The 984,984-nt window shown below is 38.9% G+C and overlaps 2 protein-coding genes and 1 pseudogene across 6 annotated transcripts in view; 1 reads left to right on the forward strand and 2 right to left on the reverse strand.

Annotated features, from left to right (window-relative positions):
- LOC100771923 (laminin subunit alpha-2) overlaps positions 1-43,814 on the reverse strand; it is a 541,373-nt gene extending 497,559 nt beyond the window's left edge. For 2 of the 4 annotated variants that reach the window (XM_027402872.2, XM_027402871.2), the window contains exon 1: positions 43,615-43,813. In XM_027402872.2, the coding sequence (XP_027258673.1) occupies positions 43,615-43,720 (106 nt within the window). In that variant the 5' untranslated portion in view covers positions 43,721-43,813. Of the gene's footprint in view, positions 1-43,614 lie in introns of all 4 variants that reach the window. The other 2 variants (XM_035440328.1, XM_027402873.2) reach the window with 2 other exon arrangements.
- Positions 43,815-383,950: 340,136 nt separating this feature from the next.
- Positions 383,951-416,253, reverse strand: LOC103163002 (annotated as a pseudogene).
- Positions 416,254-416,311: 58 nt separating this feature from the next.
- Positions 416,312-946,345, forward strand: LOC100763249 (receptor-type tyrosine-protein phosphatase kappa). Of its 2 annotated transcripts, none has more exons than XM_027402864.2 (30): positions 416,312-416,674; positions 550,490-550,612; positions 617,035-617,306; positions 691,219-691,300; positions 693,248-693,363; positions 708,108-708,282; positions 735,956-736,249; positions 827,924-828,226; positions 833,093-833,202; positions 834,576-834,777; positions 836,854-836,959; positions 847,691-847,964; positions 851,819-851,855; positions 903,773-903,911; positions 912,435-912,595; positions 919,085-919,269; positions 921,102-921,189; positions 922,160-922,236; positions 925,613-925,649; positions 926,972-927,069; positions 928,266-928,382; positions 932,202-932,356; positions 934,561-934,696; positions 934,912-935,061; positions 935,881-936,054; positions 937,962-938,093; positions 938,229-938,354; positions 941,127-941,290; positions 942,093-942,228; positions 944,864-946,345. In XM_027402864.2, the coding sequence occupies exons 1-30, from the start codon at positions 416,578-416,580 to the stop codon at positions 944,915-944,917; spliced, it is 4,320 nt and encodes a 1,439-aa protein (XP_027258665.1). In that variant the 5' UTR covers positions 416,312-416,577; the 3' UTR covers positions 944,918-946,345. The 2 variants fall into 2 exon arrangements, with proteins under 2 accessions (XP_027258665.1, XP_027258667.1); XM_027402866.2 differs by having other exon boundaries at positions 903,776-903,911.
- Positions 946,346-984,984: the final 38,639 nt, after the last annotated feature.

Consider the following 984,984-nt stretch of genomic DNA (forward strand, 5'->3'; position numbering starts at 1 on the left):
GGGTTGGAATTTTGACTAGAAATAGCTGATAAATGAGCTCATTTGAAAACTACTGTCATTGGAAGGGGGACAGTCTGTCTCCTATATAGAGTGCACACATGAGTGTCCTTTGATTAATTTGGAAAAGAGAAAAGGCCATTTAACATCAACTATCTACATTGAAAACCTACCATCACACTTTTTTCCTTTCCTCTCACTCAAATACCACACATGTGCAGATATAAAGTAGACACCCATGCATGCACACACAAGGTGAAGACATGCACACAAACCAAATGCAAGTTCTGTAGACAATGGGTATAACCAGATAGTGCATTGAATCACAGTTTGTCACCCGTTAGAATTAGCATGTTAGCATGTTATCCATGCTGTGATAGTCTTAGTTGGGGATGTCCCAGTGTTTTATAAATTCTTTCCTTCCTTAAAGACTAGTTTTTCAAGGAAATCTCTTATACTAAGAAATATGTCTCTTCACAAGAAAAAAACTATGAAAAGGGCTTTATTGTTTTTACTTGCAATTGACAATTAGTTTTCACATAAAATTAATGCAACATGAGAGAAAGCGGTCTAGATTGAAAAGTGCTTCCAGTAGAGGCTTGGTGATTATTTGGAAGGAGTTAAGTGCTATGGTGTCTGGTAGTCATCCTTGGGAGGCAGACACAAAACCTGTTGTAGTCTAGGTATGGAGACAATATTTTACTTCAAATTTGAGCTCCTTAAATTGTCGTGTGTGTGTGTGTGTGTGTGTGTGTGTGTGTGTGTGTGTGTGTGTGTGTGTGTGTGTGTGGTTTCTTTAGGTTCAAAATACTTTAGAAATAATAAAATATAGGTAATATTTTATTATATTTTGGCATTCCAAAGTCTTTAAACACATAAAAGGAAGTTACTCATATTCTAGCTAAATTTGAATCTAGTTTATCTTTAACATTAGGGGGTGAATGTCAGGTTGTCACATAAAATGTAAATCCCAGCATTAAAAACATGACAGCTTTAGTGAAATTGAACATATAAAACATGTGTTGTGTAAGAAATAAACTAAAACTAATTAACCCATTTTCACTGCTGGGTTTCTCACTATTTGGATTATTCTCTGGGCTTTAGCTTAGATCTGAATCAATGTCCCTAAATTCATATGCTGGCAGTTGTGTATCAAATTGACAAAAAACAACTAGTACCTCATAATATTTTAATTTTCATCAAACCTACATCTCCCATAGTGTCCATAATTTTCACACCTATTTTGCTTTATACTTGGTAAGATCCACCACAGCTAACAAAGAAACAAAAATCCAAAACAATGACAACAATCAATCACTGCCTTACTTAGAAACCATAAAGCATTCTCATGGTGGGGAGGGGGTGCATGGGTATGTGTTTCATAGTTATAGAAGTAATACATGCTTAGATACATATAATTAAGGAAATTATAATCTAGAAAATAAAACTTGTTAAGTTACAGGTAAGTTGCTCCTAACCTCTTTTTGATCTAGAATATTCAGTTAAATAGACTAAAAATAGAATTATAAACTTTGGGTTATTCATGTTCTCAGCACTAGAGTACTGTGGGGAACAGAGGAGGTATCTAATCAAGGTCTGGCAAACCAATAAGTAAAGGCAATAATGGGCTTGCAGTTTGACAAGATACTTTATGGCAATGATGCTACAGGTTAGATGTCAAACCCCTTAACATGGCAGGAATGAGCAAGTATTTCATTAGCATTCAATGTCCCTAACTTAGAGGGAAATAGCTTCATGTTGCTTATATTTTTGCTTGATTATTTAGTGTGTCTCAACCAATGAGTTTCACTTTGTAAATGTAAACAGGGAATTATCAGTAAGAAAATGTCAGACAGGCTTGGTGCCTCGTGCCTATAAATCCAATACTTGAGAGACTAAACAGAGGATTGCTGTGAGTTCAAGGCCATATTGGGATACATAGTAAGTTCCAGGCAAGCATAAAATATAGTGTGAGAGGCCTCTGCATCTTTTAAAACAGTGAGAGAGAAAAAAATCTTAAGTTTAAAATTAAGTAATAGACAAAAAGGATGATTTGTTAATGAAGTAAAAAAGAAGAAAATTTATAATTATTTTTAAACATTTCAATTTTATTATCAGCCCATCCATTTTCAAATTAGCAGGTATAGACTAGATAAACAGAAATTACATGTATTAGAAAGAACAAGTCTGTCGTTTGAGGAATGGGTACCTGATTGATAGTATTGTTAACTGGGTGTGTTTTACAAGGAATGTCCATAAACTCAGTGACTTAATTCAACATTTGCTTAATATCATAATTTCTGTGGGCAAGAATGGTTACAGAATGAATGGGTGTCCTGCTCAAGATATACCAGGTAGCAGTCAGAGTGATCTTGGCATTGGTTGGTCTGCTCTTACATCTTTGCTGTCACTCAAGCTTACTACCGTTCCTAAAATTCCTCTCACGATTTGCCCACTTGACCTTCAGGGCTACAGGAGATAGCCTCTCACTTCCAAGTGCTCTCCTAAGAGTTCAAATCATCAGTCAGGCCCAACTCAAGGTAATCTCTTACATGAATGTCTCAAAGAAAGCTAATTAGTGGGCAAAATTATATTCTCTACTTTATGATAAAGTGTACCCTAATCATCTGAATGGCAGCCCAGCATTTTCATGGATGCCAACCATATTGACTTAGAGATGACTATACAGAAGACATCACCTATGGATTGAGAATCTTGAAATTTTCAAAATCATTTGCTACAGCGAATAACCTTCTAGTTTGTCTGCATATACACAACTGGTCTTCTAACATAAAGACCAGCCACTTTGAAAACAGCCAGAATTAAACTCACTAATATGTTATCTATGCTGTTATTGATAATTACTCTAAGCTTCTATTTTTGGAAAAGAGTTCTTGGTAAAATGCAGGTCTCCAGTTTTTAGCACCTGGATGTCATGACAAAAGGTAGGTAAAGAGAAACAGATTAATTTAAGTTAAAAGAGCTAGCTAGAAACAAGCCTAAGCTAAGCTGAGCATCCAAAACTAAGTCTCTGTATCATGATTTGAGAGCTGGTTGGTGGCCTAAAAGACAAAGCCAAGTACAAATTTCAAAAAGCAGAAGTTGCTTAGTATAATTTCTTTTATTCCACAGGAACAAGTCTGTATGCCTCAAAAATTAATTTACATTAGAGAGAAAAATAAATGAGGCTAAGATGTAACTATGTTGGTAGTGTTTGCTTAGCACACAGGAAGCCCTCCCTGGGTTGACCTCAGCACTGCACAATCCAGGCCCGATAGTGTACACCTGTATCCCAGCACTCAGAAGGTAAAGGTAGGAGGACCAGAAATTCAACATCGTTTTTACTACAAAACAAAGCTATCTTAGACATTGTTGCAAAACAGACAGACAAGAACTAATAACAATAATAACAGAAAAAAGCATATGAAATGATATTAGAGAATATTGAGAGAATGACAGTGTGAACTCTACAGAATACATAGGACAGCATCTTCTGAAACTTACAGATGGAAACTTCCAGTGATTCTGCTGCTCACGAAGAGTAGATTTAGGAACCACAGTCTCAATAGTAAACCCTCAACTCCCACACCTATGGCTATCCCTGCATGTCAATTCCCTTGGTAAAGACTCAGCCTTAGCTGTGACCAAGGAAGTCTCCAATTGAATTGATAATTGTCAGTATGCCATGAATGTAAAGCTAGGTCTCATTTTTTAAAAACAGAACAATCAACTGAAAATATCTGCCATTCTCGGTATGAAAAACCAAAAAGAAAAATATTTTATTCTCCATGACAACAGTATTCAGACACACACACACACACACACACACACACACACACACACACGTACACAATATCTTTTAGAATTCATTTAAACAAGTGGATTCAGTTTTAAAAATCAAACTAAAAGTATTAATTTATTCAGCATGTCTGGTAATTCTTTTTTATTTTTTTCAAGCTGAACTGAAAGGAAAAGTTCTCATTAATTTTCAATGAGATTGCAGTAAACATTAATTTATACGACAAAAGAGCAGATACTTTTTTTCAAAGGGACTCTAGATTTTCTATTGTATTAAAAGAGCTTGGGCGGAAACTTTTGATTTTTTTTCAAGGTTTTCCGAAAAGTCTATGTTCTAGTTGGGTTTATGTTCGTTTGACAAAACACTAACCAACTTAGGAAGGTCAGGTTTCTGTTGCTTACTGGTCACAATCCTTCCCAGGGGAAAATATGGGCAGGAACTCAAGGCAAAAATTGATTGACAGGCAATGGAGAAATGTTGCTCATGGACTTAGTTTCCATGATTTGCTCAGCTTGCCTTCTTACTCAACCAGGATCACTTCTTCAGGCAGGACATTGCCCTCCCCCGCCCCATCAATGAATCAAGAAAATGAACTACAGCTATGACCCCAAGCCAATCTGATGGTGGAAGTCCTCTTCCCTGGTGACTCTAGTTTGTGTCAAGTTGAAAAAAAAAAAAAAAAAACTCACCTGCACAGAATTCAATAAAAAAGCAGCAGAAGAAAAACAATAGATTGGATGTGTTGAATAATCTCAAAAGCTATTGCTATGAACAAAACTTCATGTCCCAAAGAGGACTTCAATAACTAGAGAGGTGGAAGTAAAAGCCTTGAGAAGGTCATGCTGTCTCTACTTCAGCTGTGGGTGTTTGGTTTCCTTTTTAAACATGTATCTTGGAACTGTTTCCTGAGCTTGTCTTAATGAGATTGTTTTCTCCTGCTCTTAAGTGGTGCAGCACCCTGGGCATAGCTAATTCAGCCAGTGTCTCCTAGAGACGTTCTTTCCCAGCTGAGACTAACTAAGGTCAACACCATTCCCCTTCATCATCTCCAGCTGAATTTCTCAGTGGCAGAGGTTTATGTGGGTTGTTGATGGCCCTTAGCTTCACAGGACATTTGAAAAATCACTGTCGGGAGGAGGTAGTGACATACTGGGCATAGAGAATAAAACTACCATCTACCACATGGGAATCTGCTCTTGCTTAATAGTGTGTCTTTATAATGAAACTCATTATCATCTTCTCACTTGTACATTTACCATTTCTCAAAATGTTTAGGTATAAGCTCACCTTTTTTTCAATAGCACATCATTTATTTTGTTTCCAAAACTTAAAACTTTTACTTGTGATAAATGGATATAGTACTAAAATGACTCCTAATGACTTATCATTATACTTGTTGATCAGAACATCGCCCAACCCTCATCAAAGAAACTTCTTATAATAAATGGCGATTAACAGAGAGACCCATAGCAGGTCAATATTCAAGAATAAGATTGCTTAGCCCTAAATGATGTCTATATCATATCTGTCCCCACAAGATTTGGGGATCTTCTTGGAAGAGGAAATGAAAATATTGTAAGAGCAAGAGCTGGTAGCTGATTTAAAGTAAATAGTGTTTTGCAAGAACAATAGTTGCACATGTGAATTCATGGTACATGACAGTTGTCAAGCTCAAGCAAACCAAAATCCCCTCACAGAGGTGGGGAGATAGGCAGGAAGTACCACACTTATCTTAGGAGCTACTGGCATTTAATAGTGTCTGGAAGACTTGAAGACAGAAAGTCACTTTTCATTAAGGCCTGACACCCAGTGTTAACTCCAGGGCAGGCCCCATATCCAAAAGTACTTTGGCAACACAAATTGAACTTCATAGGTGAGAGAGAGAGAGAGAGAGAGAGAGAGAGAGAGAGAGAGAGAGAGAGAGAAAATATAAGTTTGGTGGATTGGTAGGATGGGAATATCTGAGAGTAATTGAGGGGTTACTATGATTAAAGTAAGTTTGCAAAATTGTCGGAGTTAATAAAAGTATTACTTTTAAAATATTTTTCATTAGCAGAATATAAGAGAGCTAGTGGATTTGTAAAGCAAAATTCAGATTCACAGTCATGGGAACTAATCTAATTGAGGATATTTGTAATATTCACTGAAAGTATGTCATTTATTTGACTAATTTACTTATTCATTAACCTATTCATTAAAAAAACTCCCTTAAGAAACTATATTAGTCTTTCAAAAGCTTTCTGAGTGTGCTTCTTAATATGAATTCTGTGTATTTTACTTTTTGTAAGATCAACTAACAATCAAGACAAAACAAAATATGGAAAAACCCTTAGTATTTTCTTGGCAAATATTTTTTGGACATGAAAGCATAAACACAGGCGACCAAAGGAAAACAAACAGGTGCACCAAGATCAAAACCAGAAAGGTTCTCAGAACAAAAGAAAAGACATCAAAAAGAAAACTCTGAAATGAAATAAAACATTTGTAAACCATATATCAGATGAAAGATAATAAAAGAATATATGAGGAAGTCGTTTAAGTCAATTACATCAAAAGCAAAACACTCATTATTAAAAATAAGCAAACAGCTCAAAACAGTGTAAAAAAATAAGTTTTTTCCTAAGATGTATAAATGGCCCACAGGCATATGAAAAAAACAAACATCAGTAATCATGATGGAAATGCAAATCAGAATCACAGTATCACTTGATACTTGCTAGGATGGCTATTAACAAAAATACAAGACATAACAAATGCTGGGGAAGTTGTGGGGAACGAGACCCCCTTCTACATGCTGCCAGTGAGAATGTAAATTAGTATTGCTGCTATAGAAAACAGCAAAAGGTGTTTTGAAAAAATAATAAAACAGTAACACCACATGTCTCTACAATCTATTTCTGGACATATATTCAAAGGAAATAAAAAGCAAGATTTCAGTGAGATATCTATATTTCTGTAGTCACTGCAGCATTATTCACAATATCCAAAATATAGGATCAGTTCTTAATGTCTATCAGTGAATAAATGGATAAAGGAAAATATGTATATGGTAGGAAATTATTTAGCTATGAATGAGGAAGGACTGACTGACAATTCAGTTAGTAAAATGCTTGTCTTGCAAACATGAGACCTGGACCCTATATAAGAGCCATTCGCAATGATGTCTACTTGTAATCTCAGTGCTGGAGGTGGCTGAGAAAGACAGATTCTCAGCATTTACAGACCAACCAGGTTAGCCTACTTGGTGGGTTCTAGAATAGAGACTCACCTAGTCTCTATAAGCAATGTGCACATCACCTGAGGAATAATAGCCCAGGCTATCCTCTGGATCCCAAATCCACATATACACATGAATATCTCTCTCTCTCTCTCTCTCTCTCTCTCTCTCTCTCTCTCACACACACACACACACACACACACACACACACACACTATTCACACTGTGAGGTGATGGACTTAACTGTGGTAATCATTCACAATGTCAATATACATATTAACACGTGTGCAATGTGTGTAACCTCTACTTGTCAATTATATTTTTTAAAGTCTATAAATAAAAATCACACCTACTCTAGGACTAGGTTCATTGTGCCTAATTGCAAGAACTGTCACACAAAGTTCACTGACCGATGCTTGGTGCAACCTGTGTACCATTCTGCTACACTGCTATTGTGAAGGAGGTATTTCTGTTCTCAATTCTCCCCATTCAGAGACTGTTCAGAACTGAGCCATGCTGTCCCATACTTTTCTCTATAACATATGTGAGCCTTGTCTTGAGCCTAAGCTCTTGAGGGAGGATTATATGCCATATTTTGTATTCTCTTTGGTAAGTGCTGAAGGCTTGAGTATAGTAAGTTCTTGGCAAACACTTGTTGAGTGATGAGTTTAAAGGCTCTAAGGCGTTGCTACTGAAAGAAACACCAACTGGATAGATTTGCATAAGGCACAGTCATTCCCACTGAGGATCCCTCACTAGCAAAAGTGAAGCCACAGAACTCCACTGTGAGAATTTCTCCATAGCTATGCTTGTTCTTGTTGCTGTTGCTGGGAAGGCTGCTTTATTGTTCATGTACAGTTACTTCTCAAAGTACACCATGAAAATGTTCAACTTTTAGGTATCACCTAAGAATAAATTTCAAAGTAGAGGCATGTTAAGTATGACTTTACACACAAAAAATAGTTTTTAGTTTTTCCTTTCTTTTTATTAATCAAAGTCGGGAAAATGCAAAATATTCATTTATCCGAGTCCCTATATTACCTATCAATGAATACTTGGTGTGTTTAAAGCAGTTAGAAAAATATAATGAAGAATTATCATTAAGGAAATTAATTTAAAATGAAAAGAAAATGAACTTATTTCTACAATAGCAGTCTATGTGGAACATTCTTTGAAATAGAATTTAACTAACAAAATTTTGATCTGTTAAAAATATAAACTGAAGTCACAAAGAAATGCTTAAAAATCACATAAGTTGGAGTCCATAGTAAACTTCAAAATATATTTCAGACAAAATAATTTTTTAAGAACACCTGATCTGGGTATAGTGGCACACATCTGTGACCCCAGCACTTGGGAGGCAGAGACGGGGGATCAAAGTATGTTTGAAGCCAACCTGGGTTACATAGTAACCAAGGCAGTCTGAACTAAGTCCCCATCTCATGGAAAAATAAATCAACTGAATAAGCAAATAATATTTAAAGAAAATGATCACAATGACATTTAGATTTTTAATAAAAAATTTCTCTTGCAATTCCTGTCTCATTACTATTGTTGACAATCTCACGGCTTCAAAGAGAAACGTGACAGCTTTAAAATAGACTTATTCTTTAATGTTAAGGTATTTTGCATTATGCAAAAGAATTCAAAGTAATGCAGAAGTGACATTTCATGCTTGGGGAAAAAACATCAGGAACTCTGCTGAATGGCCACTGAAAATGAGATGGGAACTAACCAAGTCCTTTGGGAATTTAGGTACAGTGATATCTCTTGTCCCTTTCATGCAAATGTCCAAAAAATACTTTATAGAGATGGTGACATTTAAATTGTTTGTTTAAAAGAGTTGTCAAAAGCTGGGGAGGTGAATCTGTTGGTAGTATTTGTTGCACTCACCAGAGATCCTGAGTTTGGATTCCTAACATACACATACAGTCAAGTCAGATACAGTATTGCACACCTGTAAGCCTGTCTGGAGACATGGAGGCAGAAAGATTCCACGGGGCTTGCTGGCCAGCCAGTCAAGCTGAATACCATGGTCCAAGTTCAAAGGGAGACCTTATCTCAAAAGGTGAGTTGGCGAGTGAATGATAAATAAAGACTCTCGCTATTGACCGTGAGCCTCCACAATGCACACACGGAGACTAACACATCTCTACACATGCACAAACACCACATAAAAGAAATGAAAGAAAAGGGGAGGGTAATATTTTCACCAACAAGGACTTACAGTATATCTCAGTATGAATGCTGAGACACAATTGGATGTGCATTTCTATGGGCTTGCAGGCCAGGAAATGAAAGATCTTAAACAGAAATGTGTATAAGAAAAGTCTTTTTCACAAGATTAGTATGTCAGAGTAATGGAGTCACTGGAGAAGAAAGAGACTGAAGTCATCATAAGAGGGAATCTGTTAGGCCAGGCCAGGATTCTGTGTAACTCAGAACTGAAGTCTCAGTAGATTAAACCAAGAAACATAACAAGAACTTATCTCCTGCTTCTTCCTCGTCTGCATTTTTTGTGCACATGGGTTGGTGAAATCAAGACCCATTTGATCAGGTATCCATTTGAAAGGTCATTTGTAGCATAGTGAACTGTTCACTGGTCATTAAAGGGTTCAGCCTAAGAGTAGTATGTTGCAGGTGACCCTGCTTGGACACCCCTTTGGGAGGGGGTGAGAAGAAGCAGCACCAAAGACTCAGGCACTAGGAGTCAGTGAGTAGCAGGGCATGCTGAAGACTCCTTTATTAAGGAAGTTAGACCTGCCTTTATACCCCCTCTCAAGGTCCCATTGGCTCAGATGGCTGACTCTGCTGTGTTGCCTTTTCTCATTGGTGTCTCTGGGTCAGGTTTCTCTTTGTCAACAGACTCTGGTTGGAGGCAGGCTTGACTCCGGGAGGAAATGCCTGGCTCTCATGCCCCTGCAAGCTGGCCTGGGCACCTGCAGCTTGGGTAGGCTGGCAGCAATTTCTAGTACAGCTATACATGTTGCTTCTGTGCTCATGACCTTAACCTATATCTAACTTCATATGATCCCCATGTACCCAGAAGGAGAACTAGAGATATCCATAAATAATGCCAGCACCTACTTCAAAACTTGATGTGGGTAAAGAGAAAGGAACAAAGACTTGGTAAGCATAAGATGTATTCTAGAAATGAAATTGAGACATTCTTGATTGATATAACATGAGAGGAAAGACAAGGATTTAATGTGGGTTTTTATTGCTGTAAGGCTGGTGGTACCTCTAGCAGGTGTTTGGAAATCAGAGGAGAAAAAGTTAATGGAAGATAAAGAGAGCCTGCACTCAGAATGAAATACTTCCAAGGCAGGATGCTGTAAGTCCTAGAAATATACATAAGTAAGGATGTCCAGAATACAGATGAAAACTAGAAAGTGGGGCCACAGAGGAGGAAACAATGATTCTGGGATCACTAACATAGAAATAATGCTTAAATTGGGACTGGAGAGATGACTCAGAGGTAAAGAGTCCTAACTGCTCTTCCAGAGGTACCGAGTTCAATTCCCAGCAACCACATGGTGGCTCACAACCACCTGTAATGAGATCTGGTGCCCACTTCTGGCCTTCAGGCATACATGCAGGTAGAACACTGGATACATAATAAATATGCTTAAAAAATAAACTTAAAAAAGGGGTGGTGGGGATGGTGGCACACACCTTTAATCCTAGTACTTGGGAGTCAGAGGCAGATCTCTGTGAGTTCAAGGCCAGCTTGGTTTACAGAGTTACAGGACAGGCTCCAAAAGCTAGAGAAATCCTGTCTTGAAAAACAAAATCTGGTGCCTTCATCTGGCTTGGAGGTGCACATGCAGATGAACACTGTATACATAACAAATATTTTTTAAAGAAGGAAAGAAAGAAAGAAAGAAAGAAAGAAAGAAAGAAAGAAAGAAAGAAAGAAAGAAAGAAAGAGAGAGAGAAAGAAAGCTTAAACCAATGCAAATTTAGCATCAGTCAAGTGGCTTTCTCTCATTCTTGAGCCAAGAAAAAGTTCATCTTATTTCATCTCACTTCTGGGAGGGGGGAGATAATGATAAAAATAATGTAGAGAGGAGTCTGGGACATTTTACTGGAGCATTGCTATTTTAAGGGTTGAAATCAGTGGTAGAATTTTGAGTCCTTCAGGAGTCCTTTGTTAATATAGTCTTACAGCTTTTGCATGTCACTCCTAGAAGGTCACAGTGTAAATACAAGGGGAATGGCTGCTCTCCCCTGAGATAATTAAAAAGTTCATACTTAACTATCATCTTCAGAAGGGTGTGATTTTTAAGAGCTTTTCTTTCCCTTGGCCTTAGCGTGTACAGACATGAACTTTTAATGAAAAACTAATGAGGGTAATCTTTATGAGATTTTTTTCCAAGCAACTTTCTTGGGCAGAGATGTTAGCTCAGAGAAATGTGTTCAGTCTCTGGGCAGGTAAATTTGAAAGGATTCACTATTCAGTTAGCAAGTTCATGTAATTCCATAATAAAGTCAAACATGAAGTGAAACAGTCTGAGGATGGTTTTTGCACATTGTCATTAGCATTTGTTTCTGGATTTGGAAATCAGTGTAGTGGGTAAGAGTTAGTATTCATAAAGAATATGAAACAGGAACTGAACTAGAACACAATAAGTGGTCAAGATATAACTTTCCTCAAGATAAGTTATGCTGTTGTTTATTTATACTGTGTGTTAGAGAAATGGTCAGAATTTATAGGCTTTCTTGCTAGGAAAATAATGTGAAGGCTACTATTCAAGAAAAGTGAAGCAAGGGAACAAACACTGGGTGTTGAACAATGAATACTTTAGGAATCTCATTAGAATGAATACCACAGATGGATTCCATTCTAGCCTCCATTTCGGTGTGAACACATCATTCTTAGCCAGTTAAACCCACCAGATCTTTGTTTCCATCATGTTCTGAATAGTTTGTCCCTGTAAGTCGATATAGAACTTTAGTTCCTCCATCTTAAAATTAATGGTATTTTTAAAATGGACATTTATCTAACTGGTTTTGTGAAGTGTGACATGAATAGGTTAGAGTAGGGCATAAGAGTAGAACTAGTATCCCTCCTGGGGCAGAGAAAGAGAAAGAGTCATGGGGGAGGGAGGGAGGGAGAGAGATCTTACAGAAAGATTATACAGAGATATCCATGAGCCAGAGCTTGTGTTACACTTCCAGCCTCCAAAACACTACATGAGTAGCATGTGTCAAGTACTGTGTTATAGCAATTTAGTACTGACTAATATATACCCTACTGCTCTCAACTTCTCCATTCTGTGCTTGTTGGATGATTTATCCCCCAAAATACACCGTCGTGGATGAATGTGTCCTAACTAGATGTCAACTTTGATCATATTCATCATATACCTACTTAATTCTCCGTTTTGTCTTTGTTAACTGAGCTTGGGAGACTGGGATTTGTCATAGTCTTAGCAATAATACTGCAGTGCCATAGCTGATGAATACTAAAACACCTTTCAGCTTGTAGCTTTAGCACCACACTAAATATTTCTAATTGACAAGTGGTCTTACCTATTTCAAAGGGGAAGAAGGGCTCAGGAGAAGGGCTAGATTTCCAGAATTTACCACTGCAGAGGGATCACCAAAGCTAAAAGCAGGCATAAATTTTCAAACTATTACTCCTAATATCATTTAGCAACGTGACACTGTACTGGTTTTACATGATGATGAGATACTGAGTTTCTCTGTATTGGAAAAAGAAAGAAGTCTTATGGGGTCAATAGTTTGTCACCCTGTTAGACCTATGGAGCCTTGAAAATCTTCTTGCCTATTCTTCATTTTGGATTCACCCTAAATATTTAGAGCAAAAAAGATTAGTAAAGAATAACAGACATATGAGTAAGATCTGTGGAATATAAATTTGGGCAATGTGTTTCATTCTTGAAACTGTATGTTTTATGTCTAAAAGAAGTAATTGTAAATAAAAGCTGAAAATTGCCCTTCCAAAACCCTGTTCCCACCATGACTAAAGAGAAACTTTAATTATGCATACATTCAGATTGATGTTTAGAGAACAACACTGTGATCCCCATATGCATCACACACACACACACACACACACACACACACACACACACACACACCTTCAAGTAGAATCATTATACTGTAAGTAAAACATGTTGAAAATGGAAGAAGTGGTGTAAAAGACAGACATACAAATCTTAGAATAATCCTATCACAATGGCTCATTTGTAACAAATTAATGGAGAACATCACTCCTGTGCTGAACAGACGATAAAGAACATGTCAGTAAAAGAGACAAAACACCATCTCAGTTTGGGCCAGTATGTGTTCATGCTTCATCTCTCACAGAAAGACATCATTTGGCATGGAGAACAAACGGTGTACATGTAATGCAATGTGTAAACAACAACAACAACAACAAAAACTAACCAGCAAGCAAGCTGCATAGTGATGCATGACTATGTGGAGATAAAACCACGGGTTTTTCTCTGGAAAGGTATTTGTAGTGAAGTAACTTTTAAAGTTTTCTTAAATTGTGGGAGAATACACATTACAGAAACATTTTATTCTAACCATCTGGAGGGCCCAGTTTGGCACTATTAATGACTTTGTCGATGCTGTGCACCCATCACCACTATCTGTCTCCAGAACACTTCGCATACTGTAAAACCTAAATTCTGTACGTTTGCATCACTAACTCAAACTCTTTTCTCCCCTGAGCTCCATGCAATCTACAGTCTATTTTCTGTCTACATGAACCTGATGACTCCAGGTGTCTCAAAGAAGTGGAACCATACAGTATAGCATTATTTATATAAATATATAAAACAAGTAAGCTACGATATAAATATACAAAACAAATAAAGGAAGCAGACTATTTGCAAAACTTGCATGCTTTTAATAAACTTCAGAGACCATATTATTCACCATTATGCTTATACAGAAATATTTGTAGTAGTTCTAACCAAGTATATCTGCATCCCATAGAGAGTTCACCCCCTAGGAGTTAAGAAGGTGTATAACTATTTCTATATAGTAAAATGCACATGCTTTCCTAGCTGAATTATAGAAGACCTGGAGTAGGAAATCACTGTTTGAGAGGGAGAAGAACTCCAGAAATAGAGTCCAGGGTCATAGGAAAAGCCAACGGAGAAGGATAAGTGAAAATATAGATATCATAATGTCCAAATAACTCCTAATTGCATGTTCTATCATCCCTTTTCATCTTCTATATTCAAATACATTGATGTATTTACCCCCTTTAAAAGAACTGTATTGGCTGCCTAGGGATGCCGTAACAAATTGCATCATACTGGTTGGGTTGAAAAGGCAGCTATTTATTACTTTGCATTCTGGTTACTAGAAGCCCTTGATTAAAGTGTCTGCAGACTTAGTTCTTGTAGACACCACGAGAAAAGGATGGCTCCCTTCATTTCTCCTTTCTGATGAGGCTCAGTAATCCCTGGGATTGCATGGTTTGTGGAAGCATCTCTTCTGAATCCCTACATTTCCTGTATCTTCTTACATCATATGGCACAAGTTCATCCTGTCCCCTTATGACCTCCTCTTAACTGAGTAACATTTAAGAAGTTCCTGATTGTGGAAAAGGTCACAGTCACAAATACTGAGAGACCTAAGTTCAAAGTGGCTCTTTGAGAGACACAATTCGACCCTTAAAAACAGCTCACAAACAATGGTCCACTTCAGCATGCCACTTTCATCTTCTGGAAGTAAATGTTGTAAGTTGGATTTAAACAACCCTCACTTTAGTCACCATTTCAATAATTGTTTTGTTCGATTTAACCTGTTACAAACTTTAAAAAGAGAGTTTGTCTTGATCCAATACTTTCTTAGATTCAAACATAATTACTCTTCACTGACTGAAATTGTTTCAAAGAAAGATGCTTCAGTAAACACTACAACATCCTTAGTCATCAGGGAAATGCAAGTAAAACAACTCTGAGATTTCACCTTACACCTATCAGAATGGCTAAGATCAAAAACACAAATGATGGCTCATGCTGGAGAGGATGTGGAATAAGAGGAACACTTTTCCATTAATGGTAGGACTACCAAGTTCTACAGCCACTTTGGAAATAAATATGGCAATTTCTCAGAAAATTGGGATATCGATCTACCTTAAGACCCAACTATACTACTCATGGGCATATACTCAAAGGATGCTCAATCATACCACAGAATACTTGTTCAACTATTTTCACGGCAACTTTCTTTATAATAGCCAGAACCTGAGAACAACCTAGATGTCCTTCAACTGAAGAATGAATAAAGAAAATGTGCTACATTTACACAAATGAAGCTATTAAAAACAATGGCATTATGAAACTCAAAGACAAATGAATAGAACTAGAAACAATCATTCTGAGTAAGGTAACCCTGCAGAAAGACAAACACGGTATGTACTCACTTATAAGTGGATATTAGAGTAAAGGATAACTATGCTACAATTTACAGCCCTAGAGAAGCTAGATAACAAGGAAGGTTCAAGGGGGAACTCAGATCTTCCTCAGAAGGGGAAAATAGAAGAAATTTTGTGGGTGGATGGAGTATGGGAGGGTATGGGAACATGAGCGATCAGGTGTGGGGGAGAGTACTGAAAGAGATGACTGGAAAGGGAAGGGGTCATTTCAGGTTCATGAAGAAACCTGGTGCAAGGCAAATACCCACGAATCTAAAAGAATGATTCCAGATAAGACTCCTAGCAATAGGAAATATTTAGCCTTAACTGACCTTCTCCAATAACCAGGCAAGACCTCCAGTGGAGATATTGGTACACCAACCTAGCCACATAACCTTAGACCTACAGTCTGTCCTGCCTATAGTGTATGCTGGGTTCAGGGTGGAATAGAGATTATGGGAGTGGCCAACCAATGACTGGTATAGCCTGAGACTTGTGCCATGAGAGTCAGCCCACCTCTGACACTGCCTGAAGCACCAGGATGCAGAGATTGGATGGCCCTTAGACTTAGAATAGAACTAAGCAGTACTGAAGAAAAATGTCAGAGTAATAATGACTAAGGATATTGTGCTATACTCATAGATTGGTGCCTAGCCCAATAGTCATCAGAGAGGCTTCATCCAGCAACTGATGGAAACAGATGCCGAGACCCACAGCCAAACATCAGGCCAAGGTCAGGAAATCTGGCTAAAGAGATGAAGGAAAGATTGTAGGAGCCAGAAGTGTCAATGGCATCACAAGACAGCCCACAGAATTGATTAAGCTGGGCTCATAGGGCTCACAGAGATTAAACCAATAACCAGAGAACCTGCATGAAACTGATTTAGGCTGTCTGCATATATGTGACATTTGTGTAGCATGGTCTTCTTGTGAGACTCCTAAGAGTGAAAGCAGGGCTGTCTCGGACTCTTTTACAGGCTTTTGTGAACCTCATCCTCATACTGGGTTGTTTTCCCCAGCCTTAATACAAGTCAAGGTACTTGTGCTTAGTCTTACTGCAACTTGCTATGCCATGTTTTGTTGATATCCATGGGAGGCCTGCCCTTTTTTGAATAGAAATAGAGGAGGAGTGGATGGTAGCTGTGAAGAGGCAGAAGTGAGGTGGGGTGGGAGGGACAAAGAGGAGAGGATGGAAGGGAAACTGCAGTTGAGATGTGTGTGTGTGTGTGTGTGAGAGAGAGAGAGAGAGAGAGAGAGAGAGAGAGAGAGAGAGAGAGAGAGAGAGAGAGAGAGAGAACTGAACACTGCAGGAAAAGAAAATGGGCTTCAGGCTTTCTTTTTCTTTTCTTCTTGTTGTCTTTCTTCTTTTTTCCTTACATCTTTGCTAGGTGTAAGCAACAGTGTGAAGACAGGATCAGATGATGAGAAATGGAATGCAGTTGTCCATCCAAATGGTTAGTTCAAAGCATCTCTGGTATTTCCCCACATGTTTTCCTTTCTTGATATTCAAGGCACAGCCTCATAATTTCTCTCCAGTCATTGTAACTATGCCATGCACACAAAAACGTACACATATGCACATATTAACAGCACCTAAATAGGCAACATTTATAAAGTCTCGTGACAAAATGAGAAAGAGCTACCTTAGCACAATTTGCACTTCAAACGGAGGCACAGAAGTCAGAAGGTGGACACAGTTAAGTGGAAAACAATCTGATTGGGTAGTACAAGGAGACTGGAAACTAGGGAAATCCAAGCCTGTGACCCCAGCACTCCGGAGGTAGTGGCAGGAGGATTATAACTTCAAGGAAAATAAAAGCCAGCTACATAGCAAGTTCAAGATAAGCTTCGGCTCTGTGATGAAGACAGAGGTAGATGGTGGAGGGAGGGAAGGAGAGATACAGAGAGAAATAATTCCAAGTTCTCTAAAGACTAGAACCCATTTCTTGGAAGAGTGAAATAAATGCAAAGGTGGCAGCTATCATGCATTGCTCTCATCAACAGAGGGATATTTCTCAAGCCTTGGGTACACAGTAGGCTCTAGTTCAGAAGTAACAGCGTGTGACATACCTCATATATCCCAAGGAATCACAATGGCCACAGCTCAGATGACTGAGAAAAGATAGATGAGGTTGGGAAGGAATGCAAAAGGGCAAATCACAGAGTAATTTATAAATAAGGTGGTCATATAATTCATCATTCAGACCAGGCTACTTTTGAGGATAAATGGGGCACTGCTATTAATTAAGCTGGGACAGAAGGTATACACCTTTGCAACTCATATTACATTAGCAGAGCTCGGTCTTTGGGCTAAGGTCAATCAGATATACCATGGCATTTTATAGAGAGGAGTTTGTTCGGTTTTATTTTGTTTTCATGAAATTGCCTCTAGCTGAAGTACATGAAACAGATGGGAGAAGGCTAAATTACAAGCAAGAAGATCCATTAAAAGTCCACTATGATGGCTTCTGGCTATTGAGATAATGGTAGCCTGAATCGTGGTGATAGTTGTGTGAGGACTATAAGGAAACTGATGAATCACTATTAGGGTTGACTTGCATGAAATTGCTGAAATTCACTTTTTTTTTTGCCTATAGTGTGGGAGCTTCTTATTGCTCCCTTAAAGGATTTTAAGAAAATAGACTTTATTGGTCACAGTGCTAAACATTAATTAGTACATTATGAAACAATGATGACAGTGAAAATGATAAAAAAAAAACTAGTGAGAGTATTATCATCATCAGACTGAAGGAAAAAGACTATACATTAAAATTCAAAACATTGAGGATTGCTGTACCTGGGTATTAGGAGAGTATTTGATTATATCTGGCTCATACTTGTAAGCAGAGAGCCACTCCAGGAAAACAATCCCCATGAGTACTGCGAGGCTTTCAGAAAGGAAGGTCAGGGGAAACAGTATGCCATTAGACTAAGCTGAGAAATGGGGGGTCAGTCAGAGAAAGGGGGCAAGCATATGGCCAGCGCTGTGAGTCAGATGACATGTGTGACTAAATTGTGAGGTCACTGTGGGTGAACTGGTTCAGCACCAAGAGACATTTCTGACATTCTACTAAGTGATCCCAATATACTGGCCATGTTGATAAGTTTAATCAAAAGCCAGATGCATGCCTCCCTGGCTTGAAATCACGGTATCAGATAAGCCCTGTCTGAATCCAAATTCTACATCAAAAGAGTGATCAGAAAGTTGGAATTCGAACTCACTGTGTGTTAAACGGAAGAGTAATCTAAAAATTGCAGCAATGTACTTTACCTGTCCTTAACCTAATGCTTTTCCCCACACTGTCACTTAAGTCCCAGTCTTCTATATGCACTGTAACTTATTCAACTCAATCCTATTAGGAGGGGAAGAGAGTCAGACTGAAGCAAATTAAGTTTGCAATTTTACTTGACTGTTCAAACCCAAGAGAAGTTGAGTGGGAGGGCTCTGGCTCACCTCTCCCTCTCTGGCGACAGGCTGACTTCAGAGTGACTGACTGCAGTCATGACACCAGAAGATTCTCTGTGATGTGGACAAGGCCAGCTTTCCAAGGCTGACACTTTTCTAGAAACACTCTTCTAGATGCAAGAACAAGAGTTAGAAGGAGCCTAAAGCCATCACTGAAAGCAACCCCTAGACCACAACAGCACATTATCAGAAGAGGGAGACTTGAAATCCCAGTGAGTGTCAGTGAGGAGGCCTCGGCAATCTATGGGGCCTCTTATAGTAGATCAGTACTTATCCCTAGCATATGAATGGACTTTGGGAGCTCATTTCACATAGAGGGATACTCTCTCAGTCTAGACACAAGGGGGATGCTCCAAAGGGTATGACAGACTCTGAAGATCACCCATGGAAGGCCTCACCCTCCATGGGGAACAGAAAGGGGTTGGGATAGGGAGTTAGAGTGGGGGGGGAGGCAAGGGAGGAGGGGAGGGAAAGGGAAATGGATTGACATGTAAAACAATCTTATTTCTAATTTAAATAAAAACATAGTGAAAAAATAAAAAAGAAAGAAATTCCAGTCAGATCACAAAGGGCGATTTCAAGAGACACTGCTAATATAACCCAACTCAGGTACCAGCACAAGAAGCCCAGGCACCTCATGCAAGCTGGTGAGCTTCAAAACATAATTATTTTGTCATCAGTGTTTTCTCTTTCGAGTACCTCCAAACCCAATGAATAGGAATAGAGAAATTGGGCAGGCACCAAAATGTTTGCTCTCCATTGTCATTCTGCATTACCCAAATGGACTTTCCAGTCACAAGGCTGACATGCTGCCCAGCTAAAGCCATCAAACCTGGACTAATGTTGAGATGATGAAGAGCAAGACTCTCATCAACAGAGGCAAGTGGACAAATTTCAGAAGCACTAAAGAGAGTGGCAGCACCATGAGGTAGTGGACAGCATCAGTTGCCATACCTAAGCAGCTACCACACACACACACACACACACACACACACACACACACACACACACGCACGCACGCACGCACGCACGCACGCACACACACGCATGCACACATTTCAATTTCACTGGAAACTATATTTAGATATTTTACACTAATGTCTTAGTTATAGTACTCATCTTATTTTGGAACTGCAAAGCAAGTATATTATCTCTCATCTAACATCGATGATAGACTGGGGCCTAACTGTAGAATTTATCCTAAGTCTCATTCCTTAATTTATTGTTCTCCCACAAGGAACAATTATAGTTTTCACTACAATCATCTAAATAAGGTCTTTGTTTTTTTTCTTCTGTAGCCTCAGAGGTCCATTTTTAAAGTATAAAATAACTGGTAGACTATCTACTTGCATAAACATCATTCCAAATTGTGATACAATTCCTGTCAGACAATGTACTTCACACTGGTTAAGTAATACTCCCATTGAGTGGAGTTCTATAAGACACTGCCAAGTTTACCTGCAGGGAAACACACTTCAATAGTTCTCACACAGCATGAAGGCATTTATCATTATTCAAATATAAAAGAAATGAAAAGGTTCCAGCGTTCCTGACATTATAACTGGCTTGTGGTAAACTGCTGTTAAGCACATTCAGTGGGCTGTACTTACCCTACACAATTGGAAGACAGTTTTCATGCTGTTCTGATGAGTATGAAGAGAATCAGAAGTGCTCTGGGGAAAATTCCTTCCTCAGAGCTTGCCCTATACTCCCTGATGTCCTCAAAGAAAACCACAGACCAATCCACAAAGCACAGTTGCAATTAAAGGAGGGAAAAAATAGATTCGCATGCATTTCAAGGAAGGTAATGAGGTTTTTTTTCATTAGCCTTTCTGTCTTATTCAGTGTCAGGGAAGAATGTTTACAAAGTGTTCTGTTTTGTTCCCTTTTTGTTCTTCCTTTTAAAATGATACACAAAATTGTACATGTTTATTGTGCAAAACATGATGTTTGAAATATTCACTGTGGGAAGTGTTTTTGCAGAGAGGCAAAAGTATGTTCATTTTCAACTTGTGGCCAAATTCAGAGCAACAGCAGTAGCATTTAGGCGAAGGTCCATGTGAAACCAATGTCTGAAATAAGTGTAAATGGTCTCCTATCTTTCCCTCACCTCCTTCATTAAACAGAATCTAGAAACAAAACCAATGAAGTCTGTTGGCAGAGCTATTCACGGGGTTTGTTAATTGGGTTTGGTGGTGATGGTGGTGGTAGTGTATGTTCTCTTCCTACTTCTCTGTGGTACATATCTGTATTTATTCGTGAAGACCACTGCTCTGCATACCCCAGGCTAGCCATCCCGTGGGCTTCTGTAGGATAGAGGGATTAGCCTGTCTCCAGTTCCCATCTCACCAGGAGTGCTGAGATTACAGATATATGCTACCACATCTGGCTTCTACTTGGGTTCTGGGGATCTGAACCTAAGAGGTAAAGCTTCTCAGCAAGCATTTTTACCTACTTAATCAACTCTGTGGCCTGTTATTCATTGTTTTCAAAGTTCTGACTTCTACTCAAAATTGTTGATGGGTAATAGTGTCTTAGGGTTTCTATTGCTGTGATAAAATACCATGACCAAAAGCAACTTTGGGAGGAAAGGGTTTATTTCCTCCTGTAATCCATCCATCATCCAGGGATGTCAGGCAGGAACTCGAGACAAAAAACTGAAGGTAGGAACTGATGGAGAGGCCATAGAGGAACATGGTTCAGTGGCTTGCTCCTCATGGCATGTCATGCTGATTTGTCATGCAGCTCAGGACCACCTGCCCAGGGTTGGCACTGTTCCCTGCCCTGCACCACAACAATCATTAATTTTAAAAAATGTACTACAGATTTGTCTGTATGGAAGCATTAATCTGAATGGAAGCATTTTCTCATTTGAGGTTCCCTTTCCCAAATAACTCTAGATTATGTCAAGCTGACAAAAGACCAACCAGGTCAAATTGGAACAAGAAATTGGAGAGAAGGCTATAATTTTTGATGTTTGCTAAAAAAATAAAATTTGCAAAAATAATGTGAAAACAGAAGTGAGTGCCATAATGAATTAAGAACAGGATGTAGATGACATAAATTAAAGCATGTTCAGATTTAATTCTAGTGAACTGAAGGATGATAACACTGGCTCAATTGTTTATCAGCTTTAGCACATGCATAACCTTCATCTTAAGACTCAGGTAAAAAAATTATCTGTGTGATACATATTTGAACCATTTACCTCACACAGGTCAAGCACAGGTATCCATGAAAGCTTGCTTTGCTATTTTCCTATGAGCTATGCTTTAGAACTACAGCCCATGAGATAAAACATGACTGTGGCAAATTCTCCTTTTGAAATGAGCATAGTTATTTTAAAATTAGATATGCTTGAGATGGCACTGTGAAGTCCTGAGCCCAGGAGCTATGTTGAACTTCAGGGAAGTATTACATACATTACAGAGGATTACACATTCAAATTACACAGGTCAGCACTTAACGTAAGTAGTGCTTCTTTGTTGCTCTTTATTCATTTACATTTGGCTTGCTGGTTTCAGCTTCTACTCTGCAAATAAACATGTACACTTTTCCAAAGTGGAAAATCAAATGCACCTAAATACTATTTAAATAGCATCTACCCAACAATTTGAGGATCAAGTTAAAAGAACATCTCCAAAACATGGTTTTTTTTTTTTGGTTTTGGTTTTTGTTGTTTTATTTTTAATTTATAATAGTAACACAGAAGCAAACTTCCAGCCATGGAAAACTATTTTAAAAATAAAAGCAAAAGCTTCTTTACTCCATAACTATTTGGGAAATTATTTCAGCTACCAACCTTGAGGGGAAAAAAATGAATGAAGGCATTAGTTTTACTCTTAAGTTTATAGCTTCTACATCTCTACAATCCTTTTGCTGCTCACAGTCTAAGGCAACAGCTGCATTTAATGGTACCTGCATATATTCTCAAAAGATATTGACAGTTTTGGCTGTGGGGTGTGTGTGTGTGTGTGTGTGTGTGTGTGTGTGTGTGTGTGTGTGTGTGTGTGTGTTCTATGTAACAGATGACTCTTCTTTTATCTTGTAAACAAACCTCAATTATAACCTCATTTTATTTAGATTACCTGTAGGCTGAAGTAGTGCCATAACACAAAATATGTTTATGCCTAACATATTTTGACTATATTTTATTGCTAATAAGTACTCTCTAATTTGCGCTGAGAGCTTAACACTGATTTTTTTGCTATGACAGTGGAGTGTATAATGTAGAGGATATCACAAATCACTCCCAGAAGTGGAAATGTGGGAGCTTAACCATTTTATTGCAATAAAATGCAAGCACAGAGTTTTTAAATGAATCTTGAGTTAATAGTGACTAAATGCAAATTATGAAAGTGATCTAACCACAAAGAAAATACAGCTTACATTCGCATGGACATTTATCTCAAATAAAAAGGTATAAGAAGAAACAAAGGAAGCTAGTACAATTACCTATTTTCATAGAAATATGTCACAAAGAAAAAGTATATTAAACAAATAAATCATTAGAATAATCAATAGTTGGCCAAATTTATCAACTTTGAAAAGATATTTAGGAGCTAAAGAGATAACTCAGCTTAAAAGCATGTACTGTTCTTACAAAGAACTGGATCTAATTTCTTAGCAACCACACTGGGCTAACAAACACCTGTAAAGTAGCTCTGGAGGATCAGGTGACATCTTCTAGAGGGACACATGAATGTATATATGGACAAACATGTGCACAGTTAAAAATAAAGTGGGGGGATGGCTGGAGAGATGGCTCAGGGGTTAAAAATAAAGTGGGGAAAAGGCACACTGAACCTCATTAGTATATGAAATTAATGCACATTAATTGAACATTTTTTAATGACATTGAGGGCTGGAGATAGTGCAGGAGGTAGAATGCGTTCCCTGCTTCCAAGCTAGGCATCTCACAACTACCTGAAACTTCAGATCCAGGAGACCTGACACATGTTTCTAGCTTTCTTGGGTACATGCATTCATGTACCCAATATCCACTCATGCACACACCTATACCCATAATTAAAAAATTTTGAAATGATTTTGAGGGTTTTTTCTTTCATGATAGATTTCCTTATAAACTAGAATAGTAATAAGCCTGAATTCAAGTTTGGATTTTTATTTTAATACTGATAATTCTGTTTCCTTGCATGACAGGCTCAACACAATTCCTCTGTCTGTCTCATTGTTCACACTGCACTACTCACCATTCCTTCACTCTTAGTTGCTTTGTTCCTGGTCTGTCCATCTTCATTTCTCTTGTCTGTTGGACTCAGTACAAATTGCATCTCCTTTGTAATACTGTCCGTATTCCTATGAAATGAAAATTCTTCTCCCTCAGAATCTATAACACTTCAATAACCTTATTAAAACCCCCTCCATATACATTGCTCTTGCGTTTACCTCAATATATAGATACAGTTCCTTTGCCTCTACTAATATAATTCTAGAGGGAGAAAATTATGCCTTTTTCATATTTTATCTACATTGCAAATTTCTTTTCTTACTTATAGCACCTGGTTCCAAGCATTCCTATTTAGTAGGGGGATCTTTTTTCTGACATTTATATCATTCCATTGCCTAACCGGGGAGAATAATGCATGTAAAATGGATAAAAAGAAATTAAACAAAATATATTTTGGCTCAGCAGTTAAGGTGCTTGTCATCCTCAGAAACCACATAATAGAAACAGAGAACCAAGTCTTGGATATTGACCTATGGCCTCCAGTTGAACACTTTGCTACCCATACACACACACACACACACACACACACACACACACACACACACACACACTTTTAAGAATAACATTTATTTATGTGTCTCATGTAACCTTAGCAGATCTTTTAAAGAAATGTTAGCTTTGTCAATCTTTTAAAAAGATAAAATCTTCCCATATAAAACAAACTTTTTTACTGTTACATTTCAAAATTATATAAACAGGACCAAAACATAGAAGAAAATATTAATTATGGTTTTATTCATTCCCAAAATGTTACCTTACCAGCCATAAATATTGCTATCAATAGGTATGTAACATTCCATTATTATCATACCTTGGTTTTGAAAAACATGTTTCTCTTTGGTTATATGATTAAACAATATCTGACATGAAATCCATGAATTTTACTCCTAAATATGAGAAATGAAAACATGTCTACAAAATAATTATGAATATCAACTTTATTTGAAGAAGTTAAAAAAAGTACAGTTAGTGTGTGTATATGTCATCAATAAGCAAATTCAAATTAAGGTACATTTGTATATAGGTAACCCTAGGAAGTTAGAAAGAACAAATATTGATGAACATAAACCATAACCTTTTAAAAGAAGTTTTAAAATTATGCAAAGAAGGAAGATCCTAAGGAATACAGAATTGGATGGCTTGGGTTTTGGAAATTCTAGGACAAATGAACTTAATCAGATACAAATATGGAGAGTAGAAGAGGACACTGCAAAGGGCCAAGGAGGGGGTCACTGGAAAAATGGAAATGTTCTACTTCTTGATTGGGGTGGTAGTTACATGAGTGATTGTGCTGTCAAAAACCATATGCCTTTACATTTTACCCAAATTTTATTAGGTATAAACTATGCCACAAAGGGTTCATTTAAAGCAGAAATGGTGCCTTTGTGACATTTTTAAGTATCCCACAATTCAGAGGAGCTGCCTATCCTATTGTGGAGTCATAATTGCAACAGTCTGAGTCCTCTGAACTGTCAAGAATAGTTGAGAGAACATGAATAGGCTGTCTGGCACATACTGGGTACTACACACTAGAGAGAAGAAAAATAGTCAAAGAGTATAAAAGCAAAAAGGAGATGAGAGGTTTGAACTCAATATATAAACTTTGTTTTGCAAAGAAGCTCTTTATACACATCTGCATAGATGTATATAATCTAAACAATTATCAAATCACATATTAGAAAACAACAGTGGTTCAACTGTAAATCCTTAACTAGACTAGGGCTCCAAATAATAGCCACCAAAAATATTGATTTGGAAAGTAGAATGGTTTTGTATGTATTTCACAGGAAACTATAACCCAGAATACAACATTCAGTAAAGAAAGATTTGGGGATTATCTGGTTTCTAGGACTTTATATAACCATGCATCTAAGTGAGCAACAATAGCCCGATTTCCTTCCAAACAGCTCATTATTTCATTCGGCTTCTTAATTCCTTCAATTAAATGTCACATATAAGCAAATGAAAACCATGCATAATTTGGAAAAGAGACATTATTCTGTTAACTCCCACACATACACAAGAAGAGTAATCGTAAGCAGCTGTCTTTCTTTTAACTAAATTAACAATGCTTATTATGCTCTGGCTTCTCCATGCAGAATAGCATGCTTCCTGTTAATACGCTTGGTTTCTGACCTGACAATACTGCTTAAAAACTCAGCAGGAAACTCAGCTCCCACATATTGCTAGCTAGGGAGAGAGAGGCAAAAAGAAATCATGTTGTTGGAAATTAAGAATGTTTATTACAACCTGCATCAAGGGCATCTCTACACCCGATCTGTTGCTGTGAATTATGAAGAAGATTCCCTCAGAACATTCTGAGGAACAGAGACTGTGGGTGGCATACTGATGAAACAGAAAGCTGCCTTTTGAGGGAGCTACTAACTTGGTGACCCTTTTCTCTCCAGACCAGGATAAAGAGGAGGGCTGTGGTATGATTTTGACACAGGGTGCTAGCCGGTAATATTGACCTGGATGAATTTGCAAAGCTCCTCCCATCACAGTGGACTGAGTAGACAGGACTTGGGCTTTGGTCTCCGATCTCAGACCCTTGAAGCAATGTTTCCAGAACTGACAGTGTTAACCTAATTACAAGGCAAATGGCCCTGCTGGTCCTGCACTGTAAGGTTCTTTCAAGCCAAATAAATAAATTAACGAAATGTAAAAGATTACTGGCAAGGGTGTACCTTCTAGGGATGGATGAGATTCTAGCGTCAACATTTCAAATTCAAAACCGTTGCATTTATCTTTTCTTTTGTTGCTGCCTTCATCCCAGATTTCTCCTTCTGGTCCACAGAGCAAAATCTTAAACAATACATTCCAAAAATATGTAATCCAGGGAAAGATTTTATTCTCAGTAAGCTCTATCCCTTAAACTTGGGAAAACAACCTAATAGGGGAGAGAGAGAGAGACAGAGAGAAAGAGAGAGAGAGGGGGGATTGCAAGCAAAATACTTCACATTTTATGTGACAGATTGTCATATCACCTGCCTGATATTGAGCTACTGAAATGGAATAAGACATTTATACCACAATGCACAGTTACATGTTGCTGGAGGTCAAACCCAGGACTCTGTGCATGCTTATCAATTATTCTACCAAGGTAGGTACATCCCAAGCCCATAATACTTAATTGTCTACAAACGTTTTGATTTTTAAATGTATAGAATAAAAGAATATTGTGAAGAAACTACAATTATATCTTAAGATCTACAGAGGCTTTAAGAAAATTACAATTCACAATTTATATGATTTTGTACAGTAATTGCAACTGTGCTACAAGGTATCCTCAAATAGTTTCAGAAGGAAAAAAAATCAAGCCATTGTGAAATCATGCAATGAAATTTAAACAGAATTCTCTCATGTAACAACTATGTAAATAAATGGCCACTTCTTTAAAGCTGAATTGAAAGTACCAAAAAATGCATGCTAATGCACAATATACAAAGACACTAAGATCTGCAGCTCTCCTAAATGTCAATGGTTCTGGAACCCACTTATTGTGGAGTCAGATATAATAAAACTCCATTTATATTGAAGCAGAACGGAAGTCTACATTATGTCAAAGTTATGCCATGTAAAAAACCCAATTCCAGTAATTGTGAATGGCTTACAAAAACATTTTTGATGAAGTAATTTCACTGTGAGACTCTGGTATCATTCAAATATACATGCAAATTTTTACTACCAATAACTTACAAAGTTAATTATAATATATTCAACATCTTATCATAGAAAATCATACACAGGGGGAGAGAGCTAGGAGAATAAGAAGGGGAGAAGAGGAGAGATGCAGATGACGTGAGGGAGAAGTAAGGATAAGTCAGGGGAAGAATAGAAGATAACAAGAATGGAGATACCATAATAGAGGGAGACATTTTAGGTTTACAGAGAAATCAGGCACTAGGGAAATGTCTGGCGATCTACAAAGTTGACACCAGCTAACAATCTAAGCAATAGAGGAGAGGCTACCTTTAATGCCCTCCCCTGATAATGAGATTGATGACTGACTTAGATGCCACCCGATCGCCCTCATCCAGCAGCTGGTGGAAGAAGAAGCTGACACCCACAACTAACAGTTCTGATTAAGCCACAAAATATTCATTTCTCATCGAAAGCTTAAATGCTGTTTAATTCTCACTGGAATGTCTAAAGAAAAAATTGTAACTAAAGAAGCAAGATTTAAGGTAGCCTCAACTTTAAAGTATTTTCTTTATCATATGAGTATTACTGATAATGAGCTTTTGTAGCTGCCTACATGTGTGCCAGTATTTATGGAAATTTATACATTAAATAAACCCATCCAGACTATCAAACCACATGCAAAAGAAGAAACAAGAAAAGAAAAGGAATGCTTTCTGGTAGAGCTAAAAAAAGACTGGGTTATTTGCTTAGTTACTACATGTTTTTCTTCTGGGTACCTGCACATGTCACAGTAAGCTAGACATAAATGAAGAAGGAGGAGGAGGAGGAGGAGGAGGAGGAGGAGGAGGAGGAGGAGGAGGAGGAGGAGAGAAGAAGAAGAAGAAGAAGAAGAAGAAGAAGAAGAAGAAGAAGAAGAAGAAGAAGAAGAAGAAGAAGAAGAAGAAGAAGAAGAAGAAGAAGAAGAAGAAGAAGAAGAAGAAGAAGAAGAAGAAGAAGAAGAAGACCACGACGATGACGACGACGACAATGATGACAACAACAATGATGACAACAACAAAAGTTTTATCATCATAAATGTGTGGAATTGTTTTCTATTTGTTAAAATCCTGAAGCCCATGGAAGAAGAACTAGTTGCTTAAAAACTCTTCTGTTATTCTGTAACAGGAGCTGTTATGGGTTAGTCTGAAATATGAATGGAGTGGTCTTCTCTTATATTACATAACTGGAAATCATAAGCAAGACATACTTAACATACATAAATTATAGGTTGACTTAGTCCGTGAAATTACGTTCAGAAGAGACTAAACACAGCCCTCTTCAAAAACAAGAAATACTGATGTATAGTATTCCCTAGGCTCTGGAGAGGAAGACTCATCTAGAGCTTAAATTCCAATGGTGGATGAAGACAGACAGAAAAGTAAGAAATAAAATTATTCTAAAGAAATATTATTGTGACTAAGGAACTTATAACAGAAAGATAAGTCCACAATAGGAACTAACTTAAACTAATATTCAGGAAAGGCTATACTAGTAGATGAAACATAAATATTAAAAAAGAAGTCATGCTGAAGGAACTGTGGAGAGGAGAGGAGAGAAGGATTGAATGTAAATAATCTTCACATGTTTAAAGAATAGGAAGAAGTCCTCATAGCTGCTGAAATGTAACAGAAAAGAACAGTTGACTGATTCAGACCCCCTGAATGGGGGTGTCAGTGAGGAGATTTTGGAAATCTATGGGCCTCTTTTAGTGGATCAGTACTTATTGCTACCATAGGAATGGATTTTAGGATCCCACCCCAGGATACTCCCTGAGCCTAGACATAAGGGGGTTGGCCTAGGCCCTATCCCAAAGAATATGACAGACTTCGAAGATCCCCTATAGAAGGCCTCACCCTCCCTGGGGAGCAGAAAGGGTATGGGATGGGTAGGATGTTAGTTGGGGGGCAGAGGAGGGGAGGGAGAGAGACCTTGGATTGACATGTAAAATAATTTTCTTTCTAATAAAAATAAAAGGAGGAAAAAAAACAGTTGACATCAGAAAAGACATAGGGGCTCACCCACAAATAATTTTGTAAACTATGGAGCTTTTATCTCCTTAAATTGGAATTCTGTGAACACCTTAGGGGGAGGTAGATCTAATATGATTTTCTCTTTTCAGAGTTCACTCTGGCTGCTGCCTGGAAAATTGATTATAAACAGGGCAAAAGGAAGACTAAAAGAGCAGCTGTTGTAGCTTCATAGGGAAGAAAAGTGTGCTTCAATGCAGGAAGCAGTGGGGATAAAAATGTATGCATGTACATGGAATAACATTTAGTGGTATAATGACAGGAGCCTTAATGATTTAGATGTGGGAGGTGAAGGAAATAAAAAATATATGTGTCTGATTTTATTCAATAGGTGGGTATTGGTGTTATTTTCCAAGCCAGGGAAAACTAGAAAAAAGGGAAATAAGAGAACACCGAGTACTTATGCTTAGTACGGGAGGAGTTCCTTCTGAGAAGCCAAGTAAACAACCAAGTAACAAACTGAAGTAGATAGCACCACCATCTGAAACTGGGTAGTTCAGCTCAGACCAGCAGGTTGCTACCTCTAATCAAACAAAAGCTATGACAAACCAGGCTAGTTCCTGCATGTCTTAAGTCAAAGCTCTAGTTGGTCATGCTGAAAACATCACTCCGAGCTAACATTTTAAATAATGACTTGGTCACTGTCTTCTGATATCTATTAAGCCCTAGATTCCTTGTAATCCCAAGACTACTCTTCTAAGAAAGCTATTATTATTATTACAATTTTAAAGATGGAGATAGCAACTGAAAGAAGCTAAATAATCCCCAAACATCACTCAGCCAACAAGAGCTAAATCTCTAGAAAATCTAACTTCAAGTTGTGCATGTTTAATACTCACATGAGCTGGATTTCTGATGCAAAATTATAATTGTAGAAGTAATGGTTCTGCCAGCCAGGAGCCTCATTAGTAGAACTCATACTCAAGCAGCATCAAAAAGGGACCAATTGGATGTTATTCTTTACCCTGATATGTTATCCAAAGCATTATCATGAGACCCTTGTCAAATTTTGCAAAGAAAATTATCTTTCAGAAATTATTTTAAAATAAGCACTCCAGAACAAGCAATTCTGAAGACAATCATTATGGCTACATTAATACAACAAGAAATGTTTAAAGAGCATTTAGAAGTAAAAGCTGACATCATGGAAGCACATGAAAGAATAAAACTCATTGGTAAAGCAAATAAAAGAATCAAATCCAGTAACCACAGTGAAAAAGTGAAAGAGAGAACAAGAGAACAAATAAGAGATGAGAACAGAAAACTAAAAGACAGAAAACAATTAATGAAATGGCAGGATTAAATTCTCACCAGTAAAAAACTTGAATATAAAAGATAAAATTTATCAATCAAGAAGCTGAAAAGAAAACAGAGAGGGAAACCCAGCAAACAATATGCTGCCTACAAGAAACTTGCTCAGTAAATACATAAAGTAAAAGTAAAAGATTATAAAAAGTTATACAAATAAACAAAACAAAATTAAGAAGTAGCTAGACTTAGGTCAGATAAAATGGATTTTGAAGTACCAACTTTAAAGCATAAAGACAAAAGAGGCAACTATAAAGGAGAACCACTATATACTGATAAAAGGAAGAATTCAATAAGAGAAAACAACAATAATAACTATATATGCACCCAATAATACAGCACACAATTAAGTAAGGAAACATTATTAGATCTAAGAGAAAGAGATGGAGTTCACAATAATTGGTAAGTGCTTCAAGATCACATTTTCATTAATGGACAGATCATTTAAACAAAACATCAATAAACAGTGACAGCATTAAACTATACTTACTACAAAGAATAAGTGACACTAACAGATATTCATGCTTTAGTGCAAAACTATTTCTCCTCATTCACACCTGGAGTCTTCTCTCTCCCTCCCCCCATCTCTCTCTCTCTCTCTCTCTCTCTCTCTCTCTCTCTCTCTCTCTCTCTCTCTCTCTACATATATATATATATATATATATGTAAATCCTTAGAGGCCTTTCCCTTATACATCATGGTTTCCAGTTTTGTTTGTGGGTTTTTGATATGTGTGAATCTCCATCTCCATCTCTTTGTCCCTATGTGTTTCTTGTGCTTTTTCTTTGGCTCTATTTGTTTGATACCATTCTAGTTTCTTTATTTTCATTTTACTTAGATTTATCTTGTTGTTATTTTTTAAGATGCGTGTTTGTTTTCTAATGAGGAAGAACAAGAAAGAACGGGGATTTGGGTAGGTGAGAAGCTGGAGAAGATCGGGGAAGCTGAGGAAGGAGAACCCATTATCAGAACCTGTTGTATGAAAAAAATCTATCTTCAATTTAAAGAGAAATTCTGAAGAAAATTAGAATAGGAAGAATATGTCTCAATGTAATGAAGGCTATAAGACAAAAAGGGAAAAGAATGTTTGTTTGATTGTAAAACATGTCATCACCTATTACCTATACATAAAATATATCCAGGATAATTTACAAAACTAATAAAGATGAGATGTCTGCTTTTAAAAGTTTACCTCTCATACCAATTAACTTTTTTCTGTTATTAGGACATGGAACAAAAAAGAAGGAAAGAAAATATTTTCTCTCCTATGAAGAATCTAGATTTTTAAAAGGTGGAAACAGAAAGAAACTCTTTGAGGAGAGGAAGAACCAAGTAGAAGAGATAGAGGAGAAGATGGCTTGATGAACGAATATAAAAGGTGTGCATTATGTACAGCTATAAAAAAGGAAATAATGAAAACCATTATTTTGTGCCAGGCAATGGTGGTGCACGCCTTTAATCCCAGCTTTTTTGAGGCAGAGGGTAGGCAGATCTCTGAGTTCAAGGCCAGCCTGTTCTACAAAGAGAGTTCCAGGACATCAGGTATACAGAGAAACCCAGTCTTGAAAAGCCAAACAAACAAGCAAAAAACCAAAACCCATTATTTTGTACAATTAATTTGTATTGTTTGTTTTAAAAAATACCTCCCTGTCCAATTTTGTATTAAAACTGTGTTTCAAGACAATTATCTGCCCTTAATGAAAATCAATATAAACAAACTATAGTGAGATATTTTCTACGTCTAACCAAAGCAGATGTCAATCAAGGATAGATATTTCGTGGGCTAGGATAATACTAACCTTAAAAAAAAATCTCTGTGTTGTATTTTTCTAAACTCACTACATTTATTACAGGGTTCTATAAAAATGTTCTGTCAATACTTAGTTAACAAGTATCTAAAACTGAGAGACATCTAAAACCATTGATCAACTTTTACCTGAAATATATGCAGAGTCAAAATCTATTCCTAATGTCTACATAGCTCTGTCTGTTTCAAATCACTTCACACAGTGAGTTACTAACAAAGACTAGTTAATTATAGAAGCTTGTGTTTCCTGTTATCTCCCATGCTGACCTGTGTAACCTTGCCTGATTTTTTTCAACACCTTTACAGTGAAATAGTTTTGCCATGTGTAGTCTCTTTGGATGTACTAAATGTACTAAAATGTTTAGGACATTTTGTTTTTGAAAGCAAAATTATTTTCATTTGTACTGAAAATATCATTGTTGAGTGTAACACTCAAAGGAAAAAGCAAACAGAAGTAACAAGCATTGATTCACTGCCAATCATTTTCACATGTATTTTCTAACTCAATTGTGTAACTAATAAGATAAACTCCATCTATCAAAATTTTCATATTAGTTAAGTAGTAACTTTCCTATCAATATATTTTTGCCTTCTTTCAAGTCTATATTTCTCCTATTCACAGTTATTTCTAAAACAAGGGAATATATATAAAAATTGAAAGTATCAAGAGATATGCAGTACTAATTATTATAGGCCAAGCTGCAAAGTTCAGATTACTACAGTATAAGTTCTAATTATATTTGAATTCATACATTTCTGCCTCAAGTGCAGAACAAAATTCTTTCACAAAGTTTTTAACAAATCATCTTGGCTGAATTTGATAGGCCACAGTGTTGAGGAAAACATTTTGTTGAGCTAGGTTTTTTTTTTTTTTTTGGCACTATGTCACCCTTTAGATTAATTCCCATCACTGAGGACCTACTAGATGCTGATTTATGTTTTGTGTTTCCCATATACCTCCTGACAGATAATTGAGACAAGGTCTCCTCATCATCTCAGTTGCACTGCTTCGTGTTTTCCTTCATATAGTAAGTCTTACTTAATCATTACAAAAGCACATCAGGTAATGAGCTTGTACATTGTGACCACTATGAAGACTTTGGGGAAGAAACAAATAAATATAACATATAAAAATATATACTCTATGAAGAATATGTTTTGTAAATATAAAAATATCTGTGGTCTAAGGGACCATAAATCAATAGACAGTATACTAAGTGTACTAATGAAGGACTCTATGATCTAACTCTGAACAGGCGGTAGATACTGATATGCTCCTATGCACAAGCCCCCAAAACACAAGCAGCTTAAAAAATATCTCCACTAAGTTCACGTGCAAGGAAAAGTCTGAATATTTTTATGAAGTTTACAGTGCTTTGCTTCTTTCTCTCTGGTAGAAATTTTAGCCTAACCATTCTTTGAATTTTTAGAACTCTTGTTCTTTCATTCACCAGCATTTACAAGTTGAGTGATTTTTTATTATTAAGTACATTTCATAACAACTGTTACTGTTTCTAACCTGCAGAAGTAGCTCCAGAAAAGCCTATATATAATCAACTAATACTTTTCTAGTACAGTAATCCAAGTCCTAGAACAGTGGTTGTCAACCTTCCTAATACTGCAACCCCTAATACAGTTCCTCATGTTGTGTAACCCCCCAAACATAAAATTATTGCTGTTGATACTTCAAACTGTTATGAATCATAATGCAAATAACTAATACACAGATAGTCTTAGGTGACTGTTGTGAAAGGGACCTTAGACCCCCTAAGGGGGTTGTGACCCACAAGTTGAGAACCACTGTCCTAGCAATATAAAATTAAAATTTAATAAATCATTAGATTGATGCATAGTTTTAGTTAGTTACATATGTTTATATGTTCACATGGTTTTGTGAGTATATTAGTTTAAATGAGGATGGCCTCTGAAGAATACAGTCTCATGGCTCTCTGTTTTCAAATTAAAATAACATAACTCACACAGAGAGAGATATTTATTCAAGGTGTTTTATTAAAATAAACATCTAAATCTCCAAAAGAGATGATAACTTAGGATTTATAAAATCAGAAAAACAAAAATGAACATCTAAGTCTAAAACTACCCTGGGATTGTTCTTTGTCCTTGAAAGACTGCAGGACATCTATCCCTGTCCCTCTATAAGCTAAGGATAATTATATCAACTCACCATTATGTAAGTAAATATGCTAATGCACACAATCTACTAAATACTATTATACCAAATTAAACCATCTGGCACCCGAGAGCAGTTGAAGGAAAAGCCTTGGGAATATAGGCAGCTCAGACTCAGATGAGAGAACCATACACAGAGAAACACTTCAGCATTGCACAAGGTGCCTAGCCTAAGTGCCAGCCACCACAGAGCTCTGACACTGTTCATGATTCAGAATTTGCATAGATTAGCTTGCTATTTGAGCTAGATTAAGCTCCTCATGGTGTTATGAGAAAGAATTCCCAAATAGAATTGACTTCATCATCTTTTTCTAAATGGCATATCTCCAAATAAAATAAAAAACTAGCAAAAAAAACTCTCCAAATTATACTTAGTAGTAGAGCCCTTGCTAACATGTGCAAGATCCTGGGTTGTCAGAGCCTTGGATTCAAGATAATTCAAAAAGGTATGGTAGCACACACATGTGATCCCCAACCCTGGGAGGTGGAGGTAGGAGCATCAGGAGGTCAAGGCCAGTTTCGGTTATACAGCCAATTTCAAGACACATTGGATACATGAAGCCTTACCTCAAAAAGGAAAAACAGCATGAAAGATGATTTTAGGGAAAAATTAATCTATGTTACATATCTTTGACAAGCCTTTAGCTTTCATTCTCCATGTAAATTCAGATTGTCTCAAAACTTCTTAGATAGTAATTACCGATGCCTTTTAAGACAAAGGATGATAAGTGGAATTTTCTCCAAATTTCCTCTTAAAAGTGTAATGCTAAAACCATTTCTTTCAGCTACCATATTTTATTCTCAAGCAGGGTACTAAAGGTGAATGAAAGTGAGAAGGCCGAAGGGAAAAGCTAAGCAATTTTTTTGTACAACTTTTGTCTTAAATGACAGAACTAAATCATGCCCAATGGCATTACTTTGGTCCAAAGGTCACTATAAGATTTACAGTGATCCTTAAAGTATTTATAAAAATTGAAACAGAACAGAGAATAAACTTCTGTTCATAAAATAGGCAATGTTTCAAAGTTCATTTCATAAAAGAGGTCATCAGACCAATATATCTTTCTGTCACTTTAACAATGATGTCTAAAGTTTAGCTTTGATATTGAAATGGATAATAACAAAGGCAACTCCAGAGAACAGATGAATCTATGTGGGACTGAAAATAGCTTACTTTTGTTTTAAAGTGCATTCAAGTGAAAATTACCCTTCGAAGTCCACAGTGTATTTCTGAGTGCACTGGCAGAATCTAAAGAGAGCTGTAGCTGTCCCTTGAAAAAGCATTTACTGTGGCAGGCACTGAAACACTTTGAATTGTGGGACAGTATTAATGGTGACAAAAGGAAGGAAGTGACAGATCAGGTGTCTGAGTTTTACAGAGAAGCGTTTTGAGGCAGAATGTTCTACAACATGGGATCACTTACCATCCTCCATGCACAGGATATCTGGGACAAGAGATAAGCAGAAAATAATCTTATTATTGGACACTGGGTATAGTCCCAGTGAGCTGTGTCTACATGAGAAATTATGTAGGTATTAAAAAAAATGGAATCTTGAAATTCACAGGCAAATGGATGGAACTAGAAGAAACCATTCTGAGTGAGGTAATCCAGTCACAAAGAGACAAACATGATATGTACTCACTCATATGGATTTCAGACATAGAGCAAAGGATTACCATCCTAAAATCCACACCACCAGAAAAGCTAGTAAACAAGGAGGACCCCAAGAGAGACATACGTGGTCCCCCAGAGAAAGGAAAAGGGACAAGATCTCCTGAGCAAATTGGGAGCATTGGGGGAAGAAAGAGGGAGTTAGGAGAAAGAGAAGGGGAGAAGAGGAGGGGAGAGGAGGACATGAAGGAGGAGGAAGATTGCATCAGGGGAAGAATAGAGGAGAGCAAGAAAAGGGATACCATAATAGAGGGAGCCATCATAGGTTTAAAGAGAAATCTGGCACTGGGGAAATGTCCAGAGATCTACAAGGCTGACCCCCAACTAACAATCTAAGCAATAGTGGAGAGGCTACTTTAATGAGATTGATGACTACCTTATATGCCATCCTAGAGCCTGCATCCAGTAGCTGATAGAAGCAGAAACAGACACCCACAGCTAAACACTAAGCTGAACTCCTGGAATCCAGTTGCAGAGAGGGAGTAGTGATGAGCAAAGGAGTCAAGATCAAGGTAGAGAAACTCACAGAAACAGCTGACCTGAACAAGGAGGAGCTCGTGGATCCCAGACTGATAGCTGGGGAACCAGAATAAGACGGACCAAGACCCCCTAAACCTGGGTGTCAGTTAGGAGGCCTGGGCAATCTATGGGGCCTCTGGCAGTGGCTCAGTATTTATCTCTACTATACAAATGGACTATGGACATTCCACATAGAGGGATACTCTCTCAGCCTAGACACACAGAAGAGGGCTTAGTTCTTGCTCTAAATGATATAACAGACTTTGAAGATCCCCCCATGGAAGGAGGTAGGTTATGGGGTTGGTGGGAGGCAGGGGAGGAGGGGAAGGAGAGGGAGCCAGGATTGACATGTAAAAGAAGCTGTTTCTAATTTAAATTTTTAAAAAGGGGGAAAAGATGTAGGCATTATTTCTGTCATTTATTAACTCTGGTAAAAACCTGTACCCCTTCCATCTCACTTGACCTCAAAGCAAAAGATTTACAGTGATTGAAGTGTGTGATCTAGCTCATGTTACTTCTTTGAGCCCTATCATTGGGCCCAGCCAATTTTGCTCCCTGCTTGGGGATACCTATTCCACCTGACATCTGCAGTAACATTCTACTCTACATGTAAACATTTGCTCAAGTTGACCTTCTCCATAAGATGAACCTTTCCCAACCCATTTACACTAGTAGTCAATCTCCCTGCTCTTGCAGAGTCCTATCTCTCTTCTGTATGCTTGTCCAGGTGTCTATCATAGACTATATTCTGTTTTGTATGGCTGTGCTACTTCATTATATATTCACCATATTCCTGTCGCCCCATGTTTATCCTCACTAAATATAATCTCCACAGGGATAGAGATTTGCGTGTCAGTCTTATGTCTGTCTGTTTGATTTACATACACCAAACTTGATATTAATATTGCATTAATCAGTTTTGTTTTTCCTCTTTCATCTTGTTTCTTTTTTAACCAAAACTAAACTTCCACCTAAGATATCTGCTTCCTACTCAATTTAAAAACATAGGCATACTCAAATCCATCTTCTGAATTAAAAGGAAAATAATTTATGTGAATGGTAGCAAGCCTTTCAGACTCTAAACTGTTAAATTAAGACCTGCAAACTTAGTAGGTGGCCTGGGATCACAATTTATTATTGTTGTTGTTGTCATTGTTATCCCTCTCTACTTGGAAATCTTTCTAACTCTGCTCAACGGCAGAGTAGAATCCTACTGAAGAACCATGCTGACATGAATTAAGCACAGTTTGAATCCTTTGTATTCTATAATTTAAACAGGCAATCACTCCACTGACTTTGCAGTATATGTTCCAGGTTAAGGTGGTTGCCATTCTGTGAGCTTACTAGGTCTTCTATTTCCATTGTGGACAGATACTTGACCTCCTAATCCTAACATAAGTTATGAAGAAAGGTGTGAGTGAGGTATGTTACAAAGTTTACTTATTAGTAGTTCCTATTATGTCTATTTAGACTAAAAGAAGTGGCTTCAATCTTAGAGGTTTAACATGTTCATTGTCAGAATATTTAGGATTTACTAGATGTGTAACTCTCTGCTTTAGATGAATAGAGCTGAGGTTTATGAGTTGGGAAATGTGCCATCAAGTACATTTTTTTTATTCACAGCTGTTGTAGTATAGTAGAAATTATCTGGAAAAATTTGGAGTGTGTGTATGTGTGGGTTTGTATTTTATCTGTGTGTATGGCAGTTATATATGCGTGCTCATGTGGGAGTCAGATATCAATGTTAGTATCTTCCTTTATTTGTCTCCATTTTACTTCTGAGAGAAGGTCTCCCAGTAAACCGGGAGTTTATCAATCCTGCTACAGTGGCTGGACAAAGAACCCGCAGAATCCTCATTTCTCCTGCTCCTTGAACTGGGGTTACAGTGACCACTAGTCTTGGCTTTTACATGAGCACCAATGTTCCAAATTCAGAACCTCATGTTGGACAGCAAACACTTAACTCACAGAATCATCCCTTCGGACTCCCATTGAGAAATAGCCCTCTACCTAATCCCTCCATAAAATATAAAGGTTTTTTTTTTCCTTCAGATGTTGCCATTCATGGCTAGTACCCTTGGGTTACCTAATTGGGTTTTACAATGACCATATTTAAAGGTGTCAGCTGATCCATATTTCAGGAAGTGATTTGAGGGAGAATGGAAAAAGCATGCCCAATTTTTGCTTCTTATGACCAACATCTTTTATATAGATGCAATTCAGTACTTTTCATGATACCCCTGGATGAAAAACCCTCAAGGCTCCCCACTGAAATATTCATACAACCATATGTGAAATTCAAAGTATTTGTATCAACCTTATTAATTCTACTATATAAATCATAGTCAATTTTGAATATGTTTGTATTCTTGCTTTCATCTGTTTCGAAGAATTTTTACTAAACTATTATGTCAATGAACAGTAAATAAGCTATCAAGCCATGAAAGTAACAAAACAAAGGTTAAAAATAATAACTTTAGGTTTATGACTACAATAAACCCCATGACAATATCTTATGTCATTTATAAACTTTTTTCACATTGTATAACAAATTATGTTTTAAAACCATGCAATTTTCAGTGATATGGAAATTCCTTGTGAAATGTTTAAGTATTTTTGCCAGAAATAAGAAAGGTTTGTCCCAAACATGTTTTTATTTTAAATTCCAGAGGGCATCTAAATACACATTTAAACACATTTCACATTTTGTTGACTTTTTTAAGAATCCAGAGATTGAGAGACAAGTATTCACTCCAAAAACAATGAATTATAATTCCAGGATCTTGGAACTGAAGCAGGACTAAAAATGTCACATGCTGTAACTTCCTGTCTGTGTAGGATCTCCTACGGGTCACCTGGTCAGCTGTGCATCTTATCATCAGGTGGACATTTCAGAGGCAAGGAGCTCCTAGTTACTGCTGAACTGTTCGGAATGAGTGGTAAGTGTAACAGGGCAGACAGAGCAAGATTCCTCTTTTTATTGGAGTAGAGCCCTCTTATTTCCCATATTCTTCTATGGACCCAATTCAGACAGACCCTCTCAACCCTTTTCATGTAAGAACTCCTTGAGGTCTGAAGGCGTCTTTTATTCCCTTTCCTTTCGTTCCTTCTTCTTCAATGAAAATCCTTCCCTTGGACTATGTCTCCTGTGAACATCTTTTCAAAGCCATAACTGCTGTCCCCCTGCCTGTGGATTTATGAGTCGGGCACTCAACTCTGTTAACCTTGTCTGCTTCTATGTGCAGATGAAAGTTGACTTCTCTGCCACACTTCCAGACTCTATATTCACACTCAAGCTGCTGCAATTCACAGTGGTATTTCCACCCTTATTCCTGCACATTTATAAGGGGCACAGTACGTTTCCAGAAGAGAATGAATCATTTAACAGCTGGATATGAGTAATAAACTAATTTCTTGCAGGCTCCATGGTCCAGGTGTGGAGACCTCTGAAATTTCTGGACCTGTTATTCACCACCAACCAAATTTAGACAAACAGATTAACTTTAGAGTAACTAAAGTTCTGACAACTTAAATTGTATGTTTTCCTCTATAGAGAGACATAAGGAAACTGTCATAGTACCAGATTGATTGCACTCGGTATACAATATTCACAGGAAACTATTTTTCCCTCAATTGCAGATTACATACTGTTATGCTTACACCTTTCTATATTTATCATGTGAATATCTGAGATCATTTTATTTTCTGCTTTGCTGAAAGGTAGATTCACTTTGACTGACTCATCCTGTTTTTTATATTAACAGGATAGTGAAAATTTTTCTATACAATCAAACAACTGAATCACTGATATTCACACTATAACTCAGTATTCTATAGAAAATATGCAATATTTTCAAGGAAAGGGAGTGGCAAATAAATAAAATCTGGGTAAGTTTCTAATTCCATTAGAGCAGTGGTTCTCAACCTCCCTAATGCAGTGACCCTTTAATACAGTTCCTCATGTTTTGGTGACCCCCCCCAACCATGAAATTATTTTTGTTGCTACTTCATTACTGTAATTTTCTACAGTTATGAATCATAATGTAATATCTGATATGCGGGATATCTGATATGCAACCCCCGGGAAAGGGTATTTTTGACTCCCCAAGGGTGTCATGATCCACAGGTTGAGAACCACTGTGTTACAAAGTCTAAATACACCACATGTGAACATCCTTAAGACGTTGGCACTGGTCTGTAAGGGAAAACAGAGATCCTTCACAGTTAATTCTGGGACATAAAGGTCATTGCTAGTAAATATAATCAAAGCCAGAAAAGTTGATGGTAGCCAAGAAAACATTTCTTGTCAAACCATTCTTAGTGATCCTAACTGATATGCAGTATGAAAAAGAAAAAGGAAAGAGACCCTGACTCCATGGAAAGGAAATGTGAGCATAAACGTTACTGTGTACACTTGTAGTTTATAAAAAGAATATTCTCATCAGTTATGCGAACCTCTGTGGCCACTACTCCAAGCCTTAGGTTTTAAATTAGTCCTGTGGGAATAATGATAACTGAAGATGAAAATAGATCTCATAATACAAGGTTATGTGACTTCTATATAAGTACATTAAATTATAAGGCATTCACACTAATTTAAGCCATAATAAATGAATTTTAAATATATTTTTATTATTAATAAATTTAAATCACTTACCCAGGAGCCAATCTCCAAATATACTGCAATAACTACAACAAATGGCTATAACAATGACATTAACAAAGCCAGGAGATTGGATCCTTGGGTAAGGGTGCTTGCCTATGCCTAATGACATACGTTTTATTCCTGGAACTCAGATGTTGAAAGTTCTGACTTTCCAAACTGACCTCTGACCACCACACATATACCACCACCATGTGTGTACTCCACCACAAAAAAAGTAAATAAATAGATGTACGAAGAGAGAATGGAGAGAAAATACACTATGTGTGTGCAGAAAGAATTCTCAGGAACTCAGCTGGTGACTACACTGCAGGGTTGAAGCTCTGCTTGATTTCCAGTGGAGAAGAGTGCACAGACCCAGCCCATCTCTCCCAAAGCCCAACAGTGATGAAGTACCACCTGTTGCTAATCTCAGTTGAAGAAAGGAAAGAAGGTTAAATGTAGCATTTTTTTTCAAACCAACTGCCAACCACACTTTCCCCCAGAGCACAGTCTCCAGTAATTCTATTATTTGCGCCACATTGAACTCATTTCACCTCTGTGAGAATAGAAGGAAGTTATCTAGAGAAACTGGAAGTCATTTTTATTCTAGGAACTATATATAATCAGAGACTACAATGATGACCATAGTATATCTCTTTGTGTCTTCTCAAACAGTAGTGTGGAAAGTGCTAGACTACCACAAGAACAAACACAGAGACTATTAGACATGGCTTGATTCCAGCTAATTAATAAACAGAAAACTGTGTTTCAAAACTCTACTACAACCTCCTCCAGTTTTCCAAAGCCCTTTTTCCTCTAGATTTTGTACTTTTGAGGGCAAATACTTTAAAACAAAGCTCTCATATTACTGAAATGCTTTTTACTTTGATTCAAGTTTTCCAGCTTTGGGAAATACGTCCCGGAACAATGTGTTACAAATTATGTTTCTCAACGCTGTGAGTGTGCATCTTTTAAAAATTTCTGATAACCCTGCAAAGTCTCCCGAGCTTTCTGAAAGACATGCACGGAAACATGAAGATTTGCTGATAAGAATAATTTAGTTGTACTGAACAGTTGTTTCACAAAGCCACAGAAATGTGTATCTGATCCCCTGCAGTCTTAAAATACACAGAGGTGTAGTCTGTATTTCAAGCGAGAGGAAATTTCTCAAAGTGCGGATGGATGTGTTATTCTTACACTAAACTACTCTATATAAATAATTGGAAACACGATCCTAAAGTTAAAAAAAAAATTACTTAAAGTTCTAAGATAAACTACGGCTCAGGGAAGCCTTCCTCTGCAGGAGTGGAATTTAATTTTGTGAAACGTTTTCTCTCGGTTGGAAAAAGCCTACCCTGGGAACTTTGAAAAGTTTTCCATAGAACACTTTCCAGGACTTAGAGCGCGAAAAAGCAGAAAGCGCTTGGTACCCCTTCTCTTGGAGGTAATTTTCCTGCACCTCTCACTCCTGGATCTGACCCTTAGATTACAGGAGTCCTGGCCCCTTGTGCTTGAAAGCGGACTGCCTAAAGTTAATCAAGAAAGTGGTCCCCAGCCAGCCGACTCTGGCCAGCTGAAGCCAGTTAGGAGCAGCGGTCCCGGGAAAGGGCGCCCTGGACAGTACCTCTCTGCTGATGCGCTGGGGACTGTCGCCGATGCTGTGGTCGCTGCGCCTGGGAGCCTCCCAGCGTCCCCAAGAGCAGGAGCAGGAGGACCCCGGCCGCTGTCATCGTGGCCCGAGCAGATCCCCTCCTCAGGAGCCCACGGAGTTACTGCCTCCGGTCCGCCCAGGCTGGAGTGAGCAGCTGCGGGGGAAAAGAGGAGGAGACAGCCCTCCCCAGCTCTGCACCGCCACCGCCCAAGGGTGGGGGAGAAAGGACAGTCCCCACACAGTCCCCACCCCTTCCCAGGCCTGGGCCTTTAAAGGGTCCTTGGTTGAAAGGACCTTTCCTCTGGGTGCTTCCTATGTCTGGGCAATCACGCCTTAGTAGACTTAACCAAACTTATACAGCATGAAGAAAGTAATTGACATCAAGGCACTCTGAGGACTGCGTAATACCTCCAGATGGAAAACATTATCTCCCACAAATCCGTACAGTTAGAAACTTCTGCTCCTCAGAAAGTCCTGGCAAAACTATGCAGCTGCCCTGGGTCCAGGTGATCCCAGGCTGTCCCCAGACCAGGGTGCTAAGGCATTAAGGGACTGCGGTTGCCTGTGGGGACACTCCTCCTGGGAGGTGACTGTCCAGGCAGCAGCAGGGGGTGGCAGGCTGAAGCTATGTCAGCTCTGTTGAAATGGTTCTCATCACTCCACTGGTTAGAATCTGGCCCTGTACTCAGGGGACATTATTAAAAGGGGATGAAGTGTCTGCAAGGATTTTCAGTCATGGCGGCTTCTTCCCTTTAACCCAACAGAACAGTATTTTGTTCTTCTGTCACCAGGATCAGATGACCACGCCATACCAGGTTGTTACTGATAAGGTCAAGATTAATGGTTCTCAATAAGACATCAAATAGCAACTAAATAGGTTTTAGGAAGCACAGGATATTCTTTGCATCAATGCAACATGGGATCAAGATCAAGTCCTCCTCTTGGACTTCTAAATGAGCTCGCCCCCCCCCCCCCGTGTCTCTGTGTGTGTGTGTGTGTGTGTGTGTGTGTGTATGTGTGTGTGTGTGTGGTATTAAAGGCATGGGGGAATACTGTAGATATTTGTTAAGAAAGGAATTGTTTTATATTTGAAATCTGATTGCATTTGCTTGAAAATAAAAATTTGCATTTCCTAATTTTACAGGATGAAGCAATTAAGCCAACTGAGACAATATTTTGTGGATTTCTAATTCACCAAAATTCATATAACATTTCCAAGACTCCTATCACTGATTGCAACTCTGTATATGATACTGGAGTCTCTATTAATATATTCTGTTTTGCCTACTAAGAAAGCTTATGTATGCATTTCCATATTACAGTACATGTAGTTATATACATAGCTTATTTCCTTTTTAGTTTATAGTTAATATATATCCATTTTTAAGAGGCCGCTTAGAAGTTACAGTATTTCCAATGAATTTCCTTTCAGTAGAATAGGAAGTAAATCTCCTAAGGGACTAATGAGAACCCAGAGCCAAGATCCTTTCTTCATGAAGAACCCTCCTAAAGGCATGTCTAAGCTTCTACTTTCAGGTCCATGGATTCTTTCAAGTACATTGTGGTGCTGTCTGTGGAAAAAGAAAAGGTTTAGGCAATCTCTCTCTGTGTATGTCTCTCTGTCTCTCTGTCTCTCTCCCTCTCTCCTCTCTCTCCCTCTCTCTCCTCTCTCTCTCTCTCTCTCTCTCTCTCTCTCACACACACACACACACACACACACACACACACACACAGAGGCAACATGTGACATGAATGTATTGTTTCCTCAGCTGGTGACTGTGGCGTTTCCCCTCCCCCTAAAATAAGTTCATTTTGTAGGATATATATTTATGTCTGTTACAGCTTCCAACTATAGCTTTAAAATAAATTCCAAAGTTAGGTAACATAAAGCCCATACTAGTTTTATAAAACAAAGCACTTAACTATTCTAGGCTTTTGTATTTTTGTGTAATTGCTTAGATAAAATGCTTTTATTGATAAAGCTGAACATTTTTACTATATTGTTTTAGAACTGTTTTAGATTCAGATAGAAACTAAGCAAAAGTTAAAAGGAGTTTGCACATACCCGCATGAGTGGGCTTGTGTGGTGTGTGCGTCCTCTATTTCCAACTTTCTCCTCAAGGAGGAGGTACAACTGATCTACCTATGCCGTCACCGTCATCAGTCAGCCTGCTCAGCACATACTTACTAAGTTGCTACCTCCTATGACTGTGGATTTGGACAATATGCTATGCTGGGTCATTTCATTACCCTAACATTACTCCCTGCTTTGTCAATTCATCTTTCTTCTCATTCCCCCGCCCCCCCCCCAAGTCTGTAGCAATCACTGATTTTTTTAAACCTCCTTATTACTTCCAAACTTGGACAAGTACTAACAGTTCCTATAAACATCTATGCCCAGGTACTTGCATGTGCATAACTGTTCCCATCCTTGGGGCCCAAGATCACAATTACCAGGTTGGATCACAAAAGTATGTTTGATTCTGCAATGTCCATAGTACTAACTCATTGGTTTCTAGTGTTATAAAAGAGATAATAGGAACTTTGACTGCAATTAGATTAAATACGTTATTCTTTTAATGTCTGTGAAGTCTGCTATGGTGGCCTCTTTTCCCTGATGTTTGAAACTATGTTTTGTTCAGTTAGATGGTTGGGGAGAAAGGGCAACAGTTAGATAAAAGAGTCTAGTGAGATTCTTCTAAATACTACTGATGCTTTCAAAGAATAACCTTTGGGTTTCACTGGGATTTGTTATTATTATTGTTATTGTTTTCCACTTCCAGGTTTGCTAATCTTCTCTTCATTTAAAAACTTTCCTTCCCTCTTCTTACCTTGGGATTACTTTACACTTCTAGCTTCTAAACAGACATATGGCAACGTAAGGTAGTCTGAGTATTCTTACGGCTTGGCCAACTGAAGGGACAGCTCAAGGAATGGGAATATATAAGGCTATGTATGGCCTAATCATGTGTTCCATCAAGTTAGGTGAATGAATAGAGAACTATGCAATGGGTTGAAAACTAGACTCCTCCTTTTCAAAGAAGGGTATTTAAAGGTGTCTAGGTATATATAATAGATTCTTCTTTCATAAAATGCATACCAACCACAGTTTCCCATCCCTCCACTCCTCCTGGCTCCCCCAACCTGCCCTCTTTTTCAAATCTACTCCCCTTCTGTTTCCTCATCAGAAAAGAGAAGGTTTACAAGAGAAAACAGCCAAACAGGACAAAATGGTACAATCAAACAAGGCAAAAGTCCTCATATTGAGGCTGGGCAAAGCAACCCAATAGGAGGAAGAGAGTCCCAAGAGAAGGCTAAAGAATCAGAGGCACACTTGCTCCCACAGCTAAGAGTCCCACAAAAACACCAAGCTAACAGCCATAACACATACACAGAACTGTTGCAGACCTGTGCAGGCCCCATGTTTGCTGCTTCAGTCCATGTGAGCCCAGGTAAGCCCTGCTTAGATGATTCTGTAGACCATGTTCTCCTGATGCATCCCTTTGACTCCTACAATCTTTTCTTCCCCTCTTCCATTGACTACCAAGATCTCCAAAGGGAAGTGATGGAGGATGTCCTTCTGTGTCTCTCTTATTGGTTAATGAATAAAACACTGCAGGCCAATATGGAAGCCAGATAGGTGGGATTAGGAGAGAAGGAGGATTCTGGGAAATGTATTGGAGAGTTGCCATGTGATCCTGGGAGGATAGAACACGCAAGTTTGGTGTTCTCAGTAAGATAAGACCTTGAGAAATATATATGTGTGTGTGTGTGTGTGTATGTGTGTTAATAATTATGGGTTAATACCTAAAACAGAGTTATCCAATAGAAGCTGTAGACATTGGCCAACCATTTTGTAAGTAATAGAGTTTCTGTTTGTTATTTGGGGGGCTCAAGCAGCGACAGGACCCAGGCGGGAATCTCGTAAAAGGGAGGGACCTGATGGAGACCTCCAATTTAGACTCTTCTTCTGCATAATGTCTGATTGTGTGTCTCTACACCTGCTCTTGTCTACTGCTGCTGGAGAAAGCCTCTCTGATGACAACTGCACAAGGCACCTATCTATGCGTATAGCATACTATCATTAGAAATCATTTCATTGTTTATATTTGTTTGGTTGTGTGGTTGGTTGGTTGGTTTATTTGCAAATCATGTTTGGTTCTACTTTAGTTCTCTGGGCTATCCAGTCTCTCTTTTCTGCCCATCAAGGCGGTGTAAGTCATGGGCTTCATTTTGTAGAGAAGACCTCAAGTGAACCCAGACATCGGTTGGCCACTCCCACAAGTTCTGCACCACCATTGCCTCAGCCCATCTTGCAGCCCATCTTGGGTGAAGGGTTTTGTATCTGGGATGATGCCCATGCTTCTCTTTCCATAGCCGGGGAATGCCTTCTAGCGCCAAAGAGACTAGAATGTAGGAGTGAAAGCTCAGCCCCCACACCAGCTTGACCTCTCTAATTCAATTCCATGAGCTGTGTGGATGTTGTCCTTGGCAATGGGGACCACTGTCAGAGAGTGTGCTAAAGAAAATGATACTGGCTTTGCATTTAAAAGGGAAAGGTCTGTAATCTGGGAAGTACCATGGTTAGATCTCCGTGCTTGATAAACAGTCTATCTGTGCCACCAGGGTTTGTTATGAAACAAGCAAGGGAAATGGAAGCAAATGAACCTAATAGTAAGGGGAGCACATGTTGTTTTTATTCAGCCATTCACTTCTTCTTATTACCAAATGCCTGCTATGAGCTAGAAGCTAGCACAGTACTTATCAGACAAGCTGGATATCACTATCTCTGAATTTTCATCCAAGTGGGAAAACAGACAGGTTAGTAAAAAGGGGAAATGAATTACAACAAATTGTTACAGGAATTACAAAGGAAGGGAGGTGGTTTAGCAGTAACTGTAAAATGATGCTTCTTAAACAGTGTTAGGAAACACTCTCTGAGGAGGTGACATTCAAGCTGAGATCTGACAGAGGACATGATTCCAGTGAATGCAGAGTAGGTAGAGAGGAGAGAATAGCACGGAGGTCTTTGGGAGAGGGAATTCACAAGTCTTGTGAATCAACCGGACATGAGGATTTTAGGATCCTTCTAAAGTTTCTGCCTGGAGCAACTGCTGTCTGGAAATGTGAATGCCTCAGATAGGAAACACAGTCTGACCGCCAGGTGTAAGCTCAATATGCTGAGGTAATGGACACTAGAAGTGTCCGGATGGTTATTTTTAGTTCTGATAAAAGAATCCTGTAGTCATTTCATGAATAGAGCACACAGTCAAGGAAATAGATTTTTTCTATGAAGTAGAAGAATAGGTGCAGAGGAAATAATTAGAAAGGATAATGCACCTAAAAGCAAAATAACTTAACAGATGCTCATTTGCAACATGAATTAATATGAAAGAGGAAAAAATAGCAACTGTAAGGGTATAGGCAACTGGCTGAGCAACTGCAAAAATTGAAAGTCAGATTTTCACATATATAATTCCAAGTAATCTTATGATCAAATGTAAAAATAAATTATTTAGGACAGGTACAGATGAATTAAGGAAAATGCATAAAAATTTACTGTAGGAACTGTGAGGCAGGGCTGGGGAAGTGGGTAGCTAGAATAAGATGTTATTTAAAATGTTCCATTTGGTGTACATCTTTATTTATTTAATACAATGCTCTGTCTGCCTGCATGCCAGAAGAGGGCACCAGATCTCATTGCAAATGGTTTTGAGCCACTATGTCGTTGCTGGGAATTGAACTCAGGATCTCTGGAAGAGCAACATTTTCTGACCTCTGACACTGTGCAGTTTTAACTGTTCTTGTCACAGCAACTGATCTTTATTTTTCCTATTATTTTTATCTAAAAGCACAATGCATTGAGTCTCTTGAAAACAGATTTCTCTTTCAGCTCTTTTAAATAAACTTTATGCACTGCTAATGTAGTATTCTGAAGGAATATACGTAAACACAAATGTGTGCCTGAAGTATATTTTTTGCAGAAAAAGGTACTCTGCTTCTAGAAGCTTTTTGTCTAGTATTTCATAGGAAATCATTGTTTAACCATTCAAGGAACATAAATCATCCAGTGGATCATGTCTGTATATTGTATAATGACTGAAAAGCACCTAAATGTAATCAACTTTGAATTCATGAAACATGTTTGTGAAGTTCTAAGAAAACAGGGTGGCCTCTCCTACTGGGACTACTGTGGCGGGGGAGAGACTTGGTTCCCAATGCAAGAACAAGCAAAGATGCACATTCAAGTAGTTGGGATAAAGTAGGCATACTATATCCCAAACATTCCCTTGACAGACACATCAAGGGAAAGGGAAGTCATGGCAAATGATGTGACAATATTTTGGCTAAGACAAACCAGAGGGATCAAATACCATGGCCAAGAATATCAGCAAACTGGCATTGTAGGATTCTTTCTAAAACTGGATTCTACAAGGCCAGACAGAAAAGCCCAGAGCCAAGCTTTGATGAAGAAGATTCACAAGAATATGACCAAAGTGTAGTCAAGGAGCAACATGACATGAACGTTTGTCAAAAATGGTCAAACTAGAGGCTGGGGAGATGGTCCAGCTGTTAAGAGCATGTACTGCTCTTCCAGAGAACCTAAATTTGGTTCTCATGACCTATATGGAACCCATCATAATTCTGTGTAACTTCAGTCCTAGGAAATCTCATACCCTCATCTGGTCTCCATAGGTACACAGACAATTAAAAATACTATTCAGCAAAAAACAACAGCAAAACAGTGAAATCTACAAGAGAGTGGATAGAACTAGGGAAAAGAAACATTGAGTGAGTTAATCCAGACCCAACAGGACAAATATGCATTCACTTAGATGTGGGTGTTATCTGTTAAGTCTTGAATAAACAGGCTACACTCTATATAGAGGCTAAGTAGAGAGTGGGAGGTGGGAAAGTAGAGCACACAGATATGGAGAGACAGGGGCAAATTGGAACAGTATTAAATGGGAAAGGCAAGGGCAAAGAGGAGTAAGGCAAGGAATTCGGGGAGGGACAACAAACACCAAGGTCAACTAAGGGGTCATATGAAAATCTACTTAAAAGCTTCTTAAAATAAATACTTCTATGAAGGAAATGTAAATGGAATCATCAAACAACAGGGGACACAAAACCTCAACTAGACAGCTTTTGCTACCAAGTGAAACTTTCAGAGTCAGACATAGACAACCCAATCAAGTTGTTGGCCAAAGGAGCCTGGTGGAAACACAAACAATTCATGCTATTGCTGAAACTATTAATTCACCTCCACAAAATCATGGTAAAGTCCTATTGCCGAAGATAACAGCTGCATAACTCATTGAACATGGAAAACTGGTGCCTATATAGAGCCTTCACGTACTGACTAGTGTTCATGGTACTGAAGGGTATCCTGCATGATACCAGAGTAGAAAACTAAACACCACCCCAGTGACAAAACCTGCAGTCTACAGTGGTATCCTGCCTACAATACACACTGATGCAATAGCAGCAAAATCATTGTGTGAATAACCAACCACTATCTGGTTGGAATGAAGGCCCATCCCATGAGATGGAACCAAGATCTGACATTGCTTGGGTATCCAAAAACTAGGCAGGCTCTGGGTCTAGGGGAAAACCAAATACATTGTTCTGCTGAAATAACATTGCAATAAAATAATTAATGATGACATTCTGCTATACTCATAAATCAATGTCTTTCTTAGCCATCATTAGAAAAGTTTCCTCTTGCAGTAGGTGGTAAGTAATAAAGAAACCTACAATTGGACAATGTGCAGAGTGTGAGAGACTTTGGAACACTCAGTCCTAAATGGCATGTCTTTAATAGGTCCCCATCCCCCAAGATACAGAGAGCAATGCAGACAAGGAAGAAGAAAGATCACAAGAGCCAGAGGAGATGGATAACACAAAGGAAATAGTGTCTCCCAGACACAACAGGACTGCTGGGCACATATGAAATCAGAGATTGTGGCAGATGCACTGGGCCTGCACAGGTCCAAGATAGATGGCTTAGTACCAAGGGAAAGAAGTGGCTGTGATTTCCCATCTTTAACCAAGAAGCTATCTCCAATTGACAACTACTTGCAAAATAAAAGGCAGTTTCTTCCAATGGAGTCTCACTGGATATATAAGGTATTCTTAAGGGTCAGTTCCATGCCCAGCAGTAGATGGCCAACACAAAATGAACTCAATGGTACTTTGCAAAATTTTTGTCTCAGACTGCTTTGTTTAAGCATTTTTATGTCACTGGTGTTTTGCTTGTATATTATGGTTTTCTATTTTGTGATTTTATGAGTTTTCCTATGTGTGTGTGTGTGTGTGTTTCTTGTGCTGCCCAGCTGTTTATTTTATATATTTATTCTCTATTTTTATTCTAGTTTGCTTTTTTATTTACCTGTTTGCTTTCTAAAGAAAGAGAAAGAAGGTGTAGAGTTGGATAGGTGGGGAGGTGTAAAGGATCTGGGAGGAAATGGGGTGATGAAACCAAGAATAAATTGCATAAATTTTCATTTAAAAATTAAATTTAAAAATAAATTACACTGATTAATCAATTTAAAAAGAGACAAAACTGCTTGAAAATAACTAAAACAAGTTGGTGTGCCTGTTTATAGAACAAGAAAAGTCATGGACGATCCAGAAATTTAGTAAAATGTAAACTGTTGCTAAATTTTCTTTCCAGCCTGGACGTGACTAGCCCATAGCTGCTTTGCACCAAATAAACACACAGACACTATATTAATTATTAAACTGTTGGCCGATGGCTAGGGCTTCTCTGTTATCTCTGTCTTAATTATTAACCCATTTCTATTAATATAAGTATTTCCACATAGTCTTATCTTACTGGGCGCCTGGACCTGTTATTCCTTTCTCTGCTACATGGCATCTCTTCATGGCCTCTCTCTGTCCTTCCTCCTTCCTCCTGTCCCCTGCCTATACTTCCTGCCTAGATAGCGCCAATCAGTGTTTTATTCATCAATCAGTAAGAGAAACATATATATAGAAGGACATCCCTCATCAGTTATCTTAACAGGAAATACCTCAATTTAGAAGTATTTGTGAATTACTGGGTAAGGGAGGTCAATATTAGTTTTGATTATTTATTAAGCAAAAGAATCATCAGGATAATTGTATTATCATTATGTAACTTACATAAAAATAGACTAGTTCTAACATCTGTATAATAAAACTTCAAAAGCATATTAAAATATAAGTGAATAGGGAAAAGAGAATTGCTGTAATTAAAATACTATCTCCCAAAAGGACAAAACAATACAAGTGAATACGTTAATAATTGAGCAGCAGACAAAGTAGAAAGTTCATAACAACTGGAGAAAAAACTAGTGAAATTTGTCACATAAATACGTGAAATTTATTTTGGAAATAAATAACATATAAAGTTAAATTACAGAACAATGATTATTGGGAATGTTTTGAATAACTAATGGGCACATCATTTACATACAATTATTTTTAAGTGTCTATAAACTACTAAGACAGAAAACAATTCAATAGAAAAATAAGCAAAGATTAACGTGTGATTCACAAGATCAAAGATACATATTTTTTCCTGCTGATTCAGAAATGTTATGATAGTAACCAAGTGTCTATTTTCACTATAATGAATAAAATAAATTAATCAAATATTTAAAAGTTAAGCACCCACAAAGCTAAAGAAAAAATGTAGAATGATATTCTGGAAACCTAAGTTTAAAATTACCAACATCATTTAGGAGAACATTGGTGAAGAATCTACAATGTGTAAATTTCATTCATTCATACAATATTTAAATTATGTGGTGCCTTTGACCAATTATTCTATTTGTAGAATCATTTGTTTCATCAACACAGTCTATTTCATCCTAGCTCATATTTATTCAATGTGAATTGTTCACACTTGATTTATAAATAGGTAATGGATGTAAAACATCACAAAGAACTTGGATGGGTACACACTGTTCCTCCCCTCATGCCACCCCAAGAAAACAGCAAGCATGAGTAGATATATAATCTTTGGTGAGAGGAAAAGGCTCACAGCCTAGCTGACACAGAGTGGAATTCCATTAAGAATCTGTGCATATTCAATGCATATGTGCTTCAAAACTTCACATCATACCTCATAAATATGTGCAAACATTATGTGTCAATCAAAAGGAAGAGAATCAATGCCTGTACCCGGCTTCTCCTGTGATGGCTCACCCTCAGCCTTATTAGCTCACATCTTATGGCAGTTCTTACTGCTTCCTGCACCCACCATGGCATCCACCCAACTTGTAGCTCTGCTTCAGCAGCCTATTTTTTTTTTTTTTTACCACCATCAGTTTCACTCTTATCAGCATTTCCCCCTTGGTTCTTTCATTCATTTTTAACATCTGTTGGGATGGCCTCCAGCACAGAGTTCTCTTGCCTGAGCAGCACACATTATCTTGAGTATCAGTTTTCAGCTTCTGCAGTTCTCTGGTTTCAAAGGTTCTCAAGTTTGGTAGTCTTTTGGTGCCATATTTAATTTTCTTGCATCTTAATTGAGTTATTTTAAAGGACATGACTCACCTCTTTAGAAGCTCAAAGAAGAATGCCTATATTTGCAAAGATGCCCTGTGGGTATAAGGATGGTGATTGCAGGAGTGTATGCAATAGTAATAGCCAGCCGTATAGGATGTGTCAGCTGAAGATGGTTCAATAAATTATGATCTGTCCTTCCCACAGGATGCTAAGCCAGCATAAAAAGGAGATTTATTGACACGTGAATTTTATAACAATATATTATTATCTTTAATTTACTTAACAGTGGGTGTTTTACATTAAATGAGAACTATATAATTATTGTTGGATATAACTAGTTGTCCCTGATGTTTACATATAAGAATGGAAATATTACTGATATTTCGTCAATCAATATACTTCTGTGAAATTTCAGGCCTTTAAAGCACTATGCTGTATTTGTATCAGAAATTTTAAAATAACTCGTAAATTGAACATCTAAAATTTACAAGAAAAATATTCTGTACTTAAAATAGAAAAAACTAGAAATAGAAAGAGATAGTTTTCTTCAGCAAGCTTCAAAACTTGTAAATAAAATGAAAAGATGAACACATCCATGAAATTATATGAAAAATCCCAATATCAGGCATAAGAATATCTTTTGGCTTGTTGTCAGGGTTGGCCAAAAGACTCCCAAAATATTTTATGCTATATTGCTATTGCTATTGACCTTGGTTGCCCACAAGAGATAAAAGGTAAATCCCTATTGCTTAAGACACCATCCCCTTTGTACATAAGACCCAGGCCTCTGAGTTGGCAATGACTTGAATACCCCTCCCTAATAACTAGCTTTCCTGGTACCAGAAGATACCTTGCAGGCTTCCAAAGGAAGGAAGCAAACAACCACCCCAACCAACTAAGATGCTTATGAACTACAATGACCATCATGGCATGATAACCCAAAGATTGCAGTAGTGGCACACACAGTTTGGAGGTAACCAATGTCTCACTCATTGGACTTAGGGCCCATTCAACAAGAGGGAAATTATGTCTGCTACTGGAAACCTAGCCAATTACCCAGGGTTAATGAAGGCATGGATTTTAGAGAACCTACAATCAACCACCACCTTACTAAACTGGAATACTCTCTAACTACATTCTAAATAATTGTGCTTATATCCATAGATGAGTGTAGTATTCCCACACCCATCAAGAAAACTTCTTGTGGGGCAGTGGTGGTGCACACCTTTGATCCCAGCACTTGAGAGGAAGAGGCAGGTGGATCTCTGTGAGTTTGAGGCCAGACTGGTCTACAGAGATAGTGCCAGGACAGGCTCCAAAGCTACACAGAGAAACCCTGTCTCAGAAAAAAAATTATCTTTGTGATTGACAGAGACAACTACCTAAAACCACAACTAATAATTGCAGTCTGGAGCCCAATTCCAACTGATCTATCTACAACACAACTTCTGTTCAGAGATCCCTGTAAAAAGAGGCAGTGGAAAGATTGTAAGGAACAGAGAGTTTGCTGTGAGATTATGTCTCCTAAAAATGTCAGAAGCTACACCCATAAATACCCATCACCACAGCTTCCTAAGCACTAGGTGAACTAGGATGGCATCAATAGACAACAGTAATGTAGATGGAGGAAAGTTCATGAAACTTCAGTCCTACAGAAAGAGCTCCAGCAACTAAAGAATGCTGAGAGAGGTAGAAATAGTCTCCCCTGGGGAAAGTACACCAACTTGTATCCAATAGCAAAGGGTCAATGCTGAAAACATATACAAGCAACATTTCACAGACTACATGAGTAGTGTTTATTATTTAGGAGTGTGTGTGTGTGTGTGTGTGTGTGTGTGTGTGTGTGTGTGTGTGTGTGTGTGTGTGTGTGTGTGTTTATGTGACAACAATTAATGAAAAAGAGGCCATGAATTTAAAAGAAATAAGGGTGGATCTAGAGGGAAGAAAGGGAGGGAAATGATGCAATTAAATTATTGTAATTGGGATCAAAACATAGCCTGGTCTGTGTAGAAGCAAGAGTTATAAAAAAGAATACAGAAAAAAATTACAAAGTCCTTGTAGTCTCATTGTAACACTTGCAGTGCTGCAAATACCTTCAACCACAAGTACAATTACATCAGATGATTTATTAACAGACAACGTAATTTGACAGTCTCTCCTAATTTTAAGTTAATGAACAAATTACTCACACAAAGTTCAAATACCCTAGCCAGGACATAGACTCCCCAAACACTTAACAAGAGAGATTTAGAAATGGCCAGAGGATAAAAGGTCAAATTTAACTTTTTTATTCTTGTGCTTTTGTTGCTGTATATGTTTTGAGACTTTTGTTTACTTTTGTTTTGTTGTGTGGTTTTGACCAAGGATCTTCTTTTATAGTACTTATAATATATATATATATATATATATATATATATATATATATATATATATATATATAGTATATGTAGTATAGTATATATCCAACTCCCAATCATCCTGTCCCATCCTGCCAAGAACTGAGATTAAAGGAGGACACCAGCAATTCAGGCTTAACTTTTTCTTTGATCTTTTCCCCTTTTACCTTGAGGAAGAGCAAGCAACCTGGCATCACTAAGATCAGTGCTACATGGCTTCAGACAAGACTTCTATTCAACTGTTTGTGATGAGGTCTGCAAAGTACTCCCACAGTCCCACTAATGGGAAAGTTATGGTTCCTCACTATGTCCAACTCATCTTGCTATGTGCTCAGACTTGGCAAATGGAGTAATGTGATGCCTGTCACTTTTGTATTCTTCCATGTGTCACTCCCACTCTGTCATAAGACTGCAGAAGTCTAAAGAAGGCAGTGCCGCTGGCCAGACTCCTGTGCCACTCCAAGCAATGTGGCATGTAACTAAGACATTAGCATTAGATATTACCAGACCCTCAGTTGGAGCTTCTTAGGCATTCCCAGCAGAGCTTTCCTAACAAGAACCAACCAAGAAGAAGGAGAGAAAAAGGCTTTAGCCCACTTCCTTTAAATATTTAAATATTAAGGGGTTAAAAAATAAACCAAAACAGTATTCTTTTCCTTTTTATTCCTAAGTGCCTGTATTAGCTGTTAACTAAACAGGAAAGTGACCATCTACTTTAGTGATCTATTGACTTAATATACAACCACCTTTATTTCTGGAAAAAAAACCTCTAAACTTCTTAATGAATTCAGAAGCTGCATTTCAGTCTTGTCTTTAAAAAAGAGGCCCCATCATTTGCTTTGTGATCAGGATCTGCATGCACAGCCATTTATTAAAAAAAATCAAAATAATGCTGACTTTCCTCCCATTAAAAGGAAAATGCATTAGCCTTTAATTCCTAAATCAAACAGGGTTCTATTTATTTTTCTGTGAATAAGTATGCTTAAGTTAATAAGAGAATGAATAACGATGGTGCTTTTAGGAAACCGTGTAATTTTCAGATGAACAACACTAATCTTAACATATTCTTAGGCAAAGAAGGTTGTGACCTCCTCAGAAGAGCTCCATACTTTCAACTAAAATAACACTTTGGAAAGGAGTGTCCATACCTTGATTTGAATGGTACTTCCATCACAAGAGAAAGCTGCCAAATGTGTCCAGAATTGATTAATAAAGAGAATAATCACCTCCCGCTAATTTTAATCTTTTGTACAGCTCTGCCTCTCATGGGCTAAGTATGAAGACTATGTGGAATGATTGTCAAATCTAAATCTACCCACTCCTTGGTGTGGCCAATGAAGTGCAAACACAAATTAAACTGCATTGGGGATTCTATTACTTGGCTGTTTGGAAATTTATTTCACTGCAAAGGATGCAGGCAAAAAGAAGCAGATGGGCAATGCCGAGAAAATTTTCTTTCTGGGTATTTCCCATCTGTTTTTCATTTTTGTTTTTCTACTTCAAGCTATTCTAGATGTCTCATTTCTTTTTATGCAATGGCATAAATTAGCTATTAAAATATTCAGTGGTCACACATGTAATATTGACTTAATCATTTCAAAATAAGCAATAATATAATTTTAATTTATACTGAGTGCTCACTGGGTTCTTGTCACTTTCCTAAAGGTTTAAAATGTCTTACAATTTTTTCATTACACTGAATACATCCTATTATCATCTTCATTTTACAGATCAGGAATTTGAAGGATAAAGAGCTTAAGACAATTTTCCAGTTCATGTTGCTTAGAAATGTTAGGCTAGGGAGTCATGGATGTTTGAAAATGCCATTTCTTGGGAACATGGGAGAAGGGGGTTTTGTGTATGTGCCCTAATTGTTTATGTATTTTCTGCCATTAACTTTGGAATTTCAAATAATCAAACATAAAAATACATTTTATTTAATGTCCCAAATTCATTAAAGAGTTTTAATACAAATAAGGTGCCTAATATTTTCCAAAAGTTAGTTCTGTTATTAGAAGTGGTGAGTATGCAATTGTCAAGCCATTGATTTCAAATTTGGAATGGACATTAGACATGCTCTTACCCAAGATTCCTCAAATGATGTAAACAGCAGAATCTTTTTCTCAAATAAAATTTGATGGAAATTTGATACACATAGCCAGTCATTGCTGAGGTAAGAATAAGGGAGAGAAGGGGTGTGGGAGAAGCAAGTTGGGTCTCCCCCACACTCAGTACTCCTCTTACCTTTAGCACCTCTCTTTCTGTGGTCCTCAATACTTACTCTTACCATCCCTGCTCATCCCTGGTTGCTATGGCTCTTCTCTACTAACAGCATCTGCTCAATAACAAGATGGTGTCGATTTCAACAGGACTCCAACTCAGTAAGAGCCAATTTGGATAATCGCACAATGTAATGTGCTTAACCATCCTCAACTAGCCTGTGTCACAAAAGGAACCTCAAGCCTTTAACTCTTCTACATGTTTCGAATGGACGTAAGAGAGAGCTTCAGTGAGCCAAGGAGCTTCATGAACCAAGCATGGGAACAGTCAGTCCTAAGGAAAACACTCCCAACTTTGCCCATCAACCTCAGTTTAAAGTATTCTCAAATTTACACACAACAGCAATATAAAATACAAAGATCCAGAAGATTTGGACTGTCAATCCTTTGGATCTTGAAATCAAGTTGGGTCAGTGCTATAATTCAGTAACAGAGTGTCAAGCTAACAGAAGAAATCAATAAGTGGGATGAAACAGGATTTTTGGCTTTTGTTGTCTTTTGTTTGTTTCTTTCCTCTACAGTCAAAGAAGAGGCTGCTTCTTTTGTCTCCCACTGTCTTTCATGACATCTTTTCCAGAGAACTTAAAATCTACTTTAACACAATCATACTCTGTTTAATTTAGAATCTCATGGGATTAAGTTGACCACCGTGACTAGCTTAGTAACCAATCTTATTAATAATACGTTATATTTTACTTAAGGAATAATAAACTAAACCCAAAGAATCCAACTACAAGAATTTTAAGCAACAAATTCATTCTGTATTAGAACTATCTTTGCAAATATGAACTTTTGTGCATGTACAGAGGACTAGTTTATCAGCCTCTCAATCCTAAAGAACAGGCACTTGGCATATGCACTTGAAAGCTTGTCTCTAAAGTTTCTTGGCACAGCACAGAACAGAATACCATTCCCTTAACCATTAGTGGCACACACTAAAAGGAGATAAATATGCATTGGAAAGCAACTACATTAGAAGTCCTGGTAAGACAGATGAGCTATAAAAGTGGGAAGATATAGGAAATGCAGGGGTTTACCTTATCAGTGAAATCTAAAAGTTATTATATCATCAGGTAGAAGCATGGCAGCAGAATTCTTCTAAAGGATGGGACAAGCCATCATGCTGCACATTAACAGGAAAAGAAAGTGAAATGCATGGTAGGAGCCCTGGGTTTCTTTATTTCAAGTCTTTGTTGATGATTACTTTCTCCAGGGATCATATACTGACTTCAGTGTATTATTTTGATAAGAAGAGAAAGCTCCATGGATCCTATTTGGCTCTCCTTACCATTGTAATTCTGTCTCATAGCTCAGGCAAGTAAATTAAATTTCTGCTAGTTATTAAACATAAGAACTCCAACCACACACTCCAGAAATGCCAACGTAAGTAAGCATGATGTTTGACAGCAATACTCATTTTCCTAACACATCTTTCTAATCATGACCAGCCTGTATCAGGACAAACCTTCCTGTTTTCACCTACACTTTCAATGATGTGCTAAACATACACAGCTCAATCCTAGAAAGGGTCCCTTAACAGAAATGTATCAACTGGATGGTATTTCCGGGAAGAATTTATTTTCTGGGCGCAGATTTAGCCTTTTCCTATTACCTTAACCCCACCTTGAGCATGAGAGGAGAGGGAAGAATTACAGCAGCCAGTCTTTGACATGAAGTAATGGCAAAGAGAAACCCCTCAGAACTGTTGAACATACCACTTTCTGATGTGGCACGAATCTTGTTTGCCACATGGCTTGGATTTGTATTTCCACCAAGGAGATCACACGCTCACTGTAAAGCGGAAACTAATTATCTTCATATCTGGATGCCATTTTTTCATTTGCAATCCATGCACTAATGATAACACAAACTAATAATTTTTAAGTAAAGTGAAAAAGGAAAGGAAATGTGAGGAATGTAGAAAGAATTCAGTGAAGTGTTTGCTATGGAAGCATGAAGACAAGCTTACTCTCCAGAACTGTGTTTTAAAAGCCAGTTACAGGGAGGTAAACTTCTAATCACAGCATGGAGAAAGCAGGGACAAGAGCAGCTATGAGGCCCATGGGTCAGCCAACTCAGCCTTTCCACTGAGTTAAAGGTCAAGGAAAGAGCCTGTCTAAAAAATAAAAATAAATAAAAAAAGGATGGATAATATCTATAGAACAACAGCCAAGGTTGATCTCCCCTACACACACACACACACACACACACACCAATGTACACATATACATTCCCTTCTGACAAGCACACATAAATAAATAAATAAATAAATAAATAAATAAATAAATAAATGTCAGCAAGACAATGAATTCACCCAATGCAATTCAGGAGCACAAACTTGTGTTCAGTATCCCATCTCTGGGCAGCAAAAGATGATAGGATTTCCCCCCCTTTTGATATGGTCATAAAAATTTTGTTATTTAGTCTCTGACTTAAGCCAAGAATTTTAGAATTGAGCACACTGTCTTCCTTTTTTAATATGTCCATAAATTTGAAAAGAAATCTGCCCTACCCATTGAATGCCTTTCACACTACTGTGCAGCAGCCACTGGTCTCTCACGGCCTTGCTTTGAATGGGTTTTTATCACTGTAGATGACCACAGGGAATAATTTAATTAGTGGCTCAAGTACCACATGCCATTGACTACCAAAGGTCTTTAATATTCACTGGAATCTTTTTGCCTCCAGGCCCTTCAGCCCTTTTGCTCCCTCACCATCCATTCCCCCTTAGGCTTATTGCTTGCAAACATGTTCTGGTTCCAATTCTATATTAATCAGAGTTCTGCATTGAAAGCAACAAATACTGACTGTCCCTGGATGGTTCGAGATTTAAATTTGAAAACAAAAATGTTTTGAAGAAAACTCCAATGAAGTTGGAGAAGCCTAAGAGAAGGAAAAAATTATACCGTATGTATAAACTTGACACTCTTGTGGTCACTGATGAAACAGGTTCAGAGCTATAGGGAAGATGTTGAACAATTTCGAATACCACTGCCAGGCTCCTGCTAATGCTGCCCATGTAAATCACTGCTATGTCTTTGCTTTCTATTAGACACATTTACTCATGTAACTTTCTTTGCAGAATGATCCATGCATCCCAAAGAAAGGTTTCCAAGCTTAAATCAAGGGAATCTAGACTGATAAGTAACCCAAGTACCTGCCATTAAGCTTTTTACATAGGAAGACTGAGTCTCCCTCTGTGCTGGTTGGGGTTTTATCAGCTTCATACCTAGCTAGACATATCTGGGGAGAGGGATACTCTTAATTTAGAAAATATCCCCATAATATTGGCCTGTAGGCATGTCTGTGAAATATTATCTTGATTAATTATCAACGGGGGAGGGCCCATCTCAGGTGGTGTGCCACGAAGAGGCAGGGAGTGGTGAATTTTATGATAAAGCAGGCTGAGCAAGCTATGAGGAAAAAGCCAGTAAACAGTGCTATTCCATATCCTCTTCAGTTACTATGCCTAGATCTTGCATTGAGTTCCTGAGCCAACTTTGATGGTTGATGCACTATAAACTGTATGATGAAATGAATCCTATCTTACCCAAGAGGCTTTTAGTCTTGTGTCATCAAAGCAATAGAAACCCTAACTAGGACACCCTCCCACCAGGAGTTCAGGACAGGATTTCTGGGCACATAGGAGAATGGTCCACAGTGTGATCAAACAAACACAAGGGCAATATTCAATAGAAATTCTTAACACTCATCAAGTATCTGTCACTACCAGGCACTACCTTATAAACTTTCAATTAATTAACTCATTAGGCTCTTCTATTACAATGTCTTCTCAGTTTCTGGTGCAAAAGCTGACATATAATGAGGCTAAAAAGCTTCTCTGAGGTCACAGCTAATAAGAGACAGGAGAATTATCTCATTGAATCCCTGTCACATACCAAGCCCCCCTTTAAAAGCTTTGTTTATAATTGCATAATTAACTGCTCACCAGGTCCAATGTACAATATAATTTTGACAGAAAATATCATTTTTATCCTTTGGGGAAATTGGGAAGTGCTCAAAATATATCCTATGAAAGAAGAAGAATGTAAGATTGTTATTGAATTTAAACTGAAATCATTAGATTATGACTTTGCCATGGGCCTGAAAGTTTCTAAAATTGTAAAATTGGGTCAAAAGACTCGAGCTATAAAATTATACTTTCCTTTAGAATATTATTGTAAACTGTTGAGCCGACCTCTGCAGGAATATGTTTTCTCTTTCTGCTCTGAGACAATGACTCAATATCCTGCCTTCCAGATAACACCTGCAAAGATAATAAAGAAAGGGATATTGCCAGAGGTACTTTTCTCTTTAATGGACAAGAAAACAGCAAAACACTAGTTTGTGATATTGGCAGAAGTTATATGTTAGAGAAGAGTGTTTGCCTTCAAAGCTTAAATAATTTAAGAAATGTTTTCTCTTTCTCAATGAGTCTATCTGTATTTTAGGTTAATAGATATATTTACATGTGTCTTTGAGATAATGTACTGGCCAGTTTTATGTCAACTTGACACAGGCTGTAGTCGTCAGAGAGGAGGGAGCCTCAACTGAGAAAATGCCTCCATATGATCCAGCTCTGACAGAGAGGGCCCAGCCTGCTGCCCATTGTTGATGGGGCCATCCCTGGCTAGTGGTCCTGGGTTCTGTAAGAAAGAAGGCTGAATGGTGATATCTGGGTCTGGGCTGCTGCCAGGGCCCATGACTGGATTCATGACCCAGATACAGCCACGGTCTGTGTTGATGCCTGTGGCTTCTGATACCACAGAAGGCCAAGAGGCTAGGGCTGTGCAGAGGTGGCCACACCCCATCACTGGCTGCAACTCCAGGGAGAACTGGTCTTGCCCCTTTGGGCCTGAAACACTCAGGAAAGGGGTTCTTACACCTCACAGGTGTAACACAGGGACAAGGGTGAGGTGGCCCCTAGAGCATGAGAATGGGATAGCAGGTGGTGTCTGCCACCGTAATGAGGGAAAGATGCCTTCCCTTCCCCCTCACAACCTGCAGCAGGTAGGGGACCTGACCCAACCCCTCACCAGCTGCAGCACTAGGGAGAACAGGCCCTGTGCCTCACCTGGACACCACAGTAGAATTGATCCTGTAAACAGGGGTATGGTTGAGCCATCCCTGTGGGTGTGAGAGAGGCATAGCTGATACCACCTCCCTGGTCTATGGTGCAGTAATGAGGGTGGCCAAACCCTGCCATCTCCAGTTGGCGAGGGAGCTGACACTCCCCTTTACCAGCTGCAATTCTCAGGAAAGCAGGCCCTGCACCTCACCTGGGCAACACAGCAGAGTTGAACCTATTGGCAAAGGGAGTGGGGAGACAGCCCAAGAACATGAGCATGGGAGATCTGGACCCATCCCTCATCTGCCATATGGCTGCATGGGCGGGGAAGAGATGCCGGCCCCTCCCCTCTACACCTGAGGTCGGTGGAAGAAGAGCTGTCTCTGACCCTCACCAGTAGCAGCATTCGGAAGAGTGGCCTCCTGCACCTCACAACGTAAGAGAGCTGGCTCTGATGGTGAGGTATGAGACAGCTGAACTTGAGGACACGAAAGCAGGAGAACCGGCCCTGCCCCTTGCTCATCCTGCAAGGCGTGAACTATCCAGGGCAGTGCTGGAGAGCTCACCCTGGTGGTGAGGACAGGGGTCAGCTAGTGGGCTGACCAACCTTGCAACTGACCAACCAGGCCCAGAACCGGGGTTATGAGTTGGCTCACCCCAACTTCCAGCCCATCTATGATCTGCTAGAGTATGTGAAGGGGCCAGTCAGGCAGACCCAAAGCTACAGTATCTCCATAACACAAGGCAACAACAAGATAGCCAAGAGGAATCCCAGTGAGGGCCTAGTATGGATAGTATAACAGAAACCAGAGGCCTCAAACCAGACCCTTCTTCACTCTTTGCAACAGAATAGATACTTTACTGGGCATTCAGAGACAAGGCTAGAGAAATGGCCAATAGGTTGCTGTGGAAAGACTTGCATGTTTGTTGTACATTTCATAATCAGAACCATGCTGTATGATATTCACCAACCATGAAGTGTACCTTCTGCTAAGTGCCTCATGCCTGTTTGCTCTTCTGTGTCTCAAAAAAAAAAAAATTCACAAAATGGGCACAATATATCCAATTTATAGAATGAGTAAGTGAAGGTCACAGTACTTCATCAACTTCCCCAAGGTCAGGCTGCTTAGGTAGAAGTGCTTTTGGAACTAAGATCAGGCAGCTGAGTCCAGACCTGGTCATTCTGCACAGTGAACTCTGATGCTTCTGGTTGTGGCTTTAAGGATGAAGAATCAGTGAAAATTCAGTAACTGAAAATCAGAAAGGGACTGTTTGCTTCTCTGTTTCTGTGCTATCATGGAACACAGACCAAAAGCAACTTGGAGAGGAAAGGGTTTATCATCTTATACTTCGCAGTTCATCATTGAGAGGAGTAAGGGCCGTAACTGAAGCAGTGACTATGGAGGAATGCTGCTTGCTAGCTTGCTCTCTGTACCTTGCTTTCTTATATAACCCAGGGCAGCCCTGCCCACAGAGGCTGGACACTGCCATATCAAGCTTTAATCAAGAAAATACCCCCACAGATTTGCCTACAGCCCAATATGATGGAGTCATTTTCTCAATTAAGGTTCCCTTTTCCCAGATGACACTAGCTGGCATCAGATTGACAAAAAACCTAACCAAGACTGAGGCAATATCAGATAACAAAATACATGATTCTTAAACTAGGAGAAAATGAGTTAAGAAACACAAGTGAGACCAGCCTTGGGGTGGGGGGATAACTCCGTACATAACTGTAGTATGGAAGGAATAAGGTCATTATTACACTTTGCAACTTGGACACTCGCTGTTATAGAGGAAGGGAAATGGAAAGATAGAAAATATTTATACCTGCTCTGATTTTACTAGAGTTTGTCCCCGCCAAAGGATAAACTGTGGTGGTGGTGGGAAATGGAGCCTAAAGAAAGCTTTGAATAATGGGTATGGGACATGGTAGCTATATCCTAGCCTCTGATCATGTGCTAAATAGAATACAAATGGCATCAAATGTGTCTTCTAGCAGCTCTATAGAAAATATGAGCCATTTACCAGACAGAGTTCTTGGTTTAGGAAGTGCAACCACCATTCATGATACAAGCAGAACTCCAAATATATTGAAAAATATACCCACAGTTAAGTTAACTAAAACAACAAGTTCTACTTAAGATCCCTGCAAAACAACAGTTTGGGGGGCAATGTAGACAAGTTATGAGTGCCAACTAATCAAGAACAGTAGGCACTTCTGAAATCTAATGATTAGGCAGCTGCTATTACTCGGTAAAGCAGTGGTTCTCAAACTGTGGGTCGAGACTGGTTTGGGGGGTTGAACATTCCTTTCTTACGGGTCATATATCAGATAGCCTGCACATCAGATATTTATATTACAATTTGTAACAGTAGAGAAAATTACAGTTATGAAGTAGCAATGGAATTTATTTTACAGCTGGGGTCAGCACAACATGAACTGTTAAAGGGTCGAAGCGTTAGGAAGGTTGAGAACCACTGCTCCAGAGGTTTGTATGTGTAATTTTAGTTTCTCATTGTAAGAAAGGGGACTCCTGGATCTGATGTGACTCATTTAATTCTGGATGTTGCAGGTGGCCAAGCTAACCCTTAAGCAGAAGGTAAGTTATCCACTGAAATTAGAAGTCACTGACACAGAAATATACAACAACAACAAAAAAAAAGAGTTGTGGTTTGTTTCTGTTTTTTCTCTCTCTCCTTGAAATATGTAATACTAGTATAACATTTTCTATCTTTGCTTTTATCAGTTGTTTCTTCTGTTGTTAATTTAGTATCCAAGGACTGACTGTTATCTACCCACCTGAGCAATGTGAGCCAATCTTATTAACTGCACTAACTCAAATAAATACCTCTGTGTTTTAAACCCATCTGTAAAGTTACTCAGAACACACTCCCAGCCTCCCATCACTGTCATTGCATCTCATATTAGAACACTAACTGTCTACTACTCTGTGTCCAACCTTCCTGCCCCCGCAACTTCCAGTCTACCAAGACCATCTGAAGACAGGCCCCCATGTGGATGCTGCTTCAGTGCCCACATGAAATGTTTTTGTTTTGCTTTGTTTTTTTGTTGTTTTTGTTGTTGTTTGTTTTGTTTTGTTTTTTTTAGACAAGGGCACCTTCTCTTGTTGCTTACATAACAGTAAACTTACTAGGGAGCAAAAAAACACTGAATTTTCTCCAGTCTTCACTGTGTCTGTGCCATGCTGTGTTGCTTAGACATAACAGTAAACCAGTACAATGCTCCTGTACTGTCTTTGTTACATTTCAAACCAAAACTCTAAACAACATTGCAGGAGCCGCCTTTATCTAGTGGAGTTGTTTATTTAAAGACTTACTTATTTTTCTATGTTTGTGTTTTACCTGCATGTATACCCAGTGTACATGGAGGCCAGAAGAAGGTATCAGATCCCCTAGAACTAGAGTTACAGAGGGTTGGGAACCACCATGTTGTTCCTGGTGATGGAATCTGGGCCTTCTGCAAGAGAAGCAAATGCTTTTTTAATCACTGAACCATCTCTCCATGTAGAGTTCTTAGGAAAATTATCTGTTAAAACATTCAGGTCAACTGTATATAAGTTCAGATATGACCCTAAGGTCCTTCTCGTCCTTTGTCACCTCCCAACCCATCCAAGCATAAACTTCATCCAACCCCTCTGTCCTTCATACAAATCGACTACTCCATGCTCTGACTTAAAAGTAAGCCATTTTACATAACAAATATCAGACTGTGGCTATGGAATTGTTTGAACCTGCTTTTCTGGATGATTGCAGTAAGAGATACTGGCACAATTTTTCTGGAGAGTTTTATACATCTTTCAGACATCCATCCTCTGTAGTAGGCTGGACAGCACATCCGCTATCCCCAGTCCTCAGAGTGCCTCTTCCAAACCATGCTAATTTGTTCTGGGGAGATCACTTATATGGATTTTTAAACTATGCAAATAGGGAAGGTGAGATGGTTCCACATGTAGGGGCACTTGTTGCCAGGCGTGGGGACCAAAGTTTGATCTTGAACCCGCATGCTGGAAGAAGAGTGTGGACTCCCACAAGTTGTCCCCTGGTCTTCAAAGCATGCAGCGGCACACTTCTACCCATACGCCCTCCTGCACCTCCCCTACCCCCCGCAAAATAAAGAAAGAAAGGAAGAAAGGAAGGAAGAAAGAAAGAAACAAACAAACCTAACTAAAACTTCAAACAAAAGTGTATAAATGGCTGAAAAAATTAGCTCAATATCCTTAAAGGGTTGCCTCTTTCTGTCAATCATTTGTCAGCTTCTAACATAAAGTACCATCAGCTCATACGTGGACACTAATTTGGTGTCTCAACTTTACTTGGTCCAGGGGATACTCAGAGAGTTGGTCAAATATTCCTTATCAGGGTGCTTCTGAGAGAGATTAACATTGGATAGGCACAATGATAGAACCTATTTTACACCCTATCTATCTTATCAGAAAAGATGGAGAAAGCTTGTAAGGAGAGAGGATTCTTCTTGTCTTTAAGCTGAGATACTGCTTTGTTTGTCTGTTTTTATTATTTTATTTATTGTATATATGTACATGTTTTCCCTGCATGTGTGTGAGTGAGTGTGTGAGTGTGTGTGTGTGTGTGTGTGTGTGTGTGTGTGTGTGTGTGTGTGTGTGTGTGTGTTGTGCGCACCACCTGTGTGAAGTACCCACAGAAGAAGACCTTGGATTCCTTAGGGCTGGAGTTACAGACTGATACAAGCAACCTCATGGGTGCTAGAAATCAAACCCAGGTCCCCTAAAAGATCACGCCATGCTCTTAACCACTGAGCCATCCCTCCAGCCCTGAGGCATTATTCTTTTCTGCTTTCTGTCTCAAACAAAAAACATTGTTTTTTGCTGGGTCACCGGATATGAATTCAATATACCAGAACTACAACTACCAGCCATTGTACTAGATCTACACCATGTATTCATGCCTCCAGACTAGATTAGAACTAAAATATGTCTACTTTTTAAAGGTTTCCAGGTGCATACTTGGAAACTTATTGGCTTCTATTATCATGAAAGACAATTTCTTATCATTTATAACTATATATCATCAACCTATTATGTATCTTTCTATATCATCAATGTATTATTTATATATTATCTATTACATTTCTATATCCAATTTTATCTATTATCTACTTATAATTTATCTGTTACACTTCTATCATCTTTTTTCTAGCTATTATATATCTCTTTATTGATCTATCTGTCTATCTATCATCTATCTATCCATTCACTCTGTTTCTAGAAAACCCTACCACTGCATAACATATTAACTTTATCCTCAAAAACATTTTAACTGAAGGACCCTTGGCTCATTCACAGGAATTGTGCTAAGACCAACAAGACAGAAGAGGAATGTTAGCTCTTCCTCCATTCTTCACACACAGTAGTTGGCCCATGGAGATCTATTTGAACTTGGAAGTGTGGTTGGTATTGGCATAAAAAAAAGAGTGAGAGAGATGAAACCATCTACAACTTGGTTTATATTCTTCTCTAGCATTAGCAAAGCATCCAGTGCTGCAAGTCCAGAAATCCATCATGACCATATTCTAGGTGAAACAGTATTTCATGTGACAAGTATCTTCAGATGCCATTAGAAGTTGTATTTTAAATGGCTTCTCTGTGTATTTATTTATTGAGAGTCCCATAACAAATGTCCCTTGTAGTATGTTATCCATTACAAATTTGTCCACAATTATTTAGACTTCTATATTCTCAGATCCATACTAGATTAATATTAAAGTTACAGCTAACTTCTAGCAATGTAGGTTTTCTCTCAGAAAAAAGTAAGTTATTAATTTATCATCTGTTGTTTACATGGGTTTTATTTCTTACTATAATTGAAGATGTAGAGTTAAATTTATGAAGTCCTAAGATTAGTGTCCACAATTTTTTCATTTCTTTATTCTGACTTTGCTTATTAGCTGCTTAGTCAGCATCAGCTGACTTTTCCTAAAAGTGTTACTAACTTCACTTTAAGTACTTGCTATGCTGCTCAGAATGCTCAGGGAAGTTCTATTCAAGAGTGAGGCATCTGACTGGCCTGCACGAGCATCACTGCTTCCCTTGCATAATGAATAATTCATCTATAGAGAAGTGAACTTTAGGACTTTCCACTTTGAACAGTGGGGAAGCAGCCATCCTATCTCCAGACCCCATGTGATTACAAAGCATGGAGGTGGAGCTGTTGTTTTGTCATAATGAAAACAGCTGTAAGATGAGGATGAAGTTGACAACGAAAAGCAGAATTTCAAAACAAAATGCTGAGTCCTTAAAGATTCCCTTTTGTTACTGAATAAAAATCAACCTAGAGACTCAACTTAGCTTCGGATTCCAACATTCACAGGAACTTCTGAGTTCCCTATGAGGATTAAGCAGCTTAAGCACATTGCTCTATGTAACATAAAGAATTGAGAATGTGGGGCAGAAAAGCCAATTCATGTGAGCACTGAGTAAGAGGCTCTGCGCTCTAGAAATCCTCAGAGGCTCTTCTTTTGAAATATGTCACAAAGTAAAAGTGGTTCTCCCATTTTTTCACAGAGAAAAAAAATTAAACACCTGCTACATATTTTCCATTTCAAAGAATTTCTCTAACTGTAAATAGTAGTCAGCTCTCCTCTGCTCATGTTAATTGTTTTGAAAGCTACAGTGACCTGGGACAACTGGACTCTTTCCACCTTCCCCTCCTGCTCCACCCACTCCACCTACCCCTCCCACTCTGCCTGTCCCACCACTGATGGAAAGACCAGATGGAAATATCAAGGCAGCTCAGAATTTCTCAGAATCCTACTAGGAACAACTCAACATTTGAGGGTTATCTTTTTTAACCCAAAATTTCACCCAAGTTGTTATTATTGCTATCATTCATTACTATTACAGAAATTACTAATTTATCTTAAAGCATTATTTCTCAAAAGATAAGTGACATCTTAGGAAAAAATGAATGTTTTTTTCCAGGATAGCTTGTTAAATTATCTCATATGCTGAAGCATGGAAATGTACAAATTATGTTATTTGTGTGACATGGTATCTATTCTGATTCTTACTAGGAACATGATTGGTTAGTTATCTTATATGTGCATGATGCTCTAGTAACAATATTGATTATTTATATTTTTAAATATAATTCTTACAGTTCTATGAAACTATTACCCATCATTTTAGAAGAAAAATTTTAGAAGAAAAATTAAAGTTTACAGAATTCATTATCTTGGTCAAGGTAAATATGAAGGAGAAGGTCAAGACTCCCAACCATAAGCTCAAGTTCAAGCTCACAGGATTCATTACTTCACGGTTCTTCCTGGCATATCTGTTTTCTTCCAATTTAACAAAATAAGAAAAGATAATGTGTACAAATATTTGAAGAGACAGAAGACAAACAAATGGAATTAAATAGTGTAATTAAACAATTTCATTATTTGCAACACTAATGTCTGTCTTAATCATATGATACACAGGAGATAATAAATACCATGCAGACTTAAAATGCTGTCTAAAGGATGGATTTTCTTGCCAAATATAATATGTGGCATTTTTGAAAGTAGAAAACCTAGGCAAAGTTGGGAGAAAATCAGAGGGTGAATTTTTTGTGTTACTGAATAAAAATAAAAAATAAAAATAGTTGATTCTTTCAACTATTTTGATAGATGAGGTACAAATGATTTATAAAACTTTAGAATTTTATGTTCATTGTTCGTAAGTGTTTGGTAATTTCTCAGTATCCTACAGGGACTCATTTAATTTGCCACAAAATATAGTTCATGACCTCACAATGGCCTGCAATAAAACCCAATTATATTGACTGGGTACAACCAGTCTACCTTAGCTTTTGTGGGAACTGTACAGCTCTTTCCAATGATAGAAAGACATTGCCACCCTGGGAACAGTGCCAAGGCTTTACTTCTGAAAGATCCCAGGAAGGCATATTTTCATAAAAACTTCAAAAGCACCATCCATCAGTCATAGTCTTGGAATGACTTGGAGCAGAAGCCAAGGAAAAATTAATTATCAATGTTTAATTAGACTGACCAATATTTAAAACGTTACAAGTATAAATTTGTGAACTCTCTGTCTCTACTTTTGTTACTTGGCTCTTGGTTGTTTACTATTTGTTTTTATTGTTTTAATGTATCATTTCTTCATTGTTACTTTTCCGAAGAAAAAGTTTGATATTGACTTCTGGCCTGCAAATATAACTGATTAGGCAAGCACACCTGCAGAAAAGGGTGAGAGGGGCAGAGAAGGGAGACAGACCAACAGGTAGTGATAGACACAAAACAAATAAAAACTATTTCATAATAGTGTTTGACCTACAAGTGTGTGTGGTTGATAGTGTATCCGGTGCTGTTCTCACTGCCCTCTCAACCCCACAGTGCTTTCTTTCCTAGACTTCTGCCCATCTCTGTCTATTCCGGGCCCTTCTCTACTCATACCTGTCCAATGTCACTCAACTGTTGTCTGACTTCTGGACTGGATTGTTTCCAGGCCAAGCTCTTTGGTCACCAAAGCTGTGACTATGTTAAAATGAGACTCATCAAGTGTGGGTTAATAAATGACTGGTTATTTTTACACAGGACACGAGGAAGAACCTAGCCCAGAGAAAAGTTCTTGAGAGGACAGAGCAGACACGGTAATCTGCAAGTAAAGATACTCAGTTTATCAAGCATCAGCCCTGCTGACAGTTTAGTCTCAGACTTCCAACCTGTACAAAGTAAATATCTGCTGTTTAATACACCCTGGGTAAGAATTCGTTATGTCAGCTCTGGCAAGTTCATACAGTACTACAATCCCTGTTACTAAAAATAAGGTCTTCAGACCCACCTCACTTTTTATTTAGAATGGAGTGTCACTACAGTAGATCTGTCACATTTTAAGCCAGCTGACATAAGTTAACAAATAAATACTGGTCCATATTTTTTAAACTTAAATGATGAGAATATCAGATGACCAAACATCAGTAAGAAGGTGAGCACAGACCAGTATCCCAGGAAATACATCAAACTTAAACAACTATCCAGGAGCATCCTCCAAGTGGAGAAAAATGAGGCTTCCTTCTTTTTATTCTTAAGTTTTAATATCATATTAAGTGGCCATTCTAAGCCTTCATAGAATGAGTGAACTGATGGCTAAATAATTCCTCTTACATTTTTCAGTGACATAGATAACAATTCATGAATATCATATTGTGTAAATCTTCACAATATTTTGATAAATGATGACTACTTGGAAATCTAATTTTAAATTAGCACTTAAGAACAGTTAAGGCAATCTTTCAAACAGTGTACAACACACTAATTCATTTATATACAGTGTACCACTAGTAACATTGTCCCAACAGTACCAGTGCTGATTTCATTTATATCATTCATCTTCTAAACATGGAAAATCAAAACTGTAATTCCATCACTTGCAAGCCTGAGGCTAGAGGACTTCCTGAGCCCAAAATTTACAATATGAATACTATAGCAAAACTCTTTGTAACACAATATTTACTGGTTATTAATAGGAGAAAAAAACTTAAGCAAAATATATGGTTTATAGGATTGGGGAGATGGCTCAGTAGACAAAGTGTTTGCTGGCCAAGCAGGAAGACATGGATTCGTAACTCCAGTATCTACTAAAATTCAAGTCTGGAAGTGTACATTTATAATCCCAATGCTGGTAAGCAGAGACAGGCATATCCTGGGGGCTTGTAGGCTAGCCAGTCTAGCCAACTCAGAAGTCTTCCAATTCAGTGAGAGACCCGATGTTACAAAATAAGGTGTAGAGTAATTGAGAGCGACCTTAACATTGACTTTTGACCTCCACATGTGCCACAAAGACAAGAACATCTATACATACACATGAATATACAAAATACCACCCCCTGCCAGGCACACACACAAAAATACATTCCAAATATTTCCTTACCTCCTCTAACTCCATGGCTAACTCAACAATTTAAGTTTTAAAAATCTTCAAATGGAAATATCAAATACTAATTTTTCCATTCTGCTTTATTTTCTTCTTAATCCAAATTCTACGGTTTGGGACTATGGTTTGCAACTGTCAAAACAAAACAAACAAACAAACAAACCAGCAGGATCCAGTCCAACACATGCCCTTTCGAACATCCTTTTACATATGTAAACTGTCCCCTGGAATCCAGTCTCATAGCTAATACTTCAGCCCATGACAGAACATAGACAATTTGGAGTGTCCTCCAAATTCTAAGAATCCAGGGCTTTGACTCTCAATGAGTGAAACTTCTCCTTCTGAAAAAGGCCCAGTATTCTTTGCACACTCCATTAATAGAATCCATTCTTATGCTAATTACAAATCCTTCCTCCCTAAGTCCTAGTCCTGAGCACTGTTTCCCAGTCAATAGGAGTCGTCTTTAGTATAAAGGTCTCAGGTAGCTGGCGTTTTAAAAGGGAATTTCAATGTAGCCACCCATGAAGCTTTGTTATGAGAACTGTCACACAGAGATATTCCCCCCAAAGTATTACTGTGTTTGAATGTATAGGAGACTTAAACCACTGGATCAGACTCTTTAGAAGTGTTGATCCAGTCTGACTGACCAAGTCCACCTGTGCCTAGTTTTCATTCTCACCTCTTCATGGTTGGTTTCCCTGTGGATTGTGACAGCTTCAGGGACACCCCCATTCCAGTAATTCCTTCCTTTCTCCTTGGCATCCATGGATCAAATGCTGGTCTTTAGCCTTGCATATCAAGAACCCTTATTCATCTTGCTATTTCAAACCAAGTTTCTTATAAGTAAAAATCAAATTTTTCCTGAAAATACCAAGGAAACAAAGAAGCACATGATGGAAAAATGAGAAGAGTAGAATGTTGATGGTTGTTAAAACTGACTCTAGCAAGTTGAATTATATCTTTTTTATCATTTTATTCCTTTCAAAATTGACTTAATTAGTGGATACTTCAAATGGCAAGAGTATCTACCTTTTGGCCACACTCACAATCTCTTGACCCATAATTTTATCTCAACTGTTAATGTTAAATCCAACTGTACACACGTATAAAAGGTTCAATGTGTTTGGCATTCTCTCTCTCTCTCTCTCTCTCTCTCTCTCTCTCTCTCACACACACACACACACACACACACACACACACACACACACACACACTCAATGAGATTCTCTGATGTTTCATTGTTGAGTTGTCAGCAGCAATCCATTCAGCCATTGAAATACTGGAGCAAACAACAGTGTAAGAATATTCACAACATATGGGCAAAACTTAGACACCAAGGGACAGGGGTGGAGAAGCTAGACTAACTTTCTCAGTCTGTAATAGAACTTGACCTAGGATTTTAGTGATCAGCTCAGTAACTACCCTTCGGCTATGTTTCACTCTGTCCATTTCCCTATTCCTGTCCCTTGGAATGGCATAGCAAAATCAACTGTCTAGACACAAGCCCCAGGCTCTGGCTCCACTTCTGTCGTCAACTTGATAAAATAAAAGGGAGATTAAATTACAAGCTGCAGTAAATTTTTTACATATTAGACAAATCAGTTAAAATACTCTGACAGTTGGGTTCTCTGGGAAGCAGACTGTGAAAAATATAGTAAGTCGGGAGCTTCATTGGGTGGCAATGTCTTCCAGAGATAAAAACTAAAGGAAGTAGGCTATGGCAGAAGGCTCAAGGTCACATGGAGGTCTCACATTTAAGAAAAAGGGATTAGGCAGAGAGCTCTCCCAACAGTGACAAGGATCTGCCTACACTTCAGTGAATCCCACTGGGAACCCTGAAGCAAAACACTGTCCCTCAACAGTCTGCTCTGTTGGGCCAGATGTCAGAGACCAATATCCATGCATGCTTCTGTATAGATGTAGATTTTTGGAGGGAAGGTAGGGGTCTGCCCTACTTTGTCATATTTAAATTAACTTTGAGTAGCATTTACAGCTCATACTAGTTCTTAAATTGATCTCATCGAGTATTCCTAGTGTTTTACACTAAGAATTTCTAGCCTCATGCAATTTCAAAACAAAAAACAGGTGAAAAGTGTTGAGAGCAGGACTGAAGCCTTAGAACCGAGGACTTTTGGGAGAGCCCAAGGGGACAGCTTCAGTTTGCTTTCAGCTTTTGAGAGATTAGTTTGTTGGGGTTTCCTTTGCTTTTTTTTTTTTTTTTAATTTTGTCTTTGAACAACCTTATAACTAGAGAGCTTCTTTAGGCAACTTCTCTTGGAAATAACCACCACAGATACTCTTGTAGAAAAATGACGGTCTTCCCTTGCAGGTCACAACCCAGGGAGAAACTTTTGTCATGAAGGACAGGTAGAAAACACAATGTGCCAGTTTGTCTTCACTTATATTCTCTTACCCATGGGAAAATGTGATGATAGTCAGTTAGACTGCAATTAATCAGATATGTGTTATTCTGTGTTATTCAGAATAGTAAAGGATTCAGCAATCAGACAGGCATGTTGATGCAGACTCTAATCTCAGTACTCAGAAAGGTGAGGCAGGACAATTGCTAGGAGTTCAAGATCATCTTGAGCAACATAAAAAGTTCTAGGCTGGCCTGGGCTACCATGTCTCAAAACAAGTATATGCAAAGAGCTCTAAAATAATTCTATGAAACTCTTCAGAAAATTAAGTCTACCTCAATAGTTCAAATTTCTGTGCAGATTTTTATGCAACATATATTTGTTCATTATAATTGCTTATTGGTATTATCCTTATTGAGCATAAAAGCCCAACCAAGCACTACTGCATTTTGTTATTTTTATAATACAAACTGATTATCAGCTATCTACTACAGCACTATCTACTTAGTTGACACTGTCAACTAAGCCAGAAGCTGGAGATAAGTCTATACTTAGTTGGTACATTTATATATAACACAGCAAAAGTCTAAGCAGTTATTTAGGGTCACTGCTTCACCAATTCTGAGAATAAATTTGTGAAGTCATGAGTGCATGGTGTGACTGTTCCATTTTTGCTGTGTTCAATAATAGACCTAGAACATTCCAGTGATTGGGGGTTTGCCATGTCACATTAGCTGGTGATGAGTAACATTTCTTATTCAGTGATATGCAGCAGATTCTTGCCATAGCTCCTTTGTGTTATTTCTCGTCATGAAGAACATGTAGATACAGGCTGAGAAAATGACTAAGGGCAGATGGAAACCAGAATGACATTGTGAAGATGTCTTGCCGGCAAGAGCACTGAAGGAGATACTCCCAAAAATGCTAAAAGGAATGAGTGGTGTGTTTGTGTGTGTGTGTGTGTGTGTTTTGCATATGTACATGTATTTGTATGTGGGTACATATGGAATGTGGGTACATGGATGTGTGGGTACATGTGGAGGCACCTATTTTTTGAGACACTGAACTTGGAGCTCACTAATTCAGCAAGCTTGCTTGGCCCGCAGGTTCCAGGGATTCTCCTATCTTCACTTTCTCTGAGTTTAGATTTCGGCATGCACTGCTGCACTCTGCCTTTTACTTCCATGTAGGAATGCAACTCAGTTTCTCATCCTATGAATGAGACGTCTCCCTGGCCCCAGTATGAACATTTAGTTCTGTCTCAGAGACCTGAGAATCTTTCCTCCACCTGCTTGTACGCTCTGTTTAAGTCATCAAGCATTTAAGGAGGATCTGTCACATGCTGACCCTTGGATTTAGTGCTGTCAAGGAAACAAATACCCCTCAGACAGGCCTAATAGTCAAGTCATTTACAATCTATCTATGACATCAGCTCTAACATATAAAATCATTAAGACCTAATTAGTGGTACTAATCTAAAGTCCATAGTCATTTAAATCTGCACTCAGCAGGGCTGCAAGTATATCTTATGACTAAGTGAACCTACAATGGGTAGCAATTGTTAAGATTAAATGAAATGTGACTTTAAGACTAGAAAATAAGCATACAGTATTCTCTTGGTATTAGGTATCTCAATAGCGATAACCTTCAGATTGCAATGGAATTGACTGACATGTTTCATTGGAGAGAGCCAGAGTTAGTATTTTAGGCACAGGAAAAAGAAGGATTGCAGTTGTCTGCAAAGAAACAGATCTGACACTAAATCGGATGTTTTCTGTTTCAGACTAAAGAGAAACTAATTAAAACTTGTGAAGATGGAAGTAGTCATGACACAAGGCAAAGGAGAGAAATATTTGCATGTGCCTCACATGCCCATGAAATGTAGTGTCTTATTCAAACTACAACTGTACAGTTTCAACTATTTATACCCTTGAGACTATCCCAAAATATCATCTTAATAGTTCAAAATCAACCAATAGTATCCCATATAATTGTGGATACGCCTTCATTAATATGCTACCAGCATGAAGTAATACTGCCAGAGAATTTTCTAACAGTAAGCTTTACTATCGTGTAAAGTATCCCCAGCCCATCACTAGTGACTATTTTCCTTGCCTGTCCCACCATAATCAGAACAATCTAGGCTCCACCACCGGAAATACTCCTGATACTTCTCTGTCCTTACTGAGATGCCCAATCCAGCCTGTCAACATCAGGTGTCGAGTTTAAACTCAATTCTTTCAGCTAGGAAGTTTCAGGAAAGTCCTTTCCTTTCCTTCCGTTAGCTTGGCCAACTTTCACACCAAATCTCCAACAATGGTAATCTGCCTGACCTGATGACCCTGCCCTCCTCCCCAGGTTCTTTGGTTTCTGGGGATTTCACCTCTCCCACCGGGCAGGTGCTCCTTGGAACTGTTGGCTTTTCAACAGACCAAAGTTCCTTTATCCTGGCATATGACATGTAAGTTCCCTATATTTCCTGAAGAATCAGTACATGCTTGCCCTAGTTTGCCTCTTTGTTGCTATGATAAATACAGGGCAAAACCTACTTTGGGAAGGAGAGGGTTCATTTGGCTTAAAGGTAGCAATGCATCATCAAGGAAAGCTATAGCAGGACCTCTTTGCAGAAATCAGGAGGCAAGAACTGAAAGATTTAAAAAGGAATGATCCCTCTTGTATTTCCTTTGACTTCCTCAGACACCTTTCCTATACAGCCAGGCCCACCTGTTCAGTGGTGGAACAACCCACAGTGGGCTCAGCCCTCCAACAGCCATCAACAGTCAAGAAAATGTCTCCACAAACATGCCCACAGATCAGTCTCATAGAGGCAATTCTTCCACTGAGGCACTTCTTCCCAAGTGAGTCAATTTATGTCAAGTTGACAAAAGCTAACCAGCAAAATGCCCCAGCTCTGCTGTGAAAGGGAGCCTAACACAACCAAATGGATTTACTGCTTTTTCATTTTTATAAATGTACTCTTCTATGCCAGTCACTGTTATAAGAACAGGAAATGTGCTGGGATGTAGTGGTGCACACCTTTATTCCAAGCACTTGGGAGGCAGATGCAGAGGCATGATTTCAAGGCCAGCTTTTTCTACAGAGTGAGCTCCAGGATAGCCAGGGCAGTAACATAGAGAAATCCTGTCTTGAATAAAAGAAAGAGAGAGAGAGAGAGAGAGAGACAGAGACAGAGACAGAGACAGAGACAGAGAGACAGACAGACAGACAGACAGACAGACAGAAAGAGGAAGGAAGGAACGAAGGAAGGAAGGAAGGAAGGAAGGAAGGAAGGAAGGAAGGAAGGAAGGAAGGAAGGAAGAACAGGAAATGCAGTGAATAAAATGAGTGATGTCTATCTAGCCCCTGTGTATTAGTTACATTTTTATTGCTATGATAAATCACAATGATGAGTGACCATTATAATAAATAGTTTATTTGGTCCTATGCTTCCAGAGAGTTAGAGTCCATGATGGCAGAATGAAGGCAAAGCAAAAGGAGCAGAAAACTGGAGGCTCACATCTTGAAACACAAACTTAAAACACAGTTCACAATGGGAATGGAACAATGGGTTCACAATGGGTTTTGAAATCTCAGAGCCCAGCCCCAGTGACATACTTCCTCCATCTCCTAAACCTACCCAAGCTACCCTATTAACTGGGTATTCAAACAACTGAGCCCACGGGAGGTACTTTCACTCAAATAGCCACACATGTAAATTGGGAATTCTTAGAGTCTGACCTACAAGATCTCTTTCAAGGGCATTTCATGTTTGCAGTGGGCAAACCTCTCCCAAAAGACTTTTTGAGTTTTGTGTCTTTCTTACAAGTTGAGTATATCTGATGTTCAGAGCTTTCTAATGTTTCATAATATTAGCATATACATAAGGAAATATCTTAGGGATAGGACCTAAGCCTGAACTTGACATTCATATTTCAAATATATCTTGGAGACATATTCTTTTTTCTTTCTTTTTTTTGTTTTTTTTTTTTGTTTTTTGTTTTTTTTTTCGAGACAGGATTTCTCTGTGTAGCTTTGGAGCCTATCCTGGCACTCACTCTGGAGACCAGGCTGGCCTCAAACTCACAGAGATCGGCCTGCCTCTGCCTCCTGAGTGCTGGGATTAAAGGCGTGCGCCACCAACGCCTGGCGAGACATATTCTTATACATGTAATCTGATCATAGTTTACATAATACTTTAGTGCATGTGTTTTGACCGCCACTTATCACCGGACAAGTTCTAGTGTGGAATTTTCTACCTGTGTCCCTGTGCTGGTGCTCAAAAGTTTAAATCCTGAAATATCTTGACCTTCTCTTATTCTGATTAGTAGGGGGAGTGGATTGTATTCTATAAGCAACTTAATAGCAAATATGTTCATTTTTACCATTAGAGTCCATGCCTGGGTGACACCTGCAATCATGCTTGTCACTCAATACTCAAGGCAAAAACAGTATCATTATATTCATATTGAAAGAATTTTCTTATCAACTTATATATACATAATTACAGTACCTCTTCAAAGGCCATATCTTGCTATTTTACAGATTTGAATGAAAACCCATCCCCTCAGCCCAACTCTAAAGAACATCCCCAACCCCAAGGACACCTTGCTCGAAAGACTTAGAAAGTTCAATGTATACAATGTTTGTGTGTTTGTATAGTTTTAGTATGTATACGTGCAGCATATTTGTGTGGTATTTGCATATGCACATGTGTGTTGTGTATATATGCGTATGTGCTTGTGTGTGTGGCCTATGCATACGTGCATGTACATTTGGTATATGCACATGTGCAGCTGTGTGTGGTATACACATACATGCGAGTGTGTGTGGCCTTGTCCATTTGCCTATGCCGCCTCATGTTGAAGCTGGAGATCAGTGTTGGTTTTCTTTATTGCTTTCCATCTTTTTGGTCTTTTTTGTTGTTGTTGTTTTTTCTTGTCTTTTAAGTGTCTCATTAAGCTTGAAGCTCACCAGTTTTGCCAAACTGGCTTGTCAGAGAATCCTCAGGATCTGTTCATCTCAGCCTTTTAGTGCCGGGGTTACAAACACACATCAACAAGAAATCACAGGCGCATTAGCAGTTGTCAAAAAAAGAAATTTATGTCCATGCCATGTTATAATTGGTGGACATATCTTGAGATATCATTGTTTTCTTTATGATTTACTGATTATTTTACATCAGAAGTTACTGTGGTTACTCGTTATTCAAACACACTCCAGGAAATGACAGTTTTGTTAGCCACAAACCTAGATGGCCAATTTGGGGGCAAATCTGGGTCTAATAATTATGGGGTTTTCATTTCAAAAAGACAGTGATCTGGGTAGCAGGTGTAATTGATAGACTGCTTACCTAGCATGCAGGAAGCCTTGATCTGAGCTAGCTGACTTTAGCATACAGGAAGTTCTGAGTTTGGTCCCCAGAACCATGTAAACCAGATGTAGTGAGGCATACTCATATTCCTCGACTTTGGCAAGTAGAGACAAAAGGATCAGGAGTTCAAAGTCATCTACAGCTACACAGTACATTTGAGAGCTCCCTGAGAATCTGACTGCTCTGAAGTATGACGAAACAAAAAAAAAAAAAAAAAAAAAAAAAAACTTTAGACACCGAGTCGTCTCACCAATCCATGTATCATAAACTTCTTGATTAAATATGTCTTAACTCATACATGCTGGCTTGAAGAATGCCTTTTTAAGATACTTTTTCATAAATACACTCTTACATCACTTAACACTTGAGTGGGTTCTCAACAATGAATCATTAGTCAGATTCTTGTTCTAAGATCACCCCAGCGTGTATCTGCATAAACCTACATAGTACAGCCACTACAGCCCACTTAAGCTATATGACATATGGATGTGATAGATCCATTGTTCCTAGGGCCCTGATGAACGAACTGAGAGACTAGATTAAGCCCAAAAGGAAAGCCTGCAGTCAGGAAACAGTAAACATCAGTTGTAGGAGTCTGCAGTTATCATCACAGAGCATGGTTTTATAATAAACCATTGTTATGAATAGAAGGAATTTTTTAAAATAACAAATCTGAAAATTCTGTTTCTTCCAGCTAACAGCTTTAGCTTATGTTTGTTGATGAACTGTAAGGGGCCCTGTGTCTGGATTCTCCTGTTTTCATGTTTGGCCCTAATTTGGGTTGGCAGGCAATGTAACTATAATCTAATAAATATTTTAGTAACAAAAACCCAGTTAATATGTAAACCAAGAGCATACCCATATTTTTCCTTATCAAATATTCAATGCAGTATACAATGCAGTATACTGCATTGTATTTTCTGTGCAGCATCCCACCACCACTCCAGGTTTACCCCAACATCACAAGAAACACACAGAAACAAAGAGTAGCATACGGCCATGTTGTGCAAGCTATGGTGTCGGAGGTGATGGGGATTTTCAACTCCATTATGATGTAGTGAGACCACTTCTGTAAATGTGACCCATTGCTGACATATACCATGTCAGCAGCAGGGACCCAAATTCACATTTAGGGGCTGTTTTCTTGTGTTTCTTATGTTTGGGGCTGCTGTTTTGCAATACATCTCCTATTTGTTCTTAAACTAGGAGATGAGCATCTATGAGCACAGAGCATCAGGCATCTCTTCCATGCTCTTCCTTTCTTTTCACTCCTCTCTGTGTCATCTGTCTCCCCACCACTGCTACAAAGCTCGAGTCGTGATGCTTTGCAAGCTTCTGTTTCCTAGTTTCTGAACTCTAACTTCTAAAGCAAAACAAAATGACTTTTACTTCCCTGATTGTACCTCTACCAATTTTCTGTAACTTAAGCTGTCGCTTTCAGCTACTGAATCAAAAAATGCACTACGGAGATGATAGCAGCTTTTTGTTTGTCACCTTTTTCATTCACAGGTGGGGGCCAAATGTACAGGAATTTTAGAGCATGGTTTTCTGGGACAAACAAATAATGTCAGTTTGTTTCAGTGAAGTACAAATCTGCATATTTCTATGTATCAACTTAATTCAACACTGATCGTGAAATAAATCTTTACCCAAGGGCAGTTATACCTTTCATTTTATGGTTGTTAGTATCCATTGTTAGCATGATAGAAGGTAGAATTACCTGTACATGCCTATGGGAGATTACCATGATTGTATTAACTGAGAAGAGACGAGCTTCCCACTGTGTGTGGATGACTCTGTGCCTCAAATACCACTCCCCAGTTGTTAGATTTTCTGTACTCCCTCACTTCCCAAGGTTGTTTTTAGTACATTTAATTCAAACCATGAGACAAGCAGCGTTGATGCCATCTCGCTTCCTCTTCAGTAAAGATGCGGCTGTCATAGCCACAGCTCACACTGCATTACACTATGCCAGGAGACTGGCATTTGAATCAATAATTTGCAACCAAGATTTCATTTATGGGGCTGAAAGATGGCTAAATGGAAAATCACTTGCTTCTCTTCCAGTAGAGTGGTTTGGTCCCCAACACCAGTGTCAGGTAGCCAACAACCACTAGCCAGTCCAGATCTGGAAATTCTGATGTCCTCTTCTTAGCCTCCACAGGTACCTGCACATATACTGCACACAAGTACACATACACACACACACACACACACACACACACACACACACACACACACACACATTTCCCCTTCAGCTTTCACTTTCACTGATAGAACATTGCAGAACTATTTCAGTTGGTAATATTGAATGGTACCCCAATAGCACAGTAACTGCTTCTTTAAAAACCCACATTCAGAAATTTTTGAGGCAAGATCTTACAATGTAACTCAGGCTGGCCTGGAACTTGTGACCTTCCTGCTTCACCCTCTTGAGTGCTAGTATTACAGACATAGGTCGCACACATAGCATACTTTCAAAATTCCTTTTCACTTTAAGTACTTTGTTTATTTATCTTGATTATCCAAACAATATTTTTGTTTAATATTCTTTTAAATTAGCAAGTCAATTTTGTTATGTCATTGTCATATGGACTTTGTTGATCTTCCATCTCTCCCATATCTTATCCCCCTCACCACTCATACTGCCGTTCATTCTCCCAAAAGTAGCCCACATTCCATTTTGATGTCACATGTACTCTCTTGCCTTATTCCTTCCATCACCCCCCACCACCCTGCCTCTTAAGATGGCCTCCTATGGTCCCTTTCTGCTTCCATGACCTACATTCACATCTGCACACCTAATACAGTATTTTTTCCATCACAAATGTGCAATTCTTTCCCTTGTCTCTTCATCAAGTGCTCTCATCTACCCAACCCCTTTAGCTGCCAGCCAGGCAAGGCTGTGATCTCTCTTTCCCCTCACACCCTGAAGGCAGCTCTGAGTCCATCCTGATCTTGTTTGCACTTCAGTATGTTGCAGGGCTGCCAAACTTAACAAACATGCGATGGAATTACATGGAAATTAGTTACCTCACAGCTCTAGACAGATATAGGCTTAGTTAACAATAAAATCTCCCTTTTCCCACAAAGCTAGTGAGTAGCTAGCCTGGGAAAGAAACACAGGGGGTCCAGCTCCTGTATCATCATATCCACCTGAAGGATGGCTTTTATTTTCATTTTGATAGGACTGAAAAGGTTTGTCTCCAGTTATGTGTTAGACAGAATTCTACCAGTGCATAACTGAGGAAAATTAATTTTAAATATCTATAGAATTATTCTACAAGTGTAAGGCATTCTGATTGTACTTTTAAAACTATGTTAGGTATAGCTAGTTATTGGCAGCACATGCCTGTTGTGGGATATTTGTCCACTGTGTGAAGATACATTGCTGTGATTGGTTTAGTAAAGAGCTGAATGGACAGTTGTTATGGAGGAGGTATAGCAGGGTGGAGGTAGCAAGAGATAATCAAGGACAGAAGAGATGCCAAGGAAACACAAGGGAATCAGACACATAGAATAAAAGAAAAGTCAAAAGCCATATGGTAAATCATAGGTTAATGAAAGCAAGTTAGTTTATGTTATAAGACCTAGTGGGACAAGCCTAAACCAAGGCAGAACTTTCATAATTACTCAGTCTCTGTGTCATTTCGACTACATGTGGCATCCAATATGGAGACTCATATATCCACGTAGGGCCTGAGAAATTGGTCTCTCTTGTAGGCTTGGCATACAGAGGCCTGGCTCTTTTAAAGAGGCCCTGCTATGCAGCAGAGCACTTGAGCAGCCAGCATGCTAGGTAAAATTGCCTGCCCCATTTTGGACACAGCAGCTTCCCAGAGCTGAGACGAGGCTCTCAGGGAACTGAGCATGGTGGACCAGCCACCAGAGCCACACAATGGTAGTCTAGCAGTTAAGATTTTGTGCACACTGCCAGAGGAGGCTGTAGATGGACAGAAAGTCAGATCCTGACTGAGAAAATCTCTGAACAGATATAATATCCTTAAAATGTGCTGAGATGGTGAAGAACAAAAAGAAAATGGATATAGGCTGTCATAAAATAAATAGTTTAAAAATAATAAAGTCTTTAAAGAAAGCGTAAAGTAATATGAAAAATAGCCACATAAAGATGGAAAATACACAGGGCATCTGGATCCTGTATAATGTTTTGCTAATTTTGAAATCTTAAAATGCTAATGTACAAAAAACAATAGCTGCTGAGAGACACTGGATTATGGAAACTACTAAATTAAACCAACCTATATATTTTTTAAATGTCTTAACTTCAAAATGGAAGTCACAAAATATGTTGGGTTGGGGAAGAGGTTATGCCTTTGTATCCACAGAAAACAAAATGTTACGATTCTCTTCAAAATTAAGAAAGATCAGATTTGATTCAGGGGAGACATCCTGAGGATCTTGGAGGCACTCTGGTTAGGAAAAAAGCTGAACAAAAGAGATTAGATTCAGGGATCTCGTTCTGAAGGGAAAAGGGGGGATATAGGACAGAAATGATGGGATAAAAGGGTTGATTACAGAGTCTACTTTTGAACAACCACTAGTCTCAAATACTTTACGTTGGTAAGGATGTTTGTATATTGATACAAATTTAAGGTTATTTTTGTTATGCTGAATATATGTTTCTACTCTTATTTAAGGTATTATGCCTATGAAGTTCATTTAAAAATGCAATGTAAAGTTTTAGTCCTTACAACTAGGACAATAAAGAAAAGCAGGTTAGTACTTAGTCATCTATAATAACCAAACTTATAGTCATGTTAAGTATGTTTTCAAGATCAAACAGAGATGTATTCAGATAGATGGTCTTCAAACACTTCAAAGACCTATTGAATATGGCATTTAAATGTTTTTTCTTTTTTTTCACCATTATTTATTTGAATTAGAAACAAGATTGTTTTACATGTCAATCCCAGTGACCTCTCCCTCTCCTCCTCCCCTACCACCACCCGCCAACTAAAACCCTACCTATCACATATACTTTCTGCTCCCCAGGGAGGGTGAGGCCTTCCATAGGGGGTCATCAGAGTTGATCATATCTTTGGGAAAGGGCCTAGGCCCACCCCCATGTGTCTTGGCTCAGGGATTATCCCTCTATAGGGATAATCCAAACTCCACACCTATGCTAGGGATAAGTACTAATCTACTACAAGAGGCCTCATAGATTTCCGAGGTCTCCTCATTGAAACTCACATTCCTGGGATCTGGATCAGTCCCATGCTGGTATCCCAGCTATCAGTCTGCGGACCAAGAGCTCCCCATTGTTCAGGTCAGCTATTTCTGTGGGTTTCACCAGCCTGGTCTTGACTCCTTTGCTCATCACTCATTTTTCTCTGCAACCGGATACTAGTTCAGTTCAGTGATTATTTGTGGGTGTCTGCTTCTACTTCCACTAGCTGCTGGATGAAGGCATATAAGACAGTCATCAATCTCATTATCAGGGGAAAGCATATAAAGTATCCTCTCCTCTGTTGCTTAGATTGTTAGTTGGTGTCATCTTTGTAGATCTCCAGACCTTTCCCTAGTGCCTGATTTCTATGTAAATCTAAAATGACTCCCTCTATTATGGTATCTCCTTTCTTGTTTTCTTCTATTCTTCCCCCGACTCAAACTCTTTGCTCCCTCATATCCTCCTCACCCCTCCTCATCTCCCCATTTAAAATGTTTTAATAATATAAGGCTTTGACAGTGAGACATGGATGCTCCTGCCAACACCAGTTTACTTCATAACAGGATAAAGGGCACTGAATAACTGCCATATGGAATTTGTTCTTATTCTGGCAAAGTTAGTCATCTGAAGAAGAAACTGCCCTTGCCTTGGCTGCTGACAGAATGATGTCCAAATTAGACAAATGGGACACAAAAGAAGGCAACTGCTGAACTTTGCTTAGACAAGGTAGACAGTCTTTCAAAATTCCTGATTCACAGAAAAGTCTGTCAGATATTCTTGGCCCATAGGTCAAAGATTGATGCCCCAGTATTGCTGAGGAACCTTGGGTGAGTATCCTGGCAGCCAGTTGTCTCTGTTGTTTTTATAGTTTTGGAAGTTGTTTACTCTGCACTTCCTGTTTATTCAGGTAGTATTATATCCTTCTTGGTGCTCTGATGGAGTTGAAGATGAAATAGTTATAGTTTTCCTTGTTACCAAATTCAAAAAAGAAACTCACAAAAGAGGTATAAAGCATATAATCTTGAGAGACATAGAAGTTTAAATTGTTTATCCAAAATGATGTCTGAAGTTCTAAAATGATATTTTTAAGATGACAACATAAGTTATGATAGAAAAAGTGGTTTATGTATAATTCTTTAAATTCATCAAGATAAGGCAGTTAATAGAGTATTTTCTCCAAATATGCCAAATACAAGTGGACTGGATATTTTCAGTGTAATTCTTACCCAATAATTGTTCTTATTGTATGTGATTTTACTATATCAGAGTTAAAAACCTTTCCTTTTCATTTACACAAGAGGTGGAAATGTTGTGGGATATTTGTACACTGGGTTAAGATATATTGCTGTGGTTGGTACAGTAAAGAACTGATAGTCAATAGCTAGGCAGGAGGTATAGGCAGGACTTCTGGGCAGAGAGAGGAAGTAAGAAGAGATAATTGAGAGCAGAGGAGACTCCAACATCACCCAGAGGGAGGCAGACATACAGAATGAAAAAGGTAAAAAGACACATGGTAAAGCATAGATTAGTAAAAGCAGGTTAACTTAAGTTATAAGACCTAATAGGACAAACCTAAGTTAAGGTGTCATTATTTGGGAGCTTGTTGCCCAAAGAAATATCTGACTACACACACCACAGTGAACATGAAGAACTCAAAATACAACTTTCAGAAGCTGAGGCTCTCCTACCAGCAGGTTGGACCCAGGGATAGAACTCAGGTTGTCACACTTTATGCTGAGTGCCTCTAACCACTGAACTATCGTCATAGCCCAAGGTGTGAACCAGGCTGGTCGCAGATTCATGATTCGCCTACCTTCTACCTCTCCAGCATATCTTACTGGAATGTACCGCCACAAATGGTCTTTTTTTCTTTTTATGTTAGAAAACTGTAACTGTCTCCAATTACAAGTTAGTCCAAACAGGTGAAATAGCATTTAGTTCTTTTTCCAGTGCTGGTATCCCAACCCAGGGCATTTTAGATGGTAGGCAAGAGGCAAGAACAGTACCACTAAGATATACACAGCCCCCACAAGAGAATTTTATCCAAGCTTAAAAAGTCATGGCTGTCTTGTTCTAGGAATTATGATTTACATGTTCATTCATTCAATAGTTATTTACTGAGCAAATAATAGACTGTGGCATTCCCAGTAAATAGCCAGTCACCTCTTTGTTCAGGCAAAATGTGTGTTGACTCTTAACCTAGAAAACATTCAGTACAGTACATAGTAATGGCACTGGGTCTCCAGCTTTCTCCCTGATTCACATGTTCTTGCCAGGAGATGGGCAGAGCATAGTGGAGGGAACAGGTGGAGTAGTAAACCACTCTCAAAAGTGAGTAAGACACCACTGCAGAGGAAAACACTCTCAAGAAGAGAGATAGCAGACAATAGTCAGAGAAACCATTGTGTGCATTTTCAGGAAGGCTTCATATTATCTCTATAGTATCTGAACTAGACAGTTTTCCTGTACAGCTGGTTGACAGGTACATTTTAACCTTTTTTCTTTTTCTTTATTTTCTTTACTTTTTCTTTCATTTTGTTCCTTTGGAGCTAATGGGCATGTACCACCAGAGGCTGGATTAACTCTTACAGGAGGGGCCTATAACATGTAAGGTCTCCTGCTAGATAGTAATCTTATGAAGTTTATTAGGTTTCAAAATTTCATGTCTCTTGGAAAAATATCATGTCTCTACTCAGGGACAGAGCTACAATTCAGATCCCCTTTCTCTGACCAGTAATCATGAACATAAGGAATTAGGAGGAATTAACAAATAGAGTCTCTCAGTTCTTGGCTTATGTCTGATGACCTCCAAGCCTGCTAATATCTAACCCAATGCTCAACAAATAGAGTACATGTTCAGTGGTCAGAGCAACGCTGAGATTTCAGGACTCAGCAGGCTTTCTAAAGAAAATACCTCCAAAGTGATTCATGAAGTGTACCCTAAAAGATAGTTTGGACATCAAATGACCTGATGAAAGCACACATGGCTAGGGAAATGAGTGGTGGGGTACTGAGTTCAGATAAATGCCTGGAGGAGAAGATAGGGATCCATCAGACACTCTGGCTAACTAAGTCAATGAGCTCTAGGTTCAGTGAGAGATCCTCTCTCAATACAAAAAATGAAGAGCAATTGAGGAAGATGCCTGACTTGAACCTTTGACCTCCACACACTTGTAAACATCTGCATATATGCACGAATACACACACATGTGCACTCACACATATGTGAACATATGCACCACACATATACAAGCCCATTCTGAGTGGAGTGTACCAGTGAGAGGTGACATGAGCATTCATCTGGGTTTCTCTCCTCAAAGAATAGAGATAATAGTTTTCCTTCTCCTTCAAACTCCTAAAAATTCCAGTTACTCTGCTAAGTTGGCCTATGAGTTCTAGCAGGCTATTTTTTCTGTTTCTTTTTTTTTTTGCAGTGCATATAATTTTCCCTCTAAATAATGTATCATTAGTAAAATTTCACTTGTTCTTTTCTAAACTTCCTCTCTTAAATTTTTTTCCAACATCTAAATAAACAGCTTTTTTTCTAAATTTCAGGATCATAGTAAAATAAAAAAAGTAAGTACAAATTATTTCATCCGTACGCCTTACTGGATGCTACACTAAATAAAGTTGAAAAACCTGCATTGACATATTGTTAATGCCCATTTGTCATTTACATTAGGGATCAGTCTTGGTGTTGCACATTGCATCAATTTGGACAGACTCAGAAGGATGTGAGCCTGTCATGTCAGCATATAATACAGACTCTCCTAAAACCATCTCATCCACAGGCTTCTTTTGCTTATCAAGCCTGACCTATGGCCATGCCACCCTGACCACTCACATTCCTGATCTCATCTTATCTGTTAATAAGCATTGACTTTTCCTTCACACCTTAGTGAGGGACGGTAGCCCATATGTTTTCACTATAATGATAACATCCTATTATCCAGACTCAAGACAGTTCATTTATCCACTTGCCTTCTGCCGTGTATCTTAGTTGCTCCCAAGTTTGTGCAATTATAAATACAGCTGTTATAAACCTCTGTATGCAGGTTGTGTAGCTTAAATTTTATACCCCTTTGGGTGGATACCAAATGGATCATGTGATGTATGATTCATTTTTCAAGAGACTACCAAATTGTCTTGTACAGTGCCTAAACTGTTTGGCATTCCCATAAGCCGTGACTAAGAATTTCCAACGCTCCATGTCTCTATCAATATTTGAAATTGTTCTGGAGCTTGGCCATCTGATAGCTAGCTATATAACTCATGTCATGATGGTTTCATTTTGCATTTTTCTAATGTAAACTATATAGGGAATCTTTGCATATGCTGATTTCCTAAGTATGTATCATTGTTGGTGAGATGTCCCTTAAAGTCTTTGAACTGTTTTACAATTGAATTTGCTTTCTTGTTGTTTGATTTTTAGAGCATTTTGTATATCGTAATAAACGATTTTTTATGAGTTACATCTTTTTCAAATTATTTTCCCAGACCCCAATTTTCCTTCTCATTGCCTTAGGATTCCCTGCTATTTCTTCCTCTTCTTTTTGGTATTGAGTAGTGGTGACAGCAGCAATTGATTCCTTACTCCCCACTTAAGAGAGGATATGTTCAGGGGCTGTGTATTTCCTCAGGTGTCTTCTATCAGGTTAAGAATGCTTTCTCAAATGTGTTTTTAGTTTGCTGGGAGAGTTTCTTTGTAAAATTCATACATTAGTGCTAAATTGTGCCAAATGCTCCTGGTGAGGTGACACTATTTTTGTCTTCTTTCGGATTAATGTGTTGAAATTACATTGACTGATCTAAAATGTTGAATCAATTTTGCCTTGCATTCATAGGATAAACTGCACTTGGTCATGATTTATTATCAGTGTTCCACGTGACTGCCTGCAAGTTCTTCACTGCATTAGTTTTAGTTAAGGCTGTCTTTAAAAGTAAACAAACTGGGTGGAGCAAACCACAGAAACTGATTGTCTCACAGTTCTGGAACCTATGACTTAGTATCCTTTTAAATGAAAAATTATAGCTGGGCATGGTGACTCATACCTAAAATTCCAGCTCTATGGAGACTGAAGCTGAAGAAGTTCTAGGTATTTAAGGCCAAATCAGGCAACAGAGAGATACAAGCCAGTCTGATCTAAAAATGAGACCCTGGATAGAGAAATGGCTTGATAAATAAAGCACTTGCCACATACGCATGAGGAGCAGAGTTCAAATTCCCAGAAATGATATTATCAGTGGATGCAGTAATAAACATCTATAATGCCAGTGCTGTCATGGAGGTGGAAACTGAAGAATCCTGATGTCACAGGCCAGATAGCTTGATGTATGCAGCAGTGAAGAACAAGAGATTCTGCTATAGGAGACTCAAGAGTCTCAAGACCCAGAGATACCACTCTTGCACATATACACAAAGAATGCTCAATCATTCCACAAAAACACTTGCTCAACAATGTTCAAGGCAGCATTATTCATAATAGCCAGAACCTGGAAACACCCTAGATACCCCTCACCCAACCAAGAATGGATAAAGAAAATATGATACCATTACACAATGTAGTATTACTCAGCTGTAAAAAAAAAAAAAAAAAAAAAAGACACCATGAAATCTGCAGGTAAATGGATGGAACTAGAAAAACCATCCTGAGTGTGGTAACCCAGTCTCAGAAAGATAAACATGGTATGTATACACTCATAAGTAGATACTAGATGTAAAGGATAACCAGAGTACAATCCACAGCTCCAGAAAAGTTAGGTAACAAGGAGGACCCTAAGAGGGACACATGGATCACCCTGGGAAAAATTATATGAGATTTCTTAGGGAAACTGGGGGTGAGGAATGGTAAAGGGGAGGGGATGAGAGATGAGAACATGAGGGAACAAGATAGTCAAGTTTGTAGAGAGTCAGAGTGGGAGAGCAACGAAAGAGGTATCTTGATAGAAACAGCCACTATGGGATTAGGGAGAAACCTGGTGCTAGGGAAACTCCCAGGGATCCACAAAGATGACCACAGCCAAGACTCCTAGCGATAGTGGAGAGGGTGTCTGGACTTCATCCAGTAAATGATGAAAGCAGATGCAGAGATCCACAACCAAGAGCTCCAGAAATCCAGCTGAAGAGAGAGAGAAGGGATTAAATGAGCCAGGGAAGCCAAGATCATGAAGGGGAAATTTACAGAGACAGCTGAACCAAACTCGTGGGAACTCAGGAACTCTAGACCAACAGCTGTAGAGCCTCCATGGGATCAAACTAGGCCCTCTGAATGTGGGTGACAATTGTGTAGCTGAGTCCATCTAACACATACACACACAATCCCATGGAAATCATATGCACTAACACATAACATCATGGGAATCATATACACTAACATATACACACATAAGATCATGGGAATCATATACACTAACTCAAACACACATATTTTAAAATAGAAAGTAAGGGAGAGTAGGTGGATGGGAGAAAGTTGGGAGGAAAACATTGCTCTTACTGGACAAGAGGTAAATATCAGAGCCTTGGGAAGCTCCTTTCTTACCTTCCTCTGACCTCTGGATTCTGGCTTGTCCTATGCCTGTAGAAATTCTTGTTGAAAATTATGTGTATGCATTATTGGGGGATGGGCATCCCTTCTGTATGCTTTCTTCACACTGAGACATCCTATTCTACACATATCTGCTCTTGGTATTTTCATCTCTATTTTTCCAACCCAATAAAACTGCACATTTTTATTTGTTCTCTGTTTCCCATATGTGTAGGAAGACAGAAAAAGACAAATAAATGGAAGCATCATTGCTCACTTCTTTTTCTAAAATAGCTGTGTCCTGTGTAGCCTCCAGTGCTTTGCATTGCTTTCTAATATCATGTCACTGTTTAGCCAGATCATAATTGGTACCAAAGGGAGGGATGATGTGATAAATGTTGCATACTATGACTAGAATAAGAATTCAATCAAGGGGCTGGGTTTGTTGCTGAGTTGGCAGAGTCCATGAAGCTCTGGTTTCATAGAAGTGGTAAGGTTTGACGGCAAATCCTAGTGCCTAGGGTTCAAATGGCAGAAGCTCCATGGAAAATCAGAAGTTCAAGATTATCCTCAGCTACATAGAGTTTCAGGCCAGCCAGACCTACATAAGACCATCTTAAAAACAAGATGGAAAAAATAGGTAATTAATACATTTTAAAAGTTACACAGTGTGCCGGGTGTTAGTGGCACACACCTTTAGTCCCAGCACTCGGGAGGCAGAGGCAGGCAGATTTCTGTGAGTTCGAGGCCAGCTTGGTCTCCACAGCGAGTGCCAGGATAGGTTCTAAAGCTACACAGAGAAACCCTGTCTCAGGAAAAAAAAAAAAAAGTTACACCGTGTAATGTGTGTTCATGATTTCTGTCTATTAATTTACAGTTTAAATAACTGCTATGCAGTGATTATTTCTAAGTGTTAAAGTTCAGTTTTACAAGTTCTTAATTTTATAATTGCTGAGTTACAAGAGTTGTTAAGCAATATCAAATTACTGTTAATTAAGTTCAAATATTTTTTGCATTTATTACGTGTTTTTAAAGATATTTTCATTATTTTAACATATAATTTAAAATGATATAAATTTAACATGATTTTATTGCTTAGTTTTTACATTATATAAAACATAATTTTAAACAAAATTCAAGAGGCTTCTCATCTTGTCCATATTTTCTTTTTTTCCCAAGATATTATTTTTTTATTAGTTCAAATTAGAAACAAGGCTGCTTCACATGGCAATCCCTTCTCCCTCTCCCTTCCCTCCCCCCAACTCTCCACCAGCCCCTCATGTCATCCCCCCTCTGTTCCCCAGGAGGGGTGAGGCCCTTCATGGGGGCTCCCCAAAGACTGTCATATCATCCTGGGCAGGGCCTGGGCCCTCCCCCATATGTCCAGGCTGAGAGAACATCCCTCCACGTGGGATGGGCTCCCAAAGTCCCTTCTTATGCCATGGGGCAAAAACTGATTCACTACCAGGGGCCCCATAAAGTGCCGAATTGGTATTGTATTGCTTGTTTCTCTGCCCTATTTGTAATGATAACACAGAAACAGCCTCGCACTATCTATAACTTGATAGAATGAACAGAGAGATGCAAAATTTGATCTGAATATGAAATATAGTAGGCCAGAATCCAGTTCTGGGGAAGATAGAGGCAAAGTGCAATGATGAAGTTGCTATTGAGCTATATATTATCCCCATAAAGCAGAGTTTACTAAGCCAATGAGAGTGGTTCACTGCTGTGACACCAGCATGTAGGAGGTTGAAGTAAGAGGATGGCCAAGTGTTGAAGGCCACTCTGCCTTACATAGTTAGTGAGTTACAGGTTAGTTTGAGGGCAGAGTGATACTAGAATTAATGCCTGCAAAGGTGTGGAAGAGTTTTCCGGACAGTGTACGATTTAAATCTGTACAGAAGGAAGACCTGTATTTATCCAGTGTTACCAGACACCTTCCCATTGTTGAGGGCTCATACTGAACAAAAGGCTATGTAAAGAGAATAAAAGAATTCTAGATGCTAGTAAATGCTTCGGGGGTGGATGGGGAGCTGTTGTTTGTTGTTTCTTTGAGACTATCACATAGGAGATAGACACAATTGGAGGAAGTATGTCACTGGGTCATGTTCTTAGGTACCAGATTGTAACATATTATTATATCTCCCTTTGTTTCTGCTTCCTGACAGCCACGATGTGGGCTGCTTTTGTGGGCTGCTTTGCTTTGCTGCTCTCCTCCCACCACAGTAGACTAAGGAGAACCTCCGAAACTGTAAGCCAAGATAAAATTTTTCTCCCTTGGTTCTGACAGTGTTCTTTCACAGTGGCAAGAAAAGGAGCAATTACAACTAACATAATTTGTATTAATTATACATATAGTCTTCTTCATCTTTTTAAAGAGTTCTCTAAAAACAGAACACTCAAAGTAACATATTCCATTACCATAGACAAAATTCTACATTAATTTGAGGTTAATGTATATTTATTAAATTGTGGCAGATAATGTAGAAAAAAACTAAGGAAAAGTATACAAATATATAGGCACAAAAAACTGGAAGGAGCCAAACATGATGCTCACCTTCCTCCACTTGGGAGGCAGAGGCAGAGTTATCTCAACTTTGAGAACAACGTAGACCACTTGACATTCTATTTTAAACAGAGAGCAATAATAATAGCAGTAGTAAGTAGTACAGCTTTTAACTTTAAGTTCCATTTTATGGAAATGTGCACAGCATCTTCACACCCTGTATACTAAGGAAATAAAACACTAGCTCATTTTCATAGTTGTAGAAAAATTACTTAGCAAATTCAACACAATATCTTATAAAAAAAAAAAACCAAAAACAAAAAAAACCAGGAAAACACAACTATTGAAACACCCTTGATAATGAAGCAGTCCCTCCTTGGCTAACAAGAACAACAAAACAAGTCAACATCTTTTCTAATGAAAACCATCAGAGGCACCCCTGCTGTAGCCAGTTCTTTAACAAGAACAAAACCAAAACTGAGGTAGGTATGGCAATACATGTCTCTAATCCCAGCACTAGGGTTAGGTGGGAGGACCTTCACAAGGTCAAGATCAGCCTGAGACATAGTCTGACTTCAAGATCAACCTAGGCTAAGAAGCAAGGTCCCATCAAAAACAAAATATTCCATTTAAGTCCATTATTATTCAATCGTTTTTGTTTTGTTTTCTTTTTTGTTTTTTTGAGACAGGTTTCTCTTTGTAGTACTCACTGTGCTTGCTTTGTAGACCAGGCTGGCCTGGAACTCAGAGAGATCTATCTGCCTCAGGCTCCCAAGTGCTGGGATTAAAGGTATGTGCCATAAACAACAAGCATTATTCAATCTTCTTATTGAAGATACTGGTGAATAACAAAAGGAAGAGCTTAGGGGGCTGCAGAAATGGCTCATGGGTTAAGAGCGCTGACCACAATTCCAGCAGACCCAGGTTCAGTTCCCAGCTCCCACATGGCAGCTAACATTGTCTGTAACTCCAAGATCTGACATCCTCATATAGACACACATGCAGGTAAAATATCAACATACACAAATAATAATTAATTACTTTAAAAAGGAAGAGCTTAAAAACATAGTGTTGAGAGGGAAGGGAGGAATTTTGTTGTTTTTACAAGTGAAATAATCCTATTTATATGAAAATTTTAAATAATATGTAAATTACTTCCATAAGATAATGTACTGGGGTAGTAGGTTAAAATCAATATAAATAGTCTTTTCGTGTGCAAACAAAACACCAACTAAAACCCCACTTATGACAGCAGATGTGTGTACATTTGTAAGTTGACCGGTTACATACACAGCTAGGTTAATATACATCTGTGCCATGTTTAAGGCCACTGGGTCTGGGAAACCTGACTGCAGATGACAAGGAAATGAAGAACAGACACATGGGTGGGGGAGGGGAGGGTTGTGTTTGCTCCATAGGAACACATCTAGGAACCTCATGGAGTTTGTTATGTACAACACAGTAGGAGGTCTCTGTAGGAGAGACTATCAGGCTGTAGACGTCTGGAGGAGGAAGCTGAAACAGTTAGCCTTTGCACACACTGTCAACATTCACATTGGAACAGAGAAAGGCTTTGCCAATTCTGGCTGAACCCATATGGGGAAGGCTCTGCCATTACCATGGGTCTGAGGCATCAGTCATTGACATGGCTGTGCCCATGTCAAGCAGTGCACATTCACTCTGTAATTCATCCACTCTTCACGCCTTCACTCAAGGCTTCCTCAGCACCCCACATGTATACAACCCAGTAGTAAACTTAACAAGAAGCAATCCAAAACCAACATGAAAACCACTAATGATACATTGGTAGACTTGGAAAGGAAGGTCAAAGGATAGGTCATACATTAAGAGGAAGGTCTAATGCCCAAAAGACATCAGTTTCCTTTAACTAATTTATACATTTAAGGGAAATGCTGCAGAAATGTCATTATGGAATTTTTCCTTGAGCTACAAAGGATTATTATAAAGTTAATTTCAGAGTGAATAAAAAGTGACATAAAGGTCTGAACAGAAAAGATTAATGTCTGAGAGAACTAGCACCCCCCTATATTAAAGTATATTAAAAGCTTCTGTAATTAAAATGGTAATGCTCAAATAAGCAGATAGGTAAAGGACATGAAATTAAAATGCATGTGTACAATTAACTGTTACAGGAACATGCACGATAAAAGTAAGTAGCATCTCATATGAGTAGAGAGAAAACGAGAGGTTGTAAACATGGTATAGGCATAGCCACATAACAGGAGGGGGCCCATTTTTAATACTATGCATCAGATAGTGGTTCAGAGTTAATGGGTCCACCCACTTGATGTCTGAAGGGAAGAGACGGGGGGGGGGGGGGGGCGGGGGGGGATTGCTTAATGGGTGAGGTGCTTGCTATGCAAGCATGAGGACCTGAGTTCAGATGCCCAAATCCACATTAAAAAGACAAAACTCCAGACATAGTTATACCTGGGGAGTGGAGACAGGTGGACCTTACAGATTCCAGATTCAGTCACCAGCTAGTCTGGATTAAACAGAACTTCAGGTCACTAAGAGGCTGTGTCAAAAAAACTAGGTGGAGAGGAAAGTGAGGAAACCACCCCAGACACAGACACAGACACACACACACACACACACACACACACAAACACATACACACATTCACAAACACATACACACACCCAGAATGGATCTAGTAATTATTACATAAATAACTTCATGAGCTAGCCCATGCCTAAAGTGCAGTGTTACTTGAGGTTAAAGACTCTTCTATGCTATAGCTCAAATAACAAAAGCCATGAAGAAAAACTTTGGTACATTTTGTTATGTGAAATACATATAACAACAAAGTTATTAGAAAAGCAAGAAATTACTGAATGGCAAACAATCACAAATCTTTACCACAGAAAGTTGTTCATACTGTAAAAAATATAATATATTTCTAAAATTATGAAAGAAAGCCAATCCAAAAGGACTGTAAACACATTCTAGGAAGCCAGGGGAAGGTAGCAGGATTTGGTGCTGAAGGTCATCCTTGGATACATAGCAAGACTGACAAAAGCCTGAACTACATGGGAGCCTGTCTCAAAATAAAAAGAGAAAATTCTTAGGATTATAGACAAAGAGGAAAATGCAAATCAAGAAGTCAACCATAAAACACAAACATTCCCCATTTGTGATAAGAAAAGTGCAAACTAAACTTATGCTGAGAAATTTTCACCTATAAAATTCTAAATTTGGCCACATTCTTCTTGGCAAGTTTAGGAAAAGGTGTTCTCAGATATTGCTGTGGGAGAAGAAAGTAATAAAATCTGAACAGGTGTCAGAAAATATTTAGCCAATCATATATGTGTTTTTTATCCAGCAATTTGATTCCTGGAATCAATTCCAAATCTATAAGAACACAAAGAAATGGATTCATCAAGAAGATCCTGCATCACTGTGACATCTGATACCTCTTGGTCTCTCCAGGAACACCATGATTGTGGATATCATCTCTGGTCTCATATCTCTGGACACTAGAAATAACCAGACACTTTGAGCACTAATAAAAGGATTTGGGTGCTCACTGGTCATCAAAGACACACAGAATCGTCATGGGCTTCATTTTAGAGTAGGGACAGATGGTGAGGCAGTAAGTCAGATACAAAAAGGAGCTCCAGATAAAGACCACTGCACCATTCTTTCAGACCATAGCAGACATACCTGGCTGTTGAATGTTCCCTCTCTCTCTCTCTCTCTCTCTCTCTCTCTCTCTCTCTCTCTCTCTCTTGTCCCATCTAAACGTTCATCTAATAGTTAAAAGAGATGATCACAGACAAAATGGAATTTGAGGCATGGCTTGGCTAGAGGACAGGAGAAAGTGCCCAGTGGTACTGATTCATATCATATACATATTATATATAATTTATGTAAACACATACAAATATACAAAAATGTTGAAACATTCATAAATGTGTGTGTCAATACATCCCCATATACAAATAAATAGATTCTGAATCTTTGATACATAAGCTTAAAGATCCAGAAGCCTAACTACAGCTGTCCTGCCAAGCCTGATGCTTTTGCTCAGAGAACATTTTGTAGTACACTGAATGAACATACATGTGGTCATGCATACATGTTTGGATCACAGTCAGGAAAAGGGAAGAGAATAAGTCTGCATACACATGGGAGTTCTGAAGCATAGAATCACAGTTAAGCCTCAGATCTCGGTTTACACCACAGCTCCATGTAGTAATAAAGCCCCAAGTTTGAATTCCAAGCAAGCTGCCTGCATATGCATTGGCCACTGACTTGGCACGAAGAGGAAAAAGTACCATGGAGATCCTGGGACCCACGGAAAATGTGACATGTGTGAACTCATAAAAATTCAGACACCTCTATAACAGGAATGTTTTAGGAAGTCTGATAAGTAGGAGCAATGCAGAACCCTTTCAAGTTAAAAGGTAAATTACTGTATCTTGTTCCTTGTGTCAGAATACCGAGACATCATCTCCCCACATTGTGTTCTAGGAAGAGGACGTGAAGCAAGCTTTATGGGGTGAGGAGTCCGCTGTTAGATCTATATACAAGTCAACATAGCTTATTAGTGTTTTTTTTTTTAAGTGAAGAATTTGTTCTAATTCTAAGTAGGTAGCCTACAATGTAGGTACTTGAAATCCAGAGCAAAAAAAATCATACCACTCCACCAAAGAATTATATGCCTTTTGAAAAAAAAACAAAAAAAACAAATTATCATCTGGTGGTCCACTGGGCCCTGATAAACAGGGAATGTTCGATCATATCTCTGAAGTGCATGCCAAGTGCTGTGTCCTCTTCAATTTACTGAGTGACAAAACCAGGCATGGGCAGCAACAACACATTACAAATGTAAATGTTCCATTCGTGATTAGGCCTACACTATAATGAAGCACATTTAGAAGCAATGTGACTGAGTATTCTGGAATCCCAACTCACAAACCATGCTTGTACTCATTCCACAGCCTCGGCTCACTGGAGGAAAGAATTCAACCACAAGCCACTCAGGGAGTAGGAAGAAGTGAGGGGCTGTTTTGCCAAGGGTTTTGATCACTTTGAGTGCATTTTCACCTGGGGTGAGAGTAGATGGTATCTAGTGGTAGAGATTCAATATGCAAAAATAATTGCTAAAACTGCATGAGAAATACATGGACCTGTATTATACAATTTTGTTTCAAGCACCAGCTATTGACCACAGTTTTGAAACAGTATTGAAATGAAAAATTGAGACAAAGAAAGGTACAGTGGGGAAAAAAAAGGAAGTTCTCAATGAAACCCCACACTATTAGGCTTCAATAATAAATGTCATTTCTTGGAACTGTTACTGCCTATTTTTCCATTTCCAAGCTAACTGGCCTATCAAGAAATTCCCTGTGATGAATAGCAGTGGTGTGGTATTCAGAGATTTTTGTGTGCCAGGGGTCATTTTAGGCCTATCATATTGGCAAGATGCCATTGTTGAATTAAACTGTGAAAATGAATGATGTCTTTATATTCAAAATTAAAAGCTCACAATATATGTATTGTCCCGTTGCTAAAAAATGTTCAATTTGTAACCCATTCCTCTTGGATTTTAGTGGAGCACTCTGTCAACTATACAGAAATGCAAATGGAATCAACATTGTGAAGCACAAAGACAGCTCAAAGGTCATTTCTTCTAACTTATTTTACAAATGAGAAAACTAGATCTTCTCAAGTCTTGGGGTCTTGGTGATTGAGCTGAGACTAAAATACAAGAGAAGTATACCCACCCCATGACCTAACTTTAAAACACCCTAGTATTTCCCGCCATTCCACCCATCCAGTCTACAAATGAAAATTCTCCAATGAACATTGAAGCAAACTTTGCCCCTCTGGTGACTTTGTGGTTAACTCCATCTCCCCTGTCATCCAGAGAAGACTTAAAAAGAGCCTTTGTCTCTTATTTTGCTAGGTCTATCATGGAGCCTGACAAACAGTGATCAAAATATGCTCAGTGGAAAATACAAAGATGTCATAGTTGCACCAAATTTTCTAAAGTTCTGGAATGCAAAATGGCTGCCATGTTTCATCAAAAAGATAAAAGAGGTAATGTGTTTCTAGCATATGTAGGTAATTAAATTTGAGCATTGGGTTTTGATTGTCTTGTGGAAAGTAATTTACTCACTTCCAGTAGTTTTGACTGTTGAATGTAGTGTCTGAGGTTTCTTTTCTTGTTTATATGACTCATTAAAAACCCAAAGCATAACTTTACTTAGTAATCCTAATAATGAAAAAAATTTGTCATAATGCTGCCACGTAAAGTTTTACGGTTAAGACTGGAACATCTGCACCAATTATATCATTATTTCTCCCGAAGAGAAATTTTTTTAACTGCCAAAGAGGTTTTTTTTAAAAAAAAAAAAACAAAAAACAAAAAAAACTTCCTATATAAATTCATTTTCATGCCTAAAATAAACTGTATAGTTTTAAAGACTCTAAATCAGGTTGATTATCAGTTGTGTTTTATTTAAGAGGAAAATATATTTCCACTCATGTATGTTGTCTCTAACAATCTAGAAAATTTTTTTGTGAACACCATCAAGTGAATCCAATAAAACATTTACTGCTCCAGGTGAATGAGTTCCAACAAATTAAGTAACTCATTCTTGTGTTTATGAGGGCTTTTTAGTGCACCCTTGTGGTAAAGTAATAAATTACAAATGCAACCTTAAGGAAAAGTCCTCAACAGAAGGCCAGAGAAGCAAGGAGTCTACTACCTTCAGGAAGCATCAACCACCACCTGATCACCGAAAGAAAAGGGAAAAAAAAAAAGCAAACTGATACTGCTTTTCAACACTCACACCATAGATGAGTAACATGGCTTAAGACAAAAGGACTAGCTTGCCGGGCGTTGGTGGTTCACTCCTTTAATCCCAGCACTCAGGAGGCAGAGGCATACAAATCTCTGTGAGTTCCTGGCCAGCCTGGTCTACATAGCAAGTGCCAGGATAGGCTCCAAAGCTACACAGAGAAACCCTCTCTCCAAAATCAAAAAAGAAAGAAAGAAAGAAAGAAAGCTTCGATTTTTAAGGGACAAGGCATATTGGTTCATGGATGCATAAATCCATGGGTTTATATGAATTCCAGACCATCCTGGGCTACCTGGAAAGTTTTGAGCCAGCCTGGTCAGCCTGGTATACAGAGTGAGAGCTTGTATCAAAAACAAACAAACAATTAATTAATTCATTTCCAAATTGCCTGTTCAAACTACCATCCATCATATGAGAAAATAGCATTTGGACAACACTTTCTTTCAAAATTGTCAAATCTGTTCACAACTCTAATCTTTTTGTTTATTTATTCATTTATCTGTTTTAACTAAACATGAGAAATGCTTGTCCTATTTAAAAATGGATGGATTTTTCCTCATATTAACACATGTAACCCAGTACAAGCATCCTGTCAATGTTGTTGGCAACATCTTGCTCAGCTTGGGAAACAACAAGAAATCTTCCTAAGTGGAAAGTTAAATCACTCTGTGATGTTCACACAAAGATTAAGACAATAGTGTACACCTAAGAATGGAATTGCTGGATCTTGTGGTAGACTGACTTCCATTTTCCTGAGGAATCGCCATACTGATTTCCAAAGTGTCTGTATGAATTGGCATTCCCACCAGCAGTGGAGGAGTGTTCCCCTTTCTCCACATCCTCTCCAACATAAACTGTCATTGGTGTTTTTGAATTAGCCATTCTGACAGGAGCAAGATGGTATCTCAGAGTTGTTTTGATTTGCATTTCCCTGATGGCTAAGGATGCTGAGCATGTCTTAAGTGTCTTTCAGCCATTTTAGATTCCTCTATTGAGAATTCTCTATTTAGTTCTGTACACCACTTTTTCATTGGATTGTTTGGTATTTTGGTGGCTAGATTCTTGGGTTCTCTGTATCTTTTAGAAATCAGCCCTTTATCAGATGTGCAGTTGGTGACGAACTTTTCCCATTCTATGGGCTGCCGTCTTGTTGAGTGTGTCCTTTGCCTTACAGAAGCTTCTCAGTTTCAGGAGGTCCCATTTATTAATTGTCAATCTCAGTGTCTATGTTACTGGTGTTATGTTCAGGAAGTGGTTGCATGTACTTCCCACTTTCTCTTCTAATGGGTTCACTGTGGCTGGATTTATGTTGAGGTCTTTGATCCATTTGGACTTAAGTTTTGTGCATGGCAATAGACATGGATCTATCTGCAGTCTTCTATGTGCCAGCCTCCAGTTATGCCAGCATCATTTGTTGAAGATGCTTTCTTTTTTCCATTGTATAACATTAGCTTCTTTGTCAAAAATCAGGTATAGGTAGGTATGTGGGTTAATATCAGGGTTTTCAATTCAATTTCATTGGTCTACCTGCCTATTTTTGTGCCAATACCAAGCTGTTTTCAGGACTATAGATCAATAATAGAACTTGATGTCATGGATGGAGATGCCTCCAGAAGTTCCTTTATTGTACAGGTTGTTTGGGCTATCCTGGATCTTTTGTTTCTCTATATAAAGTTGAGTATTGTTTTTTTAAAGTCTATGAAGCTTGTATATTCATACAACAAGGACATTTGTTCAGCCATGTTCATAGAAGCATTATTTGTAGTAGTCAGAACCTGGAAGCAACCTCGATGCCCCTCAACTGAAGAATGGATAGAGAAAATGAGGTACATTTACATAACAGAGTACTGCTCAGCAGAAAAACAAAACAAAACAACAATGGAATCTTGAAATTCGCAGGCAAATGGATGAAACTAGAAGAAACCATTCTGAGCAAGGTAACCCAGTCAAAAAAGAAAAAGAAAGAAGGACATGGTCTGTACTCACTCATATATGGATTTTAGACATAGAGCAAAGGATTACCAGCCTACAGTCTACACCACCAGAGACACTAGGAAACAAGAAGGACATACATGGTCCTCTGGAGAAGGGGAAAGGGACAAGATCTTCTGAGCAAATTGGGAGCATATGGAGGAGGGGAGAGGGAGCTAGGAGAATGAGAAGAGGAGGTGTGAAGAGGACATGAGCGAGCAGGAAGGTTGAGTTGAGGGAAGAGTAGAGGAGAACAAGGTAATAGGTGCCATAATAGAGGGAGCCATTATAGGTTTAAAGAGAAATCAGGCACTAGGGAAATGTCTGGAGAACTACAAGGATGACACCAACTAACAATCTGAGCAACAGAGGAGAGGCTACCTTAAATGCCCTCCCCTGATAATGAGATTGATGACTGACTTATATGCCATCCCAGAGTCTTCATCCAGCAGCTGATGGAAGTAGAAGCTGACACCCACAGCTAACCACTGAACTGAACTGGAATACAGTTGCAGAGAAGGAGTAGTAATGAGCAAAGTGGTCAAGACCAGAGTGGTGAAACCCACAGAAACAGCTGACCTGAACAAAGGAGATCTTATGGTCCCCAGACTGATAGTCAGGAAAACCAGCATGGGACTGTTCCAGACCCCATGAAAGTGGGTGTCAGTGAGGAGAGCCTTGGAAATCTATGGGGCCTCTTGTAGTAGATTAGTACTTATCCCTAGCATAGGAATGGACTTTGGGAGCCCATCCCATATAGAGGGATACTCCCTGAGCCTAGACACACAGGAGAGGGCCTAGGCCCTATCCCAAAGGATATGAGAGACTCTGATGATCCACCATGGAAGGCCTCACCCTCCCTGGGGAGCAGAAAGAGGATAGGATAGGGTGTTAGTGGGGGACAGGGAAGGAGGGGAGGGAGAGGGAACTGGGATTGACATGTAAGACAATCTTGTTTCTAATTTAAATAAAAATGGAAAAATATTAAGACAATATACTTTTAAAGGATAAATAGCACCATTGTATTTTCTTCTCTGTGTGTTTTATATGTTGCTTGTGTGTATGGCACATGCATACAAAAAATGTGTATCTGTGTATTAATGTGGAAATCAGAAGAGACCAAATGTCTCCCTCTCTTGCTCTCCACATCATTTGGAGAAATGATCGAGCATGAACCTAAAATTCCCCATTTCAGCTGATCTGTCTGTTCAGAGAGCTCTTGGAACCCACCCATTTCTGCCTCCAAATGCTGGGGTTACAAAGCTACATTTGCATTTTCTTGTTTTTTTTTTCGTGTGTTTGTGTGTTATGCACCTATGTGTGCATGTGTGGGAGAGTACATCTGTATGTGGGTAGACATGGAGATGGAAGGCCAAGGTTGGGAATTACCTTCCATCAATCAATCTTCACCTTATTGGTTGAGGAAGAATCTCTCAATTAAGCTCAGACTCACCAACATGACTAGACTTGATAACTGGCAAGCTCTGTGACTACCCTGTTTCAGTCTTCCAAGGCTGGACACATAGGCAGGCTGATATACCTACCCACAATGCATATGGGTTTGTAGGATCTGAGCTCACATCCTTACTCTTCTGCAGCAAGCAATCTCCTTAACACCATGTGTGACTTTTTCCCATTGAGATATCTCCCTGGGCCCCTCAAGTCATATTTTTAAAGGCAAGAAAAATACCTATATATGATTCAGAAAAGCAATGAAAGTGGAGAAGAGAAATATGAAGAGCCAGGCCATTGGGTATCTATTTTCCAAACCGGATGTTCAGTTCACTTGTAATTTTTATATTATCACTTACATATAAAATCATGAATAAATAAGTACGCTGGAGTCTCCGATGTCAGTACCTGACAAAACAAAGATAAAAATTCTGTACCACTGGCTACAAACAACAGGACAATAAAAAGGAAGACAAATGTAATTATGCCACTTTCTGCAAATTTTAAAACTCAACAGTGGGTATGGTGCTGTAAGGCCATGTAGAAGCTCAACTTGCTGTGAATTATTAGTTGGCTATCTTTTTTTTAGTCTATTCCCATACAGGTGTCTGCAGCAGACATCACATGCCCATTGTTGAAACTTGTGCTAATTCAAATCAAGTACTGTGCTTAGTAAATATTTTATGACCAATGGTATATAATTCAAATGTTGTGGCTAATCTAACTTTAATAAAGTTCTTACATTAAATCAGAAGAAACTATTATTCCCAAAAATAATTGTTATAAACATATGACACACAATGCCTTTGTGAAAGACAGCATTACCATACTCTAGAGGAAAGACCTAAGGATAAAATGTGCTTTGCATTATGTGGGACCCTATTGATGTGGAGATTTAATTTATATACTTAAGATATATCTGAAAGCATAGTATTATGTTAGCAACTAAAATGCCATTGTTTCGTATTAAAATATTATGTTACATAGAAATAATTTTCCCATTTGTTTTTAGCATTTAGTTTTTACAAGTTTTCTAGAGCCAACTTGTCTTACCACTTCAAAACTCTCTGCTTAGTGACTCATAATAGGACCAGGAATCCTGCCACCACTGGTCAAGACAAGTAGTCTTTGTCTCATCAAGAGAATCTGGTACCATGAGCAACATCTAAGGAAGCTGGAACCTAAGATGGCCCATTTGGGATGCAAAGGGCTATGAGCAATGCCAGCTGGCTAGTGGAAACAGTGGAAGGCCTTTCATGGGATAAAGTGGAGTGACCATGCCGGCCTTGAATTGGATAAAATCTGGCCCTAAATGGAAAATGCAGGAGGATCAGTGGGAATAATGAACAGTGAGAACAGGTGGATTAAACTCTCCTGAGCATGAAGATCACTGAAACAAGTACACAAGTGACTATCCAGTATGAAATAAAGAGCTTGAGAAGGTAAGCATGGTATAATTTTATCAGGAATTCATTTAGCTCTTTTAATGCTACAAATACTCAAGGTCTCTAATATTGGTCCCATCTTTCATTCTCCAATGCCAAGTTATAACATGCAAGAGATATTTTTCATTCATCCACTGAGTGACAGACACAGTATTAAACTTGGAGTAATTACAGTGTGAAAGTCCTCTATTAAAGTGAAAATAGTGGTGTTTTGGGGACTACCTTCTTTAGTTCTTTCTATATTTTGGAAATCGGCCCTCTGTCAGTTATAGGTTGGGGAAGATCTCCCATTCTGTGGGCCACCATTTTCTCAGAATTTTTATACATTTTCTAATCAGATTTTTAAATTCTTGTTTGAGTTATGAGGAACAGGATATCTGCTATGAGATAATATCTTCTATATATGACACAGAAGCTATATCAATCAAATCTGAGCATTGTGGTAATCTAAGCAAGATCAATATAATGACAATGGCAGTTCATGTGACAACATAGGTGGGGGAAATCTCCCAAGGCCCCAATCATAGATGAAGAACTCTAAATAGTTAATGGCTGCTGATAGAAGAGGATTCAGTCATCTGCAGTGATGAGCCCCCTGGAAAGTTATCCTATCTGAGGTTGCCAGCTCTAAATTCATATACACATAGTAATAATAGCTAAAACAAAGAGATACATCAAAGAAACTTCCCTTTGCAGCAAACAGAGACCATCATAGAAAACCACAGCTGGTCAAATTGCAGAGAAGAACTGATTGTAGGGTGCCTAGCCCCAATGGATACATCTACAACACAACTCCTGCACCTACAGCTCAAGGAACACTGCAAAATAGGCCATGGAAAGATTGTAAGAACCAGTTAAAGATATACAACTGCTGTAGATTTTGTCTCCTAGAATAACAGAAAAGCTATGTCCAGAATACTGCAATAATATGGTTTTGATTAAACAAGACCCAAACAATGACAACATCAATAGACCTGCTAACATGAAAGAGAGTAATCTCTCTGGGCCCTGTCTGTAGATGGGGAACTACAGACTGATTGCTGAGAGAGGAAGAATTAGTCTTCCACAGGGATTAGCTTCCAAAATCCCCATAACTAGCTATTCAATACCATACAGTCAGCCTTGAAATCATGTATATAAAAGTAACGCTAAATGAACTCAGCAGGATGTATTTATATATTTGTGTGTGAGAGAGAGAGAGAGAGAGAGACAGAGAGAGAGAAAGAGAGAGACAAAAAGAGAGAGAGAGTGAAACAATAGTAATTAAAGAAAAAAGGTCATGTATTTGAGATGGAGTTGAACACAGGAGGAGTTGGAAGGAGGAAGGTGCAGAAATGATGTGAATATATTATTCATTACTGATATATGAAATTCTGAAAAAAGTAAATAATAAATAACAGCTTTTATTTCTTATCCATATGATTTATTAATAGACTCTCCCAGTCAACTACTTTTATCCCACCTTACAGGAATAAAATATTATTTGCACAGTAAACATTTTAAAAATTTGGATAAGCATAACTTATCTGTATTTTTCATGGAGTACACTTTTTATATTTTATCTAGGAAGCATTTACCTAATCCTAGCTCATAAAGAGCTCCCACTATATTATCTTGCCTTATGTTTTATACCAATGGTCTGCCTTGAACAATTTGGACAATTGCCCTTTACTATGTTGTTCCTAGTCCACTGGTGCTACATGCTCACAGGTTGTTAGTTAAAAACACTTCCTCAACATTGAAATATTTTCCTAGCACTGACAAAAGTCAGGTATACACATCTGTATACATCTATTTCTCTGTTATCACGTTGATTAATTTAGCTGTCTTGCTACAGCGACTCTGTATTATAAATTGCATCATAAGTATGATCCCTCTTAGACATACTTGTCTATATCTAAACAACATCCTACTGTTAACTTGACAAAATTAAGTTTATTCTACACATCAGATTGAAGAAAATTTTTCTTGAAATTACCCAAAACTTACTCAAGTATAAGCAAATACAAAATTGGAAAAGGACAATAACTCAAGAATTAGGTACAAGAATATTTAAGAAACTTATATGATAAAAATGGTGTTTGATGTAATTGTGTAAAGACTTTAAACAGCATTTTTACAATTGTGTGCACTGTTTACAAACAAAGGAAGCTAAACCCCCATCTCATACCATTACCTGGAATGATTTGGAGAATGTAAATCCTCTAAGATGGAGCTGTAATATTCAACTGGCCCTTTCAGAAAAAAAATAACTGAACAAAAGACAAAATAACCCAAAACAACTGAGAGACACAAATAGACAGACAGACAGCTAGAACAAGCTGGTGAGTCATATATTGCCCCTGGATATGGGCCTAGTCCAGCCTTCAGTTCATAGAGAAGATACCAAGTAGAACATAATTATTTAAATGAGTGAAAGGGGTAAAAACTAAGCTTGGGAAGTTGAGGCACAGGAGACAGCAGAGCAGAGTTCTGGGGATGAGGGAAACAGGTAGGAATATGCATGGTAATCCTAGGGACTCTAGATGGACGCAAAGGCAAGGAAAGTGTCCTGAGGCTTGAGGATATGCCATTACCAGATGGAGTGTGGGACCTCAATGAAGCAGAAGTCACAGTAGGATTACATGTGCTGAAGATACCCTAAGATGTATACCATGAAGAAAAGTGAAGAATGCTTCAGAGGACAGAGGCCAGTCTTCACATAGAATGTTCATCTGGACCTTGAAGAAAATGAAACACTAGTATAAAAACTCTGCACACAGTTCCACAAATGTTCCAGCCTTGGTGGTGGGAAACCTTTGTGCCCCAGTCAACTACTGAATCAATCTCATGCTTTACCTAATGAGCCGTCATTCATTCCCATTCCTCATCCCTTCTTGTGAACCTGTTGTTTTATTCAGAGAAACATCTGGAACAGCCTTTCTTGACATGTGAATCTCAGTGGCACATGTTGTAACCTTTGACAATCTACAGCTCCATGTATACCATCTGCTTTGCTGCAGTTTGAAACCTCTGTGGATTCTGTGCAAATATCTTCTCGAGGAGAAATTTAGAAAATGGAGTGAGGTGCAATGGAGAAGGGCTCACAAATACCTGGGGAATCACGAGCTTTTCAGGAAAGGCTCAGTGGTTCCCTGCTCCATTGTCCTTTCCACATTCTTCCACAAATTTAGCTAACTTCTGGCTGATCTCGGAGATATCACTGATGATGTGAACAAAAATATTATCAATGACAAACACATATCAACAAAAGAAATAATGCAGACAGGAAAAGCAGACTCAAAGATATAAAAGCTTACTGTATGGTATAAAATATGACAACTTGAATGAAGGAAATATATACCTTCTATAAAAACAACCAAAGTTTGCTTAAGGAAAAAAATAAGAACTTTGAATAGCCCCGAATTTACTAGAAATTTTTAGTTTATTCTCAGTTCACTTTGCCACAAAGAAAATTCCAGAACAAAAGCATTTCCCAATATCTATTAAATACTTTAAGAAGAGAAAGTTGGTAATAAAAATGAATCATAGAAAATCTATCCCCCAAGTAATTTTATAGGGTCACATTCCCATGATATGGAAAAGTGTTAAAATTCAAAACAAGATGGGGAAGACGTGTGGGGAACATATAATATCCCTCTGAAAAGAGGTGACAGACTTAGATATTCAGTGACCCTGGTCACAGTAACTTCATCAGCTCACACAATGGTATTGGAAAGGTGACAAAGTGGGGGTTTTTTCTAGGAATTCATTATTAGCTTAGCATTTGAAAATTTATCATTGTAGTTTACTAAATTAACAAAAATAAAAGAATATTTCAATAGATTCTGAAAGAGAGCCACTCACAGAAAGAAAAATACCTGAGAAACGAAAACCAGGGGAGAAAAAGAAAGAAAAAACCTTACTCCAGCATTTAACATCTATGAAAACCTATGGCAGATGTAATACACCATTGCAAGCAAGACTGAATGCTCTCACCAAACACCAGAAACAGCAAGCTCATGCTCATCCCGGTCACTCTGTACTAGAATTTGTAGTAAATGTGAAAAGGCAAGATAAATGCATATGAGAAATAAATCTTGAAGAGTCGCACATGACACTCATAATTCTCTCTCATAGAAAGTAGCAAAGAACATACAAGATAACCATGAATTGAATCCGTTCACAGGATAAAAGATAACAAAAGTCAAGGATACTTCCATACAAACTTCTGTACAAAAGAAAACAACTCAAGTAGGAATTTTACTGAGTATTTGTTTAGGTTTGGTGGGAATTTTTTATTTTTTTGATGTTTTGTTGTTGCTTTGTTTTGTTTTGTTTTGTGTTTTAGGCAGAGTTTCCCTGTGTAAACCAGGCTGGCTTCAATTTCACCATGCATCCCATATTACCCTCAAACTTCCATTAATCCTCTTGCCTCGTCCCCCATGTGCTAGAATCTGTATCTCCACACTCAACTTGGAAATAGAAATTAAAATGCCCCAACAAAAAGCATGAGATGATTAAGAATATATTTATTAAAGTTTATTAATTACAATAAGGATTTTAAAACACAGGGCAAACTTTAGTAAATGACCCTAAGAAATGAAAACATATGCCATAATCATGAATTTATAGAATATATATTTCTGAATAGTTCTCTAATTACTACATCTTCTCAGTACAATGCAAGTAAACTATAAGCAGACTTTTTAAAAAAAAATTAGGCTGATTCTAAAATTATAAGAAAACACAGTGGATCTAGAATAAAAACATGTGCTTATTAGAGAACATATATGACTTCATTTTAAGGATTATTACAAGCTACAGAAAACAGAATTTATTGCTACAAAGATGTATATGATGGATAAATACTATGGACTGAGTAGGTTCTCTATATTTGTTATTATTTTGCTTTGCAAAGGTGTAAAGACGTAAATCTCATCTTTTCAATATATATCAATATGGTAAATCATAAAGTTACCCTTCACTTTACATCAAGAAAATCATTTCCTTCAAGTCTATTATGAGTGTAAGTCTATAACCTCAAAATATATCATACTTGTTAAGAAGCCCTAAGACCATCATTGTGATGCTGGAAGAGATGACAGAAAAAGTGTCATCCATGAAACACCCAGCAGAGCAGGACTTTGTCTCTACACCACTAGGTGTGATATATGGTATAAGAAATAATCTGAAAGAATTATTTCTGTAAATAATAAGAAATAATTTACAATAGGTAAACTAATAGAAAAAAGTTTTCACAAATCATTAGTTTTAATAGACACTTGGGAGTCACCCAAGTAAATGATTACCAAAATAGGCAGCCCAAAGTAAAAGCTATGTACTGTCCAAATAGGGTAAGAGGGAGAAGCCACTTACCAATGAAGAAGATTAACAGGCTCGCTAAAGAATACATGAGAGACATCATCCTTTGGATACAAGCTGTAGAGATGACTTTCCTTCTCCTCTATAAGAAGAACCACTGTTTCCCAGTTGCTAAAATTCCTGAGGAATGGAATCATTGATGCTTGAGTTCTCTTATTAAAAAAATCTGCCTTTAACAGCTAAGAAGGCTGAGGGCAAACCTCTCTCAGTTTGCTGTTTCACAAGTACACTTAGCTCAAAATAGTCAATACACCAAAGCAACATATTGGAGGCTGGAGTGTATTAACCCTCTTTCATACACAATGTCTGTCCTGAAAGATACTTCTAAAGAGGAAAGCAGCCAGCCTCCAGGCACAGACCTATAATCACAGCTTCTCAGGAGGCTGAGGCAGGATGATCACAATTTCAGGCCTTATCCAGGCTAGAGTGAGTTCAAGGCCAGCACTAGACTTAGTGAGATGCTATCTCAAAGTGCAGAATAAAAGGGATGCTGGGATACAGACAAGTGATAAAACTCTTGCCTAACATGTGGAAGGACCAAGGCTCAATTGCCAATAAATGCACACATACATACATACATACATACATACATACATACATACATACATGTCCACAGGTACATAGGCAATCAATCCATATGCTAAAAAACAAAAACTTGTTTTAATACATATATCTAGAAAATTACTTGCACATCTAATAGAACATATAACATTTACAACTATAGTTTTCTCACAGAAGAAAATTCAAAGATGTTCCCATCAATAGTGGAGGGTAACATGTGGTACTACTACATTATGCCACTACTACATGCTCCTGAAAATGGCCTAGGTAAAAAAAGACTGGCAGTATCAAGTGTTGCAGTGAGGACAGAGTTTCCTATAGCATCTCAGTCAAAGTTTCAATCACAGATTTAATTTAATTTTATTTTTATGTGCTTTGCTGTTTTGTCTGCCTTCATGTCTGTGTATGGGTGTTAGGTCTCTGGAACGGAAGTTACAGACAGTTATGAGCTGCCTTGTGGTGCTGGGAATCAAACCCAGGTCCTGTGGAAGAGCAGCAAGTACTCTTAACTACTAAGTCATCTCTCCAGACCTTATGATACCTTTCTGTGTCTATTCTTCACTTATGTGCAACAGATGTGGAAAAAATATGGCAGTGTCTAGTGAGACAACTACTTCTGCCATGTTTAGACTATGCTGACCAATCTGTAACATGTCCACAAGACTGTAGGTAGGGGTCCAGTGACAACACAAGGGTGTGTAGGTGTCTTAGGGTTTCTATTGATGTGAAGAGACACCATGACCAAAAGGGCAAGCTGAGGAAGAAAGGGTTTATTTGGATTCCACTTCAGCATTGCTGTTCATCACTGAAGAAAGTCAGGACAGGAACTCAGACAGGGCAGGATCCCAGAGGCAGGAGCTGACAGAGAGGCCATGACTTACTGGCTTGCTTCCCAAGGCTTGCTTGACCCGCTTTCTTGTAGAACCCAGAACCACCAGGCCAGGCATGGCATCACCCACTATGGGCTGGGCCCTCTCCCATTGGCCACTAATTGAGAAAATGCCTTACAGCTGGATTGCATTGAGGCATTTCCTCAACTGAGCCTCCTTCCTATTTCATGATTCTAGCTTACATCAAGTTGACCCACAAAACCAGCCAATACAGTATAGTATGGACAGCCCCCCCAATGCTATCTATTTTCTAGTTAGCATATTCTATGAAGCCATGACCTTATGTGTCAGCAAGTGTCTTGTAGGTATGATTAAATACCTTGAAGTGACTATTCTGAACTATCTCAAGAACTTAATATTATCACGAGGGACCTTCAAATTGAAAGATAGAGATGAATCAAAGCTCAACATACTACTATTGAAATGACCTTCGATCTTATTGCTATTGCTTAAATTGCAGGAAAGACAGCATGAATTAGAAAATGCAAGCAGTCTTTAGAAGCTGGCAAAACCAAAGCCACAGCTTCTTTTCTAGTGTCTCCAGAAGGAATGCTCATTTGCTGGCACCTACTTCCACCTACTGGAACCAGCAATGCGGTTCTAGCCTAGAAAATAGTAGAACTGTGCATCTGGATCACTTTGATGTAATATTTTTATGGGAGCAACATGAAGTCTTTATAGGACAAGGAGATTAAGCACTCATTACAAGGTAATTGTCCTGAGTGAGGATACTAGATTAGGACACAAAAAAGAGAAAAGCTAGCCCCACAGCTTGTCAGAAGAACTCTTGTTGGCAGTTGAGTGTCTGAAAGATCCTCATCTCTGTTTAAGTGAGTTCAGTATAGTTTCTTCCTCCTGACCAGAGATTTGGAGAGCTTGGACATTCAACTTGCATTGCGCTTTGAAAGTGCTGATATTATCATAATATTATAATATAATATTATCATAATATAATATGAAATACACATTCCAGAGCCCATTTGTTATATAAAGACCTGGGAGGTGGTGATGTTTGTAGAAGTGAGACCAATGGGGCATTTTTTGGGTCCATGGAGCACATTCACGAAGAAGATTGTAGGATTGTGGAGGACTATGTGTCTTTCTCTCTTTTGTACACACCCTGATGTGAAGAGGCATCCTTTGTCACATGTTCCACAATAAGGTGGTTGCTGCCATGAGCAAAAGCAGTAGTATCAACAGTTGGTCATGGCTCTAATTGTCCTAAACCATTTCTTTCGTCATTGTTGTATGTATGTATGTATGCAGTTATGGGCCAGCATGAAGGTGTGTGTGCGTGTGTGAGTGTGTGTGTGTGTACTGTATATGTGTTTGTGTCACAGTGGTCATGTAAAAGTCAAAGGACAACTTTTGTGTTGGTTCTCACCTACTTTGCTTGAGATAAGGTCTGTTGATGGCTGCTCCATACGCCAGACTAGCTGGCCCATTAGTATCTATGGATTCTCTTTATCTACTTTCCATCTTACTGTAGGAGCATGAGGTTACAAATGTGCATTTATATAAAATTTCCCCCCAGGGATTTGCTCTTGAGTCCTCACATTTGCTCATCAAATGCTTATCCACTGAGCCATTCCCCTCTTTAAAAAACACAGCCTAAACAAAATCTTTTAGAAACAAGTCGATTTTCTTAAATATCTTGTTATAGTAACATAAAGCTAACTAAGATATTGATCAATTGATTTCTCCATCTTCTAAAATGATTCCATAAATAAGACAGTCTTTCAGAACAACCATACAACCATAAAAGCTATTGAATTTTATTGAATAGGGTAATGGATGCATCTAGAATAATATTGGTTAAGAAAATCTTACTTTCAGTTGCAACCATAACATGTTAATCTATCAATACGCATAAGTATAATGGCATAGTTAAAAGAGAACTTGCAAATACCTGTTATAATGGGAGTGAGTAAAGTAAAGAACCTCAAATGGTGTGAAGTAGGGTGTGGAACACAGGTGAGAAGACTGAGGACAAGGATGGAAAAACGTGTCACTGTAACCAGTGATATTTGTTAGGATGCTAGCTGGAATTAAAGGACTTGATTAAACTTGTTTCTCTTCCTAAAGAAGGTGATTGATTACTAAGAATAAAAGAAAAGGAAGGATATTTAGAAGAGTCAGAGGTGGAGAAAGTCAGCAATTATTACTGTAGAGATGAGAGATAATGAATGAGATATTAACAGAGGGGATTGTTGTTAAAGATGTGTTATATTTATGTATGCAATGGAACATTGGAGCATTCCTTTAATGATGCAAAGATGTGTTGCATTCTTTTATGTTGCATTTGTTTAACTCTGTTGCCTTTCTAAAACAACTGATTGGTCTAATAAAGAGCTGAATGGCCAAAAGGTAGGCAGGAGAAAGGATAGGCAAAGCTGACAAGCAGAGAGAATAAAAAGGAGGAAAAATCTGGGAGGAGATTTGAGAATGAAGAGCAGAGGAGGATATTGGGGGCCAGCCACCCAGCTACACGGAAAGCCATGGAGTAAGAGGTAAAGAAAGCTATATAGAAAGATAAAAGCCCAGAGGCCAAAGGTAGGTGGGATAATTTAATTTAAGAAAAGTTGTCTAGAAATAAGCCAAGCAAAGCCTGCCATTTATAAATAAATCTCTCTGTGTGTATTTATTTGGGAACTGGGTGGCAGCCCCCACCACCAAAGAGTAAAGAGCCAAAGAGAAAAGTGAAAAAGAAAAAAAGAAAAGAAAAGACCAACTACTGGGGATGATAACAAAAGGGTGAGCATCTAATTCAGATGCAGAAAATAGACATCAGCCTATGTGGCTTTCTCTACTAGTGCTAATTATCCCAAGCACTGATGAGATGAGGAACACAGCAGAATTGGCACAGTTCCATAAGTTAGACAACTCTCAGTATTTTGGCCAACTAGCTCCCAAACATATGTTTTTGACTTGGGGAAGGTTTTTACTCTGTGTAGTTAGTGGTATTCACTCCCCTGTCTCCAATTACTAAAGACAAAGGATTTATTCTCCTATTCTATTATAAAGCCAATATATAACTATTTACATAAGATTCAGCCTAGCATATGGTCCCATCTAAGACTTTGAGGCTCAAGAAAGTGATACAATGCCTAGTCCTGTTTGTATTTTACTTGGTAACTGTACAGCCTTGGTAATAACAGCAGTATCAGGACCAGACAGCAGTGGCATCACTGTTCAGATGAGCCACAGTGTCCACCCATTTTGGTGTCAGCATCCTAACCTCATCTGTCTGTACTGTGAGCCTTTCTTGAAAACTGCCTCAGTGCCTACATATTTGCTGAGCTCTGTTCTCCCTGTCTTCTTGCCCAGGTTGTGAGCTACCCATGATTCTGAAGCGTTTTACATCCTTTTTACAGTAAGGATTCCTAATGGGTATAGGCATGTTTCCCAGAATATGGAATGTGATGATAAGTTGATAAGAATTTAAACATGATAGGAAAAAAGTAACAAACCAGATCATCAACACCAAGTAGGAACACATAAGAAGTCAGGAGCATGTGAAGGAAATGTAGAGGTATCCATACTGGTGATTCTGTTGGGGGTATAAAAATGACAGGAGAATGGAACTCACCAGGGGGGGCAAAGAAGAGGGTAAGGACAAAAATGGGAATTGTGGAACTGAGTGTCCCAGAGGTTGGTAAGTCCTGGGGAGTCAAGGTTATTATTGTGGAGATGAGGCAGTTAGCTGACTGGATACATACCACCCACATTCATTGCAGAAACAAAGAAAGGAGTCATGAATACACTATTCTTTGTTCATAAAGCTCTCAATGAAGCAAGTGGCAAGAAGGAGTAGCCTAGTGTGAAAGAAAGGAGGAAGGTGTCATGGAATCACAGTGATGTTTGAAAGGGGAAGTGTGGTACAAGAAGAATGTTTCTTTCAATGGGAGAAGAGAGACTTGGCACTGTTCATGTTGCAGGACAGAACACATAGCATCACCAGAAGACAGTCGCGGAATGCTGAGGTAAAGTTCTGTGTTTCAGGTGTATGTCTGAAACCTGAAAGTTGAAAGTGAGCTAAATATTCTTGTCTTCCTAATCCTGAAGTGTAGAAATTTGTTTTGATGCTTATTTTCTTGAATAACATGGATTTGCTTTGAAACATCTGAGACGATAGGATTATTCTTTAGAAAGACATTCTATAAGAGACAGCACATAGAATTCAAATATGTCACACAGATTGCTGTGTCATTCCTTGAAATGTTTGCATTCTAGGACACTACTATGCTTTTAAATTGCCATTTAATCATGGTCTTTTAAAAAAATAGTTTTCCTCAGCAAAGAAATTTTCTAGATAAAATCCACACATAAAAATACAATGTTCCTAAGATAAAATAATCCATTGTATACATTTTAAGAATTCTTTTTACATGTCGAGCTGGCTAGTTTTATGTCAACTTGACACAAGCTAGAGTCATCTGAGAGCAGGGAAACTCCATTGAGAAAATGCCTCTATAATACCAGGCTGTGGACAAACCTGTATCGCATTTTCTTAATTAGTGATTTATTGGGGAGAGCCCAGCCCATTGTAGGTGGAACCCACCTCTTCATTGTTGGTGCTGGGTTCTATAAGAAAGCGGGTTAAGCAAGCCATGTAGAGCAAGCCAGTAAGCAGCAACCCTACATGGCCTCTGCTTCAACTCCTGCCTCTGGGTTCCTGCCCTGACTAATTTCCTGCCCTCATTGCTTTCAATGATAAATTGTTATATGGAAGTGTGAGTGAAATAAACCTTTCCTCCCCAAGATGCTTTTTGGTCATGGTGTTTCATCACAGTAACAGTAAACGTAAGTAAGACACATGTTATTTTAAATTTTCTAGTATGTATTTTTTCCTAATATGCAGTTTTTTAATAATTGTTTTTCTGTCAGTACAAAAAATATCAATATACTAAGTGACTTTAGATTTGTTGTTCTACTCCGAGGCACTAAATAAATGACCTATTATACTAATTAAAAAGAAAAAGTTTGATTTAATTTTTAGCTCGTGATCATTCAATACTGATTTTCAAACCCAAAGGAAGTAGAAAGTCTCCCAGGACCTTGTCAGTAGCAGATAACTCATGAAGTCCTGGTCCTTCTGTGGCTGTCATAAGGCTAGTGTTCTTTTAAACTGGGCTTTGTGACCACTACCCAGCCCTAAAGACACTTAAGGAGTCATTGTTTCTGCCTGTCAAGCAAGATGGCTTGGCTTCTATAGGTGTTCCTTTCCCTAATAGTTCTACCAATCATTTTTATCTGCTGCCAACCTAAGCGTTTATTAACAAGTGTGAAAAATGTTCAAGAAGTAACATCATGAGATACTGGAGGAGCTCAATCTTCTGAAAATATTTCTACTAATGTCCAAGGAGAGAGAGTTGTCACACAACCGCAGAAGATTTGGGACATCAGTAGTTACTAATATTCTCTCTCTCTCTCTCTCTCTCTCTCTCTCTCTCTCTCTCTCTCTCTCTCTCTCTCGTGTGTGTGTGTGTGTGTGTGTGTGTGTGTGTGTGTGTGTGTGTGTGAGAGAGAGAGAGAGAGACAGACAGACAGAGACAGACAGACAGACAGACAGACAGACAGACAAAAGAAACTTTTCTTTTGGTCATTGAGGTATTGCCTCACTGTAAAGCACAGGATGCCTTCCAACTTATGGTTCCCCTACCTCAGCCTCCAGTGGGATAGGATTTCCAGTCTGGGCTATCACACTCGCTTACCTATCTCAGGAATAGCACATTCTACTCTTCTAGTTTCTCAAACCAAACTTCACAGTGTCACATTAACTCCTCCTCACATCCCAAAAACAAACATCAGCAAATCCTGTTAATCTTACTCAAGAAATTTAGTGAGACTCTGCTAAAGACAGTGCACAAGATCAGATGGAAGCATCTTTTTTTAACTTACGTTATTCCCTGTAGCTTCAAAAGTGGGTGGTGGCCGGGCGTTGGTGGCGCACGCCTTTAATCCCAGCACTCGGGAGGCAGAGGCAGGCGGATTTCTGTGAGTCTGAGGCCAGCCTGGTCTCCAGAACAAGTGCCAGGATAGGCTCCAAAGCTACACAAAGAAACCCTGTCTGAAAAAAACAAAATAAATAAATAAATAAAAGTGGGTGGTGGGTATGTCGGTTCAGCTACAGTCTGATCTTTACATTACACACATATTACTTTTAAAACCCAAACCAGATTATTCCTTTCTGTGATACATATTCATCCAGTGCATGCACATTGATGCAACATAAAAAGCCTACCCTTAGTAGGTCTACCAAATCAACTTCGATCCTAACAAGTTCTCAGACCCTGTCTCTTCTCAGCCTTCTGTTCTGCTGCTGTAGCCTCTTCAGTTCTCTGTTCTTCTGCAAACACAAAGGCTTTCTCAGAAAGGTTCTTTGCAGTGTCACACTGACTTAACTGTCTGCTTTTCCTGCATCTCGAATGAGATCTCACTGCACCAGAGGGGTGTTTCCAGCTGAAGTTGCCCACTGTAAAATCTTGCCTTTTACTCAATTATTAAATTGAACTTACCACCAAACATACACATGCATGTCTACGTATTTTTTTCAGTCAGACACGTATGTATTAAAGAAATTCATGCAATTGCATATGAAAATTTTATCAAGTATGCTGTAGAACTGTGATTTTTTTCACCTAGACTATAAATTCCAAGTGAGCAAAGCCTTCTTTGTGTCACAACCTAGGACACACTTGGCACATAACATACACTAAATAGATAAGATTTTTTTTAATACATGAATGAGTCTCTGCTGAACTGACAGATCCTAGACAAATTGAAATGCCTCTTTTTTGCTCTTGTCTTGAGTAACAGGAATGGCTATGCACTTCACTTTGACTGTCCAGTGAGATTATCCTCCTAGTTAGAGCACACCTGCACTCGGGAAGTCAGCAAGCCCACAGTAGTAAATGTTCCCAGACTGCTTGAATGAATTCATCAGAATCAGTCGTTGGAGCCTGAGCTCTGATGTGTCTCATCCTTTATTAACATCCTTACAATGTGTCCCAAATACTAAAGTAATAAAGAAGCCAAGATTGGTTAAAGACTGGTACAATTGCATCAATTCCTCTGAGTTTCCCAGAAAGCATCAAGCTGGAAATAATTCAATCAACTCATGTTAGAGTGTTTCTCTCCCAGAAATGCACCATTTTATAATAAAGGGAAAACCTTGTAAAGAAAAAAAGGTTAACATGCCCTATACATTTGTGAACTAAGAGTTGTGTCATTGCTGACACTAGGATCACTTGAGAGGTAGAGAAGAGGGGCCATATGTTAGAAAGAGATGCCTTTGAAAATGAGAGACAGGCTCCAGTTTTCTCTCTTCATCTAAATATCAGGACAACTTTGGACAAAATTGATGGTAACATGCTTCACTTAATAGTTTAGAGGCTGGCAAGCTGGTTAATTACTTCCTGTACAAGCATGAAGACCTGAGTCAGATCCTAGAACCCGTGTTTAAAGGCTGGACATGGTGTTATGCTGTAATTCCAGTGCACAGACAGGCAGAGTCCTAAGGCTTGTGACCAGCCAGTCTGATCTAATTGAGCTCCAGATCAGTGGGAGAGTCCGTCTCAAAAATCGAGAGCAGCACTCAAGGTTGATGTCTGGCCTCCCCACACACATATGCTCATGCACGTCAGGTCCCACACACATGCATGCATACACCTGAGTACACACAACAAATAAAAATAAAAACTTGTTGTGTGTAGGTGTGATTATTAAAAAGAGAATCTTCGAATGATTTGAAGGAACTTATCTTACTACCCACAAGTCTGTTTCTGCTTGGGCATCACATTTCATCACACAGTGAGAAAATGCAGAGAGGTCTTTGGGATACACATGCAGAATCATGAGGAAGTTGTCCATCTCAAGAATGGTGTATCAGCATTGTCACAAACTGTCCCTGGCTCTCAACTCTCTGCTTGGGTTGCACAGTCCAAGTATCGCCTTATCTTCCATGTAATCCTTGTTTCTGCTTTCATTTAAAAATCACTATTGTTCCATGAAATATAAACTTAAAATGCTCATAGAATTCTTCTTAGCTTAGCTGAAAACGTTTTTTTGCCCCATTGACTTTAGGAGTAATGATGTTCTTTTGTATAGCCAACTTAAATGTAAATTTTTATAAGTGGGTTCTCATTAAAAACAACAGTGCTTAAATGAGTTCCTTCCATGGCAGTTTATCTGTTCATCCCCTGCTGCTTCCAAGCTGATTTTCTGATCACTTTAACGATAGAGGTACTAGTATTCTACCGTGAACTGTCTTCAAGGAGAAACAACTGGCGCTACACATAATGTTGTGCTTATGAGAGTATTTATAACTGCTTTCATGATTTTTATTATTACATTTCATTAAATGTGTAGAGCCGAAGACTGCAGTTGTCATTTAAATTTTTAAATATCCCTAGGAAATTATTAAAAGTTTTAAGATTAAATTTAAAATCATATATTGGGCTTGGGGGTGGAGTCCATCAGTAGAGTCCTTGCCTAACAGGCACAAAGCTCTGAGTTTAATCTCTTTTGCATCCAAAAAAAAATTTTCCTCATCATATCTATAGCCCTATCACTTAGTATGCAGAGGCAGGAGAATCATTAATTTGAAGACAGCCTAGACATTATCACATAGTGAGAGAGACCCCATTTAACATATTCCCACATACAAATATACATATACATACACAAACACACACACACACACACAGAAGGGAGAATAGAAAAATCTACAGACTAAATTTCCCACTAAGCATGGAAGTGCTCCCTGACATGTTTAACATAACCTGATCATGTTGGTTTCTTTATAGTGAGATCTTTGTCCCTGCCCTTAACTTTGTGTTAATAGAATCAAATCTTTGGATGATGTCACTGATTCCAAAAGAACATTATTTCCTTACTGTACTTGAGAGGTACGAATTCTAAAAGATAACCACTTTTGTACACATATGACATGGGCTGATTTTGCCTGTGCGGTAACTGTCATCTTGAAAAATGCTATCTTGAAAAAGAGCAATGAGTAGCAATTTCTCCTAGAGTTTAGAGGGTTTTCCAGGTTTGGTGTAGAAGACAGACTTGAAACAATGTGATTTTATGGGAAGTTCATCAGTAAGAATACAGTTACAAGGTAAATAGGCCATCCAGTTAAAATACAGGACACCCAGCTACATTTAATGTAGGGAGCCGTCCCTGCATTCTCCATTACAAGATGGCGCCTGCATCCGGCAGGCACCGAATGTAAACAAGATTATTGCGCAGGCGCTGGGTAATTTTCCATTCCTTGATCTCTGCCTATTCCGTGGCGTCATATGGCCCGATGAGCTGCAGCCAATCATGGGGTGACACGTCCGAGGCGGCGGTTGCCAGCCTTTATTAGGGGACGGGATTCTTGGCTCAGGGTCTCCGCTCTGGTAAGCTTATGCTCTCCTCTCAAGACGCATTAAAGCTTTACTGCAGAAGGATCTGAATGTCCTGTGTGGTTCTTGCTGGTGAGGCGATTGCGCGGGACAATTTAAATATCAGAAAAAAAATTTAATTGCAATTTTAGGCATAAACATAAAGAACTACTTACTCTTTCTTTCTCTCTCTCTCTATTTTTAAAGTTAGAAACAAGATTATTTTACATGTCAATCCTAGTTCCCTCTGCCTCCCCTCCTCCCCTGCCCCCCCAACTAACACTCTATCTATCCCATACCCTTTCTGCTCCCCAGGAAGGGTGAGGCCTTCCATGGGGGGTCCTAAGAGTCTGTCATACCTTTGGGAGAGGGTCTAGGCCCACCCCTTTGTGTCTAGGCTCAGGGATTATCCCTCTGTGTAGAATGGGATCCCAAAGTCTATTCCTATGCTAGGGATAAGTATTGATATACTCCAAAAGACCCCATAGATTTCTGAGGTCTACTCACTGATACCCACGTTCATGGCGTCTGGATCAGTCCCATGCTGGATTCCAGCTATCAGTCTGGGAACCAAGAGTTCCCCCTTGTTCAGGTCAGCTGTTTCTATGGGTTTCACCATCCTGGTCTTGACCCCTTTGCTCATCACTCCTCCTTCACTGCAACTGGATTTCAGTTCAGTTCAGTGTTTAGCTGTGGGTGTCTGCTTCTACTTCCACCAGCTGTTGAGTGAAGACTATAGGATGTCATATAAGTCAGTCATCAGTTTCATTATCAGGGGAGGGCATTTAAGGCAGCCTCTCCACTGTTGCTTAGATTGCTAGTTGGTGTCATCTTTATAGCTCTCCAGACATTTCTCTAGTGCCTGATTTCTCTTTAAACCTATAATGGCTTCCTGTATTTGGTATGTACTCACTCATATATGGATTTTAGACATAGAGCAATGGATTACCAGCCCTAGAATCCACACCGCCAGATAAGCTAGGAAACAATGAGGACTCTAAGAGAGATACATGGTCCCCTGGAGAAGGGGAAAGGAACAAGATCTCCTGAGCAAATTGAGAACATGAGGGGAGGGAAGAGGGAGCTAGGATAATGAGAAGGGGAAAAGAGGAGAGGTGAGGAGGACATGAGGGAGCAGGAACGTTGAGTTGGGGGAAGAATAGAGGAGAGCAAGATGACTTACTCTTTCTGAAATTAAAATTTATCTGAGAACTGATTGTGAATGTTTGCTAGCTGTAGTATGAAAATGATAAAACACTGGATAACTGGCTTGTCTTTGTCCATAGCTGCAATGAGTGATTCCACAGAAATATTTTTACCTTTTCTTTATAGAAATTCATCAACATTATTACACTTTTCATACATCGCTTCCTCTATGAAGTATATTGCATGAGAAATGAGCTAACTGTACAAGACACTAGTAATTTAATATGAAGAATATAAGAAAACCAAAGACACAATAAGCAAAAGAGAATTATAAGCCAACAACCTTAATCAACATACCTGTAAAGTGTTCAAAAATACTGAGAGCCTAAATTGAACAGCACCTTAAAAGACTTAAATGGGACCCATGGCAGGGATACAGTAACTGCTCAGTACAGGTAAATCAGTAAATATCAGCAAAACACAGCAGCAACGTGAAAATCAAAACTCTGTGGCCATATCAATTGAAAAAAAAATGCTAAGATTCACCATCCCTGCATGCAAAAACTCTGCATATATAAGACATATATGGAATATATTCTAATGTAATAAAGGCCAATTTTGATCAGGCAACATTATATTGAGTGAGGAAAGTTGAATGTTTTCTATCTAAGATCCTGGATGAGACAAGGATGTCAACTTTCACCATTTCCATCTTCAAGAAGTACTAAATCTTTGTCAGTTACAGCAACATGAATGTAACTAGAACTCATCATGTTAAATGAAATAAGCCAAGCATAAAAACCATATGTGCTCACACATATGTGGAATCGAAAGCAATCAATCTCATAGAAGTTAAAATACTAGAGAGAGCAGGGAGTGGGAGAAGTAGGAAATGGTTAAGCAATGGAACTAAGTTACTTATACTTTTATATGATAGTAAAAAGTAAATATAGAAGCTAAGGTTCGTGGTGCACACTATGATCACACACTTGGGAGGCTGGCACAGGGGAAATCATGAGTTCAAGACCAGCCTGGGCTCCATAGCAAGATATTGTCTCCAAAAATAAAAGTGATTAATTAATTAATTATCTTATTAAAAGAATATAACAAAATAAAACCACTTCCTTGTGGGACCTGTATTCCCCCTCCTACCCTCATAACACAGCTGGATATTGAACAAGAGCCATATGCATGATGAGGATACATTCCACCACTGAGCTACACCCACAGCCTAGAACTTAAGGTTTTGCAATCCGATTGGGACATCCCAGCAAACAATGAAAGAGAGAGCACAGAACAGAGCATACAGAGTGTCATTAAAAGAACAGTAGCATTGATGGATTCCAGCTGAAGAAAGACAGCATTTCAATATGGGCAACTTGGTTGGTAGTGGTGTTTACAACTAATTAATGAATGTGTGCAACTTAAAGGATAAAAATGATATAAAGACCTGGGCCAGCAAAATGACTCTGCATTTAAGGCACCTGTCACCAAACCTGAAGCTCTGGATTAAATCCCTGAGACTGATGTGGTAGAAGGAGATAAAAAGTCCTGTAAACTGTCCTCTGGTCTCCACAAGCATGTCTTCATAAATATATAAATATATCCATACTTCTCCACACTCTCTCACACACGTAACATTTTTCAAACTGTTTTTCAATTATATGAAGACCTGACAAGTGTATTTTCTTTCATTATGGCATATCCCATGCTTTCTAAGCACAGACTATCTAGACATGCTGATAAAAATCTCTAAGGCATCTCTTCTTAAGCAGAGGTTCACCAGAGATATACACTTTGTCTGGCTCTGCATGGGTTGTCTACTGCTTTGAAAGAATGAGGTGAAAACTACTTGTAAAAAGTGAAGATTGGAAGAGAATATTGGAAAAACTGGAAGCATCTCCAGGACAAAATGAAAACACTGTGCTGGCCATTTTTCTCCTACAGATTTCTGGCGTTTCCTGAAAGAAAGACAGTGAAGGTTGAGTATGAACCAGAATTCAGAAAGCATTCTGTTATAGGGGATGCAAAAGTTCCAGAGCCCTGCTAGAACAGAATATGTTATGGTTTGGATGAGCATGTTCCCCATACACTCATATATTTGAATACTTAGCCCCAGTCAGTAAAAATGTTTGGGAAGGATTAGGAGGTGTAGCCTTGTTGGAAGAAGTGTGTCATTGCATGTGAAATTTGAGTTTTCAAAAGCCCATGCAATTTCCAATTAGTGCCCTCTCTCAGCTTTGGGCCTGAGAATCAGAATATAAGCTCTCAGCTCCTTCTCCAGCACCACATCTGCTGTCTGCTGCCATGCTCCCGCCATGGTGACCATGGACTCTAACCCTCTGAAACCATGAGCCTTAGTACACATTTTTTTATAAGTTGCCTTGCTCATGGTATCTTAGCACAGCAATAGAAAAGTAACTAAGACAGAATCCAAAGATAAAACAGCCCCAAATACCTCAGTACCAGCCCTCTTGGAGTTAAAAGGAGAAACTCTTCATCATAAGGATGAAACAGGAACAATCCATGATACAAACGTAATATCCAGAGCAGATAGGTGTTAAGAAAAGGGACAATGTAGTACAAGCTCAAGTGTGGACATCATGACTGATTCAGACTTTCAAACTAGTACACAGTGCATTGAACTAAGAATTTTTAGCATGTTAAAATACTGAGGAAGAAATGCATAGGACAGGGGAAAAAATGAGATATTGGGAAACCAAAAAGTTAACTAGAAACTGTAAAACAAACAAACAAACAAATGTGCTGGGAAACCAGGGGACACTTCCTCCAGGGAAGTGGGTAGAGTAACTGGAGATCTTCACCTCTCACTTGGTTCTTCCAAGCGCATCCCCCCAGTATCATCCCCCCAGTATCATCCCTAGCTCTGTAAGCAGACAACCTGCTTCCTTCCTCCACCCCTCATTGATTTACCCCAGCCTAAAACTCTAACAGGCATTCCTGAGAACCCCAGGCCACTCCAGCCAGAAGAGAACAGAGACTTTCTTTACCTCTCCCATCTTCTTTCAAATTCAACCCTTAAGTGCCACCCTCAGATCTATATCAGACCCCCTGCTGTGGTGTCTCCTCATGCCCTGCCCCTATTACTAGGGAACAAAGTAGATCCTGGTGGAACACCCTGCTTTTATCTCTCCTGTGGGCTCCCTCAGTACCTCTCCTAGTCCAAACCTTCTAAGTATGAGCCCCCCAGTAATTGGAAACACATTTTACCTCAAACCTCAAGAGGTCACCCCTATCAGGATCCCAGAAAAATTTACTACCAGGCAACACACAGTTTATCACTCTCCTCAGAACCAGAGAAGAAACAGAAACCAAAGAGCAAAATACTCACCCAAAAAACACGAGACCAGATACCGGCTCCTAGAATTACAATCTTCCTAATCCCAGATGCCTAGATGTCATTGTAAAAACACAGTAACAGCCAGTACAATATGTCTCCACTAGAGCCTAGCAACCCTACCACAGTAGGCCCCGGGTATCCCAACATAGCTGATGCACAGGAAAAACCTTTAAAAAGCCTTTTTGAATATGACAAGTCCTTAAAGAAAACACAAATGAAAATCCAAGCAGCAGAAGAAAATTTATAATGAAGTTCAAGATCTGAAAGTATAAATAGAATCAATAAAGAAATCCCAAACTGAGAAAAATCTAAAAATTAAAAAAATTTAGTAACTCAGGAACCTCAGAGGTAAGCTTTACCAACAGAGTACAAGAGAGTAAAGAGAGAATCTCAGATAGTGAAGACAAAATAGAAGAAATGGATACACTGGTCAAACAAAATGTTAAATACAATTTTTTTTTTAGAAAAATCTGAAACAGACCATCCAGGAAATCTTGAGGATGTTGTGAAATATATTTTAACTAGGCCGAAATGAAATGTACTAGGGTTTTTTGGGGGGGAAGGGGGGAACCAACCAGCTACAAAATCATGATACAGAGACTTATTATTAGTTTTGAAAGCTCATCCTAGCTTAGGCACATTTCTGGCTAGCTCTTTTAACTTAAATTAACCTGTTTCTCTTTATTTACCTTTTTCCTTGGGGTTTATTACCTTACTTACTTCTGTATATCTGACTTTCACTGCTTCTCTATGTCTCTCTGGCTGGCTTCTTGCCCCAGATATGACTCTCGTTCTCTCATCCTTGTTCTCTCATTCTTCTGGTTCTTTTCTCCTAGATTTCTTCTCCTGTTTATTTTCTCTGCCTGCTATCCCCACCTATCCTACTCTGTGCCTAGCTACTGGTCCATTCAGTTTTATTAAATCAATCAGGTGCCAGAAGCAGACAAGGTAAAACAGATGCAACATATCTTTACATAATTAAACACACATTCTTACATTGTTAAACAAATGCAGCATAAACAAATGCAATACATCCTTTCCTAGTTAAAATAATATTCTACAACAAGGGGACTATAAAAAAGACCAAACCGAAGAGTAATAGAAATAGAGGAAGGGGAAGAAACCCAGGTCAAAGACACAGAAAATACTTTCAACAAAATAGTAGAAGAAAGTTTCCATATTCTAGAGAAATACCTATCAAAGTACAAGAATCAAAAAAATAAAGTACGCTCCGCATATAACAATCACATAATAATCAAAACACTAAAAACAGAGAACAAAGAAAAATATTATAAGTTGCAAGAGGAAAAGACCAAGTAATATATAAAGGCAGACCTATTAGAATTATGCTTGACTTCTCAGTGAAGTCTCTGAAAGACAGAATAGACTGGACAGATTGAAAGGTTCAGGCATTATGCTGGCCTGCCCCTGTTACCTGGTGGAATCCACTCAGGCAATACCCTGGTCAGCCCAAGGTTCCATGGGAAAGAAGTCTGCACACAGGTGCAGAGGACCCCTTTAAAAGATAGGCCCCTGCACCTTTCTCTCTCTCTCTCTGTCTGTCTCTCTCTGTGCTCCCCCATCTCTCTGTTCCCCGGTCTCTCTCTCTATGGCAACCGGCCATGGCAGTCAGCCATTTACCCCTGTTCCTCTTCTTAGTCTCCCCATTCTACCGGGCCTTATAATAAACTTATAGTCAATATGACTGTCTCAATATTTCTCTTTTCTTCTTTTTAAACAAAAGAATAACACAGATGTTTTACAGACTCTAAGAGACCACAAATGCCAGCCCAGATTATTATAACCAGCTAAACATTCAATCACCATATGTGGAGAAAATAAGACATTACATGATGAAACAATCCTTACAGAAGATACTAGAAAGAAAACAGCAACCTAAAGAGGTTATCCACACCCAAGAAAAGACAAGAATAAATAATCCTATACTACCAAATCAAAAAAGGAAAAACATACATAACAACAACACAACAAAATAACAGTAATCAACAAACACTGAAGACTGATCTCTCTAAACATTAATGGTCTCAACTCACAAATATAAAGACACAGACTAACTGAATAAATGTGAAAACAGGTTCCATCCTGCTACACCTAAGACACACACCTTAACATCAAGGATAAAGAGAACTTCGGGATAAAAGGATGAAAAAGACACTCCAAACAAATGAACCTAAGAAGCAAGCTGCTGTAGCCATCTTACTATCTAGCAAATAAGCCTATAAACCAAAACTAATCAGAAGAGATACAGAAGAAAAGTAAATACTCATCCAAGAAAAAGTGACGTTGCATTTCTTAACATCTACAAAACCAAATAGAATGACACCTAAGTTCATAAAAGAAACATGTCTACAGCTTAAATCACTTACTGACACTCACACAGTGGTAGTGTGAAATTTCAATATGCTTCTCACGCCAATAGGCAGGTAAACCAGACAGCAAGTAAACAGAGGACTGCTGGAACTAATTTGATGTTGCAAGCCACTGGACCTAACATATTTACAGAACATTTCACGAAAACACAAAAGAATATATTTTTTTTCTCAGCAACTCATGGAACTTACTTCAAAACTGACCACACACTCAGACATACAGTCTTAATAGATACAATAAAATTGAAATAATACCTTGCATCTTATCTGACCAACATAAATTAAAGTTGGTCATTAACAGCAACAGAAAGCTTGGAACTCATGGAAACTGAACAATTCATTACTGAACAAAAAATGTGGGAAGTCAGAAATTAAAAGAAAAATTAAAGACTTCCTAGAATTGAATGAAGGTGAATATACAACACACCTGAATGTATGGGACGTTATGCAAGCTGTTATAAGAAGCAAGTTCATAGCATTAAATGAATATATGAAAAAATAAAGAGAACTCTTAATAGTAATTTAACCACAGATGTGAAAATTCTAAAACAAAAATATACCTAAAGCAAGATTACCACTCTCTCCATACCTATTAATTATCAAACCTAAAATCTTAGCTAAACAATACAAAAACTAAAAGAGATCAAGAGAATACAATTTGGCAAGGAAGAGTTCAAAGGATCTGTAATTACAGATGTTGTGATTGTAGACATAAGTGATGCAAAAAATTCCACCAGGAAACTCCTACAGCTGATAAACACTTGCAGCAAAGTAGCTGGATACAAAATTAAGTCCAAAAAATAAGTCCCCCACCAATACACAAATGACAGATGAACTGAGAAAGAAACCAGGGAAACATCTTTCATAATAGCCTCAAGTAATATGAGATATCTTGAGGTAACTCTAACCAATTCAGTGAATAACTTGTATGATCAGTTTGGAAATCAGTATGGCAACTCCTCAAGAAAATGGGAATCAGTCTACCACAAGATCAAGCAATACCCTAGGCATATACCCAAAAGAAGCACATTCATACAACAAAGACATCTGTTCAACAATGTTCATGGCAGCACTATTTGTAATAGTCAGAAACTGGAAGCAACCTAGATGCCCCTCAACCAAAGAATGGATAGAGAAAATGTGGTACATTTACACAATGGAGTACTATTCAGCAGAAAAAAACAATGGAATCTTGAAAATTTGCAGGAAAATGAATGGAAGTCGAAGAAACCATTCTGAGTGAGGTAACCCAATCACAAAAAAGACAAACATGATATGTACTCACTCATATGTGGATTTTAGACATAGAGGAAGGGATTACCAGCCTACAATCCACACTGCCAGAGAAACTAGTAAACAAGTAGGACCCTAAAAGAGACAAACTTTGTCCCCTGGAGAAGGGGAAAGGGTCACCATCCCCTGAGCAAATTGAGAACATGGGAAGAGTGGGGAGGGAGCTATGAGAATGAGAAGGGAAGAAAAGGAAGGATGCAGAGGTCATGAGGGAGCAGAAAGGTTGAGTCAGGTTTAGATTAGAAGAAAGGATATGTGATAGGTAGAATTTTAGTTGTGGGGGATAGTAGGGGAGGAAGGTAGGCAGAAGGGAACTGGGATTGTCATGTAATTCAATCTTGTTTGTAATTCAAATAAAAAAAAGTCACAGCCTGCAAAAAAAAAATAAATAAAAAGAAAAGAAAAACTTGAATGATAAAATCTTTAAGACACTGAAGAAAGAAATTAAGAAGATATAAGAAGATAGGAAGATCTCACATGTTCCTGAATCAATAGGATTAATATAGTAAAATTGGCGATCCTACCAAAATTAATCTAGACTCAATGCAATCCCCATCAAAAATCCCAACACAATTCTTCACAGAACTTGAAAGGACAGTTTTCAATTTTATATGGAAACACTAAAATCCCAGGAAAGCTAAAATAATCTGAATAATAAAAGAACAGCTGGAAGCATCATTCATAAGCTTAAATTGTACCCCTGAACTATAGTAATAGAAACAACGTATTATAGGCTCAAAAACAGATATGGTGATCAATAGAATGAAATTGATGACCCAGATATAAATCCACATACTTCTGTACCCCTGATTTTTTACACAAAGACATAAATCCATACTGGATAAAAGACTACATCTTCAACAAATGGTGCTGGTTAAATTGGGTATATGCATGTAGAAGAATTTATTTATTTATTTGTAATTTATTTTTATTTATATTAGAAACAAGCCTGCTTCACATGTCAATCCCAGCTCCCTCTCCCTTCCCTCCTCCCCAAACCACAACTTGCCCCTTCTCCCCCTGCTCTATCTCCCTCTCCATTCCCCAGGGACAGTGAGGCCCTCCATGAAGGATCCCCAAAGTCTGTCATATCATCTGGTCAGGGCCTAGGACCTCCCCTGTGTGTCCAGGCTGAGAAAGCATCCCTCCATATAGAATGGGTTCCCAAAGTCTATTTGTATACCAGGGATAAATACTGATCTACTACCAGATTACCAAGGCTTCCTCACTGACACCCAGGTTTAGGGGGTCTGGATCTGTCCCATCCTGGCCTCCCAGCCATCAGTCTGGTGTCCCTGAGCTCCCCCTTGTTCAGGTCAGCTGTTTCTGTGGGTTTCACCAACCTGGTCCTGACCCCTTTGCTCTTCACTCCTCCCTCTTTGCAACTAGGTTCCAGGAGTTCAGTTCAGTGTTTAGCTGTTGATGTTCATCAATGTCATTATTGGGAAAGGGTATTTTAGGTAGCCTCTCCACTATTGCTTAGATTTCGCAGTTGGTGTCATCCTAGTAGATCCCTGAAAATCTCCCTAGTGCCAGATCTCTCATCAAATCTATTCTGGTATCTCTCATCCTGCTCTCCTCTATTCTTCCCCTGATTTAACCTTCCTGTTCCATGATTTCTTCCTCTCCCTTCCTCTTCTCCCCTTCTCTTTGTCTCAGCTCTCTCTCCCCTCCCCATGTGCTCCCAAGCTTCTAGGGAGATGCTGTCCCCTTTCCCTTCTCCAGGGTAACATGCTTGTCTCTCTTAGAATACTCCCTGTTTCCCAGCCTCTCTGGCAGTGTGGATTGAATGCTGGCAATCCCCTGATCCATGTCTAAAATCCATATATTAGTGAATAAATAACATGTTTGTCTTTTTGTTATTGGGTTACCTCACTCAGAATAGTTTTTTCTTAGTGGCATCCATTTGCCTGTGTTGGGGACCAAGAAAGTTCCATCTTAAGATCCAATCTCCAGTTTCAGTGAACATGAGCACCCAAGAGATCCGGCCTACAATTGTATTGCTAATGCCAGCAAGTCTGCTATTGTATAGCATAGCCTCAGTGTAGAATGCCTCCTAGTTTGCATTTCTACAGGACTAAGCATTTGAATAGGCCTGCACCTGGGCAGGAAGTTAGGTGTGTGAGTAACAAGAGAAGAGAGAGTTAGGAGCCATTGAGCAGAGAGGGGTCAGGAGGAGAGAAATGGCCTCCTCATGACCATGGAAGCATGGTTAAGAAACAGCCAAGAAGATACTAAAAACTAGAGACTCCAGTTTTGCAACATGGAACTGAGAGCCTTCCTGAGATGACAAGATGCCTGTGTTTGGTCTTTATTGCCATTGGGTTGCTAAGAGTTTCCAAGTCCACACTCCCCCACTCAGGCAGAACCTCATGGCTTCCATGGCTTGGGGCTGAGACATGTCGGGCCACGACATACCTGTGAATTTCAAGATTCCATTGTGCTTTTTCCCCGATGAGTAGTACTCCATTGTGTAAATGTACCACATTTTCTCTATCCATTCTTCAGTTGAGGGGCATCTAGGTTGCTTCCAGGTTCTGGCTATTACAAATAATGCTGCTATGAACACAGCTAAACAGATGTCCTTGTTATATGAATGTGCATCTTTTGGGTATATGCCTATGAGTGGAATTGCTGGATCTTGTGATACACTGATTGCCATTTTCCTGAAGAGCTGCCATACTGATTTCCAAAGTGGCTGTACAAGTTGGCACTCCCACCAGCAGTGGAGGAGTGTTTCCCTTTCTCCAAATCCTTTCCAGCATAAACTGTCATTTGGGTTTTTGATTTTAGCCATTCTGACAGGAGTAAGATGGTGTCTCAGAGTTGTTTTGATTTGCATTTCCCTGATGGCTAAGGATGTTGAACACATTCTTATGTGTCTTTCAGCCATTTTATATTCCTCTATTGAGAATTGTCTATTTAGTTCTGTACCCCACTTTTTCATTGGATTATTTGGTGTTTTGGAGATTATCTTCTTGAGTTCTTTGTAAATTTTGGAGGTCAGCCCTTTGTCAGATGTAGGGTTACTGAATATCTTTTCCCAGTCTATAGGCTGCTGTTTTGTCTTGCTGACTGTGTCCTTTGCCTTACGGAAACTTCTCAGTTTCAGAAGGTCCCATTTATTGTTGATCTCAGTGTCTGTGCTACTGCAGTTTTTTCAGGAAGCAGTCTCCTGTACCAATTCATTCAAGCGGACATTCCACTTTCACTTCTAAGAGGTTTAGTTTGGCTAGATTTATGTTGAGGTCTTTGATCCATTTGAACTTAAGTTTTCTGCATGGTGATACATATGGATCTTTGTGAAGTCTTCTACATGCCAGCATCCAGTTATGCCAGCACCATTTGTTGAAGATAGTTTCTTTTTTCCATTGTATAGTTTTAGTTTCTTTGTCAAAAATCAGGTGTTTGTAGGTGTGTGGATTCATATTGGCATTTTCAATTCGATTCCATTGGTCTTCCTGTCTATTTTTGTGGCAATACCAAACTTTTTCAGGACTATAGCTCTGTAATAGAGCTTGAAATCAGGGATGGTGATGACTCCAGAAGTTCCTTTATTGTACAGGGTTGTTTTGGCTATCCTGTGTCTTTTGTTTTTCCATGTGAAGTTGAATATTGTTCTTTCAAGGTCTATGAAGAATTGTGTCAGTATTTTGATGGGGATTGCATTGAATCTGTAGATTGCTTTTGGCACGATTGCCAGTTTTACTATGTTGATCATACCTATCCAAGAGCATGGAAGATCTTTCCATTTTCTGGTATCTTCTTTAATTTCTTTAAAGTCTCAAAGTTCTTGCTATATGGGTTTTCAATTGTTTGGTAAGTGTTACTCCCAAGATATTGAAAGACCCCCGGATCGAGGAGTCTCCACAAATCGGACGGTCCCCCCGAAAACACTCAATGTCCAGTCCAGCTGATGCAAAAACAAGAGTAAGTTTATTGTAGGACGTTTGCGCAAACGGGCCTCCCAGTCCGACAGACAAAGGAAAAGCCTTGTTCCTCTAAAGCAGGCTTCTTTTATAGGAGAAAAACCATAGGCTTTTAGGGGTTTGGGTACGTGACCAGAGTCACAGATCCTTTGGAGATCTCTTATCTTTTGGGCTGGATGGTCTCCTGACTCAGTGGGATAGTCTGTTCTTATCTTCATGACCCCAGGGCAGGGTGGCCCTTTAGGAATTCTTGGTATTTAGTTAGGTTGTCTTGTGGCCTTGTAAGGGAGTTATTGCTGCCAGCTAGGAAATTCCAGGGACTCGGGTCATTGTGACCTTGGTTAGGTTTCTAAGTCAGGTCTCCCTGTTTTTAGGGTGAGAGGTTTGTTTTTCTTTTAAGTCCCCTTACTTTATTTCTTTGTTAATTCTTAAGTCTTTCAATATTTTATGTTGTTTGTGACGATTGTAAAGGGTGATGCTTCTCTTATTTCTTTCTCAGCCCATTTATTGTCTGTATATATTAGGGCTACTGATTTTTTTTTTTTTTTTTTAGTTAATCTTGTATCCTGCCACTTTGCTGAAGGTATTTATCAGCTGTAGGAGTTCCCTGGTAGAGTTTTGGGGTCACTTATGTAAACTATTATATCATCTGCAAATAGTGAAAGTTTGACTTTGTTAGACCCTCAGAAAGCTGAGGCTTTCAGAATCTTAGTCCAGGACGGCGGCCACCCCAAACACAGAATGGAGGCGAAAGCTTGATGCAAACTGCATGAGGCTTTATTGTAGTTTTACGAGCTAACCCCATGTTAGCTCGGGTCTTTCACCCACCCGCCATGGCAGACGGCTAAAAAAAGACGGCTTGAAGCTGCTGCGCATAGATTTTTATAGGGCAGTGTAAGGGGAGTGTCTAGGGGTATGCACAGGCTCACGATTAGTGTGCTTCCAGGCTTGGAGGGCTTGCCCTGTGTTGATTGGTCAACTGGTTGTTATGGCTCATAGGCCCTCCCAGGGTGGTTGCTATGCTCTCTACGTCATTGTCGTGCGCTTGTCCGTAAAGCACACCCAGGGTCGTAAAGCATAGCGCCACCAGCTAACTTCCGATTGGCTCCTTGTCACGAGACAGGCATCTGACTTTCTAGTGACTAACTTCTGATGGGTTCCTTGTCACGAGACAGGCATCTGACCTCTACGTGACCAAGGTAGGTTTATGGCAAGCACGTGTTCGGCTGTTATGGCTGCCAAAAGGGAAGCCGGTTCCTTCATTCCCCCATTTTCTTTTCTGGAAATTCCAATCATGGAATTGCTGTCTCTCTAGTATCCCCATCAGGAAGTGATAGATATTGGCATCCCCATGTAAGGAGTTCCTTTTGACTTAGCATTTTAACCAGGGAAAATGGACGCTGAAATTCTTTTTCAAACTGCTTCCTGCTGACTTTGGGACGAAGTTAGGGACCCCAGAAGGTTGAAATGCTAGTCAAAAGCAAAAAGGAATTTAGGCAATGGGGAATCCATCAGGGGCTTCTGGTTAGCAGACACTGTTGCAGAGTCAGGGAGTGTCCACATCAGCTGACTTGGTTCACATCCACAGCAAGTCCAGGGCTCGCAGTCTACTTAGAACAGCCTGTAGTCCGCAACTGATACTCAGATGTCTGCCAGAAGCAGAAACCTGTTTAAGACATGTTTAAACTAGGAACAGAGGTTAAAACTTATTTACTGAAGCCCACAGTGTAGAAAAAGCAGATATCTGGATATCTGTTTAAACAGCAGGAACATATTTAGCAAAAACTACAGATTTGGGCTATAAGCATGTACATTTTTCTTCTGTCCAGAGAGCCAGGTATGGATTGGACAGAGGTGCCTTTGGCCTGATGAAAAGCCCTTTAAGTTTGTACTTAGATGACAACCAAAATAAACTTAAAAACTTTGAGCTTGTGCCTGAACAGTAGATAGTTACTATTTTATCAGCTAACATACTGACTAGTCTATAGTGGATCTGACTGCCTGATGCTGTCAAGCTGACAACCAGTAATATTTCAGAGATCTGAGAAGGGTATATTTTATCCAAATCTACTAAGAAGTGACAGAAGCCAGTCAGAAGCAAGTCCATACCCAAGTTTCTCCATTACCGCTGGAGGCAGGTGTCTTAAAGACCAGTAATCTTCGCCAGGCCTATACTGTGAGAGTTTTTTTCCTCTCTGTGGAAGAGGGACATGGAAAAGACTGACCTTGTTTTGTCTAGGCAAAGGGGTACAATCAATTTTCCAGTGTCCAGCAGCTTTGTCCACAGTCTCGGCCAGGTTCTGGCAGGCGGCAGGTATCACATCTGAGCATCTCTCTCACTGGTCCAGGTGCAGGAACTGAGGTGCCTCGTAATCTTCTTTGGAGACTTTGGGTCACTGTCCGGATCTGGCGGTCTGTCTGACATTATAAACTTTAAAGATAACAATTTAAATGCCATATTCTGAAGATCTCTGAAGCATTAGAGGTCTGTTTTAGTTACTTTTCTTAAGCATACAAGAAGCACACAGGTGGCTAGGTAAAGTCTTCTTTCTGTAAGTAATTTTTAGTCTGACTGTAACTGGTTTTAACTTAGTAAGATATTTGAAACAGCACAGCTGAACTTAAAACTGCATAGAGCTACCTTATATTCCTTAAACAGTAGCTTAACTTCTTTCTGAGACAGGGTTTTTCTGTGACTTTGGAGCCTGTCCTGGAATTCAATCTGCCGGACCAGGCAGGCCTTGAACTCATAAAGATCCATCTGCCTCTTACTCCCGAATGCTGGGATTAAAGGCGTGTGCCACCTACATCCTGAGCTTAAAGGTGTGTGTCACCAACATTCTAAACTTAACTTCTGAAAACACAAACTGTACCAGATTAGCATCTTTTATAAAACAAGAACTTTACATTGTCAGGCTTTGCTTAAGAATAATTTTAAATTGAAGCTCTTTAAGTATAAGCATTAACATTTTAAATCTTAATTGAAAAACTTGTTTCTAAGATGGTACCTCTAATTTCCATGGGGTCACCTTTAGTCAAGATGGCGGTTTAAGTATTCTTTTTTTAACTTTAGCAAAATGGCGACCAGTCAAGTCATGTGACCAGTTGGCCATGTGCTGGCTAAACCAGGAAACAGAACATTTTAAAACAAGTATACATAATTTACTTGAGAAATAAACAGGACTTTTTAAAAACAAAATCAGCTTAATATGGTTAAAATTTTAACTTATATTACCATTTTTAAAATTTACTGTTTGTAGACATGAGAAACCATAGCACAGTTTACATTTTTCTCTGACTTGTAACAACCTTTTCTCTGACCTTCGACAACTTTTCTGACCTTCTATAACTTACTTTAACCCTCTATAACTTTTTGTAACAAGCTTTTTAACAACTTTTCTCTGACCTATACCTCGCTTTAACCCTCTATAATCTTTTAGTTTAGCTTGATGCAAACTGCATGAGGCTTTATTGTAGTTTTACGAGCTAACCCCATGTTAGCTCGGGTCTTTCACCCACCCGCCATGGCAGACGGCTAGAAAAAGACGGCTCCTTGGGTCTCCCAAAAGATCTTATAGGGCAGCGTAAGGGGAGTGTCTAGGGGTACGCACAGGCTCACGATTGGTGTGCCTCCAGGCTTGGAGGGCTTGCCCTGTGTTGATTGGTCAACTGGTTGTTATGGCTCATAGGCCCTCCCAGGGTGGTTGCTATGCTCTCTACGTCATTGTCGTGCGCTTGTCCGTAAAGCACACCCAGGGTCGTAAAGCATAGCGCCACCAGCTAACTTCCGATTGGCTCCTTGTCACGAGACAGGCATCTGACTTTCTTAGACATTCTTAGACAAATTTTCTTTTTTTCCTTTCTCTCTTTATTATTTAAGCCTCCTACATTTTTTTCTCATTTGTGTTGCTGGTAAACCCAGACCCTTGGCCAATCCAGGGGTGGGAAAAAGACTCCTGCGGCCCCCCTGCATACCATGTGTGTGGAGCACAGAAAGACGGGTAGCAGATCGCGGCCTTGTAGCCATGTTCCCTCAGAGCAGGGAAACAGCCACAACGGCAGCTGGGGCAGAAACAGCCCTACTGGGCATGCCTCAGACCCGCAGGTGGGGATAGAAAGGGGGTGGCGTGGTGGATCCTGAATTGACAACCAATGATGATAACAGAATAGACAGGAAAGAACAGACGCCAACCCAATCCGCCCACGCTGCTCATAAGGCAATGGCGCCGGGAAGACGGCAGCAGAACTCGGCGGCTAACTGAGGCGGGTCCAAGTGTCCTTGGCCTGAGTCCGTACCTCCTGGGTCCTGGGTGTCCTCAGAGTGGCAGTCTGTCCTCCGGGTGCATCTGCCGATCATAGTTGAGGTGGCGCCACGTGCTCAGAGAATCAAGAAAAGACCCCTGACCCCCTGACCCATGCATGCCACGTGCATAGGGAGAGCAGGGACAGAAAGAGATGCTTAAGAAACATATAACACAAATGTGAAACATGGACAGACAGTACAGTAACACAGACTAGGGTCCTATTCGGAATTTTAGATGACTTGATTCCAACAAGTACCTCTTTTACAGATTGGGCGACCCGCTTGGATCCCCTTACAGATGGAGCAGGCAACTTGCTCCCACCAAGTCCCTGTCCTTACAGATTGGGCGACCCGCTTGGGTCCCCTTACAGACGGACCAGGCGACTTGCTCCCAGCAAGCCCCTGTCCTACAAATTGGGCGACCCGCTTGGGTCCCCTTACAGATGGAGCAGGCAACTTGCTCCCAGCAAGCCCCTGTCCTACAAATTGGGCGACCCGCTTGGGTCCCCTTACAGACGGACCAGGCGACTTGCTCCCAGCAAGCCCCTGTCCTACAAATTGGGCGACCCGCTTGGGTCCCCTTACAGATGGACCAAGCAACTTGGTCCTACCAAGTCCCGCTCCTACAGACTGCAGAAGCTGTCATCCGAACCTCTGCCCTAAACAATTCTTGTACAGAAACCATACAGAAACAAAGACTGGAAGATAAAGTTACCTAGTGTGGCGCCACATGACTCAACGAAAGAGGGTGCTGTAACTTTAACTGACTAACTATGGTCCTTAACGTCCATCCAATGGTCAAAAGTCAGACTGAGGGGGGTTGGTTACAGTCAGTCCCATCATCAAAGTCACAGATAAGACAAAACAACACCCAAGACACAGACAAAAACTATCAGATGTCTGTCTCCACCTAGACAGACAAAACCATTCCAGAAATACAGACGGCCGGGAGGACGGATAACTTCCCCAATCCAGGAGAACTACCGTACCCTCACCGGCTCCCAGACGGGAATCTCCCAAGCGTCCCTGAGGTTCCCACAGACTTCCTGGAACGTCTTCCAGGGTGGCAGTCGGTGATCTCCCAAGCACGTCTACTGATCACACTCTGTCTCCTCCCGAGACCAGAGCTCTTGTCTCTTCCCGAGACACGAGCGACTGCAAAGCACAGAACCAGATTTCAGCCGGCACAAAAACACAAAGACACAGACAATACAGGGTACCCACTTACCTCCAAGATCGACTCCACTCAGGTGAGGGGTGGTCGCAAATCCAGGACGAGCCCCCAAAATGTTAGACCCTCAGAAAGCTGAGGCTTTCAGAATCTTAGTCCAGGACGGCGGCCACCCCAAACACAGAATGGAGGCGAAAGCTTGATGCAAACTGCATGAGGCTTTATTGTAGTTTTACGAGCTAACCCCATGTTAGCTCGGGTCTTTCACCCACCCGCCATGGCAGACGGCTAAAAAAAGACGGCTTGAAGCTGCTGCGCATAGATTTTTATAGGGCAGTGTAAGGGGAGTGTCTAGGGGTATGCACAGGCTCACGATTAGTGTGCTTCCAGGCTTGGAGGGCTTGCCCTGTGTTGATTGGTCAACTGGTTGTTATGGCTCATAGGCCCTCCCAGGGTGGTTGCTATGCTCTCTACGTCATTGTCGTGCGCTTGTCCGTAAAGCACACCCAGGGTCGTAAAGCATAGCGCCACCAGCTAACTTCCGATTGGCTCCTTGTCACGAGACAGGCATCTGACTTTCTAGTGACTAACTTCTGATGGGTTCCTTGTCACGAGACAGGCATCTGACCTCTACGTGACCAAGGTAGGTTTATGGCAAGCACGTGTTCGGCTGTTATGGCTGCCAAAAGGGAAGCCGGTTCCTTCAACTTCTTCCTTTTCAATTTGTATTCCCTTGATCTCCTTTTGTTGTCTTAATGCTCTAGCAAGAACTTCAAGTACAATATTGAATAGATATGGAGAAAGTGGACAGTCTTGTCTTGTTCCTAGTTTCCTCTCCATTTACTTTGATGTTGGTTGTTAGTTTACTCTATATTGCTTTTATTATATTTAGGTATGTTCCTGTTGTCTCTGATCTCTCCAAGACCTTTATCATGAATGGATATTGGGTTTTGTCAAAGGTTTTTTCAGCATCTAGTGAGATGATCATGTGGTTTTTCTTCTTCAGTTGGTTTATATTATGGATTACATTGATAGATTTCTCTATGTTAAACCATCTCCATATCCCTGGGATGATCATGGTGGATGATTTCTCTGATGTGTTCTTGGATTCAATTTGCCTGTATTTTATTGAGTATTTTTGCATCGATGTTCATGAGGGATATTGGTCTGTAATTGTCTTGTTTCATTGTGTCTTTGTGTGGCTTGGGTACCAAGGTAATTGTAGCCTCATAGAAAGAGCTTGGCAAAGAACCTTCTACTTCTATTGTGTGGAACAATTTGAGGAGTATTGGTATTAGCTGTTCTTTCAATTTCTGGTAGAATTCTGCACTGAAGCCATTTGGCCCTGGGCTTTTTTTTTTTTTTTTTTTTTTGGTTGGGAAACTTTTGATGACTGCTTCTATTTCATTAGGGGTTATAGGTCCATTTAAACTGCTTATTTGTTCTTTATTTAATTTTGGTAAATGATATTTATCCAGAAAATTGTCCATTTCCTTTAAATTTTTGGATTTTGTGGAGTATTGGTTTTCAAAGTATGACCTGAAGATTCTCTGGATTTCCTCAGTGTCCATTGTTATGTCCCCTTTTTTATTTCTGATTTTGTTTGCTAGCATGCTCTCTCTCTCTACCTTTTAGTTAGTTTGCATAAAAATTTGTCCATTGTCATGGCCCGGCATGTCTCAGTCCCAAACCACAGAAGTCATGAGGTCCAGCCTGAGTGGAAGGGACTTGGAAATTCCTAGCAACTCAACAGGCACAGACATCTTGTTATCTTTAGAGAGCTCTCAGTTCCATGCTGCAAAACTGGAGCATCTCCTTTATTTCAGCATCTTCCTGGTTGCTTTCTAACCATTCTTCCCAAATGCTTAGTTCTCTAGAGATGCAAAGACATTCTCCACTGAGGCTATGCCATTCAACAGCAAATCAGCTACCATCTGCAATACAATGCAGACTGGAGCTCCTGTAAACTGGAACTGGAGATTTGGACCCTGAGAAATTCTCTAATGGAATTGTTCTCAACTCCCCACAGTCCATCTTATTGATTTTCTCGAAGAACCAACTCTTTTTCATTGATTCTCTGTATTGTTTTCTTTGTTTCTACTTTATGGATTTCAGCCCTCAATTTGATTATGTCCTGGCATCTACTCCTCTGGGGTGAGTTTGCTTTTTTTTCTAAAGCTTTCAGTAGTGCTGTTAATTCTCTTGTGTGACTATTCTCCAGTTTCTTCATGTGGGCACCTAATGTTACGAACTTTCCTCTTAGCCCTGCTTTCAAAGTGTCCCATAAGTTTGGGTATGCTGTGTCTTCATTCTCATTGAATTCTAGGAAGTCCTTAATTTCTTTTTTTATTTCTTCCTTGACCCAGAAATGGTGCAATTGTGCATTGTTCAATTTCCATGAGATTGTAGAGTTTCTGCAATTTGTGTTGTTGTTGAATTCTAACTTTAAACCATGGTGATCTGATAGGATACATGGGGTTATGCCAATTTTTTTGTATCTGTTGAGGTTTGCTATGTTGCCAAGTATGTGGTTGATTTTAGATAAGGTTCCATGTGGTGTTGAGAAGATATATTCTTTTGTGTTTGGGTGGAATATTCTATAGTTGTCTGTTAACCCCAATTGATTCATAACTTCTGTTAGTTCCTTTGTTTCTTTGTTTAGTTTCTGTCTGGTGGTCCTGTCTAGTGAAACTGGGGTGTGGAAGGCTCCCACTATAAGTGTATGGTGTTTAATGTGTGATTTGAGTTTTAGTAATATTTCCTTTATGAATGTGGATGCCTTTGTATTTGGTGCATAGATGTTCAGAATTGAGACTTCATCTTGACGGATGTTTTCCTGTGATGAATAGGAAATGATCTTCTTCATATCTTTTGATTAGTTTTAGCTTGAAGTCAAATTTGTTAGATATTAGGATAGCTACAACAGCTTTCTTCTTGGGGCTCTTTTATTGGAAAATCTTTTCCCAACCCTTGACTCTGAGGTAACATCTGTCTTGAAAGTGAGGTGTGTTTCCTGTATGCCGCAGAAGGATGGATTCTGTCTTTGTATCCATCCTTTCTTTGTATCCATTCATATCCATGCCTGTGTCTTTTTATAGGTGAGTTAAGACCATTGATATTGAGGGATATTAATGACCATTGATTGTTATATCTTGTTTGTTTTGGATTTGCTTTAGTGGTGGTATTATGTGTGAGTTTTTCCCCTATTTCTGACTTTTGGTAAAGTGAGATTATCTATTGCTTATGTTTTTCTAGGTATAGTTGACTACCTTGGGCTGGAGTGTTTCTTCCAGAACTTTTTGTAGGGGTGGATAGGTATTGTGTAAATCTGGTTTTGTCATGAAATATTTTGTGTTTTCCATCTATTATGATTGAGAGTTTTGCTGGGTATAGTAATCCGGGCTGGCATCTGTAGTCTCTTAGTGTTTGTAGAACATCTATCCAGGGCCTTCTGGTTTTCAGGGTTTCCATGGAGAAGTCAGATGTAAGGTCTGCCTTTTTTATGTTACTTGGCCTTTTTTCTTTGCTGCTCTTAATATTATTTCTTTATTCTGTATGTTTGGTGTTTTGATTATTATGTGAAGAGGGGACTTTTTTTTGGTATAGTCTATTTGGTGTGCGTTAAGCTTCTTGCACTTTCATAGTCATGTTCTTCTTCAAGTTGGGAAATATTTCTTCTATGATCTTGTTGAGTATGTTTTCTGCACCTTTGAGCTCCGTTTCTTTGCCTTCTTGTATACCTCTTATTCTTAGATTTGGTCTTTTCATGGTGTCCCATATTTCCTGCATATATTGGTTAAGGATTTGTTGGATTTAAGATTTTCTTTGGTTGATGAATCTACTTTCTCTAGCTAATCTTCAGTGCCTGGGATTCTCTCTTCCATCTCTTTTGTTCTGTTGGTTATGCTTTCATCTGTAGTTCCTGATCATTTACCCAGCATTTCTATTTCTAACATTCCTTCAGTTTGTGTTTCCTTTATTGTCTCTATTTCAGTTTTTAGGTCTTGAGCTGTTCGAATTGCTTCCTCCATCTGTTTGATTGTTTTCTCTTGACTTTCTTTAAGAGATTTGCTGTTTTTTGCATTTTTTGCTTTATTTTTTCTTTCATTTCTTTAAGGGATTTTCTCATATTCTCCTTGAGTGTCTCTATCATTTTTATGAAGTAGTTTTTAAGGTCATTCTCTTCTGTTTCATCTACATTGGAATGTTCAGGTCTTGGTGAAGAACTTAAATACATCCATACTTATCACCCTGCAAAAAACTCAACTTTAAATGGACCAAAGACCTCAACATATAATCAGGTTCAATGAACCTGATAGAACAGAGAGTAAGGAATACACTTCAACAATGGAAATTAAATAATTAAAAATTTCCATAAAAAATTTAAGAAAGTGGCTGGAGAGATGGGTCAGTGGTTAAGAGAACTTACTGATTTTGCAGAGGACCCATGTTCAGTAGGCAGTACCCACATGGCAGCTGACAGCCACTTGTAACTCGAGTCTATTCAATTCTCACTCTGCCCTTTATGGATACTGCACATGTGTAAATACAGGCAAAAAAATTATACACATAAAATAATAATAATAATAATAATAATAATAAGTCATTTCAAATAATATCTGAGTTATAAGTTATTGTAGATAATATATAATAAGCATGTAAATAAATTATACCACACAGAACTAGTATATTACTGAAAGAATAAAGATAATCAGAAATGATAGATATGTGAGAAAACTTAAACACTTTTTCAATTGCTTTTACAGGTAATAGATTATTTAGAACAAATGTGCTATTTTTTACTTATGCAGAAATCAGTTGTGTAATGCAGTGGCACAATGGATGGGAAGAAAGTTGTAAATAACCTGTCATATATTGCAATAATAAAATGCTGACAATAGAGTCTGAAAATTAAGGGGTGCATATCACTTTCTCCATTGAAAACAATAAAATTAAAATGAAAACCAAGAATAATTAAAAGCCAATAAGAGAGATTAATGGAAAGGAGGATGGCAAGAACACAGGAGCAAAGGGAAGGGAGAACTGAAACAAAGGGTTAGTCTAAAATCCAAATCTGATAATAACTATATGAAATTAAGGTCGTCTAATCACTCTAATCACTCCAATTAAAAAAGAGGGTACGAGTCTTAATCTAATTATCTACTTTTGTAAATCAAGAAAGATGTTTATTTGATTCATAATTTATATTTTACCCTATTTTTATTGATTCTTTGGGAATTTAACATCATGCACCCCAATCCCACTCATTTCCAGTCCCTCCAAATCCACCCTTCACCCGTGCAGTAGTTCCCCACCCCCCCAGCCCAAGAAAATTTTTAAAAAGAGCAAAAATATTTAAAAATCCCGTCACTCCTCCACCTTTCCTACCTACCCATCACCTCTTCATTCCTCTTGGTGGATGTTGTGTCTCATGCAGTATACACTTTTGTCCAAACAGCTTTACTTGCAAATGTTCATTGTATAATGGGTTGTTGATCAAGGCCTCTGGGACATCTTCAGTACTGGACCCTCACCAAAACTCCTCCTGTATATCCTATGGTTCCCTGTTATATGGAGATTCTTCAGCTATAGTTCCCTTCCAGAGCTCCAGCAGGTCATAGGTGGGGTAAATTTTAGGGAGTACCAAAGCAAAGCCTTGGATGTGGGCCTGGGTGGGGCTCAGTCGGTCAGTCCGGCCTCTGCTGAGACTGCCTCCCTCAGGTGAGGGGCGGAGACAGCTCTCCTGTGAGAGGCAGCAGCCAGTGAGGAGCAGGACCACATCACCCAGGGCCTTCGAAGAGTGGTGCCAGGTTAGCACATCCCTCAGAGTTCAACACATAGGGTTTGCATGGCTCCCAATGGTAACATGAGCCATGGACATCGACATGGGCCCAGCTGCAGCAGGACCACTGACTCAGACATGGCCCTCAGAAGCAGCTCTGGCCCAGATGTCACCATGGTCCTGGGTAGCAGGACAGGGCAATCAGATCAGTATGGCCCTGATGGCAGCATACTCTTGAAAACCAATGTGGTCTCAGGTGGTGGCCCAGACCCTAGGCATCTGTTAGGCCTTTGGTGGTAACAGGAGCCAAGGACATCAACACAGACCCTGAGTGTGGAAGGATTACAGACTCACAGGTGGCCCTTAGCAGAAGCCCGGGCTTGGATGTCACCATGGCCTGGGGTGGCCTGCACAGCCACCCCCATCAGCCTACTCCTCACCACCTTGTTTCTTCAGTTTCCCCTCTCTCTATAGCACCTCAACCATTCTACTTCTCTTTCTCTCCCATTTCTCCACCATATATTTGCTCACTATAATACCACCTGCCTGGGCCAAACACCAGAGAGGCCTATAGGTGGCTTCTGCCACCCTAGGCCATCTAATTATCTGCTTTTAAAAAAAATGTAGATAGGTGTTTTAGGCAGGCAAAGTAACACTGCCTTATGGAATTAAATGCAACACATCTTTGCATCATTAAACAAGTGTTCCTCAGCATAAATTAATGTAACACTTCTTAAACTAATAGTCCATAACAGACTTCATAACCATAAATCAGTTTATATACACAGCAAAAACAAAAAATATTTGAAACAATAACTTATGGAATTAAAACAATAAATGGGGACCTGGGGTGACGGCTTAATAGATAAAGTGCTTGTCTTGTGAGAATAAGAGCTTGAGGGCAATCCCCAGATCACACTAATAGAAAAGGATAAATATGATGGCCGATACTTATAACTCCAGGGAGACGAGACATGCCAATTCCTGAAGCTCATTGGCAAACCATTCTAGCCTATTTGGCAAACTGCAGGCAAACCCTAAACCTGAAGAATGTCACCTGAAGTTAACTTCTGATCACCAAATGCATACACACATGCATACATGCAGCACGCATGTATCCACATATCTGTGTATAGACATATAAACACACACAAAAAAATCAACAAGCATGATTCAGATTTTAAGAGTGCCCAGTTAGCAATCATTTAGACAAATTTTCATTAAAGCCAAGAGACTTAACCAACATGAGCGTACTTGATAATATGCACATCTATGGACACCCCAGCTTATAAATGCATATTGGATATACTTAGCAAGTGGCTGTGCAACATTGATCGTGATATACCATGATCAGCTCTCAGTAAACTGCAAAGATTATAACAGTATTTTCCCTTTGACCCCTGATTGAAATAAATTATAATCAATAGCAATAACATTTATAAATAGTTTGTAGTAAAGAAAATTGCAGAGGATGAAGAACACTGATTCAAGTCAAATAATAACTGAAATACAATATGTCAAAATTAACACATTGCAGCAATGTATCAATTAACTGGAAATACAATTTTAAATGCAGACAGTAAAAAAGAACAGACCTTTAAAAGAATCTGTGCTTACACTTTTAAAGGCTACCAAAACAAAGCCAAATTAATTATGCAATAATTAAAATAAACAGCAGTAATGATGACACATGGAAACTGTTACTTATAAAGTACAATAGAAGAAAACTAAGTCTAGGTTCCAAAAAAATCATTTTAATGTTTGTGTTTATTTTTATGTGTGTTGGTGAGATTTATGCATGTGTGTATACATGTATAAGCAAGTACATATGCCTATGCAAAGGCAAGAGGACATTTGGCATCTTCTATCATTTTCTACATTTTCCCTTGAACTTGGAGCTCACTGGGCTATTGGCCAGAGATTTAAAAACAATGTTTTTAATCTCCATTGAGAATAAACAACAAAAGGAAGAAATTACCAAAGGTCACCCTATGGATGACACCCTATGGAAGGCCTCACCATCCAGGGTGAGCAGAAAGGGTATGTGATAGGTAGGGTTTTAGTGGTGGGGGGGGTGGTAGGGGAGGACAGGAGGGAGAAGGGAACTGGGGTTGTCATGTAAAACAATCTTGGTTCTAATTCAAATAAAAAAAGAAGAATATTCTAAGTTTTAAAATTTTAGCAAACAACTCATCTTAATTGCTTGAAAAAGTGTGTGTATCTATAATGCTTTGCTTATGTTTTGAAAAAGATTGAATCTGAGGCAGCAACGTGGCTTTGTGGGTATGGACAATTGCTGCCAAGAATTATGATCTGAATACAGTATACAATGTATGATGTGGAAGGAGAGAAAAGACTCCAGCAATTTGTTTTCTAACTACCAAATGTGTACTATGTTGCACATAAGATCATGCTCAAAATAAAATAATGCATTAATTAGTGAAAAAAGGAAGAAATTAGCAATTACCAATATGAAGAATTAAAAATAAGTGGTATTATATAGACCCCACAAGCCTTAAAAAGCTATGCAGAATTTTATGCCATTAAGTTTTATACCTTAACTGAAAAGCAAAATTAATTTTAAACTACTTTTTACCAAAATATCATAAGAAAAGTTTTAATTACTTCCTGTTTGAGATATTGAATTTTAAACTTCATGCTCAAATCACTTAAGTGTTGAAATCATCCAACATTTAAAATAGAAATAAAACAAGCATGTAGTTGGTACACAATTGTTACCACATTTGGGTGGTAGAAGCAGGGACATCTCCAAGTCAAGGCTATTATTGGCTAAACTGTGCATTTGAGGTCAGCCCGCCTTACATGAGACGCTGCTGAAAAAGCAAAATATGAACAGTCTTAGTACATTAGCACTACCATAGCATCACAGAAAGGATGCTTTACAAACTATAGAAATTTACTTCCCATAACTGTAGAAAGTGGAAAGGTCACGATCATATGAAAAAAATCAATAAAGTTTAATATATTTTCTTAGGAGAAATTTGCAACATTTAGAAACTGAAAATCTTCAATAAGATAAAGAACATCTGTGATAAACAACTGCTGAAGAAAAAATATAAAATATTCCACTCAGTACTTAAAACAGAGAAAGATGAAATGAAGAAAGACACCACACACACAAATGCTACACTCAGAATTTTCTTGGAAGCTATAGGAGGTACTGCAAGGAAAAGACACTTTTTAAAAAATATGAAAACAAGGATTAAGTTGTATTATTTATAGATTACATTTTGTCATAAATACAGCTAGACTATAATAAAACCAAATATATTTCTATATCTAAAATAAAGTAAAACACAGAATGACACAGGGGTTGTTAATCATACTCAATTATACACATATCTACTCATATAGAAAATGTTGAACATACCAGAGAAGCAGCTAGAATGAATAAGTGATTTTGACAAGGTAATAGTACACGGAGGCAATATAAAAACTAGTATTTGTCTATGTTAGAAAGAATTATGAAAGAAAAATTTTTAAAATCCCATTCATGTTAGGGTCAAAGAACACAAAATAATTGGGAAGTTAAAGGTAAACGTGCATGCCAAAAAGAGGAAGGGGAAGGAGAAGAGAAAGAAGGAAGGAAGGAAGGAAGGAAGGAAGAAAGGAAGCAAGGAAGGAAGGAAGGAAGGAAGGAAGGAAGGAAGGAAGGAAGGAAGGAAGACTGAAAGCAGCAAACATTTTTGAGATACCAAGGAAGAAAGGGGGGAAAACCCTCTATATTCATAAGAGAGGAATCCTGAGAGAATTCATGCAACAAGCAATCATTTTCTCACTTCCTATAAGCTGTGGGATTCCACTTTGAGCCCCCTCCTTCGCCTCTTCCTCCCCTCCCTCCTCCTCCTCCTGGCACTTTTGAAGGCTTTAATATGTGTAACTGAGGACTAGGAGCATGGTGCAGGGGTAGAATACCTTCCATGCAAGCATACAATGCCCTAGATTATTAGATACTGGGACCCAGAAAAAGAAAAAAAAAAAAAATGACTGTTTAAGTGATGCATACAGGTTTTTTTGTTGTTGGGTTTTGTTTTTGTTTTTTGGTTTTTTTTTGAAACTACAATGTAATTGTTTTCCTCTAGTAATTTACAGTCATTACAATAACCAAACTTTCCTTAATTGTGGCTAGAGTTTGTAGCCTTGCCTCTCTTCCATTCCACACAGCTTCATGCTCCTGTTGCCATGCCTACCGCTTGCTTCCAAGCCTCTGAAAACACAAGTCAAGATACTCTTTCATCCTTAAGTTGCTTTTCTTAATGGTAGTTTACCACAGTAACTAATACATAGGCCTTTATATATTTTGTGTGTTTAAAAATCACCACTATAAAAATATCTATATAATGAATAAAAATAGGAGTATACAATTTCAAAATAAGAAGAGTACCTTGAGTCGTCTTGGGTCCAGCTACAGATGAATGGGAGAAGCCTAAGTGGCAGAGAGAAAAATAATATCTGGAAGACAAGTAAGATTCTCCCCTGATTGTTCAGCCTATGAGAAAAGGGAGGAAGGGGTTTATATTAGAGCAGTGATTCTCAACCTGTGGGTTGTGACCCCACTGGGGGGTCAAATGACCCTTTCACAGGGGTCACATATCAGATATCCTTCATATCTGATATTTATTTAAGATTCATAACAATAGCAAAATTGTAGTTATGAAGTAGCAATGAAAATAATGTATGGTTGGGGATCTGCAAAGCATGAGGACCTGTATTAAAGGGTCACAGCATTAGGAAGGTTGAGAACCACTGTAGTGGAGTTATAAAAGCTTTTCTCTGGTATCAACTAGCATGCTTATGCTGACTGCCAGTTTCGCAAGGTCATACACTTGAGTCTCTAAGGCTCTTATTATGAAAGGTTCACATTTCTCACATACTATCAAGGGGCGTGGGTAAGAAAAGCAACAGGTTATTAGCAGCTTTAGTAATAATTGCAAACTTGAAAATAATTCATTTGATTCAAATTTAAGAATGTAACTACTGTGCTCAATAATAAATCAAGAACAAAATGAACTGCAATAAAAGTTTAATGTATATTTGACCAGACCTAATTAGCATTTAATATCTCTAAAACTTTTAATGGTATCCTTATTGTGTCATACCGGAAGGTACCTCTTGAGCAAGCAATTCAAGCCAAGAGAAGGAACTCCGTGTTTTCAGAGAGAACTTTTCTATACTAATTTAATAAATGTACCAGAAATTAGGTAACTGGTACAAGGTTTTCATTGAGTCTGAATGGGTTCTGTAAACTGCTAGAAAGCATAAGTTCAACACAGTGTGCCAGGCAGCTTCCAAACAGGATTTCATTAGATTCTGGGCTGAAGATGTGTGTGCACAAGCATGTGGGCATGCATATGCTTACCCTAAGTACCATTTGTTTCTTCCACTGACAAAATAAAGAGATAAGTGGTTGTGAGGGATTAAGGATTTCAGCAATCTCCAAGTGTGCTTACTAAAAACAATTCATATTATTCCATATTTAAGAGAAGGGAGATTTGAAAATCTGTTATAAATATTGCAAGTCTGTGTGACTGTATTGCCCTTGGAAGCAAAACTGAAGAACTTCCAGGCAATCCAACAGCAAGAAAGCAACTGTTCCACAAGAGGGTGAGAATGGCATGCAGAGCTCATTGAAAACAGTTCTCTTCAGTCTTCATTTATGAAGCCCACTCAAGTAAAATGACTCCACTTTAGAATGCGTTTAAATAATGACATTAAACTCATTGGAGATAGGTTAAAACGCAAAGTATCTCTTTTAAGTAAAGTATCCATGTTTTTTCAACTTATATACCATGTCATTGGGTGATTACATGACTGTTTTTCAATTTGTTTCTTTTGTGGTACTTACAATCCCAATAATTGAAGTAACTGAAGGTTTTTGCATAAGGTCTACAAATACATGACATTTTAGTTCCTAGCCTCTGGAGACTACAACAATTCTATTGAATAGTCATAATATTCCAAGATAAGTATGATGAGATATATTTTTATTACAAATTTTAAAAATAAAAGATTATATTTTCATTCGTGTGTCCCCTGTGGCACAATAGTTAACTGTTTAACACAAAGTCATGGTTTCTCTCTATAATGTACCAGCTCCTATTGAGAACCAATGGCTCATCAAAGTCTACAATTTCATGCTCTGCTCTCTTAATCAAAGATCTTGAAATAGAAATAGGAGAGATATATGGTACCTTATCTGATGCAACAGCTCTGTTTTAGTCATACTATTCCCTTATCTGCCACCTGATGCAGAGAACGTGGAAGCTTGAAGGATGGAGAAGGGGCTGGAGAGATGGTTCAGCAGTTAAGAGCACATGTTGTTCTTTTTCTTTTTCTTTTTTTTTTTTGCACATGTTGTTCTTACAAAGGATATTCAGTGTCATCCTCTGTACAAACACACATGCACATGCACACACACACACACACACTCATATACACACATATACACATGCACTCATACACTCACATAAATAAAAAGCAACAGAGGAGACATGACAGAAGAAGCTGAAGGCTTGACAACAGGACTACATGTCAACCAAAAGCACCTGCATAAGACTATTTCTTTTGTGAGGAGCCGCACTCACATTCGCCATTACAAGATGGCACTGACATCCGCTGCCGGATCAAGTAAACAACATTGGTGCACATGTGCCCAGTGTTTTTCCACTTGCCTAGCCTCGCCTCTTCCGTGGCGTCATATAGGGTGATGAGTCATCCACCTATCCCAGCTGTACACGCACTGATCGGGCTTATGAGCCTTTATAAGGGGACGGGATTCTTAGCTCGGGGTCTCCCTAATCAGAAGCTAATCATCTGTCTCTCAAGATGCATTAAAGCTTTACTGCAGAAGGATCCGAGTGTCCTGTGTCGTTCTTGCTGGCAAGACGATCGCGCAGGACATTCTTTAGCATAAAATACTTATATGCAAGAAACCAAAAGTCATTCATGTTGTGTTTCATTTGGTAATTTTATCACAAAGTATACTCTTAACTAGTATAGACATTAAGAATTTGAATGTATGAAATGGCTTTCAGCTGGACATAGTGGCACACATTTGTAATCTCAGTACTTGGGGGCTGGAAGCAAAGAGGAGTTCTAGATCTTTTACAACTATATAATGAATTGGATCTGAGACTATATCTCACAAAAATAGAAAAAGAAAAACAGAAGTATCTTGCCTATGTAGTAACCAGGCAGTAGAGAGTGAGGTAACTAGTAATAAAAGTGGAAAATATGGATGCCTGTATTATGCAATGCTTAAATATATGGTCAGTTGTCATCATGTGCTGGAGGTAAATCCAGACAATGGACGTTACAAGCAAACACTGTCAACATCTGTGCACTGAAGCTAGAGCCATGCCACTCAATGAAAGAAGTTAGAAATATCAACATGTACACAGTTTAACTTGGGCATACTACCCTCCCACGTTCATGCTGCCATGAACTGGATGCCTTACATAGCCTCAGCACTATTAATCACTGTAATTACTGCTGTTTGCATGAACAGTCTATGTTTGGATTTACCAGCATGATTAGGCTTATTATCTCAACTTCCATCTCTCTGGTTCAGGTTACTTTATTTCTGTCAGAGCCACTCCCTAAGTATTTCTCTTAGATTTGCTCACAGTGACTTCCCTTTGGTTTGAAAATGCCATTAGTTATTTAGTTTGTGTTTTCCTATGGTTATAGAGTTGATTATAGAATCAAGGTAGGTATTGTCTTTCCCTGGCATGTTAAAGATGTCTTTCCATTGGCTTCTGTCATCCATCATTTCTACTGAGTAATTAACTGTCAGGCTTTGAAGATGAAGTGTCTTTTAGTTTTGCTCCTTTTAAGGTGTCTTATCTGTTTTTTATTTTCAGTTTCTCTATGATATCCCTGGGTGTGATTCCTTTATATTTATTCTGCTAGGATTTTTCTAGAGGAGTCTTTGTGTAAATTTTGAGGCTGAATCTTTCATCCATTTATAAAGTTCTTCCTTACCATCTATTTAAATACTGACTGTGGTAGTGGTGGTGAACACCAGTGGGGTATGTTGAAGTGGCAGAAGCAGGAGGATCAAATGTTACGGCTGGTCCGTTTTCTCCCTTGTCCTGGAACTTCAGATCCAATCGTATATTCCATAAAAAATTTTATTCTTTCTCTTTTGATGGATGATTAGTTTCTGTTGATTTTTTTTTTTTGCCTCGTGCTGCTTCTAACCATTTATGTGGTTTTGAGTTTCAAGCAGAAATGTAATTGTTTTCACTTCTATGCCCATGATAACATTCTTTAGCTTCTATTTTTTTGTTATCACTATTTCTTCAAATCATATGTTCAACTCAATTAACTATGATAATGGTTCCATCATTTAATAACTGGATCACCTATAAATCTGTTTCTATTCTCCCTGTTTCCTCTTTATTTTTGATCATAGGATCCCATCTCTTGACATACCTAACAATATTTAATAAAAAGAGTGAGTAAATTGTGTATAAAAATGTGTTAACTCCATCTAATATTGAATTCCTCCAGATTGGCCTTTTATTGTTACTGTTTTCATCTATATGGCTGGCATAGAGTTAAAGGTTAGCCGTCATAACCTACTGGGGGATGAAGTAAGCACAGTATAGATTATGGTGACTAGCCTCAATGTTTCTATATGATATCAAGGGTGAATTTACCAGAAAGTTTTCCAGTACTGGACATTGAAGAATACTCCTGTGTAGGAGATATAACAGTAGACTAGGTCATTTATGTATCTATAGACCAGTTTGAGAACATTGTTGTTTTTTTTCTAATTAAAATGAGCCATAGTGGTGGGGTTCTGGGCACAGAAAAGACATGACAACAAATGGTGTTTCAAGTAGTTAGCCTGAATATGTAAGTGTGTATAGAGTATAAGAAGCAACACAAGACCACAAATGAGATAGCAATATAACTCCTTCAAAAAAATTGATCAGGGAATATTAGAGAAGAATTTATGTAAAGAAATTCAATAATTCAAGAGCCAGGGTAGGAGGAGTAGTGCAAAATCCTGACTTCAGGGTGTGACATAGATATTGCACTCAAGATCACAGTAGCTGTGATTACCTTCACAAGATTAGCACAATAATGGCAGTCAACAACTTGTCATGGAAGGTAGAAGGAATCTTAAGGCCCTGCCCTTCCCTGAGAACTTGTGCAGTCATTCATTGATTGGGAAGGGAGAGACATTTTCTTCAGTGGTGCAGCCACTGGGAAGATGCCCATGTCTCTGTAAACAAATTTTCACCTATACTCCTATAAACAACCCTAGTGAAATGCATGAGCTTAGAGAAAGAGAGAAAGAAAGAGGGAAGGAGAGAGAGAAGGAAGAAAGGAAGGAAGGAAGGAAGGAAGGAAGGAAGGAAAGAAAGAAAGAAAGAAAGAAAGAAAGAAAGAAAGAAAGAAAAAAGCTATGAGTTATGAAAGTAGGAATGGGGCTAGTTGGCAAGAGAAAGTGGATTGGAGAGAGAGAAGAAGAAAATGGAACAGTGGGTAAATATGATAAAAATCCATGTATGAAAATACCATAATGAAATCCATTGTGCTAAAATGAAAGTATTTTTTTAAGAAAAGCAATGCAGGCGGTGGAAGAAGCAAGAAAATATCTCCAGCCATCTTTCAGTCTGTAACAGGTAGTTCAGCCAAAAAGAGGTAGGTGGCGTATATATGCTCTTAATTACAGCAAATAGTATTTCCTTATGCCTAGGTGTGGGATAAGAGAACAAAAGAGGGGCCAAGACTCGAATTCAAGCTGTGGCCTGAGTATACAGAAGAATTATCATCATTGATTAATCTTGCTATGATCTTTCAGTCTGTAACATGTAGTTCAGCCAAAAGGGGGTTAGGTGGCATATATATGCTCTTAATTACAGCAAACAGTATTTCCTTATGCCTAGGTGTGGGATAAGAGAGCAAAAGAGGGGCCAAGACTTGAACTCAAGCTGTGGGCCTGAGTATACAAAAGAATTATCATCATTGATTAATCTTGCTATGATCTTTACACAGGAGCTCTGTAGCCTGAAAGTTCAGTTTGAGATTCACTAATAAGAATACAGACAGGTACTGAAGTTTGATGTTCAGCTGAACAGCCCTGAGAGAGAAGGAAATGTGTGTGTGAGATTAACTAAAATTGATCTACATAAAATAGGAAGAATGCCCTAAGTGCTGGGATGAAACTGGGAGCTGACTGTGTTTGCTAAGAGATCTTTTTTCCCCTTCGGTGTCTAATATCATTTGTTGTCAGCTTGTCCATGAAGCTTCATCCACCTAAATTCTTAGAAGGAGAATATGGGTTTTGTCAGAAGAAATGAGCTCATGGGTAATAAACTAAAATTAAAAAATGATGATGGCTCTTCCTTCCCGTTCCACCAACCTGATCCATAAAGAGACCTGACCCCTATGGAGGCCTAACTCCTTCAGAGTGAGGAGACTGCCAGGAGAGGCAAGACCATCCAGAGCTGTGGACATTGAATCCCTGGCCCACACACACCACTGGGTCACAAGAGGAGATAGAGAGACCCCACCTGCACCCACTGGAAGAAGATATGGGAAGAAGACAGAATAAGAACCCACTCAACAACAGAAAAACCAATGTGACACAACCAGAATCTAGGGACTCCACACCAGCAAGATCTGAAAAGCCCAACACAGAGCATGAAGAAGAGATGGACCTCAAAAATTATCTCGGCAAGATGATAGAGACCTTTACAAAGGAAACAAGAAAATCCGTTAAAGAAATAGAAGAAAAAGCAAGGAAAAAAATTCATGAAATGGAGGAAAAGACAAACCAAAAAATTCAAGAAATAAACAAATCTCTTAAATAATCTAAAGAAACCCAAGAAAAAACCACCAAACAAGTGAAGGAAGCTCTTGAAACAGTTCAAAGCATGAAAGCTGAAATAGATACAATAAAGAAAACAGAGAATGAGGCGATGCTGGAAATGGAAAGGCTGGATAAACAATCAGGAACTAAAGATGTGAGTATAACTAATAGAATTCAAGAGATGCAAGAAAGAATCTCAGTTATTGAAGACTCACTAGAGGATATACATTCATCTACCAAAGAAAACCTCAAGTCCAACAAATCCCTAACACAAAATATCCAGGAAATATGGGACACCGTGAAAAGACCAAACATAAGAATAATAGGTATAGAAGAAGGTGAAGAAACACTGCTCAAAGGTACAGAAAACATATTCAACAAAATCATAGAAGAAAACTTCCCCAACCTACAGAAGGATATGCCTATGAAAGTACAAGAAGCTTATAGGACACCAAACAGACTGGACCACAAAAAGAAGTGCCCCCCGACACATAATAATCAAAACACTAAATCTACAGAATAAAGAGAAAATATTAGGAGCAACAAAGGAAAAAGGCCAAGTAACATATAAAGGCAAACCAATCAGAATCACACCCGACTTCTCAAGGGAAACTCTGAAAGCCAGAAGGTCTTGGATAGATACCCTAGATACAAGCACTAAGGGAGCATGGATGTCAACCCAGACTACTGTACCCAGCAAAACTTTCAATCACTATAGATGGAGAAAACAAGATATTCCATGACAAAAACAGATTTAAACAATACATATCCACAAATCCAGCACTACAGAAGGTTCTGGAAGGAAAACTCCAACCCAACGAACATAACTACACTCACAAAAACACAGGCAATAGATAATCTAATTTTACCAAACACGAAAAGAAACAAGAGGGCGAAATCCACACACAATGACACCACCAACAATAAATCCAAAACAAATAAGAACCAACAAACAATGGACAATAATATCCCTAAATGTCAATGGTCTTAACTTACCCATAAAAAGATATAGGCTAACAGAATGGATACGAAGACAGAATCCATCCTTCTGCTGTTTACAAGAAACACATCTCAACTTCAAAGACAGGCGCTACCTCAGAGTAAAAGGATGGGAAAAGATTTTCCAATCAAATGGGCCCAAGAAACAAGCTGGTGTAGCCATCCTAATATCTAATAAATTAGACTTCAAACTAAAATCAATCAAAAGAGATAAAGAAAGGCATTTCATACTCATCACAGGAAAAGTCCATCAAGATGAAGTCTCAATCCTGAACATCTATGCCCCAAATACGAAGGCACCCACATTTGTAAAAGAAACATTACTAAAGCTCAAACCACACATAAAACCACATGCACTTACAGTAGGAGACTTCAACACCCCCCTTACACCACTAGACAGGACCACCAGACAGAATCTTAACAAAGAAACAAAGGATCTGACAGAAGCTATGACCCAACTGGGTTTAACAGATATCTATTGAACATTCCATCCAAACACAAAAGAATATACCTTCTTCTCAGCACCACATGGAACCTTCTCTAAAATTGACCACATAGTTGGCAGCAAAGCAAACCTCCACAGTTACAAAAGAATTGAAATAACCCCCTGTATCTTATCAGATCACCATGCATTAAAGCTAGAATTCAACAACAATACGAATTGCAGAAACCTACATTTGTGTGGAAATTGAATAACACCCAATTGCACCAATCCTGGGTTGAGGAAGAAATAAAAAAAAGAAATTAAAGACTTCCTAGAATTTAATGAGAATGTAGAGACAACATACCCAAACTTATGGGACACTTTGAAATCAGTGCTAAGAGGAAAGTTCATAGCACTAGGAGCCCACATGAAGAAACTGGAGAAAAGTCACATTAGAGAATTGACAAAACAACTGCAAGCTTTAGAGAAAAAAGAAGCAAACTCATCAAGGAGGAGTAGATGCCAGGAAATAATCAACCTGAGGGCTGAAATCAATAGAGTAGAAACTAGGAAAACAGTACAAAGAATCAATGAAACAAAGAGTTGGTTCTTTGAGAAGATCAACAAGATAGACAAACCTCTAGCCAAACTAACCAAAAGGCAGAGAGAGAGCATGCTAATTAACAAAATCAGAAACGAAAAGGGGGATATAACAACGGACACTGAGGAAATCCAGAGAATCTTCAGGTCATACTTTGAAAACCTGTACTCCACAAAATTTGAAAATCTAAAGGAAATGGACAGTTTTCTGGATAGATATCACTTACCAAAATTAAACCAAGAACAGATAAGCAGTTTAAATCGACCTATAACCCCTAATGAAATAGTAGTAGTCATCAAAGGCCTCCCAACCAAAAAAAGGCCAGGGCCAGATGGCTTCACTGCAGAATTCTACCAGAAATTCAAACAAAAGCTAATTCCAGTACTCATCAAACTGTTCCTCACAATAGAAGCAGATGGGATATTGCCAAACTCGTTCTACGAAGCTACAATCACTTTGATACCCAAGCCACACAAAGATATGACTAAGAAAGAGAACTACAGACCAATATCCCTCATGAACATCGGTGCTAAAATACTCAATAAAATATTGGTGAATCAAATCCAAGAACATATCAGAAAAATCATCCACCATGATCAAGTAGGTTTTATCCCAGGGATGCAAGGATGGTTCAACATACGAAAATCCATCAATGTAATCCACCATATAAACAAACTGAAAAAGAAAAACCACATGATCATCTCACTAGATGCTGAAAAAGCCTTTGACAAAATCCAACATCCCTTCATGATAAAGAACTTGGAGAAAACAGGAATAACAGGAACATATCTAAACATGATAAACGCAATAAACACCAAACCAATAGCCAACATCAAACTAAATGGAGAGAAACTCAAAGCGTTTCCTCTAAAATCATGAACAAGACAAGGCTGTCCACTCTCTACATATCTCTTCAATATTGTACTTGAATTTCTAGCTAGAGCAATAAGACAAGAAAAAGGGATCAAAGGGATACAAATTGCAAAGGAAGAAGTCAAACTTTCACTATTTGCAGATGACATGATAGTCTACATTAGTGACCCGAAAAATTCTACCAGGGAACTCCTACAGCTGATAAACACCTTCAGCAAGGTAGCAGGATACAAAATTAACTCAAAAATTCAGTAGCCCTACTATATACAGATGATAAATCCAATGAGAAAGAAATCAGGGAAACATCACCTTTCACAATATCCACAAGCAACATAAAATATCTTGGGGTAACACTAACCAAAAAAGTGAAAGACCTGTACAATAAGAACTTTGAGACTTTAAAGAAAGAAATTAAAGAAGATACCAGAAAATAGAAAGATCTCCCATGCTCTTGGATAGGTAGAATCAACATAGTAAAAATGGCAATCCTGCCAAAAGCAATCTACAGATTCAACGCAATCCCCATCAAAATCCCAAAACAGTTTTTCACAGACATTGAAAGAACAATACTCAACTTTATATGGAAAAACAAAAAACCCAGAATATCCTAAACAACTCTTTACAATAAAGGATCATCTGGAGGCATCACCATCCCGGATTTCAAGTTCTGAAAACAGCTTGGTATTGGCACAAGAATAGACAGATAGACCAATGGAATCGAATTGAAAACCCTGATATTAACCCACGTACCTACGAACACCTTATTTTTGACAAAGGTGCTAAATCTATACAATGGAAAAAAGATAGCATCTTCAACAAATGGTGCTGGCACAACTGGATTTGGACATGCAGAAGACTGCAGATAGACACATATCTGTCACCATGCACAAAACTTAAGTGCAAATGGATCAAAGATCTCACCATAAATCCAGCCACACTGAATCTTCTAGAAGAGAAAGTGGGAATTACCCTTGAACAAATTGGCACAGGAGACTGCTTCCTGAACATTATGCAAGTAGCACAGACATTGAGGTCTGCAATTAATAAATGGGACCTCGGGCTGGAGAGATGGCTCAGAGGTTAAGAGCATTGGCTGCTCTTCCAGAGTCCTGAGTTTATTCCCAGAAACCACATGGTGGCTCACAACCATCCATTATGAGATCTGGTGCCCTCTTCTGGTGTGCAAATATACATGGAAGCAGAATGTTGCATACATAATAAATAAATAAAATCTATAAATAAATAAATAAATAAATAAATAAATAAATAAATAAATGGGACCTCTTGAAACAGAGAAGCTTCTGCAAGGCAAAGGACACAGTCAGTAAGACAAAAGGACTGCCCACAGAATGGGAAAAGATCTTCACCGATCCCACATCTGACAGAGGGCTGATTTCCAAAATATATAAGGAACTCAAGAAGCTAGCCAACAAAACATCAAACAATGAAATTAAAAGTGGGGTGCAGGACTAAATAGAGAATTCTCAACAGAGGAATCTGAAATGGCTGAAAGACACTTAAGAAAGTACTCAAAATCCTTGGCCATCAGAGAAATGCAACTCAAAACAACTCTGAGATACCACCTCACACCTGTCAGAATGGCTAAAATCAAAAATACCAATGACAATCTATGCTGGAGAGGATGTGGAGAAAAAGGAACACTCCTCCATTGCTGGTGGGAGTGCAAACTTGTAAGACCACTCTGGAAATCAGTATGGCGGTAGCTCAGATAAATGGGAATCAGTCTACCTCAAGATCCAGCAAGTCCTCTCTTGGGTATAAACCCAAATAGTGTATGTTCATACAACAAGGACATATGTTCAACCATGTTCCTAGTAGCATTGTTTGTAATAGCCAGAACCTGGAAACAACCTAGATGCCCCTCAACTGAAGAATGGATAGAGAAAATGTGGTACATTTATACAATGAAGTATTACTTAGCAGAAAAAAGCAATGGAATCTTGAAATTCACAGGCAAATGGATGGAACTAGAAGAAATCATCCTGAGTGAGGTAACCCAGTCACAAAAAGACAAACATGGTATGTACTCACTCATATATGAATTTTAGACATAGAGCAAAGGATTACCAGCCTATAATCCTCTTCACCAAAGAAACTAGGAAACATGAAGGACTCTAAGGGATAAATGGACCCCAGTAATGGAAGTGAACTCCTGAACTAATTGGGAGCAAGAGAGTAGGGGAGAGGGAGCTGCCATAATAAGAGCAGGAGAAGAGGAGTAGAGGAGAGGAAATGGAGGAGCAGAAATATTGAGTCAGGGGAAGAATAGAGGAGAGAGAGCAGGATGAGAGATACCATATTAGAGGGAGCCACTATAGGTCTGAGGAGAGATCTGGCACTAGGGAGATCTCCAGAGACCTACAAGGATGACACGATCTGACAATCCAGGCAGTGGTGGAGAGGATAACCTAAAAGCCCTTCCCCTAAAATGAGATTGATGACTTCTCTTTATGCCATCCTAGTGCCCTCATCCAGTGGCTGATGGAAGCAGAGACAGACATCCACAGAAATATACTGAGCTGAAATCGGGAATTTAGTTGAAGAGAGGGAGGAATGAAGAACGAAGGGGTCTGTACCAGGTTGGAGAAACCCACAGGAACAGTTGACCTGAACAAGGGAGAGCACATCAACCCCAGATGCTGTCAGGGAGGCCAGTACAAGACTGATCCAGACCCCTGAACATGGATGTCAATAAGGAGGCCTCTGCACTCCAGGGAGCCTCTGGTAGTGGATTAGTATTTTTCACTGGTGTAAGAAGGGACTTTGAGAGCCCATCTCACGTGAAGGGTTACACTCTGTCCCTGGACACATGGGGAAGGGCCCAGGACCAGCACAGGAAGATTTGGTGGACTGTGCAGAGCCCCTGTTGAGGATCCTACCCTGCCTGGGGAGTGGAGGGTGGATAGGGTGGGGGGTAGGGTGGGGTGGAGGAGGAGGGATGGGGTGAGGGGAGGGAGAGGGAGAAGAGACTTACATGTGAAACAAGCTTGTTCCCTAACTTGAACTAATAAAAAAAAATTTTTAAATGATGATGAAACTCTCAATACATATTTGTTCATCTGCCAATAGGATATGTCTTCCCACACTCAGATTTCTATCTGGAAAGATAAGTGGGTTTTACTAAGTGGGTTTTACTAAGATGGCCATGCTAACTCTGTCACTCTCATGTCTGTCTGTTCTTAATATTACATCATTTCTCCTAGGCTTTCTTTTTTTTAACATCACTGTATGTCATCAGAAAGACAAAAAAAAATCATGAAGGTTTAACTTTTCATTTGTAGACAGAAAATAAGCTATTCAAACAGAGACTGGGGTGAAAGAATGAAAAACAAAATAATAGATAACCTGTCAGCGTTGAGAGTGAAGAGCTAAAGAACACTTAGATGTGGAGCCGAGTGATTTTGACAACAGTGTTAAATGAGTTGTGGTACTTGATATGTTTTCCAAATGTGTAAAAGAATTTTCACTTAAAGAAATGGGGGAACTGTGTAAAATACTTCAGAAACTATTTCAGAATTTACCAGTCCCCTGTTTCAAAGGACTTGCTAATGAAAGACAAGGCATGAATCTATTACCAGTTTGGGGATTCCTGGTTTAGAAGTAATGTGCATGTGCTCTCACCACCTGTAAAATACATGGTTTTTGCATCTTCAATATAGATTTTGCTCTGAATAATAAAAATAAAACTAGGTAAAAGCTATAGTATTTATAGAATTAATAGACATGTTTATGATCCATATAACATATGAAAGCCAAGTTCACCATGAACTTAACCCACACATTATCTGTAAAATCAAGTGCTGTATCTCACTATATAAAACTATTTTTTATATATGAGTATAGGCCAGAAAAAGTTTCAAAACAAAATTTAATGTTGAGGAAGAGCCACAAATAATATTCAGAACCGTTACAAAGCAATTGGAAAATCCATCTCAAGAGACATAATTCAGAAATGATTTCTGACTTATGCCAGGAAGCAGAATATTATTTTGTTCAAGATTTAATTATATAGATTTTAAGGAGCCTGCTCTCAAAATCTCCCCAAATCCCATCATGTAGACCCAAGGTCCATTCTACTTGCTTTGGCCACTCATTTTTTTCCCCTTCTGGGCATAGCAGCTTCAATGAGGCTCTTAACAGTCTGGTATCACTCCTCCTCTGCTTCCACGTTTCCTTTCTGTGGATCTGCTCCCACCCCTGCCCCTTTGCTGTCTAACATCCACGACTGTAGGCATAAGCTATCCAGACAGCGATGGCCAATCACAGAATGCGCCGCAGCAAAGTCTGTCACCTCTGAAAGATGATTAGTTTAAGGGAAGGACATCTGAGAAGAGATGGAGAAAGGTTCTACACCTTGCCCATTGGGTACAAATTTACCGGCGTCTCCTCTCCTCTTTGCCAAGGAGCAAGGTTAATCACCCAAAGCCATTGTGGACACCGTTGCTGTGGTCTGAATGTACGCCAGCACTAAAATTTGTAGGTTGAAATCTGATCCTCAGTATAATGGCATTCATGGGTGGAGCTCTTGGAAGATGACTAAGTCAGGAGCATAAGCCCTCATAGATGGGACTGATGGGCATAAAAGTAAACAGATCAAAGTTGTTTTCGTTCCACCAGGTGAGGCAAACATCATTATAGACCAAGAAGATGGCCTCACCAAACGCTGGTGCTGACAGTGCCTTACTATTGAGTTCTGTAGCCTCAAGAAATGTAAACCTACTGGGGGTGGGGGGGCTCGCACACCTTTAATCCCAGCACTCGGGAGTCAGAGGCAGGCAGTCTCTGTGAGTTCGAGGCCAGCCTGGTCTATATAGCGAGTTCCAGGACAGGTTCTACAGCTACACAGAGACAGAAAAAAAAAAAAAAAAAGAAATGTAAACTCATTTCTATTGTTTATAGCCACCTTGTCTGTTCACAGCCAACATGAACCATGGCATCTTGGGACCATGCTCAGTTCAGAAACTTCATGAGAGACATCTGTGTAAATCAAGAGCTGGATTTTGTCTACCTTTTCTTACACATTTATCTTCCTATACTCTGTACAGAGAAAAATTTAAGGATTTTTGTTTCTCCTTGTCTTGCCTCTTCTCTGAAACTGAAGAAGTCCAAGCTACCTCTTTAGCAGATGTTCACAATATAACATAATTCTGTTCATATTCTTTCCATGAAGAAAGTAACAAAGCTATTTTCTGAAAAACAATAGGATAAAATTGCAATATCTTTTTTTAAGGTTATATGTCTTAAGTTTGAAGTGTGACTCATATCTCCATCTAGAAAGGGTGCAGGAACATGGAAGACATTAAGGGGAAGTTGGGATTTACATTGGTTAAACCCCAAACTGGGTTGAGGCTTCATCTCCCAAGTGCTATTTTCTTTTATTGGAAAAGTCGCGGGATTCTCAACCTCCAGGAACCAGTGTTACTCCTTTGTTCTAAGTTATATGGATGACTTTTCTGTGTTCAGCTCATATGTCCGTTACAAGAGAAAAGAATTGTCAAGAATATCACATGGAAGGGGGATCTTTTAAAAGACTGGGAAAGGGGCTGGGAGAGGAAGAGGAGGAAACATAAGATCAGAGCCTAGACTCACAGAAGAAGCGGAAGTAAACAAAAGATTAGAACGGAAGCCAAGACAGGAAACAGTAGGGTCCTCCGCTCGTCAGCTCTCATCTATCAAAGTAACCAAATCAACAAGCGTGTAGTGTAGCCTTGGTCACTCCCCAAATACAACATCAAAGTTTTCCACCCAGGCTCTTATGTTCCTTCATTTCATTTCTGTGAGACCAGGGGGTGTGGGTGTGGGTGTGTGTGCAATGGCTCTCTTCTGGCCACCCGTCTTTCTTTGAGGGAAATCTAGGGACTCGGAATGAAAATTCTTGAATCAAGTGTGGCTCCTGAGGCATCATTGGAGGAAGAGCCAAGAAGCCTTCCTCTGTCATGAACATCGCAATGGACTCTGACCACTCACCCCTAATTGACTGAAACTGGAAGTGGGCTTCTTCTCAGCCATGAGGATTAGGGAGGAGGCCAAAAGCCAAAGGACCAGAGAGGGAACACAGGGAGGTTTCAACTGAACTTCTGTTTTAAAAGGACATCGCCAAGTGTGTTTTCTCTTTCTTTTGGAGTCCAAGCTCATTCCACCACTTATTTAACACACAGATGTTTCCACTTCACCTAAAATTGTTCAATTTGAGACCACAACAGTAACAAAGACCATATTCAAAGCAAAGGGTTTTGTTTGTTTTGTTGTTGTTGTTGTTGTTTTGCAAAAAATATAGGAGAATACAAAATGGTGTTTTATTTTCTGGCATAATGGAATGATGTAGTGAAATGTTTTACTGCATTGGACATGTTTACATTGGGGTTACTTGAATAAAATTGGTGTTTTTGTAAATCAAAATAAGGCAAATAATAAAGGAGCTTTCTCTAAATTTCTTTGTGACTTATTTTTGTAGTGCCATGACACAATATTCTTTAAAAGAGCCGGATAGATTTATTAACCTGGTCATTGAAAGAAAATTTAAGTTTTGGAAGGTTGGTTTTTAGTACCAACAAGAAACATTATGAATATATGCCTTATTACTAAAATATTTATTTTTAGACAAAAATAATAAATCCCTAATATATCAACTTACAGTAAACACAGTTGCATTCATATGTTGTGGAGTAGAAACATTGCAGTCTACCAGTGATTAAGTTTGTTGCTGAATTATAGAGCTTTTCCCTAAGTCACATTGCCATACTTAAACAAGAAACTGGTCAAATGACCAATACTGAGGCGGGAGTGAGCGTTCCATAGCCAATAAAGGAAAAAAAGCCCCATGATAGAACTACAATTATGACCACATAAATGTACAAAGAAAGTATAGTTTAATTAGCAGCCAGCATGACACAAGCCAAGATCAGAGTCCAGCAACACCTACAAGGTAACAACTGGCAACAGAAGTCAAAGTCAGCAGCTAGCAAAGCAGAAGTAAGAGGTGGGCAACAGTAAAGGTGGGACTATACCCAACCACCTAACTAATTGCAAGCAGTGCATGAACAAAATGTGATGGTCTCTCTGACTCAAACCGGAGGATCTGTGCAGAGTGTAAATGCTCTTCTGCTCTCATTGGTTCAGGAGGATCTATGCAGAGTGTATGATGCTCTTTTGCTCCCATTGGCTCAGCAGGAGCTGTGCAGAGTGTATGATGCTCTTCTGTTCTCATTGGCTCAGTCCACAATATGCAGAAAAAATTCACCAATCCCAAGATAAATGACCCCAGTGTTTGTCTAATTTTTGCTGTAAGGCCTATGGGAAGTTCCTAAGCAAACAGCTAGGCAGCTGTTTTGCCCCCCTCTCTTGGGACCACGCCACTCAGAAATTTCTCACTTTTCCTGAATTCCTCACTCTTTCTTAATTTCTTACTTTTCCTTAATATCTCACTTTTCCTTAATTTTCTTTTGCTTCATCTGCTTTTGCTTCGCTTACTCCTATGTACATCCATGTTTTTAACTATTGGATTTTAATTGTTATTTAACTATTTTAACTTGAGACAATGCACTATGAAAGCACTATCTCAAGTTGGTTTGGGGGTAGCTTTTCCATCGCATATCTGTATTCTGTGACAAGCTCATCTTGGCTGAGAAAGACCCTGTAACTCCCAAAGATCTGCAACCCTATCAAATAAATTACCTTCCTTCTTCCTAAAGTAAAGATCCTGACTGGTACCCACTGCATTCTAAACACTATGCACAATTCTTCTGCTCGGGGAGCCATATGGGAGAAGATCTTCAGCTGGAAGCAATTCTTGTTTAAAGTCTGTAAATTCAGAGTAAATAGAGTAAAAAAAAAGAAGCAACCTAACGCCTGTAATCTCCATTACAAGAGGCCTCATCCCATCATCACCCATATAACACCCATTTTCAACTATGAACAGTTAAAGCACTCAGACACATAAAATAAAATGGTAACTAAATCTTTAAAGTAATAAGGGACAGACAAACCAACAGCTTAGAGAATTTTCTGTGCTTGCTGAGGACCTAGATTCAGTTCCCAGCACCCACATGGTACCACAATATACTGGCATCAAGCATGCGTGTAGTACATGATGAAGGCAAAACACTGATGCAAATTAAATAAATAAATAAATAAATAAATAAATAAATAAATAAAGCTAAAGCAACAACAAAATATTGCTGTGAGGACATTTAATTCAGAAGAGAAGTCCTTCAAGTTAAAATACCATAAGTGTATCAGGACTATTCAAAAGTAGAAAGCTATGGGCCTGTCTTGTAAGAAGACTTAGACCTAGGTAATCTTGCTCCAAGTCTGAAGCCCTACAAAACAGCTCTTCAATCTAAAAACTGCAATTGAAGCTCCCCTGTTGGGAGTGAGTGAAGACCTTGCTCAATTGGTCCTCCATGTCAAGGACCAAAGCCTCAGCTCCATATGAGTGGTAAAGCCTTCCCTCAGGTGAGACTCAAGGGATGGCAAAGCCTTCCCCTAGTCTGAGTGGAAATGTCAGTGTGTGCAGAAAGTGTCCACCATAGCCTTCACCCCCAGATCATTTATTGCCAGAATACTCTTCCTCTAGACACAACGTCTACTGAGACCGGCTACACTGGTCTCCTTGGTCAGCTGTAGATAACAGCTCTGCCTCCTTGTTGATACGTATGCAATGACTCCACCTCCTTGTTCAGCTCTATGCATCAACTCAGCCATTCTGTTCAACTTACATAATAAACACACTGAGCTTCTCCATCAGAGAACCCTGTCCACCAAATCCCCGCTTCCGGTGTGTCCACATGTTTGTTCTTCCTGCATTATTTTGATGCCCCACCTAAGTCAATCACTGGAGCTATGCAGGATGCAGCATTCACCAAAAAAAATTGCACAAAGGAATTTTAGTTTCCACCCATTCAAGGAATGCACTTTCAAAAAGAACTCTGCCTGGCACCAAAGGAGTGAAAATCCCACAAGACCAGATGGTTTCACTTTCAGCCTGGGAAGTCAGGGTTGAAGGTGTAGTTAAGTTGATAAAGGGATGTGGGTAGCAAGTTTTTATTTCTCACAGGTTTTCTCTTGGGAATTTTTACTTCATTCCTGCTATACCATCTTAGACTCCACTGCTGATAGTCTGGGGGGAATTTCTTCTAGGATTTGGTCTTCTTTTTCTGTCTAATATTTATAAAGACTTAAAAATAACATTAGGAGCCATTGTATGGCAATGAGACATTTTACTGAGAGCGCCCTTGTTTTCAGACATTTTGTAAATGATAAGTATAAGAATTCAGTAGATTGCCCTAGTTCTATTTTGCATAGCTATGCTCCTAGCAGTAGAGATATGTGCCTACCAAGGTTGAGCTGTATTTCCTGGATTGTTTATGGTAGCTGTACTTCTGACTACAATTATGTAATTAAATTAAATGGTATGCAAATTGATGAAATGTGATTGACGGTGGGTTTGCTGTGTAAACTAAGTTAAATGCTTTGAAGACTTCCACAAATGTGAATGCCTAACATATACTCGATGTTGTGTGACGAGCAAGGAAACTTAAATATTGACAAGGGTCTTGGAAGTAAAAAATCTAGAAGGAGGTTGCACTCAGTCTCTTTTTTTCCCCCAAGTACATGGACTCCTATACTAAATTTAAAGAAACTAAAACTGGAAATCATAAAATACATCATGGATGTGTTTATATAAGGGAGAAAATGTGGTTTCTCAACAGACATCAAAATAATGGTCTTGGATCACCATCAAAGCCTAGGCAAATCAGTGCAAATTCATTGGCTTAAACTTGATGTGAAATGCTGATGTATTCATTGACAAATAGTCTCTCCTTCAGCCAAAACTTTGGACTGGTGACCCTGAGTTCTTCACTTGACTGAACCAAGTCTTATGTTTCCCTTCTTCTCCTTGTAGAATTTGATTGGAACAAGAATTCCACAAATTTACTTAAGCTAAAATCCCCTATCACTGGTCTCTGATTCCCTTGTACATTTGTCTCCCACACCCTTAGCAATCATCCACCTAGTTATTACATGTCATTTTCCTTGGTGTTTGCTCTTAGGAATTTTCCATACAATCAATGAGAACAGGAAGTAGAAACTAGTCAGGCAGATTGGGGATAAGGTGCTGTGGTAATAAATAGATTTCCCTTGCCTTAAAGCTGGAAATATCTCTAGCCCCGTGGGTAGCTCTGTCCTTACTGAAGGTGAGAGATGCTGGAGAAACTGTTTTAGGCAAAATATCCTTGGTTCTGACAGAGCACAGGGATGCCAGAAATAGGAAAGGGCTGCTTCCTCCTTATCTCTCTTGCCTACTTGAGCATCCTTTCCTGGAATCTATCCATAAGAAGTGACCTAAGGTGAAAGGAGGCACCTGGACACCTCCTACTGGACAGTTCATGACCCTTGCCGTGCCTCACCTCAGTTTCTGCCTCCAGACCTTTAAAAAGCTCCAGGCTAGCAGTTGGTACCATTTCCTGGGACCCCATCCTCCAATATAACTCTGCCTTCTTTCTGATAAACTCCCATCTATGATTCTAGAATAAACCTCCTTCCTGAAATCCCCATCACATTGTCCCTGATTTCATTCTTTGAATTCATAAGACAAGAACACAGAGGTCACTGACTCTGCACAGTTCTGTGTGACTCTGAGCATCTGTTAAAGCCCCCTGAGGCTAGGGAGAAGATGCCTCTGAATCCAAAGATACTGGTATCTTCTCAGATCACAGGGCTCACCACCTTCAACACTTCTTGACTATAAATCCTTACCATTCCTTATCCAAGGTGAGACCTGACTCCAGGCTCTTTCTGGAATGCAGGACACAGCTGTAGTACTAACCTTAGTGATCCTCTGTGGGCAACATCTGCCCTGCCATCTTTATCAAACATCTTGTCTATTTCTTCCTTCCCCATAGACAAGTTTTATTTTTAAATTTGACTTACATAATTTTGTTGGGACACGGTTTCACGTATCCCAGGCTAGCCTCAAGCCTTCAAGTAGCTAAGGGTTATCTTGAAATACTGATCCTCCTGCTTCCCTCCCCACTTACTTGGGTTACACATGTAGACCACATCCAATTTAGGAGGTACTAGGGGGTGAACGTGTTAGGCAAACACTACCAACCAAATCATGTCACCAGTCCTGATAGTTCACTTCAAACAACTGCTCGTTGTGAATTAGTAGGAGGGATTTGTTTTGTTTTATTTTCTTCTGTTTTGTTTTTGAGACAGGTCTTCCTGTGTAGTGCCAGCTGACTGGAACTCACTGTGGCTCCTAACTCACAGAGATCCACCTGTCTCTGCCTCCCTATTGCCTGGATGGTCCACTATGCCAGGCCCAACACAAGGAACATCATTTCATAATGCAAAGAACATGTAACCTACTATTATTATAAAAGTTTTGTTCAGTGATTTCATATTCTTAATGAAGGACCCTAAATTTGCTAGTTCCAGTAGATGTTGGGTAGAGTATTTTAGTGCTAACTCAGTGTTTATTCAAGACAAACTATTAATATCCCCTTCTTCGGAAGCATTAGCTTTGATGAAAACATTGTTTATGTAAATATCTGTCTCAGACAACCAAAGTTTCCAAGGAAACATGCTTAGAATGCAACAGAATATGCAAATGAAAACCTCTTTTTTTCTGTATAAATTGCCTCTAAGTAAGAGACAAAGCCTGAAACAATAAGCCAATTCAGAGAGATAAAAAGAACCAACAACTGGCAAAGTGACTCCAGTGGCTTTTTTTCAATAGCCATGAAAATCATTCTCTTTTGCCTCCTGCATTGTAGCACCCAGTATCAATATTTGCCTATTGTCAATGGGGGAGAGATTAAAAAATGAGTTCGCTTAAATGTTCTCAAATGGGCACCATGGTGTCTTTGCCTCTGAATGATATCTATTTAGCTAGTTGATTATTGAGATTAAATTGCTTTGTAGAACAGCTCAAGTTTTTAGTCTCTTCTTTATAACAAAAATCAATGTGACTTCTCCTGCTAAGAGAAAACAACAACAAAGAACAAAAACAGGAAACTGGTGAGACAATGCCTGGGTAAAGTGATTGTCTCACAAGCTTTCCAAAGAGTTCCATCCCCAGAAAGCAAGTAAAGGTAGAGGAAGAGAGAACCACTCCACATAGTTGCCTGCTACCCTCCCACCAGCCCTGTGGCACACACACACACACAAAAAGAAATGAATTGTTTTTAAGATGGAAGCAAATAGGAAATAAAAGAGTTCTTACAAATTGTAGGGTTATATGATAGATTTGTATCCAGAATGCATTTAAGATGACTTGCCATTTTATACACTAAATATTTTAGCACTTTGCAAAACGACAAGGAAGAGAGAAAAAAACAATAGCATAAGACACATGACATTTGATCCCTACAAAGTAAGCTTCAACCATATGATCTACCATTCTTCCTTTTAAATTCTCTCTCTCTCCCTCCCCCCGGCCCAGACAGGGTTTCTATGTGAAACAGCTCTGGGTGTCTTGGAACTTGCTCTGTAGACCAGGCTGGCCTCGAACTCACAGAGATCCACCAGCCTGTACCTCTCAAGCGCTGGGATTAAAGGCTTGTGCCACCACTGCCTGGCTCTTCTTTTTAAATTCTACAGTTAAGCAAACAGTTCTACCTTTATGTCTCCAGATGTGTCACAGTTTCACACTTTCTTTGTTGTTGTAGATGTTTACCCCAATTTTATGTGTAAAGTGACCATCAGACAATATCCATTTAAAAGAAAAGCTTAAAACTGTGCCTGTGTTTGCTCAAATTGCCTAGTTACCCAGATGGCACTGGAAATGGAGCTATTTTATTCTTATTTTTACATTGTTTTAAAAGAAATGAAAAGAAAAAAAAAAAACAAAAGAAAGCTACCTGGGAGTCAATATGGGAAAACTTACATGGCATTCCTGGATCCACAGCACCTTTTACAAAATAATAGTTCTCTGGCTTTGTTTGTGTTTGTTGAGACAGATTTCTATAGTCCAAGCTAGCCTCAAACTTGCCATGCAGCTGAAATGGACCCTGGACTCTAATATGACTGCTTTCACCTCCCAAATGCTGGCACTAAGGGTAAGCACCACAGGTCTTCTCCCGGAGCTCACAGATCTCTCAGTATGCACAGAAAACAAAGAAAACTAAAAGTGATACATTTTCACAAAATTTACTTGAAGGGAAAAACACACATCTAAAACCAGGCATCATTCAGATTAAAAATGATTTAGTTCTAAATGTCTTTACTCTACCACGTGTGCTGATATGTATAAAGCCAGAGGAAAGAAGTGACAAAAACAAACAAACAAACAAACAAACATGTAATTGGATACAGTTAACATTTGCTCTACATGAGAGTGTTCTAATCTGCTAGGAGTCTATAATTGGATGAAACCTCAATGCTGGAACTGACCGGCCTTTGGCCATCACGTGCACACACATGTGCCCACGAAGCTGTATCAGCACATACATGACCACACACAAAAGAATGTTAACAATGAGAAGTAGTAGATGAGGGTGGAAACCAGGAAAAGAATAGGGGAAAAAGAGGTGAAAATTATAAGTGCATAAAGAAATAGAGCACTTTCTTATGTGTCTTTCAGCCATTTTAGATTCCTCTATTGAGAATTCTCTATTTAGTTGTGTACCCCACTTTTTAATTGGATTATTTGGTGTTTTGGAGACTAGCTTCTTGAGTTCTTTGTACATTTTGGAAATCAGCCCTCTATCAGATGTGGGGTGCTGAATATCTTTACCCATTCTGTGGGCTGTCATTTTGTCTTGTTGACTGTGTCCTTTGCCTTACAGAAGCTTCTCAGTTTCAGAAGGTCCCATTTATTAATTGTTGATCTCAGTGTCTGTGCTACAGGTGTAATGTTCAGGAAGCTGTCTACTGTTCCAATTCGTTCAAGGGTACCTCCCACTTTCTCTTCTAATATGTTCAGTGTGGCTGGATTTATGTTGAGGTCTTTGATCCATTTGGATTCAAGTTCTGTGCATGGTGATAGACATGGATCTATCTACTGTCATCTACATGCCAGCATCCAGTTATGCCAGCACCATTTGTTGAAGATACTTTCTTTTTTCCATTGTGTAACTTTAGCTTCTTTGTCAAAAATCAGGTGTTTGTAGGTGTGTGGGTCCATATCAGGATTTTCATTTCGATTCCATTGGTCTTCCTGTCTATTTTTGTGCCAATACCAAGCTTTTTTCATTACTATAGCTCTATAATAGAGCTTGAAGTCAAGGTCTCCGGAAGTTCCTTTATTGTTCAAGGTTGTTTTGGCTATCCTGGGTCTTTTGTTCTTCCATAGAAAGTTGAGAATTGTTCTTTCAAGGTCTGTGAAGAATTGTGCTGGGATTTTGATGGGGATTGCATTGAATCTGTAGATTGCTTTTGGCAAGATTGCCATTTTTATTATGCTGATCCTACCTATCCAAGAGAACAGGAGATCTTTCCATTTTCTGGTATCTTCTTTAATTTCCTTCTTTAAAGACTCAAAGTTCATGTTATACAGGTTTTTCACTTGTTTGATTAGCGTTCCTCCAAGGTATTTTGTGTTGTTTGTGGCTATTGTAAAAGGTGATGTTTCTCTGATTTCTTTCTCAGCCCATTTATCCAGCATAGGACTGATCCAGACCCCCTGAAAGTGGGTGTCAGTTAGGATGCCTGGGCAGTCTATGGGACCTCTGGTAGTGGATCAGTATTCATCCCTAGTATACAAATGGACTTTGGGAGCCCATTCCACACAGAGGGATACTCTCTCAGCCTAGACACCACAGGGGGAGGGCCTAGGCCTTGCTCCAAAGGATATGACAGACTCTAAGATTCCCCCCATGGAAGGCCTCACCCACCCTGGGCAGCAGAAAGGGGATGGGACAGGGGGTTGGTGGGGAACAGGGTTGAGGGGAGGGAAAGGGAACTGGGATTGACCTGTAAAACAAGTTTGTTTCTAATTTAAGTTAAAAAAGGAAAAAAGAATTGGAAAAAAATAGAACACTGCTAGGGCAGTGGTGACTCAAGCCTTTAATTTTAGCACTTGGGACATAGAGGCAGGCTGATCTCTGTGAGTTTAAGGCCAACCTGGTCTGCAGAGTGAGTTCCACAACAGCCAGGACTATACAAAGAAACCCTGTCTCAAAAAGCCAAAATAAATAAGTAAATATAAAAATAAATAGAATACTGAAGCATAACCAAGAAAATCAGTACTTAAAATCTGAATCCATTGTAATTAATTCAAGTTTGCTTGAAAAAAATCTAGTTTTAAAGTAAGATGTACTAAGAATTTTCAAGATAAAAAGAAATATGGCTACGTTTAAAAACTAAGAAGAGGAGAGATTGTTTACATATCCCCAAACTGAAAAAGAATGTCATTTCAGTAAAATACAGTATATATGATTGTTTAAAAAAAATGGAAGCAATTATAAAATGACTAAAAGGATGTATAGAGAAGGGAATCATTGAGAATACAGTTCAAGAACTTAATAAAGATCAGCTAGGAAATTCCGGTAGTGTAGCTTGCGGGGCTAGGACAATTGGAGAGGCAAAAAGCCAATGGAGCTACAGGTAATGGAGGGCACAGGAATTCCTTGTGAGTTCCACACATGCATCCAGAGTGCTGGTCTCAGCGCTTACAAGAAGAAATGACACATGTGAGATCTGTCAGAACAAAGATAACGACTTAGAATTCACAATCAGACAGGAGGTAGACTTCTCATTTACAGCAGTATATTTCAATAATTATGCCTAAGCACAGATGGAAGGGACAAGAAAACTATCAACAAAGAATTCATACTTAAATAAACTGGGATTCAATAGTAAGTGCAAGGGGGGAAGTATTTTCAGACATATCTGAGATCATTTCTCTATAAGTCTCTTAAAATGCTTTATATTGCATTTTAATTGTGTGTGTGTGTGTGTGTGTGTGTGTGCGCGCGCGTGTGTGTGTTCATGTGTGCACAAGGATGTGAAACCTGTGATATTTTGGGTCTCTCCATTATGTGGGATACGGTGATTGAACTAACTCAGGTTGTCAGGCTTGGTAGCAAGCGCTTTTCCCAGACCAAAGGTGCTTGAGAAAGCAAGTGTTCTGTGAGTGCCCACAGAGTGCTGAGAAGGTTGCTGTGCAGGCTCCACAAAGGCAAGATGACCCCTTGCTCTGCACTATTTTCCTAGGCATGTGGGCCATCCACAAACTGAAGGATGCCCGCCCTCACTGATGATGGTAGTTCACCCTTATTTACCCCACTGATGCAAGAGCTGATCTGGGAAGACACACCCTTTCAGACATAGCCTGAAAGAACATTGCATCATCTATCTGGTGTTGTCTGATCTAGCTAATCCACACAACTGATCAGCAGAGAGCAAAATGGGGAGAAAGGAAATCATTGAATATGATAAAAAAAATACCCTCATGAAATAAGTTAAGTGCACTTTTCAAATAACTTCCATGTGTCATAAAGGTGGAGGTATCAACTTCTTGGCTAAAATAACAAGATTACTCAATGGGGAACCATGCTAAAATCTTTACTATTGCTTAGTAAGAAACATAAATACTAAGAAGTACAGATTTGAATAAAAAAGTATTTACTATTTATGCTAATTGAAAAACAAACTGAAGGGCAAATAAATTTGGCAATTGCATTGAGGTAGTATAAGAGTTGTACCTCAGACAAAAACATGCAAAATGTTTAACGAAGGAGTTTAAAAGATATTTATGTCACAGTAATGGAAGCGATTGAAGCAATGTTGACATTAGGGAAAACAAAATCTCATTCAAAAATACAATTGAATAAAGAAGGTTGCCATGTAAGTTTCCAAGAAGTGGTCTTACAAGTAATAAAAAAAATGAATGTGTATGAACTTAACATCTGAGGGCTGAAATGCAAAATGCAAGATCTGCTTAATTTTAAGGAGAAAATTTTGAAATCTACTAAGATGATGAATTCTTTTAGCAAATTTCTGTTTGAAATAAATTAAACAAGTGCAAATGAAAGTAAGACAAATAAAGGGATATTGGTAGAACTACTAAGGATTAAATATAAGTAGCTTAGCATTCAGATATTCTTTCTGTAACTAATGCTTTCTTTCTTTCTTTCAACAGAACATTCATGAGTAAAGAAAAACTAAGAAACCAGAACTGATGGGGCTCTGTGGTGCAATGGATAGCGCATTGGACTTCTAGTGACGAAACTAGAACTGGATGAAATAATAATAGCCTGATACAAAACCTCATAGAAAACACGCAGTCGGGACATCCATCTCCGGAAACATAGGTTACAAAGGTGACATGGATCAGCAGCAAATGGGAAAACTGAATCTGTCCATGTGGGGTCTTTAAGAAACATGTCAATGTTGGTCATCTTGATTACTAATTTATTAATTCTATTCCCTTGGACCATCAATTCTTAAACAATTGTATTTTTTAAATTTACACTGATTTATTCATTCATCATCTTAATCACTTTTACAGCAAACTTACTAGAGTACAAATGCCTCCCCCCAAAGACTCATTCGTTCGAAGGATTGGCCCATAGGAAGTGGCACTATTAAAAAGTATGGCCTCGTTGGAGTAGGTGTGGCTTTGTTGGAGGAAGTGTGGGCTTTGAGGTCTTCTATCTGCCCAAGCTGGGCCTCGTGTGGCAACTTGCTGCTGCCTGAGGATCAAGGTAGGGAACTCTCAGCTCCTTCTCCAGCAAATATCTATCTGCCTACATGCCACCATGTTTCTCACCTTGATGATAATGGACGAAACCTCTGAAACATGTAAGCCAGCCCTTATTAAATGTTTTCCTTTATAAAAGTTGCTATGGCCATGGGGTCTCTTCGTAGCAATAAAACCCCAAGACAATGTTCTTTTTACTTTACATTGTCAACTAATAATAGAATAGCTTTTGATTTGGTACGTTTATGGCCTATGGTTTGTTTTTATCCTTCTGCTTTTTAATATCTTTATAACTTTATAAGAAAGTATAATGCCAAAGCAGAAGGTGCTTTCATTTTACTCTAATGTGGCAACTTTCATGAAAACTACTTGTTTACTTCAAACATTTATGGTGATTACATCTGTGTTTAGATTTATTTGCAGTGTCTTCTTATGCTGTTTTTTATTTATGCTGTTTTTTATTAATTTTTCTCCGTTTTGTTTTCCTAATTTCTTAATTAGATTTTTTTTTTTTAGATCTGCCATCTCTCCTCATAAACTTGTCTGTTAGTTTTGAATTTGTACACTTGAGAATTTAACTCAATTATGCTTGGCATGATTACAGGTGTATTTGAATCTATTTACCAACTTGGTATTTACTTATTTGGGCCTTGGTTTTTGTTTTATTGTTTGATTTTCTTTTTTGCTTTTACTAATACCCTATATTCTGTGCTGTTAGACTGTGGCTTTCTTCATTATACTTTTCTTCTGTCTGTTTGAACATTGCATTCGGTCAGTGTGCACTCTGTCAGGTTAGATAAACTCATTTCACTTAAGATGCAGACCTAGTAAAGTCAAAGGTATTGAGCCTAGGCTGGGGTGGTGGCACGTTCCCATAATTCCAGCACTTGGAAGGAAGAGTGCAGTCTCTGTTGGACATCACAGTGAGATCTAACTTATTTCAGCCTGGCTGTCTTTTACATTTCTTATTTCTACAGTGCAGAGAGGAATATTTTAGGAATCTGATATGAAATACTTCTTGAGAACATGTTTGAAGTTATATTTTTCCAGGCAGGAACTGATATTAAAATTGCCTGGAGTCACCACCAACCCTGAAGATCACAGTTTGGAAATAGTAGCAAACATATATAATACAGTTGACATCATTTTTAGTAGTCTTTTTTAATTCCCAATAAAAATAGCTTTTAATTTTATGAATCAAAGTCTGCACTAAATTAAACAATCTGAAAATTTTAATGGCAACTATCTTATTAACAGCTCCAACCAATCAAAAAGCAAGCTGGAATATATTGATTCTGAAGAAAGACTAACCCTGTTTGACAGTCCAGTGACATCCAGGCACACATACCAAGAGGAGATTGGTCTGCCTTTCTTAATTTTTAAAAGTTTTAAATTAGAAATAATGAAATGTAAAGTTCTCAACTCTTAGTAGAATTAAGTTTAAATTGGGCCTCCTATGTTGTTTAATACTTTGAATACTGAGTATGTGCTCACATATGTCCGTATTGTCAATGAATAAATAAATAACACACTGTAAAAGTCTGTCATTCTAATTCCCATGACAAAGTTTTCGGAATTAGAAATTAATTTCACTGAAATTCTACTTATATTGTTATAGGTTAAGTAAGGAGTTTCTCATTTTAAGTAGTTTATTTACAATAATAATGTATATGGCTCACCCAAACAATAATTGGTGTGGAAGATTTTTTTAAAAATGATTTAAAAAATCAACTTTCAAACTAACTTACCCACCAGCGAAAAGAAACAAAAAACCTACCTCAGATTGCTTTTTTACATCCTATTCACTTCTTTGTAGTATGATGTAATAGGGGAAGTGATGGGGTCTTGCCATAATATTGACTTGGAAATACTGCATTGTTGAAATATTGCAAAATACCGTGAAATGATTGACAGGTAAAGCCCCCCCCCTTTCTGTGAGCTGTTTGAGCATGGGTGTTGGTACAAGAAACTTTACTACAAATAGAAAGCAGTTATTCGTGCTTTTGTACTTGTTCATCTCAATTTACCTATTTACCAATATTGCCCTTGGTGTGACTCTAAGTAGAATGTATATAAATTTTGGATCACTTTCAATTTTATGTACTTGTTTGAATAAAGCTTATTATGTCAAAAGAAGCGTATAAAAATCAACAGATCTTAGAATAGCGCGCCAAAATGTAGGCACTTTGCTTCTAGCATTGACTAACACGAAGACAAATGAAGAGCCCACAAGAATTTAGCTGTGTTATATCCAGATGGATATTTGGTAACATATTTGATGTATCTATTTATTAAAGGTCTGATGTTTTTCCAAATAAAATTTCCTGAGTGTTGGCCATGTTTCTTATTATTTTGATAGAAGTCCACTTAATAGACAGTTCTCCATCTATTTATGACAGCGTTGAAGCATAAGGACAGAGGAAGGAATGATGGCTTGCTGCAGCTGCTGTTTGGTGGTGATCAGCATAGGATAAGACATAGACCTGGGCAGTGTGTGGGTTCTTTGCATGAATCAATTTCATTTAGTTCTCAAAATGAAGCCATGGGACAGATAATGACACTGGCTCTATTATGTACAGGAGGGTACATCTCAACCCAACACACACCATTCTTAACTTCTTAAAGAATGAAATCATGAAGATCTTTTCCAATTCTGTGGGCTGTCATTTTGTCTTGCTGACTGTGTCCTTTGCCTTGCAGAAGCTTCTCAGTTTCAGGAGGTCCCATTTATTAATTGCAGACCTCAATGTCTGTGCTACTGGCATAATGTTCAGGAAGTGGTCTCCTGTGCCAATTTGTTCAAGGGCATCTCCCACTTTCTCTTCTAGAAGATTCAGTGTGGCTGTATTTATGCTGAGATCTTTGATCCATTTGCACTTAAGTTTTGTGCATGGTGACAGATATGGATCTATCTGCAGTCTTCTGCATGTCCGAATCCAGTTGTGCCAGCACCATTTGTTGAAGATACTATCTTTTTTCCATTGTATAGATTTAGCACCTTTGTCAAAAATAAGGTGTTCATAGGTGTGTGGGTTAATATCATGGTTTTCAACTTGATTCCACTCATCTATCTGTCTATTTTTGTGCCAATACAAAGCTGTTTTCAGAACTATGGCTCTATAATAGAGGTTGAAGTCATGGATGGTGATGCCTCCAGAAGATCCTTTATTGTACAGAGTTGTTTTGGCTATCCTGGGTTTTTTGTTTTTCCATATAAAGTTGAGTATTGTTCTTTCAATGTCTGTGAAGAACTGTGTTGGGAACACTGTTCCATTGCTGGTGGGAGTGCAAACTTGTAAGACCACTTTGGAAATCAGTATGGCGATTGCTCAGAAAAATGGGAAATCAGTCTATCTCAAGATCCAGCCATTCCAAATACTGCATGTCCATACAACAAGGACATATGTTCAACCATGTTCATAGCAGCATTGTTTGTAATAGCCAGAACCTGGAAGCAACCTAGATGCCCCTCAACTGAAGAATGGCTAGAGAAAATGTGGTACATTTATACAATGGAGTACTACTCAGCAGAAGCAAACAATGGAATCTTGAAATGGCAAATGGATAGAACTAGAAGAAACCATCCTGAGTGAGGTAACCCAGTCACAAAAAGACAAACATGGTATGTACTCACACATATATGAATTTTAGACATAGAACAAAGGATTACCAGCCTACAATCCTCTTCACCAAAGAAACTAGGAAACAAGAAAGACTCTAAGGGAAAAATACATGGACCCCAGAGAATGGGAAGGGGCATGAACTCCTGAGCTAATTGGGAGCATGAGGGTAGGGGAGAGGGAGCTGCCAGAATGAGAGGAGGAGAAGAGGAGGGGAGAGGAGGAAATTGAGGAGCATAAATGTTGAATTGGGGGAAGAACAGAGGAGAGCAGGATGAGAGGAGCCATTATAGGTCCGAGGAGAGATCTGGCACTAGGGAGATTCCCAGAGATGTACAAGGATGACATGAACTGACAATCCAGGCAATGGTGGAGAGGATAACCTAAATGCCCTTCCCCTATAATGAGACTGATGACTACTTTTTATGCCATCCTAGAGCCCTCATCCAGTGGCTGATGGAAGCAGAGACAGACACCCACAGATATACACTGAACTGAACTCTGGAACCTAGTTGCAGAGAGGGAGGAACGAAGATCAAAGGATTCAATACCAGGTTGGAGAAACCCACAGGAACAGTTGGCCTGAACAAGGGGGAGCTCATGGACCCCAGACTGCTATCTGGGAGGCCAACACAGGACTGATCCAGATCCCTGAACATGGATGTCAATTAGGTGGCCTTCGAACTCTAGGGGGTCCCTGGTAGTGGATCAGCATTTTTCCCTGGTGTAAGAAGAGACTTTGAGAGCCCATCCCACGTGAAGGGATGCACTCTTGGCCTGGACACATGGGGGAGGGTCTAGGCCTGGCCCAGAATCATATGGTGGATTTTGGGGAGCCACTGTCAAGGGCCCTACCCTGCCTGGGGAGTGGAGGGTGGATGGGGTGGAGGGTAGGTGGGGGTTGGGGAGGGTTGCGGGGAGGGGAGGGAGAGGGAGAAGGGATTGGCATGTGAAGCAAGCTTGTTCCTAATTTGAACAATTTGAATTCCTAATAAATTTTTTTAAATGAAATCGTTCTTGCAAAAAGGTTTATGATATCATTAGGTTCTCTATGGTTAAATAATAACAGGACACACCTCATTTTGTGGATTTTGGGTGCTTTATATGAATTTAAAATCTTAAAAACACAAACTTTTTGATCTTTGGACATCTAAAATTAACAAATCTTTGGGTTTTATTGTTGTTTGTTTCTAGATCTAGCTTCATGTATCACAGCTCATTCTAGAATTTGCTGTGTATGTGCTGAAGATGACATTAAATTTCTTAGCATTATACCCCTACCTCCCAAGTGTTGTGATTCTAAGTGTATGCTACCATGCCTGGAGATCAAACACAGGCATTTGTGCATGCCAGGCAAGCACTCTAACAAATGAGCTATATAGCCAGAGGAAAAATTAGTGACTGCTAAGTTATAAACAATCATGAGAACAGTTACAAAAAAATAAATATAGTGAAATCCAAATGGAAGTAGTTTGCTCAATTAAATATTTGCCAATATTGAGCACATTTTATTTATTATAGAAAATTTCAGAAGCTAACAATATGGGAACAACAGTCACTCATTTAACATTCCTACATGTACCAACAGGCAAGTAGAGCCACTCTTAGCATTTGGTGAACACATATAACCAGGCAAGTTAATATATGAATGTCTTTTAGATTTCTTTTAAGCAGATCTGTATGCTATGGTTTAAAGGCCCATTTTATTTTATTTTATTTTATTTTATTACACTTAAAATGTTTTAACATTTTCCTATGGCAGGAAGTATTTATTCTTCAAAGACATTGTTAAGACTCCCTAGTATCCAGTCACGGATAATATCATGAATCTATTTCAACATCTCTTGCTATTAGACTTCATTTTATGTCTATTATCTGTAATGACAATTCATTTGAATAAATCCATGATCAGACTGTGTTTTTGCTTAAAATAGGCTTCTTGCAGAATTATTCAGTAAACAAATATGCTTTTGGACCCTAATACAATGTCTTTAGACCCCTTGCTAATGAATGAAAATGAGAACTTGATGCCGTGGATTTGTAGGAAATTACTGATGTCCAGTCTCTTTTTGTTAATGATTCACCCTGTGAGTACTGGGCTGCATGAGTAGAAAGAGATATCAGCTCTGTGGTCCCTACTCAATTGCCTGCTGGTCCTGCAGAGTTTCTGCCCTTCCACAGCTATCTAGCTTCCTACACAGAACCTGCTACATTCCATGCCTGCAACTCTGAGAGCTGGAACTCTTTCCCCTGCCACTCAACAAGAAAGGTTTTCCCTTCTCAGGACCTTAATCTGTTACAAACTTGATCCTATGGCAACACAGTCTGTTCCATTGATCTTACCAGCTTCTGCAAGATAACAAAGACAGGGCTTGGGATGGAGCCATTTCCAGGCAATACTGAGGGATGTACTCCTACGACTAAACCGTTAGCTGTATATTTATTGCCGAATTCATGGAATTTTGAAGCTTTTTGTCACAGAGCATGAAGACCTTTAGGGAACTGCATTGCCCAAAGCCTCCAGCTGCCTGACAGTCAATGCTGATCCTGCCAAAATATGACATCTAGAGAAACTGGTGTCAGAAGAAAGCTCGCGTGTCAGCTCCTGTTTCCCCAAACCCTTGTCCACACTGTGTGAGCTTTCTTCTTTTCTTTGTAGGTTTTCACATCAGTTTAAAAGACAACAATCTGGTATTTCAATTCAGATTTCTTTGATAGCTCATATATTATGTACATTTTATACTTCTTAAACAATTTTTATTGGACAGATAACACATATCATTTGAAGCACATCTTGAAATAGTTTTAAAATGAACAGAGAAATAAAAGTCTGTCATAACCTTTAGAGGAAATACTTATTTGGTGCATGCTGCCCATATTTCCCATGTTAATATGTATGTACATATATAATGTCTTTAATGCATAAATACATATATGAATATTATATATCATTATCTTCAAAGCTACAAGAATGTTTACACAACACATGTAATCTTTTTCAACCAGTCATATGTTGATGAACTTTTCTCTAGTTTCAAATTTTCCCCATGACTACCATATGACAAATATCATTTTATGCACTTTATGCATTTTAATAAGACTTTGTGCAAGATAAATTTCTAGTAGTGCATTATTGTATGAAGAAGCTGGCATATTAAGTTTTTATAGAACGGGATGCTATGAAGTCAGAGACTATTATTGTCTACCATGTCTATTACAGTCATCCATTGCCTGAGATAGTACTTGGCATATTATAGGCCCTCAGTGTGGACTCTAAAGTAAATACATGGAAATGTTTCACCCCAAACCCCCAAAAATTTTGTATCAGTTTCTTTTTATATCAACAATATGTTGACAAATTGTGTGTTTTTTCACACTTGTCAGGCGAGAGTATCAGATTGTCTGAAGATGATCAATAAAAATTGGTACCTCATTTTCCTTTGTATCCTCTTAAAAGATTAGAATTAACCTAGCAATTTTCTTTTCATTTTTTATTATTGTCTAAAGATTTTATTTTTAATTTAATTCTATTCTTTTTCTTACTAGCATGTCTTAATTGTTCACGTTGATAGAGTCCAAAACAAGCATGTATTGACTAAATCCCGTCTCTCTTTACTCACACTTATTCATCTCCAATCTCTGGTAATTACAACTCTACATTCAGACTGACTTTTTAAAAACTTCAACACATGAGTGAAGACATGCTGAACTTGTCACTCTGTGTCCAGCTTACTTGGCATAATGTCATCCAACTCCATGTATTTTGGTGCAAATGACTGGATTTAAGTTCTTTAAGGATTTAAATATCTGTCACACACACACACACACACACACACACACACACACACACTTTCTTTATTCTTCTGTTAACAGACACAAAGGCTGATTCCCTATCCTCATTGTTCTAACTAATAAGTAGAATAGACACGACTATTGGGTTATGACTTTGGCAAGGTGATTTGGATTCATACCCAGAAATAGGATATACTTCGGTCGTCTGATATATCTACTTTCTAAAGATTCTTTGAGGTTTTTTATTTTAGATTTGTTTATTTTATATGTATGGATTTTTGCCCACATGTATGTCTGTACATCATATGCAAGCAGTGCCCATGGGGGCCAGAAGAGGGGGTCAGAGTCCCCTGATTATAGACAATTGGGAGCAATTATAGGGAGCTAGGAAGAAACCCAAGTCCTCTGTGAGCAATGTGTGTGTGTGCTCTTACCTGCTTGCCACCTCTCCAGTCCTTACTTATGTTGTGTGGCTTTGTTTTGAAAACATATGGAAATGCACAAATATTCGTCTCACCATATTTCTTATCATTTTGCTTAAATTTGCATACAATCACTTCTGAATTGTTCCCATATTGCCCCTAGGATTTTGTTTCTGTTTTTTCATAAGGGAGGCCTTTCCTACTTAAACAGTTAAAAATATGCAGCTTTTACTTTTACTTATATTTAAGTCATTAATATGCCTTACTATTTTGGTATTAGTTTTCAGGATTCCTTGAGTAGTACTTACTTTATTTCATTTCATTTTTTGAGACAATGCCTCGCTCATAGCCCAGGGTCACTGTGAACTTCCAGTCTTTTTGACTTTGCCTCTCACAGGAAGAAAAATGAAACTTTCATAGAAGAGAAAACCTCCAAGGAAGTTGAAGACATTTATTTTAATAATTACTAAATTCTAGTTCCCAAATAGTTGAGAAGGTGATTGTCTCAGGGTTCTCTAAGAATTCTCTGTCTCTCCCATTCTCTCTCTCTCTTCCCCACTCTGGGGTTGGATCCACCACTCTTGAGTGTACACTGGGAAACAGCTACTACATTGGTAGACTCGGTTACAGCAGAGTTTCCATCACAGGGTGAGAAGGTGGATGAACAGATAATCAAGTAGCTCTCTTGGCTTTATACCGTTGTAAATAAACAATCTTAGAACAAAGAAGATCAGTGCTCACACTTGGCTCACAGCTTAAGAAGAGACAGACTTCAAGTTGTCTTCTATTACTTTGGCTATATGGTATGACAGCTCCTTTGTATTCAAATGAGCTAAAGATGCCCTGGCCTTGTGGCCTTGTGGTGGGGATAGCTGTTCAAAGGTCATGAGGCAAGCCAAGAAAGGAAGGAAGGAAGGAAGGAAGGAAGGAAGGAAGGAAGGAAGGAAGGAAGGAAGGAAAAGAAAGACAGACAAAGACACACGAGACATGTCAGGCAGTTAGGAAAGAGTGCTGTTTAGTCGTGGAGACGAGAGTTTGGATTCCACCTACCGTGTAACATGCTGGACATCACCTGTAACACTAGCTTTGAGGAAACTGACAGTCTTTTATTACATGCAAACGCACCCACTCACCCAGACACAAACATGCATAAATAAAGAAGACATACATTTATAGAAACATAATATCAAATGTCAGAAATAAGGATTCACCTGTTCTTTCATCATTTCACAGGACGCTCTCAGTTTGTCACTGGAACTTTACTTTTTCCTATTATCATTTGAATCGATATTTCTGTTTTACACAGAATATGACTTATCCAATTTGCCTTTATGGTTAACTTCTTACACATTTCTAAATATTCTGTGAGTGGAGTAATGCATATTATCTCAGAGAAAAAGCATATCCACAGAACACTATTCCTGAGTTGGTTGATTATGAGATGGGGTTAGGCTAAATTTTCAGGAAGGATATGGCTGAGCAATTGCAGTTAACCACGTGATATCATCTCTGTTTGCTCTTAACAAACAGTGCGGTTATATTTCTTATTTTTCAGTGGCTAGTGAATTGAAAGCAAAATAAGGTAACCCCAGAGGTCTGAACAAAAACTGGGGATGTGTGACAATAGGACCTGAGGAAAGCAGTGCTTAATGTTTTTATTAGTTTTATTTGTATGTGTGCCTGTGTGTGTGTGTGTGTGTGTGTGTGTGTGTGTGTGTGTGTGTGCACACGTACGCATGTGTGCAAGCAACTGTATGTGTGTGCCTGTGTGAGTTTAGATGAGTGATACTTGCAGGAACATGATTATCGTATCTCCTGAAACTGTAGCTGCAAGTGGTTGTTTGCCACCCAAGATGGCTTCTGGGAACTGAATAAGGGTCCTCAGTAGCAACAGTATGCACTATTAACAGCTGAGCCAGTCTCAAGCCCGATATTATAGTTGTTAGTAGCAAGTAAAGGTGAAGTACACAAGCAATGCTCAGGTTCAAAAGAATGCAAAAGAAAAAAGTAGGGAGGATTTGAAGATCTTGATGTATATCTCATCACAAACGAGAAACATATCACAGGGGTCACATCAATGCACATAGCCTGGACAATGACTGGGTCACAGACATTTAGAGTACAACAGTGTCACTAGAATTATTGGCAATGAACTACATACACGCACAGATCAAAATATAACTATTAGCTGGGCATAGCTGATCACACCTGTAAATCCAGGACTCTGGAGGCAGAAACCGGATAAATACAACTTCATGGCTGGACTGGGCTACAGAGCAAGTATGTCATGCACTTTCCCTGTTTTCACTCCGTATATTTCCTCCTTACTCCTCTCTTGGCCTCCACTTGCACCCATTTTCTATCAAATGCCATAATCTCTTTCTTGCAAATGGCACAACAAAATGCCACTGGGTACATACATTACATGCTCTTTGTCCATTTATCTGTTTTGAGATATCTTGGCCACTGTAAATAGTGTTACAATAAATATGGACAACCAGGCATGGTAGTATACCTCTTTAACTCCAGTCCTCACAAGGCAGATACAAGTAGATCCCTGTAAGTTCAAGAGCACCCTGGTATACATGGTGATTCCAGGACAGCTAGGGCTACATAGTGAGACACTGTCTCAAATCTTCTCACATATGGCCGTATAAGTATCTCTGTGGTATATTCACTCATCTTTTGAGGATTCCCTGATGATTTAGTGGGCACCTTTATTGAATCCATTGCTTGGATATCATTTGGATTTCAGTTTCTTGGTGTGTGTGTGTGTGTGTGTGTGTGTGTGTGTGTGTGTGTGTGTGTGTGTTCTTGATATTACTCATCTGCCATATGTGTATCTAGGAAAGATCCCCTGTTCTATGGCTGCCTTGCCACGTGATTGTTTCTTTGTAGAAGATTTTATTTTACTTCTTGCAACCCCATTTTTCAGCACATGGCTTTGCCTTCTGTGTGACTGGAGTCTTTTCAGAGTCCTGGCTTGTGCCTATATCTTGAATTACTTTCCCTGGTTTTTCCTCTAACAGTTTAGAGTTTCACCTCTCACACTAGGGTATCTTGTCAATTTCCAGTTGACTCCTACACAGAATGAGTGGGCAATTTCATATCATGCTTCTACACTTGGATATGCAACTTCCCCGGTGCCATTTGCTGCAGGAGATGTCTTTTCTCCAATGTGAGCTTTTGGCATCCTTGTCAAAAACCATGTGCTGTAGCAGTGTAGGTTTATTTCTGGGTCATCTACTCCATTCTGGTGACATATGTTCCTTTTTGTATGACCATACCACACTGTGTTCTGGTTACTATGGCTCTGCACTATAACCTGTGGTCAGGGATAGTTATACAACCAACATTGTTCTTTTTCTCGGGATTGTTCTGACTCTCCAGAGGTTTTTTTCCTACATATTAATTTTTGGATATTTTTCTTCTCCTGTGAAGAATATCCTTGGATCTTTGAAAGGGTTTGCATTGTCTTGTAGATAACTTTTGGCAATATAGCCATTTTATGGTATTAATTCTGCCCATCTGTGATCACAAGAGATCGTCCCATCTTTAGTGCTATCTTCAGTCTCTTCTTCGGTGTTTTATTGTGTTTGTTTTACAGTTTTTTTTTTTTTCACAACCTTGACTAGATTTATTCCTAGGTGTTTTTAAGCAATGGTGAATGTAATTGTTTTCATGATTTATTTCTCAGTGTATTCATTATATATAAAATAGCTACTGGTGTCTGAATTCCAATTTTATATCTTGATATAAAGGTGTTCACTAGTTCTAGGAGATTCTGATAGAGTTTTTAAGGTTTCTTATGAACAGTATCATATAGTTTTAGTTTTGTTTGTTTGTTTGTTGAGATGAGGTCTCCTGTAGCCCAAGCTGGTAGCCTTGAACTCTACATGCACCTGAAGATGACCTCAAACTTCTGATTCTTCTGTCTCTGCTTCTTTGTTGCTAGGGTTAGAGGATCATCGCCATCACGTTGAGTTTTCTGTGGTACGGGGCATGTAACTGTGGGGCTCCTGCGCCCTGCACAAGTCCTCTAGCAACTGAACTACACCCTCAACTCTAGGATCTTTGTTTTAAAAGAAATTTCAAAAACTCTTTAATAATTAAAAGCAGAATTTTGATATTCATAGTCATATTATGTTTGAAATACCTCAGCTGAAAAGAACTAGGAATGTAGATTTTTCAAGCTTTCTCACAAAACTGTTAAAACATCTTGAAAATTCAACTGTGGAGAAAAATCTAAGACTATCAGTTGATATTCTACTGTGGATGGAAATATTCTTTCAAGTTCACAGACACATGCATGCACATTTTCCTCCTCTTCAATTATTATTTTATAACACACACACACACACACACACACACACACACACATACACACCAAAACATAAATAAGCATTACATGAATCAGCACAATGTTCTTTTGAAACAGGTCATACTGTACTCTGGCTAGCTTGGAATTCACTACATAGACCAGTATAGCATTGGACTCAAAGAGATTCCCCTCCAGTGCCAACATACACAAAGGTTCACTGAATTTTTATCTTTAATTTCTTTCTTAGATAACATATTTAAACCCGCAGTTATATTACACATAACCATTACTTATCTATTAAATGGTGGAGAATTTGCACTGTTTTAGTAATGTATTTATTCATTTGTTAAAAAAAAAAGGAAAAACTCCTTTTTATATTTAGTTTACTATCTTAAGAGATCTGATTCAGAGTTACTTTTTATTCTCAAAACAGTTTGGGTCAAAAAGCTTAATAGCATTTTCATATTCATAAAATTCAGTTACAATTCATGGCAAGACAGAGACAAAAATGCAAAAATCACTGGCATTTCTTAGAGCCAAAGTCCTTTGCTTTCCTTTACAAAAGTGCTTACTTTCTTCCGAGATTAATGGAATGTCGATTGGGCATGGACAATGACTACAACTTTACAATAAAGAAGGGCGACCCCTAGTGTTGGTCTTCAGAAATCAAATTCGTGCACAGCTCCCACAATGTCATGCCAAATTCCAGGGTCAGGTGTTCTAAAACTAGTTAGAGTCCCAGTTTTATGGACTTCAATTGTCTTTAGATGCAAAAGTTACTATTTAATTGAGAAATAATTAAAGTGTTTTAGGAAAGTCTTCCAAATGGCAACAGCTCTTCTCCCAAGAAATGCCTTTTCAGTGACACCAAGTACACAAATCAAAATAGAATAATGCAAGAGGAAAATGCTCAGGCTTTGCTTGAGTGGCCAAGCAGAAAGCCATCTAAGAGAAAAGCAAAGCCTGAAAATTAACTCCACCTTGAACTGAAGATAAATTATAAGTAAGCCACAGCAGGAGCCTTACATGTGCACAAGAAAATCCTGAGGGAATCGTTTACTGCTTTACAGGGTTTGCATTGAAATCGTCACCTTCACGAGCTTAAGGTCATCATTCCTTCAGAAAAAAGAAAGTCCTTCAGCTTCAATACCAGTCACTTCTGACGAAATAAAATGACATGAGAGGCCAGAGAGGGTTACTGTACCATTTGAACCCATTATCACTTAACAAGAGGAGATGCTGCCACAATAAAGAAAAGAAAGATAAGAAGACCTGTTGGGGCAGGGGGAATCTTTTACTTAAAGGGATATTCCTTAAGGGAAAAAATATATAGTATTTAAGGATTTTTAATGGCATTCTTGCCTGTTATGTTTTATTGTCTTTGTATACTAAGAATCTTCTTGACTGAAACTGGCTCATTACCAGCACAGACTTTTAGGTGTCAAAGATACATATCTTTATATATATATGAGTTGCTTAGGCCAAGTTAGTGTTGGGAACAGCTCTGCTACTGCTTTTTACCCAAACAAACATGATACACATACAGAGTGATGAGACAATTGAGAATGATAAGGAAACCAGTCATGGTGACCAAATTGCCAACTGCCATGGCTGGCAGAACTCAGCAACCAGCAGAGTTCCTATTGTCATCAGTGTCGACTCACCCAGCAGACACACAGAACATTCTCTTTTTATGGTCTAGAGTCCTCACTTTCCTCTAATGTTTCCATAACATGAAACTTTTTCTGGATGAGACATTTGCATCTGGCATCCTATGCCTTTTCCGTGGGGGGTGTGCCAGCAAACAAACTCTAATAGCCACTGAAAGCCTTCCTCCATATTTACCACTCCCCCTGTATTGGATTCAGATTAGACAGCCCTTTTGGTTTTGCTCCTACATCCTGAAGATGCAACCAATCTCTCATCAAGCTAAGTAGATCATTTCATGTTTCATAAACAGTGCCTAGTTAACATCTGTGCTCAAACTAGTAACCGTAAATTATTTAGATCACACATGCTAAATGATTCATAATAGTACATGGAAAATAGTACATGTACATTACCAAAAAACAAGACTTTTTTCTCTGTAAGACAATTTAGCACTGAAAGTTTTATTTAAATCTTTTATATCCCTGATTTGCAGCACTTAGGTGAAAGCAAAATATTCTTTTCAAGTCTGCATTTTCAGTCTATTTGTAAGAGGAATTTACTCTAACAGGTTGCCATGAGCTCCTGCTGTCATTTACACCCCATGCAATCAAGAATTTTCAATTACTCGCAATATGTCCATCATAAAAATTTTCATTTATTTAGCAAGGAGGTAATCTTTAATAGGTGCATACATAATTTCATTTTGTATGACTGATTTACCTGCCTACTGATGCTCACTTTAGCAAAGAATTAGCACCCTCCTGGAACTTCTGTTTCTTTTAAAAGCTGCATCCATTCCTTCCAGTGACTAATCTCATAAGACACTGAAATGGCCTCTTTGAAATTCAGCTTTCAAAGCATGTGGAAAGTCTGAAGAGTAGCTTTTTGCATGCATTATTTTGCCTTCCTCCCATATAACTTCTGCTAGTAAGCATAGCAGGCCTCCAAGAAACACTGGATAGGTAATCTCCACTCACCAAACACCACAAAATAACAGCCCATGCCAGCTCATGCCCACAAATTCTCAAACACAAAGACAAGAGTATTAGCTAAGAAGTGCCGTGTTTTGGGGAGATGGTATGTAAGAAAACCTGCAAGGTGATAACTACTAGGGAACCCATCTTGGAAAATCAATCTTGTTAAATATTTGGTTACATAAAATTATTTCTTTTATTTTCCACTTGAAAGTCCTTTTTGTTTCTTTCCATTTTGCTTGTAAGATGGGGTCTTGTTCTATTTCCCCAGATTGCCCAGAACTCCCCATGTAACCCATGAAATTCAAAGATACTCCGTATTTAGTATATTAAAGAAAGACAGTTAGAGCTTGAGGTGCTTTAAGCTGATTTCTCAAATCCTTTTGGGTTTATAAATACTTTGTTCTTCTATTTAGGACCAATTTATAGAAGCATTGAAGACCAAAGTCCTCATGTTTAGACACTCTTGGAAGAAATTACGCATAAAGGTGTCAACAGTATATGTGTAGGACAGAGGATGGTGCTCAGATGGAAAAGTGCCTGTTTTACAAACACGAAGACCTGAGTTTAATCCCCAGGATCGTCACTGGAAATGTGAGAGTGATGAACACACACCTGTAATCCCAACACTGGCCGGGAGGGGAGACTAGTGATTCCATGAGGCTTGCTGACCAGTCAGTGTTTTGATAATTTGTATAAGAATGACCTCACAGTTCTTTTTGGAAGACTAGTGTCCAATTATAGAAACTGATTTTCTGGAAAGTCAGGAGTTCCAATCTAGCAAAAGATTGTTTCTCCATAAAACAAGGTAGACAATACCTAAGGAACAACGTGTGTGTGTGTGTGTGTGTGTGTGTGTGTAAAACATAAGAACACACATACACATGTACATTTCTCTATCATATCTATGTGGGAACCAAAGACTACAGAAAATGTAGAGAAGAGACTGATGTAATAGACAGAAAGATGGATTGATAGATTGATAGACACTAAGTAGATGATTGGGATTCAAGTAAAGAAAGGTATTGAGAGAGGGTTGTAATGGAGAGGCCCAAAGTCTGGGTAGGAAAATGATGGATACCCATGAAGAAAAACTGGGTAAAATATGAGGGTGCAGTGCTTCAGACAGGTTCATAGCAGGAGATGGGACCACACTGCAAGGCAGAGAAAAAGGAAAGACAGGAAGCCCCAATAACAAATGGCCATCATCGAAGGTTTTCAACAGTCTTCCTGGCTTTTATCATCTACATCCTTGAAACAAGGAAAAATTTCATACAATTCAAATCTGTATATTTTTTATTTTTGTTCTACATGATGTTAACGTAGGCACATTTACTAAAGTGTCTGACTTACCAAAGTCCCTAAGCCATCTTGAGTCAGTCAAGAAAAAAAAAAAAAAAAAAAAAAAAAGAGTCAAGCAGGGTCATATATGTGCAAAGGCATATATGTCTAAACTCACTCACTACAGAACAGACAGTGTGGTTTAGCTGAAGTGATGGCAAATCCAGCCTAAGATGGAGTTACCACTGAGTATGAAGGACAGAAAAGCTGGCAAGGAAATTCTTCCTGGGCTGGACTTTTCTAGGCTAATTCTAGGCTAACAGGCACATTTGTTTTCAGTGGCCACTGCCAATTTTATTTCTCCCAAGACTCGACTTTTTGCATTTTGTAGAAATTTGTGTTTTTGTTAGTAAAGTAGCATCATAAAATAGCATCTACAATGTATTTGTTAAAAAACTGACAGGTATTTAAATATCTTTCTTTGCCACAGAGGGCCACCACTTAGACAAATCTGGCCTCTAACTCATAGCATGTGCCATTGTACAGTGCTCTAGGTGTGTATGCACTTTTGGACAACTTTTTCTTTATACATATATTGTCTTAGATATAAATACATCTATATATAAATGTAGAGATAGTAACTACATATGAGTCTTTAGCATTCCTAAGGTGAATTTTGCATTTTGAATCATATTTAGGCTAAGGCTATATAGATCATAGCCTTATGATACTTCCTTTGCATACTTGCTAGTTTGCAAAAGGACCTAGGTTTGATCTCCATTCTAAGGACAGATGGAAGAAAGAAAGATGGGGATGGAGGGAAGAAAAAAGGGAGGGAGAAAGAGGGAGGAAGGGAGAAAAGGGGGCAGTAAGTCTTCTATATTGCCCCATTTTCAGAAGCAGATCTTTATATCATAAAAAGGTTTAGAAGAACTTGTGGTAAGAACAGGAAATGAGACTGCCTAGGTAGTTTTAGGGGCAGGGACTCTGTCAGGGAAGAGTTCCAATTCTTGTCTTTGGCCCAAAGCTGGTAGTATCCTTGGCCTGTCCCAGCCAGAACCTAGAATTATACCAGAAGGGAGTTCCCATTTCTGGTCTACTTTTTCCTTATCTCTCCCATCTCCTAAAAGAACACTTCTGCCTGGAAGCTATATGGGAGGATGTAACCAAAACCAAGAGGAGGTCCTCGGATGCTCCATGGGTGAGTAGACTAGCCTTCCAATGACTCACTCAAGTTTCTGCCTTGGGTCTTGTAATATAAGTCACCAGTACAGCAGCTCAAGATACCTGACTTCCAGAAAGCCTTTCTTGCTGTCCCTGAGCTCTGTCATACTTCCTTTAAGCTCCAGGCTATGAATCTGCAGTAAACCTTCTTTCTAAACTCACCTTCCTGTTGTCAGTGAACTGCATTCTTCAAGTTTGCAAGACAGGAACCTGGAGACCACTGACTGAGTGAAAGTTTTGTGTCCAGAAATGACTGAAACCCTAATTCCCAAGCTAAATCCCTCCTAAGGTGATGGAGAAACCTTCCATAAAACTCAGAGATCCCCAGCTTTTCTGCAGCACTTGGACATAAAGCCAACTAATATGGAGAGCTGTCTTAGGCACTAGTTTCTTCTGTGATTGTTTTGTTCAGGGTTTCTTCTTTATATGAGTCAACTCAGGAATTATTACAGTTTATCACTATTTTTCCTACTCTTCAAATGTTTAATTAGCATTCCATTATGCTTCAGTACAATATTTTTGACATTTCTGTCACAGACTACACTAATGCAGTTCTTTCAACAACTTTTCCAGATAGATTCTGTTATGATACAGCACGAGAGGGACCTTCGCAGGCTGGATGCAAGGAGCCCCACTGTGGGAGAGAGACAAACATGCCATGCAGACAGGGCTCACTTGGAGAGTTTTGTTGATGGGGAAGGGAAAGAAGGGCTCTAGGAAGGGAGTTCAGAACAGCATTGTGGGAAGTCAGGGGGCGCCGGGAGAGAGGGAGAGGGAGATACAGAGAGAGGCAGAGAGCTAGAGAGACAGAGACAGAAACAGAGAAAGAGGGGAAGAGAGAGTAGAGGAGGAGGGATCCCGCCTTTTTAAAGGGGGTGTAGCCGAAGATGTCAGAGTACTGCCTGAGTGCTGGCAAGCACATGCACATAGGGGTGAATGACCCTGCAGGATCTCCAAGGGTGGGCTAGGTGTGCCTGAATGCTAACAAGTACCCCATTTTTCCCATTGTCCAGTTGAAGAAATTGAGATACAAATCAATGCCGCCCTTGTCTAGTATTATAGTGAGAGCAAATAGCCTCACTGGCCGTACTGAAAACCTGTGTTCCCAGACTACATACTACACACATGTCTGGCCATCTTTCTGCCTCTGTGAGTTACAAATCAAACTCCCTTTAGGAAGAGTCCCTTCCAAAGGTTCTTTAAGGCCTCTGCCAGCACAACTCTGTCTTCTCTCCATAACTGAGGTCTTAAATGGCTTTTCTTTTTAGCATCTCCATAAGAATCCCTAAGAACTAAAATTTTTCATTATAAGTTTAAATCACTGCAAAAAAGTTTACTTTTCTGTTTATTATAAATACATTGTCTTGAAAATAAAACTGTCAAGTCACTTTAAAACATATCTGCTTCAGTATGAACACCATGGAGATTTGGAACCATATTCCATTTAAAATAAAATTTCCTTCAAAAATAAAATTTTTTTCTTATTCGTCATTCACTTGTCCCCATAAAACCTTACACAATTTTTCAGAATATTTTTATAATACATTTTGTCATTATTTTATCTCTTAATTTATTTTTGTTAAAAAAAGAAAAATAGGTAAATAAATTTAATATTTAAGTCCCTTTGACTCTGTTTCCAGTGTTAAATTATTTTGCTCAGAATTAAATCATTAGTCTAGTTGTTTACTTGTGCTGCATTGATTTAATGAATAAATTAATTTTGGCTGGAGAAGTAGCTGAATGGGAACATGCTTGTCTAGTATGTACGTGGCCGTAGGTTCCAGCCCCAAGATCATACACACAAATAAAATACAACTTAGGCAATTTTCAGTCTTGAAAACATAAACTTTAATTGACAATGTATTTCTTAATGAACTAGGAAGGTAATAAAGCTTTTCTGATCTCTCAATAAGTCTTTATTATTAATTCCTGTATGCATTGATGGTTATTATTATTCTTGAGACAGTGTGCATGAGCCATCTCATCCCTATTTTCATTTTCATAGATATAAGTGCTGAGAACGCTTGTTCACATAAATTAATAACTGGCTCCCAGAGGAAGCTTAGACACAGTAATGTTGTCCAATTCCTTGAACTCATTATTAGGTATATAACAAAAATTACTTAGCAGTATTCCTTCAAATATTATTTTTAACGATTAATCAGTGGAAATTCTATTAGATTCTCGAAGTTTTATTTAATTCAATGAACAGCAAATCCCACAATCTACAAGAGGATTTGTTATCTAGTCATTAGGCATTTGCTTCCTCTGTACCCGCATCAATATTTCCAACTGTCTTTTGTCTGATATCTTGTTGGTTACACAGTGGCACAATATTCCATTGTAATATTCTAGAAGATTTGAGGAGAGCCATGTCTTCATTTTATTTTTGATTATGAGGGCCGGCTTTGTGCATGTGCATGTGTGTCCACAGAGGTCATCAGTGTTAGGTCACCTGCAGCTGGTGTTATGGGCCACCAGATGTGGGTGCTGGGAAATGAACTCTGGTGCTTTGCAAAGTAATGAGTGCTCGAACCCTGAGTCAGCCACTTCCCCAGCCCACATGTCTTTGTTTCTAAGGGAGACAAAGGTTATGTGAAAATGCAGATAAGGGGGACATAATTTCTTACTACATTTCTTTTAAACAGGTCATTTTGGGGGAGAGTATTTATGGATGATGAGGATTATAGAAATGGATTCCCTTCTATAACTTATGAACCCCAGTAATAACAATTATGATGGAGCTGCTTTGTTTCCCTGAGGTAGAAAGAGCTCACCATGTGCAAAGGAGTTTGCAGTTACCATTTATTTTGCCTGGAATGCTTTCCTCATATTTTTACCTGGTCTTTTCAGTCATTCCACTCAGGTCCCTGATAGATATATTGTGACCTCCTTGAAGACAGCTCCATCTCTCCCCTTCCTCCATTAATTTGAGTTTAGAAGGAAGAAGAGACAAAAGTGATGGGAGAGGATGCATACCTTTTGTCTTTGCAGAGAACATCTCTGAAAGAGCCATTCTGCTCAGAGTCAGACGCTTTTTAACAAGATCATTTTTCATACAATATATTCCAACCACAGTTTTCCTTCCCTTGTCTCCTCTCAGATCCTCCCTATACCCCCTCCCAATTCCAAATCTTCTCTCTCTCTCTCTCTCTTTAGAAAACAGGCAAATCAGAAACAAAACATGAGAAACACACACACACAACCACACACACACACACACACCTTAAAAACACAAAATCGGAAAGTATAATATACAAACAAAAGACAAGTAATGTATTAAAAGAAAAGAAAAAAACCTGTGAGTTGATTTTGTATTGACCATCTACACCTGGATATGGTCAGGAGTTGGCCCTTAAGTGTGGTTTGTATAACCAGTGAGACTATTGGAGCAAACTGATATTTGTTTGAGAGTGGCTGTCTATTGTAAATGGTTTCTTGTTTAGGATGGGAGTTCCTGTTCTGTACCCCTCTCATTTTGGGGACCCATGTGGGCCCTGGACATTCCACCACAGTCTCTGTGAGTTTATATGTGTATCACCCCTGTTGTGTCCGAAAGACATGATTTCCTTGGTGTCCTCCATCTCCTTTGGTTCTTACACTCATTTTGTCTCTTCTTCCATAGGATTCCCTGAGCACTGAGGGAAGGGAAGGAGACATCTCATTTAGGGCTGAGTGTTCCAGAGTCTTGTTCTCTCTGTGAATTGTCCAGATGAAGATCTCTGTGGAAGTTCCCATGTATTGTAAGAGGAAGCTTTTCTGATGATGGCTAAGTGAATCATTAATCTGTAACTATAAAAGAATGTCATTAAGAGTAATTTTATTTCTGTGTCCTTTTAAGCAGAACAATAGGATTTGGTTTTTCCCAAGGTCCATGAACTATCTATTTACTCTTAAGTTCTTGGCCACCCAAGCAGTGTCAAACATGGGTTGCATCTCATGGAATGTGCCTTAAATCTGATCTGATAGGGTTACTCTTATATGACTGTGGCCAGCATGGTTACTCTCATGGTTTTGGCCAGCATATCATGCAAGCATGCAGAATACCTTTCAGTATCATGAACACTAATCAGTGGGGGTGAAGCCTCTGGTTAGGCACACCTCAACTTCTCTGTATTCAATGAGATATTTAAGCATTGTCTTCAGCAATAGGACCTTTTCATCAGTCTGTGGAGAGCAACCAATAGCCTTAGTTGTGTGATGGTTCCCATGGAGCCTATTCGGCCAGCAACTCAACAAGATGTAACCCATTCCTGGCACTGGAGGTATCACTTGGTGGCAAGAGATGTGCAGTTAGGGCTTTGTCTCCTCCATTATCTGATGGGGAGATGAAGCCTTTACATTTCCCCCAGTACCTGCTGAAGCTCATTCTGTGTTATTTAATCATCTAATTTAGAAGGTTATGGGACAATGTTAAGAAATGAGGACATGTAATTGGTTATGGGCTTTAGGTAAATTTATATGGAATAATGGGAGGTTTGTATGTTTAAAACCATATTAGGAGTGGTAAAAATAAGGAACATGTTCCTGAATATTTTTATAATTTTTTCATCTTTGAGGCACTGTTTACAACAAGCAAAAAATACACCTGTCTCAGGAGAGCAGGGAAAGCTTGTTAAGGAACAATGGAAATTATTAGCACATGGGAAGAGCAGAGAAGCATGTGTGTGATTTTAAATTTCAAGGGAGACATTTAACTTTGTTGGGCTATCAGTACTCAAGTCTCCAGAACAAAGCTGTAGGCTGACTCACTGGTTGGAATTTAAATGATTTGGGGAAGTTAGACTGTTAGAGGTTCAAAACCTAGTTACAAATCATCTTCAGCTTTCTCTGGTTTGATTAAATGGCCATTTATTGCTCATCCTTGTGTGAGACCAAGCATCCTATGACTACTAGATAAATCTTGTTGAATGTATAAACAGACCCCTAGTTGCCACCAACTGAACAGCTAAGAATGTCATCAGATAGCATCTGATGTCTATTATGGATGTTTCCCTTTGCTACAATCTCCCTACCTGATGCACCCACCAATGTATTTGAGAGTACAAATTCATGACTTTTAGTGTTATGTTATTATAAAACTTCATGGAACTGTTATCTTTTAAAACATTGTATCTAATTCAACTTGTATATGTTTCTGGACCGTGGTCACTCATGTTTGGCTCCAGAATATTTTTTTTCCTTTGAAGTAACAACTGTGATTTTTCACCAATACAGGGAAAAGCAAACCGAAAAAAGTTTTTCAGTGAAGTGACAGTTATGGACACATGAAGTGTTGAAGGAAGATTAAAAGGGGGTGAAGAGATGGTTCAGTAGCTAAGAACAGCTCACAACTGCCTGTAATTCTAGTTCCAGAGGATCCGGTGCCACTTTCTGGCCTCTTCTGGCACCAGACATACATGTAGTACATAATCATACATGAAGGCAAGACACCCATATACATAAATAACAATAACAATCATGATCAGTCTACATCAGTTTAATGAACAGATTGATAAAGTTCAAGTCTAAAGACAAAGGACTAAGTAGAAAGTGTTAACCATTGTTTTCAAAATGGTTCTGTTCTGAATAAGAGTCTGTGGCTTTGGCTTTGTGTTACAGGACACTGTAATGAATATGAGAGCTTTGCTGGGGGGTGAGTCACAGGGAGCAATTACCTGTGTATGAGAAATGGAGGATTCATATTGGCTATGGGTTGAGGGTTGTACATGCTCTGTTGGTCCATATGGTAAATGACTGGTCCTCAGGGTGGCATGGTTAGAAGGTATTGGTCCATATGGTAAATGCCTGGTCCTCAGGTGGCCTGATTAGAAGTTATTGATCCATATGGTAAGTGCCTGATCCTCATATTGGCATTAGTAAGAGGTATTGGAAGCTCTTGGACCTTGAAGAAGGTCCATAGGACATTATGGCACCTTGACCCCTTATTCTTTTGTCTCCTGGCTTATGAGGGAAGCATTTGTGCTGCTGTGCAATCCCACCATTGTCACTCGGACCATCAACCAGATGCCCAGTACACTGGGCCCATTCAACTTTGTGCTTCAACTTCCAAAATACTGAGTCTAAGTAAACCTTTTTCATTATGAGTTATTGATCTCAGACATTTTGCTGCAATATGAGAAAAATGAACAGTATAATATTAAACTAAATTTGATCCAAAAATTCCCATTATTTGTTACATGTACATAACATGTACATAAATATGTGTAAATAAATGTATATAATATATATTATAATGTAATGGCTTATATAATATGTAAGGTGCAAAAATATTAAAAGTATATAAAAAGGGTGGGTAGTGGCAGCACATACCTTTAATCCCAGCACTTGGGAGGTAGACGCAGGCAGGTCTTCATGAGTTCAAGGCCATCCTGGTCTACAAAGCTAGTTCTAAGACAGCCAGGGCTACACAGACTTCTCTCTTGAAATACTTTATTTTAATCATTATTTATATTTTACCAAAAAATACCTTACAGTTTACAAATGTCTTTCCAACCAAAAACACTCACTTAAATTATAATTCAACACACTTTGTAGTAGAGATGCTAAAAATATTGTAACTTGAGTGCTGTAACCAGGTAAAGCAAAGGACAACCAAATCAGCACCTGATTCTTTTCTTCTTCCTTTTATTGAAATTAGATATCTTTTTCACACAATAGGTTCAGACAATGGATTTCCCCTCCTTGAACCCATTCCAGTTCCTCACCACCTCTCCTCCCATCTGGAACCACCCCATTCTTTCTCTCATTTGAAAACAATAGATATCTAAGGGATAAAAATAAATTAGGATAAAACAAAACCAAACAAATTTGCATAGTACACAGCAAACAGAAGGGAAAGAACCAAGAAAAAGGTGTAAAAGAGATATAGACACAGCAAACACTCATTAATACACTTAGGAATTCCATAAAAATACAAGATTGCAAGTCAGGATATATAAAGGGCATGTAGGAGGAAAGAGAGAAAGAAAGAAAAGAAAGAAAGACAGAAAGGAAGAAAGAAAAAGAAAGAAAGAAAGAGAGAGAGAGAGAGAAAGAAAGGAAGGAAGGAAGGAAGGAAGGAAGGAAGGAAGGAAGGAAGGAAGAAGTTAAGAAAGAGTGTTCACTAGCATGGCATTATGAGGCAAGGAACCACCAAAGATGCCATTTAGTTTGTTTTCTGTTGGCCATCTACTGCTGATCATGGAACCTACCCATGAGAAAATTTGTTTGTTTCTCCCGTGAGACTCACTTACAGAAAACAAAATTATCACTAGGAGTTTACCAATTGGAGTTTGCTTCTGTGTTAGTATGTATCCACTTCTCCATTCAGCCTTAGGGACCCATCTGGCACAGAGCCTAAGCATGCTGCTCAGTCTCTGAGTTTATATGTGCATCAGTCCTGCTATGTTTAGATTCCTTGTTATCCTTCACCCTCTCTAGCTCTTACCCTCTTTCTGCCTCTTCTTCTGCAGAGATCTCTGAGCCCTGGGGCAGACTGATAGAGACATACCTTTTAGGACTGAGGATCCAAGGTCTCTCACTCTCCACATATTGCCTAGCTTTGGGTCTCTCTATTCTGATCTGCTACAGGAGGAAGCTTTTCTGATAGTGGCTAAGCATGGTACAAATCTAAGAGTGTAGGAAAATGCCATTAGGATGCATTTTATTTTTACATTCCTTTAGTAGAACAGTAGCATTTTGTTTTGTCCCTGGTCCATCTAGTCACCCAAGCAGAATCAGATATGGTTTCCATCTCATGCAGTGGGCCTAAGTCAAATCAGATATTGGTTGGTTACTTCCACAATCTTTGCATCAATAGACCACTATATCTTATAGATAGGACACCGTTGTAGATCCAAGGTTTTGTTGCTGGGTTAGTGTTTCCTTTTCTCCTCAGCTACTGTTCAGAGTACTTTCAGGTACCAAGAACACTAGCCCAGAGGGATGAGGCTCTAGGTAGGTAGGCACTCCAGCTTTACTTCTCCATGTTCAAAGAGTTGTGTAGATGTTGCCTTCAGCAATAGAACCTTACCATAAGTTTGTGGAGAGCAACCTAAAAACTTTGGTGAAAATCTGGGTTGTTTTAGGGTTCCCATGGGAACCCTTTGGCTAAGAACCCAGTTAAATATAATCCATTCCAGGTACTGAGAACTTCAATTGGTGACAAGAGATGCCCGACTGGGGCTCTGTTTCCTGTTATTTGGAGATTCCATTTAAATCGCCTTCTCATATATATAAATTTTAGGAAACTTCTACTGTATTAAATTTACATACTACCCCTCAAATGGTCCTTAATTTTAACTGGAATACCTATTCCTTCATTAATCCTCCTCTTTCATTTCCCTACCTGTTTGATCCTCCTGTTCCAATCCACCCCCTCATCAATCTATAACTATCTATTCTATTTCCCTTTCTAGGGAGATCTGTTCCTCCCCACCTGGTCCCTTATTCTATTCCTAACCTCTGTGGCTCTGTTTGCAAGTTGATTATTATTGGCTTAACAGACAACATCCACATATAAATGAATACATGTCATTTATCTTTCTCGGTCTGTGCTGCCTCACTCAACACGATTTTTTCTAGTTCCATCCATTTACCTAGGAATTTCATGATTTCATTTTTTCCATTTTTTATTTAAATTAAAAACAAGATGGTTTTGCATGTTGACCCCAGTTCCCTCTCCCTCCCCTCCTCCCCTGTCCTGCACTACCACCCTACCTATCCCATACCCTCTCTGTTCCCAAGGGAGGGTGAGGCCTTCCATGGGGGATCTTTAGAGTCTGTCATAGCCTTTGGGATAGGGCCTAGGCCCTCCCCTGTGTGTCTAGGCTGAGAGAGTATCCCTCTATGTGGAATGGGCTCCCAAAGTCCATTCCTATGCTAGGGATAAGTTTTGACCCACTACCAGAGGTCCCACAGATTTCCGAGGCCTCCTCACTGACACCCACATTCATGGGGTCTGGATCAGTCCTATGCTGGTTTCCCAGCTATCAGTCTGGGGTCATCCATGGTGTGAACATACCCATTTTCTTTATTTATTAATTTGTCAAAGGACATCTAGGTTGTTTTCTTGATGGCTAGGCTTTTAGTCCTTTATATATGTTGGATATTAGCCTTCTATCAGTAAAAATCTTTTCCCATTCTGTAGGCTACTGCTTTGTCCAAGTGATGATGCCCTTTACCATACAGAGATTTCTATTTCAAGAAGTCCCATTTACTAGTTGTTGCCCTAGTGTCTATGCTAACAAGAACCTACATCTTGAAGTTGTATGTTCTGCTAGAGTGACAGCATTCTGCTTTTATAAGTAAGGAAATCTCTGAGCACTTGCTATTGTCCAGCTACATGTATTATTACCTCCTTGAGTGTCTTTTAGAATCCCCCCCCCCCGCAAAAAAATGTTGTTGCATGAACACCAATTGCCAATGCAGAAATAACAAGCTTCAGAAATTCAACTTGCAACAAGTCATCCAACCTGTAGGTGGCAGCAAAAATATCAGAGTGCTGGTCTACAGACCAAAAATCTGCCAGCAAAATAAATGTGAGAATGTTCCCCAAAATGATGAAATCAGAGACTCAGAGAAGTTATAATTTGAAGATCTGAAACCAAGCAAGAAAAGCCACTTTCAAAAGGAATATGTCCTATATGCTGATGACAGATGGTTTTTCCAAAACCTTGCAGATTTCACCAAAAATCTACTGAAACTGGTAAATAGAGTAAATTTGAGGCTACATAATTAACATATAAAATAGACATACATTTCTCTATAATGCTACACTATGCAAAAAGGAAAGCAAGAGAACAATTCAATGTATAATAGCTACAAAAAAGAAAGTGATTATTACTGAATTTAATCAAAGAAGTGAAAAAAAAACCAATACTAAAAACTGTTACAGTTAGAGAGAAACTGAATGAGACACAAATAAATGGAACGCTATCACACGTTCATGGATTGAAAGCATTAATGTATAAATATCTAGACTTTATTGAGTGTTTGTTTTAAGAAACAGTCTTGCTTCTTGGCTAGTCTTGAAATCTTGGTCCTCCAGCATCAACTCTTCTCGTGCTGGAATTACAAACATGTACAATCACTTCTAGCTGTGTAATTTGTTTTTTAATGAATGAACTTACAGGTAATGTTGAGAGCCACCAAAAGATAGTGAGCCACATTAACACCTTAGGAGCCCTGTACACTGTAAAATCAAACTTGACTTTAAATTTTTGAATGCACATAGGTATCTGGTAACAGAATTATTCATCCCAATAGGAAACATGAGCTAGGAAAATGGATGGGAGGAAACAAAGTTCATAAATGTAATTGCTGATCTGTGACAACTTATTTTGAATGCTTGAGTATTCAGTCTCTAACTTACTTGAGAAAAGGGCCAGATCTGTGGAAACAAACTATAAGCTGGAAATTCCAGAAATAATTCTGTGCCTTATGGATTCATGTTGATGAATAAATACAGTTGTTCAGGCAAAGATGTTTAGGAACAATTATTTTTGATTTTTTTCACAAGGAAATGAGAGACGCAATTGTGAACACCATGAGAACTCTGGGGCCAGCATTTAGCAAAGAAAATAACAGCATAGTGAGAAGAGGTATTTGAAAAATGAATATATAAGAGAAAAAAATGTTAGTATTAAGAAACAATATAATGTTCTGTTGATCCAGAGGACAATGGAAAAGCAATTTTAGGGAGGAAGAAAACTGAGTAGATTGGGTGAATAAATACTTATTAGAGGTGAAAAAAGTTGTTTTAAGAGTGTAAGCTTTATAAGGAAACAATTAATGTACTTGAAAGTGGACTAATAGAAATGAAAAGCACATTAGCAGTGTTTATCAGTTAAGAAAATGAAGGAAGAGGAGATCTCTGTGGAGGAGCAAGAACAAAGACACATGAAAGTCTGGGAAAGAGTATCTGAAAGAAATGTTCCTTTATGGATAAGAATCAGGGAGGTCCATGCTATGTTCAAAGACATGGGCTGGTTTTACAGCAGGGTTAACTCTCTAAACTTGAAAAGAAAATGAACAGTTTCACAACATGAGAAACAGGGAAAGCATCCTTACTTTTTCAAAAGACACCTAATAATCATTGATGAGGAGTAAGGATGGAGCTTGGAGAGGAAGGGACCACAGAGTGGGAGACATAAGAGGAAAGAAGTAAGACATTGGACACTGCTCCTCCTTCTGAGATTTGTTACTTTGCTAGTAAGAGACAAATAAAAATGGGAGGAAGGAGTCTTGGAGAGGCTCAGTTAAGACAAACATCTGCTGTGGCCAGCCATGTCTGAACAATTCCTTGTTCTCACCTTTGGCTTTGCACAGACCCAGATGAGACTGACCGCTAGACAGGGCTAACCTCAGTTGCTGGGATTCTTGCTTCCATGCTTGAAAACAACACATTGAAATTAGTTTCTTAACTTCTATATTTCAGCTTTATTATGATATACGAAAGCCAGTGGGAGGGTTGGGGTAACTCATTCTTGGGCCAAGTCTCATTCTTTTAATATTTTTTTAACAATGTGAAATGTTTCTGAAATCTCGCAGTTCTCATATCAATAAAAATTATAAGCCCCATTCATAAATTGATTGTTCCTGTCCCAAGTGGAGCTAATCATCAAATAACTTTCTCAATAAAAGACACTGGTTTTGATATTTTGCATATTTGGGTTTTTTTTAAGTAAGGGGGATACACTTGTGACTATATGTTTCATTTAACTTAAGTCAATGTAGGCATTAAATTTTATGGTAAGAATGTAATTGTGTGGATTCTTTGTTTCTTATCCCAATTTATTTACTGAACAAATTATATAACATGCTTGGCAAAAGAGAAGGTAATAGACTGAAATTTATACTAACAGTGTTGTTACAACATAAACTTCTCTTGGAAATTATATAAATATAAACATTGCATCTACACCTCAGTGTCTTGATGTGCAGTACTGGAAAAGATGGGTCTTGGAATTCTAAAATTCTCCTTAGAGAGGACCATATCTTGTCTCTGCATAAAAATAACTTTGGTAGAATTTTTTAAGAAGCAAATGCTTAAGAGAGAAAAGAAAGGAAAAGGAAAACCCGGTCTTAAAAGATTAATCTTATTCTTTGTCGTGGTGCCTCTTGGGCAGTTGGTTGTGTCAAGATGAAGGTGAATATCTCCACTGGCTGTCAGAAGTGTGCTCATTGAGTGGGCAAAGAACACAAGTTTTATACTTCTGTGAAAAGCACACAGTCACAGAAGTAGGTGGTGATGCTCTGGGTGAAGAATGGACAGGTTATACGGTCCCAATCAGTGGTAGGATCAAAAAACACATTTTTTTTTCATGAAGAGAGACATGCAGGTCCACAGCAGAGTGCATCAGCTCCTAAGTAAGGGTCATCTTTGGTACAGACCAAGGAAACAGAAGAGAGGAAACACAACTCTGTTGGTAGAATCATTGTGAATGCCAATTAGAGTGTTCTCCACTTAGTTTATTATTTTTAAAAAAAGAAAGGAGAAAGAGAGAGAGAGAGAGAGAGAGAGAGAGAGAGAGAGAGAGAGAGCTATCCCTGGATTGACAGATACTACCATGTGTTGGCAGCTGGAGCCCAAAAGAGCTATCAGAATCAAAAGTTTGCAATCTCTCTAAAGAAGATGGTGTCTGTAGGAACATTGTACTAAGAAAAACAAGGAGGAGGCTGCAGAACATGCTAAACTTTTGGTCAAGCAAATGAAGAAAGCCAAAGAAAAAATGTCAGGAGCAGATTGCCAAGAGACATAGTCTACCCTCACTGAGAGCTTCTACTTCTAAGTCTGAATACAGAAAAAAAAATATGTCTTTGAGATTAACAAATAAAGAATCAAACCTTGAATTTCCAATAATAATAAATATTCAAGGGTCGGTGAGATGGAGAGGTGGCTAAAGGCACTTGCTGCCACACAGCACAGCCCAAGTTTGATCACCATGACCCAAATGCTGGAAGGAAGAAAGTCCCAGAAGTTGTCCTTTGACCTCCTTTTGTATACCTGCATTTGCAGACATAAAATCAGTGTAATCTAAAAGATCTACAACATGTGCTAAGATTCCGGCTCACGACCTTCTCTCAGGCCTAATTTTTCAAATATTTGTATACTTCTGCGTGGTTACCTACCAATCCCACATTTACTTCTACCTACAAACCCTCCCACTAGAGTCAAAGGGGAAAACGTTATTTTTGTTGGAATTAATTATCTTTCAAATGTAGGCTCTCCACAGTAGCAAACAGTGGATTCTTAGAGCATAAACATTAACCACAAAAATGTTTAAAGCAAGACAGCTCTAAAGCTTGAAGCAATGTAAAAATATAAGCTTAAAGCATTAGCCTAGTTCAATTTTTATATTTATTTTATTTCATGTACAACAGAACAACATTTCCTAAAGCAAAAAAAAAAAAAAAAAAATAGGCTGTTCCATTTGGCTTTTAAAACTGCAGAATGTAAGAGAGCCTCTCTACACAAAATATTAACTATGAGTCCAATATTTCTTTTTAATCTTGGAAAATTCAAATATTCTAATTTAATAGCTTGCAGATAACTACCTTATTAGCAAATGATGTAAAAGTCAAGGCTTTAGGCTCCCCCAAGCCTTCTTAAATGATATGATGCTTTTACATGGCTATTAACCCTGTGCCACACTCGGTTTGCCTCCAAAATAAATGAATCACTGCCTACCATTTTTTACTTTAAAAAATAATAATGAATTAAATCTGTGCTGTACATGACAAAAGCTTATTTTTATTTTAGCAAGCCTTCTCCATGATTATGAAGTTTGCCCTCGAGCTCTTGATGTATGTTTTTAATCATACCAACATTAAAATTTAAGTAGGAAAACTTCCTCAGTGTTTTATGTTGTTTTATATTTCCCCATGTGTTTCCAAGACTAACTGCTGGTGACTTACAGCTCCAAACAAAGGCAAAGACGCCATGCTTAGCTCAGATCACAAGGTGAAATCACCCATTGATAGTTAGCCAAAGCCAGGCAATCCCCAAGCCTGTGCTCTCATATTCAAGAATCTGGTGAAGGAGATTCATGAGTTCAAGGCCAGCATGAACCTCATAGTGAGACCTTGTCACCCGGCAAAAAAATAAACAAAACAAACACTAAGGCTAAAGAAAAGCATTTTGTAAAGAAAAAAATCTTACACTTTGAAGTTTGGTTCCTATTCTTCTGCTCTTTTGTTTTCTTTTCATTTTTATTTCTATGTAGACAGTTCTTTCTTCATATCTAACATAGGCTTTTTTCCACATTCATGTTAATGAACTCACTGTTCTGCTTCATAAGGCTTGGCTAATTGGAAAAATTCCAATTTGTTCATCTTTGAGCTAAAACAAAGATATTCATAAGATGAGAAGTAGGGATGCTGACACCTGATAAACTGAGCTGTCACTCAAGCAAGACTCCAAAGTTTGTGTGCCTGTTTTTAATTGTGACATACACTTAGCAAGATTTCTAGAAACACACTGATAGTTAAGATTTCCTTTGTGTTATGAACTAGATTTTTATCTCCCTAAAAATGTTTATTTTATGAACTAACTTACCTCTGTTTGAATGTGGTGTTTTGAATGAAGATGACCCCCATAGGCCCATGTGGAGTGGCACTGTGAGGAGGTGTGGCCTTACTGGAAGAAGTGTGTCACTGTGGATGGGCTTTGAGGTATCCGAATTTCAAGCCAGGCCCAGTTTCCCTCTCTATTCCTGCTGCCTGCAAGTCTGGATGTAGAACTCTCAGCTCCTTCTCCAGCACCATGTCTGCCTGTGCAACTGCCATGCTTCCTGCCATGACAATAACAGACTAAACCTCTGAACTATAAGCCAGCCCCAGTTAAATATTTTCCTTTATAATATTTCCATGGTCATAGAGTCTCTTCATAGCATAGAAACCCAAACTAAGGCATTTTCCAAGCGTTCTTTTTTAGAGATTATTTTATTTTGTGTATATGAATATTTGAAAAGTCCAGAAGGGGGGGTACCCTGAAATTAAAGTTACAGACAGTTATGAGCTATTCTGTGGGTACTGGAAATCAAATCAAACCAAGGACCTTTGCAAGAGCAGTGAGTGTTCTTGGCCACTGAGCTCTCACTCCAATCCTCTTCGAGGAGATTTTAAAATTTGAATAAAGCTTTAAGCTTTTAGATTTAATTATTTTATTTTATGTGTGAGTGCTTTTTCAACGTGTATGTGTGTGCACCACGTGTATGCTTGGTGCCTATGGAACTGGTGTTACAGATGGTTATGAACTTCCATGTAGGTTCTGGGAAGCAAACCTGGGTCCTCTGCAAGAGTAAGTGCTCTTCATGTGTGACACATCTTCCCAGTGCCATGGAAAATACTTTATATGTTTGCTTCCTGTGTGTAGTCAAACTTATGTTGTATCCAAATTTATAATGAAGCCAAATGTGTTCAAATTTTTAGCTCATTTCATTTTATTTTTAAAGTAATAGACTGCCTAAAAAATACATGAGGAAGAGCTAGAGAGACAGCTCAGTAAGTAAAGTGTTGTTTTGTAATCCTAAAACACAAACATTTGAATTCAGAACCCAAACACCTACATATAAATCCAGGCACAATGGCAGAAAGCTGTAATCCTAGCATTATTCGGGATGGACCCAGGAAGATTACTGGGGCTTATTGGTCAATGAATTGGCCAAATTCATGAGCTCAAGAGTCAGTGGAGAGTAATTGAAGAAGATACCTTCCACACAAACATGCACCCACATTTTCAAGCACATTTACACACAGCATGTGTGTATCTTGGGTGGGCATGTCCCCACACTCACACACACACACATACACACACACACACACACACACACACACACACACACACACACACACACACACACCACCTACACAGTAGTAATAAATTTTAAATGTTTTAAAAACTAATTCTCATATACTGTTGGTGAGAACATGAGTATAAACCTTATAAGGAACTATTATTATACAGAGGTTCCTTTAAAATATTAAGTGAGGTTTATCCTATGATCCAGTCATCCCACTTTTGATGTACCCAAAGAAAATGAAATCAGCATATGAAGGGTACACCTATATTTCTGTACTACTCAGCATCTAAACTATGTGTCCACAGATGGATGACTGGATAACGAAAAATGTAGTCTGCATATGTAAGAAAATAATATTCAGCCATAAAAATAAGGATAACTGGCAAATTGTATCAAAATGGGTGAGACTGGGAGATAATTTGCTGAAAGACATAAGCCAGAAATACAAATAGCACATGATCTCATCACATGTTAAATTTTTAAAAAATTGATCTGGTTATGAGTGTTTGAGAAAGAGGTAATGGAGGCATGTTTGTTCAGTGCATATTGGATGCAGGTGTTAATATAGCACACGGATGCCCACTAATATATTCTAATAAAATAAAAATTTAAATAGATGTCCATGAACCTAATGTACTTATTCATATCACATCTTCCGGAAGAAGGGCTCCCCTAATGGCACACAGTAGGAAATCCCTCCCAGAAATCTCCAGTAAACTATCCCATTATTTTACTAACTGTGTACTAGGTAACATTAAAATGTATATCCCCAGGAGGAGTGAAAACATCTATCCACCCAGAAACTTCTAAATGAGTATTTGAAGTAGTGTCATTAATATCACAATGGGCAGAAATAATTCAAACTCTCTCGGCTAAGAAGCAGCTCAATGATAATTCCATACAATATTTGTTTTTCCTTTGAGTCAGAGTCTTTCCTATGTCAGCCTGCCTGAACTAGACTTTGCTATGTAGCTGAGGTTGGCCTTGATCTTCTGATCTTCCTACCTCCACCTCTGAAGCACTAGCTGAACAACTGGATATCATTTGCCAATAAAAAGCCATATTACATCTCTCTTGGCCTGGCTTTTGTTCTTATGACTTAGGTTTTTGGTTTTTTGTTGTTTGTTTTTTTTTAATTTGGTATTTTAACTTTTGAGACAGTACCCCTGCCTCAGTCAGGTAGCTTGAATAAGCATGTCCTCAGAGGCTCACGTATGTGAGCATTTGGTTCCAAGTTGATGGTGCTGTTTACAGAGATTTATATGTGGCCTTGCTGGAGGAAGCTTGTCACTGGAGGTGGACCTTGAGAGCTTACAGCCTCACCCTACTCCCAGTTTTCTCTCTTTGCTAACTGTTTGCTGTTTGAGATGTGGTCTCTCAGCTCCCTGCTGCTGCTACAATATGTTGCTGAATATTCCTTTACACTTTGTGAAGATGTGTCACTGTGATTGGTTTAATAAAGAGCTGAATGGCCAATAGCCAGGCAGGAAGAAGTTAGGCAGGACTTCTGGGGAGGAGAGGTTTCAGGGAGAAGGAAGGTAGAGTCGACAGACACAGAGTTAGCAGGACACTTGGGAGGAGAGGTAAAAGCCATGAGCCACATGGCAGCACATAGATGAATGGAAATGGGTTAATTTAGGTGAGAAGAGCTAGTTAGAAACAAGCCCAAGCTAAGGCCGAGCTTTCATAATTAATAAGACTTCTTTTTGTCATTATCTGGGAGCTGTCTGGTGGGACAGAGAAAGATTCCTTACAGCTGTTCCTTCCCACTGTCATGTTCACACTGTCATGTCCACCACCAACTGCCATGCCTCTCTATTGCCATGATGAACTCATACCTCATGTAAACCAAATAAACTCTTCCTTCCATAAAACAAAAAGCCATATTATATAGAAGCATTCTGCAACTTTCTTGAAACCTGGAAACATTACGGTCACTGAAAAAAGCAGGGCACAAGAAACCCACTCAGCCTGATTCAAGGGAAGTTCCTAAAACAGGCCATTGTATGGGACAGTAGGTTAGCGGCTATGGCTGGCAGGTAGGGCAGAATGGTTTAGGGACATTTGAGGAGTGGCAGCTAGTGAGTGCAGAATTTATTCTGGGAAGTGAAAATAATCTAAAAATGATTGTGACAATAGTTACATAACTGGTTTTATTAAAGGACAAAGTATATACTTTAAATGGATGAATCAAATGGTATTCAATTTATATCTCAGTAAGGCTGGTAGTTCAAAAACAAACAGAATACTCTTAAATTAGAGTATATTTAAATTTAATCCTGACTGAAGGGAACAAAGCGTGCTAAGTCACCCCCCCCCCCGGCATTAACATAGTCATTGAAAGATTCTATCGATGATTTCTCAACCATGAATTCTGTCTCCAACAGAATGTTACCTGGAGAATAACTAAAAGTCCATCTTGAAGTTTTCCTGTTCTGTTCAATAAATACATATGCTGAAAAGAAAACATTGCCTGGACTTTGCTTCTTCCAACACAGTTCAATACCTAAAAATGTAGGTTGTAACTTAGGGACAGATATCTGGAAGTGGTGGTGACCTCCATTTGCAAGCTTGTCTTCAAACCAGCCTAAAGCTGCTCAGCTACAGCTCTCTGGGCATGGAACAAGACCATACAGACACAGTTAATAAACCCTTAAACCTTGGCAAATACTGGAACCAGCTGCTATGAAATTCTTCTAGGCCTTCTACCTGATATTCACATATGTACAACCAAACTACCTGATTATTTCAAACAAATACTTCTTTACTTGAATTCATGGCGCACTTTTTTTAACTACATCTAGTAACATTGACTTCCATCATCTACCTAACACAAATCATATGATAACTTATGATTAGCTCATTCAGATTTAATAAACTAAAATAAAAAGGACAGCTTTTAACTTGAAGAGACCCCATTTAGAGGGTTCAATGCCACAATTTCTTCAACAATGTATTCATCATGATAGGGATTTATAAAGGATTTATATAAATGCATAACAATGTTCCTCTTTGAATCTATAGGTTTATTTACATTACTAAAGTATTTTGGGAGAAAACGGTTAACCTCTCACTGGAACTAGTGTCAGCCCTGTATTGAATTATATTAAATTTGCTCAACACCAGCTTCTACATATTTGTTTTCTTATTTGCAAGCCATTTATCCACTTGTACATTTTTATACAAACCAGACTTTAAAACCTAGCCTGAGAACTACCTGGACAGAAAAAAAATTCTGATACCTAATCTTGTTGGTATAAGCAATTGTAACTGGCTTAAGTCATATTTTTGAGATAAGAAATGCCAAAGACCCATAGTTAAGTGCAATGTGACAGTTGAAAGAATATGAAAATTAACTTTGAATGAGAACGCAAGTATCTATAGAAATTTTAGTCCACATTAGCAAGGAACTGTAGCTTCTGATGTCTGTGAGTTTGTTTAAATAACAGCCTTATTCCTTAAGAAATAATGTAGCCTTTTTATTTTTCTGCATTATGTACAATCTAAGAAGTGCTGTGCAGTGATGTGGCTGAAAGGTTATCATTACATGGATGACAGAAACAAAAGTATATTATCACTGGGATGATGTCAATGAAAGGGTATCATTACTTCTTCTGGGGAGAACATTCTGGTATGTAAACACAGAAGTGCAGTATTTATTACATTTTATTCTACATGTGTCTCCAAGAAAATCTCATGGTGGGGTGGGGGTGCAGTTTGGGATGCTGAGAAAAAATCATTGATTTTTCTTGTTCGACAAAATTTCTGCAACAATTACATTTTCATCAAAATTTCCTTCATGGCAGAATGTTCTGTTTTGCCATCTACTCGGTGTTTTTCACACGTATCTCAAAGGTATCTTGCTACAGGGAGTGAAAATCAGAATCTAAGTTCTAAAACATGTTTACACTTTCAAAGTTACATCAGTCTCCTCTTCTGCGTATCGAACTGAGAGATGTATACAGGGCATTCTAGCAAGACTCTAAAATCAAGCATGTTATTCTCAGAAACATCTAATGAAAAAAAAACTGTTGTATATAAGTAAAGAAATCTTCCCAAAACTTTCATTTACCACGATCTAAAACAATTTGTGTAATAAACTGCTTATTTGCATCCTTGAAATCAGCATTCATTGTTCTTTTCACTAAACTAAGTGGTATATCAGGCTCAGAAACTTTTAAACATTTGTAACAAAGCTACAGGGACAGCAGATCACACAAACAAATATAATTCCAAAGCCAAAATCTTGCATACTTGACAGGCAGCAGCCTGATCTCAGGATGTCTTGAAAGTTTTGCTTGCCTCTCAGAACTTCTCTAAAACTTTTGCAAGTGTCAAACATAAAATAAAAGGCAGAAACTACGAACTCGAAAACACAATTTATGTCTTACATCTTTTTCAGTCCAGCACTTGGGATGAAGCACCTCATTTCTACAAGGATGACTCTTTCTCTAGGAAAATCTGAGAAGACAGAGCTCAGGAGACTCAATAAGGTATATCTAGTTGTTTCCTGTAATTGTCATTAAGTAGAGAAGCATCTGCTGTGTAAATGGTCGTGTATAATACATGCTCCAATTCAGAACCTCACAGAGGCTGCCTGATTGGCCCATTGATAAGCTCATCAATCATTGTAATAACTGCTCGATATCTTTAGTCTCTTTCTTTTTACTATTTTCGCTTTTCTTTCTTTCTTTCTTTTTTTTTTTTTTTTTTTTTTTTTTTTTTTAGACTTTTCCTTCTTACATAACTTGTATTTTTTTTTCTGGCTGTCTTTCTTTTCAGAATTCTCTCCTTGATATTTGATTTTTTTTTATTTTACAAAATCATTTATGGATTGTGGTTCTCACATTCTGTTTGGCTCTCCAGGATACAGACCCTGGTTCTCACCACTCTTATTTCAGGAGAGGGGTCTTCCCAGCTTTCTTTACAGCTTCCACAAATGGAGTGTCACTCATGAAAATGCTGGCACGAATCAGTTCTCAGGTTTCCATCTAATTCTTAGTTTACTTTTCTAGCAGGTAAGCATGGTAAGACCTACCATTTTGAGGTTTATATGAAGGATACAACACCCACCATAAATGTCTTTTAATCTATGAAGTACACTGTTGTGTGCTTTTCCCTTGTATGTTAGATGTTCTTGCCTGACAACTCTACTATATTTGGAAGTAACTGAAACCCAAGTGGTTGGGTACACCTGGGAGGGATTTTTCTCAATTAAATCATTAGAAGTGGGAAGACCAATCAAATCTTTGGAGATAGTAAGATCCCCCTTAAATCTGGGCCACATCTTCTGAAAGACTATGGAAAGGACATGGAAGAAGGAAGCTTTTGATCTTTGTCTGCTGGCCCTCACTCTCACTGGCAAGGTCTTTCCTTCACTGACATTAGAGCCACTGAGACATACAGCCTGGTGGACTGATTCTGGATTCTTGGACTTGATAGATAGCCATTGCTGGACAGCTAAACAACAGCCTGTGAGTCACTTTAATAAATCCCTTGTTATCTATGTGTGTATATATAGATATATAGATATCATTCATCTATTGATCTTCATTCTGTCAGTTCTGTTCATAAGACAGCCTTGACTAATAAGTGTTTTCCCCAGGGGAAACATACAGAAACACTTTTGTACCCCAGATACAGCACCAATAGAGCAAAGAACAGATTCCATGCAAACTGAGCTCAGTGAGCCAGCCAGTTTACAGAAGAGAGCAGGCAAATCAAAGCACCTGCTTGGAAGCAAGGTCCCACCCCAGCATGGTTGACTCATGGAAACCTACCCCCACCGGAGAGTACAACCCCTAATGAATTATCCACCTCCTACACTCTCCTGCATGGCCACGACCTGTGTAGCTGGTACAGGAGGGGGTGCTGTGGCATCTCAGATGAGGAGATCCCGGCCCTCCTAGTTCCTTTGAGGAGGGGTTGCTAACAGTCTTTATCCCTTTACCACCATCCTAGCTGCTGGCTGTATCATCTGCTATTTCATTGTCAAGCTGCCTTAGGTAGGGCCTGTGCTGGATGGCAGTGAAGGACATAACATACGGAACTTTCAGGAAACAGCTTCGCTGCACAGTTACTCAAGGAAACAGAGCTGCACAGAGAATGGGTGATTTTAGCATGTCCATGCAGCTAATTTACAAGAGTTACTTTTTCTAACCAAGTTCATTACCCCACACAACATCTATAATCACCACATCACCAGCCTTCAGCATTCTTTCCCTTAAAGTACCCTTCATGAAGTTAAAAAAAAATCACACCTAGAGAATATGGGCTTTAAAATGAATAGTGGCATCTTTTATTATTTGGGCTTGTAAAGCATGAAAAGAAAGGAATGCTAGCCTTTTGAAAGTGATTTAAATTAGCCTTGGCCCAAAGGGTCTAACAAAAAAATTCGGTGGTCAAATTAAAATGCAAATAAACAGAACTGTTCCTGGTCCCCTCTGACTACAATTGTGCATGCTAAAAATATAGGCTATTTCTGCATCACTGAATGGGGGTGGGGTTGAAGAGGCATTAATTTAAACCTTCTCTCCTTCATTAAGTTGGAACCAGAAGTAGGTATCAAAAATTTCAGAATATTAGCATTGTTGCTAACCGCACTAAACTAGAGCGCTCGTCTGACCCATGGACTTCCTGGCACCCTCCGGACATTGCCATACCTCCATTGAAAGAAAGTTTGAGAGGTTGGCAACAGATCGCCTCATACAACCAGCTGGAAGCAGTTCTGGTCTCACTTGCTGAAAACATAGAACTCAAAAGTGCTTTTAACATTCAAGAATGCAGAGCAGGTGTGCTTGTCCCATGCTCACCACTCACCCTCAGTCAAATCAACATTTCCCAATGGAAAGATGGAGTGGACAGGAATGGAGAGGAAAATTTCCTGCAGATAGCATGTATTAAAACTGTGGCAAAGCCTATCAGTGACAAACTTTGCAAGAAAGAGTTCAACAAAACCAAGGAAAAAGAGTTTCACAGGCCATAGCCTCTTACAATAGCACAATAATCTGTATGATGCGTAATATCAATGATATAAATATCTGAACCACCTATATAGTGAGAATACAAAGATATGCATATGTATGCATATATATATGTGTATATATATGTACACATACCTCTTAAAAACTGTGGAGAGCTGCGATGTGCCGCGCCAGAAGATAGCGCCGGTTTCCACCTTCCACCATCCCGAGGGTGAGAGCTCTCTGAAATAAACAGCTCCTTATTTGGCTTGGTCTAAGATTCAAACTTGCATCAGCAAATGCGAGCCTATCTGCCTTAGCCACGTGGTGTTCTGGGGTTGGCTGGCAAGAGTGCTTTTATGCTGTGGGGGGCCTTTCCCTGGGGTCAGAAGATTGTTTCAGTTTCCTGAGTAAACTGCTTAAGGAAGAATCTCAGCGATGCGTCTTCCTTACTGGTCGAGGTGGTCGCGACAAAAAACACTTTATATGTTATTCTTAAAGACTACCATAGATACTAATTTAAATCACAGCAAAGTAATGCCTTTTAAATAGTGGATAAAATGACTGTTCCCAACCTCAGCCAACCCAGGTCTTTAAAAGGATCATGGTACTTAAGATGATATTACTGTGGTAGCAGGTAATTAATAAAATACCTGAGGATCCTCGATTGTTTCAATTGTTTCTCTTGCATGGATACATTTTTATTTAGTTAATTTTGTGGATGAAAAAAAGAAAATTTTCCTACGGCAGTATTATTACATGCTTTCAGCTCCAATCAAGAATCAAGACTAGTAAGGTCATATTTTCAAGATTTTAAGATGGCCATAGAGATTGCTCAGGGATTAAAATTACTTGCTGCTCTTGCACAAGACTCAGTTCCATTCCTAGTACCTACATTGAGCATCCCATAAGCACCTGTAACTCCAGTTCCAGGGGATCTGACACCCTCTTCAAACCTCCTCAGGCACAAGAAGAACATATGGTACACATGCATACATGCAGGCACTTGAACATACACATAAAACACAAATAAATCTTTTTAAAATTTTAAAAAGGATTTATTTTGACATGAAGGAGACTCTTAGAGCAGCTAAGACCTGCAAGTTCTTGACATACAGATCCTAGTAAGAACATGCTTCCCATAAACCCAACTACCACTATCCTAGCTAAAGAGACTGCATAATTTTATAACCTATGTGCCCACACTTAAATGTTCCCACAAAATGCCTATAATTAAATTTATTTTTAATTAATGCATAACAACACACATTGTACATATTGAGGCAGAACCATGTGGCATTTCCACACATGTTTATATTGGATAACTCTTAAGTAATCTACACAAAGAGTAGTGTACAAATAAGCACTACAAATAAACATTTGTTTATAGTTGTTCATAATAAGCAAACCTTAGAACCAGTCCTAATGCCTATCAACCGAAATCTGAATGGCCAAATATAGTATATCCAAATATAGACCACTAAATCAAGCATGGTGGTACATGCCTATAATCCCATCACTCAGCAAGCTGAGGCAGGAGAAAGACTAGGAGCTCAAAATCAACCTGAGCTACATAGCAAAACCTGGTCTCAAAAAAAAAGAAAGGAGGGAGAGAGAGAAAGCTACATAATTCTAAACTACTCCATTAATAAAAGGAATGAAGTATTACTACAGGCAGAACTTGATCGTTCAAAAACATTATACATGTATATAATTTGGACACAAGAGACTTTGGAGCACAAAGGGATCAAATGTCAAATTTAAGTGGGGCACTAACCGTAGATGAGTTTTTGGCAAAGTCACTTTTTGGTCGCTTGAAAACCAATGCCATTCTTGCTTCACCCTGCTTAGGGTCTGATTGCAGCATGCACTTCCTCAGATGACCTTTTTTCTAGTTAGTTGATCCTAGGAGCTGACACCTCCCCTATTAACTGAGTCTCCACTCACCTGAAGAGTTTTTGTCGTACCACTCCATGCTAGTGTACAGCCCTTGTAAATTCTGACTTTACAATTCAGAGGACCATGTCGTTGGAAACTCTAAAGGAAGGGAGGACAGAGAGTAAACTATGTTTTGCATATTCTCTTTACCTCTTGTCTTATCTCATGTCACACTACACTACTCAATAGTGCACTATCCAATACGCTCTCAAGAATGTTCAATTATACTAGTGTAAATCCCCTTCTATTTTTGTTTCTCTTGCCAATATGACCTCCTTTTCCAAGTCATTCTCTTGACTTTAAAGTACTGTCTTGTTGTCTTGTTTTTTTCTGATTGAAAAGTATGAGTCATAGTATATTAATTATTCAATATTGAATGTTGATCTCAATGGTTTTTCTTGCCTCACTGCCTCCTCCTTCTTTTGTGATCATCTGTCACAACAAAATGCAGCTGGCTTTCAAGAACTTCACTTTTCCAACATTCTTAAATTTGCTCTGAAATCAAATATAGTCGAGGTTGAAGTCTATAAAATATCAGAACAACTCTGTGGAACAGGGAGCCATCTAAAAATATGTGTGATGAGTTGAATGAGAAATGTCCCCATTAGGCTTGTCCTATGGGCCATCTAAAACACGTGTGATGATTTGAATGAGAAATGGCCCCATACTGCTGGTAGTGCTTCTGCTATTTGGAAAGATTTAGGAGCTAGAGCCTTGCTGGAGGAAGTGGGACACTAGGGACAAGCCTTGGGGTTTTAAGAATTTTGCCCTACTTCCTGTTGACTCTCTGTTTCATGAATGCAGATGTAGTATGGCCAGAATACATCATCCCTGCTTTCCCTATCATGATGGAATGTCAACCCTCAAACTGCAAGCCAGGACAAACCCTTCATTCCTTAAACAGCATCTTTTCGGGTATTTTGCAATGAGAAAAGGAACTAATACAATAAGTCATATTTAAAAGCAAATACGCCTATAAATAAGCCAAATATAAATTACTCAAGACATTCTCATGTGTCCTGAAGAGAAACATAATAATAAAAGTTTATTAGTCTGTTTCCCATGGAAAATTATTTTCAAAGCTGCTGCTATACAAATGTTTCCCAGCCCACATGTGTGGGCATTAGAACAGCATAAGGCTCTTAACAGTAAAGGCACTGGCAGCCCTGTGTCTGAAGGAGTCAGCAGAGGAAGCAGTTATAAGGATGAGAGAAAGATGGGCATATAGCATGCCCATATAGCCTCTACTCAGGAGACTGAGGTAGGAGAATTACTTGATCCCAGAAGCTCAAGGCCAACTTGCTTGTGATGGTGAATCTAACAATAACTCGATGCAGTCTAGAATCACCTGGGAGATGGATCCCAGAGCAAGCCTGTGGAAAATTATCTGGATTTGGTTACATAATGTGGGAAGACCCAGCCATTATGAGTGGGACCATTCACTAGGATAGAATCCTGGACTGTGTTGAAAGAGGAAGTAACATGAGCACAGGAAGTCTTCACTCTGTGAAAGAAAATGGCCTCCAAAGGGAGTGGCACAATTAGGAGGCAGGGCCTTGTTGGAAGACGTGGAAGAGTCACAACAGGAAATGTAGCTAAGACATTAGGCAACAGAGACTATCACAAAACTACATATGTATGAATGAGCAAATTAATGAAGGAAAGAACACCTAGAGAGAGTGGCTTCATGAGAGAGGCCAACTGAGAAGACCTATGGCCACTAGCTGAGAGACGAAGCAAATATGATGGTCTGATTACTTGAGAGATGGAATTGAGAAGTAAATACCCCAAAGCTCTTTCTGCTCATTCTGTCATTACCTCCAAATGTCCCATTGAGAGAAATACAGCCAGAAAGCAATATAGAGGCACTCAAGTATGAAATTCTTGAAGTCATCATTCCAGAGCATGTAGAATGTTGAGGAGTAGTTCAGAAAGTCCAGTGGTGGAAATTATCCACATGACCTGAGTTGCAAATAATGATTACATAAAAGAAAAGAAAAAAAAGTTAGCAAATTCATTCTGACTGAAATAAAACCAGGGCAGAGTGGCTAATATCTGTGTGTACACACACAAATACTTATCAGAGTTTTTTTTTAATTCCAAGGAATAAAGAAAAGTATAATATGTACTATATTAAAACTTTGTCTTTGTTTAGTAAAATACTGGATATTTAAAGAATCAATAAAATCAATATTTCATGAAGATTTATCAGTAGTGCACTGGGTACACAGTAACTAGTTTATTTGATTCACAAATATTATTATTACTAGAAAACAGACTTTACATCTTTCATCTTTGTGTCCCCATTAGCTGAGATATAAATGTTTATGGGATAGATATAACTATATGAATAATCAAATGAGTGAATGAAAACAATGAATTAATTCTGGGGTGTACTAGTCAAAGCTTTCTGATTGTTGCTCATATGTGTATATGTTTAGTGCTAACTACTGGGATTAAAGAACACACCTGGGGCCTCCTCTGGAGAAGAATGATGTTTTTGTCTCTGTCTCTGTCTCTGTCTCTGTCTCTGTTTGTATCTTCCTGGCCACCAAAACTCTAGCCATTAATTGCTTGTATATAGCATTTCATATAGGGAGAAGACCCCTTGATATTTCCCTATTCATGCTGGCATGTTAATTGACATCATTGTGAAGGTCTTACTGATTTCATAGGTGCAGTTTCCCTGTCATATATAGATGTTATCTTACAGCAGACTTCATGATCCTCTAGCCCTTACAATCTTTCCTTCCCTTCTTCTGCAATGTTTCCTGAGCTTGGATATAGGAGTTATGTTGTAGATGAATCCCAGGAGGTTAGGCACACCATGGTCAGTTGTTCTCTATATTTTAACCAATTAGATTATATGTGCACATAGACATGTATGTATATATGTAACATTAAAAACTAAAGAAAAGGACATGAAATGAGAGGGAGTGGAAGAGACCTATGAGAAGTTGGAGGGAGAGGGGAAGGAAATACAATAGTTAAGTATGAAAGTAAGATAGGAATATAAATATAGTAATCGTGTATGAAATTCTGAAAATAATATAAAAGTCATAAAAAATAAAATGATAAAAGCTTTCTTGATGACATGTTCAGCATTCCCAGTGTTTTGTTTTGCTTTTTGTTTGTTTGTTTGTTTGTTTGTTTCACAAAGGGCACTTTTTGTCTTGATTGTGCAGTCTCAAAACCATATATTAATTACAAAATGCTCAGTCAATTGCTCAGGCTTGTTACTAACCAATTCTTACACTTAAATTAACCCATAGTTTAGCTAAAATAGATAGTTAGGATGTGACATAAGCAGATTCTTGTATCTTCTTATATTTTACCTTTATGATTGTTAATTTTAGATACTTTAAACTGTTAAGTTTTAATCCTCTTTTAGACTAAAAGGGGAATTGTAGGGGAAGCTGTAGCCACGCCTAGTTAGGGGCTGGCTACAGGTGTGCCTGACCACACCCTCACAAGCTTTCGAGGGCGTGGTTAGGGGACGTAGGGTGACTGCGTTTTCGATTTCGGTTTCTCTTTTGGGCTTGCATACAGACTGCTGCCAAGCCGGCTGGCTAGGTCACTCTGTAAGTAAGGCTTTTCCCTATTAAATACCCTTATATTTCTACCTGACTCCGTATTGGTAACTTCCCACTATAATAATTCTTATCTATGTTCAGCAACATGCCTTGGAACCTTTACTCAATACAGCATCTTCGTCTTGCTTCTCTGTTTTCTGAAAACTCTCAGACTCTGCCCTTCCTCTTCCCAGAATTCTCTTAGTCTGGCTGTCCTGCTCAATCCCTTCCTGGCCAGCTATCAGCCAATCAGCTTTTTATTAGCAAATAAGAGTAATACATATTCATGATGTACAAAAAGATTGTTCCACATAAGTTTTTCTCTACTGCCAAATGATTCCTGATACAGGTCCTACACTTTGCCCAGAGTCCTCTGTTCTTCATTTGCCCTGTTCTCATTTTTGCACTAGATAATTCTTTGTTGTGAGACATTCTCTTGTGTGTGTTCTATCTTGTCTTTCTAATTCTGAGTAACATTTTCCCTGGGACAACTAAAGAGGTCTCCAGACAGTGTTAAATGCCACAGGGTCTGGACAATGGCCTGGTTGAGGGCCACTGGTCTAGGATACTGCTCCTCTCTTTTTGTCTACTAAATACAATGGAACTCCAGGATGTTGCCATCACAAAATGGTGCAGTTCTCAGATTTGCACAATTTTTGTAATGTTGATGACATGTTCTATGTAGCACCTGTCACTTTCCACCTTGCCTTTAACTACTTGACATTTTGCATTAGATATGAGTTCCATAAGTGTGAGGATGTTAGTGCTCCTTGATGTAGCTAGTGATTCTTCTTTCATAGGCTATGGTGTTTGCTCAGTATTTATTAGAATGCATGAAGAAGTAATGTGTATCTTCATATTCAGAACAGCCATTGTCTAGTGACACTTTCTCTGCAGCAAGTAAAAGGCTTCAATTACATGTCCTCTAACATAGAAAACTTCTTATGTCCCCAAGCCAAGAGCAATACTTCCATACTTGCTGGCTCTGAGAGATGCTTCAAACTGACAATATCAGATTTCATGGCACTATTTCACATTCTTTGCATATGTGTCATTTTTCAAATTTCTAGTTAATATCCAAATGAAGCACATAAAAACAACTTGAAGAGACCAGATACAGGGCTTTTGCTAGTTAATATTTACCATAAAAATTCACCTCCAATAATGAGGCCTATTAAATTGTTTCATCTTCAAAATGCTCTCAAGCATTAATTAATTATTGCAGGACTCCTGTGCAATAAATAATTAGGTATTATCATCATTCCATTTATTGACGGGAAAATGAACATAATAGATTAAGAACTTTCTCCAATTTCCTTGGGTCAGCCACAGTGTAAAGATCTGACGACTTTTCAGCATCCCTTTTTTTCATTGTATAACCTGATTTAAGAGACATTTTTATGAAATACATTTTTACAAAGTTTGCTAACAGAAACCTCAAATAATTTCTAATATCAGAGCAATAAATAATAAACTCCTATTTCCACCAAATATTAAATCAAACTTCAATCTTCAGGCTTCTGGCTCCTGAACTATAAAACTTCAGCAAGTGGTGAGCACTTTCCAGAATTACATTTCCATCCCCTCAGCGTCATTCTTAGTAACTGCATGCACATTGAGGCACACACACAAAAAAATATGTAATCTTTAAAAATTCTAGCTCTAAAAAAAGTAAAGCTCAAAACATAGTCGATGATATTCAAGGATTTACAAACCCACCACTTCCCACAGGAACTAAATAACAAGAAATTGACTACGTTCTGTCATCTTTTATAATGTATTCAGAAGTGAAGTGTCAAGGAAGTTTTACATTTTCTTTCAATTTTGCGTTTGTGATTGTTTCTGTTTTTAGTGACTAATAGGCTGTAGCCATAGATTGAGAAAACGGGTCCCCTGTCCCCTTGCTCCATGTAGGGTGGATTTGTCTTACTGTGGGTATCATTCTAATAGGTATACTGGAAATGATACTTGCAGCAGCACAGGTTGGACCTGGGTCTTAGAAATACAAACTTGTCTCAACCTCTTTTCCTCAAACTTTTTCTCAACCTAAGGGACATCTTGTCCCATGTCCCGCGCACGCTCTGTATTTCTCGCCAGCAAGAAATCATACACGCAGGACACTCAGATCCTTCTGCAGACAAGCTTTAATGCATCTTGAGAGTGAAAGAGCATAAGCTTCCCAGAGCGGAGACACTAAACCAAGAAAACCATCCCTTATAAAGGCTGGCCAGCCGCCTGGGACGTGTTACCCTATGATTGGCTGCAGCTCATCCGGCCATATGACGCCACGGAATAGGCAGAGATCAAGGAATGGAAAATTACCCAGCGCCTGCGCAATAATCTTGTTTACATTCGGTGCCTGCCGGATGCAGGCGCCATCTTGTAATGGAGAATGCAGGGACGGCTCCCTACATCTCCCCCTTTTTTATTAATTAATGATAAGGCTTTATATTTTTACAAGCAAATAGGTCACCCAAATGTTGAGGGATAGAGGCAGAGGTTGAACCTTCCCAAAATCAAACATTAAGACTGTGTACGGGAGTCGCGACTAGGCTGTTAGCTTGACCCGAAGCACTCTCGACCTGTCCTCTGCCGTTTTTCTGGGAAAGGGAGTCTCAGGGCAGGTAACCCTTATGCAGGTCAACGTACCTCCCAGAGAAGCCTGCATAATAGGCAACTCTGTGCGATGCCTTGCTCGACATCCCTCATGGGCTGCTCAAGCCAGGCACTCTACCCTGTGCAATGAGCCTAGGCTCCGGGTGTGCAAGAGCTGTCTGGCCAGCGGCCTATTGCTTAAGCATAGTTAGCCAAATATCAGTGGAAGCCCCTTGTTCCAAAGCTACAAGCGCTTGGGCGATAACCACCTTGTCTCTCTTAGTTTGAGCCCTGAGCCTACAGACCAGCCAGAGAAGCAACATCAATCCGCAGCAAACGGCTGCACCAAACAATCCCACCTCCACCCATTCCTTAAAATAGGAGACAGCTGAAGCAATCCATGATGACAGTCCCTCCGTCAAGGACAGGAGTTAATCTGGATAATAGCGGCTCTCAACTCCCGGGGAGAGGGTGGAGTTCCGACTTTTGAGGGTCCGAAGAGGCTCTTCAGGTTGAGTCTTTCTGGGATCCACAGGGGATTCTCTTTATCCTGTGAGAAAACACAATATCGCTCCCCTGGATCTTATGAGAATAGGATCCGGGCCTCTCCAAAGATCAGTTAAGATATCTTTCCATTTTACCATCTCCTTAGACCTTTCAGGTTCTGAGGTATGACGCTTGGCCACTGTATGGCCCTGAGCGTCGGTGTTTAGAAAATTAAGGGTAAAGAGTGCCATGGATATTGCAACTCTTGGCACCGAGGGTAAGGATGCTCCCATTCCCTCCTTTTGTTTGATTAAATAAGACTTAAGTGTGCAATGGGCACGTTCCACAATGCCTTGTCCTTGAGGGTTATAAGGTAAGCCAGTCAGATCTGTCTACAGAAGTGCTGGAACTTTTGAGAGGTATAAGCCGGCCCATTATCTGTTTTTAAGAAGCACATAGGTGGCTAGGTAAAGTCTTATTTCTGTAATACAGCTGAACTTCCTTAAACAGTAGCTTAACTTCTTTCTGAGGCAGGGTTTTTTTGTGTGACTTTGGAGCCTGTCCTTGAATTTGATCTGCCAGACCAGGCAGGCCTTGAATTCATAAAGATCCATCTGCCTCTTACTCCCTAGTGCTGGGATTAAAGGCATATGCCGCCAACGCCCTCAATTTAAAGGCGTGTGTCATCAACACCCTGAGCTTAAAGGTGTGTGCTACCAACATAATAGATTAGCATCTTTTACAAAACAAGAACTTTACATTGTCAGGCTTTGCTTAAAAATTCTAAATTGAAGCTCTTTAAGTATAAACATTAATAAAATCAAACATTTGAAAACTGGTTTTAAAAAGAAATTTAAATTTCCTTAAGGTCTTTCTGTAATATATAGAAGCATTAACATTTTAAATCTTAACTGAAAAAACTTGTTTCTAAGATGGTACCTCTAATTTCCATGTGGTAACCTTTAGTCAAGATGGCGGTTTAAGTATCCTTTTCTTAACTTTAGCAAAATGGCTACCGTCAGTCATGTGACCAGCTATAAAATGGCCATACCAGGAAATGGAACATTTTAAAACAAGCATACATAAATTACTTGAGCATCTTTAGGATATGAGGCTTTTCCCAGGCATCCCAGGCCTCCAAGCAGTGTTGAATAACATGCACGGCCTTTTCCCCTATCAAAGACTGGGAAAGCCATCTGTAATTTTCTCCGCTCCTCTGATGGTAAAAAGGAGTCGGTACCAAATAGTGGGGGTGCTGATGGAAGCACACCCGCTGGCATTTTTGGCAGCCGATATCTATCGGGGTGGTATCGTGCTGCTTCTTTCTCTAGCTCTGCTTCCTTGCTAGAGTCTAAAATCTCAGAGTCTGAGCTGCTCAGCTCCAAGGCTTCTAGTTTCATTGTAGGGCAGAGGCTAGGTTTTGAGTCTTTATTTCTCTTAAATTTACCGTGATGTGACCGGTTATTCCCTATTTTCTCTTCCTCCATTTTTGTTTCTTTTTCACCTAGCTGAGCTGTTTCCTCTAAAACTTTATCTCTTGAGCTTTTAGAGTCATCAGAGCTATCAAGATTTAAAGCTTTAAACTTATTTACAGAATCATCTAACAAATTATTCACTCCCTTGTCAGTAGACATTCCAGGAGGTCCTTTTTTCTTATTTGTTGTTTTTTCTGTTAACAAATTATTCACTCCCTTGTCACTAGACATCCCGGGAGGTCCTTTTTTCTTATATTTTATTGTTAGGCGCGCCCCATCTCTCATCACATTCGGTTTCTGATATATAATTCTGGACTTCTTTAAGATTGTTACAACAGTGAGAAAAGTCAAAATAGCTCCTAGTAAAAGCACAGAAGCCTCTATATTAACCTCCCACAATAGCAACATTCCCAAGCCAAAGTCCAGAAAAATCATACCTCTCCGAATTTACCACCCTGCAGTTCTGAATCCGCCTTGTAGCCAAGGGGTCTCCGCGATGCCAGAGATGTTCACATGTTCCCGGGTTTCGGCACCATATGTCCCGCGCGCTCTGTATTTCTCGCCAGCAAGAAATCATACACGGGACACTCGGATCCTTCTGCAGACAAGCTTTAATGCATCTTGAGAGTGAAAGAGCATAAGCTTCCCAGAGCGGAGACCCCAAGCCAAGAATCCCGTCCCCTAATAAAGGCTGGCAACCGCCTGGGACGTGTTACCCTATGATTGGCTGCAGCTCATCCGGCCATATGACGCCACGGAATAGGCAGAGATCAAGGAATGGAAAATTACCCAGCGCCTGCGCAATAACCTTGTTTACATTCAGTGCCTGCCGGATGCAGGCGCCATCTTGTAATGGAGAATGCAGGGACGGCTCCCTACAGTCCTGCTGTGCAAATGTGGTTAGGGCCCGCCTTCTACTGACTAGTATATGCTTCTCTTACAGAGAGTAGGTAGGCCACATGACGACAGTGTCATTCTGAAAGAAAAAAAGTCATTCTCAGCAGAGCCTTACAAAGCAGGAAGCTGTAGTGTAAGAACTTTAAGGAGAAAGCTTGGAGTTAGGCTGTCAGTGTGAAGGTGAAGAGGAAGTGATGTGAAAAGCAGCATGGGGTTGCTATGGTAACAGAGAATATACTCCAGACTGTGTTGTCTTCCCTGGTGGATTCCTCTGGAATTGCCTCCATTGAGGTCAGGGCTTCTAGTGGAAGGGAACTACTGTGAACATTCCCAGCAACCGCTTCCAAATGCCACTCAGAAAAGCCCTGTTTGCAAAATTGTTACTCCTATGCTTTTAGACATCTCCATGTTTGTTGTCACTAGCACATTAGTCAGAATGGGTGGTGAGTGGAATTGGCAGTGGAACAAGAAAATATCCCTGGGCTGTTACAGAAAGCAACCAAACACTAACACATTCCCTGAACTGATACTGAAAATGGCTATAGGAGAACACTCAAGTTCATACACATTTCTTTCTCCTTTTGTCTTCATTCAGAAATGATCTAAGACTCCAATGTTAGAAAATCTGTTTTTTGTTTGTTTTTAAATTACCAAAGAGGTGTAGTAAAGTTAGTTCTATGTCAGGGTGCTCTGGTTTTTGGTAAATTACGAACATAATATTTTGGTAGAATAAAAAGGAAATGCAAGAAATTAAAGGATAGATGTACATGGAAAAAAAAGAGAACAGGGCTATATCTGTATGTATAGCACTCCCAGTGGTGGAGTGCTTGCCTCACATGCATGGGGCCTTGGTTTTGTCTACAGCGGCACACAAACACCAAAAAGCCCAGCATGATAGCTGACTGCACTTGGGAAGATAAGGCAGGAGGATTGGCTTGAGTTTAGAGCCAGTCTGAACTATATAATGGAAAGCCTGAGCTAAAATAATACCTTTCCTTTTCAAAAAAAATAAAATAAGGAAAAGAAAAGAGAAAAAAATAGAAAGCTTTCATTTATTTTGCACTTGTTATGTGTGGTGTGCCTTAAACCTTTTCATGTGTGGTTTATCATTTATCCTTTTCATGACTATAACATTTATTTATATACAAATTTTATAAATTTAAAAATGAAAGTACATGACATTAAGCTGCCCTTAATTAATTAAGATGGCAATAGTTATGTAGTTCTGTGAACCAAATGATTTTCTACTTTCTAGCTCATGCTCCATTTATACTGGGAGGCATTTTAAATGTTTTCATCTCAATGAGACTACTAAAGTGAAGAAAAATTGGGGGCATGGAAAAAAATTTCATTCTGGAAAATAGGAAGGAAGAAGGAGGCAGGAGGTAAGAATGGAGAACTGTTGGTATAATGAAAAGCTATGTATCACCAGGAAGTTTTTAAGAATAGAGAAAACGGGACTGGAGGGATAGCTCAGTTTGGTGAAGGGCTTGCTGTGCAAGCATTAGGATCTGAGTTTGAGTCCCATTCTCTATGAATGGGCTGTGTCTGGAATCTCAGTGTTGGGAGGACCTTGTAAGCTTTCTGGCCAACCAGTCTAACCAATCATTAAGTTCTAGGTTCAGTAAGAGACCCTGTCTCAAAAAAAAAAAAAATTGTGGACAGCAATTTAAGGAAGTGACCTGAAACCAACCCCAGTCTTCCACATGCATGAAAGTACATACTGAGACACCCATAGAAACACACACACACACACACACGCACACACACACACACACGCACGCACGCACGCACACGCACACCAGGATAAAGAAAACAATAGAGATCACAAAGTCAAGAAAAAAGATTTGCAGCTATTAAACTAGGACATACAGCTTCATGCTAGGTAAAGATTTGAGTTTAAAGTAAAATAGTCCACTTATGATCAATTATTCAGTTATTTATTCTCAAAATGCTTAGTCAGCAAAAGTCAACACTCTGGTGTAGATAGACTCTACTAAGTAGTTATTACTGCACATGGCATTATCTTTTCAGAGAACTAATAAGATAAACTGAGAAAGAAAAGAGGGAGAAAGAAAGGAAAGCTTGAAAAGAAGAAGGAAGGGGAAGAGGAAGGAGAAAGGGAGAAAGGGAGAAAAGAAACACTCGCTCCCTCTAGACAACCCTGGCAAAAGTCAGTCATCACAGTTAATCTTATCCTGTAATTATCTCCCATCAGACAGCTCGAAATTGCATCAGTGTTGCCCATTTCTCAGCCAAAGTGACAGTGCTGATTCAAATTAATTTTTTACGTGTTTCCTCGGACACATTTAATGGCTTAGTAAATTCTAAGAACTATATATTGCATGCACAGTCTTTTATCACTTCTCAAAGTTGCATTCTACATGAAGCTATCATTTTCAATACAATTTATTATTTAGAAGATGGTGTTCCTTATTATTCATATGAATTCTATTGCCCTCTTAAAAATCAATTAAAGTTTTATGGTAGTATACTCTTTTAATTTCACCTTCAATAAGGGCAAAAAATATACATCGGTTTTCTGTGTCAGGTGAATGGTGATTTACAGAGAGTATTGTTGCTAATTTGAAGACCCAGAAAGGCAGAAATTTTCTTTATTCTTATTTTTACTTTCTTTCTTTCTATTTGTTTGTTTGTTTTGAGAAGTTCTCATTTAGCTTAGGCTGGTCTAAAACTCCCTACATAGTCAAGGGTGACCTCGAATTTCTGATTCTCCTGTATCCCCAGTGATGAGATTATAGGCATGACCACTGAGTCATTTTGCATTGCATGGTACTGGAGCTTAAACCCAGGGCTTCATGAGTGTTAGGCAAGCACTATATCTACCAAGCAAGAGCTACACTCCTAGCCCCAGAGTCAGAGGATTTCTAATAGAAAAATAAAAAAGGAACTCCAGGCCATTTCAATTCTGTTTTATTTTTCATTCCTAACACATGATAATTTTTAGTGCTGTGGAAATGTCAAAGACTCAGAGGCTAGAGCCTTTGTAAACTGTGGATGTCACTGCCATCATGAAGTTCTGATGTTGATCGGGGACAAATCACAAACGTGAAGCATCAGAGCTGTGGACAGTGATTCTGTGGTGTTGTTTGCATGAAATGTTGCCATTCACAGTATACTGTTCAAGAACTGGATCAGGTGTGTGAAACAAGGCAGAAATGAATAGTGGCTTGAACAGAATGTAGTCTCATTTGCTTTCACAGGCAAGACTTGTGTAGGAACACAGTGAAACTTTTTATATTTCCATTTCTAAGCCACAATCCCAGGGCACATTTCCTGTAGCTCAGGTCAGTTCAGAAAGGGGGAAAGAATGCCCGTGCTCCTAAAGATTTGGCAGAAATCCCATATGACATTTACATTTATACATAATTCAAAAGAAACCAGTCGTATATTTATAGCCACTCCCAGCAATGGATCAAAACTGGCCTGTGGTCAAGCATTGATCAAGAACTTTTTCACAAGGAAGAAGAGCAAACAGAGTTAGTAGAGCTCCCAGGAAAATGGACACACTCATATAACTCGTGTAATATTAAATAACAAGACACCATTTCCACTAGGAAAAAAAAATGACATTTCAGGCAAGTGAAACCTAGTGAGAGCGACTGGGGCAGGAGGATTATCTCTTGATGAACAACATGAGAACTTCAAAGGAGCCATTGACACCAGCGTACATCTCTACTGGGGGACTGAATCATGATCCCTACCTGAAGCCTTGAGTGTCCCCTCCTCCCCTCCAATTTTCTCCTGAATAACTGAAACATATTTTCATCATCTAGCATTCTTTTGACTATTCTCAAAAGTCAATAACAACCACTGCAAAAATACTTTTGCGAAATACTTACAAAAGCAAATTACATTTCCTGGATTTACCATAATTAATTTGGATAACAAATAGTCTGCTCTACAAAGGTATTCCTTGCTTCAGGACTTTTGACTGTTATCCTGTTACACTATTCAACTTCCATTTGTATAACACTTTTCATTTTCCCAGACTTCCTCATTTATATTCATTTTCTCTATAGATAAGATAAATATGGCCTCTTTTTTTTTTTTTTTTTTTTTTACTTAGAAGATGGAGAAAATGAAGCACAAAAAGATCACACAGCTAAACTTAAGCACAGAATATACTCATGGTTCCTAGTTCATTTAGGAAATATGCAACAGAAAGTTTCTGTTTTGACCTGACAAAGCTATCGACTTCAGCCATGATACTTAATATGGCTTATAATTAAACACTGTAAGACTTTTAAATTAATGTTACTATCCAAGAATAATTTCAAAAAGTCTATTTGTGTACCATCATAACTCTTGAACAAAACAGTCTCTGGTACCTTGGAGACACTCACTCAATAGGCATCTATTACACACCATGGTAGGAGTCTTTTTCTGTCAAAAGATATCTAATCTTTGTACCTTATAATTAGACTGTAGTTATGCCTCAATGTTTAATCTGTAGCTAATTGTGCCTCTTATATCATGGGCAGATCATTACATTGGGTTACCTCTAGATTCTTAACAATACATGACCGTCAAGTACCTAATACAGGAGCTTGGACACATATAGTTCAGTGGCAATACACTTGCCACTTAGTAGGCAAGAGGCTCAGAACACAACAGCAGCAAATGCAAAAACATCAAAATTAGTACATGCCCACACCCTAGGGTGGTATTTAATAAATATTAGAAAAAAATATTTCTTTTTCTATATAGCTTCAAGAAAAGTCATACAACTCATACAACAAGCCCGTAATGAATTTTAGAACATCTGGTTCTATTTTCACTAAGCCAATTTTCACTTCCTTAGGACTCATAACCTGTACAAATAACATCACCTCCCCTTTCAGTCCACATAAGGCCTCCACTTCCCTTAGAAGAACCTTCTTAAGCTAGGGTCATGGAGCAAGGAAAGAGAGAACACTCAGGCTGGCTGTTTCAACTCTGCTATTGTTGTCAATAGGTTAATCTTGCTGGTACACCTGCTCATTCCTCCTCTCTCTCTCTCTCTCTCTCTCTCTCTCTCTCTCTCTCTCTCTCTCTCTCTCTCTCTCACACACACACACACACACACATATACACACACACATTCATTTTCTAGCTCTCTCCCCCTCCGTCTCCATCTACCTCCGTCTCCTTCTCCCTCTCCCTCCTCCTCCGCTTTCTTTTCTCCATTTCTTTTCCGTTTTCTTGTATTTCTCTCTCCTGACCACTGATCTAAGCACACTTGATTGATCAGCATGTATCCTAGGAATTCCTGATTTACCCCTCATTTACCTGAGAATGGTGAGTTTCTGTGAGAAACAGCAGATGTTCCACTCAGGCTGGTTCAAAACATCTTTGGAGTGACATATTACTTGTGATTTCTTAAAGATTGCCTGAGGATTCAGAAAGCAAAGTCAGGCACAAATCATAGAAGCCAGGCACACACCTTTAATCCCTGCAGCCAGAAGCTAGGAGGTGGTGGTACACACCTTTAATCCTAGAACACAGGATTAAGAGGTAGGCGGATCTCTATGAGTCCAAGGCCACCCCTATCTAACAAGATTGATCCAGTCCTAAGGAGAAACAGCTCACACAAAGAAGACATCAGCACTAGAATCACCCGCCTTTAATCCCAGCATTAGAGAGGTGCATAACACAGGAACAAGGTCTCAATTTTAGGCATTTTCCAGCCACCCTGGGGAGAGGCACCAGTTTGAGGTTTGGGGAAGAGCTCATGGATCAGCCCTTTTAGCCTGAGCTAGAGGGGAGAGCTAGTGGCTGGCTGCTTTACTTTTCTGAACTTCAGTTTGAATTTTGAACCTCAGTATCAGTCTCTGGGTCATTTATTTAACATGTTACACACCTTTACTGCTTTTTTGGTGACTGGTTTCCTTTAGCTTTGTTGTCATCTTGGGACTCACCTGTAGTAAATTCCCGCCGATTGGAACCGTGTAGTTTCCATGAACATCCCTGTAAATAGCTAACCATCATCAAGCAGAGGGGTGAAAGAGAATTCTTGAAGACACAGTGGCCCCTTCTTGGAAAGATCATAAACATTCCACCCACTTACTAATTCATCTGACTCTCCCTAACCTAGGAAACTATGTTTCTTTCACTTGTAAGTAAGAAAGAGGGACTTACACTTGAGAGAGTTGACACCAAGTCCCTGCCTTTCACTGACCACTAAAGACCTGTTTGCTGTAGTGACTCCCACCCCCCCCCCCATGGTTTTGAGCTCATCTTAGATGGTTAAACAAGATTTGGCTTGGTGACATGTAGGTGACATTGTCTGTGTGTTAGTTCCTTTTCTCATTGGAGCAAGAAAGTGACAGAAGCAAGTTAAGTAAGAAACATTTTGTTCTAGCTCACAGTTCAAGACCATCATCCATAACGATGAGTAAATCTCAGCAGCAGTAACCTGAGGCAGCTTGGCACATTGCATCCACAGTCAAGAATCTGGAGAGGATGAATGTCTGTGCTCAGCTTGTTTTCTCCTTTTTAATCACCGTGTGAGCCCAGCCCATGGACCAATACTGCCTATGTTTAGGGTAGGTCTTAATTGCACCTCAATTAACCTTGTGGAAATGCCCAAAGGTCTGTTTCCATGGTGATTCTAAACCCGCCAAATTGTCAGTATTAACCATCACAGCCTGTAGTTGCACTCATTGCTGGGGTCACTGAAACAGGTAGACATTTTGGGACTATTCCTGTGTTGATGTCATCAAGGCTTACACTTGAAAAGTGGGAAATGTCAGTAGAGAAAGCTCTGACCTAACGTTCTACAGAAGTTATCCCTCATGAAGCTTGGAAGCCTGTGTACTTCCAGAAGATTCCCCACACCTCAAAGAGAGCAGTGACATTTTCAGTATCTGCTTCTCAATCAGGAATAAAGTCCTCCTGATATAAGAATCAAAAACAGCTTTCTTTCAGAGGCCCTGTAAAGGTCAGCCATACACGACATAAAACTAAAGTCTGTAAAGGAATCACTAACAGGAAAGGATAATGCTGTCCTCTTAACCTTCAAACACACTAATTACAACCATATCTTTTAAGGGAAAAAAGTGCTAAGTCAGATACTCCACAAAGTAACAGCCTAGCTTCACTGAAATTCAATTTTATACAGCCAAGACGTTCTTAAATGCCACTCAAACCCCTACACAAACGATACCAGTGGTGGTGTAAAAAGAGACGCTTTATTGGCCATAAGATTCACAATCTTTCTCCCAGTCTTCACTTATAAAGGGTTAAACTGCCTCACACAAGTGTCTATTTTAAAGAAAAGCTGGGGGTCAGCCACACCACTAGATTCCAGACAGAACCATATTTATTTTTATATCAAAAAATAGCTGTCTGCCCAAGCCATTGCAAGTTTTTGATCACTTGCTTTAGATCTTTGTGCTTTTACTCTCAGAAGTCATAAAAATAAGAAAATTGCCATAATTGGAACTGTCACATCTTGGTTCAAAACCTGCTGGTGTCAAACTCACTTCATAGCCAAGAATGACCTTGAACTTATGATCCTCCAGCCTCCATCACATTAGTGCTAGGATTACTAGAATGCACCGCCACACAGTTGTAGGTGGTGCTGGGACATCAGCTCAAGACTTTCCAGACAAGTATTCTACTGCACCCTCAGCCCTAGTATATGTTTTTTTAAATTGCTTTTATATATATATATATATATATATATATATATATATATATATATATATATATATCTCAGCTCTTTTACTACCTTGATCTGATGATCATAACGATACAATTTTTATTCATAATAATTATGATTACTGGTACTAAGGATCAGCCTTCCTGCCTCACACATGATAACCATGCATCCTACTGTTAAGTTTCAAATCTAAGGTGCCTAATCAACATATCAAAGCTGGACCTGGCTTCCAGGTTCTCCCAGCATCCTTCAGTCCCTGCCTGATACAGGGCTGGCATATCGTGCCCTCTTCCCTGAACTCTGCCAGGCAGGGACTGGGCTGCCCTCCCCCCAGAAGCTCTTCCATACATAATCTAGACACTTTGGCTACCCTTCCCTTTTGGACCTTTGGCCTCCTGGCTGCTGCATCTCGTTCCCCTCTGTCTCTCCTCCTTTTCCTTCCCCCTCTCCCCACACAACCCAGCTCAGTCTGGTCGTGTCTGCTCTGGCCTCTCCCAGATGTCCCTGCCTCTGACTATGTCTCCCATAGATCAACAATAAACTTTCTCCTCCACCTACCTAGGAGCAGTCATGTTCTTTCCTTTCCTTTTTATTTCTTTTCTTTTTTTCATTTGATCTACACCTCCAGCCTTTGTCTTCAGCCTGATACAATGATGCTTAAGACTTGCTTTTACCTTTGACATGAAAATTATGATCAGTAAATATGTCTAGCCTGAGAACTAACACCCCACTCCAATTTGCTCTGGTTCCTAGAGAACGTAAAATGTGGCCACAATCCAGAGGAAAAGGTTCAAGCCCAGGCTGTGAGAACAAAAAATGAGGTGATGCTATATGAGGCAGAAGGCTGAGGGAGATCAAAATACGCCACTCCAAAATAGTCTACTTTGACGTAAGGGTTATTTTGAGCTGAAGTGAATTGGAAGCGGCAGGAAGAATTCGCTAGCCCTCCCTTTTGCACCTTAACTCAAGGACATATGTTTCCCTTTATGAAAGAACATAAATCTCCTTTGCCAAGGTGTTCCCATCTCCTGTACCAAGAGGAGGACACAGTTCTTATTTGTGTAACAAATCAGATGAAATGACCCTTCTCTACGGTATCCTTTCCTACATTTCATACATTCCTACAAGTTACTATTTCTAAAAGCTGACCCCCCATTCCATTGTCTAATCACCTCTTTACAAATTTATATTCCCTTTGTCTAAATGGTATCTCCATGAATGGAAGTACCTCTGGGTTTTATCTTCTTTTCTGTGATACCCAATATACATGTACAAACTAATATCTATAAACCAACATATGGGGTTATATATCACAAGTGTGGCAGAATGAAGGGTTTTAGTTCCCATTTCTGCAAGCCCTTTCTTTTACAGGAGAATTTGTGGCCCAAAGGGTTCTCTTTTGGTGCTTTGTTAAGTGGGCTTGGGTGAATGGTGAGGAGGATAAACTCTAATTGTCCTGCCTGCTCTATTGCATCCTCGTGTCTCTCACCTGGACCTGGTGTCTCTCATAAAAGCACGCTTTTTCCTATGGAACATTTCCAATTCAGTGTTTCTGCAAAGGGGCAGTTATAAGTCATTAGTAAAAATAGGATTTAAGACGGGGTAACAAAATAAAGATCCAGAGAAATGGCTCAACAGTTAAGAATTCTGTCTGCTCTTCCTAGGTTCCTATATACAGATCCTAGTCCTGACCTGAAGGTGACTCACAAGTGCCTGTCACTGCAAATCCAGGGGTCAGACACCCTCTTCTAGCCTCCATGAATGCACACATGCCTGCCATACACAGACACAGACACATACAGAAAGCTGAACAAAAATTAACTTTAGGTAATAAAAATAATTATAAACAAAGCTGGCTGCTTAATATAGAATGAAAATAAAGTAAATGATGAAATCAATAAAAGTTAGGGAAATAAATCTAATTTGTGAACAAAACTGAAGTTGTCAGTAGCTAAAATAGTCTATTACAACCATATGAAGTTCTATGGACATCTCATGACTACCCCAGAGAAAAATTTACAATAGATACATGTCTTAGAATCCCTTGAGGAGGAAAGGGTTTATTTCAGTTTACAGTTCCATACCACTGTCCATCATGATAGGAAGTCTGGGCAGGAACTCAAACAAGCAGGGCAGGAGCCTGGAGGGAGGAGCTGATCAGAAGCTATGGAGACATGCTGCTTGCTGGCTTACTCAACTGCTTTTTTCTAGCACCCAGTACCACCAGCCCAGGACTGGCATCACCCACACACAGTCATCTGGGCTTTCCCATATCAATCATCAATTTAAAAAATGCACCACAGCTTTGCCTACAGGACAGTGTGTTGAAGGCATTTTCTCTGTTGAGGGTCCCTCTTTCAAAATGGCTCTAGTTTGTGTTGAGTTTACATAATCTAACTAGTATAATAAACAAAAAAAAAAAACTGTATGACACTACAAAGTTTTAACAAAATACAAATATAGAATGTTTCAGGTGACCCTGCTAGGACACCCCTTGGAGGAGGGGGGTGAGAAGACGCAGTACCAATGATTCAGGCACTGGGATTCAGGGAGTAGCAGAGCATGCTGCAGACTCATTTATTAAGGAAGTTAGACCTGCCTTTATACCCCCTCCCAAGGTCCTAATGGCTCAAGTGTCTGACTCTGCTGTGTTGTCCTTTTCTCATTGGTGTCTCTGGGTCAAGTGTCTCTTCATCAGCAGTTTCTAAGCATAAAGGTAGGCTTGGCTCAGGGAGGAAGTGCCTGCCAAGTTCATGCAGGCTGGCCTGGTCACCTGTGGCTTAAGTAGGCTGGCTGCAGTTTCTCCTACAACAGACAATAAGTGAAGGAGAGCAGAATAAAACAAAAACCTGTGAAATATATAGAAAACAATTAAAAATTTGAGGTCCATAGTCATGAAAAGCTACTATAAACAAATTAGAAGTTAAAAGTTCATAGAGGTAAAATGGGTTTTTTCAATTAATAGGAAGGAACTACTTAAATACTATCAGAAATTAATTTTATATTTAAGAGCACAAATACACTAAAGGTAAAGGAATAGGAAAAAATAGTCCATATAAATGATAACCAAAAAAAGAACATGAGTTGCTATACCTCTATCAAACTAAATAGACATTAACTCAAAAACTACCATAAGATTCAATGTTTATTAAATATTTATAAAGCAGCAATTCAAAAGGAATATGTAAGTATATTTATATATGTCATCAACATTAGAACATCCAAATACATAAATCAAACACTGACATTTCAAAACAGAGAAATAAATAGCAATATGACAATTGTGATTTCAATGATCCAGGTTTATAGCAAATTATACTGATACCTGGGATTTGGGCAAAGACTCATGGCTCAACTCCCAAAATCCCAACAATGGAGATCTAGTTCCTAACCCAACATGCCAATTAAGTAAGTAAGTGATTATGAAGGGCTAAGAAACAAGATTTAACCAATGTAGTCATGGAGGGAAGAATGGATGAAGGAGTTCAGTGACCCCAGGCTCTCCAGCAGCACACAGAATTGAACATTAAGTTTACATAGAGAATAAACTGGGGTAGGGGCATGTACTGAGCATAACGAGGCTGTCTTGGGTGGGCTTTGGTTTGGTGAAGCACCAGCTCTGATTCCAAAAAGTAGTTCAAAGATTTTCTTAATGCTTATCGGGACACGCCAGTTCCATGAGATGAATGTTCCTGCATGGGACTGACCCCATCTTTCGGTGATCTGTCTGTGAGGCTCTGCTCTTTCTAGAATCAAATAAGACTACAGATTTAGCAAGATAGCTGTAAATTCTGGGGAGCTTTTTTTGTAGAATAGGACACTTGAAAGCCAACAGAAAAATGCCTCTATTACTTTGTCTGCCTTTGCTTTTGAAGGGAGGTGAGGTAGGTTAGGTGTCACCAGTACCATTCGGACACTCCCTGTATGATTAGCACACCACATGAAATTTAAACAGAAAACGGACCCAAAATTTTAAAATGAAGATAGCAGATGCAAATTAGATGCAGGGATGCCAGGCTTCTTTCCTGATTATAATTACCTTGTGGGTACCAGTAAGGCTGAGTCAGTATGTTTTACTTTGTTTCAGTGATAAAGTCCTCTAACCAAGAAGTTTAAGGGGGTTTATTCTGGTTCACAGTTCAGGTTAGAGTCCATCGTGGTGGAGAAATCACAGCATGAGGGGGAGTTTGATGGGCCTGACCATATCTCATCCACAGTGAGCAAAGAGAAAACAAATGCATACATACCAGCAACCAGCTGCTTTCTCTTCTTTAGACAATTCAGGACCTCTGCCTTGGGAATGGCCCTGCCCACATGATGTGAGTCAGGATTCTTACTGCTGTGATAAAACAGGATGACCAAAATCGACTTGGGACGGAAAGGGTTTATTTCATTTTATACTTCCAAAGCACAGTCATCATAAAAGGAAGTCAGCGTAGAAACTCAAGAAAGGAGCCTGGCACCAGGAATTAAAGCAGAAGTCATGAAGGAATGCTGCTTACTGACTTGCCCCCACCCCCACCCCTGCTGCCTGTGGCTTGCTCCATTTGCTTTCTTACACAAACCAGGACCATAAATAAGGTCAGGGGTAGCACCACCCATAGTGAGCTGAGCCTTCCCCTATCCCCTATATTTGCCTATAGGTCTTATGGAGGCATTTTCTTAATTAAGATTCTGTCTTCCCAGACATGTCTACAATTGTGTAATGTTGATAAGAAGCAAAGGCCCATCTCCTAAGTGACTGTAGACTCCACAAAGTTGACAATTAACACTAGCCCTCACACAGTGCTTTTTACTAAATGCAGCCTTTAAGTGCATATTGCAACAGTGGGGGCCTCAGTGGTGACGGGCTTACCTATAGACTCAGCAAATTATGAACATTAACTATGTTCATCTTTTTGACTATCAATCACTAATGTGGTTTTCAAAAGAAAAAGTATTTTTAAAAAATTAAGCATAAGCCTAATCTGTTTTCTGTCGGTTTGGCATGCAGGATCTTGGTAGTGAACCTAAAAAGGCCAAGGAAATAGCCTCCTCTCCTGTAGAGCTTTCGGGCTCATGAACTGAAAAAGCCATCAAAACAACACTGACTTCCGTAAAGACAATTTTCTGAATTACACAGAAGTTTGGACTATAGCCGGAAGAAAATGGTCAACTGATTGATTCTTCAGTCTGTTACACCTTGTTCTTCCATCTCTTCCACATATCAGAGTGGACAGGGGAGTCCTCTGTCTTGTCCTTCATACCGGCAGGGATGGCTGAAACAGCTTCATATGCTCCAACGTTACACAACCACATCCAAACGCCAGGATGAAAAGGGGGCAAATTTATTTCCTTGTATCCCTAAATAACAGGAGCTAAAACTGTCCCAGAAGTAAGCCAAATGATGTCTGTCATATCTCACTTCTGTCACATGTCCATGCCATAATGAATCACTTGGCAGGACTATGGTATTGCCATAATTGGCTGGGACAAGTCAGCCCCCGTCCCCCTAGGACTGGGGAAGAAGCCAGGTTCTTCTGATGCTCAGAAAGCCTGGATAAAGCACAAAGGAAAGAGAAGCTGTTCACAGGTCACCAAGAGCACAGCTTGTGCCCCCACGGCTGAGGAATCCCTTTGTTCTGCTCATCCATTCACCCCCCCCTTTCCTATTTTCACTACAATCTACTAAGAATCCTGACTTGATTATTTATTTTTACAGCCCCAAGTTGTATCCGCAGCTTAAAGAGTTCCCGGTAGACCTCGTCTTGCCATGTCTTACAAATAGGCGAACATGCAGTTCACAAAAGGAGCACTTAGAAGCACATTAAGAAATGCAATTGTCCATTAACTTTCGCACTCTTTGAGAGCAGCAGTATAACTCACTCAAAGTACCTGGGGGCAGGAAATAGCCATACGACACCCACGATTCTATTGCTTTACTTCTTCAGGCTCCAAGATAGTGGTATCTGTGGAGCGTTATAGACTCCTTGAGAGTGAGAATCATACTTTTATACAGTGATGTGTTGTGGGCGGTTAATAAACATTTATTAGACAAAGCAAACACTCCTCAATGCTTTCAAGTAGGTGAAGAGTGCCTTTTAGAAGTTCACTGAACCTTCCGTGTCTGTTGATTCCTTTACCTCGGGGAATCAAGACTCATCCTCTGAAAATGACCACCATTTCAAGGGGGGACTGCAGCAACCTGTTTTGAGTTATTGCTTGACCTCTGTTTGGTAACTATAGTGACAGCCTTCTTTCTTCTAACATTTCGGAGCTCCAAGGAGTCCACTACAGAACGTTTAAATACAGGCTAATGTGCAATACACCTCATGAGCCGCTTTTGCTGCAATACTGGCTCATGCCTTTTGACATCTCCATGGCACGCTCCTAATCCATCTCCAGTTTGCTTAGCATTCTATGAGTTGTGACCGTTCTGTGCGTTGGCTTGCGTCACTGCCGCTGGAAATGTCCCGGCCTCTGGTTCCTACCTTCTAAATTTCTCTTGAGAGCCTTTCCCCTGATCATATTGCCAGATATCCTGAAGCAAATTTAGACTCCGCCTATCTAAATCCTTTTATCAATGTTTAATCCCAGCCTTGGATTGGCTTTTTAAATAGTTATTACCGTTATTATTATGATTATTATAATGATGGTGATGGTTATTACTATTATTCTCAGCATCGTTGTTAGTGTGCCTATGATGTAGAAAAGAGGTGGATATGCACATTTGTGGAAATCAAAGGACAACTTTGCACAGTGAGCTGTTTCCTTCCGCTTTTCCTGAGTTCCAGCCCTTGGACACAGGTCAACAGACCTGCACAGAAAGTAAACAAGCCAGCTATGCCATAATGCCAGGCCCTAGCTTTAAAAAAAAAGAAAATCCCTTATTTGGATCATAAAATTCTTTTATTTATTTACTTACTTTTGGTTTTTCAAGACGTGGTTTCTCTTTGTAGCTTTGTAGACTGGGCTGGCCTTGAACTCACAGAGATCACCTGCCTCTGCCTGTCTAGTGCTGGGATTATAGGTGTGTGCCACCACCGCCCGGCTAGATCATAAAATTCCTAAAGAAAGATTCTAGTATCTTGTTTTTAAAAAATATTCTATTGCCTGTTTGCAGCCTTTCTAATACAGAAAGGTTTTGATAAATGTGTGTTAATTAAATTGTTAAGTGGAATATAAATAAACACCAAGCAGGGAAAATTTCTCAGTTTATTAGAGGACTACTGTTGTGTGTGAATTTTATCTTCTTTTCAGTCCTTTCTGTGTCTTGTCAACTTCATTGACAAAAACACTCTAAAGGAAAATGCATTCTTTGGTTAAATCTCACATTAAAAACACAGTTGACAGTTTCTTCAGGTGATGTCCTCACGTGGAGGGGAGACGTTAACTGGAGAAGGGGAAGGAAGGGTAAAGAAGGAAGAGGGAGGGAAATGGACAAGTAACACCAAGAATGTCTGAAAAAAGACATAGGGAAACATTATTTTATGTTTACTTAAAAATACAAATATGATGTGTTTAATTTTATATTTTTTTCAAATGAAGTTATTCCACTTAGGGGGTGATAATGCTTCCCCCCAAGAGTCATATACAAATGCCTCCTTTGAGTTGTTGGTAAGAAAGTCTAGAGATTCCCAAACCAATATAGGCTACTGCCCTAAACACATACACATATGTTATAGGCAATTGGTGGTGGCTGAGAAAGGAACAATCAGTATAGGGTTATGTTGTAGGTGTATTAATTAGGGTTGAGCATCCCACTATCTTTGTTCTCTTGATTTTGACCAGTTGTTGATGTCTGTAACTATCTTTATCTCATGCAGAAAGAGGCAATTCTGAAGACAGGTTAGAGCTACATTTACCTATGGGTATAAGGATAAGGGACAACCTACCAATAGGTTATCCAATCCCAAATGGTCAGCCCTAAACACATACACATGTGAGCAACACTAAATGGACTAAGCAGGTTTTATGTACATCTTTGCATACGTGTGTGTGTGTGTGTGTGTGTGTGTGTGTGTGTGTATGTGTGTTATAAAATAATAATTGAAGAGGAGGAAAATGTCAATAACTTGAGGGGGCACAAGAGAAGCTGAAGGTGGAGAAAGAAGGGTAAAAATGATGTAAATAAAATCTTGTATATAAAATTCTAAAAACTAAAATAAATCTTTAACTAAACTGAATGAATAAATTATTTTTAAATGAAAAGATACTTTAAATTTTAAAATATGTAAAATTATCACCTGTAAATAAAACAAAATATATTGGAAAAAAACAGACCTTTGCTTTACAAATGTGCTATGAAATCAGTTGAATGCTGCTCTCAGGCTGTCTAAAACACTTTTGACTTTTTCCCCTTTATTTACTGTAGTCTTTCTATTTTGTTTCTTTTTTCTTTCTATCAGACCATTGTAGATTATTGCAATTAATTAAGGATGACATTATTCAGAAATCATTGTCAATATTGTCACACTCACTGTGAGGTCCAGATCATCCTTTAGGATGCAAACCTCAGAAATTACTACTTTGCTCTCTCATTCATGTCTTTTGGGTCCTAAAAGGCTGCCGAGCTCCATGGGCAGGTACTCCATCACTTTTTTCTTGAAGTAGATAGGGAAGTCATGATTTGTGTACATGACAGGAAAGACACTCCCCACCACCACCACCTTTTCTGATTTGATTCCTCCTGTTAAATCATGCAGAGATTTTGTATATGCTTCATAAAATTAGTAAGGGGATAGAAAGATGATTCAGTAGTGAAAACACATATTGCCATTTCTGAATACTCCCATTCACTTCCCAGTACCCATATCCAGTGAATCACAAGTTCCTCTAACTCCAGGTCCAAGTTCTCTGACACCTCTGGTCTGCATAGGCATCTGCACTCAGGTGCACCTACTCACACATAAGGAGGGATACATCGATTTTTATAGAAGATAAAGTGGGAAGCAGTCTTCAGCTTGTAGGCACAGAACACTGATAGCACAGTAGTAGAATCAAATTTAATAAAATTAATAAACAGGGCCTCACAAAACCAAAAAGCTTTGCTAAGACAAAGGACACTGATGGGGGAAGTCCTTCTGTGTATATGCTTGTCTTATTTGTTGATAAATAAAGCACTGTTGGCCAATAGGAAAGCAAGATAGGTGGGGCTAGGAGTCGAGGAGGATTCTGGGAAATGTAGGAAAGGATGGAGTTGCCATGTGATCCCCAGGAAGAGAGGACGCATATGGTCAGTGTCCTAACTAAGATAAGTCCTTATAAAAATATAATTAATACTGACCATGATCTAAGATCTAGAATTTATATATTATCCTTCTGTGGTCTTTGATGGAGTTGAAGACAGATAGTTATGGTTATAGATTTCTTTAGTTATTATAAAAGAGAAGCTACATATAAGACTTTAGACTCACAAAGATAGGATAGATAATAGAATATTTTCTTTAAAATCTTGCTAAATGTCAATAAACTAAATATTCTAACTATAGTTCTTACTTGATAACTGTTTTGTTATATATTTTACTATGTTAATGTTAAAACCTTTCTTTTTATTTAAACAGAAAAGAGGAAATGATGGGGGAAGTCCTTCTGTGTATATGTTTGTCTTATTGGTTGATAAATAAAGCACTGTGGCCAATAGGAAAGCAAGGTAGGTGGGGCTAGGAATTGAGGAGGATTCTGGGAAATGTAGGAAAGGACAGAGTCACCATGTGATCTCCAGAAAGAGAGGACACATACAACCAGCATCCTCAGTAAGATAAGTCCTTATAAAAATATATAGGTTGGTGGTTATGGCTGATACTTCGTACTGAGCTAGCATGTAAGAAATTCTAGTCATTGGCCAGCAGGACTGTAACTAAAATAAAACTCTGTGTGTTGTTTGGGGGCCCTAGCGTGGCAGTAGAACTCAGGCAGCTGGCCTGAGTTATCGTTACAGGACACCATCATTTAGACAAAGCCGCAGCCTACAGCATGGGAAAAGATTTTTACCAACTACTTATCTGGAGGACTAGTAACCAAAATACATAAAGAGCTAAGAAAAGTTGCGCATCAAAAAGACAAATATCCCAATTAAAAATGAGGTACAGATTTAAACAGAGTTCTCAAAAGAGGAAACTCAAATGACTGAGAAATACTTGAAGAAATGTCCAACACCCTTAGTCATCAAGAAAATGTAAGTTGAAGCTGCTTTAATATTTTATCTTGCACCAATGGGAATTTCCAAGATCTATAAAACAAATGACTGTGTTTGCTGGAAAGGATGTAGAATAAGGGGGACATACATCCATTTCTGGTGGAAGAGCAAACTTGAACAACTACTATGGAAATCAGTGTGACAGTTCCTTAGAAAGGTGAGAATAGATCTACCTCAAAATCCAGGTATACCACTCTTGCACTTATACCCAAAGGACACTTCATCCTACCACAGAGATACTTGCTCAACCATGCTCACTGCTTCTCAAGTCATAATAGCCAGAAATTGAAAACAACATAAATGTCTGTTAGCAGATGAGTGGATAAAGAAAATGTGGCACATTTACACAATGAGATATTACCCAGTCATTAAAAAAATAACAAACTGAAATTTGCAGGTAAATGGATGGAACCAGAAGAAGTCCTGAATGAGGTAACCCAAACCTAGGAAAACTAATGTGGTTTGTATTTGTTTATGTGTGGATGTGAGCTGTTAAGTCATCAGTAAGCAAGTTACAACCCATATAACTGCAGAGATTAGGCAGTGAAAGCGGGACTAGAAGGACATAATAGATATCTCTAGGAAGGGAAAATAAAATAGTTAAAGTTGGATGTTGGGGGGGGGACTGGAATGGGAGGATCCTACAGGGTGGGGAAAATAAGAGAGATCAAAGGAGGCAATATGGGGAGGGACAATTAAAACTAAGGGTCATATGACCCATTTGAGGGGTCGTATGGAAACCTAATACAGTAGAAGCCTCCCATAATATATACATATATGAAGATGATCTAAATAAAATTGCCAAATAAAGTGGGAGACAGAACTCCAGCTGAACATCTCTTGCCACCAATTGAAACTTCCAATACTGGGATAGGTTACATCTAGTTAAGTTTTTGTCAAAGGGGTCCCATAGGAACCCCCAAACAGCCCAGGCTGTTGACAAAGCTACTCATGGCTCTCTATAAACTGATGGTAAGTCCCTATTGCTGAAGACAACACCTACACAACTCATTGAACATGGAGAAGTATGTTGGTTCCTACCTAGACCCTTTGGGCTAATATTCATGATACTCTACATGCTACCAAAAAACATCAACCCAGCTACAGACCCTAGCTCTGAAAATGACTTGCCTTTAATGGCATAAAGCTAGTAGGGGTATGTGGTTTGAGTTAAGGCCCACTGCATGTGATAGAACCCATACCTAGTGATGCTTGGGTGGCCAAGAATCTGAGACTAGGTAGACCAGGAACTTAAAGGAAAACCAAATACTACTGCTCTGCTAAAGGAAAATAGCAATTAAATGATTCCTAATGACATTCTGCTAGACTAATAAAGCAGTGTCTTGCTCAACCATCATCAGTGAAGCTTCCTCTTGCAGCAGATCAGAATAAATACAGAGACCACCCCCACCCCCACACCCACACCCACACCCACACCCACACCCACACCCCCCCCCACACACACACAGCCAGACAATAAGCAGAGTGAGAGACCTTGGGACACCCGGCCCTAAATGGAATGTTGTCATGAAATCCTTCCCCTCAGGGCTCAGAGAACTATGAGGAAGATGAAGCAGAAATTGAGGAAGAGCCTGAGGTGATGAAGGACACCAAGTACACAAGGCCTTCTAAGCAAAACACCACTAATTCACCTAAGGACTCACAGACTGTAGCAGCATGCACAGGGCCTACATGAGTCTGCACCAAATGGGACCCTAGAGCTGAGAGAAGTAGACAGATGCCCTCATCTCTAACTCAGAAGTGAAGATGGAGGTTTCTGTCCCACCTGGTCCCACAGTCACTTTGCCCTAATACACACAGAGACGTTATATTAATTATAAAACTGTTGGCTGATGGCTAGGGCTTCTTATTGGCTAGCTCTGTCTTAATTATTAACCCATAACTACTAATCTATGTGTTTCTTTATGGCCTTATCTTACCAGAGCATGCCTGGCACATCTTATGTTCCCAGTCTTTACATGGCATCCCTTGCTGCCTCTCTCTCTCCTCTCTCCCCAACATTCTCCTCATCTCCTACTCCTGCCTCTCTTCTGGCCTCTACTGGCCAATCAGTGTTTTATTCATCAACCACTAAGAGAAACATATATACAGAACATCCCCCATCGCAGAAGCTATCTCCAAATGTTAGTTTTCTCTATGGGAGTCTCACTGGGGAAACAAACCACTCTTGGGGCCAGCAGTAGCTGGCCAACACAAAATGAACTCAATGGCATCTTCACAGGCTCTTTGTCTCATAATTCTAAGCTGGAGCAGTGTGGTGTGTGTGTGTGTGTGTGTGTGTGTGTGTGTGTGTGTGTGTGTGTGTGTGTATGTGTACTACGGCTTCCTGTTTGGGGGTTTTATGGGACACCTGTGTACACAAATGTGTGTCTCAGCATCTATATGTTTCTTGTGCTTTTTCTTTGGCTCTTTTTCTTGTTTGGTTGTTTTGTCATATTTCAATTTTCTTTGTCTTTTATTTATCTTACTGCATTCCATCTTGTTTTATTATTCCTCAGATGACTGTTTGTTTTGTAATGAGAGAGGGTGTGGATCCAGATGGTAGGGGAGGTGGCAAAGAACTTGGAGGAGTAGGGGAAAGGAAAACCATAATCAGAATATATTGCATGAAAAATCTATTTTCAATAGAGAAAAAAACAATTTGGTAAATACTTTAAAAAACATACTTGTCATGTAAAAAAAAAATACAACATTGAAGAAAGAAGACAACAGATGCTAGAACTAAAGAGGGAAAGTTTCCTGGAAGGGGTGAAGTAACTACATATTTTCATGGAGAGAAAGATGTCTTTAAATTCCTAAATGGCTTGATTTTATGTTACAAAATATGCCTCTACAGAAGAAAGTAAAATCCTATCTCTATTTTGACTTGTTTCTACAGTTTTATCTCTACTATTATAAATAAGAAATATTGCAGCTTTTTAATACCCAGCATTCAATTTGTAGAGAATTCTTAGACTTGAAGATAAAGGCAATTTCAAAGGAATGGGTAACCATGTTAGGAGTCTACTGCAAGAATGTACTTGTTTCACTCAGTGTCTCCAGCAGAAATAAACACATTTAGAATATACAAAGAACCATCCATCATTTTGTTAAAAGTATTAAATAATCCACTGGGGGGAAATATGGGGAGAAAAACCCAAGAGCAATGTGTAACTCTGGAATACAAAATCAGTTTGGACAAATCATTAGAAAATATACTGTATAAAACAATCTGTGCTGTCCCCACAGACAGAACAACATGACTTAGGATGAAATTTGCATTTTTTTGTCATCAATAGATCTCTTCCCTTAGGATAACGGAATATGAATCAACCTTTCAGAAGGACATTAACCATTTTGTAACCTACAGCATTCTCATCTGTCTACAGAGTTCTTCTATACTTTTAGACTCTCCAAATACATCATAGACATAAAAATTGAATGAGACTTTCAAATTCTAGATCCTTAGTTGTTGCCCCCTAAAATTATAAATCATGAATGAGTCACTCCCAGATGGCAGCCTCCCGGGAAGCTGTCGATCTCTATTTCAGTTGCTGTGTTGATCCTGTTTGTTTAGAGTTTGTGTGTGCATGTGGACTTTACAGTAACATGCTTTTTGAGAAGCCCCAAGATTTCTGTCCCTGAATATTTGTTCTCAAGACTCCTTGAGAGATACTTTTGGTCTGATTTCACTGCTTAGGATTTCAATGTCCTTGTCCTTTTAAATAGAAATTTAATATCTTAAATTCTTTTAATCACTTATACATACAAGCTCCTATGAAATTCAGCCTAATTTGGAGAGCTGAGGCATGAATGGGTCTTGTATAACTGTTGGGGCTCAAATATCGATTATGATATTTTGGATGCAAGCCTCAGCTCGATTCCAGGAGCTCTAATCTCCCATTGTCTTTCAGGTGCCAGTTGATTACCTCCGGATGCCTGGCTTCGGTGGTAAATGATTCCTAGTTTGTGTAACTGTAGACCTAGGCCCCTGGGAAAGCCTACACCCACCCTGAAAGCTAGTGAGGACATGCAGTTTTAGGGGTATATCTAGAATTAAAGGAAATATTTTATATCAGCTCTATATATGATAATAGATGTCTTCTACCAGTACCCCCACTTCTGGAAAGCTATTTAAGAGGATGCTCTCTCCAGTACTGACAGCCCAGAGCCCTCCTGAGACAATAAGATGTCTCTGTCTCATCCTTAATGCCATTGGGTAGCTAGCATTTCCTGATCCACACTCCTCCACTCAGAGTCGGGCTGGTGCTGTTTAGCTGATTCTGATCTCCGACCCAAAGACATCATTCCAGAATAGGTGACCTCTGTAGTGTGGGACTGATACTGGCCAGACCCTGGCATATAACCAGAGAAAATAAATGTACAGCCATGCCTTCAACTACAAACTTCACCACAAGAATCTCATTCAAACACTAACCACCAAGCATTTACCCTTTTATTCCTACAGTAGTAGGATTAAAATGCAGTAATAGTACTTATTAGTAGTATCATGAACTATTCATTTATATAATCTTTTTTAAATGTATGTAATAACATTACTATTGGCTAAGTCTAACCATACAAGATGTGCACAATGGTTTTCTCCACATTGAACATAATAGCACTAAGGCACAAAAACAATTTCCCCAAATCCCATAACTTTTGAGCAGTGAAGGTAGGATTTGAATTCACATAATCTGAAGGCACAATTGTGTGTTCTTGACTACTGTATCCTCTGAATTTACACTCCATTTCGATTCTCCCTCTCAAAGAGAAAAGAAATAACAACCACAATAACCAAACAAAACTAGCCCACTTGTACTGTAGCTCAAACCACTTTGGTCCAGCTAATGTCCAGTACTGATGTCACACAAGGTGACTTAGTTTCTCTTCTAGTGAATTTATTCTTTCCAACAACTGAAGGCAGGATTGTGTGTCCCTGCTCCTCATGACCCATGCCTTGTTTCTGTACTATGCACTCTTTCCTATGAAAGCCAGTGATCATGCAAACAGCAATGTGTTTAGTACTTCCTTCTTGAGTCCCTGTCTGAAGGCTATTCCTCTCTTCTCGTCACCACAAGGCCTACCCTGTGTATAAGATCCTTATGGACTAACTCAGCTCTTGTGACTGGTTCTTATGGGCCAATTTTGCCCCTATGTAGTCACTGTTGACCCATAATGTCTTCCCTCCCACTGCTGCTTTGTGCTTTTTCAGCGTGTCCTCAAGGCAAATCTCAGCAATGGTTTAATCTAGGAAATTTTTCCATTGTGTTTGTGACCACACAGTTGCCACTCGGTTATTCCATGTTGCACTCATTCAGTAATCTCTCAATACGAAGGGAAAGAAGCCAGAAAGAAGTTAATGGAGGGTGGAGGAATCAGGGCAAGAAGAGGGAAAATAAAGAAGTTATGTGTTGAATGTATTGATTCAAATGATAAAATTTAAACCAATTTCTTCACATGTAAGTCAGAAACTGTTAATTGTGATGCAATCTAAACCTTGATATTGTAATGACGACATGGCAATTAATCCTTCAATTATCTCTGTGGACTAAAAGATAAAATAATATATAAGCTAGGCTAATGTAACTGTTCCCTCCATAAAAACTTTTATGTAACAACCTTGAACTCCACTTTTAAAGCCCAATCTTTTAAGTAATGATTTATTTTTTATCATTTCTAGAAATGTTACTCCAGGGGGAAAATGAGACCCAAAAAGATAAATGTTAGCAATTAAACTAGAATCTTCTATCTTACACTAGATGATGCATTTATAAAGCCACATAGAAAAATATGAATCATCTTTATGACAATTGTTACAAGAATCATTAGTACTAGTCCTCCATTAAGTAAGGAAATAAATTGCTTTGCTTAAAATTTAATCCAACTTTCCCTTTACATATTCACGAATGTGAACAACATTTAACATGCTAGAAGGGCAACTAAGAACCCTAAGCTCCTTGCAGCAAACAATTAATATGCTTTATCACCAGAGAACATCTAAACTTGACAGTGTAATTAGACTGGATGTAGCAGAATGGCTTGTTTGATTGTTTTGATTGACCCAGTCTGTCAAATCAAGTCAAACCCATCAAATATACTTGACATGGACAAATAATCTCTCATACAAGAATGTCATGTTTTATAATGAATTGCAGTATGGAGTTGGCACTGTATTAGTATCAATGGTACAAAATATAGGTACTGAATACGGCAGTGATAATAATCTTCACACAAAAGTATCTACTTTCCAATAAGTATTGCATGTTTCCTCTTCTTTGGGTATTTCTGAATGATCTGTATTGCTGTACTTTTAGGTTCAAATGAGAGAGTTTATTAGGTCTGTATCAAGTAAAAGAGCAAGTGGCAAGTAGCAGATAGGCAGAAACAACAGGTCAATAACAAAAAAGTCCAACCAGACACTTTACAACATCGAAAAGAGATGAGTGGAATAATCCATCTGAGAGAGCATGGGTAACATACTCAGATGGAGGCTTCCAACCTCTGAACCAAGCGAGGAGGCCTTGAAATAGGTGTGCCACAGCTTGCAACTGAAGAATTCAGCCAGAGAAGAACAGTCCATCCATGGCTTCCCCATCCCACCACAGGCGTTTTTTATAGCAGGGATTAAGCTATAATAACTTCTGTTGAAAATAGTTCATTTTCTCCCTACTCTTAAGGACAAATGTTTTTAATGACCTTTGCTGCTTGCCATTTGTCCTCTACCCATCATGGAATTAGGTGGCCTGCGGATCATCTAACAAAGAACTGTCAGAGGATATTTTGACACAAACACTGAAACAGTAGCTGGGCCAGTGGATCCTACTCACCTTCCAGAACCATCTTCTCAGTAAGGTTGAATAGCACTTAACAATTTACCCACACAGAGTGCATTACAGTGTGTGTACACGAATGTCGTAATACCATTTTTGTATGCAAAGCCATTTATTTTCATGTTTTTATCAAAAGGAGATGAAAGTCTCTATTTTTGAAAGCCTATGACATTTAATCCCCTTAATATCAAGTTTTTAAAGTAATAAATTATCTTTCAGTGTGTCCCATATTTATGTACCCGTCTTTGTTTTGTTTTGTTTCTCTCTAGGATAGTTGCCTTTGGTATATTGTTCTGCTAGTTTCCATCTTGTTTTCTTTTGAGGGAGAATAAGGTAAAGGAAGCAAGGGGTTTTTTCTTTCAAATATAATGTTAGTCGAAGAGATATTTAATTATTACTTCATTTTTTTATTGTTAATGGGTTTTTTTTTTAAAGAATTTTACACACAGGAGCTACAGCCAACTCACTCCTACTCCACCCACTCTTTCCCACTTTTCAAAGACAAGATTTCTCTGTGTATCCTAGGATGGCTATAAAACCCAAGGTAGCCTCGAACTCTCAATGCTTTTGACTTCTCCCCTCTAGGGCTGGGATCACAGGAACGCATCACCAATCTCAGACCTTTAAATTTATCTTTTTAAATATAGTTCAATGCATATAATGGAGGTAGTTCATCAAACTCAACAGATTATTCCAACAGGATGAATAATAGTGAGTTAGACAGAAGAGAAACACCATAAGACTTTGGAACGGTATACAGATGTATTAAATATCAGAAAGGATATTTTCTTAAAAACAAAACATTTGAAATCTAGATACATACAGTATTTTAAGCCTTTCATAACTAATTATAATCCAGAAGCACACCGTGCTAGTGAATGAAATATGTAAGAACGGGCTTCCAAAACTTTCTTTTAGAATATATGTTTTTTGTCTTCTACTGAAATAGACCTGTACTATTTCTGTGTAGTTGGCTTTTGCATTAGCCTGTTTGTATTTGGAACTCTATAATATTACTGTATAATCCACTCACATTGAAAGTCCATCAGTTCACCAGAGTCTCTGAATCAATGATAGCTTGATCTCTATGCCTATGTAACAATTTATCATGCCCATAATTCTTTTGTCAAGCTACATTTGGATGAGTTCTAAGGCACTGACTGTTTCTCTGCCATCTTGTTTATTTTCCTAACCACATGGTCCTGAATCCTGGAGAGGTTTCTTGATTCACTTCTCTCTTTCATTCCAGTCTTTCTGTTGGTGTAGTCTTTATTTCAAATCTCTGCAGGATGTATCTAGGAAAGCATTTGATATATAAGAGGTGGAGAGAGAGAAAGAGTGAGCTGATATAGATGAGATGAGAAGAAATGAGAATTTACAAGATCTCTTAGCCTGGGGAACCATGTGGCATTAGGCCATAGTCACTGAGTCATTGTGACCTAGTACAGGTGGCTTCTGTAGACTCCAAGGTGCTGTGAAGAAAATGAATAACCTCATCACAGGCCCTCCCTTGCTATTATTACTGGAAATGAAAAATGCAAGTCCACATCCCAGGCTGTTTTTATAATCAATGAATTTATTATACAACTGAGTGGCTGCAACCTTATTCTTTGACCCTTCAAGTGACTTTTAGAGCCTAAGTTCTAAGTAGATAGAAGTTTGTCCCCCTGGGTGATCATCCTCAGATTGGTTTGAATGAGCTCTTTCATCTCATCCATATTGTATTGGTTACTTTTTGTCATTGTAGTAACAACTGAGCAAATCAGCTTAAAGGAAGAAACATTCATTTTGCTAACAAATCTCCAAATCTCCTCCATTCAAACTTGCTCCCTCATGGCTTGCTTGCCCTATGGTTGTGCTCCTGTGGTAAATTAACAAGAGTGTCACAGTGGAAGATACTTAGCTAGTAGCAACCAGGAAGCAATGAAACTGAGAAAAATAGCTGAGAATAAGCTTTACCCTTCAAAAATATACCCTGAGTGGCCTGCTTGTTCTAAGTAAGGCTTACCTCCTATTAGCCCATTTAGTTGTGAATTCCATGACGACTAATTAGTAACCTCCTCATTCATCACCTCACAACCTGGCCACAAGCTAGGGGATCAAGCCGTCAACACATGATGTGAGGACCCTCTGTGTACCTCTGCCTACCTTCTTGCTTTTTACATTGATAAGTCCCTTAAGGCCCATGTGATGGTTATTGGTTCTCAACTTGACTTGTTTGAGAAGAAGCTAGAAAAGAGGTCAAGTGCACTTGTGTGTGGGACTTGGACGTTGGCTGGCATGAGTTAGAGAACTGAGTGACAAAGAGTCTCCTTCAATGCAGCGCTGTTCAACAGGTTGGAACCCAGAGGAAGCTAGAGTCTATGAACACAGGCTCTTCCTCTCAAGTGAGTGCCTTTTTAAAAGTGCTGCTGATGTCACCATATCAGACTGCAGAATCTTCAGTGTTCGAACATATTACCCTTCAGGCAGCTTCTTGGTCTTCTGTCTTAGATGAGGGCTTCATCATGGGTCCCTCTTATGCTAAGGCTTCTAGCTTCTTGGACTGAGAAGCCACCAGATTCCTAGTCTGAAGACAACCATTAGGTAATTATCCAGCTTCTGATCTCATAAGCCCACCTAGTAAATCCTGTCCCAACTGAATCTGCATAAGTGTGTATTAAAATGTGTCTTAAATTCTGTATGTACACATAGATATTCTATCAGTTTGGTCCTTTCCAGTAAACCTTGACTAATACAGTCCAATGTAAATATAATTTACTTTGTAAAGTCATAAAAAACTTAAAGGACAATTGTGCTACTACTTTTGCTATTTTCCAAGCACACATTAATTTGTAATTATCATACTGTGCATCAAGTTACATCACAAATACTGCTTAAAGGTATTGTGGTATTTTATTAGTTACTCATTTGTTGCTATGATAAAACACCATGACCAAAAGTAATAGGCAGAAGAAAGACTTTATTGTGGGTTACAGTTCTAGAAGAAGAGTCCTTAATTGTGGGCAAGGCATGGAAGCACGTGATCAGAGCATGAAGCTGAGAGGTCACATCTTCAACAGTAAATACGGAACAGAGAGAGGCTGGAAGCCCTCAAAACCTTTCCCCCAGAGATACACTTTCTTCAGTAAGACCACATTTTCCAAAGCTCCCATAACTTTCCCAAATGGCTCTACCAACTGTGGACCAAGTGTTCAAGTACATAAGCCTATAGAGGGTTTTTTTTTTTTACTCAAGCTATAACAAGTATATCTGTAATAACTTGCCTCTTAGATTCAGCCCATTACCTCATAACATGCTGATGTTAGACCATGTTTAGATGAGAATCCAATGTAATGTATGGGTTTTGTTTGAGGAATGTGTTAAAGAATTCCGGATCTCTGTATGACATGATAGCTTAAGAATACATTTCAAATATATAAGGTATTCTTATTTCATCACATTTAATTTATTTGTCATGTGGGAGGGATTGAGAATGTGCATGTGTCATGTCACATTTGCTGAAGTAAGGGGACAGCTTGAGATAATTGATTCTCTTCTTTTACCATGTGAATCGCAGGGACTAAATTCAGGTTGTTAGACTTGGCAGAAGTTCATTAAGGCATCTCACCGACCCTATTTTAATTTTAAATGAAATAAACAATGTCCAATATGAGTTCTAGTTGAGATATTATTTATTTACATGCTCACAGCAAATCTATAAGTAAGGGTTATATATTATGTATATTTTCAATACAGCTGCAGGAATTAGAAATACAATATGTCATCTTTAATGGTTTTTAAATTAATTATTTTGCAAGTAGAAAGAATGAGTATCAAGCTGGCAATGCTAATCATTTTAATGTATTTTTTTCACTTTGAGATTTTTCAATGTTGTAGTCAGTCCTTTTTAGCCCTACAAGTTTGAATAAAAGGCAAGGCTAATGTAGAAATATCTTTCTTACTTTCCTGATACTATAATTTCAAAGAAAAATCCCACAGGTGGTCTCTTACAACAAACCATATAAGAACTATAAAGGGGGGATATAATAAGAGAGATTTAAAAAAAAAAGACCTACATTCCCTACCATGAGTAATGAATAAATCAATGAATTCAAAATAAGCCTGAGAAAAGATCCAAAATAAGCCATGTGGGTAGCTAAGTAGATTGAGGGGTTAGCAGCAGAAATTACTACTAATGCAGATATTAAGGATATTTACTTCCATGGATCCAGATTGTAGTACAATCTTTGTGCAAATACTTTGCAAATGTCTTCCCTAAGCAGTTTGGGAAATTATTACCCTGGTGGGGGAGTATCTAACTCACATATGCAGGATAAATATGGTGTTTTACCATAAACGAGCTTTGAATTAAGGGCACATCATTAACACACTATCACTCAAAATCAATATCCGAAAGCAAATTTCATCTTTTTGCAATAATTACACACTCACTGGAAAGCTACTGGGACAGGTTCCTAATCTCCATGAGCTCTGGATAGAGCAGCTGAATTCATTTTCTCCAAACACTGGTCTAGACCAGCGGAGCCCAAACATTTTTCCACCCTTGGTTGCATACAGTCCCTATTTGGTAGGTAAATTTTCTGAATTATTCATGATAAAATGTCCTTGCAAACAATATTGGAAAGAGGGGAAATGTATGTACACACTCTGTGCGTGTGTTCTCTCTAGAGAGAGCATTTCAGATTTATGACATGCAAACCATTTAGAAAAGCCCTGTGTTGTGCTTCCAGATGGCTGCTTAATTTTATCATTAAATTTATTTTAAAAATCTTCAAACATTTACCACTGATAAACTATATTGGCAAAGATATATGTGATTGATTAAAATTGATGTTTATAGCAGGTGGCCAAATTACACAAATCTGCTTTGCCATGAAGCTGTATTAAAAACACCACACATAAAACTAATCTGCCATTTTAAGAAAGCAGTTGAAGCCAACCCAATAGCTGCTGGCTTTTTCAAAATTTGACCATTTAGCTGGCCATGCCCTACCAATATGTTAATATCCATCTGGGACAGAAGCCACCAAATAATCCCAAGATGTCAAATGGAATGATTACCAAGCATTTTTATTTGCTTTCTAAAAATAGTAGGTTGAAATCGTTCTATGTTTATAACCTTTGTGTGTGTGTGTGTGTGTGTGTGTGTGTGTGTGTGTGTGTGTATTATTCATATGTGTAAATATGGGTTGATTAGCCATGGCAAGTATGTAGGGGTCAGAGGACAGTCTTGGGTAATGGGTCTCCACCTTCAACCTTGTTTGAGGCAAGGTCTCTTGTTGGTTGCCACTACATATGCTGCTCCAGTTTTTGAGGGCTATCTCAGCTTCCCACCTTACCTTAAGAGCTCTAGGATTGTAAATGGGTACTACTATGCCCTGCTCTACATGGCTTCTAGCAGTCCAAGCCCAGGTCTTCATATTTGTATGTCAAGTGCTTTATCCACCAAACCATCTCCTCAGGTCCTGGAAACATGCTCAAGTGGTATTTTCCTCACCTCTCTTGTGCTCAGTTGCATACCTTGTAAGGAAATTGTAAGAAAAATGTCATGTTGACATACAAGTCCTCTTTGTGCTATAGTTGGATCTATGTGATATGCTTGGGTAAGACAGGTGACTACCTCCCTCTATGCCATCTACCCACTGCAATCTCTGGAACCCAACACTATTTAAAAGGATTGTATCAAGGGGATAACCAAATCTCACAGACAGAAAATAATTGGCTTTCATACCCACTTCATTTTTGATAATAATGCCTGAGACAGCCAGCTTAGTTGCAAGACTAGATACCAAGATCTGTTGTATGCATCTGGACAGTAATATTCTCACATCAGCAATGTATATGAGTATAACCAATTTGTAAATTTTGCTAGAGTTAATTACTAAAAATAAAATACACAGGACAAACAAAATGAAATAAGTTGTATTTTAAAACTCAGAGATCTTACTTAATGGAAAAGTTTATGAAATCTGAATTTATTTCAAGAGTTTACTGAACTAGTATTTTATAACATTTTTCAAAATCTTCTGACAGGAATACTTAAGACTCAGTTATATACATAAATGGGATATACATATGTACATATATAGTAGGCTCATGTAAATGCATATTGTCTTAGGGTTTCTATTGCCGTGAGGAGACACCATGACGATGGCACTTCTTATAAAGGAAAACATTTAATTGGTCTGGCTTACAGTTTCAGAGGTTCAGTCCATAGTGGAACATGGCGACATGCAGGCAGAAGTGGAGCTAAAGGATATGGTGCTGAAGAAGGAACTAAGAGTTCTACATCTCAGCCTGTAGGTAAGAGAAAGCGAACTATGACACTGGGCATAGCTTGAGCATAGGAGGCCTCAAAGCCCATCCCCTCAGTGGCATGCTTCTTCCAACAAGGCCAAACCTACTCCAACAAGGTCACACCTCCTAATAGTTCCACTCCCTCTGGGGATCATTTTCTTTCAACCACACATATCACAGATATATTCACATTAATATAATATATATATATATATATACACACCCATGTATAGCATGTTCAGGTGTTATGTATTTGCACACACACAAGTACATATAAAGATGGGATTTGGGGGATATTTTGTTTGTTTCTTTTTTGTTTTCTACTTTTCTGTTGTTTGGGACTTTTGTTCATTTATTTATGAGACACAATAGCTCAGTCTACCCTGGAAATCACAATGTAGATGAGGATGACCTTGAACTTCTGATCCTCTGAGTACTGGAGTTATAGGTAGGTGTGTGTGTGTGTGTGTGTGTGTGTGTGTGTGCGCGCTCACATGCATGTGCATACAAGTGCACTCTTGCTCGGTTTTTTCACTACTAAGGTTCATGTCCTGAGCTCTATGCATGTTAGGTGAGCATTCTAAAAACTTAGCCACATCCCAAGCCACTTGCATTTGGGTTTTATTAGTCTAGCATTTGATATTGACTTGAATTCACTAGTTAACATAAAGTATTTAAACACCAGAGAAAGTGTACTGTTAGGCTTTGGGAACAATGGATTGTAACAGTTCACAGAATACTGATCCACCAAATTTATTTACAGGGACAAAGATCTTGCAATTTCATTTTCATTTATCTGACTAACTCATGCCACTTCTGCTAGGGTATTTCACACAAATTTAAACATACACAGTTTAGGGAAGATTTTTCTCTTTAGAGCTGTAAAGTTATTTCTGGTTCCCATTTACCTAAAAACTTGAAGGTTAGTTCTACCTACCAAGGGAATTCCTGGCCACTCATACAAAAAACAGCATACCTTCTTGTTATCAGCAAGATTAAGACCGTGATCAGTTGTTATGTACTTACTGCACTTTGTTCCTTCTATTTTTTTCCACTGTGAATGACTGCATTTGTCTCTGTTACCATGGATGACTATCTACACTGTGTCCACTTTTAATATCAATACTTTATTGCACATTAAATGTGTAAGCACTTTCCTGTATGCACACACACAGCCTTGTTGGACTCACCTGTTGCAGGTCATAGAGTCAACACACAAGCTCAAACTATTTATGGGAAGACAGAAAGCTTGTAAGGGAAGACATATTCCTGCTAACCTTTTAAAACCACCTCAACAGTTTTCAAAACTGATTTGCTGCAAGGAATAAAAAAAAATGTGTTAAGAAGGATTAGATGATGCTAATGTAACACACTACTTGTCCTTTAAAAGTCTGTGTACAATAAACTATGCTGCTACAATGTACAAATAGTTTCAGTTTTAGGCAGTCTACTTGCTTTTATTATTTTAAGGCCTTATTTTAGTTTATTGCATGAGTGTTTTACCTGCATGTGTGTTTGTGCATCATGTGCATGCCTGGTATCTGTAGAGATCAGAAGAGGACATCAGATCTTCTCAAAATGGAGTTATAAATGGTTGTGAGCTACCATGTGCGTGCTGGAACTGAACCCAGGTCCTCTGTGAGAGCAACAAGTGATCTTAACCATTGAGCCATCTCTCTAGTCTCTAATTTCCCTTTAAATCCAATTTAAATGGTAGCTTTGGGAATTGCTAAATGCATAAATTTTTCCCTATCAGCATTACTGGGATTATAGTTTAATATAAAGAACAAAATATCGTTGAAGTTATGTTCTTCTCATTCTGACTTTCTTAACGCCATTAAGTACTTTTGCAGTGCTGGGTCTCAAGTTTTAAGCCTTCCAGCAGTCTAATTTCTCCCAATATCCCAGCATAATGTGCAAAACTCATGTGGGCCAAGTAGCTCTGTATTTGTACTAGGTACTATTAACCAATCATTCAGTGTTCTCTATGTAAATGATGATAAGATTATTTTAGCTGGATGCAGACTCTCATACTTGGAAACTCAGAAATAGCTGGCAGAGTACCGGAATGGCCACTATTCTTCCAAAGCAACCCCCCTTTTCCAACCTCTTCCACCCCAGTGTTCCACCCAGGGCACACACTGGAGAGTACTCCTGAACCATCCTTCCACCTGTTTGCTTGTGTGCAATTCTGTATCTTCAGAAGGAAAATGGAAGAGACCAGAAGAGATCTATACTCCTTACGATAAGAACACAAAAGATTAAGTAAGGTTAGAATTGAAAAGGTGGGGAGGGAGCTTAGAAGGAAACCATCTCTAAATAAATCTTTTATTTCTTTTCCCTATTCTCATAAAGAGTACATGCACCAGTGGCTGTATGGAACAGACAAGGATGTGGTGGGGGAGGGGCAATAGGACTGCCAACATGGCTGCTTTCCTTTTAGCCCCTTTCCCCTTGACTGTCACAGATACCCACATTATCTCGAAGATTCCCCCTTCCCAAGGCATCCATCCTCCATGATTGAATAAGCTCTTTACACCAAAGCCATTTATAGCACCAAGCACAAGGTTTAAATTTTAATATAAAAAATGCAATGACCAAAATTTGGGGGAGGCATGAGTAGATGTTTGTGTAAGTCATAGGAAAGCCAATGTTGTTAAAAGATGTCATATAATTTAGCATTTAAAGTAATGAATGTAAGTCTCCTCACATTTCAGCAGCACATTCTGCTTTGCAAAAATCCTGCCAATGGCCAGGCATTGGTGGCACACACCTTTACTCTCAGCACTCAGGAGGCAGAGGCAGGATGATCTCTATGAGTTCAAGGCCAGCCTGGTCTACAGATCAAGTTCCAGGACAGGCTCCAAAGCAATACCAAGAAACCCTGTCTGGAAAAACAAAAAATAAAATAAAATAAATCCTGCCAATGATTAATTTAGAGTAGGAAGTCAGACTGTTGCTTATCCTTGGTGTGGAGTTGGGTACACATTCAAGTGAACTAGTCACACTGTGTTTCTTAATTGTGAGAAGTCATTACACTGCTATATTCCCTTTCTAAGATTTTATCAAGCTTTCATTTGTCATGAGTACTATCTTTTGCTTTAAATTACAATGACTTTAAAGTTTTCAATAAAGAATGATTTGGGGTTTCTTATGCAAATAATAAAACAAAAAACTACTGACAATAAGAAGCCCAACACTTCTCCAAGCATCAGGTAACTTAGAGCTTCCCCGATTGGCAATTCATATGCAAGTATGTAAATTCCTTTCCTGTTCAAAACTGAAAAGAAATGTGCAACAACTTGAAAGTTAATAAAATAAGACTTTTGTTCCCTTCCTCCTACTATGAATAGCTGTATTATCTAAGACACTTAATGTCTGGTTTGCAAATTGTGTGTCATAAAACCACTATTCAGTATCATAATATTCCAATGTGATTCATATGTTGAACATCTTGCCTTTTCACAGGGGGGCTGTTACCTTCCTTTATCCACCTCTTCAAAGGATACAAATAAAAGTGACTAGTATCTATGAACTTCTGTAACATTTATCATGCTAGTTAGGAATAGAAAGGTACAGAAGCACAATTTCAGAATCGAGATTTCATTCAAGAAGTTTAGGAAGAGGAGTGGCCTTTTGTTCTCTTATTAGCCTCTACCAAAGGGTATTAGTAGCAAACTCTCTTTAAAATATATTAGTCTTGGGGGGCTGGAGAGATGGCTCAGTGGTTAGGAGTGTTAGACCCCCGGAAAACTCAGGCCTCCGGGGTCCCAGCCCAGGACCTCGGTCACCCCAATCACCAGGCAGATTCGAAAACTTGCTGCAAACTGCATGAGGCTATATTGCTGTTTAACGAGCTAACCCCATGTTAGTTCGGGTCTTTCACCCACCCACCATGGCGGATGCCTAGCAAAGACAGTTCCAACCGGCTGCTGAGAGCTCTTGTAGGGCAGCGTAAGGGGAGTGTCTAGGGGTACGCACAGGGTCAGGACTGGTGTGCCTCCAGGCTTGGAGGGCTTGCCCTGTGTTGATTGGCCAATTGGTTGTTATGGCCCATAGGCCCTCCCAGGGTGGTTGCTATGCTCTGCGAGTCATTGCTATGCACTTGTCAGTAAAGCACACCCAGAGCCGTAAAGCATAGTACCACCAGCTAACTTCTGATTGGTTCCTTGCCACGAGGCAGGCATCTGACCTCTTAGTGACCAAGGCAAGGTCATGGCAAGCACGTGTTACTGTCATGGCTGCCAAAAGGAGCAGCTGGTCCCTTCAGGAGCACTGACTGCTCTTTCAGAGGACCTGGGTTCAATTCCCAGCACCTACATGGCAGCTCACAACTGTCTGTAATTCCATTTCCAGGGCACCTGACTCCCATGCCAAAGCACCAATACATATAAAATAAAATTAATAAACTTCAAAAATATATATTAGCCTTTTTCCAGTAGTGTCCACCACAGATAAGTTACATTTTTAAGTCAATCCAATTTGTTTTCCAGTAAGAAATTATTCATTACTTAACTGTCAGCATAAAAGAGATGCCCCATGACCACTTACCTGTGTATTTTACTGGCTGGATGACATCACCAATCTACTTTCAGTATTATCAGATAATAAACTAAGTCAAAAAAGGGAATCCTGCCTAGAATCCTTTGCATTTGAAATGTATATGGCAGCAAAGAAAACATTTCATTACTTAAGATAAAATTGATTAGAGTAGAAAAGGATAAAACATGAAGATCTGTGGAAAGTAAGGGGGATATTGGAGAATCCATATGCTTAAAATTCAAGATAATAGATTGTAACTCCAGTTATACCAGTAAGAACTCGGTCTGTTTCATTGTCTTGGGTCTGCTTCTCTCCATCTGACCTTCTGACTTCCTTCTTCCTTGTCTTTGTTAGGGTTTCTATTGCTGTGAAGAGACACCCTGACCACAGCAACTCTTATAAGTGAAAACCATTTAACTGGGCAGTATCTTGAACATAGGAAACCTCAAAGCCCATCGCCACAGTGACATACTTCCTCCAATGAAGCCATACCTATTCCAACAAATCCACACTTAGTGTCACTCCCTATGAGCTTATGGGGGCCAATTCCATTCAAACTCCCATCATCCTCTTTCCCAGAGAGGCAAAGTTGCTCCTGGGAGTTCTAGAATAAGTCACCAACATTCAGCAAGCACAGTGGAACAAGTCTTTCTCAAAAATCCAACTGTAGGGCTGCCTTTGCAAAGTGGGATGTATTTGCTTTCTTTCCCCTCTGAATAATGTTTTGTGGGCATAGGAATTCAATATCATTGGTGACATCTAGATCTAGATTGGCCGGTTAGTTGTCATTTTAAACTTCAGCTCGTAAAGCAGTGATCGGCAAAGTTGCTTAAAGAGATACAAGGAAAAGAATGATGTAAACACATATAAAGAAAAACATTGTTGATAGGGAATTAGAAATGGTAGATAGCCAGTTGCAAATGTATTCAAAGAAGTATTTTAAAATATAACCTTAACTTCCTAAGCAGAATGGAAAGAACATGAATTTACTAATTGTGAGTCTGGTAGTATCAGCTACGCAGTAAGTCCTAAGTCAGTGAGCATTAACAAATAACTCCCCAAAACCCTTACCCACATACCTAAATCCCAAATTCAACTTTCATTCTATTGCCTCTTTATCAATCCCTCATTGATTCTTCCAAACTTTATAGAAAGGCAAAGAGAGGTATTTGTGGGCTGGAAAAGAAAATATAGGGGTGCCATATGAGTGTATACCAGACAAATTCAAGAAAGAAAATCTATATACCCTTTCAAAAGAATCAACTCTTTCTCCTCCTCCCAGGGGTCTATTAGATAAAGTACTACACTGACATGGTAATACCAGGGGCTGTTGGCACTGTTTGGAAGTGCTTTGCTAAGAGACTTGGGGGAAAGCACAGTCATTGATAATTCATCTAAAAATAGCCTAACAACTAGATGATTTCCATGGAGCCCTGCAAGGGAAGACAGTGGCCTCTCCTTCACAAAAGACTTTGAGAAACCAAAAGAGTGATCCTTTTAGGTTAGTCTAAATGCTGTTGGGCAGGAGACAGGGAAGGCGACACTTTCTGAGCTCTCCTGACCTATGATTCAGACAGTCAAACTGCTCAGTGATGGGATAATCTACAACCCAATTGTTATATGAGACAGCCAGGAACAAGCTAAGTGAAAAAATAAAAGACAAATTACAGGGTAAACTCTTAGACTGCTGGAAGATGGAGTCTTTTATCCAATTTTACCTGTTGTTTTGCTATTTTACTAGTTGTTATATGGTAGATTCTCTTTGGGGAAAAAAAAGAATAACTTACAGTATGAACTATTGTGAAAATAAAATGCCCTATAAAATTCTTGTGATGGTGTCTTTATTTCTTCAGGGATCCAAACATCCTAAGCTTTTAGGCTTGCCCGTGATTTCCTAACATTAGCCATTCTCTTCTCAAGCTTTCTTTCATCAAGGTCTAGATTTTCTGTTTTTCTCCTGAGGGTTAGAATTTTTATGTTTATTCTTTCTGCCAAACCGGGGCCGAGTTTTACGTTTCTTTTCTGAAGCTTTAGATGGAATTTGGCTTCACTCCCTACTGATGTTCTGTCCTGGGTTTTAGATTGCTACTGGATTTGGGGCTTCCTTGTAGGTCATTAGAGAACCACACTGATAACATTTTTTTTTCTCATTTCATTGGAAAAGACTTGACAAAACTGTCACTGGTCATCTTGTTATTAGGCAATGTTTTAGTTCCAACTTCATTGCTATTAGTTTTGCAATGTAAAATTCAGTATGCTTCTAAATCATTATTACAGTAGAAAGAACTTATGTCTTATCAGCTGCCTTGAATCCCAATTTGATTTCCTAACTGTCCTGTAAATAATTAGAAGTAAACATGATGTCTTATTTGTTCCATGTACTGTAAACTTGTAGTACAAGTTTACATAGTAGTATGTGTTCAAGAAACACTGGATACCTTAAAAGAAATGAGAAAAGAGTGAAGGAACAAAGGAGTCAAGTGCTTGGCACACAATAATAGCTTAACCATTTGTTTATAAAATGAATGTAAAATTATGTGGTCTGTATACAGAATTCATATTTAATTATCAGTGTATGATATAAATACTGCTTAGGAGATATGAGAAGGGTGACAAGGTTCTGCATCTAGATTTTTTTAAAAATAAGTAAAAATGTCTCAACCTTAGAAAAGCCACAAGTTCATATAAAGCTGGTTGAAATAAAACAATGAAAGTGACCTAAAAGAGAATAATTACAAATTGTCAAATTTTGATAGTCATCATATTGATAGGCTCAATGAGTCAAACCTTGGCCTAACAGAGATGAATGAAACAAAAATTATTTTAGAGAAACACTCAAGTGTTCATCTCCATTTCATTTTTTTAAAAACATGACCCAATGATGTGACTTGTTCATTTCTGGTTATGGGTGCATTGGTATTATGCAGATGTATTATCCATAATAGTCTTCTCAGATTCTGTTAAACATCTTGGTCCCTAATTTGGGCTAGAGAGGTAGCTTAGTTCTTAATGTGCATGCCATGCAACCATGAGAACAAGACTTCAGTCCCCAGAACTCATGAAAAAGCCAGATGTGATAACACTGCATACTTAAGTAATTCCCATACTGGGGATATAGAGACAGTAAGAGCCTTGGAACTTCTTGGCTAACCAGTCTATTCCAATTCATGATCTTCAGTCCCAGTGAAAGACCCTCTTTCACTAAACCAAGTGACAGCAGTTTTTAAGACCAACACCCAAGGCTGACTTCTAGCCTCCATTTGCACACTCATATACATGAACATGCAACTATGCATAAGTGTGCACACATGAACATGCACACACACGAATCATATTTCATCTCTAATTCTCTTGTCCAGTCAACTAAGTGCCTATGTCTCTGGGTCCATGCAAAGAATGGGCTGCAGTATCTAAGATGGTAGAAGAATTGAGTCAAAATACGAAAAATTTAAGTTTCATTTGAAAGGCAATATCCAAGGGAAAATTGAAAGGACTGTTGATGAGTGTCCATTAGTGCAGAACAAACATGGAGAATAATTGGAGGTATAAGGTAAAACTAGTAAACCAAAATGGGAAAAACGAAAATTTCAGGGAGGAATTGCATAGACATTCAAATGATGTCTGTGGCCTGATGAGAAGGAAATACTAGTCTGCAGATGACTATTCTATGCTTTCCAGAGTTTTAAATAATAAAAGTCATCTCATATTATGCAACCCTGATAAAATCTAATCTTTCTCCCATTCGCTGTGCATTTGGTTAGGGTTGGACCACAGGGAATACCCTGATTTTCCTGTGATTCAGGACTGGAACTGGTAGGATTCAAGATAAGTTGCACCAAGAATGGAAGTGCCAAATGACACACTGACTTCCAAATCTATGTCCTGCCAGACATCTGCTGTGGTGTGAGTATGACATGTTCACATTTGTCCCTGTGTTTAAATACGTGGTCCTTGGATGGTGGTGGTGTTTCAGGAGGTGATGTAACTCACAGGAAGTGGAGCCTTGATAAAAATAGGGGGGAGAGGGCATTGATAAAGACATGCACTTCTCACCATAGATCCACCTTTCACAAAGCCTTTCACATGACGATGGACTGTGCCCCTTTCAACTGTGAGCCAGAATAAGCCCTCCTTCCCTTCAGTGTTCTTATTGAATATTCTGCCATAGTGGAGAGAAAAGTAATAAATAAGATATTGTTTTTCTTCAAATATGAGTTTCTATGTTAACTTGGATGGGTCAAATTTCTTCCAGAAAAATATGAACTCTGTATTTTCAAGATTGTTTTTCCTTTATGGTAAAATACACAAACAAGTAGAGTTCTTTTAATTTTTTTTATTTGGAAGTCAGAGGACAACTTGTGCAAGTCTTTGTTTTCTTTCCATCATATGAGCCTTGATGATTGAACTCAGTTCCTCAGGCTTGGCAGCAAGCACCCTCACCAACTGAGCCAACATGCTGTTCCTGAAGTCTTGAGTAAATGAAAATTGCCAGACTCAGAATACTTCATTGTATTTTCTTCCCATTGCTGCTAAGTATATTATCAAGAAACAATCAACCATTACTTGTAAGCATATCATCAATAAGGTGTTAACTGACTACACAGCTTTGTGTGGTACAATATTTCACTGCTGTTGTCAAATTCACTCTTCCCAGCATGTAGCACTCCTGGGTAACAGCATTCCGGCTTTTACATATTTGGGAGTCGTAGAAATCTGACTTGGAATGTCCAGGTGAAGTTAGATATAAATGGTTAAATTTTATTAATGAAAGAAGCTGTTCAGAAGCTCACCATTTTAAATAAGACACTTCCACATTCTACCTCTCTTTCTTGCTGTAGACTAAGTCTTTGCAATAGAACTGTTATCTTGGGGGGAAACACTTCAGGGCTTAATTGTTTTTCAGAGTTTAACTGTATTGTAAAAGTTTCACTTCTAACCAGGAGTGCTGGCAGCTGCCTGAAATGCCAGCACTGGGGAGGAAGATACAGGAGGCCTTCCTATATGGCAAGATCCTGAATCAAAACTATAACAGCACAAAATGCTTGTTATCTCTGGGAATAGAAATGGTAGCTGCCAGTGATTTTATTTCAGTTAATTTGCTAATTAATGACAGAAGGAAATGGATTCCTGGGAGAATGGGAAAATTTCCTATTCAAAGAACTTGTATATAAAATCCTTCATTTTATTGCAGCTTACGGTTGGACTGGAGAAAGATTGAAGTCTTTCCAAATTAGTCAACAGTCCTAAAAAGACTTCTGTTAGAAAAAGTCATTTATCAATTGCAATCCAGGAAACTGTCAGCACAACTCAGCCCAATTTGGCCAAAGAAGAAAAAAAATCAAAGTCTTATTTCCTGCATTTGAAAGAACGTTTTGATAGAAATACATGAAATAGAACGAATATAAGGCACTCAAGGCAGGTGTGGTAGTATGAGCCTTTAACCATAGCACTTGGAAGGCAAGGGTTCTCTGTGAGTTCCAGGCCAGCCTCATCTACGTAGTGAGTTCCAAGCCAAGCAGAGCTACAAAGTGAGACCTATCTTTTAAAATGGGGGGGGGTGTTTAATAACTAGACATTACTTCAGATTCTGAAACTCTTCAAACAAAATGTGGTGAATGGCACCAGAAAAAAAAAAAAAAAAGGATTTCAGACAATTAAGTCCATAAAATTCTTGGAAGCATAAGGAGAAGAGGCATGTACCTGAGGATCCTCAGTCTCTTACCTGTCATCCCAAAGCACGCCTTTGTTCTGCTGAGAAAACAGTCCCTTGTTGTGTTGAGAAGGATGCTTCAAAGACAGCAGCACGAAGATGAACATCATTTAAAGCTGCTGCATGCAATATGGTGCTTTTTACAAGGCTTTCAGCCGGGTGGCAGGGCTTTCTTAGATCTCTAACTTTGCTCTGTTTCCAAAAATACTACACGAGCGTAGAACACAAGAGTGAGTTCTTTAAAAAAATTACATGCTATTAGATTTGATGCAGAAAACAAAACAAAGAGTCCTCAGCCTCAGTTTTAGCTCGGTGCAATTATGCAGTCAGAAACTGTCCAAAATGTGGCTGCATCACAAAGAGATTTTACTATCACAAACTGTCCAAAATGGGGCTAAAACATAAAGACATCTTACTATATTTTTTTCTTTCTGTCCCAGGCTTCAGAAGTTACAAGTGTGAGGCAGTCATTCTACCACTGGGCTCTGTCCCTGAAACCCTATAGTCTCTTAGCCAACCATGTTGTCATGCGCCACCTTTTAAATAATTCTATTTCTGCTAGCTGTCACCTCTCCTAATGTCTTCACATCTTTTTCTCCTGCTGCAATATAATACTTTGGCAAAAGGAACTCAAGAGAGAAAAAGGTTATTCTAACTCCAAGTTCCAAACTCTTGGATAGCATAAGCTGAAGCAGCTGATCACATTACATGAATGGTGCATACACAGACATGCTTAACTGGCTTCCTTCACCCCTGTAAAGTCCATGATCTTTGCCTAGGGAACGGTACTATTCATGTTGTGTTGGATCACCCCCACCTCAATTAACATAATCAAAACAACCCCCAATAGATAGGTCCAGAGGCCATTCTCACAGGTGATCCCACTCTAATAAAATTAAATAGTTTTGCCTAGTGTGTTGCTAAGTCTTTCTGGTTTCAACACATGGCTACTGTGTTTTAGAGTTTAAAACATAATAGTAAAAATCTGAATGTCTTTAAATGTAAGAGGCAGTATTAATCAAAGTAAGCTAAAATAGAATGTAAAATCTTGCATGTTTCTAACATGATGTCCCTTTTAGGTGTTGTATCAGCTTGCTATGTATTTCTTCCTCACCCTTCCACCTGGCTTTTCCCATCTCTTGATACCTTTCTTTTCAAGATTTACATTCTGTTTTACCTTCTGTAGTGTCATATTTTCAAAACCTCATCTCCATCCATTCCAACCTGTCCTTCCTATTTGAACATCCTTCATCCCGAGGTGCCAAACACTTTCCCTCTATAATTTATATGCATCATCACTCAGACTTGACCCTACTTGTCACAACTCCCTTTAAATACATTTTTTTAAAAGAGGGCACAAATAATATTCACATGGTAGTAGTTTGTCAACAAGATAAAACAGCTATAGTTCACAACTTCAAGTCTGGCGCTCATGGTTTATGTTCCTACAGTACTGTGTACACATAACTGAAAATCAATGGCAAGTTAATGGAGAACAAATGCCACAGAGAGACCCAGGCACTACCCATAACGTTCTTACAGAGCAAGAAAGAAAACATTTTCAGCAAATGGCTGAAAACAAGTTTGTAAAGTTGAAGAAAAATGCATCGGTGGTTTTTATGATGCTTACCTTTAACTTGACTTTGGGTTCAATATGTGTCCACTTCTTCACATTTAAACAAACAAACAAAAAATACCTATTGGGAAAACATTGAGAGAAGCAGCCTGATTAGGACAATTCACCAGGGCATGCTAGAAGGTTCATATATCTTTTCATTCTCTGAGTTCTGAGAAATGAGCTCTGAAAGGTCTGGGTATTTCTAAAATCGTGAATGTAATGAACAGCTAAAATACAAATACCTCTGCTCACTCGAAGTTCATCTGGACTCTGACACACCTATAACCCAGCAGGCAGAATACCTCTGGCCTCTTTAGTACTCCCATTGATCAAAATGTTGTTCTGTAGAAATCTATGAAATGATAGAAAATGCAGCCTCCCCTGGCCATATGGGCTGTAATCCCAGAGACTCAAGAGACAGAAGCAGGGAAATTACAAACTCAAAGTCTGCCGGGGCCACTTAGTGAGATGCTGTCTTAAAATAAAAGCTAAACAAAAGACAGGGTTAGAGCGCAGTGGTGGAGGAATGTCTGCCTAGCACGTGTGATCCCCTTGGTTCATGCTCCAGAACCACACACACACACACAAATTGGTTGTTAATGACAAATGAATTGTTTATAAGTGTTTGCTATGTATTTCATATGTGTACCAGCTTGAGGCTATATACCTTAATTATTCATTCAATCATTGATAAAAGATTGTGTAGATAGTGGTTAGTACCTTGGATTCTAGAGTCAGACTTTAAGACAGACAGATTTCTGTGCCTGCTCCATCTATGTTGCTATAACTATATAGAGTATTTAGAACTTTATAGTACTTACCGCACAGTGCTTACATAACAAAAACAATCTAATGTTCCTCTTGATTTGTGTATAGAATACATCTCTAATAATGCTACCATAACAAATTAGCACCCATGCAGTGGGTTGAAAGAACACAAAATTATTATCATAATTCCAAATATCTTTTTTGGTTTTGTCTTGTTTTTTTCCAGACAGGGTTTCTCCATATAACAGTCTTGGCTGTCCTGGAACTTGCTCTGTTGACCAGGCTGGCCTCAGACTCACAGAGATCCACCTGCCTCTGCCTCCCGAGTGCTGGGATTAAAGGCATCCACCACCACCACTGGGCTCCAAAGATCTTAAGTTCAGAGTGGGCCCCACTGGACTAGAGGTTAGGTAGCCAGAGGACTAGATTCCTGCACGGGGGTGCAGGAGGCTCTGCCTTCTTGCCTTATTCAAGCCACCAATACAAGGTGACTATTGTGGAATAATCTTTTTGCACCATGAAGATGTATCATTCTGACTAGTTTAATAAAAAGCTGAATGGCCAGTTACTAGGCAGTATTTCCAGGCAGAGAGGATACTCAGAAGTTGGAGACACCAAGGGACACAGAGCAAGCAGCATGGGCACTACAGAAATGAGCTAATAAAGCCATGAGCAGAAAGTAAACTAATGAAAGAGGGTTAATTTAAGTTATATGAGCTAGTCAGAAACAAGCCTGAGCTATTTCCTGGGATTTCATAATTAATAACATTAATAACAAGTCTCCATGTCACGATTTGGGAGCTGGCTTGCAGGACAAAGAAAAACTCGATAGAGATCACTAACATCTACATGACTAGAAAGTCACACTGAGTCATTAACTCTGGTCCTCTTGCTCTTGACTTCCACATTTCCAGGGACAGCAATTACATTACACCCATGCTGGACCCAGAAGCTTTTCCTTGCTCAAAAGTCAATTGATTGACAGCCATAATGCCACCTGTCCTCCCCATGAAATTCCACCAATGCCGTTTGTCCAAATAGCTAGGGAAGGAAACTAGTTGTTTTGTGTGTGTGTGTGTGTGTGTGTGTGTGTGTGTGTGTGTTTTGGAAGGGGATGGATTTTTTTTTTTTTTTTGGTTTTTGGTGGGGAGGGCAGTCAAATAAAAATAAATACATTCTAATAAACATAGCCAGGCATGGTGGCACACACCTTGAATTTCAGCACTCGGGAGACAGAGGCAGGTGGGTCTCTGAGTTTGAGGCCAGCCTGATCTACAGAGGAAGTTCCAGGACAGCTGGGCTACACAGAGAAACTGTCTCAAAAAATCAATCCATCAATCAATCAATCATCAAGCAATAAGTAAATAACAAAACTCTCTCCTGTTCTGCAACATATAAAAATGAGTAGATGAGGAAAAAGTGGAGTACTAAAGATAAAACAGCAGCCAGGAATGACCATGCCCCTCCTGTTGGGCCAGCAGATAACTTTTGCTTAAAACTGTCTGGTCTCCCACCGTTGTTTACCTCCCCTGTACCTGAGGCCTTGGAGCTAGGAACCAGGCCACAGAAAGAAGAAACACTTCACTGAGATGGTGTGAGGAAATGAATACAACTACCACCATTTGCCTGACATGTAATGCCTTCTCCCTTAAAATAGGAGACTTCTTAGAATCATCCTTTGTATTCACTGCACTGGTCTAGAAAGCCAGGCGGTGCATATATTTAAGTCATAAGACTAACACGTATCTCAAAAAGAAAATTAGTGTTGAAGGCATAGAAGAGAATTCAGAAACTTCAATCTGCACACTTTTATATTTCTGCTGCTTTTGTTAGAAGTAATTATAAAGTGATTTTTTTTAAACAAAAATTTGCATACCCCCTGGAACAAGCTGACACCTTAAATATACAGGCAAATGCTTTATTCTCTTTCTCAAAGGTCGTTCCTTCTGCCTGAAACCTTGTCAGTTTAGTCCATCTTAGACCTGGCTAGCTCTCCTTCACTTCCAACCCAGAAACAATGAAATAAATGTGTGTGCAGTTAATGCCACAGGGAATGCATGCTGTGGGTAAGCTAAGCCCTGGGGGAGGAGCCAGAAATGGGGGAGGAGCCAGAAAGGAAAGGACTACTTGTTTGGTTTTTAATTTTACATTTAACTATTCCAAGCCTTCTCTCTTCTCCTTTTCTAAATTTTTATTAATTTATTTTAGCACACTTTTCCACGCCAATGGGACAATGTGTAACATTTTGTTACCTGCATATACCAAATAGTATATAAATTATATTAAACATATCTCTTTGGCTCTTTATTAGCTCTTTCTGAAGAAAATTTCAAAATCCTGTCTAGGATTTTTTTTCAAGACAGAGTTTCTCTTGGCTGTCCTAGAACTCACTCCATAGATCACACTGCTCTTGGACTCACAGAGATCCAACTGCCTCTGCCTGTGGAGTGCTGGGATTAAAGGTGTGTACCACCACTACCCAGCTCCTTTCTAAGTTTTTAATAACAATTTTAACAGTCATTTATTGTGTATGTGCACATACACATTTGCACAGGTACGTGCATCTGTATACAGCATGAATGTTGAGACCAGAGAGATAACATCTGGGAGTCAATACAATCCTTCTACCATGTGGATCCCGAGAATCAAAAGCAGCTCTTCAGTCTTGGTGACAAGCCCTGAGAGTCATTTCACAAGCCCCAAACAGCAGGAGTTACTTCTTTTTTTATGAGTAAATCCCCTGTTATATTTACCTCTGTTGCCATGGATACACATGGATGGTGTGTCCAGTTCTTGATATGTCTTTAGAGAAACCCTAAAAAGGCTGTTTATTTTCTCTAACCCTACCCTCACTTCCACTATTTCTGCAGAGATCCATACTGGCTGGGAATCTACTGTTGTTGTCACTATTTTGGCATTAGAGGACAACCCAAGCCTAAGTTTATACCTTGTCAATGCATTAGTCAGGGGAAAAAACGAGAACACCTAGGAAAGGTCCTGTGTACTCAGTAACATCTCAATTGGGGACAAGTGCTTTGTCCCTAACTACAGGCCTGTGGTTAGGCACTGCAGGATTCTGCATAGCCAAGGACAGTGTCACCCTGGATGGACAAGCCATGGTTCTTATGTGATCTATGTGGCAACAATAACACCAAGCTTCATCCCACTACAAGCATGTTGCTGCAATCAGACCAAGATTTTCATAGCTATGGGTTGCCTTTCACTTGAAGCTCAAGGCCACTGCAGCCAGCCACAGGCATTCCTAGGGTAAAACCCCAACTGATGTGGCTTTCTATCTGTCTGGCACTTGAACTGTTCCAGAGGTTCCACTACTGGGCAAGACTAGAGCTAGGTCTAGCTCTTCCAAAGATCTTCCAAGTGTTAGGTTCTACCAGCCTACAGCTAAGATCTTGACAAATCCCTTACTAACTCCCCTATCTTATATCTAGAGCATCGATTCTCACAGGACACTATGATGCTAGAAGTGGGAGAATATTGGTACAGTCAGTCCCTTGACCATCTAGGCTCATATTAGGGAAGACAGTGCCATAGTCTCTTTGATGCAGGATCCTGCACAACTCACAGTCCCAGTAAGATGACAAGGATAAACAAGGCTCATTCCAAGACTAGAAATTAATCTGGCTCACACTTGAGTCGGTCTGGAAGGCAGATATGTCTCTGCTTAATGGTGGATCTGACCTGGATCAGATTTTGTGTACAGATTTTGGGCTCTGTTTGTGTACAGAACCCCTTCAGTTTTTATCAAGTGCTAGTGTTACTATGAAAACCTTGGTGCTGGACTTTAGGGCAAAGTCTTTTGTTGGCTCTTGTCAGTAGGTGGAGTCCTGCTCCCAGCTCTGCCGCATAAGGCTGGGGTGAGACAGGGGTGGCAATTAGCATCTTCCTGGGACAATTCCACCAGCTCATCCCTGCCTAGCAGTAGAGTCAGTGGGACTTTTCCAAGAACGTAGTTTCATTGGTTGGGCCTGACACTAGCTTTCAAATCTAAAACTGGAATTTAATTTGCCATCTCTCCCACACGGAGGAGGTATCACTCAGTGTGCTGGAATGCTTAGAGGTGGAGACATGACACCTGCCCTTTGTTGTTGCCTCTACAATAGTCTTTCCATTTTGTTATATTAAAAAGCAAGCACTCTTGTATCTCATCTGGCTTTCTTAGCTCTTATAAAAACAATCTGTGTAACTGCTCACTTTGGTGTCTCTGTGAATAGCATGTAGTCAGAGGGTTTTACTTAGCCACCATCTTACTTATTCTGTGTCTACCCCATTGAGATCAGGTACCAGTTTCATAACAAGAAGGAAATATAACAGATGGGCTAGGACTCCAATACATCTAGAAACATAAAATATTAAAATAAATCCAGCAAAAACTAACCATGTCTTTTTCAGTTTTGCAAATTAAAGATTAATTCATGCATATGAACTGAAATGTAAAGAGAACAATGAATGTAAAGATTAATGGTTATCACCATGTAAGAATTTAAATTTTATAATCAAATATAGCCAAAATAAGAGTCAAGACCATGTGAGAAAATATTAGCAGATAAATGATATTCAAAAAATTGAGATTATAGAACTCATACAAATAAGAGAAAATACTAGTAATGTGTCTAGGAGGTCTTAAATCACAACAATTGAAGTCATAACTTTTACAATGAAATTCATCTCTGAAATTTAAAATACTTTTTAAAAAATCAAAATATACTTACTCAACTATTCAATTACAAGAACAACTTCTTTGACAATCAGTATCTGTGAATAAAAGTTTTGGAAATTTCCATTAAAATTACTAATTAGCAAAGATTATTCTGTAACTAGAATAAGAAAGCTTTGAGGTTACAGCTAAAGGAAGGGTCTGTAAAGGAAACACACATCAGGGACAAGGGACAAGGATCCCAAGACGGAACACACTTCAGGGTGCAGCAAGAGACAAGGATCCCACGAGAGAACACACAGACAGCAGCATGCAACAAGGGTTAAGGATCCCAAGAGGGACAGCCCCACAGGGAGTGTCCAGCAGTGTCTAGGGGAAAAGAGTTAAGTCAGCTGGCCAGAACTTTCTGGCTGGCATGAGAGATTTATAACAATAGGAGATGCCCTAAGAATGACAGGTATCATTGGCCTCATGTCATTTTCCTGATGATGTCACCATGTCAGATACCATGTATTCCCTGGTAAACTGCTGAAGTATCTTTGGGAGAAGGCTTTATTTTCCCTGCCAAGGTAAAAGAGGAGAGAGTTGTACACAAAATCATCCTTAAAAGTCTTCATGGATTCCTTCTACCTCCAGTCTTTAGCTAAATCCTGATCAGTGAATCTCTGTGAGGAAACTCGCTGGGGAAAATGCACAAGCTTTAATTCCAGTCTGCAACCAATGGTCACACGGATGCCCCTGGATAAGCTAAACAGTCCATGCAACAAAACCAAAAGTCATAAACCTAGGAAAGGCACACACAGGGAAGACAGGAGTTTGATGGAGAGGAAAGGGAGATTAGCAAGAATGTGTGGAAAGTAACCAGAATGCACAGTACACCTAAGGGAAATTGTCAAAGAGCCAACAAACAACAACAAAAAAATGCAACCCAGGATCATTGGAAAAGAGAGGGGAAGGGTCACAGAGTCCTCTCAGGATCAGGTACCGTTCTTCTCAACAATCAGAATGGAAAGCAAGACTTTGGGCAGAATATGTATTTACACACATACTGTGAAAAAATTAGCTCCCACGATCCTTCATAACAAAGATTAAATGCAAGACCCAGAAGAACCAATCTGTTTTGAGGTGACTTCACTATGTCCCAGAATGAATCTCAAAAACACTTATACTAATATGAAAACATCCAACCTAACAAGATGAATTTCACAAAATCTGCTGTAGGGATAGAAAAGAGGCGGGAAATAAGACTCATAATGAGTAGAAACAGACATCAAAACTGACTTCCAAATTACAAAGATGATAGAACATAAAACAAAGACAATAAATCAGTTAAGACAAAACTGGACAAAAAATGAGAGATTTGAAACAGAGACATTCATGATACAAAAAAAAAATGACCTAAAGTAAACTAGAAATTGATAAGAGTGCAAAAACCTCAAAACCTTCCTCAAGTCCAACAAAGCAACTATTGTGAAGAAAAAAATTATAGCCTTGGGGCTCAAGAGAAGGTTCAACAATTAAGAACAATGGTTACTGTCCCAGATGTCACAGATTGAGTTTCCAGCCTCCATATGGTGGCTCACAACTATCTATAACTTCAGTTCCTGGAAAATCCAACACCCTAGTGACCTTTGTAGGCATGTTGTGCAGCCACATAGACAAAGGCACAGCACCAATACATGTTAAATAATTTTTTAATCTTTTAAAAATTATAAACTAACTATGCAAGTTAAATCTACAGAATTTCTAAAACAACACATAGGAGAAAGTATGGCTTTGACACACTCTTTTTTATTTTGCTTACTGGTTTTGTATAGTACATAACAATTATGAGCCAAAAAGGAAAAAAAAAAAAAGATCATTGTCCTTCATCAAGATTGCAATGACTGTTCTTTGAAAGAAACCAGTACTTTACAGAACAAAAAGAGACAGCTGTAGACTGTGAGTGAGCATTCATAGCAGACATATTTGACAAAGATAAACTTCTACACCAAAAGAAGTCAATAAACATTTCATATTCAATAAGTATATGAAACATTGAAGCATTACCAACCAATATGAAACTAAAGTTAATATCCCTAAATACCTAGTAAAAGTTACTAACATTTTATATGTCTGACAAGACAAAAGGGTAACAAGACTGTGAAGTGACAGGATCTTGTACGCTATTGATGGAACTAGAAAGTTTGGAAAATCGTTTTAGAGTTCCTTGTTAAATGAAATATAATACTCTTAGTGTTTGAAACCATCCAGTTTCTGATTCTAAAATTTACTTAGCATAGTCCATAACAAAAGAATTTCCAATATGACAACAGGACAATGAGCTGTAGTGTGTCTATACACTGGAATGTTCTATAAAATGTCTTTTGTGAGGCAGGTGGTGGTAGCACACACCTTTAATCTCAGCACTCAGGAGGCAAAAGCAGGTGATCTCTGTGAGCTCCAGTCCAGCCTGGTCTACAAAGCCAGTTCCTGGACAGCCAGGACTATTGTACAGAGAAACCCTGTCTCAAAAACAAAAAACAAAGCAAAATGTCTCTTGTGAAAGTCATGCATAAAGTATACATTTATAAACACATTAAATTATAGAGTTAAAATAGATACAGTTCTGGATGTAAATTAAATATCAATAAAATTTCAGTTTTTGTAGAGTGCATAGATGGTCTCCACAGTCAAACTAAATGGGTGTGGTAGTCAGTCTTTATTGCTCTGACCAAACAACTGAGAAACCCAATTGAACCAGGAAATACTCATTTAGGATTTCTGATTGTCAGGGTTTCAATTCCTGGGCTCCATTTTAGGAGCATCTGCTGAAGTGGACCATCATGGATAGCAGATTAGGGGTGCAGAACTTCTCGTCTGAGTAGCCTCAAAAAGCAGAGAATGAAAAGGGGGAAGGGTGCAGAGAGCTTCCTTTCCATCGAACATCTTAGATGACCTAATTCTGCTGATGAGACCCCACCTCCTAAGAGCTTCAGCCAAACTGGATTTATCAACACGTTAGTCCACTGACAAACTTAGTGTCCTTATGACCCAGTCACCTCTCAATACCTCTTCCAGATTTGGGCCCAGCCTTCAATACACATTTGGGAAGATGTTTTACATCCCAACCACAAATAAAACTGAATTAGTCCTCCTAATGTGTTTTAAAGGGGAGAATACAGAAATCTCACATAGGTTTGACATCAGTTACCTGTCTTAGCAACCAAAGTAGAAAACGAGACTTTGAGCACAATTTGAACTGGCACACACATTCAGACTTTAAACACCAGAAGTCTGTACAACAATTGCAACACATAGTATACCTTAGAACTGGGAGGAGCTCATGAACAAGTGACTAGAGCAGCTCAAGTCCACGCTGATTTACAGAGATCTGGCACTAGGATATGTATTTCAGTCCCCAAATATAATGGATATTTAGGAGGACAGAGAAAGAAATCTTCCTTGCAGCCCAAACTTTTACTTCTATTTGTTTTTGTGTTTAAAAAAATAAAGAGCTTCACAATAAACAATGGATAACAGAGCGTGACTTGGGATTTTCAAAGAACTAGCATAGCGCATTGATAAGAAAAAGTAGTGAGCCAGGCGTTGGTGGTGCATGCCTTTAATCCCAGCACTCAGGAGGCAGAGGCAGGCAGATCTCTGTGAGTTCGAGGCCAGCCTGGTCTCCAGAGCGAGTGCCAGGATAGGCTCCAAAGCTACACAGAGAAACCCTGTCTCGAAAAACCAAAAAAAGAAAACAAAAAAAGTAGTGAACAAATGTGAATGAGTTAGAGTTTGAAATTGTGCTTCAAATTACTGCTCACAAGCAGGCTTCACTTGTAGGGCACACTCCCAGTACTGAAGACAAGATAACTCTTCTATAGATTCTAAGCATTCTCTCTCTCTAGCAACTGTAGCTTGACCCATGGGCTCAGGAACAAAACAGCCAAGGCATCAGGTACAGACACTGCACATTTTTGCTAAAACACACAGGTTTTCCTCTAACGAGTCTATTCTTGCTACCATGATTGCTAGCTACCTAATATACTGATTCAATGTATTGGCTCCATTCCCCAAGGAATCTGGGAACCAAGCTGACTATTTCCATCATAGAAGCAAGAACATGTTTCACCAAAATAAACATGGATATAAATGGCCTTCCTGGGTGCTCTACTTTTGTATTCACCACTAACTGTGAACTATAGGAATGTTTGAGTTTTCTCTGATGATAGCCACTCAACTTAATTTGCAGCCAAAGTACACGAGTACCATCCAGGAATGAGATAAAGGCTCACACCCATGTAATTTATTGGTCTTATCATATACCACATCAGCTCGAGTTGGCTTGCCTGTGACAGGTAGGGAGTACCATGTAAAAGCCCGAATTGCAGTGCTGGCTAATATAATAAACTAACAATGTCTCATGTGGAATGTACTGGCCTGCAAGATTTTATATGTCTTCTGAATCAGCTGCTAGTAGGATACCATCTTTTTCCCACCTCCAGAGCCCATAGATCACAAGATGGAGATGGGAATGGAGGTGGTTCCTGACTCTCTTTGTTACCTTAAAGGAGCCAATCACAAGAATTCTGTTTCTTCTTTCCAATGTTTTATCTCTGTGGGTTTAGATATTTTTTTGTTAGAAGTGAAGTGGAACTTGCTGCTTAAACTACACATGTAACTTTGTGTTCTTTACACCATCAAACCACCAGGAAAAGAAGGATTTCTGTACTAACTGCAGGGATAATAATGGTTATTAGAACAACAACAAAAAACCCTGCTACTACCTGAGAAATGCAGGACTCAAGGAATTTTTTTAAATTGCCTCAGTATTCATGTGTCCAGTGTCAGAGGCTAATAAAGGAATAGTCAACCCTATAAAAGCAAGGCTTTTATTCCTCAGGCCATTAAAAATTAAGTTTTACATTATCTCATCAGAGAAAACTCAAGACCAGACAAGGAAGGAGATTACTGAAGTGGAGAGGAATGAACAGTGAGAGTGGGAAACTGAAGGTCCTAACTATGGCATCCTATTCATTGGCAGAAAGAAGACCAATGATGGTTAGTTCATTTCTTTTCCCTATCTATGAGATACATATTTAAATATATTAACTCTATTTTTCCATCTCTTATCTTTTATCTATTATAAAATGTGTTAGTTGAGATGAGCTTTATACTTATGTTTCTCTCTGTAAGCTATGGGTATCAAAGAATTGCAAATGGCCTGGAAAAAAGAATAGACACCCCCCAGAAACAGAGTGATGCACAGAGTGTCACATCTACTCCACATAGAGGTGATAACCTGAACATGACCAGACAGACACACTTATACCACATCACATTGCTTCTGAATATGAGTGGAAGAATGGATGTGGAGCCTGAACTGACCAAGTTTGGATAATGCCAGCTTGACTCTTAGATTGATGTTTGTTCTGTCTGTCTTTTATCTTTTTGTCTGCTTCAAAGGAAGGACATCTGAAATTCCATCATCCAGAATTCCTTTAGGTAGATGGCTACATATTGGGCTGAATATGACAAATTAGCATGAAAACAAAGAAGGTATCAAAGGAGAAAGGGCATGTTTTTTTCCTGGAATCAACCAAACAAATGCATAGGCAGGCATGAGATTCCACATGAGGCGTTCCAAATCAGTTGCCATGGTGTTTCACATGTGCTTCACATGGACGACTGATAACTACATCTTAGAGATCCTTGTGGACTGCAAAGCCTTCCAGATGACCTCCTAAGAATCCCATCTAGGGGCTGGAGAGATGGCTCAGTGGTCCCAAGCATGTACTACTGCTCTTGGTTTTTAGCACCTGCATCCAGTGGCCCAAACTGCCTGTAACTCCAGGGATCTAACGCCCTCCTCTGACCTCTGCAAGCACCCACATATTCATGAACAGACACACTGGACACATACACATGCACCTACATCATATACATACCCATAATTAAAGAAAAAAATCTAAAAGAATCCTTCCTAGGTCACCTGGTCACTAGCTAGTGCAAGTAGGGACCCCTGATAGTAAATCCCATCCCAAACTATAACTATACTAATTCCTTTAGCAAAACCATTCCTATTGGAATAAACAGAGTGGCTTCTGATTTCATGACTTGAAATCTATCAATCTGGGAAACCTCTCTACATTGGAAAAGTGATTGAAAACAAAAAGCTATAAACTATATCAGCATCACTCTGATGACATCTTAGGTTGGGATGTATAAGAACTCTGCCTTACCTTAAAATATTAATTTAAAAATATTCTTTTCTCTAGTTATACATTTTTCTCGATGGAAAATTGTTCCATTACTTGAACATGAACTCAAAGCTCTAGTGAAATAAATGACTTGTTTCATGGTCTTTGCTGTCTTGTCAAAGGTAATCCTCCACACCCATCTTTTTCTTTGAGTTCACAATCTATGAAAATTCATTATTGATGATCTCAGATTACTACATTTAATCTGCCAGATTTGATTTCCTTCCAACAGAGTTGGAATATTTTGATAATTACCCATCATCTTAGAATACTGAAAAACTGGCATTTACTCTCAGATATTAGGTGATGATAGGTGATGACTGGGTTAGTGGGAAAAGAAAACAAACTCTGATTTCTGTAGTTAAGAAACACTTCATGCAAGTAACAATAATTTAGGTTTTTGTCTTAAAGTCAATCATAAGATTAATTCTCATTCATAGGCAATTCTTATTCATGCAACAATAAAGGAAAATATTTCCACGGGCAACCTGAAGAAAAGCTCATTTCTAAGTATTGGAAGTTTAAAATAAAAACTCTCTATGTTTATCATTTTATATGTAGCTTTAAAAGAGGACTCCCACTTAATGGGAAATTCTCTTGAGTGCCAAAAAGAAGCGTTATGGTCGATTAATGCTCCTAAGAAGAGTATTTAAATATTTCATTGTTCCAGGGAACCCATCATTCAAATCACTGAATATTTATTCCCTTTTCGTGTGTTAAAAACAAGACTAAATTAAAGCAGCTTTTCATTAAAGATCTATTTAGCCTATAAGAAGTAAATGAAGCTTTTCCAACTAAAAATAACCCTGGCCTCTTGCTACATTTTTAGCATGCTAGCAAATGACATTCTGATACACGAAGAGCTAGACAGCTATCGTGAATTCAGGGTGTCTTTTGGCAAAGAGTCAAACAATGTTCTGTTCTACCAAGCACCACTACTGTCTGCTATACAACATGACACCTACATCTATCGGCTACATCATATTCAGCTTCCAGATAAGTTTCACTGTTGACATGTTCTTCTTAGGATCAAGTGACAAGAGAAAGTGTCCAGTAAAGTGTTTGGAACTGCAAGCACTCCAGAGGCATGACAACCTATTCTACACTCAACTGTGAATTTTGGTCAGCTTATAAAAATGTAACCAGTGGCAACAAACTGTAGAAGTTTATTCTAAGGTAGATTCACAGAGGACAGAATGGCTCAAATGGTTCCAGAACAGGTCACAATTGTGTATGAAACAACACATAAACAGGCAGAAAAGCCAGAGATGAGTCATGCAGATCCACTCTAGCTGTGAGAGATGGAGTCAAGGAGAAATAACATGTGTGAGAGAAATGGGGGAGGGGGTTACAAGCAGTAAATTGTATTAAGGAAGTCTTTTCTGAAGGAGAGAAGGCAGAACATGAAAAACAAATGGGACATATTTTATGTAATAATATTTAGTTCTCTGAAAAGACAGTGAGTATATGAGAAACTGCTAAACTTGAAGATTTGGCTTCCTTGGTGGAATGCTTGACCAGATGGCACAAAGCCCTAGATTTGATTTGCTGCACAACATAAACCTCATACACCTATAATTCTAGAACTTGATAGGCAGGGGTAGAAGGATCAGAAATTCAAGGTCAGTCTCCTCTATGTGTTAGGTTAAAAGCCAGCCAATGATTCATGAGACCATGAATTACAAAATAAAGAGATGATACCAATTGTCATTTCCTGAAACCTGTGATATACCAGGCATTCTGTCATATCAGGCATTCTATTTAACCATTTTTTTTTAATTCTTAAGACAAGATTTTCAAGTAGTCGTTATTGTTCTCATTTCATAAATGAGGAGCTCAGGTTTAAAGTAAGTGGGTGGTCCAAGATCATATAGCTAGCAAGAGGAGTCAACATTTGATTCCAAATGTCTAACTGGTCTTTGTATCCAAACATTGGTGAACCTTGTATTGATCAATGCATAAATGCATATGCAAACACATGTGTGCACAGATAGTTTACCCACATACTCCCTTGTATGTTGATGACTGAGATCAGCACTGTGGAGATAAAAACCTGTGAGGACCATTGCTATCCTCAGCTTATGCACCTTAAAAAGCTAAAAAGGCATAAATTCAAAAGGGACCTGGAGATGCGTTTAAGAGAGAAACAGTATTAGTATATGTTTAGGCAACAGAAAATGTATGAGTAACTTTTCTGGGATTTTCGTAGTACTGCAATAATCTTCCTAGAGAAGGCAGATGCTAAAAACAGTTGTAATAAACTATAAAGAAAAGTATTTGTAAGTTTTCGTTAGAAGAGAGAGGCACCAATATCCAGGGAATTTGTGGCTATCTCAGAGAAATTTAAAACTCTCTTGGTATTATTTACTATAAAATAGCCCCCTGTGGGTGTGCAGAAAAGACAGGACAAACACATACAGCAATTGGCAGAATATTCCATAACCTATAGTTTGATTTTCCAGAGAAAGAGCTGAAAATATACTCCTGTGTTCAACCAAGAAATCACTGGATATTGTTAGATATTGTTATTGAGTTTTTACCTCCAGCTTAGAAATAAGAACTGAGGGTTCTTTTATCTGAGACTGAGCATTCAATCATAAATTACCCCTTTTGCTTACCTTGGGCCATCCTCCTTTTGAGAGATTCTTTCCATTCTCTGTTTTGGTAAACATAAGAGGGGGTTCAGACTATCTGATGAATTTCCTGGTAGCTGAAGACAGAAAGCTGGGTTAATAGAAACATCTGTGTCTATAGGTAGTCTCAGAACACAGCAAGACCTTTTTCTAACTAGCTGTGCAGACCAGCGACTCTGGTAGCCTTGCTTGAATCTCATCATCTTCTGCTATTAAATAAGAGAACCAAGTTAAAGAACATCTACAAATTCATCAGCTCTGCTGTGATTTTTGTACATCTGCTGTTGACTGTGAACATTTATGGAAGTGGCACCTTCTACATATTATTGATTTCATTTTAATATGAACCTGTACTACTTTTGTGAACATAATTTCAAAATCAATTTAACTCATTACCTATGACATTTGACATGACAGAGTTTTCCTACCTTTGGTGTCTATTGTGGAAACTATTTTCTAGAAATAATACCCCATACATACATTTTAAATACTTGGCAGCTTAGCCTCCTTTTCTTCTCTTTCAGTTGAGGATCAGTTTCATTGGTCCTTTCAGTAAATAAATACCCCATTCTTTTCTATCTTTTCTTTCCTTTCTCAACTTTATTTTATAGACCCTAAGAAATGATTTGGCACTGGTCCCTCACACTATCTGACCAAGCTCAACTAAGAAGAGAACTTTTGCATCTCCCTTTTGATCATATGAAGGGCATGTCAATCTCTTTCTTGTTCTAGCAAGAATAAGGCTGGCCCACTGCTGCCAAGTCATTATCGAGTTTCTCTAGCTTTTGTGATAAGCGTTTGGGATTTCAACCAACTGTGGGAGGACTCCCTGAGACTGTCGCTGCAGCTGGATTCCCTGGATGATCTTCATCTGCCCCACATCTGAGTGCATCAATGGAGCTGTGGCTTGACAGCCAGACTATAATGTCGCCTTTGTGTAATGGGAAAAAGTTTCCCATTTGTCTGTCAGATGTAAATTCTCTGTGGATGCTACCCACGGGGAGTTCTGAGGAAAGATTATTTGGGAGATGGTCTCTTTGGGGTTTGAAACCACAGGATTTGTTCTTCATATATATACATATATATGAAATACAAATATTCTTTGAAACTAGTAACAGTAACATATGCCAGTTTTGTTTTCTTCTTTTTTTAGGAATTTCTCTTCAATTTTTAATATGAAAATTAAGGCAAGGCAATTAAGGCAAGCAAATTTCTTTGTAGTCATTTACATAATCATCAACTATAACATGAATCCTATTTACCCAACCTTATGATTTTTAAGAATAATTCAAACTTAAGGCAAATACCATAGAGATTCAGCTTCAGGTTCCATGAAATATTGTGACCAAAAAATATCTTGGGACTAGACAATGGCTCCTCAGTTAAAGGCACTTTATGTTCTTCCAGACAACTCGAACTCTGGTCCTGGCACCCACACCTGGCTATTGACAACTGTCTGTAACTCCATCTACAAGGGGCCTAGCACTCTCTTCTGATGTGTGGGCACCCAAACACATGCTCCATCTCATCTAGGCAGTCTGATACATTGACAAGAGATTATTAGGTCTCTAAGAAAAGAAGCCTCACTATGCTCATATTCATAACACAATATTATTACATCAAAACTGTTGAGGTTACTCTATTTTCCCAATACTGACCACCACTGCCCACATTCTTTTCAAACCTTAGTTTACCTGAACAGCATTCTTCATAGAATTACAGTTGTGTTGTCCTCAGCAATGGTCCCGCTTGCAGAGAGCAACCTTTTGTCTTAGCACCAGCCTGGGTTATTAGGGAATTTCCATGGGATCCCTTTGGCCAACAACTCAGGTTGAAATCAATCCAGTCCCACCACTGAAAGTCTCTCCTGGAGACAACAGGCCAGTAGATTCTCCAAATCCCCCATTACTAGGAGTCCTCATTAGGATCACCTTAATACATTCCTGGAAGTTTTGTCTGTCCTAGGTAAGAAAACATTCTTATAGTCTGTGTTGAACATAAAGTCCTTCATATAGACAGCAGATGTGTAATGTGTTGCAGTCGAACTTCCAATAACTAGTATCTGCTAAATCTCTTGGCCCACAAATTCAAGTACTTCTTGGAACACTTAGTGTATCATAGGAAGTCACTGGAGAGAACCTTCAGTAACTCATAAAGCCAGGGGAGTGTCAGTGAGCAACTTCTGACAAAAGAGAGTAGCTTAGCTTCAAACTAAACATCTCTTCACACTCAAGAGCTGGCTATTGGGGTTACTGGACTCCTTGGAGGAAGAGAAACAAGGGCTGTAAGTCCAGAAAGAAGTCTCCCTAGCTATGGAGAGCTGAAAACTAAGAGGGAAGAATTTTCTGATGGGTAGGACTTCCCGCTGGTAAGCTTTATTGTTGTTGTTGTTTGACAGAGGAAATATGTTATTACACACTTCTTTATAGAGATGATTAAATCCATATCATTTCTCAGGATAACTGTTGAACTTTGGGGATAGCTCCCAAGTTCTGACCATTCCCCATTGCAAACTATCTACTTCCCAGTTCTATAAGGTAAGGTGGCAGCTGTATACCAATTTCTCTGGACTGAGCGTAAGTATTCCATGAGGAACAATCCCTCTCTAAACTTGACCCACTAGAAACATAACTCACATTTTCTCAAATGTGGAAGAGAGCTAGAAAGACTGATGTCCAGAAATAAACAGGCGCCCCACACATCAAAAGGAGACTTATTCTGATGGTTTGGTATTCTCTAAAGAGGAGCTCCTCAATGAAAAAGTTTTGAGGGTTAATTTCTATTTCCCAAAACACTTAGTACCTTGTGCCTGTGGGCACTTGCTTTTCTCTCCCACATTTTGAAAGATACTTGATTTAGTACAGAGATTTGTGTTGTAGTTGCCTCTTGCTTGACTATAAAGTTGACTTATAAGGATCTTTTACGGATGTGTGCTGTGCAATCCAAAAAGGCTGACCTTTGGTCAGTATCAAAATTGGGAAGAAATTGCTCATTAAAAGGCAATATCATATCCCTTATTTTGCTCTCATGAAGTTCAACTTGAAATAAAACGTATTTTAAGCCCAAGTTTGTATTCTTTCCAAGTCTGAATTTATACTATCACAGTTGTGGTTGAGTATGTTTTCTGTAATTTTGTGAGATTTCAGCTTAACATTGTTTGTAATAGTGAAGATTGGTTTATCCAGCAAGAGAAATTGTTCCTTGAATTTGAAGTTTCTTCATGAACTTCTCTGATTTTATCCCTAGGTCTACATGTAGTCAATATCCAAGTGTCAGTACCACCATTGCAAGTGAACACTGTCTATCATTAGCTGCACGGTGATTAGAACATTCATTTCCGTTTGAAGGTCATGGGTGGGGTTCTGGTCCCAAAGCACATAATTTTCTACTGCATGAGCTATTCAATTCGTGGCTGAGACTGTGAATAGCAAAAAGACCACATGTGAGTATTTGAGGTGTACTTATTAAGTAAAGACAAATATTAACCTATGATCGTAAGATATACGATCTAGACAGTGTCATCAAAAACAGTGCTTCAAGCAGAGCATTTGACAGGGCTGTTGAAACAAGGAAAGAAAGAAGATAAGATAAGGAAATGAAGAAGATAAGATAAGGAATGAAAGAAGGAAGATAAGGAAATGGGGGACAAAAAAGGAGAAAGAATAGAGACAAAAGAGACAAATAGAGAATGGAGGCAGACAAGGAGGGAGGCAGACAAGGAGGGAGGAGGGAGGGAGGGAGGGAGGGAGGGAGGGAGGGAGGGAGGGAGGGAGGGAGGGAGAGGTAGAGGAAGGGAAAGGTAGAGGAGGAAAGGAGGGAAAGGTAGAGGAGGAAAGGAGGGAAAGGTAGAGGAGGAAAGGAGAGGGGACAGTTGTTGGGCCCATGATGTGTAGTCCCAATTGCTTTTCATGGTCTACTGTTGAGAAGAGTTTCTGCTTTTTTCTTCCAGATTCTTCTCTGTGCTCCATTGATTTTGTCTGGGATTTTCTGAACTGGACCTTGATTAAACTTGCCATTTAAGCAGAAAGAACCGAACTCCCTTGTGCTGAATATTAACCTCCCAGTAATTGCGGCCTCACAGCTTTCCCAACGAATCTATACTCAGTCTTCCCCAGAGCCTGAAAGCTCACCTTCTCTGAAGGTAATTAGAAATACCTTTATGGCTTTTTGATAGCAGCCAGTGGAACTCAGAAAATATCCTGATGCTCACTTTGGGAGAGACTTTCACGTGTACATGGAAAATGATTAGATTAAAGGCAAACCATCATGAAATGTAAACTGTACATAAAGAAAAGTCAAGAGTAAATTTAGGGTTTCTGGCTTCTGCCCCTCTTCCTCCTTCACAAGCACACCAACAAGAATGTCTGAAGTTTTCTTCGACTTAAGAAGTATACAATGGTAAAAAAGAATATGACCTTATAAGGCAAATCTGTTTCTTCTACATCAACTGTGTGACATTATTATATGTAATGTTTTAGAAATAAGATGCATTTTAAATAATAATGAGGTCCACTCATTGTCAGCTATTAAGAGTAAATAAAAAATCAAAGTCCCTATAATTAACTATGCTGAAATAAATACAAAAACTTTAACAAGTTCCTGTTTTCAACATGATTCTTTGAACATATGTGATCCTTTGTGTTTTATGTCTTTAAATCATTTTGTTAATGCATATATGCATGTACATTTTTATTCTTCCTAGTTCCTCCCCAGCACTCCTCTCCACTCCCTTTCTGTCTCTCATTAGAAAAGAATGGCCTTCTAAAGGATAACAACCAAACATAACAAAATAAAATATACTATGATAAAACAAGAAACCATCACATCCAAGATGGACAAGGCAGACCAACAGACGGATAAAAACACCAAGAGAAGGCACAAGAATCTGAAACCTACTCATTCACAGAGTCGGGGTGCCATAAAAATAATAAACTAAAAGCTGTAATGTATATGAAAAGGACCAGCTGCAGATCTGCATAGGCCCTGAGATTGCGTGAGTTCATATTAGCTTTACTCAGTTGATTTAGAGGGCCTTGTTCTCCATCTCCTCCAACTTTTAGTCTTTCTGCCTCCTCCTCCATGGGATTCCCTGAGCTCTGAGGAGAGGGATTTAATGGAGACATTCCATTTAGAGGGAGTGTATTATAATATTTCTCTCTGCAAAATGACTGGCTATGAGTCTCTGACTCAAATTTTTTTAAATTTTCTCATAACAAATAGGTGTTCATACCAGCAAATAATAACATACTAATGTTTCATTGCTTTTTGCTTTGTAACATATGAATATACAATTGCTTTAATCAATTAGCTTTAAGACAGTTGGCTTATTGGAAACTTAATTGCTAATTTCTTGGCATTTCATTTTTTTAGCCACATAAGAATGAAAAACAGAAAAAAGAGCAAACTCAAAGGGTTATTGTGAAGCTAAAGGATCCACCACAGTGGTTGTTATCTCCTAAGTATTAAATACTAAATAGACTTGTAGCACCAACAGTCCAAACCCAGAGACAGGTGATAGGGTTCTAGCTGAATAGCAGAAAAGCAAAGCAGGCAACCAGTAGCTCTTACCACTACAAGGCTGAAATGGAGATCCTGTCTTCCCTGTGACTGGAAACTGAATCCCAAGACTGAATACTGAATGCCTTGCTTCTATCTTATATACCTTCTATCTTCTATACTTATATATAGTGCTGGGACTAAAGGTGTGAGTTTTGTTTCTCTTTTAGACTGATTCACTCTCATGTAGTCGTAGGTGCACTTGACCTCACAGAGATCCATCTGCCTCTGTCTCTTGAGTCCTGGGATTAAAGGTGTGTGCCACCACTGCCCAGCTTCTGTAGCTTGGCTAGCTTTGCATTCTGATCTTCAATGGCTTTATTATATCATAAGCAATATATCACCACATAGACTGACTCTCTATGACTCTCTTTTTCTCTCCTTACTGCCCATAGTCTTATAAAGATAATTTACCAGAAGATAAAAATATTATTTCAACAAATATTCCATGGACAACAAATAAGTACTTACATACTGATAATCTAGGTCAATAAATACAGAAGTAGGAGTTTTTTTTTTTTTCATGATATCACCAGGAATCATAAGTTAGGGTGAATTAAATCAATCCAAACCTAAAATTGTGAGATTATTTTATAATACACTTAGAGGAGTATAGGCCTATATCACCCTGGTAAGCATCTCATTTTTAGCAAACAAACTTAATAGACTTTTGTAAAATGGAGCACCAGGACCCACAGACTGAATAACCCAAAGACCTGGGATACAACCAAACATGATTGGAGAAAATAGTCAATGTAATAATGCTTAACAATAATCTGCTATATTCATAGATTGGTGCCCAGCCCAATTGTCAGAGTGGCATCGTGCAGCAACTGATGGAAACAGATGCAGACCCACAGCCAAACATTAGGCAGAGCTCAGGAATCCTGCAGAAGAGGAGAAGAAAGGAGTGTAGGAGCCAGGGGGGTCAAGGACACCACAAGAAGACTGTAAGAATCACCTAGCCTTCATTCAAAGGAGCTCACAAAGACGAACTGGCAACCAGGGAGCCTACATAAGACTGACCTAGGCCCACTGCATATATGTTACAATTGTGGAACTTGGTCTTCTAGGACTCCTAACTGGAATCAGGAGCTGTCTCTGACTCCTTTGCGAGCTTTTGGGACTCTACTCCCCATACGTGGTCACTTGGCCCAGACTTAATACATGGGGAGGTGCTTAGCCTTACTGCAACTTGATATGCCATGTTTGGTTGATAACCATGGGAGGCCTGCCCTTTCCTAAACAGAACCTGAGGAGGAGTGGATTGGGGTGTGGGGACAGAGCTGGATGGGGGAGAGGGACTGGGAGGAGAACGGGGGAAGGGGGGTAAACTGCGGCCTGGATGTAAAATAAATGTTTTTTTAAAGAAAAGAGCTGAGTTCAAGAAAAACAAACAAACAAACAAACAAACACCAGTGCTTACAGGTCATCCTTTGACCTTTACACCTGCACATGAAAGTGCATGCGTACCCCACACCACACAATAAACAAACAAAAAGTGTTATTTCTAAAAAAGAAAATAGCAGAGCTGGAGAAATGGCTCAGGGTCTAAGGGCGTATGTTGTTTTTACAGAAGATCCATGTTCAGTTCCAAGTATCCACACTGATCAGAAGCTTCACAATGTCCTATAACTCCAGCTCCAGGGGATTCCCCATTTTAGCTCCCACAAGTACCCACTCACACAAAAACACATACATATACATAACAATAGACATATTTAAAAGAAAATTTGTTAAGCAGATCAATGTGCCAAGAATGAAACACATGTGAAGAAATAACACCCTCAATTTAATGTCCATCAATATGTTGCTGATAAAGTGATATTCTCTCTCTCTCTCTCTCTCTCTCTCTCTCTCTCTCTCTCTCTCTCTCCATGTATGTATGTATGTATGTATGTATGTATGTATGTATGTATGTATGTGTTAAAATTTTTTGTTTTCCTGCTTTTCCTCTCCATAAAGAATTACATAATAATCAAATATCCCATCACTTATCTGTCATCTATTTGACATGGTCCTAAATGATGGAGAATATAAACCTGAATAAGAAACTGTGCCATGAAAGAAGGCACAAGTTGTGTGGTCAAAGCAGACAAAACAAATCTCAAATCTCACAAAGTGAACAGTGAGATACTTTTGTGGGCCAGCAGAGGGAAAGATTGCATTTGGTATATAGATCAAGAACAGGTTCCATCACCGATGTGACATTTCAGAAAATACTAAAAATAGGTAATATTTTAGTCTGGCAGACCTGTCATAGATGATAACAGTTAGTGGATATATTTGAACAGTAGTGGTTATTAGAGCCGGACGTGAGAAAGATGTGACCCTCATGACCAAGGTTTGACAACCCTGGCCAAGGAACTTCCTCCTATCTCTAGCAGCAGAATTTGATTTCAAAGAGCCATTTTGAAATGCTTTCTCACATTATTTGATTTGTTCACAGCAACCTGCTGTCACACAACTTTTCCTGTGGTGATGTGAATGAACATCCATTCACCTCAGGTAGAGCACTGACAACAGACTTAAGAAACAGTGGGACCCAAGTCTGTTGACCTCAGGTAGAACACTAACAACAAACTGAAGAAACAATGGTACCCAACTCTACCATAAGAAGCAGCCAGCTTATTCACATTACTTACAGGAATGTGGACAAGGGATTAGTTATAAGATCATGGGTGACACAGGCAGTGACTATGAAAAGCCCATTCCTTTATAGAAGATAACTCATCTCTGGTGTGCCCTTCATGACTTACTTACAGGCAGTTCTACGATATACCTACTCTCCTCAGCAATCATCATTGTGTATACACATGAGAGGCCTGGTGAGTCTTGTGAATTTCAGGGCTTCCCAACACTTCCTTAGCCTTTTAAGTTTCATTCACCTCCTCAGTCTTAATGACCTTCCTTTCTTCCTCTAGGAAGTAATATCTCACTAGGTCAGAAACAGCTATACAACACAACCACACAGTTAAAACTGGAAATTAGTTGTATAGATGAATTGGGCATCCCTAGGATATTCCTCAAGGTTAAAGATAAAAATAGAACCATTTCCATTTCCAGAGTCTATCATTCCTTGATCATCTGGGAAGGAAGTCTGACTCTTACCCCAAGCACCTAATGCAGTTCTTTTTAAAATTAAATACTCATGGACTAGTGAGATGGTTCAATAGATAAAGAAGCTTGTCATGCAAGCCTAGTGAACCTAGTCAGATTCCTGGACCTCACATAAAGGTGGAAAGAGAAAGCCAAAGCCACAGACATGTCCTCTGACTAGTACAGGCCAATGGTGCCATATGCATGCCACCGTACACACCATGGCATATACACATACACACGCAAAATAATATAGAAAATTAATTGAAATTTAAAATATGAACAAAGATGATACCAATATATGAACTAATGTGGATGAGGGAAATCCCATGAAGCCTCAACTCTACACATAAAATTACAGGCAAACTAACAAAGGCTGAGAGCAGGAGAAACAGTTTTCCCCAGGGAAGAGCACACCAATTGGTTATCCAATACCAAATGGTCAGCCCTGAAGACATAGGTACAATAACAATATACAGCCTGAATAGGTTGTATTTATGTATTTGGGGATATAGACAGACAGATGATAGATGTAGCAAGTAAAAGGTAAAAGGCCATAAATTTAAAAGAGCAATCGTGGTACTGTGAGAGCTTAAAGGGAGATAAGGGAAGAGGGAAATGACGTCATGATAAACTCATTAAAAAATAATAAGTAAATACAAATATGCTAAGCAAAAAGGAAGTTACAACATATATATAACTAATGAGACTTGAAGCCTTTCCATGGCAGAACTTACTCTCATATTCCCTTGAGTCATGCCTTAAAGCAAGTCTCTCAGTTTCTCATGCTTGCCTGCTCTTATGGACAGAGACAAGAATTTCAAAGGTAAATTAAATCAGGCTCCCAAGGTTAGATCATTGAAATATTTAGGTAAAAATCTAACAGAAACTAAGAAAACTGTAAGTCAATTAGAAGTAAGTTATGGCTGTCACATACAACACCAAGAGGCTTTTTGCAAGTTTGGTCCACCTAAGCTACCTCTCCGATTCTGAGGAGGCGGGAGCTCCTCTCCTGTCTCTCCCGATGGAGATTCTGTCACTGCACTGCACATGTTCTGTGGGCTGTAAGAGTCCCAGCCAGCTCTAGCCGGGCGCACGCCTTTAATCCCAGCACTCGGGAGGCAGAGGCAGGTGGATCTCTGTGAGTTCGAGGCCAGCCTGGTCTCCAGAGCGAGTGCTACGATAGGCTCCAAAGCTACACAGAGAAACCCTGTCTCGAAAAACCAAAAAAAAAAAAAAAAAAAAAAAAAGAGTCCCAGCCAGCTCTTCCCGTTGGGAGCTTCATTTCTCAGTCTTGTCTCTATCCTTTGGTTGAAAACAGATAAAAGAGATACGAAGACATCTACTTACTCAACAATATACTGATTAGAAAGTCTTCCATTTCTAAAACTTCATTTATTAATGGAAGAGGTAGGAATTTTTTTTAACTGAGAAATTTTGTATTGCACAAGAATGAAATGAGAAATTTCACCTCTATAAAACTCCTAGTTCACCCTTTTTTTCAAATGTTGTTTATCGAGGAACTATAACTCATGCCTGTAACAGGACGTAGGAAAGCCTAGGAACTGTCTCATCCTTTGCTAAGCCCAAAATATTACTTCCTCGGCCACTTCCCCACCACCTCTCTCTCAGCCTTCGCATCCTGGCTGCTATCTCTCTCAATATTGCCTGTGGCTATTTTGAGCATTTTGTGGTTACTTCACTTTGAAGTAGAAGCTGATCTATTGTTTAGAACAATATTCTTAGGTATTAAAGGGAAGTCATATTTCTCTCCTCTTTCTTGTCTATGTTGCCAACAGATTCTAACTGTACTTCCATTGTTTACATAAACTGTTTTACTTTATTTCCTATATTTAAAAGCTAAAACCTGAGTTAGATTCCTGGGCTGTCTATGATAGAAGGAAAGAAACATTCCCCATAAGTTGTTACTTATCTTCCACTAAATTCTACTAAATTTCTCTCTCTCTCTCTCTCTCTCTCTCTCTCTCTCTCTCTCTCTCTCTGGTTGTGTCATGCACATATGCAAAAATGTACTTTTTTTTAAGAAGTTAAAATGGAAAATTTAATCAGAAAGAAAATGTTTCCTTTGGGATTCTGTTGGGGTATGTGTATGTGTGTGTGTTGAGTCCAGAGCCTATCTTAATAAGGGACGCTTTAAGGTTTAGAGGGTTGTTATTATGGCTTTAAAGATGAATTATCTTCTATATTCATCCAAAGTTAATGTTAAACTGCACCTATAATCCAGACATTATGGACACATAGCTACTAATGCTAATAGAGAAAATAACATTTTAAATCTGTGTGACATAAAATTTTGCCAAGTCCTCGGGCAAGTGGGAAAGACCAGTCCATTCCCAGGGCTGAGAGGGATGGTGAGTGTGGAAGACCCAGACACCCTCCGAGTTACCAGAGAGAACCACACTGAGTTGTGAAGAGCTGTCAAAGCAGAATCTCCCTTTATTGTAACAGGCATGTGCTTATATAGAGTTGAGAAAGTGGGTGGGCACCTCCGGATGGGGTGAGATGTAAAGGCCAATAATATCTCACCACTTCAGCAGTAGCAGGGCAGAGGCAGTTTTGCTGAGTCACTCCTATGAGGAAGTGATAGGCCAAAGACAGGTCTCCAAACTCTAGCCAGGCTCAGGAAATTCCACTAGGCCTTGTGTCCCGGCCTTTTTAGACCCAACAAAATTTAATAAATGGAATACAAGTAACATTTGGAAAGATCAAAATAGATTTGGAGCCAATTATGTCATTGCAAAATTATAAATCTACTAAACAACAGCTGACTGAAATGACAGGAAGTGGATACAGGAGGAGAATGATACTATACTATCATTCTTTCCTCTTTCTTTTTTGTGTCATTTTCAATGACAAAATCTCTTGCAACAGTGAGAAAAATAAGTGAGGTGAAGGAAGGTGTAGAAGGGGTTTTTGTTTTGATTTTGTCTTGTTTTTTTTTTTAATTGTTTTATTTTGATTTTTTGTTTTTGTTTTTCAAGACAGGGTTTCTCTGTGTAGCTTTGGAGCCTGTCCTGGAATTTGTTCTGTAGACCAGGCTGGCCTCGAACTCACAGAGATCCACCAGCCTCTGCCTCCTGAATGCATTTATCCATTGGATTTGGGCTCTACAGCAATTCATATCGATTGGGTGTGGCTTTCTGTCACCAGAAGCTCTACCAGGAAAATCTCGCCAACACAACCTCAAATGTTAGCTGGACAAGGACACTGACAGACATGAAAAACTGCATGGGTTAAAGCCCATGGGACCTCAGCCCTACACAAAGAACCATAAGCAACTGAGGAAAGCTGGAAGCAGAAGAACAGGCCTTCCTGAGGGAACGGTACACCAATTAGTTGTCAAGTGCTAAACAGTCAGCACGGAAAACACTTACAAGAAGCACTATATTATGCACTCAACAGGATATATATATATATATATATATATAATATATATATGCATATGTGTTTACAAATACATATATGCATGGAGTAACAATTGAAAAAGAGTCAATGAATTTGAAGGAGAGTGAGGGCTATCTATACAGGAGGTTTGGGAGGAAGGAAAGGGAAGGGAGACTTGTAAATAAAATATAAATAAAAGCAAAACAAAATCCTTTTGACTTAATAACAAAACTATAAAATGCTACCTGAATATAGCCACCTGTGATGTTGTTGTGACAAAATTAACTGATACTTGTAAGTCTTCATCACACTTGACCTCTGGTCACTTTGGACTCTCTGTTTTCTACCTCAAGGTGATTCCCTGTGTTGTCTCCTCAGATTCTATAGTGCCTTCATTCCTGCTCCCATAGCTTCTGGTCCCAGGGTCTTTTACAATTCCTCTTCCTCCCTCTCTGTGTAAATAGAAGGTTTTCCTAAGGGTTCCTCATTTGAACTCATCTAATTCCACTTAATAGAGAGTAACTGCCCTGTCTTTTCCATGCCCCATTCAATCAATCACCAAGTTCTATTGATCCAAACTCTTCAGTATTTCTTACAGCAATGCCATTTCTTCAGTTCCTGCCGCAACCCCTTCCGTTCAGGCATTAATCACTCCTACCTGCAGTATGCACTAACCTTGTAACAGATCTCCAGAGTCCATCCTCAAATTTCTCTCTTCAAAGTCTACCATAATCCTAACTTTCAACCGAGTGACTGCAAAGAAATCATATAGCAGTCTCTCCTAAGTCCTGTGAGAAGAGTCAGATATAGGAAGGGAGACTTTTTTAATTAAGCAAACCTTAAGTTCATGGTGACTGTAGAACAATTGGGGAAATCCTACTAGTGGCTTTAATTGCCTTATTCTTGGTAATATTATTTGTATTGAACTCCAAAGAATTTTTTGAATCCACAGTCTCTTTATGTGTATTGAAAGAGAATTAAGTGCTGAAAGAAAGCAGAGAAAGGAGGCAAAAAGGAAGGAAGGAAACTGAGTGGAGAAGGAGACTAGGAAGAAATTCCATGTAAAATTTTTAGGAGGTTAAACATCAATTTTGGAATAAAGAACCACGTGTTAACTGTGCTTCTGAGGTTTTTCATGGTATGGTATCTATTTGTCCCCTCTGAGATGTCAATAATGATTAACAAACATAAACACTGCATAGAACTACAAAGGAGAAAGTTCTGTTCAATGTGTTCTACATGCTTTGCCATATACAAGCTATCCCCCAACTATACCATCGATCTCTACTACACATGCTCACAGTTACACACACACACACACACACACACACACACACACACACACACAGTTGCTTCTGATGACGTCTTTTTCTTCAAAACACTCAAGTGTAATTGCCTTAGACAATTGTTCTGACAACGAAGTAAATTTGTGGTTGAATAGTATGCCTCTTCATATTTGCACTTAAAAATTATTTACATCCATGCACACATATATAACACTTATGAAACAAGTTTCCATATGGATTTTTCAAATATCCTGGATGCTATTTCTCCTCCTCACATACTCCTCTGCCCTACATTCCCATCCTTCACCACCTAACCCCTCCCCCCGCCCCGCCTATCACAGAAGCCAGAAGCCACAAAATAAAAAGCCCAGTGACAGGTGTGGGGTACCCCCCCCAATTGAGTTGTTGGTCAGGGGTGTCTCAGAGACCTACAAAACAGTATAGGTTATCCCCATTGTTCTCGGGTATCCAACAGAATTTGATAAGAAGACCCTATTGCTGACAACACTAAACACTTTGACCTCAGAAAATGGAGAAACCAAGCTGTTACTAACATGGAAACTTCCTCACTACTGGAACAATTTCACAGCACAGGATGGGGATAGACAGACAGGCTGTTGGTGGGGGCTTGGGAGGGTAATCAACAGTTATGAACCTTGAAAGCTACAAGAAACACCAGTCTGGTAAAATAATACCCATGGGTGTAATGATGGCATGACTGTTATGGGTGTAACCATCAGCTGCCTGATTGGATCTAAGGCTGTTCCACAACAATAAATGCATATTTGGTACTATAAATCTAACCAATAGCTGGGCGTTGATGGTCTACAGAATGAGTGCCAGGATAGGCTCCAAAGCTACACAGAGAAACCCTGTCTCAAAAAACAAAAAATAAACAAACAAACAAATCTAACCAATAACCCATGACTGGGGAGCCAGAAATGAACCTACCTCTATTAGTTTGTTAGGTGTAGATAGTTTCATACTTCCCTCTAAATATTTATATCTTTTACTTTAGATTAACATAGCTGTCAGTCTCATCAAAGAAACTTCTTTGACAACAGATAGCAATTGACTCAGAAGCTCACAATAACCAAAGTGCAGAGAACATGTGTCTGTAGAGTTGTCATCTGTAAATGAGCCCTCCATATCTCCTATCCTCCCCATAATCCTCAGAGAACATTACTGAAGAGGGCCAAGAAAAACTGGAGGGGCCAGGAGTCAAGGAGAACCAGGCCAAAGCATTTTATAGACCCGACAGGGGCAATGTACTCTTGAATTCACAGCAGCTGCATAAGACCTGTAAAATCCAGCTAATCAGCTTTCCAGTATGAAGCATGGAAAGGCGTATGAGCCTCTCCTACCAACTGAGGAGTTATTGACAGCTGGTACTCGGGTAGTGAGAGTCAGTTTTCTTTAAGGATGTTGTTTCTTGTACATCAGCCATGATTCCGCGGTTTGCACTGTAGTCATGCATACATGGCGAGCACAAATTGACCTCAGTGGACTATGAAAAAAAAAGGGAGAGAGAGAAAGGATGGGAAGTTTGGAGTGGAGTGGGGTATGGAAGTGAAGTGTGGAGTGGGGTATGGAAGCAGGGGGCGGACCTGAGAGAAGTTACAGAGAGAGAGGAATGAATATGATCATATCCATTATATGCGTGCACAAAATTCTCGAAGAATGAATGCAAGTATTCTATGCTTGTAATTTTTATTTATTATATCGTTATTTACTTCAGGTGTTCATAGGTATGTAAATGAGCACAAGCAAGCCAAGGGGTGTATTTGAAAGTGTGAGGAACACTTGTAGGAGTCAGTTTTCTCTGTTACCAGGCGGGTCACAGGCCAGGTCCACAGCCTAGCAGCAGACACCTGTACCCACTAGCTATCTTGATGGTTCTTCATATGTGTTGGGAATTCCTGTGGTTTTCATCACACTCTAATGACATCCTTGATGTCTATATCTACCTTCTCTATCTATAAACATCTTGAGAATAAAAAAAAAATCACATTTTTCATCTACATACTCAGTATCTAGGCCACCGTTTTCATAAATGTTTTCTAAATACTATTGAACTGTTTTCGTTTTGTCAGTGAATTAGGAGTAAGAACAAATTTCTCAATGCACGTTTGTTGTGATATTTTTACATTTGGTAATCTCAGAGGATCTTGCAGTCTATCAGGTAACACTTCTGTCATATTCAGAAGACGGCTATAGATTCCTAAGCCTACATTAAATCCTCTTCAACCGGCTGTGTAGGTCTAAAGTATAACAAAGAATTTCATTAAAAAAAGACATAAAATTCCATGTATTTTCAGTCTGTAAAAGCAGCTAGTTAATTAATTCAGCTGAGCTCACCTGATGACTTTTTTCTTTAATTGGTATTAAAACTCAAGTTTATAAACCAATAAGAAAAGAAGGAAGACAAATTGCTTCTTGTAGATAGTACATAAAGAAATTAGTGAATGTAAACAAGTATGAATAAATTAAATTACAAATTGTTCTAGAAAAACTATTAAGAAAGTTAAACATGCTATCTCCAGATAAGATGGTCTTTTACTGTCTTTATTAAATGTATTGATTATTATACAACCAACTGTTAGACCCCCGGAAAACTCAGGTATCCGGGGTCCCAGGCCAGGACAATCACCAGGCAGATTCGAGAGCTTGCTGCAAACTGCATGAGGCTTTATTGTAATTTAACGCGGTAACCCCATGTTAGCTCAGGTCCTTTGTCCACCCACCATGGCGGTTGGCTACAAAAGACAATTTTAACTGGCTGCTGAGAGATCTTGTAGGGTAGCGTAAGGGGAGTGTCTAGGGATACGCACAGGCTCACGATTGGTGTGCCTCCAGGCTTGGAGAGCTTGCCCTGTGTCGATCAGTCAACTGGTTGTTATGGCTCATAGGCCCTCCCAGGGTGGTTGCTATGCTCTGTGCATCATTGCTGTGCGCTTGTCTGTAAAGTGCACCCAGGGTCGTAAAGCATAGCGCCACCAGCTAACTTTTGATTGGTTCCTTATCACAAGGCAGGCATCTGACCTCTAGTGACTAAGACAAGGTCATAGCGAGCACGTGTTACTGTCATGGCTGCCGAAATGGGGGGCTGGTCCCTTCACAACTAGTTGCACAGGTGTGTTTGGGCTTATTTATATTGAGACTATACTTAAAAATACCATAGACTTTGAAAATTATGATAATGTTATATTTATAAGCACTGTGAAAATATTCTTAGAATGTTATATGGTCTACCAACATCTCTTCTATTAAAGAATTACACGGGGAGTTTGAGAAATGAAAACAGTCTATGTTTGACACTCTCTTGGCCTATTTCACAATTACTATACATACAGCCTGCCTGTAACCCAAACTCAGAGAGCGATAACGCCCTTGTCACCAAGACAAACAAGGCAGAGTCACCTTCTAGTCTTGCGGCACTTCCTATCACTGGGTAACATCTGGACACAAAGGACCACTGGTGTCCAATGGGCTGTCTCTCAGGACAGACGGCACAGAATCCTCAATCTGTGTTTCCATGCCAAGCCTTTTAAATCTCCATGAAATTCTGGGACTTATTTGCTTGGGTAGCTATTAGATTTACGAGTTATTCATTTGATTTTTCTTTCATTTATTTGTAAGACATTCCTTAATTTCAAAGACTGAACTGCATACCTATTTTATGGGCGTATGGTGTCTCATGCACAGCGTACAAAAGATTCAAGGAGAGGACAGCAAGCAATGTCTTTGCCTTTACAAATTGTGTAGGTTTGATTTAAAGTAGATAGAGATTGCTGAACAACTCAAGTATGTACAATTCTATGTTTTCCACAAGGGAAATATTTTTGGGTGGTGTAGACATATGACAGAGAAGTGAGAAAAGACATCCTTCCTTGTTCCATTGCATTTTCTCTCCTAGTTCCTTTTATTTCTATTTCTCTGCAGTTACCCCCAAGACAAAGCTGTGTTTCTCAAACACTTCAAGGCTCTGTATATGATGGGTCTGACCATTTAAGCAGTATTGAGAGCTGTCATGAGAATAGTGTCTTATTCGCAGGCACTGGTCAGATGTATCTGAATGTTTTTAACATTTGTATACATTTTAATTATGAATACATTTTCCTTTTTATTTATTCTTCTCTCATTTATTACATCCCAACTGAGGTTCCCTTTCCTTCCTGTCCTCCCATTCCCTCCTGTCCACCTCTTCTCTCCCTCAGATTCACTCCTCCCCCATTTCCCTTCAGAAAAGGGTGAGCCCCCCAGAGGTATCAACCAAAAATAGCATATCAACCTACAATAAGACTAGGTATATACCCTCACATTAAGGCTGGATGAGGCAATCCAGTAGGAGGAAAAGGGTACCAAAAAGCAAGCAAAAGAACCAGAGACAAACCGTGCTCCCACTGTTAGAAGTCCCACAAGAACACCAAGCTACATAACCGTAACATATATTCAGAGTACCTAGGTCAGAGCCATAGAGACGCCCTACTTGTTGGCTCAATCTCTGTGAGCCCCTTTGAGCCCTGGTTAGTTGAATGACTATATTTTCAATGTATGTAATAATCATAGAGTGATAAGACCAGAAACTTGTTGTCCATTTTATTTATATATATGAAAAAGGAGACATTTGGGTCATTGAATGGTCTTAAAGGAGGCTGTTGGGTCTAACCCTAACGCTAAAGCTAAAATGGAATGGGAATAAAGATAAGGAGAAAGAAACCTTTAGTTGAGACTCCTGTGGTGAGAACTTGTGACAAGAGCCAGATAGGAAAGAAAGGGGAGAATTATTTTTAAAATCTCATGGTTTTCTCAAGAGATAGTAATAAAGTTGTCTGGTGGGAGATAATTGCCAAGCACCAAAAGTGGCCCAGCGCTCACACTACCACACTCCTGAGTCACAGGAAGAGTCAGCCACATCAGCACGATATTTAAAGCATGCAACCGGTGTCCACTGTTGAAAACGTGAGGCTGGCTGGTTTTGCATATGAAACAAATTCTGTATAAATATTAATTTGACAACTGTCAGCTCCATATATTCAGAGTTAGCGTTACATAAACTGTCAACCCGCAAGCAGCTTGGAGATGGGGGTGGATATACTCCCGGGAAGCCACCTCACCACTCTGGCCCACTATGTTTTTTTAAGAAAGAGCTGACAGAGTCAAGGACAAAGTAAGGAGAGCTGCACAATTTATGGCTCTCCTGAGCTCAGGATTGTACTGCTTGAAGAGCAAAGGCATCCTCAGACTGAAGCATTCGCTTTGCTAGCACAAATCCGGGCACCTGGAGTCACGTTGCCAGTAAGGACAAAACCAGGTAATAGGTTTTAATTTAGAACATAGATTCCCCGCACCACCCACCCCCTAGATAACTATGGGTAAGATATTATCTCCAAGAACCAGGGTTTTCCCAAACTTTTTGAAACTTTTAAAGCAACAAATACCACCCCAGGGGGGTGGGGGTGGGGGGCCAGAACAGAGCCGCACTGAGCCAGAAAGAACTGAGGCGAGATACGGAATCACAAAGCCCCCATTAAGTGAGCCCAGCTATGCCTGCCTCTGCCGTGCTGTGCTTGCCTGCTCTACTTGACATTGTGCCAGTTGAAGTCTTCCAGATAAAACACCTGCCTTGTGTCTCTCTGGGTCCTTGATCTAGGCGCACTGCAGCTTCTCAGCCCCCGGCAAGAGGCTAGGTCAGCTCTTAGCTGGAACCCTGGTGCCTCTGGGTAGTCACTGTTCCCTCAATGACTCACACTGGTTCCCACCTGGCAGAGGCTATCTAAGCCACAGACACAAGCAGCTAATTCTAGCTTTTAAAAAGCGTACATGCACACACAGTGGATGTTCTCTGCACAGCTTTAGCCGGAATATGCAACTGCACTTCATACTTCCTTACATCAGCTCAACACTTTCATAGCAGGAAGGCTCCAAACCCTTGTCTCCTATCGAGTCTTTCTGCCAAGGTCAACAGTATCTTCTTAGACTGCATCGTTTGCCCCACGCCCCCACCGAGTCCTGGTGACAGTTTTCTGCCTCAATATCATAAAACATCCGACGAGATACCCTAAAATAGTTAAGTATTTCTGTGCATCCTACCTAACAATGTTAGAGTGCAATACTGTCTTTTATTTACCAAAGAATCGTGAGGCTGTGTTAGTATTAATTGTGTTGGGATAGTGATACAAAAACATCGCCCATTTAGCAGACACAGCTTGCTAAGCCACAGACAGGGTTAGACAGTTCTATACTGTCCACTCCACAGTTACTTTTCCTGTATGAGTGGCTATTTGCAAAGCTGATTTACAGTGTGGCAAATAAGGAAATGGGAAGATATACAGCCGCAGAGATGCTTCGAGAATCGCCATGCAGGCACTGTTCTCAAGAGCTGGGTACCATAAATTCTCACAAGATAAAGTGTAGCACGAAAGCAGTGGGCCATTTTCTTTATTTCCCTTCCCTTCTGCCAGAATTCTAAAATCAAAATAGGAGAGGGTGAACAGGAGCCACCAAGGATAGGCCTGTGACTAGCCTCTCAGAGCATACATGACCTTGGACAAAACCGATCACAGTCCCAGCTGCTTTCCATTGTTTATTGGTTTTTTTTTTTTGAAAGAAAACAAATGTTGTAATATATATATTAATTAATATATATATATATATTAATTCGTGTGTGCGCGCGCGTGCGTGCGTGCGTGCGTGCGTGCGTGCGTGCGTGCGTGTGTGTGTGTGTGTGTGTGTGTGTGTGTGTGTGTGTGTTTAGGATATAGTGAAATGGCTCAGTGAGGGTTGGTCTCAGCAACACTCTATCAGTGACTCAAAACCACAGCAAACAAAGCCCATTGCCACAAGTATCCCCATATTTACAGTTATATGAAGTCCAAAAATTTAGCAAATACAAGACAGAGGAGAGAAATTTCCTGGATCCTGAGCCTACCTCATTATCATGTCTTTTTAGCACAAGTTTCTGAAGTTAATATACTCCTATAACTGCACCTATTAAAGCAGAAACAGGTTTTTATTTTTCTCCTTAATGGTAAGCTACACACTGATGTACAGGGGTAAAATAAATTTTTTTAAATTGAATTTTTTAAGATACTTAACTCTGTAAGTGGCTTGAGGTGAACTATGAAAATGGTTTGGCAGTTGCTTGACCAAGAAAACCCCACAAAATCAAGCAAATCAGGCGAGTCAAGTATTGGGGTTGGAGAAACGCTTCAATGGTTAGGAGCACTGACTGCCCCTCTAGGGAACAATTACTAGGTATCAATTCCCAGCTTGGCAGCTTGAAACTGGCTGTAACTCGAGTTTCAGGGGATCCATAGCAACAGGCATGACGTGGTGCACATACATATGGGTAATGACAAAATAACCCATACACATTAATTAATTCATTCATTAATTCATTACAGAAGAGAGAGACTAAAATTTTCATGTTCACTTTAAGAACATTGGTAAAACTGCCCAGGCCCTCAAGGTTATATGCATGAACAAAGCCTTTAAGTTCTGAAAGATGTCACTTTAAAGAAGCAATGTGAGGGTGCAGAGGTCATGAGGGAGCAGAAAGGTTGAGTCAGGGGAAGAATAGAAGAAAGGATATGTCATAGGTAGGGTTTTAATTGGGGGGGTGGTAGGGGAGGACGGGAGGGAGAAGGGAACTGGGATTGTCATGTAAAACAATCTTGTTTCTAATTCAAATGAAAAATGATAAATAAATAAATAAATAAATAAAAATAAAAAAGAAGCAATGTGGTGGGGAGAAGAATGTGGAAGTGGTGTAAACACAGTGCTCACGTATGAAATTCTCAAAACAAAAGTAAAATTTTAAAAAGAAGAAGAAGCAATGTGTGGATTCTGGTGGCTTTATTGTGCTATCGTAGGTATACCCAAGCCAAACAGTGGGACAGGACACAGGTTTAGTGACCCCAAAAGAGTGTCAAATGTTTTCTGCGCATGCTTAAAGACACAGAGCAATCCTGAACTTAAGGGTTTCATGTAGAGTGTCTAGTCATGACATGTCCAGATGAACCAAACACCCATGATGCACACTGAATTTACAGAAAGCAAGGTGAATTAATGCATGCATGGGCTCCCCTGCCATTCACATGAGCCTCCATGCAAAGGAAACAACTGCTCCTAAACCATAAGAGAAGGATGCACAGAAGAAAAGATATTTCAGAATAAACTGAAGAAGGTAAAACATATGGCATGTGACTAGACCTAGCATAAAATAAGTGCAAAGAAGCATTTTTTAAAAAAGACAAGACATAATTTCAAAGAAACTGCATTCCTAGAATGTCTTCTAACACATGCATAAGCACCATTTCTAAGGATGACATCATTTTACCAATCTGAGTTAAGCTGCAATCAAAAGGTTTTAAGGAAGTACTTTGCAGAGTATGTCCCAGTTCAGCCACTAAGTGTCTCTTTGTGCTAAAGTTACTTAATCTTTTCGAGTCTCAGTATCTTAGTTTATAAAATAGACTTAATGCCTTCTTCATAGAGTCAAACTATGAGATGCTAATAGTCTCCTAATCTCTTTTCTAGTGCCCTAAGAGAACACTGACTGAGTGGTTTTTAAAGAACTGACATTCATTGAGCTGATCTCAGGAGGCTGGAGAGCCAAAGAGCATGGGAGCACTGGCTGTTCCTCTAGAAGACCTGGGTTCAATTCCCAGCACCCACAGGGCAGCTTGCAACTGGCTGTAACTCCACTTTCAGGGGATCCATGACAACAGGCATGCATGTGGTACAAATACATATGTATAAAGACAATACCTATACACATAGAATTGATTGATTGATTGATTGACAAGAGAGATAGAGAGCCTTGTGAGAGCCATTTTTACTATGGTAACATGGCAGAAGTCATCACGAAGCAAACCAGAGCAAGTGTCCTAGATCAGTTCTCTTTCCCTCAAGAACTCACCTCATCCTATTTCCCAAAGCCCCACCTCCACAGGTGAATAATACAAGCCTTTGGAGATCGAGTTTCCAAGAGCTTACTGGGAGAAACACTCAGACTGTTACACTTGCCAAATGGAGTAGAATGCTCTTTCTTGACTAGAATCCTAAAGCCACCCAAGAAAGAAATAGGGGGGAGGGACAAAGGAATAAAATATATAATTCTCTCTCTCTTTCTCTCTCTCCCTCCTTCCCTCCCCTCCTCCCACCTCCTCCTACTCTCCCTCTATCTCCTCTCTCTTTCTCCACTCCAGAGTCCACAAAAGACGATGTCCTTTTGAAGCAAGAAGCAATGAATGAAAACTAATGTGCATTTCAGTCAATTGGGGAGGGCTTTGAATGTTGAATAGAGAATCCCTGCCTCTAGTTTAATAACAAAGCACTTGTTTAATAAAAATTGAATTAAAATGAAAACCATGACTAAACTGAATGCCTGAAATAAATGTATGAATGAACCAAAAATGAACATATAATTGTCCATTTCATAGAATCTTAATACTTGTGCGTAAGTTATTTTTGGTGCTATTTTCTTCTATGTCTGAGCCTGTCAACTATGGTTACATAATAGAAATTCATGGGTAACATTTAAAATACTTATATATAGGAAAGGGCATTTTTTAAAATGTCTTGGTCTATTTTGTGCTGCTATTACACAATATCACAGCCGAGTAGTTTATAAACATGATAACTGTAGTGGGACCTTCATCATGAAGGCTGAGAAGCCTCAGACTAAGGACTACATCTTAGGGGACCCTTCTTACTGCCTCACTACAGAGATGAAGGCAAAAGAGCATTTAAGAGAACATCAGAGCAACATATAAAGTATATAAAGATATATACTTATGGGAGCTGCAAAGAAGACTCTAAGAGGAGCCCAGTCCAGCTGCCTGGAAGAAATAGAAACTAGCCGAGCTGGAGCTGCCTTGCCTGGAAGAGGTTTCCACCAACATAGGCACCTGGGAATGGCACTCTGCAACCCTGCAACTGAGCTGCCTACAGGCAATGCAGTGTGCTCCAGGTTCCCAGCTTTGTGAGCTGTCACCCGGGCTGGGGTAGACTTTGGTGATGCAGCTGTCTGCTCCTGTAAGTGACCCCTTACCTATATCCCTGTAAGTAACCCCAATAAAACCATTGGCTCACCAAATTGGGAGGAAAAAAAGATATATATACTTATGATAAGGAACCTGTTTCTGTGATGACCAGCTCTCTCCCTCAAGAACAGGATTATTTCATCCATGAGCCCTTCAGAACTAAATATGTCTTCAAATTCTACTGCCCAACACTGTGGCATCCAGAATTGAATTGTCAAGTTAAGAATTTCAAGGGATACATTCATAGCATGGCACCAGGTAATCCCAATATACAATTGCTAGTCTGTATAGAGTTCATATGCACCTATTTAAGAACAAACATTTCATGGTGCCCTAAGGTATGACTTTTACTCTTTTCTGCTCTAGTCAATTTGCTCATCCAATGTTCATGGATGAAAATTAAAGAATGTAGTTCTCTATCATTCTTGTCATAAAGTCATTTGTATTACAAAAAAAATAGATAGATTTGGAATGTCTTACTAATTCGTACAGAGCAATAGAATGCCTACTCTCACTGTCAATAATTCTGTCTCTGAAACCCAATCATTATTCTGCACCATGGACTTAGAATCTCACATGTAGATAGCAAGGCACCAGAGTCCCCTTGTATGTCTAGAAAAGCATGAGCAAGGCACAAATTATTCCCTTTCTGTATGTGTGTAGGTGGCTACAGGCTATGATCTTTCAGGCAACTCCTTCTAATAGTCAATAGAGAAGGCAAGCTAAAGTAGTGACATCCTTGCTTAAATGTAATCCAGCTGGTTCCCTTTGAAAAGTACAAACCACAAGTCATCATTACTGTCCCCAAACAGGATGAGGGGACATTTCTGCCTTCTCTGCCTCGAAGAAAAATGTAGTTTAGACACAATGCATTCCCCTGTAACCCCAGTGGACCATATAACTGAACATTTTTTCCTGATATTCCCATTGAGTAAAGTTATATATTACAGGAGTTGTATTGCACTCTAATTCATTCATTTTTAATTGCGATGCACCAATCTTTCCTTCCAAAAAGCACAAGTAGCAGACTTCTAAATTCCATAAAAATATATACATATGTTTATATATTGACCTTTTCTGCTATTTTCTTTTCTAGTCTACTATCATTTGTTTTTTATTAATATGGTCTGTATTTCTTCTGTTGTTGGGTTAGCATTTTTTTTGCTTGCTTGCTTTTGAGGCAGAGTCTCATTTTAAAGTTCAGCTGGCCTGGAACTCACAGCCATTCAGGCCCAGCCTCCTGGGTTTGGATAAGAGGTCTAGTTACCCTGTCCAACTATCTTTTTTTTTCATCCTTTTGCCTCCCTTCCCACTTCACAGTATTTCACAAATTCCTGCCCTATTTGCTACATATTTTATTACATAGCATATTCACTCATAAGTAGTAATTTATTATTGTATAATACTCTTCTTTAACCTGACTACAATAGCTGTCCTTAAAATTCAGCTTCTTCGATCATACCACATTTGCTTTCTTGTGTGTTTACTTCCAACGGAATTTTCTATAAAGAGGGATATAATTTCATTCTTCTTTTGTTATCTTTATTATATACTCCATTTGTTTGAAAACATAAAATTATTTTATCATAAATGGTAAGTTTAAAAAACTTGAACATAAAACAAATTTTATCTGCTAGGGAATGAGCAAATTTCAAGAAGAACTGGACAAAAGCTGAGAAGAGCACTAACTGAATACAGCTATGTTGGATTAATAGAAGAGCCTGCCATGCTTGAGGGGCTGTCCACCAAGATACTATAGCTGTCAGAAACACTGAATAATACCACCAACAACACCTTTTCCTATGCATGCATATATATGTATGGTATATACATATATAAATAAAGTTTTATTTATAAATTAGGTAAAGTGTCTTGTTAGCAATAATAACTAATAAATTAGAGTAATTATAATATATTGTTTACTGCAGAGGTATGTACTGGAAAATGTGTCATTAGGCGATTTTCATTAAACAAACACAATAGAGTACACATAGATGAACCAAAGTGGTATATTCTTTTATGTACTTAGGATATATAATATATAGGACATACCCTGTGTTCTGGGGCCATGATGATAACATTAGCAGAGGTAAATGATGTAGTCCTGAGACTTGGTAAACACAAGGTATGTGAGACTGCTCACAGAAAAGCTGGTTATACTGTCTCTAGTGAACTCTTTTAGATGTAGAAGGACTCTCTAAAATAATGATTAAAAGCACCACATAGCATAACATACTCAATTACTGTCATTATCAAGTGAATGAAACTAGATATGTTTGTTTATCCCAGCATCATCAAAAATGTGTGAATAATCCCCTGTGTTGTGATGTCACAATGAATATAGTATCAACAGTAAAAAATTTTTCAGTTCATTATAATTTCATGAGTGTGTCTTCATATGTGTGGTCCATTGTTGGTCCAAAAAGTATTCTGTGGCATGTGACTCTGCTAGAATAAAATTACCTATCACTGCCACTGAACTTTGAGGCTATTATTAAGAAACATAATAATTACTTACATACAGGTCAAGTATCACCCTGTGGTGAAGCTTCATAACTGTCATTGTCACTAAGTTGCAACAGCAAGTGGTACTGGACTAAGAGCTGATTTAGGTCCTAAAAAGAACAGAGTCAGGGAGAGAATTCTCCATTCTGAGAATAATATGCATTTTAAGACACATCAATTGTTTATTTCCAGAATTTCTCATGTGTGCTGGATAGTATTATTCTAGAGTCTTCAGAGAGGAGGAAGCCTCCATTGAGAAAATGCCTCTACAAGATACGGCTGTGAGCAAGCCTGTAGGGCACTTCCATAATTAGTGATTGATGAGAGAGGGCCCAGCCCACTGTGGGTGGTGCTCTCTCTGGACTGGTGGTCCTGGATTCTATAAGAAAGCAGGTAGAGCAAGCCAGCAATTAGCACCTTGCCCCACACCCTCTGCATCAGCTCCTGCCTTCAGGCTCCTTCCCTGCTAGAGTTCCTGCCCTCACTGTTTTTGATGTTGAACTGTGATATGGAACTATAGGCAAGGTAACACTTGCCTCCCAAACTTGCTTTCATGGTGTTTCATCATAACAATAGTAAACCTAATTTAGACACTATGTAATATTTTTGGATCTACAGAGAAGAGAAACCACAAAAAAGTGAAACCATTCCTGTCTTGCCCCTCCACCCTCCTGCAGGGCTTATTCTAGCCCACCTCTCCATCTTCAAGTCGGCTGACCTGTAGCCACCAGACCCTTCCTTCCACCCAGTCACCCAGAGACTTTGAGGCAGTACAAAGTAGCCAGCATCATCAGCCTCCATTCCTATCTTGCCCCTCCACTCTCTGGGAGAGAGAGAGAGAGAGAGAGAGAGAGAGAGAGAGAGAGAGAGAGAGACCTGGAGGCAGAACAAAACATTCAACATCAGCCACCATTCCTGTCTTGCCCCTGCACCATTCAGGAGAGAGGAGAGGATAGAGCTTTGAACCCATACCCACCAGGAGAGGGAGATACCCCATCTATACCCACTGGAATAAGAGATGGGAAGACAACAGTATAAGAGCACATCCAACAACAGAAAGACTTATATGACACCACCAGAGTCTAAGGACTCTACACCAGCAAGACCTGAATATCCCAAGGCAGATGAAACAGAAGAGAATGACCTTAAAAACAACTTCATGAAAATGATAGAGGCCTGATGGGGGAGGTGCTTCTGTGTATGTGTTTGTCCTATTGGTTGATAAATAAAATACTGTTGGCCAATAGGAAATCAAGAAAAGTGGGACTAGGAGTCAAGGAGGATTCTGGGAAATGTAGTAAAGAGATCCAGGCAGGAAGTGACATAGTAGGCAGACTCATATATAAGCAGGGACAAACAGGATGTCATCACTTTTCTCTCTCTCTTGCTCTTCCTCTTGCTCTCTTCTCTGCTCTGGAGCCACCATGTGAGCCCAGAAAGACAGAATGCCGTCTTCCATAATATAAGTCTTATGATTATGGTTGATAATTAAGACTGAGGTAGCATATAAGAAATCTTAGTCAATTGGCCAGCAGCATTGTAAACTAAGACTCTGTGTGTTATTTTGGCCAGTCATGTGGCAGGCGGAACTCGGGCGGTTGGAGTAAAGATGTATCGGAACAGAGGCCCTCAAAGAGAATATGACAAAATCCCTTAAAGAAATGAAAGAAAAAGAAACCAAAACATGGAAGAAATGAACAAATCTCTTAAACAAAGCAATGAAAGCCAAGAAAAAACAATGAAACAAATGAAGGAAACAATTCAAACAGTTCAAGACCTGAAAACTGAAATAGAGACAATAAAGAAAACAAACTGAGGGAATAAAGCTGGGTAAACAATCAGGAATTACAGATGCAAACATAAACAACAGAATACAAGAAATGGAAGAGAGAATCTCAGGTGCTGAAGATAAATAAGGGGAAATAGATTCATCAACCAAAGAAAATCTTAAATCCAACAAATCCAACACAAAATATCCAGGAAATATGGGACACCATGAAAAGACCGAACCTAAGAATAACAGGTATAGAAAAAGGTGAAGAAGCCCAGCTCAAAGGTACAGAAAACATATTCAACAAAATCATAGAAGAAAACTTCCCCAACCTGAAGAAGGGCATGCTTATGAAAGTACAAGAAACTTACCTAACACCAAATAGTCTGGACCAAAAAAAAAAAAAAAAGTCCCCTCACCACATAATAATCAAAACATCAAAAAAATAAGGATAAAAAAAAGAATATTAAGAGCCTCAAAGGGAAAAGTCCAAGTAACATATAAAGGCAGACCTATCAGAATTATACTCACTGGAAACTCTGAAAGTCAGAAGGTCCTGGATAGATGTTCTACAAATACTAAGAGACCACAGATGCCAGCCCAGACTATTATACCCAGCAAAACTCTCAATCACTATAGATGGAGAAAAAAAGATATTCCATGACAAAGCCAGATTTATACAATGCATATCCACAAATGCAACCCTACAAAAAGTTCTGGAAGGAAAACTCCAACCCAAGGAAGTTACTACACTCACAAAAACATAGGGAATAGATAATCCCACTACCAAAAGCCATATATAGGGGGAAAACTCACAGACAATACCACCACTAAAAATAAATCCAAAACAAACAAGAATCAACAATCAATGGCCATTAATATCCCTCAATATCAATGGTCTTAACTCACCTATAAAAATACACAAGCTAACAGAATGGATATTAAGACAGAATCCATCCTTCTATTACATACAAGAAACACACTTCAGCTTCAAAGACAGACGTTACCTCACAGTTAAGGGTTGGGAAAAGATTTTCTAATCAAATGGCCATAAGCAGCAAGCCGGTGTAACTATCCTAATACCTAACAAATTAGACTTCAAAACTAAAATTAGTCAAGAGATGAAGAAAGTCAATTCATATTCACAGGAAAAATCCATCAAGATAAAGTCTCAATTCTGAACATCTATGCATCAAATACAAAGGCACCCCCATTAGTAAAAGAAACATTACTAAAACTCAAATCACACATTGAACCCCACACACTTATAGTGGGAGACTTTAACACCCCACTCTTAGCACTGGACAGGACTACCTGATAGAAACTTAACAAAGAAACAAAGGACTAACAGAAATTATGACCCAATTGGGTTTAACAGACATCTATAGAGCATCCCATCCAAACACAAAAGAATATACCTTCTTCTCAGCACCACATGGAACTGTCTCTAAAATCAACCACTCAGCAATAAAGCAAACCTCAACAGATGCAAAAAAAACTGGTATAACTTCCTATATCTTTTCGGTCCACCATGGCTTAAACTTAGAATTCAACAACAGCACAAATTGCAGAAACCCCACAAACTCAAGGAAATTGAACAATTCTCAACTACATCACTCAGGATGGTTTCTTCTAGTTCCATCCATTTGCCTGCGAATTTCAAGATTCCATTGTTTCTCCATTGTGTACAGAAAGAAATTAAAAAAGATAACAGAAAATGGAAAGATCTCCTATGCTCTTGGATAGGTAGGATCAACATAGTAAAAATGGCAATCTTGCCAAAAGCAAGCTACAGATTCAATGCAATCCCCATCAAAATACTGGAACAATTCTTCACAGACCTTGAAAGAACAATACTCAACTTTATATGAAGAAACAAAAGACCCAGGATAGCCAAAGCAACCCTGTACAATAAAGGAACTTCCAGAGGCATCACCATACCTGACTTTAAGCACTATTATAGAGCTATAGTAATGAAAACAGCTTGGTTTTGGCACAAAAATAGACAGGTAGACCAATGGAATCTAATTGTGAATTGCACACTTTTGCAGAGAACAGTCCCTCTTATAAACATGTATGCAGCTTTGGATAGTGATTAGATTTTACCTTATCTTTTCTTTTTAGTTTTATTTTATTTCTGCTTAGGTTATTATGATTTTATTATTTCACTCATATTAATTTTTATATATTTTCTATTTTATATCTTTCCTATTTTAATGGACATCCTAATAAAGATCTTTATTGGACACTTTGTCATCACTCTGATATTTAAAAATCATTTGGGGAATGGAGATGTATCTCAGAATGCTTAGTTAGCATGCAGGAATCTCTGGGTTCAGTCCCCAGCACCCTATAAGCTTGGCAGCTGTACAGGCCTGTAATCCCTGAAAATGGAGATAGTAGGACCAGAAGATCAAAATCATCCCTGGTTATTTATTTGGCAAATTTGAGGCTAACTTGGGTTATATAAGAGTATGAATAAAAAAGAAAATTAAATAAAAATCATACAACAATCCAAGCCAAGATAGTGTAATTTTAACAATTCTTGCTTTTCCATCCCTACTTAAAACTGTGCACACACATAGGGATATATGAATAACACCAGTTACTTGTGTTTTTTTCCCTTTCTTCCATGTGCCTCAGACAAAACTGTCTGAATACTTTCACTTCTCTCTGATTCACTCCAACCTCTTGGGGTTTTCTACACTATATTTAGTACTTTTATTTGTAGGCTTAAATTCATTCTTAGTACAGTCTTTCAACTGCAAGACTCATACTTAACACTAATGTATGAGTGGACACAGTCAGATGGGGCTATGGTACCTATGTACCTTCACCTTCTATCTTAATACTCCTTTTATTTTGTTTTCATTTGATAATGTCCAAATGATAATGCCTTCCAAGGTAGCATTGTGATACTTAATCGTGATTATCAACTTCACTGGATCTAGGATCCACTAAGAGAAAAGCCTAAAATGACATTTCCTAAAATGACTGACTGAAAGGATGAGACCATGCCCCAGAGTAGCCAACACTTTCTTGCAGCAACACTGATATAAAAAGATTTGGGGCAAAGGAGTCCTGCTTGTCTGCCTGCGTGGAGCCTGCCTTTGCTCTCTATTTGTAAGTACATCTACTCTCTTGTTGCCACCATTGCTGCTCCCTTTCACTGACATTGGAACTTAGTTTCGTAGTCCTTCTAATATGACTCTCCAAGAACCTTCCAGGTCTTCAGCACCAACTGGAGTTGATAGGGCATCCAACATTATGGAGTAAGCAGGTACCAGAGTTACCACTCCTCCAGTGTGCAACCAGCTGTTGTTAGAATATCAAGCCTACATCATGTAAGCCAAACTAATAAGTGCCCTTTGCAATATGAATTCATGCTATCAGTTCTGTTTCCCCTCAAGGCCCTGAGAGGCAAACATATAATCTTTGGTTTTCCTGATAATGGGTATATTTTTATCTTCGAATACACACATATTGTAGAGTATTGAAGAATGGCAGAGAATCCCGTGTCTTTCTGTATTTGCTTTTTATGGTTGAGAACTCCATTGACAGACTGCCTTTCCTTTGCAATTTATATTCTTTTTTAAAGCTAGTGCTTATAAGAAGGACTCTAAACATTTTAGCAAGAAGCTTTTAGGTACATGAATTTTTATGTCAATTATTCTTCAACATCATCAAACATTTGTGAGTTTCCATTCAAGGCAAGTAGCTTTCCTTTGTCCACAAATAGTGTGTCTTTGCTAAGACATCTACCATTCTCATGTATGCCAGGATATATACAACAAGTTTAAAGAAGTAAATATTGTTCTTACTTGATTTTTTAAATGTTGATTTATTTTCCCCCTTTGGAAGACAATGAAAGGGAAATCTATAAACATGCTAGTTTTCTGGTCTAAGGGCCATGTTGGTTAGTGACTGTGGGGTTTAGTTTTAATTATCAGTGTGAGAAAACCTAGACTGACATGGCCTATGGGCCTGTGTGTGTCTTGATTACATTAATTGAGGAAGGAAGACCTGCCCACTCCAGGTGGTACCATTCCCTAGGCAACAGGTCCTGGTTCACATAAGAGTTGATCAAATGAGTTGAGCACTAGTATACAGGCATTAATCTCACATCAGTTGCTCTCTACTCCTAAATATGTATGCAATATAACCTGTTCCCTCAAGTTCCTACTGTTGTGAATTTTTCTCATATTATGAACTATTAGAACTGTGAATCAAAAAAAGAAAGAAAGAAAGGCAACAACAACAAAAACTTTTTCTCCCTTAAGTTGCTTTTGTCAGAGTATTTTATCACAACACTGGAAAGAGAAGCTAACCAATGACCTAGCCTGAGGCTCTGAGGCTCAAAGGACCTTAACTCACCAAAGCGAAAGAAACAAATAACCTCCTTTCTACTCAGCCAGAAGCTGTTTGCCTTGGGAAAGGCAGACAGTTGGGATGGTGTTAGTTGTGAAATACAGAGCACTTTATTTAGGTCACTGTCTTCCCAGAATCTCTGATATTGAACCCGTTCACCTTAACAAGAAAGTTCCCAACAGAAAAGTTCAAGTTACACTTTAAATCCTATGTCTCACAATATAAACAGAGGACCAAAAGTTTGAGATTGTTTAGAAGAAATGTATATGCATCTACTCTAGGTATCTAATGCAGGTACTCTCAAGCACAAAAGAAACTTGGGACAAAGGGCTAATCGTTTTGCCTATTAGCATACCAAAGGGCATGTTGAGCTCCAGGTTTTGTCAGTAGCCCACATGTAGATCTTCTCAACTCTATCCACTCCACCCCACTACCCTAACATTTCCAGCTCATGGGCTTCCCTCTCCCAGCTTTTTCTTCCCTGAAATCCTGCTATTTCAGCTATACATCCTTTTCTTCTCTCAGCCCCCCTCTCTGTTGTTCTCCTTTGCCCAGACTCTTTTTGTCTTCCTCTCTGGCTCTCACCCCATCTCTCTCCTCTTGTGGCCTGGTCCAGTCTGTTGGCCATGTTTCCTCTACTCTGGGCCTTTCAGATGCCTTTGGATGTACTTTTCCTCATGTCTACTGTTAGGTTAGAAGCTCCAGCTGACTCCTGAAAAACCTGTTTCTCAACTCTCCAAACTCCACCCTCTCAGAGAATCTCCAACAACTGAGAAGAGCTGCCAAAAAGCCCAGTTCTGCATTCTTGGTGGCTTACTCCCCTGAAGTTGACAGTGCCCTAATCTCTGGTTGGCATTATAATTGGGCACAAACCCAGCTTGTGGAAGACATCATCACCCTGAACCTACAGGCTATTTAACTTGCTTCCTTCAGTTTGGCCATGTGATTGTCTCCTGCCCCTCTCCACCCTCAATCTCCAGAGATTGGAGGGTCACCTGGGAGTTATTTTCTCAGAATAAACCTGGTTTTTCACTTTTTAAATTCTGCTTGATCTGGCTTATTGCATCAGTGAAGAAACCTATTATCCACAATGAAGACCTTCCCCTCTGCCATACACTGGAGTGGTCATGTCCTCAGTTTATACAGACATGAACTGAAGATTTTGATTGTTTGTCTGTTAGTTGGTTTACTGTTATTATAACCTTACTACAAATGCCTGAGATGGTAAATTTAAACACAGCAAAGGTTTTATTGTGCTGCATGGTTTTAGAGGTTTTGGTCTGTCCTTACTTCGCCACATCACTTCTGAGTTCATGAGCAGCAGGATATTGAGGAGAGTGTAGTACAGCAGAGACACACATAACCACTGGACACAAGGAAAGAAGAGACTAGAGTTCCACTGACACCTTAAAGGCCATACCCAGTGTTGTTTGATTTGCCTGAATGCCTGTGGGTTTATCCTGCCCATTAACGGGGGGTGGGGGGGCACATCATAATGCCAGGATGTTAATACCCACAAAGAGCTGAAGACCTAAAACAATACAACCAATAAAGGCTCTGCCTCCTACAAACAGACCCACACTGAGGACTACATCTTAAGCATGTGACCTTTTGGAGGGTATTACAGATACATCCGATGGCACTGATGATTCAAGATGTCATTATATTTGTGAACGAGTACTCCTGGGCAGAAGCTGTGCCTGCAGAGAATGACTGACTAGAACTGCAGTACTGCAGAGAGTGAAAAGTTTCTGCGCCCCATAAGCCTCTCCTTTGGTGCAGCAATCCAAATAAGACCAAATCAAACCAAATTAGAAAAAGACCAGGTTTAGTGGGTAAAACACTCCTGGATAATAGCCTCCAACCCCCAGAGGAGACAAGGAAGAGAGATTGAAAAACCACATGTCTGTTTTCTGGGGGGCAATTTAAATACCCTGTAGAAGTGGTCTTGACCATCTCTGAGGGAGAGGTCATCATTTGGTTGCCTTTCTGATATGTGGCAGAGAGATAGGGGCTTGAGGTGGAACTTCCATAAGAACAGAGACATTGGAGTGTTGCAGGCCAAGAGGCTGAGTACCTTTTCAAGGACTAGCACTTGTCCTCCAGAACAACCATTCCTTGCCTACCTACCTCTGTGTCAGAACTAACATCATGGGACTAATATGTGGAAAACCTGTTAAAAATCTGTTAACTTTTGCAAACCACTATCTTCCACCAACCCAACAGCTAAGAATGACATCAGATAGCCTCTTGGGTTTATAGAAAAGCTTCCCTCATCTTGCTTACTGGGCTCTCTGATGTACCCATCAGTGTATTTTAAATGTGCCTTGATTTATGACTTGTTTTTCAAAACTATAAAATCTCATTAAACCACTTCCACATTAGAACATACAATTTGGAGTAACCTAAATCTATAGTCTTAGACCATGGTCACTCAAAATGGCTCCAGAATAAACTATTTCTTATTCTTTTTCAGATGGGAGCTGTGGTTTTTGTGTCTGCAAATCCATGTTGGTAAGTAGCTGGGGTTCTTTGTAACTAGTATTAATTCCAAAGCCACAACCTGTGTCTTGTTTTCTATTTCTCTAAACACTGTAAATGGATTTTTAAAGTTTCCTAACAGACCATTTTTACCACTGATTTTCAAAACAAAGAAATGAAATGTCAGACTGCACTGTTTGTTTACAAAGTCTAAATAACAGCCAATTCAAATTAATGAGATTTTTAGTCTAAAGGTAAAATATTTTTTAAAAGCTTCTCTACAATAATAATGTTCTTATACCTTCATATTGGATTTTAGTAACCAGTCCTTCCAAGATCTACTGCGACTAATTACTTACTAAAATAATCCTGAATAACAAGGTCATTTCTGTTCACTAGGATTTTAAGAATCACTTATTGTAATTAAATTAGCTTGAAAAACCCCTTATTTGCCCTGGAACAAAGGAAATGCTTAGAAAAAAACTAAAAGAGTTCTAAGTCTTGACTTGAACAACAATTATCCCTCCCCTCCCTTCACAATCTGTTCTACTTTCCACACCAGGGTTTGATCATTTAGGGGGAAAAGAGAGAGAGAATTAAGGAAAGGATTTCTAAGAAACTATCTTTTTCTACAGGGAACTCAAAGCTTCACATTGAAAGGCCAAATGACAACTGTACTTATTATTGGATAAACTTATAATTTTTAACAATGAACCCAAGTTCTATAATAGTCAGTCCACTTGATTTTCCCAGGAAGCTTGCCATAATGGAATTACCTTTCAGATTACAGACGGTTATTATTCAATCTTGCTAAAATACAGCCGCTGTGGGTGTTCATTTGTGCAAACCACCATAGCACTTGGCACTGATGAAAATACAAATAATAAATTATAAACTTCAGGACCACATCTACCTTTGAAATCTGGTCTAATATCAATCACTCTTTACTCTGAGAAGAGGGAATTCATAGGCTTATGATTACTGGGTAAATATATGACTTCTTGTACCTCATATGTTTCCTAAAACTGAGAATACCTTGTGCCAAAAATACAGTCCAGTCACTTGTAATTATGAAGAATACTTTGTTTTCTGAACTCTGTCCCTTGGAGTAAAAAATTGGAAAATTCTAGAGAGAGGGCAATATGGGAAGAACAAGGGGCTACCTTCTCAACCAGACAACAGTAGCCCTGGCTAATCTGTCTGTTGTAAAATGAGTGACTAAGCACATATAACGGCTTACTCTCAGGTTTCATCTGAGGCAGACAGCAGTGAGCTGACATATTTTAAATGTTTTTAAAATGTATAAACTCAGTAAATAAAATCAGAGCGTCTAGGAACTTGGGGAAGTGTTGCTTAGTATCTCATGTATCCATTAGTATTTACCGTGTATCCATTAGTGTGTACATGTATTCATTAGTGTGTATCATGTATTCATTTTGCAAAGTGAGAAGACTTGTGTAGGTAAGCAGTTATAGTGTTAGCACAGCATCATGATGCTATTTGATGATTTAATGCTACTGTACAAGATACTTAAAAATGGCTGGGGTGGATCTCAGTCAATAAAGTGTTTGCCACACAAACATGAAGACCTGGGTTCTTCAGCACCATGCACAGCTGGGCTGAGCCACACTTCCCTATCATCTCAACAGTGAAACACTAGCAGAGATGACAGGATCTTTGGAACTCACTGGGCAGCTAGTCTTGCAAGTCAGTAAATTTCAGTTTCAGTGAAAGAGCTTGTCTCAAAATAGGAAGATATTCAAAGTCATCTTCCAGCCTCTACCCAACTGTTCTGGAGTATTAATTTAAGATGTGTTACATTTTTTTATGCTGTGTAATATTTGTTTCAATGATGCAAAGGCGTATTGCTTTCTTTTACATTGCATTTGTTTAACTCTATTAAGCTGTGTTACTTTGACTGTCCAAAACACCTGATTGGTCTAATAAAGAGCTGAACAGCCAAGAGCACGGCTGGAGAAAGGATAGGTGGGGCTGATAGGCAGAGAGAATAAATAGGAGGAATCTGGGGAGAGAAAAGATGCAAGAGCAAGAGAACAAGGACAGGAGTATGCTAGGGGTCAGCCACACAGCCACACAGCCAGCCGCTGAATAAGAGTGAAAGTAAGATATACAGAAATGTAAGAAAAGGGAAAAGCCAAGAGACAAAGGGTAGATGAGATAATTTAAGAAATCTGTCTAGGAACAAGCTAAGGTAAGGCCAGGCATTTATAAGAAATAATAAGCCCCTGTGGTTTATTTGGGAGCTGAGGGGTGACCCCACAAAAAGAGAAGAGAATAAAAACAACCACCACTCAACTGCAAAAAGTGCATCAATGCATGTCCAGAAAGATATATTGTAGAGACCAAAACCAACTGGAGAAGGAACCCTAGAGCTTATAGTCAGGGAAGACAAAATAGGAGCCTAAAACTTGTAGGTAGGAACGCAGGCAGAGACCTTGGAAAATCATTACTCAGTTTTCTTTCTTGCACAACCCAGGACACCTACCCAATGATGGTACCATTCACAGTGGGCTGGGACCCCATACCATCAATAATCAGAAATTGCCCACACACCAAAATAATGGTGGTAATATCTCAGTTTCGGTTAACTTTTCCTTAGTTGACTCCAAGTTGTCAGAAACTAACCGGTACATGGGTACACATGCATACATACCCACACAAATACAAAAAGGTTACAGTGCAAGCTTTCATGTTGTGTGTATCATATCACAATTTAAAATTTTGAGGGGGGCAGATTTCTGAGGCAAGATTAGCTTGAGAAAAGAACAATATATTTTAAATTTGGGGGTTTGCGGTGCCTAGAGAGGTGGCTCAGCAATTAAGAGCACTGGTAGTTCTTGCAAAGGACCTGGGTTCTATTCACAGCACTCACATGGTAGCTTACAAACATCTGTAACTCCAGTTCCTGAAGGTACAATGCCCTTTTTTGACCTCCTCAGGCATGCTAATGGTGTACATATGTACAGGCAAATACACATATAAATAAATAAAGGGTTTGTAAAACAACAACTTTGGCAACTAATACTAGGAATGCTTCGACAAACTAATTCCACAGCTTTGTAGAGGGACAGAATATAGAATATCCATGACCATTATACTCCAAGATGAAGTTGCATACAGGCAATGAGAGCTATACAAGAAGATTACAGCAATTTTCATAATGAATGATATAGTGTAAAATGTTAGAAGTCCAACATTGTTTATTTCTCACTTTGCAGTGGTCCAGTTCATGGATGGCATTTGGGCAGAACTTTTCCAATCAATAAATGAGATAGATGGGGGAAAGTTTTCCAGTGGCTCTTCCATTGTCAACAAGTGGCTCCTGAGAGTTCCTGTAGAGCATTCTGTAAAATGACCATTTGAAAGCGAGAAACACTATAGAGGATCACAACTTAGAAGAAGCTCACTATGGCCGTGTTGAACAACTTGGGCAGATAAGTCTTTTGGTTAGGTGCCAAAAGGAAAAGGGAATTTGGTATTCTGCAGCAGAAACTGTACAAATGGAAAGGACCGATAAGAATTTCATAGGAGCATTAATTCCTCCACTGACTGTAAATGATCTATTTTCTAGGTGGAAAATCCATGGCAAAAAAGCATTCAGTGAAGTAATAGCACATCCAAAGACAGGAAATACAGGAAAGACTGAGAAGTAGTCTGGGGTATGCAAGGAATAATGGCCATCCATTACAGTTATAACATAGACACAATAGTTCTGAGATATGAGAAGAATAACTGAACCCACTCATTTAGATACATCTTTAGGATTTGAAATGACATTTTAAATTGCTTCCCATTCGGTAGAGATCCATAGGAAAAAAATTACATCACCTTGATTAAGAAAAAGCCTTCAAAATGAGATGAAGGGAGAAAGGGAATAATGAGGAGGAAGGTTTAAGCGAGGGATCAGAAGGAAGGGTAGAACACAAATGGGGGAAGTAGAGATAACCAAATCTAAGGATTTTTATGTTTGAAAAGCCCCACATCATGGAAACCTATTATCTTATGTGTTTCAAACATAAATATGTATATACTTGTAAAAGAGTTTGATAAGAGTTTCCTATATGGGATTATGCTCATCCCATCATCCACAAGTGGCCAACAACAACAGCAACAACAACAACAACAACAACAACAAAAAACCCACAGCCAGATGTGCAGTTATGGGATGCTTTCCCTGAAGTCAGCAGTGTCCAGGAGCCTCATAGAACAATTCAGGCTGATGCCATTACTCTTAGTTGCCTATCAGAATTTGATGGTAAGAATATTGCTAAAGATACCACACACACTCTGGATACAGGACATGGAGGAATTAAACTGGTGTTGACACGGAAGCTTCCCCACTGCTGGCTTGCTTTCATAGTGTTGGGAATGTTCTACAGGCTGCTGGTTGGGTCATCATGAACAGTCTTACCCAGTTGTAAACCCTAAAAGCCAGTAAGGACAGAGCTGCCAAGATATGTCCATGGGTACACTAGTGACACAAATGTTATGAGTTACTTGATTTCTGACTGGATTTGAGGCCCATTCCGAAGAAGGAAGCACATGCCTGGCACTGTTTGGGAGGGAAGCCAGCTACTATTACCTAGTTAAATAGACAAAGCATCAAATTGTCTTATACATTTATATCTCACTTCCCAGAGTTCAGTGCAGAATTCAGACCTTGTCAGAGAAGGTGGTACAGAAGACGGTGATTAACATGGAAACTCACAACGGGTAAAGTGAAGAAAATAAATGACTGAGGGGTACTCAGCCACAAATGAGACCTCTACATCATTCCTACTTCAGAAGGCATTGTCCATCTTGGAAGAAGGGACAGAAAGACTGAAAGAGTCAGATGACGGGGAGGACTAAAAGGACACGGTGTCTTCTGGACAGGAGAGCACCAATGAACTCAGGAACTCTAGCAGCTGTGGTTACTTGCACAAGATCACACCAATCAACATAGGGGGAAGGATTCAGTGACACCAAACCTTGACTGAATTGCAATGGACAGGTAACAACTTCTGGGAAAAGGAGAGTCACTTTTCTTTAAGGATGTGGCTCTTGGTAGGGACCATGCTCCAGGGGATGGCTCCATACCCAAGAGCATATGAATATCAGAAACTAGAGAGGATGTGTTAAAGTTAAAAAACAAGAAAAAAATAGAAGTGAAGATTAAGTTGAGGTGAGTGAGGAGGTACAGGCCATCTCGAAAGGCATGAGCTATGGGCGAACATGATCAAAGGTTAACAATGTGTTAAAAAGTAAAATCTTCCAAGATTCGAAGCATATTTAAGGGGGAGAATCAATGGGACTTTGTATCTGGGAAAATAAGAGGAATCAACTGGTGATAAAGAAAACTACAAAATAATTTCCAGAGTTCTTCCAACACTAACTGATTTGGAGAACAATACCTAGAAATCTGTTTAAAGAGAGGTATGATCAATCACTAAGCTTGACTTGAAATTTTCTAAACTCCAACAATCCATGTAGTATTCACCTCAAAACTATCAAGTCTTAGAATTCTTCTGCATAGGTATAAATTTTTGCTGAGTCAGTCTCACTATTAATAAAGACCATCAATTATTCACTGTTTTGCAAGAATTCTCACTCAGACCTCTTCCTATTGAATCAATAAAGCACATTTTTATTCTGCGGTTTGACCAAAAAAAAAAAAGCCAAGAACCTTCTCATCAGTCCTCATTCAGTTATGATATTAATGTTTCTACGACAGAGTAAAGGCTTCCCCATCACAAGATTAATGTCACAGTGACCTTCTCATTGGCAAAATGAATGAGCAGTGTTCACTCAGCCTAGCTCATTTCTCTAGGAATAAGAGTTTGACCCTTTCCCTCCAATTAACCTGGTCTTCTGCTTTGACCTTGGTAAGAACATCTTCTGTTCTTCTTACTGTTTCCTTTTCGTTTCCTTCTGGATTCCTTTCTCTCCGTCCCCTTCATCACTGGCCCTTTCCTTGTGGTTTCACAAAGCAACTTCCTCTTGTCTCTCCAGGCTTGGCTATGAACTTCATCAGGGCCTCCACAAGGCTTGATTGGATTCAATGCTAAAAAGCTTCCAGAATGGAGAAAGGAAGCCCAAAGGAATAGGGGAACCAGCTCATGCATGTTCCCTGTCTGAAGAGTTAGGAGTCTCAGTTTATTTGACTTTTGCTATGGCTCCTGAATCACTTCATTACTAAAAGGAAGCTATTAAAAAAAAAAAAAAAAAAAAACAGTATTTGGGAATAGCAAAGTTGTCCATTTGGTGTGAAGTTCTGCAGAGGAAAAAAGCATATACAAACTGTCCTCCAGTGTGAGCATTTTGTAATCTCTGACATTTGCAAATGACTTTTGCAGGATTTCTCTCCCATCCTGAGTATGCCCTTACAAAATAGAATTTCAAAACCAGACATATCCATTCTGTCATCATACAGGCACCTCAAGTTCAGCATAGTCAACACTGAGACATATGGACTGTGGAAAATCCAGTTCCTCCACTCTCTGCAATCTGACTTAAAATCTTTCATGCCATTACCCTCATTTGCATGTCTATGATAAGGTTCAAAGATAATAGTAGAGCTAAATTCAGATCTATGAATGACTTACATGCAATCAGGTCATTTGGTTGTGGATTGCCATACATAGTAGTGCTCTAGGACAATAATAGGCCATGCCTACTCTTTCTATTACTGCATTAAGCAGTGTGATAAGACTTTTACATAAATTAACATAAAGAATCCATACAACCAAAAAAGTACTATCATTATCCCCAACTTGTAGAGGAAGAAACACAGCACTATGAAGTAATCTAAGCAATAAATTGATACATATAGAATCCAATTAAGATATGACTAACTACGGAGCCTGATATACTGGGCTCAGCATCCATCTAACCTATGCCGAATTGTGAATGTTGAAATTGATGTTGAAGATGTTTTGAGTAACTTTAATAAGAGCTCTGTCATCAATAATTCATCCCCTTCCAGAATGGTTCTGTAGAAAACATGATGCTTAGACCCAGGCAGATAGGTTACTCTGTGTTTATGGAGATTTGTGCAGCTGTGTGTCTAGCATCCCTGCCGTTTTCCCTTTGGAGGACTGTTGTCAGAGTTAGTGGTAAGGTGAGCAAAGATAGAACGTTTCCTGTCTCACTACAGAATAGGAATGGAACCACAACCCCAGTGCAGAGATAGCCATCTCTTTGTTAGTTTGCACAGAGTACAAGGGTACTTTGAGTTTGGGGTGTGTATGGTGAGAATAAGGAGACGTTGGCCAAAACCTTCAGCAAGGAAAAATAAAAATTTTTAAGATCTACTAAGCAACACGGTGATCCTACTTAATTATATAACATAGAATATTTCAAGCTCACTAAGAGAAAAGTTAAATGCTCTTACCATAAAAAGGGGTGTCTAAGATAATAAGTAAATTGTCTTCCTTGATTATTATATTAGATATATGTAAACATCACATCGTACTTCAGAACATGCACAGTTTTTATTTGAGAATTGATTTTTTTTTTAAATTATTGTAGGTAAAGAAGGTCGGGTCCTACTTCTTGAAGGTCAGAGTTCTAGGGATAATACAATGTGAAGTCTACCTACACAATGGCAATCCTCCCTACAGCCACATGGAGAAAAACCCTTTGAGGATTGAAATGAGCACCAAAACAAGAATGACTGGTGAAAAAGGAAAGAAATTTCAGATGATGCTATTTGACTCCACCTTCTTGGCCAAGCTGAGTGTAAGAAAATCATGCACTTCTTACTTATGGTGCTACAGGTTTGGCTTTTCATTTAGACTGTAATTCTGTCCCTTGCAACTGAGAGGTGCCTCTTGGAAAACTGACTGACTGGCAGGGTGTATCTTGTAGCCTGACATTTTTTATTACTATATAATAACTCTGTACAGCACAATCATAGGTCACCAATTATTGCTAATGGACCATGGCTCTACTGAAAGCATTATGGGACATAGTGCTTGAAGTGAGTTTCATGTCAGGTGACCACCCACTAGCCCCAAATTGTTTGCTGTGTGAAACTGCGTGGGTGGGGAGGGGAAGGTGTAGCTCAGGGATGGTAGAAAATCCTTGCTTCACAGTGCTTTAAATTGTTCAACTTTCCACTAGGCAACACTAACATGCCCAGCTTAATAGGCAAAACAAAAGCAACACCAATGAGCAATTCACAAAAGAACATTGTTTGACCTCTCTTATAAGAGAGAGATTTGTATATAAAAATGTAAGGCACAGAACTGGTCACAAAAATCCTCCCTCCCTCCCTCCTCTTTGATATATGTTAGATTTACACATTCAGTGAAGCCATGTGATGTGTTATGACTAATGGAACTGTGAACGTAAGTGATATTTTCACTCGGGGACCAGAATATGAAATAGTGGGTGTCAAGACCTCCAGAATGCTCCTGGGTAGGATTCCAGAGAAAGGCAATTATGGAGCAGAGTGCTCACCTACCTGCAAAAGGCAAAGGCCTCTGAGCAAGATACAAACCCAAGTTGTTTTGTGCTACTCAAGTTTGGGGGCTGCTTGCTATTTCTGGATGCCATAGCCCTGACCGAAAGAAAATGTGGAAACTCTCAGCAGGACTACCCTGACAATAGGAATTCAAATTACACACTTGCATACTTTTAGCAGCAGGATAAATTGGGTAAAGCTTTTTGAAGAATGTTTTGGCAGGATGTCCTAGCACATTATTAAATTATTTCTTTTTCTCCTGGCAATAGACTCCAGACAAAAACAATAAAGAAATAGAAGAAAGAAAATACTGGCATTGACAACCAAAGTTCTATTTTCTAAGAAATGTAGCAAAATTGTTTAATAAAATTGCAATGCTCCATAAAATAAGAGAACTCAATTCCAAGGTCAGGTTTTTAATGATGATTTCAATCTTCATTTCCTTTCTTTTCTTTTTTTCTGTTTGGTTTTGGGTTTTTGTTGTTGTTGATGTTGTTTGGTTGGTTGGGTTTTGGGTTTTGGGTTTTTTTTGAGACAATGTTTCTCTGTGGATCATTGGCTGTCCTGGACCTCACTTTGTAGACAAGACTGGCCTAGAACTCACAGAGATCTGCCTACATGTGCCTCCTGATTACCCAATGGGATTAAAAGTGTACGCCAGCACCACTCAGCCCAATCTCTATTTCTTGTTGATTGTCATTGGTTAGCCTTACTAAAACTTCAGTTTCCTCATTTAAATATTGAGTCCATGGGCTTGAAATCTAGCTCAGTTGGTAGAGAGCTTGCTTTAGCATACACAAAAGCCACCAAATAAGCCAAGTACTGTAAGTAGCATATACTTGTTCCCACCCCTGGAGAGGTGAAAGAAGGCAGACAAGTTCAAAGTCATTCCTAGCTCAATGATGTGGTCAAGGCCAGCCTAGGTGTGTAAAACCCATTTCTTTTTTTTTTTTCTTTCTTTTTTTTTAGTTAAATTAGAGGGGCTGGAGATAAGGTTCGGTGGTTTAGGGGGTTTTGCTGCACTTCCAAAGCACCCAAATTCAGCTCCTAGCCCTCATATTGAACATCTCTTATCTTCCTATGACTCCAGTTCCAAAAGGCCCAATACCCTCTTTTGACCTCTGTGGGTAACTTCACTAACAAGCACATTCCCCCATAGACAGACATGCATACGTGTAATATTAAAAATAAACACAGATCTTTAAAATAATTAATTAATTCAATTAAAAAGAGATAAGAATTTTAAATGGACCATTATATTTCCAAAATTGACTGAATAGAGTAAGCACTAATATTGGTCATTAGTATGACCTTAGGGGTCCAAATGCACTTGTCCAAATTGATATGATAATGTATGTATCATTACGATGTTTTATTTATTGATATATTATTATTATAAATTTCTTAAATTTTTTCCATCATGGAATAAAGCAGAATTTTCTGAAAGTATTTTCAAGTAAAGTACCACCTCCTTCATGTTCAAACCTGAGAGTAGACAACATATCCATATCACCTTTATTATTGTGATTTAGACACTATTCACAGTGAGCTTGCTGTGTCATCACCCTCACACTGAAAAAAGAGTTCACCTTCAACACCTTGTATCAACCAGGAAGCTGCTAGCCTTCTGCAGCACTGCTATGTTGGGGCAGGGTCTTTCTTAAACAGCAAATATACCCCACTTCCTGAAAGATTATGCCTAATGCCTTACATCCTCAAAATGAAGTAACTTTTTTCTTTCTTAAAAAATAAGGTGAGCACCAGGACTCAGGAGAGATGTGTAGTGGAACTGTCATGTAAGTTCCCAACAGTGACATCTCAGTCCCAGAAGAAACACTTCGTGGGTTAGAGTTTCTCCCAAAACTGGAGCATGGGTTTGGTTTGGTTTATTACTAGAACGTATGTGGCTTCTCCTTTACAAAGATAAATCTAGAACCTTAGATTTATTTAATTATTATATTTGTGATAATTAAAACATGAATCTTGAATTAATCTTTAATTAATTTTATTTCAGTTTCTGAAATAACTTCCTTTTCTTCCCAACCCAAGCTTTCCAAGACTAATTTATTTTCCATTTTCTTCATCTCTAATTTCTCAGTGTCTTTCCATGTGCTTTCCCTAGGCCTGATCATTTGGGGATTTGTTTGTTTGTTTGTTCTTTAAATTTCTAGGATAACCACACAAAGCCAGTTAGGGCTGTAGGCACCAAATAATCCCCAGTTGTTTATCATGATTAGACAATCCCACCAGAATGAATCCAAAATCCATCCTGAAGGTGTTATTGTGCCAGCTCACATTACACACACACACACACACACACACACACAGAGAGAGAGAGAGAGAGAGAGAGAGAGAGAGAGAGAGAGAGAGAGAGAGAATCCCATTGATCTGTAGCTTCCCTGAATGCTCCAATTGTCTTTGTTTTGTGCATGGTCTGTCAAGACACAATTTGCTGTGCCAACTCCCCACTGATAATAGCTTTGTTACCCTTAAACCCGTTCAGCAATTTTTGAGAGTTTTATGTTGCCTTTCCTCTCTGAATTCTGTTTAGATAGTCTGTTTAGATAGATTCAGTCTCCTCACCCTCAGATTCAAGGTGTGGCTCACCAATCACTCACCCTTCTAGGTGCTGTTGGAGGGGACAAATGTTCTCAGACCCTTCATTCCCTGTAGGCTGAGGTTAAGGAGAGAGGATACTAGAACAGTCCTTAAACTGCCTGCATTTCCAGTGGCCCCTCTTCATTAAAGTTTTAATCCAAATGAGAATAGAATCCATCGAAGGAAGAGAGAAGTTTTTAAATGCATTGGTTTAGGTCTTGGAACAGGAGCATTTACTCAGATTTGGACATGTAGGCAACATGATGAGAAATACTCAAGATAAATGGACTAACTTATCTGATGGGCATTCCTGACATGTGACAGAATTAGCAATGATATGAGCTTTGGTGTTTTGCGGTTTTTATTTGCTTGTAAAGCCCAGAGCATTTAGATTTCAAGGATAATAAAAGAAACTCTGTGGTTTATTAAACTAGTTCACACTGTTTTTTTTCCTTAATTTGTTAAAATCAGGTGCCAATTTTAGTATGCTAATATCTATTTTTGAATATCAGAAACATTTTGTAATAAATACAGTGATCAGTTTTTCGAAAGTCTTGGGCCCAATCAAGCACCAAAACGATGGTGTCACTAGGGAAGTCAGGGTTATCTTTTGAGTTATCAATCTCATTAGCAAAAGAATTTAGAAACAGACTTGGAAGGAAACTTGAGGACAGTTTTATTAGGATTGGAGGTGGAGGAATGACAGGGCAGGAAAGTTATAGCGTTTGAGAGCAGTTCAGAGGTTCCTTAGAGGAAGATGTAGGGGTTGGGCAAGGGAAAGCTGTGCCTCTTTGGGTATCCCAACTAGGAAATGCTGCTTTCCTGGAAAATAAGTCTGTAATATAGTTATACAATAAATCTGAAGCCCAAAAGTGTTATTTTTTAAATAGATCAACTTATTACTATTTTTAATTAAAAAATCAAAAAAAATTTAATATAGATTTTTATGATTTTTTTCTGGTTTTTTTTTTTTTTTGTATTTTCAAGACAGATTTCTCTGCATAGCCTTGACTATCCTGAAACTTGCCTGCCTCTGCCTCCTGAGTACTACAACTAAAGGCATGTGCTACCACCCTCCATAACAGAGGTCTTTTAATTACCACTCTTTTCACAGAACCACAGGTTGATAGACTATACCAACACCTCAGAAAGGGAGTCTTAGCTGTAAATGTGCATGTGTTTTGCTTTTCTGTGGGCATTTTCTATATTTCCTTAGGTACCACCACACAGAGCCGGAAAAAGCTAGTGTTTGCTGTATGTTTTATTAACCATTCTCAGCAGCTAATTGCATAGCATCACCCACTTAAACACGCTGCAAACAGTATCATTACTCGGAGTCTGAGGAATGTTTCCTTGGCATAGATTTTAGAGCTTTTGTTTGTTTATTTCATCATATAAGGGATGCCAAGTGGCTTCACCCAGTACAACTGGGAGACAGGATGTGATTAATCAGTTCTGGGGGTTGCAGTGCATCAGTGATAAAGACAGATGTTTCCATGGTAACCTTCCCCATCCATTCAGGGGGAAGACTCTCTCTATGCCCACAAGGATTAATGCAGCCATCAATGCTGATAATCATAATGAAGAGAGTTGTCTGAGAATGGGACAACCAAACCCTGACATGGGGGATTGAAACAGGGAGGAATCTAGCCAAAGTTTTGAAGAAGAAGAAAATATTGAAGAACAGCGAGATGAAATCCACGATTCTATCTGCTGTTGGCAGACCATTATGAAATCTGACCTTGGAATGCTCTCACTTAGGACTGAGTGGACTTAAAAAAAAGTGATCCAAAGAAGAGCTGGAGCAAAGAAAAACCAGGATGACAGTGAATGGACAGTACCCAGGCTTAAACTCTACTCCACTGGTTTGTTTTTTGTTAGTAAGTCTGTTAGTTAGCTTGTTTGTTTGTTTAAATAATTTTTAAAAGTCCCTTTTAAGGGACTTTTTTTCAACTGCAACTTACCCTTGTTTATAGCTCAGTGTAATCACTTCGGCTCTTTCCCAGGGAAATGCATTCTTTTCACAATGTACTAACAGCAACATTATATTTTGGTGGACAGAGATGGGGGACATTGTACAAGCTGATAGAATGACCCAAAGAGCCTAGGATGTGACTTAGATGCCAGCCTTGGGACAATTAGAGACATGAAGAAAAACTATTACACCTTCCTGGAACAGGGTATAGACACCCCCAGGCTCAGGAGAGATTGAGACTAGTCGTTTGGCTAGCTGTTAGCGTGGTGATCTTTGATATTAAATTTCAGGATTTCATGGAACAAAAAGTTAATCTGATTCATCTATGTCACTGCTGGTTCACCACTAAAACACACATACAAATATCCAGATAAACATATGCACAAACCGAGTTATACATGCAAAGGCTGTCCTGATATTCCAATTTACATGCCCCACACCACATTGCTACATGTCTACTGACTGCGCACATATATTCTAAGAAATAAAAGCATTACAAGAGGCAATTAAGCATTGTATGGAATGTTTAGAAACCTACAGTCAAATTGTAATGGGAGCACTATTTTGCTCTTTTAAGTGTTCAGACAAGTAGACTTGACACAAATACAATAAAACATGAGAGGCCATCTATGAAAAAGTGTTTTCTTAAAAAAAGAAATCAAGAGACTTTCAAAACAGCTGCACTATTCACAGTGATTAAATGATGCCTGGGGAATGCTGATGGCTGAAAGTACCATGGCATTTCTCAATCCATCAGGTCCATATTGAACACCCACCTTAACAGCTGTATGCTCCACACAAAGGACCGTCCTTGCTGCTCATGCAGGTTAACTTATTTAATCTCCTCAAAGAAGTAAACACTGTTATTAAAGTATGTGGTTTTCAGACAAATAAACCAAAGTAGAAGTAACTGAATAGCTCTCACCCAGCTTGTGAGGAGGGGAATTGTAAATTGAACCCACAGTCTAAGTCCAGATGGCAAGTTCCTAAGCACTGTGACAGTCCCTAGCTGGGAACTGGGGAGATGACAAATCCCAAGGAGCATATCTATCTTCTGTTGTCCTAAGGGTGGGGGTATGCAGGGTAAACACGCTGAGAACCACCTTCCATCACCCATCACAGGTTCTGGTAGAGCTAGGAAAGAACTCTAGTGACAGGTGAACACAAACCTTGAGCCTGGCCAAAATGTGGAAGAGTTAGGATAGCAAAGAGGCCAGTGCCATTTTTCCACTAACCTTATTTCATAATGGCCTTGGGTAATGAAGAAGGGAGGGCTAATCAAGGCACACTGAGTCATAACCAGGAGGGAATTTTTTTTTAGTAATTCCTAACAACTTAGAGAGACATTCCTCTGGTAGGTGTGTTACAGAGCACAAAGTTAGCATTGACTACTCAGAAAAATGCCAACTAGACAGAACTTGTCAACTACATAGACTCTGGGAGGGACAGTGTTTCCATTATCCCTTATGTGTAACCATGGACATTTTAGAGACCAGAGCAGTCAACAGGGGATATTGGTAAGGTCTGCTAGGATGAGAGCAAGTACCCAAGACATGACAGCTGAGGCTATACTAAGAACATCTCTTTAAACATTAGCTAGTCATTAAATACTTTTATAAATGATCAATCACAGTGTTTAAGATAGAGAGAAGACTTTCTTTGCACTGAGCTCTATAATGAGTTTGGAGGAGTGGGTATTATTATTATTATGCAAGGAAACTCAAATGTTTCTACTGGGAGTTGAATAAAGCTATAACTGATTTATTTGATCAATTTTATGGTTAGGTTTGATGAATCTTGAACATATATATGGAAATACATCTCAACAAAAATGGTATGGTCTTATAGTAATTTCTAAATTGAAATCCCAGTAAGGCCTGGCTGTTCAGCTTCTTCTTGGCTGCTTTCTACAAACTTCCTTCCTTCCAGGTATGGCCAGAGCCCATTCTGGAATGAGTAGTCTTGTGACTTTTAATATGATGGATGTTCCAGTTGCCTTTTCTGCTGCTGTGACAAGTACTACAATCAAAAGCAACTTTGGGAGGGAGGCATTTATTTCATCATATACCTCCAGGTCATAGACCATTATTGAGGGAAGTCAGGGCAAGAACTGAAGCAGAAATACAGAGAAGGGCTGCTTACTGGCTGCATCTCTGCCTTACTTCTCAGCTACCCTTCTTCTATAGAGCCACTTGCCTAGCGATGATATCACCCACAGTACCATTTGGTCTTCCCAAATCAATCATCAATCAAGAACATCTCTTAAAGACATGGTCACATGTGATCCAGGCAATTCTTCTACTGAGATCCCTCTTCCAGGTGACTCTAGGTTGTATCAAGTTGACAATAAAAAGCTAACCAGGACAATGAGGCAGGTCAGAGAATTTCTTCTGGGCAATTAGCCAAAAAGGCAAGGGGAAATTAGAGTTCATATTTTCAGAGTTCCTGGCTGGCATTGGGCAAAAATGATAGTGATTTCTGTGGTCTGTTGTTGAGAAGGGAAATTCTAATTTCTTTGGCTTACCTCATAAGACAAAAAGGAGCAAGAAATGGAGACAGGAGAAGGTGCTTCCAGCCCTTCACTTTGGAGTATAGTTCTCTAAGGGCCAATGTTGCTGGACTGACTAGAGTTATGATACAGCATTGTTGGGCCTGGAACTCAGCCAAATCACCCCAAAGCCAGTACTTGTACAGTAACTGTGGTTTATCTCCAAAGCGCTGGCAGGTGTTTGCATTTGAGTCCAAGTTAATACCAGTTCACAGAAGGAACTAATGACTCAGTGAGTCTGAATGCAGAACTTGGCCTTGGTATAATCCTCAGAAGGGGGAAAAAAAGTGTCACTGAATGCCACTGTTGTGTCTGTGCAAAGGGTAAGAGTCAAACCTGCAGGAAAACATTCAAAGGGGTCTGAAGATGCCAGATATTTTTCTCAGCCAGATTATTTTTTTTTCCTCACTTGGAAGTTTTTATGAATTTCAAGTATGGGTTGGTTGGCTTCTTTCGTTTAACTTTTTATTATGCCAGGGTATATAGGAAGGTCAAAGGAGATTCTGGGATCAAGCTACCTCTGGAACAAGCTACTTATTTTACTGTCAGGGAAGTGTGTAAACAGAAGAAGCAACATTATGGTGGACTGGCCTGGCATTCACAAGGCAGTGGGTCAGTCCGCAGAACAGCACACATAAGGAGGGGCTACTAGCCTTTCAATGGAACAAACTAACAATCTGTCTGACCTTCTTAAAACAGCTCCAGGATGACTGAGAGTGTGGCACCATGTCTGAGCACTTGACTGGCAGGCAAAAAATCCTGGGAGAGAGAGAGGGAAGAGGGGGGCAGGGGAGTTTTAAAGGCCTGGCAGTTTCTCTAGTGAGCAAGAGGGAGAGCGAACAATGTAGAAACTGCCCAGACAGCTAAGGAAACGCCGAGAAAGGAGAAAGGACAAGGCAAGACATGTCTGACCTGCAGCAGGACTGTTCCTGCCCAGCTTCCTGCATTCCCTCCTACTGTAATGAGAGGGTGCATATGTGAACCACTGCTGGGAACAAGGCAATGGTTTCTGGGTTGTACATGTGACTTACCGTGGTTCATAGGAGTAACCCCAAGTGGCTGAAATATTGAAGATAACATTTATTTTCAGAAAACAAATGGCTCTATTTTAGGATAAAAAAGAAAAAAAGACTCATATGAACCACAAACTTTGAAGCTGTCTAGAATTTTCCTTCTACACTTTCCCAGCTGCTATGGGTCTTGCTTACCACACCCTCTCTTGACCACCACTGATTTCATTGTCCTCAGAAGACCAAGGGTGGCATATCTTGTCATCACAGATGGGATGTATTGTTCCCAATGTCACTGTGGAAAGGCACATTAGACATGGCCTCAGGTGTACCTTTATATTTGACTACAATTACAGTGTGGCTTATTCATTGGGTTACTTACCTTCCACCAGCAGTAGGATTACTAAATATTGGGAAAAGGGAGGTTAATACTCTTTACAAAGCTTGGTGATACTTAAATAAACATCTTTGCAATTCGAGGCATGCATCTGTTCAGCTATACTATGCCTTCTTTTTAGACTGTAGTTTTAACCTAGGTTTCATTCACATAATGGCCTTACCCCTTTGAAAATCCATATCTAAATGTGTTTCAAGGTACACTCCCAGATGCTCATATCCAACTATATGTAGGCAAAAGGTAGATAAATACATTTTTTTATTTTAATAAAGGGGAGGATTTGTAATCTGTACAGCAACCTAGAAGGTATTTGGGGAAGTTATAAGGAAAGTATTGCCTTCTCTATATGCAAATTTCTAAGGACTAGTTAGCACTCTTGGCCTTGGCCTTTCTGGCCTGCTTACTGGGGATTTGATGCACTGTCCTTTTCTCTTGGCTTCTGTCGCTGGCTGCTTTTCTGAGAGGGTTTGTGTGCCTCTGTCATGTATGTCTCTGTATGTCTGTTGTCTGTCTCTGTGTGTGTCTGTCTGCCTGTCTGTGTCTCTGTGTGTGTCTGTGTGTGTGTGTTTCACGGTATCTGCTTGATTTGGACTCCCTCTCCAGTTGCCTTTCTTTCTTCTTCCTACAAAATGTTGTCTTGTCTTCCCAGCTTTTCAAAAGGTCTCCCCAGTGACTTGAATTTGAAGAAAGCTACAGGGTCGAGCTCAATGGAAAGCTTAGAATGACATGGAAAGTCCCTGAACAGGGACCGTTTTTTTCTGAATAGGAAAACCTAAAAATAAAGAGCTCTCGGCAGCCAAGACCAAGTGTCCAGAGAACAGTCGCAGTCATGCAAAGGAAATCGCACACATAAATAAAAACAGCCAGCCCACAAAGGACTCCTGGCTTAAATAGTCACCAAGGTGGAAATCTGGATAAGGCCAGCCCATGACAGGTAGTTTAGCACAGGTAGACTAAGGTTTGGGAAATTTGATTCATCTAAGAATTGAGATCCCAAGAATGCAAGGATGAAGCAAGGAGCTGTGAGCCAGATAATCTGCCCCCTTTGCCTTTTCTTCGTTCTTAGTTGTGTATTGGCCTTCCTTCCCAGCAATACAAATTTTGATCAGTCCCAGATCTGAACTGCATCCCCACCTGCTTTCCTTTCTTATGCCACAAGGCGACATCATCCCAGCTCCGTGCTCCTTCCACTCCAACCTTTGTCCCCCACGTGCTCTGACTTCGGTTGTTTGCCCTTTCCTTCTTACTCCTGTCTGTCAAACGGGCTCTCGCTTCTCTTTCTCCTGTCGTTACTTGTTGGCACTCCGTAGACAGATTCTAGGTCTTAAACGGGAGTATCTATTGGCAGGCTGCTGAAAGGATCTGAAGAAATACAAAGGGTCCCGCTGCTACTGAAAACACAGGCTTCCCTCCCCAGCAGGACAGCGGAGTGGGGAGGAGAGTGAGGACCAGATTAACATATCAAAAACCGCAGACTGGAAACCCCTTCCCATCAAGGCAGGCTCTCTACAGCACTGGAGCAGAAAGGCTGCATGCTGTGCAAATGACCTATAAAAGTCCTAGTCGAGACACTTCCTTTTTGGAAGTACTCTTTTGATAAACCGTCTGCTTCCGCCACTATCCGCACGCCTCTGCCCAGTTTCTTGTTCCAAAACACAAGAACCTGTCAAGTCCTACAAGTGCCCCTCAGATCCTCGTACTGGACTCCACTTGGAAGGTTCGCTCCGGAGCAGCTTTTCTCAGTCTCTTCATCAAGCTGGACAACCCGCATCATCCTATGTTCTGTTATTCTTCATAGCCTATGTCTTGCTGTGATGAAAAGCAAGGCTCTCTCACTCTTTCTGTGTAGCTCTTAAGATTAAAAATGACCTGTCTAGGACATTTTCTCCTTTCTTCCAAGCCTTGGTGAAGAACTCCTTCAAGTACTGTGGGTTTCATCATCTTCTCTTTTGTTAATTCCATTATTTGGCAGCGGGGGTTGGGGGTGGGGTGGGGGTGGGGGAGGATTTCCCCTATCAAAGACTGGGAAAGCCATCTGTAATTTCCTCCGCTCCTCTGATGGTAAAAAGGAGTGGGTACCAAATAATGGGGGTGCTGATGGAAGCACACCCGCTGGATTAATAGGCGATGGCCTCATATTTGCTTTCGCTTTTGGCAGCCGATATCTATCGGGGTGGTATCGTGCTGCCTCCTCCTCTAGCTCTGCTTCCTTGCTAGAGTCTAAAATCTCAGAGTCTGAGCTGCTCAGCTCCAAGGCCTCTAGTTTCGTTGTAGGGCAGAGGCTAGGTTTTGAGTCATCTAGCTGAGCTGTTTCCTCTAAAACTTTATCTCTTGAGCTTTTAGAGTCATCAGAGCTATCAAGATTTAAAGCTTTAAATCTTGATAGTAGACATCCCGGGAGGTCCTTTTTTCTTATATTTTATTGTTAGGCGCGCCCCATCTCTCACTACATTCGGTTTCTGATATGTAATTCTGGACTTTTTTAAGATTGCTACAACAGTGAGAAAAGTCAAAATAGCTCCTAGTAAAAGCATAGAAGCCTCTATATTAACCTCCCAAAATAGCAACATTCCCAAGCCAAAGTCCAGAAAAAACATACCTCTCCGAATTTACCATCCTGCAGTTCTGAATCCGCCCCGTTAGAGGGGTCTCCGAGGTGCCAGAGATGTTCACATGTTCCCGGGTTTCGGCACCAGATGTCCCACGCACGCTGTATTTTCTCGCCGGCAAGAAATACACGCAGGACACTCGGATCCTTCTGCAGACAAGCTTTAATGCATAAGCTTACCAGAGCGGAGACCCTGAATTAAGAAAACCCATCCCTAATAAAGGCTGGCCAGCCGCCTGGGACGTGTTACCCTATGAATGGCTTCAGCTCCTCAGGCCAAATGAGCCACGGGATAGGCAGAGATCAAAGGAATGGAGATTACCCAGCGCCTGTTGAAGTAATTTACATCTTGGTGTCTTTAGGCACCATTATTGTAATGGAGGATGCAGGAAACGGCCCCCTACAATGGGGTACTACTCAGGGAGGTGGGGAGACAATGGAATCTTGAAATTCGCAGGAAAATGGATGGAACTAGAAGAAACCATTCTGAGCAAGGTAACCCAATCACAAAAAGACAAACATGATATGTACTCACTCATATGTGGATTTTAGACATAGAGTAAAGGATTACCAGCCTACAATCCACACTGCCAGAGAAGCTAGTAAACAAGGAGGACCCTAAGAGAGACATACATGGTCCCCCAGAGAAGAGGAATGGGACAAGATCTCCTGAGCAAATTGGGAACATAGGGGAAGGGGAGAAGGAACTAGGAGAAAGAGAAGGGGACAAGTGGAGGGGTGAGGAGGACATGATGGGGCAGGGAGGTGGAGTTGGGGAAAGAACACAAGAGAGCAAGATAAGAGATAATATAATAGAGGGAGACATTATAGGCTTAAAGAGAAATCAGGCACTGGGAAAATGTCTGGAGAGCTACAAAGATGGCACCAACTAAAAATCTAAGCAACAGAGGAGAGGCTACCTTAAACGCCCTCTCCTGATAATGAGATTGATGACTAATTCATATGCCATCGTATAGCCTTCATCCAGCAGCTGATGGAAGTAGAAGCAGACACCCACAGCTAAACCTTGAACTGAACTGAAATCCAGTTACAGAGAAGGAGGAGTGATGATCAAAGGGGTCAAGACCAGGCTGGTGAAACCCACAGAAACAGCTGACCTGAACAAGGGGGAGCTCTTGGTCCCCAGACTGATATCTGGGAAACCAGCATGGGACTGATTCAGACCACCTGAATGTGGGTGTCAATGAGGAGACCTTGGAAATCTATGGGGCCTCTTGTAGTTGATCAGTACTTATCCCTAGCATAGGAATGGACTTTGGGAGCCCATCCCACATGGAGGGATATTCCCTGAGCCTAGACACAAGGGGGTTTGACTTTGAAGACCCTCCCCCATGGAAGGCCTCACTCTCCTGGGGAGCAGAAAGGGTATGGGATAGGTAGGGTGTTAGTTGGGGGGGGGGGAAGGGAGGGGGGAGAGGGACCTGGGATTGACCTGTAAAATAATTTTCTTTCTAATTAAAATAAAAAAGAATTTCAAGGTCACTCTAATTTTGTTCATTGTTAGATTTATAAAAACAAATTAAAAATTTTATTTACATATTACTATGGTGTGTGTGTGTAAATTTATGGTGTGTGTGTGTGTGTGAGTGTGTGTGTGTGTGTGTGTGTGTGTGTGTGTGTGTGTGTGTGTGTGTGTTGGCACATATATACAGTGGCATGGGAGTCAAAGAACAACTTTGGGTAGTCAGTTTTTGCCTCCCACTTCTTTTTCCACCTCCTGCCTGCCTTGGAATTGCTGGCTAGCAACTGTACTTTGTTTGTTTTTGTTTCTTTTATGTGAGTGCCAAGGACGAACCATATTCATCAATCCTGCGTGGCAAGTGTTTTTACCCATTGAACAACCTTCCCAGACCTACAAAAGCAAACAGTAAACATCTAGAAAAGTTCCAGGATAGCAGAACATCTTCCTAAACTGTTTGCAAAGCTCTCAAGGAGAAGCCTGGACGCTCACACTTCAGAGTTTACCGACTAGACAAAAGGACTTGCTCCTGTCTGCTCGGCACAATAGAATGCCGCCATCAAGATCAGGAAGCCAGCACCGGCAGGGGACTCATTTACACTTCTAGAGTAGGTAGAATCCTATTAACGGTTGCTCAATTGTCCCAACAATAGTTTTGTTTAAGGGACACTGATCAGAACCACCCATGGCAGGTCTCTCTAGTCTTCAGTCTGGACACATTCTTCATCTCCCTCTTGACTTTAATAACTTTGACAGTTCTGTAGAGGTTGCTTTTTGTTTGTTTGTTTGTTTGTTTGTTTTTGTTTCTCCTTGGTTAGATTGGATTAATTAGATTGGATTACAGTCCAGGATCTGTACGACCTGGCCAAAGAGTCAAGAAAATCGCAGAATAACTTTCTCAGTGTGTTGTAATAGCTTTCAATGGGTGGTACTTCTTAGTCTATTCTTTTACATTTTTCTTGATCATTGCACTAAAAAAAATGCATCTTGTGTAGAAAACATTGGGTTTCGCACACTATATTTAATGTAGTGTGATAATCCTTGCTATTTGATTGGACTACTTAGATCATCTGAATTAATGTAATTATCTGGTACCACTTTAGTGTCTCTATTTATTGTTTCTTCTTTGTTGTTGTTTTTTCCTTCTAAATTATCTATTTGTTTTCTGTCAATGTTTATTTCATTTCTAACTCTGTGTATGTATAAGTGTGTGTGTGTGTGTGTGTGTGTGTGTGTGTGTGTGTGTGTGTGTGCTCATAAGTGCAAGTGCAGGTCCCACAAAGCCAGAGGCATTGTGTCTCTCAGGCAATTTTGAGCGACTTATGTGGGCTCTGGGAAACAATTGCTAGTTCTCTTCAAGTGTACAAGCTTCCTGCCTTCATCTTCCTTACAAAGCACTGGTTTGTTTCCCATGGCTTGCTCAACCAACTTTCTTATAGAACCCAGACCAGCAGCCCAGGGATGGCACCACCCACCATGGGCTATGCCCTCCCCCATTGATCACTAACTAAGAAAATGTCTTACAGCTGGATCTCATGGAGGCATTTCTTCAGCTGAGTGTCCTTCATTGATGACTCTAGCTTGTGTCAAGTTGACACACAAAACCAGCCAGTACAACTGACCCCTGCAGTCCTGGGCCTTCAAATGTCACTGAAGCTATACCTTTACTGGTCTCTCATAGTGACAAACCTTAGCTGCTCTCCACAACTCCTTCATGCCTTCAAAACCAGTATTACGTGGGTGACACTTACACATTACCAACTCCTGTTGCCAGCTTGAGGTACAACCTTAAGACTGTATTCCAGACTGCCTCTGGAATACAGCATCTCTGTACTCTCAGAAAACACTTCCTAGAAGATTTCACTTCAGCGATGCTGGTCTCTTCTTAATCACTGCTAATTTCTTATCTCCAGCCAACCAGCATCAAGTATCCTAGCAAAACAAAATTTTACTTTAGTAGTTCTGGTATCTTTCTTAATCACAGCTGATTCCTCAGCCCCAGCTAATCAGACTCTTAATTCAAAATAACAAATGGCTTTGGTAGAGTCTTTAAATTTCCTTCTGAAATTTCACTAGCCAGTCCTCCATCTTCTGCATTGCTCTTAACATTCTTATTTTCCCACAGAGCTCTTAACACTCAAAGGCTCTTCTAGCCCAAAGTTCCAAAGTTTTTCCACAATCTTCCCCACCTCCCAAAAAAGGTCACCTTTGTCACAGCAGTACCCCACTTCTGGTACCAAAGTCTGTATGAGTTGGAATTATTTACAGGCTATAGTACAACAATGGCTAGTTGTGAATGGAAAGCCCAAGAATCTAGTAGCTGCTCAGTCCCATGAGGCTGGGTTTCTCAGTTGGTCTTCTGGGATCTTGAAGAAGGAACTGATGTACAGATGAGGCAGGGGCAAGCCGGTGAAGAACAAACCCTCCCTTCTTTCATTGTCCTTATAGAAGGCTTCAAGCAGAACATGGGGCCCAAATTAAAGGTGGATCATCCAGCCTCAAGAGCCAGATCAAAGGCATGTTGTCTTCTTGCCTCAAGGTCTGGATCACAAGTGTGTCCTCCATTCCGGGATTATAGTTCATTCCAGATATAGTCAAGTTGACAACCAAGAGTAGCCATCACAACTACATTTTAGTACCCCATCTCAACTCCACTACTGAACTCTTAACTATACATATTTTTTAAATATTTTAATGGTTTCTCTCTAGTTCATAATATTAATCTTTATTCTTTCACCATGTGCTCTTATTAAATTGTTTAAATAATGTATTCCATAAAGAGTATAGTATTATTCAATGTCATCATACCTTTTATATATAAGATATTACTACTATAAATGCATCTCTCTCTCTACCTGTGTACTTGTTGCTGTATATATCACACACACACACACACACACACACACACACACACACACACACACATATATATATATATATATATATATTATATATATGATAGAATACTATATTGTAACTAATTTTCCCTTAGGTGGTGTAATATTTTAATCAAACAAAACATAAACAAAACTGAAATAAATAAATGAGAAATTTGGGGAAAGATGAAGAACTTGTAGAAATAAATGATTAGACAAAGGAATTGTATCTAACTCCCTCAAGCGTACACTAAAATGATGAAGTGGTAAATTTTTGTGTAATGTATATATTTTACCACTGTAAGTTTTTTCTATTTACTTCTAGATCACTATCTGATATCATTTTTCTTCAGCCTTAGGAATACCGTTTGATATTTCTTACAGTTAAATCTCCTGTCATGGACAGGAGAGCTGTGACTCATAGATTAAGAGTACATCCTGCTTTTGCAGAAGACCAGAGTTTGGCTCTTAGCACTCATGTTGGACAGATCACTACTTCCTGTCACATCAACTCCAGGAAATTTGATGACCTCTGTCCTCTACAGTCACCTTCACATACACACTGTCATACACACATTCACATGAATAAAAATAAAGCAATTTTAAAAACATCTGCAATTTCTTCCACTTATTCTTTATCTAGAAAGTCTTGACTTACCTTTATCTATCTGCTTAACATTAATTGGAGCGTAGAGACAGCTGATTAATTGAAGAACTGCCTAGCTCAGATTCACCAGTAGGAATGTCTCTGGGCCATTGTCTTGATTGTGAGTTGAAATAGGAGAAGCCAGTCTACTGTGGACAGCACTGTTCCCTTGGCAGGTGGCCTGTATAAGGAAATCCAGCTATGTTCCTGAGAAAGCCAACAAACAGTGGTCCTCCATGGTTTCTGCTTTAAGTTCCTGACCTGGCTTCCCTCAAAGATGGACTCTAACCTGTAAACTAGAATAGATCCTTCCCTCCTCTAAGTTGTTTTTATGTCAGAGTGTTTTAGCACAGCAATGAAATAAAGCCAGGAAATCTAACTATTTTTAAAAACTATCTGCTATAGAATTGGCAGTCATTTTTTTAGCATTTTTTCATAACCTTTTGACTATCATTGAGTTTTTTGTTTGTTTCCTTCTTTGTTTTTTAGAATCTGTCATAATTATTTCATACTTTTTATTCTTTCTACTTGGTCAAGAATATTTTCCAGGTATCATTCAACACAAACTATAAATTTAAATATTTTATAACTAAAACATTCTTTGTGATCTTACCTTTGACTGATAACGTTATTTGGAGTCAATCATTTAAATTCCAAATAATTCAGACTATTCTATACATTATGTTTATTTCAATTTATGCATGTTTTGGTCAGGATATTGTAGGGAGACACCTTCGTACCTGTACTGCTGACCATGCCTGTTTGGGCGTGGTCAAAGGTATGCAGAAGGTATGTAGAATATAGGGCTGAGAAAAGGGACACATCCTCTCTTTTCCAGTCGGGTCTTGAAAGGCTGTCATGACTAACCTGGGTTTTCAGTGTAAGTAATCTTCCCCAATAAATAACTAACAGCATTCTTATTCCATATGCTGTTATAATTCATTAACAGGACATAAACTCAGCAACTTCCCAATTTGTTGAAATTTATTTAGACATGTTTTAGGGCTCAGTACATCTCTGATATCCTATGTGCTTTTAAAAACTGCATATTCTGCAGTTGCTAAGGCTAGTCTGTCAGCCTAGTTGAACTTAAACATCAATGAAAGAAACTGACTCAAAATAAAATTATGACACTGGACATTGACCTCTAGTCTCCCTATTTATGTATGCATCCACACAAAGGTGTGGGCATAAACACACACACACACACACACACACACACACACACACACACACACACACACACGAATATGTCTTTTGATAGGATAAGCCAGTTTAGTGGACATTTTTGTTTGGTATTATAGTAGATTACTTCCTCCTATTAAAAGAGAGATTCTTGATCTGATTATAGTATTTTTCTATTTCTTTTCCACTGGGATCACCCACATTTTTCTCCTTCCTCTTTTGCCTGCAATTCCACTTTACTCTTTTAGGTTTGAATTCCTCGGTTATCATTTCAAGTATGCATCTTTACACTGTTCTCAGTGCCTGTCGAAGGAATCACAATATGTATCATGAATTGCCATAATTACATCACAGTTTTTTTATAGTGCCTCAAATAAAATAAAATCTCTTTGAAAAGTAAACCTTCTTCTAATCCACTCCTATCATTTTAATATTCTTGTCCTATTTGTTAGTTTTAAGGTTTATTTTACCTATTTGGTGTATATGAATGTTTTTTGTCTGGATGTATGTATGTGCACCATATGTATGCAGTGCCTGAGGATGCCAGAGGATGGTACTGGGTCCCCTGGAACTGGGTTTGTAGATGGTTGTAAGCCACCATGTGGGTGCTAGGAACAAGATACTCTACAGAAGCAGCAGATGCTCTTAGTCACTGAGCCATCTCTCCAGCCCATATTTGTTACTTCTGTGTCTGTTCAGTCACTTATTTTATACTTTTGTTCTCTTTGTATAGCTCTTTAAAGAAATTAGCTGAATATAATTTAAACTTCTACCATGCTACCTATACATTGGTGAAAAGGATGGAGTTCGGGGCCTTTGCTTATATTCTCATATTTCAAAATTCTATGGTCCACAGATCTTGTCAATTCAGAAGCAATTGAGCTTCTCGATCTATGCTTCTTGTTCTATTCAATTTCGGTGCAAATTGTGTTAAAGAGAAGCCAAATCTAGGTTTGGAAACATTTTATTTCTATTTCTTCAAATATATAGTATGTATCCTCCAAGGGAAGAAACTATATTTTATGCTCTTTTTGTGCTTAAAATTGCTGATTCTTGTCCAGAATTCATGGTTATTGTTGTCTTGGTGTCATCCATCAGCTGGTCCCTGTGTCAGTCTTCAGCCTGCTCATCTACTTTAGCCAGGTTGACAGCTCATTTTCTCTCAATGTGTTGTGTGTTTTCCTGTCCTATACCTCAGGTCTTCTATGGAAGGCACCCTTGTCCACTAACCATCTGATAAAACACACCTTTGAACACTCAGTTCAAGCTTCATGTGCACTTTTACCCGTATTCTGTTTCATCACCTGCTTTTCAGATGGTAAAGTCTCTGTTTCTATAGTCTTCTCTACCTTGCCCTGTCTATCCCATTGTCTTTGTTCTCTTAACAGTTAAATGCATTAGTTTACCTGTTTTTCATAAGCATTTTCATATCATATTACACATCTCTTTTGCCTTCTTACTCCATATTTCTACCATAATATCTGCACAGGAAGATACTGAATTAATTTTAACCATGGCTATTGAAGACATGTTGGAGGGAAGGAACATGAAAGTTTATATTAAGCCATAGTGGGTGATTTTAAGATGGCATCTATTATATTTTAATAGGAAGTAATATCTTAAACTGTGAACATTAACTTGACATGAAGATGTTAAGATTACATTACAAAGAGAGTAAAATTGACAAAAGTATCTACTTGAAATTTCTGAATATAAATTGGATATTCTGTGCACATTTATTACTTACTGTCTTAGAAAATATAGATTAGTGAGCAGTGTATCAGCATGGGATTCTCAGACATTTGACTATGCAGGGGAAACCAGAGTGAGAAAGTTCACAGGAAAGACTCCCGTCTCTGGACAGATGAAATGCAACAAACAAACTCAATCATGTCAGAAACCAGTCAAGGATAAGAATTTTAATTTCTAAAAAATTTAAGACCAGAGGCAGAGATGGAGGGAAAATGTCTTTAAAAAAATCAACGCCTTAATGAGGAGCAATTTTAACCAATTAAAGTTTAGACTAATTGCTATGGTGATTTTTGGAGAAGAATGAAGCTAATGAGTTTCTGAATGTCAACTACAATTTTTGAGTGCTTTTAATTTGCAATCTTTTTATTTAGTGAAGAAAGCCTTGGAGACTCGTTTTAAATATATTCAAACTGCATTTTAGTTTTTCCAGCTATATTTTGTAAAGGAATTCTACTTTACTATAATATCCCACCAGATTTTTGGAAGTAAAATCTTCGAAAGTCTCCTCTCAGAGTGTCAAATCATATGCTCAGTCTTATTCTAAAAATAAGTACCCAATGATATACAGGATAAGCATCTGGCCTTATACACTAATCCTACAATCTAGAGGGAAATAGTTGACAGATTGCTTGACCTGGGGAACCATTCAAATAACTCTGCTATGAGCAATGGCCCTGCAATTTTTTTCTCCCACATAATTTTTATCCTTATCAATTTTCACTAAAAGATACTTTGAGGGAAATGCCCATGGATTTTGAGTTCAGTATAGTCCAACTGTCTGTTTCAGTTAGATAGAAAATAATCCTCCTCTATCCCACTTTCTCAGAAGCAAGTGGGAAAAAACAAGAAGAATGGCAATTTGCCTTTTCCCGATGGCTCTCCTAGATATTAATTGCAATAAGTATAAAGATAGAACAGCCATCTACACATTAAATCTACTTCAGTCTCAGCCTCTACCTGAAGATCAATAGATGGAAAACAGGCAAACTATACACACACATAAATAATTGGTGCTCATCCTCATGGTGGAAGGTGGTGCTTTTCATTTCCCAGTGTTGATGTTTATAGAGAAAACTGTGAAATTACTACAAAGTCAAATACACCAATCACACAAGCCCAACAACACACAGGAGACAAGCAGTGAGCTAATTTTTTTCATTTCCTCTTTACACTCCTAACCAGTATTTTCTTTTTCTTTTTTAGCACTAAGGTAATACCTAATAATGGGTATGGGGGAATGCACCAAAATAAAAACATGAAAAAAACAAAACAAAAACAAAAGGCATCAAACAAGAATGACGTGCTGTGCCTGCATTTCAGAGCCACGCTGCCAGTTATTTCAAGCCTGGGAGAAAAGAAGACTGCCAGCTCTGACGTGTACAGTTGTTTCCCCTCCATTGTCAGGGCAGCAGACAACATGAAAACAAACAAGAAGAATATGTATTTCCAATGTTTTTGTGTTCAGTTAATGGACTGCTAGCCTAACACTTGCTAAATGAACTGTTGTAGGAAAGTCCCTGCCTTGTGACATCAATCTCTCTATCTTGAACTGAACGGATCTAATGGGCATCATCACTAGTTCCTTAGGTGATGTGCACTGGATAAATTTAAGAGCTTTGACCTTTACCGTTGGACTCGGGGCACGGATCTTTGAAATACACTTTACTCCAGATAAACATGCATACAATAATGAGTTGGATATAATTAGCTGGGCTCCAGAGGTCATTACATTTAACTCGTTTATGGAGATAATGATGCACATCACCTATTATTATAAACTATGTCTTTTGGGTGCCCACTACAGATACTGCTGTTCTCCCATCAGTATTTGGGGAGAATATACAAACTTTGAGAGAAATTGTACTCCTCTTAGGTAGTCATTGGTTATCAGAGACCTAGTGCCTGTGAGATTCTTCAGCATAGCAGCCCAGGGCACAGTGTACATTCAAGAAATATATATGCATTTATAGAATTTTTAACAATCATACCATGCATCTGAGCAATAATTTTATAATATTTACAAACAAGGGCTTTAAAGTTTTTTAAAACAAACCTCCTCCTTTGACATGAGAGAAAGCAGGCCTTGAGAGATGAAATGACCTGATCAAGGTCAAACTGAGTTTTCAAGGCGCCAGGCTCGAAAGACTTCCATAATGAGATGTGCTCGTGGGCACTGAGTCCCACTGAGGGGTCAGGATATTCTCCTTGTCTTTAACATTCTTGTTTTTCCCCGCTGTTTGTTTATAGAAATGGCCTTTCATGGGATATTTTCTCATGCCCTCTCTGAAATATAACCTTTTATTTTCAAACATCAAGGTTTCTTTTTTAACTTCCTGTTGCAGACTTAAAGGTTTTGTACATTATGCAAGAATAACTTAAATTTGAGTTACTTCCTTGAGGAATTTTTAATGTTTGTCAGTTTATAGATGATTTGAAAGTTTATTTATCATTCCAGATGTTCATTCATTAGAGGCTCATGATGTCAGAAGTTTATATATTTTAATATACTTATTTCTAGGGATTTTCTTAACCTTCATTTTTAAAATTTAAATTGGAAACAATCTTATTTTATATATCAATCCCAGTTCCCTCTCCCTCCCATTCTCCCATGCCCCCCACCAACCCCCATTCCAACCTTCTTCTGCTCCATACAAAGGATGAGGCCTTCCTTGGGGGCATAATCAAAGTCTGTCTCATCATTTGGGGCAGGACCTAGGCCCTCCCCCATGTGTTTAGGCTGAAAGAGTATCCCTCTAGAGGGAATGGGCTCCCAATGTCCACTAATGTACACTAGGGCTAAATACTGTTCCACTACCAGAGGCCCCATAGACTACCTAGGTCTCCTAACTGACACCCACTTGCAGGGGGTCTGGATCAGTCCTATGCTGGTTTCCAAGCTGTCATTCTGGGGTCCATGAGCTCCCCCTTCTTCTGGTCAGCTGTTTCTGTGGGTTTCATCAGCTGGTCTTGACCCCTTTGCTCATCACTCCTCCCTCTTTGAAACTGGATTCCAGGAACTCGTCTCAGTGCTTAGTTGTGGGTGTCTGCTTCTGCTTCCCTCAGCTACTCGATGAAAGCTCTAAGATGGTATATAAGGTAGTCATCAATCTCATTATCAGGGAAAGGCATTTAAGGTAGCCTCTTTACTATTGCTCAGAATCTTAGTTGTGGTCATCCTAGTCTATCTCTGGACATTTCCCTAGTGCCAGATTTCTTTTTAAACCGATAATGGCTCCCTCTATTATGGTATCTTTTTTTCTTGCTCTCCTCTATTTTTCCCCCAACTCAATCTTCCTGGTCCCTCGTGTCTTCCTCCTTACTCTTCTTCTCCCTTTCTCTTTCTCCTAACTCCCTCTCCCCTACTCCCATGCTCCCAATTTGCTCAGGAGATCTTGTCCTTTTCCCCTTCTCCAGGGGACCATGTAGGCATCTCTTAGGGTCCTCCTTGTTTCCTAGCTTCTTTGGAGGTGTGGGTTGTAGGCTGGTAATACTTTGCTCTATGTCTAATATGTGTGAGTACATACCATGTTTGTCTCTTTGTGACTGGGTTACCTTACTCAGGATTAACCTTCATTTTTTAAAATGCTTTGATATTAACTAGAAAATACAACACTGAGAACACAGTAGAGGGAAAGGAATTATATTCATATTTCTTCAAATGTTTTTATAAGCAGTTTAAGAGAAAAGATCCAAAATGTATTATTTCTGAAAAGAAATCAAGACTGTCAGCTTCATTTGGGCAGCAGAATACACATGCACACATGTGTCTACGTGCTTAATATTTTGAACATATTAGCAAAAACTGTTTTATTTCAGAAAAGAGTATTTTGTTGATTACAGTAGACTGTCACCTCCCCTGTCTCAGACACCAAGAAAATGTTCATGAAACTTAGTTGAGAGGTTGCTTAGAACTTTTTCATTGCTACAAAATATAAAATCTGTTATTGTCTACCATTTACTAAGAGTCCCCAATGAGTCTAACAGAAACCTTAGGTTTAGGAGACCAAGCCATGGAAAGTCTACAAAAAACAAACAAACAAACACAACGTTTCACAATTAACAAATATATTAACTGGCATTGCAATATAATACAATTTACTTGGCATTCTGTGTTAAAGAGTAAGCTGGGGGGGCGTTATATCCACAAACCGGCATGTGCACAATGAGACTGGAGTTCAAATCCTTTGAGACACTCATAGGATTTTTGTTTCAAAGCAAACTGTGACTCCTTCCCTTTCCCAGAAGCTCTTTCAGCTCTGGCTCAGAGACTTCTGTTGCTCAGTAGCTTCTTTTCATGTAGATCTCCAGCCTCCCAGTTATAACGATGCTGTTTATCACGATCACAGAGCATTTAATTGCCCAGCGCAATTTAGAAAACTGTTCGGGTCAAGACAGATCATAATCTATGACAGATAGCACTGACTCGGAAGCAGAGAGGCTGCACCCCCAACAAAATAATAAGCAATGAATAATTACAGAGATAAAACTTCAGAGTCTCACCATGTTTTTGTTCACGATAAATGGGTTCTAGACAAGTCACCTTTAATTGCTAAATGCTTTAAAGGGCCATTGGGTGCTGTTATTTTCTCCCTGCACTTTCATTACCAGAGAGGTCATGATTGCCCGCCACTGCATGGTGAAATGATGGGTTTGGGGAGGATATCGAGAAATAAATGAGTTGATGCAAAACATCATTTGAACAAATAAGGTTGGGCTTTTTTTTTCTTCTTTTAAACTTCATATTATTTTATTTTTAGGCAAATCTCATTTTACAGGCTCCCCTGGCTTTGAACTCATTGTGCAGTCCAGGCTAGCCTGGAATTTATGATCCCTGCCTCTACTTCTCCAGTGCTAGGATTTCACTACCGTGCCTTGCTCTAATCACTGTCCTTAACTACAAAAATCATTTAGCTATGCTCTTTTCATACACCTTATCGTTCAGAAAGCCAGCCTGCGTATGGATCTGAACTAGCATACCAGCGTGCACTTGGTTTGAAAGGTGATCCGCATTCCAGGGTTCTCGGCTTACAGGATCTTGCTTCATGATATTACACTGATTTCTAAATCTCAGAAATGTTAGCTCGAAAGACAAGAAGGGAGTTATAAGACATAATTACTTTGTTCAACTTTCTATTTCAAGGCATAGAGTACGTTCTTCGGGAATGGGAAAGAAAATGCCACTGAACATCATGTTCAGGGTAGGTCAGCAGGAAAAGATACTGTTATAGATGTGTCTCTTTAAAACCAGAAGAAATTCTAGTCCAAGGTTTAATTCACTTATTCTGTTTTCATTTGATGCCTCTTTCGCTGTGGTCCTCATCCTCCCCCACATCTTATATTAGAAAATCGGTACAGCCTCTAAAACTTCATTAACAAGAACAAATCCACTACCCATTGATTTCTTCTCAAAAGCCACTGTAGACCATCAGATAACTTAGTTTTGTTCCTGGGATAATCTAGCCATGAAAAACTCAATAGGACACAGACAAATAACTAGACAATGCGATGATATGTTGCTATTGGGAATGTCTGAGGCACGGAGTGGGTTCAGAATGATGAAGTCTAAATGTCCCCTTGCAAACAGGAAGCCAAGTTCACTGACTGTGGAGTTAATACACGGGGATCAGCCTTATGGCGAGTCATCCCTCTCACGATGAAGAGCCTGCCTCTAGAGCATTCGTCATCATGGCCACCAGCATGTGCTCACAGGGTATCTTATTCGGTTTCAGATGGGACTCGAGGAAAAAACAAAAAAACAAAACAAAACAAAACAAAAGACTTGGTCAAAAGTGTCCCTGTTAGGGGAGGTAGGGACAGATCTGGCCTTCAAGCCATATACACCACCTAGAAACAGCTGCTTCCCTCCATTTGTCAATTACATCAATGACACATCTACAGAGCTAACTATCAAATCAACTCTTCTCTTTGTATAATAAGGATGGCTGTCACTGATAGACATGGACAGACTACTACTCTTGATAGCTGACAAAAAATATGAAAACAAAAGAATAAATAAATAAATAAATAAATAAATAAATAAATAAATAAAGGACTGTACTGTAGGGAGCCAACAAAGTCCTGAATAAATGTGTGTTGTTAACATGGGCACAGCCATGTCAAAGACTGGTATCTCAATGCCATCAGAACAACAAAATCTTCCTTGGGTAAGCTCAGAGTGTTGGTGTTGGCAAAGCCTTCCTTCCTTGGGCCCAAGGACAAATGTTGACAGTGTGTGCTAAAGATATCCACTATAGCTTTCTCCTCCAGGAGGTTTATGGCCTTAGAGACTGATCTCTCTACCAAGATTATCTAAACCTGCCTCCTTGTTCAGCTCTATGTAATAAACCTGACTGCTTGATTATCTGTGTCTAAGAAACCCACCTCCCTGTTCAAATGCATCTAAAAACCATGCTTCTCCTCTGGGGTGCAGCAGCTTCTCCATCAGAGAGCCCAGCCCACGTGTACCCAGCTCTTCTGTGCATGTGTTTATGTCTGACCTCTTTTCCATGCCCTCACCAACCCAGTCCCACCAATCTCTGGAACCTCATAGGATGAGGCACCATATTATAAAGGGAAAAATCAACCACAATACTAACAATAAGGGAGAGATTTAGGTTTGACATTTTCCTCCTGTGATGTCAAGTGTCTGGTGTTTTTGAGAAGTTCTTTTGGCACCTACCAACAAACTTGGTTCCAGTTCTGTGCAAAGAAGGCCAATTTGAGCCATTTTCAAGTATTATCACTGTGATAAATGGTCAACAAGGACAGATACTACTAAAAACTGAAAAAGCCTAGGAAATGCAATTATTTTTATACAGTGCTTTTGAATTGAGACTCATATAGTTTATTATCTAATGTGAGGAATGTATATTTGAATAAAATGTGTCAGTATGAAAACTGATACAAACACACACACACACACACACACACACACACACACACACACACAGACACACGGAGAGACAGAGACAGAGACAGAGACAGAGACACAGGGACAGGATCTCAAATAGCCCAGGCTGGCCTAGAATTAGTGTAGCCTAATGTGCTAATGCCTTTTGTTTCTGTGACAAAATACATTGACAAAAGGAAACTTATGGAAGAAACAGTTTATTTTCTCTTCCAATTCCAGGTTGTAGTCCATCAGACCAGGGAAGTCAAGGCAGGGTCCCAAAACAGTTGGTCACATCACAATCAAAGGCAAGAACAGAGTAAAACAAATGTATTCTTGTTGCTTCCATGTGCCCAGCTCTGTTTCTCCACTCTTACACAGTTCAGGACACCCTGCCCAATGGAGTGGGTCTTACCACATCAGTTAGCTTAATTAATTAAGACAGTTTCCCACAGACATGTCCACAGGCAACCAGTGTTGACAACCACTCACTGAAACTCTTTTCCCAGGTGTTTTTAGTTGCCACAAGTTCACAATAAAACCAATCATCACACCAAGTATGACCTTGAACCCCTGATCCTCTAGCTTCTACCTCAAAAACACTGGGCTTACAGTCTTGTTCCCCGAATCAAGTATTTTAAAGCTATCCTGATAGTAAACACTTCAAGTTATTTTGGTGTTACTAATAAGGGAAAAAAAAAAAACTGTGATTGTAAAAGAAAATGTCCTAAAATAAGGGTTGTAACAGTTGCTAACTTTGCTTATATTGTACTTTGTTTGATTTAGTGCAACACTAGATTTTCTAACATTACCAGACTGTGCAAAAGAACACACTATTGGAATATAATACCCCCAAAATGTCAAAACAACATTTTAAAAAAGAAATGCCTAACGAGGTGCTAGCTTTATTGTATATTTGTTATGGGATTAAAATACATAATTACTGCAACACTTTGTATTACAAAAGACCTGAAGTTTATTTGTGAGCGGAGCAGTTTTTTAAGTGGGTATGAAATGGTGAAAGAAACTGTGAAATCAACAAGGGTTTGTATCACTTCATGGATATTATAGCATGAATAATACAAACCCAGAGACAGATATTGGGATTCAAGTTGAAGATCAGAGAAGCAAAGCAGCCAAGCCACTAGAGAGTACTTACCTCTACCAAGGTTGCGGGCATCCTCTCCTCAACACAGCTGGAGACTAACTTCCCAATGAATGTAGCCTGAGACCCTGCCTCTGTCCTATATACCTCTCTAGTGCTGGGATTAAAGGTGTGGGATGACAAGTGCTGAGATGACCTTTGTGTGAGCTCTATTTCTCTTTTAGACAGATTTAATGTCTCGTAGCCCAAGGTGGCCTTGAACTAACAGAGATCCGTCTGCCTCTGTCTCCCAGGTGCTGGGATTAAAGGTGTGTACCACATTGCCTGGCCTCTATGGCTGTTGCTGGCTTTGTATTCTGATACTCAGGCAAGATTTATTAGATGATAAACAATATATCACCACAGGATATGTGAGAGACCTTGCTTAAACCTGTCATGTGTGAGTTCAAGTTTTGTGTATTCTTTCAAGGCTCAGTTCAAATGTAAGAAGTTTTCATGAATTCGATTACCTTGTCTAGCTAATTAAATAGTTGCACTTAAGTGCAAATTTCCCTTATAATAATCTCATTCCCAGCATATCAATTACACAGGAACAAATTCACACTTTTAAAAGACAAATCATTACAGCAGACTAACTATATAATATTGACTAATCAAAAATGTTATTGCTATGCACAAAGTAAGACAAGAAAATCATTTATCTTGGGTTCAGTTATCTGATCAAACATAATCTCAAATATTAATTAATTAAATGAAAGTATAGTGACAGTGGACATGATCATAAACCATTGATAATCAAGCTTTAGAATGATGAAAGCCAACTGCAGGCTTTGTTAAAAATCAGATTGGTTCAAGCTCTGCTCCAGTTTGTAAAAATGTGTTTACAAAATGTATTGATCTCTGATGTTGGGGATGTAGGATCAGAGCACACTGCCAGCCCCCTTTAGGTTCGTAATGTTGGGTACATTGTCTTCAGCTGATGAACCTGTTTTGGAAGTTTGTGGCATCGTAGTAGTAGAGGTTTGCTGGAGGAAGTGTGCACTGGCATATAGTCATTGAGGTTTTATATCATAGCCTCACTTCCTGTCTTCTATCTGCTTCCTGATTGTAAACACAATGTGACTAGCTACCTCACAGCCCTGCCAACATGGTTCCCCCACCATGATGTACTGTTTCCCTCAAACTGGAGTTGTCAGGTTTCTGTTGCAGCAACAAGAAAAGTAATTAATAGACCAGGAGGAGGTAGCGAACACATTTAATCCCAGCACTACAGAAGCAGAGATAGGCGGGATGGAACTCTGAGTTCAAGGCCAGCCTGGTCTACAGAATGAGTTCAAGGACCGCTAGGGTTGCACAGAGAAACCCTGTCTCCAAAAAAATAAAAACAATAACAAAAAAGAAAAAAGGAAAATAATTAATACACTAGCTAGTTCAGAAATCATTTATGACACCGTGTCATGTCACAGTATGATACAAAGAAACTATTTTTATGAAGTCTGCACAAAGAGAATGTGACAGTCTCATTAAAAATAGGAGCTAAGAATCTTCCTCCAGATTTCTTGTGTTTAAAACCTTTTTATAAACTTCATTATAAAAACCACTTGCAAATAAAAAAATTCACACACCAAAAATTAACCAGATCCGTAGTCTATACATTGGAAAGGAAGCTTGGAGTGTCACATTGGATTTTTTTTTGTCACATTGGATTTTATATTTTTACTATCAAATATATTTTATGCATCACCCAATACTAAAATTTGATAACAGAAACAATTAGCATTATATTCCCTTTAATAACTCACATCTATACTGCAATCCTCCAAATTTCTTTAGTTCACTGTTAGTGGTTAAGAAAAAAAAGGGGGGACAACAAAGAGAGACATACGTAAGGCCTAGGTTCCTGACAATGTGGTCAGCATCTGGATCATCTCCCAATAAATACCTGCCATTTTCTTTGCACAATGGTAAGTATTTGTGGTGCACTTGACATCCTCCAAAGGTGTGCATTGATCAAAATAAATCTCAGGCTAATCTCATTCATTCTGGGCATCTTTTTTGTTTGTTTGTTTGTTTTTTTGTTTTTTGTTTTTCAAGACAGGGTTTCTCTGTGGCTTTGGAGACTGACCTGGAACTAGCTCTTGTAGACCAGGCTAGCCTTGAACTCACGGAGATCTGCCTGCCTCTGCCTCCTGAGTACTGGGATTAAAGGCGTGAGACACCACTGCCCAGCTATTCTGGGCATCTCAAGAAAGTAATTCCACTCTGAAATGCTTAGAACTTCAGCTCTACATTGGAAGGAGTATTCTCTTTCTCATACCTAAAGGTCACCCAGAAAGAGAGAATTGGCTCCTGCAAGGTGTCCTCTGACATCTACACTAACACGTGTGCACACACAATAAGTACATGCAATGAAAGTTGAAAAAGAAAAGAACCTCGTTCATTGAGGTTAATACAAGAACAAAGTTAGCCCTGTAAAGCAAATGGGAGCTAGGCTGAGCCTGATCTTGGGAGAAAGAAATGGAACCTAAAAACTCACCTCTGCTGGCTGACTTAAGGCAAGCTTTTCAAGGTTCCTGAGTATCATATGTCTATCTTAAACTAGGGCTAACATGTAACTTGCAGAATTTCATGTGAGTGTTCATTAAATAAGATAGAGCATGGAGACATTTCATGGTACTGGAACTTTCTGACATCTCACCTGTCCTAAACACTTGGGTAACCCTTTAGAATGTCATACAAAGTAGTTGTATCTAGGCCAGGCTCTTCCTGAAGGAGGACAGTCAATTCTACCTGCCTAAAGAGCTTTTAAAACCATAGCTGTTTTAAAGGAAACTTCATGTTCATTGTCCCCCAAACAATATCTAACTCACAGGACCCTTGACAAAACAAAACAGGATACTCTCCTAAGTGATATTCAGATATATACAAGAATAGTGATTTCTATTGAAAGGAAATCATTCAAATAAACCCCAGCTTTCTCAAGTTGTTTATCAGAATATTTCATCACAGCATCAGGAAAAGCAACTAACACAGATGGTTTTGGTTGGTTGGTTGGTTGGTTGGTTGGTTATTGCGTTTGCTATTTTGGTTTTTTTAAAAAAAGGCAAAACATCTCTGTAGTCTGTGAGGTGGTTTGATGTTTAATATTGATTGTTAGCTGGACAGAATCTAGATTCATGAGACAAGTCTCTGGGCAAACGTTTAAGGGATTATCTTAAGTTAATTGAAAGTAGGAAGAGCTACTCTAAAAGTAGATGGCACCATTTCCTTTGGCTTGCTCCTGAACTGCATAAAAAGAGAGAGAGAGAGAGAGAGAGAGAGAGAGAGAGAGAGAGAGAGAGAGAGAGAGAGAGAGAGAGAGAGAGAGAGAGAGAGAGAGAGAGAGAGAGAGAGAGAGAGAGAGAGAGAGAGAGAGAGAGAGAGAGAGAAGAAGAAGAAGAAGAAAGAGAAGGAGGAGGAGAAGGAGATAGAAGAAAGTCAGCTAAGCAGGAACAAGCCTCTCCCTCTGCTCTCTGACTGGATACAATGTGACCATCTCTCTCGGGCAGTTGTTGTCATAGCTTCTTTGCTACATACCAACAGGCTGTGAGCCAAAATAAACCCCAGCTTCCTCAAGCTGTTTATCAGAATATTTCATTACAACATCAGGAAAAGCAGCTAACACAGATGGTTTTGGTTGGTTGGTTGGTTGGTTATTTGGTTGTTTGGTTGTTTGGTTGGTTGTTTGGTTGGTTGTTTGGTTGTTTGTTTGGTTGGTTTGTTGGAGCTGATTGGTTGGTTGGTTAGTTGATTGGTTGGTTTGTTGGTTGGGAAAATGTGTGTACTGTGGACCCAGAGCCTCATATTCACTGGGAGCTAACAGTCCATTGGAAGTTCTGTATATAACACTTGAGCTAGTTGATTGGAAACCAGCAGCTTTCATACTTGGTAGTGTGACATGAATCCTTGGGGGCTGAGTGTGTTAATTTCGAATAAGTCATCAGACAATGAAGCTGTAGTAGAACCACATAGTGTTTTGAGACTCATTCACCGACACACTCTCTTGGAATACTTCTACAAATCTGTTGAAGTTGTGGCCCAATTTACTCCTGCTTGCCAAACAGTAATAATCTCAAACCGCTCAGTCTGAAAAGGAAAAGGCCCCTTCCCAGCCTTTGCATGCACTGTTCCCGCTGTTTTTCACACAGTAAAGCCTTCATTGCAGGAACTTCCATCCATCAAAGATAATGTACATTCCCAACTCTATATTTACAAAGTGTGTGCTAATAAGTAAGTGGCTAGAAGTCTGTTTTGTTTTGTTTTTCTGGTTGTTTTAACCTTAGTTTACCACCTGCAATGTACTTTTCTAAAAGCCTAGCCTGGATTGTAGGTTCACCTAAGAAAACTGTAGAATACTCTGAAAAGACAAATATGTTGTGTAACAGTTTTGTGACTTCTGTGAATTTGCTCCTCCCACTGTTGCCTTGGTGTTCAAATTGCATATACTTGGGGGTCATTCAGAACATATGCTGTAAGAAAAATTGACTTCATGGGAAATTCATTTATAAGTATTTATAGAAAATTCTTAAAATTCTGCTTGCCAATAAGACTAGAGATGTTAAAAAACACATTGGCTTAACACATAGAAATGATACACTTTAAAATTGTTTATGCATTTTATTCATTTGTTTTCTGACTTTGTGTGTGTATTCACACAGTCATGGATGTGCCAATGTACAAAGCGGTGTCAGAGGACAGTTTGAGATGAGTCAGTTCTTTCTTTCTACCATCTGGGTCTTGGGGATTAAACTTGGGTCCTCTGGCTTGGTGGTTCAGAGTTAGTCCCCTCTGAGTCATCATTTCTCCTGCCCTAAAGTTGGTTGCTTTCATGCTATTGGATGGCTTCTGTTCCACCATTAGCAGCCATCTGATCATGGGCAGTAATTCCATACTGCTTGCTAGTCAAGAAAATAAAGAAGGATCACCAAGTACTGCACTAAGTTTTTGCTTGTTTTTAGAGAAAAGGGTTCTCTGTGTGGCTCCCACAGTCCTGGAACTCACTCTGTAGACTAAGGTGGCCTCAAACTCAGAGACCCACATGCCCCTGCCACCCAAATGCTGGGATTAAAAGTCAGCACCAGTATGTTGGGCTTGTTTTTGCTTTCTTGAGATAATATCTCACTATTTAGCCCAGCTCGACATAAACTTGATGCATCTGTCTACCAAGTGCTAGGACTGCAAGTGTGCACCATTATACCAAGCCTATTAAAATACGATCTAAGTTTTACAGTATTGAGGGAGTTTTAGAATCTGTGGATAGTTAAGATTCAAGTATTGCCTCTGTTACTTATACCGAGGTGACTTCTACAAATTGTTTACCCTTAACCCAAATCATGATATTCTCTCTCTCTCTCTCTCTCTCTCTCTCTCTCTCTCTCTCTCTCTCTGTGTGTGTGTGTGTGTGTGTGTGTGTGTGTGTGTGTGTGTGTATCTCTATGTGTACATCTCTGTGTGTGTGTGTGTGTGTGTGTGTGTGTGTGTGTGTGTGTATGTTTATCTGCATGTCATGGTTAATCTTGTATATTCTTTAAATTTTTTCATTTTTTTATGTATTTCACATGTTTGGGGGGGGCAAGGGAAAGGGAAATAGAGAGGGAGAGAGAGCCTGAGTGTGAAGGTCAAATTTGTAGGAGTCACTTCTCTCCTTCTACCATGTGAGTCCTGCCTGGGGATTGCAATGGCTTCATCTGGCTTAGCAGCAAGCACCTTTACCTGCTGGGGCATCTCTAGGACCCTAACCCCATATATTCTTATGCTGTGCACAGACAAGCACATCCTGCAAGGTTGGTCATAGTCTACCTCCCCAGCCCAAGACACAGCTAAGAAAAGCTCTGGTGTACAAGGGCAGCTAATCCAGAACACTACAGTGGATGCCTGAAGATGCACAAGCTATTTGCTCTCTGAACTACCTGAATACTTAGCTAAAGGCTTCCGTCTGCCTATTACGCAGAACGGCATACTGGCAGAGCTACAAACAGAGTTGTGCCTTGTCTTAACCTGTAGCAATACATGTCCTCATGCTGCAACAATGAACAACTGAACACGTCACGGGAAAGGTTTGGCCAGCATTACATGCCTCCTGCTTCCAGACCTGAGGAATTTAAACCAGGAGGGATTTACAGGAAAACAAAAGCACAAATCCAAGTCTTGACTGCTGTACTCCACCAAAGCAGGTTTTACTGGTGCAGCCACAATCTTCCTTTTAAAGAGGAGCACTGACTTCCTCCCCAGGCATGCCCCTGAGGGAACTGGGATGGCTTCCCACCATCCTCTGCCAAGAGGACATGTGTCATTGGTATATATTAGGAGGGCTGGAAAAATATTAATTTAGCAAAATAAACTTTTAAAATTAAAATATGTGATAACACTTTCACTATAGCCCAGTGGGTGATGTGTTAGCTTTGCTGTGTGTAATTTTCCTATTATTATACCAGAGGGAGAAAAAACTATCAGGGACTACCTGCAGAACAGGAAAAAAAACTCTAAAAATAGCGGTTGGAAAAGAGAGAAAAGCAATGGAGGAATCCCATGCCCTCCTGACTTTCGGGGAGGAAAGAGTTACGTCATCCTGTCTAGTCTGGTTCACACAGGAACTTCTCTCGTTGTCCTGGGAAAAACAGTGAACTCCTCCAAGCAAATTAAATGTTCTTTAAAAGGAAGATGTGCTTTGAGCAAGTATGTGGCACAGGCCCTTAAGCCCATCACTCAGGAATCAGAGACAGGTGAATATCTGTAAGTGTGAGGCCAGCCTGGTCTACATAGCCAGCCAGAGCTACACAGGAAGACACTGTTTCAAAACAAAAATTAAAACACTCTGTGCTTAGATGCTGCCAAAAACATTCCACAAATGCTTTGTCTCTGTGACTTCTGTGGTCTCGCCTACACTGCACAGGACTCGTCCCCACTGGTTTGCATACTTGCCTGCAATGTTTCCCTTGCCCTACCAAGCTCTCCTGCCACACTCTGGCTAGGCATTTAGCTTCCATGGTCTCAGCTTGAGCCCAAGGCCCATGAGCCTTCCAGTTAGGATAGCCACCCTCCCTAACTGAGCTCCTTTGTCAGATCTTCACTAACATTTAGAAACACAACTACGTAATCTAACCCTGCTTTTTGTCTTCTTCCCAAGGAAACTCCAGGGACAGATCCCTGACCTATTGATGTCAGCATTCCAATGTCTAACTCACTGCTTCACATCCATGAAGCACTGAATTATTTTATGAATGAATGAATGAATGAGTAACACAAACCAGACCATTGTTCTAACCAGACCATTGTTTTTGCCTCCCCATGTATTTGGGAGATTCATTTCCCTCTGTAAATGACTTCGTATTCTATTTCCTTCATTAATAAGATTATAATAGCTCTAGGAGCATGGCAATGGTATGAGCATTAAGTAAAATAATGCTGGGAGAGGGCTTTTGTTCTTTCTATACCAGACAGGGGTGGGAAAATGGGTGATCAAGCCCCTCCAGTTAGTAACTGAGAACTCCACTCATGGGAATTGTTCAGTGGTGGTTCCTTGTCATTACTGACACAATTAAATGAGAAAATACATAGACCTCTGAGAATCATTTGGATTTTTCTTTCTTGTAACATTCAGGAGGTAAAACTTCCACAGGTTATCTTTATTTAAGCCTTTCAGGATGATTTGGTTTCTTTTTGTCCAAAGGTACCAACTGTGGCCTAGTTGTAAGAGGGAAGATTTTCACTCCAATAGCCAGCATTTTTCTAACACTGGTACCTCCCCCAACACCATGTGTCTAAAGAAAAAAAAATGGAAAGAAAAGAGAAGAATCCAGCTGGGAGAGAAACAGAAAGCCAAATATTGAGTTGCTTTAAGAGAGAAGTTAAAAAAGAAATATGATGGGTGTTTGAGTTGTTTTGTTATATCAAGGATGAGATTTACTCCATTAAAAAAAAAAAGAGAATAAAAACAAACCTGAAAGTTTCTAGTTTAAGGTGTATTTATACCACTCAGGAGGCAGAGGCAGGCAGATCTCAGTGAGTTCAAGGCCAGGCTGGTCTACAGAGCTAGTTCTAGGACAGCCAAAGCTACACAAAGAAACCCTGTCTCAAAAAATAAAAAAGATAGAAGGAAAAAAGAAAAGAAAAAATAATGTATGTATACATAAATTTAAGGAAGCTTTCAGTAAACATTCCACTAGAAATCATATAAACATTCATTATTCACTTACTTTTTAAATGTGTCCAAATTATCATTTAGTAGCCAAAACAAAATTAAGACAGATTTTTAAAAAATGTTAGTCACAAAATTTTGAACTATTTTGAACTTGAAGTGTTTTCTCTGTTTTCATTATTTCTCTGTGGAACTAACTATATTTTTATTTATTTATTAAGTTTCATTTCCTTCTCTACTCACAGAGTATCTGTACAAAACTGAAATAAAGACATGGCATACAAGGTCAATATTTCCATTGGCAGCAGCTCTATGGCACTTGTTGGTACCTGCCATTAATCCAAGGTAGTTGCAGATGGGAATGGGGTAGGGATGGATGGAGTTAAGCAGGTCTTTTTGGACAGAACACTTCCATTAGCCTTGAAGAAGTTTCTTCTGGTATTTCAAGCTTCCTGCTTCCAATACATACAGCAGCTTTCACTATTAACATACCCAATGCTCTCGTTGTTCAACAACTATTTTCTTACAAACCCTTTAAAATATAAAAGTCAAACTCATATGAATGTGTAGGCAGACTTTTCTGTCCTGCCAGTCAGTTCCCAAATAACCACACTGAAAAAGTGCATGCCTAACTACACTGGAAGATACATGGAATTGCCAGGTGCTTAAGCTACATGCAGTTAATGAAATCTGATTGGCAGGGGTTGGCAATTGGAGGTATGTGTCACTAATAACAAAAGCTGATGTTAGAAAAGTTTAGTAGGAGGAAAATTGCTGCCCCCCCAGGAAGTGATAAATGTCCACATTCCTGTCCCCAGAATCTGAGATTATATTATGGTACAGAGCGAAGAAAAACTGGGACTGCACACATCGTATTGAGACAGCTAACCTTAAAATAGGGCTGTTATCCTGAGTTGTCTGGGTGGGCTTTATGTAATCATAGGGTAATTAAAAGTAAAAGAGGGATCAGCGGAGAAACAGATGTGGAGGCAGAAGCCATACCAGTGACATAGCATGTGAGGCAGACAGATGGAGTAGGAGGCCATAAAATAAGGAATACTGGAAACCTCTAGAAGCTGGGAAAGACAAAGAGGCTGACCCCATCCATCCTCTGTGCTTCCAGGAGGAAATGCTGCCTTTTCAAGGTCATGGTTTTAGCCAGTGACACCCACAACAGAAACTTAACCTAAGGGAGGGTTGCAATAATGTGCTACTGGGCTAGAGAAAATTAATGCAATTCACAAGCAGGCAGCCTTACTCCTAAGATGAAGAAGAGTCAGGAAGGAAGGATGACAAATGGCCGTTTCCATGGGGAGGAAAGGATGGAGCATGGGACCATAACAAACTGGGCTGAACCTTTAACAGGTAATCAAAGTCAAAAAGTCCATATTTTGACATGTAAAGACACTGTGACTCTTGGTATTTCTGGAAACCTGAAAACCTGACCAGGGTTATGTTAGGTTTTTAGCATCAGAACTTAAAATCTGGGCTGGAGAGATGGCTCATGGGTAAAAGTGCATGCTGTGTTAGCATGAAGACCGGAGTTCAGATCTTCATGTAAAAAGCCAGGTGTGGCTTGCATACCCCAGCATTCAGAGGGTGTGTGTGTGTGTGTGTGTGTGTGTGTGTGTGTGTGTGTGTGTGTGTTGAGGAGAGGGTTAGGGGACAGAGGCAGGAGGATTACTGGATCTTGCTGGCTGGCATCCTGACAAAACTAATGTCCTCCTCTGACCTACACACCCCCCCCCACACACACACCACAAGTTGTAATCGATAATCAATTTTTGACCACTGCATCAGAAGAATGGCTCTTTTGAAAACCTTTTCCGGTGTGCAATGATGCTCCAATGGTCTTTGCAGTGTCCTCTCCTGGGCCCACATACAACCATGCTACACTTTGCCATTATTTTCCTTTTGACACTTGACTGTTATCTTCCTCTGTTACGTTCCTCTCACAGCTTGTTTCCTGGTTGACACTGTGCCAACCCATGTGGTATTCTCATGCTCATATCTTTCCATTTGTCCTCTCCTGTCCTTTATAGATTTCACTTTTGTATATGCCATTATCCTACCCCCACCTCCCTCATTGTAAACACACTATTTAACTTTTAAACCACCAATCCTCTTTTAAAAGACCTCACACAATAAGAAAGATTCTAGGACTTCAAATAGTCCTGACTGGCCTTGGACTGTCTATGTAGCTGGGGCTGGCCTTGAACTCCTTGTTATTCTTTTGCTTAAATTGGAAATTCGAGAAATGGACATGGACTATAGAGAGCACTTTAACCAGTTTATTATAGGGTGAGAGAACGAGAGGGAGAGAGAGAGCAGTGCAGAGTAAGAGAAGAGAGAAAGAGTAAGAGAGAGCGTAAGTGAAGAGAAGGGAGGAAGGTAAGAGAGAGAAGAGAGGAGAGTTAGTGGTTGACCACCGGAAACAGAGAGAGAGAGGAGAATAATTCTGCGGATTTATAAGGGGGAGCTCACACATGCGCACTGAGTCCCTACACAGCCAGCATGAGTAATGAGTGACTCTTTCACTACGGATCCTCCTGCCATCATCATTACTAAGGACCTTGTTGGGGCTCTACCAGGCTGAAAAGTTCTTATGTATGCAATGTATCCACATTGCTTTCATTTCTGTTCTTTTCTTTCTTCCATGGTGCCTTTTAAAATCTTTGTTTTTGCCTGTTTTGACATGTAAATTTTTTGGTTTTAGAATTGTGTTTCACATGTTTGCCCCTCCCCTAACACACAGTTTTAAAGGTTCTGAAGCATTGCCAACTACAAAAAGGGTCTCTCACTAGTGCTGAGAGCAGAACTAATTATAAACAACGAGGAAGCAGCTTGTTTACTCTTCCATTAGAAAAACCACACAATGTTTTTAATGCTTGTATTGGATAGTTTAGAATTGTTTGGGGCTCTTTTGACTTTTATTTCTTTGAAACAAAGTCTCATCAGACCCAGGCAATCCTCAAATTCACTATAGAGCAGGTGTGAGCTTTGAATTCCTGTTCCTCTTGTCTGAGTGCTGGGATTACAGGTGTGTGCCTCCACTTGTCTTTTTATGTTGCTTTCTTTCCTTTAACCTGTGAATTTATAATTTTTGAAACAACTTTGTGAAGGGGACTCCCACCCTGGGGGCGGGGGCTTCCTCTTGGACCCTGGATTAGGCACAGACGACACCCACACACCTGTTTTCACAGAGAGATCCTTTTTTTAAGCAAGGAAGAAAAGTTAAAGTGGATGCTTTTTAACTCAGGCAGAAAACTGCAACAAACGACCTTGCAGGTGTCATCCTTAAGAGGATAAGAGGAGATCTGTGTTAGGATGGCCTAGGATGCATTGGTAAAGGAGACAGAGAATGAGAGACAAAGGGGAAGGGAATAGGTAATGGGGGCAGGGGTACTTGTCCCAGAGGGTACTGGATAGAGGGGAGACAGAGGTGGTGCATAGGAAAATGGCAGTTTACAAAGGTAAAGGAGGTGCTACTATGAGTTGCTTGATTTTAATTGAGCATGTTAATTAGGACTTCTGATTGCTGGACTTTGGTAGTCAGCCTCAGCAGGAGGAACTGGCCACATAGGGAGCAGACCTTAATGGCTAGCTTTAGGGATGTAATCTAATGGTTTTTAGCAAGGCAGGGGGAATGGGCAAGGTTGGCTGGAGCCACATGTTCTAGTGGGCTAGTGTCCTTCACTTTCGTGATAATTTCTTCAAGCATTTTTTTTCTATTGCTTTGTACCCTATACAAACTTCAATTGCATGTATACAACGCCATTTGACATATTTCTGGAAATAACTGATACACTATAAACTTTCTTTCGTCTGTCTGTGTCTATGCTCATGCATGTGGTACATGTGCAGTCACATAGAAACCACAGGGGGTTGCTCAGTGTCTTTCTCAAATGCGTCCCACCTGTGGTTGTTTTGTTTTGATTTGGTTTTTGGATTGTGTTTGCTTTTTTTTTTTTTTTTTTTTTTTTTTTTTTTTTGAGACAGGGTATCTCAGCATAGCTCTGACTGTCCTGGAATTCACTCTGTAGACCAGGCTGTCACAGAGATCCTCCTTCCTCTGCCTCCTGAGTGTTGGGATTAAAGTTTACGACACTGCCACCCAGCCACTCACTTTGTTTTTTGAGACAGGGTCTCTCACTGAATCTGGAGCTTACTGATGTGACCAGACTAGCTGTCCAACAAGTCCTAGGGCTCCTCTTGTCTCTGCCTCCCCAACCCTGGGATACAGGAACGTGACTCCTTGCCTTGCCCTGATTTTTACATAGATACAGGGAATCCAAACTCAGGGGTCTTTTTTTTTTTTTTCCCCCACAGTGTTTTTCTATGTACCTCTGGCTGTAAACCAGCTTCCTCAAGAATTCAGAGATCCATCTGCCTTTGCTTCCTGAGTGCTGGAATTAAAGGTATGTGTACCACCACCACCAGCAAAACTCAGATTCTGATTCTCTTGCCGTGTGGTTAGCATTTCACCTTCTGAGCATCTCTCTAGATCTTTTTTTTTTTTTTTTTTCCTGTACTTATTCCATTTTGCATCATTTCTACTGCTGTGTCTATGGGTTTGTATCTCTTTTTAATGTAGTATTTTTACTGTTAGTATCATCTCATATATATTTTATCTCTGATACAGAGTGTATATAGTTATTCTTTTAATGCTGTGTTCAATTGCAGCATTTCTTGATTTTTTTTCTGTCCTCCTACACGCTTGAGCTATAAATAAGTTTATGGTGAGTCTCTGTAGCAAACTTTTCCTAACATCTTCAGTGACTGGGTATATTTTTATGTGAGTACATATCTGAGAGTAGTTTCACAGAAATTTTATTTTAAAATCATTTTCTTTTTGTTTGTTTGTTTGTTTGTTGAGATAGGATTTCTCTGTGTAGTCCTGGCTGTCCTTGAACTCTCGATGTAGAGCAGGCTGGCCTTGAGCTCAGATTGATCCACCTGCCTCTGCCTCTCAAGTGCTGGGATTAAAGGTGTGCATCACCACCGCTTGACTGGGTTTAGATTCTCTTTTGATGTTATGGTCTGGAAACATTTCTATATGTGTACAGTGTGGATTTGGCTACATATTTCCTTTTCTTTTATATATATGTGTGTGTGTGTGTGTGTGTGTGTGTGTGTGTGTGTGTGTGTGTATTCAAATATCGACCTTTTATTCAGGTTCTGTTTGCCAGGTTATTCTCCCTATTGATGTTCAATGGAAATGGTTGGAAAGATTGTGCTCCTTGCCTGTGATGTGGTATTGTTCTGGGAGGTCCTCTGCACAGCCGGATCCCCCACTCTGCTGCTACCCATTAGAATTGTTTGCGCAAAATTTAGTTGGGTAGCAGGGAGGAGGGGAGGGAGAGGGACCTGGGATTGACATGTAAAATAATTTTCTTTCTAAGAAAAAAAAGAAAAAGAAAGAATTGTCTGTGTAAGTTCCTAAAATCATAAACTAAGTCCACCATGTATTTATTAAATGACCATGTGCACAAATGGGAGTCAAGCACCAGTGGGGTTTCTTGCTCCTTTTGTTCATATTTTTGATTCTTTTCAAGTGTGCAGGTAATGCTGAGGTATGTAGATTGGGATCTAATTCTCCAGGTATACTGGGCTTCCTGTCAGGCAATGAGCAAATGTCACTGAGTCAATCCAGTAAGACTGAAAAGGAAATCTAGATACCTGGCTGGGAGGGCACCTTTAACTGTCCCCTACCCATACACAATTCCCAACAGCAAGTTAAATCCTCCATTTTCTACCTTTAATAACCGTGGACCAAATCAGTATCAATAGAAGATGCCCCTTAGATGGCCTAGGATGCTGAGAGAACCAGTTCAAATTCTTTGAGCTTCACTCTAAACTAATCCAGAAGCTGTTAGAGAAGGAGGGGCCCAGTATTATTTCCACAGTGGAGTATCACTGTCCCAGTCATTTAGATCATGAGGAGTGATGGATGACGAAACTCCCATTGGTTAGATTGACCCCACCGGTTTCTCTTAGTGTCCCAGAAGTAAAGAACTGATTTACTGCCTGGCATTGACTCCTGAGATACTTTGGTGAAACTTCTGAGTGGGGATAGGGAATTGTGGAGACTGAGAGGTGGCACTGTTTGTGCCAAGACACTGGAGGCCAGTGGGGCAGGAACGGGTTTCAAGTGTGTCCTGTGTACTTCACCTTCTGAACACTCCATAAGCTGCTTCCTGTCCCAGCTGAAACTACCTTCTGACACACATACATGCAGGTACACACTCACACAGGCGCTCACTCGAGCACACACTTTCCACATATTCCTTAAAGATTGCAAGAAAGTAACTGAGTGGGATGCCCTAGGGTTTTGTCAAGTTTTAACTTTCTTGTTTTTCTTCTTAGGAAGCTGAAAATGGAAAGTTCCAACAACTAATGTACTACAGTATCTTAATTTAAACTACCATTAAAATTGGTGCATATTAAAATGATTCTAAAATTAAGTTAAATGAGGGCTTTACATATTATGAAAAACAGAGGTTCTGGGTTCAGATGAAATTTTCCTCTTGAGGCATTCATAGGACATTTTAAAGTCATACAAGATATTGGACAGTTTGTTATATACAAGTGCACTGCACACTGAGATATCAGGCATTGTGAAAGCCAGTGGGAAAAAAATGCCAAAGGTTTTTTTTTTTTTTAAAACTGGACACACAAGGTTCATTCAAATAGTACCAAATAACAGCTGGGTGTTTACAGCTTGGTTTCTGTTTTGTGATGAAACACCATAACCAAAAGCAACTTGGGAAAGAAGGGTTTACTTAATCTTACAGGTTACATTCCGTCAAGGGAAGTCAGGGCAGGAACTCCAGCAGGATGGGACCTTAAGGAAGAAATCATGGAGGAATGCTGTTTACTTCTTGCTACCTGCTTCGGCTTGGGTAGCCTTCTTATGTAACCTACAGTCAGCTGCCTTTGAGTGGCACCACCCCACAGTGATGACGTCACACCCTCCATCAATTAGCAACCCAGAAAGTTTTCCCACAGATATGATCCTAGGCCAACTGATGGTTTGTCAACTGAAGTTCCCACTTCGCAGGTTGTCAAGTTGACAACCATGATTATTCATTGCACTGGGACCAGCTCCCTAAGGCAGGCATCTTAGTAAAAGCATAGTATTACCTAAGTTTAGTCAAGAGCATGGTAAAGAGTTGTCAGGAAAGAACATGCCAGATGGTCAGCCCTGAAAACACACATAAAGTCACTTTATACAGACAGAGCAGGTTGCATTTATGTATTTAGGAATATGCATGTCTATGCATATGCATAGTTTATGCAACAGCAATTAATGAAAAAAGAGGCCACAGATTTGAAAGAGGCATTTATGGGAGGACTTAGAGGGAGGAAAGGTAACAGAGAAATTATATAATCATATTATAATCTCAAAAAATAAAATAATTTTAAAAAGAGAAGACAGGAAATATATAGATAACAGCCAGACAGATCAAAAGAATGTCTTAGTTATTTTCTACTGCTGTGAAGAGACACCATGTCCAAGACAACTTATACAAGAGAGCATTTAATTGGGACCTTGCCTACAGTTTCAGAGGGTCAGTCCCTGACCATCATGGCAGGAAGTATGGCAGCCGACAGGCAGGCTTGGCATTGAAACAGTCATGAGAGCTTACAACTGATCCACTAGCACGAGGCTGATAGAGAGAGCTTTTGAAACCTCAATGCCCATCCCCCACCCCAACATATCTCCTCCAACAAGCCCACACCTCCTAATCCTTCCCAACAGTTCCATCAACTGGGAACCAAGTGTTCAACTACATGAGCCTACGGAGGCCATTGCCATTCAAGCCACCACAGAGAGAAAGTGAGACAACAGAGATTGCACAGAGACATTTGGGGATCAGTGCAATCATTTAATACATTTCAAAAGAAGGCCATAGCAAAGGAACATGAGTGGGATGTTAGCAATAGAACAGATGAAAAACATTTACATGAATTAATCCATGGAAGCCCTTGTTGTCTCAGGTGTGTATGGGGTGGAGGTGGGGGGTGAGGGTGGGTTCCTAGGAAACCACACAATTATGACACAAGACTGGTATGGTTTGAGTAGCTTCTAACCTGAAAACCCCCTTCCTATGACCTAGTCTCCATGGCACAAAAAAAAAAAAAAAAGAAAAGAAAGAAAGAAAGAAAGAAAACAAAACAACAACAACAAAAAAACAACTATGCAAGCTGCCAAGGGAGGAAAGCAATTAAATGGTCCTACCCAGCTGCAACACTTATGAACCACCATAATGACAAGCATGGCAATAAGTGGGCAAAAAGTGCCACACACATGTTGGTAGCTAACTAACTGCTGTCTAATTGGACTTAAGACCCACTTGACAGGAGGGAAGTGATGTAATTCTTCAATTTTATAATTTCTACATGTATTCTGGTATGCCCTCCCAAATGTATATTTTATATCCCTTTAATATAGGGGAATTTGAGGATATTTGAATTTATCCCTCATGTATTTGTTATAAATGGAGACTTGCCATGAACTCCCTGAAATTATCAATAGCAGGTAAATGTTGACAAAATGGATAGTTCACCAAGGACTAGAGAAGAGGGAAGAAATGACTAAAATATTAAAATTTAATGATTTAAAGGACTAAGGTAATAGAGCAAATATAGAAAATGGAAGATAATTTGAACAAAGGAGATCACAACATAGAGAATAGAAAGGCAAACAGGAACAGTGTGGTCTTCCAATAATAATGGCAGTGTTGTTTTGTTTGTGTTGTGTTGTTTTGTTTGTTTTGTTTGATAGCCTGCTGACAACAGTTTGAGGAATTTTAAAACACCTCTTCTACTCCTTTCTCCTCTCACACACTTGACAGGAGGGAAGAGTCTCTTGTCTCTTCATACAAGCAACTGAGCTCAGTCTCATCAAAAGTAATCAAGTGTGAACATTTCCACAGATAAGACTTTCTGGGGAAGAAAAGGTATTATATTGGTTATTGCTGGATATTATCACAAGTATACAGGTGTACATACACATACAGAAAATTCTGATTGTCAACTGAAATGTTTCATATGACATGCTGTAAAAATAATTATTTTATAAACACAAATTAAACATCACACTATTATCAATAATATCAAAAGAGCATACTACACAGCAAGCCCACTGTCCTGAGATTAGAAAACAAGTTTGATGATAATTTAATAATAGTATGTGATCTCTAAATATCTATTCTCCTTTATAACTTGGGCAAAACCACTCTCAACCTTTCAACTTCATGTCTGATTATACATAAACTGCAAAAAAAATTGCCTAATTGTCTTCATTAAATTATTACACAAAGATATAGTTAGGATTCAAATCCTCTATAATTTTAAAATATCACTTGCAAGTACTATTCAGATGGGAGGGGTCTAATATTGTACCAACTTATATTTTTCCAGGGCACTGTCTACTTTGTTTGACACTCCCGCTTCCTGTACACTCTTTATTTCTTCTGCTTGATGCAATGTACCACCCTCTAATTATTTTTGTGCCCAGTCTGTCAGCTTTGTTCCATTTTCTGTCTCTACTCCCTCAAACTAGTACAAGACCTGTCTAGATCAGAGAAGCTTTGCTCACTCGGTATGAAAGGATTCTAGTGTTTCCAAGCAATACTGCAACCTGACACAAGACTGTAATAAGCCAAGGCCAAAGCTAAAGACAGAAGGGCCAGACAAACTGTAATGTTAACTTATTGATATTGAGACTTCTGGCCATAACATTATTTGAAATTTCTACTCCGTGATTCTCCACTTTGGTCTTGCTCAAATAGGGTTTGTTCTATTTAATTTTATGTGTATGAGTGTTTTGCCTGCACCACATACATCCGTAGAGCCTTCTATTAGGTCTCTAGAATCCAGGACAAATGGCTGAGGTGCCTATTTAACACATGAAAGCAGACACTGGCCTCCAGGTTCTCCCTGCATCCCCCAGTCTCTTCCTGTGACTGGGCCCTCCTGGCTGGCATAAGGGCCCCACCCTAAACTTCTCCATCCCAGGGCCTAGACTGCCCTTCCCTATATAATCCAGTCATTTGGGTCACCTGGTCTTTTGGGTCTACTCTTTTAGCCAGTTTCTTAGTCAGAAGTTGCCCCCCCCCCACTCCTACCCCACCACCACCACCACCTCCCTGCTCCTAACATGGACTTTCCTAGAAGACCCTGTCTCTGACTCTGTCTCCCTTTTACCCACAATAAACTTTCTCCTCCACCATCTCTAGGAGCAGTTTTGTCCTTTCCTTTTTATCCTTGAAGGTGAGAAAAAGGCATTGGATCACCTGGAATTAGAGTTACAGGAAATTGTGAGGTATCAAGTGAAGGAACCGGCTTCCCTTTTGGCAGCCATAATGGTCGAACATGTGCTTCTATGACCTTGACCTAGACACTAGAAAGTCAGATGCCTGTCTCGTGACAGGGAGCCAATCAGAAGTTACCTGGTGGCGCTATGCTTTACGACCCTGGGTGTGCTTTACGGACAAGCGCACGACAATGACGTAGAGAGCATAGCAACCACCCTGGGAGGGCCTATGAGCCATAACAACCAGTTGACCAATCAATACAGGGCAAACCCTCCAAGCCTGGAGGGACACCAATCGTGAGCCTGTGCGTACCCCTAGACACTCCCCTTACGCTGCCCTATAAGATCTTTTGGGAGACCCATGGAGCCGTCTTTTTCTAGCCGTCTGCCATGGCGGGTGGGTAAAAGACCCGAGCTAACATGGGGTTAGTTCGTTAAATTACAATAAAGCCTCGTGCAGTTTGCAGCAAGCTCTCGAATCCGCCTGGTGATTGGGGTGACCGCGAACCTGGTCTGAGACCCCGGATACTTGAGTTTTCGGGGGTCTAACACAAGAAGGTGCTGGAACTGAACCCAGCGCTTCTACAAGAGCAACAAAGAACCCTGAACCTCTAAGTCATCTCTCCAGTCCCAGGAGGAAAAAGCAAATTAAAGTGAATGTCATTTCTGACAAATCATTGAGACGGTGATAATACATTTATTTTCCTTGTTCAGAGTTTCATTTTTTTGAGGAACATCAAAATAATAAGTCGTATTGTTTATGGGCTTCAGCAACTGTGTGTTGGTTAAGTGTCTCCTGTGATCGACTAAAGGAAGTGGGCTCGTCTTCCACACCTACACTAACATCCCCACAGCCAGCTAGAGCTTGTGCTCTTAACAGCACTTTAGGAATGCAACCTTTAACAAAAATTTTCTTGACTCAGGGGAATGCCACATAGCCAGAGACACTGTGCCAGCTTCCTAAGGCTGCAACCGTAAATATACCCGACAGCATAGCGAAGCTCTAGACAACAGAGGAGGAGTGTGTCACAGTTTCAGAGTCTACAAATCAACACCACACTTTGGGAGGATCACGCTTTCTGTGTAGGCTGTATGGAAAGGATTTTCTTGGCATCTTCCTGTATGCTGGTGATAAGAGGCAATCCTTAGGACTCCTCAGCTTGTGGCAAAGCAAACCCCGCAACCACCTCTGCCTTCCTCTTTATATAACTCCTTCAGGTCTGTCTACATATCTGTGTTTCTGAGTAGCCATTTTCTGTTACAAGGAACCCAGCAGTATTAGTGTCTTCTAGAGGAACAGAACTGGTAGACTGAATATATATTTGTAAGAAACATAAAATGAATCTTTTCTATCAAACTCTATAAAACTTGTGTTTATGACAAGGAATTCAAATCTTTTGATCTCCCCCACCCTATAAGACGTTTATGCAGATCTTTTAACATCCCCACCCAGTAAAACCTTTGTTTACACAAAGGCCCCTGCTGCATTTCAGGAATTTGATGGCCTGGAGCACTGGTTCTCTTTCCTGGAGCATGACCCTTTCTCCTCCTCCTTCATTTCCTGTGCACTAATTCCTTTCAGACCAGTCTATTGAGTCAGACTGTGAGATCGGCTTCCAGCCTAGGGGGAAAGATATTCTCTCTCTCTCTCTCTCTCTCTCTCTCTCTCTCTCTCTCTCTCTCTCTCTCACACACACACACACACACACACACACACAACCCACCCCCTGAGTTGGAATAAAAATATTGTTACCCCCCCCAAGTTGGAATAAAAACCAAGTGCATTTCCTGTGTGTTCTCTCTTCCCAGCACGCCCTCTTGATCAATAGGAAAGCTTGCCTTCTCCAGATGCTTCAATGTGAGTGATGGTCTCTCTCTCTCTTTGGGACCCCAACCCTATTTCTATCATCTCTGTGAATTTATTACAACTGCTTAGGCTACACAGCCAAAGTAGCAGCAACAGCTGTTTCACGCCTGAAAGGTTGAAAATCTGGTAGTAGTTGAGCCTAGGATATTGAAGTTTAGTGCCTCCGTAATCCCAATCTTACCTTGAGGGTGGGGAGGGTCCCTGGAGAGCTACTTCTTCTCAGTCCTCATAGGAAGCCTGAAAATGCTGGATCTGATGTCCCTGAGGGAATCCCCAGCAGCAGCGAGAGGGAAGGCAGAGAGAGTCAAAGGTGAACATCTCCCTTCTCCTTTATTTCCTGAGCTGCTACCAGAAGGAACGTCCCACAGCAATGAAGGCATTCAATAACAATTCCTCAGTTAAGGCATAATGTTCAGGTGGTTCTAAATTGTGACAAGTTAACCTTAAAGCCAACTGTCACACCAGCATTGTTTCAGGCATCACTCTACTATGAACCGTCCTGCCTTTTTTGATGAGATCAAACAAACAAAAAACCCACAATAGGTTGTTTTTAATATTTTCCCATTTGAAATCATTTTGAGTTGCCTCATATAATGTGACCCTGTAAATGTTCAGCTCAAAATAGTTGATTTCTTTGTATCTCATAGAACGTTGTTCTTAGTAGTAATTTGATTAGAGTAGGCATTGGTATAACTATACCAAAGGGTTTTCTGCTTTCATTTGTAAAATACAAATCAAAATATACAAATTCTAGTAATGGAGAAACTTAGGAATGTTACTCACGAAGTAATTGTGTTTTTACTTTTAACATATTTTTAGAAACACAAAAATTCATATGTGAATATCACTTCACAAATAACATCCAGCTCTCCTAAATATTGAGAATTTGAGTTAGTGTCTTGATACAGATTTAAACTAGGACTGCTCTGAAACAAAATTAAGCAACTCAGTTTCCACTTGAATAGAGAACAGATGTAAGATTTGAATATTCAATAACCAGTAAGCAGAAAGAGGTTTGTTTGGGTTTTTTGTTTTTTTTGTTTTTTTTTTTTTGGTTTATTTTGTTTCAGCTAATTATACTAATTAAAATTAGAACTTCCACCATTAAAATTACCTGCAGCTGTATGGCTCTCACTGCTAAGGCTGGTGTACAAGGAAAATACTCTGACAGAGGGTACCGGGTTTGTTTGTGATTGACACACCCACACAATGCTGTCACTTCAGAAAGCCTGCAGACAGCATAACTAATAAAGTTATTGTGCGCTCTTGAAAGAATAATACCATGTTTGAAGACAGTGTATTAACCCTGTTGTAAAGTATTGATTAGACTCCGTGGTAAAGGAAATGAAGGAACAAAGGCAACGTGTTTTTAATTCTTACTCTGTTTGCTCTTGCTTGTTTCATTCCATTTCAATTTACACCTATCTTGGAGAACACTGAAAGTGTGTCATCCAGCCTCAAAGGCAGTTTAATTTTCCTACACACTTTGGTAACATTTTGATGCTTTAAAGAACAGATGTGTAATCTAACTCAGAAAGTGATGGGTAAAAATATCCAAACTCAACTAGCCAAGAACTAAGTTTGCTGCTTTCTTCTTCTTCTTCTCCTTCTTCTTCTCCTTCTTCTTCTCCTTCTTCTTCTTCTTCTTCTTCTTCTTCTTCTTCTTCTTCTTCTTCTTCTTCTTCTTCTTCTTCTCCTCCTCCTCCTCCTCCTCCTCCTCTCCCCCTCCTCCTCCTCCCTTGTCTTCTCCTCCTCCCTCCTCCTCTCCTCCTCCTCCTCCCTCCTCCTCTCCCTCCTCCTCCTCCTCCTCCCCCTCCTCCTCCTCCTCCTCCTTTTTAATAAGAAGGAAAGAGAGACAAAATAGTTTTAGAGGGAGACGATAGTGGAGAGATGACAGGAGAGAAAGAGAGAGAGGGATGATGGAGAGGCAGAGAGAACTACCTTTTTGTTGCTACCTTTGAAGGTTTCCATGAGCTGTGCCATGACTGTGCCCAAATACTTCTAAAATTCCAAGTTTTAAGTGAGGAGGTTGCATGATAACCTTATCCTCCACAAAGATTACTAGTGGGACTAGAGAGATGGCTCAGCAGCTGACAGCACTTGCTTGCTCTTGCAAAGGACATGGGTCAGTTCGCAGCATCCATGGCAGCTCACAACCACATGTAACTCCAATTCCTACCCCCTCTTCTAACCTCCACAGGGTTTCTGTATACATGGTGCACATACGTACACCCAGGAACACACATGAAATAAAATAAATAGTCCTATTTTAAAAGACCAGTGGGACCAATAGTATACTTGCAAATGTTAACTACTGGTCAAAACCAGTGTGCCTTACATATAAAAGCAAGTTCTCCGAAAGGTACAGAGTGTGAGATGAAGAGTAAACAGATATTATTTGAAATTTTTTTGATTGGAAACAAGAAATTCATGAAACTTTCTATTGAGTACGCAGAGTTTAAAGTTACAGAGCACTACCTGATCTTTTATCGCATTATTATAGCAAAATCAAGATGTGAGTGAAAAATAAGTAATATTTATATATCAAATGTCTCTATAACCATTGCTATATAACTGGTCTATGGAGTATAGCTCACAATATTGTGAAAAATAAATTGGATTTCACATAAATAAAAAAGAAGGCATACATTTTGAAACCTCCGGGATTTTTAAACGAATAAGATCATAGCAGGATGGTGCACTCCAGTTCTGCATTGCAGTTGATGGACATTTCATACATCATTTATTAAGCACAAACCAATATTTAAAAATCAGATGAAACCCTTTTATGTTTCATGGACATCATTTAAAATCATCCTTGTGTGGTGATCTTGTACGTGCAAACTCACCACCTTTGCTGAGCCATTTCTTTTAAGAACAGAGCACCTATAATTGAATTCCCATCATCCACTCCTTCTCTTTGATTTTATTTTATTTTTGCAGATGTATCTGTAAAGACATTTGGCATCTCATCAGCAAAAACAGCAGCTGGAGAAAGGCCTTACTCCTTGCTCTCTCACGGGAACTGCAAGCTTAGGTGGGGTTTTTAAGACACATCAAGGATTCGCTGACATAACATAGATTTGGGGCTTTCATTCTGTTATTGGTGCTTTTTATCTTTTAAGGGAAATGAAACTGTTATAAAGCAGAAGAGAAAAAGGTTTTGTTCAAAGGATGATGTTAAAGAATCAACTGACAAATTCATACATGGTCGGCATTTATATATCCAATGACACTAATTAAAGCTTAGTTCCTTTCCCCAATTTTGTGAGAATCTCTGTGTAGGCTGACCCACAATAATAAATCAGTAACATCCTACATAGGCTAAAGAGTGCTTTGCTTGTTTGGTTTTGGTGTGTGTGTTTGGTGTGTATCATATAAGCATGTGGTTATTTATGATATGATTGTGTATATGTGGAGGGTACATTGTACACATGCAGAGATCCACAGCAGATAGGATTGCCTTCCTCAGGGGCTCGCTACTATATATATTGAGGCAGCATCTCTCGCTGAATCCAGTACTTGTTAATTCTAGCTCATGTACTTTGCCTGTTAGCTCTGAGGATTCCCTATCTCTGCTCTCAGGAACTGGGATTACAGCCTGTCTTGCCTGCACACCTTTTTTAAAAAAACTTGAATTCTGAGGATCTGAACCCTGATCCTCACACTTGTGTAGCAATTACTTTATCAACTGAGCCATCTCCCCAGATCCAGTATATACTACACTTTCCTCAGTCTGTTACTGGCTATGTGACTTCTTTCACATTTCTACTATTAGTAAATTTGTTGCTTTCCTAAACTCCTTATCAGGTGGACTAAAAAAAAAAAAATACAGATTAGATACACATTCTCAGAATGTGGCCCTGCAGATCCCCTCTCCTTCCTGTTGACAGCTCTTTCAGTATGCCATTCTGCATGCAGCAGGCCCAGAGTCAAAACCTCCGTGTAAAGCCAAAGAGGGAACTGTAAAAACAGCATCCCTGGTAGGCTCGATTGAACATACGACAAATGGACATTATAAAGCTGTCAACGTTTGCTGTGTTTGATTCATGCTTAATTAAAAATCACAGCAATAAAGAAATGAAGCAGGCCTCACCTGTCAAATCCAGCATTCATTTTAAAGGAACTTTTTAAATTTTAAAATGACATCATATTTCTTGTGGTAATTTGGGGAAACAGGTTTCATTTCAGCAGGGCAGATTGAACTCTGCTGTTCATTTCTACTCCCTCTAGAAATGGAAGTGATGAAAAGTATTGCTAATAAAAGAATAAGCCTGCAAGGACAAAGAGAACTAGAGAGAAAACAGCAGCAGGTGAGAGCCATGAACAAATTTTAGAAGACCAAGAGCAGATGGAGGCATGGTAATCTAATTGGTAGAACAAGATGAGATTGAAGGCCTGCAAAGGAGACTATTAAGAAGTAGCTAGCTGAGTCACCCTTCGGGAGCTTAGATGGGCTTCCAGTGTAGAAGTGTGTCTCGGAACCCACTGACCCCACAGATTGCTTCTCCCACTCTAGCAGAAGACACAAATGCAGACAAGAATACAGAAACATAGGTTTAAAGTAAGAAATTGTTTAAATGAAAGACTGGGTTGAGCAGTTATAACCCTCACTCAATTAAACACCTACTCTCTACTGTCGGTGTCCACCAGTTATGACTCCAGCAAAGCAAAACTAACAATTTACCCCAAGCAGACCGAATGGTAATGCCTGTTTTCCCAATCCCTCTTTAGCTTTTGACATTTGTAGATTTCAAAACAGTTATCTTGGGCCTTGGGGAATGGCTCAGTGTGTTAAATACTAAAGAGGTAAGTTTGGATCCTCAGGACCATGTAATAAAACTAAGTGTGGCCCATTGGGGTATACTTCCAGAGCTACAAGGTCAAGACAGGAGGATCATGCGGTCTCAATTGCAACCAATCTAGCCAGTCAATGAGCTCCAGGTTCAGTGAGAGAAAATGCCCCCAAACAGGAGAGTAAAAGAGAAAGATGCTTAAACTTGACTTAGTCTCCACATATACGAGTATAGATACACACACACATGCATGTCCACACATCCATACCCCCAAGGTTTTCAAGAGGCATAAAGATCCCTCACTTACCCTTGTTCATTTCTCTTTGATTAGTAAAGGCACCAGAAATATTTTCTGCCGTTATAACACATTCTTCTTTGATGTTCTTTGGCCTGTAAGTGTATTAGCTATCATTGCAAAAGACCTCCCAAAACTTTATTTTTGTTTTAATTTTTTGAGTGCTAGGGCTGGAGAGATGGCTCAGCCATTGAAGGCTAGGCTCACAACCAAAAACTTTTTGAGTGCTAGCTAAGCAAATACAAGAAGCAGTGTGTACTCACAATGGGTTCTAACCAAACAAACTGTAGAAAGAAGAACAAAATTAGAAGGATTATATGACCTGATTTCCAGACCATGTAAGGGCACAGAAATCAACCAGTGCGGCCACAGCATAAAGACAGGAAAACATCTCTGGGAGGAATGTCAAGTCAAGAGTGTGTTGGCAAAGGTATAAGGGAATGCCTAATGCATGTACATTGTCACCCTCAAATTGTGCTACCACAACTGGAAGTCCACAAGCTGAACAACTGAACCTTGATTCATATCTCATTAAGGAAATCAAAATGCTTTACAATCCCACAACATGTCAACCATAAACCTACAAGATTCCCGAGGAGATGTAGAAATTTCTTATCACATTAGGCAGAGATTTCTTAGAATCAGCAGTGAATTAGATTGAATTAGATACCATACTGAAAATAAAAGAATTCTATAATCAAACTTCAGGAAATCAAAAGATCCCAAGGGACATTATTAAAATAAAAATACAAGCCACATGATGCTAGAAAATGTGTGGTAACTATTTTTGAAAAAGGGTTAGATCAAGGATATGTTTAGGGTTTGAGGGCATAACTTGGTGAAAAGTTCACTTGTTTAATATGTACAGGGTCCTGGATTTGATTCCCAAAATTACAAAAAGAACATGTGTGTGCATGTTTAAAATTTTATGAATAAAAACCAAAATTCTTATTAAAATGTACAAAATGATAAATTAGTGACTTTTTGTCAGAAAACCTAACAAAGCAAAATGTAACCCTCTGGAAGGTGGTTTGTCAAAGCTATATATGAATCAGCTAAAAGAGCTTCCAGTAGTTGAAATAGGAATGATTTAGACAATAACAACAATGAATTATTGGATTACTTATAGAAATAGTTCCTTATGAAAATACATTTTCATGAGTCCATCTTTATTAACATCAGACAAATGATTAAAATAACCCACAAGGGGAAAGAAAGAAAACCCTTCTATGTAGAATTACAGATTATATGCACAAATGTTTGCTCTCGAAGAAAATTACTTTGGGCTCAGTGAGGTGGCTCAGCGGGTCAAAGTGTTGGCCACCAAACCTGATAACCTTGTTCAAATCCCAGGATCTATATGGTGGAGGGAGGTAGAGAAATAACGTTTGCACGTTGTCCTCTGACCTGTGCTCCCACACAATTCCACCCCCTCCCCACACACATACATTAAATAAGTAAATCTGCAATTGAAAAATTAAGCAGTGACAGACTTCTCCGCAAAGATTATACTGAAGAGAGATACAAGGACCAATGAAATGTGTTAGCAAGGAAAAGTGATTGCTGTGGAGCCTAACTGCCTGGGTGATCCCCACAACTATTTATAGGTAGCAGGTTTCCCTTACACACACACACACACACACACACACACACACACACACACACACACACACACACACACACACACACACACACACACACAGCATCACCACCATTACCAATAATAGGCACAATTTCTTTTTTCTTCCAGCTTTTAGGAACTTTCTTTTCCTTCCACGTTTTCTTCCCTTTACAAAGGTGTCTGCAGAGAGGTTCAGGACCACTCAGTGGTGGCTCCAACCCACTCAGTAGCTGCTCGGAAGCTGCTGACCAGTCCTCAGTGGCTCGCTGGCCACTCCAGCACAAATGTTCGCTATGGAACTGCTGGATGGGTACAGAGGGCATCTCTACACCCTCAGACCAGTTTGCCACTTCTGGATGAACAGCGGTTAACTCAGGAGCTGCTGTGGTCCGTGCCTGGATCAGGCTTAACCTCCCATGGGGTCTCGCCGGAGATAGTGCCACGCATGCGCATGTGGAGTACTTTCCTGGCCAGTATCCCCCCCCAACCCCCCCATCAGACGCACTAAATGAGCTCCGTTGTTGCATGGGATGGTAGTGTCTATGAAGCGAAGGGGAGAGTCTGTGTTACACAGAGCAAAGGTGCTAGGTTGACACAAGACGCCTCTGTGAGAGGCTGGTGGTCGCTCTGGGATCAGTGGCCTCTAGAAGCCTTGGCTACCTGAAGCTTGCTTGGATCTGGTTAGTGAAGGTTCCTGGCTAAAGCACCCAGCAATTGGAGTGGCTCCAGAGGTGGCAGCAAACTTCAGCATGGCTATCTGGCCCATGTTTCTGGAGGAAACAAGGCAGGGTTCTCAATTGCAACAACAGCCTGAGCTGACAGCAACAGCTTCTCCAAGGGTCCCTTCAGATTTACCGTTACTATTCCTTCTCCAGCTGAAAGTCAAGGTTGGTGCCACCTAAGTGGGTTCCAGCTGCAAAGAATTTGCGGATATCCCCCTCCTTCATCTGTAAGACACCAAGGGCTCCAGACACTGTAAAGTTTCCCATTAAATTACGTTGGCGATATGACGGGGATCAAGAGCAATGCCCTACATACAATTTCTTTAGGGAAAAAAGTAAGGAGAAGAGTAACTCTACAGTGAGGCCATGTGACGAATGCTAGCTTGACCCGGTGCTGAAGGCCACAGTCACAGTGGTAAAGGAAGTTGATTATAAAAATGCTTGCTTGCTATGACGCAATGAAAATGGAAGCTTGCCATTGTGCCTTCCGGCCCTGTGGCCCTTTATCTTAGTTTCTCTGTAAGTATAAAATAGTTCTACAAGGCAGTCTACTTGTGAAAAACCGAACAACTTCTTTACCAAAAGAAAACATATAAAATTAAAATTCCATAAAGACTCTCAAGATCATTACTAATTAAATGACTACAAATTAAATCATGATTAGGTGCCACTGCACCTGAATTTCTTGAAGTAAAAGACTGACCTCACCACGTGTTGATGTGGACATGGAGTAAGTGGAGACTCTTGCATTTGTGACAGAATTCCAATAATGACTCTGAAAAACAAAGTGTCAAGCTCTTGAAAAGTCTATGTGTGCATATGAGATGGTCCATTTACCAGGCTCCTAGGCACCGGCTGAGACAAATGAAAACATATCCTTATAAAAATATTTACAGTAACTTTATTCATATTACACAGAACTGGAATATAGTCAAGCTGATTCATGAAGAAGTGTACGTGTGAAGTAGTGTCTTTGGCCTAGAGTCATGGCACACCCCAGTTCAATTCCCATCACCCACAGCGGTTGGCTCACAACTGCCTAGAAACTACAGCTCCACACTCCACATAAACTCATGTAGACAAACACCCACATAAGTATAAATAAATCTTTTTAAAAAGTAGTCTATCTACACAATGTAATCTCATCATAAAATAGAATTCGCTAATAGCACAAATGGACCTCAAAATCATTATACTGAATGAATGAATTCACTTAAAAACAAAGAAAAATACTGTTGCGTAGGCCTGGCATTCGTGGCCCATGCCTTTAATCCCAGCACTTGAGAGGCAGGGGCAGGCAGATCTCTGTGAGTTCAAGGCCAGCCAGAGCGAGTTCCAGGATAGGCTCCAAAGCTACACAGAGAAACCCTGTCTTGGAAAAAAAAATACTGTTGTGTGTATATGTATATTGTATATTCACACCTGTATGTATTTATCATATTTTATTAAATTCTACACTTTAAAGTTGTACAGTTTAGTGAAAGATATTTTCATCCTTCTGGCTTGATTTGGAGATTTTTTCTTTTTCTTTTTTTTTTTTTTAACCAAGTTAAGGATGTTTGCTTGAAAATTACTTACTTAATTCATTACAAATGTCATTAATATACATGCTTTCCTAATGGATATGCTTATATCATTTGACCTATTTTCACAGTAAAGCATTCTCACAGTAAACATAAAGTCCTTACAAATCTTTTAGTTATCGAGGTATGTATAGAAATTTAACTTACATATGGAGTAAGACAGCACTGAATTTCATTCTTGGTCTTAGCCAAAAGACCTGGAAATAATACATTTTAAGAGAAGGGCTCCACATGTATAAAAGTTAATTAAGTGTAATATTGCTTCAAGGAAGAAATGAATGAAAAAAGAGGAAGAAGGAAAAAGGAAGGGAGATAGAGAAGGAAGGAAGAAAAGGAGGTGGAAGACTGGAAGGAAAGAAGAGAGGGGGGAGGGAAGAAGGCGGGGACAGAGGTTGGGGGTGAGGGAGAGGAATGGAGAAGGAGGAAACCACCCACCACAGGCCAAAATTTTTACTCTCCAGTATCAATAACTTGAACTTCTGAAATCTCTTGCAGAAAATATGAAATGTTTTGTTTTATGATCAAAGAAAAGAAATACAAATACTCAGGATATGTATGAGATATGGTCGTAAATGGGAGTTAAATGGACCAGGACAGTAAACAATTACATGACTCACAGAGCAGGGTGGCAGAGCAGTAAGTACCATCCATCAAAAACTTTGAAAACAGTTGATTACCATACAGAATCCTAGGACTCTGGGAAGTCGGTGCACAGCATCAGGCTTCTGCTGTCTGAGCTGTGTTAGTAAAATGAAACCCCTACATTGAAGTAAATTCAACTCCAATTTAGTATTCTGTGTCCTGCTATGACAAAGATTGGCTTTCTGTTTGTTTTCCAATGCATACTTCTCTTGGACAGTGAATGTTTTCCTTTCTTCTCTAACTGAAATAACCTCTATTTTACTTTACAAAATGCCTTAGTTAGGGTTTCTGTTGCTGTGATAAAACATCATAACCCAAAGAGGCTTGGGGAGGAGTTGATTTCAGCTTATAGTTCCACATCAAGGTCCATCTCTGAGGAAAGTCAGAGCAGGAACTCAAACAGGGCAGGAACCTGGGGACGGGAGCTGAAAAAGAGGTCATGGAAATATGCTACTTACTAGCTTGTTGCCTGTGGATTGCCCAGCCTGGTTTCTTATACCATTCTGGACCACCTGCCCAGGGTTGGCACTGCTGCCAGAGCTGGGCCCTCCCATGCCAATCATTAATCAAGAAAACACACTACAGCCATCCCTACAGGTAGATCTTACAAAGGCAATTTCTAAACAGATAGTCCCTCTTCCCAAACGACTCTAGCTTGTGTCACCATAACATGAAACTAACAGAACACAGTTCATAAGAGGCTCTGAACTACCAAATTCCAATCCATTCTTAAACACAACTGGTCTTTTAAAGCAGTGTAAATTAACTGAGTTTTAAAATATTAAAAAGAAGAAAAGCTACATTGTTGGGAATAGTGCTAAAGGAAATCCAGGTCTATGGTCTCTTTCCAGAAATGTAGGGAACTGGAATGTGTAGCAAATTGAAGATCATGTGGGTTTAGAACAGAGGTAGGATAAGGACTAAAGAATGTCCGAGCACTGTGTTACCAAAGATACAGCTACGGCTGTGTTAGCAGGAAACCATGAATCACAAGCACCTCCATGTTGAGCCTCTACAGGGTTGCCACTGATAAATTTTAGAAAACCTCTTGGTATTTAAGTCATATTGCATTGCAGATTACAGATGAGGCTTTATTGCCCTGCGATTTCAATACCTTGGAAACAAAGCAGTGTGGCTTGATGGCTTTTCACTGAGAATCTTCACTGTGAAAATGTTACGTACACACACTTCACTCTTCAACACATTCCTTTGACTTTCAAAGAATTAATAATATGAAGTATGACTGATAGATGATTCAATTATCATGTCTTAATCTTGTTTCAGAATGGCCATGTTGTTTCTGGATTACACAGCATAGCTGTGGAGTTGTGAAACCAATGTTTATGTTTTGCTCATTTTAGATTAAAAATTATAATTAAATAATGATTTGGCCATGCATGCTAAATACAGGCCTGTAATCCCAGGAACTAGGACATAGAGATACAAGAACCAGTAGTTTAAGGCTACGCTGGTATACAATGAGTTTGAGGGCAGCCTGGGCTATGAGGGCCCTCTACCCTGAAAATATATAAATAAATAATTTTTTTAAATTGCCAAATTAATCAATTAATTAACTAAATAAGTGACTTGGAAAAAAGAGACTAAAGATGTAATAGAATATATTAGTACTTCTAGCTTTAGAGAAAACAACTCATGAATTACAGATATAGAATGGCCTTCTTCATGTATATGGTTAAATATTTAGGTCCGAAAGTCAGTACACTGAGATTAAACCCCCACTTGTTTCTGTCCTATCAGAAATGTGTCCATAAAATACAGGTTATTTCAGATATATTTCATCCTGGTAGGTAGTATCAGATATTTCTATATATGATAGTTAGGATTGGTATGCCTAAGTTTCCTGCTCAAATCAAAATATAAACTTAGTTTTTTCAGTGTGGGTATACTTGGATTTAATTTCAACATAATAGCATTAATTTTTAAACTAAGATTATGTTGCACTTACTTGGTAAGAAATAATTTGTACACACACACACACACACACACACACACACAAGTAAACTAAGATATGAGAGTAACTGTCTTAATCACTGTTCTGTTGCTGTGAGGAGACAACACGACCACAGCAACTCTTATAACAGAAAATGTTTAATTGGAGATTGCTTATAGTTTCAGAGGTTTAGACCATTGTAGTCATGGCGGGGAAACATGGTGACTCAAAGGCGGACAAGGCGGTGGAGAAGTTGATAGTTCTACATCTAGATCCACAGGTAGCAGGAAGAGAGACTCACTGGGCCTGGTTTGAGCTTTTGAAACCTCAAAGCCAGTCCCCAGTGACATACTCCTCCACCAAGGCCACACTTACTCCAGCAAAGCCTCGCCTCTTAATCCTTCTCAAGTATCACCACTCCCTGATGACCAAGCGTTCAAACATATGAGCCTATGGGGGCTATTCTTATTCAAACCACCATAGCAAACATAAAGCAAGAATGCCAGCATCATTCAGGACTATTGTGCAGTAGGGTCACACATATCACTTCTTCTTCACTGCTGCGACCTGAGACTTTATCATTATACAAATTAATGATAAGATCAAGAAATTTATCCAGGTCACAATCATGCATGAATTTTCTGCCTTTGTATGTCAGCCTGTTCATGACATCCTTCCTTTATTCATTATACCATAGATTACTCTTTGGAGCTGGCCAGTTATTGTTCTTAATGTCTAGTTATGGGTGGAATTCATAAATTTGACAGCTCCAAGTTCAATGTATACAAACACATCCTAGGCATTTGTGACTGCAAGCTTGGCACATTATGTCAGAGCTACATGGAGGACAGTTTACCCATGGCATGAAGAGCTCAGGAGAGCTTCACTGCAGCCGAATCCCCATACCCACCTTCCCAATTATTCCATTCTTCCCCCATCTGCAACTGAGGGTTCTTCACTCCCATCCTTTTTGGCATCTCTTGATTTGACTGGGGGCATTTTGAGGTAGAACAAAAACAGAAATGCTTAAAAAGCTGCATGCTACACTCTCACAACCTATATTCTCTTCTCTTTGGCCAGAATGTGCCTGCAACCCCAAGTTGCGCCCAGATGTTTGGAGACATTTGATTAGCGGGAGTAGTCCCTGTGAATATGTGTGTGGTTTATTTTGAGATGTGTGCTGTGGCTCTGGCTGCTGCTATAAAGCTGTGGGTTGTTCTTTCCTTTTTGCCATAGGAGTTCTTTATAATTTCAGTAAGATTCTCTCTGCAGGAAATAATGTCCTTTAATGCAGATTTCCTGCAGACGTCCACAAATACTTCTCTGTGGGGTTTTATGTTTCAGCCATTTCAATGTACTCAGATCACTCTAAAATTCATTTTTACTTACATTCTTAGGATTTTCACCCTGACTAGTAATTTTAGCCTTACATAGTTTTTTTTTTTTTGTCATGTTCTCTCTAAATCTTAGAGCCCTAGAAGTCTGAAGGATAAAGCAAAAATGGTCCTTTTCCTTGAACCTCATTTCACTGTAGAACAACACTAAGTATGAATATTAAGTAAAAGTGCAATTCTTCTTCATTGCTAATGTTTTTAGCTTGGCTTTCACAATAAAACAGACTATTTCCTCGTAATTTGCATGACACCCTGGCTGAGGGTAAAACAATATTCTTGCTTGGGTGTCACCTACAAATACATATTTTTTTCCAACCTCTTGACTAGATCTTTGGTTTAAGCTTTTCAATTCCAGCCCCAATTTCAATAAACTTTATTGGCATGGCAAGGAATGCAAGCATGGCTAGAATCCATAAATTATGTTTGTGACTTTAGGGCACCAAGTGTCACAAAGGTAATGGAATTTTTTTTCTTGTATCTTCATTTTCCATTAAGTGAGGGAAATGGAATCGAACACATGTAGCTCAAGAAAGATGGTAAAGGGGGAGAAATAGACACTCCCCCATCTGGCTGCTTTCTGAAAGAAGCCAAGAGTAGGAAGCAAATATTTTCTTTCAGAAAAATAAAAGACTTAAAAATTCAACATTTTACTGCAAAGTAAAATTCAAATCTCAGATGACATTGACGTCTTGTGAAGCTTAAAATTCATACAATATCAAATCCCTTTTGTAAGAAAAAAGTAGATGCCCACATTCAAAAATCAGTATTTCAAATAGTAAAAGGCATGCTATATATATTTAATTTATTCTTTCACAATTTTGTATATACATGACACATTCTGGTTACACTTATCCCTGTGCCCTATTTTATAGTCCCTTCCAATGAGTCCTTCCGTCCTCCCACCAAGTCCTTATTCCGCTTATGAGTTAAATGTTGTAAAGATTAAAAAACTTTAGCCTTGGATTGGTGGCACATGTCTTTAATTCCAGCACTTAGAAGGATGAAGCTGATAGATCTCTGTGAGTTTGACAGAGTGAGTTCCTGGCCAACCAGGACTACATAATAAGGCCCTGCCTCAAAATAAAAAAAAATTATGTGTGTCTGTGAACATAGGCAAATATCTGTGCAGGTGCTGGCAGAGGATAAAAGTGGGCATAAGATGCCCAGGAGCAAAAGCAGGAGTTACAGGCTTATGAACCACCTAATGTGGATGTTGGGAATTGAATTCAGGTTCTCTGAAGAGTGTTCTCAACTGTTGGGCCTGAAAGGCATTATGCTGGCCTGCCCCTGTTACCTGGTGGAATCCACTCAGGCAGTACCCTGGTCAGCCCAAGGTTCCATGGGAAAGAAGTCTGCACACAGGTGCAGAGGACCCCTTAAAAAGATAGGTCCCTGCCCCTCTCCCTCTCTCTCTCTCTCTCTCTCCCTCTCCCTCTCCCTCTCCCCCTCCCCTCCCCTCCCCCTCTCCCTCTGTTTCTCTCTCTGTTTCTCTGTCCCGCACTCTGTGTGCTCTGTCCCCCACCTATGCTCCCGCTCTGACTCTCTATGGCGACCGGCCATGGCGGTCAGCCATTACCCTGTTCCTCTTCTTAGTCTCCCCATTCTGCCGGTCCTTATAATAAACTTATAGTCAATATGTCTGTCTCAACATTTCTCTTTTCTTCTTTTTAAACAAAACAATAACATTCTCCTTTCTTCTTTTTAAACAAAACAATAACAGGGCCTTCACTCCTGCCCCAAGTTATATGCTTTCCAAAGTTGACAAATAAACATCATAAATTTCAAGAAAAAATTTTAATTAATAACACAAGTGCCTAGCATAGTCTATACTGTTTTCCCAGCCCTTTTTGTTGAGCTATGGACCATTTATTTATATGAAAATTTCTGTAATATTTTCTATAGCTAGTACAGAAAAAGAACTTGGTTTATATTTTTCCACATAATATGCCAAAATACATTTTAAATTAGAGTTTAGAAAAATATAAAAATGAATATTGGTGGCTTTCCTATATGTTAGAATCTATACGTTAGAAAAAACATATGTCTTTTGTTGTTATGGTTGTTGTTTTATTTTTGATACAGGGTCTCTCTACATAGTCCTGGCTGTCCTGGAACTCACTGTGGAGACCAGGTTGACCTTGAACTCACAGAGATTCACCTGCCTCTGCTTCTGCCTCCCGAGTGTTGTTATTAAAGGCATGTACCACCACATCAAGAAAAACACATGGCTTTTGTAGAACCAGTATATTTGTACCCTATAGTTACAAAATTTCTGTCAATTCCATTTTACATAATATTAATCAGGAAAAAAATCATGGTGCATTTTTAATTGTACAAAATAATTATTAGCTGGGCATTGGTGGCACACACCTTTAATCCCAGCACTTGGGAGGCAGAGGCAGGCTGATCTCTGTGAGTTCCGGTCAGCCTGGTCTACAGAGCAAGTGCCAGGATAGGCTCTAAAGCTACACAAAGAAACCCTGTCTTGAAAAAAAAAAAAGTTTTATTCCTCACAGAAGATAATTTTTCTTTTTAAGCAGTCATCTTTTCCTTAATTCCCTTAATTTTACAGATTCAGTGTTGGGAAAAATTCTCAAGACCAGTTTCTGCCTTATTTCAAATCTTTTCCTTTTACCATCTGCATGTGTGTGATGCCAACCACCACAGGGCAAGTTCCTGTAGTGATGTAATCTCTAGTCTGTATGTCTACATCAGGACATTGGGCAAATCCACACAGGGAATCTTGGGAAGCCAGATCTACACAGTTGCCCTCCACTAACCCTGAGTTCTTCTGCCTTTATGCTACAGACTTTTGGGGCTAGATAAACCTGTGTTGAAGATGGAGACACTTTGTCAGTTCTGAGATGTTTGGCAGCATCTTACGTTTGACTCATGGATACCAGAGGGATTCCCAGTCTCTGTCTCAATTGTAACATCTAAACATGTTTCCCAGAGGAAACATCCCCAGCTGAGACTCACTGTACTAAAAATATTTGATAGCTTATCTTGTTAAATGTGTGGGCAAAAAGCCCACATGTAGTACACAGACATACATGCAGGCAAAGCACCGATACATATAAAATAATAAGAAAATAAGTTTAAAAATGTGTAGGTATGTAGAGACCTGCTGCAGCCCCTGCTATGCATCCTCTTCATAACAATTTTCTTGAAATTAACCTGCTGAATTGTGGTAGGAGAACCAATTCTCAAATAAAAGCCAAAGGTATACTCATTGAACTGTAAGGCAGTTAGAACCCTCAAAATTTCTAGCCCCCTTTATCCTTTGTCAATATTAACAGTAAATTAAGATTATTTAAAAAATGGAAATGTATTTAGTTAAGAAAAATATTACACAGTGACACTGTTTTACAAATTTACTTTTGCCTCTGAAACCCATTAAGAAACTTAATATTAGACACAGGCAGTAACTTTATTTTGGTTCCCAGAGAATATGAATTTCCCTTAGTCACAATGCTCAAGCCATGGGGAAATATCCAAATACGTCAGAGGATTGAACATGTCTGAATTTCCCATCACCTCTGAATTCTTGGCAATGGAAAGGGAAATTTCCAAATCTTTCCCTAATCAACTACATTTTTAAAGAAGAAAATGTCACCCAGATAAGTCCATACATGCTCCTCAAACAACACTCGCTAAAAAAACAAAAATATTTATTTTTTATTTTATGTATATGAATGTTTTGGCTGTAATGTTTAGGTGTAAACAATGTATGTGCCCTGTCCTGGGAGGCCAGAAGAGGGTGTTTTATCCCCTGAACTGGAGTTATAGATGGATGAGAGTATCCATGTAGGTACTTGGAATCTGTGTCCTCTGAGAATAATGAGTGCTTTTAACCTCTGAGACATCACTCCAGCCCAGCACAGTACTTCTTTTAAAAGCCCTCTTCTTTAACACATTAGGTTAAGAAACTAAGCATTCAGTGGAGTTAAACATGTTTCTTTGGGGCTAGAGAGATGGCTCAGAGGTTAAGAGCATTGGCTGCTCTTCCAGAGGTCCTGAGTTCAATTCCCAGCAACCACATGGTGGCTCACAACCATCCGTTATGAGAGCTGGTGCCCTCTTCTGGTGTGCAGATACACATGGAAGCAGAATGTTATATACATAATAAATAAAATCTTTAAAAAAAAAAAAAACCCATGTTTCTATGCTGCAATGTGGTACTTCCCAGGTTTAACTGACAATGAAGCTATTTTATCACAGAACGTTATCTCCTGTATACTAATAGTTCTAGGAAACTGCTGAATCTGAATGCTAACACAGTGGTTAGAGTATTTGGGGGCTCAGATCTTCCTGCCAAAATTGTTGTAATAAACTCCATTGATGTCTTCAAGCCTCTGAAATGTTTTTTTAAAAATGTTTTCCTTTTTTAATTTAAATTAGAGACAACCTTATTTTACATATCAATCCCAGTTCCCTCTCTCTCCAGTTCTCGTACGCCCCCCACCCCATCCTATTCCTTTTCTGCTCGATAGAAAGGGTGAGGCCTTCCATGGGGGAAATCATCAAAAGTCTGTCACATCATTTGGAGCAGCGCCTAGACCCTCCCCCATGTATCTAGGTTGAGAGTATCCCTCTATGTTGAATGGTCTCCCAATGACCATTTTGTACACCAGGTATAAATGCTGTGCCATTAATAGGGACCCCATAGACTGCCCAGGCCTTCTAACTGACATCCACTTGCAGGGAACCTGGTTCCATCCTATGCTGGTTTCCAAGCTGTCAGTCTGGGGTCCATGAGTTCCACTTTGTTCAGCTGTTTTTGTGGGTTTTGCCAGCATGGTCTTGACCCCTTTGCTCATCACTCCTCCCTCTCTACAACTGGATTCCAGGAATTTGGCTCAGTGCTTAACTGTGGGTGTCTGCTATTTCCATCAGCTACTGGATGAAGGCTCTATGATGGCATATAAGGTAGCCATCAATCTCATTATAGGGGAAGGACATTTAAGATAGCCTCTCCCCTATTGCTTAGTTTCTTAGTTGGGGTCATCCTAGTCTATCCCTGGACATTTCCCTAGTGTCAGATTTTTCTTTAAACCTATAATGGCTTCCTCTCTTAAGGTATCTCTTTTCTTGCTCTCCTCTATTCTTCCCCTGACTCAATCTTCCTGGTCCTTCATGTCTTCCTCCCCACTCCTCTTCTCCCCTTCTCTTTCTAACTCCCTCTCTCCTCCCCCCTCTCCATACTCCCAATTTACTCAGGAGATCTTGTCCCTTTCCCCTTCTCCAGAGGATCATGTATGTCTCTCTTAGGGTCCTCTTTATTTCCTAGCTTCTCTGGAGGTTTGGATTGTAGGCTGGTAATCCTTTTCTCTATGTCTAATATCCATACATGAGCACATATTATGTTTCTCTTTCTGTGACTGGTTACCTCACTCAGGATGATTTCTTCTAGTGCCATCCATTTGCCTGTGAATTTCTTTTTTTTCCCAGACAGGGTTTCTCTGTGTAGCTTTGGAGCCTATCCTGGCACTGGAGACCAGGCTGGCCTAGAACTCATAGAGATCCGCCTGCCTCTGCCTCCTGAGTGCTGGGAATAAAGGCGTGCGCCACCAACTCCCGGTTTGCCTGTGAATTTCAAGATTCCATTTTTTTTTCTCACTGAGTAATACCCCATTGTGCAAATGTACTACATTTTCTTTAGCCGTTCTTCAGTTAAGATATTCTTGTTATATGAATGTGCATCCTTTGGGTATATGCCTAAGAGTGGAATTGCTGGATTTTCAAGTAGACTGATTGCCAATTTCCTGAGGAACCACCACACCATACTGATTTCCAAAGTAAGCCTCTGAAAACTTGTCTGTGTAGCTGGGATACAAATAAATTCATTTGGTATGTTAGTACATGATTACAGTTAACATAACCAAAGTATCCTGTACATCTCCTGAATGGTTTGTCTTTGTCATCAAGTTGAGTGGATTTTGAATCACCTAGGAGACACAGCTCTGGCCAGGTCTATGAGGCTGTTTCTGGAGAGGTTTAACTGATGAGGAAGACTCTGGATGTGGGCACCAACACAGTGGACTAGGGTTCTGGAAAGGAAAAGCCAAAGCCGGGCATTGATGGCCCAGGCCTTTAATCCCAGCACTTGGGAGGCAGAGGCAGGCGGATCTCTCTGAGTTTGAGGCCAGCCTGGTCTCCAGAGTGAGTGCCAGGATAGGCTCCAAAAGCTACACAGAGAAACCCTGTCTTGAAAAAACCAAAATAAGGGTGATGTTTCTCTGATTTATTTCTCCACCAATGTGTCATCTGTGTATAGGAGGGCTACAGATTTTTTTTGAGTTAATCTTGTATCCTGTCACTTTGCTGAAGGTGTTTATCAGCTGTAGAGTTCCCTGGTAGAGTTTTTTGGGTCACTTATATATACTATCATATCATCTGCAAATAAAGAGAGTTTGACTTCTTCCTTTCAGATTTGTATTCCCTTGCTCTCCTTTTGTTGTTTATTGCTCTAGCTGGGACTTCAAGGTCAATAAGGTATGGAGAGAGTGGACAGCCTTGTCTTGTTCCCGATTTTAGAGGAATTGGATCGAGTTTCTCTCCATTTAATTTGATGTTGGCTGTTGGCTGTTGGCTTGCTGTATATTGCTTTTATTATGTTGAGGTATGTTCCTGTTATCCCTGATTTCTCCAAGACCTTTATCATGAAGGGGTGTTGGATTTTGTCAAAAAGCTTTTTTGGCATCTAGTGAGATGATCATGTGGTTGAAATGTCTGGAGATCTACAAAGATGACACCAGCTAACTATCTCGGCAATGGAGGGGAGACTACCTTAAATGCCCTCCCCTGATTATGAGATTGATAATTGACTTATATGCCTTCATCCAGCAGCTAGTGGAAGTAGAAGCAGACACCCATAACTAATCACCGAACTGAACTGGAACCCAGATGCAGAGAAGGACCAGTGAAGAGCACAGAGGTCCAGACCACTCTGGTGAAACACACAGAAACAACTGACCTGAACATCTGGGAACTCTTACTCCCCATTCTGATAGCTGGAATACCAGCATGGGACTGATCCAGACCCAAGGAACATGGGTTTCTGTGAGGAAACCTCAGAAATCTATGGGACCTCCTGTAGAAGCCCAGTATTTATCCCTAGCATAGGTGGGAGCCCAGTCCATATAGAGGAATACTCCCTGAGCCAAGACACACGGGGGTGGGCCTAGGCTCTACCCCAAAGGAAAGGAAAGACTCTGATGACACCCTATGGAAGGCCTCACCATCCAGGGGGAGCAGAAAAGATATGTGACAGATAAGGTTTTAGTTGGGGTTGGTGGGTAGGGGAGGACAGGTGGGAGAACGGAAATGGGATTGTCATGTAAAACAATCCTTTTTATAATTCAAATAAAGAAAGTTGGGAAAAAAAGCCAAAAAAAGAAAAGGAAAAGCCAGCCTCATGAGCAGCAACATTGATCTCTCTTTACTTCCCAATTGTAGTGGATATAATATGACCAGTAGACCTTCAACAGAGAGCCAAAAGAAACTTCTGCTCCCCAGCTGCTTTTCCTCAGGCATTTTGTCACAGCAGTGAGAAAAGAATAGTTGATAAAAGTGTTTTTGACTTACATTTCTATTAGCTTTTACTTAATGCATGTTAACTGACTTCACAGGGAGAATAGAATCTGCCTAAAATCATGAAATGCTTAATAATTATTTTTGAAGAACTCTTAGCTGTAAGAGAAACCAACAAGTATGCCTTTTATATTTCTACTTTAAAATAATCTTATTTAAAATAGTATTCTTGGTAAGGTTATATACTAAAGAAGAGACATGGTATTGTCCAGGTACTGTTTTGCAAGTTTCTCTTTTTTAAATTTACTGTAATGAACATGGACTAACTATCTTTGTAATAAGTAAAAAGTTATCTTTCAATTTAAAATAATAATGCATTCAATATTTTAATGACAATGTCTGATAATGATTTTTTTTTTCGAGTAGTAGAAGGCCATGTCTGTCTAGATAGTGCTAGACAATGCACAATTGTTTTAAAATATAAAAATAATTATAGGTCTTAGAACTCTTAGGAATTTTAAGGATTGTCTTTCTCAGACTTTCCTGTGAAAAATGAAAAGTTGGATCCTAAGGTGTATAGGCATCAGTAAGTCAATAATATGTGACAATGTTTTGTTCTGTCTGCCAAAGAATTGATAAAGGGAGTGGTGGCTCTGTGGTTAAGAGAACTTGCTGCTCTAGCAGAGGACCTGGTTCAGTTCCCAACACCAGTAGAGTAGATTGTAGCTACCTGTTACTCCATTTCCAGGGGAGCTGATACCCTCTCCTGAACTCTGCAGGCACACACATGGTGAACAATAATACACACAGACAAAACACTCATGAGTATAAAATAAAAATTAATAAAATCTTAATCATAAAAAATGAATGCTGAGGTTTCTTACATTGTTAATTCCACTATTCATTTTTCCAGTTACTTCCCTGTTCTCTAGTTCTTTCCCTGTCTCTTAGGACAGGCTTCCTGCTGGAGTTGTTGGTCAAGTGTCGAGCACTTACCTGACATGTCTGAAGGCCTAGGTTCAATCCTCAGTACTCAAAACAAACTCAATGGGAAAAGCTCAAATAGTTTTCAGAATGTCTTCAGAGTCCTCATGTGACCTTTTCTCTCCTCTGCCATGTTCTCACTAGTAACGGTCCACTTCTTCTCCCTCCCAGTAATGTCTGCTCCCTTTCTGGGATTCTGGAAGTCTTTGTCTCAGTCTACAGCCACCTTTTCCCTATGCCATAGTATTTCTGTACTACTTTTCCCTCCCCTCACTCTGGTCAACTCCTACTTAGGCTTAAAGATTTAGCGCAAGTTTCTGGTCTTCTCTGAAGGTTTTACCCAATGCCCCAAGCAGTGTGGAGGTTTTTCTATAAATTGTCACTCATTAAAACTGCAGTTGTATTTCTTGCAGTTGTATGTCCCACTGGCACATGAGTCAGCTACCTCTTATTCTTTTTTGAACCAACTTAACATATAATAGTTCTCTGAGTAGATGGGGGTTGAATTGTGAATTACCTACCCACCACTGCTTTTGCTTAGAAAACCTTTAAGAAATAATTTTAAATGGGAGAAAAATGACTTAAAGACCTTCACCTGTCACAGGGGATATAAGGTAAGATTCATAGAAACATGGCATTTTAGAGGAGTGTTATTACATTCATAACACATAGATAGTGGGCTATCTTGATGCACAGACTGGTCTGTGTTCGCTAGGACAGCCCAGTCCAGGCACTGCTGTGCAAGTTAAAGCAGAACCCTGGGGAATTCTGTGAAGAGGCTGGAAAGTAGAAGAGAGAGAGAGAAGTGAGAAAACATGTCAGCAACCCACTAGCATTGGGAACCCCACATTTATAAGAAGTAGCAGCCACCTAAGACGCTTATTCTTGATTGAAAAACCAGTCACTAAATGGCTCCTTCATTATTTTAAGTTAAATACAGGATCTACTTTGTTGACATCAGAATAAATTTCATCCCCCACACTTCAGTAGCAAATCCTGACAACCAAGATCCCAAATCGTCCCCATTAGAAGTGAGAGAAACAGATGGAAGAATGTGAAGATATTTGTCACCTACCCTTGCTAGCAAATGACAGAAATTAATTGCTTCTGCATCAGTGTTTTCACAGCAGGGTATGTGTGTCTCACTCATGCCTGTAGATATAGCATTTAATCTTTGTCACATGCCATTCTCCTTGTCCCCTGCTCTCACCCTTACGTGGTAACATGCACTTGGAGAGGAAATCACTCTCTAGCCATACCCTCAGTGCCTCCACATAGAGCCTTGCATATAAGAAGGGCGGAGAGAAGATGCAGGGATGAATTGTACCATATTGAGTAGGCACTGGGAAGCATGGCCCAGAAAAAAAAAGGTGTAACTAACTGGATGATGAGCTGAATGGAGAAATGGGGATTTACAGGTAAGAGAAGGTGACAGGAGACGAGGATGCTAGGCAAGTTGTACAACCTGACTCAGATTCACTTGCATTTTCTGTGACTCTTGCAGATAGTTCTGAAGAGTAGAACTACAATTTATACTGGCATATTTAGGGGCAGCTTTTCAGTTTATCTCACTGTTAAGTCATTAATCTGTTCCTGTGGGCTCTTTGTAAGCTGATCACCTACAGCGTGGCTGCTGGACAAAGAGCTCTGTGCTGGGTCTTTTCACTTAACTCAGGTGTCATTTTTCTTTGAGAAATCACATCTTTGAATCAGAGCCACATAATTGCTTTTTAATAAAGAGGTAGGTTGCAATCATCTAGAGGCATTTCAAATACCCTCCCCTGTCTCCATAAACATGTGCATTCGCTATGATTTGTAGATTTCTTCTTCTCCACAATTTTGGTGAGCATTTAGAGGACTCTGTCAATCACTTTAATTTCTTTCCCTTAGAAAAATTCAACGATAACTCTCAGAATATCAGTGGAGTAGAATAATTCTGTGACTTAATGATGAATAACTTTAGATTGCATTTTAATTAAAGTGTTCACAATACAGAAATTGTTCCACCTGCATTTTACCACGACAAGTGGTGAGCCAGCCAAATCTAACAGTCAGCTAATGACCCATGCTTGGAGATCCATTGTGAAAAGCTTGATGTCTCATGCTTTGACTTAAAAATTCAGTTAGCCCAGGCTGCCCTCAGATTTACTATGTAGATAAGGATGTCCTTGAAGTTCTAATCCTCCTGCGTCCACCTCCTCAGTGCTGGGATTACAGGCTAGTGTTAGCACTGTACAGTTTATCTGTTGCTGAAACTTGAACCCAGGCCTTCACAAAAGCACATTGACACCTGAGCTGCATTCCCAACTTAACTTTCCAGTTTTCTTCAAAAAGATTTAGGAAGTAAGAAGATAGAATCATTTGATTTGCTCCAATAATGCACAGAAATCATGTATCTGTCCTACTGGTTTAGTTGTGCTATATGACCAAGGAAACAACACTTGAAATAAGCATATATCAAAATTCAAATAAAGCAAGAAGAATTTCAAGATAAAATTGTAAATAAGTTCAGTGGAAATGTAATCTAAAACAATACAGACTTATAAGTTGAACCAATTATTATGACTGCAGAATTAGACTTGAGTTTCCTAGCAGCCAAAGTAAAAAAGGAAACCCAGATGGTTACACAATTATTCACAAAATATAAATACCCACAGTTAAAAAGAAAAAGCATAATCTATTCATCATACATTCTTTTCTTATTCTGACTCCAGTTTTACTTTGAGCAAACATGATTACACCGAATCTAGTCTTGCTTTGGGGAAGTGAAGTCCAATAAAAGATACCTTCTTTACTGATAATTTTCATATATTACAATATTGTAGTGACAGCTATTCCTCCTGGACCATATATATGCTCTCCTTTTTTTTTTTTTAATTGTCCATGTCTTTCAATAAAATGTGAAAACTAAGCATTGGGTTTTTTTCTTCCGGCTCTTTGTTGCATAAGCAGTGTCCTGAATAGTACCTGACTTTTGAGAGGACCACAGAGATGGTATCTAAGAAATCGAATTGCATGAGGAAAGCTGACAGGAGAGAGGTTTTAGTCAAGCACCCTCAAGTACAGTCTGATCAGTAAGTAACTGGGTCCCAGGGCCACGTGTCCCATCATGATTTGTTTACTAAAGTATTTTCCCATTAAAGGTGACTAGGAAGGAGAGGGAAACCCCAAAGCTGAGGTGACCCAAATGGTCCTGCAATGTCTTCCTGTACTGCCTCCTTTTATCTGGATGTTTTGGAGTTAGAGTCACAGTTCCCTGGCTCCAATAAGAGCGTCATCCAGTGAGTTATGACAATAAACCTTCAGTGTGTCTTGATGTAAATAAGTGGTGCTCACTGCTGTTTGCCATGCCCAAGGAAAATATCTCATCAAGCACATGGAGAATATACAAAGAATTACCAACTTTAGAGTAACAAATAGAATAAAGGAAAGGTAGACATATATATATATATATATATATATATATATATATCATCAGGGTTGATCTGTGTGTGCATGCGTGCCTCTGTGTGTGTGTGTGTGTGTGTGTGTGTGTGTGTGTGAAAGAGAGAGAGAGAGAGAGAGAGAGAGAGAGAGAGAGAGAGAGAGAGGTCTACACTATGTGAGTACATGCTGACCAATTGGCTGGACTGACTGACTGAAGAGTGACCTCTTTTCTCTGTGTCCCAAACACTAGGACTATAGACATGCTCCATTCTACATGGGTGCTGGGGATCTGAACTCATGTTATCATGCTTGCACAGCTAGCACCTTACCAATTGATGTTTGGTTCAGTCAATCCCAGCATGTTATTGAAGCCTTTCAATAGCTGTATGAGTTCTGCTTTTCTAGCCCTGTTTTGTGGTTATTGTAAGCATTTTTTTTTTTTCAGACGGGATCTAGCTATATAGGTTGAGCTGCTTTGAAATTCCTTGACTCACTGATTATCTAGCCTTAGTCTCCCAAGTACTAAGACAATACCCGCTCTTCTGTTACTATTCAGTGTTGGGGTTTAAGCCATGGGCCTCACACATGTTGGACAAACACTTTACACATCACAACCCTCAGCCTCTGTCTTTTTGTTGTTACTGTTGTTTTTTGAGACAGGGTCTCAATAGGTACCTCTGGCTGTCCTGGAACTCACTATGTAAACCAGGTTGGTCTTGAACTCAGAAATCTACTTGCTTCTGCTTCCTGAATACTGGATTTATTACACCCAGCCAACCTTAGTCTTTTTAAATTTTGTATTGAAGCAGGCAACAAAGATGCCTGGATTGTCCTCCAATTCACTCTGTAGCCAGGGCAGGCCTAGAACCTGTGATCCTACTGCCTCAGCCTCCTGAGTACTTGAGATGTATTTACCTCCTGAAGCAAGGAGAAGCTTGTTTCCCGAAGTGACCTTCCGTATCAATGACCAACAAACTCTTAATAACTTTGGACCTAAGAAAATGGGTGGAATGACAGTGAGCCTTGTGGAACACCGTGAAGCTGTGCTCTCAGCTCTCAGTAGGTTGTAATCCACGGGGACAACATACGAAATATACCAAGGAAATATACCAAGCATAGATGATGATTAGTCTTCGAGCCAACCAGACCAAGGTTAGCTCCTAATTGTGTGCTACTCTGACAAAACAATACAACTGTTGTAGAGTTTTTACTGCTGTGATAAAGGCCATCACCAAAAGCAACTTGGAGGAGGAAGGGTTCATTTGGCTTAGAGGTCATAGTTCACCATTGAGGGAAGCCAGGGCAGGAACGCAAGGCAGAAACTGAAGTCCTGCAGGAACTCTGCTTCTTCCCACATCAATAATTAGTGAAGAAAATGCTCAACAGATTTGCCTATGGGTGGATCTTATGGAGGATTTTCCCTTCCTTTCTTCTTCCTTCTTTCTTTCTTTCTTTCCTTCCTTCCTTCCTCCCTCCCTCCCTCCCCTCCCTCCCTCCCTCCCTCCCTCCCTCCCTTTCTCCCTCCCTCCCTCCCTCTCTCCCTCCCTCCCTCCTCCCTTTTTCTTTCTTTTGTCTGTTTTGGAGCAGGGTTGATTAAAGGTGTGAGCCACTACTGTCCAGCTGGAGGAATTTTCTTAATTGGGAGTCCCTCTTCCCAAATGACTCTGGGTTTTATCAAGTGACATAAAACTAGCCAGCACAATAGCTATATAAGACCAGTATATAATTGTTGGCCTTTGTAGCAAAGGAGTTGAACTTAAATCTTAGAAATTATATTAACTGTGAATACACAGAAAATTGCAACGGTGTCAGGTAAAATCGTACAAATTTGCTATCACAGTGTGCCTTCATGTAGTAATTCAATTATTTTTTTTAAATTGTTCCAGTGCTGAGGCTTGACATCAGGGTCCAGTGCATGCTAGGCAGCTGGGCTAGCACTCAGCCGCATCCCTAGCCCCAGCATATTCTTATGAGTCTAAGTTTGCTTAGAAACTGTATTATGTTCACAGGTACAGACCATGGAGTTGGAGAGCATAGACTTGTGTTTTAGCTCCACCACTTAAATAAACCGCTTAACTTATGGGCATGAGCATTAGTTTTCTCACCTATGAGATTTGTTTACTATTTCGAGAACCAAAGGAGGTGTTCCACGAGCATGAGCTTCTTAGCACTATTATTATAAATCTTGACAAATATATTATAAATCTTGACTTAAAAATACATAAGTTCATCCTCTTCTGCCTCTGTGCGTCAGAAATCTGAAAAGGGTTTGGAGGCAAGGAAGAAATGCAGTACACATCTGGGGGGTCATGAGAAGGAAGGAGGAGGCCCCACCCTGGAATAAAGTTAGAGTCTTTCACTAGCAGAGAAGCAAGAATTCCAACTGCTTAAGGCTTTCCCCCGTTTCCATGCATAAACCTGCAATTTTCTAGGAATCTCACTAGAAACCCAGTTTACAGGGAGAGGATTCGTAGCAAGTCCTTGTGCAATTAGGTGGCTCCTGATTTTCCCTTATCAGATTAGAATTCTATCCAAGGCATAGACAGAGCCTTCTCACTTATCTCATCCATCATAAGAGGAGGGAGCCCAGGGTGGGGGGAGGTTTCTTAGCAACCTTTTAGAAGTAGCTTCAGAGCTGCCAAAACTGCATATGCTGCTAACGTTGAAACAGTTAATACTTAGTCTCTTCTGATGAGCCCATATCTACACTTGGGTACATCTTACCTCCCCTACCTCCTTTTGGGAAGCATAACCCTCCCTTGGGTATGCCACTGTCCTGAGCATTTCTCACCTAACTCTTCATTTATCCATAATGGAATCCCTAATCCTGCTTCACCGACTGGCTACTGTTTAAATTCTTTTTAATGTCAAAGCCATGAACAAAGTTTGACCTGAGTGGGGTTCCCTGAAAGATTAGGGGATGGCCTCACTATGGCGGGGGGGGGGGTTATCACAGCAGGGTGCTGTGTCTCTGTCCCACCACCAGTGACAGACATGCTACAGTACAATCAGGGAGTAACAACAGGGCTGTGTTTGACTCTGAGATCACAAGGAGAATCACTTCTCTTTGTTTTTCCAGCTTCCAGAAATTGCTGGAATTCTTTGTGGTTTGTGTAGGCCCTTCTCCATTTGCTTTCCTTTTTTATTTCTTTTTGATGCATTTTGTGTATGTGACTGTACGCACCTGTGGAGGTCAGAGGACAGCTTATGGAGTCCATTCTCTTCCTCCATTATTTGAGTCCTGGGGACAGAACTCAGATCTTCAGGCTTGGCAACAACTGTTTTTACACACTGAGCCATCTTGCAAGACCATCTTCTCTGTTTTTCAAGAAAAACGTGTAGTGTTTTATTTTTTCTACGTAATAGTGCTGTAACACTCAGGTAATGGCTTTTTTTCCCTTTTCTTTCTTCTTCTTCTTTTTTTTTCAGTTAACATAAAGTACAAATCCAAGGAAAGTCATATCTTTACTACATCACCAAACTTTGGCAAGTCAATACAGTACTCTAACACAATAAAATAATATTTTTATTGTTAGAGCCATATAATAACTTAGTGCTAATCTTCACAAGTAGCAAATCTAAACACTGTAGTTTTCAGCAGAGAAAGTTATTTTATACAAATTAATGTCATTTGAAATTATACAGTTTCTTTTAAAAGTGAGTTTCTCACCTGGGAGTTTCTAGTTCACATCAACAAGGTAACCTTCTGCACCAGGGTGGCTGGGCTCTGTTCTGGACTGATCCATAGCCAGGCAGGGTTCCTTTCTGAAAGGCTTTAAGATTCTACTATAAGGAGACATCAATTTCTTCTAAGTACTTAAAGTAATAATAATAATAATAATAATAATAATAATAATAAACCCTTTAAACTCTTCATATAAGTAACAGAACCCTCCAAAATAGGCATTTCAAGCTATAGTATCCTCAGATGGCTCCTTTGATGTAGAAGCCCCAGATCCTTTTGTTTTATTCAAAACTCATACAGCCTTGCCGTAGGTCATTAAAAAAAACACCTAAAATAGTTATGTACATATATATGTACACACACACACACACACACACACACACACACACACACACACACAGAGTCAGCTTGGAAATCCCGAGGAGACCTGATGGTGTTCACCAACTTTCATAGGCACCTCTCCAAAAGCAACACTGCCATGGGTGTCCCAAGGCTTTCTCTTGTTGACAGAGAATTCTTTATCCTCAGCGTTCACCTAATGTACTATCCATTCCATTGCTTCAAAGCTTTTGTTATCATTTGAAGACATAGCATAGACCATGAGTCTTCAAGGCAGCTGAGGAGGCTGCCCCCTTTCGTAATGATGATGACTTCCTGATTCAGAACAGGCTTTTCTGGGTCCTGGAGGTGTGGTTTGTATGAAAGTCTCTCCTCTACTGAAACAGTATTTGTCAATGAAACACTAGTAGACATGAATTCCATCTTCTTTATGGGATCAACTATAGAATGTTCTGGCACAATATGTGTTGGTTATTGCTTAACCAGTGCTAGACTTCACAATGGAAGGCTGTCTGTGTCTGTGCTGTGTTACAACTGTCTGCTCAGCAATGTGTCTGTGCTGTGTTACAACTGTCTGCTCAGCAACACCCAACACCCATCATGCTTGGAGTCATAGGGTTCGGGTATTTTTGTGTTGTACATTCATATCCATTTCCCAGGGTTGGTTAGAGGCAGGCTCCAAAGCCCAGATCTTCAATCTTAATGGAGCTGCCCAGTGTCTTTTCCTAGGGTGGCCAGACCACCCAGCATTTCTATTTGGAATGACTGCTGCTGCTATTCTTGTATCTTCTCTGACTCTGCTGCTCCATTTTACTAGGACTCTGTGGGTCACCCAGAATTTTATTGCCATGGTGCACTGGCTGGTTTTGTGTCAACTTAACCCAAGCTAGACTCATCAGAGAGGAGGGAGCCTCAGTTGAGGAAATGACTCCTTGAGATCCAGCTACAAAGCAATTTCTCCCAATGGCGAGGGAGCAGTCTATGGCAGACGGTACCAACTCTGGACTGGGTTCTATAAGAAAGTGGGCTGAGCAAGCCAGGGGAAGACATCCAGTAAGCAGCTCCCTTCCATTGCTTCTGCATCTGCTTCTGGCTCTAGGATCTTGCCCTGTTTGAGTTCCTGCCCTGACTTCCTTCAGTGATGAACAGCAATGTGGAAGTGTAAGTCAAATAGACCCTTTCCTCCCCAACTTGTTTTTTGGCCATGGTGTTTCGTCACAGAAATAGTAACCCTAACTAAGACACATGGTAAAGGCCTCAATGGCATCTACACAGTTCCTTTGCCATGTAAGCCTGCAATATCATTAGGCCAAAAATACCATTTTTTGGGAGGTGGGTCTTGGATATTATTTTTATTCTTATCCTATATAAAGCTGTTGTATGACAAAACTTTTCCTGGGGAGCCTTAACATATATGTCTACTTATCCTAGATGTGGTCTCCCACAGGAGACCCAAGTGTAGATACTACTGCAGTTGAATTTGCTGAACCAATGAGTTTTATTGGCTTTACTTACAGGCATATGGGTAGGGGTTCCTTATAGGAGCAGAAATGACTCAATGACAGTTGCATCACCAAAGCCTACCCCAACATGGGTGACAGCTCACAATGCTGAAAACCTGGAGCTGACTGCATAGCCTGCAGGCAGCTCACTTGGTTGGCAAGTGTTCTTCCTAGGTGCCTCAGTTGGTTTGAGCCTATTCCAGGCAGCTGGACTGGTCTCAGAGTCTTTGTGGCTCAGTTTTCTTCCATATGAGGGGAACTCCTACTGTTTACCCTGGCAGGGAACACCCTCATGAATCTGGTCAGTTTCAGGGACTGCCTGAAGCTATTTTGAGTTGTTTACCTTAAGGAGCCTCCCAAAATCTTCTGTAAAGTTTATACAAAGTAGTTCAATAGCCATTGGGCATTGTGGAGAAACAGAAATAATAACGCTAGAGTTTGACCAACTCAAGACTCTTAGAGTTCTGCCTCTGAGTCTGTTTTGATTAGTGGACCATGAGTTTTAATTGTCTAGTTTCAGAGTTGATGATCCCATTATGGTGTCAACGAAACTGCATCTGATTCTTGATAATCTCTTGTGCTCTGGTGGGTATTTATCACTTTTCTTTTTGACAGGGCATCTCTACATAGCTCTGACTATCCTGAAACTTACCATGTAGACCAGGCTGGCCTCAAACTCATAGAACTCACTTGTCTCTGCCTCCCTAGTGCTGAGATTAAAAGTGTGCATTAAACAGCCAGACTATAGGTATTCCTTATAACTCCTTCTTGGGTTACTCAGTTTTAGACAGTTGTGATGTTCTAAACTCATGTTGTTTAATGGTATTAAAAATATACTATATCATTTTATGTTTCTTCCAACAAAGCTTTTCAAGTAATTTCCAAATTCCTCAACAAAAGAGAGAAGTCATCTCCAAGATAGACATATCACAACAAGAGACACACTCTGGTCAGTTGTCAAAGGTAGGTTTGACAACCAGGAAGACAGTTCAAGTTAGAAATTCGTGTTCCAAAAAGGCAGTTTACCCCAAGGCATATATAGTATGTCATATTGTATTATATTATATTATATTATATTATATTATATTATATTTTCCTGCTTGCCACAAGTATCACCTTCTTCAAGGGCCTGGTAAAAATTTGTCACTCTTTCACATGTTTTTCCCTCCACCCACATGACTTAGTGCTTTACTTTTATTCCTCACAGTTTGAGGATGCATGTCAACACATGGATCTGTGGAATACTTTGTGTGTGTGTGTGTGTGTGTGTGTGTGTATGTGCGCACACACGTGTGAGCATGCACAAGAAATACTGTTTATCTGTTGTGCATTTATCTTGCTCTTCTCTCAAGCAGCTTGTTGTCTCTTATCTATTTATTTATTTTTTTCTTTTAATCTCAAATGTAAACCACTAATTCTCCTGTATTCTCCATAGGGTAACGAGCACTGTGCTTTGCCCTTAATAAATGCTTGTAAATGACAAAATGAATTCTTTGCCTTGGTTAACGAGGACTTCTGCATGGAAACGCGCCCCTCTGTTTGTGTGTAGGCTCCAATGGTTCATTTTCCTGTCAGACGCCCCCATTATGAAGGCGGTGGCAGCATCAGCCGTGTGAAGGGAGGATTTTTTTTTTTTTTTTTTTTTTTTGTGGAGAACATTTGGAGGATTAGAAAATCCTCCAGAGCTCTGCAAGCATCACAGTTTGTGTTTAGACTTCTATTTCATTCTGTCTCAAGACCAGAATAGGCAGAGAAGAAAGATGGCAAGATCCACAGGGTTCCATATGTGAAGTCAACCCCTAGCCCCCTTCAGAAGTGAGTGGGAGGCAGAAGGAGAGGACTCGTTAGAGAATTTCTCAGCTGTTCCTTCTCACCGGCCTGCAACTTTGCATAGAGGCTCCTAAACCCAAAAATGTATCACTGAATGCATGATGTGTTTAATTACTTTGATCCTTTCCTTTCTAGTTTTTCTAAAATAACAAAGAATGTTGCAGGGTGCTTCCAGCATTCAAACCAACGGAATCCAAACAGCATCCAAGTGGTTGCTAATAGCTGCCTGCTTGAAGCCTCTTTTGAAAGATTTCATTTTATGAACCGGTGTGTGTGTGTGTGTGTGTGTGTGTGTGTGTGTGTGTGTGTGTGTGTGTCTGTGTACAGGTATGTGAGTGGTAGCCTGGGTGATTGTAGAGGCCAGAGCAGGAGCTGGAGTTGGAGTTACAGCCAGCTGGGAGACACTTGATGTGGGTGCTGAGAACTGAACTTGGGTCATCTGAATCATCCCTTTAGCTCCTTTTTTCCCCCTACAGTTAATCAAGAAAAACAAAATATGTTTTCAGTGGCAAGGCATGGAAAATACTCAATAGTGTAAAAGAAGAGAACAAGGCACGTTTTTTAATATTCAGAAAAGACAATTCATCGAACATGTACTAGGTTATGGTAAGGCTGCCCCCTCCACACCCCCAGCTTAATCTTTTATAACATCAGTGGACTGTTTTCTGAACAGGAGAGGCTGTTCCCAGTGAGAATGTGCCAGCTCTGGAATGACTGTCCCTGTCCCATCCCTCCACCTCAATCCAATTCACACTTTTATGATTGGCTTCCTTTTTGACCCAGGCTTGTTAATTATATCCAGCTGTAGGCAAATTGCTCTTCCAAATTGGCAACTCTGAGCTCTCAAGCTGCTTGGGTTTTTTTCTTTCCCTTGATAAAACCTTTGGAGCATGCATTTTCTTGACTAGTGTTTCTGAAATAATCCCCAGTTATGGATATTTTAAAGAGTTCAAGGAACTCACATAATAACTGTGGATTTGAATGCAGTGTACTTCTTTAACTTGATCCAAAACTGCCCAAGAACTTAGATGAGAGTTTCCCTCAGGGATGTAAGCAATTTGCCATCATTAGAGCTTTGTTTCCTAGACACTCTCATGTTGTTGTAACAGGACTGGTCACAGCCATACTGGAGAGAAAGGGTGCTCTCCTGTCTAGTCCAAAACTGCAACACCAGTACAGGCAACAGCTCTCTAGGTGGTAGCAAACACTTTATTTTTCCCTCAGGAAATCCCTGGTTCATCTGTCAAGTTCTAGTTCAGAAACTCACTATCTTCTTCTTCCCCTGGGCCTCTGTTGACAACACATAAACTATCTTTCTTTTTTATTTTCCTTTTGTCTTTTTTGAGACAAGGTTTCTCTGTGTAACCTTGGCTATCCTGGAACTCATCTTGTAGACTGGGCTGGCTTGAAACTCAAAGATTCACTCCCCCCCCACACACTACACCCCCACCACCTCCCCCAGGTGCTGGGTGGCATTTAAGGGCTCATCAACAACACATAAACTCTTGCAACAACTTTATTGTGAGGAAAACTTACAGTGATTTTAGTTTCTTTCTCACTTTCCAAAGGGGGGTGGGGATGGATAGAAACTCATTTCCACCTACCAGCCCAAGAGGCTCTGTTTGATAAATTTGGCATTGGGGATAAGATTTGAGGACAGAGGAGCTGGGTGATAAATGAGATGCAGAGTCAGAAGAACCCAGTCACAGCCCCATCCCTGTTTTTACTGGCTCCAGAACCTTGGGCAAGTATTTTAATTCTAAACTGAGGCTGTTTTTAACTAGGTAGGTTGAATTAACTGCTACCTGCCTCTCCTACTTCACATTCGTTGACTGAGATGGATGTGTGCACTATGGAATATGGTTTGTGAATGAAAAAGCCTAACTAACTAATCTACCTAGTTCCTATAACAACCTGGAAATGTACCTGATTGAAAATAAATGCCTGCCATGTGTACATTCATGATCTGTTTGCTAAAGAAAACATCAATAGCTCTACAAAAATGTGTATTGTATTTGATTTTATGAAAAAAATACAGTCATTGACCAGGTGTATTGACTTGTGGCTATTGTCCCAGCACTTGGGTGGCAGAAGGAGGAGGATTTCAGCAAGTTCATGTACCCTGAGCTACAGAGACCTTAAATATTCAAGTCAATTCTTTCCAAATTCTGTTCGCTAGAAGCCTGGCTGTATCAGCTATTCCTCGGGCCCTGTGAGACATCACTGGACAGAGCAACACCAAAGACGAATGACTTGTTTTTGCTCTTGGTGTCAGAGGTTTTTGTGTCCCTCGGAGTGAGAAAATGTGTAGTTCAAGACACCTAGAGGGTGTGGTGGGGAGTCTTCATGAAACATTTTACAGGAACCAGAGAAAGCAGGTAGAAATCAAAAATGCACATAATTTACAAAGGCCAAACCCTGGTGCCAGCCATCTACCTCCGAAAGGCCCTATAGCCTCCAAAACAGCACCCCACAATCTGTGAACTCATTCAGAATATGCTATGGTCGGAGGAATTTCAGATTCAAACCACAATACTGGCTTTGAGAGATACCCTGGACGAGATCTGGAATGGCCCCCAGAGACTTATTTATAGATGGCTTGGTCTCCAGTCTATGGTACCACTGGGAGGTGGTAGAACATTGCAGAGGTGGAAAGGCTTCCTGGGAGGAAATCAGGTCCTTGAAGGGGATGTGGTGCCCTGGCTGCTTCTTAACCATGGCTTCCTGGCTACAAGGAAGTGAGCACCATTCTTTACCATATGCTTCCTTGTTGCTCTATTTTCTCTCCACAGGCAGACTAAAACCTCCAGTCAAAATAAACCTTTAAAGGTGTTCTAAGTTGATTACTTAGGGCGCGGTGGCTCACACTTCTAATCACAGCACTGGGGAGGTGGAAGCAGGTGGGAATCTGGAGTTTGAAGCCAGCCTGATCTACAGAGAGAGTTACAAGATAGCCAGTACTCTACAGGGAAACCCTTTCACAACAAAACAAAACATTCACTACTTAAGCTATTTTGTTGCAAAGATGGTTAACACCTTACTCAGAGTTCCAGGGTCTCAAACTTGGAGAAGCCTTTGCTCTCTCCCTTACCAAACAAACAGATGTCCAGCTCCCACTTCCTTATTAGCAATCACACAAAAGATCATATGGTGGAGAAACCTGTTTAGGTTTTCTCAGTCCCAAGTTCTCCAAACATGCCAATCTCCTCCAGTGCTTATTTTTCAATTGCACTTACTACAATTTGACAGAACTGAGATTCTCTTGGAAACATTTTGCCAAATGCAGGTCTTGTAGGGTAAAGGTGTTTTTCCTTGGCCCCAGTCTTGGGGTCAAATCAGTGTCAGGATGTTTTTTCATAAGCCATTTTTACCCCAGAGGTCTAAATTCATGACTGCAGCTAATAAGTAGATGGTGAATCCACAAGAATAAAAGATATCTTATAGTTCAAATGGTGGCCTACACCTGTAATCCTAATAGAAGGATTGCTACAAGTGAATTTCAGCTCATAAACAAACAAATAACAGCAATACTCTCCCCAAACCAGGCAATGGACACTTTCGTCTACTATAACTAATCTCGTGCCAAAGAACAACCCAGGAAGAAAGTACAGCCATAAATTTTAAGTAAGCTAAATTAACTGGTAATTGGATTCACACTATTTTTCTTTTCTTTTCTTTGTTTTCCTTTCTTTCTTTCTTTCTTTCTTTCTTTCTTTCTTTCTTTCTTTCTTTCTTTTTTTGTTTTTGTTTTTCCAGACCAGGTTTCTCTGTGGCTTTGGAGGCTGTCCTGGAACTAGCTGGAGCCTGGACCTTGAACGTGCCACAAGACTGTTTTGCCACTGAGCTACTTCTCAAGCTCATGTTTTATTGTTGTTGCTGTGGATTGTTTTAGTCAGTTTTTGTTCTTTTTTTTTCTTTCCAATGATTTGTTTATTTTTATTTTATCTGTATTGTGTTTTGCCTGTGCATATGTTTGTGTCAAATCACTTGGAGCTGGATTATAGGCAGTTCAGAGCTGTTTGGGAATTGAACCTAGGTCCTCTGGAAGAACAGCCAGTGCTCCTACCTGCTGAGCCATCTCTCCAGCTGCCAGTTTTTTTTTTCTTTTTTTTTTTTTTTTGCCTGTAGACTTTTGTCATTCCATTGCTTTATTGTAATGCATTACATAGAACATAAACTTTACTGTATTACCCACTTTGAGTGTGTCATTTAGTGCCACTAAATGTGGCCACGATGATGCTTTGCAGGTTTCTCTTCTCAGGTTTCACGGGTAGTTCTTCTCAATTTTTTTCTGAAGAAACAAAATAAATATAAAATAAGATAAAAAGTTTTTATTTATTTTCATGTGTACAAGACCCACATGTGGGTGTCTCTATGTGGCACTGGGAGTGTAGGTGCCCCTGGAGTTCAGAAGAGGGTATCAGGTACTCTGGAACTAGAGTTAGAGATGGCTGGGAGCCCTCTAACATGGTAAGTGGGAATCAAACTCTGGCCCTCTGGAAGAGCAAGAAGGGTTCCTCACCACTTATTCATCTTTATAGCCACTCCCTCCCCCCAGGTCTTTTTCTCCCTACTGAAATTCTATATTGTCTTCTGTTAACTTTCCTCAATGTTTGATCATAAACACTCTTCCCTGTGTAATTTTCTTTTTCCATGAAATTCAGTTCATGAGAGATATTCTACTGAGTGATATGCTTGTGACTTGGCCTATAAGTGGACATTTGATTGTTTTCACTTTTCTTTTTATGTAAATACCTGAATGCCTAAAACATTTTTCATATTTTATGTTAGTGTTAGGACAGCAAGTAGATAAAAGAATATGAACATTTTAGTGATTTTTTGAAAAACGAAAAATGCTGTGGCAGGAGAATGGAGAGTTCAAGGACAGCTTGCTGCTAAAGTGATGGTGAGCCACACCGGTCCACTTTAGCTATGAGCCCTAAGGATAAAAGGACCACTTTGCCTTTGCCCTGGTTTTGTTGACAAGTCATCTCTGTTGATTTCTTGTAAGGATTTTCTTTTTTGTTTTCTTTTTCCTCTCCCCTATTTTTGGGGGTGGGCGTAAATTGTTTCACTCTAGTCTTTCCTTGAACGTATGCCCTGAGGTTGTTTCCTGAGCTCACTGAGACCTAGTGCCCTCTTGATTCCTCCAAGTGATACTGCACATCCAAGAGGCCTGCCTATCTTGAGCACTCCCAAAGCATTATCTGTACTGTTTCTACTCCACATAAAGAAAATAGAAGAAATTCATTATCCCTGGGACTGCAAACATAAGAGGTGTGGTACTATCTACTGTCTAGATCTCTAAAGGGCATTGTTTACAAACAAGTTGCCAAGTCACAAGCATCTTTCATCTTTCTTGCAAGAATAAAACAGATGGATTCAAATATGGACAGAGGAGTTTCCTTTTCTTTTACTGTGGCAAATGACTGCTGATTTTTAGAAAGTTCTGTTAAGTCTTCAGAAAGGAAAGTAATAGGTTTTGGTTACTTGTGATCTAGAAAAACTCCTCATTGTAAGAAATAGGGACCCAAGGCACACAGTGCTTCAAATTATAGGTTAGTGAGCTAAGGTATGTCTACATTGTACCCTGAGGGAGGATGACTAACTATGTTGAACTGAATTGACAAGTGTTGAGTTGGTTACAGGTACTAATGAGCAATCAACACTGGAGTGTAATGGAGTTCCTATCCTCAGCAAATAAAAAAGAAACCTCCTTTCTCCTTCTTGATCTCTCTATATAATATATGCACATATATGTATGTATCTAGATATGTATATATAGATGGCATATAGTTACTTGCATTTATATTTCCTGTTTAAAACCTAGTCATACCAGCATATACTTATTACAGAAATATGTGGCTTGGTAAATGGTGAGAATGTTGTATTAAATTGATTCTCACTTCATTTTGATTTTAAAAGGCTAAAGATGTCTGAGTGATTGACAGGTGTCAATCAAGACTATTGTTAGAAGTTGTGTACATGACATCAAAATGTGAAGTAAAAGTTATGCTTGCTCAATTGTGATCACACTCTTCCATATGTCATATTCTGCAGACACTAGTAAAGTAAGCAACTATACAGCGTTGCTACAAAAGCAAGGCAGTATGGCATTTGGTGAAATAACTCCAAGCTCCTAGGGTAGCAAACCGACAGACTTTAATGCTGTTAACAACAGCATTGGGTTCCTTCAGAGCAAACCTGCGGTGATCGTTGTCGGGATAAAGTCCTTTTATTAAATACTTATTTCTTAAATAGCTACAAGACAATAAAAATCAAAACAAAACCCAAACTCGGCTCTACTCCACCAGGCTATGAGAAGGCAGAGGGGCCAGGAGCTTCTCCAGCAACAAGCAAAGTCAGTAACGCGGCAAGTAAATTCAGATATTCCGTAAATGACAAATAAACCAGAAATGAGGAACGCCAGCTGTTCACACTGGAAACTTACCCAACATTTTATTTCGGTCCAAGTTTTATTTATTACGAGAATAAGTTTTCAGTGGGGGTATGGGTCTTATTCCTTACCATAGCAATAAGGAACAGTGAAATAAGGAATAATGCAGCTCGGCGTTTTAAAGGTTGCATCTACGCTCCCCTTTCTTCCGACCACCAACGGCTCCGGTGGGACCGCCACCTTGGGGACAGATCCCCAGGACACCTCTTCTCGGGCGCCTCCTCCGTGATCCTCCCACTGTCCTCCCACACTCCTGCCTGTCAGAGTCGCATCTAGGGGATCCGGGAGCGAGCTGCGCCGCGTCCCTCTTTCCGGCTCGCAACCCAGGAGCCGCGCGGCCACCGAGCCCAGGTGGCGAACAAAGGCTGCGCGGGGCGCGCGGCCGGGCTGGCGCGCGTCTCCCCGGCAGGAGGAGGCGGTGGCGGCGGCGCGCGCCGGAGCCCGCATTCCACCGAAGCGGCCCGGAGCCCGCGGGGCGACGTCACCCCAGGCTCCGCCCCCCGTCCCTCCCCGAGCAAAGTAACTCTGGACTACCCTGAGCTGCCTCTGCCGAGCATGGAGAGCAGCGGCCGCGGCTGGCGGGCGACTCGGGAGACGCTTTCGCTGGCGAGGTAGTTTGCCGACGTTGCGCAAGGACCAAAGTGCTGGCGGGTGGCCGCGGCGGCCCCGCGAGCCCCCCACGAGGCCGGGCGGGCGGCTGGCTGGTGGATTTCGCCGCGATTCCCCCGGAGGCTCTTTGCAAAGCTGCTTGAAACTTCTCCCAAACTCGCCATGGATGTGGCGGCGGCGGTGCTGCCTGCTTTTGTGGCGCTCTGGCTCCTGTCCCCGTGGCCTCTCCTGGGGTCGGTCCAAGGCCAGTTTTCAGCAGGTGAGTGGTCGGAGGTGGGGGGGGGGCTTTGGGTCTGTGGCTGTCCTCAGCCTTGGACTCTTGAGGGAGGAGGGACTGGCTGATTCCCGGAGCTGGGGATCTGGGAGGCGTTCGCTTTGGGGGTGGGGAGGCTTGCAGGTTGAGGCCAGGTCTGTCCTGGGAGTTTGTGTCAGGCGGGACGAGGCCAGGAGCTGGGCGCCATGGGGCTCAGGTAACTTTTACGTTCGCCACCCATTGTTTCCGAGGTTGGCCGGGCGCGCAGACAGCCCCGGGTATGCTGGACGGAGCCTGTGGCGACCTTGCTTTTCTTGGGCGTCGGGGGCAGTCCGCGCAACCTTAGTTAGGGAAGAAAGGAAAAAGTACTTAGGGCTCACGGGACCACGATTCTTTGGCTCGCCGAACGGGCTGGTGGCTCTCTGCCGCCAGACTGTTCAAAAATTACCCGGGAAGCCTTTGTCAGAATTGTGGGGGACGCGAAGGGACTGACCTCAGCGCGCTCTGCCAGGTGCTTTTTGTCCCGGGAATAACCTCCTCTGACTATTGTCCAACTACTTCCCTGTGCCTCCCGGAGGCTCCTTCCTCCTCCGCTGCGGGTTGAGAGTTGCTCCTGGGTTGATTACAGGGCACAGCGTGGAGCATGTTGCATGTGTGTGTTGGCTGAGCCCCTACGACGTTTAGAAATGTGGCTCTTAGGATAGAATCAGATCTGTCCTGGGCAGGGAGGTCTGGGCGCCCATTCCCGGAAGGCTTAATTACCCTGCTTATGTACGAAGCCACCACAAAGCTGGCTGCACATCTCCCGGAGTCCTCCTTGGTGACCCGGGCTGGGAACGTTCTCAGCCCGCCAGGACAACCCAGGGAGAGAGACGCGATGCAGTGTTCCATGCTATCCCTTTTGAGTTCTAAGTAAAGCCACTTACAGAAGACCTTGGTCTCCGGGTCTCTCCGACTGGTGACCTCTGTGCCCCTCCAGTTTTGATATCCTCACCGTAGGTCGGTTGCTTTTGTGTGTCCTCTGCCGGCTCTGAAGTTTCACCAGGTGGACGCTGGGGAGCGGGCTCCCAGGTTGAGCTTCTGCTTCCCGCAGGGCTTGACAACTTTTCTGGCCAACCCACCCAGCCCAGCTCGTTTGGCGGGCGCATCTGCTACTTGGGTTCCCAGTGCAGATGCAAACACAGAGCGGCCGGGGGTGACGGGAAACGCGACAGCCGCGCTCTTGGCTGAACAGGCAGGATGCGTGGACCGAACTTACTTTGTACTTGACAGTTTCATTGTTGAGACTGCCCGATTTCCTGGAAATAAACTCACCATGTTGTTTTCCGGAGCAAATCCTTCATTAGCTTTTCTTCTCCCCTCCCCCTTTAGAACGGTATACAAAGAGTTAGACCTGAGATTCTGGTGCCCGAGTGTATCCTCCTCTTAGGCAGAGCCTGTGAAATGGTAGCAGGCAAAGGAAAGGCCATGTGTCTGGGTGATGTGCCGAAGGCACCAGCTCTATGCAATGAGCTCCGACGACTTAATTTAATTCTCTCCCGGTTTAGCATTACCGCCTGGGTCTCTGCCATACAATGCTGTTAGTATTGGAACCATGTTTGATGTAACTCATTATATGCAGCAAGTTGGAGGAAGTATTGATTTCTACACAGTGCTTGTCACTGCACTGGAGAGCATAGCTTGAGAAGGCATGTAGTTTGTTAATTGAACTTTACCAGTTGCATGATTAAACTCATGTATTCAGGAGTGGCGACTAGTGATGTCTTAACAGTCGCTGGATATATGTTCAACATTGGAGAAACTTTTCTCTTTTAGAATGTTATTTATCTTGTAATCAACGAGTACTGAGATTGTCTCATCACAGTGTGCAGATATGCTTCTGAGAGTTTATTATAAATGCAGTCAGTCCTCACAGAACTGGCTGTCATCATTTTGCTATTCAGGATATGCATGTATGCCCACAACGTAGGTCTTTTATCTCTCAACTTTAAAGTCAGGTTGTGGCCTTATCTGTCTGTCTCCAGACATTTAAAGTTGGTTTTGTAGGCATCTCCTTTTTTTTTCTCTCTCTCTCTAGTTGTCATAAATCATTTGATATTGTAATGTCATTAAACTCTATGGCATATTTGTAAAAAATATTGATTGGAGTTGGAGATGAATTTGAGATTGGATGTGTTTTCCTTCTTGCTGTTTTTTCTCCCTCCTGATATTCTGTTTTAAATGATGAACTTCTGTAGACATCTAAATGAACATGCTTTAAAGATCTAAAGAGATGTTTTCGAAATTTAAAGTAGTTCATCCTCTTAAATATGTATTTGGAATCATGATTACCAGTCACTTTTCAAATTATTGTGTGACTGTTGATGTCGTAAGTTTAAAAAAATGGGAGGACAATGTGATATATACATTGGATCTCTGTGTGTCACAATCACACATTTAACACTTTCCTGTGGCAACCTTCTTTTTTTCTGTTTGCAAGTGAAGTGTAAAGCTGCTTTGTGGCAAACATCTTTAAAGCCAGGACTTGACAGATTTCACCTTTCCCTCTAATTTCTGAAAGTAATGTTTGCATCTGCAGTCTATCCAGGAAAACTGAAGTAGGAGAGACTGGAGTGTTACTCCAGGCTATTTACTGGGCTGCGTAAGCTCTTCTGGTTGGCATCACTGTGAAAGCAGGCTTTCTGTAGAACTCAAATCCCACAGAACCAGTCTCACTTGGAAACTCAGCTTTCTCATCTATAAAATGGGGATAATAAGATGCGTCCTGACCTTTCCACACAGTTTTTATGAGGATCAAGTGAAGTCATTTATGTGAGCCAGCACTGTCAACTGTAAAGTATGGTGCAGCTATCTGGGGTGTAATCATCATAAATTAAAGTAGCCGGAGTGCCAGAGGTTCAGCTTTTACGGCTCCTAAACTCTTAGAACTCTCAGTAACTATAGGCTGTGTGTGTGTGTGTGTGTGTGTGTGTGTGTGTGTGTGTGTGTGTGTGTGTGTGTGTGTCTGTGACTGTGTGTCTGTGTGAGAGAGAGACAGAGTTATTCCACGAGTCATCCATTTCCATCATAAATATCCTAAATTGATTCAGACCATGAGTTTACGACAATGTCAGAAATAGTCTTTGATCATTTCTTAGCATAGCTATGCAGATCTTTCACAAACTTAAGGAAGAGTTGCTACCAATATTTCTAGTACCCTAACTGCAGGAAAAATACTTGTATAGTCTTGTTATTTTCAATTCATTTGTTCAGCATTTCTCAGTGTGGAGAATTACATGTAGCTTTGGATGCAGTCTTATCAATGACCTAGAGAGGGACTATTGTGTCTGCTATGAAGTGAGCCTGAGAATGCTGCTTAGATCCTGCCTTGGATGAGGTCCTGGCTTCTCACCCCAGTTCTTCCTCCCTTAGGACCTTTCAATGAATCTAAGCAGAACGACTTATGTGTGTCTGGCTTCTTGTCGTCTCTAGCACAAAATTAAATTTTTCTTTTTCTGATTATCTCCTGGGAAGATACATTGGAGCCAGCTTGTGTTTTAGGCTTGCCACTTAGTTCTCTAGTTTTGATTGACTGGTGTTCTTGGGTGTCTAAATACATTAAAATTCCAAACTGTACTCCCTAGTAATGATATGGATAATTCCAGGACTGTTTTTCTCTCTGATTGGTTCCCTTCTATCTGAGTTTCCTAGCTCGTGAGATGTCATTTTGTGTCTGGCCTGCCCAGACGGGAAGAGGCAGGTTTGGCTGCTGTTTGGTCATTGGCGTGTGTGTTGCTGACAGCTCTTCTCTTTGTATTCATGAATGTGAATCAGAAAAATAAATCAATAAATCAACCCCTCTGCTACTCTGCCCCTCTTTCACACTTCCTCCCACGCCTCCCTGGTAACAACTCAGCTCCACATGCATAGTCACCAAATCAGAAGCTTTTTGTTTTCATCAAATATCTTTAGGTACTGCATATGTTCTTAAATACTAGCCATATGACCCTTTCACTACCCAAAGCTAAAACACTTCTCTTACATACAAAAAACTCTCCTATGTCCAGCATTGATATATTAGTGCCTATGTATGTAGTCTTAAGTATTAAATTTTATATGACATAATTCCATATAGAGAAAGCATATTGGCTACCACTAATGTTTTCCCCTACATTGGATTGTATTTAGACAGAGTAGGTCATACTGAGTGTGGATCTGTGCTGTTCCCATTTCTTCAACTTGTTCTTCATGGAGGGAAGCACAAGGGATTGCTGAAAGCTGAGAGCAGGAACTATCAAAATTTACAAACAAAACACAGGGGATGCATGTGTGTCATTAATGCGCGCACGTGTGTGTGTGTGTGTGTGTGTGTGTGTGTGTGTGTGTGTGTGTGTGCTTGCCTGTGCGCATGTGTGTATCTTCGAGTGTGGGTATAAGTGTGAGATGATTTATTTAATTTTCAGAAGAGGGAAAAGCTTCTTTTTTTTTTTTGTGAGTTGTTTATTAGAATCAGCCCCTTTGCCTTTGTCCAAATAGATTCATTTCTTATTCTGTGACTGTAAACATTTCCCTCTGTGTATTCCCCTCAGACTTTCGCCTTTGATCATCTGTGTGTGGTCCGTGTTCCTTTATCAAATGGTGTTTCTCTGCCTAAAAAGGTTGTAATTGCTTTTGAACATGACTTGTTTTTTTCATCAGAATCCATGCTGTTTGTCATAGTTACTGAAAAAATAGTACAAAACATAACAAGTTACCTTATATCTTAAAATGGCATTTGATTACAAAGCTAATGAATAATACATCCATGAGACTGCTTTTTGTTTCAGTTGAAGCCAAAACAAGCCTGCATATCCGCGGAATATATTTTTTTAATGTTTCTTCTGCTTACCCATTTCTCTCTCTCTCTCTTATTTTATTTATTTATTTTTTTTGTTTTTTCGAGACAAGGTTTCTCTGTGTAGCTTTGTACTTTGTAGACCAGGCTGGCCTCAAACTCACAGAGATTTGCCTGCCTCTGCCTCCTGAGTGCTGGGGTTAAAGGCGTGCACCACCACTGCCGGGCTATCCATTTCTGAATGAGAGAAATTCATAGTCCTTTTTTGTAAGAGGGGGTAGAAAATTTGAATACCAGGTTGCCTGATGCCCTGAGATAAATGAGATAATTTATGTACAGCCGTGCTTTGGAAAAGTTTTTGGAAGTTGCAACATTTGGTTGCTTGTAGTATGAAGCCTAATGTAGAAACTTGGCCGACTTCAGACTCCACTTAGTTCAAACATGATTGATGGAAATACCCTTCTAGAATCATAGCTGCTCATGAGGCACATTTTATGATCTTATGCAGTCTGTTATGGGAGGTGTGTCTCTATTTGTCTTGAATTCTTGTGGGTTTTTCTTTTCTTTTCTTTTCTTTTTTTTTGATTTGTGGTTAATGTCTTGGTAAAACCCTTTAATGAAAGCACAGTTTTCCTCATATAAAAACTTAACTTTGTGTTCTGTTTCAAGTTGTTGAGGTTCTGGGAAACACTGGGGTGGCTATGCAGGGACTGTATTGATCCTGCTCTGGAGCACTGCCATGTCCCCACTTAACACTAGTGTAAAGATTTTTTTTCTTTTTTTTTTTTTGCATTCTGCTGTCTATTGATAATCCAGAAAAAATATTAGTGGCTTATTTTGTCATTGACAAAGTAATTGGTCTTAAGTGAAACAATTTGTGTTTCCACTTATGTGATTGTAGAGCTCAGTGAATAAAATGTGATGAACTGGGCAGTGCTGGCTGACTCTTCTGCAGGCGTCATGGGGTGGGAGTGCTGCTTGAACAAAACCGTGGCAAAGTGTTCTAGGTGAATTACATAGTTTTCAGTTATTTAGTTGGGAGAGATGACAGCTTGAAATGTGTATATCTTAATGATAGTGTGAGTGTGAACTTCATTGCCAAAGACTCATAGTAGGGAGATGCTATGGAGCAGAGGTGGTGGGATTGAAAGTGCCTACTTACATTCTTGGAAAGACTACTGAAAGTCCATTAGTGTTTTCTTTCTTTCCTTTTTCCCCCGATTTTGTACATGGAGAAACAGTTTGATAGTAAGTGAAATATTTATTCTATTTCAATATCCTATTCCCTTATAGATATTACAGGTCTTAGTAAGTATGCCATAAAAATAAAATATGAAATACCAGATTGGCATCTGTGTATTTAACTTTCCTAGTGCATCCTGCTTCTGAATTAGCCAGGCTGAAGCTCCAAACCTTGTCCTAGACAGCTCCTGGACTGGCCTTAGAACGTTTCTGAATCACAGTTGGGCAGTGGGCTGATCTAGCAGGTGCCTATGTGGAAGAAGTGGGAGCTTGGCCACAGCTCTTTGGTGTGATTTGGTAGCAATGGCAGGAGCAGGGAAGAAGCCTTTCTGGGGACCTAGAAGTCATGGTTGATTGCTTTCTGGTCACTGGCCTGGTCTGGTCCTCTACTCAAAGGTCTCCTAGCATTTGGTTGGTCTATGGGTCATCAGCATTAGGATGGCCGGGGGCCTTGTGGTGGTCTATGATTAACCCCAGCCCTACACATACTGAGTTGGAATCTGTATTTCAATAAGGTGATTTGCTTGACCATTTTAGTTTTGGAAACATTGTATTAGAATGGACAGAACTGAGCTTAGAAAAAGATTGTCACATGCACTTCGTTGTAGAATTGTAAGAGTTTTGATCAAGGGTTAGATTATGACATAAACTAGATATCTCTGTGTTTATAATTATTTTTTATAGATTTCAAAAATGTTACTATTTTTATTTCATATATATGAGTGTTTTGTTTGCATGTATGTCTTTGTGCCATGTGCTAGCTTGGTGCCTATGGAAGTCAGAGGACATCAAATCTTGTGGAATTAGAGTTAAGTGTGGTTGTGAGCAGTTGTTGGGTGCTAGGAATCTCAACCCAGGTCCTTTGTAAAATCAAATGCTCTGCATCACTAAGCCATCTGCGTAGCCCCAAATCTATAGTTATTATTTATGTTTCCTGATAGTTTAGCATGCCTGACACATCAAAATAATTAAGATTACATATGTTTTCCTTTTTCCTTTTCCTTTTTAATGAGCACTCATACAGGTTTGAAAAGAATTTTCCTCACAAGAAAGACAAATATAAAGCTAAAGTTTTAGCTATTGATGTTGCTTCAAAGAATATTTATAGGTACAGATACTGTCCAAGGAACCAAAAATACTATGAGCAAGCTACTTTTGCTTGATTTAATGTTGGTAGACGAAATCATATTCCCTCTGACATTAGTACCAGTTGTCTCTTACTTTATTGCTCTCTTACTTCCAAGATTTCTGTAATAAGGAGTGTATTTGTATGGGCAGTGGTGGTGTACACCTTTAATCCCAGCACTCCGGAGGCAGAGACAGGTTGGGTCTCTGTGAGTTTCAGGCCAGCCTGGTCTACAGAGCAAGTGCCAGGACAGACTCCAAAGCTACAGAGAGAAACTGTCTTGGAAAAAAAAAAAGGAGTGTATTTGTAGGTCAGTCAAGTTTAATGAATGGGAGTTAGTAGGTAGACTACGTTAAATTTCACAGGGATTCTTTTTTACAATTTTTTTTTCTGCTCATATTTAAGAACAGAGATTGTCAGTTTTCTCAAGAGAAAAATTATGATGTAATAGACAGTGTACACTATTCATGTCAAAACACAATTTTCCTTGAGTTTTATAGCTTGCTTTAGCATTCTTTTAGAAAATGAATTTCCCCAGAAGACCTAATTGCCTTTTTATTAATGAGTCTGTAAGTGTTTTTTGCTATCCATTTACTATTCTAAATGTGTCTACTTTTGCTAGCTGTTTCAACAGTGAAGTCTCTGATTAAATCACAACTGCTATATTTGTTTTTGCTGTTCACTAGTGATTTGGAAAAATACTGGCGTAATGACATGGCTATAGCAGCGAGTAATGAAAGGCAGGAAGTATAAATTAATGTTAACCCCTGCTCATTGATGATATGTGATTGTAGAAGCTGGAGTTTAGAGATGGTAGATAGCTAGATTTTCTGTGCTTTTGATATTGTAAATAAGAATCAACTTAGCCTACATTGTTTGAACTGTGAGAAACAGCTGTTGGGATTAATGAGTTGCAGATTGATAAATTCCTTATCTACTTAATACTTTGGGGTTTAAGAGGGAGATCTAATTACAGACAAATTTCAGGCAGGCATGGAAAACTTCAGAGTTTTTCACACACCTTCAAGAACTTTGGAGTTTGAATGTTCTCATCAATTGTTTTTTTTCTAATTTTATTCCAAATTTACCAGGTCTTTTATTTTTGCTAGCCACAGTTAGGTGCATATCTTCTCTGATCTGTTGGAAAAGTAAAATTTTCCCAAAGCAATTACAAAAACAGTAAGTCCTGCCATTTGCTGAGGGCCTATGACCTAGTAAAATCTAGGATCAATGTGTTACATATTTTAAAATCTCGGCAGTATCCTTTTGTATCCATTCTACAGACAGGTTTAGAGAAGGAAGGTAGTCGCTTGTCTCTAGAGATCCTGTGAGAAACTGGTTGAGGCAGGATTTATTATTGAATGAATGCACACATGTAGTGATTTAGTTTCAGATTAGCAGAAAGTGCAACAACCTGGAGAGGCAGCTACAGTGTCACTTGTAATGGAATTAACTAAGATTTTAACAATGAAAAGAAGGAATGGAGGACCGTGTGTGTGTGTGTGTGTGTGTGTGTGTGTGTGTGTGTGTGTGTGTGTGTCTGTCTGTCTGTCTGTCTGTCTGTCTGTCTGTCTGTCTGTCTGTCTCTCTGTGTAGCCATAATCTTTGTGGTAGGAATCAAGGAGATAGTGAGGGGTGGGGAATAACAGGGGCAACATAGGCCTCAGGTACCACATTAGGGGAACTGGGTGGGGTGAGGGCTAGAAAGTTGGGGCGTCTTGGTCTTAGCTGCTAAGGGTAGTGTGCAGCATTAGGAGAGGAAGGAGTTTGTATCCTGACAAGTTTTTTCTTCACTACAGAGCAGATGTTTGTAGTGAGGGAACTTTTATTCTTTTATTTTCATTATTTTATTCTCTATACTGAATAAACCCAACATTAAACTAATGATTTATTCATCTGATGCAATTTGTTCAGAGTGAAATATCCTGGAAGAACTTTGGTTTAGTATTTGAAGCTGGGTGTGGTAGTACATGCTTTTAATTCCATCTGAAGTAGCCTGGTGTACATAGTGAGTTCTGGGGTGGTCAGGGCTATACAGTAAAACCTTGGCTCACGAAATGAAGAGAACCCAAACTGATTTATTATTTGAATCACATTTGGTACAACACATGTATCATTTTGCTTATTGGTAATTTATGTAGAATAGAAAGTCTTCCGAACTATTTTTTTGGATCTAGAATTTTAAAAATAGTGTTTTCAAAATATAAACCTGTTTTCCACAATGGGAAATGCTTGCAATTATCTAGTGATCCAAAGTGACAATAATGTGTGTGAATGAAAGAGGCAGTCAGATAGCTGTTTGCTTTTCAGGTGTCATGCTAGGAATTATTTATACATATATGCATATATATAACAGAATTGATAGAGGCAAAAGTGTGGTCTAAGCTATGGTAAGTGATTACTGTTGATATAGTGAAATAAAACCTACTGACTCCTTACTCTGGGAACTAATACTGAAAATTTCGATGTGCAGGTGAATTTGCATGATTTCTCTCTACTCGTTTCTGCTATCTGTGACTCATAGCTGTAGTACATGGAAATTAGGAAGAGATGCTCTCAGAAACACTTGAGGTGTTGGGTAATGAATAAAATGAAGAGAACTAGCAGTTGCATGCACAGTGTTTTTTAACTTTTGGGTCTCAACCCCTTTGGGGGATGCATATCAGATATCCACATTACAATTCATAAAAGTAGCAAAATTGCAGTTAGGAGATAGCAATGAAGTAATCTTATGGTTGGGAGTAAACTACACCATGAGGAATTGTATAAAGGCCACAGCATTAGGAAGGTTGAGAACCAGTGTTCTAGTGGGTTACTCAGTGTCTTAGTTTCATTTCTGGTTGTTTTAAAACACCCTGACCAAAACAACTTAAGGTAGATAGGTTGTATTTGCCTTACAATTCTAGGTTAAAGTTCACCATTGCTGGGGAGGTCAAGGTGTCGGGAACCCAGGGTAGAGAGAGTCACATGACATTCGTAGTCATAGGCAATGAATTAATTCATAAATGCTAAATGCTCAGTTCCCTTTCTCTACTATCACATGGTCTTAGCATCACTTGCCTAGGGAATGGTGCCACCTCCAGTGGTCAGATCCTCCTTTCAAAGTTATTATAGTCAAGATAATATCATAGACATGCCTACAGGCAACCTGATATAGGCAATCAATCTCTCATTGAGATTCTTAAAGACTTTTTCTTTTGAGATTTGTTTTTATTTTGGGGGATTTTGCCTGCTTGTATGTCTGTGTACCATATGTGTGAAGTGCCCACAGAGGTTCCCTGGAAAGGTTGTAAGTTGCCATGTGGGAGCAGCCAATGCTCTTAACTGCTGAGCTCTTCATTTAGATTCTTTTTAGGTGATTATAAGAAGTGTCAGTTTGACAATTGAAAAGTAACCATTACACCAATCCTCACTTAGATAAATGTTGGTACTAGTGCCTTAAGCTTTGGATTGACTGAAGACCATGATTGTACCAGCTTAGGCAAAGATACCTCCATCACCCATAATGGATGCCTTGGCCTGGGCATCTGGCTCAACATATAGAAGTGAAGACAGCAATCAAACTAGATACTTATTGATTTCACCCTTCATCTCCCTACCACCTGAGCTTATTTTAACATCCCTTTGTTGGTACAGAGAACTCCTTCAATGATCACTTTCTCTTGTGTATTCTTACTTTCTCTATGATGTTGTTTCTATGTCACCATGAGTTGTGTTAACTACCATGAGTTGTGTTAACTGAGTCCGAATTGATGAAGTTTGTGTTAATTTGCTGTAACAATTTGGCTGGATGGTAGCAGATTGTTTGTAATTACCTCCTTACCTAAATTCATATTTAGATATCTAGGAACAAGTGTATTTGGACAAGGACTGGCAGAGATCTGAGGCACAGAAACAAAAGGCATTGCAATGAAATTGGGCGCAGACCACTGGCCCTGCAGCAATAGAGAAGCCGAGTAACTTTCTGAGTTTCTGTCATAATTCCTTTCTCTTTAATCCTTCATTTCCTAACAGTACTGTGGGCATATTCCAATGAAGAATGATTTTAATGTCTTCTCTCGTTACTGAGCCAGACACCTTTGAAGATAAAATGAGTAATGTATGTGAAAATTCCCTATAATTGTAAACTTACATAAAATGCAAATTCTGTTAGTGATCTAAACTTTGGTGATAAATAAATTATTGTTGAAGGCATAGGAAGTGTGTATGCTGAAGAATGGAAATGAGAAACATAGATGCTTCATATATATTCATGTCTGAGTTATACAGTGCCTATGTAAATGCTGGGGAAAGTGCTATGACAAATAAGAGTTTATATGGTTCCTGTGAACAGTGGGCAATTCTGCTGTCATGTATCACCCAGTGTAGCTCCCCCCATTTCAGTTTTGTAGATACATGTAAATGCTGCCAAATATCACTTACATGTTTTCTAGCTATGCCAATAAATGCTGTATAAGGTAGTTCTCCTATTGAACATGGATAAGCATATGTTGTAAGGACTGTGATCATGCATAGCACATATATGTATAGTTTTTCCTTTATATAGCTATGAAAAGATAGAAAGTACTCTTTCTGGGGCTGAGGTTGTAGTTCATTTAGTAGAGTACCTGCCTAGGAGGCACAGAGCCAATCCCCAGCACCTCGTAAAAAAGGGTGTGATGCAGCAACACAATTGTAGTTCCAGTACTAGGGGCATGCAACAGGAGGATCAGGAATTTATGGTCATCCTTGAACACATAGCAAGCTTGATGCCAGCCTGGAGTACATGAAACCCTGTCTCAAAACAAACAAACAAACACACTAACACAACAACAACAACAACAACAACAACAAAGCAAACAAAAAAAGCAACTGCAAAACAAAAATCCAGCCTTTTCCACCCAATCTGGCATATATATATATATAATATATATATAAAATATATATATATTTTAACCTCTGGGCGTGATTTTGATGATGTCCTTTATTAATTCTGTGTCTCATATCTTTAGCATTTGCTGTGTGTCAGTCAGTGCCAGGGCTAGCACTGGGAAGCAAGGCCTTCTTCTGGAGCTTGAGGAGCAGATATTTGACCTAGAGGAGGCATCTTTGTAGGTTTCATACCTAATGATTCACAGTGCAGCCCAAGGCTATTTTGTAACTGACCATACCTTCATGATTTGGCAAGTCTCGGAGTTCAGGCTGTCTCTCACAATTTGCTGATGCACTTCAGAACTTGCCTAGGATAATTCTAGTCCATTAGTCTCCTGTCCTTGAGACTACCTCCTCCTCCCTAAAGCCAAAGGCTGCAGAAGGAGAATTGTGCAAAACTTGCCATCATGATAGTAAAATTCCACTGTGTGGAATTTCCCCAGAGTTGAGTAACCTGAAGTGTAAACAAAGTCCTAGGAGGAGAGAACACCTTTATTTTCTAGAGTATGGTAGGCACTGACTTTCTTTCCCACGGAAAGAGCTGGATGGGTCTTCAGTGTATTCCACTGTATTGTATGTAATCACACATTTACATCCTGGACAGTCATAGGCAGAGTTCCTGGGTGTTAGCTGGATGTATATTGTGACCTATGGCTTTTGTTACCTGGACTCCAGGGGCCTGGAGGCTTTCTCTGCTGTGACTTCCATTCCTGGCATTCAGGAATGAAGGTAGCCTGAGGACATCCAACCCCTAACTCCCCAACTAGTAACTGTATCCCAGAAACAGCACATTCCCTCCTGGTACTTTGGTCTTCCATTATGATGGGACTTTGGTATTCATATTTAAACACACCCATCATTTTTAATGGGAAATAGAGATCCTGGAATTTCTTTCTTCAGTGAGATCTGTGCAGACTGCTATTTGTGAATTTAGGGGAGAAGCAATTTTAGAGATGGGCAAATGTTTTCTAAGCAAAACTCAAACTTCCATATTACATAGACATACACCCATTAAAAACAGAAGCATAGAAAACAAATCCTTTTCACCTAGTCACTAATATTTTGTGCCCATTTCATATTTAGGTAAAACATACCCTCATGCTGGTGTCTGTCTTGTGCGTATGGTAATGTAGAGGTGCACAGGTACTGGGGTAGACAGTGTCAGAGATGGGCTGTGACATTTTCTTTCCTTCCATCACTGCCTTTAGTTTTCTCATTTGCATAATGGGGAAATGAAGGTTTCTGTTCCAGATATGTGTTTTGAGGAACACTGAATTTAAGTGCTTAATAGAGTATCTGGGCCATTAATAACTATTCCCCTTGATTGTTTCTACTGTCCTAATTAGTCCTGGACTAAGTCAACTTGTGTTTGCAGAGTAACTAATCCCTTGCTGTCTCTTTCAAAACTCTCTATTTGCAGGTGTTTTTTTTTTTTTTTTTTTTTCTTCTTTTAAATAAACTCAGCAGAGAAGATAATAGGGTAACCTGAACTAAACATAGGCAATGTGCTGATCGATCACACACAGCACTGTAAGGAGTGTATAGTTCAATGTCTTTGAAAACCAATTTACACCAGTTCCCGAGATAACAGAAAATTGATTATGCATATATGTGTGTGTCTTCATGGCACATGTGTGTGGGTAGGTACCTGTGGAGGTCAGAAGAGGGCTTGGGGCCCCCTGGAGCTAGAATCAGAAGTGGTTATGGGTCTTCTGGAAGAGCACTCTTACTCTTTAGCTGCTGAGCCATCCATCACTCCAGCCTGAGAATCAGAGTCTTCAGGTGAATGACGGGGAGAATAAACAAACACATTTAAAAGTGATAATCCAGAATACAACAGTAAAAGTAATGGTGAGGGAGCTCTGGGTACAACAGAAGCATGAGTTTTAGAGCACCTCCCGTGGCCTTGGAAGATGCATTCACAATTTCTTAAGCAGGCGGCCACTGTGGGAAGTTTGAGACATACTGTACATGACTTAACCCCTAGAGACCTAAACTCAGTTAAAGCATGAGAACTGGATACTGGGAATAAGCTGTACGTAGAAATTGCCTAAGAAGTTAAGGACATTCTCTGCTGCCTCAATCACTGTCTGTCCCAGTGAGACTTATGTCTGGTCCAGGAACAACACACAGACAGAAATAAGCGTAAGGGACGAAAGACAGACCCAGATGAGCTTTCTTCAATTTACAGAATGAACAAGGTGTGTGGTTGTTTCCTCCGTGTGCACTCCTCTCCTCTTCACTAAACAAATGCACAGCGATGTTTAGAACACTCATTTGCCTGTAGGGGTCTTACTTACAGTTAGGGTTTTATTTTTGAAGGTTGTGGTGTGGAGATTTAAGCTCGCTTAGTGCACAAAATAATGAGGTAGTTTCAAATGTGTTTAAACTCTCAAACTTTTTTAGGCCACTGCCTGTTGGATAAAGGTGCTTTTTAGTGCCAGCCCATGGTGGTAGGGACTGATAAAATTCCTGACTATTGTTAGCTCCTGTGCAGAGGGAGTCCTCTGAGAACATCTCCATGGATTTAAGCTCTACTCAGGCTCAGGTTTCTGGCACTCAGTCTTAGGTTTTCTCAGTATCTTTTTCAACTGCAATCTGCTTCACTTTGCCATTGTGGTGCTTGTGAAAACTTTTGTTCTTTTCCTACCTAAAAGACTAATTAACCTCTCTGCAGGAGAAGCCCTTTGCAGCACCGCCTTGAGTCCATCTGAACTGGCCACATCGGACCTACTTTGTGTCCCGACTGGTTCAGCCTAGTAATTAGAGATGTGGCTTCCTAAGCCATTTTACTCAAAAGTGTTGATTTGTTGATTTTTAAGTTCTTCCAAGTTTCTGTACTTGTTGATTTTCTGGTATCCTATTGATCAGTTTCATAGATGAAATAAAAAGATCGTTAAGGAAAATGAAACAAAACAACAGCAATAATAACCAACCCAAACTCTTGTGTTACACCTAATTTTGAACTTTTAAAAAATAATAAAATGGCTCCAGAGTCACAACTTGGTGATTTGATTTTTTTTTCTTTTTTTCTTTTTTTCTTTTTTCTTTTTTTTGAGGCAGGCTTTCTCTGTGGCTTTGGAGGCTGTCCTGGAACTAGCTCTTGTAGACTAGGCTGGTCTCCACCTGCCTCTGCCTCCCGAGTGCTGGAATTAAAGGCGTGCGCCACCTCAGCCTGGTCAATTCAGTGATTCTTTAGAAAACAAACTGCTCTGTGTCTCAGATTGAAGGCTACCTTAAGGATGCTGAATCTAAGTGTCTGAGGTGGGAGGTTGACCACACAAACTTAAACTTCCCTGATTCAGGCTCCCTGGAAACCCACCACCAAGAAAGGTGAGAGATGGGAGTAGGTTCTTTGCTCTAATCCTCCCTAGTCTAAAGAGGAGCACTGATGCACTTGATGATTTGAGGGTTTGGGGCTACTCCTTAGTGGTAGGAGGTAGAAGTAGGGCATTAACCCCATTGCATTGGGCCACTTACATTCTGCTCATCTCAGTAACTTCGTCAGCAGGTTCTTCCCAGTCTGGGGGCTAATTACAAGTGTTCCTTCCACCCTTGGCACTTACTCACATTTAGGCCACAGACTTCCCCAGTTGCCATTATTCTCTAGAATAGCATGCAATTTTGTAATGTCCCCGGTTGTTAGGAAAAGATGGGGGGAAGCCTGATTGGCCAGTATCTAATTACATTTTCTGGGACTAAAACCCTAGGTTTCTTTTGAGGTAGAGACTCCTATCAACTCATCTGTTGTTGAGAATGACAACTACCCCAAACATTTTCTTTTTCCTTTTTTAATGGATTGATGGATGACACAAAGGTTATATATATCTTTCCTACACATTGTGACAATAGACTTGAACTTATGACTGCATGCCAAACTTAATATCCTCTTTAACTTGTTAATACAAGTGATACCACGCTAGATTATTATCAGTTCCTTGTTTTGAACACCTTGTTGGGGCAGGAATCATTGATTTGTGCATGGTCATGATTGATTGCAAACTCTATTAGGAGAGGCTGGGGAGCCAGTGGCCTCTTCACTCAGCAAAATGTACAAGGCTGAACTTGTCTCTTTCCTTTCATGTCAGCCTGGTTAAAATCAAATATTAAATGCATGGACCTTGCATGCCAGGCAGTGTGTGTAGCATAGAGGGAAAGAAATGAAAAAAAAAAATAAAAAAACCTGACCAAATCTCTGTGCTGATTGTAGACTATTGGAGCATCTAGAGATAAATTCAGAGGGGAGAGTTCAATCTTGTTGGTCCAAGACTTTGGGAGCATTCAGCTTACCCTTTAGTCTTATGGCTTTCACAGAGAACAATGTGATTGTCTCTGGGCACACATGGTTTATGATGTTTTTAAGCTCTCTTTAAGGTCTACTGATGCAAAGCAGCTACCACCACATAAAAGAACAAGCTTTAAAAAAATGTCTTTGGAATTATCTGAATAATTTACACTAAGCACCCTTTGAAAAACAGAATATTATACAGCAGCAGCAGATAGTTTAAGAAAACAAATCTTTTTGCAGTGGTTCTCAACCTGTGGTTCATGACCCCTTTGGAGGTTGAATGACCCTTTTACAGGGGTCACACATCAGACAGATGTCCTGCATATCAGATATTTACATTATGATTCATAACTGTAGGAAAATTCCAGTTATGAAGGAGCAGCAAAGATAATTTTATGGTTGGGGGCCAGCACAGCATGAGAGACTGTATTAAGGGGTCTCAGTGTTAGGAAGGTTGAGAAAGCACTGCCTTAGGGGCTGATGGCTTGATTGTAAAGGCTGGGGCCCATTCCCATGACTTGAGTTCCATCCACTAACCACTTGGGCTAGATGGTGAGAACTGACTCTAGCAAGTTGTCCTTTGGCCTTCACATGCTCACATGCATGAAAACACACACACACACACACACACACACACACACACACACACACACACACACACACACACACACAGAGTCAATAAATACAGAAAAGAAAAAAAACTCTGATAATTTTAAGTCATAATCTTAAAATTATTATACTAAACATTTTGCATGGTCAATGAAAGTATCCTATGTTAAAGTTATTCAAAAATTTTTCTAAGAATGAACATGTCAGTAAACATAAATGTTGTATTACTTGATTTTTAAGGATTTAATATGAGAGTGTTAACAGTATAAAGTCTGTATTTTACAATGAAACTTAAAGACATAGGTTTCCGTGTGTGTGTGTGTGTGTGTGTGTGTGTGTGTGTGTGTGTGTGTGTGTGTGTATGGTGTTTTACATTAATAGATGTGTATGTACCACCTGTGTGTTGGCTAGAGTCCAGAAGAGGGCATTACATCTGGGACTGGAGTTACAGATGGTTGTAGCCACAGTGTGGGTGTGGATGCTGGCAATCAAATCCTGGTTCTTGGCCACAGCAGCCAAAGCTCTTAACTGCCGAACCATCCCCAACTTTCTCACCTCAAGGCTGTATTTGAACTTTTTTTTCTTTTGGTTTTTCGAGACAGAGTTTCTCTGTGTAGCTTTGAAGCTTATCCTGGCACTCGCTCTGTAGACCAGGCTGGCCTTGAACTCACAGAGATCCATCTGCCTCTGCCTTCCGAGTACTGGGATTAAAGGCATGCACCACCAACACCCGGCTTGTATTTGAGCTTTAATTTGTTGATTTTTCTGTTATGATTTTCCACAGACTTTTTTTTCCTTTCCCTTCTTCCTTCTCCTTAGATAGGCCATACGGTTTTACAACGCACATCCACCTGCCTCAGCCCCCTGAATACTGGGAATATAGGCATACTGTATCAGTCTGTTCAGAATTCTGTTTTTATTAGCTCAAGTTAGGTGATTATTAGAGTTTTAAAGTTTATGACCCTCTACTGATACAGCGGCACACTGTTATTGTAAAATACATTCTTAGATTGTTTCCAAAAGATGAGAATATTCCATGTCCTTCCAAGATGTCCTGTAGAATTAATACCATGGTAATTGAAAACACATGCTTCTCATGTGTTTGTTGGGCTCTGCCTGACACTTTATATTTTATTGTGGGTGTAATGGCGCACAATTTTAATCTCAGTACTCTGGAGGCAAAGGAGAGTGAATCTCTGTGAGTTCCAGGTGAATCTCCAAAGCCAGCCTGGTCTTCCAGGACAGCCAGGGATACCCAGTAAGACCATATCTTGAAACAACAGCAACAACAAACATTCCTGTTATGTCTTATACATGTATACATTTTTTTCTTCCCTTGGTAAGGTGTTATGTATGTGTTAAGTGAGTGTTTTATTACGAACTGTTGTGATTTATGGTGGCTCTTTTTTTAATATATATATATTTGACTTTATAATGATATGAAAGGCATCAAAATTTGGTAGAAATCGTGCTTTGAATTCTGATCTTTCATGGAGCTCGGGTGTATGATGCCTTACTCCCACAATGGGGGGTGACTAAGCTGCAGCCTCACCGAGCCCCTGGAATTGGAGGGACATCACCACGGTGTGTGTGCTGCTAAGCATAGAGATTCTTTGTGGCTTTGTGGTGTCACATGCATTTTTGCCGTGTGATATTTTACATTTACACTGGGCTTTTTGAAATAAGATTGCAACATTAAGTTGAGGAATAAGTGATGGACTTTTTTTTTTTCAGACTGAGCTTTTCTATGTATGATTTCTCTAGGTTTTATAGGTTTTTCACTAGTATTGTGAAAAAAAAAACTTTTTCTCCTTTACATATAGATTCCAGAATTTGGGAACATTCTAACTTGTACAATTTAGTGTGGTTTCTGATGGTCCTATCTCTGCATCAGGAGCATGCTGGTTTTATGTTATCCTGGGGATCAAACCCCAGGTCTCCTCCGAATGCTAAGCAAGCGCCGTACCGCCTTGCAGCACCCTAGCTTGAAGTTTACAGCTTTAAACTTGATTTCATAACAAATAATTTCTAATTTTCAACTCTTCTTTGTACTTCTTGGCCTTTGACTAAAGAAAGTAGGAGAAGAGACGTATTGCCCAAAATTAATATAAGTGAGGCGCTGAACTGCCTGGGAACTTTGATCTTTGCACTTACTGTGGTTGTAGGAAAGAGACATTTGTTAATATAAACTCCCAGGGATGTTTTGTTAAAAATTAATTTCTGCTGTATAGCCTGAGATCAATCAACCTTGTTCTCGATCTTTCATCTTTATACTTAACACTGCAACGATTGATTGCTATCTAGGATGGTGGCTGAATTAGCATAATTGCAGATGTACTTGCTAGATCGATTGTTATTGGTTGGACTGGCAAACTTCTCCCAGAGGACAGGACTCCCTCCTTCTCAGTTAATCTCATGATTACATTAACCAGAATGACCCATTTTGGAGCAGATGATTTTGACTACTTGTGATCTGTGTGAATTTGTATCTCCACATTCCATCTACTCAGTAGGGCCTGATAAAGCCCTGTAATTTATTTCTCACTGTTTAGCTACTTATTTTCTGAGGCACCATGACACGAAAGTGTCAGGCTTGGCATCCAGATGTCACCTGAGTATGGGTCAGCCATTCAGGCTGCTGGAATATGTGTCACTGGGCTGCTATTTTCTGTCTAGACCCTCATTCTGAGAGCAAACATTACATCCCTTTTTAATGCCTTAGTTCTGCTAATGTAAACTTAAAAAAAAAAACCATTTATTTTAAAGAACAGGGTTTTTATGTTTCTTTGTATCTAGCACTTGTCTAGTACTTTATGGCCATCAATCAGCTCAGTAGGTTCAAACTGTATGTAAACTACTCTTTTTGTCAATGCTGGACTCAATTCAGTAGGGCAATTACTAGAAAAGAATATATATATGTATATATATATATATATACATATATATATGTACACACACACACACACACACACACACACACACATATATATAAAACACAATAGAAAATAACCTAACTGTGCCCCTTGTAGAGGAGTGGGAGCAAGTATTGCTTCATGAAACAAATTGAGTGGATTGTTTCTTGTGTGCCTTTGTACTGGGCAACAACGTGAAATAAAGAGTTAACTGTGATAAACCCTAAAGTGGTAAGTCCCCAGCACTCATTCATCCAATGTTTACTATTAATTCCAAGAGGAGATTGTTCGTAGACAACTCCAAGGCTGTTGTCTTACCGCTATGTTGTGGTGTATTAGTGGGCCATAAAAAGCACAGGGTTTCTGCGAAAATTGGCAACTAAATTTTGGGTTTGGGAACACTTTAAATAATACTCATCACAGCCTTCCTGATTGAGACAGACAGTCAATTAGTATTTGAAGACCCTAAGATCAAGTCATTGCAATAATAATGCCCCACATTTGTGTGTCTATGAACAGAACACTTGGACTCGAATCACGTGACTTGTGCATACTCTGTGCTTTCAGGCTGAAGAGGCTGATAGAAATGTAAGGTATTCTCACTGCAGAGCCTTGCTTCTTGGCTCTTCAAATACTAATTGATTGCCAGTTTTAACTAAGGAACGTGGCTTAAGTGTCTTCAAGTACTTGAAGATCTAACAACTACAAATCAGTGTTTTCGGTAGTGGGATAACTACAGTAGAACATTTTATACAGTCTTTTATTTCCTGTTTGTGATGGGATATAGGGGATAAGGAAGCTGTGTTTTTTATTTATGGTTCCCTTTTCTATTTTGGCACTTGACAAAATAACAGCAGGTAGGTGTACTTTGGATATACCTGAAAGAGCTCATTATTCACATTTGTCTTCAAATAAACCAGTATCTTAATTCTAAAACAAAACGCCATAAATAAAATAAAACTTCACTGGAAAAAAATACCATAAGTAGCCCTAGTGATACACAATGGGACATCTAAATAGTTCTGACTCACAAAAAGATATCTAATAAAGACAAGGAAAAAATAACAAAGGAACAAGAAACAGGCAGAAGACTACTGGAAAGCAAGGTTGCTGTCTCTCTGTGGTCTGTTTCTGTTTGCCCTGTTCAGGCTCAGAAAACCTACCATCACTATCCAGGCATCTAGCTAAACATTTTGATAGGATGTGCATTTGTGTATTTATTCTGTTTCCTAACTCAAGGATATGGTAAGTATTTTGCATTTGGAACACCAGTGTGGCATCACTTCATAATTCAGAATGCATCTTGAAGGCAGACAGCTCTGGACATTATCATACAGAGCTATTTAGATGACAGAGCAGCACTGATACCCATCTCCTTGGCAGCCCCTAGCCTGCTCTTGCTAAAAGTGAAGGAGGAGGATGTTGGGATACAAATGAGGCCAAGGGCTCCTGGCCAAGTGTTGTTTATTGAACTGAGTGTTTCTTCCGTGGGTCGAAGGGAGCTGGTTAGTGTAAGTGGGCAGTAAAAGCCAGTATGCTCCCAAGACCTGAGGTTTCTCTTTATGTATCTCTTTATATGCAGATTCTCATTCCCTCCAAGGAGGGTAGCCTAAAGGCCCTTCAGCTCTTAGAAGCCCAGGTTGGGAAGGCCCACCTGTTTGAAGCTACATAGTTTGAAAGCCAGGATGCTTGGACTGTAAGCTTTAGTTTGTCCTTTTAACATGTTGATGAGTGAATAGTGTTAAACACATAGGGTGATTTACAGTTTCAGAGAACTTCTTTAGTTTCCACAGTCATGAACCGTTTTACTTTTTTAAATCTGCAGATAGACACATTATACTGATCATTCATACTCGTTCATGAGAAACATTATGTAGAGGACAGATATTAATCAACATGTTTTATGAAGTGCACTGTGTGGGAAAGAATGCTTCAAAGTATAAAAGCCGTATTCATTTACGTTTTTCTGCAATTCAGGTTTTTAACTTGCTTCCCAGTCACCCCACTTATCTTCCTTCTGAGGAGACTTTGCTGTATCTGTGTTAGCTGTGGTAGTAGGGAGAGAATACAGTCTCTAACAGGTTGATGATAGGTCACCGAAACTCATTTTAAATGAAGTCAACAGTGTTTGCACTGTATGGATGTATTAATATTAAGAGGAAAAATATGAGTGATAGAATCCATAAGAAGGGCATAAAAATGATTTAGGTCAAAAGAGGATTTTAAAGTGTGTGATTCATTTCGATGTTTGATTGAAATGTGAATTTTGTGTTTATTCATTTCAAACTAAAATATGGATAGCAAGTATTTAGTACGATTTTTATTTGCAGTTAAATTTAGGTAAAATTCTTATTTTTTCCACTGCTCTTCGCCAGGCATAATTAAGTTAAATATACTTTTAAAAAGATGGTGTACTTTTATGTTATTTATTCCCTAATCTCTGCCATGATAAATTGAAATTAGTGTTCTGCTATGGCTTGTATGTACATTAAACGAACACACAAAACAAAAACCTGTGAAGTTAAAGTTTAACTGCCTGTGGAATAGAATCCTGTGCTCTCTAATTTTGACAATGGGCCTGCAACAATGTGGTAAATGATTAACCACATACCATTGTGTACATGGAAGGGCTGTGGTATAGTGCTACCTTGTTACTGTTCTTTTAGGTGTTATCTTTCTAAGTTGATAACTAACCTTGTGTTTGTCCATGTAGTAGTGGAAATCTTGATGTCTTTCCTTGTTCTTCATGAGGGGCACAGCTCCTACCCCTATGACTTTAATTTAATCAAATTCTTAAGAGACACAGCCTTCAAAATGAAGATTTAGAACCCCAACAAAACTGTCCATTTTATGCTTAAATTTGGTGAAAAATGGAGAATTGTGTAGAAGCATGATTGGACAACAAGAACTACTTAATGGGAATGGACAAAGGCAGCAACTCTGCAAGACCTGCTTCTGCTTAGATTCTTCCTATGTCTGTCTGTCTGACTGTATCTCCCTTTATATCCCCCACCTGTGTGCACGTGAGTGTGAGTGAGTGTGTGTGTGTGCGTGTGTTTCTTTATATGAATGCCCAGAGGCCAGAGACGGCTGGCAGGTGTAGTGTTCCATCCCTCTTCGACTTACTCCTTTGAGACAGGAACTCTAACTGAACCTGGAACTAGGCTGACAGCCAGCAAGTCCCACTGTTCTTTACATCTGCTTCCCACAGCTCTGGGATTACAGGTCTGTGACCATACAGGACTTTTTAAGTGGGTGCTGAGGATTCAAACCCATTTCCTCATGTTTGAGCAGCAAGCTTTGTTACCACTGAGCCATTTCCCTGGCCCCAAGATTCTTCCTGGTACCCTCGTGACCTTCCTTTCACAGGGGACAGGACAGGACCCATTTTGGAAGAAGGGTCTTGTGGTATTGTCTTGTTGGCTTCACACTGCCACACTCAGCAGCCTGAGAAGTTTCCTGAATCATTTTGGATTCAAATCCAGGTGTTAGGACTTTGGACCCGAAAAGCATTTCAGTCATAGCTAGGTGCCCTTTGGGTTTATTAAAGACATTTTAAATGGGTTTTGTGGACAAAGGTTGGTCGCTGCTCAGAGAAAGAATCAGAAATACCCAAGGGTGGGCATGGGCTTCTCAAGGGAGGTCCTAATGAAGCGTCTTAGTGTAAGCTACATATACTCTTTCGGTGGGAAGCCACATATGCTTTTTTGGTGGGAAGCCTTGAGTGGGATGAGAATTGGTTAAGGCAAACACAGAAGACATTGGAACTGCAGTACAGGGTTGAGTGCATGGCTCCTACATGGAATGGAGTTTCTTGTGACATTCCTAGAAAATAGATGTTCAATTGGAAATGGGGAGGGGCCGGAAGCAGCTGCTATTGTGCTGAAACTCACCTGTCATGGGTTTTAGTCAGACTGTAGGTGAGGGGCTGTTTTCCCAGGTGCCTGTAATTTTTCCTCTGTCCTGCCTCAATAGACAAGTTAGAGCAGATAGTTTATGGTCAGGTATTACACAGGCTGGTTGAAGAATCCAAAGTGTTATTTCTAGGCCTCTGGCTTGCTGTTTTAGAGACAAAGAGTTTTAGTTCCAACCAGTCAACTTGAGGAAGGAAGAAATCTGCTTGCTGTGGTTTGTTTAGGACAGGATGGGTGAGAGACAGAGGGCAGAAGGAAAGAGAGGTCCCGGACCTGATGTTGCAGCTTAGGTTTTGCAGTGTCCCTGGTTAACAATGCTCAGCATGGCACTGTCCTGTGGAGAGGCATTTTCTTACACTCTGTGCAATGTTTTACTGATTGCAAAGCTACTGTAGTTCATTGGTAACTGTGATGCCAGCCACCAACAATAAGCTTTGATAAGATTTTATCAAGGATGCTTTAGTCTTCTGTGTTTATAACAAACTACATTATAAAACAAGCATTAGTACTTCCAAATGCTGTATTGGAAAGTGTTTTGTGAGATCACCCCTGCTTCATTATTACCTGTGCAACTCTTAATGCTTTTTAGAAGTCTAGAGGCAGTGTGGTTCGGTTCATATGCTTGTTTAGCAAACTGTATACTTTGTGGGATGGTGGTAACTGGAAAGACTGTATCTCCTGCTGGTGGTAACCAAATTGCAAAAACTTACATAATATAGATTCTGGACTTTCTAGGACAAACATGGAAAGATCATAGAAAGATCTTGTCTTAAATCCAAGTATCCTAAGTTACAATTAAGTAGCTCATTTGCTCATTTTTAATACAAATTGTCATTCAGGAAATATATATTGCATGATAACTATACACATGACTTTTATTTTTTTGGAATAGAGTCTCTATGTAGCCTTGGCTGTTTTGGAACTCACTATGTATACCAGGCTGGCCTTGAACTCAAAAACACCTCCTCTGACTCCAGAGGTCTGAGATTAAAACCATAGGCCACCAAGTCCAGCTCACACATAGCATTTTGACACAATGTGTAGGGACACAGAGTTTGTGATCAATGGCAGGTGAAGTACATGACACCATATTCTGTAATAAATCTTTGCTCTTCTTTATTGTTCAATAGGGTTTGCCCCTACCTTCTTTACTATCTAACCAACATCTCTTTCTCAATATTTAGGAAATTGAGTTTTTCCAACAGTTACTCTGCTGGAAACCGAGAGAAGACCTCTTCCTTAGGCAAACTCTTCTGAGAATGTGGAGGGCAGTGTACACTAGTCTACTAACACATAACGAACCCTTTCCCTGAGACATGCTCTAGAGAGAATGTGGACTTTTTCATTTCCTTATGGGCTTGAGTTTTTTTTTTTTTTGAGGATTATGTTACTCTGAGAGGATGTAAAAGGAAATTTGCATGTTCTGCTTTCCTGTTTTCTTTTTACATCTTTTTTAGGCAACATGGTTGAATATTCTTGTCTTTCAAGAGGACTTGCATTTATTTTGCAGTTTTAAGTATGTTTATGTATGTTAAGTATGTTATGTGTTAATAACACTGTCATTACATTTAGCTACTTCCCATCCAAACTGCTTCATTGCTGCCCTAGTTCCCTTTCCATAAGGGTTCTCTGTCCTTGGAAGTTAGCTTCCGTGAGTGATGCGCTGTACGGATGTGAAAGTCTTTCCTACTAACATCTCCAAATGACACACCAGTAGATATGTTTACACACACACACACACACACACACACACACACACACACACACACTCACACTCATAGTGAACTGCAACAGAATATGGAGAGAGGAAGAATAAACTTCCCTGCTAACTTCTCTAAATGACACACCAGTATTTCTGCACGCACTCAGCACTTACACACACAGTGAATTGATGTGTAGCAGAATATGGAGAGAAGAAGGAAGAAAAAAAGTTCTATTTTCTTACTGAGTTCTCGCCTCGGAAATAGGCACATTCTAGATTATTGGAATTGAGGATTTGATTTTTATCTTAAATGGCTAGGATGCTTACAATTCGGCTGTTTAGGGCAAGTTGGGAGAGTAGGGACTCACATACTCGGAGGGCATTATGAAGTTTTGATGTGGATTGTAAACTGTGGTGAGGTACCCTTTAATTCTCTTTCACACACCTAAGTCAAGTTTCAGGCTTTTTTGGAAATGTTTACCAGAAAGGGGGGAAAGGAATCAGGGGCAGGTTTTAAAACGCTTTTGGATTGCAAGGCTGCATGGTGCCACTTCGATTGAAGGCTTGTAATATTTTATTTTCTTTCCCAAAGAGGCAAGATAAATCCTGCAAACATTTTTTCTCATTTTGTTGTTTCTGTTGTACCATTGTGTTTGGTTCTAACCTTTTGCCCCTGGGAAACAAAAGTGTTTTTTAACTTCTGTCCTCCTGCTGGGTCCTGCAGCTGCCAGACAGGACTTTCAAAGTCGGTCCTTATTTACACACTGTAATTCTGACTGATCGGAGAAGGCTTCCCGAGGCTTATCTCAAGTGTGGTATATTAATTTTAAGGGATGTGGTTTAAAGGGAACTCTTTGTCAGAACTTACAAGACTCCAGCTTTTACAAAGACTTTAAAATATAAAATCCAATTTAATTCAATCATAGTCTTAAAAACCGTTAGTGTGAAAGCTTCAGTGTAGAGTTTAGTCTTATAAACTGAAGCAAGTCTGTCAACTGTCTGGGTCCAGTAGCTACTTTTTATTCATTTAACATGAAAAATAACAAAAGGAGCCAGTTGTGGTGGCAGAGTCTTTAATCCTGGCACCTTGGAGGCAGAGGCAGGCAGATCTCTGTGAGTTTGAGGTGAGCCTGGTCTACAAAGCGAGTTCCAGGACAGCCAGGGCTGTTACACAGAGAAACCCTGTCTCGAAAACCAGAAAAACAGACAAACAAACAAAAAACTAAACAACAAAAAAAATGGTGAACATTACTATGTAGGTGCTACTTGAAGCTGTTAAAGTTGTAGGTTTTGAGAAAATTTCTTGTTTTGAGAAATGCAAGTGTTGACAAGTGTTGCATCTCGTTGAGGAGGAGGTATCTAAAGATCTGTTAGGCACTGGCTTTGCTTGGAGGTTGGGGAAAACATTGGAGGAGGGGGCAGTGGTGATAAATCTCACCTTTGGAGGTTTTGGGTGAGAGACATAGACGACAAGCTCACACCTGTTACAATAAAAGCATTTGGTCTGGTGGTTTTAACACTTTTTTTTTTTATTGCTCTGTGAATTGGTTATAGTGTAAGTAAGTGGTGTGGCTATGTGTTTAGGTCAGGCTGGAGAGATTCATATTTATCAATGTGAAAGAATTCAGCTTTGAGTTCACTTTGTAGTAGATTTTGTTAAGTACTTTGATCTGGGAAAAAGTAAAGAGGGCAAATGTTTGATTTCCTTTGGTATGTGTTGCTGGAACCTGGTATTCGGAACATTGTTATGGAACAATAAAAATGCACATTCTAGCCTATCTCACGCAATCTTACCCGATCTTCTCCTTCCCACACCTTTCTATCCATTGCTATTCATACCAATCTACCCCATTCACTTCCTCACCTGCCCCCCCCAATCATCCCACCCTTCCCCATCCTACTCCATCTGCTCCATACCCTATAATATACCACTTTCACAACTAGGGACACATACAATGACTTGGGTTGTCACGGAAGTGACCAGTTAGTCTTTTCTGAATTGCAAAAACCGTTCAAAGTGCACCACAGGAAATGGAGGGAACATGTCCAAGTGTGAAAAAGGCCCAGTGTAGAGTCTGGAAGTGGGTGGGGATTCTTAGGAGTTCTCCAGTGGCAGAAACCTAGGGATGAAGAGAAAGAACAGAGTATTTTCAGACCAGATGACAGGATTTGAGAGGGTTACATTGAATAGAGGAAAGGAGGAATTAGATCCAGAGCACATGGCTGATGTAGCTGTTGTCTTCATGATATGTGATTGCCGTTCTGAGGGGCAGTAAAAGGTAGGGGTGAATCCCCCACATAAGTGAATTCAGCCATGACAAATGGTGTGATTTGGCTTTTAGATTGCTGGTTTGGTCACTCACCTTCCTAAAACAATCATCTTAAAGGCGGGCAGACATATTTGCCTGAGGCTTTAGAGTCAGGGTGTGGTCAGCTGGGCCTGCTGTTTTGAGGCCATATGTTAAGGTAGACCGTGGTGGAAAGGGGTGATGGGAAAAAGTTGCTCACACATGCCATCCAGGGGGTACAGAGAGACTGGCAAGAGGGGTCCTAGGACAAGGCCTACATTCCAAAGGGACACTATAATGATCTACTTCCTCAGTGAAGCCTCACCCCTAAAAGTCCATAAACTCATGAATGGAGTAACTGATAAGACTGGACTCTTATGAGCCAATCATCTCTCAATAGCACTGAGGGCAAGTCTCCTGCATGTGGACCTTTTAGGGGGACTTTTTCAGTCACACACTACCACTGGCTAGTTAAGATACTGTTGACAGTTTTAAGACTACCACTGAAAGTGGTATATGCTTGTGGCTGGGCATGGGAATGCACGCTTTTAATCCCAGCCCTCTAGTGGCAGAGTTAGGCAGATCTTTTGAATTGGGGGCTAGCCTGGTCTACAGAGCAAGTTCCAGGACAGCCAGGGGTACACAGAGAAGCGCTGTCTTGCCCCATCCCTCAAGATGCTTAAGTATTTGTAATAGTATGATAAATTTAACAATGGTGCTAGATTTAGGGAATCGTGGTAAAACACTTAAGAGACAAACTACTCATGTGGAAGGAGCTGGATGGAGTTTGCTTACAAAGTAATTCCCACTTGGAGAGAGAGATCTAAAGCTATGTAGGGAATAGTCCAGCCACCAGGGTAGATTTTCTAGGCAGACAGAGCAGCTTAGAACCAAATCCTGCAGACCTTGTTCATGTGTTTGAAGTTGGTACCCGTGGGGGTGGCACTTTCCTGAGCGTAGATTATGGAGTTCATAGGTCCTTGTCTAAGGAGGGTGATTTTTTCCCTTAGAGGTAACCTGATGGCATTGAAGGTTTTTAAGTGGAGGGTTGATGGGATCAGAAGATCACAACTAGAAACTTATGGTCAATTCTTTTTTGAAAAAGGCTTCTGGGGGATGCTGCCTTGTCTCAAGTTGCTTTGACACTTAGGTTGTTAGTACTTGGTGGCCTTGGCTTGAGTTTTCTGCACTTGAGATGATTTCTCATCTTGTCTTTGTTGGTATTCACCATTCCACCTTCCATCTGTCATGCTTGTGGTACAGAAACTCTGCCAGGATTAGGAAGGGTGATTGAAAACATAACAGGGGGGAAAGGTTATAGATTTATATAAGCCCATTGTTTATTTTGGTTGGTAGATTTTGGTGTTTTTATGAATACCAAAGACTGTCTCAATTAATCTTATGTTCTCATCATTATTTTCTACTTGGGAACTGACCGCAGGTAAAATAATTGGGAAATTACCGGTGTGGCCTCAACTGCATTTGGCTGCCAAGTGTGGACACAGGGGAGCCAGGCTGCTTTTGTCTGCTTCCTCATAAACATTCTTTCTGCATTCTTTATCTGCACACAATCCTGAGACACAAAAGGCTTTTGTGTCCCACTGGGACTGTGAGAAAAATCAAGCCTATCAATTGGTTTGTTTCTGGCTGGTCACAATTAATATTTGTATATTAGCCACCCAGGTACTGAGTTGAGATAAATGCTATCAGCAAGGAGTCTCCTCCATTTTGTCCTGAGATACCACCATCCCAGTGCAAGAAACCTCAAAAAGACTATGCTGGTTTCCAACCTGGATGCAATGTTTGTGAATGCTTATTAGACATGTGAAATTTAATGGTGTTCAGCCTTATGGTTAGCCTTTAAGTGGGGCTTTCCATGTGGATATATATATGTGGATATATATATATATATATATATATATATATATATATATATATATTTCATCATCATCCTAATCATACACTTTTATGGATGACTTTGTCCCCATAAGCTCATAGGTTCATCCATTGAGGACCTAATCCTCACTCTATCTGTTTCTAGAGATGTCACTATTGCTTAAATGAGGACTTCAGGATGGACTCTGATATGTTGTAACTACTGCCTTATTAGAAGAGAACCCAGGAATGGGAGTGTATAGAGAGGTTAAAACAGCAGCTGAGGAAAGGAGATGTCTTGTCTGTCAGAAAACCAAGGTGAGGCTTCACGAGGAATCAGCCCTTGTGGCACCCTGCTCTTGGACTCCCATGGTCTAGCTTCAAGAAAATGAAAAGTTTTAAACTTACCAACTAGCCACAATGGACTCATGTATAGTTTATGGCATGTAGCTATGCAGATGCAGATGCAGAAAAGGGAAATCTCATTCCCCACTTGGGGGATGGCATTTCCCTCCTCCTTTGCTTCTGGTCAACTCTCTGGGGCTGTTCACTCTGAGGTGTACCCTGTAGAAGTGATCTGTCTGCAGAATCCTGTTTCTTGGCAATTTGCTCTGGCTCAAGCAATTCCATGGTTATGAATGAGCAGGGTCAGCAAACTGCTGAGTTTTTTCTTGTCATGGATTAACTTTTCAAATAATAGCAAACTCACCTTCCCATTTCTCCCCAGCAGTGGCCTCATTCCTGTTAAAGGCTGCTGTTGCTGTGTAGCCATAACTGACGTCTTCTGGAGAATTTAATTTTATATACTGTTGGGAAGAAGGAAGTGGGAGCAATGAAAAAAATAGTATTTGAATTAAAGTTAACCTTGTTAATAATTAAGACTGTTCTAACCAATGAATTTGAAGGTTTTTTTGACTATTTACAAATATACTTAATATTATGGGTTTTAAAAGGGTCTCTAAAATACGGCAATTCTTTTCGGAACTTATGCTTCAGGAAAACAAAGAAATGACATAATTATGGAAATGTAATACAGTGACCAGTGAGGGTTAGGATTGTTACTGAAAATACGCATAGAGCTGTTGTGTATAATTGTCTACATTGAGATTGTTTCATGAAATAATTGAGCTTACTTCTGAGCTTATTAGAACATCTCCTACAAATGGTACCATGTAGGTTGTTTGGGTAAGAAAGTCACATTTATTACAAGTTCCTGGTCTCCTATCATAAGGCTCCTTTTGCTATTCGTCGTGTGTGTGTGTGTGTGTGTGTGTGTGTGTGTGTGTGTGTGTGTGTGTGTTCAAGTGTGTATTTTGCGTGATGTGTGATGTGGTAGGTAGGGTGTCTGTAGTGTGATAGGTGTGGTGTCTGGTTTGTCAGGGAGAGCTGTGCCACAGGGCACTCAAAGAGGTCAGAGAACAACTTTCTGGAGTTGGTTCTCTTCTTCCATGTGCAAGGAACTGAACTAGGACCTCAGGCTCTTTGGGTGAGCATTTTCACTCATGGAATTATCACTCTAAAAGCTCCTTTTAATGATGGAGTGAGGTGAAGATATTTTTCTACGGTTTCTTATATCCGTTTTGTAATGTTTAACTGGATAGAGACTTGAGCACAGTTTGAAGGAACCAGCTTCCTTTTGGCAGCCATAACAGCCGAACACATGCTTGCCATAAACCTGCCTTGGTCACGTAGAGGTCAGATGCCTGTCTCGTGACAAGGAACCCATCAGAAGTTAGTCACTAGAAAGTCAGATGCCTGTCTCATGACAAGGAGCCAATCGGAAGTTAGCTGGTGGCGCTATGCTTTACGACCCTGGGTGTGCTTTACGGACAAGCGCACGACAATGACGTAGAGAGCATAGCAACCACCCTGGGAGGGCCTATGAGCCATAACAACCAGTTGACCAATCAACACAGGGCAAGCCCTCCAAGCCTGGAGGCACACCAATCGTAAGCCTGTGCGTACCCCTAGACACTCCCCTTACGCTGCCCTATAAGATCTTTTGGGAGACCCAAGGAGCCGTCTTTTCTAGCCGTCCGCCATGGCGGGTGGGTAAAAGACCCGAGCTAACATGGGGTTAGTTCGTTAAACTACAATAAAGCCTCATGCAGTTTGCATCAAGCTTTCGCCTCCATTCTGTGTTTGGGGTGGCCGCCGTCCTGGACTAAGATTCTGGAAGCCTCAGCTTTCTGAGGGTCTAACAAGTTGAAAAGAATAAAGTTACATTTTATTGATTCAGATCTTTGGCATTGTGTGTTTAAGAGTTGCATGATGAACATTTGTAACTTTTGAAACTCTTACCATTACTTTAATCGCTTGAACCATAGAGGAACTGTTAAGTGAGAGTTGTCCCAGATACCAGCACATTACCTGTTCTGGATGCAGGAGTCCTCCTGGTTCCAGTAGACAGTAGGGAATGCTTTGGCCTTTACTCTTAAGCTGAAACCCTTAAAAAACAAACAAACAAACAAACAAAAAAAACCCTGCCTTTGAAGTGGCTCACATCATGGAACCACTTTGGTATTTCTGTGCATAATATTAGTAGAAAATATTTCTGGCAGAGAAATACATGCAAAAAATGTTCAACATCATTAGCCATCAGGGACATGCAAAACAAATATACACTGGGATTCTCTCTAAGCCCAGTCAGGTTGGTTACTGTCAACAATACAAAACCTAACAAATGCTGATGTATGGAGGTTACCAAAACAATTAAAGTAGAAGTGCCGTGTGACTCTGCTGTATTCCTTCCAAGTTTATAAAGTGAAAGAATCAAATGAGCTACTTACTCTGGAGATGTTACACAGAGAGCCCTGTTTATTATGACACAATTCATGATAGCTGAGTTATAGATTCAACCTAGGTACCCATCAGTGGATGGATGTATGGAGTATCACAGTTTGTAACAGGTGATGGGAGCACAGAACATCATATGCTAGCCTGGAAATATAACGAGACTCATCGCTTTAAGTAAAATATGATGAATCTGTATTCCACTTTCAAAGTGAAGCCTCTGTCTTTAAATTTCACATTTTTTTAATGTTCAAAGGTTGATTGTTGTGGAACGATCTTTTTGTATACTGTAGCCAGGCAGGAAGAGGGTAGGTGGGACTTCCTGGTGAGGTAGAAGAAGGGGAGATGAAGCTAGGCATGGGAGAGACTCCAGAGGACACAGAGGAAGCAGGGGTGCAAGACTGAAGAGAAGTAAAAAGCCACTACGAAGCCAAACATAGATTAATATAAATGGGTTAATTTAAGTTATAAGAGCTAATGGTACAAGCCTCAGCTATAGGCCGAGCTTTCATAATTAATACTTCTCTGTGACATTATTTGTGAGCTGGCAGCCCAAAGGAAAGTTGAACTACAATCCATTTCTGTTTTATGGAGTTGAGATTGATGGTTGAGAGAATGTTTTCAAAACTCCAGGCTTATGGATTGTGAAAAGAGCTTCCGTGAACTGTTACTTAATTGTTTCTAAGTGAGTTCTTTTTGTATGTTTATGCAATGTAGAGGTAGAGAAATGTGAATTATGGGTAAAAGATTCTTTAACCATGAAGTAGAGGTTTTTTCCCCCTGCTTTTTTCATTCTCAAGGGCTCTGTGTCTTCATGTAAATTTTCCTATGTAAGTAAACTTGTTCTAATTTTAAGCCATTTCATTTGTCAGTGAAAGCTGAAAGAGAATAAATATTGGATTTTAAAATCATAGCTGATTTTTTCTCATAATTTGCTTTCAGATTTTTAAAGAATTAAATGTCACTTAAATTTACAGAAAAGCTCCAATTCCATTACACTAAGTATAATTATTTTTGTTTTGAACCACTTCTCATTCAACACCCACTTCCCCAAGTGCCAAATATGACTACGTATTGGCAAAAGTTACTATAAATATGGGGGGGGGTTCTCAGAACATTTGAATGAGCAATTTTAGCTGTAATTATCCCACATATTCAGCATGAAAGGTGAGGTAGAGTCTCTGTTTAGAAGATAATTCCCCACTTTTGTTTCTGTTATAAATGGCACATTCTGCTGGATGGTAGAGGAGGCAACTGCAGGCTTGTGAATGCCTGGTATTTATTCCCCATTGTGACAGACAGCAGTGTCCAGTTGTTGCTTTTGGAAAACAAGCCCTCATTGTGTGCAGCCTTTGAAGGACATTCAGTTACAGTGTCCTGCCTTCCCTCATCTACAGGGTGGGTAGGCAAACCACAGCAGGGAAGTTTGCATTCGACCCCAAGTGCTCTTAAGTCGAGACCAAGAGAACATCTACTTACAGGTGGTATGGCTCAAAAGATACAAAAAACAAGGCCCTACCAAGGCTATCTTCCCTGCATGTGAAGAGAGCCAGAGGATGGGAGTGGCGGTGGGAAATGACACTGCCCCACCATGCTAAGACTCCAGGTTCTGTTTGTCCCAAGGCCTGGCTTCTTTTCACACCTCTGTTTTCCTTAGTCAACATTTCATTCCTCCTTTTGTCTAGTTAGAGTTCAGTTTATGCCGCTTAGAAGACTAGGGCTGGTGACCTCAATCAAATATTTTTTTTCTGTGTCTATGTTCTTTTTTTTTTTTTTTTATAGAGGTAAATTACTTTCCTTAATTACAGTCAGCACAGATAGAATTTTCTTTCTTGGTTAATTTTCAAGTGACCACACTGGGTCACTTGAAAGCTTTCCTTTCTACTTGTCACAAAATATCCATGGGGTAGAAGAAATGAAGTCAGACGATCATACCTGATTCACGTTAAATATTTAAATGTCCTATTATCCTCTTTTCATTGTTTTATACAAGAGCTACTGTGTACTGACCAAGCTGTGTAATGGATTTTTGGAGCTCATGCAATCTGATACTAATTCAAACTCGGCCAGTCACTTTGTGAATGGTATCTGTTACTAAATTGCCTAATTTCTTGTTGGTGGAAGTGAGGACAGTAATATGTCTTCTGTGTTGGTTATAAAGATTAAATGGTATGTGGATGCTTTTGGGGTGTAAAAAAGAGTCTTTATTTTCATAATTATCTGCTGATTTCATACCTATCCCACTGACGAGAAGTGACCCCCATCCTTTAGCAGCCATTGACTGCCAGTAGCTCCTCCAGGAGGTGTGCGCCTCAAGGACTTTCCCCATCCATAATGGAATTCTGATAGGGCTGATCTTGTGCAGGTAACCACAGTGGACTGGGTTCCTGAGTGCCGCCACCATGTCATGTCTGTCCAGAGGATAGCATTTCACACTACTCTTTCCCACCCTACGGCACTTACATTCTTTTTGTCCATGCTAGTGCAGAGTTCCAAGCCAATCTCAATCTTTCGGAGGTGATGTAGATGTCCCACTCCGGAGTTTAGCACTCAACAACACTTATTCTCAGTGGGACAGATATCTGTGTCTTCTATTACCTGCTGACCATGGCCGCAAGAAGCAGTCTTTCTGACCGATGCTGAGAACTGGTCTTTGGGTGTCAGCACAAATACTTAGAAGGCAGTTAGAGCTGTACTAGGTTCCTCCCTGGGCCTGTGACATGGCAAAACTGCTTAGTCTTCATTTCAAATACACTTTTGCATTACTGTCTGTTTGCTACTGCTAATCTTTAATTTAGCCAGGTGATTGCAGCCGGAGACCCACTCTTTCTTCTGTTTGCTTTGTGTTTCCTTCTCCATGTCTTTTCCCTGGTGGACATTATCTCCAGTTTTACCATTCTGCTAAGAGTTGTACTATAGTTCATCCACAGACTCTTCTTTTGCTCTTCAGCATCCCTCACTGTGACAACAACCGTGGCCACCCTTGCTTTATTTCTTTCCCTTTGTTTCGTTTCATACTACAAAATGCATGAGTTTTCTTCTTCTTCTCCTCCTTCTTCTCCTCCTTCTCCTTCTTCTTCTTCTCCTTCTTCTTTTAAAGTTTTATTTATGTGTACAGTATTTTGTCTGCATGTATGCCTCCAGGCCAGAAGAGGGTACCAGATCTCATTACAGATGGTTATGAGCACCATGTAGTTGCTGGGAATTGAACTCAGGACCTCTGGAAGAGCAGTCAGTGCTCTTAACCTCTGAGCCATCTCTCCAGCCTGGTGCATGAGTTTTCTATGTCTCTTCTCCATGCCTGGGACCTTGCCTTAGTAATAAAGGCAATTACTAGATAAGTAAGTATTAGCTCTGTGTATGGGTGTACCTTTCCTTTTTCATGCTTTCTTTCTTTTAGAGAGGGTTTTGCTATGTAGCACTGGCTAGCCCTAGATCCTTCTGCCTCAGCTTCCTGAGTGCTGGGATTATGTATGTCCACTATCATGCTGGGCCATGCATCCATATCCAATGGATTGTGTGTTCTATGAAACATCTTAATAAGAAAATTTATAACTTTATGTTCGTATTGGATGCTAGGAAAGTTTTCTCCTATTTTTTTCCCATTGTAAGTTGGAAATTGATGATGGTAGAAGTGCATAAGACTTGATAGCGTGATGACAGCTTCCTTCCTTAGAGTCTGATGATGAATGTGTACTGTATGTTGTGATAAACAATTGGTCTAAATTCACAATGTCATTACTTAGGTAATTTTAAAAAATGTGATTATCTCTTGATTGTAACAAAGCCATAGGTTAACATTTTTATAGACTGCTAGGTATTTCTGATAATTTTTATAATCATGTAGTTGAACTGTAATTATATAGCTTGCATTTATTTGTGGGTTGCATCAAAATTTGATGTAATTTCCACTTGTTATGTGTAGATTATTCTTTGCACTGTGGGTTCAGAGACCCCTATCTAATTCTTGTGGTTCTGTGAATACCCTGTTAGGACTATCTGCGGTTAAAGAAGAAATTTAACTTTTACGAGGTTTGTATGTATTTTGAAGCAAATTTAAATGACAGTACTTTGAGTTATAGATTTGATTTGTATTTTCTGAAAGGAAGGGAACTATTGAGTTTAAAAATTTGAATTGACTTGAACAAACCATGGCAATTCAATTTCTTTATTGCATCCTTTAAAAATTTATATATTTATATGTGTGTGTCTGTCACAAACATACATTTGCAGGTGAATGGGCTGTGTCCACAGATGCCAGAGGCTTGGAGCTGGAGTTGTAGGAAATTGTGAATTATTCAACATGGGTGCAAAGAATGGAACTTAGCTCCTTTGCAAGAGCAAAATAAAATCTTAACTTTTCTCACTCCAGCATCATCATTATTTTACGAACCTTTAAAGATTTATTTAATTATTTTATATGTAAGGATGTTTTGTCTGTCTGTATGTATGTGAGTCACATATCCGCCTTGTGCCTGCTTATCCAGAAGAGGGTATCAGATCTGCTGAAACTGGAGTTATGCATGCTGGTGAGCTACCATAGGATTCTGGGGAAAGAACCAGGGTCCTCTGCATGAGTAGTAGGTATTTATGACCACTGAGCCAACTCTCCAGTCCCTAAATTTGGTTTTAAGTATATGATGTAATTTTCTCCGGCCTGTTTATATTTTTCGGTAGCAAATATCAGTATTTTCTTAGCAGCTTTTAAAATGGAATATGAAAAAAAATTGCAAGTAACTTCTTTGTGATTTAAAAGCTTACTTTATGAAGGATTCATCTAGAAATAATTTCTCCCCTGGTTTGTTTCTGACCATAGACATCACATCCATGTGTGTTATCACTTGATAAAGGGCCCAGGATCGTGGAGGGTAGTATCACAGGCACTCCAGTGTGTTGAGGCTCATATCGAGTAGTTTGACTTCAAAAGCTCGCTTGTAGGAGTTATGAAGCTTCATGGTTGACTTTATTTGGGGTGGAACACACCTGTGATCCCAGCCCCAGGAAGTAGAGGCAGGAGGATTACTGAAAGTGTAAGTTCAGCCAGAACTGCATAGTGAGATCCTGTTTCACCCTTCCCCTGCCTTAAGCCCTGCCCGAACAAATTCATGTGAAAACTTAGCCAGGATTCTGAACAGTTTTTGCAATAACTTAGAGAAAGTGTTGTAACTCTGTGAGAATTCCGAAGAGCAGTTGGTGCAAAGGCAGCCCCACTGACAGTGGCAACATGTGGCTGAAATATACCTGTCCTTGACGCCCACTTGTGGCTACACATAATTTGGGGTGAAAGGTGAGGAGTCAACACAAATGAGAGAAAATATCCCCCCATCCCCCCCCCCCGTCTTTATTTTGTTTGATAAACATGACAGTGTCCATCCAAGACTTATCATTTATTATGGCTGAAGGACACTTTGCTGGATAATTAGGACATGTTACTGTAGCATCAAAGGATATGCAAGAGGACCACAAAGAGGAGAAAATAGACTGCACAGGAAATGACTGACCCTGGAAATTATTAGGACATCCTGCCCAGGATGTCATTACCAAATCTCGTTCCGTTATTTGTATAAAAAAGATAAAATCTATACACACCAGAGGACAATGGCAGACTGAGGGAATTGGCTTGTGGACATTTTGTATTATACTAGCTTGTTACTTTTAATTTGAGTTTCAGTTTAATTATAGTGCAGTTCTAAACTAGTTGTGTGCAATGTCTGCTTATGAGGGGGTACAGGGATTTTATTTGGGACTAGCTCTTCCTAACAAAGGATCAGGATAACCCTGATTTTCTGGGAGGTGACAGTGACTGCAGAGCCTCGTGGGTAATAAAAGCTGGGATCCCTGGGACTAGTATCTGATCCTTCAGTGCGTGAATTGTTTGTTACTTTTTTTCTGCTCTCTTGTTTATCTTCATGAAGTCACTCCAGCTTTGAAGGAGTCAGGCTCAGCATCACTACAGTCAAATCCCAGGGACAAGGTGCTGAGTAAATAATTAGACTTTATTATTTTTGTATTGGTTTTTCTTTTTTTAATGAGAAACACACTGATTTTTTTCCTGTGGAGAAAAATGGCCATGTGAAAATGAGTGAAGAGGATAAAACAAATTAGTATGAAACAAAGCAAAACCCTGCCTTCTAGGAAGTGAAAAGTCAGAGTTAGGGTCTTGAATGATTATTTTCATGAAAGCTACATTTTTTTCCCCCTTTTAAAACACAGTGGTAGAGGCAAGTTGGAAATGAATCGGTAGGATGAAAAGATTGGTCGGAAAGATCCTTCATAAAAAAGCTTAAAATGTAATGTAGTGGTTGGGATTGGGGGCAGCACTGTGCTATTAAGAGCCCACACTTAGATACTTAATAGACATTCACATGTGCAGAAAGTTATTTTTATCAAGAGTCCCGTATCTAAGGAAGTTACCCTTTCTTGGCTCAGCAAAGGAAAGACAGTGGTGTGGGCTGTTGACGTTGTCAAGGGCTTTATGAGCAGGATACCACCTGGTTCCTCCTTGCTCTGACTTCATTTGTTGTTGTCTGGGATAATGAGGGTTGCTCATTGGCCTAATGCCTTTTCTTGTAAGAGACAGATGCTATCGGATCCCTCTTGTTAGACAAATTCTCAGAATAAGCCACCCAGCCCAGAACAATTGGTGTCTTGTTGATTGCAGCAGAAGAGGAATTCTCCATTTCCTTGCTCCTCACTTTCCGTTCACGTGTGTCCTGGGATAACAAAGACATGGTCACCGGCTGACCAGTTGTGGGGGATCTTTGGATGGTTTCTGAAGAGGCACTCTCTTTTGTTTATTACCATGTTGCAACCCTCCAGACTCTGAATATGTACATTGCATATTATCTCTGTTGGGCCTGTCTCCTAACTTGTGCTTCTGTTTGTCTTTGGATGTACACATTTTATTTAGGCAGGTCTGTGTTTCTTTCTTTCTTTCTTTCTTTCTTTCTTTCTTTCTTTCTTTCTTTCTTTCTTTCTTTCTTTCTTGGTTTTAGTTTTCTTTACTCCTTCAGTTAACTCAAAATAAAAGTATTACACAACTAGCCACTCACTTGCCCATTCAAAATTCTGTGCAATTAGCATGGCCATTCTGGAGCAATGGAGCTTTTCTTAGAGTTTTATACTTTCACTAAACAATTAGAGTTTTGTTTACTCATCCACCACAAAAAAAGAAAAAAAAATATGAGTTGAAACTCGGAAAAAAAGTAGCTTTATATTCTCTTTGATAACTCGTGTTCTTTTGCCCACATTCTATCTCAAACTCAAAGAGGAAAAACACCTACAGTTTCCTCCTCTTGCAGACCTTATCCTGTAAATGGACATGAATGAGTGTTAGAGTATAGTAGACAGTTTACAAAGACCAAGAAAGGGGTCATGTTACAGGACAAGGAAGAATAGAATACAGACAAAAGCATGCTCATTTTGTTTCCGTTTTCTTTTTCTTGTGTCAGGGTCTCGCCCCTTAGTCTAGCCCAGGTTGGCCTTGAACTCTAGGCAATCCTCATTCCTCAGAGTGATGGGATTCCAGATGTGAGCCAACGCACTGCATTCCTTCACCACTTCCGCTAAACTGGTTTTTCCCCCCCCTGGTCCTTTCCACCTTCCTCCCTGCTCTTCATTTCACATCATGTCTTCACAGTCTAGATTTTCTTGCTTCTGTTTCAGTACACTGTGTCTACAAACAAATACCAAATGCATTCTAGTGCAGCATGCAACATGGGCAAACACAGGCAGAGATGACCCACTGTGTATGTTCTCAGGTCCACCGCTGAAGGTGGCCTTACAGCCCTGGCTATTCTTCTCATCCTTCCTGTCTTCAGAGAGCTAGAGGGAGGTTCTCAAGCTCAGTACATGCCCAGGTCCCATTAAAACTCAGGAGTCAGGTTTCTTTGAACCACTTGGGACCAGTGCTTAAAACACACAGCTTGAAAGTCATTGCATATGATATTAATTCTAGCTCTTTCCTGAAAATCCATATAAGCACAATTCATCCATTCTTATTCATTCGTTCTGTTTGGAGGCTTAGAATAGAAAAACATTCACAGCAGCATGATGACCCATTTACAGCCCCCATTGAGGTAGCTAATAAGCCTTTACTGTATGCTTAATTTTATAAAAAAAACATACTATACAATAATTTTAAGCATGCCAATCTTGGAGAATCTTAAAACGTATATGGTTCTTGGTAGAAGCTCTTATTCAATTCATTAATACAATTTGAAACAAATGGGTAGATGTGATCCAATCAAAACATCAGCACCACAAGAAATAATTATTGTTTTGTCAGGTCAAGAAAGAGGGAAGGAGGCTGAGAACTGGGAGAGGAAGGGGTATGGAAGTTATTTGGGAGGCCAAATTCCTGCGATTCACTGTGGTCAATGCTGCGTATACATCACAGGGGAATCATGGGGTACTGACCACCCCCTGAGCAAGTCTATTTCCATTGGTGCTATGCCAGCTCTTTGTCTCCTGGTCTGAGGTGGGTAGTTAGTTGCTGCTTGTAAGTTTCTAGCATTATAAAGAACTTAAAACATTTAAAAATGTTATATTTTAAATGACTTTATGTGTGTCTGTCTGTGTATGTGCGCATTAATACAGATGTCTGCAAGGGCCAGGAGAGGGCTTTGGGTTCCCCTGAAGCCGGAGTTACTGCTGCTTAGAAGCTGCCTGGTGTAGATGCTGTGAACTGAACCCTCTGAGGAGTGGGCCGTGTTCCTAACCATCAAGTCTTCTTGCTGGTCTCCAGAACTCCATTTTTAAAAAAGCAAAGTCCTATCTGTTGATTTTCTGAATATTGGCAGAGTTAATTGCCTGAACCTCGTTGATTTCTATGTATTTAGATTTAACAGAAGGACAAAAGTACAGACTATATGAAATGATGAAAATGAGTCTATTACACACAGGGGGAGGGCCTAGGCCCTGATCCAAATGATATGACAGACTTTGAAGATCTCCCATGGAAGGCCTTACCTTCCTTGGGGAGCAGAAAAGGCATGGGATAGGGGGTTAGTGGGGTGCAGGGGAGGAGGGGAGGGAGAGGGAACTGGGATTGACATTAAAAAAACTTTTTTCTAATTTAAATAAAGAAATAGAAAAAATGTCTATTAAAATTATTAAAGATGAGCTGGGAGGTGGTGTCGCATACCTTTGATCCCAGCACTTGGAAGGCAGAGGCAGGTGGATCTCTGTAAATTCGAGGCCAGCCTGGTCTACAAAGCTACACAGAGAAACCCTACCTTGAAAAAACAAAACAAAACAAAACAAAACAAAGCAAACTACTAAAGATGAAAGTTACTACTTGCTTTTAAAAATAATTTTTTTTCTTTGCCCCAAATTGCATGGAAAATTCAAGGCCAATTGATTCTGCCTTACAAGTTCTTGCTGGAGCCCTCCTTCATCAAAAGTAGAGTACTGCCTCTTCATGGTATGATGTGGTCCAGCATAGTGAGTTGGTATGGGTGTGACCAAGAGAGTGCCTTAGGGAAGAGAGAGTTTGAATACATTTTCTGTTGTTGATGGTGTGATTCATGAGAGCTCCGCAGGATTGTGGGTGTCAGTGGCACAGTGAGAAGCAACTGGATGACAGTAGGCAGAACGGTGGACCTAGTGTCATCAGCCCTGTCTGTTGTACCCTGGCTCCGCCAGCCATGGATGGAAACTTGGGAGAGTTACTTTGCCTCTTGGATAGCTTTTGATAGCACCCTGAGGTTGTTAAACTTCTCAGTGGTGCCTTCGGTATTGTGTGCGCATGGTTCTGACAGTGCAGCAATCAGATCAGACTGAAGAATGGTGCATGAGTACGCATGGGAGAGAGGAAGCGGAGGTGGAAGTGACAGTTCACATACAGGTCAAGGACTGAGAATGAAGAGTGACTAAATTTATCAGCTTGGAGGGTTTGAAGGACAGCAGTCAGAAATTTGCAAACGCATCTTCCTCCTTCTCTTCTTCCTCTTCCTCATCTTCCTTTTTCTCCTTCTTCTTCCTTCTCCTCCTCCTTTCTTCTTTTAGGCGTGAGAAGGGAGACTGAGCTTAGGTTTCCACCAACTCAGCTTTGGTTGACATCTGAGATGCCTTGCAGTTATTGAAAGAACAGGAGACAGAGGCAGGTGAGGCCTGCTGGGGACACAGCCAGCCACAAGGCAGGTGGGAATGAGATCATCTAAAGGGGACTGGAAGAGAGACTAACAGAATTAGCCTAAGGTTTGGTGTTGCGGTGGGAGCGGGGCAAACCTTTCACAGTTTAGACTCCACAGCGCAGAAATCAAAGATTCAGACAGAGAATGGGGGCAGGGCAGACCCTTGGGAGAGGCAGACAAGCCACCATGTTCGGAAATATGTAAGAGGCTTTGAAGCAAGCTTCAGAATGTTGAAGTGGAAATAGAAAGAGTATAGTCCTTGGTTAATCAAAAGACAGAATGTGGCCATTCTAGTAGGAAAGAACAGTAAGTAATAGGGAAGGTGGTTTACTATGTGCTGATACTTAAGGGACACTTTAAGTTTGCCTTCCAGGAACAATGGATGGTTCTTTCTAACCTTCCTTCTTTAATGCTGCCTGAGCCAGTTCAGGAGAACCTGCTTGCCCAGATGAAGCAGGGGAGCAGACAGCACACACAGGTCACTCCTTTCCCCACAAACCCTTCCCCTCCCAGCCTATTTCCCTAAGGTCCTCCCCTGCCATAATCCTCACTGTGGGCTCTGAACAGGGTGGAATTTGGACATGGATTGGAATGGAGCAAACTTAGCAACGTTATCATTGTTTACTTTGTAGAAGAGAGAGGCGAAGCCAGATTCCCTTCCAGTCAGGAGGATGGCTAACAGCCTAACAGCACTGTTTTTTTTTTTTTTTTTTTTTTTAACTCCTTAAGTTTCAATGTCATAATCATCAGAAGGACTCCCCCCCTCCCTCCATCCCTGTCTGAGACATCTAAGCAGTTGTAATAGCTTTGTATACGAGTTTTGTTGACACAGAGGAAATAAAGCCCTGCAGTAACCAGACCATTGAATACATGTAAACAATGGTGCAAGATCAGAAGTCTTGAGATTTTAGATATTTGCTAGATGCTGAGGCTCCCCCGCCCCAATCCCTGCTTTTAAAGACAATTAGAACAATAGCAGGTACTCTAGTCTACTTAATGCTTGCTGAGGTTTTAACACCCTCACTCCCGTCATAAATCCTCTGCTGTGACTCACCAAGAATGCCTGTCTTTCTTTGCACTCTGCAGGGATGAATAGGAGCCCTGCAGGAGGAGGAAGAGCACTGATGGCTGAGGGGAGCTGAATATGAATGCTCAACTCACCTGTCAGTGAGAAGAAAAGCTAAGGAGTTGCTGCTGATCTCACACCCTGTTATTTATATCCGAGATGTACCTTGGATTACCGGGGAGGTCCTTCTTAATATGCCTGAGGATTTCATATTTTTTCAAGCTAGCCTATGGCATTCCTTGGCTATGTAATGTGAAAAGAAAAGAAACTGTGAAATCTGCCTGCTAAGTGGCCTGCTAGTTGTGTTTACCTTTCTCTTTGCTCACAGACAGCCCATACAACTTAGATCCGCTCTTAGAGTGTCACCCTGTTTGAAACTTTTAACATGGCTGGAATCTACACCTTTGTTTTGTTGCACTGTCATGTTTGTCTTTGTCAGGATTAACTGGTTAGGGGCAACTGTACGTCAGAGGGTACCCAGCACACACATATTGAGTTGTTAGACCCCCGGAAAACTCAGGTATCCGGTGTCCCAGGCCACGACCTCGGTCACCCCAATCACCAGGCAGATTCGACAGCTTGCTTGATGCAAACTGCATGAGGCTTTATTGTTTTTTAATGAGCTAACCCCATGTTAGCTTGGGTCTTTCACCCATCCGCCATGGTGGATGGCTCACAAAAGACTGTTTGAAGTGGCTGCCAAGAGATCTCCTAGGGCAGCGTAAGGGGAGTGTCTAGGCTCACGATTGGTGTGCCTCCAGGCTTGGAGGGCTTGCCCTGTGTTGACTGGTCAACTGGTTGTTATGGCCCATAAACCCTCCCAGGGTGGTTGCTATGCTCTGAGAGTCATTGCTGTGTGCTTGTCTGTAAAGTACACCCAGGGTCGTAAAGCATAGCACCACCAGCTAACTTCTGATTGGTTCCTTGTCACAAGGCAGGCACCTAACCTCTAGTGACTAAGACAAGGTCATAGGGAGAGCGTGTTACTGTCATGGCTGCCGAAATGGGGAGCTGGTCCCGTCAGAGTGAAAGTACCAAACAACCATTGGAGTGGTTCTTGATGGGATCTACTGAAGGTCTCTGTGTGTGCTATCATAGTACTGGGGGCAGAGATGTGGGTAGGAGGGAGAAAGTCAGGGACTGTTAAGTCATGACAGTTGTTAGCATTCTTTAATCTTGGTTCTACTGTTAGACCCCCGAAAACTCAAGTATCCGGGGTCTCAGGCCAGGTTCGCGGTCACCCCAATCACCAGGCGGATTCGAGAGCTTGCTGCAAACTGCACGAGGCTTTATTGTAATTTAACGAGCTAACCCCATGTTAGCTCGGGTCTTTCACCCACCCGCCATGGCAGACGGCTAGAAAAAGACGGCTCCTAAGGTCTCCCCAAAGATCTTATAGGGCAGCGTAAGGGGAGTGTCTAGGGGTACGCACAGGCTTACGATTGGTGTGCCTCCAGGCTTGGAGGGCTTGCCCTGTGTTGATTGGTCAACTGGTTGTTATGGCTCATAGGCCCTCCCAGGGTGGTTGCTATGCTCTCTACGTCATTGCTGTGCGCTTGTCCGTAAAGCACACCCAGAGCCATAAAGCATAGCACCACCAGCTAACTTCTGATTGGTTCCTTGTCACAAGACAGGCATCTGACTTTCTGGTTTCTAGGACAAGGTCATAGAAGCACATGTTTAACCATTATGGCTGCCAAAAGGGAAGCCGGTTCCTTCACTACTTACTTTGGATTGGATCTGGATGTTAAAAGAGTATCTCTCAATGTTTCATGAATTCATTACTTCCAGTTAGGTAGGAATGCTGTGTCCCTGTTTAGTCAGTTCTAAATGGTATATACAGAGGTGAGAGACTGATTAAATTGCCAGCAGGGCACAGTTCCTTCCCTTGGCCCCTACATATGGTGATTGGTGACAGAATGTTGACAAGATGAGCAGCTAATTTGTTCTCAAGTGTCTCAGGTGGAACAGTGCCCTTCTTTCAGACATGAAAAAGAAGGTGGCTTTTAGTATAAACTACATTCGTTTTTAGTGTAAACTGTATTCATTGAGAATAACTTAATGGAAGGAAATTTGTATCTAGATTGTATATCTGAATATTTTCTGTCAAAATACATATCACAAAGATCAGCTGGCTGTTATGTAACTTCTCATTGTTAATCTGTTTGAAAGCAGTAGGTATGTGTCGTGTTTTCTTTACTGCTTTTAAATAATACTAGTGATAAATAGTGGTTGTTCTTACAAGCATAGTGTGCAGACTTTTATTTCTATGTTACAGAAAATGATATTTCAACTTTGTGCTAACTGTTGAATGTAACTGGAAATATTACACCCCCTCCTCCCCGCCCCAAGGCACACACACTTTTGTGGTAGGGATTTAAGCTTAAAACCTGTCATATAGGCAGGTGCTCTGTTTTGAACTATATCCCATCCCTTAAGCCTTTTCTTTTAATTAAAATTAGGAACATTTAAAAAATTGCTTGCAAGAGTATTATATTTACATCAGTTACAATCCTATCTTGTCTCTCCCCTCAATTATGCTTGTGTCCTCCTCCCACTTTCTTCCAAATTTATGTTTTCTTGTTGATTATTGTTATACACATGGAAATAGGTAGATAGACACACATTTATAAATACAGCTTTTTGAGCCCATTTACTGTTGTTTACATGTGTGTTTGTTTAGAGATTGAATAATCTATCAGTGAGCTTATTCCTGGGGAAGACTGATTCTCTCTGCAGGCATTAAGTGCCTGTAGCTGTTCATCTAGGGGAGAGGCCTTGTTAGATTTTATACATCTAGGCTGGCTTGTCAGCTGGTGTTACTGTTGGGCACGTCTCTTTTTTTTTATTATTTTATTTTATTAGTTCAAATTAGGAACAAGCTTGCTTCAGATGTCAATCCCTTCTCCCTCTCCTCCCCTCCCCCCCAACATCCCACCTGCCCCTAGCCATCCCCCCTCCACTCCACAGGCAGGGTAAGGCCCTCAAAAGGGGCTCCCCAAAGCCTACCACATCATCCTGGGCCAGGCCTAGGCCCTTCCCCATGGGGCACGTCTCTTTTTAAGTGACCATATTGTTGAGATTTGGTGGATTCAGGTTCTTTGTCATATATAGAGGACACTATCTCACAGCCAACTTCTTGGTCTTCTGGCTCTTACACTCTTTCTTCCTCTTCTGTGATGTTCTCTGAGCCTCAGGCGTAGGGGTTGCGATGCAGATAGAGTTGGACACCACATAATCAGTTGTTCTCTGAATTTTTACCAGCTGTGGACATCTATGGGTATAAGAATAAGTATTTAAAATGCAGTTAGAAATTGTACTGGTTTAGGAAAGTGGCAGTAGTAGGTTTTTCTTTCAGGTTTATAATCTAACTAGCCATAGGTAGTTGGCTATATTTACTTCACTAGGCATCACTTCCCTCCTAGTGTGTGGTCCTTAAGTCCACAGCTATGGCTTGTTGCCCAGACATAAGTGCCGCTATTTGGGGATATCTTGTCATGCTGATCATTCTTGCCCAGACTGACCTTGAACTCATTTTGTAGTTGAGACAGATCTTGAATTTAAAGTCCCCTGTCACAGCCTCCTGACTGGCTAGCATATATACCTGTGCCACCATGTCTACTTTCTCTTTAGCTACAATATATCTGCTAATTCCTAAGTTTAACTGTGCAGATTTTCTTGAATCAAATTTGTTAGTTTCCAGAAATCAAACTGGCTTACTCTATTTGCTACAAGCTTGTTAACTTCTTGTAAATTTCACTCAGGGTAGTTTCATACCAACTTGAGTTCTTTACTTTGTTTGGTTGTCTCAACTTCATAAAATTTGAAAATCACATATTAACATTTTATTATGTCCTTGATAAACAAAATCTATGCAACTGTCCTTAGTTTATATATTGGTATCTGAGTATTATTATTTTCAGTTATTAAGCTTGCTTGTTCATAGTCGGTCAGTCTCCCTCCCTCCCTCCCTTCGTCCCTCCCTCCCCCCCACCCACACACACAATGCATTTTGGTTACTCTCTTCCCCTCACTCTCTCTCTTATCTCCCACTCCATCTGTCCCCCTTGAAGATCTCTTTCTCAGGTTTGTGTCTCTTTGTTTTGGTTTGTAATCATGGAGTGACCTTGGGTCATTATCCAATCTAGTCCAGTGGGCTCAGCAATTTAGGTACACATTTGAAAATGGTGACACTTTCTCAGAATTCATCAATTGCAGTTCATTAGGGAATGGTAAAGTCCCATAAGCCACTCCCCCATCCAAGACTGGCTATTTACTATCTTGTGTAGGTCCAGTGTAGGCAACCGTAGATGTGAGTTCATGATTGTCATAGTTGTGTTATGGCCAGAAGATGGTATTTAGAAGCTTTTCTCCTTGTTTTCAGGATCTCACATTCTTTCTACCTGCTTTTCTCTGATAACCCTTGAACCATAGAGGGGTTGATATTTATGTCCTATGTCGGGCTGAGTACTCAACTATCCCATATTCTCATCACTTTGAGCTACTCAATAATTTCTGCTTTCATTGCCAGTCCTTGTGCAGAGTAATTTCTCCGATTAAAACTGAGGGTAGCATCTGTCCATGACTATAAACAGAAATGCTCGAAGGACACTATGTCTGTTTAGCTATACCATTGTAATGGGTTCTCTCTATGGCCACTGACCTTCCAAGCTATGTGATTTTGACTGGATTTATAGTAACAGATCTGATTCTGCAGAGAGGCCCTCTAATTCTATTTAAAATGTGTTGGTCATCCCCATAATAGTTGTGCCACTATTGCAACACTGTGCATATTTTACCCAGCGGGATGGTATTGTAGTTTGTAATGTTCACATCTAGGTAGGATTCTGGGTTGGTACCTTTTCTCCCTTGGAAGGGCACATAGCACCTTCCCACTTTATGAAATCTGGCCTGTAGAGAACACGCTTTCAGCTCAGTTCTGCCTTAATTTCTCTGTATCTTGCGAAGGTAATGGTGTCCATAGTTGGGTCTTATCTTCTAGTTCCAGTGTGCAATTAAGAGGAATGGCCATAGCCTGTGTGGTTTGGGGGGCCTTGGGGCCTTTCTGATCAACTGTTCATAGAGAGGTATCCCATACTTGTCACTGAGATTCTTGATACCCATGGTTTCTAGAGCATTATCAAGCCAAACAAAATGAATTCTTCCTGAGTATTATTTTGTTAACTTATATTGAGCTTACCAAATTGTAGGTTTTCATATGACTTTTTCATAAACTGATCATTTTTGGTTACTCACCTTTATTAAAAAAAAACAACATTTTTGAAGGAACACATAGTTAATGAAATTTACCAGCTACTAGACCTTAGTATCATATAGTCTAAGCTAGCTATTAATTAACTATAAGCCAAGGACTTAAATAAGTGTGATACCTGAAAACTGTGAACACAATTTGTTGAATCAAACCAAAGTGAAATTATGTTTACTTAATCATGGATGAGACTAAATTATTTTGAACATTATCAAACCATATTAAAAGTGAAATAAAACAAGATATGCATGTCTTATATATTTACTGGGCTAATCCAGCACCAATGCAATGACTTTATGATTCTGCAGTTATTATTTTTGCATATTTTATCCATACATCCATGCCTAGCTGATAGTTAACACTGCTTATATATATTTGTACTCACTGTCCTAAAACAAGGGAAGTTCTGATGCCTGGGATATTGTCAGTATATTTGTGACCAAGATAGTGAGGTTGATTTTGTTGTTCAAATGAAACTATACACATTTGGAATTGGAGAGATGGCTCGGGTTAAGAGCACTGGCTGCTCTTCCAGAGGTTCTGATTTCAATTCCTAGCAACCACATGGTGGTTCACAACCATCTTTAATGAGATCTGGTGCCCTCTTCTGTCTTGCAGGCATACATGCAGGCAGAATACTGTATACATAATAAATAAATATTAGAAAAAAGCAATTATACACATTAAAACAACGTGAGGGTTTTCTACATGTGTATATTCCACATCAATGATCAAAGTCAAATTATTGAAGCATCCATCACCATCCACAATTAGCGTGGTACGTATATTTGTGTTTCCCCAGATGTTTTTGAAGTATGGTGATTACATGGTTCTAATAGTAACTGTGTAGCTCTTGGCATGAAGGGGGAGATACTGGTGAACCCAATGGGGTGTGTGTGTGTGTGTGTGTGTGTGTGTGTGTGTGTGTGTACCTCTCAGTAGCTGAATTACAAGTGTACTATTAATGTCCTCTGTGAGAATTACACAGAATGAAATAATATCTGTCTTAGCTAACCAGATTTCTATATTTATTTAAAAAAGTGACTTAGTTACTCAAAGCTCATTTCGGTTTAGCATAATAGGTGGACTGTTGATGGACAGTATTCATATCCATATTCAATACTGTATGCAGACATTGTACCCTGATCATTCTGCTGGAACATCCCTGAAAGTCCTCTCTTTTATTAGCAAGTGCCATCTGTTTCTTCTCAAGAATTAAAAATACTGTTTTCATCTGTGAAATGATGGCTCTCAAATACATATTCCCACACAGCCTTTCTTTTATGCTTCAGATGTGTTTAAGACTTTACCCCCTGGGGACGCTTGGGAGTACCTTCATTTCAGCCTGTTTAAATGTGGCTGTACTATTGGCTCTCAAGCATTCTTCATTAACACTCCTTCAGTTCTGGTTACCCAAGCCAAGAGCTTGAGATCTGTCTCTACTTCTTTGATACCTCCTTATAATACAGCCTTATACTGACTTTCTAAATTCTCACCTTTGTGCTTCCTGTGTCATCTACTGCGCTGTCAGGAACTTGAGCAGCATCTGTGGGTCACATGTTCCCTCTAGTCTGTCTTGGTTGCACAAATAAGCTTTTGTTATTTGAGACAGGATTTCTTTGTGTGGCCCTAGCTGCCCTAGAACTCACTTAGTAGACAAGGCTGGAACTCACAGAGATCTGCCTGCCTCTGCCTTCTGAGTCCTTAAAGGGATTAAGGACATGTGCCACTGTCACCCCACACAAATAAGCTTTTGTAGCCCATCCATCCTTCATTGTCTTCTCAAAATATTTCTGTCTAACAAAAATCTTATCACGTGAACCTGCTCTTAGGTGTTCAGGGTCTTTTTGTGGTATTTAGCTTCTTGTCTTAAAAGCATATATATATATATATATATATATATATATATATATATATATATATATGAGTAATCCTTTAAATATGTTATCTTGCTTATTCATCTCAGCCACCAAGTGAAGAAGCTAAACTGCCACCATTTTAAAAAAAGAGAAGAAATGCTTTGTCCGAGCATGTGACTCCGGTAAATGCTGTACCATTTCTTACCACTCTACATGGACAGTCTTTGAAATTCAAAGTGAACAGAAGGACTGGGACCCATTTTAGATCATTTGGTAACTGCGGTGTGCAATTCCAGCTTCTGTAAAGATGATTGCTTTAAATTTTATAGTAAGAAATTAATGCTTGAAGGCACTGGCTTGTGACCTGTGTAGGGATTAATGTTTCTTAAGCTGTTTGTTACATTGAGTGGCGGTTTTGATTGAGACATCCAATATTTTTAGATGCATTTGCAGCATTTATACATGATTGTCCCCTCTTACCAGGTCTTACAAAGGTCTTTTCTTGACCTTGGGTTGTTGACAGTTGGGGGCATACATTTACCTCAGAGAAAAATATAATGGCTCTCATCCTTGCTGGGATGTTGTTTCCCATTTCGCTTCTGCCTGAGGCTCTTGTGAATTTCATTCTTGCAGAAGTTCAACAAACTTAGAAATGTTGATGGATAAAGCCACCAGAAGCTTTTGGTTTTAAAGTTTCATCTGAACAAAGGGATATACAAATAACAAATGTGTACCACAGCCTCACTTGCCAAACATTTTTTGACATTGAATCCTCAAGCAATTTTAAGTCCTTATATATTTTCTCCTGCTAATGGCAAATGAATTGCAAATATCATTTGTTTTTCTGCCATTGGAGAATCCAGTCTTTTTCAGGTTTTGTTTTTGAATGACTGTATTTCTAATGTCTCTTTAAGAATCTCTAACTGTTGATGACAGCCCCATGTCTCTTTGAAACATTTGGCTTCTCCTGAAACATGACTTTATTTATTTTTTAAGCATTCTGTTCCCTCCTTGACTTAAGAGACCAAAGTATATAATTTAATATGGTTAAATGATACCTAGAAAAACCTGGCAGTTCCCTTAAATAGAACTTAATTACTATCCATTATGACCTCAGATCTAGGCCAGTGATTATTGATTGATGATCTATGGCCCTGTTAGGTTAAATGCACAGGAATGGCATGAAGCAAACTCCAAAGTTAGAACATTTTAAAAATATTACATTTTGTTTTTGTGGTATTTTATCCCAGATTCCTCTTTTCTGCTTTGCACTTTAGACAGCAATGTTCCCTCCAGAGTAGAAATGTATAATTGTTTTTTTTGTGTTTGTCTTTTTAAGACCATGGTAGTTTCACAAGATAGGCTTTGCATGCTGATGAGCAAGGTTCTGCATACTGACATCTTGAGAACGCTTGCTGAGATGTTGTAAGGTCAGCGAAACCATAAGGACTTTAATATATAGAATTGTGAAAGTCTCCAAAGAAATCTTTGAAAAAATAGGTAGCAGTAGATGAGTTATCTAATGGTTATGAACATCTGAAGTCTGGTCTTAAATGATAACCTGTTGGATTCTGTGATGCTGAAAAGAAGTTTGGAAAATCACCACGTAGCATCACAGTAGTAAAGACTGACTCGGAAAAGTACCACTGGGTATTGGAGATGTTGGATGGACATAATATTTGCATGGTTTTCTACAGTATCTCTTTACAGTAATTATAAACATTTAAAATAATGACTGTGAGATGGGGAAAGTACATGTTAAAATTAAATCTCTAAAGAGGGGCAGACAAGACCCCATGTGCATCTCAGGTGTTAGTTGAGGGCGGAGAAGATCTTCAAAGTGTGTAGGCCTTCAGAATAGATTCTGTAGCCTTATGGCAAGGAGTTCCTGACTTGACTCTCATTTATCAAGAAGCTGCAGATATGTCCTGGGAGAGGAGTAGTCTAAATCATACATGGCCTCTCGTTTTCAAAATGTCAGGTTTAATAAAGCATAGATAAGCTGGGTCGTGGTGGAGCATACCTTTAATCCCAGCCCTTGGGAGAAAGAGGCAGGCGGATCTCGAGACCAGCCTGCTAAGAGCTAGTTCCAGGACAGCGTCCAAAGCCACAGAGAAACCCTGTCTCAAAAAACTAAAAAGCCAAAAAGCCAAGAAAAAGAAAGAAAGAAAGAAAGAAAGAAAGAAAGAAAGAAAGACAGACATAGATAGCTATGCTTACATGGAAGGGGGAAACCTCGGGGGACTGCCCCCTGCAGGCAACTGAAGAATGCTGAGAGCAGGAGAATTAGTCTTCCTTAGGATGAGCCTCCCCATTCCCCAAATTGGTTATGCAGTATAGAGTGGTCAGCCTTAATATCATATGCATACAGGCAACACTAAATAGACTCAGAAGTTTGTGTATATTTGTGTGTGTGCCACAAAAACAATTAACAAAATTGAATTGAGAGTGAGAAGGATGGGTATGGGAGTGGTTTAATGAGGAGAGAGAAGGGGAAAACCACGTAATTGTATTTTAATTTTAAAAAAATGAAAGAAAAATAATAAAAAGGAAAGACAGAGTCTAGGAGTCAAGTTGAAGATGTGTGAAGTGCAACTGATGCACTAAATGAATATGGGTCAAGTTCTGTCAAAAATTAGGTGAACTAGACTCCCTGAATATAGGTGACAGTGGTGTGGCTGGGACAATCTATGAGGCCACTGGCAATGGGTCCAAGACCTAACACTAATGCACAAACTGACTTAGTGGAGCCCATTCTATATGGAGAGATACCATGCCCAGCCTGGACACAGGGGTGTATGGGGGGGAGTTGCCTTGGTCCTGCCTCAACAAGGTGATGGGATAGACTTAGTAGTCTTCCTAGGGGAGGCCTTACCCTCTCCGTGGAGCAGATTGGAGGAGGGGGCAGTGGAGGGGGTGGGAGGGAAGGAGGGTGGAGGAACTGGGATTGGAATGTAAAAAATAAATTAATAAAAAAAGATACTCTTCACAAGGACATTATTGAGTCAATTAAATATGGACTCTGAGTTATATGAGGTTGAAGCCTGTGTGCCTATATGGGAATAAATATTATTGTAGGGTTTTACAGGTTACACTTTTATCTTAACATTAAACTACTTTTCTACAGTTTACATAGCTGTTATGGCTAACAAAGAAAAGAAGGGGTATAGCTGTGTACCACCAAAATTGCATTTTGTTGAGTGGCAAGCCAGATCGCCCATAGTTTGCCAGATCCTGGATTGTATATTTAGGTAAATCAATGTTCAACTTTCTTTTTTAATAATAGTTTTGTTTTTATAAGAGAATATTATTGTTCTCTAAAAAAGGAAATCATTGAGTTGTTGGAAGGGAAAAGACACATCACATACCATGTGGTATCAAGTTGTTTACAAAATATAAATATGTGGAATAGATGTTGAGAAAAAAACATGATCAGATGTGGAAAATTGGCAAATTTTGGTAAAGGTCATAAAGCAGTCCTTTGGTCTTATTCTTGCAATTATTTTCCTGTAAGTTCGAAATTATTTCCAAATAAACAAATGAAGGGAGTTCCCCAAACTTACAAAAAGCCAAATCTAGCAAGTCAACGCTCTTGCGCCCACTCTGTGCTTGGCTGCCTCGTACCATCTGCAGTAGGCTGAGCTGTGTGAATAAACAGAGGCTGCAGAAGCAGGCTTTGGGGGGCTGTGCAGATGAAAGGCGGAATTCATGAGGGGAAAGAAACCCCAGAAAGGAACAGAAGAGTTAGGAGGAAGGCTCAGCAGCGTTGCCAAATTTCTGCTCTCTTTATCGACTCGTGAGAGAAGAGGTTTGAGGGGGCTTTTACTTTCTCTGTTCTTGCTGTCCTAGGTCCTCTCCTGCTTTCATTTTGTCTGTCATTGCATTTTCTTTTCTTTTCTTTTTTTCATGTTCCTTCCCTTCCTTTTATCTCCCTCTCATAACCTGCCCTGTGGACTCACTGCTGACATATTCTTATTATGTACTGACTCAGTCAAAATCTTTGCCAAGAAGCCTTAAGCAGTGTGACTGTGACAACCATATGAAACTGTAGTGTGAAAGTATCCAGTGTAAACCTCAAACACACGATGTGGCTCCTGGATTCTGGTTTTGGTTAAAAATAGGAAGGAATGTGCTCACCAGTGACGACATTTGCCTGGTCTGTTTCACAGTCAGACTACTTTGCTCTCACTGACCATCCTGCTTCTATCTTGTTCTTTCCTTCCTTCCTTCCTTCCTTCCTTCCTTCCTTCCTTCCTTCCTTCCTTCCTTCCTTCCTTCCTTCTTTCCTTTCCTTTTTTGTTGTTGTTTTTTGTTTGTTTTTTCCAAGACAGGTTTTCTCTGTGTAACTCTGGCTGTCTTGGAACTCTCTCTGTAGAGCAAGCTGGCCTCAAACTCACAGAGACCTATCAGCTGCCTCTGCCTCCTGAATTCTGGGATCAAACACACGCACCACCACCCAGATTGTCTTGTTCTTTTCATGAAGTTGTTTTATGTACATTTAGCAAATGTACTGTCTGCCTTCCGTCTTTATTAGTTTGCATTTGTTTTCCTTTTTAACCTCTACTCATTGCTGTAATCCAGTTTTCTCAGTAGCCTCATTTGCACATTGGTGATCCACTTTTTGTCATCATTGCTTCAACAGGTTTGTCCCAACCCTTTCTGTTTACATTCCAGGATCTTCTTTCCCAGTCATTTTACCCTTTCCTTTCATTTTCTACTTGGTTTGTGTGAGAGAATTTTTTAAGATTTAAAGTGTCCTGTGTTGTTGATTTCATTGTGAACACAAAAATACTTCATAGTACTCCTATAGGAAAATTTGACTTTCTGCAAAGTATCGTTTTTGTTTGTTCTATTTTGGGGAACATGCTGGATGTATGTATCTGTTCTCTGACTATTTCTACTGCTGACCTTAACAGTCATTCCTACAAATATTAAGTTCATCTAAAACTAAGAGAACATTGTTCCCTAAAACTTAATTTTAAAGGCGATCTTTCAATATTTATTAAGGGAATTATCATGTATAAGAATGTTGTAAGCTTTTATAGAACACTTAACCTAGCTCTTGATGTAGTGTCTATTTAGAATTGTTCCTCTTTTTCTTTTTCTTTCTTTCTATTTTTGATGCTAACCTCTTCCCATTACTAAGACATAATAATTCACTATAGTTAAAGTCAGTGAAAATGAATAATTAGGCTTTTTTTTTTTTTTTTAAAAATAGTATCCATAGGACTTTTGAACCATTTAAAAAATTAGAGATGTATTGTTCCTTATTCTAGATAATGCCTTATTGATCCAGTAAAGAGCTGCATGTTAGGAATTTAAAAATAAAATTCTATATTGATTTTTTTTTTTCTTTTTGCTTTGGAGTGCTTCTTTTGAGATATTGAAGAAGCCTACCCTGAGTACTGGCTGCACAGTTCTCTTATTTGAACTGGATCTTTCTGGATGAGAGAAGAGCCATAGTAAGTCAGTTGTTTGAGACCTCAAGCAAAGCTCAGCAGGCTATTATGAATCATTTCGTCAATTTACATCAGCTTTATTTGAACATGCCATTTTTGTTTAAATATCTTCTTAGGGGCTAGCAGAATGATGCCACAAGAAAAGTCAAATCACAAAATGATGTCACAGGAAAAGTCAAATTGCACACAAACTTAATACTTCACATTCAAAAGCAAAAGACATTAACAACTTGACAACTTAAAGAACCTTTCAAACATTCTAACAAACTCATCTGTTCACCCATCCACTCATCCTCTCTGCCCATCTACTCAATTTTGGTGGTGCAGGTGTAAATAGAAACGTTTACATTTGGTGCAGCCTTTGACATAGAAAAGTTGCTAGGGTTTACATGCCTGAGAATGAAGCGCTCAGCAAATTTCTCCTCATAGATCGTCTTGCTAGTGGTGCCATTATGGCTTATGACACCACCACACTGGCACAGGAGTACCCGAGTAATCCAAATCCTTTCTCTCTGCTCAGAGCTTGCAGGGTTTCTGCTGCCTTTGGAAGTTGGTCTACAAGTATCTGGGAGGAGATGTTGCTGCACTCACTGTCAACAGTCAGGTCAAAGAAGAGGGTTGACTATGGCTGGCAGCTATGGGGGACAGCGTGTCTGCAAAACCTCCACTTTTCGTTTTCTTAAAATAGCAAACTGATACTCAAGCAAAGGCAACTTGACTATTTCAATGGATCTCAGCTCAGGTCTATTTTATAAAAACAAAAACCCTGTATTTCTTTAAAGAAAAGAGAGTTTGCTCTGCTTAGGAATGGGAAGGTTAAATGGTGTTTTTCTTTATTGTGAAGTGTTATATTATGGATGGACACAAGGCAGGTTTGCTTGCAGTCGTCACCGACATTTATATCTTGTTTCTGGAAGTCAGAGTAGATGGATTTCTCTGAGCTTAGCAGGTTGTCTGTAGGTTTTTTGTAGGCTTCAGGAAGCAGTCCTCCCTCTAGAGCAGCAGTTCGCAACCTGTGGCTTCCCCTTTCACGGGGGTCACCGAAGAGCACAGGAAAATACAGATATTTACATTGTGATTTATTACAATAGCAGAATTATGGTTATGAAGTAGCAAGGAAAATAATTTTGTGGTTGGAGTCACCACAACATAAGGAACTGTATTAAAGTGGTCGAAGCATTAGGAAGATTGAGAACCACTGCTTTAGAGGTCATAAGTTTTCCTTGGCAATTGAACTTTGATCGTTACAGCCAGCAAAATCAAAATAAGTCCTTCCCCCTTCCCACACCACCATCTCTCTCAAATTTCCCCTTCCTTTCCCTTTTCTGCTTCCTTCTTCCACATTAAAACATTTGATCATATGGGGTTTTCTTTGCATAATTGAGGCTAATCTCCTTGATCAAGAAATCTGACTGGCAACTTTAATTTCACTTGTAAGCTAAGCTGTTCATGGTACCAGAAGTTACCTATTAGAGCGTGCAGAGTCAGGGAACGTATTTCTACAGACCTTTTGTAATCTGAATACTTACTCATAGTAAAATTAAATTTGGACCGGAAGCAGTGAATGATGATTTGTGTTTGTTGGTATAGATATAGACTTTGATTGTTTCCTCTTGTGCCGTATGTGAACATGTACTTAAAGCGCCTCTAGACTGTTCATTCACTGAAGTCATGCAGTATTGGAAGATATGGTCAGGATTTGTAGTGAATATCCAGGGTGGAACATAAGTTTTCTGGAAGATAATTGTAGGCCATTAAAAGTAGAGTGAATCAGGCATGCTCCCCTAGGTCTTGTTATTTTACTACTTTGTAGTCGATCTTCTATGGCCCACTTCTACAACTGTATAGAGCAGATGACCTTTTGTTTCTTGGCAAGTGACTTAACACATTTCTAGTTTGATAAAATAATTGAAGTTGGGGCTGGAGAGGTGATGGCTCAGCGGTTAAGAACATTGGCTGCACTTCCAGAGGACCTGGGTTCAGTTTTTAGCTTTCACGTGGCAGCTGTCTATAACTCCAGTTCCAGGGGATCTGACACCCTCACATAGGCATACATGCAAGCAAAACACTATTCAATGCTCATAAAATAAAAATAAATAGATTATGGAAAATAAACAATGGAAAGTACTTATTTACAGTGGTCAGGTCTAATTTCTTATTTACGATTTTGATACTGGTCTGATTCTGTATATCTTTTGTGGGGACATTGTGACCTTATTTTTCTATAAATGTGAAAAGTACATTTTTGCTGGTATTTGGTAAATACCGTGCTTTAAACATATTCAATTTATGGAATTGCTTTGCAAAATAGCTTATGTTGAAATCAGATACATTGAAACATTTTGGGTGAGAAGGTCTTTAATGTGTGTATTGTATTTCATAGATGTGGACACATTGTGTAACTTTTCAAAGGAACAGAGAAATTAAAGCACCAAGTGTTAGTTAGGGGAAAGAAAATTGAGAGGAGTGAACCTGGGCAGTTGTACCTGTCTGAAGGTGAGCGTCCTGCAAAGGATGCTTGACTGCTGTTCTCAGAAGTCATGCGATGGCTAGTGGTCTTTGTAGCATCTCTCTTAGAACAACTTTCTGCTCATGAGGCTGCAATTAAAAGAATTATGTTGAATAGTAAAATAAATGTGAAGACAGAGAAAAAGGAGTCTAGCTAGAAGCAAATTAGATTACAAGAACATAAACATTGTCCAGCAGTGGTGGTCCATTTGGGTGGCAGAGGCAGGTGGGGTGGATCTCTGTGAGTTCAGAGACACTTGGTTTATAGAGTGAGTTCCAGGACAACCAGAGCTACAGACACACACACACACACACACACACACACACACACACACACACACACACACACACACACACACCCCGTCTTTAAAAACAGAAAAGAGGAGGAGGAAATGAAGAAGAAGGAGGAGGAGGAGCAGGATGAGCAGGAGGAGAAGAAAAACTTGCATTTAGAAATTTCCAGTTACTGTTTGACAGATATTTAAAGTGGGCAGGACCTCAACAAATGCCCAATGGACAGGGTTGGAGAGATGGCTTAAGGGGTAAAATGCCTGCTGTGCAAGCACGAGGACCAAAGTTCAGATCCCCAGAACCCACTTAATGAACCAGGACTTGGTGGTGCACAGTGCCTGTAAGTCAGCACTGCAGTGCCAGAGATGGGACAGAAGATTGAAGGATCCCAGCAGCTCATTGGCTGGCCAGCCTATGCAGGTTTATGAGTCAGAGATTTATTGGGAGACCTTGTCTTGTGCTGGTGAGGTGGTTCTGTAAGTAAAAGGGCCCACTGTCAAAACACCTTGCAGATTATCCTCTGATATTCATATGTGTACAACAGGGTGTGTGTGTGTGTGTGTGTGTGTGTGTGTGTGTGTGTGTGTGTGTGTGTGTGCGCTGGGGATTGAGAGAGAATGAGATGTATTGAGAGTGTGAGCTCCTGTTCCAAAAAATAACGGTGAATGACAGTTGAGGAAAGACCCCAAATCTATCTCTGCCAAGCACACACACCTGCACCCCTCCAACACCCACATTAACAAGACCATAAGCCACACCCCCCACACTCCAAAACAATATAAATAAAACAAATACCTGTTGAGAGTATGTATATCAATAGTTAGTAAAAGCTATAGATTTCTGCCATGCTGCCATACTGAAATTTTATCTGAGCGGTTATGTGGCATGCACATTTATGTAACAATGTAAACATACAAGCCTGCTAATAGTTCTAGATGTTTTGAGCCCCGAGTTATTTGGGTTATCATGATGACTCAATCCTTAGTTTTAGAAAAGAAACTTGTCTTCTCCGTCATCAACTAAGGCTCCTCAGATCATATGAGAACTCGAGTGTCTACTAATTGCTGGTCATTATGCTAAATGCTGGGTGTCAGGTACAGCTAAGTATAGTTGAATTTGGTAATGACCTCATGGAGCTTTTAAGTCCAAGAGGATGGTACATATTAATTAGTTTCACAACACTGGGACTGTGCGTTCCCTGAAAGACAAGTACATAATGCTTCACAAATACGGAAAACTTCACCAGAAGTTGAGCTGTGATGTGAGGGATGCAAGGACATTTCTAAAAAGGAAGAGGGTGAAAAAAAAAAAAAAGGAAGAGGGTGAGGGAAGATGGTGATGAGGACAAAATCTTCTACTGTGAATGAATAGAGAGTACAAACCTTTGTGCCTGGAAGATGCTGGGACTTGTAGGTTATAGTATTGGATAAAACAATTGACATGGAGATGGAAAGTGAAGCCAATGTTTTGGAAAGACAGTAGTCTTTAGGCTTGTACTAAAGCAATAGTGGTGAGAACTGATTTCTGACTCAACAGATCATCTTGGGAATACCAGTGGGTAAGAGCAGTCAAGGAAAGGCAAGATGAGGCCCCCTCAACAATCCATGTGAGGCGAGAAGACAGTGGGAAGGGGCTGGATTTGCTAAGAGTTAAAAAGAAAAAATCTAAAGATTTGGTGATGGCTTGAACTTCTGGATAACTTTGGAAGTGAGACTGAAAATGGGAGACCAAATTTAAAGCATAGATGTGGATAGATAAATAAGAGAGCAATCAGGTGTCCCAGGGCACAAAACTTAAGGGCAAAGGACATATCTGAATATGAGAACTTTAATTAGACAATTACGTTAGCCCTTAATTGGTGATGCTAACACTTGAAAAAATCCTGGCATTTACTTGCTAACGAGAAGACTATGATTCTACTCGGGAATCTAGTGGCAAGAGTAAGTGGAAGAAAGCAGTCAGTATACATCAATCGTGGGTACAGAATATGAAAAGTAGGGTATAATTCAATGGAAACAACACAGATAGATGGCTGATATAGAATTGTCAGTGACCTTAGTTAGGATAGCACTTCCATAGCATTAGCCTGTACATGCTCTTGTGGTGATGTCCTTCTGAGGGTGGATGCTTAAGCCTACAGGACTTGGTCATTGTATAGAATCTTGCCTATCCTCACTAGAGTCAGTGTCATTTAATTTCATTGTAATATTAATCTTTCATTCTCAAATTCAAACTGAATAGATAATACCAAAATAGATGTTGTCATTGTTAACTACTCTGTTACTGTCTCAATAAGAGCATGTATTTCTTTGTTCCTCTTGCCCAAAACACAATAGCAAAAGTCTCTTGTGTTTGTAGTTAGTGTTTACTGTTAGCTGAATCTTAAACACAGTGCTATTATCTTAAGGTACTTTGCATCTGAATGTTACTTTCTCAAATTATACTTAATCTTTGTACACATTAAGTGCCTTTTCTCAAAAGAAACACTATGTGTGTTGCTTTAAGTATCCCCGGCCTTTTCTATTCATCCATATTAATTGCATACTCTGATTTGTTTATTACAATGAGCTTCATTCTTCTTTCTTGAGAGTCTTAGGCTTTTCATCCAAAATTAAAATAATGTATTTTTAAGACAATGAAATGTCTGACCACACTTATTATTAGGTGTGCATGATTAGGACTCTTTCTGGTTGTTTTGACATTTCTACTCCTGAAGCAGATTCAGGGGCCACGGCTGCCATGGGGCCTTTAGGAGATCCCGATGCATTATTCACAGAAGATCACTGCTGTACTTCGCTAGTAAATTATTTGTTGGTGTGTTTATCTTAGCCACTTCTATCATTCCATTGTCTCCTCCAAGTCTCCTTTCTTGGCTGTGTGTTTTCTGACATGTGAGTTAATAGGTAAGATATTGTATATCCAGAGTGCTTGCCATCTTCGTAGAGTTCTCTTATTTGCAAATGGGATATTGGCAAAGTCTGGGCAGCAGACATGGTGGAAATGATGTGGCTACACAAACTGCCAGTGGTTCCTTTAAAAAAAAAATAAACATTGAGTGCTTTTCCCCATTAGCCTAAGTACTGATGGTCAGAATTCACTACTGGGTCAGACACCTAGTCGCACAGGGCCTTGACTGTCGAAGAGACCTGACTTTTTGCAGAGTAAGTGCGGTGCTTTCTGGCTTTTAAGTTTTTGCTAATTGTACCTTAGATTTTGGGATTTATGAATGAAGCCAGGAATGGGGCCTTTGGAAGAGCGAGAGCTTGAGTCTTGGACCCTTAGCACTGCCTGCTAGTGCTTTCTGTTGTCCCACTAGAGGAGGGGCTTGGCTGCTCACTCTCCTGCTGCCTTCCAGCAACTAAAAAGTCCTGTGAGATCCCCCCACAGAAGAAGCTAATTCCCCCACCAAGGTTTTAAAGTAAGTATCACTTAAGAGTAGATTTGGTTGTACTTAAAACCCTCAGGAATTTCTAACAGTGTAACGGCGACCATCTTTCCTGTTTGTATTAAGTTACAAATTTTTATAATATTAAAAATGCATCTTTTAGCTGGGCGTTGGTGGTGCATGCCTTTAATCCCAGCGCTTGGGAGGCAGAGGCAGGTGGATCTCTGAGTTCAAGACCGCCTGATCTACACAGAGAGTTAGTTCCAGGACAGGTTCCAAAGCAATACAGAGAAACCCTGTCTCAAAATTAATTCCAAATTAATACCCGATTTTGTTGGGAAAATGAACTTGCTTGTTTGATAAAGACTCGTCAAGGTCTTTTCCCAGGAAGATTTGACTTCATTATGGAACATTTATGCTCTGCAGTTGCTTTGCCACTGAGTTTTACCCTCAGCGTGGGGCCTTTTCACCATTGTCAGTGCTATCCCCAGTCCCACTTTTCATTCACTTTTTCCTTTACCTCTACATTGGTGTAAGTTACCAAACTGCATTGGTTAGAAATTATAAATTATATAATTGCTTTATTGAAGGTCATGTTTGCTTTGAACATGGCCTTTTAAGATGTGTAGGGTTGCACATGGCAAAAATCTCAAAATCTTCGATACATAAGAGACCCTGGGGAGGGGTGGGGAAAGGGAGATTATTAATAGTTTTAATGTTTTTATCCACATGGACTTCTCTTGTTTTTGTGACTTATTCCTATTCCTTCCTGTAGACCAGCGGTTCTCAACCTTCCTAACACTGTGACCCTTTAATACAGCTCCTCATGTTGTGGTGACCCACAACCATAAAATTATTTTTGTTGCTACTTCATAACTGAAATTTTGCTATTGTTATGAATCATAATGTAAACATCTGATATGCAGGAGATCTGATGTGTGACCCCAAACTAGTCATGACCCACAGGTTGAGAACCACTGTTGTAGACCCACAATGTTTCTGCTATTCTGGTTTTTCTTGTCCTCTCTTCTCTCTCCCCTTCCTCTTTTCATTCCCTCCCTCCCTCCCTCCCTCCCTCCTCTCCCTCCCTCCCTCCCTCCCTCTACTCTCCCTCTCTCTCCCTCCTTCTCCTACCCTCTCTTCCTCTCACCCTGTCGGCATCTATGTCTGCCTGTCTACCTACTTGCAATCCTACTTTTTTCTAATTTAAAAGCATGATTGTATAGGTGTTGCTTGTGCTAGAGCCACTGAGTAGGCCAGATGTGTATAACATCTGTTTTAATGCCCCCCCCCACTTTGTTTTAGTTTTTTCCCTTGAAGCAAAACTAAAAGCTTCAAAAGGGTTCCTTGTGATATACATAATAACAGTTTTAAAGATGACTAATTTATTACTGTTGAGTTAGGGTCAGATCAGTACAGCAGAAGTCAAAGATGTGTTTTAGTAGCATGACTCAAAGTAAAGTTTTGCTTCCTTTACTACCACTATTGCAGACCACACAGATGGCTGTTTTGGGATATTAATACACTTCTCTTTCACCCAAGTCCTAGGGATTTTAAGGATTTTGTTTTGCCTTTCTATGCCAGTATTTATCTAGTTTACGATCTCACATTTTTTCTCTGTCTGGAAGTTCGACTATCCCTGGGGCTTTCGAGTTGAACTTTGAAAGTGATTTCCCAGTTGAGGCAACTATTTATCTGTGTGAGGACATACAAAGCTTTGCATTTATTGTAATCTGGCCCATTATTGCCAAAAGATATTACACCATAATGAATATGTGTTTTGATTCCCAGACATTGTTTAGTTTATCTCTGAGTTTGCCATCAAATTTATAGGCGGGCTTATTTGTATAAAAGTACAATTCTATTTTCATAGAGAAGGCTGAAATATTTTGTGTGCTAAGTAAAATCTGAGTGAAAAGTGTTCTGTTTAATTATGTTTACAATCAATAGCTTCTATGTTTTTGTTGCTGTGTAAAAGGGTACAGTATGGAAATTGTAATGTTGCTGCTCTAAAGCCAGTTAATGCTAGGATACCAGTGATGTAAAGTGTTGGGGAGACAGTATTCCATGGTAGCTCACTGGCATAGTACTATGTGTAAGGTCACAAGAGTGATTTACAGTGATGGAAAAACATCTGGGGTGTGGGACTGGATATCAACATGAACTCAAGGGAGCGTGTGTGGAGCTTTGGCTACGTGCGGCATTAAGACGAAATCTGTAGATAAACTGCACCCTTAGCACATTGAAGAAATGGATGTTCACTAGAGACAGTCCACGTATGCCAGCAGGGATCCAGTCTCGAAACTGATGATTAACCTCCGGGGTAACCGACGGAGGCTGCTGGGCAGTCAGAACACAGGCAACATGTGTGGGTGTGAGACGGAGCAATTAGGGTGAGTGGCTTGGAGCAACAGGTGCTGGGCTCTTGCAGTCCAGAATGAATGCTACTACTTCTAAACTGTTGCTCTATCTTTTTACCTATGTATTACGTGCTGCACACCGTTGCCTTACTTATTCTTAGGGACATTTATGGAGAACACCATGCTTTGATCATTCTTTAGACCTCCCTGGATACAGAATGTCACGTAGTTAATTAGGTGTACTGTATTGTAATTGCATAGACATAGGAGACAAACATATTTAATGTGGAAATTAGAATTGGCCTGTTCTTTGTCCCCAACAGCCTTTGATTCCCCATTCTCTTTCCATTAGCTATCATGTTTCTCATTCCGCCTGCTCTTAAACCAGCCTCGTCTTTTTATGATGTCTCTTTCCCACTACTCCACCCTCTCTATGTTACTGCCTCATCACAGGAGCCTTTTTTAGTGCAATTAAAATGTGGCTATTCCGAATTCAGACCTGCAGTAAGCAGAAGTTTCACAGGAGATGGGATGCAAGGGATGAATGTCAATTGTTATTTTTTATCATATTGTTTACATATTACCTGACAATATTTTGGACATATTGTGCTATACAAGATTCTATTAAATGTGTCATTGTGTGCCCCGCTCCTCCCAGATAGGGTTTTCCTGTGTACCCCCGACTGTCCTGGAACTCTGTGTAGATCAGGCTGATCTTGAAATCAGGGATTTGCCTGCTACTGCCTTTTGAATGCTGGGATTAAAGTGTGGACCACTATGCTCAAGTCAAGAAACTGTTAAGCTTAATATACTCTGCTTTTCTTCTGTCTTTCTAGAATGCAGCATTAGAACATACAGGGTTACAACAAGCATGGACTGAGTTCTATTTTGGCTAAAGAGGGGAGCCTTACATTCTTTCATTGATGTGTCCCCCCCCCACCCCCCCCCCCCCCCCCTTAGGACACATTCCTGCTTGTTGTGTTATCACCTCTCAAAAAATGTCTTCATGGGAACTTGGCTTTAGAACACTGGAAATTTATATTTAAAAATAAATGTTAGATGGAATGTTATTCAGTGCAAGTGAGCATTGATTCAAGCTTCCATGTGGTTGAAATTGAGAATCTTCTGCTAGTGGAAGTAGCTGGCACAACAGCGTATGAATTTCTTGTTTTGAAGTCCCCAACCACCTCTGATTCTTGGAATCTTTCTGCCTCCTCTTCCTCAAATATCCCTGAGTTTGAGGGTTGGGGTGTGATACACACACTGTCTTTTTTCTCTCCATTTTGACCAGCTGAGGCTTTTCTGTGTTAACTGCCATCTGCTACAAGAAGTTTCTCTGATAAGGGATGAAGGATACACACTATTTTGTGTTTCAGAACTTTTGTTAGCAGTTGTACTGTGTTTTATAAAAATTGGTATCTGCACAGAACAGCCACATTGGTGTAGTTGTCGCCTGAGGGGACTTGTTAGGCAAATGTATTTAAGTGTGATTTTAGTGCCTTTTTACAGCGTTCACTGGTTTCTTTATACCACCGTGATAGTCCAGCATCCCTGATGGATTGTGGTTTCTTATTAAGACATCTGGATTTCATATATGAAAAAATTAACAAAAGGCAAAAATCACTTTAAAAGGTGGCTTCACATGTCTATTTATAGTGCTTGTGTATAAATATTCATTTTTCCTAACAACTGTGGACAATGCAACAGTATATGTGCTGAAGAGAAACATTTTGATTAAATTGGTCCATTATCAGAAATGAAAAGATGATTAGTGTGAGTGATTTTTAAACAGTTTCTTTCAAGCAGTATTTTTCACATTTTCTTTTAAAGAGAGCTGCAAGATGTATTATTTTTATCTTGATCATCAACATGCTCATTATTTTGTGTCTGTCCTCTGTTGGAAGGTGGCTTACTTTTCTAACCTTCAGACTAAATATGCATGTGCACAAACATGAAGCTGTTTAAACTGTGATCTTTTTGACTGTTACCAGGGGAAAGTAGGAAGCCAACATTTGACAGTTCTTAACATTCCTTGCCAAAGTTCAGTGTTTTCAGTTGAAAATATTGTGTACAAGCTTCCCGCCCTCATCTTCCCCACAAAGCAGTTGAGACTCTTGTTAAATTGTACGGAATCTTATGGTCACTTGAGTTGTTCCCATAATTTTTTTTTCTTTTTTTGTTTTCTGAGGAAGGGTTTCTCTGTGGCTTTGGAGGCTGTCCTAGAACTAGCTCTTGTAGACCAGGCTGGTCTCGAACTCACAGAAATCCACCTACCTCTACCTCCCGAGTGCTGGGATTAAAGGGGTGAGCCACCACCGCCCAGATGTTCCCATAATTTGATGGACAAGAAACACCCAAATATACACCTGTCACTATTTTTAATGAATACTTCTTTTGAATGGAAAAAAAAAGTCATTTTCATGGTCTATAATAAGTGTGACATTAAAAAAAAATATATTAGGTACTTTTTGTGACAAAATACCTGAAATAAAGAACTTAGGTGAAAGGATTTATTTTAGCTTCTGGTTTTGGAGATGTCATTTCTAGTCTTTGTCTCTGTGGTTTCAACCTCAAGAAGAGGCATGTCACAGTGGTGTTGGAAGCACGTGAGGGAGGAGGCTGTTCATCCCATACTGGAAGTCCAGTGGAGAAGCAGCAGAAAGGGGCCAAGATACTACCTCAAATGATACGCTCCCCTGTTGACATGACATGCTTCTTTCCAGTTTCCTATACTACCTGTCTACCTTCTACTTCTCAACGATGCCATCCTATTTTGACCCCATAACAAGATCAGTCCATTCATTGGGTCAGAGCTTCCAAAATCCAGTTGTCTCTGGAGGTCTCTTCCTGGATCCACCCAGACTTGTGCTCCACTAACCCCCTAGATGTTTCTTCATCTAATCATGTAGACAGTCAAGGTTAGCCATTATAAATATATATGATGTGGAAATCCACTGCCTGGTGATACCTCAATCATGGGTTGAGCTTTTATCTAGCACACACAGGGCCTTGGATCTGATCCCCAATAAAAATAATGGTAACAACAAAAGGCAGCTCAGGAAGTTTTATTATTGATGGCAGCAAGTGGACTTTTGGTCACGTCTTCAGGTTTGCAGTCTTCATTAGTTTTGCATCAGTGTGGTAGTGTCTTTGCTGGAACAAGGGAGGGAAGTTTTATTTTGGCTCATATTTCAAGGAATTTTAGCTTGTGGGTGGCAGGTGAGGTTGATGGAGCAGATCAGTGCATAGCAGGGTCGGTATTCCAGGTAAGGTGTTCACATGTGACAGAAAGTGGAGCCAGAGGATGGGTTATTAATTAAACTTCACGAGCCTTAATTACTACATACTCCAGCTAGGTCCCATCTCCTAAAGATTCCATAGCCTCCTAAAATAATGTTCCCAGCTGGGGACAACCTGTAAAAACATGGGCCTGGGAAAGACAGTCTCTGTCTAACCAAAACACCACATAGGTAAGGTAGGGTCAGCCTTTGAGCCTTTGAACTTGTCCCAGTGACACCATTTTTTGCTGTGGTTGCCAGAGTAGAAGGGCATCAAAGCAGACATTGCTCTGTCAACAGATGCACCTAAGGAGATAGGACAAGGAGCATTGCTGGATATGGTTTTCCTCCTTCTGATATACTTAGATAAGTTTTGGCACTTTGTCCCAACTTTTATAGAAATCAGCTGTATTAATTAGTGATAGCTTAACTATTAGATGTTTTCACTCACTAGCTATTACAACTTGAAAGAACAAGGGAGACTAAGATTCACACCCTTGGTTTCTTGGGAGAACATTGCCAAGGATGCCAACACTTGCCATTTTCTTTTTGGGAATTTTAAGCTTTAGCATCTATCCTAATTGTCCCAGTTTTGAAGCTATGAGAATGACTTTTTATGTGCTTATAACTTTAGCACAGTTACATGCATTTACAAATTCTCTTTTATTTCATGTCTGTATTCTCCTATGAACATGCCTGGTGCCTGCAAGAGTTAGAATGCTTACACATCCAACATATTGCAGAAAAATCTATACTAAGAAATTTAAAATATCATCTCAAAAAAGTACAGCTATCTGAATATTGACCAAAAATAAATGGGAACCACATTTAAATTGTTCAGGATAAGAATCCCTGCTGTATGAAACACATGTTAAATGTTCTTATCATGAACCCATACACAAAATAGTGCCTGTAGAGTAAAAAGGTGTGTCTCTGCCAGGCAGTGTGGAGCACATCTCCAATCCCAGGTCTTGGCAAAGACAAGTGGATCTCTGTGAGTTCAAGGCCACCCTGGTCTACAGAGAGAGTTTCAGGACAGCCAGGTTAGTCACTCCACAGAGAAACCGTTTCATATACCAACAAAATTCAAAGGGGGTGTGTAAATGGAGTTCTTATTGGTCTAAACAATGAAAGCATGGAGTCAGATATTAAGGAAAATGCTGAGAGATCAGAGAAAAGAAGGAGCAAACCAAAGCTACCTTTACTTCACTAGCTTCCCAGCAGGAAAGACACTTCCTGTTTCTTCCTGCTTACTCCCTCGCTCTGCCCAGCCATCTCACTTCCTGTTTCCACCCAGCCATCTCACTTCCTGTCTGTCTCTACAAACCTCCTGACCTCTATGATTAGCTAGTGGCAAGTTCCATCCTCTGATCTTCAGACAAGCTTTATTTGTACAAGCAAGATATTACCTGGGGTGGGGGGAGGAGGGTTGTGGTTATCATTTAAAATTGGTTCACATAACAAATCATCACTTTGACTGCCCATCATCTTTATTAGTCATTTAGACACTAGTAATGTTAGAGGAAGAAAAGAAGCCAAAATAAAGGGTGTTTTAAATAGTAATCGTCACAGGGGTTGTATTCTTGGAGAGTACATCGAAGTGCTCTCAGCATGTGGAAGTGTGCTCACCTTCCCATATTGAACACTCTGCAAACATTGATTCACTAGCAGCACAGCCTACTTTTCAAGCGATCTGTCAATGTGCATGAGCTCAGTGGCAAGTGCCCTACTCCAGAATCTGACTCAGATTCCAGCACCACTGCTTTTTCTGCGGTGACATTTTCAGCTTTTCCATTCGCTGTGTTATATGAGGTAGAACATGGTATTTGTTTCCCAGAATTGTCAAGTGATTTAAATGTGATAATGAACTCCAAGCCTTTGGAACCACATCAGATATAAGCTAAGTCCTCCATATACATTGGCAGCCATACACACATTGGCAGTCTATTCTCAGGAATGTTAGACCATGAGGACACCACATATGACCTTTGGCAAGTTCATTCACACCCTGAAATAATAATCATTGGAAGGATGGATAACTCTAAGAAAATAATTGCTGGTGCCATTTGTCCATGACATTGAAGACTGAAAAATACTTCTACCCTGAAGAGGATTCTTAAAAACAATACCCAATTCCCCAAGTTCCGACTCGATTCAGTTCACCAAGGAACTGTCAGTGCTATAATGCAACTCCCCCCCTTTATGAAAAAAATGCAAGAGACACAGAATCAGGCAACTGGTACCAGTGACACATCGTGTCATTTTCTTGTCAATATACTTACCATAATCACTCCATGAAAAAGAGATGACGTAGAGTTTAACCTGCAAAACTCAACATCCAGCACTGAACTGCAGTGACAAAGAACACAAAGAGGAGAAGGCTGAGGCTGGAGGATCTCTTTGAGTTTGAAGCCAGCTTGGTCTTGATAGAGAGCTCCAGGCTAGTCAGGGTCTATGTGAGACCCTACCACAATACATCATACATACATTCATAATACATACATACATACATACATACATACATACATACATACATGCAGATATCAAAGCAGACATAGCCCCCACCTTCATAATCAATCCAAGGAGAGAGAGCCCACAGGACCTTGACTCGAATGAGACCAGTCTTATGATGATACATACCAAGGGACACAGAGGAAAAACAAAAACAAAGCCAGAAGTATTTCTAGATTCAGCAGTGTTTATCAGACATCAAATCTAATTGTTTCCCCTGAGCTTTTGCCACAAAGAGCAGTCTTATATTTGAAATCAATGAATCCTAAATACTCTCCTTTGTGACTAAAAATGTAAGTAAACAAAAGCCCTGACATGGAGTCCATGCAGTATGCGCGATCAAATATGATAAGCCAAATCACAGACATGAAGAATATTCCATTTAATGCTGGGCACCCTTGAATTTATAAATACAATACTTAGCCAAAGTACTCCAGTTCTCAATTTTCAGTATTCTGCACTATTGGCAACTAATGGAGTGTTTGCCTTATCAGCCCTCTGTGTTAACAAACATTAAGTTAAAGTTTTACCTTCACCTGTCACAGACAGAACAAGTGTCCTTCATTTTCTCTCTGTCCATATTCAAGGAAAGAGCATATTTAATACTCTGTGTATGTATTTTCCCCTTTAAAAGTAAGCTTAAGTTTTTTGTTTTTTTAAAAAAAAACAAACAAGAAAAACAAACATTATTTCCCAAAGACATTTCTACTTTCCTTGCTTAAAGATTTATGTTTTAGTAACAAATCCCAGCCCACCCTTGTAATCCAAATCCTATTTGGTCCTGCGGTGAAGTCAAATATGGGATCCTGACATCAATTTGTTGCCATGGAAATAATTGAGATGTCAATGTTTCTGCATTATGACTGTACCACAGGAGCAGATGGGCTGACAAGGGGAAAAAAATCTTTGCAAATATCTCTCTAATAATTAGCTAAAGTGTGAGGTACTGTTCTAAATTTACATTATTATAAAAAATGCAAGTAAGATGCATCTAAACACCACCGAACACAAGCAATTTGAACGAGATAATATCCCAGAGGAAAATGTTTTCAAATTATACAGGAAGGCTCACCGTATTCTTTTATTCCTTTGCTTAGTGTTTCACTCTGGGCTCTGCAGAAAAATATGTAGCCAAGTTGAGAATAAATCATATTTAACAAAGCAAACTTTACACTGCACAGAAAGTTAGATGACCATGTGGGATGAGTGAAAGGTAGAAATAGTCTCTCGGTTGCCGTCCACAGTTTCCTGTGAGGAACATTGTCATTAGCTGGGCTAGTATACAGTAATGACTTGCAATAAATTGTTGCTAGAAAAATGCTCACAAGCTCTGATTTTCGCCTCTTTCCCCTGAATTTGCCCCAGAAAATGACTCGCCTAACCATAAAGATCCAATTATTTCCTGGATTCCCACAGTCAGTGACCATGTCTCCTAGACTATGTTGAATTGTGTCTTTTTAATATTCACTGAGAGCTTTCACAAGGATTAGTTTACTTAGATTAAAATATGTTCGGAGATAGCTGTGTAGATGTGTGCATGAATGCACATAGATTCCCAAATCATGAGGTCTAATGCTGCCATTCGCTGATTTTCATGAGGGACTCTCCTTGGAGCCTCTTACTCTACCACCCACAACAAGCCCTTTATCCAAATATGAAAACGTTGTTCTTCCCCATTGTGGGCTAATTACACCATCTGTTTAGCCACAGTACTATTAATGTTAGCTCCTTAACACTCCCACATACGCTGCCCTTAAACACCTCATACTGTCAAAAGTACAAGCCATAAAAAAGCAAGGAAATTAGTCTCCCAGTTTGCATTCTCAGCTTTCTGTATGGGAACTATATTATGGTCTGTGTAGAGACTTGAGTCTTCAGTTATCTCTCCATCAATCCTTATCCTAATGATGCAGGGTTCCAACAAGAGTAATAACCATGGTGAGAAAAATCAGTCTCTTTACCAAACCTAAAGGCTGAAAAATAGGCAACTGTTTGAGAAAGAGGATAAAGCCAGGAAAGAGAAGACCAGCAAAGAGTCAACCATGTGGCAGGCCTTGCTTATCTCTGGAAGTAGGCCAACCCATTTTTCTTCATTAAAAAAAGCAATCAACTTAATAAAAATACACAAATCTCTTCACAGACCATAGGTATTTAAAAGTAGGTTGTGCTGCTATTGAGTCAGTTTTTGATGTATTCAGTTTTGGGAGGTGAGCACATTTGCAAAGGCCGAGGGTATCCCACTGTATTCTCCAAGTCGGAATAGTGGTTTTCTACTGCAGTGTCCCTGTGTTCAAGGTCAGAGAAACAGAGAATTGGCATGGGGCTAAGAAGAAAATGAGTATACTTAATGATAAGAATTTGTAATGAGATTTCATTTGAGCAAATATACCAGTTTTGGTTTCACTTAATTTTTTTTCCTGTGCAGCTTAATAGCATTGCAATAAAAACTTGCTAATTTAGATGAGTTGTAGGCAACACCTGTCTGAATTAATTGAAAGTCTGAATCACAGAACAATCTTATAGAAATTAAGTTTTATTATTTTTCTGATACATATAATTAGCCTATCAATTAGGAGCTGGAAAAACGAAGTCTCTGAGATACTCACTAAGAGTAGTTTGTCTTATATCAGCGCTCTCTTCATCCTGTTTCTGCTGTGAATTCATTTTTAAATGGTTTAATATTTTCTAGCCAGGGATCAGAACATTGCAAACAATTTTCTTGTATAGCGCTATGTTTAATCTTTGCAAAACCCCTTGTTTTTCAGACTAGGCAATTTGGTATGGGAGGTGAATAACTAAATTCATTTCCTTCAAGAAAAGCAGGTGGGGTTGGCATTATCCTGCCTCAAAAACCATATCTTTTGAATTAATAAAATATCACTGTAGAAATTTGTGCTTTTTGAGATGCCCCAATACTTGGTGATAGCAGTGTCTGGTCATGCTGCTGTAACAGACTACCATGGACTCAGTGGCGTATGACCAGGGCAAGTGAATTTAGTCACAGGTGTGGAGACCATGAGGTCCAAGCTCAAGGAGGCAGCAGACTCGTGTGAGTAAGGACAGGGTTTAGGTCACAGGCAACATCTGGCTGTGGCCACCATAGTTGGAGGCTGAGGGACTTTCCCCAGGTCCCTTCTGTAAGGATGATAACCCTTTCATTAAGACTTCACTTTCATGATTTAACACCCCCCCCCAAAGGGTGCCCACATCCAATATCATCAGATGGGGATTAGCTTTCAAGGTGTTATGGGGGTATAAACATTTCAAATGTGTCTGCACCATGAGTAGAAGTACCTTTTCCTCCCCCCCCTCTATTTTCCTTCCTTCAGATTATATTTACAAAATAGAAAATCCTTTTATTGCAGATTTTGTCTACTATTTATTTTGAGCATTATTTTGCTATGTTGCACAGGCTGGCTTCAAACCTGTATGTTGTTTAGCCTGGCATTGAACTAGTATTTCTGCCTCAGCATTGTGAATGGAGGCACTAAGGTGCCAGGATGCCTGACCATGCTTGTTAAATTTTTGGGTGCCCATTGAACATATTTCACTAAGTTGAAGCTGTGAGTCTAACTTATGCTAATAGGATTAGCAATAAAGTATTGATTCTATTTTTATGAAAATATTGTCGTTGAGAATATCAGTAATCAATCTTGAAATAATCACTCTAATTGATTAGTGTTTTCAATTCAGTACTTCCACTTGCTGTTTTCTGAGTTTGACTTTATTATTAAGAATTCTGAGGGTTTAAATCAATGAACTGACATTGGCTACCTTGAGCAAACAGAACAAGTCTTTGTAAGGAAACTGTGTGCCTGGGTGGTGAATGAAAGAACACATGAAGTTTCAGGGTTGTCTAGAACCATCAAGAATCAGGAGTTTGAACATCTCCAGACAGCCACCTTTCTGACCTCACTGCTTCAATCACACACTCACCACTTTTCTCTTTTCCTCATTCTTCCCCTCCCCCTCTTCCTCATTCATTGTATTTGTTTTCTGTTGCTGTAATAAAATGTGATGGCTAAAAGCCGCTTAAAGGAAAAAAGTTTATTTTGGTTTACTGTTGCAGAGGGATAGAGTTCATCATGGCTGGGAAATAAAACACACGGGGGCAGGAGCAGGCAGCTGGCTTGCTCACATTTCCATCCATGAGCAGGAAGTAGAAAGAATGGTAAGTGGAGTGAGGCCATTAAACCCTAGAGGCAGATCCACCAGGAACGTACTGCCTCCAGCAAGGTTGCATATCCTCAAGGCGCCATTACCTTCCCAACCAGAGCCACTAACTGGGGGCCAAGTGTTTAAATACAGGAGTCTTATGGAGACAGTTCTCTTTCAACTTACCACACCCATGTCTCTCTTCATCCCTCTTTTCCCGTACCCCCCCTCCTCCTTTTCCAGTCTCCTCCTGCTTTGAGAAGCCCCCTTGCACTATCACACCAGGAATCAATCCTGTGACTATCTCACATATAATTGTAAACATATTGACCAATGGTTTCAGGTGGTAAAACTGATGGTTTTGTTTTACAATAAAACTCATCAGCCTTCAGGCCAATGACTGCCATTTGTTGATGATCATTACGCCCTTAAGAGTGACAAAAAGTGATTTTTCTTATTATGTTTTATCCATATATTATCTAAAATTAAATTATTTTAGGTGGAGGAAGGCCGCCCTTTCTGTCAGGGCTATTTGGTTACTTTGAAATATTCCTCATAAAGGCGAAGTGAAACAGTCCTTTGTTAATCACTTCTTAGTGTGCTAAGTTGCTGCCCTAGCATGTATTTTGTTTTTAGAATCTCTTCACGTGAATCTTAAATGCAGACAGGATAGAGGAGCACAGGCCTAGAGCTTGTATGAACCCACAATCCTGAGATTTTATTGCTTATTATAAAAGCAACCACATAAGACAGATTAGCCATGCGATAGAGTCTTTTTTGAAACTTTATCATGGTTGTATGAATTTCATTTAAAGTAATTTCTGTAGCAATGTTTAAGGGCTTGCTTGCTTGTATTTGTTCATCTACCAGTTAAAGTAAATGAACCTTAGAAGAAATACTCCAAGGACAACCTGCAAATAACAATGCAAAAACTAATATTGATCTAGGGTTTGTTCTTTTTCCAGCCCTTACAGCCATTAGCTCATTTGGCCCTCATGACCCCCCGAAAAGTAGAGACTGTAATTTCTCATGGGACAGAGGAAGAGGCCATTTTACTTAAGCTTGTGGTGCTGGTCAAGGCTGAGGCTGGCACTGCTTGGACACTGAGAACTTGTACATTATTGTCTGCTCTTCTCTAAGTCCTTGTCTAAGTCCTCCTTGTGTAGATTTTTCCTGTTTCTATTCTGAGGTAAAGGAATGGAATGACCAAGACTCTGTGTGTGTGTGTGTGTGTGGGGGGGTATAGGTACCTGTGGAGGACAGAAGAGAGCGCTGGATGCCCTGAAGCTGTAGTTACAAGTAGTTTATGCATCCTGATGTGAGTGCTGGAAATGAAATGCTTTTAACCCTGAGCTCTCTCTCCGGCCCCTGGAATGGCCAACCTAATCTTCAGATTCTGCCCCAAGAAAATTGCCATTTGTACATTTCTAGTGAGGATCTGTGTGTCGGTTTTTGAGTAGATCAACACAACTAACATTTCCCATTGCTGTGGAGGACAGAACTGTATTTATTTACATTCACAGTATCATTTAATCATCAAGTCTACAGTAGGTTAGTTATCCTAGGCTCTTTTCCATACTGGGATACCGTTCAGGGAAATAAGGTGCTTAGTTTGACACCGTGTACTTAGACTCAGAGCTCAGCTGATGCATAGCTCTGTTCTTAAGCATACAGTGCTGAATAAGCATAGGAGATGTCCATAGGAATTAGCAGTGATTTAAACAGTGGCCTTCTCTAGAACTAGACTGAAGGCTGTTTTCTAGCTGAAACAGCAGATTCCATGTGGCTGTGAAGAGCACGGATTGTTAGTGACGATGGCCCAATTAACGCTGAGTGTCAGAATTTGGTCACATCTCTATCTCTCGCTCTTCTTGCTTCAGTCACTCCCTAGTGATAGACAGGGATGGGATATGTTGTTTTGTCACTGATCATGGTCAGTGCAGAATTTTTCTGTGGTATTTTTCAATAGGTGTTGCTCATTATTTGGAAATGAGTACTCAGGAAAGAGCTTGCCCTGCATCGTAGTCTTCTGTGGTTTTGCCTCATTATAATCATAGAACTTGAAGTTAAGAAAAGCAAACTTGGATTATTCTCTCTAGTAATTTTTTCTCTCTCCAATAATTTAAGCTCTGATTTTATAGGTACATATTTTTAACTTATGAAAGGTTTTTCAATTTTAAAATTTCTAAAGATAATACACTGCATTCCTTGGTAATGAACATAGCAATGAACCTCAAACGAATTTAGAAAAAAGACCTAGGAGCTCTTAGTTTGGGTGTGGTGGCATGTATCTCATCCTTAATTCCAGCACTTGGGAGGGAGAAGCAGGAGGATCTCTGTGAGTTCCAGACCATCCAGTTCTACATAGTGAGATCCCATCTTAAAACAAAAACACCAATAAAACCAAAGCCATACCAAAACCACACAGAATTTAAAATACTTTAAAACATGTTCTCATTATGTAATCTAAATTGGCTCCCAACTCTCCATGCTCATGATTCAGCTACCTGAGTGCTAGGATTATAGATGTATGTCACTATGACTGTCACCACGAGTGTATAGTTGAATAGAAAAGAAGGAGGTACTGAGACAGGTGGCCATGTTTCCTTTAGAGGATGGGTATTTTATTCATAACTTTTTTATTCATAAAATTCATATTTATGCACTATGTGTTGATGTGTGCATGCCTGCATGTGTGGCATGCATGCGTCCTTGTGTGTGTGTAGGTCAGGGGACAAATTGCAGGAGTCATTTTTCTCTTTCAACCATATGGGTTTCAGAGATCGAACGCAAGTTGTCAGGCTTGGCACTGAGCACTTTTAGTGTCTCATCATCCTGCTGGGCCTGAGGTACCAGATGCTGCCTGCGCTTTCACAGTAGGTTCAAAGTCCCCACATGCTCTTTCCTCACACACTCCATTGAGCACATTTTCAGCTTTCATTATCAGACATCATCACAGGGTTTGCATTTGGTCATCGGACTGTACAGTTGAAAGCCCAAAATTATGTCTTATAGCTAATAATCCCAGCACTTGGGAAGCTGAGGCAGGAGGGTCTAGAGCCAGCCTTAGCTACATATAAGACCTCATTATAACAACAACAAAACAACAACAGAGGCATATTTAATTTTTTTTTCAGGGAAGTGTGGCAAAAGTTCTTCAAAATTTTGATTTGATGGAGGTAAATAGGCTTTAAACCACTTTAGTTCAAGGGCTTTCCAATGTTATGAGCTGAAGTAATAATTTTTGATCTTAAATTTCTTAAGAACTCCAGGTACCTTTTGTTTCTATGGGTTATATCTATTAATCTTTACCATATAAAAATTAAAACTGAAATGGAAAACTTATTACATATTTACAGAAAAGCAGAAGTTAATGGTGGTTCTTTGCTCGTGGCATGTAGGATCAAGCCCTGGAGTGTGATAGGCAAGTTCTCTACCACAGGAATATACTGACAGATACATAAAATGCTTGAAAAATTGGCTTCCCTCTTCTAAACCACTGTCATTGAAAATACTTCCTTAAAAACAACCAAAAATTCAAATCTCTAATACCTAACTTCTTAGAGGCCAGCTTTCTTTTTCTTTTCTGTAATATGTATTTTTGGCTGAGACTATAATATATAGATATGCATTCCCACAGAGACATGCAATCAGAAAGGATGTCTCTCAGTAAACTGATTAAAAAATTGTAGATGACTTTCTTTGATACCCAAAACCCTAGGGCATAATCTCTTAAGAGTTTGAATAAAAAGTATAAAATTTCATCAGTGAACACTCTGTTTTGTTAATATGTTGGTATTTTTTGAACTTTGGGTGGATCTTTTATAGGTGTGTAATTTGTAACATTGGTCAGTTACAATCTTGGTTTATCTTGTTTCTGCTTGTCTAAATGTGTACACAGTTCATTATGAACCAAATTGGTAGGTTCATAGAAATTTGAAGGTTTAGAAAGTCATTAAGCAATGAACAGTGGATTAAAGGTTTCAGGGTACTATTTTTTTTTTTTTGTGTGTGTGTGTGTGTGTTGTGTGTGTTGAGAGATCAGACGAGGAGCAGAGAGAGAGAGAGAGAGAGAGAGAGAGAGAGTGTAAGTAAAGCTGAAATTTCATCACCAGCAACAAATGTTGGTTATTTTCTATCATATGACAGGTGCAAATAACCCATCATCCAGAAAATACTAGTCAGGGCCACTTTGGAATACAGTCTGTTTTCAGTTATTCACCCAGGAGAACTCCGTGGTTCATGAAAACAGTGAATACTTTTACCAGTTCTTTTCTTTGGGGATTTGAATGGGAAGTGTCCCCCATAGCCCAAGAATTTGCACACTCTTATCTCCTTGTGGTCTCTCTGTTAGGGACGGTGATGGAGCTTTTCAGGGGTGCAGTCGTGGTGGATTAATTATCTCAGTGGGGATGGGCTTTGCAAATCTATCACCTGGCCCCACTCCCCACTTCTAGTTCACATTTTCACTTGGAGCCTGCAGCTGAAGATCTGATAACTCAGCTTCCTGCTCTGGCTGCCTGCTACCATTCTGGACACTCCCGCTGTAACTGTAAGCCTAAATAAACCTTTTTCTGTTAATTTCCTGGGTCAGAGTATTTTGTCACATAATAGCAACTAATACAACATCCCGTCTTCATGTAGAACCCTCATCATCACGTAGAATATTAAGACAGCACAGTCAAGACCTTGGGGTTTTTACAAAACTAATTTTAAGGTTTGTCAAAGACATTTAAATAAATTATTCAGGCACACTATTTTTTTGGGGGGGGGGGGGGGGTTCGAGACAGGGTTTCTTTGTGGCTTTGAAGGCTGTCCTGGAACTAGCTCTTGTAGACCAGGCTGGTCTTGAACTCACAGAGATCCGCCTGCCTCTGCCTCCCAAGTGCTGGGATTAAAGGCGTGCGCCACCACCGCTCGGCTCTGTTCACTCTTATTGCACGTTAGTGAAAAGTAAATGATTACCTGTTTGCTTGGCTGCCCATTTTGATTCATGTTCCTAGGGGTCTGCAGTTGGACCATTAACATGGCACCACCAATCAAGAAGAAAGACAGGGTTGGAATATGGTTCCAAGGTAGTAGTGACTTCACAGAACTTCCAGAGTGGCTCTTAGGTGGTACACTTCCCATATATTTTGTTTAGAGAGTTAGTTGTCATGAACAGAGAAAAAAAATTTTCAGCATATATTTCTAAAAGTCAAATTTCATCCTTGCATTCAAATAAATGGTTTTGTTAATTGGCTCATTAACAGCTTGGAAAAATTAAATTGCTATTACAGAGAAGAGGATAATTTGTTTTTAATTTTCAAATAAATTAAGTACAATAACACTTCACAGTACATTTCTTAAGAGTGATCATGCTGTTCATTATTAGGATGGCTGCATCCTCACTGGCTTGAGCTGGTGACAAACTTCACATGCATCCTCATGCCAAAGTTGTTTTGAGAAGGTGATGTACTTCTCCCTGTGAGGCAGCTACCATTTTTTTTTTTTTTCTGCTTATAGACTTCTTGTTCTGATTTTTACACCGCCAGGGTTGAGTTTCATGCATTAAATATACGGGCCAAAATAATTTAAGTATGAATGGACTTGATTCCTTAGTCACTGAATTCACAAGGGGCCTCTTCATACAGGTATTAAACATCCTGTCCTTTGCTTTGTAGTTAATTTAAAAATATACTTAATAGAAAACAAACTTCTTGCTGGGAGGTAGTGGCACACACCTTTTATCGCTTTAATCCCAACACTCTGGAGGCAGAGGCAAGTGGAACTCTGTGAGTTCGAGACCAGCCTGGTCTACAAGAGCTAGTTCCAGGACAGCTTCCAAAGCCACAGAGAAATCCTGTCTCGAAAAACCAAAAAACCAAAACAACAACAATCCCCCAAAACCAACTTTATTATTTTTATTCAGAAAGCAAAGATCACATGTAGTAAATCTTTCTAGTATTTATGCTCCCCCACTTTCCCCAATTTTATCTAGGCCTTAAAAAAAAAAAAAAAAAAAAAAAAAAAAAAAAAAAAAACAGGGGAAAGAAGCAGTGCTAGATCATAAGGTTGACCCCTGGGAGAGAGTCCTTGCAGTCACAAGTATTCAGACTTGTGTTCATGATCTGTAGTGCACTGAGAACAGTTCTGTAGATTGCCGTCAAATACCACAGATGGCTAAATTATAAATTCTAATAAAATGATACAGGGAACGGAGGCATGAATCATCTTTAAGTAATATAAATTATATAAGTTAACACAGATAAATACAATATCTCCGGTGTGGCAGTAAAGGACTGGTGCAGGAAGTGATCCCGTGAAGTGCCTTTGTATGCATGTATGGATCTGTGAATGTCCAAAATCACCCCAGTACAGAGATTTAAACAGATTTTATGAACTGATCTCACAAAGGATAGAAACATAACAGGATGTGAGCACTGCTACACAGAGAAGGGCAAGTATTTTATTAGGAGACTCCCTTTAAATACTATTCTTGCCTGACGGTTTTTTGCACTTCATTAGTGATTAAACTTTGACTTGTAAATGATAATCATAATTTCTTGTCCCATCTCAAATTCCAATGCAGAATCTTTGAATCTTCAGGGCAGTAACTGGTATCAGAAAGTGCTGTGTGCATGAATTATTTATGCAGTCACTAACATGTACCCTGCTCTGGTGTGCCAAGGGTTGACTTTAGGAGGAAGAGAAGATTTATCTAGTTTAACAGAAGAGAACATAAGCCGTGGGAAAGGGTAGAAGTCTATAATAGGGATTTGTACTGTTGCCCTTGCTCCCCTCTTCCCTGTTTGTGAGTGTGTGTTTGTTTGTTTGTGTGTGTACATGCACATACTCAAAAAGGTCAGAAAAGTCTGCATGGAACAGGTGACTCACTGGGATTATATGTACCCAAGATGCCTTAGTAGTTATAAATAGCAGTCATTGATTTCATTCTCATAGTTCATCCTGAAATCTAGAAAAATTGATGAAATTTCAGTAACAGTGACTGTATGGTATCTCTGGGATGCTGACACCAAAAAGGTGCTAAGTTCCTGAAGGTGAACTGCACAGTGGGGAATTCCAGTGTCTGGTGACCCTTCAGGCTGTATGTAGCAACATTACTTTTGTTCTTGGTGCAATATAAAGTAAGATGTTTCCAAATCATGGGATCCTGTCTTTCATTGGTGTGGAACTAATAGGTCTAATCCAGAAGTGCCCCTTGCTTTCATGTTGTAGATATTTTCTATCTTGGAGGAGCTTGACATTGAGTGTGCATGCTGAAGAGTGGCTGGAGAATGGCCAAGGTTTTTGACTGCTTTAAGCACGCATAATATGTTAATCCTGGTTCAAATCCTCTACTAATTAGCTCTTGGGTCTTTGGATCAGTTATGTAAGATTTTCCAACCTGACTTTCTTAATGTTGTAAATTAGAGATAAAGATAGTAGCTGACTCCTTGGGTGTTTGTGAACATTTAATGAGATAATCTATGTAAAGGGCTTAGCATGGTACCGGTCATATAGCAGGTACTCAATGAGCGTTAGCTATTACTATCTCTTAAAGCAACTTAATAAAGCCTGGAGTGTTTAGCAACCTCCCACCCAGTAATTTAAAAATATTATCTTCCCTTATTTCCCTGGTAAGGTAGAAACCCTGGGATTCCTGTAAGGCTCTGCACCACCAGTCAATAAGACCACCATGCTTCCTCTGAGCTGGGGTGGTCTTTCTTGGTGGTAATGAGTTCAGGAGACAGATGCTATCCATTTGCTTTGCTGTGACATAAGTATTTTTTAACCTTTCACTATGGGCACAGCACTTGAAGTGACATTCTCCTTGTGTCTTATAAGATTACATTTTATACTGACAAAGAGTTGACTATTTAAATGGGCATGCTGTGCATTACAGTTTGTTTATATGTGGAATTATGTGTATGTATGTGTATACACACTGTCTCTCTGTCTCTCTCTCCAGACAAGCGAGGAGGGCAGGAGAGTATGGTGCTCACTTCTTTAAGGAAGACAGAGGCAGGCAGATCTTGTCAGTTCAGAGCCAGCCTGGTCTTATATATAGCAAGTTTGAGGCCAGCCAGGGTTACACAGTGAGACCCTGTCTCATAAAATGAAACCAATAAGGAAAAGAACAAGTGTTACTTAGGTTTGTCTCTTGCCACCTTTAGATATTCTAGAGGGTACGAATCCGAGTAAGATTGCAGTTAATAGCAAAAGCCTTTGTTCCAAAGCTGTCCTGAGTGTTTTCCATACTGTTTTCCTCAGCTTTATTTGCAAGCTGGAGCAGGTATTAAAGATGAAGTGTTCTGGTGGGAGCAGGAGCCCAGGGCGCTTGAAGCATTGCTAATTTCCAACCTTGTAATTTAGTTAAATTGAAACATAACTGCATTTAGATGAATGGGCTGCTAGTTTTCCTTTGCAAAGCAAACATGCCAACCTTTCATTACTTTGGCTTCTGTGCTGTTTAGGTCTGCTTGCTTACACCAGTCGACAAGGAACACTACTGCAGACTCTCTAGTTTGAAAAAATAAAAAGGAATTAAAAAACTGAGGGATTCATTCCATAATGGACTGTCTTATTTTCTGTTTTGAAGTGAGAGTGAGAGATTCCAGGCAGTTTGGTGTTGCTGTGGGAAGTGCTCCTTTCTTGGCTCGTGTGTTTATAGACCTGGGAGTGAATAAGTGACACAGTAGGTCCGATTACAAATACGGTTTATCTTCATTTGGGATCCATGACTTCTATTAAATTTAATTACTTCCCCCGTGGCTTCTATTAAATTTAATTAATTTCCCCTGCAGCTGGCATGGCAGAGGTGCTGCTGCTAAATGAAGGTGATTGCTAATTGAGGGAGTTTTCCTGAAAGGTTTTACTCTTTCTCCTGTTTTTCTCAAATCCCTCATCCAGTCTTAGTTCTCACAATGGAGTGAGGCATTGCTGGCTGTTAGGTCTCGGGGAGTGCTTCACTCTTCTTTGGAGAACTCTGGACTCTTTTGGGAGGGGTGTATACAATCCTCCAGTTACTATGTCTTTTGGGGGAGGCCAGTGTAGGACACTCAGGAAAGAAACCTGGCCCAGTCTTAACCTGGGCAAGATGGAACCTGTTAGGCCTACCTACTTGCAGAGGCGTCTGGCAGCTGGACCAAGCTAATTATTGCTCAGTTCCAGAAGCCCAGAGAGGCAAGCATATATTGCTAATCAAATGAAACAATCACTATTTCAAAGACTTCTTCACAATTAAAAATAAATATTATTGGTAATATAGATGATTTTACTTGGGCTATAATTACTTGATAATAAGATAAATAGCCATTTTTGTACCTAAAGGTAAAAAATTAAAAGTCCTATTAAAAATGTCAAAACATCATTTGCTCAACTATGTTCATAATAGCATAATTAGTAATAGCCAGAACCTGGAAACAACCGAGAAGCTCCTTAACTGAAGAATGGGTGGAGAAAATGTGATACATTTACACAATGGAGTAATACTCATAGGTTAAAAAAAAAAAATCAATGACATCGTAAAATTTGCAGGCAAATGTACAGAACTACAAAAAGCGACCCTGAGTGAGGTAACCCAGACCCAGAAAGACAAATATAATATGTACTCACTCATAAGTGGATATTAGACATAAAGCAAAGGACAACCAGCCTACAGCCCACAACCCTAGAGAACCTAGGAGAGAGACACATGGATCCACCTAGGAAGGGAAAAAAAAAAGATTTCCTGAGTAAATTGGGAATATGGGGGGCAGGGGAGAGGGTGGAAGGAGAGAGGGGAAAAGGGAAGTGGGGAAAAACATATAAGTCAATTTAAAAAAAAGTAGAAAAAATTTTTAAAAAAAGTCAAAACATGGTTGTTACATACCCACTGCCATTACTCTGTATCTAAATGTTGAAGAGATACTAGGAAAAAAATTGTAATGCACTTAATCTGCTTATATTCAGACAGCTTTTATTCCCAGGCTTTCTATTTGTAGCAAGAAGGGACTGTTATTTTGGACATCAGTATATACTAGAAGTTATGTGTGCATTGTATGTATATATGTAAATGTATACATCACATAAAGCATGCAATAGTATAAAATTATTTACTATTATATGTAAATGCATAGTATATATTTATTAGTTAATTTGGCAGTCCAATGAGGGTTTTCTCTTTTTTTTTAACAAAGAGCTATAGCTCAAGGTCGTGTCTTTCCCCTCAATAATTGTATTTATTTGAGCAGCAGTATCTGAGTTATTTCCTTGTGTATGTATAGCATATGGTCTTTGAGGAACATCTGTTAGTCTTTGAGAGAACAATACATACTCACATGGAATTAAGCCTTTTAAAAAGTTGCTTCTTTTTATTTTCACAGTCTCATTTTCTGTTTCTCCTGTTTCTCATACCTTTCTGTTTACATCAGAAAATTTGAAGCTAGCTCAAACTGGAAGGTCATTGTCTCATTATTTTGCTTAGTTACATGTTCTTAGTGCTTCATATGGCCCTCTTTTCTTTTTGTATGAGTCTTTTCCCAGGATGCTTTGTGTAACCCTAGCATGCTCAGTACTATGGATACACCCATTTGTTACTTTTTCTTTGTTTTTCTCCAGACAGGGTTTCACTGTGTAGGCTTGGCTGTCCTGGAACTTGCTCTGTAGACCAGTCTGGCTTGGAACTCAAGAGCTTTACCCGCCTCTGTCGCCCTGTGCTGGGATTAAAGGCATGCACCCCACACGACCAGACCAGCTCGTTTGTTACTTTTAGTTTATATTCATAGTCATCTTCTAAGCCTGTTGAAGGGAAACCAGAGTTTCACTGCAGGGACAATTTAAATAAGAGGACTCAGTATAGAATTGGACTCCATAGTTAGTAAGGGAGATTTCTGTAACCAAGTAGCCCTCTGCTGTGGAATTGTCAAGAGAAACCAACAGGTTTTGGGAACCACAGACCTTGTCGGATTGTGAGAGGTAGAAGGAATTGAGGAATTCTACCAGAGTGCTAAGGTAGGGGATGGATTCCCAATGAGCTGGTGAGAGGAGTTAATTCATATATTTGTACAGAATTGGGCCGTGTTGGTGGGCAAATTTGGTGTCAGTTAGGAACAGGGCCTAGTGGGGGTATTGAAAGTTTGGTGACAGCATCTCACTGAAGCCCCAGGGCTATTTTCCTGTCTTGTTTCCCAGCCATATAGAGGCCTTCCTAATGTTAAGACCCTTTAATATAGTTCTTCATGTTGTTGATAATTCCCAACCATAAACTTATTTTTGTTGCTACTTCATATCTCTAATTTTGCTACTGTTATGAATTGTAATGTAAATCTCTGTGTTTTCTGATGGTTTTAGGTGACCCCTGTGAAAGTGTCTGTTGACCCCTAAGAGGTCCAGATCCACAGGTGGAGAACCACTGCTCTACAGTGTCTACTTCCCTGCATCCTTCTCTGATAGCCATGACTCATGGGTTAATACAGAAACTAGGCAATCAACATTTGTCCCTTTATTGTGTGATCTCTACTTCAAGTATTTCATTCTGTTGAGTCTATTTGCACATATTAAAAAAAAAAACATTATTTCCCTCAAACACACCATTTTAGTAGATGGCACTTAGACAGCTATAAAGTTTGTCCCTTGCTCTACTTAGTATCTTAAATCCTTTCCCCAGAGAGATTTTTATCTTTGGATTGCAAGCATATTAATCTTCCTTTTCTTTCTTTTTTTCTTTTGTGTCCCCTTGCTTTAATCCCTCTATTGTGTGTATCCTTCTCCAATCCATTCATTTTTTTCTTCCCTGGTTCTCTTCTCTACCTCCCCTCTCAGACTCTTTATCCCTCCCTTCTCTGGGTCATGGGCAGATGGGATGATACACACCTTTATATTCTAATAAACTGTGGCGATTATTAATGATTTAGACTCAGCTTATTTAAAGGCAGTGACCTCGAAAAGAGTTAAGAATGGCAAGGAGATCATCTTCTTTTACAATGACTGAAATGTGTTTCTCTTCCACCTGTCTTAGTTCTTTTCTGTTGCTGTAGTAAAATACCTGAGGATATCAAAAGAGGTTTTCTTGACTGATGATTCTGGTTTATGGAAACTCCAAACAGCGTAGTAAGGCAGGCACTGCGAATGTCCCATCCCCCAACTTAACTTGACAGAAGTGGAAGAGGAAGTAGCTGGTACAGAACATGTCACACTTCCCTGGTTTATTCCTCCGCTCTGATAACACTTTCTGAGAACTAATCTGATTCCAAAGAACTACATTAATTCTTCCTAGTAGGGTTGTCCCAGGAGTCCCTTGTAAGGATTTGTCATTTGAAGACAGAACAATGAGGACTTAACATTACAATCTGTGAAACTCAAGTCATTGTGGCCACCATTTACAAGAGAATGATCATTTTATTTGGGATATTTTGCTTGTGAAATTTAGTTTTTATTGCTATGTTATGATGTTGTTACAGCTTAGCGTGGCATTATTATTGGCTGCCAACTTGACCATCTGAGAAAGGACATCAGTTGAGGAAAGTCCTCCATCATATTGGCCTGAGGATATGTTTGTGGGGCATTTTGATTGCTAATTGATGGGGCCAGCCCATTGTGGGCTATCTCAGCCCTGGGCAGGTGGGCTTGGGTTACATAATAAATGTGGCTGAATGGAGCCTGCAAATAAGCTGGTAAGCAGCATTTCCTTGTGGTTCTTGCCTCAAACTTCACAAATAAACCCTTTCTTCCCCAGGATGGTTTTGGTCATGGTTTTTATCACATCAACAGAAACCAAACCAGTTTTCTTCCCCATCCTTTTATATTTTTAGTATATATTTTATATTCATTGCTGTTTTGCCTGCATGTATGTCTGTAATTTTGTCGGATTCCCTAGAACTGGAGTTACTGACAGTTATGAGCTGCCATGAGGATGCTGGGAATTGAACTTGGGCCTTCTGGAAGAACAGCCAGTGCTCTAACCACTGAGTGATCTCTCTGGCCCTAGTGATTTTTATTTTAAAGCCTGCAGCAAAAGACTGCAGATAATGATGTTCTAATGGACAGAGACATCCAGTACCTCTTACCCAGGCTATCAGAATTTGAGTTCCTTTTAGAGTATAGCTTGATTTTGATACTCAGTCATTGAAGTTGCCAATTACTACTAAACCAATGCTGTATGAATAAATTCCATGAACTGTATTGTAGTCAGGAAGATACAAGTCAATCAATGAACAAATTAACCCTTTCTTTTATTAATCTTTAAACACACCTGACTCTGCTCATGACATACTGGACTGCCTTATCAATTTTTTTTTTCACATTTTAGTTAGCAGATGTGGACTGACTGGATATTGCTATCCTCTCATGGCTCCGTGGCAGAAAGGAGAAATGAGAACGTCAATTAGATGTTTTTTTTTCTGGGGGGGGTGGATCCTAAATTAGGAGCAATCAGTTGTGCTTTGTACTTCATGGCTTGCTGCATAGGAGGGGCTTAATTTGGCTAGTGGTTATAGGTTTGAGACCAGGGATTAATTAATTTCAAGGCTGTTTTTTGATAATATGCCCGAGGCATACTCACACATGTACTCACATCTATTGACACTCAGAATGACATTTACTCACGTGACTTTGTAAGTCAGAGGAAGGAAGTGGGATGCTGAACCAATATTTCCCAAGTTGAATTTGTTCCCACTGATCTTGAAGGAAAGGGGAGACTGTAGACAGAGATGAACAAGGAGGGGCTACCAAGGTAATATAGAAAGAGATAAACAATAAATAGAAGAATGAAGGATGCAACATAGTCATATATTTGCCAGAAAAGTCCACTTACCTAGTTCATTTTATGCATTTCTGCTTTCACAAGTCTGCGCCCATGTAAGCGTATGGTAAGGCGTTTTGAGAATGTTTCTGCCTATGGGATTTCATCTACACCTGTCTGGTCTGACATTACTCAAACATGAATTTTATATCTGAGGTCTGACTTTGGCCATTCTTTGGTGGGTACGGGCTGCTGTCTGTGGTCTCTGGCTGAGGCTGTGATCTCTAGGAGAAAGCTTTTCAAGCTACTCTCTTCTGATGGAACATCCTTTTCTTTGAGACCATAGGACTCATGCTTTCCTTCTTTTTGGTTTTTCTTTTGTTTTGTTTTCCTTATTTTTTGTAATAGGGAATCAAGATAGATATCTAGCTTTCATGTGAGCCACTCCTGGCCCGTCATGTATGTATACCTAGATTTCGCATTTAGTGATTACTTCTTAGGAGACAATAAGTGAATTTGTCTGTCCCTCTCAACCCCTTTAAACTATCCATATAATACATTTGTTATTTTCATGGAACAAGGACTTTCTGTCTTGTGTAAATTAACCTTTTCTTTAGGCCATCTAGAGGAGCCATAGGAATGAATATACAGTCTTAAGGTAAGTGATGGAGGACTGCCCTTTGCTGGAAGACTGACCTTTGATTCAGGAACCTTGAGCTGGAGTTCCACTCCTTCTGACTTAAAAACAAATGCTGTTTGTCAGTTGGCTTCACTCTCTGACGTTTGCTTTTCTCATTAATAAAAGAACACTTCGGGACACCTAGGCCAGGCTGACCTGCCTCTTTTTTGTTTACTTTTGTCTAGGGATCTGTTCCTCCCACACTGCCTAAAGCTTTCATTTCACGTTGTTTCCCTGTTGTCTGAGACAGCACTACTTTAGGACTAATTTGGGTGATTAAGTCTCTTTAAAACCAAAACAAAACTCAAATGCTTTTTCATAGGTTTAAGTGGCTGCCCCCAGATTCATACTTTTGTTAAGATTTGAATAAACTGTTTACAGAAAAGGAAATATAAACTTTCAAACAGGTGAGAAAATGCTTAATTTTTCTCATAATAAAAAAGAAGTACACATAGAAATTGCAGAAATGCCGATTTCTTCTGATTGATTTGGCAGTTCTCCAGAAATGCTGGACTACTTTGTGAGCAAAGGTGTAGAAAACAGTCCCAACAAGTTAGTTGTCCTTTGTGTGAGGTGCAGTGCATGCTGGGTACCACACGTTAGCAACATCCATCAAATGTAGACGATTATATGTACTAACACCCCCTCCCAGGAATGTGTCTGACATATCTGCATACAAATGTTCATTCCACTTTTTTTAAAAATAGCAAACAATTAAAAATTATCTAAATATTTTATCAGTATAGAACTAGTTAAATGGATAGCAATACATTCACAACAGCTGGAATGTTCTCCAGCTGGTAAAAAATTTAGGATGCTAAGGCAGTCCTATAATATTTACTCATATTGAAAGCTCAAGATATTAAAGATTTTGGGAACAGGTGTCTGATAGGTTACAAAGGGAGCTACTGCCTTCTAAGCAGGAGATAAGAAAATATACTTCTTTGTTTATATGTATGTATATATAAAGAAATTGAGGAAGAGCATCTAAGGTATTGACAGCAGCAGATATTTATAAAGGGGGAGATTACTACCGCATTGCTTTGAATTTTATTTGCAGTTTTGAAAACACGTTATCTCAGAGATTTGACTTCAGCCAGGTGGTAACAAATGCCACTAATTCTAGTAGTTGGGAAATGGTGGAGGTTGAAGGTCTTTCTTAGGCAGCATAGTGACTTGGATGCCGACCTGGACTGTAGGAATCGTGTCTCAACAAAAATCATAAAAACAAGTTTTAACCCTAAATAGCCTATGGTAGTGTGGTTCACTACACTGTTATCTTAATGCTGATGTGAAATATAGGTGGGATTTGGATTGATAGAAAGAACTAGACAGGGCTGGAAGATGGCTCAATGGCACTTTCTGTGTAATAGAGAGGTGTGGGGTTTGGATACTCATAGCCACATAACAAGCTATGCATCCCATGTGCATTGTAAACCAACTCTCAGTTGGGAGGAGACCAAAGCATCACTGGGACTTGCTGGCTTTCAGCCTACTGCAGAAAAAGGGAGACCCAGATTCAGAAAGAGATTCCCAAAGGAATAGGCTGAGTCAGACAGAGGACACCTAACAGATTCCAGCTTTGACATGTATATACAGGCACACTCTCATGTACTAACATGGTTGCATACATTTACATACATATGGCCCCTGCCTCCCCCCCCCCCCAAATAAATCAAGGTGTGGGAGAGAACTAAGTAGAAAGGTGTTAAGCCTTTACTTGTGGCAGAAGGCACCAGTGACCTACCATGACTTTCAGCCTTTGGGCATGAAAAAGAAACCAGGTGATAGGAGTTTTACAAGAAAACAGGTGATAGTGTTACTGTGTAGGGGTCTTGCTCGTGTTTGTTTTCTCTGCCAATTAAAGAACTAAAAATCTCAACAGGCAAAGTCACAGCAAACAAGAGTAGACAGAATCAGCATTAGAAGAAAGGCTTTTATTGTGGGGTAAGGACACAGACATGGACAGACAGACAGACAGACAGACAGACAGACAGACAGACAGACACACACACACACACACACACACACACACACACACACACACACACACACACACACACACACGAAGACCCTCTGCAAAACAGAGAGGAGACTGAGAAAGCCAAGGCCGAGCTCTCTCCTTGAGAATTGTTTAGTTTTTTTGTTTGTTCTTGAAGTCTCTGAAGGGTCTTCCTTGCCTACCTCAGGGCTGGTCAGTTTGGAGAAAGACAGGATGGCTGATTGGCTCACAACTCTTGTGTGAACATATCCTTGCCCAGGCTTTGAACTGAATGAGCCAGGCCACCAGCAGGGTACTTAATTGGCAGCATAAAAGCCCACAAGGCCTTTGTTATATAGTGCCAGGCTTTTGTCTCAGGTTAGGAGGACGTGGAAGAAGCTGGCCATCTTGAAGCTCACCATATTTATTACTTACTCATGGCCCCTCCCTTACCTGTTGGCCTATCAGGGAGTCTGTCTAGCCTTTAGTCCCTTAGTAGGATACCAAAGTTAATTTAAACAACTTTGAAATTTAATCTCTAACCAACTGATCCTAAGCGAACAACAGATACACAGGTGTACCTTGAACTCATGTTTGTGGGTTTTCTGTGAGTTGAGTTTTAAATCAGGATCAAAAATGAGAACTAAAAGAAACATTTGGAGTTTACATGCGAATGAGGCATCTTTCAGACCAAATGTACTTGGACTTTCAATTCCATGATAATGTTTGGAAGTCTGTAGCTGTTTTTGAAACTGCATTTCAATATTCGGTGAACTGATTCCCAAACTGTTGAGAGACTAATTAGGGAAGGCATTGCACTCATTTGCAGGTCCTAGACTTTGCCATTTGTGAGCTTTACTCTTTGGAATGTGACCCATAATTCTCCCATGATTGAATTAACTTTACATATGGAGGGCGACCATTTCAGATCACATCTAAGTGAATGGCTACATTCCATCCATCCATCCATCCATCCATCCATCCATCCATCCATCCATCCACCCACTTACTCAAAATACACAGATATTTACTGCCACCCAGACACTGTACGTGGCTCTGAAGAGTTAGTGGTGAACTAGACAAAGTCACTGCCTTTGTTACATTATACTTGCAGTCATACAGATACAGGTATCTCCTGCTTTTTCTATTTATAATCATGTCCCATTTCCATTGTTAAGTAGAAGGGGAAGGGGAAAATGAGTAACTTTTCCAGCATTGTTCCTCCCATAAGTACATTATTCTCTGGGAAAAGTAGTTTGATCATTTGTTAACATTTTAATGTAAGACTTTTTTTTTTTTTTTAAAGAGCAGTCCCTTGATTACTGCAGAGTACTTTGTAAGCACATTACAGTATGTGCCTGGTATTGGAAATGAAGCATTGTGTAATGGAAAAAACTAGGTTTGGAGTTCTTGTTGGAATTCTGATTCATCACTACTTAATGAGTACATTGTATTAGTAATAAGACGGTTGTTTTTTTCTTAATTCCAGTTTCAGTGGCCAAGCAAACGCTGCCTTCCACAGTCTATACAGTTAGAGTTATGTGTTGTGTGCTTAGCACCACGGGAGCTCTGTAAATGCTAGTCATCATTTGGAGACTGATTGAGAGGTAATGACTGGAAAGAGCTTATGTGGTGGTCCTTGTGTTTGGCAACACGTTCAAGTTTCAGTCTTGAAGCCTGAACTCCTTTGTCTTTAGGTTTTCACAGCCTGCCTGGCACCGTGGGTGCCCCAGCTCGATCTTCATGTGCCTTTGTAAGGTGATACCACACTGCATTCGAGGTGGATAACAGCCCTTTGATTTGGTCCCTAAATCAAAGGAGATGAGATGAAGGCAGGTGAAGTGAGCTCGAAGTAGTTAGTTGGACAGAAGTGGAGAGATGAATGCTGCCTGGCTCCCTCTTCTCCATTCCCTGCCTGTGGCAAGCAGCCAGCTGTTTCCTTAATTCCAACTTCTGTGTGCCCTGGCAGTGATAAAGCACATTCTTCTTAGAGAAATCCCTGCTGGCAATTGCATTTCAAAGAGGAAACTTAGAGTTAAAGAATGACTATGGTTTCCGAGGGTTACGATGTGCAGAAGGAAGTGAGTCCAGAAGGAAGTGAGAAGTCTGGGAAGCCAGGGATTGGCATCCATTCAAAAGTGACCTGTTAAAGCCTCACTAGTGAGTAGCCATGGAAATGCCTAGCCAGGGACAAGGGTACAGGGGTATGGTTATCATTCACACAGGACTGTCCTTCGAGACTGTGATGTAGGGGTTTGATTTTGAGAACCATCCTGAACAATACGATCTGTTGAAACCATGGATGCCTAAGAATAGTCCCACCTTCTGGTCAGCATAGTGGGTTGTATATCTTAATGTCTACTTAGTTGCTGTTCTGATCCATTTGCTGCACTGTAGCCCTGGACACCAATTCTCTTCCTTCCTGGGGACTATCACCGTTCTCCATGTGCAGTGCACCTCATCTGATAGGACCACCTTTAACTCCACTATTTTTTCTGTCTTTGCCACCTTGATTATCCTGGAAGTGCTGACTAACACTCTGGTACCTGCAGGTTGTTAAATGTATTTATTTGTTTTTGTTTATCATGGTAACAAGACTTACCACAGTAAATCAATAATTTTTAGCATGTAATAAGAAATTGCTTACTCCCCATAATGCCGTAAAACAGATGCCTAGATCTTATTCATCTTGCATGTCTAAACTTGCATGGAGGAGTCATGCTTCTGCCTCCCTCCCCCACCCCATGTCCCCTTTCTTTGCAGAGCATGGTAACCAGCATTGGGGCTCTTTGTGTATGAGTGAGGGTGGCCATTTTGGTTAACTCAGGAGTGGAACCGTACTAGTCCCTGAAGGCAGACACTGACTGGGTTTCCAATTGACCCTCTTCCTGTTTTAGATCTGGAAAAGTTGTCTTGTCCTCTGTCTTTGCCTCCCGTAAAGTGTGAGGCTACAATAAAACAATGAAAGAATGTAGGTAAAGTTCTCAGCATATCATTACAAGTAGAAACTCTCCTGTCCTTAGCTTTCATTATTTAGCTGCCAGTGTGCCTTTTCATTAGGTGCCAGAAATAATCTCATTTGACAAAATTAGTGTCAGCATATACTCAAAGCATGCAAAAAATTGTTTCGGAAAAGTAGCTTTTTATTCTATTTCTAAAGTAAGTGAAAATGCTGAGAGTTATGTTTAGAAACCTCTAATAGTTCTCTTCCACACAACCCCCCCCCCTTTTTTTTTCCTTCAAGCTTCAGCAAGATAGAGATATGTAACATTCCTTTGGTTGGATAAACATGTAGGTTCAACTGTTAGCATCATAATTTGTTTTTTGCTCTTACAGTTTCAATATAGAAATTTTAAACTATACCTTAACAAAATAGTATTAAAATTTTAATTTAAGATATTCTGGAAATTTATCATTGTTTAAAATAATATTTAAAAAAATTCTGGAAAAGGCCAAAGAGCCATAGGCAAACAGTCTTTTTCGATAATCAAACAGGGTGTGCTTTTTCATATCATTTATCATTTTATTGTGACTCTCCCTAAAACTAAGAGGCACAATCTTGATATGTAGTGAGAGAGAAAGAGGAAGACAGTGGGAGAGAGGAGAGAGAGACAGAGAGACAGACAGACAGAGAGACAGAGATTACCATCCTCTTCACTGTAGCCAGTTTATTGGAGGCTTAGCTGGTCTGTTAGTTGCGTCCAACTGTTTACCCCATTGTGGGTTTGTTGAAAGCGTAGTTTTTAGCAGAGCATTTCTGATAAGCAGAGAGCACACAACTTACTTTCATTGTCATTTCTGATGGCCAGTTTTTTTGAGGCTTGTTTAGCTTCTTGAAGGGGCCCTGTTACAATCCTACAAGGTTGAGCTCCTCCATAGTGTTCTGGCCTTGCTCTTTTCACCCTTGCTCATCAACTCCATGGCTGTCCCTTTTCTCTTTTCAGTTAAGAGTTAAGGATTGGCTCTAAAACCACCAACAGGGAGAAAGCTGTCCTTCCCCCACTTCTCAGATGATTTAGACATTTAATCCCAGCACTCTGTAGGCATAGGCAAGCAGATCTCTGTGAGTTCAAGGCCATCCTGTTCTACAGAACAAGTTCCAGGACAGCCTGGTCTACAGAGTGAGTTCAGGACAGCCAGGGCTGTTACAGAGAGAAGCCCTGTCTTGAAAACTGCCCCCGCCTCCCCGCCAAGGATACATCAGGATTAAAGAAAGAAAAAGGTGAACTATGTTAAATACTCAATAAAAGTTCATAATAAAAATATAAAGTAAAATTGAATAGAATGAGTTGGGTAGGAGTTTGTGTGCATGCCTGTGTAGTGGAAGCCACACCAGTTTACACTCACATACTTCAGGCCTCTTCTCCAGACAGTTGGAGTTTTTGACATGTTTAGGTGTATTAATGGTACACCTTTGGTAGTTTGATTTTGAGACCCAAACTGGCACACAGACAGACATTGATCATCTCCTGCAATGGGTCTAGGCAGCTGAGGAACTTTATATTGAGAATGTAAAACTGTCCTGTCCCATTCGTACATAACTGCAAGTGGATAACAAGTCACCCGTGCTGGCCATTTGTCCTATAGAATGCCGTCAATCACATCGTTGTGTTTTCAAGTGTGCTAAAGTAGTAATTTATAGGAGGTCTAATTTATGCCAGTTTTTGAATTAAACAAAATAGAGTCCTATTTAAAATATATCTAGGGGTTTGTCTCATCATAAATTGTCACAGTCTACCAATTTTGTGAGTGAAGAGATGTGTTTAAATTTTTTTCTTTTTTGAACATTTACTAACAAAATCCTCTGGGATACTAACTATGAAGATGATAGACTATGAGATTTTAATGCAGTTTAGTAGACTGTTTCTGAGATTTTAAGGTGCTGTTTTTAATTAGTTATACTTTTCTTCCTTTGTCTTTCTCCCTTCCTTGTTTCTTTCCCACCCTTACTGTATTACCAGTAAGAAAATATAGAATACCTCTTCCTGTATTTTTTGAAGGGACCTTTTAGATGCAATGTCAGTTTTCTGTGGTAGTTCTGCCACCACCATAGCCAAGCACTTAATCGTCCTCATTTCTGTCTTGGTTATACATTTTGAAACAGCTTTATTATTTGGTAGCTGAGAATGAGGTCTATCTTCTGTTGAACTATCATGTGTTCTGTTCATGTTTAGCAATTTTTCTGAGCATGCTCCTTCATTAAAAAAGAAAAAAAGCAACAGTTAGATTTAACGGAATGCTAAAATAGATGGCATTACATGAACACATCGAGAGCCTTTCCAGCTCCTCATGATGAGGTTTGCTCTATCTGAAATAGCTTTGCATCTCCATTGATTTCCATTACTTGTGATGTAAGAGAAATTCTGAGGCATAGATTGAAAAGGTGATTTTATTTTATTTTATTTTATTTTTTTATTAGTTCAAATTAAGAACAAACTTGCTTCACATGTCAATCCCTTCTCCCTCTCCCTCCCCTCCCCCCAACCTCCACCAGCCCCTCTCCACTCCCCCCTCTGCTCCCCACGGATGGCAGGGCCCTCCACATGGGCTCCCCAAATTCCACACCATCATCCTAGGCCAGGCCTAGGCCCTCCCCCAATTATCCAGGAAGAGAGAGCATCCTTAGGTGATTTTATTTTAAACCCTCAGAGGTGACCACTAGTTGGGCTGGAAAGATTGGAGTCAGGTGTCTTATTTATCAGATCTTTTTCTGACTGTTCACAGAGATATTTTCGTATTCTCTTTCTAACCATTTTAGAAATCCAAGAAATGCTTTGTACTTTAAAGTCTACAGGTTTATGTGAATGTGCTAGAGACCTCGAGAAAACAGCCTGAAAGTAATGCAGTCTTCACATTTGCATAATAATTGCTTTGTAAGTCACATGCTTGATTGATGTGCACCTAAATATTTATTTGTTGTGGGGTAATCGTTGGGGAGGGAGTAAGAGTGTGTACCTCTTCTTTCTTGGGGTTACCAGATACACGCACACCCCTAGTTCTCTGCTTAGGTGGGTGTTGCTAGTTCATAGCCTGGTACAGGCTTGGTTTCTGAGTCAGTATTTACTGAATTAATGTTTCCTCTTTCCTTGACAGAACCTTTCAGGCTTGGGCTTATGTTCCAAGCTCAAATCAAAAAGTTACTACCTCTTTGGAACTTTTTTTTTCTTTTCTTTTTGTTTTGTTTTGTTTTGTTTTGTGTTCTTTTGGTGTGTGTTTTATTTCCCAGCTAGCAGAGTTAATTTTTGAGGAGTGTACATATGTATTTTATGAACTTTTGTGGTAGTGAATATCAATATCATGTACCATGACTTACCCTTTCTGACATTGTTTTAGGGTTTCTGTTGTTCTGAAGAGATACCATGACCTTGGCAATGCTTATAAAGGAAAACATTTAAGTGGATCTGTCTTATAATTAAGAGGTTTAGTTCATTGTCATAATGGCAGGAAGCATAGTGGCATGCAGACAGAAATAGTGCTGTAGAGGTAGCTGAGGAGTGACACTGCGCCTGGCTTGAGCATTTGAAACTGCAAAGCCCACCCCTTATGACACACTTCCTCCAACAAGCCCCACCTTCTAATAATGTCACTCCCCATGAGTATATTGGGGACAGATTTTTTTTTTGTCATTGCTGTCACTGCACTTAATGTACTTTCTGAATGTATTGCACAGTCAGTAAATGTTTGTTGACTCAAAGAAAATGAAGCAAGATCTAAAAGGGTACAATGTGGGTAGAGAGTGACCATATCATTAATTTATTGATGTGTGTTACATAATCTTTCCACTACTTAATTTAAAGTCGATGCTCAAACCGTCTTTCAAATAATCTCAGATGAGTGACAAAGTGCTGGCTAGTTTTAACCTAACACAGACTAGAATCATTTGGGGGGGGGGTTGAGGAAAGGCTTTGCCTGATCCCTCCATAAGATATATACATATATGTATATACACATGTACATATATACACACACACACACATATACACAATATACTTATATAGGAGTAAATATGTATAGACATATGACATATAGACATTTCCTTAATTAGTCATTGATAGAGCAGGACCCATCTGATTCTGAGTGGTGCCATTCCAGGGTAGGTAGTCCTGGAAGCTATAAGAAAATAGGCTGAACAAGCCATAAGGAGAAAACCAGGAAGACATTCCTCCATGGTCTCCTGCCTAGGCTTCCTTCAATGTGCTATGACTTGATATATGTAAAGTAACCCTCTTCCTCCCCAAGTGGCTCCTGATCTTTTTTTTTCTCCCAAGAGATTATTATTATTATTTTTTTATTAGTTCAAATTAGAAACAAGGCTGCTTCTTCACATGGCATCCCTTCTCCCTCCCCCTTCCCTTCCCCCAACCCCCCAGCAGCTCCCCACCACACATCTCCTCTGCTCCCCGGGGAGGGCAAGGCACCCCATGGGGGCTCCCCAACATCGGTCATAACATCCTGGGCAGGGCCTTGGCCCTCCCCCCACGTGTCCAGGCTGAGAGAGCATCCCTCCATGTAGGATGGGCTCCCAAAGTCCCTTCTTACACCAGGGATAAATACTGATCCACCACCAGGGGCCCCACCGAGTGCTGGTGCCTCCTCATTGACATCCACGTTCAGGGGTCTGGATCAGTCCTTTGCTGTCCCCCCTCCCCACATCAGTCTGGGGTCCATGCGCTCTCCCTTATTCAGGTCAGCTGTTTCTGTGGGTTTTACCAGCCTGGTCCTGAACCTCTTTGCTCTTCACTCCTTCCTCTCTGCAACTGGGTTCTAGAGTTCAGTTCAGTGTTTAGCTGTGGGTGACTGTTTCTGCTTCCACCAGCCACTGGATGAGGGCTCTCAGCAGAGGTCAGGGCCTGCTTCTGATCTTGATGTTTCATCACATCCATAGGAACTGTAACTAAAACAAAATCATGTTTTCTCTTGTGCATTGTGTGTGTGTGTGTGTGTGTGTGTGTGTGTGTGTGTGTGAGAGAGAGAGAGAGAGAGAGAGAGAGAGAGAGAGAGAGAGAGAGAGAGAGAGAGAGAGAGAGAGAGAGGTGGGGGGATGATCTAAGAGTCTAGCCAAGGGCAAAGGAGCCTTTCTCCCTATTGTCTTCTTGTGGAAGCTGTGGAGTTAACCATGGCTTCACCTAAGCCTGCCTTGTTATGTCTGACATTTTCTTCCCTTAACTTGCCCATGTTTAACCAACATACACGGTTTAAACACTTCTGCCTTGGTGATCCTTCTAACTCAAACATTTTTGTTGTCGTGATCACTTCTAAGGTCTCCCTGAAGTACTGAAGTTTGACAACTCATCTTGAGTGGATTAGATAGAAATTTCCTATCTAAGAAGTGAATTAAAAGTGAAAACATCTGTAGTTTAGGGTAAATTTTATAGCCTTGATGGTCAGACAGACATAGCTCATTAAGGCTGCGGTGTGGATATTCTCAGTGTATTTGATATTTATTATTGCAAGTCTCTCAAGTTTATAATTAGCTAATTGATAATGAGCATCTCCTTAAGTAGAGCATGTTTAGGCTGCAGACTTCTAGTAAGGAAGATTTCTAGAGAAGCTGTTCTCAGACTGTGAGTCTCTACCCTTTTGGGGGTTGAATGGCATTTTCACAGGGATCACCTAAGACCATTAGAAAACACAGATATTTATTTACATTATGATTCATAACAGTAGCAAAATTACAGTTACGAAGCAGCAATGAAAGTAATTTTATGGTTGGGGTCACCACAACATGAGGAACTGTAGTAAAGTGTCACAGCATTAGAAAGGTTGAGAACCACTGCTCTAGAGTGTTATGTTTTTAAACAGATTCCTCTTTAAAACTTGAACCTGCTCCTGTGTCTCACTAGTCCAGTGAACTAGAGCACATGACATTGTAGTAAGTATGTCACAGAGGTGCTGGGGTTCTATTCAGACTTGGTTTGTTATCATGTTGAAAGTGGAAGCAATATTTTATTTCTTTATAATATATATTATATTATATTTATATTGTAAGTTTAGGGCTTCATGCCTTTTGGTGGTGGTACACACCTTTAATCCCAATACCCAGGAGGCAGAGGCAAGCAGATCTCAGTTAGCTTGAGGTTAGTTCCAGGCCAGCCAAAGCTATGCAAAGAAACCCTGTCTCAAAACAAAAAACAAAAAACAAAAAACAAAAACAAAAACAAAAAAACCCCCAAAACAAAACAAAACAAAAGAAAATTGGGACTGCATCTCTATTTTCTAAGTTATTATTGTTATTTCAGTTATTAGGACAGGAGTGAGGAATGTACGTGAATTTTGACTTTTGTCAAGAAACACACACATTTTTGTTAATGGTGGCTATCTTTTTTTTTTTTTTTTGGTTTTTGGAGACAGGGTTTCCTGTGGCTTTGGAGGCTGTCCTGGAACTAGCTCTTGTAGACCAGGCTGGTCTCGAACTCACAGAGATCCACCCGCCTCTGCCTCCCGAGTGCTGGGATTAAAGGTGTGTGCCACCTCCGCCCAGCAATATTGGTGACTATCTTAAGTGCATTGAATATAATGGGACATATTTTGTACCCAGTGTGCTCCTATTTGACATGCCAGCCTTGTTATTAGGGAGTTAGGAGAAGGTCTCTTTGTATAATAGACAGGACATATAAATACCCATTTTGGAAAGGTGATTCCAATGGTGGAATTCATAATCACAGAATTCTGGGAATTTATAGTTAGAAGATACCTTGGGGCCACCTTTCCCTACCTCTTATTTTACAGTTGAAGAAATGCCTCTTGCTGTTTGGTCACTGTTTCTTGGTAGCAGAGGCTGGACTTAGGGGCTGGGTTTGCTTAAACAATATAGTCTAGGGGCTGGAGAGATAGCTCAGTGCTTAAGAGCACTGGCTGTTCTTCCAGAGGACTTAGGTTCAATTCCCAACACCCACATGGCAGCTCACAACTGTCCATAACTTCCGTTCCAGGGGATCCAACACCCTCACACAGACATTCATGCAGCCGAAAACACCAATGTACAGAAAGTACAACTAAATAATTAAAAAAATATAGTCTAATCAGCCATTCGAAATTATACAGTTAGATAAGTGAATGAAATTCATTTCAGTATCCTGCTAGTTAGTGGGGAAATTCGTTAGCTTATTACTAATCTGGGATTCAAGTCATGTTGTGAAGTCTAGTCTCTAATGCTAATTATGAAGTAAAAACTGTCTCAGATAGCCATTTTATTCATAGTTGCTTAAAGATTGCTCCCAATTTCATATTCTATACTTGCAATTTGTATCTGCTGTTAGCTTGTCTGGAATGACTTAACCACATATCTCTGCATGCACATCTTTCTTTCAGTCATTCTACGTCTCTGTAGTGAGATATCCCTCAAACCTTCTATATTACCTTTCCAGATATTTCTGCTGTTGCTTGTGCAATGTAGACTCCACAGATATTTCACTGGCTGTGTTTATCTTAATATGGTTAGAACAGAGCCTGTCTCTAATAGACAATTACTGAGCAAACTAGATTGTAGCATACTTAAAATAATGGTAGGCTTACAATTTAGTAGTACTAAAGATGAACATCTTGAGATTGCTGTAATTGTTTTCTCTGGTTATAGCAGACAATGCTTAGTGATGGGATAATCTTGTTGTGCAGTTTGGAGTGGCTAATACTTCAGATGAAGAGCCGGTTTGTCTTCCCTGAGCAAATGAGCCCACTGAGTCCTTAGGAAGATTTGTCAACCCACAGTGTCTGTAGATTCTTCTATGCTTTCCAATTTCAGTGTCTATGGAAAGGGCAGTGCCACAGATTTTGTATTACACTATCTTGCAAGCTGCTGACTGCTCTTTTTACTGTCTGTAGGGAGGCTGGGTGGAGGAAAGAATTCATAATTCTTCTGTAGGTGTCATCTAGAGTTGACAAAGACTTCCCTTTACTTTGAAGAGCAAAAATTAATTAAGAGACCCATCAAGTCTATTTAATGAACTTATAAATCTATTAATTAAATCATAAAGATTTGATAACCATGTTCATATTTTCATTGTCTTCCCCCTTGAGAACAAACTCATTTCCCTAGGATGGAACACAGACAACACTGCCCTCAAAGATCTTCACATAACTTCAGACTTTGGGTAGTGGCCCCTAGTGTGGTTACTGGAAAGAGTGTTCTCTAAGCATGAATGTCACTGTGTAGCATTTCCTGTACTGAGAAGAACATGATGGCTCTTGTGTCAGAATGCCTGTATAGAAATCCTATCATTACTAGCTGTGTGACTTTGGATTAATTCAGTTCCCCAGATATTACATTTATTTGTGAAGATTAAATGTACGAATGCACCGAAAGCACTTTGGAGCACAGGCTGAGTTGCCACGTGTGTTAGGATTATTGCTATGGTGATTATTATTTTATTTCTGGTAGTGCCGGGGATTGCACCCGGGGCCTGATTTATGAGCATGCGCTCTGCCACCAAGCTGTAACTCCAGCCCCTCTTGATATCATTATCCATACCATCAGTGCTAGCCAATGGCCTTAACACATGCCTGCTCAATAGGACTACAGGTTAAAATGCATGAAAGGGAACTACATTAAAGGAAGATTGTAATCATTCAAGTTTTTGGTCTTTCATGTTTTGAAAGGAGAGCTTGTTCTTCATCAGTTTCAATGTCTATCAGGTAGAGGGTTCACTTGTAGAATGATTGGAATTAATGAACGCCTAGGAGGGTCAAAGCTCTGGCATCTTGGTTGTATTTCAGTGTATAAGAAAAAGAAGTTTTTTTCCTTTACAGTTCATCTTACAGTAAGAACACTAAGCATTTAATTTCAGGTAAAGGGAAGAAAATGCCTGTATTGCGTGAAGTGACCTTCTGTAAGACAATGTATTTCTTTCCTTCCCACTTCTTCATCTCCAACTTGGATCATACAATGACAAGATGAAGTGACATAATGCACTGGAAAACTTTGAACTACAACCTCATCTGAAGGAATTAGATTTTCTTCTAAGACAACTTTACAGATGTGATGAGCCCTGGAGAATATTAGCAATTTCAGTTCATCTTTCTCTTAAAAAAAATTTCTGAAGAAGCTGGATGTGAGACCAGGGTCATTGGGAATTAGAAGACCTTAGAGGGATTAGGCTTCATTTGAATTTTTCACTTAAGAAACCATTAAACTCCACCGTTGGGTGCCAAGAAGAATAAAGAGATGGATAAAGCCCATATACTTCTTTCAAAGGGATTGTTGAGATCCAGTGAAATGCTCTGATAATCACTTTAATAGGAACTAGAACAGAGATACCAGAAGGAAAGCAAAACCAGTGCTCTTTGGACATGTGACTCTTATATAGGGACCTCAACAGGATCTCTCTCTCTCTCTCTCTCTCTCTCTCTCTCTCTCTCTCTCTCTCTCTCTCTCTCTCTCTCCTCATCCTCAGCCACAGTGTCTTCTCCCTCCACTTCTCCCAGTTCCTGCCGCTTCTATACTCTTTCCCCAGATCCACTCTGTACCCCCCCCTGCTTCCCCAGAAAAGTGCAGGCCTCCTAGTGACATCAGCTGAACACAGCATAACAAAATAAAATGAGACAAGCTCTCACATCAAGGCTGGGTGAGGCAACCCAGCAGGAGTAAAGAGGTCTCATGAGCAGGCAGACACACCTGCACTGTGAGGAACCCCAGAAAAACACCAAGCTTAACAGGAAATTGTATTTGAATTTGGCCTTGAACCAAAGAATTGCTCAATACTGCCATACGTTGGAGGCGTGGTCAGAGTGGTACTGGGTGTCCTTGGAAAAGAGACTAGAATGTACCGGGACTAAGTCATAGCTTATTTCCCTAAGAGTATTAGTCCCAAGAAATAATACCCGAAGAAAAACTTTTTTTTTTTTTTGTAGTGAGATTAGTAAATAATCCACATTGTATTTCCTTCTGGGAGATGCAAGTCTTTTCTAAGTATTAGAACTTCAGGATTCTGAGAAATCTCCTTGTATAAAAATATACATAATGATAGTTATGCTAGCTTGTTTAATTATGAAATCTTTTTGTAGTAAAATACAAGAGATATTATCTCTGGGAGGCATGCTTTTTTTTTTTTTTTTTTTTTTCTTTAAAAAGGAAAACTGGAAGAGTGGATCTGAGGGAGAGGGAATGTTTGTGTGAGTGGAGGGAGAGAAAACTGCATTCGGTATGTAATGGATGAAAGAAGAATAAAAAATTAAAACTTTAGTATAAAAAACAGAAAAGATACTATAAATCAGTTTTTGAGCTGTCTGTTGGCAAATGTTTTATAAAAGGAGACTGAAGCAAGGTTGATGACCCTCTAGATCAGAGCGAGTGACCCATCCTGTGTATGTTTTCTGTTGTGTGTGAGCCACGACCTGCTCTGCCGTCTTCCAGGGCTGATCCACAGCCACTGTGCACTGGGATGGATTGACGCCTGAAAAGAGGTTGTGAGGCCCTGGGAATGAGCCCTTTCTGAGCTGAGTGTGGTGGTACTCCGAGGAAAAGGTTGAAGGAGAAGAATCATGCAGGGCCAGAACTAGCAGGTCATCCATATTGGAACTTGGATGTGTTATCTGGCACTCTACCTGCATGTATGTGACTGCCATGAACCAATGCTCCACACACACTGCCTACTCAAAAAAAAAAAAAAAAAAAAAAAAAAATCCTAGTAACTTGCTTGTTCAGTTTGATAGGAGGTTAGTCCCATTTTGAGATGTAGAACTTTCTTATTTTAGGTTGGCAGTAGTGCTGGTTGAGTAGCAGAGTTCACAAATAGTTTTTCTACTGTGATGCAGTGATTACACTGCTCATCGTTTGTCAAGTTCTGCATAGGTAATATGAGAAGAGAAGTCAGAAGTGCTTTCCATTTTTAAATCACAAGTTGGATGTGGCTTTCTCTCCTCCCCCAGCAAGTTAGATTTATTTGACTCTAGATATTCAGAGAAGACTAGAGCCAGTCGGGCTTGTGAGAAGAGGGTTTTCTGGGAGAGAGAGCTGAAGTTGTTCTGAGATGACTGTATGTAGTCTTGGGTTTGAACCATGTAAATTAGGGAGCAGAGGGGGGCAATGCCGATGTTTTACTCCTATCCCTGGGTTCCATCACCACCGGACCAGGATGCTATGCCTGTTGTGGAAGCCTCTTCATCTACACTTTACAGTTTCTGAACAGAAGAACTGCTCTAGGTGTTTAATTATTAAAGAAGAAACATCTGTGAAATGTTAGAAAAGATTTTTAAATGCTTTGGGACAAAAGCTTTTGCTCGTGCACATAGGACCAACATGCTAGTTAAGGGTCTTCTGGTGACAGTCAAAGACCCACCTGTTTGGAGGTATTAACAGAACATATTAGAATAATGCATAGAAGTCTGACAGAGTTCCAAGACTCAGTAACTAATTAGTAAGAAACCTTGGGGAGACACACACTCTGAGGGTGTGTCTGACCTATGGGACAGTTGCAGCTATTGTGTGCGAGGGCGTGGCACGCCCGTGAACTCGCACACCCAGACACCCCCACCTCACCCACACAAGTGCTTCATATTACTTCATCTTGCTTCATTTTCCATTTGTTGGGAAAAGGTGGATGTTCCCCCGCCCCATGTATGTATATGTATTTTATGTGTATGAGTGTGTTGCCTGCATGTATGTCTGGTGCCTGAGGAGGTCAGAAAAGGGCATTGGATCCACTGGAACTGGCGTTATGGATGAGTGTGATTTGCCATATGGATGCTTGGAATTGGAATCCGGGTCTTTTGCAAGAGCAACACATGTGCTCAACTACTGAGTCATTTCTCGAGTCCCAACATATGTCCTTTTAGAATGATTCTAGGGAAGCAAAGACTAATTTCCACATAACCATGCCCATGTGCATGCATATAAGAAATATATTAACGCCCTAACTTCAGTAACTGGCTACCATGTTGAAAAAGACAAATTAGTCCGCCACCCCAATTAAGCAGAACATTTTACTAGCTCAGGTAAAATCTATATTACTGGAAAGGTACGGTGGTGGAGTAGTGTGAATAGAGCTCCATGGGCTCCTGTGGTTGACTGCTGTATGGTACTTAGTAAGGTGTTTTCATATTGTAATGGGCTGAGCCTCATGAACCACAAACTACTAAGAATCAAGTGTTCTTAGACCTACCCAAAGTGGTAACAAAAATCTGTGCCTTTGTTAAACCTGAAGGATTTTAAGAGCAGGATTTTAGCTTCTCAGGCTTACTCCAGAAATGAAATAGCTATTCTTTGGTGACATTGACATATCTCTCTCTTTCTCTCAGTGTCACGTGTCACCCCCATCCTCCAAGTTTTGGAGCTTCTTTCCCAAACTTCTTAACCTGGAGAAGATATCTTATAAGCTTTGTTTCACATGGTGAGAATTGTACCACCTCCCAACTTTAGTTATTTGTTTTTTTCTATTTTTTTAATTTAAATTAGAAACAAGCAAATTTTACATGTCAATTCCTCCCCTTCCCCCAACCAACCCCCTACTCCATGCCCTTTCTGCTTCCCAGGGAGGCTGAAGCTTTCCATGAGTGATGTTCAAAGTCTGTCATATCATTTGGAGCAGGGCCTAGGCCCTCCCCTGTGTGTCTAGGCTGAAAGAGTATTCCTCTATGTGGAGTGAGCTCTCAAAGTCCATTGGTATACCAGGGATAAATACTGATCCACTGCCAGAGCCCCATAGATTGCTGAGGCCTCCTCACTGACACCCACATTCAGGGGGTCTGGATCAGTCCTATGCTGGTTTCCCTGCTATCAGTCTGGGGACCATGAGCTCCCCTTGCTCAGGTCAGCTGTTTCTGTGGGTTTCACCAGCCTGGTCTTGACCCCTTTGCTCATCACTCCTCCGTCTCTGCAACTGGGTTCTAGGAATTCATTTCAGTGTTTAGCTGTGGGTGTCTGCTTCTGCTTCCCTCAGCTGCTGGATGAAGGCTCTAGGCATATAAGATAGTCATCAATATTATCAGGGAAGGGTAGTTATTGTTTTATAATTTTCAAGACAGTGTGTTTTTGATAGTTTTCTTTACCAGTTAGTGTGCTAAAAGTCTAGTATGTCATTATTCATTTCAAAATCATACTGGGTGAGTAAGCATGTTAAATTTAATGTGCATTGATTTTGAAGAATCAATGGATTCTTTATGAAGTGGATGATTTAGTATAACCAAATTGGGAAAGTAATTAAAATTTTACTTCCCATGAGGCAGGCAAAGCCATCAGGATAGTTTTACCTGGGCAAAGACATTGTCTCACAGATGTGTCAGTTGAATTGGACTGTTTTGCCCAGAGGTAAGGACATAGAATAGCCGTCTAATTTATGTCATTATTTGCTAATATTTCAAAAAGCAAGCCATGGGAGGCACCATTCCCCTATTATACTCCGAACTGTAACTATTCCCAGGATTTGACTGTCCTGCATTTCAGTTGCCCAAGTATTTGATACGATAGTCTTTGTGCTGTCCTTTCCTGGTGTTCTTCTTGACTAAAAACAGCAGATGGGAAACTGCCCTTTCTGCTTTTTTTGTCATGCTGACTTTCAATTGTAAGTGCCTGAGATATGCTGTGTTATTTTTCTCTTTGCTTAGCTGTTCCCTGGGAACTCTAAGTTCTGTGAGGGCAGAGGAGTGCCAGTCAGCTTGTGCATTTTCCACTTGTCTAATGGAGGGTCTTGGGTTTGATCAGGTGATATGGTAATTAGAGGTTTATGGTTTCCAAAGAGAAGATGAACGTGTGATTATTCATTGCTATATGCTAACTAAGCTTTAGCGCACACACTGACTAGGAGAGGGTTTATAGTGGGCAATATGGGAGCTCAGTTAGAGTTTTTGTTGCTGTCTTTTTCTACTAGACAAAAGACGGCCTTCTCTTCTCATCATTTTTGTAGAGGTTAGGAATTCAATCTGAGAAAGTGTTGTAGACTTAGATCTTCCCCAAACATTTGCTGCCCTTGGAACCCCCAGATGCAGTTGTGGTGCACCCAGACCAATTCCACCCTCTGCCTCTTTGTTCCATGGTTAGAAAGCACAATTCCTGCTTTTATTCTTCACACTTGGTCTTAATTTGGTCTAATAGATTCACTGTACAGACCAAGTCCTAATGTTTCAGATAGTGTCCCTGCTTCACTCAGTTGTTTTCCTCAAAGTTCTTTGAGCGTCCTGTAGTAGGATTATGAAGCCAATAGCCCTGGTGCTACCACTCGCAGTTTGTCTGGGACCACTGGATATTTACTGCCTATTTCCCCGTTACTTTCATTTCATAATTCTCCATTACTTTCATTCTTTCTTCATGGTTTTCCAAAAAGGAGGAGGACAGAACTCTTACAGGATTGACAGAATATTTTGGAGCTTTGCTGTGGTTTGGTAATAAAGATAATGTGTTGCAGAACTGAGGTGAGAGACTATGGTGCAGATCTTGTGTTTTGGACTAGGCTTAAAAATTATGCATGGGAAGCTGGGCGGTGGTGGCGCACACCTTTAATCCCAGCACTCAGGACGCAGAGGCAGGAGGATCTCTGTGAGTTCAAGGCCAGCCCGGTTTACAGAGTGAGTTCCAAGACAGTCAAGGCTACACAGAGAAACCCTGTCTCAACAAACAAAATGAAACAAAAGAATCAGGCACGGATAAAGAGAATGTTGTAAGCAAGAAGGTCACTTCACTAATAGTCACTTAACTAAATACACCCTGTTCAACACTTAAAAGTCTGTGGAGATGTGATTTGTTCAAATCAGTCCCGCCTCACTACTTGGATTTACGGGTATTCTGAAATTGAAGAGATGGCTGAGGACATGGCCATGGTAGACATGGATTGTCATACATGTCGTATGACATAAATATGTTTTTAATGAGGACTATAGTCTCTTGTTTAAGATGTGTTTTTTCAAAGAAAAAAATTTATTTAAAGCATTTGGGATTTTTGGTAGAGGATATTTGAATTAAATATCATTATGTTAAAAAAATAGTACTGAATAGGTTTTTTCACATTGTTAACTTCATAGCAAACAAAAGTCATGGATTCTAGACTTGCTGAAGATATATTTTATTTCCTGTCAAGATACAGCGTATTAATGAATGTTATCACCCATCTTTTCTTTTAAAATGTCTTAACTGAGGCTGGGTGGTGGTAGCACAAACCTTTAATCCCAGCACTCAGGAAGCAGAGGCAGGTGGATCTTTGTAAGTTCAAGGCCAGACTGGCCCACAGAGTGAGTTCCAGGACAGCCAGGGCTACACAGAGACATCCTGTCTCAGGGAAAAAATAAATCTTAGTTGAAAAACAGGCAAATTTCCTTGTGCTTCGACCTTTTCCCTTTCCCGTTTCCGTCCATGTCTGGGTATGGGCGGGAGGAAGAATGTGGCATCTCCTGTAGATAGTGAAGTGAGAGAGAACATCACATGAACAGGGGATGCTGATACTGTGTCTGGGGCTTAGAAGTGGAAGTGAATATGTCTTTGTCTTCTTTCATTGCTTTTCTCACCCTGACAAACAGCCACTAACAGGAGGAGGGTTTATTTTGGCTCACAGTTCAAAGGTGCAGTCCATCATTGCAGGGAAGGCATGCTGGCAGGAGTTAGTTGGGTGGACGTGGATGGGCTTGGATGGATCAGGAAACTGAAGGGATAGGATATTAATCTTAAAGCCCACACCCCAGAGATTTACTTCTTCCAGCATGACCCACTTCCTAACGTCTCCACCGTGTCTGAAACCACTGCTACCTAATGGGGACCAAGTGTTGAAACATGCAAGTCTGTAAGGGGTCACTTTAGGTCTAAACTATGACATGTAGATGAGATTCACTGAGGAGTACTGATGATGGTTCCTCTGAAAGAAAAGAGTTCCTTCCTATAAGTTCACTGCAGTATTATTAGGACTGGGAAATGCAAAGAAAGGCAACTGAATGGCCAGTTCCTAATATGATCAAAGAAGTTTTCTTGTAATTAAATAAATTAAGACGGAAGGCTGAATTTATTGTCTAATTATTAGGTGTTTGTTCATGAAGTCAGATAGTTTCTAATCATGATAGGCTCAGAAATAAACTCAGATGATATATCAGCAAATTAGTTTTCTTGTACTGAAGTGATGTTCACCTGCTAATATTATTAAATGACTCCCTTGCTTTCCATTAGAACATTATTGTGTTTTGAATTTTATTACTAACCCTGACTTTTTTCTCTGGGTAAACACTGCCCAAACTTCTCTTTGGAACTGTTGATATTAATAGACTCTCCTTGAATAAGGATGTTTCGAGAATTGCACAATCCACGAGGAATGTTTTTAATTATATTTGACTTTCTCATCCACCTGTGTATGACCTTTATAATGGTTCATTTTATCCTTGCATTTTTAACTCCTATACTGTCTAACCTCACATGTGTGTAGCAGGTGTCTCTAATTCTGACACATTTGGTAGTGTAAACATTTTCCTAAGAAGAAAACTGGAGTCATTTTCCTTTGTATATTAGAGTACTATATAAAAGTGGCAAATGTGAATTCAAAATAAAAATTTCTCTTTTGCTTTATACATCAACGTGCATACATCTATAGTGTAAGACTGAAATTTTTTACATATATATGAATGTATTGGTTGTTTTATGTGTATAAAAATATACATCTATTATAACTATGTCTTAGTCAACCTTGACTGAATTATGTGAATGTTTTCATTTGACTTTTAAAAAAGTTTCTTTCCTCCTTCAGAAGGCATGGCGTCTTTATTTTAGGATAAGAGACCTCATGCAAGGAATTTGAAAATTATAGAGAAGCTCATTATGCCATTACATTAGTCCAAAGAGCAAAATTGCTAAAATATTCTGTTCTAACATTTGAATCTTGTGTACATGAATAGAATCTAGCTATTCTATTAAACTGTAGTATTTGATGTTGACTTGATGGAGTAAATTTGGATGTAAACTTGCAAAAACATGCTCATGCAAGTTTTTGTATATTCATACATCCTCTTCTATTATAAATTCTGAAGGACAGCATTTTCAATATGTAATGAATATATAAGCTGCTTTACATGAAAAATATATACTTAACATTCTGTAGTTTCACTGTTTTTTCAGTGTCTGGTAGTGATGAGATACCTATGCTGTTGTACAGTAGATCTTATTTTTGAGCCTTGAGTTGTTCAGCCCTTCAACTCTAGTGCTTGTTCAGACCATTGCAATCATTAATTAGATCTTACATTTGTTCTTGTTTGTAGCCTTGGAAACCACCCTTTACCTCACTCTAGTGAGTTTTAGAAACACAGCTCTAACTACTGTTCCTAACATGGATATCCAGAGATGCTCATGAGTTGGTTACTACTCAGCTGTGTTTTTTCTTTGGGTTTTGTGTTAACACAAAAACCTTTCCATCTTAGTCCTGTCCTCAACTTTAGTCATCTTAACTTCTGTGTCTGCTGGTCTGTATTCTTCCTTTAAAGTATAACTTTTTAGTGAAATCTTTTTGAATACTTACTTAAGTATAATACCTGTCAATCATGTGTCCTGTTATCCTGTTGCTAAATGTGCACATGGTGTGGTGTGTGTGTGTGTGTGTGTGTGTGTGTGTGTGTGTGTGTGTGTATGTATATATACACACACACATAAATATATATAAAATTCTCATACTGTAATTTTTTACCCATATTTTTCTAGCCTTGTTGATATCAAGTCATAATGAATATTGTCATAGAATCTAGCTATTCTATTAAACTGTAGTATTTGATGTTGACTTGATGGAGTAAATTTGGATGTAAACTTGAAAAAATATTACTAGTCCCAAATATTTAATTCTAACCCTCACAAATTTAACACAACCTGTCTTTAAAATATTATAATTGTACGGATTATATGTTTGCCATACACTTGAATGGCTACTTAGACATAAGGGCTGTCACATGGTACAAGCACATGCTGGTTTATGTAGGTTACTGTTACTGAGTGAATGAACAGGACAATCCTTTTACTGGGCCTTCCCTGTTAAGGAACTTGTGGTGACCGCAGGCTCAGAGTTGGCTTCCTTCCCACTGTTTTCCTTGAGGCTCCTCCACCACCTTGGGTACCTAAGCTTTGTGGGAGTGAGTTTGATTATGTCCTCTGGATATTCTTCCACACTTGTGTCTTGTGGCACTTTCCCACTTTTAAATAGGAGTGTAGTTCTTTTGCATTTATTAAAATAAAAGCTAACAGTTACCCATTAAAAGTAAAAACCATCTTTAATTGGGGCAGTCATCTGTGGCCCTGGCTAGGAAGTACAAGTCATGTTTTTAGAGGAAGCCTCCTCCGGGTTTTCAACAGAGTAAGAATCGACATAATTAGCACAAAACCTCTTGTTCCTTTTAATTTCACAAATTTAATTTGTCACTGCAGAAGTCAGGTTGTCACTAAGGAGGCTTGGAAGGTGACACTCAGAATAGCTAGCACTATCTCTGTTTCTATCAGACTGGGAAACCTTGAGTCTTGTGAGCAGAAAACACAAATGAGAAAAATGTCCCTGTTTAAAGAAAACAAGGAACACACACACACACACACACACACACACACACACACACACACACACACACACACACACCCCAAAACCAAACCAACAAAACCCAAATCCAAGTAAGCAGAAACATGCACACATAACAAACTCAAACAACAACAGAACAACAATGATCACTTTCAGAATACCTGGTTGGATGAAACTGTTTTAGACCATGTGCCTAAATTATATGCCTATGAATAGCCCTTGTCATATCCTCCTTGTGCGGCTACCAGCACCCGGATATTCTTTGTAATAAGACAATTCAGCCACATTTGTGACCTGCCATCTTGCATTTTAATGTTCTGAGCTATAACATGAGATATTCAGTGTTCTGTGTTTGTAAATGTTATGTGAGATTAATATTTATCATAGTATATTCAAAGAATTTCTAACATCTCATATACCCAAAATATGGAAATTTATTTCTGGATAGTAAATTTGATAATGTAAAGAACCAACTAAATGTTTGTAAATATTAAATAAAGGAACCACCTGCAGTGCCAGCGAGGTGATACGGGATTCAATAAAACCACTTAGGATATTGTCTTTCTTTTAACAAATTTAATCTCTGTGTGAAGTATTTGCCTTCTCATTTCGGCATCTCGTAAAAGCTTAGAAATGGTGTTATTACTTCAGCACACGGGACAGGGCAGCAAAAGAACTAATCAGCACTGGTGGATGAGGATTTTAATACTAAATGGCAAAGTGATCCCACTTCTCACTGATTTCCATTCATCTTTAGAAAATAATCCATGAATGACATATGATATCTTTTATCTTCAGAACTCTTTCAGCTCTACGGAAATTCCATTTGTGCATATAAGTAAGAAGTTATGAAAATTAAATTGGCGGACAGAGACAAGCCCAATGGTAAACACTACAGGGAACTAGGCTTTGGAGTGGAGATTCAGATCAATCATTAACCAGGAATCTGGAAACTCAGTTGGCCTGAGAGGGTCCAAGAGATGAGGAGGTACCTGGAAATAGAGAGCTGGCTTGAGTAAAATCTACACTTTGTGTCTAGTTCTGAAACTGAGTTCTAAGACCTGGAGAACATGTGCACCCTTTCTGGGAGCTTCTGTTTTACCTAACATCATATACAGTCTGGGTAGCTCCAGGCGGAATTTATTTTCATTTGTTACGACCATGAGACGCCAGAAGCCCAGCATTTGCCCTTTTTATTTTTCTTTTAGTGACTTATTAACCTTTATTAATCATTTCTTTTAAGATCAGGATCACTGGGTCAGGATGCAAAGGGGAAAATGATTTAGACAGGAGTCTGATTGAGGGAAAGTTAACAGAAAAGGAGCTTTTTTAAAAAAAGTAGACTTAAAGTAACTTGGGCTGTGGTCTTGGTTAGAACATCGAGCATACATTGTGCTAAATGAAGCCTGTTCTGCCTTTGAATGCCCTGGGTGTGGGACATGACGGAGGGAGGAGTTTGGGGAGATTGGATTTCTCAAAAGTGCCAAGGCATTCCACAGGAAGAGTGGAGTGATTGATTCCAAAAGCCACTCTGGAGAAATACCACGGCGATCGCAGAGACCCTGGCCTTTCTTAAGCTGAATACAGTGGAAAGTGTCGAAGCAGATGCTCAGAGGCCATCTGTCTTGCTGGGACTGTTGAGGACATTCCTACACAGGGTGGAGGATTATACCCAGGGAATCTTGAGAACTTTTGCAACTCTTTAAGTCATTGAACTGATATGCAGTGATGAATTTTATTGGAGTGGACTTTGTAGAGAAAAGGGATGTGCAGACATATTTTTGCACTGTCCCTCTCAGTCCTCTATGCAGGCAGATGCTTATAGATACTGTTGATGTTTTGTTTATCTTTGTATGTTTGCTTTGAACTCTGTCAGAAGTCATGCCATAGTGTCATTGTCTTGTCCAGCTTCAGCGATAATGTAGGTGGCTTAAATACAGTTGTATCCTAAACAGCCGCTTCTAGGCAAGTAAATAATTGCTTTTTTTTTTTTTTTGCTGCAGAGGAAATACATGGGTTGTAGATGCTCAAATAAACTAGGCTAAAAATATTTATTTTGTAGAGAGATGCTAAATGAAAGAGACACATATCCTTGCTCTCCTGACAATTGCTTGCTTGGAAATGACATCTCCCAAGGGCTGCCCGAATTCCTAGTGTGGGCATGGAGAGTAGACAGCTGAATCTCAGCTGCTGATACTGATCCTGGGCCCCTCCTTGCCAAAGAAGAATCAGGAAGGAGGGAGGACAGGGTAACTAGTGCCAGAAACTTCAAATTCATGGGCTTGAAACACCAGTGAGGTTCCTGGGCCAAGAGGAAGCCATTCTCCACCCAGCGGGAGTGTTTGGAGCATGCCATTCACCTTTCCAAAGAGAACTCTGGAAATCAGCCCCCTTTGTGCAAAAATACATCTTTCTTCTGAGTTCTTCCCTGAACTATCTGGAAGGCCAGTGTCTGCTATTGAGTCTGCAGTTTGGCTTGCTCCTGACTGGCTTGCCAGTTGGCTGTCTCCTCCAGTTTGATCTTATGCTTCCCTTTCAAGTGTTTATTTTCGGCCATTGGAGGAGAGTTTGGAAATGTTGGCTTTGCTTGGAGTTGGACCCTGACATGTGCCTTTTGGTGCCTTACTACCAAAATGACCTTTCACAAGTTAAGTTGTTTTTCTTGGTTTCTTAATGAGGAAATAGGAATATATTAGACAATACATCCTGTGTGCTTATGTATTCAAGTGTTAATCTGCCTGTCATAGCTAGAGGACCTCTAGTGTCCTTTTTTTTACCTTGGTTTTTGAAGTAGGGTCTCTCACTGGTCTGGAACAAACCCACAGACACTCTTGCCTCTCTCTCTTCCCTGGTTCTGGAATTGCAAGCATGCACCTTGCTGCTTTTACATGAGTTCTAGGCATTGAACTCAGGGCCTCATGCTTGCACAGCAAAACAGGTTGCTGTCTCCCCAAACTGAACCCAGCCTTTTAGTGAGAAAAATTAATAATGTTACTTCCTGCAAATGCTTAGAACAGAGTTCACAGTGCAGCAGCCACTTTATGTAGGCATTGGCTGTGTACCACCTGTGACCGCTGTTGTTCCTGGTGCTGTTTGCATTTGTACAGCAGAAATGACCTTTTCTGGAGCCATGTGCCCCTCCACTATTGCCTTTAGGGTGTCTTAAGGATGCCCTCTGAAAGAGGCAGGTGGCTCTCCTGTAATGGCTGCCACTCTCTTTGCGGTGAAGTAAATAAACCTAGAAGGCCACAATGGAAATGAGCACGGAGAAGAATGGAGGTGCTAATTTGCAATCAACCAGCTGCGGTTAATAGGAAGTGCACTAATAAATAGCACGTGTCAGGTTCTGCCATTGCTCATACTGCTTAGAAATTCTCGTGGATTTGAGTAATTATGCACAGAAAGGAGAAAATAGCATTATTTAGTGATTATGAATTTGTACTTAGAAGTTTCAATGGCATTGACTGCAAAATTACTGGGTTTATTTAGGTCATTAGCGAAATGGTTGGCAAACTCGTATTTCTAAAGAAGCGGTGGCTGTCCTGCATATCAGTCACAAACAGCAAGGATATATGATATGGGGAAGGCTCAAAGGAAAGTCAAGACAAAATATTAGCACTTCATCTCTCTGCCTGGTGGGACTACATGCGTGCTTTTAAATGAGAAGACTCCTGTGGTTCATTTAGTGCTTCCTATACGTGTGAAATATTTTGGGTCTTTTAAAAATAGCTGTTGGCTTTACACTTCATTTGTATTCTGACCAAATATTTTCATTAATCTCCTTTGAGATCCACAGAGCCTTCCTGCTCTTTGTTTGTGAATTCTAATGCATTTGCAGATTATAATTATAAAGTGACATTCCAAGCGGCATGTATTGTAATTCGAGGTTGCATATATTTACTTGAAGCAGCCAATAGGTGGAGAGTGTCGTTGACCCTAGATCTAATTAAAGTGTTCCCAATCTGGGAATCAAACTTTTAAAATCTCCTGCCTCAAAGAAGGATAATTATGCATTGTTTGTGTTTTACAATTTTTTTCTTTTTTCTGTAATTGTACAAAGTAATGGGTGTTTGTTATGTTTGCACATGTGATTTACATGTGGTGTGTCTTTGCACTTTCCTCAGTTTTACTCTCCTCTCTTTTTCCAGTCCCACCTCTCCACAAGTGTGTATTTTCCTTACTAATATTAGAGAAATTTTATTTTCAGAAAATTGAAGTAACCTGCACCTTCAGTAAACCAATAATATATCATCTAAGTAAAAGTCTGTTTTTTTCCTGTAGAAGCAAAGAGATTGCATTTTGTGTCTTTAATTTATACATATTTATGGAGTACATTGTGATAATTTTAATATAACCTATAATAATCAAATTTGGACAACCAACATTTCCTTTTCCTTAAATAGTGTCTGTGTGTGTGTGTGTGTGTGTGTGTGTGTGTGTGTGTGTGTGTGTGTGCATGCGAGCGCACCCTCGTGTTAGAATCTTGCAATTCTCTTGATTTTTGTTTTCTTCTGAAAATAAAATATATAGTAAATTGCAGTGAACTCTGGTAGAGCACACTGGTGCTCACTTCTTTGGGTTTGGGTCCCTGTTATCTGACTTCCATCTCCTTTCTTCTGGCCACAAATGATAATTTCTCTATGTTCTACTTCCAGGAAATCAACAAGCTTAGCTTTTGCATGTGAATGAGAACATGCAGTCTTTGTTTTTATCCTCCTGGTTCATTTCATTTTGTGTACCATCTGCCCATTACATCCATGTTTCCACAAATGATGAGATTTGAGTACTTTTATGGCTAAATCATAAAACACAACTCACTGAGATCTGACTCTTGCAGGTCACATTGAAACTTGAACAAAGTGTGCTGCCATTGCAAATACCCCCAGCCCTTGTGGGGTTTTACCTTGTAGCTTTTATCTGCCATTCTTTGGAGGCTGTGTTGTTGTTGTGGTTCTAAGTCTCTGGCTGGAAAGGAAGTTTTGCCATTGAAGGGCCAGCTTCATCCAAGTCAATGATTGGACAGGAAGTCAGCTTGCCAACCCTCAGTCACCCAGCCTGCAATTCCCTTCTCCTGTGACTTCTGCACCTGTGTTTTATAGGACTGTAAAGTTAAATTCATTGATACACACAATTCTTACCACACCCTTAGAGGTATAATGAACAGAGCTGAGTCAGATTCAGGGGTCTTTCTTAGAGCCTCTAGCATAGGGCTACATTTTTGTCACAGCTGCCATACTGGAGTATATGGCTAGTTGATAAATCCCCAACTTTTAATGACTTTCAATGTTTGTTAAAAACATAACCCTACTACAACCAGTATCTCCAATGTCTTTTGGTTACTGAAGAGGGAGAAGGTGATTGGCAAGCTACCATCAATGGTCGATACTATTTGTTGGAGTACAGTTTCTTGTGGATTTGCCTACAGCAGCAAGTGGGTTACTAACCTGATGTATTTCCTTCTAGATGTGGTGGTCTACCATGGTTTCATGGTAACACTTATTGAATATGAATCTCAATGTGCCAGGAGACAGAGGCAGGCAGATCTCTGAGTTCGAGGCCTACATGATCTACATAGTGAATTCCAAGACAGACAGGACTACACAGAGAGAGATCTTGTTTAGTGAAACAGAAAACAAACAAAAAAGAATTACAGTGTGTATTACCTGCTTCTGTGCACCTGCAGGAAGTTCTGTAAGTTACACAACTTCATACAGTTGTGGTTATCATGAGCAGACAATTATTACTTTGGTATGTAGAGTGAATGACTCAGAACTCCACTATGTCTTCTATCTAAGACCTCTCTCAGGAGTCTCCACCCCTTCTGCACCCTGCAAGCTCTTCATCTCTAGCGCCACTATTTCTCCTCCACACACAGAGTCGCTTCTGTTCTTTTGCCTTTGGGTCTCTAATTTTCTTTAGTTCAGCAGACCTTCTTCCTGATTAATTTTACATACCTTTAGCTAAGCTTGAACACATTTCCTTAGAATGTCAGCTAATTTCTTGCTTGATATGTTTTTCATGCTTTGTTTTTTTCTTTTGTGTGTCATCTAGATTGGGGAAAACAACACAGGATAATACCCCAAACTATAGGATAAAATTAATCAGAGTGTTGAGAGGGGCATAAGTGGAAGGGTTAGGGTAGGATTTGACATTCATTGGTATTTTCTGAAACCTCCAGTATGTTGAACATGTGAATTCTGCAGTTGAATGTATTTTATTTTAAATTGAAATCCTATTTCTGGGAAGGTATAATGTACTACCATCAGGTTATTAGTGAATACTATGAGTAAGTGATCCGGATAGCCACAGTCATGACCCAGACATTTCATGTAGATGTATGTGTATGTGTGCAGATAAAGCCGCAGCAGAAGTGCTGTCAATTCACCTAACTCCATTTTACCCCCATCCTTTCTCCATTCTAGTTCTACCTTTAGATAAGACCATTAGTGACTAAAAAGAACCACAGAGTAGATGTGTTGTGCTGTTAGATATCAGAATACCTGGAAGCTAGATTTAGAACCATTCTTAGATACTTTTGATTTTGGCTGACATATTATTGTTCTCATCCTGAGCAGTTTATCATAAACCTAAAATATTACCCCTCATAAGCAATTTTTCTGTGTTTGTTTTTCCGTAGGCTAAATAGCTACCTGACAAGATTGACAGGTCAGGAGGGATGCCTTTGTGTTATTGATTCCTGTGATACTTTCTTCTCTTTGTTTCTGCATGATTGAAGATCTCTTCCAATAACTCTTGACTTTTTAAATTCTCTCATCAGCTGGTCATGCATTCACCGCTTCCTGTGTGGTCTCAAACATCTGTATTGTCTTCATCAATTGCTAATCCTGAGTGTTTATCCCCCATCCACATGGCTTATCTATTTATAATACCTCACTTTGTAATGAGCCCATGTCATTGCCCCTCAAGTTTGAAGGTAGTCCTGTTGTCTCTGGGTGCCATTGAAATTTGTATTTTGATTTAGGAGGTTGGTAGCCCTAACCTTTATTGGTAGATTTAGAACAGAATACATGGCACTATTTATGTAGTGTATATTTATGGGGGTGAAACTGTTGGATTAGAGGGATCTAAAACACACAGTGTTACCTTGTTTTTTACCTCACTCAGTGGTCAAACCTTTGGCAAGCGACATGTACAAAGAGCTTATTTTTGTCACAGTGTTTCCTTATATGGGTAGTAAAGATTAGAGTTTTTTTTTAATTTTTAAATTTATTTCTTAATAAATAAAGGTCGTTTTAAAAACATAGTTGCATGTCAGGATGTCCTTGAAAGTCGCACAGTGAAATAATATATATATATTATATTTGTTTTTATTATTTGAGATTCTGAAATGAGCTCTGGCTTGGGGTGAGAAGTGAGACATGAAAGCCACCATGCAGTCTAGGGATGCCAGACTTCAAATGCCACCTCCACACTGTCTCTGTCTTTCATCTATTATTCAAATCTTATTTCCTAGCTTCTTCCCTTATATTGGAAATTTAAAAAAAACAATAAGAACACTATTTCTATATCCCATTCTGAAGAAAGATCTTTTCTTGTTGTCAGTATACCTCTCAATTTGATAAATTTTAGAATTGGTTATAATGCTTTGGAGCAATTGTTGGCAAAAAATTGATTAAATAGATTATATTGTATCGGCCAGTCATCAAACTTTCTGAGACGATATTTCAATTCTGTGCAAATTCTCTTGCTCCTGTTCTTGGAGGATCTGTTAGAGACTACAGCATATGACAGTTAACTTCTTTCTATTAGTCATTCTTCATTTTACAGATATTTTTTTCTGCACCAACAGGCCACCCTCCCCATTTTTCTATCAAATGAAATTCCATATATTATTGTTTTTCCTTAATGTGTTTTTCCTTAATGTGTAGTAAATATCAGATTTTTCTTAAGTTTGTTGAGACATAATTTAAGGCCATTTAAAAAACCAATTACACGTCAGTATTGAAAGGTTCAGGCATTATGCTGGCCTGCCCCTGTTACCTGGTGGAATCCACTCAGGCAATACCCTGGTCAGCCCAAGGTTCCATGGGAAAGAAGTCTGTACGCAGGTGCAGAGGACCCCTTTAAAAGATAGGCCCCTGCCCTCTCTCTCTCTCTCTCCCCCTGTTCCTGCTCTCTGTCCCCTCTCTCTGTTTCCCCGCTCTGTCTCTCTATGGCGACCGGCCATGGCGGTCAGCCATTACCCTGTTCCTCTTCTTAGTCTCCCCATTCTACCGGGCCTTATAATAAACCTATAGTCAATATGTCTGTCTCAATATTTCTCTTTTCTTCTTTTTAAACAAAAGAATAACAAGTATGCTTTGTTAAAGTGGAGTCAAGTGTTTATTTGTTTTCAGGTTTTAGGAGTTCTACTAGGGAATTGGTGGTGAGGCTCATCTCTGATTTTCATGGAGATTACCATCACTCATAAAAGCCTCAGAAGGAGGGGTATAACTGTAAACTCAAATTTTCATTCCTCCTTTTCCAGATAATTAGTTATTTTACATTAAAAGTTTCACATATACTTAGAACAATCATAGGAATATCAGCTGATGTTTTCCTAACCCAAATCCTAACTTAAACAACTTCAGTCTGCAGTGCGTTTAGCTTCTGATGTTACAGGCTATATGGAGAGTTTTCAAATAACGATTCTAGAATTCCCAAGTACTTGGTGAATATAGAGATGGGAACAAGTCCAATTTCCCTTTCACGGGTATGGAAACCAAACAAAGGAAGACCCATAAAGACCAAATCTTGATGAAGCTTAATTTAACACAAACCTTGCTTATGCTTCTCCTGCTTGACTATTTCCAGTAAGTTGAAATGGACTCTCACTTCTGATGACACTTAAATGTCATTTTATTTTATGTGTCAGCCCCACCACATATTTACCATATACACTTTTCTGAAAGAGGACTAAGGAGGAAGTTTTTGTGACCCATGCTTCCTATATGAGTCACTTATTTGCTCTGGACCTGGTATAAAGCCAGACCAGCTTTAGTGATGCCTCCATAGTGAACTAATGGATCTAATCGCATCAGATAATGCATTGGCTGAAATGATAATGCCATAAAATTTTCTTGTTATAACTTCAGAAAGTGGCACAGAAAACCATAACTCTTCACTATCAAGATATGTTTTAAGGGACTTAAACATATCTTAGGCAGATGACTTCATTGGTAAGAACACTTACTGCTCCATCCTGAGGACCTGAGTTCAGATCCCTAGTACTAGAAAAATCTGGGTGTGGCCCTGCAAGGTGCTGTAACTGCAGTGTTGTGTGGTGGGACAAGTTCACTGAGGCTTGCTGGTGGTCAGTCTAGTCCAGTTTCAGGAGACACACTGTCTCATAGAAATAATAAGTGATGATATCCTCCTGTGGCCTGCACATATGCTGGAATGTGAGCATCTTCCCTCACAGGTGTGCATAGAGAGTGTGTGTGTTTGTCTGTGCATGTATATATACATATGTGTATATCTCTAGACACATACATGTTTGGAGATCTGTCTATCTACTATCTGTCTGTATGTCTATCTATCTATCTATCTATCTATCTATCTATCTATCCATCTATCTATCTATCTCTATCTGCACTCAAACACAGATATATCATTCACATACACACAGAAACACAAAGCCATAAAAGAACCTGTTTAAAGAACTGTTGTAAACTCAGATATTGTATTGTATATCTTGTATATAAATCAAGTTTAAGATATTTTGATAGTAAATGCGTTCCAATTTCATGAAAAATATAAATGCTTTACTTTCTTTTGAGATGCTTATTAATTGCCTAAACTAGTTTCAGATCCTATTATTTTGTAAGAGTATTTTAAAATCTTAAGTGAACTGTTAATTTTAAAATGTAATTGGGCATGCTTTAGATGGCTTCTTCAGTCTGATCTAAAATTTGAAATTCTAAACAGGCCTTTACCTCTCTTCTTGAAGTCTGGGTCATGAAAATTTTTTTCCATGGCTTCAACGTCTCACAGTACTCTCCTCATCATAACAAATGATCCATCACCCATGCTAGAGTGGGGTCAGGAGCAACTGCAGAAATAAGACAGAACATGTCATATGTGGGTGAAGTGAAGCCCACCAGTGATTCACTGTGAGAAACAAAACAAAGAAAGGCTTAAGTTTGAGCTTGGGTGGCTTCCAGCTTTGCCATAATGTAAACATGGCTTCAGTTGGGAATTTTATTTTTCACTACATTTATTCTCAATTACTTTGTTCAGTGGTTTCCTTAAGATTGAGTATCTAGCACTAAGTGCAAAGGATAAGATTTTTGCTGGAATAGTTAAAAGGTAAAAGATAGGAAGAGAAATTTGGATGCATATATTCACTCATGTTTTTGGTGAAAACCCCCATTTCTTATCTCAGTGTGGAGGTAGAAGGAAATATTGTCAGAACAAAATTACTGTTATTTAAAAAAAAGTTTTTATTTTAGTTTTTTAAGATCCCAAGTCTGTGAGATTCCACAGCTAGTGGCTGCTGAGAGAGGGAGAATTAGCTTCTTCTGGGATGAACCCCCTGATTGGGTTACCTAATATCAATGGTCAGCCCTGAAGCTGTATACACACATAAAACAAAATGAACTCAGCAGGTTGCATTCATGTATTTGTGCTCTCTCTCTCTCTCTCTCTCTCTCTCTCTCTCTCTATATATATATATATATATATATATATATATATATATATGAATAGTAAAGTCAAAGAGGATAGCAGTTTGAGAGTGGGAGGCACAGCAGGGCTTGGTGGGACAGGATATGGGAGGAGCTGGAGAGAGAAAAGGGAAGTGGAAGCCACCTAATTATACTGTAATAAAAATGTAAAAAAAGATAAAAAATCCAACGTAACTTTTTTATGTACCTTATGGGAGAGGTGAATCATGAAGCTTACAAGCTAACTGGGCAGCATATCTTACAAGAGTTTTACCTTAACTCACCCTATTTAAATACAATTATCTGTTGAAATTACTAACCAGACAGTGTGTTAGTAACTTTTCCTATTGCTGTGGCCACAATACCAGACAAGAGGCAACATAAGAAGAGAAGGGTTCATTTTAGCTTCATTGCAGGCGGTGACGTTTCATCACGGAAGTGGGGATGTTGAAGTGTGGTCGTGGGCAGTTGGTCACTTTTTATGTGTAGGCAGAAAACAGATAAGCGGATGCTAATGCTAAGTTCAGGTTCTTTTTATTCAGGCTCTGACCCCATCTCACAGTGGTGTGACCCACTTTTAGGGTGGGTCTTCCCACCTCAGCTAACCAGAAACTCCTTCACAGACTTTCCCAGCAGTTTGTCTTCCAGGTGGTTCTGTGTCTTGCAAGTTGACAGTATTAACCATCATATCTAGTAAGGATGCTTTGCACTTTGTGGCATCAAAGAGGAGCGAGTGACTTCAACATGTGTGAATTCAGTTTTTTCTCTAGAAAATCAGGCACCACCTGGCCAGTGTCATGGATGGAGTGAGATTGGGCACGCTCTGGTGTGTTCAGTTTGTAGTGCCTGGATTCAGTCTTTTCTTGGTGTTTTCTCCTTCTTTCCTTCCTTCCTTCCTTCCTTCCTTCCTTCCTTCCTTCCTTCCTTCCTTCCTTCCTTCCTTCCTTTGTCTCTCTGTCTCTTTCTCTCTTATTTTGAATTAAAGATTTATTCATTTTTATTTTTATGTGTATGGCTGTTTGGCTGTATGTATGTATGTATGTATGTACGTACGTACGTATGTACATATGTATATATGTATGAATGCATACTATGTGCTTGCCTATTGCTCAAGGAGGCCAGAAGAAGGCTTCAATTCTTGTAAGATTAGGGATACAGAAAGCTGTGAGACACCGTGTGGGTACTGGGAACTGAAGCTAGGTACCAGGCCTGTGATTTTAACTGCTCCAGTCCCACTTTGGTACTTCCTGGTCTGTTACCATGGATGAATATTATTTATTTATTTTATCTTGACATACTTTTTATTAGTGGGGAAGAATCTTATATATTACAGGCTGACCATAAATTCACTGCATAGCTGGTATTAACCTCTGGATTCTCCTGCTTCTGTCTTCAAAATTTGGAGATTAGCAGCTCACACTATCACATTGTATAAGACTCTTCTCATCTATACAGTGATTTTTAAAGCTTTGTAAGCCTCCATTCGCTTCATCTTGAGGTTAGAAGAAGTCACATGCAGCCCGCCAGGGCTCCCCATCTCTCAGTTTTGTGCATATCCACATGTGTACGCAGGGTCGTGCCATACAATTCCTTCTGCAGTTCTATGAGCCTTACACTTTTAGGGCAGTGGGTATCATATTTCTCTCCCTCTTTCAGCGCCCTCAACGTTTGACTTAGGATAGATGGATTGGTTACAGATTCCATTTCTAGATCAGTTTCCTGTTGCTGCCCGCTGCTACCCATCTTGATTTATGTAAAAATAAGCTTTTAACCAGGCTAAGTTCTAGCAGTAGTTTTAAGACTATTTCAGATGAGAGTGATCTAAGCCATGGTCCATATCCAGCCTTCCACCTGCTTTGGGAGATGTGGTAGTCCAGTGCAGTCATGTTATTTGTCTGTTTTTTTTTTTTTTTTCTCTCCTCTGATGGACTGCTTTCTTGCTATAGTTAACACAAATTGTGTAGATGGAACAGAAATTAAATGAAACTCGAAGTGTTTTCTAACTGGCTTTACATAAATAGGTTTTGGTCACTCCTGATTTAAGGGCAGATTTCCTGTTTGAAAACATACATGGTAATTGTTGAGGGAAAATCTGGTTGTATAGAAACACTCTGTAGTCTCCTGGCTAATTAAGTTGAAAGATGTAGCTTTTCATTTAAGATCCAGCTGTTAATTATCTGTATAGGGTCAAATCTGTGTAGCCCACGTGTAAATGAAAAATGGCCCAGGGATATAGAAAGGGTATACTTTATAGAAAGTTATTAACTGTAAGTAGCTGATTTTGTGAGGATTTTGACTAATCCTCACACTACTTCACCGTTGTTATTATTGTGCTGATATTACTGGGGGGAATTGAAATTCAGAAAATTAAAATAACAAAGCTTTGTATGTACTTAGCCACACTACATGCTGTGTCTAGATGCATACTTTCTTCTATCACCTAAGTGTATGCCAGGTCCTTAAAATTGCTTAAGTCTTATGAATTGAGGTGCACGGTATTTGAATACTACTTCTCTGGGGAGAAAGAGGGGTGTGTAATTGAGCTGCTTACTCCATTCTGGTTAATTCGGTCTTATTGGAGGATGGTTTTGTAGTCAAAGTATAGAATATGCTTTGGAGCCTAGACAATTTAAATAAAAAGTCTTACCAGCTATGTAATATTGGATTATACATATTAAACATGTATTTCAGTTGGGGGTGGAACTCCGGGATGAAACGATTTGATAATCAATGGGTGTGTTTGAAATGAGTTCATTCCTCATCAATAAATGATAGGTCTGGATTCAAAGGAAACATGTTGGGGCTTCCCTTTCCTTTGCAAGGAGGTAGGGTCAGATAATATTTTTACATACTAATTAATTGCAAGTAGCACAAAGGGTTTTCTTCTAAGTCTGGATTCATTATCTTCCTAAAAACTCTCATTCATAAATTTTCTAAGTTTTTTCCCCACAATGTCCTCAGTGACACTAAATGACATATTATGGTTCATTCATCTCCTCTTAAAGGCATTGATTATTTGTATGTACTTGCATATTTTTTTTTGTGTGAGTCTCTGAGTGTAGTTTAATTTTCAGACAGGAATTTGAAGAAAAAATGTTGCTGTCATTAGGGCTGACACAGACACACACTACCTGGGCATTGAACATCTTTGTCAATTCTCATTTTGTACCCTCCGTATTCCCAGAAGTGTGGAGTTAACGGGAAACAAAAATCTTTGAAAACATCACAGCATCTTTCAGGGGAACATTATCTGAAAGCCATTTCTCTATGTTTTCCAAATGAAATGTCTTTTTGTGAATAAAGATCCTGTCTGATCAACTGAAACAGCAGTCAAGTGTGACAAGTCCTTTGTATCCTTCAGAATTATTTTGGTGGGGTGTATTGGCTTCTTTGGGTATTTTGATTTTCATATCATTGATTTTATGTTGTATTTTCTTAATATTTAATATTTTGCTATTCTAATTGTATGTCTGTGTGTGAGTATATTCACATGAGCATAGCATCTGTCTGTGGAAGCCTGAGATATTAGATACCAATGGAGTAGGAGTTGCTCTAACACTGTGTGCTCTTAATCACTGAGCCATTTTTCTAGACCCTTACATTTCAATTTCTAATTAGCATAATAAAAGGAACTATTCAAAGCTTTCTTAATATAATACTGACTTTCTGTTTTGTATTAGTTTTTCTGTTGTCCCAGAATGAAGAAATGTCATTTGAAATAGATTACTAAGTAAGTGTATGTTATTGCTCAGTTCACAACTGGTGAAGGTTGTTTTTTTTTTTTTTTCACCTTCCTGAGAATCACCATACAATTGTACTAAAGATATACTGTATTTTCCAACATATTTCATGATTTTCCGTATGCTCTTTTAAAGGAGTATAGTTTTCCACCATGGTTTAAGCTAACAGGAAAGTTTTCCATGTCCATAGCTAAAGGGAGCTTGTTTTGTGGAAGCAGTAAGAACCATGAGAGATAATTCTGTTTGTTTCCTGCATTTCCTCAGTAAGGAAATGACAAATAGGTCAGTGTCCTGGAAGGCAGAATGGGGAAGATTCTGCTAGAATGTCTTCTTCCTTCCTTCCTTCCTTCCTTCCTTCCTTCCTTCCTTCCTTCCTTCCTACCTTCCTTCCTTCCTTTCTTTCTTTTTGAGACAGGATTTCTCTGTGGGGCTGTGTAGCTTTGGAACCTGTCCTGGAATTCTCTCTGTAGAACAGGCTGGACTCAAACTCACAGAGATCCACCTGCCTCTGCCTCCCAAGTGCTGGGATTAAAGGTGTGCACCACCACTGCCTGGCGATTACAATGTCATTTCAAAGCTTATCTTCTGCAGACGGAGTTTTCCAGGCCTTAATGACTAATGATTTTTTTCCTGGCTGAGACTTGTTTAACTTCATCAGATCCTGGGTATTATTAAAAAGTTAGGCTTCATGGCTGAGGACATAGCTTAGTTCGGTACTTGCTTAGCACGCACTATTCCTATGGTTGTATCTTTCAGGCCAAGGACACTGGGTGTGTTGATGCAGGTCTGTAATCCCTGAAATGGGGAAGTGGAGGTAAAAGGATTCAGAGTTCAAGGTCTTTCTCACCTACATAGTGAGTTTAAGGCCAGTCAGGATGACCCTGTTTCAAAACACCAGCAAAATCAACCAACCAACCAACCAACCAACCAACCAACCAACCAACAGCAGCAACAAAGCAAAAACCAGATAAGAAGACAACAACAGCAACAAAAATACAAAAGAAGTTTGACTTTAGATAAGATTTGAGTTTTGAAAAGTTATTTTTTTTGCAATTTATTTATGTATTTAGTGTGCATACATGTGTGCATGAGTGCATGTATATATGTGTGTACAAAAATTTGGGGGAGTTGGCTTTGTCCTTTCATTGCTGAATTGAATTTAGACCATCAGGCTGGGCAGCATGCACCCTCACATTTACAACCATCATACTGGCCTCAGAACTTGTTTAGTGTAACTCATTTTTTTTTTTTTTTAATAATTTCCCAGAAAGGGTCTCCATTCCGAGTTCTCTCATGCACATACCGTGTTATTTAACAAATGCTCAAGAGTCCTTCCAGGAGGAGCCCATGAGGCTCCATGCCTGCCAGAGGGACCATCAGCAATCATTGCTTGTTGGGGACAGGGTTCATTTCAGTGGTGTAGTCACAGACATTGTCCTTGCTTCACTGAAAAACTTCCCACTTACTCTCAGGCAAGTGACTGTAATTAAATTTTAGTGGGCTGCATGCAAAATGAAGACAGGGAAATGGAAGGGGACTCGGAGAAAGAGGGACTTGTTGAGAAGAAAAATGCCAGAGAGAGGATGTTGTGCCCCAGTCGTAAGGATCCCCAAAGAGACCAGGGAGACCAACCACCGATGCAAATGCACAAGGTTTATTAATTCCTCCCCGTCTAGCAAGCTGAAGCAGCAGCCTCCAAAGGGGGTGAAGTTCCCTGTCCACTGCTAGGTTTTAAAGACAAAAGTTACAGGATTACATCAGTAGGTACGGTTGGTTTCTGATTGGTTGACATTTGGGAACAATCAGGAAAATTTCTCAAAGTCATATTTTGGCATGAAATACCTGTGTACCAGGTATTCTCATTGGTCAGTGCTGAGAGGGAACATTTCTATGGCTTTGTCTTGTTACTTGCAGGTGGCCTGTTAATAGATACCAATAATTTTCAGAACTGTATCCTGGAGACTATAGGGGAGGTTTTGGTCTCCCCTGGAGTTTCTTTTGTGGCCAAACAGTTCCCAGGAACCAAGTACCTGGGAGGCTGGGGGCCTGGCGGGGAGGGTCTGGAGTTTAGTTTTGGCCCTAGGCTCCGGGAGGCCAGAGGATTTGGTGTTTCCTTGTGATACAGGCCTATGTGTCTTTTCTGTAGCCTGTCATGGCTTCTAAAGCAGAGGCTGAGTGAGGGTCTGGTCCCTTCATTCGTAGAAGTGAAGCCTTTTAATTTAGTACACCCTTTCAAGGAAAGGGGGTTGGCTAGGAGGAATGGAGGTCAAGCTAATTGAAATTCATTATATAAACATATTAAATTGAAGAAGAATCTCTAAAATCTAGGTATTGATGCACTGAGGACTGAATTGCCAATTTAATTAATCAATTAATTAACTAATTTTGTGTGTGTGTGTGTGTGTGTGTGTGTGTGTGTGTGTGTGTAAAAGATGGATGGTTGGATCGTGTTACTGAATATTAACCTAGCACCTAGGTGGGGTGGTCTGGAGTTTAGTTTTGGCCCTAGGCTCTGGGAGGCCAGAGGATCTGGAGTTTCTTTGTGTTACAGGCCTATGTGTCTTTTCTGTAGCCTGTCATGGCTACAGAGTTTAGGAATGAAAAAAAAAAAAAAATAAGTCTGATACTATTTTCAGCTGACCTGGGTGCAGAGGCCCTGACATGGCTTACAGCAAGGTAAACAGACACTTGTGATGATGGAGCTAACCCTTAACTGAGTGATCAGTGGAGAGGAATTAGCAGTCTAAGATGCTCTTCAGAAGTAATTCTCCTCCAGGGGTCAAACACCTTGGTCTCCATTGCTCAGATGTGATTTGCCGCTTCCTATATGTTGTCTTATAATTAGGAGCTGATAGAGTAACTGAAGACTGACAGTGCTACCTCCTTCATATTTCTTCTCTGCAGACCAGAATGTTGTTGGCACCAATTCAGGCTTGCCACCTACTGTTCCTTCCTGTAGCTGAGCGAAACTTAAGATTTTTTACGTTTGTTTTTGTTGATGAGTTAGAGCTGTGGACCCATAATACAGGTCTTCCTCCGAAAGGAATGAGTCTATTTGGAGACATGTACAATGACTGTGGCTTGGGAACATGAACTCAGGTTGCCCTGAATGTCATGCTCCGGTGTAGAAGTGATTGCATGAGCTTTTTCTGGTAATAGAACATTCACAATCATGAGTTGATGCATGCCCACAGGCTCTTACAAAGCTGGAACTCTCGGGCACAGGCCATAGATGTTGGTGATTTCTTTGACTTACATGTTCCTGTAACCTAGTGCTACTCTAATAACTTAGTTGTCTGACTAAATTCCCCAGGAATATGTTCTGCCTAATGGTGGGTAGCACGGTAAGTCCCATATGCAGGTGTTGCTAATAAATGTCTATTAAGGATCCTCAACGGTCATTTTGGCTTTTGGGTCTCTAATTCTGTAAGTCTCCATCAACCCAGAGTCCAAAGACTCTTTAATGTAGGAGTCACTTTTACAGAACTCTGAGAGCCTTACTTCCGGCCTCTCCATTTTATTTTTGAGACAGGGTCTCACTGTATAGCGTTGGCTGGCTGGAACTCACTATGTAGAAGACCACACTGGCCTTGAACTCACAGATATCTGTCTGCCTTTAGCTCCTAGATTTTGGGATTAAGGGTGTGTATGAGCACATGGCCAGGGGCATTCTCTCTTAAAAACCGTGTTTCAGGAACATGTATTTGGAGGATCATATATCATAGAAGCCCATACTGATTCTGATATCAGCAACAGGGATAGGGTGTAATAAACTTTGCTCAGGATATATGTTAGGATTGCTCACGAAGCATAGAGGTACAGCACTTATGTAGCATATACAAGACCCCAGCAAGCCCGCTTGTCTTCTGTTCCTTACCACCCCCTCTCCAGCCATCCAATTAAACAGGATAAGAGGTGTTCTAAGCTGGATCCATATTGCTATGTCAGTTTAGCTTATTCCCTTTTTTTGTACTCCATGAGGCTGGATAAAACATTTTAGTGTTTTCAGTGCAATCCTAGAATAATTGTCTAACTTCCTTTTATGGTAACTGAACCTTCCATGTTAAGTTGTGTTTCTACATTACCCCTCCATACTTTTCACAGCTATTATTCAGAAATGTTTTCCAGCCTCTGACATCACACCAAGTTCCTTTATGCTTTTGACACTTTTCTCTTGTGTGTGTGTGTGTGTGTGTGTGTGTGTGTGTGTGTGTGTGTGTGTGTATGTATGTTTTCCCTGTTTGCAATCTCATTTTCATGTGTGCTTTTCTTCTTTTCACACTAAGAAGAAAGACATCTTCCTTTTTCTTTGTTTGGTTTTTGTTTTTCACGACAGGCTTTCTCTGTGTAGCCTTGGTTTTCCTGGAACTCACTCTGTAGACCAGGCTGACTATAAACTCAGAGATCCCCATGCCTCTGCCTCCCGAGTGCTGGGATTAAAGGCGCACACTGCCATTGTTGCTCAGCAATCAAGACTTCTTGAGAGAAACTTTTAGAAAATAGTTAGGTTGAAAGGGATTGGAGGTGCTTAGGAAAAGGAGAATATATTCCCAAGACCTGGGGTTGGACTTCTTGAGAGAGCCACTGGCATTTCTTTTCTTGGCACACACTGATTTAACGAGTATAGTCAGTTTTGGTTTATTTGTTTGTTTGTTTATTTATTTTTAGAGTTTTGATCATCTTGTTACCAAATGCATCATTCTATTTCATTTATCAGCCTAGAGTTATTATTATGGTATCCAATTTCTTTTCCTCTATACTTTGTCTTCACTTCACTAGTCCTTCATCTTGGGACAGAAATTCCCATTACAACACTGAAGGTGAGAATATGCCAGTACAGGTTTACAAACATGCTTTCCATGTAATAAATAGGTCTGTGGTACCCCTTGGATTAGAACTTAATTGTAAAATAGAAATCCAAGATTCATCTTCAACGATTTTTCTTCCCATGCAAGTCAAGCTATCAGTTAACAATTTCAAGATCCTTTTGACACATTTCTGATGTAGTGGTGACAAGCAAAGCCAGCTCAGTTGTTTTGTATAGCTAGTCCCCCTGTTACTTTTCATCTAAATACCTGAGTCTAAAATTAACCATGCCTATGAGGGGCAGCAATTATAGCCATTTGTCTTCCAAATGAGTCAATGTGATTTCCACTGATAGTTTAAATTTATATACAGAGGGAGCCCAGACCCGTGTAAAGGGCAGTGGGGTTCCTGCAGGCATCCACTGCAAAGCCGGAAGTCTTTTGGGGTTGTAATAGCAAATTCTATTTGTGAGAAAAACTTTCCCCCTTGTGATGTAAAGATGCATTTCCTAGCAACCTTCCTTTGAAGTTTTTAAATAAATTAAATTAATTTTAAGTGAAATTAATTTTAAATGAAAAGTACATCATCTTTCATGAAAGCCTGTGTAACAAAAGTCACTTTAAGCATATTTAAAAGACAATAATGTGTGTGCTGGCTGTTGGGCTGTGGGTTACAGTGAAGGGTTACTGTAATTATGAGAGAGGCTTTTGAGAAAGGTTTTGGGGTTTTGTAGTTCTCTGTCCTTTACAGTTTTGTTTTTGATGGTGAAGACTGGGTCTTTCAGTCACATCCAAAGTGACAAAACTTTTGATGAGCAGAGTGAAACGAATTTAATGGTCTGAAGTTTACCACCTGTTAGCTGTTACTGCCTGCCTTAGAATTCCCCAAGTTTCTCCACACAGATCTCCATGGAAACTAAGCAAATAAGCCACTTGAATGGAGACAGGTTATTGGTTTTTCTCATTAAAGCCATCGCTAGATTTTCATTAGTTGTAATCCATTTTCTTTCAAGATTAGACATACAGGCCACTTCTTATTTTCCCCGATTTAAGTAAACTGAATAAGTTGACTTGTGTGTACCTATTGCAGATGAGCTGAGAGGCAAAGGCAATCATTTTCCTTCTGCTATGCAGTCACATCTGAAAGTAAAGCTATGGAGGCCAGGAGATGACCACTGTAAAAGAGGAAAGGCTACTCGCACAATAAAAATCAGGTCATTAAGGGAAGTGGTATCCTGAGTGTGGTTACAGGCTAAGCTGATCCATTCTGTGCTTCAGTTTCCCTCACTTTAAAATTCGAAACTTTGTTTGTAAATGATATAAATAATGTACAGAAAAGCCTACCCCAGACCTCAAGCACTACTTAGATCTTGGTAAGCTTGTGTGTTTAATTTGCTGTAGTAGACACTATAGACATCGTTTAAATCAAGGGATTGTTAAGGCCTGAGTATGAACTTCACTGTTTTTAGCTTGCATTGCAAAGAAAGTTTTTACACTTCCTGTCCCCTTTGCAGTAAGCTGTCAACAGTGTTTGGACTGTAGTTTTTGTTCATTGAAGCAAAGCCTTATTATGTGTGTTTCCAGACAGGGTTTCTCTGTGTAGCCTTAGTTGTCCTGGAACTGCTTTGTAGACCTGGCTGGTCTTGAATTCACAGAGGTTTGCCTGCCTCTGCCTCTGGACTGCTGGGATTAAAGGTGTGTGCCACCATGACCAGCCTGCGTGTGTGTTTGTGTGTGTGTGTGTGTATGTATGTATATGTATGTACACACACACACACACACACACACACACACACACACACACACACACACTCTTCTAAAAATAATCCAAAACCTCAGCTTTCCTTTTGGGACTCAGCCCAGTAGAATATACTGAAGTTTCTATTGGTATTGAATTTTTAAGAGGATGCGTGGTCAACAGCAGTATCTCTGATTTTGAGATCACAAGTGTCATGGTCATTACATGTTTCACCCTAGCACTTGCTTCTTCACTGCTTTCCTCACATGGAGAAAATGCGGGTAAAGGTAACCATGCTCCTTGTTTCCCTTCCTAGGTGGCTGTAGCTTTGATGATGGGCCAGGAGCCTGCGACTATCACCAGGATTTATACGATGACTTTGAATGGGTCCATGTCAGTGCGCAGGAACCCCATTACCTGCCCCCTGAAATGCCTCAAGGTAAGTTGTGTTCTCCTAACTTAGGGTCCAGGGAATAGTTTTCAAATAAACAACATTTTCTTACTTTATATGTAACAATAGCAACTCATTATAATAAACTAATTTATTATTATTGGCCTATTTGGTAACATGTAAAAATCTTAAAATATTCTTCACCTCTTCCTTAACAATGGTCACTAACCCTTCCTCTTCAAGAGTTTTTATTACATTTTTCTTTTTGCTTTGGAAGAAAAATTGTAACTTGGTAAACATTGTTTTATTCCCCTCTTAATAAGAAGTCAAAATGACTAAACCTGGAAAAAAATTAACTCAGAAGAAAAAAACTTCATAGAACAATGTGACGGAGTTGAGTTATTTGGAATATCTTCATCCCATTTCACTGTGTTCTAGTTAGACTGTGGGAAAACACTTAATAGTCTATGATCAGGAGAGAAATCGTCTCCTCCCACAGAATGTGAGTATGCCACTGCTCTGTAGAGAGACACATTAGAGACAAAATTACCAGGTGGAGATGTTTTCTTAGTAGACTTTGTAGAAATAGGGTAGAGACTTGTTACTTACTCATGTAGAGCTTGTTTTAGGTATTGATTTTTGATTTTATGAGGCAGTATAATTTTTGATTACTTGACTGGTCATGATTTTTCTGTGATTTGTGAAAAGCACATCAAGATAGCATATCAATATATACCTTCCACTAAATACAATATGGAACCAGTGCTTCAGTTCTACATATTAATTTTGAACTAATTCTAAGTTGTATGTTTATAATAAGTTTATTAATTATAAAAATCAGAAATAAACACAAAATTTGGAGCATGTTATGTAAGTGAACAAATTATATTTAGAAAAAAGCAAATAATTATATGTAGAATTATATATGTATAAAAGATTCTTGCATCATGCTATAAATGATTTAACTGGTATGTTGATTTCCTACTAGTAATTTCTTTTGAAGTGTAATTTTAGTATTTTATTATATTGCATAAAGATAGCTTAAATTGATTTTTCTACAAATTGTCCTTCGTAATTGACAGTGAATTTTAGACATCACCATTGGAAGTACAAACATCAATTCTGGTGACTGATTAAAAAAAAAAAAACATGCTAGTTAACGATTCATAAAAACAAAGGAAAAGGCATTAATGATGACCAACAGAAAATGACAGTCAAAGCAAATAAAATAAAACCCAAACCATAGATCTCTAAATGAGAGTTGTAAATAAAGGCGGTGAGTATATTCTTTGTTGATATTTTGTAGAGTTTTATTCTGTGATGCACGCCTGGAGTCACTATTTATTTTGAACTGTAGCTTACCCTAGCTGAGTAGGCAAATGTCTGTTTTGAGGTTAGACGAAGGCATCATTTTCTTTGTGGAGGAATACACTGATGGGCAGTCGTTAGTTGACAATTTCACTTTCTTCTGCCTGACCCCGACATGTTTGGCAAGACTCACTTTATTCCGTATGTTGGTTTGTGTTCTTTCAAAGGTACATAAATTATTATTCTGGCTCATTTTGATTAAAGAAACCACTGTTCGTTTTCATTTGAGTTTTCTCAGTGGTATATTTAGACTTAATATTTCATGTAATATTAAAAAGGTGGGCAGCAATGCACACATTTTGACTGTTTATCATCAGAGAATAATCAGAAAGACGTTGATTTATGGAAATGTTGCCATTACTAATTGCTATTGATGGTGGGTAATGAGTGCTGAAGAGAATGTTCAGATGACCTTGTTGGTTCACCTTTTACACAATTACTTAATCATTGGTTACACTAAAGGGTGAGATGCACTGAAAATGAAAGTGTTTGAAATTCAGCCATATCCTCCAATTAATAGTACATTAAATAATTAATCATGCAAAGAAGGAAAAAGGTCATGAACACTTTTTTTCTTTCAGAATGTAACTATGTTTAGTCTGAGGAGAAGTGAGAGAAGTACTTGTGTATTACCTTTTCGTTTCTTCCTTTTAAATGCATGTGAGTGTCCATATGTGTTCACATGCATATATGTGTTTATGCATGTGGGGGCAAGAGGACAATTTCCGGTGCTGTTCCTCGGGAACTGTCCACCTTGGCTTTAAGACATCTCCAGTTGGCTTGAGCTTGCAGAGTTGGTTTACCTGTCTGGCCAACATGGATCCTTCTGTCTCACTTTCTCTGTTTTGCCTCATAAGTTTTTCAGTGCCTCAACCACATTCAGCATTTTTTTAAAATTTTTTAATCTTTGCTGAGAGAGATAGAAGTAAGGGTCTTACACTTGAATGACAAGCACTTTACTGACTGGGGTGTTTATCTAGCCCCACTGATTTCTTTTTACAAGTGTTTTTCTTTTTTATTTTTCCCCCTTTTCCTTCTTATATTCTTTTAAAGAGCTGACTGAGCATTAATCTGTCCATATATTGGCAAAGAGGACATAATTAGACTTAGGAAATTTTAATGACCTGTTCTGTCAAGTTGTCTCAGCTGATAAGAGCACTTGTTCTTTTAGAGGACTGGGATTTGATCCCTGGTACCCCCAGGCAGTTTGCAACTGTCTACAAGTCCATGGGCTCCAGGGACGTACATAGTACATACACACATATATGTATGTAAAACACTCATATGCATGAAATAAAATAAATCTATTTAAACATTTTTAGTGACTCTTCATTTCTTTTTCACACAGATAGGGAGGCTTGCCTACTACTTCATTTACTGAAAACAAATAGAAACAAGACACAGCCAATCCCGAGCATCTGGCCTCTGTGTCTAAGGAAGTCTGTCTGTGTGAAACAAACATTGTGTAAAACCCTCTGTGGTTCTTGTACATTATTAATTATTGAGTTGTAATTGACTTTCAGAGGGATAATGAAAAGAAATGGTGAATCAACAGTTTGGAATAATAAGGTTAGAATAAAGAAAACAAGGAATTAACTTCTCATGAGAAATACGCTACTTTTAGTGACTGTTAGGCATGTTGTAGAGCAGTTCTTAGCTTGTTAGATGACAATAATGATGACAAACAATTAGATGTTTGAAAGTAGTATGCAGAAGAACAAACACTTCATAAATGAGTCCTGTAGCCAAAAGTCATGTGAAAATAGGAAGAACTGTTCATCAGTGAAATGCAAAGCTGCTGCACCCCTGTGATACCAGGTGTAGCTGACAGGAATACAGAGCAAGGGAAAGCCTCTCAGGCTACTGTGGATTGTAAATCTGCATAGTCACTTTGTACAGCCTAATGGCCAGCTAATCCATCCTTGGATATGAGCCCAGAAGAACTGAGTACATGTGTTCATTCAAAGAATGTGGGGCTGTATAATAGCATCGACACTCTTAATAGTTCCATGATGTAGATGCCCTGAATTCTTGTCAGTAGTACAATGTACCAAAGTGTGGGAGTGTGTGCACGTGATGAAATCACACCACAATGTGAGAGAATTGCCTTGTGTTATACATAGCCATATTGATGCATTTCAGGAAGAGGAAATCAGACACGAGTAGACATTTCATTTTACCTCCATAAGTTTCAGAAATAGACAAGCTGACTGATGAGTTAGAAGTCTGTGTGTTAGTACTTGCTTTGGAAGAGGCTTGAAGGAGATAGCTGGATGCTGGATACCCTGCTTATTTATTGATCTGGGTGGCACTGGAGCTGCTCTCAGTTAAGAAATTACTGAGTTACAGATGGTGACTTGTTTTCTGTTTGTATCTTCTAAGTTAGTACAAAGTGACACGTAAGTAAGACTAGTGCTCACCAGAACACTGTTGAGAAGCTAAAATAATAATTATAATGTTGTAGGTTAGCAAAAGAGATATTATAGGAGCTCTCAGATGGTATAGAGTTTTTTTCCACCCTGGATCCCACTCTGCATTCATCTTTGGGTTTTTTTTCTCAATTTAGATTTTTTTTTTTGTTCAGTTATCCATTCACCAAATTGTTGCCAATTTTTACTGTATCTCCATGTGAACCTTTGAGGGGTGTGGAACTTCCTGGCTGGCATGGAACTTTTCTCACAGTTTGACAGTCTCTCACTCTACTTTGTATGTATGTCAGTTGAGGGTATTCTTAGAGTTTCGATTTTATTTTTCCTCGCTGACACATAATGTCCCTATGCACATATAGCATACTTAAAAATTTCAATTCCCAAAGACTCCATTTTATTTTCTTCAGCCAAAAATGGCAGTTTCTATAATAGGAGGTTTAAAAACTTTTTGTAATGGGCCCGGGGTTGGGGGTGGTTAGGGTCGGTGGGGGTGGGGATGGCTCAGGGGACAAAATGCTTGCTGTGAAAACATGAGGACCCAAGACCTCGGAACCTACACAGAAAGTTGGGCATGGCTTTATGTGCTTTATAACCCCAGAATTGGTGGTGGAAACAGGCAGATTCTGGGAGGTCGCTGGCTTGCTAGCCCAGTGGCCACAGTGAGCTTCAGGATCAGTGGGAGGTCCTGTCTATAAGGTGGGGAGTGACAGAAGACAACACTGGGTGTCTCCCTATGGCTCCTGCTTATGTGCATTCACTCCCACTGCTCCCCATACCCCCCCCCCCCCACACACAGACCATGCAAGTAAATAAAGATTTCGTTCATAATTTGAGAACATTTTTCCCTCTTAAAAAAGCAACTGAATGGAAGTTTTTGTTTCTTAAACATTGTGATGAGTAATTTTAATGTGATCAGAAGACTGTAATTATTCAGTAAACTTTCACACTTATAAGAGATACCATCTATTTGGGATATGTTTAAATGTTATTAATTAATATAGAGGGAGAATTGGCACTTTCTCTTCCCTGTTTGCCAGACTAATAGCAGTCTTCCTCACAGAACCTGTTATAATAATACAGAAGAGAAACCACAGAGATGGGCAGAACTAGACATTGTTTTTTGATCTTACAAATGTTTGTGTCTGTGATCTTGATTGTCAAGGAGTCTTTTATGCTTATGACCACATGAGACGAATTTATTTGCCTGATGTAGTATAGACTTGAGAGTGAGGTATGTGATTGACATATCAATATATTTGTCTTTCACTGAAACTGTAGCTCCTTTTTCTTTTGAACACCTTTCTCTGAAATGATTAGTTGCGTTTTACTTTAGAGTCTCTAGGGCACCCATTTGACAGTGTTTCAAATTATGACTACATTAGACTCCACCTTCAACTCGAGTCTTTCTACTAGTAATATAAATCACTTCATGGAGTTTTTAACTTCAATTGCACATACTGTATGTTATAAAAAATAAAGGCTCTATTTCAGATTAATCAGAAGGTGGAAGGAGGAAACCATTTCTCCCTCTTGTAAAACTTAGTGAGGTGTGATTTAGCTTATGACCTTACAATTTAGAAAACATATGAAATTATTTGGGAATGGTGGAGATGGGAAAAATATTAAGAAATGGACCTTTATATTAACTTGTTGCACTTAAAACTGAGTCCTTGTTTTTTTGAGATCTTAAGCTTGTTTTATTAGCTGGGTTGTTAAAATAATACTTACATTCTTTCAATAATTACTTGGTGAGCTCCACTCTGCTTTCATATTCAACGGGAACACGCTTTTGAGTCATTGGGTTTGGTACTTTCTTCTGCTGGTATGATGTGGTGAAAATGGAAACTTTGATGTCTCCAGTTAAATACACATGACAACATTGATGGGGAACTTAAATTCTGTACTTAGAGATCCTGGTCCATCACCACTCCAGCTCCATCATGGTGGTCACTTCAAGGAACACTTAGAAGCCTTAACACTAAGGCTTTAAGGTAAAGTTTGAAACTGGTTTTATTAACTCAGACTCTTTGGAGATAAAAGTTAGCTGTCAACTGATAGATTCTAGAGGTTTTTTATTTTTTTAAGGAAATCTCTCTCTTTCTCTCTCTCTGTCTCTCTCTCTGTCTCTCTCTCTGTCTCTCTCTCTGTCTCTCTCTCTCTCTCTCTCTCTGTGTGTGTGTGTGTGTGTGTGTGTAGGTGTGGGTGTGTATGCACAGCTGTGTAATGGCATGTATATAAAGGTAAGAGAGTCCAAGGACTGCCTCAGACATCAGTGCTTTGTTTGAACCAGGGTCTCTCTTGGTTTGCTGTGTTTGTCATTCTAGCTGGACCCTTAGCTTCTAGGTGTTTGAATCTGCCCCTCCTTCTTCCTATAGAAGCCCTGGGATTACAGGCCTGCTGCATCCGGCTTTTTGTAATAGGTTTGGAGATCCAAACTCCGCTGCCAACACTTGTATGACAAGTGCTCTACCCATTGAGCCATCACATCATCACTCCAGCCTTATATACATTTTAAATCCTCCTAAGAGCCCAGTAAAACATGTGATACTGAGATGATTAAACAGTCACTTGCTTACAGATAATCAGGCCAGAGCAGTAATTTGCCACAGTACCCTCTTGCTCCTGTGTTGTTATAGCCAGGCTGACATATTTCCTTGGCTCCAGCTAGGATATTTAAGTCCACTATACAGTGTTACTTATTTTTATTTAATCTATAGTGATTTTCTACTGTTGTAGAAATTAAAATAGCACACTGTTTTCAGAACTAAAGCTTGAAATGACTATCTCTTACTCCCCTAGGGAAATATCCTCTAAGATGCACTGTAGCTGGAATGGCTACTGAGCTTCAGGTTTCCCTCCTTTGGGGCAAGGCTTTGCCCTTCCATGCATTCACCTTTACATTATTTTGAGTTTTTTGATGACCACTTTCCATCCGTCAGTCTGAGCAACTTTTAGAAACACATATTATCCGCTGTGTCATTAGTGCATGTGTGTAAGAAGAAGGAAAAAAAAAAAAAACCACCAAGGACTCGCTGAAGGAATCTGATAAAGACAAGGTTTGAAAACGATCTTAAGGCTTTGTTTACAGCAGTGTATTTTAGGACAAGAATTACGGGCTTATTTCAACTTGCTCTTCCAAACCATGTCATCATTATGCCTGTTGGTGTTTCCCAGGCAGACAGAGAGTTTACCACATTTGAGTTCCTGATTAAAAACACCAAGAGTTGGAGGCAGGGTGAGGTGACAAAGTGAAAGGGTGTGAGGGAGCACTTGAAGGGTAAGCCACTAAGAAATGGCTGGCTTTTAATGTAAGGATTATTACCCTATGGACATAAATGCAGCATGAAGAATGTCTAAATTATAGGGAACAGAAATGGCATGCTGAGACAGGGCTTTCTTCCTGCTATTTCAGGTACATGATATATCTAAGTTAGATATGTTCCAATATATCTCACAGGGGGAAAGCAGTTTAGTATTAAGAGAGAGGGAAAGGGAGAGGGAGAGAGAGAGAGAGAGAGAGAGAGAGAGAGAGAGAGAGAGAGAGAGAGAGAGAGAGAATTATATTGGTGTCACTACCAGAGAGTATCCAACTTCCTACATGAATTACAGATAAGAATATGGAGTCATTTTTGGAGTCCATGCAGCCATCCTTAACATGCACTTTAAAATCAATATGTAGCCCCTCGAAACATTACTTTTCTTTTGGGATGAGGGTGACTTAAGCTATGGTTATGACCTTGTATTTTACCTTTCCAGAAATAAACTTGTCTCATGATACTGGTGTCTGTCTGAGCTTGGGAGCTTATTAGCTTCCAAACACAAGAAGGACCACATGGAAATAAAAAGACCCCAAAGGAATGATAGACAAATAATTAAAATAGTGATTTTGTAAGACTTCTAGTGAAATTAACACTTTCATCATAGCACAATGCAAAATATGTTCATATGCTCAATTATATCCCAAATGCTCTACTATCATGAAAGACTGTTGGCCTTCAAATCTAATTTACGCTGAGACAGTGATCATGTTATTTTAAAGGGTTCTTTCCTCTACCCTGAAGAGGAAATTATTGACTGGGAAACATTTCTCAACAAAATCTGTGTGTTTTGTGTGTTTAGAGCCCATGGCAACCTAGAGAGGTCTATGAGATCGTTAACTCTTCACTTAGCAACATAGACTAAGAAAACGCCGATGGCTTTTGGAAGGACCATGAGAAGCATATTTAATAGGACACTTTCAGAGAATTCACTAATTGCTATGGCTTTCTTGACTCCCCACCAAGTTCTTCTATACTTGCTTATTTACTAAGTATGAAATGGAGTTGGCAACTCTGTGTGTGTGTTTTTGCCTATGATGTCTGTATGAGTATGCTCCTGCATGCACAAGTACGTACACGCATATGCATGTCCGTGGAGGCCAGAGGTCAGTGGTGCTGTTCTTCATCCCTTACTCTTTTAGTTTTTTTTTTAAAGGTTTATTTGCACTGATTTCATGTGTATGAGTTTTTGCTACATGCATTCTTGTTTGCTGCATGCCTGCATGGTGCAAGGAGGCGGAAGAGGATGATGCCGGGTTGTTTTGTTGTGGATGGCTGTGAACTGTCACGTGGGAAGTGAACCTGGGTTCTCTGCAAGAGTATCAAGTGCTTTTAACTGTGGAGCCATGCCTCCAACCTTATCATCTTAGTTTTTGAGAAAGTGTTTTTCTGTATCTGGAGCTTTCCAGTTTGTCAGGACTAGCTGATCAGCAGGCCCCAGGCAGCCTTTGTCCTTTCTCCAATCCTCAGCATAAGCACCACTAATGACTTTCTTTTTACATAGATTCTAGGGAGATTGGAATTAGGTCCTCGTATTTATGCGACAAGTACTCTGCTGAGTCATAGTCCCATCCTTGGAGTTGGCAAGTTGATATTTGTAAAGTCCATTTTGAGAGTTTTTTTTTTTTCTTTTTCTTTTTTCTTGCTGTATCAGTCTCTGTCTGCCCATAGATTTACCCTCTAGCCTAATTCGTCCAATTTATATCTCATGCTTGTGGGTATGTCAGTCAATGCCAATAGGACAATGAGCTCCTCGCTGCTGACTGTCCATCGGGATCACTCTCCTCGCCTGTGTGGGGCCCAGGCTAAATGCAATGCCCCTTTATCCTAATGCACCTAGCCAGGCAGATGTTACTGCAACAATGGTGGAAGGATGCTGAGTACAGAAGGAGCAGGCAGCTGTGGTCCAGCTGTGGTCAGATGAATGTGGAGTTAGAATTTCAACACCTCTGTCTTTTCAAATCTTTTTTTTAAAAGAACTACATATTTCTCTATTAAGATTCTTAAGAAAGCAGATTGAAAACTTCATGCCTATTTCAAGCACTTCACCCACATAATTTCTAAGTGTAAATGTGTTCTATCTCCTAAAATCAACTCATTTCACTTGGAAAGAATGAGCCTTTCTGAGTGTCAGTTGGGCTAGCATTCCATGAAATAGATAGACTAGGCACTATCCCTGTTTGCTGTAAGGGCTCTGTGGGTATTGGTTGATTCCATACATGAATTCGGTCTTTATCCTTTGGCAGCCTTATCATTTCCATTTTAGTGACAAGTTAGTACTCCATAAAATGCAAACACTTCAGCCACATAATTGACTGTCTGTTACATATTTGCTAAGGAGGAGACACACTCTTAGGATACTTGTTCTGTTAAACACCTTGTCATTGAAAGTTTCTGAAAAAGAAAATCTATATATAATATATATATATATATATATATATATATATGTATATATATATATATATATATATTTGAAGGGTTACTTTAAAAAGGGTTACTTTTAAAGGGTTACTTTATTGAAGACTAATGATGAAGATCTTTGTCAGAAACCATTTAAATAAGCACAGAATTATCATTTACTGTATACAAGGCCCTGAGTTGGGTCCTTAATTTTGGGGTGTTTGTGTGTGTAAGCTTTCATATACACAGATGTGCCTGTGTGCTCATGCCCTGTGCACACCCCTCCACCACACTAGTAATGTCCCCAAAAGATAACGTACCTAGGTTCTGTTTGTCAGTTGTCAGTTCCTGAAGTTACGTTTAAGTCATCATTAGTTACTGGGTGTGGAGACTGGAGTCTGTTCTTTGAATTTGGCTCTCAGGAGCTGTGGTTCAATGTCCTGGGAGAGTCTGGCTGTTAAGTGACTTCTGCTGCCTGTTCAAGTGAGGTTTGTTTCGAAGATGAAGACATCCTAGTTAGCAGTCAAGGCCCCATCACAGAGAACTCAGTCTGTGGCACGTGGAGTGCAGAGAGAAGCTTCAAGAAAATGTGGTGGAATGCAGAAACTACTTGTTCAGTGATGGAGTGGCCACAATTAGTTACTGTCAGGGAGAAGAGCAGAAATAGGAGGGCAGAGGCTCAGCCATTTCTTTTCATTTCTGTTTCCAGTAGCATGAGACTGTGTGCAAAGTTTTAGGGTATTAGCAGATATCTAGAGTCTTTCTATATTTGAATATCAGACACTTTTATTTTAAACTTATTTTTCTTTTATTTTTGAAACAGGATCATACTATGTAGCCTTGGCTGGCCTGGAACTCACAATGTAGACCAGGTTGACCTTGGACTCTGAAACCTTTTTTTTTTTAAAGATTCATTTATTTATTATGAATACAACATTATGTTTCCATGTATATCTGCACACCAGAAGAGGGCACCATTATCTCATAACGGATGGTTGTGAGCCACCCTGTGGTTGCTGGGAATTGAACTCAGGACCTCTTGAAGAGCAGCCTATGCTCTTAACCTCTGAGCTATCTCTCCAGTCCCGGACTCTGAAATCTTACTGCTTCTGCTTTCCAAGTGTTAGGATTAGAGGTGTGAGCCACCATACATCTCAAGAAACTTATTTCTACACTAATAAAAATTTCCTGATCTAATTTAATATACACATTGAATGTGTCTAACATGAAGCTCTTTTTCCTTATAGCTCTTACAGGGGTGCTAAGTGATGACAATGACAACAGATGTAATTTTTTAACATTATGGCTTTATTCAGGCATCAAATGGAATCTTTGTGACTGACCAAAGTACTTTAGGAAATCCCAGTGAGAGTTTAAGAAAAGCCCAAGATATATAATTAGGCTCTGGACCGTCAACATTCCAAACTCTTGAGAATTTTATCTCTCTGAGTCTTGTGTTTCATCTTGCAAAGAGAGTGGAGAGCAACTACAGAGGATTAGCCAGTTGTCGAACACTGTGGCCTATGTGACCAAGAACCACAGAGAGGAAGAGGCTTGGGGAGCCTCAGGCAAAGCAGAGGGAAGGACTCTCAAAGTTAATCTGACTTGGAGAAAAGCTATTGAAGGAGACCCATTGCTTCTCTTTGGAACTCTCCTTTGCAGGTATTATATTTCAAAGCAAGTAAGTTTCTTTCTGAAAACTTTCTAAAAACAATTTCTTAGATTGGGTAACTTTCATCTTTGTCTAGTTTCTTCCATATTGTAAAGCAGAGACATACTGTCTTGAACAGTAACAATGTTCTATTTTCCTTGCACTCACATCTTATTTAGTTTACAGGAATTCTACTTACTATCAAAAATGTGTTCCTGAAAGTCAGATGTTCTGAGTGAACATGGTAACAGTAGTGAGTTTTCTGTGACTATTGTATCACTACTATTTTTGTTTCACTGGTATTAAACCAGTATCTCATTTGTGTTGTTTACCATGACACTGCACTCTCATTCCCAATCTTCTACATGGAAAAAATTAAAATGTGTTATATTTCTAACAAAAACATCCATGGTAAAGAAATAAGTAGATGGTCTCATCAAGAAACAGCCTTCACCTCAAAGAGATAAAAGACATGATTTATTCTGGGGCAAGTATAAGGGACCACAGCTCTAAGGAGGACACATTTAGGTCTCCTCAAAGACAGTGTTTCAACATGGAAGCAGTTTTGTAGAGTTTTAGCACAACAAAGAGAGTTATGTATCAAGACTTCAAAAAGTATCTTGATGTAAGCATCAGAGAGGCAAGATCTAGCAAGATGGGGCATCTCTCCTAAAGGCCTCAAGTGCTATTGATGACAGCCATAGCTTTGGGTTTGTTAGAAGCCACTGGCCTGATAAGTTAACAGATCCCAGGAAGTTTTTATCTGTTAGTCACAGGATGTTAGTTCCAACACAGAGGTGGGCAAGGATGGCAATTCAGGGCTGTGAAACTACTCCAAGATAATGCATAATTGGGCTCTGGATCTGTAGCATTCCAACCTCTCCACATCACTGCCGCCCTAATCAATCAACTGGTCTTTGCAGACACAGCTTCCTCCCCAGTAATTTTCATTCACAGTCCAGTGGTTAAAACGGTTACTATTTTTATTTCAAGACTGCTTTCTATGAAAGCTTGATGACAATGTAGGAAAAGTGGTCTTGATTTTTTTTTTTTTTTAATCTCACTGAATTTTGAGTGTTACCATGCCAGAAAAACAGGATAGTGACTGCAAGGGCTGAGCCAGTTGCTTTGTCTGAACATCTTTGCTATGTATTGTGGGATATGCATGCCCTTTTTGTAGTCACTCTTAGCATTTCAAAATATTGATGATCTGTGGGTATTATTTCTTTGCTTTCCTGCCCCCTCCCCTTATTTGCTGGGGAATGAACACTGAATTTTATGGCATTTTTCCTGCCACCTACTGTTATAACCAGCCTCTTGTTAGCTGTGTTTGAGAGCTGCTAACAATGTTAAGAGTAAATTGAAGCTGAAGTTAGTGGCACACACCTTTAGTCCCAGCACTCATGAGGCAGACAGATCTCTGAGTTCGAGGCCAGTATGGTCTATAGAGTGAATTCGATGACAGCCAAGGTTAGATACACAGTTCAAGGATAGTCGAGACTTGAAAAGAAAAGGATATAGTTGGCTTAAATAATAAATAACTAATGAATCACTCAGTATCTTTAGAAATGTGAATTTGCTTTTGTCAGTCCCCCTCCTATAGCATGTATTCATTATCTTGGAATTGGGATGCATTTGAATGCCTTAAAATATTGAGTGACAATATTACAAATGAAAAACTTGAGTGCTTTACATCAGGGTTTTAATTTAGCAGAATGTAATATAACTATAGTGGAAAATGATACTATTACGCCATTGCTTGTGTTTATGCATTTTTCCACCTGTTATTTGACATTTCATCTTATGTCTTCTAGTTTACTGTCGTTAGCTGGGTGCCATTGGCTTTTTAATCTTTTACTCCATTTTAAAATTGACGACAAGGCTGACTGTTGCAATCATGTGTCACTATCCACTGCTGAAGGTCACATTTCTCACACCTTTTTGTTACGCTCAGGGCTCAGCCTGGCAGATTTCTTACCATAGCAATAATAGTGGTCCAAAGATGCTTTGGGATTTGCCAGCTTCATATCTGTGTGCAGGAACTGAACACCTGCAAGAACTAAAACATCATCAGAGTGGACTGAGTAGAGAAGCAAGCGCTGCTGTAAAGTAGTCACTGTCCATTAGTATCAGTAGATTATGTATGTCTGGAAAGCTAGCACCCTGTAATTGCATACACTCCTCTGTGCTCACTGCCCATTTTTGAGGGTTAAAATCCCAAATCAAGTGTATCCTAAAAGTCATTTGGTAGTTATAGTAATAGAACAGCCTTAACTTACTGAAATAACTGCCACATCTAAGAGATAATTCACACTATTGCCTATCTTTTATTTTATTAAAATAATAGTGTATAAATAAGCTGAAAGGGGAACTAGATTAACCCTCTTTTGCAATCAAATTTTATTGTTTGGGATTTTAGTAAGTCATTTAACCATTTTGGGCTTCCATTTTTCCCTAAGCAAATAAGAAATAAAATGATTCATATTTGCTCTCATTTTGTTGCACCAATAAAGTTCAGATATTTGTGCAACATCTGTCAGTGTCTAGTGTGCCGTTGTTTTGTAATAAATCTTATTCAACCTTTCCCCTTTGGCCCAAGGTGACATGGCTAGTTAGTGATCTCATTAATCTATAAGAAGTTGATTTGAATTCCTTTCCATTTATTTTAGCAGAGAATAATGTACTTGGCCATTATACTTTTTCAGTGGACCATTACGAATTATTTCATGTCCAGACGTTATCCTATCCATTTGATTTCGACCACATACAAGCATTTTGCATCGTGACTCCTAGTGATGCCTGAAGATTATTATTGAAAATGAGGTGGTGTCTTTGTCTGGGCCACTGAATCTCTTCATGAACATTGACCATTGTTTTCTCCTTAGGAACTGTAATCCTTCTATTTTGCGCATGTGTTTGTCTATTGTCGTTTTCTCGATCACTCAAAGATGATATACTTATACACAATCTCGCCTGTTAACTCTTTCATCTCATTCCCCCTGCTCCTGAAGACCACCACATCCAGAGTTTAAAGTTTAGAGTTTAATTTTCAGATTATTTTGCATTTTCAGACCATGTGAATGTCTGTATTCTGGAAAGGATTTTGTATTTCTGGAAACACAAGGTCTTCATTTTCTTCAACACTGGATGGGGGAAAGATCCTGTGCCACAAACTTAAGTGTTTCTTACCTTTTAGTTTTAAATATTACATTTATCTGTTTATTTTTGTGTGTATGTGTATGCATGTTGTCAGAGGATATGGGTGTCAGTCTCTCCTTCCACCTTGTGGGTCCCAAGAATTAAACCCTCAAGTCACCAGGCTGAGACATTTTGCTGGCCCTGCTTCAGAACCCAGACTCTGATTTTGGGTTCTAGCATTGCTACTGCGGGACTAGAAAGAAATGGTCGCTCTATATTTAAAAACCAGGGTGTTTTCATTTTGGCCTCTGTTTCTCAGAAGGCATTTGTAAGAACTAGGGTGGCTGTGAACATACTCTGTATCAGTCAGAATGGGTTTTAACAATCCAAAGAAGTAACAGATGCCATCTGATGGCAATCCCAGTATATTGGCTCTCAAACCTATGCCAGTTTACTAATTGATATATGGAAGAACAAGAGTGACTTACGCAGCTCATAGTCCATTTTATAACAGCTGGTTTGTGCTATTTTATCTCATGAGCTTAGGTTTCAAGGCTAGAGTGTGGCAAACAGCAGGATGAAGTCTGGGTGAACTGAATGTATGTGGTGATAAAGTGGCTCAAATAGGAGTTTACCAAGTTTCCAAAAGAAGAATGTTTAGTCAGAATCTAGAGAGTGCAATAGGAAGATACTGGAGAAGCTTAAGATGCAAGGTAATTGGTCCATAGTGAGCTATTGCACTGTATTTCTTGTTTTACCCAATAGTGCTTAGAATATGACCTTACTGTGATAGACATTCAATAATTCTAAAAGCCTCATAACTTTTAGGGTCATGTTAACTGTAACAGATTATTCAGTACTTCGTGGTATTATTTCCAATCTCATCTGCAAAGAGACACAGGTCTCTCTTATTGGAGACCTGTAGTCATGTAAAGGTGAAAACACTATTTTTAGAAAGAGAATAGACAAAACCAGAAAATTAACAAAATCCTTTGCTGGAAAAATTTCTTCAAATTTATTCAATTAATAGTTTATTTCATGTGAAAATTTTTGTACACTTTTAGGAGAAAGTAGGCAACTAACTAAACAAACATCTGATATTCTCTATATATGTGAACAGTATATATGTGTTTGGTGGTCTGATCATGTATTTTGACTGGAAGATATTTTTTCTTAGTATTTCTTTATTTTATATTTTCAGTAGAAAAATGTAAATGCTTATTTTCTCCCTACCTTACAGCTAATACACACATGGAAATTAAATAGATAATAGGCCACAAAAGTCACACACAAGTCTTAACAACCAACAGCATCTACCATTAGTATCTAGATGTTCTATTTTGCTACCCCAGTGAGAAATTATCCATATATGTGTTTATGTGCCCATATATTTATACGGAGTGTATAGGTATGTTTACTCATGTAATAATATTATGACATAAGTTATTTTTCATGTCATAACTTCATATTGTAACAAATATCCAAAACTTTTGTGGTTCATAACAATTAATTTTAGCAAGATTGGTTCAATAAGAACTGCCCATTCTTGTTCAGTCAGGACCCAAGTTATGCTTTATTTAAATTCCCTTATTGTGTGTCCTCTTGACTATGTAAATGTGCTTTTTTTATTACATGTAGATGAAAGCAATGACTCCATTTTAATTCAGTACAGCTTTTGCTTTAGTACGGTTCATTTTTATCCTTTCATAAATGACTGAGCAGTTGTGTAGAGTCTCTTTACACTTTATTTGTGCTAACCCCATTTATGGATGACATCAGAAGCACAGTCCTTAGTCTGTGCAAACATGGAAAGAAGTGCTCTTTCTCAGCGTTAGGAAAGGACAAGTTTTTGTTTTTGTTTTGTTTTGTTTTGTTTTGTTTTTCGAGACAGGGTTTCTCTGTGTAGCTTTGGAGCCTATCCTGGCATTTGCTCTGGAGACCAGGCTAGCCTCGAACTCACAGAGATCCACCTGCCTCTGCCTCCCGAGTGCTGGGATTAAAGGCATGCGCCACCAACGCCTGGCAGAAAGGACAAGTTTTAAATGTAACTACTTACTAAATTAGTTAGCACCTTCTATGTTAGTTATTTATTTTGGATCTAAGTATATTTTCTAGCCCAAGTAAGCTTTGGTATTGGTTCTTATCCTTTGCTGTCCCCTATCCCTTTTGCTTCAATAAAATTAATCACTTTCATTTACCATTTACCTTTCTTTAAGTTTCTTAAATAATAAATCAAAATACTATAATGCAGATAATTTAGGCAGTTACGATTGTTTCTTTGAAACTTTTATTTATTTAGCAGATATTCATTTTATTTTATATGTACCATGCTTTCTTCCAGCTATCTGGAAGTAGAGGCATGGCCAAAACAGATTTCTTTTCTCTTAAAAAGCATATATCTTAGAGAAGATGGGCAAACAACAACAAAAAGGCCCATTAAATAGCAATAGCAAAATCCCAGTTTTTAAAGTAAAATATGCGGTAAGCACTATGAAAAGAGCAAATATCAGAGAAATTCAATTTTAAACCATTGCATACAGAAAAAAAAATTAGTTCTTCTTCTTCTTCTTCTTCTTCTTCTTCTTCTTCTTCTTCTTCTTCTTCTTCTTCTTCTTCTTCTTCTTCTTCTTCTTCTTCTTTGGTTTCACCTATGGTCTGCATAATGTAAAACTAGGGTACTCTTTCAGTTACTGTTTTATTGGTGTGAAGAAACATTATGGCCAAGGCAACTTTTATAAAAGACAGCACTTCATTGAGGACTTGATGAAAGTTTCAGAGGTTTAGTCTAATATCGTCATGATGGGGAGCATGGCAGCAGCGAACATGGTGGCAGGCAAACACAGTGGAGAAGTATCTCAGAGCTACATCATGATCCCAGAGAGAGACTCTGGGCGTGGTGTGGCCTTTGAAACCTCAAAACCCATCCCCCACTGAAACACTTCATCCAACAAAGCCACACCTCATAAACCTTTTAATCCTTTCAAGAAGTGCCACTCTCCAGTGACCAAGTACTTAAATATATGAGCCTATGGGAGCCATTCTATTCAAACCATCACAGATAACATGTACAGTGTGAAAGGTATTTTCAATCAACCTTTCTTCATTGTCACAAGGCAGTGATAGAACATAGGCTCCCAAAATCGTGACATACTTGGGATTCTTTGTAATAGACCAGTGTTATGGTCCCAGAAACTTTTGTGTTTTTGCTTTGAATTATAACAAGAACATTAGCAACTTTAAGGCCCTTGGGTGATTATTAAGTGTAAATGATGCCAAACACCAGAGTCCTGGAAACAAATACTGTATGTGCTTGTGTATGTGTGCTCATGGATATATTTTATGCAAACTTTACGTAGCACTGTGTGCTACAATAAACTACCTTGTTTTTGTATGTAGATTTATTGAATGTGCAGGAGGGCTTGACTGAAGTGCATGTTCTGTGCTTCAAAACAGGCACTAAGAGAACTTTGCAAGGAACAGAGCTCAAGACCCGAGCCTTGCAATTGTATTTAAGTATATAAGACAATGTTAATAAAACTGAGAGAATTCTAGGAATAAATTTAATTGGTTGTCCAGAAGTTTCACAGCAAAGCTGTTGGTAGGCACTTAGAGGTGTCATGGGTGCTAATGTCACAGTGGAATCTTCCCAATGTCTGGGCACATTTCTCTCTTGTCAGAGAGAAATGCTTTCCAGCTTTTACAGTGTCTAATGCATCTACACCGTGTACCAGTTACCCTCATGCTCTTATAACTGAACCCTTCTCTATCTGCTCTTTGCATTTTTAATTTTTTATTGAAAATTTAGCATGAATAGCATGGAAAACTTCTAGGAACTGACTTCCACAACCTCTGTGTGATGATCCTAAAAGTAAGACCTGTTCCTCAGAGTCAGGTTGAGGTTTAATCTATATCTGTAGATTCATGATCAACAGTGCATGATAGATGACACTTAAAATACAGACTGAACTGATATGTTCTAATTATCTTTATCTGGCTGCAGTTTCCTAAAATCAGGAAAAACTAGGAGGGAACTACAGATAATCTGTCACTCATAGATTTTGGACTCATTTTCCAACTCTTTGAAGTTTATTGTCAGGGAGAAATGAGCTAGGTAGGTAGCACATCAGATGCATCCAGCTCAGGTTTCCTGGAAGCATTGAGTGCTGGAATGAACTGATGCATCACGTCTTTTGTTTTTGGATGTTCTTGTAGGTAAACATGGTTTTAGCCACCAGATCCAAAGTGTTAACAAAATCCTCTATTTTCTGTGGATTTTCTCTTGACTGCTTCAATTGGAATTTATTTTCACTTCTGTTCCCCAGTAGCCCTTTGCCTTGCCTCTGAAGTTCCGCCCTTTGTCAAACTACAGGAAATGGCTTGCAAAGTTCTTCTCAGGAAACTGTATCTAGCAACTTAAAGGTTTTATAGTCAAATTTGACTATAGAATAAAAAGATTGAGTTCAGGCTACAGAAGACTATCCATGATTACAAGGTGCTAACTAGACCCAAAGTAACAGGAACAGACCAATGACAGCTAGGTCAATTGTGTGTGCCAGAATTCTGATTCTCAGAGATTGGGGGAGAAGAGATCAAAGCCTTGTTTTCTTCAGATTAGCAGATTTACTTGCCTTCCAGGGAGAAAAATGATGGTGGTTCTATAGGAAAGTGAGTTCTCAGAGTCCCATTTCAACTGCCCAACATAAGTGGTCACACCTGGAGTTTTAGCCAAGAAGGCCCACCAAAGAGTCAATTAATTTCAAAATGTTTACATTTATAATTCAATTAGTTCAAATTTTTGATTATAAGGATAAAGATTTAGCTGTAGTCAGAATTTAAGAGATTCTATCAAGATTCTATCATCTATCATCTATCAATATCTATCCATCATCTATGTATCTATTTATCATCTATCTGTCTATATCATCTATTTCTCTATATCTATCTGTCTCTATCTCTATCTATCATGTATCTATTTATCATGTATCTATTTATCATTTATCTATAATCTATCTCTATCTATCTATCTATCTATCTATCTATCTATCTATCTATCTATCTATCGCTGTCTGTCTACCCTATCTCTCTCCCTATATCTCTATTTGTCTGTCTGTCTGTCTGTCTATCTACCTATCTATCGATAGTGTGGCTGTACATGCCTATATTGTCAGCAATTGAAAAGCAGAGCCAGGAGGATGAAAAGTTCAAAACTAGCCTTAACTGCCATAGGGAGTTTAAGATCCACATGAGCTACATGTTCTAAACAAAAACAAGCCAATAACTTATTAAAATATATACCATTTATGTATGCCAACAATGTAGCGATTGACTTAAGATACTTTGCATTACAATTGCTTCTTATGTACTTGGTGTTGAAGTAGCCTTTTATTTTATTTTTACTAACTCTGCAGTATTGCACGATAATGTCTAAAATGATTAAGTGCAGATAGCCAAAGAAATGATGTGGAGAAAGAATTCAAAGCAAAACTAGTGTTTCTGGGGTTTTAGTTGATGGGTGTTGGGATGGGACAGTGTGGGGGAGCCAGTTCTATACAGCTCATGGACAAATCCCAGTATTTCTGTTTATTCAGTTTCAGTTCCCTGAGTTGTCTGATGATAATTGAGTTGCTCATATTGTTCTCTTGAAATGTTTTGAGGCAAATGAAATCTTCCAAGAATTCAATTATACTGAAACAATAGCCACAAGACATGGCAAAGTTATTGAAGATGCCCACAAAGGGCAGACAGGGAAAACACGATTTATAGTTTGTGTTGGTGTTGTAGGTTGGAATCCAACATTTAAAATAACTTTCAGAGGAGTCAGACTACAGTTAATGATGAAGATGTGAAGGTAATCTTTTTATCTTTTAAAATAATAAACTAAAAGTACTTTCAAATGAGGAGGTGTTGACTTCAGTGATAATAATGAATGCCTAAAACTAATTTTAAAATGATGATTAGTGGCTGGGACTTTCATAGAAAATTTGGACTGTTCTGTGATGTATTTGAATGTAAAACTGAAAAGTTTTGTTGAACAGAAAATTTTCCTTGATAGCATACTGATCTTTTTAACTAGAAAACTGTGAACTTGATATGATTAATTATCTTCATGTTAAAAAGGCACTACTTTATGAGTACTGTTGCAATTAAAAAAAATGCCTAAGTCCCCTAAAGACTTATAAAGGAAAAGTTTCTTATTTAGGAAATGAAAAAAAAATAAACAAAATCTAGAGCAGTAGCTTAGGGAGCCCTTAGTTGTACTCCCTATTTTACTATTAATTCTGTAGCTGTGAGCAACTAATTTAACCGTCCAGAATTGTTTCCTCATTTGGATAAGGATGGATCGTTCTCTGCAGCTACATCAGTAACAGGGATGCCCTGGTGGATGGGGTGTTGATTTAGTACATTAAGCGCTGTGGGTGGGAAGCAGGCACTACACTGCAAGCTCAAGTTGTTATCATCAAATCGAGTTTCTAAATGCTAATTTCAAGACATTATTGTTTGCGGTCTGTTGTGTGGAGGGGACCAAAGAGCATGTCCTTTCAGGTTGATACTAAGCACCCACCCCTTTCTCTTCCTACTCATTAACATAGTCTGTCTACCAGAGACTATGTATCAATGTATCACAGGAGAGCCTCAGCAAATGTCTGTGAGGACTGTAATAAAGGGGTCGGAATGCTTTCAGCATGACATGCTTTGCTCTTCTGGGTGCTTCTGTGCCCTCTTTTGTGTAGTGTGCTCTTCTTGGCCTCTGAGGAGAGAAGCTTTCTTTCCCTCTTCTCTGCGTTCACTGGAGTAAAGCGCTCTGTTCCTGAGTAGATTTCACAGGATATTTGTCAGAACACCAGTGCCGCCATCTTTGAGACATCTACCAAAATAAAGGTTTTGTTTTGTTTTGTCTTGTTTTCTAATTCATGAGAGACCATCTTAGGGAATTTATTTCATTTAAACTTCTGAAGCTTTAAAACCATTAGCTAAAACTTCATCGTATAGCCAGCTTTTTCAGTCAGTGTACATCGAGTTTCTATAGTTTGATTAAGGTTTGGTCTGCTAAATTTGTGTCGTGGAATACAAGCTAGTCTTTCCAACAGCCTTGTCTGGGCTGGTAGGCTTTTAAGGATGAGGTCTAGTGGACTAGTTAGCTCTGACTTCGGGCATTTTGTATTCTGCTGTGGAAGGCTTGGATTTTTTTCAACCAGGGTGCATTTGAGCGGCTGCTGAGGTGTTCACGCAGCACATTTTCTCTTAGACTTTACTGTGGACGCTCAGTCCTTGATCCTTATTTACATATGCAGCTTTTCATTCTCTTTACAGAGCTCTTAGAAGCTAAATTGTACTTTGGGGAAAAGCCTACCTTCTGAAATCATAGCAATTTCCCACCCCCTCCCCCTGCCCAATACACAGATAGGAAATGATTCATTAAATTTGTGTGAAGGGGTGCTTGGACAGTGAGTGGGAAATCAGTATATAAATGTTCTTTTAGGAGAACCTTTTCCCCAGGAAGGCAGAAAGCTTGGCGAATGAGGAGGAAGAATGGGCAAAGTCAGGGCTGTTTAAAGGGAAGTGGATTATGTGGCTGTTCAGTTTAGTTCTTTGGTGATTTTTTTCTTCCTTTGGGAAAAGAAGTAAGTAGTTTTTTCTTTTTTTCTTTCTCATGTTCTCAGAATAATGGAGAGATTTTCTGGTACTTGAATTTTAAAGACCATTATTGTAGTCTATAATCTACAGTACTTGGAAAGTAGAGGACGCTTTCGGAAGCTAGCCCAATTTCCTCACTTTACAGGGTGGGGAACTTAAGTTTCAGAGAGCAGCACTGGTGACATGGGCGATGAGTACAGAGCTTCAGAAGTTATAATCAGCCCTGCTGGTGTCTGTATTTTTGCAATGCTAAGAGTTGAGAGGATAGCTTCTGATTTAGACGCTTTGCATTGTAGGTAGTAGCAGTCTTAGGTCCAGTAGCACTTAGTTTGTATTAGAAGTAACTTCGACCTGGCTTCAAAAAGAATGATGAAGTTTCACTGGGAGAGAATTAGGATTACTCAAAGCAAGCTCCCAGGAGCTGGAGGAAGCAATGGTGAAAGCCAGACCTTCGTTATTGCCAAGCCGTGGCTACACATTTGTCTTTGTTTGAACATTTCCCTTCTTCTCAAAAATAAAGTAATAGTGCTTGGGTGATGGATGGCTCAAACAGCTCAAGGCACTTGCTGCCAAGCTGAAGACCTGCGCTTGATCCCCAGAGCAGACAGGGTGGAAGGAGAGAACTAATTCATGGAGGTTGTCCTCTGACCTCCACATGGACTCTGGGGCATGTGTGCATAGACTAAACAAATGAATGTTACAGAAATTTGAAGAAAGAATTGTAAGTTGTCCAGGCCTCCTTCCATCTCTGGAAATTGCCTGCCTCTTGCCTTAACTGATTTTTCTTTTAGTCATAGTCTTGGCCATTTCTTTTCATCCCAGTGTCTCATTCAATTTATTTCCTCAAGTCTACTTCACCTCAAACATCCCTTTTCCTTCAGCAGCTGCCTTTCGCTGTCCCTGCCCAACCCCATCAGTCTTCTGTCTTCCATGGCTGAATTGCAGTATCATTTTACCCCATAATTTCCTGCTTTAAAACCCAGTGACTTACAAAGTGAGCTCAGCAGCTTTTCGATTGAAGAGACACTTCTTCGCTTCACATTAGTTATGACTAGAGGTGGGAAGGGCTATGGCTGCACAAACCTCAAAAAACGGAATCCGGCAGTTTATTCTTTAAATGCTTTAGAAAGTTGAAGAGACATCACAACTCATTAAAGTGAGAAGAGCTTTTATATCAACGGCTCCCAAGGCTCACTTTGAAACATTACACTTGTTTTTTTTTAATGAAGTGAAGAGTTCCTATTTCCATTTATTATGTGCTAAGAGACATGATTATGATGTAGGGATCCGATATTAATGAAGCCTAAGTTAGGCATTTGATTGATATATTTAACTATTTCCAAGGAGAGATGCTATCTGTTGCCATATATATGTATTTAAATATACATATATTATATACATATATCTAAGCATTTTTTTTCTTTGATATGCCTTTTGAGACAAGGTTTCCCTATGTAACAGCTTTGGCTGTCCTGGAACTTGCTTTGTAGACCAGGTTGGCCTTGAACTCACAGAGATTCACCTGCCTCTGCCTCCTGAGTGCTGGTACTAAAGGCATGTGTCATCATGACAGGCTTCATCTGTTCCTATATTTTATGCTGTCTTCTGTTTTAATATGTGGCTTCTGACAGTTCTTAACTCAGAGCTCCAGCAATGGGCAGTGATGATCTGAGTTGGCTTCTTCCAGAAGACTTGGAATCTTCTAGAAGCCTGTTCTACCTCCTGAGACCTCTTAAATATAGATGCCTTGGGCCAGAACCAGTGTGTAAATGTTTTAACAAATTCTGAGATGTTTCAGAGTGAAGATTCTGGCTATAGGAGAAGAAGCACTGGGTTTGGACAACTTAGGTAAAGGCAGGTACTTCAGGCCTGTTACCTGTTTCAGTGGGTGGTTTTACAAGATCTTCAGTTCTAGAATCCTATGATATTGATAGTCTGTGGTTAAGTACTGTCAAAATGGTCAGCATTAAAGAGCAAGAAGCTGGGGGCATAGTGAGTAGTTCAGCATCACCTAGTGACAATGTTGCAAACCAAGACTAAGGTCATCATAATTTTACTTGCTTTATCCTTACCGACAGGTGTTCACTATGGCTCTGCTAAGGACCAGGGCAGAACTTAGAAAAATGAACAAAACACTCTTCCTTTCTGTAGTTTCCTCCTTGAGGAAGGTACAATATAGAGAGCCAAGTCCATTCAGGGTAGGCGCCGTTGAAGATGGATGAGTGTGCGCTTGTCCTATGAAGTCCCTTCAAATACCGGACCATCTCTGTCTACATGAGTTAAGACTGTGAGAAGTGGGACCGAAATCAGTATTCAGGCTGATTTAAGTTTGCTGTGTGCTGTGCATGCTTGCTAAGTGTAACAGCAGATAACTGCATCCACATCTCCGCTTACTCCCTTTGGGTTTTTGAGTCTACATTGGCTTCTACAATCTCCCTCACTGGGTGTGATGATTTCTGTAAAATTGCAGTCTGTGGATATAGAATTGCAAGGCTCAAAAGGAACTGATCTATTTCTCACACCTAACTTTTATTTTATGTCTCTTTAAGCTTTTTTAGGCTTTTAATATATTCAGCCATTGGACATTTTTGCTTCATTAAGGATATGCCAAGCCCTTAGCCTACTTCTTGCTATGCATAGTTGCTTAGTGAACAGAGATATGTATGTTTATATTAAGAATGGTAATTTCTATTAATTTCTAAGATAGAGAAGTACATACGTTAACTTTATTATATTTCAAAATTAGAATTATGATATATATAATTTTGGTCTTTTATCTTGAGTTTAAGAGTGTTAATTAAATCAGTTGCATTAGTTGGAACATTTTTGGATAGCTACACTATTTATGTCAGAGTGAAGTAGAGCTGTGAGAAGCATCCCGGGTCCACTTAATTCTATGATCAGTTTAAACAATGATCTTACTCCACTGTGGCAGAAGTTTCTGATAGCAAGGGCTTGTCCATTGGGTGCATATTATAGAAAGGCTTGTCTGCCTTGCATGCAGAAAACTCTTTTCACATGGCTGACATGAACTTAAATAAAATCTGCCTCTCTTTTCAACAAGTATTTGCTGAAAAATACAGTCGTTGGCAAATGCAAATAACTTTCAAATGGTAAATCATTTACCCATTTACCCAGCGCCCAGTGCAACAGTACTCTTGATGGCTTGAGACATGAGGGTAAATATCAGAGTTGTGAATTCTTCCCAAGAGTAGTCAAGAATAGTCTAGCCTTTGAGTATCAGGTTGGTTAGGTTGTAAATGAATCTTATCAGGTGTTCTTTAGTTTTGATTCAACTTAAGTGTTGCATAAGACCATTGGCTTGGAACACACCCAGTCCTCACCAGAAGTCCCAGCCCTGAAAGTAAACACACATGCCTGATAGTGACAATATGTTATACAACCAAGTCCAGTGTAGTCCAAAATACTACCAGCAGCTGAAACCAGAGACAACTTGCCTGGTTTGGGAGGGAGGTTAGGTGACACTGAAGTACTTGTGGGATGTATAGGTATCTGATTGCTGGTTAAAGGAAATTTGAATGCCACTTTCCCTCAGTTATTAAAGACTTTGCAAAGTTTTATTCATCTGAATGTTGATTTACCATTCGAAAGTTATTTGCATTTGCCAACGACTGTATTTTTAGTTAAATATTTTCTCAAATTTCCTTTTACCTCTATACTAGTGAAATAAAATCCAGCCACAGATGTCATTTTCGGCACTTATACTTTAATCCCAGAAATGACTTTACCATTCATTTGTTTATTTTGATGTGTGTTCATGTAACTATAGGTCAGAAAACAAATTGCGCGAGTTTGTTCTCTCCTTCTACCACCTAGATTCTCTGGTATCCAACTCAGGTCACCAGGTATGGTGGGTGGCATGTACTCCCCACTCCCCCAACTATCTCCCTAGTCCAGATATGACTAAATGTCTTTGATTGTTAATGGCTATGAATATGAATGCTTACAGAATATTGTTAGGGAAAATATACTTAAAGATTTTGCTTTTGGTTGTTTCTTTTTCTTTCTTTCTTTCTTTCTTTCTTTCTTTCTTTCTTTTTTTTTTTTTTTTTGAGTAGAGTCTCATTATATAGCCTTAGCTTGCTTGACATTCAGTACTCAATATGTAGGCCAGATTTTTAAAATCAGAGTTCTGCCTGCATTTGCCTCCTATCAAGTGATGTAGGTACCACCACTCCCAACTGCTTGTACCTACTTTGACTATTGTGCTAGATTTAGACTTGAATAAGTTTATTAGAATAAGATTGTTGGAGGTTTCCTAAAGAGAGTTAATGCATATAGGTGTAGGGTGCTGAATTGTTTTCAAGTTTACCAGCGACACTACAGACATGAAACTTAAGCTCAGTATCACGTTGTGATTGGGGATTTATTGATTTGAGCACTGCAGCCCACCAACTCCTGTTTCTAAAGCTCAGATTTAAATATATCAAAGGATAGGGAGAAAAGATTCAGAATACAGAACTATTTCTAAGCTTTGGTCATCCTAGTGTCAAAGCTAATATGCAGAAAATAAGCTAAGAGTATCCATGAGCTATGCAGATGTTCAGGCTGTGTTTACGTCTGCACAATGAGCAAATGCAATAATAGACAATTGTTTATAGGCTAGATGGCTTAGTGGTTAGGAACACTAGCTGATCTTCCAGAGGTCCTGAATTCAATTTCCGGTTGCCACATAATGGCTTACAACCATTTGGAATGAGTTCTGGTGCCCTCTTCTGACCTGCAGGGATACATGCAGACAAAACAATGCATAGATAATAAATAAATAAATAAATAAATAAATAAATAAATAAATAAGTAAATAAATAAATAAATCTTAAAAAAAAGAAAGCCAAGTGTTGATACTTAAATGAAATTTGTCTAGTTTTGGGAGAAGAAACCAATATTGCTATTAACTTAATGATAAAACTTAGTATTACTGCTTTTCTTTGCAGATGTTAATAGTAACTTAACCCACATGTGGGATGTGTTCGTGACAGTACATTCAACCTTTGGATTCTACTATCAAATCAATTATATTTCTTACTATGTTCTTATATGTTAAACATACACCGATGAATGGGGTGAAAATGTCTGTAATAGAAATACAATTAGATGTAGGTGATTTGGCCCTCCTAAATAGGACAAGATGGAAGACACCATTGTTTAGATGTAAGTGTGGGCAGTACATGGAATGCTTGCTGTGTCAATGTGTGTGATAGAAAAGTTGCATACAGGTGTTTCCCAACTGTTGCTTCCTTTGAAGGTATGGAGCAGGACAGTAATTCTAACAGAGTTGACCTATATTTCTGTGATAGTCAGTGTTAATTGTCAGTGTGATGCAATATATAATCAATTGAGAAGGGTGTCTCAATGAGGGATTACTTTAGACTGGCCCTTGGGCATGCCTATGAAGAATTTTCTTCATTGAGCTGAGCTCAGAAGACCTACCCTATGTGTGGGTGGCCCTGTTTCATGAGTTGGGCTCTGGACTGATATAAAAGAGAGCCCTAGCTGAGCACAGGCAAGATACATGCCTCCGCTGCTGTTTGTTCCTGATCAGTTCTCAAATTCCTGCTTCTGGGACCTCCCTGTTATGATAGACGCTAATCTGTCCTTGTAAGCTAGAATATGTTCTTTCTCACCTAAGTTGCTTTTGTCAGTGCATTTTATCATAGGGTCAGGAAAAGAAACTAGGACATTTACTATGTTTGCATTAATTCCATTTGTTCTTGTCTTGGAGAAGTCCAGATACCAGTTTTTTAAAATTGTTTTTTGATTTTTAATTTTTTAAGTTTTGAAAGCTTGTTTCTTAAGAGTTGAGTGTCCAAAAAATGGTTTCAAATAGCATAGACAATTAGACACCTCAATTTGACTGGAATTACATTTATAATTTTGTTTAAATTTGTTGCCTCAATTAAGTTCAATGCTTTCATTGTTGAAAAGTATATGTATTCATATTAATATTCTCAGGCTAATCTCTTTCCTGTGCTGCTGTTAAGTGCAGGGTTTGCCTCCAGTTGCTGATGTTTGATATAAACCCTTTAAAAATTTTACTCAACATTTAAATTGCCGTCCAGTAAATCTGGAAATTCAGAAGTTCTTAATCTGTCTTAAAAAAATGTAAAAAGCATGATTTCTCTCATGGTGTAGCCAAAAGTTACACATTGCTATTTCTCTAAATTCTTGGGTGTCTTGAATTATTGAAGAATCAAGAATTGAAGGAAGCTACAGGGGAGGGTATGAGGAACTTTTCTTAGAGTCATTTGTAGGATTGGTCTAGAATGTTCCACAAAGAAGGTAGGAGACACAGAGAAGTTTAAAGATGGATTACTGGCACTAGCTATCACTCACTATACACACAAGGCTTGTGCTTCTGGTGTGTGTGTCAGGGGGCAGCTACTGATTGACCTTGACATTATGTAATGCTAGCTGTCATCACAGCTCAATGTTCCGTGATTACTTTGTGGCTCTGATTGATGAAATTTCAAGGAGACCATGCTGAACAGGGTGTTGAAAGCCTGTCTGCTCTGCTTTCTGAGCTGCAAGGATAGGAAGAACACACTTTGCTGAAATACCGAGATTAAATGCAGAGTTACGTGGTGTGTGTTAGCATTTAATACTCTGACCTGAGAAATAATTTGGCAATCAAAGTATTTTTTTCTGATTATAAGTTTGAACAGTTCCTGAGAAATAAGAGAAGTTTGTATTCCTTAAATAATTTTAGATTTATGTTAAAATTGTGTTAGTTTTACAAAATGTTTTCCAAAGTATTGCCCTTCCCAAAAGATCATGTTTGTAGTAAATTCTTTTAATTTTCCTTTGCAAGAATTTGACAGAATGTAACCAGGGACAACAAAGGCCTTGAGACATGATTATAGTTAAAAAGAAGTAAGAAGTTTTCATTTGGAGATAGTGTGTGTTGATGAAGAAGGCTTCTCCAACACAGTATCATGAAGGAAGGTGTGAACTGACCTGCAGCAGTGAGTGGTATCTGTGACTAGGATGAGCCTTCCTTTATTCTAGGATCAGGAGTGAGCCCAGTGCCCCATGCAGCATTCGCTACAATGCTGCTGTGGCCCAAGATGGCAATCAAATATCCACATATAGGTGCGCTACAGACTTAGCTGCAGTGCAAACATGAAGGAAAAATAACTTTGACCCCTATTAAATGTTGAAAAGCTTATCATTACATACAGATTACCTCCTGCTCAAAGATAAAAAAACATTGCATTTTAATTTGAATAAAATGAAAATATTAGGAACTTTCATAGAGTATAAATCCAAAACGTTTGCCAGCAATTGAAATCATGGATTTAAATACTTCATCACATCTGGAAAGTGCAATGTGGTTTTGCATGAGGCATCAAATAAGAAAAATAAGGTGATGTGTGATCAAACTATAAAATGGATTACTATGTAGAAAAATGATACATGATACATCTATCTGAAGAGCCAGATGTGGTGTGCAGATGTTGCAATGCTACCAACACTTGGGAGGTTTACCTCAAAGCTAGCCTGGGCTACATAGTGAGTTCAGCAGGATCACCTGGTCAATGTGACAAGATCCTTTCTCAAAAGCAACAGACACCAATACCAAGGCCAAGGCCCAGGCTCACTCTGAATTCTCCCAAGTAATAATTTTTCCAGTTACATAAACCGACTGTCATAGACTTTCTTGAGTTTGTCCAATGAAAGACCCCTGATGACTCAGGCCCCCAGAATTTCTGCACAGGACCGCTGTGACCCCAATCACCAGGTAGAGGCGAAAGCTGGAAGCAAACAGCAAGAGGCTTTATTTGCAGTTGTTTAACGAGCTAACCCTATTGGCTCCGGCCTTTCATCCATCCACCATGGTGGATAGCTGGGGAAAGACTCCCAAGAAACCACGGGACAGAGATATTATAGGGCAATATAAGGGGAGTTTCTAGGGGTACACACAGGCTCAGGATTGGTGTGCCTCCAGGCTTGGAAGACTTGCCCTGTGTTGATTGGTCAACTGGTTATTATGGCCCATAGGCCCTCCCAGGGCGATTGCTATGCTCTGCACATCATTGCTGTGCACTTGTTCATAAAGCACACCCAGAGCCTTAACGCATAGCACCACCAGCTAACTTCTGATTGGTTCCTTGCCACGATGCAGGCATCTGACCTCCTAATGACCAAGTCAAGGTCAGGCAAGCACTGTTAGGCTGTTATGGCTGCCAAAACAGGGAGCTGGTCCCTTCACCAACTTTAAGGTGTATCAGTGCTGGCAGCGAGAGGGAGAGTATAGCGACAGGTAACCATGTGTTTATTTTTCAAACTGTGACCCCCAAACCCTGTACAGCATAGATGAAGAGGGTGCTTAGTTTTAGGTTGCAGATGGTCCAAGAATCAGAATGTGTTCATATGGAGCTAACCATGGAACTACTACTGGCATTAACCCTCCATTATGAGATCCTGAGTGCACATTTGATGTATAGTTATCAAAGCAAGGACAATGCACATTTGCTTTAATTAACACACAGGGCTGAAATCTAAGTGTCGCAAAAGTAAAAACTTTTATGCCTATCTGTGTCTGTCAGTCTTCATATTTTTCTTTTTCTACCTTCAAATCCGAAGTCTATTGTAATTTAAAAACTCCCTCATAACTGAGACAGATATATTGCTTCCTTCTAACTGCTGACTGCAGACACTCAAAAATCGAAACCAGCTTCTCATTTCATATTATTTTTCTGCCTAGCCATGTGCTGAGATAACGCACTGGATATTTTTGACACTCTGCTGAACAAGAGTTCTGTTTGCATGATTTATCAGGATAATTATTTGCTGTGAAGCAGCAGCCCCAGAAAGACATCTCAATTCGAGGTAATCCACTGACGAGCACAGCAACACTGAGTTATCACTCTGTCGGTGGAGAAGTTTTGGAAGACTAAACTTCCGCTGTGTTTGAAAAATACCTCTAAGCTTGGCTGGAGGCTCTCTCTTCATCTTTCTCTTGAATTCAAGGCCGCTGCGCACAGCTGGATTGCCATGTGCAGATGGTCCATGTTGTTGAAGTCTTCTAGTGCCCCGGGTACCAGGACCATTAGGACCAAGTATGATTCCTCTGGATCAAGTGGAATTTAATCTGTGTGTTATCTCAGTTTCTTGAAAATGTCACTCAGCTTCTCTTAGATCACTGCTCGTTATGATGCATTTTAATGCGTTCCTAGTATTAAGGTGAGAAAAATGGAAGTTTAACTTTGAAATAAGTTCATAGGTCTGAAATAAGTCACTGGTAGTACAGGTTCATTGTGCAAGGCTATCCTTAGTGAGTAATCAGTTTTATCATGATCGTGGAAATATTTGTGTGTGTGTGTGTTGGGGGATGGGGGATGAGGAGAAACAATGGTTCAAATAGTAAAGATTCTTAACTTAAACCCACATTTCACCTATTTTTAAAGGTAAGACTGGTAAACTTCTAGAAAAGGATGCTTTGATAAAAGTAATATTTACAGTCAAGTTAGACAGATCTATATAGAAACAATAGTTAATTACCAGCGCAATATGATCACCAACAAGATAATTGTAGTAAGGCACTAGAATAGAAACAGTTTATCTTGCATCTTCAGAAGTAAAGACACTTCCTCTTGAGTGTATGAATATTTATAATTATTTGGGTGGTGTTGATATCTTCTTCTGGCTACAGAGAACTAGCTAGTTTATAAATAGAATCAGAGTCTGGAAACTGTGTACTGTGAGTGGCCAGACATACTGAGCTTGAACCCTCACTTTGCACCTCCCTGTCTGAGAGCCCAGATTCCCACTTCGTTTGTGACCTGCAGGTCCCCTGCCCATACCTCTCTGCAAATCCTGATTTTGTTGCCCTCCAAGGGAAGTGACAGCATCCAAGAGATCATGTTAAACAACTTGTAAGCAGCAGTTAATAATCAGAGGTTCATGATCTCTTACAATGCTTTTTTCCCTGCTGCTTAATACTATGAGATCATGAGATTATTAAAATGTGAACTCTGATCCCTAGCTGATTAAATAGTTCCTTAGTAACACCTACGAAACGCATATGCTTGAGGCTCCAGTTTAACAGTGTGGTAGCAGCTAATTTTGTCCATTAGGTAATTGGAGAGACAGCACAAGGACAAGATAAACAATGAAAAGCTTCTTTGGTTCATGGGGTTAGGATGGTCTCTGCACTCCACCTCATTGTACCACATTTCCAGATCTACCAGCCTTTTAAAATTCTATCTAGATATTCTCTCCTGCTTGTGTTGAGCCTTCTTGATATCTAAGCTTCAGTTCTGCCACAAAGGCCTTCATTGCTGTGAAACTCTGGGACACATAGTTCTTCTTCGAAGCTTGGCATCACCCCCAGCAGAACAAGAGGATCTGTGTGCTTCCTTAGAAAAAGTGTGAAATGGTATAGGAGTCAAGAGTCACAGATTACCATTTCTACTCCTGCTCTGGTTATATGACTGACTCAGTGCTGATAAAAGTCGTTCCCAACACTTGCGGTATCAGAGAGTGATTGGTAGTAGAAATACAAATTTATTCAGCAGTGGAAACAATGGGGTGTAAGATTGCCCATATAAGAGTGCAATATGTGATGTGAGGCGATGTAACCTTTCATGGGTTCAGGATGGGAACCTGAAGATTAAATAAAGATAAGACAACTGGTCTTTCTTGCAAGGAGAATGCCCTTTATTTTCAGAGGGGAGTTGATTTCAATACCAACAGCAGTGACCCTGGAAGTTACTCAGATCAAAGTCCATGCTATCAAGCCCCTGACAATGGGCGGATAATTTGCATTCTTGCATACTGGCCTAGTCAGAAGGAGGGAAGGAGGAAGTGACACCTAGTTGCCAGACAGTCAATGGATCCTATGGGCATTGGGGATTATCCTTAGGTAAGAGAAGAATGGCAGACCCACAAGGGGATCCCCAACAAGGCAAAAAAAGTGACCCAAGGGAAGTAATTTAGTGATTGGCCCAAAGATGCATTAATAAAAAAAAAAAACCTATAGAGGGTCACCAAACTAGCAGTAGAAAACAAAAGAAAACAAACAAACAAAAAGAAAGAAAAGTAAAATAAAACACCAATAAGTATCTGAAGTTCTTCATGGAGAATTCTCATCCTCACCTTCTTTTTCTTCCCCATCCTTCCTTTCCTCTCTACTATTTCTCCTTTCCCTTTCTCCATTTCTTCCCACTTCCCTCTATTCCTCCCTCCTGATCTTTCTTTCTTTCTTTCTTTCTTTCTTATTTATTTTTATTTTATTTATTTATTTATTTGCTTATTTATTTATTTATTTATTTATTTGTTTTTTTGAGACAGGGTTTCTCTGTGGCTTTGGAGGCTGTCCTGTTACTAGCTCTTGTAGACCAGGCTGGTCTTGAACTCACAGAGATCCACCTGCCTCTGCCTCCCGAGTGCTGGGATTACAGGTGTGCGCCACCAACGCCCGGCCCTCCTGATCTTTCTTCAGGGTGTTGCTGTGTAGCCCTGGCTGGCCTGTTACTTGCAATGTTGTCCAGTTTGGATTCAAACTCATGGTACTCCTCCTACCTCAGTCTCTCAAGTGCTACTATTCCTGGCATGTGCTACTGTGCTTGGTTTGAGAATTGGAGTTGTCAGAGGACTGGTTTAGAATGATAGAGTAGGGTGAGAAATGAAGATGCCTACTGAATTCTTAGTTCAGAGCTTATCAGTGACTTGAAGGAACTGTTTTCATTTGGTGGAGTCTAAGTGTGTGGGCACAATAGACTGAGTTCACAGAGTAAGTTCACAGCTCCTCTAAGCTAAGGGGGAGGGATGGAGAAAATCCAGCTGGACCCCAGTGTCAACCCAAGGCCACCTTTGCTGTTGTTGTTAAGGTAGGGGAGATTATAGGCAGTCTAAAAGGGCAAAGCGAAGAGATGGTAAAAGTGAGATAACTGATGGAGAGAGGCCCTATCCCCACCCCACTAGATTAGAATGAGAGCCTGCACTACAGAGAAAAAGGCTCAGCTTTAGGATAAATGCTTTTTGAGTCTTACACACCCCTTTGTTTAGCTTAGTTAAATCCATTGTATGTAGGTTGATTTTTTTCAGCAGCTTACATGTCCTCAAGATAAGAGCTCTGTAACTGGAGAGAGAGAGGAGAGAGAGAGAGAGAAAGAGAGAGAGAGAGAGAGAGAGAGAGAGAGAGAGAGAGAGAGAGAGAGAGAGAGAGAGGTTTGTGTCCTTTACTGTTGGTGTGATAACGACCAGATGTTGTAGGAGGAATGTCATCCTCTGTCTTTGTTGAGAGAGGTTCTCTACAAGCCTCTGTGTGTGTGTGTGTGTGTGTGTGTATTCATATTCATTCAGCTACAGTATATACTTTTTTTTAATATTTTTGAGATAGGTTCTCTCTGTGTAGCTGTGGCTGTCCTGGAACTCTGTAAACCAAGCAGGCTTTGAACTCACAGAGATCCACCTATCTCTGCCTCCCAAGTACTGGGACTAAAGGCATGCACCACCAACTCCCAGCTCAGTATATACATTCTTATTTGAGAAAGATAATGTCATTCACAAGCCCTCTCTTAACTGTGTTTATTATCATCACTGAAAACCTCCTGGATAAGAAAAAGAAAGAAAAATAAAGCCTAATAGTATCATATCTGAAATCCTTCAAATAGTAAACTTTTCAATTCTAGTACTTTAAATTTCACACAGTGTGAACATTCTGAATGGGAGATTATTTTTACTGTAATTTGATTAAAATGGCTGGCTAAGCAGCTTTGGTCTGCCCCCTTCCACTTACAGATGCGCTGCAGTTATTGAACTCAATTGTTCTGCACAAAGAAGTCAGAAAACTCATCTATGCATGTGACTGTCAGGTTGTATGCCACACTAGGGAGAATATTTAAATCATGTAAAATAAGAGTCTGATACTACCCGGGTTTGGTGGCTCTTCAGGTAAAGGCAGTTGCCACTGAGGCTGACCACAGAGGTTATTTTCAGGCAACCATGTGGTGGAGGGAGAGAATTGACTCCTGGATTCAAGTTGTCCTCTGACCACCACATGCACTATGCTTGTGCATGCATTTGCTTTCTCCACCCCTCGCCAATGTAATTCAAAAAGTAGTTACCTGATACAAGGGGAATATTAGCTTTGGAGTTTTGTGAAAATAATCTAATTCTCCAGCACAGAGAAAAATCTATTAGAAATTTACTTCCATGTGTTCGATTATTTGATATTTGGAAGGTATTTGCCGATGGGTACATAGTGTATTAGCATCTAGTTAGTTCAGCTGACTGCTAGAAGTTGGAAAATATAATGGAAGATCAAGGGGAAGCGGCTTGCACTGCGTAGGGCTCTTACCTCCATGTATTGCCTGCGATTTTAACCAGTTACCTTGAATTCCTCATATTCCATGAAAGTCAATAATAATAGCACCTTCCATTGTTAAACATGATAATTTGTAAATGCTTAGGATTTTCCTGTGACTCTCCAATTTTTAAGCTCATTGGCCATTCTTACTGTCATTCACATGGATTCTTGTTTGAGACGGTGAAAGAGTGAATGAAATTATAACAGAATATGAGCTTTACATAAAATTTCGGTTTATGAGAGTGAATTTAATAAGAAATAACTTCTCATTGTGGAAACAGAGAAAATATAAAAACATCAGTATGTTAAAAAGATAGCAATTTGCCTATTTGTGTAGTGCTTTTCATTTTCCTTTGACATTTCTGAATTTTCCTTATTTTCTATAGAGAAAGATGTTCCTTTAGCAACATGTTAATTATCTTAAAAGTATATAGGTCATTCCCAACAGGAAGTATTGGAATATCAAAATCGAAGTCATTCAGAATATCAGTACTTTTTTTTTCATATTTAGGATGTGTTGCCCCTGACTGATGTTTGTGGATGTTGTCAGTGAGCACATTTGGCAGATTTTACATTCCGGGATCTGATTTTTTTTGCCATCCTGAAGACACTTAGGCAATAACTAGGCCTGATGTCAGTAGGAGACTGCTCAGGGGAGAAAACTGAGCATTTCCACATGGAAATTGCTGGGTAAAGAATAGCAAATAGAAAAAAATATTTTTTTTCTTCAGGATATCATGTGAAATTGTTTCTGGAGAAATTAGTGAGGTTTGGATTTTCTTAATTCACAGTGGATGATGATGCCGGGATTTCAGACAAGGGATTTGTTTGGAATTCTGTTCCTGGTTCTCTCTCTCTCTCTCTCTCTCTCTCTCTCTCTCTCTCTCTCTCTCTCTCACACACACACACACACACACACACACACACATACACACACAAAAAAAACCACACACACACACCCCTTGTGTGAACTTCTCTGGCTCCCACTCAGGTTTATGCTTTTTTATTGAATATGAGTGCAAACTGAAAACACTCACACAGGCTCCTCTACATATTTACAGGAGAAAGGGACAGAAGTTGGGGGAAAAAAAAAAAAAAGAGATTTGGTGAGAATGTAGGTATGGACTGGTGTGCAATCCCCCAGGAGAGCAACTGTGTACAAATAACCAACATCCTGGTGCAAAGTTCAGATACCATGGTTTATTAACTGGGTAAATGCATGAAAAATCAAATCTTATTCCTAGGGTTTCAGCTCACAGATCATTGTGCAATAACTAGTATATCAGGATTGCAGGTCAACACATGACCACTTACACCGTCCCCTGGTGAGGGCTACTGTGCAGTTCAAGCAGACCAACTCTATAGATAGGCTGCCACCTTGTCTCCCAGTCATAAACCTATATAAAATTTTATAGAAAAGGGTAATTTGTTGGCAGGTGATGACAAGACTAAACTGCCAATATTCCACTGTGATGTGTGTATTTCACAGTGTGCTGTAAGTTCAGCAGGTTGAATGTACTAAAGGCACTTTCTATTTACAATATTTTCAATTAACAATACTATCTTCCTTTTTTTTTTAAATTTGCAAACAAAGTCTCACAAAGACCAGTCTTTGCTGGTCTGGAAGTCACTATGTAAAGCAGGCTGGACTCAAACTCAAAGAGCTCCATCTGCCTCTGCCTCCCAAGTTCTAGGACTACAGGTGTGTTCAATCACACCTGGCTAACAGTGCTTTGGGTTGTAACACCATAGAAGTTGTATCGTGTCTGTGTATATTGTGTACATTTTGGCTTTAGTGGGTCAATGCAAACAATTCTCTTGGGATCTATGCAAATTATTACATGTATTAATAGTTATTCCTTTTTTTGCTGAGTCATTTAATTTTGCACACACACACACACACATAATTGCTTAATTATTTTTCTCATTGAGAGATATTTTTATTTTACTTTTTCTTTCTGGCTATTATGGGTATGTGATGTAGCTGTCTTTGAGTTATTTCTGTTCCTGTAAGTAACCCCTCACCCATATGACTTTAAATAAAACCAGTAAAACTCACTGGTCCACAGAAAATGGTAATTAGATGTTACATAGTTTTACAAAGTCCAGCTTTTGTCCAAAGTGACAATTCTATTTTAAGCTATCTTAATCAGTAAATGAATCATCTATTTCTCATTATCATAAGGAACATTTGGTATAGATATTGTTTTTAGACCAGGCTCGTCTTGAACTCACAAAGATCTGCCTGCCTCTGTCTCCGAGTGCTGGGATTAAAGGCGTGCACCACCAACACCCAGCTGGAACTTCTTATTGATAAATGTACGCAACAACTTTCTGTATCTGAGTATATTGAGTAATTACTTACAATTTGATTCATTTCCATTTAGTTGTTTTTAGGTTATAAAGATTCAGTGTGTGTGTGTGTGTGTGTGTGTGTGTGTGTGTGTGTGTGTGTGTGTGTACATATAAGTTCAGTGTCTAGGGTGGCTAGAAGATTCCCTGGAGCTGGAGTTACATGCTGTTTAGGATTACCTGATGTAGGTACTAGGAACCAAGCTTCAGGAACTCAGCAAGAGCAGTACTGGCTGCCTACTGGTAACCCATCTCTCCAGCTCTTCCATTTATGTTTTTAGCAACATATACATTTTTAATGTTTTGATAAGAAAATTCCATGGGATATTGAAAGATTCTTAATTTTATCTTTCAGTCATTTTAAAAGATTTTTTTGGTTCATTATAAAGATTATAACGAACATAGGCATTTTTATGTTGCTATACTACTACAGAACAAAGTAAAATGTCATAGTCACCCGAGCCATGACATGTAATTTTTTTGTGGATGCCACAGAGCATTGTGACCTAAGAGAATTTGCTGTCTCAACTAGGATGTGTGCATGTAACACAGCTAGGGAGAGGCACAGGAGAAGACAGCTTTATTTTTAGCACATTTAAACAAACAAACGAACAAACCCTGGGCGTGTAAGAGAACATAGCATTTTCAGAGGAAATGCATACTCTGGATGGATCCTGTAGCAACTAAAGCAGTCAAGAGATGCTGGGAATGAAGGGAAGTCAGTGGCACAGAGACATCATAGCTATGCTCGAAGTAGGCTTTATTTACTGGGACAGGGAGTCATATGAGGTCTGGAATTCTTTGTGGTTCCTGCAGAATGGAGAGCGAATTGTAGGAAATGCGAAGGAAACACAGCACACACTCATTTATAGAAGTAATTTGCACTCAAACACTGTCCGTATTTACATATTCCTTTTGGTGTTCATGGTAGATGATTTCTTAAATTAAGTTCTTAAATTCAGGCTCAGTTCTAAAATGTTAAACTGCTTAAATTTGAACTAGGCTGCATAAAATTATCACGGATGGTCCAGAGACCCAGTTGATTCCCATTTCACCTCCAAGTAGACCCTGATACCCTCTTTCCCACCTGTTATCCCAGCGTTTTTTGTGGCTAGGGTATATGTTTCAAGGAAGTCCCTTCCCATTTCATTCATGACCTTTCTAAACCTTTTATTTGTTCTGTGTAAATTTCATTGCCTAATTCTATTTTTTTTAATATAGATTTTTTTTTTCTGAGAACAAAATGTTTGAAATTCCTTGCCCTTGGTGTTTTGGGAATTCAGGTTGGTAAATTCTAAATTAAAGATGGAAGTTTTGAACTCCGTGGTACATTTTTAGTAAGAACTAAAGTGAGAAAATGAACTACCATGAACTTTCATTTAATCAATTTGACATGTGAAAATTATGTGAGAAGCTGATGGTTTCTCCGTTGAGATATTTTGTTCTGTACTTTTGAAGTTTGAAGAAAATTTTCATGTCTTTTGCAGTTACTGTCATACAACACTTCCTCAAATCTATATGGAATTACACTGATGACTTTTTCCTCTATCCTATCTGCCTGGACTTGTTCCATTCAAATTCACAATTCCTTTTCTGATACCCACCCAGGTCATTACATATATCAGGCAGGATGACTGCCATTTTGCCTTTGTGGATTTCTTAAGTATTAAATTAAGTATGCATATTATGCGTGTAAATATATACCAACACCACATCATCACCTGTAGTGATACTTGACATAGCGAAGCTCCCTTTTATTACCTCAAGTAATAAGGTTCAACAACCTTTTCACACCCAGGCCATTGACCTTCGAGGAATAGAAGATGGTAGACATTGGAACTGCCAGACTGAACGGTCAGCTTCAGCTGCACCTTTGCTGCCTCTGCTTTAGGTTCCTGCTCCGTTTTAGCCATGTCTCAGCTCCTTCAGCTCTTAATCTGGCACCAGATCTTAGTTGATTGCAGTTCTAAGCCTTTCAATGGCAGAATTGAAATCTTCTTTCCTGTTGTTGTTTTCTATTTTCTTCTTCCAGAGTAAAGTGTGAAAGAACCCAACATTGAAATAAAGGTTCTGGTGTGTTTCTGGCTCCAAGGAAGATAACGTTTTATCAATTCAAAGACTAATAGTCAACAGTTGGTAATAGTTAGGTTGGTAAACTAGAAATTTTCATTCAAATACTGATTTCTTCAGCAGAACAACTTTTTTGACAGGTACACATCTTTTCCATTTGTATTCCCTTTAATCATTTTAGAGAAACTAGAAATCCTAATTTTATATTGTTTTCCTGGATTGAAGTTCATGAGGTCCAGTGGAAGGCAAGTAAGGCGTATCTGTGGGCAGATGCATCTCTTATGTATGAGTTTGAAAGCCTAGTGTCTACCTACTGAATCAGTTTGAAAGCCTAGTGTCTACCTACTGAATCAGTTTGATAGCTTAGTATCTACCCCTACTGAATCAATTTGATAGCCTAGTGTCTAACCCATTGGATTAGTTTGAAAGTCTAGTGTCTACTCTACTAGATCAGTTTGAAAACTTAGTGTCTACTTACTGGCTTGTGTTAGCTGCATATTGAAGACCTATGGGTGCTCAAACTACCCCCCTCTTCATCATCTCTCCCTTTTTATTTTTTAAGAAAGCATTGATACTTTTGGTATGTTTGCCTTGCTCTTAATTTTTAACCAACGTTATTTTTGTTTTCTACCTTCTTGTTTTAACTTGTTTGACTCTTGGTCTGCATCTTAGAAAAGACTAAGATGCTTGAAGCTTGATACCTTGTTGGCACCTTTGGGCATTTCTTTGAGCTTGTCCAGTTTTAACTGGTAAACTTGTGTCTGATCATCTCACTCTTGTATCTGACCTTGTTTCTAGCTCTGATCCTGTTATTTAGAGATTTTATTTCTTTCTGTTTGTAACTCGAAGAAAGTGGATGAATGTCTTGCTCAATCTACATGGCCTAGTGCATAGATTCCTTCAAACACGGTTGTCCTTTAGCTGTTGTGTAAATTCCTCATGTGTCCTGATTTTCCTGGGAGAGCCATATAGGCCCAATTACTGATAAATAGCACCTCATTTCTGTGTGCAAAGCCCTCCAATTTACTTTTATGGAAGTCTTACATGTTTCTTACTGAATTTGGACTGTTGGCAGTTTTGCCCAAATCCCAATGTGGAATAGACTTCTATTCAGCTACATAAACTTTTCTCATTATACAAGCAAAACAAAACAAAACAAAAACAAAAACAAAAAAGAGCAAATGTATGCCTTCCATTAACTTGTCTACCAACAGCTGCCTTTCATATATTTTACATATAATCTAAAGGATGACACTTACGTGTGTGTGTGTGTGTGTGTGTGTGTGTGTGTGTGTGTGTGTGTGTATGTGTGTGTTGATGTCAAGACAATGGCATAATCTTTTTCTTCCTATAAAGGAATCAGGTTCAGAAATCAGGTGGTTGTGATGCTAATTAAAGCAGGAAAAAATGACCAAAGTTCTTCATGCACATTGCCACAGTGCAGTGGTTCTCAACCTTTTTAATGCTGCAACCCTTTAATACAATTCTTCATGTTGTGGTGACCCCTACCATAAAATTATTTTCATTCCTACTTTGTAACTGTAATTTTGCTAATGTTATAAATTTTGCTACTGTGTTTTCTGATGGTCTTAGGTGACCCCTGTGAAAGGGTCATTCAACCCCCAAAGAGGTCATGACCCATATGTTGAGAATTGCTGCCACCACTGCCATAGTGGGCCTCTCACCCCACATTTCACTTCCTCATTTATTTATATTATAAACAATAAAAAGAAGATAAGAAGAAGAAGACCATTACCACAAAAACAAAAAGCTAGTGTGCACTTTTGTTTTCCTATTGATCAATCTGTCCTCTAATTCATCTGCAATGATGTATTCTATTCTCTGCAGCTGCTGTGGGGATCTTCATCCTAAGGTGCTACTAAGGGAGGTTTCTGGGTGAATTTATTTCAGGCCTTTCTTTTGATTCCCTTTTGGTGAAATGAATGAGCACAACTGGTATGGGGGATAGGAACTCCATGTTTGGTATATCACTTACACGTGCTCTTGGTGCACTGTGGATTTTTATTCATTTTTATGAACGTTGCACTTGAATTGTTTGTATTCTATGAGGATTTTCTCAGATGTCATATTCAAGCCTCTCTTGTGTTTCCTCTTATCTCCATTGTTTTATTCTTGAGTGCCTTCTCAGAGTGAAAAGTAGGTGGCCCAGTATGGATTCACCTGTGTGAGAAGCCTGTAGCAGTTGGTAGTTTTCTTAGACTGATGTGTCTCAATTGGCTTCAATAAAGTTCAATAAGGGTGTGGGCATTCCTGTGCTGTGGTCTCTCCACAGAGCATTATTCAACAGTAGCCAAATTAGTGATTGTGTCCCTTATCTGGGTTCACCAGGAAGTTTGACTTGCTTCACTTCCAATTTAGAAGTTAAACAAAATCATTATAGTGTTCCCAAGTTTCCCTGCATGGCTGATCAAAAGCATGCCTAAAAACACTTCATAGCCAACTGAAAAGTATTTCTCAGTCGCTGTCAGGAGTAACCCTTTTCATATAATAGAAACAGGAATAAAATACAGTTGTGTATTTCTTAACATTTGTTAACAGCATCCAATGATTTTAAATTATAAAGGGTACTTCTTTTGTAAATTGTTTTGTTTGTGATATTCAGTATGAATAAATATCATATACGTGTGTTAATACCGATTCTATTTAGAGATTTTGACCTGAGTTTTGTCATGTTCATATGAGATAAAATTCTTTTAATATATCTAGGGACATTTTATTTGCAAGGAGGAGATACTTGAGGATATTAAACCAGTTTTGATCTAAAGCCATCATTCAGGTATACCTAAAGTAGATGTGTGTTTGGCTGAGTTTTACATTTTGGGGTTGGATTAACCAGACTTTGTAGGGACCACCACATTTTCTTTTACATGCTATGTGAATTCAGTTGAAAATTTATTTGCATAACTACCCTTTTGGAAATAATACAGTTTTATGGCTCCATAATACTGATAATATTTTAGAGACCTTCAAATAGTATTATTGTTGTCAAACTGTGTATTTTGCCAGAGCTACAGCAAGCCTATACTTGAGAGCTGTTTCTTAGCCCCCACCCAGTTTGGGGTATTTTCTGTAGTTAATTGGCATCATATAATTCCCACAATAGTTTATTTCTGACAAAGCAGAATTTACTGAATGTCAGTGAAATCAACCAACTAATATCATTAATTTTCAGAAGACTTCTATTTTTGATTTCATTCTAAAATTTTAATTAATATAGAGATTGCAGTGTTATAAATATGTTATAAGAAACTCAATATGGGCCATAAATCTCTGTTATTTACTAACAGACTTTGTGATGGCTAAAGATTAATACATTATTGCATTAAAATTTTTCTATGATGAAAAGAACAATATTAATAAAGCTCAATGGTGTGAGATTGCTTCTCCATGTGCTGCATGCTCTGTCTCTTTCTACACACACACACACACACACACACACACACACACACACACACACACACACACACACACACACACACGGTTACCATTACCCATTAAATATTTTGTTTACAACTGCTGATATAGAGCTGATATTCTTGCTTCTTAAAATTTATAAGCAAAGAAGCAAATCTCAGTGGCTGGAGAAACAGCTAAATGAATAAGAGCTGTCTTTGTAAGTATTAAGGTCTGAGCTCAAATCACCAGCAGCATAAAGCCCATTGTAGTCATAGCATCTGTAACCTTAGCACTGTGGGGAACAGGGATAGGAGGATCACTGGGGCTTGCTGGCTTCCTGCTTCGATCCAGATTCAGTGAGAAACCCTGTCCCTAGAGAATAAGGTAGAGCGGGACAGAGCACAGCAGCTGATGCCGTCTTTGGCTTACATGCTTTCACAGGTACATTTAGCTTTTGACATATGTGCACATACAATACACACATATTTATCACACACAAATGTGTACTCAAACACACACACACACACCTACCTCTGCATGGGCACACCCATATCTACCCCCCAAAAGACAGTCAACAGATTCTACCACCTATCAGTATCAATTTTTCTCCAGCTTTTAATGGTAGAAGTTCCCCATATGTTTACTATCCAGCCTACCGTGAATTTCTTCAGTTCTTTCAATTGCTACACTTAGCAAGGTTTTCATGGTTCCATTTTGACAATGTAGAAGGCACAGATGATGCTATAGTTCCCGAAGTGCCATAGCCTTCCCCGAGTCTTCAGCCAGTAGCTGTGTGATTTCTGTTTCCCACCTTGTTGGCCACCTCCATTCTTCTGCTAAGCCCCACCCGACTTGCTGGTGAATGATGAGCAGATGTTCTGGAGTTATTGATCCAAACTTAGTATTTCAGATATTATGATAATATGAGGTAACAACAACACATTAGTTGTTCCTTAGGACTTACTTAACTTTTTTGTTATGTGAAGGCTCATTGCATTCCACTAGGATAGACTAGATTATTATTAAAACTTACATTTTTATAGAGATATAATTATACATTTACACATTTTTTGTGTGTGTCTGGGGGTGCATAGGAGCCAGAGCATGTGTGTACTAGTCAGAGTATAACATATAGGAGTTAGTTCTCTTCATCTACGAAGTATGTCCCTGGGGCCTAGTTCAAGTGTTCAGCTTTGGAGACAGGCTCCTTTAGTTGTAAAGATATTTTGCTAGCCCAGGTTAGACCCAAGAACAAAAGTTTTATTTGTCTTATGTATATGGATGGTTTTCGTCTGTGTATGTCTGTGCCCATCAGAGGCCAAGAGAAGGTACTGGATTTTCTTGAATTGGAGTTACAGTCAGTTGTTAGCCACTATGTGGGATCTGGGAATTGAGCTAACTCTCTACCCTCACGGGGGTTTTGAATGCATTCACATTAACATGTCTCCTACCTTTCCTGATGGCACTGTGATGCTATATTTATTTTTATATTTGTCGTGTTAGGTGGAGCTGAGTGCTCTCCTGGTGCTTTTCTAATATATTCCTCCTGGCTTTCCTGCAAGACTTCATCACCCTTGACTGACAGATGATGTACCTCTATTTTATAATGGAGAAACAATTGTTTCAAGACCATTTTCTTGACAGAGATGATGCCACAATTAAACTGGTTGGTTCTCTTGCCATTTATATTGCAGAGAACAGTGGTATATTTTATAAGTGCTTTATTTTCTCCTAAGATGTAACATTTAACTGAGAGAAATAGAATCTTTATTTCTTGTCAGGCCACTGACAAAGGAATACAATTCGATTTCACAGATCTTATAAAATATCTTGTGCATTGCATTCATTAAGAAAACCACATTTGGGGAATTTGTGAAGTTTTGCATAATGTCAGGGGTGTCTGAGAATTGGCAGGTTGTGGTCAGGTGGAGAGGAAAGACTGCTTCTCAGTTCTCAACTTTCTGTCTGTTCCAGCCTCCTTGGATATTTCAAATATTTTTCCCCTTTAAATTCATCGTATTCAATTTTTAAAGGTAGCAAAGTTAAATGATTTCCTGAGTCCCAAAATGTCAGGTTACCCTCTAGAGCTGTAGATAGTCCTTGACACGTATTCAAGAAAGACACTGTGATGTAGTAGCTTTGAATAACTCTTGCCTCCCTGTTTCTGATAATTGGAGCAAGACATTTTCAAACAGTGGGCACACACTAAGATGTCCATAGATTCCTTTTGTTGGCAACATAAATGAAAGTTTACTGCCTGACTTATATATTCTTAAAATTTTAACTTAAAAAAATTAGCTACAGTATGTACTTAAAAAATACCGCTTTCCTTTGTAGCTAAAGAAAATTGAATGTTTCTATTTTGAGGACTAGAAATACATAATTCTAATGGAAATCAAGCTTATTTAGTTTGTTATCTGGTATAATGGGCAAGATTACTTTAAACACCTTTGTGGTAGCAGTATGTATCAGTGAGAAGAAGTATGAATGCCTTGGTATACCCTTGCATGGTGATTAGCATGGCATATTCTCTCCCCTTCCTGAATTATGTACTGAGGGGCTGTGTATGTACTCTTGGTGTTGGAGAATAGAATTGGAAAACACTCTTGCTTCTCCTGAAGCTGACCTTCATACCATAACTTATTTGTGTCTCCGATGTTGGGATTTTCTCAAATGTGAGTGATTCGATTAGCTATGCTTATTGATTCCTGACCCAACTTTGGTGTAATGCTAAATGCTGTATTTGAAGTAGTATAGAGTGTTTCCATCAGTGAGATGCTCCATTGAGGAGGTGATAACACATGTAGAATCATTAAACAGTAATTGCTGGATGGGAATGGCTACCGTCCTTCAGTGTTTCCTCCAGGCAAGCTCAGTGGTAAAGGTTTTCTACTTGTAACAGAAACACAATTCCACTTTCCCATTCCCGTGTACTGACAAATCTGAAATCTCTTTGACATCATATCAAAACATTCAGTCCCAGAAAGTGTTAAAACATTCTGTGCCTTCAGGCTAGTGATACAACTCTGTCTATAAAGAGCTTCCTGTGCGAGCATGAAGACATGAGTTTGAGCCCTAAAACCCTTTGACAGGGGCTGGAGAGATGGCTCAGAGGTTAAGAGCACTGACTGTTCTTCAAGAGGTCCTGAGTTCAATTCCCCGCACTCACATGGCAGCTCACAAGTGTCTGTAACTCCAGTTCCAGGGGATCTGATACCTTCACAGCAATGCACATAAAATAAAGTTAAATAAATTATTTAAAAAACCCCTTTGACAAATGCTGGACATTGTTGTCTGTGTTTGTAGTCTCTGCTCTGGGAAGGTGGAGACAGGCGATCCCTGGGGCTGATTCCCCAGCCTTCCTCCTCTAATAAGGTGAACTCTAGACCAGTAGGAAACCCTGTCTCATAAAATGAGATGAATGGCTCGTTAGATCCCTCAGATACACTGTGGTTGCAAACATAATACTTCTTCATTCACCTTTAGAGACCTACTGTTTTTCCCATTTTCCTACACTCAGTTTGCTTTTGCTTTTCTCTTCTCCAAGTAATGGTTTCCTTTTTTATAAATAGATGTTGTATTATTAGATTCATTCTTAAACTCGTTCCTACCATTCTTTTATCATCAGGTAATAGTTGTCCAAAACCTAAAATACCTGCTTTACAAATGCAGGGTGGTTGGCTAGAACGAATGAGTGATTAATGGAATAATCATTGCCTGTTTTGCTGGCTCAGGCCTCATGCATTGTGGTTTTCCACCTCACATTTTACATCATTTGTTTAGCATAGGTCTGCAGTTCTCAGTGAATTTAGCCCAAGAATCCTGATGTGACCTAAGTAGGAGTGATTCTAGAGACTGTGTGATGATTCTAGGCATCTTAGACAGGGAACCATATTGATGGACACAGGATGCCACAAGAAGCGTTCATTTTGGCAGTTGGCAAGGTGAGCTTGATTGCAGAACTCATTCCTGTACTAGTGCTTAGACTTCAGATGATCTGACTGTAAGGTATGTTCTGTTTATTTCAACTGAATTTGGAGCAAATAACAACTTGTCATTTATGTACTTTGTCAAGCAGTTGAAGGTGTAGGAATGGGATTGGAGAGATGGCTAAGCAGTTAAGAGCTCTTATGTCTCTTTCAAAGGATCTGTTTTTTTTTTTTTTCTCTGGATTCTCATTTTGGGGTGGGGGCTCAAAAATGCCTGTAGCCGCAGTTCCATGGCATTTATTTCCCTCTCCTGGTTTATTCGGGCACCTGCACACATACATTCCACATACATACTCAGTCACACACACACACACACACACACACACACACACACACACACACACTTTTTAAAATTCAGAAAATATATTCATATTTTCAGGCAAAACATTCAGCATCTGAATTCCTGCTTAAAATTCTTTATTGTAAAAAAAAAAAATTAGTAGAGCTGTTATTCTTGTAGTGTACCTGCATGGAGTATTATTCTGAATATGCCAGATTCTACCTTAGTTATTTTTGTTGCCTTCACATTCTGGAAAACCTTGAATTACTAGTAATAATACCAAATTCTAAAATTAATAATTTACATATATTGAAGATAATCTAATTGGCTGACAAACATCCACATTTGTGTTAAATATGTGTCAGTGTTGAGTAAAGCACACATTCTGTCACAGCTTCGAGTAGTTGAGTGTTCTAGGGGAGCACACATAGAACCAAGTAACCATTCAGATAATGTGTGCACATTTATAATTACCCAAATCCTAGTTGATAGCATTCTTTCCTTTTCATGAGAGTTTTTTTTTCACAGCTCCAGAATTTGTACCTACTAAGTTGAAAAGCTCATTAGCTTACTTACTCAAAAAACTCAGAAATATATATATATATATATATTTTTTACTTAGCAGATTTGCATGTTTTCTAATATTTCACTTGTCATTTACACCGGAAAGTTTACTTGTCCTTCAAAAACAGTGAAGCACTGGTGAGAAAGTGTGAAAGTGTTAGAAAAAGTGGAAAATCGTGATGGCATAGACCAAAATGATTTGCCATTGTCTTAGGAGCCAACATCTGGGTATCGGTCTGTGCAGAGAAGTTAATGGCTGAAGTGTGTGAGAAAGTTTTCTTTGTGAAGACTGGTGTTTTCCTCAGGTCTGCAAACACTGAATCAGCACTTCCTTCTTCAACAGCTTCATGCCCACAGGGAATTAACAGAGCGTGTTCTCTTGTACATTGTGAGCTTTTAAAGGTAAAACATTGATGTTTTCACACTTACTGGGTCTGCTAGTATGAGGGGACTTTGCAAAGAAATTGCTGTTGTGTGACAGTGCCTGAGAAAAATGGCCACCACAAAGCAAATCTGGAAGCCCTGGCTGCTTGGATGCTGGTGTGATGAGCCCTAAGGCTAAAGAACTCAGGGATGATTTTTACTTAGACAAAATAGGTTGTTTGAGAGGGAATTTGAGCCTCTGAAGGCATGTATCCTTGTTGAAGGTCATCTGAACAAGTATTTTGTCACACAATTAAATTCCACAACCTTCTTTTGCTCTGGTACTTACTCCTCCTTTGCCATCTTCATTTGATACATTGTACCAACTTACCACAACCTTCCTTTGCTACTGTGGACCTCTCCCTACCACCCTCTTCCTTTTTCCGTTTTGCTTTAGAATTGAATGATGGTGGCAAACCTGACCTTTGGATTTTGGTACAATATTCACCCTTGTCCAGTTAGAAAGATGGGTAAGCCAGTCTTTCCACTAAGCCCAGTATTGCTGATGCCATTTATGTTTATAAAAGGAAAGACTGGGGCCCCAAGGATGGTTGCTGTTCCCATGAAACCTTTCTTTCTTTCTTTCTTTCTTTCTTTCTTTCTTTCTTTCTTTCTTTCTTTCTATGAGACAGGGTTTCTCTGTGTAGCTTTGGAGCCTATCCTGGCACTCGCTCTGAAGACCAGGCTGGCCTCAAACTCACAGAGATCCACCTGCCTCTGCCTCCCGAGTGCTTGGATTAAAGGCGTGCGCCACCAATGCCCAGCGATACCTTTTTTAAACCAAAGGAAGTATTTAGGCTCCAGCCCAGCAGGAAAACAATTGATCATAGTGAACTTGTTTGTTACCTTCTCATTTACGTACTTACTCCCAGTTTTAGGTATAGAAGCATATATTTGTGCTTTTCTGTCTTCTGGAAAGCAATTTAAGAAAAAAAATTACTGTGAGGAGGGTAATCATGATTGTATTTCAATCACAATTAGTTCCAATTTCGCCTCCCCAGATACATATGCCTGTTGTCGAGCCTTGCAAATTCTTTCATCCCCAGAACACATTGTCTTCAGAATTGAATGCTGAACAGGATAAATGTGCGACATGATCAACGGGGAGCTTTGGTTTTGTATTTGAGAAGATAAATCAGCAAATGGCTTCTTATATTCGGGATGTGTTTCACTGGCGTTAGACGGTGAATGAGCTTGAGGTCCCGAAACTAGTTGCTTGTGAGTTCAAGATCAGACGACATTCATGTCTCTCTAGACAGAGTCTGCTGTGAGGTCCCCGAAGTCACCCAAGTTGTTAATAGTTTTGGGGTAATATTTTGGTAAGAAGTGGCAAAAGATTGCAAGTTTTTCCTCACAGTTACAGGCTAAGAATAAATATCATAGCCACACCCTCTGTAGCATTTCTAACATTTGTAGTATCAAAAATACAGTTTCTTGATTAGTTGGCTACATTCTATGTTCTATTAATTGCATTAGTTAAACAAAAAGAAAATTTCTACATATATTTTATTGATTTATCATATAATTAAAGTTCCTTTAAAATTAATTTTTTTTTACTTTTCCTATGCTATCATTTTTGTGTGTGTGTGTGAGTTGTGCATGGATATATATATATATATATATCTATATATATATATATATATATCCATGTATGTGTCCAAGTGTATGCCTGTGTTTGCCTGCGTATGCCTATATAGAGGTTGACTTTAGGTGTCTCCAGCATCATATTGCACTTTATTATTTGAGACAGGGTCTCTCACTGAGCTATAACTCACAGTTTCCACCTGACTGACTGGTCAACAAGCCCTCAGGATCTGCCTGTCTTCATTGCTCTCACCCTGCTGCTAGTTCTGGTTTCAAAGTTTTGCATCCCTATGTCCAGTTGTCACATGGGTGCTGAGTAGCCCAGCTGTGGTCTTCATGTTTGCCCAGAGTCACTTGCTCAGTGACTCTCTGAGCCAATCTCCACAGCTATAAAATGTTTTTAAAGATAAACTCAACTAACTGATTGATGAAACCAACTCATAATAATATAATAGTATTATAGAATGTGTGTGTGTGTGTGTGTGTGTGTGTGTGTGTGTGTGAGTGAGAGAGAGAGAGAGAGAGAGAGAGAGAGAGAGAGAGAGAGAGAGATTGCTTATATGTGCAGATAAACAGATGTATTATTGCCAAGATCTTTCCTTTGAGAAACAGATTTATATACCCAGCCCCCATCTTCTCACAGATGTCTCAACAGAATACATGCCCCTTCCCATATAGACAATGTTTGCTATTTTTGTAGTTATTGTTGGTATTTCTTTCATTGGGTTAATTTCTTGCCACATGTATGCTTGTTATCCCGCATCTTAGTTAAGTTTCTATTACTGTAATAATGACCATAACCCAAAGCTTCTTACAGGGGACAGGGTTAATTTCATCTTTCAGTTCCAGGTAATAGACCATCACTGAGGGAAGTCACAACAAGAACTCAAGGCAAGAACAGAAGCAGAAGCCCTGGAGGAATACTGCTTACTGACTTGCTCCTCATAGCTTATTCAGTCTACTTTCTTTTACTACCCAGGACCACCTGCCTAGGGGTGGTACCGCCCATAGTGGGATGCTTTCTCCCACATCAATTGGTAATCATGAAAATGCCCTGCAGACTTGCCTAATGGTTAATCTTATGGAGGCATTTTCTGAAGTATGATCACCACTCCCTGCCATGTCTCTGTTTGTGTTAAGTTGACAGAAGCTGACTAGCAGATGCAGAAGGAAGTAAACCCTATTCCTCCCCTAACTTTTGCACTACCTTTTGGTAAGACTCTACATAGGTCGCCAAGTCCCCATCATTCACACTACTCATAATAATTTTGACCTGGAAGCCATGGAGTCATGGTGAAGACTTACTGTTAAGGGTGAGAGCTCAGACATACACTATGACATTCTGTTGGCCTATCCTGGACAATTGAAGTGGTAACAGTGGTTTTCCATTGGAGGGTTCCTAGAATAAATTTTGGATATTCTGTAGGCTTCCTAATTTCCTTTAACTGGAGATTTCGCCTCTTTGCTGAATTTGAGATAATGAAATCTGTTTACACTGAAGAACATGCACTGATCTTTCTCCAAGACTTCATCTTCACTGGCTGAGACATGGCTCAGAGCATGACAGTAGTATCTGCCTGGATACAGGAGCAAGAAATGAAGCCACACGTTTTGGATATCCATATTCCATATCCCATGGAATATCTCCTTGCTGTTTGCTCCTCCTATGCAGGTCTCTGCTACCCGTTCCTCCTCATGTGACATCTCTTCTCTTCACTAAATACCATTGTTCTCTCCCTAAACAGCTACAACTGTTTCTAGGTCTGTTTTGCTTACCTCCACGTCATGCATATTAGTTTGATGGGAGCCAGAGCAACTGTCTAAACTGTGAATCTCCACTTCCATACTTCCTTCTCACTCAGTTTAGTGCTTTCTGTATTTCCCTTTGACACTTGAGGTAAAGACGGAACTCTTTTTTTTTTTTTTTTTTTTTTTTTTGCCTCTCAGGACTCTACAGTCTGTCCATATCCTGCATCTCCATGCCATACACCTCCCTGTTTCCAAGTGTACTTGGTTTTGCTTTGGATCTGTTGCACACGTGGCTTCCTCTGCCTGGAATGTCTTTTCTTCTGAAGTTAGCTGATAGCTCTCATTTATTCTTTTTTGGTTCATAATTTAAGCATCACTTCCTAAGAGCACTCATCAGACACTTGATGAGATCATATTTCCCTTTGATACAATCCTACTGCCAGGCCACCCTGTCCTGTCTATAAGTTACTCTAGTCTGATTTTGACGTAGTCCTGTATCATTTGATTGCTGCTGAGCTGCATCTTGCTTGTGCAAGATGCTTCCTGAAGAAAAAGTACCACAGTGCCATTTGCAATCATGCTGGATATTCATTCTCACTAGATTTTTCCATGCAATTTAAAAATATTTAAATTACATTACTCTGTAATTTAAATTTCTCATCATCTTTGATAGACAGTGTAATACGATGCTAAGGAAAATTGTTGAAGTGTTAGAATTGGATTCATTTGTGCGCAGGTTACTTAAACATAAACTTTATATCATTTGCATGTTTTTTTGAAAACTGTTTTAAAATTTATTTACCTTATTTTATGTGTATGAGTGCTTTGCCTGCATATATGTATATGCACCCTGTGCTTGCCTGATGCCTATGGAGGTCAGAAGAGAGCGTTTGATCCCCTGGAACTGGAGTTAAGGTGTCTGCAACCCCCTATGTAGGTTCTGGGAACTCAACCTGTGTCCTATATAAGAGCAACAATACCTTTTTACTGCTGAACCATCTTTCCAGCCCACTGTGTGTGTGTGTGTGTGTGTGTGTGTGTGTGTGTGTGTGTGTGTGTGTGTGTGTGTGTGTATTTGTGCCACAGTGTGCATGTGGAGGTCAGAGGAAAACTTGCAGAAGTTTGTTCTCTCCTTTCAGCATTTGGGTCACCCAGGATTGAACTCAGGTCTCTGGGCTTGGCAGCAGGAGTCTTTACTTTCTGAGCCATCTCACTGACACTGTTTGCTCTCCTGTGCTTCATACTTAATATATTCGGTACCATGCCCATGCAAATTTGGATGCCTTCTATATGAAGTTTTTATCGATCAATTTTTAGTATCTTAACCTGTTCTTTGTAATTAACATAAGCCAGCATCTTCACTTTCGTTGATGAAGTATCCTCCACGCGTAGGACACTGTGCAAAAGGACATTTACTTTTATGAATCTCACCAGTATGCTTGGAAAACTGTACCTTATCTCAATAAAAGGTAGAGAATGTATAATATTTGTTACTTACAAATTTATGTGATTGGATGTGAGAATTCATGGGGAACACAAGGTTACCACTCCTCTTTCCTCAAGGGGAAGAAAGACTGTACTAGGTGTCCATGCAAAAATCAGGAATGGCAAATGCAGGTGAGGAGGGTCATAAATTATGATCACCGTGACCCATGAGTTCTTTCTGGTGAAATGTGGCAAATAAACACTGAGAGTTTTGTATGGTTCAGCTTTATGAGTTGTAATTACCAGATGGATTTTGTAATTCTTAGCTGTATGCCACTTTTCAGTGACTCCCTTCAGCCTTCAGTGGCTGCTCTATGGTGAGTCAGTGTGACTACTGTGTGAATGACCACTGTCTGGCTTTGGGGCCCACAGAGCTCAGCCACTGCCTGTCTGAAAAGTCTCAATTTTTAAGCCCCAAGCTCCCTTGCTCCCCCTTTACACAGGATTTCTCTATGTAGCTCTGGCTGTCCTGGAACTCAATCTGTGGTCCAGGCTGGCCTCAAACTCAGAGATCCACCTGCCTCGGCTTCACAAGTGCTGGGATTAAAGGCATGCACCACCATCACTGATATCTATCTATCTATCTATCTATCTATCTATCTATCTATCTATCTATTTATATTTTTTAAAATTTATTTTTATTTTATGTACATTGGAACTGGAATTACAGACAGTCATGAGCTGCCATGTGGGTGCTGGGAATTGAACCCAGGTCCTCTGGAAGAACCGTCAGTGCTCTTTACCACTGAGCCATCTCTCCAGCCCCAACCTTTATTTTTATTTTTAAATCTTTTTCTAGTCACAGTTTTTAGGGAGATATTGAATGATAAAGCTACTTAGAGGAAAATATTTAAGACACCTCTCTGTCGTTATCCTGGAGAGAAATTTGATCCTATTATTTGTACTTGAGATATTTTCATTTAGGTCATGCATGGTAATGGGTCCTGGAAAAACAAATTATGAGTAGATTGAAAGATATGGAAACCAAATTTTGGAAACCATTGCAAGTTCCCTTCTCCCCTCCATAAAAGAAAGGCCAGTGTCTTGGGGACAGCTAGGGGACACCTGTGTTTGATTACTGGTCACAGAGTAAGCAATTACTTGTTATGGCTGCATCTATTTGCTATTTTAGTTTCTACAGTATGCCCCAGAGATTAGGTTTAAAAAAAGTTAGTGTGGGAACCGAAAGTCCACAGTTTCTCAGTGCTTGCCCTCACCCATCCAGCCCTAAGTCAGTGTGAATGAAACCAATGCTCAGTCCTCAGAGCAGAGAGAGGGCAAAGACGGCTCTGTTTAAGTAGGAGGGGGAAGGGTCACTAACAGGCTACATTTCTGGTTATGTTAGAAAGGAAGGCTTGCTTTTAGGAGTAGCCTTTAGCCACTATTGCATGAGACAAGTGATTTGTTGGTTTTTTTTTTTTTTTAACTCTTTGCTCTTTATTCTTTGGACTCTTTGATCTTTTGGGGGTCCTCCACCCAGCTCCCAAATAAGTCACACATGGAGGCTTATTTTTATGAGTGCCCGGCCTAAGCTTGGCTTGTTTCTTGTCTGCTTTTCTTATCTTATATTAACCTATTTTCCTTTGGCCTCTAAAGATTTTTCCTTTCTCTTACTTCTGTATGTCTTCATTTCATTGTTACTCCGAGGCTGGCAAGGTGGCTGGCCACTGATGTCCTCCTCACCTTGTTCTTGGTCATTCCCCTCCATTTCTCCTTCTATTTATGCCTGCCAGCCCTGCCAATTCTTGCTCCTTCCTTGCTACTGTCTGTTCAGGTCTTCATTAGACCATCAGTGTTTTAGACAGGCAAAGAATCACAGCTTCACAGAGTTAAACAAATGCAGCCCAAACAAAAGCAACACATCTTTACATCGTTAAACAGCTGTTCTAGAGCATAAGCAAATGTAACACATCTTAAAATAATATTCTACAAGTGGTATAAACTGTCTGCTAACAGTAGCAGGACAGGTTTTCATTTCTGAACATGTTTTCTTAAGTGAGGTCTCCCCTGGCCCCCCCGACCTTCTGATTTACAAATAGGTTGACAACACCAGCTGTGTAACTTGTCCTAGAGGACAGTGATCTGATTTTGCTATTGTACCTCTGTGAGGCAGTGGGAGCTACCAATTCTACTAATGTTGCCTTAAGTTAATACACACTTACAGGACTGTGGGGAATCTCAGGTCCCGCCCAGTCCTGTGTGTGCGTGTGCGCGTGTGTGCGTGTGTGCGTGTGTGTGTGTGTGTGTGTGTGTGTGTGTGTGTGTGTGTGTGTGTGTGTGCGCGCGCGCGCGCGCATGCATGTGTTTGTTTCATCTTCTCCAGTTTGTACTCCCTATAGTTCTCTATACTCATCCTTTTCTTTGTACTCTTTCCCATTTGCTTGTGTTAGGCCTTCTAAGATGGGACTGTCAGTCTAAGCAACTGAACCCAATCGTTTTTAGACAAACTTTGCAAATGAAAAGTTAAAAAATATTGCAGTTTAGGGGGCTGGAGAGATGGCTCAGAGGTTAAGAGCACTGACTGCTCTTCCAGAGGTCCTGAGTTCAATTCACAGCAACCACATGGTGCTCACAACCATCAGTATGAGATCTGCTGCTCTCTTCTGGTGTGCAGATATACATGGAAGCATTATGTTGTATACATAATAAATAAAATTAAATAAATATTTCTGTTTAATGTTTCCATTTTTGTAATTTTCATTATGGTAACAGCCCTTTTATTCCCTTTTATTAATAAACATGAGACATAATTAGAGGCCAACCTGGGGTAGGGAATGACTCAGTCTGTTAATTTGGATGTATGATCTATCAGAGTCTAAGTTATTGTTGTATTTTCTCTCTCTCTGGGTATTGGTGGAGTACCAGTGCATGTGTGTCGTATACATGTTTGCATGTATGTGGTGCATGTGTGTGACCTTGTACACATTTGGAGACCAGAAGGTGGCATTGATAACCTTCCTCTATTGCTCATCACCATATGCCTTGAGACAAGGTCTCTCCTTTGAATCCAGAACTCTCTGATACGAATGGGTTAGTCTAGCTATCCACTCTGCTTTCTGAGGTTGTAAGGACATGCCACATCCACTTTCTCTCTGGCTCTTGGAGATCTGCATTCTTGTCCCCAAACTTGCACAGTAAGTGCTGTATGCTCTGCTAGCTCCCGAGTTCCAGTACTTGAATTCTTAACATTTTCAGAAAAAGGAGTTTGTTTTTGTTAGGACAGTGGTGAAAACTGTCATTTCTAACTGACTCTTTATGATTGTGTTCCAGTATTATTAACGACTTTTCTTCCTTTTGTTGAGAAAGGAAGAAACTCCTTTGTTTGCTTGGGTTACAAGGATCCTGTAACCTCATTATTCTTGAATCTGAAAACTCAGTTAGGAAACTATTCAACTCTACTTCTTCTGATCGATCATTACCTGTCACTGACTTACTCATGAGCAGCTATCATCATTACAACAGTACAACTGAGTAGCTAACAATGCTTGTTAGTTTTGAATACAAATGGAGGCCTAGTTCTTCTTCTGCCACATTAAATAGAGTATTCTCACCTTCCAACATAAAGTGTCTACTTAGTCGAATATGTTGACTTTAGCGATAGCATTTCTCCATGGAAAAGTGGGGAAACAGCAGGTTCTCATTTCTTGGCCTTCAGCTCTGGCTTTCCATTATGAACTATGATGAGCTGTGTCACAGTGACAGATTCGAATTGCTAGTATGATCCTTAGACAGTCAGTTGCCAGAGACTGCATGATGTATAACCTTTCCTTCCTTGTGTGTTCTATTCTGGTCTCAGTGAAAAGGCAAGCAGGGATCACAGAGCTGTCTGCAGGACAAAGACTCGCCTGCATTTTGGGTAATGCACCGTAATTATTCCCACTCAAGTTGCTTTTCATGTTAGCAGCCACTTCTCCAAATATCTCAGTACTGGGGAAAATGAAAGCAGTGCCAGTTGGAGAGCCTATGGAGAGAGTCAGGGTCTCGGAGATGGGAGACATCTTGGAGCAGGAGTAGGAGTCCTTTAACATTGGTGTGTGTGTTTTTCTGAGAACAGCATGGAGGAAGGGGTATCCTAATTTTATGCAAGATTTCAGAGAAGCAAAGGAGGGAGGGAAAAGAAGCAGTACAGAGAAGAAAGCTGGCAGGGAGCCCTAATAGGCTGGGATCAGAGGCCAGGATTGTGGAGGGAGGGACCAAGAAAATCAGGATGGAGGGTTGGCAGGGGGAATGAGAGGACAGAGCTATGAGAAGGACTGAGAAAGGCTGTGATAAGTGACAGGGGATTGAAGTTTACAAGTGTTCCACTATTTAACACTGTCATCTCAGTTTTAACCTTTGAAAATGTTCTTTTCACACATCTCTAGTTTGATTCTTCATACTGTGTGGTACAGAAGGGAATGAATATGTGCAAAGAAAACATTTCTGAGGACATTTTTGTTATCTCAGCCCACCAAAAGAGACAGCATCCTTCAGTTCTCCTCCCAGCCTCAGGGCGAGGCCCTGGCACTTCCGACACAGGGGATTAAGGCAGAAACAGGTTAAACCATTTGTACAGGGAGGAAAACTGAGTGGATGTGCATGAAGTACAGAAAACTGGAGTCCCAGTAAGAGAGGAAAGTGGCTAATATGATTGCCCACTTAAGTTATGACCTATGTCCTTAACCACTTCAGTAATCATGGCACTTAAGTCTTCTATGCCGTGAACATGAACATGGAAATTTTATGGTCAAAGGGCCAAGTGCTTGGTTGTCTTTTTTTTCCCCCTTTCTTTCAAAAAGTATGCTAGGGAGATTAAATTATAGAACAATAGTGAATCCAGTCTTAAGATTTAGCATGCACCAGATAAGTTCTATGGGAAGTGGCCTCTATGGGAAGGGAAAAAACTGTTAAAGTTTAGGAAGTGTTTATTGGTTTTGTATGTCCCTCCCTACCTCCCTCCCTCCCTCCTCCCTCCCTCCCTCCCTCCCTCCCTCCCTCCCTCCCTCCCTCCTTCCCTCCCTCTCTCCCCATTAGGAATCATTTCATTAATACAGAGGCAAACAACTCTCTGTGAGTTTGAGGCTAGCCTGGTCATAGAGTTCCGGGTCAACGAAGGCTTTTTATGTAGAAGTCTTTTCTCTGTCCCGCCTAGCATCTTCCAAATAACCCCATGGAGACTTACTATTAATTATGAAAGCTCAATAACTTAGGCATGTTCCTAACTAGTTCTTACAACTTAAATTAATCTATTTCTATTAATTTACTTTCTTCCTTGTGGTTTTATGACGCCATTTCCACACAGTCCATTCTGCTTCCTCTCTGTCTGGCTGTCAACTCTGTTCTTCTCCTTCCCAGCATCTTCTGTGCCCTGAAAATCCTGACTAGAGAGAACAGGTGTGGATTATGTTAAAGCCACTGATGAAAGAGTTGGAATTTCATTCTTATTGTAATGTGAGGATAAGGAAAGTTAATTGTAGGTTTCAGGAAAAGGACAGAAGTCTGCATCTACCAAAAATATTGTAGGGCTGCTAGCATGGAACTCACAAAATGCATTACCATACCACTCTAAATGGTTGTTGTCCTTAGGATCAGAGCTTGGTAAAGAAAGGTTGTGAATGAGTACACAGGTAAGTCAGAAGGGTTGAGGAATGAGCTTGAAGCTGGCAATAAGAATCGTAGGTGAACTTCATGATGAAATTAGGGGAAGTTAATATTAATGTCATTAATGTGTGTGTGTGTGGGGGTGTGGGTGTGGGTGTGTCTGTCTTGCATACAAGTATGTACATGCATGTACTTGTGCATGTATTTGGACGCCAGATAATGATGTCAAATGTTCTGCTCTATTATGCTCTACCTTAACTCTATCAAGTCAAGGTTGATCAGCAAGCTCCATCCATCCTCCTGTCTCCACCACCACCATAACTGGGATGTTAGTTTCATCTGAATCCATGCTTAGCTTTTTTCATATGAGTGTTGGGGACTCAAAATCAGGTCCTCATTTTCACATAGCAAGAAAGCACTGAAGCAACCCTGGCCAGATGTGTTGGTGGTTGCTTCTCAGGCTGCCTTGGCATGAAATTATTACTGTATATTGTCCTTAGAGCGGTAGATGCTGTGTTGTGGTGCATTTGTGTGTGCGTCCATCTTTTACTTTTAGCTGTCCCTCTGGAGGATGTTAAAACACCCTTTGTTAAGACAAGTAGAGCACTACAGAAACATTTAGCTTGTTTGATTTTTAATCGCCCTCCTCTCTGTTTAAAAGTTCTTTTTTTTAGTGACCTTTCTTTACCACATGGACTGAATGAATGCATATAGACTCAATATAGGAGCAATGATGTTCTCACAGGAAGAAGAAAGAACTGTACATGTTTTAAAAGATACTGGTTCTGTGACTATGAATCGGGGATCTCTCTATATGACTTACTGACCCTTTCAGCAGACTCATGAGGTCAAATTAATTTCCTAGGATTACTAACATGTACTTCCTTTGCTCTCATTCTCTCATGAGTGTATAGGCAGATTGAGTGAAGATGTAAAACTAAGAATCTGAGTGGCTTGCTTTTTCTTTTTCTTCTTTCTTTCTTTCTTTCTTTCTTTCTTTCTTTCTTTCTTTTTTTTTTTTTTTTTTTTTGAGACAGGGTTTCTTTGTATTGCTATGGAGGTGGTCCTGGAACTTGCTCTGTAGACCAGACTGGCCTCGAACTCATAGAGATCTGCCTGCATTTCTGCCTCCGGAGTGCTGGGATTAAAGGAGTGCGCCCGGCCTTGAGTGGCTTTTATTAAGTCAAACATTAGCATTTGACAAAGTAAAAATAATGCCTGATCCCTTTGGTGAAATATAGTTATTTCATAAAAAACTGTGGGGGGTGTGATTGTTAAACAAATTAGTAAATATTTTACAATTTTTATTTTATTTACTTTTTGGTTGGTTGGTTTGTTTGGAGAGTGCCTGACTGTTAAGTCCAAGACTGTGGGTCTAATTTTCAGCATCATCAAAGCAGAGCAGAGCAAATACATCAATTTTCAGTCTTAATTTCCTGTATGGTCAGTGTTGACACAACTAAGAGTTGATATACTCTTGCTGATAATTAGTTTATTAACTTGGGCATGTGTGTATATGTATGATGTGTGAGGGCAGGCAAGATGAAAACTTGGTTGAGTTTGTTTTCTTTTACACCTTTATTTGGGTTCTGGGAATTGAACTCAGGTTAGTTGCATGGTAAACTCCTTCACCAATTGCGCCATCTTGCTGGCCCTGTGATCCCAGTGTATTTACAGTGCATAGGCATTCTGAAGCTAAAATATTCAGGTGCCATTACTAAAAGCAGAATTTTTGTGTAGCTATGTTAAGGTTTTGTTAACAGTAACAAAATTCTTAGGTTCACACCTCAAACCTTTTACTAGTCCAGCAAATTCTTCTTTCTCAGAACTTCGTAAATCAATTCCAATTACTAGTTTGATTTTGTTGTTTTTACAATCTGGGGCATGTGTTGGCTGATTCTCATGGCTACCTTGTCATCCAATCAGTCATCAAAATAATCATACATATCTTTTTAAAAATTTTAAATGTGTAGTGTGTGCTTGTACATATATAAATTTGGGTTTGAACATATCACTAGTTTATTGCTTCAGGATTCCAGATTCATGCTTTCTTATCTCTATGATACATTTCTCTTTCATAGTTAACATGGTATCTTCATCAGGAGAAGACACAGATCAGACTTTTGGTATTAGGAACGTACCCCATTTCCTACTTGAATGGGTCTCTATCTGTAGGGAAAGCTGTAGCCACGCCTTCTTAGGGGCTGGCTACAGGTGTGCCTGACCAGGCTTGTGAGGGCGTGGTCAGAGTGACATAGTGGGACTGGGTTTTCGGTTTCGGTTTCTCTTTGCTGCTTGCTATCCAGACCTCTACCACGCCAGCTGGCTAGGTTGCTCTGTAAGTAAGGCTTTTCCCTATTAAATACCCTTATATTTCTACCTGACTCCGTATTGGTAATTTCCCACTATATCTATCCTTTTTCTCTTGTGGATACTACAGAGGTGTTGCACTGTATGGATAAAATCCATAGGTCACTCAGCAAGCTTCCAGCCAAAACTACGACCTGGCTACCACCTATGTTGTCCCTGCTGTTGTCCACAGTGAAATGGTATGCTGCCCTGCATCTCAGTCTGTTGCACAAGGACTCTTCCTTCCTTGCTTTTCTTGCAACTGTGGACCCACTCCATCCTAAGCAGTTCAGGAAATGTCTCTAGCACCCACTCAAACCCTCTCTAGGAAGAGCTGAGTCAAACAGTCACCTCTAACCTCCCCTTCTACATTGATGTCTTCAATGGGCACTAGGTTATTATAAGGTTCTCTTTACATGTTTTTAAAGATCTTACCTTCTTGCATTTAACATTTCTCTTCTCTTATGTTAAATTTACCAAGTGGCTTCATTCCTAGATCAGTCATGTGAGAGAACATTGTTATCTTTTCTTTTATCAAATATGTGTACGTGCTTGGATGCACATGTGTGTGGGTGCACCTATGCAAATGCACACATGTGTCAGTCAGAGTGCAACTTGTAACAGTCAGACTTCTCTTTCCACCATATGTGTGTTGAGAGAGATTGAACTCAGTGCACCAGGCTTGCTTTGCAGGAAGCACCTTTACTTCCTCTTCTGTCTCTTTGGTCCTCCTTGTTATTGTTGTCTTGAAGGAAGATGGCCCTTCCAAGGAATCCTCATGGCACTTCTTTCAAATCTGGGTAAAAACAGCATATTGAGAAACACCTGAATCAAAAAATTTACAAGCTCTGAGCCTGTTCTGGGAAAGAAACTATTGTTTGTGTGAAGAAAAATCCTGATAGGCCTGTCAGATTGGGGAAGGCGATTAGTAAAGGGAGCAAGAGTTAAAGTGATCCGAGCACATTGAATGAAGAACATGGAAAGCCATGGCTGCTAAGTTTGTCTTTTAATTTGTAAGACATCTTAAGTATTTTGAATAACGAGATTAGTGAAATACTGTATTAGAATGCCAAAGTCAAAAAATTATATAGTGTTGCATTTATGCACAGGGGGAGTTTTGAGTAATGCATGGAGATCTGTGTCTTTTCTATCAATATGATAATCTAAAGTAGGGTTAACCCTAGAACTATAACTTAAAGATTATCATTATATTAAGTCCATGATACATTACACCTATTCCTTAGATGATGGTGTTTGCGAATAGAAGACTTTCTTCCTTTGACAATGAGTACTTTTTAAAAGGCCAATAACTTGCATCAAATATCTATTTTTCTCCAATTAGTAATGATGCTATTTATGTCTTCTTTTAAGAGATTCATAACATGTACATAAGCAAAAAGTCATGGCAGTTACTGCCCCACTGGTAATGCACTCAGCATTTGGCTCTATGTCTTTTATTTTTTCAGTCTCAAGATTCATGTGTGTATGTATATAATTAAATACATGTGTAAGAAGATATTTATATATGTGTTCCCATTGCTTTAATATAAAATGATCCCAAAGATGCTTATTTTGATAGCTTGGTTCCCTTTGCAGCATGTGGAAGGGTGAGGTTTTGGGAATGTGTTCGGATTATGGGAACTGTGCTATGCTCAGTAGATTGGTTCATTGATGTTCTTGTCATTGTGTAGCTTATTAGGAGGTAGGGGCTGCTTGGAGTGGGGCTTACTGAGATTGTTGTCTTAGACATGTATCTTGACTCAGTCAACAGTAGCTCTTCTATACTACTTCTGTCATAGGTTGTGACACCAAGTGACCATGGAATGAAACATTTGAAACCTTCAGCCAAAATAAATCTTTTCTGTTTTTAAAGTTGATTTTCCATAAGTATTTTGTCACAGTGATGGAAAAGTAGCCATATGAATGCAATATTTTATAGCCTGCATATTTTGCCTACTATGAAATATTTAAATGATATTTTTAATGGCTACATCACTGTTCATCAAATTCATTATCTGAAACTTTATTAATTGTATATTATTGAATATTTATATTCCTTTTATTTTCTCCATTTTAATCAATATAATGAAATGAGTTCTTTTCAGTTGTATCTTTGTTCATTTACACGTGACTTTTTTTTTTTTTTTTTTGGTTTTTTGAGACTGGGTTGCTCTGTGGCTTTGGAGGCTGTCCTGGAACTAGCTCTTATGGACCAGGCTGGTCTCAAACTCACAGAGATCCGCCTGCCTCTGCCTCCTGAGTGCTGGGATTAAAGGCGTGCGCCACCAATGCCTGGCCTACAAGTGACTTTTTTCTTGTGCACATTTATCAATTTTGAATTACCACATCAGAGGGCAGATATACCTTTCAAGGTTTTGCTTCTTATTGCCTAATTGTTCTCCAGTACGTTGCACTACTTAAAAATAATGCAAGCATGTAGATTAGGCATTTCTCAAGTAATGGTGGAGAATATTAACCACACATCAAAGAAACTACCTTTAGTGAAGTATACCACACGTGTGTGACTTGACATTACTAAGCCTTCAGATAGCTAAGCCTCCATCAAACACTACTGAACACTTGAATTTGAGGGAACCAGAATATCAGTAAATAAGCTTTGATTTTTAACATTAAGAATGAGCAGCATACATGTGTAAAATTCCCAGATTTTATGTATGCAGAGCCAATTGTTCTCAGAGATTGTAGAAGCAGTCTTTAGAAATTGCTCAGAACACAGTGTTGGCTACATTCAAGCTAATGGAGGGAGGTCTGTGTCCCAGCTGTAGCTACACAGGGGCCAACTGTATAAATGGCCACTCTATCAAGTGGGTTGATGGGGCTTTCAGTTGCTACTGCTTGCTTCTTCCTTTGCAGAACTGTTCAGTAAGTGCATTATTAATGCACAGAACTCAGCCCAGGGAGCCAGGCAGGGCTCTGTGTAAATAAGACTATTTATCCCAATCATTCCATAGAAGTTAGTTATCAGCACTAATTTGCTTTATTATTTAACCTGTGTTGAGTGGTACTAAAATGCTGAAATAGTTAGGCTAAGCTTTTATTTCATGACTTTCATCTTTCTAATGATCAAATTGGTAAGGACTAATGATGACTAGAGTTTGTTCATTTCTTTAAAAAAAATGGTTGTAGCTTAAAATGCAAATGGCTGAAAATTGCTAAATGGTCTTAATGGTAAATATAATGCAGATTTAAAATGTGACACAAAGCATATTTTATTCCAAACTTTATTTTGTGATAGAAGAAAATTGCTATTAGGAAGCTAATAAATCTTTTGAGCTCCACACTTTAAAATTGCAAGTCAGAAGCTAAACTTGTAAAAATAAATACATAATTTCCTTGTCAAATGCTTTACCAATGGAGAAACAGGACATGGAAATAGGCCAACGGTGTGGCTAGCTTTTCTAGGATCTCAGGTCTGGTCATAGGTAAGACCAGAATCTAGTCTTGATGCAAACTGGTAATTCAGAAAGACATTTTGATAAATTAGTTACTGTGTTAAGTATGTGAGAAGAGCCATGAGTAAAAGCATCCTTTCTGCAAATTAGGTTAGGATACAGGATATCCTGTCCCCTCCTCTTTTGGCAAACATTTTCCAAAAATACACAGATGATTTATTTTACTAATGTGCTGTCTGTGAGAATCAAGTTAAAAGCCACTCCAGTTTATGAGAGAAGATGAAGACTGGGAACCCCAAGTAAACAATAACAGGAATTACTATTAATATAGTATGCATATTCTGTACTTGACTGTACTGAAGTCTGAGGCAAAATTGTCATAAAAGCTTAGGATCACAAAGGTCCACTCTGGTGGGAATTGTCCAGATTGAAAATTTGATTTTTTTTATGTAGTTGAAGCCTTACTCCCTGGAGTGATTTGAACTCCAGGTTGTAGATTAATTGAGATAGGTAGACCAGTAGTCATTGAGCTTTTAGTATGTCATTGGTACAAGTTATTATGTGTCAAAACAGAATACAGAAGATTAATTCTGTATTTCAGGAAGAGAGGGCCAAGTGTAGGGTCAGAACCCTTGTGAAAGTTAGCTCTGTAACATGACACCTAATGTATTGCTTTTGAAATTATATCCTGGGGAGAAAACTGATTTATGATAAAATTTGGTTCTAATTTTAAGTGTGACAAAATAATATCTTCATTATTTGTCATTTGTGTTTTTATTAAATACTTTTTTTTTTTTTTTTTTTTTTTTTTTTTGCTGAGAACAGCAGGATGTCTTTCTGGAGAGCTGCTTGCATTAATGTAGTAGCCTAGAGTCAACATCCAACTGTTGTAGTCACCACGTGACCTTTGCCAGTAGCAAAATGTCACTGTTAGTGCTCTGAAGTTAGGACTCTTTCATTTTTATCATCACAATCCACAATGAATGATTAGTTTCTCATAGTGACTTCATGCTTGCTTTTATTCAGCTTTAGAAGAGTAGAGTGGTCAGTGCAGCCTGGGGTAATCTTAATAGGCTGACAGTTTAGTGAATGAAACTACATTGTATCAGGTATGTACCAGAATTTAGGGTCAGCAGAACAGTTCAGGGGGTGTGAAACCTGAATTCGATTCCTAGACCCCATTTACTGGGAGGAGAATCCTGACTCACTCAAGCGCTTTCTGACTTCAGCCATGTGCCCTGACATACATGTGACTACACGAATGCACACATGCATGCATTCATGCACACATGTACACAGGCACACAGGTCCTCATAAAAAAGAAAGAAAGAAAAGAAAAGTTAAACATTAACCCTCATACTCACTTTACAAAGTATTCTTACTCTGTGACTTGATGTTCTCGGTCGTTAGTAAGTGGCAAAAGGCATATTACTTGAATAAAGAAAACCATTGGTATTTGAAGTTGGAAGTTATCCCATTTCCTGCCGTCTTCAATTTCCCTGCATTATTACCATTCTTGTTGAGGGAGAAAGAAAGAGAAGAAAGTACTTCCCATGCATATCAGATCAATCAATTTATTTGGTTTATTTTTCAAAACCTTGCATTTGGTAGGACTGGGGAAATATTAGACAGAGATTTGAACTGGAATCAGGCTCTTCCTGGTCTACCATATGACCTTGAGTCAGTAGTGATGCCTCTAATTTGTTAAACATGGTTTGTTACAAGTTGTAGAGAAGAATCAATTTGTCCATCCAGTTTGTTCAATATTAGTAAGGAATGGATTTACCAAGTATCTTGACTATGTCTTGACTAATATTATTCTATTGCTGTGCCCAAGAAGACATTTTAAGATTTATTATTTTCAGGGAGTAGTATTTTTTGTTGTTGTATGTTCCCTTTGGCTTATCAGTTTTCTTAGCACTGTTATTTGTATTGTCGCTTCAGGTTCCTATATGGTCGTGGACTCCTCAAATCATGATCCTGGAGAAAAAGCCCGACTTCAGCTGCCTACCATGAAGGAGAATGACACGCACTGTATTGATTTCAGTTACCTGTTATATAGCCAGAAGGGGTTGAACCCTGGCACTTTGAACATTCTAGTTAGGGTGAATAAAGGACCACTTGCTAATCCAATTTGGAATGTGACTGGATTCACTGGTCGAGACTGGCTTCGGGCTGAGCTGGCAGTGAGCACTTTTTGGCCCAATGAATACCAGGTAATCCTCTGAGATTTTCTGCTGTGTACTTTCATGTATTGGGTCTCCCTGTATATGGGAATTATAGATATAAATAACGGACTGTGTTCCTCCCCATTGAACCCCGTCTCCTCATCCTTGAGGAGGAGTTTGGATACATTGGCACAGAACCTTCTAACTAGAGACAATATTTTCATGCATACAAAAACATCACTTCAGCCCACAATTGTTTGCTTGGTGAAGGGCTACTTACTTCTGATTCTGATGCATATATTTCTATATCTTTGTGCAGGAAAAATAGTTTTTTTTCCCATTAAACTGCAATATTCTGACTGGATTGGCTTACTGATTTCTTGAAAATAACATTTGGGAGATAAACAGAAGATAGAATTTTGTGAAATGTTATCTTGAAGTGGTGACATGATTATTATTTTTCTTAACCAAATGAAATATTTAAAACAAGCAAACAACAACAACAAAAAAGATAGGCTGTCCATGAAAATCTTTGGATGATTTTTCTTGGGATGCTTAATCTGATTCCAATGAAAAGACACATTGAAGAATGTAGATTCCCTCTTTGGGGTTCTGTGACTGGCTTTATGTAGTTCACCATTGAAGTTCATGTCCCAGCTTGAAGACATGCCAGTCACACAGGCAGGCTATCAGGCTTAGGGCCTGGAAATACATAATCTTTTGTAAGAACTCAGAGTTTGTGTTAGACTTGAGATTTCACCATTTTTGTGGTTTATTATATGGCTAATGAAAAGGTATTTACGTGCAAGCACATTCCACAACAGCCATTAGCATGTATGTCAGTAACCATTCCATTCATGCATTTGAAAAGTTAGTCCTTTCTTAATGATTGCTACTCATTAACTAAAAGCAACAACAAGAACAACAACAACAAAAAAAACCCAATGCATCTCCTTACTTGGTTTCTTTTATTAATTTTTCCAGTTTCACCATTCTGGTGAAAGTTAAGGTTCTCATTTTCCGGTTATGCAGCTGGTGAAAATTTAGTGCACTTTGTTAGGTACTAGAGCTTCCATTATTCCTGAACTGAAAAATATCCTCTTTACTCTGATAGGAAAGCCATGTATTATTGTTTTTTTAAGGACCTACAGATTCCTACATATTGCATATGTAAGTGGGAGGGGTGTGTGTGTACACGTGTGTGCCTTTGTGCATGCTTGCATGTGCATGTGTGTCAAACTGCTGTTGGAGCAGTGATTGTGAACCAGTGGACTCGTCTGTGACTTGAGTGCCTTGGTGACTGTCATCACTAGATCTCCTGACTATATACTATTAGTCTACTGATTTCATGGGTATCTGTCATGGAACTTGATGTAGCAATAGGAAGAAGGTGGTCTGATGCAGCCAAAGGAAAATGCCAGCATTTGCAGCCCCCTTAACAAACACTGAAGCCCCAGACAACAAATAAATAAAACAGAATTGTACAGATGTAAGTTCCTGAGTCAGGCTGTGTAGCTATTTGCTATTTGTTACCCATGTAAGTAATTCCTCAAGGAATTAGAGTGATATATGTTCTTCCTCTTGATAAACACGACTGATAACATATGTATGACATGCTTTCCTCATATCACTAAGTAACTATATTCCTACCTTTATGTTTTCATTTTTTAAAAGACACACTTGACTCATTTATAGTAGAATTTTCAATTTCTATCCATTGATTGATTGATTGATTGATTCATTCATTCATTCATTCATTTTTGATCTTTCAGACAGTATTTCTCTGTATAGCCTTGACTGTCATGGAACTTGCCCTGTAGATCAGGCTTGAACTCACAGAGATCCTCTTGCCTCTGCTTCCCAGGTGCTGGGATTAAAGGTGATGCCACTACTGTCCAGCTGTAATAGAATTTCTTATAGCACACATTATTGAAGTACTAAGTGTTATCTGGATAAACATTTCTCTGCTGTATCTCTTTTTCTACATAAAACATCCTCCATCACATGTGCCTGTGATACTTTATTTTTATTTTTATTTTTATTTTTTTGTGGATACAGGTTCTCAGTATGTCCTGGAACTCACTATTTAGATCAGACTGGCCCAGAACTCACAAGAATCCACATTCCTTTGCCTCCCAAGTGCCTGGATTAAAGGTGTGTGCCACCATGCCTGGTCCCCTCTGATAGAGTTAAGCCAGCTATACAAAAGTGCCCAGTGTGACTTTCAGTTTGACTGTGAGATATTCTTGGAGATGTCTCAGCACAGGAAAAAAATTAATGAAATACTCAGTACAATGGGCAAAGTCTCATGGAATTTATCAAGAGAGTATTTGCCTCCATCATTCTTCCTTACCCTCTGAAACTTCAGCAATAAGAGAGAATAGCAGCAGTTTTTAGTCATGTTCTCAATTCTCAATAAATTGTTTGATTGCTCTTTTAATCATTTTGGTCACGTAAATAACTGTTTGTACCTGTGCAATATTTTGATAGGTGACTTAGCTCTTGATTGTCTCTATGTCAGGAGATACCATTTGCTTTAAGGACCTGTTGTCAGAGGCCAGATTTGAGATTTCAGAAAAATTTGCGTGATTGATTTCTGATCTTTTGTGAGAAAAAGACCACTGCATTGCTATGCAAAGGCACTTGCTAGTACCCAAATTATGACTTAAGCACTCTGTTGTCTCAGGTCAAACCTACCCAAGCTGAGCTCCTATGTAGCTCCTGATGGTTATTCTAATATTCAGGAACCTGGCATGTGAGGATTGCCTTCTCAATTTTAGGCCAGCCTGGCCTATAGTTTGAATCTTAAAAAAGGAGAAAGGAAGGAAGGAAGGAAGGAAGAAAGGAGGGAGGGAGGGAGGGAGGGAGGAGGAGGAGGAGGGGGAAGGAAGGAGGGAAGATACCCAAGCCTTTTGTAACAATTGGTTAAGATTTCATAACTCCCTTTGAAAAGAACATGAAAATAATTTTAGAAGAAAAGTAAAAAAAAAAAAAAAAAGAAAACCTTTTCCCTAGAGAAAAGTACTAACACATGATTGCCTAAATCATCAAATGATCTAGCTGAATGCATTACCTTAAAAAAAAAAAAAAAGGAAATTAGACTTGCAAGGGAGAATTATCTTCAGTTTGTGGACAAACTGTACCATTGGGGTGACCCATTGGGTTGCATTGTTTGGTATTTCATCTTTAATCTTGTTTTAAGCAGTTTATATAGAAATCCATCCTGCCTATCCTTCCTCTTCATAACTGGTCTGTCTCGCAAATGGATATGAATACTGGCTACAAAAGTATGGCAGATTGTGTTTGCTTTCTAGGCACTTTAAGCAAAAGAATGCATTGAGTATACACTTCCCATTGTTGAAAAGAAGCAGGTGTAAATTTTATTTATATTTTTGGCACTTATCATAGTAGCATAGTACTATATAAGAAACTGGTGTGCATTTGTCTTCATGACAGTAGTTGTCTTCAGCCCAGGACAAGGATAAAAATGATAACATTACATTTGTTTTTTGTGTCATGGTAGGAAGTTGCTATGGAATATTCTAGACTTCAGGGTAGTGCTGTAGATTCTTAAGGTGATTGGTACCTAAATAACAAATGAACAAACAAAACTCACAAAAAGTCCTTTAGAAATATAATCTCTGATTACATTCTGTTATATAACTAAGGATCTGCACACCTCTAAAGAGAGTAGTAATATTCTTTATTTCATAAATCTGACCCGTTTTGTATGAATGAATGGAGTTTTGCTTTGGTATTAAAGCCATTATTTTCCTACTGAACAGTGAGGTTGTTATTAAATGAGGCAGACAGAGAATGAAGACAACTTGCAAAACTAGTAATGGAGACCTAATCTGTTGCTTTCCGTTAACTGGGTGCACATCATTAATCTCAAAAATGATGTGTGATGAACACTACAGTGCTCTGGCCAGGCACTGAAATGCAGCAAGCTAGCAAGTGCCTTTTCTCTCTCTATTCCAGGAGAAACACACACAGACCCTGTTCAATGCATTTTCCTCACCTTTCCTTTCTGTTTGTGTGGAAAGAATGGAAGGGCAGAGGTAGGAGACTCTGGCTTTGTCTCCCTTTTGGAGTTGGGTTCACGTGTGCTATGCTGATATTTTGGCAGTGGAGAGATTGCCACACTCTACATACTGGAGATCATGCTTATTATCTTGGATCTAAAAAGACTGTGACTTAAGTCAAGTGAGAGTGTACCTGAATAAATGGCCTCTAAAAGACAGATCTGGAGGCAGGGCGACCTCTGTAATGAGCTTGCTCACAGCATCCTTCAGAGTTTCAGGGGTGTTAAATCTCTGCCACACCTCTTGGAGCTCCCATTTTTTTACTAGTCCTTATCTGTCCTTAACAGTCCCACCTTAGATATATCTTGCAGATTATATATGTATCTACATTCATTCTCCAAATACTGTGACTCTGGCTATTGTGAATACTGAGATGTATTTAGATACTTACTGTCTTTGTCTATTTATAGTTTTTGCCAGCTCATTCCACATTGTCAAGACTTCTCATTTTATTTGCTTTTCACATTTGTTTTGTAGGTAATATGCCTGTGACAATGCTCTGGGTAGTGAGTTAGAAGAAGTTACTAGGCTATATCAGGGGAAAATTTTATTTCCTTGTATGGGAAGGGGGCTGAAGGGAGGGAGGAAGATTGTTACTAGTGCTTCGTCTGAGGAAGAAAATGGTTGACCAACTTAATAAGGCAGCAAGAAGTGTGGAAGGGGCCTTGGCCCTATTTCCAGGCAAAGTAATAACAATATACTATAATAGCAATCACGATTGGTTAAATTGTATGTAGATGAGTATTATCCTTCCTTTTGTGCCATGTCTTTTGTCTCAAGTTGTACATGTTTATGGTTTAGGGCTAGCACAGGAAGATGTGTCAGAACTGACAGCATGCTTGTATACTTGTGATTGGAGCAAGTCACACTGGTGTCCTCATTTTTAGAAGATAAGCATATAAAGTTAAACAAAGTCAATCGGCTGCATGACAATGTATTGATACATTAAAGAGGCAGAAAGAAAAGAAGGGGAGAGGATTGTACCTCCCATGTGTGGAGTGCTGCCCTGGACCTGTATACCATCTTTATTTTACCATTATATAAAATGCAAAGTAAATGTTACCTTCCTAGGTGGACCAGGTTTCTGAGGGTCAGAATTATTCCACTTTGCCCTCTTTAGATACTTAGTCTGGCTGCTAAAAGTTTGGATTTGCCCCTCCCAGTAACTATTGAATGTAGCCATTTACATAGGCTTCTTTTAGCAACAGCAACTGTAATGGTCCAACATGGTCACTGTGGCTCATTTCTCTATAGACAATAATTTGTTTATTGGCACGCTAGATTATTATCAAAGGAGATGTTTGCCGGTAGTCTTTTCACATCATCCATAGTGCCCTTTGTTGCATTTGAAGTAGTCCAAATAGGGTTGGAAAACCTCCCAGGTTATTATAGTCATTGTTTTTCTAAAAACTTCAGAGTGTGACTTCTCCCTGTTTCCCGAGGCAATTTGCTTTTATTACTGAATGTCTCCTCTTCTTTGATGTTAGACTCTGCCTTGATTCGTTGGTGAATGTGTGCTCATGTAAACAAACATAGACAAATGAACAGGAGCTCAGCACTTAACCACAAACTAATTGTATGCATACAGCCTGACCCTCTGCCCAGCCATACCTGCTCCTCTTGGGAGCTTCAGGAGTTGTCATGACATCCTGGGCTACATAGGGAGACACTGATTGTTATGAGGATTCTTGCCACGAGATTAATTCAATTCTTTTTAAGTAACTGACAGAAAAATAATGACCATTCGGGAGAGCCCGGCATTGTTGAATATTTGACGCTCTCCTTGCCTCATGATTTCTCATGGGGAAAGAAGTGCTCCTTGGAGCACAAAAGAGTGGCACATTCTTTGCTTTATCAGATGCTTGCACTTTCAGTCTGGTTAGCTGGATTTGAGACAACTTAGTTGCATTTGGTTTTGCTTGTGTCTTTATTATTTAGCCTTTGTTGATTTGAGGCAGACTTTGCACAGTGATATAAAATTATGTGGGCAGATACAAAACCATGATAATCATTTCCTTCTCATCAGCTTACTGATGTTTCTGACACTGCTCCATCTTTATTAATTCAGTTCTATATTATAGATGAAAAAAACGTGTGTGTCAGCTTCAAATTAATTCCCCTTTCAGCTATTGTCTGTGCTAATACTCGATAGTTAACTAGAACGAGTTTGTGACTTTCGATTTCCAGTCTAAAGAAATTGGATGTCTGCTTTGTGTGTTGCCATTTTCAAAGACTAATTTTTCTTATTTTCATCTGCATGTAGAAGGGAATTCTGGTCTTGCAAAGGAAAGACAGAATTGAATGTTATGCTTTTATCTAATGTTTAACCTTTGTGGAGTGCATATTTCAGCTTCATTCTATAGACTATACTAAGGAGAAAAGATACAATCATCTACTTTACTGTAATTTTATTTTAAGTATTTCATTAAAGAGTTTCGGAAGAAAAAAATGAGAAAAACATATATAGAAACTTGTGTCTACTTTTTTTTCAGATAAAAAACATAGCATGCCACAATGCCTAACACGAAAATGTTAGAGTATGAACACAAATTTTAAGGATTATAATATAAATATCTACTCAGGCAACTTAGTGGGCAACGTATAGATATGTTTGATTCTTTTCATTTTCTTTCTTTTTTTTTTAAGTTTTATTTATTGTAAATACAACATTCTGCTTCCATGTCTATCTGCACACCAGAAGAGGGCACCAGATCTCATAACAGATGGTTGTGAGCCACCATGTGGTTGCTGGGAATTGAACTCAGGACATCTGGAAGAGCAGTCGGTGCTCTTAACCTCTGAGCCATCTCTCCAGCCCCATTCTTTTCATTTTCAAAAGACATTCTTAATATTGTCGTTATAAGTTAGGTCCAATACTGTTTAATGCTTTAGAGGTTGAAGTAGAAGGATTCTTAGTTAAGAAAGCAGCCCCTATTGCATAGGGAGACCTGTGTCAGAACTGACCTGCCAACCAACCAACCAACCAACCAGCCAACCTACCAACCAACCAACCTACCAATTAACAAAATAACTCACCATCCAACTAAAACCCCACAGAAATAACCAGCTACCCTGTTTTTATATGTCTAAATAAGTTTCAGGACTCCCTTTTTCTTGAATTGCCTTCTATGGTTGGATGTGAGTGGGGTTCAAAAAGCATAGACATTAATAAATGAGAAAAAGGTCAATATGCTGTGGTGGTTGACTAGTAATTAAAATAGAAAAATGTGACAGGAAGTGAGGTGGAGCAATTGTTGTGGCAGTAAGGGTTGGAGAGGGTGATCTTCAGCTAGAATCTGGTGGTTCAGAAAGAGCCAGGTACACAAAGATGAGGGGATTGCATCGGGTCCTAAAGGCCCCCAGCTAGTTATGGCCCTACATCCTAAGTCCAGCCAGGCAGGAACAAGCACTGAGCTTTGCTTTCCAGGATATGATGGGCAGGTTCCAGTTCCATGATGTTTTACAACCCAAGAGGAGACACCTTTAGAGTTTTTTTTTATCAAGGGACTCACCCCCTCTTCTTGATTGAATCTATGTGCATGCTCTAAATTTGCATTCATCCTTAGCCTTTAAAGTAAGTGACTCCAATACCCACAACCTTGATCCTGGGCCATCTCATTAATGGTAACCGTTTCCTAATCATCTTAAACTCAGATCCCTGTTACTTTTTTTGGATAACAATTTGCTGATGTGAAGCATCTCAGATCAAACTGAATTTCCATTCAATTAAGATTTTACTTCCTGAGCTCCAATTTGTTATTTTTATTTATTTTTGTTTAAGGCAGGGTCTATCTGTGTTGCTTTCAAGGCTGGCCTCGAACTTACTGTGTAGATCAGTCTGGCTTTGAACTTACAGACATCTCCATGCCTCTGCCTTCCAAGTTTATTACTTTAAAAAAAAAAAAACTTTTCATTATTTTATTTACAGATATTCCCTGCTTTGTTCAAGCTGTTTTCATTGTTCTTGGAACAATTTGGGTGTGAGTTTTGGGTTGATATATACCAGTTATGCCTACCTTCTGACAAGCCTTGATTTTGTAAATCATCTTTTGTTTATTATTCGACAATTTTATACATGCAGATCATACATTTTGATCACTCTTATCCTCATCCTGTCTTATCTCCTCTCAAACCCTCCCCACCCCATCTCTTTTCCTCATACATATCTTTAGTTTCATTTTGTGACCATTCAGTTTCACTAGGGCAGTCTGAGTGACTTTGGGTGTGGAAGTATCTATTGGATCCTGGTGGGCTCCCTGATAGGTACATAGCTGAAGACAATGACCACCCGTTCTCCAGCAGCCAATAGTTCAGCAGGGGAGGTAAGGCCTTGTCAATTCCCTTATCTATAGATCTCTTATTGATCTTTGATAGATCCAGTCTTGTGCAGGCCAAGTGCCGGCAGATGCCGTGAGGCTGAATGCAAAGGCTCTGTCATGCTTGGGAGATAGCATTTAGTAGCCATTCTCCAGAGTCTTCTGTCTCTCATGTCATTTCAACTTCCATGTCCACAATGTTCCTGGAGTCTTTTTTTTTTTTTTTAAAGATTTATTTATTTATTTATTTATTTATTTATTTATTATGTATACAACATTCTGCTTCCATGTATATCTGCACACCAGAAGAGGGCACCAGATCTCATAATGGATGGTTGTGAGCCACCATATGGTTGCTGGGAATTGAAATCAGGACCTTTGGAAGAGCAGTCGGTGCTTTTAACCCCTGAGCCATCTCTCTAGCCCTGTTCCTGGAGTCTTAAAGGGAGTGCTGTAAATGTTGTAAATATCTTGTCTAGTACTCTTTCATCACCTACTCCCAGCAGCTTACTTGAGCAGCTGTATTTAGCATTGTTCATTGCAAGGAGCAGCCTTTCTGATTAATGCTGGAGTAGCAATTGAGCATAAATTTAAATATTTAGAAGGCAGCTTGTCACTGTGTCAAACAGAAGTTACCCCAAGAGCCCAAGACCTCCTCAACCGTGAGTTTTTGTCTACGTTTATTGTACCAGGCAGGAATTCTCATTTGCAGATGGGGTCTCAAATCCAGTCGCAGAGCTCATTAGTCCAAAAACATTCAGGCCACTGCTTCAACTTGTGGCCATCGTGCCTGGTAGTTGGTGTTGCAGTTGGTAAAATTCACAGCTGGGTACGACCAAAGATGCCCTTCTCTCTCCCAGAAGCCTGCACAGCACCTTCCAAAGTTCCCTTGTTTCTTTCTGTCGCTCCCTTTTCTCAATTGCCTGGCTCAAGTTTCATTTATCCAATGACATTTCAAGGGTCTTAGTGTGTGACAAAGAAAATTTGACATATAGTGACTTGTGTTTTAAATTACAGTTGGCAGCTTTAATTTGTGTGCTTGTGCTGGCGCGCGCGCGCGCGCGCGCGCGCGTGTGTGTGTGTGTGTGTGTGTGTGTAATTGGAGCTCCTTTACTATATAATTCTTCACATTACTTTTTTGAGTCACAGAACCTGGGGCTTGCTGTTTCAGGTGGACTTGCTAGCCAGTACCACCCAGAAAGTTCCTGAGATCTACCTCTCCTGACATGCACTGGGATTTAAGCTTCTGTTCTGTGCCTGGCTTTTACATAACTATTCAGAGTCCAAAATCAGTTTCACATGTTTGAACAGCAGGTTGCACTTTACCCATCAAGCCATCTCTCCAACCCCTACAAATTAACATCAGTCTTCAATAGTGTTAGGAGTTTGTAGGGAAAAGTGTAAATACTTTTTTAGGGATAAGGACTTAGAGGACATGGTGACACATTTAAAGCCATAGTGCTAAACTGTCACTAAGCAAAAACACTTCCTTTCTCTCCCCTGTGAAATTCTAGTCCCTCTACTGATGTGGAACATTTAATGATAATGATTTTCTAGTCTTGGTGCTAGAAGATTTGACCTACTAATTATATTTTCATGTGGGAACAAGACTCAGGTTCCAGCCAGTTTGTGCCCATACAATTTCCCTGGAAAATTATTTTTAATTGTTATTCGTTAATGCAACCTCTGGAGTGGTGAATTCTTTTATGGATTTTCTACTGAAGAATGGCATAGATGAATGAGGTAAGCTGAATGGAGCCATGAACTTTGATGAACCACATTTTGTTGAATTGCCTTAAACATGCATTGGGGTGCAATGACGTTCATCATATTAGCCTGGACTCAGGGAGAAATCAAACAAGTGGAAAGTGTGACGAGAAGTCAGAATAACAGCCCTGTAAGCAGAGCAGCAGTGATGTGGCTCAAGGCGAGGGCTTTGAAGTGAGGGGCATAGCGTTTGTGCTGCTTAGGCCTGGCACTGTTGGTAACAGCTTTCCAAATCCAGGTCTGCATATGCTTTGGTGTTGATTCTAACTTGTGGCTTATCATCAGGACCTTGTGATGACAACGATGGTCTTTAACATCCTCTTCAGGACTGAAGTCCCCAGGTCAAAGCTGTTCTGCCCGACCCCAGCAGGCACTGCTCATGCACACGCTGCTATTAAAATGTATGCTTATGACCAGCTTTTCTAGAAAGCTCCGACTCCTCACTTAGGCCCACAAGGTAAATAAAGCAGGACAAAGCCTGGCTTCTCTGTCTTGGCTTTCTATCTACTTTACTTTGGCTCAGTCATCTCTAGAGGTGCTTATAGGTGTGTTAATCTCAAGGGGTATCCCTAGCACATCCTAGAGTGTCTAAGCTGTCTGTCTCCATTGGAGGCTCAAGGTGTCTGTGGGCTTCCATGTGACTATCACCCTACTGTTGGAACTAGACCCTTGAAGTTGTAGTAATCAGCATTTTTGGATGCTGAACTGATTGTCTGTGGGGGTAATGGCACCAGGCATACTTTTGTTGCCTTCTGCTGTGTAGTGATTGATTTGTTCGGAGAATAATTGGACCCTATCAGGCAAACTTTTTGTATCCCCAAATGGTCTATTTAAGGAGTCTTCTTTTGTCACTGAAAAGTGCTAAATTTGGTTCATTTCAGCTTATTCTTTCTGCTGGGATCGCCAGGGAACCTTCCCTTATTAGAAAAGATAAAGGATGCCCAGACGATGCTCTTCTCCTCCATCTGTCTGTTAAGTCCTTAATCTCCTACACCTGGGTGGCTTCTAATCTTTTATTTGCTTTATGTACCAGTGGCTCCAAGAAGGACAATTCTGTGTCGCATATGCCAAGCAAGGTCCCTTGTGCCATAAAAGGGTATGCTGCTTCCCCAGCCAGCCCTGGAGATGAAGTGGGTTCTGCTCACAGATGGGCCTGCTGGATTTAATGCATCCCAGTTAGCAAGTGGCATTCACCTGCTCGCTGGGAAACTAGGAGTGCCCTGTTGATTGGCAGCAGGAAGCTCCTTGTTCATGTGGAGAGTTCCTTTTTGCAGGGGCACTAGCCTCTGCGAACTGTCGGCGTATGGCCTTTATGATGCAGTAAAAGGTCTCTCCTGCTTTTCTCATTGCCATTTGTGGCCCAGTTTGGAGCCATTTGAGTTACTTAGCCATGGCCCTGAGCATTAAGGGACAGCAATTTTAAACGAGTTTGTTTTTCGAATCTGATTCTTTGATAAAGCTTCTTTTCTGGAAGAATAGCAAGCAGAGAGTAGTGAAGGTGATGCTGACTGCTGTTTCTTACCCGTTGCTGTACTAACTTAATTCCAGTGGGCTATGGTGCCAAGTGGTTATGCCCAGAATTGAATTTCAGCCTTGAGTCCCATTCCAGTTCAGAGGGAGCCCATGTTATAGAAACAGACCTCCAACTTCTGTCATGAAGGCCTTCCTAACAAATCCCTACACACAATGAAATTTATTATCTACATTAGGGTGCCTGGAAATTAGACCAAAAGAAGGTAAAACCCGGTCTCTTTTCTTCATGTCAAAGTGCGGTAGATCCTTCATGATCGAGGAAAGCATGGCTTTTGCTGGTTCAAGACAGAGTTGCCAAAGAGATCTGGGGGAAAAGACCAGAAATAAGATATTAGTCAGCCATTCACTGGCTCATGTCTTTGAATGTCTCACTAGCCACGTGCAATTGCATAGCACTAGTTTCTGGGGCAGAGACCAGTTTTTTATTTTATTTTATTTTTTTCAACATCCCATGGCCACTAATAACCCAGGGTGGGGATGGTAAGGATGGGGTGGTTCTTACAATATTATTTGGGATTATATTGTTTAAAAGTGGTGAACTGATCTCATTCAGAGAACGGCAAGTTTTGTATAATGTGATTATTTATGGCATTTGAAAGGAGAAAATACTAATATATTATTTAATGTGGGTGTGGGTTTGGAAAATACTAAATAGAATGACATTTGAGCTTTAAAAAGTGACCTATGCACACAAAAGTTCTTTAATTGCTGACCGTGATGAAAAGTTCTCTCCTTGTATGCGCCACTGAGAAGTTACAACCTTGGATACAACCCACACTGAAGGAACGTCTTCATTCTTCTACATAGCAGCTGCACTACATTTCACTATGCCTGGTTCCTTGAATAGCTGGACTGTAGGGCCTTGATTTGGTCTCTTAAAGCCCAGCATATTCCAACCATGCCTTTGCCTTTAGTGTTGGTTTGGAAGGACCGTCTATACATTTAACACATGGACCCAAGGGGAGTCAGGCCCCTCCTAGGAAAGACTCTTTCATTAGAGTTGAGTCTGGGGATACTGACATGTGAGAGAGGTAATGCCTCTCATTATGTGCTTTAATCAGATTCCTAGGAACATCTAGAAGGTGTTAAGTTAGTTTAATCTTTGTACTGGAGGAATGAGAAAGGTTCTTTCTTCCAGAGGACCCAGATTCAACTCCTAGCACTCACATGGTGGTTGCCTATAATTCTAATTTCAAAGAATCTGGTGCCCTCTTTGGGACCTGAGTGCACTACATGCATGTGGTTGTAGACACATGCAGGCAAAACATCAACACACACACACACACACACACACACACACACACACACACACACACACACACACACACACACACGCACTCCTACATCTTTTGAGACTGGAACCTTCTTTCCCTCTACACTGATTTGTCTCAACCCCTACCCATCTATCTAACTAGTTTCTTGAATTTTAAAATATCATTTGAAATGGGCTTTTATTTCCACTACTTCCCCGTACTATGCCATGTGTTCTTCATCTCAGGCCCCTGTAGGTTTTGAGTAATCTTTCATCTGGTTTTTATCTCCAGTTCATGTGATACTGACACCATGCTAGTATTAATCTTTCCAAAGTAAGGTTTTCAGTCTTTAAAATCACAGTAGCTATTGAACACATTTTTATGCTAATGTGTCTAGACCCCAAGTCTCTCTAATTAATACTAACATATAACCCTGTCTTCCAAAATGTTATCTCTTTTAGAAAGTGAATTGTCTTCTGATTTTCATTTTCTTTTGTTTGCTAATTCTAAGGAACTCGGCGTTCTGCTTTCTGGCATGTCTAAAGGAGAGCCTCTTGTCATTCTGTTGGCATCCACTATACACTGAGTAGCAACTTCCCTGGGTGTGTTTATTGAACATGGGAACTGATTCTTGTATTTCCTTGTTACCTATAGCCACTATCATAATGCATAGCACATGCTACACAATATAGATTGTTGGATTGTTTAGTAGAAGGTTGCTAATTTTGTACAATGAAATTGCATTTCCATTCTCCTATTGAGTTCTGAGAGTCTTTGATTTGGGAAGTAAATGTTGAAAAATCACTGAGCTTTATTATGTGATAAATGAACGATGTGGATTTTTGTTTTGTTCTGTTATTTTTATTTTATTTTATTTTTAGACAGGGTTTCTCTGTAGCTTTGGAGCCTATCCTGGAACTCACTCTTTAGAGCATGCTGGCCTGGAACTCATAGAGATCTGCCTGCCTCTGGCTCCCAAGTGCTGGGATTAAAGGTGTGCCCCACCACTGCCTGGTGAAAGATGTAAATTTTATTTATGACAGTGGACAGATGTTATATTTTTTTGATATGGAAGGTCTGATTCTCAATCTGCATGGAGGTGTCTGTCTGCCTGAGTTACTTGTAAATTTTATGCTAACCATAAATTGCTCATTTCTACTTTTAATGATTAATATGTTCTTTTCTTCCTATGCCTGCTTTTAACTTTTTCAACCAGAATTTTTGTTTTATTTATTTATGTGAATATTTTGGCTGCCTGTCTGTCGGTGTCATTTGTGGGCCTGGAACGCACAGAGGCCGAGAGAAGGTATCGGGTGCCCTGGAAATGAAGTTGTGGATGAATGTGAGCCACAATGTGTGTGCTGGGAATTGAACCTAGGTCTCCTGGAAGAACAAGTGTTCTTTACTACTGAGCTATATCTCTCCAGCACCCAGACATTTTTCGTTTCTTTTTTTTTTCTTCCACTCTTCCATTTTCTGTAAATCAACTAATAGACATATCAAGGCTAACTGTCCAAGATGGACAATTTTCTAGCTTTTATTGTTGGGGAAAAGGGATATTTTAAAATCCTCCATACTAGTGATTTTGAAGACAAATTTAATATTATTTAATTTTAGTGTATTTATGGTGTGCGTGTGTCACAGGTGTGCGTTTTATACATGTGAGTGGTGTATACACATAAGTGTTCTTGCCTGTGCACATGCGTATGGAGACCAGGTGAGGACATCAGACATCTTCTCTTATTGCTCTCTCCCCTTCCCCTTGAAGCAGAGTCTCTCCTAGAAACACAATCTTGCGTTTTAGGCTAGGCTGTCTGGCCAGTGATCCATTTATTATCAGAGACTCAGACCTGGCTTTTTTGGTGGGCACTGAAATTCAACCCAGGCCTTCATGATTTCAGAGTAGTCACTGTTTCCTGCTCATCAGTCATTCTGGCTCTGGCAAATCCAATGTTGTTTGGTAATTCATGCAAAATAGGAAAGTTTTTTTTTTAATTTTAGACTTAGAAAAATGAATCAAACTTCCCTGTTTGCTTTAATTTGAATATTAACTGGTCTGCACTGAAGTGGCATGGTTACTCAAAGGGTAGCTTCAAAAAGACAGTTCTTCAAAATTGAAAACAAACAAACAAACAAAAACTCAAAGCAAAACTCTCTTACTGTGTGTTCAAACTTACATTTATGTGTCCTTTGAGAATTTGACTAAGAGACTATGTTAGAAATCAAGAAAAAAATATAATATTATTTTCAATTCTTGAGACAAACACTCTCTTGGTTTTTCTTTTTCTTTTTTTTTGTGTGGGGGTGGTGAAGTTTTAGTTTTGCTATTTGTAAGGTTACAAGTTTTAACTGGAAGGGCTTTCCTGACATTTCTCTCTATTCCCTGATGTCAGAGACCCTTTGACCACAGGGCATATGAGTGTCACAAACAGACAGTGACTAAATAAGCCAGGAATTGTCTTCTGTTCAACTGTCTTTTAGAAAACATAGCTGCTTTATGTATTTTATAACCAAATACCTCTTTTCCTCCAGTATAAACCAAAAGAGAGTTTATTGTGAACATCCTTTATAATCATTTGTCCTATGTGGCTTGTTAAAGCTTGGTGACATAAGTAAGTTTGAAAGTATCTTTGATATACTTCTGCCTTCTCCATGTGTGATGCAACCCACTTCAGGAGTGGAGTGCGTTCTCTCTTTCTGCATTCTGCTTTGTTTGGCTTGGCCAGACTGAAAGAGCTCTTCCATCCCCAGTAGACTATCAGTGAGGAGTGGAAAAGCACCTAGGGCTGTCCTCTCATTTCTGTTGAGTACACCACAGACAAAATATCAACACACCGCCGGGCAGTTTGCATGCTCAGAACTGCACAGCATGTTCTGTGATAGTGTCTTCCAGGACTCCCCACCCCCCTCAGCCACAGTGAAGCCTTTGTCTTCTTAAGGTAAAGTCTGTTGTTCACCTCTTCTCTAGACTTTAAATAATTATTAAATGAGTTTTGTAATGCAGAGAATCTGCCTTTGGACCGACAATCGTAATGGGAATCTCATGGTCTTTGAATTCCAAATATTTTAAACAACATCTTATCATCTCTGAAAAAAAAATAGCTCAAACAACTTGCTTTAGTGCAGTAAAATTGTGGAAAGAATTGTGACACTGCAGCCTTGACTTAAGTTTTTTAGCTTAAAAGCATGGGTTACAGCAGATACTCATTTCACACGTTCATGTTGGAAAGAGTGAGATCCAGGGCTGCTGTCCCAGTGGGTAAAGTACTTGTTCTGCAAGTGTGAGGACATGAATTTTCTTCCTGGTACCTATGAGTTTGTAACTTCAGAGCCAAGCATCCTGGACTCTTCCTTACCATCCACTCTATTCAAAACAGCAAGCTTTAAGTTCACTGAGACACTGTTGCAATAAGTAAGGTAAATATTTCTAAAAGAAGATAGCTGGTGTTGACCTCTGGCCTCCAAGATACGCACACATGGGCAAGCACACATACACATGCATCCATACATGCCTTACATACTATAAGAGAGATTTTTTTTTTTTTTGAGACAGGGTTTCTCTGTGTAGCTTTGGAACCTATCCTGGGACTCGCTCTGGAGACCAGGCTGGCCTCGAACTCACAGAGATCCGCCTGTCTCTGCCTCCCGAGTGCTGGGATTAAAGGCATGCACCACCAACGCCCGGCAAAATTTATTTATTTTTTTATTTTTATTTTATGTTCATTGGTGTTTTGGCACGGGTGTTGGCAGACAGTTGTGAGCTGCCATGTGGGTGCTGGGAATTGAACCCGGGTCCTCTAGAACCTGGGTCCTGCTTTCAACCGCTGAGCCATCTCTCTATCCAGAGATTGTTAGTATCTGTTTGAAGAATACATGGTTTATAACAGAGCCCTGTGTGTTAGTATGGCCCCACATCATCTTTATAAACTGATTTCAATATAAAGGCAACCCAGGCAGTGCCAGTGCCGAGCACTGATGGGCACATCATGGGGCTAACCTAGTAAAAGGGTTTGTTCGCAGCCCCATTCATCAATCGTAGGAAATGTTCACACACATCATCCTACAATAAGGCCATCCTTTTTAGACTAATAGAAACAATGTTCTGAAGGCAATGCCTGAGACTGGCCAGTGGAGTCAAGGGGTCAATTCAGCAGACGGAAAAGGGAGGCTAGCTTCGGAAGATCTCATGAGGAACTAGAGCCAATCCTAGTACTTGTGTGGGATTGCTGATTTAGGAGACCCTTACTGTAGCAAGCAGTTCTCAACCTGAGGGTAGCGCTCTCTTTGGGGTTCACATATCAGATCTCCTGCATATCAGATATTTACATTATGATTCATAGCAGTAGCAAAATTACAGTTATGAAGTAACAATGAAATAATTTTATGGTTGGGGGTCACCACAACATGAGGAGATGTATTAAAGGGTCACAACATTAGGAAGAGTGCAAATTATGTTAAAAGGAGATCCCTGGGAATATCAGCTGAGAAAAGTCATTTCTTGTCAAAAATAGTTTGGAGACAGAACAGAAAAGAGCTGACAACTATTGGCAAGTTAGCTTAAGAGTAAGAAGGCAGAAATTTCAACAGTTTCTGAAATGGCTGGTTAATGTACTTCTGCCACGTTATTCTCAGTATTTATGAGGTACAGCATTACCTTTCAGGCTTTATGTTACAAAATCTATCTAGTGGTCAGCTCTGCAAACTATAGACCAGTTCTGTATCCTACAGCCTCAAGTATCAAACAGGCTTAATTCTTTAAAATAACCGGGTGCATGCATCTCATTAGTGTCCAAATTTGCTCTTACCCTTAAAATTCGTAAATGTTTTGTCTACCAAAGAATTATATAAGTATCAATTTATTATTTATAATGCATATACTTGATTTATAAGCCTATTGTATAACTTTGTATACCTGGGTTCTTGTAAAAATTTCTGGGCCACACATGGAAAAGTATTTAGGGAGGCCTAATTCATACAGTAGCTTCAGGAGTGAGAATGGCTATGTGCCAATGAAACCTTATTTGTGTACACTCAGAGTCTACTTTATATATTTTACAAGTTGTGAAATATTATTCATTTCTTCTTGTTAGAGCCCATCCATCTGAATACATAGAAAACATCACTGTTGGGATCACAGTATATATGAGAACAGGCCTTGAGGCTGGATTTGCCTGGCTAGAGGTGTTTTACCGAACTGCTGTATAATAGGGAAACACTTTAGGGCAAGCCTGGCATATTATTTCTTAAAGTAAGTACAAAACATGATTTTCCCAAGTTCTCTAGAAGAAAAATAGCATTTTTAATAAAATAAAATCAAATCTCCATAGCAATGACAATGATGGACTGATACATGCTCATATAAATATTTAAGGTACCCAGCAATGTCACTCATGTGGGGACTGGGCTTAGACTAGAGCAGAGTAGCAAAGGACTGACTCAAATATGATCAAGGTTGAGGTCTTCTAGCTCTTGTGTCTTGTCAACTATTCAGTAGGGAGTTGTAGATATCAGTCCTGTCTCGAGCAAATGCAGCTGCATAGTCATTGGCAAGGAAGCTACTATCTACAAATTATGATGTTAATTTGAAGAAAATCTTAATTCTACAACATTCAAAATTCTGAAAACAATTCATACATAGACCCAGTGTTCCTTAACCTTCAGAGTCCTATAACGTCGCCTAGCGATTCCATAGGTGGTCAGTAGTGTACACTGTATTTACTTTTACAATTCACTGTTGTCAACTGAAAAGAAAGTTTCAGGTGGAGAACTGGTTTACATGTCCTGGGTGTAACTGCTGGTGCCACAAATAAGAAAGGCAAAGAGGAAGGAGGAAGGAAGGGAGGGAGGAAGGAAGCTGATAGAGAATTCAAGCTGATACACTTAACCATATGCTCAAAAGAACATGAAAACCATCCCCGAAAATCAATCTGCCACCACTTGAAGCCTCTACTCAAATGTTTCTCCATGCATTCTTGGTAAACAGACTCTCTGGGCAGGGCAAGTTTCTAATGCTTGCACGTCTCCTTCTCTTCTTTCCCAGAGCACTGAACATCCACTGGCAATGGCTCCTTGCAATGTCAGGAGAGCATGTTTCCAGACATGAGGGCCTTTGCCCAGGTTCTTACCCTACCTGACATGTTTTCCTAGAAAATACCTTTATGCCTCATCATCTCTCTCCAGAATGTTCTACAATGAATCTTCCACAGGATATTCTGTTTAAATTAATAACCTGTTTCCCCTCAGTTTTCAAAGAATGTAGTCACCCTTAGGCCTCACTGTGTTTTCTTTTCCGGAGAGTTATTACCAGAGAGTCTTACAACACTAACTGCTTGCCTTTCTCCTGCAAGTGCCACTCATGCATATATGTAATACTTGATTCTTTTATTCAGGGACACATTCTTAGTTCTCAAACAGTGCATGCTGTGAAAAAGGTTGTTGGGAAATGTTTACTGGACAAAAAAAGTGAATGTTATATAATTTAAATATTAAACTGCACATCCTCGTTGTCTGTGTGTGTGTGTGTGTGTGTGTGTTTTATATCATCTATTCTAGATGTTAAAACCATAAATTTTCTTTGTATTATGCTCAAATGCCAGGATATCTAACGTCAGGTACATAATCAACTCAGTACCTTTTCTTAATTACTTTCATTGCTCTAAAGCAAGATAAGGACTGCATTAGAATTCAGGTAAATTTTTAACTGTTTCCAGAATACATGAGAATGCATAAGAAGTCCAGAAAAAGGTGTTATAGGCAAATGTTTTATGATTGCAGGCTTGTAACATCTTCATTTTATATAATATTAATTCACATAAGTTCTAAATGCAATTTTAACTTATAGGGAAATTCCCCCTCTGTTTTGTAAATGTTAATCTGAGATAAATGCTGTAAACACATTTGCTTTGATTTGTATATGGGTATTACAGGAGCATACATTAGATGGCTGCCCTTGCCTTTAACAAGTTAGATTGCCAGTTTTTATGGCTTTGAGTTTCTGTTACCTTACTCTTCCTTTAAAATAGAGCGTTATTACAATAATTTATGGTTTTGTATCTAAGACAATAAAAAGACTTACGTTCATTTTCATGCCTACTATGGTGGATTGTTTTGTAACACTTTAAAATCCTGAACCTCTCTGACCTGGGGAAATGGCACAGATGTCCAGGGCACTGGCTGTCTTTGTAGAGGACCTGGCTTCAGTTCCCAGTATCCACATGGTGGTTCACAAGTAACTTAAGTTTCATGGTATCCTGTATCCTTCCTATTCTGGCCTCTGGAGAATATTGTATACAGTATGTACAGACATACATGAAGGCAAACCATTCATACACATAAAAAAGTTATTTGTAGCTGGATTAAGCCAGCAGAGGTGGCACATGCCTTTAACGCCAGTACTTGGAAAGCAGAGACAGGAGAATCTCTGATCTGAGGCCAGTCTGATCTACAAGGCGAGTTCCAGGACATGCTCCAAAGTTATACAGAGCAGACCTGTCTCCAAAAACAAAACAAAACAATGAAGAAAGCTAGCTATTAGTAAATCAAGGCACTTGTCAAATACATTGATAGATGCATTAGGTAGGCAGTTTACAGCAAAGCAGGGGAGACCCTGCCTTAAGATTTTCTGACAGTGCTCTTAACCCTTTCTTTAGTTGGAAAGGGTCTGTTCATGCATTGCAAAGGATCAACAAAGTGGTCAGAAAGACATTAGGTCTCTTAAGAAGAGGGCAATAAATGGCTCCTAAGTAGGCTAAAGATGCCCCAAGGAAATACAGCTCCAGACCTGGCAGCATCCTCATTTCTCTCCAGCACTCAGGTGCTCATCAGTTAATTGGCCTTGTGGAAGCTTCAATGCCAGGTGTCATTCCCTGAATACCTTCCATATGGTCCCTTATAAAACGCTTGCTAACCTTTGTCCTAGAGCGGTGCTCCTCACTGTGCCCGGCATTGCCTGGAAGATTTGTTAAAACCTCCATGTTCTGGCTACCGATGCCAGACATTCTCATTTCACTTTGTAGGGTAGGCCCTAAGACTGCAGTGCAGCTGGCACTGTGCGGAAGTGGGCCGACAGGAAGATCTTAGGTTTTTCTTAGCTCTTTTTCTTCCCATATTGTTGTCACTTAATCAATTTTGGAGGAGGAGGAGGAGGAGGAAGCAAAAGGGTTGTTTTTGAATGAACCTTAATCATATCAGGATATCAGGTCTCAGAAATTTTTTCTAATTAGGTGTTTTGTTTTCCACATATACCTCAGGATATTTAAGAAGAAAAAGTCATTGGCCTTCCCTCTCTAGCCTTCTTCAAATCTTACATCTTTTCTTTGTACTTGCTTATCCTGGGACTTAGGTGCCTTTGCATGCCCTTTTAACTGTTCTATACGAATGGTGATTAGTCATGAAGATACTCACCCCTTTTTGTTCCATCTGTTTTTTCAAGTCAAGTTTCTTATTCTGCCTTCGCTGTCATGTTCCCTTACAAAATGCTTTGAATTCGAAGAGAAGTTTCTCAAAAATTTTCATGACCACACCAAGTTTATTGCATTGTACCCGTCCATTTGAAATATGCACTGATTATCTAGTTAACTTGTAAATGGAAATCTAATATTTCTAATGGGAGGATTTTTAAAGGGAATAGTGAAGTCACCAATGCAGTTATATTTCCCTTCATATTGCACATAATGTATTTTTTTTGTTCCATATGGTTAATTGTGTATACACACAAACAGATTCTCCTTATATTGCTATCACAAGGTATACCTAGCTCACAAATATATGGGAATTGTATGATCAACAAGAACTATATTCTTCCAGATTTACTCTTTCATTTTAGTAGGTCAGTCCATTATATTTACTTATATTTATAAAATGATTCTTTCTGCATCTGTGTTATTTAATAAAATATCATTGAGTTTAGTCTAAAATTTTATAATGTATATTATCAACATATTGTGTGAACTATGTCCACTTTAAGCTTTCACAATAGATAAACAAGTAGCTGGCATATCCTTGAGTCAGAGAACATGGAGAAGTCATCCTGGTCAGTGTTCATGGAGCTGGAAGGTGCCATGCACCCTGCAAGAAGAGAAAAGTAAGCTTCAGTTGCACCCAGCTGTGAACCCTGAAAGCTTCTACTGCCCTGACAAGATATGCCCATTGGCATTCGTGCAGTAATGGTATGAATGTTATGAGAGTAACCAACTGGTTTCTGATTGGCTGTAAGGCCCATTTCATGAAACGGGTTCCCTACCTGTCACCATTAAAGGGACCAAGAACCTGTGGCTAGATAGCATGTGTGTGTCATGGGGGAGGGCACAACAATATTATCCGTAAGTAGCTAACGCTTAAATAATTTCTGGTTATAGCAATATATTTCACATTATCTCAAAGATACTATATCTAAACGAAGAAAAAGTGTAATGAACTTTATATTTGCCCTGCAATATGATGTGCTAAATGGATTTGATAAATATTTAAAATCCTCGTGGGCGTTTTGCGTTGCACTAATAATGGAGAAGCAAGAAGCTGGAATTGGAAACAAAGGGAAGATTCCTCAATAGACCAGCTTATCAATTCATACAGCAAGAGAAGAGTAGTCCTCGGGTGGCATTTCTGTTCCTGAATGCACTCCATTGAGAAATGTGAGTGAAGCAAGTGAATTCTTTAATGACTACAGCAAGAAAAGTAGAGACACAACTGTCTTCAGGGAAGGCTTCCATGTAACCAGCAATAGGCAGTTAGAATGAAGAGTGCTCCAACTAGGCTGACACTAGGAACAAAGTGATGGCAAGCTCTTGGCTGCCATAACAAAATGGTTACTGTTTTCTCTTTTTCCCCAATATTGGTATTAAAATTAAATTTAGTATGTTAAAGTTGTAAAATCCATTTAAGTAGTGTTTGCAGTATAATAAGGTAGCAAGAAGAGTTTAGGAAGATCTATAACACAAGATCCTTATTAATTGGGATGGAATGTTTCCTTTCTGAAACTCAGGTATTGGCAAGGTGATAATATTACAAAGTTTTAAAAGAAAGGATTAAGCCACAACTTCACCTCTGCCCATCCTTTAGAGAAAGAAAATAACCTCCGTCTTCCCTCCACTGCAGAAAGACACTAGTCACCATATTCAAGGCTGTAGCCACAGTGCTGTCTTAAAAGCAGAATACAATGCTTGATCAACTCCAAACCTTCCAGTCCCATGATCTTTAATTTCTTTTCCTCCAGAATCGAGAGAATTAAATGTGTTCCATATAAAAAATCATGCTTATGTTATTTTGTTACAGCAACATTAAACAGATTAAAATCAAGGACTTACTCTGTAAAAATATCTTTACTTGGATTATTATCTTTAATTTTTAAATAACTAATTAAAGTTTTATTATTCCATTCAGAAGGAAACTGTAGTTTTCTTACTATACATGGCTATTCTTTCCCTGAAGGACATTTTTTATTTCTTTAAGAAAGGATGTTGTAGATTATTTTGCAAATTTGAAATTTGAGGTAGATACACAAATATAAATTAACCACAGCTATTACATTGCCCTATTTTTTTATCTTGTATACATTCAGACAAGTCAGTGAATATTTACATTAAAATTCAAAGTCAAAGTGAGTTTGTCTTTGTTGGAGGAAACACAATGGAGGAAGAAACACATAATGCAAAAGCGTTGTATCCTTAATGGACATTGCATTTTGTGTTTTGAAAGGAGGATGAATTTCAGGACCAGATAGAGAAAATAGCAGCTTGGAAAATTATGTTTCTTTGCAGTTGGATCCTGGAGGTAAAATATAAAATATATGAAACATAAATATTTTTTTTAAAGAAGAACTACATTTTTAGTTGTTCACACATTGGATTGCCTAAGTTGTAGTTGGAGTATCAACAGTTTCAACAGGTTTTTTGTTAGACATGTCTTAAAAATATTCTGGGCCTCTGAGATGCTTCTTTGTGTAAAGGTACACAATGTAGTCAAGCAGGGAGACCTGTCTTTTTTCTTTTTTTCCCTCTGAGGCCCAAAGGAGTGAGTGACCCCCCCCCCCACACACACACACACACACACACACACACACACACACACACACACACACACACACACACTTCAAAAATGGAAAATCAGGCTGCAAAGATGGGCTAGTGGTTAAGAGCACTTGTTCTTAAAGAGGACCTGTGTTCATATCCACACGATAGCTCACACCTATAGTTCCAGTTCTAAGGGACGGGATGCCCTCAACTGACCACCATGGGCACTAAGCATGCATACGACACACAGAAATACATGCATGCCAAACATTTATACACATAAAATCTATCTAAAATTTTAAAATTAAAATAAAGTGTTCTGTTTCCTTTGCTCCTGTTTCCCACATTCTTTTCTTAAATGTGCATTTGTTTGTTTTTTCATCAAACTTGATGGTTTATGTTTACAATATGTAGCATAAGTTCCTTGAGAAATGTCTAGGTTACAATCATAAACTAAGCAACACCATCTTTAGAACTTACTTACCCATGTTGTTGATGCATATTTGGCTTTCCTGTGACTGAAGTAACTTTTCTTTGTATTCATAACTCAATTTTTTTAGAAGTCTTTTCGATCTAGTAATTTTTCTTTTGGATAGCTGACTAATGAACTCAGGAAATTCAAATAGGCTTTCTATTTTCTTCAGCTTCATATTGGTTGCCTGTAATATCTCCTCTAAAGAATTCCCCACTTATCTTTTGTCTTCCTATCAGCAGGATATATGTTTGTTTTTATCTTTTGCTTCATATTGAACTTTAAAAGCCACTGACTTTTTTTTTTCTTTCCCCAGCCCTAAGTAGTCAGGGAGTTGATATTCTGCCAAAAACTTCAGCATGCAACTTTAACAAAAGTGGTTAAAAGCAAATGCCTTTCAGTTTCTTCTTTCTTCCTTTCTTCCTTCCTTCCTTCCTTCCTTCCTTCCTTCCTTCCTTCCTTCCTTCCTTCCTTTCTTCCTTCCTTCCTTCCTTCCTTCCTTTCGGTTTTTCAAGACAGGGATTTTCTGTGTAGCTTTGGAGCTTGTCCTGGAACTCTCTCTGTAGACCAGGCTGGGCTCATACTCTACCTGCCTCTGCCTCCCAAATTCTGGGATTAAAGACTTGCACCACCATCACCCAGCAACTTTCAGCTTCATATTGTTAGCATGTACATGTGAACTAGGCCAAATCCAAGAAAATAAAGAAGTGGCAGAGCCAGAGAAATAGATAATGGCTTTAAGGTACTATGTCAACCAAGGGAACATACCTGGGCAAGTTTGATTTGGTATTAGGACTGCTGTGTTAGTAGGGTCCCAGTTGGGCAAAGGCATGCTCTTCCAGGAGAGATTCCCAACTGACCAGAGTGGATTGAAAAGGATCACTGTGCTGTAAATCTGAATGATACCAGATGACCACGAATAGTGACTGGAAAACAACATGACCCTGTGCCAGGAGAAGGTTTTAGCATCTGAGTTTTAATTATAACTGGGCCCTTTAGTAGTATTGTGACTTTGGCTCTGTTCTGTACTGTATTTGTTTCATTCTGCAATGTCAGACATCGCTATCAGTTAGTGGCTAAATGTCACTAAATGTGACTAAATGTATGGGTCTGTCATCCAAGATCAAGATGTTGGCAAGAGTGCGTTTCTTTTGAAAATGTTAAGAATGAATGTGTTTCCTCGAATTTATGGTAAGAATTGGCTACTGCTTACCTTCCTTAGTTTCCATGTTATTATCAGTAACAGCAGGTGGATGTATCCCAAAACTTCCCTGGAATTGACACTACTGTTTTCTCTCTCTCCTCTGCTTGTATTGCGGCAATGTCTTCTTTAACCCAGGCTGGCCTAGATTTCAGTATGTAGCCGAGGCTGCATACTTGAACTCTTGATCTTCTCTCCTCTGCTTCCAAGTGCTGGAATTAAAAGATTGTGGTGTTACTGTTACCAATCTATTAGAATGTAAAGACAATTACTATGACATTGTTCCACCCAGCCCTACACTATGAACAATTCATGGATTTGTTGAAGTCCTCCTTTAAATCCAGCCTATCCGTGATCTGAATTCCCCTTGTATAACATCCTTCCCAATCCACATTTCAGGTTGTTGCCATTTCCTTTGGAGCCATTATTTTGCCTGTTACACTGAACTTTTATTTGGATTCCTTATTTTTGATAAGATTTTTGAGAAAATTAAACCACAAAGTGAAAGTGTGTGAATGCCTGGTATACTGCAAGAATTCAGTCAGTGGTACCTGCCACGATTTCTTATTTCCTACATTGCTTTTCTTATTACACCCTCAATTTCTTGCTTACTGTACCACATGTTTTTTAAAATCAATCCATATTTTCTCCAGTGATTCGCTATTTCAATATATTATGTATACACTAACAAGCCTATAAGGTGCATTCGATTTTCGATGTGCTAGAAATTTTGAGAGCTTAAAAATTGTTTCTTATGAGAAGTGTTCCTTAAAGCACCCCACGACTCTCTGTTTGCTAGTCTAATGGCTCCCATTTCCTTGGTTTCATTACCTTCCAAACTTAGGCAGGCCACAGGTATACCTGGATTTTTTTTTTTTTTTTTTTGAGAAATTCAGATTTCAGGTCCATTCCCACCATCTCACTGAACAGGGTAGGAAAGGACTTCAAAGATTGTATTTTTAACGTTTCCAGTGGCTGATAATGTGACCAGTCAGGGACCACGCTTTGAATGACTGCTCTAGAAAGATCTATGAAGAAAAGGAATTGAATTTTATGCATGGGGATGGATATGGATCTATTTACGGGGAAGGTGGAGGGTGTGGAATGAGGGGAGGAAGGGAGTACTGGGATCGATACGTAAAATTAAAAATAAAATAAAAAAGGAAGTGTGCTACCACATCCAGCTCATGTTTGTACATTTTCTAGCAATGGATGCAAGCAAGCAATGTGAACTTGATTAAATATGACTTCTTCTGCCCGTGTTTAAATAGCAGGAAGATAGAAAATGAGGTAATCTGACTTTTCCCCCCGTGCATAGTTAAACATGTCTCTGTGTTGCTGGCAGGGAGGTACCCAGACACTGAAAAGAACAGAGTCCTGGCTGAAAATGACAAATTTTAATCGAAATGCATAATCCCCACCCCCATTCCGAATATATATCTACCCTGAAAAGTAGTGTCATTTTGAAGAGGAATGTGCTGTAACAACAAGTGGTTATCAGTGTGTCTTTCTAAATGGGAAAGAGCGTCTGATCAAGACTCACATGGGATTTGCTTGTTTTCACATCTTTTACCAATTGGTTGAGCAGGCTGTTCTTCAATTGTGGAAATCATAAAATGGAATGGTTCCATCTGAGTTTGCTCTGCTACACAAATCAAGTGCCTCTTAATAATACTGTCTTGTGGTTACTAAACATAGTGCTTTTATTTTGCAAGTTGACATTTATGCAGCATAAAGATACTTGATTGTTATATAGTGTACGAAGAACAAAAAATGTGGGATTAATAACATTGAACACATCCTTGAAATTACCCTTGAATTATAGCAGTATTACCCACCTAACTATTTCTGCCATGTTTAACCTGGGATAGCCTTGATAAAGAGTCCTTGTGTAAGTTTTGAGAACTTAGTCTACATGAAATATATTAATGTGACATAGTTTCACATTTTCTGAGCTTCTGTGTGTGACAGGTGGCTGAGATTGTAAGGGAGAGTCAAGACCTCAAGTAGGTTTCATTAAAACCTTCAGGTGTGTTATTCAAAATGCATGTTCCTGCAGGACTATTTGATCTCTTAAAAAACAGGAGCTTGAGAAGATGTTTAATGTCACCACATTGATTGGACAATAATAGAAAATCAGATGCATTGTTCCCATAATTTGATTTTGGGGCCATTTAAACTGTATAAATCAGGCATTCTGTTTTAATAGTTTCGCACTTAGACTGGGCTTGGATTTTTATAAATTTGATTTGTGACTCTTTTCTTTAAGAGAGACACACATAATGAATTGTATTGGGTGTAATGTGAATGCTGACTGGGATGAATTCATACGGTAATGTAACCAGATACTCCTGTATTCTGAAATAGACACTGCCCCTAGACATTCAACGTGAACATGGATTTCCAGGTAAATCATATTATAATAGTTTACAAGTGCACGCAGATTATATGGAGTTCTGCTTTAAAATATACAGATCTCCTTTAAAGACCCTTACCACTCACTATACGTATTTTTTTTTTTTTTAACTATCCTTATTTTTGATGGCTCTAATGCAGACAGTTCAGAAGCTTGGAGGACTAGGTTACAGCTGTGATGCCCATGAGTATGCTAGAAAAAGACCTGGAGATTTGGAACTAGAAGACACTGTGTATTTTTGAGAAGAAAGAAGAAGCTATGGGTTTTAGGTTATGACAGCAGACAGGGAATTTGACGTTTTTAATTTAAATTGAAAAGCACTAAAATTATATCTGCCACATTTTAAGAATTACTAGTTTTTAAAGGTAGGCCCATTAAATGTGTATTACCCATGTGTTTAATATTAACTGACTGTACAATATGAAAGGGACCATAATTCAAGATTTTATGAAGAAAGTTTATTTCCTTCCAGTGTTTATAATATAATACAGTGTTATTTATTCTCTTAAGCATCCCAATGGTTTGGTCTAATCATCTGTATGTGGGAGACTATTGGAACTCGAAAGTCAAAGTAGAGTGGAAAACCACAAAACCTGTATTTTGATTGTCATGCATAATGAACCCTTTGGCTGATTAACCATTATTTTCTTTGCCTTATACTTTTCTAAATTAAACAGTTCTTAAAGGATCCAAGCAAGATTCATTAAAACACAAGTAGAAACTGTTTTGAAAGATTTTCTCTATAAAATTGAACATTATAGGATTGGGGAAAGCCTAGATTAACTTTTATAGTGGTATTTCAAAAACATCCAGTTGTAATCTTTAAACAGCTGTCAACAAACAACTTTTAAAATATTATTTAATATGTTCATAGTCTTTGTGTGTATGGATGTGTCTGTGTGTCTGTGACAAGTAACGTCTCTTGAGTTACTTTCATACTGAGAAAGAAAAAAAACGAGAATCCAGAATGAAGACAGCCAATGACTATACAATAAAATAGAAGCCAGCTGTGTGGAAGCCAAAATAGTGAAGCCCTAAGACAGGAGGTGTCACAGAGCCTCAAACCTAAGAATCGCCTTTGTATTTATTAGTTATGCACCCTGTCTCAGCTATTAGGTTCCTCAGCATTGGGTGAAGAAACAGGAAATTAGTGGGCTGTAAGTCAGTAGGAGGTAAGAAAATATAGGGAGTAGGTAGGCAGTGGAAGATAACTGCACAGTACTTATGCTCAAATGAAGCATTTAACAAATGAGAGACCACGGAGGTAGAGAGATGGCTCAGTGGTTAAGAGCACTTGTTCTTTCAAGGGACTGGGTTTGATTCCCAGCACCCACATGGTTTCTCATAATCATCAATTACCAGAGTTCTAGGGGTTCCAATCCCTATGTATGTTCATGTGGTGCACATACATGCATGAAACAGGCCAAACATTCATACAAACAAAGTAAATTTAAAATAATTTCAGAAGGAAAAAGAATAGAGTATAAAAAGACTTACAAATAATAATAGGAGCCGGGCATTAGTGGTTTGTTTTGTGTTTTTTGTTTGTTTTCCAAAATAGGGTTTCTCTGTATTGTTTTGGAGCCTGTCCTGGAACTGGCTCTGTAGACCAGGTTGACCTCGATCTCACAGAGATCTGCCTGTCTCTGCCTCCTGAGTCCTGGGATTAAAGGCGTGTACCACCAACACCCGGCTGATAAAGTCAGTTTTTAGCTGCCCTTGTGCAAGTTTAGTGAGGAGACATTGGAGTGTCCCTCATAGTTTGTATATGTGCAGAGAGGAGTGTGTATAAACTCCAAGAATAAGACCATACCTTCCTTCAGCCATCAAGTCTTATTGAACACAAAGTATGACTCCTCGCATACATCCCCGGATTTAAGATAGTTAATGACTTTTTCCATAGTCTTCTTTATTACTGGCAATCATTTAATACCAGAGACAACTTATGATTGAATCTCAGTGTACATTTTTTCCAGTACTAAGGGCCTAATGCTTAGTTAGGTACTTATGTGGTAGGTAGGGCCTTGCAGATATATAGTCAGTCCTGGATCCTTCATCCTAAAAGGAAGGTGATGCATCCCACCTGCTTTGTCTGCCTTTTGAGCAATAATTTGTAGATTTTATAAAATGCTCCATAAACATGTCTTTTTATTTTTTTGTGTGTGTTTTAGAGACCTCTTTTGTATGGTATATTTTTTGTCTTTATTATTTAAAATTTAATTACATTTCTCTCTTCCCTTTCTCAAACCCTCCCATATACCTTCCTCACTCTTCTTCAAATCTGCAGCCTCTTTTTGTCACTAGTTGTTATTGCATGCATATATATATATATAATATATATATATATTATATATATCCCTAAATATAACCTGTTCAATCCATATCATGGTTCTTGTATTTATGTTTTCAGGACTGACCATTTGACATTGGATAACCAGTTGGAGTTCTCTTCCCCAGGGAAGGCTACCTCTCCCATTTTCAACTTTCCTCAATTGCTTATAGTTCTTTGTGTAGATTTCTGGCCTTGTAGGCTTCTCTCTGTTCAGTTTTGCATGTTCATTGGTGCAATCATGGTTCAGCTCAGGTTTGAGTGGTCATGTTGGTGATATTTTACTGCAGTAGTTTCTGCTGTTATTAGGAGACACAATCTCACAGCATAGTCCATGAGCCTTTGGATCTTACACACTTTTCGACTTACTTTCTGCATAGGCCCCTGCACCTTAGGAGTGGGAGTGTTTTGATATGTATCCACTGGGCTCCACAACTCTGCATTTTTTTGGTAGTGGTTTTCTGTAATTGTCTCTATTTATTGCAAAGAAAAGTTTCATTGATGAGAACTGAAGACTACACTAATCTGTGGGTAAGGTCAAATGTTTATAGATTATTAAGGGTTTTCATGGTTTAGTAAATTAGTGGTTATTTCTTCTCCCCCGATAACTATGACTTCACTAGCACTGAGTAGTTAGCTAGATTTCCACTAACAGGCATGGTTTCTCTCTTGCTGTGTGGGTCCAATTAGAGAGCTGTTGGTTTCCACCAAGGTTTGTGTGCTAGTCCTAAACACATCTTTCTTGCAATGTCATGTAGATTTCTGTAAAGTAGGTCATTGTGTTTCGTCCTTCCAAACTCTGTCGAAATGTGTCCTAACCTTTAGTAATATGGTTCCTTTCTTTCATTCAAGACCTTTAAAGGAGAGGCCATTTGAGGCAAGGTAACAAGAAAGACTAAGGGTAGAAGGCAGAGGTCAGCCTTGACAAAGATGGGTCAGCATCTATCGTCAAGTCAGTCTATGTGACTGGTCTAGGATGTGTACTTTGAACTTGAAGGGTTGTCAGGGCTGACTGCTGAGAATCCGGGTGAGCTTGTGCTGAGTGTAGGGGCTTTTGCATTGTTAGGGTTTACTTTGTTGACATTGGAAGAGACCTTATAGGCACAGATACCTGCCTTAAAAGGTGCTTTAAGAATGAGCCATGGGCTGGGCAGGGGTGGTGCACGCCTTTAATCCCAGCACTCGGGAGGCAGAGAGGTGGATCTCTGTGAGTTCGAGACCAGCCTGGTCTACAAGAGCCAGTTCCAGGACAGCCTCCAAAGCCACAGAGAAACCCTGTCTCAAAAAACCAAACCAAACCAAACCAAACCAAAACAAAAAACAAAAACAAAACAAAACAAAAAACCCAAAAAAAGAATGAGCCATGGTCATTATCAAAGATTTACTAAAGTCTAAATTAAGTAGAAGTTAGAATTTGTTTTGCAATAAATGTTGAGAAATTAAAAAGCCAAATTGAGTGAAGTACTGTCAGTATTATGGCAGTAAGTTTAAGGCTGGGGAAGGTATGGGGGGGGGAGAGTAGGTGTAGAATACAAAGGTCTATAGGAAAATTTATCCTTATTTATTATTATTAATATTGTTTTGTTAGTCACATAGCTATGTGCAACTGGGTGGACTTCTTAGTAGACTGCTGTAGTTAATTGTTTAAAACTAGCTACCTATTTTTTTTTAAGTATTATTGATCTGTGTGTGTGTGTGTGTGTGTGTGTGTGTGTGTGTGTGTGTGTGTGTGTGTGTGTGTGTGTGTGTGTGTGTGTGTGTGTGTGTGTGTGTATGTTCTATTTATATGTTTAGTCTTTCCTATATCTGAAAAATGATGGTTGAGGAATATTCTTTCTGGATTAGAACATTGTAGATTATTCCATCCACCATCTGATGCTTAAAATTTATACTTGTAAATTAACTATGTGTACACAAAGGCACATGCATTTTGTGGCTTCTCTCTTGTTCCCTTTGAGTCACAAGAAGGAAAAAACTAGCTTCTATATGGCTTCCTAATGGTGAAACTATTGTCTGAAGTCAAGTGGACTAATTGTTTTCTTAGCTCTCCTATACAACTTTTGTTCCCTAGTCATTATCACACTATTTGTTCTCTGGCTCAGGCTTCATTCAGGCCGTGTCCTGCATGTCTTTGTGTCACCTTGTCAGTTTTTAAATTGATTGGGCACCTCTGGGGGGAAATGGTGTGTGAAGGACAGGAGCATTCTGTGTGCCAAGGTAGATATGGTGTGAGATTAGGGGCAAGCGAGTCAAAGCCAAGCTGGGTCCTGGCAGAAATCTCCCTCCAGGAGCTGTCATACTGCTTGCTTAGGGGGAGGCCTGTGTGGCTTTAACCCTGAGTGCCAGGGAGGCCTGCTGTTCTGCTTGCTGGGAGGTAGTTGCTGAGCCTTGGTTGTATTTGTAAGATCTGATCTTTTCATAATCTCCCTACTTTGTCTGTCTAATCTTTCATGAGCTACCACATTCACTCTGATCCCAACTACTATTCTCCTTTATATTCTCATCGCTGTATTATTGCCTTTCCCTTCTTAATCTCACAAGTTGCAGTATAATAAACCCATGGCATCCATACACACACCCCCACCTCCTTTTGTAAAGCATTCACAGTTCTTCCTAAAGGTATCTGCTAATTAATCTTTACAGGATCCCTGTGAGGTAGACAGCTGGATAGGGTATTCTGCACACAAGGCACTAGACTGAGCTGTTTCTCTATTGTGATAGAGGATTATGATTATGTTAAAATGTTTATACACCAAGTACATAAATTTGTGAAGATGGATGTAAGCTGATTCCCTGGGCAAAATATATGAACATGTTTATAGCATAAAATTACAATTGTAAAGCAAGTTTTATCTGCTTCTGGTGTTTAAAGGATTGCTCCAGATCTGCACATTAAACCTCCCTTGGATGGCTTCTTTCCATTATCTTGCTTTGGGGAGTGACAGGATACAGTAAGCTAGAGAACGGGACTAAATCTAGAGACAAAGTCGGATTTTAGGTAGCTTTATGCTTAGATCACAGGTAGCCTCTCTGGTCTTTAGGAACTCATGTACATGTGTGTAAATAACTAGAGTAATATCATTAGTGGGCTTTGATGATAGTCTGGCAATAGGGATTAGAAACCTGGTCAGGTGTTGTATGCTTTGTGTAGAGTTTGGGGTGGTTCTTCTAGATTACAGCTCTTAACCCTGGCTTGCAGCCCCCATTGGGTAATTGGCTGATTGTGAGAGTCTGGAAAAATTGGTCAACAGTAAAATGTACAGTGACTTAAAATTCCAAACCAAATCCATAATGACTATGCAGGGTCACTTGGGCTGAAACCTCAGATTTTATGTGGATGCTGGGTATCCAAACTCAGGTCCCTCACACTTGTATTGAAGCATGTTACTGGCGGATACATCTCGGCCTTACCCTCAAAGATGTTGTCTTTTCTCTACTTAAAGAAGTTATTTCGCTCTCCCCACCTTCCCTTAGACTTCTTTCTATTGTACATTTTGGAAAAAGCTCTCAACTCTTTGATCTTTTGTCAGAAAACACAGTGTCAGCTAAGACTCCTGGTTATCTAAGAGAAACCTGAGAGCTGTGACAACATTGAGTTTATGGATCAGTAATGCTCACTGCTCTGCATGTCTCTGATTCAGTCTCATTGGAGAGGGATGCTCAGTGGGACTAGATTGGTGGACATGGGTATTTTTAATGTATAGGATGGATGTATTTTTAATGTATAGGAGGATGAACTGAATCTTATGATTGAGTTTCTTTTTTGTGTAGGCTGCCTATGGACCATGGCAGTAAAAACAGGGCTGACACAGTTGAAGTTAAGATGGAGCATGGGTACTAAAAGTGGAATTGAGGAAATAAGGTTACCTTTCTGTAGACCTTAGGGGCTTTGAGTTTGGGCTTCAGTTCCCTTAACTTTTGCCCATTCCATGTGTGACAGGGAGAACGAGGATTTTGCTTTCTCTATAAAATCTAGTTAAAATATGGACTTTTAAAAATTGATAGACAAGATTATTTTCTTTACCATTGGACCCTGGAGCTTAGCCAACACCCCTGCCTTTGCTTTGTTTTCAGAATTCATATCTAGGCCCCCTGTTGCAAGCCCATTTTGTAGCCTGCTCCACCAGTCTGCCCTTTGACCCTTGACCAGTTCAGCAGGGTTCAGCACATTGTCTCCTGAGTGTGTGAGGCCAGCTCAGTGTCAAACTGTTATTGTATATTGATGTAGAGAAGTACTTGCTGCTTGGTGCCCTAATGTGGTCCCGTGTCATAAGTGTTAGGTTTCTTTTGCCTCCTATAATCCTTATGAAAGGTCAAAATGTGGGATTACTGTCATCTAGACCCCACTTGAAAGTTCAATTTACTTAATGACGTATATTGAAAGAATTATTTAAGTGTTAGAGACACAAAGTATCAGAAAATTATCTGTCTTAATTAGTGAACACTATATGTCTTACAGGGTTTTCATATTTTTTTCCCTCACAGTCATAAGATTTTCCTGCCTTATTTTGATTTTTGTGATTATATTTTCAAAAACTGGAAAACATGCATGTAACTGATATAACATATCTATTTGAATCCTATTTTTGCCTAAATTTTACAAATTAGTTCTTTTTTTAATGCATGCTTGTGTGGTATAAATATTTGTGTAAACATGTATATGAGGGTGTGCCCATGCACTGGGGGGACCATAAGCTGTCCAGCATCCCCCTTCCTCTCTTTTCTTCCTCTCTTCTCCCCCCCCTCTCTCTCTCCCCCATCATCCTTTTCTCCCTCCTAGTTGGACCTAATTTCAAAAGCCTCCCCTCCTGATGGCCTTTTCTAGCTTGCTGCTAACTATTTCTTGCAAATATTCTGTTTCTGGGATGGTGGGGTGTGGCTGCATGGACTGTGACAGTTGTTATTTACAGTAGTGTGAGCTATGATCCATGAGGCCTCTCCTCCTCTCACTGCACTAAAAAGCACCAAAAGTTGTTGATTGGGGCAGGGAGATGAATAGTAGAAATGCCACAATTATTCTTGCCAAAATCAAAACAAACGATTTCAGTAGTCGCCTGGAGAATACACTTGTCTTTTCCTTGTGTTTAAGTCTGAACTTCTGTTTCAGTGGACACTTGGTCAGAATATTTAATGCAAACAGATTTAGAGACACACATACACACAGATAGATTGATGGGTGGATGGATGGATGGATGGATGAATGGATGGGTGGGTGGATGGATGGATCCCACTTTCCTTGGGTGAGATGTACCTTGTATATCTATTTGGCCTCTGACTGCATCGATCCTGACATCATGCTTGCTGCTTTCACAGATTTCACTGATGATGATTCTGTAGCCCTCTGAGAAAAGTCATTCATTGGGGAAATGAATCTGTTTTCTTTGGGTCTTTAATTAAAAGTGTCTAATACTAAGCACCTGTTGCTTTTTCATTTTCTCAACCACTGTGAATCAATAACGTTCTGATTTTTCTTGATCTAGGGTCTGATTTATATTAATTTTTGTCTTTAATTAGAATCAGCCTGGATCACATTTAAAGAGCCGTACAGGTTTCAGAACTGGACAGGTTTTCCAAGTGTCTATTTTTCTTCCTTCTCCCCCTTCTTCATTTTAAACTTGTACTTTCCCCAGGGATTGGCCTCATTTTCAGCTCTGCTTAATCCTCCGTGCAATGGTCTCAGTGTGAGCTACTTCTAGCCTCAGTAAGAGCTTGGGATGATTAATGACTGAGTAGGAAAGCCAAACACATAGGACTTTGTCAACAGAAGACAGCATCAAACCAGTCTGGATTCTCCTCCCATCCCTGGTCCCTTTCCCTGACTGTGCTTATCATTGATGAGAATTATCCAGTCCTTTGATGTCTGAATTTGTTCAAGTATAACAAGAACACTGACAAGAGAAGCCAGGAGGCCTGTGTGAGGACTGAAATTTGATGACATGCTTATTAAATTTTATTTTCTAGATGTATCTCATTATCTTAACCTAAGGATTTTTATCATAATTTTCTCAGCCAGTGCACTGGACATTCTTTATAGTTTGTGTTTGATAAGCATTTTCTAGCTCCATTCTATATCAAGGGTGGGTAATGCTGATAAATAGACTAAGTCTAGAGCTAAGCACTGAGCCTGTTGCAGTCACTTTTTGGAAGATAACAATGTCTTAATCACAATATTTCTCAGTATTAGGGGTGGGCTTAAATGATGTCACTGTGCCATTACCAAATCTCATCTTTGCCTCCTGACTGTAAGTGGAGGGTCAGAGGCTTGCTAGATGTTTTACTGAAGTATAAGTGAATTAGGATGTACAGCATTTCCTTTCCCTGTTATCCTGATACTGCTGGCATTCTTTTGGAGAAACTTGGCAACTATTCATTTAAATGATCGATGTAATTTCACCAAAGACTTGACTTGAGAATAAAGGTGTTTCATTGAAACTCTATTCACTCTATTTTTAAAATGCTAGGGTTTTTTTTTATTTTGCCCTAATTTCCTACATATTGCTGATGTTATTGTTTTTAGCATGTGTAAATAGCACACTGTATTGTTCTGCTGTTCATTCAAAAACTTCTTTGATGTTCCAGAGAAGAGCCAGGGACTTCCACATCTTTTCTTCATATTTTAGGCTCTCACACTTGCTTGGAGTAGCAGACTGGAATTAATTTTAGCCTAAGCCATTGCCCGAGTTCGATCCCATAAATCATGCTGGAATGTTATTCTAACCACACAGAAATGGATGTGTGTCCTTTCCCCAACCTTTACTTCTCTGAGCAGGAGTCAGTTCTGAGCTCAGCTGCCCGAGCCCCTCATGTGCTCCCAACTCCTCTATTGATCTTCGTGCAGAATCCGTCTCTATTATTACTATTTCTGGAGTCAGGGTCAGCAAGAATATTGTTTTGAGAGATCAGGTCACATATTTCATTAGGATGACGTGTGTTTATGGTCTGACCTCTCTTCTCTAAGTTGATTTTTTTTTTCAGTGTTCTGACAGTGCTCTTAGATACCCAACCCCTATCAGAGGACACAAGATAATTTTTTTTCTTCGGTATGACAGTTTCATAGTTTGTCAACAAAATCAAAATACAGCATAGGTTGACAACTGTTTGCACAGCTGTGTTCTTTTCTCTGGTAATGATATTATGACTCTTAATTTAGAAGATACATCCAACCAGTTACTTTGATATATACTTCGGGGCCACTTTTATAATGCTTATCTCTAGGTTAAATGTTCAGCTTACATTTTATTCATTTGTTTGCTCTACTAGCTGGACTAAAAAGTAAATGTTTTAGAGAGACCTCTTCTGAGTGGCGCTTCTGTGCCTGGTTATGAACCACAGACTGTTTAAGCTGCAGACCCTTAGTGTCTTTGCACAGAGAAGATGGAGAAAGAAACTCCATGCCTGTGATTGTGTACTCTGCAATTGGGGAATCCCATTTTGGACCAAGGACAGAACTCTCAATGAAAAAAAAAAGAGTCTAAAAATATATACATAGCTTGCTAAAAGTTTCGATTTGTTAAAATATACAGGTCTGAATTGAACTCTCAGTTTGGATCCCTTTCAGGAAGCGGTCTTAAAGTTATAGGCATCTAAGGGAAGAGATGTTCGGGTAAGATTGTTTGAAAGCCTGCCAAGCTTTCTTCCCCATATTCTCCCAAATGCCTTCCCGAATAAAACCAAGTCTGCAGGGATAGGCAAAAGAACCAGGTGAGCTTGTGTCCTGATTCAGCCTCGCTGCATCTCAACACACTGGGAGCAGCATGCTGCATTTATTGCTACAAAGCTTAGAGCCTGTGTATGGCTGTCAAATAGGAAGTGTTTAAATGTTTATTGTAAACATATTTGAAATTTCTAAAGGGTTAATCTATTTTTGCAGCCATTGTTAGTCTTTTCGGGGATGGAATAATAAACAAAGACAGAACACCTCTCCAGAAAGCTTAACTTAAAAAAACATGAATGTGATTCTTTCCAGCTTCCATTTTGATACTAAAGACAATGCTGTTTTTGCTATTTTAAGTAAACCATTTTGGTAAATTCATGTAGTACACATAAATTTATGTTTGTATTGCTTACAGTTAGCATAAAACTTTATATTGTCAAAAAGAGTTTTTATTGATTAATTCAATATTTGTAACTAAAGCCCATTGTCACACATTAGTATGCTTCAAATATTAAGCACTTAATTAATAGTTAAATGTTTAATATTATCATATATATATCTGAGTGTATCATCTTACCAAAATAAGTGCTACCTAAGGTAGGCATGGCTTATGTGCCTATTGCCCCAAAAAGGCTTAATTGAGTTACTGGTTTCTTCAGCCCCTACAAAAACAAAACACAAAGACTTATCACGTACAAGGAAATAATATAGTTCACTTTGAATTTTTAAGAATTATTCATATCTCATCAGGTACACATTGTTTATTTTCATGAGATTTGAATACTGAGCAGACCTTAGGGAGCATTTTGTCCAGGCCTCTCACTGTGTGAGCTCAGTCCATTGGAGTCTGGCAGGACTGGTTCACTTCAAGATGCTGTGCACTTTGTTATCAACCTGTTGGGAGTCAGAGCTCCATCTCCTGGCTGGGGTCCACGTGTTTTTGTATTTTGCCATGTCTCTTCTGGTGGTATCTATTGCAGTTTCAGAACCCTCAAATGTATAGTAACCCTTCGGTCATTGGGGCCATCTTATCCCCTGTGTAATGTCATATAGAGTTGAGCATTCTAATATTTATTTCTAAGCCTTTAGCTTCCAATTTGGTGTTTTTTGTTTGTTTGATTTTTGTCGTTGTTGTTTTTAATATTTGGCTCCTCAATTGAAATGATTTTAAAAATCAAATTGTAGTGCTTCTCATAGATCTTGGCATTCTCCTCTTTACAGTCCAATAGGTCCTGAGTGGGAAATTTGCTTTAGGATTTTGCTCTTTTACTCTCCCCATGTAACAATTTGCAATTCATCATTTGTTTATAAACAAACACATCAAAACCAACAAACAGACACAAACAGATGACCAGATTCTGAACCCTCTGCTCCACATAAAAAAGATAAACATGGATGTTACAGTCATCTTTCAAACCTGCTTAGGTTGCAAAGCCAGAGCATGGTTCAGTTGTCAGTTCCTGGAAAGTCAGTGGGTGTGAGTGTGGTCAGTGAAGCTTGGATCTTCAACTCCAGGAGGAGGACTATCTTTCTCATCAGTGTACACTGATGGTTAAAGTGAACCAGTTTTGGGGTGGACATGACTGGCAAAACACAGGGTCATGTGCATGGTTAGTGTAACCTACCTCAGTGTATGGCAGCAGGAACATACTGGGCTCATAGTGTATTGAATTAGAGTGTTCGAAGGTGGATTGAATAATTTTAGTTGCAGGAATTTGCCAGTGCTAAGATGGTCTGTTAATTTATATTGTTTCTGTTTGTGGTTTAAACCAGAAAACTGTTTTCTGAGTTCTTCCCCCATCTCCTTGATAATCTAAAATGACAATGTAAAGACATTCATTTCAGTCAAGTAAAGACATTTCAGTTTATCACCCTACACATTTATTACAGTGACACTTCTCTGTTAACTTAAAGAGGGCATTGTTTGAAGCACCTGTTTAGACAGATTAAAGATATTTTTGTGACTATGTGAAGATCAGTGACTCCACCCGATGTTTTAAATCTGGGTGCAAATGCCTGTGATTGTTTCTGCGGACCATCTGTCTGTGGGACTGTGGCATTCTTTTAAATTTATTCAGGAGAGTTGTAAATACCAGGAAAGAGTTTATTTTAAGTGGGCAGTGAATTTTAAAGTGTTCACACAAATGTTTTCCTGCTGAGTATCATGATGCATGCCTATAATTGTGACAGGAGGATCTCAAGGAAACAGTCTGGGCTACCCAGAAAGTTCTGTGGAAGCCTAGGTTTAAATACTGACATTACCTTGCTGAGTAAAGCAAAAACAAAGTAGCAAGTACACAGAGTGTTTCATGCTGAGTTTTATAAATACTCTCATTTATAGATGTCATTTTTGGCATTTTTGAGACTGCAAGTATCTTTTTAAAATGTATGTATGTATTTATTATGTATACAGTATTTTGCTTGCATACCAGAAGAGGGCACCAGATCTCATTATAGATGGTTGTGAGCCACATAAGCGGTTTCAGGGAATTGAACTCAGGACATCTGGAAAAGCAGCCAGTGCTCTTATCCTCTGAGCCATCTCTGCAGCCCTGAGTGAAAGTATCTTAAAGAGCTGGGAAGTGGAACTTATTTATCAAGGACAGCCTTTTGACAGACAAAATCAGGCCTATGTTCGGAGGTGCCAGAATGTAACTCCCCCGAAAACTAAAAATAGCAGCAAAACAATATTTTTGTGTTGTAATTTGAAAGAATCATGTTTATGTGGAAGAGGATCCTGATTTAAACTTGCTATGCCAGCAGCCATTTCTCTGTTACAATTATATTGTAAAGGTAAAATTTTAATTATATTTGTCGGGATAAACTATATATATTATAACCTTAGTCTCTGGATGCTGTTTGTCTATTAATTTCTGCTACTTCCCCCCATACAGTAATAATTTCCAGAGAACAGGTTTTAACTGAATACTGACATCAAAGTAGCATGTTGCTGCTTTTGCATCAAGACTAACATTCCTCTGCCTCTTCCCAGAACCATTTGAATCTGGGAGGCCCATGAGTATGCATGCTCAAGGGAGACTGTACTAGACATTCCCTGTCTAAAATAGGACTATTGGCTGCAGCATTTAGACCTGCTTTTGTGTTGAGTGCAATTTTAAAGTGGCTGCAGCTAAAAGATGCCTCGATGGAGACTGGTAATTTGCAATTTGCAAGGGTTTTGGCCGATGAGGCTCATCATCTGGGGGATGTGGATCACTAGGTTGTCTCATTTTGTGCTTCAAAGGCTTGTAAACTCAATTTTACATACTCCATTTAGATGGAAGGGGTTTGGTTTTTGTAGAATGGGTTCTGGGACTTCACCAAGATTAACTACTACTGCTGTCTGAACAGTTGAGGCTTTCTTGAATTCCATGCAGAAAAGGAATCCATTGTTTGTGGTTTTAGTGATTAGTTCGTATATGGATAAATAGATTGCAGTTAAGGCACACAATTTCATATCTATCTATCTATCTATCTATCTATCTATCTATCTATCTATCTATCTGCTCTTTTGAGACAAGGTCTCTCTGTTTAGCCCTGTATAGTTCTGGCTGGCCTCAAACTCACAGAAATTTGCCTCCCTCTGCCTCCCAAGTGCTGGGATTGAAGGCATGCACACCACCACTGGGAGATATTTGTGCTGTTTTAAAGAAGTGAAATTATTGCTGCATTGAATTTTTCTGTAAATATATTTTTATTTTGTTGGTAAGCTTCATAAACCTTTTTAAAACTATTATGTGTATATGTATGTGCATATGCATATGCACACACTCATTTCTGTGTGTAAGCACATGTGGACATGTACCCGTGGAGGCCAAAAGATGCTGTTGATCTGTGGAGCTGCAGGTGTCTGACGAGTGTTCTGGTCTCCAGAAGAGTGTCATGTGCTCTGAAGATCATTAAGCAATCTGTCCAGCCCATCAACCTTTGCTTTTAATATTCATTTTAAGCTTCTTTCTTCCAACCTTTGCAAATAATGGAAATAAAACAGTTAACATGTCCCGGGACTCCAAAGTGTCAGCCAGTTCTCATCTATAGTCTTGTAAGGGAAGGGGGGGGGCAACAGTCACAGTCAAGTCTTAGCAGTGTCTTTCAAAATGGAGAACAAAAGCATCTTGCCAGTTTCCTGAGTTGCTGTAAACTTTGCTGGAGGAGGAGCCCTTGTGACTTCAGTCTAGCAGTGCCCAGAGGGATTTGCACCGATTAGACCTTTCTTTTTTTTTTGAGTAGTTAATAACTGCTTCTGCCAGAAAACCAGATCAAAGCCTAGCAGGGGAGATCAGTGCATTGGTTTTATCAGCCATTTTCCAGCCCCAGCTCTTCTGAGGCTGATAACAGGGTGGTGGTGAGGCAAATCATCCTCTTGCAACCTTCCTGTGGTGCTTCCCTCTTGATTTGTTTAAGAAGCTGGGAGGAGGAGCATGTCTGTAGCAGGGACACCTGGGCAGTCCTCTCTCCATCCTGTCAGTGTAAAGCACTTACCTGGTAATCACTGCTGTGACTTGAGTAACTGGGTACCATGTTTTCATTGCTTTGGACTTGGCAAATCACCATGGCTCCTTCAGTACCTGGTCCTCTGCCAGCCATCTCCCTGGCCTTGGATTGACTACAGAGGAGGTTTTTGAGGTTTGTGTTTCTCCCCCTATTATCAAGGCAAAGCTCTGCTGCTTCTATCCCCTCCCTCCACAGACTCAGAACTTCTGAAGTCTTTTGTCTGTCCTCTTTACTCCTTCAAGGGTGCTATGAATGGCCAGAATAAAGCAAATCTTCCCTGCCAAAAGTTGACAACTGAAGTCAGAATCATAGCACTTGCAGGTAAAAAGATCTTGGCTCTCCAGCCCTGCCCTCCCCCTTTATCCATCATATTTGCAGCTGAAAAAACAATGTGGGGGTCACAATCTTGGTCTCTTGATGCTCGACAAGTATGGTGATTTCCCCATGACAAGAATCTGTGCTGGCTACATTCACACAGAAAGATCCCAGAGATGATTTGCTTAAAAGCCTTTTGGGCCTACGGAATGCATTAACATCTTCTTGAGCAGCCGTTTTATCTAAAGCATCACCAGAAATGCATTCTGAAGACCATAGATTCTGTATCGGTAATCTCACCAGAAGTGCTTGTTTAAATGATGTGCCCTAGAATTACCAGCACCCATATTGTACATGGGTCCATGAATGCAGGGATGGTGCCATCAATGGATAAAGTAGACCTGCAACTTTCATGTGGCATTTGTTTACTTTGTAATAATGGCTTCCTTTTTATGAGCAGTGTGAATTAATAATCACTGTATGTGGCTTTATAAGTCTGACGAAGGACAAACTATCATCACATCTGAAAGCGCTTTGTGTTAATAGAACTCTGAGTCTGTTTCTATTTACTGACATCTTTGGAGTCAGATAAAGCTGGATGGAGACTTCACTTTTTTAATCTGGAAAGAAAAAAAATCTGTGACCTTCCATTTAGATATTTTCTAAGATTTCTGTAGTATAAAAATCCCAAGTGATGTGGAACATATTTTATGACTTAAAATGATTATATGTGTACATGATTATATATTGACATTTTTGTCTTTATAATAATATAGTTTTAATAATATACAGTTAATGTGGTTCTCATATATTGATGCCGGAGTCTTTTATCTGAATTCTCGAATCATTCCAGTGGGAAGACCTAATTCCTTTGACAGCTGTTTGTTTCAGAATGTGGTTTCCAGGAGACCATCATGGCCCCCAAGCAAGGACTGGCTGTTAGGGGCTCAGGATAATCGACTATCAGGTACACTCGGCAGAAGGAAAAGTTAATTTAATTGGTTTAAAGACTTTGTTGCAGCCACAGAGAATGCTAAATTGATTTTTGTTTCACTACATGGAAAACCTTCAGCACATTACAGGAGGAGAGTTGCTTTTGGAGAATATATTATCTTCTGTGTATTACATCATTAATTTCCAGAGACTTAAAATCCCTACCTGAAATCTAACAGGCCATTCTTTTCATATGTTAAGTTTAGCCTGGGGCTTTCATGGTTAGTTCAAGAAATGCACATAAATAATCAGATTTTACCTAATTATACCCGACTATTTTATTTCAGAGTGCTCCCCTTGCCTATGAGAGAGTCATTTTCTGCATCTATCGGAGTAGACACTTTGCATCTAGAGATGACTCAGCTGTTATCCTGGAGCAACCTTCCATTACATTAGCATGTTAAAAGCAGTTAAAAGATGATGATATCTTGGTAATTTTTTCATGTTTCTCCCTCTGCCATCACTTGGATTTGTCCATGGTATTCTCCTAGGCAACTAGCTTACCTGGCTCTAATCCTAATTAGAGAAAATTACTAATTTTTAAAAAAATCTATCTGCTAGACACTGACTTTGGGGTTAATCAGTTCCATTTGCAGATATCCAGGCCTCTGTGATCTTGACCCTTTTTACCTTCTTGTGAGTTAGGGCTAGCTCGGAGGCTCTGTGGATTACCCTGACGCTCTGTCCTCTGTGTTTGCACATTTATGTAGATGCCACTATACCTGTTCACATACTCTCCTGTAGCCATCTCTCTGCTTTTTAGTTCCTAGCTTCTTGGCTCAATTATCGTTATTTTAGCACTTCATTGCATTGCCCATAGAACTGCCTGTCATGTTACAGGTGGATGATTTTTGGTGTTATTTTTCATCAGTGAGGGCAGGATCCCTATGTTGTATTTTAATCCCCCTTTTTTTCATACTGCCATACTGCTTTACATGTACCGGTCACAAAATTTGATGTTGAAGTTAAGAATTTCTCCTTGAACACCCCCCCAAAGGAATTATTCCTTGATATTCCTTACCTGTTCTTGATTTATGGTTGGTGCTGGTTTTGTTTCATAGATACTTATTTGTACAAAGCATTACTTTTTTTCACTTAAATGTTGTACACTTCTTTTTAATGCATGTTATTATGAACATTTAGTTTTTATTTATTCTGCAATAGTTGCTTGCAATAGTTGATGCATCCTTAAGGCTGTTTAACTCTTAGCTTATCAATGAGGACATTAATGAACTTACTGGGTGAAGTTTCTATACTTTTGCAGGACATTTATATACTAATTTTTCTTTCTTCTGAGATTAACCAACTTTGGAATTTCAGAACTAAGTTTTAGAGAACATTTTGCTAAACTGCCTTTATTTTATTGAAGAGAATAACATTCCTACCCCATGGGTCTTTGCTAGAAGTAATTAGACCTTGCTCTGTAAGATATGAGATTCTTATTACCAAGTTGTACTCTTCACATTTAATTTTACTTGACAAGGATGTTGCCAGTTGATGTGAGCTGTCTTTCTGTACATGACTTCACAGTGGTAGCTTATTGCATGTTACTTCATCTGGTTTTTTCCTTTTCAATGAGAGTGTTACTACAGAAAATGACTAGAGAAAATCACATAGTGGATGAGCAGTCTCAAATCATCTTCATTAAGAGTTCACATTTACATTATATTGAGGAAGCAAACGATAAAACTAATGAGTGTTTCTTTGGTGGAATTTAGTGTATAGCTCCCAGTTTCCTACCAAAATGGAAAGAAATACTTGGACAGATTTACTCAGTGGGATAGGCCTATCTCTCTGTGTTGGTTGGTATGCTTGTTGATACAAAGTTTATCTCATGAGAACTCATAGCTAGCAAAGAATAATATAGCGACTGTGGGTTTTCTGTATTGAAAATGTTTTATTTTTGATAGCTATATTTAAAGAGCAGTTGGTGCTTTGGACACAGGGCTATTTCAGGCTTTAGGAACAGGATATTGTGCAGTAATTTAACTAGAAGCGATTATGTTACAAAGATTGTAAAATAAATGAATTGTTAAAATAATTTTACTGTTCATTGGGGCATACTGATTATTGCAGAATAATGACTTTCTATTGGTAATGCAAGTGGTAAATATACCCTCCTTGATAGTCTCTGGTGATTTCTGCCTATAGACACCATTCTCAGAATGGTTGCCACATACCCAATTGTAAGAATTTTGGCTTCTTTTATGTAAACTTTCGTTGGTGGCTCGCTCACTTTCTTTGCATTTTATATTTCTTCTCATGCAGAAAAGATGCCTCTTCCTGCTCAATAATGTATGACCCTTGGAATTTAGTGGCAATGTGCTTTAATTTAAACCATCATCATCAATTTAACAAGCACCTCTGGTAATATGTTTTTCACTTTTAAAAAGTGTGTCGTGAAGCAAAATGTGTTTCTGTGGGGAACAGGAATGATTATAAGATAATCACGTACCCTGAGGACATAGAGATGGGAAAGGTACAAGCCAATGTATCTATTCCTTTGACATGATGATAATTTCATAATAACTGAGTGCTTCCATTCTGGGCTTCCCTGCCAGCACCATCCAATTTCCCTGTCCTATTCTACCAGACTTAGAAAGGAATAATAGAATTTTTGTGTTAAAAAATGATACAGGTAGTTCTGTGATGGTTCAGTATATATTTTAGCTGAACTCTGCATGTCCTTATAAGAAATATGAATGGCCCATTAGCACACGTAGTTGAAATAATGGAGAAAATAAGTTGTTCCATCCTTTGCTCATGCAATTCCTAAGATGATTTGATAGGATTCTCAAGGTATCTTCCGTTTGCGACATGACAGTGCAGTGGTGCTGTGTGTGTGTGTGTGTGTGTGTGTGTGTGTGTGTGTGTGTGTGTGTGTGTGTGTGTGTGATAGTGTTTGAGGGACAAGTTCTCCCTATGAGATTCTGGCTTGTGTTGAACTCATTCTCCTGAGTGCTGAAATTATAGGTGTGAACCTCTATGCCCATTTTTTTCAAGCGTATGTTTTTGCTCTTCCTTTTAGAACCTGTAGTCTACTTGATTAATGTTACTGAGGAAGGTATTTTGTACATTATTATTAATAATAAAAAACTACGGTTAGATACAGAGTTACATGATATTAAAGAGCATAGGCTTAAGGACCAAGTCCAGACATAATGAAATCCCAGCTGAGTCTCATTCTGTGCAGTACTTATTTATTTTGTCTAGTCTCAGATTTGTGCAGGAGTGCTTGAGGCACTGTCTGGCACATAAGTACGTAATGAATGGTAGCATATTGATGCTTCTTTCCTCCCCTGGACATCATGTTCTCATGTCTAGTTGGAGTACGTGTGGTGGGTTAGGAGATGGGTCAAGGTAGCTGCTGACAGCTTTATGGAAAGAACCTGTGCATTGCTTCTCAGTTGGAGGATAATGTGATTGACTCCAGCTTTCTGACCTCTGTCAGGGGACTGTTTCTTGTCAGCCAGCTGGAGGCCTTTGCTGAGCTTGGTGCCTATGACCCCTCACTCAAGTGATGACCCTGTCAGTAGGAAGTTACGGATTTATTGAGTCTATTCAAACAGATCACATGATGGCATGTCCTTCTCTAAGCAACACAGTTTAGAGTTCAAAAGGCATGTGAGGGGCATGAGTAAAGTTCCATAAGGGAGGATGGGAAGTCCCAACCCTCAGGCATCGGGTGATGTATAAAAACAGCTGGAAACCAGTTTTCATTTACAGTCAACCTTGAAGGTGCCTATTTTAGCTAGGTGTTTAAAATTGCTTTAGGTCATTATGCTTACTGATTGTATAACTGGTTAATTTTGATTTGCACACTTTCCATGTACATCTGCCTCCTCGTGCTTTTATTTTCATGTTCGTTATGAGCACGAGGAAGAAAAGTAAGGAAGATATTCTTTTCACCCCATACTTACCCAGGAATACATTGATTTTAAATTATACATCATCAACTAGTTTGGGTGAAGTAGTAAATACATTAAGAATAGAGGAAGGTATATATAACAATCCATATTTCATTGATATGCCTGGTGATTTTCCTTCCTGCCAACTGTTTGAAAAAACTGAGTTCCATTTTTGTCTTTTCAAGAAGTAGTAGGGCTCGCCTTTGCAGGTAGATGACCCAGCACATATCCCAGGGCTTCTAGCTGGACATCATTGAGGCTAGTTTCTTACCTTCTACGTATACATTATTGTGAATATGTTTCTGTTTGTGCTTATTTGTGAAATTTAAATTTCAAAGCTAGCACTTAATTGACTATGATATTATAACGTTAATAACATAACATTAAATATTTCATTTTGATGCCATTTTGCACATTTTTATTAAATATTTGAATATATATATATATATCATATCCACTCCTTATTTCTTCCCTAACTACTCCCAGATCCATCTCCATTCCTTTCCAACTTTGTTTCCTCTTTTCTTTTTGAATTCAGTCCAATTTGTGTTGCCCGTGTATTTTTGTGTATAGGACCTGGAATATGGTCCACCTAGCAAGGGCCATATTCCTGAAGAAAAATGACCATCTTTCCCCCAGTAGCCATCAATTGTCAGTAGCTCCAGGGGTGGTGTGATATGTCCCTCTGGCTCTTCCATGTTGGAAAAGTGTCTGACTTGATCTCTCCTAGGCAACCATGAGTTCATTCTGGAGTACCACAGTGCTCCTGTCATGTCAGGGAAGACACTGTTCCCTCCCATTCTCCTCAAGCTCTGGTTCTTCGAATCTTTCCACTTCCTTTTCTGAAATAGTCCATGAGTCTTGCAGGGTGGGCTACACACATTCCATTTGTGCTTGAGCCCCCACAGATTTGTATTCTCTTCAAAAAGAAACTTCTCTGAGGAGCACCGAGCTATACTCATCTACAGGTATAGGGATACAAATTTAGAAGGTTGAAGTATGTCCAATTAGCAAGATAATAGTAGTAATTTGATACCTAGGGCCTATGAATTCCCTAACCACAGGTTATATTTACTGTACAAGGCAAGCATTTTCTCCTGTGAAATAAAGCTTATAGTCAAACAGAAAGTGTTTGGTTGCCCATATAATATTGCGACCACTATTGCACCCATGGGCATACCTTGCTCACAGCTACATAGTTGGGCAAGACTATTGATTTCTTTTTTCTCCCCAGTAGGCAGCCAACATAGCACCTTCTGGTACTATGAAAGCTAGCCAGCAGTGACATGATACTATTTCTTTTTAAAAAGTGAGATGTAATTTTCACCTATATTTCTTAGCAATTTTTTCCTCAAAATTATTCTCCTGTGTCTTCTTTTTCATTTTATGGTTTACTTGGCCCACTGCCCCTCACCACATGGAAGCTCTGTCAGTTGGACTTACTCAGAAGCATTGTTTTCAGGAGATATATAAAACTTTGTGAGTTCAGAGCTAAGCTAGCATTGGTTTGCTTCTAACAATGTCAGCCTTTTAGAAACTCTTCCCATCTCCTTTTCTGTCTCCATTTCTGTAACTACTGCTTTGTTCTTACAGATGCATTGCTTTCTGTGTGGATGATGCAGAATCATAATTCTAGAAAAGATTTTAGATATTGTGCTCAGAGTTTTGGTTTATTAGAGGAAAGACCCATAGCCTGAGACATTGATTGTTTAGCAGACAGGCTAGCAAACATGTGTGCCCCAATAGCCAGTTTATCTAAGTAATTGAGAACTGTCTTAACCCTGCAACATGGAATGTTTGGTAGGTGTCTTCTGTGTAATGAGCTGTGTGCACGCTATACAAACATTCTCTACAATCTGGATAATGTCTTTCTCCACCTTTTCCCAGCTACAGGCCTTTGTCCTCTGTACCTTTAGCCATATTTAATTCTTGCCCCCCTCCTTTTTTTTTTTTTTTTCTACAAGCTGATGCCATCCTTTGTGGTAATAAAACATGTCTACTGTCTTATTGCTTCAGGCTGCTGTTGAAAAATATCTTGAAAGGGATAGTTGATAAACAATTGTGACTTATTTCTCACAGCTCTGGGAGGTGAGAAGTGGAAGAACAAGGTACCCACAGATTGTTGTCTGCAAGAACTAGTTCCTGGTTCATGGAAGAATCCTCACAGGGCAGGAGTGAGACCTGTAAACATCCCTTGTAAAGGCAGGGATCTCACTCATGCCACCTAATCACCTCCTCGTGACCTCACTTTCTGACACGATCACTTTGGAGGCCAGAATTTCATCACTTAAATTCTGAGCAGATAAAATACTTAGACTGCAATACATACTATTTTTTCACATGTTTTTATGGCTTTCAAATACCCTTTGAAGGACCCAGTAAGTTTCTTATCACTTCAGAGATTATCATGTGCATTTGTGTTTGCCTTTGTGCTTGAGGATGCAGAACTGAAGGAGGATTCATGGATAGATCTTTGCATAGTTGATGCTGTTCAAACATCATGGTGTCAAACTTTTAAGGACTTTAAATCCTGGTACTACCTCTTTCTGGCTGTGTGTTCTTGGAAATATGCACATCTATGTGAGTAAAGACAGTGAGTAAAGACAGCTTCTCTACACTGAGTGACTATGAAGACCAACTGAATTAATGTTTTAAATCAGTAGGAGTGTGTGTGTGTGTGTGTGTGTGTGTGTGTGTGTGTGTGTGTGTGTGTGTGTGTATGTGTGTTACATGGTCGCCATTATTAATGTGTTAGTAAGTGAATGACAGAAACATATGAAGCTTGTCTTAGTAGTTAACTTTCCCAGACATTGAAAGCTGACTCTGTGCTATCAGAGTTTATTGATTTGTCCAACAGGTGCATGCATATTAGCCACAGCTTTATTGTAGTCAAATCACTCCTAATCACGAAGGTTGTGGTGGTACAGTTGGTATTTAGAATAGAGCAAAGTGTGCTGAACGTTTTCTGTGAGAGACTTTCTGAATGCTCATGCTTTGACTTCTAGGTGAACATGTCAAGTTTTCTCAGTGTTGGTTGTTCATTTTCAGCATCTGTGAGTCTCACACTATTAATATTCTACCTACCAGGGTGTCTTTGCTTCACAATCAAATGAACTAATGTGCATTAAAATACTTTGCAAACTCTAAAGGCCTCTCTAAAGTGGCTGCAGTGTCAGTGTTAATGATGGGGACTTGTTCATTTAGAGCACTTTATGGCTCTTTGCATTTGGTTTAAATCTATGCTGGAAAAATGACCACATGGAAATAATAGGAACATGAGAGAGGGCATACACATACATACACGCGTGCACACACACACACACACACACAGTCATTCATATTTTATCAGTTTGGTTTTTCTAAACACAGAGAGAGGGAGAATTCTCTTGTTAGCAGTGGCAGATGTAGCATCTCTTCTAAACCATAGCCTTGGTGCATATTTCCTTTATCTGCATAGACATTTCAGTTGAAGAAAGGTATAACCCAGTTCCCTAACAATAGCAATCACTTTCTTTTTCCACTTATGTTTTCTGGTTCATAATAATGAACTTTCAGTCACATGTTGATTGAACATCCTTGATTGTTTTTGGTTATTTTAGATCTGTTTAGTTTGAATCTATGCTATTTTTTGTAGCACACGCTAGCCTCAAGTTTGCAAAGCATCCTTAAATTGCCTTGAAATGACTTGTAAGGTGCTGGGGATCCATTTTAGGGCTTTATGTGATCACGGAAAAAATTCTATCAACCTAGCCACACCCTCAGCCCCCCATCTACTTATTTTGCCTCCTCTTACCCATCACCCAGATTTTAAGCTTAGGTACTGAAACGGCCCTCAACTATTTCTCTTGTCTTTCTTATTTAGGATTTGGACTGTAAACAGACATAAATTCTTTGCCCACAACCAGACTGACATCAGCTGTGAGACAAAGCCATAATCTTGCATTGACCTTCCCCGCATTGAGGCTGGTTTGCTTTGCCACTTACTTATTTTCTCCTGGTGGAATGATCGACTCAGCACATTCCTCTTCTTCCTAGCCACACTATTCTTAGGATCCTATTGGCAAGAGTCAGCTGTGATCCTTCTGGACTAGAGGGACACATTATGGTGGATTTGCAAACACAAGTTTCTACTAGATGCTGTTTTCTGGGCAGAGTGAGAGCCACCCTGGACTCAAATAAGCTGCTCCTTCATGTGTAGGCAGAGACCAGTTTGTATGTTCAGGACTACAGGCGGGTCCCACCCACTTCCCCCAGCTCACTCTTGACAGCTGGATGGTAAAATCTGAGGTATCTCAAGCTATCTCATGAGCTCAAGCATGGCTATGGAATGAAAATGATATATTAACTGAAAATGAATATTAACTGAAACATGATAACCTTACCACTTGCTGGTTAATTTGTTGTATTCCATTATTCCCCGTGCACTTGTGTCTGTGTTCACTCTATTATGTTTTTATGTGGGGAAATCCTGCAGAGTAGGGTACTACTGCACATTGCTCCCCATGGCCAATTTAGTACCTTTGGTCTGGTAACTTGTATTTGGTCATGGGGGGAATATTTCCACAACTGAAATCAACAGGTGGGGCACATGGTGAACTGTTGTCCTTCCCACTTCATTTAGTTACTAAGAGACCACTAGGCTCACTGTATTCTGTTTCAGGATATAATTGCTCGAGTTCCTCACTGAATGCAATTTCCATGACAATAAAGCTGCCTTTGTATTTGGAAGCTTTTTACCAAGTTCTCAAAACCTGTTTGATCAAGTATTTGTGCTATAGTGAGTTGCTTGGACTTCCCTCCCTCCCTCCCTCCCTCCCTCCTCCCTCCTCTCACCTCCCTTTCTTTGTGTCTCTGCATTCACTCTCTCTCTCTCTCTCTCTCTCTCTCTCTCTCTCTCTCTTCTGTCTTGTCTCTCTCTCTGTCTCTCTGTCTCTCTCTGTGTGTGTGTGTGTGTGTGTGTGTGTGTGTGTGTGTGTGTGAGAGAGAGAGAGAGAGAGAGAGAGAGAGAGAGAGAGAGAGAGAGAGAGATCAGAAGATTCTCTCCTTCTACCATCCATGTGGACCCTGGGATTTAGCAGCAAGTACCTTTACCTGAGGCTCATTCTGGGCTCCCAATTCTGGGCTTCCCAATGTGGTAAATGTCAGTGACAAACCTCTCACTTTGGTAAGAGATTCTTTTAGGATCTTTACACTATCTGGCCCGCAGCAGGGTGGGGATAAGAGCCTGCTTACTTTACTATTGTGCTCAGTAATGGTCTCTTTTTGTCTTTCTGGCTCTGCTTAGAATAGTTGGGTGTGTTCTTTCTGGCCCTGGCCAGGGCCTGGGACTAGCCTGGGACTAGCCTGCTACTTCTGAGCAGGAGAAGACAGAAAAGTGGCCCATTTGTTGTTCATGAACTCTCTTAAATATAAGACACTAACAACAGCTGGGCTGTAGTGGTGCACACCTTTAGTCCCAGCACTCAAGAAGCTGAGGCAGGCAGATCTCTGTGAGTTTGAGACCAACCTGGTCTACAAGAGCTAGTTCTAGGACAGTCTCCAAAGCCACAGAGAAACCCTGTCTCAAAAAACAAAAACAAACAAACAACCCCCCCAAAACAAAACAAAAAACTCCCCCCAAACAAACAAACAAACACAAACAACCCCACTAACAACACTTTCCCCCTTCTGAATTTGGGACCTGAATTCCAAATTCTTGAGAAGAAGCCATGGCTTAAAATCAAAACTCACTTTTGATTTTAAAAAAACCAAGAGCATTTCTTGTTTTAGGATTCATTTCCTAAAGTAGATGCTTTAGTCAGTGTAGAAGATTGAAATGTAAATCACAAAGAAGGCAGACATTGCCATAGCATCTATTCTTACTGTGATTTTCCAAAGCATTCTGGAGTTCGGTTGCTGCTGGCAAAGGTCTATTGTTTACCACGCCTCTTATGTCTTTCCCTGCATAGCTTGGAGGTGGGTCTAATTTGTTCAAGGTTATTTGTCTCAATAAAGAGCTTAATTCTATCTTTGTGAATGTTCTTTTTTTATGTGGATCATCAAGTGCTCTTCAAAAGATCTCTCAGCTTCAGAGATGTAGGATTGCATGATGCAAATATTGATTTTTTTTGTTTTAAATTAGAGGTCTCAAACTGATTTTTCAAAGAGAAATAAACTGTTTCTAAGTAATTTAGTTTTTATTTTCACCACCAGGAGCATACTTGGATTCCATAATTTAGTTGAGTTTTCAACACTGAATCTAGGGAGAAAACATGTTGGGACTGGACATAAAATTGGGGTATCAACAATTCCGAGTCGTAGTGCAACTTTCATGCTTTTTAATTTCTCATCCATAAAATTGGGATGGCTTCCAAACCTGGAAAGTAATATTGGACAGTAATAGCAAGCCATGTAGCATTGCACAGAGCACGCTTGATCGCCTCTGTCATTTGCACTTGTGGACAAACTTGTCTCAGGCTGAGTAACTCCTAGTATTGGATCCTCAACTTAGTCAGGTCACTCTTGCTTATTGATACCTTGAAATAATTAGTCCATGTAAGGGCCTTGAGACTGTCCTTAAAAGTAGGACTCAGATTCTTGACTCTTCTGGAATTTATATTATTTTATGTGGTAAATGTCAGTGACAAACCAGATGCTTCTTTCCCTATTGATTTCACTCTCATTTATGTATTTATAAATGCTGGTCCACAAGCCTGGGGAAATTTGTATTTCAGAAGGTTCTTGTTTTATGAGATAGCCAATTGCTGCATGTTATTATCTGTTAATTCAAACTAAATTAAATTTTAGATGCTTGAGTCAAGAGGGAGAAAAAAGAGATTGTTAGCCATGTTGAGGATGAAATACCAAGTAGTGACATCAGCCTATGACGAGAAAGAAAGATGGAAAAGCCACTGGAAAGTGAAATAGTTTGCTAATTTTGTTCAAAATATATTTTCCAGGTTTTTATTGGATTTTATTGTTAAGTCTTAAACACTTTCTTAAGTGCCTGAAGTGTAACCTAGTTTCCCTAGTGATATCCTTCAGTGTTTCAGGTAGCATGCATTGGTGCCAGTCTTTCAGTTCATGAGACCGTGTTGTGAATCCTGCCTTCCTATTGGCTAATCTCCCTTCCTTTTGCTTCTCACCTGCAGACTTAGAGAACCCTGTGTATACTACTGGCTATGCCTGGTGTTTTCCAGATAAGGCAATTTCTCTACTTCTGCTTCCATCTCTATAATATTTGCCTCCTCCTCTGGTGTGTGTGTGTGTGTGTGTGTGTGTGTGTGTGTGTGTGTGTGTGTGTGTATGTATGTGTATGTGTGTGACTACAGTGGTCTTAACGTGATCTCTGCTCCTGTCTTTACTCTGCCTTAAATAGGTCCACATGGTTCCTTTTTGAGGTCCACAGAGTACGCATCTTAGGATCATAATTCAGATTATATCAGGCTTCTGATGGAAGCCTGTACTGTGACATTGAGAACGATATCTTAGCTATTAAAAATAAACTGAAAATCTAACTTGGGCTTTTAAGAAAGATTTATTTATTTATTTATTTATTTATTTATTTATTTAGTGTGCAGTAGGGCTTTTGTCAGATTTCCTGTAACTGGAGTTACAGACAGTTGTGTGCTGCCATGTAGATGCTGGGAATCAAACAGGGGTCCTTTGGAGAAGTAGGCAGTGCTCTTCACTGCTGAGCCATCTCTCCAGCCCCCAATCTAGGTCTTTTATCCCTATGTGAGTATGTGCATGTGTGAGCATGTGTTTGTGTATAAGTATAGTTGTGAATCTAGAGGACAACCTGATCAACCTCACTTTATACCTTGTTTGAACAAAGGTTTCTTTGTCCTTTGCCTCTGTGTATGCCAAGCTAACATTGGCTATGTGTTTCCAGGGATTCCACTCTCTATTCCTCCCATCTTACCATAGGAACAATAGGATTATAGGTGCATTTTACTGTGCTAGGTCTATGTGGATTTGGGGGCTTCCTACATAGGTCCCTAAGCTTTGATGGCACTTTATCCAACGACATTACCGCCTAGGCCATGAACAAATGCTTTTTTGAGAAAGCTGTGTCATCAGATAGAAAGCACTGAGGATATTAATATACTCTATAGGTCTACCACAATGTTCTCAATTATATCAATAGTATATTGATCCATGTTTTAAGAAATTCTAAGTACAGGCACCGTAAAAGAAGTGTAAAATTGTTCCTTCACGTCTCTGAATCTTTCCCACACCAGTTTTCTGCCCAGATGACTGTTGGGAGGTTCTGGGATGTTAAAACCTTCTTAAATGAAATGACATCCATATTATCTTTTGCTTTTGCATACATATGGCACAAAGAATAAAATGCATTATGGGAATGAATCCCTTTTCTTGAACTTTGTTGTAAGCTTTATCATTTATTGCTATGAAGTAATATCACTAGAAAGTTTATAATCTTTTCCTTACGATTATGTTTTCTCATGCAAATTAGTGAAAACTGGAAACACAGTTAGCCATCCTAAAATATCACACTTAGAATTTTTCTTTCCCTTTCTCCATTCTCAAGGGCTTCTTTGGAAGGGCCAATTTTCTTTTAATGAAAAGAAAGATAATTCAAACTTTTATGTACACAGTCCTTGACTTTCTTTACTCAACCATTACAAGTTTATTTTGAATAATAAAACCATTGCTGAAAATATACCCAAACTGATAGTAACTTATCTATAGACTTACCTGTCTTTCTCCTCAAAGATGATCTCAGTCACTAGTATCCCTTTGAGTCAATATCTGTTTGGACCTCATAGTCAATGCAATAGTAGTACAGTGTTTTAGTTTCTCCAATGACTTTTGGAGAGCTTTCCTCTCCATATAGGTTGTCTGCAAGCTAGACAGCTTGCAGTTCCAAAAGACTCTTCCACCTTGGTCCTTCTGCTCTCATGTGTCATGTTTTGTTGGTTGGTGTTCCTGGCAGTGTTACTGCAGTTGTAAAGAGTCCCATGTTGGGAACTCATCCCATAGATTGGGACCTGGAATCCTGAGCTGTCATGTCCATTTACCCCAAGCTGCCATACAGCTATTATCACTTTACTTGCTCCACCATCTGAGAACCTGTTAGAAAGCTATGGGGCCATCCAGACTTCCTCTGTCTTTTACCTCAAACATGGACTTAACTATGACCTTCCCGGCTTCCCTTCTTGTCCTCTGTAGGCTATTCTAGCAGTAGACTGGTCTTATAATGTGTACTAGTTTTTAGAATTTGGAGTTCTCCTCCAAATCCTTCAGTCATTTTACAGGTGCATCATGAGATACAAATGTCTTGTGATCTGACTTCAGGCAGCATCACTACATGTTGGCTGGTGGTCATTGTCTGCCTTCCTCGTTCTGTCTTTGAATTTTACTGTGCTATTCATGCATCCTTTCTGAAGATGGTTGCCCATCACTTGGAATGATATCCTTCCCATTTGCAGGTCTCTGTTACTGCGTTGCCTTTTTTAGAGACTTTTATCATTACTTTCTCTAAACAAGGGTTCTAATTTTTTGTTTGTTTGCTTGCTTTTCAAGACAGGGTTTCTCTGGGGCTTTGGAGGCTGTCCTGGAACTAGCTCTTATAGACCAGGCTGGTCTCGAACTCACAGAAATTTGCCTGCCTCTGCCTCCAAAGTGCTGAGATTAAAGGCATGGGCCATCACTGCCCACCAGGTTCTATATTCTATAGCTCCTTCTCCATGCCGAGTATTTTCTGTGATCTATTCTCTACAATAGGATATTTTTCAGGAAGCATCATTTTTTTTCTCACATTGTTAGCCTCTTGTGCATATTAGGTTATTGGTATAATGTGGGTATAAAAGCTATGCCAAAATGTCAGTAGACAAACTCGGATTTTAATTCCATATTTACCTCTTATTTTTTACAGATGCCTTGGGTTTTTGTTGTCAGTTATCTCTGGTATGAGTATGGGTATTTTCAGAAGAAGCCAAGAACTGCTATTAGCTAATTAGTGTATGCATGATTAACCTTGAGCTTTCATCCAGATATTTTGACCTTTTTAGCATAGTCAAATGGAGGCTGTAATTATTACCTTGTTTTACTTAGTCTTACCTATCGATCTTTATTGTAAACATTTTAAGTGATTTCATAGAACCAATTTTTACCTAACAGAAGAAAACAGAAATGTTATAGTGCTTCAGAAAGACTATTTAAAAAATGAAGTTGAACTCTTTAGTATAAAGGAAATGTTTATATTTTTTTATCACTTCCTTAGCTGTGTGTGAGTCCCCAGGTTATGCTGTTTAAATAATTCTCAGTCATATTGATTTCTAAATAAAATATATTCTGATAATTATTCTTTGTAACAAAATCATGTATAAACACTTAACAGCTAAATGTGAATCTCCCAGTGCTGAGAGTTGAACTTTCAGTGATGTTAGTTCAGTAAACCATGTTGTTTTGTGATGACCTACAGGATGGAGATCACGAAAGATGAAATTGCCACTGCTCTGTCTATCAGAACTAGATTTAAATTTTTTAAGTGAAGGAAATGCAAAGCTGGTAATTTATCACCCCTTCTTTATTCTGTTTGTCTTAGAGGGAATGTTTATATTATTATTTAAATCACAAATTAAATTTAAATAAATCCTTTGTAGAATTTTTAGGTATTTATCTTAAGAGTTTGCTTCATTTTTCAATTTGGGGTTTGAAAGATAAGTATAGTTGTTAGTCATAGTGGCATCTGCCTTTAGCATGCAGAGGGAGGTGATCTCTCTGAGTTTGAGGCCAGCCTGTTCTACATGGAGAGATTCAGGACAGCCAGATTTAGAGAGAGACCTCACTCCCTGCCAAGGCCCACCAAAAGAAAGAAATGCTAAACTGCAACACTTATTCTGTCTCCAATATGTATGTAGACTAATGCTGCAGTATGATCCAAACCTCTACTTACGGTCTATGATAGAAGGGCAGTTTCCATTCTGGTTAAAGCCCAAGTATGGATCAGTGTGTTGTTAGATGTTTGGGTTTTAATGATGATATTTCAGTCCTTCAGCCTCCTGGTTGCTACCACACTGACCTTTTTCTGTTGCAAATCAATCACATCATCTCATTTGTAAACCCATCAAAGGCATTACTGTACTGTCAGAAGAAAGGGCAGACTTTAACTCATGCCTGCAAGTGGCCTGAAAGTTTCTGTAAGATAAGGTCTCCTCTCTGAGCCAGGTCTTCTGTCAGCGATACCATTTGTGATTATTGCTTATGACTTTTCCTGTTGTTGGTCTTTCGCAAATGGGCCCTATTTGATAGGTAATTTCCTCTTTTTTCTGCTTCCTGTTTTAAAATTCTTCTCTGGAATTATTTGCAATCATTGCTTTCCAAGTGGAAAATAGTTAGCCTGCGCTCTGCCAGGTTCCATTTCATTGCCCACATTTCTCATAGATGGGTACCTACTAGAAGTCCTGCTTCTGATGTTTGTCCCTTACATTCCTAGTGCCTACAATATGTAGTATCTGGTCCCTGCAGCCGGCTGCACTTGAGGGCCTACTGCAAGGTCACTTTCTCTGAATCTTTTGCTTGTTCCTAGGTGAACACATTTATGCCTTTGAAACCTGTATTATCTCTCTGACCTAATTTAACACAAATATTACCTTTTAGATTTAGATCTGAATGTGTTTGCCTCTTTTGCCACTTTGTGGCTCTCTTGGGGCCAGGAATCAAATCTCTTGTTATGAAATACTAGTTATTAAAAATTTAAAATTTATCAATCTTTGGGTCATTTAATGAGGCTAGATTATATTGTATATATTCTATAGAGGCTCATATTTTAGCAGGGTATCTGAGAACAACCCCATAAAGCCATATGGTACAGATTGGTTTTTTATTTTTTTCTTTTCTTTTTAAATTTTTAAGTTTTTTAATTCATTTTACATACCAAACACAGTTCCTCCTCCCTTCCCTTTTCCCCCTCCCCTCCCATTCCCTATTCACTCCTCAGAGATGGTAAGGCCTCCCATGGGGAGTCAACAAAGTCTGGTATAAGACAATGAGGCAGTACCAAGCCCCTCCCCCATGTGTCAAGGTATTCTACCATAGGGAATGGGCTCTAAAAAAACAGTTCATGCACCAGGGATAAATCCTAGTCCCACTGACAAGGAACCCCACAAACAGACCCAGCTATACAACTGTCATCCACATTCAGAGGGTCTAATTTAGTCCCATGCAGGTTCTCCAACTGTCAGTTTGGAGTCCATGAGTCCCACTGGTTTGTGTCACCTCTCTCTGTTGTTTTCTGTATCATGATCCTGACCCCTCCCCCACACCCCCACATACACCCCACCTCAAGTGCTCATATAATTCTTCCTCCCAATTTTCAGCTGGGGCTTGGCCCACTGCTTGCCTTTGGATCTCTGCATCTGCTTCATCAGCTACTGGATGAAGGTTTTATGACTACAATAGGGTAGTCACCAGTCTGATTACAGGTCAGGGCCAGTTCTGGCACCCTCTCCACTATTGCTAGGAGTCTTGGCTGGGGTCATCCTTGTGGATTCCTGGGTGTTTCCCTAGCACCAGGTTTCTCCCTAATCCCATAATGATGCCCTCTATGAAGATATCTCTGTCATTACTCTCCCCTCCACTCCTCCCCCAACTCAACCATCCTGTTCCCTCATGTTCTCATTCCCCTTCCCCTTCTCTCCCCAATGCTACCCATCCCCAGGTTACCCTTGAGATCTTATCTATTTCTCCTTACCAGGGCAATCTCACGCATGTCCCTCTTAGGGTCCTTCTTGTTACCTAGCTTCTCTGGTACTGTTGGTTGTAGTCTAGCTATTCTTTGCTTACTATGCACTTATGAGTGACTACTTATCCTGTTTGTCTTTCTGGGTTTGTGTTATCTCAAGAGAATTTTTTTCTAGTTCCATCCATTTGTTTGCACGCAGCCTCACTGAGTAATACTTCATCGTATAATTGTACCATATTTTCTTTATTCATTCTTCAGTTTAGGGGCATCTAGGTTGTTCCCAGGTTCTAGCTATTACAAATAATGCTGCTATGAACATTGTTGGGCAAGTGTCCTTGTGGCTTGATTGAGCATCCTTTGAGTATATGCCTAAGAGTGGTATATCTGGGTTTTGGGGTAGATTGATTCCCACTTTTCTGGGAAACTGCTACACTGATTTCCAAAGTGGTTGAGAAGTTTGCATTCCTTTCAGCAGTGGAGGACTATTCCCCTTACTCCACATCCTCTCCAACATAAGCTGTCATACTGATTGATTTTTTGAGCTAAGAAAACAGAACGGAAGTCTGAGGAGTGTGTCTTAGGATCTATTCTTGCAGCTATAGGACAAAGACTGCTCCAGTTTCTCCTCATCTGATTGCCTGACCATCTAGATGGGTGGTATATTGCCTGTGTGGTTATTGCTGGAGGATTGCCAAGCATGCTTAACACTGGGCATCACTCCCCACCACTGGGCATCACCTGAAGTATAAGCAGTTCACAGGTGTCCTGTTGCCTGCAGATCAGAACTACACCTTGAAAGCATTTGACCTGTTTTCTTGCAGTGATTTTCTGCCTTCAGTGTCTGTATGGTTTATTGCTACTTGCATGTATGCAGCTTCAGTATAATAGTGTAGTAGGTTAAATATCTTCTGAAGACCCTGAGAAGAGTGATTCCCACACACTAGAATCTTTTTAAAGGCAGCCTATCTAGCTTAGGTTCCAGAAAGAAGTTAGGAATGTTTCTGTACTTTATACATGTCATTAAAATAGGCCCTTAGTTATTATGGTGTCTCTCACTTTCCCTCACTGCTGTTTAAATCCTACCAATCAAATTAAGGCTTTCTCTCCTCCTCTATGCCACCCACCAGACTCATTATCTCTCTCCTTGTCAGTTTAAAACTCCATTTTGCTCCACTCCCTTTGTTTTATATGGCTTTTAAAATTGGTCTATGAATCAGTCTCATTTTAGTAGTTTTTAAGGTTTTTGTAGTTGTACCAACAGAGCTAAGATATGTTTTTCTTTCAATATTATAATTTCTTAAACTTTCTGTCACATAAAACTCAGTTATTGTTTGCCATAGGCTAATTTCATTCTTCTGAAAGAGTTCTGGCTTTGTGTGTTATTCCCTTCTTGTTTTGATTGACTTAACTTCATGCCTGTGAATATTGTTAATAACACCATTTCCTTTTACTTTAAATTCATTTATTTCTAAGATTAAGAGTTAGGATTTGTTCCACATGAGAAAGATATCAGCATAGTGTGAATACCCTAATTTAATCATAATAACAGCTGGTTTACCTTCATAATTTTACCAAGATTCTTTTTAGTTTTTTGAGACATAACCCTCACTGTTTTGGAACTCACAATGTAGACCAGGATGGCCTCAAACTCATAGAGATTTGCCTGCTTTGGATTCCCAGTACTGGGATTAAAGGAGTGTGTGCCACCATGCCCATCTTCCAAGATTCTTAAAGTCTTGTCTGTCTGTCTGTCTGTCTGTCTGTCTGTCTGTCTGTCTGTCTGTCTGTCTGTATCTGTCTATCTAATGTGCACTGGTGTTTTGTCTGTATATACTCTGTGTGAGGGTGTCTGATCCTCCTGAACTGGAGTACAAACAGTTGTGAGCTGTCATGTGCATGGTGGAACTTGAACTCAGTCCTCTGGAAGAGCAGCAGTGCTCTTAAAAGCTGAGCCATCTCTCCAGATGCCAATTCTTAAAGTCTTAATTCTATATTTTGTTGATTTATGACACATGAGTATATTAAATATTTATTTTGGTACTTTGGAAAGAAGGAAATGTACTGTGGGATTTTAGTGTATTCATCTTAAATGGTTTCTTTAAGAAGTCAATGCAAATCTGGAAATTGGTTGTAGAATGGCTTCTTTGCTGCTGCTCATGGGTTTGAACTTTGAATGGTCCTTTTGTTAACTTTCAACTCCAACATCATGAATTACATTTTATGCAACCATATTTAAGTTATTTAATCCTTGTAGCTAAAGATACTACTTTCCTTGTCAATTTGACTTTCAGAATGAAATTGAAAGAGCTCATAATCTTCCTATTCCTAAATTCAACTAGTTATGCATAAACTAGTTATTCTATGTACCTTGTGAAAACCTTTCCCTACCAGAATAATAACTTAGTTCTAATGAAGTAAAACTAGCAATACTATGGATATTATTTAATTCTTAAACCATTATGATATTTTTATACTATCATATAATATGATAGTGTAAAAATATCATATATATATATATATATATATATATATATATATATATGATTTTTTTTTCTTCTTCTTCTTCCCAAGACAGAGTCTCACCCCTAAGATCTGGCTAGCTTCAGGCTTGTGGTAATTCTCCTGCCTTCTTCTTCCTGAGGGTCAATGTACACCGCCACACCATGCTCATAAGTGGTTGTGGTCAAACAGTTGACTGTTCACTATGTTTGGATCTGTGATGTAATGGGATAAGTTTAGTTTCCCTGTTACCTGTTCAGTTACAGTTAATTACCTAGTTTACCTAAAACTTACTTTTCCTCCATATGTACATAATGCTATGGATTTCATATGCAAATATGTATTTGCTATGAGGGCACAGGTTGTACTTCTCATGTGATTCTAAACTGAAGCCCATGGGAATCATTTAAGTTTGGCAAGGAGCAGACTCACCATGGTAGTATGAAAGCATGTTTTGCAAATACAGTTGTGTGAGTGCAGTGATGTACTTTGACTGTGTGCAAGATTGGATTGTTGGTGCTGAAATGTAAAAGGTTCTGCTTGTGGGTTGCAGGAAGACAAATGGTGCATCTCTGGAAGTGAAGGAAAATAGTATTTTAATTCAGTGTCACAGGGATATAAATAGAAAACTAGTCATCTTTTATTTTTGGCTTAGACAAGTGCCTATAAAATATAGCCCAGATGGGGAAGCCATGATAGTAAAGATACAGAAATGATGTTTTGCTGATCAATTTTCTCCTACCCATTACTTTTTATTTTTATTCAAAATCTTTTATGCTGAAAGTTGCTTGTTTATGTACCCATGGGCAGATTTCCTTCTTTCCTTCCTTCCTTCCTTTCTTCTTTTCTTTTTGGGTGTGGTGTGTCCAGATATTGAATTATTTCAGTAAACATTTTATTTTTGTAAACTTTGGTTTCATTCACCTCTGTTAATCACCATTTTTATTTTTTCTTTGTTGCTAAACTCCAATCTAACATAAATTAGGGTACACTTTTGGTTGTATGTCTTATTTCATGTTTACTTCTGAATGTATCTTGTTTTATTGTTGTGGTTACTGGTTTCTTTTTTATTGCTGTCTGTTGTTTTGGTTTAGAGAGAGAGTATTAGTATATTAGCCTGGCTGGTGTGGAACTCACTGTGTAGACAATTCTGGCCTGAAACTCACTGTGCAGACAATGCAGGCTCAGAACTCAGTATGTAGACAAGGATGGCCTGGAACTCATGGAGATTATCCTGCCTATGCCTTGAAAGTCCTGAGTTTAAAGGCTGACTTTTAAGTCTGTTTTTTGTTTTGTTTTGTTTTGTTTTTTGTTTTTGTTTTTTGTTTTTTGAGTCCATCTTTTGAAGACAATTAGCATGCCTTGTTTTGCTCTGCCTGCCTGTTTTTCTACTGAAGCTAGAAAAGCCTCTGAAGAGATCAGAACTGTAATACAGTTTGTTCAGTGGTCCCTAACCAGGCAGCATCAGCATCCTTTTGCCTTGCACTGGAGTGAGAAAGGAACCCAGAAAGATGAAATGATTGAGGCGTGGTTCTGTAGGAGTGATGTCTCAGATCAGTGAAAGGCATTCCTCATCTACTCCAGCCTCAATGCCTCCCACAGCAGCTGTTCTCCTTACCTGCTGGCTCTGAGGTACTTCCTATGATGAGTCAGTCCTCAGAGAAGGTCAGGAAATGAAAGAACAAGGGTGATGCCATGGAAATTGTATATGATTTCTTTCAGTTCTCCCAGTGGTCCCACTGAAGAAAGCACTAGCATTTGAATGAAAGTCAGTTACTCAGAGTTCAGACTCTGGTATTTCAAGCTGTTGGGCATTTGTGTCTGTCTTTCTAGCGTGTGTGCGTGCGTGCGTGTGCGCCTGTGTGCCTGTGTGCGTGTGCGTGTGCGTGTGCGTGTGTGTGTGTGTGTGTGTGTGCTTGTGAGTGGGTGTGTGTATGTGCATGTGCCTGTATGTTTGTAAGTCTGATAAATAAACACAATTATCTTTGGTAATTTCAGGATCTGATACAAAACCCTTGGCAGAAAGCAGTAGATATGTTTCCTCAAAGGTGTGTTTATGGTAAAGGAGAATGACTATGCAGTGAACCTAAAGGTTTGAATTTTCATAGATATTATTCACTTTTAGTCTTGGGTTATTTTTTTTTTCAGAGGTGAACAACTCATCTAGAACACTGTTCATCACATTGAGATTAAAAAATCATGTGTGTTTGATCTATGTCAACTTGAACTGATATCTATTAAAATGTAAGAATCCATGGGCAAGTTTTTAAAAGTGCAAGATTTTGGGAAGACACATTTAAATCACTAACTACTAAGTGTTATTATGAACTTGAAATACATGAGTATTAGCTCTAAAAATGATCACTGCTAAAACTTTCACTTGGGATTTCTTGAGCCTTTGTTGATGCTGTCAGGGATAGCCAATTCTCTGGCTCATCTGAAGCCCAGAAATACATTGGGCTTGCATGTTTATTATCATGTGAGGTCTTTTGAAAGACTTTTCTCTGGGTCTTTCCTTTATATCGTCTACTTTGTAGGTAAATCCTCTTAGGCCTTCCACCCCCCAGGAATCCTTCATTTTTATTGTTTCCTGAACTTAGCCAAGTGCTTTGCATTTTATTGTTTTAATAAGTGGTGAATTGTTTATTAGACAAAATTAGATGATTCTGTGCATAGCTTTTGCATTCTACAATAAATTCGAATCATTATTATATTATATTAGATAGATGCATGCATAGATAAAACAGTTGATAGATGGATGCCTATGCAGTGCTGTGTATAAAGACAAAATTTTTCAAAGCCAGATACTGTTTGCTACTGGGTGGTGCATCCTATATCCATGCACTAGAGTGTTAATTTTATTGTTCCTGAAGCCCTAATTATCCCCTTCAGACCATGAAATATTGATGGGAAGTATGATAGACTAGTCTTTCCAAGAAAAAGTGCATCTTAAATACATTTAAGGGAAAATCACTGATTTTGAATGTTTTATGCATGGAGTCATGAGGTGAGAAGGATGCCTAACAACAGAAACAGGAAAAGGTTGAGATGAAGAATGGATGGGATGGCTTAATAGTTAAGAGCACTTGCTGCATTTGCAAAGGACTAGGTTTCAGTTCATCCTGCATATCCTGGCTCACATCTGTCTGCAGCTCTGATTTCAGGAGATAGGCCAGTGTCTTCTAGTCTCTACAGCCACAAGGCACACATGTGGTACAAATACATACATGCAGTCAAAACTCATACACATAAACCAAAAATTAATCTTTAAAAAATGGATTTGGATTTGATTATATGCCTTAAATACTTTCCCTGTTCAGTTGGCATATAATTAGAATCCCTTAATTACTCTCAAGCAGCTTACAGCCTAGGAATTTAGCAGTTTTTCCTAATTCTGTTGTCAATTCAGGTATACAGTCTCCTTTAGACAGAGATTGTCAAAAATTCATTGCTTTCAGAGAACCTCAAGGCCTTTTGTTGAACTGTTTTTATACCTTGGATTCTTAGAAGGAAACTATTACAAGAAAGAGCCAGCAGGCAAACTGCCCATACATGCCTTAGCCCCCTCCTGTCTTCTGCTACTTTCTGCTAATCTTTAGTTGATGAGAACACAACTCCAAGTTGATCCTGGGTCTGTAGCACCTACAGTGGGTGATCGAGGCTGATGATAGTCGCCTAGACTATTGACATCACCTGTCTTTCTACCTTGGCTCATTTTTACGTAAACGCAACATTTACATTTTAGGGAAGGGGAAATTGCTCAGTGGGTAAAAGTTCTTGCACCAAGCCTGACACTGTGAGTTCCACTTCTTTTCTGTTATTGAAAAACTACCCCCCCCATAATGTATGCTGACTACAGTTTCCCTTCCTTCTCTTCATTCCCATCTTCCCTCCTATCTGGATCATTCCTCTTTCTGTCTCTCATTAGAGAACAAACTGGTTCTAAGGGATAATATAATATAATATAATATAATATAATATAATATAATATAATATGAAAACAAAAACAAAGCATTGAAATTGGCTAGAACAAATAAACAGATAGAAGAGCCCAAGACACAGGAAACAGACCCACTCATTTGAACACTTAGGAATTCCATAAAGACACTAGTGTGGAAGTCATGTTATTTTTGCTAAATACCTGTGGGGTAAAAAGAAAGAAGTGAATAAAATAAAATAAAAATAAAAATGATGAGATAAAATTTAAGGGGGAAAACAAAAAAGAAAAGGTCCAACCAGACATTGTGAGACAAGGGACCATCAAAGATGTTGTTGAGTTCATTTTCTGTTGACCGTCTACTGCTAGGCTTATTCGCTTTCCCAGTGATACTACCTTGGAGGAAACTAAATTTATGATTTCCATTTTTAAGAAAAGGGGAGGTCTGAAAATTCTGAACACACAGACACAGCAGTGAATATATACATAATATTAAATATAAAATAATTTAATATAACACAAACTGAATATATATACTATTCAATATATTATATGTAACATAACACGTATAATTCCTCCCTCCTTTGGTATTTCAAGACAGGATTTCTTGTGTAGCCTTGGCTGTTCTGAAACTGGCTTCATAAACCAGACTGGCCTTGAACTCACAGAGATCTGCCTGCTTCTGCCTCTCAAGTGCTGGGATGAAAGGCTTGTGCCAGCACTGCCCAGCATGACAATCTTTTCTCTCTTTTTAAAGTAAACATGCTTGAAGAGAAATTAGACTCTAGAATTTTTAGTTTTCATTTAAGATACTCGGTAGAAGATCTTTTGGGACCTATCAGCAGGAATTGATGCCTTACAGTGTTATTTAACTATTCAAGGGAAGTAATTATGTTTTCATGATTTCTAAATTAGTGTGGTAAAATTATCTCTAGCTTTCTCAAGGGAACATCCATTTATTATGTCAACAAAATTTTATGCTAGGTAAAATGAGCTGAGCACCCAATCCTATTTTTTCCTAGGAAGCAAAACAGTTAACTGGAACCCACTGATATTAAGTAGTTTCTTTCTTTCTCTCACATATTATAACTGTTTCTGTCCATGACTGTCAACAACATTCCTTGTGGCTCTGCCATGATGTGCAGAGCTGACTCATCACTGCCACAGTGACCTTGTATTTTAGTAAAGGGCATGAACGCCAAAAAATTTACTTTTACATGGATTGGGAAGGTGACTTGGTGGGTAAGAGCACTTGTTGAACTAGTGAGGACCTGTGTTTGAATCTTCAGCACCCTTACACTCAGCTTGGCCACACACACATGCGCCTATAACTCCAGTGGTGTGTGGGGTGGAGACAGGAGGATGACTAGGATTTGCTGAGAACCAGGTAGCTTTGTCTAAGTGAGTTTTAAATACTCTTACCTTGGTCCTCACTTCCCATGTACACCTTCCACTTCCTCCCTACAGTTCTGTGATAATGTTCACATTCACAAGAATAACCCCAGTTCCGGGAAGATGAAACAGGGTGGTTGTAAGTTTGAGGTCATTCTGGGCCATATAACTACTTTGAGGTGAGTCTAGGCCTCTTGGTAAAACTATGCATTTCTCAGATGAAAACAGCCAAAATACAGATGTTCATATATTGAAGCTCACATAAGGAAGAGAAGTCGGCAACATGACAATGATTATATTGTTTCTACAATGGTGCAAGACAAATATACATGCATGGATGATTGGCCTTTTATGATCTCATTTGTGATGAGAGATACAAGAAATATGTACTCTGCTGAAAATCTCTGTGCTTGGAGCTGCAGTCTTAGTGACATTTGTGTGGATTACAGATGACTGTCTTAGTCATTATTGAAGTCTGCTCCCATTATAAATGAAGGCAAGTTTCTAATTACTATGAATTTTTTTTTTTTTACAGTAACTCAGGTTATTGCTTCACAGTTGAAATCACAAACCCATAGATTTTAAAAAGGTTTGTGGGAATGAAATACCAGATTGTTTTATGTTCTTTGGAAATTGGCTGTGTACTTTGTGTTTTGAAGAGAGGAAGACAGGAATAGAAGATTTGATTTTCAAGCATTTGTCTTTAATGGATGCTTTCCCGCCATGATGGCTGTGATGGCACTTTCCATAGAGGAGTCTCGGTGGGCTAGGATCTGTGCCGTTTCATATTCATTCTCTGAGTTAATCCTTCCCAAAGCTCTGAGGTGGATATTAATAGTTCCTGTTTTAGGAGAGGGAACTGGTATAAATTGTATGTGAGCTAAAGCTATACAAGTTAATTTATATAAGTTTTGACATGATTTGAAATGATAATTAAAGAATATGAACTCAATACATGTCTGACTTGGGAATTTGGGCATTTACCACTAGGTTATACTGAAAGAAAATTAAAAGTAAATGTTTTTCTCATCTTCCATGGCATTTCATACATCAGTTCATCATTTTACTTGGAGAATTCACTCTTCCCAGGGATCTTGTTTTATAAGCAAGATCAGAAGTGTCCAGGTGAAGCTACATAACCCCAGAGTTAAGTCATTTCTTGAGTGACACAGGATAGCAGACCATCGCCTGGAGACAAACTTGGTGACCCCAAGTTCAGCGCTCATGATGCGAGATGTTTCCTCCTCTGAATCAATTCCATTTGCTAGCGGAGAAAGTTGTCCTTGTTCTGTAGGGAATACCACTTTTTGCTTTTCCACTTTAATTCAACTTCATTTATTTAGTTAATAATGCAGGAATGTTGCTGGACTAGCAGAAATTTGATTACACCCATCACCTTCAGTATCTCAGGTAATGGGGTGGAGTAGAAAGAAACAGCACACAAGGCAGAATCCTTGTGCCCCGTTCCCAGGGAGCCTCCACAGACAAGTTAACATTGACATCTGGTGTGCCTTCTATTGCTGTCTTCTTCCCAGAAGCCCAGGTCAAGCACTCGACACCCAGCATCAGCATTGACCTGAAGATTAGCCTCAGCAAGCTTCGTAATTAAACTGCTGGGATTCGTTTCCCCTGACTGGACAGAAGAGCCCTCACAAGGTGAGGGCTCTGTGAAGGGATAGCGCTGAGTCCGACTTCAGCAGTAAAGGAATCCAAGCTCAGAAATTTCTCCAAGCTTCTGTTAATGAGGCAAAGACAGCACTTAACAGAGAAAATGAGGTCACTAGAAAGAAAACTTACCCTTTCCCCACCTCATAATGAAGAGCCAATCATTTTGCCCTCATTTACATCCAGGCCTAAATTTATTGTCGTGAATAAACCTCAATTTAAATGAACAAATAAGTTTTCCTCAAGGGTGTAGTAATGTTGCTTAAACTCAAGCTTATGGGGAATTAGAGAAGTTGGAGAATTCTAAAGTTAACACTGAGATATGTCAAGAAGTACTTGAATACTTGAATCAGTCCCGACAAGAACAAACTGAAATAGCCACATGATTAGCTGTTCAGGGACATGTGCTTTATTTACTAAAATGTGTTTTTTTTTTAACAGTATTATTACTTTTTCCTTGGATACTTACTTTCTTTGAAACATTACTCAAGCCACTGAAACTTATTCTCATAGGGTCTATTTTCCCAGCCATCACATATAGATGCTACAATGATAGTCAACACCAATAGCATTTTCCATACACCACTATTAAAAATTGACCATGTAATCAACATTATACATCTATAACATGCATAATCTGAGTATGGGAGTCTCTAATTTCTGTGAATTCCTGGAGATCTCTGGGTCTAGTATAGGCTTTTTTCATCCTGAAGTAGTCTTCTCCCATCAATACCTCTGTTGAATGTTATTTAAGTTTTTACATTCTGATCTCTAGTTTGCACCAAGCCCTTGTTCAGATCATTCAAAAATGGTGGTGATTACATTCATACTAAATACATGTTTGGCGGTAACATTCGTTCTTCATATTGAGGAAATAAGCATGTGCATCTGAGGGTACGCTCCATCTTCCTCTTCACTTTTGTGTTCACAAATCAGCTGTCTTTCTCTCCTGAAGTGTTTGGTTTTTGCTCCTCTAAGACAACTTTCTCGTTTCAATTTCACTTATTCCAGTAAAATCTGTAAACATGAAGGATAAACTGGGAATAGGAAAGAGTGACCAGGAGAGTTTGTGGTGGGACTGGATGAAATAAAGAGGAAGCCCCTGCCCCTACTTACTTTTCCCTGTTTTTGTTGACTTTCAGCAGATGTAGCAATATGGTGAAAGAATGGGAATGGTTTAATGTTAAAATCTCTGCCATTCTTCTCCATAATATCTTATCAGTGTACTAATTCAAATAACACTGATTTTTTAAAGCAGTTTAAGTATATTTAAAATTTTAGATTTTCAACTGAAATGAAATATAAACCCTAAATTCTATTTAAGTGATGTCCTCTGGACCTGTTGGCTTCTTCACATCATTATTTGCTGACCTTAATTGAAGTCTCCCGAAGGCTGCATGGCCTGGTGCATTCTTGCTTCATCAGTCTCTCTCTGCCTGTTCTCAACACTTTTTTTTTTTTTAATGAAGTCATGAAAAATTATCCAGCTAGCCTATGTTATTGCAGGATTAATAATTTTTGATTATTTTAACTTTTGAGATAATAATATAATTACATCATTTTCCCTTCCTTTTCCTTCTTCTAAACCCTCTCATATGCCCATCCTTTCAAATTTTGCTTTCTTTGTCAAACTTTGTCAGACTTTGCAAATTTATGACCTCTTTTTTCATTAACTGTTTTCATGTAGATATATTAATATGCATATACTTATATTCTTAAATATAAGCTATTTAGTTTGTATAGTGTTATTGCATGTATATTCAGACATGGCTATGTGGTATTGGATAACCTATTTGTGTGATCTTCCCTGGGGAAGACTATTTCTCCTGCGTTCACCATTCCTTAGTTGCCTATAATTGTTTGTGGTCTCATTGTTTTTCCTTCCTCCACACTGTAATGTCTGTTTTTGTTGCCTTTGTTCAGCACATACATAGGCAGTATTTAGGGGTGTAGCTTCTGACTGTCTCAAACTCCCTGATCCTTTGGCTCTTACAATCTTTCTGTCCCTGCCATGAAACTTTAGTTCCTGCCTGCCTATCTATCTATCTATCTATCTATCTATCTATCTATCTATCTATCTATCTATCTATCTCATGTAGAAACAAGAGTACACATGCATGACAGTTTCTGACACTGCCTTTTATAAGGTTAGTATTCAATGAATGCTATCCATGTCTCATCAGAGACACTTCTCTTCCTCCTGTTCAGTACGAATGATCTGGAAGATAGAGAACTACCAATGGCTAATACCAACAGATACTTCTAAATTTCATTTTCACTGGATGTTCTTTTGCACTAGAAGTTATTTCCTACAGTCTTTTATTTTAAAATCCAGCCTCCCAAGTCTGCAAGTTGTTATTTAGCTTTTACACAACTTCTTCAGAAGCTGTAGTTTTCACTGGCACACACAATGTTTACATTACCAGAAGCACAGGATTCATAACTATCCATTACAAAGGAGCAACATAGCTGGAGAGCAGCAGATGGTATCGAAAAGCATCTTTGCTCTCAAGTTTGTGTCTATTAGATGCACAGATACCTGCTGTGTTCTGGTTATTGTAACTCACCTGACCTTTGCTACTCAGTGTTGTGCCAGTGTTGACCTGGCTGAACCCCCTGGGCACTTCTCTTTCTCCCTAGCCAGGACTTCATTCTGCTTTATTGAATTTACATCTGCTGGCTTTCTTGTCAATCTTGGCTTCCATCCTAGTGGCTTTCTCCTCTTCCCTTATCTCATGCTGCCCTCTTACCATCCATTTAACTCCTAAGTTGACAGCTCACTTCCTTCCACTTTTGTTCCTTCCCTTGAGACTCACCCAGCTTTCCTCAGAGCTGCCCAGTTATGTCTCAGCATTCCCCCCTTGCAGGTGTCACAGGGAAATCAAATTTGATAGTAGTGGTCTCGTTCTTCAAGTATGCATATTGGTCTTTATTACTGTTATGACTGCTTCCTGATCAGTCCTTCAGCTGGTAGCCTGTGCTAGAAATCATTGATGTTTTCTGTATTTCTCCATACCTACTGAGTCAGCGTCATCTGCCCTGTCTGTTTCAACATGAGCATTATTTTCCCCTTTGGATTCTCACTGAAGTTCTGTCATGGCTACTAGAAGACTGTCTGTCTGTTCCTTCTGGATTGTTTCTCACCTAATAGTCCTTCTTTTAGCCTCATTTTATATTATATGGTTACTTTAAACAGAAGTTCCCTTCACGTTTCTTCAAGTGCTTTGCAAAGAACTCTGCAAATTATCTATTTATCTCCACAGATAAAGGAATCAAATAGGAAATTGAATTGCTGAATGCTAAATCTGTTTTCTCTTAGAAAATTGCTGTACAACACATTAGTTTAAAAGAAAATACTTCATGTAGTTTTGTTATATATGATATATATATACATATATATATGTATATATATATCATATATATATAAATTTGTTTCAATAAAACTCTATGATAGGGCCCTGTATTTGGTCATGGCCTCCTTTTCTTCTTTTTTTTCTGAGAATTGATCATTTGGGACTGTTAGCAGAGTATCTTCCTGATTTAACTGGTAAGTTATTAGGAAATCTCACAAAACTCCTTAGTATTGGCCTAAGCATAGTGCAACTATACTAACTTAGTCATTTAGCTAGTATATAAACTTTACTTTGATTATATGCAGAAGGTTTAAGAAGTCAGAGTACAAGATGGATTGCGGTAATGCACTTCTTTAGTCCCAGCACTCAGGGGGCAGAGGCAGGAGGTGCTTTCTGGGTTAGAGACCAGCCTGGTCTACAGAGCTAATTCTAGGACAGCCTAGGCTACACAGAGAAAACGTGTCTCAGAAAAACCCAAAATACAACAAACAAAACAAAGAAACAAACAAACAAAGAAAAAAGAAAACAAAGAAAGAAGGAATCAAGCACATATGAGATACAGTTAAAAGTTCCTAGTAGAAGAGAAATCAAATTATCTTTAGGGCATTATAGCTATCTTCTACTGTGGACATTCTTTAAAAGTGACTGTTGTAAATGTTTTCCATTTTCTCCTGACAGGTAATATTTGAAGCTGAAGTCTCAGGAGGCAGAAGCGGTTATATTGCCATTGATGACATCCAAGTCTTGAGTTATCCTTGCGGTAGGTTTTGATTAAGAGTTGTATTTTTCTGTGTCCTTTCAGCACATGCCTTGGATTGTCAGGGACTGTTGATTGTTTATTGCCTGGTCATCATTGTCCATTTTGTCGTTCTTATTCCCAGGGTTCATGGAAAGAACACGGAAATGTTTCCTAGAATTTTCAAACCAAGTGTTATCCAGACTTTTAACTACATGGATGATATGATTATTTCCTTTATTTTTACTGAATGATAACAAGCACATTACACTAGGACTTTTTGAGCCTTTGTGATATCTTGTCATTCTTTATGAAAACAGAGACAAGTAACAAATCCAAGCTCAGTAACATATGAAATAAAAAAGCTGTCTAAGGTATCTTACCTGCTAAGTTTGTACTGAGGGAAATGTAGAGAATGAATTTACTCTCCTTCTTCCAAATTTAGGGCTATTTTTTATTATCACCCTAAATATTTGTGTTAATCAGCATTAAATAAATAAAATGTTAAAACAAATCTGGCTTTACTGACGTAGTTTTGTGAGGCCCTTCAATAAGCCATGATTACTTTTCAGACATCATACTTCAATTTGTGCTTAGTTACATTCCCCCAGAAGAATTATTGTATGCATTTTTCAGTAGGGCCAGGAAGAAGTTACAGACAACTGTTCAGACTTCCTTCATGATATGATTTGCCAGCAACAAAACATGACAGGTCCTATGTAAGAGGACTTTGTGCTCCGTGGTCCTACATGATGAAACATCTCTAAGGCTCTGTAAACATGATTTATGAGGTCAACATGTTGCCAAGTCTTCTGCCTCTGCTTAGTGATTACATCATGTTAACAGTGAAGAACATGGGGGTTGGTTCTTCCACCTGATAACCATGTCTAAGCAGAGCCCTGTGGATTTGCATTTCTGGTCAGTTTTATGGTGCTGCTGGGCTGGAGTTTTTTTTGGTCCATGTTGTTCTTGCTGAAGTTTTTTTCCTTGAGCTAACTGAAGGAAGGTCCTAAAGAGGTTCCAAAGATCAAATCATTTATCTGTATGTTATATGCTCAGAAAGATAACAATGTGATCCCATTTCAAGTTCAAGTTGGCCAAGGAAACTCACTTACTCCACAGCATAATATTTCTTCCTGTGCTTCATGTCTACATCTGAAATGGCAAATGGCAAAGAAAGGTGTTTGAGAATAAAGTTAATTGACGATTCCAACTGCAATGCTATTTGCAAGACATATAGTATTATTGTTTAAAATAGTATTATTGTTTAAATTCACCAAGGCTTGGCTTTGGGCATTTTTCCCTTCGATGGTAAACATTGATTGGGCATCAGATTTAAAAGGAAATTTGTAATGAGTACTGACTTGACAGTCAAATCACTCATGTGAATACTTTATGGTCACAGACATCACTTTTGTTGGTCTGATGTTTCTTTTGGGTAACTTTCCCATGGCTACCAGAAAACAGGAAGGAGATGTTCCATTTTTAATAACCAAAGATGTTCCCTTCTCTGATACACGACTGTTAAAGTTTGAAAAACTGAATGAATGATTGTCTAGTTGGCTAAATTGTGAATAAGTAGGTAAGCGAGCATGTAGCTGTGAGAAAGTGAGGGGTCTTGAAATGCAGCCCTTCTATTTTTCATTAGCCCGCTAGCTACCTGTTTAATCCCTTTGGCTTCCTTGAACCTGACTTTTATTATCACTAACCCACACTAGAGCAGCTGTTAGCACGAAGTGTTGGGCTTTGACTCTGTGCAATTCGGTCTCTACAAAAGAGGAGTTGATGTGTGTGAGAGTTACTATGAGGGGAGTGTTGTAGAGCAAAGGCAAGTCCAGTGGCTTCTGCATATTACTGGACTACACTGCTAGTCCAGTGTAGACATAATAAGAACTGTGTTCCATTGTGGAGAAGGAGAATGCTGCATGTCTTCTTGTGAACACAACATGTATTTTCCCCCTGTTTTCACAGATAAATCTCCTCATTTCCTCCGTCTGGGTGACGTGGAGGTCAATGCGGGGCAGAATGCTACATTTCAGTGCATTGCTACGGGGAGAGATGCCGTGCATAACAAGTTATGGCTGCAGGTAAGAGCCCATTAGCTGCTGAACTCAAGGTTTCACCTAGGTACAAAAACATCGCTGTGCTGTTTGTGGTTGCTACACTCACTCTCATTCTCCTTTCTGCCCCCCACCCCCATGTATGTGGAAAGGCTTATTTGTGTGAATTAGATTTATTTGGGTGTCTGGAGATTCATAACACACACTTCCTTTTATTCTGCCAAAAATTGTGAAGGTGTCTAATTGATATTAGTCTTGGTGTCGACTCACACCTAGTGATTCTTAGGCTTCTCTAGAAACATGGAGAAAGAAGAAAAACTAAATTTTCATAATAAATATTTTGAAACACAAACTAAGAAGATAGCGGTCCCATAGTAACTGCCAGACACGCTTGGTTTAAGAAACTATTATGAGCATTTCCAGAGGGCACATGGAAGGGAAACAATGAAAGTTTTTTTTTTTTTTTCCATTTCTTTCTCTTTGTCAGAAGTTTATGAGAGTTGATTGTAGCTCTGACATTTGGACATCTGCCTTGTACATGTGAAACCATAATAAATCCTTATTGAATTGGTTGTGATTTGGACATACATGATAGGGAAATGCACATGTCACGAAGCTTCAAAAGAATCAGAGAAAGATCTGTAGAGCATGGCGTTGTTTTGCCTTCGGAGAAAGTACTGAAAGTCTTCCTGTCATCTTCGGCGTCAGGAGGGGGCATGATGGGAGGTGTATGACAAAGGCAACCCTAAGACTAGGAGACTCCAGCTAGGAAAGATGCCTGTTTAGCTGAATACTTAAAGGTAGTTATAATATCATCTGGACTTCTTCCCCGCCCATGCCCTCCCCCACCGTGTGTGTGTGTGTGTGTGTGTGTGTGTGTGTGTGTGTGTGTGTGTGTGTGTGTATGCATAAGTACATGTTTGTAAATGTGTTTGGAAGCTAGAGGTGATGTTGGATATCTTCTTCAATTGCTCTCTGCATTATTTGGAGACAAATTCTCCCACAGAACTTGGGCTTTTCACATTAGGCTAAACCAACTGGCTAGTGACATGCTCCGACACAGCCACCTCTCTGCTGGTTCAGGGGATCCACACACAGCTTCACCAGTCTGTGAGGCAAGTGCTTTGCCAACCTCTGATCTGTTGATGGTCTTCTGTCTATATCACATTAAGGACAGGGATTTGACTTGTTTAGAATTTTGAATTTCTGGGGGTGCCAGCAGATTTCTTAAAGACAGAGTTCTTAAGTAATTTAAAGTTAAATTAGTTTCTTGAACACAGATATAGGGATTAAGTTTGCTATAATCTTCAGAGTAGTGAAATTAGGGTGGGGGATACTTAATAACTTCCAGGTATTTAGGGATGATGGTTACAGTGCATCATCATTAATGTAGTATAATGCCTAGGATTATGCTAGGTGTTGAGATGTCACCTGATTTCCTGTATCAGTCCAATTAGGCATTACCACGGATGTACATCATATTATGTCAATCCACTTATCACTACTTTTGTACTTTTTTTATTTGAAGTTCTTATAATATTCTCCTTTTGGCCCAAACTTGAAAAGGAAACAAAAGGCTCCCCTCTTTTCTCTGAAGATGCTAGTTCTTTCCTATCTGCAGATACTGGTACGTGGAATACTTTATCCCAGGGAGCATATTGTATAATGTACAAGCTGTCTTACGGACTAATTGCTCAGGTCATTTTCTTATATCTCTCAGTCTGCCAAAGTAAGTACTTTAAAAAAGGATTTCAGACTGATATCCTAATCATTCTGCATTTTTTTTTCATTAGAATGGGAACATTGGTTGATAGTTCGTGTTAGCTGCAAGACCAATAGTCTGTTCTTGGGGAACCAGAAATGGCTCTGCAGTCTGCCACTGGTTTTATGCTCCAGGGTTTAATGTGACAGTGAAATAAAAAGGGTTTTGTATCCACAGACACCAGCTGCCTTGTGGCAACAAAGACTTTCTGGACCATGCCTGTCTGAGTGGGCTGCAGTCAAAATGTCACACATTTTTTGTTGTTTCCTATTCTGGGGATTGGCTCAGGTTTCTTGAAATTTTCCTTCTGCCATTTTTCAAGCCGTAATGATAGAAAATGCACTTTGGAAGTTTTGCTCTGTTTTATTAGGCATCTTCTCTTTGGGCTTTGCATTGGCCATGGACTGTGATTTTGTATGTTTATTTCCAACTTTGCCTGGTTCCTCAGCAATGCACAAGTTCACCTTGCTGATTGAAAAGCCATTCTACTCTTTTCAATAATGCCACACAAATTTCCTTAATGTTGTTCTTTTAAATTACTCTTCACACTCAGGAAGATAGTAAAAGATATCATTTATGTAGTTGAGTGATACTTTCCCTGACAACATTTTTTAATTAAATAATCATTATATGGGTGTTTTGCTTTTGTAATTTTCTTAGACAGGGTCTCATTATATAGCCTTGCTTGGTCTGAAACTCACTATGTAGACTAGGCTAGCTGAAACTCAGAGAAATTTCCTGAGTGCTGGGATTAAAGGTATACACCAGCAGCAAGGTTTGTTTTGACTGTGTGTATTTCAGTAGACTACAATCATGCCCAGTTCACAAAGAGACCAGAAGAGACCATCAAATTCCCTAGTACTGGAGTTACAGATAGTTGTTAGCTGTTCTGTGGGTGCCAGAAATTGTACCAAGATTCTTTGGAAGAGCTACATATGTTCTTAACCACTGAGCCATCCTTCCAGCCCCTTAAATAAAACATTTTCGTAGTGATAATATGTAACAATTAAACACTTAAGACTGACTGGTCCTTATGTTTATATGAGTATATCAAAAAATTTGTCATTACTTCAAAAACTATTCATCTTTTGCCAAAAGTGGTAAAAACACAAGTAAACAGGAAGGACCGTGACTTCACAGTGAAGCCATACAAACTTAGTTATACCAACAGATGTTAAGTTATTTTTATTTAGGGTAGAGAGTAACATGTGCTGGTGCGGAAGACCAGGGCTGAGTTCTAACCTTGTTTTCACCCCTTCTAACTCAGTTAACGGTGATGGGCTTAGATTTCAGTGGCCTGTCTGGGCCTTTATTTCCTTATCTATAAAAAGAGATGTCTGTTGAAGACTAAAGTTCTTTCCAGCCATAAAACATTAAATTAGGCCTTTCTATTATTGTGATGATCTGAAATGTGGCCTTGATAACCTCCTTTTGTTTGATGGAATAATGTAAAAATTTTGTGCCGTTAGTTTTATATGAAAAGAAATAGTCCCTTAAATTAACTTCCATTGTATGAACAAGTGCTGAAAATGGCTGTCTAGAGCCCCACCAATGAATGCACTTGGGTCAACTCAGTTAAAGGTTTCCACATTCTCTCACAGAGGTAGTGGAGGTGTGCCCTACCATAGGGGTAGGTAGGATAATAAGTGGTGGCTACCTTCCTAGGACCTCTACATAATTCAGATTACACTGTAGTGTTTCAGTTAGCAAAATGTCTCATTATCGCCTGATAATAAAAGCTAAAGCAGCTTCCAGTATTCAACTTTAAAAGAAAAGGGACATGTTACTCCCCTTCCTGAAAAGTATTTTACGTGATTCCTTGTCATAGCTGCCTTCTCCTGAATTCCAAAATGCAAGTATATCTGAGGCAGGCAGTCCTCCTCTACTTGTAGTTTCTCAGTTGTGATATTTATTTCTGAATATTTTATTATCTGCAGTGGCATGCCTGTTAGGTATGTTGAGGGGTGATGGGGAAAGAAAGTGATAAGAGTCTAAACAGACCCAGGGCACCTTCCATTTCTATCATGGCGGGTAGGAGCGTAGGTGAGCATGAGTCTATCGAGTTGTCTAACTGGTGTTTGAAGATAGTTCTCTCTAGGTCTGTAGAAAACTATTACAAAATGTGCAACACCAAGTGACCTCCTTGTCCACACGGAACAGTCTCACTGTCCATAAGGCAGAGTGCTGGAACACTTTTGGAAATGGCTGGCAGTCTACAGACTAGCGCCATAGTGAAATTAGGAGGCTTTCTGGGAGATGGTTCTAAAAAGATGTGATATGTATATTGTCATGTGGTATAAAATATATTTTAATATATAGTAAAGGTGATTTAGGATAAAGCCTCTAGTCCTGTACAAAGCACTTTTCTCTGTAGTCACCAAGCCCAGGGAAGCATGCTTGGCTTAAATGCTTAATACTTTTGCCAAATGAACAACATTAACTTTTTTGCACGTAGCATGTTTCTCATTTCATTATGATTTTTAAGCTTTTAATTGTATTTCTAAGCAACTCTAATTCTAGAAAATTGGTAGCCCACATTTTAAGGTTTATGGTAAAACTTGGGTTACAAGAATTAAGGACAGCAGTAAAATTGTGTGTGTGTGTGTGTGTGTGTGTGTGTGTGTGTGTGTGTGTGTGTGTGTTGAAATAATTTTAAAGCATCTGCCAATATTCCTGAGACAAGACAGAAAATGTTCACAGGAAACTAAGATGAGATTGCATCTTTTATAGATTAATGTTATTCTTGTTCCTTTTCTATTGTATCTTTTTGTTTTATATGAATAGCAGATAAAGTGACTGAGGACAAAATGAATGGGACTGGGGCTTCTGTAGCTCAGTTGGTAGTCTGGTTGCCTAAATGCATGGTGTCCTGGGTGCAATTCTCAGTACAACATAAGCCAGGCTTGGATGGTACTTAGTAAGTGGAGGCAAAACTATTAGAAGTCAATCTAGGCAGGTTTGAGACTGGCCTGGCATATTTGTTACTTATCTCCAAAAAGTTAAAGAGTGAATTTATGAGCAAATGACCAACATGTTGCAGCAGCATCTTTCTACATACTGACCCAAGAGATATTAAGGCATGTCTATAACATGTTTATTCACAATAATTAAATAACTTAAAATTTTAAATGATCCTGAACAGTAGAATGTATGAACAGCTTGGAGTAGGATACTGCTTTAGTGCTTAACAATAAAAAAGTGAACGATTGGTGCGTGTAACAGTTCACACATGAATCTCAGCACCATGTATTCTAAATAGGAGACAGATGAAAACTAATTCAGTACACATTATCTCATTTGCTTGTTCCTACAATGAAAGTTAATGTAAGAGACTGTTTCTTTTCATATGAAACTTTTAGAACATAGAAATTGAGAAATCAAAACAGTGGCTTTCTTCATAAATTTTTTATGTTTATTTATCTTATGTGTATGAGTGTCTTTCCTGTATATAGATATACACACCATATTTATGCCTGGTATCCATGGAGGTCAGAAGAAGGCATTGGGTCCCATAGAACTCTAGTAACAGGTAGTTGTGAGTTGCATTCTTGGTGCTGAGACCCAAATTCAGGTCCTTTGTAAGAGCAACAATTGCCCTTAACTGCCGAGCGAGCCACTTCTTTAACCCCAAATCCTGATCTCCTGTAGGACATGAGGACTGAACTGGGACTGAGCAACTTCATGAGGTACCATGCCTGTCACAGAACTTAGATGGACCATTGGGTCAATGAATATGCACCTGTAATCCAAATGTTATCCTTGTGTATTCTGTGTGTACATTTTAACTAGATGTAATAAAATGGGGAACAATTTAATAAACCACACTTTCTTTTCTAGTGTCCCACTTACTGGCAGTACTATGGCAATGGCCCCAAATCATAATGGACATCTTTGTAAATCCTGTCTACCTAAAATGATGTGTTTAACTTCCAAGGCAATTTGTAATCATTAGTCTCACTAAAATATAAAAGAAGGTTGCCTTTGGTGTTCTGAGAATACCTTATAATGTAGGGACAGAGGAGGGCTGAAATGGGCCATACTGTAATGAATAAATGAGTATTTTTTTCATGAAGGTCCAGTGTAAGTGGACAGCTACATGGCAAATCAAATAGAGCCCATTGCGGGAACATCTGTCAGACCATATGCTTTGGCTTGAGGTTCTGTGTAAAACCTAAAATGCTAATGACTCCATCCATCATCACAGAGCTTGGCAGGCATGCATCATTGAATTGGGCAGGGAGATTCAACATTGGATTTATTGAATGGAGCAAAATGTGTGGGTAGGTTTGGTGGCACCATTTGTTTTGGTGAGTTGAAATGAGGCTGTATAGTGTGCTACTTACTGGTAATCTTATGCAGACTGCAGGCAGCGCCATGGCAATTGGGCCAATCTGTCAGTAATCGCCCCTAGTAATGGCCTGGTGCCTCTTCTGTGGGCCTGCCAAAACTAGAGAGTCAGCTACCACTTTGCCCTTGGTGAGGCACATTGCTGCTAATGTAGTGTGATACAGTGAGTTTCTCAGCCAAAGGAAATGTCATTCCTTATGGAGCCACAGATAATTTAGGCAATGGCTTGAGAGTAGTAATTGAAGAGTGAAATTAGTAAAATGAGATGCAAATTGCTCTGAAAAAACAACTAGAGAGAGGCTGACCTCTTCAATTCCCAGCTGTTTCCAGCTGTGAGTCAATAAAAGTGGTGGATCTGAAACTTCTGATCATGTGATATTTTATCAGTTTGCTCAGTTGCCACAACTGCATCCGGCTACTGCACATGATTGTCTACAGTGAATGCAAATATGAAACATGAATTTGAGAAAATTGAGGGCTTAAAGTGCCAAATCTTCACCTGGCCAAATGTGCCCCTGCCCTGTTTCAGATGCCACTTGCCTTCAGCAGTTGCCAAAGCACTCCTGCCAAAGCATCATTTGAGGCTCATCTCCACTGCCCTGAGAAGAAGCTGAAATTGAAGCATCCCCCATTTCTAGGGATTTTACTGTTCATGATAGATACTGTTTATTTAGGGAAGATACCTTGAGTTTTTACACAAGGAAAGGAAAGTTTTCTGAAGAAACTAATCTGTGTCTTGATAGGATAGTTTGTATTAGAAAATTCATCAAAAGAGTAACCAAATGTATGTTTCAAAGCTAACCTGGTTTCAAAGCTAACATGTTAATTCATGTTCAGTTATCATTGATGCTATTAAAAGCTGAAGAGAGAGAGAGAGAGAGAGAGAGAGAGAGAGAGAGAGAGAGAGAGAGAAAGTGTAAAATATTGTAAATTGTCCAGATGCCAGAATTTTCAAACTTCTGACATTTGCATATAATTGGCTTTGTGAGAGGCTTCAGTAGGTCTGACATACTAGAATAACAAAGATACCATGTAGTTCTCAAGATGGAAATTAAATGTGAAAACCTGATGTCAGGATGGTCAAAGGGACAACACACTTCTGGAAGTTTGTGGAAGGTGAAATGGCATTCATGAAAATATCAGCTTTTAGGCGTCAATATAAGCAAGATGCAATTTCCTATTTATATTCTTGAAGTAGAATAATCTGGTCTCAAGTTTTAAAACTGTGTCTTCCGTCATATAAGCTGATTTGAATTCTGAGCTCTTTAATTGAGGCACTGCTGAGACATGGACAGGCTGCTGGAATTGGTATTAAAAGGATAATTGGCGAGGGATCCAAGCACAGTCTAGGCTGCCCACACTCCTGGAGAGCATTTACACTTAAGGCTGTGTTTTTAACTAGGGCCTTTTAGCCTCATATGATGATTTCAGAAGGAGAGAAGAATCATATAGCATCAACAATCATTTCATAGAGGAAAGTGTGCAGCAAAGACTGGGATGTTTGGTGAGACCATTAGAGAAGCAGTGGTCGAGAACAGGAAGTCAGCACACCCAAGACCCATGGACGTGAAGATCGGTGGGTGATGGCTGTTGCTGCAGGGTGAGAAGGCAGAAAGCAAACATTTAGTTGTATGAAGTGTGGCAGCAGTATAAGGAAGACCTTATCGAAGGATCACTGTGAGGAAAATTGATTAATAAAATGAATGGCAAGGCTGGGACATGGGCATGGACAGAACTGGCAGTAGCAACAGCTGCTGTTGGCAGTACTGACATCAGGCAATAAAGGACTGCTCAGACTGGGCAGTGCAGGGCATTCGGAAAACCTGTGGGAGGCACGGATTAAAGAAGATGAATGGTTCTGGATCTGGTGGGTAGTAGTTAACAGATTTTTTGAGGAAATGGCAATGCTATACAGTATAATTCTCCAAACCTCAATGTTTGACTTTTATAGTCCTGTTTCTCACTTTCTGGCTTGAACTAACTTGCCTCTAGAACCACTGATTAATCTCACTCTTTTTCATAACTGCATATAAATGATCTTAAATAAGAGTGAAAAGTGAGACATCCTAATGGGTTTTAGCCCTTTAACTTCAGCAGTTTGCTAGGACAGTTTGAAGCTTGTGGCAAATTAAAGCCTGGTGTTGCCCATGAGATACAGTTTTTTGTCTTTTGTTTTTTGCAAACATTGGTGCCTTTGCTTCTGACTCTGTAGTCTCAGAGTAGGAATGAGAGTTGTTCAGACCTTGTATCTTCCATACTGTCCTAACTTTTTGCATACGGTGACCCAAATTGATGGATGGAATCTAGCCTGCTATTTAATCTAATTGTCTCTGTTTACTCTCTCATTAGACAATAGCAATTCATCTAGGAATCTCCCCCTTTACAGTGAGTTCTATTTTATCCAAGGGGCTGATAGCCATCACCTTATAAAGCCTAATATTTTTCCCTTGGGCCATTTGATTATTGCAGTACATACATTGTATTTTGCCTTCCTAGAAGTCTTTGTATAAAACACCTTGCGTGTAGGGTATAGGTCTTGAGATAAAGTCACTAACCATGGATCATGGATCAGGAAATTTATCATTGGCATTTTAGCATCTTGGATGTGTGTCTGTGTGTGTGTGTGCATGCGTGCTGTGCTGAGTTGTGAGCATTGGAAAGTTTCCTCATTGTCCAATTTTAAGGGTCTTTTCTTTTTGCAGTTGATGCTTTCTTTATGGAAAGTTCAACACTTTACAGACACAGTGGATTTTTAAAATAGTTTATATATCCTAGGTAAATAGTCTAGAAACTACATCAAGTATTATAAATGAATGATAGTGACATATGCTTTAAATCCTTACCTCCAAGATTTCTTTATATCAAAGTCCGCAGATAACAATTATCACTCTGTACCTGAAGGTAGTACCATGCAATCGGTATAGAGGATGCTTTTCTCAGAGGATTTTCTTGTTAAGCATGTCACAACTTTCCTAATGAGCCACTGTGATACATATCACATTAGACTGTGACAAAGTCTTTCCTTCTACCCTTGGGAAATTGTGATATCCTCCTATTTCATTTTAAGTTCCCTTTTTGTATTTCAAAATTGCTTTTGTATTTAAAAATAGCATTCACAGTAATATGTTTCAGTGTGACATTTATATACATAATTTATTTTTTTTGATTCTCTTAATCTGAAAATCAGATCAATAAGTAGATCTAGTATATATGAGATTATTTTATAATACAATAAAATATACATAGGGAAAGCCAACCTAATTAAAGAATATTATGGATCTGAGGGGTGTGTGTGTATGTGTGTGTGTGTGTGTGTGTGTGTGTGTGTGTGTGTGTGTGTGTTTGTGTGCTTGGGCACCTGTGTCCCTTTTTGTGTTAGGTGTAGAGTGTCTGTGTGCCACTGTGGGGGGCAGAGGATAATCTAGCCTGTCATGATTCAGAAGTCATCTATCTGGTACTTTGAGACATAGTCTTTTCCCTGGAGCTTACTGAGTAGTCTAGGGTGGTTTTCTTCTCTCCAGGGCTGGGGTTATAAGTGCATGCCACCATGCCCAGCTTTATTTCTTTAAACAAGAGTTTGGAGGATTGAAATTATCTCTTCATGCTTGTGCAGCAAGCATTTTGCCTACTGAGCACCAGCGCATTTGCACACACATCAGGGTGGTCTCGAACTCACAGAGACCCACCTGTTTCTGCCTCCAGAGTGCTGGGATTAAAGGCATGTGTCATCACTGCCTGGCAGACAAATAGGCCCTTTAAAAGGTAGGTCATCCTCCTCAATTTCCTTTTCTCACTTCAGGTCAGCATGGTTCCGTTTCCTTTGTGTTTTCCAGGAATTTGCAACCAGGTCTAGGGTCAAATTTGATCCTATGATCACAGTGTAAGTGCGACCTGGTGTGATTGCAAAGGGTTCAATGGTGTCATCTTTCTTTTTCTTAGCACTGCTATTCCTTAATGCCCTTAATTCATCCAGTTGAAAAAGGTAATTTTAATGCCTCATTGTTGATTTTATTTCTTTTCTGTTTATTTTGTGATTTGCTTAAAATCACCAGTATACAAAATAATATATTTCATGGTGCTATTTTCAGCATAATTTATTTTTGCTAATTCTCCATTTCATTGTCTGTTTTTTTTTTTTTTTTTTTTTTTTGCTGCCCTTGTACCCTTCTGTGCCTCTTTGCTTTAATGTAACATGTATTCTAATACATGCCTATCACACACTGTGCTATGATTAATCTCAGTTTCAATTTGATGAGACTGAAATTACCTGGGAGATGCTCCTGCAATCTTTGCTTCATTTGTTTGTTCTCAATATAGCAAGTTGGTGCATTGCCATCATAGCAAAATGAGTGATTTTGTTTTTATCAGTATTGTTATAAACTCCGGCATTTAAAAATATGTTATGGTCAGCTCTTGGGAGGCAGAAGCAGGTGGATCTCTGAGAGTTAAGGACAGCTGGGGTTATACAGTAAAACACTGTCTCGAAAAACCAAGAGAGAGAGAGAGAGAGAGAGAGAGAGAGAGAGAGAGAGAGAGAGAGAGGGGGGGGGGTCCAAATTGTGTATCTGTATCATTTTTATTTTCATTATATGCCACATGGCAACTGAGGTGCCAGACCTGAGTCTGTACAAACATATAGATTGTTCAGCATCAGAAGTGATCACAGTGTCAAGTATGATGAAGTCAGTGATAATGGTGTTCAGTGTGGGGATGCCAGTGATGACATATGCACCTCTCTGGTTTAGTGCTGACTGTGAGTATGTGACGTGGGAAGGTTCATGTGAACTTAACTTTCTGTGAGCCTGAAACTGTCCTTAAATGACTTTTGGGGGTTAAGACAAAAGAAATTGATCTTGGACTCCTGATCCACCAGTCTCACCCCCTCCCAGTTGCTGTGTGTGGCAGGTGCCACCATACCTGACATCTTTTGCTATTCTGGGTATTTTTGTTAATTTTTCTTTTATTCTTGTTTCATACATTAGATTCTGACCACAGTTCCCCCTTCCAGGCTCTACCCTGGCCTCCCCTCCTGTCCAGATCTACTTCTTCATTTCTCACACACACACAAAAAAGCAGGTCTCCCATGGATATTCACTGAACATGTCCTAATAGTTACAATAAGACTAGCCATGAGTTCTCATGTTAAGGCTGGAGGAGGCAAAACAGTAGGAAGAAAAGGGACCTAAGTGTAGTTAAAAGAGTCAGAGACACCTCCCCACTCCCGCTGTTGGCAGTCCCACAAGAACACCATGCTGTGTACAGCCATAAGGTATATTCGGAGGGCCTAGCACAGATCCATACAGGGTCCATCTTTCTTGCTTTAGTTTCTGTGAGCTCCTATGAGCCCTGCTTACTTGACTCTCTGGGTCTTGTTCTGGTGATGTCCTTGACCACTCTGACTCCTAAAATCCTCCCTCCCCATCTTCTTCTGGGATCACCAATCTGGGTATTCTTGGTTCTCAGTAACACTGGGGGATTAATTATAACACTTAAAAATTACTTGCTTTTTTTAAGATTTATTTATTATATATACAACATCTTTACACATTAAGTTTTTTCATTTAATTTTGTTAATTAAAATATTTTACTAATGCATTTATTTTATGTGTATGGGTGCTTCGCCTGTGTGTATCTTTATACACCACATACATGCATGATGCTTATCAAAGCCAGGTGTTGGATTCCCTGGAGCTGGAATTATAGATGGTTGTGAAGCACCATGTGGGTGCAGGGAATCAGGTGTCAAACCTGGATTCTCTGGAAGAGGAATGGACACATTTCCCCTGCTCACATTTAAAAAAGAAAAAGAAATGTATGTGTATGTGTCCTAGCATGTGCAAGTCAGAGGGCAACTTTTACAGGTAGACTGAACTGCAGTGACAGATTTCCTCCAACAAGGCCACACCTCCTAATAGTGACACTCCCTTTGGGAGCCTTTAGAGGCCATTTTCTTTCAAACCACAAGGAGTAATTGTGATTCATGAGGAAACTATCATGGTACTATAAGTATAAGTAATACGTACTGAGGGAGAACATTCTAGGTACCTTTCGACAGCAGAGGATTCTAGCCTAGAGACCTGGTAGGAGTGGTGTGCTCCTGTCTGAGAGCATCAGGGAGGCAGGACACACAATAGCAATAGTTTTGCAGCAGCAATGAGGGTAAGTGGCAGAAGTAAAGGCAGCAAACCCTGCAAGCTCTGCCAGAGGCAAAAGGAGGGCTAGAAGTGGGTGGGCTCCTCGGAGAGGAGTGCTGAGTCCTGTCTGTCCTCCAATTAGAAAGATTGCATGGAGATGGTGTGCTAATTGAAAAGGAAATCCATCTGAGATTTGCATATGTAATGAGTGTTTTTGTTTATATGGGTTCTGGAAGAGAAAGAATTTAGCCTGATTTTCTGGGTTTATATTTCAGGGCTTATGAATATAAGCTGTTTTTTCTTTCTTTTTTTAAATTGAAGATAAATATTTATTTATACAGTGTATTCTGATCACTGTTTCCCCTCCCTCACCTCTTCTTAGGTCTTTTCTACCTTCTCACCCTGCCCTCTGTGAGTTCATATGTGGTTGAGGATTGTTGTGTCTGGAAGGCACTGTTTCCTTGGTGTTTTCCATTTCTACTGACTCTTACAATCTTTCTACCTCCTCTTTCACAATCGTGCTTTGATCCCTGAGATTGGGGATTTGATGGAGACATCCCATTTAGGACTTAATGTTCTAAGATATTTTGGCTCTCTGCATATTGTTCAGTTGTGGGTCTCTGTGTTATTTTCCATCTTCTATAGAGTAAAGCTCCTCTAATGCTGGCTGAGCAAGACACTAATCTATGGGTATAGCAGAATGACGTCATGAGTCATTTTATTGGTGTGTTACTTTAGCAGAATAATAATATTTGCCTTTCTTTTTAGGTCCATGACCTATCTAGTCTCTGGTTCTTGGCCACCTAAGCACTGTCAGGCATGGGTTCTATCTCATGCAGTAGGCCTTACACCCAATGGTTATTGTTTACTCCCATAACTTCTGTGCCACTAATGCACCAGTGTTTCATGCTAGACACATCACCATTGTAGATCACTGGTTTATAGCTGGGTTTGTTTTTAATGTTTTCCTCTTATACAGTGCAAAGTGTCTTCTAGTACCATGAACACTGGTCTCTAATTAGTGATAAGACTAGAGCACTAGTCTAGTTAGGCATTAACTTGACTTCTTTGTGTTCTATGAGATATACAGGTGTTGTCTTTAACAATAAGCTCTTAATATCAGTCTTTGGAGAGCAAACAATCCTTCATGGTTTCTATGAGGTACCTTTGGTCAACAACTCAAATGAAACCAATGCACTGAAGGTTTTGCTTAGTGTCAAGAGGGGTCTAGTTGGAGCCTTTTCTCTTCTGTTATTTGGTGATTATATTTAGATTTCTGTCATATCATGTAAGTTTCCTGAGCAGGGTTTCTTGGTACACAATTCATAGAATCAGTGGGTCAGGAGATAATTAACAGAATCATAAATGAAGAAGTAAAAACATAAGTGAGACTTAAGTGTAAGTGTACTCTTGTTTAGATAGTTGTATTCCATTATATTCATGTGTATAATATTTGAAAACTATGATTAGAAATTGTATAGTTAAGGACTTTGGAAATTTATCAAAACAAGGAAAGGAGCTTGAGCTCCTAACTGATGCATTTCCATATTTAGAGATTTTCTTTGACATTTGTCTGTATTTGACATATAGAAGTTTGAAAATGTGGACTGATGGCTCCTTTCCTTGTTCTTAGACATATGCCTTTTATCTTTTTATAGCCTGTCTGGTTTTTGACTGGTTGTTTATCAATTTTCCTATTGGACTATGGAAGACCTTTACATATCTTAGCTGTTTATCTTTTTGTTATATTTTTTGACGAATATCTCATCACAACCTATGTCCCTCTCACTCTATTTATGATGTCCTTCAACATATACAAGCTATAAATTTTACTATAGTTGAAACTTACCATCATCTCCCTTATAGTTTATGCTTATTGGTTTTCTATGAGATACTGTGGTATCATAAATATATTTCCTACTTTTTCATTTTTAAACTTGACAGATATGCTTTTACCAGTTAGGCCTGTTTTTGATTACTTCTTTAAAAAGTATAAATTGGATGTCATTAATCCTGAAGAGATAGTAGTTTGCCAAGAGCACAGATTTCGGGCTCACTCTCAATCATCAATCAGTATTTTATTGTCATTCTGTGCCAAGTACACACTATACATTTGGAATAAGCATGTGTATAGCATGATCTTCATCTCTTGGGGGATCACTCTCACATAGTATGTGCAGAACATCTGGGTAACACCAGAAATAAGCCTACTTCTTTACCCATAAAGGTACCATGACTCATTTTCTGTGGTGCAATCAGCTGTTTTTGTTAATGTACATATTTTGCTGTAATAATTTTTATGGAAAACTGAGAATATAGAATCAACTATACATTCTTTTAAGGATTCTGATATTATTTGTCTCCTTTCCCTGATTGCATGACAAAGGCAAAATTCTGTGGGGCTATGCAGGTATCTTCCAAATGGTTCAGCAACCAGAATAATTCATCATAGATATTGCTTTGCTGAGATACTTTAGATTTATGGCATGGTAAACAACCTGTTTCTAAAGATTGGTTTCTATTTGCAGAGACGCAATGGAGAAGACATACCTGTAGCCCAGACTAAGAACATCAATCACAGAAGATTTGCTGCCTCTTTCAGATTGCAAGAAGTGACAAAAACTGACCAGGATTTGTACCGCTGTGTAACTCAGTCAGAACGAGGTTCTGGGGTCTCCAATTTTGCTCAACTTATTGTGAGAGGTAACACTTTGCTTCATGAAATTGCATGCTTTTATTAGAACTGAGTAAGTTTATATTATAGACAGTGATTGGTTTGAAACCATGGTATTCTTCATTACAAGTCACTATTCTGTATTGTTATCAAAATTCAGATAATGTCAAATAGAATGGAGACTAGTTTTAACATTTGTCAATTAATTATGCAACTAGTGTCTCATCAAAGGAAATCTTATTTGCTATGTTCAACGTGATGAAACGTGTACAGTATTTTCTTCCTTGTAGTTGTCATTCCAACTTGAGAGATGTTCCCTCTTGTTCAAGAAATTCCACAGGTACTGCTACAGTGCTTTATTCCAAGAAATGTTGTGACAACAAGGTCACAGTAAATATTTCAGGTAGAACTATAAACATTGTCAGTAGCAAATCTCTATATTAAATACTCATTAATTCTACTCTTTTCTCAAATTTTACAAAGTTAGGAAGAGCTTTTTTTCTAATCTTTTTAGATGCTAAATTTATTAGAGGGACACGAGAGTTTGTCATGTTAGGCATATCTATTGTGAATACAGGGAAAACGTAGGGAAGGTCAAGATGTATATTACCTGTATTAAAAATTTATGAGTCCTTATTTTATCTCAGGCAGTGATTTAGGTTGTACGGATGCAGTGTAGAGAGAACACAGGGATCCTGTCGACATGACTTTTGACAGTGGGTACCTTAGGAATCTTATGTAATGTGCAATATGTAATGTGTGTGATCTTATGTATGTGTAGCATGTGATTATGGTATGCTCTTGCCGTGAAAGTGGATTCATAGCTTCTTTGAGGTGGTGGCAAGATGAAATGCAGAGAGAGAGAAAGAGAATTAGTTGAATCAGATATCAGACAGTCAGCCTTGACACAAATGAAAATAATGTGAAGTTGTATAAACATCAACACGGATATATTTGGCCAACCTAATGAAAACTGGACTGTGAAACTGCACAGAACAATAGAGGAGCCATTTGTGAATGAGTCTTTTCTATTAGGAAATTGTAGGATGAGACAAAGGTTCTGAAGTCATGTAGATTGTAGAAGTCATTGGACAAACATGCGTTCGTGGGACTAGAGAGGTCACATTGTGCTTAAGAGAGCATTTTAAACTTTCAGAGGACCCAAGTTCAGTTCCCAGCACCCACATCAGGTGCCTCACAACTGCCTGTAATTTGAGCTCAAGGGGATCCAACCACTGTTGTTTGACCTCCTTGGGCAACCACACCTACTGCAAAGATCCTCACATAGATACACATACATGCATGTGAATAATAATATAAATAAGCCTTTAAAAAAGAAAATAAACAAACAAACTCCAGAAACTACAACAGGCAGAAAGCACAGTACATGCCATAGCCCAGGGCTGGAAAGAAAAATGAGATATATTCATATCTCATTTATCTATTTTATAATGCTTGAGGATGAATAATTATTAGAAACATTGTTTGGCGTTGTGCTTGATTCTCTTACATTATTCTTTTATAACTATAGAGAACAGGAAATTAAAATTCAGCTCAGTTAATATTACTCCCAGAACCATAACAATATAATACTTGATGGAGCTAGACTACACAGCCATGTTCCTTCTTTGCCATGTTAGGTTTCTCTAGCATTCACATTATCAACGAATCCTCTTCGTTTCTTATATACATTGTTGAGATGGTATAGCTCATTAAAAACAAAACAAAATAAAACAAAAGTTTTTTGTTTGATATTTCTGGGATGGATATGCTCTTGCCCTCAATGTAACCTGACTTGTAACTCATCTCACCTACATGAGTTCATAAAATTATAGACCCTTTCATCAAAGAGTAAGAAAACTACAGCCTGGCTGAGAAAAGATGATATACTATACAGTCACATTGATCAGGGCTTAGTCAGTAGTTTTGACCACATTTTGGTCCACCTCACGTGAGTCTAATTCATTGGTATTGAGCACCATTGCTGTCTTTTTTGTATCAGCCTAATTCTGAAGACACTAGATGTGCTTGGGCATTCTTGAGGTATTTCTCATGCTGTGTTTGCAGGGATGTGGGTCTGTTATTGAAACGCCATGCTCTCTGTGTCTTCCAAGTCCTGTGTAAGTAGCCAAATATGCAACCTTTGAAAGAAGTGATCCCTGCTTAGGGTGCTTAGAGTGTTTTTGCACACCCTATCTACTACAATACACATGTGATGCAATAGAGAAGATATATTATGTATGAGCACACATGCACAGTTACATATACACTTCTTAAGAAGGGGGTCCACAGTGGATGTATTGGATGTTTGTGTGTGGCAGGTGACAGTGTTTTCCATGTACTTTCCTTATACTAATGGAAAAATTTTCTCATTTATTAAAAACAATTAGTGTGGCATGATTAGAGATCTTCATTATTTGTAATACTCTTTTTTCCCCACTTGTCTTTTGAAGTTGCTAGATATGAAACCCAGGGTGTTATAGATGATTTTTCAAGCATACAAGAACTGAGTTAATGTGCCTGTTCCTTGTTGCATGATTTATAAGTATATTTCAATGATTTTATTGAGTTCTAGTTTTCTTTAGTTAGTGACAAATACATTGTTTTAATAGCATTTAAAAAGAATTCTTAAATTCCACACAAAATTTAACTATTTTTCTTTCATAAAAAAAAGTTTCTGGGCTGGAGAGATGGCTCAGCGGTAAAGAGCACTGACTGTTCTTCCAGAGGCCCTGAGTTCAATTCCAGCAACCACATGGTGGCTCACAACCACCTTGAATGAGATCTGATGCCCTCTGCCTGCATGCAGGCAGAAGACTGTATACATAATAAATAAATAAAATCTTTTTTTAAAAAAAAGTTCTACTTAGCCGGGTGGCACACGCCTTTAATCCCAGCACTTGGGAGGCAGAGGTAGAGGCAGGCGGATCTCTGTGAGTTCGAGGCCAGCTTGGTTTCCAGAGTGAGTGCCAAAATAGGCTCCAAAGCTACACAGAGAAACCCTGTCTCAAAAAAACAAAACAAAACAAAACAAAAAAAACAACAAAAAAGTTTCTACTTATTATTCATTTTACCTTAGATTTTGTTTTATGCATGTGTTAACATATCACCGAGCTCTGGACATGTTAGCTGTACTTTTGTTAACATTACAAATATCCATGTTGATACTTTTGACAGTTTCGCTTGTTTTCAACATGTTTTAGGATCTGCATCAAATATTTGCAGGTGATAATTTGCCTATCCTTTTATCTGAGAACCAATATAGAGGAATATGTTTTCTTATTTGTCCGGATAACCACAAAATAAACTCTGCAAACCAAAACTATCTCCCTGGGGGTCCTGATTACTAACCAGAACCTTGCGTCAGGGGGTCAGCTGTCCTGGTATTGAAACAATAGGGAGAATTAGACATGATGACAAGTCATATCTCTCAGTGGCACATTTGAAACTGATGTCCTGCTGTATGGACACAAAAGATGGTAATTTTAAAGGAAATTTTTGGGGCAGTGATATGAATAGTCTTTAATGAGAGTTGGCATAGTGTTGCCTGTTGTCAAACATGACCCATGGCTAAGAGTTTATTAGTGCATTTTCTCTTAAACTGGAAGTGACAGAGCATGCTTAAGGCTTTTTCCCCCCTTGCTTGCTACAAGTGAAAATTGTACTGCAAAATCCTCATGCCAAGGAATATTGATCTATGTGTACCCATAGCCACAGGAATAGCAGAGTGGAATGGAGAACAGAATTTACTTTGCCATAACTCTAGCCTTGCTTCCAGACCTTCTTGAGTAATGATAACATCTGCAGCTTGCCGAAGCCGATCTTTATTGACAAAGAAGCTTTTGCACATCTGAGACCCAGAAGAGACTTTTTTTTTTATTGTTTGGTGAGGCTAGAAGTTGAAAGAGTGCTGCCTGTGAAAAGTGCAGAAGTGGTGTCCTCAGCAAAAGCTAGACCTCATGGAAGACTGTGTGTTGGCTGCTTTTCTCCTTCACTGCCTCGGATATGAGCTTCTTTCTGTCTATCTGAATCACAGACAGATTTCCATTGGTCCAAAAAATAACCTCCTAAACACTCAGAGGAAATTCTCTCTTACATTTTGCATTTAAACTTTTCATAATACTTGTCCACATTTTACTTTTTTTTTTCTATTATTTTGGGAAAGAGTCTTATGCATCCCAGCCTGTCTTTTAACTCCTCCCTAGTTCTCTAGTCCCCAAATCCCAGGTGACAGATTCTACACAACCACCATCATACCTGATATATTTTAGCTCTTAAATCTCTTCCTTCCTTCCTTCCTTCCTTCCTTCCTCCAGGCTGGCCTCAAATTCACAGTGGTCCTCCTGCCTCTGTCTCCTGAGTGCTGGGATTAAATGCATGTGCCTGGTTAAATTTTATTTTTTCCTTGAGACAGCGTCTCACCATGTAGCTCTGGTTATGGAACTCGCATTCCTGACCAGACTGGCCTTGAGTGCTGAGATTAAAGGCATGCACCACCACCTCCAGCTTTTCAAAGTTTTTAAATTACATTTTTGTTTTGTTTTGTTTTGTTTTGTTTTAAGGTTGTTAGTGGTTTGAATTTTAAACTTTTCAGTCTATTATTGACCATTGCACAATGCTTAGGCAATGAAACGTATTCATTAATAGGTTTATCTATTTGTCTATTCTTAGTGAACTTTAGTCACGAATAGTCTCATTTACCACACTTATTAAATGTTTGTATTCAACTTACTTATCATTGGTGTTTGATATTATGTGATTGCTGTTGATACAAAGTGTAGGTCATATGATGCCATTCATTGACATTTTTGACTAGAGGGTGCTAAGGAAGTTCTCTGGGTTGTTTGATGCAGTCATTAAGGACCTAGGTTCTTTACTCCAATGTCAGTGATTTGGATTATATCACAAGGTCAACTAACCTCCCAGTCAAGGGTACCAGCCTGATTAGATGCTCTCTGAACCCATGCTGGGGTCAGAGCAGGGCGGGTGAGATATCATAAAAACAAAGGGTGCATTAAAATGAAAAGGCCATGATAAAAGATGTTCCTTTGTATGCTAATTTTTTAAGGTTAATAATTTTTTAATAGTTAGTACAAAATCAACTGTTTTAGGGGGCTGGAAAGATGGTACAGTGGCTAATAACACTTGTTGCTCTTGCTGAGACTCCAGGTTCATTTCCCAGCATTTACATGATAGCTTAAAATCATTTGTTACTGTAGTCTCAGGGGATCTGATACCCTCTCCTGACCTCTATGGGCATCAGTCACATAAGTAATATATAGATATACATGCAGACAAAACAATTATTCATCTAAAATAAGATAAATGAATCTTTACAAAAATTAAGAAAGGGGATTTTAGTGGGGGTGTGAAGCATAGCTGGATGTTGGAAACCAACTAGATTATTCAATGGAGCAGGTATGAACTTTCGTACTCAGGCCTCGAGAGAATAAACAGTGGATTTGGCATGGTTTTTCATTCCATTCAGAGAGGTAGTCACTGAAGGAACATTCCCAGAGAAGAGAGAGCATGATGGGACTCCAAGAATGTACAGAGTTTGGAATATGGCAGTGTTAGAGAAGGGTCTGTCGTGCTAGCCAAGCAACAGTAGGCCTTATGTCACCAGGGAGACCAGAGCTCATTCAGGTTGTGCTGTGACAATGGCCTTGCTTCTCTACTTGTGGTGAAGAGATGTCAATGTTAATGCAGGATTTGGATGCAAACGTTAAGACTATTTTTGCTATAGTTATTTGTATTTTTAAGCTCAGCTTATTTACTTTAGTAACGTAAACTTAGTGGTTTTCTCAAAATTAACCACACAATGGTTTGGTGGCAGTGAGAGCAGCCAGTCTGGATGAGGATAGAGGAGGGAGGAGTCTTCTCCTTCCTGCAGGTGGAGATAAATGGGCAAAGCACTTCTTTCTTCCAGGCATGGGCCTCTCTTTGCCTTCTCAGGTGAAGGGCAGGAGCTGCTTTTGTGTTGGGCTCAAAAGATTATTTCACCCAAAAAAATGAAAAACTAATCTTGTTTTGTCCAATATTCATTTTCCGGCTCTATCATCTCTCTGTGCATACTAGTTAAAAAAATCACCTTTAAATATTTCATTTTTCTATTAACAGCAAAGGCATTTGGGCAGTGGAAAGAATGACATGCTTTACTAAGACTCCTGCTAGCTGGTGGTTTAAAGGCCATAGAATTTCTAGCTCCAGACCGTCAGCAGCCTGCTTAATGCCACAGGATATTGATTTTTAACCAGTTTTCATAGCACAGCTGTCAAACTTGTGAATTCATACAAAGATCTTTTTTCTTAATGGTGACTTGAAGATCTCTTTTCTTTACTTATATTGTGAAAACTAGTCAACTGGGCAGGAAGCCTTAAGGGCCTTTTTTTTTAAGTTGGAATTCAAACATCTACATTTTATAAAATCTGAACTATGATGAAAGTTGTGGAGCACATTGATAAACCACATATTAATTTCCCTTCTCTATAATGCCCATAGAAAGGGAGGAAAGGCCATACAGTCAACAGATACCAATCCCAATTCTTCTAATCCCAATTCTTCTAATTTTATAGGAGATTTAGCAGTTTCATAGTTTTTTTTTTTCTACTGTACCCTTGAAGATAATAAAGGAAACATTTAGAGTCTCCTCTCAGCCTGAGTACCTACTTCTGATTCATGTGTCTCATTGTTCAAGATGCCTGGTACATCTCTAAATTCCAAATGAGCAAAAGAGCACCTTATTTCCAATGCTGCCCTGTTCTGTAACCAGAAAGCAGACACCAATTTGAGTTGCTCTTATAGTCAGTTGGAGGAATGCTTTTCCAAATTGAAAAATATTAAACATTGCAACAAAATCTGCATTCGTTGAACGGTATTTGGGCTTTAAATGGACTCCTCATTACAACCTAAGAAAACCTAAACTATCTTGCCCGCTTCTGTATACCATTGTTCCCAACACTATTGCCTGTTTTTCCTGATAGCTACTCTCCAAAATGGTGGAACTAGAAACGGATGTTTTGACTGAGTCATCATTGTCATTTTATTTACTTTCTCTAAGCTCATTTCAAAAATTAAAATGCACCATGCATGAGTCCTCTCCCAAAGGGCACCTGCACGTTTTTTTTTTTTTTTTTTTTTTTTCTGAGAGTGATTCACTTGTGTGAACTGGCAAACAATGTTCAGCTGGGAGCTGTGGCCAGTGCTCTTTCAAGTGAATCTTTGTGGGGGTTTGTTTGTGGCCATTCTTCTTAAGGACTTGCAAAGAATCAGGGAGGAAGTGCACAGTTGACATGCTAAATAATTATTTGTGTGGATTTTGAGGCAAAACTTTGATTTGCAGGTCTTTACTCTGGAGCCCTTCAGCTCCCTGCTCTTGGAGTTCTTCATGAGTGTAATTTGGACTGAAGGCTACCAGGGGACTTCTACTCCTTGAACTAACAGTGTCTTTGTTCTTTACAGCCTCTCTCCTCTTCACTATTTTTCTTACTCTGATCTCAATCCCAAAAGAAAAGAGGGAAGCTGGTTTATGCTAAGCTTTCCATCTCTCTGCCTTTCTTTGCAATTTCATTGGCAAATAGACTACTAGCCCTTATCAAGTCTGCAGTGGAAAACACCAAAAGGAACACTCATCACCTCACCCTTGGGACATTTATCATTTAATTCAATAGAAACATGTAGAATGACTGTCTTAACAAGGGATTTTGACTTACATTTTGGAAAAATTTATAATTATATAAGAAAAAAATTCCCCAACAAAACAAAAAATGAAAAGCCCAACTAGAGTAGTCATTGTATTTAGCATGAATGTGCTAAATTATGTTACACTATGAGAGTATTATATGTGTTAATTGGACAGAACTCCTATAGCTGACAAATGGAATTCAGCCTTTGTGGCATAAAGATAATTCATAGTGTTGGAAGATTTAGTGGGTTAACATGGTGACTGAACTGTTGCAGTCTTGTTGCATTTCATATTGTTCTACTTGGGTCTCTTTTACTTTCTCCACTACTTTGCCTTCATGAGAGAGTCAGTGTCAATCACCTTGCCTCTTAACCGTGGGTGGGCTTTTGTATTTAGTTTTTAGTTTGACTTGTTTGTCACTTAAGTGCTTGTGTCTTCATAAAAGCTGGGTGATGTGAATTCTACTTCCTAGTACATGTGACCTTTTAGTAAGACTTCAAACACAGAGGAAACACATTCAGCACTCTTACAAAACCTAACCACGAGAGTCACACAGACATGTGTTTGTGTATTTTGATAAATCCATCCATTCTAACATGCTTGGGTATCATAATATCATAGAAATCTATTTGCTTTCTGAGTTAGCATAGCTAGTTTTTTGTCTTTTCTGGGGAATGCTTAGATGAGCAACAATTGAAAGCAAGCCTACAGTCCACTAATGTAGATAAACATTTACATTTCTGTTAGACCACAGCATGGCTTTTGTTTACTTCAGAGTTAGGATGTTCTAGAAAAAGGAACAGCTTTGCCCTTTAATTAAACACTAGAATTTGAGACTGGGGCCTCTTATAAGGGAAAATGAAAGGACAAGGTGACAATTGCCTTCCACACTTAGATCTGCAGGACCCTGTTTCCTTGCAGCAGTCCCTTCACACTGGTGTTTGCTTTTGTAGAAAAAGTATGGCCTGTAAATGTGTTCTCTTGAGAGATATAGAGATGGACTATTTTTAACTTTGGGATATAATTAAGAAGAACACTTATGTGTTTCAAGTTTTACTTTCGGCGCCTTAAACTGAAAAAGCAAACACTGTGTTGTTTTCTTACCCTGTTGCACGGTTTGGCACCACATTTAGATACAATAGGACAGAATCTGTGATTATATTCTAATAAAGGAGGAAACATGCCACAATAATTACTTCTATGTCTGTTAGGAAGGAACTGTGTCCACAGTTTATATCTAATTGCTCCACTAGTCCCCCCAGAAATTTCAGTCATCTTCAGATAGATACAGGTAACCTAAAGGGACTTCTCTTCCTGTTAGGTTAAAAATAAATCATCGCCACAGTCCTTGGCCATGCAAAACTGCCAAAATGTTTTTTCCCTGAATACAACTGGAAATTCTTTCCTGTCTTCATAATCCTTGATCAACAGGGGCATAGCAGCCCTTCTCACAAATCTGTTATTGGTAGAGTCTTTTCCCTAGCCCTTCCACTTTACTTCTTTCTTTTATCCCCCTTCTCCCTCAAATATAACTATTCTTTCATGATTTTATTTCATTCAAATTTGTAATCATTTGTTCATATACCCATCATCCAAACAGTCATGATTATCTCATTTGAAATAGAATCAATTATATACTTTTCCCTATAATGTTGCTTAGTTATGGAAAGATCTTTATATGATGACTATTCTTGGTACATTTGTTCAGAACAAAGTCTTACGTTCTTTGTGTTGTTGAAACCACAGCACCACGAAATAATGTGTATTAAATATCAATTTCCACATTTATCGAATATAGCCTGAATGCGCAGTCCTCATTCATTTACACAGCATATCCCACTGTCTCTTTACTTCTACTGTATTGTATTTCCATCCCTCAGAAACGAAAGAATGTCATAAATTGAATCTTTGCTGCCACAGATGAGGATATGAGGTTCTTCCTGTGCACGGATGGGTTTAACAGCTAAAATAACTAGAAGACCTGCCAAGAAGAGAAGGTGTAGAACACACATGTTAATTGTGGGTGAAGATTAAACATTGGTGGTAATAAGGTGTTTCCTAGGGAAGACACTGAAGGAACATACAATGGTGTGCTGTACAACTTCCTGAGGTAGCATGTGAAAACTAAAAAATACACATATTTGCTGTTTGTCTTGGAATTCTGAGAGGCTTCAGTTAGGTGCTGTGTGCGCATCTTAAATGAAGACGAAGATGGTCCATGTTTTTGAGCATGGTGGATTTTCAGGGACTAAGTTCAGCACATTGACAGTCCTCAAAGCCTGAGATGTTGAAAGGTCATCGGGAGAGAAGTGGCCTAGTTAGAATGGGGCACTACTGCAGACTTATGGCAGATATATTGATCACATTGTATAGTGTCAAAGGAGATCCAGATTTATAGCCTAAGATTCCAGTTGAGATCTAGTGTTGTGAACATTAATTCAAAAGACTTGTACAATGGCTTATTTGAGCGAGGAGACAATGATTATTATTGTAATTTCCAGTTCAGATGCAAGGAACACATTCAGATTTAAAGTATAGGGGGTGTATGAATTATGCACAGACTATGAGTTATTGAATGAGAATCATACAAAGTGAATTCACAGTGACTACTGAAAAAAATTCTTTGAATTAACTCATGTTGTTAGAAAATTTTACATTGCAAAGCCTTGTAGTGAATGCACATATATTTACCTAAATGGAATTTTGTAAATAAAAGGACACTGATAGAGTTAGAACACATTAATCACCAACATCTCCATATCTAAACACAGGTAAGTAATATTTAAGCATGTGTTCCTTAACATTTCAAATGAACTGGCTGAATTAAAGGTTGCCTGTTGGTTAGCTGTTTTGTCATATGCCTGGAATCCTAGCACTGGGTAGACAGATTGTATCATCAAGAGCTTAAAATCAGCCTGGTCTATATCGTGAGACTCACGTTATCCAGGGTTATATAGTGATACCTTGTCAAAGAAAAACAGGGAAAAGTGTTAAGTAAATCTTTTCCCTGATTTAAAAAAATATAAAACTTTTTTATTGCACAGAAATGAGGCAAATTCTGCCAGGAGTTCACCTTTTTGTTTGCTCTTCTGAATTTGATTGCTGTTGATTACAATATTTTGTCTTTTTCTTCTAGCAGTTTTTTGTTGTTGTTGTTTTGGAAGGTCTGGATGTGTAGTGAGATTTTCCTTCCAGGATTTTTTGGCCCAAAGCATTTCTGTATCCCCGAAGAATGTCATTTAGTTCAGCAGGTGGTTTGAAAATATTTATCTATGGGCAGATAAAGAATTTCCACCTGTCATAATTTTGCTGTGTTAAAACTTCCACTAGGCTTGACATTCTGTGTTTTGTGCAAGATTGCTGAAAAGCAGTTACCATGACCAGGCTGGTTGATGCATGGTAGTGATGAAAAGCAGAGTGTTTGGAATTCAATATGGATGGTAGAAATTCGAGGTGTCAGGGAAGCCATATATTAAAGAGAATTTGAATTGGAAACTGAATCCCCACCTGCCACTGGGAACATTTTGATCATTTTGATTTATTAAACTTTTATAACAACATTCAGATGGAGCTGAATTAAAGACTTTCACCCAGGATAGTTTATTGCACACCATCCACTATTTTACTGGTATCATTTTCGAAGGTTCTAGCAATCTGTGAAGAGAGAAAGAACGGATGGGTGAGGGCTTGTTTTATATGGCAGTTCATCCTATATTGATGAATATCACTTTAAATTTGTCTTTGTTTATCTTGCTGACAAACAGGATTTTCAATTTCAAAATATTAAGTTATTTTTAAAATTTTCAAGCATATTTGAACTAGTGATAAATAATTTTCTGATTGCCACAGTGCATTTCTTACACACACACACACACACACACACACACACACACACACACACACACACACAGATTGGAGGGGGTACATTTTTGGCATTTGTGCATCTGTTTTCAGGTTTGGTGAATAAACATTCACATAGAAAAACTATGGGTACACTAAAGCCTAACGTATGAAAGTGCATTCCCTTATAGCTATTGGAATTCTGTGTATCAATCCTTTTAAACATCATCTTTCAGCATCAGCAACCAGGAGTAGTCTGTTCTGAACAGTGGCTCCCTGATAAAGAGAAATCAATTACTATTAGAGAGGCACTAGAGGTTAAAGGCATTACTGGTTCACACTTGGTTTTGCAGCCATAAGAGGATACTTAGCTGTGAATCAGGAAAGACGGAGAAGATGGATGAGACAGAGTTCAAGGAGCAGGAATGTGAGGGTCCAGGACTATCATTCCAAACCGTCTCTGCAGTCATGATGGATGGTTTGGTGGCAAGAAGTAATAATGCCAAATGATGAAAGATACATTTCAGCAACTTGAGCCCAGCAGACTGTACCTGTTGGAGTTCTGGGCCATAATGATTCCTGATTTGCAACCAAACAGGTTGGCTGCATTTAACAACTCGGGTTTTTGGCAGCTGTGAAGGAAGCAAGTAGCATATCAAACACTCCTGCACATTGTAAATTTAATTACCTCATATTTATGCATAGTAGATGTTGACAGGAACTTGTAAGCTATGCTAATATGGTAGGTAATTTGTTACCTACAGAAATCGCTTTCCATGTGTCTTCTGATCATTATCATGAAACATGATAAATGATCTAGTCCGTGAGGTATAAATGAAAATGAAATGGATAATTGGATTCTATGTCTAAATTGTGGCTGGAATAGTTGCAGCAATTATAATTGAATTTATCTCATAAAAATGCACTGGGCAATCTATCAGTGACCTTTCGTACTTCTGAGCTCCTTGTGTTACATGGAGTTGCTCTTACAGTGCTTAGAGACTTGGTCGTAGATTTTTTTTTTTTTAATCCATGTGTTTTAAAAGTATCTTGTTAATTTCAGTGAGGCTAAAGAGTTCATGCTGATGCTTTTATGTTGAGAGTTTAAGTAGAGTGTTTTGCTGTTACCAGTGCCTAGATCAGATGGTTTTGTATCAGGGAAGGATACATTAAAATTGTGTTGATGAATCTATCATTATCAGCACACACCTTACCAATAAGCAATGGAAGTGTGGCCTATTGCTGACATTGTGTTTACTGTGATTCTTAGGAAAAAAAAGAAACATCTACATGTCAAATTTAAATAGGATTAAATTAAAACATCACCATGCTTTTTATCCAATTTCTTTCTGTCTTTAATTTCCTTTAACTAACAAAAACATGCTTTATCATGAACATCAAAATGGTCTTGGGTTTGGGCAAGTAGCTCAGTGCTTTCAGTCCAAGCAAGAGGACCTGATCTTCAGTCCCATGTAAGACCTGAACATAGTAGGCAATGCCTGCCTGTTATCCCCATGCTAGGGAGACAGATTCAGAAAGATGCTTAGAACTTGCTGGTCATTCAAGGGAGCCCAAGCTCCAGGTTCAGTGGAAAGATGCTGTGTCAAAAAAGTAAGGTGGAGGCAACAGTGCTGACTTCATGTACCCACATGTATACATGTACAGATAGGCAAACATACACATACATGCATTCTCCCTCAAAACTCACCATTGATTTATTCATTGATTAGATTTAGTTCTTTTAAATGTGATAACACATTAACATATATTAGCACTGTGGTTGTTCTGAGCTGAACAGATAAAACACACAGCCAGTAGAGTCACACAGTTTCTTATATATTTCTGGATCAACAAATTTTCAACATTGTAGTGTGTTGTATTTTCTGTTACTCTGTCTTATTCTGTGAGTACCATCGCCACGCCATCCCCTGGCTTTTCTTCAATAACGTCCAAAACATTTTTTTGTAAACTGTTTTTCTTCCTTATTTATTCTCACTTAAGCAGATCTGTTTGGGATTGAATTAATAAATCATGGTAGGTTAAATGTTATCTGAAAGTTTGGCTTTTCTATTGAAGTGACCTGTTGATCAACAGAACATGTGCCAGGGTAGCCTCCCTCCCTCCCTCCCTCTCCCCCTCCTCCCTCCCTCCCTCCCTCCTCCCTCCCTCCTCCCTCCTCCCTCTTTTTCTTTCTGGTCTTGATTGTGTTTTTTTTTTTTTTTCCCCTCTGAATGTCTTCAGTTTCTTTGGCAGTTGAGATATAGCTATTTAGTTCATTTCAGTAACTAGTTGATATAACATGTTGATATAGTGTACATGTATTTTTTTCTCTAGTAAATTTAACAAAACAGAAATGTTGAGTATAAGGTCCCATAAAAGGTACTTACTAACAATTTATTTACACTGTACCATATGTGATGAGAGATGTTTTATGTATGTTGTTTATCTACTTCAATAACAAAAAATTGATATTCTTCATCTTTAAGGAACCTGAATCAGACTTAGGTCTTAGCACAGTTATCCCTTTACTTTTATCAGGATTAAATAAAATTCTACAAGAGTTATCTACATTCATGTGGAGGAATTAAGAAAACACTGCTTACAGCAAGATTCAATAAATGTGAATGAACCTTTTTTGTTTTCTACCACTCCCCAATTCAGCTGCTCTAGTTTTTATCATATTGCTTGATAAACTCTACACTTACTGTAAGTTATTTAGGCATTGTTCTTAATTTTGTATTGCCATCCTAAGTAGCATTATAACTAAGATCTACCATTTTTGCATTCGGGGACTATAGTGACTGCCATACCTGTCCCCCAGATCCTGATGAACAAACAGAAGCACAAACACACACTCCTGTAGCTATGACACTTGGGTATGCTCTTGTAGACTCATGTGTATGGATAGAATCTCGCTTGGCCTAAATTCCTGGAAGCTGCACGGTCTCTGCTATAGTCTAAGCAGAAAGTACCATAAAATCAGTTTATGAAAATAAACTAGGGTTATTACTCCTGATGGAATTCTTTTATTTTAGAACTTCCCTGGTGGTGGAAAAATGAACTCATTATCTTTCTGAAGTCATATTTACTTAATAGATAAGAATATCCATCAAGTTATTCTTAATTTTGTTTTAAAATTAATTTACAATTAATGTTAAATGGCTCCCTCTTTATGCCAGGTGATAGTGGTGCATGCCTTTAATCTCAGCACTTGGGAGCCAGAGCAGGCTCATCTCTGAGTTCAAGGCCAGCCTGGTCTACAGCGCCAGTTCCAACCAGGACACCTAAGGCTGGTACACAGAGAAAGCCTAAAAATCTCTAAAAATCTCTAAAAATAAAAGCTCCCATGTTGATTGTGCTCAACAAGGTGTGGTCATTTGATATCAAAATCTCAGACTCTCTTGTTTGTAATTATAGACTCCCACTATCATATTGTGTTTCCCTTTGGCAGACTTGATGTTGCACTCTACCCAAGGATGTACATTAAAATGACACAGTTTCTGTTTGGCAGAAACTTGGACGTCCCTGGGGGATGCTTTTGTTGTGAGCATTGACACTTAGGCCCTGTGCTGAGACATCTTAGAATGAACATCTTAAAATGATTATGGCTTCTGCAGATCAGAAACATCTGATACCTTCTGTGTGCACATTCCTGGCACTTAGGCTGCGATATCTTTTTCAGGTGATTGTAAATGTGGCATACTCAGGCTTAGGGTCCAGTGGTAAGAGGGTGAGATGCCTGGTCTTTTGTGGGATGCCTCAGAAGTCTCTTTCCATCAAGGCTCAACTTGAGGCAGGATTGAGATCATTGGAACTTAGTGGGTTGGATCAGTCCCAGCTTCCTAATTGCAGGACTAACTGTGAATTTGAGGGGTGCTATCACTCTCCAATGATGATTCTCCTGAATGCCACTGTTTCATTTTTATGTGTTTTTAATAATGGAATAAACATAAAATCTAGCATTCTCCCCACACCCCAGTACACTTTTTGGAATTCCAAAGTCTCTTAACTGGGACCCTAAGATCACATTTATGGTTTCTGGTGTCTTTATCACCAAAGTGACATGATTTTTTTTTTATTCAGAAGAAAATAAAATGAGGAGATTTACTACTTTAATGTGGTTATCATATATATTTGAAAAACAAAGTAACTTTTGAGAGAGGTCTAGAAAGTTCCAGGCACCAGTTAGTACCTTTGAGCACACTATTGGTCTCCCTGGTAATCTTCCATGTGTTCTCCCATGACTCGTTTGTGAGTGTGCTGTCCTAACATGTCCAATATTATCCTCATCACTCCAACTCAAAACACAGACACAGTGATGTGTGTTTCAAAAATTGAAAAGTCTTAGACTTTGGATTGGGAAATGGTGTCCTTCAGTTATAGTGTGGAAACTTCTGGACCTTCATTAAATATGAGTATCATTGTAGGAGAATGCAGAAAGAAAGATTCCAAGGAAACACACGCTATGCTTCTCTTGTACATAAACATTAGGCTTTCTTTCTCTACTGTTTGTAAATATGACTATTCTGGATTAGGAGCCACTTCAAGCCCATTTTTGTTTTTTGTTTTGTTTTGTTTGGTTTTTGAGACAGGGTTTCTCTGTGTAGCCATAGCTGTCCTGCAACTAGCTCTTTAGACCAGGATGGCCTCGAACTCACAGAGATCTGCCAACCTCTGCCTCTTGAATGCTGGGATTAAAGGTGAGTGCCACCATCACTAGGCTTCAAGCCCATATTTTTAAATCCATGATATTTGTCAAAGCAGACTTGAGTTTTTGGCTTACTCGGGAATGGCTGGTGGGAAGTAATAGTTCACCCTTCAGCTTTAATTCTGCATCCTAGAAAGCTTTTCTTTTACTGGAGTTTTTTTCCTTTTATGGATCATAGGACTTCCCATTGTTTGTGCTATTTCAGTCCTTTAAACATCGACATCCCGTTATGATGCCGACATCGGGGGCTTATGAAGGAACTGAAAATAAAAGGTCTTTGGCTGGCTGACTTGTCACATTAGTGTAAAATGTCCTTGATCTTGTTGCTTTTCACATGATTAAACATCTTTAAATGTCAACAAAAAATGTTACTTTATCTAGTAGTGTATAATTATTCCTGTGTACCTCCTGATGCCATTTAATTATACAACTGTGTCTAGTGATTTTACTTTGATGGCATCCGGGCTATTGGGAACATAGGTTTTGGCTTTCAAAGAAATTTTCATGGAAATTGGAGGATGGTGTTGGTGGGTTTTCCATCACTGTATTGACCTATTGGAAGCTAAGTACCTGTAAAGAAAAGTAAGGAACCTCTGCATGTATTCTCTGAGATGATGACTCTGTGTGTGTGTGTGTGTGTGTGTGTGTGCTCACTTGTGTGCGCGTGCATATGCACATGTGAGCGTATGTATGTGTTCTGGTTTTATATGTGAAAGAACTCAAGAGTTCCTGGAGATGCAACATAGTGCCTTCCAGGAACAGTGTCCTCCTTGACCAAAGAAATTTCTAGTAGATGCCATCTGACTCTTAGATGTCACAGCCTCACATTGCTATGCCGATGGCCACAGCCCCAACATATTGAACACACCACATCCACCACATAGATCAGTTATTATATTATGATCACACAGAGCTAAAATTTTGTGACAGCGTCTGTTGTCCTCACCTTCATATCTATACACTCTACAGGTTACTGTTAAACCCTTTCCTTCCTCTTGAGAATTTTTAAGTACAAATGCATAGGAATCTGTCATCTCGTCTCTGATCATTACTCCAAACACCTAAGTACCTGTCATTAGGAACAGCTTACCTTGATATTTAGTGACCCTAGCAGCTGTATTCAGTTCTCACTAGAAATGTTGCCTCCTGATGTTAATCCAGAACACTTAAAAAACAATGAAATGCAAAATTCATATTTTATTGTTGTTATGGATTCTCAACTGGAGAAAACGTTTTACAGTTGCTTTTGTTCATTTATGCTTTGCAATGAATTTATATGTAATGAAATGTAAATGTGATGTAAGTTTTTCCAAAATATGGTAGACTCCATAACCCAATAATTTATCCCACGATATAATTTTTCTAACAAATTGATTAAGGCTTTTTGAAATGAAAATGCTCTTAAATTTTTTTACTTCTCTAGAGTTGCCAGTATTTCTATGAAGTCTGTTGTCTTAGGGAGATAGTTTACATGTCTCTCTTAGGTAATGGCCTTATTAAGTTGGCTTTGTTATGTCATTAGGATTATTTTTCATAAAAATATCAAATCTTGCCATTTGTCACACTAGAAGGATGTAACTGTTCCCTCTTCCCTCACAAAGAATCTATGTTGAACCCTCCTATGTTGTGTAAAAATAAAAGTGTAATGATCACATGTCTTATATTTTGGTTGTGAGCCTAGCCTTTAACGGCTAAGTCATCTCTCCAGCCCAGTGATCACATATCTAAGTTAACTGGGGCAAGTGGGTCCTGGAATTCTACATGGAGCTCTTGGTTACTATTATCAGTGGTGTCTCCTGATTCCACTGGTAATCTGAGTCACTATACTGGGAGCATGACTGTGGAAGTTGTCTTTGCAAGACTCCGTTAGCATGAATAACTTATGCATCATTTTTAATACATTTGGAATGAGTACAAGTGCTGTATTTATCATGGACATATACTTAACATCTGTTTTGTTACAGTGATTTGACATCATAGAGTGTTTAGACCTCAGAAAAGTTGGCAAACAGTGTGCTTGGTTACAATTGTCATGCAATTTATTAAAACTCCATGAATTTGAGATTCTGACTTATGGAATTTCTTAATATATTTTTTACATGTAGAATATTCAGACTACTCAGCAATAATATTTTTCTTGATTTTACACACACACACACACACACACACACACACACACACACACACCACATGTACCTGTGGGTATAAATGTGTGTATATAATACAGTAGAGAGATCACAATATTATTGTAAAGAGTAAAACAAATTTAGTGAATTCAGCCATTGTGGTTTTAATATTTATTACTATAAAATGAATATAAACAACACTGTTGTGCTCCGTGTCTTTTGCCCCAGTGGAGAAATGAGTGAATGCCTGTATTGTGTGACCTAGGTATATTGAATATGCTACTGGGCCATTTATTGCAGTATCCAAAGCCACAGTTCCCCTTCATTCTCTCACCATATATTTTCTTCTTCTTCCTCATAAAGGTGACTGATGAGACTGTGATCTGGTGACCTTTTTATGTCTCTAGACTTACAGGGAACTAAGTGTAGAGTTGATGGCTTTTCTACTTTTACTACCAAGTTGATTGTTATTCCTGGAACCAGCTGGATGTTCCTTGCTTGAAATGCTGTGAGCAGTTTGAGCTCTGATAAAGCTAAACAAGGAGTTGAACCACAATAAGAGAAGTCTTCTGTATTTATTACCGTATGACTCATTCAGAAGCATCTATAATTTTATTATAATGTCTGTCATTATTTGCCATGTGGATTATAACATTGAAAAATATTTACTAAAACTGTTAAATTATTAATAATAATTCAAACATCTGAACCAATTCATTGCATAGATTGTAAACAGGAAAAAGGTAGTTTAGGGACAAAATGAGATACAAATTCACATTTACACCACAGTGTAATTAATTTGTGTCAAAGATTCACTCATTTTTATCTATACCCTAGATACGAACCTTGCTTCTAGGTTTTGCTGACAGGTCTACTCTGTGCCTTTTTATTTCAAGGAGGTATTAAAGTGATTGCAGCAATGTTTTCAAATCACAGTAACTAAAATGCCATGGTAATGCATAGAACATAAAATTCAGTATGCAAAATTGGCAGTTTCATTACCGAAGTGATTCTTCTTATTTTAACACTTCAGGCTGCAGTAGAGAGCCACAACAGCATAGAGATGAAATACCCGATCCTTCAGAGTCTGAATACACATCACACTGTGAATTGAGATGGAGAGATCCTTTTTTTTTTTTTTTTTTTTTTTTTTTTTTTTTGGTTTTTCGAGACAGGGTTTCTCTGTGCAGCTTTGGAGCCTATCCTGGCACTCTCGCTGGAGATCAGGCTGGCCTCGAACTCACAGAGATCTGCCTGCCTCTGCCTCCCGAGTGCTGGGATTAAAGGCGTGCGCCACCAACGCCTGGCGAGAGATACTTCTTAATATGGAAAGTGGAAATATAGCCTAAGAATTTCCTTCTAACCTTAATCACATTGTGTGTGCCAATCATGTGGTATTATATATTACATATATAATAATTTCATATTATAATGTATACATATCATAATATGTATCTTTATATTAATACATATTATATTATAGTATTAATCAATAACTATCACATATATAAGAATTAGTACACACCGATAAACACAAATAATTAGTATTAATTGTAGCTGTACTGATACATTGTCTATATTCACATTAATGATTATACCACAGAAAATTTTTCCGTGAAAATGGTGTTTAAAAAACATTTTAGTTGATCAGCTTGACTTAGAGATAAAAAGGAATTATTGTTAGGTCTGTAGTTGTGGCTTTTCTTTTTTCTTCTTTCTTTCTTTTTTTTTTTTTACAAGCTGGATAAATCATGGGTTGCCACTTGGTCACTAAGCATTTGCTTAGAAAGTGTTCTTTTGTTCCAGTCAGCTAACTCCTTTAATTAAATAGTAGCATTTTGTAGGTGCTGTGTATCAGTGTCAGAGCAATTGGCCAGCTATATGGTTCAAAGTGGGAAGTAGTAAATCTTACTTTCTGTGAGCTTAATTTCTGCCTGAGAAAACAAGCTTAATAAAACAGAAATCCCCACGTCTTCATGGAGACTTCAACACTGAAGTCCCGTGTGCATATTCTTTGTGGAACAGATAAAGTGTGTGCAGATAATTTTTCTTCTTGTGGTGACATGGAGGTTTCTTCTTCTGGCTTGGCTAGCTGGCTGGTCACTGGTAACAATGATATTAAAGGGTTTGCTGAGTGCAAGCAGTGCTGCCAATTCAAGGAAGAGCAAATTTTGTAGACTTATTACAATTATTAATTGCATTACAGAAATGAAAGGGAAAGCTAACCCGTGCGGGTTTCACTGAACCCAGTCACTGCTCTTAGCTGCCTGAAAATCTCCATCACCCAATGATGCCAGTTAGTTTTTCCTCTTAGGTGAAACATAGTTCATATTTCAAAAAGCAAACTAGTAACTTCTCTCTACCCTTTCCTCACCATTTTCCTTCAGTGTGCAGGTGAGTGTGTATATGCATGAGAAAGCTTTTGTGATAGTCTGCTCTTGCCTCAAATTCTCAGCATTTAGCTAAGTTTAACTTTGAACCCCTTGTCCTCTTGCCTCCTTGTCCCAAGTTTTGGGTTTAAATGCACACCACGCCGCCATGCCTAGATTTTTGTGATACTGGGGATTAATTCAGGGCTTCATGCATGCTAGTTAAGCATGCTGAAATATTAGAGTTATTATTGCTGTGATGAAATACCATGATCAAAACTGAGCTGAGGCCGGAAGGGTTTCCTTGTTTCATTTCCATATTACTGTTCATCACTGGAGAAAGTCAGGACAAGAACTCAAGCAAGCAGGAACCTGGAGGCAGGAGCTGATGCAGAGGTCACAGAGGAGCACTACTTACTGGCTTGTTCCTCCTGACTTGCTTAGCCTGCTTTCTTATAGACCCCAGGACCACCAGTCCTGGGATGGCACCACCCACAATGGAATGGGACTTCCAGCACCGATCGCTAATTAAGAAAATGCTCTACAGCTGGGTCCTGTGGAGGCATTTTCTCAATCGAGGTTCCCTCCTTTCAGGGGACTCTAGCTTGTGTCAAGTTGCCATAAAACTAGCAAGAATAGGAAGGTTTTTTCATACTTTCATTCTTCAGTCATAATGCAATACTGTTGAATAGACTCACCATCATTGACTGTGGTTGGTGTTCCAGTGTTTTTCCAGAAAAGATTCTAAACCCCCTTGTAATGAAGTTCTAGATGTGAATGAAATTCTTTTGTTTTCATTTTCCCTTCTTCATGTATGTTGAAAGGTTATTTTCTAGAAAATGTCATCTGTTCACTTGCCTGACATACATGGATGCTCATTCCTCTGTCTCCTTGGCACTGAACTTGCCTGTTTTCGTAAATGGTTAACCTTGCACTATTGAAATTGTAAGCTACTGCTCTTCGGAGAGTGGGGAAGTGATGGGATTCAGGTCAGCGCAAGCAGCAGTGTCATTGCTTATTGCTAGAAGTCATGTCCGTGTGCTTCATGGCTCTGAGAAGCTATTAACGGGCAAAACCTGAGTGCCAGAGAAGCCACACACTGCCCATAGCTCAGAATAGCTCTCTACTTTCATGGGGACAACAGCAGTTGTGTCAGTTCTCCTTGAGTGACGTGGTTGATGGCATGGAGGATTCAGGTTTGGCCCACTCAGGCTCTGGGTCTTTCTGGCCCTTCATTGTCCTTGTGAGTCAAGCATATGAGTTAGTTGAGTGATATAATATGAGAGTGTATATGTCAGTTACACTGATGAAGCTTAAACAAGGTCTTAATATAAAAATTGTTTAGCTTAAGATTAAGAATTCACATACATAAATGTGATAAGTTTTGTGAAAGGAAATATATGAACCTTGCTGGCAATATCATTCATATTAGTAAATATTACAAGGCAGTGGACAGAAAACTAAATAGAGAAGTTTCTGATTGCCAAAGGAAATTATGGGCTTTGGGAAGTCAAGTGTCAAAAAAAATAGTGAAAAGCATTATGAGATAACATGAGGCAACGCTATCTAGTCTGTCAGTATGCCCAGGTTAAGATCAGAAAACGGGAATGTGAAAGCCTTGCTAAGTGAGCCTCAATTTTTCTAGTGCTTACATCATACTCTTTACATCCATTGTAACATATCCTATTGTCACATGCATGATACTTAATGCACAAAGAGCATGATTCTAATTATGAATGACCTGGTTTCTGTTTCTCAGGGGGTGCAAAGTCATCTGTTTCATAGTCATGATTTTCATTTAAGAACTGGAGACACCCCAGTGCCATGGGGTTGCTGGCCTCTTGAGCTCATTACAAATTATTTAAATGTACTATAGGGAGCTCCCAGATGAGCTAATACGTGTGGTACTAAGATACCTTTCTTCCATCTGTAAGTTTCTCTAATGTGTGTTCCCCTTGATTAAACATTCAGTAGCCCATAGAGAGGTACAGTAGCAAACATAAACATAGTGAATCTATCATTTAGCAAAAATCAGAACTGGATTAACATTTCAGAAAGGAATAATGAATCAAGAAAATGGAATTGACTTTCAAGTGAACGTTTCATTTCATCAACTGTTAGGAAATTTTTTTAAAAAGGCTGTCTCTATGTAAAATATTCTTATGTTGAATTTTATGGGAGTTTACATATGGCAAAGGGTAATGGTAGCAAAAGTCCTGTAGTAACTGTCTCCTCTTATCTGGTGGTGGTGGCACAGGCCTTTTATCCCAGAACTTGGGAGGCAGAGGCAGGCAGATCTCTATGAGTTTCAGGCCAGCCTGGTCTACAGAGCTAATTTCAGGACAGCCAGGAGTATACAAAGAAACCTTGGGGATAGAGAGATGGCTTAGTGGTTAAGAACGCTACCTTGTCTTCCACAAGTCCTGAGTTCAACTCCCAGCAACCACATGATGGCTCATAACCATCTGTAATGAGATCAGTGCCCTCTTCTGGCCTGCAGGGATACATGTAGAACACTGCACACATAATAACTAACTAACTAACTAACTAACTAACTAACTAACTAGATAAATAATAAATAAATAAATAAATCTATCTTTAAATGAAAAAAGTCATCTGCTCTGATTTTGTTTCCATTGAAAGAAATTAACTAGGTAAAATAATATACTGGTGTAGTTTAAGTAACTTTCTATACTTTCCACTACTCCCAACATAGCTATAAAATTTTCTCAGGTAAAATACTTCAGTTTCCAACCTTCTTAGCCACTTGGAGTAGGAGAAACGAACCATCTCCCAGGAGGGAGGAAACCACTTTCTGTGTCTGTAGTCAACTGAAAAATGCCTTCTAAATTTACTATTTTACATAGGTATGGGTCTGCCAGTGGTAAAGCAGTTTTGTATACATGGTTATATTAAGGAATTTGAAATGGTCATGTGGCCTGGCATCTTTCACATGGCTCCCAAGGAAAACCCAATTGTCTATACTAGCGGACAATAGAGGGTTATTTGACTTTGTGTAGAACAGAAATGAACGAGGAACCCACATAACACTGCAGCCACTGCAGGAATGTGCTGAAGGTCCATACCTCCAGCAGCTCCCAGAGGTGGAACAAACATGTAACCAAGTTTTATCTAGACTCTATGTGAGGTAGTAAACTTCCTGATACCATGTTTCTCACCTGTCCTCTCATACTAATTTCAATTTTCTGGTTTCAAGAACTGTTAGAGGCTGAGTTTTATTGAATACATTGAGTTTGTCAGGGTTTGTCACAGTGGACAGAGGCCACTGTTGTGATGCAGCAACAGCTTTTACAGTGGAGATACTAACCTAGGGCTCCTTTTGATGCTATCTCCTTGACAAAGAAATAAAACAATGGGGAAGCTGATAGCATTAATTTATCTTATTACAAAGATGGACATACATGGAAGTATCTTTTGCCTTGGCATTTACTTTGTTACTGACATTTTCTGGCTTTCTGGCTTCTTTTTTTCCAATTTTGCATTTTATTGATTGGCTGGATTTTGATAACTGACATATATTTTTAAAAACCATTGTAATAGGAATAATTGAGTGGCGACCATCCTTCCATAGTGGCTTACTTGATTTCACACATTTAAACATTATTTCAAATATTAAACAAGTAAAGGAGGCTGAATATATAATTGGGATTTTCTCATCATAGTTTGGCTGCAGAATAATGAATGTAAGTCATTAATGGAAAGTTAATTGGGAGCGTTGGCAAAGTTTATCTTGTATTTTGAGGATTGCATGCATCACTTGATACCTAGTGTACATTTGGGATTTATTTGCACCACACCTCTGGGTCTAGTAGCATATTAAGTTATGAAGAATATTAGCATTGCTGCAAAACAATTACTTGTTCATTTGCTAACTGATTAAAATTCATGCATAATTTATTGAAATGAATAGAGATTTTATAAATAAATCTCCTTGTTCTCTGGGGTCTAAAAACAAAATACATATGCTAATATAAGTTTTCTTTTTACCGCCAACATCAAAAGTTTAATATGTAGTGGGATATTAGTCTCCTTAATGTGAGTTTCACTTATAATTGTGCTGCTAACCAGTGTGTATACTTCTTACCTTCTTTGCATTTTGTGACAGTTCCAGCTTGAGCTCTGGCTTTGATTACTGACTGTTTTAGTTTAGTCTGACCATAACAATGGCATCAAACTAATCAGGAATGTTGCCATTCCTCAGGCCAGGCACACAATACATCAAACTCATGTCTTCCCTTATACATGCCACTAGATTCAATATCAATCACTGAATTTAAGGTTTTTTTTTTTTTGAGGGGGGGGGCATCAGGCCGTCAAACAAAAATCTAAAATAAAGCAAATAGCATCACACAGACAGCTTGCTCATGATACTTTTAGGAAATTTAGTTTCTTAGACTCTCCGTGATAGTTGTGAAAAGATTCTGTGCAAAGTTAAATCATGCACTCAAGTTGATCTTGTCATTGCTTCGATGAATTTTATTTTTGAAAGTTGGCCTCCTGGCTCCAGATTTCAGTTTTGTATGTTATTGTTTCAAACACAAATGAAAGAAAGCCTATGTTTGTTTCTAATACTGGTTGGTTTATGCTGGCTTTGCCCCTATCCCTCAGCCCTTTACCTCTTGTTCTATCTTCTTTCCACTTGCATTGTTTGTTTTCTCTGGTGAATGTGGACAGGCACACACATGAGGCTAGGCATTACAATATCTATACATTGGCAGTTGAAGTAAGGTTTGCAATTTATAATCTATATTTTTTCCTCTTTGTTAAGTATCACACCTCATGGGTCACTGGTGAGCATTGAAATGATGAGACATTGTTGCTTGGTGGGAGAGTCTCTGTGAGCTGTAAATTTAACTTGGTTTCCTACCGTAACAGAAATTGGTCAGTAGATGAGCCATCGGAATGAAAACAGGCATGCAGGCAGTGAAGCAGGCCATTCTATCAATAATTAGAATGCTTGAGAGACATTGGCATTTCCTAGGATGTTCTTCTCTTGATTCCATTTCAGCTTAGCATGCAGAGATTGCATTCCCTTTCTGTCTTCCCATCTATTAAAGTTTTGTAAGCGCTGAGCTTCAAGTTGTGAGGCTAACAATTGGTACGTTTTGTTGGGATGAAAATCAGCATCCATCCTATTTTATCGGATGAATGAGAACTCTAAAATGTTGGTATGGTTCAAGTGTTTCCTTTTGAGATGAACTTCATTTCTGAAGTTCATTTGTGGAACAGGCCATACATTGTTCACTAAGGACAAAATGGCAGCCATTCTGGTAATTTTTTTTCCAAACCATTAGAAGAGACATGTATGTGGAGAGTTTGGAGAGCAGGTATTAGGAACTTCTTTCTGTAGACATAGTGCTGGATGTCTATGACACATATAACACACAGGAGTAGGGCTGTTCTCACTTTACACACGAGGATGGTAAATCACAGATTACATTATTCTTTGACAGCCAGTCTGGAAGCTATTTCTGTAATGGCCCATGCAAGAGGAGACTACTTAGATTCATAGTTATTTCCAATAGGGAAACATTCCTCATGTCTTCTGTAAACTGTTTCTCTTATATTCAACTCCCATTTAAAAATACAAATGTCTCCTCCACATTATGTGAATACCCATTGTACAGAGCCTTGTCATTAGTAGTTGGTAAATATGCTATGTGTTTTTAGTCTCATAAACTTTGAAGTTGTAGTCTCAAAACTTTAGTCTATCTAGAGATCCAGGCCAGATAGCCTTGACCTAGTTTTGTGGGAATTTTGATTCAGAGGATTTTTAAGTTAGTAACCTTTTGAAAATCATAAATAAAACCCAAATGTTGGGCCCTTCCTGAAAATTCTTGATTCATTTAAACTTGCCTTGGCTCCTGAGACCCTTTCTTTGGAGTCCCTACCCCACATAACATATTGTCATTAAAAGTTCAAAGGTTATTGTCTGTGTAGTCTTGACTTGCACCTTTTTTCAGGCCGCTCCAACTTGGAGCACTGTGTGGTAATGGTAATAGCTGTCCTCCCTATGATTTCCTGTGACACTGCAGCATTAATTCTTAAATCAATTTTGGGACAATTATCACCTTATTAACATTAGTACTTTCTTTTAAAACCTTTCAACTCCCTGAGAAGTGTGAGAATGGTCCAGAAGTCGAAGGGAAACACCAGCTGATGACAGTCTACTAAGGAGACGCCAATGCTCTGTATTTCAGTGGGAAGGCGGGCAGACAGAGCAAGCTCTGTGGACTCCCCCAGAGACAGCCCAGTCTTTCACCAGCATTGCCATTAGGGAAAACCTACTCTAATACATTATTCATCATGCTGTAAGTTCAGATGTTGAAATAATATTTTCCAAAGTTTCTGTCAAGCAAAATATCGTAAGCCAACCAAAATTAAATTGCAGTGTCCCTTTGACATTTGAGCTTAATAAGTGACATATTGCCTATCTCATGCTACTGCACGGGTCAGTGATATATAACAATGGGGGATTTCTTCTCGGAGTAAATTTCAATTTCCTACTATGTGAGGTCGGTGTATGACACCAGCTTCCCTCCTAGCTTACTGAGCCTCCTGGTTAGCTCATCTGCTGCAACTTTGAAGCTGCAAGAAGTAAAGTAAGAGCAGAAGCAAAAATAAATAATGGGCAGGAAATATTAGAGCCCACCTCCCTCCGAGTCTGATGAGACCTGATCCTCTCCAGTGCTTTTCTTTAGATCCCTGCTTACTGCTACTTTCTCCCCTGGAAATGCATGTTTTGAAGAAGAAGAATATTCTGCTAAATTGAACAAAAGCGTTCATAAAACCAATGGCTCTTTAAAACACTGTTGCTGCATCACTGCCTTCTTGGTCACATATGGATAGTATATGGAACATCTTTACTTAGAATATATGTTATTTTTAATATGTCTCTGTTTTAGAGTTTAGATTCACATCTAACTAAAGTATGCACATACCTGTCTTTTCTAGAACCTCCAAGACCAATTGCTCCTCCCCAGCTGCTTGGCGTTGGACCTACTTACTTGCTGATCCAACTAAATGCAAACTCCATCATTGGCGATGGCCCCATTATCCTGAAAGAAGTGGAGTATCGAATGACCTCAGGATCTTGGACAGAAACCCATGCTGTCAATGCTCCAACATACAAGTTGTGGCATTTAGACCCAGATACAGAATACGAGATCCGTGTTTTGCTCACAAGGCCTGGTGAAGGGGGCACTGGGCTCCCAGGACCTCCACTGATCACCAGAACAAAGTGTGCAGGTAAGGCTCTAACAACCATAATTAACACACATATGCAATTAAAGGTTTTGATAACTTGTTGCATGATTTAGATGTACTATATTTTCATTGAATTTTTTGTTTGACAATTTCATTTACATGTAGTATTAATTATGATTGTTGAAATCCTGGCCCCCAGGGCACACCCTTCTAAGAGTTCCACTGAGTTTGGTTATTTATCACCTTGCTTATGTAATAATATGCCTGATTTAAGAGCAGTTGGAGTGCTCATTTGAAACTCCCCTACTATTTGATGAAGCCCGAGTGTTTTCTCACAAAATGCCTTTGATGAGCTTTCTGTTTTCTGTGCAAAATATCTCTGGTAGTTCTAAAACATTTTCACCTCAAGTAAATACTGTAAACCTTTTTACCATGTAGAAATGATCTTCCTCAATGATTTTATCTTCAGTGTTGAGGTCATACAATAGAGATAAGAAACTAGACTCTAGGACTATAGAGAGAGAGAACTCATTTGGTATAGTGCCTGCCCATCAAACATGAAAGCAGTTCGGGTCCCAGCACCCACAGAAAACCTGAGTGTGACAAGTGTTATTGCTCCTCTGGGATTTGAAGACAGGCCAATCCACAGACTTCACTGGCTCTAGGCAGACTGTGAGTTCTTAGCAGAGTGAGAGACTGCCTCAAAGAAATAAGTGGAAACAATAGAGAAAAGTGCCCTGTGTCAACCTCCAGCCTCTATATGCACACACAGATAAAAATAGAAACAAATGAAAAATGACTGTACAGGGTACCTCAATGAGATAACTTTCCTGTGTGGGAGATTAGCTCAGCAGTTCAACATTTCCTAGAGAGTGCAGAGGGTTTTCTTCGACTCTGCCTGAAAATGTGTACCGAAAACCATACCCTCAAAATACAAGAAAGTTACAATGTAATATGGTCTTTGCTGTACTATATTGGAGAAAATTCTTAGCTATGCAAAGATTAAACATTTGACCACCTCTTATTTGAGTCCACTTTTACTTTAATATTTATTTTCCAAATTATAATTTTTAGTTTCAGGGGGCATTTTTATGTCAATGAAGCATTAGGTGAACATAAACTCTCTCTCTATCTCTCTCTCTCTCTCTCTCTCTCTTTCTCTCTCTCTCTCTCTCTCTCTCTCTCACACACACACACACACACACACACACACACACACTCACACACACACACACACACACACCTAGGACACTTAAATGGGAATTTCTGAAAATGGAAAACTGCACCATGGGAAGCTATAAGAATATTAAGTACTTATAAATATCTTCTTGAACATCTGCTTATTATTTACAACTTTATTGGGCAATTCACCAAGAATTCTGATTTAGAGCACAGCAATCGATAAATATTTTTATTGCAGTTAAGTTTGTATTAATGATTAACACCTGTTTTGAGTGTATTAAACTTGTGGGCATGTTTAACTGTTAAGTCACTGGTTTGGCGGTTAGGAAGTAGAGTCCTCTAAGGTGTTGATTGGCATCTACTTGCTTCTGGCAATTCAAATATTGTCACATAGCTCAGCTTGAATATCACAGTTGGTTTTTAGATATTCCTTAGATCTGCAACCTCTTCTTCAAGGTTTTATGAGGAACTGTTCTCATGATGCTATAGCAACTTTCTACAGGGAAGATAAGCTGAGCTCACACCCTCAACCAGGGGAAAAAGTCATTGCAAAGGGGAAAAAGTGATGAAATTGAAAAGTTTACTCTCTCCCCAAAAATTAATATTTCATGCTAACACTAATGACAGTTGAGTCTATTTTACTAAAGATAGTAACAAAATATGTTTTTTAACAGAAATTACTATCTTAGTAGTTAATCTTCATAAATTATATTAAAATTATAACAGTTGATAGCAATATGCTATTCCAGGAGTCTTCCTCTTGACTTTGTTTACACTTCCTTTTGAGTATCTATTGTGATTCCTTATTTTTAATTTTCAGCAGAATAGGCCATTAATAATTAACAGCTGTACAGCAGATTTTTATGAAACTGTTTAACCTCAAAAATACTTGAGACTCATTATTGGTGAGTGAGTTGTGAAGATTACAAGTAAATGTTTTTAGGGCCATCACGCTGTATTAAGTGGGTGAAAACACGAGTTAATGAACATTGATTTTTTTCCGTATTGATGCCTGTTTTCAGAGTGTATTGAACCAACAGAAGAGAAAATATGACTGGAAATCACTATACCACTATACGAATAATCTTATTTGGGGGAGAAAGTAGAGTAAGAATATCTCCCAGTCACAGTTATTTTTGGTTTAGAAACATCTTGATATTTAGGAATTATATAGGCCCTTTCATCTGGTTCCTTATTTGAGAAACATTTAATTTGTGTATTCATCATGAATTTGAATGATACAGGTCCAATAGGTTGGTTGTCCTTTTACTTCCAGATATAGGAATTTCAGACCATCTTCCATCCATGATAAATCCTTGCTGATGTTTGTTGTAGTTGGTATCTTTCCAAAGATAAAAATCTGATCTAGATTTTTAATTTTAATTTCAAAGGGATAATATCATTTTCTGCCATTCAGTTATTCTTATTGTATTTTCTTATGTTATGCCAAGTATAATACTAGCCAAAGAGTAAATTAACTACCATACACTAGTCTTTCAAATTTCATTTTAGTGCACTTTTAAGCTTATGATATTTTGTGTCTAGTACTAGTACACGTCATTTGGAAGACATCTGCCAGTAAATAACTTTCCAACCGGGAAGGGCTTTTTCATTGTGCACATTGTTTACAAGCTTCCACTTTTACAGGAAAGTGTGTGACTTATGGCTACTGATGAGTACGACATTAGAATCAATATATAAAGTTTTGTGTCATGTGATGTAATCTCACCAATCATAGTAATAGAAGACGAGTAAACAAAAGTTGTAGCTGATAAAACCTGGCTACATGCATAACTAACTTATTCCTGAAACAGCACAGCTTAATATTCCCAGCTTTGTTTGTACTGAAAGCAAAAGAAATTGCTGCTGAACACTCAAATATATGTCGTGCTTTAAACATATAGCCCTCTCACGCCAAAGTGTATTAGTTCACCATTTTCTGAAAATGCCTTCCTTATTTGGTAAAGCATTTTTGTTTACCTTCTAAGGAATATTAAAATCATTTGGTAGGTGCAATTACCTGCTTCAGGGTCTCAAAAGTTGGGAGAGGTGGTAATTATGTACTGTAATGGCTGAAGCCACCTACGCCGCGGTTCATGCTTCTCCGTGAACACGACGCAAGTGATTATTTCACTGTTGGTCTACAGCCCGACCCATGTCATTGTTCACATAATGTTTCTTCAGGCATTTTATAAATTTTACAAAGAGCCATAAATGTGAAGTTGCCTTAAGTGGGAAGTAATTCAAATATTCTATTGAACAATCTGAAAGTGTATACTTGCTCCCCCCTCCCCATGTCTGTTTCCTCTGGGTATACCATCTGGTATATAAACAGAACAAAAATACAGTTTCTGCTTCTTATTATATGGAAATAAAATATGCCATCCTCAGGAACTGTCTACATTGCATGCTTTCTCAATTGCACATTAGAATTGTTTCTTTAAATTACCTCTGCTTCTCAATCCTGGAACTGCTTACTGATTAACTGCCATTTTGGCAGCATATCCTTCACAAGCAAGGTCAACTATTTAGTGTCCACAATGCAATATACTTACACGTTTGGGGATACTACTCTGTACTCTTACATTGAAGTTCAAGGCTCTCGGCAGTTTTTAGCAGACACGTGGATCTATGAAACAGCAGGAGGGGAAGATCTTCATTTAAAAGGAACAGTTACTGAACACACGTTTCTTCCAACCGAGAAGAAAAGAAGTCATAGCTGGACATTTTCCAGATTCCTTGCTTTGTAGGATTAAATTTCAGCCCTTTAGCTATAGCGTCATCAGCCTAGGAATATTGACTTTTACTCTGGTCCAAGATAGTTATCTGTCTTAAAGACTAGTTACCACTGGCACTCAGCCTAGAGCTTGGAACAAAGTAAAATTGGTTTGGTTTAATAGTGTTAGGATGGCTGTTCCTTCAGTTTAAATTGAAGGCTTGTATCAATGTTTTTTTTTTTCATTAAAAAACATTTTAACTTACAAATGATTTATATGTTATTAAAATCATTTTTGAGTGTGACTTGAACAAAAACAATGATTTTGTTATTGAGGTCAAGAAAATTACAGAAGTTGCTGGAGTGATGGCTCAGCAGTTGAGAGCACAAAGGTCCTGAATTTGGCTCCTGAAAGCCATATTGGCCAGCCTAAACCCTCTGTAACTCCAGTCCTGGCTATCTGATGCATTCCTAGCGTCCTCAGGCACTTGCAGACATGTACACACATACCCCTCACACAAAGAGACACATACACATACCTGTTTTTTTTTTTAATGAAGTAAAGATTAAATCTATAATAAAACTGGCACAGGGCTAGGGAAATGCTCAATGGTTACTGCAAATACAGCAAATGTGGTGTATGGTGTTCAGTTCCTAAGAAGTTAAGCGCATGCTGGTTGGGCATCATGGCTTACCTGTTAACTCTAGCCACAAGAAAGCCTGAGACGTGCAAGAATAGGTCCCTATATAAACTTGCTTTATCAATGAACTCTTGGTTCACCTGACAGATTCTGACCTCAGTGAAGAAGGTTAGGAGCAAGCAGGGAACACCCCAGAAGCCAACCTGTGGCTTCATCATACACATGTACCACTCTTGTACATGCATACCTACACATGTGTGTGCACTGATGCTTAGGTGAACACACATAATACACACACACCACACATAGATGAATGTACCATGCACATGAAAATAGGAAATATTAAAGTAATGAAAAACAGCTTACCAATTTCCTAACAGTCGAAAAGTTATACCCCATTACATTTCTTTCTTTTTAGTGAATAATGATCGGATGTTGTGGTTCATGTTGTATCGTCTTTATTCTGTTTGAAAAGACTTGTTCCCAATAAGTGTTCATAACTTGCTACTTTGTTGGCAGCACTGGTTTAAGTGTCAGCGCTTCAGTGTGACATGGGTCATGCCTTCAATGTCAACCCTGAATTGTAAACATAGGGAAGTGCAAGGACAAGCCAGTGACATTCCAAGCAGAGGGAAGTACATGTTTCACCAGCTGTAAACACTGTTGGTGCTCTGTGGGTGCTTCTAAATAGAGACGGGTTCATGGGAGTATTGACCACTGGTTGAATTGTGGCTGCTGCTTAGCTGTGGTCAGTTTGAACATATTTCTGCTGTGAAGCAGACTGAAATTACCAGCTTGGATTTTACCATCCCATCTCTGAGGAGGGTGATCCAAAGGAGTCCCAGTGGCAGACAGAACATAAAAATGCATTTATAATTGCCTATGCATGTATGCTTTTATGTATACTGCTAAAGGGAAGATTTTAGGTTTTTTTTTTTTTTTTTTTGTGTGTGTGTGTGTGTGTGTGATACAGGATACAGTGCCTTGTAATCTTCCCTATAACCTTGTTATTATATCAGATAATTAATAGGGGATCTACAAATACTATCATTCTTGATAATCAAGACAATCTCTTCCAAAAAGAGATTTTAAAAGTAGTTTGTAAGTACTCTTATTTCTTTGTTTGAAGTACCTTTTGTTTTCAAGACTGGATTTCCTAGTTTCATTAATATGTTTATGAAACCTACAGTACAGAATACTGTTTTAGATAAGAAAATAGCCAAAGACTACTATAGTTTTGATGGTTCACTCATTTCATGCATTTGATCACAGGCCTTGTTTCTGCCAATTGCCATCCTCAGGACTGAAGGTGTACCTAATATGACAGCATGACAGGATTTTACCCCCAAGACTCTAGTATTATCACCATACCCCCCCAAAGTACAAAATGCTGGCATTGGGTGTGTTGGTCAGAGGTGCAGGTATGGCTAACATTTGTGACGTGGTTTATGCCCCAGGAATAAGAAAGGGAGATTTTTAAAAAAAATTAGAAATATCAGGCACCTTCTCATCAGAAAACCAATTTTCTTCAAGCACTGTTAACTTTTTAAAACAGAGATGCTTTCATACTTGCTTTGCAAAGACCCTAAGCTTATTCCCAATCCCTTACCTATAATATAATGCCTATTATAAGCCCTGCCCAGAGTGACCATGAAGGTAGGTCAGTTGCTCCTTTTATTGTCCTCAGGGACTTTATAATAAAGATGAAAGTATTAAAAGGACTGGTATAATCTACTCCACAATTTCAGTCATCACAAAACTGCTGTTTCTGTGACTCTGTGGAGTTTTTAACTTCTAGGAATATATTCTGTATTTCAGGCATAGGGTGCCAGGTAACTGGCATGGCAGTCCTACTAATGGGCTATTTACTTGGGTTACTCAACCCCAGGCTCCTGAAAGAGAGACAGATGCAGAATCTTGTTGCATACTTCCTTTGTTGTAGTGGGCTTAGGAACAGTGTTACAGTTATTCCCATTGCTCAGCTCTGTTCACAGTTACTTAAAGGTAACAGCGTCAGAAGAAATGTAATTACCTTTGCTAACTAGAGTTGGCTTGGCTTCAGCATTAGAATTTCTCAGCTGACTTACGTCTGTGATGAAAAGCATTTGACAAACCATGAAAATGACACTGTATTTATTTATCTTCAGTGCTTTACCACATGTTGAGTTGGCTAATGGCATCACTAAGTACACTTTATTGGCTTCATTGTTTTTTATTGAGTTTTGCATATTACAATCAAGCTGACAGGTGGAAATACCTATCAATCTTATGATATGTCACAGACTTCCCCTCAAGTCCTAGGATTTTTATTTGATATGGATAGCAAATAGAATTTTTTCAAGCAGACTGGAAATGGTACATCAGTAATGTCTTAAATGATAATTACACAGTCTTGTCTGATGAACAAAATAACTTAAGTACAATTAAAGAGATGTAGATCCAACATTTAAAAAATGAGGTAATTGTGGTAACAAGTTCAAGAGTGACCGCCTGTGAGCCTCTGACCTCATGATGCATCGCAAATAGTCAAGGTTTTTTCCTGATTAAAACTTACTTCTGCCTTCAATTTTTATTCTGTGTTCAGGCCCTTATTGAATTACAACATGAATTCTTAGATTTAAAAGAAGAAAAACAACAAATAATACTCAGGCGAAAACCATTCCCCGACTTTCTCACTCATTCATTGGGTTTGATGGCTGATTCTGAGATAAGGCTATGTGCTCTTATTGGAGCCTATTTATCTATATCTATCCAGTTAGTACTGTGAGGAGGTTTGGTCATTCTGCACAGTTTCTTCATGATAAAAATAATTTTCATCATTTCATTTGACTCAATATAGAACTAAACATGGAGCCATCTGCTTAAGAAGTCACTTTCCCACATGGCTGTGGTGATGGCTGCCTTTAATCCCAGCACTAGGGGGACAGAGACAGGTGGATCTCACTGAAATCCAGGACTGCTTGTTCTACAGAGTGAGTTCCAGAATAGCCAGGGCTACTCAGTGAAACCATGTATCGAACCACCTCCCCCAACTAAAATGAAGAAGTCACTCGCCCATCTTCTCTCCCTGGTTCTAGCATATGGTATCATTGTACCTAATGATTCTATTTTCTCTCTTTATCCAACATATGTGGAACCATGCAGGGAGAGGAGGTACATTAAAAAGAAAGAGATAATATGCGGATTTTATTTTAAAGTCTTAAATTTGTATGCTTAAAATACTATATTGTATTTTCTGGCCCCAGTAGAAAATGAACTCTAAAGGGTTGGAACTCATGCTTTTCATGTAACCTCAGGCAAAATCTGTATGAATTCATCTGTCACTACATATGACATGGCCTAGAAATCACTGGGTGATGTCCATTTTAATTGTCTCAGATGAATCTTCTCAGTGAGGTTGATTTTTAAAGAATAGCTTCACTTCTATTTCCAGGTCAATATCATTATTTTTATATATTGTACATCATTTCTTCTTTAAAGCATATAATAAGGAATCAGAAAAACATAATTTTTTATCTGTTACTTACCACAATCTATTTACAAGTCCTTTGTCGATATATACCCTACATTCAAAATATGTTTTCCTAATATTTTGCACTGTTACAGGCAAACCCATATTTTATTGCCAAACTTGTGTGTGTAATTCTTTCTAAGGGTAGTATATTTCCTGGTATGGGTACGTTTTTTGTGGTTTTTTTTGTTTGTTTGTTTTTGTTTTTGTTTTTTTGAGGCAAGGATTGGAATGGTCAGTGGTACAGATATTCAGAGTCTCTCCCTACAGGAAAGCATTTCAAATGCTTTGTTGCTAGAGAATGCACAGTAACTCTCTGTTTGAAAGCCATTCTTGAGTTCTTTCACTTCTAGGAAATTCTGCACTATAGGTAGCTATGAAAATTATGCCATGTGCCTCACTTCCAATCCATCAGCCCCATTCAGCTTAGCTGGAAACGATAGGACAGTGCTGCTCCAACTCTGTATCCTTGGAGCTTTCTTACTAGAAATGCCACATTTGGTAGACTATATAAAATTCATTCACCGAAATTATTTTTTTAGTATGTACATATAAAACAATAGGACTGAGGCGAGAGATATCACAGTTGGTAACGTGCTGGGAACATTTGAGCTCGATTTCCAGAATCCATGCTTCATTTTTCTTTTAAAGTGGACATGGTGGTACATGATTGTAATACTATTGCTCAGAGCGGGAAGGAAGCAGGCCTTGCCTGCTTCCTGAGCTCCAGGTCCCTGAGGCTCCCTGTCTTAAAACACAAGTTAGACAGTGTTTGAAAAACAACACTCTAGAGTAACCTCTGGTCTCTACATGCTCACACATGCGTGCACACATGTTCACAAGTACACACATAACCAAGTTTTGCAAAGAGGATTTAAAGAAGAATTTTTACATTTAAAAATCATTTTAAATTATTTTTTATTTGTTTTTGTGTTTTAGCTATTTGTGTGTTTCTATGTCCATGTATGCATGTGTGGGCCAGAGGATAATTTCTTTCACAAGTCTTTTCAGCATTCATGGGTCTTGGAATGCAACTGAGGCCATCTTGCTTGGAACTAATAACTGTCTTTACCCACTTGGCAATCTTGCCAGCCTGCAAAGAACATTTTAAAAACATTTCTTATTACTATCATATTCATAAGAATGTTGTGACAATATTGTTTGTCTTCATTTTCCTATGGCTGTGCCTGTAGTTTCTTTAATTGCATAAAATACATGTAATTTTTTGTTGTGCTTCTTTGGCTGTCATTCTGTCATCCTTTTTCCTGTGTTTCTGCTGGACAGTTCATCATCTCTCATCACTATTAATATTCTACCCCATACATGTACTGAGTTTTCTTTAGCCTTTCTTCTATCAGTGGCAGTTTGGACTATGAATTCTTGCCACTGTGAATTCTAAAATAAAAATAATGTTCTTATCTTCCCATGTCTTAAATGCTGTTGATACACAGTGTTCAATTATTTATTTTTCACAAATATTGTAATGATGCTGTTTTGAACAAGCATGCACATCCCCCATGTGGCTACAGTGAGAGGAAGTATTTTATAATTTTTCATCTGCAGCTTCCCCATGAATCGCTCACTAATCTGCTCACTTGGGCTCATTAGTCAATTGATTTGATCAACATCACAAAGCTACTGGATTGGAAAGGAAGAGTACTGTTCGTATTGTGTTTTCTTTGTGTGTCCCCTGTATGTTTGGCAGACAGGTACTGAAACAGCCCACTATTCTAAGATGAAAGTTCTTTTGGGGCTCCCGGATTCTATTGTAAGCAATTGTAATCTGTAACCTGGATCAGGTGTCTATGAGGTGCTGGGCAGAGCACTGAGCTCTTGGGAGTAGATCCAGGTTCCCTAAGTGCTGGTCCGTGCTGAGTTACTCAGTTTCTAAACACAGTTTCCATTGTTTAGAAAATGGATGCACTAAGCTTGCATAGATGAGCTCTCTGGCTGTGCGTGCTGATCTCTGAAAGATGGGTAGAGTTTTATGAAGCAGCAGAACAAAGAGCTTTCCCATTATAATTTAAGGTTTGGTCATCAGTAAACTGTATGATTGAATCTGGCTCTTGTGCCTCCCAATGGATAACTCACTCTGTCTCTCAAATGTCCCATCTTTGTTCTGTCCAATAAGGGTGAATAATTGAAACTGCCCCTCCACTGTTGATGACCTAATCAGTGAGAGGTGTGCTAAACTTCAGCAATAGTTCAAAATTTTCCAGGAATTGTGTCTCTGGTTGTGAAATATGAACTAGAGAAACTTTTGAGTGTGTTAATTATTTCACTCTAAGGATATGTATCAAACCCGTCCTGCTTGTTTGCATATCATGATTGCATATGTTTTGGGGCTGTTGCTGTGTGGTCTACCTTTCTGTTGGAAATGCTATGTGATGCTTTACTCTTCGTCTTGAGAAATGAAAACTGTAGTAGCAGCAGTATTCCAGAATGAAATGGTGGCCAGTGCAGCTTTCCTTCATCACCACTATGGAAGAACAGAATGCATGTTTAAAACTAGTACTTCTTTTCTGCCTGCTACTAAAGATATTCAATGCATCATGCCTCTTTAATGCTGTGTGAAACACACAGGAAACAAGTAAGCCTTATTATATGTTAAGCAATGTCATTGAAGACATCCCTCCTTATTTTATGAAGAGTCTAAACATGCAGAGAATCTAAAAAAAAAAAAAAAAAAAAAACACCTATGCAGTCAACAGGCCTCTTATCTGCCATTGCACTCTGTCATGCCTTGGGCTTGATGCCCTGCATTTATCTACTAATACATTAATTATTAACACAAGGGAGAGGTTTTTTTGTTTTTCTTTTTCAAGAGAATCAATTGTTTGAATGTTTTATTAGAATATTTAGAATGGCTTGTTTTCCAGAAATAATTTTCTAGTTGTGATTTATAGAAAGGAGTGAGAGCTTTCTGGGAGATTTGAAGGCTGCTCTTCAGTCTAAGCAAAAATTGATCAGTGCTTGAGCTGAGTCAGTAGAGATAAGAATTCCAATGAGAGGCAAGCCTGGAAGAGATTTGAGATGCACAATCAGTAGAATTTGGTGACACACTGGAAGTGAATTCTGGCTTGGGAAATTAAGGGATAGTGACAAGTTTTCACTTCAGGAGTAAAACATTCGGGGAAATCTCATAAAGAAAGTATCTGCTTATTTTGAGAAATGAGATAGTGGGTGGGCAATTACATTCGTGATCCATGGTTCAACAAACAAGACAGAGAGCAGGGCATACTGATTCGAGTGTAGTCACCATTTCATTCATTTTGTGAGTGTCACCGTACACTATCACTTCCTTGACTTAGACACTGAATGGCCTTTTAGCTCGAATTTTTGACAGTATCAAATTGTGTGGGTGTTATGGATAGAACCTGTTTATGATGCACATAGAAATCAGTAAAAATATACAATAGATTGGGTTGTGCTTAAGAATTAAACTTGCTCAGTGTATTCTTGCACAGAGCCACCAGTTTGGTGAATTGTGACATGCCTAGGTGCATGTTAGGTGTCCTCTCTAATGGGCAGGCAGGCAGAGAAGGATAGTAGTTTGGACTTCTGCTTTAGTTGGCTTTCTTGGCCATCCTTAGCTGACTTGCCAGGAACTAGTGTTCATTTGGGGTTTCTGTCTTCTTCTCAACATTGTTCTCTCACCTCCTACTGCCTCTCATGTTAACAGTATTGATGCCCAGTTGCCAAACTTGCAGTAAACAGGCACCCTCTTGGGACACTCCAAAAACATGTGAACAGTGATTAACAGCCATCTACCTGTGCTCCTTCTTATTTGGGGGTGTACTGAATACCACAGATAATGTAGTAGTTGGTGCCTGACACTTACATGGTGGTAACCCTCCTCCCCCAATTCTGACCATGAGCACTTTGCTTTTGGTCTATACAGTCTCATTCTGCAAAACCTCAAATCAGAAGCCTCTTTAGAACAGAAGTAAATATTTAGACTTTCCGGGGATTTTGACTAGAGCAGGGTAAATAAGTATATATCTCTACTCAGGGGAAAGGAAGGATGTTTATATCTATCTGACTTCACTGGAATGTTCTTATAAACTGAGAAAAGTAGGTCAGCAAAACTGAGTTATTTTGCCGTAAGATCTGCAGAACAAATCTCTCAAAGAAATAATTCCACAGCTGACTGTTATTAGGAAGAAAAGATGGGATACATGTCAGTGACTCATTCCAAAACAGGCATTGACTCTAATGTGAGACATACAGGATAAGGGTATTTTATTGCCATGATTTAAGATCATCTCTTTTCATTTACAGTGTTTTCATTATTTTGGAAATTGCTGATTAGATCCCTTTAAAGCTGTGGTTAGTCAAAATCATAATTTAGTTGGGTAGAGTTCTAGAAAAGGTTCCCCAAATAATAGGCCAGCTGGCTTTCTGTTTCTTTAATAGATTCCTGAGATTTTCATTGTAAGAGGGAAGGTTTGTTTTGCCTTATGGTTTCAGGGGAATCAGTCTATGATTGGTTGGTCATGATATTATGGGCTTGCAGTAACCCACCTCTGCAGGAGCCAACCTGCTCTCTTGTGGTCAAAGAACAGTAAAGAAAAGAAAGAGACAGAGAAAGAAAGAAAAAGAAGGAAAGGAAGGAAGAGAGAGAAAGAGATAGGAAGGAAGAGGAAAGAAGGAAGGAAGGAAGGAAGGAAGGAAGGAAGGAAGGAAGGAAGGAAGGAAGGGAGAGAGTAAGAAAAAGGGTTTAGTAAAGCTCCCACATTCCCTTTGAAGGCATACATACCCCCAGTTTCAGTTTCTTAAGTCACTTACACTATGGTCTGGTATATCAACAATAAAACTTCCAGGCATTCTAAGGCAAAGCTTTATTTTCTAGGCTTTTATAAAGGAGCAGTCCCAGTGCCCCCCTTCCCCCAATAGCTTCCTTAAATCTTCTAGCACTCACCAGAGTAGCTCTCTGGAAACCAAGCCTTTGTCTATGCAGTGCTTTGGAAATGCTTGGGTGCTAATATCTAGCAGTCACCTCAAGTTGCTTGATCAGTGCATTAATTTTCATTTAAGATCATGTGTTCGTATCATTCCTTTGGAGAAACTGGTTATGAGAGAAACAAATCTGGAACCCTGCCAAGCCCTGAGAGACAAGTTTGACAGAAGTTTGTATATGTGCACTTGTAACACTGAAGTTAAACGGAGCAGTGTTACTCTTCATCTCAATTATAAGATCAAGAGCTGATGCGGAAATTAGAAATATTCTTCTTTTACTATCCAAGAGGATGCAGTTATAGCCCTGCAACTCAGACCTCATCAGTGTCTGACTTACAGAAATAAATGTGTCCCTGCCTGCAGGAGTACAAGCAAGGTGGCTGACCGCTCCTATGTACATAACATTTTAGTGTTCCTGGGACCAGTAAGGTATTTATTATATTGTTATTTTGAGCAAGTAATATTGCGTGCGTCTTCATTTAAAAAAATGTATTCTCAGCTTGGACAGGTGGTATTTAAGTATTTGGGAGCGAGGAATGGTTTGGCACACTAACAAGGCATGTTACGAGCACCTGCCTTGAAAGGAACGAAAGCAACTTAGACATTTTCCATGACTGCCCGCTGCTAAGGTGCTTGCCTTAGCCCCCCAACAACCTCATGCTTGTGGCAATAACCATGTACTGTCACATTTTTTTAACTAACATGAAAGCACAAGTCAATCTTTTTGACAAATACTGCCTCACTTCTGGCTTGGCAAATTTTTGCCACTCAAACCTCACTGATATGTAAGCAGCTTGTGACATGCTGCCTGAAAAGGCTCTGGATTAACTGGATTGATTAAAAAAAAAATCTTTTACTTGTGATGTTCTCTTTCTCTCTCTCTCTCTCTCTCTCTCTCTCTCTCTCTCTCTCTCTCTCTCTCTCTCTCTCTCTCTTTTTAGCTCCATCTAGTTTCTCTTTCTTCTACATCCCTTACCCCCTCCTCAGTTACCTAGTTCATATTGCTCCTCATTCCTTGTTTTTTTGTTTGTTTTTTGTTTTGGTTTTCCTTGGTTTTTGTTTTGGTTTTTGAGACAGGGTTTCTCTGTATTGCTTTGGAGCCTGGCCTGGAACTCACTCTGTAGACCAGGCTGGCCTGGACCTCACAGAGATCTACCTGCCTCTGCCTCCTGAGTGCTGGGATTAAAGGTGTGCGCCACCAATGCCAGGCCTCATTCCTTGTTTGTTACAAATGTGTGAAACTGTTATACCATGTCACCAAGGAGAAGCAAGAGAACGTGTATGTAACACATACCAGCTCATATGTGAACTCAATTCCTGAAAAGACCAAGTGTTCATTATTTATCCCCTTAGCAATGAAACTCTTTTCTAATATGTCAGTTATTGGGAGATGTGAGTATTCTGTATGTTTGCATATTGATATCATTATTACAAGTTTTATTATTCTAGGTGTCCTTTGCAATGATGTGTAGATTGGAGTTAGTGTTTTAAATGTTTTCCTTTGATCAAACAACTTATGTTTCACTTATGAAGTACAGTGGTTTCTCTTTGAGATAGCAACAAAATACAATTTAATCTTAACTGAAGGTGGCTGATCATTTGGAAATATTTTTGAGATCTAAAAAAAATCATTGTTAGGAAATCTGTTTTAAAAAGGCATAAAAGGAAGCAATTTTCTGTATGTTTTTGTTAAATTTAAGATCAGATATGTAAGACTTCATCATGGCAAGTATTAAAATAATTAGGTGCATTGACATTTGATCTAGCAATTTATTATAACATATAGATTTAACATTAATTTCATTTTTAGAGTTATTTCTAGAAAACAAAATGCCAGGGTACTATTTACTTTAAATTACTTTTTTCCCATCTCTGTACCTACATTTTTGGACCACCAAACAAGTTGTAATAATTCATGTCAGGCATGCTTCATACATGTTTATGAATAACAAAACAAGTGAGACACTGGGCTAATTCTAGCAAAGCTGTTTGTGTCTTTTGAAGTGTTGTTGACTAGGAGGAAAGCTGGATACTTTAAAGTGTGTGTACTTTATTTCTAATGATTCCTGGAAATTTTCAGAACTCCAGGACTCTGACATTAATAACAGCAATGTAAACTTTTGATAATGTTAATAGCATTTGTTTCACTTACACAGAAAGTTATGCATTATTTTATTCCTAGTAATTTCACAAAACAATTTAATTTGCATTTGCTTTGTCTGAAATTTATAGCAGGCTATGAAATTGACAAGGAATTTCATCTAAAGTGTGACCGCAAGGTTAAGGAAAGAAATGGATCCACCAATAGAAGGAAACAAAAGATCTTTTCTGAACATTGGATAAGTTTAGAGGAAACAATAAATCTGCTCTTGAATTCATTACAAATAAAGGCAAGATCTTCATAATCATGACTACAGTGTTTACTGCTCTTTACAAAATGTCTGATACACATTATCTCCTACAGTCCAAACTGCTCAGTTGTTGACACAAGGTTACATATTTAATCATTGCAAGGACCCAACAAGGTGCTGTATTTTCCACAAACAGTACCTGATAAGTGTCTTTGATGGGATAACACAGGCTGGAACTGGCCTGACTTTGACCATGCATCCAAACATGACTCCAAAATCCATAAAAATGCCATTGTTTTCATCAGGAAATAAACCTGAATAAATGTAGACTTCTTGAGTCCAGGGTAAGAAAAGAAAGCGCCATTTTAGTGTGTTTAGGTTTTCTGCACGAACAAAGCAGGACTGCCCAAAGAAGTTCCATCGTGGACAGTCTCATGCAGTCCTTGAGAACGTCTCTGCCATTTGTCACTTCCAGCTCTTGGTCTCAAAGCCATGAGGAAGTTGGTCTGCAGAAGGTAACTCTCCGAGGAACAGTTTATATGGTAAGCAGGGAAGGCGTATCAGTCAGTCTGAGTAACTCTGCCTTTATGAGCATCAAATAGGAGTACTCTTCTAATTGAGAGTAAAATCAGAAATTGACCTACCATGGATGATTTTAATAAATAAGCTATAAACATTAGAAAAACATATATTACTTTTTATTTTAGATTTTTGCATTTAGGAATGTGAAATTTTAGTTTCATGTCTAAAATTATCCTATTTCTATAACTAATCACTTAGATATCCATCCTCTATTTGTTATTGTACTTGTTTTCACAGTTTTTAAAAATATAAACAATGTATGAACATGCTTGAATATGTCTTTAAGAAAACATACCCATGGCACATAAATAAAATTATAGTGGTAGGGTCATATGCCATAATTTTTTTTTAACTTTTACTAGTGCACATTTTCAAGCCCAAGTCCAAAGTTTTATATTTTCTAATAAGCATAATCTGCCAGATTTGCAGTTTTAAATATCACTCCATGAATTTACAGCATGACTTTTGCTAGTCTGTTCTTAAAGCTGAAAACTGAGTGTCCATTTGGTTTTTATCTATTCCGATTTACCTGCTTACCAAGCATTCTGAACTCAGACACCATGTGCTAGTCTTCTCTGTGTGTTCCTTCCTAGTGAACTGCAGCAGCTCTGCTCTGTCTCCTCCCTCAGCACCCAGACCTTGACCTTCACACGCCCATTGTGATTCCTTTGAGGAACTTCAGTGTCTGGAGTTACTCTGAAAGTGTGGAAACCATTCAGATCTTTACATGTTTTTCTTCATCACTTTGTTAATTATATCACGCACACTTTTCCTCTACTGTGTTGCCCATATTTCCAATCTGGGGACTTCCTCCTACCCTCAACCGGCTGTTAAGTTCTGTTTTATCCTCTCCCATCCCCACCTGGTGTTTTATTTAATTACGTTTTTTTTAGAGCAATGGTCATTCTAGACTTGTCAGCAGTGAGTTCATTACAGCCGAGGACTGGAAAGTAGAAATTAACTTAAACTTAGAGCTGTGCTCCACAGGGCTTTAAAGGTGAAGGTAACAGTCCAGGATTAGTAGCATTGATTAGTTGATTAATGGCCGATGTATATTGTTTAGTTCTTTACCATAAGTTATAGGTATTAGAGAATTGGAATTTAACTAGCACAAACCACGATTGAACTGGACAGCTGATTTAATAGTAATTTGATCTTAAATGACTCCTGTAAAATCTAAAGCTATACACAAGCCAATAAAGCCAGTGGGTGCTGATAACTGTTGTGAGTAATGAATCTGAGACTAAGTATGGAAATAGGATTCACAAAAACTAAAAGTAGACGCTCTTGCTACTTTCAGGTTTATATTTCTATCAGAGAGCTGCACCTTTGAGCTTTAATTGCTGTCTGTGAGCTCATCATTTATGTTTCCTTGCAAATAACTCTTCACGTATAAATATCTGTGTATGTGGGGTAAATCATGTTGATGGTAGTTGCTGTGCTTTCCACTACAGTGAGGAGCATAACATGGTTAGAGGTGGCTATGGGAAGTCCTCCTGAGGAAGACGAGGAACAAAGGATGTGAATGTCACAGGAAGCTAATGAAGGGACCTACAAGTTCTCTTCTAGTGATTTCTTTTCTTGAAGTCTGTGAATTTTATTTTGGCAATCATAGAACTGAAGCATGAAAATCTTGTTTCTATTAATTTGCCTCTTTGCACCAGAATATCCTTCCATTATGAATTACCCAAAAGCTACAGTGTTGTCAGTAGCACTAGTAATTTAGTCTAAAAAAATGTAGTTTTTCTTTTCTTTTTCCTTCTCACACCACATTGTACATGCTGTAGAAAATTTGGAATATCATTTGCATTATTTCATACCTACTTTGAAAGTACTTATGTAATATCATAGTTTTCTTAATATATCTCATTGAAATCAAAGTTTGACATTTGTTTTAGTTACTGCTCTATTGGAATGAAGACATACCATCACCAAGGCAGCTTGTAGGAGCAAGTGTTTGATTGCGGGCTTGCTTACAGTCTCAGGGAGTTAGGGCAGTCCATGATTATCATGGCAGGTAGCATGGCAACAGACAGACATGGTGCGGGAACAGTAGCTGAGAGCTCACTTCTGATTTGCCATGTTTAGGCAGACGGAAAGATAGGCTGCCTGGTGTGCACTTTTGAAACCCTGAAACCCATTCCTGTGACACACCTCCTCCAAGCAGGCCATACCTCCTGGTCCTTTTTAAACAGTTCCCCCATTTGGGAATCACACATTCAAATATATGGGCCTATGGGCACCATTCTCATTCAAGTCACAGCAACAATTATTACCGGTACTAGTAGCTTATGACACAGCATTCTGTTCCATGAAACTTTAATCATTATTGTCACAAAGGGAATAGACTTGAATCACAAGGAACTAGACCAGCATTCTTTCTAGAAGTTTGTGAGGGTAGAAACACAGTCACTACTTACAGGAGTAAGCTTGTTCAGCCTGTCTCTCCATTCCTTCTTCTGCACATGTGACGTTTCTCTGTTTTTATATTTTGGTGGTTTAAAGGTAGCCAGTATAATGGAGAGGGGGGTAACTTATTAATGGCTATTCCCACCCAAAGGCATTCAGTGCATCCAATTTATAAAAAGCTAAAGTGTATACTACATCTACCAATTACTTGCCAGAATATCATTCATTTGTGGGTATGAATGTACCCATTGGTGAGCCCACCAAACCCCAGTGGATAGTTCTATATCCTGGTTGGTGCAGATGGTTAAATTCAATAGATCACAAAACAAAACAAAAATCCATGTGTGGTGGTGTGAATGAGATTTCCTCCCTACCTCAATAGGCTTGGTCCTCATTTAGTGGAGCTGTGGGAAGGATTAGGAGGTGTGGCCTTGTTGCAGAAGTATGTCACTGGTGTGTGCTTTGGAGTTTCAAAAGCCCATGCCAGGCCCAGTCCTACTCTTTCTGTCTGTCTTCCTGTTTCCTGGAGATCAGGAAGTGAGGTTCTCAGCAGTTGCCCCAGCATAATGCTTGCCTGCCACCGTGATCCCCTTCATGATGATCATGAACTAACCCTCTGAAAATGTCAGTAAGCCCCATTTAAATACCTTCCTTTAGAACTTGCATCAGTCGTGTGACTCTTCATAGTAACCACAACCCTAAGGTAGCATGAGTATGGGAAGAATGTAAGGGGCAAGGTGTTGACAAGAGAAGGAGGAAGAGGAGAGCAACCAGAATTCTCCCCCCCCCCTCTCTCTCTCTCTCTCTCTCTCTCTCTCTCTCTCTCTCTCTCTCTCTGTGTGTGTGTGTGTGTGTGTGTGTGTGTGTGTGTGTGTGTGTGTATACACTTGCATGAATGCGTGTAGTTATCAAAGTACAAATTTAATGAATTACAAATTAATTTTCAGGCTAGAGGGAGAGATGGCTCACTGTTTCAAAAGACTTGCTTTGTGAAGTGTGGACAGGAGAAATGAGGGAAGATCTCCTGGTCCAGGGTAACTAGCCTAGTTAAAATAGCATAAAAATAGACCCTGCTCAAATAAGATGGGAAGCAAAGACCAAGTCCCCAGATTATTCTCTGGTCTTCAAGCGCATGCACACACATTTAATCAAACACACACTCTATCCCACACGCATCAAAATGAAAATAATTTCAAAACTACTCAGTGGTTTAAGAGCGCTAACTGCTCTTCCAGAGAATCTCGCTTCAAATCCCAGCACCCACAAGGCAACTCCCACAACTGTTTGTAACTTCAAAGATACTTTCTAAAAGAAAAAGAAAAAGTTCTGTTTAAATAAATGATATTCTGGAACCATTACAGTCTATTCATCAATAATCTGAGGTTTCATTTTGCTCACCTGTAATAATTTAAGGGGAATAACAATAATTTAATACTAACAAAGATAAAGTGATAATGAGGAGCATTTGAAACCACGGTAAGCAAAGCTCTAGCCAGTGTTATGTGTTTCTATTTAATGACTGTTTACCATCTCTGAACTGGGACCCTGTGATTTGTCAACATTTGTACTTTTCTGAACATTGTTTTATTGCTCAGTTTTCACCCATCTATTTCATTAATAGGTTTCTCCCAGATAGAGTGTTTTAGCTAGGCAAATCTTTTCTTTTTATATTAGTCAAACATACAAAGGGGTATTGGCTCATTATTGACTTGAAATATTCCTTTCAAAGGTTTGACAATGAATTCTTTCTAAGCATATTTGGGTCTATTGCTTTTGCCTTGGGCTTTTTTCCTGTGTGTGATAAGGCAATCTTAGGTAATGTTTGAATTATGCCCACACTCTGGGTGTTTTGTTTTGTTTTTTTTTTTCTGCCGAGTACACATTTGGTGAATCCTAGAAAATTACAGCCAGTGTCTTCTCCCTACCTTGTTTTTCTTTGACATCCAAACTCATAAACCCATCCAGCATTAGAATATCAAATAAATTCAAGAAAAATTACAAGGGAAAATGTAAGATTCAGTTTACTTGTCTTATGTATGTCATATATTTTGATCACACTGTTAAGATTTAGATCTTAAAGAATAAAAAACAAATAGTAAACCAGCTTGTAAAATGTGAATGTCTCCTAATTCAATATAATAGGTATACATCAGACCTGGTGCCCTCTTTAGGTTGTATAATAGTATATTGACACTCGCTGTTATTTAAATGCCATCCCAGTTTCCTTTTTGTACCACTGATGTTAACCTGATGTAAGCTCTAAATTGTCTGGAAGTTAATGGTCTGTTATATGAGTTTAATAGTTCTTAGTGAAAGAATATTGGATTATATTATGCAGTTTGAAATATAATTTGGTTTCTTCCTCCTCATCATAAATATAACATGGTCTTAGTTGTAATTAGGGACAATTTAGTTTTTTTCTAAATAAGTGCATAAGTTTGTTTTGATATTTTCTATCTTGGAAAATGTGTTTAATTTCTCATCAAGAATATTCTTTCATGAAATTTACAGACTATTATATTAGAGTTGCTCCATTAAGAAACACTATGTGCCGCCAGGGTCCTTAAGCGGCCTTGTCAGAATTTAAGGGAGTCTTACATTATTTTATTTTTTTTAATTTTTTAAGGGTTAAATGTGAATTGGAGTTAATGTAACTGACAAGAGGGAAATGGAAGCAATTGGCTTGCATTAAGCAAGTTGGAATGGTTGTTAATGTGGATGACTTTCAGGCAGCGAATGTCAGGGAAGAGTAGATTACTTTCCCTTCCTCGGGCACTGTCAGCCATCTCCTGCAGTAGGACTGACATAATCTCTCTTTCTTTCTTGAAACTGGGAAGCAAAGTAATTGGAGTCTGGTAATTTTGGCCGATGGCTGATGAAGATAAATCATAACGAGCTTTGGAAAACACAGTGACAATTCACACAAGTCCAGTAGAACGTGAACTTTCTGAAATGCATGAATCACATGTTGTTGCTTTCTGATTTGCATTCAAGAAAACCATGGCCCTGTTAATTGTGAATGCAAGCTACCTTATGGGCCATGTTTCACATGCCAAGCAAATTGCTTCAACATGTAAGCCACTGTGTTCTTTACAAGTCTTACCTACCCATGACATGGCATGGAAAGCATGTTATTTTGAGGTGGTGTTATTTGTTTAATGCAAGCTATTGAAGGTTTTAAAATAATAGAGGTAGAAGAGGATTCACACCCATATGGATTAGCCCTTCTTCTTAAGGCTCATAAATACTTGCATTGTCTCAAACAGATAGCCATATGTGTATCTGAATTTTATAAATAGAGGTTCTGAGGTTTCATTCAGTGGCTCATATATTAATTTGATCACTCCATGCCCTATGCAATTCATTTTCATCAATCGTTTCCATTTGCATTGGGTAGAATTTGCAGAATAAATTTATATTTAATATTTCAACCTAACGAGAAATTTATTGACAAACTGTATACATCATATTTATTTATATCATGAATTATTCCAATTTGTTAACCTTTGGATTAAGTATGGGTGTATCATTTAGATGAATTTAGTTTGTAGTTCTAGGAGGGCTCCTTCAGAAAGCTTGAGAGTGTGGACAAGGCAAAGGCTCATCTAGAATTTCTGTATCTTACATTGATATTTATCAGTTCCAATTAGCTCAATTTGAAGTACCTCCTTGGTTTATAAGTTCTAGAGCTTTTCCCTAGGAGTCTAACTTCCTGGGGCTCTTGTGTTTTATCCTTGTATACCACCTGCTGTCTCTAGTTAATGAGGTTGTAACTTGTGTTCCTCCATCTCCTTGTCATTATTGGTCCTTCTGGTCTGTTCAGAAGGATGCCTCCTCACCAACCTCTTGGGCAAGATTTTATAATAGCTATTCTGCTATGCATTTTACTGTGCATAAACAAAAAGTAATATATCATTGCTTCCTCTGGGAAACGTTATTCACCCTGGGAATTATTTCCCCTTCGAGACTACATGGAGTATACCTATATTTAGCTTTTCACTGCCTAAGCTTAGGGATTTTTTATTGTTTGAATGAAACAAACATAGATTTGTTAAGGAAAAATGAGAAAGAATTCTTGAGTGGGAGTGTCTCTGATGGGGGGGTACCCAAACATAAATTTCTTTAACTTAATATGAGTATTATTTTCCTGGAGTGTCATGAAATTAAAAACTTCACAGTCATAATCCTGTTTTAAATTATATAAATTCTTCATTGCCCTGATATAGGAATAATTTTGAAGAATTCTATAAATGCTAGATTATAAATTAAGTTTGATATTTGTGTAACAATATACAACTTGTGCTATAGAACTGAATCTCAATACATAAATAAGTATAATTGGGTCTATTTTGTCTGTTTTTAAGAACTTATGCCAAATTTTGTTTATCTGCAGTCATCCATTCCTTCTATAAATCCATGTTCCTCTCTGTTTTGACATCACAATCTTTTGCCATGGAAATGATTGATACCTCACATTTATCTTCATGTCTTGGTGGCACTTTTTTTTTAAAGGAGATTGTCAGGAAAAATATAGACTTTATTGGCACCAGTGGCCTTTTCAAGATAATGCCCCTCTCTTTATGTTGGTTTTTCTGTCTTCTCGAACATAAGCGTTATAAGTTAGTACTTTTGAAAGTCTAAAAACTTGGCTTTTATTCTGTAATTTCTTTCAAAAACCATTTTAGATTACGATGCTTTATAAAGAATTCAAATAACGGGCTTTCCACAACTGTTATTTTGTACCTTAAGTATAAAATCATTTTACAGCTATTGCCAAAGAAACTGCAGTAACTGAATATATCCCATTTTGTCATATTCTGCAAAAATACAAAAGTTGATAACAAACCTGCCTTGTGGGATCTCAGGCAAGGCAAAGCTCAAAACATGGTAGAAACTACTAAGAGCTTTAATGTGTGTACTCTTTGCAAAGTTCACAGTTTGCTGTTTCCATCCACTTTGTTCACTCATAAACATCACAAATTGGATATTGAAGTTTTTGTGTGTGTGCGTGTGTGTGTGAATATGCACACACTTTCTTGAATTATATTTTGTTAACTATTCAAAAATGCTGACATTTAAAAATATCTGCCTTCTATAACGATTCTTATATTTTCCATTATAGATCTCATTGTCCTGTTCTGTGTTTTCAAACCTTTCACAATGCAAAGAGCCATTTTGGCATTCTCTTTTGCACTGAAATCATTTCAACCAGGTGGACCAGCTCACATGCACTTGGATACCAAAGGCAGAGTTCTACAGTCAGTCAAGGACAGGACTCTCAGCTTCCAAATCATTTTAATATATATTAACTCTGGGAGCTAAGAGGAATTTCAGAAATTATTACCTGTGAGGAATGCATATGCCAACTATTGCATTTTCAGGTACATATTAAAAAGACCCACTGTGGTCCTAGAGAGTTGCAGCCGGTAAAAGCACTGGCTACTCTTCCAGAAGTCCCAGGTTCAATTACCAACACTCACATTGCAGCTCACAACTGTCTGTGCCTCTGTATCCCATGTGCTTCAAAACCATCTTCAGTGGTCACCAAACATTCACGAGGAGTTGCTGCTTGCCCTGTCAGAGGAGGAGCAGGTTGCAATTGAAGGTCAGGTGTCAGCCCACCAGTAGGCAAATTCCTGATCTGTGAATTTCAGATAGGCAAGGCCCAGAGCCCATAGACTCTAGAACAGCTTTTGCTTCTGCTGAGCCTTTATAAGTTTGCTGCTGCTATCTTCCTTCAGTATCTGGCATGGTGTGAATAGGTGTGGGGAGATCCTCACTGCCTGTAATATAGTGTGTTTATCTCCTGGAAACATCCCATTCTACTGCGTACTTTTACCCTTGGATTATTATGAAGGTTATTCTTCCTAAGCTGTACTGTCTAATTGATGATGGTGATGATGATGATGATGATGATGATGATGATAATAATAATTTGAATAGAGTTTTAATGATAAAAAATAAAACAAGTGTCACACAGCTAGAATACATGAGTTTCTTTTGAGACTGTGTTTTAAGTTAAAGATGAAGAAATACTAATGTATGAAATATTGCTCTGCATAAAAGAAATAATGAGATTTCATGCATAAATGAGCTCTTGTATTTATGAAATGCTATGGCCAGATTACTTCATCACAAGTTTAAAATACTTTAAATTCAAAGTATATTCAAATCCTGTGCATAAATTATACTGTTGGTGCTACTAAGAATACTGGACACAGAAATTCTGGAAATGTACAAACTGTAATTTCTCATATCTGTCAGGTACCAGCTATGAGATTACTGTGTGCATATGCCTGTAACATCTTGTCATTTGTACAAAGAACAATAACAAGTACAATGTCATCCTTCTTTGCTACCTTGATTTATATTTGATCATAGTATAAGACACAGAGATCACATTTTGTGGTTTTTGGGACTCCCTTTTATGCTCCAATAAGGGACTCTCACATTGCCTTAAAAAAGTAAAAATAAAGGAAAATAAAGAATAGAGAATGCAAAAGAATTAAGAAATGGTCTGAAAGAAACCATTAAGAGTGTGAGATTGCCTAAAGATTTAAAGAAATACTATTGAGTCCCAGTTAGCCCAGCTAGCTTAAATTCTTTTAACCTTAATGTTGAAAAATGTGTTCACAGGTTTTGGAGTGCATCATAGCTGAAACAAAGCTTTGAGGTGAAAAACCCAAGAAAACAATCTAAAATTTTAGAAAGGCACGTAGTTGAATAAGTAACTCTTTAAGGCCAGGGAATGAATACAAAGTAGGCCAATTGCTATTAGTTGACATACTTTCCATGTTAGGTTGGTGATCAAAGATAATGATTAATTCCTTGTACCCATGTACCCTCAATCTCCTGATATGTATCGTGTGTGTGTGTGTGTGTGTGTGTGTGTGTGTGTGTGTGTGTGTGTGTGTGTACATGCGAGCGCGTGTGCGAGCACACATTGATGAATGGACATGCACCCTAAAGATTTAAAGCAAAGCTGATTCTTTTTCTTATATTAAAGTTTAGATTTGTGATTCCTTATAAGATTACCTTTTAAGATAAGTAATAAAATGATTTATCCTTTCTTTATAACCAAAAAACACAGCCTGCCAGTAAATGAATATCTTGCTTCTAATCTATAATCTATAACACTTGTAATCTATAACAAGTTGCCTTGGTATGAATGTACATGTGTTCTTGGGATAATTTGTTTTTCACCTGTAATACATAAAATGTTTAATCATGTAAGGGATATAGAAAACATACTGTTTTTTACTTGTATTCATTGTAATCATTCACTTGAAAAACAGAATGGAACCACAGTGTAATTTTCATATTGCTTGAAAGATTTTACTGGGGAATATAAGCTGTAAGGGAAAGTATAAAGATAGAGTTAAAATGGGTCAGAAGGAAAGTAACAAGAATGAGAGAGTTAGAAGGAAATCATCAGGAATGAGAGAAGGGAAACCCCAGGAAAATAAAGAATAGAGAATGCAAAAGAATTAAGAAATGGTCTGAAAGAAACCATTAAGAGTGTGAGATTGCCGTTTCCCCCTTCCCCTTCAGATAAAAAAGTTCTAGTATGGAACAACTCCATGGATTCCCTTTGAGCCCTGTGCTGCTGGATTCTGCCCACATCCCCAGGCAGTGAAAAGGAGGTCCACAGACATTCATGCAGACCCAATATCTAGACACATTAGTAAGATTCTTTTAAAAAAGGACTAAGATATATTAGAAACAACAAATGTTGGTTCAAACATCATTATCGTTTATTGTCTTATTGTCAATTTTCCTTGAGGATGCTGAGAAATTTGCACATCCCGAAGCATAGAAATATGAGCATAGTCACATGCTGCACTGAGGAGCGAAACCTCTTCATAAAGAATTATCCTAGCTGCTGAGAAAGGAAAAGGGAAAGTACTGCTGTTATTCCCACCCATGAAAGTAAAGTGTTGGCAGGAAATTTGGAACAGGTAACACAAAACATACACAAGCGGAAAGCTACGGAATGTAAGAAACTATAGAAATAATCCGGGCTCCATAACCAGTAAAGTGTAAGAGGAAGAGGAGAAGGAGTAAATCAATTAACAGCTTGTAGAGTTATTATCTGCCAAAGGATATGTGGACATTGCTTTCATCCTGATTTGGGCAAAGCCAGTAATTACCAGTTATATGCATGAGGATTCATTATATGCTTCAGTTTGTCTATATGTTTAACACTTGTATAACAATCATGACAATGAAACATAATTGTGCACTTAATTACATTTCTCCTTGTATTATTACCCAACTAGCAAATTAGTAGAATCCCTAACAGCTGAGATTGGGTTATCATTTTCATTATTTTAAAAATTATCTTTAATTTCTTGTATATTTATTTCCTCTAATGAAGTAATTCCTTACATGAGCCACTGATTTTTTATATCTGGTTAATTTTAATTCTCTGTGCTACATTATGGTTAGAAAATGGGGCATGAGGTAGTATAATTTGTGCTCTTTTGAAGTTTTAAAAACTTCTTCTTTAACTAGGTCATTTTGTCTTTACAAATATAACATGGATATTTTTCATTACAAGGGTTTTAATGGGATCTTTGAAAGGAAGAAGTTTCTCCTAAAACAAAGTACAGTTACTAAACTAGCTCTCCTTACTGTTATTGAAGTCAGCTAAGTAACATTTTGTTGCAGTTATTTGTAAATGTTAGCCATAGACATTAATATTAGTAAATTTGAGTTCTGTAGAATATAACAGTATACTGTTTGCTTCCAATGTTTGTACTTCTGAGTTCAGACCTCAGGACTTCAATCAATATGTGGTTACAGATTTAAAAATAAAATTAAGTAATAAGTTTGTTCATTTTCTCTGTTTTCTACAGATAATGTGGATGCTGTAAGCCTTCATAGAGATACATATTTCTCACACATGTGTTATCAATTGAGTTCTCTTTTCTGTCAATATGCAATATATCAGTTAATAATATCTATTACTTATTCACAAATTTTTCTGTGAGCTATGACATGTAAATGATATCACCAAGTTAAACATGGCATAATTTTAATGCTGATACTGTCTTAGTATGTAACACTAACAGTTTTTTCTGTAGTTACTCAATTCTTTTAAAACATTTGTGAACTTTTCTAATCCAAAATTAATTAAGCTTCCTTTATCATTAATGACACTATCAGTGCAATTTCACCTTTTTTCTTTGGACCATGAAGAATGAAACACATTTTGGTGAATGGAAACCTGAAATGTGCCTTTATGCTAGATATTCAATGCCTTTTTGCTTATTTTATTATTTCAGAGAATGGAATTTTCACTTGGGAAAATAGAATGAATAAATTTTCCTCAACTGTCCTACTTTATTGGGTCATTCATAATGTCTAAGACATTGCTATTATCAGAACAAGGTTGTACCATGTTTATCTCAAACTCTATGAATTAATTGGTTCTCTTTTTAAGTTGTAGAGGTTCAGTGAGTAACAGTAATTTCAGTTTGCCATCCCTTTCGATTGTAATTTCCATCGAATTCTAGAAAACATCTTCATTCTTCTGTAGCAAACATATGCTTTTGCTAACATGAAAATCCACATGCTAGTGAATGACAAACATAATTAAACATGTTCAATCATGTTTCGTATACTCTCTGTTCATAGCTTTCTCAACAATGTCTCAGCATTTGAAACATATTGTGCTATATATTACTGACAAAATTCTGTGTCAGCTGTGGTCACCATCCTGTGATTTTTCCATTTTAATGTACTGCAGATCCGATTCTCTCATGTGTTTTTATTTTCATACATAATACAGAGCAGTTATTGATGTAATATCTTGTTCATTAGCTGGTTTCTTTTCATACACATTGTATTCTCTCCAAAGTAAAAAAAAACTGCCTCTTCTTATGGATCATCTTCCCCCTTGTAACTAGTGGAAGTCACATGATGAACTGAACTCTGATTTTATCAGATATTTGTTGCTATTAAGGGATGTGCCCTACAGACAGGTTTGAGCTCTCTCCTGTCCCAGACAGTTAACTCACGGCTGTCCCTGAGGCTGACGTGGTACCTGTTTATTCGTATCTCCCAACTCTCAGCATTCCCTTGCATTTTCAGACACCACTTTACCTCATTGTCCCTTTCCTGGTTTCACTGGACTCCTTTACCATAGTAAAGACTGGATGACACATTTCTTCAAATACTATTTTTTTGTTTGTTTAATCTTCCCACATCTCTATTCACCCAACTTTAAGTTTTTTTGCTGTCTCTCAAAAAAAAAAAAAAAAAAAAACCAGCAACAACAAAGACAAAAATACCCAAACAAACAAGAAACCAGAAAGCACACTCAAAAAATAAAATAAAAAAGAGGCCAGACTTGGTGGTGCACGCCTTTAATCCTAGCACTCGGGAGGCAGAGGCTGGCGGATCTCTGTGAGTTCAAGGCCAGCCTGGTCTCCAGAGTGAGTGCCAGGATAGGCTCCAAAGCTAGACAGAGAAAGCCTATCTTGAAAAACCAGAGGGGAAAAAAAAAAAGAGTCCATTTTGTGTAGGCCTCCTGAGCATAAGCCTGCCCTCTAGTGTAGTTATCTTCCTAGTGATACTCCATTGGAGAAAATTAATAATAATAATAATAATAATAATAATAATAATAATAATAAACTATCATTATTGTTGTTGTTAATGTGATTTGGTGTTTGTTTTCCCTGTAGAAGAGTGTGGCTTCCCTGGAACTGTAGTTACAGACAGTTATTAGCCACTATGTGAGTGCTGGGAATTAAACCTAGGTCCTCTGCAAGAGCAGTCTTAATTGCTGAGCCATCTTTCCAACCTGGCTTTCTTTCTTTCTTTCTTTCTTTCTTTCTTTCTTTCTTTCTTTCTTTCTTTCTTTCTTTCTTTCTTTCTTCCTTCCTTCCTTCCTTCCTCCCCCCCTCTCTCTTTCTATTTTCTTTTTCTTAAAGAACTGCAAATAACTTTCTGTTAGGTGTGGAACTTTGTGGCCACTTCCACTTCCACTTCCACTTCACAGTCCTGGGGTTTCGAACCTGTGCAGGTCATGGACATGCTGTCACAGTTGCTGTGATTCCATATGTGCATCAGATTTGTAACTGTCTAGAATATGCTGTTGCCTTGGAGTTGTCCACCACCTCTGGTGTTTCCAGTCTTTCTGCCTGCTCTTCTGCATAGATCCCTGGTCCTGAGAGGAAGGATTTGATAAAGACATCTCTTTTCCATCTGAGTGCTGTGGAGTCTCTCATGTTTAGGCAGTCCTTATTGGTTAGACTTCATGAGTGTGGCTTTTGAGATTTCCAGGAGACACAATCTCAAAGCCAACTTCATGATCCCTTGGCTGTTAGAATCTTTTCATCCACTGTTCTACAGTGATCCTGGAGCCTTAAGTACAGAACTTTTTTTGTTGATGTATCCATTTGGCATTTAGACTGAGTTCCCTAACACTGCATTTTGATTGATTGGTTCTGGTTTTCTGTAATAGTCCTCATTTGTTGTAAAAACAACTTTTTAAAATGTAGGCTAATGACTATATATTTATGAGTACAAGAACAAACATTTAGAATATAGTTACAATTATGCTGGTTTACTAAAGTGGTGGCTATATTCTTATCTAAAATTGATTAATTCAGTAGCCCTGGGTAGTTATCTAGGTTTATAGTAGCAGGTGTGATTTCCCACTTACTGTGCAGGTCTTAAATCCAATTAGAGAGCTGTTGGTTACTGGAAGGTATGTAGGCCACTACTATGTCCTTTGGGTTATCATGACAATGTTGATCATTCTTTTGATTCAAAGATGTCATAGTGAATAGAACTGTTGATTACTTTCCTCTTTTGGAAGCTTGCATGTTATTTTCTTGTACCATCAAAGTTAGTCTTCAAGGAGGAGCTTTGCAGGTCAATTCTAGCTCAGGAACCTCTGGCTCTTGTGTCTGAACTGCTTGATGTCTTCACTCATAAACTTACTTTGCACCTCTATGGGGCAAGCAAGGCCAATAACAATGGTCTAGAATGTTACAGGAGTCTTTTGTACAACCCAGTCAGCAACTCAAAAGAGAGTTTCTCATGCCTGGCATTGGGTTTTTGTTAGATGGTCTTTGGCTCTTGGAATAATCATTGTCATTGTTATCCCTTGGGAAATTTTCATTTATAAAGTATATTGCTATATTTACACACTAACCTATGGGTATTATAGGTATTTCTAGGTAGATACTTAAGGCTATGATTCCTTACAGCCTTTATAAATATCGTTGTTGTTCTTTTATCCCCTCTTTCAGCATTTGTGCCCCCTCCCTCCCTAAGTAGAAGCACCCCTCCCCAGCCTTTCACATTTTCCCCTTCAGATCACTCTCAGATTCCTATTCCCCTACTTACCTCCCCAGGTAAGATGAAATCTCAAAGAACTTTTCTCTTGTACTTCCCTAATTACTAAGGATGACGCTTTTATAAAGCTATTTTTCTTCTTCTTTTTAGAAAAAAAAAACATTTCATCATCTGCCTCCTTTTTTGGTATGACTTATTGTTTATTTTTTGACTCTCTGTCCTTTGAGTTCTTTATCTATTCTAGACAATCCTCTGTCGATGTATAGCTAGTAAGAATTCCCCTCTGACCATCTTTAAAAGTAATTACTCAAGTCTTTTTCTCCCTTCACTCCCTGTGTAGGCCAGAGTGACCTCAAGCTTACTATGTGTTCAGGGATGATCTTAAACATATGATCTTACTGACTAACTTATGTGCTAGAACTATCCTAGTATGCTGCCATGCCCAGGTTATGGGATGTTTAGGATAGAACCTGGGCTTTGTGCACACTCACTGAGCTACAACAGCATCCTGATTGACGGTTTTCATATGTGTGTGATTTATGGGCACTTCATTGGCTCTGTGTTTACTTGTATGGCTTTTCCTCTTACCACTTCTTTTTATACCTGGGATACCAAAATGACCTGTTACAAACTTGTTTAAATTTGTAGATTAGGGTGAAAAGCAGTCTTGGTAGAACAGTGCTTCATTTCTCTTTTGTTGTCCCCTTCCTTGGTTAATTGCCTTTCCAATGATCACACACAATCCTAAAATGGAATCTTATGTACCAATGATATGTAATCTTCTTGAGTTGTAATAGCTTAGAATTTACAATAATCGAACACAGTCCTAAAATCGAATCTTGGATGCCAATCATATGTATCTAATCTTCTTGAGTTGCCATAACTTAGAATTCTGTTTAGATGAATAGGTAAAAGCAGAAATCTATAAAAGACACAGAGAAAAAAAAAGTCCTCTTTATTTTGACTTTTCAATATTCTTTCTTTCCTCTAACTATTCACTTTACATCAAGCGTAACATTCAGTCAATTTAGCAAACTTTTTTTTTTAAACAAATTCTTAAATGACAAGGATTACACTTCTCAGCTAGTAATCACAGTCACTTTGGTACCCTACATTCTTTCTTTCCCTACCAAATCACTTATCCCATGATATTTCATATTTGAGTTGTTAACAACAATCATGAAAATAAAAGACAATTTAGAACATAACTTCTTGCAAAATATCCCACTAATCGTTTGATTTTTTTTCTAGCCTGTTCTCAAAACACATCTGTGTGTTTCATGTACTTAGTTTGCAGGAATGAGGATTAAACTTAGAAAGTTTAATTGTAGTTTCCAAGGTCATAGAGATCCGGTGGAGATTTAACCTTGAATTAGTCTTATTAAAGCTTTACCCAGGAGTCCACCTATATTTGAAAATTTATACACTTGTGACTCTTCCCTAGAAATATGATATCCAGAACCGGAACGATAACAGAATTTCTTATAATTTGATAACAGGCGCTCTGTCCGAAAATGAACTGAGATCAGTATTTGAAGTTTGAAGGTAAGTCTAGGGCAGCATTGCAGTCACCTCTGGGAAGATGAACTGGACAGACAGGAGAGGGAAGTAGCACTTTTCCAGCAGAGCAATGTAAATCCATGCTGAGCATGGAGCTTTCAGAGCTCATGGAAGCTAACCGAAAGGACCCATGCCACTGTCTGTCTTGGGTTTTTGCTCTACATACAGTGGAAGGATTAGGCACCCCTTTTCATTTCCAATTTCTATCTAAGCCAAAATAAGTAAAATCTGAGGTGATTTTGTGTCATATTAGTGCTTAAAGAAACATAACTGAGCCCTGTGAAGTAGTTATCAATCTTTTACCCATTTTAGTTAGACTCCTATAGGAGTGATTGATTGATTGATTGATTGATTGATTGATTGATTGATTGATTGATTGGGTTCCTATTGCATTGACTGCAAACAAAACAAAAGAAAACAAAACCAAAAAAGTCAGAATCACTGAATTGTAGCAGTACTCTGATCTCAAATTGATCGTCCCAAGAAGACACATATTTTTCGCCCATGCTGCCAAATTCTGTCCATGTCACCACTCAGGGTTATTGAAGATTTCCGTAATCCTTAAGAAATGGCAGTGTGTTATCAACCTCAGACTCCCCGTAGTATTCATCTAAGAGTAGCAAACGTGATCTCAATTTAAAAGACATGGAGCGGTGAGGACTTCTTCTACCATTTATCTAGATAGGATTCTTGTGTAGATTTCTCCTGAGACATTAAAAGGAAGCAGTGTGCATGGTCATTCAAATGGGCCTCAGCATCTCACAGCAGAAAGCTACCATGTGCATGTTACAGAAAGCTTCTGTTTTAGGGAACTACCAAGTTCTACATCTTTTCAATGAAATAAATTAAAAATAAACCTTATATATTTTTATTTTTCAGTCACCCAATGATGTATGTGTTTAAGCTCATTTAAAAATAAGTGAAGAGACAGGGAGATTAGGTTCAGTGACACAGAGTGACAACTAAATTATAATAAACTGTAGCCGTGCTGTCTATCTACTGCGTGCGTGCGTGCGTGCGTGCGTGCGTGCGTGCGTGCGTGTGTGTGTGTGTGTGTGTGTTTGTGTGTGTGTGTGTGTGTGAAACTGCATTGTAGCCACAAAGGAAATCTACTCTGACATTAAAATATTAAGTCAGGCACATCCAAAACATCATTATAGTATGTTTCACCTTTAGTAAATCATTCTGCTTTCAAATTATTATCAATGTTATTCTTTTAAATTTATTACCTCTGCTGTGCTGTAGGGATTTTGTTTGATATTCAGTGACAGTCTACACCATTGTATCAAAGCAGGCTGATTCAGTTCACAGTTGCCTTTGATTAAAATGCATCATTCATGTAAGATATGGTCAATGAATTTCCCTTGAAACCATTCTGTCATTAATTTTTTCCAAATTTTGACTGTGTTCTTTTGTTTCTTTTTTTATGTTTTTTTTTTTTTTGAAAGACATATATAATGTCCTGGAGTAAACTGGTCTGATTTCCCCAGCTTTAATGGGCATGCAAATAAATCTCCTACAACTAGTGATTGCTCTTACTTAGTAAATCAATCTATCTTGACATGGAATTTTTTAATAGATTTTTTTGATGACTGTGAAATGATATGAAAAATTTGCAAAGGTATGAAGTGAAAGCTAATGTATTCTTTTTGCACCATCAGCCAGTTCTTAGTTTCTGCTCTGATTGGTGCATTCAAGAAATGCTAATATGTGTGTGTAACCTGTTTAGGCTGATCAAGTCTCTTCAGGAAAGGCATAATAAGATGTTAATGGTCAGCAGGAGACATTTGAATTGGAAAGGATTCTAGGGGACCATTTATGTCCTCTTCCAGATGAACCAGTATCTTCTCTCCTTATTTCAACACAATTACTGATACCTGTCAGAAGATAGCTATAGGAAAAAAAAAAAGAGGGATGAACATCGTGTCGTTATTACTGTTACTATTTGTTAGCTCATAACAGACTACATGGCCTTTTTCATAGTATATGCTAAATTATTTGTGAATTTCAATAGCCTAGGTTATCCACCTCACAAAGTTACCCTTTTCATTTTCAGATCAAGCTCAACTTTAAGTAAAATGCACTGCTGCCATCCCGTAATAAACAGCCACCCTCTGTTGCCATCTTGATAATGTAGTCACATCTGCTTCTTCTTTCTCGATGGATGGTCCAGCAGAAGCTGACCGTCCACAATAATCCATCAGTGCCCCTCTTAAAATAGGGCATTCACACTTCATTTCACGTCCGGTCGTACAGCCTCTTCTGGGTGCAAAGTGTTTGTGCCTCTGCTTTCTAAGATCCCATTGTACCTGGAGTGATTGTTTTATTTGTTCAAGTAATATATCCTATTCAGATCCCGATGCATTTCTGCTTCTTTCTCCCCATAACATTCAAGGTTATATGTAAATTGGCTTTCTAACCTTCTATACATTGTGTTTAAACCTGTACATTCTGAGTTGTGAAGTAGAGGGAACTGAGAAGGCAAGAAACTCTTTCAAAGCAGGGAAAAAGAGAGAGCGGCCATGACTTTGGACTCCCATTCATTGGGAGACTGTGTTCTTCAACAGTGTCCCACTAATGGGCCATATTTTCAGCACACCTCCTCCATTCTCCAGTTTCTTTATGTTGTTTTCATGTTATTCATTCTCCAGCTGATATCTCTGCTCATGTATCATCAGAGGAATTTAAAAAACTCCTATATGACTCTGCATCAGACTCTGTCTATACCATTCTGTTGATGGACAATTTCTCTCTATGGAAGTGGGAAACTGTTCGGGTTACCGAGTGGATTCTTTACTTCTTAAAGGCTTTGCACTCAATTCTGATGATGTTTCTGTCAGTTCTGATGTCTTAAGACACTGACGAGTCATAGATATTTGAAAACAGCTTCTCCCATGCAACAGACAGGGGGCAGTGTGCATCAGTGATGGGCATCTGAAGGGCCACCCTGGAAGAAGACTGATGATGGATAATTTCTCCAAAACCACAAACTGCCCTTGATTTCTTATTATTTCAAATGAAAACACCATAGGGAAAGTATTATATGCTGCTGGAGTTTCCTGTGCCACCAGGTCCCACTGCTGCTTCAGCCCCAAATAAACACATGGACGCTATATTAATTATAAAACTGTTGACTGGTGGCTAGGGCTTCTTATTGACTATCTCCCTCTTAATTTTTGACCCATAACTACTAATCTATGTGTTTCTACATGGCCTTATCTTACTAGATAATGCCTGGCATGTCCCATCTTCCCGGTCTCTATCTGGCACCTCTCTTCCTGTCTCCCCAGCATTCTCTTCCTCTCCTAGCCCTGCCTCTATTGGCCAGTGTTTTATTCACCAACTGACAAAGAATAATATATACAGAAGGACATTCCCCATCAATTATGTCTTTTTGTCTTAAAGAGAATATTACATTATTAGAATGTTTAAACATTTCTAATAGTTGTTTTTCCTCAAGATGTTTCTTATATCTATATTCTAACTTGCATAATCCATATAGTGTGCAGTTCTACTCATCTAGTAACATTATTTACTACATAGACATGCTATTTATAACATGCAGTATTCTTTCTATACAAAAACAATATATCAGAAGATAACAAACTATAGAAGCAAAAGCTAATTAAATGGGAACAAGAGAAATTTTCTCAGTTTGGTTCTCAAGTACCTATTTTTCATGCCATTTGTTTGCATTAAAACATGTTCTCTTTTTTGTTTGTTTGTTTGTTTGGTTGGTTGGTTTTTCGAGACAGATTTCTCTGTGTAGCTTTGGAGACTATCCTGGCACTCGCTCTGGAGACCAGGCTGACCTCAAACTCACAGAGATCTGCCTGCCTCTGCCTCCCTAGTGCTGGGATTAAAGGCATTCGGCACCAATGCCTGGCCAAAACATGTTCTTAATTGAGGTCATTTCATAGTGCTTGTAGATTTTTCAAATGAGATACAAAATTGTTTAATATTATATACTTAACACATACTGATATTAAAGTTTTTAATTTTTCTTCTTCCCATGGTCTCCTATATTTACCAGAGAAACTGCAAGAAGAGAAAATACACATGTTCCAAATTGGGACATGCATGAAAACATTCCTAAAGTCCCCTAGTAAAACATAATTCCAGCAAGTAATGGAGGATGGAAAGCAGGGTGTTATGATTTTTGTCTTAAAGTTAGATTTTAATGCGTAATTTTTATGGCATTAAATATGCCCCTTTTGGTTTGGTTTTATGAATTTCACAGTCCACTTCCTAGTCAAGTTCTAGGGTATTTCTGTCACCCCAATGAAGTTTATTCATGCTTGTCATGAGAAGTCTGTGCTGGTAGTACTAGACTTTTCAAACATTCAGCACCATGCCCCAAAGGGAATAAACCTTTCCCCAGATCCACTGGAAAGGCCCTGATATTCATGGCCTTGGCAGGGACCCTCCTGAGAGCTGCCATCTCAGCAGTGTGGCCTAGCAGTTCCTTTGTTTCCTGTAGGAGAATTGTTTCTCAGGCTGCAGAAGGAAGACGTGAGCATTTCTCAGAATGCCACTGCATTCATCTTTTAGGCTGGAATCTGGCACATGGAGCTTAAAATAAGCAAATAAATAAATAAATAAATAAATAAATAAATAAATAAATAAGGAAATATTAATGGGTTTCAACAAATAAAGTCAACTTAACATGTTTTCTCGAGACAAGGATTTCGCCATGCTGTGTCTAGATGCCTATTTTGTATGGCAATATGGTTCATTTTTCTTCCAACATCAGAATCTAGGGCCCACAAATAATCATAAAGAACTTCAGAAATTAAGCATAACATTTTGAAAGACAAGGCCAGTCTTTTCTTATCATTTTTTAATGCTTTTTGTTGTTGTTTGAGACAGGGTTTCTCTGTGTAGCCCTGGCTGTCCTGGAAATCACAATGTAGACCAGGCTGGCCTTGAATTCACAGAAATCAGTATGCCTCTGCCTCCTAAGTGCCTGAATTAAAGGTGTGTACCACTCCTCCTAGCAACTTTTAACTCTTTAAAATATAATGATTTTTGTTATTTTAGTGTCAAGAATAAGAAATATGATTGTTCCTTGAATTCCTTTCCTCTAAATTCTGAATTTCCTTTACAGAGTGCTTTTTGTTTGTTTGTTTGAGGTAATAAAGAGTAAACTCGTTTTGGAGTAAAGTGAATTGAGAGTCTTGTATAAAAAGGACCCTGATTTTTTTTTTTTTTAAACATAGACCTGCTTCATTGAGCAAACTTCCACATTCAAAGCCATGTGTTAATAATGAACACAAGGTAATGGATTGGAGACAAATACACACTGTGAAAGAATCATTACCGTCTATGCCATGCCTCTGTCCATCACCTATACACTGAATTCCTCTTTAATGTTATTGCTTTCCGTGTGTGTCATGAAAACACTTAAAGTAAGTTCTACCCTCTTAATAAATATATAAACACAGTAATTGTGTAAATTCACTGCTTTCTTGAAAGGCAACACGTATTCATGGGTCATTCTTTCCTTGCCTTATGGATTTCTTCATATCAAAGGATATTCATTTTGATTTCATCCTAATTGCTCCAAAATAAGGGTAACATGTGCTATCGGATAACTGTTAGGAAGTTAACTTTATTTTAAAGAGCTTGATTAGCAGCAAAAAATTATCACCTGGAGCTGGTGAGATGGCTAAGCAGGTAGGACCACTTCACTGCACTTGCAGAGGAACTGGGTTGTATTCCCAGCACCCACATTGCAGTTCCCAATGAACTATACCTACAGCCCCAGAGATTCTAACGTCCTCTTCTGGCATTTGCAGATGCCAGTGTGCAAATGGTGTACACACATTTTTAAGGCAAACTCTCATATTCATAAAATAAAAAATGAATAAATCATCTAAAAAGAAAGTTATCCCTGTCCTCAAAACACTACCTTCCTGAGAGGCAGATATTACGTCCTTTGTTTTTTAGTTCATGGCAGAAAAGTATCACGTATTTGTTATTGTGGCTGAAACTATGTGTCAGTGTTTATTAAATTATTATTTTTCATCCCCATCCTCCCACCAAACCTCCTGATAATTGTATGCTAGTTACCTTCGGTTAGGGGTGTGTGTGTGTGTGTGTGTGTGTGTGTGTGTGTGTGTGTGTGTGTGTGTGTGTGCAGTTTATATATTCATCCAATAACCTTAATTAATGTGAAGTCATGCTATAATTTAAACATTGGGAAATCTCTAGTACAGAAATAAAGCCATTGTCTTCATAGGACTGAGATTAGGTGGAGAGAAAAACTGTAAATAATAATTAGATAAGAATGCCAAGGAAATTGTCAGTACCATGAAGCAAAACAATGCTGGGGACAAGATACAGAGTGATAGAAAGAGGTATCGTGCGAGATAACGGCACAGAAGTCCGGAGGTGGGACTGAGGTGGAAAAACTAAGGAAAAACCACCAAGACACACTCGTGGGAATGAATGCTTAGCGGAGCAAGTGGCCAGAGCTGGGGCTGATGTGGGCAGTGTTTGTGCTGCAGCTTGCTACTCACTTGTGTCTCTGGACTGGTCATTTATTACTGATACACAACAACATGAAAGAAAACCTTGCAGGGCTTGTAGTAATTTGATGAAGTACTTGTGTGGTTTTAGTAGGATACATTTTGCAGACCTTTGCTCTCTTGTTTCTCTATATAATCATTTATTTCCATTGTATTTTACAGAACCATGTATACTCTAGTGGGTAGAAGGTATGGCTGTACCTATACTGAAGTTATTATGCAGCCCTGTGTTAGAGAATGGATCTATGGTGTGAGTTAGAGAGAGAAGACCTGGGATCAGCCTGCTGCAGAAGAACAAAGACTTATGCGCTCCTCTGATTCTAAAAAGAACTAAGCTGAGCGAGGGAGAGTGGTGGAGATGAGATGTGAGGAGGGAGAGTGAGGCTCCGTGGGGAGGTCAGCGGGTCAGGGTAGTCTACAGTTGACTGTGATGAGGCCTCATTTCTGGTTTTTAGTCAAAAGTGAGCATGGAGGTCCTCTTGCCTTTGACTTTTGTTTTTGTTGTTGTATTTGGTTCCTTTCACATGCTTCTTTACAATTGAGCCAGAAAACAGGATTTACCAGGTTGGAGGGGGTTCCTAAGCCAAATATCAAGAGGGAAATGGAGTCCTAGTGATGTGTTTGGAATTTAGCTGAGTCGAGTGAGGCATGAGAGTGCAATACACACTGGCCATTGCAAAAGTCAGTGAGGGCAAAGATCTCTGAAATGACAACAATAGACAGCAGTCACCTGGAGGAGAAAGCAGAAAGGCAGTGAGAGTTCAGGTCACACTGGCATTTTTGACATGTAATTATTGGTGATTCAGCAGGTTGCAAAGAGGTCACATCATTTTGCGAATGTTCTAAAACACTAAGAGCCTCATTATCTGGTAAAGAATAGCGTTACAGCCAGAGAATTTAGACTAGTCAGTCATTGTCAGGAAGAAGATTTTATCGGTACCAATGAGACATGTGTAAACAGTTAACTTAAATCTTTTCATTAAAAAGATTTAAAAATAAATATATAAAACAGCTTCCTCCCTCCCTGCCTGCCTCTCTGCCTCCCTCCGTCCCTTTTCTCCTCCCCCTTCTCTCTTTATCTTTTCTTCTTTCCATGCCTCCCATTTTGTTGGAGGTGATGAACCTAGGGCATTGCTCATGTTTGACCAGCATCAGAAAAGCCATGTCCCAGCCCTGAATTACTTTTCTTAAGTTCCGTTTAGTTGTTTCTGTGTAGTCACTAAAAGGAAGACTGTTTTGAAGGTGAATACATGTTGAGGAATCAGATTTCTTGAAAGAATGAGGGTCCAGAAGGGGGTGTCTGCTAGCATGGAACTCATTGTCAAGGTTTTGATGTTGTTGTTTTGTTTTTTGGTTCTTTTAGGCCCCCTTTGTCTGGGAGGAAGAGGCATGGGATTCATAGTTGAGAATTCTTAGCTATCAGAATGACAGGGGATAATTATTACACTATGTGATCCTTCATCTTTGTAAAAAAAAAATACCACAGTTGGAGAGATAACTCAGGGGTTATTATCACTGTATTATTTCAGAGCACTTGGGTTTTATTCCCAGCACACATGTGGTTGCTTACAACTTTCGGTGTGCAAGTTTCAGGAAGCCTGGCACAGATTTCTAGCCTCTGTGGGTAACAGGCAGGAAGGGGGAAGAGAGACACATGCAGACAAAATATCTATCCACATAAAGTAATAAAATGTACTGAATCTTATTTTTTTTCATTTCTAAACTGCAAAAGTATCTGAGAAGAAAAAGAATATTTTAAATTTAAAGCCCTAAGAATCTTTGAGAACTACGTTAAAGTAATTTGACGTGTCGTTAACAATCATGTATGAGATTACATTTGGCTTTTGCTTCAGATGTGGTATGCCGAATACACCATGAGAATACCAAGGCTTTTACTTTGTGTATGGACCATGCTTTTACCCAGAAACCTAGATGATGAAATACCATGTAAAGAGAACATTTGAACCTCATTAAAGTTAGTCTCTTTTCATTGAAAAATCAGAATGACTTTTTGGTATTTGGTTATTCTAATTTTCTTGAGTCCACTTTTCTGTACAAATAAGACACTTCAAATTTTTCCTGCATGGTTTCATCTGTGAGCAATATATCTACATTTTCAAGCCATGTCTGTGATTATATGTGATATATATATGTGCCCTTTGAGGTATTTTTATTATTATCTTATATTCATAATTTCTTTTGTACTTCCAATGCTTGCCTTGTGTCAGAGGTGTGATGGATTTCTTCACCCTACATGGTATTTATTCCTTTTAGTTCATTAAACATAACCCACCTGGGCAAGATCTTAAGGCCTGTTGTAGACTTTATACTCTACCAAACAGCTTATCAGTGCCTTTGCAGGCTTCTCAACCTGAATTTTAAAGTAAAAGTGAATACATTTGTGCTGCTTGTTGAGCTCGTTTTCTGAACAACTCCTGCTCCCTGGTTGTGCATGATAACTAGGAAACAGAACGCAAGTTCAGGACCATCACCTCCAATAGATGCATTATACTCTGTGGGTTTTATAAATATGCATGTGCATATATATATATATATATATGCACATAGGCATTTCTATATTAATAGGCATATTGGCACAAATGCATGCATTGATATTGTTTATTTAAGTGCATACAGGAATGTTACTGTATAATTTTTTTTGTACATCTTAAGGAAAAAGGGAGAGGAGTGGCGTTTTGAGTCCCAAGAGGAAAATGATATTTGCCTTTAAGAAAGGTCTGTCCTGATTTATCTTTTCAGAATAAACTTCCTTACAAAATTCAAGACCAAGAGTGCCAGAACTATTTTCAGTGTTTACCTTTTGCCTTCTGTGTGAAATGATTGGTAAACAGACCATCTCTACACATTTAAAAAAAAAAAAAAACTGAGAGTTTCATGAGACTAAGGCCAAAATGAGATGATATAATATCATTTTTAAAAAATGATTAAATATCAAATTCTTTTCCAACCAGAGCAGAATTAGTCCATCAGGAGCCATTCAAAAACAGTTTGTTTAGCACATAGTGTAGTAGGTGAAAAGGTAGCAAAAGAGGTGAGTCTGTATGTATTCTGTCCATAGAACTATGTTGTGTGATAATTCTGGTGCTACTGAAGAGCTGTACTGCAGATGTCCTTGGACCTTGGTCACAGAGATCTCTCATTGTTTGTTTTGTTTTTGGTGGGTGTAGGTAGGGATGGGCTCTTGCTCTGTAGTCCAGGCTTACCTGAAGCTACCTTGTCTTTGCCCAAAGAGTCTGAGATTACAAGTGTGAACCACCACATCTGGCTGTTTATATTTTGTTCTATTTTCCTGTGGCATATGCAAAAGACTAAATTGTTCTAAATTCTCCTCACACATATATTATCTCTTAGTGTATTTTTTCTGTGTTCTTTAGGAAGTCATTGAAGATGTAAATATTTCTCCCATGGCAGTTTGCAGCTCTTAAAAAAGTAGTTGAAGATGTAAATATTTGTCCCATACCAGTTTATAATAGGTATCTCTTTGTCATAGCATTTTAAGCATACTGTTTTGTCTGCAGAAGCATGACAATATTTGTCAATAATATCTTAAAATGTGTTTCTTGATCAGGTGTGTTTCCCTGGGCTATCAGGAAGTTTAAATCAGTATATCACTGTAAAATGATGGTTTTTGAAAATTTCATGTATACCACACTAATTTTGAATGCTTTTTGGTATTCAAAAAGTATTGATAAGTATAAAATGACGTAGATCTACTTTTGTAGTTAATTTCATTAAGAAATTATATTTGGGGGGACGGAGAGATAGCTCACCAATTCAGAGTACATACTACTTTTTCGAAGGATGAAGTTAATTTCCCAACAACCACATTAGGGCATCTCATATAATTCCACCTCCAGGGAATCGTATGCCCTTTTGTAGACCCTGGGAACAACTGCTCTTACGTCCAAATACCATCCCTTCCTCAAGATACACACTTATAAACATAATTGAATATATTTTAATACTTAAAAGAAGAAATCGGATTTTTCTCCCTGATCAGGATAACAGTTCTACCTAATGCATGATCAGAGAACTGGATATTGACTGTCAGGTCCAGAATGACCATCAGAAACCGTCAATGAAAGGGTACCCGGATTTACACAAGGTATATTCATTAGGATAAAGAAAGGAGTTGGGAAGATTCATCCACTCTTTAAAAAAAAAAAAAAAAACTGATAATTCAAATGATCATCTTCAAAGTTACATATTTCAAGATTCCTAACTCTGATCTCCATTGCAGGTTTTTTTTTTTTTTTTTTTTTTTTTTTTTTTTTTTTTTTTTTTTTTTTTTTTTTTTTTTAGCAAAACTCGTGATTCCATTTAAATTTACTTCAGTTTCATGAAATTCCACTTGTTATTATGTTAAGTGACTCCGTAAGGGAGGAAATTGTTATCCTCTATGTAATTGCAGTTTTTTGAGATCAAGTCTCATGTATCAGTGAATATGTTGGAACTTTCTGTGTAGTTACTCATAACCTCAAACGTCTGGACATCTAAGCCTCCAGTTTCTTCCTCCCCAATACTTGGATTATAGGTAATACTCATCACATCTGGTTTATGTGAGTACTGGGGATGAGACCCAGGACTTCATCCATGCTAGGCAAACACTCTACCAACTACTTATATCTCCTCCTAATTTTCTCCTTTCAGTGGATGAGACTACTCTAATCTGTTTGGCTCACAGGACTCCACAGATGGTGTCCTGAACTCTTTTCCAGGTTAGTCTCTTATCCTACTTATGGTCTCTATTCTGATGAAATACCACAACCATAAGCAACTTTGGAGGAAAGGGTTTATTTTGCTGACATTTCTATATGATAGTCCATCACTAAGGGAAGTCAGAACAGGAATCCAAGCAGCTCAGGAGCTCGGATGCAGGAGATGATGCAAAGGGCATGGATGAATGTTGTTTATGGGCTTTATCCTCGGGCTTGCTCAGCGTGGTTTTTTAATACAACCCAGGACCTCTATCCCAGAAGTGTCTCACTCACAATTAGCTGGGCTCTCATCAGTCACTAATTAAGCCAATGCCCTATAGTCATGTCTGTAGCCCTTTCTTATCAAAGCATTTCCTCTAGCCAGCTCCCAAATAATGACATGGAAACTTATTGTTAATTATGAAAGCATGGCTTTAGCTTAGGCTTGCCCTGCTAGCTCTTACAACTTAAATTAACCCATGTTTTTATTAACTTATGTTCTACAACATGACCTTTACCTCTCTCCCATTTTGTGTCTGGCTCAATCTGCATCTTGGCAGCTCCTCTGCTCATTTATCTCCTCCTGTTTCCTCTCTTTGCCTAGAAGTCCCACCCATACCTCCTGCAGCTCTTTATTAAACCAATCACAGCACTAAGCCTCACACAGTAAACAAATATCCCATAACACAGCATTCCTATCTTTCTGAGATTTTTCCAGGAAAGAAATTTATATAGTATCAGGTAGGCATTTGGCTCTCCTTTTTCCCCCCCCCCCCTTTTTGACATTGTTCACTCTTGTACTTAAAACATGCCAAGGTTTTATGCTTGCAACAAGTCCAAATCTTTATTCAGTGTTTAAGATTCCCCAACCAGTGGCTGTTCTCTGGCTGTTTTTCCTCCTATTGTTATCCCATGAAAGCATAAACTCCCACTAGACACATTTTCCCCTCTCCCTGACCTCATGCTATTTACTCTGAGCTGCTGTAGCTCACACTTGTTTATCCTTTCCCTGAAATGTTACTGGTAGATATCCAATGCATATGTTGCTTAATTGGCCAAGCCAGCCCCCTCCAACCTCATTTGATTGAAGTCTCTTTGGGAGACAGATGCTGTATCATTTCTTTTGTATTTCCCACATGATTTGTATGATGAATAGTATTCTGTATGGAAAAAGCACCCAAGTGATTATTCAATGTGTCCATTAAGTTTCCCAAGTGCAGCACCCAGCATTATCTCCCTTTAGTCTGCCTCTCTAATAACTAAACAAAAGTTCTGAAAGGATTGACATTGCTTCTGCTTTAGGGACACACTGTCTGGTTCCCTGGAGTTCTAGGTGATTGAAAGAAGAATCATGCTTTATGTATAAAAGTGAAATTATTTAGCATGTCGAATGGCAATACAGAAAGACCAAAGGCGGTTACAGTTAATTGAAGGAGGAAAGGTTAGACAATTCAGACCTGGGTTTGAGATGTAAAAATATAAATGAATATAGTAAAAACACCAATAAAGAATGTGGCAGAATTAGTCCATAGGGTAATTATCTCTAATGTGGAGAGGAAATGCTGAATCTTCTTGGATAAGATATGAAGTTCTGGATTAGTCTCAATAAAAGGAAGTTCATGAGGCTTCTCCATCTTGGTTGCTCATTGTTCACCAACACTTATTGGCTGTCTGTTGTTCTCTGAGGGAAAGAACCAAAATAGGGAAGAGTGAAACCCATGACTTACTTATATGTAATGACTTTATATTCATTTTTGTCAGCAGAAAACCTTCTCTTCTGTTACTAAGGTAAAAATCCTTTTCCATCCCTGATATTGGCATATGTTCAATGTGTCTTTTCTACATTTTAACAACAAAAGGAGAACACAAAGGTTAGTGTGTATATTATATATATATATATATATATATATATATATATATATGTTCTTGTGGATATATGTTGGTTTTTGTAAAGAGAAACAACATCACAGTACCACATACCTATTTGACTTAATAAAAATGATTTTATTTTTTATAAGCCTATGTTTTGAAACATTTCCTCTCTATAAATATATGACAAGTGCTTATTTTCCAGATGAGATGGAAAATGCCCTGGAGTGGAAGACAGCAAATTTGAAGCATGATTCTTATTTGTTTTTCTTCATTGATATGCAATATTCCTCAGAGATGATTCCTCAGAAATCGGTTATGTTTGTTCACTATTTGGGAGACTTCAGGTGGACTTGTGTGTTTTGCATCAGTGTATGTTATTTTTACTAGTGGTGCTGTTTGAAGCATAAGTAATGAAACCCAGGGATAGATATTGGTGTTCAAGCTGAAGTTCAGAAAAGCAAAGGGGCTAAGCCACCAGAGAGCTCTAATCACTACCAATGCTCAGACCAAAAGGGTGATCCCTGAACCTCAGATTGCATCTCCAGACTGCACTGATTCCCACCAAATCTCAGAATGCTCCTGAGACTTCAATGAGCTCCTTATATTCTCTCTGGTGCTGGGATTAAAGTCCTGAGTTCTGTTTCTCTTTTAGACTAATTCACTCTCATGTAACACAGGGTGGCCTTGAACTCACAGAGATCCATCTGCCTCAGTCTCCTAAATCCTGAGATTAAAGACATGTGCCATCACTGCCTAGCTATGGCTGTGGCTAGCTTTGCATTCTTATCTCCAGGCAAGTTTTATTAGATCATAAACAATATATCACCACAGCTGTTTGCTGTGATAACTTGATCCTTATTGATGGTGAGTCTTTCCTCTAAGCGGATTTTTTTTTTTTTTTTTTAATTTTTGGGCATGGTAGACTGAGAACTTTGTAAGATTTTTTTAGGTGGTATTTGATTAGTATCATGATTAAAAAAAAAAAGATTTGGAACCCAGTATTCTTCAATTTTCTAGTAAATTGAATATGAAACACAAAATACACAACAGTTTTAAACTATGGAAAACCTAGCTAGGAAGTCACCTTAATGCCAGAATATAGAGGAAGTTTATAATGAAATTTGTATTTATTTACTTAAGATTTCAAAAGTACTCAACTGATATACTCTTTATACACACACACACACACACACACACACACACACACACACACACACTCTGGGTTGTGTCATTATTATCTTATGCTATATCATCTATTACTTACTCTATAACCTATTTATCCATCTCTTTGTCTCTCTCCTGTGTGATCTGGGTTTTAAAATGTAAATCGGTGCCTTACCTGTGTCATGATTTTATAAGTAGATCTAAGCTTGCTGTAAGACAATGGTAGAAATGTAAATGAAATATGGCTTAAAAGACTGCTTCATTGTGGAAAATCACACAATTTTCACAGGTTATTTTCTTTGAAAAGTAAGCTACTTCTACAAGTACCAATTTTCAAACCCACTTAAGGGACAGTAAAATGTGCTAGTAGATAAAAATGCTTGCCACCAAGACTGCTGACCTGACAACATGGCTGTTTTTTTCGTATTCATGCATAACAAGTAGAGTTCTACAAAATAGGTGGGGGTGGGGGGAAATAGAGGTAAGCCATGGTTAGTGTAGGGGGCTTCTGAGATTTTATGTGCTCTAGCTCCTCTGCGTGGGGGTGGGGGTGAGGGATGAGATCATTTGTCTGTGGGACAAGAAGGGATCTCCTTAAAACAATGACATTCTACTAGTTTTATTTATGAGTTTACATAGCAATTGAGCATGGACAATTTCTATGATCCTGATCAAGGTCTTGTTCCTCTCATAATAATTAATGGAATGAAACAAAAAGCAAATATGTGTCATCTTTTTTGGCTGCTACCCCACATGTATCATAGGTTTGCCAGCTTTGTCTCAAAATACATAAACAGAAAGAAATAGCGTGGGGAAATTGTAAAACAGAAACAAGAGAGCATCCATGGTATGCTGATGAAAAGCACCAAGCTCAGAAGACTACACTTTCATGTAACTTTTATCATTTCAAAATAAGAGTCCCAAGATGCCTTATTGTCACATGAGGTGCCTGTGCATTTGGCTCCCAGTTCTGAATGGCTTGGATGGGATTTGTGTTCTGTAAGTGTACTGTATCACCCAGGAATGTATTTCTAACACTTTTCTTGGGTGCTTCGCTACTCCTTCATTTTCTGATGCCACACATATTAGTCTAATTGTGGTGCCATTAGAAAATAACATATGGCTTAAATAATGGAATTTCAGTTTCTCTGTTTGGAGACAGGGGAGTTCAAGATCAGTGCAGCTTAAATGTCTGGTTTCTGAGCCCTTTCCTCATTGTTGTGATGATGACTGTGCTTCCCTGCACACATGCCATACTTTTGCTCTGTGTTCTTACATCCATGACATCTATGGTGTCTATGTATCTAAATTTCCTTCCCTTATTAGACCAGAGCTCATCCTTACGACCTTTTAAAACATGTTTGATTTTTTAAAAGTCTTATCTGCAAGGGGAGTCACATTCTGAAATACTGAGATTTGAGACATAGCTATAGAAAATAGATGGGAGTGGAGAATGTAGCCCACAGCCCTGCATACATTGAAACATCTGGTGATCTTGTAATAGCAGGCATTCATCTACTGGAGTAGTTTATAATGAAGACTGAGTTTAAGCATCATTGTAATGCTTAGAGCAAACCCAGAGCACATAGACTTCATTTCAGCATCTTTTGTCTGCTACTTTTGGAATCAGTAACACAGAAGCAGGAACATGATCCAATGCAAAGTTCATGACCTAGACTTCTCTACTATACCAAAATACCTGAGACTAGTCAATTCATGAAAAGCAGAAATGTGTGTCCTCCCAACTTTGAAGATAGGCTTAGGAAGGACCAGACTTCTGCTTCCAAAATGATGCCTTGTTGTTGAGTCTCAAATGGGAATAAATCCTATGTTTGATCATGACATTGGGACTAAAGGACAAAAAGGAAGACCTGCTTCCCTTCATCTCTTCATAATTTTGCTAATACCTGAGAGGAAGGGTGCTTCTTTAATGTTATGTTCTTTTAATGGCCTCACCACAAGAAAATTTAACTGTTTGCATGTGAGTATGGGGAACACAATCAGACCATAGCATCTAGCCAAAAAGATATTCTTCATTAAAGAAAACAAATGAAGCAAGGCACAGGATGTCAGGACACTGTCATGTTTAGTTTCTGGGTAAATGTGCAATATTGAAAATGACCACTAGGATGGATGGATATATAATATATATATACATATATATATATATATATATATATGTATATATGACAAAAGCAAAAGGCACAGGGGCCTTTCCTGTCATTTTAGGAGGAACAGTATGTTACTTAAGCATTCAACTCTTTATACCAGCAGGAGTCTAAATCTAAATAAGACATAAAACATTACAATAGCTTTACCAAACAAGTGGTCAAGAGGCCCATAGCCCTGGTTCTGTCATCTACAGCAGCAAGCTCCTTAACCCATCAAAAGGCAAGAGACCAACTGTGAGAACCTGGAATGGATAAGAGATCTCAAGGGCTATTTTTATGACTACAAATCTATCCTGTGTAAACCCTGCTACATCCAAGACTAATTGAAAGAAAATGGTAATGTTTACAGTAGTTTTTACAGAGAAAATATCTCTGAGATGACACATACAGAGATAACTGAACAGCCACCACACAGAGAAATGTTTTTAAATTTTTTCTACTGTAATGGTGGAGATTGGTCAGTCTCAAATCTGCCAGATATACTGGTACTTTCAGAATTCTTGAAGTAGTTGTTTCAAAGTCTTATGTCCAAAGGCCATCTCCAGGCAGAACTTTCTCCTTTTTTAAAGTCCTTATCTTATTCATTCTCACTCCCCTGCCCTCCCTCTCCCTCCCCTCCCTGTGCTCTCCTCTCCTCCCTCAATCCCACACACCTAGGACTTTACCCATTTTGTTAACTCCACTACTTAAATGTTCCTGACATCTAAGAAAGAATTTTCACATGTGTGTCCCGCTGGCTCAGGGTCTCAAGCCTACCCAAGTTAAAATATGAAACTAACCAGCATGTGTGCTATGGGAAGCTTGTGAAATTTGGCCAAAAAAACCTACACCATTCACCCTGAAGACTACAGTATTGGAAATTATAGTTTCAAAACTCTTTATAGAAATAATAGTAGTCACTGTGGGAATTTAAAATACAGGTTCAAAATAAGGAATTAAGGTTGCTCCAAGGAAGGCTTACATCCTAGGAATGTGGGTACATCTGAACATGCAAATAAGGGCAGATGCAGCCCTACAAATAATTTATGGCTTACCAGTTCTTCCATTAGTGATCATGGGGAATATTGATATTTGCCATTGCAATAATATTATCATGAGACCCATTCAGAACCAAAAAGTAGAACTCAGGTTTTCCCAAAGGATTTGTAGTTTTATGCTTTTCTAATAATATATATCTACAAAGAGTAAAAGTTCATAAATTATACTGTTGTAGAAAATAGATAACTAGGGACACCCATAAAAATGAGAAGTCGTCAATGTATTAGTTTTTAAATCTTAAAATTTTTTCTTTAGTCATTATAAAAGTATAGTTTTTCCTTGCTAGTAGATTTTGTCCCTAATGACACACCCAGCTACCCACTCTCAGTTTTAGTTTGTAGAATACATTTCCTCAAAATATAAATCTTGTCTCTTTTATTCTACAAAAGAAGTCTTAAAAATGATAGCTTGGCAATAACGTTGCTCATCAGTCATGAACACATAAACTTGAGTCTAGTGTAATCACTCCAGAAGGATTTGAAGGAAAAAATGAAATCTAAAATGCCTACATACTGTGGAAACTTTTGTCCATGCAAATGAAAAACACCAAGATTCTTTACATTCTCTGGCTTAGCTCATAGCGTCTTCGTGCCACACAGGAAAACAGTGAAATATTTAGTGTTTCTTTTGTTTACTTGAAACATTAAAGCAATGTGAATTTTAACACTAGAAGAATCCTTCAAAAACTGCTTTCAGGCAGCATTCCCCACGTCACACGATTCTTTTTGCCTCATCCAAAATGAGATTGTTGTTCCTTAAGAAGAATTGCAGAGGCTATGGATGATTATTGTCCTGATGAAGGGCTTTGGGCATAGGTGAAGCACCCCTAGGATGTGGGTATGTGAGACAGTCTCTAAGAGGATTAACTTAAAGCAAAGATTCTCCCTCGATTTGCATTACCCCATCCCAGAGGCCAGCTACATGATCCCTTTCCTCTCTCTTTGCTTCCTGTTCCACCAAGAGTAAGCCCACACTCGGTACCATGCCTTCATCACCACCTCACCACCATGGCCTAGTTTCCCAGATCCTTGAGCCCAAAGAAGCCTTTCTAGGTTGTTTCTTCTCAGGTGCCTGGTCACAGCACCAGAAAGATGAGAAAATATGTGCCAAACAGATGCACACCTGCATATAGAAGGCCCAGGTTTTATGTGGTAATGATTTGTGTGTGTGTGTGTGTGTGTGAGAGAGAGAGGGGGGGGGAGGGAGAGGGAGAGAGAGAGAGGGAGGGAGGGAGGGAGGGAGAGGAGGAGGAGAGGGAGAGGGAGAGGGAGAGGGAGGGAGGTGGGCATAGGCCAAATTTTGGATTAGGATTTCAATAAAAAAAGTATGTGGTAAGTTTAACAAATGCCACTATACTTCAAATGGCTGTGGTTATGCAGTATAGCTCAGCTTAAGCAGTAATCTCCAAAGATGAGACACATCGAAATCAAACAGACTGACAGTGACCCATGGCACTGTCCTTGTTTTATGAGATTAGAGCCGTAAGTGCTTTAAGTCATATCTTCTACTGAGTTTTTAGTATGAATTTTTCACCACTTTAATTACTCTCTAAGTAGAGTTCTTAGCTGTACAATAGTTTGTAATTATTTGTCTGAGAAATTGATTTGCGCCTTGGACACGTAATGTTTGTGCGTCAATGGAATGAATTCATTTAAATATTCAAATTGCTGAGTAGAGCAACATTGTCCTTCCATAATGAAAGAGAAGCTTGTGAACAGCCCCACTGGTAGGTCGATGCTCAACCTTTGCTTCTTGTTTCAGATTATCACAGAAACCATCACCTCTCATTTGGCATTAAGTAAATATAGCGAAGAAAATGAATACTTGGAGAGGTAGTTGGGGTTCCTTATGAACAGGGTGATCAACATTTTAAAGACCAGTCAGATGATGAAAACAAACAAACAAAAAGAAACCAAAATTACAACAAAACCATTGACACTACTTGATGTAAAGGAAGGCGGTCTGCTTTGTAGGAATCAAGATTTTACTTCTAGCTGAGGGGCACTGGAAGAATTTCAGCCACATCTTAGTGAGGGATGAATGAATATCTTTATGTTCTGAGATGCCCCTTCCCTAGGAGTAGCACTGAACTAATTTTGCTGTTGAATTATAGTTAATTGGCTCTCTGTCATCCTACACTAAGCAGACTAGAGAATTCTTGGTTAAAGAGGTCATAACCATGTGGCTCCCCTCAGGACTATTATTATTATTTTTGCACTGAGTTCTTCATCCTTTGCCCAGATCTCCCCCTTTTGCCCATGTTTTGCTACCAGGGAAGTAGGTTTTGGAGCAAAGCATGGCTGAGATTTGGAAAACTGCTCTAGTTCTCTTGCTCCTTCATCTCACAGTGACTTTGAAGGAAAGCCCAGTTATGAGTGGAGTGCTCCGAGCTTGGTCCTGTGCAATCTCTGCTACATTATTTCAGTGATGCTTTTTACTGCTTCTTAGGGGACTGATTTTTCTTTACTGTAGATCACCTTTCCCTGAGTTCTATCCACTTAAAATGGAAGAGAGAAAAGGAAAAAATAGGCACTTCTAATCCCATAAAGCTAAGAATGTAGGGAAATTATGACCTAAGACAAGCATGGCTCACTCACGAAACAGGTCTTTTGTGACTGGGTGAGCCACAGCTTTCATTCTGCTTCCCTTATACAGATTGTAATTATTCAGTTGTTTGGATGTGTTTCACAGCAGCTGTTTCTATCCACCAAATGTGACTTGGTCTGAAATCTCTTCATTTCTACATCAGCACCATCCTCTTTTTGTGGGAAAGTAGTTTCCTGCCTGATCAAGTGGTTCCCTTGAATTGATAAATGAATTTCTTGTAGGGATAGACTCAGTTAATACATTTAATGCAATAATTTGAAATAACAGTTTTTGGTCTTTTTCCTGTTTTGATCAGACTGTATTGGATTAATGTACATACAGATAGGAGAATTCATGGCTTTAAGAGACACAAAGCCACAGAAGTGATGAGATTGCTTATGAGAGGCACGGAACGAACATAAACAGTCTCTCCTGGGCTTGGGGTGTGGAGTGCTTGGTGGGCTGTGGCCCGAAACAAGACATGTGTATGTGTTCTGACTTTCATGTGTGTCATGACAATATAAAAGTCATACTTGTATTCTTGTTTTTAAAGAGGCAGTCTTGTCCTATACTGTTTAAGATTTATTACTGAGAATATAGCTTTCAAGTAAGTGTAATGTTTGCTTTAAAATGGATTTGATGTCATAGATAGTTGAGGATATGAGACAACAAGAATGAAGTGGAACAAACCACACTCCTATGAAGAAACTTTAACTTTTAACCTTAGAAATTAGTTTCTGCATTATTGTCATTGGAAAACACACTATGCCTTAAAGGAAATAGACCATATATAATGCTCATCTTATTCTTTAACCTTCCGTTCATACAGTTTCTGCAGAGCTGTATATTCAGAGCTGGTAAGATGATTGTCTGAATGTGACATTATCTGATGATACTCTAGAAAGCCTTTAAACATAAAAGACAGAGCAGAATGCTTCATTGCTCTCCTTGGATGATATTCCCCCCACACCCCCTGAAGTCTAAGCAAGATTAATGTTCTCGACTGACATAATGACACCTCAGGCTGTGAAATGACAATACAGTACATTCAGAGTGGGAGTTGGGATGCGCCTAATAAAATGCATCACCTTAATTTTTTTCTAAATACTATTAGTTTGATATTGTTCTGGAGGTAATGATGTTCAACTTGTAAATGTGTTACATAAACCATTATGTTTATAAACTTATATATACATATTGGTTTTCTTTGAAATGATAAATCACCTCGCATTTGCCTTCACTCCTCCATCACAGGAAAGTGTTGGCATTTCATATTCTCCTCAGCTCAGTCTGGTGAGCTTTGGCTGAATAATTTTTCTGTTTAATGTACATTGGAAAGTGCCTTTTATCCGAATGCCACCCCCAAAAGAGAGGGGCACAAAAGCCTCAGCTTGCTTGATGTGAATCCATGATTCCTGATGATCAAAACTAGTTCTAAATAAATAAAAAAAATAAGTAGCAGCGTTTCCTATGATCAGTAGATTCAGGAAATGAAGCTATTAGTTTCTGAATGAGCCATGTTAGTAAGGAAAATTGCCTCATGTATGACAGGTCCTAAACAGCTGTGAGATGGCAGAGCATGAGTAGTGCAAAGATGTCAACAGAGAAAACACTCCACAGAGATACCAATGGGTAGAAGGATGATGGAAGGATAACAGCACAAGCCTACTTAAATGAAGGGAAAATCTAGGCAAATCAAGCATGTGACATTTCAGAGCAAGTAAAGACTGCTCTGACTAAATCAAGATGGACTTATCTCTGCTACAACAATATATTGAAATGATTGGATAACAGTTGGTCCCCTTTTAACCATTTTGCAGAAAGCACATGGTGATATCTTTGGTAGGAAGTACTATGGGAATATAGTTCATGTTTTTTGTGTTCTTCATGCAGCAGCCATTCACTATCTGTCTGTCTGTCTATCTATCTATCTATCTATCTATCTATCTATCTATCTATCTATCTATCTATCCCAAAATACCATTTTGATAGGTGATAGTCTATGGATATGCAAATTAGCTTGACTTTTAAATTCTCCTCTCAAACAGCTCCAATATTAGAAAGAAATGAATGGTGGACCAGCTGTGAAAAAGTTGTGAGTATAAGGTGACATTCAACTGCATCTTAACAAATTGTGTTAATTTTATACTCTCTTCTGGTATCTTAGTGTAATTCCTCCCAACATCCTTAGTGTTTTCCTCCAGAGATCCTCACTGTTTCAAGCATTGCACCACACCCATACATATTACACTGCTTCTCCTGTGTCCTGCGAGTGCACAATACTCTCATTTGGGAACAGTGCAGTGCAGATAGACAGACAGAGGTCTATGAGGAGTGAGATTGTGGTGTCCATTCCTTGGAGTCTTAGTGGAGGATGCATGTCGCCATTGTGAAGAAACTTTGCTGAGCCCTAAATAATAGGCAAAGCTCTTTTCATGAGAGCTTTCCAAGCTGAAAAATAGTGCCGGATCCAGCAGTTGGAGTGAGAGTGTCTAAAGTATGATGGAATCATGACTAATGACTACATTGATAGCTTCACTACTCAGGTGAATGATTTCAGTTCAAATCTGACAGCCATGTTTTAAACATGAGTCTTTTTTATGGGCTTCCTGGGTGTGTGAAGGAGTAGGTTTCTGGTTCTTATTCCTTCTCTTGGGCTCCTTTGCTTCTGTTTCTTTGTCCAATTGTGTTTTATTTTCCTGGATTATATATTATTATTATTATCACATAGAACCCTGTTTGCTTTCCAGTGAGAGACAGAATGGGTGTGGATTCAGATGGTAGTGGGGGAACTGAGAGGAGAAGATGGAGGGGAAACCATAATCAGGATATATTATGTGAGCACAAAAACCTGTTTTCAATAGAAAAGTGAGTTATTTAAATGAAGAAGCATAATGACTACTCACATTAATTTATAGTTAATTCAAGTTTATAAACATTTACCAAGTAATCAGTATAAACAGAATATTTTGATACAAACACAAGTGTCTATTATTGGCTTCTGATGACAATTGACATCTTCTATTGTCTTCAGTGTCCATTTGATTTCTGCATTTTGTTTAGTTTTCACAGTGTCAGGAAAGTCCTAATTCAGATAGATAATAGATAATTGAAAGAGCATAATTAATAGTTTATTTTCCATCCAAGGATAATCCCTTATTAAGCTGAGAGTACAATAATTGGAAAATGTGATTTTCTTGCTGAAACACTTAAAAAGTTTGACTGCTGCTCTCCAGTGCTAACAGGCTCTACAGATGTGGGTAGAGTAAACCAAAAAGGCTTGCTAGGTACCATTTTAAAGTGACACATACATCATCCTTTGCTCAGTACAATGTTCCAGTAGAGAACACAGCACACATATTGTGTTAGAAACATTTTTCTGCCAGGCGTTGTTGGCACACGCCTTTAATCCCAGCACTCGGGAGGCAGAGGTAGGCAGATCTCTGTGAGTTCGAGGCCAGCCTGGTCCCCAGAGCGAGTGCCAGGACAGGCCCCAAAGCTACACAGAGAAACCCTGTCTTGAAAACCAAAAAAAAAAAAAAAAAGAAAGAAAGAAAAGAAACATTTTTCTCTCATCTCTTTATCACTAAAATCAGAAAACTAATCCCTAGTCTCATTTTTTTTTCTGTTTTCTAATTTACTGGAATATGAGTATTCAAATTATATTCTAATGATCCTGCAACTTTAGATAGCATGCAAGCTAATTGTTAGTATTCAGGCCTGTCCTGTCCTGTCCTGTCCTGTCCTGTCCTGTCCTGTCCTGTCCTGTCCTGTCCTGTCCTTGGTGTTCTGACAGTGTAAGCCCTGAGCTGCACTTACTAAGAGCACTGCCTGTGCATGTTCATTGTGTTTCCTTCTAAAAGAGCCCTGCCCACCTCCTATCATATCCTCTCTCTCTCTCTCTCTCTCTCTCTCTCTCTCTCTCTCTCTCTCTCTCTTTCTCTCCCTCTCTGTTCTGCTCTGCTCTCCCTCTCTCCCTCTTTCCTCTCTTTCTCCCTCTTTCCTTCCTCCTCTGGCTCCTGGCTCCTGAGACCAGTCTTGCCCCTCCCTTCCTCCTTTTTATGATCCCTTTCTCTAATAAAAATCCCTCATGGCATCTTTCTCTGGCACAACGCTTTTCTTAAATCACAATACTAATGTCTCCCATTTCATTAATTTTATTAATATAAACTATTAATTTAGGCAATAAGTTTCTCTTTGTTCATTTGGCTAAAGGTTTTGAATCTTTTTTGAGGAACCAGCTCTTTTATTTCATTACTCCTTTGTACTATTCTAGTTGCATCCATTTAAGTAATTTGCGACCTTATTTCTTCCTGTTTGTGGATTTGTGGTTTGGTTGGTTCTCAAATAAAAAACTTACCTATGGCACCTCAAGCTCTTAGGGAAACACGAACAAACATGTTGTCTTTAGCAGTTCACCTGTAGCATGCCTCATTCCTAACAGTGAGCACTGGTTTCTAACAAGACATTCTCAGAGTCTGCTGTAATAGAAAGACTGCGGGTTATACAAAGTGCAAATAGTGAGAAGTTGCTGCACACTGGGAAGGTTTTGGACGTAGCCTCCAGTAGGTGTGAGACCCCGTGCTTACTCCCACTATTGCCTTAGAGTGTTCATAATAGGCTTCCTTGTGTAATTTTGATCAACTAAGTTAACCCCTCCACCCTCAGCAACCTAACCAAATACTGAGTTTAATTCTAGTTCCATTTCATGGTGATTTTTATGAAAATTGGAAGGCTTAACAGCTATTAAATTAATAGCTAGTACTCCACTATAGCACATATAATGTTTGATAAGTAGACTTAAGTCATAACCCATGGTGCTCAAGCTTGTGATTCATATTGGAAAATGGGATCTGTTCACTACATATATCTGAGACACAAAGAAGTTGATGTCTTAACGAGATTAGCATAGATTTTTCAATTCAATCATGTCTTTATCAAGAAAAGAATGATACAAAATGAAATAAGAAGTTAGAAGAGATACAACTTGAAGACACACTAATTCAAGTGATGGGACATCAGGGATGGCCAGTGACCCTCAGAATGTAGGAGACAGGCAAGGGATAGTTTCTAAGTTGTAGTCATAAAGGGAGCCCATCCTATTAGTGCTTTGGCTTCAGGTGTCCCATCTCCAGTATTATGTGATTATACAGACACTCTATGATTTATGATATGTAATCAAACAAGAAAAGGAAATAATTTAAAAGAATGCAAAAGAAGACATTTTTTTTCCGAATTTTATATTTGAATTAGGAACAGGATTGTTTTACATGGCAATCCCATTTCCCTTCTCCCACCTGTCCTCCCCTACCCGCCAACCCCAACTAAAACCTTATCTGTCACATATCTTCTCTGCTCCCCCTGAATGGTGATGAGGCCTTCCATAGGGTGTCATCAGAGTCTTTCCTTTCCTTTGGGGTAGGGTCTAGGCCCTCCCCGTGTGTCTTTGCTCAGGGAGTATTCCTCTATATGGACTGGGCTCCCAAAGTCCATACCTATGCTAGGGATAAATACTGGCTTCTACACGAGGTCCTATAGATTTCCTAGGGTTCCTTGCAGAAACCCATGTTCCTTGGGTCTGGATCAGTCCCATGCTGGTATTCCAGCTATCTGCATCTGGGTTCCAGTTCAAATCGGTGATTAGTTATGGGTGTCTACTTCTACTTCCACCAGCTGCTGGATGAGGGCATGTAAGTGTGTCATCAATCTCATAATCAGGGGAGGGCATTTGAAGTAGTCTCTCCTCCGTTGCTGAGATAGTTAGCTGGTGTCATCTTTGTAGATCTCCAGACATTTCCCTAGTGCCTGATTTCTCTGTAAACCAAAAGTGTCTCCCTCTATTATGATATCTCCATTCTTGTTATCATGTATTCTTCCCCTGACTCTTATTTTCTGCTCCCTCATGTCCTCGGCATCCCTCTTCCTCTCTCCTTCTCATTCTCCTAGCTCCCTCCCCCCTCTTCCAGTGCTCCCAATTTGCTCAGCAGATCTTGAGCCTCTCCCCTTCTCCAGGGGACCATGTATGTCTCTCTTAGGGACCTCCATGTTTATTAGCTTCTTTGGCAGTGTGGATTATAGGCTGGTAATCCTTATTCTATGTCTAAAATCCGCATATGAGTGAGTACATACCATGTTTGTCTTTTTGCGATTGGGTTACCTCGCTCAGAATAGTTTCTTCTAGATCCATCCATTTTCCTGCAAATTTTAAGATTCCATTGTTTTTTTCCACTGAGTAGTACTCCATTTGGTGCATTTTCTCTATCCATTCTTCAATTGAGGGGCATCTAGGCTGCTTCCAATTTCTGGCTATTACAAATAGTGCTGTTATGAACATCGTTGAACATATGTCTTTGTTGTATGAACATGCTTCTTTTGGGTATGTGCCTAAGAGTGGAATTGCTGGATCTTGTGGTAGACTCATTCCCATTTTCTTGAGGAGTCGCCATACTGATTTCCAAAGTGGCTGTACAAGTTGGCACTCCCACCAGCAGTGGAGGAGTGTTCCCCATTCTCCACATCCTCTCCAACATGAACTGTCATTGGTGTTTTTGATTTTGGCCATTCTGACAGGAGTGAGATGGTATCTCAGAGTTGTTTGATTTGCATTTCCCTGATGGCTAAGGATGTTGAACACTTTCTTAACTGACATAGGGCTGATCTCCAAAATATACAAAGAACTCAAGAAGCTAGTCTCCAAAACACCAAACAACCCAATTAAAAAGTGGGGTAAAGAACTAAACAGACAATTCTCAATAGAGGAATCTAAAATGGCTGAAAAGAAGACATTTTTGTGTATAGATGCTTCTAGCAAAAATCTCCTGAAAAGAGTAGTGAACCTCCTAGGGTCCTATACAAAATGGTCAAAATTGTTTTATAAATATCAATGGTTTTTCTATATGATAATTGTAGATAGTTCAAATTTAAAGAATAAATGCCTTTTAAATAAGGTCTTGTAATAGTGTGAGCGCTTAAATATAAGTCTAGGACAGGTTCTATATATATAGAATTATGCAATATTAATGAAAGAAAAAATAAATATTTATCAGTGTGAATGGAAAGATACTCTTTTATAATTAAACAAATTCATTAGTTGATGCCAATTAATTGATTCTAAAAATTTTGGAATAGGAGCTCTAGAATACCTGATGTAGTATTGAAGAAAGAAATCAAGCTAGCAGGCTTCTACTCCCCAATTTCAAGAATATCTAAAATATTGAGTCAAATGATGTGGCATGAAAGAATAGACTTATCAGTACAAATTCATTAGAGAATGCTAAAGAGATGCATATGAATTTACTCAAGTGTTTGGCTTTGATTTGCAGTGTCTAGCAATTACATTTTTCCAGCCAATGTGGATAAAAGCATATTTTATAGCTGTATTTTATAGCTGTATATGGAGTCACTCTAAGCTACAAGCAGTGGTATCCTTCACTTGGTAAATGAATAACCTCTAACACAGTAGTCTCCCCTTTATCCGCAGGGTACCTGGGGCCCAATCTCTAAAATATACGCGATTCACAGATAGTAGGAAACCCTTTCTGTGTATTTTTCTTCATTAATTTACAGGTTGATCACAGAAGATTAATAACAATGGTTATAAAACACAACACTTGCAACTACATACTATAATAAAATTGCCAGCATGGCTACTCTTGCATCTGGAAGACATTATTAATGTGTTACTAGAACACAGCCACAGTGACTGCTATATGGCTGGCTGATGGCACTGTAGACAGCATGGAAATTCTGGACTCAGGCATGATTTATGTTACAAGTATATCTGGAGAGCTTGGGTTTTTTTTTTTTTTTTTTTTTTTTGTCATATTACTCAAAATCCTATCTAATTTAAAGACGTTGTTTCTTAGGAGCACTCTATTTAGTACTTCCCATCTTAGTTGACTTCGGATAACTGAAACCTTAAAATGTAAAACTGCAGCTAAGGCATTCATGGGGATGGGGGCATCTTATATTAGTGCAATGCAAAGACAGTCAGTCATTGAAGGAATAAAAACCAGACAGACATAAGAACTTCCAGTGTTAGATGGGCGTTGGTGGCGCACACCTTTAATCCCAGCACTCAGGGGGCAAAAGCAGGCAAATCTGTCTGTGAGTTTGAAGCCAGCCTGGTCTACCGAGTTCAAGAACAGGCTCCAAAGCAATACAGAGAAAACCTGTCTCGAAAAACAAAAAAAAAAAAAAAAAAAAAAAAAAAAAAAAAAAAAAAAAAAAAAAAAAAGAAGAAGAAGAAAAAAAAAGAAAGAGAAGAAAAGAACTTCCAGCGTGAAGAACCTAAGATGAAGTTACAGATATAAATTCAATAGAAAAGAAATGGCATTTTTTTTTAAAAGGCAAAACTACAAAAAGAATGTGTTAAGATTGCCACTGGAGGCAGGATGAGAACCAGCAGAGTGTGTCTGTATCTGGAGAAGATTTGCTGTAAAGAGTTATCTTGGTAGGTGGCTGGCCAGTCCTATGTATGTAGCTGAGGCCTGAAGGCTGACAGTGTGAGAACCCCAGAGAAGTCACAAGAATTCACAGTTCCTAGACCCCCGAGGAGCCAGCATTCAGCTGATGTCTGAAGAGCCAGTCCTGCTCTTTCAGATAAGTCTGAAAGCTGAGTGCTAAGGATTTCTTCTGTCCACCAGCCCCTGTTTTTGTTAGGTCTATTTAGTTATCGAACTCACTGGCTGAGCTACAGCAACACTAAGAAGGGCAAGCACACCGTATTACAGGAGCTTCACCAGTTGGCACCATAGTATCGACTAAGAACACCCTTCATGTTGACATACAGAGATAAAATTTCCAGATTTCCAGTCGATGGAGATGAGTCGTTGGCCTTGGCTTCAGAGCAAGAGATTAGTATAAGAGAGGCATTGGAGGTTTTTGATGGCAATGAAATAAACACATTCTCACCCTCAGAACATATAATCATGACTTTATGTAGTTACATCATGGGTACAAACTTACGTAATGACTTAATATTGAACTTAAAACTATGGCTCAGATGAAGAAAAGATGTGATGAAAGGTGAGTAAGAGGGTTACTTGGCTTTGTTACTAGGGGAGTCAAAGGAGTGGATCTGAGAAACACTGGGGCCACACTGTGAAGGTCAGCATCACCCTGATAATGCGCTCAGGTAATCGTGCATCAAAGTAGATGCTTCCTGCTTTCGAACATCCCATCCACATGTCAAATCTAATTATGAGGAAAACACCAGATAAAACCTGTTACAGGGGTATTCTACAAAATGTCTTAGGAGAATTCCCCAAACTATCAAGAAGTTACATTCCAACAAAGTTCATGTCCCAGAAGGAAGGAAAATGAGGGACATGAAGACAAAGGAAAATGACATTGGGTTAAAAACGAACTCAGAGTAAGTCAGATTAAGGCATTTGATAATGTGTCTAGACCTTCACTGATTTTAGCAATACTCATAATAGGAGACTAGATTTTATATAAATGTGTACTCTGGGACAGTCTACAAATTTTCTGTGGAGCTTCATGACTTTTCTATCTATCTATCTATCTATCTATCTATCTATCTATCTATCTATCTTTTTACTGTTACTGCTTAGGCATTCTATTCAAGTGAACCTGTTGGACTCTCTTAAAGAAGTCCAGTGTGGACATAGCCAGTCTTAATTGTGTTCAAATGACAGTGTTCTCACACCGTTCTGATGGTTGGAAGTCTGAGATGAGCGTTTCTGAGGTTGTGTGCTTCTTGAGCCCTCCTTTCATTTTCTAATTTTGGTGAATTATGGCTTTCTTAATACTTTTTTGAACTTTCAAATAGACCACTCCAACAGTTGCCTCTGTCTATGCGCCTGCTTCTTGTGTTACTCTGCTTCCTGTTCTTCACATTGTATTTAACAGCCACCCTTTCACTCTGGACACATCTAAACCTATGTGATCGCCTCCTGCTTTCCTTACCTTGCCTATGAAAAGAACATTATTCCAATAAAGTCCCAGGTTACCTTTTCGGGGGCAACTATTGACATCATTTCTAATGGATTACAGCTAGAAGATATGGAAGTACTTCCATGGGTAAAAGAAACTGCCAAAAAAAAAAATTAGTTTGCCCTGCAAATGGTTACAAAAGTGGCCTCCCTAGCATTACAGTTCTCTGTGTAATGGTTAAAATGATCACAGGAAACAGTTATTCACATGCCATGGCATGTTATTCACTGGTATGAGTGTCCTGTCCATGTCCTCCTTTAGTTTTTGTATTCTGATTATCCTTTACTTATAATTGAGACCATGGCCTGAAGACTAAAGACATGTGCCTAAAGTTTGTTAGCCTTTAAATTCCAAACCTGTGTTGACAGTGTTTACAGAAGTTACCAAACTTTGTCTCAGACTTTCTCCATCTATAGATATGGGAGATGATGTTTACTTGAAGGGTATTATCAGCTTCTTATTGTGAAGACTTATCAGTCTTCACAGCTAGGAGAATGTTCTGACATAGACCTCTAACGCTTCTTTTAATTTCAGCTAAAATTCTGTCTCCACTATCCATCTTCCTTCTGCTCTTCCTTTATTAATCCATCCCCTCTGGACTTGCTTATTCAGGTTACACCCCCAAAGGTATGACCGTCCAGTGACTCCACCCCACAGGCACACATGTACATTTATATCCATTTCATTTTTGTCTTCCCCTAAGGCTTAAAAATTGACTCTTAATAATGGAAAGATTGGTAAACTGTACTAAGAAGAAATGAAGCATTTTCAGAAACCATTACAAATAGAGAGATGTCAAATGCATGTGTGTGATGAAGTAACTGATTCAAATAGAACAATTAACAGATGGCAGGAACAATTACATATTCATAGTTCTGGCCAGCAGCATTTGGCGGATATAATTACCTTACAGGTGTTAACTGCCCTTGTATCCTAGAATGAGACATCTCTGAGCACTGGAGAGGCACAATTAAATGACGGGTGGTCAGAAACTAGCAAACACTCCATTGTCTTGCTCTCTCTTTTTTTTAAAGACATGAACCAGAAAGCTAAATTCAGTTCTTGGAGTCTAAGACTAAGTTCACAAAAAGTGAAACTTAAATGGGAGAGCAGGTGTGCTGTAATCTTCACATTGATTACTTGGGTGGGAAAATCCTGCACATTAAAAGACATTTAAAATTCACTCAGCATTTGCAAGGTACAAAGTCCAAACAGGCAATCATTTATGAAAAGGTAGCAGCTGTTATGACTTATTCCTTTGAGTTTTTTTTTTTTAATTGCCTGAGTTTCATGTGGAAAGCAGTATTTTAGGCCACTTTTTAAAAAATGTTTTCTTCCTGTGGATAAGTTTGTAGTTAAGTTCTTTATAGCCTTAACTTTATAACAAGATATGATTATAAAAATTTGTTACTATTTTTATCTCTATTTTGACAAAAATATTTGAAAATCTAATCTAATATTTAAAGATACACACAAATATCTTCACTCAGACAATTTTACTTTGTTTTCATTTGAGTCTGAAGATAAATGCTTGTTTTCATGTAACATTTGCATTAGGTGGAATCTTTAAGCTGGGGAGGTATTACTCCTACTTGGAATATTTCTATTAAAATAGAGGAATTCCACCCTGTCTGACTCTTTCCTCTTTACTACAAATGAGGGCTGATTATATATACACAACTGTCCTTGTGTTCTTTAAGTTGTGCCTTAGGATGCTAGTTTAACACAGTAGTATTTTAACAGCTATTTCCTAAAGTTCCTGCCCAAGTATGACTGTTCTGGGGTACTTTATTCTAGAAAGACATTATAATGTAAATAATTTCAGTTGATTTCTGTAAGCCTATATTCTTCTCTTCTCCTTATCCTTTCTCCTGCCCTTTCTCCTGTCCCCTCGCCTTCCCCTTCTTTTCTTCTTGGAGATGGAAGCCTAATTGTGTTGATCAGGAAGGCCTCATGCTTTTTAACTTAATCGAGCCACCTCACTCACCTTCCAAGTGCTGGGACTCCAGGCCGAGGCTACCTTTCCCAGTTTCCCATTTTCTAAAATTGATTTGCTTTTTCTGTTAGCCTACATAAGAAAGAGAGTATGGAGTTTTCCCCCTAAAACTGAGCATTAAAAATTACATTGAGTAGTTTACTATTTAAAACCATACTTTGGGGCACCTAAGTTTCAAAGGCACTGTATTTTGTTTGCACTGATACATAAAGGCAGGATAATAAAAGTTTAAATGTTTATGATCCATATTGTTTTATTCATTTGGAGTAAAAAAATATATATTTTTAGTAGTGTACATGTCACATTTAGTGACGTGCTATAAGTTTCCTTTAACACTATATTCCTGCATTTTAGTGTGTTGAAATACACTGTAAAAACTGAACTGATTTCCTCTGTCTTGTAAGATCTTCTCCAGTAATCTTGTTAAAAATATGATACTTTTCTGCCTTGGTCACTGTGAATAAACAATAAATAAGTTTCCCACAAGCATATGGAGAAACACGTATTGCCACATATATAAAGTGTAGCCATCATTAGCCCAAAGATTTACTCTTCTTGTTTCTAGTTTATGAGTCTAATCATTCATTTCTATTAAATATATTTGGGAATATAGCTCAGGCTAGAGTGCTTGCCTCGTATGTCTGAGGCCCTGGATTCAGTTCTGAGTTAAACACACTCAAACATACACATTCACACACATGCACAACCATTGAATAATTTTGAAAACATGGTACTAGCTCTTTGAACCTTCTTTGGTGTGTGTGTGTGTGTGTGTGTGTGTGTGTGTGTGTGTGTGTGTGTGTGTGTGTTTGTTGTCTCCAAAATGAATAATCCAAATTTAACAAGAAGATCTATGTTCTTGCTGTAGGCTGAAAATAGCTCAGTTGCTAGTCTGTGAGTCGGTAAATAAAAAAAAACAAATTTTGTAATTCCACACTATATCCTTTAAACATAATATTGTAGTTTCACGTAGTTCTTGATAGTAAGCAAGGAATATGAAGAACAGTATTAGGAGTATGATTTGTAACCTTCTGAACACCTTTGCACTGAAAGAAAAATTCTATGTCTTGCAAGTAGGAGAAATAATTGTAATCATCCTTGAATTAAGTCTAAATTGTGAGAACAGAATTTTGCAAATCTGAATGGCACAGAGAACTTTATGTTAGGAACATTTTTTTTTTTTGTTAGTGAACACTTGCTTCCCCATTTCATTGATTTATAACCAAATTTTGAAAAAGCAAAAATTTGTTTTGTATCACTGAGACCTTGGGTGCCGTATTAAATCCTATGGAAGAGCTTAATCGTGACTGTACCATTGGAAAAGTTTCAGTGTCCATGATTTTAATTTACTAATGATTCTGAAGAATCATTATTTGGAGAAGTTTGACTGACGTTATCATTATATTTACCCTAGTGAAAAAAATTAACAAAACAGCTAAAACAATGTTCACATTCTTATGCATTGAAAAATTAAATTTCAAAACAGTTAATTCCAACCTCTGGAGTACCTTGTGCTTTCATATTAATGATTCGAAGAAGATTAATAGAGATAATTTGATTTTTGTTGTTTAAACTTATTTGATTTTTTCTTTTGTTTTGTTTTGGTTGTTTGCTTTGCAACAAAGTCTTTCCATGTAACCCAGACTGGCCTAGAACTTTCTGGGTATCTCAGGTTGGCCTTGAAATAGCAATCTAATTAACACATGTGCCCAGTACCTTGTAGAGCTTTAGTCCATTTAAGGTAAATCTGTCGTTCCTATTCAATTTCTGGAAGCTCTCTCCAATTTTTCAAACAACATTCTCCATAGTAGAGGAAAATACAGAGATGCATAAAGCATCAAAATTATGTTAGAGAAGAACACTTTGTTTCTTCGGTTCTCATCCTTGGCACCAGGATAGCTGAGGCCAGTAACAGAGTATTTAAGGAAAAAAGACCAGTAACATGAATGCAAGTTCATGGTTATGGATGTCTCACCACGGGTGTAATCATTCCATAGATCCCTCAAATATTACACCTGAATAGAAGAATAAATGGAAATACTTGAATCACACAGAATGCTATTACTAGTATTGATATTGTTGGTTCTGCTTGTGAATTTATTGCAAGCCAAAGTCTCAAGATGATGAATTGGCCACTGTTTTTCTGTGTAGTTTGTATATTTACCCTATCAAAATACATAGTAGTGTTATAAAAGTAAATGATGACTAGCCGGGCGTTGGTGGCACATGCCTTTAATCCCAGCACTCGGGAGACAGAGGTAGGCGGATCTCTGTGAGTTCGAGGCCAGCCTGGTCTCCAGAGGGAGTGCCAGGACAGGTTCCAAAGCTGTACAGAAAAATCCTGTCTCGAAAAACAAAACAAAACAAACAAAAACAAAACAAAACAAGAAAAAGTAAATGATGGCTAAACACAATAACACAATGTGACTGCTTAATTCCTGAAAACTAGGTAAGAAACTATATGAAAAAAATGATAAAGTAAATTAACTTAAAGAGACAAAAATTTAGAAAGCTACAGAATTTTAATACAGTAGATTTAAAAGTGTTAATGTTTGTAAAGCTTCTGTTACTATAGCTAGTGTAGACACCCTTGGCATTTGAGACTTTTCTCCAGCTTGTACGTCTGTACAATTATAAATGCCAGGCTCCTTGCAGTCAGATTGCCGAAGCTGTGTTTTGTTTGGTTGCTATTGACTATTTTTAATGTGTACTAACCTTAATATAGAGAAAGGTTTCTGCGGCTATACTTTACAGATATTATTGCTTTCTGGAGATCCTTAAGCCTTGATAAATGTTATCACCCATTTATAATTCTAGAATAAAATATGACTTCATCAATAGTCTTTGCTGTTTTCATAAACATTTAGAAATCAGTTTTAGAATTTTAGAATTTGAAATTAAGCTTCAATTTTTTACACTTATAATTATCTCTTGCTTTATATCTGTATCATTATTTTTGAGGTGAGTGACCTGTGACTCAGAAAGGTTCATGTCACTGACAGTGTTCATGCAGCTAATCATAGATCTGATTGGTATTTAACAGTCCAACCCTTGTGACCTTGCTCTTACCCTGCACTTCACATTTAATAATATGGATTCCTAGTACAGACTTAGAAGGAATAGCTAGATACATTTTTATTCAGCCTTTGGATTATTTAATCATTGGTTGAACTTGGCTTACAAGCCACATCTTGGGTGTTTTCCTTTGTTGTGATACATGGTATTGGTTAGAAAGATTTTTTAGAAAAGAATTTGTCATTTCTTGCAGAAATAAAACTGTCAATGTATTAGCATCTTTTTGCAGCCAGAACATTACATAATCTAAGATTAAATCTAATGTCCTGCTGTTTTAAATGTTTAATGGATTATTTTCAGAGGTTAGGTATAGATCACATTAACTAATCAGATCTTCATTAAAACAAGGATCAAATGACTTAAGTCGTCTACAAGGCCCAGAATTCTAAATCTTAATTTAAGTAATTTTGTCTCTATATACTTTAATACAATCTGGTCAATAGCTGATACTATGGATAGAATAGATTAGGCCTCTTAGTATTTAAGCTACAATTAGAAGCATCTTTGTGATAAACAGTAAGGAGTATGTAAAAGGGCCAAGTGGGTAACCATTGGTCAGTAGGGATTAGATTGGGAAGGAATGCTGTGGTGACAGGAGTGAAGTCAGGGCCATGTGGAGAGGGTTGTTCTTCTGAATGTATGTGGCTCTTCTGTCTTGCTTTTCAACTCTAAAACTGCTAAGGTTAAAACATGTGTTTACATTTGTGAGTAGTATGCAGCAAAACTGGGATGGGTAGTGCTTGCCATCCTAGCGAGAGGACCTGAGTGCTGTCCCCACAATGTGCAAAGCACATCAGAAACTCATTATGGTGTGCCGTCCAGGTGTCATCCTAACACTGTACTTGATAAGTTCCAGTCCAGTGACAGTCCCTTTGTGCAAAATAAGCCTGTGCCCCCAAGTTTGACCTCTGGCCTCTAGGTCTCAACACACACACACACACACACACACACACACACACACACACACACACACACACACACTCACCAAGAAATGATTAAAAGATACCCATTGCATAGCAAATCCCCATCTTTCCTCCATAATGTATCTTAAAGTATGATTTATCTAATATAAGAGCATGTGGGTGTTAGCTTCTGACTTTTAATTCTAGGTTCAACACTAGTAATAAAATATATTTTATGCATATCATATTTCAGAATCCATTTTATTCTTTACTCACCATCAACTATATCAACTTTCAAAGCTGATTTAAGATGTGTGTTAGCATTCCTATTTAAATGATTGAAAGGGGAGTGTATATAAAAATTTCCTACTTTAGCTTGAGATTTGTCTTTACTGTTTTAGTTCATCTTAAATGGTTATTATTAAAAGTAGGTAATTACTTTCTAATTTCCTTTTTATAGATGATCTTCCTTAATAAATTAATTTCCCTTGTGGCATCTGCCTATCTATATATTTCAGCAGCATTCTGCTCACTGTTGCCTAAGTGAGCAGAATTTTGCCATCGAGACACATAGCTAGGTGGAGGTAAGGTGATCATGTGACCACACAAACTGTGTTGCCTGGGGGAACTGTGGCAGGAGCTGAGTCCTGTGTCCTGAATGTCCTCTGTAAATAGGCCACTGGGCCCTAGAGGGTACACGGATCTAAGGGAGGCACTGAAAGTGACTGTCTAGTTGGGAACATCGAACTCCTCAGATTGCCGGCTGCCTGTCCTGATTGTGGGGTGTGGATTGACATACACAGGCCAATGGCCTGAACTTGCCAGATTGCTGAGTACTTGAGGCACATGCTAGAATGTTGGACATTGCTTCATAGCTTGGGGGAGAGATGGCAGAAACGAGGTCTCTTAGAGCCCGTGCTGGCCTTAAGCCCATCATGTAGCCAATGATGACCTTGAGGTTTCTGGTCCTTAGACCTCCACCTTCTCAGTAACAGGATTTCAGGTAAGCACCTCTACATTTGATTTCAGCAGTACCGGGAATTCTACCAACTAAGCCAACCCCAGGCCCTAGTCATTATCTTGAACATGATAAGGAGCGGAGGAGTGAATGAATGATGGAATTGTATTTTAGGATTATCAGTCTGGGGAATTTTATCCTTTGCACACAAAGAAAGGTGATGGGAAAAGCATTGAAATGGTAATATGTACCCAGCCCCACATGATGTGGATTCCATGTCTATACTGTCTGTTTGCTCCTGCCATTATCTTCGTGGCCCTTGGACTGTGCTGTCTGCCCTGCCTGGGGACTTTTCACTAGGAAGTCTATGTGAAATCCTTCTCTACCACCTCTGAGAAATCAGTTTCTCATGTTTATCTTTCAAGGGGCAATGTGAGATCTTTCTTCAAGGAAGACTTTCTTGAAGCCTAATTTATCCAAGTTCCCTTGTTATATCTATTGTAATAATTCTTTTTTATTTTCCTTTGTAGCATTGACTCAAACTATATAGGACACCAATATGATATATAAGTAACGTATTACATTATTAAGGCTAGCATGCCTGCAGATCTACGTGTGTGTGTGTGTGTGTGTGTGTGTGTGTGTGTGTGTGTGTGTGTGTAGGCGATTGTGACTGTTCTTTCTCTGTAGATAATTTCACATATATAGGATTTGCTTTTTTTTGGATTTGAAAATAATCCTATGAAGATAGAATTGAGAGTACATGCTAAAAGTCATTCAAGAACTTGGTATAATCCTTTAAATTTCCCCTTCTGTTGGTGAACCCATGTGTGTATTTCTGTGTCCAGTTACATTTTGTCCATTTTTGTGTAACTATTATACCAAACAAGAGTATTTTCCCATATAATTGGACATGCAATGATGCAGATGAACTTGGGCATGGTAGGAAATAGGTAAAGACGCTGTTTCATCCCTCTCCGTGAGAACTGGAGCTTTTAGGAAGATTTAAGGGAACACATAGGATGAGTGGGAGCCCAGCTTCATGTTAGTATATTCGACAGGACACAGTCCATTCAACACATATTCTGGTTTTAGTGAATGTGTAGGTGACTGGATTACATATTGTATAGGGAGTCAGGGAAGATGAATTCAGTGCCCGACATGAATTTGAATTGCCTTCAAGAAATCAAACCGCATTCAGGGACTTGGTCTGTTCTAATTCACTGAAGAAGAGAAAGCAAAAGAATATGGCCTCTGAACTCTATGTGCTAAGCTATATTTAGCCTCTATGTTAGTAAAGGCTTAGTAAATTATTCAGGGAGATTATGGCTCCTCTTCCCCTGGAGATATTATATAAGTACTCCGGAGCACTTGTCTGCTGGGTTTTGAAGATGATCTTGTCCTGGAAGAGCAGTTGCTATTCTGGATTACCTGTCGAAAACCCTCCCAGCCCAAGGAACTTGTAACATGCTTCTTTTGTTGTGTTATTGTGACACAACCATACGTTTCATGTGTGTTATGGATTCCATAAATGATGCTTCCCCTTGCTAAGCCAGGAAAAAATGACTATCATTTGCTATGGTATGTATTCTCCATGATAAACTCAAGTGCAAAGGACTCACATCAATGGAAAAAGTACTAAGGCTTTAATCTCTTAATATTTTAATATGTGTTCTGCCAAGAAAGCAATGTACATTTAAAGAAACTATATCCCATATACTATTATTGGATGCTATTATTTTTGCATATTTTCTTCATTCTTTTTAATAAGATTCTCTGCAACCAATCCAATGTAAGCACAGAAAAAGCAGGGGTTTATTTCAGTAAAATGAAACATACGTTAAGGATTGGACAGATGGCTTGATGGGTAGAGTATTTACTGTACAAACATGAAGATTGGATGTCATGTAAACTTGAGTACAGTGGTGTGTATAAGGAACTGCAAGGAAATGAGAATTAAAACAGGAGAATCCCTGGAATTTCTCAAGGCAGCTAACTTGTGATAGGCAGTGCTGGACAACAAGAAATCCTCTCAAGGCTGATGGTGAGGACCAAAACCTGAGCTTGTCCTCTGACCTCCACGGGCATACCATGGCACCCCTCCACACACATGCGCATGTCAGAACATACATTAAGAACCATATGATATATAATGTAGGTAGTAAGCCACAGTTCCGTTTCTAAAAATAACTTATGTGCTGAGGAAATATCTCTCACAGCTAGATGTCTGATTCATCAAGATTTACTTCACCATTCATGTGCCGAGATAGTGAGAACAGAGCTAACATTAGAAGAATAAATTTATTAAAGCTGTAAAACTTTTACCAACACCTTCCCCCTCTGTCTTCACAGGTGAAATTGAGCATTCATTCAGTCGTAAGTCATTTATGGCTGCACTTCCTATGTGCTAGATATCATACTGGATTCTGGGGATATAAAAATGGAAATGAAGTTAGAGGTGCTTGTAGTCCACAAAGAGGAACAGGCATATAAACCGATAATTTAAAAATATAAGATCTGTGATATGGTATCAGAACACATCACAGAGGCAGCAGTCTGACTGAGGAGTTGTGGGAACAGCGAGCCCTTGATCTGAGTGGTATTAAATGTTGGTTAGAAGACTTAGTCAGAGAGATGGGTAGGTCACAGAGCCTCTTTCATGGGATTAGAGGAAACAACAAGAGAAGAATTGGGGGTAAGGAAACTACATGTGGCTACAGGTGTGGGGGGGCGATGATGGTGTGTGTGTGTGTGTGTGTGTGTGCACGCGCGCGCGCCTAGGTCACTGAGGAATTTGTTTACTATTGAATTTTCCAAAATGGAATAGGTTAACGTTCATCATAATTTTAATACCTAAAAATGGTCTAAAGGATAGTTTGATGGAACTTAGAAAATACAGTTACAGGGCTGGAGAGGTGGTTTAACAAGTATTGCTGCATGCACTAAGCCCGATCACCTGAATTCAGTCTCTGAGACCTAAGTATAGATGGATGGAGAAAATGAATTACCACAGGCTGTCCTGACACACATGCCCACACACATACACAGGAATGCACACAGAACAGATAAAGTGTTTCTCTTTCTTTCTTTCTTTCTTTCTTTCTTTCCTTCCTTTTTTTTTTTTTTTTTTTTTTTTTTTTTAGGAAATACAACCACAAATACTTCTTGTCTTCTTTACTATTGGGAACATGATGTCACAGTAGTTTTCATGTGCCCTTAGGGCAACTATTTTGAGATACAGACCACTTCTAGTCTAGTATCTGTCTTTTATCTCTCTAACTTACCAAGAAGTAACTTAGAATTATGGGCTGATGAAAATGATCTCTAACAAGTATTTGGTGGCTGGCAGTTCTGAGCATTTAGATGTAATGTGAACACAGAACTGAGGTATTGACTGGAAAGTTCTTTCTGTGAGCTGTCAAGATAAGCAAGTGTATCCTCTTTGGAGGCTAAAAGGTTACTTATTTTCATCTAAGTCCCTCGCCTGTGTTTTGTTACACTCCGGGTTACTCCATTTTTTCATATTTTATTGAAACATTGCATGTGTTTTTAGGTCTATCTACTCTTCCCATTTTATATATAGCATGTATGTATGTATGTATGTATGTATGTATATATCTTGGCTAAAAGGACAGCAAGTACTTATGTTAGCATGGCAGTAATTGTTTCATTTCTACAATAATCACTTATCTTAAGAAATCTTAGGTCGTCAGCATAAAATGCTGTGGTATTATGGCCAAAATTTGATGGATTTAGACTATGTCATAAGTCAAATGTAATGCCCAAACATTTCAATCTGGGCATGATACTTGAAGTCACTCTTTAAAAGTATGGTCAAATGTGTTGCTCTTACCCTTCTTTTAAAACCCAATTGAACCCTCCGGAACTCTCTAAGTATGGGAAAGGAATCCTCTACTCCATACCCACATCTTCTCTCAGTAGGATGATTATAGTCACCATATATATATATTTCCTTCAACATAGACTCCAGATCAAACAATATTATGCTCAGCCCTTGGCTGTTCTCAGATGAATAAAATATCTGTATTGACATTTGAATTTGATTTAATTATTTTTCAAAGTGCCAACCTTCCCTTTAGCACACATAGCTGTGTTCCTCTTATGCTGAATCGACTGCCTCTAACCTGCCTGGGTCGTCCCAGTTCCTGATAGAAAAAGTTAGGGAGCCTTGCACCGTCCCATCTATTCCACACACCCATCAAGGGCAGAGCATCCAAATACCAGCGTTTTGTTCAGCTGTTAAATTGAATGTCTGCAACTACTTCCAAGAGACAAGCCTTGCTTTTCCACACTGACTGACTCCTCCAAGCTGGTGGCATGTGATGTGAGCAATGTTCATTGATGTGGATGTTTTTCCAATAATGCCTCCTGATTTTTTTCTTTTAGTGAATAATAGTTATCATTAATTTTTCAGTGTCATTGCAAAACACTCAGATAATACTTCTGATTCTAGGACAATCAATTTGAAGTGTCTGTTTTTTTATCCTTTCTTGGTTTGATAACTACAGCGATCAGTTTCATGATGAAAAACGTTTCCCTCATTTTTCTGTGTGCCTTGTTTGGTTTATTCTATGGGTCATTGAGCTTGTTTTAGGAATGGAAAGGTCTCACTGGACTTAAGTCAATATTTGGAAATGCTTTATTTTAGACTGTGCACTAAGATCTAGGGATTACCAACATGAGAAAATCCAAGTTTAATACTTAAATTGAGCTTTCTTTCTTTCTTCTTTTATTACTACTTATCATGGACAAAAGACACATTACATTTTAACACTGGATGATATGCACTTAATATTAAAGTTATGTTCACTATGATAAGGGCCTATTTATGCTCATCACTGTTTGTAGGTTGTATGGACACATCATTTGGAGACACACTTTTTTTTTTTTTTTGGTTTGGTTTTTGAGACAGGGTTTCTCTGTGGCTTTGGAGGCTGTCCTGGAACTAGCTCTTGTAGACCAGGCTGGTCTCTAACTCACAGAGATCCACCTGCCTCTGCCTACCTATTGTTGGGGATTAAAGGCAGACGCCACCACTGCCCGGCTTTTCACTTTTTTTTTTCACTTTTATTTTGAGACACACTTTTAATTAGCACATTATAGTAACACAGCAATAATAAATAAAACAGTATATTTGATGTCGGTAAATCACACACAGCTTTATTATAATAGTGTTGGCCAGCAGATGTGAGCCACTAATAAATGCCACGTCCTAAGAAGAATGGTGGATCCCACTGAAAATTTTAATTCATCTTCCTTGTAAATCTTCCAGGATGTAGGAAGGGGCACAAATGGGACATTGCCTTACAAAGCTGATGTGACTGCTTTGAAGCTCAGGTATTCTGAAGTTTCACACCACTGTAAGGAAAATGTCCCTCTTGGCACAGAGTAGTCACTTACACCTTCACTTTCTGTGATAATAACTTTTCATCTCTTTCTGTGTGATAAGAGGTAAATATTTGTGGGCCAAGCCCAGTGTTTGGGAGATGGGACTTTTGGGGGATCATGGGAGTTTTATGTTGTGCATTAAAATTGAAATTGAGTTCTTGTGAAACTGCCCATGAAATACTCTCCTCTCTGTGCCGTTCTCCTCCTGTAGAAAATCTAAGGGGGAAAGTACTTCCTGTTAGAGTCTGTGTGAGCTTCAGATGAAGACATGTATTCCAGACTCCTTCATAGAAGCATTACGGGAGCTAGACCCTTCTGCTGACTCCTCCCTTTAGATAGTTAGGAGCACCAAAGTCACTAATTCACCTCATCAGTTTATCCTTGCAGGGAAGAAGCACCAATAGCAATGGTAGAATGGTTGTCAGTGGTTACACGGCTGTTCTACATGTGTAGCAGGTGATGTTGTTTCTGTATGTGTAACAAGTGATAATGACGCTCAAACACAGTTGAGGAATAATTTCCTCTGTGTGTGTGTGTGTGTGTGTGTGAGAGAGAGAGAGAGAGAGAGAGAGAGAGAGAGAGAGAGAGAGAGAGAGAGAGAGAGAGAGAGAAAGAGAGAAAGAGAGAGAGAGAGATTTTGTTAATTAGGTCTTTGGTTTGCTCTTGGCATGGTGGGCTGGTGACATAATAAAGCAGTGGAGAGATCACTTTTAGACTCATGTAAAAAGAAAATTGCAAGGATGAATCTGTTGACAAATGAAAGGGAAGGGAATGTGTAAAAGAGCCCATTGCCTGGCAGGAACCCATGTAGGGGACTGCTGTCTTACTCGGTGGGGGGTGACATTGCAATTATGCTTCCCAGTGTGAGTCCTGCCCAATGACATAGGGCTACAATGAGAGAATCAGAGTTCTCACTGCATATCAAAGTGTCTTCATGTCTTCAAATAATTGCAGATTATTATGATTTTACACAGGTATTTCACTACATTTTAAAAAGAAGTATGATAGAATATTATGCTTATAAATTAAAACAAACTAATGTATTATTAATGACTTTGTCTCAATTTTTAATAAAACAATTGGTTATTCTTTTATTTAAAATAGAAAAGAGAGCCTCGCTATGTCATCCTGGCCTCCCTATGTCAACTTATAGACCAGGTTGGCCTTGAACACACAGAGATCACCTGACTAAAGGCATACACTCATATGCCCTGCTAGGATTACGTTTTGATTCAATATGGATTATAATTCAAGACATTTCTGTGTAACTTTGTAAGGTACGTCCAGAAAACTTATTAAGCCTCTCCCTTACCCCCCCACAAAAACAATCAAAATGTTTTAAGAATCTACATTTCTTCATTCTTTGATGAGTCATAATAACACTTATCTTTGTTCCTTTAGAAAAATATCCTGAAAATCTACTCTTAAGGCTTAGAAAAGACAACTTGAAAACAAATCACTGTAATCCACTTCCTAAGCACTATATTTTATGATTTATTTAGGGCTCTTCAATTAGCTACATTTTTTATTTAAAACACAGAAAATATGCTGGCAACCATTAATAACCTTAATTGTTAGAGTAAAATTGAATTATTTGTCCAAATACATTACTAGATGTCTGCACGCATTTTAGTCTTTTTTCATGCAAATCTTCAATACAATTTAGATCATTTAGAAAATTGAAAGTAGATAGATTTTTGAGGATTTGGGATTTATTTTCTTTGAAACAGAACCTCTCTGTGTAGCCTGGGCTGGCTTTGAACTCTTGCAACACCCTCTTTTCTCAGCATTCCAAGGGCTAGGGGTACAGTTGTATCGCCATGCCTACCACTCTAAGTTAGTATTTCTTTAAACTAAATCCAGTTTTAAAGAATTCATATTACCCTTTACTGTATACTCATATTTTTGTGTGTTTGGTTCATTTTTCATATTTGCAGTAAGCACTTTACAATATTCCCCAAATGCATTGAAGAATATCAGAATAATGTAATATAAGTAGCTATGGTTTGATCTTAACATTCAGTGCTGGCAATGTCCTTGAGTTCCCACTCTTAAAAGACAAATAAACAGCAAAACTTTTAAACAATTCTCCCCATAGCTTTATATTCAAAACATGACTTCTTGAAATAGTCACCATTAACATTTAATGACATATTGAAAGTTTCGGTATTGGAGAGAAAGACAGCTTGCATTCATGTATGAAGATGAGTGGGTATGCCCAGGGGATTTAGGATCACAGAAAAGCTTTGTGATTAGGGAAATTATCTATTCTTTTGTAAAGTTTTCTACTTGTTGGGTGGCTGTTAGACTTTTAGTTCTGTTTTCATTTCCTCTCAGGTGTTTCTCCTAGCATTCTATGTCGGTAGCTTTTTAAAGACCTAGGATAGCGAAAAATAATCCAGAAAATTGTATCTTCCAAAAGAAAACTCAGCTTGAATACCAGAATTCCGTTATTTTGTTGTCTCCATGTTGAGTAAAAGATGAATAAATAGGATCAGAATATGTATCCTGGAGTTTAGGACAAGAGCAAAGCAAGCACACAACTCTTTCCAAGGCCTTCAAAACATCCATGCTGATAGGAAGGAGGCAGTGCCTCTCATCAGAAATATGCAACGCAACAAGACCAATAAGAGCACTGTATTGTAGTGTGCACTGCACACTTTTTAAGCACTTTTTGTCTAGCAAGTTGCATTGTTCGTACTGCACTTTCATGAGCTGCATACTCACTTGAAGACCATATCATGGCTTTGGCATCGTTGGATATGAATGAGAAGTGACTACCATTTAGGTTAAATGCAATCTGCTTCTACTGAATACCCCCTAGGTCACTGTGTGCGTTTTGGGTAGCCATATTTAGGGGAAAGTCCTTTACCAGTGAAAAACTTTGGCCTCTGGCATTACTAAACTTATTACTTTAGGATGTAGGTAACATGTACACATACAAGTCTGAATAGTTGTTCTGTGACATTAAAATAAGCAGGCTGGTAAAACTTAAGAGCAGCACCCAGTGGGAGATGACCATGACCGAAGGAGTCAGAGAGCTCGAATGACAATAAACTCCTGGTAAACAGTAATGTTTCAGGCTCCAATTATAGAACTAACTTTTATGTTTCTGTGCCAGTGAGAAGGAAATTTAATGTGCATTTAATGGCACCATCTGTTCTACAATGTGACCTAAAAACCAATTGTTTATAAATTAAACTCAGATTATGTAGAATATCTCATTTTTGAGCTGGTATTCCCTAATTCTGAACTTACTGTCCACTGACTTCCAGGGTATTTTTTTATATATCTTGAAGAAGTTTACTGTGATAATTTTTATGTTTATATATCTTGGATTTCATGACACCTCCTTTAAAGGGAGAATTGCTTCAAGTTAATATATTCACTGGTTTATTGCCCTGGAGAACCTTACTCTCTCACTGAAAATGAAACAGAAAATATTTGAAAGGTTAAAAAACAATAAAGGCTGTTCATAACAAGTACCATTAACTTAGTTTGACTTCATGAGGAAGTGGTTAAATGCTTTTCAAGTACCCATCTTAAGTCTTCCTTTCTGGAGTTTTTCACATTTGCTTCCAAGGAAGCCATAACAAACCTGGCTTGGCCTGTCAATCTGTATCTCCCAGAAATTTCCATCTCTGTACTCACCTTGGAGTCTTCACTTTCCTCCTAAGGTTCCATATTAAAAGTGCTCTAAGAATACAGACTGGCTGGGTTTTTACATCCCATAGTTAAATTCATACACATGTTTTCATTGGTGGTTTTGGTGTTTTTTAGAGGAAAACATTCAAGGAGCAAAACATAGGGAACTCATGTTGCAGGGACTTGCTGGCTGACTGCTTTCTTGCATTCATTCAGCCAAGAGTTTCTCAGCCTAAAGCATGTTGGTCCAGGGAGATAAAAATGGTGAACATCAGTAAGTAAAAAGTGTACGATTTAGATGGTGAAAAATCCACAAGGGGATAATGTAAAGGTGAATGGAAAACAGATTTTAAGCATACTGGTCAAGGAAAAGCATTGTCAAGAAGCCATTTGAATATAGCCCTGAGGGAATGAGGGGGGGTGGATGGCAGAACATTTTCTAGGCAGAGAAGAGCAAGTTTGAAAATCCTGCCTGAGGCAAGAGAGGTAGCTGCCATGTTCACATAGTGCGAACAAAGATCAGATAGTTAGGAGCGAGGTCACTATGCATGGGGCAGAAGTGATCCTGAAGATGCTGTTTCCCCTGGCTTAGGTAGGTGGTCCCTGGAGGACTGCATGTCCCATCATGATATGATAGGTTCTTTCAGACAAAGGAGAATGACAGGCAAAGGGGTAAAGAAATCCATTCTACTTTAGGTCTCAATCCATTTCCCTAAATGTCTCCAAGTGATGATAACTAAGGTCAAAGAAAAAGCTAGTGGTCTGATTCTAAACACATCGAGTAGGAAGACTGGTTCAATGAAGAGGAAGTATCAGATGAAAGAAACCTTTGGATGAGGTTAAGGTTTCTGAACAACTAGAATTAAAAATTATTAAATGTGCAGGTTTGGAAGAGCTTCAGTAAGTATTGGAAGTCTTCAGTAGGGAGATCTACAAGGGGAAAGTGCTCTAATGACATGGAATGGAATGGACAATGGTACTAAGAGTAGAACCTTTGCTTAGCATTGGTATTCAATCAACGGACTGTCAAAAATGCAGAAGTACGGCAAAAGAGATAATCATTGTGTCAGATTTGCTGTCTAGTAAAAGGAAGGACTTCCTATGTATTTGTTTAACTCTGGGAAACCTACAGAAATTTTTGAATGGATGAGATATACATAAAAACTGCATTTTCAAAGATCTCCCCAGAGAATGTTCTGGAAATTTTGGCAAGAACAAGCATTCCTAATGGTGCAGTTGTAAAGAAATTACAGAGAAGGAAAAAAGAAATAGTAGTGATCTTCTGATGTATTAAGTAGACTTGTCAACAGATGAGGGTCTATGTAGCAAAACAGTGCAGCCAATGGCATCTACAAGGCTGTAGTCCAGGGACTCATGCCTTTGAGAGATGCTGGAAAGTCAGAGCAGGCACTCAGAGAAAGATGATGTTGTAGCTCCTAAGTGATGTTCTGTGTCAACATCCAGATGGAAACCTACAGACTGTGGAAATTAAGAGCCAGAATTCAAGTGATGGCAATTTAGAAGTGGAAAGACCACAATTACAAGCGTAGCATGTGTATAGGAAAACAAAATATTTCCCGCCATGTGTTTATGCTTTTCCACATTTTCTTCCATGTGAATATAGAGACCAGGAATTTCTTCATAATATTTAACTGGGTTTTTTAAAGAAGGATTTTTGCATGCAGAAACAGAGAAAGCATGGTGGTTATTTTTGTGCTTTCCTCTGGAGCCATTTAGAGCCATTACCAGGAAAATGTCTGCACCAAATGCCTTCCATAAAATAGTCAACGATACATAATTGCTTTTTTACTTATATATCATAAGTGGATTTCCTCTTTTGTCAAGACAAGCACAAGTGAATATTTAACTTGCCACACAAACATGCTTAAGGCAGTACAGGCTGTAAAACTTACAGCAGGACATTTTTCAAAACAAAGCTGGGTGCTTTCAGGATTGCTATCAAGATAAATACTTGAGTATTCCTTTCCTCATGATGTAAGAACTTATGTAGATCCAGAACATGCTTAGTTAAACTCCTGAAAGATATTTCTTTCTCAAGGGAAAAAACTGAAATGGGAAATACAAATTTCATAATGCAACCTGAATCCGGATGAGAGCAAACTTGTGGAATTAGTTTGAGAATATTAGCCTCGCCTGATATGTTTTTGTTTGTTCTGCATAGCCTCAGAATTTCAAATATTGGACATAGACTACATAGCAGTGCTACATTGGTTTTTAAGGTGACAGTATCACAAAACAGCTTTGGTGTTGGATTTTGCAATCAGCATGTTATTTGTTGTCTTTAAGATAACCATATTTACTTCTCTAGCCATTAAAACAAGGTTATGTTTCCATTATTTCAAAAGAGATCATGAATCTCCAGTTTTAACATGGGATCAGATCTGCCAGGTAGAAGTTAAAGAGTTCATTATTCTTCTCTCTGTCAATTTCCTAATTTACAAATGAGCTGAAGCAATTAATGCTTGCAGGTTGCCGGTATTAATTACAGTCTCTGGCAGATTTGTGAGCAATTTTGTAATTCTTTTTGTCACATTTTCTCTGTGTTTACTATCTCAGCTTGATGCTTGTTGACACACTGATTCATGTTTTACTGAACTAGATAAGTTTTATTCATGTAGAGGAATGAGTATAAAGAGGTCAGAGCTTATAAACACTCAAGCATTTCTAGTATGTGCAGGCCATATATCTCCTTTTAATTTAATCTTTGAAAATGTCCAGGGATTTCTGCAGCTAAGCTGTACAAATCGATAAAATTTATAATCAAGGCTGTCTAATCTCCGAACCTAATATAAAACCTCATAGCTATTGATTATATGTGAAGGATCCGCAAGCTGTTAATCATGCATGAAAGCACAGAATAAATGGTGGCTTTGGAAAAGGAAATGCACTAAGAACCGCCAGCTCCATAGCCCTTACCTTTCTTTTAGTCCCCCTTGATGCAAGCACATAGGCAGGCCTTTGTATTTTGTGGAATCAAGCTGTGTGTTAAAATGTATCAATGGCTGTGATCACTTTTGAAACTTGTCCACTCTAGCTTTTTTTCTATTCTACTTCAGAAGTCTATTTTATCCAGGTGTGTGACTGATGCAATTCAGGTCTTTAGTCAATTTCTAGGAGGAATGGAAGTCTATTACATTGTATGTTGAGCTCACCATTATCCTAAGGGACAAAATGAGTGGGATGTACTTGGAATATCATTGCCATGTAATTTTTATGGTCAATTTTTGGAGATGCAGAGGAAGCATTCATGTCAGTGTGTGCCCTTGGAACACTACGTCAACTAATATGCTCAGCCATTATGATTGATTGGGTTGTATAGTTGAAATTTACCATTAGAGTTTTTGTAAGAATTTCTTTCATTCCCAATCACTCAATGTAAAAATTTGGACTATAATAGATATTGGCTTTTATAGACATCATGGAATCATTGATGTATTTTACCAAGTGCCATGTTGCGGTGGTGGAGATGGCTACTGCGAAGCCACTGTGTCACTTCACTCAGATGTGTCACTATTTCAAAATTAGTAGTCTCTGCGAGAACAATGAGGAAATTAACCTGCCTCCAGAGAGCCTCAGGAAAGGAAGATAAAATGAATCTATTTGTAAGCCATGTGGTTTTATTGTTGTTGTTTTGTTTTAAGTTAGGGATGTTTATTAGAGTTTAACAAGAAATTCTCCAGAGTACATCTCAGCTGCTACGTAACAGAGACATATGGAAAAGAGAAGTGGGAGGGGCATGTCTGTAGACAGACATTTCTGTCCTGCCTCGTGGTGCAGCTATTTAGTCCCAAATAAACACACAGAGGCTTCTTATTGGCTAGCTCCCTCTAAATTATTAACCCATTTCTATTCATCTGTATATCTCCATGTGGTTTTGGCTTATCAGTAATGCCAGGCCTCTCGCTTCCTCAGCAGCTACATGGCATCTCCTAGACCTTTCTCTATCACTGTTTGGATTTTCCACCTCACTAAATTCTACCTGTCCATTGGCTGAAACCGCTTTATTCATCAACCACTAAGAGAAACAGATTCATGGCATAGAGAAGGGCATCCCCCATCACATTTCATTTGAGTTAAGGCAGCAAAGATGTCAGCCACATGAAGACACACAGTCACATAATGTGAGGGGAGCTTTACAGAAAGAGTGAAGCCTACATTGTGGAGGAAAACATACTTAGATAAAAGAAAAGTTACACTTTTCTGACTAATTTGAAGAATGATGGATACTTCATGTCTGGGACCAATTAAGCTACTGTGCTGAGGCAGAAATTCTGGCGAGAGAAAATACCCTATCTTAGTGAAAGGATAATTATTCTGCCTATTTCTTCAGTGTGTCTTAAGATGAACCCTCTTTCCTAGGGGTTGTTCTACCTTACTGAAGGGCTATGTCTTAGCCAGGCACTGACTCTGCCCAACTGGAATGTTACATCTCCAGAAAGATGAGTTTTAAAGCATATACCAAACCATGATATGTGACACACATCCGTCATTTAACTAAATTAGGCCTTAAATATTAGCTCTTAAATTACTATTAAATAAGCATGTAGTTGGTCAGCACAACCCATTAATAATGAAATCAAACTTTTAGATTATTGCTGTGCATTAGATCTATCATGTAATTTCCAAATATATCAAATCTATTTATTAAATATAGTGAATGGCTGTAAATACTGTGTCACTATCCAGGCATAGATCAGGCATGTACTTTAGATACTGATGTTCTTGGTTGACAAAGAATTCTGCTGACGAATGGCTGATGCTGATTAGCTATTGTAGTTCAGGTCAGTCATCTCATATTCTAGAACAGTGATCCTCAGCCCTCCTAATGCTGCAACTCTTTAATACAGTTCCTCACTTTGTGGTGACCCCAACCATGAAATTATTTTCATTACTACTTTATAACTGTACATTTGCTACTGTTATAAATCATAAATATCTGTGTTTTCCAGTTGTCTTAGATAACCCCTGTTCAAGGGTCATTTGGAACCCCTATGGGGTTGAGAACCATTGTCTAGAAGGTGTATGAGCAAACAGAAGAGTTGGGGCTTAATGAGATGCTAGCAAAAAACCAACATACTCTCTCTTTTCTTCAACCTGGTAACTTAAGCAAGTCTTAGGAGACAGGCTGACACTAAAGGATGAGGAAATAGAACTATTTCTTCTTTGTGAGAAACTGCTGGGTGACTGGAGAACTGGGAATCTAACAATGATGAATTGGGGTCATCTTATAGATCCTACAGAGGAAAATAAGTATTCTAGGACTTATTTTCTTTACTTCTTGAAGTAAAACCATCTGCTCTTTGATTTATAAAATTGAAATTTTGCCAGCAAATGCTGTAGTGCCACGTGTACAAAGTGTTCATGTCAGTTTTCAGACCATCCTATGAGCAAGGCAGTTTCTCTCCTGGAAGGGTTAACAAGATGTTGAAAACCTCCTCAGATCTTGCCATGACTGATTACAGATAATTTGTAGTCATATCAGTGCTTATATTATGTCTTATGAAATTGTGTTTTACAGTTTGCATTTTAGGGTCTCAAAACTTACTACTCTGTTATGATTTTGGTTTGTCCCAATGCTAAAAATTTTTACAGGAAAAAAAAAAACGAAGCTTGTTTCTACACAAGTAGATGATATTATTTTCTCCTGTAAATTAAATTTCCTCCTCCCCTCTTAGTTTCTCCAAATATAGATAGTTACCTGTAGGAATTGCTTTGTGTTTTCTATCAGTAATGTGTGATTCACAATATAAGATGAATCAAAGATGTTACACACTATAGCAGCATATGTAAATGAAACCTAGCAACAGGTTCCTGCATTTTCAATTAGCGCCACTGTGTAAACTGGGTCTGTTGGGAAGAGCTGAAAGAAGTATGTGCATTGCAAAAGAGGGCCATTGTCTTTTTCTTTTTAATTCCTGCTACTCTGGTCCTTTTATTCTTTAAAAAAAAAGTCAAACTGTTTGCTTAATGTCATGCAGAGAGTATCCTAATGTGTGTAGTGTCTCCTGAGCTTCAGGAAGGCACTGTAGGGCAATGGGAATGGCTTGTCTTGTAATGGGATGATGTGCTCCGTGCTGTTCCGATAACACCTGGTAAATATTACTAGGACTCTGCAAGATAGCTGAGTGAGCCAGACACCCTCTGTCACTGTGTATCCCTTGAGTCTAAGCATGTCACTTCAACCACTCAGCCAGAAAACCAAAAGAACTGACAGTTGCTTTGTGATTATTCCTGGTCCTGAGGCTCCCTCATGTTACAGCACTAATCAAGTCATCCCCTCAACTTGCCATTAATGCAACTTGACCCATGGGAGCAGAGATGAAATTATTTGGGCATGGCTAATGATGCTGTAACATTGAAAAGACATGAAATGGAAAACCTTGATCACGCTCAATTCTTGCCATGAGTATAAGAACAAAAGCACAAACACTTGAAGGTAAGAATAGAAAATACACTCTTAGGGTCTCACACTTCTTTTTCCCAAGGTACTGCGTCATTTTTTCTATTTATTTATTTATTTATTTATTTATTTATTTATTTATTTATTTTAATTAGCCCATGTTCCAACATTTTATCTCAATCCTATTTTGATTCACACTAGTAAATACCTTCTTTGACAGTCAGAAAATCCACTTTTCCTTGTATTTGCTTCTATAAAAGGAATGGAAATTGTGTTTTACAGTGAGCTTCGAAGCTTTCTGATGAAAAGACTGCCAGGAGCAAGCAGTTCCAGTCATGCTTCAGTGTTCCCAGTCTGCACATCATTGACAAGATCTTCCTTTTTTTTTCTGCTCATGAGCTTTGGGATATCCTCTGTTTTTCTCTGACTGACAGCTGGATAACAAGTTTTATCATTAAAAACTGATTCTAGGGAAATAGGATCCCTGCCCTCTGTTCTCTTATGGTTGCTAAAGCTTTTCTTTTCATAACTCTTTCAGAATAACTGGAGATTATCACTACAAAAGGATATAAATATTGACCTGTCTAGTTTCACATTGTTTAGCAAGTACCCAGAAAAGAAGGAAAAAAAAAGAAAATACTGCACTTTCATTTTATTGATATCTAGAACTTCTTGATGTAGAGAGGTGGCTCAAAGTCAACAGGTCCCCTCTGTCTATGTGGCCTTTTCTTTTACTAACCTTTTAAGAAGGATCAAAGTATTTCTTCATTTTATCCTATCAAATTGGAATGAACACATGACATCAAACTGCAGGTGTAAATCCTAGATTTGATCTGTTTAGAATTGAAGTGAATACAATGAAGCATGACTTCTTTGCCCCCATCTTAATTATCTAATACTGGCTGTAGATTCAATACAATTTTTGCCATTTCCTTACATTTATCTAGATATAATATTGCCTTTCTTATGGAACTCGCTAAGAGATAAATGGACAATAAATAAATGCTAGAAAGGATAGAGAAAATTAGTAAATGTTGCTAATCAGAAGATAGCCAGCTAAGCAGAGCCTCTAATTGTGACATTTCTCACTGCATCAAAAGAAATAACTAAAGGTAGGAGGATGGATCAGTTGGCACTGGACCTTGTTACCAAGACTGGTGACTTAAGTTTGGACTTGAGTTTAATTTCAGTGTCCCTTGTGGTAGAAGGGGATGGATTCCCACAAATTTTCCTCTCTCTTCTATACATGCACTTTTGTGCGTGTGTGCAGATATGCTCTGTAAGAGTAAATGGGAAAAACTTATTAGGAAGCAGTTCTCCTTGAATTCATGGGAAAGGAAAGTAGAAAAGAGTTTATACCAATCTGTTAGTGTGTAATATCTTTGTTAAGAGAGCCTGAAATTCCTGACTGTGAAAAGGACTGGACTTGCTGTTTCTTTCCAATTCTTTTGGTTTCTCTTCTTGCAGCACTGTTTATGACTCATTAAAGTGCACACACTCTTAGGATTTCTCAACTTCTCTGTCAGTCCTAATGATACAGCCTCTATCCAGGCTCACCTCTGGGTTGACAGCATAGGAGAGAAGGTGGAGGGTTGTGTACAGTGAACAGCGATTTCAGAAATAAGTTGAATGGCCCAATAAGGTTGACCATGTGGGTTTGCTTGTTTGTTTTTGTTTGTTTGCTTTTTGTTTGTTTGTTTTTACCACCTTAAGTGGAGGAGTTCCTAACTTGCTATTATCTAAGCTCACATTAAAGCATTGTTTTTCTCTGTTATGCATGGTAACTGTTACACAAAATGAATAAGCTATACTAGATGGATTAAAGGGTGTATCTTGGGTATAGATTTCTTTCTTGGCATGCTGGGGGCCTTGGGCTTAGTCCTTAACACCAAAAAGGATGGAAGGAGGGGAACCATGTTTATTGATTCTACTAAGTAGATAAGTTCATGCCCCTAAGCTGATTATTAAACAATCCATTATTCCCTTTTAAGATGCAAACACACACACAACCAAACACACAGACACACACACGTGTGCGCACACACACACACACACACACACACACACACACACACACACACACACACACACGCACGCACGCACGCACGCACGCAGGCACGCACGCACGGCAGAGGTACAGTGAGATATGTAGCTATTATTTTCTCCCAGCAAAAAGTGTACAATAATTGTAGAAATGTATGACCAGACTATGTTTGTTACGAAAATAACTTTTCAAGTCTTAAAACAGTAGAAACAAATTTTGCAATCCACAGACCCAAAGCCAAAGTTAATAGAAGAAAACACAACATATTATCTGACTCTAGAAATCAAAGTTATTTTCAGCCATTCTCCAGACTCTCCGGCAGTTGTATGCAGGTCTCTCTCTCTCTCTCTCTCTCTCTCTCTCTCTCTCTCTCTCTCTCTCTCTCTCTCTCTCTCTGTGTGTGTGTGTGTGTGTGTGTGTGTGTGTATGTGTGTGTATGCATATATGTATGTATATTTAACTTTCTTGAAGCTCTTCTCTTCAATGATTTTGTCTCCTAACATTTTATGAAGAAGAGTAACACTGTTCAGAGTTATTGTTTTGTTCCCACATGTGAAAATGAATCTATGCTTTTAGCACTTTGGTGTTCATGTTTGGTGTATTTGGTTCATCCATTTCAGTTCATAAGGAACAGTAGATTCACACAAAATAATCTTACCACTGAGGAGCCAAATTGATGGAGTATGACTCAGAGCAATTTGTTTCATTAACTCAGGGGTCAATTAAAAACAGCAACAAAACCACCACCACCACCACCACAAAAACAAAACCTCTCTATTCTGGGCAGTATCAGGAAAACATGCTTAACTTTTTAGGACTAAGTTTCTAAAGACAGTAAAAAAAAAAAAAATCATTGTGTAAACATTAGTATCTATACAAATAAAAGATCTATTTGCCTGATTTTCATGGTTCCTTAATGTAGAAGAAGATGGGTTCAGACAACAGTAGTTTTAAAATAATCTAGTAGGCCTTGCAGAGCATGGCCAATGTTTTTAGACTGGGATAGTTTCTGGCAAGATCACACTGGGATGAGTGGAATGCCAAAGCAGTCAAGCAAAGACCTTGTTTCTGTTTGACCTGTGCTGGTCCTTTAGCTAGTGGATTTCTAGAAAAGCAGCTCACCTCTGTAAGAACGCATTTGTTTAGAAAATGTTGTAGCACGGCATTAAAATGCATGGTAGATTTTGATGGACTCTCTTGGGTTCTTTCTTGGATAAATTTGTAGTTCTCTATTGTTAACACTCTCTTCCTTTCCGGGTCTGTGGGCCTCCCATGCTTTCTAGCACGCTATTGTTCTATCTCCTCCTTCTCCTACAATCTTCCTCAATTTCCTCTTCACCCTCTCATCCCCTTCTTCACCCTCTCTCCTCATTATCTTCTCCTTCATCCCTTTGTCTCTGAAAGCATATACGCCTTCCCTTTATTAAGGTAGACCAGTGCCTCTGTTCAGATTTCTTCTTCAGAAGGCTTCCCAGTTATTTAAAACATAAATTGCTCCAATTATTGCCTGTATGCTTTAATTCCTAAAACATAAATTAGTTCAATTACTGCATGGCTGCCTTACTTCTTAAATTAGGACAGGGTTAAATGGATCTTCACATTGTTCCTAGTACACTTCTTGGCTAACAGAAAGCAATAAGTAAATGATATTGAATCACTATATCATTTCACCTCTTAGTATACAGTATTTTAATTTTTTTCTTCTTTTAAGAGCACCATAATTTTCTAAGCCATTCTATCTGAACGCAACAGTTATATAATACCATAAACCAAATAGTACATACCAAAGAGTCACCCAGTTTTTCAGATGTTTCCTCCAATGCCATGTCTAGTCTGTCCATCTCTGATGTCACCCTTTTTGCTCAAACCAGATTATCTCCTTACATATTACAGCATTTGGATTTCCTTACCCCGATGTCTTGACCTATGACGTAGCCTCCAGTTTTTGTCCTTCTAAAGCAGCTGTTTTGGGTACATTAACTTTCTGCCCAGAAACCCAGCCTGCTGTGACAGCATCAAAGTTTGCTCACTGTTTGTCCAACCAGTCTTTTCTCCATTTTTATCCAGCTGGGTATTCGTCATGTTACCAAATGGGAATTCATGGTTTTCTTTTCTGCAATTATGTTCTCTGATTTTTTTAAATCTTGTTTCTTTTGCTATTGTATTATTTATCCAAAACTGTATCTTCAGATCTAGACTCTATCTTCTGAGACCCAATGCACACATCTCCTCTATTTGACAAGCAGGAGTTATCACTCCCTTGGGAGTGCAGAGATACTGTTATGTTCCAGTCCTGTCTCCCTTATATCAAAATATAATCTGTACTTGTTTTATCATCTTTAATAAATTAGAGGTAAGCTTCTTAGGCCCAACACTATATTTTATTCATTTACTAACTTCTGTCTCATTTTGCATACCTTATAAGCATCCATTTTTGTTTCATAATAGATGAATAACTGGTAGGCATTTTTTGTGACCATTTGCTGCTTTAAGATCTCTGCATTAGGGGCTGGAGAGGTGGCTCAGAGGTTAAGAGCACTGACTGCTCTTCCAGAGGTCCTGAGTTCAATTCCCAGCAACTACATGGTGGTTCACAACCATCCGTTATGAGGTCTGGTGCCCTCTTCTGGTGTGCAGATATACATGGAAGCAGAATGTTGTATACATAATAAATAATAAATAATAAAATCTTTTAAAAAAATCTCTGCATTATTGGGTTGCTCCCTATGGTTCTAATAAAACTTCGCTGTATCACTTTTTTCAACTCTTGTTTTGCCTATATTTCTTTTAAGTGAGAATGAGGAGGAACTGGGTTCCAAACCAGTCTGGACTATGTAAGAAGACAAAGGAATATAGAATTATGTTTAAATCTCTATTTCACGAGAATAGGTTAACTGATCACATAATTCAATCTCTGGAAGCAGAATTGCAATACTGACTTTCTTGAAAGACTCTTCTTGTCTTAGAAAATTATGCCACAACTTATTTTGTTTATCATGTATTGGTACTGAGATTTTGTTGGTGACTTCCATGCATAGGATGAACAGTGTACTTTTTCCTGATTTGTACCACCCTCATGCCAGTCTGATGAAGGCAATTCCTCAGTTGAAATGCCAACCTCTCAGATATGTCTAGATTTGACAAAAATTAATTGGCACAGTAGTTAATACATCTTTTGCTAACTGTGAGCCATGTGAGAACTTAGGGTACACATAGTGGCTGGCTTCTTTCATGGTGTATGAAATGGCATTAGATTGTGGAATAGCTGCAAGCCGAACAGTGAGGTGAAATGAAAAAAAAAAAAATGGTGAAAGAAGATGGTGACCCAGAGACAGAGAAATTCATGGAAAGGGGAGATACCAGATTCAAAAGGAGGAAGTAGCATTACCAACCAGGCGATTTTATCAGTAGTGTTTTCTGCCATGGATGTATAGGAATCATTCGTTCAGATAGTCTAGGTATTTTATTACTTCCTCATTCTGGATGCAAATGAGTACCTTACAGACAGCCTATGGTTCAAGTTGAATGTGGCCACTAAAGAGAGTCTTGTTGCTACCCAGCAGTAGTGAAATTACCATTTCTCTGGAGATAATAGGATTAGTATTAGCGTTAGAGTTAGATATGCAATGGCTTGTATGATTAAAAAGCCACATCTTGCTTTCAGACTCTCTATGGGTTTAAGACAGTACACAAGACAAATCTGATACAGCAGGCAGACTGAAGTCGGAAGATTGCCTACTATCATCTGAAACCTAAGCACTAGATTCTACCAGAGTTTAATTTGAATGTGCACATGGGGAATTTTTAGTTTTGAAATTTTAAAATGCTCCGCACTCGGGATTGTTTCCCATCCCACACTACAGCCATTGAACCGGATTCCCAATTTGGGCTTACCATCTGTGTTTCATCCTAATAATTTATTATAGGACTGAGGTTCTATTCCCAAATATGAAAATGTTTAACCCCCCCCCACACACACACACACACTGGTTTTTTTGCATTTGTTTTCTTTCATCCCTAGTGATTTCCAGTTAGCAATGGTATCGAGCATCCTAAGTGAGTCAAGGAAGACACCAGTAAGACCTTGAGCTTGGCCTCAGCTTTTTTATTTTTGTCTAATCGATGTCTTAACATTTTGCTGTGTTCTGGTTTCTGTACTGTATAGGGCTCACCATGGCCCTGACTTTCATAGAGTAATTATTTTGATTAAGTTAGACAATTAAAGTCAGTCTTGCATGAGGAACGGATACCACTGGGAGTCAGTGATGGATGGACTCCAGTCTTTGGAGTGTTCAGTCCTGCCAGCATTTTCCAGTTGAGTGAAAGCTCACCTCCTAGTTTGGTTTGTATGACAGTACATGGATTGTTAGGTCTGAGTGTTTTCTAGAAAATAAGTCACAAAGATATTAAGAAGGAGAGAAGATGGTATTAATATCCACATGTGTTCTCATAATTTTTCTAAAATTTTATTTGCTTTGATGAACAACATCATTACTGAAATAATTAGTGTTAATTAATATCTGTGTCATTTTTGGTAAATGGTAGTTTAGTGTTACAATTAGACTAATTAGTACACACCATAGCTTAGTGACATGACAAATCACTAAGCAGAGCACATTGACTCTTGTCCCTTCTGATATATGAGCTAATCTGATTGCTCAGTAATGACAAAAGAAAGGGACAGGGGACTGGGCATCGACAACTGTCAGACATTGTTTCCACATTTTCTGCTGGTTTTCTTGTTGCTGCTAAATAGAGTACTAGGGATTGTTGTCACTTGATGTTTTAGTTCTTTTCTTATGGTTGAATCAGTCTCCAAAACTTACCAGAATAAAACTATGAATAGGCAAAACATTAAAACCCCAAGATTCTCTTGGCAAAACACACAAAAACAAATATTCTCTTGACATTCACTGGATTTGCAAATGCTGTATTATGTTCTGTATTTCACTCTTCCAAAGAATTTACAGTCAAATTGACATCTATCTGCAACTTTGATTTGTTTTGCAGAACCTATGCGGACCCCAAAGACTTTAAAGATTGCTGAAATCCAGGCAAGGCGCATCGCGGTGGACTGGGAGTCCTTGGGTTACAACATTACTCGCTGCCACACTTTCAATGTCACTATCTGCTACCATTACTTTCGTGGACACAATGAGAGCAGGGCAGACTGCTTGGACATGGACCCCAAAGCCCCTCAGCATGTTGTGAACCATTTGCCACCTTATACAAATGTCAGCCTCAAGATGATCCTAACCAATCCAGAGGGAAGGAAGGAAAGTGAAGAGACGATCATTCAAACTGATGAGGATGGTATGTTCATGTTTGTTGTCTTCCTATGCTTAAGTGAAGGAGTGAAGTCATCAGATCTCTGTTGTCTTATTTCCTCTTAATTTCTTCTTCAGCAGCTTGATAGGAAGCCCGTGTTTCTATTTGAGTTTCAGAATAAAGGATCTAGTTTACAGACACCCACACACACCTCCGTTCATGTAGTCAGCTTAGGCTGTAGCAAGCAACAGGATGTGTGGAGTCATTCATATCAGTAAAATTTCAAAGTCAAAACCCTGAGACTTAGGAGGAGTGTGTTATTGCCCGGATTGAGTTAATCAAAGGTGACTGTCTCAGTCATTACTTTGATTGATCTCTTGCAACCAATGTGGCAACAACACTTAATCAGCACTGACGTGATTGTAAAGCTCTCATCTGCATCTCCATTCTTACCCCCACTGTAGGGGAAGCTATAGCCACGCCTGCTTAGGGGCTGGCTACAGATGTGCCTGACCACACTTGCGAGGGCGTGGTCAGGGTGAAGTAGAGGGAGACTTGAAGGGGACTTCGACTCTCTTTCGTTTCACTTTTGGGCTTGGGTACAGACCGCTGCCATGCCGGCTGGCTAGGTCGCTCTGTAAGTAAGGCTTTTCCCTATTAAATACCATTATATTTCTACCTGACTCCGTATTGGTAATTTCCCACTATACCCCACCATCCCATACACTCACACTCACCTGTGCAGAAAAGAAGAGGTAACGGTGATGGATTCACACGTCAAAAACAGAAATGTAAGTCCCACAATAGCTACAGATGTCCTGAGTATTCACACATCTTCTGAAGGGGGGTGAAGGGTTCAGTGTCCATGTCATATGAAGTAATTTATAACTCATGTTCTTAATAATAAGACTATAGACATATATATTGCTTGCTGTTAACATTTGCAGCCAGGGTGTCTTATTTTATAACATTTAGATTCGGCTACATGGGTTTTATACTTTCATTTGTTTATAATTAGTCACCCTTCAACACTGCAATTTCCTTTGCTGTTATCCTTTGATTATTATTATCTTGCTTTTCCTTCCCACAAACAAAGACAGTCAGGTTTTTATAATTTTTTTTGTTAATTCTAATATATTTTTAAAACAACATTTTGGTTACACAAATGATTATGTTAATAATCCAGTGGAATTTTGCACTAAACCGATCAAACTCATAAGAGCAAAGTTCATATTATGTAGAGTCCGTTTTATAAATTAGAAATAACATTTAATTTTAGTACAATTTTCAGGCCTACTTTTATGTTAACTTCTGCATTGAATGTGTTTTCTGTATAAGCTTCAGTTACACAAAGTTGCACGTTATTGTTTCACAATATGACTACAGCATAGTCTCTGTGGTTGTAGCCCATATGGTAGGCTATTGTCTTTTTCTTGTTGCTTTTCCTTTCTAGAAGAAATATTTAGTGACTGATGTAGAAACTTTCAGGGAGTGTTTGTAACTCATTCTTCAGGGCTGCTCATGTGAGCTTGAGTTTCTATATAGAATCCTCGATGTATCTCAATGTTCAGAGGTGAGAAAGAATAACTAAATTGTGCTTATTGTTGCAAAGATTGATGGAGTAGGATGATCTGATTAAGTCAGTCTTACTGAATTATTGCCTTATATACATAGAAAAAGAATAAATTATCAACCATCGAATAAAAAGATATAATTGTGCAAAAAGAATTCTGGGGACGTCCATAAATCATGCTCCCAAAGCTAGGATCATTTGTCACTAGAACCTTAGGGTAGAATTTATACTTAATTTATTACACATGCTTTTTAATGCCTAGGCGAAATTTTTTTTGAATAAGGTTCTGTTTTCATTTTTTTATTCCTGCATTCATGAAAATCAATATTATGAAGTTAGCTCAGCAGAAAAGCCTGGTTTGGGGACATTTTTTAAGGCTACAAAACTATTTTAAAATGTACATTTATTATGTGTTAGAGGCTATAATGCTTATTTAATATAATCTTTCTCCACACCTATTTCATTTTTCTTTTCCGTTTTTGAAGTGATACTTGAAGGACTTTCTCATGCTCAAAACAAAATTAGCTGAAACAGCTCTCAGAGAAATCTCAAGGAATGAAAGTCAGCATTCTGTCTCCATTAAAAGTTGTTGGTGTGGAAATGTGGAGTGAATCCCCATAGTCTGTAGCTGGGCATGAAATGGCTTTAAGAGCTTCATGCTGTATTTAGGCAAATCGTAACTGAATGGAGGCATTGCCTTTGTGTGTGGAGACATCATCCCTGTTCAGATGCAGAAAAGAAATAAATGTAGTTGGTCTGTGCCCATGCCTCATCCACACTCCTTTATGTGTATGCAATTGGAGTATTTCTTAGTCCATCGTGATCACATGTGTGGCTTATGTTGGGCAGGATTTTCTCCCACACTCCAATCTTGAAAAAAGGAACCTATAAATACTTAAAGCAGAGCTATGGCAAAGTAGAACATGTGTGAGAAGGGGATAGAGGATCATATCGAAGTTGTAGGGAAACAGCTTTTCACTTCCATCCGTCTTTCAATGCAAATTTATGCAAATATTTTGAAGCATCTCAAAATAAGAATCATTTAAAATATATTCATTCTGCTTTATAGCACTTATAGGCCAAATTTTGGGAGATGGACACAGGAATTTTCTTTTTTCTTTTTCAAACAACTAACTCGGTTGATTTCAGGAAGGAGTAAGCTTTATATACTCCCCAACCCTGCCCCAAGGGAGGAGATCCATTGAGGTGGAACCTGCTGAGGCGATGTGGTTGCTGTCCGTAGGTCCACATCATCTCAAGTTTGCTGTTGTCAAGGCTCTCTGGCAGACTCAGGCTGGCTTTCAGGAGATATCTACTGTGCATGCTCTTACTCTAGGTCTAGGCTGGCTGTTAGGGCCATTGAGGTTTAGTTATCCCACAAATGCTATTATTATTTATGCTGGGACACAGACATTTTCATAAAAATTTCTCACTATTTGGTGTTTTGACTTTTCCTACCCATATCTGCCACTTTTCCTTGACAAACTTGTAAAGGAATCTATTTTCCTTAATTGCAATCATAAACAGAGACAACAGATACACAGATATCCGTTTGCAAAATGAACTGATGTCCCCAGGAGCCTAGGCATTGCCAGAAATTGCACAGAGTGCCTGCCAGGCTCCCTTCCCTGATGGACACAGTAGCCCATGCTGACAGCGTGGGACATGGGTAACGGATGCTAAGCTGATGGCGCAATGAACATGTCCAAAGTCTAAGGCTGCCAGGCTATCTGTATATTATGGATTTCTTTTTCCTTTTTCCCTATGGATTCCTTTCTTTTATGTTCCACCTCATGTTGCCTGTCTCGGAGGTCATAGCATCATTCATAGTCTCCTTGTAGAATGAAATGAATCTTAGTCTGGTGGCATATCATTCAGAATTTCTTGCTGCTGCTAGCCATGAAGAAATACATTTCCTTTGATCCAGTGATTTTTAATTTATTTCAATCCTCATGAAATTGCTCTGTACTTTGAAACGGCATTTCTAGATAATGTCATGTGTGAAGTTCACTGAAACGTTAGATTCAGGGAAAATATTAATTAAAAACCATACTTGTCCAATAGTGGGTTGATATTTTAAAAAGGAAAATTTTAAGTCAAGTGTGTGAGATGATATGTGTTGTAAGGCTTGATTAGAAGAATCTGGATTGTGTGAATAAACAGTCAGGTTTTAAAGGAAAATCTATAAAAGAGGAATACACAATAGCAGAACTACCTTGTAGCTTGTCAATAGTAATTGATACATTGCTAATTCATGACTCAGGATTTTGCAGATTATAAAGTTTTCACAAATAAAAGACTAGAGCAGTGTTACTCGGGAGTTATAATTCTTGCCTAACATGCATGAAGCTCTGAAATAAGTCCCCAACACAGATGTGAAATAACGAGAGTATGCATGCACATGTCTGGAATCTCAGCCTTCTGGAGGCAGAGGCAAAAGATCAAGGTCATCCTCAGCTACACAAAGAGGTCAAAGTGAAAGTGTACATTAGACCCTGTCCACAAACAAACAAAACCACCAGCAGCAACAACAAAAAAGACTACTGTGCCGTGTCTGAGGTAGCTCAGCAGTAGAGCAGTGACTTTCCTGTACAAGGCCTGGGCCACATCCTCAACTCTGACAAATACGTAATAAAAAAAAAAAAAAAAATGAGAGATCTCCCTGAATCCTAAACCAGCTTGTTCTTCATAAGCTCTTTCTTAGCTGAGCAAAAGTAAAAAGCATGAAGCAATTACATGTTAGCATATTCATCTCTAACAACTTTTTAAAAATTATAATAATCAAAGCTATCTTTTTAATTATAGAAAATTTAATAAGTATAGCTACAAAAGTCAGGATGATTTTTAATGGGCATTTCAAGTCAGTGCTGTGTGATTTGGCTTTTGAGTCTAAGGAGCGTTAATTATGATTATAATTCATTATTTTATGAACTTCGTTGATGGAGCCTCTTTAGGGGATTATCATAATCTTCAAAAAAAAATCTTTCAGGGAAGTGCATCTCTGTTCTCGAAGCAAATTACAAATAAGAACTTCATGTTATTAGAGGTATACAACAGAGGAAATCAGAGTACATGACTGTGCAACTCTCCAAGGTGATTGAATATTCATTTGAATAACAATAACTTTGTTTCTCCATTTCTTGATTTAGAAACCTACAGGCTTCGTTTCAGTTTCCATTATCACAGTCAAGTCTGAATACCATTCATGTACTGATTTTATTTTTAAAGACACATTTTTTACTTGATGACATCTACTTTAAATTGTGTTTATCTTGTTGATGTGATGTATTTTCGACTTTGTTTACACGTGTTCTTATCACCAATGTATGTATTTATAGTGCCAGGACCAGTGCCAGTCAAATCCCTCCAAGGAACATCCTTTGAAAACAAGATCTTCTTGAACTGGAAAGAGCCACTGGAACCAAACGGAATCATCACTCAGTATGAGGTATGGGGAGAAAGGTGCTATTTGGCATGTAGATACAAAAAAAAAAAAAAAAAAAAAAAGACCAAAGGAGAGGGCTAGGTGGAAATAATGGAAAAGACAAAGGTGGGGGTGAGAATATTAAAATGTCATCACCTTTCCTTTGTCCTCAAAAATTATTTGATTGAAAATTGTATAGTACCAAAAGATTTTCAAATTCTTAGAATATATGCTGACTTTGGTGTCTATGTATGTGTGCAACTGGACTCTGTCCTTGTCAAACCCAATTAATGGTTATAATTACATATAAAAATGCTAAGTCCCTATTCTTAAAATTAAGAAACCAATATCACATTGGCTTAAGGAGAGGCCATTGAATGCCTGTTTTTCAAAGCAAGTAATTATTAGCCCCCCAAAGCAAAACAGATTAAAAACCCATTTCAGAATTTCATTGTACCTTTGAATATAAATCACTATATTTTCAAATAGGAAGCTAAGGAGAATAAATGAATTTTTAAATATGTTTTTATTGAAGCAGAATTTCATCCCTTTCAAGTGGATATTTTTAATTGCACAGTTGTGAGGTTCTCTGCTCTATAGTCAGTCGGTGCTGATTATAGAATGAACATTTCTATTTCTTGTGTCTAAAAATAAAGTACTGGAATGAGAACAAATGTTTTTGACTATTTTAGTGTGTTGAAACACTAGTTTTCTACAATTTTTCTTTCCCTTTGTTTTGAGACACAGTTTTACTAAGTTAACAAATGACCATGAATTCACTCTGTAATTCAGGCTGACCTTGAACTTGTGTTCCTCCTCCAAGTACCTCAAGTCACAAGCCTGTGCTGCTAGAATTTGCTAAGTGTCCATTACACAGAAAAGAGAAGAAGAATAACATACGTTTGATGAAGACTTTCTGTTTTCATGTACATTAAACTATGTAGCTGGAAATTTCATATGGAGTATGCATATTTAACTATATCATTTTATTGGTAGATTTTTTTAAGACTTAAATATTTGGCAAGTTAGATATGCAGCTACATATATGAGTAGGTGGATGATAGAGAATTAATGAGATAGATTAGATAGATCGATAGATACATCTATAGATACATCTGATAGACATGCAGACAGACAGACAGATAGATAGATGACAGGTGGATGAGAAAGGCCAGAAATAGCAATACCAAAATGAAAATAGATGATAGATAGATAGATAGATAGATAGATAGATGATGTATGAATGAGAGATGCCAGAAATAACCACACCAAAATAAAAGGAAGAGGAAAAAAATGATGACTCAAGGCTCTTGCATGCTGTTATTTAGAAAGGGCTTACTTACAATTTATTGTGCCTTCAGTTGATAATATAATGGGAAATATATTTCTTACAATAGGTGAGCTATAGCAGCATAAGATCATTTGACCCTGCAGTTCCAGTGGCTGGACCTCCGCAGACTGTATCAAATTTATGGAATAGTACACACCATGTATTTATGCATCTCCACCCTGGAACCACCTACCAGTTTTTCATAAGAGCCAGCACTGTCAAAGGTTTTGGCCCCGCCACAGCCATCAACGTGACCACAAATATCTCAGGTAAGCAAATGAGTAACATAGAAGCCAAACGGTTCATGTTCCTGGTTTGCAATAGCATATTTTAGACACTCAGTTACATGCTGTGTTACCGTGTAGCCTAGTATGTCATTTATATTGTTACATGTGGTCAAGGGCATTTTATTCAACCATTCGAGAACAAATCATTATTGGTATATTTTCTAAACCAAACACTTTTCAAACAGTCCTAAAGATGACAATAGTCTTAAAAAGTTACAGTATTTCTTTACCTCAGATCTTTCCAAGTCCTATTATAATGGACTTGGAAAGTCCAATTCATTTTATTGTGATTTAGATGAGGTGACAATTATGGTATCAGTTGTGTGCTATAAATGAGTGATCTCTAACAAGCTATAGTGCTCTTCCACTCTAGTATTAGAATGCCTCACACTTTGTTTCTGTCCCATTTTCTCTAACATTTTGATAATTGTAAACAAATGCCAACCTTCCTTTCCCACTCATAAAAATATCTCGAATAAATGCCTCAAATTTTTACACTAAGAACATGCAAGAGACTCTTGAACTGATAAGTAAATATAACTACATTTCACTTTCTATTATGTTCACTTTTATAATTTTCATTTGACTAGGTTGTTTATGGATTGTAATTCTCTTTCAGTCAACTCACCCATTAAACCTTATAAAGGTTCCTTTTGGACATTAGTGTCATGATGCTCCCAAAGTCTATTCTATTTAAGAAAATATTTCATTATGTTTAAGAATACCAAAAAAAAAAAAAATATGCATGTGTCATGTGTCACTAAAGAGTTAAATTTGAATATTGTCTTTTGAAGGTAAACCACATAGTGTATCAGGAACATTTTTCTTTCATGAATCCTTTTTCTTCATCTTTATAATAATTCTATTTAATATATGGAAGCAGCCCCTCTCAATTCATGGTACACATTTTAAATATTGTCCTGAATCTAAAATTTGCACCAAGAGTAAGATATATGTATCTAAATTATTTAAAGTTTTATTTGGAAATATATTAAATAAAATAAAACTTTAAAAAAATATGTCATGTGGTGTACAAGCCAACGTCCAGGCAAAACAATACAAACAAATTAACAGCATAATTAATTTATATAAAAGTGTGCCACTGTTTTTCGAGATTAACTGTCTGCATCTTTTGATTATGTGAGAGTTTACTGTGTATATATTTTCTATGTATACTACTTGGCTTCATAAAAAAGTTAATTCTTAATTTTGGTTCTGTGTCAGGGACTGTGTTTTGTTTTCCTGTCCCTATCACAGCTCATAAAACTTTGCATATGCTTTGCATTTAGCAAGCTTTTGATGAGTGGGTGAGGTCTTTTTGTTTCCTTTTTCTAAAGCATCACCTGACTTGCCAGGGTTAACTGATAATCTATGTGTTTCTATGGGTCTCATTCCCGTAAACATCCTTCAACATGATAACAGCCACTTGAAATTTCTTTCAGCTCAAGGTTGGGGAACTCCTAGATCACAATTAAACACTATCCAACATGTTGAAAAATTATGTTTTTAACTGTTTGCCAATTAATGTACTAGTTCTTAGTAAATGAAAACTAGGATATCCTTCCCGTTACCACAGCCAACTATTATATTTCCCTTGTAGTCACATGACAGTAGTCCAGAGAAGAATGCTGGACCTTTCACCTGTCAAGGTGAATGGCCATGACAACTAGGTAGCCCATTACCTCCCTTCTGCCGTGCGCAGCCCAGGTCTCATGTGTGACTGTCCAGTTAGTACTAACTCTCCTGGTCCCACTGTCCCACCTCTTCCTTGCTGACTTAAAAATTTTGGGAAGCTGAAGTCAATGGGTGGCACAAAGTGATTGGAATATGAACGGTAGAAGTCCCCAGACAGCTTTTAAAGATTTAACAACCCCACCTTTCTAACTTCTTCTGCCCAGGGTTAAGGTTCAGTGTCATGCTATAAAATAAGGATCACTGCAGTTAATTAGGAATTAAATTGATTTTCCCTTAAGGTAGGATCATTTATTCATAGCAACCTATAATATATTGCTACAAATCGATTGAACTTTCTTTTCACCTCATTGGTTTCTGTTTCAGCTCCGACTTTACCTGATTATGAAGGAGTTGATGCCTCTCTGAATGAAACCGCCACCACGATCACAGTGTTATTGAGACCAGCACAAGCCAAAGGTGCCCCTATCAGGTAAGAGGGGGCACAATTTAAAGGAAAGGCAGCCAGTGGAAGGAATATCATCTTACGGTTGCTTTGCACCAAAGAACACGGTTCTTTCTAAAAAGCCCTTCATTTCACAGTTAATGCCAGGAAGGCTTTGATTTTCTTCTTTTGTTTTTGTCTATTCATTTTTTATTTGAACAAAGATTATGAACAGACATATAGTTAAGAGCAGAATTCTAAAGGCTTTTCTGTGTTGCTCTTTCATTTTCCTTTATCCCCATTTCATTTCACTTCCTGTGTTGGTATCTGTGCTGTAAACTCCTTGCAGGTCTTTGTTGAATAGAATGAGGAAGTAATTCTTGTCTGCCTCTGTATATCTGTTATGAATAATTTCATGTGAGTGACTGAATCAATAGGAAGCTCTAAGGAAATAAACTCAAATGAAGCCTGTGTGGCCTTTCAGTTCTCAAATTATCAGAAATTCCATGATAAATATTAAAGTTCAACTTACTCGGTCCTTTATCTTTTTAATATTAAAATCTCTCATATTATCTACTACTGCTAATCTTTTAAAAAAAAATTCTGACCCATGTCATTTTTAGGAATTAGGTCAAATTACTTTAGCCTTTTTCATTTCGAAGCAGTATAATTAGATGAATCTTCAAGACTTCAGCAAGCTTCTGTTGGAAACCAATAGATATGTGGGCATTTTGTTATCAAATTGATAAGAAAATCAGATAGGTATAAAATAAAGGCCCAGCAGACAACAGAACTGAGCTATGCTGTGCTGTTTATAAATTCTTTAAAATGCAGATTAATCTCTGTTCTGTATGTGAAACAAATATACTTGACCTGGTGAAACTGATGTCTTTTGTCATCAGAGATGTACAAATATTTTTTTGTAATTAAAAATATGTTGCTATAAGAACATGAGTCACAAAGAAATCATGTAATTCCCACCTGGGAAAGACTCAGTGGACTACCACATTATGGAACAAGAGAGATGGTTTAGGGTGCTTGTAGCATGAATGCTTCGGCAACATCAGCTGCTTGAAAATTCAGTCAGTTTACAGTGCTGTTTGTGAGTCAATGATCTGTGAATCATGATTACAGATGTGGAGAGAGAGAGAGAGAGAGAGAGAGAGAGAGAGAGAGAGAGAGAGAGAGAGAGAGAGAGAGAGAGAGAGAATGCCATGTGCACTTGGGTTTGGTGTATTCTCTAGGGACAAGTAATCATGGCCATACACATGTCCCTCCCTACTGGTGACAAAATTTACTTCATAGGTATTCAGTCTGTTCTTGACATTTAAATAGGTTCCAGCTTCTTGTGTTTGCCTCTTAGAGTTTATGAACATCTGGAGAGATGGTTCAGCATTTAAGAGAACTGGATGCTCTTCCAGAGGAAACTAGTTCAATCCCCAGCACCCATATCTCAGCTCAAAAATGTCTAACTCTGATCCAAGGGAATCTGATTGCCTCTCTGGCAACCAAAGCAAACTGTGGTACACAGACATACATTCAATCAAATAATACAATAAAATCTCAAAATATTTTAAATCTTTAAAAGAAACATTAGGTGAATTGAGATTTACTTTACATTTTATAATTATGATGATATCATTATTATTGTACCACTGTGCTGCATAACTTATATGACTAAGTCTTTGCTTACTTAGTCAAAAATTTTCTGCAAACTTTGACCATTTACTAATTACAAGCAAAAGATAATTTGGCCATAACAGAACACATAGCAGTACCTCTTTCAGGATTGCTTGGAATATCAAGGGTTAATCCATTTGGTATCTCCTGAACTCATAGACAGTGTTCAGGAATTCTGTGTGTTTTCCAGAAGTTTGATTAAATGTCTTTCTTCTCTTCTTTTGCTTTTATGTATAAATGATTTCTAACTACTAAGAATTCATACTGTCTGGACCAGTAACTATACAAAAATAATCTCTAATAGTCATTTTTCTTTCCCTGGCATGGAAATGGACCTCATTGTATTTGTTGGCAACACATTTGACCTTTCTGGGAATCGAGCCCAGTGGCTAGGAACTCCAAATTGTACAGTATAGATGGATAATGCACAGAAAACAAGTTGAGGGGCAGGAGAGTTTGCTCAGTAGGTAAGACTAAACCTGCTGTGTAAACCACGAGGACATGAGTTTGAGGAATCCCATGAAAGTCTTGTATGAGCACATTTGCCTATAATCCCAGCATTGGGGTGTAGAGAAAGGCCCATCCCGGGAACTCATTGGTCAGCCAGCGTAGTGGAAGTGGCAAACTTTAGGGTCAGTGAGGGACCCTATTTCAAAAAGAAAGGTGGAGAAGATGAGATGAAGAAATTCAACAACCTCATCTGACCTCCATATGCATGTATATGGGTATACACTTGCCTATATCACACACACACACACACACACACACACACACACACACACACACACACCATATGCACAAATACACAAGTGACTATAAAGTAGACTATTAGAGTAAGAAATAAGTTAGCATGAACATTTGACAAAGTTACTGACTGTTGCCAAAAGGGAAGAACAGTATGTTTTCTAACATGTTAATCCAATTAAGGCCATCTTTATTTAGCTGCATTTACACAGTGCACCTTTGGGTGGGGCCAATAGGCAGGACTAAACTGCATAGTCAGGCAGCACTTGGGCCTTTGCTGAGTTTGGACATGGCTTCCTTGATTTTGGAATCCTTAATTTGGGTGGCATCCTTCTTTTCCTCTGACCATGTTCCTCCCTCCAACCATCCACAAAGACACTGAGGAGTAATATGAGTTAGTCTACTCCAGTGTCCTAACCATGTCCTTCTTCCAAACATCCATGTGTCCCGCGCTATCGCCTCGCCAGCAAGAACGACACAGGACATTCGGATCCTTCTGCAGTAAAGCTTTAATGCATCTTGAGAGGAGAGCATAAGCTTACCAGAGCGGAGACCCCCGAGCCAAGAATCCCGTCCCCTAATAAAGGCTGGCAGCCGCCGCCTGGGAAGTGTCACCCTATGATTGGCTGCAGCTCATCAGGCCATATACGCCACGGAATAGGCAGAGATCAAGGAATGGAAAATTACCCAGCGCATGCGCAATAATCTTGTTTACATTCAGTGCCTGCAGGTGCCATCATTGTAATGGAGAATGCAGGGACGGCTCCCTACATCCATGCAGATACTTGGGGACTGATATGAGGTGGTCTAGTCCAGTGTCCTAATGGCTTTAAAGTGATGGTCTCATTTGATAGCATCAATTTTCCTACCACTGAGAAATGATCTGCTTCTACAAATCTTTTCTTGGATCCCATGATGCCTTTTAATTTTCTTTAAACTATTTTACCTTCTTCTCAATTTCCTCAGGCTTAGCTGCCCTCTCTGCTATAAATTTTGCTGCCCTTCTGTTCAGTGTCTTCCCCAGAACGCCAAATCTCTTAACCTCTAGCTTACCCTGATAGTTTCCACTTGTCCCCTGCCATCAACCCTGAATGATCGTTTTCTCTTTTTTGTAATACAGTTAGCCTCTGTTGGTTTGCATTTCACTGGCCATTTGTCCCAACTCTAGTACAGATGGACATTCTTTTGCTTGGTCTTAATGTCCAGCTACCATTCCAAATCTTCTATTATTACGTAAGAAATCCTTAAATTCAGAGTTTGTACATTTACTTTAGCATAGTCTTATTAAAAACTAAAATTAACAATAGTTCCCACATATTTAAAGATTCCATAGCAATCTATGCACACCAGGAGGTAATCTGGATATCTGGAATAGTCATTGATGTGTATCTGTGTCCCTGAGAAGAAGACAATGACTACATAGAGAAAGATGGAGGTTGGACCTGGCATTTTAAGGAGGGGAAGAAATGAAGACAGCTGAGGTTTACTTTGCGAAGGAAGGGATGTTGGGAGTTTCAAGAGATTGCAAAGCAGATGATGGGACATGTGACATCCTATCTAGAACTTCAAGTAGTTCGGGTCATTGACACTGAATGTAGGCAAATTGACAGCACCTCCAGCTGGAGCGGTAACAGAGGCCAGGGAGTAAGACTGTGCAGTGCCAGCTTGGAAACTGAAAGTAGCCATAGGACTACAGCAGCCCTTGCATGAGCTGCCATCTTTCAAAGGAAGGCTCACTCTGGTGTAAACAAAGTGGGCTGAGGCTAATTCAGACGGAGGCTGGAATGGTCCTAGTGCAAAGTGTTCATGGCCCATAATAACACAGTAGCAGTGGATATGGAAGCAAGGCTGTGTGTCTCACACTAGCCTTATGCACATAGGGTGTGTGAAGCTTAGAAGGAAGGGAGGTGGAGCCACATCTTAAAATGGCACAGCACAGAGAAGAGCAGCTACCAAAAATGTTGATTTTGGTTTTCAAGGTTATTGAAGAATGGTTAATATTTTCAGTTTGTTATCATAAATAAAAAATACACAATTTTCCAAAAACTGTAGCTATTTTGTATATCTTCCCTGACTTATCAGTATTTTCAATGAATATTATTTCTGAGAGATCATGGTACACACTAACAACCTAAATAATGTGCTCAGCATGACCAGCCTCTCTGGCTTCGTGTTGTGCACCAAGCTTTCCCAGGGCTGTTGATCAACAGTATGTGTAACTAGTCCTGAAAAGTGTCACTCTTCAATATTTATTTTTTAACTTTCATAGTCATCCAAAAGATGGAAACTCAATGCCTGACTTGCTTAGAACTTCAAATATCCTTTTTGACACTTCACAGTTATTTCCATGACTCAAAATGCTTATGGCTTACAGGATAAGTTTCCTAGCACACCTAATTTCTCTTGTTTTTTTTTTTTTTCTAAGCAGCAGAATATTATAAACATAGGGTTTTCCTTTGTGTTGATGCTGAGTTTGTAGTAAGGTATTAGAAATAGATGTATATATTATTGCAGAATTTTCCGAATATGAACTTTATCTTTTAGGTTGTCAAGAACTCATTCTAGAATGATTTTATTTGGGAGTATAGTCAAATTTTGAATCTTAGCATCATGCGTTTTTAGTGAAGCGATTGGAATGTAGTCATGAACGACTGTAGTGAGAACCAGAATTTTTCTTAAATTAAGACGAGAAATTGTCTAATGTTTTAAAGAGAGTGTAACATAATCACAGATCAGAATAGAGAAGTGATCCCTATTAGTCTGTATCCTGATAGTCTGGCTCCCTCATTGTATATGCACAGCTGAGCATTAGTGCTGCCATTGTCATCCATTGACGGACAATGTGCCTCACCCCATATATTTAATGATAACAAGTACTTCTTGGTTGTCTTAGTCACCATCATGACAAACTGACTTGAATTCTAACTAGACATATGTTAAAAATTTCAGAATAGATGGACAAAATCTTTCTCTGTTGTTTTCTGAACAGAAAGGCCAGCATCCAACTCAACCATAAATCAAATTCCTGGAAACTGGAATTATAGATTGTTGTGAGCTGCCATGTTGGTACTGTGAATCGAGTTTAAGACCTCAGCTAGAGCATCCAGTGTTCTTAACCACTGAGCTGTCTTCCAGCCACGGCTATGTCTTTCTTCAGAATACTTAGGCCTTCTTTACAAATTGTGAATTTGTTTTTTATGTATTTATGGCTTTCTAGAAGTTTAGTCCCTGGAGAGCAGGGACATCCACTACTGTTTATTATTGAGAACACATCACTTAAAATGTTTCGCAGAAGATAACAGATATTTTATAAATGATCGACTGGACACTACAGTTAAAATTGGGATAGTTACTGTTTTCATGATTTCATAATATAATAAGGAAGAGACATGTCAGATGCAGTATTTATGATAGTATAAACACACTGTGTTCATAATGGACCATGTTCATCATGCAGGCAATACATTTCATTAAGACAGTGATCTGTATTCCTGTTTTAATCCCAGAATTTCTGAGGCTAGTCTTGAGGGTTCTGACCAATGAAGCTGTGGCATCATAAATGGTATCAGTGAATTAATGGCGATGCTTAAAGAGAATTGGTGTAATTGTGACTTCTACATCTATTTCCTCCACCTCAAAGTATGTATGCACTGGCTCCAGAAGACTACACTGACGACGGAAGCAGTCAGAGGACTATTTCTGACAGAACTATCTTAACTCGGTGAAGATTTTTGAGGAAACTCTTGACAGTGTGTATGGTGTGTAAATAACACTGATCGTAGCTTCAAATGAATAATACGTATAAAAAAACTATTAAGGACAAGAAAGAAGGTGAAGGGCAAGGATTTGGTGTGATAGTAATCCCAGGATGAAGTATAGTCTCACTTATAAAATGAAGAAAGAGAATGGAAAGAAATGGCATGCTAAAAGATGAGGAAAGATTCCAGGAAATGAGACCTTGTTTAAGTTGATTCCAGGATTTTGACTTTGGGGATTTGGAAGCTGCTGGTCCTTATGCAGAGAGAAAAGTGCCATATTTTTAATGAAAATGTATAGGAACGATTGGCCAATGAATAACCATATTAAAATATTCTGTGATATTTTTAATATTCTGAATTAATAGAGTCTTAAGCTCCAGTAATGTTTTTAATGATAAATTTCATCCAATAATTTAAAAACTTTAAGAAACAAAAGCATAGGCCCATTTCCTGTCAACAGTCAGTTCAATCCTAATTTGACTTCTCATATCCTCTGTCCTTTAGTTAATTTGAATTAGCAAATAAGAAGCGAGCAAGGGCAAAAATAGGCTTTTTTTTTTTTTTAAGTGGGATATGTGTTTGAGGCACATCGTCTCAAACTGACCAGTGAAGGGAAATGTCCCTTTTATCAGCAGTTGTTTGAAGTCGTGCCTGAACTTCTACGGTATTTCTCTTTGTAATATTTGGCTGTTTCGATAGCACTTTTTGCTGCATGCAAACACTTTTTAAGAACTCACTGTGATTGCAGTCAATTCAGTGCAGGTCTTCCCCATGTACCCGGAAAAAGGGAGAAATAGATGCACACAGGATTAGCCTCCTGGAGCTGAATGAAGGCTATGCTCTATTAATGACAGTAAAGTGCCATAAAGACTTAGACCAGTGTCATTTTCTGGAAAGACACTTGAGTTTTCTAATGTGCTGGCAGGGGGAAAAAAAAAACAGACAGGTATGAACCAAGATTTTTGATACCAGAAAGATATTTGTGATGATGTCATAGACGAGAAATAGTGTAATCAACTTCAGCTTGGTTTAAGTGTAAGGAAGAAAAGGAAATGTGATGCTGAGAGTTAAGGTGATTGGGAAATGCACTTGTTAGTTGCTTTCTTGTAGACACCAACCAAGGAAAGTCATTTTGTATATATGTATATACAAACTTTTGAGGGCTACAAAGCATTTCAACAGCAGAAAGAATTTTGGTTATGTCAAAAACAGCAAATAGAAAGGTGATGTACTTTTTCACCTCAGTGTCTTCAGTTCCTGTGTGGAATTGCCCAGTGTTTCATTGTTGAATGAAGTCAATGAAGGAATGCAAATTCCTAGGAGGAAAGCTAATTAAGAAAATCTTAGCTGGGCCTTGGTGGCACATGCCTTTAATCCCAGCACTCGGGAGGCAGAAGCAGGAGGATCTCTGTAAGTTTGAGGCCAGCCTGGTCTACAGAGTAAGTTCTGAGACAGGCTCCAAAGCAATACAGAGAAACCCTGTCTCAGAAAAACAAAACAAAACAAAAAAAAAAAGAAAAAGAAAGAGAGAGAGAGAAAGAAAAGAGATAAAGAAAGGAAGAAAAAGAAAATCTTCATTATTCAAACAGTATTGAGAACTTCTCAAGCATAAGAGGTCATTTTTATGGGACCAAAAAGAAATATGAATGCTTGGATATATTATAAGTAAAGACATCACCAGAAAAAGAAAAGGATTTGTTCATCTACCAATGCCTAGTTAAATGCCCATGCTCCCATTTGAATCCACATTGAAATGTAAAATCAAATGGCTTGTGTATCAGCTCATGGCATAGGCACTGCTGAGATCAAAAATTACTCAGACACAGAACCGGATTCCCAGGCAGTGTAGACGCTTCACTTGGCAGGGTGGGCTGTGGAGTGAAAGGATGTGGAATGAGATCCAGTTGTCTCCTCTAATTTTCCATCTTATTCCAGTCATGGCACAAATAGGAATCTAGAGAATATTCTTGGAGGCAAGCTTCCTGGGGCAGGGGAACATTTATATAATCAGCCTTATGCTGTCATAACAAAATCCTAGGTGGTTCAAAGAACATGCGTTTATTCTTCATAGCTCCGAAGACTGGGAAGTCCAAGATGGCAAAATCAGTAGCTGTTGAGTTGGCTCATCTGAGCCAGATTGCTTTTGTAGATCTTCTGTCCCACAACACATAGGTGAAAAGATTGCTGCTGTGAACTGTGGAACGGGGTCTCAAACATTTGGTTCTTAACACAAGAAGGAAGAAAGTAAGGCACACATAAATGTTAATAGGAACTCAGATCTCTTTCCCGCAGTTTCTTAGTAGTAGTAGGAACAGAATTTCTAAGAGAACCTTTATAAGTAAAAGACGCCATAAAAATTAAAGTCCATGTTAATAAAGGATCCATATGCATCAGTGGGAAATTTTCTTGTTTTATACATCTTATAGAATCAGTTCTACTCTAAACTTTCTCTAAAATGGGTTATTCCATATCTTAAAGCTGAGTCCTAGCTGTTGATTTTTATCTCAGATGGACCCAGACTCAAGGTTTCTAAAGTGCAGGCTGTGCCTTTTTTCTTCACTTGTCTCCACCAGTAACACTTTGCTTTATTCCAGATAAATCTGGAGAGCTACAGGCTGTCTTGCATATTTCCTACATTTAACCGAAGTGGAAAAAAACATGAAAATGAAATGTTAAATATTTCAATTTAATGGAATGAGTTGAGATTTAATGTATACTAGATTTTTTGAGGTGGATAGGATAATTAAGAAGTTTGTTTTCAAAGGTTAGTTTTGGTTATTAACCAAGATAGATAATTGTCATTATTGTTTATTGGGGTGAAAATATAAAGTTAGATTTGTCTGGGGAGCATGATGCGTGTGTGTGTGTGTGTGTGTGTGTGTGTGTGTGTGTGTGTGTGTGTTTATGTGCAGGATATGGAAACATATAACATATAAATATGGATAATAAATCCAAAATAAAATAAGGGCTAGCTGTACTTAGCAAGCATATGTCAACTCTGCTCCTGCTTTCTTTGTGTCTGTAGGGCTCTGCTTGCTATTTCCTAAATTTAAATTGACAAATGTCATTCCCTAGATGAGACAGATAGCAGGCTTCCTATCAGTAGCATTCCTTCAGGCTTGGTGACCCAACTTGGCAGAGGTGTAGAGAACCATGCAGTATCTACAATCAGAAATAACAGACTTCTGCCTCGATTACTTGATTACTTGCTCAAATCTCAGTTTCTGCCATTAATATGATCTCTGTCCCCTCTCAAAAGAGAAAGAAATAGGTACCAACCTTTTGACATTTTATAGCAACATTTTGATGGGAAAAAACTGGGAAAACATCAATATTTAGAAGGAAAATAAAACTGTAGTTGTAAATTAAATTTAATCCTTCCTCTGACGCTCTGGCATCTCTTGTTTCTAAGTAAAAGAGCTTATAAATTGCAATTTTGCTCTAGATCCTGAGTGCTTTCATTCTCCTAGATGCAAACTTCGGTTCCTCTCATAGTCTCTCTGGAAGACTCTTAGCTAAAGCAATCTTCCACCCTACTGTTGAATACTGGCTGTCTCCCCTCCCCCCAGAAGGCAGAGATGGAGCATATTTACCTAAAAATCTCAAAATTTTACTTAGAACCCCACCCACAGCAAATCTAAACAAAACACCAAAATTCATTTTCATTTTCCAGCAATTGTAAAATATATTAATTATTTGCACATTAAATTATATATAACATTAATAATAATTGTGTTTCATAGATATTCATCACTTTTTCACATGAGACATTTTCCACAAAATAAGAATATTATTAACATATGAGTTTGAGAACTTGACAAGGAATAGTTAGTAGTGATCCAGACATCTTTATTTCAGATTTGCAGGTTTTTTTTTTAATTACCCCTATAAAATAACAGTGATTGTAGAAAAGTTCTAAGGTGTTTAAAGAAAAAGATTCATGGTTCAGGTTGGAGTTTTAATAGGCCACATACCATCTGTCTCTCCGATTTGTAACATTTCATTATTAACAAGCTCAGAAGAAGAAGGCAGTCTATTTCTGTTGTGGGGACAGATTTCTGTCCATCTTGCCCGCCTTGTCGCATGTCACTTGTACTTTGGATCTGCATAGCTGTGAGGCAGTAGAGATGGAGGCCAGGTCAGGAGGTGGAGAAGCCTGTCAGTGCATTGAGTCCCTAAGCCTGTGACAACTGCCGACAACAGCTTCCAGTGCCTCCTGGAGGCCATCATTCTGGTGGGCCTTGGAGCTGGGCCTTCCCTGATGTAATTTCACAGGAAAATGTTAACTTTTTCCACTTAAAAATAGTAGAAAGAGAACTTAATCTAGGACTCTGGTTAACGCTGGTGTCCTTATTAGAGGGGCTTAGTTTTCAGTGGTTGAAAATGTGAAGCCCTTTATAGTGATTGTGTTACTTAGTTCCGTGGTAAGCTCAGCATTGAGGGCAACAGGGCACATGAAAAACTATTTTATGGGAAAGAGGCTACATGCCAGTTATATACTTTGAGATGTGGCCTGCCCACTCTGAACCCCTGTTCCTTTCCCCAAATCTTAATGCCTCAATGTCTAAGTGCAACTATTTCTTTCCTTTCCCCAAAGTGCTTACCAAATTGTTGTGGAACAGCTACACCCACATCGGACCAAGAGAGAAGCTGGGGCCATGGAGTGCTACCAGGTACCGGTCACATACCAGAACGCCATGAGTGGAGGTGCACCCTATTACTTTGCTGCGGAACTGCCCCCTGGGAATCTTCCTGAACCTGCCCCCTTCACTGTGGGTGACAACCGGACCTATAAAGGCTTTTGGAACCCTCCTCTGGCTCCCCGAAAAGGGTACAACATCTATTTCCAAGCAATGAGCAGTGTGGAGAAGGTGAGATTCCCTTGATCTTCTGTAAAGCTATGGCCATATTTTATAAACATTCAGTAGCGTTTGTCAAGGAAAACTGGAAAAAAAAAGAAGAAAGAAAGGGAAAGAAAAATGGATGTGTATTGTCTCCTCTGTTGCCAGCAATGTGTATGTTGTCTGAAGGGCTGAGGCTGCAAGCCAGCAGCATTTCACAGGATCCCTGTTTCCTAGTAACTACTGCCACTTGCTCCTTCTTCAGGAATGCCTACAGTGCAACTGTGAACGAAGTGATTTGAAAGGGTGGGTGTGCTGCCACCGGGATGCCACCCCCAGTAAATTCCCGCCATTGTTCTGCCTTGCTTGCTCAGTAGTGGCTGCTTCAAAAAATTAAATTTACCTCAGGATAAACAGAATACGAATTCCACAGTGGGCTAATAAACCCTTATAAGCTTTTCAGGGGGTTCAAGCCAAATAGTAAATAACAAGTAACAATCCTCTGATTACAAAGTAATGGGACGCCTGTGGTCCAGCTGACACAACCTAAACAGAAGGCTGCCTGTGAAGGCTAGGTGCTGAGCCATTACAGAAGCTGGCTGGCCCTGGCCCCGACTGCCCCTCCTTTTCCTATTTTGGACACAGTTGTTTTTGAGCACTGCTGCTGATCCCAAATGAATATTGAAGAGGAAAGCGCAGCAGGGCATGTGGAGAGAAACAACCTAGCCTTTTGCTCTCATGCTGTTTCCCTTTGAAAGACTTTCTTTTCCAAGACTTATGTTGTTTTTATTTATTTATTTCTATTTTGGACAAAGGCGGGTAGGATAGAAAAACCTGTTGAGAAGAGAAACTTTTAACAATTTCTAATCTACGTGAACACTGGTATTTTGATGGACTTGTAGCTACACGAGAAATGGTTTGGCTTTGTATAATTGGTGGCATCTGGGAGACAATAGGAAGTATGTGACAACCAATTGTATGAGTCATATTAGCTCTCAGAATAGTTTAACTGGGAGACAACCAATTTGTATTTCTACGGAGGCCATGACAATACGAATATTGCTTTTATATGCAAGCTGTGTTTTTCTGCCTACCAGTGTGGTCATCATGTGGTATATGGTAAAGAGGAATGCCAGAGACCCTTTAAATGCAGAGTCTCCATGCAGAGACTATCCATAGTTGAAGATGCTTTACCCTTCTCATTTTTCCCCTATATAACTTGATTCTTTAGAGTTCACACCAACTTGTATTAGTTATTTTACTTGTGACAAAAATACCTGGCAAGAAGTCATTGAAACTGGGCAGTGGTGGCACATGCCTTTAACCCCAGCACTCGGGAGGCAGAGGAAGGTGAATCACTGTGGTAGAGGCCAGCCTGGTCTACAAAGCGTGCTCCAGGACAGCCAGGACTACACAGATAAACCCTGTCTCAGGGGCGGAAAAGCCATTGGGGAGATAAAGGTTTTATTTAGTTCTCAGTTGAGAGTTAAGTCCATGGATTCTGAGGCATGGGGCAAGATTAAGCAGTGACTGGTTATATGGGAGAGCAAAGAATCCTGGTATTCTCCCCAGCCTCCCTCTCTCTATCTCCATCTCTCTTTCTCTAACATGGGACCCTCATCCCACCATTTAATGTCATCTATATTTAGGGTAGGTCTTTCTGCTTCAATTAATTTATAGGTAGTACCTCACAGACATGCCCAAAGGTTTGTTTCCATGGTGATAAATCCCATCAAAATGACATTCAAGATTAACAAACCATCAGTACACACACGTCTTCAAAAGTTCTTGTCTAATTAGGTTGTTCAAAACAAAGACATGACAAAAGTTAGTAACCCCAGCTAAACGCAAATAGTACACAAGTAGGAGACAGTTGTAGGTTGGAGTTTTCCTCTTCAAAGAGGTGATAGTTTCCAAATCATCTCCTGTTAACCCCTCAGTTATGTGGCTGGAGTGCTGATGAATGCATGTACTCACAGGGGATTTTCTCTGACATTCTTTATCTACACTGCTATTTGTCCAGAGTTTATCAGTGGTTTTCAGCCTTTGGGGATTGAATGACCCTTTTCACAGGGTCGCCTAAGACTATCAGAAAACAAAGATAATTACATTAATGATTCGTAACAGTAGCAAAATTACAATTATGAGGGAGCAATGAAAACAATTTTATAGTTGGGGGTCACCACCACATGAGGAACTGTATTAAAGGGTCAAAGCATTAGGAAGGTTGAGAAGCACAGGTTGAGAGTACCTGCAGTGTATTCCGTGTCAGTCACAGAGTGTTAGCGCTGATGAGCCTCCTAACAGCAGAGGCTGGAAATGCCTGCAGAGAATCAACATAGACTGCTTCTAGAGCAGAATCCTTTGGGGTCTACACTGGATCATCAAAGTCTCTTGCAGCTGACTCTGATGGTTGGCCACAGTGAAGAAACTGAAGTTCTTCTCTCAGTTCTATATTTTACATACTTTCAATTGCTAGAGAGGAGGTTATATAAATTTGGGTTAATATTTATCAGTGTATAAAACCACTGAAGATTAGAGAGTTATAAAAAGCCTCTTGAAGACAGCCTCTCTTTCAGAAAAACTCATGTTCCTGGTAGGTGAGCCCTGGCTAATGCAAGTGGAAGGGCAGAACTGAGAGAACATTAGGCAGATCCAGGATTGCACAAAAGCAATTTATTAGCTTCCCATGGACAACAATCTGTCCATACCCTGAGGCAGAAGGAAGGGGCCGGTGTGCTGAGCCCTGTCCCACTATAATATACCCACATGTCTTCAAAAGCTATGTTGTCTAGTGTCACCTAAGCAACACCCCAGGTGGTGATGACCAGAGAAACACACTATTATAAGGACTTTGTCTTGTAGGGTTTGGAACACATGCCAGGAGTGTCTGCAGGGCATACAGGCTGTTTTGATCACAGTGATGGTAGTCACAGAAAAGTGGGCACAATAACTCATTTTTCTCACTGACTTTGACACGTCTTCTTATGTATTGGGTATTCAAATATATGCACAGAGTGGCAGGGCTGGAGACCTATAATCCTATCTCCTCCTATAAGGACCTATAATCCTTATCTCTAGGGAGACTAAGGGAACACTCATGGAAGAGAACTCTGTAGCAAGGAGGGAAGGGAAGGAGGGAGGGAGAGAGGAAGGGAGGGGAAGGAAGAAAGAGAAGACAAGCAGAGATAGACAATGACGAAGAAGGTGTCTGAGAAGGAGACCAGAGCCCAAGACTCACATGTGGAGCCTTGTTGCTTCCTCAAAACATTTCTATTTACTCTATCTACCTTCATAATAAGATGTAGGAAAAATCCGTGTTGGAAAACATTTAGTTGCTGACAGCTAAATTTAAAGGAAAGAAGGAACAGATAAATTCCATTTAAACTGCTCTGAGATGCTTGATGATCTTTCTTAATAACTATAGTTTAGCTGTTTAGTCATGCCGAGATTCAAATGAGAGTATATAATGTTCAGGTCTATTCAAAGTCTGTAGCTATCAGATGAAAATTAAGTTTGTATTTGGCTCTAATTTATATTAGCTTTGCAGATATATATATATATATATATATCTTTCTAGTAGCTTAAGAAGCAACAAAAAATGCAAATAGAAGGCCATACAACTTGTCTCTTCCATACCAACTTGCTTTATTACAAAGTGAAACAGATATGCACATCTTTAGAAATTACTAGGAACTTCTTTAAAGTTCTGAACTATCATCAAAGAGTATATATTGAGAAAGAAATTCTCTTATTATTATAATTCTTTCGTCATAATCCTATTGTATAACTCGATGTGTCTTCATAATAGTTATAATAATAGTTTATAGAAGAGAAAACATTGTTTATATATTGATCATTTTCTTTTGATTTCACTCTACCAGGAAACTAAAACCCAATGTGTACGAATTGCTACAAAAGGTAAGGGATTTACTTTGCTTTTTTGTTTTGTTTTTATTTTTAACTTCTTTCTCTACTCCTTTCCAAAAACAAAGACTTTTGTTCCCTGCTTCAGGCCAGTTAAATGTAGTGTTTCCTTTATAAGGTATTTGGACTGGGACCCAGGCAAGCCCCAGCTAAGTTCTCTGACTCACTTGGGTGTCTTTAATACAAAACGAGAGTCCTATATTCGTCATTAGTTTTTAACTAAAGGAACCTTGTTATGATAATAGATGGATTTAGAAACCTTAGGAGGGCTTATTGCTGCATTTAGTTCCTGAGTGGTGTTATGCTGCTCATCAGCCTATTTGGAAAAACTCAGCCATAGCAGTTCAAAGTCCAAGTCACTTACTTCAAAACCTCTATTGTTCTGTGTGATAGACAGATGAAACATGTTCAGCTCTGATGGGTTTACACAGTCAGGTGAACACTTCATTTGTATTTGGTTCTGATTTAAAAAGAACAAAGCTAATTCAACAGCACACGAGCTCTGGTGTGGGAGAACAGCTCCACGACTTCATCACTTGAAGGAAGATGTTTTAATTTTTCTTTTTGATTCAACTAATGCTGGGAAATTATAGCTATGAAGGCTGGCAACCAGAACCCTGCCTGCTGACCCTGACTGCCATGACTTACTCAGCTGGCTTGATAAGAAAGAATGTATTGTCATCTTTGAATGAGTATTTGGCATTTCTCATGGGGAGGAGGCTTGTATACCTCTGTGTGTATTGTCCTTCCTTTAAAAACTGAATGGTTCCACAAGGGAGAGGCCACTGCTCTGTCTGTTCTAGCAGAGAAGGAAGAGCTGTCGCCTGCCTGCCTGCCTGCCTGAGCCTCCACAGAGTTTGTCCCTCTGGGAGCTTTGTTACCATAGTTAGTATTTGATGCACATTTGTGAGCATAGCTGCTTCACTGGGGGTAACAATGAATTGCCATACTCTGTTTATGTTGGCATCTTTCCTTTCATCTATTTCTCCATCTATCAATCTGCTCAATTAGCATTTGTTTTTCTCTTGGTTGGTGCAGGCAATAAAGAATTTCCCCTTGACTCGTGGGACTAATAAAGAAACTTCACAGATGGGGAAAAAAAAACCTACTGATCCCATTCAGATACTGAGATTCCTCATGATAGTTAAGAAATAAGTAAACAACTCCAGTGAAAGGAAAGAAAACTATATGCAGAAGCATCTAATGTGCAAACAGCTTTTTGTTTTTAATTTTAGGGACTGGCTTGTAAACCAGGAGTTACAGTTGAAACTTCTGGAAGGTAGCCCTTCAGCTATGTGTCACTTCTGCTTTTCTAGATGTAAAGCAGGGTCCTAATACTGTGAAAAAGGTATTCCTTTCAAGCTGCTGGAAAGTTCTTTAGATAGAAAAAAAAATAAAATAAAGAAGAGCTGAAGTGATTGTAACATGTAGAATTTTCTTCTCATTCCCTTGCTTTTGCATGAACCATTGTGGGTCACTTTGTCCCTTTTCGGATACCAATAAAAGCACGATGACAAATATGATCTGGTATTTATGCTCCAGGGAGGTTTATAGATCGTGGAATTCAATCTTAGCATGTGACATAGAACATTTGCAAGCAGCCCAGAGGGTGCTAAGAAGGCTTCTTTCAGTTTGGGGTCATTTCCCTTGTTCTGCCGATTTCATCCCAAGGAGCTCAGGATCTCTGGTTGACAGAGTGGCACACTAAGTATTCCAGGACTCTGGCCTTCGACTGTTTGAGGTCAGATCTTGATCTTGCCTGATAGCTTCGGGCAAATTGCAAAAGCTCCATTCACCAAAGGAGAGTAACAAAGTGCGTATCCCTTAGTATTTTGAGAATTTAGGGAACATATAGAATACATCTTTCTCATCTGGGATTTTTCTTCCATGATTTAAGTTATCTATGGTAAATCATAGCCTGAAAATACTAAATAGAAAATTCCAGAAATAAAATATTTGTAAATGTTTAAATTTTGCATGCCACTGGCAGTAGCAGAATGAAAGTGTTCACTATCTTGCTCTACCTGGCCCAGGACCCAAGTACCCCTTTGTCCACAGCATTCATGGAGAATATACTAACCACCTGTCAAGTAACTTGGTAACCACCCTGTCTATCAGATGGCCTGTTGCTATATTGCTATGCTTGTGTTCAAGAAATCCTCCTTTCATTTAATAGTGGCTTCAAAGTACAAGAGTAGTTAATGCTGACAGCTACTATAGTATATTCCTATAGTTGTTCCATTTCATTTATTATAATTGGTAATCTCCTATCTAATTTATATTAAACTTTATCATAGGTATATACATGTGGAAGAAAGATCTGCAGAATTTCATGTTATATGTGGTGTTAGTCATCTGCTGGGGTCGTTGGAACATAACCTGCCACAGATAAAGGGACAATTATACATACATGTGTTTGAATGAGCCCTAGCATATTACAGATATTGTACGTGTTAACCAGGTCTTCTCTTGTCAGTTATAAGTACAGCATTATCCTTACTAATGGACTTACATGAGCCTCTATGTTTTCCATTGCCATTTTAAATCTAGAAAATTGCTGTGACAAGCCCCCAGATGAACCTTGCTTTTGAACCACATAAATCATTGTATGTAGTTATGAGGGAAATAAAAGCATAAATATTAAAGTAGACTTAAATTGGAGGTAGAAATTTCTTAGGAGTAAAATTAAGATTTTTTTATGATCTAATGTTTTTTACTAGATCTAATCCATTTCTTGCTTTGAATTTTGCCAATTTTCTGCCCGTGAAAAACCACACTTAGTAAAGAAGCTGGCTTATTGTCTAAGTGCATGCTAAATGAACACCATAAGATTACCTTTTTGTTTGAAATTTTTCAGTATGAAAATAAAATTTTTCAGTCAAGGCATCTTGAAGACCACTTAATGGTCAAAATTATATATGTGCATTGCCTGTGAAGGGACATAGAGAAACCCCCAGTAAAGGACTGACCAGTTAAACAAATGTACACTTTCATTAAAGATTGATGAAACCATATATGTGAGATATGTGGGCTTCACTATTTATTTGATATGTGTGGGCTTTGCTGATACACACACACACACACACACACACACACACACACACACACACACACTGACTCATGAGTAGATTTCTTGATTTTTTTTTAAAGTAACAAACTAGTGAAAACTATATGAACATGGATAGAAAGAATGCTGAGTCTGTAGGCAAATCTGTGGCAAGTGGAAGGCTGCCCCTGGTGCTCAGGGAAACAAAAACATTTCTCTTCTCAGATAGTGTCAACAAGAGGACAGCCAAGTGGGGAATGGCTTTACTGACCAGAAAGATAGGAAAGACTCCAGTGCATCCTTGTGCACACATTGTGTGTTCTCGGTTTCCAGAGCCTGCCTTTGTCTTCACCTCTACATCCTCAGCTAGAAGTACTGAGAAAGTGGTACCAAACTTTCCTAATGTCCTTCATATATAAGTCAACCTTGCTTAAAAAAAAAAAAAAAGTGTCATTCTCTAGAAGTGTTTCTGTTGTAAGACATTCTACTTTCCAGTGGCCTTTTATACTTCAGTTTTGTTAGACAGGATGTGTGTTTTTAACTTAAATACTTAGTCAAGTTTACTTCTGTGATTCAAGAGTCTTATATATCACTATATTCCAAGAACAAGTACAAGATGAAAGTCTTATTGTGTACAACAAATATTTGTTGAGTTGGTAATTGAATTTAAATTTGAGATACATGTTTTGCTTTAATATTTAATCAAACAGCGCTGCCTGCAGTTCAGAAAAGTATCAGAGCATTTGTATGTGGTGAGTTGAATATGCAGGTGGGCTTGTTTCTTTGTTTTTTGAAATGTGAATTTATAGGTCACCTTATATTTTACAAAATAAATAAATAAATAAATCTCAGGGGCCTGGAGAGATGGCTCTGAAGGTAAGAGCACTGACTGCTCTTCCCCAGGTCCTGAGTTCAATTCCCAGCAACCATGTGGTGGCTTACAACCATCTATAATGAGATCTGGTGCCCTCTTCTGGTGTGCAGGTATACACGGCGGCAGAATGTTGTGTACATAATAAATAAATCTTTTTAAATATTCCAGAGCTGAGATTCTACATGAGTCTGTAGTTAATTATATATAGAATTTGTAAACTAATATGTATTAAGTTTCATATAATCTTTATTTGAAAGAGTTCCACTGGGATAAGTGATAATGTATTCAAATGTCTATTTGTGTGCATAACTAGGAAGACAGTACATGTGAAACAATTCAGCTTGATCACTGTGATTCATAGGACTGTGTTCTATAACTCTTTTGGTCCCCAGGATGAGGGTACTAGTCTAGTGTTTTAAGCAGAATTAAATGGTTTAATGTATTCAAGCAGAAACTCTAAAGGAAATCTCTTACTACTTTGATTCTGTATGTAGCCAATATGATAAAAGATGAAAATTCCATTACACATAACACAAATGAGTGTTACTTAGCATCACAAGAATATATGATGTTCTGCTGATGTGAACATCTTTGACTTCAGTTGGATATATTGAAATATTAACTGCAACTGAACATAAGAACTCCGCATAATAGTTTCAAAATTGAAGCTTAAAGTTAACAACAGTTGTTGCTGGGTTTTCATCTTATTCTTTAAATTATTCCTCAAGTTTTGTGTCAGTTCCCCCAATAACCACTACATCCCAGGAATGGTGTTCATCTAATGTTTTTCTCCTTCTTAAATCACATGAATATCAGTATAGTATATATAATATAAACCCATAGACAGATGTTGGGGTTAAAACTGAAGATCAGAGAAGCAACTGAGCAGCTCTCAACTCTACCAAGGCTGGGGAGACCCTGTCCTCAACATGGCTGGAGACTAATTGCCTCAACATGAGAGTGAATGCCAGCTCTGAGACCCCGTTCCTGTCTTATCCCAGCACTGTCCAATCTAGTGCTGGGATTAAAGACGTGCACCACCACTACCCAGCTTCTATGGCTAACTAGTGTGACTGCTGGGATTAAAGGTGTGTACCACCACTGCCTAGCCTCTATGACTATAGCTAGCTTTGCTTTCTGATCTCCAAACAAGCTTTATTAGATAATAAACAATTATGACTGTACAGGTTTCCTTTGTAAGTAGGTTTTCCACCCTCTCCAGTGTATTGCTCATTTCATGAAACAGGAAAGACCCTGAACTTCAGAGGGTCTTATTCAGTCTCTCCCAGCTCTACTATAGCTTTCATATTGAGAGAACACTGTTTGCATGTGGAATGTTCATTTCTTGAGCAGCCTTCTCGGAATCCATAAGTCTACTCCTGTGGTCTACTTCCTGATCACACATGGGTTGGCAGTGAGCGGCTGAGAGAGTCCCTGTTAGTCAACGTTTATTTCTACCTACATATTCTTGCCATGAACTCTTAGAGATAACTCCAGTATTTTCACTCTTTGGAGTTAATTTGTTTCACAAGATGATTTTGACCTGTCACCAGCACTTCCTTAAAAGAGATAAACCACATTCATGCCAAAGTCTTTGGAGACAAAGGGTGGCATTATAACTCAAGCTTTCCAAACTATCACCGAAAGCTACGGAACAGACACAAACGTAGACACTCCTTTGCTCTCATTGCTTTGTTTTTAACCTAAATTGCTGTGGTTTGGAAAGGAGAAAGGTACTTCAGAGAGGTTCACTCTTATACCATAAACTATTTAAACACTAATTAAATGGCAAAATGGGAAAGGGCTAGCGGCTCAGTCTAGTTGATTGGAAACATTTACAAATTGACCTTAAATAATCAGAGGCCATTACACAACTACAGATTGGTGGATTATGGTTTTTAATGAGGGATGCAATCAACTTCCTCAGTTCAGATAACCTGCTTGAACTTGATTCATGTGGTTGATAACCCCTTTTATAATGTCGAATTAGCATGCAATGTGCATAGATAGTGTCAGCAACTTAACATAAATGGAAGGACACTCTTTTTATTCTTTATGAGGGTATGGGTTTTTATAACCACAAACTCAGGAATGTAATTCATTAGGATATAGTTGATATTTTGACTTGTTTTCAATAATACTCCTCTTAGTATTAGGAAAGTTCAAACTGAATCATAATGCTGCAGTAAAGTATTTGTGAGAAACTGGAAAAACAATAATTCATAGAGAACTGATAATCCAATTGAGAAAAAAAAAACCTTTAGTGTGGATAGTATTGAAGCTGTAAGGTGGTGGCGCACACCTTTAATCTCAACACTCAGGAGGCAGAGGCAGGCAGATCTCTGAGTTTGAGGACAGCCTGGCCTTAAGAGGGAGATCTAGGACAACCAAGGCCACATAGAGAACCCTATTTTGAAGGGGAAAAAAGAAAAGAAAAAAAGAGTTTGGATTATATAGAACTAATATTTTAAAATACTCAATAGCTGAGCTTAGTATGATGGTATATAACTCTAATCTCAACACTTGGAAATCAGAGGCAGGAAGATTACTATAACTTCAAGGCCAACTTGACCTTTTGGTTTGTACCAGGAAAACATGGACTATTGAGAGAGATTCCCCAACAAAAACAAAATAAAAAAATTAATAGCAGCAAGCAGGGCAACAATTTATAAATATGCAATGTATCCAATAAAAAACGGAAAGAAGATAGATAGATGATACATCTGAAAGCTGTAGTACTATAGAAAAAACAATTCTTTTTAATGTTTTTTGTTTTTAAAATGTATTATTTCCCCCATTCCCTTTCTTCTCTCCAGCACCTTTCATTCATCTCTCAAATTCGTCTTCTCCGTGATTTGCTAATTATGGTTACACACACACACATTGCTAATGCATAAATACAACTTGCTCAGTCCTTGTAACAATACCTATGTATGTATGGTCTCAGGGCTTTTGGTATTGGATTGGGAGACACTTCTCCACTCTCAGCATTTTCTGGTTCTTTGTGTCAGAATGAGACCCTCCAAGCACCCCTTCTTCCATGTTAGCATGTCAATTGGTGTCATTGTTCAAGTCTTGTTTAGGCACTCATGTTTGTGAAACTTCATGATTGCAGCCTTTGTGACATTTCTAGGAGACATAATCTCATAGTAAACTTCACATTCCCCTGGCTCTTACAATGACCCCACTCTCCTTTCCATAATGATCCCTGAGCTTTCGAGGGAAGTCTTATGTTGTAGCTTAATCAGTTAGGAATGGGCACCCTATGATCTCTTGTTCTCCACATTTCAATTGTTTTTGTTGTTGTTTTGTGTTTTGTTTCTTTGTTTTTGTAATGGTTCTCTCCTGTTGCAAAGAGAAGTTTCTTTGATGAGGAGTAAGAATTACACAAACCTGTGGGTTTAAAGAAAAGTAATTATAATATGGGTAGGAATTATACTGAAGATATTTAATCAGTTGTCCCAGGAAATAGTTCTTTTTTCTCTTTCAGTGTTTGAAGAAATTGAAGAGAATCTTAAATGTTATATATGTATATAACCAAAGAAATAAAAAATTAACACATGAAATGTGACTGAAATTAGTTGAAATTGAATCCTTACTGGTAGTAAAGGAGAGAGAGAGAGTCCCAAGTGGTGATTTCATGACTCCTGTTAAATAAAAAGTATCCATAGAAAAAAGTCATAGATGGTCCTAATCTCCTCAACACCCACTCCAGCTAGAGATCATTGGCTCACTTGACTTTTTAAAACACTCTAAAAAAGATTTCTTGAAAAAACTCTTTAAACTGTCTATGAAACAATTATCTATTTAGGCTTTTTTTCTTAAAACAAAATAACTGCTTACACCGCCATTTATTAGTAGTTACTCTCTCTAGAATCATAAAGCAATTATGTCTTCCCATTATCCATATGTACTTCACTGTTGTTTTATACTCCGTACCTATACTGCTCTGACTTTTCTCATCTTGCCTGAATAGATAGAGCTGTTCAAGAACTTGTTTCAAACATGGGATAATAAATCAACAGAAAATTAAACCAAGTAATAAAACTAAATGATAACACATAGTTTGTGGACTGTAGAGACATAATATGTGGAAGCAGAATTAAACAGACAGTTAAAGATGTTTAGAAAGCATATCTGGTAGGTTTAGTCCATTACCCAATCTTGGGCCTTTCTGGCTGAATTTTCTTTATGCAGACTTGCTATGTAGTGAACCTGGCTGAAGAGCAAGTAAGGAAAGCAAAGCAAGAGGAATCTTCACAGAGGTGCTTAGGGTTTCCTTAACTCATGGTTAAGATGAGCAGAAAGCTGGGTGAGAAAAGGGAAATGAAGGCTCATTGCAGGACTGAATATCATGATAAAAAGACCTATGCAACTCTCCACTCATTGTGTAAAGTTTAATTCATATTTACACTACACAAGTAAAGCTAGTGTTTCTTCCTCTGTTTAAAAAATTTCTTCCTGGAGTGCTACAGGGGTGTATATTGAAGGGGGGAGGGTTCAGCTTACACCTTTTGTCATCTTTAACTTCATCACCTACTTTTTCACTAAAGATGATTAAATTTGTTCCTTTAAAATACGTTGTCAAACTTCTGTTGTGTAACACAGAGGAGGAAGTGAGAGCAAAGACAGGGAGGGAAAAGAGGAAGAGAGCAGCATAGATGAATGAAATCATCTGTCTCTGTATTTTGTAACTTGAATTCATAAAGAACCCCTGGAAACAGGACTGCCTTAATTACAGCCAGCGAGCACACCAAACATCCAAATGCCGGTCTCTGCATACCATTGGCTAATGAAAGTAACCTGAGCTTCTCGGGAACATGAGAGGTTTCATCAAGAGACCATGGACATTACCAGGGAAAAGTGGACCGTCTCCTTTGTTTTCTCCTACAATGAGACGGGTGCTTTTTGTTGCCTACGTGCCCAAGAGCCTCAGGATTAGGTAGCTAATGGGAGGTAGGCTTTTAGGGTCAAGAATTTGGTACTGGATAACCACTTGCTGTACTCTTCCCTGGGGAAGACTATGTCTCCTCCTCTCAGAATTAGCAGCAAAGAATCTTATGCATGTTGTTTCTAGTTTATACTATGAAAAAATTGGGGGGCGGGCGAAGAAATATTTTACTGAATAACAGTTTATTGTTAAAAGTACTTTCTTAGACATGCTTAATTCAGACTGAGCTAATTAATGTTGAATTTTTATTTTAATCTTTTAGTTATGTGTAGGATATTGTATTATTTAAATTTTTCCAAATTATCATTATAGAGTTGTGTATGTTTATATCTATATTATCCTCACACTAAAGCCAACAAGTATTGCTAAGGGGCCAAGATGCTGAAAAATTCTCTACAAAAAGCTAGGAAACAAATTTTAATTTTAAGGATACCAATTTTAAGGATGATATGTTTAATTTTAAACATATATCAATCAGCACATTCAGAGAAGAGGTCAACATTTAAGATTGTATGTAGAACATATAAACGTTAATAGTATATTTTCTTCCTTACTTCTTTTCCACTATTTTCTATTCCCCAACTGTGTCATAAAAATAATTCTCAAAAAGCATTTTCTCTACAATCTTAATTTTGTCTAAACTGTTGTCAAATTGTCATTGGTGCCCTTTTCTCTGAGGATACAGATGGATGAAAATGCTGTTTCAAGTGACAGACATTGAAAAATAACCAACACCATGGAGCTGTGTCTGGTTGTGCAACATGCAGGAACTGTGGCCATGCTTCCCTTCTGCAGTCACCACTGCTGAACGGGAGCCTCAGGGCCTCTCCAAACCCTTCGCCTTTAAATAGCTACCTGTGCCTCACCCCTTACAAAACATAGTGGCATGGGATGATTTATCAGCAGAGAAGGCTGAAGTCAAAAATCCTTAAGTGAAATTCAGCTGCTAAAATCCTAACCACAATCTCTTAACTATTCTTATGAGATTGTTTTGCAGATAGAAATGGAGGTAAACTGTGATAGTTTCATTCAACCACTGAAAATCTTCACAAGGGACTGGAGAGGTGGCTCAGCAATAAAGAGCTTCAATTTCCAACACCCACATGGCAACTCACAACTGTCTGTAACTCCAGTCCTATGGGATCCAATGCCCTCTTCTGGCCTCGTAGAATACTAAACACAGATTTGGTGAATGGATATACATGCAGGCAAAACACTCATACACATAAAAATAAATTTTTAGAAAATACTCTGGACCAGCGTATGACTTGCATTTGTCTTTGGGGTAGATAAGTTGTGAGGAAACCATCAACCCATATGAAAACTTGTCCAGAGAGAGAGAGAGAACAGTTGTTCCCTTTCCTGCATGCCTGAGCAGTGACCTTGCTGGTACTCACACTCTTTCCCCCAGCAGACAAGAAACACACTCGCCTCTTCCTATGCATTTTGTGCACTCTTGTTTTCAAAAATCTGCTTTGAGGTTTTGTGTTTCATTAGTTCAGAGGAAGAAAGCTACAGAAAGGTACACTTAATATTAAAGTTTAGACTGTAGCCTGGGGGAAATGAAAGTGTCTCTAAGTGAAGTCAAACCAGGGACAAGTCATTTTAATAAAGTTTCAAGCATCGTCATGATTTACACAAACAACTTGTTAGGCACCAGTGTTTTCATTCTCTTTGACAAAGTCCATAACGTTGTAAACTTTTTTTTACTTAAAATGCAGAGAAGTCGTCTTAAAAGTTAATAACTAATAGAGATTTTTTTAAATGCATTTGCAAATCTAAAGTACTCTTTGTTGCTGAAAAACTACAGTAGACAATATGCACTGTGTCCACAATGGATTCAATGGCTAAGTGGTTGAATAATTTATTATTAAGAAATTTTCACCACAGTGACCTATCTGTATGGGCTGTAGGGGCAACAATCTGCTTATACTGAAATGTGCACCTGATAGGTAACATAAATCTATCCATCTTTTTTTCTTTAGGTCACTATTTATTTTTTTGTTCTTTAATTACTACTCATATTTTCATATCCTTCCCCCATTCCCACACCCTCCCATCCTCCCATGTTATCCACCAACACCTCCCAGCCCAACCCCAAAGTCCCCAGGGATTGTGAGGTTCCCCCACCAGGGACCTTCAAAGTTCTGTCAGATCATTTGAGGAAGGCCTCCTTGCTGTATCTGTGCTACAATAGTATCCCTCCATAAGGAATGGGCTCCCAAAGTCCACTGTGCTCTAGGGATAAAGACTGGCTCCACCTTTAGAGGTCCCATAGACTGTCTTGGCCTCCTAGCTGGCACCCACATTCAGAGGGCTTGGTTTGGTCCAATGCTGTTTCCCCAGCTTTATGACAAGGGTCTCCACGCTATCAGTAGGTCAGGTCCACTGTTTCTGCAGGTCTCTCCATCCCTGTCTTGGCTCCTTTGCCAATCCCTCCTCCCTCTCCACAACTGAATTCCAGTAGTGTGGTTCAGTGCTTAGATGTGGATGTCTGTTTCTGCTTTGAACAGCAACAGGATGAAGGCTCTCCTTCCTCTCCCTGCCCCTGGGATCCCACTTTGGTCAGGGGTTCTTGACCCCATCCCCTTCATCCAGGGACTATGCAATCTTCTCTTGGGGTCCTCCTTGTTTCCTAGCTCCTCTGGTAGTGTGGATTGTAGACTAGTGATTCTTTGCTCTATGTCTAAAAATCAAAAATGAGTGAGTACATACCATGTTTATCTTTTTGTGATTGGGTTACCTCACTCAGGATGGTTTCTTCTAGTTCCATCCATTTGAATGCGAATTTAAAGATTCCATTTCCCCCCCCCCCCCGCTGAGCAGTACTCCATTGTGTAAATGTACCACATTTTCTCTATCCATTCTTCAGTTGAGGGGCACCTAGGATGCTTCCAGGTTCTGGCTTTTACAAATAATGCTGCTATGAACATAGTTGAACATATGTCCTTATCTTATGAGTGTGCATACTTTGGGTATGTGCCCAAGAGAGGAATTGCTGGATCTTGAGGTAGACTGATTCCCATTTTCCTGAGAAATTGCCATAATGTACAAGTTTGCACTCCCACCAGCAATGGAGGAGAGTTCCACTTCCTCCACATTCCCTCCAGCATAGATTGTCATTGGTGTTATTAATTTTAAATAGACAAATGAATGAATGAAATAATGTATTCCATTTTACTGTATATTTACAAAATTATTGTTACTCATCAGGATTATTATTTTCACTGCTCTGAAACTATATCAGGTATGTTTTTATCTAGGTTTCTTACTGGTGACTATAAAAAAAAATGTGTTCACTTTCTTTTAAGCATACAAAAGACAATAATAGGAATGGAAATTCTACCTTTGCTTATGAGTTCTTCCAATCTAAATTGTTATAGTGTTAGAGTAAAAAAAAAAAGAAGTTGGAAAAATTATTTTGCCTGAGGGTATTTATTTTAAACTGGTCTAAATTTTTTAAAATTGTATTTTGTTGAAAATAGCCCTTTCCCCCCTCACGTAATATATACTGCTTACAAAACTAAATCTTCACGTCAAGTATTTATTCATTGGAGATAGCTTCTGGATTAGGGTTAGGGGTGTGTGTCTGTCCACTTACTTCAGCTCTCAGACCCAATCTGTTGCAGCCCTGTGCAGGCTCTGTGCATGCTATCTCAGTCACTCCGAGATCCTATGTGCATCCATCCTGTTGGATTAGAGGGAACTGTTTCCTTGATGCCCTCCATGCCCTCTGGCTCTTGAACACTTTCTGCCTCATCTGCTCCTGGGTTCCATGACCCCCTAAGGGAAGAGGTGTTGAGGTCAGAGTGTTCCAAGATCTCCCATTCTCTGCATAATGTCTGACTGTGGGTCTTTGCATTTGTTCCCATCTGCTTCTCTGATGACTTGCTTGAGTTTTTAATTTCATCATTTCTCTTTGATTGTAATGTTTTTGAATCATGAGGAAAACACATTGTGAATTTTATACCATAGAATTTTGTCATTAATATGACTACAGGTCAAAAGAAACAACCTTTGAGTAGCTAATAGTCTAATTAATGACAACAAAAGACTTGAGAAAAAATTAAAATCTAGAAGTAAATGCACTAAAATACTCAGGTTGTGTAAATTTGTGCAGTGTTGTGTGTGTGTCCTTCTAGCATGCTTTGTGAGTATGTACAGCGTTGTGTGTGTATCCTCCTAACATGTTGTATAAGTATGTGCAGTGTTGCATTAGTATCTCCCTAACATGTTGGAGAAATATGTGAAGTGTTATCTGTGTATCCCCCTAACATGCTGTATAAGTATGTGCAGTGTTATCTATGTATTCACCTAACATGTTGAAGACTTGAAAAAGACTTTTATTTCTTAATGCCAGGAAAATGCCAGGAAAGTGATGAGTTCTGATTCCTGGCTCTCTAGGTAGGTAACCTGAACATTTAGCCACTTAGCTGCCAGAAGATCCAACAGCAAAGTCGTAACTAACAAGTTCCTTGAATTCTCCTAATAAGTTCATTTATTCAACAAAACCACACAAAGTAAATGGGTGAGTCAACTGCCATTTATATGTCAGAATAATTCTAGGCCAGAGAATTGGCATAGGGTCCTTGTAGGAGCTCTTATTTTGGTGAGGAGACTGCATCAATCACATTTCTGTTGCTGTAATATACTACTTAAGGATGAGTGGGGTTTTTGTTTTGTTTTGTTTTTTGTTTTTTGTTTTCCTGTATGCTTTGAGGCATGAAAGCAGGTTACTCAGAGATCACATCTCCACCCAAGAAGCAGAGAGAATGTGGGGCAAGTCCAGAAACCCATAAGATTCACCCTAGTGACTACTTTCTCCAGCAAGTCTCCACATCCTAAAGTTCCATAACTATCCTAAATAATGCCATAGCAAGTATTCTGATCCATGAGACTATGGAGAACAGTTGTCCTTGAAGTCACAACAGACAGACAGCATACATCTACAACTGAAACAAACAATTTTAAATTCATGACACAGGCAATGTATAAAACAGAACTGTCTGATGTGATTTTAAGTGACTTCTCTAAGTGAAGCTAATTCTGATAGGATTTCAAATAAATGCTCTCTGAAGTGATGTTTGAGCTGAGATGTAAATGAGAAAAGCATATATATAAAGATCCTGTTATATAAATTGCCTGAAAAGCTTCCCAATGAGAAGAGACAGCAACAAGGGCCCAGGACTAAATGAGTATCCAAGGAACAGCAGAGCTTTTGGTGGCTTGTAAGCCATGCTGAGAGTGTATGTTCTGATCTACATGTAAAGGAAAGCCACTGCAAAATTTAAGTGGGGAATTAGGATTTTCTTCTTTCTTTTAAGGACTATGCTGGATGAGCCAGAGAATGAATGACAGTGTCAGCTTGTGTTAAGAGCATGTTAGGAAGGATGTTGCAATTTTAAATGCTAGCCATGTTGGTAGCAGGACTAAGTTAATGGCAGTGGAAATGAGATAAATCTACAGGACTTCATGATTAGATTAAATTTGGTATTTGAAGAATAGAAACATTAAAGCAGACAGAACTTTGACTGGTGCGATTAAGTGAATGGATTTCCTATTTAAGTTGGTTGTATAATATTGTAGAGGAATTGTCTTTGATATTCATGAGGTCTTTCCCTATCATTTGGAAAAGATGAAAAGTGAAAATGTAGAATTTGAAGACTTATATAGCTCAGTGGTACAGTATTCACTCAGCATGCTCAAGGGCCTGAGTCAAATCATAAAGAAGGAATGAAGGAAGGAACGAAGGATAGATCTTCATTTTTTCCTGTGGCTGTGATAAAAATCTCTTTGACAAAAGAAGAGTATGAGAGAAAAGGTTTATTTCAGCTCACGGTTGGAGGGTACAATGATCACAGTAGAGAAAGCAGCCAGCAGGGGCTGGAAGCAGCTGCTCATGTTCCATCCACAGTCCGAAAGCAAAAGACAGTGAATACTTGGCCTCAGTTCATCTCCTCCACTTATATAAAACAGGAGCCCATCACTGGCCTTGCCCACAGTTAAAATCAGGTTTCCCACATTAATTAATCCAACCAAGACAATCCCTCACAGGTACTGTCAGAAACTAATTTCAGTCCCACACAGGTGTACCCAGAGGTTTATCTCTTGGATAATTCTAATTCCCATCAAAATGACAGTTAATACTAAGCATCACAGAAAATATGGTTATTGGGAATTGGGGTACTTGATAGAGTAAAGGAATCATTCTTCATGAGAAAATAGAATCGTGGAGTTTTCAGAGTTCAGATGCACCTCGATTATTTTGCAGAAAATTTAGGGATTTTTAGTTTGCGTATGTGTGAGTGCATGCATGTTTGTGTGTTTGCCACATGCACCACAGAATATGTGTGGAGATCAGAGGACAACTCTGCTACTTTTTTTGATGCAAGGTTTCTCTTTTGTTCATGCTGCTACAATCATACAGAAGCATTGGGCCAATTCTGCTGTCTCTGCTTCCCATCTTGCCTTAGCAGTGTTGTAATTCCTGATGGGAGTCATTACATCTGGCTTTCTTGGAATTGATCTCAGGTTGTCACAACAAATGTTATTATCTGAAGAGCCATGTCCCCCTGGCCCTGATTTATTGTTATAATGAACTATTTCTAAAATTGACAATAATGCTTGCATGTTTTTTATTCAAAACAGTAATGAATATCTTGGAACATATGTTTTACAATAAAATATATTAAATACATCATGAAATTGTGAGGGGAGCTACTACAGTGACAGCATTAGTTGTAATTAAATATGTTGTTAATGGACAAAAAGTACAAAGTGTACTTTTTGGACAAAATATTTGAGTATAGAGTGATCATATATTGCTTCTGGCTTCTTGCCCTCAGATTTCAAGTTCACCACTTGAAATCTGTTTTTGCTGATGGGTTTTACATTAAAAAGTAAAAATAGTATTAGTAAGAGTAAGCTTTAATGTAGAAACAATGAAATTGGTATATACCATTTTATCATGTCTTTTACAAAATGATTTTATGCTAACCTTTTAGAACTCCAGACCTAAGTCAACACCTTCTTATTCTGATAAGGAGATCAATTTTCACTGATTATTTGGTTTCCTTTGGGAACCCAGATTACTGATCTTGCAGGATCCAATATCAATTCCCTGCACCTTTTCCATAAAGCACATTTATTACACAGGACATGCCCCAATTATTAGTTCAAATGTTATATAACTTCAGTGCCAACTTTCATGCCAACCAGGCCAATACAATCACAATGGTCCATTATAGCACTCATTCATCTCTAGTTATTAAAGAACAATCTGGAGACTAGTGTTACCATGAAACCAAGGATGCCATTTGTTCATTGGAGAGAATTTTACCATGGAATATTTCATTCAAATAATACCAGCAGCAAAAGTCTACATTTAATTCAATTCTAGGAAAGTTGCCTTGAGTGACTAATGAGACAGAAATAACTTTACAACTGGCATAGGCACTTGTAACAGAACAGAGATGACAAAATTTGGAGAGGTAATATTTCCCCTCCCATGATCCTTCTTGAAGGTGTCAATCAAGACTGCAGCAGTTGACATTAACTCCTATTTCATAAAACAGTTTAGGTTTGTCATGATGGGTATTCTAATTCCATATGTATGTTATCTTCTGTAGGAAAATTGGCACTGACCATTGTGGATATTATGATAGGAAAATTACCTTTGGATTTTTCAGGCATGCTCAATGTTACTATAAAAACCTTGGTAAGTAGAGGAGAAAGCATCAAAGTCATCGAAGGGACCTGTTGACAGAAGCAAAACATGGAATGATATTGGTGTGCTTTGAAACAGAAAGAAGCTTGAGCCTAGGAATTCAGGTAGCATTTGAGGGCCCCCAAAAGACAGGAAACTAATTCCCCCCTTGCATCTCAGAGAGCCAAACCATGGGAATATCTGGATATTAGTCTCACCTGACTTGTTTATGAATTCACCATTTCAGAAATATGATAATGATTATGTTCATTTGGCCCACAAATCAGTCATAGTTTGGCAAAAGACTGTGACTAATTAATAAGGACTGGGTTTAGCTTACTTGTTCATTGTTTCCTTTGTTTATTTTTCAAGACAGGGTCTCATTATGTAGCTCTGGCTGTCCTGGAATTTACTGTGTAGACTGGGCTGTCCTTAAACTCACAGAGATCTACCTGCCTCTGCCTCCCAAGTGCTGGCATTAAAGGTGTGTTCTACTAAGCCCATCGAGGAAAGGCTTTTGACACATAGAAATAGAATCCTACTATAATATACCTGTGAAGGTGGGAGTGACTTTGAATTGGGCAGTGAGTGAAGCTTTTAAGAATTTTGATAAGCATAGAGGCAAAAGCCTAAATGGTATTCAGCAAGCTGTTAGTAGAGAGATGAATGTTGATGTCTCTGCATCAGGGCTCAGAGGAAGATGAAGAACTTGGTACTGGAAAGTGAAGGAAAGAATCCTTGTTTCAGATCAGAATTCCAACTGAATTGTGTCATGAAGTTATGTAGGAAGTAAAAATTATAAAGCTTGAACTTGAATATGAGGTAAGGAGGTTTCTAAGAAATATCGAAGACATCGTGTGTGTGTGTGTGTGTGTGTGTGTGTGTGTGTGTGTGTGTGTGTGTGTGTGTGCGCGCGCGCGCGTGTGCATGTATAATTGCATCTGAGCTCAGGTCCTTGCAGAGTCTAAAACAAAGTATCAGGTGCCTTGGATCTGGACTATAGACCTCTTGGTGTTAGTGCTGGTATAAGCTTGACCTCTGAGCCCTCTTTCCAAGCCTTAAGGTTTTTAATTTTATTTTATGTATGTGAATGTTTTTCTACATGTGTATATATGAACCACAGGTATGCTTGGTGCTTGCTAAAGTCAGAAGAAGGCATTGGATACATTGGAGCCATAGTGTGCTGGGAACCACACCTGGGTCCTCTTCAGGAGTAACAAATGCCCTTAACCACTGAAGCATCGCCCTAGCTCCTGAATTCCAGACTCCCTCATCTATACAGTGGCAGTATAGATGGCTGAATTTAATCCTTTGTTTGAAAAGACAAATGTTAAGTCAGAGAAAAGCTCAAGTGTTTTATTCATAGCAATTAAAAACAGCTTTTAGAGTGAATCCCTGCTTTATGGGATTATATACTTCACATTGCAATATTATAGCCATACTCTCTCTGCCACCCTTTCTATATTTATCCTATTGTAGGGAAAAGATATTAAAATCCCATTTGGTCTCATCAAGACACATTTACAGAGTATTACAGAGCACTGGTTTATGATTATTGCTCTATTATAGACAAACAAAATATTCTTTATCCTCTATCAGTTTAGTGTCTGAAATTATGGATTCTATTTAGATTTTAATGAAATGTGGATTACTTTGAAGATTATCTCTGATTTAATAAATGGCATTAGAGTTGAAAGTTAATTGAATCTTTCTTGAATTAGCAGTGACCACTATGAGTGATTGATTGAAGGAAAAGATAGTAACTGATGTATTTTGAGAGTGCCTTATGTGTTTCAGAAAAGAAAATGACTTTAGTGTGCTCATTTTTTTTTACATAAATGATATGACCACTTTTACAGTTACAAAACTCATGGAGAAATTGTAATTTTTAAAAAAAATATTTTTAGTTTCATAGCATGATATAGGAAAATGATGAAACATACTTAAACAAATTTAATATTTAGTGTGCTTCAATTTCAAAGGCACAGAAAATATTTTCTCAACATCTGAATGGTTGTAGGTTTGTTATCTCTTATTCTTAACACTTGAATTGGCCAAGTTTCACATTTTAGGATCTTGTTCCAACTTTTACATTTCCTATTCTATATTTCAAAGCTCTGGATGAATTTACTAGGGAAAGAGGTCACTATTTCTATCTTTTCATAAAAGTCTATGTAGAGCTTGCCTTTGAAAATCTATGTCCATATCCCCATTGTTTACAGAGATGTAGAAATATGCATGATAAAATGATCCTCTTAGTATTGTACAGCCCTGGGAGTGGCAGAAGTTTACAGTGTGAAAACCACTATCCCCTTGGGAAAAATACCAATTGTCCTTTTAGAAATACTTGGCCTGTGGATGTTTGCATGTTCAGGTGCCTTCACTGTGTTTGACTCGAAGATGGTGTTTGAGTTGCTGGCTGAAACTGCTATTTACAACACCTGACTTTTCATCTGTGTCCATAACATCCAGCCTGCCTTTGAGGAAGCCACCCGAATCTTGTACATTTCCAATTCGCTGCTGTTTACCACAAGAAAACCAACCCAGGCCATGCTTTCCCTCACTCACACTGAAAACTGCCCTCTCCATTTTGAATTCTGTAGAAGAAGCCATTCTGCAGTATGCAATTATTACTTTTCTGACAAGTTCAGTCACTAGGAGAGATGTGATTTTTGTGTTAGTCTCTCTCTGCTGAAGGGGCTGCAGGAAACAGGGAGCTTAGTAGACACATGAACAAGCAATAAAGATCATATGAAGCCCGAAGCATGAGACACCATCTCATTAATTTGAACTTTCTTTGAGTGACATTCTTATACATAATATGGGTAGAAACCACTTTGTGGTGTGTGATTCCTTTACCATCAGGTCCACATCATCATGATAACAATAGCCCTCCCTTGAGTTTGTCTTAGTTGCCCACTATATACTAGTCATCTGGTCATTCATTCCTTAAGAAAGCATTGCTTATGTGCTATCTGTCAGGCACTAAATCACACCACGGCCCAGGAAATATGTTGTAGAAAGGAAGGCATGACTTCTGCATACAGGGTTGGAGTTAGAGGCTACTTTGGGTACATCCTTCACAAGTCATAAAATATCCTTGTCTGAGTGACCCCAGCAACTTAGTGTAGGCCTTTTTTTTGTTTGTTTGTTTGCGAAATGTATGTGAATTCCTTTCTGTATTGGTGGTGATTTATGTTGTTTAAATTTCTAGTAGTTACAGAAGAAACTCAGTAGTCATTGGCCAAACTCTACAGTACGAGGAATTCCTAGAATAAGTACTATTTAGTCACATCAGATGTGTTTATTTTAAAATATAGTCCAAATCCTCTAAAAACAAATTTATATTCCATATCATATATTTAAAGCTTATATCCCCATACCTTTATCATTACTAATTTGCAGTGTCTGATAGGCAGATATTTTTCAAATTTTGTGGTTACATTGTGAAAAGACTTGGATAATGGTATTACTCATTGCCAATATAAAACTGTCCCATAAAGAACAAAGACAAGAACACAGTTAATCATTCAGTTCATGTGGTGCATTTTGTTTCAAGTGGATGAAGAGAAAAATTTAGTAAACTTGCAAAGATTTTTATTGATGGATATTCCTTAGGGAATCCTAGAGATGTTTCAGTTTGCTTCAGGATGCCTTTAAATGTATAATGGCCCTTCATTTACTAAGACACAACAGATCTAAATTGTCTTAGTTTGTAAAATACATGTATCTATCCTTTTAGTCTCTGGTATCAGAATTCTTTAGACATTTTCATTGAATGGGGCCATGTCCCCAGAAGTTGCAAAAATTCTACCTTGTTTTTTTTTTTTTTTTTTTAAATAAAACTAAAATGTGTCAAAAAAAAAAATCTAGGAAAGTTTACATAGCCACACAAATGATTTGGGACACATCATTTAAGCCAGTTGGCAGAAGCAACTGTGGAGAGTATTTTTAAACTTACTGTGAAGAGAACTGTTTTTGTTTTTTGTTTTTTTTTAAAGTCTGGCTTAAAGTCACTTTTCAAAAACTTCACACATAATTCTTTGAAGAGTGACAACAAGATGGATGTCACAACAGTCATAAAGAAATGCATGCTGCACATTAGTATTTTAAATTTCCTGGAAAATAAATACCTGTATCTTTTGGAAGATATATAACAGGTTGAAAACAAAAGTTAGGAAAATATGCCTGTCACTCTCTGACTTCTGTTTACCAGATGTTTTGATCGGATTCCTTTCGGTGGTCTAATGATGTCTATGGTTCATCTTTCAGGGGAACATCTAATCTATAGATCCTGCTTGTTGATAAACAGCATATGTTTTTGGAAATCAATGTTAAATTTTCACAAACCCCAAATGCAGTTTTGCCATAAAAGATTGTTTCAAAAGACTTCAGAAGCAGTGTCATATTTCATCATGAAATACTGAATAATTATAGGAAATGTAGAGAAAAATGACAAGGATTTTTAATGTTCAGATCTGTGTTTTTTGTTTTCTTGTTGTTTCAGACAGGTAAACACTAGATTGCAGCCAGGAACCTGCACATTCTAGTCATTGCCAAGGACAACATACTTATTTTCATTCAACAATGCTAACTTAATTTTGCCAGATGACTTTCTACTATTGTTTATCTAATCCAGACTTCATGAAATAAGTTTGCAGTAATGTCTTCATCATGCTAGGTTTTTTCCCGAGTGTATTAGTTTTAAATAAATAATGATTTAAAAATTGATTTTTTATAGCATTGTTTTAATATTGACATTCTAACACTGTGGTGGATAAATGTCGTAGGAGACTCAAAGTTGGTTGAGTGCTAGAGACCTGGCTCACCCTATGTTTGTGTCACTCTTGGTTTATCTCTGTACCTGAGAACAGTTGTTCTTCATAAAGGGTGTCTGTAAGTAGCCTAAATGAATGATCCTGAATCAAGTAGAAGGACAGAATACTAAGAGATAACTGTCTCAAGATGTCCCATGAGTTGCAAATTAGTTCAGTTGTAATAAGAAGTGACTTAAATGACTTAGTATTTCTGCCTCTTTATTTTCTCCCAAAGAGAGTCTATCAGTCATGGAGACCTAAGTCTGGAAATCCAATGAGCAGGCCTATTTAGAGAGAGCAGGAAGAAAAATCTGACTAACCCAAAATAAAAGGGAGGAGTATGGAGAGCAAACATAGGAAACCAGATTCACCTCCCAGCACAAGTATGATAAAGAACTAGAGAAAACACAGTACTCCTAGGCTGGAGAGATGGCTCAGCTGTTAAAAGCTAGGCCCACAACCAAAAATAAAGGAGAAACAGACAAATCGGGTTGTTTGCATCTTAAAAGTCTTGAGTTGATTGGCCGGCCTTTTCTGGCATCCTTTGTAATTTTTGGTTATTTTTACCTCTTACTCATTTGGTTCCATGTTTAGTTCAGAATGTCTTTGGTTATGTATTTGCTATGTCATTAAGTGTAGCTATGCTCAGGACCACAAACATTAATAAGATGTGTATTGTCACCTCCAGGCACTCACATCCTAGGTAACATCCCATATTATTTCTCTTGCCATTTTCAATGGGTGAAGGTTGTCTTCTCCTGGGTACATGGCTAGTCATTTAACCAGTATTTGGTTGTTACTAGACATATAAAATGGCTATCCTCTCTCTGTACTACTCTGCTGCTCACAGCCACATTCCAGTTTGGCCATCCATGAGACTAAGGCTGGGAAAACAGCTACGTCAATTAGTGTTGACCATACAAAGCATGAGTTTGATCCTCAGGTTCAATGCTTTAAAACAGCTAGATGTGGTGGCAGGCTTTTGTAATCCAAAGGCAGAGACAGGAAAAACCCTGCTGTTCTTTGGGTTAGGCAGGTGAGAAGCCCCTGCCTTTCTCAGATAGAAAAGATGGGCACAGTCTGAGGACACACACAATTGCTTACCCTGTGGCCACCACACAAACATACCACACATATATACACATGCATAGAATCTACATAGTAATATAATGATATATTTATTATTGGCTGTGCTTCTTTTCCTTCATATCTTCAGACATTCCAATAGAACAGTCTTCACCCCACTCAACCAGACCATAAATATAACAACTCTTTCCTGAGCCTCTTTTTACTCTCATAGACTGAAATGCATTCCATGTACCAGCATCCATCACTTTGAAATCTACCTAGGATTTTCAAACTTTAATGAAAAAAAAAAAAAAAAAAAGAGCTGGCAGGCCAGTTAGATGGCTCAGCAGGTAAAGGGATTTGTGTACATGCCATGGCACACGTGTATACATGAACTCAATAAATAAATGTTTTAAAAGAGCTACAAGACTAGATCAGTAGGCACGTAATGAAATGATGGAACATAGCCACATTGCAAAGAGGGAGGAACCTTCAATGTGTGCCATTCTCTTGGACTCACAGAACAAAGCAGCTGATACAGACTGCCCTGAATGTCTCGGTGTAACTCATCTCTTCCTATCCCACTGCAGATCTGGTTCTCAACTTTCCTAATGCTGTGGCCCTTTAATACAGTTCCTCAAGTTGTGGTGACCCCCAACTGTGAAATTCTTTTTGATCTACTTCATAACTTCAAATTTTTCTTGCTGTTATGAATTATAATGCAAATATTTTTGTTTTCCATTGGTCTTATGTGGCCATTATGAAAGGGACTTTTAACTCCCCCACGGATTGTGAGCCACAAGTTGAGAATGGCTGATATAGAGCCTCAATTCTCGTTAGAAGGAGGAAGCATTTTCTCACACAGTGTCTGCTCTGAGGACCTTGACGTATAACAACCACACCCTTGCTTATCTTTGACATCTGTCTTAATTTGGTCACTCAGAGGGTTTTATTCTCAGTCTTGTGAGCATTTCAGCCATGGAATACTTCCTCTTAAGCATGGTGGGGTTTTTTTGTTTGTTTGTGTGGTGTTGTTTTTGTTTTGTTTTTTAATGAATGCATCTTCAGGTCATAGAGTGAAATTCTGACATTCCTCACGCTGTGTCATTACTATATGTCATCTTGTGTTCAAGTGACATTGGCAGAAAGCACTGAGGGATTCAGTAATATTTAGCTAAAAGGCCAGTTAATTATATTGTTTTAGTAGGCTGTGCTCTTTGAATGTTTTCTGCAGTGGAAGATGAACCCTAAGTTTTCTGTGACCTTTCTTGGCACAACTACAAAACACCTGCTGTTACTTTAGATACCTGTATGTTTCATTTTTCACTTTGATTTACACATTTCACTCAGTTGATCCACGATCATTTATTACAATAATCTACTTCATATAATCCAATTCACGCTTCAGTCATCAATCCTTGTACCCACACTTGAGATCACCTAATTCGTTTTATTGAAATTAAAAATGAAAAAAACTGCCATTTAAAAATTATACCACTTCAACAGTTTTGTTTTGGTTTTAATCTTAAGATAGCCATTTAGTCATCTCAAAGTAACTATCAGCTTCATAAAACCTGAACTGTTGTTTTTATTTTTTTTTTACAGTTCCTAAGTGTGGAGTATTTACAGTAATCGGGCTATTTAATATTTTTTCACTAACTGAATGAATGAATACAACTTGTTTGTTAAATGGGCAAGTAGATTTCATCAATGAAGATTTTACTGAGTCTCTTACCAAAGGGAAGCTTTATTGAACACTTTCACCACTGAAATTCTGCTGATCAAAACTTGACTTTCAGTTTGAATGAATAGCATTGCTCTTCCACCATGCTGGGTTATGCCTGAAGACACAAGAGGGTACCGACCCTATTGTCTAGCTCCTTCCGCTCTAATGAAGTGAATTTTTTTTTACAGTTTAACAACTGTGTGAATAGATTTTTCTGTGGATTTTTTTAATGGTCTAGTCCTTATAATTTAATTTTGAGGATAATCGAGATGGGTATTGGCAAGGACCAGTTTCTACTAGCAAGTCAGTCTGTGTCCAAGGAGGGAATCCTTCATGGAAGGGAATATTTCCCTATGAAGATGGGTGTCATCTAAAGACCTCACTCCCTCCTTGGCACTCACAGGAGCCTGGTCTGACACAGTATTGTGTCAACTGCACCTGACTTGTGAATAGTGGCCTTCAAGCTGCTTTTCTTTATCTTTCAGGAAATATACATCCATCGTTTGTTTCATTTACTGTCTAAATTGATGTGTAAGCAAAACAGAACAGTTGTCTACATGGCAGTCGTAGCAGACACTCTGCCTTCACCAGGGTTCTTGAAAGCAGACAGCTGTGGAGCTAGGATTGGCCCAAGAATTTTGCAGAGAGGCATGCACTATTTCAAAAGAGGTATTTGTCAATTAGCTGGTTGCCACCACCTTCCCTGATTTTATGCTGCAGTATAGCCAGGTGCTGTTAATAGCAGCAACTCTCCAACTGAAAGGCTAGTTGCATAACCCCAAATCAGTAGAACTTCTCCCACCTGGCGTGCTGGGGAGCGTGGGCAACTGCAAAGGAGATAGAAATACTTAAAATATGTCGTTTTCCTAGCTGGCCCTTTGTCTCTCACATCTCCACTTTCCACCATCTTCTTATTATCCTGACATAATTCCTTTCTACCCAGGAAGCTCGGATAGCATGAATTGGTTTTGGGGTGGATCTGGGTGTCCAAATTGAGTTCTGAAAAATATTTATCCTCTAAAATTCCAATAAATATTTTCCTAAGGCTTTTTGGTCTTCACAGGACTGGTGCTCCCCTAGTCACCAGATACACATTTGTGACAAATGTTTCTCATCCCTTTTTCATGGGATTGAACTCAAATACTAAAGCTGCGGAGCCTACCATACCTTGGAGGCCTTTCAACTCAGAAACAGGATGAATCAGCCCCAACCTTCAGAGAAAGGGAAAGGTTTTCCCCTGTAGTTAAATGAACTGTATTTGGTATTTCCTTAGCTTTTCTACACTTTACAATGGAGAGCTCATTGACTCATTATAAGTAACAACGCAAGTATGCAGTGTACCATCTTTGGGACTGTCCCTCAGTCCTCAGGAAGTAGGGTGGATGAAGCTGTTGCTGTGATGTTCCTTAGAGACCTGGAGCCAAGCACATCTGCTGATCTGAATTTCATAAGTGGCTCCATTTGTGGGAAACAGCCTCATCTTTTACACGGAACTAGAAGCCAGGAGGAGGAAAACCACAAGTGACTGAAAAACAGCACAGAGAAACTCAAACCCAGGAGGCCTTGGGGGGAGGGGGCGACCAAAACCCAATGGGCATTGGCTGGAAGAGAGGGCTAAGTGAGAGGGCTGGAATTGGGAGTCTGGCCACAGCGAGAAGCTCTAGGTAGCCTCTGGAGTCAGCACTGTCTAGGAGCTGCAGCCTGGCAACAGGCCTTGAGAGCAGGCACAGCAAACCTGAGACTTTAAACTTTTCAAGTAACACCTGTCTTCCACAGGAAGCCTTGCTGTGGGTCTACTTTCACCTGATCTGTAGAAGCCTACCACACTGGCAGTGTAGGTTTTCCCAACCGAAGAACATTCAGGAGGGTACGTTAAAAAGAAAGAAAAAGAAAAAAGGCACCCGAGTTCAAAGAGGCTGCATCAGACACAGGACAATGGACATTTCCCATATTCTTCCTATTGGGAAGGCAATATAGAGGCAACAAATATTTGCTAAGCTTGAGATCTGCAAATTGAAAGGAAGCCAAAATTAAGGTCAAGATCAAACACTTTGGATCAGAGAAACATTTAAGGGTGGGTAGTTAATAGGATACAGAGACATAATTAATTTACAAGCATGAAATTGTCATTTTCATGGCTCATCATTTGCTTCCCACTGCAACAGCAACCCCAGAATGCCATTATCATGTCCATTCTTGCCCATGCTTCCCCCCCTTCTTCTGTGGATGTAGGTCCTTTCAGCTTCACATTCCCTCTTCCTATGGATTCCTACTTTCGATTCTACGATATTTAAATGGCACTTGGGTAATATTTGTACTTTTGTTATTTTCCAAATGAGTTAGTTATAAAGTTTCATAGAGTAATAGTCTTTTTTTTAACTGTATTTAGGAATATACATATACATACATACATAATACATAATACATAATACATACATACATACATACATACATACATACATACATATGCCAGGACGGAATCTGATGATCTGGAGTCTTCCAACCATTGTGGCCTTGGGCACATTATGAGTCCATGTTTAGGTTACATAAACTGTAAATACAGCTGAATGAGTGAAGTGATAATTTTCCAAACCAGAATGCCATTATTTCTGCTCCAATTACCAGGTCCTCTCTGTCATTTTAAAGGTTGAGTTTCTACTTGCAGTTTCATTTCCATTTTTCATGCCAACTATTCAATACCTATGATGTTGCACATCTGAAATCCCAGAATTTGGGAGGCTGAGGAAGATTGATGAGGAATTCAGGGTTGCCCTGGCTTCAGTAATATGACTGTATCTCAGTTTTTTTGTTTTTTGTTTTTTTTTTTTTTTTCTACTAACCATCCTTGGTATGGTGATATGCAGCAGTTCTTCCAAACTTAACATTTCATTCTGATTGGTCATTTTCCTGTCACTTCATTCCACTTTTGAACCTAATCATTCTAATAGGTATATGTGGTGGGGGGACAAAAACAAATGCTGTGACGCTGTCACACACATTCAGATGGCCTTAATAACTTCCACTAATGGCATCCTTTTGAGAATTCTTCCTGTGGGTGCTTATAGTTCTTCTTGAACTTGATTTCTGACTCAGGATAATAAAAAGCAAGCCTGATGTGGATTTGCTTTTCAAAGAAAAACCCCACCGCGATCTGGTGCGCCACACTCATCCTGTGAAAGTCAAGATGCCCTCCTCCTTTCCATTCTAGTCCTACAGAAGAAGGCTTTGATAAGATAAAATAATCCAAGGTGGCAGTCTGAAGATGAATGGGTAGAGTGGGATCTAAGAAACTTCCATGTCTCCTATGACAAGGTCACCAAATGGACAAATCAGACTTTCAGAGCTTCTCCAGATGGTGTCATTACTCAGATCATTGGAATCCACTTCTGGTTGAGCTAGAAACATAGGTCACAGATTTAATGGCTTTTGTCTTGTAAATGTGTGTGTGTGTGTGTGTGTGTGTGTGTGTGTGTGTGTGTGTGTGTGTGTGTGTGTGTGTGTTTCCCTTCCTGGTCTATATTAATCCTGAAGTTACAATTATACTGTCAGCTGAAGGTTGTACTCTTGTGTGACTCTAGTTGCCTCTGATCTGATCTGGCCCAATCCTTTTTGCCCACCTTGTAACTCTCTCTTTTTCTGTAAGTGCTAGAGGCTGAGAATCCAAGCAGAGGAATCTCTCTGTCTTAGCCTAGGGACTCGATTCACATGCCCATTTCACAACCTTAGCAGTCCACTACCATGGAGGGATGAGGAACAAAGACAGGAACCCCGACCCCACTTCAAGACACAGCTATTCCAGCACTCCCTAAAAGATCCAGTGGAATCCAAATGCCAGCCTAGACCACATCTTTCCTCAGCTGCTGGCCCTATCTATATTGCTTCCCTTCCTGCTTTTCCTCTGTAAGCACGCCTTTTCTGGATCTTGTGTACCTCAATTTGTGGCCCAGGCTCTCCTTTAAAGGAGTGTCTCAGACAGTAGAGACACTGGATCCAACAGCTCGGATTCTGACACATTTTATCAGTCACAGTTGCTCCCTAGCACACAGAACATGGAAATCACAAGTTTTTTGAAAAGTGTCCAAATTAAGACATCTGACTTTAAATTTTCCCAGAGCTCACAATAGAAGATACACAATTGAAGTCACAGCAGTCCATCACAGTTCTATCTTGCTCTGGGTTTGAATCTTTAGGTCACTAAAGTATCAGGAACATAGTAGGATCAAGGATTGTGATGGCTGAAAATCAAAATGGAATGCACTTCATAGTCTATTGGGCAGAAACCACTAAAATATAGTGCACACACAACATAGGAAACAGGGACTATATCCACATGGAGAACATGTGCAAGAGTACATGAACATGAAAGTTAATGAAATGTTCAGGAAAAGGCCCCAGACAAATTGGTAACTATTTAGGCCAGGGGATGTGTTTATAGTAAGATATCAAAGGACACTGTGACTGAAGATTGACTTTTCCTTGAGAGCAGGGTCACTGTCACCACTGTTTATGATCTAATAAAGCTTGCCTGGAGATTAGAATGCAAAGCTAGCCACAGCCATAGAAGCTGGGCCGTGGTGGCACATGCCTTTAATCCCAGGTCTCAGGAGATAGAGGCAGATGGATCTCTGTGAGTTCAAGGCCACCAAGGGCTACATGACAGTGAATCAATCTAAAAGAGAAACAGACCTCAGGCCTTAAATCCCAGCACTAGAGAGAATACAAGGAGTTAAGTGCAATCTCAGGAGCAGTCTGAGATTTGGTGAGGATCACTGCAGTCTGGAAATGCAATCTGAGGTTCAGTGGATCACCCCTTAAAGTCTGAGCATTCGTAGAGGTGAGAACTCTCTAGTGGCTGGCTTCTTTACTTCTCTGATCTTCAGTTTGAACCCCAATATCTGTCTCTGGGTTTTTGTTATTCATGCTACAAACCACCAACATGCTTTAGGGATTCATCTTCTCTAGTGTAAAAGTATATTTTTAATAATTTTGTGTACTTTTGAAGTATTCTGCAAACTGGATGCGGTAGTACTTGCTTGCAGTCCCAGCATGTAGGAAAGTGAGGCAGGAGGGTTGCCACAAATTGGAGGCCAGACCTTAGTGGAAATCACCAGAGCCACTGAGGCTGTTCAGCAAGACCCTATCTTCCCACTTCCTTCCCACGAGATAAAATCAGATGTTCTGAGGCCTTTTACCAAATTTTCCTCTATGCTCTTTCATCATATGTTTAAAACATTTTCTTAGTTACAAGGATTATGATTTGCAGTTATTTGTAATTAGGGATTTTTCCCCCTGGTATTTCCCCACATTCTTGCCTGTTTCATTTTGCTGCAGGATTATTTTTAAGGGCTACAGACAGTTATAAGTCATGTACTTACTAAAAGCTACGTTCTTCATTCCCCCATTTCCCATGAGTGCCTTTAAGAAGGACAATCAGGAGGGGGGCTGGAGAGATGGCTCAGAGGTTAAGAGCACTGACTGCTCTTCCAGAAGTCCTGAGTTCAATTCCCAGCAACCACATGGTGGCTCACAACCATCCATTATGAGATCTGGTGCCCTCTTCTGGTGTGCAGATATACATGGAAGCAGAATGCAGAATGTTGTATACATAATAAATAAATAAAATTAAAAAAAAAAAGCTGGGCGTTGGTGGCACAGGCCTTTAATCCCAGCACTTGGGAGGCAGAGGCAGGAGGATCTTTGTGAGTTCAAGGCCAGCCTGGTCTCCAGAGCGAGTGGCAGGATAGGCTCCAAAGCTACCCAGAGAAACCCTGTCTCAAAAACAAACAAACAAACAAACAAAAAAGGACATTCAGGATCTAGAGAGATGGCTCAGAGGTTAAGATCACTGGCTGCTCTTCCAGAGGTCCTCAGTTCAATTACCAACAACCATATGGTGGCTCACAACCAACTATAATGAGATCTGGTGCCCTCTTCTGGCATACAGGCATATATACAGACAGAACACTGTATCCATTATAAATAAATAAATAAATAAATAAATAAATAATTTGGGGGGTATTTTTTAAAAGGACAATAATAGGATCATATTTACATCTTTAATCCCAACACTTGGGAGGCAGAGGAAGGTAGATCTCTGTGAGGCCAGCCTCATCTACAGAGAGAGTGGCATTGTGGGCTCCAAAGCTACACAGAGAAAGCCTGTCTCAAAAAACCATATATATATATATATATATTGTGTGTGTGTGTGTGTGTGTGTGTGTGTGTGTGTGTGTGTGTGTGTGTGAATGAAATGGGACACTGCTTAGAGTTCTGGGTCAAGGATGGTGTCACTGGTGCTATGTTCTACTTAGCACAGTGGGAGGGTGTGTACTGAAGAATGCCCTCCTCAGCTGCTGCTGCACAAGCAAAGAAACAACAGCAAAAAGACAATTGCATAAGACCCAGTAAATAAATATAATATATATAATATAAATATATAATATAAATATACAATTATATTCCATTCAAGTTATGTAACCTTGTCCAGAATATGTGCTAAGTCCTGGTAATTTCTTACTTCCTTTTGGTAGTAGTGATAACTGTGTTGCGTTCCAGCTAAGAACCAAGCATGTCTAGGTACTATCCTATGGTACATCCCCTAGGTACAGTCATTGATGTATAAAAGAAACCCACAAATCAGGAATGTTTAATCTCATTTTAAAGATGAGAAATCTGGGTCTTGAAAGAAGATAGCATCACTTGTCCTAGATCATACAGTCATGAGTTTTGTTTGGTTTTTGGTTTGTTTGTTTTTTTCCCCTTCTGGACACATTTTTCATAGTTCATATACGGTAAAATTCTCACCATTATTGCAAGTACAATCATTTTGGCTATTGGAAAACAGCTGCTATGACCAGACGAAGTTATTTTATTTGATGTGAAGGAAAGACCACTTGATGAATTAACCAATGGGTGAAAAGTGAAATATGGAACCAAGTGTAAAAGCCTGACAAATTCTACAGCAAGAATTTATAAGAGTGAGTGGAGATTGAAGAGAGATCCTGAAAACAATAAAAACAGTTAGATACAATGTTATAGAAATACGTCTGCCTAGGTCTGTCAGATATGGCAGCTGGTGATGTGAGGAGGGGTATATATGTGCACATGTTCATGGACATTCATTTCGTAAATGGGAATCCAGAGTTTGACATCAACTGTAGTCCTCAATTATTCTCCATGCTATGTTTTAAAATATTTTTAAATTTTGTATTATACTCATTTATTTTATATGTAAATGGAAGGTTGTAATTTATTTGTTTTTATTTTATGTGCATTGGTGTTTTTCCTGCATGTATGTTTGTGTGAGGCCATCAGGTCCCATGGAAGTAGAGTTACAGATAGTTGTCAGCTGGTGCATGGGTGCTGGGAATTGAACCTGGATTCTCCAAAAGGGCTTTCAGTGCTGAAAGGGAGTTCAGCGCTCTTAACCACTGAGCTCTCTCTCCAGTGGCTGAGGGATTGTATGTGTCCACATATGCATGCTATGCTGTGCTATGCTGTGCTGTGCATGTATGGAACAATTTGGAAGAGGCACTTCTCTCTCACATCATGTGACCATGACCACAGACAGCGGCAGAGATCCAAGTAATGCGGCTCCATGTCAAGGGCGAGCCACAGCCACAAGCAGCAGGAGGAGCTAGAAAATTATGCTCCCCTAGAATCTCGAGAGGGACTGACATCTGGTTTGACCCCTTTGTGCTGCCTTTGGATTTCTCATTGCTAGAACTGTAATCACGATATGATATTATTTTAGCTACCAGACTTAAAATACCATACAGTGGCTGCAGGAAATCAATGTGCACATAGAAAATTACTTTATGACCTTTTCTCTTAGTGTTTAGTCAGCATCTTATACAGATGGAATAAAACCAGACTTTTCTAATCTAAAAAACATTGATTTTCATCTTTATTTAAATGTGTTTACTTATTCTTTTTTCATAAGGTGGAACAATTTAGCCAAAGATTTATGTGTTGCATCCTTTGAGGTTCAGCTTAAATAACTTTGATATAACAAAAGTTGGAGAAAACAATCTATCTCAGAGACATTTGAATATGAATTCGTACAAACTAATGAAGGAAAACAAAACCTGGCCTCTGAGGGAGAGAGTGTCTTATGCAAATCTGTGTCATGAGCCAAGTTCATACATGCTGAATGCAAAAGTATGTTTCACTATTTTGTTTGGGATCTAGGAATACTAGATAATCTCATTTTAAAAGAAAGGAAAATGCTTTTGGCTTGAGTGCTGGCTAGTGTTAATGTCAACTTGACACAAGGTAGAGTCCTCAGAGAGGAGGGAGCCTCGATTGAGAAAATGCCTCCATAAGATCCAGCTGTAGGCAAGCCTGTAGAGCATTTTCTTAATTAGTGATCCACAAGGTTGGACCCATCCTATTGTAGGTGGGACCACTACCTAGGCTGCTGGTAATTGCTACAGGAAAGCAGGCTGAGGAGGCCATGAGATGCAAGCTAGTATGGGAGACTCCTTCATGGCCTCTGCATCAGCTACTACCTCCAGGTTCCTGCGCAGCTTGAGTTCCTGCCTTGGTATCCCACAGTGGAATGTGACTCTGGATAGTTAAAGCAAATAAATGCTTTCCATCCCAAGTTGCTTTTGATCATGGTATGTCATCTCAGCATCACAGCAATAACATCCCTAACTGGGACACCTTGGTATAATTTACTGTATTTGTGTCAAAGATAAACACTTATTACATTGTAAAATAAACTAGACTGATGTGACCATAGTTGGCAATGCAAAAACTGCAGCTCACAGTTTATCCATCCCGCATCTTTCTGCGGCCACTTTTAACGTATGCAAAACTATGAGTGCTGCAGTCTCCTGAGAAATTCTGGATGTTATCAGAGATTATGTAAAATTCAGTTCTGGTTCTGCACATCAGAAAAAAATATTCTCATTAATTTTCATACTTAATGCTAAATTTACATTTATTGTTCGTGTAAACATGGTACCAGCAGCCATCAATCCTTGCCTTCTTCTCGAAAATATTCCTGGTAAACGAGATTTCCTACAAGCATGATTTGCTGATGCCATAGTAACGTTCTTATTACTGCAAACGTCACCCCTTACAATACCAGTACTTGGGGTCTGGGCTTCTAGTAGACTTAGATACTAAGTAAGATGTGTCCAGATGTTTGCTGAGCTCATACAGGATTGTGTTTAGTGTGTTCATTCAGGTTACCTACCTGAAGGATGACTTACTATTATGACTGGGAATATTTAAGTAGCTTTGGACTATGAAGTTTGTTTAAAGGAAGAAAGGACTACAAATAAGAGTCCACTAAAATGTGTGGATTTTCTGGTTCCCCTAGAAATGTTCTCTATTTAAAAATGGTAAGAGATGCAATGGTCTTTATTTAAAACATATTAAAAGAAAAGTGATTGTATGTTTCTTTGTTTTTATCCTATTTTTAAATGAATACATCCTAGCAGAATTTAATGGAACTCTATGGCTAAAAATGAGATGGAGTAAGAGCAAGTTCTGTGTTGAAGATAATATGAAATGGAGGCACGGAAGGGGAGAAACTTCCATTCAGAGCTGAGGGACAGCAGAGAACGTAAGAGGGACAGAGACTAGGAACTTAGCTTCCAGAGAAATTTGCCTTTAAAATATTTAATTTCAGAAATGTATAAATTCAGAGTCATAAGTCAGTGTGCATGTAAAAGATGTTTTTTCATTAAAAAACAGGGGTTGTCTAGGCTGTTTTCTGTTGATTTAACTGAATACCACAATCAAATAACTTACCATAGTTCTTGTTTATTCATCTCAGTGACCCAGAAAGCCATTGTTAAAGAGTTGATTCTGCTGAGAGCCTCCATGGTATCCCAAATAGTTCAAGGAATAATACAATAAGACATCCCTCTTGGTTCCTTGTCTCTCTCTTCCTTCTATAAAGCCACAATCGTATTTATAAGGTCACAGCCACGTGGCCTCTTCCCATCTTAATGACCTCAGAAAAACTCCCGTCTCCAAATACATCCTGTGGAGTTTACACTCACACTCTAACTACATCACAGTGGGCCTTAATTTTCAATGTGACTTTGGATGGGGACATTCTTGCATACCAGACAGAGCAGAGCTGGTCTCCATATTTATGTTTAGGGCACAGAAATTCTCATAAGATTAGAGCCCACTGATCTCAAGTAATGGCTCCACACATTCCTTTTAGTTCTTAACTGGACCATGAATATGGTCCTGTCCAAAAGTGGTTCTCTCTACTTAAGTGTGCAGACCAAAAACAAATAAACAAAAATTCTACTGTTACTATAGTTTGCTGCCTGGAGTTCTCTGAAAATTCATTTTTAGTGATATTCAAACATTAATATAAGATATTACATTTGTATGCCAATATAAGGTGTGACTTTTTCCACCTGGTTTTGAACTTATACTTTTTTTTAGTAATGACAAACTTGAAATGGGGAAAACATATTATTTTAATTTTTAAAAATCATAATTTATTCTATAAATATCAAATACATATATGGTTTTTACATTAATAACACTATGATTGAATAATTTAGTAGCAGAAGGCAAATAGAAAAAAGATTTGGGCTACAAAACACATCCTACCAAAATAATTTTCAAATCACTTTTTCTAAGGGGCAAATATATCCAGTGTTTACTCATGTTTGATTCCTGCTACTCACAAGTGAACATTTATTTATTTTTATTAGTTCTTTGAGATTTTCTTACAACATGCTTTGCATATATTCATCATCCTTCCTCCAACTCTGCCCAGATCTAAGCCCTTTCCTAATCACCTAACTCTGAACCTCTTTTTAAAAATATCTTACTTACTTTTATTAAAACTGTTCCTGAAAAAATGAAGTTTATAATAATCATTTTAAATACCAAGAGGCTTTCCAGAGTCACAAAATCTGATGGCAGTTCTCTCTTTTCATAGCCAAGTCTCTTTCCCTCCTTCAGACCAGAAGTTCAAACTATAAATACAGCTGTCCAATGTCCTATTCTACCCAGATAAAGAATTGTAGCAATATATAAACAGAGGAAACATGATAAGTCTGGATATCAATAAGATAGCAATGCACACTAGCTTACTTCTTATGGTTTGCTCAGTTTGCTTCTTCCACCACACAACATCCCTTACTCAGGGTGGCAGCACCCACAGTAATCTGAGCACTCCCATATAAATCATTAAATAAATCAAGAAAATATCCCAAAGACTTACCTACAGGTCAGTCCTTTGGGAGGATTTTTGAAAACGAGGTTTCCTTTTCCCTTTTGATTTCTTGTGTCAAGTTGACAAAAAAATCTTACCGTTACAGATACATTGCAAATCCAAGAATAATTTTCCTATGAGTATAACACAATCTGAACCCAAAGAGGATGTTTCACCTATTGGCATGATTGCAGGTCTCACAATCTAATAAATGAGGCCTACACATTCTCCACTTAGTACATAGACACGTCCATTATTGTGCAAAGGAATCTTGGGTTCCATTCTTACCTCTGAAACCTGCCCATTCCCAAAAGAAATCTCACTAGTTATTCATTTTGTTCTCAGGAGTAGGCTGATTTCCTTTGACCCTGAGCCGCCTTCTGTTGAGCACAGTGACTAGAATGTGTTGGGTTCATTCCACCATCACTGTAGCGTGGCAATCACAAGTGTAACATAAACTTGAAGGTATTTTCAGTAAACAGGAAACTAGCTTATCTAAACATGGCACAGATCTGGTGTTACAGGAGAGAAACATGAAACAATATGTTTCCATAGAAAAGCTGGGCTATCTAGTCTCCAAAAATGTACAAAAATATAGCTGGGGTAGGAAGACTGCAGAATTACACTGTAGCCAGTGGGCAGAGGGGAGCCAGCATGTACCATATTAATCCATATTCAGAGAATCCCCACTTATTCTGGAGAGTCCTGCTTTGGTGATTCCTCCAGGACACATGTACATGTTCCTTTCTCCATACCTAAGGACCCATTTGGAGCAAGGTACCTAGTACCTCTAAGGTATCCAGACCGTAAGTAGAAAAAAGTCTGGTTCAGGAGCTGAAAAAGCAAATAAAAGATCCAAGGAAAATGAAGTCAGTTGTTTGAAGAGCACAGAGAAGTTACATATGAGCAGAAGAGTAAGCACCCAAAAAATTTGGGTGACACAGTTACAAATATCCCCCAAAGTTAAACTCCTACAATGAGGACATAGAAAACCTAATACAGCCTTAAAAGAAGAAAAGGGCATGGCCCAGAGTACTAGGAAGCTAATGATCCTGCTTCCGGGCACTTGTTTATACCAACTGCTAAAGCTTTTGGAATTGTAGACAAAAGGTTAACAGCCTATTTGCATGTATGCTATAGAGCTATATGTTCCAATAGTGGCAAAGTGGACCAAATCATGTGGGATTTAGAGAGTGTGTAATTCTATAATCTGTTTGTTTGTTTGTTTGTTTGTTTTTTTCTGGAGAGTAGAGATGCTGGTCTGTGGTCTCAGAGAAGACAGGTGTGGGAAACACCAGATTCCAAACAGCTTTCTTCAAAGTTGCTTCATTTCTTCTGTGGATTAGGAATAGAAGAATATTAGGAATCCCTTCCATAGGTAAAGAAACTAATAGTCAAAGAAGTTATATAAATCCCCAAATGTAAATATCAGTGAAGGGAGGCTTCAGAATCTTTTATTTGCTCTTTTTAAAACTCTGTCTTATTTAATCCCAGGACTCTAGAGGAAGAGGCAAGTAGGCTAGCCTGGTCTACATAGTGATATCCAGATGAGACAGAGGGCAAAAGAGAGATATTATTTAGACAAAAGACACATAAAAGTCCACTCTAGGTCTGGGAAATAAGTAGCTCAGAGTAGACCACTCTCCCAGAGTCTATGAAGCCCTAGAGTCTGGTTTTGAGCCCTCAGCACTGTCAAGCATTCTTTAAGCAACAAGAAAGTACTACACTCTACCATTATTGGGCTGTGATATATATCATATGTACTATGTATTTGTGGGTGGGTGGGTGTGGTGTAGCACAATCCAGGGCCAAGAAAGTCAGATGACCAGAATGAGAAAATTCTGGGAAAGGCATCATGGTAGAGAGGATAACTTTCTGATATCAAAAAGGTCTTGTTTGGACCAGCAGAAAGCTTTGAGTTAAACTGGGTTTATTATCTGTAAGTGAATCAATGTTAATTTTTCATCAGGGTTAAGTATATACAAGTGATATTTTAACAGCTAAAAATTGATGATTGGAGAATTTTGGATGATCAGAACTATTTTAAGGTGTGGCTCTGGGGCCATCAAGATGCCTCAGCCAGGTAAAGAAAGCACTTGTCACTAAGATTGATGGCCGGAGCTCAGTCCCTCTCCCAGTGGCTCTTTGTCACACACACACACACACACACACACACACACACACACACACACACACCAAGGGAAGGGTAGGAGATTAAAAAAAAATGTGGCTCTGATTTACTCATTCACTCGAGGCCAAATGACATTTTAGGATTAAAAACCAATCTCAAATTCTAAAGCATTTATTAATAATTTAAACTTTATACTAAATTATCTTGGAACAGCTGTGACTCAAATAAAATCTTTTTTTTTTTTTTTTTTTAAATCTGGTCCCTCATTCCATATCAGGGCAGTCTCTAATTTAGTAAATAAACACCTTTAAAAATTGCAGTGCAACCTCTATTAATGTGATTTAAACCTTGTTGTGTGTTCTCCTGAGATATGCCAGATTAATGAATTATCTAAGCGTTGGTGGAAAATGACCTGCTCAAAATGAAAATAAAATTTATAACTTAAAGCCGCCAAAATAGCAAGTACTCTTAATCCCTTAGTTTACAAGTATAAACAGTAAAAATAGGTCAAAAGGTGGGCCCTGCATAGTATTTTAGATCATATTTCACCCTTATCAGAGGAAGACTGTTAAAGAGTTTGCTTGACTTCTATTTGTTTTCCTAATATTCAAATTCAATCCTTTTTTGTTGTTGTTTTTTAATTTCCCTGCTTAAGCTTTGAATGGCATGTTTGGATGACTGGCCCGGATCTGGCATTCTGAGTTTGTGCCAACAAAAATGTCAAGTGCATTTGCCTTTTAATTACATGCAGTGCCTACATTTTAATATTCCAGAGTTTTCCCCGAGGAAGAGACTTTTCTGATCCTGCTGTTTGTGGGAAGGGGAAAAATACCACTGACATTATCAGACTTGTTTTTTCCCTAATGTCTCCAGCTACCCACATTTACCACTTTACAAACATTTCACTTGAAGGTTATATTTAGTCATTTGTAGCATTCTATGTTATAAACAGAGTGTGTGAATAGGATACAAGGCCCAGCATTTTATTTTAACTTCTTTCTCTTATTTCCCTTTAATCTTGAGCCAAACCCAGTTTACTCTGGACAGGCCAGCACTGCCGGAATGTCTCAACAGTACAGTAGTGTGTAGAGGGTTCATTACTTATTGCTGACATATTGCTCACCCCTTACTATCTTTAGCTTAAATATAGTCCAGTTCCTTAGACTTTTGCAAGTACAAAATTGCATTATTTGACTTCCCCAAAGCATGAAAGCAGGATGGTTATTCTCTCGTCTCTTTGATTACTTAAAATGAGAAGTTTTTTGTTTTGTTTTGTTTTGTTTTGTTTTGTCAAGTAAGTAGCTCCAATACTCTGAACTCCCTTTAATACTTAGTGCACAGATACAACAAAGCAGCCCTTCTAATGATACATTACATCCAAGTGAAGAGGAGGCTCCCCCATCTGCCCTCAGATCATCTTCTGAAAGGTCTTCTCTCTTGTCCACCTCTGACATGGTCCCTGAGTGGCTCTCTCCTTCCTGTGTTATCTCTCAGTGTAGAATTTCTCAATACCAGGGCTGCAGAGATGGCTTAGTAAGTAAAGTGCTCACCTCACAGCCATGAAGACTTTAGTCTGGATGCCTAGCTCATATGTGAAAAGGTGAACCCAGCAGAGAGTGCCTATCATCCCATCTCAGGTGTCTTAGTCAATGTTCTACTGCTGTGAAGAGACACCAGGACCAAGGCAACTCTTTCAAAGGAAAACATTTCATAGGGACTTGCTAATCTTTCTAATCCTTTCAAGCAGTCCTACTCCCTAGTGACTAATCTTTCAAATGTGTGAGCCTATGGGGACCATTCATATTCAATCCACTATGTATGGGACCATTCATATTCAATCCTATGTAGAGACAATAGGATCCCTGGGGCTTGCTAGCCAGCCACCTAGCTAAAGGGTGAGCTCAAAATTCAGTGTGAGACCATGTCTCACAAAAAGAAGATATAGAGTGATCCAGTAAGAAACCCCATGGCAGGGACACACACACATACCCTTTCTGCACCAAGGATACTGCTTTACACAATTTTTATTACTCAAAATCATTCAGAGATGTGAGTTGCAAAGATATCACCTGTCTTACCCTGTGATGATTTTGCAAGGACTAGGAATATGTTGGGCATGTAGTGAGGAGAATGAATGCTTTTAATGATGAAAATACAGAAATGCCACAGGTGCCTTATTCATGGATTGAAGGTGCAAGGGGGAATGTGTTGTCCTTGCCTTAAATTGACTTTTAATGACCCTTCATGCCCCCTCTCAGGCTCAACCCCTCTATTTTAGTTTATTTTGTCTCCTAAGAGGATCTGATGTAACTAGCTCGCAGTTCATTTGTATTTCTATCTCCTCCTCATTCTTTTCTTGAGCTAGTGATTAAGGGTGACACCTCTAATATATTCCCTCACCACCCCCCTCCTACCTCATTCATTTGTGTGTTTAAGGCAGTGGTAAAAATGCTAGGCTGATCACACTTCTTTCTAAGTAAAAGTGGCCAACAGGGGTGTCAAGAAGAATAGCCTTTGTTTTTAATTATATATTATATAATTATATATGTATATATATATATATATTAGTAATTTGTAATTTATATATTATGATACATATATATTATATACTTATATCTAATCATTGAATGTATGTATACATATAATACTGGGGCCATGAAAAGTGGTTTATTTTTCTTGAAATATATTATAGACTCTACAAATTAGTTTTTAACCTTATCATTAATTGATTTTTTTCTAAAAATCTAGAAATTTACAGTATACTGTATATGATATATATACTCTTCTAGGTGACACACCTCAATACTTTTTTATTTGCATTGAAATCTTAAACATTAAAAATTATGATTGAGTTTTTATTACCACCATTAGTTCCTAGTCTATTTGTTATACACTTGCCAAAAAACTACTGGCAGCAAAATCTTGTTTGTGGGTCATGGGGAAATAATGAACTGGTGTTTTGAGGTAAGAGAATAACCCTATGGTAAATGAAAGCAGTGGATTGAAATCTGTGATCTGAGAGCTAGGGGCGTGGCTCAGTAGCTGAACACTTGCCCAGCATGCACAAGGCTCTGGGATTAAACCCTACCACTGCAAAAAAAACCAGATAGAATCCATGATCTCAGTTGCTGTTCTGGAAATTCAACATGTTCTGTGCTCATGTAGAGCAAGCCCACTATGGGGAGAAAACAACTTGATGCACATTGCTGAGTTCACAGCATCTACAATGAAGAGGAAGAAAGACGGGAGCATGGAAAAGAAAATGGGGAGGGGAAAGCCAAATGATAATCTAGTGTTCACTGTATGGAAAATCTAAAGGTGTTTTGCCCTTGAAACTTTGATCTTTCAGCTGTCAATGGGAGTTGCATAGCTTGAGATTTCCATCCAAAGCTGCAGAGATGGCCTAAATCCATTGGTATCTCCTGGTTACTGATGCAAGGAGGTACAAATTCTGTGTGAGATGAAAGCATGATCAATTTAGGCCTGCAGGAGTCCTACCGACTAACAAAGCAATTAACTCACAATCAAAGGTCACCAAGCATTCATGAAAGTAAGTCACAGTAAGAGTTAGCAGAAATAACACCTAAGTCCTCCTAAGACTACAGGTATTAACTGAGGAGTCAAAATATAAAATTGCTGCATACAAAACAGTTTCCAAAATAAAATACAAATAAAGATTAACAAGATGTTGTTATCAAAAACCAAAGAACTGTATACCATGATCTGAATAGATATCGGAGAGAAAAGCATAGTTGTCCAAATTTAAAAGTAACTGAATAGAGGTGTGTTCATCAGCCTTACGTTGCTGTGGCAAATACCTGAGAAAACAACATAAAGACTTATTTGGGACCAGGATTTTGTTGTGCCCAAATTCTGAACCCCCAAGTGACCAAGAGACTCGATTAGATGCAAAAGCAAAGGGTCTTTAATCAATTAACGAGTTAACTGTATTAACTTGTGTCCTCAGTCTTATTCCTCAGGGCGGGTGGAGTGAGAAGGACCCGGAGGGACTGTCGAGCAGGGAATTTATTGGAGTAGAGCAAGGGGAGTGTATAGGGTCTGCAACAGTCTTAGGATTTGGTACACTTCCTTAGGATTTGGTGCACTTCCGGGCTTGGGCGACCTGTCCTGAGTTGATTGGTCAACTGGTTGCTATGGCCTATAGATCCTCCCACGGCAATTGCTATGCTTTGTAGACCACTGTTACTATAAAGCACATCCAGAGCCCACCAGCTAACTTCTATATGGTTCCTTGCCATATGAAGAGTGTATCTGGCTTCCTCATGACTGGAAGGTCAGGCAAGGTTAGGAACTTAGCACATGTTGCTGAGACAGAGGCCTACATTTTGCTGGGTCTTTTCTGCAGCCTGTTAATGGCTGCCTAAGCAGGTGGCTGGGTGAGGGTCTGGTCTCTTTAGGTTTCAGAGGTTCCAGCCTATGGTCATTAGCTCTGTTGCTTTGGGGCCCCTGCACAGTGAGGCAGGGTATGATGGTCAAGGAATGTGGTAGGCAAAGAGGATCATCTCATGGGAGAAATAAACATAGAACACCACCCAAGACGAGTCCAGGAATGAAGGAAACCTTTCCATAGACCTGTGTCCATCAACCAGGCCCCATATCCCATTAATGGTGTGGGAGGGAGGCCATTAATTAGGTCAGAGCCTATATGCTTTCATCACACTGTGGCCTGCTGGCCTCCAAGCCTTCAACACAGGAGCCTTCTTTGTGAGGGGCAAGGAGGAACAAATTACAGTTACAATTCTAGAAGCAAAGTAAAAGAGAGATTGTTTATCTGTGAAGAAGATGCCCAGAGTGAAATCTATGAAAAAAAGTGAACATGTAAAGAAAAGAAGCAACGGGCCAGAAGAACACGTGACCTACACAGCCGCATGTTCAGTTCAACCCATTTAAAGTGTGTGATGCCAGCACTAGGTGGACTTAAAGAGTAGAAAATCTAAACAGTGACTCCTGCAATTCCGTGTTTTGATAAGAAACAGAAACAGCTTCTGAGCCATTACATCCATTCCAAAGCCTCTTAGAGAAACTGTGTATTTAACAACATGAGGCAATGGAGGTCCAAGATACCGCCCCTACCTGTCCATCCTACCCAGAAAGCAGATCCGAATTAACCCAGGATTAGATATGACATTCACAGCTTTTATAATTTTTAGCGAAAAAGAGAGAAAGTTTAATGATTTCAGCCTGGGAGAAGTTACTGAATGCTAAGCACCACTCATAAAACATAGACTAAATTTTACTTCATTAATATTAAAACTCGAATTCACTTTTATACCATGAATAAATTAAGATGAAAAGCCATAGAGTTCAGAACACTTCACCCCAAAATGTGGCACCTTGCTATTCAAATACTTTAGGTTGGAGTAGGTTTCTGTTGTGTTTTGAGACATGACAGAGATAAGCAGGTCTCTTTGGCCTTCTTCTTACCTCAACCCAGAAACAGCCTACAAGAGGCAGGAAGAATTTCCCTGACCTTAGCCTGAAAAAAAGAGGCATGAGTCCTGAACTGGGGGGGGGGGGCAGGGGGGCAGCATTGTCTTGTTATAAAGGAAAGGGGCTCCTGAACAAAGGCCTTGTAAGTGTCTGTTTCCCAACTCATTATGCGTCCTCATTTTTGTCTATCTGATGGCATGTACTTCATGAAACCACTCAGGTTTATCTATGGCCGTGGGTCCTCATTTCCTGATGAAGACTCCCATATCGTATAAAACATATTTTAGGACTAGAAAGGTGGTGGTTCTGTGGGCAAGAGAGTTCAGTGCACAAGCATGAAAACCTGAGTTTGAATTCCCCGCATCCACATAACCTGCTGAAAATGTCTGTGTGTACATGGGAGGCCAGTGACGGGAGTAGTGTACAAAGAAAGAATTGCTTGTGCTTTCTGGCTGGCCAGTCTAGCCAAAAAACAGCCATCTCAGGGGAGTAAGGTGGCAGGTATCAAGGGATAGAGGTAGGCACTCCATTCCCCCTCTTCTGGTCTGTACACAGACATCACAGGCATCTACAGGTGTTCACACACGTGCACACACGCATTAAACAAATGTTTATACTTTTATTTATCTTTATTTATAAAGGTTTAAGCAATGAATTCAGGAGGTTAAAATAAAAAGCTTTATTTTCCTCTTGTACTGTTTAACAGAGGAAGGTATTTGCAACAGGAATAAATGACAAAGACATAGTATCTACGTAAAGCCAAAGAGATAAAAACAATTTTGCTTTGAAAAATCTATGAAGGCTGGGTATTATAATGTATGGCTTTAATTCAACAATCCAGGGGTAGAGACAAATGATCCCTGCTAGTTCAAGGCCAGCGTGATCTGCCTAGGGAGATCCCAGCCAGCCAGGGCTAAACAGTAAATCCTCTGTCTCTGTCTCTGTCTGTCTGTCTTTGTCTCTCTGTCTCTCTATCTCTCTCTCTCTTCTTCACATACACACAATAGGTGTGTGTGTAATAAAGTCACAAAAATAGGTAACAGTTGTTCACTGGGCATTTCATAGAAGCAACTAGTTTAAATACTCAAATATCTCTAAGCCATTTTTTGGCAAGGGAGTATTAGAGAGCATATTTCAGCATCATGTTTAAAAAAACATGACAGATCCGATGATGCAGAGCTGTCACATAATTTACATAGAGACTACATAGGATGCCGGTGGGCAAGTCAGTGAGTCACAAGTTACGTCATGCAAAGTTGAGTATTTGCAGTGTTCGTTTTCATCCCAGTGAGCTGGATATATCCCCTGGGTCACATGTTACTAACCCCCAAAGTACAGTAAGCGTGTGACTACATTGTTTGGTGCTGGGCAGCTGGTTCTGTGCAGTTACAGTATATGATAATGTAAAGTATTTGTCAGTAGGTGAGGATCAAAAAGTTGACTGCAGTCTAGTTCCGGAAAGCCGTGTGTGTTTGAAGTAGCTGGGGTAGTTATTAATTAAATTCACATTTTAGAAAACTTACTTTGGTAGCATAAAGCAGGCTAAATCCGAGAAAGTTGATGCAGGAAACAGTAGAGTTTATTTAAAAAACAAAAAGCGAAATAAGATAACTGAGTCTTAAATGCAGCAGAAGTCAGAAGAGAGAACTCAAGGTAGATTTCTGAGAAGTCTTCATGGATAGACCCAACTGTGTTTAAGAAGTAAGACTGCACACCATGGTTCTATTTTTACCTACTTACTGCATGTCAGTAAATGAGAAACAATGAAAAATTCATATGTGCAATCAAATAGTTGTTCTTAAAAGAAAATAAAGCACAATAACACTTTCTACTTTTTTATCTTTAACTATACTCCTGAAATGTGACACTAATGTGTTCAAGAAAAAAGAAATCTATTATTTATTTAGCATTTTTTGTAGCATTTTTGTGCTATCATTGCTAAGCAAAAACAAATCTGAAAATCTCAGGCTTGGAGTAGATATCTTAAATCATGTGAAATTAACTTGAAATATTTGTAACAAGAACACATACTTTTGTTTTATAATTTTTAGATCTTCATGAACTTCTTCCATTCTCAACATTATACTTTTTCAAGAATTTCTTTGTTAAACAAGAAAAATATTTTCCAACTCTTATGACAGAATGAATGTATGACATGTGACTGTTCTCTTACTTTACCAATCAAAATCACTGACTGGCTTTTGTTTTGATAGTCAGCAATCCAAGAGTGAACGGATTTCATCATAAAGATCATTTGAGGTGATAAAGCAAGATGACATCAAAGGATCATTGAGTTAAATAATAAATACTTCAAGATGACCCTAAGGCTTAGAAGTCCACAGCAGTAGGCTATTTAATTAATAACATGTGCTTTACAAAAACCATCATTATCTATTTATATGACAGACTGCTAAATTTTTTAGAACTATTTTTTAAGTGATGTCAGTTCACTTATTCACAAGTTTTCATTATTATATGATAGGCTCAGATGGCTAACCTCTAGTCATTGCCCTCCCACCTGTTCACAATTCTATTGTGGGTTTCCATTTATAAAAACCTCTTCACAACATTATGACACTTGACAGCTCTAAAAGGTATATTATATAGTTATTATTTTAGAGGGTACTAACTCTGTGTGGCTGCCATGCCACCATCTTGGATCAGTGGTACATTGTATCCTTAGGATGACTGCAGGTAAATGTAGGTTATAGTCTGCAGTGGTTTGAATGATGAATGTCCCTTGTGATCTCTCGTATTTGAATACCAGTTTTGGTAGGTTTAGGAGATATGGTCTTGCTGGAGCAATTAGGTCTCTGGGAGTGAGCTATGGGGGTTTCTAGAACTAGCCATTTGTAGTTCACTATCTCTTTTTCACATTGTGCTTCACGATGGTGTGAGCCCTCAGCTTCTGCTCCAGCCTCAGTATCTGCCTCCTGCTACCTCCACTCTGCCATCATGAACTGTAACCCTTTGAGAGCTGTAAGCCCAAATAGACATTTTCTGTAAGTGGCCCTGGTCATCATGTTTTATCACAATGATAGCAAAATAATATCTAGTTATATGTGTACAGCCTTTGAACTGGCCCAACAATCCTCAAAGCCACTTCCCTCTGTGTCATTATTTACATAGTTGCAGGAGTCACTTTCTAGGTTTTCCATTATTTCACAACACCAGAAAATCAATTTCTTATAACATCTTATGTTTTTAACTACTATAGCTCTAAAATCTGTCCAATACATGACAGAGTGCTTAGCTCTCTTCTGCTGAGATCTTAGCTCTATATACTATACGCTGGATAACATCTTCAAGTCTAAAGCCTAACTAGTAACATGTCTCTCGTGTCTCTCAAATTAATGGAAGGAACTAGCTTCCCAATACCAAATTTCATGGCATTCTCACCCTGGGATGTGCTTGAACTTGGTTTGGAGCAGAAGATGGAAACAATCCTGTGAAGGAAAGACTAAGTAGTGCTCTTCAATGCCTAGTTTTATCTCAAACTAGGTCTAGACCAGTAAAATCCAACAAATTCTTATCTTTTAAGGAAGCCATCTGATTTTTGTATGCCCATTCAATTTGTTGTATGCACATGTAGTGACATTCCTTCATTTATTCAGTTAATATTTTTATATCATGGCTCCTTTCCAAGCTCTGCTCAACATAAAATGATGACAAAGTATACATGGTTCCTGCTTTTAAGATCTTTATCTTAAGAATGGGAAGCCATTCTGGAATCAGTGGAGTAATTGAACCATCATAAGAACACATAAGAAATACTATGTGTGTTTTCGTGAAGGACAGGCAGATTGCATAAGAGAGGAAAGCAGCCTTCATGTACATGAGAGCTGACATTAGTAAGGGTTTTTCTTTGGGGCGGGGTTCGAGACAGGGTTTCTCTGTGTAGCTTTGGAGCCTATCCTGGCACTCGCTCTGGAGACCAGGCTGGCCTCGAACTCACAGAGATCCGCCTGCCTCTGCCCCCCCCAAGTGCTGGGATTAAAGGTGTTCACCACCACCGCCCTGCCAAGTCAGGGTTAATGTACCAGAGGGGAGGAAAAGAGTATAACGTGAATACTTAGAAAGGAGTAGTGCTTTATAACTAATTTCATAAAATAGAGGATTAGTTTCCATGTCTACCCCAGTCATTCCTATTTGAATTTTGTCCTTTCATAATTATTAGCATCTTCACATTAAAAATCATCCAGATGTGGATAATAAAGTATACATTAATATAAAGAATAGGAGAGGTAGAAGGAAAAAGGATGTTGCCCAGGTTTTCAGCTTCAAGAAGCCAATGGCAGAGTCCTGTACTCCAAGGGGAGGAAGAGGAAGAATGCTGAGAGAAGAGTGTATACACTCACATTTAGACACGGTGTCTTGAAGGAAAATGATGCATACAAGAGAAGTCAATAATCAAGTTATTACGGGTCAGGAGATCAAGGAGATGTTGGCCAGAAATGCATTAACTTGAGAATAATCAGAATGGATGGTAACTAAAGTGATAGAAATGTGACATCACAAAGCCAGAAAGTGTGGACAACCACATCAAGAGGCTGAGGTCCTTGAAGGACTAAAAATGACATCTACTCCCCACGGATGAGCAAAGCAGGAGGCATTTACAAAAGAATCCTGAATTAACAGGCCAAAACTCATGGCACTAGCAGGTACACTGCAACAACAGACATCCCATAAAAAAAAAAAAAAAAGACAGTGGTGTTGCATATAGGAAGTGGTCAGAAAAGTCAAGAGCTTCTAACATTCAAATAAACAGAAATGTGCCTATTGAATTCCAGTCACTAGGAAATCGATGCTGCCACTGGCTTGCTTGTGGTGGGGGTTGTATTCCTTGTTTGGGCATTTCAAGGAATGGTTGATAAATGAATGAATGCTTTCCCCAAATTACAGCTGAGAAAAGGAGAAACACCCGTAATATGTGTAGAATGTGAGTTTGATGTCTCTAAAAATGCTGTAAAGTCCCTTAGATGGCTGTGCTTAGAGATGGTGACTGTGATATCCATCATGAAGGGGAAAATGATTCTGTTTTGTCACAGAAATTAGAAGTTTTAACTTTCATGTAAATTTATGTGGCTTTACTCTTTTGGTCTAGAATTGGAACAAATTATTTTGTTCATGGGAGCAAGAGTGTGGTGTATAAAAATGTTACTTTAGCTATTTTCCTCCCTCCAAAAGTGTACCTCATAAATGTGCTCAATAAAAATAAGATTCCAGTGGGGTTTTTTCCCCTCATTATGGATTCTAGTGGGTTTTCCCCCTCATTATGTAAAGAATTAGGCTACTATAGGCCTCTGAAACCTGAGGATTCTTTGGATGCTGTCTGGCAAATAAAATATGAAAAGATTTATGGCTTTTGGAAAATGACACTCTCCATTGTCTTTGTGCATAGATAAATTATATGAGGCATAGGGGGTTCAACACTCTGATAGGTGTCCTCTGTCTTTGAAGAAAACAGGAAATGCTCACTTAAAAGCTATTGTATATTTCCTTTAATGAATCTTCTATTTAAATATGGAAGATTTTATTTATGTTCTTTGATTCTACTGAGCAAAACCCTAGAGAAGTAAATGTGACTGAAGCGTACAGTGGAAACCAGCTTTGTAGGCTGAGTCAGGAGGATTGAAAATTATGCTATGCCACATCATGAGTTCTAGGCCATGCCTCAGTTCATCGCCGAGTTTTGTAGGAAGACCCTGACCCCCCCCTCCAAAAGTATACAGATTAATAAATTTGTACATTTTATTTTGAAAAGTACTGTTGGTGGTAGTGTTAGTAATAGCAACAAGTGAACCCTCTTAGAATAGTTCAGGGGAAATGGGGAAATAGCCATCAATTCACACATATATGGGGAATCTTGTTCAAGTTTGCTAATTATGTTGGCAGTTGGCCAATAATCTGCACATGAATTACAATCATGACTCACAAAGCATACTTGCCCTTGCCCTTTTTTAACCATTTGGTAACTATGAATAGGATCCATCTCTAAAAAGGCCAGAGATTATCAGTTTAAAGTGATAATGTGGATTTGCATAATACTTGAATTGTCTTAACACCCTGTGCACTGAACACAAATGCAAGTTTAACAGTTTCGTTTTTCAAACATTGGCTTTTAGTTTTGACATTCCACTCCGGGACTATATTAAGATTAATTTATCAGAAATACTATTTCTAATAAAACTTTCTTTAAAAAGTTCTTCATCCTCTGAATTTGAAATTGGTTGCCTACCATTTTTTGTGTGAGTTTCGTTATTTAATGACACAGCATGGACAGTATTTAAGGTCCTTTTGGTGATAATTTATTTCTGAACCTGTATTCCCCATGTCCATTCTATCTGTCCCTGCATACATTTCAATGTTTAAAAAATTTAGCTGTCCTGAAGTTTCCTATAAAATATTGCTACATGTGACAACTGAAATAAAATATATTAAAGAGGTGACATTGGCAGGGAGATGACACAATTGGAAACATTCTGTAAAAGCAAGAGGATCTGAGTTTGATCCAGAAGTCATCATTATTCAAGCTACTAAAACATTACACATAATTGTTAACATATTTGCAAAGCATTTGTCACAGTATGAGAGAATCTTAAGAGTGTTCATAGTATGGTTTCAATGTAATGGTATATGCCATGTTAATCAAAGAGAGACAAAATGCTGGGGCTGGGGAGATAACCTTGTTGGTAAAGTGCATAGTAAATAGGTGTGAGGAGCTAAGTTCAAATCACTAACACCCATGGGAAAAGCTGGATGTGCCTGCACACACACTTACCTACCACTGAAGAGGCTGTCAGAGGTGGATCTCTGCGCCAACAGTTCAGTGAGAACCTCAGTTTCAAAAAGCTCCATCACTTGAGGAAGACACCCACGCTCCCATGTAAACACATGAGTGTAAATACACAAACATACACACAGGGGGAGAGAGGGAGAGAGAGAGAGAACATTCATCTACAAGAACTGATCCCCAAAGTACTGGCAGTTAACTCCATTAGTCAGATATGTCAGAGAACCAAGGGATTGTCACCCCTACTCTGTGAAAGTCAAGTGTAGCAAAGAACCTGATCAGAGGGTACTTAGTGAGTGAACTATAGAAATTATCTTACAGATGAAAGTTTCTCTCTAGAGAGTTCTAAATCGTTTTATATAAAATTCCTTTGTGAAAGCATATCTATGTCAACCAAAAGGTTGATAATGACAAACAATAACCACTTTGCTGTTAGACTTTCGCATGCAATTTCAGAGTACACTCTGCGTGTTTTAGGTATTCATGCTTACAACATGTGTGGACGTGTGTATACTTTCAGCAAGTCACTCGAGAAAAGGAATGCCAGCATAGTTAAGGTGGTTTGCATAGGTTACAGACAATGATATGTTGCAGACAGTTGGCCATGTAGTATGCACTGAGTGACTCCTACTCCTAATTAAGACTGGAAGTTGCCTACAGCTGTAAGGATGGGAATGGCCACACCCTTGCCCAGCAAGCTCCTTACACTTAATAGAAAAGCAAACTGTGGACTTGCAGTCTCCACTTGAAAATAAACCTTTCCAGTTCCTAAACTGTTGGGATATTGTATTCTGTGTAAATGAAATAAAGATGGCTCATAGACCATGTTACAAACTTCACTAGCACCTTTTCTGTTTAGATTTGCAGTAAAGCATTTATGAAAATAATATTAGTCAGAGATATGTTTGCTTTTTTGTTTTTATTTTGAAAAATTATGCTAACCTCATGACAGGCACTTGCCATTGGGGAAAACTGGGGCAGACAATGTGATACGTAGAACCTGGATGGTGGAGAGAAAGAAGCCAAATGAAGGAACTGAAAAAGAAGAGATTGGAACAGGAATAGATGGATAACCTTGTAAAGAGAACAAACATGTGGTCCTAGAGATGTACAGGCTCATGTTGCAGTCCTTGTTGGTAGCGTGTTCACTCAGCTGGGGTCTCTAAACTCTAAGTACAAGGTGCTGTGATTGGCGATTTAAAGCAGTTTTCCAATATGCTTAATCCATAGAACTCTACAGCTTTTATTGTATGTGTTCTCAGCAGTGGGGGCCACAAACTTGGAAACTGAGACGTGCTGTCTTAAAAGATAGAAGATGTCTTAGATTCTGTGTCTGCCCTTGAGCGATTCATAAGCTAGCCTTAATTCTCTAAGCCTCAGGGGTTTTGTATCTGTAAAGTACAGATAATAATAGTTTCTTTGCCAGTTTCAAGGTAAATGAGGTAAAAGGAAAATGTCTTCAGAGGCTTTTACAGGGCTTATGTATTGATTAAAGTTTTCTATTTTAATTGTGTACATACATGAGGGCTGAGTATGATTTTGAGAAAGAAAAGGAAGTAAAGGCCTATAATCTTCTTAAAGTCATTTCCCACATTTATTATCTGGTGAGAGAATGTGAAATATTCCTGGTACATTTCCCTACTTTTTCTTTCCTTGTGCTAAACTATTTATTTGAACTTTTATAATGGATTATAAACTAATTCCTACTAGCCTGAAACTCCCATTGCTTCCTCTTCAGGCCCCTGAGTCTTGGAATTACAGGCAGCAACCTGAGCCACCACAGGCAATGAAGATGACAGATAAATGGTCATCTATATCCAACCCAATCTCTTTCAAGTGTACTAGTTCTAAAATCCTTGTGCTGAATTTTGAGGGCATTAAAGAAAAATAGCCCACCATACCATCTGTAACAATTTCTGTGGTTTTCCTCTTATTTCTTATATTAAAACAGAACAAGAAAATAAAACTCAGATAAGTGTTTCCCTATCATGGCCCTAAGTCTTTCATGCTGTAGAATAGCTCATTTCTGCATGTAGGTTTTCAGGTTGTTGCTATTCAAACCTGTCTTCCTTGGGCAGTTTCCACCTGGGGGGGGATCTTCCTGTGCCTGGTAGCGGCTTTCAGTCACCCATTTATCTGATTTGTTTAGCAGCAGCAACAGAAGAACCAGAGGTGATCCCGGACCCCGCGAAGCAGACAGACAGAGTGGTGAAAATCGCAGGCATCAGTGCTGGGATCTTGGTGTTCATCCTCCTTCTCCTGGTTGTCATAGTAATTGTGAAAAAGAGGTAAGATCCAATAATGTCCTCATGTGTTTGCCACTGATTTTCATGTGTTTTCCCTTCAACCTCTTTGGCAAGTTCGATTTAGATTGCCTGCTCTTCAGTCCCTTCTTACTTGGGATTTTTTTTTTTTTTTTTTTTTTTTTTTTTTTTTTTTTTTTTTTTTTTTTTGTGAAGTGTTATTTAGCTGTTTGCAATTTGTTCTGGGATGTAAGTATAGATTTTTGTTAAAATTTATTTAATGTAAACCTGTAAATTTTTGAATTTTCAGAGATATATGAGAAATTCATCTTATTTTAAGTGTTGCTATTTTTAAACATAATAAAATTGATGGTTATATATTTATGGTGCTTGGGCCAAAGTCAGAATTATTTTCATTTTTAATCTATATTTTTATAAATATAGATTGCATATGGGATGTGAGGAGAATAGAAACTTTGTTTAATGACATTGTGTATTAAATATTCATTGACTAAATTTTTTTTAAAAAAGAGTAAATGCTTAAATTGAACCTTATCTTTTATACTATGTCAGTCAATGTCGCCACCTCCTGGAGTTCTATAAAGATATGACTTCCTGGAATTTAAACTTGTATTCTGGACTTGAGAGTATACTCTTGCTCAAACGCATTTAAGATATACACATTTTTTTTAAACTTCGAGCTATTTGACTATTATGTAAGTTGTCAGAATCTACAAGTCATTTTCTTAGAAACGAGTATGACATTATAATACTTCCAATCATGAATTTTAGATAATTCTAAAATTTGGAAGGACTTTCAAAAAAAATTACACACAGAGTGCATTCCAACAGCTTTGTGTATAAAAATAGTTCTGCTTTATTAAATATTCTGATCGGGTGATAAGTGATGTTGCGTATATTACATGAATTCTCATAGTGTTCAATTATTGTTGCTCTCTACTTGAAATAAAACATTAGCATTATGGATAAGACTCATATGTTAATAACAATTCCATGAGCATCTATTTTAATATATTGCCTCTTTACAATTGTCCCTGGAGATATATATGTTGGAGAAGACACATCTGCATTAGAAACATTAGGTATGCACTGCAGTGTTTTGTGTTCAATTAGCTACATATGTGCTTCCCCCAAACAGTGCTTTCTCTCTGCTGTTGTCTACCTCTGTGGTTGGAAAACACATCCTAGGTGAGACAAGAAGATTTAAGTCTTTTGAAAACACTAGTTTACCAGTAGACATCCATACAAAATCATGGAATGGAACCTTCAGACCTTATATTTCTGTTTAAATTAAATTTGTATTTGGAGAGTGAAAAGGCCAAACAGTTTAGAGAGTTCACTTAATACTGCTTTATCATTAAAAGGATTGTCACATCCTATTGGATGCATGAGAATGGCTTCTGACTGTGTTCTCCTCAGAATGGAATTCAATCTAGTTGTATTTGTTGTTTATCTGAAGACTTGTTTGTTTTTGAGTACCCTCCTTCTGGTGGATTTGTACTAAGAATAACAAGTGAAAAATGAAGGTCCTTCAAGTTGCTAAGCCAGTCACTAAAGCAAGGATGGGGGGTGGGTTGATAACATGCTCTGACAGCTTTCTATAATTGCACATCTTCACTGATTCTTCTTCCGGTTTATGTTGCCAATGATTGGATAAATAAGCCGCCACTAAAATGTTCCATGTTTAAGTATTCATAATAATTGTTTTACTGGATAGTAAGTCTCCCAAACTTTTGCCTGCTTCGGCAGCACCTATGCCTGGCGAAGACCGTACTCTTACAGATGGGTGAGGTTGTGTTTGCTGCCTTCTGGTGTATATACATCATGCCTAAATTACTTTAACTCCTTACTTACCTCAGCCCATTAGTAAGGGCTTCGACTCAACAGGCCGTGTGTGTCACACAGTACATCTGTGTTATGATGTACAAAAGCATGTAGCTATCAGCAATATGACCAAATTCAGATTAAAAAGTTGTGTTATCCTGTAGTTTCCCTTGAGTATAGAAATTTACAATAACAACAATAGAAATTGGCACTCTTCTTACCATCTCCCTTTTCATGAGAAATTGTAGTTTCTTTAGACTATCCCTTGGTGTGAATAATATATGTAGGGATATTTGCCTCGTTGAAAAGAGTTCCATGTGTTTGGGGTTGCAAAAGAATAGCTTAGCACTCAACCAAATAAAATTTTACAGCTGAGATTATATAGAAAGTAAGTTCTTAGGCTGTGAAAGGGATATTGCAACTTTCAGAACGCAATGTCATTTTTCTTTTCAGTTTAATCGCTGTTGAATTATCTCCAATTATATGCCATTTTTTCATCGTGTACAATTTAAATGCACAGCATGAACACATGAAAACTTCCAAACATCAACTTGAAATCATGTTTCAATACAGTAAATGTTTGTGTAAATCATGTTCACATGCATCTACTGTAGGAATACCTTCATGTATATGTAGCATATGGTACCTGTATTCACATAACGTGTATATACTGTGTACCATTAAGATACACCCGATATGTAAAAATGTATCACTTTGCAGATATTAACTTCATATCTTTATGTTTTGTATTTCAAATAAACTACTATATTGAGTATACACATTCTATACACAGCTGCTCCATCTGTCATGACATTTTGATGGCAATGGATGATTCTATGCTTTAACTGCATGTTGAAAAACACACAATCCATTTGATTTTTCAGTTCTTTGGCAATATAAGAAATGTCAGCATGTTACTTTTTCCCCCCTAATTCTGTATTACAAATTTTATTTTTTGCTGCATATCTGTCTGTTTAATCGCATGGCATAAGAACGCTAACAACGCATGGGCAAATTAAAATGCAAAGCAAAAAACCCACAAATTTCATTTTGTTTCGTTTTCTTTTTAACGCACATTTTTCTGCTCTATTGGATGTGACGGAGTCACGCTTCTCATTCACCATTGCTTCTCTTTTCCCACTGTCTGTGATCTGCTTGCCAGGAGGAGCTACTATTCTTACTCCTACTACCTGTAAGTAGAAAATGGGTCATTACAACTTTACATGTGTCCAAGATGCAATATCCCTTTCAAAAAACCCACAGAAACAGTGTGTGTTTGGTGGTGTTTCAAAATTTATATCTTTCTGGACTCTAAAACTATAGAATATTACCTATTTTGATACTCTTTTTTAAAAGGGATATTGTGTTTCTGTATGTTCAGCTACTTTAAGTTTTAATGACAGTTTTCCATAAGTGGCTTAGTCTACAGCTAAGAACATCATGTATTTACCTATGTCAAGTCTTTACTCTCCGTTACGCATCTGGTGACAAATGTGGTTTTAACTTCCGGGTCCCTACCATATGATACTGTGTTACGTTTGAGAAAATGAGCCCAGTGAGATATTTGTGCAGCGTTCAGACTGCCCTTGAAAGATGCAAACCAGATTGGGCCTGCATGTGATAACATCGCTTTTCACCTCCCCAGGTATTCTAAAAGGTCATAAGAAGATATCCTTGCTGGCGATTAAAACCACTATAATGGTCTTGTCAAAATAAATTGATAAAATCATAATGTAGTAAAGGCAGAGATATAAATAAGTCTTTTGTAGAGTAGGAAAAAATGAGTTTGCTTACTACAATTTAAATAGAGACTTTATAAAACTAAGCCAAAACAAAACCTGAGGACCAGGCATGTGACCTTTTTATAGTCTTCAGCAGTCTCCAACTCACTCTAGACTAAGGTATGGTAAGTCTTTTATGTCAGCATGGAGAATATTGGCCATTCAACTTCCTGAGCTGTTTTCAATTTTGTTTTTTTAGAATCCAAGGTAGTTAGTCATTCAATCCAAAGGATATGGCACTGTCCAAGGCCCAGGGATTGAGATTAAGTGTGTTTGAGGCATACAGCCTGCAGTGTCTATATCACTAGGTAAGGTTTCAGCTAGTTTTACAGCAAAATTTTATGAGTCAATCACTTCAATACAATGCTGCCAACATTTTAAATATTGCAAACATTTGGCTTCCTACAATCTGCTAGACAAGCAGGTGTAAAATAGCAGTGCTCTTAGCTTATTGTGATGAATCATAACACGCTTGTTAAATCATGTTTGATGAAGCCAATGATAATTAACTGTACCATTTCATACAATGATGGAGTACTTTTCCCCTTTATGGCCCACCCATACATCCACCTGCAGAAGTTTATGCTGTTGGCTGCTTTGATAATGAAAGTCATTTGCACATCTGTCAAAATCAAGTACTTGCAAAATGAATTGTTTAATTCTCCTGAAGTGCACATTATATGTGCTCATGGCTCAGGGGTAGACAAAGCAAGAGACATACCAGAATCAATATGTATTTAGCTATGAGAATTTCAATAAACCTACCGTTAACTGTCAATGGATCTGTAAAATTAGAATGGGATTCCATTGTTGTACACAGTTAACATCTCTCTCCTAGACAATGTAGCAGTTTATACTTTTTGGTGATTGACACTTAGAACTCCTGTCACTTTAAAGCCCAACCAGATAAAAATGTCACAGGATATATACTTTTAAAGGCTATTTAAACACACCTAGGGATAATAATCTCAAACTGATTTCTTTTTTTATAAAGGTAGAAATATAGTAGGATAGAGCACAAAGGAAAAACTCCCTATGGTTTTTAGCTAATTTCTAGTGGCATTATGTCACAGTAACATGTATGGAAACTCTAAACACTGATGTCAACTCACCGTGTTTCATAACACCCTGAATGAAAGTCTATATCACAGCGTTGTCATGAAGATTGAGGCATAAGGGACTATCTGACTGTCCTTGACTTTGCAGGTACTCACAAAGGTTGTATTCCAGCACAGTTTGCTTATCATTTAAGTTTATGAATCTGGAAAGCCCTTGCTAGAACACTTTCACTTCTTGAAAAATACTTTTTAATTTTACCCATTCATGAAAGATATAAATTATTCACTTGTAAATCCTCCAGGTTTAGAATCATCATTTCCATTTGCTGTTTTCTCTATGCCTATTTTTAAAATTTTTTACATTATTTTGAATCCAAATGTCAGATAGTAAGTACTATTTTAGTGTAGCTTTGGAATCTGTCCTGGAACTTGCTCTGAAGACCAGGCTGACCGTGAACTCACAGAGATCTGCCTGCCTCTGCCTCCCAAGTGCTGGGATTAAAGGCGTGTGCTGGCTCAAATAATGCTATTTTCATTGAAATCAATCACTCACATTTTTAGAGAAATGAATCAACCTTTTAACCTTGCCCAAGAAACAAAGACTTGGAGAAAAAAATAAAAGTTTAATTTTTTTGTTTTTGAGACAAGGTCTTGCCCTGAATCCCAGTTTAGGGAGGCTTTGAACATTCCTAGCTCAGCCATCTACTTCTGAATACTGATTAGAGATAGGCATCACCACCCCTGCCTAGAACTTATTTGTCAAGCATTTTTCTGCTGTTTCAAAATGTATAAATGACAGCATATTTATGCTGTATTCCTATTCTCTTTGAATGCTTAGCAACTGGTGTTTAGCCATTGCTTCCCATGTGACAGTAAACACAGTGTAAACAGCTGGGTATTGTGTAATACCTTAAACTATGGAATGAGGTCATTCTTCATTGCTTATTAGATAAGCAACCTTGGGCTAGTTGTTTAACTCCCCTAAACCTCAATGAACTCATTTATATGATGAGAATCCTTAAGCAGTTTTCAGTGGATTGATCTGAGAATTAATTGAGTTAACCAATGGAAAGTGCCAAGTATAAAACAGGCCCAATTTGTCTCTTCCACAAGTATTTATTGAGTGCCTGCTTTGTGCTTTTAGTATTCTGGAACTGTTCTGATGCCCAGAATGTGCAGGTGATCTTTTCCTTTATTGAACACACGGTGGGGGAAATGACTGAAAAATACTGTGATAATATGTGACAAGTGTTGTTTGAAGACATGAACATGTTACTATAAAAATCACCTGAATCAGATGGCACTTGGATCAGCCCTATCAAACCTTTCCAAGGAAGTATATTTGGAGTCACAATGAATAGAAGCTAGCCAGATTTTAGAGACTAAATGATGTTGCAGGCCTAAGGACAAAAGTATTTCATGATGGCTAACTAGCAGGAAGTTTGGAATGCATAGGACTGTTGGCTGCATACAGCCTGATGGTGTTTAATTAGGGTCAGACATTGCTTTTTTAAAAAAACAAAATCAATACTAGGCTGTGGTGGTGCATACCTTTATTCCCAGCACTCAGGAGGCAGAGGCAGGTGCATCTCTGTGAGTTTGGTCTTAAGAGGAAGCTCCAAGACAGCCAGGGTTACACAGAGAAACCCTGTCTCAACTCCTCCCAAATAAGCAAACAAACAAACAAACAAATAAATAAATAAATAAGTAAAGCATTTGATTGTGCTAGCATTTCTATTTTTCTTATGTGCATTTAACTATGAAAGGCGTATCATTGCTCTACTCTTGCAGAAGACTTGAGTTTAGTTCACAACATCCATGTCAGGCAGCCTACAAGCATGCCTATAACCCTGGCTCTGGAGGCATCTGATAACCCTTGACCTCCATAGGGAATGTTCTCATGTAGGTGCACACATGGTGGCGGGGTCGAAGGGGGGGGGAGATGAGAGAGAGAAGAGAGGGAGGGAGGAAGAAGGAACGAGAGAAAGAGAGAAGGCGGGAGGGAGGGAGAGACATTTAATAAAATAAAATAAAAAATACCTGAAAATGATAAACAAAACTAAGATAGCCATCCTGAAATATTGCTGTTATTTTTAAAAATTCAAGTCATTTCCAACATTTGGGTCAAGTGCTAGGAGTCATTTGGACAAGTTGCCCCTGAGCTTTTCTCCATTTCCTCAGTTATCACTTCCATGCGTGATGCCTCATCTCTCACCTATATTTACACTCTCTGTCTAGATCTTTATATTTCTACAGACTTTACCCTCTGGCGTGGAAGGGAGAGTTGGTAGCACTTTCAGTGTGTGCAGCAATTTTTGTCAATAAGTGACAGTTGTAAAGGTAGTGATGGCGTAGGGGATAGTAGTGGCAGTGCTACTGGTGGTAGATAATAGTCCTCTGTCCTTGTTTCTAATATTACTAATATTAAATTAGTACTAATAATTACTGCTGTTTCTTATAAATAAATGAGGGGTGTCCTTCAGCAAGTCATAGTTTGTACCTGCTTTACTCAGTTGTAAGTAAGATTTAGTTTTCCTGTTCTCTATGTTGGTTGCATGCCTCCATGGTCAACTACAACAATTGTCAGAGAAAAATAGGCTGGAGAAACTCTCAGGCTGCTCAATGCATTTAAAAAGGAAAAGTCTGTTGGCATAAACTCCATCTATTCAATGAGCCTTTGTAGCACTTGTAGTCTGTTTAATATAGACAGTAATTGGGGAATCAAAAGAGAGTGTCTTACCACCGACCTAAGAAATGGCATTCTTAACAAAGGGGGAGTATTTCGAAGGCAGTGTTACAGTGGTTTGCAGTGCCTCCGTGTATGAATTTGCTGATGAATATGAGTTAAATATTTTATATGTATTTAATAGATTTTAGGTATATGTTTCATGGATAACACAGAAACAAAAACATCCTATTCTTGATGTGGGAGATAAAGGGGTCAGTATTTGTGTAGTTTGAAATGTTATCTCCAACTTTTATAACCCTGAATCACTCTCCTGCTGTATTCATCAGACATTTCTGTAGTGGATAGTATGCATAAGAAGTCTACAATACATTTTAGGGTTTGACCATGTCAATCCTCCAAGACAACAACAATTGGCATTACATCTTTGCATAGCATTTTTTCAAATTTTCCCCAGTACCCTTGTTACATAGCTTATGATTTAGTTTGATGTCTTTATGAGAGTTTCAGTCATATCTGGCTAAGGCTGATTTTAAAAGACTTTGGGTTAGTTTTGATTAGTGTTGTTAATGCACTGCTCAGTGTCTGTGCTCTGTATGTTTGTGTTTTTACTTAGGAACAGAAAAGGGGAGAATGGGCCTTTTCCTTGTTCTTTGTTGGCTGGCTCAACTAAAGCAAAGTTATATCATGTTGTTAGCAAGACCTTCAAGGAATTGATCTAAGGCAGTCGTCACTCAAGAGGAAGACTGGAACTTACATTTTTAAATTTTTACTTAAATCATCTGTGAATTAACTTTACTTTAGAAGTGTATGCTTATACTCTTGAAGAAATGTTTTCATAAATTTTTATTTTTCGACAGTGTCATACATATATGCAATGTTCTATGATTACACTCACCCTGTAGTACCCTCGTTTTACTCTGTTTTTTTTCCATCTGAACCCAGACCTAAATAAAAGACATGGTAAGACTCTTGGTTTGGCAATTTGAATATCTCACAAATAAGGTCATCCTACAACAAGCCAGTGGAATGGTTTGTGTGCTGTATTGATTCCTGAAATGATCATCAGTTCTTAGGTTTTCTAATTCATGTATGTATAACCTTGTCCTCAAGCTCACTTGAGCTTATTTATTGCTGGTGTCAGCTGTCCCTCAAGGCTCGCTACACTCAGGGCTCCCTTTTATATTTGCTTTGGCAGCAAGCTTGCTAAAAAGCGCAAAGATGCAATGGGGAACACAAGACAGGAGATGACCCACATGGTGAACGCTATGGACCGAAGTTATGCCGATCAGAGCACCCTGCACGCGGAGGACCCCCTTTCTCTCACCTTCATGGACCAACACAACTTCAGTCCAAGATGTGAGTTCTTCCTTACAGTTTTACTTAATGCTTTTGAGGCTTGTGAAGTGCATTTAATTTTCTACAATAACTTTGGAATGATGAAAGGAAAAGCCAGAGGACAGAACAGCTAAGAAGAGTAAAATGGAATTTACAAAAAGACATTTGTTCACTTTTGGTACAGAATTCAGTTTAACTTTAAACTAGGAATTTTATTATGAAAGCATAAGAAATATAACAAACTTAAGAAATTCAAGCAGCTTGTGTCATTGAATTAAGCTACAAATGGCATTTTTCTACATAATGTTAGTGTTCTCAATTTATATTTTTTGTCTTTTTCTTTGTAAGAAGATAAATGTCTTTAGAGATAAGAAGAAATGCAGTCATGCTTCCTAGGAATTAGTGGCATATGTAGTTATCTCACAAATGTAATCTAGTATTAGTCCTGGGAAGTTCCAGTCCCAAAAGATTAACCACAGAGATGGGGAGGTGATTTAGTGGATAAAGTGTTTACCAGACCCACATAAGCCATACAGGCACGGCAGCCACCTGTAATCCATTTTGGAGCCATAGACAGGGTCTCCTGGGCAAGCTGACCAGCCAGAATAGCTGGAATTGGTGAGCTTCCAGTTTACTGAGAGAACCTATCTCAATGCATCAACTGGAGAGAGATTGAAGAAGCCACATAACACCAACTTCTTTGGACCCACACACATATGTCCTCACACGTGGCAACATGCATACACTCACACATACCAGACACACAAGAAAAAAATTAACTACATGAAAATTGCTCTATTTAATTTCTAAGTATCGAGTATGAAATCTACAAGTTGTGTTAACCAGCTTCCAAAGAATAATGAAGTCATGTTCACAGTCATCTCTCCACTCCTCCATATATAAATTCTTCCAATACAACTAATGTTGACCTATTGAAGAAAGTACTTTTAAAATGTTTCCATTGAAGTCCTGCTTAAGCATGGGGAATTTGAATAATTGCATAATTTGAATTTCCTATGAAAGTTATTCCCTTTTCAAAGCTTTGTGTTTATTTAAATTAGTTAAATTTAAGTTAATGTGCTAACTCATTTCTTCAATTCTTCAAGTAAAATAATGCTTGAGATGGACAAATAAAGTTTGTCATTAGCATTTCATAGACAAGGCATTTCTGCAACACTTACCCTAATTTGGTAAACATGGGTGTAAAATGACAAGAACTAAATAACAGAATTCATATTTTCATGCAAATTATAAACACAGCAAATGAAAGGTTGCACAATATTTTAGATTCTATGTCTTTATGTCATTTCATAAGGTTTTTTTTGGAAACCTTTAGCTTGGTGAAAATTTTTAATAATTGTCAGCCTTGAATATAGGTTGTCATTTTCCTTGTGAATAATCACACTGAGTGGAAGTTAGAAGTACTATTTGGAACTCAGAAGCCATTTTGGAACTCAGTTTTTATCATGATAGGGCCTTTCTTGACGGTCTTTCTTTTATTTCACTATTAAAATTTAGCAACAGAGAAAGACATAAAATTCTATGACTGTTGTAAAAAAGTTTGCTCAAAATATGAGTGTATCATGGGCTGGAGAGATGGCTCAGTGGTTAAAACTGCTCTTCCAGAGCACCTGGGTTCAATTCTCAGCACCCACATGGCAGTAAGCAACAGTCTATAACTCCAAAATGTGATATCCTTACTCAGGCATACATATAGGAGAAACAACAATATACATAAAATAAAAATAAATAAAATATGAGTGTGACTCATATTTTGACTCAATATGAGTCAAAAGTACTTGACTCAATATTTACTTGGTTATAGTTCTGAATGTATTTCTGTTCCACAGTCTCTTCTGTATGTTGCCCATGTCAGTGCCTGACTATAAAGTGACAATTCCGAAAGTGTATCTATAAATATCTACTTATGGACTTAGAGAAAGGATTAAACCCACTTCCCACAGTTAACTGGGAAAAATGATTTAGAATGAATGTAAGATCTTTATTTCTGTAAGTACCTTATACTTGATAGATCTAAAATGCATGGTTCCTTTTCTCCTAATTTTATCATCTTTTTAATGTCAAAGTGAATAATCTGGCTTTTTCAGTTGAACAGAGACCTGGACTATAACTATAGATACAATTCTCTTGAGATTTTACAAAACCCCTGCTAGAAAATAAAATTTTACCCTTGCAAAATACAGAAGTCAAAGCAAGTTGTGTCATTATATTTAAAGAAAATATAAATTGATTATAATGATTATTATAAAAGTATAAAAGTTATAAAGAAAAATAGAATTTAGAGCCAAGCTTTGCTTCACAAGCTTTGTTTTCCTGCAGTGCCCAATGATCCACTTGTGCCAACTGCTGTGTTAGGTGAGGCCCGAAATCTTTATCACCAGTTTTTCATTTTATTGTTTTGCATGCCTCACAACTCCTTGCATGGGTTGTATATTGTCCACTCGGTAACTGTTTGCCTTTTGGGAAGTATTTTGATGTTTCAGTTAGATCACCATAATCCTAACGGAGACAGCAAACTTTGTTCAACACATTTGGGTCTGGTAGATTTAAATGCAAGGCACACTGTTTAAAACAACACACCAGCTTTAAGTTGTGTTAATTTGGAGCAGAAGTGCAATTGCTACTAATGGATGACTAATATGAAATGAACCCAAAAACCTCCATTCTTGGGCCAGGAGTAACTGAACTGATGCAGGAAAGTCAGATTTAGGAAAGGGATTATTGTCTAAGTCCTTCCAACTTTAAAGCAATTAAAGATGCAGTCATATGTGAACAGGGGGACTCTGTTCACTTGCTTTTACTTTGTCTTAATAGTTTGTTAATGTAAGAAAGATGCTAGAATCGTGCTCCTGGTGTTTGGCATAGACAGTACATTATATGATAAGTAGCACTATTTCAAGAATTTATAAGAAACCACTGAGTTTACCTAGGTCATATCTAAGGAAGTGGGTGTTGTCTGTTGATTCTGGCCTTTTCAGTTGTGTAGTGGCATTAATTTTCCAACCTATACATTTCAAAACAAAATGAGTTTAATTTCAAATTGCTTTTGATCTCTTGATAAATTATTTAACAATAGTTTGGGCAGCTTGCTTTGTATATTCACAGTTCTGTAACAACCTAGTTCTTCTACTTACCCAAAATGCAGATTATCAATAAATATATCTGTAAATTTACCCAACATTATATTTATCATTTAATACTTATTGTGAATATGGAAATTTAGCTTATGCATCTCTTTGCTATGTAGTTATTCACTTTAAAAGAATATTGTAGAATATTTTGGAATTTTGTAACTAATCAGTTAAGCAAAATGTACCTCATGCACTCAAATAATCATTTTGAATTATAATTTTAGAGCTTATATAAATGATAAATGTTTTCATGGAATCTGTATCTTAACTGCACTCTCCCTGTGAAGTGCATAACAACAGTGAGACGATGGTAAACTAAGGCATTTGTCATAACAGGTGACATGATTATGTAGGAAAGAGTCATACAGAGTGATCACAGGGGAGGTATCAAATTATAAAATACCTCTGCGTATGCCATCTTCTGTTGAGAACTGGTTCTTGCATCAATAAGTAGAGTTCACTTAAATAAAAATAGTAAACACTCTGAAAAGGAATGGTTTGCCTAAATGTTAAATTCCATCATAGTAATCTTCTAAGGGCATATAGAATTTGGTCCCAATCATAAGGTCTATACAGAATTACAATATGAAATCAGGGAAGTGCAGTTTTTCTCCTCTGTCTCTAAAGAGTGTAACAACTCCCGCCATGCTTTCCCCCACAGAACTGAAAAGAGAAAATGAGATAATGCATGTGAGCTTTACAAACTATAAAGGCCAGGCAATTCTTAAAATATTCTAAATGAAAAGGGGTGGTTATGTTTAAGGAAAGGTAGAGCTAGCCCAGTAGTGTCATCTGACCTATTTGTATGGATTTTCATCGTGTGACTTATTTCATTTTGAAAGTGGGAATAATTGGTTTAAAACTCATTGACCTTCTTTGAAAGGTGACTCTCACTTATCCCATTAGACATCAGATTAATCTCTTTCATTTTTCATTGTTCTTATTATTGTGATATTTATGGTTGTTTTTCATCTATTCACTTTCATACAGCAATTTTTGAAATAATTTCAAGCATTGCTTAATATTAATATTTACTTGATGATTTTGAAGGCTTAGAAAATTTTCATATTGATTCATATTTTTGTCTTTTGTATTTTACTGCTTCGTTGGGCTTAAGTCCCCATAACCGGTAAGTACATTACAAAGAACTCTAGCAATCTTTAAATCAAGACATAGTTGAAGTTATTATTCTTCAATGTATAATAAGGATAATGATAAGCACAGGCACCCTTGCTAGTACTTACATTATTAGGTGGTTTAATGAGGTAGAAATGTATTGAGATTAATAATTCATATGTGATTATTCTTGAGACCTTACTGTCTTTTGTATTGCTGTATTAAAGCCTAATGCCACACAAAGGCAATGCTATTTCATGCTAGGATATAGTAATTTTTAAGATGTGCAATGTGAGTAAAGTCTGTGTTTCTGAGCCTCATAAAATTGTAAAACTTATGCTGTCACAGCAGGTTCAAATGAGTTGAACTCTGTCTAGGGTTGTCCTGGCTACCTTACCACAGCCTAGGTCCTTACATTCTGCCTCCCTGACATTGTCTGTTCCCTTGACCTCTCCTTTTCAATTGTATATCCTGTAATAGAGACTAAAGGAGTTGCTTCTGAATTTAATCTTACTGGGAGGTGTTAATATTCCTTGTGCAAGTCTATTGATTGTAATATTTTAGTGAAGGTAGACCAGTTGATTGTAGTCTCACAGGAAGCAGGGCAAACTCAACTGAATCATATTTGCTAGCAAATGTTTGTATGTAGGTGGGCAAAACCTGAATAAAGGCAATAATTCTCTTGACTGGGTAGGTCATAACAGACTCCAAGGGCTTTCTGTTTTTGACTACATTTTTGTTTTTTGTGAGCTTTTTTTGCTTTAGTATATGGTATTTTTAGACATGAATGACAAAAAATGCAGTTTAATAAGAGAGGGTAAAGATAAATGCAATCAACCTAAATTATAGAGGCATACAAATCTGATTGTAGGGTTCTTTTTTTTTTTTTTCCCTTCTCCAGGAAGAAAAAGTGTTTATCATGGGGACAACAATTCATTTTTTGCCATATCCTATTTGTAGAGTTGGCGATAGAGCAGGCAGATGTACCAGCACTTGAAATATGTTTCACTGTTAATTAAATATCATTCTCTGCAGTATGCATTATCATTTCAAACGCAAGTTCCCCTAAAAGTGTACTTCCCTTTCTGTTAATGAGTGTGAGAGTATTATGCTTTTCAAAGTAACACCCCTTCAACGTTTGTTTTTTTTTTTTAAGTGGTAAGTTTAAATGTGATAAATATAAGCATGTTTCTCATTGTAATGCTTAGTTCTTTGGTCATTAAAATGCTGTTTATTCTTCATAGGCAAGACGTTCTTGGTCCTTTCTTCATCTTTATGGCAGAAAGAACATTTAAAGTCTCTTTTGAACTGAAACCAGGGGGATGTGGTCTACACTTAACTGTGGGTGGTGAAGGCTTCTGTTGAATTTTAACTAATTCACTCATTGGAATATTTACTGTATTTCTGGTACATGAGTCTATCTCCAAATATACCAGAAAAATAAATAAATGATTCAATGAAGGGTTAAATATGAAAGTCATGGAAACATAAGAAGTAGACCGATATTGCCGCATGGAGGGTCTAGGAACATAAGGGAAGTGCCCACATTTATCTCCAGCATCCCTGGTTTCTCTCACACGGCTGACAGAGGAGTCACAGTATACTGGCAACTAAAACAATATTGATAGGAACAAGAATTCAAGGAGGAAAACATACAAAGCCTCCTAGTGGACAGGAGGGGTGGGGATGCAATTCTGTGAAACTGTCCGGGTTGTTCTGTATCGATAAGCCCAGCTAGTAGAATAAAGGAGGGAAAAAGTGGCAAGATGAGCAACCCTGTGGGTGGGTTGTCTAAACGAGGTCTCTGAGGGAGGTTGGAATATGAGTGTGAGAGATTCATCCAACATGGTCAATGGTGAGAACATTTTTCCAGTTGACAGCTCAGTAGTCTGGTCCCAGCCTGTGCTGCTGTGACTTCAAATGCTAAAAACAGAGGCAACTCAGTTAAATGTCCCACCTGCACTTTTTAAAAAGTGGATCCCGTGTCTCCCTGCTTCTCCCAGCATCCACTGTCTTGCTGAAAGACACATATGTTCTGACCTTAACTCTGAGCTGAAGTGAAAGGTGAAGGCTTTGTCTTTATGAGGATGCTGCCCGAAGCCCCACCCCCACGGCTGGCTTTTCTTTTCCTTCCTTCTACTACCAGAAAGATCGTAAGGTCTTCAAGTCTTCTATGCACAGATGTCTATTAAACAAGGTAACTTTATCTCTTTTTAATGTTCTGGAATATGAAATCTGCCAGATGAGAACCACAGTGCCACAGCAGAGTCTAGTCGTCTTCTGGATGTTCCTCGATACCTCTGCGAAGGGACAGAGTCCCCTTACCAGACAGGACAGCTGCACCCAGCCATCAGAGTGGCCGACTTACTGCAGCACATCAACCTCATGAAGACATCAGACAGCTATGGGTTCAAAGAGGAATATGAGGTGAAAGCTTCAATACTGTATTCAATTTTATTTTTAACTGGATGCTCAATGACCTGTAGCATTTTTCTTCCCTTTAACATTACAAGAGTGGGATACTACACACCCTCTCTAGTCCAGCATTGAGAGTGCCATCAAATGTATTTATGGAGAGCGGGTGAAATGAAAGAAAAGAGCTCTCCTTGAAATGTATTTGGGGCTACGTTCATTGTAAGATTCTTGAGCACGGATTCAGTAATGTTTCAGTGTGTTATCACAAACACTTTGCTAGGTCTTTCTACATTTCCCCCATTCAAAAGTTAACCACAGAATTCCCAGAGTCCCCTTGTGGTGTTAAGGATGTTGTCACTGGTTCCTTGCTTACAAACTCTTTAATGATAAAGATGATGCTAAGTTAAATATGCTGATTGCCACTATCCCCTTAATTTTGTGGATGGTTGCCTGAGGATGGCAGGGAAGAAAACCAGAGCACCACAGATCAAGTAAACAGCATCTAAAGAACTAAATCAGATAATGTGAAATTTCTTTTCCCAGTGTATTTCTCTTTCCCACTCAGACCAAAATACCAGGATTTATCTTACAAAAGAAGTGACTTAAGTCAAACATTTCGATAAGCAGCAAAGAGAAAATGTTTCTTTTACCTCTTCACTTGCTTCAGAATTTCAGTATGGACATTGAGGCTGATTTATACTCCTGTACATAGCATAGCAAGTGCATACACAGAAACACACACACACACACACACACACACACACACACACACACACACACACACACACACGTACAGGCACATGCACACGCACACACACTTAAAGTGGAAGATGCCAAGCATATTTTATCGCAAAGAGCAACCAAAATACATTCAACTTCGTGGGAAGAGTTTTAAATTTTACATTCTATATGTGGACCACTTGTATACTTTATTTGGGGCAAGAAAAAAAATCATCTTGAAATTTTGAATGTTGGCTTTAGATATGTGCTGAAATGCTCAAAATAAGAGCAGGGAATTAGAATATCCTGCCAGAGTTGGTTCGGTTTGTTCATTTCATGTGTATTCCTGTGTACTCTGCTTCAAAGAACATTGGCTCTTTGAAGACCCTACTTCCTGTGTTGAGCAAAGTTTAAGTTATTCTACAAAAAAAAAAAAAAGATCTTTACCCATATTTTAAATTTCTTCATGATTAAGCCACCATGGAACACGTTTGTCTATAAGTGCTTAGAGAACAGAGATCATTATAAGGAAATTATACATATGCATACAGAGAGAGAGAGAGAGAGAGAGAGAGAGAGAGAGAGAGAGAGAGAGAGAGAGAGAGAGAGGGAGGAGAGGGGGAGAGAATTACAAGGAAGGAAAAGACCCAGTCTCTATGACCTTCAAAAAGAAAAACATGACCGATCATACATGAATAAAGAATTATGGGAGCAAAGTGATTTTTTTCTGTTATAATTGCAGATGAGCACACATTTGGAAGATAGCCATCATTAAAAGTAGTTCTGCAAGTTGAGGTGTATTGTTAAATGTTTCAAAAAAGAATGATGCTTCTTCTACTTGTAACTCACAAAATTATAGCTATCTTAAAATTGAAAGATTTTTTCAAGGGTCTACATTTTTCTAACGTTACTGCCAGTGTTTCCCATGAACTCAACCCTACCGAACATGAAAGAACTTGCTTCCCACAAACCAGGCTTGAGGGCTGAGCAGGAAATGTACTTACTACTGTAGGCAGCCCTGCCCCCCCACCAAATGTGACTTTTACTATTTTAATTTATAAAGCATAAACCTGTTGTGAAAAACAGAATTAAATTAGATCTGCTTGTTAACTTTTTTACCCCAGAGCTTCTTTGAAGGTCAATCGGCATCTTGGGACGTAGCTAAAAAAGATCAAAACAGAGCAAAAAACCGATACGGAAACATTATTGCATGTAAGTTCCCCCATAATTCTTGATATGTGTAAACATTATATGTATAATGTGTTGCAACTTTTATGGTTTTTGCCATGTTTGTTTGTTATGTGATCTATAGAATATTAAAAATAATGTTAACTAATCTGAAATTGCCATCACCCTCATTCAATTCAATCTCACTTTCCACCCTATGAGAAACTTGATATTTTAAGTTCTTGTATAAGTCCATGGGGGTTTGTTACCAAATGTCTAAGAATATTTTTCAGCTAAGAATTGGTATATCACTCTTGAAGGTCATAGTCAAGGTTGCTGGGGTATTTGTTCCATGTGACCTTACCTGGAGACAGCAACTGAATTCCAGTTACTGCAAGTAGCTAATCACTCAGAATTTCCATTCAGATATGTCTTCATGAAGAGTACATGCAAAATGCCATGTCATCACCAGGGGCAACCTTGGGAGTACTGAGGAGAGCCGATGGTCTGACTTATAATTACCTGTCCTTTTCCTTAAGCCAGTCTACTCTGAGTTGAAATCATTTTAAACTATCTAAACTACATAAAATGTAACCTGTCTCTCAAGGAATGAAGGAGGAACAGGTTCAGAATTCACAATCTAGTTCTGTGGCTCATTCGGCTATAAAATCCAAAGGCAAAGGAACTCCCCCAGTTGAAAACATTGCTGAGAAACACAATTAGAAGCTACGCAAGTTCTGTAGTCAAGTCTGGGGTTCAAGAAGAGCCCCCCAAACACTGCCATGCTTCCTTGGAATTTCCTAATCTGAAAGGCAAGCCATTGAGTTAGTGTTCATATTTGTGATTGGAATAAGTGAGGAGATCCATATAGTTCTGGCATTTGTGTTTCCCAAATGACTAATTTGACAGTAATGCAGATTATAAAGACCAAATTTGTCTTTAAGTCGTTACTACTGCCATTGTCAGAAAACAGAGGAATTCAAATAGCTTGCATTTGATTATTCAACTCTTTCAGATGATCACTCCAGAGTCATTCTGCAGCCGGTGGAGGATGATCCTTCTTCAGATTACATTAATGCCAATTACATAGATGTAAGTGTCCTTACAGCGTGTTTGCACAGTAGGCCCACTGTATTAGCTCCCATCTGTGAGCTCAATGCTTGTTATTACCTATGACTTGATTGCTAGCTTTAAAGAACAAACTGTACACTTTTCCTTGTTCTACATCCTAGTACTTACTGACGCTGTTGTGCTTTCTTTCACACCTGACTATGGTTTGGGCTGTAGATTTGGCTGTACAGGGATGTAAGTACCACTATATGTACATAACAACACCCTATGATAAATATTTAATATAAATGCCCTTAATCACAGTTACTACTAATGCTTAGTCTAGTTGTTTCTGCATGCGTCACCTAATTGGTCTCATACAGTATATTTGTGTTTCTTCTTTTTTTTTTTTTGTAATTATTTTACATGTGTAAAGAACTATTTGACCTCCTTCCCTTTTCTCGTGTAGCAAAACAGGGCTATTTTTGGCTTCGACAATTTATTATGCATTTGAATTTTATTTGTTGATGATTTCTGTCTCTGGCTTTTATTCTTACCCTTCCCAAGCATATGTGAGAAGCTGGATAGTATGATGTGTATTAGTGTTTTTGAAATTCCCTATTTTTATATTGACTTTTGATATTAAAAGATAAGAATGGGGCCAGGGATGTGACTCAGTTGGTAAAATGCTTGTTGAGCATGCAGGAAGCCATGAGTTCAATCCCAAATACTGCATAAACCAGGTGTGGTGGCTCATGCCTATAATCCCAGCACTTGGTAGGTTAGAGGCAGGAGGATTAGAAGTGCCAAGGCATCCTGAAGTATGTAGAGAATTCAAGGCCAGCTTTTTCTAATAAGACCCTATCTCAAAAACATAAATAAATAAAAAGACCCTATCTCAAAAACATAAATAAATACAGTAGTAGGAAGACTATTTTGTGGTGTGTGATACTGGTTTGTAAAGTAATAAAATAATTAGGGGAAAATGATTTCTATATTATATTTGTAACATATATATCACACATATATATGTCAAATCATACCACTAAAGTCTGTTTTCATTACATATTGCACTATTAAATTTTGGTTATAGATATGGACAGGGAAATTCTTTATGTAAAGGCAAGTAATTATCAAATCAAATTATTGCCAAGAAGCAATGTATTAGATAATAGGTAAGGTCTGGCTCTTTGGCTCTCTTACCTGGTTTAAAACGACACTAGAGGGTCTAGAAAGATGGATGCATCATCACTTAAGGACACTTGCTGTTATTGAAGATGACCCAGCTATGGTTCCCAGCACCAACATAGAGTTTACAATCATCCATGACTCCAGTTCTAGGGTATCTTACACCCTCTTCAGGCCTCCTTGAATACCAAGCACTCATGTGGTACACATACATTCATTCAAGCAAATACTCACATAAATACAATAAAAGAAACATGGATAATAAAATCATTCTGGAGATCTTGGGACCATGTTTAGCCATTTCCTCATCTGCCCACTGAGATCCTGATCATTTTAGGCTCATCGGTCTGCTGTGAAAAATGTAATGAAGTAATGCATGTAGAGCATCTAGTACAGTGACACACATGTACTTAGCACTTGCCAGATTTCTGCTATTAATAATTTAAAACCCCAGTTCTCAATGAACTGAATCACAGCATGCTCATTTTTAAATCAAAGTGAAATGCAGCGTATACTGTCTGTTCATATAGAGATGCCGTATAAACCCCCACCTGTCCTAAGTTCTGCAAATAGGATATTTGCCACACTTTTGAACTTCATGTTTTACAGTTATTTTGATAATCATAACTAATAGATTTCATGTATTAAGAATAGCATATAAGTTTATTGGTTGACTTTTTCATCATAATTTTATTTTCATAAAGTTTTTAAGTTTTGTCAGACATGTCCTGGGAAGCTAAACTAATGGTTCTGTAGAGTAAAAGACATCAGAATTTCTCTTACAACTTTGTAATTGCTCCTAGCTATTTAGTTTGACCAGGGTGCTCTGCCTTGACAGATATAAATTGGAGCCTTACTGTAACACTGTTGTATGGTTCATTGGTAGACTTTATCCTAAATAGGATTTGTTATACAACCCTGTTAAGATCCCAATATATTTTAGCTAAATACAATTCAGTCTTATCATTTGCTTTTCTTGTTTGTATATTATACACAGAATACAGCTGCAGTTGGTAGATCTCATTTAAAACAGGGCATGAAATGTTTATGAAACTTGGAAACACATTTCCATGAAGCATTGTGCTGTATTGGCTTTTGAAAAATCAAAATCAGCTGGGTGTAATGGGGCAAGCCTTTAGTCCCAGCACATGAGGCAGGTAGGTTTTTGTGAGTTAGAGGCCAGTCTGCTATATAGTGAGTTCTGGGTCAGCCAGGATTGCTGAGAACCTGTCTCAAAATAGTAATAATAACAATGATAATTTTAATTTTCAGTATTTACAGCAGTATGATCTTAGGTCAGAGACTACCTTCTACATTCCACATGTACTGTGGATGTACTGAGCTGCCCATACCAAATATGGACACAACCTAACAGATTCTTACTAAATCCTTTGGTAAAAGCAAACAAATTTACAACTTAACCTTATCATGCCATCAGTATTTTTTCAACGTACTGTGGAAAGTTGACCCACTGAGAGCAACTGACAAAAAAATTGTTTTTTATCTTGAAACGATATTAAATGTTTATGCACACCTTGAGTACATTGAAAAAGGAAGCACTAAAATTTTTGTTCACGAAAAAGTGCAGTTTTGAAAACTTTTTCCCTATATATGTGTGTGTATTCTTAAGTTATGTGTGTGTAAATTTCATTATCAACACACACACAAAATAGTGCCTACAATTCCTGAACATGTTACAGAACAGAAATATTACCAAAAAGAATAAAAATTAATTTCAGCAGGACTTTGATTTGAGCACACATGCATTGTCCAGCTCTAACATTGGAATGTTCTGTTTCTTTTCTTTCTTTCTTTTTTTCTGGTTCTAATATGTCCTTGTCCATTTGTAATGCGGTGTGTTGTACTTTTGGATGATGCAATAAGAATTAATGTTTTGAACAGAATTTTACCAGTAATGAGTGATTCAAAATTTACATGAAGGCATAAACATTTTAGAGTAACTGAACTAAATCTCTGAGGTTATTCTGCAACAAACAAAATTCAATTATATTATGATTTAAATTCTAATCAGAGCTTTTAACATAATTAAGCCTTGTCTTCTGTTTCCTTTTACCTACGGGTTTGAGAAGTGGACTCTGTGTTCACTACTCAGTTTGGTCTTTTTATTACAATCTAATCTTGACAAGTGGTTGTCTCCCCCTTTTTATGCCTTCATTATTTATTTTTGACACCTATGTAAAATGATAACCAATTTGCTTTCCTACTTTAGGGCTACCAAAGACCAAGCCACTACATTGCAACTCAAGGTAAAACTTTGTCTTTGAAATACTGTATTTATATTTATTCATATTAAATGGCATATTTATCTTTATTATTATCCCGTGGGGATTTTTATTTTATAATTTTATATTTAGAAAATAAACTTGGCTCTTCCTAACTTGTGTAGTGTTAATACTTGTCCAGAACTTAGAAAACCTTAAACTTGATTCTTTTTTAAATTAAAATCCTCTGATCATTTCTGTGATTTGATCTTTGATGATCAGATATCTCACGGTACTAGTCAGTAGTATCCTACTTAGTTTTGATGAACAGGAAGTGAGAACTCTCCCTGCTTTGGGTGACTGTCATCCTGCAGCCAACTTTGTCAGCCTGCAAAGCAGCAAGACAGAAGACCAATAGTTATGATGAGATACTACTGTCATATGGCATCCTTTGACAAAACATACACCTAAAGGAATGTAGTAAAGTCTGTTCCCTATGGAAAATGAAACAAGTCAGTTGATCATATCGTGGTGCACTAGGAAATGAAAGTATCTAAACAGACAAACAAATGTGTAATCTCCCCCAAATGCCTCCTGGCCATCCAAAGAAAAGCATGCATGACAAGAGACATGGTTACTCTTTTCCTTGGTTTATGTTGTGTTTTGCTTTGCTCTGCTCTTCTCTACCTTCAGTGCTGAGGACAGAGCTCAGGGCCTTGTGCCTGCCAGGTCAATGCTACCAGGGAGTTAAATCTGTCTCCTGACATTTGCTCTTTTAGCAGAGGTCATTTTGCCCAGATTTTCCCTTATGTTTTAGTAATTGGGTTTAACTGAATATTCTTTACAGTTAGAAATATGCACTGCTGTGTTGAACCATACACCAGTTTTGTGGTTCTGAGTGACAGCCCAGCACATGCTTTTGCGGTTACATAATCATCAAAAATAATAGTAATAATAATAATAGGATGTAAGGATATGCCATTTACTTATACTCATGCACTATTCATAAATTATGGGCATTTATTTAATTGGCAATGTCTGCTGCTCCTCTGGCAAGTGTCCAGAGAGTTCTGTCTCCACATATATGTACGGGCACAGTGGAATGCCATAGTGACAGTGACAAACACCTTAGAAAGTAGTGGTACCTTCTTATGGATTGCTAAGTATAGAAGCCAAATTGAAGAAAAAAATGTTTCATGTAGTTTATATTCTGATATGAACTAAAATTAAGTGGTTCTAGTTGTAATCTGAATTAGAATTTTATCTTTTCTAGCTTGTCTCACAAATACTACCTTTTATGTTATCTAAACTTATATTAACTGTAAAATGTCTTTAATAACACAATATGAAAAATGATTTGTTTATAGGCCCCGTTCATGAGACTGTGTATGATTTCTGGAGGATGGTGTGGCAAGAACAGTCTGCCTGTATTGTGATGGTAACTAATTTAGTGGAGGTTGGCCGGGTAAGAGAAAACTATATTTATTTTCTTTCATATATGAGTATTCTTGAAAAACAATAATCAACTTACTTAGAGAATATCATCCAGTAGTTTAATAACATTTCAATCAACAGTCCACACCAGTCTGAAGAACAGATTGGTGATTACTCCAGTTGGCATCAGAGAGCCTTCAACCAGTAACTGATGGAAACAGGTGCAGAGACCCACAAAAAGCCAAGCATTGGGCTGAGCTTGGGGAATCCTGCTGAAGACAGGAAGGAAGGATTATAGGAACCAGGGGATTCAAGGACACCACAAAGGAACCCAGAAAAGCAAAAGCGTAGGCTCATAGCAGCTCAGAGTCTGGTCCAACAACCAGGGATCCTGCATAGGACTGACCTAAGCTTTCTACATATGTGTGGCAGTTGTGTAGCTTGGTCTTATTATGGGACCTCTAGCAGTGGGAGGAGAGGCTGTCCTTAATGATTTGCCTGGCTTTTGGGAACCTATTCCTCATATAGGGTTGCCTTGCCCAACCTTAATACAAAGGAAGGAGCTTAGTCCTACCTCAACTTGATATGCCATGCTTTGTTGATACCCATGGAAGGCCTTCCCCTTTTTGAATAGAAACAAAGAAGGGTGGATTTGGGGGAGGTGAGAATGGAAAGAAAGAAGGGAGAGGAAATTGAAGTCAGAATGTAAAATAAGTGAATAAATTTAAGTAATGAAAAAGAATATTTCATACACAGAGTATTTCAATTAAATACTCTTTCAATCAATGAGAAATATTTGATTTCTCATTGAGAAATAAAATAATCTTTAATTTCTTTAAATAATTTTTGGGAGTTTTATTCATGACCACTCCAACTACTTCTTACATCCTGCCTCCAAATTCACAATCTCTTCATTATTATTATTGTTACATGTTTATACAACCGACAGTGTCCATGCAGCATTGCTCATGAGTAAGGTGGGCCACTTGGGATTGGATCACTTATGAGGGAATGCCTGGAGGAAATGATATAAGCTTAAATTTTGTACTAAAATATAACTTAGCTATTTAGACTTAGATGTTTTTGGAAGTGCACAGTCTGTTTTTGTGTGACGCTTTCTCATCTGAGTTTGAATTGTAAACTAAATTTATCATTGGAATAACATCATCTTGGCTACTGTGTATGTGTTCAGATAAACCTATACCTATGCATTCTTCTCATCATTAGGTTAAATGCTATAAATATTGGCCTGATGATACTGAGGTTTATGGGGACTTCAAAGTGACCTGTGTGGAAATGGAACCCCTTGCTGAATACGTAGTTAGGACATTCACCTTGGAAAGGGTAAGCATTAAAACTCTCTATTGGAAATATGAATATTGCAGCTTTTTAAAATCACTGCCAGGTTTTGTTTCAATTACTAAGAAATCCATCCACCCATCCATCCATTAATTAATCTACAAATTCATTTGTGTTTTTTTTTTTTTTTTGGAGGGTGAGGAGTTGTTGTTTGGGTTTTTTTAATTTTCATATAGATTTTATTGATTTAGTGTGTCTATATGTGTGTGTATGTATGAGAGAGAGAGAGAGAGAGAGAGAGAGAGAGAGAGAGAGAGAGAGAGAGAGAGAGACTCTATGTAGCTCTGACTATTTTGGAACTCACTGTGTAGACGAGGCTAGCTTCAAACTCACAGAGATTTGCCTGCCTTTGCCTCCCAAGCACTAAGATTAAACACATGTGTCACTAAATCTAACAGTCTACAAATTCTTGTTTGAGAGCTAAGACTTGGAACATGTATTAAAATCCCTACTCTTGAGTCCTCAAGTGAAGAGAGACAGATGGAGTCACTGTAAACAAGACTCTGTTCTACAGCTGCAGTGCACTGTGCTAGAACAGGTTTTGGGGATTGAGGTAGGGAATATTAGTAAGGTAGAAGAGTAATGTTTGAGAAAATTAAAAGGGTTATGAGTAAGAACAAATTTAAGATGGCATGGGGACCTGACGGAAGTGAGGGTGTGAGATTATGCCACAGTAAGTTGTTCCTGAAAGAAATGAGTCACAGCATAGCCTTAATCCTTTATTTCCCCTGTTCTGGGAAGTGACTCCAATGTCAGGGATAGGTAAGTAAAGGTAAAGGAAATATCTAGACTTTTAAAGAATCAAAGAGCCAGATGTTGGGGCCTGGTTGGTTGTGAGTTAGGTGGCCATTGGAGGCCTTTGAAGCTGAGAAATGCTCATCAGTGTTTTGTTTTGTTTTCTTTATTTTTTTTCTTAACACTTTTATAGTATAAAATACATTCTAATTACTCTCACCTCCCACCTCTGTCAACTATACTTTTCCCATACTCATAGTTTTTACTTGTGTTGTGACCTGCTGAGTTTAAGGCAGAGAACAAAAAAACAAGTAAGGGAACACTCCTAAAAGATGGGCATAGGCCCAGAACCATGGACATGGATGAAAGGCTTAATAGATGATAGAACACATAGACATGGAAACCAAGGCGCATGCAAATCTTTGAATTTCAGTAAAATCAACTTGTAGTGTTAATGGAAATGAAAAACACTAGAATCTGAAGATGGGCAGCTACTGACATGCCTATGGAGCATGGTCAATGAATATGGATATACCATTTTGTACCTTCAAAAGAGCAAGGAATTTTACAAAGAATAATAATCCTCATTGATTGTGTGTGATCACTGAAATCCCACATTTATTGACGATCAGAGTTCAAATACTTCGTCTCTCCAAATCAGTATAGTAGTTTATCCATAGAATTGTTTTAAACATTTAGGCATTTGATGCATTTACCTATCATAAGTCTATCCTTAGGAATTTATTTATATGAAATATTTTCGTTTGTATTGTTGAAAAATTCTAGATAACTGTAAGCAAGCAGTGGTAGAGAAATAGTCAAATCATCATACACATGAAATATTACAAAATTAGGAACTCAAATAACAATAGCATAAGGGCAAGTTATATATTAAGGAGGAACACCAACCAGGAAAAATACGTTTAAAGCCTGGTTGCTTGAAATGATCAATAAAGTACCTAAATCACTAATTCTAAATGAGGTACAGTGTGCAAATGTTAGAAAGCATGGAGAATAGGTAAAGAGAATTACTTTATTATTATTATTACTAATGTTACTTTATAAAAACCATGCATAAACTTGGACATATGTATGTATTTTGGTTCAGACACACTAAATGTCCAGCAAATTTTTCTCACAAACTGGCTCAAAGATAAGGGTGAGCAGATGGTAGGGGGAAAAGAAACAGAATAATTGTTAAATATACCATTGAAATGGAACTGTGGTCTTGTAGTTGAGAATTTTTCCTTCACCCTTTTAAAGAATGTGCTTAACCACCCTTTTAGCCAGAGAAGACCATTAAAATCAACAAACCATATTTGATTAATATCAGATTTCATAAAATAAGATGTGAATGATTAGGCAATTGTGTCTCAGACTGTGGAATATGTGAGATTAATGTCATCACACAGGTTTAACCCAGTTCTAAACAGAATGCTGTTAGTGTCTTTGAACTGTTTTCCTTCCGTTATATGCAGTTTAAAGCAGTGGTCTTGGAAGTAAAACATATGTTTGGTCATTTGTCAGAAATTCCATTTGCTTACGTATTTATTTGTTTGTTTATCAATTTATTTATTTTGCAGCACTTGGGATTGAATCCATCCCTTGTGCATGCTAAGCAAGTATTCTTCCCCAGCTTGATTCCGAGCTACACAGAAATTTTAGAGAGATGTTTACTGCCAGATAGGAAAAATTAGTTTTTAAAAGTCAGTCTTTGGTCCATGAAACCACTTTGGCAAAACAGTTTAATATAGAGGGTGTGAAAAGTAGCAAAAAAAAAAAAGTGATTTTCCCATTTTGGGGATTTCAGGATGACTCTTGTCATGGGAAATTTAAGGTTAAGGTTATTTGTAGATCTCTTCTTCATGTAGCATAGTGTGCTAGGAATTATTATTGAAAAGAATTATAAGGCGTGATCCCTAGGTCCTGAGGTTTTGATAACACTGGTTTCTGTAAGACAGGCTATGAAGATAAACTGCCATTCTCAAATTGATTTATTTAGTTCATATGTTTTTGCTTTTTCTGATTGAACAAGTAAGATTAATATCTTCACTGGTAGCTTGCAGTAAAGTTAGATTGATATAGATTTTTTTCTTTTGTAGAAATACAGATCCTTAAAAATAAATTTTTCAGTATTATATTTACAGTGTCCATGCTTCCTCAAACCTGCAGCTTCTCTTATGAAATGGGAGAGGGTTTTGTAGAAACCTTTATAAGGTTTTCTTCGATTAACCTGGAAGGAGAGAGAAACAGCAGCGGATGCTTCGCTTCTTTTTATTGTGTTGTTACTATAGATAATACTTGGTGAGCCAAATTATTTCACAGAGCTGAGAAAAACCATTTACCCAGAGAACAGTTTAGTTGCCTGTGTATTTTCACAAACCAATCTAGTGTGGCACTGTCCTGGAAAATCCCTACATACTATGCTTCAAAACCATTTTCAACATGGATAAGCAAGGTATTGAAATCTCCACTTGAGAACTCAGGGCACAAGGTCAGGAAGGCCTTTCCATTTCTTCTTTGTTCCTCCCCTTCCCCCATAATTTCATGTGGTGTCACTCCCAGTAAGAAGCAAGCTGTCAAGGCAAATAAAAATTTACCCAGGAAGAGAACAAAACGTTTTTTTCCTGGCAGTTCTCTGGTGGGAAAGGTTAAGGTCTCAAGCCACGTTAGACCAGTATCTTTTTTTGCTTGCTTGGTTGGTTTTTGTTTGTTTAGTTGTTTTTTTTTTTTTTTTGGTTTGTTTGTTTTGTTTTGCTTTGTTTTGTTTGTTTTGTTTGTTTTCGAGACAGGGCTTCTCTGTGTAGCTTTGGAGCCTGACCTGGCACTCACTCTGTAGACCAGGCTGGCCTTGAACGCATAGAGATCCTCCTGTCTCTTCCTCCCAAGTACTGGGATTAAAGATGTTCTCCACCACTGCCCAGCTAGATCAGTTATCCTTTAAAATAACAAAACAAAACAAAATTTAGTAAATTTTGTTTTCATGGTCACTCAAATTTAGTTCCTGTAAGTATATTTTGTGACTTTCTATGGATGCTGTCTAAGGCACCTTTTTCTATCTTTGTACAGAGGGGCTATAACGAAATCCGTGAAGTCAAACAGTTTCACTTCACTGGCTGGCCTGACCATGGTGTTCCATACCATGCCACAGGGCTTCTCTCCTTTATCAGAAGAGTCAAGCTGTCCAACCCTCCTAGTGCTGGGCCTATCGTCGTGCACTGCAGGTGAGTGATGCTCCTAGCTTTAAATGAGGGGCCAGACAGGATTTGTCAGCATGACAGCCAAATGTCACTTACAAGGTTTGTGTTTGCCTATACTACACATAATGGAAAGCAGAAATAAAAATTGGTTTTGTGTAGGACGAACTTCACAGAGTGCACACGGTCATCCTGGTATGCAGTGTTCCTCGAAGGTACAAGTGTGGGAAGTACCTCTTAGTGGCCACACCAGTGTTGGCCAGTTTTATCACTTTTGAAAAATCCCATAATAGATAGAATGATATGTTAAAAATAGAGATCTTTTTTCCAATCCACTTAATTCCCTCTAGAATCCCAGCTCTTAAAGCTGAATTTGAGATTGCTAAATGGCCTAAATTGCATGAATTGGGGCTGTACAACAGGCATGTAACTTTTTCCTTTTTCAAAACACTACCCAGCAGAGGACCTTAAAAACCATATTGCTGAGATTCAGGAAATGTAAGACAAAAACATGAATATTGAATCGAGATTTCTTCTGATTAAAAACTTCTTTGAGGAGAAAAGAAAAAAGCAACCCAAGACACTAAAAGCAAACTGCATTGCTCATTTTGAAACAGAAAAATAAGTACAGGTTCTAAAGAGCTGTTCTTGAAGGCTTAACACCATCCTCAAATAGTACTCTTTCCAAACTACTTCATACCTTCAACTCCAACATCTTTCTTTTTCTGTAAAACCAAACCAATTCAGAATTTCAATGACCTTTAAAAAAATAAATAAAAGGAAGAAATAAAGAGAGAGGGGGAGGGGAGGGAGGGAGGGAGGGAGAGAGGGAAGGGTTGAATCCCATAGGGATAAGACACGGACTATACCCTGAAGGAAATAAAAACAGGTGTCCTTTCCATCTTCAAGAAATCTGATGTACTCTCTTCAATTTTTTTCCTGCCACAGACACTGGCAACAGTGATGGAGAAGAAGGTTTGGGGGAAATAGTGATACCTGGTGAATATTTGGCTAACACATAAAAGAAAAGCAAGTGTAAATGAGATGACTTGGATAACAAAGAAATAGTGCCAGTACCCCAGATAAACGTTTATTAAGTGAAATAAATAGGTTTTGAATTCAGTGACTTCTTGATTCATCATGGGGGTTTGTATTCTCTGGAATTGCTGCTTCAAAGGGGCTCTGGAATCTCTGGTTCCCAGAAACAGAATTGCCATTTCCCTGCTCGTACTGTCTTCTGTGCATGTATAGAAAAGAAGAAACTGGCTAGTGAATCCCTCAACTCTCTCCCCTGCCCGTCACCACCCCTAAGTTGTGTTGCCTATTTTACTGCCTGTAAACTTTCTAAAGGGCAAAATAATCAAAGCAGACTGTGATTCTGCTTTACAAATGAAAAGCAGAGGACTCGGGTTCAATTCTCAGAACCCACGGAGCAGCTCACAACTGTCTGTAACTGCAGTCCCAGGTGTCCAGTGCCCTCTTGTGATGTCCACTGGCATCAGGCACACATATGGTAAACATACATACACGCAGGCGAAATGCTCATACAGTGAAAATGCTAAAGTAAGTGTGTAGAATAAACTTTTAGAGGGTGGCTGTCACTGTGACCTGAGAGAAATAACACTCTGCATTTCACAGAGCAGTTTTAGCTTCCCTTCAGACAGCATTAAATATTGTTTTCTCTTTTGGGGCTCTTCCTCTCGGGGTAGTATCACTCACTCTTCTCCTTTGGCATTTCCTGTGTGAAGGCTTTGGGATCAGTGGCCTTGGTGTTTACATGAGTCCTGCTGAGACAGTCAGGCTCCTCCTGCTGTTAGACAACTGACTACAGGAGCGTGAAGGAAGAAATTCAGTGTCGAGTTCAATTTTATAGCTTGATTCCAGAACAGTTTCAGTCCCATGAGTGTGAAATTATAAAATAATATAAAATTATAACATTTAAATTCGCATGAAATGAGGGCCACATGATAGGTGATAGAGGTGAGGACCTTGCGCAATATGTAGACATTATGTTCAGTGTGGAAATAGTTTGCAACTCTCCTTCCACTCTAAGTGGACCACACCAACACAGACATACATACTTATTTGTGCATTACTATGTTTTTGTGTAGCATAAAGAATTATGTGTTTGTATTTTGTTAACTCAATTTGACTTCGTGTAGCTCAAGGTAGAATAGAGACTGAAGCTTACAAAGAGAAACCTGCTTCTCACACTTCTTTCAATTTCTCAGTGCTGGTGCTGGGCGCACAGGCTGCTACATTGTGATTGACATCATGCTGGACATGGCTGAAAGAGAGGGTGTGGTTGACATCTACAATTGTGTCAAGGCCTTACGATCCCGCCGAATCAATATGGTTCAGACAGAGGTACATTGTCTTGCCCTTAGTCTGTCTTTTTCCTCCTTTGTTTCCACCATTTACCAAATGAAATCTACTGTGTTTTTAATATATCATCAATAGTAAATCATATAGAATAACTGGTATCTTAATTAACAGTTGCTTTTTGATGTATAGTCTCTATCTCCTCTAAACTAAACATTACTAAACTAGTATGAAATTGTCTCTGTTTTTTCTTTTGATAGGAGCAGTACATTTTTATTCACGATGCCATTTTAGAAGCTTGCTTATGTGGAGAGACGGCCATCCCTGTCTGTGAATTTAAAGCTGCATATTTTGATATGATTAGAATAGACTCTCAAACTAATTCCTCCCATCTCAAAGATGAATTTCAGGTATTGTTTCTAAGGTTTCTATTAAAACCTTTACAATTTGTCCCGGGCACCGATAACTTTTTTAGAAAAGTTCTTTCAAGTCAAATGTATAACTTGACCCTTCTGCAACTAGAATATGATATTTGTGTCTTCCATTATATACATTGGGAATTCATTTTTTATTAATGTGCTGATATCTGCTATATCCCAAAGGGCAAATGAGTTCATATTCTTAAAAGAGTATGAGAAAAAGGTATTATAACAATCAAATCTGGTTATGTTTTTGGTGTTTATAACCTTTTTTTTTTTTTTCTACCATGGAGCCTTACTCTTCAATGGCACACTCAATGTGAGATCAACATATTAATAATAATAGCTGAGATTTGTACTAAACATTGCCTTAGCTCCAGTGTGTTCACTGCCATTGTGCAACCTTCAATATGGAAGAAAACGAGTTCACACATATCTCTGGGAAACTTTACCTTAGATCCTTGGTGTAGTGTTCTAGCATGACAAAATGTGATTGCAAATGGTAGCTGCCCATGTGAAGGTCATCATTACCATCGTGGATCACCCTCGTATTTTCTTTGACTGGGCAGGGTGTTTTGTGGATAGCTATGTTGTTTAGCTGTCCATTCCTATTGAGACGAGACATATGAATAAAATGTGTCTTGTGACTGTCTCATTTCACAGGCTTCGTTAGCTTAACTAAAATTCTATTGGCCTGTCACAGAAGCAACTGCTATTACCTTCCACTTGGCTTCCCAAATACTTGATGAATTTGTGTTATGCTATTAAATGGGTCACTGTCTTTTAACCTTGGTTCCCTTTTCTTTTTAGACTCTGAATTCGGTCACCCCTCGACTCCAAGCTGAAGACTGCAGTATAGCATGCCTGCCAAGGAACCATGACAAGAACCGTTTCATGGACATGCTCCCACCTGACAGATGTCTGCCTTTTTTAATTACAATTGATGGAGAGAGCAGTAACTACATCAATGCTGCCCTTATGGATGTAAGAGGCTGACTCTTTGTTAGTGTAAAATGCCCTGAAAATCTGCATAACTCAACTGAACACTGGCTACTTTTCTTTTCATGGAATTATAAAATGGACTAGAATGGAAAATTAGAAATGGTCAATGAAATACAAATTGTTTTGAAAAGGATTTTAGTTTGCACCTCCAGAGACCCTTAGCAACTCTAATTTTCAAAGGTTTATTGTAGATTTGAAATTCCGTAGTTGTATTATCCTATAGAAAAATATCACAAGTTAAATTTTTCATCTTAATTATTTTGAGAAGAAAGATTAATACTTTACCTTTTTTGAATAGCAGGAATACCTTTTAAAATCACAGAATGCCATATCCCACAGAAGTGTCGGGTTTTAGTTTGGAAATATTTATCTATGATGCTCAGTGTTCCAATAATGTAAAGGTAACTAGTTTTATTTAGTATTAGTTAGCTGGGACTGCTTAGAAGTAAGTAGGGAAGACATGAGAAGTATGATGTTTTAAAACATACCTCATCAGGAAAGAACTAGTTTATCCTGTCTCATTACTCATTACCTGCAGCTGCTCCCACATGTGCTCTGTGTGTCCCTTGCCCATAAACAGAGCAACAAAGAAGGGGCTTTGAAGCTGTGTCATCAACCATCTTGCTTTGTTGTCTTGAGAAGAAGCAACAAAGTGGACAAGATTTGGCATCCTTAAGACAATTTATCATCTTTCTTTTTCATTATACCTATGAAACTATAGCAAGGAAAATATAGGAGTGTTTTCCCTCCCTAACTAATATGAGCTTTTATAAATTGTTGCCACCAATTCTTCAGAAGACGGGTCTCATGTAACCCAAGCTGACCTCTACATTCTGTCATTTCTATATAATGAAGGATGACCTTTAACTCCTGATCTTCCAGCCTCTACCCTTGCAGGGCTAGGATAACAAGTGTGTGCAGTCCAACTACCTTTTGAGTTTTCTAAAGTTAATTTCAGTAAATATGTAAGCAAGGATGGAGCAGATTACCCTTGTACATTTTTGTTGCTCTCTCTCTCTGTCTCTCTCTCTCTCTCTGTCTCTCTCTCTCTCTCTTTCTCTGTTTATATGTATGTGTGTATGCGTGCGCGCGCACACACGAGTGTGCACATGCGTGCACTACAGAGCAGAATAATCCAAGAACAAGCTCTCGCTAAAACTAAGCCCATCCTTGATGTGCCCAGAGTCTTTCCAGTATAGGTTTAAATCATTACGTTAAAAAAATTATATTTTAGTATAGTTCATGACTCTGACAGATTTCCCAGACCAGGTAAACATGGCTGTTACAACCACAGAAGGTGGATTGCCTGATAAAGAACATGTTAATGATCTCCACACAACTTAGTAACAGTAAGATTTTGAGGTACTTGAATTGGAGAAGAAGAGAAGACTCTTCCAGTATGCACATACGTAGAAACGATATGCATATGGAGAGAACAGAGATGTTTTGCTTTCAGCCTTTCAGAGACTCATTGCCTTTGGGAAATTGAAACCACCCAATGGGTACCCAATGGAGGGTCTTCACCTCAGAAAGTTCATCCACCTCCTCCTCTGTGTTTGTCCAGTATTAACATTCCTCGGGGAAATAAAGCTGGGACTCAAATACTTCAGTGGCATCAAACTCTATGTCATTTACTCATTCCTGCTTCCAGTCTATCCCAGTGGCCCCATGGCTTAGGGCCACTATGGCTCCTTCTCTATTGAAAGTTACTTCCACCTGCTTACTTGGTCCTGCAATGGAGTGCATTGAATCTGCTTGTACAACCAATTGTGCATTTTACTTATTCTTTGAGGATTCCATAAATGTGTATAATGAAGATATGATCATGTCCTCCACCTCCCTTTGCATTTTATGTTCTTATATTTCTCAACTGTCCTGTTTCTCCACAGAGCTACAGGCAGCCAGCAGCTTTCATCGTCACACAGTATCCACTGCCAAACACGGTGAAAGATTTCTGGAGATTAGTGTATGACTATGGCTGTACCTCCATTGTGATGTTAAATGAAGTGGACTTGTCCCAGGTTGGTGGACACGGGTTAATTTTGTGATTCTGGATGCATCCTAGCAGAATAGTAACAAAATCCATTTCCTACTTTATGTGACTTTAAAGCAAAACCAAGCCTCTGTTCTTTCTTTTTCAAACAATAATCATCTAGGGCTGCCCTCAGTACTGGCCAGAAGAAGGGATGCTGAGATACGGCCCTATCCAGGTGGAGTGTATGTCTTGTTCAATGGACTGCGATGTGATCAGTCGGATTTTTAGGATATGCAACCTAACTAGGGTGAGTCTTTCTGGGTCACTATAACTGACCTGATTCACAACACGTGGAAGGTGATCCCGGTGGGACCTAATTCGATCCAGACAACAGGGGGAGAAAAATTAATAAGCCTCACACAATCTATGCCAGAGCCACTGATCACCTTATGTCTTAGTTCCAGACTCAGGAAATCTGAAAGGCTCAAAGCTAGGTTATCCAGCCAGTGATACAGTACAGTCGCTGCTTCATCTGGAAAGATGTGGCCTCTCAATCAGCTGTCCTAGTCTGGGCCTGGCCCTAGAGCACATTTGGACTTAAGTAATGGGTGATGACACACCTTATTAATATCGACATCCAACACAGGAAAAAAAAAGCACACCAGTGAAAAGTAAGAATAATCATGATAACCACTGAGGGGGCAGGATATAACAAAGCAGCCACCACAGCAGGAGACGTGCATGTCACTATCTCAACCTGTGTGCAATGGGAAACCCAAGTCTGAGGGAGAAGTCAGCCACAGCTATTGTTGAATCTTCTCACCTCCTTGTTCTGGCTTCTGCTGCTCTGAACACTGCAGCTTGTGGCACTGCCCAGCTCTAAAGGAGGAATCTGTGTCACCACTGCTGTGCCTTTTGCCAGCAGCTCAGTGACAGTTGTGTCCCATGTTTTGTACAATAGCAACTCTGAAGGACTTCTCTTAAAAACCAACCAACAAAGTACTAATAAAACCATTTAGCTTTTAACAAGATAGTGAGCAGAACTTGAAAATAGTAACCCCCCACAACACAGCACTTTTAAAAGCCTTGCTTTTAAAGTCACCAGTTCTGTTTAAGTCTATGATTTTAAGTGTGTGGTCAGGACTGTCAATTTTCTTATATCAAAATGGCTAGATGTGCGTCTTGTTAAACAGGGGTTAAACTCGTAACCAATTCTATCACTCATTCCAGTCGAGAAAAAGGAATGAATTCAGTCATGTCATAATATTCATGCATATCTTCGACTTGAGTTTAAATGGAGTCTCATTATATCTGCACATCAGTTCAGTATCTGTCTAGTAATATTTTAACTAAGCAACTGTAGCTGTTCAACTACAGAGAGAAAACTCATCTGTGAGTTGAGCTCTTTCTATGGAAAGTATTCTAGAACAAGATTTGAAGTCTGTATTTGTTTTCTCAGGGTATATATTGGTTTGGTTTTCTTCCTGCATATATTATGTTCTGGTGCTTTTTCTGTACCTGATGTTTTTATTCTTTGTCTCATTATTTCATATCACTTCCTCCATTGTGAGTTTAGGATTCCAGAGGGATATTCAGTAGATAGGGTCTATGTCATACCAAGAGGTTGTCTGTGAGCCCTTCATGTGAAACTTAAGATCCGATACCCCGTGATATGGCTTACTCATTGTACTGCATAGTCTTCTCTGTATTTTCTATTTGGGGTTCTAGGATTCTCCTTCTTCCAGCAGCACTGCTATTTTGAGAGTATCATTCAAAGCTCTTGGGATACCTAGTTTAAGGTGAAAGGAGAAAGTTCCTTGTCTTTAAGGAATCTATATCTTGTCCAAGAAGGCTGGCATAACAGAACTAACTGTGCAGAGATCTATTTACTGACATGATCTTCATGTGTCAAGGGGGAGGCACAGAATCTGAACTAATTGCATTATCAGACAGAGCTAAGTGACCAGAGAAGACTTTTGAAGACAGGTACTTAAGCAAAACTTTGAAGAATTAGCAGGTATTATTTGAGGGTACTCAGAGACAGAGAGCTTTTCTGGAATACTTCAGTTCTGTGCCATCACAGGAAACTCCCCAGGCAAACCCAGGCCAGATTACCTACTCTGCTTGATAGTAGGAAGTTTTCAAAACAAACAAGGACATCATCTTCAAAGTCCCCAAGGCAAGAAGTAAAGTGGCAAATGAGCTAAAGAAAGATGAGTATCTTCTAACCCAATGTTCTATTCGAGGGAAAGGAGGTTTGAAGTGAGGTGAAGCCGATCATGACAGGAGTTTTAAGTCACAGCAGAGAGATTCCTAAGAACATTGGGAAGCCATTAGATCTGAGAATGACAAGATTGTTTTTTCAACTTCAGAGTAGTCCTACTGTCTGTAGTAAGAATGTATGGAAAGGAGACAGAAGTGCTAAAGGAAATCACCAGGAAGTAGTTACCACAGCTTGCATACATTGTGGCAATGATGACATGATGAATAATTTTAAAGCCTTTAGGAAGTTGAAGAGTAGGACTTGAATGTGAGGTTTAGGGTGTGAGGAGGAGGAGACAGCATCTTAGTTATTTTCCTTGTATCTGTGACAGAATACTTACCAAGAAGCTAATTGGGTGAGATAGGTTGATTGCATCTGGTAGCTTGAGACATAGAGTCTATCTTGGCAACCAGAGCAGAATGCAGCTGGTCACATCGCTTCCACAGTCTGGAAGCAGGGAGAGATGGCTGCCTGTGTTCAGTTTGCTGTCTTCCTTGTTATGCAGTGCAGGACCCTAGCCTGTGGAATGCTACTGCCCACATTTAGGGTGAATCTTCCCACTCCAACTATCCTAATGCAGATAATTCTTCACAAACTTGCCCAGATATTTGTCTCCAAGGTCATTCTAGATCCTATGGAGTTGACAGTGTATAAAAATCATCACAGGAAATAAAACGGACAAGTTGTGTGTTCTTGTTATTACAATTTGGGATGTTTCTGTACAAGCACCTGACCATCATCAACTAGAGACTGGCCAGTATAAATTTCCTTTGCATTCTCATCCTGATTCCCGTAAAATCCTGGTTTTCTCTCCAGCCTCAGGAAGGTTATCTGATGGTGCAGCAGTTCCAGTACCTTGGGTGGGCGTCTCATCGGGAAGTGCCCGGCTCCAAACGCTCGTTTCTGAAACTGATACTGCAGGTGGAAAAATGGCAAGAGGAATGCGAGGAAGGGGAAGGCCGGACGATCATCCACTGCTTGTGAGTAGGCCAGAGCAGCTGGCCCTGGCCATTAAGGAACCGCAGCTCATTTCCTCAGTAGCCTTGCTTTGCTTCGTTGAGAAGATGGGGCTCAAATATTGAGACCTACTGTAGGTCTTACTTACTCCAAACTAGAACTTGAGTCTCATGAATGAATAATTTACTACTGATTTTAGTTGTGTTTGATTTTTACTTTGCTTTGTTTTCTTTTAAATATTATATGCCTGTTGGGGTTAGAGAGATGGTTCAGTAGCTAAGTACACTGGCTACTTTTCCAGAGGACCTGGGTTTGATTCCCGGTACCCACCTGGTGGCTCAAAATCCTCCCTGACTGTAGTTCCAGGAGAGCCAATGCCCTCTTCTGCCCTCCATGAGCACAGCATACATAAGGTACACAGATTTACACCAATACAATAAAATAATAAAAATTATGTAGTTGTTATATGATTTAACTCTTTCAAGCACCTATGTGAACAACCAACCTCTTTGATTCATACAGTTGCAAATATATTAAGATCTCAACATTGCAGGAATTTATGCCTGTCACATATTCCTACTCCTAAGCTCCTGTGCTAACTTTATCCCCAAGTCCCTTCCTCTCTGCCCTTCACACACACATGCACAAATATAAAGCAGAATCCAAAGAAATGGTAAAAGTTTTAAAGATGAATTTCCTTTCCCAGGTGAATGTGATGCTGTGCCATGCAATTTTTTTTTAAGGATAAATTTCCTTTCTCAGATGAATGTGATGATGTGACACTCGATTCCCCCAAAGGTGCTCACTCTGTATGTCTGCTTTCAGGAATGGTGGTGGCCGCAGTGGCATGTTCTGTGCCATAGGCATTGTTGTTGAGATGGTGAAGCGGCAAAACGTGGTGGACGTTTTCCATGCAGTAAAGACCCTGAGGAACAGCAAGCCAAACATGGTGGAAGCCCCGGTGAGTCACACAATCTTAGGAGGGTCTCAGTGACTGCTTAGTCATGTACCTACCTACTGGTTTGGCTTCACACACTTACGGGAAATCAGTCAGATTCGAAAATGAGTCTTGCTGGGATTTGTACCTAGTAGGTAGGTGGTAGAGAATCTGCATCCACCCATATAAACTCATTGCTTATCACATAAACTTTTGAATGAAGAAAATGCTCTCATTCAATTTGAGAAGTGTGTAGGGTTTATTCTCCTTATAGTCAGTAAATTTGTGCTGTAGCAAACTTTTATAAATAGTTCCACAAGAATAAATTCCGCTAAAGTGTAGTCCTTTTTTGAGTGTCAAAGCGTATTCAGTTAACTAGAGTGTGTGTGTGTGTGTGTGTTGCTAGATATAGACCCTGGACCTCAAACATGCTTGGGAAGGTATTCTCCCACTGACCTACACCCACAGGCCTGACATCAAGTGTTTTGAAAGAACAACTGAAGTTTATTGCAGTCATTATCTGTCATCCTTCACTATCTATTACAACTGCAAATTATCAGTTTGTCCTTGCTAACAGTTTTTAGCTTTTCCCAACTCTTAAGTACTGTCCACACAGTGAGACATGAGTTCTCCTGAGTTCCTGAAGCTTGCGAGTAAGACTTCACCTGGATGCAGCTGGGTACCAAGGAAGAAAGACAGTTACAGTGCCTCTGTAACATATTTTACTTGGGGGTTACATGTCAGTACAGTGAGATCAGGTGAAGAGCAGCTGTGGCACTCACAGAGCAGTAAACCAGAAACCCCAGAACATCATTGTTGCTTGTCCTACTTTATCAAGATGATCAGATAACAAAAGAAGAAGAAGTAAAAGAAGCGATTCAGTGAGCTCCTGGTGTGTTTTCACCACTTCCTGCTCTGGGTCGTTCACACAGGAGGTACATTGCTTCCTGAGACAAACATCAAAAGACTCTGGTTTATGCTGTTTCACTTTGACCAGAGTTAGCTTACTTCTTCCATTCTCAAGTCCTCATAGGGGGCACCACCCAGGACAAGAATATGTTGCCCTCTCCGGGGTGCTGGCAACTGAGAGGGACAGGGAGTATGGATTGGAGGGAGTTTTTACATACAGAATGGACAGGAAGTCCATATGGCTCTAGTTTCACAGGTGTTGAACCTATGAAACATACTCTGCCTGAAGCATTTAAAGTTCATAAGAACTTGCCTTCAGAAATAACTTTTATTGCCAAACGTTCTTTGATATACCAACTTTTCTTTAACTTACATGTCTGTAGTTGAGCATTTGTTCTAGAACCTTCCGGTGAGCTTTTTCCTCACAAAGCAAACCATGACAGAATTGGCATAATGCTCTGCTTAATAAACATTAATGATTAGTTTGCCATGGGTTTGGGCTGAGTTTGGTGGGGAAATTTCGAGTTAAACAAAACTGAGAGGCACAAGCTTGTTGCAGGTACTCTTTGAAGTTCTTTGGGTACTCTTCTCCCAGTAGGAACTAATGGAAAGCGTATTTACTTTAGTAGTAAAAATGATACCCAGCTCTTGGAAATTTGTGTTGCCATGCTTATTGCCAGAGACCGGGGATACTCTCCTTAGAAATAATATTCATTTTAGGTTCTCCAGGTCAATCTGAATTTTCCCCTCTTGGACTGAACTGGGAATTTTTCAGTGGCTTACATAGTGTAAGTCATCATTTCCAACACAGTCCCTAGACTTTTTTAAACTTCTTGATAATGCATTAAGTATAAAACTAGACCTCAAAGGAGGTCTAATTTTAGCTCAAATGGTGAGTTAACAAGCAAGTTGTACTATTTAGGAAGAGGTAGCATAAATAAGCTCAAAGTTTTTTTTTTTTGAAATTCCTAATTTTTAAAGAAATTTGTTTAAGTGATACTCTGAAAGAATATGAACTGTGGAAAAAAATGTAAAACATGAAATTATGAAAGGTAGTTTACAGTGGGTGTTTCTCTCTCTCTCTCTCTCTCTCTCTCTCTCTCTCTCTCTGTCTCTCTCTCTCTTGCCTTTTATCTAAAGAGATGATTTGGAATATAGAGAAAAGCATTGGCACAACCCAGCAGCAATATAAAACAGAAAAAATATCAAAGTAATCTCACAAACAATCCATGCAGTAGATTTTTGTGTAATATAAAAAGACTCAGGATTGTGTGACATAAAACTGTAACACAAAAAATCATCTTGTGAACTATGGTGCTTTTATTTTCTCTGAGATAATTATTGTTTCAATCATGTACTAAAAATGACCGAGGTAAACAAAGGTAATTTTTAACAGTTGCTTCTAATGTCAGCTCTTGTTCTGGTTCTTTACATTTTGTAAACTGGGAAACCTTCTGATGAGGAAGTGTAACTATTTTAATCACATAAAAATTCTGGACATTATATTAAATGTTAGAAAATACAGGGCAAAGATGAAACATCTTTTTTATTGTTGCTCCTTATTCTTAAGCAAGGATCATTAGACTCCAGTATAAAATATGTATGCGCAGATGTTCCTGTTATATACAGAATAAGTAATTTGCAACTCTTAAATAATCTAAATTGGATGTCAAGAATTCCCACACATGCTATTCTTCACTATTAGCCTCTTGCTAACTATTTTCATCCCTTCTGTTCTAACATGTTGCAGGAGCAGTATCGGTTCTGCTATGACGTGGCTTTGGAGTACCTGGAGTCCTCATAGTTAGGTGAGGCTATTTGCAGAGCATCCAAGAAGAAACACATTCGTCTGTTGAGCCAGCAACTGTTGTACCTGTTACACCTGCACAGAGAGATTTTAATGTGGGGGGTGGGAGGCTTTTACATTGGAGAGGCAAACGTATTTTTCTTATGAAGTTGTGTATCTTAATAAAAAGGACTTGATCGGTTTCTATTCCTGTATGAGAGCATCCACATTTTGTGCCACCCAAATTATCTTTATTAAGAGGCAGACTCTGATGAGAAGTGGTCAGTGTCTGTACAGAGACCATGCAGCCTTTTCTCTCCCGCTTTTAGTAGAGCAGCTACCCCACATTGCATGTACTTTTGAAAGTGGCATTTCCATTTCCCTCCCTTAAAAAAAAAAATAGCTGTGGAACCTTAAAGTGGGGAAGAAAACAAAAGCTGTGCAAATTCATAGTAAATTTCATTTTTATATGTTCAAAGTGTAGCAGAGCTCTATATAAATGTATAAATATATAAATATATATATAAAACTGGCTTATTTTCTTTTAATGTGCAATGATGGCTGGATCATTTAAAGTTCTTTTTAGAAAATACCATAAGCCAAAGACTCAAGTGTAAATATGTCTATATGGAAGAAGCACATTATATTTATTGGTTACTTACATTACTTTTTGATGGCTAAAATACTACCACCACACAATCATTTTTGTTTCAGAAGAAAGCTTTTTCTTTAGCTGAAATCAATGGTAAACAATTTTTGTAGATTATTTTTTGTATGTTTAGTGTAAGTAGAGGATAAACTTTTTATTCATAAACCAAGAAGCAATGTTCTTTGTAGTGGTTACCTTGTGTACATGCTTGTGAATTAAATTTATGTAAAACATCTTGGCAATTGTCTTTGAATAGAGGACCAAATTAAAATGTTTTGCTGAAAATGTAGTTTTTCCCAGTGTTCATTAGGTAAATGATGGCTTGATGATTACATAGGAGAAATCTGCACAGCAGAAGACATTGTGGTTAGCTTTCCCAGTGTTGAACACCTTGAAGTGTTTTAAACTTTAAAGAAGTTGGGCTTCTGAGCCTGTGGCCTTGTCCTGTTCTGGAACAGGAGATGGCAACACTGATGCTCTCAGGGGCAAGTTTTTGCAAACTGTAAACTGTCAAGGTAGCACAATGTCCTTTTTGATATTCCCAAGCACAAGCTTTGGATTCCTACCATAGAAAGTGTGGACAGATCAATGCCCGATTCCTGTTGCCTGCTTTTATGAGATTTCCCCATGACTTTTCTAAGTGTGGTCTCATTCACATGTGACACATGGCTATGACTTCACACCATCCGCTAACTGAAGCATCCCAGGTTCCTCTTTCTAGGTCGCCAGCCCATGACATGGTGCTTACAAAGATTTCATTGAAGTAAGAGTGAAATAAAGTTTTTATAATTGCAACATTTACTGATTGCACATCATTTTCTCTTCTAAATTTTCATGTCTTTATTCCCAAATAAACAGCCTGTCTGTGACTCAGTATGAATGTGCCACAAAAGTTCTGCTGAAAGCATATCACAGCCAAGTTATGGTTTGTTATACTTTTGTTCCCTATACTGCATGTCACATAGTCCAGGTAAATAAGGGGGCAAATAGCCAAGGGTTTGGTGTCTTTTTGAAAATTTTTTTCTTTAATTCTCTGTTTATATCATCAGAGTTTGTATTAGTTGCTTTCTGCCAACTCTCTAAGAAAACAACTTTAAAAGAGTCAAGAATTGCTTTTGGCTCTCACCATGAAGGTTTCACTTCACAGTCCCTTGGCCTCTTGCTCTGGGCCTGTGGCGGGGACTCTGCTTAGAAGCTCAGGGTAGTGCAGCGACCTACCTCCTGCTGGCTGGGAGGTTGAGACAGCTCTCTCCTATAGCAGTGCTATTTCCACTCATGGTGGAAAGTGGAAAGGCAAGCAGAAACAGTTCCTAAGTCTGGGTAGCTGAGAGAAACAACATTGACTGGTCTTGTGTCTTGGACATACCACATAACCCAACCACCACCAGCAATGCTTTGCCTCCCAGCACAAAGTTTTGGTATAAACAAAGTGTAGCAGAGATACCTGACCAAAAATGTCACAAACTCATACAGGATTTCTTTCCCCGACAATGATAGCCATGTTACCACTGCAAATTATTCTGATTTGCTTCTCAAGATTCATTTCTCCTCACACAACCACACCAAACGTACTATGAACACTGCCATACACAAAGCCCAGTGGACCATGTAGGCTCCAGAATTCAAACAAAGAAAAATATAGTCTCTTTTGCTATATCAAAAGCTATCTTTGTGAATACTCATGTTCAAAGACTTACACTTCATATCCTTGAAAATCTCCCTTAGCAGATCCATGTGTGGTCCTGTCTTGTCCAGATGTGTCCTTCTGGAAACATGTCTTAAAGAGCTCTGGAATATAAAGTGTTATATTTTGAATTTGAAATTTCTGCCAAGTGCTTGTGTGTTATAGATTGAGTTGCCTATTGATGGGCTTTGAGGCAATAATGGCATCAGGAGCTCTCTAAGTGTATTTATCTAGCAATCCAGTAATAGATTCAAAATTTGATCACATTGTTGAGAAATGGTAGAAACTAGGAGTTGGAGATCTGGAAAGAGGATTTGGCCATTAAAATGCCTGCCACATGAGCATGAAGACTGGAGTTTGGATCCCTGGAGCTCATTGATCAGCCATTCTATTTGAATTGGTACACTCCAGTTTCTCTGAAAAACTGTCTCAAAAACTAAGTTGGATAACAATTGAAGAAGTACATATATATATATATATATATATATATATATATATATGGAGAGAGAGAGAGAGAGAGAGAGAGAGAGAGAGAGAGAGAGAGAGAGAGAGAGACTAGTTACTGAGAGGGGAGACAAGGAGGAGGGAGAGAACATTTAAGAATTGGTGCCTCATTGGAGGATGTGCACCAGAAGGGTGCCTTATGCCTGGTCCCTTGCTCTCATTCTGCTCTATTTTCTGGCTGCCACGAGGTAAGCAGCTTTGCCCTGTGGCACATTCCATGCCATGGTGTTCTGTGCCACCCACACACAGAGACAAAAGCACTCAGCAACCAGGAAATAAAACCAGAGGGACCAAAATTAAGCTGTCCTTTTTTTAAGTTGCTTTCATCAGCCATTTTGTCACACACACTCTTTTCTTAGGTAACCCTTTCATTTCCCTGTAGCTATTTCTCCTGAAATTCTTATCATAATGTTGACTCTACAGGCCTTTTTCCTATATATTATGGGGACATGCTGAAAATCTATAGTCCACAGACATGGTTGGGAATGTGTGAGTTTTAAACAAGTGGATTGAAAATGTGTTAGTGTTCTAGTCTGAGATACCTACTCAACCCTTTTCTAATGCATCTAATTTCTGGTCAATGGAAAGGACTTCAGAGAGAAGTGGCACACCCAAGTGATTGCTGATATTGACATGTAAACAAGGAGACCCCTTGCCTGGACATGGGGAGGTTAAGTTTGCCTCTCAGCAATGTTGGTCATTGAATATTCATGTTATTGAGACCCTGTCAGAATCCAGGCCCAAGCTTTGAAAATTGGACATTGAATATGCTCCAATCCCAGGAAATGGCATGGCATCCACAACACTCACCCAACAACCATGGATGAAAAAGTGCAAGAGAATGCATCTGTAGTCACCTGGGAAGAAGACATAGTCTGATTACTCAGGGGGACAACCTTTAGGAATTAACAGTTGCCCATTTGTATTTCATTTCAGTGAGCTTCAGCAGGCATTCTTTCTTAATAAAATAGTCAGAAATCAGTAGGCTGTCACATACCCAAGTGTAATTGGCAGTATTTATCCACAAAGTACTACCAGAGGCAGAAACTTAACAACCTTTCTAGATTCATGGCATTTAGTAAATACTGATTTCATATACAGTCTGTGTATGACTTATTTCCTGCTCTGCTAAGTCAAGTGAAAAGACAGCTTATGCTTATTAATTGTCCCTTGCTTAGTAATCTCTACTTACATATTATTTCATAAGGTTTCCCTGAAGCTTAAGGAGGCTAAAGGAATGAGTGACGTCTGAATATTTCCACAGCAGTAGCCTGGTCAAACAGTCTGCTGAGTTTTAGAATATTATCTCTGAAATCCAAAGGAAAAGCTCTTTCTTGGGAACTACCGTAAGCTATGACTCACTTCTAGAATATAAATTGTCCAAAGATCAATAAAAATGTGATAGGTATATAACATTTCAGCATTTCCATCCTCCTCCAAAGTGATTTGAAATGCTAACCTGGAAGAGAGCAAACACCAGGGAGAGACGGTTGCATCAAATGCTAAAAGAAATAGTGGATGCACTTCTGAACCACTGAAGGTCTCTACAGAATATCTCAGAGCTCTTTCTTTAATGTTAAACTCTGTCCAGGGAGGGAAGCAGGGACACATTTTATGACAGCCAGCATCTCTCAGAATACAGTCATCAATTACAAAAAAATAATATACAATTCCCCAAATTTCATTCACTGCTGCTATTCCAAATGAACTCTCTAGGTTTTATTAGTCTTGACTCTACCCTAAGTGTATAGAATTCAGATTTTTAAAAAAGCTTTGAAAAGGAGAGAGTACTTAGATATTTATTTAGCATTTTCAGATGTGGGAATAAGAAATTCAAATCTAGTCACCCCTAACTTATTTCCAAAACAGAAATTAATTGTACAAGCATGGAAAGGCCATGTGTTAAGCTTTGCTTGTAGAGTCATGGAGACAAATCTTCCCACTGGCAAAGTAGAGAAAGTGTGAGACCAAGCCCCTTCCTCCTGTTGAAAAGAGTGGCGCAGTCATGGTTTGACTCAGGTACTGCAGGGGAGAGCCTGGGCCAAATGCTTTGTTTTGGTTTTGCTTTTTGTTTGTTTGTTTGATTTTCATGACCACCCAGGTCATATGGCAGTGCCTTCACCTTTTGCTTTTCTCCTGGGTATAATTTTCATCTATTACACTATCCTGCATTTCCCACTCTGGCCTGAGAAGTGGGTGCTAGCCACTCTGAACTTCCCAGCTTTGCTGATAGAAGCACAGATGCATGAGTAGTGAGGATTATTGGCAGTGCCCACTTGACATGGAAGACAGAAAGAAACAGTGTCAGGAATATGCCAAGCACCTCTTGGACTCAGACATATGTCCACACCAAAGAATATCCTGTATGGGAACACTGACCCATTCTGACTCGTTCAAGACAATGTAAAAAAGAAAATCAAAATTTCACTTTCTGATACTTGTTAATGTTAGCAAGCAATTTGGGTTTTGAAAGCACATTAAAAAGCCTCCTAGGCCAACTGCATGGCAACAGTCTCTGAAGCCAGCATCTGGTGTGTGAGAGCTCCAGGCTCTTGATTAGTGACCCCCATTATAGAATAACGTGTTTCACTGTTTTGTCATTTATGCATGTTTGGGAAGAAACTGGAATTTAGTTGTCCCAAAAAAGGTTATAACTGGATTTTTATTCACTGGTCTTAAACAGGGGGCTTTAGAAGAGGAAGTATCTGAGAGGAAATATGATCAAAGTACATTATGTACTTACTTGTATGAAGACATCCTTCTGACACCTCTTCTGCATTCAATATACCCTTTAAAAGTAAAACATGGGACTGGGGAGGTGGTTCTGTTGGTAAAGTGTTTGCCACTCAAGCCTAAGGACCTGAGTTCAATTCTGAGCATTCATGTTATGGTCAGGGTTGGTGGTAGAGATCATAGGATCTCTGGGTCTTGCTGACTCGCCAGGCAGGCAATAGCAGTGAGCTTCAAGTTCAGTAGAAAGACCCAATCTCAAAGGATAAGATGGAATGCTACTGGAGAAGATACTCAGCATTGACCTCTGGCCTCACATGAACCCACGCATGCACACACTAACAATTAATTAATTAAAACAGAAAAATGGCCAGGCATTGGTGGCGCACGCCTTTAATCCCAGCACTCGGGAGGCAGAGGCAGGCCGATCTCTGTGAGTTCGAGGCCAGCCTGGTCTCCAGAGCTGGTGCCAGGATAGGCTCCAAAGCTACACAGAGAAACTCTGTCTCGAAAAAGAAAAAACAAAAAACAGAAAAATGACCTCCCTACAAAAACCATATAGGCATTCTCTTGGAAAGTGTTGTGTTCTCTTTTAGTTGCGTGTATAAGGTTTCTTAGGTTGTAAAAGTTACTCTTGCTGAATTGGAATCCACAACAGAAGAGGGAACTAGCTAGCAAATACTTCTCCATTAGGCCTCATTTCATTAGGAAATCAAAATTACACTGCTAATAAACATGAAGCCACCCACGTAAATTAACAATATGAGAATTCTCTAACAGCCAGATAAATTTGGGATGTATAAGACAAGATAGTTTCACAAGATGACAACAGCATATTTGAGATTTTGGCTACCAAGCTTAAAGAAGTTTTGTGTATTTTTCCAACTAACAACAAAATTGTTTCTCTATATTAAATTTTATTCTGAAAGACAAACCATATATAGATAAACCTTAACTCTTAAAGCTAAGAAAAGTTGGCTGGGATATGTATGAGCTGGGTGTGGTGGCTCCCACTACAATTCAGGCTCTCAGGTGTCTGTGAAAGGACAATGGCTACAATTTTGAAGCCAGTCTAGATGGCACGGTGAGTTCTAGACCAATCTGGGCTACAGAGAAAGATCCCATTTCAAAATGAGAACAAGAAAGGAAAAAGACCAGAGCGTCTCTTCTCTCTGGTGCCAGGATAAGATCAGAAGAAGCATATTTCATGAGGTAATCTGACATTTCTCTTAGTCAGCTTCTCAAAATGATGACCACAAAAAAAATCCTTCTGGAAATAATAGTGCAAACGCAGAAAGAGCATGTGTCTCTTAACCATGGGATGGCCTGAGCTGCTTCAGTCACGAGTGCAGAACAGCATCTGTGTGGATCACCCGCATCCCAGATTGCGTCTGTGTGTGCTGACATCCGTGGCAGGTGCAAACAGTATGGGCCCTCGCCAGCCCTCAATGGGAACCTGTGCTTTACTTTCATAAATCTAATTGCCTGAAGCACAGTCAGCAGACTGAAATTGATTTCTTTTCGACTTCATGTTTTATTCCTGGCATGATAAAGTGTTTGTTAATTACTTATTTTCCAATGTCAAATTCTTACTGCCAGAATCAAATGGGGCAGGGGAGATCTATTTTCACACAGGAAATCAAATGATTCGTTTTCTCAGTATAAGGATAGACTGCTGGAGAGACACTGAAGAATACCAAGTCCAATGACCTTGTTAGTAAGGTTAAGACATTAAAACCTGGAGAATCCATATATTTGTATCTAAAGAGTTATATGGCAGAAAGCTAAAGCATTGTCTCCCTGCTGCCCCTAGTCATTTCCTTATCCTTGACTAAGGGTGTTTCTTCCAGTAGAGAGGAATGATGAAATTGGGGGGGGGGAGTTAAGCAGTAGAGAGGAAAGGTGAACAGGGGAAGGACATAATTATGGGTATATAAAGTATTCTAATGTTTTTATCAATTGTGATGATTTGAAATAAAGACATAACTGATATGAAGGAAGATTGCAGTTTAAAGTAGAAACTAAGTAAAAAAATATTGGTCATTAGTCAAATACAAAAAGTGGATACCCCGAGACATCAAGGAGAACATTGTACCAAACATTTGCACAAAGCACTAAAATCATCAGGATGGAATCCCACAATAAGGTCAGGAAAGAGATACATAAAAATAAGAAGAAGCAAAACAGAATGACATATTTAGGTGCTAATGTATCAATATTCTCCTTAGACCATCTAAAATGCAAATGATAAATTTAAACAATTCATGACCCAGCTCATATATCAGAAATACACTTCATCGTTAATGAATTGGGTGGGCTGAAATCAGGAAAGACTCAAAAATGTATACCATGATGATGTATACTACAATGGCTTTAGTAATACCTGATCAGCAGACTTGTGAGCAAATAAAATTACCGCAGCCATAGAATATTATGTTATAATAAAGAGATCAAGTCTTAAGCAAGTACCACAGCCATAGAATGTTATGTTATAATAAAGAGATCAAGTCATAAGCAAGTACCACAGCCATAGAATGTTATGTTACAATAAAGAGATCAAGTCATAAGCAAGCCAGTACAAGGATAACTTTGCATCCATCAAGCTATGGAGCTTCAACATTCCTGAGGTCTATCCTGATAAAATTGTCAGGAGCAGACAAATCCCTTTCTGTGGTTGGAAATTATATGCTTTCCCTCTTCAACCCACAGAACTACTAGACAGAAAACTAGTTAAGATGTAGAAGAGCTAGGAAACAAGTGGTCAACATTTCAAATGAAAACCCAACAGAATATACTTTATTTAAACTCCCATTGGACAGTTGCCAAGATTATATCTTGAGCCACAAAATAAAGCACAACAGATTAAGTAGTATTTTAAATAAATGTTGGGAGCATTTAACTCCATTTGACCACAACACTATACCTCAACTAAAATTCAATAAAAGGAAGGCAATATAAAAGTTTCCAAAGATATGTATATTTATCTACATTCTACTATGTAATTCATTAAATAAATCGAATATTTCAACTAAAATTTAAAAAGCAGAAAATATTTTAACATTTTAACATGATTTGTGACAATGCAGAGCTGATAGGTTAGCTAAATACTTACATTTGACCTGAGGTAAAGTCTCAATAAATTATTGAAGTTCTTATGTTAAGAAAAGAAAAAAAACAGAGCAAAAATATCAAGTAGGAAGAAGTAATGAGTGGAAATCAAAATAAATAAAAATAGAAGGGAAATATCACTGGGTTAAACTCCTATTCAAATACATTTAAAATAATTGATAAACATCTAGAAAGACAAAAAGGAATTAATAAATCTCCAATATTGTAGGAAGAAACCCTGATTAGAGGTACCTCTGACCACACCCACTTGGGCATGGTCACAGTTACATAACAAAGGTTTAAGAAGGAAGGAGGCAAGCATGCAGCTCTCTCTTGCTTGGCTGAGCTGACTGGGAAGTATTTCTGGGTCCATCCTGCTCAGGTGCAAACCTGGTCACTGGTTCCCTTGAGTGAGTATTTGCTATTTTCCCCTAATAAACTACCCGTTATTAACCTATCTCTGACTCCACTTTGTAATCATCAATACAATATGAGGATCAAAAAATCCTGTCACTAAAAATATGACAGTCATCAGAAAAATGAGATGACTGGAAAAAATTATAGAAAAAGTGATCAGTTTCTGAACCATGAACTGTTAAAACAATAACAATAAAAACAAACCCTAGGAGTAAAACCACATTATGCCCTACCTAGGGCCTTTAAGAAGACAACTGAAGGACTCCTATAAATGCTCTCTCTCTCTTTCATGTATATATATATACATGAAATATATACATACATATATATATGCATATGTATATATGCATGGTACTAGAATTTCTTGCACTTCAACAAAGAAAGGGAGAAAGAAAGAGAGAGAAAGGGAGGGAGAAATATAGATGTAAAAATAAAATGAAACCACTATTTACAGATAATATGATTGTCCATGTAAAAAAATCCATTAAATGTAAATCCATGTAAAAAATGCATTAAATTAATTAATCAGGTTGAATCCTGAAAAAAAGCAAAAACAAGTAAAAAATTATTAAAAATAAGTTTAGAGTGTATGCGACAGCTACAAAAATATTAATTGTATTTCTACTAGCAACATCTCAAATCTGGAAAGTATTGTATCTGGTTTTAATTGCTCTAAAGAAAATTAAATCCATGCACATATAGAGACATATAGAGGACACATATGCTAAAATTATAAAATCCTGATGAAAACAGAATGCATGAAAATAAGTGAAAGATGTATATTTCATGAGTTGGAAGAATTTGCATAGTCAAACTCACTTCTTTCCAAATTGATCTAATATAATTTAATGCAATTCCTATAAAAATTACAAGTAAAAACTTACTGGCATGGGCAAACTTATCCTACAATGTGTACAGAAACCCACAGGATTAGAAGAGCTAAGGTAGCCTTGACCAGTTGGAGGAGTGTATTCAATGTTAAGGCTTATTATATAAATATAGAGGTCAGGAAAGTGTGAGATATGTTTGAGAAAAATAAACTGGAACAGTTTTTTTGGTTTAGAGGCTCTTAGAATTGCCCCCCCACACACAATAATAATCCCTAAAACGTAAATGATTAACTGAAGCTTGCCAAAACTAAGAACTTTGGTTTTAGGAAAGCAGAAAATACCTACCAACTAGGCATCTGACAAAAACATAAGTATTTCTGGCATATAAAAGAAATCTCCGGGTGGTAGAGGAGGAAGGGAGGGAGAAGGGAACTGGGATCGTCATGTAATTCAATCTTGTTTGTAATTCAAAATTAAAAAATAAGAAACAAAAAAAGAAAAAAAAAAGAAATCTCCAATCTCCCCCCCCCACACACACACATACAAAATGCAAGTAGGATATAATCCAGTGACATTAGAGGAAACTTTACCAAAGAAGATACAGAAGAAAACCATGGAAGATGCTCAAAATTTTTACTCATTTAAGAAAATGTAAATTAACAGAGTTTTGAGAATAAAACTAGAGACCACATTGCACACCAAATCCTGAGAAAGATACAGAAGACCAGTGTGCTGTGGTCTGAACAGGAAATGTCCTCCTGGGGCTCATTCATGGTTTGAATGATCCACCCACAGCTTGTGTTGCTATTTTGAAGGCTGTGGAACCTTCAGGTGACAGGGCCTCGCTGGCAGAAGCACATCATTAGGTAGACTTTGGAAGACTACATCCACTTCTCATTCCAGCTTACTCTGTGCCTTCCACCTGCTGTAATGTAGCGAGCAACCATCACATGCATCTACAGCCATGAACTCTACCATAGCTTTCTGCTGTCATAGACAGAGACCCTTAGAAACCATGTACACATAACACACACACTCACACACACACACACACACACACACACACACACAGAGAGAGAGAGAGAGAGAGAGAGAGAGAGAGAGAGAGAGAGAGAGAGAGAGAGAGAGAGAGAGAGAGAGAGAGAGGAGAGAGAGAGAGAGAGAGAGAGGTGCGCGCACACACAGAAACTAAAAGAAACCATACACTGTATATTACAAGCTGGGAATAAAACACACATAGCTATTATAATCCCCATTTTTATAACTGGTCTTGTTTGCTTTCTCTTCATTGGACACAAAGACACATTCCATGCTGTGTTGCCATCAGCCAGTATTGCAGGGTAGGGTAGATAATGCAAGTGTTCATTTCTAAAGAATCTGAAACCTTGATAGTACTACTTAGGTGTGTGATTTGAATGTTCATTGAACTGTCACACATTTCCTAAGAACCAACTACCAAAAATGTGCTGGTTTCACGAAATAGAAACTTATGCTCTTGCAGCTCTGGTCGCCAGAAGTCCAAAGCCAAGGTATCAGTGGTCTGACTTCTTTCTGCAGCTGTTCAGGAGGGATCTCCCAAGCTTTTGATGACGGGCCCTGACTCTTCCCATTCTTGGAGTATGAATGTGTCCATTTAATCTCTGTGTCCTTTTCCACATGGTCTGTTTTGGTTTTTGTTTTCCCCGTTTTTTGTAAGGATACTTCCCATTAACTTAGGGATCATCTCTATAATTCAAGATTACCTCACTTCAAGATCACTTAATTTAATAAAAAAAAGAGACAATGACCCCCTTTTCAAATATGACTATATTCACAGGTTCTAGATTGTCATATTTACCCCTAGAAAACCTTTGTATTCTAAACATGGTTGTTTCTGGCTCCAGAAGCCCTATTTATACTTGATAATTAGGATTAATCATCTATCAAATACAAAAACCAACATGGCTGTATAACCCCTTGCCAATAGTTTAAGCCCTGAGGAGGCTAGAAGGCCAGATGGCAGACTCAACTTCCAGCTCAATAAACCATTATTGTGCCCTCTGAGAAAAAGACTCTAAGATTAATAATGCTGAAGTGTCAGGGATGAAAAGCAGAGTGGTCTGATTGTTTTATTGGCTGTGATATCAAAGAAAGTCTGCCTTATTTTCACTCCATGCTTTAATTGTATTCAAGCAGCGCAGTCATATGAGGGAACCACTTAGACCTAGAAAATTATCATTCCTAAAATATCCAGGGTGCCATGTGAATACATATATGTATGTTCAGGTACATCTTTCTAACATGCTCCCACATACAACCTAGTAGATAATCCAACTATATCCAATCTACAATTACAAAAATCTTTAACCACCACACTATGGCAAGTAATTTAGTCATCTCTACTGAGTACAAAGGAAACGATATTAATCATCTGTCTCTGAATCCATAATCTCTTTCCCAAATGGGAAACGGTAACTTCTACAGCATATTCTTTTTCATGGTGTTCAGAGTAGTGACATCCAGAGGCAAGAGCCTATAGAGCAAGGTTGTAAATCGAAATCTCGTGTTTGCCCACAATATGTCCAAGGAAATGCAACCAAACAGGGAAGGCAGAAAGACCAGCAAAACCTGTACACTAAACACCCAATAAATGTTAGACAAGGAATATGTTTTGCAAAATAACTATGGTGATATGATAATCTTGGAAATGACCTAGTTGCTGAAGAGAATAAGGAGAATCCTTTCAACCCATAAACCAAAAAAAACAGGAGGACGCTTGATGGATACATGCGTAGAAAATGTCTAGTAAGACTGGAGCATTGTGAGAACAATGGTACAAGGTGAGGTCATCAAGAGTCTTCAGACCTTTGCAAGCTGACTTAAAAGTTTGGATACATCATGCTTCATTGGGCTCCATTCTCTGTTCCCTCCCTCTGCATAATAATTCTCCTCATATTTCTCTGAATTGAAAATAGTAGATTTCAGCAACTGTTTACAAAATACAATACAAGCCAGGCCTATTATCAAAGCATCGTTCTCTCCCTGTATTTCCCCCTCTATGTCAAACAGTGTATCTACTAAAAGGAAACACATAAATAAACTAAACCCAAAGGCATCTGTTCCTGGGACCTTTCCAGGATCTTTCTTTGAGCATACTGGGTAGCTCATTCCCCTAAGTACTTTGGCACTTCATTTAGAGTATTCATGAATCCAATGAGCTCTTTAGTAAGTAATTTGACTCAGGACCATGAGAAACAAAAAATAAATCTGGGTTTAAAGAGACTATGGCATGAATCCAGTTCAATATCACTGATTGAATATAAACAAAATATTCCTTCATCCAGTCCAAACTCATAAATGATACAACATATGAACATATTCTGGAAACACAGAGCCTACTATGAAAACCAGGAAGAAAACTCTCATGCAAAAGGTATCAATACATTTGTTTTTGAATAGCCATTGCAGTTGGCTACTACTTTCAAGTGAAAGCACCCAGGATACACAGGTTCAGCTTCAGGTCCTCTGTGTCCAGGATCTGAACTCCACCACTGTTGTAGAATATTAGTTTAAGATATGTTACATTTGTTTATGTAGTGGGATAATTGTTTAATGATGCAGTGATGTGTTGCATTCTTTTATGTTGCATTTGTTTAACTCTGTAAAGCTGTGTTACTTTGCCTGTCTAAAACACCTGCTTGGTCTAATAAAAACCTGAACAGCCAATAGCTAGGCAGGAGAGATAGAAAGACAGAGCTGGTGGGTAGACAGAATAAATAGAAGAAGAAAAAAGAGGTAGGTGGAGAAAAAGGAGAAGAAGAGGACACCATGGGCCAGCCACCCAGCTACACAGCCAATATGGAATAAGAAGAAAAGAAAAGAAAGACCTATAGAATAAAGAAAGGTGAAAAGCACAAAGGAAAAAGGTAGTTAAAGAGAAACAGGATAATTTAAGATAGAAAAGCTGACTAGAAACAAGTCAAGCTAAGGACGGGCATTGGTAAGTAAGGATAAGTCTCTGTGTGTTTATTTGGGAGCTGGGTGGTGGGCTCCCAAAGATATGTGACACATAACATATATATATATATATATATATATATATATATATATATATAAAGTATACTCACTTCATCTGTTATATAGGACAGTAGAATGAACATATTTTCAGACATATTGCACCCAGAGCAATGATACATACAGAACTGTATACCCAGTGGTTATTCCTAGGATGTCTCTTTCTTGGGCATTTGTATACCTATAAACTATGATTTACTTGTCATTAAATGTCATATAAATGTTATTCTACAAGTATGTTGCTGCTTGCTGATGTTTACTTTTGTGTCTGAGATCTATTTACACAGGATATTTACGTCTTTTAAATTTCTGTAGGACATTCACTGAGGTGTTATAATTTATTAGTTTTGGGTGAATGAATTCATTTCTTTCATTTCAGGAATGTATACTATGCTCTATCTGTGTTTTAGCCTCTAATCTCAGCCACTTTTTACTGCTCTGTGTGTCATTAGAAGATGGCCTCAGGTGATGACACACTGGAGTTGCCTTGCTCTCTGAATCACAGTTGGATTAAGCCAAGCAAGGTACCATTAGGAGGTCAGCTCACTAGACAAGAAAAGGTCCAAAGTCATTATGACAACCACAGTTTCTTTGCCATTGACCTAAAGTCAGGTATTTATTCATAGTTCCATCCTTCCATGTTCCAATAACCTCATTATTCCTTGATGTCTCAAATTCAGTGATGACAAAGACTACCAGCTTTTGCCACTTTCTGAGTGTTTTTCTTAACCTTCTTCATCTCCTAACCTTGCTGGTACCACTATAAATAGTCCTAAGTAGCCATAAAGCACATGCATCAAGTTACATTATGGCATTGGGTCACTCATATGTTTAAGGAACACACAACTCTTTTGTCGGGGGCAAGAGTACTCCTGGGAATATCAGGCAAGCAGTGGCTGGGTATCTTTCCTAAAATGTATCAGCCTCTGGCATGTGATATGAACCCACTGACCTAGTGAATGCTTTCTTTTTAGTTTTCATCAGAAACTATAACCTACAATGACTCCCCTTTGCCCCAGAGTTTCAGCAGTACAGCCTTGCTGTCTTTGATCTGAGTGATGTTTGATCTCTGTCGTGTTAGGGTCTAGACTAGAGCAATGGCCCTCAAAGTACTGTCGGTGAACCAATGTCTGCTTTAAGCTGTCCCTGGAGAATCAGGAAGTCTGTAACAGAATGAGAACTAAGTCACTAAGCCAATTGTTGCAGAAGGCATTCTTTTTTCCTTAAAGGGATTATTTGTTTTACTAGGGAACAATGTATCAATTTACATGCAGGCATATAAGCCTTATCTCGGTAATGCAGACAGGTCCTCCTCCTTGGGAACTTGAGAATCTTACTGTCCAGTAGAATATTGTGTTGGAATATCCCCATTCTATATCATCATCAGAAAGAAGCTAACTAGGAGATGCCCCAGATTATAGATGCGTGGCTGAATCCTAAAGTGTCAGCCTGTAGCTTCTAAGTGATAAACAGTTGCTTTTTTTTTTGTACAGCCAATAGCAGAAGAGCCCAAGACTTGGTTTATCTCATTGTAATTGAGAAGAAACAAATATATTTGCGAGTTGTCCTAGTCTAATTTTTTACTACTGTGATAAACACTATGGCCAAAAGCAACTTGGGAAGAAAATAATTTATTTTTTCTTATGGCTTACAGGATGTCATGAAAGGAAGCCGAAGCAAGGAATCAAGCAGGGTAGGAACCTGGATGCAGAAATTGAAGTAGAGATCATGGAGGAATACTGCTTACTGACTTTCTCTCCATGGCTTTCTCAGTCTGCTACTGACTAGGGAGTGGTTCCACCTACTGTGGACTAGGTTTACCTGATGGGAGTTGTCCTTCTGCATATATTTTTCTCTTATTGGTTGATGAATAAAACACTGGTTGGGTGATTGGTCAGGCAGGAAGTATAGGCAGGGCTAGGAGATGAGGATAATTCTGGGAAACATAGGCAGATGGAGTCCCCACGTAAGGACTGGGGAAAAAAGGACTTGACAGGCATTCTCCAGTAAGCCAAGACCACGTGGAATTAAATAGATTAATAGAAATGGGTTTATAATTAAGACAGAGCTTGACCTGGACACACATGGGGTAGTGCCTAGGCCTGGCCCAGGATGATGTGGTAGACTTCAGGGAGCCCCTTTTAAGGGCCTTACCCTGCCTGGGGAGTGGAGGGAGGATGGCTAAGGGCAGGTGGGATGTTGGGGGGAGGGGAGGGAGAGGGAGCGGGAGAAGGGATTGACATCTGAAGCAAGCTTGTTCCTAATTTGAACTAATAATAAATAAATAAGTACATAAATAAATAAATAAATAAATTAAATAAATAAATAAATAAATAAAGACAGAGCTAACCAATAAGAAGCGCAAGGCACTGGCCAGCAATTTTATAACTAATATAGCATCTGTGTGTTCATTTGGGACTGAAGGGCCATGGGACAAGCCGGGGCAAAGAACCTCACACTACACTTACCCGTCAGTCATTAATCAAGAATATCTTCAACTTACTTGTCTAAATGGCCTATCTGATGGAGGCATTTTCTCAATTGAGGCCCCATCTTCCCAGATGAGTCTAGCTTTTGTCAAGTTAACAAAAACTAACCCACACAGATGGTCCCTCTGTGGTCCATCTACAGTGTAGTTTTAAAGTTACTGTACTAAAAGATATTTGGAAATAGAGGTTTCTGCAGGAGACCTGAGCCTCCTATAGCTGACCTACCACTTAGATCTGTGTTCTAGGAGACAGAATCATACTTGAAGTGTTTTTACCAAAGGAGATAAACTCTGTTGCCAACCACGGAGACATCACACTACAGATCCTCTGGAGGTCTCATTTACCTTCTGCCAACTACTTGTTTCCACTGGTGGAGGAGCTCTACTTAGCTACTTGGCATTTGTAGAACAGGCACTGCTGGCAATAGCCTGGAACATCAAGTGATTATGAATATGAAACAATCAACAAAAACTGAGAGTAATCTGACCCAAGACATTACAAACTTAGATGTGATGCATGCTTCAATGTTAAACACAAATGGCCTTTGGAAGATTGTGCCCAGGTAACTGAAGAAATCACAAGTATATTTCTGGCCAAAAGGCTCAGCTCCTTCTTGGTTCTGCACCTGCTCATCTCTGCCTCTCCATGAACTCACATCCAGGGACTTGCTAAGATGCTGAAATTATCTGTGGTTTTGTTTTTTAGAGACCTGATGGTTGGTTGGCATGCCAGTGTCTTTCCCTCTCTCCTTGTTTCATAGGGCTTAGGACAAGGGTTGGCAAATAACTGTTATGTGCCACAACCAGCCTGCCACCTGTTCTGTACTGCTCCTAAGCCAAGAGTAGATATTACATTTTAAAATTACTTCAAGGGGAAAAAGGAGAGACAACCAAGAGTATGTAACATGTAAACATTATCTGAGATTCAAATTTGAGTCTCTATAGCAGCTTTGCACAGCAAAGCTTAAAATACTGCCTAGCTGGCTTTTATAGAAAGCATTTATTAAACCCGATTTAGAAGCCCAGAATTCTTACAAGCATACTATATCCTATTAATGAGAAGTGCTTACAGGATATTTAAAGGATGAAAATAAGAAAACTTGTATGCCCTTACATGATGGAAGCAAACTGCACAAGGTTTGGCTGACTAAGGATAGGAGTTTGATAAGCAGTTGTTAGATAATCTCTTCCAAATGAGCAATGGCAGGATATGACTCCAGAAGTTTGTAAATTCTGATAATTGTTTTCTCCCAGGCTTCATTCTTCTACCTTCTCAATGATTTGTGTAGGTCCTGCATTCCTGTATTGAATCCTTTCTCCCAGATATCCGTAACGTGGACTCTGCAGAGTTACTTTGCTCATTGTTATGACAAAATACCTGACCAAAGCTCAGGAGGAAATGTGGTTTTAGCTGTTTCAGGATATGGTTCATCATGGTGAAGGAGTCATACTGAGAGATGGAGGCAGCTGATAACATTTCTTCTGTCATTAGGAAGACGAGAGAGAAGGATGGGGGAGATGGATAGTAGATGATAGATAGATAGACAGACAGACAGACAGACAGACAGACAGACAGACAGACAGACAGAGGCTGATTCACAGTCCTGGACACCACCCCACAGAGTAATGTGTCCCACCTTTTACGTGGTTTAGCCCACTTCAAAAAACCCATTCTAGATATTCTCTCATAGATGGGTCCAGAGGTTTGCCTCCTAGGTGACTGTGTATTCTATTAAGTTGGCAATCCATTTTAACCATCATGATTTTGTTTTCTTTTTAAAATTAATTTTATAGCTAGAAATAAGTATTGAGTTTCAAGACAGCTATTTTCATACTTAGTTTTTATATCAATTACATCTATTTTCCTAAAATGTCATATTTAATTTTATCATTACAGTTGAATAAAATTATAATGTGTAGTATAGACCACATTTCATTTATCCATTCATCTCTATCTAGACTAGTCTTTTTTTTTCTTAGCTATTGTGAATATTGCTGTAATGATCATGGACATCCAAAGATCTCTGTGGTCGGTCTACTTTTTGTTATTTTTTTAGAGACTTCCATTCTGTTATTCATGATGATATAGTCCTAGAATTATGATGATATAGCCTCATGAAGTATGACTGGATCAACTCCAAAAAGCAATAATTCAATTAAAATAGCAAATCACTATCTAGCACCCAAATACAGTGGTGAGAACTGTGCTGTGGAAAAGCACACCATGAAAGAATTATTACCTATTCAGGAGAGACGGGGGCATTTCCTTGAGGAAGTGAAAAGTGATATTAGATCAGGAAGATCTTAGCAAAGGCTTGAATCTTTCAGGGTAGATGTCTAAGGTTTTGGGGCTAGAAAAGGTATTAGAAGAATGGATCGCTGTGTGCCAGTCACTCTCACAGAATAGCATGAATACTGCTTGTTTTGCGTGTTTGACCAGCCAATGCCCAGGCTGAGACCTGATGGCCATTTTGCCAATATTTGCAGGAGGAACTGTTGGGAAGTCTTTGGAGTGTGAAGGGCCAATGCATCCAGCCACTGCCTGTACTTTTGTTCTCTTGTCTTCTGTTATGTGATAACACTTCAAGAAGGTCCATACCAGATGTGAACACCTTGACCTTGAGTTTCGAAACCTTTACAAATGTGAGGACTTACTCTTTGTACATCATTCCATCTATGTTCTTGCGTTGCAGAAGGACAATAACATCTAAGACATATGCTCTTACTATAAAGAGAAAAGTGTCAGAGGGGCTGGAACTTAAAAAGAAAAGTATGAAACAAAGTGCAGAGACATGATAAGGCCTTCTAGGCTTGGTTAGGGTTTATGATTTTTTTTCCTCCAGGGAGCCATGGTATTTGTTTTCTGTAGGTCATGAAAGCTGTGCCACAGATAACATAAAGGTAGGGCTTGACTAATGAGTGGAGACGTGAGAGAAAAGACTGTGACTTGAAAGGACAAGATATTTTAGTGACTTGTATATCAGTAGGTTCACCTGGGGGATAGTGGCTCTTCATGAAGACAGTGTGTGATGGATGTAGCGTGGCAAGGGTTTACATTTTATTTTTGTGTTGAAGAACAATTCTCTGTGGTAAAACTTCAATTGAAATATTGGCTTTGGAGACTAGCTTCTTGAGTTCTTTGTATATTTTGGAGATCAGCCCTCTGTCAGATGTGGGGTTGGTGAATATCTTCTCCTAAACTGTGGGCTGTCGTTTTTGTCTTGTTGACTGCATCCTTTGCCTTACAAAAGTTTGTCAGATTCAGGGGGTCCCATTTATTAATTGTGGATCTCAGTGTCTGTGCTACTGGTATTATGTTCAGGAATCAGTCTCCTGTACCAATTCCTTCATTTCCTACTTTCTCTTCTAATAGTTTCAGTATGGCTGGGTTTATGTTGAGGTCTTTGATCCATTTGAACTTAAGTTTTTGTGCATGGCAATAGACATGGATCTATCTGCAGTCTTCTACATGCCAGCATCCAGTTATGCCAGCACCATTTGTTGAAGATGCTTTCTTCATTCCATTGTATAGCTTTGGCTTCTTTGTCAAAAATCAGGCATTTATAGGTGTGTGGGTTAATAACAGGGTTTTCAACTCGATTCTATTGGACTACCTGTCTATGTTTGTGCCAATACCAAGCTGTTTTCAGGACTATAGCTCTGTAATAGAGCTTGAAGTCAGGGATGGTGATGCCTCCAGAAGTTCCTCTATTGTACAGGGTTGTTTTGGCTATCCTGGGTTTTTTGTTTTGTTTTGTTTTTCCATATGAATTTGAGAATTTTTTTTAAAGTCTGTGAAGAATTGTGCTGGGATTTTGATGGGGATTGCATTGAATCTGTAGATTGCTTTTGACCAGATTGCCATTTTTACTATGTTGATCCTACCTATCCAAGAACATGGGAGATCGTTCCATTTTCTAGTATCTTCTTTAATTTCTTTCAGTAGAGACTCAAAATTCTTATGATACAGGTCTTTCACGTTTTTGGTTAGCATTACCCCAAGGTATTTATTTGTTGTTTGTGACATTTGTAAAGGGTGATGGTTCTCTGATTTATTTCTCAGCACATTTATCATCCATATATAAAAGGGCTACTGATTTTTTTGAGTTAATCTTGTATCCTGCCACTTTGCTGAAGGTGTTTATTAGCTGTAGGAGTTCCCGGGTAGAGTTTTTTGGGTCACTTATGTAGACTGTCATATCATCTGCACATAGTGAAAGCTTGACTTCTTCCTTTCCGATTTGTATCCCCTTGATCTCCTTTTGTGGTCTTATTGCTCTAGCTAGGACTTCAAGGACAATATTGAAGAGATTTGGAGAGAGTGGACAGCCTTGTCTTGACACCAAATAATCCAATTAAAAAGTGGGGTACAGAACTAAATAGACAAGTCTCAATAGAGGAATCTAAAATGGCTGAAAGACACATAACAAAGTGTTCAACAGGGTTCATTGTCGCTGCTCAAAGTCATCTGACACAAGCGACCTGCAAGCAGGACTGAGTTCGGTGCTGGGATCCAAACAGCAAACACCCAGAGGCAGCCCTGCCTCCATCCCCTGGCCCAGGTAGGCCAAGAGCTGTTTCCAGTTCTGCTTCATCGTCGCTGCTCAGAGTCATCTGACACAAGTGACCTGTGTGCTGGACCGAGTTCCGGGGCAGGATCTGACACACCGAGGCCCGGTGACAGCTCTGCCTCCAACTGCTGGCTGGTGGGACCCAGCACGCCCAAACACTGCCAACACCTGAGTAACAGTGACACCTCCATCCATGAGAAGAGGACTGACATCAGAGTATTGGATCTGTTTGCATCTACCAGAAGAGAACCTTGGTCCCACACCCACCAGGAGAGAAAGAAAATCTCGCTACACCCACCAGAAGAAAGGATGAGAAGAGGACAAGGTAAAAGCACATCCAACAACAGAAAACCCAATATGACATCACCAGAGATTAGGAACCATACACCAGCAAGACCTGAACATCACAATGCAGGTAAAGCAGAAGAGAAAGACCTTAAAAGCATCTTCATGAAAATGATAGAGGACCTCAAAGAGGACATGAGAAAATCCCTTAAAGAAATGGAAGAAAAAAACAAACAAAAAAATACAAGATATCAATAAGTCTCTCCAGGAAACAGTTCAAGATCTAAATACTGAAATAGGGACAATAAAGAAAGCACAATCTGAGGGAATGCTGAAAATAGAAAAGCTGGGTAAATGATGTAAGCAGAACCAACAGAATACAAGAGAGGGAAGAGAGAATCTCAGGAGTTGAAGACACACTTCATGGAAATAGATTCATCAACCAAAGAAAATCTTAAGTCCAACAAATCCCTATCACAAAATATCCAGGAAATATGGGATACTGTGAAAAGACCAAACCTAAGAATAATAGGTATAGAAGAAGGTGAAGAAATCCAACTCAAAGGCACAGGAAACATATTCAACAAAATCATAGAAAACTTTCCCAACCTAAAGAAAGACATGCCGATGAAAATACAAGAAGCCTACAGAACACCAAATAGACTGAACCAAAAAAAAAAAAAAAGGTCTCCTCATCACATAATAATCAAAACACCAAACATACACAGCAAAGAGAAAATATTAAGAGCAGCAAAGGAAAATGGCCAAGTAACATATAAAAGGGAAACCTATCAGAATCACACCTGACTTTTTCATGGAAACTCTGAAAGCTAGAAGGTCCTGGATAGATATTCTACCTACACTAAGAGACCATGGATGCCAGCCCAGACTACTATACCCAGCAAAGCTTTCAATCATTCTAGATGGAGAAAACAAGATATTCCATGACAAAACCAGATTCAAACAATACATATCCACCAATCCAGCCCTACAGAAAGTTCTGGAAGGAAAACTGCAACCCAAGGAAGTTAACTACAACCAGAAAAACATATAATCCCAATTTACCAGCAGCCAAAAGGAAAAAGGGACAGAATCCCACACATAATCTCGCCACCATCACCAAATCAAAAACAAACAAGAATGAACAATAATCAATGGTCATTAATATCCATCAACATTAATGGTCTCAACTCCTATATAAAAAGACACAGATCAGCAGAATGGATAAGAAGACAGAATCCTTCCTTCTGCTGCATACAAGAAACTCACCTCAACTTCAAAGACAGATGGTACCTAAGAATTAAAGGTTGGGGAAAGATCTTCCAATCAAATGGACCCAAGAAACAAGCAGGGGTAGCAATCCTAATATCCAACAAATTGGACTTTAAACTAAAATCAGTCAAAAGAGATGAAGAAGGTCATTTCCTATACAACACAGGAGAAATCCATCAGGATGAAGTCTCAATTCTTAACATTTATGCCCCAAATACAAAGGCATCCACGTTTGTGAAAGAAAAATTACTAAAACTCAAATCACACATAAAACCGCACACACTTATAGTGGGAGATTTCAACATCGCACTCTCACCACTGGACAGGAACACCAGACAGAAATGTAACAAAAAAAAAACCAAAAAAATTAATAGAAGTTATGACGCAATAGGACTTAACAGCCATCTTTAGAACATTCCACCCAAATACAAAATAATTTACCTACTTCTCAGTGCCACATGGAATCTTCTCTAAAATCAACCACATACTTGGCAACATAACAAACCTCAACAGGTACAAAAAATTGAAATAATACCCTGTGTCTTATCAGGCCACCATGCTTTAAAATTAGAATTCAACAACAACAGGAACTACAGAAAACCCACAAACTCATGGAAATTAAGTAACACCCAATTGCACAATTCATGGGTCCAGGAAGAAATAAAAAAAGAAATTAAAGATTTCCTAGAATTCAATGAGAATGAAGACACAACATATCCAAAACTATGGGATACTTTGAAAGCAGTTCAAAGAGGAAAGTTCATAGCGCCAAATGCCCACATGAAGAAACAGGAGAATAATCACACTAGAGAATTAACAGCACAACTGAAAGCTTTAGAAAACAAAGAAGCCAATACACCGTAGAGGAGCAGATGCCAGGAAATAATCAAGTTGAGGGCTGAAATCAATAAAATGGAAACTAGGAGAACAATACAAAAAGTCAATATAACAAAAAGTTGGTTCTTCAAGAAAATCAACAAGATAGACAAATCTCTATCCAAATTTACCAAACAACAAATAGTGAACATGCAAATTAATAAAATCAGGAATGAAAAGGTGGACATAACAACAAACACAGAGGGAATCCAGAGAATTATCAGCTCATACTTTGAAAACCTATATTCCTCAAAATTTGAAAATCTAAAGGAAATGGACAATTTTCTGGACAGATTTAACTTACCAAAATTAAATTAAGATTAGATAAGCAACTTAAATAGACCTATAACCTCTAATGAAATTGAAGCAGTCATCAGAAGTCTCCCAACCAAAAAAAGCCCAGGGCCAGATGGCTTCAGTGCAGAATTCTACCAGAAATTCAAAATACCAATTCTCCTCAAAGTATTCCACACAATAGAAGCAGAAGGGTCATTACCAAACTCTTTTTGTGAGGCTTCAATAACCTTGATAAGCAAGCACACAAAGACACAACTAAGAAAGAGAAATACAGACCAATATCTCTCATGAACATTGATGCAAAAATTCTCAATAAAATATTGGCAAATCGAATCCGAGAACACATCAGAGAAATCATTCATCCCGATCAAGTAGGCTTCATCCCAGGGATGCAAGGATGGTTCAACATATGAAAATCCATCAATGTAATCCACCATATAAACAGACTGAGGGAAAAAAAATCACTAGATGCCAAAAAAGCCTTTGACAAAATCTGACACCCCTTCATGATAAAGGTCTTGGAGAAATCAGGGATAATAGGAACATACCTCAACATACTAAAAGCAATATACAGCAAGCAGACAGACAACATCAAATTAAATGGTGAGAAACTCAATGCAATTCCTCTAAAATCAGGTACAAGACAAGGTTGTACACTCTCTCCATACCTCTTCAATATTGTCCTTGAAGTCCTAGCTAGAGCAATAAGACAACAAAAGGAGATCAAGGGAATACAAATCAGAAAGGAAGAAGTCAAACTCTCACTATTTGCAGATGATATGATAGTATACATAAGTGACCCAAAAAACTCTACCCGGGAACTTCTACAGCTGATAAACACCTTCAGCAAAGTGGCAGGATACAAGATTAACTCAAAAAAATCTGTAGCCCTAATATATATGGATGACACATTGGTGGAGAAAGAAATCAGAGAAGCATCACCCTTTACAATTGCCACAAACAACATAAAATACCTTGGAGTAATACTGAACAAAAAAGTGAAAGACCTGTACCATAAGATTTTTAGTCTCTAAAGAAAGAAATTAAAGAAGATACCGGAAAATGGAAAGATCTCCCATGCTCTTGGATAGGCAGGATCAACATAGTAAAAATGGCAATCCTGCCAAAAGCGATCTACAGATTCAATGCAATCCCCATAAAAATCCCAACACAGTTCTTCACTGACCTTGAAAGAACAATTCTCAACTTTATATGGAGGAACAAAAAGACCCAGTATAGCCAAAACAACCCTGTACAATAGAGGAACTTCTGGGGGCATCACCATCCCTGACTTCAAGATCTATTACAGAGTTATAGTCCTGAAAACAGCTTGGTATTGGCACAAAATTAGACAGGTAGACCAATGGAATAGAGTTGAAAACCCTGATATTAACCCACACACCTATTAACATCTGATTTTTGACAAACAATCCAAATATATACGCTGGAACAAAGAGAAAATCTTCAACAAATGGTGCTGGCATAACTGGATGCAAACATGTAGAAGACTACAAATAGACCCAAGCCTTTCACCCTGCACAAAACTTAAGTCAAAATGGATCAAAGACCTCAACATAAACCCAGCCAAACTGAACCTATTAGAAGAGAAAGTGGGAAGTACCCTTGAATTAATAAGTACAGGAGAATGATTCCCGAACATTACACCAGTAGCATAGACACTGAAATCACAATTAATAAATGGGACCTCCTGAATCTGAGAAGCTTCTCTAAGGCAAAGGACACAGTCAGCAAGACAAAATGACTGCCCACAGACTTTGAAAAGATATTCACCAACCCCACATCTGACAGAGGGCTGATCTCCAAAATATACAAAGAACTCAAGAAGATATTCTCCAAAGCACCAAACAATCCAATTAAAAAATGGGGTACAGAACTAAATAGACAATTCTCAATAGAGGAATCTAAAATGACTTAAAGACACATAAGAAAGAGTGCAACATCCTTAGCCATCAGTGAAATGCAAATCAAAACAACTCTGAGATACCATCTTACTCCTGTCAGAATGGCTAAAATCAAAAACACCAATGACAGTTTATGCTGGAGAGGATGCAGAGAAAGAGGAACACTCCTCCACTGCTGGTGGGAGTGCCAACTTGTACAGCCACTTTGGAAATCAGTATGGCGACTCCTCAAGAAAATGGGAATGAGTCTACCACAAGATCCAGCAATTCTACTCCTAGGCATATACCCAAAAGAAGCACATTCATACAACAAAGACATCTGTTCAAGGATGTTCATAGCAGCACTATCTGTAATAGCCAGAAACTGGAAGCAGCCTAGATGCCCCTCAACCGAAGAATGGATGGAGAAAATGTGGTACATTTACACAATGTAGTACTATTCAGCAGAAAAAAAAAACAATGGAATCTTAAAATTTGCAGGAAAATGGATGGAACTCGAAGAAACCATTCTGAGCGAGGTATCCTAATCACAAAAAGACAAACATGATATGTACTCACTCATATGTGGATTTTAGACATATCGTAAGGGATTACCATCCTACAATCCACACTGCCAGAGAAACTAGTAAACAAGGAGGACCCTAAAAGAGACAAACTTTGTCCCCTGGAGAAGGGGAAAGGGTCACTATCCCCTGAGCAAATTGAGAACATGGGAAGAGGGGGAGGAAGCTAAGAGAGTGAGAAGGGAAGAAAAGGAAGGATGCAGAGATCATGAGGAAGCAGAAATTTTGAGTCAGGTGTAGATTAGAAGAAAGGACATATGACAGGATTCTTTTGAAGCCATTGTGGCAGCATAAAGAATACAGGTAACAGAACATGTGAACAGGAGTGAGTAAAGGCCAGACGTCTTAGACTGTGTCTACAGTTAGCCAGGTCTGATGCTCTTATCCTACAAACAAGCCAAAGTAAGCCAAGGAGAAAGAGGCTAAATGAAATGGCATTAGTGCTTCCAGGCACAAGAGAGAATTGTTGAAATTTAAAAGGGATGTTAAAGTCTTGGGAAGACGAGTACCATAAATAAAACAAATCCAACAGACATTTGTTGTGGCCAGGTAAGTAAAAGCTAGCAGTATACTGATAGAATTAGCACATGTGTTAGGGCAGTGCTTCTAGAGTGCAGGTGAGTTAATGAGGAGTGTTTGCTAGAAACACTTACCTGACAGGTGAAGAAAGGAGCCTTGGTGTGAAGGGAGAACTTGCTTGTGAGAGTTGTCCCAGTGAAGGCAAAGAGCAAGGCATTTGTATCCTGGCTTCAACTTAATTGCCTGCTACAGGTCCTCAGAGGCATTGAATTAAATAGGAAAATGAGGGACCAGCATACATGAGTCTTCTGAATGTTAAGGGTGACACATGTATGCCATTTCCCAAAGCTGCAACTCTTTCGTATTGTTTTGTTTTTTACAATACAGGGTTTCTCTGTGCAGCCTTGCCTGTCCTAGAACTCACTCTGGAGACCAGGCATGCCTTCAATCATAGAGATCCACCTGCCTTTGCCTCCCAAGTGCTGGGATCAAAGGCATGTGGCACCACAGCCCAGCCAAAGCTGCAACTTTTATGGAAGCTTTTAGATATGTAATTGACAAATCAGACAATTTGCCCATAAAAACACACAACTTGATGTTTTCTAGTACATGTATATAGTTGGGAAACATTGTTTTTGTTTTATTCTACTGTGAGGCAGTTTTAGAGAACCTCCTTGCACCCCTACTCCTCACTGAAATCATTCTTAGAGGCTAGAGAGGTAGATGACTTAATGATTTAGAGCACTTCCTGCTTTTCCAGAGGTCTCAAGTTTGGTTCCCAAACCCACTTTTGGTGGCTCACAACCACACATAACTCCAGCTCAAGAAATTTCATACCCTGTCTGGTCTCACGGGCACCCCCCCTGCCACATATGATGTATACTCACACTCAAACCCAAATTAAAAACATGAAGATAAATTATTTTCTTTTAAAGAAATAGGTCTTACCTCACAGATGAATGGACTAATGTGGGGATTTGATTCAGACCTTTGCAGATTGGAAAACTGACTCCAAGATATGTCTATGGTTATGTGCACTCACTGTGAACTGGACCCAGGGAAAGTATGCATATCACCTGAGATGGCTAAGCACCTAGAAGGTTAGCAAAACACTCTCCTGGACATTTCCTTGAGGACTTTCCAGAGAGAATCAACTAACAGAAGAAGCCATTCCCCAATCCATGGGCAACACCTTTCAATAGACTGGGGACTTGGATGGAATCAAAGATGAAGAAAGGAACCTGTTACTATAGACCTTCTCTCTGTCTCTCCCTGGCGAGCAGCAGTTGACTATCTTCTGTCAGTGGTTCCGCTGCCTGAGACTTTGAGTGAGGCTCAATTAAACAGCAATGGACTAGAGTGGGTATGGAGGAATACACCTAAAATCCTAGCACTTAGGAAGCTGAGGCAGAAGTTTAACCCAGCCCAGCTTGAGTTATATAGTAATACCTGTCTCAAAAAACAAATGAATAAACAATAAAATACATAAATGTGATGAGATGATTAATCTTTTCAAGGAAATGATTTTCAGGCTGTGCCATGGTTACGGAAAGACATATCATTACTTTCTTTTCTTAGTAAGTCCTGGCTGGTTGTATTGTAAAGCAGTCCTAGATATTTTTGTAGCATTCAGGAGAAAACTCTGTGCTGTAATTCAAGTAAATGATCTACTGTTATTATGTCAGGGTCTATGAAACTACAAGGTCTAGACTTGCTTAATAAGTGTTATGATTTGGACAGACCAGACCTTACAGGTTTGGGAATGCAACCTGCTCTGGACAAGGTTCTCTTGTAATTACATCCTGGGTCTGACCCTCAGCCTTTTAACTCATTAACTGAAAAAGGAGACTGTCCCCATGGTTTCCAGGGGACTCTGTCTTTATCACTTTACCTTATGTTGATGATTAATGGCCTTCCTTTTCTAATAGGCCATTTTCACATCAATAATTACCTGGCCCTGTTATTCTTGTATGTGTTACCCCAAATCTCTCAAAACTCAGAGATGCCTGCTAGGGCACCAAAATTACCAATATACAATGTCCCAGGTCATGAGGGGTAACAACACTGCAAGTGCATGCCTGTGTTCTGCTGTGAGTGATGGTATCCTAATGTCACATGGGCAGCAGTTGAGCTGGATTCAGTATTATAGTTCCTAGTAAGTAGTAGCCTAGAGTTCTCAAGTCAGTTTTTTTAGAAGACAAACTCAGACTGGCACGTGCACGCCTTTTCTTGGGGAGTACTTTTATTGTAGAATGATACAAGTCAGAGATGAATTATGTAAAACAGGGGGAAGGATAAATTCAGACTGTGTTGAGTTGTAACCGGAACCTCACCTGATATGATGGAAGTTTCTGGAACTGGGGTAGTCCTCCAGAATTAATTCATGCACAGCAAGAGAATAAAGATAAAAGGACAAGTGCTCCTGAGCAAATTGGGGGTACTCGAGGAGGGGGGAGGGAGGGAGATAGCAGAAAGAGGGAAGAAGAGGGGAGAGGAGGATATGATGGAGCAGGAAGATTGAGTTGGGGGAAGAGTAGAGGTGAGCAAGAAGAGATACCATAATAGAGGGAGTCATTATAGGTTTAAAGAGAAATCTGGCACTAGGGAAATGTCCAGAGAAATACAAGGATGACCCCAACTAACAATCTAAGCAATAGTGGAGAGGCTACCTTAAATGCTCTTCCCTGATAATGAGATTGATGACTACCTTATATGCCATCTTAGAGCCTTCATCCAGTAGCTGATGGAAGCAGAAGCAGACACCCACAGCTAAACACTGAGGTGAACTCCTGGAATCCAGTTGTAGAGAGGGAGGAGTGATGAGCAAAGGGGTCAAGACCATGCTGGGGAAACCCACAGAAACAGCTGACCTGAACAAGGGATAGCTCATGGACCCCAGATTGACAGCTGGGAAACCAGCATAGGACTGACCCAGACGCCCTGAATGTGGGTGTCAGTTAGTAAGGCTTGGTAGTCTATGGTGCCTCTGGTAGTGGATCAGTGTTTATCTCTAGTGTACCAATGGGCTTTGGGAGCCCGTTCCACATGGAGGGATACTTTCTTAGTCTAGACACATGCAGGAGGGTCTAGGCCCTGCCCCAAATGGTATGACAGACTTTGATGACCATCCATCGAGGACCTCACCCTCTCTGGGGAGTGGATGGGAGGTGGAATGTGGGGCATGGATGGATGGGAGGGAGAGGGATTAATATGTAAAATAAGATTGTTTCTAATTTAAATAAAACTTTAAAAAGATATTTCTACCATAGCTATGAAGACCAGTTAAATCCATGCAAACCTTAAAGTAGTGTCTGAATCTTGACTTGAGGTGACTTATTTCAGCCGGGGCAGCTCCTAGAGATAAACTGAACCAGGAATCACTGGCAAGCCACGCACCTAGCAGCTGAGGAATTGATGCAATTGGCCTGAACACGTAGCATTCATTTCAGCTGGAGGCCACTAAAATAACACTGAATGTGAAAAACAAACATATTTTGGGTTTTAAGAAAAGAAAAATATGCAGAAATGGACAATCTTCTAATATTTGTATTACAGGAACTGCAAAGATAAAAGAGCAGAAACACTGGGCCTTGGGGGCCAGTACCTTTAATGATTAATATTTCCCCTCCAGCTAAATTTGACTTTAAAGAAGTCCCCGAACACCATAGTGGGTTTGAAAAGTCAGAAGAGACGTGCACTGAGAATTTTATAATAATGCTATAATCAACTTTGGACTGAGAAAAATATTCAAAACTGACACCACTGTTATTAAGAGTTCTGGATTTTTTAAGGAAACACAGGGGAGGGTCTTGTATAATATCATGTTAATGCCTTTGAAGATTTTTTATGTATTTTGTTTTGCCACTAGAGATAAATTCTTTGCATAAGTATTATAAGAGGCATAGATGGAATCTGTCTTCCACCTACTAAATGGACAGCAAGCATCTTCTGGATGTATTCTCTGAGCCTAGATTTTCACTTCTGTGTAATGGACATAATACTTTGCATACCTTCACAGGATGGGTGGGATCAGTCAATAAGTGGCTGGTATACCCCAGTCAATGACAGTGAGTATTACTTTATGAAATAGGAAATTTTGATACCTAATTGATAATCTAAGCAAGGTCTTCTCTTAGCAGATGGAGTCCAGTGGAACTGGTGTAAAATGTAAGATGTAAAATGGTGGCCTGAAACAGTCTTCAGTCATTGTCAACAGGGTAACTTAAGTTAGGCCTAATGCAACCAATGTAATACATGGGTACCAAATGAGAAAATCGATGTTCCAATTCAGATTTTACTTTAGTATTATCTTCTTCTTCTTCTTCTTCTTCTTCTTCTTCTTCTTCTTCTTCTTCTTCTTCTTCTTCTTCTTCTTCTTCTTCTTCTTCTTCTTCTTCTCTCCTCCTCCTCCTTCTCCTCCTCCTCCCCCTCCTCCTCCTCCTCCCCCTACTCCTCCTCCTCCTTCTCCTCCTCTGCCTCCACCTCCTTCTCCTTCTTCTTCTTCTTCCTCTTCTTCTTTTTTTGGTTTTTTGAGACAGGGTTTCTCTGTGGCTTTGGAGGCTATCCTGGAACTAGCTCTTGTAGACCAGGCTGATCTCCAACTCTCAGAACTCACAGAGATCCTCCTGCCTCTGTCTCTGGAGTTCTGGGATTAAAGGTGTGCACCACCACCACCCAGCTCCAATTCGGATTTTAAAATATAAAAGTACAAGTAGAGCTCATGAGCATTATTATATATTATTATACATTCCATTTTGTATTGAATTTTTCTGTATATTAATCCTGGTCTTATTGGCATTGGATCTTGTGGTAGATTGATTCCCATCTTCCAGGGGCATCACCATCCCTGACTTCAAGCTTTATTATAGACCTATAGTCCTGAAAACAGCTTGGTATTGGCACAAAAATAGACAGGAGACCAATGGAATCGAGTTGAAAACCCTGATATTAACCCATACACCTACGAACACTTGATTTTTGACAAAGAAGCTAAAGTTATACAATGGAATAGAGAAAACATCTTCAACAAATGGTGCTGGCATAACTGGACAATGGCATGTAGAAGACTGCAGATAGATCCATGTCTATCACCATGCACAAAAACTTCAGTCCAAATGGATCAAAGACTTCAACATAAATCCAGCCACACTGAACCTATTATAAGAGAAAGTAGGAAATAACCTTGAAAGAATTGATACAGGAGACCACTTCCTGAACATTACACCAGTATCACAGACACTGAGATCACAATTAATAAATGGGACCTCCTGAAACTGAGAAGCTTTGTAAGGCAAAGGACACAGTCAGCAAGACAAAACAGCAGCTCACTCATTGGAAAAAGATATTCACCAACCCCACATCTGACAGAGGGCTGATTTCCAAAATATGCAAAGAACTCAAGAAGCTAGTCTCCAAAAACACCAAATAATCCAATTAAAAAGTGGGGTACAGAACTAAATAGACAGTTTTCAATAGAAGAATCTAGAATGGCTGCAAGTCACATAAGAAAGTGTTCAACCTCCTTAGCCATCAGGGAAATGCAAATCAAAACAACTGTAAGATACCATCTTACTCCTGTCAGAATGGCTAAAATCAAACACACCAATGACAGTTTATGCTGCAGAGGATGTGGAGAAAGGGAAACACTCCTCCACTGCTAGAGGAAGTGCCAACTCATACAGTCACTTTGGAAATCAGTATGGCGATTCCTCAGGAAAATGGGAATTGTCTACATCTTTGCTTTTACAATTTCACTTTCATTTGACTACCAGGGGAAGATTGGCTGTCCTATAGTGGGAAATTACCAATATGGAGTCAGGTAGAATACAAGGGTATTTAATAGGGAAAAGCCTTACTTACAGAGCGACCTAGCCAGCTGGCGTGGTAGAGGTCTGTATAGCAAGCAGCAAAGAGAAACCGAAACCCAAAACGCAGTCCCACTATGTCACTCTGACCACACCCTCACAAGCCTGGTCAGGCACATCTGTAGCCAGTCCCTAACTGTCCCTTTGTGTGGGTTTCCTGAAACTGATGGTGCCCTTCCATAGAGCCTGCACCTGCAGATATACCCCATATGTTGAACCTACTGAACTTCTACTAGCCCAGATGTCCATCTTAATCAATATAGTGCTTCAAACTGGAAGAATGCTGGCCTCACTCTAGCAAACTGCTGGAAAGTAATGGTTGTATATATGGCTCCTTGTTTACAGTCCCTGCTATCTGAGGTTACCATAGCTGTCAATTTAACTCCAGAATAACCCTGGTGAGAGAGGCTGTCTGATTCCATGCTCACGTGTGATCTCCAACCACAGAGGACACCATTTAAGGTACTTAGAACTCTCTCAGTGTACTTTGCTGTGGTGCAGAGAATTAGAGTCTGTCAATTTAGACAGTTAACAAGCATGGGAGAGCGATGAACTCTTCTAGATTATTCCCTTGAATCACAAAACCCTCAATGCCAAAGGAAGACATGTACAGGTGGAGCTCTTACCACCCCTCTACCAGGAGCCACCTCAAGTGACTACTTCTGAATAACCCCTTTCTAATTTCTCATCTTCTCAAAGAATTTTGACCCTAGATGTGATCTGATAATTCTGTGGTTGCTTGACTCTTCTTCTGAAACCTCCTAAGCGTGTGTATATTGGCTGTTCTTTAGGTAGGTAGATACCTTTTATTTAGAGTTTACAATGTTGATAGTTCAGTCAACATTCTAAAGAATCAGAAAAGATCTACTTATCTCCTGGGGCATTGGATAGTTTACTCAGTCTCTTTGTTCTTTTTGGTACCTACGTGTATGATTGCTTAAGTAAAGGAATATGTGCACACTTCATAGTTGCTTGACAGGGCTCTTCATATCTGGCTACCATTGTATAGCATGATGTATGTGTTTAACTCTAGATAAATGTTGATATATGTACATGTATTATGTACATGTATTCATTTACTCAACATATACTTGTGAATCACTTAACTGTTTTAAGCACTCGGGAGAGGTCAATGAATACAACAGTTTCCACAAAGCTCACATTTTAGTGAGGAAGACAAGTTGAAAATGATCAAATGAAAGTGTAATTAACAGACAGAGGTAAGCGGTACGGAGAAGGAACGGCAGGAACAACAGACCAGGATGCCGGCAAGTACTGCTCAGTCAAGTGATAGAAGGACTACTGATGAGCTGACATTTGAGCAGAGACACAAGAAATCTGCATGTTAACAGAAAATGTGTTAATTAAATTCAGCTTTACAATCTCCAAAGCCTTGATACTATTTTAATTCAAGCAGGTGACTAAGTCTCATAGCCAAAGTAGGAAAATCATCTTTTAAAGAGTAGGTGAGTAGGAATTGTCTCTAGACCATATGAGAAATTGTATATCCACCTATCCTGGAGGACTTTTTCCCTTCTTTTTAGTATACTTTGTGATATTTTCATGGTGATGAAAGCAATATAAAATCTAATAGGAACTGTGGTAACATGCCTATAGCAGGAGACTTTTTTTTTTTTTAAATCATTGTAGAGTTGAGTGGTACATGTTTATTGTAGATGTGTGCTGTTTTCATCAGAGTTCTTTCACTGGCTTGCCTTTTGTTTTTTAAACTGTGGAGTCCATTATTTGTTGATTAGTTAGCATCTGAACATGTGATCTGTCTTGGGGTGATTGACATACTCAGTGTTCTTCCATTGGAGAAAACTGATTTTTCCTCTCCCCGAAGCAATAAGGAAGTTCTTTGGTTACCCATGTCTTCAAGAACTCCGCCTTACATACACAGAGCTAACATGTTGCAGTTCTTTTCACTGCAGCTTCTTGCTGTCACAGGGAAGCATTGCTGATGCAGTGGTAAAACCAGAGAAGGAGTAGTCTCTAATGTGCTGATGACACCCAGTCCCATACTGCTAGTCTTTGGCCTTCACAAGTGTGCCTTTGCTCCTTCCACATCCTGCAATCTCTGAATCATTGGGTAGAGGAACACTAAAGGGAACAGAAGGAGATAGATCATTCCCATCTTCATTCCCAGCTCCACTGAAGAGCAGATTGGTTCCATGAACCACTGAGAATTTCCAGTGGTTGTGTATTTTCCTCCTCCTCTCAGAGCCAGATGTTGTGAATTGCTGTTTTCCCAGCCTAGTGCCTGACATCTGGGGGAATTTGCCTGCATCCCTTATTAAATAGCATCCTGGCTGGGCATCCCTCTGGTTTACACCTCCTGCACAGAGGGTTATAGGGCTTCAAGAGATGGTCCCAGGAAGATCACTGTCCCTTACCACCTGTCTTGCTCAACTCTGCTTTAACTGCAGTGAATCTGGGAGAGAGGCTAGAATACAGGAGGTTTGCTCTGGAATAATCCTTCTGTATACTGTGAGTATGTAGTACTCTTATTGGTTAATAAAGTACTGACTGGCCGGCAGCCAGTCAGGAAGTATAGGAGGGACAACCAAATTAAGACACTGGGAGGAAGAAGGGCAGAGTCAGAGGAGTTGTCAGCAGAGACAGAGAGAAGCAAGATGTGCATGCCATACTGAGAAATGGTATCAAGCCCTGTGGCAGAGGGTACATAAGAAATATGGGTTAATTTCAATGTAAGAGCTCACTAGTAACAAGCCTGAGCTATTGGCTGAGCATTTATAATTAATATTAAACCTCAGCAGTGTTTATAGAAAATAGCTGCCAGGACAGGAAAACTCCATCTACAGAGTTCCATCCATGGGGCTATCCCTACTGGGTGAGGCTTTTCAGGTACAGCTTGTAGTGGGAGGAGAACACACAATCCTGTAAGTGACCCCTCACCTCAGTGTGTTGTTGGGACCCTGGGAAGGAATAGGACATTTCTTTACTGTCCAATATGGAAAATAGGTAGGCTTCCTAGAGTTAAAACCCATGAGTATAGAGAATAAGACTTTCTCCCAAAATGTGATTGTTTCTTAAAATATGGATGGCATATATCATCCACTAGCAATACATTATTTATATCTTGACAAATATTCACAAAGAGAAATAAATTTTATGAGAAATAATATCATTAAGAAACAAACATTGCCAGGCACTGGTAGCTCACAACTTTAATCCCAGTACTCAGAGAGAGAGGCGGGTGAATATCTATGAGACCAACCTGATGTACAGAGTAAGTTCTAGGACAGCCAGAACTACACAGAGAAACAAAATGAAACAAACAAATGAACAAAGGAAATATTGACAGCATCCTAGGGCCTTCCTGACAACCATATCTGCTCCATCGCTCTCTAACAAAGTCATTATCTTAATTTTAACAGCACAGATTATTTTTGCCTGATTTTGAATCTTGTACAAATAAAGTCAAACAGGAAAAAATAATTTTGTGTCTGGCTTCTTTCAATTAGCATCACATTGTAGGATTAAGCTGTGCTATTACAGGTAGAATCAGCTCATGTGTCCTCCTTACTGCATAGTATTTCATATCTGTATGGGACTGATTCCAATGCTGAGGTGAACAGTTAGTTGGACTCCTTCCCATTTTTCTCTGTTGGAATAGTTCTTTAGGGTCAAGATATGGTTCGGTGGTAAAGGGCTTATCATGCATGAGCAAGGCCTAGAGTTTGATTACCAGCACTACAAAAACCTTAAAACATGATGCCGGGGCTGGAGAGCTGGCTCAGCAGTCAGGAGCACTGGCTACTCTTCCAGAGGACCTGGGTTTATTTCCCAGTACCCACTTGGCAGTTTGCAACTGTCTGTAACACCAGTCCCAGAGGATCCGACACTCTCACACAGACATACGTGCACATACAATAAATAAATAATTAATTTAAAAACATGTTACAGGGCTGCTGGGTCCTAATATACACATCTTTTCAGAAGCCGGTGTATCCCACAGAAGGTATACAACTACTAAAGATGATCATGGAGTGGAATCAGAGACACTAAGTAATGATTCTTACCAGACTCTCCCAAGCAATGTGATAAGAGTGACATGCTTGCCACTGCTTTGAAATTGCCAGTCCCTTTCAATCTACCCTTTGTATGCCAGAAAAGGCAACTGATGTGATTTAAAATGCACCTGCTAATTTTGAGTGTTGTTTGCTTGGTGGTCTTCCACTACCCAAGCTAGATTTAGCACTTAAGTATTCTTAGGAATGTTTTCGTGAGACGGCATAACTATAGTTTAGTAGACTACTATACTTTTTTATGTCTTGGTCCCTTAAACTCAGTGGTGTTCTAAAGCCTCTGAAAACATTTTATTTACATGTGTATTAATGTGTTTGCATCTATCTAATTGAGGGTGTTATGTTCATTCTGAGCTACACTATCATAGACAAAGTGAGTATCTAGCCATTTTATCTAAGAGCTCAGTACTGAGTTCTTAGTGATTTCTTCCTGGGAAAGCTTGCAAGTGTTCCACTGACAGAGAGATTCTCAGCCAAATAAGGTGATGTACACATGCATTCCTGGCACTGGAGGAGTGGAGGCAGAAGGATCAGAGTTCAAAGTCATCCTTATGCTGTATAAGGATTTCTATCTTGAGGCCAACTTGGGATACATGAACCTCTATCTCAAAAAAAGAAAAAAGAGGGTTTTTAGTAATTTATCTGCTTGAGTTTGAAAACTTCTAGATATAATAATCTTCAGTGAGTATATCCCCTCTGTGGGAGAATCAATAGTTCAACCGTTCCACATAAAGTGAGCATCATGAATTCACACATGTAGCATTTGGTTTAGCCCGTTTTCAGGAGTGTTGAAGGCAGCTCTCATACTCCACAGTAAGTATCAATATTCTGAGTTTCTGCATGATTCGGTTGAAAGACAGACAAATGTGTTGACATCATTGTGTATCTGCAAATGTACCACTAAACATATTCCCAAACACATTGAAAGAGCAGCATCCATTGTCATCTTCTAAATTGTAATAACAGTGTTTGCATTGAGAACTGATGGTTGTAAAGAAGAAAATGAACAGCTGTAAATGTGCTTTAACTAGGAAGCTGTGGGTTTACAGGAACAAAGCAAACACAAAATAAATCACGAAGTAAAGGAATCTGTTGCCTTAGATCACAGAACTCACAGAAATAATGACTCATCAAAATTTAAGCAAGGTGACCCATTGGGAGGAGGGAGAGGAAGAGCAGACAGAGGGTTAATTTGTGATGTGGAGATCTTACTTTTTTCTAAAGATTTTTTTAAGTTAAAACAACATGAACTATACAAATGGCAAGAAATGCTATTTATCCATCAATATCTGTTTCTAAATAAAATGTTGTGTACTGTTATTCTATTATCAAAATTCTGACTCCAATTGCATGTAGGAGTTCCTGAATAATTAAAACATACTACACATCATAAAGAAATGAAAACAAATGTATTTTTAGGTTCTAGAACTTAAGAAAAATATGGCTATGATATGATATGAGAAAGGAGATGTAAGAGGCATGCCCTTCTCCCCTTTTTCAGAATGGAAAATATAAGCAAATTTGCACTTGTGGCCTGTAGAAGATAAGGATATTGCCTCCTTGCCTTGTAAGTTTTTGAATGGTGATCTCATATAGCCCAGGCTACCCTTGAATTTTCTATGTAGTTGGTTGTGTCTGCTCCTGAACTCTTTGGCCTCCATTTCCACCTGCCACATTTGGGATCACAGGCAGAAGTCACCACATCTGTCTGGTTTGTCATTCTCTCTCATTCTAGAAATACCCATCTTTCTGCCCTCCATCCAAGAGTTTCTCTGCTCTTTGCAAAATAAATACCAGATACTTGGCTTTTCTGTGTCTGTGTAATGATGGAAGCTGACTACACTTTGATAGAGTGCCAAGGTGCAGTGTCCTTTGTCCCTGCTACAGGTCTAGGAATTATTTCACGGTTAACACTGGACACACTAGCCAGCCTTGTTCATGTCTGGATCTCAGAACTGGTGCTGGGCCTGGTGCCCCCTCTAAAGTAGAGAATGATCTACACCTATCGTATCATCAGTTTTCTGGGATCTCTAATATTATGCTTGACCATTTCGTCTGAATTGTTGTCACAGGGGAGCTAGAAGGATTGAGACTTGCCTCCTGCTGTCCAAAGCACACCATCAAAGAGGGACATTTTCTCATTCCCTGAGTATGAAGTCAAGGAAATCCAAACTCAAAACTATTTTGAGCTTCAAGATGACAGCTTTTTATTCTGTAATAAAACACCATCATTGTCTAATGCAGTACCCATCATTAAAAGAAAACAAACAGCAGTAAACTCAACAGTGAGCAGTTATTGAATCCCTTATAACTCATATGACAAGCACAAGGTACAACTAACAACGTCATTTCACAGGTGAGAAAAATGGGAGTATAAAGATAGTAAGAATACTGTATCGAGTTATAGAAGGCAGGAGAATCTGCCTACAACAAGTCAGTGGTCAAGTTCACAGGGCTTGATTGCATCTGCCACACCCTCTGAGAATGGCTGCTATTTTAGATCTCTAATGCTAGCCCTCCTTCCAGCACTTCCAGTTCAAGCATTAATAATTGTTTTACTTTCCCTGGACACCAATCTGTTCTTCCTGTCTCATGTGATATTATATTTCAGAAGTCACCCTTCCATATGACTAAAGCCCACACAGAACTTCTTTTTTTCTTCCCCGCAAATGACCTCAGTTTTTAATTTTCTCTCTAACTATCATTCTGAAGATGGTATTGTGTGCACATAGGCCTAGCCTGGTAGTGGTGTTGACTTTTTTTCTCTGCTGTGAAGTAACTTTGAATTGAATTTTGCTCTATATTATTTCCCATTTCACACATGCTATTGTCAGTGTGTTGTGTCTGTTTAGGGCCTCGACGTGAGAAAAGGAGTGGTCAATGTATTTTACTAGAGCTTGGTCAAGTGGATTTTAGGTTTCTTCAGATTGTAGAAAGAGCACTGCTAACTTTTACCTTACGGAGAGCAATGTTAACTTCTTGCATCTTCACAATTGCAAATCTCCTATCATTTGCTAAACATTTCTTCACAGCACAAGCTCCCATCTGGAGAAGTCCTAAGAGTTCTTAAATCCTGTTTTCTTTCCATGGGCATTTCTTTTGGGGAGGTATTGTGTGGTAAGAGGCATCTTGTATATTGCTAGAAGAAACAAACATGAATGAGACAGGCTCTCTTTTCTCAAGGAACACTTTGATGTGTAAGTCTAGGGGTAGAAGATACCTTATAAGAACAGGATCCCTCTCTCTAGAACTTTTTGGCTAACAAAGAAAATAAGAAGTATCAAAAGTTGTGGTACCCAATTTGTGAGAGTTAAAAAAATAGACCTGAAGGTATATTTCAGTAGCAGAGTACTTGCCATGCCTAGAGTGTATGTAGCCCTGGGGTTTAGTCTCCAGGACTA

The sequence above is a fragment of the Cricetulus griseus genome, chromosome 2, assembly GCF_003668045.3.
Source record: "Cricetulus griseus strain 17A/GY chromosome 2, alternate assembly CriGri-PICRH-1.0, whole genome shotgun sequence".
NCBI lineage: Eukaryota > Metazoa > Chordata > Mammalia > Rodentia > Cricetidae > Cricetulus > Cricetulus griseus.

Coding starts and splice junctions, on each gene's coding strand:
- LOC100763249 (XM_027402864.2), top strand. CDS start 416,578: ATGGATGTGGCGGCGGCGGTGCTGCCTGCTTTTGTGGCGCTCTGGCTC. Junction 833,203..834,575: donor GAATCATCACTCAGTATGAG/GTATGGGGAGAA, acceptor TTCTTACAATAG/GTGAGCTATAGCAGCATAAG. Junction 912,596..919,084: donor ACACAACTTCAGTCCAAGAT/GTGAGTTCTTCC, acceptor GAAATCTGCCAG/ATGAGAACCACAGTGCCACA.